Source organism: Schistocerca serialis, chromosome 2 (assembly GCF_023864345.2).
Source record: "Schistocerca serialis cubense isolate TAMUIC-IGC-003099 chromosome 2, iqSchSeri2.2, whole genome shotgun sequence".
Classification (NCBI taxonomy): Eukaryota; Metazoa; Arthropoda; class Insecta; order Orthoptera; family Acrididae; genus Schistocerca; species Schistocerca serialis.
The window spans coordinates 785,479,623-786,571,325 of NC_064639.1; the positions used below are offsets into that span (position 1 = coordinate 785,479,623).

At 41.2% G+C, this 1,091,703-nt stretch overlaps 2 protein-coding genes and 1 pseudogene across 6 annotated transcripts; 2 read left to right on the forward strand and 1 right to left on the reverse strand.

The window, feature by feature from the left end:
• Positions 1-11,384: 11,384 nt before the first annotated feature.
• On the forward strand, positions 11,385-165,039 carry LOC126458006 (bone morphogenetic protein 5-like). The gene is made up of 6 exons (XM_050094780.1): positions 11,385-11,535; positions 44,967-45,138; positions 49,634-49,779; positions 86,519-86,837; positions 134,177-134,402; positions 163,265-165,039. The coding sequence occupies exons 1-6, from the start codon at positions 11,392-11,394 to the stop codon at positions 163,503-163,505; spliced, it is 1,248 nt and encodes a 415-aa protein (XP_049950737.1). The 5' UTR covers positions 11,385-11,391; the 3' UTR covers positions 163,506-165,039.
• A 241,624-nt stretch (positions 165,040-406,663) lies between these two features.
• Positions 406,664-924,583, reverse strand: LOC126458007 (prominin-like protein). Of its 5 annotated transcripts, XR_007585562.1 has the most exons (23): positions 924,432-924,583; positions 812,813-813,223; positions 692,131-692,211; positions 662,487-662,736; positions 633,863-633,983; positions 624,788-624,854; positions 600,808-600,972; positions 598,667-598,791; positions 594,037-594,060; positions 565,903-566,068; positions 547,257-547,389; positions 546,653-546,805; positions 538,342-538,551; positions 537,997-538,240; positions 528,338-528,439; positions 528,021-528,248; positions 526,608-526,766; positions 526,324-526,445; positions 485,266-485,316; positions 465,506-465,673; positions 450,562-450,660; positions 430,633-430,827; positions 406,664-408,408 (listed from the first exon to the last, which is right to left on the reverse strand). XR_007585562.1 is itself a non-coding variant. In XM_050094781.1 (22 exons), exons 2-22 carry the CDS (start codon positions 813,051-813,053, stop codon positions 408,390-408,392), a joined length of 2,928 nt encoding a protein of 975 aa, XP_049950738.1. In that variant the 5' UTR covers positions 813,054-813,223; positions 924,432-924,582; the 3' UTR covers positions 406,664-408,389. The 5 variants fall into 5 exon arrangements, 4 of the variants coding, with proteins under 4 accessions (XP_049950738.1, XP_049950740.1, XP_049950741.1 ...); XM_050094781.1 differs by lacking the exon at positions 430,633-430,827 and having other exon boundaries at positions 924,432-924,582; XM_050094783.1 differs by lacking the exons at positions 430,633-430,827; positions 485,266-485,316.
• On the forward strand, positions 781,716-781,833 carry LOC126459416 (5S ribosomal RNA; annotated as a pseudogene).
• Positions 924,584-1,091,703: the final 167,120 nt, after the last annotated feature.

Here is a 1,091,703-nt window from a genome sequence, read left to right on the forward strand (position 1 = left end):
TCATGTAAGCCGTATTTTGATTCCATTTTTTCTCGTGATTTTCGGGCAGCGAACTGTTATTAAGCTCCTTGTAGGAAATCGAGCTAGTCTACTGACTACATTTTGACAGTAAATGTCCTAAAATTGCGAGAATAGTGTTGATTTTAAAGTGCATGGTGAAGAGTACCAGGCAGCATGATAGTCCTATTTACGACTGGTGCAGAAAAAGTATAATTCCTGTTAACTCAATATATGCAAATATTTTCCCAATTTAATTGATCCCGCCAATATATACACTTTCACCAGGGAATATTTTCTTAGGCTTACCTCATACGATGCATTCTTCAAATTCTAAGAGCAGAGACTCACGTGATTTCATCTCCCCTGTACAGCCATCCGTTTACTTTCGTTGAACACATTAACATTCTAAAAGAAGCCGTACAAATCTCTCATAAATCATACAGCGCTTCTTATAAACCTGTGAAAATATTCAGATAGTGGGACTTAATGCGTAAATAGCCTATACACAGAAATCACAGGTTTTGTCATTTCTCATTGTCACTTCCTCTTTTTGCCACTTCATTCAAAAATAACTAGCCGGAGAAACGTGTTTGAATGATGGAATGCATTTGTCGCACACAAGTAGTAACGCCACTTTTCGCTTGGGGTAAAGCATGCAGCTACAGTTTCTCGTAAGTAGAGTCGCTTGGTTCTCACAATGTATGACCGTGGATTTCTTTACAGGTTTTTCGCACTATTACTGACCTATAACCTGTATCATTCTTTGAGTAGCTGTACAAAACTGTCAACATTGTATCCTAATCATCATATAACGCTAAAGTGATTTCTGTGACTAATGAAAAGATTGGTATCGCCGACGACAGAATTACATGAGCACACAACGTCGATGTCTTCAGCGCCCATACTAAAGCCCAGTGAGACGAATGTAGCAAAAACGAGAAAGAATGTTAAAATTGAAGAATAATAAAGATGAACTATTTCCAAAAACTTCTCTTGTGACACACACACAAACAAATAAACGCACATACTGTAAAAGGACTATACAGATAGACTCATAAGGATGGCTGATATTATCAAAATGGGGACATTACATCCTAGCATCATGTTAAAATGAAAACACTCTTCAACAGTCCTAGCAACTCTACAGACGAATTGCGAAAAGAGTAAAAATGCGCAGGATGGTTTCTAAAAGAAACTTAGTAATCGGTTTCGTCTCACTTACCAGAACTGCGGCGGTACACACCAGATACAAACTTACTGCAAACAATCATTTCATTCTGGCAATGCATGTCTACCTCTGCAGAAATTCTGACATTCCTCTATATCCGGCAGCATTCTAAAACAAAAGAAATTGAGACAAAGACAATGATACATAATTTTAAAGCATTTTTTAAAATTGCTGTTCTCTTTAAAAATTAATCGTTAAGTAATCAGAAGCGAATTATACGTAGATCTACAAGAAATTACTTCAAAATATTTTTACAAACTCTGGGCTCACACCATAACAAGAAAAAAGTTCATATAAACGTATACCCATGAACTCTTGGTTTATTAATGAAACTTAATGAAATTTTATGTTCAACGTATCATTTACAAAATGTTAGCTTGAAAGTGTTATCTCATAAAGTTATAGCAATGTTCAAAACGTCTTTCTCTTACTTCCAAGTTTGCATGCACTCGTTCAGTTATGGACTGTCGCACCATGACAGTATCGAATCGTTTCGCCAGCATTATCACACGTCGATGACGAATTTCTACATACAGCTTGCATTTACCCATTATTGAAGATGACCCCAGAGCCAAAAATCCGTAGGAATGAGGTCGGGGGAACGTGCAGGCCATGATACTGGTCCTCAAAAAAATGGCTCTGAGCACTACGCAATTTAACTTCTGAGGTCATCAGTAGCGTAGAACTTAGAACTAATTAAACCTAACTAACCTAAGGACAGCACACACAGCCATGCCCGAGGCAGGATTCGAACCTGCGACTGTAGCAGTCGCTCGGTTCCAGACTGTAGTGCCTAGAATCGCACGGCCACTCCGATACTGGTCCTCTTCTACCTATCTATGTGTCACAGATACCAGCCAGTGCACCTCGAACAATGAGACTAAAATGTGTTGGAGCTCCATCATCATAAATTACAGGTTTCTTCTTATTTTCAGAGGAAAACCGTCTAATAAGTGTTATAGAGTGCTGTCAAAGTCCCTGTGGACAGAATATGTACATGCTACAATAAAATGGATAACATGCGTCAAAATCTTCTATGAATGAGTGCAACACATTGCCATCTAGGATGGAATGGATGCAATGAGTCCATGTCTTCTTCGAATGACTACATAGAAGTTGTTGGGTTTTATATGGAAAACAGATGAGCCGAAATTTTGATTAATAACTTATAAACGTAGGACTATCATACATACGTTTCTACGAGCTTCCTTTCTTGTTTTGGCGTAGGAAACCCTTCCTCAGAGTTTGGCAATGCATTCTTAAATCATCCTGCACAGCATTCCGTCTCACACTTAGGAAGTGAACATTAGGTGATGATGCCGCCCTACGTGAGATTCTAATGGAGATGCTTCATCAAGTGTCAAGTGTGTGTATATATGCCCTATAGAAGAGGGCGCTGAGTGCTTGCACAGTGCAGTGTTGTGTTTGTATTGTTGTAGAAGGAAAGGGAGCGGCTGAAACATCGTGTCGGTATACTGCACACTCCTGAAGCGGGCAGCCGGATAGGTCACCAGCAACAGTGTCACACGTTCACGCTCAGTGAAATACTATGAGGAGACTTGGAATTTAACACAGAATGTTGGCACAGAGTTTGGTGAACAGGACTTGATATCACCGTCTCTCTTACACTTGCCGGCCGAATACCGGCGCTGAAAATCGCTTCCAGGGCTAGAATTCAAACTGGCTCTCTCCTAGAGTATTAGTCTTTGCAGACTCCCACCAACGAAAAGTTAACGGAGCTGAGTAAGATAATCGAGCTGGAAATCCTCTTTTTCACCTAACAGTTCAAGAACAGCTGTTTTCGCAGTTTTCTTGCCACTAAGGCGTTATGCCCAGCACACCTAGCGTGTTGATATCGGTATCATCTGACTTAATTGGAACATACAGTGAGTCCAAAAAGTATTCGTCTGGTCGTAATTTTTTTTTTAACTAAGTATGTCACGTGAAAGGAAGGCAACATAAAATATGAACATCCAGTCATATGCAACGAACTTTGGTAAGTCATTTTTATTGATGGACAAGGAAATAAGTACATCCATAGCAATAACAAATTTGACAAAATGGAGAATTTATTCAAGGGAGACTTCAAAAAGTATTCGTCTACTCATATTTTCTTAGTTTACAATCTGAAAATGTGATTTCAATTACAAAAATTAATATATAGTGGGGTTTCCCTTTGCAGCTATTACTGCTTGTAGTCGTCTGGGTATCGACTTCCCCAAGTTTGCCGTCAGAGAGGCTGGAATTTGTCCCATTCGTCTTGAAGTGCTTCTTTTAGGTCTGTCTTGTTAGAAACGTGCCTTCTAATGATGCTATCTTCCAGGACTTTCCAAAGGTGTTCAATAGGATTAATTTCTGGGCTCTGAGGAGGGGTGTTAAGTTGTTTTGGGATACTTTACAGGAGCCACAGCCTTGTATTTAGGGCCGTATGCTTTGGGTCGTTATCTTGTTGAAAAATGTAATTTCCTTGCAGACATAATTTTACGGCTCTACGATTCAGATTGTCCTTTAAAATGTTGATATACATATGGTGATCCATTGTACCTTCTATGAAAGGTAATTTTCGAACACCTGCTGCACTCATACAGCCCACACCATCACGGAGCCACTACTGTGTTTAACCGTTGGCACAAGATTGCGTGGCAACATCTCCGCATTCTTCTTACGCCACACCATTCGCCTGCCATCTGACCCGAATACGTTATATTTACTCTCATCAGAAAATATTACTCTATTCCAGAAGTCTTCCTTTTTTGAATCTATATTCCACCGCAAAATGAAGACGTTTCTTGCGATTCTGTTCACTGATCCAAAATTTCTTGCGCGCTACCCGGCCGCGATAACCATACGTTTTGGCTCTGAGCACTATGGGACTTAACATCTGAAGTCATCAGTCCCCTAGAACTTAGAACTACTTAAACCTAACTAACCTAAGGACATCACACACATCCATGCCCGAGGCAGGATTCGAACCTGCGACCGTAGCGGTCGCGCGGTTCCAGACTGTAGCGCCTAGAACAGCTTGGCCACTCCGGTCGGCTGAAGGTATTTCTGATTGTGTTGGCACATACCTTCTTCCCCTTAGACTCTTACTCCCCAGCAAACTTAGGAGTGCTGATTTTAGGTTTCTTCTCCATTTCCCTCATGATAAATCTCACGTCTGCATCAGTCAAAGTGTGAGGGCGTCCGGTTTGTGGTTGGTATCTTAATAATTTTGTTGCGCAAAATTGATCTATTATCAACTGAACCGTCCATCTAGATCTACCGACTACTTTAGCAATCTCGTAAGAAGATTTGCACTCATTATGTAAGCGCAGAATAAGTTTCCTTTCGATCAGAGTCGTCCTACTATCATTACGACCCATGGCGCTAATTGCACTGTATCGCCGCCGTTCAGAACCACAACAAGCGATAGAGTGGGGCCGCGCACGTTTGACTCTAGTGTGTGCCGTGGGTCAGCGTTATAGTTTAATCACTGCGCGCAGAATTTCGGCATGTTCAGATGGTGGACCGATGCTTATGATATAGTTCTTGTATTACATTTTCTATTTTGTTAACCTCGCTGTCGATGTGGATTTATTTATTTCCTTGCTTTTCAACAAAAATGACTTACCATGATACTTCTTACATGACTCACTCTTTAGATTTTGTATGCATTTCTTTTCATGTTACACAGACTTTATTTTCTAAAAGATATGCACCTAGACGAATACTTCTTGGACTCACTGTATATCTTCAAACTGCACTGGAAAGTCATAAACACGAAGCCTATCGTGGCGGATTTGTTGTCCTGAGTTGCCTCCATGCACTTGTCACCTAAACTTTCTGCAAAAATCCGAGCTTTCGATAATATTCACCACTGCTTCGCCAGAAAAGTAACTGACAAAGAAGTAACGGAATATTACTACGTAAATAATAAATGTAAATGTCGTGTGGCTAGGGCCTCCCGTCGGATAGACCGTTCGCGGGGGCAAATCTTTCGATTCGATGCCACTTCGACGACTTGCGCGTCGATGGGGATGAAATGATAATGATTAGTACAACACAACACCCAGTCCCTGGGCGGAGAAAATCTCCGACCCAGCCGGGAATCGAACCCGGGCCTTAGGATTGACATTTGTTGCGCTGACCACCCAGCTACCGGCGACGGTCACTAAGTAAATGATGTAGTATTGTTGCTGCTCACTAAGTCGTGTCCACAGCGACCAGCGATTATAACGACGAAATGTCATCCATGGCGTCTTTGTTTCCGCCACAATTTATAATTCAGAACATACTGCTATGCAGTGTCTCAGTATCAACTGTCCGCTTCCAGGCACTGCTGAGTGCGTATCCCGTATTTCTATCAAAACTGTTGCCGGGCGTTGTGGCCGAGCGGTTCAAGGCGCTTCAGTCCAGAACCGCGCTGCTGCTACGGTCGCAGGTTCGAATCATGCCTCGGAATGGATGTGTGTGATGTCCTTAGGTTAGTTAGGTTTAAGTAGTTCTAGGGGACTGATTGACCTCAGATGTTTAGTCCCATAGTGCTTCGAGCCATTTGAACCATTATCAAAACTGTTGACGCACATTCAACTTTCCACCGTCTCTTTGCATAATGAGCCCCTACAGTTTGAAGCATGGTCTAAAATCCTTGTCAGCTCAAACAAAGTCTTGGGCTTTTTCGTAAGGCTGAAAGGCTGTGTTCCGTAATCGCAGATGGCTCTACACTACTGGCCATTAAAATTGCTACACCAAGAAGAAATGCAGATGATAAACGGGTATTCATTGGACAAATATATTATACTAGAACTGACATGTGATTACATTTTCACGCAATTTGGGTGCATAGAACCTGAGAAATTAGTACCCAGAACAACCACCTCTGGCCGTAATAACGGCCTTGATACGCCTGGGCATTGAGTCAAATAGAGCTTGGATGGCGTGTACAGGTACAGCTACCCATACAGCTTCAACACGATACCACAGTTCATCAAGAGTAGTGACTGGCGTATTGTGACGAGCCAGTTGCTCGGTCACCATTGACCAGACGTTTTCAATTGGTGAGAGATCTGGAGAATGTGCTGGCCAGGGCAGCAGTCGAACATTTTCTGCACCCAGAAAGGCCCGTACAGGACCTGCAACATGCAGTCGTGCATTATCCTGCTGAAATGTAGGGTTTCGCAAGGATCGAATGAAGGGTAGAGCCACGGGTCGTAACACATCTGAAATGTAACGTCCACTGTTGAAAGTGCCGTCATTGCGGACAAGAGGTGACCGAGACACGTAACCAATGGCACCCCATACCATCACGCCGGGTGATACGCCAGTATGGAGATGATGAATCCAATGTGCCTTCACCGCGATGTCGCCAAACACGGATGCGACCATCATGATGCTGTAAACAGAACCTGGATTCATCCGAAAAAATGACGTTTCGCCATTCGTGCACCCAGGTTCGTCGTTGAGTACACCATCACAGGCGCTCCTGTCTGTGATGCAGCGTCAAGGGTAACCGCAGCTATGGTCTCCGAGCTGATAGTCCATGCTGCTGCAAACGTCGTCGAACTGTTCGTGCAGATGGTTGTCGTCTTGTAAACGTCCCCATCTGTTGACTCAGGGATCGAGACGTGGCTGCACGATCCGCTACAGCCATGCGGATAAGATGCCTGTCATCTGGACTGCTAGTGATACGAGGCCGTTGGGATCCACCACGGCGTTCCGTATTACCCTCCTGAACCCACCGATTCCATATTCTGCTAACAGTCATTGGATCTCGACCAACGCGAGCAGCAATGTCGCGATACGATAAATCGCAATCGCGATAGGCTACAATCCGACCTTTATCAAAGTCGGAAACGTGATGGTACGCATTTCTCCTCCTTACGCGAGGCATCACAACAACGTTTCACCAGGGAACGCCGGTCAACTTCTGTTTATGTATGAGAAATCGGTTGGAAACTTTCCTCATGTCAGCACATTGTAGGCGTCGCCACCGGCGCCAACCTTGTGTGAACTATCTGAAAAGCTAATCATTTGCATATCACAGCATCTTCTTCCTGTACGTTAAATTTCGCATCTGTAGCACGTCATCTTCGTGGTGTAGCAATTTTAATGGCCAGTAGTGTATATTACAGTGTTATATGTGCCACTTAAAGTGCAGCACAACGCTGGGAATAAGTTTTAATAGACTGTCCCACGCAGCTATTACCACATGCGTATGAAATATTGTACATATGCAGAAACTGTTGCCATGAATGTCCTTCACAGGGCGCAACACCGATTTGATTTTTTTGGGCGCCCGAAAGACGACTTTAAGATGTCTATTTAAGTTTAGTATTTTACCCATTCTCAGCAACTGTAGTCGTATGTAATGACATAATAAGCAACTAGTTACGTGAAAGAAATTTAATTCCTTTACCGGTTTCCGGCATTTAGTGCCTTTCTGAAGGAGGTCATACCTATCGCATTATTTGCGAGTGTCAGCAATAAAGTGTATACAGCAGAATGCCATGGTCATATTGTCCACAGCGTCTGCAACAAACTAACTTTGCGTAGACTCCGTGAACTACATGACCATGGCGTTCTGATGTATGCACTTTATTGCTGACACAAGCAAATCTGAATGTGACTGGTGAGATACTTCGTAGTAATGTGAAACTGTTTTCTTTGTTTGTTAAGGATAAGCTTTTTACCTCACCAACTAACTACATGCCTCTCTCTTTCTCTTGGGTAATTCATATTTTCGTGATGTACTTCCGACAGTTCCGTGTTGTCTTTCAGTGCTGCTCTTGTGTTTACATGTGCTGCAGGTATCCTGTTGTTTCTTCTAGTAAAAGTAAAATAGACTTTAAATTAGTCAAGAAAGCGCTTGATTGCAATATTATTCGCTACTTTCTGGAAAAATGATGTAAAATGCCTGGCAAATAGAGAAGTTAAATTTGAAAGCAAGTTAAAAGTGTTTCTTGTGGGCAATTCCTACTCTCAAATAGACTTTTTATTTAAAAAACATGTAATTTACGCACTGTCTCAGGGAAGAATACAACTTGTACGTAAACGAGACTGCAGTTGTAAGAGTTGAAAGATAGGAGAGGGATGGGTAAGTGAGAAGGCAGTGAGACAAGTATGAAGCCCATTCCCCGCGTCACTCAGTTTGCACACAGAGCAAGCAGTTGATAAAACAAAGGAGAAATTTGAGAAAGGAATTAAAGCCCAGGAAAAAGAAAAAAATTAAGGTTTGTGATGACGTCCTGCTGTCACAGACAGCAAAGGACCGAACGATGAGTGGTACGAAGGTAAAGTCTCTTGAGAAGAGCATATCAAATCAAAATTGATCAAAGAAAAGCAAGATGAATAGTGCATAATCACATTAAATCAGGCGATGCTGTGGTATCAGATTAGGATATGAGAAAAATGACGAAGACTGAAGTAAGGAGGATATTAAGTGCCGCCGGTCAATAACAAGGCATGCTTTTCTGCAAAGAGAAATGTATTAACATCGAATACACATCTGCACGAAAGAAATTATAGCATAGTAATTTACATTTTTCGCTTTATTTCTGCTGCTACTGAAGATGAACCGCACTCAAATATTGTTTCACTATCTGGCTTTGTTTCGCATTAACCTAACGAAAATCAGATCTGAAACTCGGGAATCCATTACGATATAAATGATTTCCATATAGAGTTGTCGGGAAAAGAGGGTTGGAAATTAACATCCGTCGATGTGAACGAACAAAAAATGCTGAAGTGAACATGAATTAATCGACTCACTCAACGATGCAAATCGTATAGTTTTCCAAGTAAACGTTTATCTGCGACACACAGTTGCCGCGTTCACACTTGCTCTGTTGTTTTAATATGATATTCGCTATGCAAAAAAAGTTATCACAGAAAATCATCCTCTGATACACATAAAATTTCCTTTTTGTTGTGGAGGTTCCTGTGAGTTGTGTCAGAAACAGTCATTGAAGCTCTGCGACACTTCGACGAAGCACGAAGTCGCCATGTTCATGTGATGAGGCAAGAGAGTATCAAATATTTCTGTTTCACCACGACAGTCAGACTTTGCTAGCGTTTTCCACCAATAGTCGACATCATCGCTTGAAAGAGACGAAGTTCTCCCAAATATCACAGAGTTTTAGCGACATCAATTAACGCAATGCCGAAGAGCATTATCAATATTTACTGTGTCTGGAATGCCTTAGAAAGCATTCATCTAGTAATGCAAAAGTGTGCCATGCATAATAAATCAAAAATTAAAGATAAGTTTCATACAATACACCGAAAATTACGAACATCTTCACAACTGTATTATTTCACTAGATACCATGCAATGGGGATCACGACCTTTAATTTGAGAAATAAGCTGTCTGGAGAGACGATTCAGCTTCTGTCGCGCACAAATGAGTTTTCTAAGGCTACATAAGAGATTTCCAATCTTTAGTAGCAGTGAGTTAGGTTCTACACCATGTAGTTAAGGATGGTATAACTACTGTCAGCATCATCCAAGTCTGAATCGGTTTCCAATCAATTTGGATGCAAGAAGCTTGTCATTGTTTGTGCCAGCGGGCTACACGTTTTAGTTTAAGCACAGAGCTTACCACCCGTTAATACATTGACGAAACAGTGTTGTAGTGAGAGTCGCACCTTTCTTATTTTCCGAGCGAGCACTGGGGAATCACTCCAACGAACACTGCGCAGCCTTGACGTCAGTTCTGGGAAACAGCTAAAAAACTAATTGGATGGGTATTCCACCTACCAAGAAACAAAGTTTGAAAGCGGAACTGAAATTTACTGTCTCATTTAAGGACGATCACAAACATCAAAGCGTAACAGCAACGGAAAATACACGAATTTACGAAGAAATACCAGAGTAGACTAAAAGAACACACAGTAGGAATTCTGCCACACAACAGCAATCACGAACACTGCACATCCGCTGAATAACTTAAATGTGGTCAGCAGAACATAATACATACTATATTTTTCTTCGATACCGAATGGAAAATCCGTATTTGGTTCACGAGGTTAGCCGTCAGCGGTGAGCTTACTCTGCACAGCAGTTTTTACTGTACCGTCGACGAAGGAGGAGGAATGATTCTGTGAAAATTGGATGTTACGCTAGAATAGCTCAGGCTCCGGGGCCATTGAGTATTTCGGCAGCCGGGACAGCTGCCAACAATGGCCGCTGTTATATACACACGCTGCAGTGCCAGAGCTACGTCCGTTTGAGAAGCACATATACTTGAAAAAATGCATGCACAAGGTGACGCATTCGCATTGTGTGTGTTTAGACGAGATTCTTGTGGTTGTGGATTCCACAATGCATTAAATTTAGTTCTCCCGCTCTCCAGTGAAACAGCAATACTGTGCGTCTCAAATGGGTTCAATATCTATGCGCCAATAGGTGTGTGTTCTCGTGAAATATTCAGCGAGTCTCGATCGAAGCATTTGTGACGTAAAGTTTCTCCCTCATCGAAGACATCCGAACTGCCCTCGGAAGGTCTCCCGGAAGAGAGAACACACAAATATTTGGTTGATTTCTGTAATTCATCTGCCTGTTTTTTTAAAAATAAATAAAGGTCTTGTGAAATAATCGCTCCTTGTAAGCCTACAACCTAAAGCAAGATATGCATCGGATTAGGAAAACTACTATTATTATGTAGATAATTGCTTTTAACTCTGTTATGTGGAGACTAGTTATGAAACGATTCCAGGAAGTAACATGCATGCTAATTGAGAAGCTGATATAGTACGCTGCAAAGAGGCGTTCAGATTCTGAAGTTCAATTTCCTCTGTGCACATCATGTTGACTTTTTTAACTAATAAGAAGAACGAGGCACTAGCTACGAGTTCAAAACCCTCGCGGTACATAAATAGCTCCTGGACTTCATAGGAAGTACCTCCCGACCCTTCCAAGAAAGGCGATAAACTGATAAGTCAGCAAATGCTGTCAAGTCGCGAATACGAGAGTCCGCAACCAAAACAAGAAAAGCATCGGTGGAAGGGGTGGCTACACGAGAACGCGTTGTCGAGTTTTCGTCGTGAGCGCCGGCTTAGGACAATCGGGTGGGCGCGCGGGGCCCGGGAGGGGAGCCCCGCCTCCGGTGACGGTAGGCCGCGGGCTGCCAGGGTTTTTCCCCACTCCCAATATAATTGGGTGCGGGCGGCGCGCCGCGGCAGTGATGGCTCGCGCATTGTTGTGGTGGTGCGGCTGCGGCCTGCTGCTCGCGTCTGCGTGCTCCGCTTCGCCGGCGCCGGCGCCCTCGCCGGCTCCACTTGTGGCGTCATCCTCAGTGGGCGCGCCGGCAATCGCCCAACTTCAGCAGGTGGGACCCGCTCGCGCCGATATCCGCTGGTGACTTCGGCTTTCAGAATAATCAGCCTCATCCTTACTAAACCGACCAGCAGACTCCTAACTGTCCTTTAACTCCAAGAAAATGTGGGATTTTGAGTTCGAGCGTTTTTAAAAATGGGAGCTTCAGGTTCCGAACATCTGACCATTATCCTAAGCCGTAGAATCAAAACTTAATGGTCCCATTCCATAAGCAAATAAGAATTACTCACGGCTCTTAAGGCAGATATTTTCATCCACAACACACGAACCACATGTGGCTTAAACATTATCCTTAAAAAACAAAGAAAACAGTTTCACATTGCTACGAAGTATCTCACCAGTGTTACTGAAACAAGCTCAATAAGAAGTTAAAAATTAATTATTTGTAAATACCATTCACTGAATACGACACCAGAATCTAGTACGATATTAAATTCTAGCTGATTATACAATCTTAACAAATATCTTTATTGTATACTCAATTCGCATGAAAGGACGCTTCATAATCTTATGTGATTAATTAACAATGAATTTACGATTTAACCACGTCAGCTGCAGTGGCTATAAGATTCTGGGGAAAATATTAAGTGCAGTGCTTCTCAATATCCTATGCGCCAGATATTAGCAGACATTGACTAGTACAAAAGAGTAATTGCACATGACGTGGATGTGATAATATGTTCAACTGACTTCAGCATCCAGTGTCTTGAAATGTAATTCCGTTTGGCTATAAATTTCTAGAGGATAAACGACTAAACTACTTCTGTCTTCCACTTGATCCAAACAGATTAACGTAAGTAACAGGCACATTAAGTGGTTTCATATATATCGACAGATGACTGACAGGTGTATCAAAACCTCCGAAATTAACGTCAACCGTGTTATAACGAAACCTACCGTGACATTTTTGGATTATACTCATTTTTTTGTACTTGGAACAATTAGGACTGACTTACTTCATTGCTTTGGCCCTTCTAGGGGTATAGCGTATCCAGGAAAAGTCGCTGTCCCTCTCTGTCTTGACCATTCCCTTAGTTCCGACCAGGTCTTGCCAACTCTCCTTGCATCCCCTTCCACCGCCCACAATTTGGAAAAATGCACCAATTGTACTTTTACGTGGCATGGAATGCCATACACAGCACAACTTCTTAGATAGTAGAGCTGCAACATTCTCCGTCAAATTATTAAGTTCAAGGTTTTATTTCTACAGTTGTATGAGGTTTATCCACAAATAAATGCCCAGAATAATTGACGAGAGCATTTTTCAAGCCTTTTGTAACACACCTGGCCAAGGGCGCTAATACCATAGTTTATGGGGGGGGGGGGGGGGGCTAGACCCGGTGATATGGATAATTTTAATATCTTGCAAGACGAATGACGACTTGTAAGTAGCCAGAAGAAGTTACAGTTCCGACCCTAAGAACCTGTGTAATTATCTTCTTTAAGGAAAATTGCCTGACTGTACCATATTTTTTCCTATCCCTGAGAATAAGGGAATAGGGCGCCCCCCTCCCCACCTTCCCTTGTCTCCGAAAATGGGCGCCCTTGCGCTACACTGAGCAGTGTTGAGTTTTCGTCAGAAGAGCGCTGCAACAAAGGCGTCGAAACGTTGGAGCCTAGGGATTCTCACTGAAACCTAGACCATGTAGGCGAAAAATTTAATATTCCAATACATATCAATACATTTATTGTGCTTCCCTTGCAGCTAGTTCTTCCTTTTGTCTCGAGATTACAAATTTGTGTTCAGGTGACGTAGGGCAGAGAAATGCAGCAAAGCCATCGTCTACATATTGCTATTAAGTGGAGCACCAATGTCACATAATTGGTCGGATTACGAGTAATGAAACATCTTAATTTTTTGTTGCCCTGTCGTCCTGAGTTGCATGCGATATTATGTTGATTGTGGCGTTAGGTCAGTCTATGTGCGACCGAATTTAACCACTGTTATCATGCCATTCGCGTTTGGCCTTTATGTTCTGAAGTTCATCATCAATGGCCAGTCTATAGCTGCTGCTTGACACGAGTGCTCGCTTTCCTAGATTTAAGGCTTCTGTTCTGCTTACAGTTTTTCGAACTGCCGCTAGTCTAATGATGATTCGAAATATTTTAAGCAGAACAGCTGCTACAAACTCTCCGCCGATTATTCGTTTAAAAAAATACAGGCGAAACGCGTCATGTCGTGATCAAAGTGGTTTAGTCAGTTGCACATAAACGAACCTGACTTGACAATTTTCAGCGTGATACCAGTAGTGTGTTTAGAGCACAAATACTCTCCAACGTTCTTTATTCTGTAATATAATGACGTTCTTCACACTCTGAAAGAGTTTTCTATCACCGAGAACGAATCACCTACCTGCGCAATTATTTCCGTAGAGGCAGATAAAATTAGTTTTATATCGGTTCAGATTCAAAATTTCTCGAGCCAGGGTAACTGCAATTGATTAGCATGACTTGGGAGGTGAAATTGCAAGTCGTTGTATATACTGATACTTTCGCCACTGTGAAGATGTAAACCGTTAAGGACGAAGATGTCGATTTAGGAGCAACGAATTGTCTATTAAAGCTTTGAGCAACGTTCGTGAACCACGCCTGGATAGCTCAGATGCTCAGATCATTGCTGTCAAAGCAAGGATCAACGTTCAAGTCAGTTCGGACACACTATTGTAATCTATCAGTAGGTACGTAATTAGTCACTCATCTGGAAATTTTAATTAAAATAAATTGACCTACCGCCTTTTGTAAATAAGATGTTCACGATAGAAAACTGGACAAATAGATATGACGACTTCTAAAAAGTTTTCGACTTCACTGATTAATGTATGCGTTCGAGATTTCAGCCCAGTTAACTTTCGACCTTTTTAAATTCAGTACAACAGAATAACAACTAGATCACATAAGTAAGACTATAACAATCGCTTCTCAAGGAGAAACGCCAAGGATAGCGGACAGCAAAGCTGCATTTGAAAACAAACTAATACACAGCAGTATTTAAACACGAAATACGCCGATTGACGGGTAACCTGACACGTCCCCTAACGTTATTCTATATGAAACACAGTGAACCATGGAGACAGTATTAAGACAACACCTAAAATTTATGGGCCAGATAATAACTTCAGGCACGTATCATTAGTCACAACATTACTAGTGTTTCCTGTAACAGTTTAACACATATTTGCCCCCAAGGTCAGAAGACATGCTACAGAAGCTCATCTGAGCACTGACCGTTAAGGAAATCGTTACAAAAAGTACCTGAAACGGCCGTAATAATTTTAAGAGAGCATCAGAAACCTCATCTATCAGGGAGATATACCTCCATGTGAGGCTGACACCTTCTGATTTAGGGACACTACACTGCTTTCCTTGGTCTAATGACTGTTATTATCTAAATTTAAGCTGTTCTCAGTTATTTATAATTTTAAGTACAAGTCCACAGTGCAAAAACCAATCACAGCCTAGTAGCAACTTTTTGAAAACTGTTTCCCTCTACCTTAACAAAAATGAAGAAGAGCAGCTGAGACAGCAAACATACACTATTATGGGGCTGGTAAGTTGCGCCAGTAGGATGAGAAAAGTGAATGGAAAAGACACGACTTTTATTTTGTTATTTAATAACACATACATACTGCCAAACTCAGTAACTGCATCATCCATGAAATTAAAACGAACAGCTCCCACTCCTCACAGCATCGTTTTCTTGTGATGTATGTTGAAATCATAAAGTGTTACAGCTTGGTGCAAGTCCTTCAGTCGGTAGCAGCGTAACAGGATGCACGTTGTTGACGTAGCGTCTTTATGTAAGTAGCTCCCCAATGGTAATGTAACACCTAGATGGTACCGTTACACTTATCATCATTAATTAGAGTACGATGAAAGACATTTAAGGTTGTTTCGTGCCACATAATTCACATCGTCACCGACTTTTCTCAACCAATGAACAATATATTCGCCATTTATTAATATCCACTCCGTTCACTGTTATTGTAATATTCATTTTTACTGTGTTTTTATGTCTTATTTCACTCGCACAAATTCACTGTTGTGTCTAGAAAACTTAAATCCTAAGTATCATGATTTAGAAAAAAAAGTAAATTTAGGAATTTCGCGTCAGACGCTATTTGGCGTTATTCAATTTCACGTCTCCCGGCACTAATTTCCTTACGTGCAGAATTATCCCACTCGTTCAGCAAGGTACGGGGAAGGAGTTAGTCACTGCCTTAAGGAAGGGTGTAACTTAGCACGCACTTGAAACGCACGGCTGATAAGTTTATCAGGACTGCTGTCTCGGGATTTGGAACCAGCTGCTGTAAATAATATACCAGTGTTTTATCACTGCGATATCTTGTTTGGTCCGTCAAACAAGAGCAGTGTCTGAAATTATATGAGATGTAGCGAAAAGTGTTATAAGCATCAGCTGAGAATCTCTTTGTTTATAATATTTACGAGATGCAACACCACGTTAACTTTAAACAAATCATTTAAATGAAATATCAAACGAAGGACGTCTCCAAAAGACGACTACAAATGCGAGAGTCAAGCCACGTCACCATCACACTGTTCACAAATTGCGTAACCTTTCTCTGTGCCGTAACGAACTACGGAGAACGATGACTTGCAAAAACCTGAATTGTTTTCACAGACCCACAGCAATCGTTTATAGGCTATAATGAGGAAGCCTCCATTAACGTTGCTCATTGAATTACCAGCTAGAACGCTGTGTGAGAGCGACGTACTTTAGTAGCTGCAGTTTTCCGCCTACGTTAATATTCTGTACCGCATCAGCAGCAGCGAAAAACCGCACATTACCAATCTTACATTTTATGAGACATGTTATGAGTAATCGCTTTGTACCTAACGCATTAATTTACAAGGTGTGTCGTCCTTCAAAGGTTGTTCTAACTTGTAGAATCTTCTCTCTTTTTGTCCTTTTAAACATTTTTTGTTGCTAATAACTGAGTCTGATTATCATCTTTTCTACGGTACTTTACTGTTATACTGAAGCAAAACGAAAGACAGTACAGGCAATCACGAGTAATAGACAAATATCTTACTGAAACTCTACATTTTCTCAAATTTGCTTCGTTCCATGTCTGTGAAAATCTGTATCCAAACTGTGCTTTCATGTAAGCCAAGTTTCATAGCATGCTGGAAGGTACTTTTTTCAGTAAAATTTTTCACATCTCCAGAACCATCGCTAATGTAACGAGGAAAACAATGACTACTATCTGCCTATGGTGCATCTCAGCGTTACTCACTTAATCTTCATGACCCTTAAGAAAGAAATTACTGATCCGAAAGCAGCAAGAGCGTTTCCAGATATTGGTACCAGCTTTTCTTGAGCGAAACATCATCCGTGCTCGGACGTTTCTCGTTTCATGTCACTGACAATGCTTTCGTTTTATCTAAAATACTTGCTACTGAAACTAAGCAGCGCATCCTTAGATTTATTCGATTGCATCCTCCATATTCTCTTGACTGGGGCAATGAAACAACATTGAAGAGTCAGTCTAACGTGAGATTTTGTACGCAGTTTCCTTGAGGTAGCTGCAGTTTCCCAGCAGTCTTTAGTAGACGTAGTCTACCACTCCCCAAAACAGCTTTACTGTGTCACTTCAATGCCACATAGATTCAAGCAGATACTCTTAGATATTTGAATGATACTATTACGTAGAAACAGATGTTAATGTCACTCTTTTTGTCCCATTTAGATAAAAGTTATGATGAACCGTCTTTCTAAAGAAATTGTTTATCTAGCATCTTTCTTAGTGAGAATAGCATCATCAGTGTACAGTCTGGAGCTACTGCTTACTCTAAAAATAGGTTTATGCCGATTTTGACGCTAAGAAGTATGATTAAATTTCTTTGTGTCACTAGCTTATGTGGAAATTCCCTGCCAAAGACCAGTGTTCTGGTCCCTACCTGACAAGATATTTTTAATCCGGTCAAATGTTGGAAAATAATCCTGTAATAGTTTTTTCATTGACTGACATGGCTGCTCAAATGGGACCCCTGGAGTAATAAATCGTCGCTGACAAAACCTACGTGATGCCACATTAAGGAACACCAAAGATTTAGGGGAACTTTGAGCCTCCTCCAGTGAAACAGTAAGCGCAAATTATTAATCGATTTCCGAAAGTGTTGAAATATGAAAATGTTAAGGTAGTTAGAAATTCATCTGCCATTTATGCTGATGTTATCAGAGCACCAGCTCGGGCTGACGAGAAAATAAGCCATGGATTAGTGGGAATCACCCTGAATTCTCTCTGCAGTGATTCAGGGTAACAATCGAAAACCAAAATCTGGCTGACTTGACGGAGATTTTGAAGGCTGCTTCTCCCGAATCAGTTTCATCTTCCTTGGTTATGATAAAGCGTCGGATCTCGATACTGGACGTGTGATTCCAAGAATCTCTATGACTTGAGACACCTCCCGTAACCCTCCTCTCAGTCATTTTATCTCAAAATTAGACCACCATATGTACTGCTGATTCTGTTCTTACTGTGAAGGTCCATCTTCGTAACTGAGACGACAACTTCTCTGAGAGCGATTTGGAGAGGCTGGTTTCGACTTCTGGTACGACCAAACATTTGTCGAGGCGACTGAAATGGGATCTACTCACCCTTGTGTGAACACGTGGAGAGCTATCAGAAGGAAAAATACGGGATCTGGTTTCAAACGGAGAAATTAATAACATGCTGTGCAGAGTGGTTGCTGCGAAATAGAGGACAGTGTGCCACAGATATAATACGTGAATTAAATCATTATAACAATGGCGTTTCTCGTTGAGGTAGGATATTCTCATGAAATTCCAGCTATCAACTTTTTCTTCTGAATGTGAAAATACTTTGTTGGCGCCCATCTACATAGGGAGAAGTGACCCTTGTATATAAGACAAATCAGAGCTCGCACGGAAAGATGTTCGTTTTTCCCGCGCGCTGTTGGAGAGAAATAGCTTGACGAAGGCTCCGTGAACCGTCTGCCGGGCACTTAGTTGGGAACTGCAGAGTAATTATATAGATGTGCATGCAGAAGTCCATCCAGTGCTACCGCAATACTACAATAATCTACTATACTGCGTATACCAAATATGATACCTAATTTTGGATACACCAATCAACAAGCGTTAGTGTCCGGAACGCTGTTTTCAAAGCACTCTAAAAATCAACTTCTCGTGCGTCTTTAAGAAAACAACACTCCGTCTAGAAACTTATCAGGTCTTATAGCAGATTCTCAAAGAAAAAAAGAAAAAAAAGGTAGGAAGAACAGGGTTTAACGCCCCGTTGACGCCGACAACGAGATCATTAGGGGAAGAGCATAAGAATGGCGAAGGAAAAAGATTGTCTTTATAAGATAGGAACAATCCCAGCATTTATTTGATTCGTGGAAATCGTGGTAACACTAAGTCTGGATGGCTAGATAAGGATATGAGCTGCCATACCCGCCCGAACAGGAATTCATTGTCTTATAAATTCTCGCCTTGGCTTTCTTCTTTAGCTGCTCTCGTTATAATTCTTTCTCTTGACTGATATCCATTTGTTGTCTAGGTGAGGAGTTAATATCTTCTTGTTGCAAATATGCTGACTTCTTATTTGACATACTTTTCTCAGGCGCAAATCCTGTGAATTTATGGATAAAATAATTCAAAATATTCTTGAAATCAGTCATGTACTCAACCCATACCCAATGGTCATCGTTGTGATATGTCCTGTAAAACCCATCTGGTACATGCATACAGCATTTAACTGAGTTTCTTGTTTGGTGGTAAGCACCCTCACATCTACCTCTTCTTGCATCCTCCTGTCCGAAACTAGAAACTGAATTGTGTCCCATTATCACAAAATATATATTGGGTAATCTTATTTTCACATATTATTTTATTATCATGTCATTTTTTTTTAACTGACTTGGTTGAAGCTTTTGAAAAGCTTTTAATTTTATGAACTTTCTGAAATGTGTCTAACGCAATTAAGACATTTTCAAAATTTCTCAATGCTTTGGCTTGTGGATGATGTAAGTCTACTGCCAATAACTCTAAGACATTATTTGGCCTAATGCTTTGCATATGATTATGTCTGGTACTATCTTCAGTTTCACCTTTTCATTTAACAATAATTTAATCTATCCATGACTCTGCATGTCACCTCATTAAAGGCACAGATTATGGAAGTTTTGCTGTGCATTAATTTAGTCCACAATAACCGTTCACTAAACAGTAACAATTATTGTTTGGTCCAACGCACGTGCCGCTGTTCCTTCTTTGCATCTTTCCTCAAATATAAAAAATTGCTATAGATTTTATGGTATTTCCTCAATTTGTCAGTAGTTTTGGTATCACAATTGCTGTTAAACAACTTCATTCACATATCGTCCTTGATAGTGCCTCAATTTTTTACTAATTATCTCACTCCTCTGTCTTTCTATGGGTTCAAAATAAAGCCACTTGAATATCCTATCAAAATCATTTTTCTTGATTAGCATCAATTTTTACCGGGATAAGAGAAAATGCATCAGCTATTATATTGTCTGTACGTTCGAGATATGTCTAAATTAATTTGTTACATGATAGACTGATCGGATGGACTCAGTTTACGTAATAATCTACAGTCTTTCACGACAAATGCTAATCTTGGTAGTCATTATATATTCCATAAACAATATATAATTTTTGTACATCCACACACAACACCAAGAACTTCTTCTGAGGTACTGTGTTGTTGTGTTGACATTCAGAGAGAGTCCGGAAACAAAAAGGGATGCTCCAATGCTCCTTCTACATCTGCATCCATCAGTACTCTGCAAGCCACCTGACAGTGTGCGGCGGAGAGCACTTCTGGTACTGATCCCCCCCCTTGCCTGTTCCACTCGTTAGTGTCGAGTGGGTAGAATGACTATGGGTAAACCTCTGTATTAGCTCTACTTTCTCGTCGTAGACATTTCGTGAGCTGTATGTGGGACGAAGTAATATATTATCCGAATCTTCCTGGAAAGAACTCTCTCGAAATTTCAGTAACAAATATCTCCGTAGTGCACAAATCTTCTCCCCTTCCTTTTCGATTCATAGGACGATTTAGACTTTACCGCATTATATGATCTATGTGTTCCTACCTGGCTGGTGTAAGATATTATTTTGTACCAATTCCGTGTTCAGTACATTAAAATCATTATGGCATTCATCTTTCCGGACGAAAGTCCAATTCTTTTTCAAAAGCACGCAGAACACAACCACAGAGACCTATGAAAAATTTTAATTGCTCTTTGGTTTTAAGTAGAGAGAAAATTTTTATCGATTTTATGATACTTTCAATTGTCACAGTGCGGCCAAGAAATTAATATTCTCTCTTCACAAACTCTCACTTTTTTACGTTAACACATTCGGGTTCGTCTTAAAGCATGTAACACATCAGTTAGCAACTCACAGTCATCCTCCGTGATGTCGTCATCAACAATACATCATCACTAGACTTTTAATTTTCGAATGTAGAGTTTCTCCAATGCCCTTATAACTCCATTATGGATATCTGTCGTATTTCGAAAACATAAATATTCGAAACAAATCTTCTCGTTGTTCTTTTGTGATGTCCCCAATCCTCAACATAATTTACAATTTGACATGGCTCTTCATGGGAAAGGCTAACAATACTCAAGTTTCTAACCTGGTAACCAGCTCCATTTACTATATAATCGTTACCTGGCGCCGTTGTTAAATGAGCCTGTTGGTATGATTTACTTCCTATCACCAAATTTCACTTCAGCCTTCTGTGTCTTTGAATACAACTTAACCTTTTCTTACATTAAATGACATATAGGTTTTTAACAGCCAGTCTTTCCCTTACATGATCCCGGTATTCTGTTAAGCATAAATTCGTGTTTAAAGTTCATTTCATTGATCGTCACAGAATCAAAAGTCTCATTTCATGTTGGATTGCTACTTGTGCCAGTAGCATCAACACTTGGTTCAAATGGCTCTGAGCACTATGGGACTCAACTGCTGAGGTCATTAGTCCCCTAGAACTTAGAACTAGTTAAACCTAACTAACCTAAGGACATCACAAACATCCATGCCCGAGGCAGGATTCGAACCTGCGACCGTAGCGGTCTTGCGGTTCCAGACTGCAGCGCCTTTAACCGCACGGCCACTTCGGCCGGCCGCATCAACACTTAATGATGGCTATTCGTACTAACCCATATTTAAACTCAATACAATTATCATATTCTTGTGACGTGAATTTAATTTCCGTGCATGTGTCGATTAAAATTTGTGTATTTACATGGTACATCCCTGTTGGCATTAATATCTATTTGCACAATTCCCTACTTGACGCATTGTTTCCCCATAGTAGAACATATCCTATCACCATGTCGCTCCATGAGAGACTGTACAGCTTCCAGTCAGTTAGTACATCTTCCGCTCTTTTCTTCTTCCCTCCACAAGTGCATCTCTGTCCATGTACTGATGCTGGACATGTATACCTCGTATGTCATGATTTTTCACCTTTCTTTCTTTCAATTCTTTCTCTGCTTTGAATCCATGTTGAATGTTCCTAAAATTTTAAGGCTATGCTACTGCAGCCCATTATAGTCATGTCGTTCCATGTCTACTTCTTCTTTATAAACTATGTGCTCTTCAGTGGTTCATACTCAGTCATAATTTCTTTCCTTTTTCTTTCTCACAATGCTATTATCGCTCAGAAACTCTTTCCTAGTAATGCAGCGTGATTTTGCTTGAAGTCGACGATACACGGAGCTCCCCATGTTTGCGCAGCACACCCATCTTTGTACTCATCCTCTAGGATTTTTGCATTGGCAACGGCTGGATCTAATTCTGCGACCAGTACTACCTTACTTGCACTATGCTCTCTCTGTCATTAACATCATGCGCCTCCAGTCTCCTTGCTGCAGTTCCTCGCCACTCTTAATTTGCTGTCCGCTTTCACCACCACATTTCTCGTAGTTGTTCTTCTGGGCACGAATATCAGGTAAAAACATCCTCGCACACCCGCCTGGTTTATAATTAAAGCGGCTGCTGGTTTTCCGCTAACATACTTGCGCCACTGTTGCTGTACCTTTCAGCTCTGTAGACATTCGATTCCACTGTTCACCTCTCTAATGATCTCTTAGGATATTTACTGGGCGTCGTTTTGTTCACTCCTACCATGAATCTTCTTATTCCTGTCTTAGTCATTACTTTGAGTAATATTTTCAGAATTATTTTCACAGCATACAACGTATTGTAAAAAATAACAGCGCTCCTACCTACAGTTTAATGATGTTAACGAAGTGTTTAACAAAATTACTTAATAGCGTAGATAACTACGACACTGATAATGGTTCAAAATGTTCACAAAAATGTCTTAAAGAACTGAACAGTTCAATATTACAGTCACATGACCATATAGACAAAGTATACTGTTTTAACGAACTGGTTGTTACACCAGTAAATCACGTAATATGGTGACGCGCATGTGTTGTGACTACATGTCAATAACTCGCACAGACGATAGTGCCGGCCGAAGTGGCCGAGCGGTTCTAGGCGCTACAGTCTGGAACCGCGCGACCGCTACGGTCGCAGGTTCGAATCCTGCCTCGGGCATGGATGTGTGTGGTGTCCTTAGGTTAGTTAGGCTTAAGTAGTTCTAAGTTATAGGGGACTGATGACCTCACCAGTTAAGTCCCATAGTGCTCAGAGACATTTGAAGCATTTTTGAACAGATGATAGTACTTCGCTGTCTATGGCAGAATAAAAAGAAAAGCACTTTAACAATCAACGTATATATTACTGAAAATAGTATTCACAGGCTACATTGACCTAGCTTGAACAAGAGTGATTTAAACACACATTTTTTCCACAGTCATATATGATGAACATACACAATCAGACAACACCAGGATACTGCGCATCAAGCCTATTTATACAAACAGAGTGCGGTGCCGCAATTGAGAGCACACTTGACTCACAGCCCGGAAGACGACGGTTAAAATCCGTGTGCGGTCATCCTGATATGTGTTTCCCTTAATTTCCCTAAAAAGCTCCAAACAAAATCGCATTTTTAAAATGTGCTTACTCCTATTCAGGCTGTTTTAGTTTTATTTCTAGACCATGCCCTCTTAGACAAATTATAGATTCAGGTATATCTTCTGAACAAGGCTCAATTATTTCGGCTGAAACCTAGGTAAAGGTTGGTTTCATTACCGCAAACGAGCCTGATAGTTCCTTATATATTAGATAATTTATAAAATAGAAATTTCTATTTTGGAGTAATCAATTATGTTCTGAAAATTATCGCTATAAAGTAACGAAACACACTTCGTAGAAGATCGCTAACAATTCTCTTTTGAATCCTACACTTTTCAGTGTGTAGTATTATTTTAAAATAGAAAAGCCACTAAAATTCATAAACCACGACACAATCAATTGAAATTAGTTCAGGTAAAGTTCTGTGAATATATTTGCCCTGAAGTGGAAAACTTTAACCTCACACAATTAAGATTCTTTAATTTAAATTGCAAGTTTCAACCTACCACATGGTACTATAAGGACAGCACACAGTAAACGCACAAAAAAGAGTGCAGTCTGAAAGGCAAATTCAGTCAACTGCCTTCACACTCCCACAATGACTTCACTCGCGCTGTACCTTCTATTACGTCCAACACGATGTGTCCAACACAAAAACTACTACTCGTAACCGATACTTGGTGCAAAAGTAAACTCCGCAACTGCACTCATCAAATGGTTTCAGCACCATGGGACTTAACATCTGAGGTCATAGTCCCCTAGAACTTAGAACTACTTAAACCTAACCAACCTTCGGACATCACACACATCCATGCCCGAGGCAGGAGTCGAACCTGCGACCGTGGCGGTCGCGCAGTTCCAGACCGAAGCGCCTAGAACCGCTCGGCCACACCGGCCGGCAACTGCACTCATCCTAATAGTTACTAGTCCTCTTGAAACTCCCTCCCAACCCCCTTTTTCAAGCCCTGCCGAGGTGACGTGCCCTGTGTGGCTCAACGATACTTGTAGCCTTTTGTATGGTCTTTCAATTAGTGTACTGGAACCTAGTGATGATCCACGGACCGAAACTCTTTGTTCAATAAAGAAACTTTATCAGCTGCTCTTGGCCATAAATCATGACGGTCTTCAGTAATTTCCTTTCCTTTTTCTGTACCTGGTGGTATTTTTATTTTGTGATTATGGCAGTGACAGACGAATGGCATCAGGTACTACGGGTAAGAACGTCTCATCTTAGGAGGCAATCGAGAAGTTTTTTGACCATGTCGCTCAAATGCGAGAGGACAGTTTAGTGTTGCACATGGTATCAGAGAGGTTAAAGGCAAGAAGAGAAGAAGGGAACAGTCCTGTGCTAACTTTTCTTTGTCTGTCCTAGATACCAAGCCCCTCGTTAGTAACTCCTTTTTCAGACAAATCACTAGTGGAAATTTTGACTTTTGTAGATAATTAATTAGCTACAAAGGTGGAGGAATAGAATGATGAGAAATTATTGTTCGTGGCTGGAATAAAGTCGACATGGGATACTAGGGCAATGTGATGTGCCATGAGAAGTTGCGAAACGCTTGATCCTTCCAGGACATGCAGTAAGGACTGTTGCAACGGTAATTTAAAGACAAAAACAGTCCATAGAAAGTTCTGTTGACCATATTAGGAAGGTAAACATTAATACTTACGAGCTGATATATAATGACAACACCAACAAGGAGGAGTTTTCCAGATGAAATTTCCCGAAAAGTGCGAGTAGAATTTCGAAAGCAGTGGTGACAGTGACAGCTTTCGCAGAAATAGATGTGGTGACCAGAACTAGAGAAAAGAAGGTAATTTTTAATGCAGAGACCATGTGCTACAGATGTGGTCAGCCTGGTCACATTCAGTATAATTGTAGAAAAGCTTTAGTGTGATATGTGCAAGCAAATTTCACACCCACAATGCGAATGTCAGCGTAGGTCTCCACAAACACAGGTAATGTGGTCGCATATTAGAGTACGTACCAGGGCGTTACACTAGGTAAGAAACGGTGAGGCAACTGCGGGATTTCATGGTAAATGTGAGCGCAGGACACCGGTGTGCGGAATCGGTGGAGGATTATTGTTTGACCAGCTATGTAAGAGGAAAGGTCTGTAAATTTTTCCGGCATACAAGATCGCAGGTATCCGAGAAAGCCAGGGTGTATGTACTTGGTGTAAAGAATGTGAGCCAACCTTTTGTATATCACTAAGCGACTATATACCAGAACCCAGAAACCAATAACAGTTGCAGGCTATCTATCGAACAGCCTCCAGGGGCAAAAAAACTTCATTTTAAATATTTCGCTTAGTTTTTGACTGAATTTAAACATTTAAAATGCTGTCATAATCTACGCGTTAAGAAGTATAACCTGATGTCAAAAGTTTAACACAAGAAGACAAGTACTCCACTTAGAATATGTGTGTGCATCTTGAGGCAGTATGACTAACGGCACGCAAATGCCCAGACTTTATTCATCCAGTACATAAGAATGAGAGCACTTAGCGACTTCCAGCAAACTTTAGACATAATTTCAAACATTCAAGGAACTTTTTCTCGCTGACAAGCCCCACAAAATGACGAAAGGAAAAGCGTCTATCGCTTACTACACTTTCGGTTTTCATGCAATAAAACTTCAGCGTCACACACGCCGCTTTAATTTATACTGCTTTACTACCGAACCCATTCGCAACACAGTTTGCAGACAGTATCCACACATACCACTGAAGCTACCTCCAAAATTGTATCATTGTTCGACTCACAGTTCAGGAGTTATGACGTCGAAGACGTTTACGTGCGTGCAAGACTAACTTGTGCTTAAAATGACGTGCAGTAAAAATTTAACATCGGGGATAACGTTTTATTGTCTCTTTACCACTAAATCTATTTCATTGCACTTTGCAGTGTCCACGCTGATCACTGAATGTAAATGCAAAATTATATCACTGTGCGACACACAGTTCAAGAGATATGACGTCATAGCCATTGGGATGCTACAAAACTTGCTTTTGCTTAAAATGGAGACTACATTAATCCAGTGTTTCATAATGAGAGCACTTGGCGACATCCAACAAACGTTAAGCGTAATTTCAAATCTTCTCTAAACTTTTTTATCTTTCGTATGCTTAACTTGAAATATTTAACACATTAACTCATTTGTAAAGTAATCATATGTTCTCTTAAACATCGGGGATGTATTGGTTGTACACTAAGTGGTGTAGGTAGCGGTAATATTCATTCAGAGTGAGAGGGAAAGACATCCGGGCTTGCGTGGAACTACACTATCCAATCAAAAATATACGGCCATCACTATCTAATGCGGATTTAATCACATGACGCGAGAGAGGGCCCCTACAGTGTAAAAAGAGGTGAGGACTATTGTATTGCCGGCCGGGGTGGCCGAGCGGTTCTAGGCGCTACAGTCTGGAACCGCGCGACCGCTACGGTCGCAGGTTCGAATCCTGCCTCGGGCATGGATGTGTGTGATGTCCTTAGCTTAGTTAGGTTTAAGAGTTCTAAGTTCTAGGGGACTGATGACCTCTGCAGTTAAGTCCCATAGTGCTCAGAGCCATTTGAACCATTTTGAACTATTGTGTTGTCAGTAGAAGAGCAGTAACAGGAGAATGGTTCAGTCAGGAGAGCGAACTAACTTCTATCGTGAAGTATTCATTGAAAACCACCTGAGTAACAAATTCATCAGGGATCTAAAGTTGCCCAAATCGACTGTTGGAGACGTGAATATGAAGTGGAAACGCGAAGAAACAAACACAGGTAAACCAAGACAACGCAGATCTCATGTAATGACGGACGGGGGCCATCAAGCTTAGCGGAGGATGGTTGTTAAATAGTCACAAGAAATCAGTGTAAGGAATCACTCGAGAGTTCCAAAATGCTACCAGCAGTCCAGCTAGCACAGTGACTGTTCACTAAGATTCGAAAAGAACGGGGTTCAGTGGTCGAGCAGATCCTCGTAAGCCACACATTTGTGCATCAATGCTCAGTGAACCTTGAGAGTGGTGCAAAGATCATCTCCACTATTAAGTGAATTGGTGTGATGGATTATGCTATAGCCTGTGACAATCCGATGGAAGGGATTGGGTTTGGCTAATGCCTGGAGAACGTTACCTGCCATCATGTGTAGTGCCCAGAATGAAGTACAAAGGAAGTGGTGTTACAGTATAGGGGTGTTCTTAATGGTTAGGATGTGGTCCCTTACTGCACTTAAGAAAACGCTACATGCAAATGCATGACAATCCATCCTTTCATAAAGAGTATCTGTGAGGCAATGGTTTGCACCAATAACAGTCCTGAAATTGACTGACCTGTCCACAGTCCCTACCTGAATCCAAGGATAATTTAGAACGTCGTCTTCACTCCCGACTCCAGCGTCCAACATCTTTATCTTCTTGAGCAAGAATCAGCTGCCGTTCCTCAACAGACATTCACACACCTTACTGAAAGCATCCCCAGTAGAGTGGAAACCATCATAAAGGAGAAGGGTGAACACATTACTATTAAACACCATTACTAGGGATCTAGATACTTTTGATAAGGTAGTGTACGTCCTTAAGTTGTTAATGGCTGTGTTGTCCTACTTGGACGGGATTTTCTGAGTATATATAACAAAAGTCGATCTGGAATGGTGCATAATAGAGTTGGATTGGACATTGTCCTGTATATGTGTTACTCCCAGAAACACCTAATGGCACAAGGAACGCCCCAGACGTCGGGAAAGCAATCTAAACTGTGTGCACGGACCCTTAGCCCTTTTAGTGCCAAATACGATCTGATCGTGATCCAGATTTTCGGCGAAAAATGCCAGTAACGATCTGATCGTGATGCCTTTCTCATTCATTTTTTCCGCGCTTGAAGGCAAAGTTGTTAGTATTTCCTAGCGAATGAGAAAGGCATCATGATCAGATCGTTACTGGCATTTTTCGCCAAAAATCTGGATCACGATCAGATCGTATTTGGCACTAAAAGGGTTAGAATCAACTTGCGGGATAAAATACCGAAAGGTGCAGGGAACCTAGCCAGGCTAGCTCTAGGAACAGATCTGCCAGTTAATACTTTGTGTATAGTAGAACCCTTGGCAGAAAATGAGGAACTGGACAAGGAACAGTGTTCTGTACCTTATAGTTTATCATATATGCAGTAGATTGTCGGAACCCGGATAGTGCCAGTCAGGCTCGATAATTTTGGTTCAGTGGAAGTGGAGCTAACACGAAATGCACTGATAGCTAACGTAGAAGTGGTGGAGGAAGAAGAATATTCCACATCATCTCCAACAGTTGACAAAAGAATTTATAAATCAACAGCTCTATGACAAGGAAACAGAAGATAGTACCAGACCAAGAGTGGCACCAGTAGCAACTGAATCAGAAAAAAAGCTCTGTACCACGTAAGGCCTACAGATTTTTGTGACTATCGTTATTTAAATCAACTTAGGATCACAGATGCGCCCCCCCCCCGGTCCCCTCCCCCCAATAACAGACATCACAGAAACTTTAGATAACCTCTCATAATGCGATTATTTTATGACCATGGAATTGTGAAGGTTGGTTCGATCAGTCGCAGGTAGCGCCGGAGGGCCGACCCAACATCACATTTATTACCAATACTACCAAATTCTATTCGGATTGAACATATTTTTAGTAAAGGCCTGAGCGTGAAGAAGACAGAGATTAACAATCTTATAAACTCATTGAGACAGTTAACATTTCCGCCATTTATCTGTATAAGCTATAGTATTTTAGACTAAATACCTTTGGCATCATGCTGGACGGTGATCTGTGGACACACTCGCGTAGATGCTGGTAAATGGTTGCCGCTTGACAACAAGAACAAATGTAAGGGGCCATGCAGTGATACAAAAATATGAAAACTACAAAAATTAGGAATATCCGACTGCTATTTACATGAAGGAGTATAGCATGGGTATTATTCACGTAACTTTAAGAAATTATGATAACTGTCGTACACTTCTCAACGTTGTCATTGTCTTACAAAGCAATCTTTATAAAGTGTCGTAATACAGGGTGATTCAAAAAGAATACCACAACTTTAGGAATTTAAAACTCTGCAACGACAAAAGGCAGAGCTAAGCACTATCTGTCAGCGAATTAAGGGAGATATAAAGTTTCATTTAGTTGTACGTTTGTTCGCTTGAGGCGCTGTTGACTAGGCGTCAGCGTCAGTTGATGCTAAGATGGCGACCGCTCAACAGAAAGCTTTTTGTGTTATTGAGTACGGCAGAAGTGAATCGACGACAGTTGTTCAGCGTGCATTTCGAACGAAGTATGGTGTTAAACCTCCTGATAGGTGGCACTTATCTGTCTGTAACTACCTGAACGTCAACTACCCGAGGCGATGGATCGGCCGCCAGGCAGCCCGTGACAGAGCACTTCATCACTGGCCTCCAAGAAGCCCTGATCTTACCCCCCGCGATTTTTTCTTATGGGGGTACGTTAAGGATATGGTGTTTCGGCCACCTCTCCCAGCCACCATTGATGATTTGAAACGAGAAATAACAGCAGCTATCCAAACTGTTACGCCTGATATGCTACAGAGAGTGTGGAACGAGTTGGAGTATCGGCTTGATATTGCTTGTGTGTCTGGAGGGGGCCATATTGAACATCTCTGAACTTGTTTTTGAGTGAAAAAAAACCTTTTTAAATACTCTTTGTAATGATGTATAACAGAAGGTTATATTATCTTTCTTTCATTAAATACACATTTTTAAAGTTGTGGTATTCATTTTGAATCACCCTGTACAGTACTATCAGATTCTCATGAATACCACGAAAGACGGAACGTGTAAGTATTCCAAGCATATTATTGTTTATGAGAAAGCCCATAAAAAACTTGACACAACGTCCTCAAGATGAAAGATTGGGTCTGGATAGTTAGGAGTTATTTCTGAGGAGTACAGTAAATTAAGCACTCCCATAAAGGAAAAGAGACGGAGAGCGAAATCGGATTGCTTTCTGAAGGAGTCTTGAGTGATTTTTGGAAACCGTGTAAAGCCTAAACCTGAATGGCCAGAGGGCGATTTGAACCGCGGTCCTCCAGAATGCGAGTCCTTTGTCCGAACCACTTCGCTACTTCACTCGGTAACGAGTATGGGAATCAACCACCAAATTTTTAATACTGGATATTTAGGAGCTGTTCTGGTGAGCGCTGCAATTTACCGCTACTTGAGACGAAGAAAGACAAGAAGACAATAGGTAATGGATGTGATCGGTATGTGTGAACAGGGTGTTACAAGGTCATGGCATGTACCACTATGACATAATTCCAAGTGTATATCTGATTCAATAAACTTCACGTCAGAACTTGGGTATCCCTACAAAAACAGACATGGTGTACACTACACAATGGTTACTATAAATTCGTGTGTACTCAAAGGTGTGCTCTGTGTCAATCTGGCACAATATTTGCAAAACATCGCTGATGTTGTAAGTGGAAAAAATGCTGTGTCCTTTTGTAGCACTAAAATAAATATGTAGTGAAACGGAATCTCTGCACAGAAGCCCTTAAGATTGCCACAGCAGTGACTTTCGAAACATCGGGTTTCCTATATAGTTGTTTTAGTGTTACAAAATGACGCGCTCTAGTAACAAAAAGGGTAGTATTCAAATCGTTAACGATGAAATCCAGACCATTCGAAAGATCGGTGTTCCGGAACAATAATACACATTTAAGAGGCACATATAATCTTACTATCACTGGATTACATCCAAAGTAATTTATTTCTACACTTTAGAAAACAGTTAACTCGCTCCTGGTGTAGCATTTCCCGCCAAAGTAATATGCATACAACTTTTATTCTATGATCCAATCCTCTAATTCTTATTCTAACGAAAGCATGCATTGGATAGCTCATGTTGCGCCTCCATTACCTAGTCCTAGACCATTCTTCGTCTGGGGTCCGCCAATGATTCACGAACGCAATTCTACGGAAGTATGTACCGATGATGTGTACGAATACCAAAAATTTGTCCCCCATTCTAAAATACAGCTACAGTTGAGACGTCGTAAGGAGCTCTCTGGTAGCTCGCCACCTTGCCATCGTTCAACAGAGAAGCGCAAACGGCAGTGGGCGCAAACAGGAGCCGTCTAAGAGCTGTGACAACACCGAGGCGTTGCCAGGGAAACGTCTACAACAATCGTGCAATAGTATTGGTTGAGTTAGGAGCACGAAGCTGCCGCGCCACGTCAACTGCAACTATCAATGATCCACTTAACGCCTACTCAACTATAGTTTTGAAACATTGGAGTGGAATAGATATATAAAGAAGAACATGAGAAAAGATAAGAATATAGTTACCACTGAATGCAGTAGCAGACAAAAGGCATTACGTGGAATTGTAGAGAAACTGGCTAGAAGAAGAAGAAATGTAACTTCCTGAAAAACTTCCTTTAACTAGGTCAAACGCTTTTACCAGAATCACATAACTAGAGGCTGCAATCGTTTTAGGACGTCATTTTTCAATTCAGTTTTGCAATTGTAGTACGAGTGCATTCAGGTCATAACCAACATAGACGCGATAAAGATAACTGGAAAGTTCAGTGAATCAGAAAAAAGAAACGAGACGTTGAATTCAGTATTTTCAGAGTTATTAGTAGAATAAACAATCTATAGCTTGCTGAAAAGAACAGTAAATGGAGAAGAATGAGGGCCAGAGGAAATATAAGAGGTGTTACAAAACAGAGGTAAGAGAACACGCTAAACAAAGAACTTTTCAAATGTTACTGGTAGAATGTAAAAATTATTTCATGGAAATTCTTTTTCAGAACGACAATAGAAAGATAATAGTAACGAAGAATAGCGAATAATGAGAAGAAACACAAGACATTCATTACGGAACTGGAAGGTTTTGTAGAATAAACGAAGGATTTATGTTGCCGAGGAAACTAAATCGCACAAACTAACTCATGTAGAGAAGGACAACGAAAACTGTTTAGGATAAACAAAAACAAATTTTTTCACCAAAGAAAACCTATCAGTTTCAAGAACAGACGTGGAATCAAACGGACAGATTCACGCGTCTAAAACTAGTTTATCTTTTTTTTTTTGAAGTAGAGAACGAAGAGTTAGGAGGCTAGAAGAGCTTAAAATATCCTGTGTTAGAAGGATTTTAAAAATTAAGTATCTTAGATTAAACCCGTAACGGCACAGAAAATTTAAGGGATGAATGCAGCTGACCCGCAGTAATTACTGAGATTTGTCTTGGATCATTTTGGGTTAGTCCATTTGTTGATGGAGGATCAGCGCTGTACTAAAGTGGGCGAAGAAACTTGAAACATATAACGCAGAACATTAAATAAATGACAGGAACGAGTACTAAACAGTCGTTTTCCACATAAATAGCCGGCCGCTGTGGCCGAGTGGTTCTAGGCGCTTTAGTCCGGAACCGCGCTGCTGCTACGGTTGCAGGTTCGAATCCTGGGTCGGGCATGGATGTGTGTGATGTCCTTAATTAGGCTTAAGTAGTTCTAAGTCTAGGGGACTGATGACCTCAGATGTTAAGTCCCATAGTGCTTAGAGCCATTTGAACTTTTTTAATTCGTCCATTTCAGAACGACTTCCAAAGTACGCAAACAATGACAATGCTCAGTCACCGTCTTGCGACAGTGAAGATGTTGAGATCGTAAAAATGAAAATAGGATACTACTTTTCGTCACAGGTATTCGAAACATGCTTTTTCAGTAAAATGCAATACACAATGAAACTATATTGGTGAATGAAAGATGAATTATTCTTTTCCCTACAGTACTATCAAATCCAGCTGTGTGTTATGTAACGGTGTAGTACGTACATACGTTATTTAAGACATTTACTTTAACTGCCCTTTTAAATGTGTTGGTTTTAGTAATAACGTTAATCTTTGTGGGCAGCATATTGCACAATTTGAAACCCTAGTAGAAAATACCGTTTGAAGTTTTTCATTTATTTTTCCTTGGTAAATATACGTTAACGTCAGGAACCTGTGGCGAACTTTTTACTGTTGGTACCACGTAAGGTGACCGCAGTCATCATCACCGTATGCAGCCTCGCATTAATCCCCTATTTAGAAATGGCCGATTACGACGCCAGGAAAACGCAATAATGTATACTTTGGAGACTTTAGTCAGAGAGATTATGTTGTTCAGGTCAGCACCTAAGTCATAGGCCCAATCCCCGTCCGAACTGTTTTCCCTTTCACTCATTATTACCATGTGATCATCCTTTGTAAAATTCATATATGAAAACCAAAGGTCATCAATCACATAGCCCTGCAATCTGTTTAAATGTGCTGGTGACACGATACTCGGTACATAACAACATTTGCTGCAACTAAGGGCCTCCTCGGCTCGCCCATGCACTCGTACTTTCCTCTTCCTAACGTTTTCACCGAGCGAGGTGGCGCATTCGGAAGAAGGGTGGTTCAAATCCCCATCTGGCCGTCACATTTACGTTTCCTGTGCTTTTCCTGTATCGTTCAAGGGAAGTGCAGAAATGGTTGCTTTGAAAAGGACGCGCCAAATTTTCTTCCCCATCTTTTCCTAATCCGAGCTTACGCTCTCCTCCTAATAATCCAGTCGTCGACGGAAGCTTGAATTCTAACATTCCTACCTTCCCTCCCAAACGTTTTTCATATCTCTACGCTTCCTGGTCACGCATCTGATCTGATGCATATTTTTTATTTTTGTTATTGTCTTAGGCTGGTTTTCAGTTGACTCTGGCAGCTGGCGAAACTTAATTATTGTGTGTACCATAAAGATTTATAATCGTGTTCATATCCTCACAAAATTTCGATCATCTTACAGCTCCCAACCACCCACATCACCTCTCGTACCCTTCATCTACATTTACTCTCTGCTTGATGCTTTCAGCTGTGCCAGAAGGGACAAGAATCTTCCTTAGCGTTCTTAATTTAAATTGCTCATCCTATAGGTCTAAAGTCTTCGGAGAGATCATCTCAGTGTTTAACAATAATCACTCCTCTGCATCTCCCCCCCCCCCCCGTCCCTCCAGTGAAATTATCAACCAAAGTCACAAATTGCTCTTCCTACAGGTCTAAAGTCTTCGGAGAGATCATCTCAGCGTTTTACAATAATCACTCCTCTGCATCTCCCCCCCCCCCCCCCCCCCCCGTCCTTCCAGTGAAATTATTAACCAAAGTCACAAAAAATATCACCACCCATTTTACAACGATAGTACCACACATTCCAGTCATGGTCAGTAATTTCAAACGTAGAATCGAGGACAAAATTTTATAATTTAGTGAATTAGTTACAAATGCGAGTTCAGTAACGTCAGGTAGATGTACATAAATGGTAATTACATACAACGTTTCCTGCCATTTATTTTTATTTAATTTCTTAGGAAACTAGGGAACAATGTTTTATGACACATTCTGTAATTTATAGATGGGAAATTAAGCGTAAGTCACTAGTCACTTGTAACGGCATTTCAAACAACACGAGTATTTCGCAAAATATACAGCCTGTTATCAGATCTTCATTTGTGTGTCAAGAATAGCTGTTATTTCGCATTCCCCTAGAAAACATACTTAAACTATGTTCTATAAATTCTTATATATTTAAGCATTATAGCCATCCACCTGTCTCATTTGAAAGCAATCTTTGCAATGAAGTAACTTTAGTTACTGAGGATTGTAAATAACTTGCACATATTCCTTCCAAGCGATTGCACGTTACAACCACAAAATAACTATATGTTAACTACAGTTGATAGTGATAGCGTCAGTGCAATGGTCCCAAAAGACATCTGACACTGTGAAATGAGAAATACCTAATGTCTGGTCCTCAGCCACAACAGCTCACTCGTCAGGTAATGACCAGTACGTCCAGATCAATGTTATTAATCACTTCGTCTTAAACTGAACACCGTAATCTTCCATTATAACAAAAAAACGACGAGTGATGACTGCCTAATTTTCCTATCTACACATATGTAGGTCTGGAAATGACGTATACTTATAAACTGTCGCCTATTACATAAACCAAAGTTTCGGTTTTCTCCTTTTTCCAAATGTTGCTGTCAACCTTTAAGAAGAAGTCTGTTTTCCTTGGTAGACACACACAGGAAATAACACTTACTAAAAATGCGATATTTTGTAGTAATGGCACTCTATTAAGTATTCCTGGGAATGAGCTGTAGTGAAAAGTTTTGAATTCATTTGGATTTCACTTGATTTACAGAAACATTTTATGCACTGTGCCACTGACGTGAAAGATAAGTACTGATTGCAATCTTCTCTTTAGCTTTGCCAGTACAAATTATGTGCAGCTGAAATATCTTTTGACGTAAATTTTTATATTTATGGCGCTGCACTTTTTCATACACCCCCTTTTTATAATGCCGATCTAATTTTTCCGTGACTTCGCTACGTCATTTGAAGTGAATGCCAAGAAGATTCCACAAACAATCTAGAGATATTCTTTAGCATTATTTATCATTCCTAGTATGATTCATCTTTAATGACTACGGCGATGACTACTCAATATTTCTGTTTCTTACTTCTCACTGTCGTATAAGACTTGCAAAATCGACCCATAGTTTTGAAGCATTTATTCAGTGTGTCGCTACGTCAGGTCTATTCTACAACAGTGCACAGAATCTGCTAGTCATTACTAGCAGGTTACTTGAAGACTCTTATACCGAATTATTATACGGAACTTCCAGTTGCTAAATGGAACGTACTCATGACGGTTAGTATTATGTCTACGAAGCTTTTGGCTCACAGACGTATCTGTACCGTCCTCGTGAAATCAAACGCCCGGGTTGCCTACATGCATGGGCAGATTGACGGTAAGGGGAGCTTTGTGAAGGATAACTGCCGCATGCGAACACTCATACATTTTGCTTCCCGAATCACAGGCCAGTATTTTACCACCAATAAAAATAAAGCATCCAATCAGTATGTACCCCAGAGCCGCCCATCCTATTCTCTGTAATCCACTTGGCACACAAACACGACATTCGGTGGTTCTTTGTACCCAGCTGATGCTAGACAGAAAATTTAGTACCTTAATGTTATTTCCACATCTATAATTTCTGTATTATTTATTAAACCACATAGACACTGGCACTACTGAGAGTAATTTTCAGATTAGGGAACACTAGATACCCAAAACTATATGTGGTATGATTCTTGTGCCCACTTATTGCAAGGCACAATTCACCCTCAAATCAAATCGCACAGCGTTAAATCCTAGTGTAAGTTGTCTGCATTATTTGTCAAAAAGTCGTCTTAGTTCGGCTAAAACCGATACACCACCTGCTAGAGTTTGATGATTAGGGCACCATGTATGTGGGGAACGAAAGCTATCTCCCTGGTACTGGAATCCACAAGTCGCCAGGCACAGTGTTTGCATCATACATGAAACGTAATGTAATAGACTTCATCTAGCCCAGAACATTTGAGAATTTTCAATTATGCCTTTTATTTCTCGTCTAGTATTATTGTTAAGATATTCCATATCCTCTTGCATATACGATGTCAACTCTTCCCCACATTATAGCAGAACTTTGATATAGAACTTCAATTTTACTACTTTAATAAACAAATGATCATTAAATGTGGTTATTCAGATTTTTCGGTTGCTAATGAAAAAACTTGATTTAGACACAATGTAATCATCATTTTTAAGAAGAGCCCAACGTCAATGGCAATTTATAAGCACTTTGTTGAAATATCTCCAATCTAGTAAACGTCCTAAGACCCATTTTTTTTCTGCGAGTACTCCACCATATCGTCACTTCCCACTGTATTTACAGTAAAAGATGATATCTGTGTTTAAAGTAATCCGTAAGCCTTGTTTGCCCATCTGCAATAGCTTGTTCTTCTTCCAATAGGAGATTACGTTCTTCTTTTGTAGCAATCATTTCTGTCAAATTGTCCAGTTTACATTTTTACTTTGACCTCAACCACTTCTAGTTTTATTTTGTCTACATGTTACACTTTAACTGCACTTAAGGAAAAATTTCCGTAGTAGGATACAGTCTAGGACTGTTCAATACATTGCTTCTTTTTCTTAAGAGTAGGAGAATAACATTATCTGTGGGAACTAATCCTTCTTCAGCACTACCTATATTTATTGTGGAGAACAGTGTGCTTGATTGAGAAAAATACGTTTCTCCTGCTTTCACATAACACTTATATCTTTGTGGGAGTCTGTATCAAGAATTTTCGAACAGCTTGTTGTTGTTGTTGTGGTCTTCAGTCCTGAGACTGGTTTGATGCAGCTCTCCATGCTACTCTATCCTGTGCAAGCTTCTTCATCTCCCAGTACTTACTGCAGCCTACATCCTTCTGAATCTGCTTAGTGTATTCATCTCTTGGTCTCCCTCTACGATTTTTACCCTCCACGCTGCCCTCCAACACTAAATTGGCGATCCCTTGATGCCTCAGAACACGTCCTACCAACCGATCCCTTCTTCCAGCCAAGTTGTGCCACAAACTCCTCTTCTCCCCAATCCTATTCAATACCTCCTCATTAGTTATGTGATCTACCCAACCAATCTTCAGCATTCTTCTGTAGCACCACATTTCAAAAGCTTCTATTCTCTTCTTGTCCAAACTATTTATCGTCCATGTTTCACTTCCATACATGGCTACACTCCATACAAATACTTTCAAAAACGACTTCCTGACACTTCAATCTATACTCGATGTTAACAAATTTCCCTTCTTCAGAAACGCTTTCCTTGCCATTGCCAGTCTACATTTTATATGCTATCTACTTCGACCATCATCAGTTATTTTGCTCCCCAAATAGCAAAACTCCTTAACTACTTTAAGTGTCTCATTTCCTAATCTAATTCCCTCAGCATCACCCGACTTAATTCGACTACAATCCATGATCATCGTTTTTCTTTTTTTGATGGTCATCTTACATTCTCATTTCAAGACACTGTCCATTCCGTTCAATTGCTCTTCCAAGTCCTTTGCTGTCTCTGACAGAATTACAATGTCATCGGCGAACCTCAAAGTTTTTATTTCTTCTCCATGGATTTTAATACCTATACGAATAGCTTATAAGGACATAATTAACACTGTAGGCAGACAGAATATATTTTATAGCTTTTGTCTGTCTCGATTATCTGGGAGGTTTACTTGTACTACAGTTACTTTTGTGTACTCTTTGTTACCACAGTAGATAAATTGGAAAATATTGTTAAATATCAATCTGCAACTGTGGTAAGCTATCCGATATTTCATACCACATAAAAGCTATTGGCACAGAGTACAGTGTAGCATATTGTAAATACTGATTGTTAGCTTTCAACATACAGGCAATGTTCCACAGGGCCAAACACACCATATATTCTGTAGTTATAAATCTTAGCGTCCAGTCTAGTAATATCATGTTCTTTAGCAACGGAGGACTTAAAAGTTTCTTATAGATGCATATCAGGCACACTTTATAAAATCGAACAGACTTAAACCACTCCATATTATAGAAATTATTCCTGTAAGTGGAGATAGGGTGTTAAGTGTAAATAAAAGAAAACTGGAAATGGATGACGTCGTAGTCAGATCGTAAACCGGACAATTTTATGAAAAAAAAACAGTGCCACAAAGGAAGAACATAATCTTATTGGAAGAAGAGCAAACCATTGCAGATGCTCAGAAAAGGCTTTAAACACAATACATGGGGAAATCCGTATACTAATAGTGAATACAAGATATCAACATTTACTGCAAATAGAACGGAAATGACCATATGTTGGAGTACCCGCAGAGTGCTCGCGTATCATGTCGTTTTTGGAAACCCAGAATCTACTCTGTAGGAATCAACATGGATTCCGGAAACAGCGATCGTGTGAGACCCAACTCGCTTTATTTGTTCATGAGACCCAGAAAATATTAGATACAGGCTCCCAGGTAGATGCTATTTTCCTTGACTTCCGGAAGGCATTCGATACAGTTCCGCACTGTCGCCTGATAAACAAAGTAAGAGCCTACGGAATATCAGACCAGCTGTGTGGCTGGATTGAAGAGTTTTTAGCAAACAGAACGCAGCATGTTGTTATCAATGGAGAGACGTCTACAGACGTTAAGGTAACCTCTGGCGTGCCACAGGGGAGTGTTATGGGACCATTGCTTTTCACAATATATATAAATGACCTAGTAGATAGTGTCGGAAGTTCCATGCGGCTTTCCGCGGATGATGCTGTAGTATACAGAGAAGTTGCAGCATTAGAAAATTGTAGCGAAATGCAGGAAGATCTGCAGCGGATAGGCACTTGGTGCAGGGAGTGGCAACTGACCCTTAACATAGATAAATGTAATGTATTGCGAATACATAGAAAGAAGGATCCTTTATTGTATGATTATATGATACCGGAACAAACACTGGTAGCAGTTACTTCTGTAAAATATCTGGGAGTATGCGTGCGGAACGATTTGAAGTGGAATTATCACATAAAATTAATTGTTGGTAAGGCGGGTACCAGATTGAGATTCATTGGGAGAGTCCTTAGAAAATGTAGTCCATCAACAAAGGAGGTGGCTTACAAAACACTCGTTCGACCTATACTTGAGTATTGCTCATCAGTTTGGGATCCGTACCAGATCGGGTTGACGGAGGAGATAGAGAAGATCCAAAGAAGAGCGGCGCGTTTCGTCACAGGGTTATTTGGTAACCGTGATAGCGTTACGGAGATGTTTAGCAAACTCAAGTGGCAGACTCTGCAAGAGAGGCGCTCCGCATCGCGGTGTAGCTTGCTGTCCAGGTTTCGAGAGGGTGCGTTTCTGGATGAGATATCGAATATATTGCTTCCCCCTACTTATACCTCCCGAGGAGATCACGAATGTAAAATTAGAGAGATTCGAGCGCGCACGGAGGCTTTCAGACAGTCGTTCTTCCCGCGAACCATACGCGACTGGAACAGAAAAGGGAGGTAATGACAGTGCCACGTAAAGTGCCCTCCGCCACACACCGTTGGGTGGCTTGCGGAGTATAAATGTAGATGTAGATGTAGAAAACGATGGCTCTGAGGACATTCACCACTTTAGAGGATATCCTGTGTTTATAAACTACCATTCGTGTTTGGATCTGCTGAAAACAGATGGTTACACTGTGCCTAAATGTGGTGGTCTCGTCATTGTGCAGCTGTCAGCACAAAAACCATTTGCAGAGTTTAAAAGGGGTGGAATCACTACATTTAGTCATCATCGTCTGTGTGCACACTCTGCTAGAATATGGGGAAGAGTTCACAACGTATACGCAAGAGGATTACTATGCACGAAATAAAAGGCAAAATGAAAAATTCGCAAGTGTACTCCTCTAGAAGAAGCGTTGTACATTATTTTTCATGTATGATACATCACTGTGTCCAGTGTTATTTGGATTACAGTTATGTGGAGAATGTGTCTGACTGCTGCATATGCTGTGCCCAGTGATTTGATTCTAGCAGTTCTTGTATCGGTTCTAGCCTGACTAGGTTTTGACAAATAATACAGACTACTTCGACTTTGAAATAACTGTCTTGCACTTAATTTGATGGGGAATAGAACCTTGCACCAAGAGGGTACAAAGATCGAATGACAGTCGTGTCGAGTGCCACCCGTGGTATAGAGAACGAGATGGCCGACTCTGGGGGTAGATACTGATTTGTTGTTTAATTTTTAATGGCAGGTGAATACTGGGCTGTGATTGGCGAGTAAAATAGTGTGCACGTTTGGCTTAGGAGCTCTCTGATCGACCTACTCCAAAGAAAGAGGCACAGGTGAAGAAAAAGTGAAAAGTGTGTGTGTGTGTGTTTTTGTATGAGTATGTGCACGTGTGGATGCTACTAAGATAGTATGGCCCTAAGCTTATAAATCATGAGCCAGGAGCCACATATACAGGATGGAGAAAAACTGTGTAACGAAATTTTAACTCTGGATAGCTGGTGCCAGTAGGAACCAGAGTTACTCATGTTGTGTAGGTCGAAAACGAACAATTTTTAAACTACGGAAACTTGGCGCCACGCGCTCCGATTGGCCGCGGGATTGCCCTGTTGCCGGATGTTCTGGGCTACACACTACCGCGAATGCTTTCCCTGCCAGAGATCGTGATGTATATCCAACGCGGACCGCACACTCGATGGTAGCGCGACAGCCTTCCACTCTGGGGGCGGGCCTGGAGGGGAATCTGTCGGGGTCCCGATACATCCATTGTATTTTCGTGATAAGACATACCGGGAACAAACCCATCAACAACTTTCGGAAAGCGTTTGACTCGGTGCCCCACTGCAGACTTCTAACTAAGGTACGAGCATATGGGATTGGTTCCCAAATATGTGAGTGGCTCGAAGACTTCTTAAGTAATAGAACCCAGTACGTTGTCCTCGATGGTGAGTGTTCATCGGAGGTGAGGGTAACATCTGGACTGCCTCAGGGAAGTGTGGTAGGTCCACTGTTGTCATCTATCTACATAAATGATCTTTTGGATAGGGTGGATAGCAATGTGCGGCTGTTTGCTGATGATGCTGTGGTGTACGGGAAGGTGTCGTCGTTGAGTGACTGTAGGAGGATACAAGATGACTTGGACAGGATTTGTGATTGGTGTAAAGAATGGCAGCTAACTCTAAGTATAGATAAATGTAAATTAATGCAGATGAATAGGAAAAAGAATCCCGTAGTGTTTGAATACTCCGTTAGTAGTGTAGCGCTTGACACAGTCACGTCGATTAAATATTTGGGCGCAACATTGCAGAGCGATATGAAGTGGGACAAGCATGTAATGGCAATTGTGGGGAAGGCGGATAGTCGTCTTCGGTTTATTGGTAGAATTTTGGGAAGATATGGTTCATCTGTAAAGGAGACCGCTTATAAAACACTAATACGACCTATTCTTGAGTACTGCTCGAGCGTTTGGGATCCCTATCAGGTCGGATTGAGGGAGGACATAGAAGCAATTCAGAGGCGGGCTGCTAGATTTGTTACTGGTAGGTTTGATCATCACGAGAGTGTTACGGAAATGCTTCAGGAACTCGGGTGGGAGTCTCTAGAGGAAAGGAGGCGTTCTTTTCGTGAACCGCTACTGAGGAAATTTAGAGAACCAGCATTTGAGGCTGACTGCAGTACAATTTTTAAAAAAAATGGTTCAAATGGCTCTGAGCACTATGGGACTTAACTGCTAAGGTCATCAGTCCCCTAGACTTATAACTACTTAAACCTAACTAACCTAAGGACATCAGACACATCCATGCCAGAGGCAGGATTCGAACCTGCGACCGTAGCAGCAGCGCGGTTCAGGACTGAAGTGCCTAGAACCGCTTGGCCACAGCGGCCGGCAGTACCACTCTATTGCCGTCAACTTACATTTCGCGGAAAGACCACAAAGATAAGATAAGAGAGGTTAGGGCACGTACAGAGGCATATAGACAGTCATTTTTCCCTCGTTCTGTTTGGGAGTGGAACAGGGAGAGAAGATGCTAGTTGTGGTACGAGGTACCCTCCGCCACGCACCGTATGGTGGATTGCGGAGTATGTATGTAGTTGTAGATGTTAGTTCGCGTACAGAAAGTCATTTACAAATTGTGTCGGCCCTGAAAAGGGCCTTTCTTCTACCTAGGAGATAGTTTACTTAAAGCAGGTGCTAGAAATGGCGACCCTCTGACGCGACACAAGCTTGGTAACATCGAACGCTGTTTTGCCAAACTCCTTCAAAGATTATTGGCATTGCTCTGATGTGATTGGCGGCATGTTGAATTAGATCCATTAATTCCTCTTCGTTACTAGATGGTTTGCGTCCGGGTGTGTGAACTAGAACCTTGAAGAATGCCCACCGGGAAAAATCTAGTGGCTAGAGGTCTGGTAATCGCCTGGGTCATTTCCCTAAGAGCACCTCTGCCAATTACCCGGCCATCGAAGTGTTCATTTAATATCCGCGCACAGCAAGACTGTTATGTGCGGCGGCCCCATCACACTGCAACCACATTCGTAGCCGTATGTCCAGGCGAACATCTTCCAGCAGACCAGGTGGAGCTTCTTGCAAAAAGTGAAGGTAATTTGCTCCGATAAGTCTAGGAAGTGGGCGGACCGGACCAATCAGATGGTCACCCATAATGCCTGCCCTAATGTTGAGCAAAAATCGTTCCTGGTGTCCGTGAACGTACGTGACGTGACGATTTCCCCTTGCCCAGTAATGAACGTTTCGAGAGTTGTAAAGGCCATCCCGATGGAAGGTGCACTCGTCGGCAAACAACACAATGGCGGGGAACAAAACCCTGGCCTGTGTTCATAGTCCGCCACAGGAGTTAGGTCTTGTACAGGGTGGAAACTAAATGGATGCTGGCCGTCATCCCTCAAAATCTCCCAGACTAACCGATGAGTAATCCCCATGTCGTGTCCAACCGCTCGAGTACTTGTCGTAGTTGCTTCCCTGAAGCGCTCGAGAACAGTCTCTTCAAATGCAGTATCCCGTTGTGTTCGAGGTCTTCCAGCATCACCATGATATCCTGCTAACAAACCAGTTTCGCCATGTCGCCGGTGAATTGCTGTAAACGTTTGCGGTTGTGGGTGGCGTCTTGCCGGGTACTGTCCCTCATTCAACCATCGAGCTTCATGCGCATTACCGTCGACTAGTCCATAAACAAAAACAATATCTCGTTTTTTTTTCAAAAGAATACTGAGCCACCATACTTACTGTATGACTAAATCGCAGGTGGCGTTTGTGCGCTGCGAAGCGAAGCTTACGTGTGAATGCCTCTGACGTGTGGTGGAGATAAACAGCGTGACCTATTCGACACTTGTGCGTATCACGTTGCGACAGTGACGGGGGGAGGGACGTTTGTATGTGTGAACCGACAACCATAGTGCTGCCCGTCAGCCGACGAACGGCAACAGGGCAACCCTACGGCCAATCGGAGCGCGTGGCGCCAAGTTTCCGTAGTTTAAGAATGGTGCGTTGTCGACCTACACAACATTAGTAATTTTGGTTCCTACTGGCATCAGCTATCCAGGGTTAAAATTCGTTACACAGTTTTTCTTCATCCTGCATATACTACTACTGTTCCATCTAATACAGGCAACAAGAAATGTCTGGCTGCTGTACTACGCAAGTGATTTCACATATTTTAATCAATTAACTCACATTTCATTTTTATTTACCGAAAATACGTGTACCGTTATCCATATAACGACAAATACTGGTTACGGAAAGCTCCATGAATGTCCCCACGTTACATATTTGAAAATGGTTTAACAGCAGTTTTCTAAAAATCTGAGTTCATTAAACATATTGGACAGCAAAATCTTTATTAGTTGTGGTTGAATAATGTTAAATGAGTCATCATGTTCCACAATAATGCTCACGAAACCGTAGTGTACAGAAATTCCCGTATCACCGATATGCCGACGAGCGATAGCATGCAACAGTCAGGACCGCTGTAAATGTTACAGGTACTGGGAGTAGCTCTGGCGGACGGTCACCATGGGAGCGCCCACTCTTCGCGACCGCAGGCAGCACCAGAATACATGACGAGGCTGTACCACGCAGTCGTCGACGAAGATGGCGTCGCCAGGGCGCCCAATCCTTACAATGCACGTGTAGTGCGCTGCTTTCTGGAACGCGGTCAGTACTTCAAGATACGGCACAACTTACTGTATGTTCTCCAGTGTTTATTAAATCCCAGACACGTAATTTTAGAAGATTCTCTTTCTTATAATCAACTTCGCAGGCGCATTGCAACACGCACCCTCCTTCTTATGAGTCACAATCGAAGCGTAGAGCGTCCTAATCTTAAGAGATGACAGCCACCTGAAATATAAATCGTACACATTCCCTTGGATCAAAACGAGACAGTTTATAAAGGGTACAAACCAAGTCGTTTACAGTACGGAATCAAAGGGCAAACACTTCTGGTACTTAATAACAAGCAGCCTAAAAAAATGTTCATAGTTACACACCCAGCTTCAGTGACACACCCAGTTTTATTTTAACTAAGTAATCAAAAAAAAAAAAAAAAAAAAAAAAAAAAAAAAAAAAAAAAAAAAAAAAAAAAAACTTCTGTCTGGCACAACTAACAAAACCACTGCTCAGTATCATTACAAGAACAGGGCATCATCGCACACACTGGTCGCACCAACATTAGGAGCGACGACAGCGCGATCGCCGGAATCCGTAATTCACAGTTTTCTCCTCTGAGCATGTGAAACCACAGTCGTAACTGACTAGTACGTCTTGAACACTGAACATAACAGGGTCTTCATGCTAAGGTGACAGATTTTGCGTCTTCGTGCAATAGAAACTAGGGACCCCCGACAGAGTGAGACAATACTTCGTTGTAATGCATGTATCAACGTTTATGGGCACCAGTTTGAATCGTTTCTCAACTGCGCTTTCAATGAATGAACACCGTGCGTCCAAGTGCTGACTTAGTCGCAGCTAATACGGACGCCTTTGACATTTTCTTTGCTGCATTAAAATGCCTGTTTAGAACCCCTCCCTCTAACACCGGTTTTGATTTTGTCGACAACTTATGAACACTCAGAATATGTATTGTGACTGACTTTTTTAAAAATTTATTTTCCCTGCGTACTGGCTTGTGTGGCAAATGGGGAACTAGTATACAATTTAATGGACGTATCTACGAAATGACTTAGAAGCAATATTTGTCCCTGAAAAGACGGACGGGAGCAGTTGCAACCCGCTGTAATCAAAACCCAGGTCCTACAACTTTAATAGCATTATGGACGCTGCCAAGCACAACGTTCTGAAGACCTTTAATCCAAGAACCTCTGATAAGGCTAGGCGCAAATTGAGACGCATATAGCGCGTGTGGCGCGACGCAGCGCAGCGCGCGTTTTTATAAATTCACAGGTTCAAATGGCACCACGCAAATTGGGAGCTGACGCGACTGGGACGCGACACGCGCCTCCGCCGGGTCGAGCGACGTGGTTGCAGCACAGTTTCTCGCGCCTCGCCCCACGCGAGCACTGCGGGAGGGGTGTGGCAGGGAGCGGGAAGGCAGTCCTGCCATATGCTCACTTCGGCTTGGCGCATATGGGCAGTACTGGTCGTCCTAAAAATACAGCCTTGTGGTATGCTGAATTTTATTACCACTGAGTAGTGTTTCGTTTTTCGCCGTTCAAGCGCTCCATTTATTTTCGTTAGTGCGTAATAGTTTTCAGTTACGAGTATCTGTGCAGTTCTTTTTTTTTTTTTTTCTTCTTCTTTTGAACAATGCACAGTTCAGCAGCTGGTGAGCCATTAGCCACTGGGATTATATCTTCTGCCTCCACTATGTTTTCAGATCGTAAGAAGGGACAGACGATTCGTCGTGAGGGTAGTGAATAAGGAAGTAAGGAATATCATAAAATCACGTGATTTAGAAGCAAGGCAGGAAAGTAAAACAAGGTTACCTACTTGCTGCCTGTTATGCTGATGTATCTCTACGATCTGTTGCAAAAAGTCGAAAAGGTGTAATTTCCACAGATATGACCACTTTTTGCTTCTGGTAATAAGCGTCCAAGATATGAAGTACGTAAAGTTTCACTGTCGTTACTTGGATATGGATGTAATAAGAGACATTATACTATGTACATGTAAACATCACATTTCCACTGACAGTTAGAAACAGTCGAAAAGCAGTCACAAATAACAATGTTTTAATTGCCTCGCCGTGATGAGAAAAAGCATTTCAATTGTTGCATACACATTATCAGCATTAATAAACTAATTATTCAACAGGCTACATAAATGAAAAATATGGTCGGTATTTTTACGAAAGGAGGAATATCCTAAAAGAGTGTGGTGATTAGATATATTTAATTTGTTGAAATACTGCTGACAAAGGCAGATCTACTTTCATGACAATGTTTTTCGAACTCCAGCTCACAAGGCACACATGGTTAGCTTGTACATTCCAATCGCGCGCATTATCCTCCGCTGCTGACAATACACTGACCATTGTGTTGTGCGACAGATCAATGGTTTATTTTTCTCAGTAACAACTATTTTATCCGCGATCACACATTGTAAGTTTGCCAAGCCGTAAATGAGTAACCAACATCTGGAATGTGCCTATCATTCGGCCTGAAGGAACGCTCATAATTATTTTAATACTGCTCAGATCAAAAGAAGGAACAAAACCCTTTGCTAACCTTCCATTCCAGTCGCTTATTGTTAAAAAAATACGATGGGTTACGGGGATTCATCCAAAATACCAGCAGAATTGGCAATTTATTTTTGTGTGAGTTGTTAACCTTTTCTCATTCGAAGAAGCATCACCATTTATGAGTAACGGCCACATCCCTCTTGTTGGCAGGTTTAATTGTTCTTCCTTTGCCAAAACACAGTATAGTTTTGCACGTACTCATCTTAGCTATTGCGACACAATTCTGAAACAGAGTGCCTCATTAAACAAGTAACTGGCAATCACCAGCTTACGAGAAACCTCATAGTGTCGGTTTGCAGTAACATAAGAGAAGAAATTTCATGTTTATTTTCATACTCGCTAGCTGTCGATAACTCTTAAAAATTTAGTCACTGGAATGAAAAAAATAAAACGGAAAGTGTAAATAGTGATATATCACCATAAATAAGAAAGTTCCGTGAGTTTACGAACTGGCAAAATACTGTCCTCCTTGTGTGCTATCATTCACCAAACTTTCGTTGCGATGTCTCGAGCGGTTTAGGAGATGTGAGAGATTTGTGAGTATTTCATTCTCGCGGACGTGAGATCGGAAGTGAGAATGCTACATAGGATCCATTTCCTCGAGATCGGAGGTAGACAGAGACCTCCTCCCACGTCTAAACAAAAATTCAACATGTTAGCTAAGTTTCATACGCAGCAACATATGGTGTAATACGCACCGAACGCAAAATCATAGCGACCCTTATTTTTCATTGTAAACTTTTCGAATTTTGAGTAGCGTTTTACTAAAACGTGTATACCATAATAAGTATGACCATTAACGAGATGCTTCGTTTCTGTCAGCGCAGGGCGTCGTCAACTGGCCCGTGCAAATACGTGTACGCGTCTCAATATGCGTTGGACCCCCGCGACATGTGCGGAACGTGCGCGTCGCGCTGTGGTGTCGTGTTGCGTCTCACGTGCTATACGCGTCTCAATTTGCGCTTAGCCTAAGGATTTAATCCAGAACACTGGTGCAATGCCTGATGATTAGGAATTTTATCCCTTATGGGCCAAACATTGGAGTTTTTTTTTTTTCCCGGAATGAGATTTTCACTCTGCAGCGGAGTGTGCGTTGATATGAAACTTCCTGGCAGATTAAAACTGTGTCGGACCCAGACTCGAACTCGGGACCTTTGCCTTGCCCGCGAAAGGCAAAGGTCCCGAGTTCGAGTCTCGGTCTGGCACACAGTTTTAGTCAGCCAGGAAGTTTCAATTTTTTTTACTTCAAACCGGCTGGCTCTTGAGTCGAGGGTCACACCACACCACAGAATCTACCAAGATGCAAAGAAACTACGGGTCTTTCTTGCACTGTTGCTGCAATATCAGCGAAATTTCTTCTTCCAGAATGATAACGCCCGTACTCACAACATCTACCACCACCTAATGTGCTTTCGTCACCTTTACTAGCTTCCACGATAATCATATCTTTTCCCAACTGAGCATTTGTGAAATATAACTGTAACGTCGCCTTATTTGATCTAAATTATCAGTAATATCGCTTGACCGATTACGAGAACATGTGAAAATATCACAGGATATTATGTCGCGCGATGACACTGCTTATGTCTTTGATGGTCTTCATTCCAATACTCACTTTATTTCAAGAAATACCACGATACTGAGATTGTTGTGCAAGTAAATCTGTTTACACACACACACACACACACAAACCATTTCCCATTTTCGGTTAGTCTCGTAGTTACCAAATACTGTCTAGACTTCCAAACGAAAGTGACGAGCAAATTTCTAAGAACGGGAGGGACTAATAAGAATACACACGAAAAAATTTTGATTTAATTAAAAATTCGTAATATGCACACACTAAAGAACTTTCTTCCATCATATTAATGAAGCTGGATACCACTCTTCCATTTACTTCCTCAGTGTGTGTAAGTGCCTAAATGTTAGTAATACTGTTGTTTGTTGCAGGGAGCGAGCGAGAGGATGTATTCCTGTTCAACGTGACGGCTCTGCCCGCGGGAGAACGATTGTTGCAAGCGGAGTTACGAGTTTACCGGCTGCGACATAACCTCCGGCACTCTCTGCAGAGTAACGACGAATCCCACGAACTTCTGGTCAGTACGAACTGCACGTCTTCGCTATTGCTACTATCCTTTTCGGGGGAATCCTGCCTGAAATCATATCCTCTACTGAGTAACAGCGAAAATGTTAGGAACGGAATCATCTCGTACACGACTCCCACAGATTTTTTGACGTCGGCAATTTGTTGTTCATGTCGACGTGTAGTATATTGGGTATGATCTCCACCTGATGAAAATGTGCACTAATTACCATATGATAAGCTCAAAGAAGCTACATTTATGCATCCAGGCTGTTGTAAGAAAGTCATTAAAATAAAGCCTGCTAGTTTTTAAAATGCTGCTCCCACATACTCCAATGCTATTGGAATGTCATCCAGGTATCTACCACAAAAAGGAATACATTAACGAGCTGTTCTAGGTATTTCTGGAAGATCGTAGTAACATTAGTCTGTTACAACACTACAAGCGAAGAGGTGTATATAGTACTAGGAACTGTATCTCTGCGTCCATGAATAACTACACTTCAGGTCTATTTTGGAAAAAGAGTGGCCCCTGGCCAGTGTTGCTAGTAAAGCCTCCACTCGAGGAATGGGTTGCAAATCTACTTGCCGAAACCCAGTTTTGCCAACAAAAGTTCAGAGATTTTTCAAGAACATTTTATGAGTATTTTGGTACATGATTCGTTACAGAGCAATAATGTAATTATGATTTATTGTCGGTCGGTTTGGCCGTGGGGTTCTAGGCGCTTCAGTCTGGAACCGCGTGACCGCTACGGTCGCAGGTTCGAATCCTGCCTCGGGCATGGATGTGTGTGATGTCCTTAGGTTAGTTAGGTTTAAGTAGTTCTAAGTTCTAGAGGACTGATGACCACAGATGTTAAGTCCCATAGTGCTCAGAGCCATTTGAAGCCATATGATTTATTCCATTTGTTTCCCCAATTATCTATGTTTCTGTGTAAATCTATAAATACGCCTGTATATCAGTGTCAACAAAGAACGAACGCTGTTGGGAAAACGAACCCGAGCCATACTGAATGGAAGTGAAACTAGATGGTGCCAAGAACGGCCCAACAGGAAACGAACATCGACCACTGCTCGTCGCTGACCTGCTTGCTAAGCAGCCCAGCAGAAGTCGCTCCTCCCATACCATCAGACTTCCGTGTGTCAAGTGTCAATATGCTGCCGTGGGCCACACTTTGGGAACTCCGACTTAACCAACTTTCACGTCATGACAGCCACCCCAGTCATTGTCTCTATTCCAGAACATTTCCATGTGACAAACAAACGTGGACACTTCAGCACATATCAGTCAGGAGAAGCTAAATTTAAACCCCTCCTGGACCAACCATCATCATTAAACAGGTGGGAACCAACGTGTCGTGCAATCTGTGCTGGCCAATGCCATGTCGATGACACGAACATCTCTACCGTCACCAGGTTCCGGACCTCTGTCTGACGCCTAACGTCCGGGTGCTCGGGCTCTTCGCTCCATTCATATGACTTCTACACGGAGCATCAGCCTTCATTCCCCTGCCGAGGTATCATGAAGGGCTCCCATTCCCTGCACAGCTGGGCGAGGCACAGCCTGACGTATTCACAGCAGAGCAGCTACACTGGGCCAGTATATAACGGGCCAGGTACCGCGATCCTTACCTTGATACAGCCACCGCAGTGGAGGCGCACAGTCAGTGCTATCACTAACTAATACGGGTCTGGAGACGCTGTGGCGTGTATTAGCCTCACTCACCATCGGTTCAAGCAGCTTCCAAGTCTAATGACTGTAAACAAACAATAACAAAGAAATAGCTACTTGTGTTTATGAACTGCCTTCTGCTGTTGTTCCTGCATCCATCTTCAGCAGAGAACCGTCGCCCACACCCAGACATCCCTGAAGCTCCATCACAATTGACGTCAGAAGCGTGCCTCCTCTTTCGGCCGTATTATAATTGTACCTTATTATAACTGGACTCAGAAAAACTGCTGAAGATGGCAATGGACGAACCGGAAGACTGTAGCCAGTTGTATAGTTCAGCAGCAACCATGTCCTAGGCAGCAATATGAAGTGCTGCTTTCTGAGTTTTTTTGAGCCTGTATGATTGTTTACCTCCTTTCTTCGTCCTTTTCATTTTATTTTGGTTGTACTGGCTGCTTGTTTTGATATTAAGTAGACAGTACAGATAAACAAGGTTTGGCCCAAGATGCGATACAGAACGTGATAAATCAAGTAGCACAGTTGAAGATACAATTAGGGCAACTAATGGAGGACATGAGGGAATGGTCACATGCTAGTGCACCTATCCTTAATACTAGCACCGCTTCGTTGATCACTCCACTTTCCGGAAAATCAAGGGCAGAAAGCTTTTTGTTTTTTATAGCATGGATACAGCTGCTATGTTATGAAATTGGAGTTATGAACTGTTACTGAGTGTAGCTAAAGTCAATACGATACGCTAGGACGTATGTTATGTGCCACGTGAAATTACGACAGATATAGTCATTTAACGCCTTCAGGGAGGGTTTAGTAGTGATATATAGAAGGAAAAAAGCATCGAGATACTCCCACGAGCAATTTAACGGGATATTTCAGAAGCATGGGGAATCAGCAGAGTATTTTGTAGGTCACGTAAACAAAATTAATGTCAATACATATGAGCTCACTGCGGATAATAATGCGAATAAGGTCAAATTACAGGAAGCTGAAAATAGCACTTGATGTGTTCTTACAGGTTATACAACCAGAAGTGCCATATGGGGTTTGTATCGAATTCCCAATAACTCTGAATGAAGCAGTAGAAACTGCGGTAGCTCTAGCAGGTTTGTGTTTTTTATAGTATGGAGTATGTGATGTGGGCCTGATGATATTTATCACAGATGTTAAATGTTTGGACATTCTGAATGGAATAGTCCAAACAAACATTCACACAGACGGGGAAGGCAGTCACAAAGTCGTCCTCGTTCCGCACCATTAAATGGGGTAGGGAGTAGTGTGTCCACTGCACAACTCTCCTAGTAATGGTTAGAATACGTCACATCAGTGCAGAATCAGTGGCAGGCTTTTTACTAACTGGTTACATAAAAAAGAAAAATGTGTAAATTCTTATTAGTTATAGGATCTCAGTTATCTGTGGAAAGTTGAAATATACTTGCTAAAGTAGAATTGAATTCGTTACACTGGAGGTTAAGCAGCATAGGATGGGGACTATTTTGACTGACTCGGTCCGGCAATGCTAGAATCCCGAGTGGCAGAAAGTAGCTTCGGGTTTACTGTATAAGTTCTCCTTACGGTTAGCTGCGACTACGAATCATACTCTACTTAGACTTCCTGGTTACACTTCATGTTGAAGTGTGTGAAGTGTATATGGAAGGGGGTTATAGCAGAACTGGATGGAAAACTGTTCCACCTTTGTTTTGCAGATGGAAAACCATTACTGTTGAAAGGATTACCACTAGGCCACAGGTAGCTGCCTAAACTGCGTACAAAGTTCTTTAAAGTCAACTCGTGGGATATCATATCAAAAGGTATTGGAAAGTTAATCTGGGTTGATGTAGGAGTTTATCTGCTGGTTATGTTTGCATACAGATGAGCCTTTGCCTAAGAAAGGGGAGTTTTTTAGAGGATGCACTTTATCCTATGTACAGGAAATTGATGGAAGTAGAGTTGTGCCTGTTCGTATTGATAACTTCAACTATCACGATGTATTCTGATAGGAAGCTTAGAAGTACCGGATGGAGATGACTTAGTTAGAAAGTTTGCATCACTCTGTACAACAAATGAACAGTCTGTCACTTTAACCAACTGAGGAGGAAAATATCACATCTAGAGGGATAGGATAAGGAAGGCATGGAGAGATTATTAGAATAATACACAAAGTTATTTGATCCTCCTAGACCATTGCCTGTCACAACACTAACTCATCATTATAGACCCTTGAAAGAGTGGCCTGTCTAGAAGAAAACATACAGAGTCCCACAGCATTTGCAAACTGTTATGGAAGAGTTTATAGACCCTTAACTTCTCGATGTAATGACAGAAGGCCCCTGGCCTTTATCTGTTATTACTGCACCAAAGAAATCTTCTGATGGTAGTAAATATATAAGTTTTGTTGTAACTACCGATATTTCAACAAGGAAACTACAGATGCCTACCCATGCCCAATACAACAGGAACCTAAGATAATCTGTGACAGTGTTGTTACCTTGAACCTCGGATCTATGAAGTGGGTACCATCAGTTGGGGTAGTGTAGCAATAACATCCGAAAATAGCATTCTCATCTCCATTTGGCGGTTATCAATATCTTCTGATACCTTTTGGACTTAAAAACACGCCAGCAACTTTTCAATATCTGTTAAATGGTGTACTGAAAGGATTAAAACCAAAGTAATCATAGCCTATTTTGATAATAAGATCGTGTTCTGCAAGGATATTCAGGAGCATACAATGTGTTTATAAGAAGTCTTTGACCATTTACATGCAGCACGACTAACACTCAACCTGTAAAAATGTCATGCCGTTTTGCTAGAGATCTGTTACTTGCCAGAATTGTCCAAGCATCAATCTGCAACTTGTTTATGTCATATAAGTGTAAGGTCTGTTACTTGTCTGTTACTTGCCAGAATTGTGCAAGCATCAATCTGCAACTTGTTGATGCCATACAAATATTACCAACATCCACCACCCACTTTAGTGCAGGAATTACAGTCATATTTGGGCCTATCCAATTTTTGTAGAAAATTAATTCCAAAATTCACTGAAATTGCAAAACCCCTTACCCAGTTACGGAAAAAAGGAGAAAATTTTCAATGGCCACCAGATTGTGAAACAAAATTACCAACATCCACCACCCACTTTAGTGCAGGAATTACAGTCGTATTTGGGCCTATCCAATTTTTATAGAAAATTAATTCCAAAAGTCACTGAAATTGCAAAACCCCTTACCCATTTAGGGAAAAAAGGAGCAAATTTTCAATGGCCACCAGATTGTGAAACAACATTGTAAAACCAAAAGATTTATTAATCTCTAGCCTCCTCAGTCCCAAGGAAAATTTTTCTGTTTTTTTTTTTTTCAAATATTTTATTATAAGAGCATTGCATACGGGTATCACGAATGATCATTGTAATGGTAATTTTTTGTTACCGTTCATCTGGGAAAAGATTTTCCTATGTCCAGCTGGCTGGACACTGGGACTCAAAGTAACTATTGACTAACTAACTACATCGTCATCCAAGGAAGAAGACAAGTTTTATATTATTTATTTATCATTAAAACATTACTTACAGAGTGTTACAAAATTAAGACACAAGAAAAAGAGATATTTCTGAAATTGCGGTAGTACATCATAATGGTTTCATTTGTTAAAGTCAAAGAAACATTTTCTGTCACTAGTTATACACAAATATACTTGGTGGCATTCTGAGCATATGAACTTGGTTTCAGCTTTGCAGCCCTTGTTTCGGCATCTCATCCATTTATTTTTGTCTGTAATTGGACAGAGAGGTAAATGCTTGCTCTCACTTATCCTAACAGCTTTGTGTGGAATTTATCTTAAAATCTAGTAAATTCATGGTTGATTTCTTTCCAGCACTAATGCTTGCTGATCCTTTTTGTACTAAATCCACGAGTTCACAATTGCTGCCATGTCAGTGAAATGGAAGAAGACTCTTACAGGCCACTTCTTCGTGCGTGTGGAGATTCGATAGTAGGAAATCATTCTGTCACAAAGATCCACACCTGCCATTGATTTGTTATAGTCACTGATACTTTTAGCCAGAGGTACTTCAACGAACTCTTCTGCTTTTCTGTCCCATCTTTTCACTACATTAGTAGGAGAAGCACCAGAGAATCTAGATGCTACTATTACAGAACGATTAACGATCCATTTCGAAACAGAAATTTTTCCATCTTCTCTGACGAACTTGTCGAAGGAACATCTCCCTCTCTTCATCAATTCCTTGTCTGCAGTGAGTTTCGATTTGAGAGTAGATGGAACACGGCTGACTAAAATCGTTCCTACTGCATATATTTTTCTTTCTATCAGGTATTGTAACAGTGTAATTGAAGTGAAATATCGGTGAAAATACACAACAAGCTCGCTGGGAACCTTACTCACCACCAGCTTCTTCACCACAGAACCTCCCAAACTGAAATCTGGCTCTGGTTGTCCAGAAGGCCTAGTGCTTGCTCCTTGGTAAGTGAAAAAGTCAAGTACCAGCCAATCAGAAGTTGTCAGCACAAAATTCTTCAGACCGACTGGATTATGCTTGTTCTTGGCATACTGTCTAAGAGATGTTTTGCCATGAAAAAAGGAATCATTTGGTACTCTATCGAAAGATAGATAGGAACTGGCAGTGAGAGACATTTTCTCCTAATACTGTCAAGGATTGGTTGAACTTTCCATAGTTTGTTATTTCTCTGGAGTTCGTCTGGAACGCTCATATTATTTACAAAGTGCAAGTAGTTCCTCAATTTGAACATTCCTTGGAATTGTAGTTACTACAGGGACCCTCAATCCACGAGGTGCATTCAAGTTCTAAGGCTTCCGATTTTTTTTCTAATTAACTACTCACCCGAAATCGATGAAACTGGCGTTACTTCTCGACGTAATCGCCCTGCAGACGTACACATTTTTCACAACGCTGACGCCATGATTCCATGGCAGCGGCGAAGGCTTCTTTAGGAGTCTGTTTTGACCACTGGAAAATCGCTGAGGCAATAGCAGCACAGCTAGTGAATGTGCGGCCACGGAGAGTGCCTTTCATTGTTGGAAAAAGCCAAAAGTCACTAGGAGCCAGGTCAGGAGGGTAGGGAGCATGAGGAATCACTTCAAAGTTGTTATCACGAAGAAACTGTTGCGTAACGTTAGCTCGATGTGCGGATGCATTGTCTTACTGAAACAGCACACGCGCAGCCCTTCCCGGACGTTTTTGTTGCAGTGCAGGAAGGAATTTGTTCTTCAAAACATTTTCGTAGGATGCACCTGTTACCGTAGTGCCCTTTGGAACGCAATGGGTAAGGATTACGCCCTCGCTGTCCCAGAACATGGACACCATCATTTTTTCAGCACTGGCGGCTACCCGAAATTTTTTTGGAAGCGGTGAATCTGTGTGCTTCCATTGAGCTGACTGGCGCTTTGTTTCTGGATTGAAAAATGGCATTCACGTCTCATCCATTGTCACAACCGACGAAAAGAAAGTACCATTCATGCTGTCGTCGCGCGTCAACATTGCTTGGCAACATGCCACACGGGCAGCCATGTGGTCGTCCATCAGCATTCGTGGCACCCACCTGGATGACACTTTTCGCATTTTCAGGTCGTCATGCAGGATTGCGTGCACAGAACCCACAGAAATGCCAACTCTGGAGGTGATCTGTTCAACAGTCATTCAGCGATCCCCCAAAACAATTCTCTCCACTTTCTCGATCATGTCGTCAGACTGACTTGTGCGAGCCCGAAGTTGTTTCGCTTTGTTGTCACACGATGTTCTGCCTTCATTAAACTGTCGCACCCACGAACGCACTTTCGACACATCCATAACTCCATCACCACATGTCTCCTTCAACTGTTGATGAATTTCAATTGGTTTCACACCACGCAAATTCAGAAAACGAATGATTGCACGCTGTTCAAGTAAGGAAAACGTCCCCATTTTAAGTATTTAAAACAGTTCTCATTCTCGCTGCTGGCGGCAAAATTCCATCTGCCGTATGGTGCTGCCATCTCTGGAACGTATTGACAATGAACGCGGCCTCATTTTAAAACAATGCGTATGTTTCTATCTCTTTCCATCCCGGAGAAAAAAAATTGGAGGCCTTAGAACTTGAATGCACCTCGTACTATGAGAGCTTCTGTGAAATTTGGAAGGTAGGAGACGAGGTACTGGCGGAATTAAAGCTGTGAGGACGGGGTGTGAGTCGTGCTTGGGTAGCTCAGTTGGCAGAGCACTTCCCCGTGAAAGGATAAGGTCCCGAGTTCGAGTCTCGGTCCAGCACACAGTTTTAATCTTCCAGGGTGTTTCATATCAGCGCACACTCTGCTGTAGATCGAAAATTCATTCGAGTGATACAAAGTTGTCGAACAAGACTAACTTTCAATAATACTCCACAAAAAATAAAAAAATAAAATGCGAAAGAAAAATCAGCTGTTGATTTTACGATCCTTTTACTTGACTGCGTGAACAGATGGCTGCACTAGTTTGATCTGCATACCACATTTGGTTTGAGACACAACAGAGCCTCAAATCAATTATTTTCCATATCTTTGATACTTGTTCAGTGTCACAAAGGTCTTTGCAAGTCTAAACTGTCTGTCAAAATAAATCAGCATTGCAAAAAATTGCAATGTTTACATCAAATATTGCAACATTATTTTTCACATAAACATATTCGTCAAATTAGTAGCTATAACATGACAGTATGTGAAACGTCCCCTTAGAAAAATTATACATGGCTGTGCTTAAACTGACACACAATATTTTTTAGCGCAACGCAATCTGACTTTCAATAATGCCTACAAAAGAATGGCCCTGACTAACATTAACCTACACCTTTCACAAATCATTTACCTCACCATAAATCTTTGTTACTCGAATTACTGCAATACAGCGAGCGCCACTACTGCCAGCTAAATAAAAGATTCAAACTACTGAAGGCACTAACTACTGAAGCCGGCCGGTGTGGCCGTGCGGTTAAAGGCACTTCAGTCTGGAACTGCGTGACCGCTACGGTCGCAGGTTCGAATCCTGCCTCAGGCATGGATGTGTGTGATGTCCTTAGGTTAGTTAGGTTTAAGTAGTTCTAAGTTCTAGGGGACTGATGACCACAGCAGTTAAGTCCCATAGTGCTCAGAGCCATTTGAACCATTTGAACTAACTACTGATAGGCATAGTTAGCAAATGAAAGATTTTGATAGAGAACCAACAATGTATTTACCTTAATAGTGTTCAAAAGTCGTAAATATATAGCAGTTCATGACATTCATTCTTACAAATGTACTGTTTCTGATGGACACACGTCCAGATCATCCGCTCTCAAAAATCCGCCATCTCACTTCCCCACATCCACCACTGCTGGTTTCTCACCTCCAACTGCGCAACACTACGTGCTGTTAACATCCAGCTGCCCAACACTACAATGGCAGACAACAATGCAAACTAGCCACAGACTGCCCACAGCACAGCCAGTGATTTTTCATACAGAACGCTACATGGTGTTACCAATAAATAAACCTAAACAGCCTACTTACGTAGCCCCCATGCTCCCCACAAAAAATTTTACAAGTTGTTTTGGGCACTGGCCAATACAGATTTCAAAAAAATTTTCATAATTACAGTAAGAAAGATATCAAATGCACACACTTATTAATACAATGTTGGTCAAAAGCTAAAATTTTCTCACAGTCCATAAAGACAGTCCTGATTATTCATCACAGTAAAACTGCCGTTTCTTTTCTCAAAGTCTGAGCAGTAAAAGACAATGCACACGGAACTAGTGGATTTCCATGCAGTATTGAACAAGTAGTGTTGTCCTTCCAATGGAAAGACAGTACTGACTCTTGACTGGCAGACAGGTAATGGGCCACAACAGAGCAAACCCACTGCAGAGTCAGTCGAAGTTTTGAAGAATATCGGTAGGTAGGTCATCAGAGAACAGGCCACTGTAGTCTTGTTAGAGATTACAGTATTGGTGGGCCACCAGAGGTGCAGACCCACTGCAGTCCTTGTAGAAATAATGGTATTGGTGAGTCATCAAAGGTGTAGACGCACTGTAGTCCTTGTAGAGATGGCCAGCAGCCATCTGTTGTGACTGTGCAGGTGCACAATCACCATTGAAGAGTCTTGCGGATAATATAGCAAGTCCATAACCACCACTTGTGCACTCACAAAGTTTTTGGAACTGTCCTTAGAACTAGCAATGCTGTTATCCAGTCCCTTGCTGAATTATTAACACAAGTGCAAACACTAACAGTCCCTACTTCTCACATATTGTCCATATACTATGACCAACAGAAACGCGTGCAGTGAAACGGAACTTACAAGTTAATAATATGATGAACTGGTGTCAATTACAATTTTATAACATAAGAATACAATTACAAAGGTACAAAATACATCATTAAAGAACATAACAATACAGATAACATTTGTAGTACAGGCTTTACAAAAGAATCGAAATAACATATACATCAGTGTTACAGGAATTATGACAAGAGTACATACATAAAAGATCAGAATAACTTTCGAAACATCAACTTCACACATGAGCATTAAAAAAGAACAGAATAAATAATGTCTAAACGTCTTCACAAAGAAAATAACATATTATCAGAAAAATTATACAACATAACTCTTATTACCTAAACACAGTATGTAATAACACAAAAATACAGGACAGGGTTTGTGACATTTGGTACTGCAGTCCACCCCAAAACTTCATTCCATATATCTTTCCTCTTATTTCAACATTTGTTTCCACCAAAAAAATTCTATCCGAGCATGCTTTCTGTATTTATATGTTCACACATTTCTTACCTCATAATTTATTTTCCATTATCTTACCTCATCATTTATTTCCAAGAAAATCCTACCTAAACCTGTTGTCCATAAACCCTACTTTTTTGTTCATATCCTCTTCCAATATATATATATATATATATATATATATATATATATATATATATATATATATGTATATATGTATATATATATTTCTGGCCAAACCATTTTCTTATAGCTTCTCAATGCATTTCTTCCAGTTCATCACAACTTGTTCTCTTATATGGCCTACCCCATCTTAAGCTAACTTAAATCTACTGAGCTCAGATGCTAAACTAAGGGACGAGGCAATGCAGTAGCACAAAACAATTAACACAAACAGCAATGACAAAAAATTCAAATTGGCAAAGCAAGCAGCAGTAAAATAAATTAGCAGAGCAATTGCAATATTACAACTAATATAAGGCAGTGAGCAGCAAACAAGAAAAATAAATCAGTAGTAAAACTGGCTTAACAGAGTAATGTAAAGTGAAATTTAGTAGCACTATGCCTGGCAAACAGCAGCAGCAAATGCAATAACTTATATCTAAGCATGACATAGCTCAAGCAGAAAAAATATTACAGTAAAAATGGCCATGTTTAATACCTATGTCACACCTTAACATTAGAGTGATGCATCATAAGAACTTACTCTGCAAGAAAGTTACCAAGTCATTAAAAAAATTATTTATGCAATTCCTGTGAAGGGAAATGTCTATTTGTGCTCTCTTTGCTAAGAAGGTATATCATAAACGTATTCTTTACTGGGTCTGTAGATACAAAATAGTGATATTAGTACATCTATTAAATTTTGTAATAACCAATGCTGCAGTGCAGCTAGAAACTAGATATTAAAGAAAATTAGCAAATATGTACAAAGGAAGGCATGAAACATCATTCATTAGCCATATGGCATCTCATAAGGTAGTAAAAAAATCTCTCAACTAGAAAGACAGTAATCATAATCAGGTGTATAGACATAAAAATATTTCTCGTCATTTCATTAGGCATTTCAGTAAATATCACAAATTAAGAGCTCCACAGTGTTATCATATATTTTCAAGTTTGAGCGTGCCATATTTGCGATGCTTTCTACAAAGTAATGCCAATAGCGAGGATAATGGCCCCTTTTATTTCTCCACCTGTGCCTCTGAAAGGCACACACTAATGGCTTTTTTCCAGGCGACTGTCGCGCAGCTGGGTGCCCATGACTCATTACATGAAGGTGGTCACTGAACTTCCTTACTGAAATAGTTACGACACCAGTTTGCATTACAGTGACAGTCTCATATAAAAAATTTCACATGTCGAGAATTTGCGTTGCAAATGTGTAGAAACAAAATCTTATGAATATAACAGTGCTCAAAAAGTTTTCGTCGGCATTGTGATACATTTGCGTATTTACACACATTTCATAACTCTTAAAGTACGATTCTTGGTTTCCAACATCCTTTTTCACAAGTCAGAGTCCCTAACCACTACTCATTATTCCTTACCTTGTTACACTTATACATATTCGTCGACATTCTTCAATATTTCATCATTACAAATATGTAGCATAATGAAATTCCTCATATAGCATCAGCTTATTGATCATATACAAACCTCAACAGCATAATACACATCGTCGTCATAATAACAACATCATAAAACCTCAGCCAAGTCTCAAAAACGTCGTAGCTTTCTGCAATAATGTCAAAACCTAAAAAAAATTCTCTGCTCATTTCAGTAGTGTCATCTACTCAAACACACTTTAAAAATCATGATCCCATACCAAATACATCATTCAAAGCTCTCATAGTATCACAATGGTTCCGAAAAATATATGAACAGTTCACAAAGTACAGACAAAATATAATTTCATAAGTGTGAAGTTATCCAATTATGTAATTGCGTAAACATGTGCCACTGATGTAGTAAAAAAAATTTGTTTCTCTGTTAAATAATCAGATAGCTGTCTAATTCTGTGTTAGAGAAATATGGTACCGATGTGTAAAGTTGTATAAGGAAATACCATATCAGCTAGGGCTCCTTGTGCTTGCCAAACACATGGTACACAAAAGTAAGCGTGTACCCCCCTGAGGATTAACGTAATTATACCCTCAGGTGTTACAGATTACAGCAATGGAATGAAATGTATCACGGAAAACTTTCTTTGTAATTCAAAAATCTTTAAAAATAAATGTAGTCACTCAAATGCGTGTCCTGTAGCGCTAAATGTGCGTCTTGCTGTAAGATAATTCTGTGGAAGTGTCGTAGTTATCGTCCTCTGCAAGCAAAGTTCTGCTGAAGTCAATGTACTCACCTCAACATAAACAAAAGTGAAATGCTTTGCGTATAGATATCGTAGTTATTATGCTTATTGCCGTGATGAAGAAAGTACTGTACTGTAACGTATTGTTGTGCTACGGAAAAGGCTGTCTCATTGTAGCTATACCACAAAAGTTACTACTAAAACATGTTTTACTTTCCAGAAGAATTCAGAAAAACTGTACAGATATAAAGCAGATGCAACGCAAAAGCAAGAATGTAAATTGTGTCACACATTTGTAGTGTCGTGATATAATCGTGTAGCTGTCAAAGAAACCAAATACTAAGTCATCTCTAATCTCACAGAAAGTACTTCAAATCCAGAATGTATTTTCAAGTAAACCAAAATGTTGCATTAAAATCACATTACCAGTGCCGGTACATGTTCTAAGTGTGTCAGCCTTATAGTCGTTACGTAATCGTGCAACTAACAAGCAAGAATGTACACACACAATCACACTGTGTCGTCTGTTCACTATAACAATGCTCTCGTAAATACTGTCTAAATATGTTCCCTAGGTTCTAGACTGGACAGTTAACATCAAAACATTGTTGTATGTTAACAGTTTCTAAGTCTGACAAGGCATACTAGAAATGTGAAGTGAAAAGTTTTATGGCAAAGACAAAGTTAAAAAGCAGATTATCTTTCAATAAACGGTTTTACATGTGAAATGTGGTGTAAACCTTTACTCTTCCTAGTACACAGAGTTTCAACTTGAACGCAATTGTCATACGGTATACGTCGGTAAAGAATACTGGAATTTTTCTCAATGTTAGCGTCTATGTTATTTTTCTCAGAGCCAGCCGGCGCACGTGGCTGCCTGCAGTGCGGGTCATTGTCTGCTATCTCTTTGTTGGCGTGCGTCGTTATTGGGATTAGGAGACCTAACTTCTACAAATTCATCTTGACGAGAAGGCCCTGCCCTGTTTGAAGCTCGCCAGTTCTGATGCAATTCAGGTCTGTCGTTACGATTATATCGTCTGTCGTCATGTCGGTAGATTCCATAGTTTCTTTCTTGTCGGTCACGTGGTGGAGAATTTCTCCCTGAATCGTAACTGCGCGCTGGACCGTTGCGTCTGAAGTTATTCTGTCTCCCTTGATAGTAATTATTTTGGTTCCCATATTGTCTGTTTCTATGGCTATCTGTGTCATATTCATTACTACGGAAGTGCGATCTTTCTCTGTACCTATTATTCTGCCAACGGTTGTCATAAGGGTGGTGTCTGTTTTGGTCACGATTTGTGTTGTGAGAATAGCCTTGTCATGTCCAGTTATTATTTCTTTCATTGCGGAATTGCGACGGATGTGACCTGTAATTTTTGTGTTCCTGTTTTCGCGTTCCGTGATTGTCAGTGTCAATTTCCAGTTCTTGTAACAGTCCCTGAAAAGCTTCAATGTCGTCTTTGCAACGTCCTGCCAAAATAATATGTCGTAAATGTTTAGGCAATTTGATTAAGCAAATGCAGATGATTTCTGAGGGGCTGTATGGGTTTGACAGCTACTGATTCTTGTGCAACATGTCTTCAAAATATTTCACAACTGGAAAATTCAGATTGTTCGAAATGTTTCATCATTATGATGCTATGTTTTACTCGGTCTTGTGTGGCCTGAGACCAATATGCTGAGAGGAAGGCATGGTAAAATTCTCCTTGACTGTGGCAATCGGGAATGACCGATCGCATTCTTACAGCTGGTTCATTCTCTAAGTAGCCACACATAAATTCTAATCTATGCTCTAATGACCAGTTGGGATGAAAACAATGAGAGAATTGATGGAGCCACGCTTGTGGATGAACGTCGTTGCTAGAATTCTTACATGTTTTGAATTTACGTGCAGTAATAAACAGCTTATAGTCAAAATAATCATGTCGGCGAGTCGCATGTCGGTCATTGTTACGTCGTTTCGGCGGTTCCATCTCAAAATTCGATGTACCTTGCCAATTTCTTTCATAATGTCCGAAGAACCCCGTGTTATTATTTTGCGGCTGTTCCATATTTCTATGTCGCTCTTCCCGTGTTGGAGCGCGAGTGTCCTCTGAAATATGTAATTTTTGTATTACATGTGCCAATTGATCTTGTACTTCCCGGATTTCTCTTTTGTGTTGCGTATTAATTTGATTCTGATTTTGTTTGAATTTCTTAATTTGTTCATACTCTTCTGTGTCAGTGATGGCTACAGGTCTTGTGTCATTCAGATCATCATCTACCTTTGCAGATAAGTTACTAAGTTTTCCTGAGTTTTTGCAAGTTGCGTAACCGAATCGGTAGATGCAACTGAGTCAATTTTAGCTTGCAAGGTCTCATGATTTTCATGAACAATAGTCTGCAGTTCTTTTATGGCTGCTTCGTGATTCTGTAATGTATTTTCATGCCGCGAAAAAATAGGTTGGAAATGCTCACAAATTTGTGTTTTTACATCATTACAGACTTTTTGACATTTCGATTCGATTTTATGTAACTCAGTGGTTAAATCTTCACGTGTTTGTTCATGCGTGGCGTCTAACCTTTGAAGATTTTGTTCCACTGTGTCTAACTTTTGAAGATTTTGTTCTATTGTGTCTAACACAGCTTTTGCTGTGTTTGTCCCATTTGTTGTATTAATTGTGATAACAATGCACTAGTGTCTGAAACATGTTCCTCAGTGCTATTCGGCAATGCATTTGAACCGGCAATATTCGCATTTTGAAAAGCAGGAAATGTGTCTTGACCTATTTGAGAAAACGGCGAGGACGCAAAACCTGAATCTACAGTATGTGCAGGATTGTGTCCTGTCATTTCGGAATCCTGAGGCAAGGTGTTGCCGACCGATCGATCGATAATGCTTCCTTGTTCACTAATTGTTTCACTGCCTATACCATTATTTGCAGCCCGCTCCATTTCCCTATGCACAATTGCCAAATTACTACTTTGAACATTAGTTAATTCATTACACAATGGCGCTAACACACTGCTTTCGTCTTCACTGTCATTTCTCAGTTTACTTTGGAGCCTAGTATTACGTTTTTCACACGCCATTATTGTCACAATATTTCACACGACAACACAGAAAAACACAATTTGAAGAGCAAAAATAAGAGAACACATTAACATAGCACTGAAAATAATATCTAGTTAATTGCAAGCGCAGCTGCGAAATACTTGGTGCAAATCTATATGCATGCCACAACTGTTTTACTGTACAACAATGAAAAACTACCACTACAAAGGAAATTCTCTCTATGATTACGCGCTAGTAATGAACAATAGCTACACTAATTACACAAACTACAAGAAAAAAATCAGAAGATTCCAGTGAGGTATCCTCGGCTAAGGGTCGACATATGAAACGTCCCCTTAGAACAATTATACATGGCTGTGCTTAAACTGACACACAATATCTTTTAGCGCAACGCAATCTGACTTTCAATAATGAAAACTAGCCACAGACTGCACACAGCACAGCCAGTGATTTTTCATACAGAACGCTACGTGGCGTTACCAATAAGAAAACCTAAACAGCCCACTTACAGTAGCTATAACATGACAGTACGCCAATGCTATTTCCGTCCCTAAATAGTTACAAGTAACAATCCATATTAAGAGCTGACATTACATGTTAGGGCTAAAACATGAATATCACAAATTAACTTGACCAAACTTATAACTGCAAAATATACATTACCTAAAAATAAGTGGGCAAGTGCACAAACAAATAGGCAGTCTGATTTATTGGAAGAATGAAATTAATTAGGCCTACTGTAGATGTAACTCACAATACACTCTCAAATTAAATATTTCCATATTAAATTGTTCTCAAATACTATTTTAGGAGGGACAAAGGTAATGCATTGATGATACTGTTTTGCAGTTATTTCTTGTGTTACAAACGATGCAGGTACTAGAGGTCATATGCAACAACAATGTTTGACGAAGGCTACGATATTTATCGTTCAGAACGATGGTGCTAGGGCCCTCTGAAAGATTTATAGACTTTTTCCTACAATCAACTATTAAATAACAGCAACATCTCATAAAAATACTCGACGTGAAAACACACGCTCATTCACACACAACATATCCAAACACAGTTTCAGGAAGGGCAGAAGAAAGTGTTTTATCACTTGAACTGCGGAATGAGTGATTTGCTTACACAACATGAATAAAGAAAGTGACAGAGATGTAACATTACCACAGCTAATGTCAGAGACGATATCTTGAAAGCAAATTCTTTAGTAAAATTATCTATCAATTATCGAGTACTAGTACACACACACACACACACACACACACACACACACACACACACACACATCAGTAATGTGGAACACACCCCTTCAGCTGCAGCTCTGAGCTTTGTATAGTTTGGGAGCGGGTAGTATGGGCCAATAGAAGAAAAATGTCCAGTAAATGTGGGCACTAAAATGTGTACCTTAAGGGTTATAAGCAGTTGTTCAGTAGAAGAGATGCGTTGCATAGAAGCAAACATGATCGAGGGCTCATAGGTCATAAGGTATGCAGTTCGAAGCACATGTGTGCTGGGCATTGTTTGGGTCCATATTACCACCTCTCAAAATATGGAAACCAAAGATCTTTCAGCAGCAAAAATGTGCCTCACACTAACAAAGATGACCAAGTGCTCATAGCTCTTAAGATATGCATTTAGAGCCCACGCTTACTAAACATTTTTTTCTTGTTTTGGTCAATACTACAATGTCTGAATTTTTGTCACTGGAACTCCGATCCACACTGGTCGAAGGTCATTGATCCTGGCCCTGCACGTAGGCAACCTAAGTTCATGCTTATACTTGCACAGTTCAAGATCAAGTGGTCGCCATCTTGGATTGTGGCGTCAGTGGGATCGCATGCATCAATACCGCATTTAAGTGCAAAGTAGGCCAGGTAGTACATAGCCAAACTACTAATTCCGTTACGCTTTCGTAAATGCTCAGAGTTAATGCTTCGAGTCCCGTTGTATCTTGCGAGCTCTGACGTATTGGCACTTGGCAAGAAAAGAGCGGCATCAGGTGCAGAACTCAAGCGAGACGTGTGCCTCGTATCGTTACAATCGAGGCAGTGGTGTCATAGTGAGGACAGTGATGTGTCTCATGACTGCCAAAGCCGTGGAGACACGATTTTCGTACCTTAGAATTGCAGGAATTTGTAGGCACCGATGTGGCGCGACGGCTTTGTCAGCTGGCGTTCTTGTTTAAAATGGCCATATCAGTGTTACAGGCTCTGTATGTAGCACGTCTACCGACATTGTGGTGGGTCTCTCACTAGCTACTCTTCTGTCTTATCACAAGCCTGCTGAATGCCGCACTGCTCAGAGCTAAGTGTCGCCAAAGATGAAGACGACTGCGGTTCATTAGATGACTGTTGGCTATAACATCGACTATGGGCTATGGCTATATGCTATTTAAGATCGAATGTATGTAGTGCAGCCGACGCTACTTCAAAGGATTATGCAATTTTCAATATGTCTTCAAGACCTGAGTCACACGATCCCAAAGCCTGAGCCTTAAACTCTTTGTCAAGAGCCAATCACATTACGAATTAAATTACCTCTCGAATTAAAGACTCCGAAAAGGCAAGAGCATATTCCTTACAAGCGAAATACCTTAGGCATGAAAGATTTGTGACCCGCCCTGCATATGATAGTTCACATCGTTTTCCACACTGATTGAACTATAGTCTAGCTTTGTTTGTATTAGCTGGTGACAGCGAGTCAGTGGTTATCAGTAATTTCAAAACACCATTATTTTAATCCATAATCACAATAAATTACTACTGTGGCAGGCCTTGACAGTTATATCTTCCTAGTTAAATTGGTCTTCCATTGACCACTTGTAGCTGATAAAATAGAACAGGCAAAAATGAACGTGTGCAAATACTTATACAAACAGCACTGCGCTACATACTTAACCTACTCCGCAGCCAGGTAGTTTCAACAGATCTTCCAAAAAAAAATGTGTTACGTTTCATTGCAAATCGAAGCCGGACGCTGTGGCCGAGCGGTTCTAGGCGCTTCAGTCCGGAACCGCGCTGCTGCTACGGTCGTAGGTTCGAATCCTGCCTCGGGCATGGATGTGTATGATGTCCTTAGGTTTAAGTAGTTCTAAGTCTAGGGGACTGATGACCTCAGATGTTAAGTCCCATAGTGCTTAGAGCCATTTGAACCATTTTTGCAAATCGAAACATTCTATCCAAGACCTCGTGGATCACATCGTTCGCAAAATCAAGGATAAGTCGAAAGCATAAAAATTAAATTCCGTTTTGGAAAAATAATTCAGGGTGAATGAGTATACGTAGATTACACCGTATGACTGCCGAATAATAATTTCATTTCGTACAGAATCCTATCCATAGTGTTACAACCCTGTTAATGCTACTGTAAATGAATAAGACGTCGGTATTTATAACGGATTTTCCGTCCATTTTTACACTGAGTACGATCAGAATCAAGATTCCTGAAAATAAATTACTTCTACCTCGACTGTCTAGCAATGGGAACAATAAATGAGAAAAAGGAGAATAGGTATTCTGGTTATAAGAAGGTTGAAATAAAAGATGCGGGTAATTACAGTGGATTATCATTAATGTCTGTCTGTTAGGTAATTCTATCGTATATTCTTAGATCTCTCTAGAAACAGGGAAGCAGGAGTTTCTGGAAGCATCGATAAAGTGAAATACTGTTCATAAATAGGCCCAAGTTCGTAGGAAAGTTACGTATTAAAAATTTCCTATAGTATTCGGGAACATTTACCTGTTTTTTTTTTTCTTTTTTTTTTCTTTTTTTTTCTGTCGACCACCTGCATCAAGCGTCAAAGTTGTCGAATGCATCCGACTTTGTCTGGATGCTGTCACACTTAAATTACCGATCCTGCTACGGTACTAGAGAAGATTTCAGTTTACCAGAATCAAACTGGAAAACACTCTCGTTTATCATTGGTGGTACGGACACAGGTTCGTACGAATTGTACTAAACGTATCTTCCACGATGTATTGAGCGATACACAACACAACTAGGTGGTAACCAACTAAATTTCCTAATGAGAAACAACTGCGACCTATTTGGTTGGGGGAACATTAGAGGATATAATTAGCATGGGATGTGAAGCGCTCCCCATGGTTCAATAACATTCTGTCTTATCCTAAGGCATTAGAACTGGACGGTAGAATTCTGCATGTGGTTTCCGTAGTGGTGGGATTGAATCACGGCCTGCATTTTATGCTTTGAGGACGGCCAATGCACGCCTAATCCGATGATTTCGTTAGAAATAAAGACTGTGCTGGATAAGAACATTCAATCACTGTTGTCTTCGGCTCGACAGAAAAGTTGTTCCTTCCGAAGTCTTCTGCTGATCGTTCAAACGATTCGCCGTGCCGTAACATGGATGCTTCCATAATTCTTCTTCGGTAAAATAATATGCGGCTCACGACTACGCTTTATCCGTCTGTTCTGTTTAATAATCAATAATCTGCTCTCACGAAGGATCCTGACAGGGTAGAGTGAGCACCCAGAATATTGGCTTGAACCATTGAATGTGAATGTGCCTTACACATACAAACATTAAGAGGTGCAGTAATCTTCTTGTATGTTTATGCAGGCAACCGAACAAACAACGTACCTCCAAACCGTTGCGAATACGGAATACAACTGCATAAATGATTCCCCCTCAAAGTAGTCCATACTGGCTACCATTATCTACAAACCAGATTCCCCACAGACTGCAGTGGACACCTTAAGGCTATCACTAGCATTCTGAATGGTAAAATGTAGTATTTTCAGAAAATTACTGCTTTAACTTCTCCTACAGTGGTAGTCGTGAGGCGGCCGCTATGGACGAGCGGTTTTAGACGCTTCAGTCCGGAACCGCGCTTCTGCTACGGTCGCAGGTTTGAATCCTGCCTCGGACATGGATGAGTGTGATGTCAGGTTAGTTACGTTTAAGTAGTTCTAAGTCTAGGGGACTGATGACCTCAGATGTTAAGTCCCATAGTGCTCAGAGCCATTTGAACCATTTTTGGTAGTCGTGAACACGGTAGACGCTACGGTAGTGATCTCTGCCTGGCAGTCGCCGTTGTCATCACTTGGCCGGCCATCACATTCCCTCTTTCGTCAAAATACCACTCCCATGGACACGACTCAACCGTCTTAAATACGACTCAATCGTGTTAATCACTGCGTCATAATGTATGATGTAAAATTGAAAATGCGACGCGAAATATTTTTGCGTTCGTTGATCATAATACCGCAAGATAACGTGGCACAACAATATATTTTCTACTCTTGCGTCAATGATTAAGAAGTGAAAAGGAAAAACCGAATTGCTATAGGGGAATTAAGACTCTTACTGTTGACTACTGCCTCCTTTTCGGATGCATATGGGTGTATTCTTTCGTCATATTCTCGATGAAAATCTTACAAACGGTCTCCCTCTACAATTCATATCTCCACCCACACCCAGAAACACACTTTCCTTCATTACCATAGTGATGATTGCTTAATGCCTCATGATGTTTCCTTTCAACCAATTCCTTCTTCAAGTTGTGGCATAACTTATCTTTTCTCTCCAATTCGATTCAGCATTGGCTTATTAGTTATCCATACATCCATCTAATCTTCACACAAGAACATAATATAAACTTTTGAAATGTGGAATTACAGAAGAGTGCTGGACTTATTTATCGTCCATGTTTCATTGTCGTACAAGGCAACACACCATACAAGTACCTTCAGAAATGACTTCCTTATATTTAAATTTATATGCAATATCCACAAATTTGTCTTTTTCAGAAATGCTTTCCTTGCTACTGCCAGACTACATTTTATATACTCTCTAATTCGGCTATCGACAATTGTTACAAAAATAACAAAATTCATGTAATACTTTTGATGTCTAATTTCCTAATTCTCTCAGCAATCACTCATTTAATTCGACCACATTGCATTATCCTTGTTTTACTTTTGTTGATGTTCATCTTATACCCTCTTTGCAAGACGCTAACCTTTTTGTTCAACTGCTCTTCCAAGTGCTTCGTCGTCTTTAACAGAATTACAATGACATTGGCAAAACTCAAAGTTTATATTTCTTCTTCCTGACTTTAATTCCCTTTCCAAATTTCTCTTGATTTACTGTTTGCTCAATGTGCAGACTGAGGAATATCGTGGATAGGTTACAACCCTACCTCACCCCTCTCTCAACCCCTGCTTCCCTTTCATGTCTTTCGAATCTCAAAAGCTGTCTGGTTTCTGCACAATTATGAATAATTGTTGGCTCCCTGTATTTTAATCCTGCTGTCGCCAAGAGTGTAATCCAATCAACATTGTCAAACGGTTTCTCTAAACCCACAAATGCTATAAATGTAAATTTGCCTTGTTTTAACCTATCTTCTAAACTAATTGACGAGTCAGTATTGCCTCGTGTGTTCCTGCAAGTGGCAGTGAAATCAAAACGAGACGGATGGAAAAAAGTAAATAGATTCTTTATTATTTCAAAAGTAATCGACATGACTGTTAATACGTTTATCCCACTGTTAGGCAAGACAGTCTATATCTTCATGGAAAAATATTTGCAGTGTCTACGGAACCATGATTGTAAATGGTTCAAATGGCTCTGAGCACTGTGGGACTTAACATCTTAGGTCATCAGTCCCCTAGAACTTAGAACTAGTTAAACCTAACTAACCTAAGGACATCACACACATCCGTGCCCGAGGCAGGATTCGAACCTGCGACCGTAGCAATCGCGCGGTTCCGGACTGCGCGCCTAGAACCACGAGACCACCGCGGCCGGCGAACCATGATTGTACCCTAGAGTGCACCTCTTCGTCCGAATCAAGTCGACAGCCATGAATGTCTGTCTTCAGCGCTCCAAAAAAATGGAAACCGCACGGGGAAAGACCGGAACTGTCCGTGTAAGGGCTTCCAAGCGAAACTTGGGCAACTTAGCAGAAACAACAGGGACACCAGCTCTGGAAAAATTATGATGGCCTTTCACTTTGACTGAAACGGCCCGCTTCTCATTCATATTCTGGATGACGCTGCCACAATTAACGCACAGCTTTATGTGAACATTTTGGAAAAAATATAAGCGCGCCACCAAGTCCAAACTCCCAGGAATGTTGACGGACGGTATCATTCTGTTAAAGGGTGATGCCCGCCCACATGCTGTCGAGGTTGTTTCGACTACGCTGCAGAAGTTACGCTGGGAAGTCCTTACACATCCTCCATTCAGTCCCGATCCCTCCCCATGCAATTTCCATAGTTCAGGAGCACTGAAGAAATCGTCCCTGGCAGTCAGTTTGCTTCGGGCGAAAGGGTGCACGCCTGGGTACAATCATGAGTCCGTAGGCAACCGCAAACATTTTTCCATGTAAGCATCGACAGTCTTGCCTCACAGTGGGGTAAATTTATTACCAGTTATGGTCATTATTTTTGCAGGACTAAATAGTTTACTTACTTATTTCCATCTATCTCGTTTCAATTTGACTGCCCCTTACATATTTATCCTAACCCAAATTGAGTGTCCCTGAGGTCGGCACCCACCAGTTCTTCTATTCTTTCGAAAATAGTATGTGTAAGTGTTTTCCAACCATAACTTATTAAACTGATATTTCGGTATTATTCATACGTGTCAGTACCTGCTCCCTTTGGAAATGGAATTACACTGACAGACAAAAAACGCAACACCAAGACGGAGTTGTGCGACTTAAACGAAAATTACCGAATGGCACTAGTAGCGCTACTATGAGATGGAATCAGATTTGCTTTGAATACATGCAGTAACGGACGTGCGCGCTAGTTGCCTTTGAGATAGGACGTGTTGCGTTCATATCAGTCAAGAATACCATTAAGGCGACGCAAACGCGGTTATCAACACCTCACTGAATTTGAACGAGGTCGTGTAATAGGGCTACGGGTAGCTGTATGTTGCTTCTGCGATACTGCAGAAATACTTGGCAGACGTGTAGTCACCGTACATGATTGCTGACAGCGGTGGTAACGACAATGTATAGTCGTAAGAAGATAGGCCTCCAGACGACCACGTGGCACTAACAAGAGGTGAAGATCGTGTTCGGCGTATGGCTCTGTCGCATCGTACTTCATCTGCAGTAGCAGCTGGCACCACAGTGACCCAGTGAACTGTTACAAATCTGTTACTTCAAGTGCAGCTCCGAACCAGACGCCCTGCGGAGTGCATTCCACTGCTCCCAAATCAACATCATTTTCGACTTCAGTGGTGTCAAGCGAGAGCTCATTGGAGATCAATGTGGAGGGCTGTTGTGTTTTCTGAAAAAAGCTGTTCTGCCTCGGTGCTGTAATCCGTTCATCATAATATAAACCTGATGTAAACAAACACAAACGCGATGATTGGTCAGAAGCTGTAGCACACGTACACTGGTGTTGTTACGCTCTTGGAAGTAGGTTCTACTTATGTATTAGATATCTTATTACTAAGTTACTCTAAATGAAACTAAGATATTCAAATTAACTAAAGCCATCAATGTTTTCTTAATCACGCTTTAGCTACGCAGTTTTTATTTCAAAAATGGTGTACAGTCACATCCTCTGCAATGTTGCACTCTGATTGTCGCGCTGTTAATGTACAGTATGAAAATGGCTGAGGCTACTTTCTGTTCCGTAGTGAAACGCGCGCGTGGAACACGGTAAAAAGTGCCGAGAAATAGGTGTCTTTAATGTCTTCACACATTTACGGAGATAATCGTCTCTGAAGTTTTCCCAGCATGTATATACTGCAGTTGTTTATTATACCTAAATTGAACGTGAAGCACAGTTGGTAGCGTAATGGAATGTGAACCAAATGCGGTTATTCGTTCGTTAGTTCAAATCTCCCTAATATTTTTTCTCATTCAGTTCATACCTCCATCTCGTAATTATGAAACGCATCATCATTTTTTATGAATAATGCATGTTTTCTTGTTTCTAACTACATACTGGACGCGAATTTCCTGTTTCCATTTCAAATACAAATTCTTAATTATCGATGTTTTATGAAATACTTCATAAAAGTTGTTTAGATTAAGAAAACATAACAATTTAATTTTTAAAGCAAAAATGAAAAACCAAATCCTCTTTATTTGGACTATTTCCATCGTTTTATACCACAGAGGTAGATAAGTATCTTAGAAACATGAAAAACAATCATTTTCACAGCATAGAACACATCATACAAATGCTGCATTTTTACATTTGATACTGTACCATTACAATATGAACCCAACAGAACTGATCTGGAGCCAAGCTGCGGGATTTGGCCCGAGAAGTACAATACTGTTAAGCTGCCACACGTACTGTAACTAACGCACGCAGATTTTTCACACATCACTGCCGAACGCTGGCGGGATATAGAACGGCTCGTCATAAAGGAAGAAGAGAAAATGCTGCGCCTGGTTGGCTTCGTGGATTCTGTTGTTGAGAGGTTCGTTATCAACGTAGCAAGTGGCACTTCCAGGAATGAAATTTATTTCTCGGTTTCGGATCAGGAAGGAGCTAAGAGATTACCAGACGACTGACTGTAAATAATACCTTCAGTGGCTTCAGTATTTAACTATACGGTGAAATCCTTCTCTTACGTTACACACAGCTTATGCAGAAAAATCACCCTGTGGTTAAATCAGGAATTTTCATAATTAATGTTTTTAATTTCAATAGTACGTTAGCTAAAAACGATAACGTGTTGCGGTTTTCGTCTAATTGTCTAAGGAGCGTATTGAGGGAGATTTGCAGTGTATTATATCATTCTGCTTAAAATTTAAATGACATTCGGAGCTGTATTGCTCCGCCGCTCGTCTCTTTTTACGTGTGAACTGCAGCTGGCTACGTCACTGCAGGCTAGCTGTACCAGCTGACCGGCCAGTGCTGTCCAAGTTAAATGCGCCGGTAAAACTGTTGTCCCGTATTATCGCTAAGTCGATGTGCGCTTAATGCACAGCACGAAACGTACCCTTATTATCGTACTTGACAGTACCCGAGACAGCTTGACTGCAGTCCCACGTGAAATGGAAATACAATGAGGTTCCAACGAATGCGGAAGAACACATAGTGCAATGTTTACATCAGATTTATTCTTATGATGAACGGATTATAGTAATGAATGAGACCAGATAAGGATCTGTACTCAAACTGTCCACGTGCTGGACACTCTGGATCTACACTTGGAGGTAGGCTAGGCGCAAATTGAGACGTGCATAGCACGTGTGACGTGACACGACACTTCTGCGCGACACGCACGTGCCGCACGAGTCGCGCGGGTGCAGCGCATATTGCGACGCGCACACCATACTTCGCAAGCTCCGACTGGCGACGCTCTGCACTGACAGAACCGAAACGCGCACAACTTGTTATCTTTCTCAAACGATTTTACAGAAACTATTCACTGAAAATATATGATTTTTGCCTTACTTGTAGCGTGACGAAGTGCCATCAACTCGCTAATGACCATTCTTATAGTGATGTTCACATTTTAGTAAGACACTACGCAAAATTCAAAAAGTTTGCAACGAAAATTAGGGGTCGCTATGATTTTGCGTTTGGTGCGTATTACACCATATGTTGCTGCGTGTGAAATTTAGCTAACATGCTGAATTTTTGTTTAGATTTGGCAAGAGGTCTCTCTCTATCTGCCTCCGATCTCGAGAAAATGGATCCCACGTAGCGCGCTCACTTCCGATCTCACGCCCACGAGAATGAAATACTCGCAACATCTCTCATATCTCCTGAACAGCTCGAGACATCGAAACGAAAGTTTGGCGAATTATAGCTCACAAGGAGGAGAGTGTTTTGTTAGTTATTAAACACACGGAACTTTCTTATCTATGGCCATGTACGCCGGCCGCGGTGGTCTAGCGGTTCTAGGCGCGCAGTCCGGAACCGCGCGACTGGTACGGTCGCAGGTTCGAATCCTGCCTCGGGCATGGATGTTTGTGATGTCCTTAGGTTAGTTAGGTTTAAGTAGTTCTAAGTTCTAGGGGACTGATGACCATAGATGTTAAGTCCCATAGTGCTCAGAGCCATTTTTTGTACTTATACTTCCATTTTTATTTATTCCACTTCAGTGACTGTAATTTTTTAAGAGTTATCGACAGCTAGCGAAACAAGAGCTTCCTAGTATGAAAATAAACATGAAATTTCTTCTTTTATGTTACTGCAAACCGACACTATGAGGTTTTTCGTAAGCTATTGAGCTCTGTGATTGCCAATTACTTGTTTAATGAAGCACTCCGTTTCGGAATTCTGTTTCAATAGCTGCTGTGAGATGAGTTTGGCAAATTAAACTGTGACAAAGGAAGTACAATTAAACCATTCACCAAGAGAAATGTGGCCGTTACTCACAAACGGTGATGCTTCTTCGAATGAGAAAAGATTAACAACTCACACAAAAATAGATTGCCAATTCCGTCGGACTTTTGGTGGAATCCACGTAACCCATCGTATTTTTAACACTGAGCGACTGCAATGGAAACTTACCAAAGGATTTTATTCCTTCTCATGATCTGAGCAGTATTAAAACAATGACGAGCGTTCCTTCAGGCGGAATGATAGGCACATGCCAGATACTGGTTACTCACCTACGGCTTGTCAAACTGACAATGTGTGATCGCGAATAAAACAGTTGTTATTGATAAAAATAAACAACTGATCTGTCACACAACACAATGGTCAGTGTATTGTCAGCAGCGGAGGATAATGCGCGCGACAGGAATGCACAAGCTAGCCATGTGTGCCTTGTGAGCTGGAGTTCGAAAAACATTGTCATGAAAGTAGATCTGCCTTTGTCAGCAGTACATTTCAACAAATCAAATACATCTAATCATAACACTCTTTTACGATATTCCTACTTTCGTAATAATACCGACCATTTTCTTCATTTGTGTAGCCTGTTGTATAATTAGTTTATTAATGCTGATAATGTGTGCAACAATTGAAATGCTTTTTCTCATCACGGCGAAGCAATTAAAACATTGTTATTTGTGACTGCTTTTCAACTGTTTCTAGCTTGCAGTGGAAATGTGATGTTCACATGCATGTAGTACAGTGTGTCGTATTACAGTATTACATCCATTTCAGAGTAATCACGGTGAGACTTCTATACTTCAGATCTTGGTCGCTTTTTACCAGGAGCACAAAGGGATCACACCTGTCGAGATTATCCCTTTCTAAATTTTTGTAACAGATCGTACAGATACGCCAGCAACTAGGCAGAGAGAAGATAATCTTGTTTTACTTTCCTACCTTGATTCTTAATCACATGATTTTATAATATTCCTTGCTTTCTTATTCACTACCCTCCGTCCCTTCTTGCGATCTGAAAACATCGCGGAGGCATATGATACAATTCCAGCGGCCAATGGCTCATCAGTTACTGAAGTTTGCATTTTTCTTGACAGAAGAGAAACAAAACAAAACTATACAGATATAAATAACAGAAAAGTATGATGTACTAACAAGAAAGATGGAGCGTTTAAACGGCGAAAAAAGAAACACTACCCAAAGGCAATGAAATTTAGTACACAGTAAGGCAAAATTTATCGTATGGGCAATATTACCACTGCTCATATGCACCGTTCCGATGTGAGCATATGGCCGGGCTACTTTCCCCCTCCCCGCCAAAAATTTCCCACGGTGCTAGCGAGGCATGCGCGACGGGCGGCGCGAGAAACTGTGCCTCAACCACAACGCCGCGTGACCTGGCGCAGGCGCGTGTCGCGTCCCAGTCGCGTCGCTTCGCAATTTGCGCGGTCCCATTTGAACCTGTGATGTTACAAAAACGCGCGCTGCGCTGCGTCGCGCCACACGCGCTATACGCGTCTCAATTTGCGCCTAGCCTAGGTCTGGCGTACGATTTCTTATGACAGTAGGAGCACCCTCGAGGTTATTCCACGCATGCTGACTGCAAAATGGAACGTCAGCCTGGTGATTCGACGTACTGTGGTGCCACACATAAACAGCATTCCAAGGGGTGTTTTGGTGTTTTCCAACAAGATAACGCTCGCCCAAATACCGCTGTTGTAACCCAACAGGCTCTACAGATTGTCGACATGTTGTCTTGGCCTGATCGATCGCCAGATCTGTCTCCAAACGAGAACACATGGGACACCATCGGACAATAACTTCAGCGTCCTCCACAAACAGCATTACCGTCCATCCCACAAACAGACGTCCGGAACCTGTACAACACCATGCACACACTTTTGCATTCAATATTCTGGCTGTTACAACGGTAATTAATGTACAAGCATTTCACGTTTGCAGTGGCTTATCTCGTGCTTACATTAACCTGTAATCTTACAATGTTAATCACATATGTTGAACAGAAGAATGTGGTACCGAAATTACATTATTCTACATAAATTATTTTGTGGTGCTGCGATTTTTTTCCGTCACAGTGTTACATTCTTCCTGAAGTCTTACGGTATTTCGCATGTTTCACGCATCATGTCCCTCAATAATCCTGAGGGAATGGCATCTACTTCAACGGTCTTGTTTCGACTTATTTCTATCAGTGCAGTGTCAAATTCTTGTCGCAGGATCATATCTGCCATCTCATCGTCATTTACATAATATTCCGTTTCTACTGTATAAAACTGTCCTCAAGATCTTTTCTCTTGTAAAGCCCATCGATACACTCCTTCAGTCTATTAACTTTGCTTCTTTACGTAGTGCAGGCTCGCCATCGGACCTAATATTCATATAGGTGATTTTCTTTTGTGTTAAGGTATTCTATCAGATCAAAACTATTCGGGCACCTATTAATAGTCCGCAGCTCGTGGTCGTGTGGTAGCGTTCTCGCTTCCCGCGCCCTGGTTCGATTCCCGGCGGGGTCAGGGATTTTCTCTGCCTCGTGATGACTGAGTGTTGTGTGATGTCCTTAGGTTAGTTAGGTTTAAGTAGTTCTACGTTCTAGGGGACTGATGACCATGGGTATTAAGTCCCATAGTGCTCAGAGCCATTTTTTTAACCTATTAATATCAGTATGGTGAGGTGTTCGCAAGTTACCGTTACTCTACTGTATACAGTACACAATGCTGTAAAATTTTTCAATATCCTTCCGGATTTAGCCTTTTCTTAAGCGCAATAAGGGCACCATACACTAAGCACGGAAAACACGCCCATGGCGGGACATCATCTCCTCCGTGCTTTGCTGTTGGCACTACACATTATGGTTGATAACGTTATCCAAACATTTGTCAAATCCAAGCATTTCCATCGGATTGCCACAGAATACAGCACGACCTACCACTCCAAATCACTCGTTTCTAGTTAGCCACTGGATTGTTGTATCTGTCTTTAAACCGCCTCATGCGTCACTTAGCACTGACTGCAGAATTGTGAGGCTTATGAGGAGGTGCTCGACCACTACACCCCTTTCTTTATAATCCCCTACGCACAGTCATTGTGCCAGCTGAACTGCCGGTAGCACTTTGGAACTCACAAGTCATTCCTTCCGCGGATTTCATGTGATTTTTTACAACTACCCTTCGCAATGCTCGTCAGTTCCTGAGTGAGGTGGCAGTATTTTGGTACCTTACAAGGATTCCGTCCCACTCCTATACATGCAATTATATAGTGATTAGACATTTGCTGACAGGCCTAGAACCGTTTATTAAAGGTAAAGAATATGACTAACTTCATCAAGTACACCCATATACTAATACTTGTAGCTCACTTATTTGTTGGGTGATGGCCTTTTATATGGAACGGCTGTGTGTCTCAGGGCGGCAGTAGCTGGTTCTTGGAGGGACGCTCGCCTTGGGCGGTCGCCGAAACGCAGAACAGTGTATGTATGTGGTCACCGACCCGGCTGACGGCCGAAGCGCCGGGCTGAGGGCCGCAGCGCCGAGTTTTACGAGAGAATCGGGCGTTGTACGAAGTGCGAGAGCCTCCACAGTGACCGGTGCAGGCTGACTGGCGCCATGTAGTCGCGGACGCAAACAGGCAAATTGGAAGCGGCCAGGCGACAGGCTGGCGCCTCGAGCCGTTGACTGTTTAGGCACGTACACCGGACTTGTTCCTGCGCGAAATTTCGAGCCGGACGTTCCGGACTGGCACATTCTCTTATAGCGTTGGTAGGAGGGATGCCTTATGGAAAACTCGATGAAAACTTGAGTGTGATTGGCCGGAACCGTCTAGTATGATGAGAGAAAGAGCATTCACTCTGGTTTGTAAGCTACGATTCGCCCGTCTGTACCTAGGGGAAGGTAAGAAGAGGCGAGCTGGTGAACCGGCAGTTTTAGTTACAAGATTCCTGTTTGAACTCTGGAAGGAGCGGGAGACCCTCAACTCTCAAAAGAGCAGGAACATTTTCTTGTCTTTGCTCCCAAGCGCACTGAAGAATTCTGTTTTAGCCTCAGTGCGACGGAGAACTTCTGTATTAGAGATCAGTAAGGGCACTGTATTTTACTGTACGTTTAAAGACGATACTGTACTCCGCCTTGTTTTGGGAGTCCTCTTCTTGCACCTGACACAGTTCTTGGGAGCACTTTGCTGTTATTCACTTGCGCGTAAGATGTTACTGAATTCTGAATTCCGCAAAAAAATGGTACAAATGGCTCTGAGCACTATGGGACTTAACATCTGAGGTCATCAGTCCCATAGAACTTAGAACTACTTAAACCTAACTAACCTAAGGACATCACACACATCCATGCCCGAGGCAGGATTCGAACCTGCGACCGTAGCGGTCGCGCGGTTCTAGACTGAAGCGCCTAGAACCGCTCGGCCACAACGGCCGGCCCTGAATTCCGCCTTGTGCTGGGAGTTCGAGTCCTACGTTTATTGTTGACAGTAAAGTGACAACATTCTGCTTTGCTTTAGCAGTTACAGATAGCAGCCTGCCGTCTACGGTCTTAGGTTTCAGATCTCACCATATTTGTGGATGTGCAGCTTTGTCACGAGCGGCAGTTACACTAAGTATGATCATTGCATTCACCCAGCACGCTTTTGCTACGGTGATACAGCCAACGGCACTATCTTCTCAGGGCAGATAGAGAGTAAATTGGTGGGATGATGTATAAATGTTAGTCCCCTGAGGTTACACGCCGATCAATCGGCTCGAGTAGCTTCTAGTTTTTGGTACAACAGACTATCGCGTAACTTTCTGAAAAGTGAATGAAATAAATTATTCTGTTGAACTGGAATGAAATGTTTTGTTAAATATTCTCTTTTATGTTTGTTAAAATCCACGACAAATTTTTCTCAGGGCGCTATTGCGTATTCCAACGTGAAGACACCCGTCTTACGATGGATGAAAAAAAAAATCTTTCTGTAATGTTATGCTACAAGCCAGTTAAACGGTGCTAAATATTTCCTTTTTCGTGAGGCTCGATGCTCCAGTATAGCTGCCTATGTGCAATGACAGCGTATACCTTTAAAGAAAATATCTTTCAATAAAACTGTACCTCTGGCCTAAAAATTGAATTGGAAAATATTACAAGACGCCGTTTTGTATTTATTGAGATTAATCACTTCAATACTTTCAGAATTAAATGACTATTAAAAAGGTTTTTGTCATTTTATCATTAAAGGCGTCGCTTCAACAATGCACTTACACAAATTGGCCAGGGCAACATTTAATTATTACATAACTAAATCATAAATAGGGAAGGTACTTTCTTGCTACTAACAAAAACACACTCTACAGTAATTATTTGGATACATATTTAACAACAATTATAATAACGCTACAGATAACTGCATTAATTACAGACCGTGATTTACATGTGTCCGTCAGCTAGAACATCAGAACCAAGAAGACACAGAAGACAATGAAACAAAAAAACGTGGTTTTCTTTTATACCACTAGACAAAGATTACAATTAATACGATTCTAAGAGCGCATATAGCGCTTCTTTATGGCTGAATATCGATAAGTTAATTTTGTACTACTACTTTTTCCGGAGGCTATGCTATAAGACGAAGTCAGTCACATTGTGTAGTATTTCTCAGATCGCGTTGACCACTTTGGGCAGAAGCAGGCAGAAGTTTCCTAATATTAGTTAAGTCCATTTATTTCACAACTGTTTGAGTCCACAAGACATGTACCGCCGTAAATTTCTGGGCTGTTATTTAAAATAAATTATACAGTGAACACTAACATTTGTCCTTCCAGTGGCATTATAATTTATCCTTGATCTTTCTTTCATTGATACGAGGGTTGTTTTTTAAGTAAGGGCCGTTTTTATTTTTAAAAAAAGATACAAATACTTTTGTAAAAAAAAACTTTTATTTTCTGATTCTACACACTTTTAACTATTTTTCTACACAGTTGCCTTGTTTATTTAAGCACTTGCCATACCGTACAACTAAGTTTTTAATTCCCTCTTCAAAGAACACGGCCGCCTGCTCCGACAGCCAAGAGTTCACGGCCGCTTTCACTTCATCGTCGTCATTGAAACGCTGCCCGCCAAGATGGTGTTTCAGGTACCGGAAAAGGTGAAAATCGCTAGGAGCAAGGTCGGGGCTGTATGGTGCATGGTCCAAAACTTCCCAGCCAAAAGAATCAATCAAAGCCCGAGTCTTTTGAGAGGTGTGAGGCCTAGCGTTATCGTGCGGGAGCAAAACTCCTTTTGTCAGCATGCCGCGCCTTTTGTTTTGAATTGCTCTGCGGAGCTTCTTTAGAGTTGCACAGCATCTGAGCGATGCGTACACGTCAGCTACAGAGCTGCAACTTGCATCAGTGTGAACGGGAAGGATGCCGGTAAGTAGCGCGGTGGCTTGTTGCGGCGTCCGCGCGAACTACGGGACTATACGCGCGAACGGCCCTTACTTAAAAAACAACCCTCGTATGATTGTTGTTTTAATTTGTGTTCTGACAGTAGCCACAGGCGGTACGTATGAGCGATAGGGCCAGATTTCAAGATCGCGATAATTTAAAGTTTCCTTTGCCCACATTAGCACTGACGGGTCTCCCTACCCAGTTATCTTGAAACTCCACAGTTGAGAGGTAGGAAAGTACTCGCAAAAATTATGCTGTACCAAACTCACACAATACACGAGCGAGGGCGCATTAGACCTGTTCGTCAGTACAAGAGGTATTTTGGTCTTCATTTAGCTGTGGTTGCTCCTTCGCGTTTCTATTTCACAATCACATCGCCAGTAGTGGACATGGACAGGTTTAGAAGTTTGAAATCTCCCTGACAGATTTGTTACTCGGGTAACATGCAATGGCTATTCAATCAAATTTCGGGCTTCTACCCGGTCGTCGTGTAATTCATCCCACGATGTTTCGACTAGGCGCCTTCCAGCCATCGAGTCATCGAAGACTGACGAAAACTTTCTCCATTCGGCAATATTCAGCGCGCTACGAGTGCTCCGCGCTTGGGTCAAAATCAAATTGACAGACGGATCACACTTCCCGGCGGCAGCGCCCTCGTTGGTGGACCCGCGAAACTCAGATATCGTCTGCATTACCGCTCGCCGCGGCCGTTGGTACACTCTGTCGCCTTCAATTAGAACGAACCGTGGAGATGATGGGGCTCCATGCACTGTCCAAGTGGTAACCACAAACAGGGTCATCAGCTTTTCCCCCAGGCGTATTTCAACGTATTCTTTAATAATGGAATCTCAAAAAGACGTTGCTGTGGTCAGAATCACAGTTCTGTCACACTCCATTGAATGTCAAGTGGAAATACAGTGTTCAGCAACACCGGAATTGCTTGGTTGCAAAAGGCGAGGCCAAAGTTGATGTTCAGTGCAGTGTTCTTCACCTTCACCTGAAATTTCCAGAGGATTCCTGCTATTTTAAACGAAATGTTGCCCTCAAACGGAAGAAATGGCAAAGAATTTGCCGGGGCACTTCCATATTCTTGGTTGTAAATGAAAGTGCTCTGTTAATCTACTGGGTGGAATATCAATTTTCTCTTAACGCTGTCGGCGAGCTCTCTAGACAAACCATCTTGATCTGAGACAGTGTGAGCTCTGTTCGAGTGTTTTAAGCAAGCTCATAGTTTGTTACGGGTGATGACAACTTGACGCTTGCAAATACAAATCAGTATGGCTGGCCTTACGATAAACTGAGTGCCCCACACAGCCATCATTCTTTCGTGTAACCAAGACATCCAAGAAAGGCAGACAACCGTCTTTTGACTGATGACCTTAGAAGTTAAGTACCACAGTGCTCAGAGCCATTTGAAGAACCGTCTTTCTCTGTTTCCATTGTGAACCGAATGTTGTCATGAGTGGAGTTGATGTGGTCAAGGAACTCCATCAATTTATCTTCTCCATGAGGCCACACTATGAAAGTATCGTGCAAATCCCTCGAAAATACTGTTGTTTAAGAGTAGCTGATTCAAGCGCTCTCTCTACGAAATCCTCCTTAAACAGATTGGCCACGAAGGGAGACAATGGACTGCCCAAGGCGACGTCATCAATCTGCTTAAAACATTCTTGGTTGAACACAAAATAGTTTGAGGAGAGAGCATGCCGAAACAAAGCAATGATGTCCATATGAAACTTTTTGCCAATTAGCGCAAGAGAATCTGTGATAGGGACCTTTGTGAAAAATGATACCACATCAATGATACCAACCAAACGGCCAGAACTATTTAGACGGAAAGCCCCGAGTCTATTGATAAAGTCAGCTAACTCGCGGATGTGGTGTGAGCATTTGCCCACCAACGGTCTCAGCAAAGAAACTAGATGCTGGCTAATTCATATGTAGGAGCGCCAATGTTGCTCAGTATTGGACATAATGGAATAGTTTCCTTACGAATTATTTGAAGGCCTTACAGTCTTGGTGGTACACAACCATGTGGTCTTAACCTCTTAATGACCTATTGCGGTATGGAGGAGGAATTCAATAATGCAGAGGTTGTCCGTTGCACACGCCCTGTGGGGTCGTAATGAATCCGCCTACAGGTAGAATCACGTAGAACAGACCATTCATCTTATCATCATACACACTACGAGGTAACAATACGGCTACATTATCTTTGTCAGCATTCAGTACCATTACATCAGGGTCCTCTCTTTGAGGGGCCGACCGGTGTGGCCGAGCGGTTCTAGGCGCTACAGTCTGGAACCGCGCGACCGTTACGGTCGCAGCTTCGAATCCTGCCTCGGGCATGGATGTGTGTGATGTCCTTAGGTTAGTTAGGTTTAAGTAGTTCTAAGTTTTAGGGGACTGATGACCTCAGAAGTTAAGTCCCATAGGGCTCAGAGCCATTTGAACCATTTCCTCTCGTAGATTTCGCAGTTCAGTGCTTTCTGCAGAGGTTAAGTAACTAGGTTGAGGAGGAGCTTTCAAAAGAGTACGGCAAGTTCCTCCTCTTATTTCTTCTGCAACATCCTAAGGAAGGGGTCGTACAGCTTCTTCACATTCAATGACCAGTCCACGTTCGACGCCACTCAGCTCTCATGACTAGCTCAATCTTCCGTTACTGCATCCCTATTGAAAACACAATACTCCCCGCCTCCTTTTTTACTGGCAGGTCCACCTCTCGTGACGTCTAGTGATCAATTCCGCACACTTCCACAGCCTTGGATTTCTCCTCTAGCCATTCCGCCTTAGCCATTTTGCACTTTCTGCCAATCTATATTTTGAGGCGTCTAAATTCCCGTTCCCTCACTTAATATGCTGTACTTTTATTTTTTTCTCCTATCGTTAGTTAAATTCAGTATATCCTGTGTTATCTAGGGATATCTGTTAGGCTTTGTATTTTTACGTATTTAATCTTCTGCTGCCCTATATCTCCTCTCAACGCGTTAATATTGAAGCACTCATTTGTTAAAATATTTGTATTACTATGCTGTGATCGGATGAATTTCTTATTGAAACCCAATAGCTATAGTAGTCCGTAATATTTTAGTAAGTGTGGCGTTTCCGGTCATTAAATTTTACATTTAACCCTACAGACTCTGTTTTTTGATGCCAACAGATCAGATCAAATTTCGTGTATAAACACGTGTAACGCGGGCTGGTGGCGGTGCGCAGGTCCGCGTGTACCAAGTGGAGGACGAGGCGTCGCTGGAGCGGCCGGACACGCAGCGGCTGCTGAGCGTGCAGGCGGTGGGCGCGCGCGGCCACGGCTGGCTCGTGTTCAACGTGCGCGCCGCCGTGCAGTCCTGGCTGGCGGGAGAGCCGCGCCTCGGCCTGCTGCTCGCGGCCACCACCCTCGACGGCCGGCCCGTGCGTCTGCGCTGGGCGCGCCACAGCCAGCGCAGGCAGCCGCTGCTCGTGCTCTTCGACGATGACGATTCCGCCGCTGTTCCTCCTGTTGGCGATCCTACGCCGCTTTCTTATCGCCGAGCAGGTGAGTGTCAAAGTCATACAGCGCTTACTGCTGGAAATTATTCCGCATTTTAAACAAGAACACCGCTTTTGTTGATGCTGGAAGACACTGAAGGATACACGTCTGCTTTCCAAACCTCCATACTACTAATAGCGTCCATCTTCAGTCTCACTGTTCTCTGAATGAAATTTCACTCTGCAGCAAAGTGTGTGCCGAAACTGCATCGCAAATTAAAACTATGAGCCGGTCTGGGACTCGAAACCGGAACGTTTGACTTTCGAGGGTAACTGCTCTGTCCACTGGGGTATCCAGGCACGACTCACGGCCTACTCTTACAGCTTTACGTCGGCCAGTACTTCTTTCCTACCTTAGGAACTTAACAGAAGTTCTCTTGCAAACGTTACTGGACTAACACTGCTGCAACAAAAGATATTGCAGAGAAATGGCTTACGAGGAGACAGTCTCAACAAGGGGTCATGTGTTTTAAAGCCTTTTAGGATTAGAAAGTACTCGTTTTAAGTAAATTAAACACCCTTTTGGCCGCCAACGCTCCGCCGTTTACGAGGAATAACGTGACGCGACTCATAGACCCGTACTGTTACAAGTATAGTGCGCGCAAAATGTCGTGGCCGCTAAATGCGCAGTCGACTAGGGAAGCGTGGGGAGAGTGGCAGTGGTGAGGGGTCGCTCAGAGTGATGTAGGTGAAATGTCGAGCTCTGGAGGTGAAGTGCCGTTCTAAACTGAAGCCCACATTCACATTTTTTGGAAATATTTAGCGGGGCCCCTCCACGCCCACACTTGCATGGTTACCATTCAAAAAGATTTGTCACCTCTTCTTTGGTTAGTATCTAAAAAGAATTCCTACGAAAATGCAGCGATTTATTTTCGCCTGGTTCGTTAACGCCCCTGTTTTAATAAAAGACCATAGGGAAACAACATCACGCAAAGATTCTATCATGATACATTCCTTGATTATGAATCAATCAAGCGCACCAGTATTTCAGAACCGGGGCCCTGCAGTTTTGAATGTCAACGTAGATGCTTTCCTTTGACGGTCGTAAAAAAACGTTGGAGTGCGAGGGCACTGCATTTATATAATGCGCATGGTGTAAGCACAATTTGTGTTTCGCATGCATCTACGACAAGTATCATCGACATGAATGTAGGGGCTGTGCTCCAGACGACGGCAACGATAGCGAATAATAAAGCCATCACAAATGAAATATATTGCACATTTTTAAAAAAATTTATAATAAATAGTTGTAAATAATTAAGATTAACAGCGTTCCAATCCACAGATTAGTCGACAAAATCGTGGAAGAATGAGTAATATGTCGTCAGATCGCAATAGAAAAGAAAAAAAGGAAAGAAAGAAACAGAACCTCCGAGGCCGGGAACCGAACACAGATCGCCCGGCTGGTAATAGGGTGCTCATCTTCTGAACCACGCAACCTTGGCGATAGCTTCCCCAATAGCGCAGGTAAATGAACCGCGTCACGTTTTTCAAACCGATTTTCGTCGGAAACGGCTGAGCGTTGGCGCTAAAAGGGTGAGGATGGGGTCTTTAGTTAACTTACGAGTACTTTACTATCCTAAAAAAGGCTTTAAAATCCATGACCTCAAGACAGGAACGTCTCCTTGTTAGCCACAGCTTAGGGGGATTGTTTCCAGGATGAAATTTTCTTCATAAGGTCCTCCATTTCAGAAAACGATTTCTGAGTACATTTTTTGGACGCTCTGGTTTATGAGAGAGAAAATATCTGCCTGGATTTGGAACCACAGAATGGGACGTTACTCCTTGAAATCTCTCAGGTAAACTGTAGGAAATAATTTAATGACTGAACTAAGATCGAAACGCGTTTCTCCTCTTCCTAAGTCTCCGTTGTACACATTCAGCATGCATTTTAGTGTGCTTTATACCTGTTAATTAAATACATCTAGAGGAGCTATGCATTAATGCTCAAGTTTCTTCGAAAACATACGAGGTACGATATTTCTGACACGATTTTCTACGAACTCTTGGCTACTGCTATATGAACAGAACTCCTCTGACAGCTTTTCGTTCTGTCGATGGATCCCTCAAGGATAGTAAATGAGAGTGAACCTTTCGAAACACACGAGAAGTTCTCGGTGCATTTGTCGATGCATTTCTGGTGAAGCACACCTTAAGAGACACTCGAAAATGTAAACACTGGAGAGTACGACCACATCAACAGGTTCGTACTCTTACGGAATGGGACAACAGGTTGGGTCGTAAACGGAGGTGTGACACACGTGCTAACTTGTATACCTGCAACAGAAAATACGAGGGAAGTTCGATTATTCGATCTGGGTTGTGTCACTCGTTTGGCGTTAAGAAAAATTAATATAAAATGTTGTTAGTGCAAACTGATGATCTTGAAAACGAAGTCGTACGCCTGAACATTTTTTAGGTATGTCACAGAAAACGAAGTCCGATCTGTTCCCTGTATATTGTTTTTGAAATGCCTTGAATCGTCATTTGAAAACCCAAGAAATATTTCAACTCAGTCCAGCAACTAGCAGCTCTTCTTCGTTGGTTAGCCCGCATCTCGTGGTCGTGCGGTAGCGTTCTCGCTTCCCACGCCCGGGTTCCCGGGTTCGATTCCCGGCGGGGTCAGGGATTGTCTCTGCCTCGTGATGGCTGGGTGTTGTGTGATGTCCTTAGGTTAGTTAGGTTTAAGTAGTTCTAAGTTCTAGGGGACTGATGACCTAAGATGTTAAGTCCCATAGTGCTCAGAGCCATTTCGTTGGTTACTAGTGCAGGTATGACAAATAACTGTAGTAAGTTATTTTCTGTGACGATAGTAGCTCGATGACAGTATTTTGTGTAGTGGGTAGGATTACAAAGTTTCGCCCAATACAGATTCCGTGGTAGCATTCTAATCATAAGGTGACAACTTTGGTTTTAAATAACAAATGTGTGGAGAAACAGTTGGTTTTATCCGTTTCCAAGATACAGAGTTCCAAAGTTACCCTACTTCTAGACGTAAAATCCGGTATAAGGCGAAATCTAAATAATAAATAACCGTGCAAATTGCTCAAATTTTAAAGGTGTATTCTCCGAGCATTTATGCAGAAGAATCTTCTTCCTGTTTTCAAAAGTCTGTTACCGAGAAACAACCCAAAAACTCATATTTTGGGCACCAAAATCCAGCCGCGGATTCCGAGACGGCTATGCATAGCAAATGGCTTAATTTTTCCGATATATTCCTACGATCGCGATATTGAACAACCTTCAAAATTAGAATGAAATTTTCACTCTACAGCGGAGTGTGCGCATATATGAAACTTCCTGGCAGATTAAAATTGTGTGCCTGACCGAGACTCGAACTGTTCGGCACACAGTTTTAATCTGCCAGGAAGTTTCAACCTTCAAAATTTTCTTCATATCTATATCCGTTTCCGAGATATTGACGTTCAAAGTTATCCTAATTGTACACGTAAATCCGGTGTAAGGTGAAAACGTAGTTTAAAGTCAAATATGCTGTAAGTGTCTTCGTTATCATCTGGGAACTCCATGTTGTAGTACTGGAGCACATGCAAAAATTTTTTTTGCATTTAAAATCTGGTCTGGGAAAAGAAGGGAACAAGCGGAAAAATGCTCCTATCGGAGCACAAATAATGCGAATATGTTCCTGTTTATTTAAAAGACTGACTGAAATGTGGTGTACCAGCTGCCCACTTCTACCTTGCTCACCACCTTTTAAAAATTTTGCAAACATTTTGGCATGCGAACATGTCTGCGCTTTTTTGAGCTGAGAGAGAAGAATACAGTGGCACTGGCAAACAGAAGGAAAGCTAGTAAATACTGGAAGATAGTATACAGTCTTTGTGCTATAGGAAGAGCGAAGGAGACAATGGCAGCGTGAGAGAGAGAGAGGGACACAATGGCACTGCAACATAGTTGACAATGACAGAACAGTGCTAGGGAAAGAGTGAAGGAGACAGCACCAGGTAAGGACGAATAAAGAGAAAGACAAAGTGGAAGTGCATGAAAGTCAGAGATGATGAGAGACACTGTATATGACAATGACAACGGGGAAGACAGAGATAACGGCAGTGAGAAGAGACAGCAGCAGTTGGAAGGAAGAAATGAAGTGTTAGAAACAAGATATTAGCAGTAAGAGACAGCAAGAGGGAGATAGTGACTGTGAGAGGCGACTGTAGTAGTAGGACATTGTGAAAGGGGCCGTAGCTGTGAGACGTGGGACAATGACAGAGAGACACAAAGATGTAATGACAATGAGTTGGGCTGCATGAGTGACTGAGTACGGGCAACTTGGTGTGCATGGGTATACGACTTACAGCGATGGACAAGTGTGTGCGAGTGAGATAAAGTTTGGGGGAACTTGTGGGATAGAAATGTGAGTTGCATGTTTAAAAAAAAACGCGAATACGTTCGCATGCCAAAATTTTTTGGAAAATATTAAAGGGTGGTGTGGAAGGTAGAATAAGGTAGCTGGTGCCTCACTTTTTAGTCAGATTCTTTTAAACAGGAACATATTCGCTTTTCTTTTTTCTTTAGGTTGGTGTGTCATTTAAAAATTGAAGTAAATCGGTCAAGAAATTATCGAGTTTTTGCAAATGTTTTGCCTTCTTGTAGTATACCGGGTGTCTCTCCCATGGGTCGTTAGGCGCATTTTCTCTGGCGTTTCGGCATATATCATAAAGCGGTTACAGCATCGATGATTTCAGCCGTAAATAGAAATATTAAAAAACGCAGGAAGATTTTTCTGTTTAGCAAAAGTGTCAAAAAGCAGATTTCAGAGTACTTGACGGCTCAACACAAAATTTTTGTCTCAAGTACAGATAGTGTTGAGGATTAGTGGACAAAGTTCAAAACCATCGTACAATATGCATTAGATGAGTATGTGCCAAGCAAGATCGTAAGAGATGGAAAAGAGCAACCGTGGTACAACAACCGAGTACGGAAGCAAAGGGAACATCACAGCAAACATAAACATAGCCAAAGCCTTGCAGACAAACAAAAATTACACGAAGCGAAATGTAGTGTGAGGAGGGCTATGCGAGAGGCGTTCAGTGAATTCGAAAATAAAGTTATATGTACTGACTTGGCAGAAAATCCTAAGAAATTTTGGTCTTATGTCAAAGCGGTAGCTGTATCAAAACAGACAACACTCGGTGACCAAAATAGTACTGAAACAGAGGATGACAGACTAAGGGGCGAAATACTAAATGTCTTTTTCCAAAGCTGTTTCACAGAGGAAGACTGCACTGTAGTTCCTTCTCTAGACTGTCGCACAGATAACAAAATGGTAGATATCGAAATAGATGACAGAGGGATATAAAAACAAATAAATAGCTCAAAAGAGGAAAGGCCGCTGGACTTAATGGGATACCAGTTCGATTTTACACAGAGTAAGCCAAGGAACTTGCCCCCATTCTTGCAGCGGTGTACCGTAGGTCTCTGTAGGTCTCTAGAAGAGTGTAGTGTTCCAAAAGATTGGAAAAGGGCACAGGTCATCCCCGTTTCCAAGAAGGGACGTCGAACAGATCTGCAGAACTATAGACCTATATCTCTAACGTCGATCAGCTGTAGAATTTTGGAACACGTATTACGTTCGAGTATAATGACTTCTCTGGAGACTAGATTCTACTCTGCAAGGATCAGCATGGGTTTCAAAAAAGACGATCTTGTGAAACCCAGCTTGCGGTATTCGTCCACGAGACTGAGAGGGCCATAGACACGGGTTCCCAGGTAGATGCCGTGTTTCTTGACTTCCGCAAGGCGTTTGATACAGTTCCCCACAGTCGTTTAATGAATATAGTAAGAGCATATGGGCTATCACACCAACTGTGTGATTGGATTGAAGAGTTCCTAGATAACAGAACGCAACACGTCATTCTCAATGGAGAGAAGTCTTCCGAAGTAAGAGTGATTTCAGGTGTGCCGCAGGGGAGTGTCGTAGGACTGTTGCTATTAACAGTGTATATAAATGACCGTGTGAATAACATCGGAAGTTCACTTAGGCTTTTTGCGGATGATGCTGTAGTATATCGAGAGGTTGTAACAATAAAAAATTGTACTGAAATGTAGGAGGGTCTGCATCAAATAGACGCATGGTGCAGGGAATGGCAATCAATCTCAATGTAGACAAGTGTAATGTGCTGCAAATACACAGAAAGGAAGATCATTTATCATTTAGCTACAATATAGCGGTCAGCAACTGGAAGAGTTAATTCCATAAATTATCTGGGACTGGGCATTAGGAGTGATATAAAATGGAATGACCATACAAAATTAATCGTCGGTAAAGCAGATGCCATACTGAATCCTAAGGAAATGCAGTCCGAAAACAAAGGAAGTAGGTTACAGTACACATGTTCGCTCACTGCTTGAATACTGCTCACCGGTGTGGGATCCGTACCAGATAAGGTTGATAGAAGAGATAGAGAAGATCCAACGGAGAGCAGCGCGCTTCGTTACAGGATCATTTAGTAATCGTGAAAGCGTTACGGAGATGATAGACTCCAGTGGAAGACTCTGCAAGAGAGACGCTCAGTAGCTCGGTACGGGCTTTTGTTGAAGTTTCGGGAACATACCTTCACCTAGGAGTCAAGCAGTATATTGCTCCCTCCTACGTATATCTCGCGAAGAGACCATGAGGATAAAATCAGAGAGATTAGAGCTCACACAGAGGCATACCGACAATCTTTTTTTCCACGAACAATACGAGACTGGAATAGAAGGGAGAACCTATAGAGGTACTCAAGGTACCCTCCGCCACACACCGTCAGGTGGCTTGCGGAGTATAGATGTAGATGTAGATATTTGCAATTTCGTTTTTGCAATGTGTACGTGTAATCAGCCCAAACTAACCAGGTACATCACGTACTTCATACGATTCCCAGTGTCGACGGAAAGCGTCGATTTGTTTCCCATTACATACAAAATGATTTTTAAGTGGGAATTTTACATGCCCATTCGATAAAGCGGTCGCAAATTTGTCCATTGCGAAAAATAAACAGTACCCCAGCAGCGAAAGAGCAGTGCTTCTGCATGGTGGCAGTAGTCAGCATGGGCCAGGGCGGTCCTGTCGCTGCTGGAGTATTCGTAATTTACTGTCCCTATCAATACACGTTGGTAAAGCGAATATCGCACTAGACTAGTTTGGCACCGCTCTGTCGAATGAGCACGTAAAATTCCGGTTTAAAAATCATTTCGTTTTTAATGGAAAACAAATTAACGCATGGCTCAAGTAGAGTCAGTGATGTCAGTCAGTTCATCTTTGTGTCACCCATAATACGTTTTCTCGACAGGGCAGTAATCTTCGGCTCAACACCCTGTCTGCACTTCAGATTGGTGAGTAGCGCATCTATGTTTGTCTCCCACAAAGCGATCGAATAATACCCTTACATTACTGGTACTTAAAGCTGTGCGCTATGGACGCCTCAATTGGAACCTGAGATCTATGCTCGGTAGCACCATTAATCCTCACTAAGGTTTAATTAAAGATTCCTCCCTCCCTCCAGTCCATAGAAGAGACATATTCTGCAGCTTTATTGAAATACCCTTTGATAGATCACATCATCTTTGGGATCCGATGCCAGAAGTGTGCTCAAGAAAGATAAAAGTCCGGCACATTCAATTTGCGTGATATATCCTCACTGGACACTGAAAATGGACTTCAAAGTTCCATAGATTTTTACTTGATTACTTGCCGACGTCCTTGACCACAAGGTTCAAATGGTTCAAATGGCTCTGAGCACTATGAGACGTAACTTCTGAGGTCATCAGTCCCATAGAACATAGAACTACTTAAACCTAACTAACCTAAGGACATCACACACATCCATGCCCGAGGCAGGATTCGAAGCTGCGACCGTAGCGTTCGCGCGGTTCCAGACTGTAGCGCCTAGAACCGCTCGGCCATTCCGGCCGGCTGACCACAAGGGGCCCAGTGACTAAAGCCAACGTCGTGAGAGATGGCGACAGACTGTATTATTACCTAGAATTCGAAAACATTGCGTATAATTATTATTAGTAGCTGTATTATTAGCAGTATTATTAGTGCCAGTATTAAACCACAATCGAAAATGTACACCTTTCGGATATACATACATTTGGAAGTTCTATCGCACATAAAAATAACTTATTATGATATTATTATTATGATATATCCCCTCACGCATCACAGCACTTAACATAAAACGTAGCTGACTAATTGTATTTTGGTTTACTTGAAAACAGCTTCCATTGTCCACACAGACGTCAACCAGTAGTGTTTCTACCACCCAGCAAGCCGCAGCTTCACTATGTTCTCCACAGTTGCTTCATTTTTTTTTTTTAAGTAGTCATGTGTACGAAATTCAATGAGGAAAGTGACTTTCTTTAAACATTTGATAACTTCTGATTTGATTGTTTGAGTCGAAGCCTCTCTCATTCCTGAGGTTCGGTGACGCGTTGGGAATCCTACATTATTTTCGGTGCAACATTTTAATAAAAAGTTGTTAGCGGTTATCTTCTTAGGACCTGTCAGTGAAGTGTATGAGAGAGAATGAAACCCAATATCAGCACACTGTTTATCCCTCTTTAATAGCGCCGGTGTGGACTCTGAGCTTAACACCTCCTGAGAGACCACTGTCAAGATTCACATTCCTCCACTGCATGAGAGACTCCTTGACACGTGCTCATGTTGCCACCTCTCAACGTATCTCCGTTTTCTATTGAAACAACCCATACAAGAAGACAGTTGAGATGCAGATATCTGTCTAGGGATGAGAATTCTTCTCGCTCGAGACTCAAGAAAAATAGCCAAATCCTTGACAATCGAAACTCGTAAAGCCTCTCGAGAAATGTTTAGCTGTACTGCCCCCTCTGGACCGGGTACGCAGATCAACGAAATGTTAATGTAAGAATAACACCCTAGGAATCCGGCAATCGGTTTAAGATCAAAGCTCTGTGCAGAGAGTTAAGACGCGTATCACCCAGTCGCTGCTGTCGCGGCGGCAAACACGGTTGTTACGCACGCAAAACGAAATTTCACACGCGGCACTTACTTATATCTACATGCGGCTTTAAATGGCCGTATTTTTGTTGATCTGCTAGAACATATTTTCTAAGTTAAAGTAACACTTTATTTACAAGAATGAACTGTATTCAGAAACAAATGAATTTTATTGTTCCCCATTGCATAAATTTGTTTACAGTCCTTCAGTGAATTAATCTATAATTTGTTTTTGTTGTAAACTTAATATGGAAATACCGTGTGGCTAGGGCCTCCCGTCGGGTAGACGGTTCGCCTGGTGCAAGTCTTTCTAGTTGACGCCACTTCGGCGACTTGCGTGTCGATGGCGATGAAATGATGATCATAAGGACAACACAACACCCAGTCCCTGAGCGGAGAAAATCTCCGACCCAGCCGTTAGGTATGACATTCCGTCGCGCTGACCACGCAGCTACCAGGGGCGGACGTAAACTTAATCAAAAATGCCAAGTAAAAAAAAGAAAAAAACGAAAAGATAAACAAAACAGCTTTTGGCATAGTGGTCAGTGAGAAGTAACATAATCATTACTACAAACCTATACTACTGTATAAAGAGAAGTAATTGTTCAACGTTGTTACCAAAACTCCCGAAAAGTTCTTGGACGATCTACTTCGAATTTCTCACGATACCCTAATAAACATTGAGACGGGCATAGGTTACAGTTTTTTTTAAATATATGTGGTATACAAATATATATTTAATGTATTACTACTGTACTAAGTGACTTTCTTTAAACATCTGTTAACTTCTGACTTGATTGTTAGAGTCGAAGCCTGTCTCATTGCTGAGATTCCGTGACGCGTCGGGAATCCTACACTATTTTCGGTGCAAGATTTAACGTTGTTACCACAATCTTGGTCGATTTACTTCATATATATAAATATATATACAGGGTGTTTCTGCTAAGAGTCGTCAGATGCATATTTGCAGTTTCGTTTTTGCAACGTGTAGCTGGAGTCGTCCCAAAGAAATACTGCTCTTAACGTCTTTTATGCGACGCCCAGCGTCGATGGAAAGCATTAATTTGTTTTCCATTAAAAACGAAATGATTTTTAAACCGGAATTTTACGTGCTCATTCGACAGAGCCATGCTAACTGGTTTATCGCAGGTCCTGAGGTTCAGAAGCTCTCAAATCTAAGATAAGACAGCTGTGAGCATAATTCTGTAAACGCTTAGGACTGTTCAAGTGCCTCTAGAAACTCATCGGTCTACGGACGGATAGTGTTTATAGCCAAGGCTGTCGGCACCACTACTGCCATGTGCAAACTCCTGACACATCGTTATCCAGTGCAGTTGAAAGGCTATTGACAGCACCGAACTGAAGTAACTCTGGAAATGATTTAAAGTTATGAGGTAAACAGAACTACTTGTGCACAGGTTTCTTGCTACACGAAGGTGGCTAAAATAACAGTGACCTTAAAAACTAAATGCTGTTACCATTTTTATAGTCAATTAACATTAGAGCTTTAGGGTGCCAAGATAGGTCAGTGAATGAGGAGGGAGTTAAGAATAAATTGAATATCTTATGGTTTTCAGAGGCGCTGAGAAGAAAAAAATTTAATTAAAAAAATTTAATTAAGAGCAGCCGCCATCACTGTCGTCGGGGGCTAAGTCTGATTGTCGTCAAACTAGGTAAGTTCCAACTTTTATGCCCAGAGGACGGCATCTGACTGACTTACTTCATTATGAAGTCACGGAGAGGACGAATGGCGAAGTGAACCCGTTCCACTTAGCAACGCCTGGCAGCGTGGGCATGACAGAGAAATGTGAAAAAGAATTATATAGTTTACCACCTAATATGAGTGGTGGTGTTGAAAGTGACGCTAGATACAGGACGCAAAAATAATCTCTAGGTGAAGAGATTGTCGCCTCAGCATTCGCCATTTCCGTGACATCAGATGGCGTAATTACCTTCTGGAGATAAAAGTGGAAGCCTCGAGACTGAGAGCAACCCTCGACCGTTAACTAACATGGAAACAACATCTCCTAATCATTTAACAGAAAGCTCGCAACACACCAAACCAACAAGAACTACTAACAGATTGCATACGGGTATGGTACTCTCCTACCATCCTCCACACTTACAAAGCCTTGAACCGTCCCAATATGCCAATACGAAAGTTCTATCACTCTCTGCAAATCCTTGAACGCCACACAATCCGCCTACCTTTCCGTATCCTTTTACCCTCTTCTATATGTATCATTTACCACCTTTACCAGTTCCCGGGTTCGATTCCCGGCGGGGTCAGGGATTTTCTCTGCCTCGTGATGGCTGGGTGTTGTGTGCTGTCCTTAGGTTAGTTAGGTTTAAGTAGTTCTAAGTTCTAGGGGACTGATGACCATAGATGTTAAGTCCCATAGTGTTCAGAGCCATTTGAACCATTTGAACCACCTTTACCAGCTCAATCATTTCCCCTTCCTTCTTACACAATATGAGTACTTCGGTGTATCGTAACACCTTGCAAATCCCTATAATTTTCAATCCTGGCATACTGTTGCGCCCATACCGTAACATTTCACCAACACTAAATCTAACATTCTCCATATCGTACAATATACAGGGTGAATCAGAAAGAATCATCTGATTTTTTTTAAAAAGTCATAACTATTATGTTACTTGAGACATGTGCGTGAACAACGTGCTGTTGAGAAGAGCAAACTCTCAAGTTTTACATGGTTCCCGTTAGGTAGCAGCAGTGTGCGCCCACTTCAATTCTAGTACAAATGGCGTCGAGACATCAGAAAGCGTTTTGTGCTCTATGTTTCGCGCAGTGCGAGTTAGTAACAACTGTTCAGCGTGACTTTCGTACTAGGTATGGTGTGGATTTTCCTACAGCACAGAGCTTTAGACGATGACATGAATTCCGAGAAACAGGTTGTTTGTGTAAAGGCAAATCGCCAGACCGTCCCCGAGTGACTTGACACAGACGTCGAACGCATCCGCTATAGTTTCGCAAGGAGTCCACAGAAATCCGTTCGCCGAGCAGCTCGACAGCTCAACATGCCCCCGATGTCCGTCTAGCATGTGTTGTGTCGACGTTTACACACGAAACCATACAAATTTCAGCTACTGAAAGCTCATCGGAAAGCTGAAAATTAACAACGTGTGGAGTTCTGTAATTTCGTTCTTGGCAAGATGGAGAATTGACAGTTTTCTTCCACGCTTAGTGTTTAGTGACGAGGCAACATTCCATTTAAGTAGAAAGGTGATCCGTTATAATGTAAGAATGTAGGGTCTGGAACAACCATATGAAGTTGTGCAACATGAGAGGGACTCTCCAAAATTTAATGTGTTTCGTGCAGTTTCACGGGAAAAGGTGTATGGTCCATTTTTCTTTCCCGAGAACATTGTTACAGGAAACACATATAGCGATATGCTTGAGAACTTTCTTTTCCCAAAGTTGGAGACTGATTCGAATGTCTTCGTTTACCAACAGGATGGGGCACCGCCACACTGGCATGAGGAAGTGCGGGAATTTTTAAATCAGAGGATTACGGAACGATGGATCAGTAGCACTGGATAATGTGATTCAGCCTTACATTACTGGCCTCCAAGGTCGCCGGACCTGACGGTATGTGATTATTTCTTCTGGGGGTTTACAAAAGACTGTTTATGTGCCTCCGTTACCAACAACAATGAATGAACTGAGACATCGCATAGCAGCAGCTGTGGAATCTCTAGACATGCTCGCTGCTATGTAGGGATAATTTGAATACCGTATTGATAATATGCCGTGCCTCTGAAGTGGGGCATATTGAACAGCTATGAAAAAGTATGAAAAAAACTGAGTTTCTCGTTCATCAAAAAACAAAATTCATTGTATATGTTTATTAGTTTCAATAATATAGAAATGCCGAATCGGACGATTCTTTTTGATACAACCTGTATTTTAAATCTATTTTTCTAAAATAGTTGTGGCTGAAGAGTAACATTTGTTTTTTGTTATGGTTTTAGGGCGCAAAACTGTTACGGTCATTAGCGCCCTGTCTGTGGCTTAGGAAAAGGTAAAAGAACCAAACTGGAAATCAGCAGCAATGGGAGCGAAACTCAAAAAAGTGGGTAAACTAAAAAACAGAAGGGAAGCTTAGAAAACCACTATAGAAGGGGGACCAGAGGGTGGACAGGGTAGAGAGCTTGGAGACTGAGGAGAGAGCTGAGCGAATCTGAGCATATAATATACTGTATCCGCTGATGGCGACGGATGTATTGGACAGCCTGGAGAACAGTGTAAAGCTCCGCAGTAAAAGCCGAACACTGGTCGGGAAGCCGAATTCGATTAGGGGTGTCGCCAGCAATATAGGCACTCCCTACACCAAATGATGTTTTTCAGCCGTCAGTGTAAACAAATGTGGCATCCTTCATTTGTGCGCATAGAGCAGCAAATTCCCGACGATAAACGAGAGAGGGGGTACCATACTTGGGAAACTGACAAAAATCATGGAGCAGGCAGGCCCGGGGGCGGAGCCAAGGCGGTGCTGTACCCCAAGTTGTCAAGAAAGTTTTAGGAAAGTGGAAGGAAAGAGGATGTAGCAATTGACGGAAGCGGACTCCCGGTGGTAGTAGAGAGGAAGGGCGGCCTGCATACCCTAAATCCAAGGAGTCGTCGAAAAAAATGTCATGGGCCGGATTAGCAGGCATGGAAGACAGATGGGTAGCATAATGACTCAGGACAGCTCGCCTATTGGACAGCGGAGGTTCAGCAGTCTCAGCATAAAGGCTTTCCACAGGGCTGATTAAAAATCTCCAGACGCTAAATGCAATCCACGGTGGTGGACAGAGTCGAGACGCCGAAGAATAGACAGCAAAGCAGAAGAGTAAAGTATGCTGCCATAGTCCTATTTCGAGCGCACTAAGGCGCGATATAGGCGGAGAAGTACCACTCGGCCCGCTCCCCAGGAGGTACCATTCAGGACACGGAGAGTGTTGAGGGATGGCAGACAGCGAACCGAAAGATAGGAAACGTGGGAGGACCAGCACAGTTTTCTGTCAAACATAAGACCCAAGAATTTAGCGACGTCCGCGAAAGGCATGTTGACAGGGTCTTGATGTAGGGAAGGCGGAAGAAACTCCGTACGACGCCAAAAATTGACACAAAGAGTCTTACTGGGAGAAAAGCGGAAGCCGGTTTCGATGCTCCAAGAGTGGAGGCGATCGAGACATCATTGAAGACGTCGTTCAAGAAGGCTGGTCCGTTGAGAGCTGTAGTAGATCGTATCCTGCCACCAACGATCGGCCGGTTGATCGGCCGCCAGTAGTGCGCCTTGGCGACACAGAAGACAGCCCAGGGCGGCTACCCCCAGGTGGTGCTTAGATGAGACACGCCGTGGTGGAGAAGGAGAGGTACTGGGTTTCTATTGAGCCTTCTTGGAAACTGGACGTTGAGACGAGGGAGAAATCGATGGTTGTGGAGTCGGGGTACGTAAAAAATCATCCCGAGTACGCTCTTTTTTGGAAGTCCGTGTGTCTGATTTTGGGACTTGTGATTTAGCAGGAGCCGATGAAGGGTGAGCCATAGAGTGAGCAGATGATAGTGGGGAGGTGGAACGGGCTATCTGTGCGCTGGCCGATCTGACGACCGTGGCACTAAAGGTGAGATCACAAGTCTGCATGGCTGCCTCCTTGGTAGGCCGAGGAGATGCAAGGACAGTGCTATATTTACCTGCAGGAGGCACAGTGGGCTTGCGACTGGTGACTAACTTCCGAGCAGCAAATGTCGACACCTTTTCCTTCACTCTGATTTCCTGAATAAGCCGTTCATCTTTGAAAATGGGGCATTCTCGAGAGGAAGCAGCGTTGTCACCCACACAGTTGATGCAACGAGGAGATGGAGGTGGACAAGTACCCTCATGGGCATCCTTGCCATACGTAACGCATTTGGCCGCATGGGAACATGACTGGCTGGTGTGATTGAACCGCTGACACCGATAACAACACGTAGGGTTGGGGATGTAAGGGCGAGCTGAAATTATCTCATAGCCCGCTTTTATGTTCGATGGAAGTTGAACTCTGTCAAATGTCAAGAAGACAGTACGGGTTGGAACCAAGTCCTTGTCAACCCTTTTCATGATTCGATGAACAGCCGTTACGCCCTGTTCAGACAGGTAGTTTTGAATTTCCTCGTCGGACAATCCGTCGAGGGAGCGTGTATAAATCACCCCGCGTGATGAATTTAAAGTGCGGTGCGCTTCCACCCGGACAGGGAAGGTGTGTAGCGGTGAAGTTAGCAGCAATTTTTGTGCCTGGAGGGCACTGACTGCTTCTAACAACAAGTTACCATTTCGTAACCGGGAACAAGACTTTACAGGACCCGCAATCGCGTCGACACCGTTCTGAATAATGAAAGGGTTGACTGTGGAGAAGTCTTGACGCTCGTCCGACCGAGAAACAACAAGGAACTGTGGCATTGATGGAAAAATTGCCCGTGGCTGAGACTCATTTAACTTCCGCTTGTGAGCAGCCATAGTAGATGATGTGGAAACCGTTGCGGAAGTATACCCCATGATTACCGGCGTCTCCGATGACGCGCTCCTTCCTTGTGGGGGCCCTCTCTGAGGGAGGGCACGCCCGCCTTAGGTGATTGTTCACATCTCAGGTCACACCTCCTGAGAAACGGACGGAGGGACCAATCGGCACATTCGGAAGGTACCAGCTCGGGTAATCACCCCTCCCTGGGCCTGGCCGCTACCAGGGGTACGTACGTGTCCTACCTGTCTAACTGGGGCGGGGAATTACGCGTTACCCCGTCACCGGCTACGTGTGGGAATTGTGGACCACCTTGGGGAGAAGAGCAACATGTTACGCCGCTGCCAACCCATCTTCGGCTGAGAAGAGCGAGAGAAATGAAAGAACGACAAAGAAAGAAAAAATTCAATACCTCGACGGCCTTCAGACACGCACAGGGAGGGGAAAAAAATGGAAAGGGAGAAACAAAGAAAAGGAAAGGACAGAAGAGAGGTCTCAACGCCGCAGCGGAGAAGACGGTAAAGACAAGAGGCAAGGAAAAGAGAAGGACAAAAGAAGGACAGAGACTTTCCAGCAGAGAAAGCGAAGATGAGAGACTGTCTTACAGTTACAGGCGTCCGTCTCCGAACATAGGCACAAAACATACTCCCAGAGGGGGAGAGGTGGATGGGAAGAGGCGGACGTGAGGGGAGGGGGGAGGATGGGGGATGGAGAAGGATGTGGAAAAGGAAAGGCTGCCCTAGCTCGGGGTCCCGTGCTCACCACGCACGTATCCACAAAAGAATTGTGGACCACCTGGGGGAGAAGAGCAACATGTTACGCCGCTGCCAACCCATCTTCGGCTGAGAAGAGCGAGAGAAATGAAAGAACGACAAAGAAAGAAAAAATTCAATACCTCGACAGCCAGACTTAGCCCCTGATGACGGCTATGGAGGCTGTCATGGAAAGCTACTTTGTTGAAATATGAGACGGAATGTTAACTGACAACTTTTTATCTAATAACTCGTTCCTGAAAGACTTCGTAGTCATAATAGGTGATGTATTTTACTACATAGTAACAGAACAACAAGGAAATTCAGGTGTAGGGATTATTGTAAATAAGAAAGTTAAAAAATATATATTACAGGTATCAAAAAACCTCAGACAGAACAGCGAGACTCGTTTTAAAAATGTTCTGGCTTTTTAGCTCAGTGGCCAGCTTGTCTAACTGCTATGCGGAGGGCTTGGGTTCGATTCTCGGCATGCCAGGAATTTTTCCTCCATGGGAGAACTGGAAGGAGGTAAACTCAGCCTCCTGATGCCAACTACGGAGAGAAGAGGCTGCTCCAAGGTCAAGAAAGCCGCCAATGGCGGGAGAGTGATGTGCTGGCCCCACGCCCCTCCATATTGCATCCAAACTTCTATAATGAAATTATTCTCCTTCACACGAAAAGTGACAGACAAAAGACGAAAACTACAGAATTATCAGCCTCCTTTCAGTAATGTACAATATACTCACTAAAATTATCACCAAGCTTTTAGAAAAACCATTTGATTTTAATAAAGCAGAGGAATAGGCCGATTTAATATTGTATATTGCACAATAAATCATTGTAGTTTGTGAATGAAATTATAGAACGGAACAATGTACATCTGACACAGTTTCAATGCAGTCTGTAGAGCTGCGCTTGAGGAACAAACCTTCCCTTAGTAATCGTCAGGGTAATGGGAAATTCGGAACTGAAAGAGGTGTCAGATAAGTAATAGTACAAAAACCATTCTCAGGGGTTCAAGAGGAAGTTTCTGGTTTCTTAAATTATGAAAACAAAGCATTCGTGTAAAAGGAGTGTATTTGAGGTCCCTTAAATTTCCTAATAACAAGGTACTATTTGCCTTTAGTGTAGATAAACTCATATAACAAATGGAAAAACGTAATAGGTGAAGTTTGAAAGTAGGCTTTATAAACAAATAACACAGCATTAAAATAATGTATAACCAACATACTGAAAATAAAATAGTAGAAATTAATAATAAAGTCACAGAACCCGTTGATGAGTTCTCGTATTTAGAGCGTTTGAAGATAATAAGTGGGTAGGTGGAGGAGAGTAAAAACTGGGCTGAAATGCTTTGTGTAAACTAAACGCAATTCTCAAAATTAAACATCAAATGATTCTACAGAGGAAATTTTATAATCGGTATTTGTTATCAGTTCTTACATATGGCAATGAGAAACTAACTTTCAACGCAAAAACCGATCGAAAACTGAGAAACGTATATAGAGAATTTTGTATCCTGGGTGCTCCACAGGTTGTATATATTTGATAAAAAACATTTATTTGGCAGACTGGTGTTCGGTCGTACAGTCTATATAAGTGTGAGTAATTAAAAATAAATGGAAGGGGCCACGACATGTACCTAAGCGTTCTTTGAAGAATTCTGTAAGAAAAAGACCGAGATGGCGGATAACGGAAGATGGGTAGATGACATTAGAAAACATAAAGAAATGACATGAATATGTACATCTGAATACCGTGAAGACCGCAAAGTTTGAGTAAGCTCTTAGGAGGTTTTATTCAGCATAAAATGTTAGATATGATGATTATATCTGTCACAGTAAACACTGTAAATAAGAAAAAGAAAATTGTCAGCTGTCTGTCCGTTCACCAGATCCTTAATAGATAGAAAGTTCAAAGTTCAAATACAAATTGTAGGAGATATGGAAGAATTATTGCACTTTATAGGAAACTGTCAACTCGTCAAATGCAATTCTGTTTAACAGCAGCACAGAAAGTTCACTATAAGAGGTCTTTTTTTTTTTCAGGCGCTACAAGATATTAACGAATACACACCATCAATTTGAAAAATACGACGACTTTGTTCCTTTAATTGACACCTTCCGAATCACATTATGCGGCGTCATGTCAGTATTTTGCAACCATGATTTGCAAACTGAAAGCTCTGTATTATTGACGAATTTCAGTACTTACCTCTTTTGGAGTAGAAGTTAATACGTTCTTTATTTAGTATGAGGGTACTTCACCTATCTCATATCTTGCATATGCGATAGAACAGTGTCTCTTGGCTGGCTGGCTGAAGGTTCACCACAAAGGTGAGAGAATGTGGTCTCCTCGAGGGATCTTGATTAAGTTTGGGTCTTTCACTGCACTGTGAAATTATTCTTGCAGTATATAATACAGTCTTCATGTTAATTCCCCTTGTAATGAATGAGGTGAAGTACGAGCTTTCATATGGTTAACATAGTTTGTAAAACCGGCTACGATAAGGTAAGTTCAACAACCCCCATTCTTCCAGTTATGTTAAAAACATTCAGGAAGATGGTGAACAAAGTGAATTCCTTGACACAAAGTATAAGTTTTGAAAACTGGTCCATCATGAAAGATAGTTACTGATCAGATACTTAGTGCATTTAATAAAAAGCTTGTTTTAGGTCTGGCCATGTATCACACTAAGGCTTTTGCGTTAGTCTGTCACATTTTGCTGTTGCAGAAATTGGATTCACGAGAGGCAAATGCAACCAGTCGTTTGTAATATTTCTGCAATAGGATGCAGAAGGCTGAAATCTCCAGCAAGGATGTTTAATGAGCTTAATGTAATAAAAGTGATTACTTAGGGCATTCTTTGATATGTCTATGGGACCTTGCCTTCACTTATTTAAAAATGCCGTGCTGCTTAATCTGCCCAGTTCCTTGATGTACTGGCTGCAGTAACAAAAGACCCATGGGGAAAGTTATCAGCAAACAGAGGCTTAAGCTGAAATATGAGGATGTGATACATATGCAGTATTACTCACATACAGTGGCTATAGTCAGTTGCTTAAGTTTATAACAGCATTCTCTTTCAGTAATATGATAAACATGAAAGGAAAACTTTAAGGCTAGCACAGAAACGAAGTGCATAATTACGTGAAAACCAAGGTCAAGAGGTATACATAATACATAAATGGCAAATTTCGAAACAAATTTGACATTAACTATCTAACGACCGATCATTAATTACAGTATTCCACGTTTATAGGTTGCAGGAAAGCTAACAGAACACTGCAGCACTTCACATAAAAAACATAATGAATAAATATCATAATACAAGAAAAACTCACTTAAAAACTGGAATAAAATCCCAGTAAGCTACAGATTGGTATGAAGAGCGCTCATCAATAGGTTGCCAGCACAGGCCGACAGTGCAGGCCTCTCTTCCCGCTTGCCCTTGATCCACAGAGCCTTCTTCCTGTAATCGTATTATACCTGCCTATTATACATTTGCCGACGGCAGAATGCGGAACCAAACTTTGTTTACATGCGGATGGAACAGAAGACGTCTGACGAAAGGTGAATGACGCACGCAGCTCTGCACAGTACAGCCACGGTAATATTGATACTACGTTATTAATACTGCATATACTCAGTGTTTGCTGAAATGGATGGTCGACGCACAAACATAGGAAGAATACAATCAGATGGCAAAGCCGTAACAACGAGGAAGTAGTGTAAGGATGGTTCGTAATTTGAAAAAATTTTAAGGGAAATAGGATTTCGTTTCAAAAAATACTAAAATAGAATAATATCACTAGTGCAGATGAGAATATACTTGCATTGCGTGCTCATTGTTTTTCCTATGTTCATTACCTACAAGTGGAGAGCTAGACTATATTTTCACTGTGTGCTCATTTTTTCCCCTATGTTCTTTTCCTTCGTTTTTCTGTAGAATTATCCACTAACAGCGAATGTAGTCTTATTAGCTACACGCACACCCAAGTTATTAGATCGTAGAACAAGAAAACAGCAATTGTCTTGCTAGTGCTGTTTTGTTCTTGTTTCGGGTTTTTATGACGGTTAGTTTAAGTGAACTACGTGCAGCTGTGAAATTTTGTTTTCTACTCGGTACAAATGTTGCTGAAAGAGCTTTAGTGTAAAAACCAGCTTACCAAAATGACACTATGGGAAAAACTGAAGTGTATGAGTGGTTTTCTCGATTTAAAAATGGCGATATGTCGATTGATCACAGACCTCATTCTGGACGTCCATCAACTACTCGAATCGACGAAAATACTGAAAAAATTCGAAAGCTTGTGCTCACAGACAGTCGATAATCAACTGTCAGAGACTATGCAATTCTGTTCGTCAGAAAAGACCCGATTCGTGGCAGGCAGGAGACTGGTTCTTCCGCCACTACAACGGACCTGCACACGCAGCTACCTCTGTTAGTTTTTGGCTAAAAATGACATGGTCCCGCTGTCCCATGCACCTTACTCGCCTAACCTGGTTCAAATGGCTCTGAGCACTATGGGACTTAACACCTGAGGTCATCAGTCCCCTAGAACTTAAAAACTACTTAAACCTAACTAACCTAAGAACATCACACACATCCATGCCCGAGGCAGGATTCGATCCCGTGACCGTAGCGGTCGCGCGGTTCCATACTGTAGCGCCTAGAACCGCTCGGCCACTCCGGCTTGTTTCCACGCAGGGAAAGGAGCATGAAAGAACACCGATTTGACAACATTGAAGAAGTCAGAAATAAAACGAAGGAAGAGTTGTCAGCCATTTCTAAAGATGACTACAAGCAATGTTTCGAATAGAGGAAGCACAAGTGGGACAAATGTATTAGTTGTAAAGGAGAGAATTTTGAATGGGATAACGTCGTTTTGTAAACAGTTTGAAAATATATAGCTTTTAAAAAATAATTCCGGTTTTCCTGGATACCCACTCATACCTACATTCACGCTTCTCAACGGCTAGAGGACCAACCGAAGCGCCGCATTCACTCATTCTAATGTGCCTCCTTATTTAATGTAATGTTATTTTGTAATTCCGACTGATTGTTAAATGAGAATGAGTGTGATTCATTGTTTAAAAACATGAGATATTAAATAAATAGGCGGTGATCGTTGACATACATTGGACTAAAATAAGAAAAGATCTGTTTTACGTTTAGAACTTGCTTTGTTTGCGAAGAAAAAAACGGTGTACGTGCTTATTTTTTTAGAATAAGGTAAAAAATAATTTACACACATTTGCCTACAGAGTGTAAATAAGAGTACTGTGATCCCTTTACACCACACATAGTGAAATACAGCCGATCGCAAAAGAAAGAAAATCAAAACTGCTGAAAAAATTTGATCCTTCAACCTTTGCACTAATTTGCGTTTCGGATGACCACTATACTAGCTGACTTGTATGAAAAACTGACAATACTAATGAAATAGTAAATAAATAGACTTTCATTTTAAAACAGGATGATACAATTTTACGCATCAAACAGACATCACAAATATGTAAAAAAGAGTTATTTCCGCTTTTTTTAAATTTTTACTTTTGTAACCGAATATATACCTACCACATACAACAGTACACGGTTACAAGGATTATGCAACTTTTTGTATTATGGATATTTACTTCCATAATTCCTTGTTTTTATAATCTAGTTGTTCGATGCCTTCGAGTTGCCGCACTGTATTCTGTCTTTTCGTCTACACTTTTTTCCTCTCACCTATAATAAAAGACGTTTGATAATTCTGGTAAAGGTATACCTTTGGAGCGCCGCATTTAACGACGTCCTATGCTCACAAACTGTGATTCAAAACTGAGAGTTTCGTGATTTTTTTTTTTTTCATTTTACATGTTGCGTGGCACGGCAAAATCTCATACAGTACCAGTATTTTATGGAATAAATAGTGCGGTAAACGGTACAAACAACAAACCGTCTATTACGGAAAGAAGGCGGCTTAGTTCAGGAGCAATCAGGCAGGGTTTGTCGGACAGAGCGGGCAAGCCATCGATGCTTCCGCCTCGTACCGATCTGTAGATATCGCATAAATTACATACGGAAGTAACATGGATTTGTGTAAGCAGTTAGACGGCCAGCTTCAAATGCGAGACAGTACTCTATTGAAATAAGTTTCCTTTAATTTACGTCTATGGTAACAAACATTTTGTTAACAGATTACCGGTTTCGGTCTTCAATGACCATCATCAGATCTGCGTATGAATCTGTTAACAAAACGTTTGTGACCATAGACGTAAATTAAAGGAAACTTATTACGTATACGGGTCACTTTTTTCGCGACGATGTCGCAGCTTGTGAAAGTACCCTATTGTTAGGGCCAAACCCCCGGATTCTTTATATACTTCTGCTATGACTCATGTATACAACTGCACGCTGCTCCAACAGACGTAATAATACATATATTTAATTTTTTCTTTCGGCGCACCATTCATGCACGTTCTGGATGCGGCCATTTTCAAGAACTCGTGGTGCAGTTTTAGTTGGAAACTCTTCACGAACTGGCTACTGACCACAACCTAGTGCTCCTGCACCTTCCCGACCTAGCTCTGTGCTTAGATGTCCATTCTGCCTTCACCAACACGTTTGGGGCAAATTTGCTGAGGTACTCAACAACAACACCTGGCTAAACCTCGACCTGACAACGCCTGCCAATCTGGTTAGCGCTGTAGATTACCTAACGACGAATATCCAGAAGGCAATGCAGGCTTCTACTTCCATTGTACATACAGCTTTAACCCCAATGGATGACTTGCCTCCCCTATTGCGTGAACTGAAAATCCAGAAGAACCACAACCGCCGCCGCTGGTGGAAGCAGTTTTGTGACAAGCATTGTATGAGGTGTCTCCAACGTGAATTCTGCCACCTTCTCGTCGATTTGAAAACAGAACAATGGAAGAACACGATGTCTACCTTTCTCCTCGATTATAAGTCGGAATGAGCTGTTGTCCAAGCCCTGAGGCGCTCTGCAGTGAAATCAAAATGGCTCTGAGCACTATGGGACTCAACTGCTGTGGTCATAAGTCCCCTAGAACTTAGAACGACTTAAACCTAACTAACCTAAGGACATCACACATATCCATGCCCGAGGCAGGATTCGAACCTGCCACCGTATCAGTCGTGCGGTGCAATGAAATCCAACCATCTCATCCATACAGTGGATGGCTTAACTTATGATGCCCCACTGTGGTGGAAACTGCTCGTCCACGACTCGCCCTGATGAACTCCAGGAGGAACACGATATTGTGGTGGCTATTATCTCTTTCAGAAACAAACCATCACTTACTGCCCCACTCCACGTCCCTGAGAGAAGTCTAAAGGATTCTCCAGCGGAAGTGTGCACAGTATGCTCCCGCACTGGTTGGCGTCTTAAACGAAAACCTCCGCTGGCCCCCACGAAATCCACTAGTCTTATTCACCAGCATTCTGAATCGCTGTCTCACAATTGGCCTTTCCCCCCCCACAGTGGAAACAAGCCAAACTGAGTGCAATCCCCAAACCCTTGAAGGATCCTACGTTTCCTATTAACAGTAGGCCCATTAGCCTTCTGAATACCATGGCGAAGGTTCTGGAATCTTTGATTCTCCATCGCATTTCCCACTCTCTGGCGGTGGCTGGGACAATCCGCTCAGAACAGTTCGGTTTCACTTCCCACCTGTTTGCCGTACTACAAGTTCTTAGGATCACAGAACACGTCAGCAACAGCTTTTTAACTCCACCATGTCAACGCCAGCGGTTTTCCTTGACTGCAAAATGCTTAAGACAGGATTTGGCAGGACGATCTTGTGTACAAAATGCTGAAGCAGACTACCATCCCAGACAACTATATCAGGATCGTGGATAATTTCCTCCCTGATAGAACCTTCTTGGTTACTCAGCAAGGAAAGCGCTTACATAACATGTCGATGGGTACCCCTTAAGGCTCTGTGTAATCTCTCATCCCCTTTAACATTAATGATATGCTATTCATCCCACACTGATACCTGGCGCAAAATGCCGACGATATGGTGCTCTATACGACTGGCCGCAACACCGATCAGCTCACTGCTCGTCTCCAGAGGCAGGACGCAACATTCACCTGGTGACTTTCAAACAAGATTGCCCTCAATGCCGCAAAATTACGGCGGTCTGCCTCGCCAAAAGGCGCCTATCTTCCGCCACAACATCAACATCAACACAGCAGGCGGCTGGGTCCCACGGTCCAGGAGTCTGGATGGATAGAAAACTGCTCTTCCTCCGACATGCGAAATACGTCACCCAAAAGAAGCAGAAGCTGACAAAAGCATTGTACCCACCCTTCAACAGCAGGGAACCGAACTTAGATACCAAGGTCCGACTGTACTGCACAGTTTTCCACCCATGCCTCATCCACAGTTCCATTGCGTGGGTCACGACTAGTTCCTACCGCATGCAAACCCCCAGCGCCTGCAGAATAAGGCGCTTCGGTGGAGCCTTCACGTCCCTTTACTCACGAGGGTTGTTACCCCGCACGAGGATACAAACATAGTCCCTCTAAAGACGTCCATTCGAGAGAAGGCAAAGCAACTCAACGTCAAAGTGGACGCCCTGCACCGACACGGTCAGTGGCTAACGACAGCTCTGGTACAGGCACTATTAATGTATCAGTTTTGATACGGCCACTCGTTGTGTAAATCCTTGGTACGACCACCACTAATACTACCTATGCAGTTGTGTCTCTTCTTACTTGTGACCTTGAACTCACACCATCAAAGGGTGGTACGGGACTTCAAGACCCACTATCACACTTTCAATGTGCAACACGATGTCATTGTAGGACAGAAAAATTTTACTCCTACACCAAGAAAGTTAGACTGCTCTATAAGGTTTTTTTTTGTTAGTAGGGACAATACATTTTCGCCATACATGTGACTTGAAAGCTTTGAAAACTTGTTATCTGCTCATCATTTTCTCTTGTTGTGTTATAAATATTATAAAAATATCAATGTCATAAAAATAAACAACCTAACAGTATAGTATTATAGTAAAATTTATTTTGCGTCCCAGATTTTACACTTTCGTGCCATTTACGTTGTTTTCCATTGCTCCCGTCGTGAGCCCTACTCCCTCTATTGTTTTCACACATTACAAATTTCGTGTGAACAACATTTCCCACATTTTGCCCTTTTTAGCCACTACTATAAGCTTCAGATGATTTTCAATCGATTTATGTGGAAACTACATCGTGTTCACGTTCATATACAACATGTAGGATAATGCAATATATAGAGACGTACATTTTGTTTCAGAATGTAAATCATTTTGGTTTCTATGAGAAATATGGATGGCATTTTTAGGGGTACTTTCAAAATGTTTCCGCATTGTTTCGTCACCGACTCTTCTCCCTACGGCAATGAATCATAAAAAAAGAACATGAATTTATTTTTCCTCTTAAAGTCAAGTCATGTAACGCACCAAACAAAAAGCAAGAATCAATTGCTTTCAATTTAGTACAATTAGTTTATACTAATTTTGCAAGACTCTTATTAGTGACGTGTTCTTTTACATCCATAGTTTGGTTTCTCATAATATTACAAAAAAGTTACTTGACTTTCCAACTGCACATTTAAGCCATTTGGAATCCATTTGTATTTTTGCAGAATAGGGAAACCTTTGGAAATTTGTGAATGCTACTTTATTGGTATTCGTCATAGCAAAATTATTGTTATTTGTTTGGTAACTATGATGAAAAATAAAAAATAAACGATGTGTGAAACCCTGGTCCGACGTAGAAGTTTTTTGAATGCGCTGTGATGACTGCCATGCGTTATGTACGGCCGGGAAAGCACACAAAAACTGCAAACCACACATATAACTGATTTAGATTAAACTAACCATGGATATAATGACAGCCAGTCTATTAGGAATGTTCTCTTTATGCTGTGTACGTCATTTCTGAAATAATAATTCTTGTCGGGTTTTTATGGGCTCGGCAGAATCTTACACTTTATTCATTTTTATTTTATTTTTGTATTTATTTAACCTGATCAAATTAGGGGCCTTCGGGCACTCTCCTAGATCAGGCGAGAGTTCCACACATACAGTTTTTTTTTTTTTTAATTTTATATCGTAGTTACTTAAGAAATAACAATAATTTTTATATGCGAATAGTAATAAAATAGAACTAATAGAATTAAAACTGAACTGAATGTATGTAGAAGTATTGGGAGTAAATGGTACTGTCTAACAGCTAGTAAACTTAATACTGGCATTACCACTACTACTACTACTATTCCTGCTGCTGCTGTCACTAATGATAATAATAATAATAATAATAGTGGTAGAAACAGAAAAATATTAATTATAGTTGTACAAAAGTAATGTTTTATGATATATAGAGTGTGAGGGAGAGAAATGTAAGTAGACTGCATTAGTTAAGAGCACTGGGAAGTATGGAACATTTGATTAGTAAGGAGACTAATGGGGTAACGAGTGTGTACAGAGACAGAGGTAGACATTACTGTTGCTTCAGTAGACATGTCGTTAACCGTCTGTTGAAATTGGAGATGTTATTCAGTTCTCGAATGAAAACTTCTTTTTCTTCTGTCTTTGTCCCGCATCGGCGCAGTGTCGGCATGGTTATTAACGGATCCCAGGGGTGGCCGGATGCCCTCTTCCTGTTGCCACCCCGCGTTAGCACCCCCGAACGGAATATGTGTACTCCTACTGTCTACGCGCAGCGTTAGTCGTGTAAAAGTGAGCTAAAGTTTCCCTAAATGTTTGCAGATCGTGTAACTAAAGTGGAATTTGGATAACAACCCAGTGTTACATAGCGGGATGTCGAACACTGCGTAAAAACCACACCCGGGCTGGACACGTCTCCGTCCCCTCGAACACGCACTGCTATCCGGCCGGGTATTCAGTTCTCTAACGTTATGAGGGAGGTTATTCAGAGTCGTGTTCCTGCCACTGAAAGGACTTCGAGGAAGTTGGTGAGTGATGAAGGGGGACAGAAATGATTTCGCTCTGTGAGTACAAGTGTTGCCGCATATTGTTCAGACAAGAGCGAAGAGAATTACGTGGAACAGTGTACGCTGAAACGACAGTAGAGTATGTCTGTGCTTGTCTGCATGTAGTCTGGATATTTGTGCATGTTATTGTCAAATATCATCATACAGTCGAACGTCATAGATATAACGAACAAGGTGTTCATAACCAGTTCTAGGCGCCGCTTCAGAACAGAATAGGAAAAAAGTGCATATTCCGACTTATGTTATGTCACGCGGAGTCTTATGTAGATTGCACTGGCGCATACTTGCCCAATGCTGTGGTGTCATTCCAGTCTCAAGTCGATATGAAACGTGCCGTGACGGTTGACGGTAAACAGTAAATCGGACGACGACACACTTTTCAGATATTGTTCGTGTGACCTGTTCAATATACGACAGCGATCCTGCATAGTTGTCAGGATAAAATACGGTGGGTAGCACTCGAGAAGGTTTGTCTACAACATTTTTAACCTGTGTAACGACATGTATCGACTTAAAACCAAATTATTTCCGATATTATCTGAAATCGTTGGCTCCACTTTTCTAAATGGTTCTGTTTATTTATTTATTTATTTACAAGTCAAGTTCCGTAGGACCAAATTGAGGAGCAAATCTCCAAGGTCATGGAACGTGTCAATACATGAACTTACAACGTAAAAGTAATAGCAGATAAAAATAAATGTTCATGAACCTGAAAGAAAATCAGTCCATAAGTTTAAGCAAACGATATCAGCAATACAATGAGAATCAGCTTAAATTTTCAAGGAACTCCTCGACAGAATAGAAGGAGTGACCCATGAGGAAACTCTTCAGTTTCGATTTGAAAGCGCGTGGATTACTGCTAAGATTTTTGATTTCGAGTGGCAGCTTATTGAAAATGGATGCAGCAGTATACTGCACACCTTTTTGCACAAGAGTTAAGGAAGTCCGATCCAAATGGAGGTTTGATTTCTGCCGAGTATTAACCGAGTGAAAGCTGCTTGTTGTTGGAAATAAACTAATATTGGTAACAATAAACGACAATAAGGAATATACATATTGAGAGGCCAATGTCAAAATACCCAGACTCGTGAACAGAGGTCGACAAGAGGTTCGTGAACTCACACCACTTATTGCCCGAACCGCCCGTTTCTGAGCCAAAAATATCCTTCTAGAATGAGAAGAGTTACCCCAAAATATAATACCATACGACATAAGTGAATGAAAATATGCAAAGTAGACTAATTTACATGTCGAAGTATCACTCACTTTCGATACCGTTCGAATAGTGAAAATGGCAGTATTAAGTCTTTGAACAAGATCCTGAACGTGGGCTTTCCACGACAGCTTACTATCTATCTGAACACCTAGGAATTTGAACTGTTCAGTTTCACTAATCATATGCCAGTTCTGTGAGATTAAAACGTCAGGTTTTGTTTAATTGTATGTTAGAAACTGTAAAAACTGAGTCTTACTGTGATTTAACGTTAGTTTATTTTCTACAAGCGATGAACTGAGGTCATGTACTGCACTCCTTGAAACCGAGTCAATGTTGCACACAACATCCTTTACTACCACGCTAGTGTCATCAGCAAACAGAAATATTTTAGAGTTACCCATAATACTAGAGGGCATATTATTTATATAAATAAGGAACAGGAGCGGCCCCAACAGTGATCCGCGGGGCACCCCCCACTTGACAGTACCCCACTCAGATCCCACATCACAGCCGTTATCAACATTGTGAATAATGACCTTTTGCTGCCTGTTGCTAAAGTAAGAGGTGAGCCAATTGTGAGCTACTCCCCTTATTCCGTAATGATCCGACTTCTGGAGCAGTATTGTGAGATCAACACAGTCAAATGCCTTTGTTAAATCAAAAAATACGCCAAGCGTTCGAAACTTTTTGTTTAGCCCATCCAGTACCTCACAGAGAAAAGAGAATATAGCATTTTCAGTTGTCAAACGACTTCTAAAGCCAAACTGTACATTTGATAGCAAATCGTGTGATATAAAATGATCAAGTAACCTTACATACACAGCCTTTTCGATAACTTTTGCAAACACTGATGGCATAGAAATAGGTCTAAAATTATCTACATTATCCCTATCTCCCTTTTTATAAAGCGGCTTTACTACTAAGTACTTTAAGCGCTCAGTAAACTGACCATTCCTAAAGGAAAAATTACAAATATGGCTAAATACAGGGCTAACATGTGCAGCACAGTACTTTAATATTCTACTAGACACTCCATCATAACCATGAGAGTCCTTAGTCTTCAGTGATTTAATTATTGACTCAATCTCCCTCTTGTCTGTATCACAGAGGAGTATTTCAGACGTCAATCTCGGAAAGACATTTGCTAAGAAATTTATATGATTCCCTGTAGAAAATAGATTTTTATTTAATTCACCAGCAATGCTCATAAAATGGTTGTTAAATACTATACATATATCTGATTTATCAGTTACAGAAATATTATCACTGCGAACTGACTTTATATCATCAACCTTGTGCTGCTGATCAGACACTTCCTTCACAACTGATCATATGGCTTTAATTTTATCCTGTGAATTAGCTATTCTATTTGCATACCACATACTTTATGCCTTGCTAATAACATTTTTAAGCATCTTACAATACTGTCTGTAATAGGCGACCGTAGCTTGATTGTGACTACTTCTAACATTTTGATATAATTCCTGCTTTGTTCTACATGATATCCTTATCCCACTAGTCAGCCAACCGGGCTGTCCATTACTGCTTGTACTCCGTTTAGAATGATCTAATGGAAAGCAACTCTCAAAGAGCATGAGAAATGTGTTATGGAAAGCATTGTATTTATCATCTATATTATCGGCACTATAAACATCTTGCCACTCTTGTTCCTTGACAAGTTTTGAAAAACTCTCTATTGCTGTTGGATTAACTTTCCTACGTAGTTTGTAATTAAATACGACGTTGGTTTGAGTACAAAAACCTTTTAATCTTAAAATTTGTTCATCATGGTCTGAAAGGCCATTGGCCCTTTTACTAATAGAATGCCCATCTAGTAATGAAGAATGAATAAAAATATTGTCTATGACTGTGCTACAGTTCCCCTGCACCCTAGTTGGAAAAAACACAGTTTGCATCAGATCATATGAATTTAGGAGATCTACCAACATCATTTTCCTTGCACAATCATGTACAAAATTAATATTGAAGTCACCACATATAACTACTTTCTGGTACTTCCTACAAAGTGAATCAAGAACCCTCTCTAGCTTAAGCAAAAATGCTCTGAAGTTAGAGTTAGGGGACCTATAAACAACAGCAATTAGAAGTCTAGTTTCACTAAATTCAACTAATGCTGCACAACTTTCAAATATCTGTTCAGTGCAGTGTCGTGATACGTCTATGTACTCAAATGAAATACTGTTTTTTGCGTACAGAGCCACTCCCCCACCCCGCAAGGAACTCCTTGAGAAACAGCCAGCTAATCTGTAACCTGGTAAAGGAAGCCTCTGAATTATCAAATTATTTAAGTGGTGCTCTGATATACCAATAATTTCAGAGTTAACATCTATTAGCAGTTCACTAACTTTATCTCTAATACCGCTTATATTTTGACGAAATATGCTAATTCCTTCTCTAATTGGAAACATTACATCCTCTGGAGGTGAGCCCTTAGTTAGAGGCACTTCCCTTAAGCAGGTATACCTATCAGCTGACTTCAGTCTAAAAAAGGTGCAGCTCTAATACCAACTACTACAGGAATTTTTCCATGAGTGATACCACTACCACCACCACCACCACCCACTACACTGTCACCTATAAGCTTAGCCAGCCTCCCCTTCCAATACCTATTGAGGCGCAGGCCATGCCTCGTGAAACACCATCTACTGATAGACCCAACTGGCACCACTGAGATGTGATCCATGCCCTCCGCCATCAGTGCCCTCCCCAGCCCCACAATAACGTGCCCAACAGCCGCATTAAGGTGAGGCCGATCATGACGCTGAAACAGTTGCACGAAATGAACATTAGTGCCACCAGTTTAAGTAGCTGTCTTAACCGAGTCACCACTGACATCATAGTCCCCGTCCCTATCGAGACTGTTCCCTGCTCCACCCACTATCACCACCTGATCCTCTTTCGTAAAATTCTTACATAACTCCCCAATGTTTTCAGTCACCTGAGCCAATCCTGCACTACGCTTCACAATGCTGGTGACCTGTTACGACAGTAATAGCATAGTTACAGAATTCAAAAGTATTTGTGTGCACATATTTCACGTTTTTAGTGGACGACCATTTATCTACTGGGTGGCAGGGTAACAGTGTGTCCCTCATTAATGCAGTTATCTCAAAACTATCATCTGCATACAAAAAAATCATTGGGGTTTTCTGTAGAATTCTTGGGGTGATATACGGAACTGTGATCATAATTTTTTCCACAAACTGACTAATTATTTTTTTTCCAAAATTAAAATTTCACTCAGTAATATCGTTGCCTTTTTCGCGAAAGGCTGGGGAACTCTTCAAATTTTGTACAGAGCACTCTAGAACTAAAACATATCTATCAAGAACTCGGAAAAATTGTACGTTTCTCGAAATTCGGGTGCCAACTTCACCGACCTCACAATATTCTGCAATAATGCCCGATGCCATCGGTCCACATCGTTTTGATGTACGTAAATGCCATTATCGAAGCTGCTCCGTTGGCGATTGATCGGCTGTTTGGAGATGCGCATGAAGCTCAGAATAAGGACACGCGGCGTTACCGAGAAGATTTTATGTGCAAATTTTCCCGTGGGATAACGATGCATGTCGCTTTCCTTCTGCTTCTGGCATCTTCGGATCCATCCATCTCGAAAGACCAGAAAATGACTACTGAAGACGATAAACAGATGCCACCTGGGGTAAAAGATCTGCTTTTCGAACCATCTCCCACTGAACACAGCGACCCTTCTAAAAGCAATAATAACACAAGCGACGAATATGACTATGATTTAGACTGGAAAATGTAAACTATCGAATAAAACATTTAAATACGGCAATTTCGATTCGTTATCAGCGACCTAACCGTACGTTATACCCCAAGTTTTACTCGAATCCGCTTAGTTTATCATTTTTGATCCTAAAATAGGAGCCGCCATTTTGAATTTTGTAATTCCGACATCGGATTCCTAATCACCGACCCAAAGAATCTAGAAGAACACAATTTTGTAGGATTTTATATCATTTTTCTGTTTTGTCCAGGTTTTGATGCGAATTGGTAGGTTGTGCGCCGTGCTTTTCCGAGAAAGACCTTCCAGGACAATAACCCTGATATCAATTGGAAGTATAAGATTTTACACAAGTTTCTTTTTCGGGTCAAAAATGGAGGTCTCCTTACATTTTTGTAGGGCACACAGAGATGCTGATACCCTCTTGCACACTGTAGCTATATGCTAATATTTTCATCTATTATTACTCCTAGACTCTTTGCCTTTGGCGGGAAGTTGAAATTTGCCTTATTCAGAATTAAAGATGGTATTTATGCCCTACATTTCGGGCTAACGAGCGTAGGATGACCAATAAGGACCACTTACTTTTTGGATTGTTGGGCTTTAACACTACAGGGTGTTACAAAAAGGTACGGCCAAACTTTCAGGAAACATTCCTCATACACAAATAAAGAAAAGATGTTATGTGGACATGTGGTCGGAAACGCTTAATTTCCATGTTAGAGTTCATTTTAGTTTCGTCAGTATGTACTGTACTTCCTCGATTCACCGCCAGTTGGCCCAGTTGAAGGAAGGTAATGTTGACTCCGGTGCTTGTGTTGACATGTGACTCATTGCTGTACAGTACTAGCATCAAACACATCAGTACGTAGCATCAACAGGTTAGTGTTCATCACGAATGTGGTTTTGCAGTCAGTGCAATGTTTACAAATGCGGAGTTAGCAGATGCCCATTTGATGTATGGATTAACACAGGGCCATAGCCGTGGCGCGGTACGCTTGAATCGAGACAGATTTCCAGAACGAAGGTGCCCCTACAGGAAGACGTTCGAAGCAATTGATCGACGTCTTAGGGAGCACGGAACATTCCAGCTTATGACTCGCGACTGAGGAAGACCTAGAACGACGAGGACACCTGCAATGGACGAGGCAATTCTTCGTGCAGTTGACGATAACCCTAATGTCATCGTCAGAGAAGTTGCTGCTGTGCAAGGTAACGTTGACCACGCCACTGTATGGAGAGTGCTACGGGAGAACCAGTTGTTTCCGTACCATGTACAGCGTGTGCAGGCACTATAAGCAGCTGATTGGCCTCCACGGGTACACTTCTGCGAATGGTTCATCCAACAATGTGTCAATCCTCATTTCAGTGCAAATGTTCTCTTTACGGATGAGGCTTCATTCCAACGTGATCAAATTGTAAATTTTCACAATCAACATGTGTGGGCTGACGAGAATCTGCACGCAATTGTGCAATCACGTCATCAACACAGATTTTCTGTGAACGTTTGGGCAGGCATTGTTGGTGATGTCTTGATTGGGCCCCATCTTCTTCCACCTACGCTCAATGGAGCACGTTATCATGATTTCATACGGGATACTTTACAAGTACGACACAACATGTGTTTCATGCACGATGGAGCTCCTGCACATTTCAGTGGAAGTGTTCGTACGCTTCTCAACAACAGATTCGGTGACCGATGGATTGGTAGAGGCGGGCCAATTCCATGGCCTCCACGCTCTCCTGACCTCAACCCTCTTGACTTTCATTTATGGGGGCATTTGAAAGCTCTTTCTACGCAACCCCGGTACCAAATGTAGAGACTCTTCGTGCTCGTATTGTGGACGGTTGTGATACAATACGCAATTCTCCAGGGCTGCATCAGCGCACCAGGGATTCCATGCGACGGATGGTGGATGCATGTATCCTCGCTAACGGAGGACATTTTGAACATTTCCTGTAACAAAGTGTTTGAAGCCACGCTGGTACGTTCTGTTGCTGTGTGTTTCCATTTCATGATTAATGTGATTTGAAGAGAAGTAATAAAATGAGCTCTAACATGGAAAGTAAGCGTTTCCGGACACATGTCCACATAACATATTTTCTTTCTTTGTGTGTGAGGAATGTTTCCTGAAAGTTTCGCCGTACCTTTTTGTAACACCCTATATACCAAAAATTGCCACAGATAATATTATACATATGAGATATATTTTGCTTCACACTGGAAGAGTTTCTTGAAGGAGTGAATTTTCCACACAGTGAACCCTATATATGAACACTGTTTAAAGCTAAACTGTTCTGAGTTGTTCTGAAGTGAATACTTGGCTATGCACTCAGAATTTTTTACTTGAAATTAGTCAATTGTGCTAGTAATATTAAGAAAGAAATCACACACATGGATTACTATTATTATAGGAAGACATATTTCTTTAGGTTGTTAAGAAATTAATTAAATAGCTACTGTCTGAGAGTTGCTTTGATACACATCGCTATACTATAGTGAGAATATTGCTGCTAATTTAAGTTACATACCTTATGTGCTTCCTGGGGGTAATTTTGTGGTTCAGTTATAATTAGGAAAAGGAGATGGATACTGTTTTGAACTAATGCACAAATATTTCACTTGAAACCACTTTATAGATATGTATTGTCTTTATACGCCATTTCACATGATTTCTGTTCTACTGGTAAGGTACCGATGACCTCGTAGCTTGGTCCCTTCTTCCGCCTTTAAACCAACCAACCATCTACTGGTAAATGAAAAACGAAGTTAATGATACACAATGAATATGATCAATATTACTTTATACTATGTTCTTGCCATAAATCTGCTGAGTGACTGGTAGACTTTTAGGAAACAGCCGCTGGAGTTTGTCAATAAAATGCCTAAACCATGTTAACATGGAAGAGTTCTACATGGTTTATACTGCACACGCTACTAGAAAATGATTTTAACTGAGCTGAATGTATATAGTCTATTATATTATTGGTAATCTTATTGCCAAAAGATGAATTATCTATTTTTTGGTAAACACACAGAATCTATGGAAAGAGATATTGAATAATATACAGAAAAAATTGTCTGACTGATGTGAGTCACTGCAGTTTGTGAAGCATTGAATCAATGCTGTCATCAGACACATGCATTCTTACTTTCATGTATTTATGAGTTGTTCAGTATTCACGCATTTTAAAATCAACGGTCAAGGATCAAGATGATATGAGAGTTTATACTTGTACTGTGGTATTTTACTACACTTGTATTTCACATGTTACTATGGTAAAGGCACATAGCCTCGGTGACACAGCTTATGAACTTATTCTTGACTTCGTTTGTTTGTCAAGAGATGCATTTGCATACACAAGTTTCAGTTTCATTGCATTTTGAGAGGTGTTTAATCGCAAAACTTATATGAATTATTTATGGGAGATTACAGAGGTGTTTAAATGCAAACCTACTATTGAGCCTTGACGCGTAAATTTTGATGTACCTTCACTCATGACGCGCGCGATGTCAGAGAACGCGCATCCAACAGTTCTCAGGCGCCTTATAGAGGTCACCTGGGTCAGCCTCTGGCGCGCTTGTTTTCTGTTTTACAGTCTGCGGGTCTCAGGTGCAATCTTGTCAAATCTCAATTTTTTCGACTGTGAATTGAGTGCCTAGGTTTTGAGATTTCTTGCACGGGGTCAAGCCCTTGCGTCGCCATATTGAAGCAATTGCAGCTTTGCTGCCACCGACCTCCGTTACGGAATTGCTGGTGTTTCTAGGTAAAGTACTACCTTAAGTTTTTACCGGATCATCCACTGTTGCTCGGCCCCTACACGCAGTTTTGCGTAAGAATGTGCCCTTTTTCTGATCCCCACCTTGTGACTGAGCATTTGCTTTGCTTAAATCTAAACTTCGTCTGCCCGTGTCTGGCCATTTTTCAGCCGGGTCAGCATCTTGCGTTGGCTACAGATGCCTCTTAGCACGGTCTTGGCTTGGTGGTGCCGCACAAATATTCGCACAGGTCTGAACGACCCATTGCTTATGCTTGTAACACTTTAACTCCCACTCAGCAGCGGTATTCTCAGATTTAAAAGAAGGCTTTAGCGATTGGGCTCGCCCTCAAGAAATTTAACGGCTTTATGTATGGTTCTAAGTTCCATTTAATCACTGATCACAAGCCTTTGGTTGCTCTTTTTAACCCTTCGGCTGAAGTGCGGGACAAGCAGCGCATTGTTTTCTCTCTTGTTATCATTATCAGATCCATTACCTGCCAACGGTGAAACACGCCAACGTCGATGCCTTGTCTTGTCTTCTGATCGTGCTGGACCTGGTGTTCGATCATGACGAGTTCCTTATTTCTATTTAGGTACTGTACTGAGTACCAGAATGCGGTCGACGGTTTTCCAGCCACGATAGCATCGGCTGTCGCTTCGGATTCCGTCGGGTCCTTTCTTTTGTGCAGCACGAGTGACTGGAGAAACCCCCCTGCCGTGCCTCGGATCCCTTGCGTAATTACTTCTCCCTCCAGCACCACCTGTCTACGTTTGACGGGGTTCTTCTGTTAGGTACGGAGGACGCTGCTCCAGGGTTGTGTTACCCACTTCCTTAGGCCGTAATGTACTGTGGCTTTTGCATTTCTGTCATTGGGGGACCTCCCGCACCAAAGATTTGGCCTACTGGCATGTGTAGATGGTAACACTGCATGGCTTATCGCCGCGACGGAGGGTGGATGCATGTATCCTCGCTAACGGAGGACATTTTGAACATTTCCTGTAACAAAGTGTTTGAAGTCACGCTGGTACGTTCTGTTGCTGTGTGTTTCCATTCCATGATTAATGTGATTTGAAGAGAAGCAATAAAATGAGCTCTAACACGGAAAGTAAGCGTTTCCGGACACATGTCCACATAACATATTTTCTTTCCTTGTGTGTGAGGAATGTTTCCTGAAAGTTTGGCCGTACCTTTTTGTAACACCCTGTATATTCTGTGCCGACAATGATAGTGCACATGTCGGTATTGAAATACGCGAAAGCTGTTTTCAAGTTTATTGGATAAACAGCTCTCCAGCAAATTAAAAGAAATATAACAAACCATGCTACTTTAAATTAGCGCCTGACAGTTGTTGACCATTATTTGAATTCTGAACATGTAAGCTTCAGTCAAGTGTGTTTTGTCGTGCAACTGTTTTTGTTATACTGACGTTTACGTTCCCTACAAATGCAATATTTCCGAGACGGAACTTTCATCATGGATATCCTTCTTAACGGGACCACGTACACACATAGTAGTTTCGTCATTCAGTCGATCAGCTGCTTCATTTAATTTTATTAAAGCTTATTATTATTAATCAGAGTTTGTTGACACGTAAACTTCCTTTCCTTTTTGCATTCTTCACAAACACTAAAATCCCGAATAATCTGCTTGAAGAAATCTTAATTTAATTTTGCATTTTTTGTCGTATAGGTATCGTACCTTATCTAGTTTCTCAAAGATTTTACTTCGTTTTTTACATGATTGTGATTAACGTCCGTTAATGTTTGCAAGAACGAACAATGCATATGCCTCTAGGAAAAACGCAAGAATTTGTTAGTAAATGTTGTAAATAAATTGATGGTTCATCTGCTTATTTTCACTGACGTCTCAATTTGTACCAGGCATGGGATGATATGGGTAGTGAAATAAATTTATAGATATTTTGTATCAATATTGTACCGAATGTAATGTCCATTTGCGAAAACTCGTACATCAGTCCTCTGGATTCATTTTTGAAACTAAAGAAAAATATTAAAGTGCACGCTCCAGTCGTTTCAACAAGTGTCGAAAGATATTCTAACTACAGCATATGGCCAACAAAAGGTGTTCCTTCACTATCGAGAATCTCTGAATCCTATCGTGCACTGTAACAGCTCTAAGACGGTTATCCAACAATTTCCGTACATCTTCAAAGAACGAGTTTTCTTACAGAAAAGCAAAGCGATTTTCAGTTATCCTTTCTGTAATTTCAGTTCCATCATCCTATTACATTTTCAGTTACGCAAGTTAATTTTATAACGCACTTATGTTTCATATCGTTTTAACGCCATTTATCGATATACTCGGGCCATTTTAGTATTATTTTCCTGGTGTTTTAGGTCATAAAAATCCGTACCCTGCGGTTACAGATTATTTCTCATCTTCGTAAACTAAAAGAATTGTTATCAAGCTCAACTGCCCCTCAATCCCCCTCCCCTGCGGGCGCCCCTGTCGAAAACATTATCGTATGAGATTTTGCTGTCGCTATGCTACCAGTAAAATGAAAGAACTCGCGGAATTTCGTGTTTTGAGCCATAAATTGTGAGCGTAGGGCGCTGTTAAGAGTGGCGCCCAGCACATGTATCTTTATCGTAATTTTAATCCGATTTCGTTACTGAGACCATTTCTTATCTTATTAATTCACTGTGGACATTTGTAATGTGTAGTAGGTTTTATAATGTGTGCAGTCAGTCGATGTAAAAACTCGGTAGTCTTCGTGACTTTGACGCCACGTTTTCCACTGCTGCCAGAAGCTGCACAAAAACAGTTGTGGTTTGTACGTAGCTTCTCGATGAATGCGTGCCCAGAAAATAAAGCAATCAGCGTTGAAGCAATACGTGGATCATTGGAGTAGAAGTCATTAGTCATTACTACAAATTACTATCACATTTAAATATGAACCTCCCTTTAACACAGTTTTACGAAACGTAGTTACCTCCGTGTGTCATTTCTACCACAGCTGCTGATAGGTGGGCGTCGCACGAGTTGGTAGAAATGAGGATTACTCGAAATATATCCCAACTTCCCCACAGTTTCCATCAAAATGCAGCAATCATCGTCTACTTCCTCTTCACCCCACCATCATACGTCACAATTGCGTCGAGGGACTACTGGTACTTGTGAAAAGAAGTAAATATGTTATTATTATTTACAAGCTACAGATATAATAACAAACTTTCGTATCTTTGACTTGTCAGGCCCAGGCTCCAAGAAATATATAGATATCGGGAGAAAATGGAACTCTGGTACTGCAAAAAGAAAAAGAAAAGCTGGAAGAGCTGTATCGAATCAGGTATGATGAAGTTTCTCATAAAACTGCATTTTATAGTACGGAATCACCTGAATCGATTGCTTCGGCTTCCAAAAAAGAAATAGTCAACTCCGATGGTCCGTTGAATTGGGCAAATATCCCAGGCGCACAGCGGAACGAACCACAATGTCGGAAATAGATGTAGAGTCAGACTCTAGCTGATCAGCATCTGAAACACTCTGTTGAACAGTGGAACTCATGAAGAACAGCTGAGTTCTCTGCCAGTTAGCAGGGATGTCAGTGATTAAGTTAAAGAAGCATTTGCTAGTTCGGTTTCGAGAATGTGGACGTTTCCCGTAATGGATTCTCAGTGTCATGATATTGTTCAAAGCGGCCCTATACAACATTTGAATAACAGTGATGAGAATTATTCCAAAGACGTTGATCCTAGGCACTTTCTTAATTTTCATTTCTCAAGAAAATTAAATAATGATGATGAAACTCAACATCGTCGCTGGTTCGTTTATTCAAATTTCTCAAAATGACGTTTTCTGTTTGCCATGCAGACTATTTGGCAATTCACACACTCAGATAGTACAAGGAGGGTGCTGTGACTGTAAATACTCAATTAGTATTTTACAAAGACATGAGAATCCCAAAGAACATATGGCAATTATGTTCCAATAGATGCCATTAGAGAAAGGAATAAAGCATCGGTAAACAATAGTGCAAGAAAACGAAAGGCTAATTCGTGAGTCCCAAAAACATTGGCACAATTTGTTTCAGATATTAACTGATATCGCTAATTTCTTAGCTTTTCATAATCTTCTGAATCATTTACTCATTCGCACCTTTAAATTCGCTTAACTACCCTAGTGAACAACCTACAGTTGGCAGCCTCTTCGCTTCTTTCTCCCGCAATCCCCGTCCATCGATTTCTACGCTCCAAAATGAGTCTATAAAGCACTCGCAAGCAGAAATTAGAATTCTTACGATTAATTAGGAACTATTTCCAACAAATAACTATACCGTGTACTTATGGTTGGGTAGCGCAGTGCTCTGCGTGGTGAAAATTTTCGCTATTATCTGGGAGAATACATCAGAGATTTACAGATACGACCAACGCGAGTACTACGAAGCCACAAATTAAACATACGAACTGTTATTGTTTTCCTTTTATCAAAATGCAATGAATGTCGCAGTTGTTACAGCCACCACTTACAGTGATACGCTTTGAAATAAATCGACAGTTGTTACAGCCACCACTTACAGTGATACGCTTTGAAATACATCGAAACGCATTTTGTCAAGAGAAAGACTTGTTTCCGTTGCCGCAGACATAACAACAAAATTATTCCTAAACAACAAAATTATTACTAAAGATCTTTTCACATGTCCTGAAAATGGTCCTTACCTGCGCAATGTCGGGTACTTAAGAGTCAATCTTCGAAGCAATCCTCGAAGAGAGCTACTGTATGGATCTTCTGTTTTGCCAGGAACGAAACTAAACATTTCTTCTCAATGAACCGTTATTTGCTCTGTTAATGTCTCACTAATGATTTTACATTGTCATTTAACTCCCTCTGCCGGCCACGGTGGCCGTGCGGTTCTAGGCGCTGCAGTCCGGAACCGCGGAACTGCTACGGTCGCAGGTTCGAATCCTGCCTCGGACATGGCTGTGTGTGATGTCCGTAGGTTAGTTAGGTTTAAGCAGTTCTAAGTTCTAGGGGACTGATGACCTAAGATGTTAAGTCCCATAGTGCTCAGAGCCATTTGAACCATTTTTTAACTCCCTCTGATCTATTCAAGATATTTATAACACGTAAATATGCAAGAGTTCTTATCTTTACTCAAACGTATCTCCAAAAAAAAAAAAAAAAAAAAAAAAAAACTGACAGCCCCAGGATTGCGATATTCATTTTGGAAGGCATTTCTAAAAGATGATAAAGTACTGACGTTACCTTTCGCACCTGAATGCTAGTGTAATATTGACCCTTTGAAGACGAGGTATATAAAATTCACCATTGCACGACCGGGCTCTGAAGCTAAGTCGAAACGCAAAGCAAATGGTGATTTTTGCTAAAAAAAATTGTTAGTGCTAGTTTCTTGGTTTCTTGCTGATTTTGATGTAATATTACACGCGGTATGTAGGAAAATTCTTGTTCTACGTCACATATTTTGGGGCCTTCCACCTCTTCAGCACCATTTGGATCATACGGAATACTGTATAGATGCTACTATTTCTGTATAGATAGTAATGACTCTGGATATTCACGATAACCGTTATAGTTTGAGCAAATAATCTTATAATAAAATAATACATCTATTTACAAACTATAAAGACTGCGACTCTTTTCTGTGCGTTCTGTTAGGGGACTCTCCCGTCAGCAAAGATTTCAAATAGTGCGTTTACTTCAAACATCTTTCCAGAATGTAATTTTACTGGGTGACACCTTCTGTTATTTCCCTCCCTGTGGAAACGCCATCTTGTCTTCACTCTCGCCTTACCTCTTTGCTAACATGTACGTGTCCCAAAGCTAGTTCACACGTCTCTTTCAAGCTACCTCACAGTTATATAATTTTTTAATGCAGAGTCATGGAGATAAGTGTCATTATACTTCAGAATTCTTAATGGATACACGAAATGTGGTTAACGAGCATTGTAGCTGATTAGCTATGTGGTGCTCTTCCTAAGACGAATTCGGGAGATATTTCGTGCAAGCGTCGCTGCCTGCGGACACGGTGAGATAGGCCAGAAAACCGCCTCATAAAGTGTGGTCGTAACAGTTTGGCGCGTTTTCAGTAGTCGCGCCGTTAACGCGCTGGAGCATGACTTGCTTGTATCGGCCATCTTCCGGTGGTGGCTACTGTTCGCGATGGACGGCCCAGATACAACAAGCCTAGTCAGGTTGCCAGCCGTCCTTTCTAAGTGGCCACCTCGCATATCAAATGAGCGTTCCCTTCCGGCAGCGTGCAAAAATAGCCCACAGACGCCACACGGTACAGGGACCAAAAATGTAGTGCTCTTTTTTTATAGATGAATATATGCGATTATACGAAACTGTTTTCAAGACCTTCTCGAAGTTACTTTTAACCGTTGCCATTGATGGCGCGCAACAAGAATTTTCACCATGAATTACCGAAGCAAATTGTACTGTTCGGGTAACCAGTTAGACAGTTTAATAACCTTAACGTGGAACAGACCTTATACTTCATTCGAACCAATATAGTTGTCTTTGTTTCTAAAACTAGCTGTAGCGTGGGACCGTGAGATATTTTCGATAGTCTGTCCATATTACCTTCGAATAACAACGGTTATAAGAAAACCAGCTTCTGTTTATAAATTAAAATATATCTAACATTATAATAGGGTATCTGATAGACGATCGTAGAAAGTAGCACATTTCTGCTACTTGACAATTAGAAACTTCATTTACATGCACGTTTTCTCATTTCTGTAAATCATGTCAACCGCATTTAACATATTTCTATATTGTAGTACATTACTAATTGAAATAGTACGCAATGAGACGAAATTCAAAGACAATATTTACCCTGAAGCCACCACGATTCATGGTAGTCCCCTGGACATTACAAACGGCGGGACATGGTTCTTAATAGTGTGTATGATTAACGAGTAGGGCAATGCATGCTCCACGATGTGCTTTCCTGCTGGCTACACGGTTCATAAGGAGCATATGGCAGGACATTCCATTCCTCCACCAGCGCCGATGACAACTGCTGGGTGGTCACTGGTGCATGAAGACGTGCTGCAGGACTTCTCCCCAACTGATCCCACAAGTGCTCGGAGGGGTTTAAGACGGGGAAACCGGCAGAGCAGTCCGTTCGCCGAGCCCTCTCTCGTTCTAACAGCTCATTCACCTGCACTGTTCGAAGCGGTCGCGCATTGTAATCCATAAAGTAATGTCACGGCTGAATCCATCCATTTAAATACGCTCAAGGAGACGGGGTACAGTGTCACAACAACATCGACCGGTGAGTGTACTGTGTTCAAAGATTTGCAGGTGAGTACGGCGATGCAACATTATGTCTTCCCATACCATAATACCTAGACCACCAAAACGATCATGTTCGACGATGTTCTGGGTGCGTTTCATGTTCAAACTTATCGCCATATGAGGGCACGTCCAGCGCTGTCGAACACGACAGGGTCGTCCAGGTGTTATGGTGGGGAGAGGCATAATGTTGCACGGGCGTACAACATTATTATACTAGTTCCCCATGCCCGTCTTTTCAGGGGCGCATTCGCTCCTGACTTAATTTTTATGAAGGACAATGCGCAACAGCAGGTGGAGAAGCTCTTAGAACTAGAGGATATTTGGCGAAAGGACTGGTCTACTCGTTCCCCGCTTTAAAACCCATAGAGCATGGATGGAATGCGTTGGGGAGACTCCCTGCATCCATTAGCACCAACGACGATCCTGCAATATTATTGTCAACCGCGCAGGTGGAGGAATGGAACGGCCTACCACAAGAACTCCTTACCAACCTTGTGCCCAGCATGGGAACACACTGCAGAGCGTGCACTGGCGCCCGAGGTGATCACACACCCTATTTAGAATCATGTCCCATCTTTTGTAAGGACCAGAGGATCATCTTAAATCACGGTGATTCATTGTAATTATCGTCTTTGAATGAAAGTCTCATTTCTGTTCGTCTCAACTTGTATTTCTTTGTTAGCTTTTGTGCTACACTGCAACAGTTCTTTCTCTGCATATTCCAAATCTTATCGAGCTGTGTTACTTGGCAGTGACACATCATGCGAAAGTTATTTTCGACCGTACGTTTTGCACACGAGTGTATTTTAAAAGTACGACACTAACTTCAATTAACTTAACCGTGTGGAGCAGGTGTCCATTGACACGGACGGCTGTTAATGTCGCTTCTTTGGCGCTTTTGATCAGTTCTGAGGCTGCTGCAATTGCATGTAGTCCACTTCAGTATATACTCCGTACAGGTGCTGTGTCCTGCATGCATCTGCAGCCTCAGGGTTGGTTAAAAACCCCAAAGAAGTGACAATAACAGCTGTCTACTGCAGCGGACAACTACACCACAGGTTAAAAAACAAATAAAATAGTCTGGTATCGCAACTGACATATCACTTTTCTAAAACTTAAAAATTGGTAGTCTCTCAGAGTAAAGGCAAAATCAGAGTAATTCGAGCTCATAGGTATGCTTCCGGACAGTCGTTCTTCCCGCGAATCATTAAACAACAGAACACGAGAAATGATAGCGGCGCAGGATATACCGTCCGCCACACACCCTAAAGCATCTTGCGGTGTTACACTGTAGACTGTAGCACACTATGACACGAAAATGATAGAGTAAGGAAATAGTGTTGGCAAATTCATTAGTTTCGCTTCTGCTGTACTCTGAGAGTAAGCGAAGATAAGTGTACTATCATTCTAATTCCGACTACTGATTTTGTAGGGTAATTAATTTATACAGCGACAGTCAGGCCCGCGCGGAGTGGCCGTGCGGTTAGAGGCGCCATGTCACGGATTGCGTGGCCCCTCTCACCGGAGGTTCGAGTCCTCCCTTGGGCATGTGTGTGTGTGTGTGTGTGTGTGTGTGTGTGTTGTTCGTAGCATAAGTTAGTTTAAGTAGTGTACAAGTCTAGAGACCCATGACCTCAGCAGTTTGGTCCCTTAGGAATTCACACACATTTGAACTTTTTTTTTGACAGTCAAGTCTTCTACAATTATAATTATCCATCATGTATGACGTCTCCGCAGACGCAACAGAGAAGATAGTTCACGTTTCGTATTAAATGTATTGAGAAAGCTATTTACTAAAGACACTATTGTTTCTAAGTATCGAAGCAAGAATAAATGTTTACCAAATAAGGTTAAATGTAGTTCCTCCCTAGCCCCCCCCCCCCCCCTCTCTCTCTCTCTCTCTCTCTCTTTCCTAGCGGTCATCCTGTCGAACAGGATCCGCTGCTTTCATGATTTGTCAATCTTACTTTTATTTTAACGTTGTGGTGCCAGGTAATCTAAAGGAGAGAATTCGTTTGCGTCCTCTGTCTGTAAATCATATAATTTTGTTCTGTGTGTTATCACATTATAACTGTTCTTGTATCGAATTTTCATAGGCTAATATTGGGGACCAGCCAAGCATTTGCCGAAGTGAGCGTGGAGAATAGCCTAAAAACCGCATTCAGGCTGCCCGTCGTACACGGTCGTTGCTCCGCTACAGGGAATCGTTTCAGGTTTGGCTCTTAATGAAATGTAGTCTAAGAGTACAATACGTTGACTAATGAGCGTCATTTACAGAAATAACGATTTGAAGTTAAAAGTTTGAAGAGCCTCGTGGTTCGTCCACATTGCAAGCGAAATGATCAGGACCGATGAGTAACGATATACATTTCAGTGACAATGCCCAGTTAGAATATTGTCGAATGACAAGGTAACTACAGAAACGATCAACGAGAAACGGCATTTTTATGTAATGCACAGCCTGACGAAAAATTGAAGCACCCAGAAAGGGAGAAAGAAACGAATTGTAGCTTCACGGAATGACAGCGTAAATGATGTTATTTCGGTGATTACAGAATCGAGTAAAATTAACACAGAACTTGGTGGTATGATTGCACTTATCACTATGGCATTGCACGCCCTCTGTCAACAATGCATGCACTGATTCGGTTGGGAAGGGTGTCAGAAAGCCGTTATATACCTCCCTGACGCAAGCTGGCCCACAACTGTTGCGTCTATTCCTTGATATCCTGGGACAGAGTTGACGTCCAAGTTGGTCCCGTCCATGTTCTACTGGGAACAGATCTGGGAATTTTGCTGGCCACAGGAGTACATCAACGTCACGCAGACAGTTCATAGAGATACATGCCATGTCGAAAATTGGCACCATGATACAGTCACATGAGAGGTAACACATGAGGTCGAAGGATGTCCGTGACGTACCGCTCTGGCGTCAGAGATCCCGAGTCACTACCAGCGCTCCCGAGTCACTACCAGCCGCGACCTGGAGACATAGCCGATGGCTCCCCGCACCATCATGTCACGATTAACACCGCTGCGCGCCTCAGAATGCTGGAAGAATGAGACCTCTTCCCAGTTCGCCTCCACATTCGTCGAGTGTGGCCACCCGGGGTAATGCAGAATCGCTATTCGTCGCTAAGCACAATGCGACGCCAGTTAGCGCTTCCCGGCCATGGCACCCCTCAAAGCGCAGGAGTTTGTGCTGTGATTTGTGGTGTTCACGGCAGCCTAAGCGTGGGATTGTAATTCCGTAGTTTGTCTGCTGACTGTCTCCGAGCAATGGCGTGGGATAACACCTAATGTTGCAGGGAACCAGTGTTTGTTCTCGGACGGCAGGGGTTACGATGTGTCTGGTGCACAATATGGTGAATCTCTCTTGTGGTGCGCACACGTGGTCGACCGGAACATTGATGACGAGTGCAATAGCCCTCACGTTCGCATGCAGCCCAACATCGGGCCATTGTCACTTCCAAATGCCCCACAAATCTAAATAGCGGACGATTCGACCAGGAGGCCAAATGGAAACCTGCAATGCGGCCCCTTTCAAACTATGTCAGGTGCTGATAAAGCTGCCTCGTACGAGTACGCGGCATCTCTGTAACATTCGCAATATTCACTCAACATCTGACGCTGCTCACACCCCTTATGTAACTTACCAGCCCTGGTAAGAATGCTAAATACGAACAACATCAATGCACCCTTTTGGCCGGTCTATCTGTTAAAGGGAAATTCAGTTCCGCTCATTTCCATACCCACTCATGTTGCATACGGTACGAAATTACAGTGACATCCGACCATGTCAGGCAGTGTAAAAAGGATTCGTATCGTCCACAGATGTATTACAACATTTAAATTGCAAACGCGAGAGATCACTCCATCACGCCTGCTTTGCAATCGGTTGCAAATGTTTGGACGACTTAACCCCCATGAAAGCGACTTTCACAGTGACTATTGCCACATAGAGCAGCGAGTTTTTAATTGTACACACTGCACTTTTTCATAGAATGATTTTTCCAGACAACAAGAGCGTTAATGTGCGTCGTGGACACTTGTCCTCAGGCGGAGTGTACGACTACGAAGAGACAGAGGACGTCAGTGGGGCAGAAGAGGAGACCACGGCGGAGCAGCGGCTGCGGCGTCGGCGGCGGCGCTCTGTGGAGGACGGCACGCTGCCCGCGGCCAGGCCGGCCAACGCCACCGTCGGGCCTGCAGAGTGCGCCAGGCATCCTCTCTACGTAGACTTCGAGCGCATCGGCTGGAACTCGTGGATTCTCTCCCCCAAAGGGTGCGACAATCATTAAAAAGTATTTACTATGTTTCTTCCATAGTTTTTAATGCATCAGTGAACGCTATCAATATATCCTCAATTTTCCCCTGCGACTAGTCACCAAAAAAGATTATTGAAACTAACACACTATGATTGCAAATTTCTTTACTTAATTCAAATACACGTTTAGATCATTACGAATATCGTCAGATTAATCTAAAAAAGAAAGGACGTGCGTATTTATTGGTAAGATAGGTTACAAAGTATAAGTAGTAGTATTGATTCAAATCATCTGAGCAGCATCTGACAAATAACATACCTGCCTCCTCAGACCTAGTAAATGCAGCAAACAAATTTTTTGCATATGATTGGCATCGTCGTAAGAGATAAAACCATTATAATACTGCAATGAATACTCATGGCCAGTGGTCTAGGGCCGCCGTTAGCACACTTTGCTTACAGCTGCACCACAAACAGTTGAAGGGCTTCGCCGTTAGGCGTTGCGGATTGTAAGCACGGTTTAAGAAGGCGTGCAACAAAGTCAGCTTATAAGTCGTACAATGAGATGATAAAAGTCATGGGAGACCTCCTAACACCGTGCCGGAGCTCCTTTTGTCCAGAGTAGTGCAGCAACTCGACACGGCATGGAGTGAACTAGTCGTTGGAAGCCCCTGCAGAAATACTGAGCCACGCTGCCTCTTAGCTGTCCAGAATCGCGAAGGTATTATCGAGGCAGGATTTGTACACGAACTGACCTCTCGATTGTTCGATGGGATTCATGTCGGGCGATTCGGGTGGCCACATCACTCATTCGAAATGTTCTTCACACCAATCACGAACAACTGTGGCCAAGTGACATGGCGCATTGTCATCCATAAAAATTCCGACATTGTGTGGGATCAGGAAGATCATAAATGGCTGCAAATTGTCACCAAGTATCCGAACATAACCAGCACACAGTGCATTCCACGTAAAAAAAAAAAAAAAAGCCCGCACCATTACGGAGTCACTACCAGCTTGCACAGTAGCGCGTTTACAACTTGCGTTCATGGTTCAAATGGCTCTAAGCACTATGGGACTTCACATCTCAGGTCATCAGTCCCCTAGACTTAGAACTACTTAAACCTAACTAACCTAAGAACATCACAAACATCCATGCCCGAGGCAGGATTCGAACCAGCGACCGCAGCAGCAGCGCGGTTCCGGACTGAAGCGCCTACAACCGCTCGGCCACAGCGGCCGGCTGCGTTCATGGCTTCGTCGAGCTGCACCACACTCTAACTCTACCATCAGCTCTTCCCATCTCATATCGGGACTCATCTGAATAGGCCACGGTTTTCAAGTCGTCTAGAGTCCAAACGAAATGGTCAAGAGTGCAGAAGAGGGGCTGCATGCGATCTCGTGCTGTTCGTAAACGTATTCGCGTCGGTCGTCTGCTGCCATAGCCCATGAACACAAAATTTCAACGCAGTGTCCTAAATGATACGTTCGTTGTACGTCTCACATTGATTTCTGCGGTTATTTCACGTTGTGTTGCTTGTCGTTATCACCGACAACTCTACGCAAACGTAGCCGCTCCCGGTCGTTAAGGGAAGGCTATCGGCCACTGCGGTGTCCATGGTGAGAGATGATGCCTGAAATGTGGTGTTCTCGGGACACTCTTGAAGCTGCGAACCTCGGAATATTGAATTCCGTAACGATTCCCGAAATGGAGTGTCCCATGGATCTAGCTCCAACTACCAATCTGCGTTCAAAGTAGGTTCATTGCCGTCATGCGGCCATAATGACGTCGGACACATTTTCTCATGAATCACCTGAGTACAAATAACAATTCCGTCAATGTATACCTTGAGTGCGTGATACTAAGACTATCTGCATATGTGCTTATCGCTATCCAATTACTTTTGTCAGCTCAGTATATGAAACTCTACACGTGTCAAAACAGGACGAGTTAAAAATGTAACTGAATTAGAGCTGGAGCATAAAATTATATCTACAGTAAGATATTAGTTAAAATTGCAACTGCCAGCTCCCAAATAGGTGTCTACGACGCACAGTCGGTTGAACAATTCGCGAGACTCTTCGCCTCGTCGTTATGCTTAATTGCACCGCTTTACTGTCTCTTAACACAGGATAATATGAAGGAGACGAAGTGCTACCTACATATTGCCTATAGGTGTGAAGTCTAAAAACTATGCCAACATTGTGAGGCTGTTTTAGATTATGTGGGAGACTAACAGCTAGTGATTTATTTATCTCTTATGCTTATCTGATGTGTTCAACAAACTAATAAAAAAAGGCTATTTAATATGCACCGTTCTAAAACAAATGAATTACAACTGATCGCAATAACTTTACGAAATAAGTCTTTTCTAATGAAACAAAGTATCCCAAATAATCAGGAATTATCAGGTTTATACGCACTTCCAGCTTCGAAACGGCATGTGACCACGTTCAGTTCACCATAGTGAAACTGAAGTAGTGTTACAGGACTAACACAAAAGTATGCAAAAGTAGCAGCAGGAGCAGATACGTAACAAATTCCACTTAAGAAATCATTCGGTGGCACAATTAAGTCGATATAATTACAGAAGCAGGAAAATCTCGCACTAACAAGCGTGCAGTTCAAGACGTTATTCGCATTTAAATGTACAGGGTACAGAATCAAGGTAGCAACAAAACTTAACAGGGGAGAAGTTGTCTTAGCATTTCTTTACTGGCCTGCCTGCTACCGGTTCTTTTACGAGTACAGAACAGGAACCGGCGAAATCAGAACCGAAACTAATACAGTTTTCCACTTGAAGGGCGATCACTTTACGCTAAGCTAGCGTAAAACTGCGTCAGACAGAGCTCCCCTATTGTTCCAATGATGGCTAAAACAGATAATTCGCAACGTAATGGCAACGTAAGATGTAAAGTCTGCTGGAACGAGCTTCCTCGACTTAAAATCATGAATTTGCTACCTTTATGTCAATCCTTATGTGAGAGTAATTCAGAATACTTAATCTAAATGTCAAGAAAATATACAACTACCAGAATAATTCTCAATGAAACCAGGAAGTAAATCGAGGGTCACATATGAATCTTCAGCTGGCCGGAACTGGGGGGAGCTCGTCATTCGAAGCACGGTGTCGCCGGCTACAACTGCATTGTCTAGGAGCAGAAATACCTAATAGAGGTCAATGAGTTTTATTCGCATTTCTGTAACTATATTTCCTCCTAAAACGTAGTTACGAATAACATCCAGATGTCTGACTTCAACTCAAACATCATTAAGTAAAGAGCACGGAAAATGGTTTCGACGGTTCTGCTCTTCTATAGCTGTTGTAAATATTTTTGTTTTTCCGCCTTAAGCACACCACAGACTAAAACACTCACTCGCTGGAAGTAATTTGCATTTTTAGTATCACCAGACAATATTAACATTATGAGTAAATAACATTCGTTTTAATATTATATAACTGAAAACCGTTTTCCTTATAGAAGCTTGCATTGACACCATGTGTAATAATAACACAAATGAAAAGACAGCATAACACTTTTTGTGGATGTTCCCGCTTGGTAATCAAATTTCATATGCTGTCAATAACATATAGTTTCAAATCACAAAAGCAAACTGTGCAAGAAAATTTTTCTCAAAGGCTAAAACTAGGATTCACAAACTGCAAGAATAATTAACAAGTGAATCATTGCAGTGCAAGTTCGATTCCAGATTCTGATAACATGAATGGAGAAGCAGTTGCGATGGTAATGCGATACAAGGAACAAAAATGCAGACAGTAATGTGTTGAATATGTCAGTCTTAAACAAAACAGCCATTCACTTTATAAAAACCAATGAGATGGAAAGTATCGCCCATTCGTAAACATTACAATATAACTGATGGTGATACTTTGTCAATAACAGCAGAAAGCGCCCGATGAATGACCTTGTCAATTTTCAGACAACTTAAGACAGCGAAGAACCAAAATAACAAGAAGAGCTTACCCTAGGCGAGCATGGGCTGAATTACTATGCAGTTTCTCGCAGTTGGCTCATTTTGCTTGTAGTTTACTTCTCTGCCGTTTCACATTAACGACCCCTCTAGGCTATCACAACATTCACATGTGAATTATCGAGGTGTAATTAAAAGAGACTGCTGTTTTAAATCTTACGGCACTTGTTGCCGGATCTGACTAAGTGGACAAAGCTAACTGTAACTTCACTTCATCTTGGAGATTATACGAAGGCTTAATAACGCTTCCAAGAAAATTACTGCACACATCAATTTGTCTCCTGAGTCAACTGCTCGTCGGCTCTTGCTTGGCTAAAAAGTTGAGGCTCACATAAATACCGTCTTTATATCACCGTGAAATAACTTGAAAAAGTTGCATTGGTAATGCAACGAATTTAGATGAAATGAGGTTGATGAAATAAAGTAAACATTTCGAGTTGAAACGTAAATCATTTCTCCCGTAATTATTTCCCTTTTTAAATTGCCCCTGCACACCTAACACGCGCCAAATATGTGTAACTGAAGATCTTTTAGAGTTGTTTTAAGCACTTTTGTAACTCGAAGTCTCATTGGGGAGTGTTGGCCACCCGATACTGTCATCATTCCAATCCCAGTGCGATGCAATCCCCGACTAGCATCCTACAATTTCACCGAAAGCTCAGCATTAATATAGTTACAGGAAGACAGTCAGAACGGGATAATTAAAAAAGTCTCAAAATAACACAAAATGAAACACACTGTTTCCACAGAATCAGTACTGGTTAATCTTACTTGAACATACCTAATTACATCGTAGTCGTCCTGAGGGATACAGGGCATATTGATTAATTTCAATAGTGTATTAGTTTGTCAAAACCAAAACTTGGGGCCCGTAGGAAATGGTTGAGATATGTTTCTGGTGCAGAACTACGGCAAGAACTCCATGTTCCAGGCATCGCTGTGGAGTTACGTCGGCAGTTTCGTGATACTCATCTTACAAGGATCAACAATAGTTCGCTCTCTGACAGAGGCGAAACTTCGCAGTCAAAATTTTGATGCAACTGCAACAGTTTTCGCGCGTGGCGTTATACCAACTGATTTGGTAGCATAGTGCCTAACAGCACAAGTTCAAGTTTTTGAGTTTCGTGTTCAAATCCAAGCTTGTGTTGTTATTCTTCTCCTTTTGTTGTTGTGTAATTATGCCACATCAATATTTTTGTTTTAAATACACGGAGCGGGGTAGCGCTGTGGTTAGCATACTGGTCTCGCATTTGGAAGGACGACTGTTTAAACCCGCGTCTGGCCATTCTGATTTACGTTCTCTCTGATTTCCCTAAGTCGCTTAAGGCAAATGTCGGCGTGGTTCCAAAAAAATGGTTCAAATGCCTCTGAGCACTATGGGACTTAACATCTGAGGTCATCAGTCCCCTAGAACTTAGAACTGCTTAACCTAACTAACCTAAGGACATCACACACAGCCATGCCCGAGGCAGGATTCGAATCTGCGACCGTAGCAGTCGCGCGGTTCCGGACTGAAGCGCCTAGAACCGCTCGGCCACCGCGGCCGGCGGGGTGGTTCCATCGAAAGGCCACGGCCGCTTTCTTTCTCCGTCCTTCCCCAATCCGAGGTTGTGCTCTGTCTCTAATGACCCCGTTGTCGACGGGGCGATAAACACTAACATCGAGAAATACAATGCAATTACTGATATTTACAAAATAATCAGCATTTCAAATATTATTAAAATTAGGTTTTGTCATCACAAACGTATATCCTGCTCAGTCACATTAATGTGACCACCAGTCGAAAACCTGAATAACCACTTTTTGCAGGGTGGACCGCTGCTAGACGTGCAGGAAGAGATTGAATCAAGTTCAGGAAAGTACCGACAAGGCATGGCGACACGCCGACTGTACTGCCAGATGCGCTACATTTGTCGGTTGACGATCTACGTCCCAGTTGCGATTGTCCCACAGATTCTTTACTGGGTATAAATACTGCGACTTTGGTGGCTAGGCGAGTACAGTAAACTCATCCCGGTGCTCTTCGAACAACGCACATACACTGCAAGCTGTGTGACACTTTGCATTGTCTTGCTGGTAGATGCCATCGTGCCGAGGTAAAACAACCGGCATGAAGAGTGGACGTCGTCCCCAAGGATAGATGCATACTTGTGTTGATCCACTGTGCCTTCCTGAATGACGAGATCAGCTAGGGAATGCCACGAAAACATTTTCCATACCACAACGCCCCCTCCTCCGGCCTGAACCCTTCCGACGATTGTGGCAGTGTGTTTGCTTTCAGTCTGACAGAGCTTAAAACGTTGATTCATCTGAAAAGGCCACTTGTCGGCACTAAGTGGACGTCCAGTTGCGGTGATGGCGTGCAAATTCCAGTCTTTGTCGCCGATGAACAGCAGTCAGCACGGGTGCATGAACCAGCCTCCTGCTGCGGGAGGTCCATACGGTCGTTGAAGAGACCCTGTGGATAGCCCCTTGGTTCATCTGGGCAGGCAGTTACTAGACAGCTGCACGTCTATTCGCCCGTACACATCTCCACAGCCGTCATTTACCCCTGTCAGCTATGGCCCGTGGTGCACCTCAGTTGCCATAGCGCTGGTTTTGGACAGCGCCGTTTTGCCATGCACGGCGGCACGCAAACAATTTTACAAGCTCAGTCGTTTCGGGAATGCTTCTACTCTTGGCCCGAAAGCCAATGATCATGCCCTTTTGGAAGTCTGATAAATTGCTCCGTTTCCGCAATACGACGACTCCACTGTTTTCCGCGTCCCCTCGACGCGCTTTATATAACTCCACTGCTAGTGCTGCTACCTGTCGTCTGTGAGTGGTTATTGCACGTTGACATCGAACGTAGGCCGAGGTCACATTAATATGACTGGACCACGTATAACTGCGTGTAAAGCAGTAACTGAAAAACATCAGTTTTTGGTTTGATCTTTTACACTACATAAACTTTGCCGATCCCACTAGCCAATAATGTACGGAGACCGATCCATTGTTATGGAAGGTCAGAAAATTTTGTCCAAAAACTGATGATAGATATCTTTTGTAAGCTTTTCAAATGTTATGGTTGTTGTACACACATTATGATGCTGTTCTGTTGACTGGTTTAGGTATTGTTGGACTGAAGGACCAAATTTGCCACTGCTTTCTTCGTAGGTAAACAAAAAGTGTTAGTTACAGTTTTTCCGAAATTGTTAATTCGTACTGGGCTGTGAACGAGTGTGCAAGCTCACAAGTACAAAATAGCTATAGCGAGGGAGGATCATGTGACAAGCAGAGGACTGATTCGAGATAAACATAAAATGATCGATTCGTGGGTGTTCGATCGTTTTACAGAAGCTGGAAACAACGGGCATGTGTTCTAAGTAATGAAAAATTGCATCAGTTACTTATTTTTTTATACTTAGCACTAAGCGTTTCAAGAATTTATTGTCATTTTCAAGGGCAATTGTTTACATAAATGTATTTTGTGACGTTTGCGTATGTGATTTTCTACCTCTCTTGCACTGTAATCGTCTTCTTGAGGTTATGCTGTAATCGGAGTATCGGATAAAAATGAATCTTGGAATGTTTATACGTTAATGTTAGAGGTGGTATTTTTCTTAGACAAACTGAGGCAGAAAATCACACTTGCAAACGCCACAAAAAATATTTATGTAAACAAATGCACTTGAAAATGAGAATAAAGTCTCGAAAAGCATTGTGCTAAGCGTGAAACAATAAGTAACTGTTGCAGGTTTTCATTATTGAAATCATGAATGACACAGTTGCAGACGTTCCAAAAACATCGGTTATAATGAAGTAAATGGAGGAGACGTGACTACTGCACGATCGTTGAGACAGTGGGCAACTGCTGTAGCAGCTCATTCCTGTCAAAATTTTTGAATTCCAAGCCTGAAACACCTGGCGCAATTCATTCGAGGGCAGAACACAGGATTTGGCAGTGTCGTGACATCAAATAAATCAGCACCAATGACAAGCTTAAATATGACGAATTATTGCAAACAGCAACATTATTTTAACTTCAAATTTTCACTATAACTCCTGAGTTAAATCCTAATTTAGTTATAAGTACGGATAAATCAGTATTAATCACATCTCTAGCAAGAGAATATTATAGTTTTGAGTTTAGAAAGTTACAGAAATAGCTGTCGCCCAATTGAAACAAAGAAATCTATCGTCAGCTCTTGAACAAAGTTTTAAGACTCTACGTAAAAAGCCGAACAAATGTGAGTAGTAATCACGCTCTGTGAGTTCTGTACAAACTTAATTTTATATATGCAGATAATAACAATAATTTGGTCTGACTCTATTGCCTGATGCAAGTCTTTCCATTGGACGTCAGTTTGGCGACTTTCGTGTCCCTAACCTACCCCAGTTATCCAACAGGGGAAAGGAAACCTACAGTTTAACGTAGAATCCGAAACTCGTGCTGTTTCTGGCGATTCCTCGCATCGTTGAGAGGGGAAGACCCGGTTCAAACGAAGACTGAAAAATCCGTGGTGCCACCGAGATTCTAGTACCAGGCGCACGCTTGACCGCTAGAGCACCACGGCCGACGTATTCATAAATAGTTCATCTATAGCAGGCTGTTCCAACCGAGCTCCAGGGAGCCGGAGCGCTCCGGAGCGCTCACTGCGGCAGCTCGGAGCCCGCGTGGAGGGGAAAGCGAACTCACTGCCCCCTGGCCGCATGCAGCCGTAATAATCCGTGCTCAATGACAGCTATGACTAGCCGCGGGAGCTCTGTACCTCTGTTGGAGGATACCTTTCTATTCACTGAGAGTGATGGTCGACCACAGTGTTTTGTATTTCATAAAGTATTTAATTCTGCAAAGAGGTACAATATACAGAATTTAATACAGTCACTTAGAAGGCGTTGCACGCAGAGAACTGGTAGCCAGGGTTAAGAACGACATACCAGTAGACGTATGTTTAAAAACGGATTCGTAATACGGAGGGTATCAAAACATGCAACATAGTTCGTGTTCTGTAATGCGTTTATAATTTTCAGGTGAATGAGAGCGGAGAAAACACTACTGAATCTGCAATTCGAGCAAGCTACAGGGTCGCTCACATCACTGCGACGAGTGGGAAACCGTTTTCGGTGGGACCACTCGTAAAATCGTGCATGGTAGCAGTTGCAGAATGTTTGTTTCCAAGGGAGGTGCAGGCAATTGAAGGAGTTTGCCTGTCGAAGCAAACAATGTCTCGTCGAATCCTGGACATGGCGGCGGATTTAGAGACACAGCTCAGGAAAAAGGCGGAGAGCTTTGTTGCATTTTCGTTACCGCTTGACGAAAGCACCGACATATCGGACTGTGCTCAGCTTGCAGTCTTTGTGCGTGGTGTCGACATGGAGCTGCAAGTAACTGAAGAACTCTTGGATGTGGTACCACTCGATTACACCGCAACAGGACGTGACATTTTTGAAGCTGTTTGTGAATCAGTGGCAATATGAATTTGCCGTGGGATAAGCTCCATCGTGTAGCGACAGACGGTGCACCACAAATGATCGGGCGTCACCAAGGTTTTGCTTCTCGTTTGAAAAATAAACTCAGGGACGAATTCGGGAAAGACATTTTGACTCTTCATTGTTATATTCACCAAGAGGCACTGTGTGCTGAAACAGTAGAGCTAGGTGGCGTAATGAAAGATGTCGTGAAGTGTGTGAATTTTGTGCGGCGTCAAAGGATTCCTGAACGATGTGGAAGCGGAGTATGGGGATATATCTTACCACAGTACAGTTCGTTGGCTGAGTCGGGGAAAAGTTCTTGATGTTTTCTTTGCCGTTAGTGAGGAAATACCCCTTTTCTCGAAATGAAAGGGGAAGAAATGCGTTGTCTGAAAGATATAAAATGGATATCAGACCTGGCGTTCCTAGCTGACATAACTATGCATCTGAATAATTTAAATCTGTCATTGCAGGGCAAAGGGCAGCTAATCGTTGACATGCACGACCAGATCAAAGTGTTCATGGAAAAGTTACGTTTATTTGAGAGGCAGATGAGTAATGGACATCTAACGTTCTTCAATCGTCTTGCTTCTTTAAAACTACCTGAAGGTACTACTTTCGGCGATTACCGAGCAAACTTAAAGCAGCTCATCACGTCGCTTGAAACACGATTCCGAGACCTCACTAGTTTGGAAATGGAACTTAAGGTCTTCAGCACTCCTTTTTCAGTTTCCACCGATGACTTGTCATCGTCACTTCAATTGGAGATTATTGATTTGCAAAATTCAACTTTGTTGAAAGAGAAGTACTACAACACGTTGTATTTGTCACGATGGTAGTGTTCATTACAGAAAAAAACATTTCGCAAACTTCACAACAATGCCGCTCAGATCATGTGCGTGTTTGGATCTACGTTTTGATGTGAGCAGCTTTTCTGAGCAATGAAAACAGTTATAAAGTAAGGAACGATCGCTTCTTCAGGATGCAACAATGAAGGCCATCCTCCGCATTAACGCTGCGAACACTTTGACGCCTGACATTTCCGATCTTGCAATGAAAAGAAAATTTCAAACTACAATAAATTTAGTATGCAATTTGTTGTAAAACATTTGTTTCTTATTTATTTCCTGAAGATCGTATTTAAGAGTGTGAGGTTGTCGATCTTGTAAGACGCAGCTGGCGCATCAAAACGCTCGCCTTGCCGCCTGCCTCAGCCAGCCGTGCCACGTGCCGGCGTGCCGGCCCACTTGACTGGTCACAGCGAGCGAGACGGCTCCCTGGAGCAGGGAGTGCTCCGCGGCTCACAATGGAGCAGATGAGCTCGAACAGCCTGATCTATAGGTTTTGGTGAATGAGTTTGCGAGTATCAGAATATGTGACGTATAAGGCAGTATCTTCTGATTGCATTGGCTTAGACGCTTAAATTATTTATATCGCCAAGCGCCCGAAGACCTTAGTACGTGAAATAAATTTCAACTTGTTTTTATTGGTTGAGGCTAGGAACCCTAAAAGTGGAGCCGTTTCTGTACATTAATGTCTCATGTGACTGGCAAAGCTATCCCTCCACATACGACAGCACGGTTGTCGATGAAGTCGGATTACACTGTTCGAATGGGATCTATTTCTGATATTAAAGTATGTGCTTCTAGACCATTTTACCCTGGGAAATTCTAATGTGTAAACAAAATATCGTTGTCAGGGATACTTTATATATATATATATATATATATATATATATAACGTCTCTGTGTTTGCCATGAATTGTGAATATATATATATATATATATATATATATATATATATATATATATATATATATATATATATATATAAAAACCGCGGTGTTGGCCGTCGAATGGCGCTAGCTGCGCAGCATTTGTGCACCGCCGCCGTCAGTGTCAGCCAGTTTGCCGTGGCATACGGAGCTCCATCGCAGTCTTTAACACTGGTAGCATACCGCGACAGCGTGGACGTGAACCGTATGTGCAGTTGACGGACTTTGAGCGAGGGTGTATAGTGGGCATGCGGGAGGCCGGGTGGACGTACCGCCGAATTGCTCAACACGTGGGGCGTGAGGTCTCCACAGTACATCGATGTTGTCGCCAGTGGTCGGCGGAAGGTGCACGTGCCCGTCGACCTGGGACCGGACCGCAGCGACGCACGGATGCACGCCAAGACCGTAGGATCCTACGCAGTGCCGTAGGGGACCGCACCGCCACTTCCCAGCAAATTAGGGACACTGTTGCTCCTGGGGTATCGGCGAGGACCATTCGCAACCGTCTCCATGAAGCTGGGCTACGGTCCCGCACACCGTTAGGCCGTCTTCCGCTCACGCCCCAACATCGTGCAGCCCGCCTCCAGTGGTGTCGCGACAGGCGTGAATGGAGGGACGAATGGAGACGTGTCGTCTTCAGCGATGAGAGTCGCTTCTGCCTTGGTGCCAATGATGGTCGTATGCGTGTTTGGCGCCGTGCAGGTGAGCGCCACAATCAGGACTGCATAAGACCGAGGCACACAGGGCCAACACCCGGCATCATGGTGTGGGGAGCGATCTCCTACACTGGCCGTACACCACTGGTGATCGTCGAGGGGACACTGAATAGTGCACGGTACATCCAAACCGTCATCGAACCCATCGTTCTACCATTCCTAGACCGGCAAGGGAACTTGCTGTTCCAACAGGACAATGCACGTCCGCATGTATCCCGTGCCACCCAACGTGCTCTAGAAGGTGTAAGTCAACTACCCTGGCCAGCAAGATCTCCGGATCTGTCCCCCATTGAGCATGTTTGGGACTGGATGAAGCGTCGTCTCACGCGGTCTGCACGTCCAGCACGAACGCTGGTCCAACTCAGGCGCCAGGTGGAAATGGCATGGCAGGCCGTTCCACAGGACTACATCCAGCATCTCTACGATCGTCTCCATGGGAGAATAGCAGCCTGCATTGCTGCGAAAGGTGGATATACACTGTACTAGTGCCGACATTGTGCATGCTCTGTTGCCTGTGTCTATGTGCCTGTGGTTCTGTCAGTGTGATCATGTGATGTATCTGACCCCAGGAATGTGTCAATAAAGTTTCCCCTTCCTGGGACAATGAATTCACGGTGTTCTTATTTCAATTTCCAGGAGTATATATATATATATATATATATATATATATATATATATATATATATGTGTGTGTGTGTGTGTGTATTCACAATTCATGGCAAACACAGAGACGTTATAGAGAAATACGGGTATGTTGCCGCATCCAGTAGTGATAGAACGTGATAATTTCTTGTGCAACAGCGGGTGGGAAGAATCAGACATCATTAGATTATCCCCCGCCACACCTATGTCATTAAGACCACCTGAAACATCTCATTAACTCGAACAGCGACAGCCGGTCGCTGCCTCGGCAGTAAAGCTTCACGCCTCCTAGGGGCAGGTGCATCGAGTTTACAACAGTGGCGTTAGCCGCAATTTGTGTCAGTCTTAACGAGTGGGTGTTTTGGCTGACAAGTAGCTGTCTGTCATATTTCCGAGCACAGTTGAATTTTTTAGTTCCTGTGTGTAAACTGATTGAGCCTGGTGCTGAAGGTAAAACGACTGCTTCTTTTTACACATCAGCGTTCCTCTAGTTCCCTACTATTAATTTAATACAGGTGTATTACCAAAGTGGCATTTTTAAATTTGCAGAAATGCCACGTCGTCGTGGATGTCGATATAAACCGGACAGCTTCTGCTACATCTGTGGGAAGTTCACTTCTGCCAGAAATAGGAAGAAAATTTCTTCAGTCATAAAGAAAGCATAGAAACATTACTTTGGAGCAGAGGTAGAAGACCAAGATAAAGAATGGGCACCACATTTCTGTTGTGCTACATGTTACTGCAAACTAATTCAGTGGTGGAAAGGTAAAGAGAATGTGGCGTTGTTTGCTGTTCCCGTGGTGTGGAGGGAGCCTAAGGACCATGTTAATGATTGTTATTTCTGTCTAACAAAAATTCAGGGTTTCACAAACAAAAAGTCGAAGATACACATCGTTTACCCAGATCTGCCTTCAGCGAGAATGCCAGTGCAGCATTTCAACAACCTTCCCGTACCTTCAAGAGCTCGAGGTCAAATTCCGAGTGACAGTGAAATAAGTAGTACTGAAGAAATCACAGATGATGGTTCTTTATATCACTGCAGAAGTGAGTCATCGCCACATTTGTTAACACAGGCAGATTTAAATGATTTAGTACGTGATCTAGGACTAAGTAAACAAAAGGCGCAGCTGCTTAGTTCAAGATTACAAGAGTATAATCTACTGCACCAAAGTACTAAAACCAGTGTGTTCAGGCACAGAGAACATGCCTTTATTTCTCATTTTTCATCTGACGAAGCACTGACATTTTGCAATGACGTTGCTGGCCTGATGAAAGTGCTGAACTTCAGTTATATTTCACAGGAGTGGAGACTTTTCATAGATGCATCGAAAACAAGTCTGAAGGCTGTTTTGCTCCATAACGGAAATAAAATACCCTCTGTTCCAGTAGCTTACGCTAGTTTGACAAAAGAGAGTTACGAATTCGTACAAATGATGTTAAATTCATTAAAATACAATGAACACAAATGGAAAATATGTGCAGATTTCAAGGTAATTGCTATGGTACTGGGAATGCAACAAGGCTACACAAAGTATGCCTGTTTTCTTTGCGAGTGGGATAGTCGAGACCGAAATTCTCACTACGTGAAAAAGAAATGGCCTAGGCGAAGATGGAAAGTTGGCGAAAAGAATGTACAACGTGAAAGTCCAGTAGCTCCTGAATATATACTACTTCCACCGCTTCACATCAAACTTGGCCTGATGAAACAATTGGTGAAGGCCATGGATCCAACAGGCTGTGGGTTTGCATATCTAGCTACCAAATTCCCCCGTCTTTCAGCTGCAAAAAGTAAGGTGCACTTGTGGGCCCACAAATCAGAGAGCTGCAGAAATATGCAAATTTTGAAGCATGTTTAACTGATAAAGAAAAAACCGCTTGGGACTATTTCAAGATGGTGACGGAAAACATCCTCGGAAGAAGAAGAGCTACTAACTACAAAGCAATGGTGAAGGATATGATCAAAGCATATCAGGATTTGGGGTGCAATATGTCTTTGAAGGTACATATGATGGACTCTCATCTGGACTACTTCACAGAGAGTTGCAGTGACGTATCGAATGTACATGGGGAAAGATTCCATAAAGACATTTCTACCATAGAAAGGCGCTATGAAGGGAAGTGGGTACCTTCTATGTTAGCAAATTATTGCTGGAATATCATTCGAGAGAAGAAAGATTCACAATACAAGAGAAAAAAGTGATGTGCATTACAAAGCAGTGGCTCACTGTTTGTCAATTTTCTGTAATTTCTCATGTCAAATAAATTCTTCAAAGTGTATACACAAAGGTTACTGTGTTATATGTTAGATCCCACCCTCCATTAATGTGATGAACTTATAACATCATAAAGATGTGCATTTGTTTGTCGAATTTCACCTCACGTTTGCTGCACTATATCAGAAACTGAAAAGAGAAATAAAATTGCGATTGCTCATAAACTATCCCTGACAGAAAGAAACCAAAAACAGTTTTCAATTCAGCACTCAAAATACAACTAGGATCACAATATTTTTTATCAGAAATAGAAAAAAAGGTTTTTTTTTGTAGAACAGTGTTATCGACGTGCTCATTAAAACTGATTCCGACAATGTGTATGCCATTCTGTCAACCCCACGACGTTTCCTTTTCTGACGGGAGAAGAATTACATTCGAACATTGGAAAAGTGTCCTATTCTCATAGTGCAGCAAACAGCAATCACAGGGAGCAACGATGTCATTAATAAAATATACGCCTGGATCCGTACTCAACTGCAGGCTCCAGTTTTCGGGAAAATGCTTTGATATGCTTGGTTTCCCGCGAAATTACGCCAGACAGCGTGGTATTTAGAACATTAATGAAGTTGCTTTCCCTAATGATATCCACATTACAGAATATGTCCGTGGCATGCGTGCCTTCGCAAGTTGTTGGTGTTGCTTCAACTTTTTATGCTTTGAACGTTTTATGATAACTATCACGTTGCGGAATACAATGGTTCTCTTTTAGTATAAAAGTAAAAATCAAAGAAAATGACGTACGCACTAGAATACACATGTTAATCATTTTCGATTACTGTTAGTTAGATAAGTTTTGTTACGATAAAATTTAATTTTAATAATATTTGTAATGTTGATTTACTTTGTAAATAATCCCATTGTATTTCCCGATGTCACAAAAATACTGATATCACTGACTTTATATACTTTCGCAACAGTAAAAGGAAAAAAAAACTAGATTTGAACGCGGAGCGCAAAAATACGATCCTGTGCTATTAGCCACTACGCTATCAACTCAGTTGGTATAACACCACGCGTGAAAACTGATGCAGTTCCATCAAAACTTTGACGTTTTCCTGGAAACTACTGAATGTTGGCACCTAAGACAAAACAAGCATCCATTTCTTTTCGCCCTTCTTTCACCAAATTCCACTGTCAGAGAGCGACCTACTGCAGCTCCTCCTCGTAGGATGTAGTGTCAGGAAACAGTTGGTGTAACTCCACACCTGCACATGGAACGTGGAGTTATTGCCATATTTCCACAACAGAAACACAGCTTCGCCAATCTCTATGGGCCCAAATGTCGATGTTGAGAAAGTAATATACAATCGAAATTAATCAGCATGTTCTGCATCCCACAGGACTACTATGATGCAATTACGCTTGTTAAAGTAAGATTGACCCGTACTGATACCGTGAAACCTGGTTTGTTTCATTTCTTTGAGTTGTGGACATTTTTATTCTCTCGTTTTGACTGTCTTCCAGAAACTATATTGTAGCTGAGCTTTTCAATTAAACTGTAGGATGCTAGTTGGGTTCTGCATCACACTGGGACTGGGATGATGACAGTATCAGTTGGCAGACGTTCCCTACTGCGACCTTGAGTTACCGAAGTACTTGATAGCCATATAATCGTTGTTTTGTTTTGTTTTCAGTTACGTGAGTAAATATGGTTGGTGCAAGACCGACATTTTATGAGAGGAAGACGGTTTTGGAGTGGTACGAAAGCAGTAATGAGGCTCAACGCCAACGGTGAAACTGGTTTCAAATAGAGCCATCGACACGAGTAACAATTGCCCTCATTCGAGACAAATTTGAAGTCGAAAGCTTTGCCACAGATGTACGCGAACAACGATCTGGACGTCATGTAACAGAAACGGGCCTTCCCTCGTCCTGTGTTACAACAACCGCTCTTTCATCTCAGAAGTTTGTGAGACAGAGTGTACGTGAAACCAGGTTGAGTCGCTTAAGTGTTCAGAGCATTTTGAAGACTGCAAACTTTTAAGTGCTACATCCCTGTATTGCTACACACAGTGAACGTGGACGACCCAGCTCGTAAACTGGAGAACGGGAAATGGTTTAATGGTAAGGTGCACAACAATAAAGTGTCTGCAGAGATGACTGTGTGGTCCGATGAGGCGCAACTGAAACTAATTGGTACAGCAAACCGCCACGATGTGTGTCTATTGAGCACCGCAAATCCGCGCATCAATGTGAACAAAGCCGTGTATTTACCAGGAATGAATGGAGGTGTGAATTACCTTATCGGTGTTTTACTGGGCCGTTCTTCTGTGACGGCACAGTTACCGAAGAGGTGTACCTAGAGAAGTTTGAGATATCTATTTTATCGGCCATCCGTGAGTTGTACGGCGACGAATAGTTCTACCTTCAACAAGATGGTGCCTCACCCCAGAACCATAATCATGTCAGAAAGTATCTCAACGCAGATCGACCCAAATGATGGATAGATCGAAGACTTGTTGTCGTATATAAACCTCAGCGCCATCGCCTGTGAATGGATGTTAATCGTGACCAATTCGAACACTTACGCTGATTTGAATAACTTGCTCTTTTTAGCTAGACTTTCACCACTTTCACCGAAAACGAGATGTTTCAGTCAGTTAATGAGCAATATGAATTCGTTTTTTCATTAATAATTTTAGTGGGACGGCGTTTCTTGTACCCACAAAGCTCTATTTTCTCCAGAAGTTTCAATAGGCGGCTCCTCGCTGCAGTATGCAGGACTTGCATGTCGTTATCTATGTCGGTTACGATATACTCCTTGTGGTCAGTAAAATGTAGGCCGACCGCAGTTTTTTTTCTGTGGATGTGGATGTTCCCTGAATCCTACATTAAAATTTCTACCCGTCTGTTCAATATAAAATGTGTCACATTCATCACAATATATTTTGTAGACGACTGAATTTGAAAATTTACTATGTTTGTTGCCTATCTTGTATCCAAGCCTTAGTTTCAGAGTATAGTTTATTTGAAAGCCGCATCTGACGGTTGTGTTCTTAACAGCTGTTGAAAAATTTTTCCATGATATGTCCTCCGGACAAAATTTTTGTTATTCTTTGTTATCTCTTGTGATCTTGAGTGTTTACGTTCTTCTTTTTCCTTTATCTTAATATATGGTCGCTTGAAAAAAAGTCTTGTGTAAACGTTTGCTGCGGCTATTTGTTTCAAGAGGTCTATTTCTTACGTATTTCTTGGCTGTCGAGTGGCAAGCGAATCAGTCCGCATACAGTTTAAGTAAAATACGGGCTTTTTCGCTAAAGAGCCAAAGAAACTGGCACACTTGCTTTAATATTGTGTAGGGCCCCTGCGAACACACAGACACAGCACGACGTGACATGGACTCGACTAATGTCTGAAGTAGTGCTGGAGGGAACTGACACCATGAATCCTGCAGGGCTGTCCATAAATCCGTAAGAGTACGAGGGAGTGAAAATCTTTTCGGAACAGCACGTAGAAAGGAATCCCAGATATGATCTATAACGTTCATGTCTGGAGAGATTGGTGGCCAGTGGAAGTGTTTAAACTCAGAAGAGCGTTCCTGGAACCATCCTGTAGCAATTATGGACGTGTGGAGTGTCACACTGTCCTGCTGGAATTGCCCAAGTCGGTCGGAATGCACAATGGACATGAACGGATGCAGCTGATCAGACAGGATGCTTATGTACGTGTCACCTGTCAGAGTCGTATATAAACGTATCAGGGGTCCCGTATCACTCCATCTGCATAAATCCCACACCATTACAGACCCTCCACCAGTTTGACAGTTCCCTGCTGACATGCAGGGTCCGTGGATTCATGAAGTTGTCTCAATACGCGTTCCCGTCCATTCTCACGACACAATTTGAAACGAGATTCGTCTGCCCAGGCAACATGTTTCCAGTCATCAACAGTACAATGTCGGTGTTGAAGGGCCCGGACGAGGCGTAAAGCTTTGTGTCGTGCAGTCATCAAGGGTACACGAGTAGGCCTTCGGCTCCGAGAGCCCATATCAATGATGTTTCATTGAATGGTTCGCACGCTGAAACTTGTTGATGGCCCAGCATTGAAATCTGCAACAATTTTCGGAAGGGTTGCACTTCTGTCACGCTGAGAGATTATCTTCAGTCGTCGTTGGTCTCGTTCTTGCAGGTTCTTTTTCCGGCCGCAGCGATGTTGAAGATTTGATGTTTTATCAGATTCCTGATATTAACGGCACACACTGATAATCACGGCACACTCGTGAAATGGTCGTACGGGAAAATCCCCACTACATCGCTACCTCGGAGATGCCGTGTCACGTCGCTCATGCGCCGCCTATTACACCTCGTTCAAACTCACTTAAATCTTGATAATCTGCCATTGTAGCAGCAGTAACCGATCTAACAACTGCGGCAGACACTTGTCTTATATAGGCGTTTCCGACCGCAGCGCCGTATTCTGCCTGTTTACATACCTCTGTATTTAAACAAGCATGCCTATACCAGCTTCTTACATAACTCTGTATTTGAACACGCATGCCTATACCAGTTTCTTTAGCGCTTCAGTGTATATCGCATGCGTTGACACGACGTGATTTGAATAATAGTATCGGTGCATATATGTATTGTACAGGGTGTTTCCATAAGAGCGTGCAAAAATGTAACAGGGCATAACCAATGCTCTACTGAACTGAGGTAGGGGACCTGAGGTCGGAGAAGCCAACTTAAGGAGATATGGAAGTAAACTTGTCTACCGCTTTGTCTAGCATTACTGTTTTCCAGCTTATTTACAACTAACATGCTTACACGTTTAAACGTACTGTGCTGTTTATTTAGTAGGAAGTCATGATGCAGGTTTTGTTTAGTTGAGGTTCGTGAGAAGAGTTCTGTATGAGTTGGAGAACATACCCTTGGCTGTTCGTGAGAGGACATGGATACAACATAACGATGCACCGCCTCTCTTCAGTGTGGATGTCCGCAAACATCTCAATGCTGCATTTCCTGGTCTCTGGATGAGAATGGGAGGTTCTATTCCATGGCCTGCAAGGTCAACTGACCTGAATCCCCTGTTTGTTTTCTAATGGGATATCTAAAGTCATTTGTGTATGAGACCCTGGTGAATACGGAGATCCAATTAGCTGCCAGAATTGTAGCTGTCTGTGATGTGATTCGAAACACACCACGAATATTTGTCAGGTCACCGATGTCACGCTTGCATTGAGCTTGAGGACCGTCAGTTTCAGCACATTTTGTAAGATACGGTACCAATGGTACGTTCACTGTGTCAGTTATAGTATTTGCTGTTAACTGTAACTAATGTAAATAAAAAAGTACACAATGATGTGATTTTGTCCCTGTTATCTCCTTATGCTGGCTTCTCCAACCTCAGGTTCCCTAGCACAAATCGTTCAGTGGAGCATCCTCTATCTCCTGTTAAAATTTGCACTCTCCTACGGAAACACCCTGTATAAAAGTCTAACACATCTGCTGTCAATTTCAGTGGTCGTCAGGTTCAAATAGTTAATGGAAATGTTTTTCTCTATTTTAATGGTAGTGTTAATTCTGGGGTGCTATCGCATAGAGCCGTTGATACTGTTTGTGTTATCTTTTAATATTACTAAGATGTTGTCTACATAGCGTTTACAGTAAACTATCTGATCTTTACAGTTTTGGGATTTATTAAAAACTTTATTTCTAAGTCATTAATAAAAATATCTGGTGTGTGTCAGCGAATCTATCGCCCATAGCAAGACGTTGTTTTTGATAATCTCTTTTATTGTTGAAAGAGAATAAGTTGTAGGACAGCACAAGTGCATGCATTTCATTGAATACAATGGTTTCTGTTGCACTACATTTCTTATGAGGCCGTATATTATGCTTTACAAGCTCAATGGTTTCGTTAATGAGAACATTTACATAAAGGTTAGTGATACCACGCGATGTCTGATGTTATGTTGCATAATCAGCAATGATTATATGTTTGATAGCTTCAGAAAATTCACAACTGTTCTTAAATTCCAAATTTTCGTGAATCGTGTATGCTGCTTTCAATTTCACTTACAATATTTTATTAAGTTTATAACTAGGGCATGAACTGTTATTCAGATAGCTTTCAGATAGCTTTGTGATGTGACCACACAATAAGATAAAGAAAAAAGAAGAAAATAAAAAACCGTCAGATGTAGTTTTCGAATACATAATGCTCCGAAACTTCAACTTAAAAGCAATAAAGGTAAGAAATATAACAAATTTCCAAATTCAGCAGTCGACAAAATACACTGCAATGACTGTAATGCATTTTATACTGAGCAGACGGGTAGACAAAACTGCATTTGGTCTACATGTTACTGAATGCAAGCATGCCGTAACCAATATAGATAAAAAGATGCAAGCCCTAAATACTGCCGACGGATCGCCTACTGAATCTTCTGGAGGAAATATAACTCTACGGGTACAAGCAACACTCCAATAAAAATCTGAATGAACAAAATGAATTGACATCGAAAGCCTACTTCTCACTGTATAACTGGCTGTTGTAGTTCTCGCACATCCTCATTGTCTGACCCAGTCCATACGATTTCTGTCCCTGACCCATTAACGCACACGTCTTGCTCGCGGATGTACCCATCCTTTCTCATGCAGGTTTATCCGTTTTGTTGGGATCTGTTGTCATGCGCCTGTGGCTTGTGGCTTCTTTCGTGTGTCGGTACGCTGCTTTCAACTAATTTCATAATGTACTATGTACGTCGTAGACACCTGTCTGCGAGCAGGCATTTGCTGTTTTAACTTGTATCTTACTGTAGACACAATTTTTTGTTCCACCTCTGATTCAATTACATTTTAGACTGATCCTGTTTTGGCACATGTAGAGTCTTATACACCCTATAATCTATCACCCCTTATCAAAGTTATTTGACATGGTCAGGTGCCAGATAATTAAACTGATGGCCTAACAACGAGTCGACAGCAAGACTGATGACAATTAATTATGAGGAGTACAGCTGATAAGCTGCCTCAAGGTACACCCTAAAGACACTTCACATACATCAATAACGGTAGGGGCATCCGTTACTTTCAGTTCTCCTGGCGAAATCCAGCACAAGTTTATAATAAAGGTCATTGTGTATACTGCCTAGGTGTAACATCTTTTCTAATGGGTGCGATATATTGGAAAGGCATTGTCGCGGAACTGTTGCTTTTCATTACATGACAACAATCTCGTGCTATGCAGGCTCCCTGTGAAGTAAGCTGCCGCCAATAGATGAGTTTGAAATGAACTTTATACCATTGATCAGGTAAATTATAGTTCACGAATGATTAAAGACGTGCATATGATTTCTCACTCAACTCGTGATCAGACCTAGAAGACAACGCGTTGCTGGCCGGCCACCGTTTCAACGTCTGCCATACATAGCCTCTTTCCAGCCCTTGACGTAGCTCCACAGTTGGCCTCAAGAAGATGGCTGCACCCCGTTCAAGTGCTCCCGACAAGTAAAATTGCTGGCAGAATCGTGAACTGAATCTGCGTCCTCCGCTTTGTAGTCAGACATGCTGACTGTTCAGCTACGAAGGGGGACGTACGTGATTACTGCCTTTAATAATTAAGCATGGTGTGAAGCCTATGAAATTCAGATACAATATAGAAAGAGACTCTAAACTTCGTGCCATCGACTCGGAAAGACTAGTGATATTCTACTTGGAAATTCCCCTTTGTATGCAATGTACGAGTGGGTCCATAAAGCATCAATAGTTGTTGCTCAAGGACAATGACAAGCAAGAACGCAGTATACAGTCGCATTTGCATATTACAATTTAATGGAAACCGGTTTCGGATGACATGCATCAATTATCGAATTTCAAACAACCACCATTTCATCACTAACTGAATCTTGATAAGGGATCCTTATCTTCTGAAACAACACGTCAATAAACAGAAATGTGCATGTGTGACTGAATAGTACATACTACACTCCTGGAAATTGAAATAACAACACCGTGAATTCATTGTCCCAGGAAGGGGAAACTTTATTGACACATTCCTGGGGTCAGATACATCACATGATCACACTGACAGAACCACAGGCACATAGACACAGGCAACAGAGCATGCACAATGTCGGCACTAGTACAGTGTATATCCACCTTTCGCAGCAATGCAGGCTGCTATTCTCCCATGGAGACGATCGTAGAGATGCTGGATGTAGTCCTGTGGAACGACTTGCCATGCCATTTCCACCTGGCGCCTCAGTTGGACCAGCGTTCGTGCTGGACGTGCAGACCGCGTGAGACGACGCTTCATCCAGTCCCAAACATGCTCAATGGGGGACAGATCCGGAGATCTTGCTGGCCTGGGTAGTTGACGTACACCTTCTAGAGCACGTTGGGTGGCACGGGATACATGCGGACGTGCATGGTCCTGTTGGAACAGCAAGTTCCCTTGCCGGTCTAGGAATGGTAGAACGATGGGTTCGATGACGGTTTGGATGTACCGTGCACTATTCAGTGTCCCCTCGACGATCACCAGTGGTGTACGGCCAGTGTAGGAGATCGCTTCCCACACCATGATGCCGGGTGTTGGCCCTGTGTGCCTCGGTCGTATGCAGTCCTGATTGTGGCGCTCACCTGCACGGCGCCAAACACGCATACGACCATCATTGGCACCAAGGCAAAAGCGACTCTCATCGCTGAAGACGACACGTCTCCATTCGTCCCTCCATTCACGCCTGTCGCGACACCACTGGAGGCGGGCTGCACGATGTTGGGGCGTGAGCGGAAGACGGCCTAACGGTGTGCGGGACCGTAGCCCAGCTTCATGGAGACGGTTGCGAATGGTCCTCGCCGATACCCCAGGAGCAACAGTGTCCCTAATTTGCTGGGAAGTGGCGGTGCGGTCACCTACGGCACTGCGCAGGATCCTACGGTCTTGGCGTGCATCCGTGCGTCGCTGCGGTCCGGTCCCAGGTCGACGGGCACGTGCACCTTCCGCCGACCACTGGCGACAACATCGATGTACTGTGGAGACCTCACGCCCCACGTGTTGAGCAATTCGGCAGTACGTCCACCCGGCCTCCCGCATGCCCACTATACGCCCTCGCTCAAAGTCCGTCAACTGCACATACGGTTCACGTCCACGCTGTCGCGGCATGCTACCAGTGTTAAAGACTGCGATGGAGCTCCGTATGCCACGGCAAACTGGCTGACACTGACGACGGCGGTGCACAAATGCTGCGCAGCTAGCGCCATTCGACGGCCAACACCGCGGTTCCTGGTGTGTCCGCTGTGCCGTGCGTGTGATCATTGCTTGTACAGCCCTCTCGCAGTGTCCGGAGCAAGTATGGTGGGTCTGACACACCGGTGTCAATGTGTTCTTTTTTACATTTCCAGGAGTGTATATTCTGACGAAATGCTACCGCTCCGTGTCGAACTGGTAAATATCGCGAGTGAGGAACAAGTTAACAACAGACAACAACCTCATAAATTTTCGTTTGGCGAAATATAAAATAAACTTACTGGACTGGGAAGCAGTTGCATCTAATGCTCTTCAAAGAAAGCTGGCACACTACTCGTCATATTTGGCTGGCAATTATCCTTCCATAATACGACATCTGTAGTTTGGGCTTTAAAATTTGCAGTTGCTGTCTATGTGCTTACGAGACGAGATCATAGTTTGAACCCAACAGTCCATTAAACACGATGGCGGGCATTCTAATCTCTACAATGTCTAAACCAGCATCCGGTCATCGTAGAGTAGACCCTCTGTTTTTCCACTAGTATCACACTCGTATCACTGACATCTGTGAGAATGCTGCACAATCAGAAATACCTCGTATCACGGCATGAAAACACTTTTTCCGGAGGTAGATAATACTTTCATGTTTCTGTCTTGTTTGGTGGCTCTTCAGTGGCTGAGTTCAGCGTAACATTGACAGTCTGTTATCTCTCTGAAGTCTTAACTATTTACTGTTGGCTCGAAGTTGTATAAATCTTAATAGTTTGTATTTATTCGGTACTTCTTCCAGAGCACTACAATTTTCAAAAGTGTTAGAGCAAGTCATCTTCATGAGCGTTCGAACACATAGTTTTCGTATAAGATGTTCTGTGATATTATGCTGCGAGGTTTGTTAAACTCGTACTAGTTCTTTTCGGACCAAATTCAGATCACTGTGAAGTGTACGGCATTGTATATTGAAAACCTTTTATCAAATTTGCCTCCAGAAATGTGATTTAGGTTGATATTCTAATAGTTACTTTAGTGAGATCGGTCATTTGCAGCCGGCATTATGTTCGTTCTGAAAATGTCAATAAGGATGATCCTCCCGATGTGTCGCGTCAATCGCGACGCTACTCGCTCGATAATAAATAAGAGAAATAAAAATTGTAACATTTCAGAATACGGACAGCGCCATTTACTTGTTCGCAATATTTAACTTCCATATTACTTTGTGGCAGTTTTAGTTGCGAGCGACTACAGCATGGTTGAGAAAAACAAACTGATCATTCAAACAGTTTGATGGCATGGCGCGGAAAGAGGCAATTGACTCTAAATAATGAAAAGTGTGAGATCGTCCACATGAGTACTAAAAGGAATTCGTTAAATTTAGATTATACGACAAATCACTCATATCTAAAGGCTGTTAGTTCAATAAAATACCTACGGATCACAATTAGAAACAGCTTAAATTGTAACGTGGGGAAGACGAACCAAAGACTGTAATTTATTGGCAAAAAACTTAGAAGATGCAACATATCACCCAGAGAAACTGCCTGCACTACTCTCGTCCGTTCTTTTCTGGAGTTTTGCTGCGCGTTATGGGCATCGAGAAAGTTCAGACAAGCACAGCTAACATTATATTATCGCGAGACATGATACGCGAGTTTGGGTATTAATCATAAAAACGAAGGCATTTCTCGTTGGGGGAGGGGGGGGGGGCATCTTTTCACGAAATTTCAATAACCAGCTTTCTCCTCCGAATGCGAAAATAGTTTGTTTCGTCCACCTACACAGCGTGAAATGAACACCGTACGACAATAAGAAGAATCAGAGTCCGCACGGAAAGATGTAAGTGGTGGTTTTTCTCTCCCGCTGCTCGGGTGTGGAACGGTAGAGAAATAGTCAGGTGGTGGTTCGATGAACCTCTGCCAGACATTTAAGTGTGAATTGCAGAGTAGTCATGCAGATGTAGATATTATCGCAGCATGGCAGAATTTAACAGTGCTGCCATCTGTTAAAAATACTACTTCGTACTGGGACATTAATGTTTGTGAGTACACAAAGGGAGCTGCACTTGTGTTTTATCTCAGGCCCTTGTATACGGCGAAGATTAATCCTATAGACTAGCTATTAAGTCAACACCCAGTAGATTCGATTTAAGTCACGTCGAGTTTTCTAAATACAAAGCGCGATCGAAAAGTCGCTCGCATAAAAATACTAGGTGTGATAAAAAAATACGGTGAATAATTTTAGTAGAGACGAAGTAATAAGCTCACATGGAATTGACTTTATCTCCTTCAAAGTACTGTCCTTGGATAGCAATGCAATTATCCCATCGTTGAATCCATGACTGCAAGCATTTCTGAAAGCGTCTTTTGGAAGGGCATTCAGCTGCGCTGTATAGCCTTCTCAGTGTCAGGAAGAGTGTAAAAACTTTTTCCTTTAAAAACGATTTTAATTTTTGCAAAGAGCCCGAAGAGACATGGTGCTAAATCTGGGGATTAAGGTGAATGTGGACAGACAGGAACATTGTTTCCGGCCAAACACTCGCGAATTAAAAGCGAAATTGGCACGGCAAGTTGTCCGGATGAAGAAGGAAGCCATTGGCCCATTTTCCTAGTCTCGCATATTGTTTCGCAAACGTTGCAGTATGTCCTTGTAAAACTCGGCGTTATAACTGTTCCCCAAGGAACGAACTCTGATCGCACTAAGCCTTCACTATCGGAAAAAACACTGAACACGCCGTTAATATCCGATTTTGATTGACGTGCCTTTTTAAGGGGAGGAGATTTGATGGTTTTCCATTGGGAACTCTGAATTTTCGTCTCAGGATCGTACCCAAAGACGCAAGTTTCATCTCCAGTTACAATTTTGGAGATTTAGCACCATGTCTCTTCGGGCATAATTGAAGACTATCCTTCAATTCCGTGCAAACTGACACAACATTTTCCTTCTGTTCATTCACTCAAATGCCGGGGAGCAAATTTCGCATTCACTCGCCTCATTTACAAACTATCGTTTAAAATGCTATGTATTGGCGCTTACGGCACGATAACCTCTTCGATAAGCTGTCGAATAGGTATTCGCCTGTTTGAACGAAAAATTTTTGCCACTTTTTACACGTTTTCATCCGTTTTTGAGGGTAATGGATGTCCCGAAAGTTACGTCTTCTACAGACTCGTTTCCTCTTTTAAATCGCTCATACCACTTGTACTGTCTTCAGAGTTACAGCATTATCGCCATACACCAATTTTCAGCATTTCATGGCTTTCTTTGGCACTTTCTTGCAACTCGAACCAGGTCTTAATGTTCGCTCTTTGTTGGAAATCCACGATGCGCCGACAGACACACTAAACACAACCTCACTCTAGCGTCTCTGGACCCTGACTGAGAAGTCAGAGCGTGTTCAAACATGACGCTACCCTCTCGATGGATCAGACTATCGGACAAATTATATCAAATGGTTGTGGCGTCAGCAGTTGCTGCTAAAATTGTTCATTCACCGTACCGTCTTTCTTAATTATGTTTCGTAAATGAGTGTGTAAATAGCAGTTACATTGCATTTGTTTGATCAGCCATCACAAGATATCAGTAAGGGTATTATCGACAACAAACAGACTCCAATGTAACGGGCACAAGTCATATGACATCTGTAGTATTGTGCTGTTCATTGATTGGTATATATGTCGTTTTCTCAAGAGAAACTGCTTTTAGTTGTTCAACAGTACTTTGCCAGTTCTTAGTTTTCACGTATTGTAAGCGCAGGTCGTTGGAAATATCCAGATACCGCAGAACTGAAAATTCAACAATAACGAGAATAATCGTCGTTTACCGAAATGCGGATCAACTGTAGACATGAAAAGAAGCAGAAGACCAGCTACTTTGGTGAACTCTATGCCGGCTGAGGTGAAGACTGTGACGCAGCGTTCACCTCCGAAAAGTTTTAAGCGACTATTTTTCCAATCTCAGATTTCGTTCGGTAGTGTTCATAAAGCGATTCTGAAGTTAAAATTTTGTGTGTAGCATGTTCGTAGTGTGCAGTAACTGAAGGCACAAGATAAAGAAAAGCGTATAGCTAATGTACATGGTTTTGGTCAATTGCTGATGCCCATGGAGACGCAGAACTGGGCGTGTTTCACCTTCGTGGTCACATGAACACTCAAAACACAACCGAAAATCGACATGTTTTTTTTCACGAAAACACCCTGCACTGTCAGAAAACTGGAGTGTTGGTGTGCCATATAACATTTCGTTTAAAAATGTGGTGAACAGTATCATGCAGCAAGACATCATTACAAAGTTTATTTCGCTACTTGAGGCTGATGTGTGCGACTTCTCGGTCACCGTGGGCTTTCGTGCAGTGGTTAAGGTACTGGACGAGCATTCACGAGAGGGCGGTTTCTACCGTCCAGCTACCCAGATTTAGGTTTCCCGCAGATTCCAGAAATCTGTTCACAAAAATGCTGGAATGGTTTCTTTGAAAAGGATTCTTAATTTCGCTCTTCATTCTTGTCTATGCGAACTTGTGCTCCAACTCCAACAAGCTCCTCATCAGCGGAGGGTTAAATACCGAGCTATTTTATCTTCATCCTAAATGTTTTGGTAAATATGTCAACGGGTCAGGATGGCTACATCAACAGTTGACGAGAAAACGCCTGAGAGACGTAGTAAAACGCCGTACATTTGACTGTGATCCAAAACAGACTGTGATCCAGAACAAATACCAATTATTCGAATAGCGAAGAAATCTGACTTGTGTGAGTGGGCAGAACTTAATCGCTGATGTCTGAAGAATATGCTCACCATAGTAATCGTACTGTACTGTAAACAAGATGGACGATTTTGGAATGTGGTTGCAGGTACGCGGCGTATCAGTGCCGGGGCCACTGCGACTTCCCCCTCGGGCAGAGCCAGCGGCCGACCAACCACGCTACGGTGCAGAGCCTGGCACGTCAGCTGGGGCTGGCTGCCGACGTGGTGCGACCCAGCTGCGTGCCAGCAGCCCTCAAGCCACTCACTCTGCTCTATTTCGACGACAGCCACAACGTCGTGCTGAAGAGCTTCGAGGGAATGGTAGCCGAGAGCTGCGGCTGCCACTAGGCCAGCGGCGGCCTCAGTGGGCCCGACTTTGCGCCTGCTGCGTACATCTCTAATCACTTGCGGTACTTTAGCCCCAGTCGGATTTCCAGCAGATGGTAAAAGTTAATTAACCGCTGACGAGAACGCTCGGACGCAACTGAATTCCGAATATTTCAGCTATTTGGTTTCGAATTTTGAATATTTTCTTTTAAATATCACAGTTAAGTTAGTCGGTAAATACTGTGTCTTCAATCAAATACGCCTCCTTGTATTTGAACTCTTCCTAAGGCAAAACCTAGGTGAAGAGTTTACCGTAAGTGTGCTCAAATTTAAGTGAATATAAGAAATCTGTCACAAAGGTGTGCGTTAATTCTCATTCGTATGATAGAGTCGTCGATTACTTTCTTCATCTGCCAGGGGAAATTAAACACTGCCCTCGAGACGTAAATTGGCAGATACAGGCAAAAAGTAAAAGAAAGTTCTAAATACAAATCCTCAATTACACCAGCAAAGGAATTACTACTCTATAGTAGACACAGTTCCAATTGTCGATGGAGTTCACACATCCACTGAAGAGGAAATTCTTTCATGAGGTACATAAGTAATTTCTATGGAAAATATAGTGGAAAAAGTGATGAACAGAAGCTTAGCACAACAGGTAGAAAACAAATGCCGATCGTCAAACAACCATCTAACAATCATACAGTGCCGTAGTCTTTAATGAGTTAGAAGTTCTTTGTGGCTTCAAAGAAAACATAATTTATTTAAATGCATGCCACAAGTGAACCGCCTGCTCCGTGATCTAGAAGTTATTGTGTGATTGGGTCGTCTGCCTATTATTAATAATCTCTCAGTGATATTACAAAATACATTTTGCTGTTGGTTACGAAATTCGATACTTTCATGCTGGGCAATAAGTGTTTTTGAGCAACTTCTTTCTATGGATGTTGGCTGAAATAGTATCCGTATAACTCATTTCTGCTATTAATGGCCGCCATTTAGTATTAATTAGATATAACTATGTAGTAAAGCCGCCCATGTGGCTTCTGTTTCTCCGATCTCTGTTTTTTTTAATATTAATTTTCGTCAGTAACCTGTAATTAGTGCCATGAGATAAAAAAATGTTATTATAAAAACATGATTTAGAGACAACAACAAATATGTGATCAAGGATACGGCTATAAATAGCAGAGAAACCACTTGGAGACAGGAGCTGGTGGTACTTCGCAATATACTTTCTCTGCCAGCAATTCTCGTGAGGCCAGCGTATCTTAGCTTATGCTCCAAGACGTTTGAATAGTTTAACATTCCTCACTTGTTTTTTTCTTTTTTATCCAGTTTGAATGTGTGTGCCTGAGAGTGCTCACGTTAGTGTGTGTGTGTGTGTGTGTGTGTGTGTGTGTGTAGCGTCTCATAATAATGTTCTTCGAGTGTGCCAAGTTCTGTACAGATTCGTATCTTGGCACGTGAGGGGCTCCGGGAGGAGATCATTTGTCTTCTATGTGTATTCAAAAAGAGTCTGTAAAGCAATAAATATTCACTATTCTAAAAACAGCGTCTGATTTATTCTTTCATTCGCCCATAAATAACTTCTTAAATACCATGTGTGCCGTTCCAGCTCGAGCTGTAAGTCAAGCCTTCTTTCGCTACCGATGTTTCTAGACAACTATTACAGCTATTATTGAAGAAAGAGTAAAAAGAGAAATAAGAGCAAAATCAAATCTGAACGAAAGAACCTACTCAAGATGAATTATGTTCCTTTTACATAATCCAGTGTTCAACAAGGACCGAGAAGTAAACGAGGCCGGTCGAGTGCGTTCGTTTTTGTTCTATTTATCTCTTGACATATTTTGCAACACTCTAGCACATTAACAATGCGCCATTACGCCGTTACGCTTCCAACACTGTCAAAGACATAAGATTTATCGCCCTCCGTCTGAGACCTTGTTTCTGAAAATATCTTTCAGCTCCAGATCAAGTTTCAAAAAAACTCGCACTGTTAATTCGCACTAAATAAAACCTGATGAAATATGATGATGTTTATTTAAAGCTTCATAATGCTCTTCCATCATTATGGTATCAACAATGGTCGCATACGATTGACGCCGGTGCTTCATAGGTTCAAAACCAATCAGCAGTTGAGTTTTTAGCTTGGGGTGAAACTGAGAAAATACGTCCCAACTTTGCTGATTATTGCCTATACTACCCAAAAAATGTTAAATATGTGACTGTGCTCTATTTCGAACGAACATTTACAGCCTCTTCTGGAATACCGTTCTCATCCTACAACGTCATCGTTTTCGAATTGGACAGGAATGAGAGATGGACGGAGAGAGTAAGGATGGAGTTAGTAACTCACAGTAACATCTTTAATTGCTCTGTAATTGCTGTTTTTTTCGCATACATTAGCAACTCTGAGTTCAAGTCGAAGAAAACAGTTACTAACTGCCAAGGGTAGCCATACTCCACTAAAATAATTCTCACTATCTGCCATGGTAGCGTTCGGTAACCGTAACAACCCAGGGGAATTTTCCTCAACACTTTCACAGTCATCCCAGAATTTCACTGGTAAAGGAACTATCGCTGAAGACGACATGTTATACGAAATACGATTACAAATAAATAAAGCGTGCTGGGAGGTGAAACCATATAGGTAAGGTTCGCTAAAATGAACAGTACAGCGGGCAAGAAAAGAATTGCCATGACAGTATTTACGAACGAAAGAAACAAAAAGAACTTCTAAATATTATTACCTTATTGAATAAATATATTTTATTAGTAACATCAGCCCATAGAGGGGCTTCCCGAATCTCCCACTCAAAATAAAACTCAACACAACTCTGTATTCACAACACACATAACCAAGTCTCTCATCCATTGAAAAAAATGGTTAGTGTTTTACCTAAATTGTCTTTTAATCCAACGTTAAAATGCAGTTACCTTCTCGCATCAGCCACTATGCCGTTTTCTAAAGTGTAATTTTGATTTGTCCTTGAACCCAATTTGAGAGAAAATCTCGAGGTTTTAACAGTTCAAAACAAAAACGTCTTTTAATGTTAGTACAAAATATAATCAAATAGTGAAACAGGTGAGCAATTTTTAAAACGGGTATTTCGCTTAGTATGAAATTTAATGCCTTCCAGTCCCAAATATTCTCTCACACCCGCCTTCGTATCGGAGCGTTCAGCGTATGTGAGTGCCACATGAGAAACGATATTTCAAAAGCCGGAATTGCCTAGGTTTTTCCATGCTCTTTGCTCGTAATCATAGCTGATGGTCACTTTAATCCATTCCTATGTTACCATCAACGACTCTTTCCAAATGCGCAGTGTCTTCATAAGTCCCCCTCATAGTTGGAGAGTATTGGGCATGGCAACGACCCCCATAATAGACTTGACACGAGGATACTTGATACCAATGAACACCGTCTGCACATGGAAAGCATGTATGAGATGTGCACGATTTCGTTTACATCATTATTTTGATTTGTTTCGGCTGTGTGGTCGTTGTCTAAGCAGTAGAGCTACAGAAATTTCCATTTTCTTATTTGTTCTTGCGTGTTTTAAGTTCTCCTGTCGTTTAGAAGACGGATGTATGATGTAAGTGCGCTTAAATTTTATTTCATGTGCATGTGATTTTTTTGTTATTTAAAATTTTCCAATGTCTTCTTTACAACAAAAACTCTTTGTACTAAAACTGTATCCAAAGTTTTGGAGCTGTAGGAAAAAACAATCGGAAGGGCATTTCAGGGTCAGGAAGGGGGAGGCATTGAGGCCATCGACCACTGCCCACCCTGTCTCCATCATCGTAAAGCTGACCGCTCTACTTCCTTAAGGCAAGATTAAAAAATAAATCTAAAGATATAATACAAAAAAGTGCCTAAAGCGACCACTCAGGTAAAACGATTAAAAAAATAAAATATCCGGATTAAATTTCAAACCTCGAACAGCAACTCATGAAGTGTGGCCATGTGCCACTGGTGATGCCAATCCGTCCATTGGATGGGGACGTTAACCTTGGCAACCTCCTTGATGTTGTAGGTGTGTGTGTCCTTCTGCTATTGCTTTATTTGTTATTTAGCATATTATCATTTTTATTTACGGTAGTCTGTATGAAATATTCTTCCCCTAAACTGAAAGTTCCCCTTCTTTTGTTGTTAAGGAATAAGACCTACATGTTTGTTTTTAACTCAGTATGGTGATGATGTTCTGTCATTAGATGTTCTACGTATGTGGAGTGGGTACATTAACGTTTCAGATCCCTTGTATATTCTTTTTACCTGGTATTAATATCCCTAAACATTATCATCAACACAGCACTAAACAGTGGACACAAGATCAAGATAGCATACAAGGTACACCACACTATGAAAACGAAAATACTAGTAGCACACAATGCTAATCGCACCAAAATATTCACTCTTTAACACAAACACAAAATGGCACCCCACAACATAACAAGACCAACTCACATCAGTAACAATTTCTAAAAAAATAAAATTAATATATTCTTCAAAACAAATAGCACAATACAAATCAAATTAAAAACGTGACACAAGCGTCAAAGAAATGCAACGCTGCAGAAATATATTAATTAAAGTATAATACCTACAACTCTAAATATTTTGGGATAACACCAAGCAATTTTAATATCAGATACAGACAACATATAAGGCCACTGAAGAGTGAAGGTACCCACTTTGCACATGCAGAACATCCATCACCACTACGCTGGGATAAAAACAGACATGCCAGTCTTACGCCATAACAACGAATAAAAGGTAATCCTTACTCTATAGGAAGAATATTTCACGCCGAATACCATAAACAAAAACGAAAATATGCTAAATGACGAAGCAACAATAACAGAATGATCATGGTCTCACTAACTCATTACTTACTACAAAAATAAAACACACGCATTGTGCCCAGACACCCATCCTCCCTCCATCTCCACTCAAACATTCCACTCTACTAAAAGTTATGTGCAGTGAAATACAAGCATAATTAAAAAACAACCATATATTTGTAATCAGTTATGTAATTTAAATGAGCTGTCAAGAGTCATTTGATCTCCTATCTAAAGATGTACAATAGGTCACTGATGATGCCTAGCATGAATAGGCAAAACATGTTTGGTAGGCACAAACAAAACGTTCAGTGGCAAAAGATGAATTTTTTCTTATCTATAAGATAAAGCATACGTTTGATATTCTGTTACAGCATACAATACGTTTCTAAAGACACAGTGAACTTGCGAGGTTCTGGGATTAGGAAATGTTTTGTGGATGTTTTAAATCTAAAGAACCTGCATATGACTTGATCACGCACTCAAACCCCCTTTTCTCAGTATCACGATAACTAAAGTGCAAGGATAATACACATGGAAACAATTAGTGAAGTGACCCTGTAAATGACAGTTACAAAGAATTGTACTCATGTGATAACTGAATTAAATTATGAAGTAATTAGCTTCTTTAGTAGTCATTAATCAATATGGAAGGAAACGACAGCTATTAATTGACAATTGAATGACAAACAGATTGAGTACAACAAAATGAATTATTGAGCTAAAGACATGGAAAAACAGACTATACATTAAAATAAATCCTCATTGTAAGGGCATAACAAATATCTACTTGATTCCTGTAAATTGTTAAACAATTAATTTGATAGGTAGTGCAAGTGGATTATTTGACTCTATTTTTTATATCTAAAGTTTCAGCTCTCCCTTTGTTTCCAGCATTGGCCAATAGGAACACAGTATTCCGAGGAGGGATAAAACCTCTGTCTGCATGTTTAGAGACGTTAGTTCACACAGACAGTCCGGGAGTGTTCACAGACAGGAACCAAGTGTGGAATTTCCCAAACAACAGAATGCCTCCACTTGATGTTTTGTTTGGGGGCTGTGAGTCAAAGGGGGCCGATATCTGATCCTTGGTCGATGGTATTTAGTGACGCCATCTGTAATTAAGACAATGAGCGGTTTTTACCTTCGTGGCGACCCCCCGACGATAGACACACACATGGGAGACCCCAAATGGTGGCTACTATACTTCCTCGGTGATTACAGTTATTACAACACATGAAGCGGGGTGGGTGGTGCAAATGTGAGCTCTACTCAAGTCGTGGGAGGGAGGGGAGCTATCTCCCGCGAACTGATAGCATAAAGAATATGTATGAATATATTATTGACTTGGATTTGAATTTCATGTCGTGAGATCCTTCCTCTCCAGCACAGAGTGAGTCTTTTTTCCCCCGTTTTTTCTGGCAGAAGTTGGGGGGGGGGGTGAAGGGAGTTAGGGATGTTCTCTGGTGATGGCATGATGCACTAGCTCAGTCAATCCCTGCACGTCATCGTGAGTGCACACACAAAAATTTTCCAACAAGATGGCACCTTCAATCTGCAGCAGAGTAATTACATCATTAGAATGTGTAGTTGCTGGATGTGAGCTTTTACCACCAAATAAAAGAGAGATGCAACCTCTGCAAATTGAAACTGAGTCCTTTTTCCGCCAATTTCCAGACAGGGGTGGGAGAGGGAAAGTGGGGGAGGGGAGATATGGGAGATTCCCCAGAGAGAGAGGGGTTAATTAATTGATCGATTTAATTAATTAGTCAATTGATTTGATATCAAAAGTGTGCTTGTATGTGTGAGGGAGATTGGAGGGGTGGGAGTTGGAGGGGGAGGGGAAGGGGTGGGGGGTTTCTCAGAAGGACATATTATTCCCAGGGGATCATAAACCACTTAGCAGAACAATAGCTTAAGGTAAGGAGATCACAAATCAGTCAAGTTTGTCGCTGAATGTATGCAACCCACACTAACAAAAACAAAATACGCCAGAACAATGGTTGTCCTACTAAACCATGTTCAGAAGAACAGGTCGCCATGCATTTGATACATGCATACTAGTAGAACAAATCATGATCAGAGGGAGCTTCCAGGGTGGATAGTCATTGTAAAAATACTTCTGAAGAAACAGAATACTGCAGAATAGATGTAAAACAAAGCATAGGGCTATAGACAGAGTGGGCCTGAAAGAAAGGCGCTGGCCTGTCTAGAGGGCAATGCGTCAAGCCTTCACGAATTACCGCCACAATATTTTATAGAAAGATCTCTCACAAAACTCAAGGAAATCATGATCATATGTAAAGACTGTTAGTGGTGTAAAGTTAGTGTCCAGACACTCATAGAGAAGACAGTAATTGAAACCGATGGCAGCAAAGCAAAAGCACAAACACTGGACTCCGTTTTCAAATGTTCCTTTATAGAGGAAAATCCAGGTGTATGCCCCAATTTAATTTCCAGAGTGATATAGATATTAGCGGCACTGATATTGAGAAACAGCTGAAATCGCTAAAACTGAGCAAAGCTCTGTGGCCGAATTGTGGTTTCCTAACATATTCCATATTCCGGCTGATTTAGTCCCTCTTTTAAGTATAATGTGCCACAGATACGTCGAACAAAAAACAATGCTCAGTAGTTGGAAGGAAACACAGATCACTCTCGTTTACAGAAAGGGTAGCAGAAGTGATCTAAAAAACTACCGTCCAATACCCTTAGCATACATTTATTGCTTATTCGTCTAATACTTAATCTTCTGCACTTGTACGTATCGCTTCAAACTTCGCACGAAGGCAGATTTTTTAAATCCAATAGTCATACATCGCTGTCTGAGTGTAGAACCAAATAATTAATCTAAAATCCCTAAAGGGAAATACAATGGAAGTTAATGTTATGACTACTGTCGGCTAAAGGTATGGCGTAATCTTTTTTTTCTTTTTCAAAAGCAAATTGATTGCCTAAGTTCCATCTCAGAGACTTACCAAAACAGACAGAAATTCGCAACGACGACTTAGAACTGAGAAACGAAGAATTCAGGAAATCAGTTCAGTCACCAACCAGAATTTTACGAACGACTATACAGATAAGAGGACAGGAATCTGCTAAAGTTGTACAGGTGCAATAACTTTCGAGTCGCAAAAGTTACCTGCATTTTGGTCAGTTTATAGTACGCATTGAGAAGCCCACTTATGTATTTCTTCTGTGACACAGTGCTTAACTGCTGATGATATACTCACATTATCAGTTAATGAAGAGCACTGCAGCGTGGCCAACAATTCTAATATAATGATCAACGTCACAGAGTATCACAAACGAGCAAACTTTATTAACTTACGGGTAACAATTTATATCACATGGATATAGCAAGTGGAAAATGATAACTGAAATTTCTGCCAGTAAGAATCTTCCATATAAAGATGAAGAAAAAACTGCAACGCTGAAGTAGCTACACGTTGTGGCCGCGACTTCCATTTGTCCTGTGCGAATTTTAGAGAACAGCAACTCACAGACCGTGGGTAAAGTGTACATAATAGCGGCTGCCCCACCCTACTGTCAAGCAGAAATTTCCTCGTTTTTACGAAAGTAGCGAGCTGCAGTGAAAGTTACCTTAAATTATTCCACATCATTCGCATATTCATAGTGCAAACTCAGAGGGTGAAGAAACAACATGGGGCAGAGTAAACTACCAGCTGTAGAAATAATTCCAGATTTTACGAATAACTAATCATCTGATCGAGAAACTAATCACACATTTAACAAATATGAATGTGTACACAGCAGTAAAAATATTGCCGAAATGTTGGTGGGATCAATTGTTACAACTGTGTTGATTATGGCAGGAAATTTTTATGTATACTAGAGTACGTTTACATAATCTGAAATGTGCGTAGACACACTCCCCTCCACTTATAAGTGACGCTTGCGTCAAAATATAATTATGTACACATTTTAATAAAAATTCTACTATAGTGAAAAAGGTCAGTAAGTGCAAACAGACAGATGTTACAATAAGAACTGCTCAAAAAGAACAACATCGCTGTAGTAGTATATGATAATAATGTTCATCATTTCATAGTACAAGACAGCGAACATGAAAATTAACGGTGGTATTGATGACCAACACAACACTCCCAGTAAAATAAACGAGTATAATCTTCATTGGATTAACAACTTTCAAGCGCTTCTTGCTCGGGACCAGATTAAAACACAGAATCACGGTAGTTCCGACGTACTATCCTCCCATGACAGCACTGCTGCTTGAAGAATGGTATACGCTTCTAAACCAACTGGAACCCTTCATACCTAGATACGGGCATCTTATTGTAAAATGCGCATATTAATGTTGCAAAACAAGTGACAGTTGAGAAAAATCTGTATTGTGTGTGGCGGAAGAATTTGACCTGTTCGTTTCGATTGACGGTTGGTCGAGAATATCTGTTCCATCACCATCTCTTGTGCTCTATCCCGGCGGAAGGTACGCAACCATTTCCCTAATTCAGACTACTTCTCGGTATACACAAAAAACGTTATAACAAAAGACTCAACAGACATGAAACTATGTAGAACATTCAAACTAATTAAGGCCAGATATTAATAAATTTCACAAAGTGAATAAGTGGAACCCACTGTCATTATGACATCGAAATAAATGAGATAAAACACAATTAATAAAATCTTCCTGGCTATCACGACTGCCATTGAACAGATCGGAGGCCCAAGAGTTCCTCTTTGGAACCCTGAATGTTCGAGTCCAGTAGGGATGGGCTCGTATATATTCTTCTATTTGCAGGAAAACATCTCATCTTCCACAAAATCGATGCAGCAGCCAAATAGTCCTGAGGCAAACGAAAAACAAACTGGAAAACATTTTGCGAAAAATCGTCAAAAATATCCCGTTAATTTATGTATACAGGACTTTTAAAAAGCTTATTAGAGAAGTGTGCCAGTGATGTAGTTCCATGATTGGATAGAGAGAGAGGCCTTTGCAATAGCATCGTACTACCAACCATATCTAACAACCTGTGTAATTCGATTTAAAGGAAATGTAAGCCCATGAAATAAATAGCCATACTTTAACCTCATACTTCACTTTTAAAAAAGTCAAGGAGTCTGAAAACACAGTTTTTAGACGTCGCTCACATCCACTATTGACTACGCAATACAGCAATGAGGAAACAAAATTCATTCACTCTTTCCATTTATGCCTTGAAATATGGTAGTCTGGAATATTTCATGTACTGATGCCAATGAAAGACACTAACAAAGCAAGTTCGTGCCGACTAATATCCCAATCTTCACGTTTGGTGAAAAAATGTGAAAGGCTTCAAGTTACGACACGAATTGTTGTTGGAGCATCAGGACTTCCCTTCAAAACACAATTCAGGTTTGAAATAGGTAGAGTAATAATTGTTTACGTCAGTTTTCTATGTGCATAGAGTGGGCATTTGAAACTAAGTCCCGACAGCACTGTTCTCATAGGACAGTGTAGATATTGCTTTACTTAAATGAAGATACAAGATCTGTCAATAATATGGGTTTTTTTTTCATTGTCATCTTCTTTACCCTAAACATGAGGAAAATCTCCATCTGGTTCCCATATAACACTTCTTTTGGATCTCAAGAGATAGCTAAAAGGATGTTCGCAGGACCAACTGGTCGATCTGTGCAATGTTAAGATTCGTGGGGCATTTGGATGTGATAGTGGTCCAATGTTCGACTGTGTGCGAACGTGAGAGCAGGCATATTCGTTTTTAGGGTTCCAGTCATCCACCACAAGAGAGAATCGCCACACTGTGCACGAAGCACATCGCAACCGCTTCAAACCCTCAAAATGTAGTGAATGCCCTGCAACATTCTGCGTCATCCTGCACCATTGGTGAGAGACTGACAGCAGCCAGACTTGGGAATTACTGCTGCCGTTAAGACCACAACACAAATGACTGTGTTTGGATTGGTGCTAAGATCAGGAAGCATGTACTGCTGATAAATGGCGTCACACTGTGTTCAGCGATGAATCACAGTTCTTCACTGTCCTGGATGAGCACTGTCGCCAAGTATGGCCGCGACCTGGTGGAGGTTCCATTCCCATACCTTTTGGAGGCGCAGCGGTGCTTCTCCTGGTATCGCAGTGTGGTATGCCATCAGGTATGACTTCAGGTCATGGCTAGTAATGACTGACGGAGCTCTGATGGCACATCAATACGTCGCGAACGTGCTGCGTTCTCATGTGTAACCTCCCATGTGACAATATAGTGGTGCCATTTTTCAGCAGAACAATGTTTGTCCACAGATGTCACGTGTGTCTATGAAATATCTGCGTTGTGTTGAGCTATTCCCGTAATCAGCAAGATTGCCTGATATATAACTGATAGAATATGTGTGTGACCAGACTTGACACCAACATGTCCTGATGCGACTATTCGGGATACAAAGACAGATGTGGGCCAGCCTGACTCACGGGAGGATACAAATGCTTTATAACATCCTTCCCAAACCAGTAAGTTCATGCATCCAGGCCGTAGGCGGTGCAACATCGTTCTGAAAAGTGAGCTCATACTGACAAGTTCTATGTCAATCTGACTCTATTTTGTAATCACTGAAATAACATCACACACCAGCTCAAGCAGTGAGGTTTCATGTGTGACTGAATGATCATGCAGCCAAGAAATTGGCCTTATGACACCTGGCGTATTTAATAGCGCCAAACGGTGAAGGATAGCATTCACCATGATAAGTACACACGATGTAACGCATGAAGCAAGGAAAAATCCTCCTCTTTAGGCATGTTTGATAATACGGTTTATTAAGTTATATGCGAGGGTTGTGAAAAAAGTCATTGCAACTATTTTTTCTTGTAGATACCCACCCGGCTGCAAAATGCGACATATACAGATGAAAGGACGACGTTAGAACTGCATGCGTGGACGCTGAAGAACACACGAACATTGTCCCAAACGTACATATTATAGTAGTGAACAGGGCAATAAAATTTCATGCTGCAAAATGATTACGCCATTGCTGATACGCCAAAACTGGGTCTAAAGACAATCAAAGTAGGCCCCTACAACGTCCACCACACGATGCCAACGATGTGCGAGGCGCTAAAATACCATCTGTCACCATTTGCCGCACCATATGTGAACACGTCATCAGTTGTCGCACAGGACTGGCAATGTCCTCTCCTGTCGTAAATCGCCTACAGACTAGTGGTTTCTTTACCTTCATAGAAGATCAAAGCCACAGGGTGAAAGGTCAGAAGAGTACACCGGGTACTCCAAATCGTCCCATTCCCAGCGTTGCAATTGCCTCCAAACACACTCAGCTTTATGTGATTTTGCGTTGTCATCCAGTATGATAGTACTGTCCACAAGATCTGGACGTTTCTCGAGAACGCCCCTTTGTACTTGTAGCACCAGGAAGTCCCTGTATTACTCTGTACTCACATTGTTCCATGTAGAACAAAGTCGCACACAGTGACATCACTGACGTCATACGCAATGATCACAATCAATTTCACATGGGAAGGATTCTGACGGGACTTTTACCGCCTTGGTGATCCGACGTGTCGCCGCTCTGTGCTGACGTTTTGAGTTCGGGTTCGTATGGCCAGGCCCAAAATTCAGTGATGGCGATTACCTTTATTCGTGACAGGAAGTGGTTGCTATTCTATTGTTAGGATGCTAGGATGTCGGAGCATACTGCATATCGCATCTATCATTGAACTTCCTCAGTTCATGTGGTACCCACAGCGATTTTGCGCAGCTCTGTCCGCAATATCCTAAGGATGGTGCGTTTCTCGATGCCACTTGTCCTCTCTCACTCCAGTAGCTCCCATCGTCTGTCTTCCTCCAGGAGCTGCTTGATGGGGTCTGTACACTGACAGGTCGTCCAGAGTGTTGGTGATCACCAGTCGACAGACGTCCTTGCTGATACTTTCATACCCGCCATGCTACTGTACGGTATGGGAAAGCACTAGTCCCACCAACTCACTGTGACATTATCTCGAATTTCTCTCTTGGAAAACGATATTTTGATGTATGTTCGCTGCTCAACACAGATTACTTCCATCTCACACGACATTCGCCACACGAATGATTTCGTAGCAAACTCTGCGCCACTACGAGCAATCACAGAGCCATCGATTGTTGTGAATACACACTATGCCTGTATATCTTCCACGCGACTAATATCAGTTTGTGATCCGGTTAAATATCCACAAGAAAAAAAAATAGCTGCACAGGCTTTTGCCCCAACGCTAGTATAAGTCAGTAATATAATATACTGAAGCGAAAATCTATACATATTACAAAAATATACGTATGTATGTTCCCCAGCTCCTCCTGAAGCACTCGATCGCTTTCAACAAAACTTGGTACACTAATCAGTTGCTGTGTGGAAAGAGTCGCTGCCGCGCGAATACTCAGACTCTATTCAACTACTATTTGAGAATGAGAGCACTTAGTGACTTGCAATAAGCTTCACACATAATTTCAAACCATTACGAAACTTCTTCTCGGTGACAACCCCAGGGAAAATGATGAAAGGAAAGAAACGTTTATTGCTTACAATAGTTTTGCTGTTCATGCACTAAAAATGCCGCATCAGGCATGCCGTTTTAATTTATTACTTCTTTACTGCTAACTGTACTCGCGATACAATTTTTCAGACAGTATTTACAAACACCACATTATATCATATTTCAGAAGACGTGACTCATAAGCACTGATATGCGTGAATACCCTACAAAATTATGTCATTGTGTGACACATAGTTCAAGAGATACGACGTCATAAACATTGAGCTGCGTGAAAACGTAACTGCATCTCCCACGTGCCGGCCGGTCGCACACATCTGTAGCTCCTGCAATATTGGAACGTGCAGACACTCTCATTCGAGATGATCCACGATTCACAATGAAACAGCTCGCTGCACAGCTGAACGTCTCTGTTGACAGTGTTGACTCACTCATTCAGCATTTGGGGTACTAAAAGGTGTGTGCCCGCTGGGTTCCTCGCCGCTTAACACAAGACCATAAAAGCAAGGGAGGACCATTGCTGCAGCGTTACGAGGATGAATGTCACTATATTCGTCGAACATTGTCACAAGCGATGAAACATTGGTTCATCACTTGCAACCGGAAACAAAGCGGCAATCCATGGCGTAGCGCCACGCCACCTCTCCTTCGAAGAAAAACTTCAAAGCCGCAGCTTCAGCCGGTAAAGTCATAGCAGTGGTCTTTGGGACCCTGAAGGAGTTATTCTGTTTGATATCCTCCTTCATGGTACAACGATAACCTCGGAAGTGCATTGTGCTACGCTCAGGAAATTGAGGAAACGATTCCAACATGTTCATCGGCACAAAAATTCAAGCAACCCTCTTCTCCATAACAACACGAGGCCTCACAGAAGTCTGCGCTCCTGAGAGGAGCTCACAAATCTTCGCTGGGCTATTCTTCCGCATCCACCCAACATCCCGGATCACGAACCTTTTGACTTCCATCTGTTTGGTCTACTCAAGGATGGATGCACTCTGCAGGAAGCACGACGTATATAATCGAAAAGTTATTGATGCAGGAAGAGTTTGGCTCCGATGTCGGCCAGTAGAGTGGTACTATGAGGGCATACCAGATCTCTCAGTAAATTAGCGTAAGGCCGTCGGAATGAACGAAGTTTATGTCGAAAAATAGGGATTTGCAACCGAAAGAGTGGTAATAATATAGTGTATTGGAATCCTGGATAAAACCACCCTGATTTTAGGGAAAAAATGTGTTGCATTAGTGATGAACCCCCCTCGTAGCTGCAAGTACTTTCCAAGGCTGTACTACTTCCAAAATCCGCGGAAGAAGAAGAAGAAAATTTGGTTTGTAGTTGATATTGCCGAATAGGTTGTCAGGCGAGAGACAGATAATTTAGATGTGACCCCTGTCCTATGTTTTACATTTTGAATATCGTAGTATGTGACGTTTTCACCACTTTTTGTATCGTGAAATACTCTTCTGGCAGTGCTCTGCTTTGGCTGATCTTTCCTTTATGCAACCGTTTCTTTTTGTCCTATAGTGAGAAACTATTGACTCTGAAGGTCTTTGAATCAAACGTCTAGGATGGAGGGTGGGGGATAGGTCAAGTCATGAAGAACAACTTTTGTTACAGACAAAGTGTACGCTTACCGGCGACGCCAGGCATTCTTTAGTATTCGTTTGCCGAGGGACGACGAGATTTTAACGAACTAGCAGGATCTGCTGACCAGGTATGCAGCATGCTACCTATCCCAGTAAACTGATAATTATTTTCAACAAGGAAATCATAACAATGATCGTCTCTAAGCGGAGAATGGTATTTTATAAGCTCGGGAACCGTAATTTTGCCAGGCCTATTGCGTTTCATGGTGAACAGACGACTGGACGGTAGGCAACACACACTGCATACGAACGCAGTACAGTGCCTATGTTCTGCTGGCTCTCAGGATGGTAGCCAGTGTAAAACAACGCCTGGCGTCACTGGAAGTGTCACTGAACTTTCTTTATATAACAAAAGTTGTATTCCCATGACGTAATCTATCTAGACATTTGTCGCAAAGATTTTAAAATACTCTGCATATGTCGAATTATTGGTCACAGTGACGTAACCATTTAGGTCCTAATACTACCGTTTGCAGACTCACTAACTGTAGTTTATAAGTCACGAGAGATGAGTTTGTGCGTAGATTTCAGGTGCTTAACTGCACCTACCATACTGGACAGTGGCCGTTCAGGCTTGAGCCCCCATCACTGCTGGTGTCCTTTCTTTCAACACGCCGTCTCTACTCAGACAGGCCAACTTATTTTGTGCGTGCGCTACATTTCGACAGTAAAGTTGATAAAGCCAACTATTCGCAACTCATTAAACAAGATTTACTCTCGTCCCAGATTTTAACGATTTCATAGAAGTTAGATACCGCCAGATAATACTTCGTGGAGACTAGGTACCGCCACATAACTAGGTCATTTATTTCCGACTCATGACATGATCTAAACTATCTCCTACGGGGATATAATGAGTAAATCAGACAAGTCCAAACAAGTGACTCACTTTAAAATCATTTTTCACCCTGCAGTGTGGTGTACATTGATCTGAAACATCCTAGTTGATGAAAATCTCTATGCTGGATTGGGCTTCACAAATGAGCTCTTTGCCCTTTTGTGCATGAGGACTCTACCGATGGAGCTAACCAAACACAACCCACGACTTATTCTCACACTTTTACTTCCGCCAGTGCCAATCTTACCCGCAGAGTGAAAATTCATTCTGGAAACAATCCTCTAAATCGCCAAGACTGGGATCGAGCCAGTTCTCTGCTATATCTCTCCTTCCAGAAGTGATAGCCGTGCAAGGTGTGCAGTGAAAGCACCGTAAAGTTTTGAAGCGTGGTAACAAATGCTGGCCGCAGCAAAGCTACTTATCGCGAAAGACAAAATTCCAAGGTTCGAGTCATGGTCAGGTACGCAATTTTAATGTGTCAGGACGTTTAAGCGACTTTATCTCGGAAAACGAAGATTTAACGAGTTTCAGACAAGAAAGTGCAGTCCCTCGGGCTACCATTTCAGCTAGCAGACACTTACAGCAGCGTGAGATCAGCCTATGGTTTATGTCAACAGTGGCAGTATAGATCACAATCGCAAAGGAGACATTACAATTTCCATAATATCTTGGACTTAACAACCTAACAGATCAGTCTACTCTACATCTACGTGCACACTTTGCAAACCACTGTGAAACGCACGCCGGATTATACTAAGCATTGTACCATATGCTACAACTTTTCCCCGTTCCAGTCGTGCATGGAGTATGGGAAGAATGACTGCTTAAATGCCTGTTTCCTTTTGCTGTATTGCCTTGTCTTGCCCATCGCCCCATACGGGCGAGTATCGGAAAGGGGGGAGGGGCTCTCCTCAGCCAAACGATTTTAAAAATTTGAAACATACCAAAATTTTTTACATGGCGTCAAGAAAATGAATATTTTCGAAAACTAAATTCTGATGAGTCGCGTTTTTTAAACGATAGAAGGATGATTTATTGATTGCGATGAAAAAGTGGAGCGTTTATGCAGACTGTCAACGGTAATGGTCTTACGAGCTGTACGTTTGGCTGAGGAATTTGGGAGGGTGGTGACGAATGTGGTTCTGAACCAAGCCATGTGCGTAGAGAGGAGAGGTGTGTAGTGGAACTTTGACAGGGAGAGGAGCAAGGGGTCGTGCTAGATCTGGCAGGACATGTACACAGGGTCATTCCATGATGATTTTACGAGAGTTATAGCCGCAAATGCATATGTTGTTGTTGTGGTCTTCAGTCCTGAGACTGGTTTGATGCAGCTCTCCATGCTAATCTATCCTGCGCAAGCTCCTTCATCTCCCAATACCTACTGCAACCTACATCCTTCTGAATCTGCTTAGTATATTCATCTCTTGGTCTCCCTCTATGATTTTTACCCTCCACACTGCCCTCCAATGCTAAATTTGTGATCCCTTGATGCCTCAGGACATGTCCTACCAACCGATCCCTTCTTCTAGTCAAGTTGTGCCACAAACTCCTCTTCTCCCCAATCCTATTCAATACCTCCTCATTAGTTATGTGATCTACCCACCTAATCTTCAACATTCTTCTGTAGCACCACATTTCAAAAGCTTCTATTCTCTTCTTGTCCAAACTATTTATTGTCCATGTTTCACTTCCATACATGGCTACACTCCATATAAATACTTTCAGAAATGGCTTCCTGACACTTAAATCTATACTCGATGTTAACAAATTTCTCTTCTTCAGAAATGCTTTCCTTGCAAATGCATACTTTAAGTGAAATTCTTCAGTAGAAGCGATGTGTCTCACAGTAGCGAAAATTAGCAAGTGCTCATAGCTCTTAAGGTATGCATTTTAGAGCCCATGTTTACTCTGAAAGTTGCCTGCCGTACAATCTTAGCAGACCCCTTACCTCCTATTGCTACATTTACCATTCTCCATCATCCCCAAAAGTTTGTAAGATCATAACGGAATCATCTTGAACACCTAGGTGGATTTCATGGTCGAGTAATGGGAGGTGATTAAAGTTAAGTTGGGAGAGGATGTGGAGAGTGTGTAGGAGTAGCGTTAGAGGAATGTGTTGTTATAGATGCTGTGGAGTACCAGGACCAGAGAGCAGAGGGGAAACTAGAGGAAGGTATAAGTTGAAAGACGATTCGTGTAGGGGAGAGTAAGAGGATCCGAAAGACTAGGTGGGAGTGCCTGGTGCTCTAGGATCTGTAGCGCGTGATAGAAATCAGGAGTGAAAATCCTTACTATGTTTACATAACAGAAATGGGTCGAATCAGGGATTTATAGTAGTGGAGGACTGTGGAAGGGTGTAATCCCCATGTTCTGCTGGTTAGTAGAGTTCGCCGACTTTGAACTTTCTGTTGAATAATTAGTAGATGAGTTTTCCATTTTAGAAGGCGAACAAGCTTTAGTTCGAGGTAATTGGATAGGATAGTAATAAACGGTAAGGTAAAGGTTACAAGAGCGGCAGCCATGGGTAGTTCGTACTATAATTTTTTCTTGAATTTTAGAATGATTTATTATGAGGAGGCACTGGTTGAGCCATGAGGTGAGTTGAGTGAGATGGATCTGGAGGGATTGTGGCGATTTCTGGAGGTACGGTAGGGAGGGATTGTGGCGATTTCTGGAGGTACGGTAGGGGGCTGTGGAGGCAGTATCATTGGAATTCTGGAGAAGATGAACAGGAGTAGGTTGTTTAGACATATTGGCTGTGTGTACGACATACAGGAGGGGAGACTGGACAGATCTTTGGGGCACATCAGCAAAGGGATATAAGATACGGGAGTTGGTACTGCTGATGGTCACACAGGACTGGCAGTCGGACAGATAGGATACAGTAAGCCGGACGTAATTAATTGGAAGTTTATAGGTCAATTCAAATAGGAGACCGGAATGCCATACACTCTCAAACACATTTACGAGATCATGCGGATTTGCTGTTATTAATTTGCTTGGGTACGAGATAGGTGAGCTACAAGAGATTATCATTGGAAGGGAAGTTGGGACAGACGCCACATTGGTTGACAGGAGTGGTAAGGTGTTAGTTTAGGTGTTTATGAATGCATTGGGAAAGCACGAACTCGAGGGCCTTACTAAACACTGAACTGAGGCTGATAGGACGGTAGGAGGAGGTATCATTGGAAGGGTTTTTTAGTTTTGAGGAAAAATAGGATTCGAGTTGGTTTCCAAGGCTCAGGATAGAAACCTGTGTGGAGGATTACATTGTAAAGATTGGCTAGTATTTCTAGGAAGGAGGGGGCTATTCTTCCAAGTGTCTATAGGTACTGAAGTCGTGACTGGGAGAGGAGACATTTTTTTTTTATATAGAGTATCTGTCGAATGTCTTGTGTTGTAACTGTAGTGTTAAATACATTCCTCTGTGCACACTTAATTAACCTAACGTTATCTTCGCGGTCTCTACAGGAGTGATACGTAGGACGCTGATGTATATTTATAGATTTATTTACTTATTTTATTATCCATCTTTAGGCATTAAAAAATGCAATTGATGTCGTCATTTGTGTACATATACAGTTTACATATCTAACAGAAGTGGTGTAATATATTGTAGATCATTATTGTCTAGGAAGATACAAAAATTTGTCCTTGATGCTGCACAAGGTATTTGCATTGTATTTACATGTATAAGTTTAATCCAAGTGAAACTATATTAGTACCGGTACTTAAGATCATCTTTAGTGCACATTATAAACTCTTCTATTGTATAAAAAGCTTTTTCTCTAAGCGATTTCTTTGTGACACTTTTAAACTCATTCAGTGACACATTATGTGCCTCTATTGGCAACATCTTAAATAGTTTTACTCCCATGTACGTGTAACTATCTTGAGTTTTCTTTAGTCTAGCAACTGGGATGTCAATTTGCTGTTTTATACATGTGTCATGGTGATGGATAGATTGTCATAGTTTGTGACTGTGTTGGTTTTCTTTTGTGTGTATCAGACAATTTAGTATAAAGAGGGCTGCAACTGTTAGTATTTTTAGATTTTTGAAATATGGTCTACAAGACTCGTTATTTCTGACTCTATGGATGCATCTGACTGCCTTCTTTTGCCAAATGAAAACTTGTTTTGCTCCGGGTGATTTTCCCCACAACAAAGTGGCATATGTTAAATGGGTGTGGAAAAAGGCATAGTACACATTGAGTAATAACTTACTACTAACACATGACCTTAGTTTACCTAACAAATACGTCACATGTGCTAACTTAGTACAAATATAATCAGTATGACTCTTCCACGTTAATTTTGAGTCAAGATGGATCCCAAGTAGTTTAGCTGAGACACAATCCATCTTAACACTCTTAACACACAAGGTAAAGAGAATATTTACAGTTTTATCATGATTTATATGCAAGTCATTGAGTTGGAACCACTTGATGGCTGCTCTGAGATAAGCCTCACTTTCCTCGTTTAATTTTCCTAAATCTTTCCCTGCTGTAACAAAAGTTGTATCATCTGCATAGAGTGTGGATTTACATAATGTGGTACTGGGCAAGTCATTTACATATATTATAAAAAGTAAAGGTCCAAACACACAGCCTTGTGGCACACCCTGCATGATATACAAGACATTTGACCTCATATTGTTAAAATGCACAATTTTTTTCTGTCGCTCAGATAGGATCTGATCAGAGATAGTTCTGAGCCTCTAATACCATAGCAGTGCAGTTTTTCTAGTAGTATCCTGTGACTGACAGAGTCAAATGCCTTGCTGAGGGCCACAAGAGTGGCATTAACTGATAATCCTGATTCTAATGATGACAATATATATGAAACAACATCTTCAACTGCTTTTGCCGTTGACAGGCCGGACCTGAAGCCATACTGAGAGTCACTAAGAATATTATTCACAGACAGGTGTTGACTGATTTGGAGCTGTATGCAGTATTCCACTATTTCGATATGATGGGTACAAGGGAGATTGGACAGTAATTATTAGGACAAGACTTGTCACATTTCTTGTGCAGTGGAGTAACGACTGCCATTTTTAAGGATGAAGGGAAACAGCCACTGACAAACATCCAATTCATAAGAGAACAGAGTGGATGTGCTATTACATCTGCTATTTTTTTATTACAAAATTGGAGAGACCACAAATGTCTTCTGATTTTGAGTTTTTGCTATTGCAGTTGTAATATCTGTTACTTTTACTTTCCATTTAAACACAGGAACCATACGCTCAAAATTTTGTAGAAATGAGTTTCTATTATTTGAGATATGGTTGTTGTCACATCTGTGGATATGATCATTTGCAGCACTGTTATTCATACTGGCAGCATTAATGAAGAAGGTGTTGAAATCATCCGGTGTGATACAAGTATCACATGAATTATTTTTGTTAACATCTTTATTTCTACCCACATGAGTCTTGATAACAGTCCAGGCTGCTTTGCATTTATTTTGGGACTTATTAATGTAATCATCATTTGACTTGCACTTGCTTAACCTAATTTCTGCCTTGTATTTGTTTCTCAAACTTATGTAGTTTGCTTTTTCGGCTTCACTGTTTTTTGATTTGTCATAGGTAATCATTAACAGAGTTCTGAGCCTTTGTAGGTCAGGTGTGAACCAGTTATGCACTGATTCTCCTCTACGTACTGATTCTTGGAACTTCATAAGTAGGCTTTCGCGAGATAATTGGCATTTTGAATACATTCAAAATGAGCAGTTACTCCTACTTATTACTGGTCACAAACTTGAGAAGCATTCTGAGATGGGCTGCATAAGCGTTTTGTAAAAAGTCTCCATTGTCGACTAGTTATATTTTTTTCAGTATGCTGCCAATGAACCGAACTCTGATCCTATCTGCTCATTCCATTTCATATTTACACAAGTTGTTACACCCAGGTATTCGTATGAGTTGTCTGATTCCAAATGGGATCCCTTGAATTTGTAGTTATACGATACCACTTTTCTGCGTTTCGTGAAGAGTATAGTTTTATATTTCAGTAAATTTAAGTCAAGTTACCAATCTTATCAGATCTGACTGAACATTTGTGCAGATTTTTTCACATAGTACTTCATTGTAGATACCTGCATGATCTGCAAAACCTCTGAGGTTAATATTAAGTGTCGCAATACCAATGTATTTTCAGTAACGTGTATTATCAAGGTGGGGGTACTTTATGCCACCCTAAAAAAATTAAGAAAAATTTGTTAACTGTTGCAGACTTACGTTAATGAAACAGTTTTTAAAGGGAAACTAATGTGTAAGTAGGATCCTAAACCTGAAAATATTCAGTATGACATTAAGTGAGACATGTTGTATGTAATACTGAGACTTAAATTTATTAAGGTTAACTGGAAAATTTAAAAAATTACATCAAAATTTTTGAATATGAAGTACCTGACAAATAAATTTGTGTTTGGAGAAGTTCCGCCTTGAGCAAAACACAATTTCTTCTTTTTCTCTTTATTCCTTAAACATATTTTGTTGCAATTGTCAGAGGGTTTAATGTTATAGTCTTGTTACCACATGCTGTGATTTCCTAGATTTGATATAATTCAATGCAGTCGTTTTGTTCCACAATTTGTCATTTTTCCCGGTTTCCCCATTATCTTCACTGTGAACGCCTGCACCAAGCAACTTTTCGTGTCACTGTAGCATTAAGTGTATGTAGGGGAGGTATTCGGGTGCTTAGAAGTGCAAGGTAAGATGAATTTGATGTATAGCTGAACGCAAGTGGGCCCGTGGCTGACAGGCCACAGCACATACTCCAGGTCCGTCAGGGATGAGACAAGGAGCATGTGGCTAGAAGCCGGAAAATACTGATATGGGGAATTTGGACGACTCGTCGATCACTTAGAAGGGGCGGCTATATTCCCAGTAATGGTGGGCTTTGAGACAAATTGAAAGAGGGTTTCATAGTGCTCTCTGCGAATCTATAATAATTTACAACGAAAAATTAATGCAAATCTGATTTAACCAGCGTTCCCAGAAAAATGAGACGTATCCAGTGAAACAACAGTATTTCAATTCTTTAAAACTACAGAAGTTAATATTTTACATAATGAATGTCTCAACTTTTACATGCTTAATGCGATTTCAACGTACGATATCTCAGACGATACACTGCACTATAGCTGTCATCCCTGAAAGCTATGTATCTGTATCTATTCTATTTATTGATTTAAGACGACGTTTAAATTTTTTCCATTATTCAAATGTTTGTCGGAACATCGTATTCTCCACAGTTCCACAACAAATGAACAGTACCTCACCGATTGTTATATTTGTCTTTTTAGTTATTGAACAGTTAACTATTTTTCCAGTAACTATATTTAAATGTTGGTTTGAGCATTTATTGCATTTATGTGGTATTTACAGGTAATCACGATGTAACAGCATGCGTTCTCGGAAATTATAAGTTCACAAAGGTACATGTATCACATTGGAAGAACCGAAATAAAATGTTCAAACGTACCTACGTCCTGTATTTTAATTTAAAAAAACTTAACTCTTACCAACTGTTCGTCTAAAATTGTGAGCCATTCGTTTGTGACTATTACAGCGCCATCTATCACAAAGCGAAAAAAGTGGTCCACCTAAAATATTCATATTTCTCTACGTACTACACGAATATACACTCCTGGAAATGGAAAAAAGAACACATTGACACCGGTGTGTCAGACCCACCATACTTGCTCCGGACACTGCGAGAGGGCTGTACAAGCAATGATCACACGCACGGCACAGCGGACACACCAGGAACCGCGGTGTTGGCCGTCGAATGGCGCTAGCTGCGCAGCATTTGTGCACCGCCGCCGTCAGTGTCAGCCAGTTTGCCGCAGCATACGGAGCTCCATCGCAGTCTTTAACACTGGTAGCATGCCGCGACAGCGTGGACGTGAACCGTATGTGCAGTTGACGGACTTTGAGCGAGGGCGTATAGTGGGCATGCGGGAGGCCGGGTGGACGTACCGCCGAATTGCTCAACACGTGGGGCGTGAGGTCCTCACAGTACATCGATGTTGTCGCCAGTGGTCGGCGGAAGGTACACGTGCCCGTCGACCTGGAACCCGACTGCAGCGACGCACGGATGCACGCCAAGACCGTAGGATCCTACGCAGTGCCGTAGGGGACCGCACCGCCACTTCCCAGCAAATTAGGGACACTGTTGCTCCTGGGGTATCGGCGAGGACCATTCGCAACCGTCTCCATGAAGCTGGGCTACGGTCCCGCACACCGTTAGGCCGTCTTCCGCTCACGCCCCAACATCGTGCAGCCCGCCTCCAGTGGTGTCGCGACAGGCGTGAATGGAGGGACGAATGGAGACGTGTTGTCTTCAGCGATGAGAGTCGCTTTTGCCTTGGTGCCAATGATGGTCGTATGCGTGTTTGGCGCCGTGCAGGTGAGCGCCACAATCAGGACTGCATACGACCGAGGCACACAGGGCCAACACCCGGCATCATGGTGTGGGGAGCGATCTCCTACACTGGCCGTACACCACTGGTGATCGTCGAGGGGACACTGAATAGTGCACGGTACATCCAAACCGTCATCGAACCCATCGTTCTACCATTCCTAGACCGGCAAGGGAACTTGCTGTTCCAACAGGACAATGCACGTCCGCATGTATCCCGTGCCACCCAACGTGCTCTAGAAGGTGTGAGTCAACTACCCTGGCCAGCAAGATCTCCGGATCAGTCCCCCATTGAGCATGTTTGGGACTGGATGAAGCGTCGTCTCACGCGGTCTGCACGTCCAGCACGAACGCTGGTCCAACTGAGGCGCCAGGTGGAAATGGCATGGCAAGCCGTTCCACAGGACTACATCCAGCATCTCTACGATCGTCTCCATGGGAGAATAGCAGCCTGCATTGCTGCGAAAGGTGGATATACACTGTACTAGTGCCGACATTGTGCATGCTCTGTGGCCTGTGTCTATGTGCCTGTGGTTCTGTCAGTGTGATCATGTGATGTATCTGACCCCAGGAATGTGTCAATAAAGTTTCCCCTTCCTGGAACAATGAATTCACGGTGTTCTTATTTCAATTTCCAGGAGTGTATAATAAAAAATTGGGGGTTCCTATTTAAAAAAACGCAGTTGATATCCGTTTGACCTATGGCAGCGCTATCTAGTGGGCCAACCATAGCGCCATCTGGTTTCCCCCTTCAAGTTAGACGAGTTTTGTTTTTTGTAGTTTTTTCGTTTGATGCTTATTTCGTGAGATATTTGGCCCGGTCACTATCAATGGACCACGAAATCTTTTTACTTTAACGCGCTATTTCCACCTTAGCAGATGATCGAAACAAATCAATATTATAACATAAAATATAAGAAAAAGAACATATATCAGTTAGATAGGGAAAATTACCGAAACATCTAATGAAATAATTAAATCAAAAACAGGAGGAAAATAATAAAGCAAAGACGTGTTTTCACTGCACGTGATGGTGGAAGCTACTTCCCTTGCCCTTGATCACTCCGCAGCGGTCTTCATGCTCCCGCCACTCCCTCTCCTCGCCCCCCCCCCCCCCCCCCCCCCCGGCCGCAACCACCCAACCACCAACCGCAGAAGAGGAAGTACTTTATAGCGTGGTTGTATTGTAGTGCGTGGCTGCAAAACTTGGCCTCTGTCTCTAGTCGGTACATGGGTAGATATCGGAAATCATCGTCTTGGAACTACTGTCAACCGATCCGAACTAACAGTAGACAGCGCAGTGTGTCAAACTGTGACTGAAGATGAGAGACAACAAGTGCAGGTCAGTAACGCCTCATAGGCCTGTTATTCACTGTTAAGACCCATAAGAAATACAGTGTGTGGCCAAATGCCGCGATCAAGAAAAGAAATTAAACAGGGTATTGCACTCGTTGATACAACAGCGTCCGGCATCATACACTGAGGTGGCAAAGTCAAAAAAATGGCTCTGAGCACTATGGGACGTCACTGCTGAGGTCGTCAGTCTCCTAGAACTTAGAATTACTTAAACCTAACTAACCTTAGGACATCACACACATCCATGCCCGAGGCAGGATTCGATCCTGCGACGGTCGCGCGGTTCCAGACTGTAGCGCCTACAATCGCTCGGGACAAAGTAATGGGACAGTGATATGCGAGTATACAGATAGCGGTAGTATTGCGTACACAAGTAACAAAAGGGTAGGGCATTGGCATTGCTGTCATTAGTACTTAGTTGCTTCATGTGAAAAGGCTTCCCGCAAGATTATGGCCGCACAATGGGAATTCACAGATTTTGAGCGCGGAATTTTACTTAGGGCTAGACGCATGGGACACTGCATCTCGCACACCTTATGGAATTCAATATTACAAGATATGTAGTGTCAAGAACGTGCCAAAAATGCCAAATTCTGAGGCATTACGTCTCACCACGGGCAATGCAGTGGCTGACAGCCTTCACTTAACGACTGAGAGCAGCGGCATTTAAGTAGAGTTGCCAGACAAGAAACACAGTGTAAAATAATCGTGGAAATCGATGTGGGACGTACGACAAACTATTTTTTTATTAGGACGGTGCGAAGGATTCGTGTTGATGGGCTGTGGCGGCAGACGACCGACGCGAGTGCCTTTGCTAACTGCACATCACCTGCAGCGTCTTTCGCAGGCTCGGGGCCTTATCGGTTGGACTTTAAAAAGCTGGAAAACCGCGGCCTAGTCGGATGAGTCCTGAGTTCGCTTAGTAATAGGTGATGGTAGGGTTCGAGTGTGGCGCAAACCCCACGAAGCCGTGGACCCAAGTTGTCAGCAAGACACTGTGCAAGCTGGTGATGGCTCCATCATCGTGTAGGCTGTGAGTACATGGAATTTACTCGGTCCTCTGTTTCAACTAAAACGATCATTGACTGGAAATGGTTATGTTTGGATACCTGTAGACCATTTTCAGCCAAGCATGAACTTTATGTTCCCAAACAACGAAGGATTTTTTATGGATTACAATGTGAGATGTCACTGGACCACAACTGATCGCGATTCATTTGAAGAACATTCTGAACAATTCGAGCGAATGATTTAGCCATCCCGATCGCCCGACGTAAATCCCATCGAAAATATATGGAACATAAGAGGGCAGTTCTTGCACAAACTCCTGTACCGGTAACAGTTTCACGGCTGTAGGGGCAGCTATTTCTGCAGCGGAACTTCCAACGATTCGTTGTGTCCATGCCACGTCGGTTTGCTGGACTACGCCGGGCAAAAAGATGTCCGACCGACATTAGGAGGTATCTCAGACCTTTGTCACCTCAGTGTACACTGAACGTAGCAGAAGAACATAAAAAGTATTGGCAATTTGGCAGTGATTAGCCAGGCATGTCACTTATGCACGCTAGACAAGAATAGATAAGCTTTAATACAATACAATTCTTTTCATTCGGTAACCTACGGACTAGATTCCAATGCAGCATGAATTACATACATATTATTAATCTTCAGTGTGCTCGTATTATTGTCAAACGAGACAGACACAGTTTGAAACACAGCAGAGTATTTTAATTCAATTAAGGAATATTGTCGAGACACAACTGTAGCTACTTACATGCATGGTGACAATTATTGAACTACATGAAATAAAATCGTCATATTTTTTGAACGGTTTGCGTTAGGACGTTCAAACTGCATGGTTAGTCGCAAGACATGATGGGAATCAGTATGCGCATGTGCATGCGCCTTCTTGTTGTCGGCCACTTACACGTGAAAATGTCACGGTACAGCGTGCGTGAGCGTATAGCGCTTGTGAAGGCCTACTATGCGAGCAATGACACCCCCTCTGCGGCTCAAAGGAAGTTTGCGACCGAGTTAACAGCTGAATACAACCGGTCCAAGTGTGCTAACAATCAAGAATTTGATTCGCAAGTTTAAGAAAACGGGTAGTTTTCGTGATGACAAGTGTTGGCAGTTTCGGTCGTCGAAAAATGGTGAAAACGGCTGGAAACATCCATAAGACACGCGCTGTGTTTCAAACCTGGTGTTTTGGGGTGGGACTATGTGGGACCGACGTACGCAGTTGGTGGTCATGGAAGGCGGCGTAACGACTGTACGATACGTGAATGTCATCCTCCGACCGATAGTGCAACCACATCGGCAGCATATTGGCGAGGCATTCGTCTTCATGGACGACAGTTCGCGCCCCCATCGTGCACATCTTCTGAATGACTTCCTTCAGGATAACGACATCGCTCGACTAGAATGGCCAGCATGATCTCCAGACATGAACCCTATCGAAGATACCTGGGATAGATTGAAAAGGGCTGTTTATGGGCGATGTGACCCACCAACCACTCTGAGGGTTCTGCGCCCAATCGCCGTTGAGGACTGGAACAATCTGACCCAACAGTGCCTTGATGAACTTGTGGATAGTATGACACGACGAATACGGGCATGCATTAATGCAAGGGGCGGTTATTAGATGAACCGGTATGTACAATAATCTGGACCACCACCTCTGAAGGTCTCGCTGTATGGTGGTACAACACGCAATATGTGGTTTTCACGAGCAATAAAAAGGGCGGAAATGATGTTTATGTTGATCTCTATTCCAATTTTCTGTACAGTTTCCAGAAATCTTGGAACCGAGGTGATGCAAATCTTTTTTTGATGTATGTATATACCTCCGAACATCCTTTTTTAATGATTATTACTGTTAGCGTTAAAAGTATATAATGTGTGGCTCAAAATACTCATCTTCTTCCAGCGGCCCAGGTAAGTTGAAAAGTTGGCACACTTGCTGTTAAGGGATTTGGACTTGCCAATAAAATAATAGAAGTATTTAAAGGGAACTTTAACAAGCACAGCATCGAAGGTAAACAACTTTTTGAAATAAAGTAAGGTCTAAGACAAGGAGGTAATTTCAAACTATCAGTTTGCCAACCCTACTTTTCGATACTATAGATGTTCAACAATGAAGAAACGAAAATAAAATCATCTAGATAGTCTATCTTTTGCGGACAATGGGGCGTTAATTACTGACTCACTAGATAGTACCAAAGAACAAAACACAGAAATACAGAAGTAACCAACCAAAATTGGGCTAAAACATAACTTGAAAAAACACAGTTCATGACAAATATCAGTGATGTCCTACAAATCTTAAAACTCATAACAAGACGAGATATAAAATAAATTCTTTTAAATAGCTAGGTGAATGGATAATGAGATATACAAAAAAATGCAGCAATAGAAAATAGAGTATATAAAATGAAAAAGGTATTCCAAACGGCAAAAAATACACATACCAAAAAGTCCTGGAACACAAAACTAAACACTTTGAAACAATGGTAATGCTTGAATCATTGTTTGCAGCACAGACACTTAAACAAACAGGATTTGGTGATCTTGAAATACTGAAAAAAGTTTAAAGAAGAATTCAAAGAAAGCTACTGGACCTAAAATTAAAAGTAATGCAGAATACATAGTAAGGTAAAACAGAGAGCTCTGTTAGAAAGTAGAACATCTAACTAATGTAGTGAGGAAAAGGAGACTATAGTTTTAGGGACAAACATACAGAATGGATTATAACAGACTACCCAATCAGATTTTCAACTTACTAAATAGCTATAAATCTACATCCACATGTTTCACTGTAAGTGACGAAGATGCTGAAATAAAAATGGACATATTTGACACCAAAAAAGTTTAGAGAAGCAACACAAAAGATTGGGTTGCAGGGTTTCCGGGAAGAAAAGAGGTCATCAAATGGAAGAAATTGGACACGCGAAGAAAAGGAACGACACTCTCGAAGAATAAAAAAAGTATGGGAGCAAAGAAAATGAGACACACAGAAGCGACGCCAAATTGATTTACCGTATTATTCGAATAAATAAGTAGTCCAGGAAATTTCAAGGTAACCTCATGATTTGACTTTTAAATTGAACTGAGTATGTATTGTGTGTAAACACTGTCACGTCATAATCCACAAATTTCAAATAGAAAAAGACTTCACGAACGCATTTCGGAGAGTCGTGAGCGGTGGAAGAAAATCGCCCGTTAGAGTAAAAAACCATTCCCCTCATCACTGACTGCCTACGGCCAGTAAATGTTTTTCAGGCCATGACAACAAACACAAAACGTTGCTGGAGATTCTAGAAGTATGCCAAATGGGACAGTTTTCTGTTAATTTCTCATATGTTGAAATACTGCGTCTGAAGTTTCCGTCAGTACACATCTGTTAATTAAATATCGTATATCACTGTTGGTTGGGAAATGTCAAGCCGCCTAGCGGAAACGACGTTTTTCCTCTGCGCACACTGACCCCTTTCCATGTGCATATGTAAAATTTGTGTCTCACACGTGTTTGTTGAGTATAGGTGAATGTATGGGATGCGTGTATAGCATAGTTTTATGTAATGGTGTTATGTGAAGATGACGAGGGAAATGAGAGAGTGAAACAAGTAGTCTTATGTTAGCAGTATAACCTACGACAAGATTTCGTGTCACTATACTTTTTAGAATTATGACTTGACCTTGATCACTATTTATACTGCATTTGAAATAATATCGGGCTGTTGCGTTAACAAAAGTGTCAAAAATGAATCTTAATCATGTACGCTGTTGTGTAAGAAACCTAAATGATTCACTGAGATGAAGTTTTAAAGTTAAATAGCTGTATATATTGGCTTCAAAGGTATTATAGTTTGCAAATTAACAAACAAATCCTCTGATATAGACCAAATAACATAATATAGTATTGTCGCTACTATGCACTGTGTTTGTTTAAATCCCAAACACACTGTTAATACATGATAATATTTAATTTCATAAATCAGCACGTAAAACAACGCGACTACTAATTTACGAATTTAACAATATAAAATACTTGTTTCCCGATAAAAAATGAGACCGGTAATCGAAAGTGGTGAGTAAACCCTGCGTACAATTGCTACTATGCTTCAAACAGTAAACTTCATAATTTAATTGAACTGTATAAGTTAATAATATAATTGAACTACACTATTGACAAATAATGGTCTTAAAAGGATGGAATGATCAGAGGACTTGCTAATACCTACTAAAGTAGCGAATCTCACAATAGATACAAGCAGAAATCGTTGCACTATAACGCAGTGAAGATCTTAGTAAACTGTTTATTTTACTTGCACAAGGAGCTCACTTCCTCCTTTTAAAAAATAACAAGCGGATGAATGGATAAATATGATACTGAAATCACTGCACAAACTTAAGTTGGACTCATTTACCCAGTCCAAACAGAAATGCAAGATTGGAAGGTTCTACTGCTTTCTATGTTATTTCGAACGTTAATTGAACATGGTTTCAATCTTCCAACGAAAGCGAATAACGATGACGTCATAGCTCGTGATAAGTAGTAACGGCGCCCCACACTGCACCAATGCATTTCTGCTTCTCATCCATATCCCTCGATTAATGCTGATGCTGCCAACCAAGTTACAACAATAAGTATTACACTGCGGTTGTCCCCGGAAATTTTTCCGAGGAACAATTTACTTTTTTCGGAGATCTTGCAGAATGCCCATGACTATTGGTTGCACACGACCTGGTTGTGTTAACCCGACAAGAACTGTAAGTAATATTTTCCCTCTACTGCAATGTTATATTATCTCCGGTAAAACCACTGGGTCATCACACCGTTCGTACTTAACAACGCAATTTAACACTGCACAGATCGAGCAAATGTCTTGTAGACAAATCAAATTGCTCGAGCCTGCTACGCAGGCTTTAGTCACCACATTCAGTCATACATTCCTTTATCAACGTTTCAATACACAATATACTGACTACTTGAAGCAATACCGTGATTTCCGGATAGCACGGTCACAAAATTTACAGTCAGTGTATTTTTATTCTATGAATTAGGTTAAAAAACGCACATTACGAAAGATATCAGGCTGCAATAAACCAGTTTTTAAAAAAACAGTTGTTCGACTTACATATTTATATCCGTTTTCAATGAAACGTGTCACATTTCCTTGTGCAATTCGTACTCGGCTTGCTAAGGTCGAAGTAATTTCGTCGGAAGCTGAGTTACATCCTAAAACACTGCAAAAGCCGTTGCTTTAGGGAACACCCTTCACATAAGTGAAATACAAATTAAACATTTAAATTAGAATTAGTATTACTTTTGTGTGAATTATCTGTTTTTATCTTGCAACATATGAATTGCTGCTACTTACTTGCAAAAACGATGAAGTTAACAATACTGCCGTTTTTTACTTAGACTGTCCTATCAAGAGTTTCTGATTTTTTTTTCTGGCTGATATTATCAGCGGGAAACACGCAAGTAACACGAAAACATTTAACAAAAAAGATGAATGTTCAAATGAATATTACAATTTAAAGCTTGAAGTGTCTTCTTTCCACCCGACACATTCAATTCACATCCAGAGGCGTTCACTGATAATATTTTCCACGATGCATTACCGTCAAAGATGCTAGATTTATTTCTGCTAAGAAAAATGGCTCACTTCGCTTTCTTGATTCTTTGTGTAACACAGGAGATCGGTGTACTGCGTATGTAATATTCACTTTCTACGTTAACTCCAGAAACAGTAATCAGTTTCGATCTAACTTTTTTCGGTTTTTGTGACCTGCTATTTTGTCAGTTACACCCGTGCTATCGTATTGCCAGCAAGACAATGATCCTCGACTCGAATTTTGAATCGTCGGTAGGGAAAGCTTTCTATCCACAGTTCCTAGAATGGCTAATTTTGAAGTTATCTTTTCTCATGGCAGAAAAACTTTATTAAGAAAACACCTGATGAGAAAGAGGCGTCACATGTGTATTTAATTTCAGTTTTCTATAGTTTCGTATCATAGATGTGTATATTTTAAACATCCTATTTATGTTGTGTCTTTACTGTTTTTAGAAATCTGCTAAACCGATAATTACGGGCGCATGACAGTTAACACTAAAATTTACTTCAGAGTCTCTCGGCTATAGTGTTGCGCTTCAGGAAGGTTCGAACAGCTCAAGCGGTTTTCGTCACAGTTCGGCAAGTCTCGGGCTATGACTGATATTTCGATCGCCTCGCGATCTTGCGGCTTTCGTTGGTACTATATCCACGGCGAATCTTAGCGATATTAGTGTACTGTGGATTTTAACAGTATAAATAAATGCGTACCATCGGCTGAAATACCTTCTAAGATGTGTACCTAATGTAAGAACAACAACTAATAAATTATGCAGGAATCGCAATCACGACTCAGTGTAATTCTCGAGCTTTAACTCGTCGCGCGATCTAGTGACGTCTGTTGGTACTGTCTCCATGAGACAGCTGTAATTTATTTCTCATGTTCGCGGATGCACTGCGATTAATACGAATTAATATGATTTATTTTATGTATCATGCACTTAATTCCTAATTCATGTTCTTTTTATAGAATGTTATCATTCTGTTTTCATGCTGATAGCTTTTTTTCTTCTATGCGAACAGGAATCGAAATGGTTATTTGAAACCCACTTGACATATCAGCATAGTCTCTAGCAACAAATATTTCTTCCCGTGCTCGGTGCAAACTCAAGTAATATATTTTGGCGAACAATATTTCACGTTTATTTAAAAATCACTATAAACGCTAAATATCTACACGCTGAATGGGAATTCTTACTGCAAGCATGTTCGCATATAACAGGAGTTTGTGGTGGATATGATTCATGAAACCCAGAGCTGTAACTTACTGTTGGCGTTAGTTCGCAGTTTCTCGTATGTTGTTTGCAGTCAGCGTAGCACTAAAAAGTAATTTTTGCAATTTAAACCATGTTTTCAGGCTCTATATGTAAAAAAAAAAAAACGAGTGGACTAATATTTTATGAAACAATTTCTGTTTGAAACTTGCTATTTTGTTAACTTTGCTATCGCTATGAACATATTTTGTTCCTTGTTTTACCATCAAATTTTTGCTGAGGTACTTTCCACAAGGCTGATTCTTCAGGTTTGTATTCGCTTCTTCTCATGCGTTACAGACCTTTCTTTAATATACAGCAAGACGAATACTTTCTGAACCCACTGTATAGAGCTCTACGACAAATCGAGAAGTGCCTGGTCCATTCGAACGTATCAGCCCTAGTTTCAGTAGTACTTTACGTACTTTAAAACTCAGATCAGTAGTGATAATGCAGAAAATAAGTACAACAAAATTTCCGGGACAATACAGTTTTATAAATGATGAAACTCTCTGTAGCTCCCGAACAATAATTTCCACAGACTTATACACTCAGTAGTTCAGTACCGAACTATTTTTCCAGCCTAAGAGACGAATTTTAATCTTGAAAATAATTTTTATCTTCTAAAATTGAAACAAATTAACAAGTACCATAATGCATAACTTTTTAGACTCTACTTGCAGTTCTGTTTTGACTGTTTGCGCATTTCACGTAATTCTGTCTTTATACCAGTACTCACGGCAAAGTCCTCTGCAAGCAGAGCAAACCAGTCGTTGTGAAATGCGGTGTTCTGCGTTCTTTCTCACCCGGAGGAACAAACTCAAGAGACTGTCTATGTACATGAGCATCATTTAAAATTTGTGACTGTAACTACGAAACTAAAGACGACCCCACGAAATTCTGTTGGTGTTAAACTGAAGCTTCTTTCAGTCACTGATGCCAAAAAAAAAAAGACACGAAGTTTACCTCTAAGATCTTTAATCTTTTATTGACCCGCCTCTACTCTGCAGATGTTGTACAAGTTCGTATACTGTACTAGTTGTATCTCTCATAAGACCAAAAGTCACAGCTCCTTAAAAGACTCTAAGTGCCTCCACATAGCAAAACAGCTGTACCTTAGAATATCGGCAAGATCACACATAATTTAGTTTGGTTACCCACACATATGACGACTGTAGTGCGATGTAAACTGATGGAGCAGCTGATATGCGCAGTTAGTCCTTTTACCGAAGATTGTCAAGTGGAGCAGTCGATATACGGAGTTAGTCCCTTTACCGAAGATTGTCAGTCACATTCGGCAATGCAATTGGGTTTCTCGGGTGCAGAAATCCATGGCATATCCTTTGAAGAAAACTTTTTTTTTAATCGGCGCTTCACATTTGAAAAGCCGTTACTGTTATTGCTAGTTCGATCTCGTGAGAGACAGAGCCTAGAATCCTATCTAGTGATGAACCAAACGCCCAAATGAAAGGTGCAGCACTAAATACAGCATATAGCGAAAATGGGAAACGTAGGGACAGTGACAATTCTGGGTGACAGTCATAGACGTAGTATCACCGAAATCGTCAGGAGAGACTATTGCTTTATTAAACATGCGGCCTCGTCAACTGAAATGTTGAAGATGACAAAATCCTCACAAGTAAACAGTTTGAATTAAAATTTTTTATTATGTTAACAGCGGGTTCAAAAGGCATACAAAAATGATTCGCGTATGGCTCTTTTAACAGCCGTAGAAGACTATCTAAGAATCTAACACAAACACATATAATAATCATGAACATTCCGCAAGGTTTTGACTTATCGTATGGATGTATGTTAAAGCAGAAATCTGCAGTACACACCTGTAAATAACAAAAAAGTGCAGAAATTTGGTGAAACTGTAGACGTAAGCTACTTGGGATTATGATTTCACAACTGTCATGAACCATACCTTAGGAAAACAATTACTGACAACGAAAATAAACTCTACTGTAGGACGACTGAAAAGTACAGCCACTCACAAAGCAGCAGGTAGGTAGGTGCTGATTACAAAACTTCCTAGAAGAAAAACAAGAAGTGAGACGAAAACAAAACAAAAATGGCTCTGAGCACTATGGGACTTAACATCTGAGGTCATCAGTCCCCTAGAACTTAGAACTAATTAAACCTAACTAACCTAAGGACATCACACACATCCATGCCCGAGGCAGGATTCGAACCTGCGGTCGTAGCGGTCGCACGGCTCCAGACTGTAGCGCCTAGAACCGCTCGGCCACACCGACCGGCGAGACGAAAACACTAATGACAGCAAATTCACTGTGTACTGACCTCCTATAATAAGTGGTAACAGGCCGTAAATGTCTATTCCATCAAGGAGATACTTCCGAATGACAAAAGACAATCAAGAAAGAACAACATTCAACATCCACCAACTAATGAATAAATGATTCCTGCAATATCATCATCAGTAAGCAACCTAAGATCAAAAAGCTGCAATAACAGCAGCAGTAGAAAGTACTCAGAGAATGAGCCTGAGACCCAGAAGACACGCAGCAAAAACAACCATCGTCCAAGAAGATGCAAGAGTAAGAAAAGTGCCAGGGAATTGCTGATTTTTTTTATGGTCGAGCCTCCTATCCTGGGGAACGTGAAAGTAAAAAGCTATCTGTGTCCACGTGTGTACATTCAGCAGATAGAAGTAGACAGCCTTAATATATATTGTCACAATGTTCAGGAGCTGAGAAATGAAGTGAACTTGAAATTCTTATGAACTTGAAGTTCTGACGGATGATAACACAATTCTCTCAGCCGTACACTTGTGCATTAATGGGCACTGGCTAAAGGAGTCTGAGTTGACAAGTCTTCATATCTTCATTTTAGATCAGTTCATCAGCATTCCAAGCAAAATTATAAAAATGGAGGGAGATGTGTGTATTTAAGAAGTGATATTATAGGCACTTCTTATCTGTGAAAGATATGCTACAGACAAAAAATAGAGTTAGCAGAGACAATGCTTACAAACTTACATATTTGTATTATGTCAATATAGTACATAGATCACCTGGTGGCAACTTTACCACTTTCCTTGATTACTTGTTCTTGTTAGAGAAAGTACACTAGAACATCTGTAGAACTGATGTAATAGGTTGTGCTCTTAATATTGTTTTTCTTGTAGAATGTCACAGAGAGTTACAGTTGCTAAATGAAACGACAAGTTTACTGTTACCAGTCACTGTTTATTTGTATCCACGACGCGTTTCAAAGGTATAAACCTCCATCATCAGGTGGATTTACATTTGTTACTATGACATTTGTGTGTGTGTTGTGTTACGATTTTTTGGAGGAACTTGTGGCACTGTCGCCAGTGGTCACAGGATCCTTTCGCCGTCGTGACACATCACATGCCACAAGTTCCTCCAAAACATCGTAACACAACACACACACAAATGTCGTACTAACAAATGTAAATCCACCTGATGATGGAGGTTTAAACCTTTGAACCTTGTCGTGGAGATAAATAAACAGTGACTGGTAACAGTAAACTTGTCGTTTCATTTAATGTCACTGTCACGGTAAAACCTAACCTAAAACGTTCGCATTTAGAGTTACAGTTGGTCAATTTAATGTTCTCTCTAAATATACATATAAAAATAATGGCACCAACAAGAATAATCAGCTGTCATGCTCAAATAGAAACTGGTCTTAGGTGCACTGTAGAAAGAATAGTTGTGGGCTTCTCAGAACACAATGCTCTCTATTCATGCTAGTTTACCACGAGAAAAAGTAATTATGAAATGTAGGAATTATATCAACACCAACATAAATAATTTTACTTTTGACTTACGACATTATGAATGAGGATGTGTGGTTACTGCTTTAACAGTATAATGAATGATTCCAGATAAACTACAATGGTTTTATTACTGTTGTTTCTTCGTTACTACAAGCTTGTTTAGGCTAAAGCGCCAGTCTCAGGTAAACGTCTAGTTAGAACAGAGACCCTCACTGCGTCAGTGAGTAAACTGTCGACTGTCTCCATGTTGCTAGTCACGTAATTTGTATTTGTATACAATGTTGTTCGTGAAATGCTTTTGACAGCTAGAATGACAGTCCAAGTATTTCTGGACAAAAACCTCTATATTCTGTGTATTCAACATATAGACAGTCGACAATTTACCCACTGATGCAGTATCGGCGTCTGTTCCAGCTAGACGTTTACTTGAGAATGGTGCCATAGCCGAAACAAGATTTTAATAAAGAACAGACAATACTGATTACACTATTACAGCTTACCTGGAATTATTCGTTATAAAGTGTCGTATTATGATGTATTCAACCTGCGGGCCCGGTCGAATAGAAAATATTGGCTTCAATAGTAAATGAAAAACTTGATAATTTCATGCATGTTTTTCAGCGTTTGTTTACTAATCCCCTTACAAAAAGAGTAAAAGTCATCATCCAGAAAAATAAAAATGTTGGATTACAAAAGCATTAAAATTTCATACTCAAAGATGAGATTGCTGCACAAAATCAGAAAAGCAGATTTAGGAAACACTGTAGCATTTGTCTTTTATTTCAAGAAATACAAATACTTTTACAGGCCAGTAATCAAAGCTGCAAAAAAGTCTTACAATAATTCTTTAGTTGTAAAGTCTTCCAAAAAATGCAAGACACTATGGGATATCATAAATAAGCAGACTGGAAGAAAGAGAGCTACTGAATTACATTAAAGGCAGATGGAAAAATATCAAATAGCACATACGAGGTTGTCAATGCATTGAACAGATATTTCTTAGAAATTGTGCCAAAGTTATTGTATGGCTCTGAGAACTTTGTACCCATTCTTACCACAGTAAAAGGTCGCCCGTACTCGTTTTCCGTGTCTCCAACAACAACAACAACAGAAATAGAAAATATTACAAGAAAAATGTTAAAAAGTATCAAGTCTCCTGAGCATGATATGATTCCTCAACTCACACAACAAACGCGTTCATCTTATATCAGTAAGCGTCTCTCTGATACGATAAATACATCAGTTGAGGAGGGACCTTATCCTGACCACCTAAAAAGTAGCAAACATTTTTCCAGTATATAAAAAAGTGATAAGCATACGTAGCAAACTATAGCCCAGCTCCATTACTACCCGTCTGCTCCAAGGTCTTTGAATATATTGCTGCAACTAAAGTAGAGAACTTCCCAATTATAACAGTATTATTTATTATGACCAATCTTATTTAATGTACCCAATATGGATTTCACAAGAAATGGTCCACCACTTACGCTCAAGTTTAATAGATCACAAGCAGCCAGCAGTAGGAGGCACATTTCTCGACCATTCAAAGATATCTGGCATGTTTAATCACGCATTGCTCCTTAAAAAGCTCGAGCAATACAGAGTTGAGACACTGCTGGCAACTGGTTCCAGAACTACTAAAACGGAAGGAGACAGTTTGTTGAAATCAGGAACTCAAAGGGAGTTGCATCCTACAGGTGAGAACTACTTTGTACTAGTATTGGTGTCCGACAACACCCTGTTCTTGGTCCTGTCCTCTTTACATCGTTTATAAACGATGTCCCAGCGCAAGTTCATTACTGTATGCAAACGACATGAATATACTAATAACTGGGAGCGAGAAATAGACCAAAAAACACTACCCACCTGCAGTCTTCGTTTGGGGCAAAAAATCTAGTAATAAATGCATAAAAAACAATAAACATGAGCTTCCACGTGAGAAAAAATGTCACTCCATCCAGTCCAGATGCACACAGTTTTGAAAACAACATTTGCGCAGTAGACGACACAAAATTTCTTGGATTGCACACCAGTGACACACTAAGCTGGAAACTGCAAACAGACGTGCTGTCAAAAAGCGTCGCAAAATATTTTTGTTACCGCAATTAGTAAGAGCTACAACTAATGTAGAGATTTTAAAGCTTGTGTATCACGCTATATCTGAGTCTATTATTACCCACAGTCCGAGTAACTGAGCAAACAGTTCTGATTCTCTTACCATTTTTAAATTACAGAAATAAACAGTGGGGATATTCTCTTTAAATGAGAAAGACAACCACTTTTCAAATAATTTAAAATCCTGTCCTTTGTATACCTGTACATAATAAAATGAACTTGTTTCACATTGCAGCATGTGGAGTCTCTAAACAAGCAACTTCGATCACCACCCCTACGACACAAGCAACAAACGCCACTCACAGATTGTACTTCACAACTCAAAATTATATGAAAACAGTGCCAAGTACTTGGGAATGGAAATGCCGTGTGGCTAGGGCCTCCCGTCGGGTGGACCGTTCACCTGGTGCAAGTCTTTCGAGTGGACACCACTTTGGCGACTTGCGTGTCGATGGAGATGATGATAAGGACAACACAACACCCAGTCCCTGAGCGGAGAAAATCTCCGACCCAGTCGGGAATCGAACCCGGGCCGGTAGGTATGACATTCCGCCGCGCTGAACGCTCAGCTACCAGGGGCGGACATTTGGGAATCAAAATGTACGAGTACAATCATCACCCTCATAAATAAGAAAAATCATATCTGTAATCGAAATGAAAGCCAAACTGAAACAACTTTTATTACAGCATTGCTTCTCTGTGCCTACATAACTTGGACATGTGTCTCGATCAAGATGACTCCATATATTTCGTTTTGCAGTCACTGAAATTTGTAATGTAACCATGTTTGTTCATCTTGTAACCAGCAGCAGAAATGTCATTGATCTACATTCACATCCACATGACTACTATGGAATTCATATTTAACTGACTGGAAGAGGGTTCGTCGAACCACTTTCCAACTTTCTCTACCCGTCCACTCTCGAATAGTGCACCGGGGAAATGAACACTTATTCCGTGCGAGCTCTAATTTCTCTTATTTTATTATGTTGGGGGCCAACAGATAATTTTCGCATTCGGCAGAGAAAGTTTGTAAAGAAAATGTGTGACAATATGTCGCCGCAACGAAAAACGCCTTTGACCTTAATGACTGACACACCAACTCGCGTATCATATCCGCGACACGCTATTTCCCATTTGGCGAACTTTTTCTATATCCTCCGTCAATCCTATCTGATAAAGACACTATACCGCACAGCATTACTCTAGCAGAGGATGGACAAGCCTAGTGTAGGCAGTCTCTTCGGTGGATCTGTTGCACCTTGTAACTGTTCTGCCAATAAAGTGCAGTCTTTGGCTCGCCTTACCCACAGCATTATCTACGTGTTTCAGTTTAAGTTGTTTGTAACTGTTATTCCTAAGTATTTTGTTCAATTGACAGTCCTTAGATTTGTGCGATTTATCGTGTAACCGAAATTTAACGGATTTCTTTTAATAACCATGTGCATGACCTCACACTTTCCATATTGAGGGTCAGTTGCCACTTTTCGCACCGCACGGCTATCTTATCGAAATCATTTTGTAAATGGTTTTGTGGCCGGCCGGAGTGGCCGTGCGGTTCTAAGCGCTACAGTCTGGAACCGAGCGACCGCTACGGTCGCAGGTTCGAATCCTGCCTCGGGCATGGATGTGTGTGATGTCCTTAGGTTAGTTAGGTTTAATTAGTTCCAAGTTCTAGGCGACTGATGACCTCAGAAGTTAAGTCGCTTAGTGCTCAGAGCCATTTGAACCATTTTTTAAATGGTTTTGATCATCTGATGAATTTACTAGACAATAAATGACAGCATCATCTGCAAACAGTCTAATAGGGCTACTCAGATCGTCTCCCAAATCATTTAGGCTACTGTGTATAGATTAGGAACAGCAGAGCTTCTATAACAAATCACGAATCCAGTCGCACAGCTGAGACGATACTGCAGAAGCACACAATTTCATTAGAAGTCTCTTGTAAGGAACAATGGTCTTCGGGATATCTAGAAATAGGGAATAAATTTGAGATCCCTTGTCGATAGCACTCATTGCTTCATGAGAATAAAGAGCTAGTTGCTAGCAAATGAAAGATATTTTCTAAAACCGTCCTGACTATCAGTAGATCGTTTTCTTAGAGGTAATTGATAATGTTCAAACACAGTATATGTTCCAAAATGCTACTGCTAATCGTAGTCAGTAAAATGGATCTGTAATCCAGAGGATTACTCCTATATCCTTTCTTGAGTATCGGTGTGACTTGTGCAACTTTCCAGTCTTTCGGTACGGATCTTTCATCGAGCGAGTGGTTCTATATGATTACTAACAAGGGAACCTCCCCATCGCATCCCCCTCAGATTTAGTTATAAGTTGATACAGTAGATAGGCCTTGAAAAACTGAACACAGATCAATCACGAAAACAGGAAGAAGTTGTGTGGAACCAGGAAAAAAATCAGCAAAATATACAAACTGAGTAGTCCATGCGCAAGACAGGCAACATCAAGGAGAGGGTGAACACAGGAGCGCCGTGGTCCCGTGGCTAGCGTGAGCAGCTGCGGTACAAGAGGTCCTTGGTTCAAGTCTTCCCTCGAGTGAGAAGTTTAATTTTTTATTTTCAGACAATTATTATCTATCCGTCCGTCCGTCCGATGAGAGGCAACTGCGCCGTATTATGGAGACGCTACACCTAAACAAACATCGAAACACACGACGTCAGTCGACTACAACGCACGGAAGGGAGAGGAATCGGCTGACCTATGACCTTGCGATCAAATGTTTTCGGTTCCCATTGGAGAGGCACGTCCTTTCGTCTACTAATCGCACGGTTTTGCGGTGCGGTCGCAAAACACAGACACTAAACTTATTACAGTGAACAGAGACGTGAATGAACGAACGGACAGATCACAATTTTTCGAAAATAAAGAAAGTAAACTTTTCACTCGAAGGAAGACTTGAACCAAGGACCTCTGGTTCCGCAGCTGCTCAAGCAGGGACCACTGCGCTTCTGAGATCACACTCTCCTTGATGTTGCCTATCTTGCACATGGACTACTCAGTTTGTATATTTTGCTTATTTTTTTCAAAGTTCCACACAACTTCTTCCTGTTTTCTCGTTTGATCTGTGTTCAGTCTTTCAAAGTCTATCCACTGTGCCAACTTATAACTAAATCTGAGGGGGGTGCGATGGGGAGGTTCCCTTGTAAGTATGGAGCTACCATAAGAACATACTCTGAAAGGAACCTAATTTGTATAAAATCTGGACCGGAAGACATCCCTGTGTTAAGTGATTTAATTTGCTTCTCTACACTGAAGATATCAGCGGCTAGGTTACTCATGTTGGCATCTGTTCTGGATTCGAATTCTAGAATATTTACTTCGTCTTTTTTGGTGAAGGAATTTCGTAAAATCTTATTTAGGAACTCCATTTTTGGCCACTGTCATAGGTAATATTACCAACCCTCTAGTGCAGTGGAGGTATTGTGTCTTGCCGCTGGTGTATTTCTCATACGACCAGAATATATTTGGATTTTATGCCAGGTTTCGAGACAGAGTTTCGTTGTCGACATTATTAAAAGTGTCTCTCAAGTCCGCGCTAAATTTTGAGCTCCTGCAGAACTTGGCCAATCTTTGGGATTTTGCATTCTGTTAAATTTGGAATGCTTTTACTGTTGCTTCTTCATCAGTTCCAGACGTTTTTTGTGTTCCGTGGGGGAGCAGTTCAGTCTGTTTTTAATTTATTGGTTACAAATCTCTCAATTGATGAACTCGCCCAGAGAGCGGTGCGTGTTAAGGCGCCGCTTCAGGGACGGTCTCGGATCGAATGCGCCCCATGGATTAACGCCGAGGATCGGTGTGCCAGCCAGCACGGATATGGTTTTTAGGCGATTTCCCACATAGGTGAATGCTGGGCTGGCACCCAAGCATCACCTCACTTACACGACTCGCAACTTTGGCTACTTTCGCGCAGACGGAGTATATTCATATTCATATTGCGGCCAGGAGGCTAACGGGGTGACAACTGCAAGGGCATCCGGGTAAATCCGTTAATAACCATGCTGACGCTGCTCCGAAGAGAGACAAAACACATCTCTTTGTTGCTCTCGGCGCTATAGCCTTGAATTCAAGCAACATCGTACGTAGTTAATACAGAAAGAATGGAGACTGTCTCTTAGGAAGGCGTCAAGAGATTTTTTATGTGCTTCTTTAAACAGATATATTTTGTGTTTATTTTTGGTGGATTTGGATGTTACGGTATTCAGTCTCACTACGAGGATCTTGATGTCACTAATAACCGTCAAAATGCTTCCTATTTACTCAGGATTATTTATTGCTAAGAGGTCACGTGTATTTCGCAACCATTTATACTTTGAGTGGGCTTCTGAACTACCTGCTCAAAATAATTTTCGAAGAAAGCATTAAGTGCAGTTTCGGACGAATTTCTATTGCTACCCCCGGTTTTGAATATGTATCTTTATCAAAATATCGAGGGTAGATTGATGTCACCATCAACTATAGCTGTATGAGTGGAGCATCTATTTGAGATGATACTCGAAGGGTTCTTTGAAGCTTTCAGCAACTGTATCATACAAGTCAGGGGATCAGTGAAACAAATCAAATGGTTCAAATGGCTCTGAGCGCTATGCGACTTAACTTCTGAGGTCATCAGTCGCCTAGAACTTAGAACTAAGTAAACCTAACTAACCTAAGGACATCACACACATCCATGCCCGAGGCAGGATTCGAACCTGCGACCGTAGCGGTCACGCGGTTCCAGACCGAAGCGCCTTTAACCGCACGGCCACACCGGCCGGCCGAAACAAATCAGTTATTAGTTTAATCCCGTTCTCAAGTATAGCATTTACCTAAACCGACAGAAATTTTCAGCTTTAATTTCACTACAAGATGAACTATTTTACTTCTAAAAGCGACAAATACGCCACCTCCAGCTGTATTTAATCACTGCCGGCCGCAGTGGCCGTGCGGTTCTAGGCGCTACAGTCTGGAGCCGAGCGACCGCTACGGACGCAGGTTCGAATCCAGCCTCGGGCATGGATGTGTGTGATGTCCTTAGGTTAGTTAGGTTTAATTAGTTCTAAGTTCTAGGCGACTGATGACCTCAGAAGTTAAATCGCATAGTGCTCAGAGCCATTTAATCACCGTTAATCTCTGAACACCGTTAGGTCCTTTGTAAAAATTTCGGCTGAACTTCTCCATGGCTTTAGCCAGCTTTTAGAACTCATAACGATTTGAGCTCCACTGCTTTCTGTTAGCGTTTTGAGCTCTGGTTCCCTCGCAACACAGCTACGACGATTTAAAACTGTAATATCTATGGTACTTGGGTCCAACTCCGTTTTATGTTTGACTGTCACCCTTTGAGCCTGAAGCCCTTTTGGTTCTTTCCCGAGGCCTAGACATCCGCGTAGTCCACGCTAAACAGCTCCCGCAACCCGCGTAGCCGCCTCTTCTGCGTGACGGACCTCTGATCTATGAAGCGGAAGCCAATACCCCACCACTCTTTAGCGTTAATCGAGGCATCTCCAGTCTACACAGTCGCAGAACCGCTTGAGTCGCTGATTCAGACTCTCCACTCGGCTGTGTGCCAAAGGTTAGCAATCACTCGTGTCAACGACGCTACAGATGATAAACAGTGCCTTCATCTCACAAGCAAAACTGGCAGTCTTTACCGTTTCAGATAGGAGAGAATCTCTTCTGATCCAAAGCAACATACATCATTAGTACCGACATTAGCCACCGCGTGCAGCACGCTGCACCTTGTAGGCTACTTTTCGTGGCATCCGGAATGATCCATTCCACACCTGACATGACTCGCCCTATTATGCACACAGAGTGCACATTGAACTTCTTCCCTCCTTAGCTGCCATATCCCTAACGGCCCCTTATGCGCCTAACGTTGGACTCCCAACTACTGTTACCGCCACCGTCTGTTACACCCGGATCTCGCAGGCTTAAAGGCTTCCTCTGAAACATGACAAGTGACTGCATCTGGTTCAGGATCTTTATCAGTCACAGACAGTTCTGAAAACCTGTTTTGTTAGATGAACCGGGAAGGCCTTTTAATTGGCCCCCAGGAAAGTCTTTCGCTGCCTGCCACACCTTGGATGACATCCTATTCGATCACTGACAACAACCTATAGCTGCGTGACCAAATCTAGAATATCCTGGAGCCCTCAGTGAAGGGTCACCAACTCATCTCGCATCCAAACATAGCAATCACAGTTGCTACCTGTATTAAAGAAGGGAGAATTATACACTAAAAAGTTATTAAAATGCAGAGCTGTGTCTAGCAAATGCACAAACACGCAATAAACTTAAGAATTAAACTACACTCCTGGAAATGGAAAAAAGAACACATTGACACCGGTGTGTCAGACCCACCATACTTGCTCCGGACACTGCGAGAGGGCTGTACAAGCAATGATCACACGCACGGCACAGCGGACACACCAGGAACCGCGGTGTTGGCCGTCGAATGGCGCTAGCTGCGCAGCATTTGTGCACCGCCGCCGTCAGTGTCAGCCAGTTTGCCGTGGCATACGGAGTTCCATCGCAGTCTTTAACACTGGTAGCATGCCGCGACAGCGTGGACGTGAACCGTATGTGCAGTTGACGGACTTTGAGCGAGGGCGTATAGTGGGCATGCGCGAGGCCGGGTGGACGTACCGCCGAATTGCTCAACACGTGGGGCGTGAGGTCTCCACAGTACATCGATGTTGTCGCCAGTGGTCGGCGGAAGGTGCACGTGCCCGTCGACCTGGAACCGGACCGCAGCGACGCACGGATGCACGCCAAGACCGTAGGATCCTACGCAGTGCCGTAGGGGACCGCACCGCCACTTCCCAGCAAATTAGGGACACTGTTGCTCCTGGGGTATCGGCGAGGACCATTCGCAACCGTCTCCATGAAGCTGGGCTACGGTCCCGCACACCGTTAGGCCGTCTTCCGCTCACGCCCCAACATCGTCCAGCCCGCCTCCAGTGGTGTCGCGACAGGCGTGAATGGAGGGACGAATGGAGACGTGTCGTCTTCAGCGATGAGAGTCGCTTCTGCCTTCGTGCCAATGATGGTCGTATGCGTGTTTGGCGCCGTGCAGGTGAGCGCCACAATCAGGACTGCATACGACCGAGGCACACAGGGCCAACACCCAGCATCATGGTGTGGGGAGCGATCTCCTACACTGGCCGTACACCACTGGTGATCGTCGAGGGGACACTGAATAGTGCACGGTACATCCAAACCGTCATCGAACCCATCGTTCTACCATTCCTAGACCGGCAAGGGAACTTGCTGTTCCAACAGGACAATGCACGTCCGCATGTATCCCGTGCCACCCAACGTGCTCTAGAAGGTGTAAGTCAACTACCCTGGCCAGCAAGATCTCCGGATCTGTCCCCCATTGAGCATGTTTGGGACTGGATGAAGCGTCGTCTCACGCGGTCTGCACGTCCAGCACGAACGCTGGTCCAACTGAGGCGCCAGGTGGAAATGGCATGGCAAGCCGTTCCACAGGACTACATCCAGCATCTCTACGATCGTCTCCATGGGAGAATAGCAGCCTGCATTGCTGCGAAAGGTGGATATACACTGTACTAGTGCCGACATTGTGCATGCTCTGTTGCCTGTGTCTATGTGCCTGTGGTTCTGTCAGTGTGATCATGTGATGTATCTGACCCCAGGAATGTGTCAATAAAGTTTCCCCTTCCTGGGACAATGAATTCACGGCGTTCTTATTTCAATTTCCAGGAGTGTATTAAGCACACAGGTAAATGAAAATAAGTCCCTGCTAGTTAGAATCTCGTAAAGCAATTCAAAAACGAATGATGTTCTCCCCTGTGGTGCAGCAGGAATAGAAACTGCTTGATAACTGAAGCATGATTTCACTTTTAGTAGATTATGTGTACATGATATATTATGTTGCAAGTGTAAAAGCGTAACTATGTAAGAATCTACAGAACTGTATCTATACATCACATATGTAAGTATTCAAAAATGTATGTGCATTTGACAAAATTCGTATCATGTACCTGATCAGTAGCTGATTAATTAATGAATAAATATTGGCAGTTAACTGCTAAATTAACTCCAAGTGCATTTTATACTCCACGGCTTTCAACAAAATGTGATGCTATTGTCTTTCACAGGTACTTTAAGGTACATCGACCTCTGTGTCTACATATACACGAGCAAGCTACTATACACTACATGGTGGAGGGTAGCAGTACTTCGACTGTCGTAGGTCTATCCCATTGTGTTCTTGTTTCTTGTGTCTTTGTGCCACATGTGTTCAGAGTCGGTGTGGCCATTAACGGATTTGACGTTGTTAGTTTAAGAGTTTGGCCGTATAACCTTCCTGTCGCCATCTCGTTACCCCCCCCCTCCCCCCCCCCCCCCCCAGAAAGGAATGTATGTTCCCCAACTGTCTGTAAGTAGTGTTATGCATGGAAAGAGAGACAAGGTTTTCTAAATGTTTGTAAATCGTGTAACTGAGGTGATTCTGGGGTACCACCCAGTATTCACCTAGTGGGATGTGGGAAACAATCTAGACAGCATATCCACGCTAGCCTGCACACCCCGACCCTCGCCCTTAATACGCCACGTGTATTCGATCCGGCGCCAGCGCGCCTCCCCACCCTGAAAGCAGACCTTTAGCACGCACAGCTGTCCCGTCGGGCATATGTCCTTAATTATTTATAGGATGTATTCCAATCTCTGTCTTGCCCTACAGATTTACGCTTTACAGCTCCCTCGACCATCATGCTAGCTAGTCACTGATGTCTTAACAAATGTGTGATCTTCCTGTCCCTTCTTCTTGTCGCCGGCCGGAGTGGCCGTACGGTTCTAGGCGCTACAGTCTGGAGCCGAGCGACCGCTACGGTCGCAGGTTCGAATCCTGCCTCGGGCATGCATGTGTGTGATGTCCTTAGGTTAGTTAGGTTTAATTAGTTCTAAGTTCTAGGTGACTGATGACCTCAGAAGTTAGGTCGCATAGTGCTCAGAGCCATTTGAACCATTTGAGCCTACTTCTTGTCAGTGTTTTCAACATGTTTCTTTCTACGGCGATTTTGCAGAGAGCCTGACCGATAAGATTGTGAATTAAAGTACCTATTGTTACTAAAAGTAATTACCAGTATGCGCTAGTTACGCCAATTTAAACTCTAAGGTACTGGTGAATGGCGAACCGAGAAGTAGTCGACAAGTCTGAGCACTGTCTTTGTTAAGTTAAGCACCTGTTGGTTTCAGGCCAAGCAGAAATACAAACAGAGACACATAAGGCGCCGCGTAACTAATCATATACAGGGTGACAATTATTGAACCATATGAAATAAAATCCTCATAACTTCTAAACGGTTTGCGTTAAGGAGTTCAAACTGCACGATTGACCGCGGGGCATTATGGGAATTAGCATGCGCATTATTGTTTCGTTTAGCGACGAAGCCCACTTTCATTTGAATGAGTTCGTCAATAAGAAAAATCGGTGCATTTGGAGGACTGAAAATCCGCATTTCGCGATCGAGAAGTCTCTTCACGCTCAACGGATGACTGTGTGGTGAGCAATGTCCAGTCGCAGAATAATCTGTGCGCTATTCCTAGATGGCAAGGTGACTGCCGAATGGTATGCGAAGGCTTTAGAAGATGATTACCAAAAGTGATCATGATGTGGACAAGATGTGGTTCATGCTAGATGGAGCTCGACTCCATCGAAGCAGGAGTGTGTTTGATGTCCTGAAGGAGCACTTTGGGGGCCGCGTTCTGTCTCTGGGGTATCCAGAGGCCACTGGCATGCGCCTTGATTGGCCACCATGTTCTCCGGATATGAACACACGCGACTCTCTTTTATGGGGCTGTTTTAAAGACGCTTCAGCGTGTCACCAGAATTTCGCTATTCGTATGCGCCACATCCTCGCCAATCTGAATATCTTAATGATGTTTATATGTTGAATAAAGTGTGTGCTCGCCGTAGTTTATAACTAATTTACGTTTTTCTTCATGTAGTTCAATAATTGTCACCCTGTATCAGTTGATAATCTGGATTGGTTAAAACGTTATTCTCAGGGTTGTCGTTGATGCTGTTAGAGACATTGTGATAGCTCAAGTGGGGAAAGAAATAGGGTGAATGCATGTTACTTATGCTGATATATATGTGAAACTATGTGGCGTATTAAAACTGTGTGCCGGACTGGGACTCGAAGATGAGAGTTTTGTCTTTTGCAGATAAGTCTGTAGCGGCAACGTTATTCAAACACAACTCCCGTCCCCTCCTCTCAGCTTTACTTCCGCCAGTACATCTCCTACTTTATCTTTCAACTTCAGAGACGTTCCCTGCATACCTTGCGGGACTAGCACTCCAAGAAGAACAGACGCTGCGGAGAAATGGACTAGCCACCGCCACCGCCTAAGGGATTCATACTGGCTCAAGTAAAGCTGTGGAAAGTGGTCGTTGAGTCGTGCTTGGACAACTCCCCGCGAAAGACACAGGTCCAAGATTAGATTCCCGGTCCGGCACACAGGGGGTTGCAAATCAGCACTCACTCGGCTGCTGAGTGAAAAGTCACGCAAGGCTACACACGTCAGCTTTAGATCATACTCTGATCAACCTCCATTCACGATTTTAGCTTCCGAAATCTGCCCGTGTCACGGCTTCTGCCACGAAGATAGGCACATTCAAAACCTGATGGAGCAACGTATTAATTTTTTTGTACAACGTCCTTTTAGAGTGATTCAGCTTATTATGTTTTCATGACACACATTACTTGTTCCATAGAGTTCCAGAGTAGAACAAAAGATGAGATTGTTGTGAATATTGCCATATTTTGGAATGGGTTCTTCCATGAACAGTGAGACATACTTCTTGAAATTCTGAGCAGCGACAGGAACTGCATTTCCTAAAATAAAATAAAAAATTTAAAAAATGGGCCTTACGGAGCCACGTTGTCTCGTTCAGCTGGAGTATGTCCCTAACTGCTTTTCCGTCTGTAGGCCTGCTGGGGTGGAGACGGAATGTTGGCAAGCGCAAAGCGCCTCCTGGCGGCGGTGGCGGCTACTGGCGCCAGCAGAGGCCACTGCCCCCGCCATCGTCACTGCCATATACATAATTCATCCGCGCGTTTCACCCGCCTCAATTTGCACTAATTATTGCATCACTCAGTGTCGCGACGGCAAAACACACATTTTATTTCAGCAATTTACGCAGCTATAATTTACGGAGATGAGCGATTCGAGCTGAGTATTTAGCTGCTGCCGGAAAGCAGGCTTAGGGCCAACCGGGCAGCGCCTAAAATGTCCCATCGGCTGCTGGAGGCCAACGCTCTCTCGGGGCTACCTCTGGCCCCCGCTCAACAATCAAGTTGACTGCGCCGACGGACCTGCTGTCATCGCGCTGCCTCAACGCATCCTGACTTCCAAATGTAATAAGACACTTAAGACTTGGTAGCAAAGAGGATCATTGCTGGTGTAATTTTTCTACCTTCATTTTCTACGAGATTCTACATTAAAGTTTGGAACATAATTTAATAGTTATTTTGTCTGCAATCCATTTTCGTTTGCCCGCGTTCTGACTCGTTGTCAACTGGGAAGCCGTCCGAATTCTAAGATTGTTTTTGGCGCCATCAGAAACTCCATTTTTTATGAGTGATCTGGTGTCTCCAGTAAAGCCAGATTTTCTTGGAGAAACTGTGATATCCTGTGGAGGTTTTCTCCCTTAATCTGAAGGCTCCAATATTAAGGCGTGTGGGATTCGCTTGTTACTTCGTCACTTTTGCTACTCTCTGGATGGAGATCAGTACCAATGCGCCACTAGTTTTCTACCCTTGTGAGTGTGGGACTAGAATTTATTTGTATAACTGTTAAGAAATCAACACAGCTGTTTTTCAGAGTTTTGATGCACCAACCCTCCAGACAGGAACTGGAACACTTGACAAGGTACTAGAGCAAATTAACAACCAAATTTTATTTTAATTCTTGCACAACCCTATACACATTCAATACACAAATGACACAGTTATTAGACAAATAACTGAAAACGTTGTGTAAAGAGTAATTTACAATTGCACCTAATTAACCAAGGCTTTGAACTGGTAATACTCGACTGTAAAACTAAAGAAATAGTTTTACAGGGTAAAGGTCAACCACATTTCAAATTCATACTCGAGGGTCATATCTTCAAACAAGTATCAAACAGCACGTGCTACTAGGTAAGCAGCGTCTTAGAAGTGAACAAAACAAATAGAAAAGCAATACTTTTTAGCGTAGCTCTTTTTCTGTGTTGAATACGATCATATTTATTTTTTTAACGTCCCGTCGACAACGAGGTCGGAGCGCAAGCTCGGGGTTAGGGAAGGATGGGGAAGGAAATCGGCCGTGCCCTTTCAAAGGAACCATCCCGGCATTTGCCTGAAACGATTTAAGGAAATCACCGAAAACCTAAATCAGGATGGCTGGAGACGGGATTGAACTGTCGTCCTCCCGAATGCGAGTGCAGTGTGCTATTTTAATTGAAGAATCTTGCCTTTAGGACCCCACGAGCCGCTGTTATATAAGCTTGTACTACACTTCTGATGACGATTCTAATGTCGACATTGGTTGACAAGAAACACTTCTCAAGCCGCGCTACAGTGTTTTCGTGCAGCAAGCCAAATGAGTAACCCAGTAGACCAACGCAGATAGAGCTCTGCCAAACATTACTGTGAAGTTGCCTCGTGCACTACATATACTCCAGAAACTTTCTATATGAGTAGGTCTGAAAAACAGGATGCATTGCTTGAGATATTTGTTCCCAAATTCGGGAGGAGCGGAGTTCGAACCACCAACTGGCTATCCAGAATTATGTATTCCACTCTTTCCGTAAGCATCGCAGACTTAAAACAGGCTTACACCCTCCATAAAAGCGAGGTCAAATCCTTTTCTCATTCTTGTTCAACTGTGTCGACGAGACGTTCAATTCTAACCTTCCCTCCCTGAAGCAGAAGTTGAAGCCGTAGCCCGTCTGTTAGGCGGGACGTGATCGTCACAGATGTTATGGCTGTACTTACTTCAAAATGGACGAAAACATTGCAAGCAGCTCAAAATTTCTAATGAGAGACTGAAAAATACGCACAAAAATCGTGCAAAATCACGAGTAAAAACTTTCTGAAATTTGTATGAGACGAAGTTGTGGACAAACCGATATTTCTAGCATCTTACTGTTACGCCATCAATTTTACGCCACCAGGTCGACAGACGTGTCAAGAATGCTACTTATCCTATTTATGTAAACGGAAAGCCCTTGCCGCGAGGGGTAGCCGCGCGGTCCGCGGCGTCTTGTCACGGTGCGCGCGGCTGTCCCCGTCGGAGATTCGAGTCCTCCCTCGGGCATGGGTGTGTGTGCTGTCCATAGCGTAAGTTAGTTTAAGTTAGATTAAGTAGTGTGTCAGCTTAGGGACCGATGACCTCAGTAGTTTGGTCCCATAAGATCTTACCACAAATTTCCAAGGAAGCCTGGCATTTGGTGTCTAGATACTGAATGAAGTACGCCCGAGTCAAATGTGGAGCAGTTGCTGAAAATCAAACCTGAGGCTTCGGTTCAGTAACCAGCAATCTAACAAACCGGCCACTGTGATGGTCGTGTACGACCGCCTAGAAACGTCCGCTTTTTTAGTGAAGCGCGTGAAACTCTTCCAAGACATATCATAGGTTACTATTATCTGTAGAAAGCAACTGTAGAACCCATAGAGTCAGTTTTCGGTTAGGGTAAGTTTCCTGGTTTCACTAAACTCAATATAACTCGAAGTATGCAGCATACTTCAGTACTCATCATAGTCGGAGGGACTGTCCATTGGCCAGTATGTAAAATTTTTGCCCAAGCGAGTGCTGGCTACATCTATCACTCTCCATATTTCTCATATTAGAAAATACAAGACTAACATCTAGTTAATTCAAAGGGTCGCTGTGTAATTGCCATTATAGCAGAATAAAGACAGTGTAGAAACTGAAAACAGTAAGAAATAGGTTTTTGCGAGCTGGATTTTTCTCTTTGCTAATTTCCTCTGACTGATGGACACAATCTGACATCTAACTTATTGCGCAGCAATTCACAATCTGACAATGTGAAAGGCCTTAAACAGGTAATGTAGACATAGCCCTCTGTCTGCCGTCAAAGGAGCCGAGTCCCATGACTCGTCTGATACTTTTTGGAAGCTAATTCTCGGTTTCTATCTCAAACGTAACACTGTATTGTACATGCATTAATCACAGTCATCCTCATGACACAAATACGCACTTAGCACTTTACAATAGGTCGGAGGAAGGCAGTGGCAAATCACATCCGCCATAACTTTGTCCTGGACGGCGCTGCGGCGCACCTACGTCCTCCCCCATTGCTTATTTTCTGAGTGCGGAACCGATGTCGACTTGATTTTTTAGCTTGGCCAATGCACCAACGGCTTGCCAGCCCTGCCTGCCTATGCTCCCTTGTAACTCAATACAGGCGTGTAACCAGTTAGGAACTGGCTACATAGAACCAACGAACAAGAATGTGTCGCGAACACCTGACGTTATGTTAGGCCTGAGAATGTTAAACCGTTGCCGTTGATATGCTTTGCACTAATTAGTTTATTTATTTACTTACCTACTTTTTTTATCTTTCAGGCTTTTAGACATAACTGATGATGAAGACAGAGTACTACTTCAGTTTTGAATCAATATGGAAATTTTGTTGAGGAAATCACATTCATGGAGTAATACGGGACACGTATCTAGATAAGACATAAAATTATTTAACAAAGCAAATGAAAGACCGGCAGTGTGAACTTGATTTAGTGATGGGACGGTGCCTCTGCTCACTCCCGTCTCGATATTTTTCAATTATTAAAAACGTCTCTTGGGAACCGAAGGATCAGTCGTGTTGGAAAGAATGATCATAGACACCAGTCTTGACCTCCAAGCTTAGGGGACTTAACCGTTTAGATATTTTTATGCGGTATTGTGTGAAAAATTCAGAGTTTGTGCCACCTGTGCCGACAAACCTACCGCGGCTATTAGCTCGCATTAACGTTACCCTTGAACACATTCATATTAGCATTTTGCGTCAAATATGGGATGAACCTGATTACGAGCTCGACATCTGAAAAATCAACTAGGGGAATATCACTGACCTCTTGTAACGAAGTCTTTGTGAGATTTTTCCCACAGTTCGACAATATTAATGTCAAAAAATGCATCTAAATGCCATTAGCGAAACTGATAAAATTATATTTAATAGCACTGTAGCTCTCAAACATTAGCAAAATTGTCACGTATTGCACTTACGGACTATCGACAGCAGTCTGTTCTATGTCACAGACTCAGTAATAATTGCAAGATTCGTGTTGGACCAATCATAACGCATTGACGTACTCGTGCTAAGGAGTAAATGTGTTGTATCTGATCTCAAATCAAATGAAGTAGAAACAATAATTTATCGCAAGGATAAGTTAAATTCTTTCTTAAAAGGTTTTTGTTGGAATTTGAGAGACACTCACCATTTGATGTAACGATGACCCTGCTTGTCCCAGCAGTGGGCAGCGTATCTCGGAGTAGGGGCAGATGGTACGGAGTAGCGCAGCCTGCCCTACAGTGTAATGACAGCAAGAAGAAATGGTGGCGCGCGGAAGAGCCCAACCAGCCATTCGTTCCGGCGCTTCTGACGCCGATAATTAGCTCCCTTCCCAGCAGAATATCTGCGCTGCACACATAAATTATTCAGCATTGGCTAAATTTAGTTTTAAATATGTTACCCGTATCCCGCGCGCTGAATATTAATGGGCAGCAAAGGAGCTCGCTTCCTTGATCACAGTTCTTGTCTTCGTTTTGCATAGCTCCAGCAGACAGTATAAAACATCCAAAAGGCAAGATGCCTATTAATAGAGTCTACAGCTCGTGCGTCTGCGGTCGCCTGCTAAGTAGTAAGCTAACGCTGCGAAATTACTAGCTCCGCTTACCATCGTAGAAGACGAAATTTTCAAGCAACAGCATCTTCAAACAAAAACTCGAAATCGAGTAACGATTAAGGCACTTGGTGATATACACTGGTGTCCGAAATTAAAGCAACGAACCACTGTTTTCCCGTCCTGTGTCTGAGTCACGATGTAATCATACTAACTGTCAACAGTTGTCCGTACGATCGTGTGCTGCACGGAAGATGGTATTCCAGTCAACGTATAACGAAGTTTCCGGATAGTCCCACATCTCTAATGGTGAGGGTAGAGTTATGTTGGCCACTCGAACACCTCTTCATGAAATTGTACGGGGTTTAACTGCTGTCAGATATAGTGACGAGATCTTGAGACCTCATGTGCGGCTGTTGCAAGGTGCTGTGGGCCGAGACTCCGTACTCATGGACGACAACGCTCGACCTCATAGAGCACAGGTGGTTGATGTTTTCTTGGAAACTGAAGATATTGCACTCATGGTGTGGCCTTGCTCGCTCTTCCGATTGGAATCCCGTAGAGCATATCTGGGATGCACTAGAGAGACGGGGCGCGCCACGTCAGCACCCACCAACCACTCCCCAAGACTTTCGGGCAGCTTTTCAGGAAGAATGGGCGTTGTTGCCTCAGCACGAGATTTATGACATCATCCACTGCATGCCCTGTCATTGTCAGGCGTCTATTGCTGTCAAAGGTGGTCACACTATACTGAGTACATTAACCAGTTGTGGGAATGTGTGTGCAAATCCATTAAGTTGGAAAAAACGAAGGCCATTTTTGTCTACCATTATACATGCTGCAGTTGTTTACGTTCTGTATTCTTTTATTGTTTCTACACTACTATCACCAGATTACGCTGTTCTGTAACAAAATAAACGCAATCTTGCAAAATTTCCGTTTGTTGCTTTAATTTTGGACACCAGTATATCTCTCTTCAATCAGTGAAACTTACTGCTAACGCTCCCACATATAACTCCGCGCCTCGAGGAGTGACCGCGTGGTAAGAGGCGCCATGTCACGGATTGCGCGGCCCCTCCCGCCGGACGTTTGAGTCCTTCCTCGGGCATAGGTGTGTGTGCTGTTCTTAGCATAGTATTAACTTAGGCGGCAGAGTTCCAGGCGGCATAAATAATTTTCAAAATTCTGTAGGGGAGAGCGCTGCTTCCTCTCTACGTAAGACCTTGTGAACAGAGTCATAAATCTGAGTTGAGGGCCTCAAACTTGGAATGAATAAGTCATTTATTTTATTGATTCCTTCATTTGTAGGTGACAATATAGCCGTTTCCTGAAACCAACTAAATGTCTTACTTGACATGTTGGGAATACCCAGAAATACTTTTTCAATTAATTTCTAGGTATTTGGTACCGAAACAAAAATATTATTAAGATTTATTTTACCGTTTGTTGCTTGAAATTGGCTATTTGCTATTTCTTCTCTGAAAGATAGAAATCTCATATTAGTTTTAAGTTCCAGTTTGCTTATATGCAGCCATAGGTATGATATTTGCAAATATGCCTTAACTTCGTTTGCTCTCCCCCCTCTTACCATTACTGGTAAATTCGGCGGAAGTCTACTCTGCAGAGTACAAAACGGTGCTGTCTGTCACAAGTATATTGTTGTTACGCGACTCTCGTATTGTTCTAACACTTCAACAGTTATTTTATGGAACGTCGAAACTTCATCGCAAACAGTCCTGCATCAGATAGCTTTGAAATATTACCGACGCGGTAGATGGTGCCACCATAAAATTTTAGGGGACGTTTGAATGTAAAATGAGCAGTTCTCCTGATTTCTAAAAGTTTGGCACAGTGGCAGAGAATGCTATAGCGAGGGCAGTTTTTCCACCAGATCTGACTTTTGCGAGTAGTAGATTAACTAAATATGTGTGGCTAAGGCCCCCAGGCGCATCTGAGAAAAGCATATTTCTTCGTTGTTGTTGGCTGATGACATTTTCAAGTAGTTCACCTGTGGGAACTCCTTTACAATAAACAACATCGCAGGCGGTCAACTGAGACGACTTGCGAATGATATCTGACAGACAGTTGGGCCAATAGCTTCAACCAGTGCAGACGTAGCGCTATTGTACCGACCTCGTTAAAATAAAGTGTGTGTTTATTCAGACACGGGTTGTGTTATTGAATATGCCACATTCCATCTATTGTAAAGCACTACGTTGGTAACCTCTGACGACCGTGTTTGTATTCATTTCGGGATATCTACGGTTATTACGCACCGATAATGCTGTCGTTGTGCCCTCATTGTGCTGCACATTTCACGCATCCACACAGCAGTTCTTGTGCTATGATATCCATTGTTTTGAACAGCATCCTCTACGCACCTCAATTTATCAAAATTGATTGTGACATTCTGATAGCGAACAATGGGTTATGTCGGGCAACCCACTCTGTGATTTTGCAATGGACTCCACTCTGCTTAGAAATAGGGCTAGTTTCGAACTACACCAATCCGACCGGTCGGATTTGTGTTCACTCGCTTTGGGCGAGGTGTCAATTGGGCCGCACGGGAATTCATTCGCTCCGGGCCTCATGCAGTCGGCTGCAGCGCCTACTGCATATCAATTCATGCTGCGTAGAGAAGCCAAACTGCACACTACGTATGTCACTGTAGCAACCTACTGGATTGGGGACTCAAGAGTCGCCTTTCCGGCTGGATCAACTAAGCACGTGATTCACCATCAAGGAAGCATTTTTGCTTCGAGCGACGTCATCAGTTACAGCAAGAAAAACGCCACACTGGTTAGTTACTTGGGTGAACACGTGCATACGATCAGAAATATCAACCTCGTCGCACCCTTGGACACTATATATGAGGCTGCTAAAACAGCACTCCTCCATTGCCTCTCCCTCTCTCCAGAATAACAGTTACACCATGTCATCTATAATGAAGATTTGAGGGACAGGACTCAATCGCAACTATGGCATCAGTTAGGCACTCAAATAGATTTTCGTCTCGTGCTCAACCACACACTATGGAATTGATTTTATCCAGGTTGGAAATGTAGAATGGGTAGTGAGTAACTCAGATGAAGTCTGTGCAAATTCCAATATTTGTGAGGCATCGCAAAAAAGTTAGGATGATCTTGGATGCACAAACTTTAAAACAGTATACTGAAAAAACCCGGAATCGACCAATGCCAATGGAAGAGATTTTATCTAAATTCAAAGGTATTAGATGTATGACATCAATGGACCTGACTGCCGAATACTGGGAGGCCCGTCTCCATGCTAGCTTGTGCCCTGTGACAACTTTCATATTTGAAGGAACGTCATATCATTTCAGAGTATGAACTTTTGGACCAAATGTATCACTTAGTCTCTTTATGAGAGCTTTAGATCAAGCGCTATGGTGTGAACTAGTCCAGAAAATAATATTATATGTAGATGATGTGCTCATAGTAACAAAATCTAGAGGCGAACATGTCAAGTTGTTGCAAAAAGTGTTACAAAGATTTCTTGACATTGAAATTATTATCAAATTAAGTAAGTCTGTATTTGGGGCCAAGGAGGTGAAGAACTTTCGACATATCGTCGACAGCAGGGGAATAAGGTCAAACCCAGATAAGCTATAAGCTATAGAAAAATGTCCCTGTGCTAGAATTAAAAAACAAGGTGTCATTTCTATGAATGGAAGGATATCATTATAGGTATATATCTGAAATGAATGAAGAACATCCTGATATTATCACCCACATTAAATAGAAGACTAAGTGGAAATGGGGACAGAAAGTGTAGAAAAGAATTCATCATATCAAACGAGATTTACTTACATAAGATTTGTTGCACCATCCTCGGTTGGATGAGTGTTTTAATATGTCTGTTGACGTGTCTTCTTATGGGACAGCTTATGAGATTTTTCAAGGAGAGTTCCACAATACAAATGGACACTGGAGCATTGCATTCGCGAGCTGAGTATTAAATTTCCACGAGATAAATTATATTGTGACTGAAAGAGGAGTATTAGCAGAAGTGTAGGAATTCAAGAGGTTCCACTATTTGTTATCAGTTAGGAGGATCATAATAGACCATCATGTGCTAACATTTAGTTATTAGACCCAAGAGTAATGCATTGGATATTATTTCTGCTAAAATGTGTAAAGGAAAGTGAAAATATTAGTTCAGTTGCATTGTGTAGATTATCCAATGGTTTGGAGGCCTACCTTCAGCAGGTGACGGAGGTAAGGAAAATCATATTTATTTTATATAATCACAGAATACAAAATGCTACAAAAAGAAGTTAGCTGATGCCATTACGGGAGAACAGATCAATGACAACAGTCTAACAGAGATATTGGATATGCTGAAAAAGAATAGTTTAATAAAAGAAAAGAAAGATCGTCGGTTATTGTCAGTAGTAGGGCAAAGCCTTTTCTGGTGCACATCTTCTATCAAACTGATAAAAATTAATTATGCAAATCAATTAATTGAGCAAATAATTACCCCACCCCATGATGACATCCTGGATCTCACTCAGTCAGCACATGGGTCCCTTCTGCCAAATCGTGACACCTCACCTGACACCTTTCCCCACAACCCTCCTCTATCCCCCACCGCTGGAAATGATGGGAAATTCAAATTTACTGGTGGGAATACCAAATTTTGTGTGTTAATCTTGAGGTTCAGAGACCAACTGACCTAGTTCACAACACCAACACCAACAGAGGATCTCACCCACTCCACCTCTCCTCCTTAACTTGTCATGGAGCTACAGTCTGTCCTGAGCTGCCAGATAGGATAGACATAAGTCTTTATTTTGTATGCAGTGTGGAACACTGTTTAAACAGTTTGAGCTGGATAGGGATATTTGCTACTGATTGAGCACTAGAAAGTAGTTCTGTCCAGTTTCATCAATAACTGCTGGATGTGGAGACGATTTTTCCGCTATCAGTCTAGTCAAGATCCCTATATGGGATGGATAGGTAATAATAATATTATAACAATAGTAATAATAATAATAATTCCCATGGAGACCCGGGAAAAGAATAGGCCTCCGGTATGTTCTGCCAGTCGCAAAAGGCGATGAAAAGAACAAACCACTAATAGGGCTAACCCCCCTTTTAGTGTGATTAGTTGGTTCAGGACAGAACTAAAGAAGTCTCGGACAAGCGCCGTCATGGTCGGGGATGACACTTGAACCCTATGCCTGCCCACAATGGTAACGACACTGCTAGCCAACTGGAAAATGATTCAAATCCAAATAGAGGTGTTTTGCACGATATGCTTCCGGCAACCACCCTAGACGGAAAACAAAGACAGAGGATGAGATGGTCAGATGAAGTTAATCGACACCTCATGTTCTGTTATTACCAAGCAACAAACCTAGGAACCAACACTACTGGATACAGATCACAAATATACACAACATTTATTAGCAGATACCAAGAATTAAAATTTTTAACAGAACCACGACTAGCTGATCAGATCCGTGTAATAATAAAAAATAACAGGATACCCCAGTCAGAATTAGAAAACATCAAACAACAAGTACAACAAATACTGGAACAAAATAATGTGCAATCAGAAGAAGAAGAAAATACAGTAATGGACTCAAACATCCCAGAGCAAACAAACAAAGAACAACACGCAACAATTAAACAGTCAGAGGAAAACGAAATCTTAAGACAGCCACCAGAACAAGCACAAATAGAACACGAAGTGACACACATGTTAGATATAGAAGAAAAATTTCAGCTGACATATATAGAATACAAAGACACAAATACAGACATTAGACCATTCTTGCATAGACTGCCAAATAACCCACAAGTCCAAACAACAATAAAAACTATCAACACAATCATACACAACAAAATAAATGAAAACACAACTATGGAAGAGTTACAACTACTGGTTTATATAGGAGCACTCACTATGCTAAATATACACACTAGGCAGAGATCAGAACCAACCAACACACAGAAGAAACCCACAAAACCAGCATGGCAACACAGGCTACAGATCAGAATAGAAAAACTGAGAAAAAACATCGGACAGCTAACACAATTTATAAGAAATGAAATGTCAGAAAAAAAACGAAAAAGGTTAGGTAAAATCTCACAAGAAGAAGTGATAGAGCAATTAGATGAAAAGAAGCAGAAATTACAAGCATTGGCCAAACGACTTAGAAGACACAAAAAAAGTGAAAATAGAAGGAAACAAAACCAAACATTCAACACAAACCAAAAGAAATTTTACCAGACAATAGATAACACACACATTAAAATAGACAATCCACCAAACATAACAGACATGGAATACTTCTGGAGCAACATATGGTCAAACCCGGTACAACGTAACAGGCATGCACAGTGGATACAAGCAGAAACGGATACATACAAGATGATACCACAAATGCCTGAAGTGATAATTTTTGCAACATGAAGTCACCCAAGAAATTAATTCTACTCACAATTGGAAAGCCCCTGGAAAAGATAAAATAGCAAATTTATGGCTAAAGAAATTCACCTCAACACATTCACATCCAACTAAATTATTTAACAGTTACATTGCAGACCCAAACACATTCCCTGATACACTTACACATGGAATAACTTATCTGAAACCTAAAGATCAAGCAGACACAGCAAACCCAGCTAAATATCGCCCCATAACATGCCTACCAAAAATATACAAAATATTAACTTCAGTCATTACACAGAAATTAATGACACATACAACACAGAACAAAATTATAAATGAAGAACAAAAAGGCTGTTGCAAGGAGCACGAGGATGTAAAGAGCAACTGATAATAGATGCAGAGGTGACATATCAAGCTAAAACTAAACAAAGGTCACTACACTATGCATACATCGATTACCAAAAAGCTTTTGATAGTGTACCCCACTCATGGTTACTACAAATATTGGAAATATACAAAGTAGAACCTAAATTGATACAGTTCCTAAACGTAGTAATGAAAAATTGGAAAACCACACTTAATATCCAAACCAATTCAAATAATATCACATCACAGCCAATACAGATTAAGTGCGGAATATACCAAGGAGACTCATTAAGTCCTTTCTCGTTCTGCCTTGCTCTGAACCCACTATCCAACATGCTAAATAATACAAATTATGGATACAATATTACTGGAACATATCCACACAAAATCATACATCTGCTATACATGGATTATCTAAAACTACTGGCAGCAACAAATCAACAACTCAACCAATTACTAAAGATAACAGAAGTATTCAGCAATGGTATAAATATGGCTTTTGGAACAGACAAATGTAAGAAAAATAGCATAGTCAAGGGAAAACACACTAAACAAGAAGATTACATATTGGATAACCACAGCGACTGCATAGAAGCGATGGAAAAAACAGATGCCTATAAATATCTAGGATACAGACAAAAAATAGGAATAGATAATACAAATATTAAAGAGGAACTAAAAGAAAAATATAGACAAAGACTAACAAAAATACTGAAAACAGAATTGATAGCAAGAAACAAGACAAAAGCTATAAATACTTATGCTATACCAATATTGACCTACTCATTTGGAGTAGTGAAATGGAGTAACACAGACCTAGTAGCACTCAATACACTTACACGATCACAATGCCACAAATATAGAATACATCACATACATTCAGCAACTGAAAGATTCACATTAAGCAGAAAGGAAGGAGGAAGGGGATTTATCGACATAAAAAACCTACATTATGGACAGGTAGACAATTTAAGAAAATTCTTTATAGAACGAGCAGAAACTAGCAAAATACACAAAGCAATCACTCATATAAATACATCGGCTACACCACTGCAATTTCATAACCACTTCTACAACCCTTTAGATCACATAACATCAACAGATACGAAGAAAGTAAATTGGAAAAAGAAAACACTACATGGCAAGCACCCGTATCATCTAACACAGCCACACATCGATCAAGACGGATCCAACACATGGCTAAGAAAAGGCAATATATACAGTGAGACGGAAGGATTCATGATTGCAATACAGGATCAAACAATAAACACCAGATATTACAGCAAGCATATTATTAAAGATCCCAATACCACAACAGATAAATGCAGACTTTGCAAACAACAAATAGAAACAGTAGATCACATCACAAGCGGATGTACAATACTAGCAAATACAGAATACCCCAGAAAACATGACAATGTAGCAAAAATAATACATCAACAGCTTGCCTTACAACATAAACTTATAAAACAACATGTTCCCACATACAAGTATACACCACAAAATGTACTGGAGAACGATGAATACAAATTATACTGCAACAGAACCATTATAACAGATAAAACAACACCACATAACAAACCTGACATCATACTCACCAATAAAAAGAAGAAATTAACACAACTAATCGAAATATCCATACCCAATACAACAAATATACAAAAGAAAACAGGAGAAAAAATTGAAAAATACATCCAACTGGCTGGAGAAGTCAAGGACATGTGGCATCAGGATAAAGTTGACATTATACCAATTATACTATCAACTACAGGAGTCATACCACACAATATCCACCAGTACATCAATGCAATACAGCTACATCCAAGCTTATATATACAACTACAGAAATTTGTAATTATTAACACTTGTTCAATTACCCGAAAGTTCCTAAATGCAATGTAACATATACCTTACAGTTAAAAGGAAGTCACGCTTGATCAAGGTCCGCGTCACCTTCCTTTTTTTAACGGACACAACGTCTGAAACAAGAAAGAAATAATAATAATAATAATAATAATAGTAAAGTAGCAAGCTATCACTGATGTACAGGGGAGTGGTCTACACCTGATCTACAAGTGAATAGCTAGGTAATAGCATTAGAACAGAGACGCACAGTCCCAGTGTGGCTATAAATCTCTATCCATATATACAGGACTCAAGTAGCAACATCATTTGGGAATGATACACACGTATATGTATCCATACATCGTTCAATATTTTATACGAATGTAGTGGTCATTAACTTACTTGAACAAGGCATCTCAAGACGAGAAAGAAAAAACTGAACAGCCAACGCCAGTCTAGTTCAGCACCATATACCGAGTGTGTTGTGTACCTGAAGAGCCAGCTAGGTGGGACCCTGCCATTCACAACAGCCTTAATGTTCGACTTCTGGCCGCCCGATCCCTTCATGACCACTCAAGCTGCTGGCCATGCCACAGCGCAGCACGACTTGGACTAACTGCAGTTCCACGCCTCACATAGACTTCTCAGTTTAAATAATCTGAAACAGGGATGTTGTTTTGTCACTACACCTCGAATTTCTCACGCGAAATGTAGTTTCCCTCCGTTTATACGAGTTATCTTCGAAGACAGAAGAAATCTGACCGTACATTTATATGGGTTGTTTTAGAAGCTAAAGCATCGTTACTTGATGTGAAAATCCTGTACAACACTATCGCATAGGGTGTATTTCCTTTAAGTATTTTCTCATCAGTTAAAAAAAAAAATCTCTTCTTATCATCTTAATATCTGCTACACCCTGCATCACGGGACTAGAATATTAAACTCCTTTCTGGCTGATGACAAACAGCTAAGAGCATGCTCTGCCTCTGTCACAGGATACCTCTTCACTTTCGAACTATCTTAAAGTAAACAAACGCCTCATCCCATACGAGGTCTCTCAAGGAACAGCACAGAGAATTTGTATCGGGTTCATACTATGTATCACATTATAAAGTCGGTAATATATCTGATTTTAGAAGGATGTCCTCTTTCCCTGAGTAGGTGGGAGATTGAAATTTCGTTAAAAGATCTCGCTGCAATGAAAAAACAGCTTATTACCACTCCAACTCTTAAATCACATCCGTGGTATTCGCAACCTCGCTTCCACCCAGCTAGTGGCGCGTCTGTGATATGAAATTGATTGACTAAGTAATTAAATTGTTCATGAGAGCCCTTCACTTCCTCTGACACCAAAATGATGGTAACTGTCGTCAAATAGCTGAATATATCCAACGCTAATTGCGTTCTCTCTCAGTTGCATTGTCACGCTGGTGGAAGTAGAATTCTAGTATAATGCTCCTGAACTAATCCTGCTGAGACTAGTCTGTCTATGGGAGTTTCACTGTCTTCACCTCTGCCACCAGGCTACACATGACAAGCTTCCACCACTGCCACCAGGGCATCAGGGCAGTTCTGCTCCCAGCAGACAACTCACCACTTGCAGTGCCAGACAGCTGTTTATGATTCAGTACTTGCAAAAGTTGTCCTTTTGTTCTCAGAAGGACTCAGCACTTAAATGTCGCTGGGGTGCATAAAAAGTTGACAATAGCCATCCTCTCATCCCTCTTGCAAACCGAAACGTTCTGAGATGGGTTGTCAAAATATCCCAGAAAGGCTGGCCCAGTGAGCAATAACAGAATACCTGTCTACTGACCGCCACGTCAGACCTAGGTTTCCCTCAGAATGTAGCTCTAGAGAAGCGTTCCTATTGCCCTCCGCTAAATTAGTCAGCAGATGGTTCGAGACCTCAAATGGGAATCCCTGGAGGGAATGCAATGTTCTTTCCAAAGAACACAATTTAGAACTGACATTTGAAGCTGACTGCTGAAGGATTCTACTATTGCCAACATACATTTCGCCCACAGACCATGAAGATACGATATAAGAAATTAATGCGCTTATATAGAGATACTATTCTTCTCCCTTGCTCTATTTGTGAGTGGAATAGGAAACGAAATGACTTATTCGAGAGGTTGTAATCTTTTGCCCACAATACTCAAAAGAAACGGATGAAGCTCACCTCCCAACTCCCCTTTCGCTAGAGTATCGCATAGCTGCTGTATTCTCACGAATCCCCTAGTTGCCAATATATAGCATCTGAATCCACCTGATTCCAACGAGTTACAGACCCTTCTAGTTATCTCGAAATCCCATCAGGCTCTGGCAACTATGTTCCCTTAATTAGAAAACCATCTAGTCTTCCAGTCATCACTGACCAGGAAGAGAGCTATCGCAACAAGGAAAATAGCACACTAATGTCAAGGAGGAAATTCACAACCATGCAGAGTATATATAGACTGCACAAAGAAATTGAAAAGTAAAACACCTACACTTCATCGATATCAAATGACTGTCCACAAATATCCCCCTGTACATGACCTAATCTCCTTCGTCGTATTCTTATGATTACCACACTAGAAATACGACAGTGTAATGGCATCTGAGTCTCATTTACAGCACAGTGTCTAGGAAATCTTTGCTAATGTCACCTGGTAGGGAACTCAGTAAGATTTTATCGCATATATCTCTTCCGATATATAAGGAACAAATACAGTCTGCATGTTGACATCGACCATATGGGGTGATCCCATTAAATATACTTGCATTGGTCCACTGGAGCAGGCAGCCAGTGACCAAAGTCGCTTTCATGGACCTGTGTAAAGTTTTGTCGCTGTACTGGAGGAAGACTATATCCCACAGACTATTAGTCACAAGAAGAGGGTTCTTGTGTTGCTGTTTTATAAGCAATTTGATAAACTTTTTTTTTGCTGTAAGACATTGAATGAGTGTATGATCACAGCTGGGTACACAGCCATACATTTTATTTTCCTACCACGATGTCGAGGTCTGTGTCAGGTGCTAAACACACAGTAACATGTTTCGATCCATTGGTTCTCAGAGAAAGCCAGACATTGCATGGTCTAAATTATGCTGCTCCCACAACACACAGGATAGTTGAAATAAGAGACAGAGACAGTGTCCCTTATCGACAAAAATCTACATGGATACTCTGCAAATCACATTCAAGTGCCTGGCAGAGTGTTCATTGAACCACCTTCACAATTCTCTATTATTCCAATCTCGTATAGCGCACGGAAAGAATGAACACCTATATCTTTCCGTACGAGCTCTGATTTCCCTTATTTTATCGTGTTGATCATTCCTCCCTATGTAGGTCGGTGTCAACAAAATATTTTCGCATTCGGAGGTGAAAGTTGGTGATTGGAATTTCGTGAGAAGATTACGTCGCAACGAAAAACACCTTTCTTTTAATGATTTCCAGCCCAAATTCTGTATCATTTCTGTGATACTCTCTCCCAATTTCGCGATAATACAAAACGTGCTGCCCTTCTTTGAACTTTTTCGATGTACTCCGTCAGTCCTATATGGTAAGGATCCCACAGCGTGCAACAGTATTCTAAAAGAGGACGGACAAACGTATTGTAGGCACTCTCCTTAGTAGATCTGTTACGTTTCCTAAGTGTCCTGCCAATAAAAGGCAGTCTTTGGTAAGCCTTCCCCACAACATTTTCTATTTGTTCCTTTCAATTTAAGTTGTTCGTAATTGTAATACCTAGGTATTTAGTTGAATTTACGGCATTTAGATTAGATAGATTTATCGTGTAACCGAAGTTTAACGAATTCCGTTTAGCAGTCATGTGGATGACCTCACACTTTTGGTTATTTAGGGTCAACTGCCAACTTTCGCACCATTCAGATATCTTTTCTAAATCGTTTTGCAGTTTGTTTTGATCTTCTGATGACTTTATTAGTCGATAAACGACAGCGTCATCTGCAAAAAACAACCGAAGACGACTGCTCAGATTGTCTCCAAAATCGTTTATATAGATAAGGAACAGCAAAGGGCCTATAACACTACCTTGGGGAACGCCTGAAATCACTTCTGTTTAACTCGATGACTCTCCGTCAATTACTACGAACTGTGATCTCTCTGACAGGAAATCACAAATCCAGTCACATAAAAGACGATATTCCATAAGCACGCAATTTCACTACGAGCCGCTTGTGTGGTACAGTGTCAAAAGCCTTCCGGAAATCCAGAAATACGGAATCGATCTGAAATCCCTTGTCAATAGCACTCAACACTTCTTGTGAATAAAGAGCTAGTTGTGTTTCACAGGAACGATGTTTTCTAAACCCATATTGATTGTGAGTCAATAGACAGTTTTCTTCGAGGTAATTCATAATGTTCGAACCCAATACATGTTCTAAAATCCTGATGCATATCGACGTTATCGATATGGGCCTGTAATTTAGTGGATTACTGCTACTACCTTTCTTGAATATTGGTGTGACCTGTGCAACTTTCCAGTCTTTGAGTACGGATCTTTCGTCGCGCGGACGGTTGTGTATGATTGTTAAGTATGGAGCTAATGCGTCAGCATACTCCGAAAGGAACCTAACTGGTATAAGTCTGGACCAGAAGACTTGCTTTTATTAAGTGATTTAAGTTGCTTCACTACTCCGAGGATATTCACTTTTACGTTACTCATGTTGGCAGCTGTTCTCGATTCGAATTCTGGAATATTTACTTCGTCTTCTTTAGTGAAGGCATTTCGGAAGGCTGTGTTTAGTAACTCTGCTTTGGCAGCACTGTGTTAGACAGAATCTCCATTGCTATCGCGCAGAGAAGGCACTGATTGTTTCTTGCCGCTAACATACTTCACGTACCACCAGAATCTCTTTGGATTTTCTGCCAGGTTTCGAGACAAAGTTTCGTTGTGGAGACTGTTATAGGCATCTCGCATTGAAGTCCGGGCTAAATTTCTAGCTTCTGTAAAAGACCTCCAACCTTGGGGATTTTGCATCTGTTTAAATTTGGCATGTTTGTTTCGATGTTTCTGCAACAGTGTTCTAACCCGTTTTGTGTACCAAGGAGGATCAGCTCCGTCGTTTGTTTATTTGGTATAAATGTCTCAATTGCTGCTGATACTATTTCTTTGAATTTAAGCCACGTCTGGTCTACGCTTATATTATTAACTTGGAATGAGAGGAGATTGTCTCTTAGGAAGGCGTCAAGTAAATTTTTATCTCCTTTTTTGAATAGGTATATTTTTCGCTTATTTTTCGAGGATTTGGGGATTACAATATTCAATCTCGCTACGACAACTCTGTGTTCACTAATCCCTGAATCGGTTTTGATGCTCGTTATTAACTCAGGATTATTTGTTGCTAAGAGGTCAAGTGTGTTTTCACAGCCCGTTTACTATTCTCGTGGGCTCATGAACTAACTGCTCGAAATAATTTTCAAAGAATGTGTTTGGCACAATTTCAGATGATATTTTATGCGTACCTCCGGAATTAAACATGTATTTTCGCCAACATATCGAGGGTAAATTAAGGTCACCACGAACTATTATTGTATGAGTCGGGTACATGTTTGAAATCAAACTCAAGTTCTCTTTGAACCTTTCAGCGACTGTATCATCTGAATTGGGAGGTCGGTAAAATGATCCAATTATTATTTTATTCCGGTTGCCACCACTGCCCATACTAACTCACAGGAAGTATCTACTTCAATTTCGCGACAAGTTAAACTACTTATGACAGCAACATACACGCCTCCGCCAACCGTGTTTAGCCTATCCTTTCGGAACACCGATAGGTTCTTCGCAAAAATTTCGGCTGAGCTTATATCCGGCTTTAACCAGCTTTCAGTGCCTACAACGATTTGAGCATCAGTGCTTTCTATTTGCGCTTGGAGCTCTGGTACTTTCCCAACACAGCTACGACAATTTACAACTGTTATACCAATTTTTCCTATATCTACGTTCTTCCTGTGTTCAGCCTGCACCCTTTGTGACTGAAGCCCTCTCGAGACCCTGTAACCTAAAAAACAGCCCAGTCCACGCCACACAGCCCCTGCTACCCGTGTAGCCGCCTCCTGCTTTTTGTGGACATCTGACCTATTCAGCGGAACCCGAAACCCAACCACCCTTTGGCGCAAGTCGAGGAATCTGCAACCTACACGTCGCAGATCCGCCTGAGCCTCTGATTCAGACCCTCCACTCGGCTTTGTACCAGAGGTCCGCAATCGACTATGCTGCAAATGGTCAGCTCTGCTTTCATCTTGCAAGCAAGACTGGCAGCCTTTACCACTTCTGTTAGCCGCTCGAAACCAGAGAGAATCTCTTCTGATCCAAAGTGACGCACATCATTGGTACCGACATGAGCCACCACCTGCAGTTGGCTGCACCCTGTGCTCTTCATGGCATCCGGGAGGACCCTTTCCACATCTGGAATGACTCCACCCGGTATGCACACGGAGTGCACATTGGTTTTGTTTGTTACCCTTCTTGTCAGCCAAGTCCCTAAGGGACCCCATAACGCGCCTAACGTTGGAGCTCCCAACTACCAACAATCCCACCCTCTGCGATTGCCCGGATCTTGCAGGCTGAGTGGTTTCCTCTGAAACAGGACAGGCGACAGCATCTGGCTCAGCGACAGTGTCAGCCACAGACAGCACCTGGTATCTGTTTGTCAGACAAACCAGGGAGGCCTTACGCGCGGCCGCATAGGAAGTCTTTCGCCGCCTGCTTCGCCCCGGGCGACTTCCCACTCGACCACAGGTGAGGGGTCAGCCTCAGTGCGAGCAGTAACTGGGTTGGCCACCGGTAAGGACCGATCGGAGGACTCTGAAGTGCTGGACGTCCATTGGATTCCCACGGCCGGCCCACAACAACGGTGCCCATCCACTGCAGCCTCAAGCTGTGTGAGCGAAGCCATCACAGCCTGAAGTTGAGAGCGAAGTGTCACCAACTCAGCTCGCATCCGCACTCAACAATCGCGGTCCCTGTCCATGCTAAATACTGTGGAAAACTAAACTATGCAAATAAACAGACTGTTGGTACGTGCCGCACTGCTCTACTCTAGACCCTGACGGAAACGCATGAACTGTGTCTAGTTACACGCAGATATTTGAAAACCTATCTACCGAAGCACTCAGGTGAAACTAAATAATTTGCCCCTGATTAGGAACTTGTAATATGTCACAAAATCGGTTTACTTTCAGATGCAAACGAAAACGCGATAACTGTGGCTATTATATATTAAATTTACACGCAGAAACTCAAGAAACTAAACTATTAAAGCACACAGATGATACAATGAAATTCGCTCCTTGTTAGGAACTCGTAAATGACACAAAAGCGGTTACTTCCCTGTTGCTGCGTCTGTCGGCTACAGCTGCCTGACTGGAATGTGGAAGACTCCGCAGTGTATGAAAACTGGAGGAGTTTGCAGCATTGTGGAGCGTTTCCAAACAGCTGTCTGGAAGTGATGACCTTTAAATTTAATATCATCTTCCACAGTCATGGGCTAGCAGATGTCTCAGTGTTCCATTTTGAAGAGAGCAAGAGCATTGATTCTTCATATTACAGCCATGCACATGATCACTGTTTTGGTGCTGACCATCCCTGGAAGGTGCTGCCCCACCAAGACTCTCTCCATCTCAAACAAGTGTTGTTAGTCAGACATTATGTGGTAATCAACAGTGTACCAGTAGACGGATGGGATGGAAAAGACAGTATCGATATGGGACAATGTACTGTAATAAACACCACAGTTGACACTGCGAACAATTTTAGCAATTTTGCCAGTTTCTCTGTAATTTCAACATCAGCAGATGATACGACGGCATACTACCCAATTTCTGTAACATCGCAAAACCACCCCTCTACTACTTTATGAAAGCCATATTCGGGACTGCGAACGTAGATAGATGACTGTGCAGTACATCCATTCGTGATTAATTCTTGAACATACACACGAGATTATAACGGACAGCATTCTATACCGATTCTTTAGGTTATCTACATATTTCTAGCACTTCGATCATAGTGTGGAATTTACAACTACGACAAGCCATCTTTCCCTGTGTGGATGGGTGTCGCAGAGTGTTCTCGCATTCGTGAGATAAAATTGGAGACTGAAAGATCTCCCTTCCTTATCTTTAAGTAACCCACCGTGCAACGCCGTCGCCGATTTAATTTGTAACTGACCAGAAGTAGGAGAGTACTATAGCCACAACATTCCATGTCTCATGAAGGAACAGAGCGAGCTGAGTCCATGACTGCAGTTCAGTGAAGACTGTTCCGCACTAGTCTTACTCAAGATACCCATCCAAGTGCGCAAGATGTCTCCAAATGCGTAAACCCCTTTTTGGTGTATAGTAGATATGAGAGTGTTGTGGAGATATAACAGTCGTTTAAGAAAAAACGTGTGGTTTATGCGTGATGGCGCTCCAAACGGGGTGAGTTTGAACAGTGTCAAGTACATGGTGACAATTGTTGAACTATGTGAAATAAAATCGTCATAACTTCTGAACGGTTTGCATTAGGTCGTTCAAATTGCACCACTGGCCTCGGGGTATGATGGGAATTATTATAGTTTGGTTTAGTGACGAAGCCCATTTTCATCTGGAAGGGTCCGTCAATAAGCAAAATTGGCGCATTTGGGGGACTGAGAATCCGCATCTCGCGATCGAGAAGTCTCTTCACCTTCAACGAGCAACCGTATGGTGTATATGGTGTACAATGTCCAGTCACGGAATAATCGATGCGATATTCTTTGATGGCATGCTGACTACCGAACGGTACGTGAAGGTTTTGGAAGATAATTCCATCCCCATTATCCAAAGTGACCCTAATTTCGACAAGATGTGGTTCATGTGAGACGGAGCTCGACCCCAGCGAAGCAGGAGAGTGTTTGATGTCATGGAGGAGCACTTTGGGCATTCTGGCTTTGGGATACCCAGAGCCCACTGGCATTGGCCTCGATTGGCCGCCATATTCTCCGGATCTGAACACATCCGACTCCTTTTTGTGGAGCTCTATTAAAGACAAGATGTACAGCAATAACTCCAAAACCATTGCTGAGCTGAAAACAGCATTTCAGAAGGTCATCGACGGCATTGATGTTCCGACACTTCAACGGGTCATGCAGAATTTTGCTGTTCGTCTGCGACACATCATTGCCAACGATGTCAGGCATACCGAACATGTCGTAACCTAAATATGTAGTGAGGCTCACATGTTGAATAAAGGGCATGCTGTAGTTTGTAACTTATTTACTTTTTTTCAACTAGTTCTATAATTGTCACCCAGTAAATCACTTATCCTATCAATTCTCGAGTATTGTTCTTGCATCTGGAGTTCCGTACCAAGAAGGTACTGGAAAGAGAGAAATGATCTTTGAACATAAGCAAACATTCCTAAGGCTACAGGGTTCTGTACTTAAACATGCTGTAATGTTAAAGCGGTTAGTTTTTCGATATATTACTAGTGTGGAATTATATTTCCAACACCTCACATACATTCACCCCGCAAGTATGTACCATACTCACTATGGCGAGAAAATTTAAGACGATAAAGCTACTACATTCTAAACCAAAGAAATAACATAGATTCTTTGCGACACATGCACTAGACAGCTTTCCGGAGGAGTATAGTGCCCATGCTTCACACCAGATTATACGGTTCAGAAATTATGTTACGCTCGGTTTAGTACTATAAAATGATCGTCATCAAAGGAAAATGCACGGATCAGCTACATTTTATGAGGAAATAGACACATGCACGGCAGCTACACTTGACGTCTGAAATTACACACCACACTGCACTAACTCCATGAACAGAACACAGTCTCTTCCACACACAACTACTGCCAAGCAAATGTATACGTAGTGTTTGCAGTACCTCAGAAACCCTGTCACTGATTTAGAAAAGGAGTTTGAAACATGTACATAAATCTCATATGTTAATAAGTCTGATGTATTGTTACATTGTTTGGAGTCTATACCACAAACGTATCGGAAAGGCAGAAATGATTGTGGAACATAAACACATTCCAAAGGCTACACGGTTCTGCAGTTAAACACGCTATAATGCGAGAGTTGTGTGGTTTCCGACCTATTAGTTGTGTGGAATGCACCGCAGTTAATATTCCAACGTAAGAAATATTTTCTAGTTGTTAGGAAGTCATTCACAAGATGTGCACGATGGGGACGCGAATTGTCGTCCATGAGGACGAATGCCTCGCCAATGTGCTGCCGATATGGCTGCACTATCAGTCGAAGGATGGCGTTACATGACCATCAGCTGCGTACGTCGGCCCCACATAATGCCACTCCAAAACAGCAGGGAACCTCTACCTTGCTGCACTCATTGGACAGTGTGTCTAAATCGTTCAGCCTGACCGGGTTACCTCCAAACACGTCTCCGACGATTGTCTGGTTGAAGGCATATTCGACACTCATCGGTGAAGAGAACGTGATGCCAATCTTGAGCGCTCCATTCAGCATGTTGTTCGGCCCATCTGTACCGCGCTGCATGGTGTCGTGGTTGCAAAGATGGAGCTCGTCATGGACGTCGGGAGTGTAGTTGCGCATCATACAGCCTATTGCGCACAGTTTGAGTCGTAACACGACGTCCTGTGGCTGCACGAAAAGCATTACTCAACATGAAGGCATTGCTGTCAGGGTTCCTCCGATCCATAATCCGTAGGTAGCGGTCATCCGCTGCAGTAGCAGCCCTTTGGGGGCCTGAACGAGGCATGTCATCGACAGTTCCTGTCTCTCTGTATCTCCTCCATGTCCGAACAACATCGCTTTGGTTCACTCCGAGACGCCTGGGCATTTCCCTTGTTGAGCGTCCTCCCTGACACAAAGTAACAACACGGACGCGATCGAACCGCGGTATTGACCGTCTAGGCATGATTGAACTACAGACAACACGAGCCGTGTACCTCCTCCCTGGTGGAATGACTGGAACTGATCGGCTGTCGGACCCCCTCCGTCCAATAGGCGCTGCTCATGCATGATTGTTTACATCTTTGAGCGGATTTAGTGACATCTCTGAACAGTCAAATGGACTGTGTCTGTGATATAACATCCACAGTCAACGTCTACCTTCAGGAGGTCTTGGAACCGGGGTGATGCAAAACTTTTTTTGATGTGTGTATGTTCACAACAGGTCTATAAAATGATCGTCGTCATCTGAAAATGCATACGAAGAAATGGCGGCATCTTACAAGGAAATGAAGCCCACGATTATAAGCCGAAGGAGATGGAACGGTTTTATCACAGTTCACCACCGGCCCTGGTAACCTTCCTCTTGCACACAGAAGTCATGGTCCGATGTTAGGTTGTTTTGCTCATGTGCGGGATAATATGGTCCTTTTGCCTCGACACCACGTCTCCAGAATGTCTCCTCTGTGAGCATCAGTCCACTCTGCCCCAGAACATGCAATTTTATTGATTTCGGTCAGTGCTCATTTCATGGTATTTTTCCTCTAATTTTGTGTATTCTCAGTCAGTTTCTGTAATTCTGCTAGGTTTTTCTTGATTTTACATATTTCATCGTATTTCCCTCAATTTTACACATTTCACATAAATTTTTTCGTGATTACACCACGTTTTCCTTGAATTCTAACGATTTTATGTCATTGTTCATATTTTTTAGAGTTTTCCATATGTGTAGTGTCATACTGCTGACATAGTCACATGTTGTTTGATTTTCTACGAGAATATTTGCGTTTATTATATACCAACCTACTAAAAACTCCTAAGACTTCCCCTCTTCCCGACGACCCCTTTGCAAGCATTTTGGATAGGACGATAGTGAAAAGTATAGTAACAGTCACTCCATGCCTATAGGAGGCCCAACGAGTGGTGCAGTTGATGGATGTATTGGAAACTCGAAGTCTGGAAACAATCCCGTGTAGTGCTCCGACCCATCAGAGAACTTATCTGCAGACTCATGTAGTGCTGCATTTGGTGGAAACTGAAAGTCTGGAAACATTTCTACATGTTCATTTGACTTCCACTCCATTGTGTAGGTACCTGCAATAGGGAGTTGAAATGTGTACAGAATTCAATTCTGTTGCTACTCGGATTTTTTTCCCGCAAGTATATGCTCTTGTTGCTTACAAGATGTGGTTCGTTGTTTCTATTTGTAACTCCTAGCTCTGATATGTACTCAGAACCCTGTCAGGCCATCTACAGACTGTAACTTTTGGGTATTTATTACTATTACCCCAAAAATAAGTTATTCATTAGTTGACAGTGTGTCGACTGCAGATAGCATCTTGGGCCATAAGAGTTTCCGTTCTCTCTACCTACTGAGTGCGTCTCCATGGCAGCGTTTTTTATAGACGAACAGTTAGCGAGTTATGCATTCAAACCGTAACCATCCACCGCTGACAGCTTTACACACATACAAATAGAGAATCTGCACGCATATCACTAATCGCGAAGTCTCGATTTCAGCCACTTGTACATTGTTTTCATCAGCCCTACAGCTCTGTAAATAGCGAAATACTCTTCGAAAAACGGTCCTGCAGCTAGTGTAAGCACATCTAAATTCATCCTGCAAATAAGCATAACACCTTCGATATAATTTATATTAGTAATAAAATATTTATAACAAGATTGTCTGGATTATTCAGTAACAACAACCATCCATGGCGTCCCGCTGCGCGTATCACAACTCGTTTTATAAAGATCCGCGATGACGGCACATGGCACAGCAATCAAGCTATTTCGTGTGCTAGATGTCCGTTGGATGTAGGGAGACAGTCCTTCACGAGTATCATTTTTATGTACGAGATAAAACAGCAAATTACTCGGATCGTCCATGAAAGCGAGTTCGATCATTGGCCGCCTGCTCCAGTGGATCAATACATGTATATCGAATGGGATCGCCACATATTGTCGGTGTCAACATGCAGGCGGTATTTTTTTCCGGTATGTCAAGAGAAAGAGACGGGGTAAAATCTTACTGAGTTCTCTACCAGGTTACTTTATCGTAAATTTTATAGTTCGTAATTTTACTCCGTTGGATGTTACAAAAACAACGAGGAGAGAGAGAGAGAGAGAGAGAGAGAGAGAGAGAGAGAGAGAGAGATACTGTGCTGTCAGCGAAGACTCGGACGCGATTACACTGTCGCATTTCTAGCGTGGTAATCATAGCAATACGATAAAGGAGATTAGGTGATATAGAGAGGGATATTTATAGACAGTCATTCGGTATCGATGAATTGTAGGCCTTATGCTTCTGAATTTGTTTGTGCAGTCTCCGTATACTCTGCATGGTTGAGAATTTCTTCCTGTAAGTTAGTGAGCTCTTTTTCCTGTTATCTCTACCTAGTCAGTAACGACTGGATGACTAGACGGTCGTCTAACGAATGGAGCAGTGCTGTCGGAACGTGATGGGATTTCGGGATAATTAGCAGGGGTTTGTAACTTGGCGGTGGACATCTCTTACTCATCGGAATCAGGTGGATTCGAAGGCTATATATCGAAGGCTGGAGGATTAGTGAGAATATGACAGGAATGCGATACTCTAACGAAAGGGGAGTTGAGAGGCGAGCTCTTTGCCGTTTCTTCTATTGTACTGTGAGTAAACATAATACAACCTCTCACGTACATCTCGTGAAGTGACTGCAGTGAGAAAAGTAGGGGCTAATTCGAAAGTTTCTACAGAAAAACCGCCAGCCGCAGAAGGTCCGTCTTTTTGTTTTTCTCGATGTACAGCGAAGCGCCAAAGAAACCGGTATAGGCATGCGTATTCAAATATAGAAAATGGTTCAAATGGCTCTGAGCACTATGGGACTTAACATCTATGGTCATCAGTCCCCTAGGACTTAGAACTAATTAAACCTAACTAACCTTAGAACATCACACAACACCCGGTCATCACGAGGCAGAGAAAATCCCTGACCCCGCCGGGAATCGAACCCGGGAATCAAATATAGAGATATGTAAACATACAGAATATGAGGCTGTGGTTGGTAACGCCTGCATAAGACAACAGGTGTCTGTCGCAGTTGTTAGATTGATTACTACTGCTACAGTGGCAGGTTATCAAGATTTAAGTGAGTTTGAAAGTGGTGTTATAAGCGGCGCATGAGTGATGGGACACAGCATCTCCGAGGTAGCGATGAATTAGGGATTTTACGGTACGACAATTTCAGGAGTGTACCGTGAATATCAGTAATCGCCGGCCGCGGTGGTCTAGCGGTTCTAGGCGCGCAGTCCGGAACCGCGCGACTGCTACGGTCGCAGGTTCGAATCCTGCCTTGGGCATGGATGTGTGTGATGTCCTTAGGTTAGTTAGGTTTAGGTAGTTCTAAGTTCTATGGGACTGATGACCTCAGCTGTTAAGTCCCATAGTGCTGAGAGCCATTTGAACCAATATCAGGAATCCGGTAAAACATCGAATCTCCCACATCACTGTGGCCGGAAAAATATCCTTCAAGAACGGGACCAATGACAACTGAAGAGAATCGTTCAATGTGACAGAAGTGCAACCCTTCCACAAATTGCTGCAGATTTCAAAGCTGGGCCATCAACAATTGTCAGCGTGCGGAACTATTCAATGAAACATGGTCGATGTGGGCTTTCGGAGCCGAAGGCCCACTCGTGTAGCCTTCGTGACTGCACGACACAAAGCTTTATGCCTCGCATGGACCCGTCAATACCGACATTGGAATGTTACCTGGTCGGTCGAGTCTCGTTTTTAATTGTATCGACAGGACGAACGTGTATGAGTATGGAGACAACTTCAAGAATCCATGGACCCTGCATATCATCAGGTGACTATTCGAGCTGGCGGAGGCTCTGTAATGGTGTCAAGCGTGTGCATTGGAGTAATATGGGACTCCTGATACGTCTAGATACGACTCTGACAGGTGACACGTACGTAACCATCCTGTCTGATCACCTGCATCCATTCATGTCCATTGTGCATTCGGGCGGACTTGGGCAATTTCAACAGGGCAATGTGACACCCCACACGTCCAGAACTACTACAGAATGGCTCCAGAAACGCTCTTCTGGGCTTAAACACTTTTGCTGGGCAGCAGACTCCCCAGACATGAACATTATTGAGCATATCTTGGATGCCTTGCAGCGTTCTGTGGAGAAGGGATCTCCACTCCCTCGTACTCTTACAGATTTATGGACAGTCCTCCAGAATTCATGGTTAATTTCCCTACAGCAGTACTTCAGACATAAGTCGAGTTCATGCCACGTCGTGTTGTGTCACTTCTGCACCTACACGATTTTGGGCAGGTGTACCAGTTTCTATGGCTCTTCAGTGTATGAGAGACAACATTCTTCTACGAGTTTTGCGCGCCTATAAATGTATGGAGTGACATCTTGATAGTTATTTATATACATACTCCGCAAGCCTTCTTACGCTGCATGACGGAGGGTACTCTGTACCAATACCAGTCATTTCCTTTCCTATTCCACTCACAAACAGAGCGTGGGAGCTCCGTACGACCGCTAATTTCTCATATGTTATTTGCATTGTCTGTACGCAAAATATATGTTGGCGGCAGTAGAATCCTTCGGCAGTCACCTTCAATTGTCTGTTGTCAACTGTGTTTCTTGAGAAGAACATCGCATTCCCTTCAGTGATTCCCATTTGAGTTCTTAAACCATCCGCCCACAAATTTGGCGGGAGGCAATAGGAACGCTGCTATAGAGCTGTTTTCTGAGGAAAACCTAAGTCTACATACCCATACACGTTTGGGACGGGATATTTCTAAGTGAGTTACTTCCACCAGCATGACAATGAAACTGAGAGACAGAACACAATTAGCGTTGGATGCCTTCAGCTATTTGACGACGGTTACCACCCATTTTGTATCAGAGGAAATGAGTAAATAGCCTGTGGGAAGCCACCCGTGGTGTCGTGGACCTGTCTGTAATGGTTACCTGGCGAGTGTAAGCCGACTGCAGGGAAAACATTACTCACCGTGGAAATGTACTCTCATGATCAATTGAATTAATCATTCAACCAATTTCATATCAAAGACGTGACACCCGGTGGACGGAAGCGAGAGCGAGCGTGCCACGGATATGATTTAAGAGTTGGAGTGGTAAACTCCCGTTTTTTCATTGCGGCGAGATCTTTTAACGAAATTTCAATCTCCCACCTACTCAGGGAGAGATGACATCCTACTAAAATCAGATATATTACCGAATTTTTAATGTGATACATAGTATGAACCTGATACAAATTCTCTGTGCTGTTACCTTGAGAGACCTCGTATGGGATGAGGCGTTTGTTTACTTTAAGAGAGTTCGAAAGTGAGGAGGCATCCTGTGACAGAGGCAGAGCATGCTCTTAGCTGTTTGTCATCAGCCAAAAAGGAGTTTAATATTCTATTCACGTGATGCAGGGTGTAGCAGATATTAAGATGATAAGAAGAGATATTTTTTTACATGATGAGAAAATACTTAAAGGAAATATACCCTATGCGATAGTGTTGTACAGGATTTTCACAGCAAGTAACGATGCTTTATCTTCTAAAACAACCCATATAAATGTATGGTCAGATTTCTTCTGTCTTCGAAGATAACTCGTATAAACGGGAGGAAACTACATTTCGCGTGAGAAATTCGAGGTGTAGTGACAAAACAGCATCCCTGTTTCAGATTATTTAAACTGAAGAGTCTATGGATCGGGTGTAGAATAACAGAATGGAGAAATTTTATTTTCTTTATTGAATTTTCCCTTTATGCAAAGGTGGGCCGGAAGTGGTGTACAGATGCCGCTCTTCGGCCAACAGAAAAAACATTTAGTGAACATGGAGACATAGGAACAGAAATACCTAAACGGTAAAAACAGAATACACACACAAGAACAGTAATGAAGCGGTCGTCAGAAGGCACTGGTTTCAGAAACAAGATCCACAGTGCACACAAATGAAGGTAATCAGTTTTACACTCAAACGAAGGAGCACACCAAGATAACTCCGACGCACAGAAATGAAGAAAACACCATTGCACAAAACACTGGTGACTATCTTTGGCACAGCAAACACTAAACACACTTGATGAGATGCATGGGGATGGGGGGGTGGGACTGCCAGTGGGTGTAGGGGACAGGCAGGTGGGGGGGGAAGGAAGGGGGGATGAAGCCAGTGGGAGAAAATAAGGGACAGGGTAGGGGAGAGGGTAGGGTTAGGTGAAGAAGCCTGGGGAGGAGGGGGAGGAAGTGGGAAAAATGGGAGAGGGGAGGGGGGAGGAAGAAAGGATGGTAAGAAAGAAGGGAGAGCGAGCCCTGGAGGAAAAGGGGGGAGGTGGAAAGGAAGGGGAGGATTAGATCCGGTAGGAGGGGTATATAGAAAGAATGAGGACATCATCAGGGACGGGGAGCTGGCAGAAGCCACCTTCAGGAAGAGTATCGAGAGTGTGAAGATGGAGAGCAGGTGGGATGCAATGGTTCTGGTGCAGCAGCGAGGTGGGGTGGGAGAGTGTAACACCATAGCTCTAATACTCTATTGATTTAATTTTGCCTTGTGTTTTATTTAATGTTACATCATTGAGCTTCTGTAAATCTGTTTGGTTGAATAGATAACACAAAATTGTATACTCCTTTCTTTGTAAAAACTTTGGTGTCATGGTTTGATTCTATGCAAAGTAGTGTATCTGTCATTTAAATTCTTTGTCCCATTTGGAGGGAACAAAACTTACTATATATAGTTGTAATTTGTGTGCGAATAATTTTTTGTAGAAATGTCAATATGTGCAAATTTTCTGTTTTGTTTAAAATGTCTGCTGTTATGTAAACTGCTGACCTTCACTTAGGGTTCTTAGTTATTCTGTATATAAAAGGTGTTGAGGTTCCCCTCGGGAACGGAACTGTGTAGTGCGCGCAAATTGTGGTTGGCCTAAGTAGAAAAGGTGGAACATGAGTCAGTCGGGGACGAGCTTCCAAACTGTGCACTGCCATGTAAATGTTGCATATTGTGCTGGTTCCATGAGAGGCTTTTTGAGCTACATGCCAATGCCAATGGATGGATAAATAGTTGGAACGATTCTGGATTTGGTATTCATCATCGTCACCAAGAAGGGCCAAAGTCCAGCAATTCTGTCTGCAAATCCGCCTACCAACATGCAGTTGCCACCACATTGCGCAATCACTGTAAAGAAATACTATAATAATGTACAGTGAAGGATCAGCTTACTGGGCGATTTAGTGTGCACAAATATAAGGTAACTTATAACTGAATTTATGTACCTACCTTGATTTTTTCCTATCACAACACCTCTCAGGTTCCTCTCCATTTGAATTATGATTACCGAGTGTCCTACTTTGTGGAAAAAATGAAAGCCTCGAAGTGAGACAGTTAATTACATAATGTTACTTGATCTTTGATGAGAAGGGCATATTCAGATTTACTGTGGATTTAGTGAAATTGTGGGAGGCAGTAAATGTAGTTTTGTGAAGTTTCAAAGTCACCTATTTAATCATTTTCTTGAAAGTAAAATTCGCTGTTCCTTTTATAAATTAAAGTCCTTAAAATTGAGGCTTATAAAGTTTTGCTTAGTTAATGATCATAGTGCTACCTGTAGTAAATTTTAAAAGGTGAGTCAGGTTCTTGCAATTTTGTCAACATTGTGTTTCACTGCAGTAAAAGTGGAAAACTGCAATGGTAGAAAATTATATGTTCATGATTGCTAAGTCTTTGTCTCTCTTGTGTATTGGAAGTGCATATTAATAGTATAACCGGATTCACAGTTTGTCTATTGTGCTAATGCTACGTAACAAGTAACGGGAAGACCACTATTTATGAAAACCATAATTTATTTATTCCAAAGATAGTGAGAAGCAACCTGTTAGTGGATTCCAATTAACTCTCATTTTAAATAGTAAAGTATTTAACTGAGAGAGACTTAACCTATGTCCAATTTATGATCCTGCAGTGAATGTTAATAGTAATGTTATAAAGACCATTCAGTTTGAACAAGCCCTGAAAGTAAGTGTGTGTTTCGGTATCTGTTATATTTTTGCAAATAGTTTGTGCTGCTCTAGTTGTTAGTTCCAACCTTAACGTTAACATATGCAGGTGTCAGAGTTCATTGCACTCGCGCGTGGCCTAGTATAGGTTGTGTTTATGCGTTAAAGTTACTCATACCTACTTTCTTAAACGACAACGTTAATCATTCTCTTGCCTAATTAGGCTGGCGACCATTTTCTTTATCCGTTAAAAAGTATAGCTAGGCAAAAATATTGTTTGTTACTGTTCGAATATTTACGTAATTCTGACTTTCATTTCCGATAAGCCATTTCCGTTAGGTACAACACGGTCAACCTAGCAAAATTCCTCTCAGAGGGTAACACTGCTCTGTTGCTTTATACCATAATTGTTTTAATTAGATATATTTCACGACCTGCCTCCTACTTTAAGGTTATGGTAGAGCAGTAGCAGACGGTAGTGTTATAAGAGGATGGGAGAGACAAGCCGGTCGGGAGGATCAAGCTTTCGGGAGGCATAAAGGATCCGTACCTGTTCGAGGAAAAGGAGGAGGTGTCGGAAGGGAATCAAGTCGTATAGGATCAACGTGGGGGATGGGAGACGGATGTGATAAGTGAGGCAGAGCACATGGAATTCCAGGATTTGGATGGACTTACAGTATGTGGGAGGAGTGGAAATCCAGGTGGGATAGGCATAGCAGAGGATGGGGTGGATGAGAGACTTATAAGTGTGGAGGATAGTGGAGGGGTTGAAACCCCATGTTCAGCGAGATAGGAGTTTAAGGAGACCGAAGCAGGTACATGCCTTGGCTTGGACTGTCAGGAGATCGGGGATCCAGGAAAAGTAGCGGTTGAGAGTGACACCAAGGTACTTGAGGGTGGGGGTGAGGTTAATGGGGTGAGGTTAATGGGCTGGATCTATGGGAATTTAGTTGGGCGGAGGGTGGGTGGGTAAGATGCAGGAGAAGGTCATCAGCAGAGACGGAGGGCCGGAAGCCACACTGGGTAAGGGGTAGGAGGTGGTACAGGTAAAGGTGTTGGTGTATGCGTCAGGTGAGGATGGACGCCAAGACCTTGCTGAAGACCAAGTGAGGCTGATAGGGCAGTAGGACGAAACATCAGAAAGCAGTTTTTCAGGCTTGGGGAACATAAGGGTCTGGGAGGTTTTCCACAGGTCAGGGTAGAAACCAGTAGAGAGGATCACATTATAAAGTCTAGCCAGGACAGTAAGGAAGAAAACAGGAGCCTCACAGAGATGGCGGTAGGTGACACAGTTGTGACCAGGAGCGGTGTTGCGTTTAGTGTGAAGTGTGGCCATGATGTCTTGAGTGGTGATGGGAGTGTTGAGATCTGTGTATGGGATGTTGTCCAAGTACTGGAAGCTAGGAGCATGTGAAGGGGTAGAGGTGTCAGTCTGATCACGGACATCAGGGAAGAGGGAGTAATCAAACAGGGGATCATCAGGGGTAGTAAGGATATCAGAGAGGTTGTACATGAAATGGTTGGCCTTACTGAGGTTGTCGGGAAAAGGTTGGTCATCATTGAGGAGAGGCTGCTGTGGCGAGGGTTTAGAGCCGGTAAGGTGGTGGAAGGCTCACCAGCACTTAGAAGAGTTTATAGGGGGGGTAGCTTTCAGGCGAATGCAGGTCTGACGCCAGTCCCGGCGTTTTTTGGCCATGAACAAATTCCGAATGGGTGTCTGGAGTTGCCGGTGGCGTTGGAGTATGTCCCAGTCTTGTGTGTGGAGGAAAGCACAGTAGAACGATAGGATTCTCGCAGGAGGAGAACGACCTGTAGGTGTAAGGTGGGATGGTGCTGATGAATGGTGGTAATGGGAACATGAGCCTCAACGGCCTCAGACAAAGTCTGCTGGAGAAAGGAGGTGCCACGGGTGATGTCATCAGGGTGGTGGTAGGTGAGAGGGTGGCTTTCGACCTGGGTATTGAGGGTGTCCCGGTAGGCATTCAAGTCAGTGTGGGAGTAATTATGGACATATTTCGTGGGAGGGTCATTGTGGGGAGTGAGATGAGTGTTACTTCGATCTGACACAGTAAGCAGGGACAGGGAGATGGTCACTACCAATGGGGTCTAGGACAGCCACCATAATGAGTCCAAGGAGGTTGGGGGAGGCCAGGACTACATTGGGAGTGGTATTGGATTCAGGGAGAGTGTGGCACGGGAGGGCGAGGAGATCACCTTGTAGTGAGGTAAGGTGGTACAACTAGCGATGTTAAGGTCAGTGGCAGTCATGTAGGAGGAGAAGGTGTGGTCAATGTGGGAAAGGAAGTCAAACGGAATGGGGGCATTGGCATTGACATAGATAGTGGTGCAGGTAATGGTAAGGCTGGGGAAGACGAAGCTAAGCATTAGGTGTTTAGTGGGGTCCGGAAGGAGGGGTTGGAGCCAAACAGGGACCTGACGAATGTGGACAATGGCTACCCCACCACATGCTGTCAGATGGGGATTGTCGGAACGATGGAGGAGGTAGGTAGATGTGCTGACAATACGTGTGGGTTGGAGAAACGTTTCATTAAGAAGGAAGGCATCCACACAGTGGGTTGTGAGGGCTCGCACGAGGAGATTCTTGTTGGTAGCAAGGGAGTGGATGTTGCTAAGCAAGATACAGTGCTGTTGCACCATGGTGTGGTTTAAACAAGGGTGTCGAGATGTGAGAAGGTAAGGTGGGCCTCGTTATGGGAGTAGGTGGCGAAGGTGTGAAGGTGGTAGATGGAACAGGCAGCTAGAGAGATCTGTTGGAGATTGTGGGGGCTTTGAAAGGGGTGGATGTTCTGAAGGACAATGGTTATGTCCTCAGCCGTGGGGAAGGGGATGAAGGGTGTTGCCAGAAGGGATGAGATCATCTATTGGACAGATAGGTACTGTGAATTAAGGAGAGGTGGGGGGCTGGGTTGGGCCTTCCATTTTTGGGAGTAGGTAGGGTGGGGAAGGTTACAGGTGTTGCAGGATGGGAGGGATTCCAGGTTAGGACACTGCCAGAGGAGGTGCACCTGTTTGCAATGGGGGCAAATGGGAGCCTCATGACACTCGGTGGTGTCGCGTACATTGTATTGCAGGCACTTCTGACAGCAAACGGACTGGGGAGGGGAAAGTGGAGGATCGCCTTTGTACCTCTTGTTGAAGAGCAGGGGCCCTCTTTTAGGAGAAGGTCTATGGAAGGGGCGTGCTCGGAAAACACCCGCATGAGGTGAGTGTGGCCGGCGGGGTCGCGGATGCGGTGGGTGACATGGATCTCAAGGTAAGGATGCACTTGGAGCTCCACCAACACCTCCTCCTCCATAATCAACAGGCTAAGCCGAGTGATCACAGCAGTGAGGGTCAGTGGGTGGTGCAGGGGTTGAGGAAAGGAGCAGAGATGAGGGAGGCATGAGGTCCAAAGTGTATAATTGGCATCTTGGAGAGGATGTCTAGGTGGAGGGTGGGGCTAGGAGAAGAAATAAGGATGGAGTCCCTATGTGGGTTGAGGAGGGTGATAGGGGCGCCAGGAAGAAGGGTAAGATTCTGGGCTTCCAGAAGGGATGGGTCAGTAATTGTAAGGATGTATCTGTAGGTGGTGGCAGAGGCAGAGGGGGAGGTTGTGGGAGGGGCAGGGGCCAAGGTAGCAGAAGGTGAGACATCCATGCCATCAAGGAGGGGGGGAGGAGAAGGGGAGGCGGATGTTTTTTGGGAGTGGAGGAGGCATTGGAGGTGCTGGGGCACTTTATGGCTATGGAGAAGGATTGAGGAAGGGAGCGACTGGGAGGTGGCAGAATGGCAGGTCCCGGTAACAGCTTCAGTGATGAAGCAGTTGGTGTGGACCGTGGCCCTCCAGGCAATAACCCAAGCGGCAGTCGCTCGAGCTGATGTTGACGGGGGGAGGGGAGGGAAGAGATTGAGAGTGGGCATGAAGGATTGTGGAGGTGTGGTAGTAGTGGAGGCAGTGACAGGCAGGGCTGTTGCTATGGTAAGGAGAGGGGGGATAGACTGGTGTGACTGGCTGCACCACATAATGATGGTGGTGGCAGCAGAGGGGGAAGTATATATTGTAGCGACACTGCCGCGCGCTAATTCAAGCTCGCCGGTGTGTGTGTGTGGTGTGTGCGCGTGTGTCAGTGCAGTGCTGTGCGGTCGTAATTACTGTACACGACGTTTGTGTAGTTCCGCGCCCAGCCTCTAGAGGCGCTGTGTTTTCTAGCTTTTATATACGTTCTGTTTATTATTATTATTCCTTGTTTTTTGAGTTAATTAGTAGTTCCGTGCTTCCTGGCTTGTGTGGACAAGTACTGTTTTCTCTCTAATAACTACGGAAGTTTTCCCAGGACTAAGGATCCTTCTGTAGAGGCCCATGCATCGGTCCATGCATGCCGGGCGTCGTCAGATACGAGCTCGCAATAAAGTTATTGTTGCTGAACTGAAGGTCTTTATTCCTCTGAATCACATTAAGCAAAGGTCGGACAGCCACCAGTTTAGCTGAACCCGACAAGTGGTGACCCCGACGTGATCCAAACAGAAACCGACGTGATTAAGAAGAAGCAGGTGTGAGCTACATAAGTAATGAGCACATAATGACCGCACAGCACTGCACTGACACATGCACGCACACACACACACACACACACACACACACACACACACACCACGAGCTTGAATTAGCGCGTGGCAGCGTCGCTACAATGTAATAGTGGTTGTGCTGATCATGGTGGAAAGAGAGAGAACAAATCAGGAGTAAGAAAAACACTGAGGACGACTGACGATGTAGGCAAAGACGAAGACGACACTGAAGATGTCCAGGAAGGCGGCTACTGCTGCTGCGGTGATGGTAACAGCAGTGGTGGGAGTGAGCGGCGGCCAGGCCCCACCCTGCTGCTGGTGGTGGTGGTGGTGGTGGTGGTGGTGGGGGGGGGGGGGATCTCGTAGGCGACCAGCGCGGTGGAAGCTGCTGAGCAGTGAAGAACTCGTCACCTGGGCTGGCGACGGTGACTGTGGGTCTAAGGAGGTGGCCGACACAGGGAAGGCGTCATTGCTGGGAAGGTGGCGACACTGGGGAGGCAGGGATCTGGGGAGGCTGCGACGCCAGATGGGCTGCGACTCTGGGAAGGCTGCAACTCCAGGAAGGCTAGGCTGATCCTGATGCTGCCTGCTATGGCTGCTGGCTGCGATGACTGCTGCTGACGCTGCAATGCTGCTGTGACAGCAACTGCTGCAATACCTAACACTTTGACAACTGATTCGACAATTCCCGAAGGGCGCAACTCTCTCGAGTTCTGCCAAAGATGAATAGAGAAAATATGGCGTACATAGATATAAAAAAAGGGGAACAGTACAGAAGAGAACAGACAAAAAGTGGGGGGAGGGGGGCTGTAAAATGTAGATAAATACCGTAAAAAATTAGCGCACACAAAACAAAACCACTCACTGGATCAAAACTATCGACGGATGGGGTGACCAGAAGTCGTACATTAAGGCTGTTGTGAATGGCAGCTTCCCATCTGGCCGGCTCTTCAGGTACACAGCACACTCGGTAGATGGCGCTGCCATTTTAGCAATCATATACAACCGCTCGCTCAGCGATAGATCTGTACCTACAGATTGGAAAATTGCGCAAGTCGCACCAGTGTTTAAGAAGGGTAGTAGGAGTAATCCATCGAACTACAGACCTATATCATTGACGTCGGTTTGCAGTAGGGTTTTGGAGCATATACTGTATTCAAACATAATGAATCACCTCGAGGGGAACGATCTATTGATACGTAATCAGCATGGTTTCAGGAAACATCGTTCTTGTGCAACGCAGCTAGCTCTTTATTCGCACGAAGTAATGGCCGCTATCGACAGGGGATCTCAAGTTGTTTCCGTATTTCTAGATTTCCGGAAAGCTTTTGACACTGTTCCTCACAAGCGACTTCTAATCAAGCTGCGGGCCTATGGGGTGTTGTCTCAGTTGTGCGACTGGATTCGTGATTTCCTGTCAGGAAGGTCGCAGTTCGTAGTAATAGACGGCAAATCATCGAGTAAAACTGAAGTGAAATCAGGTGTTCCCCAGGGAAGCGTCCTGGGACCTCTGCTGTTCCTGATCTATATAAATGACCTGGGTGACAATCTGAGCAGTTCTCCTAGGTTGTTCGCAGATGATGCTGTAATTTACCGTCTAGTAAGGTCATCCGAAGACCAGTATCAGTTACAAAGCGATTTAGAAAAGATTGCTGTATAGTGTGGCAGGTGGCAGTTGACGCTAAATAACGATAAGTGTGAGGTGATCCACATGACTTCCAAAAGAAATCCGTTGGAATTCGATTACTCGATAAATAGTACAATTCTCAAGGCTGTCAATTCAACTAAGTACCTGTGTGTTAAAATTACAAACAACTTCAGTTGGAAAGACCACATAGATAATATTGTGGGGAAGGCGAGACAAAGGTTGCGTTTCATTGGCAGGACACTTAGAAGATGCAACTAGTCCACTAAAGAGACGGCTTACACTACACTCGTTCGTCCTCTGTTAGAATATTGCTGAGCGGTGTGGGATCCTTACCAGGTGGGATTGACTGAGGGCATCGAAAGGGTGCAAAAAAGGGCAGCTCGTTTTGTATTATCACGTAATAGGGGAGAGAGTGTGGCAGAATGATACGCGGGTTGGGATGGAAGTCATTAAAGCAAAGACGTTTTTCGTCGTGGCGAGATCTATTTACGAAATTTCAGTCACCAACTTTCTCTTCCGAAAGCGAAAATATTTTGTTGAGCCCAACCTACATAGGTAGGAATGATCATCAAAATAAAATAAGAGAAATCAGAGCTCGAACAGAAAGGTTTAGGTGTTCGTTTCTCCCACGCGCTGTTCGGGAGTGGAGTGGTAGGGAGGTAGTATGATTGTGGTTTGATGAACCCTCTGCCAAGCACTTAAATGTGAATTGCAGAGTAATCATGTACATGTAGATGTAGAAGTAGACTAGACTCGAGCTGACTGTTCAGTTTTTTCATTCTCATCTTGAGATGCCTTCTTCAAGTTAGTGGACCACTACATTTGTGAAACATATCGTACGATATATTTCACATGTTTCTACTGATTAGAATGCGACTTGGGACTCATAAATGGGTATAAGTGTGTTTCATTCCCAAATGTTATCGCTACATCAGCCCTGTATATAGGGTAGGGATTTATAACCACCCAGAAACCCCAGCCTGTTGCCGCACCTTTACCATTTTGTCCCACCCTCTCTCCATCTCCACACCCTCCGCCTCATTTCCCAGTGCAACTTCCACCATCTACCCCTCCTGGATGATCAGCTTCGCCCTGACATCCAACCTTCCTACCAACTCTAACCCCATCCTCCTCCTGCCTCCTCCTCAGGGCTCCCTCTCCTCCCCCTCCCTTCTCCTGAGCGGCTTTCCTCTCCTACTGCCCCCTCCCTCTCTTGTGCTCCCCTTCAGTGTCTCTGCACTCCCTCCTGCCTTGTTTTCCCTCTTCATCTCCTGCCCCGCCTGTCTCCTGCCTCTAGGTGCATCTGCTGACGCTCCTACTCTTTTCATCCCACCCCCTCCCCTGCTGCACCTTGCTCTCTCCTCCTTTTCCATCCTCTCACGCCTCTCCCTCAGCAGTTTTATTCTTCATTGTGTGTGCTCCCAGCGGGTTTAAAGTGTATTGTTCTCGAGTGTTTTCAATACTGTGGCCAAATTTTAACCTGTCCGTGTTACTTCAGTGTCTTTTTTGTGTTCTACGAATCGCCAACTGTGTTTTTAACTTTATTTCGACTTTTTAAATTGTCCTCCCATGAACGCCTCCATGTCAGTGTATTTTTACTTCCATTATCTCCCCTTACTCTGTTTTATGTCCCCCTTTTTTTATCGCCTTTTATGTAACATTTTATTCTTGTATTGGTTATCATGTCACTCGGCTGAAGAGCGGCGGATCACGCCGCTGACAGCCCTCCCCTGCTCATTTGGGGCAGGGGAATGAAATCACAATAAAGAAGAAAAAAACACCCAGACATCTTCGGTGGAACTCGAAAGAGTTGCATCCTTCGAGAATTGTTGTATCAATTGTCAAAGCGTTAGGTATTGCAGCAGACGCAGCAGTAATCGCTGCCATCGATCAAGCAGCAGCAGCAGCAGTCCATCTAGGTCCAGCCCAGCCCAGCTCAGCGGCAGTTGCAGTGGCAGCAGCAGGAGCGGTCCATCCTGGTCCGATCTCGTCCAGCCTGGTGGCAGTCGCAGTAGCAGTGGCCCGGCCCAGCCCAGACCAGACCAGCACAGCCCAGCCCAGCTTTGGTAGCAGCAGGTGTGGTCCCGCCAGGTCTGGCCCAGCACTGGCCAGCAGCAGCGGCAACAGAAGCAGTCCTGTCCGTCACCACCTCCAGCAGCAGCTCTCCTACTGGCAGCTATCCTCCCATCGGCAGCAGCAGTGGAGCGGAGCTCTGACCCCTGCCAGCAGCAGCATCTTCCTTCGTCGTGTGCAGTCTATTGTCGTTCGTTTTTGTCCTTGTTCTGCTTCTCCTCCATCCTCTTCTTTATGACCACCCCCACCACCACTGCCACTACAACTGCAATAGTGTACACCTCCCCATCGGCCACCGCCACCATCATTACTTGGTGCGCGCAATCGCCCCCTCCCCAAAACATCCCCCCCTCCTCACCCTTACAACCCCTTCGCCCTTCCTTGCCCTGTCTCCTGCTCCAGCTCAGCAAACCCCTTTGCCCTCTTCTGATCCCTTTCCTCCCCTTCTCCCCTCCCCACCACTATGTCAGTTTATGCGGCCCCCACAAGGGTGGTTGCTCGTTCGGCCATGGCCCACGGCCACCAGCTCACCATCACTGGGAATTGTCTCCTCCTGCCATCTCCCAGTCGCTCCCATCCACCAAACCTCCTCTCACCCTTCTGCTGAAGTCAAGCACCCAAGCACCGCCCCCACCTCCTCCAACCCTAAGAAATCGTTGCCTCTTTCTCCTTCCCCCTTGACGCCATGGACGTCACGCCTCCCTCCACCTCATCTCCCAACTCTACCTACTGCTACATCCTATCCAATCATGACGTGTTCCTCCTGGAAGCCCATAACCTCACCACGATTCTCTGGAAGTACTACCCTGCTGCCACTATCACCCTCCTAACCCCTCGTAAGGACTCTGTCCTTATCTCCTCTCCCAGACCCCCCCCCCTCCATACTGATATCCTGGCCAAAATTCCTTGCATCCACTTTGGCCCCAATACCTCTCTCACCCCTGGTCCATCCTTCTCATCCTCCCGACAACCCCAACTCGCCTGCTGTCTGCTGACCCTCACCGCCGTAATCACATGGCTCAGCCAGGTGGTTACCGTGCAGCCCGCTGCATCCAGAATTCTGCCTGCCCCACCTTCCTCATGTGGGTATTCTCTGAGTCCGTCCCCTCCACTGACCGTCTCCTCAAAGAGAACACAATGTTGTTCGACTTCCACAACAAAGTCAATCCCTCCCGTTCGCCTCCCCAGTCCTTTCGCTGCCAGAGGTGCCTCCAGTACAATGTGCACCACACATGTCACTGTCGGGAGGCCCCCATCTGCCTTCACTGCAAACAGGCGCATTTCCTCCGGAAGCGTCCTAACCTCGAATTCCCCCATTCCCCCCATCCCGCAACACCTGTAGCCTTCCTCACCCCACCCACTCCCAAAAATATAAGGCCCAGCCCCCTCCCGTCTCTGCCGAACTCACTGTCCCGGTGCATCCCATTGATGATCCTACCCCTCCTGGCAACACCCATCGCCCCCTCCACTGAGCTGAGGACATCATCAGATTTGTAACCATTATCCTTCAAAATATCCACCCATTTCAACGCCCCCATAGCCTCCAACAGATCTCCCTAGCTGCCCATTTCATCTTTCACCTCAACACCTTTGCCACCTACTCCCACAACCTAGCCCACTTTACCTTCTCCCATCTTGGCACCCTCGTTTAAACCCCACCATGGCGTTACAGCACTGTATCTTGCTCAACAACATCCGTTCCCTACCCTTGGTCTCTAGAAGAGCGTAGTGTTCCAAAGGACTGGAAAAGGGCACAGGTCATTCCCGTTTTCAAGAAGGGATGTCGAACAGATGTGCAGAACTATAGACCTATATCTCTAACGTAGATCAGTTGTAGAATTTTGGAACACGTATTATGTTCGAGTATAATGACTTTTCTGGAGACTAGAAATCTAGTCTGTAGGAATCAGCATGGTTTTCGAAAAAGACGATCGTGTGAAACCCAGCTCGCGCTATTCGTCCACGAGACTCAGAGGGTCATATACATGGTTTCCCAGGTAGATGCCGTGTTTCTTGACTTCCGCAAGGCGTTCGATACAGTTCCCCACAGCTGTTTAATGAACAAAGTAAGAGCATATGGGCTATCAGACCAACTGTGTGATTGGATTGAAGATTTCCTAGATAACAGAACACAGCATGTCATTCTTAATGGAGAGAAGACTTCCGAAGTAAGAGTGATTTCAGGTGTGTCGCAAGGGAGTGTTGTAGGACCGTTGCTATTCACAGTATACATAAATGACCTTGTGGATGACATCGGAAGTTCACTGAGTCTTTTTGCGGAAGATGCTGTGGTATATCGAGAGGTTGTAACAATGGAAAATTGTACTGAAATGCAGGAGGATATGCAGCGAATTGACGCATGGTGCAGGGAATGGCAATTGAATCTCAATGTAGACAAGTGTAATGTGCTGTCAATACATAGAAAGAAAGATCTCTTATCATTTATCTATAATATAGTAGGTCACCAACTGGAAGCAGTTAATTCCATAAATTATCTGGGAGTAGGCATTAGGAGTGATTTAAAATGGAATGACCATATAATATTAATCGTCGGTAAAGAAGAACCCTAAGGAAATGCAATCCGAAAACAAAGGAAGTAGGTTACAGTACGCTTGTTTGCCCACTGCTTGAATACTGCTCAGCAGTGTGGGATCCATACCAGATAGGGTTGATAGAAGAGATAGAGAAGATCCAACGGAGAGCAGCGCGCTTCGTTACAGGATCATTTAGTAATCACAAAAGCATTACGGAGATGATAGATAAACTCCAGTGGAAGACTCTGCAGGAGAGATGCTCAGTAGCTCGGTATGGGCTTTTGTTGAAGTTTCGAGAACATACCTTCACTGAGGAGTCAAGCAGTATATTGCTCCCTCCTACATATATCTCGCGAAGAGACCATGAGGATAAAATCAGAGAGATTAGAGCCCACACAGAGGCATACCGACAATCCTTCTTTCCACGAACAATACGAGACTGGAATAGAAGGGAGAACCGATAGAGGTACTCAAGGTACCCTCCGCCACACACCGTCAGGTTGCTTGCGGAGTATGGATGTAGATGTAGATGTAGACAACACACACCTCCTCATGCACACCCTCACAACGCACTGCGTGGATGCCTTCCTCCCCAATGAAACCTTTTTTCAGCCCACCCGTATCATCAGCACCTCGCCCTACCTCCTCCACCGATCCGATAATCCCCAACCGATAGCACATGGTGGAGTTTCCATCGGCCACCTTCGCCAGCTCACTGTCCGGCTCCAATCCCTCCTTCCTGACCCCACTGAACACTTCATCCTCAGCCTCTTTTTCCCCAGCCTTACCGTAACCTGTGCCCCCATCTGTGTCTGTCCCACTGCCCCCATCCCTTTGATTTCCTTTCCCACATTTACCACACCTTCTCCTCCTACATGATTGCTGCCAACCTCAATATCCACCATCGTACCGCCGCCCAGACACAGCGGTGGCATCGGTTCCTCACCTCCCTGCAAGGTGATCTCCTCCCCCTTCCACAACACACCTGCCCTGACTCCAATACCACTCCCGATGTAGTCCTGGCCTCCCTCAACCTTCTTGGACGCATTACGGTGGACGTTCTAGACCCCATTGGTAGTGACAATCTCCCTGTCCTCCTTACCATGTCAGACAGACATAACCCTCGTCTCACTCCTTGCAACGTCCCTCCCACAAAATATGTCCATAACTACTCCCGCACCAACTGAGATGCCTACCGGGACATCCTCAATACCCAGCTCAAAAGACACCCTCTCGCGTACCGCCACCCCGATGACATCACCCATGCCGCCTCCTTTCTCCAGCAGACCCTTTCTGAGGCCATTGAGGCTCATGTCCCCACTATCGCCACCCACCCGCACCGCCCCACCTTACCCCCACAGGACGTCCTTCTCCTTCATGAATCCTGACGTCTCTACCGTGCCTTTCTCCACACTCAGGACCAGGATACGCTCCAACGCCAACGGCAACTCAAACGCGACACATACGCCAGACCTGTACCCACCTAAATGCTGCCCTACCTATAAACGCGTCCAAGTACTGGTCAGCCTTCCATTGCCTTACTGGATCTAAACACTCCCCGCAGCATCCCCTCCTCCATGAGGATCAACATTTTCCTGACACTCTCAGTAAGGCCAATCATTTCGCTCCTACCTGTCTGATGTCCTTACTATTCCAGATGATCCCATTTTTTATTACTCCCTCTTCCCGGATGTCCATGATTGTACTGACACCTCAGCCCTCCCCTTGCGCCTAGCTTCCAGTGCTTGGGCCACATCCCAAGCACAACACTTAACTCTCCCATCACCAAGCAAGACATCATAGCCACACTTCACACTAACTGCAACACCACCGGTCACGACCATGTCACCTACCGTCATCTCCACAAGGCTCCCTTATTAAACTGTTATCCTAGCAACCAGCTACAAACCCAAACTGAGGAAAACCTCCCACATCCTGATGTTCCCCAAGCCTGCTAAACCATCCTCTGACGTCTCCTCCTACCGTCCTATCAGCCTCACCTCGGTCTTCGGCAAGGTCTTGGAGTCCATCCTCACCCGATGCATCCACCAACACCTCCACCACCTCACCCAATGTGTCTTCCGGCCCTCCTTCTCTGCTGATGACCTTCTCCTTCATCTCGCTCACCACCTCTCCAGCCAACTAAATTCTCTTCACTCTGCCATCTATCCATCCCTTGACCTTGATCGCGCATACGATTGTGTCTGGCATTCTGGTCTCCTATTCAAGCTCCAAACCTTCGTCCTTCCCGTCAATTACATCTGTGTGATCGCCTCATTCCTCTCCTGTCACCCTTTCTATGTTACCATCCACAATACTGACTCCTATACCTTCTACCTCTCCGCTTGTGTGCCCCAGGGCTCCATCCTCTCCCCTCTTCTCTACCTCCTCTATAGGGCAGACATGCTGTCACCCCAAACCCCCATCCACCTCCTTCAATTTGCTGATGACACTGCCTTCCTTGCCCTCGCCTCTACCCTCCAGCGCTCCCAGCGCCTTCTCCAATCCCACCTTGACCTGTTCACCGCTTGCTGCAACCACTGGCTGCTCATGGTCAATCCTTCCCTCGACCACCGCCTTTCCTCTCTGGACAGCCAAAGCCACAGTACATACCTGACTCCTTAAGCTCCTCTCTGGCTGGACATGGGTTTGGACCCCTCCAGTATCCTCTACACCTATAAATCCCTCATCCACCTCATCCTCTGCTATGCCCATCCCGCCTGGATTTCTGCCCCTCCCACCTACTATAAGTCCATCCAAATCTTGGAATGCCATGTGCTCCGCCTCGCCTATCACATCCATCTCCCACCCCCACACGGATCCTATATGACTTGATTCTCTTCCCGCACCTTCTCCTTTTCCTCGAACAAATACGGATCCTTTACACCTCCTGCGAGCTCGATCCCCCACACTTGCTTGTCTCTCCCATCCTCACCCATCCCAGCCCGCTGCTGTGCCTGTATTCTTGCATCCTACCTGCTCTCCGTCTTCACGCCCTCATACCCTTGCCCAAGGTGGCTCCTTCCATCTCCCTCCCTGATAATGCCCTTGTTCCCTCCATCTACCCCTCTTACCAGCTCTGACTCTCCCCTCCCATTTCCCCAGGGCTCCCTATCTACCTCCTTTCCCCCCCTCCTCTCTCCCACATCTCCCGCTGCCACCCCCTACCCGGGCTTCCAACCCCTCCCCTCTCTTCTCTCCCCACTTTCCCTTCTTTCTCCCACTGGCTCCAACCCCTCTCCTTCCCGCCCTCCTACCTCTCCCTTCCACCTGGAGGCACCCCCCCCCTTTTCATCAATGTGTTTGTGAGTGCTTCGCCGATGATCGTCACCAGTGTTTCCGTGCCTCAGTGTTTCTCCGTTGCATGCTACAGTGTTTTCATTGAGTCCTCCTACGTTCGCATCTCCAATTGGATGTCTTCGTCTGTTCTACTGGTGTCAACCTTTGTGTACTGTGCCTTCTGTCGAACGCCTTCTAATATATCATGTATTACCATGCTTTTTATGTTTTCTGTCTTCTATGTCTATCTGTTGTATCTATTGGCCAAAGAGTGCAAGCGCTAGAGACAAACTGTCTCAAAATTACTTAGAGCAAACGTTAATTGTAAACAAATTGTGACAGGAAGCAGTCCTACAATGGGCAAAGTTACCTATTGGTACAGTACATTAAACAATTTTCCTGAGAACTAGCTACAAAGTCAGGGCATGAAAATTTACATTCAAATATTATAATAAGAGGGCGAAGCCCCACTACAGTAACTAATAAATTAGTATGAGAAACACAAGCATGCGAAGCATAAAATATCTTGAACATAAAACAGGCAAACTAAGAAACACCTTAGCAAGTAGGTGTCATTACCAGGGGACTTATTAAAAACTTTGTTATTAATGTAGCCTTTTAGAAAAATCAGGTACCACATTTGATAGCTTGCAATGCTTAATAAAAGATATTGCCATACCTTCTTTAAGTATTTTATACACAACGTCCATATATCTGTTAGCTGCTTTACTTGCCTCGGCAGGTACAAATTTACAAATCTTTAACATAGTGCAACTCTTCAGCAACTGTGAATTATTCAGAAATTAAGAAAATCAGCCTTCAGTTGCAAGGTAAAATTTCATTAGTATACCTAGGTTTCGATGCCAATAATGGTATCTTCTTCAGAACCTATAAATTAACCCATATGGACATATGTTACACATTGAAATACATCATCAATCTAATGATTTCATAATAAAGAAAATCGTGGTACTTACAAAAATTAAATTATTTTGAGGGCCAAACGTTGGCAATGTCACAGAATAAAATTAAAACAGAATAAAGACTCATAGTCATAAGATTATGTTTGTCAAAACTAAATCATTAAGGCAAACGTAGAAGGAGCTAAGCCGGCCAGGAATAAGAGTTATTCTCTCTCGTTACATTTTACCATGTTTATCAGTTTGAAACTATTTTCCTGGCAAATTTACTAAAATTTATCTACTTACTTGTGGAGGAGTGGTGGGGGATGGGACCCATGTGGTGGCTGGGAAGACCCTTGATGTCATCAGGGGGTGGGAGTAATTAATTGATCAATTACTTATTTTAGATAATTAATTTATATCAATTTGATCTAAAAGTTCTTTGCCCTATTACTGTTAGCCAAAGGAATATTTTATTGGTGAAATCAAGTAAAAGATGGCATCCCTATGTACCTAAGCATACAGTGAATGTACCAGTAATTTATATATGTGAGGGATATGTTCATTTTGGTTTTAAAAAACATCTACAGCATATTAATAAGTTCTACTATGGAAAGAGTATGGGCACTGTTGTCAGAAATAATATTAGGCAATATGTAAAGTATCACAAGGTTAAATATATCAGAATTCGCCATAAGTTTACTCTTTACCTGATAATATGTAGATGAACGTGGGATTTGATAGCAGTCGATTTCTGTGGTTCACTAATAAAAGGAAAAAGCGAAGTATCTTACATTTTTGTAGTTCTGGTGGAGCGTGACACAAAGGCGTCCCTACCATTGCACAGGGGCGAGCAGAGAAGACTCTCAGCAAGAAGTACGAACTGTCGACCAGGGCGGACGTAGCAAGCACATCGACGCTACGACAGATTCCGACGCCCACGTCTTCGCGACCGCCGGCGCGCGGGCGCGGACGGGGAAGAGAGCGGCCCGCGGGGGGATGGGATTTAAATCGGCCGCCCGCCCTCAGGAGCTCAGTTACGGACGGCCGCAAGAGTCGCTGAGATGTGCAGCCGCGAGAAGGACGTACCTGCGCTTGCTAGCGACGCGAAGGTTGTGGCAGATCGCCGTCCGGCCGCGCTTGCGCCGTCAGCGGCCCCATCTGGCCCCCACTTACGACGACCAGTGCTATGGCTATGGATTTGATGGACACAGCTACGGAAATCTTGAAGATAGCGCTGTCTGCTCCGCTCCCCGATTCTGAAGATGAGAGCTCCACCGCGCCTCAGCCACGCGAGAAAAATAAGAAGGGGGCAACAGCCGCGACGTCCGCTGTTCGCTTCTCGCCGATCGAGAAGAGGGCCAAGCAAGATTTCGCCCCTGACGCCGACGGTTTTGTCCCGGCCCGGCGAACTGCAAGACGCATGCAGTCATCGACGACGCTTCCAACTGCCGTCGCCAACTCATTCGACGCGCTCGATGACGCGCCAGTGCAGCTACCGCGCGATCCTGCGCCGAAGAAAGACTCCCATATTCCGCCGGTGGTCCTCCAGTTTCGACCGCCCTATGGGGAACTGCAGAAGTTGTTGCGCAGCTGGACAACGGCCGTGTACACCGTGAAGCCTGCCGGGCGTGACCTGTACAGGGTCACACTCCGCACTGCTGACGATTATCGCTGGGTCACTCAGGAGGCGTCTGAGCGTGGTATACCATTCTATACCATGCTTCCGCACCTGACAAGGTCTTGAAGATTGTAATACGTGACCTCCCGTTCAACATGGAAACCGATCACCTGCATCGTGAACTCGCTGACTTGGGCTTCTTCATTAGGGCAGCCATGAAGATGAAGTCGCCTAAATCACGCGATGATATGCCGCTCTTCCTGGTCGTCTGCTCCGACACGGTGGAGAACCATAAGCTCTACCAATTGGCGCGGGTCGCCGACATTCCGGTTCGGACCGAAGATCGTCGCTCCAGGAGAGGCCCAGTGCAGTGCTTTCGCTGCCAGGGGATAAATCACGTCGCGCGCCACTGCTCTATGCCTGACAGATGTGTTAAATGCGCCGGCGCCCACGGTGGACGTGTGTGCCCCCGTCCGCCCACCGAGAAGCCGACATGTGCGCTCTGTGGCGGTGCCCACGTGGCCAGTTATCGTGGTTGTGAGGTGTGGAAGCGTGCCATCGCTCGCCAACTTGGCCAAACACCCGTGCCACATCCGAAGCAGCCAGCAACGAGGCGGCCCGGCGGCTCTTTCGCGGCGGCAGCATCAGGGGCGCCCTCCGCCATCCCGACAGCGTCGGTCGCTCCTGCTCCCGCCGCATCCGAGGCCGTGCCGACACCTGAGGCCCCTGCGCCTCCACCACAGCCGCTAGTGGCGGGGCCGGGAGCTGCCTCTCCCGGGACATCGGCCGGACTGCGCCCCTCCAACCGCCGGCGCGGGGGTCACTGCCCCGTGGGTACCCAGCGCTCAGCACCGTCAGTCGAGCAGCCCCAGGTGGACTCTCACAGCGCAGCAGCCGCGCCTCCCCCTTCCAGCGACGGGGCCGCGCCTGCTGCCTCCACCGCTGACCTGGCCGACCTCGTCGCGCAGCTCACTGCACTGGTGACCAATGCCACGAAGTTGATCGAAGTCCTGTCGCAGCAACTCACCGCTGCAGTGCTGATGGCCGCTCCGGCCCCGACCGCTGTCAACCCTCACCAGATGCACCGTGGGCAGCGTTAGAGGGCTCACAGTCGTCGCGTGGAATGCCAACGGCGTCCGCACTCGAGCCGGCGAATTTCGCCAATTTCTTCGAGACGAAGCCGTCGACGTCTGCCTTATCAACGAAACCCACCTGAAGCCTGGGGTCGACGTCGGGGCGGCAAACTACTCCAGCTATCGCACCGATCGACTGATGGCGGGTGGTTGGACAGCCGTTTACATCCGCAATGGCATTCGTCATCACACGTGATACAACTTCCACCACTGGCAACGCTGGAGGCCACCGGTGTCGTCGTTCACACCTCGGCGGGCGCCATCACGTTCGTTGCTGCCTATCGACCGCCATCTCGTCCGCTGGACCCTGCTGACATCGATGCTCTGCTCTCCTTGAGGGGGCAGGTGTTCGTCACCGGGGACTTTAATAGTAAACATGTCTCCTGGAACTCCAGGATCACCAATGCCGCTGGACGCTGCCTGCTCCAGCTAGGGGAACGTCACCATGCGCTTGTGGTGGGGCCGTACGACCCAACTATCTTCCCTGCCCGTGGCCTCCCGGATATAATGGACATCATGGTCGTCAAGGGCATCCCTCGTCAGATAACTGCCACGACGAGGATGGCACTGTCTTCTGACCATGTCCCAGTGGTTTTTGATATAGACCCAGGAGAGGCATCTCACTTGCTGGCATCGACTGGGACCGGTTTCAAGCAGCCGCGTCGGACTCACTCGCCGCCGCGCCGCCCCCTGCGGAAGCTGGAGCGGACGCAGCACTTCTGCACTTCGCGGCAACCACGATCGACGCCGCCAATATAGCAACGCCGCCCCGACCACGCACTCCGCCTGACTACTCCCGACAGCTGCCGCCGGACATCCTTGCGGCCATCACTGAGAAGAACCGGGTCTATAGGGAGTGGCAGAGGACAAGAAATGCCGACACCAAGCGCCTCCTCAACAGGATGCGTCGGGACATCCGGGCCGCCATTGACAACCATCGCCATCGCGACTGGAATAACAAGGTTGCCACCCTCTGCCTTGACGACGGCACGGCCTGGCGGACGACGAAGCGTTTCCTACGCCGCACGCAACGTATCCCTCCCCTGATGGTCCACGGTCAGGCTGTCTGCGAACCAGCTGCGAAGGCTGATGCCCTCGCAGACGTCTTTGCGGCTGCGTTTAAGCTGATAGAAGACCCCACCGACGCTGTCCACGACGACCTGGTCGCTGACCGGCTCCCGCGCTACTTGGAGGCACGCGACGACGATGACGTCCTTGAAGAGACGACGGCGGAAGAGGTGTCGTCCATCCTGCGTGCCCTGAACCCCAGGAAAGCTGCGGGCCCAGACGAAGTTTCCAACGCCCTTCTCCAGAAGTTGCCGCCGGTGGCTGTTACTCATCTCGCCAACGTCTTTAATGAAATCCTCCGGTCCTGTAGTTTTCCTCAGTCCTGGAAGCATGCTGAGATCGTGGCGATTCCGAAGATGGGGAAGGATCTGCGCCAGCCCGCGCACTATAGACTTATTAGTTTACTGCTGGCCGTCTCCGAGGTCTTTGAAAGGGTGTACATCAGGCGGCTGCAGCGCCACGTTGACGAGGAAGGCCTCCTGCCCGAAGAGCAGTTCGGTTTTCGCCCTCGAGCAGCGCGAGTTCTTCGGCGCGATGTTCCTGGACGTGTCGCGTGCTTTCGACAGTGTGTGGCACCGCGACTTCTTATTCAAACTTTTTGAACTTGGGGTACCGACGTCGCACGTCCGTCTCATCGGTTCCTATCTTGCCGATAGGACCTTCCATGTGCGAGCCGCGCATGGCTTGTCCTCCGTCCGCCGCATCAACGCCGGTGTGCCGCAGGGCTCGGTATTGGGGCCACTCCTGTACTCGCTGTACACTTCTGATGCGCCGAAGATCGACCGTGTGCGGCTCGCCCTGTACGCGAATGACACGGCTCTATATACGAGGAGCCTCAATGCTGCCGTCACGCGCCGCCGTCTGCAGCTCGCCGTTGACACCCTGGCAGCCTGGGCAGTCAAGTGGCGTCTACAATTCAACGGTGCCAAGACGCAGTTCCTGATCGTCACCAGGCGACTCGTTCCTGCAGGTCTGCAACCACTCACTGTCGGTGGAAGCCCTGTCCCGTGGCGTCCAACGGCGCATTACCTCGGCGTCACCATCGACCGCCGACTCACGTGGGTTCCGCACAGCCACGAAGTGAGGAACAAAGTGCGGAACAGGCTCCGCATACTCTACCCGGTGCTGAACCCCGGCTCCCAACTACCACCGCGGCTGGGCATCACTCTGTACAAGGCGCTGCTCCGCGCTGTACTCCGATACGCCGCCGTCGTCTGGGGGAACGCCGACACGAAACTGAAGAAGCTGGAGACACTGCAGAATCGCATCCTTCGGCTGGCCTTACACCTGCCTCACGATTTCCCCACCGCTCATCTTCACGACGTACCTCTGCTCCGTGACTTCTTCCAGACGACAGCCCAAACCTTTTACGAACGTGCTGGCCGGTCACACAACGCCCAAATCCGGACGCCGGGCCGAAAACTGCCGCGCAGCGTCACCACCCGATGGCCACACCTGCTCGCTGCCTAGCTAGCACTGCAGAACTGTGCTGAGGAGACACCCAAGAAGACAACCTACACGTGAAGACGCATTACATCGGCATGAATGGGAGGCAAAGCAATAACTGCTGCAAACTCCATCACACATCGGAGGCCAAGCAGATCCACGCGAGGAGCTCAGTTCGTCAGCGCACCTGACGATGGCGACATGTCTGATCGCCAAAATATTGTGCCCGTTGGACACTATGAACCGGCAGTATACCCGTGGACTATTCGAGCAACTAATACACGGAGAGAAACTGAAGAATCACACTCCTTTTAAAAGTCTACAACATAACTCACGACTGCTGTCGTTACCTTTCGCTAGACATGTCACCATGGAATTTCTCCAAGTGCCAACTAACGCTAACAGTGGCCCCAGGCCATTCTCAATAATACTTTACAACATCTTAATTACATTTCCCTTATCACTAGTCGTGTTGTAAGCTCACAGAGACAACTATTTACTTTCACTTTTCGCTTACAAAGTAAGAATCTTAATAATTATCCTTTAAACAAATTCGTGTTAATGGTACATAGTCTGACTCCTTATCTCTCAGGCTCGACATCTCTTTTGTACATCTGGTGGTTTTTTAACCCGTTAGTTTGAAACATCCGGAATGTCCCCTCACGCTCACCAGAAAATATACCCCCGCAGCTATCCTCACCCAAGAACCATGTATCATACTAGCACCTACAACGCTTCGCCAATACGTCTCACTTATATCTCTCAAAGTAGAGCTCATCACAGAGTGAATTCCTGTCGAACTGCTCGGTTTCCTGGTACCCCTGCTCCAGCAAAGCAACTTCCTGATGCCTAATGTTACCGTATCATACGAATTAAGCCTTAGCAGTTTTCTTCGCCGTTCAGCTAGCTTGTCCCTTAAGATGGACAAGCCTTGCAACAATACTCCTGTGGCAACAGCTTCCAATAGCTAAAATTTCGTCTCTCTAAGTTTCATCGTTTGTCACTGAAGGTTAATTGTGGTGTGATGTTTGGACAGGAAGTTTACTTTTAGGTTTGCCTCTTACCCTTCACATATATTATGCTCATTGCGCACATAAGATTACGGCTACCTTGTAAACAGATTGCAGCACGCATCAGCATCTTGCTCTGCCAGCCTGTGATCTAGTACTTGCTCTACTATTACATACCGAACCTCAGACATACACTCCTTAACAGACCAAACCACTAACATTACCTGACGAAATATATGTACTGTAACGTTTTTTTCACGTTATCTGCAACACAACTACCAACGTCAACACTGCCTGTGCGTTTCCCGTCGTATCTACAGTAACATCTTTGGCCTCAGTTCCAGTCTGCACGACACAAAAAGCAACAGAACGTGTACTTCTTAGTTCATCTGACCCAGGCTCCACGACCTCTAAACAACATCCAGTATTACACTTTGGGTAGATACTACTGCACTTGAATCACCCATGTTGCATTCCATTCGCTTATTCAGTTTAGTACAGCTTACACTGATTTCGTCTGGCACAACAGTTAATTCAGACACCGCAATTCTACATGATCTCAGAGTTCATACTTACATTTTACCTCCCTTAAAGTCAACAATGTTATTCCTCTGCGTACTGAGTAACTGTACAGCTACTTGACAATGTATTTCACCCTTCACAAAGTATCTGAGTTTTCCCACCCAAAAGATCGGTCCTCCAGTCGTCAAATTTTGTTCTGCTCCTCACATGGTTGACCAGTTCAACTTTCCGTCGGGCGCGGCTGTTCAAATTGATACACCTCGAAGTTTACTGCAAATTATTTGTCAACGAGTGGCAGCACTGACGCCTACTCGATAGTAGCTAGCCGTTTCCGAACGCTTGTCATTGTTGTGTGCTTCAGTGTCGATACGACTGCTCTGTTGTCGATATATGCGCTGATTGATCAGTTTGATACACTGCGCCCGTTCGTGTTGCATTTCAACAATTCATTTCTTTGGTTATCAACATAACTTAGTAAGTAGTACAATGTTAATATACAGTGTGTAATGCACTTATTTTCTTTTTGGGCCGTTTAATCGTCAGTTAAGAATGTTTGAGTTCCAGGTATCAAATTGATACACTGCGCCTGACTGCGTTATTTTATAGGAATTTTATGATTTTAGGTGTGAGACACTTGATCATGGCAGGCTACAGTAAGACGTACAACCTACTTGACCCAAATCATGTTGCAGAAATACAAAAAATGTTGTTCGAAGAGGATAATGATGAAGTTCAAGATGATTTTGAAGATGAAGTAGACACAGATTGTGATGACGCAGTTGAAGTTCGGCAAGAAGATTCAGAAACAGAGGAAAACGACAGTGAAACCGACGAGGACGTACTTGAAGAAAACCAGCATTATTATACTGGAAGGGACAAAGAGACAAAATAGAATAAAGTTCCACCATCGCAGAGAGTACGTGTCAGGGCCCGCAATATTATTCGAAAGTTGCCTGGTCCTATAGGTGCGGCGAAAGCATTGAGAACGTCTTTGGAATGTTGGAATTGCCTCATAGATGACGACATTTTGTCGATTATAGTTCTGTATACCAATCAGTATATTGAGAGCATCAAAGCTTCTTTTCAGCGAGAGAGAGACGTAAAACCTATAGATATTATTGAATTAAAAGCTTTCATTGGTCTTCTGTTTTTGGCTGGTGTTAACAAAAGTAACCGACAAAGCTTAGAAGATCCCTGGGGAAGTGATGGGGATGGAATTGAAAAATTTCGTCTCGTTATGAACTTAAAACGTTTCAAATTCACCATGCGGTGCCTTAGATTTGACAATCGTGTGACTCGCGATGAAAGGAGAAAATTAAACAAGATAACAGCGATTCGGGAAATATTTTCTCTGTTTGTACAGAATTGCCAGAAATCCTACACCCTGAAAAGCAACTAAGATATGTTGTAATTTAATCTCAAAGATACAAGAAGAAAATTTGTTCGACTGTCATACCAGAGGAATACTCTAAAAAACTTTTTTATCATTGAGAGACAAAGGACTAATTTCGAGATTCTTTTATTACTTCTAGTATTAATTGCCCTTTTGTTCGGATGTGCTGGCGTAAAGACGTACTGTATAGTTTCATGTCTATGTGTGTGTTAAATGAGGGTGTTAAATGATGAAAATGTGTTTTATAATTTCTGTCAAGATCAAGCCTAAATCACATACCAATGGAGTTCAAATTATTCTGTTAATTCGAGAAGGCGAATTTTAGATGGAGGCGACGATCTTTACGACGGCGCTGCTGAACAGAAGAGGTACGTGATTGTGCTCGCTACTTTCCTTTGGTGGCCGCTAAGATTAATTTCGATGTGTTTTTTGCCGAGACATTCAGAACCTGCAATCTTCCTTTTCGTATAAAAATAGGAGTCCGATTGAAAAAGAAATATTCTTAAATTTAAATAATTGAAATTCTTTTAGCCAGGCCACGGGGAATGATAGAAAGTACGTGCCTCTACCCTGGTTGTACGTTCGCAATCTCCGAGTGTGTTACGACGTAATTATTTTTACAAAAAAGAAAATTAATATAGATCTTTCTCATCAGATCGCAACCACTCGTACGCGAATGTACGTACCCTCTGAATGTGTCTAGTCAGTCATGCGCATTGTTCTAAAGCTTTTCTGTTAATATTCTGTGGATTGCATCCCCGCAATTAATTTTTGTTTATGCCGCAAATCGCACTTCACGCGAAGTATTTATTACGCAAGTTTCAGGCTCCATTTAATGTCAAAAACTTCCGAAGTACGGCTGACTAAGCAAACCGCTACAACTACAATAAAAAAAACAATAACAAAAAAACAAAAAGAATAACAGAGAGGGTACGTTACAGTGGCGACAGAGTGCCATGACGATTATTTCAGTAAAAAATCAGTAGAAATTTTAGTTGAAATATTTAAGCCATGTTAGCCATCCATTATTGCTATTACAACTAATTGTTTATGTTGCATGTTACGAGAGCTGCGTAGCAAAAAAGAAAAAAAGCCATAGAAATTACCAATTTTTGAGAGAAAAGTGTTGGACCATTTAATGTTATTTCTTTTGACTACAAAACCGTCCGAAAGAAACACTTAAGGTAAGAGCAGCAGCACTACTACGCTTTAGTTGAAAGTAAATGTGGGATTGTTTTTTTTTTTTTCATTTTTTCGACACCCACTGCGTAGAACGCATCAGTTCCTATTTTTCCAAATTCTTGTCCATTTTTTTTACGCAAAAATAGCAATAGTTCATTTGTTATTATATGTAAATGCATCACAAGATGGCGGACAAAATTTATTAATTGCGCGCGAAAAAGAAAAGAGTCATTTATCAGTCTTCTGTTTTGCCACAGACATATTTTACTACGTGAATTTCCAAGGACGAGCGCAAAGCCATCTGTGATTTATTTACGTGTAGTACGAGCTGTAGTGATAGAGAAGTTCGGCTGCACGCTGTTCTGAGTTGTGAATCGGCGTGGTGAAACTCAGATCTCAAACCAAAACCATGGATAGTTCGTCAGATGTGGAAACCATAGTCCAACCTTTACATAACCTTGAGGCAGAAAGTACTGCGAATACTGAAAACACAGTCGCAGCGACCGGCAGTGCTCAGTCGCAAGCGAACGGCGACAACATGTCGACTACAGAAACAGACACGAATACTGACAATAAACAAGACCCAGTAGAACCAGACCTCATGCGGATGTTTAGAGATGCAGACGAATTTAAAGTCACAGTTTGCAGCTCACGTCACAGCTCAGATAGGTACTGTTAACACACGTGTAGAAAATGTTGCAGCACAAATGAACGCTCACACAGAAAATGTTACAGCAAAAATGCACGCTCACATAGAAATGTTACAGCACAAACGCAGAAAATGTCACCACGCAGATAGATAATGTTGCAGCACAAATAGGTACTGTAAATACGCGTGTAGAAAATATTAAGACACAAATGGACAAAATAGAAAATGACGTGAAGAACCTGACCGACATGAAAAACAACCTGACGACTCAACTGACCCAGTTAAGAAGAGAGGTAGCGGATCAAGTGATAGAGGTAGTACGCGAAGATTTAAATTACATGAGCCAAGACTTTGACAACTTAAAGTCCACATTTTAGGATATGGCAGAACAGATCCGTACCTTAACCGAAAATTTTGAAGCTATGAGTTTACAGCAGACCGAGCTTAGTGTCAAAATGCAGGAGGCTGTAGACCAAGTTGATGACATGACGAAACAACAAAAACAGCAGTTTGACGAATTTTTAGAGGAAAAAGACAAACATATCAACCATACTTTAGAGACAGAACTAAAAAAAGCAATAACTCGTACTGTAGAACAGGTGTACACTACCCAGAACACGTCCGTAACTAAACTACAAACTGACCTAGCTCAGTTACAAAAGACTCTGACACAGCACTTACCTGACTGGAAAAAACATGTATACGAGCAACTAAAGAGTAAACACCCTACACAGATCGAGAGAGAACAACATCCAGAAGAGGAATTTGGTGACAGACGCACAGGTAAGAGTGAAGATGCGGCAAACAGTTATCTTTATCCCGATGTACCCGTGTTCTCACCTAACCAAGGTCGTAACGGTAATCGACATTACCGCGACGAACGAGAGAGACACCAGACAACCGAACCAACTTTGTCGGCTGTTCTGTTAGAGGAAAGCCTTATACAACACAGGCAGTTCCAAGTGTTTATCCCAGAAAAAAAATCCGTCCACCCGGTAATTTTTATAAAGTCATTTAAGAATGTGTTGCCTAAGACCTGGTCTGAAAATCAAAATATACAGTATGTAACTGTATATATACAAGGCGATGGTGACCTATGGGCAATGGAAATGTCGGAAAACTGTCAGACTTTAGAACAATTTGAAGGTGCATTTTTATCGAAGTATTGGTCACAAGGTGTACAAGAGAGATTAAGGAAAGCTTTGTTCAACCCGGAGCAATACAATCCGAAATTTGGATCACTCCGGAAGTATTTTGAAAAATACTTGAATAAAACGCGGTTCTGGGACGAGCCCGTCACACACACAGACGTACTGCGCATCCTGAAGGCAAAATTAGTACAAGTACCAGAGAGCAAACTCGAATATTCTCTATCTGTATTAGATTCTATAGATTAAATTAATGAGGATGCCAGGCAAAATCAAGCCCACCAAAACAATTTTCGTGGCAGCGGTAGCAACCAGCCTGCGCAGCGCCAGCCGCATTTCGGCGTCAACAATGTAGCGTGCGCGGCTGAGTCGCGACCGGCTTTTGTCGATCGCGCCCCGACAGCACAGACGCCAGGCCCGAGTTCGGGAGGAAATTACGGCAACAGCTACAACCAGACCTGCCATCCACAGCACAATAGAAAAAGAAAAAAACGGTGATAGGAATTTTTCTGGTTATTCCGATGGCCGAAAACGTAACTGGAACAGAAATGGCAATAGGAACCAGTGGGGAAACAGTTACAATAATTTCCAACCTGAATTTAGCCGCAACCGCACGGGGCATCATCAAAGTAGGCAGTGGCAATATCCAGTTAACAGCCAAGCCTATCAATCTCAAACACTAGGTGACAATATGCCGCTAAACTCAGGGCAAAACCACGACAGGAATACTCAGCTAAGGAACAACACGTCAGGGGTAAATATAATTGAAGTCGCAAACGAAACACAAACAGATGTGAACCGCGGAGCGTTAAACTAAGCATGGCCTCATTATGCTCCCCAATGTTGGCCATAGATAGTCGTGGGGGCGATCCATACTGTCATTTGCTCAGGTACCAAGATGAAACGGACATGCGTGACTTACTGACCAAGGAGGAAGAACCACAGTCATGTGAAGGTGATGGTATAGTACAAGCTAGTTTACAGGCCGTAGTAGGAAAAGTACCTACGCATATCCCTGTGGACACTGGTTCGAAAATTAGTGTGATGTCCAAGGCACTATTTAAAGAGATTAACATTCACACAACTTTACCGACCTATCCAGTACAAAATTGTAGGATATTAGGAGCCATAGACGGTAAATCCAAGCTAATTAAAACGCAAACCATGGTCGAAGTGCAGATTGAAGACATGGTTTTTCAGTCAATTTTTCTAGTAGTAGAAGGGTTGACAGTCGAACTATACAGATCCAAATCCTAAAGGTCAATACTTCACGATGTAGCGACTCAAGTGAACTGTGGTGTCAGCAGGTAGAGCAGCATGAGATTGAACAGAAAATATCTGAATGCTCGGAAATCTCACAACAGAAGGGTGATCTTAGAAGTGTATTGTTACGCTATGTTCGTGTGTTTAATAAAAGGCCCGGAGCATTAGGACGTATCAGTATAGCATGGATGTCCGGCCCCACGACACATTCTGTAAGAATACCTATTCTATAACTTGGTCACAAAGAGAGGCAGTGGCTCAAGAAATAAAGAGAATGCTCTCGTGGAATATCATAGAGACTTCATTATCGCCTTATTGCAGTCCGCTACTAGCGGTCAAGAAAGCCGACAATTCGGTTAGACTCGTTCTCGACGCCAGGGAGATTAATAAGATTATAGTTCCAGTAACCACCCGACCCGAAAACCTGGAAGAACAGCTGCAGCGTTTTCACGGGGTGCAGTATTTAACTAGTGCAGACCTTCGTAGTTGGTACTGGCAAATCTCACAATCACCTGATAGTAGGAAGTATACAGCATTCATATTTGCAGGTAGGTCCTTCCAGTATTGTGTTCTGCCGTTCGGATTGAACGTGAGTGCAGGCGTTTTAAAAACTGCGCTCGACACTGTTGTAGGATCTGACCTCCTTGACAAAAAAAAAAAAAAAAAAAAATGGTTCAAATGGCTCTGAGCACTATGGGACTTAACATCTGTGGTCATCAGTCCCCTAGAACTTAGAACTACTTAAACCTAACTCACCGAAGAACATCACACATATCCATGCCCGAGGCAGGTTTCGAACCTGCGACCGTAGCGGTCACGCGGTTCCAAACTGAAGCGACTAGAACCGCACGGCCACACCGGCCGGCCTCCTTGACAAACTTACAGTTTATATAGATGACATATTCATAGCAACACCTATGTGGGATGAACATATAGAGCTTTTGGAAGTATGCTACAGAGGTTTTCAGTGGCTGGTGTCACAGCTAACCTTAAGAAATCCTTGACAAACTCACAGTTTATATAGATGACATATTCATAGCAACACCTATGTGGGATGAACATATAGAGCTTTTGGAAGTATGCTACAGAGGTTTTCAGTGGCTGGTGTCACAGCTAACCTTAAGAAATCCAAATTTGTGAAAAAAAACATAAAATTTCTCGGTCACATAATTTCACTTGCAGGGATAAGACCCGACCCAGAAAAACTGTTATCCATAAAAAACTTTCCCGCTCCATGCACAAAACGACAGCTAAAGGCATTTGTGGGTTTGTGCTCTTCCTTTCGCCGGTTCGTACCGAACCAGTTGCTCAATAGTCACGCATTACGGGGCCTATTAAAGATGGACAAACAGTGGATCTGGACGCCTCAATGCCAGACCGATTTTGATAAAATAAAACACGCTTTGGTTAATTCTAATATCCTAGAACATCCTGACATGAGCAAAGATTTTTGTATAGCGGCGGATGCTTCATTTTCGGGACTAGGAGCCTGTCTATTTCAGCTGGACGAAGACGCTAGCTCCGACAATGTTAAGATAATTAGTTTTGCTAGCCGTACTCTATCAGAATGCGAACGCAGGTATTCTACAACAGAATTAGAAGCCCTTTGTATTGTGTGGGCCTTTCAAAAGTTCAACTATTATCTGTTTGGCAAGCATGTACGAGTCTACAGTGACCATCAGGCATTAAGCTTTCTGCTCACTTGTAGATTGCTACACAATCGCCTTGCGCGGTGGACGGTATTTTTGCAGTCTTATGATTTTGAAATTATATATGTGAATGGCAAAGATAACGTAATCGCCGACGCACTGTCAAGATTACCACAAGGATTACCTGAGTTCGAAGGATTGGTAGAAGAGAACACAGAATTTAAAGTTATGCTCATCAAGGACACCAAATTTAGGAAATAATTTTTGGATATCTGCAATAATGTGGCCAAATTACAGGAAGAAGATGACCGCTGGAGGAAAGTCAAATCCCAGTTAAACAATAACCCCATTTTTACCTATAAACAGCATTACAGTTTACATAAGGCTGTATTATTCTACAGGAGAAACATGGACAGCGATACATGGTGCGTTTGTGTACTCGAAGCATATGAGAAAAGTTTAATTTGGCATACTCACTACGCTTGGGGGCACTATGGCGCCCGCAAGTGCTGTAAGAAATTAAATATGTACTGCTACTTTCCCAATATGTTTCGACGCACACAACAAATATTAAAAACTTGTATTATTTGTCAGAAGGTTAAGCCTGTCAATCTGAACTGCGAGACAGAGTTGCATCCTATTTTACCAAAAAAAAACGCTAGAGCTAGTATGCATAGATGCTATGGGTCTTTTACCCTCTGCCAGGGGAGGTGTAAAATATGTCATTGGAGTATATTGTGTATTTTCAAAGTATGTGAAATAGTATGCCACGAAAACAACTGCAGCTAAGCCTATTATCAGACGTTTGCTAAACGACTACTTCCCGTCTGTTGGGAAACCACAGGCGATCTTATCAGATAACACAACCAATTTTACATGCCATGCTTGGAAACAATTTCTGAAAGAACAACAAATTAAACAAATATTGATATCCAGGTATAGCCCGCAATCCAACCCAACTGAAAAAAATATTCCGTGAATTGAATAGGTTTATGAGGACATATGTAGCCAACAAGCAATCTAAGTGGATTGAATATTTAAACGTTTTTGAACAGGTGGTAAACAATCTCCCAATATACGATACTGCAGTTACACCGTCTGATCTGATATGCAATAAGAAAGAGAATAATGAATGGGTAAACCCCATCCCGTCTGTTCCTAGACAACCTGTAGACCTAAATGAAAAAAATAAGGTAAGTATTAATCTCTATCACACAACAAGCCCAACTCCGAAAGAAGCATTATGATAAACAGCTACATGGTATTACCAGATTTACAATCAGAGAAAAGGTGTTACTCAAAACTCATGTGAAATCTTCCTTGTTAGCTAAGAAAAACGCTAAGTGGCAAATAAAATATACTGGTCCGTACGTAATTGTACATATTCCGCACGACGGATGTTTTTTACCTGCATACCCTCACAATGGCAAGATCAAAGGACTGTATGCACACAGAGACTTAAGAAAATTCTACTATAATTATCACACGCCATACCTATTAATGCACACGTATAAAATAAGTTACTGTGAAAAAGAGAACGAACACGATTAGGATAAAGAAAGTACATCTTATGCAGCTAAGTGAATAAGAACTTTTCACTATTATTGTTTACATTTGTCAGTGAACGTGGACGCAAGACACAGGTAAGCTAGGACAGACGCGTCAGTTGGTGACTAGCGATGTTTAACACGAAGTGTAGGCCTACTTGTAAGTTTTGACGGAATGTTTTTGTTTGGTCACAGTGGTATTTTAGTTTTAAGTTTATATACGGAGGTATCTGGAGCGAACAATTAGCACAGACCTCGGAACAATATAGATGTAAGTTTTTTTTAAAGCCATTTGTGTATCAAAGCAATAAGGTACATGGTAAGTTACAGAAAAATATTGGACTCTCAAAGGTACAAAGGATAAATGTGTGGCGCAAGTACACTATAGGTTGCTGAGAAAGTATTGTGTATTTTTGACGTATCCACACCACGAGGTTTTATCTATAAATGTATCGCATGGAAAATGATGTTAATTTTTTTTTGGATGCTGCAATTATAAAAATGATTTCTAGCTGTTAATGAAAGTTTAGCGTACTATATATCATACGCACAGTAACCTAATCTAAGGAAAGTGCACCTAAGGATAGGATTCATGAATAACAACTTGTGTGATCTTACTGTCATACAGATAATTTTTTTTCAACGCTATATACATGTTTGAATGCAAGTACGATGTTGAGATACGATTAGTGAATGTTAACTGAGGCAAACATAACACCGTCTCTTATAACAAAATAAAGGAGTATGTACAAGGTAAGTTACAGTAAACCAACTAGCCGGAAAAAAATGAGGTAACGCCGAAACAAACAATTATTTACAGGTGGCGCTCGGCGAGATACTGCGAGACTTCAATCGGCGGAGAAAAGCCACTAAGTTCCATTAATGTCACTATGACTGACGATTGACGTAATAAAATATTACCAAGATCACTGAGAAATACACTACGTGACACTAAGTAACGCCAGAGGATTTTAATAATCTATTTTTTCAGTATGAAAACACTAAGGATGTATGCTGACTTTAGAGGGATGCACTACACTTATTTTTTGCTTTGTTTATAATATTTTGTCCAATTTGAGCAGAAGATATTTGATGGAAGGAAAAAGTAACACAAACATGAACACAAAGAAACACCATATACGCAAGCACAGACTTTAGAGGCAGTAGCGCACAGCAGCCAAGCTTCGTTATTAATCTGTTGTTTGTACTACCTAGCAATTTAAGTATAGTGATTTATTTATGTATGTATTTTCTTATTTTTTTAATATTTGTTTGTTTATGATGTGTGTACCATGCGTTGTTACAAACTTGGGTGACGAAAGGATAAAAAAAAAAAAAAATCCCCTCCCCCCACATAGTAACTCGCGGGTAGAAAATGAACAGATTTTGCCTCATTTGGAGACATCTTCTAAAAAACACTTATAGTGCGTTCATGTCCTAGTGTTGTCACTTCAGTACATAAGTGCATCAGTAGTACGACATAAACTTAGAAAGTGCTGTTGCTCTCAAGCGTGTTCTCCTATGCTCTATGAGATGTCAGGCAGTGTCGCGACCGCGAAATGTAGTATTAGAGCCACGTACTCTCTGAGAACACAATCACCTACCAATTCGTGTGATAAAATGTTGTGAGCAAAAAGTACGCCGACATAGTTCCGTATAGAAGCACAGGAAAAAATAACGAACGTGAGCATTTATCATAAAAGACAAGCTAGTGGTATCATCAGCTACAGTTTTGTTTCTGAACGAACTGGATAATGAACAGGACAGTGTATATTTACCTAGTGACAATGAGTTATTCAGTGTCAGTGACTTGTGAGCTATACGCAAATAGACAAGTGAAAATACGTTTCATATCACAAACCTTTTTCTTCGAGGTAAAAGAGATATAGTGAATCGAGGAAGCCTGCCACGGTACGATTGTTTGTGCACTATATAGGCCAGTGTGCCGTTTCAAGCCAAATAGTGAAGTGCAGTACTTACCTTTTGCAGTAAACTTAGAAAGCAAACAGTGGTCCCTTCCGACAGCCAAGGTGTACGGCAAGTTGAAACAAGTGCGGTTGGTTTTTCGCAAACTCTGCGAACACTGCACGAGACACTGAAAAGTATGGACCGGGACGCAAGGCATCGCTTTACGGCGGTGGGCCCACGCAACTGCTGAGCTCCAAACGGCGCGCAGCGCGCCATCAAACTGATTGTTGCGTCTGCAGTGATGCGCATCTGACGCATTATTGGCTAACGGCGTAACATAGGAGGACAATTTACATTCAAAGCAATATCTACGTTTAAATGGACATCCAACAAAGTGCCAAGACATATATATATATATATATATATATATATATATATATAAAGTACTAATCCATGTGAATTTTTATTTGTTACATGTTTATATTACCCATGACGAGACAATAGTAAAATGCGAAAAGGATGTCACTAAGCAGATCCTGGCGTAGAAGAGGGAAGCAGTGGAAAGCACAAGCAACTCTAAGCAAGAACTAACGCCTCTTGCTGCCCCAGACACCTCTGCTAGCCCCACACCCTAGATCCGTACACTCCAATAAATATGTGACTTTCCTGCAAATTTTTTTTTTTTTTTGCTCAAGAGACAAAGACTTATGAAAAATGACTTTTATTGTCAACATGCGAACGAGAAGGCTGTTTATACGGCGATGGCGATATATTATGTATAAAACAATGTAATACCCTTGTATAATACAATGTACAAAGAGATGATAAAATAATTTTGTGTATACTGTATGATATAAAAAAGAAAGATAAGAAGAGAAAGAAGGTAAAAGGAGTATGTAACAATTCTGTGTATAATTATCCAGATGTGATGATTTTATGTGAAATACGATGTAAAGACAATGTAAAAGATTTCGTGTGTATAGTATGTAAGTTTGTGTGTTTTACGTGTGTTCTGTATATCCTAATGTATATGTTTTGTCCTCATTGCCTTGTGTCAGAACTGGCATCAAAACCATGTTTGTAGAATGAAGATATGGGAAGAAAGACACTGACAGTGCAGTCCCATTACGTGTGTATAACAATCAAGCGTTAAGTGTTTGGGCTCATTGCCCGGAAAATTGACATTTCTTCGTACAATTCGCCCAAGGGGGCGATGAAAAGGAACTAAAAAATGTTGTAATTTAAGCTCAAAGATACAAGCAGAAAATTTGTTCGACTGCCATATCAGAGGAATACTCTAACAGATTTTTTTGTCATTGAGAGACAAAGGACTAATTTCGAGATTCTTTTATTACTTCTAGTATTAACTACCCTTTTGTTCGGATGTACTGGCGTAAAGACGTACTGTATAGTTTCAAGTGTATGTGTGTGTTAAATGAGGGTGTTAAATGATGAAAAATGTGTTTTATAATTTCTGTCAAGATCAAGCCTAAATCACATACCAATGGAGTTCAAATTATTCTGTTAATTCGAGAAGGCGAATTTTAGATGGAGGCGACAATCTTTACGACGGCGCTGTTCAACAATAGAGGTACGTGATTGTGCTCACTACTTTCCTTTGGTGGCCGCTAAGATTAATTTCGATGTGTTTTTTGCTGAGACATTCCGAACCTGCAATCTTACTTTTCGTATAAAAATAGGAGTCCGATTGAAAAAGAAATATTCTTAAATTTAAATAATTGCAATTCTTTTAGCCAGGCCACGGGGAATGATAGAAAGTACGTGCCTCTACCCTGGTTGTACGCTCGCAATCTCCGAGTGTGTTACGACGTAATTATTTTTACAAAAAAAAAAAAAGTTAGATCTTTCTCATCAGATTGCAACCACTCGTAAGCGAATGTACGTACCCTCTGAATGTGTCTAGTCAGTCGTGCGCATTGTTCTAAAGCTTTTCTGTTAATATTCTGTGGATTGCATCCTCGCAATTAATTTTTGTTTATGCCGCTAATCGCACTTCACGCGAAGTATTTATTACGCAAGTTTCAGGCTCCATTTAATGTCAAAAAATTCCGAAGTACGGCTGACTAAGCAAACCGCTACACTAAATTCATACCTCTGCAACTACAATAACAAAAAAACAGAAACAATAAAAGAGAGGGTACGTTACAACCCTCGGAGAAAACGTTACAGTAGATGAGAAACTTGAAGAATTCCGTGGAAGGTGCAGTTTTCGAAAATACATACCTAGCAAACCAAACAAATATGGAATTAAGATGTATGCTCTAGTGGATTCCCAAGTATTTTATCTCTATAATCTGGAAATATACGCCTGGCTGCAGCCAGAAGTATTGTACCACGTTAGCAATAAACCTTCAGATGTTGTTCTGCGACTATGTGAACCAATTTATCAGTCAGGTCCAAATGTGACAGCAGACAATTGGTTTACTAGTATTGGTTTGATAGAAGAGCTAAGAAGAAAAAATCTTTCTTTTGTTGGGACGATGAAGAAAAACAAGGGTGAGATTCCTCTGGAATGTGCTACCAATAAAGGCAGGGCTGTCCATAGTTCACTTTTTGGCTTCAAGAAAGGCTGTACTCTAGTTTCCTACATGCGTAAAAAAGGGATGTGTGTTATCTTGGCATCAAGTTTGCATGAAGATAATTCAGTAGATGGTGACACTGGAGATAAACAGAAGCCATCCATTGTAACATTTTACAATAGCACCAAAGGTGGAGTCGACACAACAGAAGTTGACCGCTTCATACAATGTAGCAAGAAATGTGTGCCATTGGCCCATGGTCATATTTTTTGCAATGATCAATATGAGTGGAATCAATTCACAAGTAATTTACTATGGCAACAACGAGTATTTTATCCGAAGAAAAGGATTCCTGAAGCAACTCTCACAAGGGTTAGTTCTACCTTTCACAGAGACCTTCAACTGCGGCTACAACAATATAGGCCAACGTGTAAAGAAGAAGCAGAAGACACAAGCAGAAACGAAGGACAAGGGACTGGGATCAAGATGAAAAGGTGTAATACGTCCACAGAAAAAAAAGACTGACAAAATATTGTTCCAAAATGTGTTAGAAGCCTATCTGTTTAATACACATGGAACCTTTTTGCTCTGAATGCGGAAAAATTCCGCATTTGTTACCACAGTCAAAAAGTGACAATGAAACAAATGAATGAGTTGTAATATCATTGTTGTTCTGCTCCAGTGTCATAATAGCCTTTCTGTAAAGATAATTATCATTTGTAATGTGTTTTATTAGTGAAATATAATAAAGAAGCAAATGAAAAAGCGACGTTCTGATCATTTGTTACTAAAGCCCAACATTGACGATAAGAAATCTGAATGATGAATATTTCTACTGCAGTTGTGCTCGTATGTCATCATTGTCTTTCTTTAAATATATTTGGCACTTATAATATGTTTTGTGAACATAATTTAATAAATGATCAAGTTAATAAACGGCGTGATCAATTTGATACACCGCGCCCGATTTCGCTGTGACAAACATCGCGCCCGTCAGAAGGTTAACTACACCAATGGTAACTGGACGTTTAGCGAGAGCAGCTAAACTAGACACAGGCCTGTGCCCCTCCCTCTCAGCTCCCCCCCCCCCTTTTTCTCTGCTTTTTCTCTTTTCCTTCTTACCCTCTTTGTCTCCTTCCTTGTTTCTTCAAATCTGCCCTACAAATTCTCCTCATACTCTGGAGTATTATGAAAAGCTATTTACTTGTCACTAGCTTGAAGTGCTTCCAGTATTGTAGACAATTTTACATTGTTCGCTAATATCTTATCTACTTTGTCCCTTACACCTTCCAATAGCTCTTCTGTGGTTGCCCCCTGACACATTGGAAAACCCTCTCTCTGTGGTACTGTCCATCACATGATTATCCTTTATCAGTTGCCGTGTGGAATTCAGTTGATTTTTCCTTTTAAAATATGTACTACATAGACATTTCTCTGTAGTATATACTGAATTGTAAATCTTTAGATCTTTAAAAGTTTTTTGTAAAAGCAGGGACAGCTAGACATTTATTTTTCTAGCTTCAGTAAAACTGTGCTATCTATTAAACTGTATTAAACTGGGTGGAAAGAATGCAAATGAAAAATTTCTGTAATTTTTTAGTGTGGATCTGTCTTTTTGCAAATATACAAATTATCATTTTATCATCCAAACATGTCTCGCCACAATTGTGGTATCATCAATGGTTTTTACTCTTTTATTTTCTGAAATGCATTTATACAGATTATTATTAGGTTAGGAAATATGACAGATGAAATTTTGTTGTTATTTAAATTATATATGGGCTTTAACTTTCACTTTACAGTGTGAGCATCCTGTGGCTGCCAACCAGAATCAGCCCCGCATCTAAATTAGTACACCATGTCGTATGCAAACATGAGTGATGTTAAAAAATCTTCTGCATTGAATTTTTGTTTGTGTAGACGGTTTTCTGACATATCTCGTGTCTGCAGATGAGATGGTCCAGTAATTTAGGCGTGTGTCTCATTTTGGGTGGCAGCCACGGGATTCACACAATGTAAATTAAAAGGTAAAGTGTCTATATAATTTAAACAACAACAAAATTTGGCTACGAAGTCTTTCGCGACGTATTTCCTGAGTAAAAATTTCTCGGTGTACATGCCGCGTCAAATCAGAATAAATCTCCGAGCTTTCGACCACTACCTCCATGGTCGTCGTCAGGGCTAAAACTGACTGTCGTGAACTTTGCCCCAGCTCCACGTAAGTTACCGGTGGTTGAGATCATTAGTGGAGTGGAACAAGCAGTTCGTCATCTTCCTCAAGAAGCAGCGGATGACGTAAGGCTTGCTACTAGCCGGATTTTAGCGACATCCAAGCCGCCTAAGTCAAACATCAGCAGAGAGGAGAGACAAGGACTGAAATTGTTGCAGAAGGATGAAGATCTAGTTGTTTTACCTGCTGACAAGGGGAACGCCACGGTAATCCTCAATGCTACAGATTACCATAAGAAAGTTGGATTATTACTGGAGGACAGCACATACCGGGTTCTCAGACGGGATCCCACATCGGCGCTCAGCAGGAAGACAAGGGAGCTACTAAAAAACTCTGGCCTCTCCGACGAACTGGTGAAGAACTTACGGCCGAGAGCACCTAGGCCACCAAGACTGTACGGTTTGCCAAAGGTTCATAAGGAGAACGTCCCGTTGAGACCGATTGTTAGCGCTATTGGCTCTCCTACGTACAAGCTTGCAAAGCACTTAACTAAATTGTTGGCGCCTATAGTTGGTCACTGCCCACATCATATTAAAAATTCAAAAATGTTTGTTGATATCATAAAACAGATGAAGATAGGCCCAAGTGATATCATGGTCAGCCTCGACGTGGTTTCTCTGTTCACCAAAGTACCTGTGGATGACACATTACAATTGTTGTCTGCTCATTTCTCCTCAGAAATTTTGAAGTTGTTCCGGCATACCTTGACGACCACTTATTTTTTATACAGTGGAAATTATTATGAAATGACGGATGGAACAGCCATGGGTTCGCCATTGTCACCAGCAATAGCGAATTTTTTCATGGAGGACTTTGAAGAACGAGCCCTGAGCAGTGCTCACCTCCGCCCATCATGCTTCTACAGATACGTCGACGATACTTTTTTAATCTGGCCACACGGCAGCGACACGCTGCAGCAGTTCGTCGAACATCTGAATGGTGTACATCCAAACATAAAATTTACATTGGAGGTCGAGAAGGAAGGGAAGTTACCTTTTTTAGATGTGTTGGTAGAGCGAAAGCCGGATGGACGACTGGGCCATTCTGTGTACAGGAAGCCAACCCATACAGACTTATATCTGCATAGCCATAGCTTCCATCATCCGTCTCAGAAGAGAGCTATGCTGAATACTTTAGTACACAGAGCCAGGACTATTTCCGACAAGGACCACCTCGGTCCCGAGATCAACCATTTGACGACTGTTTTCAAGAGGAATGGTTATTCTGCCGGTGAAATTAAATCAGTATTGTCCAAGAAAGTAAGACACGATGCCGGCCACATACAAGAAGAGGACCAACACATAGCGCGGCTTCCTTTTTGCGGTGCTACAACGAGCAAGATAGCCAGAGTCCTGAAGAGGCAAGGAATAAAACCAGTTTTCCGACCACCTAGGAAAATTAAGGAAATGTTGAGACCAGTTAAAGATAGTCTCGGCTTAAGAGTGCCGGGAATTTATACTATTCCTTGCGAATGCGGCAAGAATTACGTGGGCCAGTCTGTAAGAACCGTTGCAGACCGCTGCATCGAGCACCAACGCCACCTGAAATACAGATATGTGGAAAAATCAGCGGTGGCTGAACATAGCCTGCTTAACAAGCATAAGATTTTATTTGAAGAAACCAGAGTAATAGCCCACACATCGAATTACTGGGACTCTCTGATCCGGGAAGCAGTCGAAATTAGACTTAGCGATAATAACTTTAATAGAGACAACGGCTATGCACTTAGCAACACTTGGAAGAGCGCACTGGATAAAGAAAAATCGCAGAGAAAAACTTCTCGCACTTTACCTCCTGATTTAAGGGATGGCGCTGCAAGCAACGTGGGATAGCAACTACTCGTACATCTATGGAAGTAGAGGGCACCACTTCGCTACGCGCCATATCGCTGACGTATTCCAGCCAATAAGAAGCCGTCCTTTACATATAAAAGTGGGAACCTCGCTAGTTCACGACAGTCAGTTTTAGCCCTGACGACGACCATGGAGGTAGTGGTCGAAAGCTCGGAGATTTATTCTGATTTGACGCGGCATGTACACCGAGAAATTTTTACTCAACAACAAAATTTGATGTATCATATTCCCATAACCTAAATATTATCTACATATATGTATTTCAGGAAAATAAAAGAGACAGAAAAACCAATGATATGCCACAACTGTCATGAAACAAAAAAGCGGACCCATTCTTAATTCATTATTATTTTTCTACAAGCATGGCAACTGGGCTCAAAAACTCCAATGTGATGGAATTTTTATTTCTATAAGTTACAAATTAATTCATTTGTGAATCGGAAGAAATAGGAGAGAAATTTTTAAAAAATGTTATTTAATTTTATAATGACATGTTAAACATGTGACAATGTTTAACTGTATAAGTTGTATGTCACATTTGAAGAAAACTCACAAGTAAGTAGATAAATTTTAGTGTATTTTCCATGAAAATAGTTTCAAACTGATAAATATGGTAAAATGTAATGAGAGAGAAATATTTTATTAATAAAGTCATTTCTAAATCCTACAGTTCTTCTTCTTCTTCTTCTTCTTTGTGGATGGATCACTTAGGACCAAGCGTAATCAACATTTTTTGGCCTTCCTTTTCGCCCAATATTCCTTCATAGACAACGAATGGGCTAGTTTTCGTTGCGCAGACAACGTATGTCTGTTGGTTTTTCTCTCTTCTTCCTCAAAACACCGTGTGTTTGTGATTTTTCTGATTTCATTTCTGTCACATAGATTTGGAGACCCTAATTCTCTCAGGTCGTTTCCTGTCTGTTTGTACCAGTTCAGTCTTGTAGTTTTGTTCTTTAAAACTGTATGGATTTTGTGCGTTAACCTGTTCAATATATAGAATCACAAATTTTTCCATAGGTAGAAACGATATACTGAAATTTTTCTTGCTTTCAACTTAGCAAAATCTTTCAAAATAAAATCTGGCTACAGTTGAAGGTCAACTTCATGAGATAGTGCTCACCTCAGGTACGTCTTTAGAAAGTTTGGTTTTGGCAAATTTCTTTCACCACTTGCTACAAATATTTCTAGCCAGGAGGATTCGTAAGCTTGATAAAAGTGTTGGGAAAATGACAATGAAATTACTTTTTGTTTTGTAAGATAATGAGCTTTTTAGAGAACTTCAGGCATGAAGAACAGGTGCTAAGACCAAGACTTCATTGTATAGTTCCTTCCCATTAATGTCACACTCATCACATCACTTAACACAGTCTCAAGAGCCACACATGCAGCGTTTATTTTCACCACCCCACGTTTCTAGATATGAATATCGTAAAGAAAGTTGAAGCTCTTATTATGACTTTTCATCAGCTCAAATTTATCTTTTAGTGAGCAGATAGCTGTATCGACTATAAGGTAGGAAAAAAATGCCTTAAAGGAGCGTTCTATTTCTTCTCCATCAAAAAGTTCATCGTCAGACTCACAGATAAATTGCTTTTTCACTCTTTTCAAAGGCTAGATGAGATCCAAGTTTGTCAGGGAGTAGTTTTGCATCTGTTATCACACTATTAAAGTCTTCTTCTGATCTCGTCTTCTTCAATAGACTGCCAACAATTTCAATTAGATCGACAGTATTTTGTAGATTAATAGTAATTCTTCTATTGATCTTAAACAAAATTTCATACCAGACCACTGTACAACAAAGAAATCTGAATTCCCACAGCTTTCTTACAATAACGGAGGCACTGTTCATTACAAAAGCTCCTAGTTTAGAAACTTTGCTAGCTTCATAATCAATCATCACACACTTGTTCAGTGTTACTATCTAAGAGGCTCCAAGCCGTTCAGCTTACCCAAAGGGTACCACTGAGAGGGTTTACATTCAGATTAGGTATGTGCTTCTGCAAAATATCTCATCAGTAGGTAGATATCAAACTTGACAAGTTCTTGAACACTATTGAAAAAGTTGACAGCAATAGTACGTGACATTGCTGTACCATTCACAACAAGGTTTAACGAATGAGTCTCACAAGGAACAATAAATGCTTGGTGTTACGGTCTTTAATTCTCTTTTGGACTCCCACATTTTTCCTTTTCATATTGGAACAGATAACGTATCCTTGGTCTCTCATATTTTACAGAGAAATGTGCCATCTTACCAACTCGTTTATGAGAACATCGCTTAGACGTTCACCAGTAGCGTCTGTAACTGGAATAAAACCCAGGAAATGTTCTTTTAATTATTTATTTACCAGGCTCGGCCTGAACAAAACGAGCGACCACTGACATTTGTTCTGTGTGACTCGCGCCAGGAGTACAGTGTCAAATAACTGTGTAGTATGTTACTTTTTAAAGTCCACTTAAAATGTGACCCTGAATACATGTAGTTAATAGAGCCATGAATTTATTTTGTATTACTTTCCTGAGACAGTGAAGATTGGTATCATGAGAACTTACTCTTCACAAATGCCCTTTCAACACATCATCAAATGTAGCGATGTGCTCAATTAGTTGCAATAAATTACCGTTATTTTATTTAAAGAAAGTATCTGTTGTTCTTCTAAATGCCAACCTCTGTCCCCCCAGAAACAACGTTCAGTCTCATATTTAGTCTCAGGTGGAAAGAGTATCAGATTTTCTTCAGCAAGCATTTTGCCTAGACGCAAACGCAAGTGTAATTCTCGCCATGATTGTATGGGGCTAGGAATCCGAACACATGTTTCCAATCTGAAAACCCAGACGAACCGGCAAGAGAGACAGTTTCAACAGAGAGACAGTTTGCAACAACAGAGAGACAGCTTGCAACAACAACAAAAAATTTAATTTTCTGAAACAGGATAAATGAGCCACTCTTTGTTCACTGTTGGACAATTTTCTTTTGTAGTTAGCAGGAGTAAATATTCTGCCTCTCTTATCAGCAGCCCGCATCTCGTGGTCGTGCGGTAGCGTTCTCGCTTCCCACGCCCGGGTTCCCGGGTTCGATTCGCGGCGGGGTCAGGGATTTTCTCTGCCTCGTGATGGCTGGGTGTTGTGTGCTGTCCTTAGGTTAGTTCGGTTTAAGTAGTTCTAAGTTCTAGGGGACTGATGACCATAGATGTTAAGTCCCATAGTGCTCAGAGCCATTTGAACCATCTTATCAGCAGAAAAGTTAACGTCACTTACTTGAAAAAGGTTTTTTCGCGCAAGAGTTTGTCGTATTTCATCAGTTTATTTATCTGGCCTTGCCTGCAGCCAGCCAATAAGTGAATAGTTCGTCAGGGACGAGGTTTTTACATGCAGTATAAAATAAATCTGTAATGAGCTAATAAACTGCTCATATCCCTATCAAATAGATGAAAAATTAGTATTAAACGCAAAACAGAGAAGCATATGAACAAAAAAATCAAGAAATCTACCGATGCTCCACATGGTATGTGTCTTTTTACTGAGTATCAATACGAAACAATTCCAACTAGTCATTAAAAGTTTGTTTGTCCATTCAAAGAATGTTAACATACCCATAATATGAAGGGAACTGTTCTCTAAGTACAGACAAGTTTGACAAACTCAGATTGTAATAATCATCTTGAGATTGAAGCTCTTCTGTCCGTGTTTGCTTCCAAATAGTTTTATTTTTTTCAGAGAGGACCGTGTTGAGCAAGACACAATTTCTTATTTTCTTTTTATTCTCCAGACATGTTTTGCTGAAGTTACAACATCACCCGTGGATTTTATGTCATCTTGCATAGAACAGGAAAAATGCTTTTTACTACTGGTGTACATATAAATCTGAATTTATAAAGTCAGTATCTAGATATCTGAAAAACGGACGAGATTTTCTATATATATCTTGTTATCACATTCTGTGGATTTCATGAATTTTATATAATTAAGTGTAGTTGCTTTCTTTCACACTTTGTCATCTGCAACCATACACAACTTAATGCAGAAAGTTCTGTGTGGTAGCAGATGACAAACTGTAGGAGAAAACAACTACGCTGAATTATATAAAATCCAGGAAATCCACAGCATGTGGTAACAAGGTATATATACAAAGTCTCGTCCGCTTTTCAGATATGTAAATACTGACTTTATAAACCCAAATTTATATGTATATTAATGGTAAATAGCATTTTCCCTGTGTTACAGAAGGTAACATAAAATCCACTGATGATGCTGTAACTTCAGCGAAACATGTCTGGGGAATAAAAAGAAAAATAAGAAATTGTGTTTTGCTCAAGGCAGACCCTCCCAAAAACAAGTCAGTTTATAATCCTCCACGTGTAAAATCTGAGAAGGAGCAACAGCAATATTGACAAACGAGACTGATGGTTTATAGGGAACTTATTGCGGGTTGCTCCAACAGATCTCCATTTAGCGTGTGCGCTCATAAGTACATAGAGCTTGTGAATGGAGAGAGTGGTGAGGGACGATTCATCCACGCACCTCGACCAAAACCGAGAAACACTTCCTACGTATGTTGCTGAGTGGTGGCGACATAAATTACATTCACAAAAGCTCGATGTCCTTGTCATTGGAGCAGATTTTTCTTTCGCAGATACGTACTGGCGTCTACAAAGCCGTGGCGCCACAAAGTCTCCACAGAAGTAGTCCGTACGTCAGCGTACAACGCACAGGATCAAATTTAGAAAAGGAATACAAAACTAAGAGACAACATGTCGATAATAATGACAGTCTTTCATTATCATGCATAGTTTTTACTAATATTAACTTCGTTACTCCAGTTCTTTCTACGTTAATGCACATTGATGACATTTGCCACTCCTCTGAATGACCGACATCGATGACGAAAGATACGTCACTGGCACTGGCGACACTTTAAACTGGAAACTGACAGGAGCGTGCCCTTTATGTGCTGCCTCATGACAGTTGAGACACCACAGCGCAGCATAGTCAACAGCCTTATAATACAATGCTAGCACATTCGGTCTGTCAGAGCAATCTGAACCTATTTTTTCTTGTAATGCGGATATGACCTCTCAGAACAGTTTACTATATGGAGATTAGCCTTACCACGACCAAAGAAAGGTTTAAATGGTTTCCTGTAATCACTGTCTGTGCCTGCTGTGTGATGTACTGATATCACTCACGACTTGCAGATGTTATGGCCGATATGACTCTGCACTGCTGAACCAAAGAGCTCCATGAACAAGCCGGACGCATTGTTTTAAATATGGTGTCTGGCGACACATACCGAGCGATCAGTAAATAACAGAAATTATTTATTAGTAACTGACTGTCTAATGCTTTCCATATGAAACTGATGTGCATAACGCCATAAACTATTCTTGATAATGATAAATACTTCTACATGTGATAACTAAACACAGTTTCGATAACAGACGACATATTATCATGAGAGATGAGGCAACTGCCTATTTTAAAAAATGTTTATTGGTACTGAAATCACTATAACAAATATTTTTCCAAAAAACTAAAATTTTCTATTAAGAACAAGGGCTGAAAGAAATGGATGTCACCAAACATGTTAAAGAAAAAGGGGTAAGATGGTAACATATGGCGAAATGCAATACTGGGGCCTCAAGGGGCAAAGGAAATTCTTGTCAGCATAGAATAAAATCTGAAATACGAGGTGTGATTGGAAAGTTTTAAGAATGGGCTTGTAATTGCACAATGGTGGTACTTACATGCTACTGTGATGCATCTCCTTCAAAATAGTCCCCTTCTGACAAAACACACCGACTCCAACGGTGTTTCCACTTCTGGAAATATTCCTGGAATTTTTTTCCTGAAATGTGTTGAGGGCGCTCTCCGTTTTTGCCTGGATGTCTTCAATCGAGTCAAATCGCTTCCCTTCCGGTGAAATTTTCAGTTTAGGGAACAGGTAGAAGTCCACAGGGGCCAAATCAGAAGAATATGCCACTTGTGGAAGCAGAGGAATTTTTAATTCGGTCAAAAATCCAACGATGGAGAAGACATGACAAGCCAGAGCATTGTCATGGTGTAGCACCCAACTCCTGTCTTTCCACAATGCAGGCCTTTTCTTCCACATCTTTTCGCACAAGCACTCAAGGACACATTTGTAGTATCCTTGGTTAATTGACTGTCCTCCAGGTGTAAATTCATGATGCACAATACCGGTAGAATCGAAAAAAATCACCAACGTTGTCTTCATCTTTGACCGACTTTCCCATGCTTTTTCCGGTCGTGGTGAACCTGGAGTCTTCCACTGCGAAGACTGCACTTTTGTTTCAGGATCATATCTATATACTCACGATTCGTCACCTATAATTACCCTGTTTATCAAATTTGGGTTATTCTTAGTCCGATTAATCAGTTCATGGCACACTTCAAGTCGGTATTGTCTCTGGTCATTTGACAACACTTTTGGAATGAATTTTGCAGACACTCAACGCATGTTCAGATCTTCAGTTAAAATTGACTGAACTGCATAGAAACTTAAATTAAGTTCATCAGCCATCTCCCTAATTTTAAGTCTACAATCAGCGAGCATTAAGTCGCAAGTTTTCATAACATTGTTATTCGTTTATGAGGTGGCAGGATGGCCAGACTGTGGTTCATCTTGAAATAATTTGTGTCCATTTTTAAATCTGTTGAACCAGACAAAAACATTTGACTAGCTCATACAATTATCTCCAAAAGATGTTTTTAATAGTTCATAAGTCTCATAAACTGATTTCCCAGTTTTAAAACAAAATTTCGTACAAACTCGTTGCTCCGTTTTCACATCCATTTTCACACAGACAGAATCTGGCAACAAGCCCCAACACATCCGCACTCAACCAGCTGCCACAACGAACTGAATAAAGGGAACGCAGTTTCCTGTCAGAGGGCGTTCAAGGACAAAGCAATGACTCACTCCCCACCCTCTGTGTACCTGCCTGCCAAACCAGTATGCAGTAGCAGATCCATTCTTAAAAGTTTCCAGTCACACCTCGTAACATCACAAAAGGGCAGGTTGGATAACAAAAAGTTCAGACAGACTAAAATGCTGTAATTGGTCATTACCTGGACCATATGCACCAGTGAAAATATATCTTACTTGCAACAAAAATATTCAGAGTATTGTGTCCGTCTATATAGATTTCCCTGCAGGTTCGTTTCTTATGAACTGGCTGTCCTCGACAGTTTCCTAGTATTTCGCTGACATCCAAGATCAGAATTGTCCAGTGGCGAATATAGCATATATTTTTTTGGGGGGGGGGGGGGGGAGGGGGGAGGGCAAGATTCCTCTAAAGATAAGTAATTTTAGGTAGGCAACGCAAATTATCCTCTAATATGAGCAGAAAAATGATACAAAATATCATGAGATATTGATATTTTGTATCAGTTTCGCTGCTCATATTAGAGGATAATTTGCGCTGAAGCCCCTTTCCTTTACTGAGATCAATCTTTTTTATTGTTGACATTAAATCATAAAAAATATACCTATTTTTAAAAAAATCAAATGACCAAAAGATCTCAGTTATTATTGCCTCACTACAATGGTTCTCCAGCGGCTCACTTTCTTTCCTCTCCATTTTTCTAATTACAAGATGTCGACTAGAGCGACAATGTCGAATTCAATAATGTATTGTACGTTATTGCGGTTGTCGGCTTCTTGTAATTATAACAGCGTCGAGGAAACCAAGTGAGTCGCTGGAGAACCAACATCGTGAGGCAATAATACCAGATTTCAAATGTTGCTAGTCAAGATTTCAAGAATGTCTCACCTGCAAACACTTACCCAAATTAAAAGAGTGAAAACTCTATTGTGATTATCGGTTTGAAGTGATTTTAGCTGTAAATATTGGTTTGTTCTGTCAGGCATGTATAAAATGCAACACTCCTATTTTTTTTCTTTTTGTGTATACATGTATGTGTGTTTTACCAACTGTAATTCAAAAGACTGCTTTGAGTATGTATTGTTTTGGAGAGACCTAGCAAGAATGTTTATTAAATTAACTGTTTGACAAACGATAATGCACAAAATATGTTTTATTAATTGTTTATGGAACTGGCAGTAAAAAGAATACACAAAATTAAAAAGGTACTTCAATGTTCGTATAGAACAATAATGGGAAGAACTGCAAGTAATTTCAGAAGGGTATAAATGTTGGGAAAGAAATTCTTGCCACATTTTTCAAGAGAGCTCATAGCTGTTTTTGGAAGATTTGAAGGATTTTCCTGTCTCCACGTTTCTTTTCACAACAGAAACACACTTTGCACAATCTCTTTATGTGACAAATCATCTTTGTAGAAATTAAAAGCAGCGTCCAATGAACCGAAATCTGTTGTGATACACAACTGTGGAAGAATGTTTGTAAGGATGCAACTGGTTCCTTGTGAGATTCAAAGGGTTCTTTAGTGAGTTACAAAAACCGTCCAGGTATGGCACATAAACAGCTTGTCGATAGTATTCTTCTTCTCTGGAGCAGGGACGTTGCTATGAGCTGATCGAAGGCGGCAAATTCTTGGGATCTCTTCCTTAAAGTCAAGTTTGGCAGCGAATGTCTTCACTTCGTTATTTAAGGCTTTAAATGAGTGCATCTCTTTTGACAGAAGGTGTAAGATACTCATCGAATTAGTCAAGGCCTGTGGGAGATCAATATTTGTGTTCTGAAGCTCATCCAACTCAAAACAAAAAGATTAACAAGAAATGAAAATTGACTAATAGCAGTACTTAAAGTGTGAGCCTTAGATGCCGTGTCAGATATTTCCTCTTCTGTTTTGCAAAGGAAGAGAAAGATAGGCTCCAAAATGTCTTTAATTAAAAGTATTGTGTTGTGCCTTTCTACCTATTGGGTTTAGCACAGTGAAATAAGTTTCTTTTTCTTTTGTTCTGGACAACATTCAGAAATCATTGACTTCCATATTTCTCTTCTTTGGCTGACAAATGAAAGAATTTACAGACTTCTTTTATGACACACACAGTTTCCTTTAGAAGCCATTTTGCTCGCATCTGACAAACACAAATTTAGAGTGTGTGAAGAACAATGTGTATACGGGACCAACAATATCTTTTCTCTGATGGAAGCTTGTACTCCTCTGAATTTCCCACTCACCATCGCAGCGCCATCGTACCCTTGGCCTCTCATTTTGTTTATATGAAGCCGTAATGTTGACAAGGTCTTCAATATTGTGTTAACCAAACCTGCTCCAGGGACGTCATAAACATTGACGAACGCCAAAAAACCTTCCTTGATTCTGAAAGTTTCCTCCTCTACATGACGTACACAGAAGGAAAATTGTTCAGTTTGACAGATATCAGTGGTTTCATTTGCTAAAATGCAATAAAAAACAGACGTTCTGACGTTTTCTATCATTTTTAATTGTACTCAGTGACCAAATGTGTTAATAAGTGCGTTTTGAATGAAAGAACTTGTATACATCGTCTTCCTGCCACTGGTCGTTAATTGGTCTTTAAGAATATTATCTCCACTGTTGGCTCTGTGTCTTGACAAAGATCGAAAATTCCCATCATTTTCGTCCGGTTCTTCAAGGTTTATTCGTCCAGAGTCACGATGACCCCTTAGAGCTATTTGCCGCCTCCCGCAAAATCGAATTATTTGTATTATGGGGATTAGCAATTTTCTATTACTCTCAATATCCAATCTTCTTTGGGCATTTACTTGATTGATAACACTTTCGGCGTTTTTCTTATCTATAGCTTTTGTGTTTTCAGCAATCAAACCATATTTCTTATGATATGATAAGTTCTCATGTTTGCTGAACATTTCCTTGGCTTTTTTTAAACTGGTGAAAGCCTGACTAACCAACGCCCCTGCTACTTGGTGATGTTCTTTCTCTGCATTTTCGGTATGGGAAAGTAACACGCAGTACTTGCAAAAACATCCAGATTTTTCCGTCCAATAAGCTAAACACGTAAATTCTTCTAGCTATTTCGTTTGAAAAGATCTAGTATGGTTTGCACGAGTAATGGAGGGAATTTCGTACCCAGGCTCAGGTTTCCAAATACTTTATAACAAAAACAAAAAAAAATTAGTTTGTGAAACGGCGTTGTTTTGACAATAGTTTCCAATATCATATATACTTTTGCTTACTTGATGAGGCCCAGTATCCTCCGTAACTGGAACCACAGTAATTGAGCTCGAAGTAGCGACGCTACAAGAAGCTATTCTACCAACGCAGCTGACTACAGAACTGACACCGCCAAGCCCATTTGCACTTTGTCCTTTCCTAACACTATCGACTTCAGGGGTGTCTCCAACAGGCTTATAGGCACTGGGTTTTTGCCGAAAAAGTTTTGAATAGAACCTTGCCTCTTCATTACGAGTGTAGTTTACTTACAGCCAACTTCAACACACTGAAAACTACGTAAACATTAACGCTTAAAACACCACCATACTTCAGTACAAGTTCAACGGTCGTCGAACAAACAATAACTTACAACAACGTATTATAGACTGTATTGTCTGTGTCCGGTTCGGAGAACTTGGCTCCTGCCGCAGTTCGCTAATTGTCGGTAACCGTCGCCGTTGAGACACAGCCAACGTATGTGCAATGACAATGGGTAGTGTTACTTAAAGAGAGGCTATTACATCATTATGTTTTTCCACAGTATCACAATGACTACATTTGAACATGAACGAGTTCATAATGCGCTTTTACTTCGCGGCATTCCTACTAGAGAAAATAATCGGTATGACGCGAGAAGTTCGCAAACACAGCAACATTCCTTACGTAGTGTATACTGTTACAATGCAGTTTTCTGTTCCTATATTAATTTACCTGTCAAAGGGAATGTGATATGTATTAATAGTGAATCAGTGTATCATCTATATACTACACACATATAAATAAACTAAAACATCACATGTCAGAAGTTTTTGTAACTTAAAGCTGCTGGTGTGAACACATTACAACTTACAGAACTTAATCACAAAACTTTTTGTCTCAAACATAGCTTCAGCTCAGACGAGGCTAAAACATACGACATTTGAATAGAATCCCTTAAAACCTCTTTCAGGAATTCCTTGTGGAGAAATCAGCTTAAATTTTTACAATTACTTAAGGACAAATAACATGTTTCGAACGATGTATATTGACAAAAAATTAAGTTTGTTTTTGAAATGGAACAAAAAGGAATCGACGCGATTTGACGAGTATTTTGATATATTCCCATGCGCACACGGTATGAAATTGTTTTTTAAATCCATTATACATTCACACTTCGTACAAAAACAAGTGGACGATGAGAAACAGGAATCTGTCAACTTACGGAAGGTTGACAGAAGCCTACATGAATGCCATGCCATTTTCTGAGACGGAATGGACACTGAAAGGAATGGTAATGAACAAGGGCGGAGACGGATGGTGTGAACTGGCCTTTATTCCGAACGTGGTATAATTGTCCGCATATGTGCAGGAGGTCAGGTGCTGTCTTCCTGCTACTATTGTCCAACTTATTATTGAACCTAGCTAATTCACTGAAAATTATGTCCATAGGTGGCTCCGTTGGCTCACATTAACATGTGGAAGACTTGAATCTAGGTGTGTGTGATGCAGAGCTGCGCTCTGTAACCTTGTCTAAACCAGCAGATGAATTGCTATTATTAGCACTAGCATTTGCTACTTCATCCACCTTCTTTGCTAAGTAACAATTGAAATTTCAGAGAACACAAACAGTATTTTACACACATCTTGAGATACTCACTGCTCTGATAGAAGATCCACCCCCCCCCCCCCCCAAAGCGCAAAGCGAACATAGCACTTGTGATGGGGAACCCCTGGACCCGAAATCACTGTCCAAAATTTGACTCTGACGTGATTGTGGTGGTATCAAAAAAGACTGTAAAACAATATCTTTGAAAAATGAGATTTTCACTCTGCAGCGGAATGTGCAATGACAAGAAACTTCCTGGCAGATTAAAACTGTGCGCCATACCGAGACTCGAACTCAGGACCTTGGCCTTTCATGGGCAAGTGCTCTACCAACTGAGCTACCCAAGCACAACTCACACCCTGTCCTCACAGCCTTACTTCTGCCAGTACCTCGTCTCCTACTTTCCAAGCTTTACAGAAGCTCTCCTGCGAACCTTGCAGAACTAGCACTCCTGAAAGAAAGGATATTGTGGAGACATGGCTTAGCTACAGCCTGGGGGATGTTTCCAGAATGAGATTTTCACTCTGCAGCGGAGTGTGCGCTGATAAGAAACTTCCTGACAGATTAAAACTGCGTGCCGGACCGAGACTCGAACTCGGGACCTTTGCCTTTCACGGGCATGTTCTACTGGTAGAGCACTTGCTCGCGAAAGGCAAAGGCCCCTAGTTCGAGTCTCGGTGCGGCACACAGTTTTAATCAGCCAGGAAGTTTAATATCTTTGAAAAGAGTAAAAGAATGTTGTGGTAAAATATAGTCCAACTGTTGAATGAAGTTCAGCTGCAACTGTGACATAACTATAGTAAACCTGTCAGCGTCAGAGACGATTCGATGAAGCTGGAAAATAGCCTCCACCTGAGCCAGTCACAACCGATTCCTTGTTGGCCAGAAAGGTGGAATACTTATGTTATACAGTCTTGAGTCACTGCCACCATCAGCGGTGTTGCTGAGAACTGCATAAGCAGTAGCTTGAGGAGCAGAGCTAGGTAGCAACAAACTTTGCTTTTCTATCTTCATGGTGTGTGGCAGATCAGCCTGGTGCAAGGGTTTAAAAGTACACTGACAAGAATTATAACAAATTCTGTCAAACTTGGGATCACAACTTTGGGGCTGGAAATATATACTTGGACTCACTTCTAATATAAAACACTTTATATCCATACGAAAAGACAGAAAACTGCACACTTAAGCAACAAGCACTAGGACAGATTCCATAGAACATGAACACACCAGAGATATATCACACAACATATACTGTCCACTATTTCACTATTGTTCATTTATAAGTGTCTTTGACATATTTAACGGTGCACTCGCCACAAACTCAAAAAACAGTTTGTGCAAGTGAGAGGGGTGGTGCATCTCATGCTTCGGCTATAATTACTACAGTGTTTTTTTGGGTTGTGGTATGTGGTTATTAGCTGCCTGCAAATTATTATTACTGCTCGCTGGCGTTTTCATGCCAGCATGGTGGTGACTCTTACCAGCATGTGCAGTGGTTTGCAAATGTGGTGTTTGTGTTTACACTTTTCAGTGCTTTAGGTAACTGAGTATCTTTTTCTGTACTCTATGCTTGTCATTCATACATATGCTGAGTGACAGTCATTGAAGGTTAATTGACATATATCTACACTACTTTAAATAAATACAGCAAAACAATGTGTTTGTAATCCTGCTTTTCAAGGCCACCACAAATCATCTTGAATACGTAACAGAACTTGTCAGGTTATTCCGATAATCGACCAGATATAGCTCACTGACACGTGTTTGACGGGTTGTGAATAGCAAAAGCAGAATCTCAATAGGAAAGGGAAGTGTAAACTGGCTGGCATGATAGCAAAATCTTTAAAGGGGGGGGAGGGGGGAGGCACTGAAACTCATGAGAGGCTAAGATCAAAGTCCAGTCATCCTACATTGATTGAAATTAAGTTTAGTGAGAAGTTCAGACAGGCAGGTACTAGAGATGTGAAAATAGCACAAGATTCTCATAACAGTACAGTGAAAAATAATGTTAGTACGTCACAAGATTCACATAAAAGCACAGTGAAAAATACTGTTAACATATTGCATTGGAATATAAGGGTATTAAAAAACAAAGTAGATGAGCTTCTTGTTTGTTTAGAAGACTTAGAAACTGAGGGTGGAATAGATGTACTATGCCTGAACATCATATAGTCACAGATATGGAAATGGTAAATGTAGGTGGATATAAGCTTTCAGCACATGTAAGTAGAGACAATATGGAGAGAGGACGAGCTGCCATATATGATAAAATTGTCATAACGTGAAAAATTTGGAAACTAAAAAATTTTGCCTAGAGCAACATATAGAAGTATGTGCATATGAGCTTGAACTAAATAATGGTACTTTTATAGCTGTAGCCATGTGTAGATCAGCATTGGGAAATTTTCAACTATTTTTGAAAAACTTGGATTCTTTGTTGTGCTATCTGTCAGACAGAGTGAAGCAAATTTTTGTTTGTGGGGATTTCATTGTATATTTTCTGAAAGAGTCTGATAGAAAGCTTGAGCTTGAAGTATTACTTGGCTTTTTCAATTTGACACCAGTTATTAATTTTCCTACTCTGGTGGTACAGGAAAGCAGCACGCTGATACATAATGTTTTCATACACCAAGATAAATCTAATCAAATAAAAAATTTTCCTGTTAAGAATGATCTGTCTGATCATGATACACAGCTAGTTACTGTATATGATATACTCCATACAATAATGCAAAACAATTCTTCTAAATAGTGCATTCAATTAACAATTTAAGAATTCAAAATTTAGGGAAAGGCTGCAACAGTTAGACTGTGATGGGGTGTACAGGGAACATGATACTAATTTAAAATTTAACCTATTTCATTATACCTTTGTTAGTAAATTTAAAAACAGTTTCTCCAAGAAATCAGTGAAATATAATTGTAAGAAACCATGGAAAAAGTCATGGCATACTAAAGGGATAAAAATATCTTGAAAACAGAAAAGGGAAATGTATCTTATAGCTAGGAGGAGTAATGATCCTGAAACAGTGAAACATTATAAAAACTACTGCACTGTATTAAGAAAAGTTATTAAAAAGTCCAGAAGTATGTGCATTATGTCTGAGATTAGCACATCTGATAGTAAGATTAAAACAATTTGGAATATTGTTAAAAGGTAAACACGGCAACTAAGAGCACAGAAAGACTGTATTTCTATCAAGCTCAATGGAAAGTTTGTTAACAAGAAGTCAGAAGTAGAAAACATTTTTAATAATCATTTTTTAAGTGTTGTACAGAAAATGAGATCCAGCCACTCATTAGAAAATGCAAGGCAGTATATGGAAGAGTCAGTACCTATGCAATTTGATAAAACCGAAATCTAACCCACCTCTCCTACTGGAATTAGGAAAATAATAAATTCACTCAAAAGTAAAAGCTCATGTGGAATTGATGGCATTTCCAATAGAGCATTAAAAGCTTGTTCCCAACAAATAAGTAGGATTCTCAGCCACATATATATTAGCTCACTGAAACAGGGCACTTTTCCAGAGAGACTGAAATACACTGTTGTTAAACCATTGAATAAAAAAGGGGATAGATCTGACGCTAACAACTACTGCCCAATCTCACTTTTCTGACAGCTTTATCCAAAATTCTTGAAAAGTAATGTATTCAAGAGTAGTATCACATATTTGTAAAAATGAAGTACTAACAGCCAGCCAGTGTGACCGAGCAGTTCTAGGCACTTCAGTCTGCAACCGCGCGACTGCTGCGGTCGCAGGTTCGGATCCTGCCTCGGGCATGGATGTGTGTGATGTCCTTAGGTTTAAGTAGTTCTAAGTTCTCGGGGACTGATGACCTCAGATGTTAAGTACCATAGTGCTCAGAGCCATTTGAACAATTTTTTTAAAAGTACTAACAAGGGAATGGTCAGACTTGTCATGCCGAAACATGTATTGCTTTTTTTAGCACTGTTATTTAACTGTGCAAAAGGTCCGTATGCAGATTTGTAGCTGCTGACATGAACTGGAAGTCACCTAAAAAAATCAAGAACATGGCTGTGTTTCCTGCTTGGAGCTTGCAGTGACGGCTGGCCACCCCTGGAAATGGCGAGTCACGAGCGTTGTGCGCGTGGTCGGCAAGTGCGGCCGTCTTATCGCGGCGTTCACTAAAGAGGAATATCGCTGCACGGTTTTGGTGGAAAGGGGAAACGAATATTCGTTTCTGTGGCATGCACGTCCTTTTAATTTCTGGTAAGTATTTCGAAACATACCGTCCTGAAACTGGTTAGAGAGGTGAAAGATGTTCTGTACATGTTCATCTATACTCCGCAAGCCACTTTATGGTGAACATTCAATCTCCCCTCACAGGTGATGGGGAACCCTGTAAATGTTTTGCTGCTTGCCATGGAGATATACCACAGACGCCAAATGAAGCAATCAACAGAAAACACTCGTGAAGACTATGTGTTGTGCGACACGGTTGTCAAACTTCAAGACGAGCATGTAAATGGCGCAGACATGTGGCTAGAAACAACTGAAACACTCGATGTTGCAGACTGTGAATCTACAGTCGGCGAAGACACCGACGAAAGTTGCACTCATGAAGACTCTTCGAGGGATAGTGCCACGTACCATCACCAATTATCTCCGGAAGTAACACCAGCAACTACAATTACCTTATTAGACAAAGAAAAAGCGGTGACGTATTGGTTGAACGAAAGTGGTAAGAAACGCCTACGTGTCACTACTGTTCAAAATAAGTATCGCTTTGTCCGTTCTGAACGTGAATTGTATAGATGGAAAAAGGAAGTCGATGGACGACGTAAGAGTCGACTGGAAATTGCGACGGAGATAAATGCGCGACTTTTTTTAGTTATTTACCGATGCCAGACAACAGTCATTTAGTGTCAGCCATAAAACTTTGCGTGATTGGGCGTCAGAGATTGCCAACGAGATAGGCGCTAAAGAATTTACAGCTTCTCAAAGTTGGATTACTCGCTTCAAAAGATCACATAAAATTGCGGCAAGAAAAATAACAAAGTTTGTATCGAGAAACAGGTCGTAAAATGAAGTGACACAAATCGAAATGATAGAAGCTTTTCTTACGAATGCAAAAAATAAGATCGCTAGGTTTAGTGAATCGTACATGTACAATGCAGATCAGTCAGGTTTTCAAAAAGAAGTGCATGCGAAAAGAACACTGTCATTCAAAAGGGAAAAATATATTGAGACGATTGCGCAGTCCACGACTGCACTCACCCATTCATACACTATAATGTCCATAATTAGTCTGGATCGTTCATTGCTGCCTAAACTTCAAGAACCAACTGGACGTTTTGGACCACGGGTCAAAAGAACAATGTTCTACGCAAACAATCTTGTGGTAGACGCATCGAAGTCTGAAAAAATGGGAAATGAAAACGTTACACTTTTCATGCGTCATGCTTTTCTTCCGTTCTGCGGGAACAAATCTTTTCTCCTTCTAGATTCGTGGTCAGGTCATAAAATGTCTGATTCATTAAAAGCTATATTTCGAGCCCACCCTGACAAAGAAGTAGAGATACTTCAGATTCCACCCAGCACGCCGAACGTAATTCAACCTTTAGATAGAGAATTTTTCCGTCAGTGGAAGGCATTTTACAGAAAACTAACAGAGAAAATTATTGTGTGCAGATCACTGCAATTTCCTGTCTATCACCGTGACAATATTCTCAAGCTGCAATCAGTAGTACATTATCAATTTTCCTCCCTACGGTTTCAGAATTTGATTAAATATGCGTGGCACTCCTCGATGTATACTGGTACTAGGCCTGATTCATTCCTAACACCAGCCTAGTTTTGTCTACGGACATCCAACAACGTCTGTGATTCACAGGGCTGTCATATGTCGTCTTTGCTTGTACGTTCTTGGTGCACAAAGAACCTATGTTTTGAACATTGTATCAATATTTCGCATTTTTTGCGGTAATTACAAGAAATAAAATTTGGACGTGTTCTAAACCGTATATTTATTTGTATCTATTTCATAGCTATTTGGAAAGAATGTTGTAGGTAACATATCAGCCATATTTGTCAACGAATGTTTAATTATCATACGATCGCTTTCACAGGGGGAATAAGGTCTCTCACTGCTGTGGCAAGAGAGCGGCGTGTAGCTAACGCCACCTTGTCCCTAGATGGCGTTGGTGTAACGTAGCGAGAGAGGTCAGGGTTGTACAAGAGGCAGTTATAAGCGCGGAAACCATGCGACAATAATGTCTTACTTCATAAAATTGTTTACAGACTTCCAGGTCATGTCAGCAGCTAAAATTCTGCATACACTCTTCTTGCAATGTTCACTCACAGCGGTAAAAAAAGCAACACAGGTTTCGACATGACAAGTCTGACCATTCCCTTGTAAGAAAACGTCAATTTGGTTTTCAGAAAGGCTTTTCAAAATGATATATATGCTTTCACTGGTCAAATATTAAATGCACTGAATAACCGAACATCGCCCATTGGGATATTTTGTGATCTCTCAAAGGCATTTGATTGTGTGAATCGTGAAATTCTTCTAGATAAGCTTAGGTATTGTGGTGTGAGTGGGAGAGTGTCAAATGGTTTAATTAATACTTAACTGGAAGAATGCAGAAGGTAGAAATTAACAATACAGACACCTGAGTTTCTCCTGGCGTATACAACTTTCAAATAACTTCCGGGAATTCAGCCAGGTAACACTTTCAGCGACCGCCGATTTTTCGGCGGGAGAACACCCCGCCATTTTCAAGGCAAACTGCAACGGACAGGCGGCGTACATGCAAATTTAATACCTCGGTTCTCAGACCCAAGCAGGAAAGATAACACACACACACTGAACACTAGTGCCACCAAAGATGGCCAAAGTCAGAGCTATCGATAGTGAGACTATGAATTCGCAGGTGAGGTAGCATTGAGTCTGTCCCTCTGTTTCTTGACAAGGGAGAGAGCCGGATTCCAAACAGAGTTTAAACAGAAACCTCCATCCCTGTTAACAAGGTCGCTCGCTAATTTAATCTCAACTGCCTCCCGAATCACACTGTCCCAATAGCTGGACGTGCATGCCAATATCTCGGTGTTATTACATAACATGGAGTGACCAGTATCCAAGCAATGTTCGGCAATAGCGGATCTATTTGGCTGCTGTAATCGTGTGTGCCGTTTATGCTCAGTACATCTGTCCTCCACGGTCCTGATAGTTTGACCAATATATGCCATGCCGCAGCTACAAGGGACACGATATACACCCGCCTTACGCAGTCCAAGATCATCCTTAACGGAACTCAAAAGTGCTCTAATTTTAGATGGAGGTCGGAAAACACATTTCACATCGTATTTCCGTAAAATGCGACCGATCTTATTGGACGTGTTTCCTACGTAAGGCAAGAAGGCAGTAGACTTAGGTGTTGACTCAGAATTATCATCAATCACCTGATGTACAATTGGTCGATAGCGCAACGCACGTTCAATCTGTCTATCACTGTAACCATTTTGACGAAATGTAACTTCAAGATGGGACAGCTCAGCTGGCAAAGTCTCAGCATCAGAAACGATATGTGCCCTGTGTACCAAGGTACGAAGTACCCCTTCACGCTGAGCCGAATGGTGACAACTATTAGCTTGTAAGTACAAGTCGGTGTGAGTACGTTTCCTGTAGACTGCATGTCCCAATGATCCATCATCCTTCCTCCTAACCAACACGTCGAGAAAGGGAAGGCAACCATCCTTTTCCACCTCCATCGTAAAACGAATGTTCGGGTGGATCGAGTTCAGATGTTCTAGAAAGACATTCAAATTCTCCCTACCGTGAGGCCAAACAACGAAGGTATCGTCAACGTATCTATAGAAACAGGCGGGTTTTGAAGGCGCTGACTCCAATGCACGTTCCTCGAAGTCTTCCATAAACAAATTTGCGATCACAAGAGACAACGGACTACCCATCGCAACTCCATCTGTCTGCTCGTAATACTGGTCATTAAATAAGAAGTAAGTGGATGTCAACACATGCCTAAAGAGATTAGTTAAATCAGCACCAAACGTGGCTTCAATTAACCGCAACGAATCAGACAGAGGAACATGAGTGAAGAGAGAGACCACATCGAAACTCACTAAAATATCAGAGTCATTCAGCCTCAGTCCCTCCAAACGACGTAAAAAATCAGCTGAGTTCTTGATATGATGTTCACACCGTCCTACTTGTGGACTCAACAGAGAAGCAAGATGCTTGGATACACAATATGTCGGGGCGCCGATGTTACTCACTATAGGACGGAAAGGAACCCCTTCCTTATGAACCTTTGGAAGGCCATATAACCTAGGGGGAACCGCACTGTAGGTGTTAAGCCTCTTGATTGTATCCTGCGACAAACCACTTTTCTTCAGGAGGCTGTTGGTCTTTCTCTCAACACTTTTTGTGGGGTCAGCATCGATTCTGCGATACGTTGAATCAGATAGTAAACGTTGCATCTTTTGTACATAATCATGTTTATTTAAAACAACGGTGGCATTGCCCTTGTCAGCAGGTAAAATAACAATACTGGGATCAACTTTGAGAGAGCGTAAAGCAGCTCTCTCTGCTGCTGTTACATTACTCTTGGGTGGACGAGCCCTAGTCAAAACACGGCATGCCTCCCTCCTAACTTCCTCTGCAGCGTCAGGAGGTAGTTTGCAAACTCCCTGTTCAATTGAACTAATAAAATCAACTACCGGCAAATTCTTCGGAGTGGGTGCAAAATTTAATCCTTTCCCTAGCACGGATAAGGTTGCGTCGTCAAAAGATTTCTCTGTGAGATTTATCACAGAACGTCGAGATATAACATCCGACTCCGCGCGATGAAAACGTTCAAACTTTGCCAAATGCCGGGCAGTAACGGAGTTGTACTCCCAGTCAGCTTGGGTCCATGAGGCACCGTCCAACCAATCCCAAGTGAAATCAGACACTTCAGATGCAACCATTAAATGAAAACGATACAATTCTTTGGAAACAGAATCCAAACGTCGACGAGTAAAACGAATCCTTTCGCGAACAAGAGCCAAGCCAGCACGTTGCTTAATTCGATTGGCGGCAGGAGAATTAATATGGTGCACAACCTTAGCAAATGTTGGGACATGATTTTCATCACGACACCTCAATAAAAACGACAAAGCACATTGCAGTCTAGCTCGACAACTACGAAGTTTATCCAACTTACGTAAACACCGATACATTTCCTCCCCGTAGAGGTAAACAATGTGAGACCTGAGTTTCTCCTGGCGTATATAACTTTCAAATAACTTCCGGGAATTCAGCCAGGTAACATCAGAAATATACTTCCTGACACAGGTGTTCCTCTGAATTTGTATTTCTGATTTTTAAGCTGATTGTTTATGCTGGAGCCAACAGAGGCAAAATAATTGTTGAATAAATCTGCAACCTTATTTTGATCACTTTCTATTGTACCATTTATCAGTAAGTGATTTTCTATTGTATGTTTCTCAGGTTTACCTATTACTCTTTATACTAGTGACCATGATATTTTGGAAACATTATTTCAGGTTTGAATAATGCTTTCAAAATGTTTCCGTTTTTCAGAATTTAGGTCTATATAATATTTATCATGCTCCTCGAACTCTTATTTTAATTTTTTATTGCTGAAGTCATTTAACATAGCATACTCATACCATCATAGCTTTTCTCTAGCCTCAGTTACTGCGCTTGATATCCAGTTTTGTTCAGCATGTGACTGAATTCTCTTTTTTATTAATGGGCAGGCTTGGTTTAGAATGTAGCACAGTTCAGTTGGGAATTTGCCATAATTGTAATGTGTTGTTAGAATAGTGTTCCAATCTACATTACTTAGCATGTTATTCAAATGAGTTATATTTTGGTCTATATTCATCCTATGTATCTGTGGCAACTGTGTGTAGATGCCTTTTTTATGTTCACTGCATGATGGTGTGACAAAGCTCTTATAACAACAGATAATTTTGAAAGTAATAGCAATAAGCAAGTACGGGTAAGAAATGTGATCAAGGGGACACTTTACGAATAATTTTAAGAAAGTTAGGAGAAATGTAATTTAATATGAGGGCAAACAGTGATCATCTGTCATCCACCTAAGATCACTTGTCAATCATGTAAATTGGCATGTACGTGAACAGCAATCAATTGTTAACCATGCAAACTGACATGAAAATGAATTATGACCAGTTAAACACACAATTTTCAAATTTTGTATGATCTCTGTCAAATGACTCCAAAATTGGGAAGACTACATTCTTGCCTCCTTTTTTTACCAGTTACCTGTAATCTGTGTTGTCCCACTTGTTAGTGCATCAGTGAGACAAAACAACATGAAACAGCTCTAAAAAAATGAAGAAGGAATTAACCCTTTGTATAATACTTTCTTTTTTGAGACTGTAGGATTGCATTTGACTATTTTTCAATTGTCCTTACCCTCAAGGAGAATGTTTCACTTACATGTTTTTGTAATTTAATTTGCGCTATTGGTTAAAGTACAAATAAAAAAGAAAATCTTTTCATATAGCATTCGGTTTTACTATGATATTCATTATGTGACTTTTTAAAACCAAGTCCACTCTGAAAACCCATAGCTATTGTGAGCTATAATAGAATGATATGTTATTTGTGCACAATAAAATCAACCTCCATGTTAATTAGAACAATTACAACATATTTTCAGATCTTGCACAAAAACCTGATATGAAACTTATTGAAAACTCCATAACATATTTGAAGAGCCCTGTGAATTAACATACATGTCATCCAAGGATGAGTACTAAGTTGTCAATTTTCATTCTAAATATTATAAATGTATGATATACAGGACATAAAATCCCATCTGAGGCCTGCAATCATTTTTATGTTAATTATTGGCAACCAGTGCTGTACAATTGCAATTAAGTCATGGGATGTTCAATTGATTCTTTTATTAGAACATGTTATGCATTTCGGGATTACACCCATCTTTAGACATCTGTTACAAAAAAGTGCAATCCATAAGTGAACAGCACACTCAACACGTCTCAGCGTTACAGAAAATGAGATTTGGTCATATGACTTACATACCACAAACTTCAACTCCTTCCTAACCAACCAGGCGTACAGCCTTGACAACTCAAAGAAAGTGTCAAATAACATATGACTGCGACACAAGCAGTCTTGAAGCAGAGCGTATACTGACGCTAAACAAGTCAACTAGCAGCAAAATGCCTCGGTGGGGGGCACTGCATGGTCATGTGCTCCATGTGTTCACATGTAATTTAATAATAATATACTCAGCATATAACACCTAACAGGGTGTAATTGCGACTGGAAATCAGAATGGTACTTCCATACTCGTTAACACTAAAGGATTTCAAATTATTTTTTAAACTCAATTTTTTTTTACTTTACCATACTATGCCTATAGCCAGTAGTGGCACTAAGCACAACTCAAACCATATGTCAATATAAAATAGATAATAGAGGGGGGAGTTCCTTCATGAATAAACCTTTCAACCTCTCAAATCTCTAAAAGAATACCACCAAATTAAATATAACCAACATTATCCATCATAAACTAAAACCCTGTGATCAGCTTGCATACGCAAACATCTTAGGCGCTATCTGTTAAAGTCAACGGCAGCCACATTGGTGGCAGCCATCCGCCTATCGAATTACAGCCAAGTGATATTCATGGGCCATGACTGCCCAAATAGAAGCCTTCAAACAACAACTTACACCCCTCTACCACATGGAAAAAGTTTAATGGTGAGAGGAAGAGCATTTTCATAAAATCACGAAACACACACGTGGGTTATACATCATACATTCCTTATATAAACTAGTTGCACAACAATTGCCCGAGTCCTACCTGTTCCCTCCGGATACCGGAGAGCTCTAGATTTTTAAAAAACAAAAAACAAAACATTAAAAGTGTTAAAACTTTGAAGTCTAAAATCAATAAAATAAACCATTATGTCACCAAGGACCACCCAAGGGGTACGGTGGTGAACAAATCCGTATATGCCTACATACTAGATGGGTAAATAGGGTAGATATTTTCTTTCAATATTTAAAAATTTGAGCATAAAATTATTAGTATTGTCTAGCTATAACAGGGTTGCAAGTTCATTTACTAAGTTTTCATTTAAAAGTTTTTTGTGCAGACACCTGTCAAGATTCACAGGTTATTCTTTCTGCAAACTCTTAACAACGTCACTGCTATCCAAGTACTTAAAGTTACATAACATTATTTTACGTAATCAAGAATCAAGAATTTGCAAAATAAAGAATTTTATCGACCATAGGTCATTTTACAATGGTATTGGCTTTGTCATATAGGATATAGTAGTACATACAAATAATAAAATGAAGTAGTGTCAATACATTATAGTATACATTTTAAGCATGGCAGTGTACCAAATTACACCAGGATAGTTTCTAAAAGTTAATGCAATAAACTATACTATAATATAACATAGCATTGTGTAATATAGCATACCCTGTATTTAGTGTATTGTGTATTGTATACACTATGTAATTACACATGACTAACCAAAGCACACACTAATATCTTGAACTACAGAAAACTTTTAAATGCTAATATTCTACTCCGGCATCTCAAAGAATTCTTGAATGCCATAAAATAGATGATCTGATAGCCAGCTGTACCACTTAATTTTAAAAATATGTATATCCGTAGACTGAACATGAATTGGCAGTTGATTGAACATTTTGAGTGGGTATTTCTTTGTGGGAATTTCCTGTTCTTACTAATCTGTGGCATGGCATGGCTAAATTATCCTTAGCTCTGGTGTTGTGTTCATGTATTTCCCCTCTGTCAATAAATTCTCAAATATTATTTTTAATATCATTTGCAGACATATAAATTTATAATGGTGAGTTTTCTGAATCTGAAAAAAAAGAGGACGACAGTGCTCCCTATGACCTCTCATACATATTATGTATAAGGCTTTTTTTGTAATTTCAAGATGTTCTTGAGGTGAGGGGAGTGCCTACATATAATCAGACCTTATGGATTATGTTACTGGAATAGCCCAAAGTATGTCACCCTAAGGTACTCCAAGTTCACTACCTCCCTTAGTTTAAAGATAAGCTATACCACCCAGGATATTTTTTCACATACATAATTGACATGTTACTCCCAATAGAGTTTCCTAAGAGTTTTACTGATTTTGTGACAGTTCACCTTCTTTATTTCTTCATTTTCTGTCCTTGGTGTCGACATACTGGCTAAAAAAAGTAGGGGGTGAAAGTGTGGTACTGTCTACAGTAAATGATGTAGCCGACACGTGCACATTTTTGTTTCACAGTTGTTTACTTCCACTTTTCACAATTCCCCATATACACATTTAATATGGCCAGTGCCCTACTGTTTAACTTTCAATAAGTCTCATTAATAAATTACAGCCCTCCAATACTAAATTGGTGATCTCTTGATGCCTCAGAATATGCCCTACCAACCGATCCCTTCTTCTAGTCAAGTTGTGCCACAAATTTCTCTTCTCTTCAATTGTATTCAATACCTCCTGTCCCGTATATACCCTCACAACAATAGGTACTGAAACTACACATTGTTCGAAGTTGAACTTAACAGAAAATTACAATTAAAACTTAACTCATTAATTTAACTGAATACATAAAAAATTCCATCTTTTTAACAGTCTCTTCTACTACAAGAGTTAGGCTGAATTATTTGTCTAAATCATGAAATTAACAAATATAAGTATGCAAATAATACTTTGGACAAAACCGTTAATCACTCTGGAATTAATTAAGAGCCAGCTTTGCTAACATGTTTCCAATAGAGATAAATAGATCCTTTAAGAATACTATTAGTTGTTCCTCAAAATCTTTATAATTAATACAGAATTTATATTTGTTTATATGTCAATAATAGATCTTAAGTTATGAAACAATCACTGATTTCACTCTATAACTAGGAATAGTCCAAATAAATTAGAAAATCAATTACATACATAAAACTAAGCACAAAATTAGAGTTGGTGTTATATTCTTTAAGACCTTTCTCTTTTATGAAAATACAGATTACACTCACATATGTTAATGGTAATTAGTCAGAAGTAAAAAAATGAATCTTAAGGAAGCAGATGGCAAAACGAGAGGAGAAGTAAAAAATATCCCAGCTTGCTTCATCACACCATCCCCTCATTGGACTGACCAGATACATATTGCAGATAGCTATCTGAGCAGTTCAATGGCCACAAGTGATCCCAGGCAGTGGGTTAAAAATCTACACACACAAAAATATTACTTACGAAATTTTATAAAACACTACAGTACATATGTTTTACAAATTCTAACTTATATAAAGTGGCCATATGAAAATCCCCATACAAAATATTTACATACAGTGCATTGTACAATTTCACAAAAGTTCCACAAATTATATTTTTGACATAAATTTTGCATCTTCATCATAAGTAATGTCCTTTATGGGTAAGCTAAGATTATATTTATAGATACATATCATTTTATACAAGTCCTGTCTTGCTTAACAAAAAATTAATGCTCATGGGTAGCAAAAAAATTTACACTGTGCACTGCAGTTGACTTTCAGGCAGAAAATTTCACTTGCTCAATGTTTAGTATTTTTCACAAGCACTTTCACACTTTTAATGAGCTTTTATACATTCTCTCACCACGGTGTCCATGCCTTAAACAGGTCCAAGTGGCAGTTAGCAAGGAAATGCACTGCTATCAGTTTCCTTGGAGGTGGTTCTCCTCCGCCACAGTACATGAAAAAATTAGACACAATAGTACACTTACTTTTACTTCTAACTTAAGAAAAAATTGTTTAAAGCTAATGGCAAATGATAGGCATTACATCATAAATAAATACATAGTTCTTATAACATTACAATAATTAGCACTAAATTTCACTATAGTACAAAAAGTGTGGACAAGCAAAAATTTTAAACCAAGTGCTCATTACACTACCAAACATTACTGTAAGTCATAAATCTGTCTGAAACTGGTTAAACTTGAAATATTTGTGTCTCTTTCCCACTTGCAAAATAGCAAAAACTCAAGATAAGCAGTAGCATAGACTTACTAATCATTATGTTATGAAAAAAAAAAAAAAATTGTGTCACCATTACATAACTTAATTACTACTCAAATCGAAATTAAGGGAATGGAAGCTGTACCAAATCATCGCCCCCTTCTCTCCACCACTCTGAGCACTACTCTCATTCAGCCAGAAAACTTAATCATCACAAAATCACCAAATGTTACCAAATAGTTGACCTGTCAGAATATTCACATCAGTTTAGCACTACTGTTATCAGTTAATCAACAAACTAGTCTGCCCCTGGTAGCTGAGTGGTCAGCGTGACAGAATGTCAGTCCTAAGGGCCCAGGTTCGATTCCCAGCTGGGTCGGAGATTTTCTCCGCTCAGGGACTGGGTGTTGTGTTGTCCTAATCATCATCATTTCATCTCCATCGACGCGCAAGTTGCCGAAGTGGCATCAAATTGAAAGACTTGCACCCGGCGCACAGTCTACACAATGGGAGGCCCTAGTCTTACTACATTTTCATTTATCACCAAACTTATTGTTATTCATTCCAGTATTACCACCTTAAGCTCATAATTCCTCAGAACACAAATAGAAGTTTTCAGATAACGTATAGATCTCATTATGCAGCATTATATGACTTGTAAATATTGCTCTTTCTGTTAATCTCTCATTACCAGCTGCAGTGTCATGAATTGCACAATATAAACAGTACCCAATGTTGCCTTGTTCACAATTTAGATCCCCAACAGAGTTACACCACATTTGTTTGTATACAGTTGTCTTTGGCATTAATTATGTCTGTCAGCACCTTTATTTCACTTATATTTCTTACCTTGTTAGCCGGTGAAGTGCATTCTCAAAATATATCCCTACTGCAGAGACCGGCTCCCTAACCATTCAGATCCTAACATTATTCATTGTTTTATTATTCCAGTATTGTTTCATTGTCTAATGAACAAACACCTGCTCTGCTTATCTAGTGCAAAATTGATTCGACAGAAAAACACTCCACAGTAACAGATCCCTATGCTGAGGCAATCTTAACTCTCATTACTTATCTCACTGTATTCCATCAAACTGCTTGAGATTCTAGCCTGAAGGGTGATATACATACAGATCTTGCTAATACATTCCGTACACATTACTCCAGGCAATTATGTTTAAAGTTGTAATTCCTTCATGTAAGAAAAGGCTGTAACATGACACAGATAGATAGTTATCTCACATATACTGTTTGCACTCAACACAAACACTTATATTATACGACAATTAATATGAAGACCTCATATTTAAGATGGTTTTTACTGCATATTGCCTCTGCTGCTGCACCAATGAGCTGATTACTTCAGATATTATTATTCTCCACATATGCTGACACCTTTCATTTTCAGCTTGCCTTACCTCTTTGTTTGACAAAAATTCTTCAACCATGGTACCAGTTTACTTTCTTCCATCATCTTTTGATTCCATTACCTATAACTAACACAACATAACATACTTATACACACAGATAACACTAGAGAAAACTTTGGTATCCTACTGTACAAAATTACATGAAAGTCAAAGATAGAATATTGTGGTTCACTTATAAACTACAGACAGGATAGGAGAAGAGTTTGACTGCCTCAGGAAACGTGAAATATGAGACAGACAGCTGGGGTTAGCATTATTGCCACATAAAAAATCCAACACAGAATGTTGAAGTCCCTATTTGCTAACTGCATAAGAAATTAGTCTCAAATATTACATCAATGCCGAGGTTTTGAATCACCAACAAATTGCACTCCAACACCTGTCCTGCCAAATCCCCAGTTAAGAGTACACTATTTGATAGCTTACCAGTGGCACCAATAATTTTTATTCCGGAAACATGCATTACTACTATACCCTCTGTGTTTTTAATAGATTCAGAAAATTCATGTAAATGCCATTCAAGTCACTACACTTAACATGTATGCCTTGTACCCTTGCTGTTATTACAGGTTGACAAACTTTATTTTTACTTACCATGTGGTCTTCTTCATACAATAAATCCTCATTAATCCTTTCCCTGGAAAAACTATCATGCTGCTTACCAAAATATTTATCATACACACTGTCACTTTCTCTATACTTTAGATTTTTTATCTCTCCCAAGTTTATCTCCATTTCAGCCAATTTTCAATTTACATTTTCATTTAATTTTTCCAGTTTTTCTTCTGTCACTACTGCACACTTGCTTTCGACCTCTGTTTCTAAATCATTTTTAATCTGTTCGATGTGGTTCTCAAGTTTAACCCTGTTTTCAGTACAAAATTTCCTGGCAGCTTTGACTTCATCTTCACACTGTTTTTCAGTAGCCTCCACCCTCCTACTATAGTCATCAGACTCAGAATCAGAATTTTTATTGTCCTATAACATACAAAGTCAAATCACAGATCTGATGTACTGGGGACTCGTCAACATTACATTTACGTTACAATAACAATTTGTATATACAGTGTTACAAAAACAATATATCAACACTCCAGTTTATGTGTATTACAAAGTAATATATAACAACTGCATTTATGTAGTGTATGTATTTTTACAATCATTTATTAGACACAAAAATGCTAAGCTCATTTTACAGGTGATGTTTCCTTACTCATCCTTCTACAACATCATTCATAAATTCTTCTATGGAGTAATAACATTTCTCCACTAATAACTTGTGCAGTTTTGGTTTCAATTGCCCTAGCTCCATTGTGTTTATTTGTTTCTTTTTTAGTATTTTGTAGATATTAATGCCCATATATTCTGGGGTTTGTGCATATAACTTTAACCTGGGTGTAGGAAGCACGAAGTTTGTCTTATTCCTAATGCTATATTGATGCTTAAAATTGTTGTCTGTGAATAACATAGGGTTACTGTAAACAAAAATAATCATTTCATAGATGTACAAACAGGGGGCACTTAATATTTTTAGATTTCTTAACAGTGGGCAACAAGATTCTTTTGGTCTCGCGTTACCCATATTTCTAACAATATATTTTGTAATTTTAATATTCTAATGATTTTGCTTGTATTACCCCAAAAGATAATGCCATACCTTATAACAGCCTCAAAATAGCTGTGATAAACTACTTTTCTTATCTCCATGCTAGCTGAAGATGACAAAATCTTCATAGCAAAGGTCAGGCTGTTTAACTTATTTGCTAAGTATTCTGTTATAACCTTTAATCACTAATAAAGTGCGTGGAGATACAAAAGTAGAAACACTCGCGGGTTACATGTTACTAACTCCGTATCTGTCACTCGACTGCCGGGCCGTGACATGCGGCCGGCGCCGTTCATAACCAGGTGGCGCTCCCGCGCTCGGCCGAGCTGCGGAGCGCCTCTATCGCCGTGTTCGCGTACTAACGTAGCGGCACTTTTGAATGTCATGGCACTGTCACAACACTTTTCCCCCCTTGAAAAAAAAACGCTCACTTTCGTGGAGACACGGACAGTGCGGAGACATCCATGGCCTCTTGGGAGGTCCCGAGAAGATCCCGCGGAGAAACACGGGAGTATGGTCGAAAATGTCCAGGACGGAAGGTGGCGCGTGGAACGTGCCTCCTGGACGAGATGATGGGTGAAAACTCCGGAGCAGCATCCATAGGTGTCGTGGACCTGGGGGTGTGCTCCAGCGAGATGGGTCCCGGAGAAGGCGGCGTCGCGACTGGGGCCGGTTCCGGCGTACTCGGAAGCGGTAGCGACGGAGGCGGCAACAACACGCCCGGAAGATCGGCAGCAGCGACAGGACTGGCTTCTCGGACTGGTGGAGACGAAAGAAGGGGCGGTGGTACCGGCGTGGCCACCACTCGTGGGCGCATCTGGTCGTAATGGCGAACAACCATGCCGCCGTCCGTACGTATTTCACAAAGCCGGCGGCCGCGAAGAGTCTGGACCACCCCTGGAATCCATTTAGGGCGAGATCCATACCCCCGTGCCCACACGTCGGCGCCCACTGGGTATTTTCCCGCACTAGGGGACACAGTACAAGGCCTGACAGGGTGAAGCAGATGCAGTAGGGTGCGCGGTTGGCGGCCATGCAAGAGTTCAGCAGGGCTGCGATCACCCAGAGGCGTGAAGCGATAAGAACTCAGAAATTGCAACAGAGGGTCATCTGTGGAAAAATCACTAAGGAATTTTTTCATTTGGCTTTTGAAAGTGCGGACAAGGCGCTCGACCTCCCCATTCGATTGCGGATGGAAGGGCGGTGCTGTAACATGATGAATCCCTTGTCCAGTACAAAAATCACGGAAGGCTTGCGAAGAGAACTGAGGGCCATTGTCCGTGACAATCGTGGATGGAAGACCTTCTAGCGCAAAGATTTTTGACAAAGCCAGCGTCGTCGCCGCAGTGGTGGGCGACGGACAGCGAACAACAAACGGAAACTTCGAGAAGGCGTCAATCAACAGTAGCCAATAAGTGCCGAGGAAGGGGCCGGCAAAGTCAGCGTGCATCCGTTCCCACGGCTGCGCCGGATCAGGCCACGGAGAGGGCAGAGTACGAGGCGCAGCCAGTTGTTGAACACACTGAGCACACGCAGCGACCATGTGGGCGACGTCCGAATCGATACCGGGCCAATAAACGTGCCTGCGGGCCAGGGACTTAGTCTGAGAAATCCCCCAATGGCCCTCATGCAATAGTTTGAGAACAGCTTTGCGAAGAGAGGCGGGCACCACAACCCGTGGAGATGCGCCATCCGTGGCCAGAAGAACAACACCCTCACGAACAGACAGACGAAGGCGCAAGGCATTGTAGTTGCGAAGGGGATCCGACGCCCGGCCCTTGGTCCTGTCCGGCCAACCCCGCTGAACAAAACCAATCACCTGACGCAGGACCGGATCCCGCGCAGTAGCCGACGCGACCTGCGAACCTGTAAGTGGAAAACCCTCGACCGCACGACGTTCTTCCTCATCAATGTGGAAACAGAGGAGTTCATCGCGATCGAAAACCGGGTCGGGGCCCATCGGCAAACGCGACAACGCGTCAGCGTTGGCGTGCTGGGCCGTGGGGCGATAGTGAATCTCATAGTGAAAACGAGACAAGTATAAGGCCCAACGTTGCAGGCGGTGAGCTGCCTTATCCGGAAGCGACGCCGAGGGGCTGAACAGAGAGACCAGCGGCTTGTGGTCGGTGATGAGATGAAACTTAGAACCATACAAAAAAACGCTGAACTTCTTCAGAGCATAAACGATAGCGAGCGCCTCCTTTTCTATTTGAGAGTAATGCCGTTGGGCATCGTTGAGGGTCTTGGAAGCGTAGGCGATGGGTCGTTCCGACCCATCCGCATACCGATGGGCGAGAACAGCCCCTAGGCCATACTGTGACGCGTCAGTCGCCAGAACCAAGTGCTGACCCGGACGGAATGTGGCAAGACAAGGCGCCGACTGCAAATGAGCCTTCAGGCGGACAAAAGCCTGCTCACACTCGGCGGACCAACAGAAAGGAACGTTTTTGCGTAACAGCTGATGCAGAGGATGAGCCACCGCCGCCGCGGAGGGAATGAATTTGTGATAATAAGCAACCTTGCCTAGAAACGCCTGAAGTTCTTTGACCGTAGACGGCCGGGGTAGAGTGGTAATGGCCGCAACGTGCTGTCGTAGAGGACGTATACCCTCACGGGACAAGTGGAAACCAAGATACACAATGGAGGGTTGGAAGAACTGAGACTTGTCCAGATTGCACTTCAACCCTGCTGAATGCAGAACCCGAAACAGTGAACGCAAATTGCGAAGGTGCTCCTCAGTGGAGGCCCCCGTGACAACAATGTCATCCAGGTAGTTGATGCAGCCGGGAACGGAAGCCGTGAGCTGTTCCAAAAACCGCTGAAAAATGGCCGGCGCGCTAGCGGCGCCAAATGGTAACCGCTGGTACTGATACAACCCACAAGGAGTGTTGATGACGAGAAATTCCTTGGAAGATGCATCCAGCGGCAACTGATGGTACGCCTCCGATAAGTCAAGTTTGGAAAAGAACTGGCCCCCAGCGAGCTTGGTAAATAACTCCTCAGGACGGGGAGGAGGATAAGTGTCAATGAGGCTTTGAGCATTGACAGTGGCTTTAAAATCACCACACAATCGCAGACTCCCGTTTGGTTTAGAAACCACCACGACGGGCGATGCCCATTCGCTGGAGGTAACAGGAAGGAGAATCCCCGAAGCTGTTAACCTGTCTATCTCAGCTTTGACAGGCGCACGCAACGCCATCGGAATAGGGCGTGCCCGGAAAAACTTAGGGTGAGCCGTAGGTTTAAGAGTAATGTGGGCTTCAAAATCCTTGGCCCGACCCAGACCCGCAGAGAACACGGACGAGAATTCAGAACACAAGCCATCCAGCTGTTGATACGGAATGTCCTCAGATATGAGGTGCACATCATCATCAATGGAAAACCCGAACAACTGGAAAGCATCATAACCGAACAGGTTTTCAGTGCCCGCATGATCCACCACATAAAACGTGAGGGGCCGAACAACAGACTTGTAGGCAGTGGAAGCATCAAACTGGCCAACGATAGGAATTTTCTGCTTATTATAAGTTCGTAGATTTCGCGTAACTGGAGACAAGGAAGGGGAGCCTAACTCCAAATACGTGCGAGAATTAATGAGAGTTACTGCAGAGCCAGTGTCCACTTGCATGCGAATGTCTTTATCCAGAACACGAACAGTAACAAACAACTTATTCGTTTGAGAAAGCACACAGTTAACATCCATGTCCGATGCCTCGTCCTCGTCGACAGGAACTTTAGGGGACTGACACACAGAAGGAATGTGGCCTTTTTTCCTACATGAATTACACGTGGCCCAACGTTTTGGACACGCGGCTCTGTCATGCTGTACGAAACAACGTGGACAAGAAGGAAGGGCGGAATGAGCCTGCTTCTGTGGTTGCTGTTTTCGCTGCGAGCGTGGCGGCCCAACACGACGTTGTTGACGCGAGTGCACCGCCGCCACATCGTCGTTTTCCTGTGAAACAGGCACATTGTCTGCGTCGAAAGTGGTGTGTACAGCGCCTACATCACACCACGCGTCTATTTGCGCACCAGCAGCGTGAGACACTTCAAAGGATTGAGCGATGCTGAGAACTTCCGACAACGACGGGTTTGGCAATTGTAAGGCACGTTGCCGAACTTATTTATCAGGAGCAAGCCGTAAAATAGCGTCCCGAACCATTGAATCAGCGTAAGACTCATGATGAGTGTCCGTGACAAACTGACATTTCCGACTCAGACCGTGTAGTTCCGCCGCCCAAGCCCGGTAAGATTGATGGGGCTGTTTACGACACCGGTAGAAAGCCACGCGGGCGGCAACGACATGGGTGTTTTTTCGGTAATAGTTAGACAATAAGTCACACATTTCTTGGAAGGACAGAGAGGCAGGTTCCCGCAGAGGGGCTAACTGAGATAACAGCTGATAGATCCGTGGGGAAATCCAAGATAGAAATAACGACTTACACATAGGAGCGTCGACAACACCGAAAGCCAAGAAGTGTTGCCGCAAACGCTTCTCATAATCCTCCCAGTCTTCAGCGGCCTCGTCATAAGGAGGAAACGGAGGCGGAGAAGAGGAAGACAGACGATGAGTAAGCGACGTCGACAACGCCTGAATAGCAGCCGTCAGCTGTGTTTGTTGCGCCTGAATAGCAGCCGTCAGCTGTGTTTGTTGTTCAATAAGTGCTTGCATAAGCTGTTCCATGTCTGCCCCGACACAAACACACAAGTCCACAACGCAGGGGAAAAAAAATATCCGACCTCGTCGCCAAAAAGTGTTATAACCTTTAATCACTAATAAAGTGCGTGGAGATACAAAAGTAGAAACACTCGCGGGTTACATGTTACTAACTCCGTATCTGTCACTCGACTGCCGGGCCGTGACATGCGGCCGGCGCCGTTCATAACCAGGTGGCGCTCCCGCGCTCGGCCGAGCTGCGGAGCGCCTCTATCGCCGTGTTCGCGTACTAACGTAGCGGCACTTTTGAATGTCGTGGCACTGTCACAACATATTCTATATGTGAAGACCAGGATAAATTTTGGTCCATATGTATTCCTAAAAATTTAACACAATCTGATTCTTTCAGTTTGTGGTTTCTGCAGGTAATATGAATTTCATTTATCTTAGAGTTTTTAGTCTTAAACTGTAGTACATGTGTTTTTCCAATATTTAATTTTAACCCATTTAGTTGGAGTCAGTTTTCTAAACTGTCTAGTAGCTCTGTGATAGTTGAGGGAATTTGTTCTGAGTGATTGCTTTCGATGAGGGCAGATGTATCATCAGTGAATAAAACTGAGTGTGAATTTATGTTTAGTGGCAAGTCATTCATGTAAAGTAAGAATAAGATTGGACCCAGAATTGAGCGTTTTGGAATGCCTTGTGAAATAATCATCCATTCAGAGAAGATATTTCCCTTGCATGATGATATAACTACTCTTTGTTTTCTCTTTCTGAGGTATTACCTGAACCAGTCTAAAACACAACATCGTATTTTTCAATTTTATACAGGAGCAATGGATGGTTTACACAATCAAATGCTTTTTTGAGGTCACAGAACAATCCTGCAACTTTGCTAGACTTGTCTAAGGCAGAACAAATTTATTTCACAAACTCATTTATGGCGTCTGCTGTGTTTTTGCCTTTCTGAAAGCTGTACTTTGATTTTTCTATAATTTTTTTCATTTGCATTACTACCACTTTTTTAAATATTTCTGAGAAAATTGGGAGAATAGAGACTAGGCGGTAGTTCCCCATATCTTCTCTTGAGTCTTTTTTTTAACAAACGTTTTACCTCTGCATGCTTCAGGGCGTCTGGAAAGTAGCCTTCTTTGAGTGATTTATTGATTATTGAGCAAAGGGGGTGAGCTATTATCCCGGCAGCTGATTTAACTACTTTAGTAGGTATGCCATCCTACCCTGCGGAATTTTTATTTTTGAGTTGTAATATAGTTTCTCTACATCTTTGGCTGAATTTTTTTTAGATTTGTTAAAGTATTCTTCCGCCTTCTGACCTAATTGTACTTTTTAGGTATAACCATCTCTATCTGCAACTGATTTTGATACATTTATAAAAACAAATGTTACAAGATTCTGAAATAAGAGCCGTATTTGTTAGTTTTATTTCCCACCATAATTTTGGAGATAACTTTGCTGTTAGTTCACATCCCCAGTTCTGATTTTACGACAGACCAGACTGCAATTTGATTTGTTTTCATGATCCAAGATGTATTTATTATTTACCATTTCTTTCGCAGCTTTCACTACCCTTTTAAATAACCCTTTATACTGTTTGACATAATTTATGAAAACAGGGCCTTTTTTGTCTTTTCTTCCATCACAAAGTTTCTTTCTGTCTTCTACACATTTACTACTCATTTATGTTTATTACTCATTAGTGTTATGTACTACTTTCTTTATCTTTTCATCACAATCTTCAGCTACTCCCTCAACCTTCTTATTTAGTTCTGAAAGATTAAAGCTGACTAACTGAATCTCCTTTTTAATTTATTTCTTCAGTTCATCCTTCAAGCTAACCATGACAGTTCTAATGCTGTCAGTTTTCTTTTCCACCCCACTAATGGCTTCTTTCTTACTCATATTACTCTAACTACTCATAATTCACTTTAACATCACTTCCAAATTTCCATCTGCCATAAACTGTTACCCTTGCTGATTTTCGCTACTAGGTTCCTCCCTCATAACCCTAATGATTTCATGCACTGTTTTCATCCATTTGGCTCACCTCACCAGTCACTGTAGATGATGCTTTTACAATTTCATCTACAACAGGACTTTCGCGCCCATCGTTCAAAGTTACATTCATGTCTGATTTATAAGCACTATTGTATGCAAAACAGTCCCACTTATGTCTTTCTGTTCATTAAGGCCACTCATTATGTATCATTTAATATAAAATGGCTTTTGCTATGTATTACCTTAGCTTTAATCACTCTTCTTCTGCTGCTGCTCCAGTTGTCATCCAATTCGTCATCTGCATGGCTACGGCAAGTTGTAAGTCTCTTGGTGAGTCATCTTTTTTACCTGCATGCTGACTGGCTGCTCCTGTGCTCAGTGGCTGCTTCCATAGAACCTGCTCGCTGATTGACTGGTGTCATACTGTGGCCATGAAACCCATGCCATGACTGGCTCTTGCACCACAGAACTGTAAACCACTGTTGATTTCACTGTTCAAAGTTTACGAGTCGTTGTTTATTGTGGCTACTTACAATATTCCTCATCCAGGGCACCACATGTGATGGTTCGCCCTCTTTATTTCTTCATTTGTTGTCCTATGTGTTGACATACTGACTAAAAAAAAATAGGGGATGGAAGTGCAGTACTGTCTACAGTCAACGATATACCCAACAGGTGCACATTTGCGTTTCACAGTTGTTTACTTCCAATTTTCACAATCCCCCATATACACATTTAATGTGGCCAGTGCACTACTGTTTAAATTTTGATAAGTCTCATTCATAAATTACAGGTGAATATCCACATACTGTTACAATAGTTTACTGTTGAATATCTATGACCAGTAAAAAACATATGCACATAATTCACGGTTCCTTCGGAGTAATCATGTACATATGGAACAGACACTGTCATTCTTTTAACACATGGTCTAATTGTGTTACACTTATTTCACAGTTATGTTGATGCATTGTTGTTGTTCTAACCAATACAGGTTTCTCGTCTGAAACTCGGCCGTGGTCTGACTGTCTCAGGACCAAAAATTGGGCCCTTATATATCCTTACAATAATAGGTACTGAAACTACACATTGTTCGAAGTTGAATTTACAGAAATTACAATTAAAACTTAACTCATTAAATTAACTAAATACATCCAAAAAATCCATCTTTTTAGCAGTTTCTTCTACTACAAGAGTTCGTTTAGTTATTTGTTTAATTATGAAATTAACAAAAATAAGTATGCAAACAATACTTTGGACAAAACTGTTAATTACTCTGGAATTAATTAAGAGCTGGCTTTGATAACATATTTTTGAATAGAGCCAAATAGATCCTTTAAGAATACTATTAGTTGTTCCTCAAAATGTTCATAATTAGTACAGAATTTATATTTGTTTTTATGTCAACAATAGAATTTAAGTTACGAAACCATCACTGATTTTACCCTATAACTAGGAATAGTCAAAATAAATTAGAAAATCAATTACATACATCTGGTGCTATGTTTTTAAAACTGAGGGCCAATCTTTCTCTTTCATGAAAATCCAGATTATACTCACATATGTTAATGGTAATTAGTCAGAAGTGAAAAAAGAATTTTAAGGAAGAGGATGGCAAAACACAGAGGAGAAGTAAAAAATGCGACAGCTTGCTTCATCACAACTTATTGCTTACTTCATTTGGTATTCCCATTAAAAGTTGTTGGGTTTTATCAGGATTGTACAGGAGCTTATTGGCCCCAGGGCCTTATCAAGTGTTTCTTTTGTTATGCTATTCAGATCTGAAATGTTCTGATGTGTGGGAAGTAGTGTTGTATCATCAGCATAACATATGACAGGGTGGGTTATGTTATTAGATAAATCAAGTTACAGCTACAATGAAGAAGAAGGGTACAAGAATAGACCCTTGTGGTACAGCTGTGCTGATTCCCAATATGGAAGAGTTTACATTTCTGACTGACACAAATTATTTTCTGTTACTTAAATAAGAACTTATCACAGCTAAAGTGCTCCCTCTCGTTCCATAAAACTAGTTTCCTCAGTAGTACATCAACAGGAATGTGATCGAAAGCTTTGTATAGGTCACATAATACCAGTGATACAATGTTATTGTTTTCAAAAGCTGTTAAGGTCTGGTCAATGATTTCCCTGTTGTGTTTTTCCTCTTGCTAAAACCAAACTGATTGCTACATAGGATATAGTGTTTATCAAAGAAGCTGCTTATTTGTGTGGGTATCAGTGCCGCAAATATCTTTGAGAATATTGGAACAATGGAGACTGGTTTCTAACTCTGGGGAAGATGTTTGTCCCCTTTTTTAAAAACTGGGACAACTTTTGATATCTTATGTACATCCAGAAAAACTCCAAATTCCACACATTTATTAAAAATGGAAGCTAATGGTTTGGCAATTGCTAGGGGTTATCTTTTTAATGATTTTATTCGATAACCCATGACAGTCCATACTTTTAGAACCTGAAAATTTGGATACAGCTTTTATAATATCAGCAGGAGTGAGAGCCCTCCATTGAAATACCAGGGTATCATGCAGTGGTGTTCCAACAAGGTCCACTGGAGATGAATTTGTTGCTTTAATACTGTTACTTATTTCTTTAACTTAGTTTTGAAAGTACTGATTTAATTCCTTGGGTTCAAGCAGAGCTGTTTCTGTGCATTTTAGTGTATTCCCTCGTTTTATTATTTGCAATGCTGTCTTGCATTTATTGAGACCCCTTTCTATATAGTTTTCCACTGCTCGCTTTTTTGTCAGAAGTTTAGCTTTGTAGAATTTTTTGCATTTCAGATATGATCTATGAATGTTCATGCTCTGTTCTGCCCTTTGGGCAGCGGCTTGCTTATGCATTTGATACTGCATATGCATGTTTAATTTCTGCCAGCTCTTCTGCAAACCAGTTCAGTCTTTTCTTTCTCTTTTCACTTGGATATCTATCTTTTTTATTGGTAAGCAAGAATACCATAACTCTGTGTACTTTTTAAAGAAGTGGTATCAAAGGTAATTTCAGCTTCCCTTTTCCCAAATTGACAATTATACCAGATGATTATATTTAAAGTTAAACTTTCAAACCACTGTAGAAATAACACTAGTGGTCAGAATGACGTCAAGTTAGAATGGAATATTATTAGAGAAGGGGGAAAATATATTGCAGAAGAAAAATAAAGAGTTACAAAATGAAGCAATAGATGGCACTGTAAGCATCATAATTTAATAGTGGTTGACTACAAATGACAAATGAATCATTGAACAGTGCCTAAGGTGTACGTTTAACATTAAACAAACTGTACTACTTAATGTGCATGATGTACAGGTGTGATACCATTAGTTACGTAAGCCCATCACCATGGCTATGTCTTATCACATTGGATCAGAAAAATTGGTTTTTTAATTGTCCTGAGGCCAAAAACCGAATAAAAAGCATCAATCACATCAGTTTTTAATTTTTCTGAGGCCAGAAACCGCATAAAAAGCACCAATCAAAATCAAATCGGATTATTAATTTCTGTGTGACTGGCGCAAAACATGTTCACTATGCTGAACCCTTTTTCTGGAACAAGTTGAAATCAAGAAACAGCATGTTCCACAACTGATCGAAATGTTTCTGATGTCGCGTTCAGAATGTGTTGCACAATGCGTGCCTTCAATACAGCAAAGTTTGAAGTTGGAACACTGAACACAACATCTTTCAGATGATTGGGATGGCCAGGCTGTAGGGAAATGGCGGCTGATAATTGTAGCATTTCTGAAATGGCGCTTCAGCAGCTGCTTAACTGGATTTGCAATGTGCGAAGGTGTGCCATTTTGCATAAAAATGAGCCCATCCACACTGTTGGAGAGCTGGAATGACGTGGTTGTGCAAGTCCTTTTCAAGATGAAGTGGTACTGGTTGATTTGTGTGTGGATTTTCCATTTCCCATATTCGACAATTCTGTGTACTGACAATATCCTGTCAGATGGAAGTGAGCTTCATCTGTCCACAAAATGTTCCATGGCCAATCATTGTCCACTTCCATGTGAGCAAGAAATTCTAAAGCAAAGGTCTCTCTTGCTGGCAGGTCAACAAGAAGCAACCCGTGCACACGGATAATTTTGAATGGATAGTAAAGAAGGATGTTTCATAGGATTTTATGTACCACGCTCATGGGTCTGTCCAGTGTCTGGGCAATTTTCCGTGCACTACACGTTTGCACACCACCACTTGTCTCCTCCTGCATCGCTGTGGCCACTGCTTCCACTGGTGTCAAATCAATTTGTTTCCTCCCTCTACCAGGTTGCACACCGAAAGAATCCATCTTTTCAGATTTCCGAATCATTTTCTCCAGACCCATGACAGTCATTGGATCAGTGACTTCTTTCAAACCCTTCAGTGTCCAGACCTTCTGCAGAGCGATGTGTGCACATTCATCATTCTTGTAATATAGCTTGACAAGCATTGGGACAGTCATGGTGAATGTTGCAGATGCCAAAGGAGGAAAAGCCATGTACCCAGCGTGTTTATACCAAATTCAATGGGTCGTGCGCATTACTGGTGTTTTCATTTACATATTCTGACACATACAGCACCATCTATTGATCAATTTTCTCACTCTTTTTTTTGCTTCTGCCTTACTTTTTCTCCCTTCTCCAATAAATTTCTGTTGCAATTTGACATCATTCTGACCAGTGGTGGTATTTCTACAGTGTTTTGAAAGTTAAATATAATCACCCTGCACATAAAGTCCCAATCTCCACTTCCTAATCTATTAACACACATAGTTATGTACCCTTCCTTTTGCCCTCGTACCATTACTACTTTAGGTTCTCCAATTTTAACTGGTTGCCTCTTACAGAGTGTAAGACGTAGTTGCTCATGATCTGCAAGTCTGACTGTAAGATTTTCCTTATGGAAATTCACAACAATATTGTCTAAGCAGGCATTCTTATGTTGTAATGATACAGCCTTCCCCAAAATTCATAGGAAATGTCTGATACCACCTTCCTCTCTCTCTCTCTCTCTCTCTCTCTCTCTCTCTTTCTTTTTTTATTTTTTTTATAATCCAGTGCTTCCTAAGGCCTTGCATTTATGTCTTTATATATATCATTCTGTCCTATTTGATAAAAAACTTGATATTCTTTGCGAAGGTGTGTGAAGTATTCTAGAAGATCGTGCATTGTCGTCATTATCAAGAGATTGTTGTCATTAACAAAATTACGTACAAATGCTGGATTGAATGATTAATAAAGAAATTGAAGGGATAAATATTTGGCGAAAAATATTAAAATGCTATGGAATGTTGGCATAGGTGGCTGGCACCTCTAATTACCATAATTACAATCGAGTAATGAGTTAACACAGAAAACACCTTTATCTTAAGAAACAGTTTAAAAGTTATTACCAAGGGATGCATTTCCATTTGTTATTTATTTTTATGTATTCTTCTGCAATTAATAGTCCTTGTAATTACATTTCTAATTTACTCTCCGATTGTTTACATCCCACATTTTTGCAATTTACAGAATTTGAGGCCTTATTTGTACGTTCTGTGCAATTAATTGGATAAAGCATGAGCTCTGTACTACCATTACATGTTAGTAACAAAATCCAAACTGTAATTAATTACATAACTAAAATAATGTGAGACATTATTGTAATTAAGGTTCAGAATGATTTTCTTATGGAAAACTAAAAATATTACTATAAAGGATTGTCATTGAATATTTTAATTTTTTCCTTATTTAGCTGTAACTTCAGTTTCTCTAGATTTTGTAAATTTTAATTGTAACATTGAAATTCTACAAAATTAATAATGGAATATTTTGGAAATGATTTTTAACATTCATATATAAAGTGATGCAACGAGACTGCGTGTCTCGACTTCTATATTACCATTTATGGCCGTCCTATCACCCTTACCCCCACCCTCAAGTACCTTGGCGTCACCCTTAACCGTCGCCTCTCCTGGACCCCCCCATCACCCGACAATCCAAGCCAAGGCACGCTCCCACCTCCGCCTCCTCAAGCTCCTTCCTGGCCATACATGGGGTCTAGACCCCTCCACCATCCTCCACACCTATAAATCCTTCATCTGTCCTATCCTCTGCTATGCCCACCGTGCATGGATCTTCGACCCTCCTACCTTTTACAAATCCCTTCAAATCTCAGAACGCCATGCGCTCTGCCTCGCCTATCACATCCATCTCCCCTCCCCCACGCGGATACTATATGACCTTATTCCGTTCCCGCACCTCCTCCTTTTCCTCGAACAGATACAGATCCTCAACACCTCCCGTAAACTTATCCCCCTCACCCGCTTGTCTCTCCCAGCCCCATCTGCTGCCACACCTGTATTCTCTCATCCCACCTGCTCTCCATCTCTCCACTCTCTATAACCTCAACCAAGGTGGCTTCCACCAACTCCTCCTCCCTGATGATGGCCTCATCCCCTCCATCTCCCCCTCCTATCAATTTTGATCCTCCCCTTCCACACTCTGTGTTTCCTTAGGGCATCCTCTCTCCCTTCTCTCCCTCCTCCCTTCCTCCTCCTCCCATGCTTCCCGTACCCCCGTACCTTCTTTCCTTCCCCTCCCACCTCCTCTGCCACTGGCTTCCACACTCTCCCTTCTCCCTCCTCCCCTACCTTTCCCCCTTTTGACAGGTCCCCGGACTAGCACATGTCAAGTGAACATTCGTGCGTCAGAGATGATCGCCATCAGTTCTTTGTGTAATCTCAGACTTGTCAAGTAGCAACTGTAAGACAGCACATTTTACACCTGAAAGCCTCTAGAACATGCAACTTTCACTAAAACTGGGCTTAGAAAAACTATTTTTCAGTTGTGACAACTAAAGTCACATAATCTAAAACAGTTTCTATGTCTGATATTGTATGAGGGGGGATATTATAGCAGAACAGAGTAGGCCTATAAAAAACATTTTTCTAATTAGAAAAGTTTATAACATCATTGAAATTCCAGCAAGATTTGAACATGTTTCCATTGACAGATTACTTATACTGTTTATACAGATACTTTTGAGCGTATGTACTTCTTGAACACACAATTTTCCATAATTATAAATTTTATTTACATATCTATAGTTCCGATTACATGAAGAAACTCTCTGAAAATTAGTTTTCACAAATTAATCAAAAAATCCAGCAAAATACACTACAATATTTACTTTCAATCTTAACTCTCATTCTAGTATCAGTCAAAGGTGCCAAATATTACATTTTTTTATATTTTGCAAATCACTAGTAAAATCAGTATTACGTTTTAATAGGAAATTCAAAGCTCAGTACAACTGTTCAAATGTTCATCATTCACAGTCTTAAAAATCTTTAACTAAATAAACAATATGAAGAAAGTCACTACATTAAATATGAAATGTATTATCAAACAGGAAATCAAGCTATCATTATTTTGACTAACACAATTTTCTAAAAAGATCAAGAAATTCTGTTGCTCTATATTACCGTCTGGACAGAGCTCATAACACAGTACCTTTGGTGGCAACACCTATGATGCTCTTTGGAGACATGCACTAACTTCAAACTAACTTCAAAACATAACAAGTTCTCCAAAACACTAATTTTTGTGTCAAATTACGATGTAATAGAAAATGAGCTTATATAACATGGAGAGATCAATAGACATCATGGTTTAATAGCAAAATCCATACTCCAAGCAGACTTATTCAACAATCCTGGACCTATTACAAAGGACTGCATCATACTTCTGTTGGACACTGAAGCCAATAAAAAGGTAAGTCAGTCTCATTTACTTTGTTGGATGCTTTTGTTTTTGGACTCATAAATACATGGTATTACACCAGTATGTGGTTTGATTACTTGGTCCATGAACTATAAACTGATGACGGAAAATGGTGTCATACATTGCATAGCCGATCAGAGTGCAAAGAAAAGATAAAAAGGGAACTGTACGAAAACAATTAAGGCAAAACTTATCAGGAAGTGCATCACTGTGACACACCATCATTGAAGTTGTTGATTAAATTACAACCCAAAACTTGAGCCATTAAAGACTTCAACCCAAAGTTACCTCTACATCTGACAATGACTCTCCAACCAAGACAACTAGCTCTGCTCTCTCTATGAGGAAATCCTAAATTTGATCACAAATTTCGCTTGATACCCCTTACTATCATATAAAAAGTGTCAAATCCAGGAATACTGCATCTACCTGACTGCTTTGATCCATGGTTTTCAGTTTGTCATGTGAGAAAAGTGAAAGTTTGGTTTCACATGATCAATTTTTTTAAAGTACATGCTGTTTGGCATGGAGGAAGTCATTCAGTTTGAGATACCTCATTATATTTGAGCTCAGAATATGTTCTAATATTCTACAACAAACTGATGTCAAGGATACGAGACAGTAGTTCTGTGGATTACTTGTAGTATCCTTCACATATACAGGTGTAACATATGATTTCTTCCAACTAATGAGCATGGTTTTTTGTTCACGGAATCTATGATAGATTGTAGTTAACAGAGGGAGTAAGTCATCTGCAAAGTGGGTCATAATCTGAGAGGGATTCCATTGTGCCCATGGGCTTTGTTCAGTTTTAACAATTTCAGTGTTTCTAATGCTACTCACATTAATAATTAAACAAGGGAACATCCAGGATGGAATGTAACAATACTAGACAAGGAAAGTTGTTACTCACCATACAGTGGAGATGCTGAGTCATGATACGCACAACAAAAAGATTCACTCAATTATAGCTTTCAGCCATTAAGGCCTTTGTCAGCAGTAGACACACATACACACACACTCACACACACTCATGCGAACACAACTTGCACACACATCTGCAGTCTCAGAGAACTGAAACTGTGGTTTCGCCACTCCAATCACGCACTGGTGCTGCTGCTCACAGTGTGGTTTCAGAGGCTGCAGACGTGTGTCCAAGTTGTGTTTGTGTGAGTGTGTGTGTGCGTGTGTGTATGTGTGTCTACTGCTGACAAAGGCCTTAATGGCTGAAAGCTATAATTGTGTTCATTGTGTGAATCTTTTTGTTGTGCCTATCACGACTCAGCATCTCCACTATATGGTGAGTAGTAACTTTCCTTCTCTGGTATTGTCACACTAATAACTATTTCACTCATCTTCTCAGTGGTTAGAGAATTAAATTGTGGTAATACTCTTGGGTTTTCCTTTGTAAAGGAACATTTGAAAACAAAGTTAAGCATGTCCGCTTTTTTTTCGCTATCCACAATTTCAGTTCCTGTTTCATCCTTGTGTGTCTAGGCACTATCTTTGGTGCCACTAATTACCTATGGGAATGGGATTGGTAATCATGATATAGAAAACTTAATTCCCATATATGTCGTAGCTCATATATATTTACACTTGACACTGTGTCTGTACAGAATGAAGTATAACAAAGTAAAGTTAAGATGGAGGCTCGACAGAGCACTTAGAGTTCACAAATATTAAGTTTTGTGGCTGATACGAACTGTCAACGACACATACTTTTACCTGTGACCCCCCCACAGTACGGAGTACTACAGATGTCCAAGGGTGAGGGCATGCGGTTGTTGACATTGGTGGAAATCGTGCACATAGGCAGACACACCACAGTTACTTTCATCTCGAAAGAAGTGGGTTGTGCAGGCGGAGCAGCGAGAGGCAGGTCCACTTCATAGTCAGTCAGCCACCATGGCTGGATGAGATGGCGGCCAGCCCGGGAGTAAGCAGGCGGGGCGGTCGATGGCATGGTGGGAGGTGTGTATGGCCCTTAAGTGGATCGAGCCATCAGTAGAAATGAAAGCACGTAGAGATGCTCGGTCACACTTGTGCAGGAGTGTGAGGTTGTGTGCAATGTTGATGTGTCAGGGACCATCTGATGGCGGGACCTTGGTATCTGTCAAAAGAATGAGCACTCAGTCATCCAAACGTCACTATAGAAACGTTGTTCACTCAGTGCGGCAGCAGGCTGCAGGACAAACTGATAGTAGGTGTGAATGTCTCCGACGTTGCAGGTGAGGGCGCAAAACCTGTGCAGGGTGAAAAAGGGGCAAGATTGGGAAACCAGCGAATGGTGGCGAACAGTCTTTGGTGGAAGAGGTGTGTGGTGAGGTAGATGGGAGCATGTCTTCATTCTCGATCAAGGATGGATCGTCTGCAGAGTCCGACTGTGGCAGTGTGAGACCATCAGGGTTGATGGAAGCTGGTTTCAGGTAATGCAGAGAAACTCTCTGTGTGCGGTCTTTAATCGTGATATCAAAAGCTGTGTCTCCCACCACAGGACCTTGTAGGGGCCAAGATAAGGAGGTGGAAGAGACTGCCTAACTGCATCATCATGCAGCATGACGTGGGAGCAGTCAGAGAGTGTGGTGGGATCATAAGTCTCGAGCGGTGAGTGACTGATGGGCGGGTGCAATAGCATTTGTTGAAAATGTGTGCACATCCAGCTAATGAAATCTGGCAAGGGGGGAAAATCCCCACTAACCTGGGGAAGAATAAGGTCCCCCAGAAGAACCGGATTCTCGCCGAAAGCCAATTTGGATATAGTCCCCTGTAGGTCAGGTTTATAGGCTGAGCATAGACCAAGTAGGACCCACAGGAGAGCTTCCGACCAGAGACAATCATGGCATCGAAGGGCCATCTTGAGGGTGTGGTGCTGTCTCTCCACCAACCCATTGCTTTGTGGATGATAAGGGGTAGTGTGTATTTTTTTAATACCGTAGAGATTGCCGAGGATGGTAAAAAGGGAGGATTCGAACTGTTGACCCTCATCGGCGGTAATAGTGGTCGGGCACCTGAAACAAGTGATCCACAATGAAAGCCTTGGCTACCATCTTGGCAGTACCGAAACAAGTGATCCACAATGAAAGCCTTGGCTACCGTCTTGGCAGTAGTGTTAGGGAGAGGGACAGCCTTGACCCTGCGAGACAAATGGTCAATAGTTGATAAGAAATATCTATGGCCCTCCGAAGGAAGGAGAGGCCCGATCAGATCAATATCTACGTGACAGAATGCGGGGATGTCGAACTTGCCCAGAGGCGGGGAAGTGTGGCAGCTGATCTTGTTGAGCTGGAAAGCGACACAGCTGCGTGCCCAGGTTTGACAGTCCCATTTGATATCCTTCCAAACAAAATGTTCTGACATGAGGCGTGTGGTGGCTCGAACAGCCGGGTGGGCTAGGTTATGCAGGGTGTTGAAAACCTGTTGGCACAGCCCGGTTGGAAGCAAAGGGTGTAGGGTGCCGGTCAAAGAATCACACCACACCTCGTCAGAAATACCAGGAAATTTAGCCTTTGTGAAAACAAGTGATGTTTGTGGGTCTTATAGGAGAGCCTGAGAATCTTCGTCAGAAGCTTGGAGGGAGGCCATATCGGAAAGATCAACGATGCAGGAAAAAGCACTGATCCGTGAGAAGAAATCCGCAGCAACATTATCCGCACCCTTGCCGTAACAGACGTCCATTGTGAGTTGAGAAACCAGGTCACAGTGGCTGTAACGTCGAGATGGTGGGTCCTCCAGTGGGTTGCAGAATGCTTCTGCCAGTGATTTGTGATTGGTGAGGACGAAAAACGAATGTCCCTTGACGTCAGGGTGGAAATGTTTGATTGCCTCATAAACAGCAAGCAGCTCTCTAAGCTCTCTATCGAATGCAGAATATTTTCTCTGGACCATAGATAGTTTCTTGGAGAAGAAATGAAGGGGAGAAACCATGTCGCCCTTGTGTTGTTGCAACACTGCCCCCACCGTGATGTTGCTGGTGTCCGTAGTGATGAATAACTCGGTGAAGGGGTCAGGGTGGGTGAGTGTCACAGTGTGAGCTAAAGAAGTCTTCAGAGCCTTGAAGGCCTCTATCATCGGAGCAGTCCAAGAGATGGGTTTGATACCAGAAGTTTGATTGCCTGATAGTGCATCCGTCAGGGGTGCCTGAACAGTGGCGGCGGAAGGCAGATGGCGACGATAGTAATTGATGGTGCCGAGGAAATAGCGTAGCATTTTGTAAGTAGCTGGGGACAGCAGAGATGTGATAGCCTGCACATGAGTTTTGGGAGGCTGTGTTCCGTCGGCAGAGATGGTGTAACTTAGGAAGGAGGCTGACCCCTGGCGCAACTGAAACTTGTCCTTGTTGACCTCGACACCTTTGGAGTTCAAGTTCTGGAGGACCGTAGACAGATGATTTTCATGTTCCTCCGCTGAGCTGCTGAAAACGAGAATGTCGTCCAGATAAGCAAAGCAAAACTCGGACTGTCGCAAGATAGAGTCAATGAAACGTTGCCACGTTTGTGCCGCGTTCTTTAGGCCAAACAGCATGAAGTGGTATTGGAATAAACCAAGTGGTGTGATGATAGCTGTCTTAGGAATGTTTTCCGGGGCCACGGGAATCTGGTGCATTTACAGTCAATAACACTGAAAATAGTGGCGCCCGATAACATATGAGTGAAGTTATTGATGTTTGGCACTGGGTAATTGTCCATGACGGTACGAGTGTTTAAGTGTCTGTAACCGCTGCACATTCGAAAAGATCCGTCGTGTTTGGGGACAAGGTGGATTGGTGAAGACCAGGTTCTGTCTGCAGGTTGCAGAACACTTGCTGCCAAAAGTTCATTAATCTGCTGCTGGGCCGCACGCAACTTGATAGGATTGAGGCGTCGGACCTTATGCCTCATAGGAGGGCCAGCAGTGGTAACTATCAGTGACAGAAGAAACTGAGAACTGCACATGAGATTGGTTAACGTTCTGGTGCCAAGTCTTCAGATGAGTAGGGCACAAAGGAGGCGTAACCATAAGCACGAGTGGGGAAAGGTAGCACGAAAGTCATATGTCTCTTATGGGAGCACGGCATGCGCTTGTGTGCACACGCAGTGCCGAGCAAAGGGGAATGGGTGGCGACTGTCCGCTGTTAACCTTGCACTAGACAACCAGCGCGGGCAAGAGCAGCGCTGGTGTTGCACGTGGAGCCACAATGGCCGCTGGGTCATGTGGTCGGTGAGTGAGAGAGGGGAATGTTTATCAGCACATGAGGTAGCTGTCCGAGAGATGGGCGTGGTCGCAATGTGCATGCGAATGTCATTAGCAGCACTGTTTGAAACACATGGCACTGGATGAGGCAAGCACGATGGAGGGTTGGAATGTCATGCGTAAGTAAAGTTTGTGGCCTAACCTGGTGAGAGTTTAGGTGGCGGTGCCGTGGACTGCAGTTGCAGAAGTGAGGTACGAGTCACGACGAGCTCGCTGTAAGTGGATGTGATGCGTTGTTTCGGCTTTCTGTTGTCCTGGCGGAGTTGCGTCGTCGAGTCATATTCTGACAGTAGGTCGGTATTGCAGGTCACAATGTTGTCCATGAGGGTGGAGCACTTGCAAATGATATCATATGTTGTAGTGGAAACAGAGCGTTGGAGATAGGTGCGAGTGCATGGTATGTGAGTGTTCGTAGGATGGTGGAGCACTGTACCCTGTACGACGTTCGGAGATAGTTTACAATGAGACAAAAAATCCATACCAAGGATCGTTTCATTGATGTTGGCAATGTAAAACATCCATGGAAAATGTAGAGAAGGAGATGGGGTCACCATAACCTTTACTGAGCCAGAGGTAGGTAACGTCGATACGCCGACAGCTCGTAGAAGTGACTTCGTCTGTGAAGAAGTGGATGGAGCCATCGAAGTAGGTATGATAGACACATCAGCACCAGTGTCGACCAGAAATGTTAGACCTGACACAATGTCAATCACATAGAGACAACTACTCGGGCGGGCAGATGAGTGAATGGAGTGTAATGTAAGACGACGCCTTTTACGTTCCCCACAGGACTCAGCATCTCTTAGTTCTGTGGTCGGCATTTGGGTGTTGGCATAGCAACCAGCAACTCTTGGCGTCGTCGCCGAACACTTTGTGGTACCAGCAGAAAGGGTGAGCAGGGCGAGGAGGGTGAGGAGGAGGTGGAGACCGCGGCAGTGGTGGAGGCTTGTAGTAGTTGATTTGTTCCAGCAAATAGACCGGTATGTAAGGTGCGTGGGCAATCCTGGAGTGCTCGAACAGCAGAGAGAGTGAGACAATGCTGCCATGAGAAGTAGATGAGGTGACAACAAAGTGAGCCCTGCCTCTGCTGGCTGAAGGTTGGTATGTGAGGGCGGCTGTGCTGATGAATGGTGTGGAATGAACTGGCTGATGTTTCCACAGCAGCGAATACAACTGGTCAGCGATGCATACGTGGGAGCCGATGGAGTCGAACATGTGTGCTAACAGATCTATAGATCGGTAGGTAGTTTGGCAGACCACACAGCCCATAGTGTGGCGTCAGGCGTGGTATGCTCATTCACAAGCAATCGAAGGCGGCACCAGAGTTGTGAGGGGGTGCGTTCCCCCAGATTCTCCTCATAGAGAATCTTGATTATTAACTCTTGTGGCGAGCAGGCAAGTCGTTCCATTATAATCTCCTTTGCAAACTCGTATTTTGGTGCAACGTAGGCGAAAGGAGTAGGTCACAAATCAAATCCAAGTGGTCATGTAGGTGTGTGACGAGGCAGAGAAACTTTGAGTTGTCATCAGACATGTGATGTAACTCGAACAGATGCTCGATGAGCGCGAACCACAATGCTGGATTGTCCTCATATAAGGGCGGTAGCTTTGGTAGGCGGCCAGGAGGGGGTGACAACAGCGGCTTCGGTGTCTCCTGGGGTAGTGGCTGAACTGAGGTTAAGTCAAAGGCTGGTGTGGTAGGCCCAGATTTGAGCAAATCCGTAGTAGCAGCATCTGGCATAGTTGACTGTGTGTCACAAAAACACAGCGCGGCAGGCACTGACGGTACCGTAGAAATGGGTGGATGGACGGCACACGAGGGGGGCCTGGAAACTGGACCATGAGCAACGAGTGCTGGATGGAAACGATCTGCTTCCGGAGCAGGACGAGAGACCGGCGAGGCAGACACAGGTGGTGCTGTGGGAGCAGCAGGTGGTTGAGTGACCGTAAATGGGTAGCCCCGCAAATGAGAGAGGGGGAGAGGGGGGGGGGGGTGAGAACTATACCCACGTGGAAACTAACTGATGTATAACATGCCTGTAGTGCATGTGGTGGGCCACTGAGGTGAGGTAAGGGGTCCATATTATGTGAAACACTGAATTGTGCATGTAAATTAGACATAACTGGAACACCATGTGCGCGGAATGGATCCAGCACGGTTTGTAGTATGGCGGCACTGTACACGGCCCGACAGTAACTGATGTAACATGCTGGTGGGTGACTAAACAGGTGTTTGAATGGAGATCACTTTGTTCTTGAAACACTCGATTAGAAGAGACACAATTCGAAATATTGTTCAGTTCACATTTCACTGTCAGATGGGCATAATCCGGTGACATGAAGCCTGAGACTATTGTTCACTCTAACAGCGTAGTTGTTGACCATTGAAAATTAATGAGGTTAGCACACGGTGTTGGTTGAGAACAGGAATCACTGTGCATAAATGATGAATAAGCCATTGGTAAAGAAACGACGAAACTCAGTGAGTGGAGTTGTGCTTCCACATCTTCGAACAAGGCATTGTCTGGCATGGTCATTGTGTAGTGCATATAACCTGTTGCATGAACACCAGTGCCGAAGACATGAAACACGAACGAACTGCGGGGTCACCACTATGGGAACGGGATCGGCAATCGTAATATAAAAAACTGAATTCCCATATATGTCATAGCTCGTATATATTTACACTTGACACTGCGTCCATACAGAATGCAGTATAACAAAGAACTGACTAAAGTAAAGTTAAGATGGAGGCTCAAAAGAGCACTTAGAGTTCACATATATTGAGTTTCGTGGTCAATACGAACTATCGACGCCACATACTTTTACATGTGACCAGAATTTCTTCAGGTTTTGTGAAAAATCATTTAGCAGTATTGTGCTATGGCAGTTACTGAATGCTTCACACATTGCTTTCTTGAAAGCCAAAGACGATTCATTCTGCATTCCTCTAATCACAGCCTATGCTTAGTTTTATACCTATTATACAGTAGCATCTGTTTCCTTAGAAGTTTCTTTACAGTGACTGTATACCATGGATGGTCCCTCCCATCATGAAATGCTCTACTTAGTACATACCTATCCAGCTAGGACACCTGGATTTCAATTTCTGCCAGCCAATTTTTTAGCTGTTAAGTGTGCAGTCTTGTGAAGATTTATGAGATAAACCAGGGGTGTTTGAAGGAATTCATAACTCTCTGCAGAAACAAGTGCCATATTGCTTCCAAATGTGAGCCTATTTACATGAGGACTTAATTGGAAAGTTTATGTTTCAAATACGTTTTTACTAACTAGGACAATACACAAACCACTGGCTCATAATCACACATTCATAGCTCTCTGGCAAATGGCTTGTTTGTGGCTTGATGCTTTTGCTTCTTGCTTTCACCATTGTCACTTTTTGCCAATGATTATTTTTCATCCTGTAACAAATTTTGCACTTGGCACCTCACATTGCCACTTGTGTCCAGTGGTCTTAAACTGCCTCAGCATGCATCTAACAATTTTTCATTAATACAGATATACTCAATTTTGTGTACTTTAAGCAGAGTTTACTCAAATAAAAACAATTAAAAATGCCTGCAGCATTATTTCATGACTTTTTAATTTGGTTTGTAAGATGTAATCTAGTATCTATACCAATCATAATTCTAAATTTCACAGGCAATATTTCTTCCATTTTGCACTATGGTCTAGCAGCCCCTTGCCATCAAAACTTTAGAAATATGGTAACTCAGAATTCATTACAAATATTTGAGGAGTCTCCTAGTGCTCCATAAAAATCCCAGAAAAAAGTTTTGGATTATACTTGCATTATTGCTTTTTAATAGATTACAAAAAAACTACCAAAAGTGATCTATATGAGTTGTGATTAAATAAATAAAATAAAACAACTATTTTTCTACGGCAAAAAATAATTTAGGTCATTTCCAAACTGATGACATGACATTATCTCTGTATGCAATGAATAAAACTCACAGACAGAACTCCAAAAATTTCACGCCTGTGACCAGAGTTTGCAATGAAACTGATGATAGTGCTGGATTTATTTTGACATAAAAATGCAATTCATTATGTATTTTTGAAGTTTGATACAAAATTTTGATTTGTACTGAGATCATTTCTTTGCAAATATGTGAGTACTGTCACTCTTTTTTACTCACATGCTATTGTCATTTATTCACACACATATTATTCATATAATGTCAGAATTACACTAAAATAAAGATGCACTCTCAATATTATAATATTAATTGTTACACCAACATGGCTTTATAGCACTTTGACTATAACTTCATATATATATCTTTACCAAGAGAGATAACTTGTCTGCAAATTTGGAGGACATTTGAAAATAATGTATTAGAAATCACCTTCTTGTGTATCAACAATTTCTCACATATTTCAAAAAGTGATATTTTGGCAAAAGTGACAACTTTTGTCTTTAAATACATTGGAAGCTATTATGACTGGTTGCTCTCTGTAATCCAAAGTAAATAAAATCTGGTGAATATTATGTGTTACACAGGAGTATTTTGGTATGATGCCGCCTGAATCATAATGATAACTAATATATTTGGTGGCAGTTAAATTCAAAATATCTGGCTGCAGTAAGAAGAATAATTATTCATGTAGACAAAACTAATTTAACAATTATGCATAAGTCTATTTACCTTAAAATATAATTACATTATCAAACATTCAATGATTTAGGAGTGGCATTTCTGAGCTCTCACTAAATGCAACTTATGGGAAAAGTTCCATTCTGCTCTTCATGCAGAGGAGATGTGTTTGTTCTATAAAGTTAAGGCTGTATAAAATTTCCAGTGTGAAAGAGGAACAAATTATGCAAACTACATAAAAAGATGTGCCTGAAACATTCCATTTAGAAAACAGATATGTGGAAGGAGAGTTACACAGCTATCAGTTACGATCACATTAGTTTCCGTTATTCTTACAAATCTAGATTTGGGCTATAAATAGCCATCTTCAGACATTTCAGTTATGATTAAATAGACTTGGTGCAGTACATGTTACCACAAGTTCTTACAGATGTATAGGCAGTGTATATACCTGTAAGAACATATGGTGACATATACTGCCATGGGTCTGTTGAATTGTGACTTAAATGCACTGAAGATGATTGTTTATAGCTGAAACTTAGATTTGAAAAGGCTGCCTATACACCTGTAATAACATATGATGACATGTACTGCCGTGGGTCTGTTGAATTGTAACTCAAATGCACTGACAAAGGCTATTTATAGCCAAAATCTAGATTTTCAAGAATAATAAAAACATAATGGGATTGTGACTGATTGCTGTGTGCCTCTTCTTCCTTATAGTCTATAGTCGTTGTGCACAATGGTTCTTCATGGATTCTAAAGTTGGTTAAAACCAATGAATGTTTGAAACAAGAAAACTACAATCCTCTTGTAGTAGGGAATCATTGATTAAACAACTGTGCCATCGAGAACAATGAATGCAAATGGAAAGACAATAAAAAAAAACATAAACAGAAAAACTTTTCATACATCACAATCATAAAAGTTGTGTGTTCTAAGAATTCTTCATAAGTTAAACTAAAATTTTATTGTGTATAATCACAACAGAATCTTGTGACAATTGCAGAGTATATTACAACAAGAATTAACTGAAATTAGAACATGAGGGGAGGTTAAAAGTAACACTGAAAGGAGAAGTAGGCCATGAAGAGAGGTTAATATTTCATTTTTATATTGTCACAAGGTATGCTGATGACATTGTGTCACAGTAGGTTGTATCACTAGCTGGCAGGCTGCTGGAGTACCAGTTGAAATCTGACCACTAGCAATTATTTGTTATTTAGTAATCATATCTGGAAGGTTCTTAAAATTTCTTATGTTTTTAATATTTATAAATCTGGAATATTTGAAGTTTGTATAAACAGCAGCACTCTGTGTCAAGGAGTTCAGTTCTATTTTGTCTGTACATTGGTGTTCACAATAAAAATGCTTTCACTGCTACATGTACTTGATTGACAATCCTTTTAAATTTACCCTTAGTTGTGGTCTTGGTGAAACACTATTTGATGGATATGCTGGGTACCACAAAACATCTATATTATTCCACTGCGACTTCAAATAGGCAACATAAAAATTATCACTTGCAAGATCAGGAAACAGAATACAAGCAGTACATCATCCTTGAAGTCGATGTATTCAGGAAGCCAATGGATTACAAGCCAGTAACAAGTCAGCTATACATCAGGCATCCATCTGTGTTTTTGAGATTTATTTTATTTATTTATTTATTTCATTTGTGTTCTGTAGACCCATTAGCGATAAATCGCTTGGGTATAGAACATGTCATTTACATAGATTTGAGACATTTGTTTATAATAATAGGTTGTACAATGAATAATATATTACATAGAAAAAAATGAAGAACTGTTTTTGTAAAAAGTTACAAATTACATTGAACAGACTTACAATAGATCAAAATCAATTCAGATATTCTCATACATAAATTCATCCAGTGAGTAAATGGTTTTATTTAGAAGATATTGTTTAAGTTGATCTTTAAAAGTAGGTTGATCAGTAACTGACATTTTTCTTGCCTGGGGGAGAGCGTTAAAAATTTTTATGCAAGAGTAGTGTACTTATTTTTGTACCATACTTAGATTCTTTTGTTCAATATGTAGATCATTTTTTACCCTAGTGTCATAGTTATGATACATGCTGTTCATTTCCAAAAGGGAATGGTTTTTACACAAGAAACACATGAGAGAGAAAATGTACTGACATACTGTTGTGAGTATTCTCAGCTCTTGGAAGAGTTTCCTGCAGGAATGTCTGTAATTGACACCACACAGAATCCTAATGACTCTTTTCAGGCTATGAGGATTTTGTTTGCATTTGGCTGGTTTCCCCAGAATATAATTCCATAGCCCATCAGGGCATGAAAATAACAAAAATAGGCAGCTTTCAAAGTATTTAAGTCACTGAAGGAAGCAATCGCACGAATAGCGTAAATTGCTGAGCTTAGTTTTTTTATATAGGTAAGGAATATGTAAGGACCAGTTTAGATTGATATTAACAAGTAGACCAAGGAACTTTGTTGACTCCACTCTTGCTAAATTCTTGTATTTAACACTAATCTCACCTTCAATATTTTAGCTTGTATGGAATAGAATCAATTGAGTTTTTTCAAAATTTAGTGATAATGCATTAGAGATAAACCAGTTAAAGGTCTCCTGAAAAATTGCATTTACAGTGATCTCAAGATTAATATTTGTTGAATTGTCTACCAGAATCGCCGTGTCATTGCCAAACAAAGTAAATTTTACCTTAGCCCTTGTACACATTGGAAGTTCATTTATAAAAATAAGGAAAAGTAGAGGACCCACAGTTTATTGTGCCCCAAGAAGAGGACACTGGTTTCTCATTAGTGTCATTTACCATGACTTTCTGTTTCTGGTCCTTTAAATAGGAGGCACGCCACATCCCTGCTTCTCCAGTTAACCCATAAAATTCTGCCTTGCTCAGTTAAAATCTCATAGCTCACACAATCAAACGCCTTAGAAAGGTCACAAAAATTTGCAGTTGGAGACATTTTATTGTTGATTGATTCAAGAACTGCATTGGTGAAAGAATATATTGCATCTCCTGTTGAGATTTTTTTCTGGAAACCGAATTGACTTTTATTGAGAATATTGTATTTACTAATATGTTCAAGAATCCTTCTGTGTACAAGTTTCTCGAGACTCTTGGAGAAACAAGTTAAGAGTGAAATAGGACAATAATTGGCTACTTCATTTCTGCCACCCTTCTTGTACAAAGATTTCACAACTGCATATTTAAGTCTATCAGGGACAATTCCTAGTCTCAGTGATTCATTAAAGATGTGGCACAGAACTTCACAAATGAAAATATGTGTGTGTTTCAACAGTTTGATGGAAATACCATCAATAACAGTTGAGTTTTTGTTTTTCATGGTCCTTATTATCTTCTTAATTACCTCAACAGTGACAGGAGGCATGATAATCTGGGGTGCTGCACTAAGTCCACTTCTTTGTAAAAGATTCAGAGCCTCATTTATAGAACCATTACACCCTATTTTATCCACTGCAGCCAAAAAATGCTTGTTGAAAATTTTTGCAACATTTTCACCTTTATCAATGATATTCCCATTATGTCTAACTTCAATATTTTCAGCATTGTTTGAGTAACTACCAGTTTCTCTTTTAATAACACCCCAGATGGTTTTCATTTTGTTGCCAGAATTATCTATTTCTGATTTGATGAACATACTTTTCGCCTTTATTAGAACTTCATTTAAGATCTTGCAGTACCTTTTATAATGAGCTCTTATTTCAGGATCATTTGTATTTCTGAGAGAAACATAAAGCAGTCTTTTAGTCCTACATGATGTTTTTATTCCTTTTGTGAGCCACTGATTGCTCATATGGCTCTGGTACTTGATCTTTGAAGTTCTTAGAGGGAAGACAGCTTCAAAGTGGCACATAAATTCATTTATAAATAGGTTAAATTTGTCACTGACTTTCAGTGCTCTATAAATTGGACTCCAGTCAATGAGTTGAAGATAACTGTTGAAGATCATGATATTTTCATTATTAATTACCCTAAATGACCTTTTACAGACTTTGTTGTTCTTGTGTGAGCATGTATCATTGATAGTTAGCAATTGGCCATCATGGTCTGAAAGACCATTTAGGACTTGTTTTACTGTTGAATTGGTGTTTCTATTATCATCAATGAAAATATTATCTATAAGACTTGAACAGTAGTTCGTAACCCTTGCGGGGAAGTCTACCATGGGTGTGAGGTTGTATGTGTTCATTATCATAATCTAGAAAGTTAATGTTAAAGTCTCCTAAGACTACAGTATTTTTATTTTTTGAATATATATGGGATAGAAGAGATTCAAGTTGCTTAAAGAATGTTCATTGTTTCCCTGATGGAGCCCTATACACTGTAACTACATTGAGTGACAGGGTCTTGGTGCTAATTTCTATACCACAAGCTTCAAAATGCTGATCAAAACAGTATTTTGTTAGCTCTAGAGATCTATATATTATATTCTTTTTTTACATATATTATTACACCACCCTTCTGTACACTGTTTCTACAAAAGTGAGAGACAATATGATAGCATATTGATACCCTCCTTTACATGGTGATCGGTAAAACAAAGGATATCAGCACTATCAATAGTATTACTGTCACTAATATTCATTGTCAACAGTTCTAGTTTACTTCTTAGTCCCCTTACATTGTGATGGAAAATACACAGTTTGTCACATTTAGCATTGACTTTCAGAGGAAGTGAGTTGCTAGGTTTCAAGATTCGTGAGTTTTTGCACAAGCTCGTTAGATAATTAATCTTTTTCTGAGTGTCATTTCTGACTGACTTACCTAAATCATGGTTTTCCCCTTTTTTTGTGAAACCATAAAAAATCTTGATTTAGTAGAGCAGGTTTTCTAGGCCTCAAGCTCCTCTTTTGATTGTAGACTGCTGAAGCCCTTGGTGACACTACAGTAGTTTTGATGGAACACTGTGATCTAATTGTTGATCCTGCTGCAGTTAATGTTTCAGATGCTGTAGTTGATGCATCTGATGTTGATGACACTTCAACTTTTTGACTGATGACACTTCCACTGAGTCGTTGACACTTCCACTGTTTTGATTGTAGACTGCTGCAGGCCTTGGTGACACTACTGTAGCTTTGATGGTGCACTGTGATCTAGTTGTTGATCCTGCTGCAGTTAATGTTAATGTTTCCAGTGCTGTAGTTGCTGTAGCTGGAGTTAATGACACTTCCACTGTTGATGGGACAGTTGATGTAGTAGAAACTGAGCTTGACAAATCATCTATGTCGATTTCTTTACTTGAATTATATATAAAAACAAAGATGAGGTGACTTACCGAACAAAAGCGCTGGCAGGTCGATAGACACACAAACAAACACAAACATACACACAAAATTCAAGCTTTCGCAACAAACTGTTGCCTCATCAGGAAAGAGGGAAGGAGAGGGGAAGACGAAAGGAAGTGGGTTTTAAAGGAGAGGGTAAGGAGTCATTCCAATCCCGGGAGCGGAAAGACTTACCTTAGGGGGAAAAAAGGAGAGGTATACACTCGCACACACGCACATATCCATCCACACATACAGACACAAGCAGACATATTTAAATATGTGTGGATGGATATGTGCGTGTGTGCGAGTGTATACCTGTCCTTTTTTCCCCCTAAGGTAAGTCTTTCCGCTTCCGGGATTGGAATGACTCCTTACCCTCTCCTTTAAAACCCACTTCCTTTCGTCTTCCCCTCTCCTTCCCTCTTTCCTGATGAGGCAACAGTTTGTTGCGAAAGCTTGAATTTTGTGTGTATGTTTGTGTTTGTTTGTGTGTCTATCGACCTGCCAGCGCTTTTGTTCGGTAAGTCACCTCATCTTTGTTTTTATATATAATTTTTCCCACGTGGAATGTTTCCTTCCATTATATTGATATCTTTACTTGAATTGTTTCTCAATTTATCCAAAGTCACTGCAGTTGTACCATGCTGTGATCCTAGATAAGGCTCCACCATACTTACTGCTATTGGTGGATACTGTCATTCATTGAATTGATTTACGTTTTACAGTGTTAAGTCACACAATCTAAATTTGCCGCTGCTGTTCCTGTGCATACCATGCATTGTGAAGCCTTCTCTTAGACTGGCAGCTTTAAGAAAGCTCGCGCTGCAGAGAGATGGTGGTCAGCACACAGTTCTATAGCTGAAAGATTTGAAGAGTCACCAAATACAAGAGGAGGAATGACATGAACTGTTTGGAAAAAGTGTACTTTTACTTGGATGGCACAGCCCACCACTGGTTTGAGAACAATGAAGAGAAACCCATTAGCTAGACAGATTACAGCCAAACTGAAAGAAAGATTTGGTGATTATCAGCAGCAGCAACAGAGCCCAGTGTCCTGGGGAAATGACACAGTCTTACATACAGAATGTTTCGATGGCACTGTGACTCACTGTGATCCAAATATAAGTCAACAAAATCTCCAACCTTACAAAAGGAGTCATGGAACACATGTACAAAGCTCTTCAGGTAACAAGATGTCACAACAACTGAGGGATTCATCAGGGGATACCAGCACATTGAGAAAACACAATGAAAATGACTTGCACAAGAGAAATATGACCAACTCCCAAATGTGGTCCACTATAGCAATAATGGAAGACAACCACACTCTTGCCTCTCTAATACACCATTGAATGACACAAGAAATACACCAGTTTATGACAGCAAGAACTGTCAGGATGAGTAAGCAAGACAGAGTAGCCATGAATGTCAACCCCATAAATCATGAGGTAACAGAGAATGTTGAAGAAAAGGTGTATCAATCCTTAACACCTATCTCTGACATCAGTGAAACATGCCATGAAGAATGGAGTCAGTTAACTCAGACATTTGGCACAGCTATCAAATGACAGCCCAGCAGCAACTGACCAATGCTGCTAAAACTGATTTCTCCTTCAAATACAAGGGGTGTTTGAAAAGTCCATGCAAAGTCCGGGAGATGGCACCACCAGCACGTATCGAGGTCATGTTTAGTTAGTAGCATCTTTGGAAAGAACACGCACCAAGTTTCAACCATATTGGTCTATTTCTTTGTGTTTGGCATTCGTGTGAATCAAGGAAGTCGAGTGATTGTGAAAATATGGAAGAAGAAGAATTTTGTGTGGTGATTAAACATTACTTTATGAAAGGTAAAATGCCTCAGGAGACTAAAGAGAAGCTTGATAAACATTATGGTGGCTCTGCACCTTTGATTAGAACAGTTTATAAGTGGTTACAAAATTTTAAGAGTGGCCATATGGGCATAAGTGATGCGGAACGTTCTGGACGCCCTGTGGAAGTTACGACTCCAGAAATCCATGTTATGGTGATAGATGACAGAAGAGTTAAGGTGTATGAGATTACTAGTGCTGTGGGCATCTCGAATGAATGGGTACATAATATTTTGCATAAACATTTGGACATGAGAAAGCTATCTGCAAGATGGGTTCCGCAATTGCTCACGCTTGACCAAAAATGGAATCGTGTGAAGTGCTGCAAGGATGATTTGCAGCTGTTCAGGAAGAATCCGCAGGACTTTAAGTGTCGTTTCATCATTGATACATTACTATACTCCTGAGACCAAACAACAATCTAAACACTGGGTTACCAAGGTAGAATCTGCACCAAATAAGGCGAAGACCAGTCCTTCGGCCGGAAAGGTTATGGCGATTGTCTTTTGGGATTCGCAAGGGATAATCCTCATCGACTATCTGGAAAAGTGTAAAACTATTACAGGTGCATATTATTCATCGTTACTGAACCATTGGAAAACCGAACTGTAAGAAAAACGCTGGCGATTGGACTGCAAAAAAGTCCTTTTCCATCACGACAATGCACCAGCACACACCTCAGCAGTTGTGATCACAAAATTAATGGAAATACGATTCCAACTTGTTTCACATCGCCCCTATTCTCCAGACTTGGCTCCCTCAGACTACTATTTGTTCCTTAATTTGAAGAAATGGCTGGTGGGACAAAGATTTTGTTCAAACAAGGAGGTGAGTGCAGCAACTAATAGTTATTTTGCAGACTTGAACAATTCCTATTATTCGAAAGGGATCAACAAATTAGAACACCATTGGACAAAGTGTATAAGTCTAAAAGGAGACTATGCTGAAAAATTAAAAAGGTTTACCCCAAACATGTATGTAGTTTTTATTTTTGCACGGGCTTTTCAAACGCCCCTCGTATAATGCCACAGAGAACAACAGACACTTGGAGGACAAAGCATAACATGCCAGTTTGTTTCTGCTGTGGATATGCTTGATACATTGTATGTGGCTATTGAGAAGAAAGATGAGTGTTTTAAACTTCCTGGCAGATTAAAACTGTGTGCCAGACTGAGACTCCTAAGTTCGAGTCTCGGTCCGGCACACAGTTTTAATCTGCCAAGAAGTTTCATATCAGTGCACACTTCACTGAAAAGTGAAAATCTCACTCTGAAAACATCTCCTAGGCTGTGTCAAAGCCATGTCTGGTCAATATCCTTTCTTCCAGGTGTGCTTGTCTTGTAAGTTTCACAGGAGAGCTTTTGTGGAGTTTGGCAGTTAGAGGATGAGGCACTGGCCGTAGTAAATCTGTGGGGATGGGTGTTGTGAGTCATGCTTGGATAGCTCAGTTAGTAGAGCACCAGGCCATGAAAAGAAAAGGTCCAGTGTTCAAGTTTGAGTCCAGCATGTGGTTTTAATGTGCCAAGACATTTCATATCGGTGTACACACTGTTACAGAGTGAAAATCTCATTCTGGAAGATAAGTGTTTGTCAATTATTATGATGCAAAATGTCAGCTACCTTAACAGTCCTATTCATGGTAGTCAACTAAAGATCATTACAGTTGAATTTTGGGCCGAAACTTGTTACGATACTCTGGACAAGATTGCTTCCCGACATGTCTTAGCCATTCCCAGTCAGTGTATAAAGGTACTAGCGACTCGCCTAACTGCCAAATTCAGGAAAACTAAGTGAGATGACCATCTTTGGAGGTGATCCTGTCACAGAAAAAATCATCCATGGATGTCAGTTACCAAGATGACAGGAAATCTCTTTGACGTCATCATCAATGACTAACTGGTACAGGCCCTAGTTGGCTCATGACTTTCTTTTTTGGTAATGTCAAATGCTTATCATTGTCAGCCAAAGAAGATTATGTTCTGTGGTATGAGTGATTGTGCTGAAGATTGCAAATGGAAAGTATGTCATGCTGAGAGGAATATGTATTGCAAGAATATCAATAATAGAACACAGACTCTCGAATCTGTGATTTTAGTAGAAAGTAGTCATAATGTTATCCTTCGATTGGTCTTCTTGCAGGCGTGAGAAGCAGTCATAGACTGTGGATGATCAAAATTCCAGACAGATAAAGCAAAGCCAATAAACACACATAACGAAGATTGCTATGGGCAATTGCTCACCATCAAAGACATTGTTATCCCACCATCATCGATGAGATGAGTTCCTGTCAGTCTAGATGCTCAGTTAAATTATGAAGCTTTTGTTGATTGCAAAAAGCTCCATAAATAATTCTATAACCTATACCAGCAATGATCATAAGTGTTGCAGTTAGTCAAGGAGAACTTTGGGCCACTTACAGTCACAAGCAGCCATAACTCATCCATCAAATTTATCAATTGGAACTAATGTAGACCTCAGGTAACACTGCAGATCAGTTTATTACTACAGCGAAGATTTCAGGATTGGGGGAGGGGGTATCTGTTTCATAATCAACTACTAAATTTAATCAAAAGCTAACCCCAGGATAAAATCTACAGCTAGCTTATTTATCCCCCAATTTTCATATTTTCTCACAGTTTACCACAACAAATCACACTAAAAGATGCATTTTGGAGGGATCTTTAATGTGGTGTATGTTACCTTCCTTGCATACTTACAGTTTTTGGTATTTTAATTTCTACACTTCAGATGATTAATGTTTTGTGCATTCAAACCATGGTGTTTATGAGTTCACATGACATCACAGTGATGATTCCATGGAGTCACAGACCTTTTGCTCTGACTGGTTGACATGAGCAATCTGAGCAACTGCCATGGAAATGTACAGGCCATATTTGTTGTATTTACATTTGCGTATTACAAAAATATCCATTTTAAGTGATATAGTATATGCAATGACTCAGCTGCATTGTTTGCTGCTTTGGTAAAATTGAGTGTATACCTTTGCCTGGATTTACACTATTTTTGTTCTTGATTTATGTTTACATCAAATCTGGGCATACCATATTCCTTCACTTTATCCTAACCACACATTTCAAAATTTTACCTGATAAATTGCACACAGAATTCATGTTGTGCTGTTTCTGAACTCATGGTAAGCTGCTGTTATCTGCAAGAAAGTAAAACTCCCCTAGGCTGAACCACTCGAGCCTTTTGGATGCCCATAAGAGCTGTACTCTCAGGACCCCCCCCCCCCCCCCCCCCCCCCAACTCTGATACACAGAACTAGGTGGGATTTCAAGGTGCAGCCTTAAGAATAGCTGTGACCTGTTTGAAAAACATTGTGAGTTTCAAAACTGTTGACTGGCATTATTTAAATCTGTGCGGGAAATATACAAAATGCGTTCTGATAATCTAAATTCTATAATACGTTATTACGAAATGTATTTCGAAATTGAGGTTGATGAGGCTGACTGGGAAATGACTATCATCATAACTCTTGACAGCTGTGAGTTTAAAGTGATTCCATTTGGACTATGTAACATTCCAGCCACCTTTCAACATGTGCTGGAAAACCTGTCTCATCACCTTCAATGGACGACATATCTTTGCTATCTGGAGGAAACTGTCATTTTTCAGAGAACTTTTAACAACACATAAGCTGCCTGACAACTGTTAAAGTGTGTGCAGACTGTAGGCCTACATCTGAATCCAAAAAATGCCTCTTTGTGACCCAACAAATAAAAACCTCAGAACACCTAGTTAATGGTGATGGAGCCCATGCTGGTCCATAGAAAATAAGAGCAGTCACAGATTTTCCTACTCATCAGTACATTTGCAGTGTGAGAAGTTTTCTCAGAATTTGCTCATAGTACTGATGATTCAGAAAGGACTTCTGTACCAAGGCACATCCCTTGCAAAATTATGAATTTTTATGCCTGTGAAGAAAGGGAAATTATCAGAAAAGTTCTTAAGTGCTGCTCTGCAACTTATTGTATCCTTTGTTATTTGTTGAATGTCATATATGAAGTCGAGGATTATGACCCAGGATTATGTCTCTGCAGAAAAGCAACTTCCTTTACAACTGACCATATGGTTTTAATTTTATCCTGAGACTTAGCTATTCTATCTGCATACCACATACTTTTTGTCTTCCTAATAACATTTTTAAGCAGCTTACAATACTGTTTGTAATGGGCTGCTGCATTTAGATTTTGACTGTTTCTAATGTTTTGATATAATTGCCACTTTGTTCTACAAGATATTCTTATCCCTCTAGTCAGCCACCCAGGCTGCCTGTTTGTGCTAGTACCCTGTTTTAAACGTTCTAATGGAAAGCAACTTTCAAAGAGCATGAGAAAAGTCTTGAGAAAAGCATTATATTTATCGTCTACTGTATCAGTGCTATAAACATCTTGCCACTCTTGTTCCTTTATAAGGTCTACAAAGGTCTCTACAGCAACTGGATCAGCTTTCCTGAACAGCTGATGACTATATTTAACATGTGTTGCAGCACAAAAATCTTCTAAAGTTAAAATTTGTGCATCATGATCTGAAAGGCCATTCACCTCTTTGCTGACAGAATGCCCTTCTAGTAATGAGGAATGAACAAAAATGTTGTCTATGGTTGTTCTACTGTTCCCTTGCACTCTCATTGGAAAGAATACAGTTTGCATAAGATTATATGAATTAAAGAGGTCTACCAGCATCCTCTTCCTTGCACAATCACTTATACAATTAATATTGAAGTCACCACATATAACTAACTTTTTGTATTTCCTATAAAGTGAACCAAGAACCTCCTCTAGCTTTAGCAAAAATGTTGTGAAATCGGAGTCTGGGGATCTATAAATAACAACAGTTAGAAGTTTAGCTCCGTTAAATTTAACCACACCTGCACAACATTCAAACACCTTTTCAGTGCAGTACTTTCAAACATCAATTGACTCAAATGGGATGCCGTTTTTCACAAACATGGCTACTCCCCCACACCACAAAGAGCTCCTTGAGAAGCTGCCAGCCAACCTGTATCCTGGTAAAGGAAGCCTCCGAATTATCTCCTTATTTAAGAAGTGTTCAGATATACCAATAATTTCAGAGTCAACATCTATAAGCAGTTCACTAACTTTATCTCTAATACCTTGTATATTTTGATGAAATATACTAATTCCCTCATTACTCGGATACCTAAGCTTTGTCAAAAGTGATTCCCTTGTTAGAGAGACTTCCCTTAAGCAGGAATACCTATCAGCTGCCTTCAATCTAAAAAAGGTGCAGCTCTAATACCCACTACTGCAGGAATTTTCCTATGAGTGATCCCACCAACCCCACCTATGTCTGTCTGCAGAGACAGGTCGAGGATATAGAATCAGTGCGTAGTGGGAATGTCCGTGTTACTGATAAGTCGCATATATGTACAGTATTTAATAATCACTTTCTGAATATAGCGGGTGAACTAAATAGAAACCTAGTCCCAACAGGGAATCATATAGCACTCTTAGAAAAAAGTGTTCTGAGACTGTTACCTGAAATGCTCCTCCATGATACTGACAAGAGGGAGATTGAGTTAATAATTAAATCACTAAAGACCAAGAACTCTCATGGATATGACGGGGTATCTAGCAGAATACTGAAGTATTGTTCTATGTATGTTAGCCCAGTTCTCAGCCATATCTGTAACTTTTCCTTTAGGAGTGGTCGGTTTCCTGACCGATTAAAGTACTCGGTAGTGAAGCCACTTTATAAAAAGGGAGACATTGATAATGTTGTATATACGAGGTTACTGGAGCATTTAAATTCACATAATTTGCTGTCAAATGTTCAGTTTGGTTTTAGAAATGGTTTAACAACTGAAAATGCTATATTCTCTTTTCTCTGTGAGGTTTTGGACGAATTAAATAAAAGGTTGCGAATTCTAGGTGTTTTCTTTGATTTAACGAAGGCTTTTGACTGTGTTAACCACAAAATATTACTGCAGAAGTTGGACCATTATGGAGTAAGGGGAGTAGCTTACAATTGGTTCGCCTCTTACTTTAAGAACAGAAAGCAGAGGGTAATTCTCCGCAATATTGAGAGTGGTAGTGATGTTCAGTCCCAATGGGGCACTGTTAAGTGGGGCGTTCCCCAAGGGTCAGTGCTGGGGCCACTGCTGTTCCTTATTTATATAAATGATATGCCTTCTTGTATTACAGGTGAATCAAAAATATTTCTGTTTGCTGATGACACCAGCTTGATAGTGAAAGATCTTGCGTGTAATATTGAAACAGTAACAAATAATGTAGTTCATGAAATAAGTTCATGGCTTGTGGAAAATAATTTGATGCTAAATCACAGTAAGACTCAGTTTTTACAGTTTCTAACTCACAATTCAACAAGAATCGATATTTTGATCAGACAGAATAGGCATATTATAAGCGAGACGGAACAGTTCAAGTTCCTAGGCGTTCGGATAGATAGTAAGCTGTTGTGGAAAGCCCATGTCCAGGATCTTGTTCAGAAGCTAAATGCTGCTTTATTTACCATTAGAACAGTATCTGAAATAAGTGACACTTCAACACAAAAAGTAGTCTACTTCGCATATTTTCATACGCTTATGTCGTATGGTATTATTTTTTGGGGTAATTCTTCTGATTCAAAAAGGGTATTTTTGGCTCAAAAATGGGCTGTTCGAGCTATATGTGATGTAAGTTCGAGAACCTCTTGTCGACCCCTATTCAAAAATCTGGGAATTCTGACATTGCCCTCACAGTATATATTTTCTTTAATGTCGTTTGTTGTTAGCAGTATTAGCCTACTCCCAAGAGTTAGCAGCTTTCACTCAGTTAATACTAGGCAGAAATCAAATCTGCATGTAGAATGCACTTCCTTGACTCTTGTGCAGAAAGGAGTCCAGTATTCTGCTGCATCCATTTTCAATAAGCTACCACAAGAACTCAAAAATCTTAGCAGTAGCCCAAACTCTTTTAAGTCTAAACTGAAGAGTTTCCTCATGGCTCACTCCTTCTATTCTGTCGAGGAGCTCCTGGAAGAGCTAAAAAATGAAGCAAATTCCAGTGTTACATTGTTGATTTTCTTCATTTAAACTCACGACTTGTCACCTGAATATGTTTTTTTCTATTTCATTTTATCTGTTTCTAATATCGTGTTATAATTTCATGTATTGACTCGTTCCATGACCATGGAGACTTCTCCTTAATTTGGTCCCACGGAACAACAAATAAATAAATATAAATATAAATATAAAGAAGTGTAAACACATTGTCTGCATGAAGCACAGATCAACAATGGGGGAGATCTCAATCTAGGAAACTCAATGATTATGAGGTTTCAATGGGAGGACCTATTTTCCATGCTCATCATAATGAAGAAGATGTGATGGCATGACCAGATCTTGAGGATCCACCAGTGCTGCCTAACAGAGGATCACTGACAACATCTATTTCCAGATCTCTGTAGTCAGCTCCAGGGAGAGCTTCTGAAACAGCTGGTCACTGTTTCCGCAGGAAAAATAAGGATTATAAGTGTTTAACATCCCATTGACAATGAGGTCATCAGAGGAGAGGGAGCAATAGAATGAGCTGTGCTGCATGCAATATGGTGAAGTAATTAATCTTGCTGGCTGGTGTGCTGCGGGTTGTCCACTCATACCAAATCACCAGCAATTATTTATTGTTTAGTATTTATAATTTTTATAAAGTTCTTGAAATCTTCTTTGTAATGTAAGTACATTCTGGAGTATTCTATGTTTGTCTAAACAGCAGCACACTTCATCCATTTCAGTTCTGTTCTGTCTGTACATTGGTGCCCTTAACAAATACAGCCTATGTAATATCAACACGCAAAATATTTACATATTTTGTACTGAATGTAGATAAAATATGTAAGAAAATATATAATATCATGCTTAATATGCACATAAACATACCAAAACATGAAAAGTACATTAAGAAGATACATTTCATATTACTAATTTTTGAAAGTCCACACTGTGCTGGGGGAGGGGGGGGGGGGGGAGGGGGGGAGAAAAAAAATTGCACATCTGCTTATCTGCTTATTAAACTGGCCATCTCCACTGAAATTATAAAAGGACCTTGCCTTATGTTTAATTTTGAAGTTCAGTGGACAATCACATACCTCTCCAAATTCTCTGTAGTTATAGAATGTCAGTGATCAGAAAGGATGTTTTTGTAGGAGGAAAATGAGCTCTCCACATCACATGACATTAATTGCTCAAAATTTAGGAGATGACATATTCCTGGAGATATGTCCATTGGAGTGTTTTCTGATTTCCTACTAAGGATATTGCAGATAGTAGAAAAAGTTGAGTAGCCTGTATTTCTTGCCAAAAAGAGTGTCAAACTTATTCACCACCTTCTGCCCTATATTATCTCTAATGTCAGTCTTGACATTCTCAACAGTTCATAAATAGTTCTGAAAAGGAAACCCAACAGATTCTAAATCTATAATTCTGCTGGCATGGAAGCCAAAGTTGCCACAAATGCATACCACAGCATTTGAGATTTTAATTTTGATGAGAGCATCTCAAGTCTCTCATACTGAAACTAAAAGTTCTCTTGGAAATGATTCAATCACAGTTTTCACAGCATGAAAATGTTATTACAAAAACCAAACAATGGAAACTACCGGTCGGAATATCAAAAATATAAGGAAAAGATAGACTGATACTCACCCTAAAGATGACACACTGAGTTGCAGACAGGCACAACAAGAAGACACTTACATATTAGCTTTTGGCCAAAGGCTTCTTCAGAGAGGGAACACACACACACACACACACACACACACACTCATTCACACAAGCAAGCACACCTCATGCACGCATGACCGCCATCTTCGGCAACTCAGATCAGAATGCATGAGGCCGGCCCTTTCTGCCATATGATGTCACTCAGTCCCACAGTTGAATAGAGCTGCTAGGAGCTGTCCAACTTACCTTTCGTGCATGTGTCACGTTGGACCTCTCTTGAAGGTTTCAGTTGCTGCCATTACATCTACATAAGCAGAGCATTGTACCAGCCCTGGCAGTCTGATTTTATCTCTTGATGACAATAGCGGAGAGCTATCAAGAACTCAAGTCTTTTACTCGAAGTGAGGTGGCTTGTAAATGGTGAAGATTTTGTGGTTTCTAAGTGATGCTTCAAATCTGAATCTAATTTAGATGTAAAATTATGAATTCTCTAAATACCTCTACAATTACTGAACCGTCTTCTTCATCATGTTCAAGTAAGGAAGTTTTAGTTTCCACAAAAGAAAATGCAGTCTATTACTTCAGAGAAAAATTTCATAGTTCTATTTAATCAAACAATGGACAACCCAGGATGGAATGTAACAATATCAGAGAAGGAAAGTTGCTACTCACCATATAGCGAAGATGCGGAGTTGCGATAAGCACAACAAAAAGATTCACTCAATTATAGCTTTCGGCCATTAAGGCCTTTGCCAACAATAGATAGATAAACATACACGCTTACACACACGCGCGCACACACACACACACACACACACACACACACACACACACACACTCACGCAAATGCAACTTGCACACACGTCCGCAATCTCAGATAACTGAAACCACACTGTAAGCAGCAGCACTAATGCATGATGGGAGTGGCGACTGGGTGGGGGTAAGGAGGAGGCTGGGGCAGGGAGGGGGAGGGATAGTATGGTGGGGGTGACAGACAGTGAAGTGCTGCAGTGTAGACGGAGCACAGAAGAGAAGAAAGGGAGTGAGGGGGGGAGGAAGTAGCGGAACAGAGAGAAATAGAAAGAAATTAAAAGACTGGGTGTGGCAGTGAAATGATGGCTGTGTAGTGCTGAAATGGGAACAGGGAGGAGGCTGGATGGGTGAGGACAGTGACTAATGAAGGCTGAGTCCAGGAGGGTTATGGGAACATAGGATGTATTGCAGGGAATGTTCCCACCTGCACAGTTCAGAAAAGCTGGTGTTGGTTTGATGGATCCATATGGCACAAACTGTGAAGCAGTCGTTGAGATGAGGGATATCATGTTTGGCAGCCTGTTCAGCAACAGGGTGATCCACTTGGTTTTTGGCCACAGTGTATTGGTGGCCATTCATGTGGACAGACAGCTTGTTGGTTGTCATGCCTACATAGAATGCAGCCCAGTGGTTGCAGCTTAGCTTGTAAATCCCATGGTAGCCCTGCCTTTGATTGGATAGGTGATGTTAGTGACCAGGCTGGAGTACGTGGTGGTAGGAGGATGTATAGGACAGGTCTTGCATCTAGGTCTCTTACAGGGGTGTGAGCCATGAGATAATGGATTGGGAGCAGGGGTTGTGTAAGGATGGATGAGTATATTGTGAAGGTTCAGTGGACAGCGGAATACCACTGTAGGAGGGGTGGGAAGGATAGTGGGCAGGACATTTCTTATTTCAGGGCACAACGAGAGGTAATTGAAACCCTGGTGGAGAATGTAACTCAGTTGCTCCACTCCCAGGTGGTACTGAGTTATGAGGGGAATGCTCCTCTGTGGCTGGACTGTGGGAGGTGGTGGAAGACTGGAAAGATAAGGCATGAGAGATTTTTTTTTGGTACAAGGTTGGGAGGATAATTACAGTCAGTGAAGTCTTCAGTGAGACCCTCGGTATATTTTGAGAGGGACTGCTTGTCACTGCAGATGCGACGACCACGGGTGGCTAGGCTGTACAGAAGGGACTTCTTGGTATGGAATGGGTGGCAGCTGTCGAAGTGGAGGTATTGCTGGTGGTTAGTAGGTTTGAACTGGATGGAGGTACTGATGTAGCCACCTCTGAGCTATAATTGTGTGAATCTTTTTGTTGTGCCCATTGCGACTCAGAATCTCCTCTATATGGTTCTTTTTAACCTTTTTATGCTCATTGATTGAATGTCTTGACACCTCACTACAATTTTTCCTTGATATATTGCTCAAAAGAATTAGGGGAACATCACTTTGGGCATCCGCCATACTCCATTGAGCAGTAATTCAGGACAGGGTATGTTACCAAATTGTACCTCCATCTTTAACGAATTAAGTACACAGCAAAACATCATTACATTCTTGATTGTTGGCATAAATGGAATTGAAACAAAGTGGAAAATAATTCATCTCATTATCGTCAGTGGTTTTCATTGGACTTTGAGAGTGTTAGTGAAGCTTCAGTAACGTGTATACTGTCCATTAGCATTTAACACTGGCTGTCACCTACATGGCATGCTACGTACAAGTCTATGGGGGTCGCCCTCTGGTACCCATACCCATTCTTTAATGAGAGCCCACGAGAGTTCCTGGAGAGTTTGTGGTTGAATAGGATGACCACAATCATGTCCCACGTACGCACAATTGGATTTAGTTCAAGACTCACTGCCAGCCATTCCTCTACTTCAGTGTCTGATCTTCATAAGATATCCCTGCTGATGACTACCACATATGCCCTGGATTTAGAAAGACTTTAGGGTCACTGTTGTATGCAGCAGCCACCACATGGACCAGCAGTTTTCAATGTATTGCCTGGTGGTAAGGTGACCATGGACAGTGACAAGATCCATATGGCTGTCAACATTGAAGCCTCCCCACAAATCACAGAATCTTGGAAATTTTCTATTTCCTGGACAACATTTAGCAGGTACCATACATGACAGGTCTGCGCACTTCAACACAGTCATCACTGTGCACCAGAGGTTATCTGGACTCATCTGAGGGGAAAAAAGTCTCAAGCAAATCAATGTTTCTGCACCCAACATTTGTAGAAGTAGTACAGGAAAGTCTCAAAATGAATCACTCTGCAGGCATAGATGATATACCTGATTTCATTATAAAGAAATGTGGGGACTTCATCACTGAGCTCTTAACTCACGTATGCCACCTATCTTTTGCTACAGGAATTTTTCCTCCATATTTGAAAATAGCAAAAGTAAAGCCATTATACAAGAATGGAAACAAAGATGATATTTCCAATACAGACTATTGGCACTGTTTTTTCAAAAATATTAGGAAGGCTCTTCAATAAGTGACTAACAGATTTCTTAGAGGATAATGGCATTCTGTTGGAATCTCAACATGGATTTAGAGCAATCCAGCAGTTCACTCCTTCCTATTAGAGGCACTGATAGCATTAGACAGCAAAAAACTTACTATGGGAATATTTTTAGATTTTTCAAAGGCATCTGACACCATAAATCATGACAAATTGCTACACAAGCTAGAAAATCTTCGCATTAGGGGAACAGCTAACAACTGGCTCAGCTCTTATTTTAATAACAGGGAACAATATGTGGAAATAGATCAGGAAAGGGATAATATCATTAGGAAATATAATTCCAAGCTACTGACTGTTAAATATGGAGTGCCACAAGGATCAGTAATGGGTTCTGTTCTGTTCTTATTCTATGTAAATGACCTAAACATAAGCAATGACAGCAGTAAAATACACTCCTGGAAATGGAAAAAAGAACACATTGACACCGGTGTGTCAGACCCACCATACTTGCTCCGGACACTGCGAGAGGGCTGTACAAGCAATGATCACACGCACGGCACAGCGGACACACCAGGAACCGCGGTGTTGGCCGTCGAATGGCGCTAGCTGCGCAGCATTTGTGCACCGCCGCCGTCAGTGTCAGCCAGTTTGCTGTGGCATACGGAGCTCCATCGCAGTCTTTAACACTGGTAGCATGCCGCGACAGCGTGGACGTGAACCGTATGTGCAGTTGACGGACTTTGAGCGAGGGCGTATAGTGGGCATGCGCGAGGCCGGGTGGACGTACCGCCGAATTGCTCAACACGTGGGGCGTGAGGTCTCCACAGTACATCGATGTTGTCGCCAGTGGTCGGCGGAAGGTGCACGTGCCCGTCGACCTGGGACCGGACTGCAGCGACGCACGGATGCACGCCAAGACCGTAGGATCCTACGCAGTGCCGTAGGGGACCGCACCGCCACTTCCCAGCAAATTAGGGACACTGTTGCTCCTGGGGTATCGGCGAGTACCATTCGCAACCGTCTCCATGAAGCTGGGCTACGGTCCCACACACCGTTAGGCCGTCTTCCGCTCACGCCCCAACATCGTGCAGCCCGCCTCCAGTGGTGTCGCGACAGGCGTGAATGGAGGGACGAATGGAGACGTGTCGTCTTCAGCGATGAGAGTCGCTTCTGCCTTGGTGCCAATGATGGTCGTATGAGTGTTTGGCGCCGTGCAGGTGAGCGCCACAATCAGGACTGCATACGACCGAGGCACACAGGGCCAACACCCGGCATCATGGTGTGGGGAGCGATCTCCTACACTGGCCGTACACCACTGGTGATCGTCGAGGGGACACTGAATAGTGCACGGTGCATCCAAACCGTCATCGAACCCATCGTTCTACCATTCCTAGACTGGCAAGGGAACTTGCTGTTCCAACAGGACAATGCACGTCCGCATGTATCCCGTGCCACCCAACGTGCTCTAGAAGGTGTAAGTCAACTACCCTGGCCAGCAAGATCTCCGGATCTGTCCCCCATTGAGCATGTTTGGGACTGGATGAAGCGTCGTCTCACGCGGTCTGCACGTCCAGCACGAACGCTGGTCCAACTGAGGCGCCAGGTGGAAATGGCATGGCAAGCCGTTCCACAGGACTACATCCAGCATCTCTACGATCGTCTCCATGGGAGAATAGCAGCCTGCATTGCTGCGAAAGGTGGATATACACTGTGCTAGTGCCGACATTGTGCATGCTCTGTTGCCTGTGTCTATGTGCCTGTGGTTCCGTCAGTGTGATCATGTGATGTATCTGACCCCAGGAATGTGTCAATAAAGTTTCCCCTTCCTGGGACAATGAATTCACGGTGTTCTTATTTCAATTTCCAGGAGTGTATTTCAATTTGCTCATGATGCAAGTATTCTAATTACAGGAAACTCAGAAGAAACTCTTGTAAAAAACATAAGAGAAGCCCCTGACAGGCTAACATGTTACTTTGATAACAATGACTTAACAATAAACACTGGAAAAACTGTAGCTATGGATATACACACAGCACAAACAAAAAATCTGGTATCACCCAATCTAGAGCTATATGGACAGACAATTACCAAAACAGCCTGTGCCAAATTTCTTGGACTTCATCTACAAGACAACTTGAAATGGAAAGCACATTTTGAGCAAATGAACAAAATTTAAGTACGGTACTTCTTGTTTTGTGTTACATAGAATAAAAAATTTTACCAGCTACAACACTATTCAGTGTGTATAATATGTAGTTGTACACTCTCACCTCCAGTATGGGATTACGTTCTGGGGATATTCTGGAGATGCCATAAAAACATTCAAAATTTTTAAAAAAATTATAAGAATAATGGAAGGGGTAGTTAATCACAAATCATGTATACTACTGTTCCAAAAAAGGATGATCCTGCCACTTCCTTACATATATTTACTTGAAAATATGATGTATTTAAAGCAAAACTTACATACAAAAAGACCACTCATGACTCAAAATCACACAATACACAGCTATGATACAAGACAAAAATTGGATATACATGTTCAAAGCGCCAACAAAAACGTTATTTCAAAATAGTCTTATCAATCCTAGTATCAAACTATACAATGCCTTACCAGATACCATTAAACGCATACAAAACTTTGGTCACTTTACAAATAAATTGAAATGATACTTGCTTGATCACTGCTTTTTCACAGTAAATGAATACCTACAAAAACAATTGTTTCTATGTTAACCCAATGTCATCTCATACAGAACAACATTTGTATATTATCTCTCTGTGTATAGTGTAACAACATTTATTTAAGTATTCATCATTAATTGATATATAAATATGTGTTATTATGTACAAAGGTATATTATATGTAAAACTGTTAATATTAACATAAAAATCCAAAAATCTCTTGCACATTGTGCAGCCGTAGATGAAAATTGATCAATAAATGGAATAAATGGACACAAGACTCCAGTGGCCCTTCTGAGATTGACTTGCAGTGAGGTGGCAGTATCTGTACTGCACTGCAATGCAGAATGGCCAGATATTGGTCTCCATGGTGTGGTAATTCTTTCGCGACCTTGTCCAGCTCGTCTTGTATTCTTCACTGTCTCCCTGTAGTATGTTCACAACCTATGGATGACACTTAGAGAGGCATTGGTATATGCAGAAACATCACCGAAAGCCCATCCCTTTTGGATCACATGGACCAACTTTCTAACTTGCACTGCTTTATAAGATGTTCCATTGCATGTGATTGGTTGAGTACAGCATCCACATTTGACAAGTGTCATCTATGTACCTCAGTAGAATACACTGGGACACTGGTACTCAGTTCCTTCTGGTGAGTTACCTGACACTGTAGTGCATAACACAGCCAACTGAAGGTGAATGACTTTGTGGTACCGATGAGGTCGACACCAGCAACAATCTGAGTATCGTCTTCGAACTAAACTAAGATTATATTTGGGTGAAACTGCCATGTTAGTTCGGTGTAACCGACCCAAACTTCTCCCTCACTAGTGACCCTGAGTTGTAACATCTTCTGTTTTCGCCGTTTTACTGTGCCCACGACCTCTGCATTGGTTATTTTCTCTTGTATTTCATTGACACAGCATTCGAACAATGACTTCTGCCCAGTGCCTAACGCCGGATTTTGTGCTCGACATGCATTGTGTCGCAGGCGATGTACACCCGCCAGGACTGCAACATGATGCCTCTCACTCGACGATTACGCTGATTTCGCCACACGTTTTTGAGCCTGCAACAATAAGTGAGGTTAGGGGTGTGCATGACTCCAGCTATCAAATGACTTAGTTCCCACCACATATGCCCTCCCTCATCAACTGTGCAGTTATGTGTCCTCCCTCATCGACTGTGCAGTTACCTCATATGGATCTCCGTGCAGTGTGGGACCAATGCCGATTTCTGCAAATGCTTTATTGGACAACCTACCACCGCCAGGACAAGGATTTGCTACACCGCAATCCGTGCCGTACCAAGCGGATACCTGCCACATAGCCAGAACTGCTTCATTCACAGGTCAACCTCCTCAGCATCCGGCCACGCCAGTGCCCGCCTCGGTTCAACATCAGCACATGCCTTCCTATTTCGATACCTCGGCCTGCAATACGAACAATAACTTGTTATCTGTGCCTGACCACCTCCATCCCACTGCTATGCCTCAGTGTTTTGTGCCATGACATTCACCTTATCCGCACACCGTTTTGAGTGGAGAGACTATGAACAGTGAACATTCACACATTCAGTCCGACATTCAACATCATTTTCCACACTGTGCTTCTGGACAGCCCGCACCTCCGCAGCCTCCCTGCTACACAGGTGGCTATGGCTCTGATCGTATGTCGAGCTTACCGTGGTCTAGCATGCATTTTCAAACTTTGAACTTTTTCTCACCTGTCGCCCCCGCTCCGACTCCAGCCGAGCTTGTGTTACCATTCTCGGCACATCTCGGTGCCTCATCCATGTCGGTCTCCTGCAACACGTCACTCCAAACACACCCACAACGTGTAGAGCTTCCAATCAACACATTACGGTGTCTCACCCGCGTCGGCCTTCTGCATCGCAACGGATCGCGCTCAACCACAACGCGTCACCATCACGTTGCCACCTGACAAGCCATCGTCACCAAATCCCCTGGAGTCACACTCTCCTGGAATACTGCAGCGTCAACAGCTCATTTCAGGCAGTGCCCCGACGAATTCAACTCAATCAGTCCTTCCAAACATTCTACAATGCTTACCGACGCTGCCACTGTTTATTCCCGACAGGGCAACAACATGGTTCAAAATTGTGGATGAAGTGTTCGGCCATTACAAACTCGACGAGTCAACCAGATTTCTGTGCCTTATCACCCACCTGCACGACCAGGAGGAGTTGATTGCTGACCTGGTTGACGCCCCGGACTCATCTACCTGGTACACTCTAGCCAAAAAGACAGTTCTACATCAGCTTGCACACTCAACTGAGGCAGCAATATGGCAAGTGCTCCACGTTGAGCAACTAGGCAATGACAAACCTTCCCAGCTCTGAAGACGGTTGCATGTTCTGGTTCGCGCCGATCTTCTCTCTGACACAGTTCTCCTCACCATCTGGTCAGATAAACTATCTCCTCACATCCGCTTTGCTCTGGCTCAGAGGTCTCCCAAACCTGCCGAGCAAACAGTGACAATTGCTGACAAGCTACACGATGCATCACTGCTCTATTTCGTCAGCCACTGCCTACCTGACAAGTCTCAGGTTCAGGTTCATTGTCCTGTGGCCAGATGTGGCTGGGGCCGCACTGTGCCGACTGTTCCGCTCGCTCCAGGAAGCAGTAAACAAGCTACAGGGATGTCACAGGCTCCGCCCACGGTCAAGCCCCCTCCTGTAACTAAGCCTGCTGCAGCCCCGGAACATCGGCCACCGCCACTGGCAACGAACGTTCCGCAGGAAATGCAACTGCACCACAGATAGTTTGGTGAGGCGGCACGGAACTGCAAACCACCCTGCTACTTCCCAAACGCCTCCTGCGCACAACATGACAGGCAACCCCCAGTGCTACATTCTGTCTTGGAACGACCAAATAATTGTGGACGACTTTACATTAAAGACATTTTGTCGGGATACCTTTTCCTAGTGGACACAGGCGCCAATGTTTCACTGCTGCCCACGTCCTTAGCGTCGTCAAACATCTGCCCTCATCATACTTCACTGCGTGAATTCCACTAAACTACAATCCTCGGGTTCAACCTCACATGTTGTCTCACTATCAGCAAACTGCAAACTCAAGTGGACTTTTTTAGTGTGCGAAATTGACAAACCTATACTAGGCATTGACTTCTTGCAACACCACAAACTTTCACTGGACCTAGTGTGAAACACTGTGTTTCACCATCTGTCCAAGACTCACTTCCCCTGTGCTCCGTCGAGCAACCCACCCCGTGACACATCGGTCCGGGCTCATCTCATCCGTACATGCTTGTCTCTGTCGATGACGTTACAAGAAACCACGCATAAGTGCCTTGTCGAGCTTGAACACGTCGCTCGCCTATGCAAGAAAAACTTCGAGCTCTCCCTCCAGCTCCACGAAACACAGCTCCAGCTCTCCGATGCAGCAAAGGAATTACAGGCACTACAGCAAGGACAAAACAAGGTCAGTAAGTGCACCGAATCTGCTTGCAATCCCAGCAATCGAGCTTCCGTGTGTTTACCTCCCACTACCCCTCACAACTGTGCTATCAAGATTGCTATAACGTGTACTGACAGTTCCGGAGGGCCACACCCTCCTAACGCGGTATCGTTTGACACTCGGCCGGAAACAAGTGTGCATGCGCGATGAGCATCATGTGTTCCCGAACTGACAGCTCCTACCCGACCCCTCACGGACAGCCCCTCAAACAATGCAACTTCGGCTCCTGCGCACCGCCATGCGACCACCACTGACAACACAAACAGTGCGCTCGTCCCAAGCGTTTCGCCCGCGACCATGCTGCCACAGGCTGTGCCCTCGGACAATGGACTCAGTAACGCTTCACGAGCTCTACCGAGCTCACCCGACCACGGTGCCACTGCTTCGGGCCAGTGGCCATCTTGTCACGTTGACTCCTGGGACACTTCGCCGCTTGGCTCCTGTCGGATCTGCCGAGTGGCTCCGAACACTACGTCCACACCTCGCCTGCCCTGCCCTCCACACATTGTAAACAAACCACCTCCCGTGGCGCCAGCAACATTCCCATAGTCACCAATGGCACGGTTCACAAACTTCGCCTCACACCAGGCCCCCCAATCTCCAGTAAACCACGTCGACTTTGTCCTGAGTGCCTCTCCGACCTTAAAAGCAGATTTCTGAACTTCTAAGCTCCGGCGTCATTGAACCCTCTGCCAGTAGCTGGTCTACGCCCATTCATATGACACCCAAGAAAGACGGGTCCTGGCGCATGTGCGGAGACTACCGTCGACTAAATGCATGAACAATTATGGACACCTACCTCATACCCAACCTTGCCAACTTTACCAGTTCCCTCACAGGTGCGACCACATTCTCTGTCACTGATTGCAAACGTGCCTACCACCAGATCCCCATGGGTCCTGAAGATATCGAGAAGACAGCAATCACCACCCAGATTGGTTTATTTCAGTTTCAATTCATGCCCTCCGGTCTGAAAAATGCAACCCAGACCTGGCAACGCTTCATCAACGAAGTGGTATTCAAACTAAAATTCTGCTTTGCATATCTTGATGACATTCTTGTGTTCAGCTCCTCCATCGAGGACAGCATTCAACATGTGCAAACTGTTATGAACACACTTGCAGCAGCAGGCATCGAGACCAAGCAGGACAAACTGCAGCCACATCAACCTGCTGTCATTTTTCTTGGTTTTTGAGTCTCTGCTGACAGCATTTCACCACCCCCTGACAAAGTACAAATAATACTAAACCTACCCAGACCTTCGTCATTCAAAGAGCTCTGGTGCTTTCTGTGGATGGTTAATTATTATCACTGACATCTACCTCGGGCTGCGGAGATTCCGGCTCCACGCCTTAGCAGGCACCAAGACTTCTGGATCTCAGTCCGTTCCGTCAACCCCTGCTATGACTACCTCTTTCACTGCCCTCAAAAATCTTCTTGCCGTGGCCTGCACCATCCTGCATCCACATCCCAATGCGCAGCTTTTCGTCACCACAGATGCGAGCGGTACTTCCATCGGCGCTGTCCTTAGCCAGTCGATGGCCAAACTTCGCCTCTGCAGTTCTTCTCGCGCAACCTCACCAATACACAACGGAAATATTCCGTGTTTGACAGGGTGTTGCTCGCGGTCTATGAAGCGATCAAGCATTTTAAGACTGACGTTGTGGGACGCCCTTTCTATGTTTTAACAGACCACAAACCCCTGGCTGTGGCCATTAAAAACCCGCCAGCTGACCCGCCTCCTCACTGCTTCAGGTACATGGACTTCATATCTCAGTTCACCAAAGATGTCAGACACATAAATGGTCCTGACAATATAGTTGCTGATTTCCTTTCACGAGTCGACGGCATTCATTCATTGTTAGACCTCTCTGAACTACCTAACCTCCAACCTGCCGACGAGGACACGCAAAACCTGATTTCAGACTCTACCTCTTCACTACGCTTCGTCCGCACCACCTTCCCTGGCATTTCTGGTGAGATCTGGTGCGACAACAGTACGGGCACATTATGCCCCCTCATCCCAACCATGCTCCGTCAAGCTGTCTTCAACGCACTGCATACTTTAGCCCACCCCAGTGTTCGTGCATCCGCCCGCCTCGTAGTGGAGCGCTTTGTGTGGAGAAATGTCAATAAGGACAGCCAGCAATGGGCATGCTCCTGCGTTACGTGCCAACGCTGCAAAGTACACAAGCACACTTCTCCCCCCTTCAACGCCTTTTCGATCCCTCCTGGGCGTTTCCAGCATATTCATGTTGACATTGTCGGCCCTCTCCCCCCCCTCTAACATCTTTCGTTATGTTCTCTCGTCTATCGACCGAACAACTCGCTGGATCGAGGCTGTCCCCCTCCCCAATATCATGGCAGAAACTGTTGCTCGAGCTTTGGTTGATTCATGGGTATCGCGTTTCGGATGTCCAGCTATCATCACGCCTGACCAGGGCAGACAATTTGAGTTGGCCCTGTTAAACGAGATTTGTAACATTTGTGGCATCCAGCACATCCATATCACAGCATATTACCTGCAAAGTAACAGGCTAGTTGAGTGCTGGCACCACACTTTCAAGGCGGCTTTTCGATGCCATGACACTCTATGGACGGAGGCCCTTCCCCTTGTGCTACTTGTGCGATCTATAAGGAAGACCTCAAAGGCACAATAGCCGAGTTCATATACGGTCAGAACATTGTTCTCCTGGGCGAACTTGTGAGCCCTTCCGCTTCTCTCCCTCAGTCTGACTTACCTTCCTTCGTGGACTGCGTCAGACGCCACTTCATCAACCTCCACATCCCTCCGCTCGCCAGCAATTCCCGCCCTAAGGTTCACGTCCCGAAATCTCTGGACAATTGCGAGTACATCATGCTCCGAGATGACACTGTCTGTGCTCCCCTCCAACCTCCATATACCGGCCAGTATCGAGTTCTCCGGTTCTCAGCCAACACCTATGACATCCAGATTAAAGTTTCAGCTGTTACAGTCTCTCTCAACAGACTTAAGCCTGCTCATGTCGAGCCCACTTCTACCCCCTTCAGGCTACGACCACGCCACTCACTGTCGTGGCTCACGATGCTCCGACCACTCCCTCCACGTCGGACTTACACACTCGGTCGAGTGACTTCCAGCTTCAATCGTCGAGCTCTTCTCCGACCTCACTCTCTACTCCGGTCTCACGCACTCCATCGAGTAATCACATGCTCCCCACGTCGAGCTTACTTATGATCACGCCCTCACCACCGGGCCCGTCTCCGGTCCCTCGACCATCGCCTGCCTCGCCCTGTCAAGGTTTCTCACACCCCCCCATCTTGAACATGCCCTCGCTCGAGGTGTTTGTGCCTGTGCCCCCAGACATAACCTACATCATCTCTATAATACTACGTGATGACACACTGTTCGACGTGTGTTTCCCTTCATCTGGTGCTCATGACACAACTTCCGCCATTCCCTGCCACCTGGTGAAATGTGTTCCCCTCTTGCCCAATGTTGACCTGGACATGCTTCATGTGTTTGCCACGCCCAACAGAGAAATCGTCGTTGTCACTCTTTTCCACCCGCAACCTGCCGGCCTGCCTGTCGCCGCACGACCAGCATGCCCAGTATGACGCCTGGCGCACTTCAACGACTTCCAGGTTCGGTGGCTGAACCTTCCTTCACGACATCTACCGACACAGCTCCCCGATGCTGTCAAGCTGAACGTGGTCCGGCTACCGTGGACCACCCCTGCCGACGCCAAAGTCACCCCCCCCCCCCCCGGCCTCTCAAGAGGACTCCGTACTGTGGAGGGGGCAGGGGGGGGGGGGGCATGTGGCGCCTATTAGGTCGACACCAGCATCGATCTGAGTATCATCTTCGAACTAAACTGAGATTATCTTTGGGTGAAACCGACATGTTAGTTCGGTGTAAGCCTTGCTTGTGTAAAGAGGTGAATAAATGAACTACTGTAAGAGGGAAGTGTTGTTTGGTGTAAAAGACCCGAACTTCTCCCTCAACTTTAATTGTTGCCTATAATTGAAAATGAAGATCTCAGGCTCATTTTGAGCTGCAGTTGGCACCACAGTGACACAATGAACTGGTACAAATAGGTTACTTCAAAGAGAGCTCTGAGACAGATGCCCTGTAGAATGCATTCCACTGACCCCAAACCACCGCCACTTCCGACTTCAATTATGTCAAGCGAGAGTTCATTGGAGGGCATTGTGGAGGTCTGCTGTACCTTGTAATGAAAGCTACTTTGCCTCAGTGCCAGTGTTGATCACGAGGAGGCCAGCTGAGGGCCTGCAAGCAACAGGCCGTATGGGGTCATGTGAAGTACCCGATACAGCAGGTTTCGTAATATTTGATATTTGCTAAAACATGTGAGTAGTGTATAAGAACACAGTGAATAAGATCACTTAGTGCAACTGTGTGAAATAGTTGTTAAGAAAATGTTAAACTGTGTCACAGATGACCAATTAATGTATGTTCTTAATTACATAAAGTAATTTACAGTTAGGATAAGTTTCATATGAATTTCAGGATGCTTCAAAGAAGAAGAACAAGTTCTGCAATCAGTGTTAATAGTATATAAATGTTAGTAACCTTTTTCATTCTGTTTTGTAATTATAATTCAATTACTAAAACTGATTGTTGACCGTAACACAAATTAACTGTATAAAACCATTTATTTTGGAAAAGCTTAACATTTATGTATTTTTGCATGGCAGAACAACATATTCTTACGGAAAACTCCAACTAAAAATCTGTAATTAAACTCATAATTAATGTTTCTGGAACATTCTATAGAGAAATTCAGTGCAATGTCCACATATTACGAAACTAGAGAAGTTTCGTTTAAACTGGAGATATAACCTGATTCAGAAAGACAATTTGTATCATAAATAACGTTAGAAGAACGATTCATTAATTTTTTGTAACACGATTTAAAGATTTTGCGATGAACGTAATTGTTCTGCATTTAGCCTTCAGATGTTGTAAAAAGTCATTTTGAATGTTTGAATTGTAATTTTCATGTTGTAGAAACAGCACCAGCTCAAAATTGTTTCGTAAAGCTGCATAATTAATTAAATTACATACAGATATTCGAGAATATTCTGGACTGAATAATAAGAACCAAATTGTTAACTGTATGTGTGTTTCACAATTGCACTTGTTAAAGATTGTTAATTTCGGAAACATGCATTATCATTGTACTCGTTTTAATTTCTACTACAATTATGTAATGTCAGTTTTTGCTGGATTAACTTAATGCAATTGTAACATCAAATATGGAACCAAGTTGCCGTTGCATAATATGTAAAGTCGCTAGCCGGTGTTAAAAAATCCGCTAAATGTTGCTAGGCTTTCTTAATGGTAAAGATAAGTCGGTGGGCAGGGGGGGGGAATTACTATATTTATTTACAGCTCTTGGGTATTGCGAGACAATAATATACTACAACGCCTACAACATATTTTTAATGGTCCTATTTTGCTTTTATTCCAGCGATATTTTAGGAACTTGGTATGAAACACTACAAATCACATTAATTTATTGATAAATGGCACTGAAAGTTTATTATTTTCAACAACATAATTAGTTTAACATATGCACAGTTAGAAAAATATGAAAAAAATTAACTTTGTAAACGAAGCCATTAAATTTTCCACTCAATCGAAATTATTCATGTCTCAAGCTTGCGCTCTGAAAAGCAAAATGAAAAGAATGCTTTTAGCTATTAAAATTCTGTAGTTGTAACTATGTGCATGAGATTATTAATAAAATAAAATACATACACTGTGACATTTTATACGTGTTACATTGAAAGCCCAAATAATGTAGCTACTCATAACTCCAACATTTATTGTGAGACAAACCCTGAAATTGCAGAAAAAATCGGCTGTTTCACATAAAAAGACCAATGCCACTCAAAAAGTATATGGAATAGCTAATTTTTTGCCATTTCACGGCTGATCCCATAGTAGAAGTTGTTCGCAATGACTAGTAACTTCGATTCGACTTTTGAGGAAACATGTCACAATGTATATATTATGCTGCACTTTCATGAAAGAAAATATAATTATTAGCTGAATGCTTTTATCTAAATTTCAAAATCATGTAAAAAGTCTCCAGGATCATCAATTGTGTTAACTGAAGAAGAAGTTGAAGCCTCTCTAGTTTCTCTTGGTCTTCCTTTGCCAACTTGGTTAATAACATCTTCCGGGAGATCATAAGTCGAGCAACTCATGTTTTTAATCTTAAGTTGGTTTCTGATGAGAAGAAGAGAATTTACAGTTTGTTCAGAAAGTCTGTTCTGAAGCTTATTTTTCACAATATTCATGGAGCTAAACACCCTTTCTACTTCGGCGTTTGAATGTGGTAAAGATAGAACAGCAATAGCAAAATCACTTGAATCCTTGAATGTGTTTATTCCAATCGCATTTTTATATTCGGCTACTTTAGCCCAAAAGCTAATAGTGTCCCCGTTCAGCGGATTCCAATCAACGAAGTGAATAGTTTGCCACTGCTTCAAGATTTTGTCAATTTTTTCGTCAGAGTATCCCATTTCCTTTACAAGATTAGTTAATGACGTGTCTTTTGATTGTTTCAAAGTATCTTCCTCACCCTAGAGTGTCATGTTTTCTAATGCTTTGTAGATGGCTGGAAGTCTTTTTTGGATTTCTTCTCCTAACTTTACGTTAAAATCAATATACTGTTTTTTTTATTCCTGCAATACTAACATTATGATTTACTGGAAGCTTCTGCACATGCGACTCAAAAAGATATCCGAGGTAGGGGACAGGATTAAGGTGGTCTCTTATTTTGAGATCTATGTAGTCTCGGTCGGTTGTTGCTGCTATCGGCAACAGAATTCTTTGGTACAATGAACATAGCAAAGTCATCAAACAACAGTTTTACAGGGTTTGCTTTTTCACTCTCAAAGATTTTGATTGTCTGTTGCACCTCACCGAATATTGTTTTCAAAAAGTACATATAGAGTCGCTTCTGTTCATCTGAGCACATATTATAAAGCATCTCCGCTGTGTAACATCGATCTTTAGTAGTCTTAAAATACAATTTTAAATCATCCTACTGGGATAAAATTCTTGCTATAGCCGGTTCAATAAATAGCCATCGAGTGTCACACACTTTCAGTATTTTTAATGCTGCATCACCGCAATTAATTAGCTGAAAAATATTTTTATACTCAATTTGGCACTTTGACGAGTGTGAGAACTAAGTGTAGGTTTTACGGACCAGAAACTCTATGTTTCGTGGCAAAGTGATTTCTGATGCGTGTGTTACTACCAACTGTAATGAGTGACACACACAAGGTATCAAAATGAGATGTTGAAGATTGTGTTGCGTTTTCAGAATTGTATACACGCTGTGGCTGGAACCAATCATAACAACTGCATTGCCGGTTTCCATTGCAATTAAATTTTGTAGTTTGAAGCCCTCAGGTTTTAAATGCTGTAAAAGTGCCGATACCATTCCAACGGCATCAGAACTCTCCAGGGGCTGCAAAGCTAAAAACACAGACACTACTGTTGTGCTACCATCTGTGAACGGAATAATGCGTTTCTAACAAAATAACGCACACCCATATAGTGCTGTTGTAACACAACACATTCTACAGAGTACCAACATGATGCCTTGGGCTTCTTGAAGATCAGATCGGTCTTCAGTTGAGCACATGTGGGACATCTTTGGACAATAAGTCCAGCATCATCCACAAACAGCATTACCTGTCTCCACATGGACCGACCAAATGCAACAGGCAGGGAACACCATCCCACAAATTGACATCTGGAACCTATGCACTTTTGCATTCAACATTCTGGTGATTACACCAATCTTGCACTTATATTAACCTGCAGTCTCGGAATGTTAATCACTCAGATATGTTACAAAGATAAATGTATTCCTGAAATTTCATGACTCGAGATTAATTATGTTTTGGTGTTTGGTGTTGCGATTTTTTTTAGAATCACAAACAAACACACAAAATTCACGCTTTCGCAACAAACTGTTGCCTCATCAGGAAAGAGGGAAGGAGAGGGAAAGATGAAAGGATGTGGGTTTTAAGGGAGAGGTTAAGGAGTCATTCCAATCCCGGGAGCAGAAAGACTCACCTTAGGGGGAAAAAAGGACAGGTATACGCTCGCGCATACACACATATCCATCCACACATATACAGACACAAGCAGACATATTTAAAGACAAAGAGTTTGGGCAGAGATGTCAGTCGAGGCAGAAGTGCAGAGGCAAAGATGTTGTTGAATGACAGGTGAGGTATGAGTGGCGGCAACTTGAAATTAGCGGAGATTGAGGCCTGGTGGGTAACAGGAAGAGAGGATATATTGAAGAGCAAGTTCCCATCTCCGGAGTTCGGATAGGTTGGTGTTAGTGGGAAGTATCCAGATAACCCGGACGGTGTAACACTGTGCCAAGATATGCTGGCCGTGCACCAAGGCATGTTTAGCCACAGGGTGATCCTCATTACCAACAAACACTGTCTGCCTGTGTCCATTCATGCGAATGGACAGTTTGTTGCTGGTCATTCCCACATAGAATGCGTCACAGTGTAGGCAGGTCAGTTGGTAAATCACGTGGGTGCTTTCACACGTGGCTCTGCCTTTGATCGTGTACACCTTCTGGGTTACAGGACTGGAGTAGGTGGTGGTGGGAGGGTGCATGGGACAGGTTTTACACCGGGGGCGGTTACAAGGGTAGGAGCCAGAGGGTAGGGAAGGTGGTTTGGGGATTTCATAGGGATGAACTAACAGGTTATGAAGGTTAGGTGGACGGCGGAAAGACACTCTTGGTGGAGTGGGGAGGATTTCATGAAGGATGGATCTCATTTCAGGGCAGGATTTGAGGAAGTCATATCCCTGCTGGAGAGCCACATTCAGTGTCTGGTCCAGTCCCGGAAAGTATCCTGTCACAAGTGGGGCACTTTTGTGGTTCTGCTGTGGGAGGTTCATGTAGAAGGCGTAGTTAACAAAGGTTTATTCAGCACTTGCACATACAAGAGTGCAAAGCGAACTGCCTATGGTCAGAACACATAACATATATACATAGTTGCAGAACATTCCAGTACAATGATTCTTGACATTTGCAGATACTTCTAGAATGTACTCGAACTGAATATAGAAATTAAAATACTACAGTTCAGGTGAGTTTTGAACTCACAACCCTCCACACAACAGTATAGTATCATAACAACTTTTTTTTTCTTTTTTTTAAAAATTCATTTTGTTCGATATTGTTCATTGCGTTTGGTCTGGGCGGACGTCACAAGACATCTGTTCAAGTTCATCGTTGATTCTTTGACTCAGTTTTTTTATTACAGAGAGCATGCAGCCCCCTGACCGAACACGCTGAGCTACTGTGCCAGTAACCACTAGACCACAATGACTGTACTACTGAGCTGCTTCTGTGAACAGCATCTCTGTGTTAAGTCCTCCTAGACCGGGAACTAGTCATCAGTCCTGCATACTCTGGCTCCTGGTGACTGATGTTCATCCTTGCAGTGATCTTCTTAGAACTTCCTTTGACGCTACGCTCTTCAACATCTTTCTGCTTGTTGCTTGTCGCTGGAGCTTCGAATTTACCCTGGGTTGCAGGATCCTTATAGGGCTTCATTCAAAGGTGTGGACTGTATCTCTGATCTTTCGTCCTCTTGTGTTAGGGTCGAAATCTTCAACTTCATAATTAACATCAGACAACCATTTTACAATCTTATAAGGTCCAAAGCAGTGCTGGGAACTTCTCAGAGAGACCACCCTTCCAAACAGGACTGAAGATCCAGATGAGGTCACCAGGCTGGCAGACAACAGGGGTGTGGCTCGCGTCATACCTTTGACGATCGTTTTCTTGAGCCTGCAGTGTGTGGAGTCGAGCAACTGCCGAGCTTCCCCAGCTCTGATTAACATCTGGCTGATGCAGTCATCTTACATGTCATCAGGATGTAGCAGAAACACAATTTCCATCATTGTAGTCGCCTCAAGCCCATGCACCAGGAAAAATGGCATAAATCCTTTGGTGTCTTGGGGACCGATGACTGTAGCAGTCTGGTCCCTTCAATCCCACAAACTAACCAACCAACCTTTGGTGTCTTGTTTGGTGGTGTTGTACGCAAACGTCAAGAAAGGTAGCTCCTCATCCCAGTTGCTCTGCTCAACATTGACGAACACTGATAGCATGTTGGTCAAGGTGTAATTAAGGCATTCAGTAAGCCCATTAGTTTGTGGATGGTAGGCAGTCGTCATGCAATGAGTAATGTTGGACCAACGGTTTATCTCTGTTGCAAGATTCGATTGAAAACTTTCCTTCAATCCGTAATTAACGACCTTGGGGGACCGTGTTTTAATACAATGTTTTCCATGACGAATTTGGCTACCTCAAATGCTTTGGTTGTTTTCATGGCTTATGTAATGGCTTATCATGTCACATAATAAGTGCAAACAATAATCCATCTATTGCCACTAGCAGACATCGGAAATCGTCCAAGGACGACAATCCCAACACACTGGAAAGTCGTTTTGGCTGGTGGAATTGGTATGAGTCAGCCAGGTGGTTTCTGAGGAACTGCCTTTCTCCTCTGGCACTCTCGACAGTGCAATACATAGTGACGGACACTCCTAAATAAACCTGGCCAGAAACATTGTTTGCGGATCCTATTGTATGTCTTACTAAATCCTAAATATCTGGCGTCAGGTGTGTCATGGAATTCCTGTAGAACATCTAAGTGCATTTGTTTCGAAATCACTGGTAGCCACCTCTTTCTAAACACATCAAAGTTTTTCTAGCAAAGTAATTCATTAACTGTCTTAAATTGTCCTTTTACATCCTCTGACCGATTTAAGACAAGCATAATCTGAGAAATCTTCACGCCCTTCTTCTGCTCAGCAGAGAGACCCTGGAGTGCAGCAAGAGAGTCACTATCTTGATCAAAGTCTTGCACAGGGTTTCTTGTGAGACAGTCGGCATCTTGGTTTTTTCTTCCACTTTTGTACACTATGGTAATGTCATACTGTCTACGATGTAGTGCCCACCTGGCAAGTCGTCCTTTTGGATCCTTAAGATCTGTCAACCAACAAAGTGAATGATGGTCTGTAACAACTGTGAATGGCCTTCCATGGAGATATTGTCGAAATTTGTACATGACCCAGATCACAGCAAGACATTCTCTTTTTGTAGTCAAGTAGTTTCTCTCGGCTTTTGTAAGTTTCCTAGAAGTATAGGCTATAACTCTCTCTTTTCCATCCAAAATTTGCACCAGAACAGCACCGACCCCATACCCAGTGGCATTTGTGTGTAGTTCTGTAGGCTCTCTCTAATCATACAGACCAAGTACAGCGTCAGTCATCAGAGCTTTTCGCAGCACATCGAAAGAATCTTGTTGGGCACCACCGCAGATAAATTTAGCATTGGCTTTTAACAACTCTTGGAGTGGCCTGGCTTTGGTACAAGAGTCTTTGATAAAATGATGGTAATAAGAACATAATCGGAGGAAGCTTCTCACATCTCAAATACTTTTAGGAATAGGAATAGAAAATTCCGTTATAGATCTCACCTATTCTGGGTTTGGCAGCACACCTTCATTTGACACGAGGTGCCCAAGTATTTTGATTTTTTTTGCTCCAAAGATACACTTTATTGGATTACATTTCAATCGGCCTTGTTGGAGACACTTAAGAATGGCTGTCAGTCTTTTTATGTATTCATCAAATGTCTGAGAATACTATAATGTCATCTAAATAACAAAGATACATCGTCCACTTCAGGTGACTTAGAAGATTACCCATCATCTGTTCAAACGTTGCTGGTGCATTACACAAACCAAGCGGGATTACCTTAAACTTGTACAGGCCCTCAGGGGTGATGAATGCAGTTTTCTCACGATTGGCCTCATCTACTTCGATATGCCAGTAACCTAAGTACATGCCCATGGTTGAGAAAAAAACTTAGCCCCCTTCAGACAATCTAGTGTTTCGTCAATTCGTGGAGGGGGTAAACGTCCATTTTAGTTATCTTATTAAGCTTCCTGTAATCAACATAAAAGTGCCAACTGCCATCCTCCTTCCAGACGAGAACCACTGGTGACGACCATGGGCTCTGCAAAGGCTGAATGATGTCATTATTAATTATTTTCTCTACCTCTTCATGAATTATTCAACATTCTGTTGCTGACACACAGTCTCTGGCTTATTGGTTGATGCTCTCCAGTGCTAATCCGGTGCTTCACCATCAATTTGTCTAATTTGCTCTTTACCTGTGGATTGAAGCATTCAGAGAACTCTTGAAGGAAGGTAAGTAGCTTCTCCTGTTGTTCCTTAGTTAGATCTGGTAATAGCTGAGCTAGAAGCTCTTGGCTTGTAGTGGTAGCTCCTATTTCGTCCAGACATGGCATGGGAGGTTTCTATGCTCAGCTGTTTGGCAATTAATGGCTCAGTGTTTCCTCTGCACATGCGTCTTGGAAGGATTTGCGGTTCTTGGCAACACTTAACTATCCACAATTCACCGAATCTGTTCGTAAATGAGACCCAGGCGAAGTTATGTCCTACAATGGCACATGAGGAACCTTTTTGGCATCAAGGAAGACTGACGTATTGAGGACCCATGATAACCAAGCAGTATGTTTCGACTACAGATGACTGGGAAGTGTGGTGTGCTATTTTGAGAAAGGCGGTGGATATTTGATGATGCCCGCAACACAAGACAGCAGACCGATCTTACCCAGTGCCTTGACCAGAATAATGTCACATAGAAGAAAGTGTAATTATATGAATGACGAACACAAACTTCACTTAACGAAGGTTTATTCAGCACTTGTACATACAAAAACACGGAGTTAAATGCCTCTGGCCAGAAAACATACGGTATATATACAGTTATAGAATATTCCAGTACAACAATTCTTGACATTTGCGGATACTTCTAGAATGTACTCGAACTGAACATAGAAATTAAAATTTTTCAGTTCAGGTTATAGCACTAACGTCCGCTCCTATACCATAACCTCAAAGCTGGTGGCAGATTGTATCACGTAATTATTAATCAAAGCAGCTACAGTATAAAGAAGCTGAGCAGTGTTACCCTCTGCAAGGAATTTTGTTATGTTCGCCGTGATGTACCTGACGGAGGTGGCTTATTGGAAGTGAAAGTCAGAATTATGTAGCTATTTAAAAAGTAACAAACAATATTTTACCTATAAACACTGTTCAAAGAATAAAGAAAATGGTTGCCAGCCTAATTAGGTGAGAATAATTGACATTCTTGTTCAAGAAAATAGATATGAGTAACTTTATGGACAGACACAGCCTATACTTAATCACACGAAAGTGCAATGAACTCGGTCAGTAGCAGATGTTGATTTTAAAGAAAATGCTAACAGTTATAGAAGAACAAGACCATATGCATAAGTGCAACAGATAATGATATACACTTTTGCCTTCAAGGCTTGGTCAAACTGAATGGTTTCAATATAATTAGGCCTACTATTAAAGTGCTCATTCGAATCATAAATTGGACATAGATTTAGTATCACTTTTCAAACACTTTCCTATCTAACGAGAAATGTGAATTAAGTTCACTGCAAAATTATAGATTGGGAATAGGTTTAGTCTTTATTTTACCAGTTACTTTTCTAACTGACATGGGAATAAAAAAAATCACTAGCAAACTATTTCTCACTGTCTTCTGAATAATAGAAGTTACTGTTTTCATAGAAAGTGGTCTTTCTGTTAATTGTTATCTATCATGAGCACAATGTACAAACTGTGGATCCTGTTACACTATTAATATGCACTTTCAATACACAAGAGGAACAAGCATTTAGCAAGCATAAGTATGTAACTTCCCACAGTTACAGCTCTCAACCTTTACTGCAATGAGACACAAAGTTGACATATTTATGAGATACTGACTCACCTTTTGTAATTTACAACAGGCAGCACTATGATCATTAACTAAACAAAGCTTTATAAGCCTCAGTTTTAAGAACTTTTACATTTTAAAAGTAACCACAAATTATTTTAATACCTGCTTGAACTACATTATTACTTTAACTTCTATTTTTCACTTTAGTTTTTCAGCAAGCCCACCAACTTTTAACAGGCAGTTTTAATTGCAAAATTACTTTCAGCAAACATTATTTACTTAAGCTCACTCTTTTGCACATTAACTTTAACTTTCTTTTTACTGTATTCAAGAGGCATTAATTAGTAAAACACTGGGCTTTAATGTTCTTTCAACAAGGACATTTGGTAATCACTTTAGCATGGGCAGGATCCTAAATGGAAATGTGACAGAGGATAGATCAAGGTAAGTTTTCATAAATAGTCTTTTGGTTTACCTTATAATTGAAAACAAATAAATCATCCACATGAGCTGATCCTTCATTGGACATTTCTACAATTCCTTGGTTCCTTTTCAGTGATTGCACAGTGTGGTGGTGAGTGCATGTTGGTGGGTGGATTTGCAGGTGGAAATGCTGGACTCTGTCATTTCTTGGTGGTGATGATAGATACCAATTCCAGAATAGTTCCAGCTATTTATCCATCTATCCAAGGCATTGGAAAGTGGCACAAAAAGCCTCTCTCAGCACCAACACAATACACAACTTTTACATGAGCAGTTGACAGTTTGGTAGCTCATCCCCAACTGACTCTTAGTTCCACCTTTCTATCCATGGCTACCACATTTTGTGCGCGCTACACAGTTCCGTTCCTGAGGGGAGCCACACCACCTTTTACTTACAAAATAACTAAATACCCTAAGTGAAGGTCAGCAGTTTACATAACAGCAACCAAACATAATAAATAAAACAGAACATTTGCACATATTGATATTTATACAAAAAATTATTCACACAGAAATTACAATTATATACAGTAAGTTTTGTCCCCTCCGAATGAGGCCAAGAATTTAAATAATAAAGACAATACATTACACATGATTAAACCAGGACATCAAGGTTTCTACAAAGAAAAAAGTATACACTTTTGTGTTTTCGATTCAAACCAACAACATTTACAGAAACTCAACAATATGATATTGAATAAACATAAAGCAAAAATAAATAAATAAATAAATCAGTAAACAGCTACATAGGGTCTGAGTTGTGGTGTTACAAGGTGAGTTTTGAACTCATAACCCTCCATGCAACGGTCTAGTATCATAACCACTACACCTTGGTGTCTGTGTTACTCAGCTTTTTCTGTGACATTATATTGGATTACTTTGCAAGAAAAACTTTGATCCATTTTGAAAGACAATGTCTTACTGTGATCTGGACCATGTGCAAATTTTGATGGTATCTCTATGGAAGGCCCTTCACAGTTGTTACAGACCATCATTCACTTTGTTGGTTGACAGGTCTTAAGGATCCAACAGGATGACTCGCAATGTGGGCACTATTTCTTCAAGAGTATGACATTATCATAGTGTACTAAAGTCAAAGAAAACACCAAGATGTCGACTGTCTCGCTGCACTCCAGAATCTCTCCTGAGCAGGAAGAAGGATGGCAGTTGGCGCTTTTGTGTTTATTACAGGAAGCTTAATAATATAACTAAAATGGACATTTACCCCCTTCCATGAATTCATGATACACTAGATTTTTCTGAAGGGGGCTAAGTTTCTTTCAACCATGGACATGTATCAAGCCCTACTCCTGAAGGAGGTTTCGAGAGCTGAGAACTTCATAAAATGGTGCCAGTATATTGAGACAATGCATAAAAAAAGAATTACATGCAGGAACTTTGAATGGCTTCCAAACGTCTATTGATGTCTGTGATGGAGGAAGGAACTGATTTCACAAGTATTATTCATCAGATAGTGGGAGAGGAAGTTCTGAAGGCACTTGGATTGCACGGTGAGCAAAAAACCGAGACACTTCAAGAGGTCATAAGGGAGGAAGTGGAACAGACATTGAACCCAATCTCTCGTCCTTTATTTCCCTTTAAAATGGTGCAAAAGTCTAGACCCAGGTGAAGTTACATTCCTACAATGCCGAATGGGGAACCTGTTTGGGCACCAAGGAAGACTAACATCTGGAGGACCCAGGATAACCAACCACTATGTTTCCACTGCACCACTCTGCTCAAGAATAATGTCAAATAGAAGAAGGTGTAATTAGATGATTGATGAACACTAACTTCACTTAACAATGGTTTATTCAGCACTTGCACATACAAGAGCGTATAGCAAACTGCCTCCGGTCATACCATATATGTTCTGGCCAGAGGCATTTAATCCATGTTCTTGTATGTGCAAGTGCTGAATAAACCTTTGTTAAGTGAAGTTAGTGTTCATCATTCATCTAATTACACTTTCTTCTATGTGACATTATTCTGGTCGAGGCACTGGGTAAGATCAGTCTGCTGTCTTGTGTTTTGGGCATCATCAAAGATCCGCCGCCTTTCTCGACAATACCACACAACATTTCCCAGTCGTCCATAGTTGAAGCACACTGCTTGGTTATCATGAGTCCTCCACACGTCAGTCTTCCTTGGTGCCCAAACAGGTTCCTCATGCGGCATTGCATGAACGTAACTTAGCCTAGGTCTAGACTTTTTCACCATTTTAAAGGGAAATGAAGGACACATAAACAGCAGCTCTGTCGTGGCCTGATGGGAGCCACTATGTCATCGATAATGTGCACTATCACAAGGTCTGATACCCAGTGTCTCCACTAGAATAATGTCACGTAGAAGAAGGTGTAATTAGATGAATGATGAACACTAACTTTACTTAACGAAGGTTTATTCAGACCCCCCCCCCCCTTCCACTGCTCCACCCCTACACAAACAAACAAACAACAACAACCAACAACAAAATGTAAAACTGGATCAACAACTCATAAATTAGATGCTTGTGACAGGAGTTTAATTTCTATGGATAGTGAGTGGAAACTTTTCAGAAGAGAAACTGGGAACAAAAAATATAATTTGAAACCAGTATTAATGAATGTAAAAGACAAATGTTTCAGTACAGCTAATAGTAAATTGTGGTGCTTGAAATGTTTGCTAGAGGGTGTTAGGATTCATTTAAAAGGTCAGTTTATATTGAGATGCTACAGTAAGTTATAAACTGACTTGCTTCAAAAGGCTTCTGCCTTGTCACTGCAACCACTCTTCTTCATTTTGAGATGTCTTTTTCATTTCTTGATAAATGGGGCATAGTGTTAGCTCCAATAGGGCTTGCACTACTTTCTCCCTTTGCTTTTCTTTTCCCCAATTTTTTCTTCTAATATATTTGTTAAAAAAATCTATTTTACCGTATCTAAATAAATATCCGAATAGTTTTCCTTTTTTGAATAGCAGCTACAAGGTTTTTTCACTCATTGATATCTCCCAATACATCTTCATTGGTATTTCGTTTAGTCCAGCATCCTCCAGGCCATACTGGTATTTCTATAGTTTCTAAGTGCTTTCTTTTTTTCATAATGTGTGTTCAGCTTTTGTAGCTATACAGCACCATGCTCCAGCGCATGCCTCGACAATTCTTTTCCTTCTTTCCTTTTATATGTTAAAACATTGTTAATTAATGTTGCCTTCTTTCACTGACAGCATTTTTAATATAAGTTATATCACACAGAAATGTCATACAATTGTACACACCATACCCACTGTACTATAGTGACAAAGTTATGTACAAAACAATCAAGTATCAGCCACAAGAGAAACAGACTGCTGGTCTCTCCAGATGTCACTGTTGTCTAAAATATTGAGCAGTAAACGGACTGATTCTGTAGTTCAGTTATAAGAGGATGTTCTTCACCTAACTTGTGGAGAAATGTCCCATGCCCCATCTGTTGGACGAGGGACACTCCTACCGCCCCACCCTTGCCGTTCATTCACAGGTCTGTACATTGGAACATGTTACCTCCAGTTTCTCTGCCAGATACACCACGGGTCACTTGAGTTTAACCATTTCATGTGATTTCAATATGAAGAACACAAAAATTTGGGTAAAAAGGTTGGTTGCTGTAAACTGAGGAAGAAATATTTAAATTATGTGAATGTTTCATTTTTATGGTAAGGAAAGGTCTAGCAGAATCTAAATACAATGACAGAAAAAAAGACACCAAGAAGGAGCTGTGTGACATAAACGAAAGTTGGTAGACGTCTGAAAGATTATGTCTGTTCAAGTTTCATGTCAGTCGCATAAGAGTGGTGCTAGTAGCAACACTGTGAGGATGCAAATAATGTTTGCTTTAAATACACACTGTAATGGTCATGAGCATTGAGACTGGACATGGTGAGTTGATGCTAATCATGAATGCCTTTACGGCAACAAAGACACCATTATCAGCACCTCACCGAGTTTGAATGAGGTCATGTAATAGGGATATGACAATCTGGACATTCCTTCTACGACATTCAGAATGACTTGGCATGAATGTAGCCACTGTACATGATTGCTGGCAGTGGTGGTCACGAGAACATATGGTCGCAAGAGGACCAGGCTTAGACGGCCACATGGTGCTAAGGAGTGGGGAGACCATCATGTTCAGTGTATGGCTCTGGCGCATCATGCTGCATCTGCAGCAGCAATTTGAGCAGCAGTTAGCACCTCAGTGACACAATGAACTGCAACAAATCAGTTACTTCAAAGACAGCTCCAATCCAGATGCTCTGTACAGTGCATTCCATTGACCCTAAACCACAATCATTTGCGACTTTAGTGGTGGCAAGTGAATGTTCATTGGCGCACAGTATGGAGGTCTGTTGGGTTTTCTGATGAAAGCTGGTTCTGCCTCACTGCCAGTGATGGCTGTATGTTGGTTAGGAGGAGTCCAGCTGAGGGCCTGCAAACAGCCTGCTTGTGTGCTAAACACACAGGACGTACAACTGGAGTTATAGTCCAAGGTTTGATTTTGTACGCAGGAGCACTCTCATGGTTATCCCACACACCCTGACTGCAAATTTGTATGTCAGTCTGGTGATTTGACGTGTCATGCTGCCATTCATGAGCAGGATTCGAGGGAGTTTTTCCAACAGGGTTACAATCACCCACATATGATTGTTGTAACCCAACATCCTCTACAGTGAGTCAGCATGTTGCCTTGTTCTGTTCAGTCACAGCATCTGTCTCCAGTCGAGCACATATGGGACACCATCGGATGAAAACTCCAACACCGTCCACAAACAGTATTAACCATCCCTGTATTGACCAACCAAGTGCAACTGGCATGGAACTACATCCCACAAAATGGTGTCCGGCACTTGTACAACACATCCCATGCACGTTTGCATGCTTGCATTCAACATTCTCACAGTTACACAGTTATTAATGTACCAGCATTACACATTTGCAATGGATTATCCCGGGCTTACATTAACTTCCGATCTTGCAGTGTTAATCACTTAAATATATTTCTAGACAAATATATTCCCAAAATTTCATAACTGCATTAATTATCTTTTTGTACTGCAATTTTTTTCAGTCAGTGTAATTTAGGCATGGAGGTAACAATTGCAGTACATCACGCCGTTATTATGTAACCACATGTTTCAATTCTTCCTATTAAAACAATAAGATGTTTATTGGGAAATGTTAGTTAGATAAGCATTACAGAAAAAAATTTCCTATGTGTACACAGATATTTGATTTATGTACAGATGTGAAGAGAGAACCATGAGCACAGAGCATCAACAAGACATGATGGGGACCAAGCATCTCCACCTGTGATAAAAGGGTAAGTTATGCTTTGGTTTCATGGCTTGGACATGTGGACAAAGGTACAGAAAAAGGGGGTTTGGAGACAATAGTTACATCCCAAAACAAAGGAAGAATGTTCTGTGATATGTCACTTACTTCTGTGGTAACATTTTGAGAGCTTCTGTCATAAGCTTGACTAAGTAAAAGCAGTCAAGTTGCGGTCTGTGTACCATACATTTTTATATTTTATGAGAGAAGCAAAATACAGAAAAGTTTATTAAGAGTGGTTACATGATTATCTAGCTAGTTAGTGTAGATGCGATCTGTGTTATAGCCCTTATCTCTCTGCAGATGGAGTAGAGATCACATGGTGTAATCAGTGGCACTGCACAGCAGACCAAAAGCATCAAGACACTACAAGGTGACCATAAGAAAATAGTCAAGGTGAAGGTGATCACTAAAAGCCATTGATGAAATCACACCAAGAGGCATAAACACTTCATTTTGGTGACCATAACAGGTGGTGGATAAAATGCACTTAAATAAGAGATAATAAAAAGAATTTTTCAGAAATAATGGAAGAATTTGCTACATTGCTTACAGCAACCCAAGTAAACAATGAAGAAGAGATAGGCAAGCACACAATGTAGTGTTGCCAATATATTTACAATATTTAAGAAGTAGTTATTTTGTGATTTGGTAAAAACCAAATAAGTGTGAATTATCACAACATAAGAGATAAATGAGCCCAATTGACCTTAGCAACCAGGTCAACAACTAGAATTATTATATTTAAATGTTGAAATGACCATCAACATGACAGACTTCCAATGGCATAAGTGGCAGTCAACAAACATGACAGCAGTGCAACATTGCTTTGCAGCACAGTGGCTGGTCATCTGACTATGCAACGACTACACAGTGGCTTCTCACTATGTCACCAAGCCTGCACATATCATATCAGCAGCACTGTGCAGTCAATTAGGTGAACTGTAAAAAGCCCCAAACTGAGATTTTTTAAAGTGATTTGTCTATGAGGTTTTACAGATATACATTATACTGATTCTTAGTACTAGTATCAAAACAGAGTCACAGGAGTTCAGTGTTCTCGTGTGTGTATATGTTGTTATTACTATACACCCTTTACCATGCACAACATGGAGAACAGTCTAGCTGAAATATTAGAAAACTAAAAATATTAGAGGAGCTGTTCAAGAGCATTAAAATTCAAGCGGAAAAATTATATATGTTAGATGAAATGTTTAAAAATATTACTACCCATGGATGAGCAGTAGAAGAGGTATCTACAAAAGCAGATAAACTTCTAAAATAGAAGAAACCTCAGTAAAATTACTTAAGGAGATACAGCTTGAAATAGAAAAATAATGTGAGTTAGCCAGGAAATAAGTTCAGTAACAGGTTAAACATGTAAATGGTAAGATAAAAAATATGGAGGAAGTATCCACCCAGGAATTCAAAGATATACATAATCAAATCTCAGAGATGTGAAACCGAAGAGAAGTATTAAAGGAGAGTAGAGATTTTGGTGAAGTAATTGTCTTGAGTTTACAGAAGTTAGTTGGACAAAAGGTACAAGAGAAAGTTGAATCCACTTGTGCTACAACTAATTCTTCAGGCAATACTGAGGAAAATCAGAAGGAAATTCAAAAGTTATTACAAGTCTTAGAAAAAATATGACAAGAACTTAGTAAAGGGTGGCTCTAAGTAATATCGGGTTATCAAATGATGTAGTGAAGGAACTTCTGCTTGGAAGCAGTATCGGTATATCAATACATTTTCCAAAGTTTAAATCTAAGGAAGGGAGCACCCCACTTATTTTCTGCAAGGATTTTCTATGTCGTAACCTAATAAGTGGGAAGATCATAAGGAAATCAACTTTGTGCTTATTTATTTGATAAGAGAGTGCAGAAGGAGTACACACAGTCGCAAGTGTTTATTGACACTGCAGCCAACAATGATGTGGATATTGTAATGCCTACGACTACAGCCATGGCCAATAATGGGGAACTAAAAGGGATCTAGCCTGTTATTATAATGGAAGAAAAATGGAATGTCCTGGGACAGGAGCTGGGATCCAGGATCTAGGATGTGATAATACAACCACAGGCCCGTATATAGAAAAGTTTATAGCCTTTACCTATAAAATACCTACACAAGAGTCACTGCTAGATGAAAATGAGAAAACTGAGGAAAACCAGTCACAATCCACAGTAATTGGGGAACTGTATGGAAATTAGATATTTTTAATAGAGTCAGACAATAGAATTTCTCTAATATCACAGGAGCTTTTACAAACAATGAGAAATAAAGACCAATGTCCTATCTGCCTGTTACAGTTGTACAGTTGTATATATTGTTGGGATTACTGGCAGTAAAGGCAAGTTGATTGAACAAGAAACACACATACCTATAAGTATAAGAAATTCTGAATTTATGCAAAATTTGCAGGTAGTGCCAAATGTTAATTTACAAATATTACTTGGTGCAGATTGGCTACTGCAGTGTGAAGTGAAATTAGATTTCGATGCAGAATTACTTTTCTTGAAAAAATAATTGTTGGGCAGTAGTACCTTTCAGGCTGAGTCCAGTGATGCGTAAAAAGAGGCACTGGTGAACACTATATGTTTAATTGCAAATGTGAGACTCATAAACAAGGAAGAACCTTCAACTAGTGTACAGATTATAACAACCAAATGTATTATGAAATGCTTTGAAAATTACAAATATGAACGTACAACAGCTTTGTGATTTACTAGTAACATATGAAAATTAATGCTGGACTGGGATTTGAACCCTTATTTTCTGCTTTATGTGAGCAGTCACCTTAACCACTTCAGCTATCTCAGCTTGTGAGAAGGCCAGTTCTAAACTTCCATATGCCCTAGGGTCCATATCCAACAGTGTTTGAACAAAAATCATGTGATTGCCACATAGTGAGAGACATTGTTTTACCTGTTGGATAGCCTCGCTTTGGCATGAAATACAGTACAGAAATGTCTGTACAGTTTGGTGCATTGTTTCTTTATGCCTGCATGCATTTCATAATTCAATACAGTTATCGATTATCTGTTCCTTCAGACATATGTATGTCCACAGGAACATTGCATTGAACTATACAGGCACTGTAAAATACAGATACTGCCCTACTGTAACCAAATATATAATAAAGTTTATGAGTATATCCATTTAGGAGAGGATCAGATAAAAGTTTTATATATAGATCATTGTTCTCAGATAAACTGGGAGCAACAGGTGATTACATTTATCAACTTAAAACAAAAGATTAAAGTCTCCTCCTTCATAAACCTTACCCTGCAGTCGCATTATTGAATGTAGCTTAAGTGTCTGCAGCAATCTGTTGTTAGTTGTTGAGAAAGCCACAGGTAGGGTGTTCCTTGTCTTGAACACACATACTCTAAATAAGCATATAGAAAGTAAAAGAGATAGACCTATATGTAAGTGCATTACTCACTAGGATTGAACATGTCACATATTTTAGTTCTATGGATCTGACAGTTGGATACTGGCAAGTAAAATTACATGAAAATTCAAAAGGTTATACAACTTTTTTGTTTCATGGACAGTCATATCAATTTAAAGTGCTGCCTTTCAGCCTAAATATTTCACTTTCAGTATTTATTCAAGCTGTAGACAAAGCTTTGGGGAAATAATTATTGCATGAATTGATTATCTAAGCAGATGACATCTTATTAGTATCTAATACATGGGAAGAGCATTGTATCCTATTAACTAAAACACTACAGAAGTTTTATGAGAAAGGTATTACCATTAAGTTAGCAAAGACTCATATTGGCTTGGAGGACTCTAAAGTTCTTAGAACATCTGGCAGGGATAAATGGCATTGAACCAGATCATGAAAGCATAAGGGCCATAAAAGATTGTCCAGAGTCTCAGACTGTAAAACAGTTATACTTGTTTCTTGGACTGACTGGTTGATTTTTTTTTTTTTTTTTTTTTTTTTTTTTTTTTTTTTTTTTTTTTTTTTTTTTTTTTTTTTTTTTTTGGGGGGGGGGGGCCAGGGGGACAAACAGCGAGGTCATCAGTCCCCTCGAATATTGGATTAGGGAAGGATGGGATAGGAAGTTGGCCGTGCCCTTTCAAAGGAACCCTCCCGGCATTTGCATGAAGCTATTTAGAGAAATCACGGAAAACCTAAATCAGGATGGCTGGACGCAGGTTCGAACCATTGTCCTCTTGAATGGAGTCCACTGTGCTAACCACTGCACCACCTTGTTTGGTCGTTCCTTGGGCTAGCTGGATTTTGTCATTGATACGTGCAGGGTCAGGTAATGAATGATCCTCAGCTGTTATCATTATTAAAACAAAGATCTAGATGGATATAGGATAAAGGGACTGCAGAGGCTTTTAAGAATATTAAAAAAGAACTAGGGAAAGCACGTATACTGAATCACCCTGTGATTTATGAGCCATTTCAGTTAGCAACAGATGCTTTGCAATATGGTACCACAGAGGAATTATTTAATGCAGAATAGAATATGGAAATGGGTGAAAATAAGACTGTCACTTTTGCAAGTAGAAGTCTTAATAAACATGAATTAAATTATGCAGCTACAGAGAAGGAGTTGCTAGCTATTGCTTGGAGAATACAAAAATTGCAGACATTAATTTTGGAATCAGAGATAATTATTTGCACTGACCATCAAGCCTTAGCAATCCTGATGGAAAGTAGACCATTGCAAAACCATCTAATGGATGGGTATTGTTTTTATAAGAATTCTAAATATAAATAAATTACATAAAGGGTTCTCAGAACCAAGTTCCTAATGCACTGGTCAAGATTACCTTACAATGTGAATGCAATTAAATGTACTAAGGGTCCTAGTAACATTTTTGCACTTAAATTTGTAACCTATGTTAAGCCAACAACAAATTAAGGGCCCCAGCATTAAGAATATAGCAGGGAATAAAGTGTCTAATTTCAGCAATACACACATGCAAGAACATTAACAGATCAGCAGGAATTATGAATGATTACTGATGGTATTTTGTTCTGGAGATTAAACAACACATCTAGTTGGAAGTTATGCATACTTCAGAGTGTGTTAGAAGATCTAATATAGTTTATCCATAAACAATACATATATTTCAATATTCACAAGTGCATTAGGCACATGAATAAATTATATTACTTTAAGAACTTAAGTGGGAATACAATAAAGTTATAATGATACTGTGAGTTATGTCAAAAGATTAAAGACAATAATAGCCATCTACAATATAAGTTATATTGAATAATACCTAAAACTATTTAACTGGACAGTTAAAAATCTATTCATCAAGTGGCGGCAGAACACACACATAAAAGACTGTTATGGTTGGCCAGTTTTTGGAGCCAGTGGCTCCTTCTTCAGGCAGAACGGTTGAAGGGGTAGGAAGAAGTGTTAAGGAAAAGTACTGGAGAGGTCTAGGAGAGGGGTAGATTTTGGGAAAGTCACCCAGAACCACGGGTCAGGGGAGACTTACTGTATGGGATGAGAACGAAAGATTGATTGTAGGGGTAGGGGGTGGGGGGTGGGGGTGCCGACTGATTGTTTTCGTTGAATAATACCTAAAGGATTACACAATTTAACAGCTGCTGATTTTTATGGGTAGTTACCTACAAGTTGAGGAGGGGTAAATTACATCTTGATTTTATTTGATTTTAACAGGAGAGCTAAAACAGCTTAGGTCTAACCCGCCACTGCCCACACCGAAACTAGGTTTATTGTGCGGTATCGCTCCCTGTATATCTAGTAAAGCCAACCAGTGCCCTTGAATAGTGCAAGGAGTCCCTCTACCAGTTTTTTGTTAGACACAATTTCTTCAGGTCAAGTTGTCCCGAAGATTCTGTATCTTTTACTCTCCAATGCCATTCAAAGATTAGGTGTGATGCAGTTTCTTCACCCTCATCACAGATCCTACATTTAGGGTCCTCTTCCATTATACCCATTGTGTGTAGGTGTTTTTTGAAGTTCCCATGGCCGGTCATCAGTCCAGTCATGAGTTTGATCTCTTTCCTGTTCAATCCCAGGATTACAGAGCTTCTTTTAAAACATGGTTTGGGCATCATTACCTTACCATGTTTTTGTTTATGGACCTTGGTCCATATCCTACGTGCTATTTCCTAAGCCAGTTCCGTACTTCTAATTTGATCATAGCCTTGGTGATTGTCAAGACAGGTTCCAATCCAATAAATGGAGTTGTTGCCCCCATCCTAGCCAATCTATCGGCATGTTCATTGTCACAGATCCCTGAGTGGCCAGGGACCCACACTGGGTACAGCCTATTGTTCCCCTCTAGCTCCATCAGAGCCCTGTGGCAATCTGCAACAATCTTAGATCTTGTTGCACAAGCTGCCAATGATTTCAGGGCTGCCTGGCTGTCTGAATGGATGTAGATGCTTTGATCATTGTAGCACCTACTCATATACTCCTCCACACATGCCCTGATTGCAGTAATTTCGGCTTGGAATACAGAGGCCAGTTTCCCTGGAGAGATGCTGCTCTTCAGTCTTGGCTGAACCCCGTACAACCCTACCCCAACGCCTTGATCTGTTTTCAACCCATCGATGAACCAAACGATGTCCCCCGTACTGTGTCAAACTGTTTTCTCCCACTGCTCCCTACTTCCAATTATGATGTTGTAAGGCTTGTCGAAACAGTTAGCAGTTATTATTGTAGTCAGCAGGCATTTCCCCAGCCATACCCGTATTTACCTCACTCACTATGTTAGTGCGTGATTCTGGATATCCAAATGAGACCCGTTTTTGGCCAGCTTTACGTCTGTATGCCCCAGCTGCTGCCTCCATCTTAACCCAAAGGTGAAGTGGAGGCATGTCCAGCATGGCTTCCATTCCAGTGGTTGGTGTGCTGCTAATTCCACTCATTATGGCTAAGCAGGCTGATCTCTGCACCTTAGCAAGCTCTTTAGCAGCAACCCACTGTTCTACCTTCTTCCATCACACTATGGCCCCATAGGAAATCCTAGGTCTAACCACTGTGGTGTATATCCAGTGCATACCCCTGGGGCTTAGGCCCCAGTTTTTGCAACAAGCCCTCCTAGTACTCACTAAAGTGCTTTTTGCCTTGGAGCAGATACTCTTAATATGAGGCGTCCAAGTTAGCTTCTCATCCAAGGCTACCCTTAGATATTTCACTGTTCCCTTCACAGGTAGAGTTTCATCGAAGAGCTTTAGATTCCATCTTGCATGCTGAATATGTCTCTTCGTAAATGGCACCGCACCAGTCTTCTTAGGATTAACTCTCAGATCCTGTTTAATGCACCATTTTTGCACAATGTCCAACCCTCGTTGTACCATATTCCTGACTGTGTCAGTGAATTAGCCAAGTATTACTATGACAAGGTCATGTGCGTATCCTTGGCAGAAGCACTGTCTGGAATTGAGTTCCTCAATGAGTTCGTTCACCACTAGATTCCACAATAGAGGAGACAAAACTCCTCCTTGTGGGCAGCCTCTAGTGGTCTTAATTACCATCTTTTCATTCATCATGGTAGCCTCTACCTTCCTTCCACTAAGCATGACTCTGGTCCACCTACATATAGAGGTTCCCAGATCATGCACTTCTGCTGCCCTTACCATGGAATCGAAGGTTGTGTTACTAAAGGCCCCCTCGATATCCAGGAAGATGCAGAGGGCTATTTCTTGGAAGTGAAGTGCTTTTTCCACCTTCCTGACGAGTTGGTGGAGAGCTGTTTCACATGATTTACCTGGTCGGTATGCGTGTTGGTTCAGGTGTAGAGGGACCCTACATAGCGTCCTCTCCCCAACGTATACATTAACCAGTTTTTCCAGTGTTTTGAGAATGAAGGAGGACAGACTGATTGGTCTCATATCCTTGGCCTTGGTATGATCAATTCTCCCTGGCTTTGGAATGAAGACAACCTTCACTGCCCTCCAAACATTGGGAATGATTCCTACTGCTCAACTAACCCTAAATAGCCTGCATAGGATTCTTATAAGCTTTCCTCCTGCCTGTTGCAGGAGAGCTGGAAAAATTCCATCTGGGCCAGGTGACTTGAGTGGCTGCAATGTTCCCACCGCCCAATGGATTTTGTTGAAGTTCACACACACCTTAGCCGATTCCCAGTCCTCTCTTCGAGTGTCTGAGAACCGTTGTCTCTCTGGGGTCACATACTCGTCTGTGTTATCCAGCAGAGCATATTGAGGAAAGTGAGTTTTGAGGAGCAATTCTAGTGTCTCATGTGCTATCTTTGTATATTCTCCGTCCTCCTTCCTCAACGTACCTCCTGGATTAGTTGGTACTCTAGTAAGAATCTTGTGAAGTCTGGCTTGTGCAGCTGTGCCTTCCACTTCCTGACAGAATGCCTTCCAGGATGCCTCCTTTGCTTGTCTTATTGCAAGGTTGTAACTGACAAGGGCCTCACGATATTTAGCCCATTGTCCTTTGCGTCTCGCAACATTAAAGTCTCCGTACCTGTTTTCTTTGCGTTTCCAATTTGTTATTCCACCAAGGAACACTCCTATTTGTGCACTTTCTGGTGATTGTGCAGTTGTTTTGATATGAGGTCACTATGGCAGAGGTAACAACCTCTGCTACTTCCTCAAATTCTACTGGCTTCCTTATCGTGGTTTTAATTTCCGATAAGCCTAAGTCAAGGTCCCTCCTATATGTCTCCCAGTCTGTTTTCCTGGGATTTATATAAGTCATGGTCTGTCTGATTCCCATTTCAACCTTGAATTTAATGTACACGTGGTCCAATGAGGATGGCTCCAACAACACATGCCATTGTTTGACATAGCTACCCATCGTCATGGAACCAAATGTTATGTCAATTACTTCTTCACTTCTGCTATTCCTGAATGTATGTTCATTGCCCCTATTCAGGACCTCTAAGTTGTTAGCTAAGAGGAATTCAAGAAGGTACTCACCTCTACTGTTGGTATCCTTGCTGCCCCACACTAGGTTGTGGGCATTGGCGTAGCACCCCACCAGCAGTTGGTCACCTTGCCGATGGCAAGTCTCTACCAGTCTCCTCACCTCCAAGGGAGGGGGAGAACTGTCTTTGTAAGAAAGATATGCTGAGACCAAGACAACTTCCCTTGTGATGCCGTCCTCACATTGCTGCATTTTGATGGTCACTAAGTCCCTAGAGCAGAAATCCATCATTGGCGTGAAAGAAATGCCGTTTCTAGCATAGATGCATGTTCTGGAGTTTCTTAGATTTCTACCATAGATCAGCTTACCTCCAGTGCCTCCGAGGCCCTATACACCACCTTCGTATGAATAGGGTCCTTGTATCAGGGCCACGTCCACTTCCTGTCACCCCAGGCAGTGGCTCAGGGCAGCAGAGGCCCCTTTACTGTGTTGCAGATTAATCTGCAGCACCTCCAGGCTCCATCTTACTGCCACCTTTGAGGTCTTTGAGAATCCTGACGGTGACCTGCGAGAACCCTAAAAACAGTTTCAGGTCCTGCTCCTGCATCGCCTTCAGGGGCTTCTCACCAACCTCCACCACCAGGGTTCGTCCTTCCAGAGCAACCTTCTGGTTAATCACTCTCCAGTCTTCTGTCGGGACTTTTGGGTTCTGGGCCCCTATTTTCCCGAACAGAGTCTTGGGAGAGACGTCCTTAAGGATTCTGGGTACGCGTAATGATATCTTTGCGGTCTTAAGAAGCTCTGCTGCCGTCTTGACCAGCAGCTTCGCATCTTCCCACGGGGATATCATGGGCACCCTGTCCTTGAGTGATTCTACTGTGTGCACCCCCTCACAGTCAAAAATGAGTGCACCACGGTCTAGATAGACCATCCTGAAGTTGGGACCTGGGCCAGCGTCCCCCCCCCCCCCCCCCCCCCAATCTTTTCAAAGAGGGCCATCTGTACTAGTTCCTCCTGCTGTGAGGTAATGGTCACCAGTGGATAACTTTCCTGGATAACTGCCATCCTAAAACCCGAGACTGCAGTACTATAGGTCTGTTTCCCTATTTCTTGCCTCATTTTTTTCTGTACTTGCTTATCCAGGGAGGAGGGAGTCTTTGATTCCTCCCTTATCCGCTTACTACCTGTCTTTGATGTTGGGGGGGGGGTCTGCGTGTCCTCTTCAACCTGAGACAGTTTTTTCCTGGGGGTCTTGGGTTCTAGTCCCTTTACTTCCCTCCATTTGTGTTTAGGGAGCCATTCTTTTCCTTCCTTTTCCATCTGTTCCCTGAGTAGCTTCCTCCTTTGGGCCCCAGACAAGCCTTTGATCTTAATCTGGTCTAGCTTCTTGGCTACAGTTCCCACTTCTGGTCCAGGTCTAGATCCTGATTCAGTAGTGGAAGTGCCTTCCATCAGTTCAGTCCCAAATGTTTGGGTGTCTGAGGTCTCAATTTGCCCCTCAGTTTCTTTTTCTTTTTCTGTAATCATGTCCATGTTGGTCCCACGAAATTTGGGCGTCTAGAAGGTCCACACCACGAATACCCCGCGTGGTGTAAGGCTAATTACTCAGGGAGGTCACCCGGTATCCCTGAGGCTCCGTTTGCGACACATCTTCCCATGTGCCACGCACCCCTCAGCACGGATTGCATCACACCTTGGGTTGGGTCAGGGAATAGGGTAGGACTAGGAGTGGATAGGGAAGAGAGGATGTTGTGAGACACTCTTAGTTTGGTATTAACAGAACGTTGGTCAAAATATGTAAAACTTTACCCTATTAAAAAAGCCAATACACAGTTATAAAATGTTTAAAAGGGTATTTTAAGGATATGGGTAAGCCTTGTAGACTCCTTACTGATAATTGGTCACAATTTACATGTAACAATTTCAAGGAATTTTTAGGTTGGGAAGATGTAAAACATGTAACCATTCCAAAATATCATCTGCAATCAAACCCTTGTGAACATGTACTGAAGGAAATTGGACATATATGTTAAACGTTATTGTTGTAACAAACATACTACATGGGCTCAATTGATTCCTGAATTCCAGGCTACATTGAATGAATTACTGTAGTGCTTCGAGATGGGTCTATCACCAATAGAAATTATGAATACAACTTTTATTGGTAAACCACAGTTAAAGTTGTTTAACTAGCCACCTTCAATACCTGTTAAAGAAGAAGAAATACACATGACAAGAAAGGGAGACTTAAGAAAACAAGCAGAAAATAGAATAAGAAAATGCAACAAAAAAGCAATTGCAGCTGCAGTCCAGAATAATAATTTAATATTAGTTTAGTTTCTATCCTAGTTCTAATATAAAGAAGGAAACAAATAAATTTTTTTCATGCTACAAAGGACCCTGCAAGGTGCTGGGTGTACTGCATCCAAAGGCAGTTTGCTAAGTAGTTTCAGAGACTGTCAAGAGAAGGGGCTTGTATAACATTGATGTGTTAAAGAAATTGAAATCTCCAGGGGAATTTGCACCCTTAGCAAATTCGGTGGAGTGACATTAGTTAGCAGGCCCAGTTAAATGCTTCATTATTCCATATGTAGATTTCCATGAACCAATTTCTTCCCCTTCAGCTATCCTATTGTCTTTTAGATACATTCATCTTTTACTATCCTTCCTTAGTCCAAGTATAAGAGGAAACACAAATCACGTTTTTCCCAGAGAGAGAGTCAGATTACTCTCTCACAAACGGAAACTACATATCTTTTATAGCAGAGGTTGGATAATATTAGTCATAAGTATAGAAGTACATACAACATTGGTGAACCATAAGGGCTCAAAGCACATATACAAAATTTTGAGAAAATAGATATTTGTGAAGAACAAATCTGAAGGCAAACCACCAGTTTCATAGGTTTGACTTATGTTTTAACCATGAAAAATCATGTGTCCACTTTATGTTATGAAATTTTCATTAAAATATAGGATTATTATTATTAATGTTATTCCTTACATTCTTCATACATAGGCTAGTGGCAATAGTGTCTTTATAACTGTTGTGTGGTTTGTAACTAAAAGCAGGACATAAAGAACAGATACTAAATACACAACACACACACAATTATGATCTATTACAACATTTTCTGGTCCTTACTATCATCATTTTCATTACACGCCCTCTAGCTTGAGGTCTGGACAAAATTGTCATAAAATCTAATTAGCTCTGTCAAGTCTATGTGTCTCAACTATGATGTAGTAGTTTTGTTAAGTCTTTGTGTTTCTAGGTTGATATTTGCCTTCCATTTAAGAGTTTGCAAGGCATTTGCAAACTGTGGTCTCCCTCCATATAATATGATTGAAATGGTGGACTTCCATCACTCGAATATATTATATTTAAACAGCAATTCATGGTAACCTGTCGAAAACTTCATAATTGTAAAATTTCTAAAATGTGAACTGTTACCACAAACACCAACTTTTGGCTTGGTAATGAGGTAAGTAACACACTATAATATTCTGAAATCTTGTCCATTTTACAGACTGGAATGCTGTTCCATGGAATGTGATGTTATGCTGGGGCATTCCTTCAAGAGCTTCCAGCTTTTATGAAGAAATTGGTGGCAGTGTAGCCAGTGAACACCCCAACAGCGTTGGAAATTGGTGCTTTGGGCCCTTACAGAAGTGAATTTCATAGAAATCAATGAGACAGCTTTTCGCAAATGTTCATCTACACATTGTAGGGTACAGCATCGGCCTATACGGTACTTGAGTATTGCTCATCAGTGTGGGATCCGTACCAGGTCGGGTTGACAGAGGAGATAGAGAAGATCCAAAGAAGAGCGGCGCGTTTCATCACAGGATTATTTGGTAAGTGTAATAGCGTTACGGAGATGTTTAGCAAACTCAAGTGGCAGACTCTACAAGAGAGGCGCTCTGCATCGTGGTGTAGCTTGCTGTCCAAGTTTTGAGAGGATGCGTTTCTGGATGAGGTATCGAATATATTGCTTCTCCCTACTTATACCTCCCGAGGAGATCATGAATGTAAAATTAGAGAGATTTGAGCGTGCATGGAGCCTTTCTGGCAGTCGTTTTTCCCATGAACCATACGCGAGTGGAACAGGAAAGGGAGGTAATGACAGTGGCACGTAAAGTGCCCTCTGCCACACACCGTTGGGTGGCTTGCGGTGTATAAATGTAGATGTAGAAAAGTTGGTTCCCTGTAAGATCAGCAGATGTCAGGAGTACATATACATGCTACAATTTCAAAAATGATGACAGTGTCCTTTAGCCCTTATGGTTCTCAGTGCCTCAAATATATTTTACAGTGATGAAATGATGTTATTGACGTTGACATTTAGATTCATGAATACAATTAATGAAGAATTATGTGTGGTTACCCAGTTTCTATTGGTTACCCACAGGAGTGTGTTAGGACCTATTTTCAGGGCCTGGGACAATTCCACTCTGCAGGGTACGTAAGCACACTACATCCTCTGGTGTGTCAGTGAAGGACTCACCAGAGGGTGGGAGAGGGGGTGGGATGGGAATCTGTCTTTGGTGTATTTCTTCTTTCTTCCTTTGGTTCTGTTGCACCCAAACTTATCTTTCATTTCAATCTCCTTCAATAGGAGTTCTAGCTCTATCTTACCTTTTTGCATATCCAAATGTTACTATTGTTGTAACCCTTCTTTTATCTGTACCACATGATGGTAACTACAATCTGTTTCCACAGGAAAGGCCAAGAAATTATTCATAAGATGTGGGGCACCACAAATATGATGCATGGACAGACAAGAAAAAAAAATTGTTTGCAAGCATGCTAAATGAGTAGATTGTTTATACTGCAATAATACATACATGTTAATGAAATCACAAGTAGATGGTGATGTGCTAACACATACACGAAAATGGGATAGCATGGCACGTAAACTGTTTGGCCAATGCTAAGATAGATGGCATTAGCATTATTGCTGATAGGAAAGTGTTAATGACTGTTTTAACAAGTGAGGAGTGAAATTAGTCTGAAAAACTCAGATTGTCTCTGATAAGAATGTGCTAGCCCATAAAAGATTTATATAAATATTAGAAAAATGTGATAGTTATTAATATATATAACATTTTTTGACATAATGAGGAGGAATTAAATGGTTGTTCAGTAAGTGTTTCATATACTGTAACTACTAAAAAGATTAAAATTACACATTAACAGCAACATATGAGGTGTTCTCAACAGAATTTTCCTGTTAATATATGTAGCAAGTATTTATCCATATAAACGATAAAAAAAAGTAATGAAAATGTGTGTGAACACGCAGTACTTCTTCACTGTTTTTAAAGAAAGCAAAGTGTAACCACATGAATAATAGAGAACAAAGCAAAATATTACAATCTAGTGACATGGAATAGGTTATTGATGAACAGCCCTTAATGACAAATGCATGTGAGTGAAGACTTTTTAATGAATGGCTCAATAAAACAAATGTGAATAAGGGAATTATGAGAAGCATAAAAAAAGGATATAAAAGTAGGAGGCAGGAAACTTGTGGTTTAATTAGATAGGTAAAGTCACTAGGCTACGGAGAAACTGTGACATTGGTAGGTATGAAGGGAAAGGTCAGAGACTGTGTATAAAATTGAAAAATTTATAAAATGAGGTTTATCCAGATTTGATGTAGCTAGGGGAGAACTGAATGTTAGATGAACATGTAGAAGGAATGGTCTAATTCATGGTCAGATCAGTCCATAGAAGGAATGACCTGAATTATTTTTGTATTGAACAGAAAATGAAACAACACTTACAATGAAAAGATAACAATGTATACACACAGTATCTGGGCAAAGAATAGCTTGTAAGTATGGCTAGTACATAGATGTGAAACTGTAAGTTGACTATGAGACACACTAATGAAGTATTCTTTAAAATAGTTACAGCAAACTGACTTACCTCTACAATTTGTGTTCTTTGAATCTTTATTTCTATACATGTTTGATTAAACACAAATCTGAGATTTGAGACTGTGGAAAGGAGGGTACATTTAAATGTCACCTTGTAACTCCTTATGGTAAACAAAGATTGAAACTTATAGAACTCAATAAAGTTGAGAAAGTTACATTGTTACAAGCTAATCACATGGGATTACCCTTGATTAGGAATAATGTAATCATGATAGAGCCTGATCAGTCATGACAAGTGTTTCATGACAGTGGAATGATATAAGAGCAAAGTAATTCGCTGTTGATGATAATGCAGATTAATAGATGACAAGAAAGTCGTTTATGGAATTGTAATAAGGGAAACAATTTATTGTTTAAATCAATATTCACTAATTTGAACAAGTTATGTTATGACAGAACAAAGATATTAAAAGGATGTGATACATTTTCATCAAGCTCAATATGATAAATACTTAACCATAAATGGAAATTTAAGCTATGATATTTATCCTTGGTAATCAATGTGATTATTAATTAAAAACCTAAGGTTTATGATCATGCTGGTCCTGTTGTGTGAAGAAATGATATTTAATTCAATCTCAAAAGACAGTAATTTTAGTAACGATAATAATTTATCAAAGCTTCAAGGTTATGACTGTAATTAGCTAATTAATTTATATGACACCTTTCACTTGAGTGGGAGAATCCGTAGTGCAATATGTAGTTGAGAAATATTATTTTGATATTTATTATAGAAACATTTTACCACTATGTGCATATTTGATCTATATACATACGTGAGGAGAGAAGTATAAGCACGGAACATCAACAAGGCATGACAGCAATTGAGCATCTCCACTTGTGATGGAGGGGTTGTTTATGCTTTGGTGCCATGGCTTAGAAGTGTCTTGGAAAGCACAGAATGAGAGGGACTGGAGACAATGGCTATGTCCCGAAACAAAGGAAGAATATTCTGTAATCTATTCCTAACTTCTATGGTGACATTCTGAGAGCTTCTGTCATAAGCTTGGCTACGTATCTATATATTAAACTTTGTAATTGTTTTATGACAGAAGCAAAATACAGAAGAGTTTATTAAGACTGGTTACATGTTTTCATAGTTAGCTGGCATAGATGTGAGCTCTCTTATGGCTCTCGACCTTCTGGAGATGTAGAAGAAATCACTTGATATGAGGGTGATTCAGACTTTAAAATTTCCATAAAGTTGTGTGATGGAGTTGGTAGGTAGCAGTATTGTTCCTCAAATTTCAGAAAGCGACAACAGGTGGCAGAGTGATACCACAATGCAAGAGAAGGCAGCGGTGTCCACAACAAGATGGCCACTCCACTGTCAACATGCACCACAATTGAGCAACAATCTGTGTTGCATTTTCTGTTTAGTGAATAAATTCATCACAGAATGACAGTGCCATATGGTGGTGATTTATGTTTGTCATTACAACAAGTATATGAGTGGTGTAGGAAGTTTATAAGTGGTATAACTTCTGTGGTGTTGCTCCAAGATGAGGGCATGCTCACCACATAGTGACGGACGAGAACAGAGCATTAGTGGAAGAGCTTGTAAAGGGGAACACACACATAATGCAGAATGAAATAGCCACAAGTTTGAAGATTAGTGTTGATTCAGCACAGAACCAAATAACTATGAGGAGGTGACCATAAGAAAATAATCAAGATAAAGCTTCAGGGTGACAGATCGTTAGTGAAGCTGCTGACTCAGTTGCAACCCACTACGTGAAAAATACGCACTTCACAACTCATCGAACAGTAAAAGTGTTGAATCATCAACAGGCACATTAGAAAGAATGACAACTTTGCTAATAGCATGTAAGCACACATACATGCATACATATGCACACAAGATGTCTGCATTCGTGTGTGTACACTCTAGTTACAACAGAGCATGTGTGTGTGTGTGTGTGTGTGTGTGTGTGTGTGCGCGCGCTGGTCTGTGACTCAGATCTAGGTCCTTTGCCTGTTTTTGGACAAGTGCTCTACCAACCAAGCTATCCACACACGATTCACAACTCATCCTCACAGCTTTACTTCCATCAGTACCTCATGTCCTGCTGCATACTTTGTGGGCCTAGCTCTCCTGGTAGAAAGGATACTGTGGAGACATGGCTTAAACCATATCCTGAGGATTAAGCTGTGAGAGCAGGTCGTAAGTTGAGCTTACATAGCTCAGTTGGTGGAGCACTTGCCCACGAAAGGAAAAGGTCTCAGGTTAAAATCTCAGTCTGGCACACAATTTTAATCTGCCAGCAAGTTTCAGCATGATACATGGTTGAAATTTATGGTAATATCAGTACTAAATTTGATCATTCTCAGAAAATCTAGAACAGAATCAAAATTTAAATGAAATGCAAGTTATGCAGAAAACAGTATTACCCTAAAAGGTATATCCCTCTATAGCAACAGCATTTCTGCGGATTGGTCAGTTGTAAAAAAAATTTGGAAAGCTGATACACATGAAAAAGTTCACTTAGCTGAAATTAAGAGAGATATCCATGGAGTGCAGCAACAGATTTGTTCACAAAAAGAGATTATATCCTTGGTCAGAAGTTTCTGTTAGGGAACATCTAAGGGTGGGTCAGAGAACGGATAAGATTCCTGAGAAAATGTAGCACAAATCAAAAAAGAAGTTTCTTGCAGAATTGTGGCTAAACATATGGCAACAAATGGTAGTATATGAATGTTATGAAAGGGGAAAAAAGGACTTCTTAAGAACTTTTGTCAACAGTATATATAAAACAATAAAAAATGCAGTTCATTTTCTGGTCCATTAACTGTGCTTTGCACCACATGAATATTGTGCAACTAAGCTGTTGCTTTTCATCATTTATATTTCATTTCAGTCTTGGCATTTCCATTACTATAATAAATTAAATATATTTTATGTGGAGCTAAATAGTGTTACATCACATTGGGATCACATTAAAAAACCTACCCCAGAGAGCAAGACAAGAAATAAGCAGACAGAGAAATCCCAAGAACGCATAAGCAGCAGAGTATGTGATAGACAATGTTACAATAATCATCTCCATGTAAAATCCAATATTGTGAAGCAGATTAACAATGTCCTGGTGGATGGAGGAAAGAAGACTAAACTGTCAGTGAAACAGAATTTTTCAGGTGAGAAGGAACTGAGTACTATATTGGCAAAAGAAACAGTCCCAACAAACACCAAAAGCAACTTTGAGTAGTCATAGGATTCTAAATCATAGTAGCTAAACAGTGTTTTGCGTTCCATTTTCTCTGAATGAGTCAAGAGACCTAATCACAGTGATCATATCACTCAGCGGATAGTCAGTCGTAACATTTCTGCTGAGTAACAAATTCTTGGTGAATAAGTACCTCACACTGTCCATACATTGCCTCAGACTTAGATATGATGTGATGTGAATTTCAACACACTTTTTCTACATTTTATAGCTGACAACTAGCTATAGCATGATTGTACTGTAGGTTTACTGATCATTCTGGATTCACCTCTTTCACTGGCTCTAGACTTATTGTGCAAATGGCCAATAAGTATGAACACTGCATACACTGGTGTCTCTTCACTAATATCTTAAATAAAGAGTACAAAATATTACTTATCAACACTAGACAAGGTCATATAAAAATTATGCTGCATCAATAACAATATACACTTCCCAGAACTGTTTAATCCTTGTAATGCAACAGTGAGTCCCCGGAGAATGCTATCTGTCCCAGAGAATTGGGAAATTTTGCCTTCCACAAATGTAGTCAAGAAGATGATACAGCTGATTAGTAAAGAAGCAGATAAAGTTGAATATTGAGCTTTCTGTGGGGAACTATTCTTAAACTTTATTAGCAGGGAGAATGTATGTGGGCATACTGTAGGTGAGTACTTCTTTATTTGACCTTCACCTTCTATTTGTTCATGGATGTTTCTTTGCTTGCTGAGTGTCATAATTCTGGAGATAAGATGTGCAGTACATTTCAGATAATTTTTTGCAAAGTCACAAATATCACTGAGAGTCTTGGCCACCACTATGGCACTGAATGAAGAGAACCAAACTACAAATACATAATTCTTCAAGCCTTCCCAACGATCTGTTGACATTTTGAAAAAATGGGACTTCTGCCGGATGTTCGCGTCGTTCTCACACAATATTTTGACAGTGTAACTTGCTGTCTTCTCTAGGTGCTACCCAAGAATGGCCCTGTAGTGGACAGAGTCCTGTATTTATGCCTGGAAGGTGCTGGGTGCTCCCTAGTCGGTCCACATCACATCGGGTGTTCCCTCCGCGGTCCGCGCTCGCCAGACGTGGCTCCCATGGTCCTCTCTGGTCGCTCGTGTTACACTGCCATCCACAGCTGGACGGCAGTGGGAGCACCAGCAACCAGAGAGGACCATGGGAGCTGTGCCTGGTGGGTGCGGACTGCAGAGGGAACACCCAATGCAGCGCGGACCGACTAGGGAGCACCCAGCACATTCCAGGCATGAATACTGAACTCTATCCATTCAAGGACCATTGTCGGTTAGCACCTGATGAAGACAGTGAGTTATGCCGTCAAAATATCGTTCGGTAATGATGCGAACATCCAGCAGAAGTGCTGTTTTTCCATAATGTTTACAAACATGTATTTTGTGACAGCCTAACAAACAGCTGTTGCCAGTGTGTGTAGTTTTCAGATGACTAAAGCAAACAGTCTGTGTGACTTTTAATTCTGAAACATTTGGTTGAGGAAGCATATTGATTGTCCTGAAACAGCCTCAATGTAACTACTCTACCATGCATTACTGGCACTCTAATATATTTTGAAGTAAAGATGTCAAATAATTTTAACCACTAACGCTGACATAACAGTAGTTTATTCAGTTGTTCTTATGGCTACGAGCTCATTTTGACACCTGTTCATTTTTATACTATCTAAAAAACTTATCTATGAGCTCATTTTGACACATTCATTTCCAAGCCATCTGCTAAACTCATAAGATGTTGGTACATAATTTTTGTACATTTTCATTAGTAGTAAATTATGTTACAATCTGGAAGTAGGCCTAATTAGGTCCTCAGCACTTCTTTATTCCCAGTGCTGTCAAAATTTACCGTATGTATGGCGGAACGCAAAAATGGACCTCTTGTAGCAAATTTTCGATTCTGAGTTATTAATACTTTGAAATTAAGCGTTAAATTCTGAATAATTTGGTGCAACATTCATGACATTATTTTTTTGTTTAAGTTACAGACATTTAAAATTTATTAAATGGAAATGATCATTTTGGAAAAAACGCATTCAAAAGTTCACAGTAACATGGAGCCTTTATATTCAACATTTAAGAAATTAATTTAATACTGAAATACATATTTAAATATTCTCCCTTAGATAGTATAAAATGTGGTTCACAACTCTTCAGTTTGACAACGTAAATTGATGTTTTTGACGACTCTTTGAGGGTCTACGAACTGCTAGTGGATCATCAGACTCGGGATTGGCAGTTACATTACTGTTGGTTTCAGCAACAGGTTGAAGTTCAGCTTGAGGACATAAAACATCTTTGAAGACATAAAACGTCTTTGAATTCATCATTGCAGTTTTGTCTGATGTTTTTGAAGAGGTATTCTTAACATTTCACTATCATTCCTTTTGGAATCACTTCATCAGGAAATCAGTACATGGGAATATCTGGTGCATGAACACATTCCCTGCAATGTTGAATTTGCAATACATTTTGCCTTAGTTCTTTACACTGTACTCAAAGTGGCTGTGCTGAGTTACAAAGGGCACTTTCTTGCACCAGGTTGTGAGAAAAATTTTATTTTTATAAGACCTTAACGTTTTTCAGTTCCAACCATCACAGCAGTGTTAACATTATTTGTTGGTTTGATGAAAAATACAATCAACCATGTTCGACACAGAGGGCACGTAAGTTACTCCCGATTAAGAAAATTTCGCATGGAATACTGGCATGAATAACACGAAGATTTTCTTTCTTTTCTTTTGGCAAATCTTCCATGTCAACTTCTTGTTTCTGCTTTGTTTAATGCAATTCTCAGCATGTATAAACATTGTTTCTTCTCCTAAACTTTTACTTTCTACATAATGATGAAAAATGCTGACAATTAGATTTGAACTTTTAGCTATAATGGCACTCTCAGGAATAAAATAATTTATTTGTGGCTTCATATACAACACAAAAAACTGACTTTAAATGGCACTAAAAACAGATAGGGGCTTGGTATGTGCACTTGTTATGCCATATCAAAACTGTAATACAAAGAAAGTTTGTCACCATTTGCAAACTTTCATCTGTTGAGAGAAACCAGTAATAGTTGCCTCAGTTGCGCTAGCATTCAGGACAGACCAGTTTTCGAAGTGATGCGTACTAGACAAGTGCATTAACGAAAAGGGACCTCTTGTCAGCCCATGTTATTTCTCCACAAGCAACAAGAGATACCTTTTTGTAGGCTTGACATTCATACACTAATGACAGATTTCAGTGTTTTATCTATTTGAAATTATTTTATTATCAATTGTAGCTTGTAGAGGACAAGGTAAAATGTATTAAAACTGAAAAAAAAGAAAAGAAACTTATAGTTTAGTGGTAAACCACTTTTTTTAATGACACTGAACAACTGAATTTACCAACAAGACATCCCTTTTTACTTTCTGCCTCACATATGTTAACAAGTTGGCATAGTTTTTATCAATCTGGAGTTGCTGAGCACCATTTTTAAGAAGTCTGATTCATTTTTAAAATTGACAGCTTCTGTCGACAGCTACATTGGTTACATCTCTGGTTCATTAATCTGTGTACTTGTGTGATTGCACCTTTGTGTTGTTTACTGGCGGTATTATCTTTATACCTAATGAGAAAGATCATGGTGTCAAAATCAGCTCATAGCCATAAGAGCAGCTGAACAAAATACTCTTATAGCAGCGTTAAAATGACATCACACATTCTCTTCTGCAGAGACTTCTTTGCATGAAGTGAACACCTCAGATATGCTACCCCTTCAATGGATTTCTATCACTTATACATAATCCATCTAGTGTCCTCCTTAAAAACTGATGGAGCTAGTGTCCTGCTTAAAAACTGATGGAGCTCACAACTCCCATGAAGAGCGGTAAAATATTAATGGAGAAGTAGCTGCACTTACGTATGACATAGTACTATTAAGATGACTTCTGTATAAAACTAACTTACACTGCTATTAACTAACACTGTAGTCATTATTTGTCACAGGTAACAAGCACAAATAGTCCCTTATCTATTTGCAAATACAATGGGATGAAATAGGAATTAGGTAGTGAAATAAGAACAAACTTTCAAAAAAATGTAGATTATGTATTTTTATCAAATATTAAGTTTCCACTTTCTCATTAGTTCATACAATGAGAAAATAACAAATTTCTTTTTTGGTTTGCACTTGCATTTGACATGCATCTATTAATAAAAACAGAATTTAATGTGATGCAATATCAAACTACTCACAGAGGAATATTAAAATACTGAAATAACGGGTCTTCACCAACAATCTTAACTGAATAATGAAGACTACAAACAGTTATATTTCACTGTTTCAGTTTTTGAAAAAATAGCAGATACTTCATCAAGAACTGTTTGACTATGTCAGCAGCTTTCAACAAAAACATTAAAATGCTCATGAAACAACAAATACAAACAAAACCTATTCTATATCATTAATAACTAGTCTTAAAAAACTATAAATGTTTATTCAGTATCAATGGCACATTGTGTACAAGGGTAAAATAGATATTGTCACTATCCTCTTTGTGCACACAGATATATGGCTTGTATGTCTAACATAAATAGCAACACATAATGACTTTACTATTATGAAAGTACAATATGAATTTCATCACAATTTACTGCAAGCAGCAAGGAACACAAAGATTAATAATTACTTCATAAAAGATGCAAACTCAAATGCCCATTCCAGTCATCAGTCTTTAATACAATATGTATTCCAACAACACCTCTTGTAAGGTCCACGTATACAAATGGATCTCAGTTACAACAAATAAATTACAAATTTATGAGCAATTGAATTCAAATACATTGAAAATAAAATGGCTGATTTCAGTGGACTATGGCTATATTAATACATTTATTTTGCACTTAAGTGAATATTAATAGTCAAAAGCTTTACAACTTAAAAATGTGATGAAATGAACTTAACAGTCATACAAAATTGTATGTACTTCACATGAGTGGCACAGACTTATAAGTTTTAAATGCACAATAATTTCTGTTGTTTAGAGGTTTGTTACTAACAAGTGCGTCAAAATAAAATGATAATACTGATATAATTTGCTGGCATGGTAAATTAGTATAAATTTCCTATTTCAGTTGAAAATCCCCTGTTTATGTTTCATGGGTAATGAATGTGGAAATGAATACTATTATCTATTCAAAAGGAATGTTTTATTCAAGTGGCATGTTCTGTCTATGACTACTTCTCTTTTGTTTTCATGCCAGAACTCTGAAAATTATTTCTTCAGCAGAATTTATTAGCCATGAAAATGTGAACATTTCAAAGGTTGTCAAACAATTTAACATTATAGCACTTGAAAAGTTCAGTAAAGATTATTGGTGCTTTGTTGACAAGATTTTTTTTTTTCTCCAGCTACTCCATTTTACTTCATAGACACTCATTTTCTGCAAATACACCATCAGCAGTTTTCCTCAAATATATAAAAAGAAAATTAACACGCAATGCATTAAAATATAACATACATTTAACATTTCATTTCAGAGTTCAGAACATTTATTTAACTAATCCTATTTATCAGCTACACTGAGGCAAATTTGTACATATCACTTTGTTCATGTTTTAAAAATAATGCAATGCATGTCCTGCAGAATCACAGTTTTGAATGCAACAATAAGATATTAAAAACTTCTGAAAATACAGTAATGATACATGGACTTTATTGTGCTCACTCTGCCCACAAAGCTGGAGCTACTTGAGCTACAGAGGATGAAACAATCACAGGAATTAAAAATGTTTTTCTCTTGTGTGTACAGCTTATCTTCTGCTGCTGTCACTGAAAAAACAGAGAAATATATGATCAATTAACTATTTAAGTTACTGTAAAATATAAGAGTATTATTATTACCATTATTAATACTACTACTAGTAGTAGTAGTACTAGGAGCATTATTACTACTATAAAAATCCAAACTGAGAAATCTTATCTTGTGATCTCTATGATATTGAGCTACTGTAAAAGAGTTGTTCTTACACTGGGTTACTATAAATGATTCATATATTTTCAAAGGTCTACACTTTCCAAAAATTATTTGTACAAATATGATTGGTGGATGAATAAAGCCACAAACTCATCAAGTTTGCACTGTGGCCATCAGTTGTCATTAGGAGTGCAGTGCCTCGACAAGATGCCAAAGCAAAAAGAGAGCTTTCTATGTTGGAATATGCGAGATGTTTATCTGTTACAACAGTACAATGTGTATTTAGAAGGAATTATGGAAAATAATTGCCATGTAAACTGAGCAATGTGCCTTGGTATCAACAATTTAGGGACACTGTTGTGTCTGTCAACAGAAAGTTCCGCAAGGAGTAAAAAAATCTACAGTCTGCTCGAGCCACAAACTTGGAGTACCACAGCAAGCTGTGTTGAAGATTTGGGTATGGTGGTTATATTTCAAACAGTATCACCAACTATCAGATACAAAAAAGAGGCTCCCTTTTATTTCAATTGCAATAGTTCATGACCTTTTTTTGGAAAAATGAAGTGTGCATCTGAACAAAACTCTTTAAGCAACAGTCCAGAAAGGCAGTATTTCCCTATATGTAATTACTTGACCTTTTTGTATTTTCTTTTTTGTGAGAATAAATAGTCCCCAGTTTCTGTTCAAGCTATTCTGATGCACATGTAATGTGAATTTTGCCATCTAACACATTGGAATGGAACTGATGGGAAGGCGTAAGAAGAAATTGTAATCCTGAAGCACCCACTTTTTCTGTAACATGCTCTTATATTCACATATTTGCAATGCTATCAAAATTATTTATAATTATAAAATGGAGCTATTATAGCATTAAACAAATGCAAGCTGACCACTAGTAAAAGATATCATTATACTACAATTTTGTAAACATATTGTGTAGCTTTGCAAAACTTCATGATCATGACTAAACCACAGAATACATTGCAACACAGTGATTAGAGTATATGATACACTTTTTTCTTTTTCAGTTAACATTCATTTTCCTCTCTAAATACTGAAACAAGAAATCATCTATCACTTCATGGCTTGCAGCAAAGCTAGCATTACACAACCCCCACCTGGCTGCACATGTTTTGATGAAAGATGTGCGTACAAATTTTGGCTGTTTCCGTGACCTCAAAGTTAATCTTTCCACATGAAATTTCTCCATAACATCAAACTAAACTAGGAACCACCTATCCACACATTTCAATCACTGTGATTCTGTAAAGAGAGATTTTTGAGAACAGTCATAGGTTATAGTATGCAATTAAACAAATCAGAATCAAAAAACAGGATCTTAGTGCTGGAAGGGCAAGATGGGTGAGGGAGGAGGAGGAAATGTGGCACCATTTCTTGCTAAATATCGGTTAAGACTGCATTTATTGATTGCCAAACATACCAATACTACCACTTTATAATTGGTGCCTAACTGATATAGTCAGAATGGGATTTGGACATATTTTCCTGCCAGGCAGGTAACATTCAGATACATGTGTATGCTTCCTATATTCACATTTTCAGTATTTTTTGACACTGAATAGTAGCATGAGGAAAAAACATCATGAAGGTAGAACTCCGCTGGAAGTTCTTAGAACCCAGAGTCATCCAGCAACTTCAATTGCAAGGAGAATAGCAACAAAAGGCGAAATAGTTTTATTATTTCATGATAAATGGCTCTGGATACACTCATTTAGGCAGCCAAGCAAGATTAGACTTGTTGCAACTCACCAGGGTGCCCTTGAGTATAAGGGGAAAAATGTAGCAAATATTCATAGCACTATGCCAAAACACTCCACCCATTTTCTTCAAAATATCTACAACACTATTGCTTCAAGCCTAACAGTCTTTTATTGGGGCACTCACCATGTGACAATAGTGCTATGGTATTGTTCTGCAATACTAAATTACTTTAAATAGATCACAACGAACATCCAAACATTATGTAGTTAAGTGATCTTCCTTCCATACAGAAGAATGGTACAGATTCAGTGAATTGCACTAAACAATTCAACACCTTGTGCTCCCTCCTAAACCATGCCTCCTATACTATTTCATCATGTACTACATGCAACTTTCCTTATGTGCACCTGTTGCTACACTCTTTTCCCTCTCTCTTGCAGCTTACCCCCCTGCCCCCCTTCAGCTCACTCCTGCCCAGTTCCTCTTTCCTCTCACACAGTCTCAGTTGAGCACAAAGAAAGAGTGTGTTTTAACATGTTATAAACTGTACTAAACACAATTCCCAAAACATTAAATGCAGAAACTATTGCTGGCCAGTACCTTAATATAACAAGATGAGAAATGTCTTGGAAATGGATAAAAACACTAAGAAAAGTAGGAATTGACTTAATAAGAAATACAAAGAAACTTAGCATACTCACTTTTACGTAATCCTGAGTACTGAGGGTGACACGAGGAAGCCGGGGATAGTGGATATTATCTCCAAAAGCTAAATATGGTGGTTGGCTGTTATAATAATTTGACAAGGTAACAGATTTTTTTTCCTCACCTTTCCTGTATGTAGCAAAGGTTCATGCATGTTAGTACAGAGGATAGAAAGTGGGAATTATACTAGGTTAATATGATGCAAAGGTTAGTTAAGTTTATGAAGAGCACACAGGAATATTAGTTAAGTATTTTTATGTACAAATCCTTTTACATTCGGCTTGCTCCAACATTCTGCTTGTTTCTATGAATATACTTACAAAAGAATTTACCGTGAAATGTCGCACATGAGTACATAACCCTCCTCCAACATTTTCTACGTCTGAGAAATACTGTTCATAACTGTGTTAATTTGAACAAAAGGCATTTCAATTAGATAAGTTGGCCAGTTAATCATTCTTGTTAAACTACGTGGATTTCAAGTTTGGAAGATTATGAAATACACAAAATGCACTATATCTCACACTAACTGATTTTATGCAATGTTTTACAGAAATTGATAGTGTATTATGAATCCACTCTCAAGCTTTTCCCACTTCAGCAGTAGCAGTATATTTTACGAATTTCATATGACATACAAGACAACTTCAAAAACAAAACATATGAAAAAGTTACATTTCCTACTAATAAGAGAGTCCATCCTTTACCATGGCAAATAACACAAAATTTCCAAAACTGTTTCACTGAGATTAAACGCACATTAAAGCCATTCGAAGGGTACCAAGTTTCCAGCAGAGCATGTTCATTAAAATCTGTTATGTCTTATGTACTGATCAGTTACTAGTTATGATCACTTAATTAATGGCACACTGGGTGATCTTAAGTATGAGCAACAGCTGAATTTCACTACGATTAAACATATTCTTAGCATAAACCTGCAGATGGCACCACGTACACACACACACATTTATTTCTTTAGATATCAGGATATGGTCTATGACTTTACATTTGTAAACTAAATGTCCTTGTGCGATGTCCATTCCACTAGTAAAAAATACCACATTTCCTATGAAAAAAAAAAATGCCCTTTTTAATGACCCCAGTATCTTAACAGGCCCATGTAGCATTGTACCATTGTTACTAATTAATAATCCTATGATGAACATGTTGAAAAGGTACAATACTGACATAACAGGTAACTGAATATGTCAATAGGGAACTCATTTTCATTGTTCCAAGGTTGAGCTGCGATGCTGTTGCACCTGCTGAAATTATTGATGGCAAGGGCACACACATAGGTCATCTGTTCTGGGCTGATGAAGTATTTAGTAAAACGTTCATTTGAAAGCACAAAATTGGCTATTCCTCTGAATTCCAGGTCCAGCCATCTGTACGATCTGGCAACACCTTGGGATGAGGAAGTGTCCGGAGGAAGTATTGTCTTCCACTGTAACTGTTAGAGTGCTATTTCTTCTTGTTGTCTACAATGCACATTGTAGATGCTAAGGTACTTGAAAGAGTCAACACATTAATTTATTTCTTTAACTGCATTTCACCTGACTGCTAGCTTCATTTTCTAACCCACCAGCAATAGCAAAACCTTCCACAAAAGAGCTCACGGGTTCATCAAGATCAAAACAGTTTTTGTTCGAACGCTTGCTCTGCAGTGGCTACCAACAACGGCTCACCTACCACCAGCTGCTTGTCTCAAGTTGCTGTCCGACCAGGAAAATGCGGTGTGGTGCATCTCTTGTACATTTCGGCTCTCACATTGGTAACCAAAAAATCAACTGTTATTGTAGTTTTGACTTTCCCCACAAAATAACTACAATAAACCAAGTGAACACTGTGCAGTAACAGAATATGCATCAGTTACTGTGACTGTATCCATCAATTGTCATTATAACATAGAGTCACAAGTGGCAAAAGCCTAACATTTGCAACATATTGTTCACTTTTGGTTTAATAGAAGGGTAAAAGCAGTAGAGGCAGTTTGAAACATTTGTGTCATGTGTGGAGCAAGTGCTATCACACGAATCACATCAGAAAAGGATTTTATGAAAAGGACAATTGCTATTCACCATACAGTGGAGGTGTTGAGTCGCAGTTAGGCACAACATAAAACTGTCAGAAAGTGAGCTTTCAACCAGCAAAGCCTTCATCAAAAATAAACACCACACACACACACACACACAAACACACACACACACACACACACACACACAAATGCAATTCTCACATATATGACCACAGTCTCTGGCAACTGAAGGTGGACCGCGAGCAGCAGTGCATGATGGGAGAGGCAACCGTGTAGGGATAAGGAGAAGGCTGGTGCATAGAGGGGAGTGATAGTAGGGGTGAGGACAGTAAAGTACTGCTTGTGGTAGGATACAGGGACGAGCTGTAGAGAGGGTAGGGCAGCTAGGTTAGACAGAGAGCGGAGGGAAGGGGTTAGCAGAAAAGGAGAGAAGTAAAAAGACTGAGGGTGTGTTGTTGTTGATGGAACAGAGGGCTGTGTAGTGCTGGAATGGGAACAGGGAAGGGCCTAGATGGGTAAGGACGATGACTAGCAAAGGTTGAGGGCAGGAGGCTGATGGGAATGTAGGATATATTACAGGGAGAGTTCCCACCTGCACAATTCAGAAAAGCTGGTATTGGTGGGAAGGTCCAGATGGCACAGGCTGTGAAGCAGTCATTGAAATGAAGGACGTCGTGTTGGCAGGTGTGCTCAGCAATGGGGTGTCGAGTTGTTTCTTGGTCACACTTCGTCGGTGGCCATTCATGCGGACAGACAACTTGTTGGTTATCATACCCACGTAGAAAGCAGCACAGTAGTTGCAGCTTAGCTTGTGGATCACATGACTGGTTTCAAAGGAAGGTGATGTTTCTGACCGGACTGGAGTAGGTGGTGGTGGGAGGACATACGGAACAGGTCTTGCATCTAGGTCTACTACAGAGATATGAACCATCAAGCAAGGGGCTATGAGTGGGGTTGTGTAGGGATGGACAACTATAACGTGTGGTTTTGGTAGGTGGTAGGATACCACTGTGGAAAGGGTGGGAAGGATATTCAGTAGGAGATTTCACATTTAAGAGCATGACGAAAGTTATTGAAAACCCTGGTAGAGAATGTAATTCACTTGATCCAGACCCAGGTGGTACTGAGTCGTGAGAGGATGCTCCTCTGTGGCAGGGTGGTGGGATTTTGTGAGGTGGTGGGTGACAGGAAATATAAGGCAAGGAAGATCTGTTTTTGTACAAGGTTGGGAGGGTAATTATGATCTGTGAAGGCCTCAGTGAGACGCTCGGTATACTTCGAGAGGGACTGCTCATCACTACAGATGCAATGGCTACAGGTGGCTACGCTGTATGGAAGGGTCTTCTTGGTATGGAATGGGTGACAGCTGTCAAAATGGAGGTACTGATATGGAAAGAGGTACCAATGTAGCCATCTTTGAGGTGGAGATCAACAAAAGAAAGATGGCTTGTTGGTTTGAGTAGGACCAGGTGAAATGAATGGTGGGGAAGGTGTTGAGATTCTAATGGAATATGGAAGGGTGTTCTCGCCCTCGATCCAGATCATGTCATCAATGAATCTGAACCAGGTGAGGGGTTCAGGGTTGTGGGTGTTTAGAAAGGATTCTTCTAGATGGCCCATGAATAGGTTGACATAGATTGGTACCATTTGGGTGCCCATAGCCGTACCCTGAATTGGTTTATGAGGTAATGTCTTTCAAAAAGAAGTAATTGCGGGTGAGAGGATATAGTTTGTCATGGCAACTAGGAAGGAGGTTGTTCGTTCGGAATCCATTGGGCATTGGGAAAGCCTCACTATTGATGCCATCTCCCTTTACACTAACGTCCCTTATGCTCATGGCCTTAGCACTGTTGAGCACTACTTTTCCCAATGCCCAACAGATTCTAAACCAACAACCTTATCCCTTGTTGCCATAACCAACTACATTCTCACCCATGATTGCTTCACCTTTGATGGCATTACCTACAACCAAATCCAGGGTATGGCTGTGGGCAAGTGCATGGCAACCTCCTATGCCAACCTATTCATGAGCCATGCAGAGGAGTCCTTTCTTAACACTCAGTATCACAAACCCCCTCAGCTGGTCAGATTCATTGATGACATATTTATGATCCGTATCAAAAGTGAAGACACACTATCCACATCCCTACAGAACCTCAACGTCTTCTCCCCCATTTGTTTTATCTGATCCTACTTAACCCCAACAAGCCACCTTCCTCGATGTTGATCTCCACCTCAAAGAAGGCTACATCTGTGTCTGTCCATACCAAACCTACCAACAACCAGCAGAATCTCCACTTCAACAGCTGCCACCCATTCCATAACAAGAACTCCTTTCCATACAGCCTAGCCAACCATTGCTGGCGCATTTGTAGTAACGAGCAGTTTCTCTCTAAATATACCAAAGGTTTCACTGAGGCTTTCACAGACTGTAACTACCATTCCAACCTTGTGCAAAAACAGATCTCCCTTGTCTTATCTTTCCAGACACCCACCACCGCACAAAGTCCCACTGTCCAGCCACAGAGGAGCATTGTCTCATGACTCAGTACCAACTGGGACTGGAGCAACTGAATTACATTCTCTGCTATGGTTTCAACTACCTCTTGTCATGCCCTGAAATGAGAAATGTCCTACCCAATATCGCTCCCGTACCTTCCACAATGGTATCCCACCATCCATCGAACCTACACAATATACTTCTCAATCCTTACACAAACACTGCTCCCAACCCCTTGACTGATGGCTCATATCCCTGTAGTAGACCTAGATGGAAGACTTGTTCCATACGTCCTCTCACCAACAGCGCCACCGCCACCGCCACCTATTCTAGTCGAGTCAGAATCATCATCTACGTGTGAAACAGTCATGTGATCTACAAGTTAAGCTGCAACTACTGTGCTGCTTTCTATGTGGGCATGACAACGAACAAGCTGTCTGTTCGCATGAATGGCCACCAACCAAGTGCGGCCAAGAAACAGCTCGACACCCCATTGCTGAGCACACCTGTGAACACGACGTTCTTCTTTTGAACAACTGCTTCACAGCCTGTGCCATCTGAATCCTTCCCATTAACACCAGCTTTTCTGAATTGTGCAGCTACTTCCATTCCAGCACTATGCAGCCCTCTATTCCACCAATGAACCCAGTCTCTCTACTTCTCTCATTTTCCGCTACCCCCCCCCCCCCCCCAATCTAACCTCCCTACTGCACCTAGCTGCTCTACCCTCCTATCCTCTTTCCACCTCGTCCCTGTATGCTCGCATCAGCAGCACTTTACTGTCCCCTACCCCTACCCTGTTATCCTTCCCCCTCCACCTTACCCCCACCACCTGGTTGCCTCTCCCACCATGCGCTGCTGCCTGGATCTGGCTTTAGTGCCGGAGACTGCGGTCATGTGTGTGCGAGTTGCATTTGCATGAGTGTGTATGTTTATGTTGTCTATTTCTGACAAAGGCTTTGTTGGCGAAAGCTCACTTTCCAATGATGTTTTTTTTTGCGCCTATCTGCGACTCAGCACCTCCACTATATGGTGTGTAGCAACTGTCCTTTTCATAATATTGTTGAATTCCATTCTGGGCTTTCCTTTGTCATGAAAGGATTTTCTTGTTTCAAGAAAGATCTTTCTGCCAGGAATAGTTTTCCATGTTTAAGAAATCTCAAAGATTGGCATATGTGATGAACTGTGACCATTTAAAAAATTGTGTGAAATTTTCATTCAACTGGCAAGGTTCTGGGTGTAGGAGCACTGGATCCTCTAATTCAGCATAATATAAAGCAAAGGGTGAATATTACTGCATTTTTGTTTGAGCGTCATCAGTCTGCTAATTGAGCATTCCTGAGCAATATTGTTACTGATGATGAATTATGATGTCTTTATGTTAACTTCTTAAGAAGAAATGAAAGGCCGAGCCATAACAAAAGATCTCTCCTCTATCAAAGGGCAGTGTGAACAGATAATATTTTGCATCTGGGGGCACAAAAAGGGTATTGCATATTAAAAGCTCCTCCACAGAGGTGTGTCCATCGTGCTTGACATTTGTTGTCAATAATGCTCAATGAGCGAACTGATGACATTCAAACAAAAATGCAATAATAGTCATCCCTCTGGGTTTTGTTGCTTTGAATTAGAGCTTGCAGTACTCCTGCACTTGACTTCTGAACTTTGGATATTGAATGCAAATGTCACACGAAGGTTAAATAGTCACCCTTCATCACATATCAGTTATTGAGACTTCTTCAGGGTAGAAAGTTTTTCATGCCAGAATGATCTCTCTTGACACAAGAAAATCCTTTTTTGATGTGATCTGCCTGCACACAAATATCGAATGTTTCAAGGAGCCTCCGCTGCATTCACCCCTTTATTAAAAACCCAATGCTACCAATATTTCACAAATTGTGAACCTTTTCCACTTGCGGCTATTTTATAATGCTTAAACAATGTTCATAAGATACAAGTATACAAAATTCAATTTGTAACTTCAAGACCTACACTAGAACTTCAATTAAGAGAACAACAATTGATAAATACCCTCGCTGTAACTTAAGTATGTTGTATACTGCACAGTGTTTGCTCTGTTTATCAAAGTTATTTTGTGCGGAAAATCAACATAGAATAAGAAACAAATTTGTGCTTAGCAATGCGAGAATAGAAACTTTCGCAAGATGCACCACAACACACCACATTCATCTGGTCAGGTGGCAGAGAGTGTTGAGTGGACCAGTGGGCGTTTTAGGGTGAATAAACACACTACCATGAACTGTTCCGACCTTGTGGCAACTATGAGCTCTTTTCTGGACGGCATTGCTATTACTGATGGGTCAGAAACTGAAGCAAATTATCTTTGAGGTTTCATCTGATTGATACCTTTAGCAGACAGCCGAAACGTGGATAAAAAAGGTAAAGGAATGAGTGGACTCAACCAGCAACTCTTTGTCTGCATTGTCCAATGTTTACATGAGCAGATACAAAACTGTAACAACTCAAGTGGAAGATAACAGTTCCTCCAGACACTTCTTCATCATACAGTGTTGCCGGACTGTGCAGAAGGCTGGACTTAGAATTCTTAGGGGCAGCCAGTTTTTGTGCTGTCAAGTGTAACAATGTGTGGGAAGGCCCAAGTATTTCAATGGATACAACACTTTCAAACCAACTCTAAACATGACTCATTAAGTATTTTAAGGAAATTTCATAAGTTTGAATGAGACAAGGAGGGCTAACATTCTGCTAACAGCAGTTTTAGTATTATTTATCCATTACCAAGAGATTCTAATCAAGGCAGCTTGTGAACATCCAACAGGGCTCACTGCTTCCATTATACTGGAAAAGTCACTGTACTTTTAAAATCTGCCTTCGTAGAGCTCTCTGAAATCTGCAGCTTTCTTACTCTGTCTATGTATATGTCATTAATTTAATGATTTCTAAATGGTAGCTCGTATCTTAAAAATAGCACCAGGCAACATCCATTATTTACTTATTCATTCATTCTTTGCCCATGGGTTCACAGACAGTCTTCACCCTACTGGAGTAATGGTCCTGATGCTTGGTTTATTATTGCACACATTTATGTACCACCCTGCAGTGGCTCTAGCCTTTGTAAATTATTTTCACTTTGGAATTATGAACTCCTGTGTCCGTTTTGATCCATGTCTACAAATAAACTGAGGTTATCATTATTGTTCCATTAAAATAACTTTCGACTTTCTGACATTTAGCTCCCAGGAAAAAGAGACGACACCGTTGCTCTGGCAATCACAATGGCAAGCCAGCCTTCCCTCTATCCCACCAACATATAACACCATCAAGTAGAGTGCATCTTCCTGTTGCTTTGCAATCATTAAACAGTAGAACATTGTGTTGAATGTCAGTGGTAACTGACTGGTGCATTCAGAATAGCCTATCCAGAAATCTCTTTGCTCTCAACTGTCAAAAGTAACACATTGATTTAATCAAACTTCAGTTAGTCAAACCACCCTCACTTCCAAAATGAGCTTGTAATAAAATATGTCTTAATCTTCTCCACTGGACAACTACTGTACAATTTATTATGAGGGAATGTTGAAAAATAACGCCTCAAAATTTTTTACTCTGTTCTCAGTATTGGATGAGGCTTTACATGGCACGCCTTGGTTGACTTTCTCGCTTTGCTGACAAGTTGCAACCCTCCACATCTGGAAAACTCCAAACTGCTACATGTAACATAAAGGTGTGTAATGTAGCTATGTCACAACATGAAAAACGGCGTGCTATAATTGAGTTTCACAAAGAGTTTGTCCACACATGGAGCACCCTCTCCTTCAGCATGACAATGCCAGACCACACATGAGCACTGCGACATCTGCAATATTCGGACGCCTTAGTTCACGGTCATAGATTATCCTCCATACAGTCCCAATCTGGTCCCATCCGATTTTCATGTTTCCAAAACATAAAGAACACCTTTGAGGTATTCATTTTTATAGTGCTGAATTGATGCAAGCAGAGGTGAGGTTGTGGCTCCATCAACAAAGCTAAACATTTTACAGTGATGGTATCAACAAACTGGTCTTTTGTTGGGAGAAATGTGCTTGTCACCAGGGTGACTATATTGATAAATAAACTCTTTGTCTTTAAATATGTCTGCTTGTGTCTGTATATGTGTGGATGGATATGTGTGTGTGTGTGTGTGTGTGTGTGTGTGTGTGTGTGTGTGTGTGTGCGCGCGCGCGCGCGCGCGCGTATACCCGTCCTTTTTTCCCCCTAAGGTAAGTCTTTCCGCTCCCGGGATTGGAATGACTCCTTACCCTCTCCCTTAAAACCCCCATCCTTTTGCCTTTCCCTCTCCTTCCCTCTTTCCTGATGAGGCAACAGTTTGTTGCGAAAGCTTGAATTTTGTGTGTATGTTTGCGTGTCTATCGACCTGCCAGCGCTTTCATTTGGTAAGTCACATCATCTTTGTTTTTTGATAAATAAATATGTAGACATGAGGAATAAAGATGTAGAATGTTCATAAACTTTGTTTTATTTAAATAGCTTTAAGAGTTTTCACAAAAAAATTCAGAGGCATTACTTTTCAACACATCCTCGTACAAATGGTTCAATTACCTTCATACCTAATGGAGCACCTACCTCTCAACAAGAGGAACACGTGGGATGCTGATGTTGCCACCACTATCCATCTGTTCTACCACAGTTCTGGATGTTTTTGAATCATCATGCATGTTAGTAGGTGTAAGAAAAAAAAAAATATATATATATATATATATATATATATATATATATATATATATATAATATATATATATATATATATAGTTATAATACAGGGAAACATTCCGCGTAGGAAAAATATATCTAAAAACAAAGATGATGTGACTTACCAAATGAAAATGCTGGCAGGTCGACAGACACACAAACAAACACAAACATACACACAAAATTCAAGCTTTCGCAACAAACTGTTGCCTTATCAGGAAAGAAGGAAGGAGAGGGAAAGACGAAAGGATGTGGGTTTTAAGGGAGAGGGTAAGGAGTCATTCCAATCCCGGGAGCGGAAAGACTTACCTTAGGGGGGAAAAAAGGATGGGTATACACTCGCACACAAACACATATCCATCCACACATATACAGACACAAGCAGACATATTCAAAGACAAAGAGTTTGGGCAGAGATGTCAGTCGAGGCGGAAGTGCAGAGGCAAAGATGTTGTTGAATGACAGATGAGGTATGAGTGGCGGCAACTTGAAATTAGCAGAGATCTTTGCCTCTGCACTTCCGCCTCGACTGACATCTCTGCCCAAACTCTTTGTCTTTGAATATGTCTGGATGTGTGTTTGTGTGCGAGTGTATACCCGTCCTTTTTTCCCCCTAAGGCAAGTCTTTCCGCTCCCGGGATTGGAATGACTCCTTACCCTCTCCCTTAAAACCCACATCCTTTCGTCTTTCCCTCTCCTTCCCTCTTTCCTGACGAAGAAACCATTGGTTGCGAAAGCTAGAATTTTGTGTGTATCGACCTGCCAGCGCTTTCGTTTGGTAAGTCACATCATCTTTGTTTTTAGATATATTCTTCCCACATGGAATGTTTCCCTATATATATATATATATATATATATATATATATATATATATATATATATATATATATAATGGAAGGAAACATTCCACGTGGGAAAAATTATATTATATTTTTTTTTCATTTAGAATTTCCAAAACAATACAGGAAAATTTTCTTCAAAAATTATCATATACAGTGCAAACAATCCAGAAGCCAAACAGTGTATAAACTTACCTGCCAACACGGGGAATATGGAAAATGCCTGGGATTGCAATTTGTTTTGAACGGTCACCTGGCTGAGAGTCCATATTTGTACTTTTACCAGTATCAGAATGTGAATATGATCTACAAATAAAAATATTCATATTCTGGATGATTTTGAGTTAGCATGCATGTTAGTAGATGTAAGAAATAAAAAAAATTCATTGAGAATTTCCAAACAATATGAGAAAACTTTCTTCACGAATTATCATATACAGTGCAACTTAATCCAGAAGCCAAACAGTGTATAGACGTACCTGCCAACACGGGGAATATGGAAAACGTCTGGGATTGTAATTTGTTTGGAGCTGTCACCAGGATGAGAATACATTTTTGTACTTTTAGCAACATCAGAACTTGAATATGACCTCCTACAAATGAAAATATTCATATTCTGGATGATTTTGAGTAAGCATGCGTGTTAGTAGATGTAAGAAATAATATATATATATATATATATATATATATATATATATATTTCATTTAGATTTTCCAAACAACATGAGAAAATTTTCTTCACAAGTCATCACATAAAGTGCAAGTTAATACAGAAGCCAAACTGTGTATAGACATACCTGCCAACACGGGGAATATGGAAAATGTCTGGGACTGTGATTTGTTTGGAGCTGTCACCTGGATGAGAGTCCATATTTATACTTTTACCAATATCAGAACTTGAATATGATCTTCTACAAATGAAAATATTCATATTCTGCATGATTTTGAGTCAGCATGCATGTTAGTAGATGTAAGAAATTAAAAAAAAAAAAAAATTTTCATTTAAATTTTCCAAACAATATGAGAAAATTTTCTTCACGAATCATAACATGAAGTGCAAGTTAATCCAGAAGCCAAACAGTGTATAGGCATACCTGCCAACATGAGGAATATGTAAAAGTCTGGGACTGTAATTTGTTTGGAGCTGTCACTTAGCTTAGAGTCCATATCTGTACATTAACTAGTATCAAAATATGAACATTATTTCCTACAAATTGAATTCATCACGCATGAAAGAAAACTCCTCAAAATGCGCAGTAAGTGTTACAAAACTGTGGAAGTAGTGAAACAATATTAATGTCTTCGGGCAATCTCAGTAGCTCATCTTTGTATGTCCAGAATGCCAGTGACACATGGCAGCTAACAAATAATAATAAATCAGGCACTGAGCTGTATGTGTGGGTGCAGAGCAAGATCTTTGGCCTAACAATATTGAAGATAATTAGTTCTAACTAAGAGTGAACAATAAACTGAAATAAAAGGTAACAATGGTACTCTTCTCCCATCCAAACATTCAGGTTTAGTTTCTTTCATAATTTGCTTAAAGAAAATGCTAGGATAGGCACTGTGAAAATTCTTTTCAGTTCAAATGCACACCCTTTATGTACTAATCTCCATAAAGAATATTATGTGCTAACAGATGCTAGATGAACCTCCCAAGCAATATGATACACAAGGTAAAAATAAGCTTAGAGTAAAGCCAAGTACCACATGAAACTAAAGTGACATGATGGTTCTAAATGCAGTTGCACCTTCAGCTGCTGTTTCCACATATTTTAGCCAAAATTCTAGTTATGGAGTAGTCAATTGTGTGTCAACTGAATTTGGGCATGCACAAATGTCATTGAGCAACTTATGTAAGTACACTGAGCCGACAAAAGTCATGGGATACCTCCTAATATCAGCTAGACCTCCTTTTGCCCAGTGTAGAACAGCAACTCATTGTGGCATGGACTGAACAAGTTGTAGGAAGTCCCCTGCAGAAATACTGAGCCAAGTTGCCTCTATAGCCATCTATATTTGCAAAAGTGTTGCCAGTGCAGGATTTTGTCCCATAAATATTTGATGGGATTCATGTCGTGCAATCTGGGTGGCCAAATCATTTGCTTGAATTGTCAAAAATGCTCTTCATGCCAATGGTAAACAATAGTGGCCCAGTGACAGGGCACATTATCACCCATAAAAATTCCATCTTTGTTTGGGAACGTAAGGTCCATGAATGGTTGCAAATGGTCTCCAAGAAGCCAAACATAACCATTTCCAGTCAATGACCACTTCACTTGGAGCGGAGGACCCATGCCATTCCATATAAACACAGCCCACACCATTATGGAGCCACCATCGGCTTGCCCAGTGCCTTGTTGACAATGTGGGTCCATGGCTTCATGGGGTCTGCAATACATTCAAACCCTACAATAAGCTCTTGCCAACTGAAATTGGGGTTCGTTGGACCAGGCCATGATCCAGTCATCTAAGGGCCAACAAATATTGTCACAAGCCCAGGAGAGGCCTTGCAGGTGATGTCATGCTGTTAGCAAAGGCACTTGCATCCATCATCTGCTGCCACAACCCACTAACACCAAATTTCGCCACACTGTCATAACGGATATGTTCACCGTATGTCCCACATTGATTTCTGTAGTCATTTCACACAGTGTTGCTTGTCTGTTAGCACTGATATCCCCATGCAAATGCCACTGTTCTCAGTGGTTAAGTGAAGGCCATCAGCCACTGTGTTGTCCATGGTGAGAAGTAATCCCTGAAATTTTGTGTTCTCCATACGTTCTTGACACTGTGGATCTCAGAATATTGAATTCCCTAACGATTTCCAGAATGGGATGTCCCCTGCATCTAGCTCAAACTACCATTCTGTGTTCAAAGTCTGATAATTCCTGTCATATGGCCACAATCACTTGAGTACAAATGACAGCTCCGCCAATGCTCTGCCCTTCTACATGATGTGTATGTGATACTGTCACCATCACTGTATGTGCATATCACTATCCCTTGACTTTTGTCACCTCATTGTGAAGTTGCGCCAAGGACAAAATGAGAGAAATAGAAAAAGACAGATGTTGGTTGCAAATGTGGATGATCAGATGTGCTCAATACATGTTGAATTTCTTAGACCAACACACAATAAATACAGTAACCATAAAACTTGTTCACTTACGACTCTTAAGCTTCTCCAAAAATTGATTACTGTGATGGTGGACCCAATGATATATTAAGAATCACTTTCTCTTGCTAAGAAATATCTGTTTATCATCAATTTTCTACCCAATTTTTGATAGGTTATACTGTTCCTTCTTTGCTACATAATCAAAACCTGCAGTGTTGCATACATTCCCACTGAACTAACTCAGAAAATAAATGAATAAGTTACTAGTTTGGATCGCTCACTCGAGGCTAATACTTGATAGGGGTGTTAATTACAATATTTGTAATAATGCCTTTGAGGTATGGTGAGTATTTTTATACTAGTGTTTATAAAAGAGAGTTTCTGCAGAACAAAGCACCCTATTTAGTGAAATTGTGGACAAAACTCATGTTGGAGATGTCACTGTACAACTTCGGCATTCATTGTAATATGCAGTAATAACAGTAGAAAGAGTCTTGCTTGGCAGCTTCATATAAAATTTGTTCCTTAGACTGTAAAAGACTGAAACATTTAGTCACACAAGTGGGCACACATTAACCATCTATAACATATATACTATGTGAACTGCATGACAATGAAAAAACTTCTTTTGTCTTCTATATTAGTTTATCAAACGATTTCTTAAGTTTCAAGTAACTTCTTGTGCACCACAGACAAACAACTCTGCAGCTGAATTACCTGACTAGGCTGCCTGATCCTATGCTGATCATTTCTAGAGCACTGACTGTAATGCTTAAATTTTTGTATTTTAATGTAATTCGCAAAACAATGGGTAAACCAAATTTTACAAACTTTCCTGTTTAGCTAAGCACAATAATTTTTCTGTAGACAAAACCTGAAGCCAAAATAACTGTCTACTGAAACAGTTATTAGTAGCATATCTGCAAGTTTCCTTTGCACAAGCCAAATAAACTGTCCATGGGAAAACTACGAAGTAAGAATTTTACAATGTCCGAGTACTTTTTGTTGACACACAAATAAATTCACATTGAAAAACAGATGGCTGCTTATAAATTTTATTCAACCAAAACAATGTGTGCTGTGATTCCGAGGTATTATTGTTGTTGCGTGATTGGACTATACTGGATAACGAAGCTGTATGATTAACTTCTCGGAGTATCAACGCAACTCATTTTCAAACACTGGAAACTCCAAGTAGGAATATCAACAATGTAGAAAAAGGCAGATCACCACCCACCACAAAGAAAAGACAGATCACTACCCACTGCAAAGAAAAGACAGATCACCACCCACCGCAAAGAAGACATGTTAAGTTGCAGATAGGCACAATTAAAAGACACTTACATTAAGTTTTCGGCCACAGCCTTCATCAGTAAGAGAGATGCATGCACCATTCATACACAATGGTATGTATGAATGGTGTGTGTCTCTCTTTTGCTGATTTAGGCTGTGGTCGAAAGCTTTATGTAAGTGTCTTTTGATTATGCCTGTCTGCAACTTAACATGTCTTCATGCGGTGAGTGGCAATCTGTCTTTTCCTACATTGTTGAATTATATTTTCTTTATTCAGGTAATTTTGTTGTTGTTTCTCTAATTGCACTTTTCAACTGTCAATTTATTGTCACTAAACATTTCCATCTAAAACACTTGAAGAATTTATTTCTGTACTTCTCAGATTATTGAATACAGGATATAGTCTTCAGTGTTTTCCTTATATGTTAAAATTTTGTGGTCAAGTCTTGTTGTCGGACGGCTCTGGATGTGTTAACAAAATTTTAATAACCTATTTCACATGTCTTCTATGAGGCTGGATTTGTTTTCTCCTTTTGTTTTGTAGAATTTTATTCTGAAGCAATATTTCGTTGTACACTGAAGAGCCGAAGAAACTGGTACACCTGCCTATTATCGTGTAGGCCCCCGTGAGCACGCAGAAGTGCCACAACACAACATGGACTCGACTAATGTCTGAAGTAGTGCTGGAGGGAACTGACACCATGGATCCTGCAGGGCTGTCCATAAATCTGTAATGGCACAGTGCACCAAACCCAGTAAAAAAGCATGATAACCAAGGTCCTGCAATCATGATTAAAAGTAAACCGTGTTTAAAATGTTTCTGCTGTGCACTAACGTTAATCGCCAGTCGCCAAACTGTCATCAGCCAATCATCCATTTGACAGCGGTAAACTCTGTACATTACACTGGAATGTGCCCTGGCGATGCAAAGATGTTAGTAAACATGAAATTGCATGGACAATCGCTGGTGAGTGACTTCACATGCTCTCTTTGCCACAAAAAGAATGCCCAATTTCTCAAAGTACCCAGAGCCCGGCCACTGAGGGACAATATTTCTTATTAACAAACTGTGATCACTAATGGTTTGATAGTCAAAGGAAAAATATGATTCCCTATTGCAGAAAAGTTCTGCATTATGTCCTCCAGAAGACTGAATTCTTATATGGGTACAATCCAAGGTACCAAGAAAACCAGGAAATCAGTCCAGTTCACTAATACCATATGTCACAAGAGTACACTTCTTCTCTCGTAGGAAATCTTATAAAGCGAGGAGACATTGCTGCTTGATGTCTGACACATCACTGATGATTTGTTGTGCTGTTGTACATTGTATATTACTATTGTCCCCAATAAGAATGTTGAATGCACCTGCTACATATGCCTTTAAGGTAATCAAAAATCTGTTCAACGGCAAAATAGGGTTATTCCAATCAGCAGGAAGTTCTAAATTATCATTAATTTGGTTTAATAACCACCACACTGTTTCTTTCAAACAGTGGAAAATCCAGGATGGAATGTAACGACACCAGAGAAGGAAAGTTGCTCCTCACCATATAGCAGAGATGCTGAGTCGCAATAGGCACAACAAAAAGATTCACACAATTAAAGCTTTCGACCATTAAGGCCTGGTAAGGAGGAGGCAGGCTGGGGCAGGGAGGGGGTGGGATAGTATGGTGGGAGTGGAGAACAGTCAAGTGTTGCAGTTTAGATGGAGGGCAGGAGAGAAGGTGTGGAGGGGGAGGGGGTAAGTAGTGGAAAGGAGAGAAATAAAAGAAATTAAAAGACTGGGTGTGGGGGTGAAATGACAGCTGTGTAGTGCTGGAATGGGAACATGGAGGGGGCTGGATGGGTAAGGACAGTGAGTAACAAAGGTTGAGGCCAGGAGGGTTACAGGAACATAGGATGTATTGCAGGGAAAGTTCCCACCTGCGCAATTCAGAAAAGCTGGTGTTGGTGGGAAGGATCCATATGGAACAGGCTGTGAAGCAGTCATTAAGATGAGGGATATCATGTTTGGCAGCGTGTTCAGCAACAGGGTGGTCCACTTGTTTCTTGGCCACAGTCTGTTGGTGGCCGTTCATGCAGACAGACGGCTTGTTGGTTGTCATGCCTACATAGAATGCAGCACAGAGGTTGCAGCTTAGCTTGTAAATCACATGACTGGTTCCACAGGTAGCCCTGCCTTTGATGGGATAGGTGATGTTAGTGACCGGACTGGAGTAGGTGGTGGTAGGAGGATGTATGGGACAGGTCTTGCATCTAGGTCTATTACAGGGGTATGAGTCATGAGGTCAGGGATTGGGAGCAGGGGTTGTGTAAGAATGGACTAGTATAGTGTGTAGGTTCGGTGGATGGCAAAATACCATGATAGGAGGGGTGTGAAGGATAGTGGTCAGGACATTTCCCTCAATTCAGGGCACGACGAGAGGTAGTCTCAGCTCTCTGAGACTGCAGACGTCTGTGCAAGTTGCTTGTGTGTGTGTGTGTGTGTGTGTGTGTGTGTGTGTGTGTGTGTGTGTGTGTGTGTGTGTACTGCTGACAAAGGCCTTAATGGCCGAAAGCTTTAAATGTGTGAATCTTTTTGTTGTGCCTATCGCGACTCAGCATCTCCGCTATATGGTGAGTAGCAACTTTTCTCCTCTGGTATTGTTACACTGTTTCTTTCAACAGATGAAATCTCTCTTCAAACTTCCTGTCACCAAAGTCTTCAAAAAGGTTTCCCCTTCACTCCAACATAGTGTCATGATTTAAATGGTCAAGGTATAACAGTTCTTCCTCAGTGCCATCCATAACATTAGAATGTGCCGCCATCTTAATAGTGTACGCGGTTATGTCGATAAAACCAGGAGGGGGTGGGGGGCACCTTTCAGCGTTTCTCTTCAAAATGACTTATGTATGATATCTGTACAATGTTTGGTTCTTGTTTAATAAATAATTGAAAGTGTTCCCAGACTTTATGTACACCCTGTACTTCTTTTGTTTACCTTCTCATGCAATGTATTACTGAGAGCACATTTTCATTCACTGGGAAGTTTCCCCATATGCCAGATTTCTGTAAAGATTTGAGTGACTTCTTTGAGGGAGTTCTGTCAAAGATTCTTAAGTAATTCCGTCTTCTCCTAATGCCATACTGCTTTTTAGTCTAAGAACTGTGTTTGGAGTTGCACTTGTGTAGATGGTGAGGATTCTGAATGAATTGAGGTGGGAATGTTTTGAGACAATCTTGACATGGGTTCAGAAAGTCGAGGTCAGACAGTATCATTCCAATTACTGAGTTTTCGTGATTGATGAGTATGCGTTGCAATATCCATGAATCCCTCCTGCAAAAGCTGACTGTATATGTCTCTTGCATTGTAATTACAAGAAGTTTCTTCAGTGGAATCCAACTGTTCCTTTACATACTTCCTCTTGTTTTGCACAATGGTTTTTTTGCAACTACCTCCTCATCTTGTAAAAGAGTTTTTATTTTCTGCACACCACCCCCTTTTACTCTTAAGGACAGCTTTGTCATTTGTACAGTGCTTTTTCACATTCTGAGTCCCACTGTTAGGACTTCACATTCTTTTTCAATGGCATTAATTCTTTAGCCTCTTTTTCGCCAGTGTCTGCCTTTTGCTTACCCTATTCCTCTTTCAAATTTGTTTATATGATCTTTTATGTGTCAAATTTCAGTAACTGTGCTTCTGTTGAGTAGCTTTTCATCAGAGTGAGTTTCACTTTAGTCCCTGTTAAATAATAATCTCATCTATGTTTGTGCCTTGATGGACTCGGACATCCTGTATTTCTTTCTGTAGGAGGAGACAGCTGTATGATCGACCTGGTAGGTCCCTTTCTCTTCTATAGAGCTTCAACAGGTCTTTGGCTTCCTGGGTTATTTTTCTAAGGAAGCTGACATGGTCTTTCAGTTGTTTTGTTGGCGCAGTGTGGAATGTCTCAGTCTCTTTATATTTTTGAAGTTATGGGCAGGATACTTGTCTACAGTTTTCTAGTGTCCTTTTTCCTTGTCGGTCTGTGCATTACAGTATCCCACTAAAATTGTATGTCTTCTTGGGAGATTTTTGCCATAATGTTTTCAAATTTAGATCACAATTTTTCCATATTTCACGGATCTTTCTTGTTATGTGTATGTGAAGATTAATGAGTGTGTACTGCTAGCACACTGAATATGGAATCGTTAGTTGGTTTTAGAGGCGATCTTCCTCACTGAATTTAACATTTTAGTGTACAATAAAAGCCATACCGTAATGTCACAAAAATCATGGACACTTCCACAATCCTAGCCAATGTCAGATTTTGCTATGTTTTGTAATTTATTATATTATTATAAAGTTAATACATAGAGGCAGGTTACAGACCAAAAAACTTGAAACAAATTGGAACACAATAGGGCCACAAGCTATAAAAAATAAATAAATAAATAAAAATTGTTCCAATCGAAGCATTAGAGAGCTGAAAAGTAAGATGGATGTATATCTAGAAGATGTGAAAAATTCTGAAGTGATTGATATAATATGCCTCCCTGAAAACAACACAGTGAGGAAGAAGTTAGGCATCAGGGATTAAAGATAAGCGTCACTTTCACATAGAGTTAACATGGAAAAAGGAGGTGCTGCAACATATGTAAAAGTTGGACACAAAGCAAAATATTTAAAGCACAGTTTTTGCGTATATTGGAACCTAAAAAGATGTGCTTATGAACTGTTACAGCAGACTACTTCTCTGACAACTGTAATAGTCTCTGGTAATTGTAACCCTCTAGCAATCATTCAGCTATTTACGAAAAATCTAGAGGCATTATTGCCCTACCTGCCAGACAAGAAGAACAGCATGTGTCTTAACAGAAATTAGTAATGCAGACAATAAAATTAAAATTATGTAGAATACTGTCAAACGGGCGAAAGGACAGCCAATCAGTGTATGTTATACCATAAAAATTAAACTAAATATACAAAGCACCTCAAGGCTCCAAATGCAAGAATTATTTGCTATTTAAATTTTACAAAGAGGGTGCCTTTGCTTCCACAGTCTTATCACCGATGCAACAATGATCAACCAGTTCATGCCAGAACTGACCGAATCGACATTAGCAAAGCAGCCTTGCCAATAAAATCACATCCCACAAATCACCTGACTTGGGAGACTGAGGACTCTCGGAGCTGCAGCCAAAAAACTCTCTCTCTTCTGTTCTGTGCCATGGCCACCCACAGCAGACATTAAATGGCTAAGTTTCTTTTCCTTGGCAATATCCCTTCTCTTTTGAGATGGCTCTGGGGCTGCTGGACTTATCTTCTCTCATCCCCTGACAATCTTCACCAGTAATGCCTACAAGCAAATAAACTGGAAAAGTTTCTTTTCTAAAACCAAAGTACTGTATAACTACAATACAAGCCCACACTGCTTTCCAATCCAGGCTACACCCCTGAGTAGGGTGTACAAACTGGTGTCAGGAGTGTGGTCAAAATTCTTCCTGTTTAAGCTTTTAGATGACCCATTACCAAACCACAAGTGCAGGCATGGGGGGCTGTCTGGATCCATGTTGTGATGTAACTGACAAGTGCTTAGTGCAGTCAGTCAAAGCTTCCCACTGCAGTCTTTCCAGATCCACTGCCACTGCCACCGCTTCTGAACGAGGACTTCCAAACTTCCTCACTGATTCTGCTGCCCACTCACAAGGTCACATTGCAGCAGCCCCTGCACAAGATTGCGGGTGCCCCGCACAAGATGACATCGTAGGTACGATGACCTAGCACCACTCAGACACTAGGCACAGCCACTGTGTCACTATCTGATGCTGTCATGCCATTCATCAATCAACAAATGTAAATCGCTTTTAGAAAGAAGACACCACATAATTTGATGGCATGAGAACTATTATTAAGAAGCACAGCTGAAGACTTTTTGTTTGTTTTTATGTGTGTAGTTTAAAGAGGTGCGCACCAACAGGTCACAGGGATAGCTGGAGATGGATCCCCAAATGCAAGCAAGGCTGGAGCAGCTTTGGGTGAAAAATGAAGACCTGCAAAGGTGCCGTAATGAGACATTAGTAAATGTGACGCCACAAAGCAGCGCTGTGCTCACAGCTAGCCTCGCTTCCCCATTTCTGGCATTCTCACAGCTGGTTCAATCCCACCCTGTAACTGAATTTGCAATGGGTTTGCTGGTACCCACCTTCACAAATAAACCATAAAAAAATTCCACACTTTCATTCTAAATTTAATGGATGTAGGGAAACTGTCCACATTGAGTGCCAAGGTATTGGTAGGAACTGCCAACCTGAACTTACAACAAGAGACTCATACTTATGTAAATTCTGTGGAAGAAATCATAAATACCAAGACATTTGACATCCTAGCCGAAGGGTTAGTGGATAGATATGAAAATAAGCATTGCATTCGCTGCTATAGGGACAAACTTTCCTCTCTGTCCCAGAATTCTGGAGAGGATTTAGAGGACTTTGTTGACTGAATAAGAGTTGTGTCTTGATTGGTTGGTTTAGGGGAGGGAACCAAACAGTGAGCTCATTGGTCCCATTGGATTAGGGAAGGATGGGGAAGGAAATTGGCCATGCCCTTTCAAAGGAACTATCCCAGCATTTGCCTGAAGCAATTTAAGAATCAAGGAAAACCTAAATCAGTAAGGCTGGACACAGGTTTGAACCATCGTCCTCCCAAACACAAGTCCATTGTGCTAACCACTGCAGTACCTCGCTTAGTGCTGTGTCATGTCGTCGTACATATGTACTGATGGGGGTGGGGGGGGAATAATGAAAGGACAGAAGTACTACTTGACAAAGAAAAAGTTCACTATACAGATGTATTCGTTCATGGGACTGATCTCACAGGTAGATGCTGAAGTGAAGTATGCTTCACCAAGTACATTAAGGGAGGCTCTACAACTCCTGCTTCTGAACAAAGAGTCCATCAATTTGTTCAATCTTCCACCAGGGTAAACTCCACTACATATGCATTCATTTCTGAAGTGTGCTGCACTCATTGCAAATATTCAGCTCATAAGGCTTCTGAATGATTGCCACGGGCATGTGCCTACTGTAGAAAGATCACATCTGAGAGTTTAATTTGTCCATCTCTATAGAATTGTTCAGCTGATCAATAGGTTGCTGACATGCTCAAAGGTATGCAAATAGAGAAAACACAAATGGGAGTGTGACGCTATAACACAGTCCTTGCTATGAATTTTTTCGCGTACTTAACACATGACAATGTTTGTATACAATGTATTGTCTAGTATACATATGTATTGTAAATACTATGTTTAAATTATGTAATATTTAACACTGGCAAGTCAGGGCATATTTAGTTAACGTTGAAGTCAGAGAGATTGTTTTGTCGTGCCTCTGGGCACGGGAGCGCACCAGCGGATAGTAGTAGCAGTGACGCCATGCTCGGAGTAAGAAGTACAGTCGAGTGCTGCTAGTCCCAGCTGTGTTACATCTAACAGCTAGTGTGCGGATCTAAGTACGACAGGAAAGTAATGGTCGGCATATCTGGAAGCATGGGCGGGCAAGTTATTATGTATTCATGGGCACAGTGCTGAAGAAACGAGGACTTAAATGTGAAGCGCACTGAGGGCCCAAGTCGCAACAGTAAAAGCCTGATGCCACATTGTGTCGCTGCCGTGGACTTCCGTCGATCCACCGACAACGAGGGAAGTAAGATCTATGTAATTTTCGTAGGATAAAATTGTAGAAGGCTTGTCAGTGACTGTGCTTTTCTCTGAAGTTGAACAATTAATAATAAGCACTGTATAATTGAAGTGTTGCAGTTACATTCCACCTGACAATAACACCAAGTATGTTCCTTCCAATCCTTACCTTATTGAACCGAGTGTGTCACGCCATTATCAAGAGAAAATATGTTAATTATCAAATTATTTGCACAGACGGTGAAGAGTAAATTTCAGACTGGTTATTGTAGTTAACTGCTGCACTTAATAAGCTTACGCCAACCGTAGTAACTTAATAATAGACTGAAGTAATGAATTTGATTATTAAGATTTATTTCAATGCATATTCAGCTGAAGTTAGTTCAGGGATATTTCATGAAACTATAAAGCTTATTCCCCCTGACAATTCCCCAATTAATGAATTATTATCATTCAAAACATAGTTAATCAATTATTGGCAATATATTTCATTATCAGTAGATTAAACTGTGCAATCTACCTAATTTTAAAGACAGAATGACAGTCCATCATTCAAAATCTCGACAGATAATTATCTGTGATGTCAGCATTGCACTTAACTGACAAATTATGAACAAAATAATTATCAAAATTAAAGTTTAAGTGTAGTTAGATTGTTATGACATTGTTTTATATGACTACTGAGTCTGACACAGCACTTACATAAAAGTTCCCATCCACCTGCTGCGCTACAAACAGGTGAACTTTATTTTTGACACAATTATTCACGTATTTAACAGTACTGTCACTCATCAGTTGAGCTGGTGACCGATTTTTTAATTGCTTTAACAACTTAATTATTTCTTTCGGCAAAATTTCTACTGGCAAAATTTATTTCCAAATTATTTCCATTATTTCATTTATCAATCTTTATTGAATGAAATTACTCATTCAATAATGATCAAGTTATAACGTCTCCTGTTTCCCGCGGAATTATCATTATTTACTTCGGATTCGGACGCCTTATCCCGACGCGGGTCAAAATTCATAATTCACGGTCACTGTCAACTTGTAATTTCGCAAATCCCGGGAAGCAGGGGGGTGTTATACGTCGCGACTGCGGGACCGGACATTTCCAATCTTGGAATTGTCCAGCGGTCCGAACCTAGCAAAATTAGAATTCTTTAAAAATCTAAAAAATTATCAATGGAAAATTTGGCTGAACAATAGCAGAATGTTAAACTCGACAATGCAAGTGGAACAGAAACTGCAAAGGCTTGAGTCAGGCTCAGCATGGTTTGATGCTGAAACGAGTAACGATAGTGGGCTAGGTACCTCAACTAATGCAGAAGATATGAGCCATGTAGTAATAAAGCAAGAAATCAATGACTCATATCAAGAAAATTATAAAAATATGTTTACTGAGGATAATAATAGTAATGAAGTTGTAACAGGTATGAAACACATACCAGGTGTGACGGACATTGTTGCGCAACCAGTAACAAATACGGGAGGTATTTTGGAACCTAATAATTGGGATAAATTATTTCAGATGATAGGTTCGATGAAAAGTGACATGCATAATGAGATGGGTTCGATAAAAACTGAAATGAAAAATGATCTGAACAGTGTGAATAGTAATACGGGTTTGTTGAAAAGTGAGCTTGGTGGGCAAATTAAAACTTTGACTGCGAAAGTGGACGAAAAATTAACCGAAAAAGTTAATGAGTTCTGAAGGAAAAAGTAAACCCGGAAATTAAAGTGGTCACTGACGAACACACGAAAATCCGAAACGAACTAGATCGGTCAGTCAGTACCTTGAAGGAACAGATCGTGAAGGTTCAGGATGAAACAGAAAAGAAATTAAATGAGATGGTAACCGCAATTAATACGGAAGTACAGGATAAAATGCGATCGTTAGAGGTCGGCATGAACCACAAACTTGTAGAGTTTAAAATACAGAAGTAGAGAGTTTGAGGTCCGAAACCAATAGAATCAAAGAGCAAGTGAAAAACTTAGAAAATGTAAAAAAATTGACGGCTACGTTCGCGTTGGGTGGGGCATACCCTAGCCATGTGACTTTTTAAATCGAGAAATTCGATCCGAAAGGAGGGGTCCACCCCGTTATATTCATAGACGCGTGCAGAAAAATAATTCCATCTGCATTACCAGAAGAAGACAGGATTAGAATTGCAAGAACTAAATTAATCAGAGACGCGAGTAGCTGGGTCATCCATGCAAGTGATAATTGTTGGGCATTGGAGGAATTTCTAATTAAGTTCGAAGATAAATACTGGTCCGCGGATGAGCAGGACGCAGTTTTGCAAGAATTTATGCAAGCTTCTCCTTACCAGCCAAGCAAAGATACAAACACGAAGTCATACTGTGAAGACTTATTCAAAAAAGTCAAGTACATTCAGAGACGATACTACGCGGAAAATTACCGGAGTGTCCGAGGCTACTTAATGAATGAAAATAGTAAAACAGCCTTTTTGAAGAAAGTTTGTGACATTGACGCATGGTACCGAGACAGTGACAATCAGTTCCACGGCGGTCAAAATAATCACAGTAGGATCAATTATAATAGTCACCAAAATAACGAAAGACGTAATGAATATGACGCGAGATCTACTCGAATAGACTGAGGTAGGAGAGGAAGGGGTGGTCACACGCAGGGAAGCCACAACAGGCAACATTTTGATCACTGTTGTCCGGAAAATGAACAGCCGCAACAGTGACGTGGCAGACTGGTGGGAGTGGCGGTGCGTGGCCCCGAACAAAGAAACAACGCAACTGTTTGAGCGGCGAGAACACAGACAAATGCGAGCGAGTTTACGTAAGAAAGCAAAAATATGAAAAACAAACAGAGGGTAATGACCTGAGTATACGGGCTGTGTCGCCTGTGGTAGTAAACAAGGCTAGGAGCACTGTCTAAACGATACCAGGTGCTGCGCGTACGGAAAGTACAGCGGCGCCGGCGAGAGGTCAGTGTCCGGTCAAAAAGGCGCATGTTGATGAAGTGAAGCAATTAGGCAATGAAGGGGGATGGCTACTACAAATGATCAAAATGTATGAAGGTGTAGAAGAATGGAAAAGGGATAGAAAAATAGTTTTTGGTGGAGGAAGAAGGCAAAGGGTTAAGAGTAGCAAGGAGGTGAGCGATCTTACAGAGACACTGCGTGGAAGAAATGAAGTTAATAAGAATAAAATGGATAATAGTGATGAGATAATTTACGTTAGTAATTATGAAGGGGCACGTAATGCGCAGGTAGGTGAAAGTAGTAGGAATGCCATTTCCGAGACAGCCGAATTCGACAAATCAGACCTAACTGATGAGCGCCGTTCTCTGCCGACCGAAGGTGCAAATTCTGACCGCGTGATGAGTTTGGTGCGCGAAACAAGCGATTACAGCGTATATGAGGTCAAAGCAGATGTGATATACCCAGGTCAGTGAGAGTAAACCAGCCAAACAGTTCAATACAGATGACGTAAAGCATATTTTGTGTCAAACGAAAAAAAGTAGCAGGGTGAAAACAAAAACAAAAAAATCCCAGATAAAATAATTGAGAGAAACGATGTGATATGGAGAGATTTCAAAGTTGAAAAAGATTTATTGTGGGAAGAGAAAAGTAAGGAAGCAAAAACATGTGACCAGATAATGATACCTAGTAAAGTATACGGTATGGAAGTTCAAGTTTTGATTGACAGTGGCAGCCAGTTCAGTGTAACCTCGCCGTCATTTTACGAACGGATTAAGGCCGTAACGGAGGTGGTACAAATGCCTGTTACGGGAATAAAAGTGATAGGTGCCACAGGTGTCTGTAGCAAACCAATTAAGACGCAGATTCTGATGCAATTTTGTATTAAGGATGTTGCGATGGAACATTACTTTTTAGTAGTACCACAATTAAGCACAGAGATGATTGTAGGCATGGATTGGATGACGAAGTATAAAGTGATTATAGATTGTGACAGAAAGATTATGATGTGTTTGGTAGGAGAGTTTAAATTAGAAACGAGTTTTGATGATGCTGATCAAGAGCCAATATAATAGCCGCTCGTTTTGGTCAGTAAGAAAGACAATAGTGTCAGGATTGTGATCGATGCCCGCAAACTTAACAAAATAGTGAAGCGTGAGATGGACCGTCCGGAGTGTTTAGATGATGTGTTGCAGAAATTTCATAATGTACGGTACATGACAACCCTCGATATGACAGCTGGATATTGGCAAATATGCCTCGAAGAGGAATCGCGGAAACTGACATCATTCCTATTTGAAGGGAAGTGTTATCAGTATAAAATTACCCCTCCGGATTGAGCACGTCTGTATCGGTGGTTAGCTGAGCGCTCGACAGTGTATTGGGAAAAGAACTGAGTTCCCGGATTACAATCTATGTTGATGATCTGCTGATAGCGACGTCATCATGGGAGGAACATTGCGAGCTTTTGAATGAAGTATTTCAAGCATTAAGACATGGAGGGATGACATTGAAATTAAAGAAGTGCGAGTTTGAGAAGAAGAAAATTGAATTTTTAGGCCACATTATAACAACTCCAGGAATAACCAAAGATCCGAAAAAATTGGAGGCAATACGAAATTGTCAGCCACCAAGTGCCAAAAAACAATTACAAGCTTTCCTGGGTCTTTGCAATTTTTATCATAAATATGTTGAAGGGCAAGCGTTCAATAATCCTGATTTGTACGACTTGTTAAAGAAAAACAGTGCCTTTTTTTGGAAAGAGAAGTGTCAAAGAGCTTTTGAGAGAATGAAAGATGAGCTTGTGAAGGAAATAGTACTGTATCACCCGGATTTAGCAATGCCATTTCACGGGGGGACAGACTTGTGTGATTATGGAATTGCGGTGCACATTTTCCAAAAGTAGGAGAAGGCGATACCAAGGAGTGTCGGTCCATTGCTTTTGCGAGCAGGACCTTGACTAAATACGAAAAAAAATTATACCGTTTCATAGAAAGAGGCGGTAGCCATTGTTTGTGGATTTAAAAAATTCAAAGGTTTTTTATGGGGGTGCAAAGTGATTGTGCACACTGACCATAAAGCTTTTACGTTTCTAAAAATGTGTCGTTTATTACATGACCAGCTGAAAAGATGGGTGTTGTACATCCAACAAATTGATGTCGAAATTTGTCACGTGAAGGGAGTAGACAATTGCGTAGCTGACGCGTTGTCAAGGTTACCGTGTGATCCTGGAGGAGTAACAGATAAAGACAGTACGGAAGGTGTGTTTAAAGTTATGTATTTCAAAGACCTGGAAGGGAAAAAGGTGGAGAATCTGTGTAAAAATATGCGACATTATCAGAATGAAGACGAGTGACTGAAATCGGTAACACCAGGTTACGATGCATAAGATGAGAAAGATGAGAAGTTGAGGAAATAATATAAGATATATAAGGGTATTTTATATTCACGAAAGAATACAGAAAGAGAGGAATGGCTCGTCAGATGGCCAAGTAAATATGTGTGCGAAGTAATTGACTATTACCACATAGCGTTTGGTCATTGCGGGGCAAAGAAATGTGTTGACAAAATATCAGAGTCCATTAGCATCGATAATATGAGTAGGAAAGTGGCTGAAGAATCCGTACTTGTGACCGATGTCAGAGGGTAAAAGTAATGAATGCAACCAGTCGCGGCCCTATGCAAAGTATTCAACCGAAGGATAATTTGGAAATTCTAGCAATGGAGATTTATGGTTCTTTAACGAGGACATCTGGTAATTTTGCATACATTTTGGTCGTGTTAGACGTGTTTTAAAAAAAAAAAAGGGTTCAAATGGCTCTGAGCACTATGGGACTAAACATCTGTGGTCATCAGTCCCCTAGAACTTAGAACTACTTAAACCTACCTAACCTAGGGACAACACACACATCCAGGCCCGAGGCAGGATTCGAACCAGCGACCATAGCAGTCGCGCGGTTCCGGACTGAGCGCCTAGAACTGCTAGACCACCGCGGCTGGCCTCAAAATTTTTAAAGCTATATACTTTGTGCAAGGCTACGGCCAAGGCAGTATTCAGTGAATTCAGTGAAGATTATTTCGTGAAGATAGGTGTACCGAAGGCGATATTGTCCGATAACGGCCCGCAATTTATTTCAAAAATTTGGAATGAGAGGATGAGAGAAAGAGGAATAGAGGTTATTCACATATCGGCATATCACCCCTCCAGTAACCCGGAGCGGTATATGCGAGAATTAGGACGATACTTTCGAACATACTGACACAACAACCACAAAGCCTGAGGCAGGTATGTAGAAAATGTTGAAAGGATTATGAATATATTATCTCACTAAAGTACAGGGTTCACACCAGAGGAAATTATGTTGGGTATTAAATCCAAGAGTATAGTAGAGGAAATAATTGATTTTTCACTCAGACAAGATGAAGATATTATTCAGAAGAAAGAAATGGTGAGAGAAAAGATGAAGAAACGTGCTGAGGCTCGGATTAATAGGCACGATGAGAATCTGAAGCCAGCAAAATTTAAAGTAGGAGACAAAGTCCTACTGAAAACTCGCGAAAAATCGAGTGAAATCGACAATGAAATAGTGAAGTTTAAATTTGTTTATAATGGGCCGTTTAGAATTGAAAGGATTCCCCATCCTAACATTTTCTACCTAGTGTATCCACAGTCAGGCAAAAGGTTAGGAGTAAGGAACATAATAGATTTGAAGCTCTATCAGAGCAGAAATGATTAAATTTATTGCATTGATGTATTCATACACTGTCTGATTAAGAATGGCTGAAGTCATTGATGTGGTATGAAATGTATGTGCGTATATAACGGACACCAATGTAAATAGTAGAGTATAGTAATGAACAAGATAATTAGGTTTTATTTACTAGCTATAGGATATATTTTGCGATTTGTAAAGTAAAATGAAAAATGATGTCTAATGTAATTAATATTAAGAGTGTACACTGTGTATTGTCAGTAAATGCAAATGGACTAAGACTGTTTATTTAAGTTACAGGTGGATATATATATTAAAGTGGACACTAATTAAAGTGCAGCAAATGATAGTGGTGAAATAGGTGCCTATTGGACGTGGATAACATGCAGGCACCCAAAAGATAAAAGTTCTGTAGCAAAAGGAGTGCACAAGAAAGTGCACTAGCAATGTCATTTTCATTGATAACGGAGATTGAGAAAGGTTGTGGGCATACAACACCGACTACCACAAATGTGTGTGAAAATTATACAAGTATAAATATGTGTGCTGTAATTCTGGTTAATTTCAGGTGGACACCGTTATGTTCAGGCTGTGTGAGCTAATTAATATGTTCTTAGGTGTAGTGCTAATTTTTATTGTTGTTGAATGGACACAGTTATGCACAGGCTGTGTGAATTAGTTAGTATATTCTTTTGTTGTTTACGTGATAATTGGTTAAAACAGACATGAGTACGCTCAAGCTGTGTGAGCCAATTAATGTGTGTTTTTGCTTAGTGCCAGTACAGTTGCATTTAGGTATGGACGGAGATGGTATACGCTGTGTCAGCTAATTAATAGGGTTTTTTATCTGGTTGTGGTACAGTCTAACCATTTAATTAATATGAAGTGATGATAAATTACTGTATCCACAATATTTACTATTGTTTTTTGTAATTTGCAGCTAATTTCTGTACTAAAGAAATTTCGAATGGTGTACAAAATAGTGTACAAGGAAAATAATTAATGTAAAGGATGTTTTTTAATAATTATGTATACAAAAGTATTGAATGTCAAATGTGTCATTGGTTAAGTTTTACGGAAAGAGTGAGTAACTACTGTAAATTTATGTGATGTTTTGAACTGTTCTGAACGTGCAAGGGCTGGTTGTTGTGTTCTGGACGTTTCGCTGAGTCTGTATGTACTGATAAAGATCAATGAAACGTGGGGCATATGTGACGCTACAAAGCAGTCCTTGCTATGAATTTTTTCGCTTACTTAACACATGACACTGTTTGTATACAATGTATTGTCTAGTGTACATATGTATTGTAAATACTATGTTTAAATTATGTAATATTTAACACTGGCAAGTCAGGGCATATTTAGTTAACGTTGAAGTCAGAGAGATTGTTTTGTCATGCCTCTGGGCACGGGAGCACGCCAGCAGGTAGTAGTAGCAGTGACGCCATGCTCAGAGTAAGAAGTACAGTCGAGTGCTGCTAGTCCTAGTTGTGTTACATCTCATGGCTAGTGTGTGGATCTAAGTACGACGGGAAAGCAATGGTCAGCATATCTGGAAGCATGGCCGGGCAAGTTATTATGGATTAATGGGCATAGTGCTGAAGAAACGAGGACTTAAATGTGAAGCGCACTGTGGGCCCAAGTCGCAACAGTAAAAGCCCAATGCCACATTGTGTCGCTGCCGGGGACTTTCGTCGATCCACTGACAAGGGAAGTAACATCTAAGTAATTTTCGTAGGATAAAATTGTGGAAGGCTTGCCAGTGACTGTGCTTTTCTCTGAAGTTGAACAATTAATAACAAGCACTTTATAATCGAAGTGTTGCAGTTACATTCCACATGACAATAATACCAAGTAGGATAAGTATCTGGTTTTGTGACCATGCTCACTGCTCTCATGTTTACACAAATGCAATAAGCCATTTCTCCATTACTGGTTTTCTTTTGGACTACCACTGTACATGAAGCACAGGGGCTGAAAGAATATTGAATTGCCCTTGCTTCTAGCAAATCTGAGATTTTTCCCTACTATGGGGTGCTATAGAAGGATGTTGACAATCAGGTGGACTGATAAGATAAGGAATGAGAGGTTCTCCCCTCTGCAGGATCGGTGAAAAAACGAACACATGGAAACTCTGACAAGGAGAAGGGTCAAGATAATAGTACATGTGTTAAAGTATCAGGTATCCATGGTACTAGAGGGATCTATAGAAGGTAAAAACTGTAGGAGGAGATAGAAATTGGAATACATCCAGAAAACTGCAGTGGCACTGAGTAGACACATCCCTGTGTGAGGTCAGGATGGCTACTGAGAACCTTCGAAGTGTCTTAGATGCCAGTAAAACATTGTTACAATTCAATCATATATTCCCTCTCTAAATATACCGAGGGTCTCACTGAAGCCTTCACTGACCGTAATTATCCTCCCATCCTTGTACAAAAACAAATCTCCCATGCCTTATCTTTCCAGTCTCCCACCACCTCCTAAAGTCCCACAATCCAGCCATAGAGGAGCATTCCCCTCCTAACTCAGTACCATCTGGGACTGGAGCAACTAAATTACATTCTCCGCCAGGGTTTCAATTACCTCTCATCCTGCCCTGAAATGAGAAATGTCCCACCCACTATCCTTCCCACCCCTCCTACAGTGGTATTCCGCTGTCCACCAAACCTCCACAATATACTTATCCATCCTTACACAACCCCTGCTCTCAATCCCTTACCTCATAGCTCATACCCCTGTAATAGACCTAGATGCAAGACCTGTCACATACATCCTCCTGCCACCACCTACTTCAGTCCAATCACTAACATCACCTACCCCACCAAAGGCAGGGCTATCTGTGAAACCAGTCATGTGATTTACAAACTCAGCTGCAACCTCTGTGCTGCATTCTATGTAGGCATGACAACCAACAAGCTGTCTGTCCACATGAATGGCCACCGACAAACTGTGGCCAAGAAACAAGTGGACTACCCTGTTGCTGAACACGCTGCCAAACATGATACCCCTCATCTCTATGACTACTTCACAGCCTGTGCCATATGGATCCTTTCCACCAACACCAGCTTTTCTGAATTGTGCAGGTGGGAACTTTCCCTGCAATACATCCTATGTTCCCGTAACCCTCCTTGCCTCAACCTTCATTAGTCACTGTCCTCACCCATCCATCCCCCTCCCTGTACACATTCCAGCACTACACGGCTGTGATTTCACTACCAGACCCAATCTTTTAACTTCTTTTTATTTTTATTTCGCTCCTTTCCGCTACTTACCCCCTCCCCTTCCACACCTTCTCTCCTGCCCTCCATCTAAACTGCAACACTCCACTGTCCGCACTCCCACCATACTATCCCTCCCCCTCCCCTCCCCGCCCCAGCCTCCTCCTTAACTACACCCAGTCGCCACTCCCATCATGCACTGGTGCTGCAGCTCGCAGTGTAGTTTCAACTCTCTGAGACTGCAGACGTGTGTGTGTGTGTGTGTGTGTGTGTGTGTGTGTGTGTGTGTGTGTGTGCGTGTGTGCGCGCGCGTCTACTGCTGACAAAGGCCTTAATGGCCGAAAGCTGTGATTGTGAGAATCTTTTTATTGTGCTTATCGCCACTCAGCATCTCCACTATATGGTGAATAGCAACTTTCCTTCTCTTGTATTGTTATTTTTCACCGTCGTCTGGTATGATGACGTTATGATCAAAGTTTATGAATTTTGAAAACTTGTGTTAAAAAAGTGTAGATTCCAAGCCAGTATTGTGGAGGAGGCTATAACATTGTACATTGTTCTGAAGTAATCTGCAAATACGAGGGTTGGAACTTAAATAGTGGCAACTATTTATTCATAATCGATACCAAAGAGTTACATGTTTGCATTTGTTGGTGTCCAGTGTTGTGTAGAACCCATTGCCAGCGATGTAGTAAGGTGTAGTATACTGTTAGCAGAGCCCGTTATGTAGATGGTGAGAATTGAGCAGTCTACTGCCTGTCGAATCCCTGGAACAGTTCTGAAGTGAATGCCTCAAAGTGTTTCCTTCATCTTTGGAATCAAATCCGAGTCACAAGGACTCAAGTCCAGGGAGTATGGTGGATGGTACAGTACTTCCCAGTCCCATCGACCAAACAGAGCAGCCACAGCTTGTGCTTATGCGCTCACACATTGTTGTGCAACATGATGGGTGGGTTGCACAGAAAGCATTGCCACTTCTTTCGCACAGCTGGTCGCAGGTGATGCTCCAAAAACAAACAGTAATACTGTGCACTGACAGTCTGCCATGGAGGAACGTAATGCGTTAGGATAACACCATCACAGTCGTACACGAGAATCAGCATAACTTCCACCATACTGGGGCTCTGACGCACCTTCGACTTTCGCGGCGACCCATAATGATGCCATTCATTGGATTGGCATTTCAGCTTTGGCTCATACGATGTGGCCCATATCTCATCCAGTGTTATGATACAGCATAAGAAAGCCTCTCCTTCATGCTTATAGCGCTTCAAGTGCGTCTGAGCAGTGTCGTAACGCATCCATTTCTGCATTTCCGTCAAGTCATGCGGAACCCATCAAGATGCAATTTTTCGTATGCCCAGGTATTCCTTCAGGATGCAAAGCACAGTCATAGGCGCTAATCCGGTTTCATGGGCGAGCTCACAAAATGTATGGCATTAATTGCTGTCCACTAACGTGGCAACAGCATACACTACTTCTCCAGAGACGCTAAAACGACCAGCCCGATGCATGTCTGCCACAGTTTGCTGACATTTGTTGACGGCTTTTACCCAATGTGCCACTGTTCTGTATGGCAATGCCAATTCCCTGCATGCCTCCTGAAGGCCTTGATGACACCGTCATGCTGCACAACCTCTGGCACATTCAAACTTGATCCAACTCCATTGTTACTGTTTCGAAAACATAGTGACACTGTTTCATCAGACCGCTCACTCTCAAGTGACAGTGTTTTTCTTGATTGTGTGCATGCCGGTGACGTGGGATGGGTGAGTCCATTTGCTTGGAGGTAAGGTAGGTATGTCAACAACGTGTGCTATCAGCGACAAGAGTAGATTCCATTGCATAGTGTCTCCACAACAGGTTGCCACTATTTAAGTTCCAACCTACATATAAAACCCCACTCTCTGCAGAAATGGTCCATCTATTGCTCAACTACCACCGAGTAAGCGCAATAGAGTACTGCTCCACACACACAGTCTCCACATCGACACTAAATTAGCACAATTCAGCATCTTTTGTAGGCTCCACTTCTTCTTGGAACCTATTTACGACAGTTTATTGTCTCATATGAAACACATCTGACTGGTCCCCGACTGACAAATTAATGCGATGTTTGTTCTGCCCCATAGGAATCAACTAGTTATATGCAATTTCATACTTAATTCTGATTTCACTTGTGCGTTCCAATCAGAATTTCACTGCATACACATACCAAGTAATGCTGCACAACAGCGGACTTCTATTCACAGCATCCCATTGCGATATCTTGGAACTCGGATTTCAGTTCTCTGCACAACTGAAAGAAATTTTGAATGCCATTATCAAATGATTCCTTTTATGCATTGTAGAATTTCAGTTCTCTCCCAGTTAACATCCCATCTTATCAGTTCTTCTGGATACTGGCAACAATGAATTGCTGATGTCCTTGGACTATTTGATGTCACAGGAGCACCAACAAATCTCAAATCTCACTAGGTCAAGCTGCCACCCTTATTACAGCATTCTACCATATTTCACATAACATAACTGTTCCCACTGAGACTTCTGCCCTACTAGCTATTTTAATAGGGAGTGGCTATATACTAACACTTAACACACAAGCTACTCCCGCTTATTACATGCCTTTTCCAAATTCCAATGGACTGCACTGAGATGAAGTGCAAAAGTTAATGACAACTTTTATTTTTCAACTCTCATTCACTGTAATATTGTAACACAACACAGAGTTATTTTCTTTAATGAAAACCATTTTTATTTTGCATCTGTCTTGCGAATAGCTTACTTCTGTTATTCTTTCAAACATTAGTCATTTATTATTGAGCTTATCTCTCCACTTGATGTTTTACTGCCATGAGTTATTTTTACAAGGTCTGATAAGTCTCATAAATTTCCATGAAAGAATGGATCATTTTTGTTGTGTCTTCATGGTTGGTAAGCTTCATTATTCTAAGGATCATATAAAGAATTTCAACAATGTACAGCAAACAGTTCATTACTGACAGCTGTCTGAATTGGTCAGTGTGTCAACTGCAATTAAAAATGGAGAAAACCGAGTTTCATGCTATTGTTAAATGCTTTCATCTGAAGAGTTGGACTGCTGCACAAATCAAAACAGAATTGGATGAAGTTCATGTGGCCTTTGCGCCATCATTGAAAGCCATTTACTTTTGGATTAATGAATTTACATGTGTTTGGACATGCACTGAAGGTGAAGGACAAACAAAAAACACAGATGAATATTTCTCATAGTTCACCATCTGATGTGTTGGATGGCACTGCAAGCTATGAGCACACCACCTGTCTACACTATCACGACGTTATCCAGCCAATCAGATGCTGTTCTGTGGGTACCAAAGGGGGAAGCTTCACAGTTCAGGACTGTTAGTTTTAGTTCCTGATGAAGATGATGGTGGACATAACTGAAAGCTTGGAATTCTATCCGAATTTGACACAGCAAGTGAGTCAAGAAAACTTTTATGCATTTCAATACAATGTCTGGTAATGGTTAATCACAATCTGTAGAACTTTTTGCAGCAATGTGTATGAGTGTTGATGAAACCTAGATACACATCAGAGTCAAAATGGCAGTCAAAACAATGGACAAAGGCTGGTGAAGTGCACCGAAGAAGACAAATACCATTTTATCAGCTGGTTCTTTGTATTCAGAAGGAATAATCCTCATAGATTACTTACAAAAAGGCAGAATCACAACTGGTCCCTATTATGCCTCATTGTTTGATCACCTGAAACTTACATTGGCTGAAAAAAGAATAAGACTGGCACGCAAACAAGTACTCGTTCAACATGATAATGCAACATCCCCCAACAACAATGGCAAAAGTGCATGAATAAGGCTTTGAATTGGTTCCTCATCCACCCTAGTCATCAGCCTTAACCCTCTCTGACTTCTGCTGTTCCCTAAGTTGAAACTTTGCTGTGGTGGTAAGAAATTTGCATCAAATGAGGAAATAATAGTGGAAGTCAACAAGTATTTTCCAGAGTTTGACAGAACCTATTTTTCTGACAGAATGAGAAACCGGAGGGTTGCTGGATCAACTGTGTACCCACAAAAGGAGACTATGTTGAGAAGTACAGCGAGATGTTTATCGGTAGGGGAAAGGGGGGGGGGGGAGGGGGGCGGGGGGAATTCTTGCTTTTACCCGAACTATCAAATCACCCTCATACAGTCTTCCTCTCCAGTTTAAGTGAACTTCATTATCTCGCTTTTTCGATCACATACACTGGGGTCAAGGGAATTACCCTTCACATGTTTATTCTAATTGTAATTATTTGTTGATAAGGCACATTAATGCAATGAGAAGTGTCAAGTTTTGCAGTTGCCATTTTATACTTTTGTAAGTCAAATCCATTTAATTTCATATGACATTTTGGTTGATGTGCAGAAAGATTTAATCAATTAGTTGACTTTGGGCCTTGTGGACAGTCACATATTTCCAGTTTTGCAATTTTCTTTGGTCACTTAAAGAGTTACAACATTACTTAGAAGACTTAATCGATGGTGCTAACAAACTCTAAAAGTTGGCTTACAATGCTAGCATCCTACCTGACTACAGTTATAATTTTGTCCTACGATTTCAGTCTGTCTTTTATCTTCGGGTTGGCAACCAGTTAGTGCCACCCTGGTGGTTACCCTATCACCGTAAGCATGCTGGGTGCTGCCTACCCACACAGTCTTAATAAAAACTGACTGCAACCTAATGAGAAATCCTTTCAGTGTCATGTGGCCCCTATTTGATTACCAATCATACCAGGTCCTTTACATACGAGCTGATCCATGGTCAATTGTCAAAGATCTCGGGTGGCGCTACCCTGCTGCCTCGCTATGATGTGATGGAGTCACAACACTGTGGAAATTAAGGAGCATGCGACCCAGCTAAGGAGTCTCTGGGTCCTGTTGTGAGCAGTGATCTATGCGATGCCAGATGACTAGTGTCTGCACCGGTGAGTCTGTTGTGGGTTGAGGGACGACTGGGTGGGAGTTGTGCAGTGGCGCTCAGGCAGTTGGATGGGTGGTGTTGTTCCTTGGCCAACGCAATGCACCTTGCAGCGGAGTAACCATGATATCCATAGTGGATGGTTGCCAGACATGGCCTATTAATAGAGGTCCTGCACATCAATGATGAGAAACACCAAATGGAGCTGTCAGTCACTTCCCACATTAGTTGTCTGCTGTGGATACTTCGAGAGGTACGATTGCTGATGAAGAACAAAGCAACACTTCAGGTCATGGTGAGCATCACATTTGCATCAAATAGTTTTTCAGTGGCTATAGAACAAGAGGCTCATTTGAGATCTGTATGTTTAGGTGTGTGTCTGGGCTTTAAAGTTCCTCAATTTGACTGGCCCTAAGGCTTTTGTTGGGTTAGTAATTCATTATTTTAAGAATATATGTTAAACTGTTTAACATTCATTGTGTATTTGCCAAGACAATATGTTTTAAACATTATTAAGGTGTTAGCCCACTTATTTTAGTGTTGTTAATCTTTTTGTAGTTGAATTTCAATTTAAATGGTTATGATGCTTGAAGCATGTACTAAAAGATTACAGCTAGCTTGTAATGCCTTGTGGCTCTCTGTCAGCTGATTGTGGTTGAACAAAACTGAGGTTATGTAAGTTGCAAGCATTAAAATTCTACCTTAAGATAAAGTGTGCTTTCCATTACAGATTTTTGTTTGGCACACCTAGCCACAACTGTTTTTTAGAGAATATTAAGCTTTATTACTGGTTCTTAAACTTGCCTAATTTAATTTGATTTTCACTCCAAGATTGGCTACATAAGTTTCAAGCATGTCTCATTTTAATTATGTTAAGTGATTACTTGCCAGTGTATGTTTGTAATTTTGCTATATATATGTGTGTTTTCCATTTTTCTTGCACCCACCAGGTGTTACTGCATTCTTTGAAGGCAGTGGACAGCATGGGTGTAAGGGCTGTTTGTTTGGAGGCTATGCCATCTATTGCATTTCAACATCGCTGTCATTTGAAAATCCTGTAAATTATACAGACTGTGATTTGTGGATAATTTAGTGTGTGTGTGTGTACTGATCCTTCCATGACAGAACTGCACGTGTGTAAGTATTTTGTCCAGTAATACCACAAGAGCCACCAAGTCTTCTCTATTAATGTTAGAAATCAATTGTCCACCCCCCCCCCCCCCCCCCAAATACACACAATAAATATAAAAAGTTAAAAGATAGATCTTTTACTGAGTACCAATCAACTGTACTTATGTTCATTTATAGCTCATTCTGTTGTGCTCGATTGTGATATGTGTATCATCAACAAAAAGCCATCATCAGACACAAATTGAAGACAGTGTTGAATGTCTAGTCTATAGTCAAACTGTCACCAACTATATCACAAATTAGTGATAACACAACAGACAATAATGACTCGTGTGAAATGTGTTTCCTTCATTGCACAAACATTAGGTAGAAGAGTAACATCATCTGCAAAGGGGTGTTGATAGAGTGTAAGGGAAGAATGACAAGCAAATACAAAAGTGTCAATTCTCTCAGTAGGCACTAATTTTTTTACATAATGTGAATGAAACTGCTTGGAGTTTGACAAGACTACAGGTATATGAATACCAATGAAATCTCAAGCATTAAAATGTAAAACAATAAATTACTGGTCCAAAAATTAATGTCAGATGCAGATGTTCAATCTGACCACGAGGGGAGTAAAATTGCAGAAGACCAAGGATCAAATGGATGTAAGTAGTTTGTATTTATGCAGAGATGGAGAAAATTTCAGAAGTCAGAGTAGCATAGAAAGCTGCATCAAATCAGTTTTCAGACTGGAGACGACGACTTGTTTCTGTGATATGTACATCATCCACCATTATCACTCTAAGGATGAAAATGCTTCTCATCATAAAACTACTCAGTTAACACTGCATGCTCTTCAGTTTTCTGGGTAAAGGGTTTTGGCAATTTAACATTTATTTGGTGTTTAGCAGTAAAGAGTACAAGTACGAGTATTTATTACCAGACACTGCAGTTTCCACAAGACACAAGATCAGCATCTGGCGTTATATTTACCTTTCACATCAAAAATATTTTAAAAATAAGGAAATACAAGACAGAGAGGCAACGAGTAATGTGATAGGGATTGAGGATCATCCTTCGCAAAATAAATACTTACAAGACTTCAAGAAGTTTGCACAAGAAAACTTACAGAAATCAGAACCACACCCACAAATGGAACAATTGCAAGCAGATTAAATGTGGCAGTAAGACAGAACCATCAAAAGCTACATGCAATAACACGTAAAATTATGTAAAACTCTAAAAGCACGTGGATTTTGTACATGAGTAACACTTACCTTTCAAACTCAAGTACAGTATATTTACAAATTTAATCTACTGCACACCATGGAAGCTTAAATTATGTGAATGCTTCCCTTTGGTAGTTGACAAAAGACACTGGTAACAAAAAACGTAACTGGACTAGCACATACACACAAAGAACACTTACCCTGGGCCAGGGTAGTAATATGGAGGAGGACGCTCATACTCAGTAGACAGAGGAGGACTGTGGTAGCGAGGCACACCCCCGTTAGAGAAGTCCCAGTGTCTACACAAGCAAGGCAACAACATATGATGACAAAGTTTGCCAACTTAAAAAAACTGCAATACATTTAAACAGAAGCACCAATAATGTATTTTTCTTTTCTTTTCAGAGAAACAATTTGTAAACCACAATACAATAACACGACACAGTAACAATTAAAAAATCAGCAAAAGTAGCCCATAACAGGATAAGTAAGATGTTTACTAATTATACTTATTAAGTTCAGAAAGAGAGAAACAGAAAGACCAGTGTTACCTCAAGAAGATCTAACTTCCAGTACCAGGGCAGGGGAGGATGGAGTGGGGCAGAGGGTGACTGTCGTAGAGGACGACTGTGGAGGAAGAGAGGGAACGAAGGGGAGGAGAGTGTATGAAAGGAAGGATATGGGAGCATATGAAGGGGATGATGGATATTTCACATGTATAGTGCAGAGTTAAAGTGAATGCATTAAGTGGTACATTGTAAAACAATTAGCCAGACATTTACTATGAAGTTTTGCAATGTACTGAATCAACCATATACAGTGTGCAATATTTTATATTTTCAAGCTTTAATGATGACCAAGTTCAAAAGTTGAGATATGTGCAAAAGATACAGAACTGATAACACAGCTGTGTAATTTTTCATTGATGTAAATGTAATTTATGTCTGTTAATGAAACAAGCATACAAACAACTCAGTCCACAAGCACGATAATAAACACTTTCCAGAATCATCATCAACTGGAATAATGATGACAATTTGTCACTGATCTACGACACTTACTGCATTACAATGTCATATCGTCTTTAAAGAATTCGCCAACTGCATATGAGTATCTATTTAAAATAATTCTCATTTATTGTTCTGCCTTCAGTTGCACACTTTTTTTAATTCGATTACATATTTCGATCACTCTGGATCATCTTTGCATCTAAAGCAAAAACTAAATATGTACCATCCAATATTTTGCAACAACAGAAAAGAAAGAAAAGAAATGGAATGAAATGAAAAGAATTTTACATGTAGGTAGAATTAACCTAGCATTTGCATCAGGAATCTGTCTTGTCTACTCTGAGCAACATATCAGAGTACTGTATTTTGCAACTGCAGCCCATGTTTTAAATGGGTGGATGTTGCTGGTATTGGGGTAAGAGGGGGGAGGGGGGGGGGGGAGAGGGGCAGAGAAGGAGTGAGGCTGACTGGGAGAGGGGAAATGAAATGGGAAGGGAGTGATGGGGATGTCATGTGTTTATCAAGAGAGATTGTGCTAAAATTATAGAATGTATAATCACATTTCTGCAGTTAGTGTTTTTGTATTTTGCAACTGCAATCAGTGTTTTAAACAGGTAGACGTTGGAGGTAGGAGGATGGGAAATAGAGTGAGGCTGATTCAGGGAGGAGAAACGAAGCAAGAAGGAAGAGGTGGGGATGTGATGAGTTCAACGGGAGGTTGTGCTAAAATTATAGTATGTATAAATTTTATAAAAATTCTCGTTGAAGCACCAACAGTGCAGAACAATGCATATGTGAAAACTAGATGGTGTAAGACAGTGGTAAAATGGCACCCATAGCATCTCTGCCACTATCCCTTCCTCCCCCTCCCACCCTTGCCTTCTTTACCCACTCTCAATCCCATCTTTGCTCCATCAACAATGGTTTACATTTTACATATGCATTTTTCTACACTATTAGTGTTTCAATGAGAATTTTTATAAAATTTATACATAGTATAATTTTAGCACAACCTCCCGTTGAACTCATCACATCCCCACCTCTTCCTTCTTGCTTCCTTTCTCCTCCCTGAATCAGCCTCACTCTATTTCCCATCCTCCTACCTCCAACATCTACCTGTTTAAAACACTGATTGCAGTTGCAAAATACAAAAACACTAACTGCAGAAGCAAAATACAGAACTCTGATATGTTGTTCTGAGTAGACAAGACACGTTGCTAACACAATTCCTTAGGTAAATTCTACATTTATACACAATTCTTCTCTTTTCTACCATTGTAAAATATTAGATGGTAGATATTTAGTTTTACTATGTTTTAAATTTGAATGTGATCCTGAGTGAGCAAAACATGTAATCAAATTTAAAAAGTGAGCAACCGAGACACGACAATAAACAAGAATTATCTTAAATATCTTTCTGATGGCCAGTACAGTTTTTTGTGTCAGTACATTACATATTATTTGAATCTGATCAAACAATGGAAAATCCAGGATGGAATGTAACAATATTATTAAAAGGAAAGTTGCTACTCACCATATAGTGGAAATGTTGAGTCGCAGATAGGCACAACAAAAAGACTGTCACAAATAAAGCTTTCAGCCATCAAGACTTTCATCAACAATAGATCTCACACACACACACACACACACACACACACACAAATGCAAACTCAATTCACACATACAACTGCAGTCTCAGGCAACTGAAACACACTGCGAGCAGCAGCACCAGTCCATGATGGCATGATGGGAGTGTGTGGAGGGGGAGGGGGAGGGTGAGGGTAAGGAGGAGGCTGGGGTGGGGAGGGGGGGGGGACAGTGTGGTGGGTGTGGCAGACAGTGAAGAGCTGCAGGTAAGACGTAGGGCAGGGGAGAGGTGGGGAGAGGAAGTAGCAGAAAAGGAGTGATGCTGGAATGATGGCTGTGTAGTGCTGGAATGGGAACAGGGGAGGGGGGGGGGGGGGGGGAAGGGCAGAACGGGTGAGGGCAATGACTAACGAATGTTGAGGCCAGGACGGTTACGGGAATGTAGAATGTATTGCAGGGAAAGCTCCAGTCTCTCATCAACTCTGTAAGTCCCACCGTCTGCCCACAGAGGAGCATTCCCCTCCTATCTCAGTACCACCCAGGACTGGAGCAATTGAATTATATTCTCCGCCAGGGTTTTGACCACCTTTCATCATGCCCTGAAATGAGCAGTGTCCTGCCCACTATCCTTCCCATCCCTCCCACAGTGGTATTCTGCCATCCACTGAACCTACACGATATACTCATCCATAAGCCCCTGCTGCCAATCCCTTACCTCATGGCTCATACCCCTGTAAGAGACCTACATGCCAGACCTGTCCCGTGCATCCTCCCACCACCACTTACTCCAGTCCGTTCAGTAACATCACCTATCTCATCAAACGCAGGGCTACCTGTGAAGCCGTCTGTCTGTATGAATGGCCACAAACAAACTGTGGCCAAGAAACAAGTGGACCACCCTGTTGCTGAACATGACATCCTTCATTTCAATGACTTCTTCTCAGCCTGTGCCATATGGAGCCTTCCCACCAACACCTGCTTTTCTGAATTTCACAGGTGAGAACTTTACCTGCAATACATCCTATGTTCCCATAACCCTCTTGGCCTCAACCTCCATTAGTCACTGTCCTTACCCATCCTGCCCCTTCCCTGTTCTCATTCCAACACTACACAGCCATCATTCCACCACTTGTCTCCTTTTCCGCTACTGCCATCCCCACCATACTATCCCTTTCCCCTGCCCTCTGTCTAACCTGCAGCACTTCACTATCTGCTGCCCTCACCATACTATCCCTCCCCCTCCCCACCCCAGCCTCCTCCTTACCCCCATCCAGTCACCACCACTCCCACCATGCACTGATGCTGCTGCTCGCAGTGTGGTTTCAGTTACCTGAGACTGCAGTCCTGTGTGTGTGTGTGTGTGTGTGTGTGTGTGTGATCTATTGTTGACAAAGGCCTTGATGGCCAAAAGCTTTATTTGTGACAGTCTTTTTGTTGTGCCTATCTGTGACTCAGCTTCTCCACTATATGGTAAGTAGGGACTTCCCTTTTCATAATAATATTTGAATCTGATTATACAGTATTTGAGTCATACTATACTGATGTTCTGGCTTACTTTGAAACTTGCCCTACTACTTTCTCCGAATTTGTACTTAAGGTACCTGCTTTGGAAGCAGCCATTCAATGTCATCAGCAAAGTGAAGTCGGTTCATGTATGTTCCATCAAAAATGAATATAGAATATTTTTTTGCAGTTCAGAGATCTGAAAACTTCCTGCAGGGCACACTGTTGATCTTGAAATGAGTTGTAGGTTATCACAACAAATGTGGAAGGTACAAATGGAACCAATCAACTTTATGTGACATTAATAAATTTCAGTCAGTCAGTCTTAAAAATTACATATTATAACACCAATGAAAATTATTTCATAGTAACTTCACATGGACATGCAGTAGAAATGATGAATAAACAACTAAAGATAAAAATATTTATTAGATTTGAAGGCTGTTTAGTTCTTACACAAAAAGACAGGACAGGTTCAATAGGATTTCAACAATTAGTAGATGATTCTTGAAAGAGTGACAACATGTATCATCATTTTGTAGCGCAGGAAAGACAATCAGTACAACTACAAAAATTCTGCAAACTTTGCACACTTTTGGGTTTGGAACTGAGATGACATTTTCTATTTACACCATACTCTGGCAACTTCCATAGCTGTCTTCATCAGGCGTTAAGCTTAAATTTCATTGCTTTCTGTTCCAACTACCATATTTACTCGAATCTAAGCCGCACTTTTTTTCCGGGTTTTGTAATCCAAAAAACCGCCTGCAGCTTAGAATCGAGTGAAAAGTAAGCGGAAGTTCTGAAAAATATTGGTAGGTGTCGCCACAACTAACTTCTGCCGTCAAATATATGTCGCGCTACACAGGTATGCTTTGCAGGCACAAAGATAAATACTGGCACCAAAACCTCTGCGTCAGTAAATAAATTAAACCAAAACCTCTGCATCAGTAAATAAATTAAAAGGTAGAAGAACGTAAACATAATGCCATCTATTCTTTCGTGTTTGCTGCTATTTCATTTAAATCCTGTCTGCCTAATAAACTACGAAACTAGAACAGCAAACGCGGAAGAACGTACATATCATGTCATGTTTATATTCGTATTATTCTTATGCTGAATAGCGATACAGTCAGAGAATAAGCACGGCAACTGACTAGATTTTTAAATCTAAGATGACCCTAATTTCTGTGCAGAATGTAATGTGCTAAAGAGTCGTCTGCAAAGGTTTTCAAACGGAGAAAATTCCTCTCTCTCTCTCTCTCTCTCTCTTTTTTTTTTTTTTTTTTTAAAATTGTAAGCTGCAGTAGCACGCACAAAAGCAAGCCTTGCCGCGAGCAGCAACAGGTCGTAAACACGCACTATCAGAATGTAACAAACAATGCATGACACAGTACAATAATGCATTTTCAGCTTAGAGTGACATAAACACCTATAACAAAGAGAATGGCACTTATCAGATCAAAGCAAAATAAGCAATCAATTCAAACCAGACGAAGCACGCGAAAAAGGAAGGATACCCGTATAAATACGGACGGAGCGCCTGGCACATAGCAATGGCTACCTGGTAAAGCTTAACTGTTAAGCTTACAACTCGAACCAAACTACTGTAGCTGTATCTTCATCCATTCGGCCTCAATTGTGTTTCACGTTACAATGGACCAACTGTTTTTCGGTTTGGAGGGGCGGTCTAAAACTTTTCTCTCACCTTGAATTTCGAGTCTCAAATTTCAGGAGCGGCTTAGATTCAGGAATTTTTTTTTCCCTTGATTTTGAGTCTCATTTTTCGGGTGCAGCTTAGATTCGAGTAAATACGGTACAATCAAAATGTGAATGGTACACACTGTATGCCGCCATAGCGAGTCAACATCAAATGATGCAACAGTCAATATTAAAACAAGTCAAACAGAACAGAGATGCCAGAACGCAAAACCCTTTACTGAAAAGCATCTTAATAGATATTTATCTATAAACAGAGGGAAACTATTGACTTTTTTAGCATAATTTTAGTAAAGTGAGTGCTAGATTGCAGACTTTAGTAAAGCTAAAACCTCTGTCCCAGTTGACTGAATTATCTGCCACTCTAATCTCAACGGAATGGGCTGGGAGAAAGTTTTTCAATCTGCCGGTGACATTACACTGAATATGGGATATTGCAGAGATCCTGAAAGTAAGTTAACCATAAAGTTTTTCAAAACTGACTCTTTTTCTAGCTCATTCAGTAGAAGAAATGTTATTTATAATAGTGAAGATGAACAAGTGATCATAGCTCTTGAGGCACCCACTTTAGAGCCCATGTTTACTGGACATTCTTTTCCTGTTTTTGTCCATAAAGTGATTCTCTTAATCGAAGCTGAAATAAGAGTTCATCATGAAAAGATTGTCTAAAGTACCCTGATGGCTTTTGTTACACATGTTAGTGATGAACACTCTCTTCAAACTAACAGGTGAACATCACTGTCTTTTTCAAGGAAGTACATTGTGCATACTTCCCAATTCACTTTGGGTTTCAAGATAAGCCTTGAGCTCTCTGTGATGTTTGTGAAAGTTGCGTGGAGATCCTAAAGCCTAAGACAGTGAAGAAACAGAGAAAGGAAGAGTTTAAATTTTGAAGTGCCTACAGATAGCAAAGCACCAAGAAACAAATGACGACTGCTACTTTTGTGTTGTGAATACAAAAGGCTTCAATAGATACAAAATACAGAAGTGGAAGTATCCAGATCTGGAGTCAGCAAGGCAACTTGTGCCACAGAGCATAGATGTTTGTGTAGAAATGTTTAACACTCTCACAGAAACTTCACTGTTACATCTTCAAGAACAGAGCTGAGCTAGTAGCAGTAGATCTGAAGTTGAACGAAAAACTTCAATATCTTATAAATTAAAATTATCTTACATGCCTAGAGAAAAGAGATTTCTGCCATACTTCAGTGAAGATGATGAACTTATACACTGCAAAAATATCAGTGAACTATTTATCAAAATGGGTTTACTATAACAGCAGCAAACCAGGTTCTCCAGAAGCCTGAAATTTGTTCTACTACACAATATTAACTACTATGTGTAGTGTATAGGCTACTTGCCCAGCTGACCTGCAACCCCTCTCACACCTGAGATATGTAAGGTTCTAACTCAGAACAGGTTACATCAGCAGACGACAGAACTTCCATCATGCATGCTGACTATCCAGCAGGTGGCAGTAAGAGCACTGCTAGGGCTCACTGGCCCCATGGACCTGTTTGCTTTCGCAGGTCCCATGATTACAAGCAGTTACTACAGTATCTCTATGTGGCCTGGTGTGACAATGCTCCATGCCAGTCTTCCATCTAACTCTGGGCCTGATTCCACTTGCACCTGCAGTTCTTCAGTCAGATTCTCAATCAGAATCTTCCCAATATACAACACCATGCCTCACCGACCACCACTGATCGAGAGAGCCACCAGTGTTCACCCACATCATCGCCAGACCTGACCTCTGCATTGGAGACTATTGGCGTGAACAATGTTATTTTGTTCTACTTCTAAATGAATATACAGTATTCAATATTCTTAATTAATATTCAAATTTGACTGTTTTGTCATTATGACCTTCAGCCTAAGTTCAGACTTGCATAAATCCAATGCTAATGGCAAACTTTCACAAACAACTGCATTGATTAACTTTTCTCCAAAGGAGGAGTATTCTTGTTTATGCACTTTCCAGCAAAACTGTTCTGCATTGTTTACCGGGGCTGTGTTCTCATCGTGCCTCAACTGGTGCAAGACTTATCACCACATCTCGATTCCAATTGTTTGCTCAATAAAGCTGTGAGAGTTATATGAGAAAAAGTCATTATGGCCACACAAAACTTTTATCATCACCAGCGCAAATGGGCTGTATGTGCTTATTTCAGATTGTGAACTTTTTGCATTGGCTAGAAAGCAGATATACAAAATACCCATGTTTCATATGCACATGAAATAGAAGAGCACAACAGAATCATTGGAAGGCTTACAAGGGTAAACCTGTCAGTGCAGTAAACATCACAAATGAACCTTTGGTTGACAAGGAGAAAATAATTCTCTCAGCACTGTATATAAAACTATATCAAATGAAGCGGTCTGTGAAGACACTGGGTAGAAATGGAAATTGTTTCTACATCTACATCTGCATCCATACTCCACAAGCCACCTGACGGTGTGTGGCAGAGGGTAAGCCACCTGACAGTGTGTGGCAGAGGGTACCTTGAATACCTCTATCAGTTCTCCCTTCAATTCCAGTCTCATATTGTTCGTGGAAAGAAAGATTGTCGGTATGCCTCTGTGTGGGCTCTAATCTCTCCGATTTTATCCTCATAGTCTCTTCGTAAGATACACATAGGAGGGAGCAATATACTGCTTGACTCCTCGGTGAAGGTATGTTCTTGAAACTTCAACAAAAGCCCTTACTGAGCTACTGAGCATCTCTCTTGCACTGGAGTTTATCTGTCATCTCCGTAACGCTTTTGCAATTACTAAATGATCCTGTAACGAAGCCAGCTGCTCTCCGTTGGATCTTCACTATCTCTTCTATCAATCCTATCTGGTACAGATCCCACACTGGTGAGCAGTATTCAAGCAGTGGGCAAACAAGTGCACTGTAACCTACTTCCTTTGTTTTCAGACTGCATTTCCTTAGGATTCTTCCAATGAATCTCAGTCTGGCATCTGCTTTACCTATGATTAATTTTATATGGTCATTCCATTTTAAATCACTCCTAATGTCTACTCCCAGATAATTAATGGAATTAATTGCTTCCAGTTGCTGACCTGCTATATTGTATCTAAATGACAAAGGATCTTTCTTTCTATGTATTCGCAGCACATTACACTTGTCTGCATTCAGATTCAATTGCCATTCCCTGCACCATGCATCAATTTGTTGCAGATCCTCCTGCATTTCAGTACAATTTTCCATTGTTAAAACCTCTCGATATACTACAGCATAATCCACAAAAAGCCTCAGTGAACTTCCGATGTTATCCACACGACCATTTATATATACTGTGATTAGCAACAGTCCTATGACACTCCCCTGCGGCGCACCTGAAATCACTCTTACTTTGGAAGCCTTCTCTCTATTGAGAATGACATGCTGCGTTCTGTTATCTAGGAACTCTTCAATCCAATCACACAATTGGTCTGATAGTCCATATACTCTTACTTTGTTCATTAAGCAACTGTGGGGAACTGTAGCAAATGCCTTGCGGAAGCAAGAAACATGGCATCTACCTGATAACCCGTGTGTATGGCCCTCCGAGTTTCGTGTACGAATAGCGCAAACTGGATTTCACACAATCATCTTTTTTGAAACCCATGCTGATTCCTACAAAGTAGATTTCTAGTCTCCAGAAAAGTCATTAACTTGAACATAATATGTGTTCGAAATTCTACAACTGATCGACGTTAGAGATACAGGTCTATGGTTCTGCACATCTGTTCGATGTCCCATCTTGAAAACAGGGTTGACCTGTGCCCTTTTCCAATCTTTTGGAAAGCTGCGCTCTTCTAGAGACCTATGGTACACCGCCGCAAGAAGGGCGACAAGTTCCTTCGCGTACTCTGTGCAAAATCGAACTGGTATCCCATCAGGTCCAGCGATTTTAATTGTTTTTCTATCCCTCTGCCTTTATTTTGATATCTACCATTTTGTCATTGTGTGACAATCTAGAGATGGAACTACAGTGCAGTCTTCCTCTGTGAAACGGCTTTGGAAAAAGACATTTAGTATTTTGGACTTTAGTCTGTCATCCTCTGTTTCAGCAACATTTTGGTCACAGAGTGTCTGGACATTTTATTTTGACCCACCAACTGCTTTGACATAAGACCAAAATTTCTTTGGATTTTCTGGCAAGTCAGTACATAGAAATTTACTTTCGAATTTGTTGAACACCTCTCGTATATCCCTCCTCACACCACACTTCGCTTTGTGTAATTTTTGTTTGTCTGCAGGGCTTTGGCTATGTTTATGTTTGCTGTGAAGTTCCCTTTGCTTCCATAGCAGTTTTCTAACTTGGTTGTTGTACCACAGTGGCTCTTTTCCATCTCTTACGATCTTGCTTGGCACATACTCATCTAATGCATATTGTACAATGGTTGTGAACTTTGTCCACTGATCCTCAACACTATCTGTACTTGAGATAAAACTTTTTGTGTTGAGCCGTCAAGTACTCTGAAATCTGCTTTTTGTCACTTTTGCTAAACAGAAAAATCTTCCTACATTTTTTAATATTTCTATTTACGGTTGATATCACCGGTGCTATAACCACTTTATGATTGCTGATTCCTTGTTACGCGTTAACTGTTTCAAATAGTTCGGGTCTGTTTGTCACCAGAAGGTCTAATATGTTATCGCCACGAGTCAGTTCTCTGTTTAACTGCCCAAGTATATTGTGAGGGTACAAATTTGATCATGTAAATTATGTAGCAAATGTCACCAAAAACAATGTTCGAGTAACATATAATCTAGTGTGGCTTGAAACAATTACATTCAGAGTTACTTTGAGTAATTAACTGTAGAATGATTCTACATTAGAACAGCTACTGCTGGTTGGTAGTTTGATGATAATTCAGAAGTGCCTGAGAGTTGGATAAGCTACACTGTGTGGCCGATAAAACAGTAACTGACATGTGTATGCATGTCAGCTCGCTGGTTTTGGGCTGCTATGGAACCACCACAAAAAGCTACCCATACAATATAATTTAGTGAAATATACAGGCTGGTCCATTGATAGTGACTGGGTCAAATATCCCACGAAATAAGCATCAAACAAAAAAAACTACAAAGAACGAAACTCGTCTAGCTTGAAGGGGGAAACCAGATGGCGCTGCCATAGGTCAAACGGATATCAACTGCATCTTTTTAAACAGGAATCCCCATTTCTTATTACATATTCATTTAGTACGTAAAGAAATATGAATGTTTTCGTTGGACCACTTTTTTTGCTTTATGATAGATGGCGCTGTAATAGACACAAACGTATAAGTAGGTGGTATCACGTAACATTCCACCAGTGCGGATGGTATTTGCTTCGTGGTACAGTACCCATGTTAAAATGGACCGTTTACCAACTACGAAAAAGGTTGATAACGTGTTGATGCATGGCTACTGTCATCAAAATGCCCAACGGGCGTGTGCTATGTATGCTGCTGGACGACATCATCCAAGTGTCCGGAACGTTCGCCGGATAGTTTGTTATTTAAGGAAACAGGAAGTGTACAGCCACATGTGAAATGTCAACCACAACCTGCAACAAATGAATGATGCCCAAGTAGGTGTTTTAGCTGCTGTCGTGGCTAATCCACACATCAGTAACAGACAAATTGCGCGAGAATCGGGAATCTCAAAAGCGTCGGTGTTGAGAATGCTACATCAACATCGATTGCACCTGTACCATATTTCTATGCACCAGGAATTGCATGGTGACGACTTTGAACGTCGTGTACAGTTCTGCCACTGGACACGAGAAATTACGGGACGATGACAGATTTTTGGCACGCATTCTATTTGGCGACAAAGCGTCATTCACGAACAGCGGTAACGTAAACCGGCATAATATGGACTATTGGGCAACGGAAAATCCACGATGGCTGCGTCAAGTGGAACATCAGCAACCTTGGTGGGTTAATGTGTGGTGTGGCATTAACGGAGGAAGGATAATTGGCCCCCATTTTATCAATGGCAATCTAAATGGTGCAATGTATGCTGATTTCCTACATAATGTTCTACCGATGTTACTACAAGATGTTTCACTGCATGACAGAATGGCGACATACTTCCAATCTTCCAATATGTTAGATGTCCGGCATATAGCTCATGTGTGATTGAAACGGTATTGAATGGCATATTTCATGACAGCTGGATTGGTCGTCGAAGCACCATACCATGGCCTGCACGTTCACCGGATCTGACGTCCCCGGATTTCTTTCCGTGGGGAAAGTTGAAGGATATTTGCCATCATGATCCACTGACAACACCTGACAACATGCATCAGTGCATTTTCAATGCATGTGCGAACATTATGGAAGGTGAACTACTCGCTGCTGAGAGTAATGTCGTTACACGTATTGCCAAATGCATTGAGGTTGACGGACATCACTTTGAGCATTTATCGCATTAATCTGGTATTTACAGGTAATCACGCTGTAACAGCATGCATTCTCAGAAATGATAAGTTCACAAAGGTACCTGTATCACATTGGAACAACCAAAGTAAAATTTTCAAACGTACCTACATTCTGTATTTTAATTTAAATTTAAAAAACCTACCTGTTACCAACTTTCATCTAAAATTGTGAACCATATGTTTGTGACTATTACAGCTCCACCTAACAAAGCGAAAAAAGTGGTCCAACTAAAACATTCATATTTCTTTATGTACTACACGAATATGTAATAAAAAATGGGGGTTCCTATTTAAAAAAAACTCAGTGGATTTCCATTTGACCTATGGAAGTGCCATCTAGCGGGCCAACCATAGCGCCATCTGGTTTCCCCCTTCAAGCTAGACAAGTTTTGTTCTTGGTAGTTTTTTTTGTTTGATGCTTATTTCATGAGATATTTGGCCCCATCACAATCAATGGACCACCCTGTATACTCCGTATAATAAATTAATACTGAAGAATGATCAATGTTGCTTCAGTTATGTAGGTGACTGCACTGAAGGAACATCAGCTGGCATCAAGTTTTAGTTAAAAAAACTTCCGTTATAAGAAGCCTTGGGCTGCTTATTGCAGTTTAAAGTAACCTCTAAGCCTAAGGGCTCTAACTGATTCTGTTTGCTTTACAGCAAAATTTGCTACGAGCATAGAGTCAGATGTTCAGTTATTGAAAGTTAGAAGCCTACTGGCATTAGCCAGGCACACAGGTAGAAGTTAATCAAAAAAGAGATTTGCCTAAAAATCTCATTTACTGAAGATTCATTCTTGGCGAGTACACCATTTCCTTGTAATATCTGCAAATGATTCCATTTTCACAACAGCAAAGTTAAGGACCGAGTCATGTGCTTGGAGCAATCTTCTCTCTATTGTATGCACTTCTTGAACAATCATAATGAACACAATTATCAATAAAGGGTCCACAACATGCGTACACACTTTCAGAATTTGGAAGCTGAAGCTGGACTGAGAACAAATGTACACTTTCCCCAAAGCTTTTCATACAGATTTCCTGAAATTTTAGATGATCTCAGTGAATAACAAGGAGACAGGTTTCATCAGGACTTCAAAGTACTGGAGGAAGGGTATCAGGTCAGATTGGACACACAGATTACAGCAAACTACTGCTGGAACCTGGAACCCCCTCACATGAGAAAACAAACAGAGATTTTTAAAGTAATAACTGTAAACTTAATGTTATATACAGACTACAGTTTCACTACATGGTCCATGTTAATTATTTGCTAATATTCATGTAATATTTTTTGTTCTATTTATGTTTTTCTATAAAATGTACATTACATCAAAAACTGCAGTCAATTAAGTGAAACCAAAAAGGTATTTAGATTCAGTAGGTGTCCAATATCCTTCAACTATTGTTATGTAATGACAATAGAACCAATGTTTCCAAGAGGATAGGTGCTTTAGCCTAAGCACAGTGTGGATCTAGCACTCTGTTTACTTAAAACATGCTGGATAACACTGCCATGTTCACTCTCTGCTCATAGATAAATACCTATTGAATGTGTTTTTAGAGAAGTGTATAGTTTCATGACATTTTTCCAGCTTAAACTTTTTCAGTTTTGGCTAAGCTTTTTATCCATCAATTGTTTTATTGTTCAATGTCAACAGGACACAATCGCTAGGGTGGTGTGCAGCATATCCCAGCTACAGTTTTGCTCACGTCAAAATAGTGAGCAATGAAATCCGATCTCAATAGATAATGAAGATACTTGGGAAAGTTGTTAGAATATCATTTAAAGAGAAAATGACATCTCTGCTAAAAACTTGAAAACTATCAACTCTGCCAAAATTCCTGAAGAAGCAGTGACATCATTCTTTATGTTTCATTAAGTGCTACAAAGATTCTATGAAAGTTCCGCCATTTGACAGCTTCTTTTTTTTAACAGTGTGATACTTCACTAGAGGTGAGCATTCAAAATGTGGATTAATGAAAAACCTGAATTAAATGAAGGTCAAAACATTATGTTTTCAGAGACCCATAACTGCTCTCTGTAGCAGGTAACCTGAACTGAAGTTTCCCAACATGTAAGTGATAAACTGAGCGTAGAAATTTAGTATATTCTTTTCTTTATCCTTTATCTTTTACTTCTATCAATGGCCTATCAGATGGATCTTGCTTCATTTAATTGGTTTATGAATGTCCAGGACAACAATTTCTTTTCAGTCCAGGATGTAGGCATTTATCTCAGGATTAGCAATTTCCTTCACTGATAACTAAGCCACACAACTATATAAAAATTCCACAGATATCTTCATATAGTGCTGCAATTGAGTTATGACTGGAGTTGAGTCAGCATGGAAAGTTTGTATATTGTGATAGAAAATGCTTACAAATTACTTTCAGAATTTTAAACAGTGCTCCAGCAATGGTATGCAGATCAACACTCACAATACACATGTTGAATGTTTTCACTCAGTATTTTCACTGTAATTTTACAGCTTATGTTACCATCTACCAAGTATTGCACCTTTGCTTGTTTCAATTTTAAGAAAAAAAGAGAAGAAACTACTACTTAAGGTGAAACTATGGTACAAACATTTAAAAAATAGCAATAGACAGAGGAGAAAATAAATAAAATGATATGCAATTTTCATGAGTGAGCCAAGTAAATTTTTATATATAAATTTACATACGATGTATCATGGGGCCCAAATTAATCTTCACACTGAAAATCTGGCATTTTTGGTGTGTGACAAGATAAAATAAAAGCTCATTCCTTACAGCATCTAATGTAATCAGTATCTGTACATTATCTGCGTAAGTAACTTTCGTTTAAAAATTATGGAGAAAAATCAATGTATTACATAAATCAACAAGAAATAAAATATTTCTGATGAAATGACTTACTTTGGAGCCATATCTGTAAATCTGAGATCTTCAGGGCTGTAGCCTGCTGATGTACGATCTCTGCTTCGATCACCACGTCCTAGATGCGTATTGTAGTCACCCATGTAACCACTTGAATTATCATATGTTTCATTATAGCGGCGATGATGGTTCTTTTTATCAGGGCCACTAAAAAGCAGGATGGTATTCACAGTTCATAACATTACTTGGAAAATAATAATAATAATAATAATAATAATAATAATAATAATAATATGGAAACAGCAGTTTTAATAAAACACAATATGAAGAATTTGTGATTCCAGTTTCACTGCAAACTTTACACTGGGGAAACAAATAACTGTGTGCAGGAAATAGATGTGTTTGTGGGAGAGGGGATAGGAATTTAAAAAACATAAAGACAAACACAACTTCAATGTTCGTGTAGGCGAGATGCAAACAAGTTTCCATACTATATTTGTTCTACAGTTGGAAAACGTTTTATCGAAAAACTTACATGCTACATTTTTTGAATTTTTAAGATTAATTTTCTATTTTGGTTCCGAAATTCCACTTAGTAACTGAAATACAATTTCCTTGACTTAGGAGAGGAGAGTCAAAGCACTGATCAATGACCCTGAAGGGGTCAATATATTTGTAAGATCTGTCCACATAGTAGGAATATTTATGAAGAAAGCATTCAAATGCACAGTAGAGGGCTCTTGTTGTCAACATACACTGCCACTCGCATTATGGAAATTTGCAGTGAGTATCTTTGAAAACGAACTATTCCCCTACTCATGTATTTCGAGTTACAGGTGTATCAACAACAACCAATAGTGTTGCTACTAAATATACATGTAAAACCAGAATAAATAATGCAGCATTACAGTCTTTGTCTTGACACAAACTGTGAACAAACAGCATTGTACTAAAGTCACATGAAAATTCTAGTTTAATGTTGGCAGTGTGTAGTACGCAATGCTTACTCCATAGATATGACAACTCTACAAGCCTCTTGCTGGTTTCTACATACATACTTCATAAGCCACTACACAGAGCCTGGCGGAGGGCATCCTGTGCCACTGTTAAGTCATTCCCTTTCCTGTTCCACTCACAAGTGAACTGAGGGAAAAATTATTGTATGTGTGTCTTCATACATACCCTTATTTCTCTTATCTTTTCTTCATAGTCATTACGCAAGAAGTACATCAGAGACAGTAAAATTATTCTGCATCTGTTGCAGATGTTGGTTCTCTAAAGTTTCTCAATAGTGTGTCACAAAAAGAGTCTTCTTTCCTGTAGGCATTCTCATTTCATGGAGCATTTCTGTAAAACTCACATGCTGGTTGTGCCTAATAGGAACAAACAATTTCATATTGCCTTGCACGATAATGCTTAGATGTTTCACAGATGTGACCATGCCCTGCAACACACCACTAATACTGCATTTGGACATTGAGTGGTTGTTTTTTTCCCCCACTCATCTGCAGTAATTTATGTTTTCCACATTTTTAATCATGCAAGTAATTTTCAATGGCTGATGAATGGCGACTTTTATTATTGGACAACATGCATTTTTGGGTGGTATTGGGAAAATCCTTCAAAAATCAGACTGCAATGACAGTTACTGGATGGCAGTGTTGAAAGTCACTGTCCTGATGCCAGGAAAAGAGGTCCCACAAACATCTGCTCTACTATACCAAATGTATGCCTATGACACTTAACTCAGGTATAGTGAGAGAGAGAGAGAGAGAGAGAGAGAGAGAGAGAGAGAGAGAGAGTGTGTGTGTGTGTGTGTGTGTGTGTGTGTGTGTGAGGGCGCGTGCGTCTATGCACTTGAAGCACATCAGCTTGTATTTTGTTGTTGTGGGGAACACACACAACTAGCTTGAGAAGTCATCAAATTGAAGAGAAGCAGTGCGGTTATATGCTGAAAAGTAGCCTGGTACTGTCAAGGCCTCAAAATCTGTCTTTGCAATTACTATAACAAATTTCGGGAAATTAGAAGTTTGAAGAATAAAATATGCTATCAAAAAAGAACATAAACTGATGAGAGAAATGCAACTAACATTTTAGCAGTGGTAACACAATCCACGTGTCACTATGAGGCAGCTTGAATAAGTGAGTGGGATCAACCAAAGAAACGTTCTATGAATATTACATTCTAATATACTTCATCATTTCCACATGTTGTTCCACCAATAGCTTCATGGCATTTCTATGGAACATTTTGTTGCAGAAGACTCATCATTTACAGACAGAGCAAATCACAATCTTGGCAATTTGCATGTCCGCTCAGTTGAAAATCCAAGCTGGCTGAGAGACACTGATAAACCATCACTTTAGTCTGTCAATGTTGGTGTCAGCTTTACAAGAATTACATCATTGTTTCCCATTTTATTAATGGGACATTTAAACCACCATAAGTATCTACAGTTCCTAATATGTTGCTGCTGCAGTTATTGGAAGACCTCCATCGGACACAAATAAATTCATGTGATACCAATATAATGGATGTCCTGTCCATTCTGTGTACATTATTACAAATGTTAAGGCTAAGCACAAGTATTTGTATGGAGCATAGCCATGTATGGAAGTGAAATGTGGACGATATATAGCTCAGACAAGAAGAGAATAGAAGCTTTCAAAATGTGGTGATACAGAAGAATGCTGAAGATTAGATGGGTAGACCACATAACTAATGAGGAGGTATTGAATAGAATTGGGGAGAAGAGGAGTTTGTGGCACAGTTTGACTAGAAGAAGGGATCGGTTGGTAGGACATGTTCTGAGGCATGAAGGGATCACCAATTTAGTACTGGAGGGCAGCGTGGAGAGTAAACATCGTAGAGGGAGACCAAGAGATGAATACACTAAGCAGATTCAGAAGGATGTAGGCTGCAGTAGGTACTGGAAGATGAATAAGCTTGCACAGGATAGAGTAGCATGGAGAGCTGCATCAAACCAGTCTCAGGACTGAAGACCACAACAACAACAACAACAACAACAACAAGCACAAATTGAGCAAATTGAGATGCGTAGAGCACGTGTGAAGTGATGTGAGATTACAGTGCGGCAAGCACAATCCGCACATGCCGTTAAGTCCTGAGCATACTGAGACGCACAGATTCCATGCCTTCTCCGGTTGTTGACATGCTAAGCTGACAGAATCAAAGCACACCACATCTAATATTTCTCAAATGATTTTACAGAAACTATTTGATAAAAGATTTCATTTTCACACATGATGTGTGGCCTTACACATCAACTTCATAGTGAAGTGCCCACCATCTCACTAATGATAATACTTATTGTGATATACACATTTAAGTAAGACACTGCATAAAATCCAAAAAGTTTTTGCATTTGGTGCACATTATACTATCTGCTGCTGTATATGAAATTTAGTTAACACATTGAATATTTCTTTAGACTTGGGACAAGGTCTCTGTCTGTCTCTGGTCTAGAGACAATGGATTGTATGCAGTGTTTTCAATCCCGGTCATATGAGTGCAGGAATGAGAAATTCGTAACATCTCTCATATCTCCTAGGCTGTTCAAGATATCGAGTGTTTCGGCAGATTGTTAACACATGGAATTTTCTTAGCTATGGTGATATGGCAGAAGTTATAGTTTTCACTGTAGTTTTTTTATTTTCTTTTTTTTTATTTTCTTCTTCTTCTTCTTCTTCTTCTCTCTCTCTCTCTCTCTCTCTCTCTCTACTCTTTTTTTCTTTTTTTTCCCCCCTCTCGATCCAGTACTGTTAAGTTTTTAAGAGTCATTGACAGCTAGACATGAAATTTCTCCTCTTATGTTAATGAAAACTGACACAATGAGGTTTTTATAAGCTAGTGACCTCTCTGGTCACCAATTTCTTGTTTAATGAAACACACTATTTCAGAATTCTGTTGCAATAGCTGCTGCAAGGTGAGTTTATGAAAATTATACTCTGTTTTGATAAAAGGAGCAAAATTAAACCTGTCAACAAGTGGAATGTAGATGTTACTCATAAGTGATACGGTTGCATACGATGGGAAAATGTTAACAATTCACACAAAAATAAATTGCCAATTCTGTTGCAATTTTGGTAGAATCCCGTGACTGATTGCATTTGTAACAGAGAACTACTGAAATGGAAACTTACCAAAGGATTTCGTCTTGTTCCTCATCTGAGCAATATGAAAATAATAATGACCATGCACTTCAGGTGGAGTGATACGCACACACATGCCAGACACTGGATCCTCACCTATGGCTTGTCAAACTGACAGTGCATGATTTGTGAATAAAAGAATTATTACTGAGGAGAGTAAACAAATGATCCACTGCACAACACACGATGGTCAGAGTACTGTCAACAGCTGTGAATAACGCATGTGACAGCAATGTGGAAGCTAGCCAGATGTGCCTTGTGAGACGAAGAGTTTACGTCATTCGAGAAACATTGTCATGAATGTAGGCCTGCCTTTGTCAGGAACCCATTTCAGCAAATTAAATATATCAAATCACCACTCTCTTTCAGCTCATACTTTCAGAAGTATACTGACCACAATTTTCATTTGTGTAGCAAGTTGTGCAATTAGTTTATCGATGCTGATACTGTGTATGCAACCACTGAAATGCTTTTTCTTGTCACGACGTGCCATGGGATTTTTCTACTGTTTCTAGCATACAGTGACAATGTGATGTACACAAGTATGTAGTATAAAGTGTCTTTTTACATTCATATCCAAGTAATCACACTGAAACTTACATACTTCATGTCTTGAAGCTTTTTAGCAGGAGCACAAAGGAGATGTAACTGGAAATTTCCACTTTTCAAATTTTTGTCCAGATCATCAGCATAATAGGCAGCACATAGACAATTTGTTTCATTATTAAATATTTAAAACTTCCTGCCTTGCTTCTCGAACACACAATTTTATAGTCTTACTTCCTATTTCACCACCCTCATGATGAATCATTCAGCCCTTTTTGGGGTCTGAACACATTGTGGAGGCAGAAGCTGTAACCCAAGTGGCTAATGGCTCAACAGTCATTCAGTTGTGCACTATTCTTGACAAAAGAAAAACAATAGCAAAACTATATAGAAATAAATAACTGAAAAATATAACACACTCATGAAAAATATCACACACACTCTTGAAACATATAACACACACTCATGAAACATATAACACACTCATGAAAAGAGGTCAAGAGCTTAAATGGTGAAAATGGAACACTACTCAATGACAATAAAGTTCAGTAGTATGGCAATATTTTTCAGACATCCAGCACTACCACTGCCCATACACACTGTGCTTCCGCTCACCGCCTCATCTCGAGCATAGTACTAGCATGACACAAGAAACTGTGCCACTACCACAGTTCAACACAATCTGGAGCAGGTGCACATTGCATCACCACTGGGTCGTGGCCCTATCTACGCAGTTGCACTTGAACCTCTTACGTTACAAAAACGCAGGCTGCCCTGCGCTGTGTCACACACATCGTGCACATGTGAGAACTGTGGCAGGGAAGGCAAATGGTCAGTTTCGGGTTATTTGGAGAATTTTAGGAAAGAGAGTTTCACGTGTAAAGGACACCGCTTATACAAAGCTGGTGCGACCTGTTCTTTAGTACTGCTCAAGTGTTTGGGACCCATAACAGGTCAGACTGAAGGAAAATGTTGAAGCAATTCAGAGGTGGGCTGCTAGATTTGTTACAGGTACATTTGAACAACATGTAAGCATTATCGAGGTGCTTCATGAACTCAAATGGGAATCTTTGGATGGAAAGTGAGGTTCTTTACAAGAAACACAATTGATAACATTCAGAGACCTGGCATTTGAAGCTGACTGCAGAAAGATTCTATTGCCGTCAACATACAATGCACATAAGGACCACGAAGATATGAGAAATTACGGCTCATATGGAGGCATACAGACAGTTGTTGTTTCCTCACTCTATTTGTGAGTGTAATACGAAAGGAAATGACAAGAAGTGGTACAGTGTACCCTCCACCACACACTGTACGGTGGCTTGCGGAGTATGTAGATCTCAATTTGTGTCCCGCGGTATGACAGAACATTTGAAAATTGCTTGAGCAGTCAATCAGAAGACACAATATGGTCTCCACTCTTGCCTAACTTAACATCTCTGGGCTGCAGGGAGGGATTTGTGTGTGTGTGTGTGTGTGTGTGTGTGTGTGTGTGTGTGTGTAGTGCTTGCATGATGGCGTGCATGTCTTCTGCTTTAAAAAAAGGTCTTTTTGTCAGAAGCCCAAATTTACAGCCGTCTTTTTGTTGTGCCCGTCAGACTCAACATCTCTTCTATATGGTGAGTAGCTACCTACTCTTTTTGTAAGACTGTCGTTACATCTTCACTAATCAATTCATGTTGGAGCAAATATTTTAGAATTTTAGCTGTGGTTGTCTGTGCATCACCTAGGAGAAGAGGCACTTAAACCTTCTTCAAGGTAAGTTGCATGGACAAGGGGAGAATGATGTATGGACAATAGGTTCAGTGATGTTAAAAGTCAGGTCAGGATCAAAACAATTCTGAGAGAGTACAGAAATTTTACTCCACAAAGGGGAAGGTCAGTGCACAATCCCAGGGTTAAATTTCTTGTATAAAAATTGTATAAAAATTCCACAAAAATAGGTCTTTGAAAATGCATGGTGGAACTCGGGGGAACTTTGTTCCAACTGAGGAAAGTTACTGTCAGTGACATACTGCCGCAAATTTAATCCTTCACGAAGGAGGAACCAGTTATACTGTATGCAGAGCCAATTTGTGTGATAAAAGTACCACAAGGTACAGGTAAATTACTTTTGATGAATGTAAGAACCGAATTGCCTGGAAATACATTCTGAGCAGTATAACCAATGGAGGAGAATCATGAATTGAATGTGTTACACACGTTTTGTGTGCAGGAGAATTGTACGCACACTGAAATAGATGGTGAATGAGTGGTACCTGGGTCAGTGTAGATAATTTTGGCAATGATGATGTAAGTTCGTCAAAAAGGATTGTTAGTTGACAATTTGGATGTTTTAGATGAGGATCTAGAGCGGTCGAGTTTGAACATTAGACATATGCAGACTGCCAGTATGACTGCATTATGTTCGAAGGTGGAAAATTTTAAGGAGCAGAGTGAGATTAGCAGTGGAAAGCCTACTGGTGGAATTTGAGGCCCTAGATCCCCGCAGTCTCCTGCCAGCAACCCCAGCAGTGCAGCACAGGATTCAGACTGGAAATAACTTATTTTCTTCCTGAAAGAGAAAAAAATGTTTCAAAAATGTTGAAACAGGTGACAAAAACTTAAAAAGCTGGCAAAGTTAAAGAAGTGACTGAAGGTGACAGACTCCTCACACTCAGTGTCCCAGGAACATGTCTCTTCTACTAAAGAAGTGCTCACAGTTTCTTAAGACATGCATTTTAGAGCCCATGTTTACTTGACATTTTTTTCTTGTTTGGTCCATACAATCATCTCCTCTCACAACATGGAAAGCAAAGAGCTTGCAGTAGAAGAGATTTGTTTAGTAGTATCAAAGGTGAAGAAATGAAATGCTCATAGCTTATATGGCAGGCATTTTAAAGCCCGTATTTACTAGTCTTTCTAGCTTCAAATGGTTGTTCCTGTTATATCCCTGAATATTGATCATTATTCCTGGAACAACCTGTATATTTGAGAGTATATTAATAGGTGTGGATCATGGACAATTGACTCTGAGGATAAGAGAAAGCGTGACTGGAGCTTCCTTTCTCCAGGTAGCGTCACCAGCAATGATGACCATGAGGTGCATTATAGTTCTGGCAGTGCTGCACCTCCACAGCCAGGAAGATATATGTACACTGCACGACCGCCGACTGGAAGGAGAGGTACTGTTCTCCAGCCAGGAAGATATTGTCTTAACCAGCCACTGTTGGAAGCTAAAACTAACATACAATATGTGGGAAATGAGAAATGAAGTATGGAGGTTAGAAGAAACATTCTCAGAACTGAAGAAGGGGTTAAAGGGTTATAGGAAGAAGTACATCTCTCCAATGAACATCTGAGTGAGCAATTAAAACAAGCAGTCGATTTGGTACCATGTACATGCAACAAGGTGAGAAAGTGTGGTTGGATGCTGCTGATACGGTATTTGGGACCACAGGTACTGACGATATGGGAGCCTAGTCATACTCTAGTACAGGTGAAGGGGGGTAGTGGAAGCTACTAAGGATCTAGCAGAGTGGCATACTATGCGACCTACTATCTTGGAACAGGATGTACTGAACAATGATGAGATGCTGCAAAAGCAGACAGCAGGACTGAAGGATTATGCGAAAATAGCAATCAGTGCAGAGAATCAGGATCTGAATGTTATACAGATTTAGTTAGATTTGCTGGACACCGGGGTAGCTGTAAGAAGACTTTTATGAACACTGGCCAACAACATAAAGGACATTCAAATGGAGACAGCAGGGCTGCAGGAGGCCATATAGCACGTGGTGGATGGGCAGTTAAATCTACACTGCTACCATATAAGCAATTTCTGGCTGGCCTATGTATAGTGAAGAAGGAAATACTGGCTGAATTAGAGCTCACTGTTAAACCAGATGAAAAAGCCCTGTCACTATTTTATCACATCGTACTGGTAGGAATTGACATCAACAGTACAAGTGCTGGTCTAATTTCCGGCAGCCAAGTACTAACTCCCAGTACAAATGTTACACGGTCTGCTTCTACCCAGTGAGATAGGTGACTTTGGGGAAGTACATGCAAATTAGAACAAAGGAGGTGATGCTAATTTACAAACAAGGGAATAAACCTGTGTTAATGTCAGAGGACAAACTCCATTGCTGTCAGAGAGTGAGTTCACTATGTGCCCGACCCAAGTGATCCAGACTACTGCAGGAGCATGTGAGGTGCAATTATTCCTTGGGGAGCACAGGAAGAAAGATGCCCTCAGGACTTCCCGGTACCACAACCTTATTTTCAAAGAGTGGAGGTACATTGTATATATTCCATATTGTCACTAGCTGTTATGAGAAAGTTGATCCAATGGTGCAGTATGATTAGAGCTGCAAAGCAGCGGTTTATTACCGTATTTACTCGAATCTAAGCTGCACTTTTTTCCGGTTTTTGTAATCCAAAAAACCGCCTGCGGCTTAGAATCGAGTGCAAAGCAAGCGGAAATTCTGAAAAATGTTGGTAGGTGCCGCCACAACTAACTTCTGCCGTTGAATATATGTAACGCTACACAGGCACGCTTTGCAGGCACAAAGATAAATACTGGTGCCAAAACCTCTGCGTCAGTAAATAAGTTTTTAAAAAAGTGGAAGACGAGCTTTTTCTCCGTCCCGAGTTTCGACCACTGCATTTTCAAACGTTATCCAACGAAGTAAATACAAATTCCGTATTGTTCATCTTCGAATGTAGCAGCATTTCAATGTACTACGAAAATCTACTGGCAAGACTGGGATGTTTGTCAATATGGCCAACTCTACGTTCTGAATTTTTTCCTACCTGTGAGAACAGATTGATGATAACAGGAACTTTTATGAATTGTGAACCACATGCTGTGTTCTCTTCACTGTAAGAATAATATGAGTATAAACATTTTGCCATGTATTGTTTCGCGTTTGCTGTTATCTCATTTAAATCCTGTCTGCCTAATAAACTACGAGACTAGAGTGAGACAACAGCAAACGCGGAAGAATATACATATCATGTCATGTTTATATTCATATTATTCTTATGCTGAATAGTGATAGTTAGAAATGAAGCATGGCAACTAACTAGATTTTTGAATCTAATATTACTAATTTCTTTGCAGAATGTAATGTACTAAAGAGGCGCCTGTAAAGATTTTCAAACGGAGAAAAATTTCCGCTAAATTCTCGTTCAGAACATTTTCTATCATACGCAGTTTATTATTTGGTTCTTGATCATTAGTGCAGTGGTGTAAGTAACAGCAAATAGCAGTCTCTTGCCATTGTTTCACTAATGAGACAATTCCTCTTTTTCTTTATTGTAAGTGGCGGCAGCGTGCACTAAAGCAAGCCATACCGTGAGCGGCGACAGGTCATAAATACTCATCTTCAGAATGCGACAAACAATGGAACACATAGTACAATAAGGCATTTTCAGCTTAGAGTGACGTAAGCACCTATAACAAAGAGAACGGCACTTATCAAAGAAAAATAAGCAATGAATTCAAACGAGACGAAGCACGTGAAAAAGGAAGGGTACCCGTATAAATACGCGCATAGCAATGTCTACCTGGTAAAGCTTAACTGCTAAGCTTACAACTCGAAGCAAACTACTGTAGCTGTATCGTCATTCATTTGACTTAAATTGTCTCTGATATTACGATGGACCAACTTTGTTTCGATTTGGAGGTGCGGCCATAAACTTTTCTCTCCCCTTGAATTTCGAGTCTCAAATTTCAGGTGCGGCTTAGATTCGAGAAAATTTTTTTTCCTTGATTTCGAGTCTCATTTTTCAGGTGCAGCTTAGATTTGAGTGCGGCTTAGATTCGAGTAAACACGGTAATTAATGGCACAACTTGTGACACCTCAGGACCACAATTTCATCTCCTAGCTACCATTGTAAAAATGCCACATCCTTTGTTGTACTGGCCACGTAAATCACTATATGGATTTCCAGCCCAAAACCTAATCTACCTCAACAATACCTTGAAACCTAATTTACTCCACCCATTATTGCTTAACAGATGCTCCAGCACATGCAGCAATATAGTAATGATGAACACCATATAGACATGGTAAGATGTGTGTGAATTTTGGGTGCCAATTTGGTCTTGACTCTTCTTTCTGCAGTCTATACCTACTAAAGGCAAACCCCCACCCCCTCCTAACTGAGCTCCCTGTGCACCAGTTACCAAGCGACTAAATGAACTGTAGGAAGTAGGAAATAGTTAAGTTCTCAGCCAATCGACATTGTGGTTTCAGCTGAACTAGTGTAAGGAAAAAAGACATACGTCAAACTGCAAGGCGAGTCATACAATATTTTTCAGAAGTGTTTACAGTCAAGTCTGCAATCTGGTGTTCTGGATCTTCCAAAGAGAGGAGCTGTGTTATGTTACACCAAAGAGAGGAGCTGTGTTATGTTACATCTGTTTTGCTTGGCATGCTGAAATAATGATGCATGCCACCACAACATGGTGCAAGAGGCATCAAGGAAGCAGGAAAGAGGGAGGCCACAAAGGTGTTCTTTGGTAAGAACAACCAGAGCTGACACAGTAGGAGTCACCGCCCAGGTCTGTCATATGCAAAGTTATCACACGTCTAGGTCTCAGTGCTACCAGCAGGGCTGAGCACCACTGACACAGCGGAAGTATGAAGCCAGGCTGGAGTGTCACTGACTGGACTGGGGTTACCACACACACTAGCCTGCCATCGCACTCCTCCCTGTCCTGTGTGACAATGAGTGATAGTCTGTCAAAGCATTGGTGGGTTAATGGGCTTAAATAATGCCGATTTTAGCAGAGCAGCTAGCTATGAGAGGAAGTTTACACCAGTCACCATCTTTAAATAGGCCATTGAGCTGCCAAGCAAGATACTGTCTTCACTAAGCTGCAGGACTGCCTATTGGCCTAAGTCTGGAAGCCACTGGGAGTCAACCTGCTGCCTTCTAGTGAGATGCCCACCTGTCGGCCCACTTCCACCAACTGCCAGTCACCAGCTTTGGGGTCCTCGGTTCATGCCTGAGCCTGCCTAGCTGCCTTGTGTGGGCACACACTACCACTGCAGGCATAGTCTACCGCTGCTGGCTCCCTTTGTGCAGGTACATTTTGCTGCGGCCAGCTGTCATCACAGCCTTCTATGGTTCAGCCTATGGTTTGATGCCACACTTTCTGGTGCATCCTGTGCTGATCCATGTGCCAGTGTGGGTGTCTTCCTCAGAGGCAGTCACAGCCACACATTGCCTGGGTTGGAGCCCTGACTCAACATTCTCTTGTCCCCATACTGCTGACAGCAGCACATGACCTGCATACAATGTGCTTACGCTGTGAGCTGGCCACACCAGCTAGACTAAGTGCTGAATTCAGTACCCACAACACACACCAGGGTCAAAGGCCAACCCTAGCCACTGTCTGTGACAACACAACACTGTATTATTGTTTGAGTAGATCAGAACCTTCATAACAAGAAATGTTATTTTAGGAAGACATTTTTCTCACAAGTGAAGTAAAATGGGTTACTTGGTACTCTGATTCGTGTAATGTACACAAAATTTTATGACACTGCAGGAAAAGGACGTTTTAGTGTCCTATCAATTGTGCTTTATAGGGTTAGTTGATGGATTTAAACTGGCTTCTGTGCTGTTTCATTATAAGTCCTGCAGACCAGATAATATGAGTGTTCTTAACATGCTGGATAAGAATCTTCAGCAAGTAAGTTCTCCCACTGATCTACACAAATCCCCTCCCTCCCCCACTCTCTCATAATAAGGTTGCTATTTATTTTCTCAACTTCTATGGTCCAAAACTCTTAGGTCATGTACAGCAGCACATACTTATTTAACAAAAGCACTAAATAAAAAAAAGTAAGTCAGTGGAACATAGTTTACTACAAGGAAGTCATGAACTATGAAATTTCAAATGTTTGCATTTCCTTATGAAAAATCTGTATCGTTTTAGATATATTAGTTTTTCCTAGGACACTCAGTAAAAATCACCAATCCACAGATGTCTCCCATCACAGAACATCACATTTGGAAATACATTCAATGTGTCTGACAGACAAAAGTAGCGAGAGCTTTGGTACTAAAATGCATGAATTTCTAGACAGATAACTCTTATGCTTAGTCTTCTCACTTCACCACTCTTCTGTTGTAAGTTTTTTTTAAGGAAGTAAAGGGCTAACTCACACTATAAATTCTAATCTGCAAATTTAACAATGTGTAGCAATATGTGTCTTGTTTAATCACCTGTGAAGAAAATGTTACGTAACTATTCAACCAAAACAGTCCTTATGCACTTTGTAAGAAATACACTACTGTAGAGATGTCAGAAGTATAAAATTTGCCATCACTGTTGAAATATCAGCTTTTCAAACAATTCAATCCCCACCATTCCCATGCAACTATCTTGAAAATTTATCTGACGAACTGTCTTTCTGCTATATTGCTACAATTTATCTCATAGCTATTGCAATTGTTTTACTCTTCCACAGTAATATTAATACACCACACATTCAAAACATATTTAATAAACATTTTAGTAATTGGGGACACAGTTATAAAAAAATCAAATTCTAAAACATCTACAATAGTGACTAACCAAATTTTAAACCCTTCAGATGCCAATAATCTGCCAAATAAATAAAAAATGGCTAACTATAACTGCTTTTAACACTTGTTTCTTCACCCACAGAAATCACCTTCATGGTACTGTGTCACTAACAATCCTGCTTTCCTATGACTGCTCTTATGTGACACGCACTGATATACTTTTCTTATATTTACATATTGTTTTATATCCAAGTCAAAAAGGATTTTTTCTTTAATATTTAATATCTGCATGCACTTTTGCTTCTCTTCTGTCATTTTGTGTTTCTGACATTTAATACACACAATGTGCCCGGAACACCTGATGGTTTTTAAACTTTTGTTGCAGGACACCTGCCATGTGGTAATGTAATACTCCACTCCACATTGGGCACTTTTGTCTGGAGTTTAGGTAAGATGGAGTACTGGTCTATGGAACACGGCACTGAGGAGATAGAACAGTTTACAAGGACAATGTCTATCACAGTTTCATGACAACTTTTGATGTAGCTTTGCTCCTGGTCGCAATACTCTGCTGCTGTGAGAATTGAGACTGTGTCAAGAAAGAACTATGAAGGACAGCAAACCTGCAGGGCATTGTCATCCAGAAAACGCAAATCACGTATGGGATGTGACCTTTCATAGTCTTCAATGACAAGCTCAGCGGCAAGTTATCACACCTAGGTTGGTGGATTCCAGCATTCACGATATCATGCACAAAGACCTTCACAAACATGCATACAAGATCCGAGTTGTCCACAAGCTTACTGAAAGGGACAAGATGATGAGACAAGTTCCTGGAGCTTCTGTAACATGAAGAGATCATTGTGAACAGGTTAATGATGTCAGACGAGCCCCATTTCCACTTGTATGGGTATGTAAACAAACAGAACTATCAATTCTGCAATGCACAACCCAGTTTGAATTGCTGGGGCATCCTACGCATAGTGCAACAGTGACAGTGCGGTGCACTATTTCCTCTCAGCACACTATTGGTCCATATTGTTTTGAAAGTTAGGGATATTCTGTATAAGCAAATTCTGAGCACTACAGAGATACATAGCAAACATTTCTGCATCATGAAGTCAGTTCACATCATCACCCATGGTTCCACCAAAATAGAGCAACAGCCCATACTGCACATCTTTCCATGGGAGTCCTTAATAAAATTTTTCCAGTCAGAATTATTTCTTGCTTTGGGGACATCAATTGGCCTGCTTGTTCACCCGACCTGACAGCACCTAAATATTTTTGTTGGGGCTAACTTAAACATAAAATTTGTGAGCAAAACCCAACCAGCATCAACAAGTAAAAAGATTGAATTCGTGATTGCATTCGGGAGATTCCAAATGACATGTTTCAGTGAGTTATGTTATCACTTCCAAGAAAAACTACATGAATGTGTTATTCAGCATAGTAGACACTTATCAAATGTTATTTTCAAAGCAATACATGCTAATTCTCTACAAAAAAAGAGAATATATCTTTATATGATTTCCCCCGAGTTGTTATTTTATTTTCAAGAAAGTCAGGTGTTTCTGGATACCTTGTACAAAGCTACATTATCAGAATTGTCATACAATGAAATAATTGTTGACCAGATACAATTTTTATCTCTTGCCATTCTACTCATCACTTATTTACAACTCACCACCATCACCAATGATAATGATGTACCAACATGTAATATTATTATGGTACAGAATTACTGCTGATGATGTGTAAATGAAACAAGCTTGATCACTGATTATTATATGACAGTTTATATAATATTTGGAGAAAAATTTAAATAACTGTTTCATGAAGGAGCTCACTTACATAAAACTTTTATCGGATGCTTCTGGTTTTCATGGAAGACCACTGGCTTTGGCTACAGTCCTTATATTTATATTTCATACTGTTAGCTTGTGAGTACTTTTACAGACTTATACTCATGTTGCCAACAACTTTGCTGCAGTGGTAACACTGGTTCCAGACAGTTCATCAAAGTTTTGTCAGGCTTGGCTAGCGTGTGGATGGGTCATGGTCCAGGTCTGCCAAGAGCTGTTGGCAAGAGGGAAACACTCAGCCCTTGTGAGGCCAATTGAGGAGCTACACTATTGAGCAGTAGTGGTACTGGTTATGAAAACTGAAAATAGTCAAGAGAGTGGTGTGTTGACTTCATGCCCTCTGTATCCTCATCTTGTGATGCCCCAGGGCTGAGGATGACATGGCAGCCAGTTGATACTGTTGGCCATTCAAGACCTGCTTGGATGGGGTGTCCCTCCCCCCCTTTTTTTAACACTTATTTCTCTCTGAAAATGGCACAGAACAACAACTTCCTGAAAACATACTGCTGCATCTCACAGCATCATACATTAGGTACTTTCTGCTCAGATGTCACTTACTTAACAAATAAATATGTACTTCTTAAAATTGAGTAGTGACCTTTCAAAGCTAAGTGTGCGATTGAGGCAACAACTACTCATTTTTCAACTAAGTGTTGGTACAGAGAGTCACTTGTGCTGATATTTTGAACTGTATGCAACAAACAGAAGAATATGCGAGCCGGTGTTAGTTGTGATGATGACTTCCAGGTGAGTAAAGCAGCACATGAGCTGTTAAAGTGAATAGCTCTTTAATGTTCCGAAGCTTGGAAAAATGTAAAGCAAATTCTCTCCAAATACAAGTAAATCTGCACAATACTATCAAAGTACTGCAATGCAAAAACGATTGACCAGGAATATTATTTGTATGACAAGATGGGAGTGCCTGGAAACAGAAATGATACTCTCTAATACTCCCTTCAACAGAAAATTTCCACTTATCAAATAATGATTGTAGCTCACATCAAACTAGTTCCCTCAGCTATCTATACACAGTTGCCGATATTTATGGAGGTCTTGGAAGCAAGCATGTCAATTTTCAACTCCTTCCAAATTGACAATGTACCGGTAAGTGTAGAGCAGATATGGCTCCAATTCAAAGAATTATATTGGAAGCAACCGAGAGATTTATCAAAATAAATTAACAAACAATGGAATTGATACCCCTTAGTACACAAAACGGATCAGAACACTGTTGCAGAACCAAAGAAAAAAGAACGCCAAATTTAAATAAATGCAAAATCTCCAAGATTGGCAATCTTTTACAGAAGCCTGAAATTTAGCACTGACTTCAAAACCTGGCAGAAAATGCAAAGAGATTCTGGTCGTACGTAAAGTATGCTAGCAGCAAAAAACAATTAATGCCTTCTCTGCAAGGTCAATGGATCAATGAGAGTGCTGCCTAAGCGGAGTTACTAAACACAGTCTCCTCAAATTCCTTCACCAAATAAGATGAAGTAAATATTACAGAATATGAATCAAGAGCACGAGTAACTTAAAAGTAGATATCCTTGGAATAGTGAAGCAACTTAAATCACTTTATAAGAACGAGTCTTCCAGTCCAGACTGTATCCCAATTACGTTCCTTTCAGAGTATGCTGATGCAATATCTGTATACTTCAAGAGAGGCCCATATCATTGACGTCAAAATGCAGCAGGATTCTGGAACATGTATTATGAATTAACCCAATGAGAACAGTAAACTGACATACAGTCAACACATATTTAGAAAACATTGTTCTTCTGAAACACAACTAGCTCTTTACTCATATGAAGTGTTGATTGCTAGTGACCAGGGATTTAAATTGAGTGCGTATTTTTAGATTTCCAGAAGGCTTTTGACACTGTACCTCACAAGTGACTTGTAGACAAAGTGCATACTTATGGAATATTGTTTCAGTTCCTGTCAGAAGTGTCACTTTTCTCAGTAACTGACAGAAAGTCATCGAGTAAATCAGAGGTGATTTCTGGAATTCCCCAACGTACTATTGTAGGCCCTCTGCTGTTCCTGTTCTGCATAAATGAATAGGAGACAATCTGAGCAGCTGTCTTGGATTGTTTGCAGATGATGCTGTTGTTTATAATCTAGTAAAGTTATCAGAAGATCAAAATAAAGCGCAAAATGTTTTAGAAAAGATATCTGTGTGGTGTGAAAATTGGCAACTGACACTAAATAATGAAAAGCATGAAGTCATCCACATGAGCGCTAAAAGAAATCCATTAAACTTCTGTTGCACAATAAATCTGACAAATCCAAAGGCCATAAATTGAACTAAATACCTAGGATCTACAATTATGAACAACTTAAATTGGAAAAACACATGGAAAATGTTGTGGGGGGAGGCAAACCAGAGAGACTCTTTGGTAGAGCACTTAGAAGGTGCAACAGGTCTACTAAAGAGACTGCCTCCTTATCAGGTAGGATTAACAGAGTATATCAAGAAAGGTTGAAGAAAAGCAGCACATTTTTATTATGGAGAAATAGGGCAGAAAGTGTCACTGATATGATGCAGGATTTGGGGTGTACATCAGTAAAACAAAGTAATTCCATCCTGGATGTTCCATTGTTTCATTAAAACAAAGGAATTTTTCATTGCAGTGGGATAATGTCACGAAATTTCGATCACGATCTTTCTCCTTCAAATGCAAAAATATTTTATTGACGCTAACCTACATAGGGTATAACGATCATCATAATAAAATACAGGAAATCAGACCTCACACAGAAAGATATGGGTGTTTGTTTCTTCTGTGAGCTGTTAGAGACTTTATTGTGTAGGTGGTTCGATGAACCCTCTGCTGGGCACTAAAGTGTGATTTGCAGAGTATCCATGTACATGCAGATGTAGACAATGATGCTTGTAAGCTCATTTGTCACAGCTCTTTGGATGTCTGCGGTATCTTGATAACACTTTCATCCCAGTTGCCTTCTCACTCAAGGAAACAAGGAAAAAAATCACAAGGCTAGAGGTCCGGAGAAACATCTAGCCAGATACTTGGTAACAGATAAAGCACTATGGGTCCTTGCACTGTCATGCACTAAGAACCACTCCTGATAATGGTGCAAATGGGTTGGTGATGTCGAATTGCTTGTCACAAACATTTCAAAACTTCGATGTAAAGAGTTTGGTTCAGTTTGATCTGGAGGAACATGCTCATGGTGAACTAATCTTTTACTATAATGCAATTAATATTGTCTTTGTTCTCAAAGGTGGTGGATTGAATTTTTTCGCGCCTGGTAATCCAGGAGGATCCTGTCATTCAACACTTCAACACTTCATGTGAGGGTAATACTGGTAACACCAATTTCCACTCCCCCCACAATAACCCCTGACAGAAATGTGGAATCACATCTGGCTCTATCCAGTAGTTGAGTAGGAATTCTTCGTCTTTCCTCTTTCTGCCTGTCCATGTGTGGGGGAAAAGTTTTGCATTAAATTTCTGTTTCCCTAAATCTTCACGTAAAATCTTATGACACACATCACAATTCCAATTAAGTTCTTCTGGTATCACATTCACAGTTGCACGACAGTCTTCTTGCAATAACTGCCTTACACACACCATGTTTGCACTGGTATGTGCTGTAGATGGGCAACCAGCTTGGGGATCGTCCTGCACTGAATCTCTACCTTCACGAAACCTTTTGTGCCACTCAAAAACGCAACTTGTTGAAAGTGCCTCACCCGCATATGCTTGCTTCATCATTTTCCATGGTCCACTATGGCTTTTTCTGAGCTTAATGCAGAACTTAATGTTCACTCTTTGCTCACAATCAGCATCCACTGCGTCACCATAAGTAATGTGCCAAAAACCCAAACAGTGTGTTTCTAAGCACAGCCCTGCCACCTACTAAGTTTGCACAGACACATGGCCAAGGCCATTTCAAGCAGGCACACATACCAGGTAACATGAAAACAATATTTGTTCCTTTTTAGTATTGCAAACTCAGAAAAAATACCTGCTCTGGAACTTTTCTGACAAGGGGAAAATTAATACCAGACAATAAAACTTAGTTTAAGTTAACGAGATAGCTGTGTGTGACAAAATAAGAATGTAACTTGAAAATAGTGAAGAAAGCTCCAATGACATAGAAACTTTGTATGTTACCAACAGAATACTTTCTGCCACTGACTACAAAGAGATTACGTTACATCTAAAGGTAAGGCTGATATAGTTCAATAAATAAAATATTTATTTTAGCATTTTTGCATATGACATTTGTTTCTCATAATGCATTAAAAATTATTTCTTCGTTTCTTTGTCCCTTACACGTACACATTCCTTTTCCATGATTAAGGATAACACAGAATATTGAAGGTTATAGTTATTGCTCCATAGTTAATTTGTGACAAGACAGTTCCCTTTCTATCACCTCTAAGCAAAACATGACAGTGTTGCCTCATCACCAGTCACACAATTTGCTTTGTTGGGCTACAAGTTATAAAAAACATTACTATACTGAGATACATATTGTAAACTGACAGCTTACATCACTAAGTATGAATTGAGAACATGTTACAACATAAATAATTTCTTTTCAATGCATCAGCAATAACTGTATTCTACTGAACAGTCCCTATAGCAAGAGAACCATTCCAACAAAAACTGGGTCAGACAGGAGAGAAAGAAACAGAGGTATTAAGAACTTACTTGGCGAGTGGAATATTATCCCGATCAGCATATGCATCGTATAAGTACTCACTGTAAAGGAAACAAACAGTAAGACACATGCTGTTATTTGGATACAGCAATTGCACTCCATGCACAGATCACTTTTAAGTTGTAATATGGGGGAAACAAATTGCAAAAAAAGAGCTGTACACAATCATCATCACAAACAGTAACAACAACAACAACAACAACAACAACAACTACTACTACTACTACTACTACTACTACTACTACTGCTACTACTTGCTATAAGGATTGTTAACACTGACACATAAAAATTCATTAAATGTCAAGTTATTCATTAATAAGTAGTGTGCCCCTTTCACATTTGTACTATGAATAAAACACTAAGAGATGTAATTTGATGACTTAAAAAAAACGAAAATGTCGAACTTTTTGAAGTATAATGGCTGCTAAAACAAAGTTACACAAGCAACTGACACAGTTGGCACAAAAACACAGGCATTTAACAAATGATCAAAAGACTGGTAAATGGAAATCATACAGATAATGAAAAGGTTTTTGATTTGGCATTCCTTCACAGTGAAAAAGGAAAAACAGGTCTGTAAGAGTCACCTGTAAGCATACAAGATGAAAAACCATGCACAACACTGTTTGGCATTCTACTTTAATTGTCTAGTGAGAAAGCTCTCAGTAAGAAAACAAGCAACACAAGCCACTGCATACAGTGGCAGCACACAGCACTCTAAGAAATTATGTATCACAAACACTTAGTTTCTTTGTTATGATCTCACAATTTCTCTATGCTCGGTAACACTCATTTTTTAATTACATTTGCTTTGACACTATATCTAGAACACTATTCTCTTATCATTTAGTTCTTTATTGTATAGCATTTCAACTATCTACCATCAAGCAATACTTGAATTCTATCCCAGTAATTATTTTTCATTTGTTGTATATTCCATTTTATTTCAATTTTTATTTCTTATTTCACTCACGTCCTACGAGTTCAACTTGCAGCAATTCAGTATGACTTTCCATTCTGCTACTCTAACGCCAAGTCTAACCCTTTTCCCCCCTTTTGTTTAAGAAAAAATAATATAGAATATAATGCTCTGTATCTACACTTCATTTACTTTTACCTCCACCTCACTCCCGGAAAAAGCCAGGCAGACTTCTCAATTACCTAAATGTTAATACCAGTTTCAGGTATGATAAAATATGCAAACCAAATTAAATTCTCTCAGATGTTAAGGTAACTTAATGAAGAATAGCAAGAAATTTAAACGGGCCGTTCAAAACAAGTGAAAACTACAATTTAAATAAAAACACTAGAAAGAAAGTGTAAAGGTTGTTTCAGAAGTGATGGGCAATATTCAGGGATATGACGGGAATGACCATGCAAAACAAAAGTCAAGAAAACAACGTATACTTCAAGAGTTACGAGCATTTCTTGATCTTCGATACTGTGAAACAAATCTCATCTACTGCAAGCTCCTTGCCTTTCATATTTTGCGAAGTGGTAGTATGGAACAAAACAAGAAAAAATGTTCGGTAAACATGAGCTCTAAAATACGTACCTTAAGGGCTATGAGCACTTTTTCATCTTCAGCACTTTGAAACACAACTCTTCTAATGAATTTGTTTCACAGTATCGAAGATCAAGAACTGCTCATAGCTCTTAAGGTATGTGTTTTGGAGCCCAGTTTTACTTGACTCTTGTGTTTCAAATGATCATTGCCACCATATCCCTGAATACTGACCAACATTTCTGAAACATCCTGTATAACCTTTTTAATGGTGGAAAAAATACTGCACTGCAGTAGTTAAAATGAAAAGTTAAGGAAAAAGATGGTAGTTTCAAATTATAAGAAATAGTTTATGCAAATTGGTTAAAGCAAAGTTATTATAGAAAAGTGATGTAGCAAAAAGGAACAAATTAACAAAAACAAACTGACTGAGAAAACTAATGTTTTCATTAAAATATGTAGGACACACACACACACACACACACACACACACACACACACACACACACACACACAATAATTGAGACATTAAGAAAAGTGAAAAATCACAGGAAAAACTAAAATATGGAAGCAGATGTTCTGGCAGGCGAAATACGTCAATTCAATAAGAAAATGGAAAAGTTGTATAAAAAATATAAAACTTTGGCAATGTTTGTGCTTCTTTGTTATTTTTTGGTGGTGTCCTAGAACTATTATCAGATGGAGTTAGCACGCCTGCCTCCCGAATTGGATGCTGGGGATCTGTGAAACAAGATGGTGGCACCCTTATCGGTTTGCACCAATCTAGAACAGCAGAGTGTCATTAGATTTCCGTTAGCTGAAGGGTTGAAACCACTTGGAATTCAGCATCAGATGGTAGGGCAATATGCTGATAGTCATTTGAGTTAAACGCAAGTGAAGGAGTGGGCAGATAAATGCAAATGAGGTAACAAGTGTTAAAGATTCACCACGCCTAGGACGCACTGACTGCACAGTCACCGAGAACACCATTGCGAGAGTTGATGAGTTGATACAAGAAAACAAGTGTATCAGATTGAGTGATATTGCAGCAACACTGAAAATTAGTGTCAGATCACCTACCATATTGTTCGTGACGTACTGATGCTCAAGAAAGTGTATCTGAGGTGGATTACAAAACATCTGACATCAAAAATGAAAGAAAGGCACATGGAGTGTGCAGGGACGTGTTGTGACAGCATGAGACTGAAGGGGAGGCATTTCTTCACTGTACTGTAATGTAATGTGAGATGAGAGTTGGGTGCATTTTTATGAACCTGAATGAAACCAGGCTTGGACTGGTGACATTCTTCATCTCCAAAACCCAGGATGTTAACTGAAAGAAGTGCTAGAAAGGTAATGTTAACTTGTTTTGGGACCATAAGGGAGCAATTCTTGAACACTGCATGCCAAGAGCTCAAAATGTGAACAATGCAATGTACACAGTCCTTATGTGTGAAAATTTGAAACCAGCAATTTGAAGGAGCGGTGCAGACTGGTGGCCCGTCACATTACGTACTTTCAAAGACCTGACGCACGTCTGCCTGCCTGTTTTTTGGGAGCGCCATCTGTGATGCTGGGTTTCAGCTGTGTGTTACAAAAAACGGAACACTGGAATTTAGAGTTGGTTGGTTGGTTTAAAAGAGGGGGAAGGGACCAAACTACGAAGTCATCTGTCCCTTGTTCCTAATAAAACAAGGCTACAAGTGTGAGAATAAAACAGGATAGACATATAATACAAAATGGAAAGAAAGGGAAAACCACAAGAATGAAGGAAAGGCAATGAGTACCAAAAGGAACAAAGGAGGACAAGAAAGCGACAGAGAGATACTAGAAACTGAAGAGAGTACACAAGAAAGCAGATTACAGTGGCTGGCCGACCATGAGAATAAAAAGGAGAAGCCGGCCACTCTGCAACACATTAAAACCTCCACCCTAAAACCACTAGGGTGGAGGACACAGAGGGACAAAGTACATGTGCTAAAACGTAGATCAGATGATAAAACCCAGCCTCACAAATAAAACATAGAACTAAATTAGCCAATGAGGCATTGTCAGATAAAATGAGCGGCGACAAGTCCAGTAACCCAAGATTCCATTGCTGGGCAGTCAAAGTGGGACAGTGCACCAGAATATGGGCCACTGTCAACTGGGCGCCGCACCTACACTGAGTCGGGTCTTCATGGCGCGAGAGGTAACCATCGATTGCCCAAGCATGGCCAATGCGGAACCAGCAGAGGACACCTGATTCCCTGCAAGAGGCCCGCATGGAAAACTTCCACACAATTTTAGTCACCTTAATGACAAGCAGTTTGTTGTGTGTACTGTTATGCCGTTCCATCTCTCAAAGCCTAAAAATCCTACGGTGTAGGTCAGAAAGCAGGTCAGGTTCAGAGATGTCCATCTCCAGAAGCGATTCCTGCATAGCCTGTTTGGCCAGCCTGTCAGCAAGTTCGTTGTCTGGGATGCTGAAGTATCCTGGGGTCCACACAAACACCACTGAACGACGGGACCATTCCAGGGCATAGATGGACTCCTGGGTGGACACTACCAAAGGATGGTGAGGGTAGCACTGGTCGATTGCTTGTAGGCTGCTCAAGGAGTAAGTACACAGGATAAACGATTCCCTGAGGCATGAACGGATATACTGAAGAAGTGCACGAGATATGGCCACCAGTTCTGCAGTGAATACACTGCACCCACTGAGCAAGGAACGCTGTTCAATATGTCCTCCATGGACATACGCAAAGCCGACGTGAGCAACAGCCCTCGAGCCATCAGTGTAAACCACTTCGTGGCCTCTGTACTTGTCAAGAATCAAGAGAAAGTGGCAGCGGAGAGCCGCAGGGTTAACTGAGTCCTTAGCGCCATGTGAAAGGTCCAGGCAAAGCTGCGGCCTAGGTGTACACCATGGAGGTGTATGTGAATGGACCTCAAGTATAGGTGGTAAACGCAAGGACTCCAGTTCAGAAAGAAAGGATCGGACATGAACTGCAATTGGAAGCCCTGACCTGGGCCACTGATGAGGGAGATGAAACGCCATGGATGAGTAAAGGAGACAGTGATTCAGATGTGCAGGAGAACTACGAACGTGTGCTTCATAACTGGGCAGCAGTTGTGCATGCCTAACCTGCAATGGAGGCACTCCAGCTTCCACAAGAATGCTGGTCACCGGACTCGTCCTAAAAGCTCCTGTCGCTAGCCAAATGTCACAGTGGTGCACTGGGTCAAGTAAACGCAATATTGAGGGCGCAGCTGAACCATAAACAAGACTCGCATAGTCAAGGCAGGATTGAACAAGGACCCTGTAGAGCTGCAGCAGCGTAGAGCGATCTGCACCCCAGTTGGTGTTGCTCAGGCAGCGGAGGGTACTGAGGTGCTGCCAGCACTTCCACTTAAGCTGATGCAGGTGAGGTAGCCAAGTCAATCGGGTGTCGGAAACCAGTCCTAAGAATCGATATGTCTGAACTACAGTGAGTGGATCGCCATTAAGGTAAAGTTCTGGTTTTGGATGAATGGTACGACGCCGACAGAAGTGCATAACACACGACTTTGTGGCAGAAAACTGGAAACCGCACCTTGTGGATGACTCCCTGGAGGTGCCGCTCAGCAACCCTAGTAATGGTGGAGCAGTATGAAATGCATAAGTCATCTGCATACAGAGAAGGTGAGACAGATGGCCTTACAGCTGCTGCTAGACCATTAATGGCCACTAAAAATAGAGATTCACTCGATACAGAGCCCAGTGGGACCCCATTCTCCTGGATATGGGGGAACTATGGGGGGGAGGCCACCAACTTGAACACGGAAAGCGTGAAGCGACAGGAAATTCTGGATAAAAATTGGGAGTGGGCCGCAGACACCCCACTCGTATAATGTGGCAAGGATATGATGTTGCCAGGTCATGCCATATGCTTTTTTGTAAATAAAAAAAGATGGCAACCAGGTGCTGGCGTCTGGAGAAGGCTGTTTGGATGGCAGACACTAGGGACACAAGATTATCAGTGGTAGAACGACCCTGGGGGAAGCCGCCCTGACATGGAGCCAGTAGGCCACGTGACTCCAGGGCCCAACCCAACTGCCGACACACAGCTTACAAAGAGCATTGGTGAGATCTTGTTGAATCAGGTGTACTGCTGGTGGTCTGCATTTTTCTAATGCAACATTTTGACGTCGTACCTCGGCATTTTCATCAGGTGCCTCCTGTCACAGGAAGCACCTGATGAAGACGCTGAGGTACAACATTGAAATATTTTGTTAGAAAAACGCAGACCACTGGCAGTACACCCGATTCAACGAGATGTCACAAAATCGCCGGGAAATAACGTTGGTGAGGCTGATGGGCTGAAAGCTATCCACATCATTTGGTTTTTACCAGGTTTGAGCACTTGAATGATGGTGCTCTCCCGCCATTGCAATGGAATGTCGCCATCGCACCAGATCCAGTTGAAGATGACGAGGAGATGTCGCTTGTAGTCAGATAAGAGATGTTTAATCATCTGACTCTGGATCTGATCTGGTCCAGGAGCTGTGTCGGGGCAATGTGCAAGAGCACTGAGGAGCTCCCACTCTGTAAATGGGGCGTTATAGGCTTCACTGTGGCATGTAGTAAACGAGGGGACATTCCCTTCCGGCTGCTGTTAGAGTGTGCAAAAGGCTTGGGGGGGGGGGGGGGGGGGGGGGGGGGGGGGAGGGGGGGGCGGTAGTTCTCCGATGCACAGGGTCAAACATAGTGCTCAGCGAAGTGCTTGGAAATCGTGTTTGTGTCAGTAGATAACATGCCATTTATGTTAACACCGGGAACACCTGTTGGGGACTGGTACCCGAAAACACGTTTGATCTTTGCCCAGACTTGGGAAGGTAACGTATGGCACCCAATGGTCGAGACGTATCTCTCCCAACACTCCTGCTTCCATCGTTTGTTAAGTTGGCGAACGCAAGCACAGACCTGTTTAAAGGCTATGAGGTGCTCTAGGGAAGGGTGCCCCTTATGCTGCTGTAGAGCTGGCCAATGCCCCTTTATTGCTTCAGGACTTCCGGTGACCACCAAGGGACTGTCTTTCACCAAGGGCACCTCAGAGAGCGAGGGATCGTGTTTTCTGCCACAGAAATGATTGTTGCAGTCACCTGGTCAACCATCACAACGATGTTCCTGTGCGGGGGAGATTCAACAGTGACAGCAGAGGTGAAAGTTTCCCAGTCCACCTTGTTTAAAGCCCATCTGGGCAGGCGTCCGTGGGCTTGATGCTGGGGCTGTGACAGGAAGATGGGGAAGTGGTCACTACCACACAGGTCATCACGTGCTCTCCAATGGATAGATGGGAGAAGTCCTGGGCTGCAAATTGATAAATCAATGGCTGAGTAACTAACTCGAGCCACACTGAAATGTGTGGCGGCCCCCGTATTAAGAGGCAGAGGTCGTACTGAGACAGTAAAGTTTCAACATCTCTGCCTCAGCCAGTAAGCCCACTAAGCACCAACATGGGGTTACGGGCATTAAAATCTCCCAAAAGTAGGAAAGGTTTAGGAATTGATCAATCAGTGCAGCTAAGACATTCAGGGGTACTGCACCATCTGGAGGAAGATATATATTGCAGACAGTTATTTCCTGTTTCGTCCTTATTCTGATAGCCACAGCTTCAAGAGGTGTTTGAAGGGGCACAGTGTCACTAAAGACTGAGTTTATGACACAAATGCAAACTCCACCTGACACTCAATTATAGTCGCTACGGTTCCTGTAATATCACTTATAGGCGCAGATGGCAGGGGGCAGGGGTCCACATTGCAGGGAACCAGGTTTCCTGGAGCGCAGTGCAGATAGCAGGTGTAAAGCTAAACGGTTACCATAGCTCAGCCAGGCGGTGGAAAAAACTGCCGCAATTCCACTGGAGGATGACGTCATCATGAGAGTGGGAAGGCATGGAACATTCAATGAGGCTGATTACGCCTCAGGGTCACATACTGCCACCGACGTTTTGCCTGAGCAGTCTATATCCATTTTGTCTGAGGGTCCGGCAAGATCTAGGTCATCAGCAGACACCAGAATCTCCACCTCATCCACAGACGCAGAACTTGGAGATAGCAGTGGTATGGGTGCCACCGCAATTCCCTTGGTCTTGGAGACCTTCTTTTTGGATTTCTATTGCTGTTCCTTGTGTTTCCCTGCCTGGGAGGACTTCACTGATTCAGTCTCCAGGACTGAAGATGAGCATGAAGGCTTGCAACCAGCTGCTTTTGGCCTCTGCTGCCACTGGCAGGTGTCATCTTTCCCACTAGCAGAAACCTGGGAAGCGAGTGATCCAAGGGACCTCTTCCTAGTGAGAGAAGCCAAAGAAGACTTATGCTTCTCCAGCTTAGAAGTGGGGGCGTTGCTCCTGAAATAGGTGGTGCAGGAGCAACAGGGAGGGAAGTGCCCCCCACCATCAAGGGGGCAGCTGTAGTCTTCTATTTTTCTGGCTCATTGTTTACATTTCTCTGCATATGCTTACAGCAACTGCCACTGGGGAACATATCTCTTCACAGCTACATGTTGATGCAAATTCAAATTACTGCAGTCTTTGATAAGCCTAAGGATGTCTCTGACAGATGGCAAATTGCATGCCCATCCTCTTTAATTCTGCTGCGCATGGCATTCATATATTTTGAATCCACAATTATGTTTGGTCAACCTTCATCAGGTCATTGTCAACAGAAGCATAGTCATGATGAAATTTTGAAACCAACAGTAACACTGATCGCCAGAAGTCGAATGAACTGAGCTGTGGGATGGTTATTGAGTTTGGTCTCCATGAATGAAAACAGTTTCTATAAATGCTCAATGCAAACAAATAACTCTGTCAATTTCTGAGCTGCCATTGTTTTAATAATAACAAACAACAAATTTTAACATAATGACTGGTTGTGATAACTTAAAAGACAACCCTCTTAATAAACAACGACACACTGTATACAAAATTGTAGATATTCTGAACCATTCTAGCTGTGGCCCTACACTACTATTAAGCGATTTCTTCCTCTACACCACACTGGACAAGGATATAGACGACATGCAGATGAGAAGGTGACACATAGTATGTAAGAATGATAAAAGGGGTTAGCTTTAGAGAAATAAGCTACCTGTATACATAAGCTGATAACATGCGTAACATAATTCAACAAATGCTTATAATGTGATTATGATCACATGGAGAAATAGTGGTTTACCGGCCTAATGTATTAAGCAGGTTACGCAAATAAAAAGTGTTTACTTTAGTGTGAAATGTGCTGTAACAGTACTTTTCAACTGCATCTCCCATCACCATCACAGTCATAGTATCATGATCCCTAAATTTATCTTGTATCTAATATTTCTGTGAATGGATTCAGGCAAATGCTACAATTGTTGAATATTTAATGATTTCATTGTAAACGGCCACTTTTATCCTTCAGCTCCTAACATTAATAGACCTAAATTTCTTGCCTAGTCTTGCCTAATACAGTTTTACAATGAGCTGTTTGTTAAAACATGTTATTTCTTTGTTTTCAGCATTCCAAGAATCTTAAGTATGAGTGATGTCCCAACACTAAAGTTAGAAGTTGATGATGACTGACATTTGGATATAATGGATAAGTTGGAACAATGATCATAACAAGGAAGTCAACATTGCAAAGATGGTGCCACGTGCAGAAACTCTTAGCCTGACGGTGAACAGTGACATAGTAATTGTGGTAACCACATGCTCGAAAAAGACTGCCTGCAATTTTGTAAGGGACAGAGGTAAACAACTGAGTTAGCTCACAGTGGACGATTCATGACAGTTGGTACAGCAGATAATCAGTCTCATACCTCATTTATTATTTTGCTGCTATTTGTATGAGACCTGCTGTCAAGCCGTTAATACTGATGTATCAAAAAGCTTCAAATTCTAAATGTGTATTTATGCAATACGATGCCATTTACTAAACAGTTAACACAAGTAACTCAACAGATGTCCCATTTGTACAACAGAGAAAGTTTAGCTGCCAAATATAAATTTAAGAAAGAGAAAAAAATACAATATAATAACAAAAATCAAACAATGGAACATCCTGTATGGAACGTAACAATATTATGAAAAGTAAAGTTGCTACTCATCTTATAGCAGAGATGCTGAGTCACAGAAAAAAAGACTATCACAAATAAGCTTTTACCCAACAAAGCCTCTGTCAAAAATAGATGACTCCAGCACACACGACTCTCTCTCTCCCTCTCTCTCTCTCTCTCTCTCTCTCTCACACACACACACACACACACACACACACACACACACACACACTACTCTCACCCACGACTCCAGTCTCTGGCAGCTGAAGCCACACTCCAAGCAGCAGCAGCAACAGCAGTGAAAATGCGAGTGGCAACTGGGTGGGGGTAAGGATGAGACTGGGGCAGGGATGGGGTGAGAGAGTAGGGTAGGGGTGCTGCTGGGGAGCATACAGGGATGAGGTGGAGAGAGGGTAGGGCAGCTAGGTGCAGTTGGAGGGCTAGACAGAGGGCAGGGGAGAGGTGGGGCATTTGGGAGGCAGTAACAGAAAAGTAGAGAAGTAAGAAGACTGGCTGCGTTGGTGGAAGAGACAGCTGTGTAGGGCTGGAATGAGAACAGGGTAGGTGCTAGATGTGTGAAGACAATGATTAACAGAGGTCGAGGCCAGGATGGTTATGGGGATATAGAATATATAGCAGGGAGAGTTCCCACCTGCGTAATTCAGAAAAGCTGGTGTCAGGGAGGAAGGATCCATATGCAAAGGCAGTGAAGTAGTCATTGAAATGAAGGATGTTACGTTGGGAAGCGTGCTCAACAACAAGCTGGTCCACTTATCCCTTGGCCACAGTTTGTCGGTGGCCAGACAGCTTGCTGGTTGTCATGCCCACGTAGAACGCAGCTTAGTGGCTGCAGGTTAGCTTGTAGATCACATGACTGGTTTCACAGGTGGCCCTGCCTTTGATGGGATAGGTGATGTTTGTGACTGGATTGGAGTAGGCGGTGGTGGGAGGAGGTATGGGACAGGTCTCGCATCTATGTCTATTACAGGGATATGAGCCATCAGGCAAAGGGTTGGGAGTGGGGGCTGTGGAGGGATGGACGAGTATACAGTGTAGGTTCGGTGGATGGCAGAATACCACTATTGGAGGGGTGGGAGGGATACTGGGTAGGGCATTTCTCATTTCAGGGCACAACGAGAGGTAGTCGCAACCCTGGCAAAGAATGTAATTCAGTCATTCCAGTCCTGGGTGGTATCGAGTTATGAGAGGAATGCTCCTCTGTAGCCAGACGGTGAGGCTTTGAAAAGTGGTGGGAGACTGGTAACGTAGGGAACGGGACATTTGTTTTTGTACAAGGTTGTGAGGATAATTACTATCTATAAAGGCTTCAGTGAGACCCTCAGTATACCTCAAAATATACCAAGGATCTCACTGACGCCTTCACAGACCGTAGTTATCCTCACAACCCTGTATAAAGGCAAATATCCCGTGGCTTATCTTTACATTCACCCACCACCCCAAGAGTCTCACTGTCTGATCACAGAGGAGCATTCACCTCGTAACTCAGTACCACTCAGGACTGCAACAACTGAATAACATTCTCTGCCATGGTTTCAAGTACCTCTCGTCATGCCCTGAAATGAGAAAAGTCCTACCAACTATCCTACCCACCCCTCCCACACAGACATATTCTGCTGGCCACTGAACCTACAAAATATACTTGCCATCCCTACAAAATCCCTGCTCTTAACCCCTTACCTCATGGGTCATATCCCTGTAGCAGACCTAGACACAAGACCTGTCCCAAACATCCTCTCACCACCACCTACTCCATCCCGGTAACTAACATCACCTATCCCCTGACAGGCAGGGTTACCTGTCAAACCAGTCATGTGATCTATAAGCGAAGCTGCAACCACTGTACTGCATTCTACGTGGGCATAACAAACAACAAGCTGGCTGTATGCACAAATGGCCACCAGCAAACTATGGTCAAGAAACAAGTGGACCACCCTGTTGCTGAACATGCTGCTCAACACAACATATTTCATTTCAATGACTACCTCACAGCCTATGCCATATGGATCCTTCCTGCCAACACAAGCTTTTTTGAATTACGCAGGTGGGAACTCTCCCTGCAATATATTCTATATCCCCATAACCATCCTGGCCTCAACCTCTGTTAGTCATTGTCTTCACACATCTAGCACCTACCCTGTTCCCATTCCAGCACTAAACAGCCCTCTATTCCACCAATGCACCCAGTCTTTTTACTTCTCTTCTTTTCTGCTAACCTCAGCCCCCTGCCCCTCCTCTCTCCTTTGTCGTGTAATGACAGTCCATTAAAATACCACAATGTGGGAACATATAGCCTACAACTTCCATGGAAGAACTGGAGAACTTATTTTTATTATTATTATTTTATTGCACTCCCGTATGTATGTTGTGCGTAGAATCCTGATTTACATCTTAACTGCCTTCCATGTAATATATGGCTGGAAACGAAGAGATGTATCTACAGTTGTGGTAATTGTCAGTGCTATATTGTTTTTATATTTGATTGTAGTTTCCACAGTTGTGGAAACTCATGATGCAGTGAGATAAATTGTAATACAACTTATTTTTCACTTAATATGTAGCAAAACATCAACACAAACAACGTTTGCCATCTTCTCGAATTTTCCTTCAATCCAAGCTTCTGGAAAACATCCCAAACATGCTCCATGTTTAACAAACATGTCAAACACACCACATGTGGTCAAATATTTGGCAAACATGGTAAAATCTGACAAATTTTTTTACAATTTATGAGTGCCTTAATAAGGGTGTTCATGTGAGGAATGTGTGATACCAACGCACAAGGTGTAAAGATGGCTAATTTATAACACTGAAATAGCACAACAAGTACAGTTGATGACTTCCATTTTTGATATCACTGATATGCTCTGCTGGAAATGAACTGATGCACTGACCAAACATGACTGTGCAGTTCAGGAATTTCATGATAAAGGAGGAAGGAAGGCCAGGGTTTAACATTCTGTCAATGAAGGGGTTGTTATAAATTGAGCACAAGTTCAGACTCCAGAAATAAATTGACCATGTCTTCCTTTTGAGGAACAGTCTCACCGTATGCCTTTAGGGCTTTAGAGAAACTACAAAATACCTAAATCAGGATGATCGGACAGGGATTTTAAAGAACATACTACCAATTGTCAATCCAATGTCTTGTAAGTTCATCATGCCATTTGGTAATTTCATAATACTGTGCTGCTCAAAGTAACATTTTTCTTGATTATCAAAGGGTCTGTTCTAATTTCCTCATATGTTCATGCCTTATATGTTCACTTAAAATGCATCCGCAGCTTCTGTTTTATTAAAAGACAGAAGGTTATCCATTTCTCCACTACACAGTAATTGCAGATGAAACTACTGTACACCACTGCAAACACAAAATAAAATTCAATTCATATAATGTCACCCTAGATGATCACATATAATGTCACCCTAGATGATCAAGTAATAGGAATTAAACACACTTTCATGGGCTGAAATGTTGTATTATCAATGGTGGCAATGGAGTTATAAATATTTTTTACACATTGAAAGAACAACAGACTAGCCAATATATAGACAAAGACAAACTGAGAATTAGCATTTAAGAAAATTCAAAGTCACAAGTAGATGTCTTGTTGCTACATGATAGTAGTAGGCCATGACCAACAGCACCACAATGGATGAATAACGCAGTGGAAATGCACTATTAGACAGATGCTACATTGTGGCAGTTTTAGGTGCGGAGTGTTTTGAGTTGTGGTTGCATAAGATACCAGTAGAGGTCAGGCTTGAACTACCAATGCCAAACACAGCAAAGAATTATGATGTAGCCACTACCAAATGGTTTGTGTACTCCAATTTTCTGTGTGTTGTGAAGTGTTTATTATTATTATTGTTATTTTGAAATGAATAAAGAGATTTATCCTGGTGCGTAAAGAGATTTGAAAGCTACTCTCATCACAACAAAAGCAATCAACAATCCCTATGCCTGTTATATCAGTTCTGCATTCATGGAAGCAAAGAATGTGGATGTAGGATGGCAGCCCTTTGAGAGGGATGTGGGGCTTATTCCCCCTGCACCGCTCCTCTCCCCTCGGATAGACTAATTTCTCGTTCGTTTATGGTCATGGCAGACTGCCACGATATACTGTCTGCATGATTGCGTGTCTGCTATACAGGCCCACCTCTGACTTTTATACCCCTACTCCTGGGATGAGGCAAGATGACCAATGGATTGGTTGTGTCTCTGCAAAAGCTGTGTGTTCAAATAGTGTTTTCATGTGGCAAGTGTTGTTATTGACAACTGGTGCTTCCACCAAGTACTGGAAGTGTCAACCAACTGTGTGTTTTCTGAAAAAGACATTAATATAATTGATGCAGAGGGAGTGTTTCAAGTTTGAAGCGCATTTGGTTGCCAACAGTGTGGAGCAATTGTCACTCTCTCCGCAGCGTGTGAATCAGTGTTTACGTACGTCAGCTGAGAAGAGGCATGCAAATTACAGTCTAGCCATCCTGAACAGCCATGGCAGGTACAAGGCGATCCACACTTGACAAGTACGGCTATGCTTCTCACAACTCAGAAGAAAGCTACTTAAGTGAGTCAGTAGTGCAGCATAATGTGGAGAGGCCATCCACTGTAACATGTTCAGCATCAAATGGGCAAACAAATGCAGTGTGGATCGCTAGCTCCAAGGGGAATGGTGGCAACTGACATCAGTAATTCAAGTGATAATGCAGAAGGGAAAACTGCAACAATTAGAGAAGCAGTGAATATGCAACAGTGATAAAAGGGTTTAATGGTATTTACTGAAAATGAATTTTCAGAGTGAAGAACAAAAAGATAAGAGAAGTGAATTAAATGTGGAAAGAAAAAATCTCAATGGGCAATGGAGCAAGCCATATTAATTGGAATGTTGCAACAACTGCAAACAGAAACTAACAATTATAGGGTGACTGGTTGGGGTGGGGGCAGAGAAAATATATTTGAGTGCAGAACTAATGATGAAACCTAGTAGACATCCAGGCAAAACAGCTCCTCTTATAAAATCATTGCGATGTAAACAATGCAACAAAATACTTTGTTCATAAAGCTGAGAGAAAAGGAAGAGACAAAGGTCGTACAACAAAAACTGAAGACTTCAACAAAACCCCAACACAGAAAATTTGCGTAAATAAATTCAAGCAGACTAATAATTTAGTTGTTCTGGAAACGGCTACACTAACATGGAAAAGATAATAAACAACAAAATGGGGTTAGAGACTGGTATAAGAACAGCATAAGTCGTTTGAACAACTCTCATGAAGCGACAAAAAGCATACCTGGTTTTGGTTAAAGCTTACATAGCAGTGAGGTGGTGCACACAATGCCAAGGCCTTGGCCATCTATAAAAATATTGTGATAAACAAGTAGTAATTTGTGGACACTGTGGGGATGAAGACCATATCAGAAAAGACTGCAGTAAAAGTAAACAAGTGGCAGTATGTGTGTGTCATGTAAATGTAAAGGTAAAAACTGCATGGGGAACAGAGACGAATGTCACACATATCAGACTCTCCTACCCAGTTTCATTTTAAGAATTAATTGTGGCTAGGCATCGCCAAACAGTACCAAGCAATTAGTATTCTAATGACACCGTTACATGCTGTCTACATGAAAAATATAAATCACAATCAAGGAGGAAGAGGAGGAGGGATGCTGAAAGTTTCAGGAACTTTTGGTAAAACTGAGCATTAAGCACCACAGAGAAGAGCTTGGCTGAAATAGAGCTTCGTACACCTACATAAAACCAGGGAAGAAATTGTTGGCAAAATTTCATAACTATGTAGTAAAACGGAGAAACAAGATCACAGCCAGAAGTAGGAGTTGCATATGATGTAGGTGAGCGGGATTTGGTGACAGAAACTGAGCAGTTGTTTGTAGTATGCGACGGCACACAATTTGAGGAAAATACTGCCCTGCCTATAGAAGTAACAAAAACAGATCCCAATGAAGGATATGAGTCTGCAACAAAAACAGTACAAGACTGGTAAGGAATTTGCATACAAAAGGAGAGGTTATTACTTTCCCTGTGCCTGATTTTGTAGATAGAGATCTCAAAGTGAACAATCTGCTAACAGAATTGGAAAAACTGGAAACTTTATTGAAAGACGTTTCTGCCAGAAGAAATAAATTTTGGATACATTCTAAAGCACTTTTGTGATGAGGCGTAGCAATTAGGAGAATCCATTATGCAACTCAACCTACAGATCATGAATATCCCTTGCTAGTTTCTAACCTCTTGCTCCACTCTCAAATTCAGTCATGCAGAACTTGTTAAAGATCTTCCCTCCTCCTCCTGTTTCCTACAGTGAAAACACTTTTTGGCACCAACCCTACCAATCAGACTCAAACAAAGACCAATACTGAATCCTGCCTGACTCAGTTCACTCCTCCATCCAACTGTGATCCACCACCACTGCCCCTAATAGCCCCGTTAACTTTCCAGATTTCTTAACCTCGAATCTTGCCTCACCATCATTCCCAAATCCCTGAATATGCAAACTAACCTTGCATCCAAAAAAGTGAAGTCCACCACCAAAAATCTCTTCATGACCTTATAATCCTATGTGCAGACAAAGGCACCGCCAGCTGTCAGATACATCCACTTACAAACCCAGCCACACTGTCTCCCCTCAAATTTTTAGGCCCATCCCAGAACCTCTCCCTGGAGCCCAACTCTTTCCTTAACCCTACCACTCCCTTGCATTCCTTCTTTCCACATGCTACCGAAAGTCCATAAAGCCAACCACCCACGACGCCCCAATGTGGATGGTTACTGTGCCCCCACTGAGAGAATCTCTGCTCTCATAGATCAACACCTTTAGCCTACTGCCCGCAACCTACCCGCCTATATAAAAGATATCAACCATTTCCTCCGCCGACTCTCCACACTTCCTGTTCCTTTGTCACACAGTGCCCTGCTCGTCGCTATGGATGGATGTCACCTCCCTTTACACTGAAATCCCTAATGTCCATGGCCTTACTGCTATTGAACACTATCTTTCGCAATGCCCGACAGATCCCAAAACAACAATGTCCTTCCTAGTAACAATGACCAACTATAGCCTCACCTACAATTACTTCTCCTTTGAAGGCATTGCCTACAAACAAATCCGGGGTAAGGCTATGGGCACCTGCAATGCACCATCCTATTCATGGACCATCTAGATGAATGCTTTCTAAACACCCAGAATCCTAAACTGAACACCTGGTTCCGATTAACTAATGACATATTCATGGCCTGGATTGAGGGAGAGAACACCCTATCCACATTCCTTCAGAACCTCAAAACCTTCTCCCCCATTCGCTTCACCTTGTCTTACTCAACCCAACAAGCCACCTTCCTAGATGCTGACCTCCACTTCTAAGATGACTAAACCAGTACCTCTGTCCATATCAGACCTACTAACCACCAGCAATGTTTCCACTTCGACACCTGCCATCTATTCCACACCATGAAGTGACTTCCATACAGCATAGCTACCCATGGCTGTCGCATCTGCAGTGATGAGCGGTACCTCTCGAAATATACTGAGGTTCTCACTGAGACCTCAACCAGTGGCAGATACATATGGGTCCTTCGGGGCCACCCACACTGCCACCCGGACCACCGCTGCCAGTCAGCCCGCATGCTGTTCGTTCATTTCAGTCGACTCAACTGAATCGAGTTATCGAGTAGTTGTACTTTCCTATGTAATTAACTAATTTGCCAGGAAGAATAAGGGCATAGAATTCATCATTGAAGGAAGAGAACCACAATTGTAACTTTTTTATATCATGAGATGGCATTGTCTTGTATATGTGTATAGTCAGTTTACATACAACTTTTTTAAACTTTGCATATGACTTGATTATTTTTTGTTACGGTGAAAATAAAGATAGCTCAAGATATCTTTAGTGCCCCCTCCTTGAGGTTTTTCTGTATCCACCACTGATCTCAACAGACTGTAATTACCCTCCCAACAAATCTCCTGTGCCTCATCTTCCCACCATCTCCCACAATTCTACTATCCGGCTATAGAGGAGCATTCCCCTCGTAACTCAGTACCACTCAGGACTGGAGCAACTGAATTACATTCTCTGCCAGGTTTTCGACTACCTCTCATTGTGTCCTGAAATTAAAAATGTCTTACCCACTACCTTTTGCCTCCCCACCCCCACCCCCCTCCCCAGTAGCTCTCCACTGTTCGCTGAACTTACACGATATCCTCATCCATCCCTACACAATCCCTGTTCCAAGCCTCTTTTCTGACGGCTTATATCCCTGTAACAGACTTCGATGCAAGACTTGTCCCATACATCCTCCCACCACCACCTACTCCAGTCTGGTCACAAACATCACCTATCCCATCAAAGGCAGGGCTACCTGCGAAACCAGTCATGTGATCTACAAGCTAAGCTGCAATCACTGTGCTACATTCTATGTGGGCATGACAACCAACAAGCTGTCTGTCCACATGAATGGCCACCGACAAACTGTGGTCAAGAAACAACTGGACCACCTTGTTGCTGAGCACGCACTCCAACACAATATTTCAATGACTGCTTCACAGCCTGTGCCATATGGATCCTACCCACCAGCACCATCATCTCTGAATTGCACAGGTGGGAACTTTCCCTGCAATATATCCCATGTTTCTGTAACCATCCTGGCCTCAACCTTCTTTAGTCATTGTCCTCACCCATCTAGCCCCTTCTCTATTCCCATTTCTGCACTACACAGCCCTCTATATTCCACCAACGCATCCAGTCTTTTTACTTATCTCCTTTTCCACTACCTCCTTCCTACCCCCCCCCCCCCCCCCTGCCTCCCTGCCACCACTCCACTGCCCTCCTCCTAACCTCCCAACTGCATCAAGCTGCCTTATCCTCTCTCCACACATGCTCCCCAGCAGCACTTCACTGTCCCCCACCCCTACCCTACTATCCCTCCCCTCCCAGCCTCAGCCTCCTCCTCACTCCCACCCAGTTGCCGCTCCCTTCACGAACTGCTGTTGCTGCTCACAGTGTGGCTTCAGCTGGCAGAGACTGTGGTCATGTGTGTGAGAGTTGTGTTTGCATGAATGTATGTTTTGACAAAGGCCTTCTTGGCTGAAAGGTTATTTTGTGACAGTCTTTTTGTTGTGCCTATCTGCAACTCAGCACCTCCGCTATATGGTGAGTAGCAACTATCCTTTTCACAGTAAATTTGTGTGTTTGTAGTTTCATAGTTCAAACTTGAAGTTCGTGCTTTATTTGGCCAGTGGAGACCACCTGGCCTGCTAGTACAACAGCAGTTGCGTGCACAGCCTGCTGCCTGTGCCACCTGTTAGAATAATGGCCATACAGGCTAGAGTGCAACGGTCCACCAGCCTCTTGTGTGTGTGTGTGTGTGTGTGTGTGTGTGTGTGTGTGTGTTGTCTGTTGTCTGTTGTATGTGTGAGGGTGTTTTGAAAAGTTCTTGGAACAGAATAAAAAGAAAGCACTTACATCACAGACTTTTTATTTTTATTTTTCAGTGTAGTCTCCTTGTAGATTAATGCACTTGGTCCAACAATGTTCCAGTGCCTTGATCCCATCTCAAAAATAAGTTTCCTCTAGGCCAGCAAAATAGTTGTAAACTCCGGCTATCAATTCTTTGTTTGAAGTGAATCTTCATCCACCAAGAAAAATTTTCAGTTTTGGGAAGAGTGGAAGTCTGATGGAGCCATATCAGGTGAATAAGGTTGGTGTGGTACCAATTCATACCTTAGTTCATGTAATTTTGCCAAGGCAACGGCATCGTGTGCAGGAGCGTGTTTTTTAATCCAGTGTCAAGACTCATGGAACCCATCTTGCAGATAATTTTTTTTGTTTCTAATTCTTCAGTTAAAATATGATATAGCCTTTCAGATGAGATCTGGCAAGCGTGAGCAATTTCACCCACTTACAATTGGCGATCCTCCACGACCATTTTGTGTGCTTTTGCAATGATTTCTTGAGTAATGACATATCATGGCAAATCATCATCTAAGCTCTCCTGTCCAAATTTGAATTCATTTGTCCACTGGGCAACAGATGAATATGAAGGAGTAGAGTACCCCAGTGTATTCTGGAAATCGGCATGAATTTCATTTGCTTTCATACCTTTCTTTACAAAGTACTTAATCACTGCTTGAATCTTGATTTTTTCCATCCTCGCTAATCACTACATGGGAACAACACAGCCACGTCACCGCCACAGCTCTCTTCCAAGAGCACTGACTTGGCACATGTTCACAGGCAACAGTCCAATGAATATCACTTGTAAAACTCTTTGTGCTAGCACTGACCTCTCGTGGTGATTCTGAGAACTTTTCAAACCAAACTCGTACTTTGCCTCTAATGTGTTTAGGGTTTTTCATGTAATAAAGTTACAGCCTTATTGGGTTAGGACACTGTGACAATGAGTATGATATTCATCTGTGTGTTCCACTTCAGTCATTGGTTTTTTGAGTTTAATTTTAATGGAGGCAATACTTAAATCTCTTCTCGAGCAACAGCAGGCCCTGACAGTTTCTATCTCCAGTTTAACGGCTACAATGGTGCAATGTACAGCCCTGCCACAACATATCTGCTGCTGTTCCCTGCATACAACGATGCAGCAGAAGACTAGGATGCTTATGAAAAATGCCTGTGACAACATTTCCATGCATTTGGAGTAACACACATAAACTTGTGCAATGCTTTTGTTGTTGTTATTTTGTTGTTGTTTGCTCGTAGGTAGGTGGACGTATCAGAACACCCTACTGCAAAAGCCTCTAAAGCCTTAAATTCAGCACAACAGCATAATTCTCAGATAGAGAAAGAAGCTTTAGCAGTCAAGTACGCTCTAAAAAATGTCATGTTTTTCTATATGGGTCACCAGAACACCGACCAAAAAGCAGTGGTGTCCCTTTTTAATCCTTTGGCGTCCTTGCCGAACAATGCAGAAATTCACTTACATTAGTGGACTCTTTTTTTTCCTGTCGTGATACAATGACAAGGTACATTTTCGACCTATGGCACAACATGAAAATGCTGATGCCTTATCGTGTTTGCCGATTGGTCTGGATCCACAGTTTGACAAAGAAGAATTGCTTTCTTTTCCTTCAGACGTGGAAGCTCTAAATGTTGTTGACAATTTTCCTATCACTAGCCTAAAACTGCAGCCGCAATAGCAGTGAATCGTGTTTTAATTAAAAGTAGTTTCTTTTATGCTACATTGTTAGCTGGACAAAAACTCTGGGTCCTGCTTCTCATCCCTTAAGAAATTATTTTGCATTATAAAATAGTCTCTTTGTTTGAGATGAAGTTCTGTTGTTAGCTACAGAGGACACTGTTCCCCATGGTAGTCCCGTCCAAAATTTGTTGCGAGGTTATGAGTTTATTACATGTGGACCACTGGGGTGTGTCATACACAAAAGCGTTAGCATGCATACATGTTTCTTGTACAGGCACTGATGGGGAAATAGCATGAGTTGTTGCATACTGCTCACTGTGTGTCACTCATCAGAGGTCACTGGTGCATCTTTGTTGCCATGCAACCTCCACAGTGGCCTTTGGAATTAATTCAAGTAGATTTTGCAGAACCTTTTTTGAATTTCTACTGGCTTGTTGTAATTGATGCATATTCTAGTTTCTGTATATGGTGCAGTGTTTGTCAGCTTCAGCGGTGACGACAGTTTCAGCTCTGTCAAAAATTTTTGCAACTGAAGGTCTTCCATATATGTCAGTTACAGGCAACAGCCCTCAGTTCATATCTCAGGAAACTGCAGATTTACGTAAAAAAAAGTGGTATTCACCATACTTTGGCTCCTCCTTTCCACCCTCAATCAATCAGGGGAACAACTAGTATGAACATTTACGACTTAGATGAAAAAATATGTTTCGGATGTGTCATCAGAAGTGGCTCTTACTGGTTCCTCAGTTCTTATAGGTTTACCTCTGTTGGTGATAAAAGAATTTGGCACAGCCGTCAGCTGCAGACTTGCTAAAGCTACTTCAATCAATGGCAGGACATCTGCCAACACAGGCACCACAACACTTCTGACCAGCCAGAATCGTTTGGGCTTGTAGTTTTGACTGCTGACCGAAATGGGTGCAGGCAGTCATCGAGAATCACTGTGGCTGATGTCTCTGTCTTGTCTGCACTGCTGAGGGGAGGGCATCATGACATTTATACCAGCTACAACAACATCATGTGGCCAGCTGTGCACTGGGAGCACCTCTGCTACCATCCCGTCCTCTGCCCAGATGTCTCCTACATTGTGGCCGATGCCCTTGCCTTCACTGCCACTGCTGCCAATGCGTTCACAACCGCCTCTTCCACTGTGGCTGCCCCCTTCAGCTGTCAGAAGCAAGGAAGGACTCCAGGTCCTGTGCAATTGCAGACAACACCTCCACCACTGCCTCCTCCATCGCAGCTGGCACTGCCTGTTCAACCTCCATCACTGCGGCCTCCTTCACCAGGGTTGGATTCAAAAATGGATACGGAAGTCGTGCCAGTGTCGTACCACACAGTCTCTCACAGGAGGGTGGGCGCCACACCGGTCAGTGCCCGTGCCACTTCCAACCCTTCTCATCAGTGGCAGTGTGTCACGTGACTCAACAACCAATGTCAATGACAGAAGGAATGGACATGAGCAGAGAGCTCACTTCTTCACAAAGAAAGAGGAGTGTGCATTGCTTCACAGTTGGCATATGAAGTCTGTCCTTGATTCGGCCACTAGAAGGGACCCAACCTGCTAGTATGAAAGCACTTGTATCCACCGTCTGCCGGCTGCACGCCCTGTTGGAACTAATGACTATATACTCTGGAGTGCAAGGCTCCCCGGGCCATTTGTGTGTTGTCTGTTGTATGTACTTTGGCTCTCATGTGTTTATGCTTTTTCATGAAATAAAGTTACAGTGTTATTGGGTTAGAACAGTACTCTACACCATAACCAGAAGGGAAATCCAAGACATCACAGGATATGTTCACATAAGGCCCAAACACTACATCAAAGAGGCTGACTGGGAAGATTATAACCAACAATGATAAGTTGCTAGTAACAGTCACAAGGTGTTAGAATTTCTTTATTGCACTTTGTGTTTTTGGGCAAAGCCCATCATCAGATAATCTGTCAAAAAATTATTATAAAATAATGAGCACAAAGGTAATCCACACCAAGAATTAATACAAAAATACATAACACATGACAATGTAGGGTGTACTAATAATACAGTCCAAAATACGAAGTTAATGAAAAAACTTTTGATGCAAACAATATCACACATAAAAATTCACAATGACAAAATAGCTGTGCCGAGTTATTAACAACATGAATGTCAATACACAAGTGAAAGAGGTGATACATCCAAAATTAAGATTAACATTAGACACTTCAACCTATATCCTTAATTATCATGTTTTACATATTTTTGTGTTATGACTTGGTGCAGATTACCGTTGTATATATTGAATAATAATATATACATTTATAATAATGTAATGATTTTATAATAATTTTTTGACAGATAAGCTGATGATGGGCTACACCCAAAACACATAATGCAATAAAGAAGTTCAACTAACATCTGGTAACTGTTATTAGTAACCCAGTAGCATTGGTTATACTTTTTGTAAGTATCGACATGGTCACAAACCTCACACATGACTTTTTCTTGTATCTGTGCCAAGTTTGGCTACATATGAAGTAAAGTTGTTTTACTTTGTCAAGAGGATTACCATGGCCAGATCAAGTTCAATGAATCCTCCTGGTTTAGTGACATAATACCTAATTACACGAAGTTGAAGTTGCAACAAATCAAAATAAAATTCAAATGTGAATGAGTGAGAAGTGAAGTTACATCCACAAATAAAGCCAGTTGGCCAGTTGTATAGATAATAATTGTGGTTTCAACTACTGTCTGTTCTTTCCCAAGGGCAATTTGCTGATGTTATCATTCTTGTGTGTGATCCTGTCCATTAGCAATTTTCAGAAATTCATAACAGATATCAGTGGAAACTGGAAACTCTTTTTGCGTGGAATGTCTGTTTGAGTGTGTGGAGTGCCTGCCAAGCAAGTAAATACAAGTTTCTGGAAAGATTCTCGTAAAAAATGGACCAGAAAATAGAAGCAATTAGGGAACATGTTAATAAGGCAAATAGACAAACAGTGCAATTGAAAGAGCAGACAATGTAGAATCTGAAATGGATTGTTTTTAAGAACTTTGCTGTTACTGAATTACAGCTAGTTAACAAACGTGTTAATGTAATCGATGAACGAGTAAAAAGAACAGAAAACAATATCACCGATGAACTCAACAGACAAAAATCAGAGTTGTATAACACACAACTTATACCGAAACTGAAAATAATTTCATTGACGAGAAACTAAAATTAAATTCTATACTTGTTCAGAATAAATATTTTCGGTAAACAGCAAAGTGAATGAAGTATCAAATGATCTTCAAACAGTCAATACTAAAGTTGTAAATCTAGAGACTAATATGTTTAGTAATATATATAGTGGTAATAACATGTTTCAAAACAATTGCAATAATGTTACTATGAAAATTTTTCCAGGTGATTTTACACTACATCCTGTTGATTATTTGTACCAGTGCAAGGACAGCTTCACACCAGGCATACCAGAACTTATGAAAGTGAAATTTGCTGAATGATATTTAGATGGAGAAGCTTTATCGAGGGCTAACCAACATGTTAACCCAGAAATGACATTTGCAGAGTTTGAAAAATTATATTTAAACAAATTTTGTTCAGAGAGTGAGCAGGTATAAATAAAATCAGAATATTTGAATGGAAGTAGATTTTGCAAGGGAGATATGAGAATGTGAGAATTTTGTGAAAAGCAGCTTAGGACTTCAGCACATTAGATAAACCACTTGATGAATTAATCCAAATTGATGCACTGAAAATGTGTTTACCAGGCCATGTTCAGTGGACTCTTGTTTATGGACCACATGACACTATTGAGGAATTTCTGAAGTACATAGATAAATTAGATCGTGCTTGGGAGAAAAATTTTCAGAATGGGCAGTCATCACAACACCACCAGAATAACACCAATAGGAACAATAACAACATATATGATAGTAATATAAGTAATAATAATTTTGGTGGCAACTATCACAACCAGAGTAATAATAATAACAGAAATGAGAAATGGTAACAGATCTTATGAAAATAATCATCAGGAAAACAGGTAAGCATCTTATTGCAAGCCTGTCAGTCTGAGGTGAAGAACAGTTACAGAAATCAGGCTAGACGTAGGAGAGGAAGGTGAAGTTCACGTCACAGACACCACAATACACACAATAAATACCAGATAAACAGAGCTGATTATGATAAAGCATTTCAGGACTTGATGCTGATGGAAATGGATGAAGATACTAGTGAAGTAGAAAATAAATTTAATCTTAGTACAGATGATATGAATAATTTATTGGACGAGAGTTGTGTGTTTAGTAATAATAACATTTATGATGATGCTGAAGAGTATGGTTTAGTTAGCTTCTTTTATGATGACAAATTTTCTATATTGTCTGAAAAAGATGTGGAAGAAAGCAAGGATCATATACCGAGGTTGAATTATGTTTATGGGCCTGTTGACACAAGTTCCGGTACTTTTGATAGTGATTGTGATGTGGAAACATGTAGTTAAAGTTGAGGTTCATGTAGGTGCAGATGCTGCTGCATATGAGTATTTTGAAGCTATTGGTGGTGAGGCTGTATTTTATGCTGAATTAGATGGTATGGTGTATGTGGAAGTATTAGATAATTCTGTGAGTAATGGAATGATAGGACATGACGATTTGGAGTTGAAAAAATAGGTACACGCAAATCAATTGATAACCATTGAAGTCAGTGAGATATTACATGATTTTTACAGTAAGGAGGATCAAGATAAGCTAATTAGTGATAAGATACTGAAAGTATTGGAAGAGAATGATGAGTCTGTGGGAAAAGGTTATTACTGTGATAGTATTCAGCACACACACTCTAGTTTTAAGTTACCTTTAAGTGCTTTACAACCAAAATTAGGAAATGAGGTTCAAGTAAATGCTGATTTAAACTGTAGGGATACTGAAAATGATTTATTGGCAGATCAGGATGAAAGTAATAAGCATGAAATACTTGGTAGTCCCTGTATCGAAATATCTGTAGGCAATTGGAAGGGAGTTTGTCTATAGGACACTGGTAGCCCAGTAAGTGATGTGTCTGGTAAATTAAGAGGTAGATTAAAGAACACTGAACAGTATACTGAATTTCCAATTACTGGTGTTAACATAAAAGGAGCCATTGGTGAACTTAGTAAATTAATCAGTAGGCAAGCATTAATTTCATTTACTGTCAGTAATGTTGTATTCGAACAAGGATGTATGGTAATAACTGAGCTGAATGAACACATGTTGTTACAGATGGATTGGACACTGAAAGTTAATGCTAGCTTTGATTGGTTACATATGAAGCTAAATTTTATTGATCCAAACTCTGGTGTTCATGATGAAACTAAATTATACATAATGTTTGATGAGAATTTTAGCAATAATTTAAGAGGAGTGGCAGTATTTGATGACAGAAATTATTTAGATGAAGATAATGAGTATTTTGATAACCAGGTGGTTAGTGAAGACTTTTCTCAATTAGTACTGGACAAACTCAACTCAGCAGACAATTTAAGTAGCAATGAAAAAAGTGACTCTGAGGGATTCCTATGGGAATATAATAGCATATTCAGTGACAAGCCAGGCAGGGTGAAAGATTATGTGTGTAAGTTAAAACTGAGACCACACGCAAAATTTTTCATTGAGCCATATGGGGTACCTATTTGTAAGAGGAAGGTTGCTGAAAAGGAGTTGGAGAAACTGATGATAATCAACCCTCAGGGGATACACACACTGTGTGTACCATCTGTCTGGCAAACACAAGGTCCCATGATAATGTAGTATTTGCTTCAACATCTTTATACTTTGGTACTACATCCCTTATTTGCACCATTTACACTTAGATTCTTGTCACAAGTTGAAATCAATTCTGGGTATATGAAGTGCTTTCCCTGATTTGAAGATTGGTGAGATATATGCATTGGCTGATTGATCTGTGGAAGGCATCAGTCAGAAAGGAGATATCTTGGTTGGATGCTCCGGATGGCCATCAACCAATTCTTTGACACACCAATTACGCATGGAGTTTAAGCTATGTTTCAGTGTGTCAAGTGTATTCTGATGTGCATTATGCTTTGTGCTTTTACCTATATTTAATTCTGTATATATTTTCGTGTCATGTTCTCTATATTGGTTGTTACCATTCGTCATTTATGTTCTTTGGTACTTCAATACCCAACATTGTTATGTAGTATTGTGATGCTCATCTTAATCATTTACAATTTTCTGCACATGACCATCTGACCAACATATTTCTGTTACATAAAATTCCATATGTATAACTTAATCAGTGATATATGTGAGTATTGCCATTGTGTTTCTTCAACTGCTTTTTCAGGATACTATTGAATACTTATATTGCTTCTCTTATTGAACCATGTAAGTGCCAACATATGTATTTATCTTCAAACAACCATCCGTATTAAAATGTGATATGAAATACTTAGATAGTGACTGAACATTGTCTACAAAATCATTTTCACTACGTTTTATCACGGTATGAATATGAATAATTGTTTCGGGAAGAGTCTCCCATAGTTGACATGAGTTGTAATCATTGTCTGTTAGACATTTATTGTGAGCAAAACCTCATCATACAGTCCTGTTTCAGCCTCAAGAACCCCATTTGATAATCTTCTGTTTCTATGCCCTGGATAAAACACTTCAGTCTTTATTTCCTGGAATGGAAAGTCATAACTTTCAGGTTGGTCCGTGCACTGCAAACATGGCCCTTGAACATTTTGTCTGGAACTTGGAAGTTCCATATCATATTGATTCACATATTTGCATACTTATTCCTCACTGGACTTTGACATTTGAACTTACTGAACATGAACTTTCTTACTGGTCAGCACCCGGCAGTATGGGTTTTTCAGGTCAGTCTGACCGTCGCAAATGTATGCCTTGAATATTTTCAGTTTGATTTGAGATGTCTCATGCCAAATTTCAGCTTCATGTAATTTTGCTTACTATAACCATTTGATCTGTTTTTCAGTTGTGATGTCATGATTTCGAACTTTCTCTATAGTTTTTGTCATATATACACCCACACAAATACATAAAAACACACTGTTTTTCCCACAGGGGCTTTCTTCCACGCTGTTTACTTCAGTGTCTTGTAAGTCTTGAAGTAGCACCCTTTTCCTTATACCTGTTCTTTAACTGAATCCTAGAGTTTTCAAGGTATGCTCTAAAACTTTATCAGCAGGAATTGATGCATGCCAATGAACAAAAACAAATTGCTTTTCTTGCTCGTAAAACTCACGCGTCCTCTGTAGCAATTCCAAAGCCTAACTATTTAATGGCACTCCACTACACAATGGAGTCTTGCTTGGTGAACGACACTATTTTGGTAAAATTATTTAATACACAGAAGCTGTAGTAGAGATAGTAACACTACACAACACAACACAAAAGCAGGTGGTCCCACACTAACATACAATGTTTACATGGAAGCCAGCAATGTGGTAGCATTGATGCCGGAATCGGCTTTTGTTTGGTCCGGTTATTGGTTCAAAAAACCCAGTGCCTCGCGTTTCTCACTTGTTTGTCAGTTATATTGCCAACTTTACAGTGCTTGGGAAGTGACCTCGAAGTGATATGTTTCAGAAGCCGGGGTATATATTCCCTACATTTTAGCCAGAGATTTAGAAGAGCTTTGTCTCTCTGCGATAGTCAGACCCCTTTGGGGGTACTGTAATCCCACAACTCTTTGGGATCCTATATCCTTTTGCCAATCTCATTCCGGCTCTCCTGGAGAGGGCATATGTATAATATCAGTATGCTGCTATGATTTTTGTCTTTTTTGGTTATCTGGATTCGAATACACTGAAGATTTTCTTTTGCAGCAAATTAGTAATTTGCATTAATTTAAGCTATTGTTTTGACATTGTTTACGTTGGGTCTCACCAATATGCATAATGAAGGAAACATGTTGGATTAAAAGTTGATGTACCATCACAATTTGTACATTATACACACTTCAGGCACAAGGTAGAAATAGAACTGCTATTTTAATTATGGAGTAATTAATGGTTAAAGTTCCAATATTTCTAGTCATAGAAAGACAGTTATTTTTATGTTTCCAGACTAAGAAACAAATCGTATCCATAATAGAAATATGACATGATTATTTTTCAGTCAGAATTAAGCATACTAATGTTTTAATTGCAGTTAGTTAATGGAATTGTTATTATGACTATATAGAAATGTTAAGTTGTACTCGTACAAAATTTAATTAATTGAATCTAGGCCTTCCATTCAATAAAACTAATCCCTCTGATCATCTGAAAATGATAGGTTCATTATCTCTTAAGTAAGTAAAATAATAAATGCAAATTAATTAAATACACTGTTGTAATGATAAAACATGTAATTTGTAGTCTTTGTATGAAATTATTCAGTGTCATTTCATGTAAATTTCTATGTAATTTGGGAAGATGTATGTAAAAGTTATTATTGTTAAACCTAAAAATTTAATATGTAACACAGTCAGTAATTGTTTAAAATCATATAAATAGAGGCGATTTGTATGCTGCCATATCTCAGTTGGAGCTCAGTTTGACGTTTAAGTCAGTTATACATGTAGTTCACCGCCGAACATCTAGCATGTGAAATAAAACTCGTGAACACAAATTCCTGCAGCTTATTTCTACCATTGCATGATTCCTGAGTGTCAATACTGTAACATCAAGATGAACCTACAGCAGCATTAAGAAGCATCACCCTGGATTACACAAGATACGTATTATTTATTTGATGGAGGATATCCCTAATATGACATGTTATTCTGTTTTCTTGTGTTAAGCAATGATATGCATCCCAAACTTCACCACACAAAATCATTCTTCTCCCAGTTATATTACAACACGTATATAAAACAGCGACACACGATTGAATTCCTCACTGCTGAAGAAATTTTGCCGACTGAAATACATCGACGCTTGCTAAGGGTGTATGGTTACGATACGACAAACATGAGCAATGTGAGGCAATGAGTATGGCATTTTCAAGGTGATGAAAAGAGTGTGCACGGCAAGCCAGTCTTTCCTGCACAGCTGTCACCCATCACAGTGAAGAGCGTCTTGATCAACTCATTCATTCTGATTGGCGGATTAAGACCAGAGAATTGTGCACAAAGCTGAATGTAAGCTGTAATTCTTTGGAAACAATGTTGGAACATCCTCGTTATCATAAAGTCCGTGCAAGATAGGTCCCGCGGATGCTTACAGAAGAACAAAAAATTCATCTGAAGGAAATTTGTCGGGACCTGCTGGACCAATATGAAGCTGGAGGTGACAATTTTCTGAATAGCACCATCACCAAAGATGAGATGTGGTGTCACTGCTATGAGCCGGAATCCAAAAGACAGTCCAATAAATGGCGACATGTGAATTCTCCATCAAAGAAGAAATTCAAGGCACACCCATCTGCAGGAAAAGTGATGTGCACAATCTTTTGGGATAGGCAGGGTGTGGTTCTTTTGGGTATCCTGGAGCCTGGAGAAATGGTCAGTTCAGCATGCTACAAGATTACACTGGCTCAGCTGAAAGCCCAAATTTCCAGGGTAAGGCTGGAGAAGAAGAACAACTTTGACATGCAACATGATAACACCAGGTCCAAGACCAGTTTTGTGACCACATAACTCGCTGCAGAATTCTATTGGGCTGTCTTACCACTTCCACCATACAGTTCTGATTTAGTGCCTTCCAACTTCCATATCTTTGGGCCTCTGAAAGATGGACTACGTGGTGAACACTTTCAAGACTCTGATGCTGTTGTCGAAGCTGTAATGAAGTGGTTAGCTTCAGCTGGTACTGGTTTTGACAAGTGTGGCATGCAGGCACAAGTTCATCATCGGCAAAAGTGGGTAACGAATGGTTGTGACTGTGGAAAAATGACAGTCAAATATTGCTCTATTTAGCTGTGCTGTTGTGATTTATGTATTTCCTGCAGTTTTCATGAATAAAAATAGGTGGCATTACATTTGGAACGATCCTCATATTATATTATTTTTTAATAAAATGACCATCCTACTCTCTCTTTTACTTGGCATTTTTATTGTACTTTTTGTCATTATTATTTCATTTAGTTTGTAAGTCCATAATTTTGCTATAATGTCCTTTCACTTTAATCAGCTTTGAATGTGTGTGCTGCTTCAGTCAGGTAGCCTCAAAACATCCCTGTGCATATGCGAAAGCAGTATATGGCTGTGTTCATTTATGTTGCAGGAAATTCATGTTGTTCTACTATCTATACAAAACATATTCATATTTTATGCTCTGAAAGTGGGTTTCTCCCCACCTTGTGGTTGCTTACATAATAACGCTTTAACCATTATTCTGATACATTTCTTATTTATTTGTTTTATGCTACTGGTATTTTGTATAAGTTTCCTTGGTTTCTTTGGTAATAGTTATGATACATTTGGGAAAAAAAGTTCATGTGCATAAAGCAGTGCCACTGGTTTGAATACCATCTGGTGTGTGTAATATTAATTTTAATTTTGGTAGCATCACTTATTTCTCTTGTGTACTGATGATGTTAATCACTTGGCACTACTGTCTTATCATTGTAGATTTTTATGAGTGATATAGTGTGTGCCTCAAATTTTTTTCCATCAGCTCTCATATCTTGGTATGTATCATTTTTACAACTAATATTGTCATGGAGTGCAGTTTTTATATTACAATGTACTGTGGATTAATAACTTTGTGCTCATAATTGTATAATGACTGGTGGGAGAAGGCAGTGTACAATTGGGAAGGAGTAGTGTGGATAGAGGATGGAAGGGAAAAGATAAGGCGTGACAATGGGAACAGGTTAGTGGAGATCTGGTCCAGGGGTATTGCGAGAACGTAGGATATGCAGGAGAGACAATTCTCATCTGATTAGTTCAGTGAAACTTGACCTGGAAAGGTGTATCAGAGTGGCCTGCATAGTGAAACAAATGCTGAAGTCATTTGTGTTGTAGTGTGCAGCGTATTCAGCAACCAGATGGTCCAGTTTGTGGTTTGCAATAGTTTGACTGTAGCCATTCATGCGAGTAGACATTTGGTTACTTGTCATGCCCACAAATAAATCTGTACAGTAATTGCAATATAACTGATTTATTACATGGCTGCCTTCATGCGTGGCCCTGCCTTTTAATGTGTAGGAAATGACTGTGACTGGACTGCGGTAACCAAATGTGGGTGGTTGTATGGGACAGGTCTTGTACCCAGGTCAATCACAGGGGAATTTGATATGGACAGACATACTAATGGAGTCACCAACAATGCGGAGATAAACATTTACACAGGTGGCTGGGTGAGTTGAAGGTCACCAAGTGAAGTGGATTTGGGAAGAGGTATAGAGTTTATGGAAGAAAGAGCAAAGGCTGTCCTTGCCACTAGTCCAGATAATGGTAAGTCATCAACGAATCTGAATCACTAAAGGGCTTTTAGGTGCCGATTGAATAGGAAGGATTGCTCAGGATGGCCCATAAATAGGTTGGCATAGAATGGTGCCACACAGGTACTAATGGCAGTTAGTTTGCTTATTTAGCCTACAGAAAAGAAAGAAAATAAGTACGATCTGTGAAAATGTGAATTGTATGGCCTATTTCAGTTTTTCCACTAACAGGCTATAGTTGCGAAGAATAAATAAATAAATAAATACATAAATAAATACCCCCCACCTCTCTCCTAACCTTAAGGGTGTGTGTGTGTGTGTGTGTGTGTGTGTGTGTGTGAATTAGGATGATAACAGTGGTAATATTCAAATACATGTCGAGAGGTGGGTTTCCCTCCTCTTCCTTTAAGACTCTAAAATACTATTTCAATGGTTGTAAAGTAGTTGAAACACATTTATAATGAAAGTTTTGAATAGAAAACCAGAACTACAATCATTAGAAAACTTTCTAAAACAAAATCTTGGAATAATTCTGGCGATAATTCTACATCATTTTATGAATGAGGAGTTAATAAAGGAAAAAATCTGACTTGCTTAGTGAGAACCAGACAAAACCCTAATAAAACAAAATAATAAAAATAAAGTATTTAATATCTCTTATAAGAACTTTTTTATACTGTTTCCTATTTCCCATATTTCTGTGTTGAGTATTACTAGAGTCATTCAGAGTTAAATAAATACCAACAATGAATTATTTAAAATATTACTGCGCAGAATTTCTCACCATTACTGTGTCACTATTAATATTGCACAATGACCAAAAGCTTCCAGAAGCTATAAAACATCTCTATTTCAAGAACAAAGAGCCAACAAAGAAATGGCATGAAAAGGTATGAATACTCAAGAATATGACGACTACAAAACACTTAAGTAGCAGTAAACAAAACTGCAGTGGGCATCTATATTACTAAACACTAAAATAGTCACCCATCCCCAGTTGCAGGTTACCTATTTAATAGCTTGAAGAGGCAATAAAAATTTAATTTTGTGTGTGTCATATAAGTTTTGACCAAATTTAAAAATTTAACATTATGACATAACCTACTCACTGTGAGATACAATCTTACATTAAAGGTTTAAAATAATAAGTATTCAAGATAGATATTGTGTATGTGTCTTTACGCAGGATAACTTCTGTTGAGCCAATTATTCAGACAATCATCCAGTGATATACATTAGAGTTTGATTCTTTAAAGAATCAAGGGTATGGTTGCTGGTGCCAATCAAAAAGTATTTAATCACAAGCTCCAATAACAAATGTGAATGATCATTGTGCTTCTAAAAACAACTGAGCAAAAATGAATTATATTAACTGTGATACACAAAGACAAAATATGTGATGTGAGACTAACATTATTTACCAACTGAGTAGAAAATAATAATTCAAATGTGACTGATAGGCAAACTAGTTTTAAACTATTTATAAAATGAATGGTTGGTTCTAAACGTTTTTTCAATAATTCCTTAATCCCCAGAAGAAATAGAAAGGAAGATGAAAGTGAAGAGCAAGATCAAAATATACAGGTGTTGTAGGAAAGGAACTATTGTTCCAAACTGAATTTCATCAGTCTGCACTAAATTTATTCACTGTCACAGTGTTCTGTATTCTAATTTCTTCACGGTAAGGTACAATCTGCTGCAGAGCTTAAAAACGATATTTCAATGAGTAGCAATAATTAATGTTATACACAAGAAGACTTAGCAGATAATTATCTTGCAGCCATTTCATAACAAATCCACACAATTGTCAATTCATTAGCCTGTACAGAAAACTAATTATCCTCTATTAAAGAGCAAAATAATCACATTGTCAAGGTGTGTGCATAGTAGATGGAAATTAAAAGAAGGCAACATTTACTTAAAGCATCTGAAATACTTGAGTTGCTGTTATAACAGTAATGAAAATTCCTGGATGGAAAATACGTAAAATAAGGGAATGGCAACCAGTCACCAATGGCCGAGCAATACATAGTGCATAGAAACACATACTAACAGAAAACAGTATCACACAATCTTTTGAGCTCTTGCCATCACTCACAATGAAAGTTGATATTATTGATGTATATGAGTTAAACCTAGTGCAGGCACAACAGTGTATTTTATACGCTGGAACCACCCTTGCCCTCTACAAGAAAAATGCCAAGCCTTATAGAAATCTAATTGTTGATACCTTTCTAGTCACTGTTTGGCTTACGTTTAGTTGTGTCAGAGTGAATGCAGCATCAGCATGACAAGTGCAATAACAAGTTATTCCTATAACTGCAGCAGTGGCACCTGGTCATGTAAATACCATTTCAAATTGTCAACACTATCTCTTGTATATTTACACAAAGTGGTGTGCTAAAAAAGCAGTATATTTCACAGACCGCTATTGTTATATTTCATTAGCTGCTAACAATAGTTTGTAACTCTAGTTTTAGGACCAAAAGGTACTTGACAGGTGAGGAATTAGGGCAGACTCTTTTAGAGCTGCTTGCAGAAGAAGACTGCAGAGATACTGACTATTTGTTTTCTAACTGAGAGCATGAAGTAATTTTACTTTGTTATCATGATAGTGATTTTGAAATTAAATATGATGAAACATTACTTTCCATTGATACTGAATAAAATATATTTATTGATGGGGACAAACAAACAAAATGGATGAATATAGAAAGACAATTCATGTACCAGCACAAAATGTTATCAAGATCTTTCCCGGTCCTGATATGGTAGCATGAGGTATTGTAGAGGAAACTGAATCGTTCCATAAAATCATAAGTGTTGATATGATAGGTGTAACTGTTCATTTTATAAATGTGTACATTCACAGAAAAACGTAAGAAGGAAACCGCTCCATAGATAGGGAAGTTATGTTGACAGATAGTAATGAAATTTGTGCAGTATTAGGCATTCTTTATTTGATTCGCTTCAAAGGTGGAAACCACACAAATCCAATGCACTTTTGGTCAAATGATGGAACAAGAATGATTGTTTTGAGATCCTGCATGAATTACAAGATATTTTTATTGCTTCTCTGGTGTATTAGATTTGATGATAAAGTAACTACAGATATGAAATAAGAAACAGAGTAGATAAGTGAATCCATTGATGGCAAAGTACACCGTGCCAATACTGTTTGGGATTTCTAGTGTGTTAATGAATACCGTTTTGGAGAGCTGCCAGTACTAAATCACATGTTCACTGTTATATAAAGTTAAAGAAGCAAAATTTTTGGATGGTGTTAGGTGTAATACAGAGTTTATGTTCTGTACTATTAACAGTGTCTGACTACACAGGTGTCGTAGATGTAAGACTGCTTTGTTGTACCTAACTAAAAGTGATGCATTGCCTATAACAAATTTTAATGAGTTATTTTTGTTATTTGGTGTTAGGTTAAGGATGTGAGCCAAACAGATGAAAGTACTGGATTATACCAATCCATTTTTAATTAGAAATTGGTCAAGGATAACAAACTCATCACTAATACAGGGTGTATACATGGATAAGGAAAAAAATTCCCAGATTTCTCCTGGATTTCCGGTTAAAAGTACACTTTGTCCCGGGTGACAACATACTTTTTCCCTATTAACTGACAGTATACTTTCTCTCGGAACTGTATAACTTATCAGTCCTTTGAATGAATATGGTTTTATACACGGGTGTAGAATTTCCCGGCACTTTAGAAAGCGAAACACAGGGGAAAAAAAACACGTTTTGGAAAAATCTTTGATGTGCCGCATATTTTCGTATTATGAAAGTATAAATTCGAATTCCACCAAACACCGCATGTTACTTTCCGAAGCATTGAAATCGAGATTGCCAGTGATAGCTCATGGCATGTGATCTCGCCAGCCCATGACAGCGGGTATTCAGAGCTTAGAGCACGTGATGTGGTCAGCCTATAGCAACATCACTGTTAAGTAGCACGAGGACACAAACAGGAAAAGTCAATCGTTTAAATTAATATACATAGTGCCGCTACACGAAACGCAAAGCTTTCACATATAATATTGTGTCTATAAGATTAATAAGGTGCACGAGAAGCTACGCTTTCATATATGATGTTGGTCTTTTATGCGCCTATTACAATTTAAGATATATCACACAAACGTCCCAGTGACATTTTTAATAACGACATAAATGTCTGATCTTCTGGGCTCGAAATTCATCTAAATGGCTCATCATCAATGAGCTGCTTTTTAAATGACAGTCAAACGCTCTGTGATTTAAGAAATTAATCTTACATTCTCGCACATATTTCAACTTGCGTAAAAGGAAATTTATTTTGATGGTAACGCTTTTCAAACCACCATTCTGAATATTTTCCCATGACCTGGTAGAAACAGGTTCATTTCTGCAATTGCCAGAGAGCACCAGATGACAGGCATCACCGCGCTTGCGCAGCTACCATGTCGTAGGGAGACCGTAAGTTGGTATGTGTAAAACATTAGAAGATCTTACATGATGTCATAAAAGAAACAAAAGCATCGGAATTTCTGATCCATACTAAAAAGTGCACATTTAAAGTGCACATTCGTATGTCCAGATTTCCAGTGAAGTAGGCCATGACCTGATATTAAGCTATTCAATGTGGTTTTCGAGCTGTAAATTTTCTTGGAGTACCAGTAATGTGCTATCTCATGTTTGGTTCTTTACTATGGCATAATGCCATAAGTGCTAGAAGTTGAAAACATTTCAAATATATTGTCTGCCTCAGCAGAAAAGATTAATAAAAGAAAATTTCTTTAGCAAGGCGACAAAAATATCATCATTGTTCTGCAAGGCAATTAATGCTTGACTGTCAGAAAGGTGGAAATAAAATAAAACCTGCAACTAATAACACATTTTAGACTCCCGTAATTATCTGAATGTATTTTAATTCCGTTGATAGCTCCCGGCCACAGAAATCTGTTTTGTTTTCATTTGACGTGAGAGCAGTAAACGAAGAGGAAACAGCAAAATCACTAAATGTAAATACGGGTCACGTGGTGACTATCCACTTTCCCCACTACAACTCAGACTGCTCTGCGCATCAGCCCCGTATCTATGATATTTCCGAACCGGGGCAATACCCCGCCACTCCCTCGATCGTTTGAGGTAAGTCGTCAAAAATTTAAAAAAAATCTAATTTTCAAAAATATGTTCATTTTTAGCGCACATCTTTCTGAAGGGTCTGATGCTTGAAACATACGCGTTGGAGGAAATGTAAGACATGTTATTTGGTCGTAAGTGTGCCAAAGTGCAGTGCCTCGGCTCCTCACACAGCATTCTTCTATCGCATGTCACTGTATTTCGCTCTGTGGAATTGAAACGTGTATATTTTGTAATGGATGCCATCAAAGCATATTGTGGACAGTGGAAATTAAAATGTCCTGTGGTGCCCCTCCTGCTTACAGTCAGCCGTTTTGACATCCTGTCCCGTCCCCCCCCCCCCTTTTTTTTTTTTTAAAAAAAAAGAACTCTTCAGAAAATTTGCACTCTTTATTGCCTATCAGTTAACAACTTGCTGTTGTGTTTGACATAAAATTAAATATAGGATACATAAACCAGTAAAGACATGAGACAAGCAAGACAATACACATTTCTTCAATCCTTAGCTCCTAGAATTTTATTCTCTCTAATATTGCTAGTTTTACATGGCGTGCTTTCCTTTCTGCGAAAGAATCTATTACCTTATCAAAGTTCATCAATCGTCTTGCTACATGAAAAATCGAAAATTCAATGTCTAATACTGAAAAAGCTGGTAACACAATAGCACCCAAGACTGGTGTGGTTTCCCAATCTGATTACATCTACTTTGTCACTGTCTGCTAGATAAAACAAAATAGGCCTTCCTAATGCTACAATAATTGTACACACACCAAATAAACAAGACTGTTTTGGCACAAACGGGCTTTTTTGTAACGACAGAATATAATTCACAAAGCACCAATATCAAATGCTTATTAGGCCTACTACAAGCAAAAAGCTTTACGTTAGGAAATAGTTTCACACTTCATTCATACGTTCCAGTTTCTCAAGCATGAGATCAAGTAGTAGTAGTAGTAGTAGTAGTAGTAGCAGTAGTACGAAATTTTTATACAAACTTGGAATCGTCATATTGTTTCATAGTTTGTGTGATGTCCCCGTTTCTTCTCCTTCCTCGTTCTAACAAACAGTCTTGTTATCACTAATTCTATAACTATTCCTGCCAATGTCAAAGCTTATTCATAGGTTAACCTCACTAACTCTGCCAGAATCACCGATTTAGTTCTCCGCGGTTATTCTCCGGGTAGGCGTTGTTACACGTTCGTACAACGCGATTTCCACACTTCTTTCAGAATATAACTTAAAGCAGCTGCTAGCCGGGGACTGTACTACTGGCCCTTACTAGTACAGCGATCTAGCCAAAAATTTTCTGTCAAAATTTCATTTTCTTGGATACACCAAGAAGGTAATACGTAATCTTCTTACCTGTTATTTGTTTATTTCGACTCCTGTAGTCTGAATCTATGGATTTCGCTAGTAATTATAACAACGCTCATCATTCGCAAACCCAATCAACCACACAATCAGACAGTGGTTGGCATTCATCCGTTCGGCATTAACTCCGCTCAGCTCGTAGAGCCCCTTTTGTCTGTACAAAAGTTTGTTTCTACATGCGACGAGGATTCCCCTGACGGAGACATCATGTAAACTATGCACGCATTCACAGATCAACTTACGATTCATTCAGAAATCAACTTAGAATGTGTTCAATAATGATCAAAAACCGACAGGGATGATTTTCAAAATCATATGAATAATCGATAGACTAACGCGCGCTGGATGCTAGTCGCTTTGTGAAACAAGGTTTTTCCCCCCTCAAAAATATCAATTCGCCCCCCCCCTCCCCCCTCCTTGATCTGGGCCTGCTTCGCATGCTTGAATCTGGCAGCTTGGGCACTCCAGTAAAATTTTTCCCCGGTATCATCTAGTTGCTTGCTGCGACTGCTCACACAGCCAACAGCCACATTTCTGTAGCCAGAAGCGGGAGAAGGTATTACTCAACTGCACATGCGAATGATCCTGCTCGTAACTGCTAAACTGAACCTAATTTAAACAATTGTGATGTCATGCTCATCGGAGGCAATTTGTTTTTACGAAGAATTGCATAGTCTTCCTAATGCCTTTGACATATTTTGCTGTTGGCAGACGCTTGTATGAGCACTGTGTTTTGTTGCTGTATATTGCACATTTCCTTTGCAATTTAAGTTTTATTTTCGCTTTTTCTCTCGTTCGTGTTTTATTGCTGCAGTATTATTCTGCAGTAGCAGGATACAGTAACATCCTTTGTTAGAGTATTGGTTCTTACAAGACAAAACTACAAAAATTTAACTGAAAACAAAAACAATGAAAAATTCCCGGAATTCTAAAAAATTCCCGGGTTTTTCCCGGATCTCCCGGGTCGTATACACCCTTTAATATCATAATGGGATGATAAAGGAAAATTTTTAGCATATGTATCAAATGACCCATTTGTACCTTCATTCCCATAAACAATTTCAATATTAAATGTCGTCCATCTACACATCCACCCAAACACAGGAAAAGAAAGCTTCATATTCCTATGCGCAGCTATGAAAAATTGTGTGAATAGTTACAATCTTGGAGAATTTGTTACTACTGACAAGAAATTAGCAGCATTTAAAAGTTCTGTGGCTTCATAAAATACATCCTCAAAACACCAGCTAAATATGGCATCAAAATATTTGCTCTGCACAATGCTAAGTCATTCTAATCTGGTTTATTGTAAGTGTATTGGGCCAAACCATCAGAAGGACAATTTTGTGTTTCTAATAAGCCAGCTGATATTATGTGTAGACTAACTGAACCAATAAAAAGCACAAAAGACAATGTGACAATAGATACCTGGTGTAATAGCTATCTGCTCATGCTCTATCTGCTGCAAAACAAAATCACTTGTGCAGCACTCTAAGAAAGGGTAAAAAAGAAATTCCACTTGAGTTACTGCCCAATAAGAACACAGAAATCAGTTCACAGGAGTTTTAAGATACCAGAAATCCTTTACTAGGGTATTGTATGAAGCTAAATGCAACAAATCTGTTATAGTCATTTCTAAAAGGCACAATGAAGGAACAGTAGATGAGGTTACTAAAATACCTCATATTACACTACGATTTTAGTAAAGCAAAGAGCAGGGTTGATGCTGTTGACCAAATGTGCAATAAATATTCAGTAATATGAATGATAAGAAGATGGGTGATGGCTATATGGTACACACTGTTGAACATAGCTGTTATCAATGCATGTTGAGTTTTTCAAAAGAACCTTTCTTTTCAACTTGTGAAACAATGTCTTATCAAAAGATCTGTGATATCAAGATCACCAGATGATCTTAGCATGTATTTGTGTTGTTACAAAGTTCAAGAGGTGCACACACAAGAGCAACCAATTAAGGAAAAAGCTAGATGTGGAATTTGCAGAAGGGCAAAGAATAACTCCACAACAACAAGACACATGTCTTGTAATGATTTTGATTTTAAAAAAAGTCATTCTCAGACAACAGCTCTCTATAAAAATTGTGTGCTAGTTCACCCAAGGTTGGAGACAATTAATCTGAAAGCAAATTATTCCAATGTAACAAATTAGTATTTATAATGTGTATGAAACTAATCTTTCGAACCTGGAAATACAACTGATTTTCAGGATTCCATGACATTTCGGGAGGGCACCCAGGATATTATTAATTCCTGTACCAATATTTTGACTGAAAACCCTTCAGCCATTCTCATGGTGAGAAACTTGCAAGATTCTTGAAGCACATTACAATGTAAAGTGCACATGTATCAATGATATCAGATTTTTAATATTATGAATGTAACACTTACGATTCTGCAAGAGGTCCTTGATATGGATCCAACTTATGATATAGACCAGTCAGCTTCAAACTGATTACAATGGCTGGAATGAACAGCAGTAGGCACCATCCAATGCTTGCCCAGAACCCATTCTTTGTAAAAAAGAAAAGTGCCAGAAAAAAAATTAATAGTGTTTGTTTAAGAGTTATTTTGATGAAAACTATGCTCAATAAGATGTCTTTATGTCTTAGAAAATGAAATATTAATTCTTGCTAAAAAACACAGTAATTAATTAAGAGGCAATATCTACTCACAAATGGTTTAAGGATTTCATCACATGTCGCCACTACTGTTGCATTATAGGCCTTGCTTACTGGCCCACATCGTCCAAGATCATTGACAGTGAACTGCACAACACGCGTCTCATAGCTCTTAATATAAGTCACAAATTCATTTATCAAACTTTCCGTTAGCTGTAAGAAATGCATTTCATGTATTGTAGCAAAAGCAGCACACTATACTAAAAACATGCCAACTTCACACAGAATAACCGTCTCACTACGTATTCAGGTATGGAAGAGCATTCAGAGTATTAACTGTGTATAAAGAATATCCAACAACAAGAAATATTCATAAGCAGTCCGTTAAATCAGTGGAAGAAGGAAAGGAACAGAGATCAAGGTTTAATGAGCCATCAACTATGTAGCCACTAGTAATGGAGAACCTCAATCATGGAAAAATTAAATCTACATGGCTGCTCAGGGATATGAAATGCTATCCTCCTAATTACAAGTTCAATATCTCAGCACTGTGGTACTTCACTAGATCAAATCAGTGAAGCTCCAAAGTGGAAATGAAACAAAAAATATTTCAAAAATCTCTAACAGAAATTGCAACAAATACATTGTTACCTGAAAAGAAAGCAATTAGCCCCATGATAATAGTCATCCAATTCACTGAAATAGTAACAAAATAATAACACAAGAAACTTAATCTCCCTGGATGTGAAACAGCAATCAATACAATGAAACTTTGTAAGCAAATTGGTTTTGGTTCATTCATTGTGGACACAGAAAACGGGCAATACAGAGTTATAATTTTGGCAAGATAATGAAGTGTTTCATAATTAGTAGCAGAGATTCACCATTCCACTACTGAAGGCAATATGAGTAACACATACCATCAATGAATTAAAACCATAATAGTCTATTTTGGATGTCTTGTGAATTATAGATTTAAACCAAATGCGCCACTTATGCAACTCATTTTTGCTGTGTGAATGTGACGGAATGAAAAAACTTCAATGTTTTTGACAAACAAGGTATATGACAACATAACAAACAGGCATTTGTGGGAAAATTTATCTTGAAGATAGGGCTGTTCTTTAAAATATAAATTAGCACCAGATAATTAAAATGTTAATGTGAACAAACACTATTTGAAGTCAATCAATTTTGACAATTTCAAAGGAACCAACCTTGTACCACCTTTAAGAGAGCTGTTGTTGAATATGCCTGTAGTGAGATGTCAGAACAAAACACAAAAATTTTAACAAAACACAAAAATTTTAATACAACCCTCAAACCTCATCATTACACTCACGAGGAGATACACACACACACACACACACACACACACACACACACACACACACACACAAAACTTATATTTAAAGTGCATCACTCTTCAAATCACATGAATATTAGTTCAAGTTTATGTCAACTCACCTCTTGAATCTTCTGTGTTGCATTAGTTTCCAGATATATCTGTGCTTCATCAATTTCTTTAAGAAGAGAATCAATGGCATCAGATAACGAATTATGATTAAATTTAAGGTGTTCCTGAAGTGAAGTAGTTGTGGCAATGAGATAATTTACTTGGGCAGTCATTGGATCTATAGTTGTTGTCTGGAGAATCACAAGTTGGGCAGAATGTTTCCTCAGTGAATCCTGAATCTGATTCACGAGAAAAAAAAAAAGACATATAGAAATCCTTATATTTAGTAAAATATATTTTTCCAGTGACTCTACATCGTAGAACTCACTTTTGTTATATTACCACCAGGGTTCCTTGAGAGATCATCTGCAGTGTCATTCAGTGTCTTTGCCAATTTCGTAACATTTGCTGCAACAATCTGGGCGCCCAGCTTTGATGTGATGGAGTGAAAACAGAAACATGAAATTAAAGCATCTAGGTAAATTGTGCCAATTTTTATTTAAGAAGAGTAAAACAAGAATTTAACCAAATTCCAATTTCTTTTACCTCCTAGAGAATGTGTTATTAATGGCCAAGGAACACAATTTAAAATCCTCTAAATTAACATGTAATGAATTTCCAATTAAAAATTGATAAAGTTTAACAAGCAAGAAGATCACCTTTTAAACTTAAATATGTCATTTTAACAGATAAACAGAAAATGAAACAAGCAGCATAACAGATTTCCTTTGAGAAGAAAATAAACTTTGTTGCTCAGTGAATATAAGCTATACCAAACATCTTACTTAAATAAGAAAAAAATAGGTGGTAAAACTACACATTACGTTTTTTTACATAGTGCCTCAATGAAGACTACCAAACTCTGACAAATACTTGTATCAACAACATTCCTGTCGTTAACATGTACTTGGACTTTAATCATTAATAATATGAACATAATCCCTACATATTTTTTCAGAACTGCTATATATACTTGTTCCCATCAGATACCTTGTCCCAGTACTAATCATACCCTTTCCTGTTCCATTTGTAGATCAAGCAAAGGATAAATAGTTGTCTATATGTCTCCATCCAAACCTATCTTGTCTTCATGGTTGGTACGTGAGATGTAAATTGGTGGCATTAGAATCATTCTGCAGTGAACTGCAAATGATGTTTCTATGAACATTCTCAACTGTGTTTTGTGAGAAGTTTGTAGCCTTCCCTCCAGGAATTCCCATCTGAGTTCATCGATAGTTTCTGTAACACTCATGTGCCGATCGAAATCACATGCCTCTTAATTGCATCAATGTATCAATGTTTTCCTTTCACCTGACCTAGTGAGGATCCCAAGAACTCTATCAGTACTCAAGAATGGGTCACACAAGCACGGTCTCTGTTATAGATGAGCAATTCTTGCCAAAAATTCTCACAATAATCCGAAGTCAGTCATTTGTCTTTCCTTCTATTGGCCTTACGTGCTCATCCCATTTCGTATAATTTTGTAACGTTATGCCCAGATACTTAATCGATATGACATACCAAGCAGCATGCTACTAATACTGTATTCAAATATTACAGGCCTGTTTTTCTCATTCATCTGTAATCACTTACATTTTTCTACATTTAGAGCAAGCTGCAATTCCTCATAACAAATACGAACTCTGCCTAAGTTATCCCATATCTTCCTACAGTCAGTCAACAATGACACATTGCCATACACTACAGCATCATCAGCAAACAGTCAACAGATTGCTGCTAAACCTATCCATCAGGTAGTTCGAGCGTACAGAAAACGAGAGCAATCCTCCCACATATCTCTGGGGCACTCCTGATGATACCCTTGTTTCTGATGAATATTTCCCATGCAGGACAACATACTGTGTTCCATTACTTAATGGAGTCTTCACACCACTCCCATATCTGAAAACCTATTCTGTAAGCTCAGACCTTCATTAACAATCTGCAGTGGGGGATAGTGTCAAATGCTTTCTGGAAATCTAGAAGAATGGCTTTAATTTGTCACCCCTTGTCCATCATTTGCAGGAGATTATACAAGAAAAGGGCAAGTCAAGGCTAATATGAGAGATTCTTTCTAAATCTGAGCTTAATGATGATGAGAATAATAATATGTCATCATCATCATCATCATCATCATCATCGTCGTCGTCGTCGTCGTCGTCACTACTACTACTTATCATATACACACACAATTTACAGCAATATTTACACAATGTAGTACAAAAGGGATATCTAAGATCTCCGGTCTCAATTGGTCTTATAGAGTGACATCAACAGTGTCTCTCCATTCCACTGTTGTTGGATATGGTTCCAGTCTTCACTGAAACATCTCTTGTGACGTTCCTCTACAGTGTGGTCAATAGTGACTCTGAAGATTAATAGCACACAATCAGTTATCTGAGAGACCCCACTTGTGCAAGAAGGACGTAGTAGTTCCATGTCCACCGCAGATTCTGTTCAGTTTACACCAGGTTCTTCTGGTCAGTTGAAAGCCTGATAAATGTGTCTTGTCTTCGAGGCCATGTCTCCTTCCACACACCTTCGGCTGTCAGTGGTTGGATCTCATGAGCTGTCCACAATGGTTTCCTTCACTTTATAGAATTCTGTAAGGTTTAATGCTGGGCCTCTGCTGTTTCTCATATATGTTAATCATCTTCCCCTTTAATACAAATCAAGCCGGGTACGTAATTTTTGCAGATCACCAAATGAGGCAGAATAAATCATTTTTGCGGGTGACAAGTATTATAATTATTCCTAGTACATGCACAGCAACAGAGTAAATAGTAAACAATGTGAATAGTAGGTAACTGACCGGATGTCTGACATGATCTCTCAGCTTTAAGAAAAAACAATACACACTATTCCGAACATAAAGATGTACAAAAGCAGTGATAAACTTGAAGAATAGGCAGGAATTGGTAATCAAGGCATAAATTTTTGACCTTACAGACTGATGAGGATTCATACAGGAGTGAGGTACTAGGCCTAGGAGTATAGAATATTTTTAGCATTTTGGAACACAAAGGGCAACTTTTTAAGCAGCCAAAAAAAGTCCAGTTCCGACCTTGGTAAAAAGCTAAGTAATACCAACTTTTAAATCATTTTCATGAAATAAAAACACCTGAGTACCTTATATTTTCTCCTTTCCCTGAATGCTAGAGGTCAGGAGGGGTTTCATGGTCCCTTTGCCCCTGAGCATGGGTGCCCTTGATGCTCACGCTCGATATCTCATGGACAACTGTTTACGCACTTAGGTATTTTAATGACAGTTCATATTTTCCCTTATGAAATATCATTACAGTTCAGAAGGAACATTGACACTGATAATTACAATACAAAAAAGAATCCCTTTATTAAATTTCATTAAAACTGTCTTTAGGTTAGAAATGGGTGAATAATGATCCTGTCAAAATCTCTGATCACTTACCCAATCATTTTACATAAAATAACTGGCAGATTGCTTTCAGATTAATTCTGGGCAACATTTCCTATTATACAGAAGAATATTTATGAACTAGTTGTTTATCTAGCATGTTACACAACGTACTTGTGTCATTAAACAAGTTTTTTTCTTGATTATGTGTACTCATCTGTAAATGTTCAGCGGGCAACCACTATATTAACACTTTGTAAAGTGATTAGTTCCATTTCAATATGTTTTGTTGTGCAATGTCATGCACGGAACTAACCAACACATTACTGTGGTAATTCTGCGCGATGTAAAATATGTCAGTGGGGTCACAAATATCATACCTTCTCACAATGGAGAAAGTAAAAGATGGAGGGGTGCAACAAGAGTGGCAGGTAACATACTAGAAGTGGGAACAATGAAATGATAATAATCAATTCAGTCAGTTGTTTGAAAAATATCAACTCATTCGGTTTTAGTTTTACTTATCAGTCAAATTCATTTGAGTGAAACTAGTATTCAGGAGCAACCAAATGAAAATCAATCAATTCAGTCGGTTTTAGTTTTAGGTTTCGGTTGGTTCACTCAAGATTTTCAAATGAAAGTTTGACAAAGTCCATTGTAGTTTTGCATACTAACTGAATTATTCATTCTTTCTTTTCAAGTGAAACTTGTCTGTAGTTTTCTATCAGTTGAACGGTGTATTTGTTTTTTCATGTGAAACCACTCTTTAGCATTTTAGCTGACTGAGCTACACATTCACATTCTTCTAAGTGAAATCAGTCTGTAATACTTTCATTCAGCAAACCAAAGCAGTGGTTTACTGCTGGGGTTCACAATCTCCAGGGGTAGCTCTGTCCACAGGGGAACATGAAGACACCACGAGTGGCTAAGCAAAAGTTAAAACAAGCATTAAATATTTTTATTGAATTATGCACTGAATAGACTAGTTCTTCTTTTCATAATTTGAAACTGATTATTATATTGCTGTGGATTAAGTTGTTCCAGATGCAATCAATATGTATCTAATTAAGCTGACGTATCATCAGAGGTACAAAGTTGAACATGAAAGTTCCCTTAAAGGTATGCATAGAAGAAATGATATTGCCAAATTTTAGTGACTATTTGCATTCTATTTTACTGAAAAGGTGTGATGACAACCATTAAATAAAAATCATTTGAATGCATCCCATAAATTCTTGTTCAGTCATTTGTGGGTGCAAAGCGTAAATATATTGTGCATAAAATTAAATTACTGGCTTTGTACATGTAAATCATACCCATTCATACAAACCTGTTTTATTGTACAGCCTCTGAAAAGTAGCAAGTATCGTATTTCATGGGCATGAAGAAGTACTATTCATATTCACACATTGGTATTTCTATGTCACAGTTCACCCTATCTCTATCCATCACTTAAACAGTCATGTAACCACATTCAGACCCCTCTGGACCACTGCGAACAACAATTTGAGTAGCCTGATTCTTGACTCATTCAGTTACGAGAAGAAACATTCTGCTGTTCTGGCACTGTTAAATCATTATTGTTGACTGCACTCAGACTGCCTGTCATAACTATTATTGTTGTTACAATATTTGCTTTTTTATTGAGTGGAAATTAGTAGCCTTTAATTAAGTTTTGTGTCCATATTTATGAATAAGCATTTACTTAATTATGAACCTTGTTGCTGGATCAAAATACTGAAATGCTCAATGGTTTGTTAAAGGAAGTAAATGTGTGGCTGGATAAAAAGCAATCCTCAATATAAATTCAATGAAATATACAGTATCAGCAAGGTTGATTCATATTCTGAAGCAATATTACTTGCAGAAATTCAATGAAAATTGACAAACATAACAAATATTTCTCGCAGTGAGGGTACAGGGGACCTTCCAACAAGTGACAGTACATGCTTAAAAAAGTTATTCAGTCACCAAACAACTAAAAAAGTTGTATCTTATAGGCCTTCTGTTCATGTCACCTCAGAATTTACCAAAAGTACACACATTCACACGCACAACTACGCGTACACACAAACACACACTTCCGTGGATATGGCGACACTCATCAGTCTGAGACTGAATGGCATGTACAGAGGAGAAGCCTTTCTGGATGCCAAAGTATAACCGAGTCACAATCTTGCGCCAGTAGAAACAATTGAAGTAATGTGATAATGAGTAACACGTACTGGAACACTTTTTCTCTTGAGCTGACAGTACCAAGTTTTTATGTTACTTTTAGGAAGAGAGTGTTACAAGGTCCATTACATATTTGTTTATATGGATCATTTGATGGTTATTTTTTCTTTGCTACATCATATTTGTCCTCGTCACAGTTTCCTTTCCAATTGATTTCTACATTGCTTTATGTCATGCATTTTTTAAATAATTCTCCTCAAAAGTGAACTGCTAAGTTTTTATGAAAAGTAGTTAGCAATGCAATCTCCATACACCAATATTCAAATACATGTTGCCTGTAAGACCTTACATCTCAATGCTCAAAGGAGGAACTAGTTCATTTCAAAAAGCTGAATATTCTGACAGAACTAAAACACCAGGCTGGCAGTGAAATAGTATTATCTCTACTGGGCACATCAGTTCTAACTCACAAGTAACACTACCCAAGTGCCACTCGCCAATTCCAATGCACTTCAAATATGTTGTAGTCTAAGTCAAAATATGGGACACGCATTTTTTTATGTGTGCCCATACAGCCATTGAAGTGATGAAAACCCTTCTGAAGAAAACACAGTTGTTATCTTTCTGAACACATATTGTCAAAACAGTAGGAGATATAACAAAAATGTTGAAACACAATTTCTGTGGTTGCTACTGTACTTTACAGTGTAATCACGTCTTTACACATTTTGATATATTTCAAAACCCTCCCCTCCCCTCACCTCACAATTGTTGAAATGGTACAAAGTTTGTGTGCAGTAAATCTAATAGTCTATTTAACAACAAATTTAACCATATATGATAAAAGTTATGTCGTGAAGTTACAGTAGTCAGATATACTTTGGAAGTATCTCTATACACCACTATATGCATACACTGTTCATCATACGATGCTTGTTATACACAGGGATAGTGTTGTTTGCAATTTCACAGTGCAACCATCAAAGACGGGCTTCCAAAAAACGTAGTTGAAACAAAAAGGTCTCACTCTCTGACGAGTCTGGGAATAACCAACATGGAGGTGGCGAGAGGCTATTCCCGTCTTATTTTTTCATGGTCTTTGATTTGTTTATTTGTTTTGTTTCATTTCTTTGGTTGTTTGTTTTGCATATTACATTTGACATCTACTTTGTTATTTTACAGTATTATTGTATTGCATTATCTTTGATAGTCAGTGCAATAATGAGGAGACATTGTTTTATCCATTGCAGATAAGGACTGCATATACATACACATTCTGCACCGCGCACATCTGAGTATTGCACAATTTACAGTATGTATTACAATTTTTAAAGCAATAGTTAACAGGTGGTTCTTATTTATAAGTTTTCTCTGCGATGTATCCACTCTTGAACCACGCATACCTAAAACATTTTCACAAATCGAGGGGATGAAAACCGATTATGAATCAAAGATTGAATTTTTGGGATATTACTCCTCAGGTGCACATTTACATTATAGCTGTATAGTATTATTACATCAGAGGACTGTTTCAGAAAATTCTTCCATGGTCTGAATGTGTAAACATCAGGTGGCTGGACTATGCCAGTTGTCCCAGCAGGAGTCGTCATAATTTTTACGTCCTAATTACTTTCGCCTATGTTGTTAAATTTCTTTCCGTTTGTCCTGTCCAGGAATTCAAACACGGAACAGATTATTCACCAACAGTAGGTAAGCAAAGATCCACAAACCATTTAATAGCGAGACCTGATGTTAATTTACAAGATGTTGAAGCAAATGAAACAATATTATCAGTTTTGTAAATAGCTTGTTGAACAATGGGTTCAAACTGGCGACCTGTTTCCTGTAGGGTTATGAGAAAAAGGGACTGTAAAACAACACTTGCTGATAGGATAGGTTGTTTCGTCTAGTTGCAGGTTCTCAAATTCAACGATTGAATGAGACATTCAATTTTTAGTGTTCCTTTAAAGGATAGGGTATGATCTGTGTTTGTCTTCAAATTAAATCCAGGTTGGTCTGAATTGTAAATATTGTCCTCTCCTAATGATGCAATATATGATTTTATGTTTGCCACCAATACATTAGCATGTTCTACTAACTGTTCTTTGTTGGTTTACTGTTTTTAAGTAACAAATTCACTAATCTCTCTGGAAATAATTTTATGCCTTACAGGTCCAAGTCATGAATAGCTACTGATTTATCAATGCATTCTGGAATTGTTCCAATACACATTTGGAAATCTGTAATAATTCGTCACTTCATGTCCCAGCTTCAGTAATTTGTGTTCCCCATCTGTATAGTGATTTTGTATCCTTAATCTTTCTGAAATTATGTTGGACTGTTTTTAAACTCTTATTCCTCTTCTTCCTGCGCCAAAACATAACTGCCTTTTTTTTATATTCCAAATCTATTACCATTTTACTGTTCTTACCGTCTTCCATAACATCCTCACAATGCTCTTCAAAGACCTCTTCCCCTACAACAACCTAAGGACACTTTTGTCATCATAGGCCAAAGTACTTTAACTGCCTAGAAATACATCGGTGTCGATGGACTCTTATCAAATTCGCTAAATGTAATGCGAACAATGTTACCTCATCGGTAATGATAGAGTCAATTTTGTATTGCAGATGATCGAAGATTTTGTGTAATAGGTGTAGTACATTCTTTGGATTCATTGTGCTGTATTGGTCTGCAAATTCTGGCTGCCAGTTCATGGGAGCAGTGATTACCGAATGACAGTACGTGCACCTGTACACATGCAGTTAAAGTGCACGCATACGTTAATGCATACCTATTCTACTGTCCAGACGTCCAACACTTCCTCATTATCATGTTTCCCCCAAGTGATTCGATGTCTATACCCACACAGCCCCATGTGTATGGGTGTAAGCACGAGACGGCCATATGCACATGGGTAGACCAAGGGCATCGTGCCCTCGTCACCACCCTCTTCCCGGAGTATGGGTCTCAATGTACATGTAGCCATAATAAGTCCATATTAAGCTTGCTATGTGCTCATAGTTACCACAGCCTTTGTAATAATTTATAGCACAGATTGGTCTTTCCCATAATACCATCTTATGGCGATCTATCGCACATACTTAGAATAAGGAAATAAGGACGTAAGATGTATGACGATTCCTGCTGTAACGCTTGGCAAAATCTGGCCACTTGATGTGTCCACATTCAGGCCATGGAAGAATTTTGTAGAACAGTTCTCTGACATAACCTTACTATAGGGCTATGACGTAAATTTGCACCTGCCGAATAATATCCTGAAAATTTAATGTTTGATACATAATCAGTTTTCATCCCCTTGATTTGTGAACATGTTCAGGTATGCCTAGTTCAAGTTCAGATAAATCACAGAAAAACTGATAAATGTGAGCCTCTTGTTAATTATTGCTTTAAAAATTGTGATACATGCTGTAAATTGTGCAATAATATGTTTCTGCATGCAGCACTGCTTTGCAGTGGGTAATACAGCGTCCCCTCATTATTGCAATGGCTATCAAAGATGATGCAACACAACCTAAATACTGTAAAATAATGAAGTAGATGTCAAACAACCAAAGAAATGAAACAAAACAAACAACAAACATATATATTAAAAAAAAAAAAAAAAAAAAAAAAAAAAAAAAAAAAAAAAAAAAAAAAAAAAAAAATGGGAATAGCTTCTCGCCACCTCTACGTTGGTTATTCGTGGACTCATCAGAGAGAGAGACCTTATTGTTTCAATTAAAATCCTTCAGAAGCTTGTCTTTTATGGCTGCATTGTGGAAATGCAAACAACACTGTCACTATGTATGACAAGGGTCTTACAGCGGAAAGAGCACGCATAGAGTGGTATATACAGCTACTTCCAACTTATGTCTGACTACTGCAACTTCAGGATATAATTTTATCATATGTGGTTGAATTGCTGTTAAATATATAATCAGATTTAAATAAACTTTTTACTGTTTCAAAAACTGTGAGGTGAGGGGACGATTCAAAACACATCAAATGTTTAAAGATGTGATGGCACAAGTTGTAAAGTACAGTAGCAACCATGGAAATTACGTTTCAACATTTTTGTTATATCCCCTACCGTTTCGCCAATATGTGCTCAGAAAAATGATAACTGTGTTTTCTTCGGGAGGGTTTTCATCACTTCAACAGCCATTTGGGCAAGTATAAAAAAATACGTGTCTCATATTCTGACCTAGACTACAACATATTCGAAGTGTATGGGAATCGGTGAGTGGCACTTGAGTATTGTTACTTGTCAATTGTTCAAAATCAGCTCATGCTCTGCAAAGCCATTACTGCTGCTCATTCTCGACAAGTCACGTATTAACATAATATGTATGTTTATTCTTACACATTTCAAGAACTTTCAACAACATTCAACACACAATGCAGAGAAAAAACTGTTGTCAATGCTGCATACTTACCACAGAAGAAAATGCTGTGAAATTAATATAATTGAGTGGAGAGTTTTTTAAACTCTCAAGATCTTTTCTGGTATTTTCATCCAGTATAACAAAATTTACATCATCACCAATTTTTATGCTGCCCTCCAAGGCACGGATTTTTTCCTCAATCCTGTACTTCTCTGAAAAATTCTTAATCTCTGCTATATTTACAGCATCCAATACTCGAAGTACTCCAAACAAACTCTCATTCATATGACATGACCTAAAAACAAATAGCTTCATTGAAATATTTGGTCCCTTGAATACACAAACTGACTCAAAATTTCTATTCTCGCTATGCGAACACACAAGTTTCATACTTACATTACGATAGAGCTTAGGGTAATGTTACTAGAATTGGATGGAAATATACTAGCGACATCCACATGCTTATCAATCAGTGCAAATACTTGGCTGTCCTCAGGATTTTGTAGTGTATCGCAACCTGCTCGCTGGAGTACTACTCCAACCACAAAGTGTGCTAAGGTTACCAGCATTAAAACTGTTGAGAACAGGAACATAACCCACACAGCTCTGAAAAGAAAAAGGAAGAATTAAAAACAGGGTTGAATGAGATACCAGTCATCCTTTGTCAGTATGCTCTATCATTGATTTCACAGTTATTTTTGTAGCTCTTCAGTGTCTAGTCTACGCTGCGCAACTCTCTTCATCTCTGCAAACTAGTAAACATATATCCATTTGAATATTATTACTACATTCAAACCTCTGTCTCCCTCTCCAATTTTTACCCATCACATTTCACTCCATTACCAAATTACCTGTTGCTAGAAGGCTCAGAATATCTCCTATTAATTTATACATTCTTTTAAATCTGACTGAACTTTATCTTCATCCAAATCCTCTGCTGCATCTGTCAGAATTACTGCATTACCAGTGAACTTTAAAGATTTTTTCTCTCCTCCCACAAACTTTAAATCCTTTTTCTAGTTTCTCTTTAGTACTTTACTGTAAGTTTTCAGCTAGTGCCTCCCTTTCATGTTCTCAGTTACATTTTTGTTTCTGTATAAGTTGTATCTAATCATTCACTGTATTTGATTGCTGATAATTTCTGTGTTTTGGAGAGTGAATTCCATTTAGCACTGTCAAAAGTTTTTCCTAAATTTACAAATGGTATAAATGTTGTCTGTGTTTTCACCTCCAGTGGTCATAACCTCCGCTGTCAATTAAAAAACATTTTTTCAGTTAGACTTTTTTGTAGGTGGAAATCAAAGTGCACCAAACAAGGTGGACAAGGAAAATGTTGACCCCCTCCCCCCCCCCCCCCCCCAAATCCACCGACCCACCCAGTTATCCTTGCATACCACAATAAGGGTACCACTGCCCTCCCCTCCTTGCTAGGATGATCAGCTCGGACCCAATTCTTTGATTGACACATCAAATAAAGCTGTGTAAATTAAGTCTTCATGAAAATGTACTATACTTTTTCCTTCAGATATATCCATAGTATCAACCACTTTACACATCTTTAACTACTGACCACCCAAAGCCATATTATACAATTTCAATTTTTCATCTGTGGTTGCCAATTGAGGACTCCGGATTTGAAACACAAAGAAAAAGTGCAAATGTGGTATCTAGGCCTTCATAATTTTGTTATTTTGACCAATGTACTTGATCAAAGCAAATTTGGGCTGAATACAGAAATGTTTTATTGAAACATTACATGCCTATACACCAAATGAAAAAGTCACTAAGACTAGGAATTGGAAGAACATGGCATAGTTATGGACACTTCATAAACAGTTCTCTTTTTCTTACAAAGAAAATTAATAATTTCAAATTTAAAAAAAGGGTACAACTACACTATCCGCATACAAAAGTAAGAGGTACCAAAGTGTTAGCCATAGGTTTTATGAAGGTCCTGGAAAAGTTTGTGTCAAAGAAATGTTTTGGAATTCAAATGAGAACTAAAATACTAAGATGAAAAACAATCAATTCAAACACGTATTTTTTTCATAAAATCATATCTGTATGAGACCATTATATCTGAAATTATGTCTTTTAAAATGGATACGTATCTGGACCAGGGTTTCAGGCTGGATCCCCCATTTTACATTCAATGCTGAGCTGCTATTCCAGAACGTGGAGAGCCTCAGCACTTCTGTTGGTGTGTAATGCAGAATTTAAAGTAGACTGGGGTGGCAGTGAGAATTTGGTTTGAGGAGGGAGGTATGCCTGGATAATCCGTGCAGTTGTGTGGACTGCTGTGCCAAGATGGCTTAGTGGCTAATGCCCCTGCCTAGTAAACAGGAGAACCCGGGTTTGATTCCCAGCCTTGGTACAAAATTTTCACTTGCAGCTTCAATATATATACATAAAATGTGTATGAGACCAATAGCGCCTCTGAAACTGTGTCACTTCAGGTGTTATTTTATTACAACCTGATTTGTTAGAAGAGAGAAATTCCTAACGTTAATTTCATTATACACAACATCACTTTTGAACTTTTTTCTGTGTTCCACCAGTTCCCTTTCTTCTCTATATTGTCCCTTGTCTTCCCCTTCACCTTCACCTTCCCTACAGCACCTGGAGATCACCTGATCTTTACACATTTCTGTTTATAATTTATTATAGTTTTTTCGCTAGAAATATTTAAACACATTGGTTAAGATCAACATGCTTAAACATTTCTTAGTGAAAAAACTAGTTTCTTGACCACATCAAATTATCTTAAGCCTTGAAAGTTTTCCAATTTAGCTTTTTTTGGAAACTCATCACTCAAGTGACAAAATACATTTACATGAAAGCAAATTCTGTGAGTGGTTGAATAATGTGTGCTACATAATTTAGTTGTTATTTTGGTTCCTTCCCTTTGTGTTGTTCATTATACCTACATCTAAATCTACATACATACTCTGCAAGCTACCCAGTGTGTGTGGTAGAGGGTACCCTGTAAAACTACTAGCCATTTCCTTTCCTGTTCCATTCACTGACAGAGTGGGGGACGATGACGACGACAACAACAACAACAGTCTATCAGGGTGTATACATGGACAAGGGAAAAAATTCCCAGATTCATCAGTTGAAAATACAGTTTTTCCGTGTGAAATGACAGTATACTTTTCCTCGGCAGTGTAAAACTTATCAATCCTTTGAATGTTTATGGTTTTATACACAGACATAGAATTTCCTGACACTTTAGAAAACGAAACTCAGGGAAAAAAAACACATTTTGGAAAGATCATTGATGTGCAGCAACATGTACGCTGCATATTTTCGTGTTACGAACGTATAAATTCGAATACCACCAAACACCGCATGTTACTTTCCGAATCACTGAAATCGAGATTGCAACATGCTTTTGTAAGCCAGTTATAGCTCATTTAATGTCATCTCGTCCCAGCTGATGACAGCATAGGACACGTGATGTAGTCAGTCAATAGCAAGATCACTCTTAAGTAGTGTGAACACACAAATAAGAAAAGTTAATGGTTTGAATTAATATACATAGTGTTGCTACAAGAAACGAAAAACTTTCACATATAAGATTGGTCTCTAAGATTAATAAGCTGCAAGAGAAGCTAAGCTTTCACATATAATATTGATCTTTCTTCCGCATGTTACACTTTAAGATTCATCACACAAATGTGCCAGAAAATTTTTAATAACGACATAAATGACCGATCTTCTGGGCGCGAAATTCTTCTAGATGGTCGTCCTCAAAGAGTTGATTTTTAAATGAGAGTCAAATGCTCTGTGATTTAAGAAATTCATCTTACATTTTTGCATGTAGTTCATCTTGCATAAAAGGAAATTTACTTTGAAAGTGACGCTTTTCAAACCACCATTCGCAATATTTTCCCGTGACCTGTTAGAAATTGATTCGTTTCAGCATTACCAGAGAGCGCTAGATAACAGCCGTCACTGCACTTGCGCAGCTACGATGACGCAGGAAGCCCGTATGTTCATACGTGTAAAAAATTAAAAGATCGTGCATTATGTCATAAAAGAAAAAAAAGACATTGGAGGATTCTTCAAGAGCATCGGAATTTTGTGAACCATTCTGAAATGCATAATTCGGCTTAAAGTGCACATTCGTATGTCCAGATTCGGATGTAAATTTTCTTGAATTATCTCATCTTTGGTTCTTTATTATGGCCTAATGCCATACAAGGTAGAAGATGGAACACATGCACTTGAAATGCAGCGAACAGTTGAAACTAGCCAACAGCGTGAAAGAAACACTTTGTTTCAAATAAACTGACTGCTTCAGTGGAAAAGATTAATAAAAGCCAAATCTCTTTAGCAAACCGACTAAAATAACTTCATTGTTATGCAAGGCGATTAAGGCTTGACTGTCAGAAAGGTTGAAATAAAACCTGAAATTAATAACATATTTTAGCCTTCTGTAATTATGAGGAGTTGGAGTGTTGGAAGGAAGAGACCAAACAGCAAGGCCATCGGTCTCATCAGATTAGGGAAGGACGAGGAAGGAAGTCGGCCGTACCCTTTTAAAGGAACCATCCTGGCATTTGCCTGGAGAGATTTAGAGTGTAATTATGCAAACATGTTTTAATTCATTTGATAGCTTCCGGCCACAGAAATCCGTTTTCTTTTCATTTAATGTTACAGCAATAAATGAAGAGGAAACAGCAAAAACAGAACTCTGTGCATCAGCCCCGAATCTAAGATATTTCCGTACCGGAGCAATACTAGATGGAGGCGCCCAGCCATATATCTGTAGCCAGAAGCGGGAGAAGATACTACTCATACGCAACTCAACTGCACATGCACAAAAGCCCGCATCTCCTGAAAAGAATCTAATGTAAAGAGCTGCCGCGTCATGCTCATTGGAGGCAATGTGTTGTTAGGAAGCATTGCATAGTCTTCCTAACGCCTTTGACACACTTTGCTGTTGGCAGATGCTTATATGAGCACTGTGTTTTTTTGTTGTATATGGCACATTTTCTTTGCCACTTAAGTTTTATTTTCTTTTTTTTTTTTCTCTCGTTCATGTTTTGTTGCTGCAGTATTATTCTGCAGATGCGGGATACTGTAATATCCTTTGTTGGAGTATTGGTTCTTACCACTCAAAATCACAAAAATTTAACTGAAAACTAAAACAATGAAAAATTTTTGGAGTTCTAAAAAATTCCCGGGTTTTTCCCGGTTTTTCTCTCAGATGAAAAAATTCCCGGGTTTTCCCAGATCTCCCGGTTGTCCCAGGTCGTATACACCCTGGAAATGTATGTTGGCAACAGTAGGATCATTCTGTAGTCAGCTTAAAATGACAGTACTTTAAATTTTCTCAATAATGTTCTTCCAAATGAATGTTGTCTTCCCTCTAGGGATTCTCATTTGAGTTCCAGAACCATCACTGTGACACTTGTGTGTTGTTTTAACCTGGTGGTAACAAATCAAGCAGCCTGCCTCTGAATTGCTTCAATATCTTCCTTTCATTCAGATCCCAAACACTCAAGCAGTACTCAAAAATAGGTCACACCAGCATTCTATGTGTCGTCTCCTTTACAGATGACTCACACTTTCTTAAAATTCTCCCAATAAACTAAAGTTGATAACTTGTCTTCCTTACCACAATCCTCACCTGCTTCTACATCTACATCTACATCCATACTCTGCAAGCCACCTGACGGTGTGTGGCGGAGGGTACCCTGAGTACCTCTATCGGTTCTCCCTTCTGTTCCAGTCTCGTATTGTTCGTGGAAAGAAGGATTGTCTGTATGCTTCTGTGTGGGCTCTAATCTCTCTGATTTTATCCTCATGGTCTCTTCGCGAGATATACATAGGAGGGAGCAATATACTGCTGGACTCTTCGGTGAAGGTATGTTCTCAAAACTTTAACAAAAGCCCGTACCGAGCTACTGAGCGTCTCTCCTGTAGAGTCTTCCACTGGAGTTTATCTATCATCTCTGTAACGCTTTCGCGATTACTAAATGATCCTGTAATGAAGTGCGCTGCTCTCCGTTGGATCTTCTCTATCTCTTCTATCAACCCTATCTGGTACGGATCCCACACCGCTGAGCAGTATTCAAGCAGTGGGCGAACGAGTGTACTGTAACCTACTTCCTTTGTTTTCGGATTGCATTTCCTTAGGATTCTTCCAATGAGTCTCAGTCTGGCATCTGCTTTACCGACGATCAACTTTATATGATCATTCCATTTTAAATCACTCCTCATGCGTACTCCCAAATAATTTATGGAATTAACTGCTTCCAGTTGCTGACCTGCTATTTTGTAGCTAAATGATAAGGGATCTATCTTTCTATGTATTCGCAGCACATTACACTTGTCTACATTGAGATTCAATTGCCGTTCCCTCCACCATGCGTCAATTCGCTGCAGATCCTCCTGCATTTCAATACAATTTTCCATTGTTACAAGGTCTCGATACACCACAGCATCATCTGCAAAAAGCCTCAGTGAACTTCCGATGTCATTCACCAGGTCATTTATGTATATTGTGAACAGCAACGGTCCCATGACACTCCCCTGTGGCACACCAGAAATCACACTTACTTCGGAAGACTTCTCTCCATTGAGAATGACATGCTGCGTTCTGTTATCTAGGAACTCCTCAATCCAATCACACAATTGGTCTGATAGTCCATATGCTCTTACTTTGCTTGTTCCGTTTCATTCTGCTTTGCAATGTTACATCCAGATATTTAAATGTGTGACTGTATCAAGAAGGACACTACTAACGCTGTACCCAAATATTGCAGGTTTGTTTTTCCTACTGATTAACATTAACTTACATTTTTACTATGTTTAGAGCCAGTTGCCATTCATCACATCAACTAAACATTTTGTCTAAATCATTTTGTACCATAGTACAGTCGCCCACCTTTGACACCTCCATGTACACCACAGCATCATCAGCAACGAACTGCCTACTGCTAGTCAAACTTCCAGTCAGGTCATGTATGTAATACAGAAAATAATAGGAGTCCAGTCACACTTCACTGGGGCACTCCAGGTGATACCCTTGTCTCCGATGAACACTTGTTGCTGAGGTATTCCCCAAGGAAGTATTGTTCCTGAGCTATATTAACAACACAGGAGGCAATCTGAGTAGCCCTCTAAGATTGTTTGGAGATGATGCTGTCATTTACCGTCTTGTAAAGTCATCAGATGACCAAAACAAATTGCAAAATGGTTTAGATAAGATATTTGTATGGTGCGAAAAGTGGCAACTGACCCTGAATAAAGAAAAGTGTATGAAGTTATTCACATGAGTATTAAAAGAAATCTGCTAAATTTTGATTATGTGATAAGGCACACAAATCTGAAGGTTGTAAATTCAACTAAATACTTAGGGATTACAATTACAAATAACCTAAATTGGAACGATCACATAGATAATGTTGTGGGTAGAGCAAACCAAAGACTGTGATTCATTGGCAGAACACTTAGAAGGCCCAACAGTCTACTAAAGAGACTGTTTACACTATGCTTGTCCGCCCTATTCTGGGGTATTGCTGTGTGGTGTGGGATCCGCATGATGTGGGACTGATGGATGACATCAAAAAGTTCAAAGGCAGTTCATTTTCTGTTATTGTGAAATAGGGGAGATAGTGCCACAGTCATGATGTGTGAACTGGAGTGGCAATCATTAAAAAAAAAGGCGTTTTAGGTTGCAGCGGGATCTTTTTATGAAATTTCAATCACCGGTTTTCTCCTCCGATTGCAAAAACATTCTTTTGGTACCCACCTACATAGGGACAAATGATAATCACAATAAAATAAGAGAAATCACGGCTTGCACAGAAAAATTTAAGTGTTTGTTTTTCCCACACGCCATTCAAAAGTGGAACGGTAGAGAGAAAGCTTGAAGGTGGTTCATCAAACCCTGCCAGGCACTTTATTTTGAATACCAGACTAATCACATAGATGTAGATGACAACATACTGTGTTCTATTACTTAATAAGTCTTCAAGCCACTCGCATATCTGGGAACCTATTCCATACGCTTCTACATTCGTTAAAAGTCTGCAGTGGCGTACCGTGACAAATGCTTTTCAGAAATCTTGTAATATGGAATCTGCCTGTTGCCCTTCATCCACAGTTCACAGAGTATCATGTGAGAAAGGGCAAGCTGAGTTCCACACAAGCAATTCTTTCTAAAAGCATGGTGATTCATGGTCGGTCTCTAGGAAATTTATTATATTCCAACTCAGAACATGTTCTAGAATTCTGTAGCAAACTGATGTTAAGAATACTGGTCTGAAAGTTTTCAGCTCCGTTCTTTAACCCTTCTTATATAGAGGAGTCAGCTGCACTTTCTCCACTCACTTAGACTGTTTTCCAAATTTCCAGAGTCACAACTAAATTAAGCATTATTTTCTTTTTCTAGCTCCAAAAGAAGAGTTATTACAAAAACAGTTGTCAAATAATTATAATGTAAGCTGTTGCTTTAAAATTCATATATTAACTAATTTGGAATATGACACAGAGAAATTATATATTATATCTGCATGCAGTATCTTACTCGCAAGGGAAGTCCTATCCTCTATAATATACTACTTCTATAAAAGGCACACCAGTGTAATACAGTAAAAATTAAAACGCAGGGTATTTGTGATCGTATATACGATGCATTATTGTCTGTGTAACAAGACAAATAAAAGAAAATTTTAATTATTGTGTTACTTACAGTTTTAAGAAACTTGCACCAGTGCCTTTGTTACAACAATCTTCATTGAACATGGCGTCAGGTCGTTTGCCACAAAAACCATAAAAAAGTCCCAGTGTCATACACAGCAATACTACAAGTACCACTGAACTCACAGATATGTCAATGTAGTATCTAGAAAACATCATGAGGTGCCACATTTAATTATAATTTTTAAACTTCGGTTACAGATAAAACCCACTTTAACTTAATAAGAAAGAGCTGACTAAGCTATTGCGTGCATTAACACAGTAATCAGTACAAGAAAACAAGTCATAACAGTTACAAATTAGAAGGGGTTATATTATTTAATAAAAATTTTCCACATCCCCTTTCAAAAGAACTCTCAGTCAGTACACTCCCCATGTTGATAAAATACAGTCTTAACATGACATTTCCTTTATCCTCCTCAAGAACCAATTTTCAATTTAATGCTTTTGGGAGTTGTTTCCTTTACTTTGAGTAGTTATTAATCCAGTTCAATTCATTACATTCAATGCATGCAGTATTTGAACTCACTTTGGTCTGTTTTCTTAGGTATTAATAACAAAGAAGTTAGAAATGGTAACTTAGAAGAATAAAATACCTGTATCGGCTGTAATCATCGATTCCCTTTTGCAAATTATTGGTAATAGGTTTTCTTACACTATCATTAATCTCATCATTAAGTTTCTCAACCATTTTTGAAATTTTGTCAGCTTTATCCTGAATAGCAGCACCTGCAAAGAAAATAAAAATGACTTTGGTTCAGGAGTGCCCCCCCCCCCTCTCTCTCTCTCTCTCTCTCTCTCTCTCTCTCTCTCTCTCTCTCTCTCTGTGTGTGTGTGTGTGTGTGTGGGGGGGGGGGGGGGGGGGGGCCGTGCGCGTGTGTTGGATTGGAGGGGGGGGGGGGGGTTCCACGATATACATGCAGGTGTATAGGGAACAGCTTGGAAGAACATTCCTGCATTATAGCAGACTGCCTTTCATATTTAATATGACACACATTTACAAGTTAGACATTTGACATCTGTATTAAATGCTAGAGTTAAGAGGCACTACATGTTACACTACAGTACCCAATGAAGGATGGAAATACTTACACTGATGTAACAAAAGTCGTGGGATGCCCATATATAAGTGGCGGTAGTATTGCATCGCATATACTACGTATAAAAGGGCAGTGCATTGGTGGAGCTGTCATTTTTACTCAGGTGATTCAAGCGAAAGGTTTCGGACATGATTATGGCCATACAATGGGAATTAACAGACTCTGAATGCGGAATGATAGTTGGAGCTAGAAGCTTGGGACATTCCATTTCGAAAATAATTACGAAATTATTTATTATGAGACCCACAATGTCAACAATACCAAATTTCAGCCATTACCTATCACCATGAACAAGGCAGCAGCTGATGGTCCTCACTTAACGACAAGGAGATGCAGCGTTTTGCATAGAGTTGTTAGTGTTAACAGACAAACAACACTGTGTGGAATGACAGCAGAAATCAATGTGGGACATACAAAGAATGTATCTGTTCGAGCAGTGTGACAAAATTTGGCTGGAATGGTCTATGCCAGCAGACAACCAAAGCATGTGCCTTTGTTAACAGCATGGCATCACCTGCAGCACCTCTCCTTGGCAGGTGACCATATCGGTTGGACCCTACATAAATGGAAAACAGTGGATTGGTCATATGAGTCCCGATTTCAGTTGGTAAGACATGATGGTGGGGTTCAAGTGTGGTGCAGATCCCATGAAACCATAAGACCCTGGTTGTCAGCAAGGCATTGTGCTTGCTGGTGATGGCTCCATAATACTGTGGGCTGTGTTTACATGGAATGGACTGGGTTCTCTGGCCCAACTGAACTGATCATTGACTGGAAATGGTTATGTTCGGTTACTTGGAGACCATTTTCAGCCATTCATGGACTTCATGTTCACAAACAATGATGGAATTTTTGTGGATGACAATGTGCCATGTCATGAGCCACAATTGTTCATGATTGTTTGATGAGCATTCTGGACAATTTGAGTGAATGATTTAGCCACCAATCAAGCATTACGGGACATAACTGAGAGGTCAGTTCATGCAGAAAATCCTGCATTGGAAACACTTAATGGAATTATGTATGGCAATAGAGACAGTATACCTCAATATTATTGCAGGGGACTTCTGACAAATTGTTGAATCCATTCCAAGTCAAGCTGCTGACTACGGAGCACAAAAGGAGGTCTGACATGTTATTAGGAGGTATCCCATGACTTTTGTCATATCAGTGTTAAGTATAGAGGCAGGATATTCAAAATCAACTTTCACCATCCTTTGCAGCGTAAAGTATTAGGATATTCCAAATTAACTTTCACAATCCTTCGAAATTTCAATTAAACAGAAATATTTTCAGAAACTATGACGTCTACTAGTTGGGAAGAGAAGCCAGGTGTCTATCAGAATAATAATGACACTGAGACACCTGATGGATTATATAGTATCAAAATTATTCCTATGCAGTTACATATTGGCCATAAAGTCAAGTTAGGAATATTGTTTTTCCTTCTGCGTGGACATCACAGCCTCAATAAATATTAGCAAGGACATCTTTCCACCTGGCTGAATAAATTACAGCCTGACAGAATGATGTCTTGCCTGAACTCTATGAACAGAATCCAGCATACAAGTTGCACAAAATAAAGTGAAAAATATTGTTTCGGTGCACAAGTTTATAGCATTTTTCCTTTAAGTTTCAGGGTGTATACGTGGACAAGGAAAAAAATTCCCAGATTTTTCCCGGTTAAAAATACACTTTCTCCTGGTTGAAAATACACTTTTTCGGTGTTAAGTGACAGTATACTCTTCCTCGACACTGTGAAACTCATCAGTCCTATGGTTTTATATGCGGGAGTAGAATTTCCCGGTACTTTAGAAAACGAAACTCAGATGGGGGGAAAACACGTTCTGAAAGACCTTTGATGTGCAGCAACATGTACGCTGCATATTTTCGTATTACAAAGGTATAAATTTGAATTCCACCGAACACCGCATGTTACTTTCTGAAACATTGAAATCGAGATTGCAACATGCTTTTGTAAGACAATCATAGCTTCTGTCACGTGATCTTGCCAGCTGATGACAGCCTAGGACATGTGATGTATGCAGCTAATAGCAGGATCACTCGTAAGTAGCGCAAACACACAAGTAAGAAAAGTTAATGGTTTAAATTAGTATACATAGCATTCACATATAATATTGGTCTTTAAGATTAATAAGCTGGAAGAGAAGCTAAGCTTTCACATATAATGTTGATCTTTTTTGCGTGTGTTACACTTTAAGCTACATCACACAAATGTGCCACTAAAACGACGTAAATGTATGATCTTTTGGGCTTGAAATTCTTCTAAATGGTCGTCCTCAAAGAGTTGATTTTTAAATGCGAGTCAAACGCTTCGTGATTTAAGAAATTCATCATACATTCTCGCACATAGTTCATCTTGCATAAAAGGAAATCTGCTTTAAATGTAATGCTTTTCAAACCACCATTCGCAACATTTTCCCGCGACCTGTTAGAAATAGGTTCATTTCAGCAGTTGCAAGAGAACGCCAAATAACAAGCGTCACCGAGTTAGCACAGCTACGACGACGCAGGAAGCCCATATGTTCGTACGTGTAAAACATTAAATGATGTTATGTATGGCATAAAAGAAACAAGACATCAGGTGATACTTCAAGAGCGTCAGAATTTCGTGAACCATACTAAAACGCATAATTCGGCTTAAAATGCACATTAGCATGTAAATTTTCTTGGAGTAGCAGTACTGTATTATCTCATGTTTGGTTCTTTATTATGGCACAATGCCATACGTGCACTTGACATGCAGCGAACAGTTGAAACTAGCCAATAGTGTGAAATTAAACACTTCATTTCAAATAAATTGACTGCCTCAGCAGAAAAGATTAACTTTAAGCCAAATCTCTTAACCAAACCGGCAAAAATAACTTCATTGTCCTGTCAGAAAGATGGAAATAAAATCTGAAACTAATAACATATTTTAGGCTTCTGTAATAATGCAAACTTATTTTAATTCATTTGATAGCTCCCGGCCATGAAATTCCGTTTTGTTATCATTTAACATGAGAGCAATAAATGAAGAGGAAACAACAAAATCACTAAACGTAAACACAGATCGTGTGGGCGCTCCCCACCTCAACTCAGACTGCTCGTGCATCAGCTCCAGATTTACTATATTTCCGAACTGAGGCAATATTAAGTAGTTGTGCTCAGCCACACTTCTGTAACCAGAAGTGGGAGAAGGTACTAATCATACGCGACTCAACTGCGCACGATGAAGAGCCCATCCGCAACAGCTCAAACGAATCTAATTTAAACAGTTGTCACGTCACGCTCATCGGAGGCAGTTTGTTGTTATAAAGCATTGCATAGTCTTCCTAAAGCCTTCGACACACTTTCCTGTTGGCAGACGCTTGCATAAGCACTGTTTTGTTGTTGTATACGGTGTATTTCCTTTGCAACTTAAGTTTTATTATTTTCGTTTTCTTTTTTCTCTCGTTCATGTTTTGTTGCTGCAGTATTATTCTGCAATAGCAGGATTCAGTAATATCCTTTGTTAGAGTATTGGTTCTTACCAGTCAAAATCACAAAAATTTAACTGAAAACTAAAACAATGAAAAATTCCCGGAATTCTAAACAATTCCCGGGTTTTTCCCAGTTTTCTCACAGATGAAAAAATTCCCGGGTTTTTCCCGGATCTCCCGGTTGTCCCGGGTCGTATACACCGTGAGTTTAATAAACACAGTCGATACACATAACAGAGACTTTAGTCATCAATAATACGAGGGCTATTCAGAAAGTAGGGAACGTTTCCGTCTGACACCGCTAAGCACACCGATCACGTATATTTTGGTACGTGCGTGCTCAGCAACTCGGTCAGTATCCATAGGTGACAGCAGGAACGTCTCTGCGCACCTGGTTTTTTCGATATTCGAATTTGAAATGTGCGCTGCAATCAAAAATGCCGCAATTTGTGAGGTGCGGTCTGTGATACGGTTTTTGTTGGCAAAAGAACCTAAAATCTATAGAAATTTATCGTGAACTGTGTGAAGTGTACGGAAACAACGTAATGAGCGAATGTTCCATCCGGAAATGGTGCATTCAGTTTAAAAATTGCTGAACCAACGTTCATGATGAAGAGAAGAGTGGACCCCAAGCATTGTGACTGATGATCTTGTCACTTAAGTTGATGAAATGATTTGTGAAAACTGTTGCTTTCTTTTCCACAAGTTTCACGGACTTTTTTGTTGAAATTGTCACTCAAAAGCAAGGCTACCACAAATTTTGGGCACAATGGGTGCCCTAAATGCTTAGAGAGCACCATAAAGAACAGTGAATTGGGGCAACATTGACATTCTGGAGACCTACCACAAACATGGTGGTTCATCACTGGATCGAACCATAACCGGTGATGAGACTTGGGTGAAACATGTCAATTGTGAGACAAAATTACAGTCCATGGAGTGGGGGCACACAAGGTTACCAAGAAAACCTTGTCAGCAAGGAAGTTGATGGCGACAGTGTTTTGGGATAGGCAAGGTGTGCTTATCGATTTTCTTGAGCGTGGAGCAACCATAAATTCTGCCTGGTACTGTCAAACTTTGCACAGCTTTAGAAGAACAGTTCAAAACAAAGGCCGAGGAAAGCTGACATCCAAAATTTTGTTTTTGGGTGACAATGCCCGACCTCACATGGCAAACCGCACTAAAGAAGCCCTTAATTCATTAAAATAGGAAATTTTCCCTCATCAGCCCTATAGCCCCAATCTTGCACCAAGCGACTTCCACTTGTTTCCCAACATGAAGTATTGTCTTGCAATGCAGCGCTTTGATGACGACGCAGAACTCTAGGCGGCCGTGACTCACTGGCTGAAGTCTCAGGCGGCAGAATTTTACGACGAAGGTCTTTCAAAGCCTGTCCACTCTCATGATAAGTGCCTCAATGTGTTGGTGACTAGTGGAAAAGTAGTATGTCAATCATTCTTTCAGATGTGTATAATAAAATGTATTTCTTGTACTTAGCTTTTCTTTAATGCCAAAACTTTCCCTACTTTCTGAATAGCCCTCGTATATTCTCCTTCACTATTTACAACAATCTAAAGCTAAAAACTCATTAAACTATGCTTGGAGCATATTTTCACTCGGAAAGGAAGTTCCTTAAAGGCTGTTCAATAGAGAGCGGAAAACATGAAAATCTGAGGGCACAAGAGTAAGTGAATGTGGGTGTGGAATGACTTCCCACCCAAATTGCTGTACAGTGTTCTTCGTCAGTCTAGAAGAAAGCAGGTGGATATTATCACAGAGCAGCATCACTTCACTTCATGCAGTCTTTCAATTTGTTGTTCTTGGATTGGGTCTGTAAGATGTCTCAGTTGTTGACAACAAATATCAGAAAGGGTTACACTTTGTGGAAGCAATTCATAGTACACCACACCATCCCTGTTCCACCAGATGCATAACATTATCTTTTGAGTATGCACGCAGGTCTTTCTATGAGGAGTTGCTGCTTTGTCTGGGCCCAACCATTTGTTTCTTTTCCCTATGTTTGCATAGAGATACCATATCTCATCACTAGTAACAATACAGGATAATAACCCTCTAACTGCTCTGGACATGTTAATGTGTGCCTTTGTACCTGTCCGTGTGTGCTCTGAATGTATTTACGTGCACCACCAGTCCTTCTACCTGGTACTCTGAACGTGTTTACGCGCGCTGCATTAGTGGCACCTGTGTGTTCCTGATGTGCTGAGACACGCTGCCACTTCTTCCCCTGTGGCCTCTGGCCGCATTAACACACCCAGCCGTATATTCATGCTGAGCGCCTAGTAGCTGTTCAGTGTTCCGCTGGCACGGTTGAAGTCTCGTGAGCATTTGCTGCTGTGTTCTTGTGTCGCAGTTTTCATATGTGCATTTCCTGACTGTTCACGCCGTTAACGTTTTGAGAAGAAAATGACACACCTTCATGGTTGTACAGACAAAGAAATCTTCGAAATTCTCACTAGAAGCAACAGTGAGAATGAAATTTTCGACAGCGATGGCAGTGATTATTCTTCGATTGAATCTCTAAGTAAAAGTCCTGTGCCATGTACTTCAGCTGGCACAATGCATCTGTCAACATGGGAGGGATATATCATTCAGAATCTGATGGGTCTGAGAGTGATAGTGAAGTGCCATTGAAAAGAGCTCGCTTTAGCGACACGTTTGACCGGAAGAAAAGTGATTTTCGTCCATTTATGCATGCGTTCGATGCTTCAGCTTCTGAACACAACAGTGATTTAGGGCCAGATTCAAGTGTATTATCATAATTCCTAGTATTTTTAATAGAAGAACTGATTAAATTTGTAGCAGATGAAACCAACAGAATTTTTTTTTTTTTTTTAAGAAAATACGCCAGAATCAGAGAATTCTCGTTTGTCCAGATGGAAAGAAATGGGCTTCGAGGAACTGCATTTCCTTCGTTGCTGTTTGTATGCTAATGGCTCATATGAAAAAGCTGAAAATCAGTGACTATTGATCCACAGACATACTCTTTAACACTCCTGTTTTTGACAAAATTAAGCACAGGGGCCGTTTTCTGTTAATTTTAAGAATGCTTCACTTCAGTGACAACTCTGTCACCAATGAAGGAGACAAGTTATTTAAAATTAGGTATATTGTTGATAAAATTCGCACAACATTTTGCAGTATATTTCATCCATATCAAAAGCTCTGCATTGACGAAAGCCTCTTGTTGTTCAAAGGGTGATTATTGTTCAAACAGTACATTCCCTCGAAAAGAAGTAGGTTTGGAATAAAAACATTTGTGCTATGTGACTGCCAGACAGGTTATATCCTGGATTTCATTGTTTACACAGGCACAAATACTGCAATTGACTTCCACAATCTGGGGAAAAGTGGCAACATAGTAGTAGCATCGATGAAACCATTTTTAGGACAGGGATATACACTCTATTTCGATGATTGGTATTCAAGCCCAGACCTGTTCCTTTGGCTTCATAACCATGGAACAAACGCATGTGGTACTGTTCACAAAAACAGACATAACGTGCCAAAATTAGAAAACAAACTAAAACGAGGAGAAATACAGTTTATGTCCACTGACACAATCCTTGCCATGAGATGGTGTGACAAAAGAGAAGTGTAGATGCTGACCACCTGTAAAACTGCAGAAATAGTTGAGATGGAAAAGACAAACAGAAAGAGAGGTGAAAGATTAAGGACACCACAATGTGTTGCAGATTACAACAAGAGTATGGGTGCTGTTGATCGCTGTGACATGCTGCTGAGTTCAGTGCAATCAGTACGAAAGACTGTCAAGTGGTACAAAAAGTTCTTTTTCCACGTACTGGATCTGCGCATTTTAAATGTCCATGCTCTCCACAGAGTAGTAACAGGATGAATAATGCAACTAGTGGAATTTCAATTATGTCTGGTAAGAGAGCTTGTTGAAACTTACACAAAAGAATGGAGGAAAGCTGGCAGAGGAAAACACTCTGAAGACGAGAATCCACCAAGATTTACTGGGAGGCATTTTCAAAAGGACATTGAGATGTAAAATGCGAAGAAATGTATGCCAATGCATCGGTGCACAGTGTGCTGGAAGCAGAAAGAGCACCGAGAAACGAGATACAAATTTAGAGCATGCAACATACCACTATGTGTAGTGCCATGTTTTGAGGCACATCATACTAAACAAAACTACAAGCGTGAGTCAAATAAAAACCTTAAATTTGTAATAACAAATCGAAACTTTGCGCCATTATCCTGTAAGTTGGTAAGCGTGCAACAAACAGTGTGTAGAATGGCCTGCAGGTGGCAGCATACTGCAGATGCACACATACCGTCGCAGTATCAGTATAAAGATGGCTGCCCCACTTGCGACTTGCGCCAGGGAAGAACAGCATTCTGTTATTCGGTTTTTGCATAGTTAAGGTGTGAATTCTATTGAAATTCATCGATGAGTGAAGGTTCAGTACTGTGATGCATGTTTGTCACATCAGCAAGTCTACAAATGGAGTAGGAAGTTCGCAAATGGTTTGACTTCAATGGGAGATGCTCCTCATTCAGGTCAGGCACAACGAGTTGTGACTCCACAGACCATTGCAGCATGTTTACAGATTAGTCATGGGTCAGCACACCACATTGTGCATAATGTGCTCCAGTTTCACAGTGTCTGCAAGATGGGTGCCACAGCAGCTGACTCCTGAAATGAGAGAACGACGTGTTGATGCTTGTGAAGAACTTCTTCAGCACTCTGAACGACAAGATGATGGCTTCCTTGCAAGAATCATTACATGGAGACAAAACCTGGGTTCACTTCCACCAACCGGAAATGATGAGAGCGAGCAAGGAATGGTGCCATTCCTCATCACCAAAACCAAAGAAGTTTCAAACAGAACCATCAGCAGGGAAGGCTATGCTGACTCTCTTTTGGGACAAAAAAGGCATCATTTTGGAGCATTACATGCCTAGAGGGACTAGTGTCACCAGTGCATCATACACAGATCTCCTAAAAAAATCATATGCGGCCTGCAATCACATCAAAGTGATGTGGATTGCTGTCACCAGGTGTCCTGCAAGCCCCCACACTGCCTGTACAACAGTTGCAGCAATCACAGACCTGCATTTTGAGTGTCTTCCTCATCCACCATACCCGCCAGACCTTGCCCCAAGTGATTCCCATATGTCTGGACCACTCAGAGACACAACAGGAGGAAAGAAGTTCCGTTCTGACGTTTTAATGAAGAGGTACGCCACGCGTTGCATGAGTGGTTGCGCGGACTAACAAAAGAATTTTTTTCTAAAGGAATTTGCGCAGTTTGTAAGCAATGGAGGACCTGCATTGAGTGTGGGGGAGATTATGTTGAAAAGTAATACAGCTCTGTACCACTCCTGCACAATAAATATTTTTTTAAATATTATTTAAGGTTTTCATTTGACTCAACCTCGTATTAACCGTCTATAATCACTCAGAAGAGAAGAAGCGACATTGATATTTCTAAAAGTAAAAGACAACAAAAAGGATATAAAAAATATAAAAATTGTATCCAAAATAAAATAAAAACATATATATTTTGAACTTCGCCAGTGCCGGTCCAAAGCCCGGATCAAAAAGAAGGATGGAAAATATATTCGGAAGGTGTAAAATTGCTCCAACACTTATGATTTCTGACTTTGAAGCCATTTTACAGAGGTGTTACCGCACTCTCAAAAACACAAACTGCATTTCTCAGATGCCATTGAATCTATTAAGCATAAAATTAAAACAAACATAGTGCTACATTGCTGATTTAAACAAAAATCACGTTCATTTGCATGGCGACCTTCCGCAGCACCTCTAACAATTAATTATTGTTAGCTTTGCTGTCTTAATCTTACTGCAATTAATGAAGAGGAATTTCACACTAGATGTGTTTTGCTTTTATTTACAAAGCATCCTCTGTGTTCACTGTTTTTCCTGCTTCATGTCAACCTCTGCTAATGAACAGAGGGAAAGCAGTGGTGCGCAACACATGAAGCAGGAAAACCAGTGAACACAGAAGATGCTTTGCAAATAAAAGCAAAACGCATCTGGTGTGAAATTATTTTTCATTAATTGCAGTAAGCTTAAGACAGCAAAGCTAACAATTAATTAATTCTACATATCGTTTATTATAGTGATTCTTAGCAACATAAGCAGTTTCAATGCACATCATGTGTGTCCAGTAATTCATCTGCAGATTCACAGTCACGGAAAAAGTATCGAGATACATCATGTGACAGTAATACATCATGTACAGTAATCACACTCAGAAGGTGAGACAGCCGTGCACCCCTTGGCTTGAGAAAAATTCAGCACAGGGCATGTTCGGCCAAGCGCGAGCTCAGCTGCAAGCAACGGTCCGTGGGGAAAGCCATTCGTGTAGGTACCAGGATTAGGCGGCCTCAACGGCACGCTCGACCCTGCTAGATGGATGCACGGCTGCGGCAGCCAAAGGGATAATGGTCGGTGTTGTTCACGAGCCAACTGACGAGCAAGCACAGATGCACATAGAGCCACATGTTGATTTTTGTGGGTTTGGCTTATCATACGAGGTGTGGCTAGAAAAAAACCAGACTAGTACTGGTGAAACAATAAAACGAATGCAATAAGGCTGAAAGTCGCGTGGCCTGTCACGTGACTCTCGCTCCACCTACTGCTCGAGTTTCATCTGTCTCCTGCACTCAGTCTGCCCGTGGCGTCTGTTTTAAGTAGTTGACGTTTTGTCTGTGCGTTGAAAAATGTTGAGTGTACAGAAAGAACAGCGTGTTAACATCAAATTTTGTTTCAAAGTAGGAAAATCTGCAAGTGAAACGTTTGTAATGTTACAACAAGTGTACGGCGATGATTGTTTATCGCGAACACAAGTGTCTGAGTGGTTTAAACGATTTAAAGATGGCCGCGAAGACACCAGTTATGACACTCGCACTGGCAGACCATTGTCAGCAAAAACTGACGCAAACATTGAAAAAATCGGTAAACTTGTTCGACAAGATCGCCGTTTAACAATCAGAGCAGTGTCTGAGTTAACAGGAGTTGACAAGGAAAGTGTTAGGCAGATTCTTCATGAAAGTTTCAACATGAACAAAGTGTATTCAAAAATGGTTCCAAAGTGTCTCACAATTGAACAGAAGGATCGCCGAAGAATGATTTGTTCTGACATCCTGGAAAACATTGAAAGTGATCCCACCTTCTTACAAAATGTTATTACTTGCGATGAATCGTGGTTTTTTACTTACGATCCCGAAACTAAACGCCAATCGATGCATTGGAAAACTCCTGGTTCTCCACGACAAAAAAAACCACGAATGTCAAAATTGAAATTCAAGGCAATGCTGATTGTTTTTTTTTGACATCAAAGGGATTGTGCACATTGATTGGGTACCAGAGGGACAAACAGTGAATCAGCATTACTACATTAGCGTCCTGGCTACCCTACGTGAGCGAGTACGGAGAAAACGGAACGATTTGTGGAGAAAAAAGTCATGGATCCTTCACCAAGACAATGCCCCAGCTCACAGTGCGTTGTCAGTGAAGACGTTTTTTTTCTTTTCCCTAAAGTCAAGTCAGCTTTGAAAGGAACTAGATTTGAGACTGTTGAAGCAGTAAAAGAAAAAGCGACGGAAGTAATGTATGGACTTACCGAAAATAATCTGCAGCATTGCTATGAACAGTGGAAAATTCGTATGGAGCGGTGTAGAGACCGAGGAGGAGAGTACATTGAAGGAGATAACATGAAATTGTAAATAATTGTAAATAAATGTTTTTTCCAGCATCAGTCCAGTTTTTTTCTAGCCGCACCTCGTATGTGGTACCCATACACCCGATTTCCAAACCTTTCCCATTACATGCAAAAGATGTCTGATGCCACAATGATCACACTTCATCAAATCTGACAGTTCCCGAGTACACTGATCTCGATCATTGTGGACTAATGCATTTAAACGATCTTCATCAAATCTCGAATGTCTTTCTGAATGTGTAGAGTCACTGATGTCAAAACGATCCTCCTTAAAATGAGAAAACCACTTTCCTGTCATGCTCTGTCCACAGATTAGGGAAAAACCATTCAGTATCATGACAGAAAGACTAACAGGTAATAAGATTCTATTATGACCATCCTCAACAGTCAAGTAGTCAAGCCAGTCAATGAGATACCAACTAAAGCTGCCACTGGCATGTGTGTGCACTGCTCCATTGTACCAATAGATGATGTTTTGTAACTGGAAACACTTGTATAAAAACAGAGATAGTATAATTTCCAAACACGTGACAATTATTTCATTTTTTTAAATGCTGATGGAAGTTTGTCAGTCTCAACATGAGGTCAAAAATGGCATTTTCATGTCTTACAGAGAAATTAAATGACTTTGAATTTACTTTTAAACAATGAGTAGTACTTCCTAGGTGACACCTGATTTTTGAAATTCAGCCATAGTCAAAGACCTGTTGTTTCATCTATCGAAGGAAACATTGGCATTTAATGACCTGTAAGCAATGAGATCATTTGAGAGAAGACAGCACAACTCAAGATTAAAAAAGGATGAGGAAGGAAATAGGTTGTGCACTTTCAAAGGAACCATATCTACATTTGAATTAAGTGATTTAGGGACATCACAGAAAACCTGAATCTGGATGGTCGGATGGGGACTGAATCTCTGTCCTCCAGAACACAAATCCAGTATGCTAATCACTGCACGAACATGCTTGGTGTTTCATCTAATTGTAGGAATCATCACCAGAGTTAAGAAGTAACTGGGTAGATCATGCATCATTTATTGCTTCCATAAGCAAAACTTTAGTCGTATCAACCATCTTTATAAGTACAGTATCAAAGTATTTGCTTTTCAAACCAGTAAATGTCAGTGAACATAGCAAGTAGTCTCTCATGTCATCTTTGCTTGTTAAATCTGTTGTCCCATGGAAACTAAACTGATGTTTGTGAAGCTATTCCGTACAGTTGCAGTAAATTTCTGTATCAAAACAACTTTGACAGAGCAACTTCTTTGATGGTGAATACAAAACCCACCCAGTTTTGGTACACAAATGGTGTTTCTCATATGGTATCAGTCAAAAAGGAGCACAGGAAGTTCCCTGAATTTCACCAATGCAAGCATGTGATTCACAACGTAATAGATTGCTACTCACCATACAAGACGGATCAAAAAGTAAAGTGAAGTTTCGTTTTTCTTAAAGAATCTTTATTTATTCTTCAACATCAACTTTGTCCCCGACAAAATACTTCCCCCTCAGATGCAATACACTTGTGCCAGTGCATTTTCCAATCTTGGCAGTACTTGTGGAACCTACTTTTCATTATGGTGTTCAGCTCCTTCAGCAATTCTGTTTTTATCTCATCAATGGTGGCAAAACAACATCTTTTCATGGTTCGTATCAGCCTCAGGAATAGAGGGAAGTCACAGGGGGCCATGTCTGACAAATACAGTGGCTGAGGCAACATAACAGTTTTATCTTTTGCCAAAAAATCATGAACAACCATTGAGGCGTGAGTGGGAGCATTACAGTGACAATTTCACGAGGGTTTTTGTCGAAATTCTGGTTGTTTTCTTCGGACTGCCATGCAAACAGTACGTAACTTCCAGGTAGTATTCCTTACAAGGCACGAACTCATGATGCACTATTATGTTGTAATCTAAGAAAACAGTGAGAAGAACCTTCGCATGTGATCAAACTTGTCAAAATTTTTTGGTCTTTGCTCTTCGCGTAGTTTCTATTGGAACAACTGGGCCTTGGTTTTGATGACATACCCCAACAACCATGTTTAATCACCTGTTATAGCCTTCTTTATAAGTTCTGGGTCATTGTCAACTTCATTCAGCAATTCCGAGCAATGTTTATGTCATGTCTCCTCGGTCAGAATTCAATGATTTTGGATCAAACTTTGCTACTACACATTGCATGCACAAAACATCTAAAAATATTGCTTGACATGAGCCAAAGGACATGCCAACATATTCAGCAAACTCTCTGATGGTGATTTGACATTTTTTCTTTACTTCTTCCACACTGTCATCAATAATTGATGTGCTAGGCTGTCCAGAATGGTTGACGTCTTCAATGTCTTCTTTCCCCTCTTTGAAACGTTTATACTACTTGGAAACTCTTGTCTTACTCATAGTAGATTCACCAAAATCCACAGACATTTCGAATATGGTGCTGCGTTTTATTCCATTTTTCAAGTAAAATTTAATGCAAATTCTTTGATTCATCTTTTTTTAAAGTAAAAGTTCACCAACCACTTGAAAACATGTATAATTTGACTGTCACCAACACATCAAATATTCAAAACAGCAACACATTAAATATTCAAAACAGTTGAAAATGCAAATACACATCAGATCAACAATGCTTCTCTCTCTCTCTCTCTCTCTCTCTCTCTCTCTCTCTCTCTCTCTGTGTGTGTGTGTGTGTGTGTGTGTGTGTGTGTGTGTGTGTGCGCGCGTGCGTGTGTGTGTGTGTGTGCGCGCGTGCGTGTGTGCGTGTGTGTGTGTGTGTGTGTGTGTGTGTCAGATTATAAGGCCCACGAAACTAAAAAATGCCTGTCACTTTTCGATCACACCTCATGCAGAGAAGATGCAGAGTTGCAGAAAACACACACACACAAACCACTGTCTCTGATCACATAGGCCAGACTGCGAGTAACTGCACCTGATAGTAGGAGAAATCCGTGGGTGGTGAGGATAAGGAGGAGGCTAGGGCAGGAAGGGATAGAGACAGCAGGGTAGGGGTATGGGAAAGCGCAGTGCTGCTTGTGGGATGTGGTGGGGACGGGGGAAGGCTGCTAGGTGCACCTTATGTTTTCTATTATTTGATTCACAACATGAAAATAGAGAGGAAGGTAGAATTGTTTTGTAGATATATCAGTGTTCAGAAGAAGTGAAAGATCTTTAGGACACTAAGTTTACAGAAAGACCACTTACACAGGTGTGATATCTGTAAATAATTCCAATCAGCACTTGAATCAGAAAAAGATGAGGAATAAATCATTGATGCATCGACCTAATGGAATCTGTTGAGTACACACAGGAATACCTGAATCTTTAAACATTGCCATAAGAAGAAATGGTTATTCTGATTAAGAGATAAGTAGGACACTACACTCCAGAGGGACTGTATATCTTTGTGAAAGACAATCAATTAAGAAAAAAACTTGTCTCTCACTTATGAAAACAACTGCCAGTGATGATGTGTTTTCAGGCTGTATTACAGGCCTTCTCCTGACCAAAAGACAATGGAGAAATGTTAGATGAACAAACAAGAAAACCATTAAGCTGTTTGGAATGCTCCTGTCACAATTTATTAAAGACTCTTTCTTTAATGACAGGAGCCTGAACAACAGTTGTAGACATGCTTGGGCATGAATAACATTGAACTCTGGAACACTGCATTTATAATGGCTAGTTACTAGCCAAAATCTGGATCTGCTCTAATAAAGGTAGAATGGAAATTGCTGCTCTCTACCATTTTGAAAGTCTTATCACAGATGTTGAGGGCATTCCATTTTTCTAATGGGAGGTAATTTGATATCCTATGTTCCCATAATGCTTACGGCCTCATCATTGGCTAGTCCCTGTCCTCTGCCTGCCTATTCCCTGCACTCATTCCAGCCATCCCATCTGCATAGTTCTTTTCCATTCTCTGCTCTACCCGTCTCCTTTCCCCTTTGCCCTCCCCAGCACATACTCCTGATGCTGCACCTAGCAGCCCACTATCCTGTCCCCCACTACATCCTGTACACTTCCATAGACAGCGCTGGCATCTTCCCCTATCCTGTCCCCCACTACATCCTGTACACTTCCATAGGCAGCACTGGCATCTTCCCCTATCCTGTCCCCCACTACATCCTGTATACTTCCATAGGCAGCACTGGTATCTTCCCCTAGCATACCCTGCTGCCCCTCTCTCTCCCCATACCAAATCACACTACTTCTGTACCATCACAATGCTTCCCAGCAAACATTGCTGCTCACCATGGACCCAGTTGCAGTTGGGCCTTAGCAACCTAAGACAACAGTGGCCATGTTTGGGTGTGTTATGCCTGTGTGAATGTGTGTTTTGTTCTGTCTGTGTCTCATGAAGGACTTAGGCACACACTGACATGGTGTGACAAGTGCTGTGACACGTGGCATAGCAGACGCATGGCAGTGTCATGGTATGCATGTGACTATGCCAACAGATGTAAAGTGGCATCATGCTTCCTTCAGGCGATGAACATGTAGTTAGTTGTCAGTACGACTTTTTCTTTGTGTAAAAAATTAAAAACCGTTGTTCTGGGATTTGTGTGTATTCTCTACTATGCAGCCTTTCTCGTTTGATTTTGAGGAAACTACATTAAACAAATATTCTTTCACAGTTTGAATAAACTGGCTTTCTTTTGTTGCTGTGTATAGCTATTATGATGCTTTGAAGAAAAGTAAACTACTGCACATATTTCAAAAAAATTATAGTGAATAGTACATGCACTGTCCAGCTTATATTTGGTGCATGCTGGTCACACAGTGCACAAAATGTGGCTAACAAAGTTTTTAGCACTGGAACTGGAGCCGTACCAGTCTCGAGCAAATTGGTTACATATTCCAGCATTTGGCTGCAATGGGCTACAACATTGACTCTATAGCGAAGTACTATGTGGAGTTGTGCCTCATATGTCTCTTTCATATGTGTTTATGAAGTCAATTACAATCACTTTATGAGTTGTTTTCATTTTACAACTAGAGATGGACAATTGCAGATGCAGCAGCAGAGTTAGCTACATCATGTACGTGTCAATTTTTCTTGTCTGAACTAATAGTTTTAGTCACAAAATGTTCAGTAACTGTTTTAATTCATATATTGTCAAACAAATGGCATGTACATGTTACAGCAAGCAATGAAAGTGAAATTTCATTTCCTGTTGGTATAACTAAAGCATATTGTGTTCTGGAAGTCAGCAACTTGAAAATACACTTACTGCAAAAAGAATTGAGTTCGTCACAAACTTGGATTTGAGAAGAAGAAATTTGTCAGGAATAAGAAAAGAGATGCAATGACTAATTATTTTGTAAGTGAGATTTATAAAATGCCTTTACAGGACAGCATAACCTCAAGTGCAACATAAGGCAAATTATGAGCTGTCATATGCACTTCCCTTTACATGAACAATTTTGTCAATTTCATTGTTCTGTCTTGGTAGCTGCATTTATAAATTCTTCCATGCCATAATGAAACAAACTAATCTGTTACTGCTACCTCTTCCTCAAACTATCCAGTAATCCACTTTGGAGCAGTGCTTACTGAATGTCCCCCCCCCCCCCCCCCCGGCTTACGTTGACAGTCAGTACTTTGATCTGGTGAGCATTGGACCACCAAACAAGCTGCACCCCCCCCCCCCCCCTCCCCCCAATAAGCAGATATCCTCTGCAAGTGGGGATGAAAATTGGGTTTCAACAAGAAATTCAGACAACCACAGTATAACAGCCCAGAATACTTTATTAAGATGTGGTGAATGGCTAAAAGTGTAGTGTTCAACATTCATCTGGCATTTTCGTCATTCCAGTAAAGGCTGCTCCTTTATACTGTTTGTGTTCCACCTGAAGTAGCAAGCTAGATGTATACCTTGTGCCACACCACACCACTTGCCATGTCACTCCATTGAATACCCTGCCTTGTTCTGAAAACTAATAACATTTAATAGTCTTTTTTTTTCTCTTACAATGAGCCTTTCTTCCACTCACTGCTTCCTCTATGTGGTGAGTAGCAATCTATCCTTTTCATTCTGTTGTTATTCTGACCCAGATTTTTCCATTGTTTGAGTCTATCTTCTTTAAATGTTAATTCTCATCACATAACAGAAAAAATTAAAACATGGATGTCATTTGAAAACATATCCAGTGATCCACGTCACTCAATATGCTACAAAGCATTAATAATTGGTTGAGCTCCCTGAACACCATGTGTTTTGTGTAGTTCAGATAATACAGCAATGTTGGCTAAGTAGAAAAAACTGATTCAAACACAAAACAGAGTCTGCAGATCTCACTTCTGAAACATGAGCTGTATCATTTTAACACAAACCTGCTGTGATACTGTTTTCACTAGCACACAGGCTGATTCATGAGGAACTTTGTATACAGTTTATTGCCTCTATGTAATGAAGAGTGTGTAATATATGTATTTTTATCTGTTTCATATTTAACTAACATCTGGAGTGACATCTCAAGGCACTGATAGCACCTGTGTGTTGGTTAGTTAGAAAGAAGATGGTATCCAGTGAGAGAAGCAGTGAAATATCAAATACCACAAAGCCCAAGAGCAGCAAAGCTTGACCAGAATCTACATATATTATAAAATATTCTGCTGCATAATTCTGTCTGTGTTGAAGGCTAACCTCAGGAACTTTTGTACAGGTTTTGATACAGTTTTTCTGAATAGACAGACTGATTTACATGGAAGTTTGTGCATATTTCTACATATTATAAACAAGTAATTTGGCCATAGATATTTTGTGCTAAGCATGTGAAGACAGGAAACTTTGCTAGTTACCAATAACTATGCCAACTGTCTTAAAAATCAACAATAATTTTTATTGTAATTCTTTTTTTTCTTCAATTGATTCCAGGAAAACAATATATAAATAATGCAGAAATCTGTCTCAAAAGAAAATTACCTGCATCTCTCATGGTTTTTTCTATATCCAGTTTACTGTTATTCACAGATTCATTTATATCTATCATCATTTGTTCAAAGGAGTTTGCTCCTTTTTTTACATTTTCTATAATACCGTCTGCTAATAATTCTTCAACAGCATCCAGGCTCTCATTCATGTTAGGTAGCTGAAAATATTTAAAAGTGGGTTAGAACAAGCAGAATTTCATATGAATTAAGCACAAATTTCACAAAATCTGTTTTCAAAAGATAATTGAAACATTTAAAAAAACACCTTGTTTCACAAAGAGCAATAGTATATAAACAAGGAACAACCACAAATGAAAGACATAATATTGGGGGATGACCAAGTTACAAAATAAAAAGGGGGCCCACATGCACAAGGTAAACACGGTGCACCACACACATATTTCCTACTAGGATTAAGTGTTTGCCATGCACATCAATTGGGTGTGATAATAGAACAACAGAATGTAAAATTCAAGTGAATTTTGTCAAAGTGTTAGCTTGTAACAGCATTATGAAATCATTCCAAACAATGATAATCATTTTTCATCCACCCTAAAAAGTGCTTCCACATTACAACAGTTTATCGATTCCCAGGTAGGTGTGTGTGTGTGTGTGTGTGTGTGTGTGTGTGTGCGCGCGCATGAGCGCGTGTGCATAAGAACCAATCACAAATATCTGTCATACTGTTTCCCTCCCCAGATTCTAGTACTCCTGGTTTTAGAATACTGCTCCGTTTTGTGGGACCCATACCAAAAACAGTAGATACTGACCATATACAAAGAAGTGCAGCACAAATGGTCTTGGCTATATTTTACTCATGGGTAAGTGTCATGAAAATGCAGAAAAAACAAAACTGGCAGATAGTTGAAGACAGCTATCACCCATCCTGTGAACAACTGTTTAAGAAATCTTAGGAACCTGTATTTGGCCTACAAATCTATGGAATGCAACATCCCCTACATATCACTCCTGTATGGACCATGAAGATGAGATTAGACTAATTATGGCATGAACAGAGGCATTTAAGTAGTCATTCTTCCAGCATTCCATATGAGACTGGAGTCAGAATAAACCCTAACACATTGTGCAATGCTTAGTACCCTCTGCCCTTCATTTTTAGTATGTTTACGGATGTAGGGAAGTGTCTATGCACAACATCCTTATATTATCAAATATATTTTCTACTGCCTTTTTTTTTTTTAATTTTCAAACTGTGTTGTGGATTATGTGATTATCCTCAAAACATACTTATTGAAAAATAATTATTTCAATAGAATGAAAAGAAGAAGAAAGTTATGCTAACATGGTGGCTTCTTTATCAAAGTATTTTAAGAAATGGAAAAAATACTACCTAGTTCCATATTTCACAAACTCCAGTTCCTATATGGCAGTACACAGCACAAGACTGGCACCGAATGTTAATGTCCTTTTATTTTTTTATATTTTTTATGATACAGTCATAACAACATTGTTGTTGTTGTTGTTGTGGTGGTGGTGGTGGTGGTGGTGGTGGTCTTCAGTCCTGAGACTGGTTTGATGCAGTTCTCCATGCTACTCTATCCTGTGCAAGCTGCTTCATTTCCCAGTACGTACTGCAGCCTACATCCTTCTGAATCTGCTTAGTGTATTCATCTCTTGGTCTCCCTCTACGATTTTTACCCTCCACGCTGCCCTCCAATACTAAATTGGTGATCCCTTGATGCCTCAGAACATGTCCTACCAACCGATCCCTTCTTCTAGTCAAACTGTGCCACAAACTCCTCTTTTCCCCAATTCTATTCAGTACCTCCTTGTTAGTTATGTGATCTACCTATCTAATCTTCAGAATTCTTCTGTAGCACCCCATTTCGAAAGCTTCTATTCTCTTCCTGTCCAAACTATTTATCGTCCATGTTTCAGTTCCATACGTGGCTACACGCCATACAAATACTTTCAGAAACGACTTCCTGACACTTAAATCTATACTCGATGTTAACAAATTTCTCTTCTTCAGAAACGCCTTCCTTGCCATTGCCACTCTACATTTTATATCCTCTCTACTTCGGCAATCATCAGGTATCTTGCTCCCCAAATAGCAAAACTTATTTACTACTTTGAGTGTCTCATTTCCTAATCTAATTCCCTTAGCATCAGCCGACTTAATTCGACTACATTCCATTATCCTCGTTTTGCTTTTGTGATGTTCATCTTAGATCCTCCTTTCACGGCACTGTCCATTCCGTTCAACTGCTCTTCCCAGTCATTTGCTGTCTCTGACAGAATTGCAATGTCAGCAGCGAACCTTAAAGTTTTTATTTCTTCTCCATGGATTTTAATACCTACCCTGAATTTTTCTTTTGTTTCCTTTACTGCTTGCTCAATATACAGATTGAATAACATTGGGGAGAGGCTACAACCCTGTCTCACTCCCTTCCCAACCACTGCTTCCCTTTCATTCCCCTCAACTCTTGTAACTGCCATCTGGTTTCTGTACAAATTTAAATAGCCTTTCGCTCCCATTATATTACCCCTGCCACCTTCAGAATTTGAAAGAGATTATTCTCAGAATTTGAAAGAGATTATTCCAGTCAACATTGTCAAAAGCTTTCTCTAAGTCTACAAATGCTAGAAACATAGGTTTGCCTTTCCTTAATCTTTCTTCTAAGATAAGTCGCAGGGTCTGTATTACCTCACGTGTTTCAACATTTCTACGGAATCCAAACTGATCTTCTCCGAGGTCGGCTTCTACCAGTTTTTCCATTCATCTATAAAGAATTCGTGTTAGTATTTTGCAGCCGTGACTTATTAAACTGATGGTTCGGTTATTTTCCACACCTGTCAACATCTGGTTTCTTTGGGATTGGAATTATTGTATTCTTCTTGAAGTCTGAGAGTATTTCGCCTGTCTCATACATCTTGCTCACCAGATTTTGTAAGGACTGGCTTTCCCAAGGCTGTCAGTAGTTCTAATGGAATGTTGTCTACTCCTGGGGCCTTGTTTCGACTTAGGTCTTTCAGTGCTCTGTCAAACTCTTCACGCAGTATCATATAACCCATTTCATCTTCATCTACATCCTCTTTCATTTCCATAATATTGTCCTCAAGTACATCACCCTTGTATAGACCCTCTGTATACTCCTTCCATCTTTCTGCTTTTCCTTCTTTGCTTAGAACTGGGTTTCCATCTGAGCTCTCGATATTCATACAAGTGGTTCTCTTTTCTCCAAAGATCTCTTTAATTTTCCTGTAGGCGGTATCTATTTTACCCCTAGTGAAATAAGCCTCTATATCCTTACATTTGTCCTCCAGCCATCCCTGCTTAGCCATTTTGCACTTCCTGTCGATCTCATTTTTGAGACATTTGTATTCCTTTTTGCCTGCTTCATTTACTGCATTTTTATATTTTCTCCTTTCATCCCCAAGGAGTTCTACTAGCCCTCGTCTTTTTACCTACTTCACCCTCTGCTGCCTTCACTATTTCATCCCTCAAAGCTACCCATTCTTCTTCTACAGTATTTCTTTCCCCTATTCCTGTCAATTGTTCCCTTATGCTCTCCCTGAAACTCTGTAAAACCTCTGGTTCTGTCAGTTTATCCAGGTCCCATCTCCTTAAATCCCCACCTTTTTGCAGTTTCTTCAGTTTTAATCTGCAGTTCATAACCCATAAATTGTGGTCAGAGTCCACATCTGCCCCTGGAAATGTCTTACAATTTAAAACCTGGTTCCTAAATCTCTGTCTTACCATTATATAATCTATCTGATACCTTCTAGTATCTCTAGGCTTCTTCCATGTATACAACCTTCTTTCATGATTCTTGAACCAAGTGTTAGCTATGATTAAGTTATGCTCTGTGCAAAATTCTACCAGACGGCGTCCTCTTTCATTTCTTACCCCCATCCATATTCACCTACTACATTTCCTTTTTTTCCTTTTCCTACTATCAAATTCCAGTCACCCATGACTATTAAATTTTCATTTCCTTTCACTATCTGAATAATTTCTTTTAACTCATCATACATTTCTTCAATTTCTTCGTCACCTGCAGAGCTAGTTGGCATATAAACTTGTACTACTGTAGTAGGCATGGGTTCGTGTCTATCTTGGCCACAATGATGCGTTCACTATGCTGTTTGTAGTATCTTACCCGCACTCCTATTTTTTTTACTCATTATTAAACGTACTCCTGCATTACCCCTATTTGATTTTGTATTTATAACCCTGTATTCATCTGACCAAAAGTCTTGTTCCTCCTGCCACCAAACTTCACAAATTCCCACTATATCTAACATTAACCTATCCATTTCCCTTTTTAAATTTTCCAACCTACCTGCCCAATTAAGGGATCGGGCATTCCACACTCCGATCCGCAGAATGCCAGTTTTCTTTCTCCTGATAACAACATCCTCTTGAGTAGTCCCCATCCAGGGATTTGAATGTGGGATTATTTTACCTCCGGAATATTTTACTCAGAGGACGCAATCATCATTTAACCATACAGTAAAGCTGTATGGTTAACAACATTACAAGTCAGTAATTTAATCCCCAATGAAGTATGCTGTTTTTAGCAAATGTGAATGCTAAGCTCTTTTCATAGAGGAAAGTAAACCACCAAACACCTATAATTTCTTTTTCCCAGGTTATATTTGCCAGTCAGTTTCAGAAAGTTAATTTTCATTCTCAGTCCTCTTTGTATGCGGAGATGTATTATGAAATTGGTGGCCATTCAGCCAGGTAGACAGTTGGTTGGCACTCATGTCAATACAAAAGGCTGTGCAATGATTGCAGCAGATTTGATACATGACTTGGCTGCTTTTGCTGGTGGCTCAGCCTCTGATGGGCAGAGCAAGCCTGGAACAGGAAGTGCTGAGTAGATGGACTGGGAGGAATGTAAGTCGGCACCAGGAACTAAGTTTGTCAATGCACCTGACTATGGCCAATCAATGGCTGTTCACTGAAATATTATGCCCATTGCACACCATGGACCATTAGTACATCCGTGGACTGTTTGGTCAATGGAGAATCATAAGCTGAAAGGTGTGTTTGGTTTATTTGGTTTCTATCACTGTTTTGTGCCAGGACCATTATTTAAGGCTCTGTGCTTAAGAAATCTGTTGAAGAAATATGTTCTTTATAAATGGACAACAGAATGTAAAACTGCATTTGAGGAGCATAAACATGTTTTGCCTAACATATCATCTGGATTTTGCTAAGCCATTTTGTTTGATGACAGATGCTTGTGGGTATGGGAATGCTGTAGAACTGTTTCAGTTAGATAAAGAAGGGGATGAAGAAGCACACAAAACCATAGCTTTTGCTATTAGATCTTTACAATAATCTGAGGGAAATTATTGCTTCTCTTAGCAAGAGCATCAGCTATAGTTTTTGGTTAACGGAAGTTACAGAAATATTTGTTGGGACACAAAGTGATTGACTGCAGCAGTGTTTGTCAACCTTTTTGAATATGCAACCCCTTTCCAAGTAAAAGAATTCTGACACTACCCCCAGAACAGCAATAAAACTATGTCAGTGATTTCAAAGGCAACGTATTTAATTTTCCTTCTATTTATACTTTGCTAATCAGAAATCAGTGCACTGTGCAAGGCAGTCTGAGCACTCTGCAGACAGTGATACATTCTTTGACATGGCAGAGATTTGGGAGTGAGACGAGATCAGTGGTTGCACGGCATGCATTTTCGCTACCTTCAATCAGTTGTTCAAGTATGCCAGCAATTACAGACATGATTATCGTGTCTTTGTGCTTTGCTCCCAGCTAACATAAAATGTAGAAGTTTCTGGAAAGGTCTGCGAATCCTCCACACCTGGCACATGTGGCAGTGGCTGAAGTGGATAATAATAATAATAGTAATAATTAATAATAATTATTAATAATAATAATAATAATAATAATAGATTTCATGATGATAATTATTTGAAGTATGGTTTTACCGTCATGAATAATAAACCTCAATGTATAATTTCAGCAAAGGACTGTCACATGAAGGTATGAAACCATCAAAGCTTATGTGGCACATCTCTACTAAACATTCCAAGGAACCTGAAAAACTGTTGGATTTCTTCGAAAGGAAATTCAAAACCCTTAACCAGCAGCAAACTACTAAGTAATAAAACAGTTGCTATTTGTTGACTGAAAATAATAGTATGTTCCTGATTATTTGTTTTTCTGATTTAACAGTATCTTTTATTACATTTTAAGTATCCAGTGTCAACAAATAAGCATTATTAACAATGTAAGGAAAAGAAAAATTGCTACTCACCATAAAGATGATATGTTAAGTTGCAGACAGCACAATTAAAAGATACTCACACATTAGCTTTCGGCCACACCCTTCATCGGAAAAAGAAAGCAAAACACACACCATTCATTTGCACAAGCAAGCACACCTCACATACATATGATCACCAACCTCAGCAGCTCAAAGCATTATTAGTTAGGCACCAATTCACTAAAGCAAACAGATGCCAAGACTCTTGCTTTGCCGGCAGTCCTGGATATGGTTGAAATTACATTAGGTAAGCAGGAGGCAAACAAGCTAAAATCCATACCACTCTCTGATAGTACTACTGAACACAGATTAATCAAACAATGGAAAATCCAAGATGGAATGTAACAATATTATGAGAAGGAAAGTTGCTACTCACCAAATAGCAGGGCTGCCGAGTCGCAGATAGGTACAACAAAAAGATTTTCACACTTAAAAGTTTTAGGTGTGAAAATCTTTTTGTTGTGCCTATCTGTGACTCAGCATCCCTGCTTTATGGTGAGTAGCAACTTTCCTTCTCATAATACTGAACACAGATTAAATGACTGACAGTGACATTCAAGAACAATTAAGTCCAAAAATCTATTAGGAGCTCACATTTTGTTCCGAGTTTGAAGAATGTACTGATGTTTCACACTGTGCACAATTTATGATTTTGTGTATCATGTTTTTGTGTTATGAGACCCCTAGTAATGAGGCATGGACTGGGTTGGTTGTTTCGTTTACTTTCATCTAGTTTAAAAACAAGACAATATTCTGTTTTGATTAATTGCAAGAATATTTAGTATGTTTTATTACAAATTATTGTACTAGCTTTTCAGAAGACATTTTTCAACTTTTTTTTATAAACTAGTGTCAAAATAACAATGATTCACATCACAACTATCACAATGAACAAAACAAAGAAACAAGAAATGAACCAGGCAACAAGCAACAATGATTTTGTGGCAGTCCCAATCAAGCCACGAGCTATGAAAACAGAAACAATGTCAACACAGTGTGCCGATACCACTCTAATGTGAACGCAGGTGTCCGAGGTCCACTCGGTAAAAATTGCTGTACTTTGAGGCCTTTCTCACTCCAGCCAATTTTAGCAATCTATTGTTTGGTTCATTGGACAGCTACTCAAATGCACTCTAGTAACCATAGTGCAAAGTCTTAAACTTGAGCTGTGGTGTATTGTTGCAGCCATTTTGTATCACATCTCAATATGAGCATCTTTTAAATGCACTTTCACATATCATTCTAGTTCCATGTGATATTTTTACCACAGCAGATAATCAGCATGAAAACTAAGTTGTCAATACTGCACAAGACACTGATTTGCCCCACTGTTACCTTGTTATAGCAGTTGTACCAATAGCCATATTATCTGGCAATGGTCCAAAAAATTTAAAGAATGTTCAGAAAGAAGAAATATTGAACATATTAAAATTTCAGCATATTTTCCCAAAGGTAAAATTTGTGTGCAAATTATAACTTAAAATGTTTGCACACTACCATAGAAACCATTCTGCGTGGGTGCAATGTTTAAAATACTTTGAGGAGCATGAAGCAACAAGTTTTGTCCCATGTGAGTTAACATGTGGAATCAGGACCAATAATGTGTTGCTTGATCCGGTAGAATTTCTGGCTATTGTTGACATGCCTCAGGCTCAAAAAGAAGAAATAGCACGTGAAAATATTAAGAGAGAAGTGTTAGAGAAAAAAGAGGCATCATGATGCTAGAGCACCTCCTGCGAGCTTTCAGATTGAAGACCTAGTATTAGTTAAAACAAGAGAAAAAGCAAAAAAAGACAACATCAGAAACCGAGAAGCTTCCAGATGAGTAGAAGGGTCCATTTAGGGTGAATGGAAAACCACATCCTAATACCTATAGGCTGGAATATTGGAAATCGGGCAAGCCATTAGGATTGAGTATTACTATTGATTTAAAGAGATAAGACTTGAGGGTAAAGACTTAAGAGGCCATTGCACTCTCTGCCTTGATAGGTGACTGACGATCACAAGGCACTCAAGTTATTGGCAATACTACTTAATTTTTATTTCATATTGTCAATCTTCCTCTTCTGTCATGAACTTTGTCTATCATTTTTAACCTTCTTCACTGTTTGGAGAGAAAAGTACAAAAACTAGTGTGTGCTTGGCTTTCTCAAATTGCTTAAATTTTTTACCTCTTGAGTGCACTAATTACACAAAATTCTCTGTTAATTTACTTTCACTGATGATGATCAATAAAATAATTACAATATTTGAAGACATAATTCATCATGTAAAGAAAAAGAATAAAGATAGAAAAAAAATCTGTCAGATCAAGAGTCCAGAAAATGGAGATGGCATTTCAATTAACAAAAAACATTTACAACAGAAAGAGTCTCTTGTGGAACTGCAAAATACGACACTACACAACAGTAATTAAGCCCGAAGCTCTCTACACATCTGATACACTAAACCTTCAACACAGAACACTAAAAGAGGAATTAGAAGTAAAAGAATGTGAAATAACGAGGAAAATCCTAGGACCAAGAACTAAAGATGGTGTGCATTATCCAAAACCCAATGCAGAAATATATAAAAATATCTCTAAAATAACAGACACAATGCGCATGAGAAGAATCCAATTCATGGGGCATTTAGAAAGAATGGACTCAAACAGGTTAACGCACAAAATCCATACATTTTTAAAAAACAAAACTACAAGACCGAACTGGTACAAACAGACGGAAAAAGACCTGAGAGAATTAGGGTCTCCAAATCTACATGACAGAAATGAAATCAGAAAAATCACAAACACACGGGGTTTGGAGGAAGAAGAGAGAAAAATTAACCGACATACGTGGTGCACGCAACGAAAGCTAGCCCATTCGTTGTTTATGAAGGAATACTGGGCGAAAAGGAAGGCCGACAAATGTTGATTACGTGTGGTCCTAAGTGATCCATCCGTGAAGAAGGAAAGTACTAATACTTATCCTGCTGGAAGATGTGTAGAATTGTGGTCTTAGACAAACTATATTTTCAGGAAAATCACAATGTAACTGGAGTCTAGATTGTATTTTAAGTGAAGGTGGATTGTTATGGATGCCACACAAATCAGGTGCCATGGAAATGTTAGAAAATGATTCAAAGCATAGGACAACACCAATACAGTGCCAACTATAAGGTAGGATTGAACAACAAATACACATGGAGGCACTAGAAAGTGAAAAGTGTATAAAAGAATTAGAGAATTGATTTGAAAAAGAATTTGTATATTTTACAATTTCGAAAAAGTGTATGTATACATGATAACAATGTCTGTGAAAAATAAAAAAATTGAAAAACAATAAAAGTTAGATTGATTTTAGAACTTCCACACCCAGAGTATGTATTATGCATTTTAGTTTATTAATTGTGCTTTTGGAGAACTAATAGAACTGGGAAAAATAGTTGTGATGTATTAGATTAGTGTATAAGTTTGTAGTGTTTTTCTGTAAGTTTAATAAACACAACAGATACATGTAATGGAGATGTTAACCATCAATAATATATTCTCATTCAGTATTTACATATCTACAACAGTCTATCTATGCTGGCGTAACTTTTTGATTCCATAACTGTAGAAATCACACGGTTTTGAGGCAAAGAACTCGTCGAGCCATGTTAGGAGTGCATTTTCATCCAGAAAGGATGTTCAATGGAGAGCAGAAACAGTGAAAATCTGAAAGTGAAAGATGAGACTAGGTGGGTGAAGAATAACTTCCCTATCAAACTCCTGTATAGTGTTTTTTGTCATCAAGTAGAATAAGGGCAGGCGTTATTATGGAGTAGCCTCTTCATGCAGTCTTCCTGGTCACTGTTCTTGGACAGCATTGCAAGAAACCTCAGTTGTTGATTATAAATGTCAGCAGTGATGGTTACACCTTGCGGAAGCAATTCATAGTTTCCCACACCATCGCTGTTCCTCCAGGTGTGAATGTGCACAGGTCCTTGTAAGGAGAGTTACTGCTTTGTATGGGCTCAACCATACACTTCTTTACCTTATTTTAGCATTAAGACACTATTTCTCATTACCAGTAACAATAATAATGGTTGGTGTTGTTCACGAGCCAACTGATGAAGAGCAAGCAGAGATGCACGCACATATGGCCACCCACTTATTTTTGGGATTTAGGCTTGGCACAGGCAGTACCCGTACACTCGATTCTTGAACTTTCACCACTTCACTTCATGCACATGTTGCACGATGGTAGAACGACCACAGTTTATCACACTTGCCAGTTCTCAATCTTCGTCAAATCTCGAAGGTCTTCCAGTCTTAAAGTCAAAACTATCCTCTTTAAAATGAGAAAACCATTTTCTTGCTGTGCTCTGTCCAATAGCTTTATCCTCATACATGGCGCAAATGTTTCTAGCTACATCCACTGCTGTCACCCCTCCATTGAACTCAAACAGAAGAGTATGTCAAATGTTATGACTTCTCTACTTGCAAATCCCATTTTCTAGTATCCACAGCTCCACTCAGTGTATCAACATCACAACAGGACAATATGTAAAGTCAGTATTATGGAAAAGGATAGATTGCTCCTCAACATATACTGGAGATGTTGAGTTGCAGACAGCCACAACATAAAGACTGCCAAAAGAGTAAGCTTTTGGCCAAAATACCTCCTTCTGAATTAAACAACATACACAGACATATTCATGCAAAAGCAACTCATATACACATGATAAATGTCTCTGGCTGCTGAAGTAAAACCACAAACAACAGAGCATATGGGAAAAGCACACTGGGTGGTGGGGGTAAAGAGGAGGCTTATGCAGGAAGGGGGAGGGATATCAGGGTAAAGGTGGGTGACCGTGTAGTGCTATTTATGGGAGCATACAGGGCTAAGGTCAGGAGAGGGTAGGGCAGCTAGATGCAGGTGGGAGACTGGGGGATGGGGATGGGGGTGGGGCATGGTAGTTTGGAAAGGATAGAAGTAGGTGGGTGAAGGACAGTGACTAATGAAGGCCGAGGCCTGGAGGGTTATGGGAATGTAGGATATATTGCAGGGAGATTTCCCACCTGCAATTCATAGAAGCAGGTGTGGTAGGAAGGATCTAGATGGCACAGTCTATAAAACAGTCACTGAAATGAAGAATGTTGTTTTGGGCATTGTGCTCAGCAACTGGGTGGTCCAGTCGTTTCTTGAGCACATTTTGTTGGTGGCCATTCATGCAGACAGACAGCATGTTGGTTGTCATGCCCATGTAGAGTGCAGCACAGCAACGTAGCTTGTAGATCACATGACTGGTTTTACAGGTAGCCCTCCCTTGACCAGATCATCAAGATGTCTGTATGCATTGATGGCCACCAACGAACTGTGGCCAAGAAACAGCTGGATCACCCAGTTTCTGAGCACACTGCCCAACACAACGTTCTTCATTTCAATGACTGCTTTACAGCCTCTGTCACCTGGATCCTTCCTATCAATACTAACTTTTCTGAATTGCAGTATATCCTACATTCCCATAACCCTCCTGTCCTCATCCTTTGTCAGTCACTATCCTCCACCCACCTATCCCCTTATCTGTTCCCACTCCAGCACTACACAACCTTCTATTCCACCAACACACCCAAAGCCTTTTTACTTCTCTCCTTTACCGCACTCTTCCCCCTCCCCCCCTTCCCAACTTCCCTACCCTCTCCCCAACTTATTCCCGCATGCTCCAGTAGCACTTTACTGTCTTCCAACCCTACCCTGCTGTCCTTCCCCTCTCTGCCACAGCCTCCTCCTTACCCCACTGCCTAGAATGCTTCTCCATCATGCTCTGTTGTTCACAGTCGGTCCTCTGCTGCCAGACACAGTGGTCATGTCTGTATGAGTTTTGTTTGCATGAATGTGCCTGTGTATATTGTCTACTTCAGAAGAAGACCTTTTGGCTGAAAGCTTACTTGTTTAGCAACCTGTTTTTTGGGCCTGTCTGCGACTCAACATCTCCACTATATGGTGAGCAGCAATTTATCCTTTTTCATAATATTGGATTTTCCATCAGTTAATGTGTAAAGTCAAACAGCAACAGTGAACTACAAATAAAAAATGAGAATCAATAACTGGAATACCAACATGCAAAATAAAAATGCTATGAACCTATGCACCAAATAACAGTATAATTATTAAAAATTTACTAGAAACTTTTTTTATGATCATAGGGGATGTGAGGTGTAGTGCCTTGTATTGTACTTAGTAAGTTGGATGGCAGCAAGCAAATAGCTTTTTATATGACTCGTGGTTCAAGATGACAAATGCGCTCTTATGATGCAGCAATTCCTAATAGTTATGGCTGTGTCGGTAAGTGTCTGCATCTTATGGACTATAAATTAAACGTAGTCTGAATATTATAATTTGAAACAAGACTGTACCTTCTGTGAATATTATTACTTCTATTAATTATTGATAATTTAATATGTTTAGTTATTAGTGAGAATGAAGGTGTGAATGCGAATTGATAATATAAATTAAAATTGTCATGTATGTTAACTGAGTATACGTTAGCATGAGAACTATGGTTGTAAAGAGAGAATGAATTATACTCTCAGGGAAAATTTGTAAAGTGTAATTCCCAGTTCATGGTACTGCGAAACAAGAAACATTTTACAGTAAAGTAGTTATTTAAAGAGAGAGATTTTTGGTATTGTCAATTTTATAAATTTGTTCTATTAATGAAATGCTCATAAAAATCAGTTATGTTGCAATTGGTTAAATGTTAACAACACAGTACTGTGCGGTTTAATTCTGATACTGAATTGGATGTGGTGTTTATCAGCCAATCAGAAGAGGACAACACATTCGTGCCTATTTTAGGGCTCAAGAACTGCTTGTAAAGTCTAAAGCAAGTTGGGAGCACAGCTTTTATCATATTCAAACACATTTATTACAAACTCTGGACAGATGTGACAATTTTGCGGAATTATCAGTCAAACTTGACCGTCAGGAGCTGCAAAATAATCCTGAACAAATGAAAAAGACGAACATGTGAAATTCTGAATTTTAAACATAAATTGTGACTTTTGAATTAAGCAAAATCTGCGTGGAACATTGTACAAGTTGGGACCGAGAACTGAACATTTGAAGTGATCAGTTCGTGTAATATTTCAGTGAGTATTCTGTCAAAGATAATCTGTTTTATATTCTTTTCAGTAATGGGTTCAGTTGTTTACCATAAGATGGCTATGATGAATGACTGTAATTGTGTGAGAGTGCTGGAATTGTAACTTCTGATTAGCATGGCAGCGTTTTTGTATCAAGTAAGTAACAATATATCAAAGACTTCACTCAAGAGCTGTCTATCTTTTAATCGTTTAGTTAACCTGAAACCAAAACATATTTAATGCAACCTTTAGATACAATTAATGGGACTGGTTCTCCTACATTTTCTTCAGTTGAGCTACACTAATTCGTTCTTAATGGGAAAGGCATTTGGACTGGATTGCTGAAGAAGATATCACTGAGATGTAAGTGGACAATTTCCTGTAGATTGAACCACAAATTAGCTGTGCCACTGCAGACTGCACATCAAAGGACACCACATCCTCATGGCGGGCTTCAGAGCGTGATTACGGGTAGTTTTGGGGGGCTCTAAGAATAAAAATGAAGTGAGAACAAGAATTTTTTCACAGAATTTCTTAGAGTTTACACTGGAAGAACCCGTGCAGGACCCTACAATTTTGACAGAAAAATAATTGATGTCACAATAGACTCAACAGTTACTAACAGCACCAACAGACCACTGCGTGGAGGGGAATACCACCGGTGACTGACTGAGGTCAGACCTGTCAGGTAACAGAACACCTCTGTTACATCATAAACTTTGTATTTGTTCATATCATGTTAGTAAGTCCAAAAAATGTACAGTTGCAGAGGTAGTGATTGTAACAGGTGTTTCAAAGTATAATTTTGCAGATGAAAACATCTATAGAAGGACATACTTCAACCGAACAAAGCTTATGGCACACAATACATCATCACTCGACCCTTGGTAAGTGGAATGAGGCTAATTATTCAGCTATGGACTGGCTTAGTGATGCTACAGATTGTAGATGATGACCATGTGGTTGAGAGTGGAGGTTTAGCATATTCGTGTCCTGTTGATATCTTGCGTCTTACTGTCAGCAGCTTCCAAAACTATTCTGGTGGTTCACATTTCAGTCCTGCATGGCAGAGCAGCAAAATGACGGTCAATGTCATGTGTGAGTAGCTAAATTTAATAGGGCAAAATTGTTTTGCCAATTGGAACTATTTTCAGTATCGTGGGCTTCCTGGATTCTGATCAGTGCTGTGATTAACTCTGCATAAATGTTGTAAATTATTTACATTATCTTAACTGATTACCAGTTTATTTTTACCGTTCTTTGATGGTGTACCAACCCCTTTCCAAGTGACACTGTAGTCATGAAAGGTTCAATGAAGTGCACAGATCAGTGTGCAGCATAACCAAAACTGCAGCATATGAAAGGATAGGTGGGTTTAACAGGCTGCGACTGTGTGGCTGGACTTCGGGCCAGTGCCTAAATTAAGTCCCGCACCCCTGTAGACTGGTGCTTACTGTCAATGTATTGTTCAATATTACATTGCAGAACTGAGTACTGAGCTCTTCCTCTTGGTGTAAATGAAGGTATTCACTTTTATTAATCTCAAATTGATAAACTGTATTCATAAAATAACCAAGAGGAAGTCAACCAAGTTTCAAAAATGTGCATGAGGGCCTGGAATCAGTATGGAATATTGTTGAAATTAGTAGTAAGACATTGCTTTAAAGTGGTGCATCATGGTGCAGGGAAACGGAAGAGAATATTACTGGATAACTACTAATCAAATGTGTGGGGTGTACAATATCCTCCAGAACTAAGGTGAGAGTTAGTACACGAACTAGCTCGACCAAACAGTTGCCAGGGTGTTCTAGTGATTTTGTTATTAGGAATGCGGAGACCAGTATACTCCAAGAGTGGGGGAGAGACGCAACTGCAGTGCAGAGTGTGCATGCAGTGTGGTGTAACCTTCCCAGCAGTAGTTCAAACCATCATGACATTTTTGACAAATTACACACTGTGCGCACAATTGGAATTGTGCAATTTTTAACAACCAGTAACCAACAGGAATAATAAGTAATAACAATTCACTCAGCTGGCAAGTGTGGGATCTCTGGGCTCCACAACAGCACATTAAAGAACAGAAGGGCACAAGCACTTTGGAATTTTAAGTGAGAGAACTCTTTACCAACAGATACACCCTGCAACAGTGCCTCTGAAGGGAAGAGATACTGTCTATACATTCATATTCAATGAAAATTCTGAATATGAACTTCCTTGAAGGTTGAATAACAATCGCGCAATGCCTTTAGCTCCAAAGCTGAAAGATGTAAAGCCCAGAACATTTGTGAACTGTCGCTTCATGATAGGACACCTACGAGAGCTGAAATGTTTTCCTTCAGGAAGAGTAAGAATGGAAAATACAGCAGCTATGACTGAGTTTTGATAGAAAAGCCACAATTAAAGACTTGTTATACGAAGAAGAGACTGTCCCATTCCAGTTGATCAAATCTGATTCAAAAGTACTAGTAGGCAGTTTGGAGAGTGAGTTATTAGTCAAAAGCTGTTCAAAGATTTCAGCAATTTCACAAGAATCTTCTTCCGTCTTGTCAAGCAAAAAGGATGAGCCAGTACTGTCAGTTAAAAATATTGGTGTTACAAAGAAGGTTTCTAAAGCAATTTGGCATGATGTCACACTAATTGTGCAATTCAAGGATGTTATATAGCACACACTTTCGATCATTTCGAAACTCAAGTGTTAGAATGTTTGTAGATGTGTATTTTCTCAATTTGTATTACTGTGATTTAAATTTTGAGTTGTGTTGTATAAAAATGGAAGTGCAGAAAGGCAGTACCGACACTGTTTATGCAGCAAAAAAGGATGAATGTAAAAAGAACTTGAGACTCAATATTAAAAAGTCAGGGATGGAGAGCCAACAGCCTTGCCTCAATGATGACACCAGTTCCTGTCAGATCACCAAAGTTAACCGTTGTCAGGCTGGTGTACCACCTGGATAGGTGACCATCAAGTCTGCCGAGCATTGTTGGCAAGTGGGGTGCACTCAGCCCTTGTCAGGCAAACTGAGGAGGTACTTGATTGAGAAGTAGCGGCTCCGGTCTCATGAACTGACATACAGCTGGGAGAGTGGTGTGCTGACCACATACCACATGCTCCTCCACATCCCAATCCAGTGATACCTGTGGGTTGAGCTTCATGGCCTGTTCGGGCAGTGTTTAGTTTTAGTTTTAGAGGACGGAGAGCCAGTCTATACATTAATGTCCATACAGAGGATTCAAAGAGAAAGTAGGGAAGAGAATCTGGTAGTTAACCAAGAGTGACTTCCTCATTTTTCCGTCCAAATCTGTGGTGCATTTCTATTTGATAAGCGGGATAGCTGTATGGATAGAACTACATTCCTATAAAAACTCTTAAAAACCTTTCTTCAGAGTTGTTTTTCAACTGACATTTAATGTAAATAATGTGGGAAATGCAAAAATTGTGTTCAACATTGTAAAAGCAGAATAAACTTATTGATAAATTTTCTGACTGCTGTATATTTTAGAGCAATGTTCCTATACAAGTTCAGGAATATCGACACAAAATTGCTGCCACAAGAAGGTATATGAATAAGTATGTGTGACTGGAGAATGCAAAAAATCTGACTCCCAATGTTTCAGAAGGAAAAATAACGCCCTCTGATGTTCCAGAGCAACAGAAAAGTATTCATTGGAAAAATCACGAGTTCCAACATGTAAATAGAGAAGAAATTAATTCTAATGTAATAACTGTGAGACCCGTGAAACTGTCCAGAAAGAGCTGACAGCACATATCTGCATCACCCACGGCTGGAGAATTAACAACAGGAGGTTAGGGATGAGATACGAGAGAAAGTGGACAATACAAACATGTTATTGTATACTCAGAAAGACACACAAAAAGAGATATTACCAAGGAATCTTAGTGCATTTTCCGAAGGAATCTGAATTCATTTAAAAAATAAGCCTCTTGAAAAATTTGCAGCGAAGACATACGCTGTGCCTTTTTCACAGATAGAAGCAATGCAAATCGAAATAAATCAGGTAATAAATTGGGATGTTACTGAACTTGTCAGTAGTGAAGACATAAACACATTGTGTGTAGTGCCAGAAAAGGCTGAGAGTGTGTGTCCAGTGTTGGATGCTTGGAAACTAGATAATGTAGTGGAAGGAGAAACAGACAGCATTTTGTCTATCGATAAATTGCTGAAGAGGTCCGATGGTGTAAAATTTTTGTCATCTATGGGTGTAACATACAACTATCGGACTCTTAAGTTAGCAGTGGAGTCCCCTCTCAGTATACAGCTTTCCTTCAAGTGGGTTTGAGTTACCAGTTCTGTGTGGTGACATTTGCTCTTACCATTTCTGTTTGGGAATTTGGGCACCCAATGCATAAAATCGTAGTTCCAGAGTTGATGGAACAACTGACAGTTTATATTGATGACGTATTGCTACGCCCACATTGGAAGAGCACTGTAACTTGTTGGAATGAGTACTGGTTGCTATGTAGGAAGGAAGAATGAAAAAAACTGAGCAAAACCAGACTGGTTAAATTGAGATAAAGTTCTTAGGGGATGTCATTAATGTGGAAGACCTAACAACTGAAGACAAAATACTTGGAGCAACTCAGAAATTTTCTAGTCCAAAAAACAACAAGTGATTGAGAGTTATGTTCAGTCTTCTTAGCTTTTACAAATGATTTGTCTCCACACAGTCTTTTAACAACATAGTTACGAACTAACAACCCTGACAGAACACATTATGGGCCTGGACAGAGGTCTGTGAAGCAGCATTCCAAGAGCTCAAGTCACAAATGCTTAAACCAAAATTTTACACTATACAGACCTTATGAAGCCTTATCTACATCATCAAGTGCATGTATGTACAGTACTGGGTTCGAGCACTCCCAAATAGAACACAAGGGGGGCAAGGCTTAACAACATACAATACTCTTTATAAGTCAAACATTGACAGAGACAGAGCACAATTACTGTGTGGCCAAGCAGAAGGCGTTGGTCACAGTGTTTGGTTTTCAGAAGTGGAAGTTCATAGCCAAGTTACAAGAGAGTGATTTTCTAAAACACGTGGAGGCAAGTGCATAAGTGGATCACTGCATGTGATCAGTGTCAAAAAGTACACAGAGCTGTGATACCAATTCAGGTCCTTTGTAAGAGGATTCAAGTGGAAGCAATTAATTGCTGTGGATCTTTTTGGTCAATTGCTTGTTTCTAGAGCGAGTTGCACTTACATTTTTGTAGTTTTAGATATGTTCTCGAAACACGTGAAATTCTATCCCATACGACAGACAAAGGCAAAAGTGTTAATTTACAAACTGAAGGAATATTATTTGTTGTAAGTGGGAAAGCTGAGTGTGGTGCTGTCAGACAATGGTCAACAGCTTCTGGCTAATAAGTTTGAAGAGATGTTGGTGAGGAACATGATTTGGCTCATAAGTACTTCACCATACTTCCTATAGGGTAGCCCCAGTGAGGGGGGTGATGAAAGAATTAAATCAGTTGTGTGGAACTTTATCATAGGCATAATATCACAAGGGTGCATTTTATTCTGTCGTTTGAAGAAGATAGCAATAAGCTATGTCATCAAGGTACAGGGTTTGCACTGTGTGAACTCATCTTCAGGAGAAAACAAACAAATACTACTGATGAACAACTGGCTTTTCCAGTAGGCTGGATTCTCACACAAGGCAAGATCAGGAAGTTAGCTAAGGAGTTGATGTCAAAGAAGAAACAGAAGAAAGATTATGAGAAGGCCAAGTTGACTTTTCCAATCATGGGATTTGGAGAAAATGTCATAATTTTGATAAATTATGGACTGATACACATCTAGCACTAGAATAGGGTTAAATTTTTTAATGTGCATAGATCTACATTTGTCAAGATGAAATAAAGACCGAGTAGCCATGAATATCAGAAAAGGTGGGGCAAGAGGTGTACATAAATAAAGATCTAGCGATTAAATAAGTGTAGTGAATGCAATCAAGAAAGTGTAATATTCAGTTTACAAAAAATAGGAAAGTACAATAATAGACAGAGAAAAGTCTACAGAGTTAAGAGTGGTAGTTTGGTTGGAGTAAACCATGATGAATAGTAAGGATAAGTTTTTTTCTTTGAAAGAAATTTCCGGCATTTGACTGTAGATTTGTATTCATGCAATTTGAAACCTCAAAAAATGCCTAACCTGCCTAAAATGACATGCCATTGTCGAAATAAAATTCATCTGGTCTTATAAACCAGTTGTCATATCGAAAGATACGAGAGCATAGCAAAAGACATAACATGACTGAAATTGTGCCAAGCAAATAAACATTTTAATGAACTGTGATGCGTATTTGACTGGCAATCCATTGGCCTGCATTCATCATGTACGGAATGCAGCTGAAATACCAATCACACTTTGTTGATGTTTATTTGCTGTGCATCATTTCAGCCATATTACGTGCTTTTTATATGTTGTCATATCCTTTGATACAACAAATGGTTTATAAGAACAAACAAATGTTATTTCAACAATGATATCTCATTTTGCCACATCAGAGTTTCTTGTTATTTCCAATTCTACATAAGAATGCATAAGGCCAAACTCACAATTGTGCAAAATTAATTAATACACTTCTACAGTCAAATGGTGGAAATTTCTTTCAAAAGGTTCAAAATTACTGTGGTCCCACACAAAGGAGAGATAATGGTAAGTTTCAACAGATTTCCCAATCATGAGTTAAGTTATTCTGAAACTATTTGGAGAAAGGAATGTAACAAAGGAGCCTGAGTGTGTGCTGCAAACAACTTTGTTTCACAGTAATGCATTTGATGGTCTTCAGACACCACTGTAAGACCAATATTCTGAACTTTGTGAACCTAGCCCACAGTTGAGTAAGAGACGTCCTGGTAAAGGATGTGAGAAGATGGCATCATGCAAGAGAAAGGAGGTGATGTCACCTTGTATGTAGCATGCAGCAGCACCCTCCCAGGTCCCATGCCTAGGACTAGACCTCAAAGTGAAGAATCAGAGTAGCTCCCCCATGTCTTTTTGGCTTCCATACCAACATTAGTGGGTGAAATTGTGTTGTGAAGTCAGATCCAAAGTGTTAGGTAGCGCAACACAGAAACTATGAAATCAGTACATACATTGCATAGAGAGATGGTCTCAGGGTAATTTTATGTATTTAGATTACATATGTATTATATGGCAAGGAAATTGTTGTTACTAAATATGAATATAAGTTTTCTTAAGCACCGTAATGATAAGTATTGGGATGACTTCTAAGAAATTTGTAGGCCTGATATAGGAAGTGAAAACCCCAAAATCAAAGGCTATAGTATAGTCAGATACGTGAGGTAACAGAAAATAGATGAAAGTGAAATATATCTACGTGGTAGAGAAATAAAATAAAAATAAATTAAAGAGGAGTCAATCACAATGTTATTAAAAACTCGCAGAATTTTTAAAAACAATGGGAGTAAGGTGGCAATGGTAGATAATTCCACCGTACATGCACTACAAGAAAATTGATGTAAGGAGGAAGAGAAATAATCAGGTGGAATCATACGTAGATGTATGTGGAATTTTATTACATTAAGTTTGGTGAAAACAACATCATGATCCAAGTTGTACATCACAAGGTACTCAGTTTTAAAGTACTGAAATTAGAATTTATGGCAGTGCACCCAAGGGCAGCACGATATCATGGTAGGATTCTTAACAAGTTACCAAATATTTTGAAGAGCCAGCTTAAGAATACAAAAAGGGAGACACTAAAAGTAAGATGCAATTTCAGAGGGCAGACACCCCTTTGCAACCAGCAGATGCCCAAATCCAACGAATGGATAATTTGAGGAAAGAAAAAGATGTCACGAGTGCGACAGGTCTAAGAAGGCAGAATGATGTGTGACAATAAACCAACACAATCTTGGCCTCACACCACATGATCAAGCGAGTGAAGAAAGTTGTTTTAGAGGATCACCAAATGAATTTGGAATGCACTGCCTCCAAAGTTGGCATTTCCACGGCATCTGTGCACACCAATCCTGCATAAAGACCTCAAAATGTGAAAAGTGTACTCTAGGGGATGCCACAAATGCTCAAGAATGACCACAAGGCTGTGTGAGTGGCTTGTTGCGAAGCAATACTGATGCATGATGACAGCAATGTGGCAATAGATAAGACATGTATGAAGTTCTTCAATACTGAAACAAAGTGCCGGTCAGCTCAACTGAAGCACACACCCTCAACAGCCACCACAAAAATTTGAAGTACCAGTCCTGAAAAAAGATGATGGACGTTTTCTGGGACAGTGATGACACAATCTGCTCTAACTGTGTGCACTGTGGCGACTGTTACATCCTACCTAGATATCTTTAAGAACAAGCTCTGTCCAACATTTTGTGAAAAATGGTTAAAAAAAAAAAAAAAAAAAAAGCTGCACATGTGCTCTTTTCCTAAGACAACACACCAGTGCATGGGGGAATGCAACACAGGTGTTTCTTCATGAAAACAACTTTGAAGTTATTTCTCATGCTCCCTGCTCACCTGACCTGGCTCCTAGTGATTTTTGGCTGTTTCTAGCTATGAAATGGTTGCAAATTCACTAGCTATGCTGCTATTCCATCAGCAATTTTTCAGTGTTCAAACCAGATTCCTAAAGAAGCATTCACAGCAGTACAAAATCATGGCATCAACATTGTGAAAAATGTGTGCAGCTGCAGCAAGATTACATTGTGGTTCAGTTTTCAGGTGATTAGTTTGTGAAACGGAGAGGGGGGGGGGGGGGGGGGGGGGACAAAACCCAGAGGTTTTAAACTGGAATGTGTCTCATAAAGTGAGTTACTTTTATCAATCTATTAACAGATAAATTTCACAAACTCTCCTAACCATAACCTGATTAACCTAATTTTGACAGGAAGTAGTTTGAGGTTTCCAGTATGAGAACATATCATATTTTTATTTATTTAATAGTATCATGAGCTTCAACTATGTGCTGCGCGAGTTAGTACTCATCTGACAGGTTGCTCCTGTTTTACTTTTCACTCTGCAGTGGTGTGTGTGTGCTGGTATGAAACTTGCTGGCAGACTAAAACTGTGTGCTGGACCAAGACTTGAGCTGAGGACATTCGACTTTCGTGGACAAGTGCTATACCAACTGCACTATCTAAGTACAACGCACCACCTGTGCTCACTGCTTTACTTCTGCCAGAACCTCATCTCCAGCCTTCTGAACTTCACAGAAGCTCTCCTGCAAAACTTGCAACACTAGCACTCCTGGAAGAAATGATATTGCAGACACATGGCTTAGCCACAGCCTGGGAGATGTTTCCAGATGAAAATTTCACTCTGCAGTGGAGTGTGCACTGATATGAAACTCCCTAACAGATTAAAATTGTGTGTTGGACCACGTTCGAGTCTCAGTCCGGCATTACATATCAAGTTTTTAAGTGTTCGCTAACACTAAAAACCTACTTGGCGTATTTACATATCAGTTTATGGTGGTCAATTATCTGGGTACTTGTTCCGTGTATAATATTTATTGATAATTGTTCCTATCTGGGCAGTTAGTCTCTTCACAATCTCTTAATGTTTAGGTATTCTACACTCCTATCTTCATTTATTCTGTCAAGTTCCCTTTTGTTTTCCAATCAGGATGAAGTGTGATGACTAGGTAACCATGGCTATTGCCTAAAGAAAGTTTTAAGACAGGTAGTACACTCCTTTTCTAAAAGTAGACAGTAGTGTTATCCCTAAAATAGGGTCTCTCTGACCTATAGGTGCTTTGAAATCTAAACCATTATCTCATGTAATTGGACAGATATTAAATCTATTCACCAAGCAGGAGAAAACACATATAATGGTACTGAAATTTTCATGTTTCCAGAGTCAGTGGTTCCCCCTTCCAGCAGAAGGATTGAAGGGGAAAGAAGAGGGATGAAGGAAAAATGACTGGTGAGGGTAAGGAAATGAGGAGATTTTGGAAAGGCTGCAAAGAACCCCATGTCAGGGCAGACTTAACAGATGGGGTGAGAAGCAAAGACTGATTGTTGGGGACTGCACTGGATGAGATTTGAAAACTCAAGAACTTACAAGGTCGACTGACCGATTGGTTGGTTGGTTGGTTGATTTGGGAGACTGAACCAAACAGTGAGGTCACCGGTCCCCTTGGATTAGGGAAGAATGGGGAAGTAAATCAGCTGTGCTGTTTCATAGGAACCATCCTGGCATTTGCCTGAATCGATTTAGGGAAATCATGGAAAATCTGAATCTGGATGGCCGGATATGTGTTTGAACAGTCATCCTTCAGAATGTGAGTCCAGTGCGTTAACCACTGTGTCACCTCACTAAGTTTACAGGTGGAAGATAGGGTATTATGGAAGACCAAGATACTGACAAAACATTGTGCATGAATTAATAATAGTAGAAAGCTATGTGCTTTGTGTGAGGGTAGAGATGGGGACGGGGAAAAATAGACCAGTCAGAAAATAAAGGATATAGAAAATTAGAAAGGAGTGAAAAAAGTAACAGTTTCTAATAAGAAATGCAGAGACTGAACAAATTCGTGTAAATTAAGCTCAGATGGGTGGCGAGCACCAAGAACATGTTGTAAGACAACTTCTCACCATCAGAGTTCTGAGAAATTGATGTCTGGAGAAAGAACCTAAATGGCACTTGTGTTGAAATAGGCACCTAGGTTACAACTATACTGTTGTAGAGCACGCTCGGCAAGAGGGAATTCTGTGTTGCCAGTCTACACCCTCTATCTATGTCCATTCATCCCAAGTGATAACTTGATGGTAGTCATGCCAATGTAAAAGGCCAAAGTGTTTATTTGAAGGTGGTGTTTCACAGGTGGCTCTCCCTTTGATAGTATATGTTTTGCCAGTTACAGGGCTGGTGGTGGTAGGAGGGTGCATTGGCAAGCCTTACATCAGGGACTGTCACAGGAGTAGGAGCAATAGCGTAGGAAAATGGGTGCAGAAAGAGCACAGAGTCTGACAAGGATATGAGTATTGGGGAGATTGAGAGGAGGCAAAACGTTGGACATAATGGACCTTATTTCAGGTAAGGAATTTAGGAAGTCTTAGCTTTGTCAAAGTAGCTGACTGATACATTTAAGACAAGGATAATACTGAGATACAAGAAGTGTATACTTACGTTGTTCTATAGAGGGATCAGTAGTACTGAAGGCTGAGGTAAGAATGGTGGGTACTGCTGTAAAGAATCTGCATCTGAACAAAACATTTGCCTCGAATATCAAAGCTGTATGGAAGGGATTATTTGACATGGAAAGGATGGCAATTGACAAAATGTGAGTACTGTTGTTCGTTAGTACGTTTAATGTGAACAGAAGTGTGGAGCTCACCATGGGTGAGGATGAGGTCAACATCAAGTAAAGCAGCAAGAGTTTCATCCATGGCTCCCTTTCAACACAGTGGTACATCAATGATATTCTACACCCCATTTCATTGTCCTTCATAGCAAGCCATCCTGGGATTACATTTCAGCAAGATAATGTCTGCTCACATAACATGAAAGTCTCTAATGCTTGTCTTCATTCGTGCCAAACCCTACCTTGGCCAGCAAAGTCACCAGATCTCTCAGCAATTGAGAGATGTGAAGCATTATGGGCAGGATGCTCCAATCAGCTTAGGATTTTGACAATCTAGCATGCCACCTGCACAGAATTTGGCAAAATATCCCTCAGGAGGACATCCAACAACTCCATCAATTAATGCCGAGTAACTGCACACATAAGGGCCAGAGTTGTACCAACACATTGCAGACTTTCTCAATTTGTGAAGCTCTTTCTCTTGGATAAATTTTTCTGAAATCGTAATCATTTGTTTGTCTATACACATACAACAAACCTACTGATTTCCATCTCATTTGGGTAATTCTTTCATTGTGTTTCATCTTTTTCTGCCTTAGGGTGCATAATAGGTATGTTAATTATACTACGCGGAACACAAGTGAAGGCGCTGTAATGATGTCAGACAACAAATGAAAAAGAAATTTTTTTTATGTGATATTATTACAAATTAACAATCTTTGGATTTCTTCCTTTACTTTTACTGCAAAACCTCACTTCTTGCCAAATTTCGTCATTTTAAATCAAAGGGAAGTACTCTACAGGTTTTGACGAGTGAGTTTGTGAGTACCAAAATATGTGACATAAAGGGTCATACCTTTTGATGGCATTCACTTAGAAACTAATGCTTATTATACTGCCAAGGGACCATAGAACTTAGTATGTGACACAAATTTCAACTTGATATGTGTATCTGTTCCTGAGAAAAAGGAGTCTTACTAGACAGCCATGCAACCCACGAGTCAGACAAGAAACAATAAAAAAAAAAATTTTTTTTTCTCTGTGATATAACATCAGATTTACAGTTTCTGGATTTTTCCTTTGGCTCTATTGTGAAGCCTTTCTTTTCGTAAAAATTTCATGGTTCTAAACCAACAGGAAGTACCCAATACATTTTAATGAGTGAGTTTGCAAGTACTAAAATATGTGACATAAATTTATTGCACTGCCTTACAAACTTCAATTTTATACACTGCCAAGGGACACAGAACTTGGTATGGGACAAACTTCAACTTGATATGTCTACTCATTCTTCAGAGAAAGGGTTTTTAATAGTTGGACAGAAAGGCATACAAGGGAGTGATCCCATAAGGATTCTGGTTTTACTGGTTGAGATATGGAACCCTAAAAACAAACAGTTTGATGAAGTTCATAAACATAATGGAGCAGAAACCACAGTTTTCTGTAAACTTAGTTGATGTGACTTCCTCTCTCATGATCTGCAATGTACACACTTAGCTCCACCTACTGAAGGTCTCATTCCTTCTATGAAAATTTGTATCTATATCAGAATATCTAAAAAAACTGGACAGTTTTCATCTGAAATGCCCAAGGTTCACTATTTACATAAAGGAGAGTTATCACTGAAAGATTTTCAGTATAGTGCACAAAAATAAAATCTAATTCATTTCCTGTCAAAGATATCTCAGATAGTGAGCTGTAAAATGGGAAGATGGCTGTTGGAGGATAGAGACTTTGTTCCAAGGATGCAATCAAGCAAAAGAGGACAATGCAAAGGGGGAACAGCCAACGGTCACCCATGATAAGTCAATCCAGATTGTATAAAACATGTGGAGTGGCATAGCTGCAAAGACTATGAGAAAAGTAAGTTTTGTTAAAAGATAGGCCTGAGCGGAAGTATATTTTCCCATACAATGTGAACAATATCCTTGAGTGAATAATCTTCTGATGCTTCCTTAAGATGAAATTAAATTTACCAGCCACATAACAGCCCATGATAGGACAAAGGAAAATACTGAGCAATAATTGTTGTAGACAGGCACAGCCAGTGTGTGTGTGTGTGTGTGTGTGTGTGTGTGTGTGTGTTTTTTCGGTAAAATTTTGAAACTCACTTTTCAGTTGGAAGAATAAAGTTTTTACCACTAAAGTTCTTGATTCAGTCCCATTTTGGAATCAATTAAACATTCTCTATTAGAAACAGATTAAAAATGCACACATTTATCAACAAGAATGCAGTTAATGTGTGAAGTAGTGAGTATGAATGAACCAGCTGCCAGAAGACAAGCATATCATATTACAATAAATTAAAAAGTCTTTGCTGTTTCTGTTACTATTTATTTACCAGTTTTAATTAAGAGTCTGCAATTCATTGGCGTTCTAGAATCCTCAGGTGCTCTAGTGTTGCTTTTCCTTACTAATTCACATTTCATAGCAGAAATTATACAAAGTGTACCATAACTCCACTGACAAACTTTCAGACCAACCAAAACAAGGAAAAAATGTCCCATAAACATGGGCTGTAAAATGCATACCTTAAGAGCTATGAGAACTTGTTCAGTAGAAGAGCTGTGTTTCACAGTGAAAAAGATCAACAAGTGCTCCCACATCTTAAGGTACAGTTTTAGAGCCCATGTTAACTGGACATGTTTTTCTTGTTTTGGTCCATACCACCTTCTCCCAAAATATGGACAGAACAGAGCTTGCAGTAAAATATATTTGCTTCATTGTATCAGAGATGAAGAAGTGGTCATAGCTCTTAAGGTATGCATTTTAAAGCCCACGTTTACTAGACCTTTTGCTACAAATGGCCATATCTGCCATATCCCTGAATTTTACCATTCCTCCTGGGACACCCTGTATATTTAATTTTTCTCAGTGGGGTTATCATTCATCTTATGTAACATCAACAAAAGGCAACAGCAGGGCACCTGAGAATTGCAGTCTTTTACAGATTCATAATTTACTAATTTCGTTACAAACAGAAAAAGATGTTTGATTTATTTTACAATATTGTAAGATTGACGGTCCACACAGAAATGACCATGTTGAATAATGGGGAAAGTTAAGCATATTATACCTGAAACAAGCAATTCAAAGAGGGAATAAGTTTTCTACATTCAATAAATGGACATGATTACTAAAAAATCCAAGAAAGCATTACAGAGTGAAACGCTCTACTATCCCTGAACCACACCAAAAACTTTTAAAATAAACCAAAAAGCTGAATGCAGTAAGGAATTTCTGAAATGCTATACTTTTCTGTGGCTAGAAACAATGCTTGTGAAAGACAAAACTCAGTTAGTTAACCAGTAACATGCTATATAAATTTCGATATCTGTTGCCGAAGTTAAATCATGCAAAAATTACACACATGCTAACTAAATATCATAACCTCCCATGCAATTTCTTTAAGAAGCTTCTAAGAAAAACATTTGCAATTTTTATACCTTTGGAAAGTATCTGTCAAGTAGCTTCAGCATGAAATAAAAAAAAGAAAAGAAATTATTAAGAAAACCGTAATGAGATATTGCTACATCATTTAAACTTAAAGCGCTACAACACAGTTTAAGTTAAGCAATAATACTTTTGTCTTTTTCATGATGGTTTATAGAATAATTCTTCAATAAAAATATTATCTGCAATAAGTCAGTCAATTATGATTACAGACCTGAAAATGTAGCATTTACTTTTGGCAGATTTCACAAACACCTCCATCCCCTTTTTTTGGGTGCGAGGTAGGTGTTACAAAAAGGTATGGCCAAACTTTCAGGAAACATTCCTCACACACAAAAAAAGAAAATACGTTATGTGGACATGTGTCCAGAAACACTTACTTTCCATTTTAGAGGTCATTTTATTACTTCTCTTCAAATCACATTAATCATGGAATGGAAACACACAGCAACAGAATGTACCAGCGTGACTTCAAACACTTTGTTACAGGAAATGTTCAAAATGTCCTCTGTTAGCAAGGATACACGCATCCACCCTCCATCGCATGGAATCCCTGATGCGCTGATGCAGCCTTGGAGAATGGCGTATTGTATCACAGCCGTCCACAATACGAGCACGAAGAGTCGCTACATTTGGTACCGGGGTTGCGTAGACAAGAGCTTTCAAATGTGCCCGTTGAGAAGCGTACAAACACTTCGACTGAAATGTGCAGGAGCTCCATTGTGCATGAACCACATGTTGTGTTGTACTTGTAAAGGCACATGTTCTAGCAGCACAGGTAGAGTATCCCGTATGAAATCATGATAACGTGTTCCATTGAGCGTAGGTGGAAGAACATGGCGCCCAATCAAGACATCACTAACAATGCCTGCCCAAACTTTCACAGAAAATAAGTGTTGATGATGTGATTGCACAATTGCATGCGGATTCTCGTCAGCCCATGCATGTTGATTGTGAAAATTTACAATTTGAGCACGTTGGAATGAAGCCTCATCCGTAAAGAGAACATTTGCACTGAAATGAGGATTGACACATTGTTGAATGAACCATTCGCAGAAGTGTACCCGTGGAGGTCAACCAGCTGCTGATAGTGCCTGCACACGCTGTACATGGTACGGAAACAACTGGTTCTCCCGTAGCACTCTCCATACAGTGACGTGGTCAACGTTACCTTGTACAGCAGCAACTTCTCTGACGCTGACATCAGGGTTATCGTCAACTGCACGAAGAATTGCCTCGTCCATTGCACGTGTCCTCGTCGTTCTAGGTCTTCCCCAGTCGCGAGTCATAGTCTGGAATGTTCCGTGCTCCCTAAGACGCCGATCAATTGCCTCGATCGTCTTCCTATCGGGACACCTTCGTTCTGGAAATCTGTCTCAATACAAAAGTACCGCGCCATGGCTATTGCCCCGTGCTAACCCATACATGAAATGGGCATCTGCCAACTCCGCATTTGTAAACATTGCACTGACTGCAAAACCAGGTTCGTGATAAACACTACCCTGTTGATGCTACATACTGATGGGCTTGATGCTAGTACTGTAGAGCAATGAGTCACATGTCAACACAAGCACCAAAGTCGGTGAATCGAGGAAGTACAGTACATACAGACGAAACTAAAATGAGCTCTAACATGGAAATTAAGCGTTCCTGATGAAGCAACCGTTGGTTGCGAAAGCTTGAATTTTGTGTGTATGTTTGAGTTTGTTCGTGTGTGTATCATATATATATATATATATATATATATATGTGTGTGTGTGTGTGTGTGTGTGTGTGTGTGTGTGTGTGTGTGTGTGCAAATGGATAGGTGTGTGTGTGTGCGCGAGTGTATACCTGTCCTTTTTTCCCCCTAAGGTAAGTCTTTCCGCTCCCGGGATTGGAATGACTCCTTACCCTCTCCCCTAAAACCCACATCCTTTCGTCTTTCCCTCTCCTTCCCTCTTTCCTGATGAAGCAACCATTGTTTGCAAAAGCTAGAATTTTGTGGGTATGTATGTGTTTGTTTGTGTTTCTATCGACCTGCCAGCGCTTCTGTATGAAAAAGAGGGAAACATTCCACGTGGGAAAAATATATCTAAAAACAAAGATGACGTGACTTACCAAACGAAAGCGCTGGCAGGTCGATAGACACACAAACAAACACAAACATACACACAAAATTCAAGCTTTCGCAACCAACGGTTACTTCATCAGACAAATGTCTGCTTGTGTCTGTGTATGTGCGGTTGGATATGGGTGTGTGTGTGCGAGTGTATACCTGTCCTTTTTTCCCCATAAGGTAAGTCTTTCTGCTCCCGGGATTGGAATGACTCCTTACCCTCTCCCTTAAAGCCCACATCCTTTCGTCTTTCCCTCTCCTTCCCTCTTTCCTGATGAAGCAACCGTTGGTTGCGAAAGCTTGAATTTTGTGTGTATGTTTGAGTTTGTTCGTGTGTCTATCGACCTGCCAGCGCTTTCATTTGATATATATATATAATCTGTGTGTGTGTGTGTGTGTGTGTGTGTGTGTGTGTGTGTGTGTGTGTGTGTATATACATATATATATAGACACACACACACACACACACACACACACACCATGTGCATGAAGATGATGCCTTAATGCTTTGAGAATGACTGTTTAATGTGATAGCTGGAGATTTGGTAATTTCCTTTTATGGCAACTTCAATGTTTTTTTTTTTTCTTTTTTTTTTCTCTTTTCTTTCCAAAATGGCCTTTGCTTCTTCTAGCTCCCGTTAACCTTTCAACAAATGGCTGTTTCTGTTGAGTAGGAGCAACATTTTCCCATCAGTGAACAGAGTGCTTCTCTGATTCAAGGTGTTACTCAATACCATTTTTCTTTTACCGCTTAATTTGACAATTAAAAAATTGACAGAATACTGACTTTGATCTTTCCCGAGCATTCATAGCCACCAGACCCATGCTTCACAATACTACAGACAGAACCAACAATGTCTTAGAGTAGAATCAGAACCAAAAATAGCTACATTCACACACTAGGTTAAGACTTTCAGCATAATCCAAATACATTGGCCAGATTTGTTTTCCAGTAGCATAGTACAGAGTGCAGACACTACAACCTGGCACTGGCTCCAAGCACAAACAAATCAGAATTATGACCACCAGAGAGAAGAGGAGCAATGTGGGAAAACAAGTCTCACAGCCCTCTTGCAGGGCATCTAGCCTACAACTGGATTGTGTGTCTCTGCAAAAGCAGGACTGACACATAATCTTACGTATTGCTGATCTGTTTGGGTGTTGTGAGGGTCAAACTGAAAACCATGACAGACCAGGATTAGTCTCTTCATGCATTTCAAAATAAGAGAAGGAAACAATAAGCAATGCGCAACACAAAGCAAAGCTGAGTTTGCAAAGTGTCCTGTAACATCTACCACACAATTGCTTGATAAGGCTGGCAGCGTCATAAATGAAGTAATTCAGACCCGACCTCTTCCAGTATCTGACACAACCATCATTCAAAACACACCTCCATTATACTAATTTTTGAAGTTCCGCTAGCAGACAAGCATACAAGTTTATTTACTCTAAGATGCTAGGTCTCACAGCTCTGTTGCATTATACAGTGTGTACCTTACAGAGACCATTCAACTACTCCCAACTGATGTAGCACCAGAGCATCAAGCACTTTGTTATATTGTTGCTTTCAAGCAAATTTTATTTTGGAAAAATGTTCTTATGGAAATTATCATTCCAAATAGGTCTTAGCCAAATGATGAGCAATACCAGTAACCTGACATTATTTACATTCTACAGATTATGCAGAAAATAAAACTTATTTCAAATGACCTATGATTAAATAGTTCATCGGGATATAACTTGCTATGAAATAGCATTTATTTGGTGATTTCATGTATCTACATTTTGAGGCAGAATTCAAATCTATATTTGCATTTATAGCAAATGCTAATTTTTCAGGTCCATAATTATGAAAAGACACTGTACCATCTAAGCAACTGTCAATCAACACTTATTTTTACATTATGTAGCAACAGCAACACATCTTAAGGACAGGATTTTGACATGAAATCAGTGACCACAATTTCATTTTTTCACAAAATTCATCAAAAATATCTAACAAACAGGCTTAATTACACAAAAAATAAATTTCTGTTCAGAAATTTTATTAAATTTCTTTGTAGATAAATTGGGTGATCAGACTTAACTTTAGAAGAAGCAACTTCCACATTTTCTATCACCTGTGCTGGAAGTTGCACCTCCTTAAAGTTAGTCAATAAACAGCGTTATTGTTGACAAGTAACTTCTTCAGAAGTCTAGATAAATTAGTGCATAAAACATTGCAGCAAAATAATACAACCAGTGAAACAGTATTTCAATATCTTTCAGTTTATTTTACCTCTTGACCCTCCTCTAGCTGTTGCTTAGACAACTAGTAAGTATGCATTGTATTCCTGTCGAACATTCAAAATATGCTGACAAATTCTAACATGTTGCTTATTCTGGAGAAAATATATGTACCTAAACGTATTTATGGAGATACTGGTCTGCAGGAAACTGATCAGGACACTCAAAACAGTACACACAATTGAGTATGTGAAAGTGTTACTACTGTGACATTCAAGAAAACGATTTCATGTACTTACATTCGTAAAATCTGCTGTAGTATTAAGATTTTGTATATTCTGACTTGTGATAGCATTTTGACAGGCAGGCTTGGTACTACAGTTTTTCAGCATTTCCTCCAAATCTGCTCGAATTTCTGATAATTCTGAAAGGAGGAAGGAAATCATGTCACAAATATGAGGTGTAGAAATGGAATGGACTGAAGAGTATGATTTTCATGAGCAGTTAATTTCCGTATTTTTTCCAATTTCATTTATTTACGAAACTTCCTGGCAGACTTAAACTGTGTGCCAAATCAGGTCTCGAATCTGGAACACTACCCATAATAAGCAGTGTCATTGGTTTGAGTACCAGTCTAACACACAGTACTAATCAGCCAGAAAGTTTCAAAATTGCATGCCCTACACTTCACAGTGAAAGAATCATTCTTATTTATTTATATTTTTTAGTATGTACATCAGCTGTCACTAAAGTAACAAACTGGAGCTGAATTATACACTATTTTGTTACACCACTCTTTATGAATACTGATGTAAAGCTGGATTCATCTTCAAACCATTATCAGTGCATCATAGGATGAAAATTCTGACTCTTATGCTGTGGCTGTCACTGAACAACGTGACAGGTTGAAACCATTGTCAGGCAGAAATTCCATATTAGGTACTTGCTTCAAGGCATCAGTTCACCAAGAAAAGTCAGTGTTGGATAGTATGTGTGAGGCTGGCTGTTGACCGTAATGATTAGACAGAGTGAGACACTTCATTGTTGTACAAAGGCAAAGTCAAAGCTAGGTCTTAACATACAAGTGAAATTATTTGCTTCACAACAGCCAGACACTTGGGGAATTTTGAAATTCACTCAACTGACCTGTTGATTCCTAAGGAAAATTTTTGCTGATTATCACATTGTATAGTTTCATTCAAAACTATCAGATTATGTGAAGCTCTGGGTGAAGATAACACTGTAAATTTATCTATACACACATCATAACCAAAGAGGTTCCCCACTAACAATTAGTTCAACTTAACAGCCATTTAGCCAATAAGCACGCAACACAACTTGAGGTTTAAGTTTTATTATATGGAAATTTATCTATTCTTACGATCCAAGCAGTTAAGTCATGGTTCTGCCACTCTAAGGCCCAATGGAGGGTGTTGAATCATGCTCAGAGTTTATATTACGGGGGGGGGGGGGGGGGGGGGGGGGGGAGTATTTAATGTTCTATTGATGATGAGGTAATTAGCTGCAGACCACAACCTTAGAATGGGTGGGGGGGGGGGGGGGGGGGTTGAAGGTGGGGGGTGGGGTGGAAAGTACATTGGCTGAACAGTTTTCCAAGGCAATATTATCCTGGAACATGTTTTAAGAGATAGTGTGTCGCCACATAGCACACAAATATGGATGGTCGCATGGGGATGTGAACTGCCACCTTTCTGCCTGTTAAAAGTTCTGTGGACTGCACAACCTCAGTCAATAGGGGACTGAGGACTGGCACAAGTGACCAGTATTAAATGCATGATGTAACACACTAGACCCATTTTAAGAAAACGTATTTTTGGATTTGAACTAACTTGGGGAATATATTCAATATTTATATGTTTTTAACAAGTGTGTATGTGATATGGTTTGAGCAAGAAACCATAAAAAATTAGTTGGTTAATTGACTTGAAAGAATTTTTATTTTAAACAAAGGAGGAATATAAAAATGATTCTATCAATTATGTGTTTACTGTGAGCGAGTACTGCAAATAACAGTAGTATTTTGCAATTGTTAAAAACATTGTAGTAAAACCACATTTCAATTGCACGTTCTTCAATCTAACTCAGATTTAACAAAGTCTCACCTCCATATAAATTTGACAGTCATATGGAAAGAAGAGAAAGTGTTTGGAAGTCTCACCCTTGTATAATCATTACGCGCATTAGTCCACAAAACACCTTCAGATATTAATGCAAGAGAAAAAAACACAATGCTGTTTATAGAATGCCATGCCAAAAAAAATATAAACAGGATAAAACATGTAGACTGTTTCATATTCCACATGGTTTTATCATATCGAGATATTATAACTGCTTATGACAAAATTTTAGAAGTTAGTGGGTTGATTTTCTTTGAATTGACGCCACAACATAAACTGTCTTTTTCTTTTACCTCACTTACCACGCTGGAGTTGAACTGCACTGCTCTGTAATGACTTCGTAAGTTCTTGAGTTTTCTTAAGTTCCGCTTGAACAACTGGGAGATCAGCCACCAACAGAGTGAGATTAGATAAAACCACAGCCTGGGATTCTTCTGCAAGCTCACTTGCCAGTAACTTTCCACAGGCTGTAAGTGAAATTCACAAATATACCATTCACAGAAATTACCAGAATATTCTGAAAATGACAGGCTTGGGTCAGGATTTGAACACATCTGATACACTTACAAATGGCAGCGTAGATTATATTCCACAGACAGGAAACAACATGGCACTGACACATGGATAGATGTCACAACACAAGCCTAGCTGAAAGGAGAGGATAAGGGAGAGACTAAATAGAAGTATTATTACATGTCTCAATGTTATAGCAAAAGCACTGGCTGAAACTCAAGAATGGAATACGGGTGGGGTGGGGGTTGGGGGGACCATATCATATCATCACTTGACAGTTTGTGCTGTAATTATAACACAATGCATTTACAACAATAAAATCCTGTGAAGCTTCGCTGATGTTGTGTATAATAATAATAATAATTATTATTATTATTATTATTATTATATCTTCTTCTAATAGTGTCATCCCAGTCTTAAAACAGTGCAACCCATTTTGAAACTCTGCTCTAACAAGTGCCAACAATAACTAAAATGAAATGTTTCTATCTTGATCATGACAGCTGACACTACAGGGAGTACCACAGGTGATAGACGCCACGACTGAGAGATCTGATGAAAAAGAAATTTATTCTGCTTATTACGGACATGAAACTACACAACTGAGTAGAATTACTGTCCTGTAAATGAATATGCAAGTGGAGAATACTCAGCCACACAGTTTCTAGGCGCATCCACAAAGCATCAACTGTGGCTGCAAGAGGACCTGAACAAACAAGCTGTCGACCGACTACATCACAGACATGCTCATTATGGGTGTTAGACGAATGCCCAGAACAGGGAAGCAGTGGTACTGTCATTCTTCCAAGAAGACTTGCACATTTCTCGCTTCGTGCGGCTAAGTATTGTCCTGCTGAAATATGGCATATGGAATAGCCTGCAAGAGGGGCAATGCCTCAGGCTGTAAGACCTCCCTGATATAGCAGCAGCTGTTCAGGTTCCCCTCAAGACACAGGAGGTGAGAACCTGTGTTATAGGCAATGCTGCCCCAAACCATCATACTTGGCGTTTGTCCGCTACGGCGATCAACAATACAATCTGCCTGATTACTTCGCTACAGTGGCATCAAACATGTTTGCAGTTTGTAGGACAAGTTGAAGGAGGACTCATCCTAAAACACAACGTTTTGCCACTCAGCACACAAGTGTTGGCATTTACACATCCATTGCAGACTCCGGCATTGGTATGTTCTGGTCACTGGAAGTCAATGCAATGGTATGCATGTCGCCAGTCAGCCTGCCAAAGATGATGTCGAACCATCAACACAGACATGTTGACACCTATTGCAGTGCTCCAATGTCGTGCCAATACTAGGGATGAAGCTGTTCTGTTCGTTAAGGCCAAGTGGATAAGATAGCAGTCATCTTTCGCTGTGGTCACACTGTGCCATCCGATACCCTGTTGGCACTGTGTATGGCCATCTTCTCTACACTGGTTCCACATATGCCTCACTGTCGATGTAGCATGCCGTGTACAGGCCACAACATCATGGAATGACATACATGCATCACAGCCCAATCATTCTGCCCCATTTGAATGCAGTCATATGTCGATATTCCACCTTGTGATGTCAGCGAGGCATAGTGGCACTTGGTTCTGCATTTCCACTTTGTATGATGGCTCTGCACTGACTGACTGCTGCATAACACTGGCCTGTCCGGTCACACAAGAGATGGCACTGTTGGGCCTACGTGCATACAACCTCTCTCCCTTTAAATCACTTATTGTGGTTCCACTGTCCTACACATCCTCTTATTGTGGCATATTGCACACAATTGCTACTGAGTGTTTCACATTTTACAAACAGTAGTGTATAAATGTTCCTGCACGACCACAGCTTATAAGCTAAATCACAGCCGTGGCTGCTTCAATAGATTAAATCGTCATCTTACACAATACAGCATTTTTAAAAGCTTAAGGTATAGGCTTTTAATTCATTGATATTTCTCTCATTATGTTGTTTTCAGCAACTGAAAGAGCTTCCGTAATCACAATCCTTGTTTAGAACCTGGGAGTCAACACATGCAAGATACAATTATTTAACTTCAAAATAACATTGTTCAACAAATACATCAAAAAATTAGATCAAATATCGTAAACATATTTATAATTAAGTGAAACATGTTTTACTATTCAGTGTGTGTCAGAGTACACTTTCATACAGTGTTACAATACCATGCACATTAATGTCTCACTTTTTCTTTACAAACTATTCATACATATGTAATCTGTTTCTGTGAAATTCTGTAGATGAAACCAGAAAATTTTGTCTACAGGGTTTCATTGGAATCATCTTTAGGGATTTAAACACGAAAAAAAACTACATCTAAATTTTTTTTGCAGTCTTCATTTCTGCTGGGCCTTGTCAGTGGTTGTTCAGGTTGCCAGGAGGCAGCAGATGGGGTAGTAGGAATTCTGTATTTCAAAGATCCAGGCATGAGGAGCCTAGCTACACTATCAATAAACATGGCTCAGCAGGTTGGCACTGGAATCTAGAGGGGAGAGCATCATTAGTCTCCAGAATGAGATTTTCACTCTGGAGCGGAGTGTGTGCTGATACGAAACTTCCTGGCAGATTAAAACTGTGTGCCGGACTGAGACTCGAACTCGGGACCTTCGCCTTTCACGGGCAAGTGCTCTACCGATAGAGCTACCCAAGCACGACTCACGCCCCATCCTCACAGCTTCTGCCAGTACCTCGCCTCCTACCTTGCAAACTTTTCAGAAGCTCTTCTGCGAACCTTGCAGAACCAGCACTCCTGTCGGTAGAGCACTTGCCCGTGAAAGGCAAAGGTCCTGAGTTTGAGTCTCGGTCCGGCACACAGTTTTAATCTGCCAGGAAGTTTCAGCATCATTAGTGGTTCACGCCTCCAAGCATATGTCAATGAACTCCCCAAATAATTGCGACTGCTGCTAACACCCGATCACTTTATCAAGAGCTACCCAGGATCCACATGACACTGAGCAACAGAATTGGATTTGGAAACAGTTATTCTGCTAGACAATGTCCCATTGCTGTCTGGTATTTTCCATGTGGACTAATTGTGACCTGTCTGTAGTCCACACTGTTGTTTGTGGGCATGCGAGTAATAGACCAAATAACATGTAGTTTTTGTAGGTTTTGGCAACTACAACAGGTGGATGGGAGTGGTGTGTGTGTGTGTGTGTGTGTGTGTGTGTGTGTGTGTGTGTGTAGGGGGCATGGAGGCAGGGAGGGGGGGGGGGGGGTTTAATAGGGCAAGAAGGTGTTGGGAGGTGTCGCAGCGGCCCCTTATCAGTTAGAGGGCCTGCACAACAGACAAGCAAGATGGGCTGCCAAACTCCTTTCAAGAGCTCAGATAGAAACCTTGCCAACGGATGTAAACAATAACAGGCTCTCAATATAAACACGGAACTATTTCGCCAGATGACATGTGACACGTTCCACCAATTGGAACTCAAGTGATTCATGCAGCACTCCGCCAACTCGGCATTATAAGCAATGCCGGACAGTCAGACTGGCAATGTTTACTTACAGATATAACAGCTCTGGCCAGTACTTATGCCGGCTCTAGCATAGTAAACACTTGTCGTAGCATTCAGAGTAGATTTTGGTCATTATTTTCTTTCATTGCCCTGTATTCTTATCTGGTTTTGCTACCACAAGAATTGTGGGGTTTTCTTCTTGTTCTTGTTTCTTTTTTTTTTAAATTAGTGCATGCCAAAAAGGCAGTTTTCTTTAATTATAACGAACTTGACTGTTAGTTCTTTCCTGCTGACTGCAGGACACTACAGGAGGTAATGGAAGGCAACAGAGGGGAAGGCAGGTGGTTATCGATTATCATCTGAAAATTACTGAAAAAAGTGAAAAGTTACAAACATAAAAGTAACAACAGGGACCAGTGACTAGCAGCATTTGAGTATTGTGGATTATGAACAAAAGGTTTGCTGGAGGGTCATTTCTCACTCAATAGTTTAGTGGAGCTGATAATGGGATGCATTATCAAGTGGCAAAGGAACTGAAGGGGACCAGTGACCTCGCTGTTTGGTCCTCTCATCCAAATCAACCAACCAACCAACCAAGTGAAGCAACTGGTCGAGTTGAAGAAGCCACAGGTGCTGTGTTGTGGACAGGTTGTTCAGGAACTGAGTGGCTGAATCTGCAACTAGCCACAGTTTGAGAGCAATCAACTGTGCTGGAACCCAAGTGCACCTTAACCACATTAAATGAATGGTTTTATTCTCTTTCTCATTATCAACTGTTAATTATCACAACATAAATATATTATGTTATCTTCTGACAGATCATATGTTCATGTTTAATCTATAGCAAATAAATTTCTGAAATAGTCTTCGTAGCAAGATTGGATGAAGTACGATGCTCTGCAAAACTTAAGGATGAGATAGATATTAATAGCTTAGCGGAAATGAATGAAAGTGCAGGATCACCACCTTCACAACATGAGGCAGTTGAAGGTACGAGAAAAAGAAATTGGGTGTCAATCAGCAAACAGTTATGATGCACTGTGGTGGAGGGTCTTCATTACAAAATGGCTTGGATACAACATTTGAATGACTTCATATGGGCGGAATTATCAGTGAACTGGAAGTAAGGTGATGGGTCTTCTACAGCAGCAGATTACCGTAACATTGTACAACAGGTGAGAAGGGACCCACTTCAAATAGCAGGTGCAATTACAGCCTCATTTAACAGGAGTGCAAGGCATGAAATTTCACACTCCACAGTGGCATGGGGATGGTCTCTCTGCACGAGGACCAGTATGTTGTGTTCTGCTGACACCTGCACATTGATGGCACCATCTGCGATGGTGACAGGAGCACAGGAATTAGACCAAAAAGAGCAAATTCAGTCTGGATAGTTGTTCTGGACATACCTTCACATGGTAAGGGGTGGGGACACAAAATAAAACCAACAACACTGTCTAACATTATCGGTTTGGTGATCTAGGCGTTATTGGGACGAAAGGCATAAATTTGCATAGGTGTACTGATCTCCAAATCTTTGAACATGGTACACTCTCCAGTCGCTGTTATTGTGACATGGTACTCCTTCACAATGTGTGTATTCAGGGCTGAAAACTGCCCTGATTTCATTTTTATGAATGACAATACACAACCGCATCAAACAGTGCAGATGGAGCTTTTTGAATAAGAGGATATTTGACAAATGGACTGGCCTGTCCATTATCTAGACTTAAAATCCTACTGAACAAGTGTGAGATGTATTGAGGCACCAATGACCATCCAGCATTTGGCAACAGCACTGGTGGAGAATAACTCTTATTAACCTTATGGGCAGCATGGAGCACATTGCATAGCATGTATTGCCATACACAGTGAAAACAAACCATATTAAAAACCACGTCTCACCTTTCGTAATGTCCAGGGGATCATCACGAATCACAGTGACTTCATCGTTGTTATTGACCTTGAATAAAAGTGTCATTTCTGTTTGTCTCATATTTATTTCGGTTGTTTTCTGTACTACACTGCAGCAGTTCTTTCAACACTACATGATAAAAAGTATCCAGACACCTGGCTGAAAATGACTTACAAGGTCGTGGCGCCCTTCATCGGTAATGCTGGAATTCAATATGGTGTTGGCCCACCCTTAGACTTGACAGCTTCCGCTCTCGCATGTATACATTCAATCAGGTGCTGAAAGGTTTCTTGGGGAATGGCAGCCCATTTTTCATGGAGTGCTGCACTGAGGAGAGGTATCAATGTTGGTTAGTGAGGTCTGGCATGAAGTCGGCACTCCAAAACATCACAAATGTGTTCTAAAGGATTCAGGTCAGGACTACGCAGGCCAGTCCATTACAGGGATGTTATTGTCATGAAACCACTCTGACACAGGCTGTGCATTGTGAGCAGGCGCTCTATCGTGTTGAAAGATGCAATCACCATCCCCGAATTGCTCTTCGACAGTGGGGGAAGCAAGAAGGTGCTTAAAACATTAACATAGGCCTGTGTTATAATAATGCCACCCAAAACGACAAGGGGTCGTAACACCACTGCCTTTGAATTTTACTGTTGGCATTACACATGCTGGCAGATGATCACATTGTGTACCATGATTCGTCACTCCACACAACGTTTTCCATTATCCAGTCGTCCAATGTTTACGCTCCTTACACCCCAAGCGAGGCATAGTTTGGCATTTACCGGTGTGATGTGTGGCTTATAAGCACCTGCTCAACCATGAAATTCAAGTTTTCTCACCTCCTGCCTAACTGTCATAGTACTTGCAGTGGATCCTGATGCAGTTTGGAATTCCTGTGTGATGGTCTGGACAGATGTCTGCCTATTACACATTACGACACTCTTCAACTGTCGGCGGTCTCTGTCAGTCAACAGACGAGGTCGACCTGTACGTTTTTGTGCTGTATGTGTCCCTTCACGTTTCCACTTTACTATCACATCGGAAACAGTGTACTTATGGATGTTTAGGAGTGTGGGAATCTCGCATACACTACTGACACCCAATCACCTGACCACATTCGAAGTCCTTCCGACAATCTTTAATCTGGAAAAATGGGAAAAAATAATTTTCAGTGTTACATCTGAAATGACTTCTTATCACCTGCAGAAAATATTTCATTGCTTTTACTGGACTCTTGACTGGGACATAACACCATCCCTGTCTTTTGGAGTGTGACAAAAGACTTAACATAATTTGGATGACACTCTAAACTAATATGACTTTTTGTGATAAATAAACAAGGAACTGTTTCATTGTTAGAAAAATATACAGTATTCAAAAATTATGATAGTAACTGTGAACAGGAACTGTTATAAAATATTTAATTTCAACAAATTCAAGTCCCAAATGATAGAAGTCATATGTGATGTATCATCATACACTGCACTGACTTTCTATCCACTGCAAGTCACTTCCATACAAATTACAGCTGCAACAGTTTAGCTGACAGTATGAACTGCAAGTTATTCAAAAAATTAATGATTTGAGACATTTCTGCTACAATTTGAATGCTTAATATCCATGTCTGTGCACTTTGGATTTCATGCTATGTGGTGCTACATTCTCTTGTCACAGCTGCAGCTGCTTATTCACTGATTTCCGCACCAGGCAGAAAGGGCTGTACAAACCACAGTTACAATCAGTTCTTCAAGTGGCAAAAATGAATAACTTCAATATTTTTAAAACAAATTCTGACAGTGCATTTCTTTTGGTGTATTCTTCCTGTGTGAAAAATTACCAGGTAGGTTTCAACATATCAGAGTGGGCCATTCCTTGTGAGTTTTCTTTGGCACAATGATGTTTCATGTTCAATCTTTTAGATGTAAATTACCAAATAAGCACTGCAGAAACCTAAATATCAAAGCATTTCCATTAATGTGTGCTAGCACCATAATTTTTACAAATAATTTTCACGGGAAGACGTCTATGTGCTGGAAAACTATTTGGAAATATACCATTGCATTTTATGCACATAAACTAATTAAAATTTCCTTGTGAAACCTTCAAAACCAAATAATCAATGCTTCCAGATATGTTTATAACGTATGTTATGTTTTTAATTTTGATACTTCACTCACTAAACTGATACTACAGCACCTGAAACCTCTGAAATCTATGAGTTTGTCATGACAGTAAGTATTATTTTTATATATTTTATCCATCCTCCTTTCTGATCTGCAGGGTAATGAGCCATGGTGGCACTTGAAAAATGTGGGAAAGGTGACAAAATATTTGAAAAATGATGATTAAAAGGTGACAAATTATTTCTAAGAACAGATCTGGTACAAATAAATTGTTTTCATTTATAATCACCTACCAAAAATGTTGGTTCAGACATTAACAAATCTCTCTATTGTGACTCAAGATGGAGTATGGTCATTTTTTTCCTTCATAAATATTCACTAATATATGCAAAATGCATTGGTAATCGTAATTCACAAACAAAATCTAAATCACATTTTTACAACCAATGACACTATACACTTCAATACTGGAAAAAGATCAAGAAAATATTTTTCAGTTATTGTTTCTTACGAATTTTCATAAACAATGAAGTAATTGTAATAGACTTTCTTTTCTCAAGATTTTCCACTTCCCTTTCTTTCACTCTTTCTTCCACTTTCATGCACTCTCAAATCATACCCTGAACCAACTTTGCTGCCTTTAAATCATTTTCTGAGGACTCTGTTGAGTTTCGCTGAGAACTGAGAGAAGTTCTTCTGATGCCTCTATATACAGTCAGTGTTCTTAAGAGCTGTGAGTCAATGGACACAAAGAGAAAACATGGGCATCATCTCACAACATTCCTCGCACTCAAAACACTGTTTAAAAATCTTTTGGCCATTGCATAACCTTGTCTTCTAATGCTGGCTTCGAAACAGAATATCATGTACTCTCTATTTCTGCATTTCCATGGGAAATTATAGGAGAAGCCTTAACAACTTTTGGAAAATTTGGATACTTTAACTCAATGGGTGATCAGTTTCATTTTGAGACACGCTGCTTCCAGTAATTGTTATTTCCTTTCATTATCTAAAGCTGCATCACCTTTTTTTAGACTGAAGAACCTTCCACTCATCAAATGAGAAAGCCCACCAGATATCAATCGGCATCACTTCTGCAATCATTAATATGTCATTGCAGCCTCTGCTCTTTACCGTATTTACTCGAATCTAAGCCGTACTTTTTTATCCGCTTTTTGTACTCCAAAAGACTGCCTGCGGCTTAGAATCGAGTGCAGAGTAAGCGGAAGTTCTGAAAAATGTTGGTAGGTGGCGCCACAACTAACTACTGCCGTCGAATATACGTAGCGCTACACAGGCATGCTTGTGTAGACACAAAGATAAATACTGGCGCCAAAACCTCTGCGCCAGTAAATAAATTAAAAGAAAAGGTAGAAGAATGTAAACATTATGCCATGTATTCTTTCGTATTTGCTGCTATTTCATTTTAAATCCTGTCTGCCTAATAAACTAGGAAACTAGAGTGAGACACCAGCAAGCGCGGAAGAATATACGTATCATGTCATTATTATATTCGTATTATTCTTATGCTGGATAGTGATACAGTCAGAAATGAAGCACGGCAACTGACTAGATTTTTAAATCTAAGATGACTCTAATTTCTATGCAGAATGTTATGTACTAAACAGGCGTCTGCAAGGATTTTCAAACGGAGAAAATTTTTTGCTAAACTCTCGTTCAGAACATCTATCGTATGCAGTCTATTATTTGGTTCTTGTTGATCATTATCAAAGAAAGCAACAGTGTAAGTAATAACAAATAGCAGTCTCTTGTCATTCTTTTGCTTATGTGACAATTCCTCTCTTATTTTTATTGTAAGCGGCGGTAGCGCGCACAAAAGCAAGCCATGCCTCGAGCGGCGATAGGTCGTAAACACTCTTTATCAGAATCCGACAAACAATGGATGGCACAGTACAATAATGCATTTTCAGCTTAGAGTGACGTAAACACCAATAACAAAGAGAACGGCACTGATCTGATTAAAGCAAAATAAGCGATCGATTTAAACCACACAAAACATTTAAAAAAGGAAGGGTACCCTTATAAATACGGACTGAGCACCTGACACATACCAATGGCTACTTGATTAAGCTTAAATGTTAAGCTTACGACTCGAACCAAACTACTGTAGCTGTATATTCATCCATTCGACCTAAATTGTGTCTCATATTACAATGGACCAACTTTGTTTCAATTTGGAGGTGCGGTCTAAAACTTTGCTCTCCCCCTTGAATTTCGAGTCTCAAATTTCAGGTGCGACTTAGATTCGGGAAAATTTTTTCCCTTGCTTTCGAGTCTCATTTTTCAGGTGCGGCTTAGATTCGAGTGCGGCTTAGATTTGAGTGAATACGGTATTCTTTCTTTGGCATTAAAAACCAAAAGCTTTTCAGTGGTGCACTTGATAGGCACATCTTTTCAACTACATATTTGCACTCTACAATGTAATGTTTTCTGGACATTCTTTAGAAACCATAACTTCTCTCGTTCTTACAGGTTATTCACCTCTTCAGTTAATCACTTGCTAACAACTAGTTGTTCAAGAGGAAGCAGATTATCCAACATACAGAGAGCATTATGAAGAACTTCACAAACATTCTCAATTTTTCTCAAAGCAGAAACCTTCAAACCACGAGCCAAAAAGTTTGAAGTATGTTTTCTATTTCTGTATGCATCTTCTGGATCAAACGTGTTTGGCTTTGAAAATATTGTGTGAACTTACTGAATACATTTGGAGATGAGATTATGAAATGAAGTTCTGTTTTTATTTAAGGTTTCTTTAAAGCACTTACAATGATATTGAAGAATTTGGACTGAACAGTAGCAGAATTGTTTTTTTAGAGACATATGCTTAAGTAAGTAATATTGAATACCATTCCACTGTTATAAAATCCTACTGATTGGAGGTCCTAAAGTACGTCACCTTGTTGTATGCCTCAAAAACTTGTGATGTGGAATGTTACCGAGTTCTTTCAAATTCTTCCCAGCAAACAGACAAACCATCGAAATAACATTAACTACGGACCAGAGATTCAGACACTTCTTCATCTTAACACTCCAAAGCCTTTACATACCCATTACGCACTGTATAAATTTTGCACATTCAGATATTTGTAAGTTGTCTGCCTTGGGTCTCCTTGACATCAGTATCTGAAAGCCGAAACACTTTTTTATTGACATTAGGTCCATCTGATCCCGGTGTAAGGCATTTATTTAGGGACAAGTTGTCTTCAGAAAGTGCTTCACACTATTTCTGATGCGATGTTTCACCATGTGCTATGCCGATGAAGAAAGTTCTTAGGTGAAGCGTTACTCAACACTTACACTCTGACAATATGGTAATGGCTGTTTGTAATTCTTATTTTATCTTTAATGTTGGTAGTTTCATCAAAATTCAATGTGTAATTTGATGAACATTCTCCTCCTAACATGTGGTCCCAGAAATATGGTGCCAGTCCACCAGTTATTAGATATCTCGATTTCTTAAGCAAAAGTGGAAAATGTTGAGGAACACAGTAAGGAATCATCATCTTAAAAATGTTACAAATATCATTTCATGAAACCACAGAGTAATTGGAAATCGCCAATTTCATTGTCCAGATCAATTCAGCAGTGCAGGAACTATCCTTAGTACACAACATCTGTATTGTTGGCATACATACTGAACTTGAAGATTGTCTCTGATCTGGAAGTTCTAAATGTAACTTCTAAATGTAGTTTTCAAAATATCTGCCTCTTCTAGCCAATAACTGCAGAATTTTTATTTTCCCATCTCGAAAAGTTTATTTTCAAAACTGAACAGAAGCAGTTGTAATACAGGAGTATTTGACACTAATACTAACTGCATAAAATATAAACACACACTTAACACATCACAAAGAAACAATCTATCTCATATTTCAGAAGACACCTTTCTTTCAGTGTTCACTTTTAATAACATTTAGAAAATACCTCACAGTATATTTTAGAGCATTCTAATGATCATAGTGCCTGCATCTGCCAACTTGCCTCCATTCTGCACAAAAAGCTTCAAGTTCTCCTCCCTAAGCAGACAAAACTTTTCTTTTTTCTTTTTTTTTTGCCATATTATAGCTCTGTGGAAAACACAAGCACTTACACAGTCCTTCACACTGATCTGATCGAACTCAGAAACATAGCACTGTGGTCAACTGCCTCAAACTTGAGTTCTAATCTGTAACACATTGTAGCTTGCTGATTTTTTTCACCAGTCTTTACATCAGTCTTTTGTATCTCAAGCACTTTTCTTCTACTGCACAGCTTTGAGACAAGCATAACATCAGCATTTCAGTCTGTCCTTTAGTTCTGGCATGTTGCATCTGCTCCTACGAAGTGGTATTGCAGGTGACCCATGGCTATGTAGCCAGAGGAACAAGTTTGGGATTGAATACCAATTGCAGACATAAGGAGTCCCTGTTCCAATTACAGCATAGGGAGTGTGTCCCCATTCCGAATATGGCTTCATAGCGTTCCCCAAAAACCACTTTGACTGTCACACAGCATAATATTTTTATTTTGCTAACTTACTTTGTTTGGACAGAATATACTTCTTGAAACACAACTGCCCTTTGACCAACAACAGACTTGTCAATGCAGAGCTTTTTATAGGAATGAACCCACTATGGAATGTTATAAAACATTTACATTTGTTGGAAGGGTTCTGGTAAAGTGCACCTACAAACGAAACACAATACTACTCTGATCAGTATTAGACTATTATTCCAGCATTTTGAGTCCTTATCAAGAAAGCAACACAACAGAAATTGAACTAATTTACAGATGTGTTGATAAGATCATAATAAGTAAGACTCCTTGGAAGAAAGACAACAAAGTAATTATGAAATCCTATGGGGATAATTTAGATAATCAGAATCTGAATATGACTGTGTGATCATTCCGATGCCACCATCACATATTTAGTATGGATCATGAGAATAAAATAAGGTAGAGGCATTCAGACAGATTTTCCCTTGCTCAACATGTGAATGGAAAAAGACAGCAAACGAATAACGTTGGTACAAAAGGCCCTTTGCCGAGCACTGTGAAGTGGCTTGCACAGTGCATATGCAAATGTTGAGAATGGCTGATTCTTGCATAAATGCCCTCCTCATAAATAAAATCTTTTCTTTCATCTACTGTAGACTCCATGCGTCTCGTGTTACAAATATTAGGGAAAAATGATGTAAGGCTGGAATCTTTGCCCATCTGTAGTTGAATTGTCCAAAACCATGCACAAATGGGCAAAAAATCATCTTTCTTCCAGTCAAACATGCCACTAAAGCATGCTCTTTTTCCATTCATTTCACTCTCTTTCACAATATTCCAGATCTAAAGAATTTTCATCTCTTCTAGATACAGAAGGATGTGTTGTCAAAGTTGATTTATACAGGCCAGGGCTTTTAGATCACGATTCTGTCGAGAAGTCATCACGATCATTGCAATTAAAGGGTTCATTCTCAGTGCTGCTTCTAGTGAAAATCTCCAAGATTTCTTCCTCTATACTTGCATGGCAGCGCACCATTTTCAAATCTTTGTCAACAGCCAATAATTAAAAACAAAGATGAAATCAGCAATACGAGAACCCATGACCAAATGCACACAGTCACTCCAACTGAGCAGCCCAAATTTTGAACAGCTATTTGGTATTCAGACTTAAAATACAACTCTGTGAATTAACACATGCAGAACATGCATTTACCTGAGAATACTGCATCTTAATAGGTCTGAAATACATAGGGGTCAACAATGCGGCACATATAAAAAAGCCTAGAGCATCTGGCAAAAGGAACACATCTAGATCACCTGGGGACAGGAGCAGCGATATCCATTAACATGTTCAGATCAGTCAGAGGATTTATTACACTATCCCACCAATTTATTTGCCAGCACCACACTGTTGTTATTGGTGCATTTCATTTCATGCTCACAGATGAGGCTGAGTAAAGGAGACAACTGATTTAGCTGGCTGCCTGAGTTGGGTGTAACTCATCTGTTCTTTAAATATCAGCCCAATAGTAGTAGACTTTTCTCACTCAATATCCGATACATTTGAGTTGTTGTTACTTCCACCACATTATAAATATAGTTGGTGGTAGATGATTTCCACTTCCAGTGCTCTAATTGCTCCAAAGTACTTCTGGAGTTTGCAAGAATTAGTGTTTTGCTCGATTATTGAGAGCCAAACATTAACTGCTTCTTCAGTTGTGATTAATTCTGAGGTACACACACTATTTGTGTGTGCTTAATGATTTTTTTTTTTCCTTTTCTTTTTGCAACATGGGCCATTTATATGCACAACCAATGTCCCTCAAAATTTGTTGTCAATATTAATGCCTTTCCTTCAGTGTTCACTCTCAATAATTTAAGTCATAGAGGATTCTTGTCATCACAGCATCAGCCTCAGGCAATTTCCTTAGATTTGACATTTTGCTTCTGCTGTTAAAGAACCTTCCCCAGACTTTAAAACAGGTACAATAATTTGTGTGGTCACTCTTGATGAATGTAGTTTTCTATCTGTACTGCATTAAAATCCTGCAACAACAGACCATTGTTATGTAATCTTTGTTAAACAGAGAACATTAGATCTTTCCATATCAAAGGAAACATGAATCAGGCTATGGCTTACCCTCAGTAACACTGGTGCTTTTTTTTTTTTTTTTTTTTTTTTAGTATCCTCCTTCAATGAGATTGTGAACTATGGTCATAATAAGACAATTAGCTAATACAGCTCTTAAAGTACAAATATTTTAGCTAGTACTTCCCAATGGATGTGAAGGGGCATTTATTGGCTTCTATTTGACGGATATTTGTTCTCAGGCACTTTGAGACCCTCTTTCTATAATACATTCAATGGAATATGTCTGAGAAGTGAGATGTACATGTATTTGTTCTACTTAATTACAAGTTATTTACAAGTTCTCATTTCCTGATTAGAATATGCTTTTTGGCAAATATAAGCATTAGTATATATTACTATAACATAATAAGTAAGGTTTTGACTCTTTACAGTGCATTTTTAGGAAACATATGTTATTTTGAAATTCCAATACTAGTACACCAGGTCTAGCTTCCCAAGTGAAAAAATTCTGTAAATGACTGTCTATAGTCCTTGATCTGATTATATTTTGTAGTGAATAAATGCACTGGTACCTGTTATTATCAAAGAGAATATCTGAAGTTTTACAGTGGATTATATGAAATATCTCAAATTTATTTTGAATTTCCAATAGTTGCATTCTAAGCTTAATTTTTAGAGCAATAAATTCAGATCACTCTTGTTAAATAAACTTATTATATCAAATCTCTTTATACATAAGTAAACACTAATTCATTCAAATGCAAATTATTTATGTTATTACAGTATTAGTTTTTGCTTACATACAACCAACATTATTGAAATCACAATATTTCATTAAGCCTTTCATTTCAAAATCTTTCACTACTAGCGGAAAGTGTGCAAGATGCTGTAGGGTAGTGAGAATCGATATTTAATGTACATCTTGTGGGAAACAATTTCATAAGGGGGGAAGGGGAGGGGTGCAGTAAGGATATCATTGGGAATGCCAGAGAGGTGTTCTCCTGGAAGTGCATGGTACGCAGAAGGAATAATTTGATCAAGAAATGGGAAGGAGAAAAAGGCACAGATGGATGAAGCAAACAAAGAATTGCTAAAGATTATGGAAGACAGGAGGTAGGTTGGAAACTGATAGGTGGAAGAAAGGCACAGAGAAAGAGGACAATGTCTGAGTTTCATTGTGGGAGGGAAAGGAGTTTCAGCAACTGCCATGACTGCCAAAGATAAATGGAGAAGTGTCTCACATAAAAATACACCGGTGTCCAAAATTATAGCTACAAACTGCTATTTCCCCTTCCTGTGCCTAATTCAGGATATAATCATACAAACTGTTGACAGATGTCTGTATGATTATGTTCTGCACTGAAGGTGGCATCCCAGTCAATCGATAACCACGCTAACAATGACGTCAGGGCACCAATCAAATGTGCCTGGTACACAGTCACAGATGGTGCAGTTTGGCACAGAGAAGATGCTTATCAGACTCTTTGCTACTTACAGTATACGAAGACTGGTAGCAGGACAGTCACAAACTCATGTGACCTGATGGTTTAACGTGAATCATTCCATTGTTTCTCACATGTGATGACAGTTTGTAGAGACTGAAACTGAACCCCAAAGACCAGAGCAGGGCCGACGACATGTGACACCAGAAAGAGAGGAATGTTACTTGCCTGTGAGGGCATGACAGTACTACCTAGTACTGCACAGCAACTTGCATTTGACCTCACAGCATCCATCAGAAGAGTAATATCGAGGCAAAAGGTGTGCAGAAGACTTCGGCAGAGTGGCCTTTATTGTCAGAGACCTGCTGTTTATATACCTCTGATGCCTCTTTACAAAAGGGAATGTCTAGAGTGGAGTCGTCAACATGTTACCTGGAAGGTTGAACAGTTGGCCAATGTTCGTTTCAAAGATGAGTCCTGATTTGGTCTGGAGAGTGATTCTCGATGGATTCACATCTTGAGGGAATGTGGAACATGATTTTGGATCTAAACATTGTGGAAAGAGACCAATGCTGAGGAGGATCGCTTATGGTGTGGGCACGGACAATGTTGACCACTCGAACACCTCCCACAAAAGTGTGTGATCAGCAAGGTTTAACTACTGCCAGGTGTTGTGACGAGATCTTGGGGCCTCATGTGGTTGTTGAGCAGTGCTGTGGGAACAGACTTCGTATTGATGGTCAATAATGCTTGATCTCACTATTTCCTTTTTGTTAGATTGTCAACGGTTTCTTAAATAATTCATGCCTTTTGTAATCCATAACAGAAGTTTCCAAACACTTCTTTTTTTCCTCCTCTCCTGATGCAGATGCAATAATGTCCATAGCATCTCCACCAAGTTTACAGGTTTAGACAGTAGTAGTTTACCATTGATTTACCATTTTCTGTCACCAGAAAGAAATTATACGTTGCAATCTACTTAAGCATCTTTTAGGAGGACTTTTTTTTAAGTTTCAGGAATTTTGCCTATGACATCCTTCTTACGGGTGTATCAATTTTTCACAGATGCTGTCATGCTTGTGTATTGAAAATCAATAATTTATGTCGAGTGACTATGCATAAATACTCACAAATTTAATCATGGTAGAGATTGACATTTGAGGTCTATTACCAGCTTCTTTTGAAGAATGAAAGCTAGCGTGGCTGTGTAATCCATATTTACACATTTACGGTACCTAAAACACCTTTTCAACAAGTCAAACTTGTTACATTCCATTCTTATTACTGTATTTACTCGAATCTAAGCCGCACTTTTTTCCGGTTTTTGTAATCCAAAAAACCATCTGCGGCTTACAATTGAGTCCAAAGTAAGCGGAAGTCCTGAAAAATGTTGGTAGGTGTCGCCAGCAACTAACTTCTGCCGTCAAATATATGTAGCACTACTCAGGTATGCTTTGCAGGCACAAAGATAAATTACTGGCGTCAAAACCTCTGCATCAGTAAATAAATTAAAAGAAAAGGTAGAAGAATGTAAACATTATGCCATGTATTCTTTTGTGTTTGCTGCTATCTCATTTAAATCCTGCCTGCCTAATAAACTACGAAACTAGAGTGAGACAACAGCAAACGCGGAAGAATATACATATCATGTCATGTTTACATTCGTATTATTCTTATGCTGAATAGCGATACAGTCAGAAATGAAGCATGGCGACTGACTAGATTAGATGACTCTCATTTCTGTGCAGAATGTAATGTACTAAAGAGGTGTCTGCAAAGATTTTCAAACAGAGAATAATTTTCGCTAATATCTCATTCAGAACATCATCTATCATACGCAGTCTATTATTCGGTTCTCGTTGATCATTATCGAAGAAAGCAGCACTGTAAGTAACAACAAATAGCAGTTTCTGTTTTGTTTCCCTTATGAGATAATTCCTCTTTTTTTTTTTTTTTTTTTTATTTTAAGCCGTGGTAGCGCGCACAAAAGCAAGCCATGCTGCGAGCAGCGACAGGCCGTAAACACTCATTATCAGAATGCGACAAACAATGTGTGACACCTTACAGAAATACATTTTCAGCTTATACTGACATAAGCCCCTATAACAAAGGGCTGAACGGAAGGCCTCTCCAGTTTGTATGACGAACCAGTTTCAGGCTCTGTCTCAGGCTGATACTGATCTTCGGCCAGACATGGCTGCTTGTCCTGTTCCAGAGGCTGCCCCTCAGTCTGCAAGATCTGGGCGGTCGCAGAGGGTGGGCTTACTGGTAGTTGGGAGCTCCAACGTCAGGTACGTAATGGGACCTCTTAGGGATATGGCAGCAAGAGAGGGGAAGAAAACCATGTGCATACCAGGGAGAGTCATCCCAGATGTGGAAAGGGTCCTTCCGGATGCCATGAAGGGTACAGGGTGCACCCATCTGCAGGTGGTCGCTCATGTCGGCACCAATGATGTGTGTCGCTATGAATCGGAGGAAATCCTCTCTGGCTTCCGGCGGCTATCTGATTTGGTAAAGACTGCCAGTCTCGCCAGCGGGATGAAAGCAGAGCTCACCATCTGCAGCATCGTCGACAGGACTGACTGCGGACCTTTGGTACAGAGCCGAGTGGAGGGACTGAATCAGAGGCTGAGATGGTTCTGCGACCGTGTGGGCTGCAGATTCCTCGACTTGCGCCATAGGGTGGTGGGGTTTCGGGTTCCGCTGGATAGGTCAGGAGTCCACTACACGCTGCAAGCGGCTACACAGGTGGCAGGGGTTGTGTGGCGTGGACTGGGCGGTTTTTTAGGTTAGATGGCCTCGGACAAGTACAAAAAGGGCAGCAGCCTCAAAGGGTGCGGGGCAAAGACAGGACATGCGGGGACCAAGCAGCAATCAGTATTGTAATTGTAAACTGTCAAAGCTGCATTGGTAAAGTACCGGAACTTCAAGCGCTGATAGAAAGCACCGAAGCTGAAATCATTATAGGTACAGAAAGCTGGCTGAAGCCAGAGATAAATTCTGCCGAAATTTTTACAAAGGCACAGACGGTGTTTAGAAATGACAGATTGCATGCAACCGGTGGTGGCGTGTTTGTTGCTGTTAGTAGTAGTTTATCCTGTAGTGAAGTAGAAGTGGATAGTTCCTGTGAATTATTATGGGTGGAGGTTACACTCAACAACCGAGCTAGGTTAATAGTTGGCTCCTTTTACCAACCTCCCGACTCAGCAGCATTAGTGGCAGAACAACTGAGAGAAAATTTGGAATACATTTCACACAAATTTTCTCAGCATGTTATAGTCTTAGGTGGAGATTTCAATTTACCAGATATAGACTGGGACACTCAGATGTTTAGGACGGGTGGTAGGGACAGAGCATCGAGTGACATTATACTGAGTGCACTATCCGAACATTACCTCAAGCAATTAAACAGAGAACCGACTCGTGGAGATAACATCTTGGACCTACTGATAACAAACATACCCGAACTTTTCGACTCTTTAAGTGCAGAACAGGGAATCAGTGATCATAAGGCCGTTGCAGCATCCCTGAATATGGAAGTTAATAGGAATACAAAAAAAGGGAGGAAGGTTTATCTGTTTAGCAAGAGCAATAGAAGGCAGATTTCAGACTACCTAACAGATCAAAATGAAAATTTCTGTTCCGACACTGACAATGTTGAGTGTTTATGGAAAAAGTTCAAGGCAATCGTAAAATGCGTTTTAGACAGGTACGTGCCGAGTAAAACCGTGAGGGACGGGAAAAACCCACCGTGATTCAACAACAAAGTTAGGAAACTACTGCGAAAGCAAAGAGAGCTTCACTCCAAGTGTAAACAGAGCCAAAACCTCTCAGACAAACAGAAGCTAAACGATATCAAAGTCAGCGTAAGGAGGGCTATGCGTGAAGCGTTCAGTGAATTCGAAAGTAAAATTCTATGTACCAACTTGACAGAAAATCCTAGGAAGTTCTGGTCGGACGTTAAATCAGTAAGTGGCTCGAAACAGCATATCCAGACACTACGGGATGATGATGGCATTGAAACAGAGGATGACACGCGTAAAGCTGAAATACTAAACACCTTTTTCCAAAGCTGTTTCACAGAGGAAGACCGCACTGCAGTTCCTTCTCTAAATCCTCGCACAAACGATAAAATGGCTGACATCGAAATAAGTGTCCAAGGAATAGAAAAGCAACTGGAATCACTCAATAGAGGAAAGTCCACTGGACCTGACGGGATACCAATTCGATTCTACACAGAGTACGCGAAAGAACTTGCCCCCTTCCAACAGCCATGTACCGCAAGTCTCTAGAGGAACGGAGGGTTCCAAATGATTGGAAAAGAGCACAGGTAGTCCCAGTCTTCAAGAAGGGTCGTCGAGCAGATGTGCAAAACTATAGACCTATATCTCTGTCGTCGATCTGTTGTAGGTTTTTAGAACATGTTTTTTGCTCGAATATCATGTCGTTTTTGGAAACCCAGAATCTACTATGTAGGAATCAACATGGATTCTGGAAACAGCGATCTTGTGAGACCCAATTCACTTTATTTGTTCATGAGACCCAGAAAATATTAGATACAGGCTCCCAGGTAGATGCTATTTTCCTTGACATCCGGAAGGCGTTCGATACAGTTCCGCACTGTTGCCTGATAAACAAAGTAAGAGCGGACGGAATATCAGACCAGCTGTGTGGCTGGATTGAAGAGTTTTTAGCAAACAGAACACAGCATGTTGTTATCAATGGAGAGATGTCTACAGACATTAAAGTAACCTCTGCCGTGCCACAGGGGAGTGTTATGGGACCATTGCTTTTCACAATATATATAAATGACCTAGTAGATAGTGTCGGAAGTGCCATGAGGCATTTCGCAGATGATGCTGTAGTATACAGAGAAGTTGCAGCATTAGAAAATTGTAGCGAAATGCAAGAAGATCTGCAGCGGATAGGCACTTGGTGCAGGGAGTGGCAACTGACCCTTAACATAGACAAATGTAATGTATTGCAAATACATAGAACGAAGGATCCTTTATTGTATGATTATATGATAGCGGAACACACATTGGTAGCAGTTACTTCTGTAAAACATCTGGGAGTACGCGTGTGGAACGATTTGGAGTGGAATGATCATATAAAATTAATTGTTGGTAAGGTGGGTACCAGGCTGAGATTCACTGGAAGAGTCCTTAGAAAATGTAGTCCATCAACAAAGGAGGTGGCTTACAAAACACTCGTTTGACCTGTACTTGAGTATTGCTCATCAGTGTGGGATCCGTACCAGATCGGGTTGACGGAGGAGATAGAGAAGATCCAAAGAAGAGCGGCGCATTTCATCACAGGGTTATTTGGTAACCATGATAGCGTTACGGAGATGTTTAGCAAACTCAAGTGGCAGACTCTGCAAGAGAGGCGCTCTGCATCGCAGTTTAGCTTGCTCGCCAGGTTTCGAGAGGGTGCGTTTCTGGATGAGGTATTGAATATATTGCTTCCCCCAACTTATACCTCCCGAGGGGATCACGAACGTAAAATTAGAGAGATTCGAGTGCGCACGGAGGCTTTCAGACAGTCGTTCTTCCCGCGAACCATGCACGACTGGAACAGAAAAGGGAGGTAATGACAGTGGCACGTAAAGTGCCCTCCGCCACACACCGTTGGGTGGCTTGCGGACTATATATGTAGATGTAGATGGTAATTATCAGATCAAAGCAAAATAAGCAATCGATTCAAACCAGACGAAGCACGCGAAAAAGGAAGAGTACCCGTATAAATACAGATGGAGCGCCTGACACATAGCAATGGCTACTTGGTAAAGCTTAACTGTTAAGCTTACGACTCAAACCAAACTACTGTAGCTGTATCTTCACCCATTCAACCTCAATTGTGTTTATCACACACTTTTGCTTTGAATGATGATTCCTGTCACATCCCTGAATACTGACCATTCCTTGTGAGGCACCCTGTATAGCTAGATTGACAGCTGATTTTTCACAGGTGTGGCATCGGCACTCTTGCCGTGGATTCACTGTTTAATATCAATAAATTAAATTCTGCTGTTGAATCTAATATGGCTTTTCAACAGATATTATTTTTAACTACGGTATGTTGATGATTTTCACTTATGGACCATCTGACAGCAACTGAATAAAACACAATTTTAGTGCCATACGCGTTTCGCCTTTATTTTCTGCAAGGCATCATCAGTGGCAGGTTGCAGGTTTTAACTGTTATCAATATATCCACTTACATTAATTACTTTGCAACTTTAAGTACACACAGTATCTTGAAAAGTGACAGGGGAAAGTTAATGCAATATGAATAAAACCAGGAGACATCAAAAACAAGAAAAATAAATATTCTTGAACAATGGAATTTGGTCTAATCAATCTTGCATAAAAGTGTCACCTAGATTCACTTTAGAATTCAAAGCCCTGTTCAGTAATACACCAGGAAAGTCTTTCCTTTCCTTTGAGGAACATCTTTCTACAAGTCACACAGTGAATCTTTTATTACTGGAGTCATTTTATGTACAGTATTCCCTCAGTTGCACACACATTAATTGCAGTCAGAACTTTCTGAATGAGGCCCCTCGAAAAATGAGCTGGAAACACTGAAGCTGGATTGTGAACTGAATGCTTCGAGGAAATGTTAATACCAATTGTCAGGCAGGGAAAGGGACACAGTAAAGATTGCCATCAACATATTTATTCAGGTACATGTCACATACTTCTAATTTTCATCACGTCACTGGATACAGGAAGGGAGTCTTCTATCTAGCTCACTCTCATCGGTTAACCATCTTTCATTCTCAGTATACTACAAAATCCACCTCACAATACCTCCTCCCTTTACTTATATGTACAGGAAAAAATCATTTTGTTTCATGACCAAATTTGCCTTTATTTTCCACCGAACTCTGCACTGTTTTTGGCCGAACTTGGCATTGTTTCTTGCCACAGTCAGTGTTTCTATCTGCCAATTTTAGTGTTTTTCCCTAATTCTGTTTTTCATGTAAAATTCTGTGTTTGTTTTCATTGTTGTTTTTGCCCAATTCGGTGGTTTTTACCAAATTTGGTGGTGTTTTATCAAATTCAGTGTTTTCTTGTCAAATTTGGTGCTGCTTTTCTTGCCAAATTCAGTGGTGTTTTCTGCCAAGTTCAGTGGAGTTTTTTTTGCTTATGTCATTGAATCAAAGTTCATTATGCAGGAAATTAACTTTTTTCAAGATCTTACATGAACCCCCAAGCCTTGAAGAGATTAGGAGCCAAAATACAGTTTTAACAGTCAGTAGAGTAAATTCTCATCCTTATTTTCATAACATTTTTATACATTGCAAAATAACAATTTTCATAATAGGTCATAAACATCACAAATTCCACATTATTGAGATAAAGACCACTAATTTTGTATTGTTGTTTTTGCGAAACTTTCCTGTTCCTACTTATATGTCTTCCGCTTGTCATCTTGATGCATGCAAAAACTATATGAAAGGACATGGTCACTCGTACAGGTCCAAACACATATCCCACTGTTACATTTGACGACTTTCTCTATCTGTCAGTCAGAGCTAGTACAACATGGGAAAACATTTTTGACTGTCTGCGAGGTGAAGAAAGAAACAAACAAACACAGTGTGATGGAAGTTTTATGACATTACATTCAATGCAGAAAATCAGTATATCAGATGACATCTAAAAATAAAACAGAAAAATTCAGTGTTCACCGGAATTAGGGTCAACAAGAATTCACATCCACGAGATCACATATTTTTATAAATTGTACGATTGTGGGTAGGGTGAAATTGGAAGGCTAGTTGCTAGGCTAGTGGTGTTTAACGTCCCGTCGACAATATAGGTATATTAGAGATGGAGCGCAAGCTCGGGTTAGGGAAGGATGGGGAAGGAAATCGGCCGTGCCCTTTCAAAGGAACCATCCCGGTATTTGCCTGAAACGATTTCGGAAAATCACGGAAAACCTTAATCAGGATGGCCGGAGACGGGATTGAACCATCGTCCTCCCGAATGCGAGTCCAATGTGCTAACCACTGCGCCACCTCGCTCGGTGAAATTGGAAACTTTATGTTTTCTAGCCAAATATCATGACTTAAGTCATCAAGCAATGGCAACATACACAAAACAACATCCACAAAGGGAACTCAGCGTAGTTACAGTGTTCCATTTTGTAAAATATAAGGAAAATAAATAAATAAATAAAAAATAAAAAACAAAGAAAAACATGACAAGTGATACTTACAACTCAAAGCTTTGCTGACTGTTTCCTGAAGCTCTTCATAATTTGTTACCAACAAAGTGCTGACTTCCTGGAAAAAGAGCCACCATTTTAGTTGTACACCACAACAATTGATTTATCACCTCCCTTGCCCCAGAAAACACACACACACACACACACACACACACACACACACACACACACACACACACACACACACAGAGAGAGAGAGAGAGAGAGAGAGAGAGAGAGAGAGAGAGAGAGAGAGAGAGAGATCCAATGGTAACAGAAACTGAAAAAATAATAAGCCAAATAATGCCACCAGCAGCACATTTATTTTAACAAAACTAGGAAGTTTCACTGTCAGAACAGCCAGTCTTATATTGAATGTAAGTGTGGGGCAGGGCAACAGTGATGGCAAAGCTGCTACCAATCGTCGTTTAAACAGGTTTGAATATCATCATTATTTACGCTGCATATGTCTGGTACACATTAATGAATCAGACTTTTTGCTACTGTATTCAGAGACAGGTACAGTACTATGAGGCTCAAGAGCAGGCTTGCAGCAGACTCCTAAGCAATAAAGCTTCTTGACAACTAAATGGAGCAGAGATATTACAAGTGTTCCTGAATTCCATATGCATTGAATAAAACCTACCACACCGTAGGTGTGAATCAGGAAACATTCAGGTTATCTACTTCCACTAGCATCAGAGTATCAAGTGAGCAGTGATCTCTTTTGAATCCACAATGGCAATGACAGACTGAGATTCTTAGAGTCTAATAAACAAACTAGGGGCGATCACAAAATAATTTCCAAGTCTTTCTTATACTAAGAATGAGAGGTAACATTATGGTTGCTGCTGGTGTGAACCTTTGTCAGTTTAAGGAATGAGATTAAAAGTGCTTCCAAGAAATGGAAAACTGTCTAGTACTCATATGGTATTACGAAGGTTGAGGAAATATTCTTGGTAGGCCTTGTCATAACACGCTGTAATGTAGTCTAATAACTCCAAGTGCACTGTCCAGCACTTACAGAGACGTACAAATCTACGTTCTGAAGTACAAAATGGGCAGTCGAAGGTATCATCATTAGTTAAACTTATCCTTAAGTACTCTGGGCATTGACAGGAATGCAATTACTATGGAGGGCTCTGTAAGATGCCCTCCTAATTTTTTTTTACTTGTGAAATCATTGTTTAGGGTGAGTATATATTTTCATGACTTTCTCTTGTCCATTACACATCTTGGAAGTAGATTTTTTAAAACATTGTAGGATCTAAAATAAAACATGTGGACAACTGAAACACAGCAAACTTTGAAGTAAATTTCTATTTTATGTATCACTAAAATAACAGTAGATGGTTACTCCTCTATCTACCGGCACACTCACAGATTATATTCAGGAAAATAATACTACAGTCACAACATTATTACATGGAAAACATACTTCATTATGAGAAATTGTATATGAAATCAACTTTGTGACTATTGTACTTTAAAACTTCAACACATTTTAATTTTAAAAGGTGGGGTAGAAAGTAATTACATATTCTTTTGAGGTCGTGAACCATATTTTAATCACCTTCAGTCTGCATAGATTTCACATAGACTCTTCTAGGACATTCCAAACAAATCAGACCACCACACTGTTGCCACTAGTATCTTGTCTGACTCTTCAAATGAGGTGTGCAAAAGGCACAGGTTTTTCATGTTTAAAATCATTCTTTCTGTGTTTGAAAGTCATCTTTTATGCACAGTATTATTCTGATGGTGCCACTCAACTCTCATGGCAGTGTTCAAAATAAAATCTAAGCATTATATGAGGCTCAACAAGGTCTCTTGCTAGGTTTCCCATAATGAATGATCTCATCATTATTTCCGCCTTTGGATGATGATGATGGCGTAACAAATTCACACCAAAGCATCACCCATGGATGTGGAGAACATGGACAAAGATCATCATTTTGTTTTGCAACTTGATTAATAAGTTACACACCTCTGGTCGACACAGTCCACACCGCCTTTTGTCATATTTTAAAAACACTTAGCCCCAGTCATTGATTACTTAATGGTACATAGAAGAGATTAGTAATGCAGCTTTTGACTTTATGGGCACAGGGGAAACCAGTGTCATGCCTTCCTGTTGTGGGATCTCATCTTTGTTTCTGTTCAGTGTTCCAATGTAAGTGAGACCATTTTTGAATCTTCACTGATTAGTTCTTCTGATGAGTACTGCTTATCACCTACAATATCTCTGCATGCATTTTCAGTATGTTACACCAACCGAAGAACAGCCAACAAGAGGACACTGTGACCTTTCTCATGCTGTGAAAGAAAGTGACGAACACTGTCTTTTTTAGGATAAATGTACAAATTATAGAAGTAACTTGTATGTGCATCAGACAAGCACTGAATTTTCAAGCCATATTTTGCTGGCTTGCTTGGCATATACCATCCAAATCTATGCCTTCCATGGAAAGGTACACCTATTTCATCAACATACCCTATTTTATCTAGAGAATCAAAGATGATTATTTTCAATAAAACACAGAAACATTTGTGAAATTGCTGCTGACTTGTCTTCTTTCTTTCTTTCTTTGCTCCTGCTCATCTGGGTTGCCAAATCATAATGAAAATAACGAAAACAAAAATTTTTCTTTATTAACATTACAACTGAAAACACCTCTGCCAGTTCCATCGGTTGCAAACAAGCTGTACACCAATTCATTTCCCAATTTGAAAATTGCTGAATACACTAACAGTCGAATTAGTGTCTTGAATTTAATGACTTCAGGAGCTTGTATGCAGGGTAAGCTTACCGAAACAGTGTCCCCCCCCCCCCCCCCCCAATACCTTTTGCTATCTGTTGAAGTCCAGGCAGCTGCAAGGCTATGCTTATCACCATGTTCTTATGTTAGTTGGCAGCTGCTGCTTTCTCCATCGAAAACAATTATTCTTACCAAGATGCAACATTCTCCATCATCATCAGTCATCACATCTTCATCACTTTGTTGCTGATCCAAAGTGATGTCGCAAGTAATAAATATCTTGAAATCAGGGTCATTATTGCTGTCACCCATGTCTTGATATGAAGACCCACCAAGCCAGGTTTGGACAGCCACTTCTGTCTTTTTCACAACATGTTGCATAAAAGGAGAAGCTTCCCCTACCATGGAGAAACAGTAAAATTCAACAACACAACATGCCAACACTGTTGTTGTCGCTGTCAGTCCTCTCAAGGCTCAAAAAGAAGAAACAAAGAGCAGCAACACGGCAAAAGTTCTGGCATGTGTTGCTTGTCATACAACAGGAAGGTACACAGAAGAGACCGCTTCACTCCACAGGGGGTGTAAGAAATATCACGAAACAAAAAATCGTGTAATATGAGAGAATGCATAGTACTTGAGGGTTAAGACCCACTTCCTCCTCCCCAAAATCTCTCAATGTCAATGACATGTAAGGCACTGGTGGGAGTGGCAGTAATTCTAACAAAATATTCTACCATTGTCTGTAGAATATCTCTGGGTAGTCAAGATAATCCCATTAGTGATTACAGCCATTTCACAAAACTTCAAAACTCTACCTGAAATAGTTCTCATTCTCTTCCATACTGTCATTTGGTTTTACGGAACATTGTATGGAGGTTCAGGAATGCTTATCATATCTTTTTGCTCTGTTTAGCAGTTCAGTAAGTATTAATAATGACAAGAAAGTCTGCTGCAGACCTGCACTTGAACCTATGCAATAACTGTCACCTGGTCCCTATGTGGAGCGATCTCATGCCACCAAGTGACTTGCTGCACCTTAAGTTGGCCTGAGGAAGAGATGTGCCTGGATCACAATGTATCACATTTTCACTATGGTCCGCATAATTCTAGAAACTACCACAGCATTCAAAAACAGCCATTTGGTTGTACAGCACTCAGTTTGTCTTATTAAACAAACTCTTTGGCAGCAAGCTTTTGGCACATATTCCCTCCTCTCATATACAATCTCAGATGGTAAAGCAATCTGTTCAACGTGTGTTGTTTATAACTTGTCTCTGAATGAAGTCGAGAGAGAGAGAGAGAGAGAGAGAGAGAGAGAGAGAGAGAGAAGAGGAGATCTACACTATGCAATACCTATTACAGTAATGAAATGCGCCTCAATCTATGCACATAGAACAAGATGTAACTTCTGCCTTTTTAACAATTTCCAATTCCTGGAGCTGGCGTTTATGCAATCCCATGAGAAATTATGACTATCGTTGTTAAATAAGAGGAGATAAGGATGGGTGTGTTGATTCATTTTACTTTTGATTTTCAAGCAGTTCATTTGGTAGCAGATACACAATGCATACTGTGATTTGTTCCACTAAGGTAATCCTTTCTGTACATGGAATAATATTAGCAGAGGCACATCAAACAATTAAAACGTTTCAGCTGTGTACTTAGGCCTACGAGTCTTAAATGTCTCAAGAGCAATGTTCTCGAAACTGATCTGGAACCTATTAATGTTCCACTGTAGTATGGGTACCATTCTATCACATAAGTTCCTAGTTCCTCCGCTATGGACAGGATGGAAAACAGCAGTATGGACATGACATTTTGAATCATTTGTTGGCTCTTCCATGCAGATATTGAATCAATATCCTCAGTGTCAAAATACTGTATTCATTACCGTATTTACTCGAATCTAAGCCACACTCGAATCTAAGCCGCACCTGAAAAATGAGACTCGAAATCAAGGACAAAAAATTTTCCCGAACCTAAACCGCACCTGAAATTTGAGACTCTAAATTCAAGGGGCGAGAAAAGTTTTAGGCCGCACCTCCAAATCGAAACAAAGCTGGTCCACTGTAATATGGGGCACAACTTGGGTCGAATGAATGACGATACAGTAGTTTGGTTCGAGTCGTAAGATTAGCAGTTAAGCTTTACCAGGTAGCCATTTTCAAATGGCTCTGAGCACTATGGGACTCAACTGCTGAGGTCATTAGTCCCCTAGAACTTAGAACTAGTTAAACCTAGCTAACCTAAGGACATCACAAACATCCATGCCCGAGGCAGGATTCGAACCTGCGACCGTAGCAGTCTTGCGGTTCCAGACTGCAGCGCCTTTAACCGCACGGCCACTTCGGCAGGCCAGGTAGCCATTGCTATGCATCAGGCGCTCCATCCGTATTTATACGGGTACCCTTCCTTTTTCACATGCTTCGTCTGGTTTGAATTGATTGCTTATTTTTCTTTGATCTGATAAGCGCCGTTTTCTTTGTTATTGGTGTTTACGTCACTCTAAGCTGAAAAATTCATTACTGTACTGTGTCGTGCATTGTTTGTCGCATTCTGATAGTGCGTGTTTACGGCCTGTCGCCGCTCGCGGCATGGCTTGCTTTTGTGCGTGCGACCGCCATTTACAGTTTTTTTTAAAAAAAAGAGAGGAATCGTCTCATTAGAGAAACAATGGCAAGAGACTGCTATTTGTTGTTACTTACACTGCTGCTTTCTTTGATAATGGTCAACAAGAACCAAATAATAGACTGCGTATTATAGAAGATGTTCTGAATGAGAGTTTAGCAAAAATTTTTCTCCATTTGAAAATCTTTGCAGGCGCTTCTCTAGTACATTACATTCTGCACAGAAATTAGAGTCATCTTAGATTTAAAAATCTAGTCAATTGCTGTGCTTCATTTCTGACGGTATCACTGTTAAGCATAAGAATAATACGAATATAAACATGACATGATATGTATATTCTTCCGCGTTTGCTGTTGTCTGACTCTAGTTTCGTAGTTTATTAGGCAGACAGGATTTAAATGAGATAGCAGCAAACACAAAACAATACATGGCAAAATGTTTATATTCGTATTATTCTCATGGTGAAGAGAATACTGCATGTGATTCACAATTCATAAATGTTCCTGTTAGCAACTAGCAACCATCTCTTCTCACAGGTAGGAAAAAATTCAGAATGTAGAGTTGGCTATATTGACAAGTAGAGTTGGCCATATTGACAAACATCCCAAACAGTCTCACCAGTCGGATTTTTGTAGTACATTGAAATGCTGCTACATTCGAAGATGAACAATACGGAATTTGTATTTACTTCGTTGGATAATGTATGAAAATGCAGTGGTCGAAACTTGGGGCGGAGAAAAAAAGCTCGTCTTCCACCTTTTTTTAAATTTATTTACTGACGCAGAGGATTTGGTGCCAGTATTTACCTTTGTGCCTACAAAGCATGCCTGTTTAGCGCTACATATATTCAATGGCAGAAGTTAGTTGTGGCGGCACCCAGCAACATTTTTCAGAACTTCCGCTTGCTTTGTACTCGATTCTAAGCCGCAGGCGGTTTTTTGGATTACAAAAACCGGAAAAAAAGTGCGGCTTAGATTAGAGTACATACGGTAGTCTGTAGATCAAATGGCTGCTTTGACAGGTAGCCCTGCGTTTAACAGGATGGGAGATGCCTGTGACTGGGCTGGAGTAGGTGGTGGTGGAAGAATTAATGGGAGGTTGAAACCCTGGCAGAGAGTAATTCAGTTGCTCCAGTACTGGGTGGTACTGAGTTATGAGGGGAGCAATCTTTTGTGGCCGAGCTTTTTTGGGTATGCGAGATATGGTAGGTGACTGGAGACATGAGGCACAGGAGATCTGTTACTGTAGAAGGCTGGAAGGTCAATTTCTGTCTGTGAAGGCCTGTGTACATTGGAATATTCTGACAGGGACCGCATATGACTAGGCTGCATGGAAGGGACTTCTTGGTATGGAAAGAGTGGCTGCTGTCAGAGTGGAGATAATGCTGGTGGTTGGTGCACTTGAAATGGGAAGAGGTACTGATGTAGCTATCCTTATCCATCCATGCTCTATCTGTACTTGCAACCTCTTGCCTCAAGGCTAACATTCCTATAACAGACCCAGATACATGACCTGTCTCATACATCCTTACACCACCACCAACTCCAGTCCCATCAGAGGCCTCCCCTATACTATCAAAGGCAGGGTTACTGATGAAAGAAGACATATGATCCACAAACTAAGCTGCAACTACTGTGCTGCTTTCTATGTGGGCATACGAAAAGTGGCAGCTGGTCCACTCAGTTGCCGAACATGCTGCCCAACACAGTTTGCTTAACTTCTGCTACTGTTTCACAGTCTGTGCTATCTAGATCCTTCCCATTAACACCACCTTTTCTGAAAAGTGCAGGTGGGAACTCTCCTTGCAATATATCCTACATTCCTGTAACCCCCTTGTCCTCAACCTTCACTGGTCCCTGTCCTACACCTACCTATCCCCTTCCCTGCTCCCACTCCAGCACTACACACAGCCTTCTACTCCACCAGCACACTCACTAGTCATCTTTTTCCCCCCCCTTTTTCCATTACCTACTTCTCTCCTTTTCTGCCTCCCGCCTCCAATCTCCCGACTGCACCTAATAGCCCTACCCTGTCCATACCACATACCTCCCACAAACAGTACTACACATTCCCCCACCCCTACACTGTTAGCCCCCCTCCTCTCTGCCACGTCACCTTCTTATGCATACCAGATTGCTGCTCCCATCAGGCACAGTTGCAGTCTGGCCACATCAGCCAGAGATAGTAGTCATGTGTGAGTGAGTCACGTTCGTGAAAACGTGCATGTTTTTTCTACTTTAGAAGAAGGCCTTTTGGCTAAAACCTTAAATGTATAGCAGCCTTTTTATTGTGCCTGTCTGTGACTCACCTCTGTATGGTGAGTGGTAATCTATCCTTTTCACAATTACGATGTTAATCCATCCTGGACGTTTCACTGTTTGAAATTATCTTTTCACACCCACAAACAAACATTGTGAATGATGAAATGTACTGAGTAACAGCCCAACAATACCTCAAACAGCACTTCATTCTGAGTTAGTCACATAATTTTGTATGTGATATACTAAAAGACTGAAAGGTAAAAGGTAACACTGATTTTTTACAAAAGATATATTTTTTATTGAGGGGGAGGGGGAGTTTATCAGTGGCAAGGAGACACTGCGGTGGTCTCAAGGCTGTTGCACATAGCTGTTTACACAAATGTCATGGTAATCTCTCTCTCTCCCTCTCCTTCTCCCTCTCTAAGTGTGTGTGTGTGTGTGTGTGTGTGTGTGTGTGTGTGTGTGTGTGCGTGCGCAACAGACCACACTGCTATACTCAACAATGATCTCACATTTTCTGTACATCACATTTTCCATATAAACTGTCATTTTCATTAAATAAAGCTAGGTTCTGATTTCTTCTTGCACAACTGTAGGCATCATGATGATAAGTTGGATGCCCAATGCTCTTTTTCTTCTGGGGCTACATGAAATCTGCTGTCTATTAAACACTCATGAAGACTAATGAAGAGCCGATAGTGTGCATTATGGCAACTTCCGAAGCAATATCCACTTTGCCAGGAGCGTTTGAAAGAATGCAACAGTTGCTCCAGTGTCACTGCACAATGTGCATTCACACAGGGGGGCGTATTTCGAGAACTCTTTGTAACTGTTTCCAAATAAAGGTTATAAAACTTCATCCTGACTTCTCATTTACTTTGGTGCCACAAATACACTGAAAATGTTGCCTTGCATACCTGCTACCACAACAGATCAGATGGCATTTTTTGTCCCTACTCTCTTGGTGGTGCACGATGCTGTTCAATGATATCTAGCACCATACACTAACCAATGCAGACATGGGTTGCTACGTGAAATATGCTTGTTATGACCCATCTAACAGATGTCTCATTTCCTGTATACGTTTCACACACAACCTGTGGAACTGAACACACAACAGATACATAGATTATCTTGTGAACCACACAGATCTCATTTAGATATTTCTACAGATACATTAATTCATGCTATTTCATTTCATTTTCTGTAAGCTTCAATCCACAAAACTCAGTAGCAAAACTACTACATATAGTTTTGTACTATGGTCTATGTGGAGTGTCTGCAAGAAAAATGAATTAATCAACATTAAATGTCATTCTTTAATAGAGGTAAGTAAATAACATCTACATAATTTACGAACTTAAAAAAAGAAAAATCTCATCGGTCAGTTAGAAGGGGAGAAAGATAAGGAATTGTTACGTATTTACATATAACCTCACCAGTTTTGTATTTGTGAAATACAACTGAGAGTCGTCCAATGCAGTATTTAACTTCCTGGGCAAAGCTTTAATTCCATTTTCCATGTACGCATTTGTAACAAATGCACAGACAACACCGAACCTGAAAGCAAGAACTTCATCATCTCTGATCATGATGCACGACCAGCTATATTTAATAACTTACCTCATCACAGTAAAGTGGTATTATGGAAACATTTATGAGTGGTTAATAAAATGACACCAGATAGTTACAAGACAGTTTTACAAGAAGCTGACTATGGTCATGTGTACAACGTGACAAATGTAAATTCTACATTGAAATGTATTTATATTTGTATTTTTATCAATCCTTAACAGCTGTTTTCTCAAGAAAATAATAAATACAGTATTAACAAATCATAAAAAAGCATTAACAAAAAAAAAATACCATGTGAAAGAAGTAGGAAGCTGTATAAAATGGCAGGACAGACAGAGAAGTAGAACTGATTCCAAATTACATGAAAAACTGTGCTGTATTAAGATTATTTTAAAAAATACACTACTACTCTGTAAAATTTCTGCAATTAAGAATTCTGATACCTGAAACACAATTAAATTTACCTGGGTACTGGTTAAAAAAGAAACTGGGAAATAAGCTAAAGGATGTGAGGATTGTATTACAGAAAACAGACAAAAATAGTAGCTAAAAGATGTCAGGTAGCCAACATATACAATAAACACTTCCTGCAGATAGCTCAGAATACGGGTGCAAACAACTGTTGAGACATGGTAACAGAATATATGCTAGAACCAATAGCAATGCCACATACATAGAGCCAAATTATAATTACTCCACACTCTGCTAAAAAAATTTGGAATGTAAGCAAAAATACTTGTGGAGTCTGTAACATCTCAAGTTATTTATTAAAATTTTGTTCATCCCATTTATGGAGTACATCACTATACAGGGTATATTCCAGAAAGACAAATATGGTGTTTATCAGGCCCCTTTACAACAATGCTGGTACGACAGATTTTAATTATTAATGCTCAATCTTGTTAACTACTTTCTCAAAGGTAGTGAAAAAATTATACCTGGAAGAACCACAAGAAGATGCTTACTCAGCTTTAATTTGGATAACAAAAGGGTCTCTCCAAAGAAGGTGCTATTTTTCAGATTATGCAACATTCAAACTAAGGCCAATGGGTAGTTTCTTTGAATTGTCAAAACCACGAGAGTGTGTAATTCACAGTTTTCTTATGTAGAATGTCAAATATCACCATACCAGAGATCCTGCTTGTACCTTGTTTTCATTCCATCTATCCCAATATGAACATCGAATTAAGAAAGAAACTTGGGAAGTGTACACAATGATGCAACAGCTTCAGGCTAGAGAATTATCCCTACAGGTCTACCAAGGAGATCAGTATTGGGTCCACTCTTGATATTGATTAATGATTTTCCATCAAACATGTAAGAAGCAGGAATAGCTCTCTTTGCATTTTCAATACTTGAAAATGTAAATAAAATGTTCCTGAAAATTAATACCTGGTTCTCTGCACATGGGCCTGTGAGCAAACTTAGACAAAAAACAAGTACATGCAATTCCGTATTGCACAGGATCTGACCAAATGATAAGAATAATGGAGGATGTATTAGTTTCTAAATGTTATCCTTGTTCATTTCACTGTTATGGAGTAGTTGTGACGATGTATGTGATACAGTGTGACAGAAAAATAAGACTGTCACCACCAGAAGTATTTTTATTTTTACATTCATATTTTTGTTCATGTTTGCAATGAAAAACCTTCACAAAACTATGAGCCATATTCTAAAATGAGAGTTTTGCTTTTTTCTTCAACCACTAGACAGTACCACAGGTTACTCCAATGTCATGAAGACTACACACACATATATTCCCTTAAATCTACCTGATAACGGAGGCTTAAAAGTCTAATGTGCGTAACTGAAATAAAATAAATTGTAACTGGTAGCAGTAAATTTATCATTTCCACTCAATATCATGTTACTACTTGCAGTTTTACTGTTATTTGAAGTCTGCTGGAGGTTTTTGGATTTGATTTATTGTGAGCTAATTTGGTCCCATGAGCAAGGATCCACCCAGAACCCCACTGTCCTGGGTAAGCCCTATCTAACTGAGGTATGTTTTAAGTGTCCTAGATGTTGACCACTAACCATTTAGACTCAGCATGCATCCACCCCAAGAACACATACCACACCTTGAGGCTGAGGATCCAGGCAGTTAAGCCCAGATCTTTGTTTCCTGTAGGCTCTGGAAATCAACATACCCTGGAATAAGGTTACAGCCTCTCTCTCTTCTTGATATGTGCAGTTTTCTAGTAAGCTAGTACATAAATTGGTGTAAACTGGCCCACACTACAGCTCTACAAAGTTGGATCAGAAGGCGACAAGCACCTACCTTGTTGAAAAATTATGTTATCTGCATGAAAGCATTTGATGCTACACCCCATAGCCTTTCGAACATCACTTAATTTTTGCGTTACTGAATGACCCCACTGCACGCTTGCTCAACAAACAAGAGAAATATTACTTTGTAAGTAAACAAATTATGACCATAAAAACTACATGAGCTAAAGGGCATAGATATTTATAGTCCATTTCATGTAGAAAGACATTTCCATGCAGAGGGGTGGAGCAATAGGGAAGTTTGGAGAGAGTGACATTTGCATAAGAGTAGCAGCAGAGAATAGGCAAAAAGAATCTGCGTTGCCAAAATGTGTGGCTGCGGTCAACAATCAGGTTGATTTGCCAATGGAACATCTTTTAGACATTCACATCTATGTGGAGAACAATACATTTTAAAACCAATTTTGATCAGTGATCTACATGAGAGACATGCTGACAAAATTGCGTCCACTGTTCGACGGCTTCTGTGTCATGTCGAAAGGCAAGAACAGTGTCGCAGCTTTTTGAAGACATCAAGTACAATTTTTCTAAAAAAGACGATTGTCTAATGACAAGGTTATTGAGATTGGTTACTATGTTGTCATTTTAGTGCGAAATGGACGGTATATGTAAAAATGTAATACACAACAAAATTAACTTCAAACGGAAGCCAAATCATTATACTTATTTGACAAACGGCTTCTACTCCATACAATTTCTTACTGGTCGCAAGGAATAATGTGAAAGACTATCGTGTAAATGGTCGGTATGTTATCATATTTTTTGCTGTCAATGAGCAACTAGTTTGACATCATAGTGAGAGAATGCAATTATGATTCATAGAACAGGCAAACAACTAACCATCTTCTTTGAATAACTCGAGGGAATGCTGCCTGGTAATGTCTAAAACCACCATTATCTTGAAAGGTAACCCTTCCTGTCATTTTAAGATATTTTCCCATTTTGTGCCTTGAAAATGACAAGGGGTTACCTATCGAAATATCAGAGGTTTTGACTAACTTACCTGGCCACATTATCACGAATTATTAGAGTGCAGTATGTGCTAGGAAAGGCTTACATTTCACAATTACCTAGTTGCTGCTCACAATTACATAGCGACTTCTCCTTGGGTTGTGTGCAGAAAATTATACTTATGTCAGTTTTAACAAGTGAATGTCAGTATATTTGTTAGGGTACACATTCACAATCAATAAAGCCTATGAAGTTCTCAGACACTATTTATGCAACTGATATGCTGACAAACAAAAACATTTTGCTTAAACCGTCAGTCTTTAAAACTAAAAACTATTATTCATTTTCTTTATTACAAAGCCTACATCATAATAGCATTGTCACTGCTGTCCAAGACTGTGTCTGAACTATACGACCATAAATTTAAGATGATAAGTTCAAGGCTTATATCCCTCTTCACCTCCCTATCAAAGTCATCCTCCTGAAGCTTTTGAGTGTGCAACACACAGTCTGCCCATGTTGAAGGGAACATGTCTATTAGTCCATGCACAACAGTGCATGGCACCAATATGTTCCAAAGAGCTCAGTGCAAAAATGTGCTTTTTTTCAGGCTGTCATATCTAGAGTCCTATGGCTCACAGAAATAGGAGGTCATCTGTTTCAGATAGCCCTTGGCCTAGCGACCTTTTGTGTACCTATCGAATGAACAGGCATACTATTCTTATCCTATAGAAAGCGGTCAAAATTTAAACATTACACACTTCCTCCAGTCCAGGCAACATCAGCAAACTGGATGGTTCTTTTGCATTAGGTGTGAACATTATGCAGCTTACAAAAGCACAATTTGTTCAAGGGCTGTTCCTGTGAAAAGGCCCAAAAAACTATGATTTTCGGGTATAAAAAGTACCAATTGTGGTGATGGTCACTACTATAATTACTATTCATGGCAAATTGTTGGATTTTTTTACCACGTTTCCTTCAGTTGATGTTCTTGGACAACCTTGAAACTTTATTGAACATCATTATGCATTACTGAGATGCAGAGGTCCAAATTTACAGCACTTATGAATGTAGTATCCGGTCTGAAGTGCATATGTATTTTAAAGGACATAGTGAACATATGGCAATTGTTCTAGGGTCATCAAATGGGTTCTGAGGTCACTAAATTAAGTTTTTAGTCAATATAAGTAATTGGATGGATTAAAAAAATCTAATCATCAAGCAGTGGCAGGAGAGTACAAAAATAAAATGTATCCCAATTTGCTAGCTTTCGGAGCCAATGGCTCCTCCTCCACAGATAAAAGATGGTCATAATTGGCAAGCTTTCAGAGAAGCAGAAGGATTGAAGTGGAAGGAAGAGGGGTGAAGGAAAAGGACTGGAGAGGTCTATGAAATGGGGTAGATTTTGGGAAAGTCACCCAGAACTATGAGTCAGGGGAGACTTGCCTTACGGGATGAGAAGACTGATTGTTGGGACTGCATTGGATGAGATTTGAAAACATGAGAGCTTAAAGGCGGAAGACAGGGTAACATGCAGACAGAGATCACTGCCTAAACATCATGCATGAGTTAATAAGAGTGAAAAGCTAAGTGCATTGTACGTAACAAAGGTGGGGAGGGAGGTGGTGAAACATAGACAGGAAAGACAATGAAATATGTAGAAAATTAAAATGGAGTGCAGCAAAGAGTAGTTACAGTGAAGAAATGCTGACATGGGAGAAATTAACATCAAGTAAGGCCACGTGGGTAGCGAGAACCCAGGACATGTTGTAGTGTTAGTTCCCACATGTAGAGTTCTGAGATACTGGTGTCCGGGGGAAGAATCAAGACGGCACGTGTGATGAAACAGGTGCCGAGCTCACAAATGTCATGTTGCAGAGCCTGCTCCGCAAAAGGATATAGTGAGTTGCAGGATACACCCTCTGCTTAAGCCCATTCATACTAACTGATGATTTAGTGGTAGTCATACCAATGTAGAAGGCCAAACAGTGTTTACATAACAGCCGGTATGATGTGTTGTTTTTCAGGTGGCTCTCCCTTTGATAATATATGTTTTGCCAGTTACAGGGCTGTTATAGGTGGTGGTAGGAGGGTGCATTGGGCAAGGCTTGCAGTGGGGGTGTTCACAGGGATAGGAGCCATAGGGTAGGGAGATGGGTGCAGAAGGATCATAGGGTCTGACAAGAATATTGTGGAGATTGGGAGGGTTATGGGAAGCTATTCTAGCTGCAGTGGGCAAAATTTCAGACAGAATGGATCTCATTTCAGGGCATGATTTTAGGAAGTCATGGCCCTGTTGAAGTAGCTGATTAACACATTTCAGACCAGGATAATACTGAGGCACCAATGGTGTGCTCCGAAGTTGTTTCTTGGAGGGATCCGCAGAGCCAGGATTGGATGTGATGGCCCGGGAAATCTGCTTTATAACTAGGCTGGTGGGGTAATTACATGCAGTGAAGGCTGAGGTTAGAATGGATGTGTATTGTTGTAAAGAGTCTGCATCCAAACGAATGTATTGCCTCGAATGCCAAGGCTGTGTGGCAGGAAATGCTTGACATGGAAAGGACAGCAACTATCAAAATGTACTGTTGTTTGCTGGTAGGTTTAATGTGGACAGAAATGTGTACCTGGCCTTCAGTGAGAACGAGATCAACATCAAGGAAAGTGGAATGGGATTTGGAATAGGACCATGTGAAATTTAATTGGGAGAAGGTATTCAGAGATTCCACAAATTTTAGCAGGTCAGCCTCACCATGAGTCCATATGGTAAAGATGTCATCAATGTATCTAAACCAAACCAGGGGCTGACGACTTACAGATCCCAGGAAAGCCCCCTCCAAGCAACCCCTTGCAAAGGTTGGCATAGGAAGGAGCCATCCTGGTACCCATGGCTGTACCCCTGATCTGTTTGTATGTCTGCCCTTCAAAGGTGAAGTAGTTATTGGTAAGTATAATGTTGATTAAGTTGAGCAGGAAGGATGTCATAGCTTTGGAATCAGGTGGACGGGAATTGAGGAAATGTTCAGCAGAAGAAAGACCATGAACGTGACGGATGTTGGTATAGAGGGAGGTGGTATCAATGGTGACAAGCAACGTGTGTGGGGGAGTGGGACGGGCATGTTCCAGATGATCTAGGAAATGGTTGGTATCTTTGATGTAGAAGGGGAGTCTTTGTATTATGGGTTGCAGGTATTGATCAACTAAGGCAGATATACGTTCTGTGAGTGCTTTGAGGCCAGCAACTATAGGATGTCCAGGATGATTGGGTTTGTGGATCTTACGATGAAGGTAAAAGGTGGAGGTGTGTGGTTTGGGTGGGGTGAGTTCTATGGATTGAGGTGTTAGTCCTTGTGAGGGGCCTGATAATTTAAAGAGGGACTGCAGGTCAGTTTGAATCACAGGTATGGCATCTTGATGGCAGACACTCTATGTAGAGGTGTCAGACAGCTGCCATAGACCTTCACAAACTTTCTCCTTTCGGTCAAGTACTACATTGGTAGATCCTTTGTCTGCTGGGAGGATAATGATGGAGTCATCAGCTTTTAGGGAACATAGAGCCTGAAGTTCTGCAGAGGGAAGGTTAGTGTCATGTTGTAGGGACCTGAGGAAGAGTTGTGAAACGATGCTGCATGTGAGGAATTCTTGGAAGGCTTGTAAGGGGTGATTTTGAGGTAGTGGTGGTGGATCAAGTTGGGATTGTGGTCTGAACTGTTCAAGGTAGGGTTCAATGTCAGGTTTGTTGTTGGAAAGGTTTTGCAATTGGGTTGCAAAGTTATATTTCCACTGGATATTAGGTGTGAGGGAAAGTAGGTCCTTCAACAAAGCAGCGTCATCAAATGCAGGTTTAGGGCTGAAAGTGAGACCCTTAGATAATACAGATACATAATTCAGGAGGGGAGAGTGCTTTCGATGAGAGGTTAAGGACACTGTACTGTTGTGACTGGTTCTTGGGATTATGGGTTATTCTTGGTCAGGGAGACAGTGGTGAAGGCTGTGGGATGTTAAGGATGCTGGCCAAGCACAGATTTGTAGGTGAGGAGCGGTGGCTGATGCTAGGGCTGTTTCAGTAGCTGCAGAGGGACAGGAAGGGAAGCACCGCTGTTGAGATAGTTTAGGAGAAGGGTGGGAAAGCTTTTTGAAGTGAAGTCTGGAATGTTGTTGCAGTCTGAAGTTGGATTGGCAGATGATGCCATTCAAGGAAACATGAGTGGCACATAACTGCAGGATTTTGTGGAAGGAGAGAAGTCTGGTAGCGTGAAAATTGGCTGATGAGGCATGTAGGTCACAGATCAGCTAGGTAATAACAAGAGATTGACGTATTTGAAACTGTAGAAGAGCCTGGTGTAGGGTAAGATTGCATCCAGAAGCAGGGGCTTTCAGTGTTAGGCCTTTTGGACCAACTCCAAGAGACAGGCAGATTTCAAGAAAGAGAACGTGGAACCTTAGTTTTGATACTGCAAAATCATGTTTTTGAAAATAACACGTCATATGAGATGGGATTCATCGTGGGATTCATCATGAAAACCATCTCATGTTACATCCTTATATCAGTTCTTTTCAAAAACATTCTGTCTGAAATTTTGACCACTACACCTAGAATAGTTTCCCATCGCCCTCCCAATCTCCACAATATTCTCATGAGACCCCATGTTCCTTTTGCACCCATCTCCCTACCCTATGGCTACCCCTGTGACCATCGCCACTGTAAGATTTGCCCTATGCACCCTCCTACCACTACCTATAACAGTCCTGTAACTGGCAAAACATATACTATCAAAGGGAGAGCCACCTGAAAACAACACATCATATACCAGCTATTATGTAAGCACTGTTCGGCCATCTACATCGGTGTGACTACAACCAAATTATCAATTAGGACAAATGGGCATAGGCACAGGGTGTATACGGGCAACTTGCAATATCGTCTGTTTCACCACACGTGCCATCAGTATTCTTCCCCCAGACACCAGTATCTCACAACTCTGCAGGGGGCCTTAATTTACGTTAATTTCTTCTGTCTCGGCATTTCTTCACTGTAACTACTCTTTGCTTCACTCCATTTTAGTTTTCTACATCTTTCATTGTCTTTCCTGTCTATTTTTCACCACCCCCCTCCCACCTCTGTTACGTACAATGCACTTAGCTTTTCCCTCTTATTAACTCATGCAAGAGGTTTAAGCAGTAATCTCTGTCTGCATATTGCCGTATCTTCCACCTTTAAGCTCTCAGATTTTCAAATCTCATCCAACGTAGTCTCCAACAATCAGTCTTTCCTTCTCATCCCATACGTTAGTCTCCCATGAGCCGCAGTTCTGGGTGCCTTTTCCAAAATCTGCCCCATTTCCTAGAACTCTCCAGTCCTTTTCCTTCACCCCCCTTCCTTTCACTTCAACCCTTCTGCCTTAAGGAGGAGCTACTGGCTCTAAAAGCTTCCCAATTACAACTGGTTTTTATATGTGTATTCTGCCGCCGCTTTATGAGTAATTTTTTACCTATCCAATTAAATAGTTAAATCAGAAACTGAGCATTCTTAATGAATTGCAATCAATGAGCAAGGTAGCCACAAAAAACATAAAGCAGGCAATTTTGTGTTAAGCTTATATTATGCATACTTATTTGTTGTTTACGTGTGTTAAAGTATATAAATATGTCAGAGTATATAAATAAACTGTCGAAGTTAACTTACTTATAAAATTGGTTTTATAAAAGTAGCACACACTGCTGTAGCAGGAAAAAATAGTAAACCTGCAGAAAAATGCTCCTGTTTGAGTAAAAGAATGCAGACATGTTATTCTTCAAAAGACTGACAGATCAATGGGGAACTAGCTGCCTCTGCCCTCATTCTGCCTTCCTCACCAAATATGTTGGTATGTGAACACATTCATATGTTTCTGTGCTTAAACAAAGTAGCAGACAGTGATGGTGGAAAAGAGAGGACACAGTGCCAGTGCGGAAAAGAGAGGAGACAGTAATGGTGGGAGAGAATAAGTGACAGTGAAAGAGGAAGAGAGATAGATGAACACAATAGTAGTGGGAGACGAGGAGAGAGAGGATATTGAAGGTCAGTGAGACAAAGTGGCAGTAAAAAAGAAAGAGATATTGGTGGAGGTAGAAGCAGTGGCATTAAAATAAAGAGGAGGCAGTGAAAGTGAGAAACAAAGATGAGTGGAGACCATACATAGGCCTGGGGAATCTGCACCCTCATAGACTGGCTAACTTTTAACATGTAGGTATAGGGGACGGCACATTTTGAACTGAAATTTTAAACATGTGCATATACGGGATAAAATAAGTTGGACCATCTAGAATTTTTGAGCTGCCAAGGTGTGGTGGAGACAGTGACAGTTGGAAAGACAGACACAAAAAAAACAGCGTATAAGTGAGAGAGGAGACACTGGCAGTGGGATGTACTGTAAATCAGTAGGAGAAAAAGAAGAAAGTAGAAGAGAGACATATATAGAAAGCAGTAATGAGAGGGTAATGCTAACTACAAAGGTTTAACTGCAAAGAAAGACTGGGCAAAAGGATTTAGAATGGTCTGTGTGACAAGAGGAAGAATACATTCGCATGCCGAAACTTTTGGTGAGGAAGGTGGAGTGAGGAGTGAGACAGGTGGTTCCCCACTTCTCAGTCAGATTCTTTTAAGGAGAAACATGTTTGCCTACCCCCCCCCCCCCCCCCACCCACCCACCCACCCACTCTGCCCTACCACTCCAATAGGAGAATTTTTCAGTTAGCTTCTTCATGCTCAAGCATCTGTTATTTCTAATGTTCTGATCTTTTCTGCAACATAACCTTTATAATCCGCACCAAAGTCAGGGTGTATATGTGGACGAGGAAAAAAAATTCCCTGATTTTTCCCAGATTTCCCGGTTAAAAATAACTTTCTCCCAGATGAAAATGCACTTTTTCCATGTTAAGTAACAGCATACTTTTCCTCAAAACTGTAAAACTTGTCAATCCTTTCAATTGTTGTGGTTTTATACACCGGCGTAGAATTTCCCGGCACTTTAGAAAATGAAACTCACGGGGAAAAAACAAGTTTTGGAAAGATGTCTGATGTGCTGCAACATGTACACTGCACATTTTCATATTATGAAACTATAAATTCGAATTCCACCAAACACCATATGTTACTTTCCGAAGGATTGAGATCAAGATTGCGGTGTTCTTTCATAAGCCAGTCATAGCTCATGTCACGTGATCTCGTCAGCAGATGACAGCGGATATTCAGAGCATAGGACACGTGATGTAGTCAGCCAATAGCAACATCACTGTTAAGTAGTGCGAACACATAAATAACAAAAGCTAATGGTTTAAATTAATACACACAGTGTCACTATAAGAAAAGCTTTCACGTATAATATTGGTCTCCAAGATTAATAAGCTGCAAGAGAAGCTAAGCTTTCACACATAATGTTGCTCTTCTTTGCGCGTATCACACAAATGTGCCAGTAAAATTTTTAACGACATAAATGCCTGATGATCTGGGCTCCAAAATATTCTAAATGGTCATCCTCAAAGAACTGATTTTTGTAGGAGAGTCAAACGCTCTGTGATTTAAAAAATTCTTCGGACAGTCGTGCACAGAGTTCATCTTGCCTAAAAGGAAATTTACTTTGAAAGTAATGCTTTTCAAACAACCATTCGATACGTGCTAAACAATGAAAACGTTAACTTGAAATGCACTGAACAGTGGAAACTAGCCAATAGTTAGGAATTAAACACTTCGTTTCAAATAAATTGACTGCCTAAGCAGAAAAGATTAACAAAGGTCAAATTTCTTTAACATACCGACAAAAAATAACTTCATCATTCTGCAAGGCGATTAACGCTTGACTGTCAGAAAGGTGGAAACAAAATAAAATCTGAAACTAACAACATTTTTAGTCTTCCGTAATTATGTGAATGTATTTTAATTCCCTTGATAGCTCCCAGCCACAGAAATCCGTTTTGTTTTCATTTGATGTGAGAGCAATAAACGAAGAGGAAACAGCAAAATCACTTAACGTAAACACGGGTCATGTGGAGACTACCACCTACGCACTACAACTCTGATTGCTCTGTGCATCAGGTCCGTATCTACGATATTTCCGAACCAAGGCAATATTAGATACTGACGCTCTCCCTCCCTTGAGCGTTTGAGATAGGACGCCAAAAATTTAAAAAATTGACTTTTCAAAAATATCTTCACTTTGTAGCGCACATCTTTCTGAAGATTCTGATACATAAAAAATATATGTTGGAGGGAACGTAAGACATGTTATTCGGTCTTAAGAGTGCGAAAGTGCAGTGCCACGCCTCTTCACACAGTGTTCTTCCATCGCATGTCTCTGTATTTTGCTCTGTGGAATTCAAACGTGTAATATTTTGTAATGGCTGCCATCAAACTATATTCAGGCCAGTGGAAATTAAAATGTCCTGTGGCACCTCTCCTACTCCCAGTCACCCATTTTGATATCCTGTCCCTCTTTAAAAAAATCTCGCAATTAATACTGGATGGGATTATTTGTAAGTGGAAGAACAAGAACTCTTCAGAAAATTTGCAGTCTTTACTTTCTATTAGCGAATAACTTGCTGCTTTGTGTGACATAAAATTAAATATAGGATACATAAAACGATTAAAGACAAGAGACAAGCAAGACAGTACACATTTCTTAATTCCTTACAAGTTCTAGCTTTTCTCTCTCTCTCTCTCTCTCTCTCTCTCTCTCTCTCTCTCTCTCTCTCTAATCTTACCACAGCTTATGTGGCGTACCTTCCTTTCTGGGAAAGAATCTATTACCTCTTCAAAGTTCGTCAATGTTTTGCTACATGAAAAAATGAAATGTCATTGTCTAATACTAGAAAAGCTGTTAATACAAATTGTAGCCAAGACTGGTGTGATTTCTCGAGCTGCTTACATGTATTTTGTCACTGTCTGCTAGGTAAAACGAAATAGGCCTGCCTAATATTGCAGCAATTGTTACACACACCAAATACATGAGACTGTTTTGGCACAAATGGTCATTTTTATAACACGACAGAATAGAATTCACGAAGTACCAATATCAAATGCCTATTAGGCCTATTACAAGCAAAAAGTTTTATATTAGCAAATAGTTTCACATTTCATTCATACTCTCTAGCTTCTGAAGCATGAGATCGAATAGTAGTAATACGAAATTTTTATATAAATTTGGAATTGTCATATTCTTCCATAATCTGTGAGAGTCTCCGTTCCTTCTCCTTCCTCATTCTAACAAACAATCTTGTCATCACTAATTCTGTAACTATTTCTGCCAGTGTAAAAACTTATTCTCTGGTTAACTTCACTATCCCTGCCACAATCACCTGTCTAGTTATCCCGCATTTATTCTCCGGTTAGGCGTTATTACGTGTTCGGACAATGCGTTTTCTGCACTACTCCCAGAATAGAAATTTAGCGGATGCTACCCAGGACTGTATAAATGGCCCTCAGTAGTGCAGCGGTCTGGCCAAAAATTTTCTATCAAAATTTCATTTTCTTGGATACACGCAGAACACAATACGTAATCTCTGTTGCCTGTTATTCCTGTTAGTCATTTATTTCCACTCTGTTAGTCTGAATCTATGGAATTCGCTAGTAATTATAACAACGCTGATCATTTGCAAACCCAGTCAAACACATCAACAGCGATTGGCATTCACCTGTTTGGCTTTATTCCTCTCAGCTCGTATAGACCCGTCTCCCGTTTGTCTGCAGGAAAGTTCACTCCTAGATGCGACGGGGATTCCCCTGGCAGAGACATCACATACATTACGCACGTATTCAAAAATCAACTTATGATTCATTCAGAAATCAGCTTAGAATTTGTTCAAAAATCAACAGAGATGCGTTCAAAATCATATGAGTAATCAATAGACCGACGTCCGCTGTATTCTAGGCGCTTTGTTGTGAAACACTGTCCTTTTTGTCAATAATATGAATTCCCCCCCCCCCCCCCAATCATGAAATTGCCGTCCGCGGCAGATACCCCGGTATGCCCCTGCCCCCTAGTCCCGGGCGGGTTGTGCATATGTCAATCTTGCTGCTTAGGTGCACCTTTCCGGATAGCACCTGGCTGCTTGCTGCTATTGTTTATACAGCTAACTGCCATACTTTTGTAGCCAAAAGTGGGAGAAGGTACTACTCATACGAGACTCAACTGCACATGCACATAAGCTCGCTCGTATTCGCTCAAATGAATCTAATGTAAACTGTTGTGACGTCGTGCCCATCGGAGGCAATTTGTTGTTATGAAACACTGCATAGTCTTCCTAAGGAATTTGACACATTTTGCTGTTGGCAGACGCTTGTATGAGCAATGTGTTTTGTTGTTGTATGTGGTGCATTTCCTTTGCCACTTGAGTTTTATTTTCGTTTTTTTTCTTTCTCTTGTTAGTTTTTTATTGCTGCAGTATTATTCTGCAGCAGCGAGGTACATTAATATTTTGTGTTAGACTATTGGTTCTTACCAGTCAAAGATACAAAAATTTAACTAAAAACTAAAGCAATGACAAATTCCCGGAACTGCAAAAAAATTCCCAAAACTGTAAAAAAAATTCCCAAAACTGTAAAAAAATTCCCAAAACTGTAAAAAAATTCCCGTGTTTTTCCTGGTTTTCTCCCGGATGAAAAAATTCCCGGGTTTTTCCCGGATCTCCCGGCTGAAAATTAATTCAATTGGATTTTACTGACATTGGTATGGACATACATGGAAAATATTATGACCACAGTCACATGCAAGAAAATGAAGTTTGTAGGTTTTGTCACACAACTTGTACAAATTAAGGAGCTGCAGGTGTTCAGCATGAGTTTGACTTCTAATGTGTGGAATGTTTTTATTTCTAACCATCTGCCAATAAAGTAGGGTGGAAGACCACCTGCCTGCCTTATTTGCCTTGGTGCACACACACGATGTAGCTAAAGGTCTTATTCCCAGCATCCTTCTAGCCCATCACGCCTACAGTATTGGAGGGGTCACCTGCTCGTGCTGTGAATTACACTTTCTACATATGGGAACAGGATTCCACCCGACCTTGTTATGCATGTGACAGTAGCTGGGGTAGATTTCCACCCAACCTTGTCAATGTTTTGTGCTATTTTGGTGTATACCATAATGGCTCACAAAACTGTGTTCATGACTCCAGAAGAAGTTTTAGAGGAGCTGCAAAGGAAAATGGTGACGGATTCTGATGATGAGGATGAAGACAACTTTGATGAATCTTGTTCAAATATCAGATGGTGTATTATCTAACGCAGAGGCCATTGATCATTAATTCAAACTCGAGGAGAGATTCTTTCACAAAAGAGGATGGCTACCTGAAGACAATGGCGAAGAAGCTAGATATTTTACACTGGGAAAAGTCTTGGAAACAATACGGACCAACGCACCTCTGAAGTCTAAATCCGCCAAAAGTCTACAAAAAATACAGTAACAACCTAGATATTTTATGCTGGGGAAAGATATAGAAACAATATGGACCAACATATGTCTAAAGCCTAAATATCCAAAACGCATTCACCTACGGGTATCGCTAAAGGCATGACAGATGAGGGAGAACTATTTTACTTTGTAAATGAAAAAATGATTGATACATTGGCGAACTACACAAACCAGGAAATACACCACTTAGGGTAAACGCCATTATATGCCATCTGAATACTTGACTGTAGATGAAACATTACTTAGCTTCAGAGGAGGATGTACTTCCAAAATGTTTATGCCAAAAAAAAAGTAGCAAGTATGGCTTAAAAATTGTCATCCTATGCGCCAAAAGAACATTTTACTTTTTTGATGGAATGTCTTATGTCGGGAAGGAACCAAAGAAAAAAAGAACCAGTAAGACTCTTCTATCCAATAAAATATGTCTTACAGCCCTGTGGATCTGTAAAAAAACACGAACAGAAATATCAACGCAGACAATTGGTTTTAAACGTGTGAACTGGCCCACGAGTTAATTCAAATGAAATTTGTACCAGTCAGCATGTCACACAAAAATGAACTGCAGATACCACCAGAAATGATAAACTACACGAATGCACCTATGTCATCTTGTTTTCTCTACAATTCCGATAAAATGCTTGTTTCTTTTACACCAAACAAATATACAAATGGTGTTTTTTATCATCCATGCACAATTTACAGGGAATAGATGTGTACTCACAAAAACCTCAACAAATCAAATTCTACAATATCACAAAATGTGGAATGGATGTTTTCAACAAACTGTGTCATGATAAGAGCACCAAACGTAAAACTCCAAGACGGTCACTCCAGTATTTTTATGGAGTTCTGGATGCTGCTAGTGTGAATGCATCTCTATTTTCAAAAACTGAATCGCCCCCATACACATGGTTTCTGTAGTAGGGAAAGTTGCCAGGGGCACGCCGCCAACGCATGGGGTAGATGCAGGCACCAAATATGCAGGGACTCCACGAGGCACCCCAGCTATGGCTAAGTAAAACTTTCAGTGCCTTTTAATCAAATGATTAATTTAGAAATGGCATAATTCACGTAGGGGCATTATGAAGCAAAATGTATATATGATACAAAGATGAGCAAAATGCATTATTTCAATACACACACATATACTGGCGCAAGTATAATTGTCCAATGGGCCTGTAGTTCAGTTGCATTGCATATCAGTTCCTTACAGACCATATCACATTGACTGACCTTTTTTTTTTTTGTCATTGCTGCCAATGCCACAGACCTACCAGTTGTAGCACCCCACTTCTGTGGCAAAATTAATTGTAACACTGTCGTGTTGCGTTCCTTGCTACTAATGATTATAGCATCTGAATAGGAATATATTTATAATACATGTAGACAAGTCTGTTATTTCTGTGTGAAATCTATACCATATCAGTCTATCAGTGCAAGTCAAGCTTCATGTCGAGCAGTGCTCTAATATGGTTTGACATTGCTGAGCCTGGATTACATCAGCATCTCATCACGCATATCTTTTCTTATAGGTTACAAGTGCCCCTCTAATTACGCCCTTCACCCCCAGCAATCTCTTGTGCCACTTTTACTGACACATGAAGGAATCCTTGTCTTTTTTATTTTATTTTTTAATACTATTATACCAAAATGATTACAGCATATGTTACATCACTTATCCTCCTAAAAACAAGCCATGGCCGTCACTGTAATTTAGTTAGGTGCAAAAAAGAGCAAATTTGTCTTCCACTGGTGACAAATCATGGGTGTATGCATCTTGCACTGATCAGCTGTCGTGGTATAAATTGTACACTACAGTAACGCTGATTTGTAATCATGCATCTTAGAATGCTAGTGACAACTCATGAATTTAGACAATCATCCACAACTGAGGGTAAATGTAACAAGGAAAATAAAATTAAATGAACGCCTTTGTAATGTAGGCCCTAATGCAAAGAGTAGAATAAAAACTGACACTATCGTGAGTTTCAGAGCAACCGGCATGGGGTTCCGGAAGTTCCAATTCTGGAGCCACTGGTCATCTGTTTCACATATTTACAGTGCGCACAGCTTTAACAGCCACCCACAACAATCAGATCATACTAATCAGTAAAAAGTGGTATGTGAGTGAAGATGCATCAGGCATCCTCTGTATAAATACAGCCACCACTTGATTGACTAAACCAGAAATAAGTGTAACTGAATTGTGGTTTGGTACTGATCACTGAAAATGTGCAATGAAAACAACAAAAAGAAATTATCGGGCCATCAAAATTGTATAAGGGAAATAAACAGAGATGAGGAAAGAGACAGAAATTCAACAAAAATTAGTAATTATTATAAAACTTAAACATATACTTCCACACAATTTTCTGAATCCTTTGGGAATAATAAACCAGATCTGAATATTGTGAGGACATCAAAAAACTACTTTAAATAGTGGTAAATGTTTTGCCTGTTACATGTTAATCTAGATGTGTTGTTTCGATTTAATCATGGTCACCAAATGTTGGTGGGCTCTCTCCAACTCTCTCAACCAATCCAGTGCAAATACAAGCACACTGTTAAGACGGGTCTCTTAGTGTTCTTGTAATGTTAAGAGATTGTATTTTTACTTGTCCTTTATTGTTTTTGGCAATTTTGAAGAACACAATCAAATATAACAATCAGGGTATGGTGAGTTACATGCCCACAAGTTTCACTTTGGTTTGGTAGCTTTTTGGTTTCAAATTAAAAAGTGTGGTTGGAGCATGGCAAGGTTTTGGTGATATATATTTACACATGACTTAATTTGTGGTATTTTGTTACATGAAAGCCACTTTCCATGGAATGTGTTTCTCATGTGCTGCTTATTTTAGATCTCAGATTGCAACAACCAAAACTTGATTAAACAAAGAATGTTTCTGAGGTTAGTATTGAAGCAATGCCTTGTTCACTTTTGGTTTAATAGTTTTCTTGTGGTCATTTGCAGAAAAACATTTAGACAGCTAAAAACTCAAAAACCAATGATTTGCTTCTGCTGATGTTATAGGCATCCTAGTGCGATTTTTCTCAATTAACATAGAAAAAAGGGTAATTACAGTTTTATTGTATGTACAGTACTGATGAGACCTTTTTGTCCTACTGAAAACAGGGAAAATACATCGTGCTTGTTAGTTTACTATTGTATGTAGTATACGATTGGTTAGTTATTTACTTATTTATAGAATGGCTTTATGGTGAATTGCACAGTGTAATTGCTTTTCTAGGGGAATACGAGCTTCATCCTCCTAGTTCAAATAGGTACATGTTGGGAAAAATTAGCATACTGTCTGACAGTTGCAGCTTTATAGCAGTATGATGAAGTTGTGTTGTTTGTATGACAACTGAGAAATAAATTAATATGTCATAAGTAAAACTCCTGAATATGACTGATCTATAAAATGCTATCCAATTTGTACTATAGTCTCTAGTCCACTGTGCCGTATGTCAGCACTGTGTAAGAGTCCGACAAAACATATGTAGTAACCTAGGACAAATCATTCTCCCTCTCATGTTCCCACACTCCACAACAGCCTCAAATCTTTAGCAGTCATTAGCGGGAGCAATTTTCCTAGCAAAAATCCTACCCATTCACTCCCTCACTGAATAAGTAGTATTTTTGTAATGTACAACATTTCAACTATGATAATCACAATGGCAGGTATCTTTAATGTACTTGCAAAATTTTGAAGAGGAGAGCTCTAAACTAAATTGAATTAGCAATTCTGGTTTCATAAAATTCAGAGTATCCATCACATCACATAATCTAAAACTCATTTTTTGAAAATACACATTCTACACAGCAGTTAGATCTTTGTATGAAGGGCACAACTGCATATTTCTTTAGAAATAATGAAGATCTGTTACAATTATTATCACAATGGTAGTGTGTCAGTCTTTGTGCTATTGCATTTCAACAATGTAATGTTACAATCAAAACTTTCATGAAGTAAATTACCAAAAGCATTGTTAGTGGTCTCAAAACTCTTTCTCAAATTTATCAAGAATCAAATTAGACAATGAAATTTGCCACCAAATGTCACCCACTTCTCTATGCAAATTCATTATTGGATGTATTATTTACTTCAGTCATTTCAGCATCATGTCCTTACATATTTCTCAGGTGATACTGTTTTATCTTAGTGCACATAATAATTTTGGATAAGTCAAAATGCATCACACTACAAACATTTCAATTCCATTTCATGTAGTGAGGCATATTGTCAGAGTAAGACAACAAGATACTTGAAACTAAGACATCTTTGAGAAATGATAACACACATAAAATACTATATAGTCTTGTGTGTGTGTGTGTGTGTGTGTGTGTGTGTGTGGGGGGGGGGGGGGGGGGGGGGGGGGAAGAGGCACTTAAATTATTACAAGAGGCTGCAAAATCACATCAAACTGGCTCTGCATGTCAGTCTCATTTGGATCACTTCAAGTCCACTGTTTTCAGTTTCTGATTGTTACCAACCTCAGCAATCACAGTGGCCATTTTTCTCCTACTTATTGAGTTGTACCACAGCCTTCATTTAATTTCACATTCTTTGCTACAAGAGAGAATGCTTCTAAGTGCTCTTCCCCCATAGAGGCTTGTCTACTGTACCTCTGCATCCCACCTCTCTCCTGAAGTAATTGGCCAACTTTTCATGTGCTTACAGTACACGTTAAGGATAAATCTGCTTCTTACATTTGTGCACTTTATGATTAAAGCTTTAAACCATTGTTCCCTTTGTGTACAAGGGCATTTTAATTCTCAAAATTATTCAAATTGACATCTGCAAAGCAACAAAAAAATTTCTGTGTGAAAGCTTTATGTCTACAAGCTTTAAACTGAATTTAAAGAATTACTAATACACTTTATTGCTTGTAAGCTAGCCTGTACACCTTATTGCATATTTTAATGCTTACTACCAAAGTTCTTACTTTGGGTGTTATAAGGCACTTGTGAGAGAAAAACAGTACAAAATTTTCATATATATATTTATTTATAAATAAAATAATAAATACGAACTATTTGAGCTAACCACACAATTCATCCCACACTTCGCAGGGGTGTACCATTAAAACCACATGCAAAGTTTCATAAAAATAACTTTTATATTTTTTGAGAATATGGTACCTACAGAGGAATAGATTTTTATACTTAGTATTTATCAACTAATTTTTTTTTATATTTTAAATTTGAAACCTTAGAACCATGAATATTTACACCAATGTTTCTTTATATAGAACTTTAAGAGGTATAACGATTTATGTTCCCCAACAGCAAATAAAAACTTGTACATCCTACCCGGTTCCCTTGAGGGCCCAGTGTCATTCTAGAGAGCAAAAATGCTCTGTTTCATGCTGAGAGCTAATTTCTCACAGCTGAATTGTTAGAAGCTTTAGAGGAGTATGACAGGAACTATCCATTACATGCATATCAAAGAAAGGAGGGAAGGCAGGAAGTTTCAAGTGCAGTCAACAGCTGAGGTCATTAGAAGCAAAAGTTCTGTTTGTTGGAAGAGAAAGGGGTGTGTGTAGCTTTTTCATTGACTCATTCCGACATTTGCTGAAAATGGTAGGGAAAACCACAGAAAACCCAAATTTGGTGACTGGTCTTGGGATTAAACCCAGGTCACATAAATGTGAGTTCAGTACCTTTGTTACTATATCAACGGTAGTCAGTCACACACACGTGCCCGAGTGTGGTTGTGACTTTCTGTTTTCTTTGAATTTCTTAAAATAGTCATTAATAATACATCTAGCCCTTAATTTATACAGCTATATTAAATTTAAAGTAAGAGCTAGAGTGACATTTTTGCAAATTATACCAGAATATTTTGTGCCATTTTTCTCATTCTATCAATTTCAATTTCAGCACACTGACTTATTTAAAAGGTAAAGAGAAAAACTGTTTATTAATACTGCAGATTTCCTGACTACTGGCCAAGATAAGTAAGAAGTCAACACTGCTGACATCATGTCTGCTGCTTGTATAAGCATACAAATGTCACCTGCAAGACCACTGTCTCCAAGGACATCAAGGCCAATGCAAAGTATTTCTAAAGGTGGTACGGTATTTGACAGAAAAACCAACAAAGCAAATCATAAAGGATGATTATCCACAAGATGCTTCAAATCCAAGGTTTTCAACTTACTATTACGAAAGGCATTTAGGAAACGACGAGAAGCATCGCAGAAAATAGCTCTCTTCAGATTCGAAAAATGCTGTTTTCTGCTTATGTTGTAAGTTTTTCAAAACAAAACAAAACAAATTTTCTGAGAGAATCAGTGACTGGCAGTACTTAACTTTATAGTCAAAAAGACACAAGAAAAGTTTTGTATATTTCAGTAATTGTAAAAAATGGATTGAGCTGAATAAGTCTTTAAAAAACAAAACAACTGTTGACAGAGTGCATCAAAAACCTGTAGAATCTGAAAAGGAGTGCTGGTAAAATGTTATTAAAGGGATTATATACACTATGTGATCAAAAGTATATGGACACCTGGCTGAAAACGACTTACAAGTTTGTGGCGCCCTCAATCGGTAATGCTGGAATTCAATATGGTGTGGGCCCACCCTTAGCCTTGATGACAGCTTCCACTCACACAGACATACATTCAATCAGTTGCTGGGAGGTTTCTTGGGGAATGGCAGCCCATTCTGCATGGACTGTTGCACTGAGGAGTGGTATCGATGTCGGTCGGTGAGGCCTGGCATGAAGTTGGCGTTTCAAAACATCCCAAAGGTGTTCTATAGGATTCAGGCAACGCCTCTCTGCAGGACACTCCGTTACAGGGATTTTATTGTTGTGTAACCACTCCGCCAAAGGCCATGCATTATGAACAGGTGCTCGATCATGTTGAAAGACGCAATCGCCATCCCCAAATTGCTCTTCAACAGTGGGAAGCAAGAAGGTACTTAAAACTTCAATGTAGGCCTGTGCTGTGAATGTGCCATGCAAACAAGGGGTGCAAGCCCCCTCCATGGAAAACATAACCACACCATAACACCCCCGCCTCCGAATTTTACTGTTGGCACTACATACGCTGGCAGATGACGTTCACCGGGCATTCGCCATACCCACACCCTGCCATCAGATCGCCACATTGTGTACCGTGATTCGCCACTCCACACAACGTGTTTCCACTGTTCAATTGTCCAATGTTTATGCTCCTTACACCAAGAGAGGCGTCATTTGGCATTTACTGGTGTGATGTGTGGCTTATGAGTGGCCGCTCGACCATGAAATCCAAGTTTACTTTCCTCCTGCCTAACTGCCATAGAACTTGCAGTGGATCCTGATGCAGTTTGGAATTCCTGTGTGATGGTCTAGATAGATGTCTGCCTATTACACATTACGACCCTCTTCAACTGTCGGGCGGTCTCTGTCGGTCAACAGATTTGGTCAGCCTGTATGCTTTTGTGCTGTATGTGTCCCTTCACATTTCCACTTCACTATCACATTGGAAGCAGTGGACCTAGGGACGTTTAGGTGCATGGGAATCTCACAAACACACATGTGACACAAGCGACACCCAATCACCTGACCAAATTCGATGTCCGTGAGTTCTGCGGAGTGCCCCATTCTGCTCTCTCATGATGTCTGATGACTACTGAGGTCTCTGATATGGAATACCTGTCAGTAGGTGGCAGCACAATGCACCGAATATGAAAAACATATCTTTTGGGGGGTGTCCAGATACTTTTGATCACATTGCATTTCATGGAAAGAGCAGGAAATTATATGACAGGTTCAATGGCAATTTTCTGAAATGCACTGAAATGTTAGGAACCTTCGATCCAAGTATTACTGAACACATAAAGCATGTGATGAATGATAGAACTCTCATGAATATGACAAGCTATCTCTGAGACAAAATTCAAAATGACATAATTTCTTTATTTGCAACCCAAATCCAAAGTCACAATTCAAATTTATGCTGAACTAATAAATATTTTTCAATTATAATTGACTGTAATCCCAATTATTCACATGTGGAACAAATTAGTGTTATTAATAGAGTTGTTAAATGCAACACTTACAACACTTGGAAATAAGAGAGCACTTCTTAGTTTTTTGTGCTATTTTTGATGCTACTGGCACCTGTCTAAATTTGGTTATTACAAGAGAGCTATCAAAACGTAATCTGGAAACAATAATTTAAGGGGGGCAGATCTATGTAAATGGTTCAAACATGCACAGTAAAAACAATGGTTTGAAAAAGCGATTGTTGGGGCTAAATCTTTGGGTGCTTACATTTTGCTGCAAAATCGGAAAGTTAAAGACTGCAAGCCCTTGAAAAGGGTGAGAACTGTGTACTTGCTTTATTTTTACGTACTGCACATGCAGCCGTTTTGACATAGTCCAAGCCAGCCATGAATTAATCCATTTTCAATTACCTCCTTTTACAGCCTCAAAGAAAAGGTAAACTCCTACATCTTCTCTATAGTAAAAGGTGCCACAGTACAATAATAATAGCTGTGTACATCAATATCTTCACTTGAATGGCTATTATTAAGCAATGAACGCACATACTCCAATTCGCTCAAGCTTTATTCAACACTAAAAAGGTAAAAAAGCGTGACAAAACAGGACCATCTTTAACATATCTTCTTTTTCTACAAAGATCATAATATTCCATCTGGCACCAAAATTATTTATTAGAACACTTTAAAGGCAAAAATTAATAACATACATCCACATAATATGATAACAAGTACTATTCGTAGATAATATGATAAGTTATCAAAGGTGAAAGAACTTCATATGTATCCAATGTTGTACCAAAGAATTAGATGCCGATGAAAATTGTATTATACCTGTTAATGTGTATGTAATCCACTGACTCTATCCAGACAAAGCAATCCACAACCACAATACACAAAAACACCAGAAATAAATATGACCTATCCATGTACCCAGAATCGAATACGATGAAATATGGCCTCAACGTGTGAAGGTAAAACTTATCTCATAAAATAACACATGGAGAATTGGTATGAAACCAGCATATACAACTTGGTAATATCAAAAAAAGGTGTAATGGTGTAAGACAGCCACTTACAACACCCTCTGCAGAACTTGAGTACCCAGGTAAAAATCCAGCCAGTCATACAATGTACCTTCAGCAAATGTCACAGGCATTAAGGTTGCAAGGCTAACTAGATGACTGACAGACGAGTGTTAAGATGGCTACCCTCTACTCACTACAAGACACACCCAGACCACCTACATCATACCATACCAAAAAGTGGTACTAGTCTGTGACGATGCAGCACAACATAAAGGATATCTCATTAGTATCTACCCATCAAGTAACAGAAAAATATCTGAATGGTAAACCACACGAGAAGTTAACCATACATATTGGACACACACAAAATACTGCATTCTCCGTAACAGTACATAAGACTTTATCAACGAGTTGTATCTAAACAAAGCGGTCAACAGAAATAAAATAAACATGACCTATCCATAAATCCTGTACCAAATATGGTCAGATATGGCCTGGACATGTGAAGAAAATATTCATGCCATAAAAGAAAAACATGGAATATCTGTATGGAACCCATACACATAACTGAACAGTGTTGCAAGTGGTGTAACGGTGTAAAATAACCACTTATACTAAACTCAATGTGAGCTGTGCAACCAGGAAAAGGCCCAGACAGTTACATACTACAAATTCAATAAATGTTACAGGCATTATGGTTACACATCAGTAGACAAGTCAAGATAGAGAACAGTCAGAAGAATGTTAAGGTAGATACTCTGTAACAAACAAAATAAAATTTTAAAATGAAATTTAGAGTAGCATATACCTATGGAAAAATATATTGCAAACCAATACACCCTTAATCATTTAAAACAAATTAAAACCAAAATCCATTACATTCATGTAAAAGAAAATCTCATATGAAAGACACACATGTTGTCTAACAGATAACCACATTATTAATTAAATAGTGAGAAGGGCACACTACACACCAGTAACAAATCATTAGTAATTCCAGTGTGACTCTTTACTGTAAAACTACGAACACATGATAGTAATCCACGAGTCGACTATAGATACTTCAAACAAAATCATTGGCAATGCCATACGTCACGTGCAGTGGAACCCAAGTGAGGGTAAATGCAAACCCATGTAAAACTGAAGACTGCTGCAGACACTAAATGTGTGGCACATGACTAAAATAACTGCACATCGAAAAGAGAGACACATTTGACCATATCTAGTGAAATTGTTGGGCTAAAACACGAAGTTCTACCACCAAGCACGTAACGAAACGCCAATGATGACAACACACGTCAGCACAGATCTTCATCTAGAGAACACTCCACAATATGCTACAATCCGTATATCGTGGATGACACCAAGCATGATCAGGTAACCCAAAATAAGTCCAGTAATAATTGTAACATGAAACAATCAATTACCCATAAGACTGCATTAGAGGCATGTACACAGTCCATGCTATAACAGTTATAAAAGGAAATGTGATCTGTTCCTTATAAATAACAGGAAAAGGACAGATGGCGGGGAAGGGGAGGGGTTGTGGAGGGAGAAAAGAGTTTAACTGCAGAATCATAAGACAAAGTGTAACAGACAACACAACTCCCCACCACCATAAACGATGCTCCTCTGATATGAGAACACAGGAGAAACCCCAACTAATATGACACTTTATCAAGAAAGTCTACATCAATACAGGAAACCCTTCCCAACAGTTACAGGACACAAGCCGTACAAGCATATGCAAAATACGCACAACACCACTGAAAGCACAGAGGAACTCATCTTAGCTAATGCTGAGGGGGTGAACACTAATCATATACATGGTCCCATGAGAGGCCAATGTATACGAACCGGCTTCCATAGAGTACTATTTAAAATGACATAAAAAAAACAATGAGTACCAGAAGGTACAACTCAAATAACTATCATTAAATGAAAACATCACAAGTACCTGTAACAATGATGATGTGTTTGCAACCATGAACCACCAACTGACTCAAGAAACATTCAAAATGGAACGTCCAAATATATGAGTCAGCGAATACTCAAAGAATTTGGTCGAATACCTGTGGTGAACTTTTCATGTGGTGTTCTATTCAAATATTTTTCGTTACTGTACAGGTAGATACTGATAAGGTGTCCACTATGTGGTACAGCATCCTCACAGACTAGTACTACTTTTCGGTATGGTATGACATAAATGGTCCGGGTATGCCTTCTATTGAGCACTGAATTGGATATAGGGTAAAGTGTACAGGGTACAGGGTATAGTGTACAGGGTACAGGGTACCCAGCTTAACAGTCATCTGTCTATACTCTAGTTAGCCTTGCAACCTTAATGCCCGCGATGTTTGCTGACAGTACATTATATTATTGACTAGTTTTTAACCTGGTTACACAAGTTCTACAGAGGTGGTTGCCTTACACTGTTACACCTTTTTGCAACATTACCCAGTTGTGTATGTTAGTTCCACACAGTATAGTCCATGTTTTGTTTCACAACATAAGTATTCTCTTCACATATCCAGGCCATATTTGACCCTATTCAATACATGTATATGGATAGGTCGTATATATTTCTTGTATTTTAGTGTTTTGTGTTTGTTGGCTGCTTTGTTTGGATAGGATTGGTGGATTACTTTCACATAATGGATATAATATGGTTTTCATGGTATCTAATTCTTCGGTAAAATGTTTGATACATAAGAAATTTTTTCACCTTTGATATTACTGTTAACTTATCATATTATCTATGGATACTACATGTAATGTGGATCTACATTATTATTTTTTGACACATACACGGGCTAGACAGTAGTTCTCATTTTCTACTTGCTTTATGGCAGTACACGATATATGGATGTATTCACACTTGAATGTTGTTCACCTTGAATAGTACAGGTTTTTTCCATATTCTGTACAATTTATGACAGAGGTCATTTCCACATTTGGTCCTTTTGATAAATTTTGGACATCCATTTTAAACATATGGCATAAGGATACCCCTCTACAATTTGCACCTCAACATGTTTATGCTTTGTCATGACACAGCTTTGACGTGACATATAAATATGTTTATATTGTCATTTAGATAGCTTTACCAATACTGACATTTAGATTTTATTGATGCTGTTCTTTTGTACAGGCTACCTGCACATGGATGTGTGTATGTTGTTCATCCAGAACATTATCTTGGGTTTTGTATAGTCTGTGTATTGCATGACATAGGTGGTTTCCTACATTTGGCTTTATTATGTGTTCTTGGACATTCATTTTATGCATACGACATAAATATTCCCATGTACAATTTTCATCTCTGCATTTTATAACTTCAACAAGACATATAGATATACGTATACTGTCATTTTGATTGCTTTACCTACATTGACACTTATATAACTGTTGATGTCCTTTTGCAAGGACTACTTGCACATGATGCATTTTTCTGTGGCTTATTTAGTTCTGAAGTAGTAGTTGTTTCTTTTACAGATCTATCATTTTCTACAGCAATTTTTGTAGACTGGTAGGTTATGTCAGGATTTTGCAGTTTAATGTGTCCCCTACCTAACCAGTTTCTAATCGTGGAATATTTAATTAATAATTTTATTAATAAATAGTACCTTTGTACAATGTGTATGTGACAATGGATGTATCTGTTGGTTTTTATCAAATGATTACTGTAAATTCACTTACACAGTATGGTTCTTTATTCTTATTCTGTTTTTAATCTGTCTTTGTATTTGCACAATTCATAAGTTGATGATACTATCATTACTCTTCATGCATATCAGCCAGAAGATAGTGCACTGAGTCACCAAAACTGGTTGCCATATAATAAAATAACGTCAATATGATGTTTCATTTTATTATGTAAATAACTAACATCCAGTGCAGGGCTGACAGTGAACTACTACACTACATTTCTCAATTTAAATTTATAATTACCAATAACTAAGATGACATACTGCTGTTCACAGATGAAAATCAAGCACAGACATATGTCTGGAAAACTATGATCATTGTTGTAAGGCTGCTCTCCACAATATAATTACATCAAGTGCTCAAAATCAATTTCATCAGATATAGCATGAAAATGCACATTTTGCCAGCCTACTAAGTATAGCTTCTGTATTGTTCACCTCTTTACCACCATGTTACTAAGAATGGGAGAATATTACAGTAAATGTAGTTACCAAGCAAGTAAGTCACATGCAACTTCCGCTGCAGCAATAAAAAAGCATCTCTTTATGCAAATTATAATCATGCCAATGATCAATGTACTAGACATACCAAACCTACCGGTACAGTCCACATGCTGTGAAATCCTGTCCTGAAAACAATGAATTACATGTGTGTGGTATGATACACAATAAAAGAATGACAGTTCTACATTTGCTTAATTTGCCCTCCCTCCACTACCATCAATTCCCTTTATAACTTTCTTCCTTTATACCAATGTTTGTTTTTATTTTAAGAACTACTGTTTTCAAAAAGTGGAGTTTTGTTATCTGAAGTCCAGTTTTAATCCGTTTCAGTTTTGGGAACTGATTAAGTGCTCTTTTGTAGAAAGAAAAGGTAATGTTGGGCTTTATTATATTAAATGACACAGGGTTTGATTACTACTTTAGAAATAAGATCAATACGACACAATGCACATTAATTTTCACACACTATACCAGTTGTCATAGGGCTACATTTATGTTAATATTTATAATTCTACACTTAACACTCACAAAATAATACAAAACAAGTGATTCGATAAACTTACAATATTATTGTTGCAACAGCTGCCAATAATGTACCATATAATAAACGCCGGCATCCATCTCTGTGCTTTTCAGTTCGGGGGCGTCGTGAAGAACGGCAACATCGGCAGCAACAGAGGATGAGTCCAGCTAAGGGCATCACCAGAGCAAACAGCAAACCCACACTAACCACTGCTAATGTGCCAGCATGGAAGCTCAACAATGGCTGCAGATGTGCCCAATCAAGATAAAACTGGTCCTCTTCTATGTATCCTGCACAAGAAAATAAAGTACTTGAAAAAACATTGTTGTCTATTTTTCACTATATTTTAGATGATAACAAAAAACTATATGAATATGAGAAAACAAAGTGGATAAATCTCAATCCAAAAACAGCAATGAGAGTAACAAGTTCTGAGCATTATATATCTCCAAGCTTACACGAAATCATATATCTAAAAACAAAGATGATGTGACTTACCAAACAAAAGTGCAGGCAGGTCGGTAGACACACAAACAAACACAATCATACACACAAAATTCAAGCTTTCACAACAAACGGTTGCTTCATCAGGAAAGAGGGAAGCAGAGGGAAAGACGAAAGGATATGGGTTTTAAGGGAGAGGGTAAGGAGTCATTCCAATCCCGGGAACGGAAAGATTTACCTTAGAGGGAAAAAAGGACAGGTATACACTCGCATACACACACATATCCATCCGTACATACACAGACACAAGCAGACATTTGTAACAGCAAAGAGTTTGGGCAGAGATGTCAGTTGAGGCGGAAGTACAGAGGCAAAGATGTTGTTGAAAGACAGGAGAGGTATGAGCGGCAGCAAATTGAAATTAGCGGAGATTGAGGCCTGGCGGATAATGAGAAGAGAGGATATACTGAAGAGCAAGTTCCCATCTCCGGAGTTCTGACAGGTTGGTGTTACTGGGAAGTATCCAGATAACCCGCACGGTGTAACACTGTGCCAAGATGTGCTGGCCGTGCACCAAGGCATGTTTAGCCACAGGGTGATCCTCATTACCAAGAAACACTGTCTGCCTGTGTCCATTCATGCGAATGGACAGTTTGTTGCTGGTAATTCCCACATAGAAAGCTCCACAGTGTAGGCAGGTCAGTTGGTAAATCACGTGGGTGAGAAGAGAGGATATACTGAAGAGCAAGTTCCCATCTCCGGAGTTCTGACAGGTTGGTGTTAGTGGGAAGTATCCAGATAACCCGCACGGTGTAACACTGTGCCAAGATGTGCTGGCCGTGCACCAAGGCATGTTTAGCCACAGGGTGATCCTCATTACCAAGAAACACTGTCTGCCTGTGCCCATTCATGCGAATGGACATCTGTTGCTGGTCATTCCCACATAGAAAGCTTCACAGTGTAGGCAGGTCACTTGGTAAATCACGTGGATACTTTCACACGTGGCTCTGCCTTTGATCGTGTACACCTTCCGGGTTACAGGACTGGAGTAGGTGATGGTGGAAGGGTGCATGGGACAGGTTTACTCCTAATGATCCAACTCCCCAAGACACTATCCAAATTGAATCCTGCCTGGAACAGTTCCGTTCTCCGTCACAGCGGAACCCACCTCCTCTTCCTCAAAATCACCCTCTCCAAACTTTCCAGGAATTTCTGACTTCCAGCCTTGCCTCTCAATCCTCCTTAAAAAACCTTAATCCTACTCCCAACATCACCACTGCTGAAGCCCAGGCTATCCGTGATCTGAAGGCTGACCGATCCATCGTCATTCTTCTGGCGGACAAGGGTTCCACGACCGTGGTACTTGATCATCGGGAGTGTGTGGCTGAGGGACTGCGTCAGCTTTCAGACAACACTACATACAAAGTTTGCCAAGGTAATCCCATTCCTGATGTCCAGGCGGAGCTTCATGGAATCCTCAGAACCTTAGGCCCCCTACAAAACCTTTCACCTGGCTCCATCAACCTCCTGACCCCACCAACACCCCACACCCTTACCTTCTACCTTCTTCCTAAAATTCACAAACCCAATCATCCCGGCCGTCCCATTGTAGCTGGTTACCAAGCCCCCACAGAACGTATCTCTGCCTACGTAGATCAACACCTTCAACCCATTACATGCAGTCTCCCATCCTTCATCAAAGACACCAACCACTTTCTCGAACGCCTGGAATCCTTACCCAGTCTGTTACCCCCGGAAACCATCCTTGTAACCATTGATGCCACTTCCTTATACACAAATATTCCGCACGTCCAGGGACTCGCTGCGATGGAGCACTTCCTTTCACGCTGATCACCTGCCACCCTACCTAAAACCTCTTTCCTCATTACCTTAGCCAGCTTCATCCTGACCCACAACTTCTTCACTTTCGAAGGCCAGACATACCAACAATTAAAGGGAACAGCCATGGGTACCAGGATGGCCCCCTCGTACGCCAACCTATTCATGGGTCGCTTAGAGGAAGCCTTCTTGGTTACCCAGGCCTGCCAACCCAAAGTTTGGTATAGATTTATTGATGACATCTTCATGATCTGGACTCACAGTGAAGAAGAACTCCAGAATTTCTTCTCCAACCTAAACTCCTTTGGTTCCATCAGATTCACCTGGTCCTACTCCCGGAATCCCTGAACCATTACACCAACAACCTGAAAACAGCTTTCGCATCCCGCAACTACCCTCCCGACCTGGTACAGAAGCAAATAACCAGAGCCACTTCTTCATCTCCTCAAACCCAGAACCTCCCACAGAAGAACCCCAAAAGTGCCCCACTTGTGACAGGATACTTTCCGGGACTGGATCAGACTCTGAATGTGGCTCTCCAGCAGGGACACAACTTCCTCAAATCCTGCCCTGAAATGAGATCCATCCTTCATGAAATCCTCCCCACTCCACCAAGAGTGTCTTTCCGCCGTCCACCTAACCTTCGTAACCTCTTAGTTCATCCCTATGAAATCCCCAAACCACCTTCCCTACCCTCTGGCTCCTACCCTTGTAACCGCCCCCGGTGTAAAATCTGTCCCATGCACCCTCCCACCACCACCTACTCCAGTCCTGTAACCTGGAAGGTGTTCACGATCAAAGGCAGGACCACGTGTGAAAGCACCCACGTGATTTACCAACTGACCTGCCTACACTGTGGAGCTTTCTATGTGGGAATTACCAGCAACAAACTGTCCATTCGCATGAATGGACACAGGCAGACACTGTTTCTTGGTAATGAGGATCACCCTGTGGCTAAACATGCCTTGGTGCACGGCCAGCACATCTTGGCACAGTGTTACACCGTCCGGGTTATCTGGATACTTCCCACTAACACCAACCTGTCAGAACTCCGGAGATGGGAACTTGCCCTTCAGTATATCCTCTCTTCTCGTTATCCACCAGGCCTCAATCTCCGCTAATTTCAATTTGCCGCCGCTCATACCTCACCTGTCTTTCAACAACATCTTTGCCTCTGTACTTCCGCCTCAACTGACATCTCTGCCCAAACTCTTTGCTGTTACAAATGTCTGCTTGTGTCTGTGTATGTACGGATGGATATGTGTGTGTGTGTGTGTGTGTGTGGTGTGGTGTGGTGTGGTGTGGTGTGGTGTGGTGTGGTGTGGTTGTGGTGTGTGTGTGTGTGTGTGTGTGTGTGCGCTCGCGTGCGTGCGCGCGCGCGCGCGGGAGAGAGAGTGTATACCTGTCCTTTTTTCCCCCTAAGGTAAGTCTTTCCGCTCCTGGGATTGGAATGACTCCTTACTCTCTCCCTTAAAACCCACATCCTTTTGTCTTTCCCTCTCCTTCCCTCTTTCCTGATGAAGCAACCGTTTGTTGCGAAAGCTTGAATTTTGTGTGTATGTTTGTGTTTGTTTGTGTGTCTATCGACCTGCCAGCACTTTCGTTTGGTAAGTCACATCATCTTTGTTTTTAGATATATTTTTTCCACGTGGAATGTTTCCCTCTATTATATTCATATCCTTACATGAAATCAGTTTGTTAAAAATAAACAGCTGACAGTTTTGATGAAAACTGACTAATATAAGCTTCCCAATCATCTGTAACAGAAAACAAATTTATTATAACAAATAAACTGGAGAGACCAGTATCAATCATGTAAACAAACAATAAAGAGTCTATTTGCCTATTTATGCATATTGTGCATTAGATGTCAAAACCTGTACGACGTATCAATCTTCTGCAGATTTTCCTGCATTTTTGTACAATTTTTTAACTTTTCTACACACAACAACATCATACATGAAAAGCCACATGGAGCCACAATGAAGCTTCCACACTATAGTAGAATGTGTTCTGTTTTGAAAACTTCCTAACATATTAAAACTGTGTGCCAGACCAGAATGTGAACACAGAACCTTAGTTTTCAGGCACAATGCTCTTACCAACAGCCATGACTCACAATATGGCCTCACAGTTTTAGTTCTGCTAGTACCACTTTCCTATTTTCCATACTTCACAGAAGCTCTCTTACACACCTTGTTGGACTAGCACTTCTGGAAGAAAGGATACTGCAGAGAACTATGTTAACTACAGCTTATGAGACTGTTTCTAGAATGACTCATTCACTTTACAGTGGAGTGTGCCATTTTCAAACTTTGGAAACATCCACATAATTCTTCAACACTATAGAGAGTGAGTTTGTATTGCCTTGTAAAACAAGCCCAGTTTTCAGTTGTAAACCTCGTTTTAGTAAGGATTAGACTAATCATGGTATCTGTTGTGTTTTCAAATGTACGAAACACGGTTCCTTTTGTTCATCACTAGAAACCACTGTCTACTATATAAATTATTTTGTTTTATTGTACTCATGTTCTCTTTGAACTGAACCAAACATATAGCATGCAATAACTCAAAAAATGCGCATATGGGTTAGTATTTTCTCTGGCCAATCTCTCCATTTTATATGATATATCAATTGGGCATCCAAACAGTTACTGCATTTAAGGCTTCAATTTTCATTTACAGTTTTATAATAACCCTGCCCTATCGAACAGAACTCTTTCAGAAATTTGGTGCCCAAATAACAAATTCATGTCCATTACTTTTATTGTATTATCTCCATACTGAATTTCCTTAGCACCACCTAATTTAATTCAACTATACTCTATTACTCTCATTTCAATTCTTTTTAATACTCATCTTATAACCTCTTTTCAAGATGATGTACATTTTGTTCAACTTCTCTTTGTTCAACATGTCTCTGAAAGTCTGTTTCTGTCATAATTACAATGTCATTGGCAAACCTTACATTTTTATTTCTTTTCTCTGAAATTTAATCCTCTTCCCAATGTCTCCTTCAGTTTTCCCTACTGTTCACTCGGTGTGTCGACTGAGTAATGGCACAGATATGCTACACTCCTGTTTCATTCCCTCCTCAATTATCAGAACTGTTTCCCTTTCATGTCCTTCATTCTTATAACATCAGCCTGACTTCTTTATGAATTTTAGACACATTTGTGCTCCCCATTTTTCCTCCTGCTATCTACAGAATTTTAAAGAGTGCATTCCAATCAGCAGTGTCTCTATCTTTCTCTAGATCTACAAATGCTATAATTTAGATTTCCCTCTCTTCATCCTATACTCTTGAGACAGTACTGCCTTGAGTGTTCCTACATTTCTCTGGAATCCAGACTGAATTTCACTGAGATTTGTTTCTCATCATTAAATAATTCGTGTCAGTACTTTGCAGCTACAACATATCAAACTAACTGTTAGGTAATATTCACACCAGGCAGCACCTACCTTATTTGGAATTAGAATTATTACAGCCTTCTCAAAGTCTGATGGTATTTTGCCTGTTTCACACAGCTTCCAATCAGGTGGAGTAGTTTTGTCATGGATGGCTCTCCCAAGGATCTCAATATTCATAAAGGAATGTCATCTATTCCAGAATCCTTGCTTGGACTTAGGTCATACAGTGCCCTGTCTCACAGTACCATACCTCCTATCTCACATTTATTTGCACCCTCTCATCTTTCTATAATACTGTCTTCAACTATGTCTCCCTTGTATAACCCATCTATATATTCCTTTAACGCTTTCACGTACATGGGACACATCTGTGCCAATTATAAATCACCTTACTAATTGGACTGTAATCACAGTTGATGTGCTGCAGATGCTCTACTTGAAGCAGAGATATTTGTTTTCTTTAATATCGTACATCTTTGGTGGCAACAATTACTATAACTACTATAAGTCGTCGGTTATTGTTGGTGGTTCTCACTTCGAGCAGACACACAAATTTATTCACTTATTGTGTGTGTATTGTGTTCTCTGCCTTACTGTCAAAGCTTGAAAGTACATTCAGTTGAGTTTCTCTTTCACTTTAGACCATTCATTTAGAAAATAAATGTATTTCATCAGTGTAAATCTTTATTAACATTCTTTGGGACATAGTTGTCCCAATGTACCACAATGGTAATTTGTGTACTTGTTGTTGAATGTCATGAAATCGTTACTATAAGGTATTTAAAAAAAAAAAAAAAAACACACACACACACACACACACACACACACACACACACACACACACAGAGAGTGGTATTTAAAATTCGGTTGAAAATATATTATCTTTCATTTTATTAAATAAGCAGAAAAAATTTGTACTGGTATAATTTCAAATCTGCTTTTAGGTCATGTGCTCCAGAAAAAGAGAATTTTTCATCGCTGATGAAAGTGTTGTGCTGATTTTGGAGGCTTGCAGTAGTGATGACGAAGATAATCTGTTACTTTTCTTGAAGGAGATACGGAAGATGAAAGAGAACATGTTGTTATAGAAGATCCTGAAAAAGAAATACGTAGCCCATATAGCAAACAAAGGCATACGGACGAAATATCAGAACCAAATGCTGAGGTACCCGATTCCCTTCCAGATTTACCAGAATTTAAATGGTCCAGAACTTACCAACCAAGACAGTTCAGTGATAACATGAATCATGAATTTGCAAAAGTGCTTTTGTTTAGTGTCCGTGAAAATCGTGAAATGCCATAGCCTTTTGAAAATTTTTCTTCCACTATTGTCCTAAAAGATTTGGTGCACGATATATTAATTCCTCAAAGTATTCGGTATCCAGAACAATCAGGCAACACATTCAGCACATATGAGGATGAAATCAAGGCATTTCTTGGTATGAACCTGGTAATGGGGTACCAGATTTTGCCTACATTTAGAAGCTACTGGGCAACTGAACCCGATTTAGGTGTTCCTTATATAGCTCAGATTATGCCACTACATCTTTTTGGAGAGATTCGAAAGTACTTACATTTTTCCAACAATGCAGATCAGTCAATAAAGGCAGACCACACATACAAAGTGAGACCTGTAATTACCCATTTGAAGAAAACCTTCCAGGAATCTCTTAGTGCAACTAGGGCTCAATCTGTAGATGAGCATACGATCAGATTCAAAGGACATAATATTATGCGACAGTATGTCAAAAATAAGCCAGTCAAAATGTGGTGCATATGTGATTCGGAAACTGGCTACCTATTTGAGTGTGATTTATATACTGGCAAAAAAACCCTCAGGTCCTGAAGTAGGGCTTGGTGAGTCAGTAGTTCTGCAACTGAAAAAATCACTATCCCGACTGGGATGTGAAATTTACATAGATAACTTTTTTAACTATCCAGATTTGCAGTATATTACCTTGGTTTACAAAATATCAGATCATGTGGAACAGTGCGCACCAATCGTAAAAACATACCAAAGATATTCCCTCCAGACAAGGAAATGAAAAGACGTGATTTATACAGTCTCAGTAGCAATGGTCTGACAATCCTCAAATGGATGGATAACAAGCCAGTTTTTCTACTGACTAATTTTATTTCCCCAATACCATGTACGACAGTGAAGAGGTGTCAGTCTGGTTCTTCTGAAAAGATCAATGTTCAGTGTCCTCTTATGATAAGAAAGTACAAGTGGATTGGAGGGGTGGACATTATGGACCAGAAGAAAGTGACTAATGAGATCGACAGGAAGGCAAAGATTAAGTATTTCCTGAGAATTTTCTTTGATCTTCTTCACATTGGTGTAAACAATGCGTATGTAATATATTCAAAATTGGCAGAGGAATCAGGATTCAAATCAACACTATCATCCCTAGAGTTCAGACAATGCATTGCGAGAAAGCTAACTGGAAATTATTCAAGTCGACAAATAAATTTATCAACAGAAGTGAAAACATCAAGAAGGTTGCAGACCAGTTGCAATCCAAAGAGTCCAGAGCACCGAATGATAAAATCAGACGTAAGGAAGAGATGTGTTCATTGTGCCTCAAAGTGTGTTGAAAATTGCACTTACAATATTTGTGAACAGTGTGGTGTTAATTTATGCTTTACTTCAAGCAGAAACTGATTTGCAGAATTTCACATCAAACAGACAACATATACATAGTCTCTGTAATTTTTCAATGTATTAAGTGTAATGTGTTCTGTAACTGTCTTTTAAGGACCACAGACAAATACCTCCCAGCTTTTTTTTTTTTTTTAGCAGAACAAATAAAAATGTTTGAAATAATAACCTATTTTGTTTATAAAACCTCCAGTTGCCACAGAGATACAAAAATTTTAATCACTAGCACTTTAGTTTTCTTATGTACCTCAAAGGGTTAAAATACCTCAGTTGTTGGCTGATAAAAATTGCTTTAAAACATATTTGTTGTTCTTTCTGCTCATGACCACCATCTGCAAGTCTGATGCTTATAAGATTAACTGTATATTGCCTGTGACTGATAAGTAGATGTAAAGCGAGGTCGCATTTGCAATGATGATGATGATGGACAAAAAAATAGCAACAAGGTATCAATGAAGCTTAATATCCTCATCCACCTGACAAATCACCTTCAACTGTTTCACATGTTCTCACTCAACAGAGACTGCACAGAAGTTAGGAATTAAATCAGGAGACGTCCAGTTCGATGGAACTCTTACATCATTATCCCCTTGCCGGTTAAAAACTGATGATGAAATTTTATTCCATTTACATGATTCCAACTGCACATTTCTTAGTCAAGTGCCACCACATGTGTGGGCATTAGCTACCTCAGCTATGGAGGCAGTTTATTACTTAACAAAAGTTACATGAAAACGACGTCAAATTTTACATTTATAGCTTATTTTGCAAGCCTTCTTGTGATATGAACCAAGATCAGTAATACTTGCAGTTTACAGTTATTTTTTATTTGGCCTCTCCTCTCAGAATTTTCTTTTTACAAATATCCAAAAACTGCCTACCATATTTCTTCTTTCAACATACAATTTGCAAATTTAATTCTTACACCTCAAAAAGCAATTTTTTTACCCGCTCAAATTAAAAACCAGTCATTTTATTAAAAATTTAATGTAAAGTTTTGGTTTTGTTTCCTTTTTTTTCTTTAGGGTGCTAAAAACAATGTGTCATACGCAGCCAAGTCAAAATTACAGAACAAGAAAGACAGAAGAGTTACAAAACAACAATACGTCAGTACCAACTGACATAATAGATGACAGCTAAAACCAGGCACATGGAAAAAAGGGCTAAAAAAAGACACCATACAGAAATAGAGATCCAAAAATAAAAATTAAATGGCATTCACCATATTGCTTTGGTGGATGAAAAGTGAAACATGTTTGACAGCCCGCGCATCATTTGCTAAAACGGCCGATAAATCAGATAGCAAACCCAAGCGGGAATGTAAATGGTTTAAAAGTAGTCATTCCATCAGGACGTGGTGGATGGTAAAAACTTGGGCACAACATGTACAAAGCAGTGGGCTAGCACCACTCATTAAATTACGATGGCTATAAAGGCAGTGCCCAATACACAGCCTAGTTAAAATCACCTCCTCCCGGTGGGAGGGCCGAGAGGAGGTCGTCCAAGCCACTGGGTGAGGCTTAATAAGGTGGAGCTTATTACTGTGAAGGGAGGACCATTGGCGATGCCAAAGGGACACCACTTCCTGACAGACGGGAACACAGAGATCGTCACAGGGAATATAGGTACTAGCAGGCTGAGGTACGAGGACTGCAGCCTTGGCAGCAGCGTCAGCAGCCTCGTTCCCTGTCAGACCAACATGACCAGGAACCCAGAGAAGCATCACACTCGCTCCATCAAGAGTGAGCAAGTGACAGTTTTCCTGGACCTGCTGCACTAAGGGATGGGCTGTGTACAGCATGCATAGACTTTGAAGGGTGTTGAGTGAATATGAGCACAGGACACAATAGAAAAGGCTGTGTCGCTGGATGTACTCCGTGGCCTGATACATGGGCTGCTTCAAGAAGCCAAGGTGGTGAAGGGTTCAATCCACCGGGGAAGTTGCAAGTAGTGTGAGGTTAAGCTGCCGTTGCAAGTGCCAAAAGTGGACTCCAGGAGGTAACAGAGAAGAGGGATGTGCCCCCTACCGGTAATCAAAGGAATCATCGAAGAAGAAGGCATAGGATGGGTGGCCACGCATGGCAGACAAAAGGCATGCATACCTGATGAGGAGAAAGTCATGGTGGTAGGACTGTGGTAGTTCAGCAGCTTCAACATACAGACTCTCAACCAGGCTAGTGTAAAAGGCGCCATGGGCCAAGCGGATGACAAGGTGGTGGATAGTGTTGAGACAGTATAAGAGGGATGGACATGCAAACGGAAAAACAAAGCACCCATAGTTGAGTTTCGTATGGACAAGGGGTCTGGTACAAATGGAGGAGGGTGGTTCGATCGACACCCAAGGAAGTACCATTAAGGACATGTAGGACATTGAGAAACCCCGTACAGCAGGCTGCCAGGTAAGACATATGGGAGGACCAAGAGTGTTTCCTACCGAGCATGAACCTCAGGAATTTTGTAGTTTCAATGAATGGAAGGGCAACAAGCCCAAGATGTTAAGATTGTGGGAGAAACCAATTGCATTGCCAGAAATCCATACAAACGGTTTTGTCAGTGGAAAAGCGAAAGCCATTGTCAATGCTCCAGTAGTAAAGACGATCAAGATATCGCTGGAGATGACGCTCCGTGAGACAGGTCTGTGGAGAACTGCAATAGTTGACAAAATCATCAACAAAGAGGGTGCCGGAGATGCCCGGCGGGAGACAGGCCATTATAGGGTTAATGTGAAGCAAAGAGGATGACACTCAGGATGGATCCCTGAGGCATACAATTTTCCTGGATAAAGGTGTCCAACAAGGCAAAAACCACACGCACCTTGAAAACTCGGTCTTTTAAAAATGGCTGAAGGAAAAGGGCAGGTGGCCATGGAAGCCCCATGTGTAAAGAGTATGGAGGATACCACTTCTACAGCAGACCTTCGTAGATCTTCTCCAAATCAAAAAACACAGCCACAGCCTGGGATTTCTGCAGAAAACCATTCATGACATGAGTGGACAAAGTAATGAGATGGTCAACTGCAGAATGCTGCACTTGAAATCCACACTGTGCATTCGTCAGTAAATTGCGAGACCTGAGCCACCACACCAGCTGGGCATGAATCATATGTTCCATCACCTTGCAAACGCATCTGGTAAGAGAAATGGGGCAGTAGCTAGAAGGAACATTTTTGTCCTTACCGGGCTTAGGTATGGGAATGATTGTGGCTTCACACCAGGGACCAGGAAATGTGCCCTCTGCCCGAATGCAGTTGTAAGTTTTAAGTAGAAAGTGCCTGCCTGCAAGGAAAATTGCTGCAACATCTGAATGTGGATGGTGTCTGGCCCTGTGGCGGAGGATTAGGATGAACCGAGAGCATGCTCTAGCTCCCTCATAGTAAATGTGGCATTGTAGCACTCACAATTCGGAAAAGAGAAGGGTATCACCTGAGCCTCCTCTGCTCGTTTCCAATGGAGGAAGGCAGGGTGAGAGTGAGAAGAGCACGAAACTTCTGCAAAATGGTGGCCCAAGGTGTTGGAGATAGCAATAGGGTCCACGATGACAGCGTCTGCTACTGCCAGGTCAGAAATTTGGGAATGGATCTTGGTCCCAGAGAGCCGTCGGAGTTTGGCCCACATGACACAGGAAGGGTGGAACTGTTAAAAGAACTAGTGAGCGAAATCCATCTAGCTCTTTTGCTATCCCAAAGAACACGATGACACTTTGCAAGCATCTGTTTGTAATGAATGCAGTTTGCCATCTTAGGATGACGGTTAAAAATGCAGAGAGCTCATTTCCATTCGCGGATTGTGGGGTTGGAGTCAGCAAACGGATAGCACACAGGAAATGGTCATTCGAGTAGGTGTCAAGAAGAACAGACCACTTAAGACAATTGGCAAGCTGGGCAGTGCAGAAGGATAGGTCCAAATGGGAACAGGTGTGTGAGGAGTCAGAAAGGAAAGTGGGTGCTCCAGTGTTAAGGCAGAAGAGGTTACGTTGGTTAAAAAGATCAGCCAAGAGGGCACATCTCTGACAGATCCTGGGAGAACCACAGAGGGATGATGCACATTTAAGGCACTGAGTAGCAAAAATGGGAGAGGTAGCTGCCCAATAAGTTCATGGAAGTCTTCCCTCGTGACATCGAATGATGGAGGGACATAACTGGAACAGAAGGAAAAAGTCAGATGGGGAAGGAAAAGGTGAACTGCAACAGCTTGAAGATGGGTAGTCAGGGAGATGGGTTGACTATGAATGTCATCCCGTATGAGCAGCATGATGCCCCCATGAGATGGAATGTTGACCTCAGGCGGAAGGTCAAAACGAATTGGTAAGAAATGTGAAAGCTCAAAGCGGTTGTTAGGGTGCAATTTCATTTCCTGGAGGCAGAGTACAAGGGGACACTGCGATGCTAAAAGCAGCTGTAAATCCTCTTTGTGAGATCGAAGGCCGTAAACGTCCCACTGGAGGAGAGTCATGATGAGGAAGAGATGTAGGGGCATCACCTCAGTGGCTGCTGAGTGACAGCCTGTGAAGAGTCACTACTACAGGGCACAGAAGTAGGAGGATCCTGCTCCATGGTGTCCACAGAAGCATCAGCTTTCTTGTGTGGTCAGTATGTGGAGTCCAACACCGAAAAACGGTTGGTGGTGTGCACCAGCGACACCATCAAATAGGATCTTCGAGTTGGTGAAGAAGAAGACCATTTGCCTTTGGTGGACTTCTTAGAGCCTTTCTGGTTAGAGGAAGACTCGGGTGTTGTTTGCCCGGAGGGATGGAGGAAGTCTTCACGGGAGCACTACTTCTGTTGTTTCCAGCCTACCGGTTGTGTAGGTGGTGGCTTCACCCCTTGAGGTGAGAGTTTGATAGCTTGTTGCACAGCTGGACAGGGGGATGGCAATGCTACCTTGATACTGAGTGATTTCACAACCTCAGAGCTGAATTGGAGGTCGCATGTCTGCGTGGCCATGTCCTTCACGAAGAGAGGGGTAACAAGAACAGAACTAAAGGTGCCAGACAGGAGAACACAGGGTTTGCGACTAGCCAATAACTTGCGAGCAACTGGGTAAGGCACTTTATCCTTTACCTGGATCTCTTCGACAGCCCATTCATCAAGACACACAGGACAATCCCATTCTAGAGTGGTTGAAACGATGACACTGGTAGCAGTGTATCAGGTTTGGAACGTATGGCCGGACTTGATAATTTCATAGCCTGCTTTGATCTCGGATGAAAGCACCACTCTATCAAAGGTGAGAAAAACAGTGCGGGTGGGCACTAAGCAGGAATCTACCTTTTTCATTACACGATGGATGGCAATGACACCCTGAACAGAGAGGTAAGACTGGATTTTGGTTGCAGTTAGACCATCGAGCAGCCTGGTGTAAATAACAACACATGAAGAATTCAGAGTTTTATGGGCCTTGACACGGACAGGGTAATTGTGGAGAAGGGAGGTGGCAAGCAGATGTTGTGCTTGAGAATCAAAAGTAGTCTCCAAAAGTAAAATGCCATTCCGTAAATGAGAGCAGGATTTCACAGGGCCAGCAACTGCATCAACGCCTTTCTGAATAATAAACGAATTTACTGTGGCAAAGGACTGACTGTCTTCAGTATGCGAGACCACAAGGAACCATGGTGCAGTGGGAAGGGTCTTTCAATCATCAGCCGCATTACGTTTACGTTTTGTAGACTTTGACTGTGAAGGTGACTGGCTAGTTGCGGGAAAATCCCCCACGATTGCCACATCTCCGATGGTGCACTCCTTCCAACTGGGGGACCCTTTCACAAGGGGTCACACCTGCCTTAGGTGATTGTTCACACCTCAGGTCACACCTCCCCAATACCTGACAGAGGGACCAATTGGCAATTTGGGAAGGCTGCAGCTCAGGCAATCGAACCTCCCTGGGCCTGGCCTGTACCAGGGGGTACATGCAAACCCTACCTGTCAACCTGGGACTGGGAATTACGTATTAACCAGTACCTGTTATGCGTCAGACACATGGGCTGGTCTTCAGCAATGTACAGGAAGGAAGAAGAAAAAGATTAACCTCAAACACTGAAGCGGAGGAACAAGAGGAGAAGGGAAACAAAAAAAGGAAAAGGGAGCGAAAAATAAAGGTGAGACTGTTCTAACATCAGCGACAGACAATACAGAAGATTCCCAATAACACCCCAGATATGTTCCCCTAGGGAGGGAAAAGATTATCAAAAGGAGAGTCATGTAGCACAGAAAGGAAAAAATGCTGCAAAGGCTGGGGCCCCGCCGTAGCCAAGTACAAACCCGCCAAAGAACAGCGAGCCCCCTGGGGTGAGTTAAATGTAAAGCTGACATTAAAACAGTGCAGAATGTCACTGCCACACACTTGTGATAAAATAAATCAGATATGATATCAAGGGTAGGTAATTAGTTTGTGATGTCCTTAAATGACTATGCTAACTTACTTTTGTGCTAACTCTAGTTTCAGCACAACTACTATCAATAATGTCTTCAATACAAACAAATCTTTTAACATGTCCCTATAGGGAAAATACTTTACCACGAATCATACGTTATCATATTTTTTTATTCTAAACGTGAAAAAGAACTGGTTCCCGCATCCATCTCTCCTTCACGGAACTAGGGAGTATGGCAACTGGGGCTTAGCAAGGTATGGATTTCAAACACACACCTCCATGCTTACCAGCAATGTACCTTCCGACAGTGAACTTGTCAGCAAAACCATCAGTGTGTATACGTTAAATTTCAATGTTTTAACTGTCACTTTTATAGCCAGTCTTTGACCCAGGTGGCAGACTGTATTTACCTAGACATTCAATAGTGATTCATCGTCTCTGCCAGCTTTCACAAGTGGGGCGCTGTACCTTCACTTTGTATGAGGGGAGGACGGGGGCGGGCGCAGCAGCAATGATCAATGATTTATGGTGCACATGATGTAAGTATTCCATGGTGCAAAAAAGGGCAGTTGTAAATGGTAGAAATTATTCCCAGCAAGATCAGCAAACTTTCTTCTCACCATAAGATGGCAGCCAGCTGAATCACTGAAATACAGTGTCAAGATGGTCACATAATCCAGCAGCAGACCCAACGAGAAAAGATAAGTTAATACGCCATGAAAGTTTCTGTAGTCATAGCTGTCATTCAGTTTCAACCAAATCTGTAGCAATATCACATGAAAAATACAGCACTAATTGAACATAAATTAACATATATAATTTGTAGTACATCAACACTACAGCAACCATTAGATTCCGTCAAGATAGTGGGAAGTAGAGATTCTTAAGAGGAAGACAAGAAGATTTAATATCTTCCAAAGAAAGATTTCAGAGTCTTAAACTTAGAAAGCTAAGAAGGAATAAGTATTAATGGAACTTCAGTTTCCTGATACTTTAGTAAGGAATTCCATTAGGTGTTTAAGTTTTAAAAGTATGCCTCGAACTCCATTATGATTAGACTAAAATAATGCATGGAGACTACAGAGGAAGTTAAAGTAAGGATATTGAGCCAGTAACCATTTTTTATTTACAACAATTTAAAACAATAGCTGTATGGATGCCAAAATAAAAAACTAAATCTTCGAATTTGTGTGTGAAAAAAGTTTACTATCAGTGTGTTTTACTAGTTTTGACTTGTGACTTAATCTTGGTCCTTCGGTGCAAACAGCATTAGGAAACTGGACGCTGCTCAGCATACACTGGAGAGATGAATGTTAGAGAGAAAGAGAGAGAGAGAGAGAGAGAGAGAGAGAGAGAGAGAGAGTAATTCGTGATTTATGGAAAAGACTGAAACAGAAGAGGTAATTGTGACTATGAAGAAAATTAAATTGATGCGCAAGAAGAAAAACTGATCAAATAATACCAGATACAAACAGAGATATTCTTTCATCATCTCATCAAGATTTGTCAAGGATGCTAACAACCTGGGACTGACACAGTGGTACCCATTTGCAGTTGCTCAATGCATATCATCACAGAAATGAACTATGGAGAAGCATAAAACAGAAGTTCAGTAGGCTTTTCCAATAGTAATAAGGTGCAGATCACAGATCACACGTACTGTCATCAACTTCAAGCTGAGATACAAAGATCGTATGTCATGTTGATAATTACCTTTGGACCTTTCCTGTGGCACATCCAGTCCATGAAATAAAAAGTGGAGTTGGACGTGCTATCTGCAAGAAGTTTAGTAAAACAACAGGCACACTATGTCATGAAATGAGCTGTATCCACAGAAAAGCAAAGCCATCAGCACTAAACATTACCAGATCTGAGCAAAATTAGCCTGCACATACTATGCACTGTGGTTGTTTCTGCTGATGTTTAATGTAGCCACAATTACTGGGCATGTTGTTTGTTATTTTTGCTCCTAAAATCAAGTATAATGAAAATGACATCCGAGCTAATTAAGCACATATATCTTCAGTAGAGTTCAGTTGCGTGTCTTCCCCTCAGGCACGAACATCACACATGTCTATATTCTACCTAAGACCCACAACATGGCTGCCACTGGTTCATAGAAATTCAAACTAGCAAAGTAGTTCGTGTGCATATCATATTAAGAATTTAGCCTACTAGGCATATTTGACTAACTGAAGATAGCATTATGGTCAACTTAGATATAGTGGCACTGTTTACAAATGTACTCTCTGGACCTAACAGCTCATTTTTTTGAAGTGTGTTTTAGGCAAGTTATTATAAAAAGGATACTTGTTACCATTCAGCAGAGATGCTGAGTTGCAGATAGGCACAACAAAAATTGTCAAAAAAGCTTTTGGTAAGGGGAAGGGGAGCACGGAAAAGGAGAGAAGTAAAAAGACAGTGGGTGTGTCGGTGGTACAGAGGGCTGTGTACTGCTGGAATGGGAACGGGAAAGGGGATAGATGGGTACAGGACAGTGACTAATGAATGTTGAGGCCACAGTTGGTTAGTGACGATTCATGCAGACAGTCATTTTCTTGTTTGTCACGCCTACATAGAATGCAGCACAGTGGCTGCAGCTTAACTTGCAGATTATATGACTGGTTTCACATGTAGCCCTGCCTTTGTATAGGTAATGTTTGTGACCAGACTACTCCAATCCATAGGTGGTGGGATGATGTATGGGACAGGTCTTTGCACTTTAGGTCTATTACAGGGATATGAGCCATGAGGCCAAGGGTTGGGAGCAGGGGTTGTGTAGGGATGGACGAGGATATTGTGTAAGTTCGGTAAGTGGTGCAATACTGCTGTGGTAAGGGTGAGAAGGATAGTGGGTAGGATATTCCTCATTTCAGATCACGATGAGAGGTAGTCAAAACCCTGGCAGAGAACGTTATTCATTTGATCCAGTCCTGAGTGGTCCTGAGTTACGAGGAGAATGCTCCTCTGTGGTTGGACAGTGAGACTTTGGGAGATGGTGGATGAAAATAGAGATACAGCACAGGGCATCTGTTTTTGTAGAAGGTTTGAAAGGTAATTATGGTCCGTGAAGGCTTCAGTGAAACTGCTGGTATATTTTGAGAGGGACTGTTCTTCACTACAGTTGTGATGGGCACGGTTGGCTAGGCTATGTGGAAATGACTTCTTTGTATGGAATGGGTGACAACTTTTGAAGTGGAGGTAATGCCCGTGGTTAGTAGGTATAACATGGACGGAGGTATTGATTTAGCCACCTGTGAAATGGAGGTCAACATCAAGAAAAATAGCTGTTGGGTTGAGGAAGACCAGATGAAGTTAATGGGATAGAATGTGTTGAGGTTGTGAAGGTATATGGATGGTATGTCCTCACCCCCTGATCCAGATCACAAAGACAGCATCAATGAATCTGAATCAGGTGAAGGGTTTGGGGTTTGGGATTCTGTGTGGTTAGAAAGAATCCATTTAGATGGCCCACGAATAGTTTGGCATAGGATGGTGCCATGTGAGTGCCCTTAGCTGTACCCTGGATTTGTTTGATGGCGATACCTTCAAAGGAAAAGTAATTGTGGATGATTTATGGCTGGTCATGGACACTACACAGGAGGTTGTAGGTTTGGAATCCATTGGGCATTGGGTTCAATAGCAGCAAGGCCATGGGCATTAGGGATGTTGGTGTAAAGGGAAGGGGCATCAATAGTGACAAGCAGGGAATCGTTGCAAAGGAACACGAAGTGTGGAGAGTCGATGGAGAAAATGGTTGTTATCTTTTATTTAGGAGGGCAGGTTGCGGGTAAAAGGCTGAAGATGTTGGTCCATGAGTGCAGAGATTCTCTCAGTGGGGGTACAGTAACTGGCCACAACGGGACTTTCTGTGTGGTTGGGTTTATGGACTTCAGGATGATGTACAAGGTAGGGGTTAGGAAAGAGATGGACTCCGGGGAGAGGTTTTGGGATGGGAGAGACTAGAGCTCAAGCTGGATTTCTGAAATGGGTTCACTGTGGCAGAGTTTGTATATGGATGAATCTGACAGCTGGCAGAGTCCTACACAATATCCTTGTCCATCCCTACACAACCCTCACTCCCAATTCCTTGCCTTATGGTTCATATCCCTGTAATAGACACTTCGCAAGACCTGTCCTGTCATCCATCCACCACCACCTACTCCACTCCGGTCACAACCATCACCTATCCCATAAAAGGCAGTGCTACCTGTGAAACCAGTCATGTGATCTACAAGCTAAGCTGCAACCACTGTGCTGCATTCTGCGTGGGCATGACAGCCAACAAGCTGTCTTTCTGAATGAATGGCCACTGACAAACTGTGGCCAAGAAACAGATGTCCCACCCAGTTGCTGAGCAAGCTGCCCAACATGAAAATCTCCATTTCAATGACTGCTTCACTGCGTGTGTCACCTGGATACCTCCCACGCCATCAGCTTTTCTGAACTCTCCCTACAATATATCCCACATCCCCCTAACCCTCCTGGCCTCAACCCTCATTAGTCAGTGTCCTTTATCCCCCTGTCCCCTTCCCTGTTCCCTATTCCAGCGCTATACAGCTCTATTCCACAAACTCACCCACCATCTTTTTACTTCTCTCCTTTCCCGCTGCTCCCCCCCCCCCCCCCCCTGCCCGTGCCATATGCCATATCTAGTCTCTCAACTGCACCTATTTACACTACCCCTCTCCACCTCATCTTTGTATGCTCCAACAGGCAGTACTTTACAATCTGCCACTCCTACCCTGCCATCCCTCCACCTCCCTGCCTCAGCCTCCTCCATATCACCGCCACTTGACATTGTTTCTCCTGCTCACAATCTGGCTGTAACACCCAGAGGCTGTGGTCACGTGTGTGTGTTTTTTGTCTAATTCTGATGAAAGCCTGTTTGGTGACAGCTTTGTTGGACAGTGTTTTTGTTGCGCCTATCTGCAACTCAACATCTCCACTAAATGGTGAGCTGCAACAATCTTTTTCAAAATACTGTCTGTATTTAGGCATACTCTTACGTAATCCTATTTTTGTGCAACAGCTAGCATTACAATCAGACAGTCTGATGGGAAGCCTGTTAGCTCAAGCAACTGCAAACCTCTTTACGGGGTAGCTTGAAGACTCTTCCTCACACACAGCCCCATTAAATCCTGATCGTTTTTCCCCCAGTCCTTTGGTGACATTTTAGTTCTGTGGCCCTACTGACATTAAAAAGCACTGACAGACACATTATAGTTCACTACGATGGTAGAAATAACAGCACTCTGCCCTTCCTACATATCTTCATCTATTATAGATGCAATGGGTGATGTTTGCAGCATATACAGAAAAGCTATGTCCACCAATCTATACTTGCGTGCTCTCTGCCTCGGGAGAGTGTTGTCATACAGACTTATAAAAATTGAGTAGAAGTCGTATCAGATGCTGATAACTTGTCTCAGCTCACTTAAAAAATCATCATAAATGATGGCTACAGCCACTATCAAATAAATCAAGGGATCTCACGTGCAAAATGCAATAAGAACATAGACAAGGATCAGGGGGAAAAAGCGTGTATTCCTGCTATTCTGTGTAGGGTAAGATTAGCTGCTTTCTAACAAGTGACAGAATTAAATTAATTTTTAGGCCTCTACCAAAGATTGGCGAACTACTAAACTAGTAAAAAAATATGGCCAGTCTGAGAATGCCTTTGGTATGGAAAATACCCCATGAGTGCAAACAAATTTTTCATGGTTACCAGTGATACCCAAAAATATTCCCCAGAGTTCTCCAGGTCAAATTTAGTACTTTTCCTAAATCATACAGTACTTACTTTCTAAACAATTTTGTGTGATATTATCAGAAAATCTACAAATTTTGTCAATATATAAGAACATAATAGGGACTATATTCTGAGTTAAAAGAAGAGGGTGAAAATATTTAAACTGGACCCCATTTACTTTAATGAAAAAATAAACATTGTGGGTTTTGAAGACCACACTAAGTGTCAGAAGTAATTGAACAAAAAATTGTACGAGAATTGGAATAGGACTAGGTTTAAAAGGAAGTAAATCATTACTGATAAAACGTTTCTATAAAGAACAATCAGCTGTTGGGAGCACACACTGACATTAAAAGAAACAGCATTCCTACTTTGGCAAAAAAATTACAATTTTACAAAGAGATCTAAGAATAAAATTCAAATACAATTTGAACAAAACAACTATGAAAGGAATAGTAACATACTAGTTTTGGGAAGGATGCGTACATGAACATTACGTGAAGTCACAAGCAGGTATTTTTTTTACTGATGCAACTTGTTTTCCAATCTGAGAATCCTCAGCTTTGTTTTCTTCGTTTGTAGCTCTGTTAGTTTCTCCCTACCCTCTCTCCTCTTTCTCTAAGCTACACTTTTCTCTGCAATGCACCTACCATATATCATATACATTTCAAAAGCTGTGCATTAACTGCTTTGTGATGGGTAGATCCAACACACTCGGCAAGCTCAGCCATATCATGAATGGTACCGAGAGCTATGAGGGATGCTTCAATCACATTTTCAACCAGAATGTAGGAGTTGCCAGAGAAATCTCTTCCAATGCTGGCTGGCATTGTAATGAAAGAGAATGCAAGCTAGCTTGATAAATTTCTTCAAATTTTCATGTCCACTCTTATCGCCAATGATCATCCAGAACTGACTGATATGATAATGATCCCCATCAAATTCTTTGAGAAGTTCCCTTGCAGACCTGATCTCCAAAAGATTTTGGATTTACAGGCAATGGAATCAGCCTCATGACATCAAAGCAATTTAAGATACTGAGATGTGTCGATGCTATGCCTAGCTGTGTCTTTGCAAGGTCAGTGTTTACTGTCACTAATATGGTGCCCTTTGTAAAGGAATATGCCAGGGGCAATTTCTCTATAATGTTGGGTACCGTATGCTTCATACACATAAGGCATTATTCTGGAACACTAAGATATATTTCTCCAATACTTTACATTGACTTAAGAGCATTTTTGGTTCCACTCACATTGTCCACATTCTGAGGTCTCAACAGATATATGATGTCGCTCAAACCAACTTTGACTCCAAAACTTCTGGTTTGACATATTTTCTTGTTAATTGGAGAGAAGTGTAGAGGAAAGCAGCTAAGAGGACATCTGACTGAAATTTAGCCAAAAATGCCCCAACCTGAGTAGCCACAGTCTCAAAAACTACAAAATAAGCTCTCAGTATTTTGTCCTTCAAAAGATTCATGTTATTTGGTAGCAATGACCCTATAGGAATTTCCATAGTGAGTTTATGTTTTGGTTTTACCTCCTCCTGAACTTTAGTCACCCATTCTGCTTCCTTCACATACTTTTCAACAGCTGTTAATATTTTCTGAGCCCTGACTGCTGTCATTTTATTTTCTACTAATTGAATGGAGCAGAAATTCTGTGGGGAAACAAAGGTAGAGGTAATATTGGTGAAATCGGCTCTGGGGGAGGGAATGATTTTAGACAGATTACATAAAGCTCTCAGAAACTGAACAAGGTTCCAACCACCAGTAGTATGACCTATCTTAAAGGTGCTATGCACTGTGTCTAGACTTCATGCCCGCATTCAAAAGAAGAGGATACCCTGGATTACACTTGACTTTAAGCTTGCTTTTCAGTTCTCTTAGGAATGCCTTGTTGACAACAGGGCCACCCATAGACACATGAACAACTTGCCGTTTCTGATGTACCTTGGACTAGCATGCTCTTGTCTCAAATTCTTCAAATAAATCTTTTGCAGCATATTCCTCCAAAAACACTGAAGTACGATACCTTATTGAAACATTGCCCAAAGCACAATACCAGAAAACAGATTCATTTCTTGATTTTTTGATAACCTTATCCAAAATCTCATGACCATGTCACAGGCAGCAGAAGTATCATGTAACAGTCGAATGAAAACCAGCTCTCATCTGAACTCAATGCTATAATTTACTTTTGACTTCTGAAGCTTTACTTTGGAGGCAATGTCATTGTCTGGGACCATATTCAGTATTGTCCTAATGGATTTTGCCAAAAATATAGTACAGTTTTCTAGTGATATTCTGCAGCAAATTAATGAAACCTCCAAAAAATTCAAGTGGCTTGGAGTAAAGATTAGCTTAGGAGTCTAAAATAGACCTCTTCAAGACTTGCCCAGGGACACAAAGAAGTGTATCATCAGGTTGTGGATTTTGTGGTAACAAATCCTTATCAGGCTTGGGATCCCATGGTAAAGAAAACCACCACCAACGACTGCTGTTGAACAGCTCTCAGCTGTGATCCTAATGGCAATGGGAACATTAGTTTTCTCACTTCAAAAGAAACCAGCAGCAGTTAAGGCACCATGTACCATAGCAACAATTTATACAGTATTTCATTAGTACACTCAGGTTCCACACAAACAATCAACTGCTTGGATATAGAACATGTTACACTTTAAACCAAAATTAAAGCAGGACATCAATAGCATTACAAAATAAAAACACACATTCAAAGTTCTAATTTACATGAATTTTTTTTCCAAAAAATGTCACGCAGACTGTTATGAAATTTACCAAAACTTACCCAATGCCACACTTACATAAAACTTGAAGGTAGTTTACAGGATGTGGGTTGCAGCTACTGTGCAATAATTTTACCACCATAACCTCCACTTCCTTGATAATGCACAGTTAAATTCTGAAGTTTACAACTAGTTCGATTCTGTAGTTATTACAGAAGAAAAACTGGCTGAAATATGTCACCATGAGTCATGACAAAACAAACTCCGCACCCCCCCCCCCCTTTTTTTCCAGAGGACTAGTGGAGAGCAACACGGTAAACCTACTGTGGATCGTTTGTGACTCAGGAATTACCGCCAACAAAGAAGCTGACTGGCCAGGACTAGGGTGACAACTCCTTTTAGTGGACTGGGACCTATCCCAGATATCACTAAGGCAATGGTAAAATCAAAAATACATATCCTTATCACGAGGCAGCATGTAGAAAATTGGACTATGGCTCAAAAACAAAAACATGGCAAGCTAATGATGCTGAAGCCATGTTTCAAAAGAAGTCCTGTAATTCTGAACTTTAACAGGAAACAGATTTAACTCATGACTGGCCATGAGAACTTTAAGAAACAAATACACATGATGAATACGAAGGAGGAAGCCCCTAAGTGCAGACCATGTGATGAGGAGGATGAAACCAAACCACATCTAATTTTCCAATGTGAAGCTCTGGAGGGCAAAAGACATAGAATATTGACGTCAGTAGAGCCTGAAGGAATCATTTCTAAGAAGAAACTACTAAAGAGCAGCCCTAAAGGGCAGCCCTACCAACTTTTTATCAAAGAGGAGTCACAAAAATTGGTATTGCAAGTGCTGGGAGCCCAAGTAGAGTTCTCGGTCAAGAACCATGATTCAGTGTCAGAAATGCATGACTAGACTTCACAGGATGAAACTGGATGCCACAGGAAAGGGTACAAGTGGGAGCCCTTCTGATAGCTTCTTCGAGCTGGCTTTCAATCAACTACTTCTTAAGGGGACCAGTTGGTTTTTCTAAAATCACAGAGAGTGAAACCACATCATAAACTCAGTTCCAGTGCTGTCAACAGTGGACTAAGACCACTGTTGCACAAATCAAATCAAGAGGTATCCCTGACGTACTGGGTCCACTAACTTCAAAGCCAATGGTACTATTGAGCCACAAACTTAACAATCATAGTAAGCTCATGACAAGATAAGGGGCCAGTAAATATGGAGAAGAGAAGTGTGGGCAATGAAACAGTGAGAATTCAGGTTTTGCAGGCAGCTAATCTTAAATTAATAAATACGGGCAGCCCTACCAACTTTTTATCAAAGAGGAGTCACAAAAATTGGTATTGCAAGTGCTGGGAGCCCAAGTAGAGTTCTCAGTCAAGAACCATGATTCAGTGTCAGAAATGCATGACTAGACTTCACAGGATGAAACTGGATGCCACAGGAAAGGGTACAAGTGGGAGCCCTTCTGATAGCTTCTTCGAGCTGGCTTTCAATCAAAGTTACAGGCAGACTAGCAGCTATACCAAATGCGAAAATCACTGACATACAGTGCACGGGTAACCACTTGATGGTGATGAGGAAGATGTCTCAGCAGAGCCCTGTGGGTTGCAGCTATCTTGGACCTACAGGAAGCTGAGTGATATATCAGGTCTAATCCTAAATAATCAGGAGGATAAAAATTGACAGACAAAAATGGAACAAGAGTCTTGACAGCCCCAGTCACAGTGAGTAAGTCATAATGATAGTGTCAAGCAGTTTCAAATGCCTTGTGCAAATAAAAAAAAAAACTGCACGTTTATGAGACTTCTGTGGAATTCTTTTTCTAAGCTTTCCATATGATTAGCTGTGGATTGTCCCACCTGAAAACCACACTTGTATGGCGACAAAACATCCTATGATTCAAGAACTCAGCATAATCATCACGCTATCATTCATTAAAGCAGTTCCATAAGCATGTTGAGACAATTTAATCAGTTTCTGCTGGCACGTGTTGGTTTTCACCTGGTTTAATGATTTGGAATATAATACTCACTACCCTTTGGGAAGGGAAAGCACCTTCTCGCCAAATAAACTTGAAGCCCCTGAGTACTTTGAGTCTGAGTCACATTCAGAAGTGGGATCATCCAAATACGAATCAAATCAAGGATTAAGGCTGTATCACGAGAAGAGTCAAGAGCCTGAATCAGTTACCAGACAGTTACAAAGGAATAAAAGATAGGGGTGTGGCTTCAACTCATCTTTTATGCAATCGATAGGTAGCTGGTAAAGAAGAAGATGCCAACACTGTTGCAAAGTGGGTCGAGAGATATTTAGGAAAAACTGATGCGTCAATAGCAATGCCACCATGAAGGAGGAGACACAGAACGGTAGTTGATCTTCAACAGCTCGACAGGTACGGAGTTTAGGTAGTGTGTGTGGCTTTGAGGAGAGTCACTTAAAAGTTATGAGGACGGTCTGAGAAGAGTGTTGCTCGAGATGTCATAAGCCCCTTTGATGGTCTTGAATAACAGTTAACAATGTCCTCGGCCCTCCACAGAGCCAGCCACCAGACAAGAGAGGGCCATAGTAGTTTTGGCGGATGGACGTCCACATCGAAAATGGAGAGCCAAACATGGTACTGGGCCTGCTAGGTGATAACAAGAAAGCTACAGTATCAACAGAAAGGGGTCACTGTGACAAAGATCAGCATATAACAATCATTGTAGTGAAGCACTGATATTAAGAGAAGATCATTAGGTTGACAGCTGAAACGACTATGTGGGAGGCATTAAAGGGGGCAGGCATACCATTACTGAAGGGTGATAGATCAAGATTGGGAAAGAAGAATATCAATCAGAAGCCCCCTACCGAACAACATGGTACTCCAACACAAAGGATGGTGCACACATACCCAACTGGGAAAATAAGGAGGAGGAGGAGGAGGAGGAGCAGGTGGAGGGGATTGGGGGGGGGGGGGGGGGGTTCAGATTAAGAAGTCAGTAAATTCCCTACCCAGGTGTTTGTAAATGTTACGAACTGTGAGTGTTGGTGTCACTCACACTCACATTGCTGTTGGTACCAATGTGGCATGGAGGGGAATCCATTCACAAATAATATCTGTCCTAATCAATGTACAGATCTCTTCAGATTCCCTCTCGGGATCCATACAGTTCTAACATAATATACAGTAACACTGAAGGGTTGGAGAATGGTCATCAGTGAAATCCATTTCTTGGAGAAAAACAGATTGCAGAACAGGGGAATACATGTTGTTACAGTTCTGGCTTGTGGATTACCCACTGCAGTTCCACTAAATTACCACTTTAAGAATGTCATGGTTAGATGCGAAGGGGCCAACAGAACACATCATGACCCAGGATCACTGTGTCACTGGTGGGTGCATAAAAACATTGATGAACACATTATGATCAGCCAGAAGATTAGCTACCTAATAACCGGTATGTCCAACTTTGGCACTGACAACAGCGGCGATGAGGCCTTGGTAGGTTGCTGGAGGGAGACGGAACAGCGCACACACGCAAACAACCCCCCCCCCCCCCCCCACACACACACACACACACACACACATACCTCGATACACTCCGTCACACACTTGGCCTTGTAACACGGCACGTTATCCTGTAGAAAAACACCACTGCTGTCACGAAACACGATTGTCATGAAAGGGTGTACATGGTCTGCAAGTGGTGTATGAAACTCCTTGGCTATCATGGTGCCTTGCATGAGCTCCACTGGAGCCATTGATGTCCACGTGAATGCTCCCCTGAGCATAAATAGAGCCACCGCCAGCTTGTCTCCGGCCCATGGTACATGAGTCAATGCGCTGTTCCTCTGGAATACAACAGCATGATGAAGAAGGTATCAGGATTCATTACACCATGCAACACTGCCACTGCGCCCACGTCCACTGCTGATGGTCACATGCCCATTTCAGTCATAGCTGCCAATGTTGTGGTGTTAACATTTGCTCTTGCATGGGTTGTCAGCTGCAGAGGCCCATCATTAGGAGTGTTCGGCACACTGTGTGTTCAGACACACTTGTATTCTGCCCAACATTACAGAATCTGATGTTAAGGTCTGCCACAGTTTGCCATCTGTCCTGTTTTACCAGTCCTCCCGCCTACAAGATCCAACATCTGTAATGAGGTGTGGCCGCCAAGCCTCATTTCTGGGCATCATTTTGCCTTGGTTTTGCCATGTGTTAAGACAATCATCCACAGCACTCCTCGAACATCTGTTAAGCTGTGCATTTTCCGCAATGCTCACGCCGTGCCTCTAGGCCATCACAATCTATCCTTGGTCAACCCCAGATAGATTGTGCACCTTCCCCATTTCACACACAGACAGCACGCTCACCAATATTAAATGCACTACGTATCTGACTAGCAGTCATTCCTCGCCATATGCTGCTGCTACCACCTGGATGGTATATCAATAGTAGGCCAGTTGTCATAATGTTCTGGCCGATCAGTGTAGGTTCTGAATACAATTGTGCAGAGGGTCTGGAACTTCTGCAGTCGCTGCAATAGCCTGCTGTCAACACTTCTCTGAAACTAGTTTAGAGTTTTAGTGTCTTGCAAGAGCATATCTGCTGTTAGAGTAGGAACTGAAGAGGAGCAGGCATCCCTGGGATCTGCAGCCGTTGGCTCCTGCAGCCAATGCCTCATGTCGAGTTGTTGGTTGGTATATTTCTGGCTAGACGGTTCCCTAAAACTAGTCTTGTCATCGGAAGTCATCACAGAATGATGATGATGATGATTCTCTGGGAAGGTGCAAGGAACTGCAGTCCTCGAAGATGGTGCTACAAATGTCGCATGAGGGGAGGGATTATACCTCTCATGGGCTAATTTACTGCCACAATCACTAGACGTCAGTGTTGAGGGAATAGGGAAAATAAGTCTCAAGGGTACTGGTGATGACTTGGCCACAGTATGCCAAAAGTTGATATCACTGGTTTGGGATGCAGATGACTGTAAATTTTCTGAGCTTCCAAATATAAGATAACCAAAGAACTTACGTAACTGGATTCTATACACCTTAATTAGGGTAGTACAATTGGGGATTGCAGAGGGAGATCTCCTCCGCAATTAACACAGATGGACGGTTGCTCAAACGGTGCATTTTCATGAAGCAGCCGACCACATCTCCGTAAAATTTTTATGAGAGAGTAAAACTTGGGATTGGGTAGGATTCACTATTTTAAGTAAGACTGAATCACCTTGTAATTTACTGAAGAAAGGGGATTTCGCCTAATACATTTTTAATATTCTCCGCAAAGAACATTGATGCAGTAGGGTAGTAGGTAGTGCAGGTGCCAATAGCACTTATGAATTCAGATCTGCCTGACGAGACTACCATAGTCTCACAGCCACCAGCTTGTAACTTTGGTCTTTTCATTGCATCAAGTATCCACCATGACGCCACCTACTTGGAACAAGTGCTCGCCCTACAGGCACCACCCAGACAGAAAAATAGCCACCTTGTCTCCATGTGGACTGGCAACCTTCCCCACAAGGCCCACACGTCCATAAAGAAATTGGGGAATACAGAGGTCAAACCCAGATGTGGGCACCAAACACGAGTTAACTGAAGTGAGTTGTGCAAAATAATCCTCAAGACCATGTCTGATAAAAGGTGTAGAGTACGACTGCAACACAGAAAAGGAAAGGAAAGGAAGAAGTACTGCAATGGTTTGGGGCCAAACAGACCTTCACAAAATGAGTTGAAAGGCCCCTGACGATAAATCTTCATTTTGTTACACTTGACTGGCATTTGCTAAAAAGTATTGTTCTTATCTAATACCCAGGAATAATACATATAATTATGAAAGCCCAATACAGCTGAGAAATGCACTGATAATGTTGATGAACTGACAGTGTGATAATTATCTACGAGTATCATCATTATTTCCACATGATATCTATAACCACTTCATGGAACTTTAAGTCAGTGAACTCTCATTGGATGGGCCAAGTTGGTTCTTTGTACAGTTCCAAGAAACAGGGAAGGGCCAAAAAGATGATCTAAAGAAAGCTAGGCAGATAACATTAGAAAAATTTACAAGAAATAACTTGGGGACCAACTGATATGACCATAATGCATGGGGAAGTATAGAGGTAGCTTTTAATTAGCACTGAATGTTGAATGGTGGCTGCTGCTGCGTCTAATGATGGTGATAACTCTGCTAGCATATCATTGGTTTCAAAGTCCATATTAGTTGGTGTCATTTGCACACTGAATAATTCTTCACATATACAGTGTCTAGATCACACAGAAACTGTTATTCAAGCCTAATCCATACCGCACAATTTCACATACTTGACAATTGAATGCTTACTAGCAGTCAAACATCAATATAATTTTTTTATGGTTTTACTACACACAATTTCACATGCAAAGCACATACATTAAAAGCTTTTGGTTATATGTGTGTAACTTACTGCTGTCAAAACGAATAATTGAGTTCGCACGAGGTGGGCCTACTGCACTTCGGAGCAATGACTCAATATGCTTCTTTGAACCTGCATAGGGATAACAAGCACATGTTAACAATGACAGCATTACACACACACACACACACACACACACACACACACACACACACACACACACACACACACACAAAATAAATAAGCACAAAAACACAGGCAAACTCTTACACAAATAGGATGGGCAATTTCCTCCATCACAAAAAGATTGACACACACCACAAACAAAACAAATAAATGAATGCAGAAACACAGACAAACTCTTACACAAATAGCATGGGCAATTTCTTCCACCACAAAAAAGCTTGACACACTGCTGCAGCTGCCAAAATCCCTCTTTATGCATAGTAAAAATTACATGGATCCTAAAATAACTTAATTTATTTTCACCTTCTTCCTGTCTTCTTTCTCAATGTCTGACAGTGACATTATTGTTCAAGTGGTAATACAATAGACATTTTTCCCCCAAGAATGTAAACACATTGCAAAGACAGTTATTCCACAGGTGGCTCTTTTTCAACTAACTTTTTTTCTGTACAGTAGCAATCAAGCCATTAGAAATCGAACTCTTACAGCACCAATTAATATAAAGATGGATTTGTCCTAGTATTTCCAAGTGGTACAATTCCTGCCTATCCCTAAAATGGCTGAGTGGAGTAAAAAACAATTTGTACATGGCCAAAACACACACATACAAGGCTAGTATATTCTCTTGTTTTGACAAACAAATTTTGAAGATAGTATGATGCTTCCACTAGTAGATGTGAGAAGCCTGCAGGTACCACACCCCATGTACCTGCATGCAATCTCCTGCAGGATACTATTTCCTAAGACAGAGCACAGCAGCGGAGACTGTTTTTAAAGGAGGGAAGGGGGGAATGAGAAGGGGGGAGGGAGAAGGGGGAGGGAGAAGGGGGAGGGAGAAGGGGGAGGGAGAAGGGGGAGGGAGAAGGGGGAGGGAGAAGGGGGAGGGAGAAGGGGGAGGGAGAAGGGGGGAGGGGACAACTAGGGGAGAGAAAAATGCAAGAGACATTGGGCAAGGGAAGAATTTAAGTGGGAGTAGGAAGATTGGCTAATAAAATGAATAAGAATGGGTGGGGGCACAAAAGGGTGGTGGCCAAATGAGTGGTGGGGAAAACAGAGCTGAGGGAGGGACTGCCCACAGAATGAAGGAAAGGATATAGATTTCATGATAAAGGGCCTGAACAGAGTGGCAGAAGGCGGGGTCAGCGTGAGTGGCAACCTGTTGGAGAGGCCGAGTGCAAACGGCAACATGAGGGGTGGCAGCGGTACTGGGGGAGAGCAGCGGTGGTGGAGTTATCGGGAGATCAGCAGGAAGGGCTAGGGGAGAGCAGAGGGAGGGGGGGCGGAGGAGAGCCGTGGGGAGGGGGGGGGGGGAGGCAATGAGAGATCCATGGACAAAAGAAAGGGGAGCAGGGATAAGGGGCAGTGCAAAGAGGTGGCTGACAGGGAGCAGAGAGCGGAGTATGCAGGGTGAAGGGGGCAAGGAATTTGTGAGGGCGGGGCAGGTGCGACCAAGGGGGCAAGGCATTCGTGAGGGTGGGGGAGGCCAGGGGCCAAGGCATTCGTGAGGGCGGGGGAGGCCAGGGGGCAAGGCATTCGTGAGGGCGAGGAAGATGCGATGAAGGGGTAAGGCATTCATGAGGGCGGGGGAGGCAGGGGGGCAAGGCATTCGTGAGGGCGGGGAAGGTGCGATGAAGGGGTAAGGCATTCGTGAGGGTGGGAAGGGAAGATGAGTTGCCAGAGGCATAGGGCAGAGGGGAGGCAGCTGAGCGAGCGGAAGGTGACCAGCCGCGGGCTAAGGGGACGTGCCTAAGGGGACGTGCCTAAGGGGACGTGCCTAAGTAAGACTTGAACCAAGGACCTCTCGTTCCACAGCCGCTCACGCTAACCACGGGACCACGGCGCTCCTTAGCTCACACTCTCCTTGATGTTGCCTACGCTGCGCATGGACTACTCAGTTTGCATATTTTGCTTATTTTTTCATAGTTCCAGACAACTTCTTCCTGTTTTCTCGATGGATCTGTGTTCAGTCTTTCAAGGCCTATCCCTGTGCCAACTTATAACTAAATCTGAGGGGGGTGCGATGGGGAGGTTCCCTTGTCAGTACAACCTCGAGCTATTCTCATCTGAAATGGTTTGCACTAATGTATTTTTACACAGATCTTACAGATTTAATGCTGTTTGAGCACTTCATACATGGAATACATAAATTACAGCTTCACATGAGAAGTACACTTATGTTTGTAACTTGTTAGTTGAAATACACTCCTGGAAATTGAAATAAGAACACCGTGAATTCATTGTCCTAGGAAGGGGAAACTTTATTGACACATTCCTGGGGTCAGATACATCACATGATCACACTGACAGAACCACAGGCACATAGACACAGGCAACAGAGCATGCACAATGTCGGCACTAGTACAGTGTATATCCACCTTTCGCAGCAATGCAGGCTGCTATTCTCCCATGGAGACGATCGTAGAGATGCTGGATGTAGTCCTGTGGAACGGCTTGCCATGCCATTTCCACCTGGCGCCTCAGTTGGACCAGCGTTCGTGCTGGACGTGCAGACCGCGTGAGACGCCGCTTCATCCAGTCCCAAACATGCTCAATGGGGGACAGATCCGGAGATCTTGCTGGCCAGGGTAGTTGACTTACACCTTCTAGAGCACGTTGGGTGGCACGGGATACATGCGGACGTGCATTGTCCTGTTGGAACAGCAAGTTCCCTTGCCGGTCTAGGAATGGTAGAACGATGGGTTCGATGAAGGTTTGAATGTACCGTGCACTATTCAGTGTCCCCTCGACGATCACCAGTGGTGTACGGCCAGTGTAGGAGATCGCTCCCCACACCATGATGCCGGGTGTTGGCCCTGTGTGCCTCGGTCGTATGCAGTCCTGATTGTGGCGCTCACATGCATGGCGCCAAACACGCATACGACCATCATTGGCACCAAGGCAGAAGCGACTCTCATCGCTGAAGATGACACGTCTCCATTCGTCCCTCCATTCACGCCTGTCGCGACACCACTGGAGGCGGGCTGCACGATGTTGGGGCGTGAGCGGAAGACGGCCTAATGGTGTGCGAGACCGTAGCCCAGCTTCATGGAGACGGTTGCGAATGGTCCTCGCCGATACCCCAGGAGCAACAGTGTCCCTAATTTGCTGGGAAGTGGCGGTGCGGTCCCCTACGGCACTGCGTAGGATCCTACGGTCTTGGCGTGGATCTGTGCGTCGCTGCGGTCCGGTCCCAGGTCGACGGGCACGTGCACCTTCCGCCGACCACTGGCGACAACATCGATGTACTGTGGAGACCTCACGCCCCACGTGTTGAGCAATTCGGCGGTACGTCCACCCGGCCTCCCGCATGCCCACTATACGCCCTCGCTCAAAGTCCGTCGACTGCACATACGGTTCACGTCCACGCTGTCGCGGCATGCTACCAGTGTTAAAGACTGCGATGGAGCTCCGTATGCCACGGCAAACTGGCTGACACTGACGGCGGCGGTGCACAAATGCTGCGCAGCTAGCGCCATTCGACGGCCAACACCGCGGTTCCTGGTGTGTCCGCTGTGCCGTGCGTGTAATCATTGCTTATACAGCCCTCTCGCAGTGTCTGGAGCAATTATGGTGGGTCTGACACACCGGTGTCAATGTGTTCTTTTTTCCATTTCCAGGAGTGTAGTTTGTGTCTGTCAGTAGTGGTTTTTCTTGTAGTGAAGTCGAAGTAGATACTCCGTGCGAATTGGTATGGGTGGAAGTTATACTTAACAACCGAACTAAGTTAATAATTGGCTTTATCTACCGACCCCCAGATTCGGATGATATAGTTTCTGGGGACTTCAACCTTCCCTCAATATGTTGGCAAAAATACTTGTTCAAAACCGGTGGTAGGCAGAAAACATCTTCCGAAATTGTTCTAAATACTTTCTCCGAAAATTATTTCGAGCAGTTAGTCCACGAACCCGTGCGAATTGTAAATGGTTGCGAAAACACATTTGACCTCTTACCCACAAACAATCCAGAGCTAATAGAGAGCATCATGACTGATACTGGGATTAGTGATCACAAGGTCGTTGTAGCTAGCTCAATACCGTTTCTTCCAAATCCACCAGAAACAAACGCAAAATAATTTTATTTAAAAAAGCGGATAAATTGTCACTAGAAGCCTTCCTAAGAGACAATCTCCATTCCTTCCGAATGGACTATGCAAATGTAGACAAGATGTGGCTCAAATTCAAAGATATTGTAGCAACAACAATTGAGAGATTCATAACTCTTAAATTGGTAAGAGATGGAACTGATCCCCCATGGTACACAAAACAGGTCCGAACGCTGTTGCAGAGGCAACGGAAAAAGCATGCGAAGTACAGAAGAACGCGAAATCCCGAGGATTGGCTAAAATTTACAGACGCGCGAAATTTGGCACTGACTTCAATGCGAGATGCCTTTAATAGGTTCCACAACGAAACATTGTCTCGAAATTTGGTAGAAAATCCGAAGAAATTCTGGTCGTTATGTAAAGTACACAAGCGGCAAGACGCACTCAATACCTTCGCTGCGCAGTGCCGATGGTACTGTTACCGACGACTGTGCCACTAAAGCGGAGTTATTGAACGCATTTTTCCGAAATACCTTCACCAGGGAAGACGAATGGAATATTCCAGAATTTGAAACACGAACAGCTGCTAGCATGAGTTTCTTAGAAGTAGATACCTTAGGGGTTGAGAAGCAACTCAAATCGCTTGATGCGGCTTGTCTTCAGGTACAGATTGTATACCGATTAGGTTCCTTTCAGATTACGCTGATACAATAGCTCCCTACTTAGCAATCATATACAACCGCTCGCTCACCGATAGATCTGTACCTACAGATTGGAAAATTGCGCAGGTCGCACCAGTGTTTAAGAAGGGTAGTAGGAGTAATCCATCGAACTACAGACCTGTATCATTGACGTCGGTTTGCAGTAGGGTTTTGGAGCATATACTGTATTCAAACATTATGAATCACCTCGAAGGGAACGATCTATTGATACGTAATCAGCATGGTTTCAGAAAACATCGTTCTTGTGCAACGCAGCTAGCTCTTTATTCGCACGAAGTAATGGCAGCTATCGACACTCAGGTTGATTCCGTATTTCTGGATTTCCGGAAAGCTTTTGACATCGTTCCTCACAAGCGACTTCTAATCAAGCTGCGGGCCTATGGGGTATCGTCTCACTTGTGCGACTGGATTCGTGATTTCCTGTCAGGAAGGTCGCAGTTCGTAGTAATAGACGGCAAATCATCGAGTAAAACTGAAGTGATATCAGGTGTTCCCCGGAGGAGCGTCCTGGGACCTCTGCTGTTCCTGATCTATATAAATGACCTGGGTGACAAACTGAGCAGTTCTCTTAGGTTGTTCGCAGATGATGCTGTAATTTACCGTCTAGTAAAGTCATCCGAAGACCAGTATCAGTTGCAAAGCGATTTAGAAAAGATTGTTGTATGGTGTGGCAGGTGGCAGTTGACGCTAAATAACGAAAAGTGTGAGGTGATCCACATGAGTTCCAAAAGAAATCCGTTGGAATTCGATCACTCCATAAATAGTACAATTCTCAAGGCTGTCTCAGTTGGAAAGACCACATAGATAATATTGTGGGGAAGGCGAGCCAAAGGTTGCGTTTCATTGGCAGGACACTTAGAAGATGCAACAAGTCCATTAAAGAGACAGCTTACACTACACTCGTTCGTCCTCTGGTAAAATATTGCTGCGCGGTGTGGGATCCTTACCAGGTGGGATTGACGGAGGACATCGAAAGGCTGCAAAAAAAAAGGACAGCTCTTTTTGTATTATCACGTAATAGGGGAGAGAGTGTGGCAGATATGATACGCGAGTTGGGATGGAAGTCATTAAAGCAAAGACATTTTTCGTCGCGGCGAGATCTATTTACGAAATTTCAGTCACCAACTTTCTTTTCCGAATGCGAAAATATTTTGTTGAGCCCAACCTACATGGGTAGGAATGATCATCAAAATAAAATAAGAGAAATCAGAGCTCGAACAGAAAGGTTTCGGTGTTCGTTTTTCCCGCGCGCTGTTCGGGAGTGGAATGGTAGGGAGGTAGTATGATTGTGGTTCGATGAACCCTCTGCCAAGCGCTTAAATGTGAATTGCAGAGTAGTCATGTAGATGTAGATAGAATATAGTTCATTGCTACTTGGATGCATTATTCCGTAAATACCTTAATACATTTCTGATATACGAAATTCATTGATTATAGCTTTGAATAGAGAAGAAAATATACTTCTGTCTGCACACAATAAGACGAGCAATACATTATTGCTTGCGTGCAGTATACTTTAAACACTATGCAGGATGCCACTGGGGACGTTCCGCGGAGGGGATGGTCTGGATAGATGTCTGCCTATTACACATTACGACCCTCTTCAACTTTAGGCGGTCTGTGTCAGTCAACAGACGAGGTCAGCCTGTACTCTTTTGTGCTGGGAGTGTGGCAATCTCGCGTACAGACGTATGACACAAGTGAACCCAATCACCTGACTACGTTCGAAATCCGCGAGTTCCGCGGAGCGCCCCATTCTGCTCTCTCACGATGTCTAACGACTACTGAGGTCGCTGATATGGAGTACCTGGCGGTAGGTGCAGCACAATGCAGCTAATATGAAAAACTTATGTTTTTGGGGGTGTCCGGATACTTTTGATCACAAAGTGTACTTTCCTTTGGGTGAAACCAGTCCGTGGGAGCAAGCGAATGATAACAGTCGACGCGGTCAGGGGCATTCAGTCATGTGGGGAAACACTCAATCGTCTTGCCATTGTTATGTAATTATTGCTGACGTTTACATAATTATTGTTGACGTCATCCTGTTATTGTCTGTCGTAAGAGTTCCTGCCGTTCCGAGATTCAATTGTTATGGTAAGCCAATAAGTAGCCCTTCAATTTTCCGTCCATGTTTATGAATCGGTATTCAAAAGTGTACTTTGTGTCTGCATCAAAATTCCGAAACGCTCAGTAGCGTGGGCATTGAGTAAAACATATGATGGAATAAATAACAGATGATACCGTTTCTGCAAGGATGATTCCTATTCTGAAACGGTATTAATGAATGAAATTCAAATAAAATTAACGAATGGTGACAAATACTTCTCGCAAAAAATACTTGTGGCAAGATACAATAAACGCTTAAAAATCATAAGATTAAGTCCCTAAACAATTTTAAAAAATGTATTTTACTAGTTTTCTCTTCAGGGTCACCTCAGCATTTGCCAAAAATTCGAACTATCAGCTTAATAAGTCACAGCTGCAAAATACTAACACGAATTCTTTACAGACGAATGGAAAAACTAGTAGAAGCCAACCTCGGGGAAGATCAGTTTGGATTCCGTAGAAACACTGGAACACGTGAGGCAATACTGACCTTACGACTTATCTTAGAAGAAAGATTAAGGAAAGGCAAACTTACGTTTCTAGCATTTGAAGACTTATAGAAAGCTTTTGACAATGTTGACTGGAATACTCTCTTTCAAATTCTAAAGGTGGCAGGGGTAAAATACAGGGAGCGAAAGGCTATTTACAATTTGTACAGAAACCAGATGGCAGTTATAAGAGTCGAGGGGCATGAAAGGGAAGCAGTGGTTGGGAAAGGAGTGAGACAGGGTTGTAGCCTCTCCCCGATGTTGTTCAATCTGTATATTGAGCAAGCAGTAAAGGAAACAAAAGAAAAATTCGGAGTAGGTATTAAAATTCATGGAGAAGATATAAAAACTTTGCGGTTCGCCGATGACATTGTAATTCTGTCAGAGACAGCAAAGGACTTGGAAGAGCATTTGAATGGAATGGACAGTGTCTTGAAAGGAGGATATAAGATGAACATCAACAAAAGCAAAACAAGGATAATGGAATGTAGTCTAAGTCGGGTGATGCTGAGGGAATTAGATTAGGAAATGAGGCACTTAAAGTAGTAAAGGAATTTTGCTATTTGGGGAGCAAAATAACTGATGATGGTCGAAGTAGAGAGGATATAAAATGTAGGCTGGCAATGGCAAGGAAAGCGTTTCTGAAGAAGAGAAATTTGTTAACATCCAGTATTGATTTAAGTGTCAGGAAGTCATTTCTGAAAGTATTCGTATGGAGTGTAGCCATGTATGGAAGTGAAACATGGACAATAAATAGTTTGGACAAGAAGAGAATAGAAGCTTTCGAAATGTGGTGCTACAGAAGAATGCTGAAGATTAGATGGGTAGATCACATAACTAATGAGGAAGTATTGAATAGGATTGGGGAGAAGAGAAGCTTGTGGCACAACTTGACCAGAAGAAGGGATCGGTTGGTAGGACATGTTCTGAGGCATCAAGGGATCACCAGTTTAGTATTGGAGGGCAGCGTGGAGGGTAAAAATCGTAGAGGGAGACCAAGAGATGAATACACTAAGCAGATTCAGAAGGATGTAGGCTGCAGTAGGTACTGGAAGATGAATAAGCTTGCACAGGATAGAGTAGCATGGAGAGCTGCATCAAACCAGTCTCAGGACTGAAGACCACAACAACAACAACAACAACAACAGTTTTATCGGTAACGGAATCAAATCAACGTAATGAGACACACAGGGCTTCAACAAATCTAAGGAGAAGAGTAATTGCTCCTTTATTTCAATGAAAATTTATAATAGGGACTGGTTTATAATCTTTAAAACCAAAAATCTATATTGAATGCCAGAAGGACGAAAAATTCATATTTAAGCAAATTAATAAATGCCGCAGAGATCTGTTTCACTCAGTTGTTTCATTCGACTGAAAAAAAAAGAAGAAGAAGAAGAAGAAAGAAAGAAAGAAAGAAAGGCTGACGTCGAATGTACGCGGTGGACATGTTAGTATAACTGGACGATGTATAATGTGCACCTGAAACAAAGACTATTATTGTAACGACAACTACATCAATTTTAGAGAGAGATAGGTGGTGGTGGTGGTGGTGGTGGTGGTGGTGGTGGTGGTAGTAGTAGTAGTAGTAGTAGTAGTAGTAGCAGCAGCAGCAGCTTTATTTATCCATAGATCTCCTTTTTACGAGGATATAGGACAGTCAAAGTATTTACAAGTTTAGACCAATTTAAAATAAGGTAATTCATATACACAAGCATTTACAGATCTCTAGTTAAGAGACACTCATTAGATTTACTTCTGGTATACAATAATTTTTTTTACAAATATCTATTAAATAAGGTAATGCCACACTGTTCACTCATATCTCACTATCAGTCACTGCACACACTATACACACATTATTTCATAACACTACACACACATGACCTCTGGGCCATTTTCTGTACCACAACTTCCCGTTTGCCATCCTGTAAAACTGAGTTAGCATCCCTCTATAATGAGTGAGATGTTGAGTTCAGAAAGAGGAGGAGGTGTTAGTACTGTGGAATGCATAGCTTGGGGGTAAGTGTTTGTAGAAAAGGAAAAAACTGTAGTGTGAATGTGTTATGTGTAATGTTGGATGTTTTATAATCATTATTATTATTTATTTGTATAATTTTATTTTTACCAAACCCCTACTCTGTTTTACCTAAGTAATTCTTCAATGTATAAAATTAATTGCATAACAGGTACTTTTTAGCTGCCTTTTTAAATAAGTGTATTTTTTCAATTTATTTTATATCTTTTGGTAATTTATTGTTCAGTTTTATTCCTCGGTAGAAAATGCTGTTTTATGTTTATTTTTTATTGGCAAATGTAAGTCGAGTCTAGCTCTTGTTTCATGGTCATGGACAGAAATGTTTGTGCAGTAATTACCAATGTTATTTTTGATGTGTTCAACTGACTGGTAAATGTATTCACATGTTGTAGTTAAAATCCCCAGTGTTTTGACCAGATCTTTACAATGAGCCTGACTACCATTTTTGGTTATGATTCTTACGGCTCTTTTCTGGAGTTTGAAAATTGTGTTTACATTTTGTGCATTTGTTCCTCAAAAAAGAAAGCCATAGCTAAGAATTGAGTGTACATATGAAAGTATGTAACTAAAAGACACTGCATGTTACACACTGATGATCAGATTCTAAGGGCATAACATGCAGATGACATTCTGTTTGCAAGTACCTTCGTGTGTTCACCCCACTTCAACTGAGAATCAATGTTCATTTCTAGAAATTTTGCATTTGTTACACATTCTATAGAGGCGCCATCTACATATAATTTAACACTGTCATTTTCACTCTTCTAACACTGACATTTTCACTCTTCTAACTGAAATTTATGGCATTGGTTTTCTTTATTTTCAATGTCACTTTATTGATTATTGACAAATTGTAAACTTCTCTGAGAGCTTCATTTGCTTTCTCTGCAAGGAGTTCTCTCGTTTTCTCAGTGACTATGATATTGCTGTCATCAGCGAAGAGAATTTTTTCACCACGAGTGACATTAGTGGGAAAGTCATGGAGGTATATCAGGAATAGTATTGGTCCTAATATGCTACCTTGCGGAACCCCTATATTAATGTATTTTGGTTCTGATAAGTGTTTTACTAAACATTTAGATGTATTTGAAGTATGTGTTATGTCTACTCTTTGTGCCGTATCTGCTAGGTATGATCAAAACCAGTCATTAGCTATCCCTCTTATTCCTAATGCTTCTAATTTATTTAATATAATCTTGTGGTCAACTGCATCAAAGGCCTTAGAGATATCCAAAAATATGACTGTGACACACTCATATTTGTTAAGAGCATCAAGTACAACCTTTGTGAATTCTACTATGGTTGACTCCATATTTTTGCCACTTCAGAAACCAAACTGTGATTCGCTTAAAAGATTATATTTATTCAGGTAATTCATTAATCTGTCTTTCATAATAGCTTCTATTATTTTTGAGAATGGTGACAGCAGGGAAATGGGCCAGTAATTTTCAGTATTCTGCATTACCTTTCTTAAGCAAAGGTACAACTCTCGCCTGTTTTAACTGCTGTGGAAATGTCCCTAATGTGAAGGATTCATTTATTTTAGTTGTTAAGGGGCCTTGTATAATCTCTATGCATTGTTTCAGTACACACACTGGTACTTCATCTAAGCCTACTGACTTTTTATTTTTTAGTTTTTCGACTGTTTTATTTACTCCATTCTGTGTGGTTGGAAGTAACATCATTGTGTTTAGCACAACCTTATTTACAGGTCTTATATTTGTTTTGAGGAATTTTTGCTGTAACTCCTCTGCAATACTTTAAAAATGCTCATTTACATAGTTTGCTAAGTGTTGTGGATCGTTTATTACCTTATCCCCCTTCCTTAGCAGTATGTTATTCTGCATTTCTTTGTCTCTCCCCATTTCCTTTTTTATAACATCCCACACTGCTTTGCTTTTATTCTATGCATCTATACTATTTTCTCACTAAATGAGTCTTTCAGCAATCAGCACCTCCCTATAGATCTTTTTGCATCTATGATAGAAATTTAAGAATTCTGGATCACTGCGACTCTTTTTCATGGAACTGAGGTACTTAGGTGTTTGGGAGGAGTTCTAAATACCTGCTGTTATCCATCTGTTTTTGTGAGATGTTGATACAGACATGCATACTTTTGGAAATGCCTTTTCAAAGTTCAATTTAAATAATGTGGAGAATTTAGAGAATTTCATATTCACATTGGTTTCCTTATACACTTCATCCCAGCTTTGTTTTGCTAGTTCCTTTGAAAAATCTTTTATTTTGATTTCTGTTGATGTTAATGTCCCCACATAGTATTATGTTGACCTTTGCACTTGACGACTATATCTAGAACTTCTGTTAATTTATTGAAAAAGGTGTCCACACTACCACTTGGACATCTATACACACATAAAATGATTAATTTCTTGGTGATATCAAGCCCTAAAGCCCTATTAATTCAATTCAAGTGTTATTTATTCATTTACTGTACTTGCTGTACAGAGGTCATGTCATGATTTGAACTGTGTTCCTTATCTGATATAAATGCATGATTCTCCACCCCTTGAAGCAGTTCTGCATAAGAGTTTGCCTTTCATATGATGATAACACTACATGTTGGATTTCTGTCTCTCTACACCAGTGCTCAGTAACACAAACTACGGTGCAGTTCAAAGATTGTAGCTCAACTTCTAATAGTTATATTTTGTTTTTTAGTGATTGCATGTTTTGATGGAGGATTGCTAAGTGTGTGTAATGCCCCATGTTACTCTTTCCAACTGTGTTTTTTTTTTTTTTTTTTTTGTGACATCTGGTATGCGTGATATTTGGTGTGTTAAAATCTGTCTTGTGAGTGACTGTTTCAGTATCTTTTTAAGTGCTGGAGATATATTACTGGTAGTTCTCCGATGTGTCATAGTACAGCAATCCCATCGCAGTACAGCAATCCCCTGAAGTTAAAAAGCGCCTCGTTGGCTCCACTTTTCTTGAAGTTCATGTCAAGCAATCGCAGAGATCGTTCGAAAAGGAAGCCTCTGATATACAGTCGTGTGAAAAAGCTACTTATGCTTCGCCAAAAGTGTCTCAGAATTACACCGTCGCAGTGTATATTGATGGCCAAGTTATCCTACAATTAATTAAAAGCCAACTTTTGCAGTGCTGAAATGGCCACTCGACGTTAAATCATGAGCTTTCTGGGGTCACGTTACGTCACCTAGTACTCGGCGCTGCAGGTAAGATGTCATACTCACTGGGTCGTTCTTTTCAAGACTTGTGAAAATGTCTGGAATGTACATAGAGTTTTAATTTTGTTTGTTACCCACTCTGTATGTGTTATCACGCCTGTCAGACAGCAGGTTGTATAGATTTTACGCCTGCGCTCGTAAATATGAGCTTTTATCTGACACGCCGACCTTATGGGCTGGCAGTGTTCGATTTTCTTTAAGTATACTCGTGTTCTTACGAGTTCAAAGCCTGTGCCCAGACAAAACAGTGCGGCACAATTTTAAAAAATGAAAACTCGAAAATGTGCATCTAAAAATGTGATGATTTCCGACCACTGTCAACTGCAAAGCAATTCGCAGAATTTTCAGAGAAGCCAGTAGCTGAATGTGTAGCATCTAAGACTGGTGCTGGACGAGTCTCCGATTTGAATTTCCTTTGTAACGATATATTTTTAAGCTTTTAATTAAATTTTATATTTTTTGGGAAGAGGAAATTACAATAAAGAAATGACGAATCCAAATTTCCTTATGAAAATTAAATCATTTTATTTTCATTTATGGGTCATGCTAAACAAAATCTGATACAGACATGTGAAATGATACAAATACATCACCAAAACTCCAGAATAAATTTTCACTCGGTAGCGAGTGTGCGCTGAAATGAAACTCCCTCACAGACACAACCACATTAACCTACCAGGAAGTTTCATCAGTAATATTGGTCCATTTCGCAAGCGTTTAAACACGGAATCAAGAAAGAATAAATTAGTGGGCATTAGCAATAAACAGAGGAGATACAGAGTGAAGTTCACTCTGGATTACTACTGATGTATGTAAGTCATTTCACACGTCTGTACTAAATTTTAATTTGTTTTATATGACCCATAACTGAACATAAAATGTTATTTTCATTAGAAGACTATGATTTATTATTTCTTTATCATAACTTCCAACTGTCAATAATAAGCTCTCTCAAGAATAAAAGCTCACATGGGATTGATGGTATTTCCAGCAGGATAATAAAAGTTTGTTCCCAAGAAATAAGTGGGATTCTTAGCCACATATGTAATAGCTCTCTGAAGCAGGATATTTTCCCAGATACACAGAAGTATGCCATTGTTACACCACTGCATAAAAAAGGGGATACGTCTGATGTCAACAACTACCGCCAAATCTCTCTTCTGACTGCCTTATCCAAAATTCTTGAAAAAGTAATGTATCGTAGAATAGCTTCACACCTTTGTAAAAATAAAGTCTTAACAAAATGTCAGTTTGGTTTCCAGAAGGGTTTTTCAACGGAAAATGCTATATATACTTTCACTAATGAAATATTAAATGCTCTGAGTAACCGGAAGTCACCCGTTGGGATTTTTTGTGATCTATCAAAGGCTTTTAACTGTGTAAATCATGGAATACTTCTAGATAAGCTCAAGTACTGTGATATGAATGGGACAGTGCTCAAATGGTTTAAATCATACCTAACTGGAAGAGTGCAGAAAGTTGAAATAAACAGTTCACATAATAAGCAAAAAACTGGTGATTTCTCAAACTGGGGAACAATCAAGATTGGGGTGCCGCAAGGTTCTGTCTTGGGTCCTCTGCTGTTCTTAATATATATTAATGACTTGCCATTCTATATTCAAGAAGAGGCAAAGCTGGTACTTTTTGCCCATGATACAAGTATAGGTATCACACTCGACAGACAAGAATTAACTGGTGAAATTGTAAACGATGTTTTTCAGAAAATCATTAAGTGGCTCTCTGCAAATTGGCTCTCATTAAACTTTGACAAAACACAGTATATACAGTTCCACACAGTAAATGGAATGACCCCATTAATAAATATAGACTCCGATCAGAAATCGGTAGCTAAGGTAGAATATTCAAAATTTCTAAGTGTATGCATTGATGAGGGGTTGAACTGGAAAAAACACACTGAGGATCTGCTGAAACGTTTGAGTTCAGCTACTTATGCTATTAGGGTCATTGCAAATTTTGGCGATTTACATCTGAGTAAATTAGCTTACCACGCCTATTTTCATTCTCTGCTTTCGTACGGCATCATATTCTGGGGTAACTCACCACTGAGTAAAAGAGTGTAATCAGAATAATTGCTGGAGCTCATCCAAGATTATCTTGCAGACACTTATTTAAAGAGCTAGAAATCCTCACTGTAGCCTCACTATATATATATATATATATATATATATATATATATATATATATATATATATATATATACACTTATGAAATTTGTTATTAACAATCCGAACGAATTCAAAAGTAATAGCAGTGTACAACACTAGGAGAAAGTATGATCTTCACTACTCAAGGTTAAATCTAACTTTGGCTCAGAAGGGGGTAAATTATGCTGCCACAAAAGTCTTTGGTCACTTACCTAATAGCATCAAAAAAGTCTGACAGCCATATAGCATTTAAAAGGAAATTAAAAGAATTTCTTAATGGCAACTCCTACTCATTAGATGAATTTTTGGATATAGTAAGTGGGTAATTTCCCAACCTATATATATATATATATATATATATATATATATATATATATATATATATGAGCGTCATGTAATATTTTGTCTAATGTAATATCTTGTATAGACACCTTTTATTAACCTGACACGTTCCACATCATTACGAAGTGTGGTATTCATGATCTATGGAACAAGTATTAATCTAATCTAATCTCTAATCTAACATTAGAATCTGTATTCTAAACTTGAACTCTTATGGTGCTGTGTGGTTATTTGTGTTATGATTCCCAAAATCAATCTATCAAAATTTTCCTACTTTTTCCATTGATACAAAATTAGAGCCAAAGGAAGAGCATAGGTAAAACATACTCCCTACACAGGGCTTTACTGAGTTGTCGCATCACTGCTATCTGAGCACTTTGTGAACCTCAAGGAACACTACTGCCATCTCCAACTGTCACACAAACTTTCGAATTTTTATGGAACTCTTGAGGTTTTCATTTGACTCTCCCTCATATTAACTGCCACTTAAACGAGCTGTTCAATATGAGCACCGGAGATATCGACGATATGCTGCACGGCGCCAAATTTGCATGTGGGGGCTAAAACTGGAACTAATTTTTTCCAATGTAAATCGGTTCCGCATTAATGCATTAGAATACCGACTAAGTTTCACTGCCTTACGATAATTACAGGCCACACTAGACGTCTGTGAGTAGCTGCACTTTAATTACTGTATAACTACCCAATACGTCCACATTAATGTGTGTACCATGTAAAACCGAACACTGCAACAACTTCTGCTATTATTGGTAACTGATAACATTAATACATACTTAGAGGTATGCGCCGTGGCGAAGGAAAATACAGTCAATGTATTCTTATATGTGCTGAAGCTGAATCATCCAATAACCTCTGTTTACCATAATACCTATCAGGGAAGTGCTGAAATGGAAATTTGTGGTAAGTTCCTATGGGACCAAACTGCTGAGGTCATCGGTCCCTAGGCTTACACACTACTTAATCTAACTTAAACTAACTTATGCTAAGGATAACACATACACCCATGCCGGAGGGAGAACTCGAAACTGCGACTGGGGGCAGCCGGAAAGTGCTCAAGTGAAATTCATTAGTAATTATTCTAAATCACGTTTATTCCATTACACTTATAACCAGTCACCACAGTATACTTTATACGTTCTGTACAGTGTAGGTTATTATGCCATACATTAACGTATTGGGTTTCCTCCTGCATAGTTCCTGGTTCATGATGCATTGTGTGTGTGTGTGTGTTAATAAAGTGTATGAATATGTCTAGCAGTAGGCCGTGTTATCCAAAATTGTGTCTTCTCCCTACGGTATTCCAACAATCGACTGAGGATTACAATGCCAAAGAGTTACTTTTTTCTACCCTCCCCGCTACCCATTGTTTTTCAGTATAAATTTCGTAATTGTAGGAGTTGGAATACTCTGTATTAGCATAAGATACGTATTACAGAACGGCATTTCAAGTAACAACTACTTGCGATTGCTACCGTTTCCCTGAAGGTCATTTTTAAGTAATAATGGGCAACATCCGTGAAGAGAACCGGTGAAGTCGCAAGGTCCAAATTCGCTGTATTCATGACATTTCTGCGTATTGCTAACCCATTTTGCAATGCTGTGTCAGCATGATGTAATAAAACAGATGTGGCCACAGGATCAATTGCCGCACAAAACTTAAAATAGCTGTGACTATTTCTTCTGTACCTAGAACAAACGAATCAGCAACATCTGAGCTGGGACACTTGTTGCACAGAAGTGAAACTCTATTGCATTTACCTCTTCAAAGTTTTAAGACCAGTTCATTAAAAATATCGAATGTAAATTATTAAGATGCCTATGAAACATATATAGATTATCCACAGTACGAGGGGAATTCAGTAAGTGATGCAACACTTTTTTTTTCTCGGTCAATTTCGGTTAAAAACGTGCGGAATTTGAGGCGTGGAATATTCCCACTTCAGCTCCTATAATTTCTTGAAGTTCCGATAGGTGGCTCTATACGTCTCTGTTGGTAGTGGGGTACTCAAAAGTCACTACGTTTATGTGCGAAACATCTTCCGGAAGACGAAAACCGAGTTCAGGAAACCATTTTTCGCTGTCGCGTTTGCATATGAAGACCTGAAGCCGATGTGTTGCCTAGCTAAATATGGCGTCTGAGAAACAGCTGTTACAGTTTGTGATTTAGTCAGCACAATCGCTATTTATCTTCAATTAGACGAGGTGTAAACAGCTTCAGTCTAATATTTCTACTTATCCTCCACTGTAAAAAGAAGGCATTCCGTCCATATTAGCCGGAAATTTATAAAAGCAGACCTCACAGACGAAGCAAGTTTCAAAGCCGGTTGCATTTACATCGGAGGGAAAATCAATTGTGGAATAGGAAAACCGGTAACCAGAAGTGGATTTCCAGAATCGATTTTGAAATGTTTACATGACCACCCAAAAGCGGTATTGGAAAATCGGTTTACGAAATCCAGTTTTGGGAGCCCCACGTAAACGAGTTGAGTGTGGCCACACAGGGTCCCTCCCAGCATAACAGACCAGCAAAGGACTAATTGTGCGGAATCGCTTGGGGGTTACAAGGCTGATCGTGACAATTTTAATCGAACATCGTCACAGGCGACAAAACATTGGTTCATCACTTCGAACCGGAAACAAAACGGCACACCACCTCTCTTCCGAAGGGAAAGTTCAAAGCCATACTCTCAGCCGGTAAAGTCATGGCGACGGTCTTCTGGGATTATTATTATTATTATTATTATTATTATTATTATTATTATTATTATCTTCACTTTCTCAGACATTAAGTCCGGTTAAAAATGGAGTGACGCGGACCTTGATCAAGCGTCACTTACTTTTAACTGTACGGTATGTGTTATATTGCATTTAGGAACTTTCGGGTAATTGAACATGTATCAATAATTACGGATTTCTGTAGCTGTATATATATGTTTGGATGTAGCTGTATTGCATTGATGTACTGGTGGATATTGTGTGGTATGACTCCTGTAGTTGATAGTATAATTGGTATGATGTCAACTTTATCCTGATGCCACATGACTTCCTCAGCCAGTTGGATGTATTTTTCAATTTTTTCTCCTGTTTTCTTTTGTATATTTGTTGTATTGGGTATGGATATTTCGATTAGTTGTGTTAATTTCTTCTTTTTATTGGTGAGTATGATGTCAGGTTTGTTATGTGGCGTTGTTTTATCTGTTATAATGGTTCTGTTCCAGTATAATTTGTATTCATCATTCTCCAGTACATTTTGTGGTGTATACTTGTATGTAGGAATGTGTTGTTTTAAAAGTTTATGTTGTAAGGCAAGCTGTTGATGTATTATTTTTGCGACATTGTCATGTCTTCTGGGGTATTCTGTATTTGCTAGTATTGTATATCCGCTTGTGACTGGATCTACTGTTTCTATTTGTTGTTTGCAAAGTCTGCATTTATCTGTTGTGGTATTGGGATCTTTAATAATATGCTTGCTGTAATACCTGGTGTTTATTGTTTGATCCTGTATTGCAATCATGAATCCTTCTGTCTCACTGTATATATTGCCTTTTCTTAGCCATGTGTTGGATGCGTCTTGATCGATGTGTGGCTGTGTTAGATGATACGGGTGCTTGCCATGTAGTGTTTTCATTTTCCAATTTACTTTCTTCATGTCTGTTGATGTTATGTGATCTGAAGGGTTGTAGAAGTGGTTATGAAATTGCAGTGGTGTAGCCGATGTAGTTATATGAGTGATTGCCTTATGTATTTTGCTAGTTTCTGCTCGTTCTAGAAAGAATTTTCTTAAATTGTCTACCTGTCCATAATGTAGGTTTTTTATGTCGATAAATCCCCTTCCTCCTTCCTTTCTGCTTAATGTGAATCTTTCTGTTGCTGAATGTATGTGATGTATTCTATATTTGTGGCATTGTGATCGTGTTAGTGTATTGAGTGCTTCTAGGTCTGTGTTACTCCATTTCACTACTCCAAATGAGTAGGTCAATATTGGTATGGCATAGGTATTTATAGCTTTTGTCTTGTTTCTTGCTGTCAATTCTGTTTTCAGTATTTTTGTTAGTCTTTGTCTATATTTTTTTTTTAGCTCTTCTTTGATATTTGTATTATCTATTCCTATTTTTTGTCTGTATCCTAGATATTTATAGGCATCCGTTTTTTCCATCGCTTCTATGCAGTCGCTGTGGTTAACCAATATGTAATCTTCTTGTTTAGTATGTTTTCCCTTGACTATGCTATTTTTCTTACATTTGTCTGTTCCAAAAGCCATACTTATATCATTGCTGAATCCTTCTGTTATCTTTAGTAATTGGTTGAGTTGTTGATTTGTTGCTGCCAGTAGTTTTAGATCATCCATGTATAGCAAATGTGTGATTTTGTGTGGGTATGTTCCAGTAATGTTGGATAGTGGGTTCAGAGCAAGGCAGAACCAGAAAGGACTTAATGAGTCTCCTTGGTATATTCCACGCTTAATCTGTATTGGCTGTGATGTGATATTATTTGAATTTGTTTGGATATTAAGTGTGGTTTTCCAATTTTTCATTACTATGTTTAGGAACTGTATCAATTTTGGATCTACTTTGTATATTTCCAATATTTGTAGTAACCATGAGTGGGGTACACTATCAAAAGCTTTTTGGTAATCAATGTATGCGTAGTGTAGCGACCTTTGTTTAGTTTTAGCTTGATATGTCACCTCTGCATCTATTATCAGTTGCTCTTTACATCCTCGTGCTCCTTTGCAACAGCCTTTTTGTTCTTCATTTATAATTTTGTTCTGTGTTGTATGTGTCATTAATTTCTGTTTAATGACTGAAGTTAATATTTTGTATATTGTTGGTAGGCATGTTATGGGGCGATATTTAGCTGGGTTCGCTGTGTCTGCTTGATCTTTAGGTTTCAGATATGTTATTCCGTGTGTAAGTGTATCAGGGAATTATTATTATTATTATTATTATTATTATTGGTTTGCGGGGCGCTCAACTGCGCGGTCATCAGCGCCCGTACACATTCCCAATCCGTATACAGTCCAATTTAGCCACTTTCATGAATGATGATGACAACACAAACACCCAGTCCTGAGGCAGAGAAAATCCCCAACCCGGCCGGGAATCGAACCCAGGACCTCGTAATCCAGAGATAGGTAGCAACGCTAGTCACTAGACTACGAGCTGCGGACGGGATTTCTGGGACTCTGAAGGGTTTATTCTCGTTAATGTCCTTTCTCATGGTGCAATTATCAACTCTAAAAGTATACTGTGCTACCCTTAGGAAATGTAAGAAACGATTTCAGCGTGTTCATCGCCACAAGAATCCAAACAGCTTATGTTTCTCCATGACAACGCAAGTTCTCACACAAGCCTGCGCACCCGAGACGAGCTTCAAAACCTCATCACACTGTTCTTACTCGTACACCCTACAACCTGGATCTCACACCTTCCGACTTCCATCTATATGGCCCACTCTGCGGGAAGCAATAAATGGATGATGGGGAGGTGGTCCAAGCAGCAAGACGTTGGTTGCAACGTCGACGACTAGAGTGGTACCATGCAGGTTTACAGGCCCTCCTTCTAAGGTGGCGTAAGGCCGTCGCACTAAACAGAGATTACGCTGAAAAATCGGATTTTGTAGCCAAAAGAGTGGAGACTAATATGGTTTATTGTCATCCTGGATAAAACCAACCTGCCTTCAGAAAAAGAATGTATTGCATTATTGATTGAATACCCCCTCGTACTTTTGAACGAGGTCTGTCTGTATTAGCGATGTGATGACATTCATGATCTGCAGAGCGCTTCCGGGCAAGCATTCCGCCGTGCCACATAGTCATCTGATTTTAGAGCCAATGGATGTTGGCGAAGAAAATTCTTTGCTTGCTAACTGAATGCTCACTGCACAAATATACCTACTCTATGAATAAGTCCCTCCATCCAAAGCTTCAGGTGATATCAAAAAGCCACCATGTATAGTACGCTAAGGAGACAAAAGTCATGGGATAGCGATATTCACACATACAGATGGTGGTAGTATCGTGTACACAAGGTATAAAAGAGTAGTGCATCGGCGGAGCTGTCATTCGTACTCAGGTGATTCATGTGACAAGGTTTCCGGCGTGATTATGGCCGTATATCGGGAATTACCAGACTTTGATTGCTAAATGGTCGTTGGAGCTAGACAGCCTTCACTTAACAGAGAGCTGCGGCGTTTGCGTAAGTTGTCAGTGCTAATAGACAAGCAACACTGCGTGAAATAACCGCAGAAACCAATGTGGGACGTACGTGGAAAGTACCCGTTAGGACAGTGCGACGAAATTCGGTGTTAATGGGCTGTGGCAGCAGACGACTGACTCAAAGTGCCTTTGCTAACAGCACATCGCTTGCAGCGCCTGTCCTGGGAAACTGGAAAACTGTGGCCTGGTCAGATGAGTTCATATTTCAGCTGGTAAGGCCTGATGGTAGGGTTCGACTGTGGCGCAGGCCCCTCGAAGCCATGGACCCAAGTTGGCAACAAAACACTGTGCAAGCTGTCAGTGACTTCATAATGGTGTGGGCTGTGTTTACATGAAATGGGCTGGGTCTTCTGATCCTACTCGACTGATCATTAACTGGAAATGGTTATGTTCGGCTACTTGGAGACCATTTGCAGCCATTCATGGACCTTACGTTCCCAAACAACGATGGATTTTTTACGGACGACAGTGCGCCATGTCACCGGGTCACAGTTGTTAGCAGCTGGTTCGAAGAACATACTGGACTATTCGAGTGAATGGTTTGGTGATCCAGATCGCCCGACATGAATCCCATCAATCATTTAAGGGGCATAATTGAGAGGTCAGTTCACGCACAAAACCCTCCTCTCCCCTCTACTCGCAAGTATGAACGGCTACAAACGCAGCATGGCTCTGTATTTCTGCAGGAACTTCCAATGACTTGTTGAGTCCATGCCACGTCGAGCTGCTGCTCTATGCGGGTCGAAGGAGGTCCGACACGATGTTAGGAGGTATCACATGACGTTTGTCACCTCAGTGTAATTTGATGAGATATCACATGACGTTTGTCACCTCAGTGTAATTTGATGTTATTTACACAAAACATGCTGAAAATGTTTACGGTGAACATTTGTTTTTCGCCACTTTTGTAATTTGCATTATCTACATCTCGCTTGATATGCAAGAATTCTTTCAGTCATATATTTTGACATGTAAAAAAATCAGATACTGTGAGTAATGTGTGATACAACCATGAGCATCATCATGTAAGTGAAACGATACAACTCTGTATACACTTACTGTTCTTGCAGTTTCGCTGTTCTACTTGGAAGTTGTTCAGGCCGAAATGTAATAGATGATTTTGAAAATAAATGATCTTAACAATCTAAGGTGACCAGTATGTCTATAAAAGACATAAAAACACTAAGGCGTCACAGGTGATCCTCACATCGCACCGAGGGATTAGCGAATATTTTTATGAAACAGTTCCTCCCAGGTACCTCACCAGAGACACACAGGTCTTGGATGGGCATCTTAACTGAAAGGAACAAACTGTCCACAACGTGGAGGCCACCGTTCTCTTGCCTGCACTCAACTGAAAATAAAAGAGCAATGCTTCTCTCTAAAACCAAACAAAATCTAATTAAATCGTTGTTCCGGCCCAATCTGTACTACTGTGCAGTAGACAAGTGTTACACAAATAACAAAAACTCTACGACTCCAGCTACCTGTGAGTGTTTGCTTAACAACACGTCAGTCGTTTCTATGTGTTCTGTTGGATTTGATACGGGAAAACAACCAACGTTATTTTCCCAAGGTCTGTTTTTTTCATCAATTTCTTAATTTGTCGGCACACCATCTGTGTGTTCAAAGGTCAAAGTTTCAGCGTGCGGAGTTCTTCGACGACATAGTGTGGAAAATGCACGCTGAGGAGTCTTTCCGAAGGTGCAGAGCAATATCTAGCTTGTCCGACATTCTGAACGAGCTTTCGAATGTAGATCAATGAGATGGAGGGACACTACACAAGCTACATGACTTCACCTGGGCCATATTGGCTTTTAGTTGAAGCCCATATGTATACATACTGTGTCTACGCACCAGCAAATTGCGGATCTAAAACCCGACGCTAATTGTGCGAGTTGTTGTAATAGAACGCCGGGAAACGTCGTATTGGCTCTTAACGGATTACTGTAACTTGCATATTATGGAAATATTCCGTTCCAAGGCAACGGCACATTAACGATCCCTCAAAAACGCATTGTCCTTGGTACAATTTGCTACAATTAAACGTTAATCAGTAACATATCTCCGACTGAAACTTTCAGTAAATGATAAGATGCAAGTTACAGTCGCATATTATTAATGGTTGGTTTAGTGTAATGAGTAAAAACGCAGAATTGTAAGATTAAAGCTTACGTGCCGCTAGTTCGCGGCTCATCATATCCAAATATTTTTTTACTCACCTTCGCCTTTTCTTGTAAGTTCTGGCACTTCCTTATTAGTTTGAGAGAGAGATACTCTGTAATATTCGATGTTATGTAGCTTTGCGAGGAATGAGTTGTATTGGCTTTATCTATAACTTGCGGTAAGACATTTCACATTTTCTTGTTTCATGTTTAGTATTTCACATGTTGTAAAGATTCTGCTACTGAATAGGAACAGAGCTCAAGTAAGAATGACCTCAGGCTTTTACTAAAAAGTGAGAATGATGAAATAAGTTTTAAGTTATGTGGATAACTACTGTAAATTTGCATCGCACTATTTGTAATGGAACTTATATCAGCAGATGTCCTTAGTGACTGAACATGGTATTTTTCTTTTTGCCTTGTAATATGTTCATGGATATTAAATAGGCGTGTTCACTGCACATGTAACTACTGTATTGATGTTCATTCTGTGGCTCAATTGTTTTATGGCTGTAAAACATGTTTCCTACCTGTCTGCTATAGCTTTCGGTGATTTTATAGTTACCTACACGCAGTCCGATAGATCTTGACAATGACATCACTTAAAATCTACAACATTGTTGTACTTGACAATCGCCTAAGGCCGGAATAATGATAGTAACATAAAATAATGAAGTTTGTACAGTCAAATGCCAGAAATGTCATTCAAACGTACTTCTGATATCTTTTCCATGTTTTGATTAATTTCATCGTTACTACGTAATTTCACAACATTCCATGATTTGTTGCGGGCCTAATATTTTCCTAATGCTTCGACTTTGTGGTATTTCTAATTTATCTAAATTACAGTATTGTTATGTCTTATTGCTACGTTTTTAGACAGGCATCCTCTGTTGTAAAAGGCTTTGGGTATACCAATGCCCTTCCCATTTTATTTATCCTTTCCTCTACAGCAATTTCTTCCATACCATTTTCTTGGGTTATCTCCCCACGATATTTAAATTTTAAACATGTTAATTTGGCCTTTACCTGTTTTCAGAAATTTCGGTGCATTTTTAATGTTTGTTAAAAAATTGTTTTTTCTGCATAAGTTCTTAAGCCGGCCCTGTTGGCTATTTCTTCTAAAATATTAATTTGTATTACAGCAAATGACATATTTGCAGAAATTATACCAAAGTTCTCTGCAAATGCGAGACACTTTACGCCAATATTTTTGATTCCTCTTCCCAACCCTATATATATCTTATATTCACTCAATTTTTCATACCAAATTCTCACTACTCTTTCCAGATCACAATTAAAAAGAATTCGTGATAGGCCATCACCTTGTCGCACATCCGCATTTATTTCGAAGGGATACATATTTCTCCCATAAATTTCAATTTAGATACTACGCCTGTAAGTGTTTCACAACTTAGATAGCTAATTTAGAATTACACCAAATTCTCAAATTATTTTATCTATAGTTTACTTGTCAACGGTGCGAAAAGCCTTTTTGAAATCAACAAACATCACTACACTATCTTTTGAATTCAGCAGTCTGTGGCAAATAACTGAGTTCACGTTAAATACATGTTCAGAACATGATCTGCCCTTCCTGCTCACGCCTTGATATTCACACATATGATTGCCGAAGTGTTGTTTCTAACTAGTGTATAAAAATATTGGAAAGCAAGGCAATCTATCTGTAGTTGTTAACCTCTAGTTTATTGTATGTCTTATGTAGTGGATGTATTAAGGCTATCTTTCACTCTCCCGGAATTTTTTTCTGTTTTCCAGATTTCCTCAGAGGTTAATTTCAGCTCATTTCTTTTATTTTTGGGAGAGCTCATTTCAAAGATTTCGCTGTAAGTGAGTCTTCTCCATCAGCTTTATCGTTTTGTTAGGTTTTAATTACTTCAATTTCTTTGATAGTCGGAGGTAAATATTATTCCTGGTTTTCATGTGTGTTTCAGAATTCCAGCTTATGGATTGGCTCTGGACAATTACGAACTTAATCAAAATATTTTATAAGTATTTCGCCATTTTCAGCGTTCCTTAAGCCGAGTTTGCCATTTTCTTTTATAAAACACATACTTGGGGTCTTCAACCAGCCCTCACATGTCCGATAAAATAAAAAATTTTCCTCAATTTCTGAAAGTTCCCTCTTTTCAAAATCTCTCTTCGTTATCTTCGATGTTTCCTTTATTTGCTTTTTAAAATGCTCACACTGTTCGATTTTCTGGAGCATGTCCACTTTTACTAAATTTTCATCCTCTCTGTTAAAGCTGCTTCAGATGCTTCATTCCACCATATTTTATTTTTATTTTTGATTGACCCAAATGTTTTCTGTGCAGCATTATTACTAACTTCAGATAACTCTGGCCAGTTGCCATGTTTATAATTCAATTTTAGAGAGGTAGTGATCAGAATCAAATTCACCATCCTCATTATTTTTGCATTTATAATTTCCTTAGTGCTTTTTTCAGAAACAGCTACGTGATTAAGTGAAAATATCTCAACATCAGGTTTGGAGATATCAATTTTCTGACTTTTCTTGAAAGCTTCCTGGAGGTCGACGTAAATTTCAGGTGAAATATTTGACATTGACTTATCAGTCTCATACTTCGTTCTTTAGTGGCATGGGTAATACCTTAGTATGTTTCTAAACTTGTTTTCTCCGCGTATTTGAGCACACAAGTCATCCCAAAGTAGTGTGTTTATTTTCACTATTTTGGATATCTCGGTTACTAAACGACCTCAAAATCATCAGCCCTCAGCTTCTAATATTATTTCTACATTTTGCCCAACTAAAACGCGAGTTTAAAAGTCAAACTTGCCTTGATTTTTGTCTTTTAGTCCTTTCAAAACCTCTACATGAATTCTCTTTCGTCTTCCGTTCTTCTGACCACGACTCCAGACTTTTTTTAAGCTTCTCCACAAATCTGTGCTGCTTTACTCGTGTTCTACAAACAAGATAATTTCTTGTGATTTCCTCTAGGATGTTTATATGCTGTAAATCTTCACTATTTTCTTCCAACAAACTAATTTTGACTTTCAAATTAATACTGTTCAGTAGTGTCCTGGAGTCTTAAATATGTTTCGTCAGATATAATATCTGGATGTACAATAAATACATGATGCGTAAATAAATATGCTAAGGAACTAGAGATGTAAAAAGAACATACAATAATGTACCATGAGCAAGATACAAAAATACCTTTCTGTTCCACACTGCAAAGTATAAAGCGCTGAACTCTTGCAGCAAAACGTTGACGGTAACCCGCAGGCTATGTAACATGGCGACGTAATACGAAATGAGTATCAGGCTGTTCGGCGCATGTAAATGCCCGTAAATGCCCGCCAGCTAAGCAATCGTACTCATGCAAATGACACGGAGGATTACGTTGAAGACATATAGCAGTTCTTAACGATTATGTCACATCTGAAAATTAAACTCATCACTTTTAACTTTAATGTTTTTAATTCAGCAGCGATAATATATTAATGAGATGAAACCACATGACTTCTTTCTTGCCAGTAAGCCTCCTTTCTTAGAACATTGTCGCAACTCACTGTCCCAGTGCCCTAGATCGTTCCTTTGCACTGAAAACAAACAACAAATGCTAAGGCATAATAATATCTGTAGGGCGAACACTTTTCTCAGTTTATGGTTTACTGGCCCAGTCTTACGTTCAAGATCAATTTCAGCACCATTCTGGTTTACCAGGCCTAATGTAGCTGCTTCATGCATGACTGCGTCAATGTAAGATTTTGGATAGGCACTGTTTTAAGCATGTTTTAATATCATGAGCTGAAACAACAGTTTTCAGCAATGTCTGGAGTCTTAGTAACGCTCTATGCTGTTAATTTGTTAATTCTATAGTAGAAACGCAAGGTCGCGCGAACTGCGGAAGCGATAGCAATCTCAGTTCTGAACAGGAAGTTCCTCCTTCCGTGAACAGGAACGCTATCTTGAAAATGAAGGTGTAAAAGCGCACCGTAATTCTGCCGCTGGGTCAAGGTCGACAGAATTGAAGCTAACGAGCCGGGAAGTGAACATGGTCGACGGCACACCGAGGTGGCAACATTCCTTTACGGGTAGAAATTCGCGCCCGCTACGGTTTGATCCTGAGCTCAGCATCCGAGGTAATGTTGGCACAGTCCCGGTATGCTAGAAATGCTACAAGCACACGCGTACGAACGGAGAAGTGTTTAGAACTGTTACCGTTTACTTATCAGTGTTTACAGTCAGTAACGCTCTCCCACGTTCAATACTCTTACAATTAGCAGAAATTCAGAATTGTGGTTTGATGTGTGTTACTTATTTTCTCGGTGTTTTTTGTTCAAAAAGGATACACCAAAATGCGATAGCATAAACACAGATCTTTTGGTACAAAAATCTGAATGCGTATTGCTCTCATTGTGGCAAATGTTTTAAGAATGGCTTCCAAAATACATAATTGAAAAGTATTTACTATCACGTTACAAACCAGATCAGGAGACCTTTCCGTGAATAAAAAAAAAAAAAATCCCTGATAATCAATTTACATTCACGCGGCAAGTATTTCATTTCAGAATATATTCAGCACTAGCTGTGGAACATAACAATTGTTAATGTTCCTTCGTTCATCATCATCATCATCATCATCTCCTCCTCCTCCCCTTTTAAAACAGGTTGCCGGTGCGTATGCTGTTGGCTAGACAGAGACCTAGAAGTAATTTTTTTCGTCTTATCATAGAAAATAAGAAGTGTGATTAGCATTTTTTTTAAAAAAAATTCATGGTACGTCACGCTATCGCACAGTGAGGCAATATCTCAATTCATTCCCTAGCTCATCGATTTCGGACATCTACGGTTTTCTGAGCGCGATCATCGTAATGGAAGATACAGTACCCTTGTCAGAAATGTTTCCTAAACGGCTGAATGAATGCGATCGCCCAAAACGACTTCATGGACCTTTCATTTCCACTTGGTTTTCGGTCCCTTTGAATATCATGAACTGATCGGAGAGTATGTTACAGAAAATCGTGCATGCTCCGCAACGGAAATTTGTGGCCTGGATTGAATGCTTCCCCTATTGTTCTCCTGTTGTACGGACTGGACGAGATTACGAATATCCATTGAACGGTACACCTTGCATCAATGAAGCAACTTCTTTTCATTTACCATATGTAGAGCAGATTTTGCAAGGGCTGCTGTACGTTCACGAAATTCTTTTCGCACTGATTTCTATACCACGGTTTTTCAAGCTGTGTTTCGTGGAACTCTGACGTTGCGCAGGAAGTAAATAAGTGCTCCATGAAAAACTATTAATAACACGGCGTTCCTTTTTTCGACATTTTTTCGTTATTTTTAAGACTTTTATTACGACTTCTTTGTTATTAGTTTTGATGTATAACTGAAGTAATCACTGAATAAACAAGTTTCTCATTTTAAATTTTTTTTCTGTTAATTTTATTAACCTTAGAAATAATTCTCAGAGTGTTTCGTCAGACGAAAAGTTTGGGGAAACCCTGCTCCATACCCTTATTAAACTGAAAGTTCAGCATTTACTGACGGAAGAAACATAGGGTGTAACGTCCCGTCGACATCGAGGTCGTTAGAGAAGGAGCACAAGTTCGGACTGTGTCAAAGATGAGAAAGAAAACCATCCCGTCATCTGCCTGGTGCGATTTCGGGAAATCACGGAAAGATTAATCCTGGATGGCCGGTAGCGATTTGAACCGTCATCCTCCCGAATGCGAGTCCAGTGTGCTAACCACTGCGCCACCTCGTTCTGTTCCAGCATTTACTATCTTGGCAGTTACGATACTATTAAACACAACAATTCTTTCTAATGCTTACAATAATTATTTCTAATGCTTACTTGTCTCTATCAGGAAGCTTACTTTTTTCGTTACTGAGTTTATCACATTATGATGTACTGACATGAATTCCGTATGCTGTTAATACACTAAATGAAGTAGATCATTATAGCTCTACCAGATTAGCGACGGAGGTCACGGACGCAAAAACTAAGTGGACACTGCAAAATTTATTCTTGCTGGAAATCTATGTAGCAAGATGTGATTGTGGATTATCACTTCACATACATACAGGTACCTAAGAACATTTTCAGTGATGCTCTAGAGTAAGGGAACACAACAAGCGTCAGTGCATAAGATATATGAGAAAACGAGTTACGGAAATGAAACGTAGTGACTAGGATGTTCATTTAATTTTGTCTAGTCCTCCTACAAAGGAAAGCACAGCAAAGAATTAGAAGTGTGGAACGATGTTCGTTACTGACTTGTGATAGTAAAGTGTGCGGTGATTATGAACACAATAATTAATGCGAAAGTAGTATATTATACTACAGCTAGACGTTTAATTCTGTTACTACACATAATACGCTGATTAATTTTCATTATGTAATGGGATCAAAAAACGACAAAAAAATGGCTCTGAGCACTATGGGACTTAACATTTGTGGTCATCAGTCCCCTAGAACTTAGAACTACTTAAACCTAACTAACCTAAGGACATCACACACATCCATGCCCGAGGCAGGATTCGAACCTGCGACCGTAGCAGTCCCGCGGTTCCGGACTGAGCGCCTGAACCGCTAGACCACCGCGGCCGGCCAAAAAACGACAACTGAGTTGCAATGTGGCCAACAGCATGGTCTCGCATTACAACTTCAAGATGCTTTATGTTCAGAGAGTCCGCCCCGATAGCTGAGTGGACAGTCCGCCTTTGTCAGGGCAACAGAGCAGACGCGTCCGTGTTCACCGCGTGCGGAGCGCGAGCTCGCCTTTGTTTACATTCTAGAGGCGTTGCTAAATGCTGGCTTACCGTATACGATCCATGGCGAACCATTACCGTAAATCTACACTATGATTTACTTTCTGCAACGATTATGCCCGACCCAAAGCACTCGAGATGGAGCGTTTTCTGCGAGAGGAAGTGAAGATCCCGGCGACAGATATTATCAGCATACATTTGTCGATCATGAGCAGCACGGTCTATGTTAAAATCATTAACGACGCGGCGTGCGAACGCATCCTACGTGAGACCAAACAGGGGCTCCGCTTCTGTCATGCTGATGGCAATGTGGGGGCGGTAACCGTCGACCACGCAGGCTTAGGTATGCGCACGATACGCGTTTTCGAATTGCCATTCGAACTTCCTGCTGAGGAAGACGTCGCGGCACTCCGACCATACGGCACAGTCCATGGCCACACAGCGAAGAAGTGGACACAGTTTCGGACCTATCCTGTCCTAAACGGGGTCCGACAGGTCACCATTGATCTCCGATGCCACGTCCCGTCTTACTTACCGATCAGCGGATGCCGTGCAATAATTACATACGACGGCCAGCTTCGGACCTGTTCCGGGTGCGGCAAAGAAGGCAACCTTAGATCCGAATGCCTACACCGACGTATTACGCAACTTCCAGCTGCCGAAGGACCACCCACGTCGCAACATACGGTGCTACCGGTGACCTAGACCGCTACTCTAGTTTCTCCTACCGCTTTGCAACGCCGCCCGGGCGCCACCAACGAGCCCGACCAGACGCCAACGGAAAGCGCCTCGGACGGCCCGCCACCTCGGCCGGCCATCAACGCCGCTGTAACCGGACGCTGATCCTGCCCTCGGCAACACGATGGAGATCGACTCGCTCATCGTCCCTACGGCAGCCTTCCTGCCAGAGCGACGCGACTCCCTTCCGTCGTCGAACACGGAGGGTCGTACAAGGAAACAACGTCACAAGCGAAGGCGCCGCGCCGTTTCCGGCCAAGAGGAGACGTTGCAAGTCGAGGATGACGCAACCGTCGGCCAGCACGACACACCAGAACCCGCTACTGCTGACGAAGAAGTTATGAGCGCGGAGACATCCACAAGTGTGCCGGCGCACATCTCCCCGACGCCCCATGCAGCCGCTGAACTAATTCATGGACATATCACCGGCGACACTACACCACGCACCATTACATCATCTTCTGCAGACAAAACAGATGATACACCGAAGCCCGCTTCCACGGCGTGGCACGAGGAGGAGGTCTAGGGCCGAACAACTAACCACACCCTCCCCAGAATCCCCTGCGGGCGCAATCCCGCGTCCGACCATCCTGATTTAGGTTTTCCGCGATTTCCCTAAATCGCTCCAGGCAAATGCTGGGATGGTTCCTTTGAAAGGGCATGGCCGACTTCCTTCCCCATCCTTCCCTAATCCGATGAGACCGATGACCTCGCTGTTTGGTCTCGTCCCCCAAACAACCCCCCCACCCCAACCCTGCGGGCGAGCGGGATAACGTTCCACTGCGACGCCCCCGCCCTTGTACGAACGGCGGAGTGGACCAGCCTCCAGCAGTCCGCCACCAGGCCTACCGGATAGCGACTATCAACACCAACAACATCCGTTCCAGGGTAAAAATCCACCTTATGCAAGAGATGTTCAGGGCTTCTGATATTGATTTTTCCCTTCTGCAGGAAGTTCACTTGGCCAGTCTCCCAGATATCAATGGCTATACCGCCCACGCCTCCGCGAGTGATCCTATGAGCCGCGGAGCGGCCATCTACGTTCGCCACGGGATTTCTGTGACCGACGTCTCCTTCCTTCCATCAGCTCGAGACATGGCACTCACAGCCATAGGGACACGCATCATTAATGTCTACACTCCCTCAGGCACCGACCGACGCCATGAAAGGGCCCAGTTTTATTCTGAGGAAATCGCCCCCCTGATTTTAGGGCGATATGACCACTGCCTACTAGGAGGTGATTGTAACTGCGTTATGCACTCCCAAAGATCTTTTTCCACACTATACTACATGCCAGGAACTACGTATAGTGGTGCTTCACGATACCTGGGAAGTTCAACGCGGCGGCCGTTCTGGCCATACCTTTCTTACCAGTCATTCCGCAAGCCGACTAGACAGGATATACGCCTCACAAACTCTTAGATCTGCGATACGGGGCGCCGAACGCTGGCCACTGGCCTTTTCCGACCATTGCACTTACATCTATACGCTCCTCCTTCCGCCGCAATCTGTATGGCGCAGCCGTGCGCCATGAAAGCTAAATACTTCTCATGTGCATGACCTGGCATGTCGCCAACAAGTCACTGAGACGTGGACAGCCTGCGAACGACGCCTTCCCCACTACCGCTCGACATTGACGTGGTGGACGCACTGCGCCAAGCCAGCGATCCGGAGGACACTGATGAGATACGGGAAGGACATGGCCGACTGGCACCACAACACTGTTGACTTCTATTGTGCGATTCTCCGAGATCTGGAAACTCAGCCGCCAACCTCAGATAACCAGTTGGAACGGCAAAGAACTAAGGCGAAGATAATTGCGCTGTCACGCCGGAAATTGCAAGGGGTGGTGATACAGACGGGGCGCCACGATCACGCGGGTTTAGAAATTCCAGCCATGCATCATATAGTGTCCGACGAACAACGGTGTTGTCGGCAGATCATCAGCGCTCTGACCACGCCTCATAGCACGCAGTGACCAATCAGAATGACATCATCCACGCATTCGTCGAACACTACCGTCGTACTTATAATGAAGAAGATGCTGAAACTGCAGCAGACGACTACATTTTGCAATACGTCACGCGCACCCTCCCCCACACGGAGACGGATGCTTTGACAGTGGCGGTCACGCGAGACGAAGTCGACAACGCAATCGACAAGGGTGCAGTCAACAGATCGCCCGGCATTGATGGCTTACCGATTGAGTTTTACCGTACCTTACGGGACCTCATGGCACAGCGGTGTACGAATATGTATCAAGAACTGATGACATCTGACCAAGCAATCCCACCTGCCTTAGCTGAGGGCATCATCATTCCGGTCCACAAACCAGCCCGTGGTTCGATGGTCACGAGTTACAGACCGCTCACCCTACAAGATTTTCGCTCGCTTAATGGTAATGCGGCTCCGAACAGTACTTCCTCATATCCTCTCCCCAGAGGAAACGACGCCTGGGGAACTGCCACAGACTGCCACAGGGGAATGCCGCGACTTAATTGCGATGGCGGCGGCCTGCAGACTCCGTGCAGCGGTCGTCGCTATAGACTTCGACAGCGCCTTCGATAAAGTGCGCCATCGTTTCCTGTTTCCGGTGGCGGCCCGAATGGGCATCCCCCCTCCGTTCTTCGACGTCCTCCGGCGTCTTTACGACAGCGCCAGTTCACGTGTCCAAGTCAATGGACGTTTAGCAGGGCCGGTATCCATATGCCGTTCCATACGGCAAGGATGCCCCTTCTCTACCCTCATGTATGCCATTGCCCTTGAGCCCCTCATTCGGGGCTTGACAACCAAGCTCTCTGGCCTCACCCTACGCCAACACACTTTTCGCTGTCGGGCATATGCTGATGACCTCCTCCTCCTCATTCGCTCCGGCTCTGAGATTCGAGCAGTTCTCGAATTGATTACCCGCTATGGTGGCTGACGCTGGCAGTGCCATGAATGTCGCCAAATCGTCTGCAATGCACATTGGACGAGGCCTCCAGGAAGGTAAAGTGGGACCCCTGCCGCTTGTGCGGACTTTCCGGTACCTGGGCATTACCTTCACCCCCACGGTCTCACGCACAGTAGCAACGAATTTCCGTCGCCTGTTACACGTCATCCGCAACGACATCCACCAGAACCTCTTGCGCCACCAGGACACACTTCAACGCGTTGAGTTTCTTAATCTTTATGTGGCATCAAACCTGGTCCACATCGCGCAAGTTCTCCCTCTGCGCACAGGAAAGCGGTCTGCGTGGCGCCACCTGGGAGAGGTGTGTTACCTTCCGAAACTGGGTTAAAACCGCCAGGAGACACTTTGATTCCTGGAAATCTTCAGATTTCTGAAGTGCTCTGTGGCTCAGAGAAACCTGAGTGGGGCGGGGACTGCCATGTCCTATCCCGTGGCCTTGACGTGGCCCCAGCGCTCAGTAGCCCCCTAGATGGGGTGAAGCTAACACGGGAAGGGCCGTCCATGCATGACGTTAAAAGGCTAGCCCTTAACTGGGTGCAATCCTCACTGATCCGCACTGGCCCACCGTGAATTATCAAAAGCGGTGGGTGAGACATGGTCGGCCATGATCCCCCAGTACGTGTGGTGGCCCTCCGGGGAACGTAACTCGGGTTTGAGTGCCGCACCGTCTCGATGATGTCAAACTCCACAACATAAGACCCGGGCCATTCCATCATTTGTTCAACATCACAATTTCACACCATCTCCGGGCTGTCGAAAGGTGAGGGTTGTCGTTGTGTCAAGGAAGGACGTTAAACTCCCGTCAAGGTAGGATGTTAAACGCCCCCAACCCGAGGCGAAAGCAAAGGGTGCGTGGCGCAGGGGAAGCTGCGTTACGAGAGACACACCATCTGTCTCTCTTGAGTCGAGTTTGGCAGCTGGACGAGGGCATGAGGGTAAGTCAAACGACGATCCCGGAGCCCTGCAGCACGGCTGCTGTAGTTCCTCACGTCCTGGACGACGTTAAAGGTCTCCCAACCCAAAGCGAAAGCAAAGGGTGCATGGCGCAGGGGGAGCTGCGCAACAGGGGACACTTCACCTGTCCCCCAAGGCTCTAGTTTGAGGGGTGGTGCGGGGCGGGTGCGACGTGGCGCTAGCTACGGCTGCGACATGTTGCGCTGGCCTGGCGCTGCTACTCCCCAGAGCTCAGGGGCACACACCAACTGTGCCCCTAAGCCGGTGGCTGGTTTGCCGTCGTGGGATCCTGCCCCAAGTCGGCAAGTGTGCTTCGCCGCGCCTCTGGTCTTCCGAGGCGTGTTCCGACAAGCCCAGGAGGTGGTAACACAGCCTGGGTGAGGTTAGATGGGCCCAGACCCCCAAACGACTGGGTGACCGGCCCACCACCTGAGTAGGAGTGGGTCCCTGGCCGTCAGGTGGAAGCTTTGGCCAGTAGGGGGCGAAGGGCTGGAGGTGCATCCGCCTCCCCGGAGTGCGGGGTTTACTTCCCGGTGCGAGACGGGTGAAATCGGAGGTGGCTAGTTATCGAAGGGGACCAGTGCGCTGGAAACGGCGCGCTGAACCTGGCAGCTCTGAGGGGTCCTTGGTCTAGGGGCGAGGCCGGTGGACGAGCTGCACTTTAGTCCTCCCCCCCCCCCCCCCCCCAATGCCAGAGGAGCCGATCCGGGCAAGAGACGTGGCTCCCAATTTTTTCGCTTGTCAAATATGAAATGATGGCTACAGATGAGACAAGCGAATCGAGTGCGCCCACGAGGGCATCTATGTTAGCTGATCTCTCGCCACAAGATGGCTTGAATCAAGCGACAGAGGAAAGCACTATAGAGCGTTTCATGAGGTTAAGCCCATTTATTGACCAAAATGTAAAAAATGGGAAAATTAGTCAGGCAGCCGTTCAAACACTCAAAAATGAGCTGGCGGCATGGTCAATTGCTAACGCCAAGTTAAAGGGCAGGATAGAGCAGTTAGAGAAGAAAATGACAGGCTCAGGAAGCAAACAACAAAGTCATTGGCCGGCGTTGTTGCGCAAGCGGCAACAAAGGCTCAATCCACCAAGGACACGATTGCGAAAGTGTCGAAACGACCTGACACAGCGGTCTTTTTGCGACCACTCCCCGGACAGGACATTAAGAAAGTTCAGGAGGTCTTTGCAACCTCAGTAAACCCAGCCAAAGACAAGATTAAGATTAACAGGGTCAAGGCAACCAAGAATGTAATCATTGTTGATGTTGCCACAGAAGAGGATAAAGATAAGATACTGGCAAACCAGAAACTCTGTAAATCAGTCCGACGTGAGCCTCCACGAAAGAGGAACCCACTGGTCATCGTATATGATGTTCCAGTTTCATTAACTAATGAAGACCTTTGTGACACTCTGTACCAACAGAATCTAGACGACATGGACATTGAGACTTTTATGAAAGATTTTAAGTTAAGATTCAGGACAGGACCGAGGGACCGAGATGTAGTCCACCATGTGGCGGAAGTCTCAGGGGCTCTCTGGAAAAGATTAACAACAATGGGCAAGGTGTACATAGGCTTTCATGCCATAAATGTCAAGGATTTCCTGGTGGTACCTCGTTGACACAACTGTGCAGATATCGATCATATACATAAATATTGTAATAGGAAGCCGGCTTGCTCCAGGTGTGGTTCTGAAGATCATCTCAGGAAAAACTGCAGCAAAACAAGCGTTTGTGTGCCAGTACACGCAGAGGTAAAAAGTCCTGCGGGGCAACTGGCAGAAACTGCCCAACCTACAAGATGTTAAAACAGCGCTTAATAGCCAGGACTGATTATGGCTGACGCTGCAAACCAAAGCAGGACAGCTAAGAAAAGGAAATCCCCCAGCAAACAAAGAAGAGACGCTGAAAGAGCACGCAAATTCAAAGAATTCATAAGTCGAGTACAAAACATTAAGAAACAAGAAATAACCACGAGAAATGTAAGTACACAAACAGAACCAGCAGAAGGAGCAAACGAACAAACAACTCGCATAAAAGATATAACCATACAGGCTGAACCTGTAAATTATGATCCTCCAGTTGTCACCTCCACACTCAACCCTGAAGCGGCAAACTTTGTCGCCCGATCGCCAACAACAAGTCAACCTACCCCAACACTAAGCACCCACACGCTAGCTAATGACTCAAGACCCCAAGACAACAAACACCACAATCCCCACACAAGACGACACCCCCAAAGCAATCCTACAGGATAGCTCTGTTACAAGCACAACACAACTAGACGCAACAACATCAAGACCCACGGGAGTAGACCCTAGGAGAATCTATCCAAACCTAGAATTTGCTATGCAGCTCTCCCGCCTGGAGCAGCCGGCCATCCACACCACAGCACTTCGGCACGTCGTACGTGTAGGGCATAAATATGGAAGAAAGGTCACCTACACAATGGAGGCCGTAGACAGAATACAGTTGAGGTCAATGAACCTTCCCACCGAATTCGGAGCCCTGCGTGACTTGCTCAAAAAAGTGTTTGAAAGGAGAGGGGAAAGATTCGAGTTGGACGAAATATATGCACAGTCTGTCCTGGCCAATGGGCGAATGGGCGAATAGCGTCAGACTGGAACAAACCATGGCCCGAATGTAACTTCCATACATATTTCCCATAATGTCATCAAAAGTCGTAATCGGACAAATTAACACCCACAATAGCCGCCTTGTCATGCAGGAGCTACGAAGGATAGTGGAGGAGCTGAGACCGGACGTAATCTGTCTGCAGGAACCATATTCTCGGGCTGGGCAAATCCCCTTCATGTCAGCCTCCTGGCAAGTCATCTCCACCGGGGAAGAACCTCAAGCAGTTGTGATCATCATAAATAAAGGGCTGAGAGCAACAACAATAACGCTGCTGTCAAACAGCCACTGTAACGTCGTGGAATTACAGACGCCCCTTGGTTTGGTTTTCATAGTAAATATGTATTTCCAGTACGGAGGGAACTTTGAGGACCACCTAGATCATCTTGCGGAAACGACCACGGCGTTACAAGGCAAGAAGGTAATCATCACGGCAGATATGAATGCGAAATCTCCCCTATGGTACAGCGGCACCAGAGACGCAAATGGCGGAAAGGCTGAGGAGTTTATCATGGCCCAAAAGCTTGTTGTGGCCAATAAACCAGGAAATCCCCCCACCTATACAGGTGGAGGTGGATTAGGGACCAACATTGATGTCACCCTGGCCACATCTAACATCAGTAGTAACATCCAAAGTTGGGTAGTTAAAGATCAAGTCACCACAAGCGACCACAATCTGATCGTCTTTCAACTCAGTCAGGAAGAGTGCCGCTGGGACCTGGGGTGGGAAACACAGTATAACTTCAATAAAACTAACTGGGAACGCCTGGCTCGAGAGTGTGGTATTCCTCCATTGCCCGAGGATGACCTGGACGTGGATAGGTACGCCGAGGAACTGGTGGGATCAATGTTTAGGACGGTAAAAGCCGCTGTTCCGACTAGGAGAAGGGCCGTAGCGGCCTCCCCATCGCCATGCCGACCTCGAACGTCTGCGCCAGTCTGTCCGAGGGGCGAGGAAGTACTACCAGCGAAGTGCCGTCTGGCCGGAAAAACAACACTGGTTGCAGCAATATAGAGAAGCAAAGGAAGCTTTCCAGAAAGAATTAAAACAGGTAAGGATGAAGAGCTGCGAGGACTACGTACTAAGACAACTGGAAACTGACCCATGGGGAGTTCCCTACAAGTTGGTCAGGGAGAAGAGAAGGCCCCCAGCGGTCCTCTCCACTCTCAGAGAGGCTGGAAGAACAACAGAGTCCTGGCGGGAGACTGCCAAGGTCCTCCTGAGGACTCTACTTCCAGATGATGATGAAAATGGAGAGACAGAGACCCAACAGCAAATCCGCAGGGCAGATCAGCAGGAGTACACCAACAACACCCGGATGTACCCTTTTTCTGAAGAAGAAATTGCTGCACAAATAAAATCACTAAAAAAGGGAAAAGCGCCAGGGCCAGATGGTATAGTAGCGGAGGTGGTACAGTTCCTCGCCCCACAGCTAATAACACCTCTCACAGGCTTATACAATGAATGCCTTAGGACTGGCAAATTCCCAAAGATCTGGAAAAGAGCAAATATGGTCATTATCAAGAAGGGCAAGGACAAAGATCCCATGGAGCCAAAGTCCTACAGACCAATATGACTCCTAGACATCATGGGGAAACTGTTAGAGAAGCTGTTGGCTGACAGACTGACCGCACACAGAACTTTGTGCGGGATGAGCGACAGGCAGTTCGGCTTTCGGCCGGGGCGATCAGCGTCTGACGCAATCGTCCTGGCAGCTGAGGTCTGTGGCTCTGCCCCGTACAAATACGTGATCGGCATCATGGTGAACATCAGTGGCGCCTTTCACAACCTGTGGTGGCCCTCGCTCTTCTCCCGCTTGCGTGAGAAGGAGTGCCCAGGGCCCCTCTATGGCTGTCTCAGGAGCTATTGCATGGACAGGGAGGTCTGGTTATCATCGCCTAGCGACAAAATAAGCAAGACCATTACGAAGGGGTGTCCCCAGGGCTCCGTGCTGTGGCCACTCTTTTGCGACGTAAACGTAGAACCGCTGCTAGAAAAACTACAACTCAGCGAGGACGTGCTAGACGTGATAGCCTACGCTGACGACCTCCTCCTGTTGGTCGGTGGCCGTAGCCGTGAAGAACTCGAACCAAAAGTAGAAAGAGCAATCAACATACTGGCTGAATGGTGTCAACAAGCTAAAACGAAAATTGCACCAAATAAGTCAACTTACCTTCTTCTAAAAGGCAGTCTGATCAGGAATCCCACAATAAGAATTGATGGAACAACAGTTCTTCGGCGTCGCGAAGCGCGATATCTTGGAGTAATTATTGATGAAAAATGGAGCTATACTTCACATATCGAAACCATTACACTACGCGCCATAGAAACCCTGAATAACCTCATCAACATTGGTCACAAAAGATTTCACTTGCCACCTGCTCTCATCAAATTATATCACAACAGCATCCTGTCATCTGCAGTAGGTTATGCGTGTGGGGTCTGGGCTCACAGGCTCACGAGGGTGATGCCGGCCATGGCCGTGAGAAGGGTGCAAAGAAACATGATAATGCGGTCTGTAGGTGCCTACCGAACGACTCCTGGGGGGGGGGGGCCTCTATTGGTGCTAATGGGATTATGCCCGTTAGACATAAAGATAAGGGAACAGGCCGCATGGTACTGGATCACTAAGGGGAAAATAGATAAGACAAGGGACATTTTGGGGGTTCAGGTAGGAGATAAACCTGCCATAAAGAGAAGGGGGGAGAAGTTATGGCAAACATCTTGGGAGAATGAAGAAACTGGTAGAAGGGTCTTTCAGCTGCTGCCAAACATCAAAGAGCGACTTGGGATGACCCACTTCGAGCCAAGCAGCGGACTATTGCACTTTCTCACGGGACATGGACCATACCCGACATATCTATGTCGGTTTGGAAAAAGAGCTACACCAACGTGAGACTGTGGCGCTCAAGACGGAACACCTGAGCACATCATCTATGACTGCCCGCTGTATGATGATGTGGCGCATGACCTGCGAGCGCAATTACCCGATCACGACACTTATGCCCTAATACGACGTGCCGATACCTTCAGTATTCTCAACACATAGGCAAACGAGGTATCACAGAAGATCTTGCGAGAATTCCTAAGAGCCCAAGATAGATGATATTGAATCCGAAATAGACTGAGATGTACTCGCCATACCGCCGGGTGCGCAGCAAGCCAGTCTCCCTTGACTGGAATCCGCCGCACTACTGGACCAGGCCAGCGAGTGCATCATCCACCAGGCTACGACAACTGCACTCTACTTAGACATAGAACCAATTAAATTAGCACTAGTAGTAGACTTAGAACACTAACAATACTAACAAATAGGGACTGCGGCGACAACACAGACCTGGCCAGCCCAGTGCCAGGGGCACGCTCACATGGGTTTAGCTCAGTGAGCAGGCCTTAAAACAGTAGGTTTGTAACACCAACTGGCACACCTGTAATCGCTGCAGAATACACTAGAAAAGTAGAATAGCCTAATAGATTAACCTTGTCCACAAGTTAGTTAGTTATAATACTGAAATGTAGAACTTGCTGTATTCTTAGTAGTATAATACTTAGACCTACTAATTATTGAGGTGCTGGGTTATTTTTGTATTTCTCATATAGTTGTAATGTATTGTGTTAATAAAAGTTCTCCCTCTGCCCGTCCCCGGCATATCTTTGCCGGTTCGGGAAAAGAGCGACACCATCGTGTGACTGTGGTGCCGAAATGGGCACACCGGATCATGTAGTCTACGAGTGTCCGCTTTTCGACGACGTTGCAGCTAACTTACGGAACTCATTGCCTAACACAGACACCTTTCACCTTATTAGAGACCCTACCACCTTCACCATAATCGATAAACTGGCTAGCGAGGTATCCGCCAAGGTCCTAAGGGAATATAAAGGGAGAACGAGTAGATAGGAAACCAATATGTGACATCACGCACCATCCCATTCCGCCAGGGTGTGTACTGGCCGACCGTCAATGACGATCGGGATTCAACGCATCCAGGACCAGGGGGAGAGTGCGACCACACCGACTAGAGACTATAGCACACCAATTATGACTGATAAAAAATTATTATTATTATTATTATTATTATTATTATTATTATTATTATTATTATTATTATTTGTAGAAATAGACAGTAGTAAATTTTCTTTAGACCTGCAGCGATTGCGGTAAGGCCAGCCCAGTGCCACGGGCACACTCACTGGGATTAGCTCGGTGGGCATGGCCATGAAACAGTAGGTTTATATTATATACTGGCACACCTGTAACGCTGCAGGATGTAGTTGTTAGTAGTAAAGTAGGTTAGAGCTGATAGCATGATAGACTAACAGTAGATCATACAGATACCCGTAGATCATACAGATACCCGTAGATCATACAGATACCCGTAGATCATACAGATACCCGTAGATCATACAGATACCCGTAGATCATACAGATACCCGTAGATCATACAGATACCCGTAGATCATACAGATACCCGTAGATCATACAGATACCCGTAGATCATACAGATACCCGTAGATCATACAGATACCCGTAGATCATACAGATACCCGTAGATCATACAGATACCCGTAGATCATACAGATACCCGTAGATCGTACTAACTTCCTGTAGCTGATATTAATAGTAGAATATAGAAGATTTGGTAAATGCTGCTAAAATGTAATATTGTATCTAATTTCGACCCACTAATGATTTTTAGGTGGTGGGTTAGATTGTATAACATTGGGTTTTGATGCATAAAGATTAAAAAAAATAAAAATAAAAAAAACGTTCTCCCTCTGCCAACTGCAATTGGACGCAACCTTCAGGCGGCTTTTGGCTATTATCTCATGGCTGGTTCCATGTTTAAAGTACGTTATGAGACACTTACCCTGCCCGCACGGGCTGGTGGCCTCGGGCTCGTCCATATGCGAACTGCACCCTTGTGCATGAGTACCACGAGAAAACAGTGGACGGGCTGGGGCACATCTCTAACACGCTGCTTGCTTCAGGTCCTCCTGCCTGCTTCCACCTCACCGGCGGTGTCTGTCGGCCATATCGTGCCTCATTTGTCTCATATTTCAACCTTTTTCGTCGATTACAGTTACATACATACCAGTCTTCCAGATACGCGCCCACCCAGGACCCAAGGATTTTTACAGCCTGCTACTACGCTGTGTTCCCCGGAATGTGATGGAGACCAGACATCCCTCCAACCAGTGGCCCATAGTGTGGACTACCGTCCACCAGCCTTTCCTCCCTACGAACGTCCAGGCACTGTGGTATCACACAGTCAACAGGAAATCTGCCACGAAACATTGACTTCACAACATTGGCTTGTCAGATTCCCCTCTTTGTCTCCTTTGCCAGCACCTGGACACTGATGACCGCCGTCTGACATGCGTCTCTTCGCAAGATGTATGGCGCTTCGTGCAGCAAATCATTGCCAGCTATCTCCGCGTGCCACCAGACAGAATACCCGAAGGACAAACATTTTCCCGCCGCCAAACGTCATGCTATTACGTGGGTCAAAGGGTGGGCGGTCGCTTATCTCTTTCATGAGGGACCTAAATCCCGCCTCGACTTCTGGACCAATTTACAAACAGCCCATGCAGCTCACGAAAAAACGTCACGTTACCGGACATTATTTGCTAACTATCTTCAAGGGGTCTTTGTTAGACCTCCACTAAGTTGGGGGGTGCCTGGCCCAGAGGGCGCCTACCCCTCCTCCTCCGGCGGTGTCTGAGTCTAAGCCGCCCATGATCGAATCTACCTCTTACCTCCGCGGATGGATTTTTTTTTTCTTTTCCTTTTTCTTTTTTCTTTAGCCAGCATTTAGATTTTTTTCCCTCTGTCGCCGATGTTTCCACATAATTTCAGGATAATAGTGAATATTACGAAAACACAATGCAAATAAATAAACAACAACGCCTTCCACTTCCGTTGATTCCATTCCTCTCTCTCCCACTTCCCTATGCCCCACAGGCTCGGTGGTGGTGAGGGGGACAATGTGGCCAGGCCTCGGGTTTCGACCCCTGACCTCTCCGCCCCCGCCCCCCCCCCCCCCCCCCGAGCTCCCACCGGTCCACTATCCCGATTTAAAAAGAAAAAAAAAAGGGTCAAAGTGACAGATTGTCGTCCTACGTGCCCGGGTTCGATTCCTGGCTGGGTCGGAGATTTTCTCCGCTCATGGACTGGGTGTTGTGTTGTCTTCATCGTCATTTCATCCGGCAAGCGGGTCGTCCAACGCGGCGTCGAATGTAATAAGACCTGCACCAAGGCGGCCGGACCTGCCTCGTAAGGGGCTTCCCGGCCAATGACGCCAAACGCTCATTTCCATGTTCACACAGTGTCTAAATACATCGCTTTTTATGTAATATAACAGATAAACACACAGAATAATCATAACACAGATAAGATACATCGGATCTTATTTTGATATTCTGCCACCTTACCATAAACGAATAAAAATTTATCTTACAGTATTCAAGAGCTTAACAAAGGAAAAAACAATTATCTTTGTTAGCCACTTATTTGCACCCACGACGTCTTTCGAAAGCTTATACCCTCACCTTCAGATGGATTAGTGGGTTATTAATACTGGAAACGCATCGAGAGAGAAAATAAAAATGACTGACAGGGATGTCTGTTTTACCTTGTCTCGTAAACAGTAGCAGTTTCCAAACCACAAACCCACCTGGACGACATAAAAATTTAATACCTTGTTTAGTATCATTCTGTTCTTAAGTATTACGTCTTTTCAAACATTTACAATGTAATTTGATGCACTTATGTTGGATACTGAGGCATTTTTCTTCGACTCTTTCCTTCCGTTCCTATTTTTAGACGAAATTGGCCGCAATTTATTCTTCTGCCGAAGGTTTCCCATAATGTGCAATGAAACTGTTCCGAAGATTGCGGAAGTGTAATGACTTTAATAAAATGACACAAATTGACTATACGGCGCTCCTCTGGACGAAGCGTTAGGAACGAGAAAGTTTCATGGGCCACGACCATATCATCCGGAAAATTCACAAGCAGCTATGTTGCTGGAACAAGATGAACGTCGGCGTGACATATAGATTCTAAACATTTCTGTAAGGACACGTTTAAAATAGTCAGGTTACCATTTTTAGCCACAGTGCCTTTAATAAATGTTGAATGTACCAACTGCAACCGAAGGTACGTATTGTGATACAACTACAACCGCACTGCTTCTGAAGCGCACTATATTTCTTTTTATCTGTTTTTTGGTTGATACTGAGCACACATGCATTCTATTAGTCGACTACAACATTAATGCACCTAGGACTGAGGACGATTCAGTGCAGCCAGAGCGCAATTACGTAATCGAGATTTATAGTACAGCTATTACAAATGATTGAAGCGATTTCATAAATTCACTGTAGCTCCATTCATTGACATATGGTCACGACACACTACAGATACGTAGAAAAACTTATAAAGTTTTGTTCGGCTGAAGCCGCATTTCAGGTTTCTGCCGCCAGAGCGCTCGAGAGCGCAGTGAGACAAAATGGCGACAAGAGCCGAGAAAGCGTATGTCGTGCTTGAAATGCACTCACATCAGTCAGTCATAACAGTGCAACGACACTTCAGGACGAAGTTCAACAAAGATCCACCAACTGCTAACTCCATTCGGCGATGGTATGCACAGTTTGAAGCTTCTGGATACCTCTGTAACGGGAAATCAACGGGTCGGCCTGCAGTGAGCGAAGAAACGGTTGAACGCGTGCGGGCAAGTTTCACGCGTAGCCCGCGGAAGTCGACGAATAAAGCAAGCAGGGAGCTAAACGTACCACAGCCGACGGTTTAGAAAATCTTACGGAAAAGGCTAAAGCAGAAGCCTTACCGTTTACAATTGCTACAGGCCCTGACACCCGATGACAAAGTCAAACGCTTTGAATTTTCGGCGCGGCTGCAACAGCTCATGGAAGAGGATGCGTTCAGTGCGAAACTTGTTTTCAGTGATGAAGCAACATTTTTTCTTAATGGTGAAGTGAACAGACATAATGTGCGAATCTGGGCGGTAGAGAATCCTCACGCATTCGTGCAGAAAATTCGCAATTCACCAAAAGTTAACGTGTTTTGTGCAATCTCACGGTTTAAAGTTTACGGCCCCTTTTTCTTCTGCGAAAAAAACGTTACAGGACACGTGTATCTGGACATGCTGGAAAATTGGCTCATGCCACAACTGGAGACCGACAGCGCCGACTTCATCTTTCAACAGGATGGTGCTCCACCGCACTTCCATCATGATGTTCGGCATTTCTTAAACAGGAGATTGGAAAACCGATGGATCGGTCGTGGTGGAGATCATGATCAGCAATTCATGCCATGGCCTCCACGCTCTCCCGACTTAACCCCATGCGATTTCTTTCTGTGAGGTTATTGTGAAAGATTCAGTGTTTAAACCTCCTCTACCAAGAAACGTGCCAGAACTGCGAGCTCGCATCAACGATGCTTTCGAACTCATTGTGGGGGGGGGGGGGGGGGGACATTCTGCGCCGAGTGTGGGAGGAACTTGATTATCGGCTTGATGTCTGCCGAATCACTAAAGGGGACATTTGTGAATGCCAAAAAAAAACTTTTTAAGTTTTTGTATGTGTGTGCAAAGCATTGTGAAAATATCTCAAATAATAAAGTTATTGTAGAGCTGTGAAATCGCTTCAATCATTTGTAACAACCCTGTATATGCACAGCTGACCTGAAAGCATTGACAGTGCGTCGTTTTCCTTTGTCACCACTGTACCTGTTTACTGTAACGTCATCGCATGTTCCCGATAAAGGCCAAGTGCAATAATATCGTGGTTGAGTACTACCTCTGCTCTGTAAACAAATTTATTTTCATCTAGAAATATGCATTACTCACTAATGTGCTTACTGCGAAGTCCAGCCTCTTATGCGGTGGATCCCAAGCGGATTCGGTCAAGGATTTCTCTTAACGTACGAACGACCACCTATCTTTACCACTAAGTTCCGGAGACTAGTTTCGTTTTTGTAGTGAGCCGACTATCTTCATTTCTGTATTGGTGTTATGATCTCGCCAACTGTACGATGAGGGTATGATGAACAGGCATTGATCTCCTGTTCGAATCCTTATTTTCATGACGACAGAGATCACCTGTTTCTGCAGATCAAAAGAGCCGTTTCAGTGAGTTTCACTTCTAATAAAGCATTAGCAAACAAAAAGATCCCTAATGGACTATAGGGAGCGAACATGTGAACTCTCGCCATTCATTATTATTTCAAGAAGAGGAAGAAAACTCTAGTACCGAACATTAAGGTAACATTTTTTTTCTGTCATCTGAACAACAAGAAGTATCTTCTGGAGGCGTAAGTTATAAATTTTGAAATTGAGAAATTATTTATTACAAATTTGGAAATTCACATTTAACTTGCAATTATTTGCTTTCCGTGTTGAGTACCTAAAACATTGTCAAGAAAAACTGAAATATGAGGCGATCGAATATTAAACTCATGTACTCACGATATAAGATTCACCCTTGAGCATCTTGAAAACTACCCATTAACACTGAAGAGCCAATGTGACTGGTACAGCGGCCTAATACCACGTAGTGCCCCTGCGAACACGCAGAAGTGCCACAACACGTCGTGGAATGGACTCGACCAATGACTGAAATAGTACTGGAGGGATTTGACACCATGAATCCTGCAGGGCAGTCTATAAATCCGTAAGAGTACGAGGAGGTGGTGATCTATTCTGAACAGCACGTTCCAAGGCATTCAGGGTATGCTCAGTAATGTACATGTCTGGGGAGTTTGGCAGCCAGCGGAAACTCAAAAGAGTGTTCCTGGAGCCACTCTGTAGCAATTCTGGACGTGTGGGGTATCGCACTGTTGTGCTGGAATTGCCGAAGTCCGGCGGAGCGCACAATGGACATCGGGTGCAGATGATCATACAGGATGCTTACGTATGTGTCACCTGTCAGAGTCGTATCTACACGTATCAGGGCTCCCGTATCACTCTTACTGCACACGCCCCACACCATTACAGAGTTTCCACCAGGTGGAACGGTCCCCCGATAACATGCAGGGTCCATGGATTCATGAGGTTGTCTCCATACCCGAACACATCCATCCGCTCGATACAATGTGGAACGAGGCTCGTCCGACCAGGCAACGTGTTTCCAGTCATTAACAGTACAATGTCGGTGTTGACGGGCCCCGGCGAGATGTAAAGCTTTGTGTCGTGAAGTCATCGAGGATAGACGAGTGGGCCTTCGGCTCCGAAAGCTCATATCGATGATGTTTCGTTGAATGGTTCGCTCGCTAACATTTGTTGATGCCCCAGCATTGAAATCTGCAGCAATTTGCGGAAGAGTTGCACTTCTGTCACTTTGAACGATTCCCTTGAGTCGTCGTTGGTCCCGTTCTTGCAGGATGTTTTTCCGGCCACGGCGATGTCGGAGACTATGTTTTACCGGATTCCTGATATTCAAGACACACTCGTGAAATCGCAACCTCGGAGATGCTGTGTACCATTGCTCGTGCGCCGACTGTAACACCACGTTCAAACTCACTTAAATCTTGATAATCTGCCCCTGTAGCAGCAGTAACTGATCTAACAACTGCACGAGGCACTTGTCTTATATAGGCGCTGCCGACCGCAGCGCCGTATTCTGCCCGTTTACGTAGCTCTGTATTTGAATACGCATGCCTACACCATTTTCTTTGGCGCTTCGGTGTACAAGATCTAACGAAGAACGAAAGCGTAATACGTTATTACGCGCATACGTGGTCAGCATCAAGTCTGTCTCCGAAAACACATAATGACAATCATTCGCAGAGGTGATCCGTGAGTTTTCAAGAGCAATCCTGCCTTTTGCAGTCTACAAATAATGAACATCCCGGCGGGAGAAACCTAACAAGGATGTAATAGAAGCGATGTGGTCGACTACGGTCGGTGCAGCAGATTCGCTGTCAGCCGCAACTTCCGCTTTGCGACATTCTAGCGACGAATGGCGCCTTCATGGAGCTGAAGTCTTCAGTTACTGCCAGCAGCTCATCCTACATGCGTATCGTTTTTCTCAAGGGTCATAGTGACAGTCTGACCGACAATCGCACCGTTAGCGTGGTCGATGCAGTTGTAGGGAAAGTGCATCAGATGAATAAAGCCTAAAAACATCCCAGACAAAATTACTAGAGAAATGTCTGTTTCTTTTCTGATGATAAATAAAACTAGCGTTTGCAAGAAAAAAAAAGGCTCTTAACTGATACAGTTAACGCTATGACGTCGTCTTTTATCACTCACCTCCATATAGCAAGACGTTACTGGCCGAAGGGAACTCATCGATCGAACTTTTACACCGAAAGGCAAGATCAGACCATATCAATCTGTTGCCGTCTAGGCATCGGCCCAATCGCAAAAACAAGGTATATCGACATTCAACGAATTCAATTTTTTATCGTTTCTTCTCTTTCGTCTCTATAAAGTTGCTTTGATAATCCAGTCATATTCTGTATTTAAATGTTGTTCACATTCGACAAACTTGTTTTTCATTCTACCATATCGATTTACTACCTGAAGTACCAGATTTTTTTTTTTTTTTTTTTTTTTACGTCGGTTGCGAATTACACTTTTCCCTGATTAGTGAAAATATCCTCAACGCGAGGACTACATTTGGTGGAGATGCGGAGCAAAGTGCGACTGGAGCTTTTGTGGGCAGTAGCCGGAAGATGCATCGAATTGGAAGCTACTGACGTCAAACGACTAACAAAACGCGGCGCAGAGCTGAATTAGAACACGGCACAGCGGCTCGGATCAATCGGGTGCCAACGTGCTGGACGCACGACCTGCGCAACGTCTCCACACTTAAGTACGACTCCAAAATCAATAGTAAAAGTTTACAAATAAGCTGCCAGGAGAGAAGTTCTGGGAGTTTACTTTGATGCAATAATTCAACGCAGATAAAGAACTACATAATTTGATATTTTTTTTAAGCGTGAGACGCAGAATCATTTAACGCGAAAATATTATGTTTGTCTAACAAATGAATATATTTGCTTTCTATAGTTGCGACGTCACTCAGATTTTCTGGCTCGTTACTTTTTCGTTAGACTGAACAAAGTAAACAGTGGCTGCCCTGTTGATATATTACGGTATGTGTTTGGGAACTCTCATTATCAACGCTACCGACAAGTTTTCGAATTTGGTGAATTGTGTGCCTAATTCAGTGAACTGTGTGTCAAAAGAAGAGATCAGTATGTTCGAACCGCAGAGAAAACGTACGAGTACCGCTAACATGAAGATGCAGAGACTGCATTGCTTGTCTGATTTAAAAACGATACATACATCTCGGAATTCTCCCTTTACTGATTAAAGGGGCTGATGTACTTTCACAACTAATGGGTTTTATCTTCTGCAATTCCATGCTGGCTGAAACGTCAAGAAAATGAGCGGTTTGACTTAACATATCTTTACGGTAAGCTAATGAAGTTTTACCGATTATAACAGCAGATACATGAAATATATTCATGTTTGCGAATGTGAAGACCCATAATCTGTATAATGGAATGGCGACAATGAAAATTTGTGCTGGACCGGGATTAGAATCCGGATTTTCCACTTATCGCGAGCGGGAATTTTTGTCCATATTCGCAAATGCGATTACGTTACGTGTAGTTCATAACAGCTATAGTAGCCACAGTATCTGTTCCTTCGGCCATGCCTGCACTGTACTCCTAAACAACATCATATGACTACAGATTGTTAGCAGTCTATGTTGCCTGCAATACTTAAAAAAAATTGAGGAGGAAGGCGTTTCAACGCGAAGAATACTGTATTATTTTGCCGCTGCTTACAAAATCAATCTCTATTCGCTAAGGGACAACCGACTTTAAAGTGGTTGAGGACGGCGGCGGAGGGGGGAATTAGAGGCAGTGCACGTGATGTCTGCTATTTTGGGAGGCTACGTGTAGATTTTTTGCGTGCGCTTGTTGAAGAGTTACGTTCTACCACCTGAATAATATCAACTACTTCAAACACATTTGTTCGTTAGCACGTTTAGTAGAAATATGAACAACTAGCATTGTATCAGTTTTCAACGATGTTTAGTGAAAACACGAGCAAACATTCTTGAATATAATGATAATTAAATCAAGGCCCTAAGCTGTCGACAGCCGTTGATATACATCAACGGGGACATGTCCGAAAGAACAGATACCATCTTCATATAGTTAAGGCTAACCGGTCATTGACCTTCTGTGAAGGATGCACACGCATTGTCCAAACTCTTACGGGTTGTCTGCCGCGAATAATGAGTGTAATGGGCAGGGGCACTACGAATGTAGCGTGTGGACATTAAGTTGGGAATGTGGGCCTCACTGGGTGCGTGCAAGGGATAAATTTCTGCAATCGCACTATCCTCTGTGCCCTCGTTGGCTCAGATGGATAGAGCGTCTGCCATGTAAGCAGGAGATTCCGGGTTCGAGTCCCGGTCGGGGCACACTGTCCCCGTTGATGTATATCAACGACTGTCGACAGTTTAGGGTCTTGATTTAATTATCATTTCATTTTAAGAGAGAATTGCATGTCAGAAAGAACAGATACCATCTTTATATATTCTTGAATATGGTACTCTGTGGTTAAGAAATCTTTTAACCGCATCCTTTGCTAGCACCAGCACAGTGTTTACTGCAGTGTATGCAAATACCATATTGGCATGCGCGGGATTTGAAAATACTTGCGGAATCCTTTACGACACAGTAGAATTGGCCAACAAACTCACAATCGCAGTTAAAGAAATGTAATTGTGTAAACTCAGGCACAACTCCATCCTTTTAACTTCAAAACAAAAATGACTATCGGTAGTAAATAAACCATCACTAATTGCAGTAACGTAGAAGGACCGAGTGACCAACGAAGCAGTGCTATTTAAAACTAACTGCAACAGCATTTCAGCTTCTTGAAGCAGAGACGACTCCGCTGGCTGGGACACGTCCACCGTATGGATCCTGACAGATTACCACGTGAGGTGATGCTTGGAGAGATCTCTATAGCCAAAAGACCTGTAGGGCGTTCTGTATTGAGGTTCAAGGACTCCTGTAAACGAAATATGGAAAGCTTTGGAATCGACACAAACAGATGGGAGGCACGGGCTAGCATGAGACCAGAGTGGCGTGATGATATATCGTCTGGAATGTCTAAGCAGGATGAAGGCTTGTTAGACAGATTAAGGCAGAAAAAGCTTCGCAATGCTACCATTGCTCCTGCCTCAGCAGCCAGATACACTTGAGGCAATTGCGGCAAGAGATGCCGTGCTGCCATTGGTTTGACAAGTCATATGAAAAAAATCAACCCATAAACACACCGACACTGCAACAATCATCTATCAAGATGTCGTGGCGAATATATAAATCAGCACTAACAACACGTGAAATAAAAACTTGTTTAAATGCAGTAACTGTATATCCGTAACCAACGTTAATTTGACACATGCTTATGAGAAGTTTGTATTCGAACTTGTCTGCAATACCACCACCTCCTAAAAGAAGCGGTAAGAGGCCGAGAGAAACCGTTGGACTAGCTAATGATTCAAGCTCTAAGCGTTGGATACGTAGTCTTCACACTTACCTTCTAAGCCACAGAGCCAGATTCCGTTTTAACCTGCTGTACGTCTACGTCCATATACATATTTGCAAACCGTGTGGTGCACGGCTGAGGATTCTTACCAATGTGCCGCGTTTTGGGGTTATGCCGCTCGCGCTGTAACAAGTCTGATCTTATTTTTGCGGTTACTACGGGAGGGATTTGTAGGGGCCTGATGACCGCATCTGCATTATTCAGTGCACACTAATATTTTAAACCAATGTCTATGTTCAAGAGCTTGCCAATTCAAGTTTTTCAAAATTTCCACGACGCTCCCTCGTCGAGCCAAGCAAACCTGTAAAGCTCGTGCCGTTCTTCTTTGTTTACGTTAATGGTTCATGTTAATCCTTTCTGGTATGCGCCCCACACAACTGAATATCACCACACGATGGGACGCGCAAGCGATCTGTAAGCAGTCTCCTGACTGCATTTTCCCAGTATTCTGCCAATGAACCGAAGTTTTCCACCTGCATTACACACGACTGAGCCTGAATAAGGGCATTATTATTTTGCCTGCAGAAACTTCCGTAAAATTAGAGGAAAACCTTGGGCTGATACGTCACTGATATACAGAGGCCACGATTTCACAACTTCCAGGTAATGTAAAAGCTGACGTGGAACCACATATTCACTTGAAAACTAATTGTATACACAGATTCACAAAAACGGAGATGTTGAAAAAAGATTACCATGTTTCACAATTACAAAAAAAAAACGAAGGGCGCAATAAATTGAGCAAGAATATTTTATAAGCAACAGCAATAAACCACACGACTGCAGAATATCTTCAAAGCTAATCAAGCTCCTTAACACCTTTTCGAAACATTTATTATCGAAATTAAGAGAAGTTCTGGCTCTTACGATTTTTTTTAAGATATTGCATAAAAAGGACGAAGAGGGTGGTCAATCAAATCGCTGCAGATAACGACGTCAAGTACCAACAGCCCTGCACGAGGCAGGTCCGGAGAGAGTCCCCTAGGGTCGTCGGCCAGCTTAACGGATCAGTCACAGCTGAACTAGGCGGACACACACATGGCAACGCAGCGCGGTCCAGACAAGATTACTGCAGCCGTCGTGTCACAATGAACTTTTGAATTTCCAGTTTTCTCCCTTGCAAAAGTAAGTGGGAAACATATACTGGCGATATCAGTGCGATCTACTGCTCAGTCATAAAATGAAACAACCCAATCAGTGTTATGGCAATTTGGGCACTATAAACTATCCACGGAACCCTTTTGGCTAATGTACCCTGCAACTTAAAAGTGTGGATTTCCCGTTGCACTCTGAGGCGGAATCCAAGCTCAATTACATGCTGCGCCTTGCCCGTCATTCCCCAGAAAAAGTGGATACTTCTGTCCCTTTACTAAGTAAGCAGAAAACCTAATGTTCGGTGGTAGGCAGAGTGTTCAATATCCTGTGACATCGTTAGAGACGGTTTATTACTCTGGACGAAGAAAAGGGAAGGAAGGAATTCTGGCGATGCCACACTGAAAGTACTTTCCTGGCATTCACCTAACTAGCTAGGCAATATGTAAAATGTAAAATAGGGAGGCCTGCACGGTAATTTAATCCCAGCGCTCCTATATATGGCCCCCGATGTTTGATTACCGTGACTTTATTATTATACTCGTGGAGCACTTGGGATCGACGATTATTACTGACTCGACTACTCTAAATAGTTTTGTCCATGAAATCTTTAAGAAGCGACGAATAACGTGCAGTATCCTAGCTATAGGTGTATTTTAATAATTACGGAGAAACACGCACGTGAATAATTTACTGCTGCATCACCAAAAACAAAGTGAAACTATGAGACAGAGTGATAAATGTTTTGACTTCAACACTCACAATAAACAAGTAAGTGTCCGTTCGAAGCTATTCTATTTAAGTAATGAAGACGACACAACCCTTACATGTAGTCTCGGTTATATTTGTAATTATGACACTTCTCGTAACGTAAAGAAAGGGCAGGATTAATGCTCCGTGGCCTATCATTGAAGCACATATTACAAAAATAATGTGTGTGTTTTACCACATCTCCTAAACCACCGGCCGATTTCAATTTAACGTGATACATATATCCTCTACTGTCAGGCAACGGTCGCTGTCGGGGGAAGAATCATCTACCAATCATAATATAGGAGACACGACGTCATAAACGCTGAGACGCGTGAGTAACTGCCGCATTGTGCAGTCTTCTTTGCTACTAACTCTTATCCGCAACATATTTCGCAAACTGCATCCACATACAGTATGCGGATAAATCTACCTACAAAAATATCATTCTACGACGCATAGTTCAAGAGACATGTCTAACACTGAGATACGTGGAAAAATGCCGTATCATGTATGAAATTTTACTACATTTATTCTTTACTACTAAGTCAATCCTATAGTCAACTTCGGGAAATGGTGACACCGGCAGCGCTTTCGACACCTTTCAACTGAGAAGCGCAAACGGCTGTAAACGGAGAAGATTGACGTCTGCAAGAGCTATGCAGTGGCGTGTCCGTAGATAGAGACGTTTACAAAATCGCGTTCCAGACACGCGAAGCAGCTGCGCCAAGCGTACGGAAACTGTCCGCGATCATCCTTCTTAATTTGGGTACTCTATTTATACATTTGTACATTATACTTTTTTGTTTGTACGACTTTTTCATACCTTTCAAAGCTGTTTCTACGAACATATGGAAATTAAATGTTTTCGACACTTCGCTACAAACACAGTTCATTTTTTGTTTTCGTTTCTGACACAAAATTGGCAACATGAATACCCGGGTAATGTCGGGTTTGTCAGCTAGTACCATTTCCTTTTGTCAACCTATAAGGCTTACGAATAATATTCATCACTGCTGCTGTTGCGATTTTCTGACCTTGTGGTCTGCATTCGAGGCACTTCGAATGCCAGACGAAGTAACTAAGCATCGTCACACAATACAGCATGCCGAAGTGCATCATTTGTTCTTTATTCAACAGATGGAAATTGACAGAATGAGATTGGTATCAACAGTGCTAGTACATGTTTTTTTACAGAGTCGCGCATTATGACGAGCTCTGAAAAGTGTGGAGAATAACTTTCTAATGATGTATATGTATGTACTTAAACCAGTAACCGATAGTACTACTGACAATAAAGCAGAGAGAGAGAGAGAGAGAGAGAGAGAGAGAGAGAGAGAGAGAAATAGGTATGGTCTACGATTTGAAGTTGTGTTGCTTGTACCAACGACGCAGAGGCGAACCTGATGTTTTACTAAAGATATTAAGACCTTCATCTTCGTTTTATTTTCTATCTATTTCTGCGATTTTCAGGTTAAACTTCAGAGTTTTCTGTAAATCAATTACGACTACCTGCTGAAATCTGTAAAGTTAGTAATCCAACGCACGCTATGTAGCCGTTCTGTGGTAGCAATAGAGAAGCTTTAACACAGTTAAGATCTGTACTATTACGAGATTACTGTAACGGTGGGATACAGAAGCTTCCCACTTCCTACGCGGATTGTATTTTCTCTGTTGCACTCAGGCCAAAGGAACTCTTTTTAGATTAAGAAGATAACTCTCAAAGCATTTTCATTTGCCTGAAAGTTAAGTACATGACGTATACCGCCAGCCACAATCTTACCAGAGACCGCAAGAAAGCCGCCAAATTCCGCGGTGTATGTTTGCACCTTGAAATACCGAGTACACTTTTGGGCACAGCACTCGTTCTACCGGCAAAACTTTAAAATACATTTACTTTCTCCAGGCGTGACAGTCAGGAGCTGCTAAACTGTAAGGGAAGAATATCAGGCGTATCACAAGTAAGACCTACATTTTACTGTGCACATAAACAATACTAAAATGCAAACTGTTGCACAATTGAACTGATGGAGATGAAATGAGAGGCTTGGCAGATAGGTGAGACAATGAAGAGAAATAAATGGATTCCTGCTAACGAGAATTCGTTTAACGATGGCGATCAGAATGTGAACGTACCTAGCATTTCTAAATTGCTAAATGAGGTGTGCTTAGTTTTTTTTTCTCCTCTCAGGAAGCCTAAGGATTTTAATTTTGCACTCTTCTTGACCTACGACAATTCCATATAGGCAGAGCGCTTCACCTTGACGAAAGTCTTTCATAAAGTGTCCAATATCGCAAGAACACGCGCTACATTGTTCAACGTACGATATTATCTCCTCAGTAGCTCCTACCACTCCAATACAGGATTATGTTATCCAATGCAAGGTAAGAATCTTTACGTTAGACTACTTAAACATCAAGTCATCAGTCAGTTTCCTAAATAAACAAGGGTTAAAGCAGAAAACATGTCACGCTATCTTTGTTAGAATTTAAACTGAAGGATAGACTGTCAGATTGAGTCTCACGATATGACATTTAAAATGATCACACACGCCTTTGTAGAGAAGATAAACGAATACGTTTCAAGAACACTTCTTGTCACGGTTTTAAATACAGACTAAACCCTCTTACATGTTTAACCATTTTAATTAAATAATTAACCTGATGCGGCGTTAGACGACACTTATCTCAGCCAGCGTTGCTATCAAATATAAGGAAATGGTATTCAAAGAAATTACCACATGATGAGAGAGAGGTTAACAAGCGGTTCCAAATCCAATTCCCACCATCTCTTAAGTAAGCAAAAATTAACAGTTTTCTCTTAGAAGTGCCAGTTCTCTTTCCAAGTGCTGCTCTGCATAAGGCAAGTCAACACGTCTGCCTTCGTGTAGGTGGAAACAGGTTGTGGCGTTTTAACACGGAACACGTTTGAGCGTGACTCGAGGCATACACACTAAAACAGAAGACAACCGCAAGAAGCCAGCACGTATAGCATATTATTGACAGCACAGTTAACACTAGTCTTAATTTTCAATGCTGGAGGAAGCATGACGAATTTCTGTGGAGATCTAACCTAATTCTTCGACATTATATACAAGGGTACAACGTCAAAAACTTAAATACGGAAGTAAGCAATCACAGTCAGCGGGCTACGAATGACATACTTTAAATTAGAGGCCGCGCGGGGTAGCCACGCGGTCATGGGCGTCTTGCGACGGTTCGGGAATTGCATTATCCATACAGGAGAACTAGCTTCGCAACATCTGAGTTCTGATCTGAATCAAATACTGCAAACTGTCATAAATGTGGTTAATTTTAGTAAAACTAGTCCTCTGAGAGCTAGACTTCTTAAACAAATGTGTCACGATATGTGAGCTGAACATACATCTCTCTTATTTTGTAACAGCAGTACTTTGTTGTCCAGTAGAAAAGTATTACCATGCTATTTTTTTAACTTAGGTAAGAAGTCTATTCTTATCTGCACGAAGATCATTATATCAATGCTAAGTACTTTCTCGACACTGACTTTCTATTAAAGGACCCATACTTATGTTGTATATTTGAGAAGTTGAACTCAATGACTAGTTTCTGCCAGGAAGTAAAACTCTTTCATTCAACTTATTGACAAAGTTTCAGTCTTTTTGAAGCTGCTTCTTTGAAAGAGAAAAAAGAACGACGGAGGAGAAAGGAACTACTTTACATGCCTGTTACAATTTATACCCCCCCAATGAACCAAGGACCTTGCCGTTGGTAGGGAGGCTTGCGTGCCTCAGCGATACAGATAGCAGTACCATAGGTGCAACCACAACGGAGGGGTATCTGTAGAAAGGCCAGACAAATGCGTGGTTCCTGAAGAGGGGCAGCAGCCTTTTCAGTAGTTGCAGGGGCAACAGTCTGGATGATTGACTGATCTGGCCTTGCAACACTAACCAAAATGGCCTTGCTGGTCTGGTACTGCGAACGGCTGAAAGCAAGGGGAAACTACAGCCGTAATTTTTCCCTAGGGCATGCAGCTTTACTGTATAGTTAAATGATGATGGCGTCCTCTTGGGTAAAATATTCCGGAGGTAAAATAGTCCCCCATTCGGATCTCCGGGCGGGGACTACTCAAGAGGACGTCGTTATCAGGACAAAGAAAACTGGCGTTCTACGGATCGGAGCTTGGAATGTCAGATCCCTTAATCGGGCAGGTAGGTTAGAAAATTTAAAAAGGGAAATGGATAGGTTAAAGTTAGATATAATGGGAATTGGTGAAGTTCAATGGCAGGAGGAACAAGACTTTTGGTCAGGTGAATACAGGGTTTTAAATACAAAATCAAATAGGGGTAATGCAGGAGTAGGTTTAATAATGAATTGGAAAATAGGAATGCGGGTAAGCTATTACAAACAGCATAGTGAACGCATTATTGTGTCCAAGATAGATACGTAGCCCACGCCTACCATAGTAGTACAAGTTTATATGCCAACTAGCTCCGTAGATGACGAAGAGATTGATGAAATGTATGATGAGATAAAAGAAATTATTCAGATAGTGAAGGGAGACGAAAATATAATAGTCATGGGTGACGAACTCGATAGTAGGAAAAGGAAGAGAAGGAATCGTAGTAGGTGAATATGGAATGGGGCTAAGGAACGAAAAAGGAAGCCGCCTGGTAGAATTTTGCACAGAGCATACCTTAATCATAGCTAACACTTGGTTCAAGAATCATAAAAGAAGGTTGTATACATGGAAGAAGCCTGGAGATACTAGAAGGTATCGGATAGATTACATAATACGACTTATCTTAGAAAATACATTAAGGAAAGGCAAACCTACGTATCTAGCATTTGTAGACTTAGAGAAAGCTTTTTTCGGCTGAATAATTCGTCTGGAAAATACGAAATTTCGTGTCATTATCAGTTTTGCAATGCTTTATTCCATAACTAAGAGCAGAAAACCCTTGAACCATCACAGTTTGTCAAGGAAAACTGTCGGCATTATCTGTTGATGACGCAAACGTTTTTTTGTAGGTTTCGTTTTTCGCAAAAATCTGAAACAGTCTGACTTTTTACTCGAACAGTCCACGGGTCTACTGCCGGTCCATAGTGTCTAACGGGCACAATATTTCGGCGATCAGACAGACGCACCTGACGATGGCGACATGTCTGCTCGCCGAAATATTGTGCCCGTTAGACACTACGGACCGGCAGTCCACCCGTGGGACTGTTCGAGCAAGAAATACGCCGGGCGAAGTTGAACGGTCTGACTTGTATCATTATTGCAGAAAGCAGCGGTTTAACTGCAGCCTGTAAATTCGTGCAATGCTGGTAGATTTGTGCCAACTTCTATGACAATTCTTTGCAGTTGATGCAGCAAACGTCTGTATTGTTTTTTGTCTTAGTTCTGAACCAGCCAACCAAATTTCAGATTTCGAAATTTTATGCATATTGGCCAGCAGAATTGTTATAACATCAGTACCACAGGCTTTTACTAAAATATTTGAGGTGTGTGTCAGTTTGCTAATATCAAACGTAATTCGCGCACCGCTTCTTCGTGTTGACATTCGTTATCAATTTCTTTAGTTTTTACATGATTTACATTTCTTTGGTAAGAGTAATACAGACTTGCAACGGTTATAAAAACTTTCTTAGTTTGCATTACTGGTGCAAAATGGTCATTCTCCCAATAACCGGCCAAAAACTGTACGACAATTCTCAAGATTTCCCAAAAAATCGGTATATGTGGATTGTAGAGGTTCTGTAATTCCATAAGGAATATCAAACCCTTGTCGATTCTGACATTCAGAATATTTGAGTGAAGGCGTTAAGTAGTGATCAGATATATTACGTATCTCTATAGCAATACTTTAACAAAGTTTATTGACAACAGATTCACCTACTTTATCAAAAGTTTGTGGCAAGTAGGATCCTATCTGGTAAAAGAAGTAAAATCCATATGCTATGTCAACGTCGATTTGCTTCAGTTGTACCAAGTGGACTTATAAAGTTTCGTGCGTCCGGGCTAATGTGGACTTCTCTCATCAGCACTTCACCTGTACACGAGAAAAGAGCAGGCGACATTGCTGCCAGTAGAAATGTCTAACAGTGTAGTACGCTTTTTTTTGCTTCTTTTTGTCACGGCTAATTGCGAGTAGCCGACCAAATATGTCTCGTTCTATTTTCAGTACGGGCCGTTTATTTTTATTCACCTGAACTCTGAAGTTAAGAATTCTGTTTCATGATCGGTTTCTCGAATCTTGCGATAACAGAATTCTGTTCCGACATAATACTTTCGTTGACTTCCATCTGACGTAAACAATAAGCATGAAAGACGATGCTTTCCCTGTAGAAATATTAAGTAAAACATTTTTATCGGTACTATTATCAAATGGAGTGTATTTTTAATCGTTTTAGTAATACTGTGAAGACTTGCTATACCTTTTTTTTAATCTGCCTTTTGCAAGGAATATGATGTATCATCTTGTTGTGATAAACCAATATAATTTATCCTTGACAGCAGTCAGTATTTTCGTCCTGATACTATGGCTGAGAGCCCATCTTTAACGCTCAGATACGGAGTCCGCGGTAAGATTGTTAGCCAACTGATGACAGGCATCAGCATTAATGATCTGCTCTAGCGTCAAGTTAACAGGTGATCTAGCAAAATAGGCTTTTGAACGTCGAATTCCAAATGCTCTTCGTCGAAATTCGGTAACCAGGGGAGTCTTTCTTCACGTAACCTGAATGATATCTTATTTAAGTACATTAAGAACCATCAAGGATGGTTTAATGCAAAAAAAAGGTCATGCATAAAATTGAGTCCACGTATAGTTCGAAGTTACTGGTGCGGATGCTTCTCGAAAACAAAAGGAATAAGTTGACAAACAATTCTGGTAGCAGTATTGAATCGTTTTTCAATGTTCACCCATCAAAGTATGTTGGCAAAACTCTTTATAACCGCTAACAACGAGGCTCCATAAATCAAGTAATTGAATTCTCTCATTGGCGTCAGAAAGAGTTTGATAAGATGTTGCATCTACAAGTATTTTCAAGAGTTCATCCAGCATCTCGAGGGAAACTTGAGTTGTGGGTACGTTCTGTTCAAAGTGTAATGTTTGCAATGCAGCGGCGGCCAGAAGATCTAGTCGCTTACAACTATTAAAGCGCTTGCTGTCTAAAAACCTGCCCATGGAGCCGGCTGCTAATACTTCTACCTGAACCAGCACTTCAACTAATCCACTGTAATCTACGAATAACCCGAATACTTTGAAAAATGCTATCTACACGGCCAAACTCAAGAAGATACTAAATTTAGGCTTTTCATTCCCTTGAATTTGCACAGCTATTTTGGCTATGGCCAAATCATGTCACGATAATCGCTTATTCTCCATATTTTTAATCAATTCCTTGGTTCAAGACAAGTGTTTCATTTACCACAGCACAAGATGTTTGAGAAGTACGAGTATTTATCGGAGGCAAGCAGTCAGCTTTTATAATTCCATTACGATCTGTCAAAATCACGCAGTTGAAATCTGACGACAAAGAAACAGAATCAATTCTTGACGAAGATATTACACACAAAAAATCTTTATCAATGGCCATTTCCGTGGCTCCTTACACTATTGAAAGAATCAGTAGTAAGCATCTGCATACATGCTGCTGGTTTGGAGTAATATGGCCGGACTCCGTTAAGGTCATTAAGGCGTCGCCTTTTTCGTACAAAAGGTCCATACTCATCTCCACTGCCTAAAGTGGAAGAGCTGAAAAAGTCATGGTTTCAGTTTCATTAGGATCCTCGTCTTTTGCGTGGGGAAACTGACATTATTCCAACTGTGTCGTGCGTTGTATCTTTTCCTGAAGTCGTATGAAAGGAGCGATCAAAATTATCAAACGCTACGTGAGTGCAGCGTCCACTTGCCATGTCGACACCCGCTGGTACTATCTTAGAATGCTGTAAAGGTCATTTCCGTCTCCAACTCTTCTGCTAAATAACATCTTATTGTACGTCCATATCTGTTGAGCACTGCGATTACTTGCCAAGATTTTGTTAAAGACTTTATAGCCAAACCGAGACTTAAATTTTTCGCAAGCTTACATCTACCCTTTGTAACAGCATAAATAATATCTCTGCACAATGTCAGACGCGTTGGATCCATCAATGAGATTGTGTACAAATTCAAACAATTTCTCGGGGATCTAGCATTCTCCATGAATAATATCATCAGCTGTTAAGTGACTCGGCAGCAATTTGCAAATCCATAGTATTTATGCATTTCCTTAAATGAAAAGTTGCATCTTCGAATGTATTACCTGTTCTTTTCCTAAATATTGGGCGTTCTTTGCGATTACAGATAGCTGATGTCTGTTTTTAAGAAGGAGAAAAAAGGATTACAAGACAGAGTCCAGCAGGTGCTTCTATTGTCAGACGGTCCCCAAACCTTCTCTCTACTTTTCTCTCGTAAGCTAATATACGTTGCTATCTATTTTCATGCCAACTAGATTATTTGTGTTCCTTGCTATGCCGTTTCTCTTTTGCCGCTAAGCAGTGAAACGTATCTTGTGACAGCTAATAGTTTGATTCTCAAGTTTTGCAGTTACCTCAATAACTTAAATATTCCGCAGTCTTTTTTTTTCCAAACTTCTGACTGAGGAAATATAAGATGATACCTATACTTGTGGCCGCAGAACAAACGTACCATATTTTCACTGGAAGTTTGATATCGGTGTAAGAGCTGCAGTGGATGAATCTCAAATATGCGTCGATTTCAAGTTATCTGCTGTTGACGATAGTGAAGAGTCTCGAATATTATATCAGGTCTCTCATCAATCTAATCAGGCATAGCTGATGACAATGACTGTTCCTGGAATAAATATCCTGAACAAACTGAATATTACAAATTTTAGTTTCAAACATTGGTCATTAAACGGATAGAAAAGTTAAAACAATATTGTACTGAGACGGCATCAATGGTAGCTGAATAATCATCAGATAGTGAAAATTTGAGAGAATAATTTTTTTCACAGAATTTGAGTGAGAAGAAAGCCGATAAAATGTACAGTAATTACAAAAATTTTAACATATTTTTCAAATCCGTAAAAAACATTTATTTTTTCAGCCTTTCGCTCTTCTCTCACTCTACTTATTGCACAGGAATGTCCACTGAACTCCAGGCACCTATAATGATCCTTGGCTGCAGATTTACTTGGATTCAACGAACAATTTCATTTTATTGAGTAAGTAAATGATTGTAATATAAAATTCTTGTCTGTTGATTTGATATTTCCTCATGGAAATTACCACAGAGTGTCTGCACCTATAAATAGCTACAACAGCAACCTTTCGATATTCAACATGTTTAGGATAATAACCAATAAAAAATTCTACAAAATTCAGGTATTATAATTTGAGAATAAGTTATACATACTTCATAATGTCTGAGAAATGTTAAGTACAGTTCCTTAAGGGGACCACACCCTGCCTATCTAGCCCATGTTAATTTAGGGAAGTGTTTGACCCAGTTCTGAAAAAACTATTTGATGCAGAACCTTAATATTTTTACTGTATGTTACATGATGCTACTAGAGTCAACTGTACTAAAATCTACTTATTCCATTTCATAGTTTTTAAGAAAAACTTTTATAAACTTATTAACAAAAAATATTAAGTTTTTTCTACAGGAAATATATTTTGTGAACTTTGTAATGGGGGAATATTAATTCATTTATCTATTAGTTTATGGTATAATGGGGCATATGTACTGAAAGTTTTAGTTAGTGGGAAACTGACCTTAAAGAATAACTTTTGAAATTTGTTACTTACAATTCATTAATCCTGGATGTTTGTCTTGCTTTCTTGGCCATATTAGATGCAGACCTGTCTGCATCAGCTATCCTCATTTTATCGAAATGTTGCAGCCCAGTGTGATCATATTTTCACCAGGATTAATTCCCAGCTTTTTCAGTACCCAACACTTTCCAATATTACCACAATTAAATGTAATAACAGCATCATGAACTCCTAGTTTCATTGTATCCATGCCTACAAATACAGTTCTAAGAAGGTGGTTCCAAATTATGCTGTTGAAACATTCACTTGGGTTCTGTGTCTGCCCATGCAGATTTTTTCCTTAAAAGGTCAGGATGAGCCAAGTCTCTGAAAATAGGTTTAATTGCTGTAATAACAGCAGCAGGAAGAGAATACTGGTGAGAATAAGATTCTCCAGTTGACTGAGCCCTACTGTATTTGCACCACAAATTTTTTTCCTGATGGACACAATTCATGACATGGGTTATCATCAGTAGAGGACTTATGGAAGAATATGGCCCAAACATCTCTCTTCATTGCCTCCAGATTTTCTTTATTTCTCCTAATTGCCTGCCCATAGTATACCTGCAAGTTTTCTATTTCAGTTTTAGTTAACCGACCCTGTCCGGTCAACAATTTTCCATCTTCTAATTTTTTTTCCTCTCATATCAACAGTTTTCTCAGCCTTGTTCCCAAACGTTTTTGAACATGGCCTACACTTTCTATTTTGCTAATAATGGCATCTCCATATGGCTTAGAGTTCACCATATTGTTGTATGCCTTACTTGTCACCATCGCCCATATATTTGGTGTACCGTACGCCTCTTTTTTTCTACGGAGCGATGAAATATTTGCTGTACTCCATGAACTTCCATACCACCACTTGTTCCTCTAAAATTAGCCACACAGTTGTGTTCTTTACGTTCATTGACTTTACAACATTTGCAATATTTAGACATGATTGATTTCATAAGGGATGCTCGCATCTGGTTTTGAACAACTCATAAATGAAATCACAGCTGAGCATTTAGTGCAAATTAAGTCCAAAGCAATTGCTGGGCCTTTTCTCCCGCTCGCACTCTCGCAAATTTTCACACCCTGTGACTCACCACACTGTCTACATTCTACAAATTTAGAAATTACATCTGATAATATTTTAAAAGTTATAATAATGTTACTGCACCCCTTGTCACTTACAGTAAATTCGTTGTAACTCTCTTGAAATTGTGAGAACTTCTTTGATGTTGCACTTGTTGAAGAATTACAATTAGAAACATCGTTGCTAGGTGACATAACCTCTTGTACAGAAAGGTTTCTAAACTTGTTTCCTCTAACGTTTCTTGAAAATGCCTTTACGTTTCGTCATCTTCAAGTAACACAACAAAACAAACGTAAACAAGCACTGCAAACGTAATTATAACAACTACTCGCAATCACACTTGTATAAAACTATCCGCGTGTTTGAAAGCGAGATGTTTACAAACAGCAGAAACAAAAGAATACCGACCATTGCATTCCAAGGATAGCCAACACACACGGGAGTAGAGAAAAAAAAAAAAAAAATCCCTGACGTGCAATGTAGGACATATAAAGATCTAAAATATATGCAGAAAAGTGGGTGACAAAAGTGGGCGTGGCACATAAGTGGTAGGAAAATACTCTTTAAACGCTCGAAAAAAAAAAAAAAAAAAAAAAAAAAAAAAAAAAAAAAAAAAAAAAAAATCCTTTTCGGAGAATTTAAATAAAACCGTAATCTACCGAAATATGACGAAAACCAAGGTTTCGTCCCCTTAAAATTTTCACTCAGTGCCGTTACTTTTTTTTATAACATATGGTATGATAACCTAAAGACTTAACTGACTTTATGGTGAACTGAATATTGTGATACTTATAGGCTTTTTTTTTTTAGGAACAATCACTTTAAATAACAGTTTTCAAATGTTTCACAGTCGAAATCAAATAACCCAACGCTAACACCACATAAAAACATCTTTTGTTACAAATGTTCAGCAAAATACCAGAGTAAAGTTTAGCAATAGCGTGGTATGCTTACAAACATTAAATACGGCGCATAAGTCACGTGAACAAATAGTTTCGGTCGCATCACGCTTGTGACAGAGCTGCAGCTTCGGAACCGTTCATGTGTATTTCTGTACTGCACACAAGAAACTGTCGCGAAACTATAAAACGAAACAATGGAACCTTGTGAGTCAAGTCACTGCAAGCCAGCCGCTTGGAGCGCTGGTAACGCTTCAGAGGCCAAGCGGCTGGTGTGTAGTACCAGAAGAAAGGACTGCTGTAAAAGAACTTGCTACTTTTATTGGCGTTACTTCCATATTTCCCAGACACTAAATTTTTCATATAAGGAAAGGAAAATGCAGTGGAAGTAATATCCCGTCTCCTGTTAAGGTTAACGTATAATAATGAAATGTTAGTGCAATTTAAGAGGGGAGATTAAGAGTGACCTGATATGTTTAAGTTCAAAAGGAACTGATTACGGGTGTATCCGCGTACTTTGGACATACTATTTGATGTTTTAAGCCAACTGTTTCTTCGTTTCACAAATTTCTTTTAATACATTCGCAACTAGGCTTTTATTTATTTATTTATTTTACACTCTTGGTGATATCTGTTATTGCTGGTACAATTTTAACTCCAAAATATTCCCTGGTTTGCGTTTTCAGCGTGCTTCAACACTTAACATACAGCATACAATACCCAAACATTTCGTCGTTTGTTTATAACGCCAGTCGCTAGGCAGCGATGCAGAAGCAGTTGTAAGAAAACTCTGGAAGTTTCGCGACTCATTATCTTGTACTCTGGCTTTCTCTATCGCAATGGTTTGTATATTCAGTGTTTATCCACCACGCCACGCTCACGTACTCAGTTATTGAGAAGTTCAAACAGTGAAAACCCTAATATATGGTCCACGTTTGCTACGGCAACCCTATACCATCGTGTTCGCAATGCGTTTATCTGCATTTTATATACGATTGTATAAGGTAACACGATGAGGGTAATTTTCTCGCACACTCTTAAAATGTTTACCTCTGACACTCATTATTGCCTGGAGAAAGATAGGCAACATTACTTCAGCGTTTTATTTACATCTTTTACTTCTGATTGATGGTATTTTTTTTAAGAAGCAACATAAGGTAAATATCGAAAAATTAATTAAACAATTTAAATTAAAATAGCTGTGCAGGGATATGGGGCGGAAACCCTATCACGTTTTGTTCAGTTATACATTATACTGCATGAAATATACTTTTATTAGCTTAGCGCCCGCTGCTTCGCTCGCGTTTGAGCAGCTCACGTTTGAGCAGTACTCCCACCATACATAATTTTACAAAGGTATATTAGGTCTTCTGAAACATTAATATATTAATGAGAAATTTCTTTTCCTATGCAATTCCGAGGAAGTAAATTCGTAGTGGTAAGTGTTAAATAGCTTTCTTTGATTTAGATCACACACTGCAACACCCTTTAAACTTTTTAGGCAAATTAAGACTTCTAAAGCATGGTCTTCTCCGAGTGTACTTGTGACCAAAACGTGATACTGTTAGCTAGACTCCAAAGTTTTTGTTAATCGTGCCTTTTGCGTTCTTGTGGTGATATTTCCATAGAAACGTTCATCCTGTAGCGCTATTCTCTATATCAAACCTAGGAGTGAAATACTTCACCTACTTCGAGGTTGAATGTCAAATACCAATTTTCATAGATTTTGGTGCTTTGTTTTTCTGATTATGTGAGAGAACTTTTTTCTATGTTTATGAGATCAGTTGTATTTTCTACTGTTTCGTGTTTTTGAAATTTTGTCCCGTGCTTGATGTCTTTCATCACGAACTTCATCACATTCCGTAATTAACCATCCATATTTTTACGCTTATTTACTGGGGCTGGTTCTTCAGCATGTCGTTTTAAAATTGGTATTTGTTCCTCAAGATTACCGTTATTATTGTATTTTGTGTTTTTTCTGATATTTGTTATTTTTTATTAATTTGTGTGGGCCATACTTTCATTTATCTCCAATTTCTGTCTTTTTTTCCTTAATGGGTTGAATTTGATTTATACCAAATAATGGTCTGAACCTGTGTCTGTTGTTCTTAGAACTTGACCACTTTGAATTTCTTTATGAAAAAATTTGTCCTTGCGAACATGGTCCAGCGGCCACTCTCCTCTTGTCCAATGAGGATGTTTCCGCATGTCATAAGTTTGCTTGGTTTTCTTTTTAAATATGTAGATCTAGAGATGATCCCACGTGTTCCGCAAATTTCAGCGAGTCTTTGTCCGTTTCTATTAGTTTGTTTATGTGGAACTCTTATTCCAATAATATCTCTGTACTTCTTTTCCTTTCCAAATTGGGCATTCAGATCCCCTATAGAGATCTTTACGTTGGTTTTATTCACTTGATTTATTGTCTGACCCAAAAGACCTCAGAGTTATCCTACTTCTACCATAGTTCTCGTCAGAAAATTTTCTCATTGGCAGGAGCATGGGCGTTTAAGATAGTATGGATCTTGTTTGTGGTTTTCAGAGTTTTACGTTGCGATACATGGATAAATAGCTTTAAAATCAGTTATTGAGTCTATCATTTTCAAATTTACTACAAACTCGGCTCCGAATTGTGGGCACTGTTTCGAACTCTTTGTTTTGGTTTTCCATTGTGATTTCTATAACGTTGAGATTCAAATGGGCCTCCTTCTGTATTTCTCATTTTTTGGAGTCCTGCTATTATGATGTTTCGTCTGTCTAATTCATTTGTGAATCTTCTGAGTTTTCCAGTTTTCAGTGAGTGAGTGAGTAAGTGTGTGTGTGTGTGTGTGTGTGTGTGTGTGTGTGTGTGTGTGTGTGTGTGTGTAACATGGTTGTCTATGTTTGAAAGCTTTTTTTATCAAGTTTAGCAGACAGCTTAAGCGTTGGGACGCAGCACAATGCTGTATTCCGTTTCCCGTTACTGAGAAGCTAGTAATGGTACAATTCTCCGCCAGACATAACACGTCATGCAAAATATCAGCGTGGAACTACAGGTACGCTGTAAACAAGCAATCTAAACAAACTTGTGCAGCCTTCTGGTACCATAAAACCGTGTCTGGCCGTTTATCACGCTTTTTTTTTCCTTTAATATGGCTTTATGACTGTGTATCTACGAACGTCTGGCGCATTTTCAACGGAGAAAACACGTTCTGAGCTGCAGAAAACAAATCTACGTATCTCATGCGAGAGCTTATAATACTGATACGAAGAACGCATTCGTAATGTCGCTCCGTGAATGTGCAACCAAAATCAAGATCATTTAAGAAATGAATGTATCTGCGACGAAATTAACACGCAAACTATGGCCAAAAGTAAAATCGACGTCACACTTTGTACTGAGTTTCCTCTGAATTAGTAAATTATTACAATGTGATGGCGAAATTAATTTTCTAAAACTTCGATCTAAGCGCTATTCCGAGGCTGCGTTGGAAAGATTTTGCGTTTCCCCACGACTCAACCATTTTAAATACAGTGCAATCTCAGCCGTTTGCGAGTTAAATACACTAAGAAAGGAAGGAATTAATTGAAGACTTATTTTTGTCAGTTATAGTCTGACCACGTAATCTAACCTGCAACTGAAAGGAAGAAGTGAGATTTCATATTTCACGTCGGTTTCGTTGTGACCCACTTCCGCAGAACAACAAACGGGAGTGTGTCCGCCGTTAAAGGCGCGCACTCACGCGCTGCCAGCGCGTCTCACCGGCGATGCAGCGATCAATGGGAGGGATTTAGTGTGCGACTGTGCGCTGCCTGGGGCAATCCCGAAACGAATCATCTGCGGCCAATCAGTTACGTCACAGCTCTAGCTACAGGTAGCGTCCTCGCAGGCTGCACCACGATACCGGGAATATGACGCTCTCGTTTTTACTCGCAACAGGCACTAAAGGCTTATTTCGTGAACTGTTCTTGGTCGTTGCTGACTTTAAACGCTTTAGCAACTTGCAGCAGATCTAAAGCATGCGGTGCACGACAGTCAAAAGAAAATTTACGCAGCAAACCTAACTAGTTCTGCGAAACAAGATAACTCAGTAAACTTTTAAAGGCTGCGTGTGCGCATGTGGTTAGCGTATCCATATGCAGGCTGTGCGTCTCACTTCGGTGCGCTGTCCTTCAAGAAAGGACACTTTGAGTGACTGATGATTACGCAACGACGCATTAAACCTATGTTTGGGTATCTCACTGTATATATTCGACTACTTATCTCCGTTGATAAACGAACGACTACCAACCGCACGGCGAAGTACTTTATCCTTAATGTCACTTGCAATAAATCGTACATCTGGAACCGTTTACGAAATGTTTAAGGGTGTCCATACAACCGTGGACGCAGGAGAATGCTGTACTCCGTTCCCCGCTGCTGACTAGCTAGTATGATAAATCTACGGCAGACGTAGCATGCCATGTAAAGTTGCAGCGAGAAACTAAAGGTACGCTGTAAACAAGCATTCTAAACAGACTTGTGCAACGTCCTGGAATCAGAAAACAGCTAGGAAACGACACGTGAAAGAAAGATGAGAACAGCTTTAGAGGATCGGTCTGAATACGTATTCTAAGAAAGACTTCTCGTGACGTGTGATACCGCGCGACTGCGTTGGTTCCGCAGTCGCACCTCACCAAATTTATTTCTAATTTACTGTCTACTAATCAATCAGGCGCGAGACGGAGAGGGTGCAAAGAAAATAGCTTCCGTGATGTCGTTTATCAAACTCATTACAATGGTATGTGTACTAACTTAGCTAAGAAACGTTAGAGTAAAAATCTGCACGATAAAAACCAGTTTACGAAAATCTCTCATGCCCACCAACAATCTTGGATTACTTGTATTCGCTAAAGAATTTTAATATAATACTTAGTTATTGTATTATAAAACAAAATCGTCTAGCACAGCTTTTACCTGATCCGTTTTCATGCGTCGAAAATGCAATGCATACTGTTTAGAGAAAAACATATACTTGTCTGACTTTAAATATAGGTCTTTTCATTTAAATTTTTGTATATTTCTTTATTGTTATGCCAGCTAATCGTCTGCACAGATTGCTGATGTACGTCAGATGACTTCGCAGAGGAAAAAAAAATTCCTCTAATTTTAAACGAACTGATAAGTACTTGCCGTTGAACGGCGTCCATGTGGAGCAGGAGACGCAGAATACCAACGGTTGGCTCAGTCGCCTTGCACTTGCTTTGCTCTGCCTGCGCGACCGCGGGAAGCAGGGCTGGGGGCCAAAGAGCCACTGGCCCACTTAACGTCGGCCGCCGGTGGTCTGTTGGCAACGCACCAGCCCTTCGCAGACTCCTGTGAAAACCTGTCTTGTATGCCCTTTGCGGTCTCAAATTTGCAAAGCTGGTGATTGTTCCTGTTACAAGTATCACACAACAGAGATCTGAATAATATTTCGGTAACTTGGTGGCAAGCTGCAGTTGAATAACAGCGCCGATCGTTAAAAGCGGGCTGGTGCTTTTCTACATCGATTGCCATTGGACTTTAACCGTTATAAACAAGTCGAGTCTTGTGGGCAGCGGCGGCTACAGTGTAAGCCACAAGATCATGTGAACACCCTAACTTTCGACACCTTGCGTATTTACTGGATATTTTTCTTTGAATGCTGTTAAACGTAACACAGATGCTGCATTCTGAAAGATACGGCACTTAAAACATACCGCGCTACTGCTCCTCTAGACCCTGTGAACATTGGTATCAGGGTTCCGAGCGATCCTACAGTTGTACACGTTTTAAGATTTCGCGCATGTGCAACTCACGTGACGTAATTGCCATACGGGCCAAATGCATACGGATCTGATAAATAACGTCCACGGTTCACAATGTGCACAGCTAGCTCTTGCCACTCAACTAGAAGTTTCTCACAAAGCCGCCAGGTGGTAGAACGGCGACAGACTTTTATTCCCATTCGCTAGGCATAAATCCTGCAAGATGATGATAGCACATTCCTCAGACACACTAATTCACTCATTGTATACTAAAATTAGATCGAACGTTGGCATATGTTAAAGTTGTACAACCAGTAAACCTATTTTGTGGGTTTCTGAGTACGTTATAGAACTTTATGTTACGAATTTTATCATACAGTAAACCATTTGAGGGAGTGAGAATCAAAAGGGCCTAAAGCACATCACCGTCGACTGAGAGATTGTAGCATTTATTCATGCTTCTGAAATCTGTTGATCTTATGGTGAGTCAAGTTTATCTGTGTTGGGGGCCCACACTGTGTATATGAAAATTCATGAAAAGCTGTATCACTGGTTTCTCTGTTATTCACTTAAATATGGGGTCGACGGCGGTGTGCTTTAGGCCCTTATGAATCTCAGCGCCTCATTTATATTCTCGTCAAGTGACCATGTTGGTAAACATTACTGTGAGTTTAATAATTTCCACAAACGTCAGTTTGTGTCTGGAGTTGGTTGACTACTGTGCAGGAATCGGTTTTCGTGTACAAGGTAAACATGAACAATGTTGAATCTATTTTAAATGCTAACAGAAAAGTAAACCTGTGAGGACGCATCGTGAGTAGTACTTGGGTAGCTCACTTGGTAGAGCACTTTCCCGCGAAAGGCAAAGGTCTGAAGTTCAAGTCTCGGACCGGCACACACAGCTTTAATCCGACAGGAAGTTTCGCCTCAGTGTACACTCCGCTGCAGAGTGAAAATCTCATTCTGGGAACATAAAAGTAAATTATCAGGAATGTTCGCCGCAAAGGAGCTAGTGTCTCCGAGAACAGATCCTTTGATCGAGAGAGTGGCGTAATCAAATAACCGTGCTTACGAGCGAACACTTTACAGTTAGCTCAAGCTGTGTGGGTGCAGCGTAAGAATATCTGATTTTCAGCCCCGAAGTAAATTCATGAACCAATACATCTGTTAGGGATCTTGTACATTTGTCTGAAAAAAATGGAAAAGCACGAAAACTCCCACTTACACAAAAATGCGAACTGAAGAGTTGCGAAAGCTTACACAATTTCGTTATTGCGCTAAACTGTACTTACGTATAAAACAACAAAATTCCACAAAAACAATTCTTTCTTTTGTTGATACGTTACGCATACTATTATTATTATTATTATTATTATTGGCAGTGGCTGTAGTTGTATAAACTCTAGCATAACTGTTATACAGCGGATACTATTAATTTCACACTTCCAAATTTATCTGAACTAAATATGTGACCACTGCTTGTGTGTAATTTATTGGACATGTGCACGGTATCGAATAGTTTCTTTTTCAATCCTTTAATAAAAATACAGATTTATTGTTAATGAATAAAATTTTCAACAACGCCAAATCAAGCACTTTTATGTTAATTATTCGGCGCTAATCAACATATTTTGTCGTCAATAGCAGAATTATGATTACTTTTGTCCATCACTGATCCATAGAGTACAGCTACATTCACTATAACTTTGAAACAGATAGGTAAACGGCAATGACGAGCTACAAAATATGTGAAAGATTGTCTGGGCTTAAACGTTGGTGTTCAACAATTTTCAGCACAGCAGAGTAAAATTAACTGAATGTTGAGAACACTGATCGACTCCGTCACTCATTCTCAAAAACGTTGATGGGCGTCGGGACCAAGTGGCTTCATTTGGCTCGAAACGAACATCCTTACATCACATGACCCCGAAATTGATTCTCTACAAAATTATATTACTCGGAGTAGAGTTCCACACATTTTGACATAAGTTCAGATGGTGAATAGTGTCTCACCTACATATACATGGATGGTTCAAATGGCTCTGAGCACTATGGGACTTAACATCTGAGGTCATCAGTCCCCTAGAACTTAGAACTACTTAAACCTAACTAACCTAAGGACATCACACACATCCATGCCCGAGGCAGGATTCGAACCTGCGACCGTAGCAGTCGCGCGGTTCCGGACTGAAGCGTTTAGAACCGCTCGGCCACCGCGGCCGGCCATATACATGGATACTCTGCAAATCACACTTAAGTGCCCGGCAGAGGGTTCATCGAACCACCTTTATAATTGTTCTTTATCATTCCATTCTAGAACATCGTGTGGAAAAAACGAACACCTATATCTTTCCGTGCAATCTCTGATTTCCCTTTTTTTTTATTATGATCGTTTCTCCCTATGTAGGTCGGCGTAAAAAAAAAACAAAAAAAACTAAAATCGCATTCGGAGATGAAAGTTGGTGATTGAAATTTTGTGAGAAGATTTCGACGCAACGAAAAACTCCTTTGTTTTAATAATGCCCATCACAAATCCTGTATCATGTCCATGACATTTTCTCCTCTATTTCGCGATAATACAAAACGTCCTGCTGTTCTTTGAACTTTCTCGATGTACTCCGTCGTTCCTATCTGGTAAGGATCCTAGACCGCGCAGCAGTATTCCAAAAGAATACGGATAAGAATTGTGTAGGCACTCTTTAGTAAATATGTTACATTTTGTAAGTGTTTTGCCAATAAAACGCAGTCTTTCGTTCGCCTTCCCCACAACATTTTCTGTGTGTTCTTTCCAATTTAAATTGTTCGAACTGTAATTACTAGGTATTTAGTTGAATTAATGGACTTCAGATTAGACTGATTTATCGCGTAAGAGACGTTCAACGGATTCCTTTCAGCACTCATGAGGATGACCTCACAGTTGCCAATTTTCGCACCATACAGACATCTTTTCTAAATCGTTTGCAATTTGTTTTGATCATCTGATGTCTTTACCAGACGACAAACGACGGCATCACCTGCAAAAAACCCAAGACCGCTGCTCAGATTGTGTCCTAAATCGTTTATATAGATACGGAACGTCAGAAATCACTTCTGTTTTCTCGATGACTTTCCGCCAGTTACTACGAACTGTTGCCTCTATGACAGGAAATAACAAATCTAGTCGCGTAACTAAGACGATATTCCATAGGCACACAATTTCACTACAAAAAAATGGTTCAAATGGCTCTGAGCAATATGGGACTCAACTGCTGAGGTCATTAGTCCCCTAGAACTTAGAACTAGTTAAACCTAACTAACCTAAGGACATCACACACATCCATGCCCGAGGCAGGATTCGAACCTGCGACCGTAGCGGTCTCACGGTCCCAGACTGCAGCGCCAGAACCGCGCGGACACTTCGGCCGGCAATTTCACTACAAGCCGCTTGTGTAGTTCAGAGTCAAAAGACTTTTGGAGATCCAGAAACACATAATTTTAAATCCCTTGTCAATAGCACTCAACACTTCATGTGTGTAAATGGGTGGTTTTGTTTCGGGGAACGATGTTTTCTGAATCCCATTTGTTCCAACACAATATATGTTCCAAAATCCTGCTACATGTTGCCGTTAATGATATGGGCCTGTAATTTAGTGGGTTACTCTTATTACCTTTCTTGAATAATGGTATGACCCATGCAACTTTCCAGGCTTTGGTTATGGATCCTTCGTCGAGCGAGCGGTTGTATATGATAAGTATGAAGCAAAAGGGCATCTAACTGGTACACAGTCTGCAGCGGAAGACTTGCTTTTATTAAGTGATTTAACTTACTTCGCTACTCCACGGATATCTACTTCTAAGTGACTCATGTTAGAAGCTGTTCTTGCCTCGAATTCTGGAATATTTATTTCGTCCTTTTTGGCGAAGGAAATTCGAGAGAGTGTTTAGGTAACTCAGCTTTAGCAGCACTGTCACTGGTATTTTTTCCATCGCTATCACGCGTTGATTGTGCCTTGCCGCTAACATATACACATAAAAAAGAAGTTTTGCATCACCTCGGTTCAGAGAGTTCCGGAATCTGTACAGAAAATTGGAATAGAGATCAACATAAACATCATTTCCGTCCTTTTTATTGCTCATTAAAACCACACATTGCATGTTGTACCAGCATACAGTGAGACCTTCAGAGGTGGTGGTCCAGATTGCTATACACACCGGTACCTCTAATACCCAGTAGCACGTCCTCTTGCATTGTTGCAAGCCTCACATGTTCATCAAGGCACTGTTGGTCCAGATTGCCCCACTCCTCAACGCTGATTCGGCGTAGATCCCTCTGAGTGGTTGGTGGGTCACGTCGTCCTTAAACAGCCCGTTTCAGTCTACCCCAGGGATGTTCGACAGGGTCAATGTCTGGAGAACATGCTGGCCACTCTAGTCGAGCGATGTCGTTATCCTGAAGGAAGTGATTCACAATATGTGCACTATGGGGGCGCGTATTGTCGTCCACGAACAGGAATGCCTCGCAAATATGCTGCCGATATGGTAGCACTATCGGCTGGAGTGGTTGGAAAGATGGACCTCGCCATGGACGTCGGGCGTGAAGCCTACTGCGCACAGTTTGAGTCGTAATACGACGTTCTGTGGTTGCACGAAAAACATTGTTCAACGTGGTGGCGTTGCTGTCAGGTTTCCTCCGAGACATAATCCGCAGGTAGCGGCCATCCCTTGGGCCGCCGGAGCGATGCATGTCATTGACAATTCCTGTCTCTATGTACATTCTCCATATCCGAACAACATCGCTTTGGTTCACTCCGACACGCCTGGACACTTCCCTTGTTGCGAGCCCTTCGTAGCACAAAGTAACAATGGGGGCGCGATCGAACCGCGGTATTGACGGTCTAGGCATGGCTGAATTGCAGACAACAGAGCCGTGTACCTCCTTCCTTGTGGAATGACTGGAACTGATTGGCTGTCAGACCCCCACCCTCTAATAGGCGCTGCTCATGAATGACTTTTTACATTTTTGGGCGGATTTAGTGACATCTCTGAACAGTCAAAGGGTTTGTGTACCAATGGGGATCAGCTCTGCCGTTTGATAATTTATTTGGTATAAATCTCTCAATTTCTGTCAATACTATTTCTTTGAATTGAAGCCACATCTGGTCTACACTTACAATGATAATTTGGAGAGAGTGGAGATTGTCTCTCAGCAAAGCGTCAAGTGAATTTTTATCCGCTTTTTTTTTAATAGGTGTATTTTTCTAGGATTTGGGGTTACAATATTCAATCCCGCTACGACTACCCTATGTTCACTAATGCCAGTATTCGCTTTGATGCTCGCTGTTAACTCAGGATTAATTGCTGCTAAGAGGTCAAGTGTTTACTGTTTGCATGGGCTCATGAACTCATTGCTCGAAATTGTTTTCAGAGAATGCGTTTAGCACAATTTCGCATGATGTTTTATGCATACCTCCGGATTTAAACACACATTACCTCCAACATATCGAGGATAAACTTATGTCACCACCAACTCTAATTGTACGAGTAGGGTACGTATTTGAAATTAAACTAATGTTTTCTTTGAACCTTCCAGAAATTGTATCGTCTGAGTTGGGAGATCGGTAAAAGCAATATTTTTTATTCCAGTTGCCAAGAATGACCTCTGCCCACACTGACTCATAGGAATTATCTGCTTTAATTTCACTACAAGATAAACTACTTCTAACAGCAACAAACACGCCACCGCCAACTGTGTTTAGCTTATCCTTTCGGAACACCGTTAGGGTGTTTGTAAAAATTTTGGCTCAACTTATCTCCGGCTTTAGCCAGCTTTCAGTGTCTACAACGATTTGAGAATCAGTGGTTTCTATTAGCGCTTGGAGCTCTGGAACTTTCCCAAAGCACAACGCAGCTACGACAATTTACAACTGTTATACAGATGCTTCCTAGATCTACGTTCTTCCTATGTTCGACCTGCACCCTTCGAGACTGAAGCCTCTTTTGTATTTCCCCCGAAACCCTCTAACCTAAAAAACCGCCCAGTCCATACCACACAGCCCCTACTACCTGTGTAGCCGCCTTCTGCGTATAGTGGACTCCCAATCTATTCAGCGGAACCCGAAACCCCACCACTCTATGGTGCATGTCGAGGAATCTGCAGTCGACCTGGTCGCAGAACCGTCTTGAGCCTCTGATTCAGACCCTCCAATCCGCTCTGTACCTAAGGTCTGCAACAGATCCTGTCGACTATGCTGCAAATGGTGATCTCTGCTTTCATCTAGCAAGCAAGACTGGCAATCTTTACCACTTCTGTTAGCAGGTTAAAACCAGAAAAAAAGCTCTTTCGATCCATAGTGACACAATCATTGGTACCGACGTGAGCCACTACCTGCAGTTGGCTGCGCCCTGTTCTCTTGACGGCATCGGGAAGGAACCTTTCCACGTTTGAAATCACTCCACTCGGTATGCAACGGACTGCACATTGGCCTCCTTCCCCTCCTTGGTAGCCATGTCCTTAAGGGACCCCATAACGCACTTAACATTGGAGCTCCCAACTACCAATAATCCCACCCTCCGTCATTGCTCGTATATTGCAGACTGGGAGTTTCCCTCTGAAACACAACAAGGGACTGCATCTGGCTCATGGACAATATCAGCCACAGACAATACCTGGAACCTGTTTATCAGACTATCCGGGGAGGCCTTACGTGCGGCTCCCTGGGAAGTCTTTCGCCGACTGACACGCCCCGAGGCGTCCCCCAGTCGACCACGGGTGAGTGGTCAACCTCTGTACGATCAGTAACTGGGCTGGTCACAGGTGAGGACCGATTGGCGGACTCAGACGCGCTGGACGTCCATTGGATCCGCATGGCCGGCCCACAACAGTGATGTCCATCCATTGCAGCTTCAAGCTGTGTAATCGGACCCATCACAGCCTGGAGCTGACAGCGAAGTGTCACCAACTCGGCTCATATTAATGACAAACAATCCGTAGTGACTAATAAGTTGTATTAAGTATCGAAGTTCATCAACACATATCCTGTTTCCTTAATCCCGCTCTCGCGAGGCTGTCTCATTTCGACAAGTTAATACTTTGCTAACACGACATCTATTTCTTGGTGATTAACAGCTCGAGTATATATGGTGCAACGAATATGCTTCACTGTGTTAAGTATAAGCACTATGAAAAATAAAATATGATAAATTGTTTCGGTGGGTGGTGAGGAGAGCTGAGTACACTGAAAAATACCGCGAAAAGCTAAATAAACGTAGCTTTACTACAAAATTTTCCTTTCTTTCGAAATGATTCAGTTCAATGGTTGTATGCCCTGTGAATCAAGCAAGCCCTACGCCATCCATTTACCTCCCCCATCTGCCCTTTCCTATCCCGTTTCGTTGTACGATTTAAGTGAACCAGAAGACAGCAGAGTGAGCGACGAATTAAAAGCACAACTTTCCAAAAGGAAAATTCTGTGACATGTGCCAAATAATAAACGGAAAAAAGAAAGATTCGACTAAATGATCTTCACGAGTGATAGACGTGGACGAAGAATACCCTTACAAGAAATCTCTATGGACTGAGCAACGACGTTGGATGAGAATCAATCAATATTTTCCAGGATTCTATGTGCTTCGGAAATTAAGGATCTGGGTATCACCAAAGTGACGTAACAGAGATGATACATGGTAACCTAAACACCATGGATGCGCGTAACTATCATATATAGATCAACAGAAACGAATCTTTAACGTTTGATTCGCGACACCGTTAAAATTGCTTTAAAAAGTGTGCGAGAGAGTAAATCACACATGTCACAGTAGCATATCTGGATTTCCTTCAGTGCAAAACATCTAACTACATTACTTCAGGACCAATTCGGCATTTCCAGAACGACAACCAGTTTAATTATGCGATGATTAGATGGGAATGCATGAAATTATTTACGGTACACGTGTCTAATCATTTGGCTTTTGTTTTCATATTCAGAATGAAGGTCTAAAAATCAGGAAATAACTGCCTGCATCACGTGAAAATTGAAGATATCTGATGTGCTTCCAAATGCACACACAATGCCGAGTACGGGCAAAAACAAATTCAACAGAACTATATAATTCTTGTGGGGGGGGGCGGGGGGGGGGGCGCTGCGGGAGGGGGAGGGGAAATACATACTACACAGTTTCATAATTCGCAACTAATACCAAAGTAACGGCGTCGAACCGGGAGCAGCTGCAGATGTGTGAGGTGAGACGCCACATTCACTGCCAATTGTGCGCTGCGCGGCAGCTTAAGGCTGGGTGGGGTAATTCAGTCTGGGTATAATAGCAATTGCTGAACCGTTACGCCAGCAGTTGCGGCGGCTGCAGCTTGCGACACACGGCAAAAACTCCACGCAAAGAGCATACGCGCGTCACGTTACTAGCGCTACTCGTTGAGACATTGATTCCACATTTACGCTAATAAATAAGTCTCCTTTACAATCCACAGAATTTGGATTCGGATAGGACGAGAAACAAGAAGGAAATCAGTATCATCATTATGCGGTAAACAATCGCATCATTAGGTTAAAACCGCGACAGAAAACCAAAATCTGGATGGCCGGGTAGGCCTCGCTCTTTCTGAAAGAAACTTCAGTGCCTTAATCACTGCGCTACCTTGTTTCGTTTAAGAGAGTCTCAAATTTGTCGTTGGAAAAGAGCACAAGACATAAATGCTACATATTTTACCTTGAAACGTTCCATACGCAACACACACAAAGCGATTTGACATTTCTTTTTACGAAGCATTACTGAAATCACAGCATTGGCCTCTCGATGACTATGCAACTGTCAGAAAGAAAGATCTGCAAATTGTTTTCATCACTGAAGTGAAGACAAGCCGAAGACTGTTGGGACAGATCACCGACTTACTGGATACGTCACGCATTTCTGATCATCTGCCCAGAAGAGTAAACAAAACAAGGGCTGTAGACACACATTTGATAATGAGAAGTTTGACGAATATGCCTAGCAGTACAGGATACCTGCAAAGAAGCAGGAAATATCAGGACTGGTTTGATGCAAATAATTATGAAATTTAAGCACTGATCTCAACGGAAGAGAAAATCTTTTCACCCACAGTGACAGGGCGTGAGTTCAAGCGTTAAAAAAGAAGCCTTTCATTCTGCCAAAGGAAAAGCATAAGAACTACCCGGTACAAATTCCCAACCTTTGCTCAGTCCAATCTCGCCACTTTCATGAATTATGATGAAATGCTGAGGACAACACAAACACCCAGTCACAGTAAGGGACGAAACAAATTGGCCCAAGCATGATGTAGTATCTGTTGAGAAATAAGAAAGTATGCAACAATCTTTGTAATTTATGAACGAGGTCTTTCCAATTGGATTTCGACTACTACAAGGCGTTGAAAAGAAGGTGCCCGGTTGACGTCTGCAACTGTACAGATTTCCTGATGAAGCGGTCGCTATTGACAGCAGCCATATTTCGCAGCAGATGCTACCATCCAAGTACCTCAACAACGTGCCAAGACGACGCCCGGTATTTGTAAGGTATTGAAGCATAACAAAATAATGGCCGAAGTCTTTCTTCAGCATCAAGCGAATTTTCATGGAGAATTTACAAGCTTTTAGGAACAATATTCGTGGTATTCTTAATAAAACCGGTAGGGGGTGCTGGCCACATGTGAAACTTAACTTTCCACCTTTTTCGGCGGCAGCTGGCACAGATCCCGATTAGGACTCCTATACAAACGACATGCAACGCACTTTTTTAAAATTCAAATCCGTTTCGACGTCTCTAAATACAATAGTGAATGTTGTATGTATTTCAAATAACAAGTCTAACACAAAAAGCTGATACTTTCACTTCACCTTTAAATCATATAAAAATAAAGTGTGACAATTATTCTTTTACGTTAAACGTTGGTGTATATTGTAATCACAACGTTCTGAGTTTCTTGTACTTACATTTTGAAGATTAGTGACGCATAAGTAAGAAATCCGTTCCTTTTTGTTATCTGAGTGCACACTGAATAGAACAATGGGGATCTATTAAAACGCAGTTTGCTCAGAATCTAACAACTGCAAACAGGCCAACTTTTAATCCAAACAGATCGAGGTCTTAGAAGTACTTACTATTACAGTTAATTTACGTACAGTTAAGTTTGGATACTCGCAGATGGCTTTTCCGACTGTCAAGCTGCACTAGCGTCTAGTGAAAGAGACATAAAAAGATAATGTTGCCTTGGGGCGGATATTTGGAGTACTGTTACGTGTGTTGCGGCATTCTCTACCATTCCTTACACGCAGTGTATGTTACTGATGAACTTAGCTTCGCCAGGTTAAATCCATCCCAGTCGCCTGTAGACCGTACACTGTACAGAGTGCGAGATTGAACCACGACATGTTTCCACCTGTTTCCATGCATTATCGAAGGCAAGTGTGTAAAGAGTGTTACGCGCTATTTCTAGTCCAATAACCTTCGCATTCAGTTGGAATTATTTGGAACACATTTCGTGTCGGCACGTCGTTAAAACCCAGTCTATCACTACCATTTTAAGGGCTTCCATGAAATACAGCAGCTTCCACGTAACAACTCAGAGGAAAATAAGACTGATAATGGCGTTTTCCTCGATACTGTACTGGTGGCAGTTTGACATATACACGAAGTTAAGAAAATCATTAAGATTTCTTTAGATACGTGCTTGATACATCTCATTAATTCCAGCTTTCTATGTATTCCTAAGGAGGAAAAACCACAAGAACTTATAACACAATATCTTTTTCAGTGCAAAATCGCAAACGATTAATTAATACTAGTATGACGCTGACCTAGGTGTTGGTAGTTCCCAAAAACGTCTTTCCTTCTCATCCCGGCCGGGAGGTCTCTTGTGACTCGTGGTTCAGGGTGACTTTTCCGAACTCTATCCCTTTTCTTTCACCACTCTACCTTCCCCTTCAACCCTGCCTCCGAAAGCTTGGAGAAGTAAAACAATTTTTTGTTTATGTATTTTCCTGCCGCCGCTTGGCGAGTGTATTTTTTATCTATCCAATTACATTATAATGACCTAGGTGTTATGATGATGTGGCTAGAAACATATACAAATATTCGGTGATTAACCGCTGCATTATCTGTAGCTTGTGTGTGATGGACGTACAAAATATGCACCAATATTCTCATGAGAGAGTATTTTATCATCTAAGAGTACTACTATGAATTTGCCTTACAGTTTTATTTTTATAGAGAAAAAGTGCTTTAATTTGACGCGAATGTAGAAATAGGGCTACACTATACATCAACCAATTACAACTACTCTCATTTCTCATGCAGAATCGTCGACTTTGCCAATTCATGACCAAACTGTCCGCATTAAACGCAACCTACACACCTGGCTACGCTGAAGATAACAGATAAATCTGTCACCACACCAATATTTGTGGAAAGGGTACACACAGTTTTATACTTCTATACGTCCTGGCAAATCCATTAACGGAATTAACTTTTACTATGTACCGCACTGCGGGATGATTCGAAACTTCCTGGCACGTTAATACTCTGTTCTGGATCGGGATTTCTATCTGGAAGCTTTGCCTTTCACCGGCAAATTCTCTGCCGACTAAACTACTCAGAGAACTTCCACCCGGCTTCACAGCAGTTCTGCCACCATACCTCTCTCCTACTGTCCAAACTTCACAGAGGATTACTTGCACACTTTTTAAGGCTCACACTCCCACAAGAATGGATAGCAGGGGGAAATTGCCTCGTCACTGTCTGGCCTAGAGAACTGATTCCAGAATGAATATTTCACTCTACAGCAGATTATGCGTTGTTTTCAAACTTCTTGGCAGAAGTCATTTCTGGATAGCTAAATCGGTGAGAGCACTGACTGCAAAAAGAAGGATCCACGTTCGTGTCCCACCTGGTTCGTGTGTGTGTGTGTGTGTGTGTGTGTGTGTGTGTGTGTGTGTGTGAGTGTGAGTGTGAGTGTGAGTGTGAGAGAGAGAGAGAGAGAGAGAGAGAGAGAGAGAGAGAGAGAGAGCTTATCTTGAATAAGTACCCAGATTTTTCAGAGAATCCAAGAGACAAGAAGTTTATGAACAGCAACAGCTATTCCTGGTCAAGCAAGAACTCAAACACGATGCAGTCACCCGGACCGTCGCGCGCCTACAGAAGAGTCGTATCCGCTGACGCTACAGGTGTGCCTTGTCTGACCCGGAATTTATACGGACGTGGGCAGTTCCAAGAACAAGAACGTCGGCCGCGCGTGGTACACGCAGCGATTTCTAGTGCTGACGCATGCTTCTCGCAGAGTTCCTCAGCTTCGTCATTCGTCGCCAGATAACCTTTCTTAATTCTCGCATACTTCCGCTAGATACCACGACAATTCTGCTACAAATTGTGGAGTTCTTTATCTCATCCGTTGAATTCATGCGCGCTTCTACAACACACAAGCAGAGAGAGAGAGAGAGAGAGAGAGAGAGAGAGAGAGAGAGAGAGAGAGAGAGCGCATCGTCCGTCCCCAGAGCATATGTAATTATTTTACGTACATCATAATGCAAATGGTGCCTATTTCAAGACATCAGAAAAAATGATTGTCGAACTCAAAAAAAGGGCTACGCCACAAACATTCAATAAAGATTCAAAGGAAGGAAAGAAGGAAGGAAGGAAGGAAGATTGGGTTTAACGTCCCGTCGACATCGAGGTCATTAGAGACGGAGCACAAGCTCGGATTGTGTCAAGGACGGGAAAGGAAATCGGCCATACCCTTTCAAAGGAATCTTCCTGGTATTTGCATGGAACGGTTTGGGAAAATCATGGAAAACCTAAATCTGAATGGCCGGACGCAGATTTGGATTGTCGTCATCCTGAATATAAGGATTCAAACTGCTAATGATAATTAGCAAAGCCATTTACCAAAACGTAATTGCCATATTTCCAAATTTTGACTGTAGCTTAAACAAACGGAAAAAAAGATAATTTTGAGCGCCATACCAGTCCAAAGCGGCAACGTTATCGATTAGGAAGATTACAGAACTGACAATATTTCACCCCTGCACGGTAAATGTTCGCATACACGTTGTAATTGCAACAAAACTGTGATAGCACAAATATCTGTATAGGTTATCGTCAAATTATCCAGTCATTGTAGAAAAGAAACATTGAAGCATGTTATGAAGTAAGTATAACCTACAACTAACTTGAGGCCAGGTCATCTTGGACCGCGGTAGTGTTTTTAGATTAGAGGCAGTTACAATACGCTGTTCCATCGAAGTATAGGAGTCTGTTACGAATATCGCCGTTGAAAACCAGAGTTGCGTTGATTTGTGGGGTTCGCAGGTGCAAATCCCGCCTTGGCAATGGTTGCTGTTCTAAATAAACAGTTACTTTATATATATGTGTATGTCCACCAGCAGCGACAGGATTAAAAATGATAGCAATGAGCATGCGTATCTATGTCAATGTAACCTTGATGTATAACTAACGTAGCGATTGACACCAAAAACCGTTCTTCACAATTTTAATTATAATCATTCTGATACGACAATTTCCTGATTAGGGTAGAAAGGAGGCTGGAAATTTCGCTCTACGTCTCGAAGACAGGATTACCTGTGTGTGTCCCAACAGACAGCGATGTGTAGAAATCAGAAAGCTTCTTATTCACTTCCAGTGTTCAATCAACAGACTTTATTCCATCCTTGCTTAACCCAATCCTGCTCTCACGACTTCGTTACTATAGTTACCCTACAGAAGGTACACACCACCACCACCACCACCACCACCACCACCACCACCAAAGAGCTTTGTTCCGTGTGTGTAAGGCTCAGCAGATAACACATCTTGCTAATTGTTTCAGAGTGCTAGCATGTAGAAGTTGAATTCCAATGGTTCAAAACATGTAAATGTTGGCATGCCACTTTATAGTACTTGAGAAGTTTTAACTGAACTACAAAATACTAAACAGAATATGAAAATGGTGTCAGGGCATACGATATTTTCTGCTACCCAGTTTTGGCTACTTTTCAACGTCATAATCCTAGAAAAACACGAAAATGTTCAAACATAAAATTTCTAGATGCAAAATGTTGAGACCAATACGTGTTGTTTGCAAACAGATCCGAACGGGAATGTCGGTTAACAACACATTTTTTGTACATCTTCTAATAGAGCAAATACTCTGGGACCCATTATTTTCTGCGAGCACTTCAGTCTATGGCCAGTTTTCATTGGCATTCGCAGCATACCCTGGTATCTTGTATTCCCCAGGCATATCCTGATTTTTCCATGTACTGTGTTCAAAGCAATCCGCAAGCCTTGTCTTAACATCCCCAACCATTTGTTCCTTCTGCAGCAACTGTTTATATTCTACCCTCATGGCAACTGTTTTCGCCAAATACGCGAGTTTTCGATTTTTGACTTCAATCGCTCCTTTTAACAGTTTTCTTTTGCTTCCATATTAAATGCCCTTCAAAGAGTAATGTGCGCCTGGGTGCACATAGCTGCCTGTATCTCGAAATATTGACCACTTTTTGCGTCAGCACAGGTGGACGTCTGCCACAGAATCTCTCCACACAGGAGGATCACTGGCTGCCTGTATGTGACAAACTGTCAGCGGAAAATCTGTTTAACAAGCTGAGGACTGGGTAAAGTACTGTCTGTCTCCCGTCAGACTGGCGAGTCTTCGTTAAATCTTATTATTCTGGCTAGGATGACAGGCACACCGATGGCGGGTTGGTTTGTTGTTGTTGTTGTTGTTGTTGTCAGTCCCGAGACTGGTTTGATGCAGCTCTCCATGCTACTCTATTCTGTGCAAGCTGCTTCATCTCCAAGTACTTACTGCAACCTACATCCTTCTGTATCTGCTTAGTGTATTCATCTCTTGGCCTCCCTCTACGGGTTGGTGTAGCGTCCGTATTATTATTATTAACTGTATTTGAGAATAAATTGGTGAAAATTACCAGCTCGTTATGCGCGTACAGGGTATTTCAATATGAACATACGTGTTTTAAGGCTTTTTAGCATTTATTTCGGTCAACTTACAATTATAAACAGTACATCAAACGAAAAAGCAACTCAAACAGTTTTGCTTGTATTCATGTGCGCAAAGAGAAGAGTACGGAACGACCGAGAGTGTTTGAAAAACATGTTTAACGAGGAGAGTCTTTCACGCGTAGCCTCAAGAAATCAGTTCGGAAGGCTAGTCGTGATTAGCAATTCTAGAGACGTCTGTGTGGAGACTTATGGAGAGGCTTATAACTGCATCCTTATCGTGTGCACTTGTTACAAGCTCTAAAGCCTACGGACTACGGTTTACGTGCCAACTTTGCAAACTAAATGTTGCTGCATGACTACGAAGATTTTCTGGATCGTGTCATCTATAGGCATGAATCAACTTCTCACCTAAGTGGAAATGTGAACACGCATAATGAGATTTTCACTCTGCAGCCGAGTGTGCGCTGATATGAAACTTCCTGGCAGATTAAAACTGTGTGCCGGACCGAGACTAACTCGGGACCTTCGCCTTTCGCGGACGGGTGCTCTACCATCTGAGCTACCCAAGCAAGACTGACGCCCCGTCCTCACAGCTTTTCTTCCGCCGGTACCTAGTCTCCTACCTTCAAAAGTAAAGCTGTGAGTACGGGGCGTGAGTCGTGCTTGGGTAGCTCAAGTGGTAGATCACTTGCCCGCGAAAGGCAAAGGTCCCGAGTTCGTGCCTCGGTCCGGCACAAGTTTTATTCTGCCAGGGAAGTTTCTGAACACGCAAAATTAAAGTTAGCAAATCTCCACAAGTTATAAGATGCAACGAGACTCCCCTAAATTTATTTTTTTTCCGTATCCCGACGGAAAGTTCATGGGACTTTCCTTTTCGGGGAAGTAACTGGCGTTTCTTATTGTGATGCACTAGAACTATGGCTTTTTCCTCCAAGATGATGCGCCGCCTCACTGGCAACAAATCAGTAAGCGGTTGGTTAAACGATTTTGTATCAGACCGTAGGCATGGCTACAATGATGCGGATGACAGAGCTTGTTTTGCATGAACTCCACGTTCACACACAGACTAAATGTCTGCGATTTTTATCTTTGGGTGTTCATTTAGGCTCGTGTGTATGTGCCTCCGTTACCAGCTGCAGTACCCCGCTTTAAAAACACCATTGTGGCAGCAATTGCACCATACAGACTGATCAAGGTTTGGGAAGAACTCACATATCGACACAATGTGAGAGTGGCGCTCACACTGAACACTTGTACGAAAAACTGAGTTGCTCTTTCTTTTGGTGTTTTATTTATAATTTTTTTTTTAATGTGGAAATTACAGAGGAATCAGTTTGCTGAAATAACATGTGAAGTTCTGTCAATGATCATTCTCGACAGAGTTAACTCTTACATAGAAAACATTATTCAAGAGTACCAGGGTGGATTTCGACCAAACCGTTCCACAAATCACAATCTGTTTACTCTTAAGGCAGATCTTAGAGAAATACTGGGAATTTAACAAAAACATTCACTGTATGTTCATCAATTTCCATCGAGCCTATGACAGCATCCACAGAAGTGGCTCTGAGCACTATGGGACTTAACATCTATGGTCATCAGTCCCCTAGAACTTAGAACTACTTAAACCCAACTAACCTAAGGACATCACACAACACCCCCCACAGAAGTAGCCCCTACAATATACGAAGAGAATTTAGGGTACCCAGTAAAATAATTAGGATGATGTAAGTGTGTATGGATGGCTCGGAGGCAGTAGTTAAGTTCAGAGGATCTATATCCCCAACTTCCCAATCAAAACAGGCTTACGGCAAGAAGAGGCTCTTCCTGCATTGAAGAAAGTAGTTCGAGAGAGTAATTTACAGCTATACAATGGCCTCAAATTTCGAACACAGTGAAATAAAATTCCTGGCAAACGCAGATGATTTAGTCTTACCTAGTGAAACAGAAGAAGAGCTGAAGGACGTGTACAGATCTCTCAGGCACAGTGCCAGCAAAATGGCACTTTTGATAGACCAAGAGGAAACAGAATATGTGGAAATCGGTCGAGTCACAAATCCAAATCCACAGCTTGACATTGACCACCATTCCAGAATCAGACAAGTTCGTCAGTTTAAATACAGCTTCAGCAGTAAAAACCATAACACTGGATATAACAGCCTCAGCATCACATTGTCTGTGCGCTCTACGCAGCCCAGTCAAAAGTAAAGCTTTGCCAGTCACCACAAAGATGAAGATACATAACACCATCATCTGTCCAGTAGCACTGTATGGTTCGGAAAGCGGGACGCTTACCAAGAAAGAAAGAAAGATAAACTGACTGTTTTTGAAAGAGATCTGATGAGAAAAATCTGGGGACCTGTGTTTGGAGGAGGACACCTGGAGAGTTCAAAGGAACATTGAAACTTATCAGTTAACAAAACAACCCACTATCGTCCAGAAGTTAAATAGGAGACTGCAAGGGGGCTGGGCATGTGGCTAGAATGGAAACCAACAGAATTCCTAAGAAGGCATCTGAGGGCACTGTCCAAGCAAGAAGACCATTAGGCCGACCTCGCACACGGTGGAAAGGTGACAGAAGAACGTCGCAGCGTTAGGAGTACCCACATCGTGGAGAGAGACAGCGAGAGGCAGAAGAAGTTGAAGCAGATCGTTGATGCAGAACGTAGTCTACAGGGCCTGTGATCGCTGAAAAGAAGAAGAAGAAGAAGAAGAAGAAGAAGAGTTAAAAATTGTAAGTTGAATGTAATTAATGCTACATGGCCCTAAACCCGTTTATTCATTCTGAAACACCCTGTATTTCTGCTCCTCACAGACTTAGTGGCATCCTCAGCTAATAATCCATTCTAATTTGTTGCGACCAATCCTATTTCGGTTATATCTATATTTGTTGGTATTATAGAGAAAAAATTCCTGGATCTAGAAAAATACGTTTTCTGATCTCTCATATAACATTTGCCAACGGCCTTGCCGCAGTGGTAACACCGGTTCCCGTCAGATCACCGAAGTTAAGCGCTGTCGGGCTGGGCTAGCACTTGAATGGGTGACCATCCGGTCTGCCGAGCGCTGTTGGCATGCGGGGTGCACTCAGCCCTTGTGAGGTAAACTGAGGAGCTACTTGATTGAGAAGTAGCGGCTCTGGTCTCGTAAACTGACATACGGCCGGGAGAGCGGTGTGCTGACCACACGCCCCTCCATATCCGTATCTAGTGACGCCTGTGGACTGAGGATGACACGACGACCGGTCGGTACCATTGGACCTTCAAAGGCCTGTTCGGACGGAGTTTAGTATATAACACTTGGGTATACAACTTACATCGTTTTTGTCGCAATCTGCTCACAAATTTCCACACAGTTTAAAGTCAGAGAAGGTTTACTTGTACAACCGTCAACTTTAAGGTATTCTTTTTGCCCCAGTAGACAAATCGTAAAACACAGCACAGCACTCGTTCTGTAAGTTGTCTGATAATTTAAACCACAATGAATCATATGGCACAGAATATAGCGGAGCACATGTTTGTTGGCGTTTAAAACAATATTTCACAGGGTCTCACACACACCATCCATTCTGTCGTATGTTTTAGCTTCCTGCCTGGCGATCCAATGTTCTTCAGTCAAGGAAAATGTTAAAGTTCCTCTTAGTTGCATGATTGAACACTATATACAATCGATAAGATAGTTACTGATATCTTCGTTCACTCCCGGGATTATAATTTGATATATAAATTTGTTATATTCTTTATTCTACTGCCTGAGTTAGGCCACATCGGTCTCAACAGTCTTATCGTTCCTTATAGCAGACTGTACAGTGTAGCCCAGGCAATCAGAGCAGCGAATATGCATTCTAGAATTTAGAAAATCGATTCAGTTGTATCAAAATTCTTTTTATTGGACTCGCGACTGGAGTCGTGGCATTACAGCCACATCTTCAGATGAACGTATCTCTCAGGTCATACGATAATCAACAGTGGGGATATATATGAAAGACCCAACATTCGCCAGTTTAGAATGAAAACTAAACTGCTAAGCAGACTAGCTGTCGAAAATGAAAGCTGCAACATAACGACCCAATCACAGATTAATTGGTAAAACCATAAGTTAGTAAACTGATGGTGTAATTGTCAACTAGTTCGAATTATAAATGTTAGAGACCAATGAGAACCGATACTAGATTTACATTGTAGAAAAACCAGTACCATTATTCATGGAACTCTATCTCATGAGGCTCAGAGGACACCACCTCGAACAGTCTAACACTAAACGCGCGAAAGTAACTGGTCGTGAACTCAATAAAAAGGATTTTCATAAAGCTGAAATGGTTCTCTAATTTCCAAGAAGTCTTCTCGTTGTTTACAATCACATTACTCTATCCTTGGTAGCCCTTTTGTTAAAAATCCCCACAAAATCCTACATTACATCCAGGTTCATACGGTAATAGTCTCTATAAGAAGCTGCTTCAATATTCACCCATAAGACTATCCATTTTAACGTCAGCCAGTTCCACTTTGTACGATTCAGCCACAGGATTATTATATTTTCTCAAAATGGTTTTCAGTGCTTTCTTGCAGATTTTTTCCATTATTCTCCGTTGACACATTGTCACTCGCATGCCGGAGAAATGGTAGTTTCGCTCTTATGCTGTGGCTCGCAAAGGTGATAGTGGAGAATTTACTTTGCGAGATGATCGTGGAGTTTACCTTGTTAAATGACCATACACTTCCTTCTATAAAGTACAGACTGCTCCATTCCTAACTGTTCTTGGCAGTCAACTATCACAGACTTTAACCACATACTGTTGTCACAAAACGGTTTGTTACTGCTATACCTTACGACTGCAACTACTCATCAACGTAGCTGACAATGAGACCGGCAGTTTTCTGAGCTGCAGGTCAGGTCTACTGTCGGCATCACAACATAAAGCCAGCATTCACTGTTGTAAAAACAGTAAACACATTGGCCGGCATATTTACAAGCTAGCTTATGTGTCTGCCAAAGCACGGATCAAGTAGCCATCCAGTTGGCTGTATTTACGGGACTGTCTGGCTCTAGAACAGGCAGTCCAACTGAAGCTCCGGTCTCATACGAGGGTTGGAACTTAAATAGTGGCAACTATTTATTCACAACCGATACAAAAGTTGCATGTTTGCACGTGCTACTGCCCTTCGAAGTAGTCACCAGCGTTGTGTAGAACCCGTTGCCAGCGATGTGGAAGGCATAGTATATCGTTAGCAGAGCCCGTTCTGCTGATGGTGCGAATGGAGCGGTCTACTGTCTGTCGAATCTCTGGAACAGTTCTGAAGCGAATGCCACGAAGTGGTTCCTTCATCTACGGAATCAAATCGAAGTCACGAGGACTTAAATCGGGGCTTTATGGAAGATGGTACAGTACTTCTCAGTCCCATCGACCGAACAGAACAGCCACAGCTTGCGCTGTATGCACCCGCGCATTGTTGCATAGGTTGCGCAGAAAATGTCGCCGCTTCTTTCGAAAAGCTGGTCGCAGGTTACTTAGGTCCGAGTGACTTTGATTTGATTCCGAAGATGAAGGAACCACTTCGTGGCTCATCTTCATCTACTTCCTCTTCCCTTTCTACAGTGTTTCAAGTTCCTTTAGCTTGTACAGATCATCTATATATTGCTTCCACCTTTGTCTTCTCTTCTTTGCTTAGCACTGAGTTGGCTTCCTAGCTCTTAATGCTTATACAGGTGTTCCTCTTTTCTCCAAAGGTTCTTTCAATTTTGCAACTTTGCATTTGTCCAATAGCTACTCCAGCTTTGCCATTTTGAATGCTCTGTAAATCTCCGTTCTTGGACCTCTATATTCCCTTTTGCCTGCTTCATTTGCTACATTTTTATAATTTCTCCATCCGTCAATTAAATTCAGTATCGTGTGTGTTATCCAAGGGTTTCTAAGGTACCTCGTCTTTTTGCCTATTTGGTACTCTGCTGTCTTCACTATTTCATATTTCAAAGAGACCCATTCTTTATCTACTGTAGTCACTTGCCCTCTTTCCGTCAACCGTTGTCTAACGCTCCTTTTCGAACTCTCGACAACTTCTGATTCTTTCAATTTATACAAGTTAGATCTCTCGTTCCCTACCTTCCTGCAATATCTTCAGTTTTAATTTGCAGTTCATAACAAATAAATTATGATAAGAGCGTAAATCTACCTCTAGAAATCTTTTGCAATTTAAAATTTGGTTTCGAAATCTGTCTTACCATTATACAATCCTCCTTAATCCGATCAGGAACTTATAAAATAATCTTTATGATAATGTCAACAAACCGAATATTAATAATCGCAGTAAGATCAAATTATATTTTCCTGTTTGCCACGATTTTTGGCTTTCTACCGGTTAGATCATGCTCCGTGGTTCTTTCACAAGAGGTCACGACGCCAGATACTTCAATACCTCAACAAATTGTTCCAGAAACGAGGAAAAAAATGCACTTTTAGAAACTGCTGTGCAAGTTAGCTCAATAATAATATGCATTAAAGAGGGTGAAGGCGAATGTCTATTCGTTTCTGGGATAGGCCCTGTGAAATAGCAAAAAATAAATAAATAAAAGAAAATCGCTATGGATTTTAGCTGGGCAGGTGTTTCTTGAATATTACCGACGGGCTTGCGTCACATGTTAGCAGATGGCTGCTCTATAAAGATCTCTGGAACGATTAGCTCTGTTAATAATCTGATTAGATCTTTTTCGTTGCTACTGCAGTTGTATGAAGTATCTGTCTTTTCCCCTATTAAACGAAATGTTCAGTAGGCATTAGTAAACAAAAACACGCACTTTCAAGGAAAGGTACTAACACAATTGAAATGAAGGCGAGGTTTCATAGAGCTCTTGGGGCTAGTATAACGTCAGTTTCCAAGAAACAACTAACAGTCTTCCTGTTCCTTATCTCGCAAACGATATCTTGATAATTCGACCTTAGGCGAAGACAAGGGATCAGGAATTCTGCCTCGAATGTAATTCCGCTAAGCTTGTTGCCAACAGTGATCCGTTATCGATAAAGACAGAAGAAGCATTGTGCTGAGAGCAAGGAGTCCGAGGAACAAAAGCAAGCACTGTCGTAACTGCTTACGCTGACATGCGTCGCGAATATACCTCTTCCATTATCTCATCGACATCACCTGACAGGCATCATTAGAATTTTTATCAGCACGCGAAACGAGAATAGCAATTTTCCTCGTTGTGAACGATGTCAGTGGGCAATCTTATACTACAGTCATGCGACAGCTGTACACAAGAAGTTTAAAAACTGGTTAAAAATCTAGTAAATCTCCATGATAATTGCTGTTCTATATATGACGGAAGTATCTGTTCCCGAAAGAACAGTTACCGTGGATGACCAAGCAGCTTTGCTAGAAATGAAACGATAATTAAATGGACACCCCAGCTGCTAGCGGGGCACACATTTTCAACATGTCCCCAATGAAGTACATCAACGCCTGTTTGCAGCTAGGGTGTCCATTTAATTATCGTTTCAACTGCTGTTCTATTTGGATCAATTCGACAATTTTCTCCATAGATCATTTTTTGCTTGTTTTACACTATTTTCCGTCCTGCCAGGAATACTGCCAATCACTTAAATGAAATACAAGGGTTGGACAAAAACATGGAAACAGCGCGAGAAAAGCATGCTTTAACACAAGCGGTGATGCTAGCCAAACCTGCAGCTGGTGCTGCTGTATCCAAAGTGTTCTGTGTATCAAGAGGCACCCTGTCGAAGGTTTGTACCGCATATAGCGAAAGCGGAGAATCATCATTCACTAAGTCACAGTGCGGACGAAAGTATGAGTTGAGTGATCGTGATACACGGTAATTGAAGAAGATTGTGACGAAAATAAGACGACAGCTGCAAAAATCGCTGCAGAACTGAATATCACCTTTGCGAACCGTGTCAACACCAAAACTGCACGAAGAGCAACATTAACTTCCCGGGAGATTAAAACTGTGTGCCGGACGGGTTCTCGAACCAAGGACCTTTGCCTTTTGCGCGCAAAAGCTTTAGCAACTGAACTACCCGAGAACGACTGACGGTCGGTCCTCACAGCGTCAGTATCTCATCTGCTACCTCTCAGACTTCACATAAGCTCCCCTGCGAAAATTCTAAGACTAGCACCCCTTGAAGAAAGGGTATTGCGGAGACACGGTTTAGCCACAACCTCGGGGATTGTTTCGAGGATGAATTTTTCCACTATGCAGCGGAGTGTACTCTGGGCAGGAGATGACGTATTGGCGGAAGTAAAACTGTGAGGAAGGGTCGTGTGTCGTGCTCGGGTAATTCAGTTGGTAGAGACTTGCCCGTGAAAGGCGAAGTCCCGGGTTCGTGAACCCGGTCCGCCATACCGTTTCAATCTTCCACTGAGTTTCATTACCAGCATACATTCCGCTGCAGAATGCAAAATTCGCTCTAAGACGAAGGCAGCTCCAGAAGCTCGCAATTACAGAATGAGCTGGAATTCCAGAACCACACACCAGTGATGCAAATGCCCGTAAGAGTAAAACGTGATGCCGAAGCCATAAAACCGGGACTATGGAGCATTGGAGGAAAGTCATTTAGTCGAATGAGTATTCTTTCACAGAGATACCAAGTTCTGGCCGAGTTAACGTCCCAGGAGCAAAACATGGCGGGGGTTGGGCGGTGATCTGGGCAGCTATATCGTGGTATTCCAAGGGCCCCATGGTTACTCTGCAAGGTCGCTTTACTGCCGAGGACTGTGTGACCATTTTGGCTGATCAGGTCCATCCCATGGTAAAATGTTTATTTCCCAATGGTGTAGCTGTGTATCTAGACGACAGGGCCCCTGTTCACACAGTTCCCGTCGTCCAGGACTGGCTTTGTGAGCACGAGGATGCATTGTCACATCTCCAGAACGAATGCATCACTTCGATCTGTTCATTTATGTTAACAACAACGAATTTCTCGAAGTTATTCTCCCGTTTTCATGAAGATCTACTGTTGCAACGGTGACACGTCAACGTCATTACTCTGCTTATTCACAGAGGGTTCAATGAATCCCCTTCAAGCTGTCTCTCTACTGTTCCACCCTCGAGCGGCGCGCAGGAAAAACAAGCACTTAAATTTTTCTGTGCGAGCCCTGATTTCTCTTATTTTATCGTGATGATCATTTCTCCCTATGTAGGTGGGTACCAACAGAATGTTTCCACAATCGGAGGAGAAAGCTGGTGATTGAAATTTCATGAGAAGATCCCGTCGCAACGAAAAACGCTTTTGTTTTAATGATTGCCACTCCAATTGACGTATCATGTCTGAGGCACTATCTCCCTTGAACTTTTTCGATGTCATCCGTCAGTTCCACCTGATGCCGATCCCACACCGCACAGCAATACTCCAGAATAGGGCGGACAAGCGTGGAGTAAGCAGTCTCTTTAGTAGACCGGTTGCACCTTATAAATGTTCTTCCAATTAATCGCAGTCTTTGGTTTGCTCTACCCGCAACATTATCTGTGTGATTGTTTCAATTTACGTTATTTGTAATTGTAATACTTAAGTATTTCGTTGAATTTACAGCCTTCAGAATAGTGTGGTTATCGTGTAGTCGCGATTTCTTTTAGTACTCATGTGAATATCTTCACACTTTTCTTTATTCAGGTTCAATTGCCACTTTTAGCACCATACATGTATCTTATCTAAATAATTTTGCAATTCGTTTCGGTCATCTGATGACTTACCAAGATGGTAAATTGACAGCATCATCTGCAAACAATCTAATAGCGCTGTTCATATTGTCTTCTAGGTCGTTATTATAGATCAGGAACAATAGAGGGCCTATAACACTTCCTTGGGGAATGACGGATATTACTTCTGTTTTAGCCGATGACTTTCCGTCTGTTACTACGAACTGCGACCTTCCTGACAGGAAAATACGAATCTAGTCGCACAACAGAGGCAATATTCCATAGGCACGGAGTTTGGTTAGAAGACGCTTGTGAGGAACGATGTCTAAAGCCTTCTGAAAATCTACAAATATGGAATCAATTTGACATCCCCTGTCGATAGCAGTCATTACTTCATGAGTATAAAGAGCTAGCTGTGTTTCACACGAACGATGTTTTTCTGAATCCGTGTTGTGTGTCAATAAATCTTTTTCTCGAGGTAATTCATAATGTTCGAACACAGTATATGTTCCAAAACCCTACTGCAAATCGACGTTAGTAATATGGGCTTATAATTCAGCGGATTACTTATATTTTCCCTTTTTGTAATGGATGTCAAAAGTTGCAGCGCTGTGACTTACAGGTGTACCTGTATTTGTGCAGTAGAAAACTGGGTTTTGAAGCTCTAACAGCAGCGCCGTTAGCGGACTAAATTAAGGGACTTCAGGTCCGCCAATAATAGAAAGAACTTTTCTAATACCCGGCAAGTTTCTTCACACGTGTTTCATCATTGGTAGTTTCTTTTATTCACTTCTGTAAAACGCAAGTATGTTTCAATTATTGTGACGAAATTAAATTTGAAAACATTTTATGCCTGTTGTAACTATTTTTAGTATATTATCCGCTGCTCTTTTGCGGTACTGTGTGGTCTGACACTAGCAACGAAACAGTGACGTGAGTTTTGTTCCCGAGTTAACATATCACCAACTACAAATTTATATTTTGTGGCCCGAAAATGTTTTGCGACAAAGTTGTGCAACAGATGAACATGCAGATGAGGACGTGTACTACCAAAATAACTCTACGTAATCGCAATATGTTGTCGCTAAATATTATCGTACAGCAAAATTACGATTATACGTGAAGTTACTTGCTAAATCACCAACCAAATTCACAATGACAACACTCTGTTGGTGTTGAGAAATTACAAAACGACGTAAGCTAGCTCCCACGGAATCCAGCGTTTTAGAAAATGAAGTAATAATTACAAAAGAGATAAAATGTTTAGCATTTTACAAAAATAAATGAGAGTACCAACCGGCAATGGCACAAAGGTGCTGAAACATATTTGGGCATTAAAAAGAACAGATACTGGCATAATATGGAGGCCTAAATTCTCATAATTTCGCATATAAAGGTATGTTTCCATTGGCTATTAACCGCCACGTAGACTAAGGCACTGAGAACAGGACTTTCACTTGAAAAGTCAACATAGGCCCCATCAATCACGAGAATTATGAGCCGCGGATCGAGGTCACAGCTGGGACGGCTGAATAGGCGGCGCGTACCGAGGTAGTGAACAGCTCAACGCGCGAGTGTCTCCAGCAGCCGCCCCCACAGGGCGCGCTCCATCTGGAGTGCGAGTGACGCCTTTGTCCTGCCGCGGCGCCGATGAAAGATTTAACAAGCGCCCGCCGACCCGGCCGCGTCCCATAGATACTTCAAGCTGGTGCTCGCTGCCCACAAAAAAATCTCTCTCTCTCTCTCTCTCTCTCTCTCTCTCTCTCTCTCTCTCTCTCTCTCACACACACACACACACACACACACACACACACACAGAGAGAGAGAGAGAGAGAGAGAGAGAGAGAGAGAGAGAGAGAGAGAGAGAGAGAGCTGAGATGTGTTTCTGGTTCCAAAGCCATGACGTAAAAGTGTCGCCTATAACACGAGGACTTACAAGCTGACGTAAGCTGAAATGTTGCTTCACTGCCTCACCAAGTTGGTGCCAAAGGTGGATTGTCAGCAGTGTTCTGTACTTCTCTCAAATTCGCGAGATTAAACCCAAGCTGAGGATTTTACAGACGATAACTTTACCGTCTCTTCTCTCATATCTGAGCACGAGACAATCGACCCCTAAAACCGCAACCATTTCTTGCGCCGGGCTCCGTGGGCTATCGGCAGCGTCGTTGCCTCGTAATGTGATCATACCGAATTTGAATCTTGCTCCTTGGATGAGTGTGCGTTTCAAATCTCGTGTTTTTGAGTGTATGCTTCAGAGTGAAATCACATACAAGCTTTGAAGAAGAGGTGCAAATGAAATTCATCGCAGCTTAGTAGCCCTCGTCGATAGTTATAATATGACCACTCTAATATTAAAAGCTACAGGTTTAATTGCGTGAAATATCTTGGTACTGTAAACATTATTCTTTTCTCGGATGACTTACTATTGAAATTTAAAGTTGAAAATCTAAGTCCCCCCCCCCTCCTCCCTCTCTCTCCCCCCCCCCCCCCTCCCTCCCTTTCTCTCCACAGACTCCCTTTCCCACTTGGAAAGCCCTTTGAAAACTGTAGCAAAGGAAATTTTATCTACGTGAAAGTCCTTCACGACAAGCGATAGCTGGATTAGTCCACATAATTTACTACAAACTGCATGAGGGAGCACAAGTTCAGGGATGGCAGAATTAAAACCCCGAGACGCTTGACCAACGGCCTACATGAAATTCGCAAATTGGAAAGTCAGTCTGACAGAGCGCTTTTTCTCGGGTTAAGAATATTCTTTACGGATGAAGTTGCCCCAGAATGCGACATATGAGACAATACAAAGTAAGCTTTCGCGTTGCAGTGTCAGTGACAGCGGATTTTTTAAATAATGAAGACAACGGCATTCAAATTCTCAACAGGATCTTGAATATGATAACTGTACCAAGAAAACATTTTGTTTATCTCCAGTCTGAATAATTCAAAACGGTTCGATTCCACTGATTATTCAGTCACATTGTGAAAAAGTTACAAGTCAGAAACTGTACGCATTCAGTCTTTCTGCAGTTAAGCGACATTCTGTTCTCTACACACGAGAAGCTGATGCCATGCGCTAACCTATTTGTCAAATAACTTACATTGCACTTCACATCTTTCACTTTGCTACCTGAGTCACCTGGAACGATTTGTCCCAGTTATGGCGAATCGCCGATATATTAAGGGAAAAAATTAGCCACGAAAAGAATCCTGTGAAACTGCCGTCTCTAATCAGCATTTAGTTAAAAAAAAAAATAAGACACGGATATAGTCGACTGAGTTTTCACTAAAACAGGGGTTCCCAACAAAATTTTCTCGAGGACCCCCTCATCGAGCATGATTGGTACCTTGTCATATTACAGTATCAAGTACCTAAGAAAAGCCAAATTAAGAGTCTCTTTATACTTTTTTTTTATCTGACAAAATGCAGTTACATCAGTATACAGTTAGTTTTAATTTTCAGTTCTTAATGAGATGAGTTCAATCCGACCTTTGAGTCCATTATTTATGAAATATTAGGTTCCAGACTCGAAACTTTCACTCTGAAATCCGACCGCAGGTCGAGCCGATTCCTATATTTGTTTGTCATGAAACACATGGAAGAAAATGCTTGCTCGCACCGATATGTGGTTGCAAATGGATCTTTTTCATTGCCTTATCTCCAAAGTTTCTTGTAGTCCTAGCGTGCTGACGCCCAGAAGTCTGTAATTTTATCACCGATGAAAATGTTTATCATTGTACCACAGCTGGACAAATCCACAAGTTGATCTTGCTCTTCTTCAGTGAGACCTTGGATTTTGTCTACTTCTTCACAGCTGATGGGATTTCGAATGCATCTGTCGTCAGGGTCAGGTTCAGGGAAATACTCTCTAAAAGTGGTGGCTAGGCTGCCTAGATGCTCGGCTACAGTGATCTTGATCTGGTCAGGCAAACTCTCCTCTGATGACTCCAAGAATTGTTTTAAAGTAGAAAAGTTAGTTAGTGACTCGTTTTCTATCCTTGACGCTCAGATCTGACACTTTTTGACCATAGCACTAATCTCATCCTCAGCTTTGAACAAGTCTACATTTTTTCCTTGTAAACTCAAGTTTAACACATTTAAGTGTTCAAACACATCAGCTAAGTACGCAACTGAGCAAAGCCAAGAGAAGTTAGTGAGCAAATCCGCGTACTTAGTGTCAAGAAGGAAGACATGAACCTCGTCTCTAAGTTCATGACAAGATCCTACCTCGAGAAAGCCATCTTACTTCCGTATGAATAAGAAATTGCTCATGCTCACTGCCGATCTCTTTACACAACAAAGAAAATAATCTGAATTGCAGATCTCGAGTTTTAATGTAGTTGATGATTTGAACTACTTTGTTAAATATCTTTTGCAAAGATTCAGGCAATCTTTTGGCTACTAAGGTTTCACGATGGATACAACAGTGAGTCCATTTCACCTCAGCGGCTACTGCTTTGAAACGAGATAGAAGTCCTGTTTTTTTGCCAGCCATTGACTTTGCTCCATCCGTCGACAAGCCTACACATTTATTCCCGCTGACATCGTGTTTATTGAGATAATTATTTAATGCAGTAAAAATATCGTCTGCTGTTGTATGCAGTAGTTCGCATGAAAAAATAAAATATTCGAACACTTGGTCCTCCCATAACAATCGTGCGAAAACCAACATTATAGCTTTATTTTTTATATGTCTGTGCTTTCATCCAAGTGTAGAGCGTACATGTCACTCATGCTGAGTCTAGCCAGCAATGTTTCTTCAATGATAATTGCCATATCAGTAATCCGTCTTTGAACAGTATTATCTGAGAGCGGGATAGTTCCTATTACCTTAGCAGCTGCATCACCTAACATTTTCTTGCAAAGTATTACTGCTGATGGCAGTTTAAGTTCCTCAGCAATTGTGTGGTTTTTCCCACATTTAGCAACAAGCTGAGCCACCTCGTAAGACGCAAGGGATGCATTTTTCATTTACATTTGCACCACAGTGTTTGGTAATTGTTTTACGAGATGTTTTCAACTCTATTTTTGAAAAATCTAATAACTTACTTTTGTGCTCTGGGCGCTTTGTTTCAAGATGGCGCCAGAGTTTTGCTGGTTTCATACATTCATTCGAAAGGCTTTCATAGCAAATTACACACTGAGGTTTTAGGCTGTTGCTCAGGTCCAGTGAACGTAAAACTGTTTTCCAAGTAATCAGAGTTATATTTTCTAATTTTTCCATAACACTGATCTTGAAAGGGTTAGGTTCATGGGACGCCGACGACTTAGGTTCAATGGACACTGACAACTTCGGTTCGAGAGTCACTGACTTACTTGCTTGAACATCAAATGCATTATCTTCCTCTTCATCTGTTGGCCTTCCTCGTTTTAACCAACGGTCCATTTTTAACCAGGCGAACTGTAGCTTCTGCGAAAAACAACGCTTTACAAACACTATTGTTTTAATACAGAATACTGAATATGTAAACAACACGGTCTGTGAAAGCACTGACAGTAAATTAACAATGGCCGATTGTCGTCTGAAATGCGAGTTTCTGTGTGAAGTGACTGTCAGTTGTCAGCTGCAAAGAGGCAGCGCGCGCAGTCTAACGGTATACAGCTGAACTACACTCCTGGAAATTGAAATAAGAACACCGTGAATTCATTGTCCCAGGAAGGGGAAACTTTATTGACACATTCCTGGGGTCAGATACATCACATGATCACACTGACAGAACCATAGGCACATAGACACAGGCAACAGAGCATGCACAATGTCGGCACTAGTACAGTGTATATCCACCTTTCGCAGCAATGCAGGCTGCTATTCTCCCATGGAGACGATCGTAGAGATGCTGGATGTAGTCCTGTGGAACGGCTTGCCATGCCATTTCCACCTGGCGCCTCAGTTGGACCAGCGTTCGTGCTGGACGTGCAGACCGCGTGAGACGACGCTTCATCCAGTCCCAAACATGCTCAATGGGGGACAGATCCGGAGATCTTGCTGGCCAGGGTAATTGACTTACACCTTCTAGAGCACGTTGGGTGGCACGGGATACATGCGGACGTGCATTGTCCTGTTGGAACAGCAAGTTCCCTTGCCGGTCTAGGAATGGTAGAACGATGGGTTCGATGACGGTTTGGATGTACCGTGCACCATTCAGTGTCCCCTTGACGATCACCAGTGGTGTACGGCCACTGTAGGAGATCGCTCCCCACACCATGATGCCGGGTGTTGGCCCTGTGTGCCTCGGTCGTATGCAGTCCTGATTGTGGCGCTCACCTGCACGGCGCCAAACACGCATACGACCATCATTGGCACCAAGGCAGAAGCTACTCTCATCGCTGAAGACGACACGTCTCCATTCGTCCCTCCATTCACGCCTGTCGCGACACCATTGGAGGCAGGCTGCACGATGTTGGGGCGTGAGCGGAAGACGGCCTAACGGTGTGCGGGACCGTAGCCCAGCTTCATGGAGACGGTTGCGAATGGTCCTCGCCGATACCCCAGGAGCAACAGTGTCCCTAATTTGCTGGGAAGTGGCGGTGCGGTCCCCTACGGCACTGCGTAGGATCCTACGGTCTTGGCGTGCATCCGTGCGTCGCTGCGGTCCGGTCCCAGGTCGACGGGCACGTGCACCTTCCGCCGACCACTGGCGACAACATCGATGTACTGTGGAGACCTCACGCCCTACGTGTTGAGCAATTCGGCGGTACGTCCACCCGGCCTCCCGCATGCCCACTATACGCCCTCGCTCAAAGTCCGTCAACTGCACATACGGTTCACGTCCACGCTGTCGCGGCATGCTACCAGTGTTAAAGACTGCGATGGAGCTCCGCATGCCACGGCAAACTGGCTGACACTGACGGCGGCGGTGCACAAATGCTGCGCAGTTAGCGCCATTCGACGGCCAACACCGCGGTTCCTGGTGTGTCCGCTGTGCCGTGCGTGTGATCATTGCTTGTACAGCCCTCTCGCAGTGTCCGGAGCAAGTATGGTGGGTCTGACACACCGGTGTCAATGTGTCCTTTTTTCCATTTCCAGGAGTGTATTTGCCTCTATCTAATTCTAGTTTCGCGCTAGTGTGTGCTAGTGTCAGTTGGTTTGACGAAGACGCTAGACGCAGAAGTTAGCGTTCGCTAAAGCTCTGCTCATGCAGGAAGCACCAAAATAAAAAAAAAATCTGTTATCATACGAAATGCATTTAATATATTTTTTATTCTAATAGCATCATGCAGACCCCTCTGGCATAGCTCGCGGACCCATGAGGGTCCGCGGACCACCCGCTGGGAACCACTGGGAAGGTTATTCACAGGACGATTCGCCGGTAACGAGGCTGAAGGGGTGGTAAAGGAAAGTAGAATGGAGGCGTGGCTAATCGGGCACAGTAGGAGTAGCCCGTAACTATGTAACCTGGTAGCATTTATGTTGACAAATGCAGCAGGTTGCGAAAGTTGAGCAGGTAACTCGGTTGTTTTCCTGCGATCTACATGATACACGGCCATGGTGGCGACTCCATCAGGCTATGTGAGGAAAGTGATATACATCATAGTGTTTAGCTTTTGAAGTAATTGGGATAAGGGAATTCCAAGCACACCAAAATGAGCGTCTAGCCCTGACGATTAAAAAAGGTTGAAATGGCTCTAAGCTCTATGGGACTTAACATATGAGGTCATCAGTCCCCTAGACTTAGAACTAGTTAAACCTAAATAACCTAAGGACATCACACACAGCCTTGCTCGAGGCAGGATTCGAACCTGTGACCGTAGCAGCAGCGCGGTTCCACATTGAAGCGCCAAGAATCGCTCGGCCACATCGGCCGGCGATTAAAATGAACTGAAGTCACTATTCAATAAGTTACACAGATTTCAATGATGGACATTTTTTCTAAAACATGATCATTTATTATTACTCTTGGACGCATGTTGTAGTCTAAGTCAATCGAAAAGTATCCTTACGCACAACAATGTCTGCTCTTCTACCGATCGCCCTTACGATTTGGCTGTGACAGCAGTGGGCCGGCCGAAGTGGCAGTGCGGTTCTAGGCGCTGCAGTCTGGAACCGCGAGACCGCTACGTCGCAGGTTCGAATCCTGCCTCGGGCATGGATGTGTGTGATGTCCTTAGGTTAGTTAGATTTAACCAGTTCTAAGTTCTAGGGGACTAATGACCTCAGAAGTTGAGTCCCATAGTGCTCAAAGCCATTTGTGACAGCAATGCATGTATTTTCACACTTAGCTTAAGCCACATCATGTTAATAACAACACATGCACTTAGTTAACGAACAGCACGAATTAACTCTAAACTTCTTTACTGTCCAAATTTGAGATCCAAGATGCTTATTCTACAGAAGTGTGACCTTTTACAAAACGGCAATTACTAAAATTGATTGTGATTTAAGATTGGTGAGTGTAATAACAAAACAAAGCATTATTGGAAGGAGCATGAAAAGTTGGATGACGTGGTGCATCATATTTATTTCTATGGTAATTTTAACAAAGGCTATTTTGTTTAAGGATTTTCTGATTCTGCCATGAATTCGAATTTTCCATGGTTATACTTAAATAACTGCAAACTGAACGTCACGTGAGACTTCAAAATGATCAGCGTCAGAATATACAACTGTACATGTAGATTCAGTTATTATTATATCTGAATGAGTGGCCATGATGCATTTGAAAGAAAACATCTTCCATTGATTGGGAGAGGGTTTATGTGATGATGGTTTTAGGTCGCTCAACGGCATGGTTACGTTTTTGGCGTCTTGCGTGGGGAGAAATCTGTGATGGCCACCTGAACTTTATGGATTTAGTTTTTTCGGGTACTTATACGAGGAAGTTTCACAACTAGCTTTATATCACTGCACTCGTCTTTTCAAGAGCTTTTCAACGCTGTTAATATATTTACTTGATTTACAAAATGCTTCTATACCTCAGGCAGGACGATAAAAAGAGGAAACGTGTCGACAGACCAGCGGGGGGAGGGAGGACACGCATGCGGAAGCGGCGAGGCCAGCGACCGGGCCGCGGTACAGGCAACGCGACCTTCGCGGGAACAGTGGCAACAGCAGCGGTCGGCTGACTCACGCGCTTGTCTGCCACGCCACTGGCTGCCTTTCACCGCTAGCTAGGTCGCAACTCCCACACACAGTGGACTGCCCGCCAGTGGGTCACAATTCGCGAAATCATCTAGTGAAAGTCAACAATCACCTTACAACAACCTTACTACCAAAGTCGTCCATTTACTGGCACACTGTTTCTCATCTTAAAAGACCTCGACCACAGACCTTAAACTACAGAGAAATAATTTTACTTCTCGTTAGCGTAACATTAATAATATTGATTCAAGTGACAAAGATCAACAATTCGTCGCTTCGAGCAGGTTTGATCATACAACTGAGGCCAGTATTTACAGGCATTGGGTCGCATGTTTTTGTGCCTATCAGAAGCTGTAGAGACAGACTCAAGCGAGTTATCAGCAGGAAAGTCATGGACAGGACAACCGCTCAGTTCTGTCAAGCAATGGAGATTGTCCAACTTGTGTATTTACCGAGAGGCTGAAGATCTTCTCCTCCAGCGAAATGAGAGAACTCATATTTCGAGATAAAAATTTAGGTCCTGCCGTAGATCTCGAGCTAGCTTACACCTTCAAAATAAACGACTTCCTTCCTTCGCTGACTTTATCAACGTTCATCAATCAGTACAGAGATGAATATCAAACAACACAGTACCTTACAGACCCTCAAACAAAGCCCGGATGAAGGCCAACCTCCCACCTATGCAGCAAAAGCAAATTCAAGATAACGGTGTATTAAGTAGCATTATAGAACGGGCGGTATCAAAGGTAAATCCAACACAAGCAGCTGACATCTGACGATATTAGTCTCTACAGTCTCGTTCTCTTAATGTCTTAAAATATTTGAATTGACACGAAGCGTACGCAAACTGAGCACTGGACTAAAATGCAGACACACTAGTAGTACAATTATGTCGGTTTCCTTATCACGTTAGATTTAAATGACAAGACAAGCTTAATATTACTTCTCTGGTCCTTAGCAACCGACTGTCGTTAACTGATGTTATGGATGTTGAGTGTAAAATGCTATCAGCCGAATTAGTCGCGAAAGCCTACGTTTCCACAATATTGGTAAGTTTAGTGCAACCGAAAGCGATCTTTATTTTTATAGTTATTAATTGTATGCTTTCATGTGTTCTGTCAAGTTGTTGCTTCCCATTTATGCACAATATTTCGACGGCCCACCCAGCCGTCTTCCTCAGGCGCCGCAAGTTATGTCCACTCGCTGTCTGGACTTCAACGAGACTGTCTATTTGGAGTCCAGGCAGCGAGTGGACGTAACACGAACTTACAGCACCTGAGAAAGACGATTGGGTCGGCTGCCGAAATAGCATAAAACAGAAACCATTCGACGGAGCAACCGGAAGCCCACAATCAATCGCACCGGGAAAACGAACTATAGATAACTATAGTTATGATCTATCTATTGTTATCGTGATAAACTGCTGCAGTAAACGACACTGAACGGGAACACACTCCTTAACAAATAAATAACACAAAATTACGTTCATTCCCATAATTAGATCCAGAAGTTCATGTGTTCTACTAATAATCAGCATGTGGTAAGTGGGATCCGAAATGCTAGAGGGCAAATTACGAACCAACAACGAAGGGAACAAACACGACGTTTCGTCTCAATAATGCTTCAGTTTACCATTAATTTGACACGATGTGTTTCGACATCCCGTTTCAAAGCACTCATTAATGTCGAACATGTTCGTACTGTGTCTTGAAAAATAAAATTTTAATTCGAGAAGAAATTAAGCAGGTTCGTGTACATGTCATAGCATAAATCAAAGACAATCGGTAATTTTGCTATCCGAAAACCTAAAACACGAAATGATGATGCCATGAAAACCTGACAGCCTGAAAGACGTAACGGCAATCTTCGGTTCATCATTTGATTGTGAAATACTTTCGTCTCAGATTGGTATCGCCTGTAGGAATCCCGGTGTAGAAATAACATTTGCTTATGTACGATATCACACTGGATCAACTCTTCACTTGTTACTCGACGGTTGCGGCCCAGCTGCTCAAATAAGTCGTGACAAGGATGCTGTGCAACAGTACATTCCAAGCAAGCAAGCGACATATCAGAGCAGAGGAAGCAACGCTGAGAAAATCTGATTAGCCGCTTTTCGTTCACTTGTATCTATTTCATTTGGAGTCAAATGTGTATAATGCACACTAATTTATTTGAATGTCTTTTTTAAACATACCGCATCCCGACAAGAAAAGGAAGAAGTTGAAAAATTGTATTTTTAGTTTGTCGAAAAGGAAGAAGTCTAAGATGACGAAATTGGAATTTTCCTGTAACTCTACAGATGCTGTTAGGTACACTGTGGTATTGCTACCTTAGCGCGCTCTGCAGGCATGTCTGTTTAACTACACTCGATTGGCCATTTTGTTTTATTGGGAACAGAGACTCGGAAGCGGACGCCGTTTTGAGAATTCTTCCTACGGTTTAAATAAAATTCATGTAAGTAATATTTTTATATCAATGAGGCCTTATGGATTTACTGGTGCTTTAATAATGATTTAATGAAGTTAACCTCTAAGACTTTGCGCGTGTTTAGTATGTATCCAAAATGACGAGTGCTGTTAAGATGGCGAGTTCGTCATCATACCCGCCTCTCTCTGCTGCCGTGCTTCTACTACCTTTGTTATTGTGTAGTTGTGTCATTCTGATTACAGGCTATGAATAAACATGGGGAAATTGCATATAAGGAAGGCAGAACGACAGAAACAAATGGAAATCCTGTTGAACCATCAGAAAGAAATCCAATCCTAATGTTTATGGATAGTCTTACTTCACATCTCACTTCCGAAGCCGTTACTCTCTGCAGAGATAATTTCGTAACTAGGTTTCCCACCACACACAAGCTACAGATTTCAACCGTTGGATGTGCCACATTTCATACACCTCTGAAGACTGCCTATAGCAAAGCTTGTACTGACTATCTTGCTTATCATCCAGGCCAAGTGATAACAAAGCGAGACAATGTTCAACACTGCCTTTAGCAAAACTGCATTTTAAATAGTTCAATCAAGGACTTTATACACACAGAAATTGACCATTAAATTCACAGACATTATTAAGTGATGCAGGCATCGTGCCATCACTAACAATGGACAATGCAATCAATGAAATTTCTTCCCAGACATTCTACTTGGGATATCAGCAAATCCAAATGCAGAATTTGGTGCACTACCAGGGTCTGCAACTACAACAACCTGTATTTTAACTCCGTTACCGGAAGATGAACCTTTACCACGGTCTTCATCTAAGCCTACACTTCCTTCTATTTTATCTCCACTATGCCATGCAGAACTCTGTGTATTATCGGTGCCCTCAACTGCATATAAGTACACACCTACCGCTCCTTTACCTCCGTTACCTCAACTTGCGCCTAAGGAGGTAAAAAAAAAACCGAAGAAAAAGTTACCATCTCTACACATAACCAGCTCACAAATGAAAATAGCTCTGGAAGAAAAGAGAGCAATGAGAAGAAAAAAAGAGAAAATGAAGAGAAAAAATGAAAAGAGAATGTAAACTTTCGTTCGGCGTATGTTTTGGAATGAATCAAAGATAGGACCCTACAATACACTTTTGCGACTCATCCTCAAACTCCTCTATCGAAATAGAGTACGCAGACAGTGATTCTGATGGTGTTGATGATAGGGGTAGAGAAGACGGAAATGAGGTATAAATGTTCTCGATGCCAAGAATAGGCTCATGCCCAGTGTACGAACTTAAATTGCAGGAAAGCAAAGGAAAAATTTTAGATTTGTGGCTTCTGTGATAAATACATAATCACCACTTAAATGTTTTCTAAATAAATCTTTATTTCGTCGTCTTACTCATACCCCAAAGTCATCTCACCCTCCTTGTAGGGAAATTGACAGATAGTAATACTATTAACGAAAAATTGGTCTATCTAGAAAATTTTTAGTTTTAGGAAATGTTTAAGAGCTTGAATCTTAAGGGGACACATGAGACTTTCTTTTTCATGAATAAACTGTGACTTCAAAGCCAAGGCCAGAAATATCATATCTCAATGTCGTCAGATTATCCGACTTTTCCTCAATGGAATTTACTGTCAACAATACTTATTTGAAATTTAAAGGAAGCTTAAACTATTTCAATAAAAATTCTGTAGAATTAATTTTTTAAGTCGAGTTTTCTTAGGTGTTGCATTTTTGAACTGTGTCACTGTTCTTGCAAAGGTGTGATGTAGCCACTGGAGAAATATTAAAGCCGATGATGACCTACTCTGGAAGACCCTTCCACGCTTTCATACCGGCTCGTTCACGCATCATCAGCTAGCACCCATCGTATCCTAACTACAGAATACAAGGTCTCAGACAGCAAGCGCCAGAATAAAAACTTTAATCCAGCGCAATAAGAAAGGTAAACACGCCGCATTACCTTCCTAAAAATGATCTCACCTTGCTTTCGACTGTTAGTGTTTTATTTTACGACTGCAATTTCGGTATTATTACAAGATATTAAGGCCGCATTACGTCATTACAGCAGATGAATTGTTCACTTAACACAAACTCCTGCTGCTCAATCTAAGTGATTGACAAAACGGCAAATACGACTTATGAAATAACTGTCAAGATTAATTTCAACTACGAAACAGCTTGCGTTGGATAAAATTTGTGGTATTTTTGACTGCAATTTAACTGCAACTAAGAACGAGAATGGCGGCGTAATGAACGAATTCTAAAAACATGAAATGAATGGAACTGAATGAATCACCAGTTATTAGCTGCAGTAAAACCTGACTACCCGCGCCTAATCAAGCCAACCAGTAGCATATAAGCTGACGCTAACAGTAGCATTCCGAAATATGCAAACAATGGACAATGTTTATCACTGTAATGAGTGAACTTAATTACATTCCATCCAGCTATTAGGAAGTTTGATAAAGGCGAATTTTTCGGCACCGCTGCGTCACTGTCCATAATCCCGATTTATTCCTCTGGGCACTAAAAAAAAAATGTAACGCTTGGAGGACTGACATTAGGAATTACTTAGGTGCATCCAAAGTATTTAATTTCTTTTGGAATGAATAATTCCAGCTAAGCTGCAATAGTTTAATTAGTAATGTTTCTTTTTTACTTCTAGTTTGTTTCGGCTATTGGGAAATTGCCAAGACATCTGTAGATGTTACATCTGGTGAGTCTACTTACGTTTATAAATGTTGTTCCTAAAGTTCAGTTTGCTTATGTATTTACCTCTGTTTCGAATCGACGCCCATATTGCATCAATGAATAAACTGCCGACTGTTTACTTGTTTCTAGATTGTTATTGTTCTATTGTACTTGCACATGTTGGAGGTAATGGAAATGAGCGTTTGGCGTCATTGGCCGGGAGGCCCCTCGCGGGGCAGGTCCGACCGCCATATCGCAGGTCTTATTACATTCGGCGCCACATTGGGCGACCTGCACGCCGGATGGGGATGAAATGATGATGAACACAACACAACACCCAGTCCCTGAGCGGAGAAAATCTCCGACCCAGCCGGGAATCGAACCCGGGCCCAGAGGACGGCAATCCGTCACGCTGACCACTCAGCTACTGGGGCGGACGTTGGAGGTAATGAACAAAGTATTTTTTCAGTATGTACAGTTGTGCATGTGATACACCGTGTAAAGTATGTTAGACATCTGTGAAACTGCATTCTATGGTTATTAATTGGAAACGAATTCTTATGTGTAGCACATATGTAAAATATGTTGAAGTTTTTATTTTATTCCTAAACAGTTTTTCCACGTCAGTTAGTTGCGCTAAACTAATGAATCCAACAATGTAGAATGTTTTCTGGAAATACTTTTCACAGTTACTGACCGTTTATTCTCCTTGATACTTTATGTTTACAGTTTAATCTTTGCTGATCAGAGATGTTAGTCCCGTTTCATTGATGATATAATTTTGTTATGATTTGTATCTATAGGTATGTTTTGTTTTTTGCTTACTATCTTTGTATTCGTTCTCGCTTTCCGAAATGTCAATAAAATTTTCTAGATAATTTTTTTATGTTTGAGATAGATTTGTTCATTACAGATATAGTTTGAATGAATTTTTGTGTGCGTATATACTTCTAATTCTTTCAAAATGTTCATCTTATGTCCTTTTGGTATTACCGCATTTTCGATACGTTCTGCTTTGTAGTTTTGGTTTGTGACATGCAGGTAAAAGATTGTTGATTGCTGTCGCAATTGCTTCTGTGTTCTTTGAATCTAATACCAAAATTTCGTTCAGTTTGACAAATATAGAATTTTGCGCAGTCATTACATCGAATTTTGTGCTTGGGTTGGTAAAAAAAAAAGTTTTTGGTTTTTACGCATCGAATTTTCGGTTTTAGATAGTTTGTTCGGAAAGCTAATTTTGTTTACGATGTGGCGTATTTTATTCGATATTGCCGGTAGGTACGTTGCTTTTTGTTTAGTTTTCTTTTCTCTTGCTAATTTGGATGGGCATCTTTTCCAACTAGATTTAAGTACATAAGTAAAATTATCTCTATGTACATTTTTTTATTAACAGTGGACTCACCAACTGTACCTTGCTCCAGCTGGGCTAGGCAGTTTTACGTACAGCCTACTTTCGTATCTCTCATGTCCAACGATTCCACAGTAACTTCGTCAGTGATTTATAAATTAGAGAAATAAGTTCACTTTATAAAATTTATAAAGCAGAGTTACAGCAAATTAAAGCATATAATAATAATAACAGTTACTTACCAAATACTTAGACAAAATTTTATGAAAACCTAACAAAATGTTTTTAAAACCCCTACCACCTAGCATCTACCGCCCACCATGAAAGCAGGTAGACCCACTCTTGGGTAGTAGGGACGAGTTTGACCAATACTGTTCACAGGTTTACTTGAGAAGGGCACCATGACAAGCGCGATTATAGTGGAAAAGAAACATTACTAATTAAGCTATTGCAGATTAACTGGGATTATTCATTATAAAATGTCATATGAGGTAGTTTATGCTGTGGGCTCGGCCGAAATGAAAATTTAATTTCCTGTTGCTGATCATAGTTCTGGCCTGTTTCTTCAAAAAGTAGTGAGTAGGCATTCTTTGCAGGACTAATACATAGTACTTCATTTCTAGCAGAAAAACTATCTACGCATATGATTCTGTATTCCATGCACTTTAGGTTTTAGAGATATAAGAGCGGTGTTTCGAACGAGTTGTTCTCTGGCAACAAAAATGGTATAAACTACGCGTCGTCCATTATCACTATGACTAGTTTACGACAGTCCACCACAAAGTGGAATTTACAACATAGTTTACTTTGGCTACATTTATTTGACAGCGAAAGTATATAAAAATGTCCTCAACCTGAAGACTAGTCGAACACCATAGTACTTTACTGGGCCTGAAACAACTGGAGGTGGTATGTCTCTGACCTTGGAACTACCTTATCCAGCCAATTATAGCTCAATTGCCCATTGCTGAAATGTACTGAACTGAGCAGATATCCTTGTTAAACTTTACGGAAGACTATTTTTTTCATTTAGCATCTCACTGTTGTCTTCGCTATTATTAGTGAAAATTTCTGATTCGCCGAATAATTGCGGGGGGGGGGGGGGGGGGGGGGTTGGGTTGGGTTGTTTGGGGATGGAGACCAGACAGCGAGGTCATCGGTCTCATCGGATCAGAAAAAGATGGGGAAGGAAGTCGGCCGTGCCCTTTCAGAGGAACCATCCCGGCATTTGCCTGGAGTGATTTAGGGAAATCACGGAAAACCTAAATCAGGATGGCCGGACGCGGGATTGAACCGTCGTCCTCCCGAATGAATAATTGCGTTTTAGGGCCTTCAATAATATTACTGACTCTCTATAATATTTTTATACTGATGAATAGAGCAGCTTTGTGGCTAAATGCGTGACAGACTACAAATACAAAGATCCATGTTCAGTCTTCAGTCAGTCGTTGGATTGTTTTCTGTCACTTATCACTTCTTTCATCTCTGGCAATGATTTATTAACGTGAAAAAGGTTGAGTTCTATCGTGCTTCGGAGGTTGCGTTAAACTGTCTAGTAAAGCACTGCAGCCCTCAAGCCAACTTTAGGATTGAAGACAGCTTTTCTTGCCACTGAACGAGTGACCGGCTTAATTTGAAATTTATGAATTTGTGTAGTTGTTAAAGTAATATTATTTCTTTGAAAAGTGTACATAGTCGGCCAACGTATCAGGCCTTGCAGGTACTATCCTGAATTTGTTGATTTCAGAGAGTGTTTACATGTCAGTGTATCTGTGCACATACTGTTTGCACCTGTGTTGTGATTTTCTGTTTGGATTAATCGCTGGATGTACACGTTCACGCACTGTGTTATTGCGCTGCTTCCACTTTGCAATCGCATATATCTGCATATTCAATCTTTCTCGGCGTATTCCACTGATAAATTCTTCTCTGGTTATCAGCCGAGTGGTGGCGTCGTCTTGTCGCAATGTTTCTATGAGTTTCGTGGATAGACTACTCATCTACCTTTGAACTTCAAACGATGGCTACAGCAGCTACAGTTTCTAGCATTACCTTTCGTTTTATGGTGCCATGCAACAAACCGTTCTTGCACCCATTAAAATGTCGACACACTTAAAAAGAAGTCACTTAAGCTTTCTTAATAGGATGTAAAACCTGAATGCCAGCTGTACAAGCTGATAATCTGCTAGTATGAAAAGACCAGCCCAGACGTGTAGGGCTTACTATAAAACAATCCCATGCAGAACTGGTTGACATCAATCTATCTTGCATTCCATCCGTCTGTGATATCAAAAGCGAGTACAGCGGAAAAACATGGGTCATCTCGTACGACACGAATAATTTTGTGAATGGGGCGAAAATAAATTACGTTCATCTCTTTCACACAATCACAGAATTTTGTAGCACTACTGTGTCTCTCCTGATAAGCTGTGCTACGTCAATCACACACACCTGACAGGAGTCACTGACGTTCATATTTTGAATGCTATGCTAGTCCTATTACGAGGTATGAAGTTTGCCGACAATTAAAGAAATTCATCTTCACCACAAGAACGCAGTACCAGCACAAATATATCGCATCTCTACAACTTCCCGATCGACCACGAACAATAAGTGAGTGTTGCTAAACTAACTCTGCTCAGAGGTGAACCACCACCAGCACAGTGAAGTATATGTACAACATCGATCATTTTACAGCAACTATGACCAAGTTACGTGGAATATGTCCTACTACGACTTTTTACCGATGATATTAAAATGTTGGAGGCGATATATCCCCGCTGTATGAAGTACCAGTAGCTGCTACATACACAAGTAGCAACAGCACTAGTGGTAGCGAAGTCAGGCTCCTTCCACAAGGAAGATGTGCATCTGAATGCAGTGAGCTCTTTCTTAGGTTGTCTTCGGAGCACAAAACACAAGTACCGCTCATTGTAGCTCAGATGTATACGTGGTAGGTTCCCTGCCGTCAGTCAGCATGTTGTTGGCCTATTCATATACAAAATGTTTCTCACATAGGAGGTAACTGCTATTGCTGCAAGTATGGTTATTATGAAAAAACTCAAAATACGGCAAAGAAGAATATGTTTCCGCTTATGTTTCGGAGCTTCACATTGACTTCCAGAATATTCTGAAGATCTTTTCCATTTCTGTCGTATGGCAGCGGTACCCTGTATTATACTGACACCATTATTTAGATTGATGGACACCAAGATGAGGAAATACGTAACTTTGAAAGAAAGAATGGGCGTGACTTTGAAGTGAGTAAAAAATTAATTTCTTTGCTGCCAAAATATCGGCAATTTTACTAAAATTTTAACAAATTATTTGTTGTAAATAAAAGTACATTAATCAACAAATAAACTAAATTCATTATTTTATTCATGACTGTAATTTTCAGTATAAATTTGACTCATCAGTTTCAAATAAATTTTATTATGCTTAACCGGTTTCAACAAATTAATCTGTCGTCTTCAGAAGCTTAGTTTACCAGACAGTCAATATCTTCTTCATTGAAGGATAACGCCATGATGTGTTCGGAAATTTACATATTCTATGTCTTTGTATTGTAAATATAAATATCATGATATTAGTGTTATACTAAGATGATGATGACTGACTGCTAAAGTAAGATACTGAAGATCACTAATTTGTCGAAACTAACAAATCATAATAAAATATACTTCCATTCGATGAGTGAAATTTATCCTGAAACAACTGATTTCAATGAAGTTTTTCCGTAATTATAGCTACTCATGTGTTGGATCTGCTAATAGCCATGACCTCAGAACTGACAATTTATCCAATGTGTTTTCGATTTATGGAATGGGAGAGGAGAGCATTGTGTGCAGTGCCATTCTGTCTGAGGATGGTGAAGACTCAAGTGGTGATCACTGATTTTCTTTTCCTGTGGCAACAAGATATCAAAAATGTTGTAATGTAATCTAGAATAAATCTTTTTTTATTAATCTCAATCACTTGGCATGAGAAGGTCCTACAGCACTTCTGCGGTGAAACACACTTCATCGAGTACAAACTGTGTCCTTCATCTTCAGACAATTACAGAAAACCTTCACTTTGTCGAATAGTGCATACTACTGATCAACAGTGTGCAAAGACAAGCTGCTCGCGAATGGTAATAAGCAGTGACGCATCCAAGTGGCAGGAAGATGCGGGTTAAAGGCGAGTCACTTGACAAACTACACCACAACTGTAGTGAGCCGAAGTAGAAACTCTACGCCTCCCGTATGAAAGGACGCCGTACGAGACAAAGTAAAGCGAGTGACTTCAGCTCTCTGCAGTGGAGCTTGTCCTCCCATGGAATTTGATGATCAACACACGGTGTAGATCGTAACCTGGGCTCTTTTTTGTGCTGCATTTTCACCGATGATAATTTCGAAGAATGTAGTTCTAGTTCGTCAATGTTATCAGCGAGTACAAAAAATAAGCATCCTACAAATAGTAATATGGAGCATTGCAACAACATCATGCTTTTCACCGTGTGATCTTGGTTCACACCCAGATCGAGACATAGTCTCTTGAAATTGAGTTGCAGTAAAATCAGCTTTGTCTGTCCGTGGTCCATGCTGTAGGGCTGTCAATGAATATATACTGAGACAATGCCATTGAGACCATGTAGTAGTACTCCCCATCCTACCAAACCATTCTGCTTCTAACATGATAATTAGGGAAGGCACACCAACAACAACGGAAATTAAAAAGTAGTCAATCACCCCACGGGTAATTCGTTAACTTGGGGCCACTACGAATCGCTGCGCCATGTATGACAGTAGCCATGTATGCTAAACATCAACCTTCAAATGACACTTGTGACTAGGACAAAGTTGTCCTTAACTCAGAGACTGGTTTGAGTGCCGCAGTGTTTTACTAGGCATTGCTCTCCTGTTGGGGTGGTATCTACTTGCCTTACGCCACCTCTGCAGTGAATTAGCCAAGCAGTTGCAGGGTGACCTACAGTTAAACATGGATCTCCAAATCTCAGTGAAACTCGTAATTTTTCGCAAATACAAATCATTACCAGATGGGAAAGTAGTTACAAATGAAAGAAAAAAAATGTGGGATCCAACTGAGAATTGAACGAGACAAATGGTTCAAATGGCTCTGAGGGCTATGGGACTCGGCTGCTGAGGTGATCAGTCCCCTAGAACTACTTAAATCTAACTAAGCTAAGGACATCACACACATCCATGCCCGAGGCAGGATTCGAACCTGCGACCGTAGCTGTCGCGCGGTTCCAGACTGTAGCGCCTAGAACCGCTCGGCTGAACGAGACACCACCTTAGTCAATGAGCCATACTATTTGTCAATGTACGAGACTTTCATGTGATCTCTGGACACCATTGTATCAGAATGCCATGAATAGCAATGTAGTAGTGAGTGGTAAGGAATGGTTAACCTTCATCTCGCTGTTCATCAATTTATCTTAAGTCAAACAGCTGAAAGGTTTAAATACACTCAGAAACCAACAGTGCTTAAAGAAGAACGCTTTGTTCACTGAGATTTAAAGCAGAACTGATAACGGAACTAAGTTTTTCTCAGTTTTGTCGTTGTAAATTCTTTGGCTTCAAACTGAGGGCCTCCGTTTTTGCTTTAAGCAGTACCAACAACAGCTTGAACACAGAAAATTCAAAAATTCCCATTACTAAGCAGTCAAATTAATGCGCCCACCGCCTATTTTCGATGTCAACGTACTATAACACCTCTAACGGGAGCGGTTTATCTGATATTTGACAGGTTATGATCATTGGCCTTCGGTCCAAAGGTGGAAGCATTTCCGACACGGCTAAGTCTCTAAATGGTTCGCGTGCCGCGGTGATTGAAATAGCCTACACCGTTCATGCCAAAACAGCGCTATTCAAAACCGGCGCCAAGGTAACTGGTGCACCACGGGCCATAGATAACAGGGATGAGCGACGTATTCGAATATGGGTACGGGCGCATAGGTGTATTGAGCAGCTGACAAGCCAGACGAACCAAGGGGTTACTAACACTGTCTCCTCAGCGACCGTTGCTGTGTATGGGCCTCTGCAGCAGGAGCCTGTTTTGCACCCATGCTGACTGCTGGTCACCGGCGACGTCAGCACCGCAACCGGACATTCACCAAGAGACGACAGGTGGCCTTTTCAGATGAATCACGATTTAAGCTCCATCGGAGAATCGGTCGTTGGCGTATACGGCGTGAAACGTCTGAAAGCTAACACTCCGCAACCAAAAGGGAGCGTTATGGTCTGGGGAATGTTTTCGGGGCATTCCCTGATGATCTCGTCATTGTGGGAGGCACAGTTGATCAACGCAAGTCTGCATCTATCCTTGGGGACCATATCCGCCCCTACATGCAGCTTCCTCCCCCCCCCCCCCCCCCCCCTTCCGTCGGCACGGTGACATCTACCAACAGGACAATCGAACGCGTCACACAGCTCGTGGCTTAAGTGTGGTGTTCGAAGAGCACCAGCGTGAGTTTACCGTACTCCCTTGGCCACCAAATTAGCCAGACGTAAAACCAATCGAAAATCTGTTGGACCACCTCGATCGGGCTGTTCTCGCCATGGATTCTCAACCGAGAAACCTAACGTAGCTGGCCACGGTATTGGAATCGGCATTGCTTCACATCCCTGTCGATACCTTCCAGAACATCACTGACACTTCCTGCACGTGTCGCATTAGAAAAGGTAGTTATTTAGGTTTCTGAAGGTAATCACTTAACGTCACTGGACAGTCTACTATTTCATAGTGAGAATACAAAAATGTATTAGATGCAAAATTTTGATCCCCATGATCTTACCATATAATGGAGATGACGTATGGTTTTATTTCATAATTTCTTTGGCATCATCAAGCGATGTACCGTGTGTACCCGCCCGACCATCCAGATTGAAGTTTTCTGTGGGTTCCCAACAACCCTTAAGGAGAATATTAACATGATTCCTTTGAAAAGGGCACCGCTGTTTCCTTAATCTTATTCCATCTCAGCTTGTGATTCCCTCAATTGATGATTCGTATGTAAGGCGTCCAATTCCTTATACACTTCTGAAGTTATTTTTGAGACCTATATGGCATACTTCCTCATCACGAAGTTTCTGTGTACGTTGTGAGCAGTATTTAAACCCCGATCTCTTGGTCACTGTTAGAACAGTATTGCTCAAGTATTTACTTTTTCGTCTCCCAAGCCACTCCCAATTGTCTTACCGGGAAAAAAGAACTGTTGAAATGGATGTACTGAAGAAGAATTTCACTCAGATCAGGTGAAGAAGTGAGTTGTGCACTATGGTGTGACGAGAGTACGGAAAACTGGATTACCATATGCCAGTATGAATTATTCTTCAGAAGTCGCCATCAAGTAAAAAAATTCATTTTCCACAAATAATATAATCACACTGTATCCTGAGAAATATCCAAAATAAGTGATAAAACTTAAGCTCTAATAATGTTCACAATCCTGAAAACAAAGTATATTATGGTTAATAAGTTCGCATCATTGCCTTTATTTAACAAGACTGCACCGGACTATTTTTGTCACATGTACTTTCTACAGTTTTAATTATCATCAGTTGGTGCCTTGTTTCAAAAGAATAAAGAAAATTTCGTTTGTAGTGATAAACGAAGACCCTCCGAAGTGGTGCCGGGACTTCCTCGACCTACGTCAGCTGTGGTTTGCGCGATACGGGGAACATTACGCCACTGCACAATCCTTTTATGAGTGTACAGTCACAGTATAACATGGATGAAAAAGTCTTAACTGCGCAGATATGGCTCAACTAAGATTCTGCCCGAGCCTATGGCTCCATCCTGCCTGAAACAGGGTGCCCAGCACATCCCAGATATATTAGGAGAAAAATTCAACGTTAACGTGTATGACACTCCCAAAAGAGCGCAGCGGACGAAAATTAATGTCTTTGGTGACAACTTAAAAAATACATGACATTCATTCATTCTATTAATAGTTGCCACGTACACAACTTTTTCTGAAAAAATATCCTTATGTGTGATTCACCGACGCTCAGTCAAACTCTAACTGTTCCTGACGATGACATCTAATTAGCAAGATTCAGCGACTCTTCGAATGAAATTCTCCGTCAGATATGTAGAGATCACTAATAATCCCATTTTCTCGATACAGGAAACAAAGCAAATGCAGTAAGTTACACTAAAAATTAAGAGCGACAAACGGAAGAGAAAGCAATTACTGCAGCAGTAATTAACTTGGTCACTTTCTCTTCCTTCGTTAAATGTCTACATACCAATGCTACATCTCAAAGCAGCAAATCTACTCGCTGTTTACAGAACTATTTTCCGTTTGTTATCACGCTTCTCATTCTCTCCTCGAAATACAACGAAAAATTCTTTTTCTCTCAGGGGTTACACAGGAACAGTAAGTTCGCAACACCAACAAGGGTCCGGAAAAAACACTAAAGTGTAGCAAGCAAGAAGTGCTGGACAATATGACCTAGCACAAAAGGCTATTGAAATGATAAATTTGGGGGGCATAGAATTCAACTGTGTCTACGTTCAACCACAGATATGTCTAACAGTTACCTACATTATACCTAGCTCCAAGTCATTTGTAGTTAAATTTATGAGAACACGTTTACGCTGATTGAGTCTTCCTCGTCGCTGTTTGGTAAAACATGTTAAGATTTATAAATGAAACGCACAAAGATGTGGATGTACTACAGTATAAATTTATTTAACTAATGTGTCTGATGAAGGCCTTGTAAAAGGAAAACTAATTAACTGATTACAACAATACCGTCAAACACATCTACATTTTCGAGCGCACATTCAGTTTATTAAAAACCGTTGTAAACCATCAATCAAAAATAACTCACCTTCCGGTAGTAAATCTTTCTTGACGACCAGGTCAATGAAATAATTAGTGACGTAGTAGAGATGACCCATTCCGAGAGGATTGAAGCTGGATGAGGAATTATAGTTGTTGGACGTTTTGGCCTCGCTGAAGGGGGAGTCGAAGTATCCCGTGAGGTTGGTCGTGCCACCAGCACTGGGCGCACAGCCGAGCGTCGCCATGGTGATGACCAAAGCTGTCGGTAATGTCATGGTGAAGCTCATGGCGCTGCGTGTTTCGGTACAGCACAGCACCGCACCACACCACACCACACCACACCTCGCACCAACAACCTCAACCAAGCGCCGCCGAGCGCCAACTAATCTGTGCGCAACGGGACAGGCTGACGCCTGCTGGCTGCCGCAGCGCCCCTAGCGGCCGCCGCTCGCACTACCTGAAACATGAAAAAGAGAAGCTTCATTATCGCAGCGTAGAAACGAACAGAGAAATAAAAAAGCAGACTGGACGATAAAATTGACACCTGAGAAAGTAACAATGCTACATCTATAAATGTTCAACAATGCTTACAGGTATATTACATCGGTAAACTGAAGGGCTAATGTAAACGGTGAACATAGTTGCTTCCCAAATGAATGCAAAAAAGTAGCTCATACGTCGGTGCGCGCGAACTTGCGTATACTGTGCAAAAAGTATACAGAAATCCTCCTTTTACGATTCCGTGAGAATGTGGCTAGCATATCTGACAATCCACAAGTTCGTCCGTGACAGCTGAACATTTTTCTTCTTCTCTCTTTTAATCCTGATAGCCGATGGAAGTCTTCCATACTGGTATTTGCTCGTTACATACTGTCCTGTCCGCAAAAGTGAAACGATTGGTGAACGGACATACCGGCTGCAGCAACTGCAGGCGGAACGATGAACCGATATCGAAGGTAAGGAGACAGGAGGCAGTGGAAATCAGTCTATTAGGAAAGCAAATCGAATCCTCAGTACATGCAGTCGTCTAAATCGCATGACAGCTGCTATCACTGGAAAAAAAAATATCTGCAGAGAGAAACTAACTTCCACATCATTATCTGGGGGGAGGGGGTTGGGGGAGATTGCTAAGGTGCGAATTAATCAGGACGATGATTAAACAAAGCAATCTTTTAACCGTTCTGAGTATGGAATACTATAAGTTTGAGTATAACTGAAAAACCAGAAAATCGTAAGGAGATCAGAATAGGAAAGTAAAAATATTAAAAGCCCTTTCGACGACCAGATCCTTAAGGCCCGTTGCACACTTACGCGGATGGTCCGCGTTCCGCGCGCGGTTGGCGGACCCGCGTCATGGTTCACACAGTCGGGCGGATGCGCGCGGTTGTGTGCAGTCGAGTGAACGCGGTCTTCCCTGCACTGTGCTGGATCTCATCTGTGGTGTAACACATCGTTCTGTTTGATCGGATGTATAGAGATGAGCTCGCTGCAAGTATAAGTCATTTCAGCCTATATGATATACAAAAAGAGAAATTCCACGCGCGAGAGACGGTTTTGGGTGCATCCTATGGTGGAACAAAGATGTACGAAAGGAGTGTTCGTCATATTGTATTCCGAATTGCGCAAAGACTAAGAGAAATTTAATGCATATTTTCGTATGTCTATTCGTTGCTTTGACGAGCTTGTCAGCAAAATACAAGACAACCTGACACTTTCAAGTCTCAGAAGGATACCTATTACTCGGATGACGATTAAGTTTAATAATATATTTAATCATTCAAAGCTTTGCTACAACTATGTATTATATTCGTTTGGCAATAGACAATTTTACATATGTATTGTATTACTACTGAATTCCCATAATTTTTATAACATCTCCCAAGATGATGATGACGTTGATTGGGCTGGAGAGGGATGGGGAGTCGCAATTTGTGTCTGTACGGACGGATCCCTGCGGTACTGCGTTGATTGGTTAGGATGCTGTTGGGATATTGAAGGTGGGGCGTAGGTAAAATAGGTCGGTGGATAGTGGAAAGAGCTGATGGGAGCTGGGGGGTGTATGTTTAAATTAGCCTGATTTGTTTGCTTAATCGACATAAGCAGTTGAAGTACCTGAGTACGAAATAATAGCTTCTGTTCAACATTTAATGTCTTCACAGAGGGCAACAGCGAAACAAAGAATGCTCGGTCGTCGTCTTCCTCCTTTTCCTTACCACCTTTTAATAATGTAAGTAAATTATCTTCAAATTCTGTGCTCTTGATAGGCCTCTTCCTTCTGAACGATTGTTTTTCGGTGTTGACATTCAGTCGGACATCATCGGTTTGTTCTTCAGAGGGTTCGTCTCGACTGTTTTCTGCGAGTGCATTGTTGTTATACAGATTATCTTGCACGACTGATACTGAGTCAAAGTTACTCTCTGTTGTTGCATCTCGGAGACGGTCAAGAAAGTGTAACTGCTCATGGTAGATGTATTTTGGTCTCTTAGTCGCTGTTCATCCGGACCTCGTTTGATTTATTCTAGAGCGGCTTTTAAAATAGGCATCCCGTGCAGTTTTCCATCTCGTCTGGATCTTGTCAACTGAAATAACAAGGCCGCTAAGTCTTTTATTACTGGGGACGCGTACATATATATTTTAACAAGGAATACATCTAAGGTTTTATGTCAGCGTAGCCGACTTAATACCTAGAATTAAGTCTACTTTTCTCTGTGAATGTACATTAGTATCAAATATATGCTTTACACGTTACAGGTATCTTGGAAGCTGAAACACATTTACAGATCTGCATTACTCTATTTAATGGATGCATTAACAATTGGACAGATTACAAGGCACGTGAGCGCCACTATTTGGACTACGTTAAGAGAAGAATGCATGCCTGAGCCCTCAACAGACAAATGTAACGAAATTAGCCATGGTTTCCGAAATGTCGCCAATTTTCCTCATTGCATCGGAGCCCTGGATGGAAAACATATTCGTCTAGTAAACCCTATCAAAAGTGGATCACTTTTCTTCAATTACAAGAATTATTTCTCCATTATTCTTACTGCCATCTGTGACACTAACTATTGTTTCACGTTCATTGACGTCGGAGGATACGGAAGGAACTGTGATTCAAATATTTTTAAAAACAGCGTCTTTTGAAGGAAACTGGAAAAAGGAAAATTAGCGTTACCCCCACCAAAGCCACTGCCAGGTACACATGACTCTCCAGTGCCATATGTTTTTGTGGCAGACGAAGGCTTCGCATTAACACAACATGTGTTAAGGCCGTATGCGCGAAAAAACATGACTCACAAAAAGAAGATTTTCAATTGCCGACTTACCCGAGCCCGAAGGTTTATTGAATGTACTTTCGGAATATTAAGCCACAAGTGGAGGGTGTTTCACCGGCCCCTGAATGTCAATCTTGATCTAGCAGTATCTATTATCAAAACGTGCTGCATTTTGCCTACTTTTGTTCGAGTAAGAGACGGATACAACTTTGAAGATACCCTGTATGTTACCGGCTTCGAAGATGTGGCAGAAACTACACCTGTCAGTAAATCGGGTAATACTGTACGAGATAAATTTGCGAAATATTTTGTCGGTAGAAGAGCTGTGCCCTGGCAGGAATCAAAAATTCACTGAACACAAGCCATTGATCTCAATGACCAACATTTGCGGTTGTGTACAGTTTTTCAACATAATCAATGTTTGTACTGTGCATAAACTGGACTTGTAAATGTCTATAATGCTATAATTGTATATCATTGTATTTTGTATAGAACTACAATAAAAATACAAGGAAAATATGCGTCTACTTCCACACTTTTTCTGATCTGCCTCATTCAGACCTTCAAGGCCGAGTATTATATTTGCACAGACGTCTAGCCACACCTTCAATCGCATTTCACGGTTCTTGTAGTCCTCATGCGATGGATCCCATATGTGAGGCCTTCCTTCAACTTCGGCAATTAACATGTCTGTATCGATTTCGCAAGACATTCTGGAAACTTCTTAAATCACACCCATATTTGCCACACTAGTCGAATGTTACGGCTGAAATGAGGTACTCTGCTTCTACTGCGCGCGCGGTACCCGCAGGAATGTGCACGCACCAACTTGTTTCTGTATATTCAACTGACGCGGACGGTCCGCAGCGCGCAAGGGCTGCGCGGACGGCTCCGCCTCTTGCAGACCATCCGCGTACTGTGTGGTGCCCCATTGGAATACGTGACTACCAACAGCGCGCGGAACGCGGAGCGCGGACCATCCGCGTAAGTGTGCAACGGGCCTAAGGAAGCATCGCTTTTCCGTACTTCGGAAGGAAATCGAAGGCGTCATTTTCAAAGAAATGGGACACAGCACCTCGCTCGATGATTAATGAGGTGGACAGAAAGAAGAGGAAGACTACTGCGGTTCGTCAGATATTAAAACACTTGACAAGTTATTTGTTTATGAGATGGGCAAATTATTGTGAAAAGTAAGTATTACAGGGTGAACTTGCTTACGAGGAATGGTGAGATAGAATTTTATTCTTGATACTGAAATGATATTTGCACAATCAATGTATAGGTTTACATGGAGGCTTCCACGCCCAATATCTATGTCCTTGGTGATTTTTGTTTTATGGAGTTAAGGTGAGATTCAAGGGATATTTATTTTTTGCCTATCGTTTCGTCTTCCAATGCAGGTGACATCATTAGAAACTGTGAGTTAGATAAGAATAGCATATTTAAACAAGCTCAGCAAGTCGAACTGTTTATACGTATCTCAAAAAATCGTTCAAATGGCTCTAAGCACTATGGGACTTAACATCTGAGGTCATCAGTCCCCTAAGACTTAGAACTACTTAAACCTAAGGACATCACACACATCCCTGCCCGAGGCAGGATTCGAACCTGCGACCGTAGCAGCAGCGCGGTTCCGGACTGAAGCGCCTAGAACCGCTCGGCCACAACGGCCGGCTATCTCAACAGTCGTTCACGACATCATGCCCAAATCGCGGAGTCGCGCCGACGTGTGTTTTGGATGATTGAAGGTGGGGAAGACATGGCACTGTTTGCTTTATGAAGCACTAAGGTCCGCAACTTGTCTAATACTCCTCCTCCCCCCCCCCCCCCCCCACCACTCTCTCTCTCTCTCTCTCTCTCTCTCTCTCTCTCTCTCTCTCTCTCTCTCTCTCTCTCTCTCCCTCTCCACTTTCAGCACGTGGATTTCTACGGCCTCTGTACACCGTCGCTCATTAGTGGCCTTAATCGACTGGAGCAGGGAACACTCAAACAACACAACAACTCTTCCGCGTAGTCGAACATATAACACACGGCTACAACATGAACAAAGCCACAGGGGCCTTGTTCCTGGACATCGAAAATGCTTTCGACAGTCTTTGGCACAACGGCCTTATACGCAAACTAAGCGAAGCTGGTTTCCTGGACGGACTCGTACGTCTCATACACTCATATCTCACGAACAGATGTTTCAACAGCGAGGTGCAGGGCAAACAATCGACACAGCACGGTATCCAAGCTGGAGTACCCCAGGGAAGCATCCTAGGGCCCGTCTTGTTCAACCTGTACATTAACAACTTCCCAGCAACACAAAACACGACGTTAGCCATCTATGCGGATGACACAGCCATCCTCGCGCAAGATTGGACACCGTCGAATATTAATTCAAGAATACAGACGGCACTGATAACTGCCGAGCCTTGGTTGGAGAGATGGCGTATTAAAGTAAACGTCGACAAGTGCGAAGCAGTTCTGTTTACACGCAGACCGAAACTACTGTGCAAACATCAACACAGTTGACAGATACACGCCCAATACGTTTCCAAGAGAAAGTCAGATATCTCTGTGTCTGGCTGGACCGGAAACTTACATAGGGGGACCACGTCGAATACGTTGCCAACGGAGCGCACACGAGACTCAAATAACTGTACCCAATGCTCAACAGCGAAAGCACACTGAATACGAGGGTGTCGAGGTCTATATGACACTGATTAGACCACTACTGAGGTACGCAGCTTCCGTCTGGGGATATGCAGCTCCTATATGATTGCGCCGCCTGCAGATTATACAGTACAAAGTGCTACGAATCATTAGCAACGCTCCACGCTACACATGCACCGTGGATCTTCTCAATGAATACTGCCTTGGAACCCTCAAGGAAGTATTAAAAAAAAACACGCCCCACAGCTATACAGGAACTCGAGACACTCTAACAGTCCTGTTATCCTTACCCTGGGAAACTATGATCACAAACATAGCCAAAGACACGGCTAGCTAGGGCAAAACCACCTATGGCAAGATAACACACACCAACAAGCGACAAACGTCGGCAAGCCCCTGCATATTAGCAACGTTGACTGGAAATACCAGCTGCTACTAAAGCCGACCAACAGGCTACAGCATGGAAATCGAAGAGCTCGCCCACTGACGCACAAACAAATCGCCAACATCACCCTACACTGTGCATCTGATATATGACCTATTGGACACAAAACGATGATGAACCTAACTGTTTCAGGTTTGCTGACGCTGACCGAGAGATCAACACCGGCACCCAGCGGCAGCCGCCGAGTAATAGCACCGCACAACGTCAACATGCATGATACCCACTACTAAGAAAGCCTACCCTTGTATGACCTGTCGCAGGCAGCAAGACATCCGCTACTGCTCTTACCATCCGAACTAACTATCGCAGAGGTTTTTTTCCCTTGGCTCTTGCCATAGCACTTTCTTCCCTCTGCCCTTCAAACCGCTACCCTTCGTTCGACTTTCGACCCAATCTGTCTCCAGATGAGCGCATATTAATGGTTAACCTAAACCGGACGTACGCAAATATCGCAGTACCCACATCCTGGGACACCTCACTTTAGTGAAAACTGACCCTTATGCAGAGATGACAGTAGACCTGTTAGGTTGGCCATCATGGCGGTGTGGGCGTGGAGGGGCTCCACCTCTTGTAAAATGGAGCAGGGAATTGCAGGGAGTGATGGAATTCCAAAACCGCTATCAGTGGCGAAAATATGATGCCGAAGTCATAAAACCTGGACTATGGAGCAAAGAAATGTCATTTCGTCGGATGAGTCTTGTTTCATACCGTTTCCAACTTCTGACCGAATTTTATTCCCAAGAATGAGATATGGCGGTGGTTCGGTCATGTTTTGGGCAGCCATGTCGTGGTATTCCTAGTACCCCACGATGATCGCTTTGCAAAATGCCATTACTGCCAAGGACTATGTGACCATTTATGCTGATCAGATCCAGCCCATGGTGCAATGTTTTTTTTTCTTTTTTTCCAGTGATGATGTGGTATTCCAAGACGACAGGTCCTGTGTTCACACAACTCGCACCGTCCAGGACTGGTTTTGTGAGCACGAGGATGAATTGTCACATCTCCTATGGCCACCTGTCACCACTTGTAAATATTATTGAAACCTTGTGGTCTACTTTGTAAAGAAGGGTACGTGATCGTTGTCCGCCTCCATAGTCGTTATCTGACCTTGCCACTATTTAGCAGATTGCCTTGAAAACTATTCAGGACCTATATTTATCCATTAAGAGACGACTGCAAGCTGTTTTGAATGCCAGCGCGTTTCTTAATGTATTGTGTTTTCGGTGTTTCCATGTCTGTCCAACACCTGTACACACAAGCGAAAAGAGACGTTAGAGAAAGTTTTCGGTTAACTCAGGAGGTGAGTGAGTGATGGTCAACAGAAGGATCTAATTATAAGTGTATGCCCCACCTTGATACGGAGTCTCGTCCAAAGAACCTCGCATGCAGCTTCAATTTCGATTTCAGTAGATTTGAATTTCTTGTCTACTGCGACAACAAATACATCACCACCATTCCCCATTAACCTTTCATTTTAGTATACAGGGTATGCTGATACTTTCCCCAAAAATCTCACTAATATCAACTTCAGGTTTTAAACCGCTTCTTTGAATAGTATTATAATACGTGATCTTCACTCCTTTTTAAGAGTTATTCAAACTCTAGCACTCTGACGCCAATGTTTGAGCAGTTAACTACTTGCATTTTAATAGTCTCACCTGTGGGTGAGATCTTGCACTGATACTTCTCGGTTTGCTACGGCTATCGTATCTTTTGAATCTAGGCTGTTGGCAACTAACTGGATATCTCGATTACAATATTGGTATAAAGCGACAGAGTCTTCCTTAAAGAGCTAGTGAGGTAACATTTCACTAATCATTTGAGTCTGTATGGTCAACGCCACCAATTCCCATGAGGGGTTGGTAGGGTCCTCTCCTGGAAACGTAACCGCTTCCCTTCATGGATTTAGGGAGCGGTCATCTGTTTGTACTACGATAAATGCGTTGAAGAATATGTTTTCGACTGAGAACTAAGTTACTGCAACACTATGTAGTGGATGGCATCATTTCTACGAGAGGTGTATAGGAGTGATAGAAACTAGAGTTCCTCTTCCAGACGGAAAAAGACGTAGGCAAACCAATTACCTAGTGCTCTCCCAAATATAGCTGCAATGTTAAAAACATTGTAGTACTCTGAATCATTCAAGGAATATCCGTGTCTGCAGAGTTGTATAGTCAGAAGAACGTAAAGGTTTATGTGAAATGGGTCTCCAGCCTGCCTGTAGCCCCACCTGGGCGCTCGCTGCACGAAGTGGGCCCAGTCAGCGGCTCAGCTTACAAACTTGACTTTGTTATACGTAATGTATAACCACATGGTTTATACGTTATTTCGGAAAATACTATTTTGTCAGTCCGGATGTTTTGAAAATGGGTTCATGTAAGCCGGAACTAGTCATCAGTTAAATAAAAGGTGAATCTAACTGTTTCATATGAGGGTTGGAGGGTTGGGCAGGGGGGGGGGGGGGGGCTACTAACGCAGCACTGGAAATAAGTTACGGAGCGGAGCATCTGGAGTTGTTGAGCGGAACACTGAGCAGCAAGGCCACGCCACAATGACCAGCCTAATTATGCCGTCACTGACGCCGACCAAACGTCAGCAGCGGCACAACTACATCCCGACTTCACAGCTGCCTTAAGTGTCGGAGATTTTATCTATTTGATAAAAAAAATTGAAGAGCGTCAGTTTTCCCTGGAGCACATTTACGTTTGTCGTTTCAGAAGATAAAAGAAATGCGTTTGACAGCACCAATCAGAAATAAACGTTTATCACAAATAGTTACCTAATGTCACAGGTAAAACTGATTTTTAGTGAAACTTCAAATTGTCAGATCCAAAATATTCCTTAAACAGTTATGATGTCTCATCAAACAGCGTCACCAGAGACTATAATGTTTTGTCATATACAAGTAGGCTAATTAGATGCAATAATTCTCGAATATTCTGAAGTATTAACATAATCGTAGTTGTTCAACTGTTTTTGCCTTATTCTTCACAATAACTATATTTAAAATACATTCAAATTGATTTTAATCAAGTGCAGTTTTCAGTTAAAATGCAGTATTAGTAAAGGAAAGCATAATAGCGTATACAACCTTTTTACAAGCAGAATCTGACTAAAATTGCGTGATAGCTATCCACCTTCTTCATCGTTAGCTCAGCTTTAAACTTTTTTTTTTTTCAGGAAAATCGTATAAAATCCTCTTAAGAACCACAGAGGACTGTTTATCCGCTCCAAGAAGACTAGAAGTAGTTTTGACCGCCAACGTGTTTTCTCTACCATATTAAGTATGATAATATATTGTTTTTCTGGTGTTTCCATTTTGTCCATCCCTATATGTACAAGCGACAAGAGGTTTTCCCTAAAGTTTGCGGTTGAATCAGGAGGTGAGTCTGGTGGTCGACAGAAGGATCCAATAATAATTTTGTGGCCACCCTTGATATGGAGTCCTATCCAACTAATCTCACATGCGGCTTCAGTTTCTATCTCAGTAGATTTGAAAGTCTTGTCTACTATGACAAATATACCACCTCCGTTTCCCATTAGCCTATCATTTTGGTATAAGCTGATACTATACCCAAAAATCTCACTTCATGTTTTAACCAGCTTTCTGTACGTAGTACTATGTGACCTCTTCTCCTTTTTAAAAGTTATTCAAACTCTGGTACTTTGACGTGAACGCTTGGGCAGTTAAACGCTTGGATTTTAATATCCTCACTTGTGGGGCATATCTTACACTGATACTTCTGGGTTTGCTACAATTATCGTATCTTTTGAATCCAGGCTGTTGGTGTCTTCCCTCCATGAATTTGGGAAGCGGTCACCTGTTTATATTCTGTTAAATGTACTGAGAACATGTCTTCCGTTGAGAACTAAGTTACTGCAACACTATATAGTGGACGGCATCACTTCTAGGTGAGGTGCCCAGGACTGGTAAAGAAAAATTACAGTTCACATTCCGGACGGAAAAAGACGTGGCCTAACCAATTGTCTAATGCTCTCCCAAACATAAGCGCAATGTTACAAACATTATAGTACTCTGAATCAATCGAGGAACTTCCGTGGGTGATCCGTTATATAGCTAGAAGAACGTAACCGTTTATGTGAAATGGGTTCCCACTCTGCCTCTAGCCCCACCTGTCTGCTCGCTGCACACAGTGGGCCCAGTCAGCGGCTCAGCATACGAACTTGACTTTGTTATATGTTATCTCGGAAAATGTTTTATCTGCCTGGATTATTTGAAAATGGGTACAGGTACCCCGGAACTAGTCATCAGTTAAATAAAGAGTGAATCTTGCAACCTTGGCTGTTTCTATATCGAACTGGTTTTTTGTGTTTCCGTATTTTTGTTCGACCCCTGCGTGGACGATTATTTATACCATATTTTGTCTAGTGTCGTTAGGCTATTATTACAGGCTATTTCATAACTGAAGATTCCGTTGTCAAGATTCGGGCGGATTAGTACTAACGAAGTAGAAATAACGAAAGTGAAAAGTTATCACAAAAAAATTGAGTTACAAATAAGGCACCATATGGGAGTGTTAATTTATGAGTGACTTTTTTTATGTCGAAGAATCAACGTGGGTTGTTAAGTATCAGTGCTGAATGATGACAAATGTGGAAGATTTGAGCAGAAGAGAACATTATGAGTCAAACCCGGCAGTCGACCACAAAATATGACGTCAACACGGAATGAGACATTTCTTATCTGTGTGTCAGTGATGTACTGTAGAGATTAACTCCAAGCTGTGGAATAACATTGTAGCACAACAGGTACGCCACTTTCCGCAGTTTGCCGGCGTCTGCTACGCTTTAGTCGATATGCACTAGTTGCTGCAGGGAAGGCACACGTGACACACCATCAATCTTATCGGCTGCAATGCGTTTGTCAGTAGAGACACTGATGTGACGGTTGCCAACAAATCAAATCATCTTTTGCGAAGAATCTCGCTTCAACTTTGGTGACGTCTGAGATAGCATGAAACGTTTAATATGTGGGCAATATCTCCTAGAATGTTTTATCTACTATAACACTTACGGGTACTCTGCACTGAGAAAGCTACATCACGTCACTAGTTCCAGAAGCTAGACGTCCATCTACATTATGCACAGGTTTTTTTCGACTCTTTCTGCTCTACAGATACTACGTTTTACATGGCCAGCCCATAGACTTGACAAGTGATCTATAGGACGTGTTGGCGAATAAAAGTTTATCATACGGGAGCTAACTCTTTCACTACATTTTTCCCGAGTGAAAGACTTGTCTAGCTATTTTAATTAATGTCATAAATGGAAGAAACAAGAAAAAAAACTTTCCGCCGCTTCGTTTTCCAAAATGGCAAGGCATACAGCATGTGTGCCCGGTATCCTGACGTAGTATCTATGTGTCTCAGTGGTATTTAAATGACTGATCATCCTGTACTTTCATTTATGATGTATATTTTCAGAAAATCTTTGTACCATATTTATGATTACAAATATTTGACATTTCGGTAGATTATTTCAAAGAAAAGTTCTTTAACATTACATGCAAATTACTGTGTCTCATGTGACGGTCACGTCGACTCTCCTCGTCCTCATACTGTGTGAAAAAGTTTTTGCACGAAACGACTTGACTTGTAGTACGTATAATATGCAGTAAATGCCTACTGGTTCTCTTATAAACTATCGTTGGACATATGCGTCCCAGTAAGAACTGAAAGGGTTAATATAGCTGAGCTTAGGACTTTGCTACTGGTTACTTGAAATACTAATCCTCTTTGACGCAGTCAAAGGCTGAAGACGAGTAGAAGCTCTTGTCACAGTGTGTGGCAGCTTCAGCAAAAATTGTTTTAGGCATGTATTAGGACTCATTTCCTTATTTCACAAGTCATGTACGGATTACTTTACTCCATGGTGTTCCATTTTGCACAAAGAATAGTGTAGTTCCGCTAATTATTCGTTACTGTCTTTTAGAAACACGTAGTCATCCGCGAAACCTTTGTATTACACACAGTATTAGCACATTTCGCGTGGGCTCTATACTTATATGTCAAAAATAACTCAAATTCACAAAGGTCTACTGCTTTCCTCCGTTCTGAGTCGGTCATACGTCACCCCTTGGCGTCGGTGAGGTATCATTATCTCTCCTACATTTAATGTTGGTAAGCGTAGCTGTGTTCAATCCACCTATAAAACCTTTTGGACATACTGCGTCAGTTCAACGCTCAGCTGATTCGTGAGCTATCATTTACGTATCATAGTCACATGTCCTATCACATGTCCTATCACATGTCCTATCACATGTCCTATCACATGTCCTATCACATGTCCTATCACGTGTCCTATCACGTGTCCTATCACATGTCCTATCACATGTCCTATCACATGTCCTATCACATGTCCTATCACATGTCCTATCACATGTCCTATCACATGTCCTATCACATGTCCTATCACATGTCCTATCAACTGCGAGCTCTCTTTTGTCCTGGAGCAATTTCCAAAAGGAGCAATGTGTCACACAGTGTGTAAGGAATGCGGACAAATGCAGTTAGTGTAAACTCGCGAATTACAGATGATATAGTAGAATCAGTGAAAGAACCCGCAATCTAAAAAGCAGTATTACGTAAGATGCTAAAGAACAGGGGACATTATTAGATGCATAGATAGGCCAAATTAAAGCCAATAAATAGTGTTCCAACATGTTGTTCATTCCGAGTAACACAGTGTAATCAGCAACACGTCTAGTGATGGAAATAACTGTCCAATAACGCGAAAAGTGAAACATACATCGGTTTCGTACAAAAATAAATCACATGAAAATAAACCCTCCAAAAAACAATATTAATAAAATAAAAATTTGTCCAAAGGAAAAACGGACAGAAAACTTGTTATTACTACCAACAGTGGAGGCGGTCTCCATAGTTAAACCGTAGGCTACTGCCCCAGTAGTGAACTGGTTGCTCTCCTCGAAATGTGGCGCAGTGATGTCAGTATGCCACATACAGCATGTAAACATGCGTATCTCCTCGCTGTAGGAGAAAACCTTGAGTCACTGAGTAACGTGGGTAAAAGGACTACATTCATTCCCTGTGACTACAACGAGCTAGATTTCGTTGGCTTTACCAACTGCAGTCAGTTATCTCCTACTTTCAGCCCTCCTATCCCTCCCAATGATGTATGGTCCTGTGTCTCAACAAGGTCAGTATAGGTATTGCACATGACTCATGAGCTGCTGTATCAACCCACTCGTAGCGACAAATTCCAATATGCCTTTTTTCGGCAGAGTATCGCCAACATTCTGACATGCTGTGGGCTTGTAAGTATGTTTCAGATGATCGAACAGGTTTTCTACTGGGTATTTGAAGCAGTGAGCTTACGGAATCTGAGCAGATGGGAAATCTCGTTCAGCTGCTCCGGTATCATCAGAATCAGACACAGTAAACTTATTGATGATCGGAACTTGGGTGCACTATTGGGGGCAAACTACTGAGCAGGTAGTTTCTCTGCTGAGGCCTGTGAGTGGTCTCATATTCTATGAGATCCACAATTACCTTGAGTCTTTTGAGTACCAGGTGGCAGCTGGCTTAAACCCTGGCCTAGAACTGGAATCTGCTCCACACCTAGAGCTTCTAGGTCTGCTTTCCCATATATCCCTTAATGGCGCTGTCATTCATTGACAACACAGTGGATCACGAATGAGCATATACGCCTGATGCACCATGAGCAGTTTCACTGGATGGATACTGCCCGCTCGCCAGGTTCAGCAGAGAACTTGGATACGAGACTGTCTTGCAAGTACCTATGGCTTGTCTTAAACCCTTAATGTGGATGGGTCTATCGTTTCTGGGTAAGATACTTCGAGATACCAATAATGTGTTTCAAATTTATGAAGCCCTGTTGGACAGTTATCTCTAATGGGGTCAGATTTGTAGACACAAGTTCTCAATTCAAAGTGAAAATTATTTAGGAACTGTCCAGTCACAAAAACAGACAAGATGGCTGTTCAATATCCATCCCATTTCCTATGCAGCACCAAAATAACCACTTGGGTATGAGATTAAGTCAAAATCTTCCCTGGTTTCAGGAGACATATTGCATTCCTCCAAGAGTCAGGAAGGTCTCCTGTCTCCTAATGCAACTGAACAGTTTTCTATAGTTGCTTCTGCCAGAGCCACACCATAGTGAATTGACGCTGTCGTGACCAAGCGTTGTGTTACAAACCACAGATAAATACGAGTCCAGCTCCCAACGGAGGTGGAATAAAAGGCTCAACTGCCCTTCTCAGCGTTGGCTCTTTAGTGATGGACAGGTGGAGCCTGGTTGGTGATGGTAGCGGTCATAAAAAAAAATGCTGTCTTTGTATTTTGTGTCTCTGGCAGAACGCGACATTTTCTCACTACATCACTGAGCACCTCACCCCTTCCCCAGAATTACTCCTGGCTGCCTCCCATAGCAATTTCGATTGTGACATAATAAAATAATAATAATGTCATATGTCATTATAGGATTCAGGAATTGACAATGTGATCTCTTTCCAGCATCTTCCATAATTCTGGCAACATTTGGTCCTCAAAAACCGAAAGGCAACAAAATTATCTGATTCTGAATCATCGCAGAGAAACAAGTACGTCGCTAATTACGTACCAGGATTCATCATTGAACAAAAGAACCGGCGCGCTTTTCAGATGGCCTCACAGCACTGGAATTGATCCATCACTGGTTCTGTAAACCACACAGGAGGAGTGTTGAAACATTTTATCCTTAGCTCTAAAATATGGGTTATTGGAACGCAATAGCTTTAACAACAGCTTTGTTGAGGCATATAGGAGCCTTCAACAATCTGTGTGTGCTTGAGATCTTGTAACTGGTTCTTTCATCGTAACAATGATGCAGCATAAAAATATGTAACAACTATTTTGCTGCAGTAGGTTTCATGGTGCCTCCGTATCCTGCATAAAGCACTGATTGGGTCCCATGTTATAATCTCTTTTTAAAATATCAAGGCTCAACTGAAAGTAAGGGTATTTCTGAAAAATCATGAGCTCCACAGCAAGTGGGGTCAAATACCACAAGATGCTTGGATAACATTAACTAAAGGACGAGAGAGACGCAAGAAGGGGGACAAATTAATTTAATGTAGTGTAACAAAAATATGGCTTTATCAACAAAGTTTTCTAGTACCCTTGCAACTTTTGCGATATGGACATGAGCAAATTTTCACACTGTCATGATATGAACTGTATTTTCTGCTCATTACCTAGCTAGTAGCATGTGGGAATGATAATAAACAATATATGACTTAAGTATGTATTGGTGAGTTGGTAGAGTATAAAACTAATTTTCAAATTTTTCCAACTGTGAAACTGACTACCATGAGCAGATAATGGAGGATAAAAGTTACTACCGAAATCACGGCCTATTATCTGGCGATGTTGGAGTAAAGGAACTTCACAATATGTTCTGCCAACCATTTTTTAAAATTTTGTATTTCATTGGCGAGGTATATTACGACTTCTAATTCATCTGACAAGATGATACTCCCCAGAAACGTAGAATTAATATACGGTGTGGACATGAACTGTATAACACATCGTAATTTGGTTACATGATGTTGAGTGTTGCATATTGTACAAGGAGTGTTGCCTGGTGGCTCAGTAGTAAAAGTGCCAGAGTGCATATCTAAAGTCCTAGGATCATTGATTTTTATCTGTCACTTATCGCTTCTTTCACCTATGCCAATATTTGACAATATGAAAAATGCTGAGGTGAATCCTGGTTCAAATCCCACATTACACTGTAGGCCCCCTGTAACTAGCTTGGCAAGCCAATTCAATGGCCAGAGGAAGGCAAGGGCATACCACCACCTACAGGACCGTGCACAGTAAGGCACTATGGTATTGAAACCAATCCTTGGGTTGTTACATCTTTACTTTACAATAGTTTAATTAAAGACAGGAAAAATAAAATTGAAGCAATATTATAGATTTTCCACCCTCAGTACAGATAAATGCAACAATTCAATAACAATGTTCCTATGTACTTTCGTCTCCTTCCACAGATCTGTAAGTCTAGCTTAGTATTATTGCTTCAATTGATGCATCACACAAACAGTTGGTAAACACCTATCATAAAACAAGCACGTACAGATTACATTACTTAAGGTACTTAATGATCTACACTAATAATGATGAGCTGTATTACACTTTAACAACGACGAGTTTGCTGCTTTACTCAGGTCCTCAGATATATTCGGGATGCAAGAATTTCCAGCTTCCATCCAACTGACAATGACTCAATTATTAATACAAATGCACTGATACATTCGAAATACAGAGATCTAGTTAAATGGCGACTGTGGCGACCATGGCCTCAAATAACACAACGCTGGAAATTGTATGCGATGCATCCATTACCCACCCCTTTCTTTCAGTACCTGTAAAAGCATCCTCCTTCAGCAAAATATGAAATTGTTATCTGCAAATTTTACACAAAAAACATATAATGGAACAGGAAGAATACAACTGTAAGGCTAAAATTTCTTGAGGACGACACAGTGCAGTTAACTGGGGATCAACAGAAAGATACCAGAAAAATACACACAGAAATCTTAAAAATCCTCATACATATTAACAAAATAAAAAATTAAATGGCTAAAACAAAACATCCAAAGGCAACAACTTTGAACAGCTTACAAAAAATTTATAAGCAGGTCAGTCCAGTCTGGCCAGCTGTAAATTTTAAAAGTGCATCTACACATAATCGAGCTAGAGTCCTAGACACATACTTACAGAAACACTGTATATTCACAGACAATGAAGGCTTTCACAACAGACAGGAGCTGATACAAAAGATCAACATACTTAGCATACTTTTAACAGCCACATTTACATCATTTGATACTACATCCATATACACCACCACTCCCACTACAGATGCAATCAGCATCAAACAATGAACAAAATGACATTCCCAATGCACATACAAAAGAGATAACAAATACTCTAAAATTAATCACACACTAATTTATTTCTCATTTGATAACCAATTCTATCACAACAAGATGTGACTCCCCATGAGATCACCAAGCAATGGACTCCTAGACATCATCATCTTAAATCACATCGAGAATAAAATATTTGAAACCACAGAGAAACTCAAACAATACTAAACTAGTAGACAATACTAAACGAACAACACAGAATCAGTAAACAACAGTTACATTTCTTAAACATAACAATATACAAACACACAATAAACGTCGTCATTTCTACATGTATAACAAACCCTCCACTATGATACACAAAACTCAAAGCACCACACACCACACAAACAAGCCAATTCCCAATACAAGCTATACAGGTTAATAAAACTTCAACAACAAAAATGAGCTGCATGCAAACATGTTGTTGTTGTCTTCAGTCCTGAGACTGGTTTGATGCAGCTCTCCATGCTAATCTATCCTGTGCAAGCTCCTTCATCTCCCAGTACCTACTGCAACCTACATCCTTCTGAATCTGCTTAGTGTATTCATCTCTTGGTCTCCCTCTACGATTTTTACCCTCCACGCTGCCCTCCAATGCTAAATTTGTGATCCCTTGATGCCTCAGGACATGTCCCACCAACCGATATCATCTTCTGGTCAAGTCATGCCAGAAACATCTCTTCTCCCCAATTCTATTCAATACCTCGTCATTAGTTACGTGATCTACCCACCTAATCTTCAACATTCTTCTGTAGCACCACATTTCAAAAGCTTCTATTCTCCTCTTGTCCAAACTATTTATCGTCCATGTTTCACTTCCATACATGGCTACACTCCATACAAATACTTTCAGAAACGACTTCCTGACACTTAAATCTATACTCGATGTTAACAAATTTCTCTTCTTCAGAAACGCTTTCATTGCCATTGCCAGTGTACATTTTATATCTCCTCTACTTCGACCATCATCAGTTATTTTGCTCCCCAAATAGTAAAACTCCTTTACTACTTTAAGTGTCTCATTTCCTAATCTAATTCCCTCAGCATCACCCGACTTAATTGACTACATTCAATTATCCTCGTTTTGCTTTTGTTGATGTTCATCTTATATCCTCCTTTCAAGACACTGTCCATTCCGTTCAACTGCTCTTCCAAGTCCTTTGCTGTCTCTGACAGAATTACAATGTCATCGGCGAACCTCAAAGTTTTTACTTCTTCTCCATGAATTTTAATACCTAATCCAAATTTTTCTTTTGTTTCCTTTACTGCTTGCTCAATATACAGATTGAATAACATCGGAGAGAGGCTACAACCCTGTCTCACTCCCTTCCCAACCACTGCTTCCCTTGCATGCCCCTCGATTCTTGTAACTGCCATCTGGTTTCTGTACAAATTGTAAATAGCCTTTCGCTCCCTGTATTTTACCCCTGCAACCTTTAGAATTTGAAAGAGAGTATTCCAGTCAACATTGTCAAAAGCTTTCTCTAAGTCTACAAATGCTAGAAAAGTAGGTTTGCCTTTTCTTAATCTTTCTTCTAAGATAAGTTGTAAGGTCAGTATTGCCTCACGTGTTCCAACGTTTCTACGGAATCCAAACTGATCATCCCCGAGGTCCGCTTCTACCAGTGCTTCTATTCGTCTGTAAATAATTCGCGTTAGTATTTTGCAGCTGTGACTTATTAAACTGATAGTTCGGTAATTTTCACATCTGTCAGCACCTGCTTTCATTGGGATTGGAATTATTATATTCTTCTTGAAGTCTGTGGGTATTTCGCCTGTCCCATACATCTTGCTCACCAGATGGCAGAGTTTTGTCATGACTGGCTCTCCCAAGGCCATCAGTAGTTCTAATGGAATGTTGTCTGCTCCCGGGGCCTCGTTTTGACTTAGGTCTTTCAGTGCTCTGTCAAACTCTTCACGCAGTATCGTATCTCCCATTTCATCTTCATCTACATCCTCTTCCATTTCCATAATATTGTCCTCAAGTACATCGCCCTTGTATAAACCCTCTATATACTCCTTCCACCTTTCTGCTTTCCCCTCTTTGCTTAGAACTGGGTTTCCATCTGAGCTCTTGATATTCAGACAAGTGCCTCTCTTTTCTCCAAAGATCTCTTTAATTTTCCTGTAGGCTCTATGTATCTTACCCCTAATGAGATAAGTTTCTACATCCTTACATTTGTCCTCTAGCCATGCCTGCTTAGCCATTTTGCCCTTCCTGTCGATCTCATTTTTGAGACGTTTGTATTCCTTTTTGCCCGCTTCATTTACTGCATTTTTATATTTTCTCCTTTCATCAATTAAATTCAATATTTCTTCTGTTACTCAAGGATTTCTACTAGCCCTCGTCTTTTTACCTACTTGATCCTCTGCTGCCTTCACTATTTCATCTCTCAGAGCTACCCATTCGTCTTCTACTGTATTTCTTTCCCCCATTCCTGTCATTTGTACCCTTGTACTGTCCCTGAAACTCTGTACAACCTCTGGTTCTTTCAGTTTATCCAGGCCCCATCTCAAATTCCCACCTTTTTGCAGTTTCTTCAGTTTTAATCTACAGTTCATAACCAATAGATTGTGGTCAGAGTCCACATCTGCCCCTGGAAATGTCCTACAATTTAAAACCTGGTTCCTAAATCTCTGTCTTACCATTATATAATCTACCTGATACCTTCTACTATCTCCAGGTTTCTTCCATGTATACAACCTTGTTTTATGATTCTTGAACCAAGTGTTAGCTATGATTAAGTTGTGCTCTGTGCAAAATTCTACCAGACCGCTTCCTCTTTCATTTCTTAGCCCCAATCCATATTCACCTACTACGTTTTCTTCTCTCCCTTTTCCTACTGTCGAATTCCAGTCACCCATGACTATTAAATTTTTGTCTCCCTTCACTACCTGAATAATTTCTTTTGTCTCATCATACATTTCTTCAATTTCTTCGTGATCTGCAGAGCTAGTTGGCATATAAAGTTGTACTAATGTAGTAGGCACTGGCTTCTTGTCTATCTTGGCCACAATAATGCGTTCACTATGCTGTTGGTATTAGCTTACCCGCATTCCTATTTTCCAATTCATTATTAAACCTACTCCTGCATTACCCCTAATTGATTTTGTATTTATAACCCTGTATTCACCTGACCAGAAGTCTTGTTCCTCCTGCCACCCAACTTCACTAATTCCCACTATATCTAACTTTAACCTATCCATTTCCCTTTTTAAATTTTCTAACCTACCTGCCCGATTAAGGGATCTGACATTCCATGTTCCGATCCATAGAACGCCAGTTTTTTTTCTCCTGATACGATGTCCTCCTGAGTAGTTCCCGCCCGGAGATCCGAATGGGGGACTATTTTACCTCCGGAATATTTTACCCAAGAGGACGCGATCATCATTTAACCATACAGTAAAGCTGCATGCCCTCGGGAAAAATTACGGCTGTAGTTCCCCTTGCATTCAGCTGTTCGCAGTACCAGCACAGCAAGGCCGTTTTGGTTAGTGTTTCAAGGCCAGATCAGTCAATCATCCAGACTGTTGCCCCTGCAACTACTGAAAAGGCTGCTGCCCCTCTTCAGGAACCACACGTTTGTCTGACCTCTCAACAGATACCCCTCCGTTGTGGTTGCACCTACGGTACGGCTATCTGTATCGTTGAGGCACGCAAGCCTCCCCACCAACAGCAAGGTCCATGGTTCATAGGGGGAGGAAACGTGTAAGTGTGGAAATTTGATACAAAACAAACACGACAAACTAAACCACAAAATTAACCCCCCTCAACCCCCCCCCCCTCTCTCTCTCTCTCTCTCTCTCTCTCTCTCTCTCTCTCTCTCTCTCTCACTCACTCACTCACTCACTCACTCACTCACACACACACTCACACACACTCACACACACACACACACACACACACACACACACACACACACACACACGATATGCATGTATGAAAGAGACTGAGGAGAACAACCAATACTAATGCAAATGCAACTCATCTGGACTGTCAAATAACACTTCGAGACTGCAACTCAATTTATATTGGATAGACAGAAATTTCAGCATTACATGCACTCAACACAGAAAGGCACTTAAGAGCAAATCAGTCATTGTGCATTTGTAGGGAAAAAGCAGAAAAGCATCAACGTAAAATTTATTAAATGCAACAACAGGCTCCACAGAAACTAATAACAGATGGAAATTACCACATACAAAAGTAACAATGGACTACTACTACTACTACTACTACTACTACTATTGGTTTAAAGGAAGTAAACATTTGGGTATCAGAATCTTGCTGCAATGAAAATTTGCATAAAATAATGTGGAATGAGGGAAGGAGCACTGTTAGGGCCAGGGTTTGTTAACTTTAAGTTATGGGTAAAAATTTGGTGGCACGAGCTTAAGCCAGATGGTTAAAAGTGAGATAAAACCAAGGCAGGTAAAAAATGTATCCAGTCACTGGATGTAACAAACAATGTCAACATAGTCCATGCTGCTAAATTGGGGTAAGAAAATGAAGTTTGTACGGGCTAGAGTGTCATATGGCTTAAAATGTTAGAAAAATTAAATGCTTACATCGAAATTTAAAAATGTACGACAGTGCAGAGGTAGAAAGTAGCTGGAGACCACTCGAGGTGCACAGCCTGAGAAGCACTGCCCACATTCACCCCGAGTTCGAGTACTGAGGTGCATTAAATTTTATTATAAAATTCACTTTCCCTCACGAAACGTGTGAACTGGTTAGGTGCTATCCAATTATCCACACGTATCTGTGGTAGGGATGGTTCGTCTCAGATGAGCCAGCAAGGTATACTCTGTAAGAATATTGGATTATCGTGGAATGATCAGCACGGTTGCATTGGGGGGCAGATGGGCCTCAAGGTGTGAAAGAAACTCGTGGTCTGGTGTGCCCTATACCTTGTTAGGACAGTACAACGGCATCTTCCTGTGAAGCTTGAAGAGAAGTACGCCATACCTTGGTGGCCCTCTTGATTGCCCTCAGTTTGTTCAGGGGGTTGTGGTAACCTGCCACTCCATATCCCAAGTTACCAAAATATGTCACCATTGAAATTGCAGGTCCGTGCCCAGTACTCAGAATTCAATATTGTCTCCTCAGGTTGCATCTTTAGCTAATTCATTAGGAAGTTCATTCCCCAGAAGATCCATGTGGGTCTGTGTCTAGATGAATGTTACAGTGGGTCTGGAGCTATGGAGGTCAACTAATATGTCTTGTATGTTAGTGACCAGGAGGTTCCTAGGGGTACCACTGAGATATGTCTTGTAAGCAGTTCATGAAGTCACTACAAAAACCAAGATGGCTCTCAAATTTTGCCCAATTATAGACCAAACTCTCTAATTAAGGAGCCATGTAAATTATTTGATAGAAAGGTCAACCAATAAGTGCTGGTGCCTGGAAACCAGAAATTGAAAGTGGTTTTTGGGCATTCTGTTCCACCACACACCAACTGATTTATCTGGAATCTGCAATGCACAATGCTTCTGTGCATCAACAATGCCTGATCACTGTGTTCTTTGACCTGCAGAAGGTGTACAATACCACTTGGTGTCACCTGAGTGTAACTGTTTTCACTATAGCAATCCATGGTAATGAACTGGATTGATGGCGTTAAAAGGACACAGAAGACAAATCTTTATGAAACCATCTGCAACCAGGAAGCAATATAACCAAGAGATAGAAGCAAGTACAAGTGAGATATAGGTAGAAAGACGAAAATGGGTGCGTTGTTCTGCCCACAAAGTAGCTGGATGTCCTGAAACATGTTATGCAATGGGAGACGCATCCTCTGCATCCAACAGGTGTTTCCTCGCCCTCCATTACCACAAGAAAATTAGCAACGCAGACACATGGATAAAATCATAGGAAAGAGAACGATGATAAAGAGACAGCAAACCAAGAACAAATTTAAAAGAATAAGATGAATTAAAAAGTTGGGAGATGCACTAGCCAGTTCAGACCACCAAGCATGAGCAGCCATGGGTCCCCTGGGTTGGAACAGGTTACGTGGCAATCGTCCAATCCTTTCTTCAAGTGGATGACAAGGCCAATGTGCCCTACCTCACAGACAAGATTGGAAACCATCTTCACAGGTAAAATGTAAAACCAGATCAGGCACTTTGGCATCCAATAGCACCAGAGGCAGCATGGCACCAAGTTTAATTTTTCGCTGTAAGGCAGTGAAGTTACGACAGTCCAGTAGGTTGTGGGGGCGTGTCAGATGAGTACAAACTGACAGTTTGGTGGACATGTCATAGGATGTGGCCATGGGTCAGCCAAGTGTGGCCAATGGAAGCCAACTGAATGGTAGATTCCCTGCAAGAAGCACAAAAGGAAGACTACCTCATGGTTGTGGTCACCATTACTGCTCGCATTTTTTCAGAGAAAGCAGGACATTCCAATTCTTGTTCCAAGCCCCCAACAAGTGAATATGTTGGGAGTTGAGCTAAAGATCAGTTCTCGTAGCCATCTCCAAAGTCAGCATTCTGGTAGCCTAGTCAGTCAAGCAGGCAGCACGATAACTCCCTGAGATCCCAATATGACCTTGGGTCCAGACAAAGATGAACGATCATCCATCTTGATGGATGTCAAAATGGAGATACTGGAGAGTACCAACAAATGAGTGTCATGGGTAGCACTGGTCACCAGCTCGAAGACTGCACAGGGACTCACTGCCAACTAAGAGCATCTCGCTGGCGCAAGAACTAACCTGACAAAGTTTGAGCAATGGCCACCAATTCTGCAGTGAATACACTGTATCTTCTTGGCAAGAAGTGTAATTTACTTCACCATGCATGTGTGTACGCAAAACTGGTTCATCTTTTTACCACAGAGGCATGCATCAAGAATGGCAATAACCACGGGGTTAATAGAGTCTTTAGGTCCACAGGACAGGTTGAGACAGGTCCGAGGATGGGGTACACAACATGGAGAAACATGAAACTGCTCCCTGGCAAGAGACGACTGTGTGGGAAGTTGGAGTTCAGAGCAGAGCAACTGTATATGAACTGCGATTGACTCCAGTCCTGGGCTGTTGTTTTGGGAGGTGAATCTCCCTACTACCAGTATGAAGGACATGACAGTTCAGATGCTCAGGGAAGCAGTGAACATGTATCGCATTGTTCTGCAGCACAGTTGTTGCTGCCTGATTTGTAGTGGAGGGACCAAAGTCTCTGCGAGTAGGCTGTTCGCAGGGCTGGTCCAAGGAACATCTGTCTCAAGTTGAACCCACAAATGGGGTGTTGAGTACAGCACTGGCAATACTGAAGGTACAAAAAATTATTGAAGGTTATGCTGAGCAATATTCCATCCTCCTATAATCAAGATGGGAGAGGGTCAGAGGTTTTTAAAGCCACAGATGTGTAAAACAGTCTGTCCTACAGCTGGTGTTACTTAGGCAGCAAAGAGTATTATGATGTAACCAGCATGTTCGCTTAAGTTGCCAAACATGGGGAATCCATGTCAGTCAGACATCAAAGAACAGACCCAGACAGTGATGACTCCATCACATAGAGCAAGTGGTCATAGATGTACAATTCTGGCTGTGGATGAATTGTAGGACTGTGACATAAGTGCATGACCCATGTCTTGCTGGCTGAAAATCAGAACCAATAGGAGACAGATCTGGACTGTGTCTTTCATACTGTACCCTTCGGTCAGTGTTTAGCAACACCCACAATTGAGGAGCAATAGTAAATGCAAAAATTGTCAGCATACACCGGGGGAGGGGGGGGGGGGGGGGTAAAACTATACACCCAACAGCTGCAGCATTGACAGCCACTTGAAAAAGGGGCGCACTCAAGAAAGAGCTCAGTGGGATCCCTTTCTTTTGAAATGGGAGAGGGGAGGATGCTGTGGGAAGCACCAACTGGAAGCTGGAAAGTATAGTGTGAGAAGAAGTTCCACACAAAAATTGGGAGCGGGCCCCAGAGACCCCAGCATGTGGGTAACGAATATATGATGATGCCATGTGGTGTCATGAGCCTTGAAGAAGACAGTGATATGGGGTTGACACTGGGCAAAAGCTGACAAAATGGCAGACTCTATGCAAACCAAACTGTCAGCAGTAAAATAGCCGTGGTGAAAATTGCCCTGGGACAGAGAAAGAAGAACCCAACATCCAATGTACCAACACAGCCACTGGCTCACAATACATTTGATAAATCTGCAGAGAACATTAATAAGGCTAACTGAGCGACACCAGTCCATCTCATCTCAAGGAATGTTTACCTGGTTTCAGTAGTATTATATGTTGTTTGAGATGTGTAGAGAAAGGTAAATGAATTTACTCCACCCACTGTTTGAGATCATAAAATGCAGGCTGATAATTCTCAGGCACAGAGGATTAATATAACAGAGCAAACTGTACAATGACATCAGGATCAGTGTAGACAATACCATTCTTCAGATAGACACCAGGTACACCTGATGGGGACTGGTGTCTGTAGGGTATCGAACCCTTGCCCAAATCTGTGAAGGAGGGGTATGCAATCCAATGATAGATACGTACCATTTCCAGCATTCTTTTTTCTGTTGTTTTATTAGGTGGCAGATCTGGGCATGAAGCCGTTTAAAGGCAATGAGGTGCTCCATTGACGGTTGTTGCGTATGGTGGAGAGCCCATCTGCAATATCTAATGGCCACAGCAATTTCAACCAAGGCACTTTCTTCAGACAGAGAAAGGGGGGGGGGGAGGAGGCGCGAGGAATAGGGGATCGCTAAGACAGCTGCCAATAGAATAGCTGCAATTGCGCTCTGAACAGCTGCATCCATACTTTCACATGCAGGATGCTAAGAGTGGGCAGGGGCAAAGTCATCCCAGTCAGCATTGTTGAGAGCCCATATGGGTGGACATTGTGAGCAATGTTGAGGGAGGTATAGGATGATCTGTCACTTATGTCACCATGGACTCTCCAATAGATGGAGGGGTGGAGAGCAGGGCTGTGAGTGGGAAGATCAATAGCTGGATAAGATGCATATGCCACACTGAAGTGTGTGAGGTCATCAGTATCCAAGAGACATAGATTGAGCTCTACAAGCAAAGTTTTGATAGCTTTACTGCAGCCAGTGGTTTTAGTTCTATCCCACAACGGGTGGTGGGAATTGAAGTCACACAAAATGAGGACAGCTGATAGAAATCAATACAGAAAATGCAGGCAAGACACTTTAACATCAGGAGGGAGACACACATTAAAGACAATGAAATCTAGACAAACAACACCCACAGCCTCCAAAGACATATAGACAGCCACATGTTCACTATAGACATAGTCCAGAATGTACAAACAAACTCTGCCACTCGGTCTCATGCTCTCTCGTGTATCAGCTTGGTTTCCCAAATAGCTGCGGACGGTTTGCAATGCTGGGAACCAGGTTTCCTGGATGGCAGTGCAGACAGCAGGAAACATGTGAGAAATGCCGCAGTTCAAACAGGTGGTGGAAAAAACCGCTAGTGTTCCACAGAAGGACCATGTTGTCATTATCCTGTAGAGGCGTGAAAGGACCTAGGTGGCAGGACATGCTCCAGTGTCGCCTGCTGCCACTGGTTGTCAGAAAACATCATAAATATGCATCAGTTCTGAAACGTGTGTGGGGGGAGGGGGGGGGGGGGGGGAATCTGGTGCCACAGGGGCCAGCAAGAATTCAAATTTGGGTACAGAGTCAGAACAAGCAGTGTCTGGTGACACATACAGGAACCTCTTTCATCTTAAAGGTGGTCTTTTCGTCTATTTTCTCCTTGGATGATTTCGATGTACATGAGGAGGCTTGTCTGCCCTAGTTTCAGGGAAAGAGGAGGAACATGAAGCCCTACAAACAGCACCAATGGCTCCTTCATCCACTGACTGGTATCCAGTTGCAGATCAGCAGAATCCTGGGAGAGGAGTGTACCGAGGGACGTCTTCCTGCTGAAAGATGAAAGAGGAGGGTACTGCTTCTACTGTCCGGGGTTGGAGACTGACGTCCCCAGCAGGTGAGGAGTCAACAATCTCACAGTGAATGTAGGATAAACAATACGAAGAGGGCCCCCAACCACCAGGAAAGGGAGTGGAGCCAAGAAGCCATGAGGGCAAGTCATAGAAGGCACGAAGGGCAAGGGTACTGTCCCTAGGGAGAAGGACGGCATCATAGCCATAGCATACATCATCGTCATATATATAAGATGCTAAAGATCATATATCTTCTTGGCCTCCTGATTTGAGAGTCAGTCAAGTGTCTTACATTCCTTGATTTTCTTTTCTCTTTGAAAGATGGTGCAGTCCAATGAATGGGGGGGAATGGTGTTCCTCACAGTTGACACAGATTTGGGGGGGGGGAGGGGGGGCCACAAGGAGCACACCTGTACAACTGCATCCAAAATCCCTTCAGAGAAGACAGGTGATACAATGTGAAGAGGTGCCCAAATCTCACGCATTTTAACTGCCGTATTCGAGGATTAACACACAGATTCACATCTTATTGATACACTATCACCTTCACAGGCGACAAATCGTCTTCAAAGGCCAAAATAATGGCTCCAGTATCAATCTTATCGCACTTTGGTCTCCCATAGACACCGAATCAATGGTACCATGGCTGCAATGGATCTCGTGGTCTCACCATCACTATATATCAATTCTCTTCTGAGAAAACTTGCATCACACTCTTCTAACAATACAGAACTGAGCATCTGCACCCCCAGCTTTGCCTTGGTAACTAGTTACTTGAAGCCACTTTCATATTTTTTCAGCTTTTAATTGACAATAAGTTAACATGATTACTCCATGTACACCAGCTCAAGAAGCACGAAGAATGGTTAATATCCTCCGATTTCTCAGCAGCACTTCCTGGGGTGCAAACCTCACAGTTCTTCTGCAATTCTACAAACTTTTACGTTTATCCTGCCTGGGCTACAGACGTGTTGCTTACGAGTTGGCAACACCACTAGTACTGAGTTCATTACACCTTGTCCACTGTAGTAGTTGTGGGATTGGCAACTGGAGCCTTCTGTACAAGTCTCATACACGGCCTCCTGAAGGAAGCAGATATCTACAACTGAAGGTCAGATGCCAACAACTCTTGATGAACTATGCAGCTACAGACTGTCAGGTGCTTATCTCTGTTACTTGATTGTTTCATAACCAGCAGTTCCGGCTGTTTACAAATTGCCCAGAAATAAATAAACCAGATAGGATAAGAGTGGAGGCTTTATCCAAGGACTTCTAACTGCCGCTCTTGTATGTACACATAGTATTCCCTTCCCTCTTGGCATCCCCCTCCTCCTCCTCCTCCTCCTTCCCATGGTGTGCACCCAATCCTGTGCTTTGGATAGACCACCTCTGTGACCCAAAAAATTCTGTGCTCACCATTCTCAGATGCCTATCTAGTTTGGTTATGCAGGACTACCCATATATTCCAAATGGATCGACACTGGCAGGAATTTGCTTTGTTGACATGCCCTTTGACACACTATTTCTTCAGACCACATTGGCACAGGTTTCTGGTGGGGGAACGACTGTAGTATATTGTTCTTTTTCCACGTTGTAATACCTTGTCAACAGTATCCTGTACCCTTTCTTCGATAAATGTCTCTTGATTGGTTTCAAAAGCTGCTTCAACAGTGAAACCTTGCCACTTGAATTTCTGAAGTGACCAACATTGAGCAAGCTCCATAGGTCGGAGGTGTGAGAAAGAAAGTGACAAAATTAGTCGCTGTCACAGAGGTTGCCATGGATATACCACAGCGTCAAGAGTCAGAAGCTCAAGCTGCACAGGTTTAATATCTATCGTCATAGGCCATACTGAAATGTGTTGCAGCTCTGCTGTTGCTCTATTACTTGATCCCTGCTAGATGTGGTTCACTGCCCCACCGAGGATTGTAGGCATGTAAATCCCCCCGTAGAAGGATGGGTGGAGGCAGCTGTTGTACTAGTTCCACCAATTCGTGATGATACAGATACATCAGAGCGTAGACAGACGCTGCATACTGTTACCCTAACAGGTAGACACTAAAAGTCACAACTTCCAACACAGTGGTTAATGGCACATGCTCCATGAAAGTGTCACAGTGTACGAGCGTGCAGACTCCTCCAGATGCCCTCTGAGCTTTAACGCGATTTTTACAGCAGGGTTTGTCATTCTTAACAGTAGGAAATTGAGTTTAATTCCATTTCCTTCCCTGGTCAGTCACAGGACATGAAAGATCTCTGGATGTTGAGCCACACTTGCAGTGATCTTTCTCAAAGAGCGAAGGAGCATGCAGGGTGTAATCGTCTGCAAGTTGTGGCTCACGTCACCACCAATTACACCTGTTGATTGTGTTATGAGGCCAGCCTCAGGTCATGTGGGCAGCTGGTAGAAGAGGCGAACACTGCTGGTCTTGCTTGCGGAGAGCAAGCAGAGCTCATAATTTGTAGCATTAGTCAGACCGTTGATCAAGGTCCTTTGGTTTGGGACCGAGTGGACGATCTCAATCAAAGGCTATGTCGATTCTATGGAGGACTTGTAATAACGTCACGCTCAAAGTATTTTCGGAAGCGAGAGATGGTTGAAATCTAAAGTAGAAAGCACTGAAATATTTAGCAAGTCGTGGAATGTGTATCGAAAAAAACAGTAACATGAAATAAAGTTAACTGTTGTATGTTTTTACCTGGTACCCGATTCCACTGTGCAAGTTTTAGAGTCATTCAAATGAAGTCTACGCTCAGTAGAGTGGAAATATCCAGATCACACAATATTAGTTAGAGTTACCTACAGTATATAGAATGGGACATCTATTGAACTGATACGCTGTCATCGGAGTCGGGGGTTCTCCAGGGAACTATGATAGGACCAGTTTTATTGTCTACACACAAAAATGATCTGACGGCTGTTTCCCGATGAGGCTGTGATGAACGGGAACATGTTGTCGTTGAGTGACTATAGGAGGATACAAAATAACACACGAATTTTCTCGTTGGTGTGATGACTGGCAGCTTGTTCTAAATGTAGAAATATTTAAGTTAATGCAGATGAGTAGGAGAAACAATCACATAACGTTAGCACTAGTACTGCGCTGTTTTACAAAGTCACGGTGATTTAATATCACAGCGAACGTGGCAAAGTGATGAGAAATGGAACGAGCACGTGAGGACGATAATAGGGAAGGCCAGTGGGCGACTTCAATCTAATGGAAAAATTTTGGGAAGTTGTGGTTCAACTGCAAGCGAGACCGCATATAGAACGCTGATGCGACACATTACTGACTGCTGCTCGGGTGTCTGGGATCTCACCAGGTGGGATGATGTCGAAGCAATACAGAGACGGGCTGTTAGATTTGTTACCGGCAGGTTTGTTCAACACGTATTACGGAGATGCCTCATGAACGTAAATTGGAATCTCTGGCCATATACATTTCGCGTGAGAACCACGAAGATTAGAGAAATTAGGGCTCGGACGAAGGATATAGGCACTCGTCTCTCTCTCTCTCTCTCTCTCTCTCTCTCTCTCTCTCTCTCTCTCCTGTATTTGCAAATGGAACAGGAAAGAAAATGAGTAATTGTGGTATAAGGTACCTTCTGTCATGCATCATATGGTAGCTTGCTCAGAATGTATGTAGTTGCAGAAGCAAATCTAGCAGTCATTTTTATAGCACGATGCGTCTCTAGGCCCAGAAAACTTGGTAAATAACTGTCATACTATAGATTCAACGCTACAGTTATGGCTGGTATCAGATCCTAGATTGTCGGCCGCTACCCAGTGACTGTACTTAAAGACTGTGACCGTGGCCTCTTTGCCGTCTTTGTTGCGGAACATCTGACAGCCCCAATGAATTACCTATTTGAACTGGAAAACTGGTGTTGCAGTCAAGGTAATTGTTCTTAGCGATAAATCCGTAGATTGGTGAACTGCCGACCAACCTGCATATTTCTTTGATTCCCTCTTCTTTTCATAGCTGTTATATCCTTTATCTTTCATTATCTGATTCATAATGTGCACTTTTGATCCACCACTAGCTCTGTTCACAGAGCTTCGGAACAATGCTGTGACGACTTTCTCCGTCTTTCTGACCATGAATTAAGGTGTCTATAGGTCTCCCCTGGCTCCCGACTTGAATTACAAATATTCTTATGGCAACAAAATGCTTTTGCATGTAAGTCGCAGCAGTCTCAAAATAGTCCTATACTGTTTCAATGTCCATAAACACTACCATTATTAACCGACCTGTAGCCCTCGCCTGTCTCGAAAGTTGTTAGGTGATGCAGTTAACAAAATTTTACTGATCAGTATTTCCCTAAAAACTTGACATTGCCTACTACATCCAGTCTCTTAGCTTCCCAAGTGCACACAGACTGAATACCCAGGCAACTTAAGAACATTATGTAAATACTAGTACACATCATCTACAAAAACAGACGAAGGTTAAACCTTTCATGTGGTCACATGTATGGGGTAAATATCTACAAAACATAGGAAGATAGTTATATAGGACGGCGTGCTGAAGAGTAACGCTTGCGAATTTGAAAACTCTTGAGGGATTTTAAATAAAACAAACATTCTACATCTTTATTCTTCATGTCTATAAATTTATTTTTCAGCGTAGTCAACCTGGTGACGTACACATTTGTGGCAACAAGAGACCAGTTTGTCTCTCACCCGAAGTGAATGAGGTCACACAATACGCATATATGATTGTTAATTATAGAAAGACACCAAAAGGAAAATGGAAGTAAGAACCTTTTAAAGTTAATACTCGTAACTGTATTAAATAACATTAAACATCCTATGACTGCTCACACTTCTATATCAAGCTCATTAGAAACGGACGACTACCTCAGATATGGAATGATGAAGGTATCTGCTACCATATTTTGGAAAGAGCTACAACAGCCTTTATCAAACGGTTTATCTTGAATACGATGTCAATCTCTACAACGTAGAAGCTCATTCCGAAATCTAGGCGATACGTGAAAAATCTATAGACGAAAACATTTTGGAGCAAGCCGTTTCATTATTCAAAATATTCGCCTGTAAAATTTGTAGAGTTCTGCTTGAGTCCGAACTAGTTCTGGAAATCCTTTTTTTCCCACTCTGATGCAGGTACAAAAACACAGTTCTGAAAGCTTTTTGAAGCTATGACAGTTGCTGTCCAGGAATAATTTGTTTGCCATCCAGAAAGAAGCAGAAGTTGTTAGGTGGTAAATCACATAATAAGGCAATGAGACATTAATTCGACTTGTTCTCCCCAAATAATCAATTTTTTGACGTGTTGTGAGACAGTTGGTATTGTCATGATGAAAAATGATTCTAGTTTCCGTTTGCTTTTAGTGATTTTATCGATGACGTATAATAAATAAAGTGTTGTATGCCTGCAACATTAACTGTTCTTCGATCCCGTGAAGCAGTTGCGCGGTATGTGTAGTGCAACCACAGAAACCAGCGGTCATTTCCTTGTGGATCCTTCACGATCGAATCACTTTTGTTGGCTTCGGCTCATCTTCGAACACCCAAACCGGTGACATATATTCGTGCTAACAGGAAACTTCACTAGCAAAGCTCGTCTCCTATTAGGAGGTTTTGAACCTATCGAATGTTTTAAATGTTCTATACACCAAAAGCTAAGAGCCTGTGTTTGAAACCGTGCGAGGTGGTGCAATGGTTGGCGCACCGGACTCGCGCATTTGGGAGGACGACGGTTCAAACCCGCCTCCGGCCATCGTGATTGAGGATTTCCGTGATTTACCTAAATCGCTTCAGGGAAATGCCGGGATGGTTCCTTTGAAAGGGCACGGTCGGCTTCCTTCCCCTAATCCGATGGGACCGATGATCTCGCTGTTTGGTCTCCTACCCCCAAATCAACCAACCAACCTGTTTTTGAAGTTCAGTTAAATTGCGAGGAATCCATGGGGAACAGATCTTTTTCACAGCTAAAAGTTCACACAAAGTCGAATGTACTCCAGTCTTCGATATGCCTACAGATGCCTCTGTATCACGCTAAGTTACATTAGAAGCTCGACAATGATGTAATGCACAATACCGATGAGTTTTTAGGAAGGCAAATTTGGTCGACCTTCACAAAATTCAGAGCTGACAGCAGTACGAGCACGACGACATTCTGCAATCCAATATTGTAAACAGTTTCTTTTTTATTAAGGTGATTGACAACCAGAAGTTCAACGAAGCGATTGGAGGCATTTTTCTTAGGTTAGGTTTTTGAAAATCGCAATTTCGGAAATTCACATGTGTCAGTGAGGCGTGAACATACATTTCAAAACGACAGACAGTCCAGTTCTGAAACATGCACTGAGGTTAACATCCGCAAACTGCGAAAAGTTTGTCATCTGTCACGACGGGAGGTACTAAACAATGCGTTGGTAAACGACGAGCAAAATCTTTGTCTATATCACTTGAAACTTTTCTCACGTATGATCAGCATACACTCCTTCACAGTCAATTATGCGTAGCTAGAGTTTGTAAGTTAATCTGTTCGAGCAAAAGAATTTCATTTTAGATCAGTGAAACATTACTGGAAAAGAAAGCTGTTAGTATCCATCTACATCAACATGGATGCTCTGCAAATAACGTTAAAGTGTCTGGAAGAGGTTTCATCGAACATCTTCACAATAATTCTCTATTATTGCACTCTCAAACAGCGTGGAGGAAAAAAAATAGCACCTACATTTTCCGTGCAAGCTCTGACTACCCTTATTTTAGTATGATGATCATTCATCTCTATGTAGGTCGGCAGCAGCAAAATATTTTCGCATTTGGAGGAGAAAGTTGGTGATTGAAACTTCTTGAGGAGATCCCGCCGCAACGAGGAACGCCTTTGTTTTAATGATATTTAGCCCAAACCCTGTATCATGTGCGTGACCTTCTCTCCCCAATTTATTAACAATTAACAAAACGAGCTGCCCTTCTTTGAACTTTCTCGATGCAGTCTTTCGTTCTCAATCCTCACGATCTTTTCTATGAGTTGTTTCCAACTTAAATAGTTCGTAAATGTAATTCCTAGGTATTTAGTTGGATTTACGGCCTGTGGGTTTAACTGCTTTATCGTGTAACCGAAGTTTAATGGATTCCTTTTAGCACTCATGTGGATGGCCTCACACTTTTCCTTGTTTAGGGTCAATTGCCAATTTTCGCACCATACAGATATCTTTTATAAATCGTTTTGTAATTTTTTTGATCTTCTGATTACTTTACTAGACGGTAAACGACAGTATCGTCTGTAAACAATCTAAGATGGCCGCTCTGATTGTCTCCTACATCGTGTATATAAGGAACAGGAGAGGGCTTGTAACACTACCTTGGGGAACATCGGAAATCACTTCTGTTTTACTCTATGACTTCTCGTCAATTACTACGAACTGTTACCTCTCTTACAGGGAATCACAAATCCAGTCGCATAACTGGACGATATTACATAAGGAAGCAATCTGATTACCAGACGCGTGTGAGGTATGTGTTCAGAAGCCTTTTGGAAATCTAGAAGAACGCAATCAATTTGAAATCCCTTGTCGATAGCACTCAATTGTTCCTTTGAGTAAAGAGCTAGTTGTGTTTCAAAAGAACGATGTTTTCTAAATCTATGTTTACTGTGTGTGAGTATACCATTCTCTTCGAGGTAATTTATAATGATCGAACACAATATATGTTCCAAAATCCTGCTGTATATCGACATTAATAATATGGGCCTGTAATTTACTGGATTACTCTTATGTCTTTCTTGAATATGGTGTGACCTGTGCAACTTTCCAGTCATTGGGTATGAATCTTTTGTCGAACGAGCGGTTGTATATGATTGTTAAGTATGGAACTACTGCAGCAGCATACTCTGAAACAGACCTAACAGTCTGGAGCGGCGGACTTGCTTTTATTAAGTGATGTAAGTTACTTCACTACTCCGCGGATATCTGCTTCTAACAAGGGAACCTCCCCATCGCACCCCCCTCAGATTTAGTTATAAGTTCGCACAGTGGATAGGCCTTGAAAAACTGAACACAGATCAATCGAGAAAACAGGAAGAAGTTGTCGAACTATGGAAAAATAAGCAAAATATACAAACTGAGTAGTCCATCCGCAAGATAGGCAACATCAAGGACAGCGTAAGCTGAGCAGTGCCATGGTCCCGTGGTTAGCGAGAGCAGCTGCGGAACAAAAGGTCCTTGGTTCAAGTCTTCCCTCCAGTGAAAAATTTATTGTCGCAAAGTTATGATCTGTCCGTTCGTTCACTGACGTCTCTGTTCACTGTAATAAGTTTAGTGTGTGTGTTTTGCGACCGCACCGCAAAACCGTGCTATTAGTAGACGAAAGGACGTGCCTCTCCAATGGTAACCGAAAACAGTTGATCGCAAGGCCATAGTCAACCGATTCCTCCACAGGAAAACACGTCTGATATATTCTATACGACACTGGTGACGGCATGTGCGTCACATGACAGGAATATGTTGTAGACCCACCTAACTTGTACACTTGGTGAATAGGTAAAAAGATTCTTCTACCTTGCCCTGTTTAGGTTTCCTTGTGGATGTGATAATCACTCCCAAAAAAGTGATGAAACATAAGAGTTTGTGACATAAACTGAAAATAAAAAATTAAATTTTTCACTCGAGGGAAGGCTTGAACCAAGGACCTCCCGCTCCGCAACTGCTCACGCTAACCACGGTACCACGGCACTGCTGGGCCGATGTCCTTGATGTTGCCTATCTTGCACATGGACTACTCAGTTTGTATATTCTGCTTATTTTTTCATAGTTACACACAACTTCTTCCTGTTTTCTCGATTGATCTGTGTTCAGTTTTTCAAGGCCTATCCACTGTGCCAACTTATAACTAAATCTGAGGGGGATGCGATGGGGAGGTTCCCTTGTAAGTACTCGTAACTCAGTTTGTCGCGCGGAGTAGCCGCGCGGTCTAGGCGCCGTGTGTGTGTGTGTGTGTGTGTGTGTGTGTGTGTGTGTGTGTGTTTATTGTCCTTAGCGTAAGTTAGAGTCAGATTAAGTCTAGTGACTGATTACCTCAGCAGTTTGGTCTCATAGGAACTTACCACGAATTTCCAAAACTCATGTTGGCAACTGATATTTCGTTCTCTTTGGCGAAGGAACGTCGAGGGACCCAGTACTGTCATCGGAAGTATTTCCATCGCTATCGCGCAGCGAAGGCATTGATTGTGTCTTGCCGCTAGCATACTTTACATACGACCAGAAACTCTTTGGATTTTCTGCCAGGTTTCGAGACAAAGTTTCATTGTGGAAACTATTATAATCATTTCGCATTCAAGTCCACGCTCAATTTCGGGCTTCTGCAAAAGATCGCCAATCTTGGGATTTTGCTTTTGTTAAAGTTCAGCATACTTTTTTCGTTATTTCTGCAGCAGTGTTCTGGTGTTTTGTATACCACGGTGGATCTGTTCCGTCGTTAGTTCACTTATTTGGTATAAATCTTTCAATTGCTGTTGATACTATTTCTGTTAATTCAAGCCACATCTGGTCTCCACTTACCGGGGCATTGTTAATTTGGAAGGAGTGCAGATTGTCTCTCCAGGAAGGCGTCACGGGAAATTCTATCTGAAGAGAGTTTTTATATGCTTTTTTCAATAGATATATTTTTCGTTTATTTTTGGAGGATTTGGTTGTTACGGTATGCAGTCTCCCAACGACAACCCTGTGTTCACTAATCCCTGTAATCCGTTTTGATGCTCGTTACTAGCTCAGGATTATTTGTTGCTGCGAAGTCAAGTGTGTTTTCACAACCGTTTGCTATTCGAATGGGCTTATGAACTAACTGCTCGAAATAATTTTCAGATAATGTGTTTAGCACAATTTTGGGTGATGTTTCACGCGTACCTCCGGATTTAAAAACATGTACTTTCGCCAACACATGATGGGTAAATTGAAGTCACCATCAACTATAATTGTATGAGTTGGGTACGTGTTTGAAATTAAGACTCAAGTTTTCTTTGAACCTTTCAACTATTGTATCTCATTTGAGTTGGGAGGTAGGCAAAGGGATTTAATCAGTGCTTTCCATAACGCTTAGAGCTCTGGTTCTTTCTCAATACAACTACGTCAATTTACAACTGTTATACCGATGCTTCCTAGATCCACGTTCTTTCTGTGTTCGACCTGCGCCCTTTGAGACTGAAGCCCTTTTTGTGTTTCCCTGAGGCCCACTGACCTACAAAACCATTCAGTACACGCTACAAAGCCACCGCTACACGCGTAGCTGCCTCCTGCATGTAAAGGACTCCCGACATATTTAGCGGAACCCTAAACCCCACCGCCCCATGGCGTACGCCGAGGAATCTGCAGACTAGTGTCGCAGAACCGTTTGATCCTCTGATACAGACTCTCCACTTGGATCTGTACTGGAGGTCTGCAACTGGACCTGTAGACTTCGCTGCAAATGACGAGATCTGCTTTCATCTTACAAACAAAACTTGTAGCCTTTACCACTTCCGATAGCCGCTCGAAACCGGAGAATCTCTTCTGATCTAAAGCGACACACATTATTGGTACCGATGTGAGCCCCCACCTGCAGCTGGCTGCATGCTGTGTTCTTCCTGGCATTCAGAAGAACCCATTTGGTATCTAGAATGACTCCACTCAGTATGCCCATTAACTTTCTTCCTCTCCTTGGCAGCCATGTATCTAAGGTGCCTCACAACGCACTTAACACTGAACTCTCCAACTAGCAATAATCCCACCTTCCGTGACTGTCCAGGTCTTTCAGGCTGAAACAGGACAAGCGATGGCATCTGGCTGAGGGATAGTGTCAGCCAAAGACAGCATCTGGAACCTGTTTGTCAGACTAACTTGGGAGGCCCTACGTTCTGCCATAATCAGGGAAGTCTTTCGCTGCCTGTCACATCCCCAGGGCGATCTCCCACTCGACCACAAGGGAGGGGTCAATTTCAATGTGAACAGTAACTAGACTGGCCACTGGTGCAGGCCGATCGGCGGACCCGTGGGTGCTGCTGGACCTCCGTTGGATCCACACGGCTTGCCCTCAATAGTGACGCCCATCCACTGCAGCCTCAAACTGTGTAATCGAAGTCGAAACAGCCTCGGCTCGTATCCCCACACAGCAATCGCAGTCTCTATTCATACTAAAGACTGTGGAAAACTATACTACACAGACAAAGGTAGGACTAAATGGTTCAAATGGCTCTGAGCACTATGGGACTCAACTTCTGAGGTCATTAGTCCCCCAGAACGTAGAACTAGTTAAACCTAACTAAGCTAAGGACATCACACACATCCATGCCCGAGGCAGGATTCGAACCTGCGACCGTAACGGTAGCCCGGCTCCAGACTGTAGCGTCTAGAACCGCACGGCCACTCCGGCCGGCTTCATAGGACTATCGACGTGCTGTGGGATTCTACTGCAGACACTGGCGAAAACGCAAGAACTGTCTAATAAATTAGATTAACACACAGATTAAAAAACTAAACTAACATAGCGCACAGGTGAGACTAAATACTTCACTCCTGGTTTTGAATCTCTTATGTCTAAAACTCGATTTACTTTCCGGTAAAACGAAAACGCTACAACTTTTCTATTGAATTAACACGCAGATATTCAAAAACTGACTACCAAAGCACACAGATGAAACTATGTAATTCGATCCTGGTTAGAAACTCGTAAAACGTCACAAAGTTGGTTACTTCCATGTTGCTGGCCTGTCTTCCAATATAGACGACCCCACTCGGCTAGAAAATTATAATCTGAACTACTTACAAGTGGAACAGTCTGGTTGACTCACTGATCTGGTCTTGCAAATCAACAAAAATGGTCTTGCTGTGCTGGTACTACTAACGGCTGAAAGAGGGCACGCAGCTCTACTGTATGATAGATGATTATGGCATCCTCTTGGGTTAAATACTCCATACATAAAACAGTCTCCCATTCGGATCTTCAGGTGGGGACGACTCAGGATGATGCCGTCATCAGGAGAAACAAAACTGTGATTTAAGGGTTGGAGTGTGGAATGTTATACCCCTCAATTAGGCATGTGGATTAGAAAATTTAAAGATGAAAATGGATTTGCTGAAGTTACTTATTTGGAAATTAGTGAAGTTTGGTGGCAGGAGGAGCAGGACTTCTGCTCACAATATTACAGAGCTATAAATACAAAATGAAAGAGAGGCAACGCATGAGTAGGTTTAATAATGAATAAGAAAATAGGAATGTGAGTAAGGTACTACGAATTGCATAAAGAACACATTATGTAGCCAAGCTCGACATGAAGGCCAAAACTACCTCCATAGATGATAAGATCTAAGAAATGTATGGTGAGATAAAAGAAATAATTCAGACAGTTAAGGAAGGCGAAAACTCAATTGGGATGGGGGCTGGAATTCAATAGCAGGAAAGGAAAGGAAGGAAAAATAGTAGATGAATATGGACTGGGGGAAAGGAATGAAAGAGGAATCGGCCTAGAAGTAGTTTTCACAGAGCATAATTTAATCATCGCTTACACACTGTTTATGAACCGTGAAAGACAGTTTCAGATTGATGATATAATGGTAAGACATATATTTTGGGTCAGATATGGAATCTGGTCACATTTTTTATTGGTTGTGAAGTGTAGATTAAAACTGAAAAAGTTGCAAAAAGGTAGGAAATTTAATGAGATGGATGAGCTGAAGAAACCAGAAGTGGCTGAGTGTTTCAGAGACAGCATTAGGCAATGACTGACTAGAACAGGAGAAAAGAATACAGTAGAAGACAAATGGGTAGCTTTGAGATACGAAATAATGAAGGAAGCAGAGGTTCAAATATGTAAAAAGACAAAGCGTAGAAGTTCTTCGATAGCACAAGACATACTGAATTTAACTTATGAAAGGAGACAACATAAGAATGCAGGAAATAAAGCAGGTGAAAAGGAATACAAAAAATCTACGAAATGACACTGATAGGAAATAAAATGACTAAGCAGGAATAGCTTAAAAACTGTATGGATTTGGAAGCATATGTCACCACAGGAGAAATGAATGCCGACTAAGGAACATTAAAGAGAATTTTTGAGAAAAGGGAAGGAGCTGTATGAGTATCAAGACCTCAGATGGAAAACCAGTACTAAGCAAAGAAGGAAAACCTGAAAGGTGGAAGGAGTATGCAGAGGGCCTATACAAGGAAGATGAACTTGAATCCAATATCATATAAATGGAAAAGGATTTAGATGAAGAAGAGTGGGAGACATGATAATGCAAGAAGAATTTGACATTGCACTAAACAAGGCCCCTGCAGTAGACACATTCCGTCAGAACTGCTGATAGCCTTGGGAGAGCCAGCCATGACAAAACTATTTCATCTGGTCTGCAAGTTAAATACCCTCAGACTTCAACAGAAATGGAATTACTCCATTTCAAAAGAAAGTAGGTATGAGTATTACCTGAGTATCAGTTTAATAAGTCATGGTTGCAAAATACTAACACAATTTCTTTACAGAAGAATGGAAAAACTGGTAGACGACAACCCCAAGGAAGATCGTGGTAATGATTATGTGTTTCAAGAGGCCGATGTGTTTCAACAGACTAAATTACTGGGGTATCAGTCCCTCCATTTCATGAGATAACATGTGAAAAGTTAAAAAGCGAAAAAGTGAGAACTTGGCGGTTCCAAATATATAACCAACTCAAAGAGATTGAAAAAGGACATGACAGTAGTTATAATACGAGCATAATCCCAAAAGTAAGGTTATTTTTTTTAGACCTGTTTATTTCTACAATGGTTTACATCAGTTTACAGCTTGAACATTTAGCTATTTTTCGACATAATCACCATTTCTGTCGATGCATTTTTGTAGACGCTGTGGCACACCTCGTCGTCGGAGCTGAATCGCTTTCCGCCCAACTGTTCTTTTAACCTACGGAACAAGTGATAAGTGACTGGGCGCCAAGTCAGGACTATAGAGTGGGTGGGTGAATATGTTGCAGGAGAGCAACAGTTTTCCGAGCGATGTGTGGGCGAGCGTTGTCACGGAGAATGTGTACGCCCTTGCTCAACATTCCTCTTCTCCGGTTCTGAATTGCCCGTTTGAGTTTTTTCAGAGTCTAACAGTAGCTGTCAGCGTTGATTGTGGTCCCAGTGGGCATAAAGTCAACCAACAATACCCCCTACCGATAAAAAAAAATTGTCATGACTTTACCAGCAGACTGTGTTTTGTTTGAATTTTTGCGGTTTTGGCGAAGAAGGATGCCACCATTGGCGTGATTATTGCTTGGTCTCAGGTGTAAAGTGGTATGCCCAGGTATCGTCACCCGTGGCAACTGAGTCCAGAAAGTTGTCCTGTTCGGCTGCAAGGCGGTGAAGAAATGCGCGGGAAGCATCAACTCGTTGCCGCATTTGGTCCTCAATCAGCATGCATGGCACCCATCTTGCGCACACCTTCTGGTAGTTCAATGTTTCCGTTAAAATTCTGTGAGCGGTACTTCGGAAAACCTCAGGAACCAATGTGCAGAGATCATCCAAGGTGATCCGCCAATCTTCACGCATGCTTTGCTCAACGTTCAACACTGTCTCCTCAGAAATTGATGGTCTCCCGTTCCTTTGTTCGTCGTTAATTTCGGTCCGACTCTCTACACCACTTACGAATATTTTTGACATCCATGCACGACTCACCATGCACGACTCACCATATACTTCCGTCAATTGGCGATGGATTTCAATCGGTGCAGCGCCCTTTGCGTTCGAAAACCGCATAACTGCGTGCAATTCGCACTTGTCGGTAACATCCAATAGGAGCTCCATTCTCAATGGCTGCCAAGCCAAGACTGATGGCCTCAGCGCGGCGTGCGCATGTTTACACACAGAGCGTGAAACACTCTCCATAACAGTGTGACCAACTGCCACACAGAGTTCTGTACTTATAAAAAAATAGGAGACCTTACTTTTGGGATTACCCTCGTACAATAGGAGAGAGAAAATAGAGATAACCCAGGCAGCATCTTGCACAAGAGTCCTAAGGCACAACTGTGACGGAGGAAGAAAATAACCTGCAGACGCATGGGAGGTACCCGTCGTAGGGCGGAGGCTCTTCTCCCCCTTACCCTTCCCCCGACACATACCGCTAACACAGAGTGGAGGGGTGTTATAGTTGAGTGTAAACGCCACTCCCCCTCAGGAAATGCAACACCTTGGTAGCGGCTATCTCATCGTCTGCAAGCATTGGCCAGCATGACGCACTTAACAAGAACATGCGCTATCTTCAGTAGACTACCACAGCTGCAGCGAGGAGGATCCTCTAGATGCAGAAGGAACTCTTGAGTGAGTCTCGTGAAGCCAATGCATAGTCGACACAATACAATGACTTCTTTCAGAGAGGCTTGCAAAGTTGTATGCAACATCTTAGTGGACCCTTTAATCTCTCTCAACTTGTTTTGGGTTACAATAGCCCATCATTCCAATTTCCAGACCCTCAAAATATTGCATAGAAGTTGCAATCATACGTCTGAGCCCAGCCTTCCCACATCAAGTTGATCTCCTGGAGACTGGTGAGATCATTGTCTGGAATGTCTATGTGGCTTGGTTGGTGTCCAGATGAAGGTCACTGTCTTTCCAGAGCTGTACAGGGCAACCAATAGGTCCTGGATGCCAGTGACCAAAAGATTTTTAGGACAGCACAGGGTTATGCCTTGTAAGTAACTCAACGCAATTGCTACACATTAGAAAGTTTGCCTTGTCCAGGGATTTGACATACCACAGAGCCTGAGATATGGTAACCAACATTGCAGGTTCTCTGTGGAGAGTGCTTCTCATGTCTCCTTGCATGTGCAAAACCATAACCGACCCTATTGTTGACTTTCGATCCATCCCTGTAGATGCATACCAAATTAGAATAATTGTAGAGGATCGAAAGAAACAAATGTCAGAGAAGGGTAGGGTCAGCATTCTTCTTGAGGCCCGAAAAGAGGTCCATCCATGTCGCAGGACAGGGTACAGACCACGGAGGGTGTTGAGAGTGAGCTCTACGAATAGAGACTAAAGGAGACTGTTGGAGGTCCTTCAGCAGAATATCGAGTCAAATCCCAGCTGGTCAACCCAGTTTTGGGTGACAGCAAACAGTCTGAACTGTTCGTTATAGAACAGAGTTGAGTGACATGGGTGAGTAGGCGTGTGACATTGTTACTGCATAATTTGTCAGAAGCTGTTGTTGTCTAACCTGCAGAGGTCAGACACCGGATTCTGCCTGTAGGCTGTCACGGCATGAAAGGGCCCCATTGCCAACTGCACACCAGTGTGGTAAACAGGGTCCAGGACGCTCACTATGGACGGTACTGTCAGCTTAAGAGCAATGTATCCATACTCAAGTGGGATAAAATCAGCACTTTGTAAAATGTCAGAAGAACTAAGCAGTCTGCACCCCACTAAGACTTACTAAGAAAACTGAGAGCATTTAGCTTCATGCAAGTTGCTTTGAGCCGGTGGACATGTGGCAGCCAAGTTGGCTTGTTGTCAAAATACCTAAGAACTGAAAAGTTTCAATGACTTCAAGTAACTGGTCACCAAGCTAAATTTCTGGGTGCAGGTGCACAGTCTGCAGTCGGCAAAAATGCACAACTCATGATTTTCCAGGAGAAAACTGTTAGCTGTGATGCAGGCCCTAGTCATGTACTCTCCAGACAGCCCACTGAAGTTGGCAGTCAGCAGTGCACAGTGATGCTGAAGCACAGTTCACACAAAGCTCATCAACATACAGTGACACAGTGACGGAGAGACTGTGGTGCCCATTGCAATTACGATACTACTAATGATGTTAGTGAACAGCATTACACACAGAACTAATTCCTGAGAGATTCCCAGCTTCTGTACATATTGGTTGCTTCGAGTCTAATTTATCTGGACCTGAAAAAGTCAGAGAGATAGGAGATTCTGAATAAAAATGGGTAAATTGCCCTGGGAACCCCACTCACTCATGCAGTGTAGATGGCATGTGATGTCGCCAGGTGGTATAGTATGCCTTACGTAGACTGAAGAACACAGTAAGCAGATGTTAGCGATGCGAGAAAGCAATTCTCATTACGAAGTCCAGACGAAACAGATAATCTGTGGTGCACCAGAAAGCTGAAAGCTACTTTGGAGTTATGATATATGCCATCCGCGCTTCAAGGGACTAACAAAAACGGCGGTTGACCACTCGTTCGAATAGCATACACAGCGCTTTCATCAGAGAGATTGGATGGTAATTAGTTAAAATATGTGGTTCCTTTCCCAGTTTCCTTCCACCATTTAGAGGGCAATTCTCCTTCCCGCCAAGTATGATTAAAAAGCCCAAAGATTATTTAATGCTGTCAGTACAAAGATGTTTGAGTATTTGGTTGTGAATTTTGTTGGACCCAAGGTTCATATCTCGACACACTGCCAAAGAACTGCAAAACTCCTGTTCACTGAAAGGGACATTGTATCATAGAAAGCCATGGCATGGAAGGGTTGCAGGCGATGCTCAATAATGAGTTTCAGGGTCAGCAAATGGGAATGGTAATTGCTGCAAGCACACACTTCAGTGAAATGTGCCCAAAAATATTCAGCAAGTACCATGGGATCACTGCAGATATTAGTATTGTCAAGGATGCTAGGAACTGCTGTGGGATGTGGATGGCTGCAAATATGGCAGAGTTTAGTCCACACTTGGGAAGATGGAATATGGGGTCACATAGATGATACATATTGCTTTCATCACTCCTGCTTCAGGTCACTTGAAGTATCTTGAACGCTACTAAATTATCCATAGAGGGATAGCGCTTATTGAGTTTAAGCACCCTGCAGCGCTCGCCGATATCTATGGCTGTATCTTCAGACCACCATTGTACAGGTGGTCATCGGTATGAACTGGATGAGTAGGGCATCATTGCTGCCACAGTATTAATAATAATAGTCTCCTGTACCACTTTGTTGGTATCCATCACACGACTGACGTCAGAGATGAAAGCCTGCCAGTCAGCTTTCTGAAATGACCAACGTGGAGCATATTCGAAATGTCTGGGAGTGGAGAGGAAGAGAACGATAAGAAAATGGTTGCTGTCATAAAGATTGCCACAGATGTATCACTGAATCAGGGGTAAGACACTTGGGCTGCAAACTGTGAGATCAATAGCTGAATCTGTTCTGTGCGCTGCACTGAAATGTGCTACAGCTCCAGTGTTGATTAGGCAGATCTGCAATCCCGAAAGGTGGTGTTCAAGTATTCGACCTCTGCGAGACAGTGTCGCCACCCCACTGAGAATTATAGGCATAAATTCATTTTTGTCCGATTTTTTCGGGCAAACATTTAAAACGAACTTTAAATAAATTGTTCGAGATATCCTTACTGTAATCTTTGATTTTTCACCATTTATTTTGGCAAAAAACGTTGTTCACAAATGGGAATACCAAGAATGAGAGGAGTCCCGCAAGTTGAAACAAAAAGAAACAATCTATTCATAAATATTGATTTATTTAGTAAAACGAAAGTTTTAGTACAAACATTGATTACATACATCCAACTAACAGTTAATTCTTACAATGGTAATCCTTGAAACAATGCTCACGGAGAGATATTTTACATCATTTTTCACATGCCTTTCCGGCTTTTTTTTTCTCAAGCAGCACATCTTTCTTGATTGGGTGCATTTGAAATCCAGTGACCGAAGTGTACTGTGTCGACAGTCCTCTTCATTAATTATTTTGATCTCTTTGGTCTTCCTCCTGATGTTGGTGGTCTGCCATATTTTTGCAAATATGTTTTTACTATGTTCCTTCTAAATGAGAGGCTCTCAAGATTCTGATAATTGTTATTTGCCCTGTAAAGTTGCCATGCGTTTTGCATTGACACAGCAATAAAGAAAATAAATATTGGGCAGCATCATTTCTTCGATCGTACAGACGTCAGATAATACGAAATATTTTCATCCGCCTGGGACCATCTACCGGCCTCCCTCATGGGCTGAACAGGGTCACAAGTTGATATGACTAGAATTGGTCGGTTGTCATTCCAAACAGCTATCACTGATCCAGAATGTTTTTCTTTGATTGAAGTCGAAGCTACCTCGAGGGTACTTCGCTGTTTCCTTTGGATCATCTACAGGGCACTTACGTATTCTATTGCTCATTATTGTACCCGTGAATCCTATTTTCTCTCAGTGTTTTGGCCAAATTAAAAGAGGTCAACGTATAGATTTTGTATGGAGCTGGTGGTAAGTCACTGACTAGTTTAAGAACGACATGCCCACCTAAGCTAACGTTTTTTAGCCTTTCAATATCTTTTCCAATGTAAGGAAAAAATTGCACAAGATTCTTATGTGGCTTCCCTTCAGTAACTGCTTTACTCAATGCCTACCGTAATATGCTACCATACTCTACTCAACTGAAAGAAATTGAGCACGAGACAAAAAGCGATCATTGACAATCTTTATTAGGAGTAATATTTCACCAAATCTGTCATCTGAAGGTTGTTTTGAATTATCACCACAGTGTACAAACCGTTTTATTGTTTCAAATCTGTTGCGCCTCGCTTCTGAACTGACAAACGCATTGTATGTCTCCCAATTGACTTCCCACAGTATTCTCCATCTAGGTATGATTAGGTATCGTGACAGAATCAAAATTGCTAAAAAACCTCAGCACACGAAATTGCAAAACTGTGTCATCTTTCTGGAATCCATATAGGGTAGCCATTTCCCAGAGGTGAATCAATACACCATCGTCAAAAGAGAATTCAAAGGACTCAACAGGACTAGAGGGGATATATTTTCCTTGCAGTGGAGCAAACTGATCGAAATTGGAAGTCAGCTAGCTTTCTCCCAATCATAGGAAGATGAGTGATCCCCTGATATTCGCTGAGTACTGCTTCCATTATTACTAGAATGAGGTTCTAACTCAGGTGAAGCACTTCTACCCATATGCACTGTTCTGCCTCATCTGATGTCTTTTGCCTCAACTATAACTGTAAGTTGTCGACCAAACAAATTACCAACAGTACCGCATGTTTCTTTATCTCCACTGTCTTCTTCTGTCTCCCATCCATCGTCCGGAGCCTCAATGTATATATCTGCCTCTGCAAAGTCTTAAACAAATAAAGTTATTTTAATTAATTTTGTATGGAACACTTCCTAAGATATTAAGAACAACGAAAAGAGAATAGGAAAAAACTGTACAATACTTACTTTTTGTTGCGAACTAAAATGACTGCTAACTTTGTAAACACTTAACAATCATCAGCCAACAATGAGGTTCAATCCAAAGCACTTAGAAAGAACGTAGGTTCCAAACCAGCGATCTAAAAGGAAACTCACGTTTTAATAAGCATTACATAGATCGTAATAAAGAAACAAAGACTATAAAAATATTGTTCCCAATTGGGAACAACGGGCAAAAGTGGGTTAAGTCCCCCACGGGCATTAAAGTCCTCCAATAAGAGGCGGGTGGTGGGGGTGGGGGGTGGGGAGGTAATTGTTCCAATAACTAAAACAGCTTGTGATATTGGAAAGGTTCGTCTGGGGGCATGTAAACGTTACATATTGTCACAGGTAGACACTAACCGCCACAGACACTAATAAAATGGTATGGGGCATTTGCTCACTCAAAGTATCAGAATGTATGAGGGTACAGACCTCACCGGGCACTCTCGCGATATTAACGTGATTGCTGCAGCAGGGCTTGTAGTTTTTCAGAGCAGGGAGATGTGTCGCCGTAGAACATGTTTCCTGAAGTGCTATGCCAATTACAGATTAAGTAGCCACTAATTGACACAGTTCGGTTAGATGGCGTTGGTAGCCATTAAAGTTCCATTGAGAGAGCTTTGGAATCAGGCCTGAGTAAGTAGGGAATGGAAAATATAGATGTGATTACTTCGCTACAAGGGCACAGTCCACCTGATTGTGTGATCTGTCATCTGTGAGGATAGGCTTCACCTCTGCAAGGATGGGGAGCAGAAGATCCGAAGCCTACGTAATTAGTTTACCTTTCTGCGTATCCTCCTTATCCTTATTAGACTTCGATTTCTGTGAAGATTTCCCCATTTTGTCTTGCATGGCCGAAGAGTACCGTAATTTTCTTCAGCCTGCAGCTGCTGGTCCTTGTCTTGGCAGAGGGGCTCCTTCACTGCTGTCCTCATCCCTAACGATGCCAGAGGATGACTAGGCATCTCCTGCTGCTCTGATGGTGTGGGAACCATCGATGCTATGGGTGTAAGGGCGAGGGAGATGACATTTCCTTCCCAACTGCAGGGCAGGCCCTGGAATATGACAAGGACCAGGAGGTGTAGTGCAAGACCTTGCCATCACATGAGGTGTGGACTGTGACACAACACTCGCAAAATTTGAGACCTTATCAGACAGATGAAGTCTTTCAGGTTTTCTTTGCATCTTGATAAGATAGGCGGTCAAGTGTTTTATACTCTTGAATTTTCTTCTTCCCCTTGAACACTGAGTATTTCGGTGAATGAGGAAAGTGCGGTTCTGGACAGTTGACACATTGAGGGGTTTGGTCACAAGGACTGCCCTAATGGAATGCCTGTCCACATGCCGAACAGACTGCCTCATTAGAATAGCGAGATAACATGGATTCCGATTTTGGCACCTACAACATCTCATCAGACGAGGAAAATAAGGCGCGACATATTTGTAAACTGTGACCTTACCCTTCTCAGGCAAAATGTTGCCTTCGAAGGTTAAGATGAAAGCTCCAGAGTCCACTCTATTATCCTTGGATCCCTTCTGCATGCGATGAACATAATGGACTCCACACCAGTCAGATTAACAATCAGCTCCTCATCAGTTTGTAGCGGAAGGTCTCGATGGAACATAACACCTTGAAATTCAACCGAGCTTGTTGTGAGGAGAAATTGTGACTCGTATCTCTTATCTTGACACAGGCCTGAAGTGCCGATGATTGGTTGGTGTGCGATGTTTCGATCAAAAAAGATCCACTTTTCATCTTCTCTATTGCAGCAACCTCCCCAAACTGATCAATATTTTCAATGAAAAACAGTGGCATCACTCTACGAAATAATCTGCTGTCAGTTTGGGAGCAAACCTAGAAGTTGGCAAACCGCCCACTTCCATTTCTCCTTACCTGACTCTTGTCTTGATGCATGGCCACAGGCAGAAGTGCCATAGGATTGTAAACGTCTGCATTAAAATCACTGTTCCTCACTGGTTGATATGAATGCGTCAGCATGGCACCATTAAGTTTGATCTGTTTCATTGCGGATCATCCACCAGGATACCACTCACTCTGTTTGGTGGCTCTACCCGTGGGCACCACCCCACCAAGACAAAGACCACTGGCACAGTGGCCGTTGCCCAGAGTCCTGGTACTCCAAAGTTGATAGGTATCTACTCCTTCTTGGCTGACAGAGGGAGGTTACAGCTCAGACATCGGGAGTGTAATCCCTGGGTTGTCAAGGGGCTGCCACCGAGAGGGTACATGACAATCCTACCACAACAGACAGGCTATCACACTACTTCCAATGCAAAGATGGAGCCACTTCATTAGTTGATGCAAAAGATAACAGGCCACAGTGGAGAGTTACGCACCACATTAAGGCATCTTTCCCAAACAGCCTGCACTTCTGTAAAATTTGGAAAGTGGATGTCAAACAGAAAATGGGGACCAGAATTTAGAAAGCCGAAGGTGAGGTGGGGCTTCAGAAGTCCAGAGAATATTCAAAATACCAAGGTAAAAACGTGACCACATAATAAGACTCCTATCAGTCACCTCTTACGACAGGCAAGGAATGGCTGTCTGTCTATTCTAGCCCCCAACACCACAGAGGGTTTGGGGAAGATCAGTTTGGATTCTGGAGAAATATGGGGACTCTGGAGAGATGTAGGAACACATGAGGCAAAACTATGTTTATAGTATTTGTAGAGTTAGATAAAGCTTTTGACAATTCTGACTGGAGTACTGTCTTTGAAATTCTGAAGGTACCAAGGGCAAAAGGCTATTTATAACTTGTACAGAAACGAGGCGACAGTCGGAAGAGTTGAGGGGCATGAAAGGGAAGCAGCGGTTGAGAAGGGAGTGAGACAGGGTTGCAGCGTATCCTCCACGTTATTCAATCAGTACATTGTGCAAGCAGTAAAGGAAAGAAAAGAAAAACTTGGAGTAGGAATTAAAGTTCAGGACGAAGAAATAAAAACTTTCAGGTTAGCCGATGACGTAGTTGTCAGAGACAGCAAAGAACTTGGAAGAGAAGTTGAACGGAATGGACAGTGTCTTGAAAGGAGGATATAAGACGAACATCGACAAAAGCAACAAGAGATAATGGAATGTAGTCTAATTACATCAAGTGATACTAACGGAATTTTCTGAAAGCAGTTGATGAGTTTCGTTATTTGGGCAGGAGAGCAACTGATGATGGCCAAAGTAGAGAGTATATAAAAACCTGACTGGAAACTGCAAGAAAAGCGTCTCTGAATACGGGAAATTTGCTAACGTAGAATGTACAGTGTGCCCCAAAAAACACCAACAAAGCTTAGTATATTGAGCAGGAAGGCATGCTGATTAGGTTTCAAGAAGGAACCCATACTCGGAAATGCATAGCCTGGGCGCTAAAGAGCGTTGAAGGCTGGAATGGGTGTGCATTCCACATAAATCAATACACCGAACATGAGAAGCACATTGCACTGTCTACTTTACAAGAGGGCTTCGAAGTGCATACCTCCTACGTCAATGCAGAGTATACATCAGCAGTGCTAAACCTGAACCACATGAGCCAATACGAGCAGTTGTCTTTCAAGTATTTCAATTGCTTTGTAGACTCTAGCATTAAGGTCCTTCGTTGACTTGTGTGACGTATACCATACTCTTCATACGATCCCACAGAAAATAGTCGAGAGGTGTCAGACGTGGTGACCGTGCTGGCCCGCCCCTATCAATCCATCAATAGGGATTTGCAACGTTAAGGTGATTCCGCGTATTGACATCAATATGTGCTGGAGCTCTGTCGTGCTGTAGCCACATCCATCCGAACATTTAGTAGCACTATATCTAATAGGGTAGGCAAAACAGCTCTAAAAACTGTTAGGTAGGTCTGTCCTGTTTGTCTGGCAGCAGATGTGGCCCAGTGATTTGGTCACCAGCTATCCTGCACGATTTTGCAGCACATTTCCCACTGCAATCCTCTTTGCCGTATGCAAGCACCATGTCGGTCATTTCCGCTATTGTGTACTGATGCATGTCGCACTGCTGTCAACAGTACACTGGCAGATCACACAACGTACAAGGGCTGCATGGAGGAATGCAGCGCATGCGCGAGAATGTTATTACACTGGGGTCGTCCATCTACAGTACACAGATGTCTAACGAGTTGCATACCTTCCGTATTCAGACACCAAAACTAATCGGAACAAACAGTCACAATCGTTCGTTCTCACGCTACGACGATTCCAGCGCCCAAGCTGTGAGTTTCTGTAGATGGGTTCCTTCTTGAAAACCGATGTGTTTGCCTTCCGGTACAATATACCAAGTGTTTTCGTGGCTTTTTTTTTGGACATCCTGTAGGTTTAAGTGTAACGAACCCTTTTCCAAATGCATTTTTATAGAGTGTAGTGAAAGTGTGCGATAAACAGCTTGGACTAGAGAAGAATACGAATAGAAGTTTTTGAAATGAGGTGCTACAGAAGAATGCTGACGATTTGATGGGTAGATCGCGTAAATAATGAGGTATAACAAAAATTGAATACTGAACAACAATTGATACTATGTATTGAGCTACTGGTTGCAACAAATTTCATTAAGGAATAAATATACTGAGAAGCAGTGGTTAGAGTACAAGTTCCTTGAACAGGTTTCTACATGATGTTTTGGAATTTACACCACATATGATTCTCGTCACACGATTTTGCACCCTTAAAACTTTTGCTCGGTTTGATGAGTTACCCCAGAATATGATCTCGTATGATATAATTGAATAAAAGTAAGCAAAGTACGCAAGTTTTTTATATATTTATATCCCCTACACCTGACATTCTCACTGCAAACACAGACTTGTTTAGGCGCTTAAGCAATTCTGTGGTATGGCCTTCCCAACTGAATTTCCTATCGAGTTGTAATCCCAGAAATTTAACACTGTCAACCTCTTCGATATGCATGTCTTCATACGTTATACACATGCAGGAAGGATATCTCTTACAGGTTCTGAACTGCATATACTGGGACTTCTCAAAATTTAATGACAGTAAATTAGCTTTAAACCATTTATTAATGCCAGTGAAAATTTGATTAGCAGCTATTTCAAAATCTGTAATTGACTTGCTACTTACTGCAATGTTTGTATCATCTGCAAACAAAACAAACTTAGGAAGCAATGTAACAAATGGTTCAAATGGCTCTGAGCACTATGGGACTCAACATATTAGGTCATAAGTCCCCTAGAACTTAGAACTACTTAAACTTAACTAACCTAAGGACATCACACACACCCATGCCCGAGGCAGGATTCGAACCTGCGACCGTAGCAGTCCCGCGGTTCCGGACTGCAGCGCCAGAACCGCAAGGCCACCGCGGCCGGCGGCAATGTAACAGACGAGAGGTCATTAACGTACACAAGAAAAAGCGATGGACCCAAAATGGAACCTTGAGGAATACCACATGTAATTAAGACTGACTGCTTACCGCACAGGTTTCTTGCAACGACACCCTTTGCTTCCTGTTAGATAGGTAAGACTCAAACTATTTCGCAGCATTGCCGGTGATACCATAATATTCTAATTTACTTAAGAGAATCCTGTGGTTCACACAAAGGCTTTTGACAGGTCACAGAAAATGCCAGTAGCCTCTACTTTATTATCTAATGAATAATTAAGTACATTCTCACTGTAACTGTCAATAGCTTTCTCTCTATCAGAACCCTTAAGAAATCCAAACTGTGACTTGGGCAATATATTATTTGCAGTCAGATGCGTAAGGAGATGCTGGAAAACAACCTTTTCAAATATTTTTGAGAGAGCCGGTAAAAGTGAAATTGGTCGATCGTTTGATGGTATCTATTTACCTCTCTTCTTGTAAAGAGGCTTAACTTCAGCACATTTTAACCAGTCTGGAAATGATGTGCTGATAGGAGATTGATTGCACAAATAACTTAAGATAGAACACAACTCGCATGAGCACTCTTCGATTAACTTCGTTGGTATGTTACCACACCCACTGGAATACTTAGATTTTAAGGATTTTATGATGGATGCTACGTCTATATAAGTGCTATTTCCGTTTTACTGAAGTTATTTTTGAAGACTGGTCTCAGATACTCCACTGCTCTGTTCACTGAACCTGATAACCCCAAGCTGTCAGTAACAAAAATGAATCACCTGTTTAAGAGGTTTGCAACACTACATGCATTTGTTACCAAAGCCTCATTTATTTTTAGAGCTATCTGTTCCTCTTCCTATTTGGCCCCACCTGTCTCTGTCTTCACTATATCCCACACAGATTTTATTTTGTTACCTGATGTAATTATCTTTTTCTCATAATAAAGCTGCTTCGATTTCTGGATTACTTCCTTGTGTAATCCACAGTTTACTTTTTGACTTCTGTGTTATTTGAGTTTCCTTTAGGGACAAACAATTTTCAAAAGAGGAGGTAACTTTATTAATGAATGCTTTGTATTTTCCATTTAAGTCAGAAGTATTCTGATGTCTTCTAAACATCTATCCAGTTCATGTCTTTGAGCAATTTCCTGAATTCAATTTTTGACTTGTTTATTACACTCCTGTACTCAGATTTAATAGATTTTTTTATCCCGACAAGTTTCAACATTTAACATAAGATGACGCATGTTATGATCAGTGCGGGGTGGCAAAAATCGTAGAGGGATACCAAGGGAAGAGTATAGTAAGCAGATTCAGAGGGATGTAAGTTACAGTAGTCACACACTGTCGCATGGAAACAAAGGTGTAATTTTAATCAGGTAAAGGAACAATCTGGTATTAGAACTGGATGTAGCAAAAATGACCCTTTCAAAGTAGTGAAAGAAACAAAATTATAGAACAGAACAATGGAATTTTACGTATTTTGACAAAACTTTTTACTCGTGGTTTCAACTAAATATGTAGCAGACCTATTGGAAGTAAGTTCCTTTCTCGATTACCAAAAGTATACTCAGTAGTCCACAAGTGTGTTTTCAGACCCCTGGATTGGGAAAGCGAAGATGGAATACGTGTTTCATGTTTCATGTGTTCCGGACATCATCCAAACGAAATTTCTTTAAAGTGTAGCTCTCTTATTTTTTCACGTTACGATTCAATGATTGAAGGAATCACACGTATTCCTAATCGACTGTTGCTGGGACAAAAAGAGCGCTAGGAAAGTGTAATGGTTATGAGACCCCGTGATCATTGGAACCAGAGAAGGGCGCCCTGCTGTGGTATACGACTTTTTCACAAACTCTACGATTCTTCGCGTTGAATTAAGTGTACGCTAGTTAAACGCAACGCCGCGCGAAAGCAAGTCGCTGACATATTGTGATAATCTTGCGGAGAAGTCGTTCATCCAAAAAAGGCGCTTCCTATTGTTTCTCTCTGCTGACGAACATCACAGACTGACGCTCAAGTTACATTAAAATGTATAAAGCAAGGTCTAGGTTCCCTTATATCTTTGATTCCATGGACTGGTTATTTCTGCTCCCGTGGTTGTGAAATTATGGCTAATATTTCATGCAAGTAAAAACATTTAATACTCACTGGAATAACAAATGATCGACCAACGATGAATGGATGAATTAATTTTAGTTTAAATTATGGTGCAGAGCACCTGCCTCATTACGTCCACAATATTTCTGCAATTATGCGGGTACATTTCATTTCAATAACGTTATGTGATGTGAAAGATTTACAGGGAGGGCAAAATAAAACTGGCTCCGAAAACAAGACTGACGCGGGACTGACGCTTGTTAGTGAAAATCACAGAAAATGCTGAAAATGGTCACCGCTGACATCGACGCAGCACTGTTCTCGATTTATCAAACTATGAGACAAGCGTCGCAGATGTGCCTGAGAAGTAGCGGCAACACGATTTTCAATGTTCTGCTGTAGCTCTACCAGCGTTATCAGAGCAAAAGCTGGCCCTTCAATTTGCCCCACAGGTAAAAAAAAGAATAAAGAATAAAATAATCACAGAGAGAAAAACCAGGCCATTTCAGGTCTCTCCTTACTGTCCCCTTCGCACTGAATACCTTGTGTAGGCCTACTCTTGAGAAGATTGTGAAGGCGGTATGTGCTGTTGCTTAGTCTTGCTGAAAATATACACACAGTCATTATTCTGAGATTTGATCAACATATGGATTAAACAATTGCTAGGCATATCAGACAGATGTAACAGTTTGGTGAAAGGATCGTGTTACGAGGCGAATACCATACACTGCGCACCAAATATCCACTTTTTGAGGTTATGCAATGATTTTTCCGTTGCATAGTGGTGCATGTTATGTGAGAACACATACCCTAGCACGCTGAACCAAATTTCATCTTAAGAAACGAAAAAGTTCACTCACAAGCCACTGGCAGAAACCAACACAGCATTTTCTGTGGACAGTTCTGATCATTAACCAGGCTCAGTTCCGTGTCAGTATTATAAATCTTTTTCCGGGCAGTTTTATATTGCCCACTATGTATGTAGCTTCATAAGCAAATGAAAAAAATGCACACAAGACAGCCTGGTTTGTAAATCTTACAAAAGGAACGTAAAAAAGATCAGAGTATAAAACATGGATAGCTCATCACTGAAAGAAATTGATTATCCATTCGCTTTTGGACGATTTCCTGTTCTTCTACGCAATAGTTTGGATAGCACCAAGATAACATATAAAACTTCTTGGGTATTCCTAAATGATGCGTCACTCTGTAGGCAAATCTCTTCACTATTTTTCTAAATAAAGAAGGTAGCCAACATATATGAGTAGCTTTAATATATCGGAGTAAAATCAGGCAATGCACTTTATTTCATAAAAAAACAAAAAGTAAACTAAGAAGCCTGATTCAATATTTTTCTGGCTGAAATGATTAAACAGATAGCAAGGGGCATTACTCTGCACAAAAGCGTTTTTACACGTTGTCTGTCAGTCCTGTCTCATATTGTTCTGTCAATAACGGGAGGCAAGAAGAAGAAGAAGAAGAAGATGATGATGATGATGATATAGGTATACTACAGTTAATGACCACGTTCTGAACAGTAAAGCACCGCCTTCAGTAAGAGAGACTGCAAATGAGATATAGCTCTGGGCAACTACAAAGTTGATAACGGTCAATTATGAAGAGATTAAGCTAAGTAGTATCCATCCATCAACTTGTGTGGCAGAGTAGCCGGAATGAGAAAACTGCTTGATGCCAACGGGTCAACACGGCGCCGAAACGAGCTGCTGGATTCGTATAGAATTGCATTATTTGAAGGTCCTACATCACGAAAGCAGCGCTATGGCTAGAGGCCAAGTTTATCTGCGCATGTAGGTGTGTACCAAGGTAGAACATGATTATTAGTATGTGGTGGACATCTGGATAACGGACTACCTGTTACGTATTTTCAGTGTGTCTCACCACTTGAAAGAATGAGCGAATCTATTACTGCAATAAGATGAACATCATTCTGTGCGCACTGTAGTCCCTTCATTCAGGCATAGCTGACACGGGTAATATACACTGCTTTTAACTGTAAACGCTATTGCCACAAACTAGACAAAGTGAAGACAGATGTTTGTAGTACAGATATTGCAGCCGAAAGCTAAAACGTAGAAGAGACGGAAGTATTTTATCCCGACCTGTTGAAATTATTAACAAAAGAAAAAGTAAAAGGAAAAAATATTATTGCAACAACATTGGTTATCAATGAAAAATTGATCAGAAGGGTTGGCAGTCTTCGAGTGTGGTGTTAAAGATGAACACCAATCTCCTACCTACAAAACAAAATACACACATCAAAAAAAGTTTAGCATCACCTCGGTTCCGAAACTCTTACAGAAAATTGGAATAGAGATAAACATCATTTCCGCCTTTTTTATTGCTCATGAAAACCACACATTGCATGTTGTACCACCATACAGCGAGACCTTCAGAGGTGGTGGTCCAGATTGCTATACACACCGGTACCTCTAATACCCAGCAGCACGTCCTCTTGCACTGATACATGCCTGTATTCGTCGTGGCATACTATCCACAAGATCACCAAGGCACTGTTGGTACAAATTGTCCCATTCCTCAATGGCGATTCGGCGTAGATCCCTCACAGTGGTTGGTGGGTTATGTCGTCCATAAACAGCCCGTTTCAGTCTATCCCAGGCATGTTCGACAGGGTACATGTCTGGAGAACATGCTGGCCACTAGTCGAGCGATGTCGTTACCCTGAAGGAAGTCATTCACAAGATGTGCACGATGGGGGCGCGAATTGTCGTCAATGAAGACGAATGCCTGGCCAATATGCTGCCGATATGATTGCACTATCAATCGGAGGATGGCATTCCCGTATCGTACAGCCATTACGGTGTCATCCATGGCCACGAGCGGCGTTCATCGGCCCCACAGAATGCCACCCCAAAACAATAGGGAACCTCCACCTTGCTGCACTCACTGGACAGTGTGTCTAAAGGCCGGTTCCCACTAGGGCTGTCGCGCGGCAGGACCTTGGTTGCCATGGAAACCCCGTCAGCGGCGCAGCATAGCGGCCTCTGCGTCACTGTTTGCCCGTGTCGAACCGCTGCCGCGAGCCGCCCTGTAGGTCCGCGCCGCCAGTCACAGAACGCGCTGAGCGTGACGTCAGGTTCGGAACCCTGGGCCACACGAACTTGCGCCAAACCGCTGGCGCGGACGCGGCGGCAGCTATGAAATACTGATCTTCCGATTTCAAGGAAACTATTCGGTAGAAAAATTTGATTCTTCTGCATTTCTTTTCGCTATTCGTCGTGGTTACTTGCTGTATCGCAATTACATAAACCATTACACGAAACTTTAATGAGTGCGCAGAGGTAAAAAAGCATTGCGTGGATTTTGCGTATAGTCAATTTAGACAATACATTATTGCATAGCCGGCCTGAGTGACCGTGCGGTTCTAGGCGCTGCAGTCTGGAACCGAGCGACCGCTACGGTCGCAGGTTCGAATCCTGCCTCGGGCATGGATGTGTTTGATGTCCTTAGGTTAGTTAGGTTTAATTAGTTCTAAGTTCTAGGCGACTGATAACCTCAGAAGTTAAGTCGCATAGTGCTCAGAGCCATTTGAACCATTATTGCATATCGAAATTGTTTTTAAAGCTGAGAGCAGAACGATAGATATCACCGTTCTCGAGATATTTAATGATAAGTCGGCAGACGGACTGTGCGGTGGCCGCGTCGCGGGTCTTCGCGATGCGACCGGTACTTCGTCCTGCGCGTTGTAAACCATGTGGCTGTATCAGCCGCAAATTTCGTAAACGGTTCAAGAAATCGAAACGTGTTTTTTCGCAAATGATAACTTGTAAAGAGTCATGTTTTTCGTCGCATGAAAAACATCCAAAGTCTATTTATCTACCGAGATATGAAAGTAATTACAGTTTTTCAGAATGGACCGATGAATTTTTTTAAACGGCATTAAATAGCATGTGAAATGAGAATTACAGTGACATGGAACGCGTTAATGTTTACAATATTTTATATAGACCTTGAGAAGTTAAACCGAAACTAATTTGCTGGTATGTCATAATATGTAATTTGTTAAGTGTCTACAGCTATTGATTTTTTCCTTTCGTAAGTAACAAACTTTTTTTTTCCTTGCTGCAGTGTACTTTATTTGTTCGAAACGCGTTTCGCCTTTTACTTTAAGGGATCTTCGGTGGAATCTAGAATGATTCAGTTGTTTTGGTATGTGATAATTGCAGATTATAAAACAGTTCACATTCTTTTTACGTCAATAACTGATTACTTACAGTTAACCGATTTTTTGGCGGACATCTGCGTTTCCCCCTCACATGGACACATGCTGGAGGTTGAACTGAAACTTCGCTTATGGAACATTAGCACATTTTCATGTTCGCTCTTATTTCTTCCGTCACTAGCTGTAGGCATTTCATTGAACACTGATTTAAAGTCGTAACTACAGTGTGTTCACCTCATGTCTCTTGCTGTTTTGTTTGTTTATGTACATGTCGCCAACCTGAAGAATTATATGCTGAAAACTAACGTTTGTTTATTTCCGTTAACCTTATATCTCTATGTGTGTATGGCTAGTCGGTGATAGTTATAGGAAGTTGATAGTAAATGCAGTAGTTGTCAGACAGTGGTTGAAAGGTTTGGTGTTCAGCTTATTTCAGTTTTGGAGGAGGAGGAGGAGATTAGTGTTTAACGTCCCGTCGACAACGAGGTCATTAGAGACGGAGCGCAAGCTCGGGTTAGGGAAGGATGGGGAAGGAAATCGGCCGTGCCCTTTCAAAGGAACCATCCCGGCATTTGCCTGAAACGATTTAGGGAAATCACGGAAAACCTAAATCAGGATGGCTGGAGATGGGATTGAACAGTCGTCCTCCCGATATTTCAGTTTTGGTTTAAATGTTTTGTGGAGTAGTTCATGTAAGAGTAAACTCACTGCTTACATCAATAGATAAATTAGTAGAATAACATTTCAACAGATGATTATTATCAGAATACTAGCACTCAATCCCTTTGTCGTCACTCTTCCATGAACTCCTCCACAAGATATTTAAATCAAAACTCGAATCAGCTGAACACGAAAACTTTCAAGCACGCTCTGGCATATATTACATTCACATTCAGTTTCTTCAACTCAGCCTGACTAACTACAATAACTATACGCACACACAGATATAAAGAAAACAGAATGAACAGACTCTAGTTTTCAGCATATGCTTCATTAGGTTGGCAACGTTATATACAAACAAAATACGAGGAGACATTGTAAGGTGGCATCATTTTGAGCGACATTACAACTACCACTCCGGAAGTATAAACATCGAGACAGGAAACCATTAACGATACTGACATCGGCTAGGGATCTTAATTTGTAGCAGAATATCTGCACGTTGGGCGATAGTGAAGCGGATGGAGACGGGAGGCTGGCAGGAGAACGGGAAAGACACAAGCGTGGCAGGCAGGCCTGAGAGCTGAAGACAACAGCGTCCGTAAGCTACTCTGGAAACCCCAGGCGGGTGGATCGCGGCTAAGCGGGAGCCACGTGGCCGAGGACAAGGAGAAGACACAAGGGCTCGCTCACAGAACGCGTGGCGGCGTGTAGGTGGTTTTCCCAACGGCCTGAGCGGAAGCTTCTGGAACAGTCTGGAAGCTTCTAGAAGCTTCGGTCGGTTGCAAAAATGAGATTGGTCGGCGCTCGGAAACGAACGCCTTCCAGCAACATGATTGGCCACACACATTAAAAGGGGGAAGAAAAAAGAACAGGAGCTACGAAAAAGCGTAGCGACTGAGAGGACTTGTTCCTGGAGCGTCGAGGAGAGAGGTTGGTCCTGGCGAGGTGTGCGACCTCGTTACTGGGACAGAGTACTTGTAGCGAGAGCCTGAGGATCGTCTGGAGTTCCACGGCAGCCGTGGAGGTGCCCACGGAAGCTTTTGGTGAAGAATGTTATCTCGCTGAGCCGAGAACCTTTGCAGCGATAAGCGTCAGATCTCTGTAGTGGTCGTGCGAGGGAAGTAAAGTAAATTGCTGAGCACGTGTCTTTTTCGTTCTATGCTGAGGCTTCACGTTGCTAGTCGCGAGTGTAGTTCTAAATATAATTGCAATAGCCATAGCTGATGTCAGCATTCCGCGCTTGAATTAACGACCGCGATTATAGAGTGAATTGCAGAAGAGTAAAGAATTTAACACTACTGAGTATCATTTCATAGCTAGTAATTTCCTTTGTCATTTTATTATGTCCTTATTTGTGTATTTCATGTTTGCAACCACCTGGAGGAGGCAGTGTTTGTAGGTCAGCACATCTGAACATTCTAGCGTATACTGAGGATATGGTTAGAAACTAATCAGATTTGCATACGACTAGTTAACGTCACATATAGAGCAAAGGATAAGCTTACCCTTCTGGAGAGCGTATAAGTGTCAGGGCGACAAATTAGGGTTATAAAATCCGTTGTGCAAAATTTTTCACTTATACGTTCGGCTCACAGTCTTAACCATCAGCAAAAAGGGGCAAAACAGAAGCGGTAGCTTACAACATAAATTGAACAGACAGTAGTTATTACTCTAAATCAGTTTCTGGTAAAATATTCGCAGCTAGTGACTGAAGAATATTTGTGCACCACACCAATTAGCGCAAAGAACATAAAAATTGTGAAGGAAAAAAGTTTGTAACGTGAAAATGTGTTGATGTCTCGTAAGTGATTTTATAGTGCAATCTACAGCCTGCGACCAAATGAGAGAAAACGCACAAGCCAGCCAAAAATTCGATAATCTGTTAGCAATCACTTATTCACGTGAAAAAATAAGCCCTGAACTGTTTCATAATCTACAAATATCACAAAGATTCAACTGGAATTGCCTTAAAGTAAAAGGTGAAAAGCGTATAGAACAAAATACGTTCCGACAAGAAAATGGCCTTTGTTATTTACAAAATGAATATTTCTGTGCTTGCTGCAGGTGATGGCCACGTAAACAAATTTCTTATTTAGTTTTGCCTGAAGATATTTTGTTTATTTGCAACGCTGAGTATACTTTGTAATTACAAGATAACACCTGATTGTCAATTACTCTTTCCAGCAAATCTAAAACAGTCTTTACAGTCTAGATGTAAAGTCTTTGATACGTCGATTTCTTTTACCGAAAGATTTTACATCCCTCATCGAATCTTTGTGTCAAACACCTTGGCATAAAATACCAAATATAATATTATGTGAATCGTTTTCAATATCCATGAAGTCTCACTCATCACAGTCTTGCATGCAGTTATGAAGAACCAGTCATAATAATTGCTTTCACAGTTACCACTTTGAGCGTTATTGCCGATTACATATTTGGTTGCCAAAATACAGTATTTTTTGATTAACCTGCTTTCCCCGAAAGAAAACGGCAATTAAAAATAGTTTCATACGACGTTCGTGCATCCTTTAATATGTCTGAGAATAGTCACATGATATCTGACGTCAGCGGAAAAGCCTCCACGGCACAAATAACGTATGGCAGCATATGTAAAAGTGCATCACGATATAATTTGCCACTGATGACTTCTACACAGTTTGAGAACTGCCAGTGAATTCGAAAGTCGTTGCTAGTACATAACCGCTCAATGGTTGTTTCGTGAAGGAAAACACGTCTTACGGAAAATGCTACAAATGGCAGAATGGGCACAACTGTAATTAAACTTTATCATTTGCTGGCAGTCGCCATAAGAAAACTGCATTCAAGTTGTAATTTCCCTAACATAAGGCTGTTTGCAGAGGCTAAGAGATGTATACACAAATACATCACAAATATATGTGCTAGAGGCTACATTAAAGAAATATTCTGGCAATAAATACGCAACTGACCTACCCAATGAAAAGTGATGTTATTTGCTGTTGGGCTGCATTAACAAGAAATACAATTCGTCTGTGTGTTGATACAGTGTTCCACAGTAGTCTATCCTCTGCCGGCCTCTTCATCTCTACGTAACTACTGCATCCTACATCCACTCTAATCTGCTTATCGTTGGCAAGCCTTGGTCTCACTCGACCATTCTGCCTCCATTACCAAACTGTCGATTCTTTGATGCGACATTCTATGTCCCGTCAAGTAACCCCTATTGTAGTCTAGTTGTGCCATAATTTCCTCATCCTCCTCTATATAGTTCAGTACCTCTTCTTTAGTTACACGAGCCTCTTATCTAATCTTCAGCGTTCTTATTTCTCACCACGTTTTGACGGCGTCCATTGTCTTCTTCACAGAACTGTTCATCGTCCACGTTTCACTTACATACAAGGCTACACTCCACACAAATACCTTTGTAAAATAGTACCCCACCATTAAAATTTATATTCGATGTCAACAAATTCTCTTTTTCAGAAACGCTTTTCTTGCTATGGACAGTCTTCATTTTATATCCTCTCTACTTCTGCCTTCTCAATTACTGCTTCCCTTTCAAGTCACTGAAGTCTTGCAACGGAACCTCCCCATCGCACCCCCCTCAGATTTAGTTATAAGTTGGCACAGTCGATAGGCCTTGAAAAACTGAACACAGACCAATCGAGAAAACAGGAAGAAGTTGTGTGGAAACTATGAAAAAAATAAGCAAAATATACAAACTGAGTAGTACATGTGCAAGATAGGCAACATCAAGGGTAGTGTGAGCTCAGGAGCGCCGTGGTCCCGTGGTTAGCGTGAGCAGCTGCGAAACGAGGTGTCCTTGGTTAAGTCTTCCCTCGAGTGAAAAGTTTACATTATTTTCGCAAAGTTATGATCTGTCCGTTCGTTCACTGACGTCTCTGTTCACTGTAATAAGTTTAGTGTCTGTGTTTTGCGACCGCACCGCAAAACCGTGCATTAGTAGACGAAAGGACGTGCCTCTCCAATGGGAGCCGAAAACATTTGATCGCAAGGTCATAGGTCAACCGATTCGTCCACAGAAAAACACGTCTGATATATTCTATACGACACTGGTAACGGCATGTGCGTCACATGACAGGAATATGGTGTCGACCCACCTAACTTGTACACTTGGCGAATGGGTAAAACGATTCTTCTACCTTGCCCGATTTAGGTTTTCTTGTGGATATGATAATCACTCCCAAAAAAGTGATGAAAACATAAGAGTTTGTCACATAAATTGCAACAAATGAATGCAACAGTTTCACAGTCACATAGTTTTCCCTGTGCTCTGTCAAAACATATGTTTTTAACGTTTTCAAATTTTTCCGTGTGTAGACCGTCAAATCCTGCACATGTCCAAGCAAATCTGAACATGTCCTGGAATTTTGAACAGCGAAGTTGATTGTGTGTGAGTGCCTGAACTTTGATAATTATCTGAAAATAAAAAATTAAACTTTTCACTCCAGGGAAGACTTGAACCAAGGACCTCTCGTTCCGCACCTGCTCACGCTAACCACGGGACCACGGCGCTCCTGAGCTCACACTACACCTGATGTTGCCGATCTTCCGAATGGACTACTCAGTTTGTATATTTTGATTATTTTTTCATAGTTACACACAACTACTTCCTGTTTTCTCGATTGATCTGTGTTCAGTGTTTCGAGGCGTATCCACTGTCCCAAATTATAACTAAATCTGACGGGGGGGGGGGGGGGGGGGGGCGATGGGGAGGTTCCCTTGTTAGGAATGAAGTTTGGTTTCTGTACGATCTGTAGATAATCTTGTATCCTTTTGCTTTATCGATGATACCCCCAGAGCTTCAAAGAATGTTTTTCAATTAACATTGTCAAACCCTCTCTCTAAACATGCAAATGCTATACACACAGTTTTGCCGTTCTTCAGTTTGTCTATTTAGCTAAGCGGTAGGATCAGTATTGCCTTGCGTGATCAGACATGTCACAGGAATCTAACATTGCGCTCGTGTTATTTTGTACAACCTCTCCTCTCTACATATTCCTTCCACTTTCTAGCCTTCTCTCATTTGCTTAGTTCTCGCTTGCCAAATGAGGTCTTGACAGTTGCTTCTCCTTTCTTCTATCTCATTTTCAACCTCCCATATTTTCTAAATGCAAAATCGCGTTTCGATTTTGGACCCTGTCAACGTCATTTTGACATTTCTACTTCCCATTGCCTACTTTATTTGTTGCATTTTTATATTTTCCCTCTTGCCAATTAAATTTAATATATCACGTTTAAGCCAATTATTTCTATTGCACCTTTCCCCCATTCACATCCTCTGCTGCATTCACGACTTCTTCTCTCAAAGATATCCATTCGTATTGTAGTAGATGCCTTCCTCTGTTTCAGTCAGTCGTTGCCTTACGGTACCTTTAAGATGATCGAAAAACAGTGGGCCTTAACTTATTCAAGTTCCATCACCTTAATTTGTTAACGTTTACTGTCTCTTTACTTGTAAACTGCAGCTCGTAACCAATAAATTATTGTCGGTTTGCGTCAGCAACAGGGAATTGTCTTACGATTTAAAATCTGGTTTCGAATACTATGTTCCAAATATGTATTCTTTCATGATTCTTAAGCAATTCCCCCCATGAACCATGGACCTTGCCGTTGGTGGGGAGGCTTGCGTGCTTCAGCGATACAGATGGCCGTACCGCAGGTGCAACCACAACGGAGGGGTATCTGTTGAGAGGCCAGACAAACATGTGGTTCCTGAAGAGTGGCAGCAGCCTTTTCAGTAGTTGCAGGGGCGACAACAGTCTGGATGATTTACTGATTTGGCCTTGCAACACTAACCAAAACGGCCTTGCTGTGCTGGTACTGAGAACGACTGAAAGCAAGGGGAAACTACAGCCGTAACTTTTCCCGAGGACATGCAGCTTTACTGTATGATTAAATGATGACGGCATCCTCTTGCGTAAAATATTCCGGAGGTAAAATAGTCCCCCATTCGGATCTCCGGGCGGGGACTACTCAAGAGGACGTCGTTATTAGGAGAAAGAAAACTGGCATTCTACGGATCGGAGCGTGGAATGTCAGATCCCTTAATCGGGCAGGTAGGTTAGAAAATTTAAAAAGGGAAATGGATAGGTTAAAGTTAGATATAGTGGGAATTAGTGAAGTTCGGTGGCAGGAGGAACAAGACTTTTGGTCAGGTGATTACAGGGTTATAAATACAAAATCAAATAAGGGTAATCCAGGAGTAGGTTTACTAATGAATAAAAAAAATAGGAGTGCGGGTTAGCTACTACAAACAGCATAGTGAACGCATTATTGTGGCTAAGATAGAGACAAAGCCCATGCCTACTACAGTAGTACAAGTTTATATGCCAACTAGCTCTGCAGATGATGAAGAAATAGATGAAATGTATGACGAGATAAAAGAAATTATTCAGGTAGTGAAGGGAGACGAAAATTTAATAGTCATGGGTGACTGGAATTCGTCAGTAGGAAAAGGGAGAGAAGGAAACATAGTAGGTGAATATGGATTGGGGGGAAGAAATGAAAGAGGAAGCCGCCTTGTAGAATTTTGCACAGAGCATAACTTAATCATAGCTAGCACTTGGTTCAAGAATCATGAAAGAAGGTTGTATACCTGGAAGAATCCTGGAGATACTAAAAGGTATCAGATAGATTACATAATGGTAAGACAGAGATTTAGGAACCAGGTTTTAAATTGTAAGACATTTCCAGGGGCAGATGTGGATTCTGACCACAATCTATTGGTCATGAACTGCAGATTGAAACTGAAGAAACTGCAAAAAGGCGGGAATTTAAGGATATGGGACTTGGATAAACTGAAAGAACCAGAGGTTGTACAGAGTTTCAGGGAGAGCATAAGGGAACAATTGACAGGAATTGGGGAAAGAAATACAGTAGAAGAAGAATGGGTAGCTCTGAGGGACGAAGTAGTGAAGGCAGCAGAGGATCAAGTAGGTAAAAAGACGAGGGCTAATAGAAATCCTTGGGTAACAGAAGAAATATTGAATTTAATTGATGAAAGGAGAAAATATAAAAATGCAGTAAATGAATCAGGCAAAAAGGAATACAAACGTCTCACAAATGAGATCGACAGGAAGTGCAAAATGGCTAAGCAGGGATGGCTAGAGTACAAATGTAAGGATGTAGAGGCTTGTTTCACTAGGGGTAAGATAGATACTGCCTACAGGAAAATTAAAGAGGCCTTTGGAGAGAAGAGAACCACTTGTATGAATATCAAGAGCTCAGATGGCAACCCAGTTCTAAGCAAAGAAAAGAAGGCAGAAAGGTGGAAGGAGTATATAGAGGGTTTATACAAGGGCGATGTACTTGAGGACAATATTATGGAAATGGAAGAGGATGTAGATGAAGATGAAATGGGAGATACGATACTGCGTGAAGAATTTGACAGAGCACTGAAAGACCTGAGTCGAAACAAGGCCCCGGGAGTAGACAACACTCCATTAGAACTACTGATGGCCTTGGGAGAGCCAGTCATGACAAAACTCTGCCATCTGGTGAGCAAGATGTATGGGACAGGCGAAATACCCACAGACTTCAAGAAGAATATAATAATTCCAATCCCAATGAAAGCAGGTGTTGACAGATGTGAAAATTACCTAACTATCAGTTTAATAAGTCACAGCTGCAAAATACTAACGCGAATTCTTTACAGACGAATGGAAAAACTGGTAGAAGCGGACCTCGGGGAGGATCAGTTTGGATTCCGTAGAAATGTTGGAACACGTGAGGCAATACTAACCTTACGACTTATCTTAGAAGAAAGATTAAGAAAAGGCAAACCTACGTTTCTAGCATTTGTAGACTTAGAGGAAGCTTTTGACAACGGTAACTGGAATACTCTCTTTCAAATTCTGAAGGTGGCAGGGGTAAAATACAGGGAGCGAAAGGCTATTTACAATTTGTACAGAAACCAGATGACAGTTATAAGAGTCGAGGAGCATGAAAGGGAAGCAGTGGTTGGGAAAGGAGTGAGACAGGGTTGTAGCCTCTCCCCGATGTTATTCAATCTGTATATTGAGCAAGCAGTAAAGAAAACAAAAGAAAAATTCGGAGTAGGTATTAAAATTCATGGAGAAGAAGTAAAAACTTTGAGGTTTGCCGATGACATTGTAATTCTGTCAGAGACAGCAAAGGACTTGGAAGAGCAGTTGAACGGAATGGACAGTGTCTTGAAAGGAGGATATAAGATGAACATCAACAAAAGCAAAACGTGGATAATGGAATGTAGTCAAATTAAATCGGGTGATGCTGAGGGGATTAGATTAGGAAATGAGACACTTAAAGTAGTAAAGGAGTTTTGCTATTTAGGGAGTAAAATAACTGATGATGGTCGAAGTAGAGAGGATATAAAATGTAGACTGGCAATGGCAAGGAAATCGTTTCTGAAGAAGAGAAATTTGTTAACATCGAGCATAGATTTAAGTGTCAGGAAGTCGTTTCTGAAAGTATTTGTATGGAGTGTAGCCAAATATGGAAGTGAAACATGGACGATAACCAGTTTGGACAAGAAAAGAATAGAAGCTTTCGAAATGTGGTGCTACAGAAGAATGCTGAAGATAAGGTGGGTAGATCACGTAACTAATGAGGAGGTATTGAATAGCATTGGGGAGAAGAGGAGCTTGTGGCACAACTTGACTAGAAGAAGGGATCGGTTGGTAGGACATGTTCTGAGACATCGAGGGATCACCAATTTAGTATTGGAGGGGAGCGTGGAGGGTAAAAATCGTAGAGGGAGACCAAGAGATGAATACACTAAGCAGATTCAGAAGGATGTAGGCTGCAGTAGGTACTGGGAGATGAAGAAGCTTGCACAGGACAGAGTAGCATGGAGAGCTGCATCAAACCAGTCTCAGGACTGAAGACGACGACAACAACAACAACAAGCAAGACATTGGCGATGATTACATTATGCTCTGTGCGAAATTCTATCAGGTGGCTTCACCTTTCATCCCTTCCCCCAAGCTTTTGTGTTCTTACTGTTTTCTTTTCCTGTACCTGCTACCGTATCACATTTTAAATTTTTGTCTCGCTTAACTATCTGAATAATCTGTTTTATCGTACTTTGTTTCAATGTGTTATGAGATAGTGAACAATCATGAATGGTAGTCATGAAATCTGTTTATGGCGAAATGAGAGAAAATGAATAATGAAATGTGTGAGAGAGCACATTGTACAGAAAATGAAAAATTGGTATGCATTCACCCTACTTCGTCTTTCCTTCATGTAAGTGAGCGATATGGTTAATCAAACGCACCGGGCGTTTCAGTGGGTCCCGCCCCGTGCCTCAGTGGCTGTCCGTCATTGGTTACCGCTAGCGTCTGCCGCTTCCAGATGGGAACGCCAATGCCGCGAGCCGCCGCATCAAAGCGGAAAACGTTTGCCGCTGCCGCACGCCGCGCTATAGTGGGAAACGACCTTAAGGCGTTCAGCCTGATCGGCTTGCCTCCAAACACGTCTCCGACGATTGTCTGGATGAAGGCTGTTTTGGTCCCATCTGTACCGCACTGCATGGTGTCGTCGTTGCAAATATGCACCTCGTCATGGACGTCGGGAGTGAACTTGCGCATCATGCAGCCTATTGCGCACAGCTGAGTCGTAACACGACGTCCTGTGACTGCACGAAAAGCATTATTCAACATCGTGGCATAGCTGTCAGGATTCATCCCAGCAATAATCCGTAGGTAGCGGTCATCCACTGCAGTAGTAGCCCTTGGGCGGCCTGAGCGAGGCACGTCCTCGACAGTTCCTGCCACTCTGTATCGCTTCCATGTCCGAACAATATCGCATTGAGTCACTCCGAGACGTCTCGACGTTTCCCTTGCTCAGAGCCCTTCCTGGCACAAAGTAACAATGCGGACGCGATTGATCCGCCGTATTGACCGTCTAGGCATGGTTGAACTACAAACAAGAGCCGTGTACCTCCTTCCTGGTGGGATGACTGGAACTGATCGGCTGTAGGACCCCCTCTGTCTAATAGGCGCTGCTCATGCATGGTTGTTTACGTCTTTGGGCGGGTTTAGTGACATCTCTGAACAGTCAAAGCGACTGTGTCTGTGATATGGAGTTTTGGGAACCGGGGTGATGCAAAACTTTTTTTGATGTGTGTAAGGACGTTTGACCTCAACAAAACATACGTAACATTGTATACAAAATATATGCATGTTATTGGAATATATACACAGCTGAACTGTCGTCGCCATTGCACATGGTTAACTTAATACTTACCCCAAACCCCTCTGTCAGAGTTCTGTCCCAATTCAAGGAGGGGGGGGGGGGGGGGAGTAGTTAGACAAGAGCAAGTGTGAGCGTGTGTGTGTGTGTGTGTGTGTTATAACAGAGTCTGCTAGTATTAATCCTATAGGCTGGAATTATAAACAAGCTGAGTTTACAGATGGCGTACCTATGTTTATTAACGTTCCAATAGGAATTTTGAATACAATAGAAATTGAATTTAAAGCATATAAAAAAAGTGTTTTTCCACCGTTAGCCAAGTATAGAAACTGCATCAAAATATATACGCTGGTGTGCAACACTTAAAGATGAAAGTAACTTTCGCATGACGTGTCACAATAATATAGCTCGCTGGAACTTCGATCATACATTGATAAAACTACTACAGTGTAGTACAGTAGCTAAAAGAAAGAAATAACGCAATGAGATGAACAGAAATGATACTTTTATTCAAAGAAGAGAATAACTATAAAGAAGTCAGCACGGTTTAGGATGGTCCCCTAGGTTTTACAAGAGGCAAGACATGGTTCCTCAGGGTGAGTGATGACCATAGAGGCAATGCATGCTCTGCAATATGCTCCCATGCTGGCCACAACGCTGGTACGGATAGCTTGTCGTATTGTGTTCCATACTCCCACCAGCGTGCTTGACAACTGCTGGGTGGCCATTGGTGCAAGTGGGTATGCTGCAATACATCTCTCTACCACAACCCAAATGTGCTCGATGAGATTTAAGTTAAGGGAATGAGCATGCAGGTGCATTTCATTTCAATATCCTCTCTTTCCAATGGCTCCTCCACCTGTGCTGCCCAATGCAACCGCACACTGGCGTCCATAAAAATAACGTCACAGCCAATGTCCCACTGAAAAGAAGCACAAGGAGACGTAGTGCACTGCCACAATAATGTTGACCAGTGAATGTGTTGTGTCCAGACTCCGACGTCGGTACGCTCATACACATTACGCTTCTCCAAACCTAGACAGGCAAAACAATTATGTTTGACAATGATCCAGTTTGGATTACGTGTTCTCACCTCTCGCCATATGAGGCTGCATCCAGAAACGCTACTCAATCTGATCTCACCCGACAAGAGCAAGCGATTCACTCCTCACTGGCACAGTCCGTACACTGTTGGTGCCATCGCAAATCGTGCTGCCAATGCGTGCATGTTAACAGAACACAACATACTTCTCCTTCAGCGAAGAGACCACCTCCACGCAGTCACTGTGCCAATGTGAAGCGTGAGATTACGTCTGTTGCAGTTCTGTTAAATGTGGCTGCAACTGAACCAGTATTTGACATGGATCCCTTCTTGCCTGTTGTACAATGTAGCGGTTCTTCGCCGCTGTAGTTGAATGTGGTGAACAACCTCCTCTCCTTTGGGCAGCAGTACCATTCATGCATGTGAAACAACGCTGCCTCCTTCCAGTTTTCTGGTGATTCTTCCTTGTTTCAAGTAATGAAAATATAAAATATTGTCCCCGGGCCATGTTGTAATGAAGATCATCATCACATACCCCCTGATTGACACACACCGTCCTTTTCCGGTTCCTTCAACTGCCTTGTGTTGTGGTGCCCGCCCCATTTGGCCCTGCATTTATGATCACTGCACACCATGACAAGTCGAACTTTTGAGACCTCTGTCAACATACTCCCGCACTTTCATTCATTCTCACTGAATAATCAATCGTATGATACTGCATCTATCTTATCCTTAAGTTTTGTAGAGCAATGTATAATAATAATATTTATACGAGTTTTAACATGTTTTATCCCGCCTTAAATATTTCCCCATGAGATTTAACACTTCATAAATTTGTAGTGCCACAGACATTTCACAGTCAAACAGTCACTATGTCTAAGTGAGATAGCACAGTTTAAGTGAGATGAAACTTAGCAGCTCAGCTGTTACAATGTGACACACACACACACACACACACACACACACACACACACACTTCAAGAGTTCATACACTTTTAGGTGTTGTTGGAATTAGTAAAATAGACGAAATGTATGTGATTGCTACAAGATAGCCATTTACGTGAATGGTAGCCTGATTTTGATATGAATCTATTTCAGTCATTTACCGTCAACTGGGTGGACTGTAGGGAATGTAATCTATTTTTTGCTTGACAATCTATCACCTTACTGGTTGAGCTATAACTCCCCACGTCTTCATGTACTACGAGATGTATGAGAAAAGTAATGATACTGACAGTACTGCGAGCGATCTGGCAGCGCTGTGTTATTTGTTTGTGTAGACCGGTGTGCTCATCCCTGCCAGATGCTCAATTCGAGTTTCAACTTCGTACAGCAATCACCTTATTTTTGAGAGTGGCGTCTGTGGAGTAGTGTTATTGTTGCGTGTTACGAAAATGGAACAACGGAATTTAGAGCAACATTATGCCACCAAGTTTTGTGTTAAACTTGGGGAATCCGCGACTCTGACCTTTGAAAAGCTAAAACAAGTTTCCCGCTGGCACAAATCATTTTTGGAAGACCGAGAACACGTCGAAGGTGAACCTCGTTCAGGGATACCTTCAACCAGAAGAACAGATGAAAACGCTGCAAGTGTGCATGCGTAAGGAATGTGTTCCTCCAGGACAAATTGCCAACAAAGCGTTTTACAAAGATGTCCTTGAAAGACTCAGAAAAAGGGTGAACTGAGTGAGACCGGACATTGTAGACAAGGGGACGCTGCAGTATGACAACGGCCCATGTCACACAGCCACTTCCATCACAGAATTTGGACCTCAAAAGGCATTCCTGTTGTTCTACAATCCCCTTGCTCTAATGACCTGAGTCCTTGTGACTTTCTTTTCCCGAAATTGAAAAATGTCTAAAAAGGACGTCATTTTGGGACTCTGGAGAACATTCAGAAGAATGTGACCGACATTTTATAGGCACAGCCAGTTGAAACGTTTCAGTGCAGCTACCGAGACCGGACCACTAACAGCAACAGCAAAACCGCCGGCGTATAGCTACTTTGAAGGGGTCAATATTGTTGTCTGAAAAAATATATAGGGTGAGTCAGGAGGAACGGTACATGCTTGAACAGAAAGCTTAATACGGACATATACCGTATTGCGAATGGTTTCCGAGATAGAACAAGTTTAATATTACTTTTGTACGTTTTTCTTTAATAACTCTAAAACCGCATACTCCAACGAAAACTTGTCTCAGTACACTATTAAAGCAAATTAAATTTCAACCAAAAAAGGTCCTATTTATTTTTTGTCTAGGACTAACAGTTCGCGCGAAGAGATCGCGAAATACAGGGTGATTCAAAAAGAATACCACAACTTTAGAAACTTAAAACTCTGCAACGACAAAAGGCAGAGCTAAGCACTATCTGTCGGCGAATTAAGGGAGCTATAAAGTTTCATTTAGTTGTACATTTGTTCGCTTGAGGCGCTGTTGACTAGGCGAAACAGATGAATCTTTCGATTCAAAGATTGTGTTTAGTGATGAAGCAACTTTCCACACTAACGGGAAAGTCAACCGTCACTATGTCTGTATATGGGGCACTGAGAATCCGCGGGAAACAATTCAGTATGAACGTGACTCGCCTAAGGTGAACGTTTTCTGTGCCATTTCAGCCAATAAAGTTTTTGGTCCCTTTTTCTTCGAAGGTGCTACTGTAACTGGACTACAGTATCTGGAGATGTTAGAGAATTGGCTGTTCCCTCAGCTCGAACAAGAAGCACAACAATTCATATTTCAGCAGGATGGAGCGCCACCACATTGGCACTTATCTGTCCGTAACTACCTGAACGTCAACTACCCGAGGCGATGGATCGGCCGCCAGGCAGCCCGTGACAGAGCACGTCATCACTGGCCTCCAAGAAGCCCTGATCTTACCCCCTGCGATTTTTTCTTATGGGGGTATGTTAAGGATATAGTGTTTCGGCCACCTCTCCCAGCCACCATTGATGATTTGAAACGAGAAATAACAGCAGCTATCCAAACTGTTACGCCTGATATGCCACAGAGAGTGTGGAACGAGTTGGAGTATCGGGTTGATACTGCTGGAGTGTCTGGAGGGGGCCATATTGAACATCTCTGAACTTGCTTTTGAGTGAAAAAAAAAACCTTTTTAAATACTCTTTGTAATGATGTAGAACAGAAGGTTATATTATGTTTCTTTCATTAAATACACATTTTTAAAGTTGTGGTATTCTTTTTGAATCACCCTGTATTGGAAACCTAGCGCGACGCGTGTGTACTGTAGCTTAAGAATTATTTGTAGGCCAGTTTCAGGTAGTTTTTCCGACTTGATAGACCAAAAGAGTCCTATATCAACATGTTCGTCTCAACTTCTTCAATACTACTGTGGTACGTTGTAAACAATGACAATGAAAATACAGAAAATAAATAGAAATGTACAGTAAAAGTGTAACCATTAAGAATAGTGCATATATCCACATCCAGTTTTTTGATCAAAATCACTAATGCTATCACCTTTAAAAACAAGTACCTTTCCTCCCGACTCATCGCGCGCGCGCGCGTGTGTGTGTGTGTGTGTGTGTGTGTGTGTGTGTGTGTGTGTGTGTGTGTGTGTGTGTGGAAGGGGGGGGGGTGTAGAGAGAAAAAAGTCATTACTTTTCTCATGGAACTGGTATATGAGAACATTATTCTGTCCACAGTTATACACTGAGCTAAGTTTCGTTATTTACTCATCGCCACTGAAGTATATAAACAGAAAGTGCCTCCACTCGCTGCAAGAATGTGACTGTTGAAAAATTAAAATATGTACAGGCAAACAATATACGATTTCTGCGGCAGGAAGGCTGCCCTCCATGAGTGCAAACCTTATATACAAGATAGTAAAACATGGGTCCTGAGACTACGCAGTATGTGGCGCGGTACTCTGAATACAATGCCTGGACTATGCGTGCAAATGCAGTATCCGGACTCAATACTGAGAGGGGGTCGAGAGAGAGGGGGGGGGGGGGGGGGGGCGAGAGAGAGGGGGGGGGGCGAGAGAGAGGGGGGGGGGCGAGAGGTTCCAATAAATACTGTCTTTTCTGTATGAGATGATTCCATTAAAATCTGATAGTATCGACTAACCAAATCTACAGTGGAGAAACTCTTAGCTTTCCCTAGGTGGCCCAATATCTCACTTATGTTAGGGACGGGAAAAGTTTCCCCCCACTGACACTTTGTTCAGTTTTCTATAGCCTGTTATGAATCTATAATTCACTGTTCCACTGGTCACTTTTTTTCTTTTTTCGGTACTTGCAATGCAGGTACATTCGATGGTCTCTGACATTCAACGAATATGTCCTCAATAACCATTTTCTCAATTTGCTTCTGTTATACCGGCTTCTGTGCTTCTGGTATTCTATACAAAACTTTTCCTTTGTTATTTGGCAACACTGGGAGTGCGTGCTTTAGCATTTCTGTATAGGACAATTTGTCAAATATCACTGTATGTGCTAAGAAGTTTTTCCAATTCATAACTTTCTTCCTTATTCAAATGATCAGTTCACATTGCTTCCCTAACCCGTGCAATGTGATTTCTGTACTTCCCCATACTATTTATATGCTTCCCGTGTCGCTCGCAATGGCGTCACTTAATCAGTTCGCCTAATACTTTAACTACACTCACATTACACACTGCCTAATTTGTACACAATACAACGAGAACACGTTGTCCTTGCTCTATTCGTACCACAAATTCAGCGATATACATACTGACATTACTTCCTGTTTGGGAATAATCACTTTTTCGCTGCTGGGATTCGACTAGTTTCTACACATATTCTTAAGATTTTTCCTTCCTTAGGGACTACTCTGCTGGGATTCGACTAGTTTCTACACATATTCTTAAGATTTTTCCTTCCTTAGGGACTACTATTACTTTCCCCATGAACTATGTACACATCCAATGACACTGGATACAGTATTTCTTTCATGCTTCGTAGATTTGTGCTGATTATATCGTATTTGTCCTCATTCCAAGTCTGTTAAATCCGACATACAGATTATTAACTCCATCATAATGGTAGGAAATGCACTGACTGCTACATAACCAACTCTGTGTCTAAGAGGTAACTAGAAATTATGTTCCAGGGAATAGGTATCATTCACATCCGTACTTACTCCACTCAAACTATGTGGCACTTTAAGCTTTCTAGCTGTGGCCAGTTTTGAGTCTGTGACTCTTAGTGCAGTACAATATCTGCTGCATGCAGTAAAGTTCAAACCCCAAACGCTGCTGCCCCTGTGTGTCTTCTTCCGTCAATGGGCTCCTCTCATCATGTCTACCAGAGACGTTTATTGATAGTAGCTGGTTTTGAAAGTTGTTTTTGTAAAGCCATACAATACTACAGCAATTATCCAACAGTTTTACGAAAACTGCATCGTCATTTTTCCAGGACATCCCATTTAACTTCCTGAGTATTTCAGCCACACTTTTGTATGGGACCTGTTAAGAACCTAGCAGTATGTCTCCGAATTCAATATCTGTCCTCATGCCACCTTGACAGCGCTTCAAACACTTGAAAAATACTCTTAACACAGGCGGCACTAGCACATTTACAGGTGCATTGTATTTTCCAGGAACGCTTCCATTCACGTTTCCTAATACTGATTTCATGCGATTGTTCCATTTAATAGCATTAATCCTGAATACTCTAACGATGTTCACTGATAATTTTATAATTAGATAGCCATTACACGCACAGGAAATTTTGTCCTTTGGCCTTTGTAAACTACATACGATTTTCCAATGATGATACTATACGCAAAAGCATAGTCACAGAACGACCTTACAATGCTGCTGACCCTATCTACTCAATTGTTATGTTTTACGAGATGTGAGACAGTCACTGTCCAGTATAACACATTGTCTTCTATTAGTTACTTATTCCTTTGCTAAAGAGTGTCTCAAACTCATTCCATATGTTGCACACAAAATGACAATAGCATTTGGGCGTTTCAGACCACACTATAAGATTTTTTTCAGTCTTTTGTAAGGTTTACCGGTGACAAAAACTGATAACTGACAATTGCCGGGAGAGCGATGTGTTGACTATATGTCCCTCCCTATCCGCATCCAGTGACGAGTTGTCGAGTGTGGATGACGTGAGAGTAGGTCGCTACCGTTGGGCCTTCTGAGACCTATTCGTATGGAGTTTAGCTTTTTTATGTAAGATTTACTCACTCAAGAGTTCATTGTACTGATGTGTAGGGCAACTGTTCTCATCTCTATAATGGTAGTATAGGACAAGTTAGCCACTAACGAGCAGCCACGTCCTTTCAGGAACAGACGTCTCCCCCAACTATTTTTGCCAGTATGAAATGAGACTGCCTTTCGACTTTACACACAGCTGGTCGCTCTGGTGTTCTGATCTTGCAGTCTCAACGACTTTGTTTAACTCTTACATTTGATGTTTGTCACAAATATTTTGAACTTATTTTCAATGTCCCAGAAAAGTCCGTGCAAAAATAGCTACTTACGTGTTTGGGGTAAAACTTTTTTATTTTTCGACATAGTCTTCTTGTTCCGCCAGCCACTTATTCAAATTGGGGAACAAATAGTAGTCCGAGGGAGCCAAGTATGGAGAATAGGGGGGTTGTGAAACGAGTTGGAATCCTATTTCCATTAATTTTGCGACCACAGCTGCTGAGGTGTGTGCTGGTGCATTGTCGTGGTGGGAAAGGACCTTTTTGCAGTCCAATTGCCGGCATTTTTCCCGCAACTCTGTTTTCAAACGGTCCAGTAAGGATGAAAAATACACACCTGTAATAGTTTTACCCTTTTCCAGATAGTCGTTGAGGATTATCCCTTGCGAATCCCAAAAGACAGTCGCCATAACCTTTCTGGCCGAAGAAATGGTCTTCGCCTTTTTTGGTGCAGATTCTCCCTTGGCAACCCATTGTTTGGATTGTTGTTTGGTCTCAGGAGTTTAGTAATGTATCCATGTTTCACCCACAGTGACGAAACGACGCTTAAAGTCCTGCAGATTCTTCCTGAGCAGGTGAAACAATCCTTGCAACACTTCACATGATTCCGGTTTTGGTCAAGCGTGAGCAATCGCGAAACCCATCTTGCGGATAGATTTCTCATGTCGACATGTTTATGCAAAATATATATGTACCCCTTCATTCGAGATGCCCCCAGCACAACCAATCTCACGCATCTTAACTCTGATGTCATCCATCACCATATCATGGATTTTATCAATGATTTCTGGAGTCGTAACGTGCACTGAGCGTCCAGAACGTTCAGCATCACTTGTGCCCATATGGCCACTCCGAAAATTTTGAAACCACTTATAAACTGTTCTAATCGAAGGTGCAGAGTCACCGTAATGTTTATCAAGCTTTTCTTTAGTCTCCTGTGTTTAATCACAACACGAAATTCTTTTTCGTCCATTTTTTGACAATCACTTGACTTGCTTGATTCACACGAATGCCAAACACAAAGAAATAGACCAATATGGCTGAAACTTGGTGTTCTTTCCAAAGATGCTACTAACTAAACATGGCCTCGAAATGCGCCGGTGGTGCCATCTCTCGCACTTTGCACGGACTTTTCATACTCTGTAAAAGTACATTATAGAGCTTGATAATGGCAAACTGTTAAGTTGGCAAAATTATACGATCTTTTGCAGTGGGTCGAAGTATGTTGTATGGAAATTGGTGTTTCATTTATTGCTAACATTCAAATATGAGGCGCAGCTTGAATGAAAGTCTTTTTTTCCTTCTTCTAAAATTTGGTCCATATTAACGCTTTTTTGCTGTTCCTGACTTAATTCATGCCTCTTCACAGATGGTTCACTCATTATTAAATGATGTATCAAGCACAGCCTTGGAAAGGTTAGCTAAAGAAATTTTCATGATTCCTAGCCAATTCCCTGCCACTAATTCTTGAAAAACCATACGAAATTCAGTTCAAACTCTTAAAATATCCTCTGCCAGCATATGCCTAAAAATGACGACAAGCAGACTGTAGAAGTTGACATGGTTAAATTCTTGGGATAACAGCTTGATAAAAATTTTAACGGAGTAGCATACAACAGAGCTGCTGAAGCACCTAAACAAATCGGTTTGTTATGTGAATGCTGTAAGACATACGTGATATATAAAAAAAGCTAGTATACTATGCTTGCTTTCATTCCATATTGTCACATGGGATTTTTATTTCCTGGGGTAACTGATCAAAGCAAGTTAAAGTTTTCCGAGCCCAAAAATGTGCAATGTGAATTACTTGTGGTGTGAGCTCAAGAACAACCAGCACAGGGCTGTTTAGGCAACTAGGGATATTAAGTATTGCTTCCAATCTATTTATTCCTTAATGAAACCTGTCATTAAAAATGCATCTCTTCTAGACCAACAGTTCTGTTCATAGAATCAGAATAACTTGCACAGAGATATAAATTTACTTACTTTGCTTCAGAAAGGTGTCAGCAATACACTTTTCAGTAACATGCCAGCAACCATAAAAAGTTTAAATAATAATGAAGTTCAATTTTAGAAGACAGGATTTATTAGTGGCCAATTCTTTCTGCTCCACTGATGTATTTTTTAGCAGAACTGACTGATGCTTGTATGTTATTATGTCTAAATTTTGTGCAGTAATGTGATCATTGTAAATAATAGCTCTACAATGTTTATTTTATTTTCTAATTTGATGATACATGGCTACAACAGTGTAAGAATTATATCATATGCACCTAAGTGTATGGAACATTTGATATTTTATGCCAAGTTTTTATGCCCTACACGTAATTGTGCTTATGATTTTTTTGTCACCGATTCCACATTCACAAGGGCAACATTATTTCGGATGTATGAAAGGTACATTAGCATATCGGTTCTTATTGGGTAAATATTTATTGTGTATTCTTGTTTTCTGACATGTCCCACATCCCAGGGGATCTCTCACTATGGATCAGTTGGAATGAAAAGTACATTTAATCTACAGTCATTATAGTAAAAAGTAGATGGACTGTCTATAAAGACTAATGTCTAATTAGAGTGTAAATGTGTCATCTACAGATTTTCTATTTCATCACACTACATACATCAAAAATTTACTACCAAGAGAACATTTATCACATTCTGTCATCTTGCAGCTACGGATCACTAATAGGATATTTTAATATTATTAAATGCACTACACAGTCCAGGACATGGATCTGTGACACAAAACTCTGCACAGCATGTTTACTAACGTGTGCACTGTCCAGAGGCAATTCACCTGTTAGTCAACCATTCCTATGAGAGAGAGAGAGAGAGAGAGAGAGAGAGAGAGAGAGAGAGAGAGAGAGAGAGAGAGAGAGATATATCTGCATGAGTGACAGTGGAACATAATGCTTGTTTTACATCTCCCAAATATATCTTTAATTCCAAATTGTTGCAGAGAGAATGTTACAGGAATTCTCAAGTGATTTTTCTATTATTATTATTATTATTATTATTATTATTATTATTATTATTTATTATTTCTTTCTTTCTTTTCTCAGACGTTATGTCTGGTCAAAAATGGAAAGTGACGTGGACCTTGATCAAGCGTGACTTCCTTTTAACTGTACGGTATATGTGATGTTGCATTTAGGAACTTTCGGGTAATTGAGCATGTATCAATAATTACGGATTTCTGTAGTTGTATATATAAAGCTTGGATGTAGCTGTATTGCATTGATGTACTGGTGGATATTGTGTGGTATGACTCCTGTAGTTGATAGTATAATTGGTATGTCAACTTTATCCTGATGCCACATGTCCTTGACTTCCTCAGCCAGTTGGATGTATTTTTCAATTTTCTCTCCTGTTTTCTTTTGTATATTTGTTGTATTGGGTATGGATATTTCGATTAGTTGTGTTAATTTCTTCTTTTTATTGGTGAGTATGGTGTCAGGTTTGTTATGTGGTGTTGTTTTATCTGTTATAATGGTTCTGTTCCAGTATAATTTGTATTCATCATTCTCCAGTACATTTTGTGGTGCATACTTGTATGTGGGAACGTGTTGTTTTGTTAGTTTATGTTGTATGGCAAGTTGTTGATGTATTATTTTTGCTACATTGTCATGTCTTCTGGTGTATTCTGTATTTGCTAGTATTGTATATCCGCTTGTGACTGGATCTACTGTTTCTATTTGTTGTTTGCAAAGTCTGCATTTATCTGTTGTGGTATTGGGATCTTTAATAATATGCTTGCTGTAATATCTGGTGTTTATTGTTTGATCCTGAATTGCAATCATGAATCCTTCCGTCTCACTGTATATATTGCCTTTTCTTAGCCATGTGTTGGATGCGTCTTGATCGATGTGTGGCTGTGTTAGATGATACGGGTGCTTGCCATGTAGTGTTTTCTTTTTCCAATTTACTTTGTTTGTATCTGTTGATATGTGATTTAAAGGGTTGTAGAAGTGGTTATGAAATTGCAATGGTGTAGCCGATATATTAATGAGTGATTGCTTTGTGTATTTTGCTAGTTTCTGCTCGTTCTAGAAAGAATTTTCTTAAATTGTCTACCTGTCCATAATGTAGGTTTTTTATGTCGATAAATCCCCTTCCTCCTTCCTTTCCGCTTAATGTCAATCTTTCTGTTGCTGAATGTATGTGATGTATACTATATCTGTGGCATTGTGATCGTATAAGTGTACTGAGTGCTTCTAGTTCTGTGTTTCTCCATTTCACTACTCCAAATGAATAAGTCAATATTGGTATAGCGTAAGTATTTATAGCTTTTGTCTAGTTTCTTGCTGTCAATCCCGTTTTCAGTATTTTTGTTAGTCTTTGTCTATATTTTCTTTTAGTTCTTCTTTAATATTTGTATTATCTATTCTTATTATTTGTCTGTATCATAGATATTTATAGGCATATGTTTTTTCCATCGCTTCTGTGGAGTCGCTGTGGTTATCCAATATGTAATCTTCTTGTTTAGTGTGTTTTCCCTTGACTATGCTATTTTTCTTACATTTGTCTGTTCCAAAAGCCATATTTCTATCATTGCTGAATACTTCTGTTACCTTTAGTAATTATTATTATTATTATTATTATTATTATTATTATTATTATTTCAAGAAGACTTTTCAATTATTTTACTGTAAAGGTTTAAAATTCGAAAACAGTAGGCGGCGTGCATTCGTATTACGCACATGGTCATTTTTATTTCGTAACAAAGCGTGCTCTGTATGTAAAGCTCCCTACTTGAGCCTGATAGCCGTGCAAAACTAATGTATAAGTAAACAAGACAAAAATATTTGATAAGAGAGGAGCTTTTCATGTGTTGACGCAAGAAAGGACAATGCTCTTCAGTGAAGACTAGCGATTCGAAACGCGACTATGAGAACTAACTGAACAATAGATCTACGAGTCTACATTTGAAGAGTAATAAAGAGTGCGTCATTGCCAAAAGAACGTGGGTAAAGCGCAAAACTATGGCATTTTGGAGTGCAGTGATTCGAGACAAGAAGAGGAATTCTGTATCATCTTGGACTGCAATGTTCGACACGACCATCACAATGACACAAAGTAATGGCACAGCTTGCAGCATCACTCCACAACACAACAACAGTAACAAGTGTTGCAATAATGGCAACCGAGCATAGTTTGAAATTGCTGCTGTAGGCGAATCTTTTCAATTATTTGCCGTGTGACGAATTTTTCGTGAGAGAAGATTGCAATATTGCAAGTTTTATAGCTCCCAGTTTTGAGGACGTGACTAATACAGAATCGGTAGACATGGAACTAAAGGTAGAATTAAGTGCGAGTGAAAGCTCAACGCCAGTGATACAAAAACGTGAAGAACTAGAGGGGGGCCCACTTAGCAGCAAAATCGAATACTAGTCACCTAAAAATAGCAGCCAGATATAATTACACAAATCAATGCGGTAATGGAAAATAAAGGGAAAAACGCACAAGAAAACGGGGAAAGTCAAGCGAAAATCGCAAAGGAAATTGATAAAAAATTAGAAAAAGCTAAAATGAAACCATTAACCAAGCCGTGAAAGAAATCTTATTATTCACCTGTCCACTGAGCTACGCAAGAACTTTTAACTGTCGAGCTTTTTTCGGATACGTGAAACTGTACAAACTAAAAACGGCCAAGATAACTGAAAAGATGGAAACGGGCTATTTCGTGAATGTGTGTAAACCAAAAAGGGTTGTTAATGATAATGGAAGGCAATTTGCATGCAAGAAGTAGATAGATACTTTAAAAAGGCACGACATCGAAACAAGATAAATCTGTCTCTCATGCATAATGTCACAATTGGCATGGAAAATCGGGTCAGTTGCTTGGCAGTTTCTAAACTGTGATCAAAATGTGCCGCATGATTCTATAGGACATGAGCCAGTTGCATTTCTATTAATCAGAGAGCCTGGCAGTTTAATCAGAGAAATTATAATGAACTTGAGTTATAAAGGAGAATTGTTTCAGCAGAACCCATGTTCAGTCTAAAGTAGGCTGATAAAGAAATTAAGAAATTTCCTCATGTTTAAAAAAGTGTCTTTATAAAATTGTGTAAACCAGCCATCCGAACACCTTGGAAATGGAAAATGTGTGAACTGGAAGAATCTTCATAGGACAACATGTCGAAAACGCCCATACATACTATACAAATGAGGGAGAAGAGGAAAGAGAAGGAGAGGAGATCGACTACGATTTGACTGAGGATGATATATGCCAACAGAAAGCCTGAGTGGCACTTGCAAATAAAAGAAGTTTCAAATATTATGGACAGTGATTATTTAACAATTTTATACTGCTTGTGTTAAAATACTGTGTGTGTGTTAGGCTAACAGGAATGTAGACTGTCGTTATAATGAGTAGTGAAATTTTCCTTCTTTTGGGATTTTGTAATTGCAACACAAATAGCAGGAGTGTCACGCACAGCACGTGTTTCGATTTCTTGTCACGCATTATTTCCATTTTCAAGGGGCTGCCGACACAATAGCGGAGGGGGCTATGATGACCACGTGCACTGCAACCTGCTGAGAACAACGCACAGAGATATGCCCGTGCTTCCACAGCGCCATCCCATGCTGCCATCAAGACATCACATGCGCAGAAGGGCTTGTACAGGTCGCCAATCTTCAGACAAGACATGTCACTTGCACTCGCAGCCATCGATCACCGCCCAGGCTGTATTTCTCGATGTTTTTCAGCTACAATTACCACATTTTCTGCCCATTTTCACATTAGTTAAGCGAAAATAAATTCTACCTATCTTTTATTTTATGCGATCTAATAGCCTTGTACTATTATTCATATTATGCATCCTGATGGCATGTTATTTACTCTCGAGATACAAATATTTTTCATTTTTGCCTCTTTAGCTATAGATGTGGCAATATACATGCACTGATTGGAAATACTGAAATAGGTAGTAACCTAAACACTCTTGTATTTTATTTATTTTTTCATTTTTTCTACTGACGCCACCACAGTAAATTATTTTGATGATCACATGAGTAATCATTTTCTTGATTACTTCTACATATTGAGCAGTATATATATGCCGATAAAGTAGGGTGTTAGAGTAGGGTGAACGTGTTTGAATACAAAAGACCATTGAGGTATCGTAATATCACATCTTACGGAGGTATATTATTACACACACACAAAAAGTATTTTCAGTTACATGGTTTGCAAATAGTGTTTTTTCGATGACCATAACATCGGTACATTTATGTGAATATGCGTTAATAGTTGTATGATTATGATGAGCTGTGTGCTCTAGCAAAATTTTATTACTATTTAATCTTGTTACATGACAAATGATTTATATGTATATTCAATGCCTTCTTATCACATATATAAACAACAATGTAACGATTGTAATTCTCAGTGTGGGGACGACAAAATGAACTGTATGTGATGTTTCTATTGTATTACAGTACAACTCAGGACGAACCATCACTGGGTTGTTTATCGATTATTTCTTTCTGTAGGGATCTGGTTGCTGGATAAAAATTTCTGTGGGGTTTCTATTTTCTTTGTCTTTGGGTTTTCAAAAACATTTTCGGGTTTTTGAAGCGTTTCTGAAAATATTCTATTCAGCGTATATAAGCAGTACTGCTACCTTTGATGTCTTAATCTATTGATATTGCACTCCATACTTATGGCTAGTTTGTGGGACTTTCAGAGTCAAGTATTCTTTTGTCTGAGAAATCATTGTCTTGATGTTGGTGTGTGAAAGAAAGTTGGTGTTCAGTTTCCAGATGGAGCGGTCATGCACAGTAGCGTCACTGATAATTTTAGTGTCAACAATTTTGAAAGTGTTAAGGCTGTTTCTAGAGAGAAAGTACTTTATTAATTCTGTTATTTCGCAGAAAGCCGCGGGAGATTAGTCATGAGATTTATGGTAGAAATAATGTGATGTTAATGAATCAGCAACTCTTGTGGAGAAATACTGGCAGTACAATGTAAATGAAAAGGCTTCCGTGATCAGTGATTACCTGTCCGATTAACACAGAAAGGCAATACAGTAACAGTTACTTCAGTGTGAATGTGGAACAAACATAGCTGTGAATACAAGACTGACAAGGGAACCTCCCCATCGGACCCCCCTCAGATTTAGTTATAAGTTGACACAGTGGATAGGCCTTGAAAAACTGAACACAGATCAATCGAGAAAACAGGAAGAAGTTGTGTGGAACTATGAAAAAAATAAGCAAAATATACAAACTGAGTAGTCCATGTGCAAGATAGGCAACATCAAGGGTAGTGTGAGCTCAGGAGCGCCGTGGTCCCGTGGTTAGCGTGAGCAGCTGCGGAACGAGAGGTCCTTGGTTAAGTCTTCCCTCGAGTGAAAAGTTTACTTTATTTTCGCAAAGTTATGATCTGTCCGTTCGTTCATTGACGTCTCTGTTCACTGTAATAAGTTTAGTGTCTGTGTTTTGCGACCGCACCGAAAAACCGTGCATTAGTAGACGAAAGGACGTGCCTCTCCAATGGGAACCGAAAACATTTGATCGCAAGGTCATAGGTCAACCGATTCCTTCACAGGACAACACGTCTGATATATTCTATACGACAATGGTAACGGCATGTGCGTCACATGACAGGAATATGTTGTCGACCCACCTAGCTTGTACACTTGGCGAATGGGTAAAAAGATTCTTCTACCTTGCCCGATTTAGGTTTTCTTGTGGATATGATAATCACTCCCAAAAAAGTGATGAAAACATAAGAGTTTGTCACATAAATTGCAACAAATGAATGCAACAGTTTCACAGTCGCACAGTTTTCCCTGTGCTCAGTCAAAACGTATGTTTTAACTTTTTTAAATTTTTTCGCGTTTAGACCGTCGTGTGTTTCGATGTTTCTTTAGGTGTAGCGTCCCCATACTACAGCGCAGTTACCTCGCATCGAACGGACGGACGGACAGATAATAATTGTCTGAAAATAAAAAATTAAACTTTTTACCCGAGGGAAGATTTGAACCAAGGACCTCTCGTTCCGAGGCTGCTCACGCTAACCACGGTACCACGGCGCTCCTGGACTCGCACTATCCTTGATGTTGCCTGTCTGGCACATGGACTACTCAGTTTGTATATTTTGCTTATTTTTTCATAGTTCCACACAACTTCTTCCTGTTTTCTCGATTGATCTGTGTTCAGTTTTTCAAGGCCTATCCACTGTGCCAACTTATAACTAAATGTGTGGGGGGTGCGATGGGGAGGTTCCCTTGTGAATGGGAATACGCACTGTTAAGGAAGTGTGTTTCTTGCTAATGGGACAATAAAACAAAGTAAGCTGACTTGTACTGTTATTATTATTTCAAAGTGGCATTTTCCATTCTTTAGTTGAATAATTGGAATATTCGAAAACAGTAGGATACACATTCGTGTTAGGACATGGTCAGGTTTATTTTGTAACAAAATATGTTCTCTATATAAAGCTCTCATACTTCAGTACGACAGCAAAGCAAAATTAATCAAAAATAACCAGGAAAAGCGTTTAATAATGAGACAGGAGCTTTACAACATTAGTGGCGTTTAAAAAACATGAATTTTCAGAGGATTACACATGGCAGTGGTTGAAGCCAGAATCCGTTTAGTTTTGAGCAATGTGTGGCGCAATGCCATTGGCATTCACCATTTCCAGCGTTACTCGCTCACTATTTCATCCTAGTAATATGCAGGAAGCAGGTTACAAGATTTGGCTATAAGACTCGGCTGTGCGGTTAGTCTCTGTGGTCCAAGGGGCCAGTGAGACGATGGGGCAAATAAATGCACCACTGGTGTGTGGTGTAGGGTGGGTGGGGGTGACCTGCGATGTACGACGCGTCTGACGCGGGGGTGTTGAGGGGCCTGAGCGTCGCACTATTGGAGTCATTCCATGATGACCTCCAAGCTGGCCAGGGTGATGGCTGGCGCATGCATTTGAAATGTCGTTGCGTTTAGCCTAGTGTGGTGGCATTTGGTTGGTTGGGTGCTTCGGAATGAAAGGGACTAAACTGTAAGGTCATCAGCCCCTTCGTCCATTACGTGGCAAACCAGGAGTGGTTGTCAAAGCAGGCGAAAGAAAAGTTATGGAAAAGTGTAGCTCACACAATTAAAAAAAAAAAAAACAAAACATCAAGATAAACTCCCAGAAAAAAGACAGCTAGTTGATGAAGCAAGGGTTCGAATTCTGTTCGAGTACCCGCAGTAGTCCTCACGTGGCCGTTTAGTTTAGGAGTACGATTTGCGCGTATACCACTTTCAGACTATCTAGGCACTAGGGCAACCTGATATAATTCCTGCAGTTTTTTAAGAGCGGTTGTTGAAAGTTGGAATAAGTCACATCTGGGAATTTGAGTCTGTACATGCGATTGCTGTTAAGATCTCGTCAACAAATTTTCCTAGAACATTTGGACTGGAATCCTGTAGTTACGCTTAATTATCAGTTTACGTCCAGTTTCTGTTCATTACACTTCTGGAATTGCCATACACATTACTGCTTGCTGTGTGCAGCATTTTCTGATATCAGTATTATGGAGCCCCAACAAATTACAGGCTGATTTACGTCTTTGTGAACGTCGCATACATCGAGTAGGACTTGCTAAGTGTCTATTGCGTTCGCTTGATTTAACGCCCTTTTATTTTGGTATTTTTCTTCTCTTTGTTGGCTTATCAGGAGTGAGGTACACATCACTCCAATTGTCACCAAAGCTAAATGCTCCAGTCAACCATACGTTTCACAGCATGTAGCATACGCCAGCATATACAGCAGAGTCAGATAGTTATTGTCATATTGGAAACATATCCAGTGTCTGAGCACCTGTTACCAATCAGAACACGTCTTTAATAATACGTGATTCGTGTAGAGTTTTTATTCATTCTCATAAACGGTAAGATGCCTCGTCCGCGAAATTTTAAATACATATGCTTAAAAAAATCTGTGTATTATCAGGTCAACTTTTATGTCATACTTCATACACATTTTCGTACGAGGCGCATGAACATGTCTGTAATAAACTGCTCGTCAAATGTCAATGGATCCATTTTGATGAAACTTCTCACAGTATTGGATATAGTTCGAAATTGCGAAACGCACTCCAAAACGAAAAGATAAATTTTTCTTGGTAATGTAAACCGTCTCAGTATTTCTGTGTCAAAGTCATATCAATGTTCTCACTTCGAAATGCCCTGGAGATAGATTTGAAATTTAAACTAGAACAGCAGCGCAAGGCTTGACTGTCAAGAATCTTATGTCACCTTCTCTCCTCCTGCAGCCAGGAAAATTCTCGGGGCGAAAATTTTTACCACCACCAGGAATCTAAATAGCTGCACTAATCTGTTTCAGCAGATATATGTGCAGTAAACAATTCCAAAAACGTCATTTGTGTTGTTACAGGCTGTAAAGTTTGTGAGACAAATGATAAAAGGTTATGATACGTAAGGTTTACCTCACCAACGTTCCGGTTTCGATACGAAGACAGATACGGAGTGACTGTTTTAAGGCACAAGCGCTAACTTGAGAGGGGGCGTCAGAACATCCAAGTGCAAAATTTGTATACTGGGTTAAAGTATACGATAATACTCTTAGTAGAAAAACGTTTCGGTAATTTAGGGACCCGCAATAAACTATTTGCGAGATAGCGGCGGAAGCGTGGTTACGAGCCGCTAACTGGTCTCAGCATGAAATGTGGCCCCAGTTAGTACAAATGTATTTGAAAACACTTTTTCACATGCGACTGGGCTCAAATTTCACCCTCAAAGCCTACCTTAGCAAAAATTAAGTACTACTTTAGGACGTCAGATGTTACAAATTACTGTACAGTTGTGTGTATGAAGGCGTTTGAAGTGTCGCCCTCGCATTTGGGGTAAATATTGCACTTGTCTCTGCAGTGAGTTACAAATTCTTCCAAACATCTCCTGGATCATCTTGTAAATCTTGATAAGACCGTACAACTCGTTATTCCAGTTCTTCAAAGACAGTACTGTACACTCCATTTTTGAGATGATACAAGACAGAACATTCCCAAGAAGTGAGGTTGGTGACGATGGAAGCCAAGGTACAGAGTATGTTTGACTTGGACCGTATTGGCGTGTTGTATGTGATATCGGTAGCGAGTTCATCTATGTCCCATTATGTATGTATCACTTTCCTTAACGTTGAGCTGGGTAAAAAAGGGCAATGGGTGAAACTTGAGACCAATTAATGGAAATTTGAGAGGAAAGTCTACTTCAAATAAATTTATACTACGACATTCTTTCATGCTGACGCGTGTGTGGCAGTTAGTAACCTCACATTCGCAATTCTCTCGCAAACGGCCTGTTTGCGGTCCCTTGTTTACTGAAACATTTTTGCTTCTGTTATAGTATACTGTCAAAGTGCTATTTCCCGCTATTAATCGTGATCTACCCGATTTATATAGCTAAAAATCTTTTCCGCCACAAGTTTTTAAAGAGTGGTCTCACAGGTATTATCTTAAAAGGAGTTGGGTTCTTTCTTCTGTTAATAATTACCAATGAAGTGAAATGTAGAAATCTGTGTTACGAAGGAATGTAAATGTGCTACTTATTTTAAAAGAAAAACAACCCACTTCCACAATCTCTAGAATAATACTTATTTTTAAAGGCCTTATTAACAGCCCACGGAAAGGAAATCAATATCTGTGGGATGGGCGACAGATGATGCATCGCCTCTAAAAACGTTCTCGAACCGGCCGTGTGTATACTAAGCTGTCAATTTCATTTTTCAGGTCGCATTTTTAGAGCATGGCTGACTGTTGCTTAACGTCAATTCCAGCACATACAGATACATTCATTCTGCATTGATGAAATCATTCACTCACGACGGCTTTGTTGTCCAGGTTGGGCACGTTGAGGATTGATGAAAACTAAAGAGCAATTTTGCTTCTACAGGTATATACACTTACAACTAACTTCACTATTACCTATGGAAATTCTTTTCTTTATGACAGATGCACCATCGGCGCTACCCCCCTCAAGAACTGACTACTTCGTTGATTAGTGTCTGAGGCATAGAGTGGTGTACTAGTTCTAAGACTCCGGTTCATGTTCAAAGCTATCTCAGGGTCTAAAAGTTGCTTGCTAATTATTCGTCCTTTTACTGTCCGTATCGACGTTATAAAATTAAAGTATACGATTGGCTGTTGAAATTTCCATCCCATCACAGGGCAGCTCTAGAAAGGCTCGACCTAGGAACACGAAAAAAAGAGACCGTGTGGCCAGTATTCAACGGCAGTTTCCCGGATACGCGCAATAGGCTTGGTGGGAAAGGGGACGGGCACCCTCGTCAACAGTGCTACTCTCGGCACGGTGACGCAGCTCTATTTACTAGAGATCGCTTTAAGAAGCTGTTTGGCAACCTCTGTTGCTTTGTTGTGTTTGTTTCTCCTTAAATGATGCTAATTTTTCCAGTTATGAGCAGAACGTTAAATCTTGCAACTCTTCTCACGCAATGACAACGCAACTGGAACCGCCATAGGGCGGTTCAGTATTAAAACAACTCGCAACAATAATTCGGAATGTTGTTAGGCGACTCAAATGTTAAGCGATACACCAAAAATCCACCAAAGGGATTCGATCCGTGGTCGGTCTGAGGATGTTTTCCCGTCGCATATAGCTTCGTCCAGCTTCGGCCAATGTTCTGTTCAGATGAAAAATACCTAGCTACACAGTGTAGAGTAGGTAAGTTTTAAGGTAGGAGGAGGGCAAGGGAATGACAAACTCCAATACGAGCAGATCTGGCAGCGCAACGTTGTGTTCACACCACCTATTGGGTTGATAAAGCTTTATCACTTTCCTGTCCCGTTTACAAGGAACCCACAGCCGTCGTTAGCTTGGTGTTTTTTTGTCATTAACTTGGGTTTGCAGAATTGTTACAATAGTCCTGAACGTTAAATCAGATTTCTCGGAGAAAGTTTCTTTTTTCGGTTTTTACTACACATCTCTTAAAACTATTCCTGTTTCTCATCCTCGTTAACATTGCTTCTTAACTATTTGAATTCAAAATTTATGAAGTTTCTTCCCGCCATTATGTTTATACGTCCTGATTGTGACCTCTACTTCCTTTGTTACCCTACTAGATACGTCTCGTACTGAATATTGATTTTCTTTAACTTTAAACGATGCACATTCAAGTAATTCCTTGCACACAATTTCCTCTGTTTGTGAGAGACCACATTTTCATATATGAGTGACCACTTTATCACAGATCTCATTTTATTCCTTTAACATGAACCGTTTTTCTGTAATTTTATGGTCGACCCAGAACAAGAGCGTAAATTTCCTCTGCTTTACAACATTCTATCGTATTTACGACCTCTCAGGTATTCAAAATCACTTTCACAGCCACGAGCACAGAAAATTCTCAAAAACTGTCTGCTTGCTTTCGCTTAACATTAAAATCAACTTCCATAATGTATGTTGATCATCGAAATACAATCTTTCCCAACTACGCAATGCGACGCACAGAAAGAAACGTGCAGAGTTAAGTTAAATTTAAAGAACTGTTAGTACGACTGCTTAGTTAGAATCTTCTTCAGAAGACTGGACAGCCTGGAGAACTACCCGTGAAAACCTGCCTTTTGGCAGAACACTAATGGTGATGATTAGTTGGAATTAGCTTGATGGGCAAAGTAAGAGTCCTTTTGCAACAATATGTATAAAACTTGGGAAATGATAATTTTATTAAGCTTATAACAACAATCGTGTCCTTATCTACAATACGTGTCAAGGCAAGTTATGGAGTACCTTTTCGTTGGACTCTGGGCACTCTCGTCATAGTACTTAGCTTTCATTCACATTTTTACACACACTGCATTCGCCAAACTACCTAATAATGGGGAGTTCTTCACTATGGTGGCTAGACGAGACGCTTATCATCGTCTGCCAAATTAAGCGGCGAGGCTTTAGAGAAAAAAAAAAAAAAAAAAAAAAAAAACAAGACAAATAAGTTTATTACATTGTTAGGAGTTCCATCATAGTTGCTCCCGGTCGTTGCCGTATCGTCTGCACAAAACCACAAGGCAAGCATTAATGGGTTCGCTTCGGTTTCTAGACTACATAGATAGCCATCCAAAGGCTATTAAAAATTGCAATGTTCACTGATTATACAAGCATGTTAATCAAGAACCGACATTAAACCGTACCATTCATTATTCGGGTCAAAGTTGGACCGACCTGCAAATATTTCATAGCAGTTAAGATTTAATCTTATAAAGACGTCCTCCAACAAATAATCAGAGAAAACCGGAATGCAATATGGCGCGAGTCTTATAAAACGGAAAGGCAAAGATTAGTCCAAGTAAAGGCGGTACTGGTGACTTACCTTCTGTCATGAGAACATCAATGCTCCAGAAGATTAAATACGAGTATATTAGATGTCACGCTAAAAAAGAGCACAAACTGTTCATAGCATTTGTAGATTTCTGTATAGCTTTTCACCCGAGTTGATTGAAATACACTATTTCAGATTGTGAAAGTAGCTGCAATAGACTACAGGGGGAGATGCGAGACTACAGGGGGAGAAAGATTATCTACGACTTTCACAGAAACCATATTGCAGTTATTAGAATCAAAGGACGTAAAAGGGATGCAGCAGTTGGATGGAGAGGGAGAGAGTGCTGTAGCCTTTCCCAATGTTATTCAGTCCGAACACTGGGCAGTAGTAAAACAATCTGTCTTTACAGAACTACAAAGAACGTAGATCTGTTTAAAGGTTTACATCTATTGGTGGAAGTATCAGTATGTTGAAAACTCTATTAGTCCTAATGCAATTTAAAACAAAAATTACCTGCTAGTAACAAAAAAAAAAAATAGATATTAATGACCACACGCTAAACTCTTACTGCAAAATAGGTACTAGGAAAAAAACTGATCTGCTGAGGTCATCGGTCCCTAGGCTTACATACTACTCTAACTTAAACTAAGCACAATACATACATCAATGCCCGAGGGAGGACTCCCACGGAAGGAGCCTCAGACCGCGCGCGACCAGAAAGTAAGACGTAATATTAACACAGTCTCTCAGATGCGCTCACTCAGTCACACCACGCTAGACTACATTGAAAATTATATAGGCAATTTCCAATTATGCTGTTGTGCCATTTTGCAGAGACTGGTACAGGCCAATTCTTTACACTAGAATGGATGTAAAGAGGTTTTCAATGGGCAAGTCATTGGCTTTATCAATACTTCCAACCACTAGCTAACAGTCACTTCAGAGAAAGTAAGCAAGAAGCACGTTGTGTCATGGCATACTCTAGGCAGTCCTTCGGTTCAGTAATTTGTTAAGGGTCTAAGACTCAGACACTCAGACCACTTTCTGTTATTACCAGTGTCCTGACACCCAGCATAAATATGGTACTTTTCCTTGCATTTATAACTTTTGTGCAGTATCAGAAATGCATTGGATGATTTTATCTGCCCTACCCGTATACGGTCTATAATTGAGAGTAAGAACTTTTGTTCCCCGTTAATCTCTCACCTGTTTCAAGCTCTCTTGCTAACCCTTACAATAAGGCGTACAGCCCCTCCCCCACCCATAAGAATTTTTACAATAAAATATATCTTATTTTTTATACCACTTATACATATTTACAAACTCAGCGCGGTGTAGAGATAGTGGTGTAAAGTGCCTGGACATTTATAAGCTGGGGCAAATGCCCAAAATCCGTAAATGTCTGGGCATTTTAAAGATTAACTGATATGCAGTACTTGTAAAACAAAATTAAGCTGATGTATTGAAACATGTTTTGCAGCACTGCTGCTCTATTGGTTGGATAACCAAGTTGAAAACGGTGCTTGAGGGTTAGGGGATAGTTACTAGGGGAAATAAATTGGACTGTAAACATAACTTTTTACGATCAAGTCAAATCTTGCGGACAATATATAATGAAAAAAGAAAACAACTCTGAAGTTTAAAAGTAATTTTTGAAACAAAGTACAGTTTATATTAAGTAGCTAGCCTGTAGGTAGTATTTTTACTTATACTACTGCAAACGAATTAAAAAAAACTTTCTCTGTCTGTTTCTTGATCTTCGTAAGTTAAAGAATCATGAAGTTCCGACTCGGCCTCAGATTTATTTTGAATCTGATTCCTCGCTGACTACTGAGTTCCTTTCCATTTTGTCTTCGCTTGGACTTTTCAGTTTTTCCTTGGAATCAACAGGTTTAGCTCGTCTCCTGCTTCATTCATCAGCTTGCAGTTATAGGAGAGGTAGGTTAGTTCTGCAGCTTTTCTGATGCGACACTTTTTTACTGTGGAGCCATCCAAAAGTGCTAAAGGAAAGCACTGTAGCAGCAGATGTAAGTGGTGGGCCCGGAGTTTTAAGGCAACTACTGCCATTTCACAAGTTCGCCTTAAACCTCACGACCACAATAAAGGATTTTCACGATTATCTTTGTCTTCCTTAAGGGTAGGGACCTACTCCATTCCACATAAATTTGTTTCATATCTCACTCTGAATCTTAACTGCACTTCGTTATTCTTGGTACTGTTTAACCTAAACATCAAACGGCTTTGTTGTTTTTAATGTACCAAACAGACGATCAGGTGGTAACTTTAATATCAGGAGACGTGAAGTCCTCTTGTTCAAGAATATCGAGAAAAAACAGGCAAATTGTCGTTAATCCTAAACTATCTGGATAGAATATGACCAGTGCTGCACTCTTAGGCAAGCACGTTACCGTAAAATAATGGTCTATAGAAGAGCATCAGTTTGTTTGTTTGAAACGGCTGTATTTTCGTCAATGTACGTGGCAAATTTAGAACACCTGAGTTGATTTAGGTTAATGTGAACTAGGCTACCTATTCTGAGAGATGAATAACGTCAAACCAATTTCAAAAACAAATGCAATACACTGCTGTCATAGAACGAAGTTGTGAGTAGCTCTTCTGTTGAATTACCCTAATCTTATATTTCTGTCATTTAAACCATTTGTTTCTAATGACTTGATTGGCAGAAAGACGAATCAAACGTCGTACACGCTATAGAGAAGCTCTTGATGAAAACAGTACATTCACATTACTGAAATGAAATTTGTTTCAATATATGAAAAATCTACCTCACTTCTGTTTATTTTCAACAACACTCAAAGGCCCAAAATTTCCTCAAAGTAGCTATGAATAAGCAATGAAGTCTGAATTCAATGAAATTGCATCGTATGTCTCGCAGCCTTTTCGGTTAATACCTCATCTGAGTAGCGCGACAGTTTCGGCGCTTATTTTTTTCAAGCAGCTCACTATTTGTTAATTATTTGCTTGTTTCCATGTCGTCATTTGTTGTCAGGGGGCTGAATCAACCCAGCGGATACTGACAAGCTTCGAGGCTACCGAGGTACTCACTAACTTGTGATTCCTCTCCATGTCAGTCGAATAATCATGTTTAAACGAAACGATACAATTTTTTCCAATGCATTGTTTAGTGTTGTAACATACTCTACCCAGTATTAACACCACGTAAAACCTTTGTCACTCAGCCTATGACCTCACTGGGCAAGGAGTCCAAGCCTTTTATTCTCATTATTTCGAGTAACTTTGACATAAGAAGTACGTTAATCTTCTCGAGTTCGTGAGATATGCTATGTGATAACAGAATTTAGAACCTCTAATGTGCTTTAATTTCCCATTCCCAGCAGCGACTTTCCCCACACGAATCAAGAGCCTTGCTGAGGTCGCGTGTGTGTGTGCTACAGATACAGACGTACCTGTCTGCGCACAGGTCAGACTAAGGCCCTCCTCACACGGGGATACTTTAAGTCTCCGAGCGGCTGAGATACTCTGCAACTAAGATACCCGGCATGTGTTATTAGGTGCGGTCGTTCACACGGGGATACTTCGGTAGTGGCGTTCCAGAGTCGCCAAGACTTTGATAGTATGCAACCCAACGCGCTAATCGCCCAGTCTTTCAGTTGCATTCGTATCACTGGGTTGCGCAATGTGCGAACAAATGTTTAATTTTAAATTCGTGGGAAAAGTGAAGAAACATCGGGAACTATAAAATTACAAATTGAAAGAGTATTCAAGGAAGGACGTGACAGAGAAAGCATGACGCGAAGAGACAAGGAGGTTAATCTATCAGGTAAATTCATTGTCATTAATTAAAATTTTTAACATAATATAAATACGCCCTACTTACTATGCTTTACGATCTGTTTGCGTAAGTTGTTCACCACAACCGTATTGGGGAAGGACGTCACAGAGAAAGCATGACACGAAGAGACAAGGAGGTTAATCTATCAGGTAAATTCATTGTCATTAATTAAAATTTTTAACATAATATAAATACGCCCTACTTACTATACTTTACGATCTGTTTGCGTAAGTTGTTGTTCACCACAACCGTATTGGATACCCTCAAGTTTTCGAATGAAATTATGCGGTATGCACACGGATTTTATTGTCACCACTCTTCCTGTAGTTCGAGAACGAATAGGACTGCTCAGAACTTGGAACTTCTGTGTCAGCATTCCAAATGCGCATTCGACAGATTCTCTTCGTCTGCTTAATCTATGATGATAAATTTTATTTACATATCGAGTGTTCTTTGTGGGTATGGTGGCATCAATTAGCGTGATAATGGAAACGCTTCACCTCCTACAAAGTAATAAGGGAAATTATATTCATTTTCATCACCTTGTAATCTCGAACGGAATGAAGTTTAATCTTCCATTTGTAATCCAGTGTTTGGTTGCTGAAGCTCGAAATATTTCTCCATCACTATTTCTACCTGCATAATCAGTTTCAATGATAATGAGTGAACCATCAGCGTCACTGCATGTCAACAATACTGCGGAGTGGTACTGTTTGTAACTGAAGTTTGTTAAGTCCGTCCCTCAAAATTTTTCAATGCGCATATGTTTCCCATCCAATGCACCCAAGCAAGTAGGCAACTTGTGATCTACAATTTATATTATTCTCAGTGTAAGGATGAACCCACGACTTTTGTAGTCCTGTCTTCCTCAGTTGCGTGTAATATTACGGTATATTGATAATTTTTACTTATGGACCGTCTGACAGCAACTGAATAAAACACAATTTTAGTGCCATACGCGTTTCGCCTTTATTTTCCGCAAGGCATCATCAGTGGCCTGGAATATGTACATATGTTAGCTATTTAATTTACATTTTTGTCGCTGTGCCTATAGGTTATAAATAGTTCTGGTGGTTGGTATTTCCTATTAAGTAGTAATGTTTTGAACTGTACTTACAAGTTGCGAGGAGAATTTCTTACATATTACACACCTGTTGCATTTTTGGTGTTGTTGTTGTTGTTCTTATGAACGCAAATTTGCGGTTTTTTCCCCACATCCCACAGCACTATGAACTGAACGCTTGTTTTAATGCAATGTTTTGGTTTCTGTTACCGACTGTCAAATGTTTTTGCCAAAGATCGAATGTTATTGCCAAAGTTATGAGTGTAATTATTGAAGTATCTGTGTGTGTGCGTGTGTGTGCGCGCGCGCTCGCTTGCGCGCGCGCGCGCGCGCTCGCTTGCGCGCGCGCGCGCGCGCTCGCTTGCGCGCGCGCGCGCGCGCTCGCTTGCGCGCGCGCGCGCGCGCGCGCGCGCGCTCGCTTGCGCGCGCGCGCGCGCGCGCGCGCGCGTGCGCGCGCGCGCGTGTGTGTGTGTGTGTGTGTGTGTGTGTGTGTGTGTGTGTGTGTGTGTGTGTGTGTGTGTGTGTGTGTGTGTGTGTGTGTGTGTGTGTGTGTGTGGGGGGGGGGGGGGGGTGCACGCGCGCGCGCGCGCGCGCGCGCGCGCGCGTGTGTGTGTGTGGGGGGGTGCACGCGCGCGTGTGTGTGTGTGGGGGTGCAAGCGCGCGCGCGCTTGTGTGTGTGTGTGTGTGTGTGTGTGTGGGTGAACGCGCGCGCGCGCTTGTGTGTGTGTGTGTGTGGGTGAACGCGCGCGCGCGCGCGCTTGTGTGTGTGTGTGTGTGTGGGTGAAAGCGCGCGCGCGCGCGCTTGTGTGTGTGTGTGTGTGGGTGAACGCGCGCGCGCGCGCGCTTGTGTGTGTGTGTGTGTGGGTGAACGCGCGCGCGCGCGCGCTTGTGTGTGTGTGTGTGTGGGTGAACGCGCGCGCGCGCTTGTGTGTGTGTGTGTGGGTGAACGCGCGCGCGCGCTTGTGTGTGTGTGTGTGGGTGAACGCGCGCGCGCGCTTGTGTGTGTGTGTGTGGGTGAACGCGCGCGCGCGCTTGTGTGTGTGTGTGTGGGTGAACGCGCGCGCGCGCTTGTGTGTGTGTGTGTGGGTGAACGCGCGCGCGCGCGCTTGTGTGTGTGTGTGTGTGGGTGAACGCGCGCGCGCGCGCTTGTGTGTGTGTGTGTGTGGGTGAACGCGCGCGCGCGCTTGTGTGTGTGTGTGTGGGTGAACGCGCGCGCGCGCTTGTGTGTGTGTGTGTGTGGGTGAACGCGCGCGCGCGCTTGTGCGTGTGTGTGTGTGTGTGTGTGTGTGTGTGGGTGTGGGTGCACGCGCGCGCGCGCTTGTGCGTGTGTGTGTGTGGGTGCACGCGCGCGCGCGTGCGCGTGTGTGTGTGTGGGTGCACGCGCGCGCGCGTGCGCGTGTGTGTGTGTGGGTGCACGCGCGCGCGCGTGCGCGTGTGTGTGTGTGTGTGTGTGGGTGCACGCGCGCGCGCGTGCGCATGTGTGTGTGTGGGTGCACGCGCGCGCGCGTGCGCATGTGTGAGTGTGGGTGCACGCGCGCGCGCGTGCGCATGTGTGAGTGTGGGTGCACGCGCGCGCGCGTGCGCATGTGTGTGTGTGGGTGCACGCGCGCGCGCGTGCGCTTGTGTGTGTGTGGGTGCACGCGCGCGCGCGTGCGCTTGTGTGTGTGTGGGTGCACGCGCGCGCGCGTGCGCTTGTGTGTGTGTGTGGGTGCACATTATTGCCAAAGTTATGAGTGTAATTATTGAAGTATCTGTGTGTGTGCGTGTGTGTGCGCGAGCGCGCGCTCGCGTGCGCGAGTGCGTGCGCGCTCGCTTGCGCGCGCGAGCGCGCGCGTGTGCGCTTGCGTGTGTGTGTGTGTGTGTGTGTGTGTGTGTGTGTGTGTGTGTGGGGGGGGGGGGGGGGGGTGCACGCGCGCGCGTGTGTGTGTGTGTGGGGGTGCAAGCGCGCGCGCGCGCTTGTGTGTGTGTGTGTGTGTGTGGGTGAACACGCGCGCGCGCTTGTGTGTGTGTGTGTGTGGGTGAACGCGCGCGCGCGCGCGCTTGTGTGTGTGTGTGTGTGTGGGTGAACGCGCGCGCGCGCGCGCTTGTGCGCATGTGTGAGTGTGGGTGCACGCGCGCGCGCGTGCGCATGTGTGTGTGTGGGTGCACGCGCGCGCTTGTGTGTGTGTGGGTGCACGCGCGCGCGCGTGCGCTTGTGTGTGTGTGTGGGTGCACACGCGCGCGCGCGCGTGCGCTTGTGTGTGTGTGGGTGCACGCGCGCGCGCGTGCGCTTGTGTGTGTGTGTGTGGGTGCACGCGCGCGCGCGTGCGCATGTGTGTGTGTGTGTGTGGGTGCACGCGCGCGCGCGTGCGCATGTGTGTGTGTGTGTGTGGGTGCACGCGCGCGCGCGTGCGCATGTGTGTGTGTGTGTGGGTGCACGCGCGCGCGCGTGCGCATGTGTGTGTGTGTGTGTGACAGCACGCGCGCGCGCGTGCGCATGTGTGTGTGTGTGTGTGACAGCACGCGCGCGCGCGTGCGCATGTGTGTGTGTGTGTGACAGCACGCGCGCGCGCGTGCGCATGTGTGTGTGTGTGTGGGTGCACGCGCGCGCGCGTGCGCATGTGTGTGTGTGTGTGGGTGCACGCGCGCGCGCGTGCGCATGTGTGTGTGTGTGTGGGTGCACGCGCGCGCGCTTGCGCATGTGTGTGTGTGTGTGGGTGCACGCGCGCGCGCGTGCGCATGTGTGTGTGTGTGGGGTTGCACGCGCGCGCGCTTGCGCATGTGTGTGTGTGTGTGGGTGCACGCGCGCGCGCGTGCGCATGTGTGTGTGTGTGTGTGTGTGGGTGCACGCGCGCGCGCGTGCGCATGTGTGTGTGTGTGTGTGGGTGCACGCGCGCGCGCGTGCGCATGTGTGTGTGTGTGGGTGCACGCGCGCGCGCGTGCGCATGTGTGTGTGTGTGGGTGCACGCGCGCGCGCGTGCGCATGTGTGTGTGTGTGGGTGCACGCGCGCGCGCGTGCGCATGTGTGTGTGTGTGGGTGCACGCGCGCGCGCGTGCGCATGTGTGTGTGTGTGGGTGCACGCGCGCGCGCGTGCGCATGTGTGTGTGTGTGGGTGCACGCGCGCGCGCGTGCGCATGTGTGTGTGTGTGTGGGTGCACGCGCGCGCGCGTGCGCATGCGTGTGTGTGGGTGCACGCGCGCGCGCGTGCGCATGCGTGTGTGTGGGTGCACGCGTGCGCATGTGTGTGTGTGTGTGCGCACGCGCGCGCGCGCGCGCGCGCGCGCGCGCGCGCTTGTGTCCAGATGGTGTGGGGAAGAGTTGTTTTTATTTTATGTTATTTCCTTTATTAAGTGTAGAGCATTTAAAACACTATAACCATCATCCTACCAACATGGAACAAGAAATGAAAATAATGAGAATAAGCAACCATGACAAACATAAGAAAACTTCCACATCCAGAAAGCTATAGCAGAAAACAAACATGTGATAAATGAACAAATACACATCAGCACAGGCTCCCTACTACACTTAATAAAGGAAATGATAACATAAAACAAAAAAACTCTTCCGCACACCATCTGGACACACACACACACACACACACACACACACACACACACACAAATGCATAAACGAACAGACCACAGATACTTCAATAATTACACTCATAAGTTTGGCAATAACATTTGACAGTCGGCAACAGAAACCAAAACATTGCATTAAAACAAGCGTTCAGTTCTTAGTGCTGTGGAATGTGGGAAAAAACCGCAAATTGGCGTTCATAAGAAGAAGAACAACACCAAAAATGCAACAGGAGCATATGTAAGAAATTGTCCTCACAACCTTTAAGCACAGTTCAGAACATTACTATTTAATAGGAAAAACCAACCACCAGAACTGTTTATAACCTAAAGGCACAGGGACAAAAATGTATATTCAATAGCTAACATATGTAGATATTCCAGGCCACTGATGATGCCTTGCAGAAAATAAAGGCGAAATGCGTATGGCACTAAAATTGTGTTTTATTCCGTTGCTGTCAGACGGTTCATAAGTACAAATTGTCAATATACTGTAATGACCTACAACTTTCTCATTTTTCTCCTTTACCGGTGGTAATAATAATACTGTATTGTAATATGCTCATCACTAATAGTCACTGGACATTGTACTACTGGGGCCACCGCACACAAAAATGCGCGCCACATACTTTCTTTCCCCATAGCCAATGAAACTGGTTTAATTTTCCATTCTCACCGCAAGTGACTTGGCAGTACAGGAGACTCGTGTCATGCCTGTGTGAATGTCATCGGCTACTCGAGTCGTCCAGTCTCCCAGTCTCTTGGTTGTCAGGTAGCTGGAGATCTGATTTGAGTATCCCATGTGAATGGGACCGAACCATTGTTCCTGAAGAGGGACAAGCAGCCTTTTCTGTAATTACAGGGGCAATCTGATCTGGGTGGTAACATTAACCAAAATGGTCTTGTTATAGTGGTACCTAGAACGGCTACAAGCAATGAAAAATCAGTCATTTTTCCTGAGGACATGTATGGCGTAACGATGACGGCCTGCCCTTGGATAAATATTCCGGAAGCAAAATAATCATCCTATTCGAATCCAGGCGCGGCGACTGCTAAGGACGACGTTATCAGTAAAAAAATACTGGCTTCCTACATATAAACATGGAATCTCTGCTCTCTTAATGAGTATCGAAGTCAGAATTCAAAAAGAAAAATGATTAGGCTGCGTTAGTTATCGTGGGAAAAAATTGTGGTAGCAAGAACAACACGACTTCTGGCCGAGTAAGTACAGGGTTATAAAGCAAAAATTAAGGGCCGACAGAAATTTCGTTTCGGTTTGACAAGTTTCGGCTACAAATACTAGTTTCGGCCGCAGTTTCGGCCAGAACTCAGCCGAATCTTCGGCTTGACCGCAACCATCTTTCGTGAACTCACTCGGGTCGCGTTCGGAATGCATCCAGTCAACATTTGCGCTTGACCTCAGTTGTCGGTGCGCCGTTTAACTATTAGGAGTCTCTCCTCGCCCGTAAAAACTGTATTTTGTTGTTAATCGCAATATAATGTAATCGTATCTAATAGTGATATTCTTATACTGATTCAATAACAATTTGACTTACCCAATATTGTACTCAATGGAACTGGTTATCATACTCTTTATGTTGGTTTTATTAAGTTTTTTAGGGAGCGAAGGGCTTCTTTTTAATAACCAACATGGGCTTAGAAAACATTGGTCATGTGGGACACAGCTTTACCGATTGAGTTTGCGTAAATTTACACTGAAAACAATCATACTGTTAGTCGGAACTGTGGCATTTTGCCGGACAATGTGGCCGAGCGGTTCTAGGCGCTTTAGTCTGGAACCGCGCGACCACTACTATCGCAGGTTCGAATCTTGCCTCGGGCATGGATGTGTGCGATTTCCTTAGGTTAGTTAGGTTTAAGTAGTTCTAAGTTCTAGGGGACTGATGACCTCACTTGTTAAGTCCCATAGTGCCCAGAGTCATTTGAACAATTTGTGACATTTTCCACAGCACTGATTGACGTTCATTTACTGACTGTAATTAATATGCATTACGTAATTCGGAATGAGAAACAGCAGATATGTCAGGTTGTTAGTCGACTGCAAAAACGGAAGTGAATATGACTGTATGAAGCAACGAAGGAATTGTAAAGGCTACTTATGGAAGCAAACAAATTATTCCTTTCTGCATATTTTGTGTTATGGTGTGATATGTCATTAGTCATGTCCATGCTATAGCATTTCGTAGTATCTACTTGGCAGGTTTGTAGTACACCTGAAGAGTACGTTCCCACATGAGGATAGCAAAATTGTAACGTTTTTAATATGATGTGGAATTTTTTTGTGGTAGCTATATCTAGTTCAGCTTACTTATTCTCCAACTTCATTAATTTTTTATAAGTATAAAATGTCATAACAAAGAGAAACCAATCCCAAATGAAAGTACTTTTTAATGAAATTACCACCGATTTATCTATAGCCATTTGCAACAAAACATTTACGTTGGGCAGTCACGGTATGGTCATTCCCTTGGAAAGCACAGGGGGCCTCGGAGCGCCCGGGGCAGCTATGAATCCAAGCAACTTTTATCAAAATTTCATGGATCTACAGGTTTTAAAACGTCAGTCAGAACTGGACGACTTGAAAAATGAAACCAAATCATAGCAGGCGGATTCCTATGCATTACTGAGTACCGCTAACGAGAAGGGTGAAAAACCGAATCTAATTCAACCAACTACTCCGAGTTTGATCACTAAGTCAGCACACTGGCCAGACGACCACGAACTTACGACAAGAATAGAAAAAGCTATAACGCTTTTAATAATTACTGATATGTTGCCGTATTCTTTGATAGAGGGCGATACATTCCGACTGCTCAGTTTTACTGATCCACAAGCTGTTCACAAATATCGGCTCAAATCTGAAAAATTCCTTAGAACAGCGTTGATGCGGCAGACCTATGGCAAAGTGAAAGCCAAAATAAAGGGTCTGATTGCGAAATGTGAGTGGTTAAATGCCACCACAGACACATGGACCAACGCAAACAAAACAAGCTCATTTCTCAGCAATACAGAGCATTTCATCATTGAACACCAACGTTTTAAAGTTATAGCGAGCGGAACTATGTTAGAACATTATCATACAAGTCAACACATTGAACAAAGGTTAACAGAGACAGTTAATGTATGGAGTGTAAAGCGGAAAGATTTTTCTGATATTACATGACAATGCACCAAATACGGTTTGTGCAATGCGTGGGCAGTATCAGTCTATGGGTTCCTTGTTCTCAAAGGAACAAACTAAAGCCATAATAAAAGTAAGTTCAGGAGAATCGTGGGCCACTTCCACCGCAGTGAGCAGCTGTTCAGTGCCGGTGGACAAATTCATGCAGATCGTCGACGTAATTTGCTCTATGAAAATGTGGAAAAACTTTCTTAGCTTACAATATAAAAATTTTTAATTACGGATACTAGAAATGTTAAATTGGCTGAACATTTAAAATGTTTCTGATGTTACTTCTGTCTATTAATATTTTTTTAGTTTATTGCTAATAATTTTGTATGTTAATTCAATTTTCTTTGTCTCGAAGATATGACCATATCGTTATTTTGAGGCTTAGGGAACAAAGGTATCAAAATCAAAATCTCAGTGATTTAATTAACGGCTTGTTGTTGAATTAAGACTACCAAATACTGTAAAAAATATATATTACAGAATAAGCATTTAGCAATCAACCTGTTAGTAACAAAAAGTTCTTGAGAACACTAGTTGACTGTGATAGGTAACAAGATACTTATAATTAATATAAATTGTAGTTCAATAGCTTTCTTACTTTATCTACGTTGTATTCAAAAGAAAGTGATTCGTTAATACACTGAACACTTATTTTTCTTTAATTGGATAATCTGTTGCAAAGTTGTGAGAATCTAATGATTTGGGGTACAATGTAAATTTAGCGAAATTTAACTTAATTACGAAAGTTTCGGCTTCGGTGACAGTTTCGGCCAAAGTTAGCGAATTAGAACGTGTGCAAACTGTTGATGCTTATACGGTGGGTGCTTCCGTAACAACGGAAGCCGAAGAGGTGGAATTTTAAGAAGCACAGTACTGAAGATTTAAAAAGCATGCAGTGAAATCTGAGAAACAACATCCCCAAGTCACAAAGTGTGTGTAGACTGATCGTGACGGACGGTCACTGATGAGGGCTTTAACGACAAACTAGGCGGACGACAGCGGTAACAGCAACAGCAGAACTTTACGTCGCACTCGCGAACCCTGTCAGCACCAAAACGACGTGGACGAAGCTCCATAATCAGGGAGACCTGGAATTCCTAAAACACCGACCAGTGAAGTAAATGCCCCAAACAAGAAAACTTGGCGCCGAAGCCATAAAACCTGGACTGTAGAAGGATATCATTTGGCGCATGAGTCTTGTTTCATACTGTTTCCATCTTCTGGCCCAGCTTACGTCCCAACAGTGAACATGGCGGGGGTATTCCATGGTCCCCGTGGTTACTCTGCAAGGTCGCATTATTGCCAACAATTATGAGACCGTTTTGGCTGGTCAGGTCCATCCCATGGTACAATGTTTGGTCCCAAAGACTAATGTTGCGTTGCAAGATGACACAGGGCCCCTGTGCATTCATGTCGCATCATCCAGGGTTGGTTTGTGAGCACAGGCATGAACTGTCGCATCTCCTCTGGCCACCAGTCACCAGACCTCAGTCTTATTGGGCCTTCGTGGTCTACTTTGGAGAAAAGTTTGCATGATAGCTATCCGCCTTTTTCATCATTACCTTAACTTCAAACTTTCTTTTTTCAGGAAGAATCCCCTTAAGAACCATACAAGACCATTTAATCCGTTCCAAGAAGACTAGACATAGTTTTGACCGACAACGTGTTTTCTATACCATATTAACCATGGTAATGTATTGTTTCTGGTGTTTCCATGTTTTTCCACCCTGTGCGTACAAGCGACCAGAGTTTTCGGTTGAAGCAGGAGGTGGGTCTGGTGGTGACAGAAGGATCCAATTATTTTATGACCATCCTTGATACGGAGTCTTGTCCAAATAATCTCACATGCAGCTTCAATTTCTATCTCAGTAGATTTGAAATTCTTCTCTACTATGACAAATATCACTTCAGGTTTTGACTAGCTTTCTGTCCGTGGTATTATGTGACCTTCACTCCTTTTTGGAAGTAATTCCAACTCTGGCACTTTGACGTCAATGCTTGGATTTCAATATTCTCACTTATGGGGGAGATCTTACACTGATACTTCTGGGTTTGCTACAGTTATATCTTTTGAATCCAGGCTGTTGGTGTCTTCCCTCCATGAAGTTGGGAGTGGTCACCTGTTTATATTGCGTTAAATGTACTAACTGTCTTCGATTGAGAACTAAGTTACTGCAACACTATATAGTGGACGGTTATCACTTCTAGGGGAGGTGTCTATGAATGCTTAAAAGAACTAGTGTTCACCCCAGAGTCGGAAAAAGACGTGGCCTAACCAATTATCTAATGCTCTCCCAAACATAACGCCGAATCATTCGAGGAATTTCCGTGGGGGTTTCCAGCCTGCCTCTAACCCCGCCTGTGCGCTCACTGCACGCAGTGGACCCAGTCAGCATACAAACTTGACTTTGTTATACGTAATGTATGATCACAAGGTTTATATGTTATTCTGGAAAATACTGTTTTGTCAGTCCGGATGATTTGAAAATGGGTTCAGGTATGCCGGAACTAGTCATTAGTTAAATAAAAAGTGAATCTTGCAACTTAGGTTGTTTCTATATATGTTTCACTTTTTAGGGGGGGGGGGGGGGGGGGCGGCGCTGCGAACACAGCATTCGAAGTTACGGAGCGGAGCACCAGGAGTTGTGGAGCGGAACACTGAGCTGCAAGGCCGCGCCACAATGACCGGCCTAATTATGCTGTCGCTGACGCCGGCCAAACGTGAGCAACGGCCTTCACATCTGTCAAGTGTCGAAGATTTTACCTATTTGATAAAAAAAAAACTGAAGAGCGTCAGTTTCCCTGGGCCACATTTACGTTTGTCGTTTCAGATGATAAAAGAAAAGCGTTTGACAGCACAAATCAAAAATAAACGTTTATCACAAATAGTTACCTAATGACACAGGTAAAACTGATTTTTAGTGAAACTTCAAACAGTCAGATCCAAAATATTCCTTAAACAGTTGTGATGTCTCACCAAACAGCGTTACCAGATACTATAATGTTCTGTCTTATACAAGCAGGCTATTAGAAGCAATAATTCTCGAATATCCTGAAGTATCAACATTATCAAAGCTGTTTAACTTTTTTTACCTTTATCTTCATAATAACTACATTTAAAATACATTCGAATTGATTTTAATGAAGTACAGTTTTTTGTTAAAATGCAGTATTAGTAAAGGAAAGCAGAATATCATAAAAATTGTTTTACACACAGAATCTGACTAAGATACTAGTACAATCTTTCTCAATAAGAAATTCAGTACCAAAATCAACTACATAGGCCTACTTGTATAGTATTATGGCCCTCTTTCCTGTAAATTTTTAAAACTTTGGAGAACTCAGTCCAATGTGACTACAATATACACTACTTTGCAATGGGTCAGCAGGAGGATACGTACACTACAGTAAAAATGAAAATAATCGCCATCACTTATGAGACAAAACAACAAGCAAGTGGCGTGTATCAGCACAACTATTATCCACCACCAAAGCTACAGCAGAGTAAAATTGTCTCTAGACAGTATGATGTCATAAAATGGAATTTCCACACTCCGATCCACACACTGATCTGAATTAGTAGGTCAACCAAAATATTGCTACTGGGCCCCAGCTTTGACTCGTGACACAGAAACAACAACAAAAATTGCTTTACATCCCATTATTTGGCAACAGAAATGAGTCATGAATGGCCTGTAATTCATGCCATCTACCGAGCTAGGTTAATAATTGGTTCCTTTTACCGACCTCCCGACTCAGCAACATTAGTGGCAGAACAACTGAGAGAAAATTTGGAATACATTTCACATATATTTTCTCAGCATGTTATAGTCTTAGGTGGTGATTTCAATTTACCAAATATAGACTGGGACACTCAGATGTTTAGGACGGGTGGTAGGGACAGAGCATCGAGTGACATCCGAAAATTGGCTCGAGCAATTAAACAGAGAACCGACTCGTGGAGATAACATCTTGGACCTACTGATAACAAACAGACCCGAACTTTTCGACTCTTTAAGTGCAGAACAGGGAATCAGTGATCATAAGGCCGTTGCAGCATCCCTGAATATGGAAGTTAATAGGAATATAAAAAAAGGGAGGAAGGTTTATCTGTTTAGCAAGAGTAATAGAAGGCAGATTTCAGACTACCTAAAAGATCAAAACGAAAATTTCTGTTCCGACACTGACAATGTTGAGTGTTTATGGAAAAAGTACAAGGCACTCGTAAAATGCGTCTTAGACAGGTACGTGCCGAGTAAAACTGTGAGGGACGGGAAAAACCCACCGTGGTACAACAACAAAGTTAGGAAACTACTGCGAAAGCAAAGAGAGCTTCACTCCAAGTTTAAACGCAGCCAAAACCTCTCAGACAAGCAGAAGCTAAACGATGTCAAAGTTAGCGTAAGGAGGGCTATGCGTGAAGCGTTCAGTGAATTCGAAAGTAAAATTCTATGCACCGACTTGACAAAAAATCCTAGGAAGTTCTGGTCTGACGTTAAATCAGTAAGTGGCTCGAAACAGCATATCCAGACACTCCTGGATGATGATGGCACTGAAACAGAGGATGACACGCGTAAAGCTGAAATACTAAACACCTTTTTCCAAAGCTGTTTCACAGAGGAAGACCGCACTGCAGTTCCTTCTCTAAATCCTCGCACAAACGAAAAAATAGCTGACATCGAAATAAGTGTCCAAGGAATAGAAAAGCAACTGGAATCACTCAATAGAGGAAAGTCCACTGGACCTGACGGGATACCAATTCGATTCTACACAGAGTACGCGAAAGAACTTGCCCCCCTTCTAACAGCCGTGTACCGCATGTCTCTAGAGGAACGGAGGGTTCCAGATAGTGTCGGAAGTTCCATGCGGCTTTTCGCGGATGATGCTGTAGTACACAGAGAAGTTGCCGCTTTAGAAAATTGTAACGAAATGCAGGAAGATCTGCAGCGGATAGGCACTTGGTGCAGGGAGTGGCAACTGTCCCTTAACATAGACAAATGTAATGTATTGCGAATACATAGAAAGAAGGATCCTTTATTGTATGATTATATGATAGCGGAACAAACACTGGTAGCAGTTACTTCTGTAAACTATCTGGGAGTATGCGTGCGGAACGATTTGAAGTGGAATGATCATATAAAATTAATTATTGGTAAGGCGGGTACCAGGTTGAGATTCATTGGGAGAGTGCTTAGAAAATGTAGTCCATCAACAAAGGAGGTGGCTTACAAAACACTCGTTCGACCTATACTTGAGTTTGCTCATCAGTGTGGGATCCGTACCAGATCGGTTTGACGGAGGAGATAAGAGAAGATCCAAAGAAGAGCGGCGCGTTTCGTCACAGGGTTATTTGGTAACCGTGATAGCGTTGCGGAGATGTTTAATAAACTCAAGTGGCAGACTCCGCGAGAGAGGCGCTCTGCATCGCGGCGTAGCTTGCTCGCCAGGTTTCGAGAGGGTGCGTTTGTGGATGAGGTATCGAATATATTGCTTCCCCCTACTAATACCTCCCGAGGAGATCACGAATGTAAAATTTGAGAGATTAGAGCGCGCACGGAGGCTTTCAGACAGTCGTTCTTCCCGCGAACCATACGCGACTGGAACAGGAAAGGGAGGTAATGACAGTGCCACGTAAAGTGCCCTCCGCCACACACCGTTGGGTGGCTTGCGGAGTATAAATGTAGATGTAGATATCAGTTGTGTCATTATTCAATAAATCTATATAATTTTGTGTGTGCTGTTGCACATTTCAAACATATTTGCATGCCATCACTAAATCTCTGGATACTACAGACTGCCAAAATTTGTACAATCAAAAGGGCAATTAATGACTTGATGATAGTACCTGGCTCAATTTTGACTGCGGTCACATAGCTTTGTTAAAAAAACTGCATCCAAAACTGCAAACAAAGTTAAACAGCCTTCTTAAAAGAGCAAACCGCCATTTGAATTACAATTCTAAAGGTTGTTAGACCTTTAGCATTATATTTGATAATGGCATCAAAGCTGAAATCTGGATAGTACAAACAAATATAATACACAGTCAAATTACTGTTTACTCTTCTAAAAAGTTATAGCTTGACTGTGGCTCAACACCATCAACAGCTTCTCAAACTGCCTTGTTTGATTAATGTTTACAGCCTTGCCAGTTATGCTTAAGAGTCCACAACAACACATATCTTTGCTTAGTGTCTTATGGATATCTTCAAAACTTGTTGCATGTAGGATACTATGTGAGGAGGATGTAAATAACAATCCACAATAGCTGCACACTGATGTCCAGTATTGTCAGTTTCCTTTTACAGCAGCAGACAGAAAACATAAAACATATAAGCATAAAAGCAAACGCACATAAAGGCAAACATATGATGGCCACTAATACAGTTCCTACGGAATTCGTGTCAAGTTCAATAACTTACAAAAGCCGAAGGCAATTGCAGCACCAAAACCATTAAACAACACTTATAAATGAAACAAACAAGAGGGCTGTAGTCAAAAGTCATATTTTGATATGACGAGAATGACATATTTCAAAAGAAACATTCCAAAGTCATTTTCAAGTGATGAAGCAACTCCTTTCAATTCAACTGTCATTTTACATCCTTCAAACTGTACTGCCACTGGTTTCCCCATTTACAAAACTAGTGCATTTAGCTTTTATTTTCTAGTAATAATTATAGTCTGAATGTGTGGCAAACCACTTATATTGCCTCCCATCGAAAGTAATAAACAAAAATAAGAATTTAACTTTAGTGCATTATGACTTCTGAAATACCAGAGAGGCACAATATGCACCCATGAGAAAACATACGTTGTTTTACACATACCCCATATTGTTGAATATACTTTCACTTACGTACGCCAGCACATCTATGGTAAGTTAAGTTGCTCTTGTATACCGTAAAACCGCTCCAACATATGTAATGAACGATACACTGACTAAAAGAAAGCTGGAGAAAATGAGAGAGATTTGATTATTTCTCATAAATCAGATATATCCCGGCACCGTCCATACTGCAAAGGGGCGGTAAAAAAATATCACATCTCACCTGCATTAAAACGTATACCAGACCATGCTGACTAATGAAAACCTTGTCCAGTTATGAACTAGCTTCCAACTACTTTTTATTGTTTCAGAGACGTATAAAACAATAAACAACACTCACACAGTAAGGACGCATTTGAACAAAGCAAGTCCCTATTACATTCTGTCTCTGAACACGACCGCCAGTACAAGTGCCCGACTGACTCCACTAACAAAATTATGAAAACACAGCTGAGCAGTTACGGTAAAAGGTTGATGACTTACCTTCGACGCATGCAGGGTTGACAGCCCACTTAGGTGACACTCACACAACGGTTAAATTGACCATTTCTTACTGCGCACTGGGTTTCAAACTAAGCACCCCCAGCATCTACAGAAACAAAGCTTTCGATGAACCATTTTTTTTTTTTTAAATCAGCTCGTAAACACCAAAGACAGCAAACAGAGAAGACGTCAATTTACATTACATGCGTGCCGTCCAAAGATTCTCTATGCGTGGATGGTCCTTGGATGTGGATACACAGCACGCTAGTCGCTCGTTATGTTTACCCGTTAGTCCGTTACCGGCGTGTATCCTTGACTTAGCACAAACTCGGAAACTTGCCGGTTAAGCACCGCTCATGCCGAAAGGCTTGTGCTGTAAGATGGGAGGATAGGAAAGTTAAAACTGTCGTCAGACGCGTGTGCAAACAATAAATCCACCAGACGCAATCCAGAAGCAAGCGCTCATTCGTCATTTAACTCCATAGTTACTTCACTACGAGCGTATGGCGCCGTGGCGAGAGCTGAGAGCATCTTCAGTAGGGAGTGGTCGACTCGTACGGACATCACGGTTAATGTTTTCCATGACTTTTGCATCAATTAAAGCAACTGACTGGTTGATCTTGCCCAATGACACGATCTATCCCTTTGTCCATTTTCCTTCATCGGTCTGTGTTGTCTTAACAATTAGAAGTTATATAATAATGCACACGAATAGGGTGGAAAAGTATGTATATTACAATTTGACAATGTAATTGCTACGTCCCCTACTTTTGTCCACAAATTCGATGTAAAATTTCAGTCGACTCAAACTCCCAAGATATTTTTGTTACAAGAGCTAACTACCGATTGTAAATTAAGAGATATTATGTACTGATCGATAACTGCGAACAGTACTTTACACCATACAGACTACAGAGTCACCGTTTGTCATCTGATGGGCGCAAGTTTCAGTGAAACAGTACTATTTCCCAGAAAAATGTTGTGCTCGTACTTCACAATGCCAATTTCTTCGCATAACCTAGGGCACGTACGCCATTAACAACATGTTTGTGTTTATTCTTATGTAAGTAGAGAGTTTATGCTTTGAAGAGCTCAATTAAGATCACACTACACAGTTAAGCGAAACTATTAACGCTAGTAGAGATGAGGCCTTTAGATAGTCAGAACATTTCATTGCTGGTGACATTGCAGATTCAAAATATCAGCAGATAATTATAAAACAATTCATCCTCATGGAGCATGACCCATTATAATGGGCATGGTGATGATTGTGATTGTTCCTGCTAACAAGGAGAGAATATTTTAAGGAATGGGAAGAGCACTGGCTGAATTCATACAGAATATAAATCATGTCTCAAAGGCAAGCAACCTCATTTCTTGGATAAGTAAGAGTAACACAATGAATTTGGAGAAAAACAACAATTATATCAGAATCATCTTAGAAAACACAGATGCATCTTCCTGAGGTACTAAACATCCTCCATCCCACATAGTACCTCAGCTACTTTTAAATGATGATACATTTGTCCTGTGCCTTATTTGCAAAATAAGCATTTGTCACATCAGCTTGAAACCACTAAACATAACCATTCCACAGAATGTTCTGAGCCTTATTTTCAGAGGCTTTGCCTTCATGTTGAGTATATTTTAACCTATTAATTTATTGTAAGTTTAATAAACAAAACAGGAACACACAACACAAACTTTAGTCATCAATCATATATTTTCCTTCACTATTTACAACAGTTTGCTAATGCTTGGGTAACCATTTGATTCTCTGACTGTACATATCACGTGGTTTTTGGGCGAGGAACTTGTGGAGCCATGTTTGGAGCACATTTTTATTTGGAAAGTAAGTTCCTTGAAGGTTGTTTGATAGAGAGCAGAAAAACTGGTGGTGCAAGATAAGGTGAATAAGATGGGTGCTGAATGACTTCCCAACCCAACTCCTGTAGGCCTATAGTGTTTTTTGTCAGTCTAGCAGAATGTAGACAGGCGTTATTGTGGAGTAGCATCACTTCACGCAGTCTTCCTGGTCATTGTTCTTGGATTGCATCTGCAGGACATCTCAGATGTTAACAATAGATGTCAGCAGTGATAGTTACACCTCAAGGAAGCAATTCATAGTGCACTACACCTTTGCTGTTCCACATTATCTTTTGTGGAAGCACACAACTCTTTGTATGGGGAGTTGCTGCTTTGTTTTGGGCCTGACCATTACTTTTACCAAAAAAAACCTTTGACTCTTTCCACATCCCAGAGACTCCTCTCCAAGGGATGCATGGAAAACTATAAATGTAATGTGATGTAAATGTTCCTTGTGTTAACTTAAAGACACTACTTCTCATTACAAGTAATGATACAGGATAGGAATGATTGATGATGTGTATGAGCCAATTGATGGCAAGCAAGCAGATATGTACATATGGCACCTTCTGATTTTGTTATTTTGGCTTAGAGCATGCGGTATGCGTACACCAGAGTTTTGAACCTTCCTCATTGCATGCAAATGTCGTACAGTGGTGGAATGATCGCTGTTCATCACATTTACCAGTTCTCGAGTATACTGATGTGGATCATTGTGGATTAATGCATTTAAACAATGTTCACCAAATCCCGAAGGTCTTCCCGAATGTAGACATCACTAATGTAAAGACGACCCTCCTTAAAACCAGAAAACTGTTCTCTTGCCATGCTCTGTCCAACGACATTATCCCCATACATGGCACAAATGTTTCAGGCTGCTCCTGCTGCCTTCACACGTCTACAGATCTCAAACAGAAGAATATGTTGGAAATATTTCGATTTCTCAACTTGGCACTCCAGTTTTAGTGTCTACAGACAGTTCCACTCACTACCTCCAAGTGCCAAAGTGACAGTACATAAACTTCAATAGCAATAGTGAACTACAAATAAAAAATGACCTTCAATAAATGAACCCATAGCGTCCAGTATACCAACATGCAAAACAAAAATGCTAAAAACTAATGCACCAATCAAGTACATTTTTGTCCCTTTATATATAGACTGTCCATCATCATTATTGTCACACTTACAAAGAAGTCTGTTAAGTATCCTCTGTCATCATAAAAGAATACAATCGCCAGATCAGTTACTTTGCTTTAATGTTTGTGTGCTGAATGGAAGAAGCATTTGATGAAATTATGCCCACTAAGGTAAACAACCATATTTGCCCTTTCAATAAACGTATTACTCTAGCTGACTGTCAGTCTTCTGTATAAGCCACACATCTAAACAGTGCAGATTTCTTCCACATCTGCTGAAAAAGAGTATTAAGATGTATGTTATTCACTTGATTAATAAAATGTGTGAGAACACACAGCCATTCCTTTACTCATATTATAGCATGATCTGCCATAAAAGTCATTCTCAACATGAACATGAGCACCTTGACAGAAGAAAATCTTTGTTAATGTTAAAGAGAGTGTGGGAGTTTCTGAATCACATAATAAATAAATAAAAAACAAAAATGCCTTGTTAAAGGTGCAGTATCAACAGTGGCTTCATCAACCACAAACAGTGCATCACATGCCATTCATACCATCCACGGAAGAGACATTTAAAATAATTGTCAAGAACTACTGCTGTAAAGAGCTAGCACCCACTGCCACATGCACCACCAGAGGACGCCAAATTCATATCACCTCACTGCTCTCAATTGTGACATCTGGTCGAACCGAGAGCTGGTGAACAGGAGAGCAACCCCGTGCTACTATTGCTCTTTCACACCAGACCGTTCCACATCACCCACGGATTGTTTGCAGCCCACTGATTGCCTGGTAGAGCATCCCTCTGTCAGCAGTGCTTTGCAGTAGGTCCCCTGTCAGCAGTACCCAGTGTTTGAATGCTATTTATGTGGACTGAGAATGGATAGATGTGGTATCTAGAGACATCTGGTGTTGCACTTGCCCAGGTCGAGCCATAACTTGACTGTAAAATACAGCTGTTTATGCCAGAAATCCAAAGAAAGAAACGAAATTTAAAAATCTGAATTCAAATGAAGACATAAAGTTTGAATTCCACTAAACCTTTCAACTCAGTCCATCTGCTCGCCACTTAGTCCAAGCGCCCCACTACCCCTGCCACAAAAGCTGGTTATGGGTTTCATATGGACCTAACAATGACAACTGATGCAAAATACTGAAGGGCTCCCTTGCGCACGTTATGCCGACATTGAAAAGGGATCTTAATCTATTTGCGAGTGCTTCAGAATCACAAATTCTTTACAATGACACAAGAGAAAAAACATTTTGGTATTATCTATCGGTTTTAACAAAATGTGTTTACAATAAGTCATATTTAGGTACACCACATTATAAAATAGAGAAAGGAGTGGCTTTCTTTGAATTGTTGTGCTGATACGATGCTGTCACAGCGAAGGCAACAGTGGACGGAGCTAATGAGGACAGCGTGAGGGCTGTGGAGGGTTCAGCCAAGCATTGGCTAGTCTGGCATGCTGACAATGACTGGGCATGGTGCTGATAAGCTGTGGTCAGACGAACAGTGCAGCTGCCAAAGGAGGGTTGGCAGATGCAGTAACCAGATCTCGTAGGTTATGGGAGACTGCAACACTCCATCAAGGGAACAGGTGTTCACATTAAGGGGTAAGGCATATGTGATTATGGAAGGCTAGTCACATTTTTTTTTAAAAAGGAATCTAATCTCACAACTATTCAGGGACCTAACTGGTCCATGCCAGCACTGATTAAATCAGATGAAAAGCACAGTTGGCAGAACACCCAATATCGACCGTACATCATGGCTTGTCATTAGCTTAAGAAACTGTGTCACAATGAGGTCGTCCCTATTCTTCCTTGTTTGTGATGGGTAAGAGTCAGCATATTTACAGGAATTAGTTGGAGGTAACCGAATAGAAAGCACTGACCCAATTTTCATTGTCTAATGTCTTTACTGTCAGATGCTTTAACAGTGAACATTATACCTTTTTCTGTTTGTGCTCACAGTTTTGGGGTAGCATAAAAATTGTACCACTTGAATGTTGACCCTTCGTAATACGGGTATCTACTCCCAGATATAGGAACAACGTGTGTGCATCTGAGTGGCTGCCATACAATCACAACTATTGTTAGGGAAATAGTGTGACATCAAGTGTCAGGGTGCATGTGTTTCACAGTACCAAAACTCAATAAGGAGATAATATATGCCACTGCAGTGCAAACAGTATGTACTTTTCCCAGCAGATGTAAAGTAGCAATCATTAAATTATTAACAGCAAGAGAAGTAAAACCACAATCTGGAGTTATGTGATGGTGATGCCCTTAAAGTATTTAAGCATAAGTTCTCCAGTTATTTCAGATGAACAAATAAAATGACGCACACTATTGACCATTATTAAGTATACTTTCTCACATTTAGTAAATAAAATGTTCCACTGATAGTGATATTCAGTTCATTACTTGATATAAAACTATACTATTTCTGATAGGTATGGCTAGACTCAGTGGAAAGGAGCTGTCAGACCCTCAGAATCAATGTACATAGAATATGATACATCAAAAATGCAAAAATAGTAACACAGAGCTCAGCAATTGTGTGCTAAACATAATATGCATTTTCAGTAACCACAGCAGCAGTGGCGATCATTAGGTCACCATTATTAGTTCCAGATCAGCTTTTATCGCATTCCTATCAGGGTGAAGGTACTGTGAGTGTTTACTCATGTGTAAGATGATTGGTGCCTTTGTGAAATTCAATGTTGCTTTTTAAGTACCACTACCAAGGAACTGTTTATTTTATATATTGATTTAACCTGATCTGATTAGGTCCATCAGGCCCTCTGATACATTGGACCAGGGTTTTACACATACAGTACCTTTTCTTACATCATACTTTCCTAAGAAACAACAGTTTTAATATTGTCAATAGTATTAAAATGATTTGAGTTTCTGAAGTTGCTGTGTGAGTAAATAATACTGACTGTGAACGATAGAGATAATACTGGTAGTACTTGTACTACTGCAGTTGCTGCCACTAACAGTAGTAGGAGTAATAATAATAATGACTGTAATAATAGAATTCTGGCAGATATAAAAAGCATTTATAGGTTTACTAGATAGATGTTTCTGATATAGCAAGTTCTCGGCAAAGGAAATTTAAGGAGTCTGCACCAGCTAAGAACATTAGGAAATGAGGGAGAGCTTTTTGGAAAGAAGGATATACAAGGATAGCAATTGTGCACAGGGCAATGGTAATCCTGGTAATGATATTCAGTTCTCTGATATAAAACAGGAGATCATTCCAGAGTTGGGTTCCTGTTACTGAGAAGGACTTCAGGAAAGTGGCTGAATAATGGGGATTTTGCTCCGATGTGAATGGGTGTTTCTGCCTTGTTATTCAGATAAGTGTGTTAAGGTCAAGAAGAGATATGAGGAGGGACAGTGTTCATTGATAAGACAGTACAGAAGACAGAGGTATGGAAATCTCGGCACTTGTCTGAATGCAGATAGGATATCTGTGCGTACAATGGTGAAATATGATCAAAGAGTGAAATGTCACAGATATAATAAACACAGGCATTCATACCAGTTCCAGGTGCTGTGAGGTTTCCTGAGAAAGGCCTTGTAGGATAACACCACTGTAATCAATAATTGGGATTGTAAGTGTTTGTACAAGTTTCATCTCAGGTCAAGAGGGAAGAGCTTTTTATATTTCAGTGGGACATGCACGTTATAGCTGCATGTTAGGCCAATTTAGATTTTCGTGTATTATTATTCATAGACCCTTTTGTGGTAAGAGATAAGTTAATATTTGTCTCATTTAGGGTTGAAGATTATCAGGAGTCTTGATATTTCAGGGTAATGAGCCTAGAAAGAAAAACCAGTACGGTTTGAGATATGGACTGGTTGAGCTTTAACACAACATGTGCCCATTTTGATAGTGCACACAGGTCACTATTGAGGTTCTCAATAGCTGTCTTTCAGCTTTATTGGTTTTGCTCTTAGACACAGCTGTCATCAGCATACATTTGGTATTTGCAGTAGAACAAAACTGATGACACATCATTTATGTACAATAAAATGAGTTTAAGACGTAATACCAAATCCTGGAGGATACCTGATACTACCTGCCTCCATAGTGAAGTTATAGTGCCAGACATAATGTACTGCTGGCAAGTGAAACCACTGCTATGCACTTTGCGAAAAATTTAGGCTGCTAAGTTTAGCAATAAAATTTACAGGACACATCCACCAGGTAAAAACACTCCAGGACCACTGGCAAGAGTACAGAATGTCTCACAATCACCAAAAATGGCACTTTGTCCAATAAAATGTACAGGATATGTCCACCTATGGAAATAAATAAGAATATGTTTCAAGGCAAAGAATGGTACGTGGAACAAACATAAGAAACCATGTAAATAAGGTTGGAGATAAAGGAACAAATATTGAGGGCTACAAGACCTTGGCTCACAAAGTATGTGAGTAATATAAGGAATAAAATTGTGCAGAGTCATACATTACCTGTTCTTATGTTTATTCACTCTTAATACAACACAGGGCATGTTTACAACATAGGCCAGGTATATAAAGCATCCTTATGGCACACATTTACGGCTCCTACTACAGAGCTATGAATCAAAATAAGCAACACTGTAGTAGGTTGTGCTGCCAGATGGAAAAATAGAGAATGTGTTTACAGAGTAACGATAAACTTAGATCCATTATAAGACCATCTTATATAATGGATCTAAGTTTGTCGTTACTCTGTAAACACATTCTCTGTTTTCCCATCTCGTGGCATCACCTGCTACAGTGATGATGCAGCAGAGCCATTCTCTTGACTTTGATTATGAAGTAGTGGGGGCCACCTTAACTTCAGTATCAGTCTGTGGGTTTACTCCCTAAATGAAAACATCAATAGCTCTCACCTCAGCTTCTTCAGTTAGTATTTCATTTCATGTGACGTTTTTACTCAGCACATACATACAGCAGAATGTGTTTTACATCTGATCTGTGAAAGCCTCAAGATCTTCACTAGTTTTCTGGTGCAAAGTGGACAAATTGTCTCTATAATAACTAACTCCTCTTGTTGGAGCAGTGCTGTGCTAACCCACTTACCAAAACATTAAACGTCACATTGCATAATGCATCCACTGATTCTACATAGATTTACCTATCACTTGAAAGTTTCAGTTTGGTTACCAAAATTTGGAATTCATCTTGACAAGAGCATAAATTGCTAAAGTAAGTAAAGGTCTGCAAAAATGGTAATATCCTCAGTGCACTTCCCTGAAGTGGGCAGAACCATAGCAACCACTGGAAAAGTACTGGTTAGCCCTACAGGTGGGGGAAGCAGTGGAGATTTCTGTTTCAATTTTTGTTGCTCATCTGTGAGATCAGCAATTTTGACCAACAATAGTTAGGTGATGGCTACTACTGGTACCTATTTCATTTTTGGATGAGAAAGGGTCCACTAGCTCTCTTTTGTTTTGGTATTTTATATGGCTTGAATTTCTAGCACTACATTAATAAGCAAAGCCATCGAGCCAGGACTATGTACATTCTACATCCTAAGCACTGTGCAAAAAAGTTATCGCATTATCACAAGGTTTACCCAAAAAGTTGTGAAGAAAGGAGACTGCGTGGAAGGGTGCTAGCAAAATTTGATACGCAGCTTACTGTTTCCATTGCAGAGGCCCTAGAGGTGCTCGCAGCAATTTGTCTCAACACCTGCCTAGTGTCACCTTCATGTTGATTCAATAGATTGGCAACATGGTCCTGTAGTTGTGATTTTTGCAGGATTAATGCATTAACCTACTCTTGAAGCAAAGCAGTATTATCTATCTCAGCATTTCTAGCAGTAGCTGCAGCTTTCTTCCATTCTGGAAACCTGCAAGAGCATGTATCAGGCATCATTATACATTCTAGGATCACAAATTCTAGTGACTGGAAGACTTTAACAAAAGACAAAAGATCTTCAAATATAAATGAACAATGAAACCTAACCGTGACAGTTTCCAATGGTAGTAGTTTGCAGAAAGATGGCAGCAAGGAGTAATCATGTGTGACAGCATGACTTACTTTAGCTTCTCCAGCATTAGTTGAAATGGTGCAAAGATGGTGGTGTCATTGAGGTTGGCAGAATGGAGCAGCACATCAATGATGCCTTTGGCATGGACCCATGGCAACGTGGTGGCAAATCCTGGTTGGACGCACAGTGGCATAGCAGGTGGCTCATGCCAGACTAGCACCCATGTCAGCGTGGAGGTGCATAGCAGCAAGGCAGCCTGTAGAACATGTCCATGCAATGAAATGGGGTGTTCATGGTGAAACACAGTGGTCGTATTCCCTGCACTTGTACTCACACAGCATGGCATGTTCTAGTCGCATCTGAACACCAAACAAATTTGGACTATTACATAGCCCAGCCAAATGTAGCCAAGTTACAGGCTAACAGTGTGAAGCCATCTCTCTCCCATCGAATCAATATATATGGCAACTACCTACAAGTGAGTTTGCCAATAATCCAGGCCAAACTGTGAGTTCTAATTCTGTGGCTGAAATCAGCTGTACATATTTGGACTGAGGTTAATATTAGGTGGGACGTGGGTCTCTGGGAGTGTCGGGAAATTTGCTGGAAAGTCAAAACCAGAAGTGCATCAGTGTTTAGATCACTGACTGGAGTTTATTACTCCACCTCTACTATCCAGAGACATCCAGTATTGGTATTGCACTGGCCCACATCCAGCCATAGCTTCACTGTAAAATGCAGTTGGCTGGCTCAGAAATCCAAAGGAAGATATGAAATTTAAAAAAAAGTCCACCAAACATTTAATAAAACTTTCTACTTAGTCTGACTGATCACACACTGCTAGTAAATATTGATAATCAGTACCAGTGGAACAGAGGGAGAGGGACACACACACACACACACACACACACACACACACACACACACACACACACACACACAGAGAGAGAGAGAGAGAGAGAGAGAGAGAGGGGGGGGGGGGGGGAGGAAACCACAGTATACAAAGTCATGTATGTCTTATACTTAATATACTGCACATAAATACGTTTATTATTTAATCGTTATACAGTGTTTGATGTGCTCTGGAATGTTCCTCCACCTTGTTACACCAATGGACACAACAAAAAGTGAATTACACATGAAACTAAAGGGTACTGGTTTATTAACAACAAGACATGTACAGAATGCACCTTGGAGACAGTGCAAGCTGTCATAAGTCTGTCCTCCAAATCAATGTCCATGCCATATATGAGTTCCATCTACAGCAAAACAGACACCACAATATACCACAGTAGCCAAGTACACTTGTTGTACACTCAAACGATCACATTGTAACTGACTCTGACCAGCCCTGAGTCAATGTATACACCGATTCTGGTGTGACCTTGTCAGAGGATGCTTGACAAGAGCACTCTTGGGGTTGGACTATGACAGTTGACAATAATGCTGTGTCAGCTATTAAGTTTCCGTAGTGAGAATGGGTGGCACCGCTGCAACACCAAAAAACTGAGGCACACCTTGGGCACCATCAATTTAACAAAATATTTGGCCAGTATCTTGGCAGAAGAGCCAACAGTAATAAACATGGGTTACAGAGATAGCCTATATCATTCTTGCATATGCCTTCCTTATAAACTGAAGCACACTCACAAAATCTTGCAGGACTAGATACTTTGTCTTCAATCATGCATTAGAACAAGAATTCTTTTTCAACTCCTCAGTATTTCTATCATAACTGTAAAAAATAATATGAGGAATTTTTTGTGTTTCTATATATTTCAGGCTGCCAACAGTCAGTTGCTTGTTGCTAGTGAAGACCACAGTAGTGATTTTATGTCAGTTTGAATCTTCGAGAGAAATATGAATGGTTTTATCCAATGAGAAAAGTTAATGTAAATATGTGTTCCATTTCCAGTAGGCATGGACCTACCACTGTACATAGCAGGCAGAACTTTGGAACAGTTGTATAGTACACAGAGTATTGATTCAGTTTTAAACTGATTCTTTTCAATGTCACAAGAGCCATGCATCTTCGCAATACCAAACGAGCCCATTTTGTATTTTGGATGGGATTCAGTGGCTTCTTTCCTTTTCTTTGTGTGTGTGAATGACTTAGGCTGATTATAAGGCTACTGGAGGGTTCATAGCACAAGATTTGCAGAGGTTATGGTAGACATAAGGATACAAAAACATGACAGGGTGAAATACAGAAGAACTAAGGGTCTGAACTAGATAGATGTAATGGCTGGGGCTACAATTAAATCTGCTCGGGCTGATGATGGGAAAATAACTGCTATGTTGAGACCTGTTGTGCAACATAACCTGAGAAAATCATTACTCTTACAATGGAAAGTGCAGGTTGGAATATAAACAATATTATGAAAAGGGTAGATTGCTATTCACCATAAAGATAACATGTTGACTTGTAGATGGGCACGATGGAAAGATTGTTACACGTTTGAGCTTTTGGCCAAAGCCTCCTTCACAAAGGAAAACACACACACATTCACACAAGCAATGATACCTCAGTCATATATTACAGCTATCTGCAGATACTCTGATCACAATGCAAGTGTGTCACGTTGAACAGAAGCAGCAATCTGGAGTGGGGTGGGGAAGGAGAAGTGACAGCAGGCTACGAGTGAGGAGAGAAGAGTCAGTGCTGACTGTTGGAGCATACGGCTACAAGATGGTGGCAAGACATGGCTGCTAGGTGCAGTGTCAGGATGCTGTGTGAGTAAGAAAGGGGGGAATGGGGAGTGGTAAAGGATATGAACAGAGAAGGACAAAAGACTTGTGGTTGTGTTGGTAGAGAACAGCATACAATGAAAGTTAGGAGACATGCATTTGGAGGAGGTGATAATACAGAGGGAGCAGAAACTGTTGGGTGGAGGGTATGGAAATCATAGATTACTGTAGGTTGAGACCAGGATAATTTTGGGAGCAGAAAATGTGTTGTAAGGGTAAATCTCACATGCACAATTCAGTAAAGCTGGTGATGGAGGGGAGGATCCAGACAACCCACCTTGTGAAGTTTCCATTGAAATCAAGCATGTTATGTTAGCTTTATGTTGTGCCACAGTGTGGTCTACTTTTCTCTGGGCATCAGTGTGACAGTGGCTATTCATTATGGTGGACAGCTGGTTGGTAGTCAAACCAATATTAAAAAAAGTGTGCAATAATTGTAGAAAAGCTGGTTTATGATATGGTAACTTTCATAGGTGGCTTAGCTTCTGATGGGATAGGAGCAGCCTATGGAAGGACTGGAATAGGAAGTGCTGGGTGGGTGGATTGGGCAGGTCTTGCACTTGGGTCTTTCTTAGGGATTGGGAGTGGCAAAGGGATGGAATATGGTGCTGTGGAAGTTGCATGGGTGCTGGAACACCACTTTAGGAGAAGTGGTAAGGACCTGGGGTAGGATGTTCCTCATTTCAGTGCATGATAATCAAAGCCTTGAAAGCCTTGACAAAGGATATGTTTCGGTTGTTCCAGTCTGGGGCAGTATTAGGTGATGAAGAGGGTGCTCCTCTGTAGCTGCTTCCTGAGGGTGGTGGGAGGATCAGGGTATGTGGGATATGGCTTGTGAAATCTGTTTGCAGCCTATGTCTGGGGGAAGTGCCTGTCTGTGAAGGCCAACGTAGGATCTTCAGTGTAGTTGGCAGAGGAATGGTAATTACTGCAGATATTCTGTCCCAAGGTAGCCTGACTGTAGAGGAGGGATTTTTTGGTGTGCAAAAGGATGGTAGCTGTAAAAATTCAGGTACTCTTGGTCATTGGGTGTTTAATGTGGACAGAAGTGTGGATGGAGCCATCAGAGAGCACAACGTCAATGTCTAGGAAGGTGGCACACTGGGTCGAGGAGGACCAGGTGAAAAGAGTTGGAGCTAGGTGTTGAGGTTGTGAAGGAATGAGGATGGGATGTCTTTCCACCTAGTCCAGATCATGAAGATGTCATCAGTGAATCTAAACCAGACCAGGTGTTTAGAATTTTGGGGTGTTACGAGAATTTCCTCCAGATCGCTTGTAAACAGGAGTATAAGAGGATGCCATACCATATTTTATGGACTATAAGATACAACAAACAGTAAGATGCACCTTATTTTATTTTTAAGCATTTAAAAAAATAACATTTTTACCAGTTTTATTATTAGACTGCAAAGCCAGACCAAAAGAGAGTGTTAAGTTTATAAAACTAAACTGACTTTCAAAACCCCGAAAAATCATCATCTGAACTTTCTTCTTCTACTCCTTCATGTTCTTTTTCTTCCTCTTTATCATCATCATTGTCCTCTTCATATGTCATACAGTCTTCATTGCTATCAAGAGCATTATTTATGCTGCACTTCTCAAAAGATAAAACAGTAATGTATTCTCTCACTCGAGAACATTACTGTTTTATCCACTGACACATTTGTTTGATTGGATGTTCTTTTAAAGCTCCCTTCACTGTGAATTCATGTTGGGTTTCATCCATTGACCATTTGTTCCACTCCTCTCTCATGTAGGCCTACTGTTTAAGTAGTTTATTTATTGAGACACCAAGAGGTTGCAGTTGTGAAGTTAGTCCTCCTCTTGGAATAACAGCAAGCTCTGTATTTACCGGTCTCAATTTCTCTTTCAGAGGATGTTTCAAATGGCTACTAAGCTGATCTAGAACAAGAAGAGAACTCTTCTTCAATAAAACTTCTTTCCTCTTCTCCCACATTCTGTTAATCCTTAATTTCATAGCAGCCTTGTCGATCCAACGCTTGTCGGGTACATGAACAACAATACCTGGCAGAATTTTGAAAGGTTTTGACATTGTTTTATACTTGAAAATGATCACAGGATTAAGTTTAGTACTGTCAACACAGTGTAGTGCATATTTTCATGTACACTTGTTTTTATAGTCACAGTTTAACCTCCTCTCATGGCAACAGTTCTGTTAGTAGGTGCATCAAATTCAGAGGAGTTTCATCCATATCCGCTACTGGGCTTAGTTCCACAACAGTTTTCTTTCAATGTTGAATAACAGAGTGATGGAAAGACAATGTTTTCTCTCCTTATATTTATGGCATTTTCTGAGATAATTTGGTTTTGGTTCACATGCTAAGTCCATGATGCTTCATAAACCTGTAGCACCAACCAACTCCACCCTTAAAGTCTGTGAAGTTCCACTGTAATGCTAGCTTAGAAATGTGTGTTTGAATCATTTTTGTATTTATTCCAGTGGAATTTTGACAGTGTTCTTCATTTTATTTCAATATGTCATATTCTGGTTTTGTCCATTTTGCATTCAGTCTTCTATTTTCACATGTAGACTTCCTCATTTTTTTTTCAGTTCTTCTTTACTAGCCTGCCAATCACGAATGGTTTTTTCTGTTGGTGGAGGGCCAAAATGTCTCAGCTGCTCTGTTTCCATGTGCTTCTGCATATGCTATTACATTCAATTTATAGCCCACACCGTATGAACAGGGTTGCCACAGGTTCTGGAAATCAGGGAATTTCAAACACACCAGGGAAATATCAGGTGAATTTGAAAAAAGAACATGGGAAAAATCTCTGGGTGCAGCTGAGTACGTGCACTGCTTCCCTACTCCCTCATTCGTATTGCTTCTCCCCCTTCTACCACTCCCCTCAGCTTGCAGTCAGTGCTGCCACCACTTCTTTCCACTAGCCTAGCAGCTGCCAATGAGACGTAGGGAGGTGTGAATAGTGGTTTGTTTAGATCTGATTTTAAGACACTGTAGATCCAGTGGCCAGAGGCGGTGGTCATGTGTGCATGAGTTGTGTCTGAATGATTGCGTGAATGTGTGTGTGCTCTCGTTTTCTGACAAAAGGTGTGGCTGAAAATTTAGTTTTGGGAGTGTGATTGTCTTTTCTATGTGTCTGTCTGTGGCTCAGCAATCATCTTTATGGTGAGTTGCTACCTATCCTCATTATTACTGATTCTCAGAGTGTTTTAACAAGTTATCAGTTGCATCGATTGATCACTGTGGTCTCATTTCATCAACGTACTGTCTGTGTCTCATGTATAGCTGGTCACATGAGTGGATTTCTGTGATGGGCCAAAACCACAGGCTGTTTCTCTGGTTATCTGTAATGGATCGGGCCTATCGATTTGAAGCCATTCAGTTCCCACTAATGTGCAGGCCCTGCCCACTGGATCTAGTCTCACCGATTTGCCTGCAGGCTGTGTCTGTTTGTGTGTGGCATAATGCAGTGGATTTTCATGGTCTATCCATGGGCCCAGGACTGTGGTGCTCCTCAGCAGACCAGAGGCCATGACCGATGGATTTCAGGAATTGCGACTGTCTCACCACAAGTACATTGCACAGTGTGGCATTTTATAGACATTTTATTTGTTCAAGTATACTGTGGCACCTGAAAAGTAGTTTGTATGTTAGAAAGTATGGATGATAAGGAGAAGAAAATTGTGCCAGTTGCTGACGGTTTGTATGCTATGTACTCATATATTTCTCGAAAGAAAAATCACACAATACCTGTGAAATAATAGATATAACACAGTGGGTAATAACTGACAATAACAAACATAGTAGAAGCAACATTTTATTTGCGATCACCTACAGTATTGGTCTACGCAATTCTTCCCCACCTTATACACTTCTTTCAAGAGGCCCAATTTTTTCCAAACTTATTTCTGAAATCAGTGAAGGTATTTTAAATCTGTCTTGCAACTCCAAGGAAATGCATATTTTTGTCACCAAATGTGTTTTGTTTTATTGAAATAAAATAACGTGAGTGGTCTTAATGAAACACACATACCATATGGCTTGCTTTCTCCATCTAAAAAGAGTTCATTACAAAAAAAGGTCAATGTTAGTACTTCATATCTTCGCTCACAGCAGGAAACACCATCTGCTTGCAAGTTTTTTTAAAAGAAATTTCCTTGTTTGCACTATTGTTTCTTGTACCAAATGCAAAGAAAGATTGTGAGCTTATGTCTTAAGTTACCCTTGAGATCTCAAAATTTCTCAGTGAAAAATACTAAAACTTGTCTAGAAATCAGGGAAATATCAGGGAATTTCACTTGGGGAAACTTGTTTCAACCCCGATGAAAATCTTTTGTTCCATTATGAAACTACCTACAAAAAAAAAAAAAAAAAAAAACATTGTACTGTTACCAACAACACAAATCACTTTCAGTTCGAGTTCACAGACGCTGTAGAGTGCAATGATGCACCATAGGATAGACAATTTTCTGGGTTTGGGATGACAGGGTGGGAGGGAGACATTGTCAACATGCTTGTGAATCCCTGCTACTCATGTTCATCACATTGATGCCAGTTGAATCCATTATTATCAGGTAGAGATAGATTTCCTGCGGCATCGAATATATGGCCATTTTTAAGACTGGTGGGAATTTTAAATCAAACACTGGACATTTTTGTATTAATTTTAAGTGTACGACACATCTAAATTTTGGATACAATATTTTGAAGAAAAAAGTGTATTTTATCATCAGTAAAATACGGTACGGGTACCCATGGATGTGACTCAGATTTGATAGTATATCTTCCCTTCGAAGCAGAAGTAATTATGTGTTAGCATATCGTCAGTAAGGTGCATGAGGAATGAAGTAATGGGTCTGGAGTCTGAAGGGTGCTGGGAGAGGTAGCGTTTAATAGCCAGAAGACCATGGTCATTAGAGATGTTGGTATATTGAAAACTACCTCTCCCAATGTTGTTCAGACTCCAAACCCACTAATCGAATCCTCACAGGCTTTCTAAGTATATCATAACACACAACTACTTCTCCTTTGAAGATAAAGTATGCAAACAAATTCGCAACACAATGATGAACACCTGCTTGGCACTCTCCTATGCCAAACCTGTTTATAGACCATCTAGAGGATGCCATCCTAGGCTCCCAAACCCTAATCCTTGGTATGGTTCAGCTTCATTGATGATATCTTCATGACCTGGGCCCAAGGTGAAGACACTCTATCCTCATTCCTTCACAACCTCAACAATTGCCCTATCTCTGTCCGCATTAAACCTACTAACCACCAACCACACTACAGTATCTGCATTTCAACACCTGTCATCCCTTCCATAGTGAAATATCCCTCCCATCCAGCACGGCCTTCTGGGGACAGCATACCTGCAGTGACGAGAACTCCTTTGCCCACTGTACTGATCTCACAAAGGCCTTCACAGACAGGCACTATACCCCAGACCTAGTCAGCAAACAGATTTCCCACACCACATTCCCACACACACCCAGTCCTCCCACCACTCCCAGGAAGTAGCTACAACGGAGAGCTGCACACCCTTTGTCACCCATTACCACTCTGAAATGGAACAACTGAAAAACAACTTCATGAGGACTTCGATTAATTATCATGATGCCCCAAAATTAGGGACGTCTAACTAAGATGCTTCTATCCCCTCCTAAAGTAGTGTTCCATTGCCCGCCCAACCTCCAAAATATCCTAGTTCACCCTATGGCACCCTCAATAACAACCTTTTGACACAGGGATCATATCCCTGGTAGAAGACCCAAGTGAAGACCTCCCAAATTCCCACACCAGCACTTCCCATTCTAGTCCTGTCATGGTATTATCCTACCCCGTCAGAGGTTGGGCCACCTGTGAAAACAGTCATTTTATATATCAGGTCTCCTGCAATCATTGATCAGCTTTTTATACTAGTATGACTACCAACAGCTTTCCGTGATGATGAATGTCCACCAGCGAGCTGTGGCCAAGAGCAAAGTAGACCACCCTGTGGCATAACATGCAGCTGTACATGACATACTTGATTCAATGGCTACTTCACAACTGAGGCCATCTGGATCCCCCTATCCACCAATAGCTTTTCTGAACTGCTCAGTTGGGCGTTATCCTTACAACAAATTCTCCATCTCTGATATTATCCAGGCCTCAACCTACAGTAACCTACTGTCCCCACACCCCCACCCAACAGTTTCCGCCTCCCATTTCCTATCACTTCCCCCCAATTCATGTCCCCTCACCCTCATTGTGAACAGATTCCTGCCACCATATCCTCTCGTCTTTTCCCCTTCTCTGCTCCTCCATTTCCACTCCTCTCCCCCCTCCTCCCCCCACAGCCTCACAACATTGCACCTGACAGCTTTGTCCTGTCACCATCTAGTCCCTGCGTGTTCCATCAGGAAGTGCTGACATCTCTCCTCCCATCTGTATGCAACTATCCCTACCCCTTCCCTTCCCTAGTCTGAATTGCTATTTCCATTTGACATGACACATTTTAAATAATTGGTATGGTTCCTTTCTAAAATAATATGTTTGATGACATATAAATAAAGAATAAAGGCAATCACTGTGTCTAGTTGAGGCATTGAGTGATCAAAGGGCACAGAGTATTTAAAATGTCGCTAAGCTATCAAATAATGCCCTTCTCCAGAGTCACCAAAAATACGCACATGGATAGAAGGTCCCAGATGGCTACATTGTCTCAGAGCTGTGGTTTGATTGCGTTGATGGAAGCAGATTTCAAATAATCCAGGGAATGTGCAGGGGATGAAAAGGAACAAATTAGATGTGCTTGGCATGTGTGAAGTAGGATGGGGAGAAAATGGAGAGGTAGAAACTGGAGATTATAAACTTTTCTACTCAGGGAAAAGCAAGAATGGTGAAGATGGAGTAGGAATACTATTAACACAGAGATTAAAAAATGAGGTTGCGAAGTTACTATATTAATGCAGATATACATGATTACCAGCCAACATAAGGATGAGGATGTGGAAGAATATTATGAGCTGATTCAAGAAATTATTGAGAAAGATAGTAGAAATGCCTGCATTATGATTATGGGGGACAGGAATGCAGTGGTGGGTAAAGGAAGAGATGAAGATACAGTGGGCAAATTTGGATCAGGGATAAGAAATAAGAGAGGGGAATGGCTAATTAGCTTTTGTAAAGAAAACTCACTGCTAGTAGGTAACATATTACTGGAAAATCACAAAAGGGATGTTATACATGGATCTCAAATTTGTATAGAGAAAGTTATCAGTTCCTGTTACAAAAACTTTAGAATCTGTCTTAAGAATGCCAAAGCTTACCCAATAGCAGACATAAACTGAGACCACTGCCTTGTAGGGGGAGAAATACAAGTGAAGTTGAAGAAAGTGTGGAGAGATAAAGCAGAAGAAAGATTCAACTTGGAGGTAACCAAGGAGGTAGGTAAGGGTTCAGCATTGGAAGACAGGTCTATGGAACAATGGGAGAGAGATAGAAAGGAAAAATGTGTAAATGAAAAATGGATAAAAATGAGGTAAGGCCTCATTGTCTCTGCCAAAGGAGTACTAAGAATTAATGCATCCAAAAGTAGCAGGAAAGAATGTATAACGGAGAACGTGTTGAAAAAGATGGAAGAAAGGAGAAAGTGGAAAAATGTGGAAAAAGAAGAAGGCAAAAAGAGATAAAAGAAACTGAATAATGAATTAACAAGAGAAACTAAAGAAGCAAGATAAAAATGGATGAAAGGGAAATAAAAGGAAATGGAGAGGGAGGGAAAGTATGAAATGATATACAGATTAGCTAGGGAAGTAAAAGAAGGAAGACTAACATGGAAATAGAAAGAATGTGTGGCACATTAGCTGAAGAAGCAGAGGAGGTCCTGAGCAGATGGCAAGAATATGTAGAGTATCTGTATGAGATGGATCAAATACCAAGTGAAGTCAAGCTCGAAGAGGAGGAATGTGTGCCGGAAGATGGAAAGGGGCACATAATCTTGGAAGCAGAAACAGATGAGGCGCTGAAGGAGATGAAGAATTGGAAGGCACGTGGAATTGATAACCTACCAACAGAAGTGTTGAAGAGTTTGGGAAACTGAGACAGGAGTGCCTGCTAACAGACACTTTGGGAGGACAATTTTGTGGAAGGAGATTGAGAGGAAGGAGGAGATACAAGATGATAGACAACATAAAGGGAAGAAGGAAATAGTCTACCTCTTTAATGAGATATATGACAATGGGGAGTGACCTGATAACTTTCTGGCAAAGGTAATGATACCAACTGAAAAAAAGAGAAATAACAAAAAATGTGAAGAGCATAGGATTACCAACCTAATGTCTCATGCAGCTAAAGTATTGCTGAATAGAAGGCTATATGGAGAAGTTGGATAGATGGACTGGTGAGGAACATTTCACATTTAGAAGAGGAAAGGGAATAAGAGATGCTACTAGCCTGTTAAGAATCACAAGGGAAAGATATATTGAGAGAGGTAGAGAAATTTATGTAATTTTTTAATTGATTCAGAAAACGATTTTGACTTTTGACGGAGTGCAATGAAACAAGCGGATGCATATTCTGAAGAAGAAAGGAGCAGATTGGAAGCAGAGACGATTGGTAGGCCTACAGAACCTATATTTACAACAGAAATTAAGAATAAAGATTAGAAATGAAATGTCTGCAGGAAACAGCACTGGAAGGGGTGTTATACAAGGTTGTTGCTTCTCTACTTTGTTGTTCAACTTATAAATGGAAGAGATTATTGTGAAAGGCTTAGATGGAAAAAGAGGTGTGGGTATTGGTCGAAAGAGAACAGATTGTATATGATTTGCTGATGCATGGTATTAGTGGCAGAAAGTGAACGAACTACACATAAAATGCTAAAAGATCTGAATGATGCTCTTGTGCAATATGAGATGAGAATCAGTACAGTAAAAACAAAGAGCATGGTGATCCACAAAGGAAGGAGCTTTGGACATATTATTTATTTATTTTTATTTTATTTATTTGTTTGAGATACATATTCCATAGATCCAGTATGGTGTGATTACGCATGGATGCGGAACGAGTCAAAGCAGATACAATATAGATATCATACAATACAATACATACTGGTATTATATACATAGTAGATGAATGATTCAAAACTGGTACTACAATACAATAATATAATCGAGATAATAAACAATACAATACAAAAATACAATAGTGATAAAAAAAATAATACAGATACAATGACAAAGGAAATAATCTGAATTACTACTCAAATTATTTATCTCTGCTGAAGAATTCATCTAAAGAGTAGAAACATTTTTTCAGTAGGAATTCCTTTAGATTTTTTTTTTTTGAATAGCACTTTCTTTTCTTTTAGACACTTTATATTACTTGGAAGTGCGTTAAAGATTTTTGTACTTGTATACTTTACTCCTTTTTGTACCAGATAGAGGTTTTTCCTTTCACAATGTGTTATAATGTCAAGTTGAACAAATATATTTCAAGGACAACACAATACATGTAAGTCACAGATCAAGTAAACAAAGTAAGACGTGTGTACACTGTAACAGTCAAACCCGCACTGAGTCCAAGTCTACCGGCTGCTGGTTGGCTGGCCGCTTAGGTGGCACTGCTGCTGCATGGTTGGCAGGCAGCACCGCATGTAGAGGATGCACATAACTGTGTGGCACCACTTTGAAAGATCGACGAGTCACAACACTTTTCCCCCCTTTGAATTTTTTGCACTGGTCTTGATGGAAGTGGCCTGTAGATTGCTAACGTCCATAGGTGTTGTTTGACAGGCCGTAAAGTCTCGAGGAGGAAGCTTCCCATACAGAGAGAAGTGTCCCCGATGATAACGGGTCGAGATGACAGGAGACATGGGGGTCGAATCTGCTGGGGCCCCGTGCCCCAATCTGCCCATTGCGGCAAGTCCGGTTGTTATAACAGGAGACATGGGCGATGTGTCAGCATCCGTAGGAGAAGGAGGCGAGTAGATTTGCTCCGACAGATGATGGTCATCTGGTTCCTGCATGGGCACGTCTCCTGGTGGCGTCAGTTCTTGTGCTGGCACCAAGATGGTGGTGAGAGGACTGCGTTGTGAGTAATGAGAGATTCCAGGATCCCGAGCGTCAGGTGGAGCCGAAGGTGGTGTAGCAGCATTCGGAACAGGCGTTGCTGGCACACGAGGCCAAAGGTGATCCGAATGATGCACTGCAACACCCGTGTCCGTCTGGATTTCATACAGGCGCTGGCCACGGTGTCATAAGATGCGGCCAGGACTCCATTTTGGTTGCCTACCGTATCCCTGTACCCATACAAGGTCACCGGCGGTGAACCGGCCAAGCGAAGGCACCCGCGGCCGTGAGGTGGAAGGCCGCAGAAGATGAAGTAGGGTGTGGGGCTGTTGGCCATGTAAGAGCTCAGCCGGGCTGTGGTCACCCATGGGGATGAAACGGTAAGAAGCCAGAAATTGGAGAAGCGCATCATCAGCAGCAGAAGAAGTCAGGAGTTTCCTCATCTGAGCCTTAAATGTGCGGACCAGTTGTTCAGCCTCACTGTTTGACTGTGGATGGAACGAAGGGGCCATGACATGCACGACGCTATGATGGGCACAAAAGTCCGCAAAATCGGAAGAGGCAAATTACAGACCATTATCAGTAACAAGAGTGGAGGGAAGGCCTTCCAAAGAGAAAATGCGAGCTAGAGCATTGGTGGTTGCTGCGGTGGTAGGCGACGTGCAATGGACAATGAAAGGAAAGTTAGAGTAGGCGTCAATAACGAGAAGCCAATAAGTACCTAAAAAAGGTCCCACGAAGTCAGCATGAATATACTCCCAGGGCTTCTCAGGCGAAGGCCACGGTGACAAAGATGACTTTGGGGTGGCGGCCTGTGACACACAAGGGGCGCAAGCAGTGACCATGTGTGCGATTTCAGGGTCGAAGCCGGCGCACCACAGATTTTGTGTGAGTGACACCCCAGTGCCCTTGGTGAAGGAGGTGCAAGACCGAAGCACACAAAGACGCAGGTACCACAACACGTGGCGAAGCATTGTTGGTGGAAAGGAGGATAACACCATCCCTAGCCGTGAGGTGGTAATGCAAAGCGTAGTAGTTTCACAATGGATGAGAAGTCTTAGTGATGGATGATCTGGCCAACCCTTCTGAATACAGTGTAAAACCCGGGAGAGGGTAGGGCCAGAACCCGTAGCAGCCGCCAGCCGGTCCCCGGTGATGGGGAACCCGTCCACATCCCGCTGCTCGGCAACATCCAGGTGGAAACACAAAAGTTCGTCCCTATTGAATGCCAGATCAGGACCCATGGGAAGGCGAGACAGTGCATCAGTATTCCATGTTGAGCCATTAGCCGGAAATGAATCTCACAATTGAAACGAGACAAGTAAAGAGCCCAACGCTGGAGGCGGTGTGCAGCCTTGTCGGGAAGTGACGTTGATGGATGAAATAAGGAAACAAGTGGTTTGTGGTCCATAACAAGATGAAATTTGGATCCATAGAGAAAAACACCAAACTTATGAAGAGCATAAATAATGGCCAAAGCTTCCTTTTCAATTTGAGAATACTTTTGTTGGGTATCTGTGAGCGTTTTGAAGGCATAAGCAATGGGTTGTTCAGAACCGTCAGAAAAATGGTGCGCAAGGACTGCACCAACCCCATATTGAGAGGCGTCCGTGGCAAGAACAAGATGTTGGCCAGGTCGATAAGTACCCAGGCACGGGGCCTGTTTCAGCATAGTCTTCAATTTCTGGAAAGCCGCATCGCATGACGAGGACCAGTGAAAGGGCACGATTTTATGCAACAGGCGATGCAATGGCTGAGTCACCGAAGCATCAGACGGTAAAAGCCTGTGATAGTATGCTATTTTCGCCAAGAAGGCCTGCAGTTCCTTAACAGATGTAGGGCGAGGACAGGCATCGATCGCAGCGACAGTTTGCAGAAGTGTACGAATACCATCCCAAGAGAGTTGAAACCCCAAGTACGTGATAGATGCCTGAAAAAGTTTTGATTTCTGAAGGTTACACTTAAGACCGGCACTCTGTAAGACATGAAAAAGTGTGCGGAGATTCTGAAGATGTTCTTCAGTGATGGAGCCAGTGACAACAATGTCGTCCATGTAATTTATACACCCAGGGACAGGGAGCAATAACTGTTCCAAGAATCGCTGAAAGAGAGCAGGGGCACTGGCAACCCCGAATGGCAATTGTTGGTATTGATAGAGGCCGGAAGGTGTGTTAAGGACCAGGAACCGCCAGGAAGCAGTGTTGAGAGGAAGTTGATGATAAGCTTCTGACAGGTCAAGTTTAGAAAAATACTGGCCTCCAGCAAGTTTAGTGAACAATTCTTCAGGTCAGGGCATAGGGTAAGTGTCGATGAGGCATTGAGCATTTACAGTGGCTTTGAAATCGCCACAGAGACGAATATCACCATTGGGCTTAGCAACGACAACGACAGGAGAGAACCACTCACTGGAAGTGACAGGAAGCAAGACCCCCTGAAGCAGTGAGATGATGCAACTCCCATTTGACCCAATTGCGAAGGGCCACCGGAATGGGCCAAGCCTGAAAAAACTTAGGCCGAGCAGTGGGTTTGAGAGTGATATGAGCTTCAAAGTCGTTTGCATGGCCTAACCCAGGAGAAAAAAGGGATGAAAATGTCGTCGACAAGGAATCCAATTGAGCACAAGGAATAGCATCAGAGACAATATTGACAGAGTCATCTATGGAGAACCCAAAAACGTGAAAGGCATCGAAACCAAAAAGATTCTCCGTGTTACTATGGTCAACCACAAATATGGGAACAGTGCAAAAGACAGATTTGTAACATACCTCAGCATCAAATTGTCCCAAGAGAGAAATCTTCTGTTTATTGTATGTCCGTAACTGCCTAGTGACAGGTGATAGGACTGGAGAACTCAACTCAAGATACGTCTGAGAACTGATGATAGTGGCAGCAGAACCAGTATCCACCTGCATGCGAACATTCCGACCAAGTATTTGGACAGTGAGGAATAACTTCCCTGAAAGGGAAAATTACCATTGACAGACAACACAGAAGCAGAATCAGCGTCACGTTAATGAACATCGGGTATGCAGTCAGATTTGCAAACAGATGACACATGACCCTTCTTGTTGCATTTGTGACACACGGCCCAACCTTGTGGACAATCCTCCCGTGAATGTTTCGTAAAACACTGCGGACGTGAAGGAAGTTTCCGGGGGTTTTGCTGCAGTTTCTTAGAGGTTTGTTTACGGTTAGGCCAAGGCTGCACTTGGGAGCATACTGCGGCCACATCAGCCGGCGGGGACACGCCGCATGCTTCATCAACAGCACACAGAGGTTGGACTTTCCCGACGTCACCCCATGCCTCTATTTGCGCTCCAGCGGCGCGAGAAATTTCAAAAGACTGCACGGTGGATAGGACTTCATCTAGAGTCGGATTTGCCAACTGAAGGGCGCGTTGCCTAATGACTTTGTCGGGTGCCGACTGGATAATAGCATCCCGTACCATAGAATCAGCGTAGGATTCTTTGTGAACATCAGTAACACAGTGACACTTTCGACTGAGGCTGTGAAGTTCAGCAGCCCAAGCGAGATAGGATTGATTTGGTTGTTTTTGACAACAATAAAAGGCAACACGAGAGGCTACCACATGTGTATGCTTTTGAAAATATTCAGACAGAAGTGAACACATTTCAGCAAAGGACAAAGATGCAGGATCTTTCAAAGGAGCCAATTGCGACAACAACCAATACATTTGAGGTAAAATCCATGAAAGGAACAGAGACTTAGATGTTTTTTCATCCGCAACATGAAATGCCAAGAAGTGCTGTCCAAGACGTTTTTCGTAATCAGACCAGTGTTCTGCCGTCTCGTCGTAAGGAGGAAAACGAGGTATAGACAACGACGAGAGATGCCCCACATTTGATGCCACGACGGAATCACGAATCGCCGATGTGAGAAGCATTTGCTGTTCAACGAGAACTTGCAATAGTTGCTCTAAAGTAGCCATGGAAACCTGTGGGTCAACGATGAAAAAGAAAAATTCACTACCTCGTCACCAATTGTTATAACGTCAAGTTGAACAAATATATTTCAAGGATGACACAATACATGTAAGTCATAGATCAAGTAAACAAAGTAAGACGAGTGTACACTGTAACAGTCAAATCCGCATTGAGTCCAAGTCTAGTGGCCGCTGGCTGGCTGGCCGCTTAGGTGGCGCTGCTGCTGCATGGCTGGCAGACAGCGCGCATGTAGAGGATGCACGTAACTGCGCGGCGGCACTTTGAAGGATCGGCAAGTCACAACACAGTATGTATCACCTTTCCGCCTTGTGTTATAATGATTGTACGCCTCATTTGTTTCATATTCAGAGGAACTGAGAAGTGTGAAAGCCATGAGCGAGAGGAGATATTGTGAGGTAGTGGTTATTATACCTAACTGTTTAAAAAGATTGCGACATGAGGTTCTTGGAGGAACACTACATATAATTCAGACTACTTTTTTCTGTCTTACAAAAAATTTTTTTGAAAGTGGTGTGTTGCCCCAAAAGATTATTCCATAGCACATCACTGAATGAAAGTAGCCAAAATATGCAGACTTTGATACGCCGATGTCTCCAATTTTGGAGATTATTCAGATGGCAAATGTTGCTAAGCTAAGCATTTTTAGTGTTTGCTGTATGTGGAATTCCCAGTTGAGCTGGTTATCTATGTGAATGCCTAGGAACTTTGTGGACTGAACGCTCTATAACTGTTGGCTCTCGTGTGCACTGTTAATATCTTCTGAGCTTATGTAACTGGAATGGAATTGCATGTAATTTGTTTTACTAAGGTTTATTGCTAGAAAATTTCCTGTGAACCAGTTCAGAGCAGTTTCAAGTGCTTGGTTGGCATTTAACTCTATGTTAATGGAGGTTTTGCTGGCTGTCACTATACTTGTGTCATCTGCAAACATTGTGATATTGCTAGCACTGTTTGAGGACAGGGGTAGGTCATTAATATATAATAAATAGGAGGGGACCAAGGACTGACCCTTGTGGAACTCTATGATCTACTGTTCCCCAGTCAGACTCTACCTCTCCTACTTGTAGATTGTCAACAGCTAATACTATTTTTTGTCGTCTGTCTTCTAGATATGATCTGAGCCAGTTACCCATTTGTCCACGGATTCCATATTGGGCTGCTTTTCTTAAATGTATTCTGTGATCGACGCAGTCGAAAGCCTTTGTCAGATAACAGAATATGCCAACAGATAATTTTTTCCGCTCAACGCATTCCAAAACGTTATTTGTAAGTCAGTAAATTGCTTTGGTTTTAGATATACCTGGTCTGAAACCAAATTGTTGTTTACTAATTAGTGCAAATTTTTCAAGGTGATTGACAAATCTGACGTATATTAATTTTTCAAAGACTTTAGAAAATGCTGTTACAAGAGAGATACGATGATAGTTGGAAACATCTGTGGGATCACCTTTTTTGTAGAGGGGCTTCACAGTAATATACTTCATTCTGTCAGGGAAGATACCTCGATTTAGAGAGGAATTGAATATATGAGCTAGAACTTTAGAGTTGATTACAGCTGGCTTTTAGCAGTTTACTGGAAATATTGTCTACACACGATGAATTTTTACTTTATGGAGAAACTGTGGTTTTTCTTACTTCTTGCACAGTTATGGAGGCTATACCTATCACATCTATAGAGTTAGGGAAAAGTTCTTTCAGAGTTTTTATTGCCTTTTCTGAAGAGCCTTTGCATGCTGTTTTCTCAGCAACAGTTAAAAAGTGATCATTAAAGATGTTAGCTACAATATCTTGATTTTGGACTAGCTTACCTTCATTGTTAAGAGCAATATTTTGGGTCAGTCTCATTTTGTATCACTTCCCGTAAAGTTTTGATTTTATTAGTGCAGTTATTAATTTTTGAGCACAGATACATACTTTTTGATTTCTGAATGACTTTGTTCAATATTTTTTTTAATAGTTATTTAAAAGGTTAGGGTCATCTGATTTTTTTGGGGCATTGTACAACTCTCTCTTTCTTTTGCAAGAAATCCTAATTCCAGTGATAATCCAAGGCTTGTTGGTGGATTTTTTAGTATGGGTTTTATATATTCTTTTTGGGAAGGTACTTTCAAATATTAGAGCCACTGCACTACTGAAAAGGTTGTATTTGGAATTGGCATTTTCTACGTTATATACTGGACCCCAGTCTATGTTTTGGAGACGTCATTTAAAGATCTCAGTAGTTCCATCAGTAGATTTCCTACTAATTTTCCAGTTGGGACCACTATTAATCTCACAAATACTTGAATTGTTAATGGTGAGTCTTTGTCCATCATGGTCAGAGACACCATTCAGGACTTGCCTGACAGCTATATGATCAATCTTGGTTATGTCAATAAATACATTATCAATTAATGATTTTGTCCGCGAAGTTATTCTGGTAGGAAAATTTACAACAGAAGCAATATTATATGAGGACATCAAGTTCTCAAGATCTACTCTGTCTCTGGGGTTCGTTAGGAAATTTGTATTTAAGTCTCCAACAACTATGACATCTCTACTGAGTTTAAATATATATTTTAAGAGTGCGTCTAACTGTTTCAAAAAAATGCTAAAGTTACCTGAAGGTGCCCTGTATAAAGCTACTACTGCTATATAAGAATTATTTAAAGCTAGCTCTATGGCACTTTCTTCAAACTGTTGATCTATACAAAAATTCTGCACATTAATTACATTACATGTGATGCTGTTTCTGACATAGATCGCAACTTCACCTTTTTCTATAAATTTCCTATAGTAAGACGTTGCTAAGCAGTAATTATCTACAGCAAGTTTTCCAATATCTGACATAACATGGTGCTCACTAAAGCACAGAACATGGGCACAATCTATACCTTGTGGCTCCTGGATATTAATTAAGAGTTCATTAATCTTGTTGCTCAAGCTACATATGTTTTGATGGTAAATAGTCAGATTTTGATTTCCAGATCCACTTACACATTTATCCCTAAAAAAGAAATATTAGTTGACAGAGTGGGTTTGGTATTTTTTACTATCCATTTATTCAAGTTGGTCTGTTTCCATGTACTGGGAGACGGGGAAGAATCAGCTTTACCTGGTGTTTTCAGCAGCCATTTGCCCAATGTCGCCTATCTATACCCATTCCTGCAGTCTTCTTGTGTTGTGGAGCACTCATTCTTGGAATGTGTGTGTTTTGAGTGTACGTTGTTCCTAGTGTTTACGGCGATTTCACAAATAATGGACGCTAAGCGACTTCTTCCACGCCAATTGAGGTAAAGGCCGTGAGTGGTGTAAAGATCTCCACTAAAAGTTTGCACATTAACCATTTGTACATTTGCGTAACGGTTGCAAATTACTGCATATTGACTGTTTGTACATGCTACTGTTCTGCTAATACACGAGAATTGAGGCAAGTCATACCTGTGTGGAATATCGAGAACAATGACGTTTGAGTCATTTAGGTGGTTTAGAGCATATTTTAAGGCATTAACAGCATGCAAACCATCATTGTGTGCAACGTCATTTGCACCACCACAGATTACAATGAAGTCTTCCTTCATTGTCGTTCAAAAGATATTGTTTACAGTTGAAAGCACTTTTTATTTCGTGTGCAAGGCTTCTAAGATCATCCATTAAACATACATTTATTCTCCTTGCTGCATTAGTGGTGTTAGTTAAATTAACTGTCGTCTTGAATGTTGAATTTAGCTTGTTTCTGTTTACGAGTGACGGTTTTGGCAGGCGAGGTTCAACATTTTGCTTAATAACAGGCTTTTCTTTCAGATGGTGCACTATATGATCTTTTGGAGATAGGCCTACCGTTTTTTGGGGCATGGAAGGAGAATTTATTACTAAAGACAAAATGATTGCACTTTGGTTAGCGTTACTGGTACACCCAGAATGTGTTGGAATACTTGAAATGGCGACGGATTCTTCGGTTACTGTGTACACTTTATTTCTGTCGAATTCACTTATGCCCTGCTCAGCTGTTTTTAATTTTCTATGGCCATTTTCAAGACATTTGAGTCTATCAGCTAACACTTCATTTTCTGCCAAGGATGTGTGCACAATTTCTTGCAACGAATTAATAGTTCCAACTAGTTTTGCTTTGTCAGGATGGACTTCACATGTTACACACTTACATTTTGATCTGGATGATTTTTCACTGCGGATTTTTTGCGTGGCACTAGACTTGAAACTTAACGAAGCACTTTTGTTGATCAATCTTCTTGCTATTGATGCCGAATAATATTTGAAAATTCGAAATAACTGGAGGCACAAATTCACTAAACTCAATCGCTGCCATCTTGCAAGGCTCATTATTAAGATAGGACACATTGTTATTCGCCAAGTAAGTAGGGTGACCACATTTTCTTCGGAAAAAAGTGGGACTTACATACATTTTCGTGGCCAAAAAGTGGGACAATTTTGATTTCTCGTTAAATATCACTTTTAATGCTAACATTTCTTCTTCCTCTGCAAATATAGCCTTCAGTGATGTGTGTGAATGGAAAGGCTGGAAAGAAGTACATTTCAAGTTTTCAGAAAGTTACTTATTAACAAATGTAACATTTATAACACAGAATGTACAAAGACATACGGTAACAATCACTACAAAAAAAGTTCTTAGTGAACACAAGGACCTTATTTCTTCGAAGATGAAATTTCATTCAGCAATTCAGGTTTGCCTAATAGGTATGAACAGAAGTCAGTGCAACTGTATTTACACTTAACACTCCTCACCGTAAATCTATTCCTCTCATCTGTCTACTGTGACAACAGTAAGCTGAAAACTCTTTCAACATTTTCATTGTGGGCAGGGAGTGAAAAGAAGTACTGCGCTATATTAAGCGATTCTCTGAACTGTTCATTACACTGGCAAGATCTGAAAAACCTACACCATTTTTCATGCGCCATCAACTGATTCCATTGTTCACTGTCTGTTTCCACTTGTTGTTTTACAAATGACTGTATATGAACTATTTCATCAAATAAGAGGCTGTCATTTACTAGAATGCCCTTTTCATTTAGCCACATTAAAGTATTTTCAACTACTGACCATTCTGGTGGTTCTGTGAGCATCATCCATGAGAATACAGAAAACTCAGCTATTCCCTGTAACCATAAGGATAAATAGTCTACTGAAGCATCATAAAACATTGATACTGCTATGTCAAATTTCTTAACAGACTGGTCATCACAATCATTCAGCAGTTTTTTTACACTTAGTGGTACAAAATATTCATGTTTCCTTGAATTTGGACTTGTCAAAGCTTTATTTAAGACTACTAATACTTCACATATGGAATTATTCTGTTTCTCAATGCTCAGAATGGATTGTTGGAAAACACTCATTTGTGAATGCACAAAAAGTAAATAACATTCATCTATAGGATCACTGAAAAAACTCTTTAAGGTTGCAGCGTACTTTGAGTTAGATTGTGATAAAAAGTAAGATTTCAAAGGTTCATACATTTTCAAGATCCTTTCTATGGCTGGCAACAATGAAAGCCACCTTGTTTTGGAAAAGGAAAGTAAATTTTTGTAAGTGACACCAACAAATTCACAGAATTCAGTGAGTTCTGCAACACGAATAGAAAAAATATGAAAATGGTTGTACAACTTCATGACAATGCAGTCTATGTCAACAGGTAAAGCATCACAAGCACTTTGAAGTGTGTTATGAACACCATGTGCTGGACAACCTATGCCAACAATGTTAGAGTTTTTTAATTTTTCTTTCAGATGTGTGAAAACATTATTACCCTCTTTCTTCGTTAATCCCCCCAAAATCACAGTTAGTATTGTCTGCACCAAATGCAACACACTTTGAGATGATACTGAATGACAGTATAACATGAGAAAGATAATTGGAAATTGTTTCGGACATTTCGTTCTGCAATTCATCAAGGTCAAGCAATTTCATCTGCAGTCCAGCCTCACAGAAAAATACTGAACTATCACAGGAAAAATTTTCTGATGCCCATCAGTAGATGTTGAAAAGTATTTTGCACTGTTTACAGCAGCTATTACCTTTTTCTGGGAATGCAGAGCTATAACATTATTGATAATTGCTTCCCACTTTGTTCTTCCACACAAAACATTTTCTGCAATCTTAGAATCAGGAAAATTTTTTTTTGTTTGGTTGAACACTGCAGTCATTAGAACGATAGCTTTGGTGGTGTTTAACAACATGGAATGACAGGGTTCCTTCTGCTGCAGCTACATTTTTCTGTTCCTGTGTATTTGAAGTTACAAAATATCTCGTCATTTTTTGCGAGGAACCTGGCGATCGAAGATTCTTCCTGTGTTTCTCTGATTCCATATGATGCTTGAGATCTGCAGCACCACCATGAAACACGGATACAGCACAGTTACATACGTTACATTTTGCTGAACAGTCATTGTCTGTAGCAGTGAAGCAAGGAAATTTCCTCTGAAGCTCTTCCGAAAACTTTGATTTTCGTTTCGGCATTGCCATGACGTGCTAGCACTTCACGAAACTGATACTGAGTGTTGACAACAATGGCAAGCAAAAGCAAAGAAAATAAGAGTATGCAACAATTATAGTGCTTAAGCTGAACATTATCAGGGGGTACCAACGTACAGAATGTCAGTTTCAATTGATAGTTTATAAAATCGACACTCAGAAAATATTTTAACCACTTTGTAAATGTCTGAAAATAATCCTTGAAAATCGGGACAAATTGCTTGTTTTAAAGAAAAAGTTGGGACAAATTTTTGAGCCTCAAAAAACGGGACAATTCCGATTAATCGGGATGTATGGTCACCCTACAAGTAAGAGCATTTAAATATTTTGGAAGTACTATTACTGAAGGCTTGAGATGCCATCAAGATGTGAAAACTTGCACTGCTGTAGTGGAGGAGGCATTCAATAGAAAGAGGAGATTATTGTGTGGCAAACTAGATAAAGATCTGATGAAAAGACTTGGTAAGTATTTAATGCAGAGTGTGGCACTCTATGGGGCACAAATATGGACACAGAAACTAGAGGATGAGAAAAGGCTGGAAGCATTTGAGATGCAGATGTGAAGGAGAATGGATAGGAAAACCTGGGTGGAAAGAGTAAGTAAGGAAAGAGTGTTGGAAAGTGTTGGTGAGAGGAAAAGTCTGCTGCAGGTTATAGGAGAAAGAAAGAAGAATTGGATCAACATTTGTTGAGACAGGAGTGCCTGCTAACAGACACTTTGGAAGGACAATATTGTGGGAGGAGATTGAGAGGAAAGAGGTGTTACAAGATGATAAGACAACGTAATGGGAAGTGGAAATTACACGGACTTGATGAGGTTAGTAGAAGACAGGAGACAATGGAGGTTTATGAAAACCCTCCTTTGGGCAGAACACTGATGATGGTGGTGGTGGTGGTGGTGGCAGTGGTGGTGATGGTGGTGGTGGTGGTGGTGGTGGTGGTGATGATGGTGATGAGTAATGAAATTTTATAGCATCGTGCAATAAATGTTGATCTACCTTCATTGGTGGTGATGTCAACAGAAAAATGGGTAGATTTTAATATTGTGGCTGTTAATATTAAGTACATTTATATCTGAACACACTGAAAGGAATGACACAATAACCATTAATATCTTGGCTTCCGTTATTTCACTGATCTGCTTATAATAAGTTCTTTGGCAGTAGGCATATCTGCTAGCAAAATCAGAATACATGTCAAAGGACAAGTGCATAAATTTCAAGGTTGCAAAAGAGCTTTTTGTGGAGTCCTGTACCACAAGGAAGCAAGGGAGAGGATGGTGTATAGGTGGCCAGTATCCTCTTTCAGTGCACATGTGGATTAATACGGTTCTTAATTTATATGAACAAGTTCTTCAGTAATAGTCCTCTTGCAGACAGTATCAGTAATCTTGCTATTACAAACTTTAGTCTCATTGCTAGTCACACTATGGTCACTAATCTGGTTGCTATGTACTGTCGTAACCTGTGACATGAACTGAGCCTGCTCTTCGATTGAACTGACTTATGCCAAATTGGAGTAGTGAGTATAGTATACTTTTTGTGCTTGAATAATGCTCTCCTCTCCTTACCTTGTTAATATTTTTTTAATTTAATTTTATTTTGTGTCTTTGTGAAGATCTCATTTACTCCTTGCAGCATGATCATGCACTGTTTGGTTTGTAGATTGTGCAATTCAAGTTGGCAAAGCACATAAATGAAAAAAAAAAAAATGTACAGCCATGGCATGGTGAGGAACCCCAGCTGTTTGATTAAATTTCTGCAAGAGTGACATGGGTGAACTCTATTCATAACACTGACGAATTTCTTTTGTGTAATAAAGACTTCATTTATTTGTGACTGGTTCCACCATGGTATGATGCCATATGTCGCATGTGAATGAAAATATCTAAAGTATGCAGCTTTGAGTGTTCCCAAGTTACTAATAAATACAAGTGAGCAAATGGGAAATACTGCCAAATTCAGTCCTGGACAAGGACATGAACTGACCACTTGAGTTGTCATTTTGTGTAATCCCAGGAATTTGGAAGACTCAGTTCTCAATATTTATTTTTCACTACATTTTATTTCAACACACTTCTGTTTTTTTGTGTACTGCGTGAAACTGAATGAATGGAGTTATGTTGAGGGTCAGTGAACCAAGATGTAGTTGAAGTGAACCAAACTACAGCTTCTTTGAATACACTGGATGTGTTGTTCTCTGGACTGCAGTTGTGTGTTTTGTCAGTCATAATGGTTCTGTCAGCTGCAAATAGGGTGAACTGAAAAAGATTAAGAATAGTACGGGACAAAGCACTGAGCTGTATGATGTGCCCCATTTCATTGCCCAGTGAGAGCAGGTAGGTGCCACTGCAGAATTATTCAACACTACCTTCTGTTTTCTGTCATCTAAACATGATGTTAGCCACATCTCTACTTTACCATGTAAGCCTTAGTGCTTGTGGCTGTCATCGACCACTGGAATAGAGCAGAGTGGTATCTCTGCACACTGACACGCTCTTAGGACGCGGGGTCTTGGCGTGCGCCTTTGTGCAATGTGTGTTTACGTTTCGACCGGTGATGCTCGCGAGGCCTGCTTATGTGTGTTTATGTGTAATTGTGCAGTTAGAATAAATACGAGTTTCATACAAGTGGTGTTCAGGTTATTACGGCAGCTAAGCGACCTGATTCCCATAGAGGTGACCCCGGACTTTTTCGATACGACCACAGTACGCGCGTTTCTCATGTTTCCTCCTGCCACCATTACGCACCGATGAACCACCACGTGATTTGTGACCTGGAGCTTGCTATGAGTTTGCCTGCAATTTCATTCATGGATGAATTGCCAGTAATTCAGCCATCAATGGCTCCGACTACAGTGTTAAACCCGTGTGCGCAACATAACCCCACTAGTACAGTCCACACACCATGGTCCACACATGTTGCAGTGCATCCAAACATGTGGCAGTTTCTGGACTTCATATGCAGGTGAAACAAAAACATCCCTCACCACAGTGCTCAGCAACGTCCCGTATGAATATGTTACATAGCAGCCCAACACACGACCAGGTACTTTCGCCCAAAGCACATACCACTATGTTCCGGACATACCAACAGCATGCGACCGCGTTTGCAGCAGCCGCGATGCCCACGCTTACCATGTTTGCTCCTGCGCTGTGTGTGTCATGTGGTCAGAGGCCTAATTGCGCTACAGTACAGACACTCGACCCTATACCAGTTTCCGGGCCTCTGCTGTCCCCCCATCACCATCTTCCCACAATGCCACAGCAGCCACTTATAGGGCGGTTTCCAAAGCTGCCACATCTACAGGACAACACTATATCATGGTTTGTGTTAGAGGACAATATTCTGGACATTCATGGAGTGTGGGGAGATGACTCACGCTTCATTTGTTTAATTACCCACCTCCACAACGAACTGGACCTGGTCAGTGACCTATTGCTCTCGCCACAAAGCCAGCACAAATATGCCATCGCAAGAGCTCCCATCATCGAGCACTTATCACGCCTTCCAGCAGAAGCCATTCACTACGTAATTCATGACGTGCCAATAGGGAACCCACGCCTTCACAGCTTTGGCGCCATTTAAGGGTCCAGGTGGGCAAGGAGCAACTCCCTGACCTCGCCCTCTGGGCGTTGTGGCTTGTAAAATTACCGCCAGACCTCCAACTATACCTGTTGGCTTACCAAAACGCCGCTCTGGAGGAAAAACTACGACTGGCGGACCAGGCATATTCCATCATCAAACATCGCCAGGTCGCTTCCTCTTGTTTTTCTGACACTCCGAATGTTGGCGACACTGCCGTCACATCTACTACGTTTCACTGACCGGCCGGCAGAGGCCGGGCCCGCAGCTCACAGCAGCAGCCAATGGAGCCCCCTGGTGGCCAGATGGCCGTATTTGTTACGGTTCCTCAACCGGTTGCCCCGCCCACCTCCACGCGGGCGCAACAGAACACACCACGTGACATTGCTGGCTCGGTGGCTCAGGCACAACATCCAGCATACCCACTATGCTGGTATCGTATCATGTTCAGCAACGCTGCGCGTTCTTGTTGCGCACCCTGCAACTACCCAAACGGGAAGCGCGAGTCAGAATAGGCGCCACGGCTCGCACCGGCAGTTTAGTGCGCCAAAAACATTATCGACTGACCATCCCCACTGCTCACCATGCTGGCAGACTGTACATCCATGACAGGACGATCACACTCTATTTCCTCGTGGACACGGGCGCCGATGCTAGCGTCATTCCTAAGTCGAGCGCCCCATCTTCGACACTGACGCCCGCAGTGCCACTGCAAGCAACCAACATTTCCGCAATTCACGTCCACGGATCAGCCGAACTCCAACTAAATCTCTCGTCTGATGTACGCTGCACCTGGACATTTTGCGTCGCGGATGTCGACTGTCCCGTTATTGGAATGGATTTCCTGCATAACTTCGGGCTCTCGCCAGACCTCGAGGCAGCAGCCCTCCTGCATCATGCTTCCGGCAACAGGATACCAGGGATTTTCGCCACCTTCCCCCTGCCCCCTGCCACACACTGTGATACCTTGCCCACCGTGACAGCCAAATGCGCCCATCTCACGACAGAGCTCTCCGCCGCCTGGTCGCGCCTGACAACCCAGCGCCTCGAGATCACCGACCTTCGCACCGAAAACCCGCGCCTGCTACAGCTGATCACCGCTACATCAGCCGAGCAGTCACGTGCATGGGAGGCAGCAGGGGATGCTTCCGCACCGCGGGGATACACCCACGAGAACTCCACCGAGGCACAGGTACCTCTGCAACGATGTATTTTCCCACAGGTCGGTGACATTCCTACCTCTAATGTAGTGCGTGTTACCCCACCTAGTCCCAGTGTGGTCCCCAGGGTGTTCCGCAGGTGATAGGCGCGATTACTAACGGTACCAGTGATTGTTTGAACACCACGGAAGGCCCCCCAGTATGCAACAAGGCTTGACGCCTTAATGCAACCAAATTACAGCATGCAAAAACCGCTGCACAGGAGCTGTTAGATTCAGGTATTGTCCATCCAATAGCAATTGGTCCTCGCCTATCCATCTAGTGCCCAAGAAGGACGGTTCATTTCGTGTGTGTGGCGACTACCGACAGTTGTACGCCAGAACGATTTTAGACATATACCCTGTACCAAACATACAAGATTTCGCCCAACAACTCCATGGTGCATGCGTTTTCAGTGTACTTGACTGCTGAAAAGCATACCATCAGATCCCCATGTACCAGTACGACATCCCTAAAACAGCAATTATCACCCCTTTCGGACTGTATGAATACTGTTACATGCCATACGGCCTCAAAAACGCAGCACAGACTTGGCAACGGTTTATCGACTCCATCTTTTTCTCACTCCCATACTGTTATGCGTATTTGGACGACATCCTCATTTCATCAACTACCCTCAAGGAACATGAACAGCACCTATCAACAGTTCTTAGTATTCTCAGTTGCGGTCCGCTACTGTGACATTTTTGGGCTATTCTGTTTCCACAGAAGGGATCCGCCCCACATCAGACACAGTCGCCTTTATACGCGACCTTCCCCTGCCCAAGACTTACCGCGACCTATGTAGTTTTTTAGGGATGATAAATTTTTTCTGGCAGCACATCCTACACGCCGCATCTCTACAGGCTTCATTGACCAACGCACTCATTGGAAAGAATACTTCAGGGCTCCGCAAGGTCCCTTGGGGTGGCAACATGCGACTCGCGTTCGACACACTAAAAATGGCACTAGCGAACGCTGTCACGCTCGCACACCCGATATCTGACGCCCCAATATCAATCACAGCTGACGCAAGTGACGCTGCTATCGGCGCTGTGCTTCTGCAACAGGTGGCAGGCTTCGCACAACCACTACGTTTCTTCTTGAAGAAGTTGTCAGCCTCCCAGCATAAGTGGTCCACTTTTGACCGAGTGCTATTTACGAGGCAGTTCGGCATTTCCGAGAGGACATTGAGGGTAGGTCAGTGACCATATATACAGACCACAAACTGTTGGCGGATGCTGTGCGTAATCCCACAACTGACCTTCCCCCCCACTGCCATTTCAGACACATGAACCTAATATGTCAATTCACAACAGACATCCATTATATCCAGGGTGCAGACAATGTCATTGCTGACTACATGTCATGGGTCGGTACAATCTCATTTTCTTGGGACTTCAACGACCTAGCTGCCCAGTAACAAGCAGATGACGACATTCAACAGTTACTGAATAGCGAGTCCACCTCACTCTCAACTGAGCCCCGCTGAATTCCAGGTTTGACCTTACCAGTCCTCTGTGACGTCTCCACAGGTCCTGCCCACCCCCTAGTACCGGCCGCCTTGCGCCGATAGGTATTTGCCGCTATCTACGACCTAGGACATCCCAGTATTCGGGCAACCACATGCCTCATAACAGAGCAATTCGTATGGACTGGGGTTATAGCAGACTGCAAAAACGGGACACAGGCATGCATACCTTGCTAACGCACTAAGGTCGGCCATCACGCATACCCACCGTTGGGCTCGTTTGAGGTACCGAAAGGCAGGTTCCATCACGTCCATCTTGACCTGGTCAGACCGCTCCCTCCTTCAGAGGGTTCCCAATACATTTTATCTATCATCGACCATGTTAGTCGGTGGGTGGAGGCGATTCCAATAACAGACGTTACAGGCGACTCTGTCGCACGGGCCTTCATCACGTCGTTCAGTTGCCCATCTTCAGTCACAACGGTCCAAGGATGACAATTTGAAGCTGTGCTCTTTGGCAAATTATGCGATCTATGCAGTGCAAACAAATTATGTACAACCGTCTACCACCCACAAAGCAATGGGTTGGTTGAGTGCTGGCACCACACATTAAAAACAGCGCTGATGTGCCACAACAGATCTTGGTCCGAAGCCCTCCCCTGGGTACTACTAGGTGTCCATTCGGCTTACAAAGACAATTTGCAAGTCTCCCTAGCGGAATTGTTGTACGGGGAACCCCTCATCCACCCAGCACAATTCGTTGAGGATTCCGATCCTCCCCCGCAGTCAGAACTTCTGATGCTTATAGAACGCGTCCGACACTTTGCCACGAATGTATGCTCCCCGCCCCCATGAGCACACGCGGTCCCTCGTGTCTTCGTGCAAAAAGACCTACACGTTTGCGATTACGTGATGCTGCACGATGATACAGTATGACCCGCACTACACCCGCCCTACTCAGGCCCACACAAAGTGATAAGCCGCTCCCCGCAGATCTTTGACATTCCGTGCAATGGTAGAATACAAACAGTGTCCATCTCATGCCTTAAACCAGCTTGGCGCCTCAACGACGAGGCAACTTCAGAATACAACTTGCACCCCGACCACACTCTCATGCCACCTTCCATTTCTAATACCTCAAACGCGCCGAATCCCCTCCCTCCAGTACCCGTGACGCGTGTGATGATGCGTGTGATAATGCGTGTGACACCAGTGGTTCGTGTTCTCCCCCCAGCTCAGAGGTTGCAGGAAAGGCCGTGTGTGACGGTTTACCCCTCCGTCCCCTCACCTCAGTGTTTCCATCAACCGGCCGACGCAGACTGACGACGCCAGCATCGCCTTTTTCCACGTCGACATGTCACCTTTATCTGTCGAGGACCTGTCTCTCCAGCTACGAGATGGGACACTGTTCGTCCTGCACGTGCCTCCCCACACATTGGACGAGTCAGCCGCCCAGGTTACACTCCTACACATGTTTGCGGTACCGATAGACGTGGAGGAGGCGGCAATCACCGCTTCGATCGATGTGGACGGCCACCTCTGCATTCACGTGCCACTCACGGCACACCATACCCCCGCATTGCTGGGCCGTTTGGTCCCAGTTTCCCATTTCGACCGCCCGCTACACCCACCGGCGTGGCACCGCAACTTCATCACAACGGACCGATCACCACGCCAACCTATATCACTTCCCTCACCATGCTCCGCACTGGAGGGGGAGGGGGGGGGGGTGCCTCTGTGGCGGTCATCGACCACCGGAATAGAGCAGAGTGGTATCTCTGTGCACTGACATACTCTTAGGACACGGAGAATTGGCACGCGCCTTTGTGCAGTGTGTGTTTACGTTTCGACTGGTGATGCTGGCGAGGCTTGTTTATGTGTGTATATGTGTAATTGTGCAGTTAGAATAAATACGAGTTTCATACAAGTGGTGTTCAGGTTATTACGGCAGCTAAGCAACCTGATTACCATATACTCATCCTTCCTAAGTAGAATTTTGTGCTTCAGACGTGCCACAAGAGATTACAATGGATGACATTTTATTTTTTATGGGTCAAGGAGTTGGCTGACAAACAAGAAAATGGACTGTTCAGTTGAAATACCCTTTTGAAAACCAAACTGGTTTTTATCAGGGATATTGTGTTTATTAAGATGATCCATGATCCTCTTCTCTAAGATTTTAGAAAGATTTGTTAGTAATGAAACTGGCAGGTAGTTTAAAACATCAGCTTTTTCACTCTTGTAGTATAGTGTGCCAACTGCTTTTTGGAGTTTATTAAGGACAGTATATTGATTTATAGACTCAATAAATATGTGACACGGAACTTAATGAATACATTTACAGCAGTGCTTCAATACTTTATTGATATATTGTCCATGCCAGTGGTGTTTTTGTTTTTAATTTGGCTCATTCCCTACCAATTCTCATCAGTTACAATATAGGGTACATGCATCAGACTGATTTTGTTCTGCACTGAGTTTTGTAGAAGATTTCTGGCTTTGGCCATCGACTATTTACAACCAGTTTGATCAGCTGCTATCAAAACATGGCTGTTGAAGATACCGACATCGATTTCACCTTAATCTACCATGCAGTCATATTGCACATTTTGATACTGTTGGAATGTTGTAACTGAATGTTACTATTAATTCAGCCTAAACATCCATGGTAGCAGAAAACGTGTTTCTACTTTCATTCACCGCAGTGGGTAGCAGTTTTCACGCTAGTATTACCAAATCATATACTTGTTTGATATGGTGGAACTTGAACAAAAATGTGACAACACAATAAGAAATAACCAATAACTTTTATCAAGAGTATGTACAAAATTTTACTTCACATTGGTAACAGTTTGATGGATGGCACTTGATGTCCTGTACTTAACACAACGAAACATTAATAACAATGCTGTCACTTGGCAGTCTTTGATATTATCACTATGGCTGAAAAATTATGCAGACACTCATTTGACTGTATCTACTGTTCCATAAATAGTGACTGGTAAGTCATAACTGTTGTCCTCTGAATGCAACTAATGAAACTGTGCTCCATAGCATAATTGCAGGCTACGCTGCAGGAGCTGAGTCGAACTGCCTATGGGCACTGAACCCTGAGAGAGTGTGAGTAGCACCTGTGTTCTGACCCTGTTGGTAGAAAGATTTCCACCCCTACCAGTAACAGGCACAAGCAAAGTAGTCCACTGTTGACAGTGGTCTCTTTGGTGGCTGGCAACACTATTGGCAGATGAATATGACACACTGATGGATGTGGTGGGGGAATCAGAAAGCTAATTTCAGTTGGCAGGTGTCATCTGGAGGCTGGAGCTCAGCACTGACAGGTGCTAGGCATGTAGTTGTATGTGTTCATTAAAATTCTGCTTCCTCACTTGCTGCTGTGTGTATTTGGCATGTTCACATATGTTACTTCTCATGGTTCTCCCACAGCACTATATGAAACCCACAAAAAACCACAATTAGAAGGCAAGTGGTCAAGTATTTGCCATTTTGATGTCTGTAGACTTGTCTGAGGCCACTTCCATTGACTCACCACTGGCTGTACGCAGCTGGGCCCCACTGTTGGAAGTGCTAGCGAAGTTTGCTGCTGGCCCCAACAGAAAGTCTCTCAAATGACTGTCTGCCAACAAGTCTTCAGATTCTGTAGAAGAAAACAGCCTAGGAATTCTGCCTATATGCATATGCAGTGCTACCTGATTTGATTTTTATGGTGGGCTGCAACTCCATGTGAACAATTAACTTTGTACATGACTTTGCTAAGCTGCTCTGTGACTATGGCTGATACCCATGTCTTGTTCCCACACTTCCACAGTGAAATGAATATCAGATCATCTAGTTTTAAAAAAATTTGTTTCGTTTGTTCTCAAAGCTCAGCTTATGGATTCACAAGTGACTTTAAAATACCATTAATGTTTGATGCAATCTTCCATGTAGTTTCTTATCTGGAGATGGTGCATCATGTGGAGTGACTCTGTACTGAGAGAGGAACATCAATAAATATTTGTCTTTATTTCAGTGTTGAACCACCATCATTGTGTGTGACTTGAAAAATTGTATGAATGTTTCAGTGGTTCCATTGGCTTTACGATTCAAGAGTGCTGTTCTAAAGTGTGAAATGCCCTTGGTTTCACAAAATAGTTTAAATTCACAAGAAGAAAATTGTGCCCTTTGGTCCATAGCAGTAGTTTCTGGTACCCTTCATTAGAGAAGACTTTTGACAAAGCCTGAATAGTTTTTGTTGAAGATATCAACAATATGTGTATCACAAATAGAAATTTGGAGAAAGCATCAGTAAAGATGACCCAATAGCTACCTATAAATGGTTCTGCAAAATCAATATGTAATGTAAATAGGGTTCTGACATCTATGGGCACAGAAAATATTTTTGAGACGGAGCTGACTGGTGTTTCTGTATGCCACACATTCCAATAAGATTTAATCTCAGATTAATTAATCTGATCATTAGACCTCATTAATCTGATCATTAGACCTCACCATTTGAATATAATCTTTGATATTAGACAAAACAGGACTGTTAGGCACAAGTTCAGCAGTTAAATTTGAGTTTACTGGGAAATTTTCCACAGAGTCTTGACTAGCCATATCTATCGGAAAACAGACATCAGGTCATGAGTTCAACTTTTTGTCTTGCCCTATGGGCACACATGAAAACAAATCTGTGTTTGTACATTGTGCTGTGGACCTGAATATGATTTCATAGTCATAATTCTACATTGCTCTATCTGGGTAGGAACAGCTTTGCTTGTTCCAAAGATAGTACTAAATGTTTGTGTTCTATGAGGAGGATAAATGTAATCATCAAATTTCTTGACTGCAAATATAATCATGAGAGGCTCCTTTTCAATCTGACTGTAATTTCTTTGTGCCACTGCCAGAGTCTTGGAGGAAATGCAATGGGTCATTAAAAACCAAGCTGTCAGTGTGATGGAATGGCACCTACACCATAGTCTGAAGCATCTGCAGTAACTGTGAGCATTTTGCTTGGATCATGTATTGTAAAACACTTGGCATCCAGTAAGCACAGTTTTAATTCATGAAATGTGGATTGGCATTCACTGTTCCAGTTTCATTTAGTACCTTTGCGTAACAACTTGTGCAATGCAATGGTTTACTGATAAAAACTGCATGAGGGAGAAACTTCCAATAACAATTTATTTGTTTTAAAGTGGAATGTAATAGCTTGATATCCATGGTAGCCAGAAGGTATGGGCACTTATGACCATAGCTGTTTTGCGCCCTAAAACCATAAAAAAAGCCAGAAGGTTTTTAATGGTTTCATTATGTTGTAGCATTGACTGGATTCTGTGTGCAGAGAGTATGTGTCCTAAATATTGCAATTTGTGTTGGAAGAAAATGTACTTATCTTTGTGGCCTTTCAAATTTGTTGCTTGTAGAACTTTGAAAAAAGATTCTGAATTCTTTAAGAGTTCCTGTGGAGTTGTACCTGAGGCAATTATGCCATCCAGGTAGATCACAGCATTTGTACCTTCCCAAATTCCACTGGAATGAAATCTGAATAGAATAGAACCTTTATTTGCCTTTCAGTATGTTTTCCATACAATTGGCATTGTCAGTGTGTTCAATACATTTTTTTAAAAATTACAATAATTATTATTGTACATAATTGTACCTGTGCAGGGCAAGCAGATATGCATGCTAAAGTAATATTGGCTATGCCAAAGGGTAACGTTTTGTAATGGTATAGATTAAATGGAGTATTTATCACAATCTCTCTGTGTCTTCACCCAAAGGGATTTGAAAATATGCTTGTTTAAGATCCAGTTTGGCAAAGTACAAACCACCAGCTACTTTTGACATAAGCGTTTCTGGCTTGGAAGTCGGATATGAGTTAGTAACAGACTGAGCACTAACTGACACTCTGAGATCTGTTCAGATGCATAATGAGCTATTCAGTTTCTATACAACTACGATTAATGATGCCCATTGGCTGCTGGTTATGGCTTTGATAATCACATTCTGTTGTCAGGCCTGGTAATCAGGTGGTGCTGGCATGGAAGCTCAGTGTGTTCTGTCAGAAATCTAAGTGAAGTATTCAATGATCAACTTGAAGGGGTGTCTTGTGATGTCTGCCCAGACCAAAAAAGAAACCTAACCTTCAGCTCTCAACAATATGAGGAGCCACCAGAAACAACACATGGGTTGGATTCCACATTATACTGTAGGTCCCTTTTCCCTGGTTGGATAACTGGGGTAGGTCAAGGACACACAAGTCACCAAATTCAAATTGGCATCCAATTATGAACATTACTTGACTTTCTATTTCTCTCTCTCTTTTCATCAGTTATGCTTTGCTTTTCACACTTCAACCCTATATCTGGTCTTTTGACAATAATTATAACTTACATTCTGGTGGAAACAGTTATCCTTTTTATAGTTTCTGCCACAGCATAAACAAGACTGTAAATTTAAACAATGAAAATTCCATGAGCCTCCACAAATGACAAATGTTTTGGATTCCACCTTAAACTGTAGGTCCCCTTTCCCTGGTTGGATAACTTGAGTAGGTCAACGACACACAAGTTGCCAAATTGGCATCTAATTGAAAGACTTGCACCAGGCCAGTGGCCCACATGAAATTATAATTATTATTGCCTCATTCTGTTCAAGATGGTCAAGTTCCTGCTTTATTTTATCTTTTAACAAGAAAGCTTATAGGTGACAGCATAGGTGGGGTTGGTGGGATCACTCATGGGAAAATTCCTGCAGTAGTGGGTGTTAGAGCTGCACCTTTTTTAGATTGAAGTCAGCTGATAGGTATTCCTGCTTAAGGGAAGTCTCTCTAACAAGGGAATCACTTTTGACAAAGCTTAGGTATCCGAGTAATGAGGGAATTAGTATATTTCATCAAAATATACAAGGTATTAGAGATAAAGTTAGTGAACTGCTTATAGATGTTGACTCTGAAATTATTGGTATATCTGAACACTTCTTAAATAAGGAGATAATTCAGATGCTTCCTTTACCAGGTTACAGGTTGGCTGGCAGCTTTTCGAGGAGCTCTTTGCGGTGTGGGGGAGTAGCCATGTATGTGAAAAACGGCATCCCATATGAGTCAATTGATGTTTCAAAGTACTGCACTGAAAATGTGTTTGAATGTTGTGCAGGTGTGGTTAAATTTAACGGAGCTAAACTTCTAACTGTTGTTATTTATAGATCCCCAGACTCCGATTTCACAACATTTTTGCTAAAGCTAGAGGAGGTTCTTGGTTCACTTTATAGGAAATACAAAAAGTTAGTTATATGTGGTGACTTCAATATTAATTGAATAAGTGATTGTGCAAGGAAGAGGATGCTGGTAGACCTCTTTAATTCATATAATCTTATGCAAACCGTATTCGTTCCAACGAGAGTGCAAGGGAACAGTAGAACAACCATAGACAACATTTTTGTTCATTCCTCATTACTAGAAGGGCATTCTGTTAGCAAAAAGGTGAATGGCCTTTCAGATCATATGCACAAATTTTAACTTTAAAAGATTTTTGTGCTGCAACACGTGTTAAATGTAGTCATCAGCTGTTCAGGAAAGCTGACCCAGTTGCTGTAGACCTTTGTAAACCTTATAAAGGAACAAGAGTGGCAAGATGTTTATAGCGCTGATACAGTAGACGATAAATATAATGCTTTTCTCAAGACTTTTCTCATGCTCTTTGAAAGCTGCTTTCCGTTAGAACGTTTAAAACAGGGTACTAGCACAAACAGGCAGCCTGGGTGGCTGACTAGAGGGATAAGAATATCTTGTAGAACAAAGTGGCAGTTATATCAAAACGTTAGAAACAGTCAAAATCTAAATGCAGCAGCTCATTACAAACAGTATTGTAAGGTGCTTAAAAATGTTATTAGGAAGGCAAAAAGTATGGGGTATGCAGATAGAATAGCTAAGTCTCAGGATAAAATTAAAACCATATGGTCAGTCCTAAAGGAAGCTGCTGGTCTGCAGAGACAGGTCGAGGATATAGAATCAGTGCGTAGTGGGAATGTCCGTGTTACTGATAAGTCGCATATATGTACAGTATTTAATAATCATTTTCTGAATATAGAGGTGAACTAAATAGAAACCTAGTCCCAACAGGGAATCATATAGCGCTCTTAGAAAAAAGTGTTCCAAGACTGTTACCTGAAATGCTCCTCCATGATACTGACAAGAGGGAGATTGAGTTAATAATTAAATCACTAAAGACCAAGAACTCTCATGGATATGACGGGGTATCTAGCAGAATACTGAAGTATTGTTCCACGTATATTAGCTCAGTACTTAGCCATATCTGTAACTTTTCCTTTAGCAGTGGTCGGTTTCCTGACCGATTAAAGTACTCGGTAGTGAAGCCACTTTATGAAAAGGGAGACATTGATAATGCTGACAATTTTAGACCTATTTCTATGCCATCGGTGTTTGCTAAAGTTATCGAGAAGGTTGTATATACAAGGTTACTGGAGCATTTAAATTCACATAATTTGCTGTCAAATGTTCAGTTTGGTTTTAGAAATGGTTTAACAACTGAAAATGCTATATTCTCTTTTCTCTGTGAGGTTTTGGACGGATTAAATAAAAGGTTGCGAACGCTAGGTGTTTTCTTTGATTTAACGAAGGCTTTTGACTGTGTTGACCACAAAATATTACTGCAGAAGTTGGACCATTATGGAGTAAGGGGAGTAGCTTACAATTGGTTCGCCTCTTACTTTAAGACCAGAAAGCAGAGGGTAATTCTCCGCAATATCGAGAGTGGTGGTGATGTTCAGTCCCAATGGGGCACTGTTAAGTGGGACGTTCCCCAAGGGTCGGTGCTGGGGCCACTGCTGTTTCTTATTTATATAAATGATATGCCTTCTAGTATTACAGGTGATTCAAAAATATTTCTGTTTGCTGATGACACCAGCTTGATAGTGAAGGATCTTGTGTGTAATATTGAAACAGTAACAAATAATGTAGTTCATGAAATAAGTTCGTGGCTTGTGGAAAATAATTTGATGCTAAATCACAGTAAGACTCAGTTTTTACAGTTTCTAACTCACAATTCAACAAGAGCCAATATTTTGATCAGACAGAATAGGCATATTATAAGCGAGACGGAACAGTTCAAGTTCCTAGGCGTTTGGATAGATAGTAAGCTGTTGTGGAAAGCCCATGTCCAGGATCTTGTTCAGAAGCTAAATGCTGCTTTATTTACCATTAGAACAGTATCTGAAATAAGTGACACTTCAACACGAAAAGTAGTCTACTTCGCATATTTTCATGCGCTTATGTCGTATGGTATTATTTTTTGGGGTAATTCTTCTGATTCAAAAAGGGTATTTTTGGCTCAAAAACGGGCTGTTCGAGCTATATGTGGTGTAAGTTCGAGAACCTCTTGTTGACCCCTATTCAAAAATCTGGGAATTCTGACATTGCCCTCACAGTATATATTTTCTTTAATGTCGTTTGTTGTTAGCAATATTAGCCTATTCCCAAGAGTTAGCAGCTTTCACTCAGTTAATACTAGGCAGAAATCAAATCTGCATGTAGAATGCACTTCCTTGACTCTTGTGCAGAAAGGAGTGCAGTATTCTGCTTCATCCATTTTCAATAAGCTACCACAAGAACTCAAAAATCTTAGCAGTAGCCCAAACTCTTTTAAGTCTAAACTGAAGAGTTTCCTCATGGCTCACTCCTTCTATTCTGTCGAGGAGCTCCTGGAAGAGCTAAAAAATTAAGCAAATTCCAGTGTTACATTGTTGATTTTCTTCATTTAAACTTACAACTTGTCACCTGAATATGTTTTTTTGTATTTCATTTTATCTGTTTCTAATATTGTGTTGTAATTTCATGTATTGACTCGTTCCATGACCATGGAGACTTCTCCTTAATTTGGTCCCACGGAACAATAAATAAATAAATAAAATAAATAAATAAAGGAATATCCCATGCTTTGAAAAGTTTTGACAGTGCATTTGGAGTCAGTATAATGTGTCCCCTGTAACCTTCAATAACGTTTGTTTCTTCAGAAAAAAGACATATTTTTGCAAGAAGTGATTTAACTGTCCATTCGGAATGTCAGTTTTAATCTAATTTGCTCCTTTGTGAATGGTGAAGCACAAACCATTAAAGAGATCCAGTCCTAGTAAATTTGATGCTTTATTTGGATTTGCAACTATGAATATAAGCTGTTTTGTAAATATTTTATATGTAAATTCTGTTGAAAATTGTACTTTTAGTGGAATTTCCTGATTGCTGTAACTGAATAGTTATCTATGAAAATCTGTTAACTTTGGTGATCCTAACTTTCAATCAAATATAAGGAAAAAATAGACTCTTACTTACCATAAAGATGACACGTAAGTTGGAGACAAGTGCAATGAAAAGACACTTATACATTAAGTTTTGGCCAAAGCCTTCATCAAAAAAGGAAATGCACACACGTTCATTCACACAAGCAAGCACAACTCACACACACATGACTGCCATTACGGGCAGCTCAGACTGGAATGCAACTGTCAATTACAGTGAAAACAGTAATCTGGAGGGGGGGGGGGGGGGGGGTTAGGAAGGGGAACAGGGGGAGGAGAAGAGCACTGGGTCTGGGAAAGCGTACAGAGGCTAGATTGCCAACAGGTGCAGTGTCAGGAGGTTGCAGAGCAAGGAGGGAGGGTAAGGGGGGAAATGGGAGGCGAAAAAGGAGAGGAGCAGGGAAGGGGAAAGATGGGTGGGTGTGTTGGCAGAGGATGGCACACAAAGAGGGTGGGAGACAAGAACAGAGAGGAGCTGGTGGTGGAGCGGAAGATCCAGATGGTTCAGGTTGTCAAGTAGCCATTGAAATCAAGTCTGTTATGTTCAGCTGCACATTGTGTCACAGTTTGGTCTACTTTTCTCCAGGCCAGAGTTTAGCAGTGGTTGTTCATTGCTGTGAGCTACTGGTTGGTAATCATACCAATGTAAAAAGTTGTACTATGATTCCAGCAGAGTTGGTATATGACATGGCTGCTTTCACAGGTGGCTCAGCCTCTGATGAGATGGGATAAGCTTGTGACAGGTCTGGATTAGGAAGTACTGTGTGGGTGGATTGGGCAGGTCTTGCACCTTGTTCTTCCACGGGGATACGACCCCTGTGACAAGTAGTTGGGATTGAGAGTGGCATAGGGATAGATTAGGATGTTGTGGAGGTTAGGTGAACAATGGACCACTTTGGAGGGGTGGGAAAGATCTTGAGTAGGATGTCCCTCATATCAAGGCATGATGATAGGTAATCAAAGGCCAGGTTCAGCTGTTCCAATCTGGGGTGGTACTGGGTGACAAGGGGGGCACTTCTTTGCAGCTGGTTCTTGGGTGTGGTGGCAGGATAAGAGGTGTGTAGGAAAATCCAACAGGAGATCTGTTTGCAGTCTATGTCTGGGGGGATAATGCCTGTCAGTGAAGGCCCTGGTGAGACCCTTAGCATACTGGGCAAGGGAGTTCTTGTCGCTGCAGATATGCCATCACCAGGTGGCCAGGCTGTATGGGAGGAATTTTTTGGTGTGGAAGGGATGACAGCTGTCAAAATGCATGTACTGTTGGTGGTTGATGGATTTAATCCTGTCACCACCCCCTTCATTACCTAGTACCAACCCTGGCTGGATAACTGAACCACATCCTTTGTCAGGGCTTTTATTACGTATTATCATGCCATGAAATAAGGGACATCCTACCAGAGATCCTTCCCATCCCTCTTCAAGTGGTGTTCATTGCCAACACAGCCTCCACAATTACCTAGTCCACCCCTATGCCACTCCCCATCTCAACCCCTTACCACATAGATCAAACCCCATGTAAGATCCAAGTACAATATGTGCCCATTCCACCAAACCAGCGCTTCCTATTCCAGTTCTGCCACAGGCTTATCCTACCCCATCAGAGGCTAGACCACCTTTGAAAGTAGCCATGCCATATACCAGATCTGCTACAAATCATTGCACAGCATTTTATGCGGGCATGACTACCATCCAACTGACCACTAGGATGAAGAGCCATTGCCAAACTCTGTCCAAGAGCAAAGTAGACCACCCTGTGGCACAGCATGCATCAGAATATAGCATGCCTGATTTCAATGGCTGCTTCACAACCTGGGCCATCTGGATAATCTGGTTATCTCTATTAATCTTTGTCCTTATATTTTTGATATGGTAATAAATCATCTGCTCAGAAATAAGCGAAAATAAAAATTTCTGTTTAGTTCTATAATTTATTCCAATATTGTTTCTATTTGCTCATCACACATGTTGAAGAAAATACTGTGGGTTTGCACTGCCTCATTGTTAGTCTTGAGAACTGATGAAAATATCATGAATCCTGAGTTTAGTCAGTGCCAATGTTCATACTGGTCAAAATTTCTCAGCAAATCAATTAACTCTGTCTTGTTGCCAGTGTTGTGCCTGACAAAAAATTCATTAAAAATCTGTAAACTTATTCCTTGTGAACAATGTTGGGATGCTGCAACTGAATGTTACTATTAATTCAACCCAAACATCCACAGTAGCTGAAAACTTGTTTCTACTGTAGTTCAGTAAAATGGATGGCAGTTTGCACACTAGTGTCATCAAATTATACACTTAAACAACAGAAAATCCAGGATGGAATAATGGCATTATTTTAAAACGGACAGATTGTTACTCACCATACAATGGAGATGTTGAGCTACAGAGAGGCAAAACAAAAAGGTTTGTAAACAAGTGATCTTTTGGCCAGAAGGCCTTCTTCCAAAGTATACAACACACTGTAGTAGCAACTTCTGACACTGAATGAGACAGCAACACCAAATGTAGCAGGAAGAGGTAGAAGGCACTATATTAAGACTCATCTGAGCCTTCCAAGTGATTTATTGTTTCCAACTACAGTGCTGCGATCCCCTCAGTCTGCCTCACTGGGTCCCACAATGCTGACGACACCACTTCACTGATTGTAAAATGGCTTGTCGCGGAATGGCTGTCTTAGTGACCCGTGCCTGCACTGCTGTGTGTCGGCCTTGTACAGCCATGACGTCAGGATGTGCTGGTAGCCAACTCAGTGGCCTTTGCCTCTGCCACCTCAGCGTCGCCCGCTGCAAGGTGACACGCAGCGCACACTCTCGCCGGTGTGAGTAAGAACTCGGCAACAACAAGCGCCCGCGATCCAGCAGCTGAATTTTTGGCCCTCACCCTGGATGTCTCCAGTGCATGTTGGGAGCCTAGATGACTACCTGCTGTAGCAAGCCGTGGAGTGGCCCATCGCTGGCTGTCTACAGACCCCATGTCGGCCTCAGAGGGTCGAACCAGTGACCCAACATGGATTGGAGTGCTAGTGCCCCATCTGCTGCTGTGTGTAGCCAGTGGTGTGACATGCCCCGCCATCCAGGAGAGCTGCCACACTTCAGTGCCCCATATTGGCCTCAGAGGGTCGAACCAGTGACCTGCCATGGACTGGAATGCTGGTGCCCCATCTGCTGCTGTGAGTAGCCGGTGGTGTGACATACTCTGCCGTCCAGAAGAGCTGCCACACTTGAATGCATTTTTAGAAAACCAGCACCTATTTATATGTGGCTGTATGCCTCTGTTTTGCTAACATGCCACTCTAAGTCACGTACTCACAACACCTAGGTTGCGCCAGTGGGCCCCTTCTGCCTGTAACTTGTGCCATGCAAACCTCTGCGTTTACTCTTTTCAGTGGTTTGACGGCCCTGTGGCCTCCATTCTACTTCGCAACTGCTGGTGAGCATAACTTCCTGTCAACAGGCCCATGCTGGCTGTAACTTGTGTGCTCAGAAATGTTGCACTGAATCTAACTTTCCTATTTTAAACTGTGGTGCCGCTACATTATTCACCCCTTTGGAAAGTCCTGGTCCACGGGTCGACCTTTAACTAACTCATAACTTGTTTGGGTCAGCATCTATGACATATTTCCTTACTTTTAGAAAACTTAAATGTGGTCTAGGCCCCCTTAAAACACATGATATGAAACGAAACGTAAAAATTTCTTACTGGATGACCACTGCTCGATCAAACCCTAATCTACTCATCTCACGCCCTCAGTATTCAATCCACTGGGACTTGGACTACTATTGGTTCCCTCCTGGAATTGGCTCTCAGCCTGATCAGAATGAAAACAACACATAACAAAGTTAAGGCTGCAAATACACTTGGCAGAGAGGTGCTCAAAATGATCGTTATTTGCCATTGCCTTTCCCTATACTGAGCAACATGTTGCACAAGCTGTTTGGCTGATATTAGCCCCTCTTGCTCTAAAATGAACTGGTTTACAGCTCTCGACAGACCTGGATCCAGGGTTTGATTTAACAAGGTCAGATTCTGCTTTGGCAAAAACTCTAAAGTTACTTCTGGCCAGTACAGCTATGGTTGCATAACATTCAATTGCATGACTCCTGAAATTGACGCTGGCAGATGGAAGGTTGGCCCTACTATGTTACACACAGTTCCATTGATTAAAATTCCACTCCCCTCGAGCTCTATATGTTTTGCTTCAGCAAATACTTCCTGCTCAAAACAACTTACTAAAACTATTAATTTTTCATAGGTGGAGAAGATCCAATGCATCCCGATCCACTGCAAGCTCAACGTTTGCTCCACAATGTCCCTTGGACAGTCTATTCCTTTCCCCCTAGCTAAAAATAGCTGGACCATGACATGTCCGGATTGGTGCATACCATCCTGGCTGGACATACTGTTACCTTCCCTCTATGGCAGCTCTGTAATTCCTCCCTTGTCATCTTGGCTAACCGGCTGTTAACTGCTGAGATCCGCAATACCTCCTCAGGTTTTTACTTCTATCATCTTGCTCAATGCTCCCCTTCTCAGTGACCTGAGGACAGGGATTGCCATCACCCTTCCTCCCGCTTCAAAAAGATTGCTGTCCACACCAGGCTATACTCGAAAATACATACACGAAAATACAATGCCTAATTAATCTATGCAAACCCAGTGATACATAACAAGAAAACAAAAAAAAAAAAAAAAACTACAAATACTCTACTACTTTCTGGATCACAAAGCATATGGTACTTCATGCTGTACTCTATCTTCCTGGTTTTCTCTGTGCTTAGCACCTCTCTTCACTCTCTCTTTCTTCCTCTTTCCTTCCTGTGATACACCTGGAATCACATCCGGACAACCCTTAAATGGCCGTAACCACCCAATGTGTACTACCGTTGTTCTAGTTGGCAGCTGAAGCTTAACATTAACGGGGGATGTGGTTTCAACAACTTGCTGTAGCCCTTGATACCTCATGAGGAACTTCTTCATTTTCCCTTTTTGCCTATAGGGACTGGACAGCATTACCCAATGCCCCACTCTGTACTGTAGTAAACTTCCTTTCCGCTTCACTGTGTCTTCCTACCTTTCCAAAGCCTTTGTATTTGCCTTTTGTACCCGTTTCTAAACACACCGAATTGTTCTCACGAATTGACATACAGATTCACTGGTCCTTCATTTCTGTAGCTTCACTAAATCAGACGGTGATGGCATTTTTCGCCCATGCACTACCTCATATGGAGACAAACCGACATTTGTATGGATTTTTGCATTGTATACACATACAATATGCTTCAAATACTCGTCCCACTGATGGTGATGAGAATCCACATAAAAACTCTGCATCTTCCTGATCATTCTGTGTACCCATTCTGTCCTTCTATTGGCTTCAACTTCTTTACATTCAACAATTTACACAGTTCCTTCATTAAATCCGAAATGAAGTTGGTCCCTTGGTCAGTAATTATTGTCTCTGGTACACCAAACTCAAAATCCAGTTGTTTACTAGCGCTTGCGTGACCATTGCTGCCTGCTGATTTGGCATAGCCACCATCTCCACATACCTCGAAAAATGTTCTATTATTGTTAGAACAAATCTGTTCCCTAATGGTGTTCACCTGAAAGGTCCTAAGACATCAGTCCCCAGCATAGAGAATGGCCATGTTGCTTCCGGCAATTGTTGTAGCTGTATCTGTTTCCGACTCAAATCTGCTCTCTGCACACATAGTATGCAATTCTTGACATACTGATCCACATCTACTTTTCTACCTCTCCCCAGTACCTCTCCACCACTCTCCTATTCATCACTCTACACCCTCCCCCTCCATGACCAGATAACACGTGATCGAGTGCTTCTTTTAAAACCTCATCTCACAGTTTCTCTGGCACTACAACTCTTGGCCCTAACTTCATTTCCCTGCACAGAAGACCATTGTACATATTAAATTGTGGCTGTGTCCAATACAATTTACAATCGTTGTCCACATCCTGTAATTCTTGCCACACCACTAGGTCATAACCTATGACTTCTACATTTTCCACCTTCCTACTTAGTGCATACGCATTACCGTGCTTCTTCCCAGGCTTGTGCACCACCTTGTAGTTGAATTCGCTAAGCCTCACAGCCCATCTAGTGAGTCTAGTGGGCGGATCCTTCAACCCCAATAATCACTTCAACGCAGCATGATCTGTTACTGCCCGAAATCTTCTCGCATATAAATAACATTTAAAATATGTGATTCCATAGATTACTCTAAGCGTCTCCCTCTCTGTTGTTGAGTAATTCCTCTCTGCTACATTCAACTGCCTAGATGCATAGACTACAGGATGTCCTTTCCCATCAATTCCCTGACTAAGGACACACCCTAATGCTTGATTTGATGCATCGCATGCTAGTATAAACTCCTTTTCAAAATCTGGAAACACAAGAACTGGACTTGAAGTTAACATTTCTTCCAGTTTGTCAAATGCTTTCTGACACTCTTCTGTCCACTCAAATTTCACACCCTTTTGTACCAATTGCGCAAATGGCTGTGCTAAATCTGCAAAACCATTCACAAACTTTTGATAGAAATTGCAAGTTCTGATGAATGACTGCACTTCCTTAACTGTTTTTGGTTCTGGAAAATCCCTTATAGCCTGTACCAACCTCTGATCCGTTCGCACTCTGTCCTTACTGATAATATGACCCAAATATTGTACTTCTTCTAATGCAAAATGACACTTCTCCAGGCTCAACATCACACGAGCTGCTCTTAAAATCATAAAAACTTCACTTAACCACTGTCCATGTTGCTCCATACTACTTGAAAACACTATAATTTCATCCAAATAGACAAGACACTGCTGTGGTTTCAAACCCCTCAATACACTATCTAGCAAACCTCTGAAACATTGCTGGAGCATTTTTAAAACTGAATGACATTCTGATGTACTGGTAATGGCCTCCAGGAGTAGAGAATGCAGATTTTGGACGATCCTCTGGAGCCACCTCTAACTGATGATAACCACTTATCAAATCCATCATAGAAAAGTATTGGCACTGTTCTAAGTGATCCAAAGTCTCCGATATGTTTGGTACGAGGTATGCATCCATTACAGTCTTATTATTGAGGTATCGGTAGTCACAACAGAACCTGTATTTCTTAGTTCCGTCCCTAGATTTTTTAGGCATAACGACAATGCCCATTCTCCAGTAACTATTACTATGGTCTATAACACCGTCCGAAAGCTGCTGATCAATGAAATCCTCCACAATTGGCTGCAAATACCTTGGTATTCTGTATGGTTTATGGTAAACAGGTGCTTCATTCCCTGTTGGTATCCTATGTTGAACTAATGGAGTTACTGGCAACGGCCCTTGCGGAAGAAACAAATCCTTAAATTCCCACCATAATTCTCCTCCTTTCAAATGCTTAATTTTGTCACACAGTGCAGTCAGCAGTTAGTGGTTGATCACTTTGCCTACCTCTCGGACACCAGTCTTCGTTATCTGGTACATCCAAATTTGCTACTAAAACTCCTTTTCTCAAATTCATGTTTACAACGCTAAAATTATCCACATTGACAGGGACTACTCACCTGTCATGTCTTTCTTGTACGTGTACAATACTACACTTCAAAAAACAACCCAATGGACCCAAAACTTGATTATCCTCCAATAGTTCAATAACACATACTGTATCCACAGGTAGATCTGACTCTACACTTACCCAAAGCGACTTCCCGGTGCCACCAGACACACACTCATGTGAATTAAGCCTTAATGCTAATGTAAGTGGTTCAATTGGTTTGTTCATTATGTTGGACGCCCCTTGTGACAGCTCCGCACTGACAACAGTTTCCCCTAGCTGAAATAACATTCCACCAAGTTCCACAGTTCATTGTCCAAAGTCAATTTTGGCATGATGTTGATGCAAGAAATCTACTCCTAGGATCATGTCGCAGCCCACACTTACCCGTGGTACTACCTCCATGCATGTATCAAATCTGACTTTCCCTATGCAGAAGTCAACTGTCACTTACCCCAAAGGTGTGACCTCCTTACCCCCCACTCCACACAACCTACAACATGGTGGGTCTAATTTCCTTCATCCCATTAAATTCTTAGTAGCTACTGACATTTGTGCCCCTGTGTCCAACAAAATCTTAAACTTTTTAGTTCCTACACGATTCTACCTTTGCATACGTATTTGTAGCATTGAAATTAAACGGGAGCTCCCTTAGGTGGGTCTTGGGCCCCCTCTGCCATTTAATGATTGTCCACCTCTACCAACTCCACTTCTCCATCCTCCACACTGTTGATTTCCACCCCTTCCTCTATTCCTCAGTGACTGGGTAAATTGCTTCCGCACATGTCCCGTACGACCACACTTGCAGCATTTTATACCCGCTGTAAACACTGTTTGTCTATCACGTACCTCTGTTGTCAGGTCTATTTCCTCACACTGGATTGCCAGCTGAGTGGCCAAATACAAATCTTTCGGAGTCCCTTCATGCACTTTCCATGACATATACATCAAATGCCCTCAAAAATACATCAAGTGCCCTTTGCTTGGCCTCCTGCAACAGAACACCATTTGCTTCATCGCTCTGGACCAACTCATAAGTGTACTCGTTAATTTCTCTTATTCTGTCCACAAATTTCTCTACTGTCTTCCCCTGTCTCTTCGTCATTGTACTCAACCTCTTCCTGAAGTATTGAGCGCTATTCTGTTTCTTGTACCTTTGTAAAAGCCCCTCCTTCAACTGCTTAAACTGTCCTGCCTTTCTTAAGGCCTCAGAACACATTACATATGTCTTCGCTTTACCCGTTAATCTAATCTTGGCTACATGTAACAACTGTTCATCAGACCAACCATTCAACACAGCTAAAGTTTCCAAGTCCTCCACAAACGAACGTACATCCTCAAATGCCTTGCCAGAAAACAGAATAATCAAACTCGCGGCAGCTGGACGAATCTCCTGCTGCAGCACCCTAGGCAACAACAACTGATCTGATGTGGTTTCCCACTCACTTCTAGATGTTAATTCACTCCTCATCTGCATATTGTCTGCTGTCAACTGTGCTACCTTTTCCAACAAAATCCCTTCTGGTTCCGACACACCTCATTTTCCTGACTGTTCCATTGTGTTGCTTTCGTTCCCCGTTAATCCTGAAACAAAACAATTAAGTTCAAAAATAACATGACTCCCTACACCTCAGTATCATCATACTCAGTAACATCATACCCAAACCAATACAAAAGTAATTAAATACCGAGAAAAAAAAATCTTACTGCCCCACATACACTAACACTTACTCTGACAACAAAAAATACTATGCCCACGCAAAACATCTATAATGGCGTGCCATGGGCCATACTCAAGAACATGAAAAAGAAAGAAAACATCCAACACTCAAAAGAAAACTGCTCAAACTCACCACATTTTGTGTCTGTAATGCAGGCAGTGGGCTCAAACGTCATACTGTACAGACGACGTCCACTATTCTAACACCAAATGTAGTAGCAACTTCTGACACCGAATGTGACAGAAACATCAAACATAGTGAGAAGTGGTAGAAAGCACTATATTAAGACTTGTCCAAGCTGTCCAAGTGATTATTGTGTCTGACTACAGTGCCACACTCCCCTCGGTCTGCATCACCGGGTCCTGGAATTCTGAGGACACCAATTTGTTGACTGTGAAATGGCTTGGCATGGAATGACTGCCTCAGTGACCTGTGCCCTCACTGCTGTGTGTTGGTCTTGTATGGCTGCGATGTCAGAATGTGCTGGTAGCTGTCTCAGCGGCCTTTGCCTCTGCCGCCTCAGCACCGCCTGCTGCAAGGCGACACACGGGGCGCTCCCTCACCGGTGTGGCTAAGAACGTGATGAAAACGAGCGTCCATGATCCGGCAGCTGAATCTGCGGCCCTCGCCCTGGATGTCTCCAGTGCGTATTGGGAGTCAAGACGACTGCCCACAGTAGCAGGCTGTGGAGTGGCCCATCGCTGGCTGTCTACAGACCCCATGTCGGCCTCAGAGGGTTGAACCAGTGACCCAACATGGATTGGAGTGCTAGCGCCCCATCTGCTGCTGTGTGTAGCCAGTGGTGTGACATGCCCCACCATCCAGGAGAGCTGCCACACTTCAGTGCCTCATGTTGGCCTCAGAGGGTCGAACCAGTGACCTGCCATGGACTGGAATGCTGGTGCCCCATCTGCTGCTGCGAGTAGCTGGTGGTGTGACATACTCTGCCGTCCAGGAGAGCTGCCACACTTGAATGCGTTTTTAGAAAACCAGCACCTATTTATATGTGGCTGTATGCCTCTGTTTTGCTAATATGCCACTCTAAGTCACGTACTCACAACACCTAGGTTGCGCCAGTGGGCCCCTTCTGCCTGTAACTTGTGCCGTGCAAACTGCTGCGTTTACTCTTTTCAGTGGTTTGACGGCCCTGTGGCCTCCATTCTACTTCGCAACTGCTGGTGAGCATAACTTCCTGTCAACAGGCCCGTGCTGGCTGTAACTTGTGTGCTCAGAAATGTTGCACCGAATGTAACTTTCCAATCTTAAACTGTGGTGCCGCTGCAACACATAAACTGTCACAAGCACAACTCACACACACAAGACCAAAAAATTCAAATCTTCAAAGTTAAAAGTTACAAGTAAAGTTTGACATTTTTAGCAGAAAAGAAAAATTTGTCTCAGTTTTGACTGAAAGGAGAATTAATTACAGTGTAATCTCTATTATCCATGGTAAATGGGGACTTGAAAACTGTGGATAATCAAATTCTGCATATATTCCATGATTAAACAATATGTTAAAGTATTACAACTGTTCAAAAACAAAAATTAATTACTGTGTCATATTTAAATCACTTAACTGATGTTTGTAATAAATTCTACTTATTGTAGTATAGGTGAGAATACAGTACTTAAACAGAATAGAGTGCAAGTAATTTCACATTGCACTACACTACTTTGAAACAAAATAGTCTTGAATTGATTTCTGTCTCTGTGATGTAGTTTGTCTTTCACATATCACACTACAAATTTTAAACAACACCAACTTGTCAGAAAGGGGAGCATCTTGTTGCTGTTCCAAGTAATCCAGAAACTCTTTGGTCCACTAAAGTGCTGATGCATGACTGGTTACTGTTTCTGGAATTAGAGGAATGTTGTCATCTTCATCACTGTCATTCACTTCCTTGTACTCACTGATCAAGAGCACTGTCACTCAGCATCTCGTGGCCTAGCTGTACCCTGTCCACAGCAAACCATTCAGAAATATTTTCTTTGTCAACCGTTTCACACCCTGGAGTACTTTTCAAAACACCATCTAACATTGCTAATGAGCAGTCTTTTTCTTCACTGGAGTCACTGATTTAATCAATTTTAGGATCAATGTTTTTCCATGGCTGTGATTGATTGTTTTAACTTACACCACACGTTTGACACCTCACAGATTGTATCAAACACAATCAGTTGTTTCCAAAATGTTTGAAGAATTATGACCTCATCAATAAGTTTTTATAGCCGATTTCCTCTATAAATTTTCTTCGTGGCAACGAAGACATTCTGATCTATTGGCTGAATTAAGGCTGTCACATTAGGGGTAAGTATTTTACAAATATCATCTGGTCATTGAGTTTCAGAACATGTTCATTTGGCTGCAATAATGCATTGTTGAGTAACAATACACCCCTTACAGGTAGACCATTAAATGCTGAATATTGTTGCGCCTGTGGCACAAAGCAATTACGGACCCATGTTTGAAATATTGTGCAGTCAATTCAGGCCCCTTTCTGGTGAAAATAACAGACAGGTAAATTGTACATTTCTTTTCCTTTGAAACAACATAGATTTTTAGCTCTATATATTATACCAAGCTTAACTTTATGTGACATTACCACAACACAGCACAGTTATACTTTTCTTACTTGATTTACGACCAGGTACACTACGCTCTGTCTCAAAAGCTAAAGTCTTTGTTGGTACATCCAAAAGAGCCCGGTTTTGTTCACAGTGTATATTTGCTCCAGCTCTAAATTTTCTTGTGCAATAAACTCTTGGACATCATTACAAAATTCAGAAGCAGGCTTATTATCTGTACTTAACTTTTTTCCTTGGCTGGCAATCTGCCGAATACTGTGATGCTGTTTAAAAAATTTATTAGCCAGCTGGAAGATGCATTAAAATCTCCTTCAATCCTCAAAGTTTTGAAGAAACACTGGGCCTTTTTGGTGCATATTGGGCCAGATCCCTTTGTGCTCTCTGCTCTTTTCTGCTGAAATCATTCCAACATGGGTTTATCCAGTTCTGCATATGCAGACATTTTCATAGCCTTTCACTTTGAAAAACATTTAGATGAGTCCAAACTGATAGCAAAATGAATTATTTTGTCTTTGGTTTTCCAAATATCATGAGCTGTAGTTTCACTCACATTGTAAATCAGTGCCAGATTCTGTGTATCAATACTGCCTTCTTTGAGTGTGTGTATTATTTTCAGTTTGTGCTGTATCGCCAGCACAACACGTTTTGGCTTTTCAGAAATTGTTCAGCACTAACAGAAACCAAATGACTGCAGCATCCTCTACATCAATACAGTCCAGTGCTTGAGGTATTTGAGCAGCACACTTTTTACTACTCTTGTGTTGTAACATAAAAAAAAGATACCTGCAAAGTGGACAATCTTCAATAATCTGCTTGAGGATAATTGATAGTTTACTGTATATGCACAACATCTTTTAAATTCAGGAAAGAGTCATCTGGCATGTCTGGGATGCAGATACTTTTCCCTCTGTCTGTTGTATAAGATAAAAACTCTCCATCTCCAAAGAATTGAATAAGTTTATCAAGACAATGCTTGACACTTTTTTTTTTGCAAAGAATTTTACTACAACAAACATTCCAAGCTTTAGCTGCACAAGATCATGGGCCATTCTGGCATTCATTTTATTTTTTCACAAACTGCTGAATTACGATCCTTTTCACGGCTAAAGGTGAGATCAACTGGACAGACTAATTCCTAAGTTCTTTCACAGGTTCTGCATCTTGTTCAGGTTCAGAGTCAGGTGTGCAATGTAAAGACACATCAGTGCTATGTTTTTTATTCGTCTTCTGCCAGTCTTGCGCCCTTGTATCTTGTAAGGGAGGCACTTTACTTTATTTTCAGTTGTTCTGCAAGGGATGTTGAACTCTTTGATGGTTTTCCACTGTTAATTTGCTTAATAATCACAGCAGAGACAGCTATCCCTATAATGTCACCATAATTTGATGTCTGTGTGTTCCCAGTTTGGTTCTAATGAGCCTTGGGATTTTAACATCCTGTACAGAGACCCAAAAATGAATTATCTAACAAATGTGTGAAAGAGTTTAAAAAATTCTAGATCGGCAAAATTGTCCCAATTTTACCAAACTTCCTGGTGCAACATTGCCAAGTTACATTATTATAATAAATACACAACACTATTTTAGTTCTAAAAGTAATTACACACTGGCCTGAACAAAAGAAATAGTTTCCATTTATGTTAGAATGATTTGGTAGAGCAAGACACTTTTGTAGACTACCAGAAAATGCATGTTACATAAGCACTGACAGAGACCAGAAAACAATGAATAAAACTAAAATGCACGTAACATTTGCTGTTCATTGTCTGCCTTGTGCAATGAAAGCACTGCCACTTCTATTTGATGATCAAGGAACCTGGTAGGGCACCAAATATAATCTTACTGTAAAAGTGGCAAAGTTTATGGCACCAGTTTATGTAAAGGATGTATTGATAAAATTACTCTTGTTCACAGGGTTTCCTTCATGGTCAGAAAGGCCATTTTAGATTTGTGTTACACATATATCAATTCTGTTATAGTTTTCAATAATATTTCCATCCAGGCTTATACAGTTGTATGCCACTCTTGTGTGAAAGTTAACAAATGCTGTCACATTAAAGGAACTCATTACATTCTCAAAATCTATCCTATCATTATTACAGATAAGGAAATATATATTACAATCACCAATCTTGATTATTTCTTTGGTTTTTGAGAACAGTGCAGGTCTGCTTGCTTGAAGAGTAGGAGTTAGATAAACAGTAATCACATAAACATGCAGTGTATTAGCACGGAATTGTCTCAAAATGCTGAGCAACACAATATGATTCACATCTATAGACTTATGGGAACAGGATGCATATAGAGGTATACTGAACATACTGTCCCACGAATATCTGCACATAAGTATATATATTTACATTAGTCGGATACATATACACGATGCGAGATACAAATGCAGACTGAATGAATCAAATGGTGGTTTGGATAAGCAACCGGGAGTCCAAAGGTTATGTTGTTCATGGTCGATATGACGATGAGCCAGTGAGGACGGATGACTCAGTGGCCAGCCCATGAGGAGTCTGGTGGAACGGTGGATGGCAGGGTGTAGTTGTGGCAAGCCCGCATGCTAACCAAGCTGTCCGGCAAGATGAAGGTGCAAATTGTCATTGAGTTGCACTCATGAGGGAGGGTGAGGCTATGCACAACACTGAAGTTTAACTGGTTGTTGGGTGGCAAGGCCATGGTGTCTGTGAGTAGAATGAGAACTCGGTTGTCGAGAGTTACGATTGAAATATTGCCCACGCGGTGTGGGGGCACGTTGCAGAGCAGGGTGACTATAGCAGAGGGTGTCTCCATAATCAGTGAGGTAGCAGCAAAACCTGCACATGAGGTGAGGTGGACTTATCTGAGAAACCCGTGAATGGCGAAGGGGAGGGGTCAGATGAAAAAATCGGCATGGTGGCCCAAGGAGAAACGTCGTCAGACTCCACAGCGGGAGGGAGACTGGCAGGAGAGTCATTAGGAGAATCTGACTGAGCCAGCAGAGGGACGTCAGGGTCGATGAATACTGGTTTGAGTCAGTGCAATGAAACAGTTTGCAGACAGTCTTTGACGATGATGTTGAAAGTTGTATCGTCCCACCGGAGGACTTTAAAGGTTCCAAGATAAGTTGGTTGCAGAGGTTATTGGACCGAAATGTCTCTCAGCATCATGTAGGAGCAAGTGTTGAGAGCGGCTGACATGTATGTGTCTGGTGGGGAGTGGCTGATAGGTGGGTGCAGATGTGCATGTTTGAAATGAGTACGCATGTGATTTGTGAAATCTGGGGAGGGGGAAAATCTTCAGGTAGCCGAGGCTGAATGAGTTCCCCTGGTAGGACGGGGCTCTCCCTGAAGACGTGTTCTGAGATCGTTCCCTGTAATTTGGGCTTGAAACTTGAGCAGAGGCTGAGGAGCACCCATGGAAGTGCTTCGGACCAGAGGCAGTCATGGGTCTTGAGGGCCGTTTCCAGAGTGCGGTGCCACCATTCTACTAACCTGTAGCTTTGTGGGTGGTAGGCTGTGGTATGCATTTTCTTTATGCCACAGATGTTACATAAAATGGTGAACAGGGAAGACTCGAACTGCTGACCCTGGTCGGTGGTGATGATGGTTGGACAAACGAACCTAGCAATCCATGAGTAGATGAAACCCTTGGCCACGGTATCAGCCATGATGTTAGGTAATGGAACTGCCTCTACCCAGCAGGACATGTGATCGATTGTGGATAGAATATATCTGTGGCCCTATGATGGTCGTAAGATCGATATGTACATGACGAAATTGTGCTGGGGGGGGGGGGGGGGAGGGAGGGTGTTGAACTTGCCCAGTGGTGGGGTGGTGTGGCAGCCGATTTTGTTGCATTGACACGGGACACAGCTGCATGCCTAGGTCTGACAGTCCCATTTTATATTTTTCCAAACAAAACGTTCAGAGATGAGTCATGTAGTGGCAGGATGCCAGGATGAGCGAGGTTATGCAGTGTGTCGAAGGCCTGCCTGCCAGGGCGTGGAGGGGGGGGGGGAGTTGGGGGCAACAGGCATCAGGCATAAGGTACAGGTAGAAGAGTCGCACCACACCTCGTCCATAACGCCGGGGAACTTAGCTTTGGTAAACACAAGGGATGTTTGAGGGTCCATGAGAAGAGCTTGAGATTCCTTGTCGGAGGCTTGTAGGGCCGCCAGTTTGGATAAGTGAATGATGTGTGAAATAGTATTGATCCACGAGAAAAAATCTGCAGTGATGTTGTCCGTACCTTTGATGAGACTAGATCAAAGTGGTGGATAAGCCAAAGGGGTGGGTATTCGGGCAGGGGGGGGGGGGGGGTTGCAGAAAGCACCTGCGAGTGGTTTGTGATCCGTGAGGATGAAGAATGAGTAACCCTCCATATCAGGTCGGAAGTGTTTGATGGCCTCGTAGACCGCAAGGAGTTCTCTATCGAAAGTGGAGTATTTCTTCTGGGCTGTTGATAGTTTTTTAGAGAAGAAATGAAGAGGGGAAACCGTGTCTGCCTTGCGTTGCTGTAGTATCGCTCCCATTGCAATGTCACTGGCGTCCGCACTGATGAACAACTCGGCTGAGGGGTCAGGGTGGGCGAGCATCACGGCATGAGATAAAGAAGTCTTTAGTGCATTGAAGGCCTCCAGCATAGGTGCAGTCCAGCAAACAGGTTTGATTCCTGAAGTCTGTTTACCGGACAGCAAGTCTGTCAGCGGGGCATGCATGGCGTCGGAAGAGGGCAGGTGATGATGGTAGTAATTTATTGTGCCCAGGAAAAGTCGGAGTTCTTTGTAAGCAGCTGGAGGCAGCAGTGATATGATGGCCTGCATGCGAGATTTGGGAGGCTGTATTCCATCGATGGACACGGTGTAACCCAAGAAAGTGATGGAAGGCTGTCGCAATTGTAATTTGTCTTTGTTGACCTTGACACCATTGGAGTTCAAGGTCTGGAGGATCATGGATAAATGATTTTCATGTTCCTTAGCTGACTTGCTGAAATTGAGTATGTCATCCAGATACGCAAAGCAAAACTCGAACTGTCATAAGATGGAGTCAGTGAAACGCTGCCATGTTTGTGCCATGTTCTTAGGCCGAATGGCGTGAAGTTGTATTGGAACAAACCAAGCGACATGCTAATAGCTGTTTTAGGGGACCCGGCACTATGGGAATCTGGTGGTAGGCACATTTACAGTCAATAACACTGAAGATTGTAGGGCCTGATAACATATGAGTGAAATCATTTATGTTAGGCACAGGATAATTGTCCATGATGGTACGAGCATTTAAACGTCTGTAACACATTCAGAAATGACCATCATGTTTGAGGACTAGGTGAATCGGTGAAGACCAGTTGCTGTCTGACGGTTGCAAGATACCTACCTCCAAAAGGTTGTTAATTTGCTGCCAGGCCGCATGCAACTTAATAGGGTTGAAGTGTCTAACCTTGTGCCTAATAGGAGGGCTGGCAGTGGTAACTATCTTGTGCGTCATTCCATCAGTGATGGAAGAAACTGAGAACTGCACACCAGACTGATCATTGTCCTGACGCAAAGTTTTTGGATGAGTAGGGCGCGATGAGGCATAGCCATTAGCGCAAGTGGGAAATGGCAGCTTTAAAGTCACATGCCTAGTATGCTAGCATGGCATGTGCTTGTTTGGAGAGGGCAGCTGCACACACAGCCCGGAGTGGGTCGGAACACACGGCGACTGTCTGTTGTCAACCTTCTGCTTGATAACCAGCGTGGGTGAGAGCAGCATTGGCGTCACTCATGGAACAGTGATGGCCGCCAAGTCATGTGGCTGGTATGTGAGAGAGCGGGAATGCTTATCAACACACAAGGCGGCTACCTGCATGGCAGGCGTGGTCGTATTGCAATGCGTGACTGTCATTAGAAGCACTGTTTGAAACACATGGTACCGAACGTTGCGAGCATGTTGGGGATGTGGAGTCTGCCGGACATGAATCATCACATGCAAGTAATGTTTTTGGACTAACCTGATGAGTGTCCAAGCTGGTGTTGGCTGGAGAAGCTCGATTAGGTGGTGGAACTGTGGACTGCAGTTTCAGCAGCGAGGTACGAGCTGTGACGAGCTCATTGTAAGTTTGTGCTTTGCTTTGTTTCAGCTCGTCGTTTTCCCGGCAGAGTTGTGCTGCCAAGTCGTATTCTGACAGCAGATTAGTGACACAGGCCACAATGTCGCCTGTGAGGGCGGAGCATGCTAAGTCAAATGTCATGAGAGAAACAGAGCATGGAACATAAGTGCAGGAGCACAGTATCTCTGTGTTAGTGGGATGCTACAGCACTGAGCCCCAAACTATGTTTGGAGAGGGTTTGTAATGGGACAAAAAATTCATACCGAGAATTGGTTCATCAATGTCGGCAATATAGAAAGTCCACGGAAAACATAGAGAATGAGACAGATGCACTGTAACTTTCGCAGAGCCTGAGGTTTGTAATGTTGATGTGTTGACAGCTCAGAGAAGTGACTTCAGAGGTGAAGAGAAGGGGAGAGCCATCGATGCAGGTATAATAGACACATCAGCGCCAGTGTTGACTAGGAAAACAAGCCGTGATGAAATGTCAGTCACGTACAAATGGCTGCTCGTCCGGGCGGACGAGTGAACGGAGTGCAATGTGTGAGGATGCCTGTGAAGTTCCCTGCAGGACTCGGTGTCTTTTAGGTCCTGTGGTCGGCGTTTGGGTGCTGCCGAGGTAACCGGCACTTCTTAGCATTATCGCCAAAAATCTTGTGGTACCTGTAGTAGGGATGAGCCGGATGTGGTATGGTGGTGGTGGTGACTGCGGCAGCAGAGGAGGCTTGTCATTGTCGATTTGTTCAGGCATGTATATCGGCACATGTGGTGTGTGGGCGGTCCTGGAGAGCTCGGATGGTGGAGAGAGTGAGCGGATGCTGCCAGACAATGTAGAAGCCATACAGGTGGAGCGAGTTCTTCCTCAGCCACCAGACGGTTGGTAAGTTGGAGCAGTTGTGCCAACTAGCGGTGAGTGGTGAGCTGGCTGGCGTTGTCGTAGGAATGAATACAGTTGGTCTGCGATGCGGAGACAAGAGCCGATTGACTCAAAGGAGTGCAGTAGCAGGTGGATCTGTAGGTCAGTAGGCAGCTTGGCAGATCACACTGCCCACAGTGTGACGTCCGGCATGGTATGCTCATTCACAAGTAACCAAAGGCGGCACCAGAGCTGTGATGGGGTTAAGTCCCCCAGGGGTTCCTCATACAAGATCTTGATTATTAATTCTTTAGGTGAGCAGGCAAGGCGTTCTATGATCATCTTCTTCACAAACTCGTATTTTGGTGGAGGCAGTGGCAAGTGAAGTAGATTGCAAACGAAGTCCGAATGATCATGAAGGGTCATGACAAGGCACAGAAATTTAGAGTTGTCATCGGACACGTGATGCAGCTCAAAAAGGTGCTCGACAAGTGAAAACCATGACACTGGATTTTCCTCGTATAAAGGTGGCAGCTTCGGCAGACGACCTGGGGGTTGGGATGAAGGTGGCTTCGGTGAAACTTGGAAAACTGGCTGGTGTATGGTGGGACAGGTTATACAGCAGGCCGGCATGGTAGGCAAGCATATGTTTCTGGCAAAAACGTCCGTAGCAACAGCAGGTTGCATTGTCCTTGATGTGTTATGAAAACATGACACAGCTGACATGGTCAGTACCATGGGAATGAGCAGTTGCACGGTAGGTATTGGGGTCCCGTAAACTGACCGTAGGCTACAGGCACTGATTTGAATTGACCCACCCCGGAAATAACGTGGAAGGTCAGCGCGGCAGACACAGGCGGTGCAGTGGGAGAGGCGAGTGGCTGAGTGGCCAGAACCGGGGCCACCTGTGAGTGCGAGGGGGGGGGGGGGGGGGGGGTTTGGTAACTTGTATGATGAAAGTTTAAGTTTTTCGTGCATGTTGAAAACGTGCTCCGCGAGCTGTGAGGTCGGACTATAACTGACCGGTGGAACTTGTGGGAAGTCACGTTGTTGTGGTAAGAAGTCTTTGGAAGGTGAAACACCAAATGATCACTCGAACCAATGTGGTCGAAAACTTGAACAACCAGTCTGGGGGGGGGGGGGGGGGATTAGCATGGAGAAATGTTTGCACTAAAATGTTCTTGATTAGTTAGCCAATAAGTCAATAACCGGAACAGGTCACGGTTGATAATGTCCGCGTGCATCTTGCAATAATGGCGGCGCTCCACACGGCATGACAGTAACTGTTGTTGCGGCCCACTGAGAATCAAAGTAAGCGTGTGAATGTAGATTGCTTTGAGCATTACACGATCGATTGGTAGGTACACTTCACACTTCACATGTTGGCGAGCACAGTCCGGTGACACAAAACCTGAGTCCATTGTTTGTGTTAGAGGTGTAGCACTCGACAATTGTAGAGTGACAAAGTTTGAGGTTAACATGGCTGGAGATTACAAATCAATGTGATTTAATGTACAACCAGTCATTGGCGAAGGAATGAAGAGGTCCGGCAATCGTTGTCGGGTTTCCACATCTTTGAACAAAGCGTTGGGTGAGGTGGCCATGACAGCATGCACATAACCTGTTGATGCTACAGTGCCTGGCATGGAAGTCGCAGAAGACGTGCAAACTTTGGGGTCACCAGTATGGGAACAGGATGTGTATAGAGGTATACTGAAGAAACTGACCACAAATATCTGCACATAAGTATATATATTTACATTAGTTGGACACATATACATGACATGAGATACAAATGCAGACTGAATGAATCAACATGGCAGCTCTGATGAGCGATCTGGAGTCCAAAGGTTATGTTCAAAATGGTTCAAATGGCTCTGAGCACTATGGGACTTAACTTCTGAGGTCATCAGTCCCCTAGAACTTAGAACTACTTAAACCTAACTAACCTAAGGACATCACACACATCCATGCCCGAGGCAAGATTCGAACCTGCGACTGTAGCGGTCGTGTGGTTCCAGACTGTGGCACCTAGAACCGCTCGGCCACAAAAGTTATGTTGTTCATGGTCAATATGACCTATCGATGCCACAGACTCATAGACTAAATTATTTTTAAAAAACCATATCGTTACACCTTTGTCCATTGTAAGAGGGTTGTTTAACAAAGACTGAGATTAATTTTCAAATGTGTTGAAAAGGCCATTGTGCTGCCACCTAGTGGCTACTTTCTGTACTGATAAGTATCCTTGACTGCCACCAGATGTCACCACTGTCTGTCTAGTCTCAACCATTCTCTGGCAGTAGCATCTTGAATATGGTTGTAGCACTAGTCACATCTAAAGTTTACAACAGCAGACAGTCAAGGGCAACATTATACAATCAAATTTTGTGTTTTGCTGAAGAATACTGCTTCAGAGATGCTTCGAGATCTTCATAGAACTTATGCCGCATGTTTCTGATGGTATACAGTTTTCATAGAAGGAAGAGGGAATTGTACACTGAAAAGAGAGGAGGGCTCTGACTTCACAATCAACACTGTTGCAGCTTTCACAGATGAAAACTCCTGTGTGACTGTTAGACAACTCACAAAAATACTCAGTATTGGAGGGAAAAGCTCACACCATTCTGAACAATCATTTAAACATGTCATGAGTGTGTGCTTGGTGGATTACGAGACTACTGACCCCTTGCTCAAAAACAGAATAGAGTTGATATTTCCAACTTATGGAAACAATGTGTCCAGGATGAAGGGGATGATTGGTGGTAAACTATTGCCATTGCTAATGTCTGATATCTTCAGGTGGTTGAACATTGCTGGTGGCTACGTACAACTGACAGTATCTGCATGTTGATGCCCCTACATACAGAAAATGCGTGCAAAATGCGCAGCCTCAGAAATCATGCATGCACAATGATTTGCTTTTCCTGAAGAGTTCCACAGTCTTTCTCTGGATCCCAGTTGTCGGATCACTTTTTAATTTACTGTATGCAGGACTGTCAAGCAGCTTGTATATCTTGCTATTATATTCTGCATGTGAAAGAAGCACAGTAGCATTTCCTTTGTCAGCAGGTAAGATGACAATGTCTTGGTCTCCTCTCAGTTCTCGTAGAGTATTTCTTTCAGCTGAGAAGATGTTATAGTTGGACTTCTTAGGTGGAGCTCAAATCAAGATGCAGTATACGTCATGCCTAATCTCTTTGGCAGCATCTTTAGGAAGCTTTGAAACAGCCTGTTCTATTCCACTAATCACATCTTGGATGGGATTGGACCGCAGTGTAGGTGCAAAATTGAGTCCCTTCTCCAGCACCAAAACAGCAACATCATCCAAAGTCTTCTCCATTAGATTAAACTCAATACATCTTCTTGGCATGTCTTCTTGCATTCTGACTTCAAGTCGATCATATTTTGCCATTTGACAAACCTCTGCTTGTCGTTCAGTCCAATCAGCCAGTGCCCAAGTGGTGCTATCAACCCAGTTCAAGGATATCATTGAAAGGTTCACTGAAAGCTTCAGCTAGAGTGACAGTGTTTGTCTGGACACCAAGCACTATTCCTGATGTGTATAGCACACCCTTTCTCTCACAAGTGCAACACTTGCCCATCATTTGATGCTAACAGCAGCCACAGAGTTTATATAATGTTTAAATTTCGAAAATGTAGGGAAGGTTTGCTTGTCATGGCATCTAAGTAAAAATGTAAGGGTGCATAACAATCTACCTCTCTTGGGACGAGTCTTGTCCAACTCACATATGTTCTTTGCCATCTCCTCCCTGTAAAGGTACCAGATGTGACTCTTTACGCTTTCCTGGCAGATGTGTTGTAAATAGTCTTCACAGGTTTCCTGCCAAATGACATTATGCAAACTTCACAATGTTTCCTCAGAGCAATTGTCCAATATCTTCAGGTGGTTGAACCTTGTTAGTGCCTAGGTACGGCTGACAGCATCCACAGATTGACGCCCTGTATATAGAACACGCGAATGAAGAATGTTTAAGCTTGGAAATCACACATGTGCAATAACTTGCAGATAGATGGTACCATACTCCAACACCCTCTGCTGAAAATCACAGACTGGCCCTCCTGCACATGTGCTGTACACTCTGGTTACTAACAGTGAGGCCAATCATTACTCACTAAAAATCTTACTAGACCAATGTTATGACAGGTCTGTTATCAAAAATCTTGATTTTCTCATCTTGATTTAATAGCATCCAATGCAGGGTTCCAGGCTATGCTCAGTTGAAATCCCACATCCCTGTTGATGAGATTATCAGATATGTATTGCTTCCTTAATGTCGCAGTCCCAGAAAGGTGATGCTGGGGATAAAACTTCTGTCTTTTCATAAATCATGCAATGTCTAGTGTCCAGACAGTGTTCTCCAATTGCTGACTTCTCTGATTGGCATAGGCATGTATGACACATACGTTCATTGCAGCTTTCTTATACTGTGCGACATGTCTGGCCTACATATGCCATGCCACACTGACAAGGAATCCTATACACTCCATGTTTCCTCAGGCCTTAACTGAACCCATCAGGTTCCTCAGTTTTGCAGATGGGCAAAAAACACACTCAATGTCATATTTTCTGAAGACTCTTCTGATTCTTGATGACATGGCACAAAAATGCGGCAAGAATGCCAAAGTGGTGGGTATCTTCACTCTGCTTCCTGGATTGAACTCGCTTGGGCCTGAATGCATTATGTATCTGTCTCTCATAATAATCATTATGTCGGAACACTGTCTTCAAATGTCATATCTCACTTGACAGGGTTTCAGGATCAGATACCACACACACTCTATGAACTAAGGTACATAATGCAATACTGCTTTGTGCCGGGTGATAGCAGCTTGTGGCCTGAAAATGTACACACATCAAAAAAAAGTTTTGCATCACCCCGGTTCCCAGAACTCCTGAAGATATACATTGACTGTGGATATTGTATAACAGATACAGTCCCTTTGACTGTTCAGAGATATCATTAAACACCCCCAAAGATGTAAACAACCATGCATGAGCAGTGCCTATTAGGCGGAGGTTAGACCGTCAGCAAGAACGCACCACGAATTCCTGTTACTAATAAGGCGAGTACACCGTTCGCTTGTTACATATTTTTATGAGCTTCAAACAGGGGCAACTTATTTTCAGTTATATGTGTAGTTACTAGATTATTTTTGTAATTTCTTGCATGTACGAGTGCTTAAGAGGCCAAACCTTTTATTACAATAACAGTGTAGTGTACAGTACCGCCGTTGCTATCAACCCTCATAATGTAGAGGCTTTTGTTTGTTTGATTAGAAGACCTGAGTGTTGGTTAGACCATCAGTGAGAGAGCACTTTGATTTCCCACTGCTAATAAGGTGAGTACACCGTTCATTTGTTGCATATTTTTACAAGCTTCAAACAGGAGCGACTACAGTAATCGATAGGAACTGTGATTGTTGTATACAGATGCAAGCTGAGTTGGTGACCCTTCACTCACAGCTCCAAGCTGTGTTGGCTTCCATCACACAGCTTGAGGCTGCTGCCAAGGGGCACCACTGTGGGGGATCGAGTGCAGGAATGTGGGGGATGTCCAGCACAACCCACGTGTCCCCCGATTGGTCCACTGCTGTGACTGCCCCTGGTACTGCCTGCACTGAGGTTGACCCCTCACCCACGGTTAAGTGGGAAATCATTCCAAAGTCTGGCAGGCAGCGAAAAACTTTCTGAGGGGCCGATCATAGGGGCTCCCCGGTTTGTTTGACGAACATGTTTCAGGCGTTATCTGTGGCTGACAAGGTCTCTGAGCCGGATGCAGTCATCCACCTTGTTCCAGAGGAAGCTTCTCAGCCCACAAGGGCTGGAAATACACAGAGGGTGGGTTTTCTGGTAGTTAGGAGCTCCAATGTTAAGTGCATAATGGGGCCTCTTAGGAACATGGCTGCCAAGGAGGGGAAGGAAGCCAGTGTGCACTCCGTGTGCATTCTGGGGAGTCATTCTGGATGTGGAAAAGGTGGTTCTGGATGCCATGAAGAGTACAGGGTGCAGCCAATTGCAGGTGGTGGCTCATGTCAGTATCAATGACATATGTCGCTTTAATCGGAGCAGATTCTGTCTGGTTTTGGGCGGCTAGCGGAAATGGTAAAGACTGCCAGTCTTGCTTCCGAGATTAAGGCGGAGCTCACCATCTGCAGCATCGTCAATAGAACTGATGGTGGTCCTTTGGTGCAGAGCCGAATGGAGGGTCTGAATCAGAGGTTCAGGCGGTTCTGTGACTGTGTAGGCTGCAGATTCCTCGACTTGCGCCATCGGGTGGTGGGTTTCCGGGTTCCACTTAATAGGTCAGGAGTCCACTACACACAGGAGGTGGCTACATGGGTAGCGGGGGCTGTGTGGAAGGGACTGGCCGGTTTTTCAGGTTAGAAGGTCTCAGGGAACCACAGAAGGGGCGTCTGTCTAGAAGTGGGCAGGTAAAACAGAGTAAGGTAGTTGCAGAAATGATTGGTATTGTAGTTGTAAATTGTCGTAGCTGTATTTGGAAAGAACCAGAGCTCCAAGCGCTAATAGAAACCACTGAAGCTCAAATAGTTGTAGGTACAGAGAGCTGGCTAAAGCCGGAAATAAGTTCAGCTGAAATTCTTTCAAATGATCTAACAGTGTGCAGAAAGGATGGATTAAATACAGTTGGTGGTGGAGTATTTATTGCTGTCAGAGGTAGCTTGCCTTGTAGTGAAATTGAAGTAGATAGTTCGTGTGAAATAGTATGGGTAGAGGTTGTACCTGACAATTGGACTAAACTATTAATTGGATAGTTTTACTGACCCCCCACCCCCCCCAACTCAGAAGATATAGTTGCTGAACAGTTCAAAGAAAATTTGAGTCTCATTTCAAATAAGTATTCTGCTCATACAATTATAGGGCGATGACTTCAATCTACCCTCAATATGCTGGAAAAATTATACGTTTAAAGTTGGTGGCAGGCATAAAACGTCATCCAAAATTGTACTGAATGCTTTCTCATAAAATTATTTTGAACAATTAGTTCATGAGCCCACTTGAAGTGTAAATGGTTGCGAAAGCATACTTGACCTTTTAGCATCAAATAACCCTGGACAAATAATGAGTGTTGTGACGAATAAAGGGATTAGCAACCACAAGGCAGTTGCTGCTAAGCTGAATACAGTAACACCTACAACCATAAAAAAGAAACGCAAAGTATATCTGTTTAAAAAAGCTGATAAAAATGCTCTTAAAGCTTTTTTAAGAGACAGACTTCACCCCTTCCAATCTGATCATGTAAGTGTAGAAAAGATATGGAATGTTTTCAAAGAGATAATATCGACAGCAATTGAGAGATATGTCACATAAATCAATAAGTGATGGTACTGATCCCCCATGGTACACAAAACGGGTCAGATTGTTGTTACAGAAGCAATGAAAAAAGCATGCCAAATTTGAAAGAACACAAAATCCCCAAGATTGGCAAAGTTTTACAGAAGATCAAAATATAGCGCATGCTTCAGTGCAAGATGCTTTTAATAATTCCCACAACGAATTTCTGTCTCGAAATCTGGCAGAAAACCCAAAGAGATTCTGGTCATAAATAAAGCACATCAGTGGCAAGATGCAATCAATACCTTCACTGCATGATAACAACGGCGAAGTCACTGATGACAGTGCCACTAAAGCAGAGTTATTTAACACAGTTTTCCGAAACTCCTTCACCAAAGAAGACGAAGTAAATATTCTTGAATTCCAATCAAGAACAACTGCCAAGATGAGAAACACAGAAGTAGATATATCCTTGGTGTAACAAAGCAGCTTAAATCACTTAATAAAGGCAAGGCCTCTGGTCCAGATTGTATACCAGTCAGATTCCTCTCAGAGTATGCTGATAAAATAACTCCATATTTAGCAATTATATACAACCACTCGCTCATAGAAAGATCTGTACCTAAAGACTGAAAAATTGCTCAAGTCACACCAATACCCAAAAAGGGAAGTAGGAGTAATCCACTGAATTACAGGCCTATATCACTAACGTCGATTTGCAATAGGGTTTTGGAACATATACCATATTCAAACATTATGAAGTACCTTGAAGAAAACAATTTATTGACACATACTCAGCACGGATTCAGAAAATATCGTTCTTGTGAAACACACCTAGCTCTTTATACTCATGAAGTAATAAGTGCTATTGACAGGGGATGTCAAATGGATTCCATAATTTTAGATTTCTAGAAGGCTTTCAACAGCGTTCTTCACAAGTGTCTTCTAACCGAACTGCGTGCCTATGGAGTATTGCCTCAGTTTTGTGACTGGCTTCATGATTTCGTGTCAGAGAGGTCATAGTTCGTAGTAATAGATGGAAAGTCATCGAGTAAAACAGAAGTAATATCTGGCGCTCCCCAAGGAGGTGTTACAGGCCCTCTATTGTTCATGATCTATATTAACAACAAAGGAGACAATCTGAGTAGCCGTCTTAGATTATTTGCTGATGATGCTGTCGTTTACCTTCTTGTAAAGTCATCAGATGATCAAAATGACTTGCAAAAGAATTTAGATAAGATATCTGTATGGTGCAAAAAGTGGCGATTGAGCCTGAATAAGTAAAAGTGTGAAGTTATTCACATGAGTACTAAAAGAAATCAGCTAAATTTTGATTATGCTATAACTCATACAAATCTGAAGGCTGTAAATTCAGCTAAATACTTAGGGATTACAATTACAAATAACCTAAATTGGAACAATCACATAGATAATATTGTGGGTGGAGCAAACCAAAGACTACAATTCATTGGCAGAACACTTAGAAGGTGCAACAGGTCTACTAAAGAGACTGCTTACACCACACTTATCCACCCTATTCTGGAGTATTGCTGTCCAGTGTGGGATCCGCATCAGGTGGGACTGACAGATCACATCAAAATAGTACAAAGAAGGGGAGATCGTTTTGTATTATCGTGAAATAGGGGAGATAGTGTCACAGACGTGATATGTGAATTGGAGTGGTAATCATTAAAACAAAGGTGTTTTTCGTTGCAACGAGATCTTCTCATAAAATTTCTATCACCAGTTTTCTCCTACAATTGCGAAAATATTCTGTTGGCGCCCACCTACATAGGTAGAAATGATCATAACGATAAAATAAGAGAAATCAGGGCTCGCACAGAAACATTTAAGTGCTGGTTTTTCCTGCGTGCCGTTCGAGAGTGGAACGATAGAGAGACAGCTTGAAGGTGGTCCACTGAACCCTCTGCCAAGCACTTTATTGTGTATAGCAGAGTAATCATGTAGATGTAGATCTAGATGTAGATGAGGGCATCCTGACAGCTGATCAATTCCAGTCATTCCACCAGGAAGGAGGTACACGGCTCGTGTTGTCTATAGTTCAACCATGCCTAGATGGTCAATACTGCAGTTTGATCATGTCTGCATTGTTACTTTGTGCCAGGAAGGGCTCTCAACAAGGAAAGTGTCCAGGTGTCTCAGAGTGAACCAAAACAATGTTGTTCGGACATGGAGGAGATACAGAGAGATAGAAACTGTCAATGACATGCCTCGCTCAGGCTGCCCAAGGGCTATTACTGCAGTGGATGACCACCACCTATGGATTATGGCTCGAAGGAACCCTGACAGCAATGCTACCATGTTGAATAATGCTTTTTATGCAGCCACAGTACATCATGTTATGACTCAAACTGTGCGCAATAGGCTGCATGATGCGCAACTTCACTCTCAACGTCCAGGGTGAGGTCCATCTTTGCAACCATGACACAATGCAGTGTGGTACAGATGGGCCCAACAACATGCCGAAAGGACCGCTCAGGAATGGCATCATGTTCATGAGTGTCGCATATGCCTTCAACCAGACAATCTTCGGAGATGTGTTTGCAGGCAACCTGGTCAGGCTGAATGCCTTAGACACACTGTCCAGTGAGTGCAGCAAAGTGGGAGTTCCCTGCTGTTTTGGGGTGGCATTATACGGGGCAGACGTATGCTGCTGGTTTTCATGGAAGGCGCCGTAATGGTTGCACGATACATGAATGCCATCCTCTGATGGATAGTGCAACCATATCAGCAGCATATTGGCAAGGCATTCTATGTATCATCAACATACTGCAGAAAACAAGAGGGTTTGAGAGTAGCTGAGTGTAGTGGTTTTTCTTCAAAGTCCACCACAAAATAATTGATCACCACAGGAAAAAGGAGACTTTAACATGCTTCTTATTTCATGACCAATATTTTGAACAAGTGAATGGTGTTACCATGGGTAGCCCTCCATCTCCTGTGGTGGCCAATTATTTTATGGAGGACTTTGAAGAAAAACCACTATACTCAGCCACTCTCAAACACTCTTGTTTCCTGTGGTATGTGGATGATACATTTGTGGTGTGGCCACATTGACTTGATACTCTACCTACATTTCCCCAGCATTTAAATTCACTCCATCCAATGAGAGTGGGAAAAGATGGTACTTTACCTTTTCTTGATGTCTTGGTACAAAGGAAAGCAGATGGAACCTTGGGACACAGTATCTACCACAAGCCAACACATACAGAGCCAGCACAGCTGCCATCACCCGGCACAATTTGGTAGTGCATTACATATGCTAGTTCATAGAGTGCATGTGGTATCTGATCCTGAAAGCCTGTTGGGTGTGACATGACATTTGAAGACAGTGTTCCGACAAAACAGTTATTGTGAGAGACAGACACGTAATGAATTCAGGCCCAAGTGAGTTCAGTCCATGGAGCAGAATGAAGATAAAAAGACACCCATCGCTTTGGTCTTCTTGCCAAATTTTGGTGCCATGTTACAAGAATTGGAAGAGTTCTCAGAAGACATTACATTAAATGCGTTTTTTGACCATCTGCAAAACTGAGGACCGTGCTGAGTTCGGTTAAGGATGATCTTGGCCTGACAAAACATGATTCGTATAGGATTTTTTCTCAATGAGGGGCAGCATATATAGGCCAGACATGTTGCATAGTAGAAAAAAGCTGCAATGAACATAAGTGTCATATATGCCTACATCAACTGGAGAAGCCGGCAATTGCAGTACACTGTCTGAATACAGGAAATTGCATGATTTATAAAAAAACAGAAGTTTTATCCCCGGCATCATGTTTCTGGGACTGTATCCTTAGGGAAGCAATACATATCAGTATAGCTGATAATCTTATCAACAGGGATGTGTGATTTCAACAGAGCACAGCCTGGAATCCTGCACTGGCTGCTATTAAATCGCTACAAGAAAATCAAGATTTTTGATAATGGACCTCTCATAACATTTGTCTAGTAAGGTTTTTTAGTGAGTAATGTCTGTTAGTAACCACAGAGTACATTGCACATGCAGGAGGGGCCGCTCTGCCATTTTCAGCAGAGGGCATTTGAGTATGGTGCCATCTATCTGCAAATCATTGTGCATGCACGATTTACACACTTGCATATTCTTCACACACATTTTCTATATACAGGGGTGTCAACATGTGGATACCATCAGTTGCACCTAGCCACATGCAAAGTTCAACCACCTAAAGATGTCGGACAGTTGTTCTGAGGAAATATTGTGGAATTTGCACAATGTCATGCGGCAGCATACCTGTCAAAACTATTAATAACATATCCACTTGAAAAGCTTAAAGAGTCATATCTTGGGTCTACCGTTATCAACATGAAATGTAAATACAGAGTTGGTTTAAAAGGGATAATATCACCCAAAAAAAAAAAGCGATCATCCAGAAAACAGCCAATAAGGCTTTAGTTATCACATTTTTTTCATTATTGCAGTGTGTTATATACTCATCAAGCTCCCAGAGGTAAGACAGTAAAAGCAGAGTACTACAAGAATATCCTCCAACAGCTTATGAAAGATCATATCCTAGAGAAATGGATGGAACTCTGGAGGAAATGTAAACTGCGCCATGACAGTGATGCCTCATGTTGGAGCTGCTGATATGGCATTTTTAGCCAAGAAGGGGGATTGCATAGTCCCCTACCCTCTGTATTGCCCTGATCTTGCCGTGTGCAACCATTTTTTTATCCTACTGGACAAAAGGATGTCAAAGGACATTGACTTGATTCAGAAAACACTTTAGAGCCAATTTCGAAGTGATTATCAAGAAATGGATTTGTGGATGCCTTTCAAATGTGGGTGAGAAGATAGGACAAGTGTATAGCTCCTAATGGTGACTGTATTGAAGTGGAAAATATTGATTGTGACTGAATATTTGGAAATAAAGTTTTTACAGCATCAGTCTCAGTCTTTGTTGAATGACCCTTGCATTTGAAATATAATAACTTGCTGAGTTGTACTTAACATATCACATCACTTCAGTCCATTGCTTTATATGATGTTCAGTAAAACATGTGATGTGGACCCAGGTGAGGGCATTCCAGGTAAAATGATGAAGATCATGAGTGCTGAATGAATACAGTTTATTGCTGCATCACATACTGCAAAGCTCAGAACCAGTTGACTCCAAGGATTACCATGGCACAGAGCTGAGCACTGACCCAGAGAGAGGACAATGACTATGCTGATGTTGACTCCTCTTCATGCAGACGCACTTTGTCACCCATGCCCTGGTTGGCTGTATAAGCATGGCTGAACCATTTTTCATTGCAGTGAGTGGATGGCCTGATTGCTGCTGGTTGATAGGAATGATATTATGTGAGGCTGAGTGGGAAGTCAGTTTGGTCATTCATAACAGTGAGGATAAGGGTTCCCTCCATTGACAACTGAAAAGCCACAGTGTCTGCGTGTTGTGCTGTCCTTCCCCTACCAGAAGTTCATCATTGAGATTAACTGAGATCCCTTCAGGTTGAAATAGTTGCATGTCTGTCCAGACGGGAAGGTGTGCTGGTCCCTGGCACGAATCCACCCGGCATATTAGTGTCAAGGTCCAGTGTGCCAGCCAATCTGTGAATGGGTTTTCCATCTGCCTTGGTGAATGCAAGCTAGTTCCCCTTATTCCACCTCATTTACACCACTATGTTGGTGATTGCTGTGCAAACACTGTCACCATGTATGTGTACACCATAATTACTCTAGCACACAAACATTTGGGATTACACTTGTTCTGGTGTGAGATGTTCCTTGGAGGGGGGGGGGGGGGGGGTCCACTGTTGGCTGAACTGTACAATACAATAACTCTGGGTTTGGTGTGGGGTGGCCGTGGGGTGCGTGGACTGCTGTAGCTTGTTGTGGGGTTGTGAACCACTGAGGGCTATGGTGGGGATGAAGCCTCTCCATTGTTTCTAGGTCCCCAGTTCATTACAATACAATACAATTGACATCCATATGGTCAGTGCTATTTACAGTCATGTCAGAGGCATCCTGTAGGAGCCATGTAGCATTGTACCTGTTGTTGGTAGCAGTCACTGGTTTCCCCTTCAGTAAGATGTCAGACATGTTACTGTCCCAACTAATCACTCAATGTTGGACCCAGTATGGTGACTGCAATGCTCAGTGGACAGTGTCATCTCTCAACATTACATAGTTGCAGTCCTCGAGTGCTTGATGGGCTGTGTGATTTGTGGGGGGAGGTATCTTGAGATGTTCAGCATGCCGCTTCACCTTGCACACGAGCAGAGGAAGGTCTTTCTTAAATGGTGGTTGAGGTGGCTCTGTGATGTCCACTGATAGAGTTAGGGGTTCACCATAAATAATTTCCATTAGGTACATGCAGTGGTGTTCCTTATATGCTGAACACACACATAAAAGCACCCATGGCAGGGCCCCAGCCCCTCCTTTCTGCAACACATGTGGACTGTTTTGAGGGTGCAGTGCCAGCACTCCACTAATCAACTGCTTTGAGGGTGGTCAGCTATGTTTCAGAAGCGCTTACACCACACTTGTGATATAGTTCACTAAAAAGTGCTGATTGAAATTGTCTGCTTTGATCAATTGCTATTGAGGTGGGACAACTGAAACAGGAAATCCATATATTGACAAATGCTTTCACCTGGGTTCTGCAGTGATGATAGCCTTGACCCAGCGAGTTACCCTGTTAGTCAGTGAAAGGACAGAAAGGATATAATGAAACCCACCTGACTCAGAGAGGGGCCTGACAAGATCTAAGTGGATTTGGTGAAAGTAGCACTCAGGAACTGAATAACAGCCATGTCAGGGTTGCAAAAGCTGTCGTATTTCCAATTCTTGGCAGGCAGAACATGCTTGCATCCAATTCTTATAATCTTTTTTGCCATTTGGCCACATGAAGCAGCCTGTGACAAAGTTCATTGTAGGAGGGATTTCTGGATAACGCAGCCCATATCATATATCGAAGCTAATTCTCTGTATGCTGAGAGGCACTACTAGTTGAAAATGATTCTGTGAAACTACACACAGTGCTTGTTTTGAAGAGCTGGGAAAAGTGAAGTGTTCTATGCTTAGACTGGTATGGTGTCTCATAGGAGTATCCTTCAGTTTTGTTACTGCTAGTTTGTCATAGTCAGCATCCACTGAGAGTGCATTAATAACAGAAAGATAATCTTCCATGGCATTTCTGTGCCATGAAGATGTCAGATGTCAGTAGTCAATTGCACAATGTAATCTAAATGGCAAAAATGCCATGGACAACAATTTTTCTTCACAGAATTTTTCACATCTGAGAGTGTGTGGTGGGTAAAGGGTATGCCAACATCGTGGCCTGAGAAATGTAGTCTTTAACTTGCTCAAATGCCTGTTGCATCTGTGGAGTACATTGAATATCTCTTTTGCTCATTGTGTGTTTGCCTGGTAATGCATTCATCAGTGGGCCAGAATGGAAGCTGTGTGAGGTAGATGTTTGCAATAAAAATTTATCTTGTTGAAGAATCAGCATAATTCTTGAAAGTTCTGTGGTCACAGTAGGTGACTAATAAGCTCAGTTCATTATATAATAGGATATACACTTTCACTCCTAACCAAATTACCAGAGAAGGTCACCTCTGATCATTGCAGTTGACATTTATCATCATTGACTATAACACTGTATCTGTGTAAGGCATCAAAAACTAGTTTGAAATGCTCTTTGTGTCCATGTGGATCAGGAAAACTTCAAAAGAAAACTGTCTGTAAACCTTTGCCAAGGCCACACTGCATTTTTGAATCTGTATTGCTTGTAAAGGAATTCACAAAGACCAAAAGGGGTGTTAATAGCTGTCTTATATACGTCCTCTTGGTTCATGGAACTCTGCAAATAAGCATTTTCACAGCCCAACACAATGAACACAGAGAGACCTGCTGAATTATGTGTAAAGGCCTGAATATTTGGAATTGGATAGCTGCTCAGGATGATGATTGAGAGCCTGATAATCACTCCATAGTCTATATGTGCAATTCTTCTTAGGCATAAATTGAATGGGTGAGGTGCAGGCACCATTGAACTCTCTGATGATACCAGCTTGTAATAACTAATCTATAGACAACTTGACTGCATGAAGTTTATGTGGAGCTAATCTACACATTTTATGTCTGATTGGTAGGTTCAGCATGTTGTTGATATTATGAATAGCTCCACTGCAGATAGCATTTTGTCTGAACTGTACGTATGAATCGAGTGGGGCAAATGAAATACATGCAGTGGATACGAATGCACTGCAAGAAGGATACACCGAACTGAGGTGGTGTTGGGTGAATTGCTGCAATTTCAATGCTGATATCAGACAGTTTTGAAATATCTGTTGGGCACATTTCATAATCAACCAATCTTTTGATGAGGGATGTTTCCCAGATCAATTAAAATATGCAGAAGTTCGGCCCATACCTAAAAAAGGCAAACAAGACGAATTGGGCAACTGTAGGCCAATTTAACTTTTACCAATTTTCTCAAAAATATTTGAAATAGCTGCATGTAATCAGATCAAAAATCACAATTCATCTAACAGCATTATCTTAGGCAATCAATATGGTTTCAGAAAAGGCCGCAGCACAATCCATGCAATAAATGAATTAGTCACAAAAATCAGCAGATGTCTTGATGATAGAATGTGTGTGTCAGGCATCTTTTGTGACCTGTCCAAAGCCTTCGACACAGTAAATCATGACCTGCTTCTCCAAAAACTGGCACACTACGGTTTTCAAGGCAAATCTCTTAGCTGGATGTCATCATACTTGGCAAACAGAAAACAAAGAGTACTTATTAACATCAACGGCAAGAAATTTCTCTCTGGCTGGAAACACACTCAATTAGGTGTTCCACAAGTTTCAATATTAGGGCCACTATTTTTTCTGTATTATATTAATGATATGCCATGTCAGGTCCACTCTGACACTATGCTCTATGCAGATGACTCAGCAGCTGTAGTCTGTTGTAAAAATGAGGTAGACCTAATTCGTCATATTGAACAAACACTTGGGGTAGTGGAGGCATGGGTCAAAAAAAATAACTGACATTAAATTTTACAAACACAGAAATTGTTCATTTCACCACAAAACACACTGCACAGTCTATAAGTGAAATAAGGCATATGGACAAAAAATTAGAGACTGCAGACTGTGTCAAATTCCTTGCCGTATTAGTCAATAAAAACCTGTTATGGAGTCTCCATGTGGACAACATACTGGGTCGACTGAATAGCCTTGTATATATTATGAATATCTTGTATAGTATTACTGACTTAGCTGTAAGAAAAACTGTATATAATGCATATTTTGTTTCAGTCATTAGGTATAGTATAATTTTCTGGGGGTCTGAAAAAACAAATTTACTTAGAGCTTTTAGACTACAAAATAGAATCATCCGAGCAATGGTGGGAGCAAAACGAAAGCAACATTGTAAACCTTTATTTGTAAAACTAGATCTAATGAGCATTCCAAGCATATACTCTCACTTTCACGAAAAGAAACCCACAACTTTTTGAGGGAAACTTCTTCTTGCATCAATATGATACTAGATATAGAACGAGCTACATGTTACTACCAACTGTTTAAAATCATATGAAAAAAACCCATACTATATGAGCATGAAACTTGTAAATAAAATATGGAAAGATATGGATGATTCAAATGTAAAAGGTACCAAAAGAGACCTGGAAAAATATCTGAAAGATAAATGTTACTATAGTGTAGAAGATTTCATGAATGGCAACAATGCATTATAATTGTAATTAAAATACCTCTTTGAAGATGTTGTACCATATATATTATTAGTTTATTGTCTATTATTAGTATTATTATATATAGTGTAAAACTGACAAGTCACCTATGTCACGTCACAATCTTTGATTGTATAAGGCATGTTATGTGATAATAAAAATTGAATTGAATTGAATTGAATGGAGGATTTGCAAGCTGATGTTCATGGAAGGCAGCTACATGAGTATCAGAGGAGTGCCAAAGATCCTGGTCACAGAAGCTCTGGGAAGAGATGAAAATGTCTTAGAAAGTCAGCCCCAGTATGGGGTCCTTGATGTCAGTAATGAAAAGCTGTCATTTAAATATGTCTTCTAAACTCAGGTCAAGGTTTGAGATGTGGTTCTGTATACTGCAGTATGTGAATTATTCACCACACTGAGGATAAATTTTTTTCTGGTGGTAGCTCACATGGCATGGCAGTGTCAACAAGAAAATATTGGTTGCAAGTATGATCCAGGTGTTCCAGGATGTAGAGTCTATAGCCCTCTTGTGGGGATAGCATGAAACTTAATTGGCTCATGTGTTCACTAGGCAGGTGGTTTATATCTTGCCCTAACACAAGTGGCAGAGGCCAAACGTGACATATCCCTCATAGAGGGCATCACATGAACACTCAACATTGCAGCTGAAAATTATCTGGCCTCCAACTACTTGCCAGAAATGCTATACACTGCAGTACACAGAACCATGCCAGGTACTAAACTACAAGTGCATGAATTGGACCCTGTTCAAGGAAACACTTGATAATAGTCTCCCATAAACTCATGAAATTACTCACACAGCACAAAGAAATGAAGCTGTTGAAGCACTTACCACTGCAGTCCAGGCTATAACGGTCGACACTGTTCCAGTTCTCACACCATCAACAAACCTGCCTCAGGAAGTTCTGGGTCTTATCTAAATGAGAAACCATCTCAGGAAATACTTGAGTGCACCACCCCTTGCATAAACATCATGTTAACAGGCTCTAGAGAATTATACAAGAGAAGATGCAAACTTAATGAAACATCCAATGGGATCAAAACTTGCTGAGCTGGATACAGAGGTGTACAAATTCCCCTTGCAGCCTGCTTGCCCCTAGCTCCTCTGCAACCATTCATGCAGGTCAGCCTGCCATGACGTAAACACAAGAGTGTGCATGTACTGAGGCATAGTGGGTAATGCGGCCGACTTGGGCTCCCGCAAGCCCAGGCTACCTGGGTTCCCACAGGCCTGCCAAGCTTCATGGGACCCACTCAGCTTGCTGTGCCTGACAACAGGTTGCGCTGTCAAGCTACCATGACTAGAGTAGCCAGCTAGTTAGCCTGCACTTCATTTATCGCAACGGCGGGGGCAGCACAATGAATAGGTCGAACTTTAGTGAGATTGAAAAACAATTGACAACTGGCGAATACATTCTGGTAATGAAACAGAACACAAGTGCCGCATGGGAAACGTTTTTGTGTGTTTATGAGGCTGCATGTGTGTCTCAATGAAAACTATGTAAAAAGCCCTTAAGTACTTATTTGGGCACCCCAAGTATGTTCGACATATGTGCAAATTTGACAAGCAGTTCCCTCACTCCGTAAATATCTTGAAAGAGGGCAAAGATTTAGTGGCCAAAAAGTACGTCGAAATGTGTGCTAAGGGCCTGAGACCATTTAGCAGTATAGAGGGAGAAGGATTTCTTAATTTAGGGCAGACACAGATCGACATAGGTAAAAAATATGGCACAGTTGATATTAAAAATATTATGCCTTCCCGAATGACAGTAGCTAGGAAAGTTCAAACCCTAGCTGATAAAGTGCGCAGCAAAATGCTCCCAGATATAGTGCATGCAATTTGTTCTGGTATATGTGCCAGTACAATTGATCTATGGACAGACAATTACAAAGGGGTGCATTACATGTCCATGACAATGCATTACATAAATTCAGACTGGCTTTTGAATAAATATGTACTGATGTGCTCTGCGTTTCCTGACTGCCCAAAAATTGGCTCAAATATTCGAAACGAGTTGGAAGATCGCTTAGAAACTATGGGTGTTTCTTGTGAAGACATTGCCAAAATTACATTTGTCACAGACCAGGGCAGTAACATTGTCAAAGCTCTCGAAATATATCAGCGTCTTCCATGCATGGCTCATAGTAATAAAAACACAGTCTTCAAAAATGTTCTGAGCGAACAGTTTTTGAAAGAAAATGTTAAAAATATATTAGCCATTCTTAATACAGTGCAGGCTACGGTTTCCTACTTCAAGAGAAGAGGTCTCTGTGTGAGACTGAATTCACCTTTAAAGCAGTGGGTTGTAACTCGTTGGAACAGTTATTTTGACATGCTTGTATCAGTCCATTCTCAGATTGATTCAGTGAAGGCTGTCTTACATAACGAAGGCGCCTCTGATAAGATGCTGGGTTATGACCACCATATAACTGGCCAGCTTATAGCATTTCTTAAGCTGTTTAAAGAAGCCACAGTTGATCTAGAGGGTGACAAGGAGCCAACCCTACATTTCGTTCTACCATGGTTTTATGCCTTAAAAGCTCACTTTACTGTACGGGATAATGATGAAGAGGTTTGTAATTTTATTCCATCTGAATATTATAGAACCACTTGTGAAATATGTATGTTGATAAAAAGTATTTTCAGGACATGAAACCTTTGAAACAAGCTGCTGGTGCCTTCCTAGAACAGAAAATGTGCGTTAGTATGTTGCATAAAATTGCAATGTTTATGGTGCCTAACTACTGCACATTAAGAAAGTTAACGAAGGATGAAAAAATTGATGATTACCAAGCAGCACGACAGATGTGTACTGAAGATAAGCTCCTAAGATAATGCATATATTCTTCATCTACATGTACATGGGTACTCTGCAAGTCACACACAAGTGCTTGGTTGAGGGTTCATCGAACCACTTTCAACTTATTTGTCTCCTGTTCTCGAATTTCGCGCGGGATTAAATACCTACATCTCTCCGTCTGAGCGCTGTTTTTTTGTATTTTGTTCTGATGATCATTTCTTCCAAGGTAGATGGGACTCAACAATATATCTTCGAATTCGGACGTGTAAGTTGGTGATTGAAATTTGATATATAGATTGCACCACATCAAAAAACGCCATTGTTGTAATGATTCCCACCCCAACTCCTGTATAATTTCCGTGACACTCTTTCCGCTGTTTCATGATAATACCAAACAAGCTGCCCTTCTTTAGACTCTTTTGACCTCCTCCATCAATCGTACCAGTAAAGGCTTTCCAACTGTATAGCAATGCTCCAAAAGAGTGTTTTCTCATTAAAAGGCCTACGACATTTTCTGTATGTCCATTCCTATTTAAGTAGGTCGTAATTGTAATCAGAGGTATTAAGTAGAATTTACAGTCTTTAGATTTGACTGGTTGATCTTTTAAACCAAGTTTAACAGACTTAGTTTAGTACACACATGGATAACCTTGTTCTTGTCATTATTTATTGCCAACTGCTAATTTTCACACCAAAAATATATATCTTATTTAAATCATCCTGCAGTTAGTTTTGATCTTCTGATGACTTTACTGGACGATAAGTGATAGCATCATCTAAAAACTATTATAATTTCAACTATGAGTAGTACGATCTTCACATTATTCTGCAAATATTAATTGGAACCTGTATAGTTTCAGTACAAGTGCCCAATCACAGCACCCAAGAAACAAATCCAGGACCATACAAAATGGTGAAATTTGAGGACTGGGCAGAAGAGTCTCCTCTCCTACATGATGCAGTCAGAGGATACTTGCAAGAACACTGTGTGAACGAGGGAGATATTCTACAGTGGTGGAAAAATAACTCCCAACGACTTCCTCGACTTGCGTGTGTGGCAAGAAAAATATTAAATACATCAGCCACTAGTGCCTCTAATGAGAGAATTTTTAGTTGCGCTGGAAACCTAATTAGCAAAAAATGATCACGTCTTAATGCAGACAGACTTAACGATCTCATCATAATTAATTCAAATGCTAATCAGCAGACACATTAAGAATACAGTAGAACATTAAACAGGAAACTATGAGTTTGAGTGCAAATTTACTAATTAAGAGTGCAGTTTTCTTTCTTGTGCTTTCTGGGCATCAATGTCTGAGATAGAAATTTTGTAATGCATACAGTTCATTTTTATTTTAGACTAAACTTTTTGATTTCAATCCTCCCAAGTGATATTTATTATTGCTTGTAAACCATTTTCTGTTACTTGTGTTTGCAAAAGTAGCCAAATATTTTTAGGAGTATCTGGTTTGGCCTAAATAATACTTTCAGGGGAACTGAAGGAAAATTTGTAAAGATTTTATGTTGAAAAGTGTTCTGCAAAATAATATATTCGTTTGTGGATTAAGGCAATACACATTATGAGTTTAAATTACAATTTATTTTGTTGAGTTCCACACAAATTGCGAAATGTAATTTTATTCCTGTATTTCTATATTAAGGGGAATCCCACAAGCAGGGTCAAGATGCTGAAGACCTAGACACTACAAATGCTTTTAAAATGAAGAGCGTCTTTTTCCACAAATGTATTGTATTAGGAATATAATGGAAACTCTGGGCCACTCTCCACAGCGTCTACGTCTGTGTCATGAGGGTTCAGACTCGTCGTTTAGGTCTGTGTTATGAGGGTCTACAGTCGTCATTTAGGTTTGCATCATGCACGTAAACACTCGTCGTCTAAGTCTGCATCATGAGGGTCTGAACTATGGTCCCTCATAACGCAGACCTAGATTACAAGGGTGGACTGTCATGAAGCAAACATAGATGCCACGAAAAATGGCACTCGTCGTCTAAGTCTGCATCATGAGGGTCTGAACTATGGTCCCTCATAACGCAGACCTAGATTACAAGGGTGGACTGTCATGAAGCAAACATAGATGCCACGAAAAATGGCTCAGAGTCGCCATTGTATTCCCAGTACTATAGTTTTTAGATGAACTGGATACGAAACAAATGCTTCGATTTTGTTAAAATGCATTTTGGCAATTTAGAATGATTTTTCCAACTCTGAATGAATTCACAGAACCAGTAAAATACATCCTGGAAAAGTAGTTAAATATTTGTATAACTGGTGTCATACTTGGCTGAAACATACTAAAGTTAAAAAATCTAGACTTCCAAAATCTTAATTTGGTTCTCATTGCAGTACAGTGGTTATCAGGGGCGTAGATAATTTATTCTTCTGGGGAGGGAACCAATCTTCCTCTTGGGGGGTGGAGATTCACTTCTTTAGTACAAATATCCATCCATTTCAGTGTTGAAAACTGCAAGACATACTGCATTGCGTTCCACTAAAACAAAAAACACTATGTTCATGGGCTCAGGGTAGGGGGGGGGGGGGGTACCCCTGCCCCCCCCTCCCTTCCCCGTTATCTATGCTCCTGGTGGTTATCTGTAGCTTTTAGTGTACAAAGGAGCTCCATTTTCAGTGATTGTTCTGCTCGCTACACAAACCTGTTTGAGATGTGATCTGATGGTGGTTCGAATTGAGAATATCCAGTATTGAGAGATTGGGAAGTATCAAAGAAATATTTGACAACTAGCTGAAAACCCGGCGTTGCCTGGGCATTTATTTATTCCATACTCTCCTAGTCCATCTTCCTTCCCCTATTTTCTCTCTCTCCGTGTATTCCTCTCCCACTATCTCTCTGTTCACCTCCCCCCCCCCCCCATCCCTTGGCCCATCTCCCCTATCCTTCTCCTCGTCCTCTCTCTGTTGGACTCCACCACCTCAGGTCATCTCCTCTTCACCTATCTATGAAAACTCATATATAGCTGTCAACTTTTGTGGTGAACAATGGAGCAGTGTCAAAGTTTATTGCTAGGTAGCATTTATTGTAATATTTTTTGATACACAGCATTGATAGTTTTGTCTTCTGGTGCGTAAACAAATGATGTTGAAGGTGTCCCGACAGGGGAATATGCGACATACAATTGCCCATGTAAAAAACATGATTTTCAAGATTGATGCCACAAACATATAACTACTGCCCTTGTGATTTATCTATCGACATGGCAAATGCAAGCTGCATTGGAAATTATAACCATTTAAAGTCGAATGGCATGTCGGTCGGAATCATAGTGATACGAGGAATCAAACAGTCTTCACCTTTGTACTTTCCTTTTAAAATTGTGGCTTCGATTACGTTGTTCTTTAATTTCTTCACTGCAAGCCGGGTGCCATTACAAAGAGGTGGCTGGTTTGGCTCTGAGCACTAGGCGACTTATCTTCTGAGGTCATCAGTCGCCTAGAACTTAGAACTAATTAAACCTAACTAAGCCGGCCGGAGTGGCCGAGCGGTTCTAGGTGCTTCAGTCTGGAACCGCATGATGGCTACGGTCGCAGGTTCGAATCCTGCCTAGGGCGTGGGTGTGTGTGATGTGTTTAGGTTAGTTAGGTTTAAGTAGTTCTAGGGGGCTGATGACCTCAGATGTTAAGTCCCACAGTGCTGAGAGCCATTTGAACCAAACCTAAGGACATCACACACATCCATGCCTGAGGCAGGATATGAACCTGCGACCGTAACGGTTGCTCGGTTCCAGACCATAGCGTCTAGAACCGCATAGCCACTCCGGCCGACTGTAGTTGGTTTACCTTTCGCAACATAATGATTGCCGATCCGACTTATGCAGATTGGGAGGCGATAATCTGGGTAAATCCAGTGAATTTAAAAATTCTGCAGGATAGTTGACTACATCATCTTGGTTAGTAATGGAATAAACCGACTTGTATGTCATCACTTCACCAGGTATCATATTTTGAATCTGAAAATTCATTTCGTTAACATCAAGGTTTTTTGCAGCCAATATAACATGTTCGCTCAACCAAAAATGGTTTGCAACTGTTGAACGACATTTGCTGTGCGCTAATTGTCAAACACGATGACTGTGATGTGTCAGACATCTCTCAAAATTCAAAAAGATGATAGACATTTCGTTTAAAAAAATGTATGTATATATACATACACACACACACACACACACACACACACATATATACATATATATACACACACACACAGATATATATATATATATATATATATATATATATATAATGGAAGGAAACATTCCACGTGGGAATTCCCCCTAAGGTAAGTCTTTCCGCTCCCGGGATTGGAATGACTCCTTACCCTCTCCCTTAAAACCCACTTCCTTTCGTCTTCCCCTCTCCTTCCCTCTTTCCTGATGAGGCAACAGTTTGTTGCGAAAGCTTGAATTTTGTGTGTATGTTTGTGTTTGTTTGTGTGTCTATCGACCTGCCAGCGCTTTTGTTCGGTAAGTCACCTCATCTATATATATATATACACACACACTCCTGGAAATGGAAAAAAGAACACATTGACACCGGTGTGTCAGACCCACCATACTTGCTCCGGACACTGCGAGAGGGCTGTACAAGCAATGATCACACGCACGGCACAGCGGACACACCAGGAACCGCGGTGTTGGCCGTCGAATGGCGCTAGCTGCGCAGCATTTGTGCACCGCCGCCGTCAGTGTCAGCCAGTTTGCCGTGGCATACGGAGCTCCATCGCAGTCTTTAACACTGGTAGCATGCCGCGACAGCGTGGACGTGAACCGTATGTGCAGTCGACGGACTTTGAGCGAGGGCGTATAGTGGGCATGCGCGAGGCCGGGTGGACGTACCGCCGAATTGCTCAACACGTGGGGCGTGAGGTCTCCACAGTACATCGATGTTGTCGCCAGTGGTCGGCGGAAGGTGCACGTGCCCGTCGACCTGGGACCGGACCGCAGCGACGCACGGATGCACGCCAAGACCGTAGGATCCTACGCAGTGCCGTAGGGGGCCGCACCGCCACTTCCCAGCAAATTAGGGACACTGTTGCTCCTGGGGTATCAGTGAGGACCATTCGCAACCGTCTCCATGAAGCTGGGCTACGGTCCCGCACACCGTTAGGCCGTCTTCCGCTCACGCCCCAACATCGTGCAGCCCGCCTCCAGTGGTGTCGCGATAGGCGTGAATGGAGGGACGAATGGAGACGTGTCGTCTTCAGCGATGAGAGTCGCTTCTGCCTTGGTGCCAATGATGGTCGTATGCATGTTTGGCGCCGTGCAGGTGAGCGCCACAATCAGGACTGCATACGACCGAGGCACACAGGGCCAACACCCGGCATCATGGTGTGGGGAGCGATCTCCTACACTGGCCGTACACCACTGGTGATCGTCGAGGGGACACTGAATAGTGCACGGCACATCCAAACCGTCATCGAACCCATCGTTCTACCATTCCTAGACCGGCAAGGGAACTTGCTGTTCCAACAGGACAATGCACGTCCGCATGTATCCCGTGCCACTCAACGTGCTCTAGAAGGTGTAAGTCAACTACCCTGGCCAGCAAGATCTCCGGATCTGTCCCCCATTGAGCATGTTTGGGACTGGATGAAGCGTCGTCTCACGCGGTCTGCACGTCCAGCACGAACGCTGGTCCAACTGAGGCGCCAGGTGGAAATGGCATGGCAAGCCGTTCCACAGGACTACATCCAGCATGTCTACGATCGTCTCCATGGGTGAATAGCAGCCTGTATTGCTGCGAAAGGTGGATATACACAGTACTAGTGCCGACATTGTGCATGCTCTGTTGCCTGTGTCTATGTGCCTGTGGTTCTGTCAGTGTGATCATGTGATGTATCTGACCCCAGGAATGTGTCAATAAAGTTTCCCCTTCTTGGGACAATGAATTCACGGTGTTCTTATTTCAATTTCCAGGAGTGTATATATATAAAGACGCACATGGAAATATTCAAAAACCTTCTCCATGGAAACATGCGTACATGAGCCAACTTTCATGGTAACCTGCAAACGATCTCAAAATCTTTTGTAAGGTACTCTATTCCATGCACTGTCCGAAATATTGTGGTCAGTGATGTTCCTCTTGATGGTCAAGTGTGCAAAATTTCTTCAAGATCCGAATAAAACTGTAGGTTGGTGTAGAAGTGTGTAAGTAAAGTACCCTCCGCCATGCACCATTCGGAATTTTAAGCAGACAGCGCCCTTCATCCTGCTTTGAATATCAAGTGTGCCAAATTTCATCAAGATCGGAATAACAATGTACAATTTGTCGAATTCTGTTAGGTAAAGTAACCTCTGCCATGCACCCTACGAAATTTTATGTAGACTGTGACCTTCCTCTTGGTTTCAAGGTATAGTTTGCAAAATTTCATCAAGATTTTATGCAATACAAACACACGGACACAATGAAAATGCACTTTCAGTTTTTCTCAAATTTTCCAATTTTTCTGTTGATTTTCCAAAAATTTTATTTCGTGAAAACCTTGTCCTGAGAATTACAAACACAGCAAAAAGAAATAAGCCAAATTGGTCCAGCTGTTCTCGAGTTTTATGCTTATCAACACATTTGGCAATTCATTTTTATTTATATAGATAATAAGCCCGAAATATACGCGTAAAGGAAGAATGTGCAAGTAAAACCCAATATTTTTTTGACCTGAAATTAGAGGGAAACATTCCACGTGGGAAAAATATATCTAAAAACAAAGATGATGTAACTTACCAAACGAAAGTGCTGGCATGTTGATAGACACCAAACTCTTTGCCTTTCCAAATGTCTGCTTGTGTCTGTGTATGTGCAGATGGATATATGTGTGTGTGCGAGTGTATACCTGTCCTTTTTTCCCCCTAAGGTTAGTCTTTCCACTCCCGGGATTGGAATGACTCCTTACTCTCTCCCTTAAAACCCACATCCTTTCGTCTTTCCCTCTTCTTCCCTCTTTCCTGATGAAGCAACCATTGGTTGCGAAAGCTTGAATTTTGTGTGTATGTTTGTGTTTGTTTGTGTGTCTATCGACATGGCAGCGCTTTTGTTTGGTAAGTCACACACACACACAAATTTGAAGCTTTTGCAACCCATGGTTGCTTCATCAGGAAAGAGTCTCTCCTTCTTTCTTTCCTGATGAAGCAACCGTGGGTTGCAAAAGCTTGAAATTTGAGTGTGTGTTTGTGTGTTTTTTATTGTCTCCTATCAACATACCAGCGCTTTCATTTGGTAAGTTACAGCATCTTGATTTAGAGTTTATCTTTTGGTGCTCAGGTAAAATAAAGACTTTTAATTAATGTTCATAATATGACAATGACGTGAGCAAACTAAATGGCTGCGTAGCGCAGCTCAGCAATAATATGGGCAGGCAAGCAAGTTTCCCGCAGCCTGCCCAGGTTGGGTTCCGCTTGGCTTGGCTGGGAGTGAAGCAGCCTGCCCGTTCTGTTGACAACGCGCGGCGGCCTGCCCGCCTGGCCATCGGGCAAGCATGGGCGGGTTAAAAGCGGAACATGTACACCACTGGCTGGATACCACATGATCAAGTGTGTGGAATCTAGCTCAATATTTCCCCTACATACCAACTTGATGAGTGCCTGACTAACCCAACTACTTCATGGGGGAGCAGGCAGAAATGATGGCCAGAAAATTAGCAGCATCATTCACACCGAATATGACTCTCTCTAACCCAGTATTCACACTTGAAATGAACCAGGAGATTACAATTCTTGGCGCCCAGCCCACTTGTAATAAAATCGGACATGCTAGCACATACTTCATCACATGGGCTATTAAGCACACCTCAGCCAGAAAAGGCCTATGTCTTGATGGCATTAAACATTGTGTCCTCAAAGTGTTCATCAGTAAGGCTGTAGAATACTAACACACATCATGAATGCCATCTTACAACACCAGCACTTTCCTGTCTTTTGGAAGGTGGCCTTGGTCCTGATGTTCAGGAATCCAGAGGAAAACTACTCCCTCTCACAAAATTACTGATCCCTCAGCTTGCTGAGCTCACTTAGCATTATTGCTGAGAAGGTGATTCTAAAAGACTCATTAGGCACTGCATCAATAATGACATCCTGAGACCAGAATCACCATTCTACAATATGACAATCCTTCTCGTAGTTGAACACATAACAAATGGATACAACACAAACAAAGCAATGAGGGCTGTGTTATTAGACATCGAAAAAGCCTTTGATCATCTATGCCATAGCAGCCTCATTTGCAAGCTCAGCAATGCTGGGTTCCCTGACAGAGTCACACATCTCTTACGCTCATACCACACCAACAGAAGTTTGAACACTGTCATTCAGGGTAAACAATCAGCACTACCCAGTATACAAGCCATAGCACCCGAAGGCACCATACTTAGGCCTCTCTTATCCAATCTCTACATTAACAAGTTTCAAGGCACACACAGCACAACTGTTTCCATCTATGCAGATGATCCTGCCATTTTAGTGCAAGGCTGGAAACCATCAAACAACTCATGACTACAGACAGCACACAGAACTGTAGAACCTTGGATGGAGAAATGGCATATCAAAGTTAATGTTGGCAAGTATGAGGCAGTTTCATTCATATGTAGACTGGAACAAATGCACAAACATCAACACTGTAGATAAATCACACTACATGCATGCCCAACACATTTTTGTTAAAAAAGTCAGATATCTGGCTGCACCGGAAACTGACATAGGGGTACACGTACAACATGGCACTAACAAAGCATACATGGGGCCCAAACAAGTGAAACTTATGCTTATCAGGCAAAGCATATTGAACACAGGGGGAAGTCAACATACATGCAGCTCCAACATGTCTGCACCTCCTGCAGATCATACGGAAGCAATTATCCAAGACACATACACACCATGGGCTTACATAACATAATTTCATCTTGATATTCTAATCAAAATCATGAGACACTCAAACAACCTCTTCATCCTGAATCAGGGGAACTATGACCACAACTGTAGGTGGAATCAAAATTACCCGAAAACACTTTTCTGTAAGGGAAACTAAACACCTATAACAAGCTTAAATTAAGCACACAAACATTGCAGTTTTGATGAACCCCTCTAGAACCTCTAAATGAAAGCAAATCTGAATGGCACCACCAGCTGTACCCATATAGCCTACCAAATAATACAGAAAGGGAAACCAAATACACAGAACAAAAACAAACCCCGCATGTTCCTACACAATGAGCAGCCAATTTATGACCAATTGACCACTCAGATGATGACATGGCATATTACAAGTATGCTGACGCTGCCAGCAGCTGGCCCAGGAGACATCACCAGACATCAGCTATAATGATAATACCTCTCTGCTAACTTTTCCCAACACCCACACATGAAATATCGTTGCTGGCACAAATTTGCCAGCAGCTGTACTAAATGTCCAGATCATCAAGGACTAATACAGTCCTTGATGCATCCTGTTGTATGGACATCATAGACCAACATCCTGTGGCTCAGAGATCAGCATACTATTCCTTTGCAGAGGCTGTGGTAGAACTTTTTGCAATGGTCACCATGCTAGTGAGATCATGGAGGGGTTCCACTTCTGATGCCTGTGTGTGTGTGTGTGTGTGTGTGTGTGTGTGTCAGTGCATTCTGCTCACTGCCTACAGCCACCTGTTATGGTGTGGAGGTAACTTTACACTCCACAGTGTCCATAAGGTGTAGTTTGTCATGAATGTGGTGTTGGTTAATGCTATAAGCTGTCTCCAAAGTTGAGAAGGTGGTTGGTGCCTAAATGTTCATCATAAATAACTTTGAACAATTGCCATTCCAGCATCCTGGCAAGGTGCTGGAGGAGCACTGACATTGCCATGTCGTATTTGTTGGTAGCAGGGGGCAACAAAACAATGTCACTGATAATGCTAGCATGCTCTCCTTTGTTGTTCAGTAATATGGCAAACTTCGTGCTGTCATCATAAATATCACGGTTGTAGAGAATCCACTCAACAGTAGTGAACCTCAACGCTGATTATTTCAGGTGTAAAGGTGATAGTTTGGTCTGTGCGTTGTGGTGAACAAGACTGTCATCAAAATGCTGGTATGAATGTGGTATCATAGCTGCTCAGAGAGCAGCAATGGATGAGCTCTCATGGGATGGATGCAATGTGGAATGAAATCCTGCAAAAGTGTATGTGCGTGATCCGACCAGATGGACTCCATGTGGCAGTGTAACAGGTTTGGTGGAATTGTACATGGCTCAGGAGGCAAGACAGATCTGAGCTACATGGCACTGTATCTGTTTGTGACAGTTTGTTGAAAAGCATCTTACTGCTATGCAAACAAATTGCATTCATCACCAAAGCTGACACGAAGATCAGTAGGCATTTCACATTGTTCAGACTGATGAGGTGGTATAGTTGACACTCCCAGTACTGTACAGAAACTGTCACTTTCAGGTTTTACAAAAGGCAAAATTTATTCCCATTTGTAAAGGGACATCTCTAGCATTACTTTTCCTCAACAGAAGTTATCGATACCAAAAATATGTACGAATTTTGAATGGGTTAATATTATCTCAGCTGTTTTTCTAAAATAATTTCATATGATTTTGTATACCATGTGTTATAATTCAAGCTAAAATCAGTGAAAAGAAATTACTTTATTTTCTGTTTTACAATTGATATGTACTAGCTCTGAAGGTATAGTTGAAATTATTTTCTTTTAGAAACATTTGAAATTATGAAATATTTGGCACATTTAAAATTTCTATTGTTAATTATGCACCAGTTATTAAATATATTTCTGGATTCATTTACAAAATAATTATAGAAATTAATAGAAATTCATTTGTCAAGAGAACTTGTAAACCCTTCAGAATATTGCTGTTACCGCAAAGTGAGGTAGTAGTGTGCATGCCTTTGAAATGATTTTTATATTCTGGAAGAACAATGCAGTTTTCAGCTTTGTTGAAGTGGAAATTGTAAAGACAGTGTGACTTGGAAAAATGTGAGAGAATAAAATTGACATGAAAACAGAAATTACAGAGCAGGGTTACTTCAAAAATTATTATGTCAATTGGAACTATGAGAAGCCATAACGTCAAAAATTTCAGCTTCAAGAGTCAGCCCCTAGATGTTAAGAACTGGAGCCAACTATGAGAAAGGAAGATAAGCAAAAAGTTTATTGTAAATCTTACTCCTCTCGAAGCTTATTAAAAGAGTTAACCACAAAGACAGAGATAGTTAACAGATTTTTTGAGGGAGGGGTAGATTACACATTGATGTTAAGAACTAAAGTGAACACTACAGAAGTCACTGTCTTCAATTCATATTACTCCAGAACTATAGCTGTGAGACAGTTCCATTGTTGTTAAGTAAGAAGATAAGACAAAGTACACAGGATAATCCATAGTAGGTACTGACTTTTGTTGAAGGATCACCAATGCAGTGAGGACACAGGTGAGGCTGCTCCAGATAAAATTACTGGGATCACCAGTGTTGAATAAATATTCTTTATCACATGGAATCAAAATGAGTGTGCATATGGGACAAATGTATTGACAGTTATGGTGATTATTTTTTAAATAATTAATAATATTATAAAAAGGATCGATAGCTACCTACTATAAAGATGACACATTGTGTTGCAGACTGGCACGATGAACAGACACTTACAAATAAGCTTTCAGCCAAAGCTTCTTCAGAAAAGAGAAAGGCATACACATTCACACAAGCAACCACACCTCACACACACACGACCACTACCTCCAACCAGACTGTAACAGAAACGCACAGAATAGGAGCAACAATCCAGACCAAGGGAGGGGACAGGGAGGGGTAGCATGATGTGTGTGCAGGAAATGGAGCTGGTTCTGTCTGGCAGAGCATGAAGGGATTGGAGGTGGCAGGACTGGGCTGATAGGTGCAGTGTCAGAAGGCTATAATGCTGTGGTGGAGGGAGAGGAGGGGGAAAGATGGGGAGTGAAAGAAGAGGATCAGAGAAGAGGAAAAGACTGATGGATGTGCCAACAGAGAGCAGTGAACGATAAGGGTGAGGAAGGGCAAACTGTGATGAGGTGACAGGATACTGGGAGGCGGAGAGGGGGGGGGGGGGGGGGGGGACAAACAGTTGGGTGGAGGCTGTGAGGGCAGTAGGTTACTGTAGGTTGAGGCCTGGTGATTTCAGGAGCAGAGAATGTGTTGTAAGGGTAGCTCCCTTTTGAGCAGTTCAGAAAAGCTGGGGGTGCAGAGTAGGACCCAGATGGCCCAGGTTATGAAGCACCCATTGATATCAAGTGTGTTAAAGTACAGCTGCATGCAGTGCCACAAGGTGGTCTACTTTGCTCTTGGCCACAGCCTGGCAGCGGCCATTCATCATCATGGACGGCCAGTTGGTTATACCGGCAGCCACACTGTGAATGCTGTTCTCAAAAAAGGGATGAGTTGGTTGAAATTTGTAAGCAGCTGGAAATCACCCTGATTACTGTCAAACGATTGGCAGCTGCTGCCAATCAGTGTGTTGGAAGAGCTCTTGAGTGTCATGTACCTGTGATACCTATACCAGAGATACCTCAAGTACTACCCTCTCCTGTGGATCCTGTCTCCTCTGCAGAAAGTACAGGATCTATCACTTGACTGTGAGAGGCATGTTAATTGAAGATCTAGGCATCTTGTACACGTTGGACAGGGACCATTGAGGACTCAGGGCATTGTACTGATCTCCCTAACCAACAAGTTTGAGGTGCTGTCTTTCACTCAAACTGAGACTGAGATAGTGAGACTCACTTCACCCGTTTTGGGGAAACCTGTTTTGTCCATGGTCAGGAGAAGGCAAACACAAAAGGGTAGGGGTCTATTAACCATCCTTAGGGAAATGGCAGCAAGGGCCAAGAAAGGACACTAGGTGCACTCAGTGTGTATGTCTCGTTCAACATGTTGAAGAGGCTATTCTGGCAACCATTGAGGGAACAGGGTGCAACCAGCTGCAGATTGTGGCACATGTTGGAAGAAATGATGTCTGTCATCTGGGCTTCGAGGTCATTCTTGGGTCATTCCAGTGACTGTCAGAGAAGGTTGAGAAGGCCCTCTTAACGTGTGGAATTTCAATGAAGCTCACAATTTGCAGCATTGTCCCCAGAACTGATCATGACTCTTTGGTTCTGAGTCAAGTGGAAGGACTGAACCACATACTTTGAAGGATCTGTGACAAGCTAGGCTGTGACTTCCTGGACTTGTGCCATAGGTTGTGAATTGTACGGTCCACCTAGATAGGTCAGGTGTGCACTACCCATCATAGCCTACTACTCAGGTAGCTCATTGTGTGTGGAGTATGCACAAGGGTTTTTTAGATTAGGTGACTCTCCATCCAATCCAGATCACAATAGCTGTAGGAAACCCAGAAGTATCAGTGTAAGATTGAAAGAAATGCCTCCCATAGGTGAGAGTATTAAAATCCTAGTGATAAACTGCCAAAGCATTCTTAATAAAGTGCCAGAGTTCGAAGATCTCATGACAAGCAGTGAAGCTCACATAACACTAGTTACAGAAAGCTGGTTGAAACCTGAAATTGATAGCAATGGTATTTTTGGGGAAAATTTAAGAGTATATCAAAAGTTAATTTAGTTTAAATAATTAACAGCCTCAGTTGCACTATTTGACCTAGAATTTACCTAGGTTTCAGTTGGGATTACCCAACCTTCTTCAGAATAACAGTAACTACCGTTTGTCCATAGTGGACATCGTCAAGCTAAAACTACAAATCCATAAGTTATCATCAGACTATAAAACTTTTCTGGAACTGCCTCAGCCCCACTTCGCGAACGCGATGCGGCAGCCACGAGTGCTGTATTGGAACTATGGACAAACGGTACTTACTGTTATTCTGAAGAAGGTTGGGCTATCCCGACTGAAACCTAAGTAAATTCTAGGCAAACGGTGCAACTGAGGCTGTTAATTATTAAAATTAATATTTACACAGTTGCTGACAGGGCCATAAAATGTTGAAGATACTTAAGTAAATCAAAAGGGTAGGCAAATGGGAAGTGGAGGTGGTGTATTTGTCATAGTAGACAAGAAACTCAAGTGCACCAAGATAGAAATTGAAGCTGCATGTGAGATTGTTTGGGCAAGACTAAGTATCAGGAGAGAGCATAAAATGATAATTGGATTCTTATAATGCCCACCAGACTCATCTCCTGGTGTAACTGTAGACTTTAGAGAAAACCTCAGTTCAGTAGTATGTGAGCTCTGCAACCATAGTATAATCATTGGTGAAGACTTTAGCATCCATAATTAATTGGGAAAATTACAGTTTTGTTAGTGGTGAGCTTGATAAGACATCCTATGAAATTTTACTAAATGCCTTCTCTGAAAACTAGCTAGAGCAAGTAGTTACGAGCCTCACCCAAGATGGAAATATATTGGACCTAATGGTAACTGGTCCACACTGACACTTGTATCAGTGACCATGACACGGTTGTGGCAGCAAGGATTACCAAAGTACAAAGGGCAACTAAAATAAGCAGAAAGATATATATCTTCCGTAAACTAGATAAAAACTCAGCAGTGTCATATCTCAATGTGGAAATTGAAACTTTCAGCACAGGGCAAGAGCATGTAGAGGAATTCGGGCTCAAGTTTAAAAGAATAGTTGACCATGCACTGGATAGATATTTACCAAGTAGAACAGTTAATAATGGGAGGGAACCTCCATGGTACACAGTCACTATACAGAAACTTCTAAAGAAAAAGAGACTACTGTATGATAGGTGTAAAATACAGAGTAGTGCGGTAGATAGAGAGATACTGAATGAAACACATTTGGTTGTTGAGAGAGCAATGTGTGATGCCTTCAATGACTACCGTAGCAGAATATTGTCAAGCCATATTTCTCATAACCCAAGGAAATTCTGGCCATATGTAAAGGCTGTTAGTGGCACCAAAGTTAGTGTCTAGTCCCTAGCGAATGACACAGCAACTGAAACTGAGGGTAGCAAAGCAAAAGCTGAAATGCTTCACTTCATTTTCAAATGTTTCTTTACAAAAGAAAACCCAGGAGAATTGCCCCAATTTAATCCTCATACCACTGGAATGATGAATGAAATAAGTATTAGTGACAGTAGTGTTGAGAAACAGGTGAAACTGTTAAAACTGAACAAAGCTCCAGGCCCCAATGAAATTACTGTCAGATTATATACTGAATCTGCAGATGAGTTAGTGCCTCTTCTAACTATAAACTATCATAGATCCCTTGAACAAAAAGCCACACTCAGTTCTAGGAAAAAGGCAAAGGTTACACCTGTCTACAAGAAGGCAGTAGAAGTCATCCACAAAACTACTGTTGAATATCCTTGACATCAATTTGTTGTAGAATCTTAGAACATATTCTAAGCTCAAACAGAATGAGGCATCTTGAACAGAATGACCTCCTCAATGGATTTTGTAAATATCAGTCATGTGGAACCCAACTCACGCTTTTCTTACACGACATACTGAAGGCATTGGATCAAGGAAACCAGATACATGGCTTCTTGTCAGAAGTTTGATCAAGTGGGGTATCAAGTGAAATTTGTGACTGGATTGAGGAAATTTTGGTAGGGAGGACACAACATGTTTTCTTTGATGGAAAGTCATCATTAGATGTAGAAGTAACTTTGGGTGTGCCCCAGGGAAGTGTGCTGGGACCCTTTCTGTTCATATTGTATATTAATGACCTTGCAGCAATATTAATAGTAAAATCAGGCTTTTTGCAGATGATGCATTTATGTATCAGAGAGGAGCTGCATGTTCAGTCAGTTCTTGATAAGATTTCAACATGGTGCAGAGATTGGCAGCTCACTCTAAATGTTCAGAAATGTGAAATTTTGCATTTCACAAAACAAAAAAAATGTAGTATCCTACCACTATAATATCAATGAGTCAGTGTTGGAATCAGCCAACTCAAACAAATACCTATGTGTAACACTTTATAGGGATATGAAATGGAATTATCACACATATTCAGTTGTGGGCAAAGCAAGTGGCAGACTTCAGTTTATTGGTAGAATACTGGGGAAGTGCAATTAGTCTACAAAGGAGAGTGCTTACAAATCACGCGAGTGACCAGTTCTAGAATATTGCTCAAGTGTGCGGGACCAAATCCAGATAGAACTGACAGGGGATATTGAATGTGTACAGAGAAGGACAGCACAAATGTTCACTGTTTAATCCATGGGAGAGTCTCATGAAGATACTGAGGGAACTGAACTGGAAGACACTTGAAGATAGATATGAACTATTCCAGAGAAGTCTATTAACAAAGTTTCAAGATCCAGCTTTAAATGATGGCTCTAGGAATATACTACAACCTCCTACATATCGCTCACAAAGAGATCATGAAGATAAGATTAGAATAATTGCTGCACACACAGAGGCATTCAAACAATCATTCTTCCTATGGTCCATATGTGAATGGAACAGGAAGAAACCCCAATAACTGGTATGATGGGACATGCCCTCTGCCATGCACCTCACATTGATTTGCAGAGTATAGATGTAGATGTAAATGTAGATATATAAAACAATGAACAATGACTGCAGCACACTTTGTATATAACATGGCTGCTTTCACAGGTGTCCCAGCTTCTGATAACCCCATGACAGGACTAGAATAGGCAGTGCTGGGTGGGTGCTTTAGGAAGGGCTTCACCTGTGCCTTCTACAGAGATATCATCCCTGTGTCAAAGGCTTGTGATTGAGGGGGCATTAAGATGAACTAGGATTTTGTGGAGGTTGACTGGGCAATGGAACACCGCTTTAGGAGTGGTTGGAAGGATCTTGGTTAGGATGTCCCTAATTTTGGGGCATAATGATAACAAAGTCCTGATGAAGGATGTGGTTCAGTTGTTCCTGTCTGGAATGGTATTTGGTGATGAAGGGGCTGCTCCTTTGATACTGGTTCTTGGGGGTGATGGGAGGACTGGGTGTGTGCAGGGCTATTACGCAGGGACTCTATTTGCAGTTTACAACTGGAGAACAGTGTCTGTCTGTGAAGACTTTTAGGCCTTTGTGAGACCTTCAGTATACTGGACTTGGGAGCTCCCACCACTGCAGATATGCCATCCCTGAATGACCAGGACGTATGGGAGGGATTTTTTGGTGTGGAAAAGATGAAAGCTATCAAAATGCAGGTACTATTGGTTATTATTCGGTTTAATGTGGAAAGAGGTGTGGATGGAGCTATCAGAAAGGAGACGATCAATGTCCAGGAAGGTGGCTTGCTTGGTTGAAGACGACTAAGTGAAGTGAATGGGAGAGAAGATGTTGAGGCTGTGAAGGAATGAGGATAGGGTATCTTGGCCCTGGGTGCTGATCATGAAGATATCATCAATGAATCTGAACAGTACCACGAGTTTGGGATTTTGGTAGCCTAGCATGGTTTCCTCTAAGTGGTCCATGGACAGGTTGGCATATGAGGGTGCCAAGCAGGTGTTCATAGTTGTGCTGCAGATTTGTTTGTATATGCTACAGTTAATAAGTTGTATGAGGTGTGAGGTCATGGGTTTGGAGTCTAAAGGACTTTGGAAGAGGTAGTGTTCAATAGGAGCAAGACCATGGGCATGAGAGCTGCTGGTGTACAGGGAAGTGGCATCAACAGTAACGAGTAGGGATCCAGGAGGTACAAGGGTGGGGATGGTGGAGAGTCAGTGAAGAATGAGGTTGGTGTCTTTTATATGGGAGACTAGAATTTGGGCAATAGGTTGGAGATGTTGATCAACGAGAGCCAAAATTCTTTTAGTGGGAGTGCGGTTACCAGCTACAATAGGGTGTCCAGTATTCTTGGGTTTGTGGATTTTGAGGAGCATGTAGAAGAAGTGTGTGTGGGGCATCATATGAGTGACAAGTTAATCACATTCACGGGAGATGTTTTGGGAAGAGCCCAAGGCTTTCAGCAGGAATTGGAAGTTATGTTGAAATTTTGGGAGAAGATCACACTGGCTAAGTTTGTAGAGGGTGGTAAGGGGGGAAAATCATGGTTGGATCATGTGAAACGGGAAAGGGAATGGTTCAATGATAGAATTAGGATGGCTTTGGTCAGAAGGATTCATGGCAAAGTAGTATTTCCACTGCAGGAATTGGGAGTAGGGGAGCAGGTCTTTGACAAGTCCAATATGGTTAAATTTTGGTGTAGGGCTGAAGATTTTGGTAGAAAGGTTAACAACAGTATTCTGGGACTGTTTCAGCTCCTGATTTAGTGGAGTCTTGCAAGGGAGTTTTGAGGGATGTGGCAAATTAGAAAGGTCAGCTAGGCAAGGTCTGAGTGCTATGAGGGGTTGGCATGGAGGAATGCTGTGGGTGGGATAGGGGTTCAGTGATGGTGCCCTATGGTGACAGTAGGACATCAGTAGGTAGGATAACATATGGAGGTGATATCTAGAATGCTCCATCACATGCTGGAGAGCAAGAGATCCAATTTCAGCAACGTGATGTATGTAGTATGGATTGCTCAGTAGCACTGTCTTATGGAGGGAGAAAGCTGATTCTGTGTTGTCTGTGCCATGGGGATGTGTTTGTGTAGAACCACTTTTCTCTCCTACACTGCCCCTCCACAGCCTCCTGATGCTGTGCCTGTCAGCCCTGTCCTGCTACATCTAGTCCTCGCAAGCTCTACCAGGCAGCACTGACTGTGCTTCCCCCATGTTGTACTCTGCTATCCCTCCCCTTTCCCTGCCCAACTCCATACTGTTGCTCCTGTTCAATCTGTTTTTGTTGCAATCTGACCTGAGGTGTCAGAGGTAGCGGTCATGTATGTGTGAAGTGTACTTGCTTGTGTGAATGTATGAGCATTTCTCTTTCCTGAAGGAGGCTTTGGCTGAAAGCTTATTCATAACAGTCTTTTCATTGTGCCTGTCTGTGACTCAGTGTGTCACCTTTATGCTGAGTAGCATTCTATTCTTTGCATAATATCCTAACATTTTCATAATATTGTGGATGATCCAGTCTGGACTTTTCATTGTTTAAAGAGTTTATTTGCTTTTTTTCCATTTCTCTAATTTTGACTGCCCCTTATATATCAGCCAATGTAACAGCTAATGGGTTGGCACAACAAAATACACTCCTGGAAATTGAAATAAGAACACCGTGAATTCATTGTCCCAGGAAGGGGAAACTTTATTGACACATTCCTGGGGTCAGATACATCACATGATCACACTGACAGAACCACAGGCACATAGACACAGGCAACAGAGCATGCACAATGTCAGCACTAGTACAGTGTATATCCACCTTTCGCAGCAATGCAGGCTGCTATTCTCCCATGGAGACAATCGTAGAGATGCTGGATGTAGTCCTGTGGAACGGCTTGCCATGCCATTTCCACCTGGTGCCTCAGTTGGACCAGCGTTCGTGCTGGACGTGCAGACCGCGTGAGACGACGCTTCATCCAGTCCCAAACATGCTCAATGGGGGACAGATCCGGAGATCTTGCTGGCCAGGGTAGTTGACTTACACCTTCTAGAGCATGTTGGGTGGCACGGGATACATGCAGACGTGCATTGTCCTGTTGGAACAGCAAGTTCCCTTACCGGTCTAGGAATGGTAGAACGATGGGTTCGATGACGGTTTGGATGTACCGTGCACTATTCAGTGTCCCCTCGACGATCACCAGTGGTGTACGGCAAATGTAGGAGATCGCTCCCCACACCATGATGCCGGGTGTTGGCCCTGTGTGCCTCGGTCGTATGCAGTCCTGATTGTGGCGCTCACCTGCACGGCGCCAAACACGCATACGACCATCATTGGCACCAAGGCAGAAGCGACTCTCATCGCTGAAGACGACACGTCTCCATTCGTCCCTCCATTCACGCCTGTCGCGACACCACTGGAGGCGGGCTGCACGATGTTGGGGCGTGAGCGGAAGACGGCCTAACGGTGTGCGGGACCGTAGCCCAGCTTCATGGAGACGGTTGCGAATGGTCCTCACCGATACCCCAGGAGCAACAGTGTCCCTAATTTGCTGGGAAGTGGCGGTGCGGCCCCCTACGGCACTGCGTAGGATCCTACGGTCTTGGCGTGCATCCGTGCGTCGCTGCGGTCCGGTCCCAGGTCGACGGGCACGTGCACCTTCCGCCGACCACTGGCGACAACATCGATGTACTGTGGAGATCTCACGCCCCACGTGTTGAGCAATTCGGCGGTACGTCCACCCGGCCTCGCGCATGCCCACTATACGCCCTCGCTCAAAGTCCGTCAACTGCACATACAGTTCACGTCCACGCTGTCGCGGCATGCTACCAGTGTTAAAGACTGCGATGGAGCTCCGTATGCCACGGCAAACTGGCTGACACTGACGGCGGCGGTGCACAAATGCTGCGCAGCTAGCGCCATTCGACGGCCAACACCGCGGTTCCTGGTGTGTCCACTGTGCCGTGCGTGTGATCATTGCTTGTACAGCCCTCTCGCAGTGTCCGGAGCAAGTATGGTGGGTCTGACACACCGGTGTCAATGTGTTCTTTTTTCCATTTCCAGGAGTGTATATAGGTACTCTTTATGGCATTGCTGTTGTTAATGCAGACAGCTGGTCCAGTTTGTTTCTTAGGCCCATTATATTCTGGCAATATATGTAAAGTTTGTCATTTCTGAAACTCTTTGTTCTAGTGACACTGCTCTTTTGTAAATTATAATTAGAAGTTATAGAAAGTATACATGCATTTCTTTGAGTTAATTTAGTCTTGGAACTGAACCTGGGTACCAAAAATCCTGTAGAGTTGTGTGTTCCTATGTTCTCCTGCTTCTTCTGCTTGTCTTTGATATTGCTTGTGATGGTGGAGGAACGTCAGGTGATGAAAGGTCTTGCACTATTGAAGATTGTGGAAGGACCAATACTGATGAAAGTTCTTGTGCTACTGATGATAGATCAATAGCTGATGAGGTTTCTCAAACTACTGTAGATGAAACATGAGGAGTTGTAGGTTTGATGGCTGCTTTTCAAAATGGTAAAATCACTGCTGTTGCACCTGAAGCTTATGGTGTGTTTTTATTGGTTCTTCTGTTGTTTGCACTGGTGTGGTTGGGCCCATCTATACCTGACACTACTGGCAGGAGAATTGGAATGCTGTTTACTTTAGATGTTGATAAAGCAGTTTTTACTACTTCGGCACGTATGACTTCTTTACCACTGTTACTTCTGTGCATACCATGTTTTGTGTAGTGCTCCGTTACAGAGCTGTCAACTAGTATGAAAGCTGTATAAGGCAAATCATTTACAACTTTTTGTAGTCTCCTGTTGCCTCAATGGAATAACAACATTAAATAAAGTTAATGTGAGTTATTTCAAAGTTTATCTTTGGAAACCCTCATTGTACCTCTCCTTCCATTACTTTACAGATTGACAATAAGATAGAATAACAGTTATAACAAAATAAAACTTTAAATAGTGTAATATACCTATGGAAAAATATAAAATAGGATGATGAATAATATGGGACCACATAGTAATACAAATTATTTGTAGACATAAAATGTTCTGAGTCATATAAAAAGCATCTAAAAGATATAGGCTGGATGTAAAATATACAAAGGTTACAAAATGATTCTAGTTTAGTATACTTGGCATGGTATTCACTGGAGAGTAACCAGTGCACCAAGGAGAACTCTCTGATGTGTGGATATGGCAGTGGAGATCTGTCACATGCCCCGAATTCTTCAACCAACCACACAAATCATCTGCAGACAAGCACCACTCTTACTACCCAATATCTGCATGGACTGGGACAGCTTAATCATATCTTCCACCATGGCTTAATCATGCCTTGAAATGGGGAAAATCTTCCCTGAAAGCCTTTACCACTCCAAACGATATATCCACTCATCCCAGTTGGGCTGCAGCACTGTAATGTAGAGTGTTTGGGTATGTACATGTGTGTGTTTTTGTTTGTTTGGTCTAAACAAGGAAATTGTAAAAAAACTTAGCACAAGTTCAGTCTTATTTATGAGCTGCTCAGTAGCCGTGCAGTCTGAGGTGCCTTGTCACGGTCTGTGCGGCTTCCCCCATCGGAAGTTTGAGTACTCCCTCAGGCATGGGTGTGTGTGTGTTGTCAATAGCTTAAAAGTTAGATTAAGTAGTCTGTAGGCTTAGGGACCAATGACCTCAGCAGTTTGGCCCCATAAGACCTTACCACAAATTTTCAATTTTTTATTTATGTGCCTGTTGATCACTCAGTGCCTCAGCTATACAGTGACAGGTTACCTACACTTCTTCGATTGCTTCTTGGTAAGACTGCACAACATACGAAACAATAAAATTTTATGTTTCTTCTTTAATCTAAACATATTATAAAAATGTGTGTGTTTGTGTTTCCCCCACATTTCCTAAAACAATTTCAACCAAACTTGGTACACATATCCCTTACTGTCAGGTAACAATTGCTGTGGAGGTAAAAATCATTTACTTATCCCAGTTCAGGAGCTATGATGTCATAATCACTGAGATGCATGAAAAGTTGCCACAACATGCATGGCATTTAAATTTATTACTTCTGTGCTACTATCTCCCCTCACAAGTTATTTGCTGCTGAATATACCTACACAAATATAACATTGTATGGCACACAGTTCAAGGAAAACGTGATGCATCATGCATGAAGTTTTAATATATTTATTAAATAAATAATGGAAACTCCAGTAGGAATACCAACACTGTAGGAAAAGACAAATTGCTTACTTATGTATGTGAATGGCATGTGTGTGTGTGTGTGTGTGTGTGTGTGTGTGTGTGTGTGTGTGTGTGTTTTCCAGTGATGAAGGTTGTGGTCAAAAGCTTTCAGTAAGTGTCTTTTAATTTTGCCTGTCTGTGACTTGAAATTGTTTCTTTATGGTAAGTAACAATCTGTCTTTTCCTACAATGTTAATACACTAATTCTTCACTACTAAGACACTCCTACAGTTGAGTCAGCTTAAGGAAATTCATGACACCTAGCAGCACTTTAGACAGCTTTCAAGTCAAGCACAAATGACTGTAGGTGAAAACAATTGCTGTCTATAGAGCTATGAAAGGGCATTGCCATAGAGACATTTGCAAAATCACATTGTAGCCATGTGAAGCTGTCTGGGATATTACACTATAAAGACTATTTTATTTTTTTGTTTCTAGTAGAAAATTGGCAAAATAAATATCTGGCCAATGCTGTGTTTGTCAGCTATATAACCAATAAAATTACAATTTAATTATCAGTGGAATCTATTTCTTTCATTATCATAGAGCCTGCACATCTTCACTTTTCTGTTTACGAAAATCTGAAGAAAAATAGTGCTTTAACAGCCAATGTAATTGTCAAGCCCAATTACAAATTTACTGTCCTAATTATGTTGTTCATATAAATACAAGTAAAGTTTTTGTATTGGCTTTCTCTTAGGCTTTTAATCTCTCTTTCTCTGTCTCTTTTTCTCCCCCCTCCCCTCCTTACCCTGTGTGCATCTGGGGAGGGTGAGCTGGGGAAGAGCCACATGCATATGCCTGCAATGAGAGAGAGAGAGAAAAAAACTTTCTTGGATTCTAACTGATTCATTAAATGTGTTAATGTTTTCACAAATTCAAATTATTGACTATTCGCTGAAATCATCCAAACTGTGTGCTAGACTGAGACTCAAACTTTCAATCTTTGCCTTTTGTGGGAAAGTGTGCTACAAACTGAGCTACCCAAGCATAACTCACAACCTGTCCTTACAGCTTTACTTCTGCTAATACTTCATCCCTTACCTACCAACCTTCAGAGAAACTCTTCTGATTGCGAGACTAGCACTCCTAGCAGGAAAAGTATTGCAGACACATGGCTTAGCAACAGTCTGGGTGGCATTTCCAGAATGAAATTTTCAGTCTGCAGTGGAGTATGTGCTGATATGAAACGTCATGTTAAATTAAAACTCTGTGCTGGATGGAGACACAAACTCAGGTCCTTGGCCTTTTGTGGGCAAGTGCTCTACTGATTCAGGTAGCCACATGACCATCTGCACAGCTTTACTTCTCTCCAGAGGGCTAGTCTTGCAAATTTCATAGGAGAGCTTCTGTGAAGGGTGGAAAGTAGGAGATGAGGTACTGGCAGAAATAATGCTGTGAGAAAGGATTGTAAGTCATGTTGGGGTAGTTCGGTAGGTAGAGCACTTGCCCAATAATGGAAAAGGTGTTGAGTTTGAGGTTCGATCCAGCACACAGTTTTAATCTGACAGGAAGTGCACATTCCACAGCAAGTGAAAATTTCATTCCAAGTTTATCCGGATTAATGTACAGTGACTTCAGTTTTTTATAATGAATTTTTCTTACATTCTACTAAAAAATTGAGTGGTTAATAAAGTTCAAAAAAACAGAAGTATAGACAACAATTTCAAGTTATTTTGTATACATTTTAATTAGTTACTGCAAAGCAACATAAGTACATCAGAACAAAATCATGATTATGAAGGAAATTACTGAGCGTGGAAAAAAAATAGGTTTAATAAAAGGCAAAGAACTGGATGTCCCAGTAACTCTTGATGATTTTGAACAATAAATCACAACAAACAGAATGGTTGATCTTGCTGATATAGAAGTTCTAATTCTAGGAATCATCAAATGAAAATAACACAACAGCAACACAAAACTGCAATTCCATCACTCATTTCTTATGCTGTTAAACAGAGTATCTTCTCGGAGTACTAAAATGTAAGTGATTCACATTAAGTAGTATGCTGGACACACACTAGAGGAAGTGATATTTTCAGGTACCACTTAAGAATTTAAATACGCAAAATGGAAGACTAATTAAATTCAGACTGTTAACAGGATGAGATATACAACTAATTATACACACGAATGTTGTGTGTAGAACAAGATCAGATATACAACTAATTATGCACATGAATGTGGTGTGTAGTCATAGTTCCAAATATAAGAGCAAAGTTTAATTTAAAACATGGATATAGCCTCTCAACATAGTAAGACCTTTTATACATTTGGAGTGTTCCCAAACTTGGCAATTCAATGCTCTACAATTAAAAGTACAGAAAGCAATGAAAGTATAAATGTTCAATGACCAGTAAAACTCGAATGAATTTTTCTCAGGAATCTGATCTTTGATTTGCAGACATTACAGTTTCGTATTTTTTGCCAATGATTCTTAATTATAGTAGATTAACATATTTTCTCCCCCATACTATAGAATTAATTTTCCTGATAATCACTCATATAGCTGTATTTCCTTCACACTTATAGTTATATCTGCTGCATATTAGCCCAGTCTTTGCCTTTCTTCATAATCACTGGCAATGGTACTGAAATTTGGATTTGAAACTCAGAGATATTGCTGCAGTCTTCCATGGAATTCCTGATGATATCTGTTGCAAGTAGAAGCAAACAGAAATGTTTTATTATTAATCTAATGTATATTTTATGTAGACAGGTTACAGTACGCTCCATTTTGCCTACAAATAAGAAATCAATGACATTGTTGACACAGAGGACAATTATCAAACAATGCAAAAAAAGATAAGAAATATTTCGATTGCAATTTCCTTTCTCAGAAGGAAAATTTGCTATTAGCATTAAGTGTCAACCCATAAAGAGGACAGAATCATTTCAAAATGAAACCAGCACCAAAGAAAGATACAAAACATCATTTACTCTTTAAGTATCAGCAGGTCATCAAAAGAAATAACTACAGAAAATCTTGTTAATCTTAGATTTGCTCATCTGAAGAAAAAAGAGGATGATGCTCAGAGGAAAAGGAACTTTCCAGGAGCATTAACAAGGAGAATGCCATAGAAACTAGGCATCTTGCTCTGATGTCTTTCAAATCATCTAAATCTTTCACATCACTTAATTTACTCAATTAACTTTCTGTTTTATGCTTTAGAAAGTTTACTTTCTCCTTTGGTCTCTTGTAGAAAATTGATTCTAAGTTGCAGAGGTTTGAGAGTCTTGTTTATTCTCTAGCAGACAAGGAAACATACAGTTAACAATTTAAGAATGAACACACAAATTGTGATTATGGTTCTGAACCACCTGTAGAACATTTCAGAACAAATGAAAATTTGTGATGGACTGGGACTTAAACCCAAATTTCCCACTTATTGCAAGTGCTCATCTTAATCACTTTGGCTATCTGAGCATGCTTCCTGGAGTGGTCCAAATCTGCATTTGTCCTTGTGCTTGCACTTTATTACTGTGATTCCTGCACAGGATGAGAGACTGTTTTCTACATCACACCCAGCGGTGTGTCGCAGAGGGCACTTTACATTCCACTGTCATTACCTCCCTTTCCTGTTCCAGTCACGTACAGTTCGCGAGAAGAACGACTTTCATCATAGCCTTACTATTGCATTAATACTGCAGTGTAGTGCCCCAGACACTGCACTGGTGATCAACAGCCACATTTAATTAAGAATGTACTTGTGAGTTGTGATTATGGTTCCACATCAGCTGTAGAATATTTCAGAACAAATGGAGATTTGGGCCACTCCTGGAGATGTGCTCAGGTAGCCAAAGTTGTCAAGATGACCACTCACAATGCATTTGAGTCCTGGTCCAGCACAAATTGTCATTTGTTCTGAAAGATTCTACAGCTGATGTGGAACCAGTATTGTAATTTGTGAGTTCATTCTTAATTGAATGTGGGTGTTGATCATCAATGCAGGCAAGAAGAGGTACAGTCTCTGACAACCCCATGAATGAAGATTAGGTAATGTGAACCATTCAAACTGAGTGTCGGCAAATAAGGTCCTATTAGTAACCCTTGCACAGTTCTAGCCATAATGGAACATGATGGAATGACACAATTAAAATAGCTTTGTACACTTATATACACAATTTGTGTTCAGAGAAGAATCCAGAATAAATAAGATTAATTTTATTACTTTTGAAACAACATAATTACTTTGCATATATATATTGGATTTATTTCACAATTTGGTTATCCACTTGTAATCACATTTGAAGTCACTGAAAACAAAATTGTTAATTACAAATTCTCAAACTAACTTCAGAAATGATTATCAATACGTAACTCATCCATCATGTAAAAGGCTTTCTCAGATGTATGTACTATATATCTTTGTTCTTATTAGTTAGATGTTGTTGAATGAAGTTGGCGGGAAGTGAGATGTGAAAGTTACGTTTTGTATTATGCATTTGTTGCTTTGTGTTTGTAATTGTTTATTTGAAACTTAATAATTTGAAAAATATAGAATATATGTGTTAACAGTGAATATGGGCACTTGTGATTTTGATTATTTATATTATACTTAACAGTAAATGAACCCAATATATCCCTACATCAATCAGGCATTAGTATGCCTGCGACAATATGTATACCTAATATTTTCCAAAATGCTGTGCATAAAAATAGGATTTTCTCGTGCTTGTACCTCAGGTTTGATCGGTGATAAAAAGGTAGGGTCAAGTATTTTGGATAGCCCAACAGAAGGATTGTTTTACTGTCACTATCATACAGTACAGGATCAAAGTATGAATATTAAACACTTCCTCCTGCTTAGGCAAATGGAGCAAATTCATTGGTTCTTTTTGCATTTGATGTAGTCTATGATGGGCTTGATGAGACTTATGGTGGCACCACTAGCTCATAGGCAGTTTCTTGCAACACCCCACAAAAAGATTTTTTTCAATATTTTTGCTGCCACCAGTGGACCAAAACACAGCCGAGAATTCCAAGATGGCTACCCGCAGCAAATTGCTGAAATTTTTGTGATGTATTCCTAAGATCATGGTCTCAATAAACCTTGAAAATTTTCTTGATGTCTTAATCTGTTTTCAAGATACAGAGGTCCAAAGTTACCCTACTTCTACAGATAAAATCTGATATAAGACAAAATCTAAATGATAAATAACTACAGCAAATTGCTCAAATTTTAACATAATATTCTGTAGGCATTATCTAGAAGAGTTATTATCTAGAAGAGCTATTACCCCATTTTCAAAATTGTTTACCTGTTATCAAGGAAAACCTCAAAAACTTGTTTCTTGGGTATTAAATCCAGCTGTGGATTCCAAGAGGGCTATGCACAGCAAAGATCTGTAATTTTTGCTATATGCTCCTAAGATCCCAATCTCTAACAACATTGAAAATTTTCTTCATATCTTTACTGTTTCTAAGATATAGAGGTTCAAAAGATACCCTACATGTACACATAAAATATGCATGTAAAATCTGGTGTGGGGCAAAAATGTAGTTTGTAAAGTGATGTAACATGGAGAAATATGCTGTAAAGTGCCTCCATGTTATAGTACTGAAGCACATGCAAAATTTTATTCCACACAAAATCCAGTCTGTGGTGTAAAATTAGATTTGGTTTATTTCTGTTTCACATAAATAAACAATCAGAATTTTACTGACCCATGAAATCCTTTCTGTATGAGTGAGATGCTCATCTGTGGCAGGGAAAGTAAGGGAACCAGTGGAAAAATGCCACTATAGGAGCACAACAAAGGCAAATATGCTCCTATTTATGAAAAGACTCTAACTGAAAAGTGTGGTATGAGCTGCCTCATTCTACCTTCCTCAGCACCTTTAAAAATTTCCCAAAAAATATGGCATGTGAACATATTCATCCTTCTTTATGCTGAGAGAGAAGAAGACATTGGCAGTGGCAAAGATATGGAAAAATAATAAATAATGAAAGATAGGAAATAGTAGTTCTGTTATAGAAAGAGCAAGGAGACAACAGCAAAGTGACAGATAGAGAGGGACACAGTGGCAGTGGAAAATAGTTGACAGTGACATAACAGTGCTAAGGAAAGTGTGAAGGAGACAGTGTCAGAAGGGAGGAGGGGATAAAGAGACATAGTGACTGTGAGAAGAGACAGCAGTAGTAGGAAGCAGCAAGCAAGAGAGAGCAAGAGGGAGACAGTGAAAGTGAGAGGAGAGTTTAGTCATAGGACAGAATGAAGGAGACTGTGGCTGTGACACAGGAGATAAAGACAGGAAGACACAAAGAGATAATGACAATGAGTTGGGCTGATTGAGAGTGTGGGAAGGGGCAACTGGGAGAGAATGGGTATGAGGAACTTACAATAATGGACTAGTGGATGTGAGTGAGTTAAAGTTATAGGGGAGCTTATGGGAGCAAGGTTAAAGAAAAAGTGCAAATATGTTGACATTCCAAAATTTTTGGGAAAATTATTAAAAGTGCTGAGGAAGCTAAGATGAGGCAACTGGTACCCCACTTTTCAGTCAAAATCTTTTAAAACAGGAGAACATTGGTCTTTTTGTGCTCTGATAGGAGCATTTTTCCAATGGCATTACGTATTTCAAGAAGAAAATGGAATGAGCTTCAAGAAACAACATAAGTAAAAATAATTACTTTCAATTTTCATATTGGAAATGATATAGAAATTCTAGTCTGCAACCTCTGTTCTTCAATTATTTAAGAAGCTGAAGAAAATAAACCCGAACCAGTTCATTGTAAAAGTGGGGATTTGGAAGGGGTTTTGATTTTTTACAATATTTAGCAGCTTGTTAGGTTATAGCATTGTGGGCGTATCAGGCAGGATGTAAATATTGTGTACATTAATATAACTAAATGTTGCAGGAGCAAAATTAAAAATTACTGATGTTGTTGGGACTGGAAGTTATTTAGGCACTTTGACTTGTATCCTGTTGATGGAAATAACAAAGGCAGCATATGGACATGTGGAGATAAATAACTGTTTAAGTAGGAAAGTGCTTTACTCATTTTCTTGTGTTATGTGGGAAAAAGTTTGTGAAAATGATAATTATGGAGCCCAAAACAGAGAGAGAGGTAGGTGGGGATGAATGTTTAGTGGGCATGGGAAACTTAGACAAAAAATTGAGAATGAGGAGAAAATGTTTGAATTAGATGAACTGGGCAAGTTAGATGTGAAAGTATTGATTCTGAAGACATACCAGTTCATGAAAAGGAAGAAGAAAGCCATTGAATAGTTAACATTAGCAAGTGAAGCACAATTTCAGTCCTTTCAGCAATCAGTGAACAGATCAAGGAATGGATGACCAAATTTGATGAAACATGTAGTAGAATCCAGTAAAAACAGAAACTATTATTCAAAATGGCTTAGAAAATTTGCAAACTGTGAATGGTATTGTTGAAAGAAAAGACAAAATTGTGGCTAAAATAGTCAGAGAAATTAAACAACTAATAGAAGGATTGAGAGAAGGTGGAAAGGTGCACAATTAATATTGAGAAAGTGTATGTTGAAAGTAAAAATGCGAATAATTCAGAATGTGTTTTAATAGCTAAAACTAACCCCGCAGTTAATGCTGAAAACTGCGATAACTGTGATGTGTCTGATATACTATTGGAGAGGAACACATGAATAATTCATCTAATAATGTAGAAATATTTGATGATGGTAAAATGGATGATCTGTATGAGGATATTGTAAATGCAGTAGATGATCTTCGTGCAGTGACAAATAGTTTTCTTGCTTTGAAAGACGAAATTGTTTCAGTGCAAAGCAAAAATGAGGTATCTGAACTGCTAATAACAGGTGAATTTTCAATACTAGGTGCAAGAAGTAAAACTGTAATTGATCCATGTAATGATGTGAAGCTAATAATATATGAAGTGCAGTAGTCAATGTTGATGAAGACGTTACCTGTTTACTTATTTTGAGAGGCAATTTTATAGTTGAAGAAAGTTTAAAGTAGGCATCTCAGTAGTTAGTAGCAAATGAGTTTTCAGTGCTGTGTACATAAAGTCATTTAACATATAAATTTTATGAAAATGATCCTGAGTGGAAAAATATATGCAAACGTTGTAATGAAATGCAGACTGAGTAGCAGGAGAAGTGTCAAAACTATTTTTCAAAAGAAAACTGTGCTATTATAGCAGATGGTGTTGAGTAATGTAAAATATTTTGTTCACATGTGGGTCCACATCCTCCAAGAATTTTGTGAAAGAAAACATTGTCTGTAGTAGGCTGCATAGTTATCCTTTATTTGTTGTGCAATTGGCCAACTTCGATTCTGAAATCATTTTGCATCACTTATGAGTAAGCAGTATGCTGTATGCCCTACATGTTATGGCACACAATCAAAAATACCATTCCACATGTTCATCCACATGTAGAAGAAAACATCTGCATTGCAATTTGAGATCAAAAACATCTTACTAGAAGCAAATAACTACTTTGTGTCATTTGCGAACCACATGACTTCTGCATTCAGACTGTCAAATGTCTGCCTGTGGAAGTTGCATTACATGTGAAATAAAGTGGTTATTCTACTTATGGATGAAAATATGTAATGGTTTCTGCGAGTGAATGCCACAACAGGTGGGGTATACAGCATAGTGCTTATGAATAAGTGCTTGAAAATGACTTAACACAATGTCTTGTTTCATGTAAAACAGTGGTTTCTAATGAAAGTTTTAAAGTGTTGATCTCTTAATTATAGTGAGAGAAAGTATCATGGCAGTTTGTGAAAGTGAAATTTGTTTGTCCTTTTTAAAAAGGTACACAGTTGTGATTTGCTACTAGGCTTAAGAAGAAAGCTAAATGTAGAGATTAAAAGTAATATAGTGTCTATTTATGAAAAATGTAATGGTAGGCTTGTGTTTCGGTGACAGTGAAATGAAAAAGGTATCACAGTGTGACATAGCAAGCTGGTATCCTTTTACTTCCTCTCTTGTTTTTCTGTCTGCCTCCTTATAATCATTTTTTCATTTTTGACTAGTTACTATTACATGTTGTTGTAGTGGTCTTCAGTCCTGAGACTGGTTTGATGCAGCTCTCCATGCTACTCTATCCTGTGCAAGCTTTTTCATCTCCCAGTACCTACTGCAACCTACATCCTTCTGAATCTGCTTAGTGTATTGATCTCTTGGTCTCCCTCTATGATTTTTACCCTCCACGCTAAACTGATGATCCCTTGATGCCTCAGAACATGTCCTACCAACCGATCCCTTCTTCTAGTCAAGTTGTGCCACAAACTCGCCGGCCGGGGTGGCCGAGCAGTTCTAGGTGCTACAGTCTGGAATCGCGCGACCGCTACGGTCGCAGGTTCGAATCCTGCCTCGGGCATGGATGTGTGTGGTGTCCTTAGGTTAGTTAGGTTTAAGTAGTTCTATGTTCTAGGGGACTGTTGACCTCAGAAGTAAAGTCCCATAGTGCTCAGAGCCATTTGAACCATTTGAACCACAAACTCCTCTTCTTCCCAATTCTATTCAGTACCTCCTCATTAGTTATGTGATCTATCCATCTAATCTTCAGCATTCTTCTGTAGCACCACATTTCAAAAGCTTCTATTCTCTTCTTGTCCAAACTATTTATCGTCCATGTTTCACTTCCATACATGGCTACACTCCATACAAATACTTTCAGAAACGACTTCCTTACACTTAAATCTATACTCGATGTTAACAAATTTCTCTTCTTCAGAAACACTTTCCTTGCCATTGACAGTCTACATTTTATAATCTAATTCTCTCAGCATCACCCGACTTAATTCGACTACATTCCATTATCCTTGTTTTGCTTTTGTTGATATTCATCTAATATCCTCCTTTTAAAACACTGTCCGTTCCGTTCAACTGCTCTTCTGAGTCCTTTGCTGTCTCTGACAGAATTACAATGTCATCGGTAAACCTCAAAGTTTTTATTTCTTCTCCATGGATTTTAATACCTACTCCAAAATTTTTTTTTTGTTTCCTTTATTGCTTCCTCAATATAGAGATTGAATAACATCGGGGAGGGACTACAACCCTGTCTCACTCCCTTCCCAACCACTGCTCCCCTTTCACGTCCCTCGACTCTTATAACTGCCATCTGGTTTCTGTACAAATTGTAAATAGGCTTTTGCTCCCTGTATTTTACACCTGCTACCTTCAGAATTTGAAAGAGAGTGTTCCAGTCAAAAGCTTTCTCCAAGTCTACAAATGCTAGAAACGTTGGTTTGCCTTTCCTTAATCTATCTTCTAAGATAAGTAGTAGATTCAGTATTGTCCCACGTGTTACAATATTTCTACAGAATCCAAACTGATCTTCCCTGAGGTCGGCTTCTACCAGTTTTTCCATTCATCTGTGAAGAAATCGTGTTAGTATTTTGCAGCCATCACTTATTAACTTGACAGTTCGGTAATTTTCAGGTCTGTCAACACCTGCTTTCTTTGGGATTGGAATTATTATATTCTTCTTGAAGTCTGAGGGTATTTTGCCTGTCTCATATATCTTGCTCACCAGATGGTAGAGTTTTGTCAGGACTGGCTCTCCCAAGGCTATTAGTAGTGCTAATGGAATGTTGTCTACTCCCAGGGCCTTGTTACGACTCGATCTCTGTCAAACTCTTCACACAGTATCATATCTCCCATTTAACCTTCATCTACATCCTCTTCCATTTCCATAACATTGTCCTCAAGTACATTGCCCTTGTATAGACCCTCTATATACTCCTTCCACCTTTCTGCTTCCCCTTCTTTGCTTAGAACTGGGTTTCCATCTGAGCTCTTGACATTCATACAAGTGGTTCTCTTATCTCCAAAGGTCTCTTTGATTTTCCTGTAGGCAGTATCTATCTTACCCCTAGTGAGATAAGCCTCTACATCCTTACATTTGTCCTCTAGCCATCCCTGCTTAGCCATTTAGCACTTCCTGTCGATCTCATTTTTGAGACGTTTGTATTCATTTCTGCCTGCTTCATTTATTGCATTTTTATATTTTCTCCTTTCATCAATGAAATTCAATATTTCTTCTGTTACCCAAGGATTTCTAGTAGCCCTCATCTTTTTACCTACTTGATCCTCTGCTGCCTTCACTATTTCATTCCTCAAAGCTACCCATTCTTCTTCTACTGTATTTCTTTTCTCCATTCCTGTCAATTGTTCCCTTATGCTCTCCCTCAAACTCTGTACAACCTCTGGTTTAGTTAGTTTATCCAGGTCCCATCTCCTTAAATTCCCACCTTTTTGCAGTTTCTTCAGTTTTAATCTACAGGTCATAACCAATAGATTGTGGTCAGAGTCCACAACTGCCCTTGGAAATGTCTTACAATTTAAAACTTGGTTCCTAAATCTCTGTCTTACCATTATATAATCTATCTGATATCTTTTAGTATCTCCGGGTTTCTTCCATGTATACAACCTCCTTTCATGATTCTTGAACCAAGTGTTAGCTACGATTAAGTTATGCTTTGTGCAAAATTCTACCAGGCGGCTTCCTCTTTCATTTCTTACCCGCAATCCATATTCACCTACTACGCTTCCTTCTCTTCCTTTTCCTACCATTGAGTTCCAGTCACCCATCACTATTACATTTTCGTCTTCCTCCACTATCTGAATAATTTCTTTTATCTCATCATACATTTCATCAATTTCTTCGTCATCTGCAGAGCTAGTTGGCATATAAACTTGTACTACTGTAGTAGGCATGGGCTTCGTGTCTATCTTGGCCACAATAATGCGTTCACTATGCTGTTGGTAGTAGCTTACCCGCACTCCTATTTTTTTATTCATTATTAAACGTACTCCTGCATTACCCCTATTTGATTTTGTATTTATAACCCTGTATTCACCTGACCAGAAGTCTTGTTCCGCCTGCCACCGAACTTCACTAATTCCCATTATATTATTAGAATGGACAAGATGTATGACTGCTGTGTACGGACACAGGAGGAGCTGGCCATTGTTCGCGAACAGCTGAACGTGTGGATGGCCGCGGTCAGCCATCTTCAGGCCGCTGCCTCAGAGTGTAGCGGCAGTGGGGAGTCTGGTGCTTCGCATGGTACACCCCAGGTGTTACATGCTTCACCCACTGTCCCTGCTGTTGAGACATCTTCGCGGGTACCAGGCGCGGTTGGGCCACCCTCTCCCCAAGGGGAGTGGTGGGTTCAGCGGCGTTCGCGGCTCACGAGGCGGAGTGTCAATGTGGAAGCTGGCCATGTGGCATCGCCCGCTCTGCCTGTAAGTGGACATGTGGCCGCTCCTTCAGCAAGGTCCAAGCAGGCACACGGGGGGAGGGGTTTACTAGTTATTGGGAGCTCCAACGTTAGGCGGGTGATGGAGCCCGTTAGGGAAATAGCAGAAAGGTCGGGGAAGAAGGCCAGTGTTCACTCTGTCTGCTTGCCGGTGGGTTTTATCCAAGATCTGGAGGAGGCCCTGCCGGCAGCGATAAGGAGCACTGGGTGCACCTGACTGCAAATTGTTGCTCATGTCGGCACCAATGACTCCTGCCGTCTGGGTTCAGAGGTCATCCTCAGTTCATACAGGCGGTTGGCAGAGTTGGTGAAGCCGGAAAGCCTTGCTTGTGGGGTGGAATCTGAGCTAACTATTTGTAGTATCATTCCCAGAACCGATCGCAGTCCTCTGGTTTGGAGCTGAGTAGAAGGCTTAAACCAGAGGCTCAGACGATTCTGCGGAGATCTGGGGTGCAAATTTCTCGACCTCTGCTATCAGGTGGAGAAATGTAGGGTCCCCCTGAATAGGTCAGGCGTGCACTACACGCCGGAAGGGGCTACAAGGGTAGCGAAGTACGTGTGGAGTGCACATGTGGGTTTTTTACATTAGAGAATTCCCTCCCTAGGCCCGACAAGACGCCTCCTGAGATGCGGCAAGGTAGGAGTAGGCAAAATGCAACAGAGAATAACAATATTAATGTGCTAATAGTAAATTGCAGCAGCGTCTATAGAAAGGTCCCAGAACTGCTCTCATTAATAAACGGTCACAATGTCCATATAGTACTAGGGACAGAAAGTTGGCTCAAACCAGACGTAAACAGTAATGAAGTCCTAAACTCAGATTGGAATGTATACCACAGAGACAGGCTGGACAGTGAAGGGGGAGGCGTGTTTATAGCGATAAGAAGTGCAATAGAATCGAAGGAAATTGACGGAGATCCGAAATGTGAAATAATTTGGGTGAAGGTCACAGTTAAAGCAGGCTCAGACATGGTAATTGGATGTCTCTATAGGCCCCCTGGCTCAGCAGCTGTTGTGGCTGAGCACCTGAAGGATCATTTGGAAAATATTTCGAGTAGATTTCCCCACCATTTTATAGTTCTGGGTGGAGATTTTAATTTGCCAGATATAGACTGGGAGACTCAAATGTTCATAACGGGTGGCAGGGACAAAGAATCCAGTGAAATTTTTTTAAGTGCTTTATCTGAAAACTACCTTGAGCAGTTAAACAAAGAACTGACTCGTGGCGATAACATATTAGACCTTCTGGTGACAAACAGACCTGAACTATTTGAAGCAGTTAATACAGAACAGGGAATCAGCGATCACAAAGCGAGATTTTTCTGTTTAGCAAAAGTGACAAAAAGCAGATTACAGAGTAGCTGACGGAGCAACACAAAAGTTTTGACTCGAGTACAGATAGTGTTTAGGATCAGTGGACAAAGTTCAAAACCATCGTACAATATGTGTTAGATGAGTATGTGCCAAGCAAGATCGTAAGAGATGGAAAGGAGCCACCGTGGTACAACAACCGAGTAAGAAAACTGCTGCGGAAGCAAAGGGAACTTCACAGCAAACATAAACGTAGCCAAAGCCTTGCAGACAAGCAAAAATTACGCGAAGCGAAATGTAGTGTGAGGAGGGCTATGCGAGAGGCGTTCAATGAATTCGAAAGTGAAGTTCTATGTATTGATTTGGCAGAAAATTCTAAGAAATTTTTGTCTTATGTCAAAGTGGTATGTGGATCAAAACAAAATGTCCAGACACTCTGTGACCAAAATGGTACTGAAACAGAGGATGACAGACTAAAAGCCAAAATACTAATTGTCTTTTTCCAAAGCTGTTTCACAGAGGAAGACTGCACTGTAGTTCCTTCTCTAGATTGTTGCACAGATGACAAAATGGTAGATATCAAAATAGACGACAGAGGGATAGAGAAACATTTAAAATCGCTCAAAAGAGGAAAGGCTGCTGTACCTGATGGGATACCAGTTCGATTTTACACAGAGTACGCGAAGAAACCTCCGCCCTTCTTGCAGCGGTGTACCGTAGGTCTCTAGAAAAGCGTGGCATTCCAAAGGATTGGAAAAGGGCACAGGTCATCCCTGTTTTCAAGAAGGGACGTCAAACAGATGTGCAGAACTATAGACCTATATCTCTAACGTCTATCAGTTGTAGAATTTTGGAACACGTATTATGTTTGAGTATAATGACTTTTCTGGAGACTAGAAATCTACTCTGTAGGAATCAGCATGGGTTTCGAAAAAGACGGTCGTGCGAAACCCAGCTCGCACAATTTGTCAATGAGACTCAGAGGGCCATAGACACGGTTTCCCAGGTAGATGCCGTGCTTCTTGACTTCCGCAAGGCGTTCGATACAGTTCCCTACAGTCGCTTAATGAACAAAGTAAGAGCATATGGACTATCAGACCAATTGTGTGATTGGATTGAAGAGTTCCTAGATAACAGAACACAGCATGTCATTCTCAATGGAGAGATGTCTTCCAAAGTAAGAGTGATTTCAGGTGTGCCGCAGGGGAGTGTCGTAGGACCATTGCTATTCACGATATACATAAATGACCTTGTGGATGACATCAGAAGTTCACTGAGGCTTTTTGCGGATGATACTGTGGTATATCGAGAGGTTGTAACAATGGGAAATTGTACTGAAATGCAGGAGGATCTGCAGTAATTGACGCATGGTGCAGGGAATGGCAATTGAATCTCAGTGTAGATAAGTGTAATGTGCTGTGAATACATAGAAAGATAGATCCCTTATCATTTAGCTACAAAATAGCAGGTCAGCAACTGGAAGCAGTTAATTCCACAAATTATCTGGGAGTACGCATTAGGAGTGATTTAAAATGGAATGATCATATAAAGTTGATCGTCAGTACAGCAGATGCCAGACTGAGATTCATTGGAAGAATCGTAAGGAAATGCAATCTGAAAACAAAGGAAGTAGGTTACAGTACGCTTGTTCGCCCACTGCTTGAATACTGCTCAGCAGTGTGGGATCCATACCAGATGGGGTTGATAGAAGAGATAGAGAAGATCCAATGGAGAGCAGCGCGCTTCGTTACAGGATCATTTAGTAATTGCGAAAGCATTACGGAGATGATAGATAAACTCCAGTGGAAGACTCTGCAGGAGAGACGCTCAGTAGCTCGGTACGGGCTTTTGTTGAAGTTTCGAGAACATACCTTCACCGAAGAGTCAAGCAGTATATTGCTCCCTCCTGTGTATATCTCGTGAAGAGACCATGAGGATAAAATCAGAGAGATTAGAGCCCACACAGAAGCATACCAACAATTCTTCTGTCCACGAACAATACGAGACTGGAATAGAAGGGAGAACCGATAGAGGTACTCAAGGTACTCTCCGCCACACACTGTCAGGTGGCTTGCGGAGTATGGATGTAGATGTAGATGTAGATGTAGATCTAACTTTAACCTATCCATTTCCCTTTTTAAATTTTCTAACCTACCTGCCCGATTAAGGGATCTGAGATTCCACACTCTGATCCGTAGAACGCTAGTTTTCTTTCTCCTGATAATGACATCGTCTTGAGTAGTCCCCACCCGGAGATCCGAATGGGGGACTATTTTGCCTCTGGAATATTTTACCCAAGAGGATGCCATCATCATTTAACCATACAGTAAAGCTGCTTACTATTACATATGTGAGAATAATCTGCATTTTCATAAAAGAGGAAGGTTGGCCCTCAGTCTTAAAGAACATACCACCAGATCTAATTTTGTGCTTAGGTTTTCTGTATATAATTATTTTCCTAATTCATTTTGACCATTTCTAGTTGATACTATTGTTATAGGATGAAATCAGTAATTGTTTCATGACTTAAACTCTATAGTTGACTTATAATCAAATATAAATTCTATACTAATTATAAACATTTGGAAGAAGAACTGCTAGCACTCTTTAAGTATTTATTTAGCTGTATACGAAAACATGTTAGCAAAGCCAGCCATTAACTAATTCCAAAATAATTACCAGATTTGTCAAAAGTATTATTCGCATAACTATATCTGTTAATTTCATTAATTAAACAAATAATTTGGCGTGAACTTTGTGGTAGAAAAAGAAGGAAGTTTTTGAGATATTCAGTTAATTGAATGAGTTATGTTTTGATTGTAATTTCTGTAACTTAAACATCAAACAACATGTAGTTTCAGGACCTATTATTGTGGGGATATATAAAGGCATGATTTTTGGTCACGAGACAGTCAGTTCATGGCTGATTTTCAGACGAGAAACTTGTATTGGTTAGGTCAACAACAATGCATCAACTTAACCATGAAATAAGTGTAACACAAATAGTTTGTGTGTTAAAATAATGACAGTGTCTATTCAATATTGCTGCACATACCATATTATTCTGCAAGAACTGTGTGGTTGACTTTCTACTGCTCATAGATGTTCAGTGGGAAACTATTGTAGCAGCATGCTGATGTTTGCCTGCAAACTATTAATGAGGCTTATCAAAAATTAACCAATATATTGAACTGGCCATATCAACTGTGTAATATTGGGGCACTGTGAACAGTGAAAGTAAAGAACTGTGAAACGGAACTGTGTGTGACTGTCAGTCACATCATTTACAGTGGTCAGTGCTGAACTTCCACCCTCCATTTTGCAGGCAGTATAACAATGCAGTACATTGACACTGAGGACTATTAATGAAGAAATAAAGCAGGTGAACATCACAACAGGATGTCCTAGTTAAAAGAATGAGAAAACTCCAAAAAAAGTAACATTTCTCATGAAAACAACAATGAATAGTGTAGAGTCCAGGTTGGAATATCAACAATTATGGAAAGAATACATTGCTGCTCGCTGTAAAGATGACACATTGTGTTGCAGATTGGCACAACAAAAACACTATATTACACATTAAGCTTTAAGTCAAGGCCTTCACAAGAAAAGAAAAACACACACTCATTCACACAAGCAAGGACACCACACACATACACGACCACTATCTCTGACCGCTCAGGCCAGACTCAATGAGGTAATTAACATTATAACTAACAGACAACAATTATTTGTGAAATTATGTGAATAGAAATCAGTAAACATCTTATTGTAATTTTATTGTAAATTAATGATGTATTCAGAAGAATGTGTCTTGTGTATTGTACAAATAACTTTAATCATTACCGTTTCTTATACATGTGCAGTGTACAATTGGATGTTGAATTAAGCTATTATTATTATTATTTAACTGAATTTCCTCTCTTACAGAATATGCAAAAGAGTTTCATTATATTTTAGTAATGAACATTTTCTTGTCCTGTTATATTGTACTTCATGAATGGTTTACTTATGCAGGCTAACTTTAAGATTATTTAATATTTCAGAATAAATTATTTTAGGATTTATGGTTGAACCATAGTTACTAAACTTTTTGCCTATTTTATGCTTAAAGTTGATGACTTTCATTTTTGCTAGATGCTTTTTCTTTGTTGCATTTAGTACTGATGACTTTGACTATGTTGTAGAATGATTGATGGTAGGAAACATTATATTTATTTATTTATTTATTTGTGGTCGAACATCAGCTGCTCACAAAAAAAGTTTGTTCCAGTCTTCTGGATAAGTCAGAGTCTTACTTACCAGAGTTGCATATTATTGCCTGTTGTTATTATCTACACATTTTTTTCTAAATTTAGTTGAGAGAACATATTACATATATGGACTATATATAAAAAAATTACTATTGCAATACATACAATACACAAATTAAGAAATTCACAGTTTGTGGCACAGTCTTCAGATCTGAGATTAATATTTACAGTTTGTGACACAATCTAAGATCTGAGATTCATGTACTTTTAGAAAAAGCATCTTCGATCACAGTAGTGTACTAGATCTAGAAATTCATCCACTGAGTACACAGGATTGGTTTGGAGCCATAATTTTATTTTCTTTTTTTGTTCTGTAATGGGCAATTTGGAGATATTAGGGTGGAACCAATTCAGTAGCTTTATGCCTGTATGTTGAGGACTTTTTTCATAAAATGTGGTTCTATGAGAGATATTGTGGGGTATCTCTCTACATCTACTGTTGTGGTCATGTATTTCTTTGTTAAGTGTTTTGTTACTGTTTACTGCTATCATGATTATCTTAAGTACATACAGGTTATGAATAGATAGTATTTTTAATTCTTTAAATAAATTTCTGCAGGATTCTCTGGCACATTTCTTTCCCATAATTCTAAGTGTCTTCTTCTGTAGCATAAGTAGACTTTTCATATTACCTTTAATACTGGATCCCATATCTCTATCCCATAGCTTAGATGGGATTCAAATAATGCAAAATATATTTGCATCAGAGTGAAAATGTTACAAAAGGGTGTCAATTTTCTTAAGGCATATATGGTAGTAGATAGCTTTTTGCAAATATTGTTTACATGATCAGACCAATTTAATTCTCCATCAAATGTCAGGCCACGAAACTTGGTCAACTATTTTATTAATGTGTTCATCACCCACTAAATTTGGCTTTCATGAGTTTTTTTCTTCCCAAGACCAAATCCAATATAGAGTGATTAATTTGTATTTAATTTTGTTTTCATTAAAATACAACAGAATTATGCCTGCTGCAGTATTGGACTCCACTTCAAGTTGCAAACAGCTAGGATTACACCATATTAATGTGGCATCATCTGCATATAAGACAGCTGTAGTAGGGTTTGTTATAGACTGAATATCATTAACATAAATAATGAAAAGAAGTGGTCCTAATACTGACCTGTGTGGAATACCAAAATTAATGTCAGTGGTGTTTGATTTGTTTACTCCCTCTGTAGTGCTAATAGATACAAACTGCTTCCTATTTGTGAAGTAGGATCTAATCAGATTATGGGCTATGTTTCGAATGCCACAGTTCCACAGTTTTTCCAGCAAAAAGGTCATATCAACACAGTTAAATGCTTTTTCTAACTCTAGAAAGATGCCACACACACGTTCTTTATTGTCTATTGCTTGACTGATTTCTTCAATTAAGTTGGATACTGCTGTAATGGTTGATGATCCCTTGACAAACCCATACTGCCCCTTAAAAATCACTTTTTTGCTTCCTAGGAAATTCTATATTCTTTGATTTTGGATGTTTTTGGAAGAACAAATAGGGGTCGAAATTTTTCTACTACATTTCCCTCATCGCAAAAATGTGCGTAATACCAGCAGTGGCACAGGACGGAGGCCTGAGTAGCACATATGCCAGTAGTTTCTTCATTTGGATTCATCTGAATGTTGGCCATTGTCCCGACATCACAGCTGGTGGGATGGTTCAGCTGTCATGGAGAAAAGTGGCATGGTGAGGTTGGTGTTGCTACCTTGATGTGGTGATATTGTTGTCAACTACATTGATGCATTGGCAGTGTTGCATAACAGGAAGAATTTTATCTGCTAAATTAAATCTGTAATACAATGGTTCCCACTCACTGGTAATCATGACAAGCTGTATTTAAGATGGGAGTTTTACTATCCACAATATATGATTGGACGTCAATTGAGGGTTGACTAATGTTCACAGTCAATGCAGTAGTTGGGATGGGCTTCTGTCTGTTAATTAGATTACATGTTGCAATTGCAATTGCACATGGAATAGAACAGAGGTAATGAAAACAGTTCCCAGTTCAGAAAATGGGTTTAAATCGGACCTGAGGCAAAGTACTCAGTTGATGGAATGCAGTAGGACTACTACCCAGCCCCCTGGTACATTACAGAACTACCAACAGAGGAGGATGTCTGCAAAAGCCAACACAGAACCTGCAAATGTTAACTGTGATACATCTTTATTCTCTGCAGAGGTGGTGCAAAAAGCAAGCAGCCAGACCATGTGTAGCATGAACCAAACTGCAGTACAGGTGTCCTCTAGGGCAAGAAAGCTACCAAAGAGAAGCAACGATTTTTTATGGTTATCTTCAGTGAATCTGCATCATCAGCGTCTGGATCCAGCACCAACAAGGAGTTAGCAGCATGTGTGAGTAAGCCAACTCCAAGTAACAGAAGACTTCACAAGGCAAGTTCACAAACTGATGTACAATTGCAGAACAATTTAGACCTACCATCATGTAACAATGAATCCCTTTTATTCTTGCATATAAATATCATGTCTTTAAGAAATAAAATTGATGACTTGAGTATTCTTTTAGGAAAGAACAAAACCACCATACTATGTGTTAATGAACATTCGCTAAGTGAAGGTCAGTTGGATTTGTATGCACCACCAGGCTTTGATTTAGTTACAGGATTCTGTAGAAAAACACAACAGCGTGGTGGAGTTTCAATTTATATTAGTAGTGATCTAGATTTGCAATATAACGTCTTTAACATTGCTGAATACTGTATAGATAATGTGCTTGAAGCTGCTGCAATGCTACTTCCAACACTAAAACTCATGATAGTGTCAGTATACCATACTCCAGATAGTGACAGTGAATTATTTACACAGGTCTTAGAAAAAATGATCTTACACTTTGAAAAGTTAAGCAAATATAGAATATTAATATTTGGAGACATAAACATTGATATAAGGCTAAAGACATCAAAGCAGCTTTATCTACAGAATATGTTAAGATCACATGATCTATATTGCATTAATAACAATCCAACAAGGCAGTTATCCCGTCTTGATAATGTTATCACCAATGTTGATAAAGATCTGTATGAGCTAGGGTTGTTCAGTACTTATTTTCTTTCAGACCATGAGGGAATATGGTTAGAATTAAAAATCAATAAACCTATATTCAACTGCCCCAAAGCAAAGCATATCAGGCTACTGTATGATCAAAATATTGACAACTACAGGACACAATTGCAGATGGTTAGGTGGAATGACATCCTACTTGATAGTGAAAGTGTCGAGGATGCATTTATAGTTTTTATCAATATACTCGCAGACATTTTTAAGACCTGTTGTCCAAAAGTTCTGAAAAGAAATATGGCAACAACCAGAAAACATGAATATACACCCAAGTGGTTCACACCCACTCTGCAGAGGCTTAGAGCATTGGTTATGATTTATTACGATAAATCTAAAAATCACGATGCAGACAAAGCTAGTTATATTAAGTTAAAGAGTAAATACAAATCAGAAATCAGGTTAGCAAAGTGTGAGGCAAATATTATTTCTTTCACTTTGTCTGCATTTGAATCCAAACTTTCTGTAAATGCCACACTTGTAGATCGATTCTGTCAACCACAGAATTCTATTAAATAAGCTCTGCTCCTATGGTTTTGAAGGCAAATTACTATCTCTGATTACATCTTATCTGAGTGAGAGAAAACAAATAGTACATTTTAACAGAAACAAATCAAACACACTGGGTGTAACATGAGGTGTGCCACAAGGGTCTGTGCTTGGACCCTTGCTTTTCATAATTTATGTAAATGATTTGTCCAATATGATGCCTTGTAAGTCCATACTATATGCAGATGACACCACCTTTCTTACAGTAGATAGGGCCTTGGACATACTCAAGCACAAAAGTGCAGATTAACTCAGAATATCCAGTGTATGGTTCGGAGCAAATGAATTACAAATTAACCACTCTAAAACTGTAAACATTCTATTCAGCCTATGTAACAATGACAACTGTAGTTCCTCAGTTAAGCTTCTTGGCATTCATCTGGACCCAAAATTAACCTGGGAAACTCACACCAATTATGTATGCAAAACGTTATCCTGAGTCACCTATCTGCTAACTAAGCTCAGGACTTGTGTGACGGACGAGCTACTGCTAAATGCCTACTATGCCTTTGTTCATAGCCACCTCACGTGTGCAGTACTGTTATGGGGCAATGCCTCTGGGGCAAAAAGAATTTTTCTTTGGCAGAAAAAGGCCATTAGGTGTATTGCTGGAGTGAGAAACCATGTATCATGTTGAGACTATTTCAAAGAGTTAAAAATACTGACACTTACATCACTGTTTATTCTCAGTTGCTTAGTGCACATAAAGGAAAACCAAGAAAGCTATAAACTGTGTGATTCTGTACATAGTCATTACATGCGAGAAAAGGCAGATGATGGACATCCCAGTTACTAGGCTTAAAAAAACGCAAAACAGTTACACATACACAGGGATACAATTATTTAACATGCTACCGCCTACAGCACACAGTGTATCACTGAATGTCTTCAAAAATATTACAAAAAGGTGGCTTGGACAGAAAGCATTCTATACAATAGAAGAATTTAAAGTATGTAATAAAAATGATCTAATCTATTAAAACTGCTGTATGACATGACCACCCTATTACATAAGTTCTTCTGAAAATGTTATTGTAACATGCTGTTGTGCTTTATTTACATAATGCATTTTCCCCAATGGTTAACATGTATTAAGCCGGTCTCATTTATATTTGTTAAAATGTTTTTTCTTAGCATGTGTATCTCCTTTTGTCATTTTGCATGACACATTTATGTTTAATGACTACTAAACATGTGCAGTATAAAACATATTTACTAATTCAGAATTTCAAAAATGTATGACTTATTTTGTAATTATATCATGTATGTAAAATGATGACATCAATTGCATGAAAAATGCTTAAAGATGGATCAATAAATCAATCAAATGCTCTTCGAGTGTTCTGGAGGAGTGTTGTTACAGTGCTGATTTCACAATAAAATATTTGTTGACAGCAGGTGGTGACAAGATGATGTTCTTAGTCATATCTGCATGTTCACTCAAATGGTTGAGGAGTATGATGAATTTTGCAGCATCACTAAATCATGTGGAAGTGATCTCTGTAGTTCATTGTACCACTCGCCACAGCAGAATTTTTAATGGTAACAGAGGCAGATGTTCTCTTTCAGTATGCAGCACAGATGATAATGTGGGCACATTGTGTGTCCATGTGGGTGGCTGTGTCAGCACTGGATTGAAAATTAGTTCGCGTGGCATGTGAGAGTCTTCACAGGCAGTGAGTGATTGCGGGTGTGATCAGTTGAGAGGTTGTGGTTCAGGATGTGTCACTTGTGAAATGGAGCTGGTGGCAAAGTCACACGATAAGTCTCCAAGAGGATGCAATTATTGTTTGGCATTGTCATTAACTGTCAATGCACTGCACTGGTGACTCACTGTCACTTCTAATAAAAACATTCCATTGAAGAGTCGGTTGAAGAGCACTGTATGATGCAACACTCCACTCCTTTATGTAATTCATGAATTGTGAGACACAATGGTTATGCAGTAACTGAATTGTTATTGTGTACTATCCAATTTGGTATGTATTTGTCACAATTCATGAACATCACGGGTCACCAATGTAGACCAGTATTGTATAGGTAAGGTATAACTGATGTATGATGTAATACAGTACTAGAATACACTTTATTTACATAAAACAGTAAACAGTATAACAAATGTGTTTGTTATATATGAAAGCAAGAATGCACTAAAACTTCACAGACAACAGAAATCCATGATTAACTTGCTGGATCAATAGTCAGTGAGGTTATGGGATGTGATATTGAGTATAATTATTATGGAAGAGATGAAATGTTTTTGAGAATCATTTTATGAGGAAAGGTTTTTAAGATGAAATTTCTTAATATTAACAACTTTGGTGTATTGTCTTAACTGCTGTATGCAATAAATGTCATTTAAGAAAGACTACTGGTTTTGAGACTATTGGGTTGATGCACAAGTTTAAAGCATTTTTCTATGAGTTTAATAAACACAACAGATACATTAGTCATTAATAATATATTCTTCTTCACTATTTTCAACAGTCTGCCAATGCTGGGGTAACTTTTCAATTCTGTAACTGTTTTTGAGGTGAAGAACTCACCAAGCTATGTTCGGCACGCACTTACACCCAGAAAGGAAGAGTCTTGGAATTTGTTTGATATGGCATGGAAAAGGTGGAAATCTGAGTGTACAAGATCAGGTGAATTAGAAGGGTGTAGAATGACTTTCCAACCCAACTCCTGTATAGGGTTTTTGTCAATCTAGTGGAATGGGGGTAGGCGTTGTAGTCAAGTAGCATCACATCAGGCAGTCTTCCTGATTGTTGTTCTTGGACTGTGCCTGCAAGAGGTCTCAGTTGTTAACAACAGTTTTCAGCAGTAATGGTTATACCTCAGGGAAGCACTTTGTAGTACACTAGACAGTCACTGTTCCACCAGATGCATAACATTATCTTTCGTGGATGTGTCCAGGTCTTTGTATGGGGAGTTGCTGCTCTGATTGGGCTCAACCATTACTTTCTTTTCTTTATTCTACCTTAAGTACATCATTTCTCATTACCAGTAATGATACAGGATAGGTGTTGTTCACAATCCAACTGATGACAATCACACATATGGCAACCCACTGATTTTTGTGATTTGACTTAGAGCATGCGGTACCCCTACACTTAATTTTTAAACCTTCCCCATTGGATGCAAATGTTGCATGATGATGGAATGATCATATTTAATCAAATTTGCCAGTTCTTGGGTACACTAATGTGAATAATTGTGGATGAAAGTGTTTAAATGATCTCCATCAAACCCGAAAGGTGTAGTGCACATGGAGAGTCACAAATGTCAAAACAATCCTCCTTAAAGTTAGAAAAGTATTTTTTTGCCATGCTCTGTCCAGTGGCATTATCCCCACATAAGACACAAATGTTTCTGGCTGCCTATGCTGTTGTCACCCCTCTATTGTACTCAGACAGAATAATGCGTCAGAAACATACAGATTCCTTGACCTGCACTCCATTTTATAGTTTCCACAGCTCCAATCACTTTCTCTGAATGGAAAAGTGACAATGTGTAAACTCAAAAAGCAACAATGAACTAAAAACAAAATATTACAACTGATTAATAAACTCATAGCACCCATAATACTAAGATACAAAGTGAAAATGCTACAAACTTATGCACTAACCTTTTAAATGTGAACATTTTATGTTAGGCTTTGCCATTGATATCGAATGAAACACCAAGTTTACTGTTACCACTCACTGTTTATTTATATCCACAACATCTTTTGAAGGTTTAAACCTCCATCATCAGGTGGATTTACGTGTGTTAGTATGACATATATGTGTGTTGTGTTATGATATATGAGTAACTTGTGGCACTGTCTAGTGGAGAAACAGAAACATTATTTCAGAAACTTGATTTTGGGGAGGTTTTGACTAAAAACTAAATGTATATCTAAAGATGAAAATAAACAAATAAAATAGAATATCACCAGTGGTCAAAGGCTCCTTTCTCTGTTGTAACACATCATGTCTAAACTGTCATGTTTTGTAAACAAGGAGGGTTTCTTGAAACTACTAGATGCAAAGAGCATATAGCAAAACAGAAATATTACCTTAAACTACACAGAATATATATAATAACAAAATTATTATTTTGGAATAAGTTTTAAAATATTGTGGAGATCTTTGTTCGAGTCACTGAATACACGTGTTGTAGTGAATATTTCAAGGGGTATACAACCCTTTTCTGACAAGTTTATATGGTGATATGTTGCAAACTTTAGGTGTAATAATTATTTTGCCACCAGTGGTAAAATTATACATAAATAACCATTTTAGCTCAGATTCAGATACAGGGATGAAACAATGGTGGCAGTGTGTGTGTGTGTGTGTGTGTGTGTGTGTGTGTGTGTTGGCGCGCGTGCGCGCATGCATCACAAATTTAATAATGCAGGCTGTCATTGAAAACGGAGATGATGCTATTGTAAATGTTGTCATTTAAGTTGGATTCAGATCATTTTCTTTGCTGTTTGTATATCTGGAGTGTTTGATGGATATCTAGTTTTTTACATTTATGTTGTATGTGTAGGATGGTGATACTGGTGTTGTTGACATGGTGTTTTGTTTCATGCAGGTGGGCAACTATTGCTGATGTGTGGTATTTTTTTGTTTTTTTAGTGCTGTCATGTGTCCTTTGAATCTAATCTCAAATGATCTACGTGCCTCGCATATGTAGAAACAGTCACAGTTCAAACATGCAATTTGGTACATACTGTCTGATGGATTCTGTGTTGTATTTGTGAGATAACTTCTGCCCAGTCAGCTTTTTGATGGCAAAGAATATGTTCGAGCCTTTTCATTTGAAATATTACCCAGAAATGGTATTGAATGGAAGGTGTCATTTTCTTTTTTTTTTTTTTTTTTTTTTTTTTTTTTTTTTTTTTTTTTTTTTTTTTTTTTTTTTTTTTGTGATGTGTTTGCTTTGGCACTGCTGAGTGCTTAAGGGTGTCTACTATGAAGTAGTTATAAACATTTGTAATAATAATTTGTTCTGTTATTTCAATTTCTTGTTTTCATCTATCTTTAAAGAGTGGCAGTTTGATAGTGCTGCTCATATGCTGGAAAGCTGCTGTTTTGTGGACTGTGGGGTGACAGGAGGAGCTATGGATGGAGGTATATGTTGTGGTGGGTCTCCAATAAATTTCAAACTCATGTCTATTATTCTTTATTCTAAGGTAAGGTCTAAAGAATTTATACTGTCACCAGTTTGGAGTTCAACTGTAAATTTTATGTTTTCATGGGAATTGCTGAATAACTGGTTCAACTCACTGATATCATCTTTTGTATCATTGATTAAAATGATGTTATCATCTACATATCTGTAGCAGTAGGCGATGTTTTTGAGCAGTGGTGATTGGAAATCTGGACTTTGTCTTCTAAATAGTTTATAAATATTTCAGATAGCAATCCTGAAAGGTTTGAGCCCATTGACAGGGCATCTGTTTGTTTGAAGAGTTTATTGTTGAATTCGAAATAGTTGTGTGAGTGTGTGAAATCCAGCAGGTCTATTAAATCAATAATATGAGTGGAAGGGATTTTTTTGTGCTGTTGTTGGTTGGTGTTAAATATCTGTAGGGCGGAACTATTGTCACAGAGGAATAAAGGTTTTGTATGTTAAATGCAGCAAGTGTGGCTCCATCAGGAACTTTTATGTCTTTGACACTGTGTAAACTTTAGACTTCTTCCAAACCAGCAATATAATAAAAATATTGAAAGATCCAACAGCCAGAACACAAAAAGAGATTAAACACATCTCAAATAATATAAACTTCATACTCATTATCCAAGAAGCAAGAAACATTGCAGCACTGAGCCCACAAGCACCTTACCTTAGATCACAACCTACAGTATACAAAAATGTGACCCCAATCAGGCTGTAGGAACAACCCAACATTCAAGCTCAACAAACAGATCTTCAAAACTCATGAAGAAACATACACATTCAGTAACAATGGAACATTTAAAAACATACCAGAATTTACACAGTGTGTCAAAAAAAGTTCCTGATGGAGTCACACAAGTAGATCATTTGAGATCAGATTCAAAGGACATATGGCAGCACTAAAAAACAAAAAAAAATACCGCATATTAGCAATAGCTACCCACCTGCATGAAACAAAACACAATGCCAACAATACATCCAACCTAAGAGCAAAACACTACACATCCTTCAAACACTCCAGATATACAAACAGTGAAGAAAACAATCTGATTTCTTCTGAAAAGAGAAAAATGTCAACATTTGCAATAGCATTATCTCCATTTTCAACAACAGCCTACATTATTACACACACACACACACACACACACACACACACACACACACACACACACCCCTTCATATTTACCATAAATATTTAGTTATGTTACTATGAAAAATCTAAATGAATAATGGAATGGCCTCATTTACAAATTTACCATCACACTAGCAGCTTGTACCCACTATCAGCTTGAAACTATATGTACATGAACCAACAACATGAATTGTACATCTGTCTGCATAATACTAAAACATTAATCAATGTACATATACATTACTCCAACTATTACCTAGTCACTACATGTAACAGATATAATCTTAAGAACCCCTGCTCTGGAAAAGGTGTCTTTCCTTCAATCACTCCTTTCATCCTGTATATGAATATATGAATCTTCCCTCCCTCCCCCTCTCATGCACTCTCTCTCTGTTCCGTGTCTCTCTCTCTCTCTCTCTCTCTCTCTCTCTCTCTCTCTCTCTCTCTCTCTCACACACACACACACACACACACACACTCTCTCTCTCTCTCTGCCACCAACATTTTATCCCTATTTCTGAATCCCAGCCAAAATTGTTATTTATGTATAATTTTACCACTGTTAGCAATATACTTACTGTACTTAAAGTTTGCAACATGTCACTTGAATGACCTGATTATATAAACGAGTATGAAATTGAAGCTATATAAACTTGACAGAAAAGGATCTGTAAACCCCTTGAAATATTTATTCCAATGCTTGCATTCATTGACTCAAAAAAGATCTCCCCACTCTTTAAAACTTATTCCAAAATAATAATTTTTTTTGAGATACATATTCTTTGTACTTCGAGACAATGTTTCTGTTATGCTATATGTTCTCTGCACTAGTAGTTTCCACATACCATTTTTGTTTACATAATATGACAGGTTGTGTGTGATATGTTATGGTAGAGAAAGCAGCCTGTGACCACTGCAGGTATTTATTTCACTTGTTTATTTTCACTTTTGGATATACATTTAGTTTTTAGTCAAAAACGTACCTAAACCTTGTTTCTGAAATAGTGTTTTCGTTTCTCCACTAGACAGTGCCACACATTACCCCAACATAGTAACACAGCACACATCACATGTAAATCTGTCTCATGATGGATGTTTAAACCTTCGAAACATGTTGTGGATATAAACAAATTGTGAATGGTAACACTAAACTGTGTGTTTCATATGTAAGGCAGTTTTTGAAAACTCTAACAAGTGAGGGTCAGGAGTAATTTTGTGAGTGAACTTGAATAATGATAAAAAAAAGAATGAAAAGAAAAATTCTAAATATTACATATATGCAACATCGCATGCATGTCAATATCACATGTCAGTCAATAAGGCACACAATAAAACACGTGAAAACATCAATTCCTTTATTTTTATTTCTAAAATATTTATTAAAATCAGTTTGCATAAATACTTGATTAATATTCTGACAGTTCATTGAATATGTAATTAACATGATCTGTTATGGCAACATTGAGTCTGATTTTGATCACTGTTCTAGTAGTAGTAAGAGCACTAAGAGTAATCACCCATCTATCGGTGAAAAGTGGTGAAGCAGTTCTTGTCTTTATTGAAACAAATGCACACACTACAATTTGTGCAAGAAATGAATGTATACCCATGACATCCAGGATATTTGCATCAATTTCTTTTGGCATTCTACATTACTGGTCATTAAAATTGCTACACCAAGAAGAAACGCAGATGATAAACGGGTATTCATTGGACAAATATATTATACTAGAACTGACATGTGATTACATTTTCATGCAATTTGGGTGCATAGATCCTGAGAAATCAGTACCCAGAACAACCACCTCTGGGCGTAATAATGGCCTTGATACACCAGGGCATTGAGTCAAACAGAGTTTGGATGGCGTGTACAGGTACAGCTGCCCATGTAGCTTCAACACGATACCACAGTTCATCAAGAGTAGTGACTGGCATATTGTGACGAGCCAGTTGCTTGACCACCATTGACCAGACGTTTTCAATTGGTGAGAGATCTGGAGAATGTGCTGGCCAGGGCAGCAGTCAAACATTTAGTGTATCCAGAAAGGCCCGTACAGGACCTGCAACATGTGGTCATGCATTATCCTGCTGAAATGTAGGGTTTCGCAGTCATCAAATGAAGGGTAGAGCCACGGGTCGTAACATATCTGAAATGTAACGTCCACTGTTCAAAGTGCCGTCAAAGAGAACAAGAGGTGACCGAGACGTGTAATCAATGGCACCCCATACCATCAGGCCGGGTGATACGCCAGTATGGCGATGATGAATACACGCTTCCAATGTGCGTTCACCGCGATGACACCAAACACGGATGCAACCATAATGATGCTGTAAACAGAACCTGGATTCAGCCGAAAAAATGATGTTTTGCCATTCGTGCACCCAGATTTGTCATTGCGTACATCATCACAGGCGCTCCAGCCTGTGATGCAGCGTCAAGGGTAACTGCAGCCATGGTCTCTGAGCTGATAGACCATGCTGCTGCAAACGTAGTCAAACTGTTCGTGCAGATGGTTGTTGTCTTGCAAACATCCCCATCTGTTGACTCAGGGATCGAGACATGGCTGCATGATCCGTTACAGCCATGAGGATAAGATGCCTGTCATCTCGACTGCTAGTGATACGAGGCCATTGGGATCCAGCACGGCATTCCGTATTACCCTCTTGTACCCTCCGATTCCATATTCTGCTAACAGTCATTGGATCTTGACCAACGCGAGCAGCAATGTCGTGATACGATAAACCGCAATCGCGATAGGCTACAATCCGACCTTTATCAAAGTCGGAAATGTGATGGTACGCATTTCTCCTCCTTACACGAGGCATCACAACAACATTTCACCAGGCAATGCCGGTCAACTGATGTTTGTGTATGAGAAATCGGGTGGAAACTTTCCTCATTTCAGCATGTTGTAGGTGTCACCACTGGTGCCAACTTTGTGTGAATGCTCTGAAAAGCAAATCATTTGCATATCACAGCATCTCCTCCCTGTTGGTTAAATTTCATGTCTGTAGCACATCATCTTCATGGTGTCACAATTTTAATGGCCAGTAGTGTAGTTAGGGCAATGATCAGTTGAGTCACTTCATATATCTCATCGTGCGACAGCACCCCGTGAGACACATTCTATTTCTTGTCTTTAGTTGCTGCTGAATTATACAGGATGATTTCTGTTGCTTATTACAGACAAACTATAAAAGATAGAAACACATTTCACATCTCACTGGGTAGGGGAAGTTTTAATGTTTTGACATAGCTGCACTGTAATTTGTTTGTAGCAAGGTGACTATATCACAAGTGAAGTTATTTTGTGTGTTGGAATTTGCGTGTAGTCAGTCCATCGTTCACATGCAATGAGCTTTCCTTCATCGATTCAACAAGACACCACCTCTGTACAAGCAGATTTATGACTGTTGAGCATGTCTGAGATGAGTCCACATGGAGCCCTCAGAAGCCCATAAGATGGGCAGGCCAGGAACTTCAAATTCCTCAAACAACATAGTGGTGTCTTCGAAATGTCTCCTGCATGTTAAGCCTTACAAGTTGCAGTTTCTGCAGCAGTTGCATCCTGGTAACGATAACAGAAGGTCCTCTGAGATATGGCAGAGGACACTTTTTCTGAATGACTTATCTTTTTGGATGAACTGATGTTTCATCTATTGGGTAAAGGAAACTGCCGTAATGTAAGAACTTAGCAGTCACAAAATCCTGGTGTTATCATCAAATGTGAAAGAGACTCACTGAAACTGAAGATATTTTTGCCATTTCTGTCACAAAATTTATGGACCTTTCTTTTTTGTGGAGTAAACTGTGGCAGGAATGCTATACCTGAACATGCTGCAAAATTGATTGTTTCCTCAACTTTACAAAGATTCTAATGGTTTTATTTCAATGAATGGTGGCGCCCCACTTCACTTTCAGCTTGAGGTGTTGTATTATCTTCATGACGCCATTCCACATGGTTGTACTGGAAGAGGTGAACAACGATATCTCATTCCTTGCTTTTGGCCTCCCACTTTGCAATTTATTTTTTGTGGGGGTATATAAAAGACAAGAGTCTTTGTTCCATCTATGTCAGTTACTCTTCAAGATCTGAGAAATTGAATTGTTGAAGTCTTCAAGAAGACTACCATTTTGATGTTTCTCAAACAACACATAGTGCTCATGTTGAATGTATGGTATAGTGTCTGTGCAAATGTAAAACTTTGAACCTTCCTTTACCCAGTGACATGTGCAATATGTCTTTATTTTTCACAGTTTTTCCGAAATGTTGTTGTTGTTGTTGTTGTTGCTGCTGTGAACGTCAGTCAAAAGACTGGTTTAATGCAGCTCTCTATGCTACTCTATCCTGTGTAAGCCTCTTCAACTCTAAATAACTACTGTAACAAATATCCTTCTGAATCTACTTGCTGTATTCATCTCTTGGTCTCCCTTTACAACTTTTACTCTCCAAAATTCCTTCCAATACTAAACTGGTGATCCTGTATGTCTCAGAATGTGTCTTATCAACCAATTACTTCTTTTAGTCAAGTTGTGGAAAAAATTTCTTGTCTCCTCAATTCTATTCAGTGTTTCCTCACTAGTGCTTGATCTAATCACCTAATCTTCAACATTCTCCTGCAGCACCACATTTTAAATGCTTCTATTCTCTTCTTGTCCAAACCATTTATGGACTATTATTCACATCCATACGAGGCTATGCTTCAGACACATATCTTCAGAAACGTCTACACAGAATGTTGCCAAATTTCTCTTCTTCAGAAATGCTTTTCTTGCCATTGCCAGTCTACATTTTATATCCTCTATATTTTGGCCATCATCAGTTATTTTGCTGCCCAAATAGCAAAACTCATCAGCTACTTTCAGAGTCTCATGTCCTAATCTAATTCTCTCAGCATCATATGATTTTATTCAACTACATTCCATTATTCTCGTCTTGTTTTTCATACCTTATATCCTCCTTTGAACGCACTGTCCATTCTGTTCAAAAGCTCTTTCAAGACTTTTGCTGCCAGTAACGAATTATAGTGTTATTGACAAACCTCAAGGTTTTTATTTCTTGTCCCTGAACTTTCATTCCTACTTCAAGTTTTTCCTTGGTTTCCTTTACTGCTTGCTCAATGTACAGATTGAATAACACTGGGAATAGGCTACAAGCCTGTCTTGCTCCCTTCCCAACCACTGCTCCCCTTTCATGCCCATCGACTCTTACAACCACCATCTGGTTTCTGCACAAATTGTAAATAGCCTTCCGCTCCCTGTATTTTACCCCTGCCACCTTCAGAAATTGAAAGAGGGTATTCCAGTCAACATTGTCAAAAGCTTTCATTAAGTCTACAAATGCTAGAAATGTAGGTTCGCTTTTCCTTGATCTATCTTCTAAAATAATTTGTAGGATCAGTTCCAACATTTCTACGGAATCCAAACTGATCTCCCCTGAGGTCGGATTCCACCAGTTCTTTCATTCCTCTGTAAGGAATTCGTGTTAGTATTTTGGAGCCATGACTTATTAAACTGATAGTTCAGTAATTTTCACACCTGTCAACACCTGCTTTCTTTGGGATTGGAATTATTATATTCTTCTTGAAGTCTGAGGGTATTTTGCCTGTCTCATACTTCTTGCTCACCAGATGATAGAATTTCGTCATGGCTGACCCTCCCAAGGCTATCAGTAGTTCTAATGGTATGTTGTCTACTCCTGGGGCATTGTTTTGACTTAGGTGTTTCAGTGCTCTGTAAAATTCTTCACACAGGATAATATTTCCAATTTCATCCTCATCTACATCCTCTTCCATTTCCAAAATATTGACCTCAAGTACATCACCCTCGTATAGATCCTCTGTATACTCCTTCCACCTTTCTGCTTTCCCTTCTTTGCTTAGAACTTGTTTTCTGTCTGAGCTCTTGATATTCATACAAGTGGTTCTCTTTTCTCCAAAGGTCTCTTTAATTTTCCTGTAGGCAATATCTATCTTACCCCTAGTGATATATTCCTCTACATCCTTACATTTGTTCTCTAGCCATCCCTGCTTAGCCATTTTGCACTTCCTGTCCATCTCATTTTTGAGACGTTTGTATTCATTTTGCATGCTTCATTTACTGCATCTTTATATTTTCTCCTTTCATTAATTGAATTCAGTATCTCTTCTGTTACCCAAGAATTTCTACTAGCCCTCATCCTTTTACCTACTTCATCCTCTGCTGCCTTCACCATTTCATCTCTCAAAGCTACCCATTCTTCTTCTACTGCATTTCTTTCCCTTGTTCTTTTCAACCATTCCCTAATGCTCTCTCTGAAACTCTCTACAGCCTCTGATTCTTTCAGTTTATAAAGGTTCCATCTCCTTAAATGCCCACCTTTTTGCAGTTTTTTCAGTTTTAATCTACAGTTCATAACCAATAGATTGTGGTCAGAGTCCACATCTGCCCCTAGAAACATTATACAATTTAAAACTTGGTTCCTAAATCTCAGTTTTACCATTATATAATCTATCTGAAACCTCTCCAGACCTCTTTCACATTTATATTCTTTCACGATTCTTAAACCAAGTGTTATTGATGATTAAGTTATTCTCTGTGCAAAATTCTACCAGGCGGCTTCCTCTTTCATTCCTTAACCCCCCCATTTCATATTCACCAACTACATTTCCTTCTCTTCCTTTTCCTACGATCAATTTTCAGTCCACCATGACAAATAAATTTTCGTCTCCCTTCACTATCTGAATAATTTTAACTCATCAAGCATTTTCTTCAATCTCTTCTGCGGAGATATTTGACATATAAAGTTGTACCATTGTGGTTGGTATGGGCTTCATGTCTATATTGGCCACAATAATGCGTTCACTATGCTGTTCATAGTAGCTTACCTGTGCTCCTATTTTTTTTTATTCATTATTAAACGTACTCCTTAATTACCCCTATTTGATTTTGTATTTGTAAACCTGTATTCACCTGACCAGAGGTCTTGTTTCTCCTGCCACAGAACTTCATTAATTCCCACTATGTCTAACTTTAACCTATCCATTTCTATTTTTAAGTTTTCTAACCTATCTACCCAATTATGGGATCTGATATTCCATGCTCCGATCCATAGAACGCCTGTTTTGTTTCTTCTGATAACAACTTCCTCCTGAGTAGTCCCCACCTGGAGATCTGAGTGGGGACTATTTTACCTCAGGAATAGTTTACCCAAGAGGACGCTATCATCATTCAACCATACAGTAAAGCTGGATGCCCTCGGTAAAAATTACGGCTGTAGTTTCCACTTGCTTTCAGCCGTTCGCAGTATCAGCACAGCATGGCTGCTTTGGTTAATGTTACAAGGCCACATCAGTCAGTCATCCAGACTGTTGCCCCTGCAACTACTTAAAAGGCTGGTGCCCCTCTATGGGAACCACATGTTTATCCGGCCTTTCATCAGGTACCACTGTGTTGTGGATGCACCTACGGTACGGCTATCTGTACTGCTGAGGCATGAAAGCCTCCCCACCAATGGCAAAGTCCATGGTTCATGGGGGTCCTCGCTCAACCCTCTGAATAAGCAATGAAATTTATTGTGTGATAAAAGAAATTATTCTCCCTTAACTATATGAATAATTTATTTTATCACATAGTACGAGGGTTGACTGCAAAGTAATGCCTCCACCTTCGTAACTCTTCAACAGTTGGCAGCATTGGTATGCGGCAGGTACTGGCTTGTTCTGTAGCCTCTTCTCTACAGCTCCAGTTGAATGATTGTGTGTTGTTACAGAGGTAAGTATGGAACCCAGCGCAGACGGCCTGTCAGTGTGATTTAAGCAATGTACAGTCATTGAATTCTTGACAGCAACATGTTGATAGATTGATTCAGGACATTTGTTGTATCACTCAGAGAGAAATTGCAACCACAATTGGCATTTCACAACAATGTGTAGGTCACATTATTGCTTTGCTTGGCTATCAGAAGATCTGTGCACGATGGGTATCCCGGATGCTGACTCCTGAAATGAAAGCGCACAGGCTTGCAATTTGCCAGGAACTCCTCTCGCATTACGAGGATGAAGGTGACACCTTTCTCCATTCAACTGTGACAGGAGACGAAACTTGGGTACACCATTATGACCCAGAGATGAAATGTCAATCTATGGAATATTGACGCAAAGTCTCACCCCAGAAAAAGAAATACAAGACGCAGCCCTCAGCTGGAAAAATCATGGCTGCAGTGTTCTGGGCTGCAGATGGTGTTATCCATGTTGATTTCCTTGATCATGGAACAATAATAAATTCAGAGCATTACATTACAACGCTGCGAACTCTGAAATGATGGTTAACAAGGGTCCGAAAGGAAAAGGGAAATGTTTTCCTGCAGCACAACAATGCCAAACCACACAATTCATGTGCCACTACAGCAGAACTTCAGAGACTGACTCTCACCACCATATGGCATCCTCCATACAGTTCAGATTTAGCACCGCCTGACTTCCGTATGTTTCTGATAATGAAAGACAATCTGCAGGGACATCATTATGCTTCTGATGAAGATGTTGAAAAAACTGTGAGACTGTGGTTGCAATAACAGAGTGTCAACTTCTTCCACGAAGGCTTCAGAAAACTTGTTCATCATTGACAGAAATGTATCCAATTGGCACAGAAGGTCAATTGGCAGTTAGCCTTTACTATATGAAGATGTTATCTGTTCTTTCAGACATGTCCAAAAGAACAGATACCATTGGTGACCGTGCAGATCTCTAGAATGAAATGATAATTAAATTAAGACCTTAAGCTGCTGACAATTGACCTTCTTCTGTGCAGATGCACACACATTGCCTGAACTCTTACGGGACTCAGTAAGATTGTCTGCCATGAATAATGAGTGTAATGGGCAGGGGCACTACAAATGTAGTGTGTGTACATTAAGTTGGAAATGTGGGTCTCATTGGGAGTGTGCAAGGAATAAATCCCTGCACTGACTCTATCCTCTGTGTTCTCAGTGGCTCAGAAGGATAGAGCATCTGACATGTAAGCAGGAGATCCCAGGTTCGAGTCCCAATTGGGGTACACATTTTCAACTGTCCGCGTTGTTGCATATCAACACCTGTTGGCAGCTTACGGTCTTAATTTAATTATCATTTCATTCTAGAGAGCTGCACGGTCACCGATGGTATCTGTTCTTTCGGACATGTCTGAAAAAACAGGTACCATCTTCATATAGTTAAGGCTAACCGACAATTGACCTTCTTCTGTGCAAATGCACACAAATTGCCCGAACTTGTATGGGTATTGGTAAAATTGTCTGCTGCGAGTAATGAGTATAATGGGCAGGGCAGGGGCATTATGAATGTAGTGTACGGGCATTAAGTTGGGAATGTGGGTCTCATGGGGAGCGTGCAAGAGATAAATCCCTGCAGTCGCACTATCCTCTGTGCCCTCAGTGGCTCAGGCGGATAGAGCATCTGCCATGTAAGCAAGAGATCCCAGGTTCGAGTCCCAGTTGGGGCGCACATTTTCAACTGTCTGCGTTGATGTATATCAACGCCTGTCGGCAGCTTAGGGTCTTAATTTAATTATTATTTCTTAAATCATAGTTTATGAAAAGCTGTATTATTCATGAACCCATACAATGAAATGCAATGTTGCTATGAAATTGTGACATCAAGACACACACAACTTGATGTCCTCATATCCTCTGAGACTCTGCTGGAGTCAGCTGCAATATTTTTCATGTGTTTCCAAGTTATGTTCAGTAGCTGAAAGTGTCACTTGGCCACAGGCACGCACATCTCCCTTAACTCCGGATTTTCCTTGTCATTTCCTGTCACCTAATATGTTGATACTGTGTGCTAAGCTCTCTGTGCCAGGCTGTCTCACTGCTGCGTAGCTTTCCCAAATATCAGCTAAGACTAAACCAAGTTTGTAAACTCACTGTTTAGAAGGTGAATATAGTTGAAGGTAGGGAACTTTATTCTGAATTGTGTTGTGATGTTCATTCATCTCAAAGATTATATATTTTTACCAAAAAAATGACAAATATATATATTTTACCTACTGTGGTTCCAATACCTAAGAGAAAAATGCTAATTAAAACAAAAATCAAACAATGGAAAATCCAGGATGGAATATAACAATATTATCAGTAGAATTTAACTGCTGTCAGGTATCATGATGAGACCTTGGGACCTCATGTGCAGTGGGCTCAGACTTTGTACTGATGGATGATAATGCTCAATCTCATAGAGCACGAATGCTTGATGTTTTCTTGGAAATGGAAGATACTGCACACATGGTGTGGCCTGCTTGCTTGCCTCATTTGAATTCAATAGAGCATGTCAGGGAAGCACTAGGAAGATGAAACTTCCTGGCAGATTAAAACTGTGTGCCCGACCAAGACTCGAACTCGGGACTTTTGCCTTTCGCGGGCAAGAGCTTCTGTAAAGTTTGGAAGGTAGGAGACGAGATACTGGCAGAAGTAAAGCTGTGAGGACCGGGCGTGAGTCGTGCTTTGGTAGCTCAGATGGTAGAGCACTTGCCCGCGAAAGGCAAAAGTCCCGAGTTTGAGTCTCGGTCGGGCACACAGTTTTAATCTGCCAGGAAGTTTCATATCAGCGCACACTCCGCTGCAGAGTGAAAATCTCATTCTGGAAACTAGGGAGATGGATTGCATCACATCAGCATCCACGAAGCATTCTCCAAGACTTGTGAGCAGCTCAGCAAGAAGAATTGGCATTATTGCCTCAACATGAGATTGATATCATTCACAACATGCCCCATTGTTGTCACACCTGTATTAATGCCAGGGGGGAGGGCGGGGGGGGGGGGGGGGAGGGGTCACACAACCATACTGAGCATGTTAACCAGTTGTCAGAATGTGTGTGTAAATCTATTAAGTTGAAAAAAATGAAGAACATTTTTGTCTGCCATTACTCATGTTGCAGTTGTTTATATTCTGTATTATATCATTGTTTCTACTTTACTAGGGACCGATGACCATGGCAGTCTGGTCCCTTTCATCCCCCAAACCAACCAACCAACCAATCTACTTTACTGTCACCTGTTTATTCTGTTTTGTGGCAAAATAAATGCAACCTTGCAAAATTTCCATTTGATGCTTTAATTTCGGACACCATTGTATCTTGGATCTAATGGCAACAAATAGACCTAAGCTCTTTGATGGTGTCCACATTGAAACTGATATCAGTGATCATTACATGGTATGCAACAATGATTACCAAAGTGCATAGGACAACTAAACCAAACAGAAAGATACAAATGTTAAATAAAATAGATAAAAAAACCAGTAGTGTCATATCTCAATGATGTACTTAAAACTTTTAGCACAGGGAAGAAGCATGCAGAGAAACCATGGCTCAAGTTTAAAAGAATAGTTGACCATGCACTGGATGGATATGTACCCAGCAGAACAGTTCATAATTGGAGGGACCCTCCACTGTGTACAGTCACTGGAAAGAGATTTCTAAAGAAACAGAGACTACTGTATAATATGCATAAAACAAAGCATAGGACTATAGATAGAGAGATGTGAAATTAAATACGTTTGGGTGTCAAGAGGGCAATGCAAAAAGCTTCCAGTGACTACCATGATCCTTCACAAACACAAAGAAATTGTTGTCATATGTAAAGTTAGTGGCACCAAAGTTAGTATCCACTCTCTAGCGAATGAAACAGGAACTGAAATTGAGGTTAGCAAAGCAAAGGCAGAAATGTTTAATTCTTGACGGTATTTTTGTTCTTTCGTTGCAACTACAAAAATGTGTGATTCTTTTCACAGGCGTGTTTCACTTTATTGAGGTAAAGCATCATCAATGGTCTGTAATTAAGTTATTTACATTTTGATTTGCTTTTAGATCAAAAAACTGTTCATTAAGAATAAACTGATTTGTACTCATGGTGATTCTTGGTTGATTTCTTGCTTACATCGGGAAATGCTGTCTACTAGCACTTCACTAGTACTTCAAGTACACACAGAATGCAGTGGTGTGCATAAAAGTGTGTTAAGAAAAACATAAAAAATGCATAGTGCTGCAGAAAATCTAAAAATTAGACCAATATTATTATCAGTGTCTAAAGCAGAAAAAAATGATGTGCTAGCAGATGGCATTTCCCAATGAAAGCAAGAAATCAACCAAAAATCACTGTAAGTACAAATCAATTTATTCTTAACAAACTGATTTTCAATCTAAATGCAAATCAAAATGTAAATAACTTAATTACAGACCACTGATAATGCTTTACCTCAATAAAGCAAAACACGTCTGGTGAAAAAAATTACGTGTTTTTCTAGTTGCAACGACAGAACAAAAATACCATCAAGAACTATAACGCAACTATGGACCTATGGCCACACAAATGAAGAGCTTAATTCTGTTTTCAAATGTTCCTTTACAAAAGAAAACCCAGCAGAACTGCTGCAATTTAATCCTTGTACCACTGAAAACATCAACATCTTCATGCATACTTTGCAAATCACATTTAAGTGCCTGTCAGAGGGTTCATTGAGCCACTTTCACAATAATTCTCTATTATTCCAGTCTTGTACAGCATGTGGAAAAAATGAAACTTATATCTTTCTGTGTGAGCTCTGATTTCCATTACTTTATTATGACGATTCTTTCTCCCTGTTGGTTGGTGTCAACAAAACATTTTCACATTCGGAGGAGAAAATTGGTGATTGAACTTTCATGAGAAGATGCTGCTGCAACAAAAAAACAACCTTTGTTTTAATGATGTCGACTTCAAACCCTAGATCATTTCAGTGATACTCTCTCCCCTATTTCACGATAATACAAAACTTGCTGCCCTTCTTTGAACTTTCTCGCTGTGCTCCATCAATTAGCTGGTAAGGCTCCCACACCACACAGCAGTATTCTAAAAGAGGACAGACAAGTGTAGTGTAGGCAGTCTCTTTTGTAGATCTGTTACATTTTCTAAGTGTCCTGCCAATAAAACACAGTCTTTGGTCAGCCTTCCCCACAACATTTTCTATGTGTTCCTTCCAGTTTAAGTTGTTTGTAATTGTAATTCGTACATATTTAGTTGAATATCATGTGGATGACCTCACAGTTTTCATTATTTAGGGTCAATTGCCAATTTTCACACCATTCAGATATCTTTTCTAAATTGTTTTGCAATTTGTTTTCATCTTATGAAGACTTTACTAGTTGATAAATGACAGTGTCATCCGCAAACAAGCTAAGACAGTGGCTCATATTGTCTCCTAAATCATTTATGCAGATAAGGAACAGTAGAGGGGCCTGTATCACTGTCTTGGGGAACACCAGAAATCACATCTGTTTTACTTGATGACTTTCCATCAATTACTATGAACTGTGACCTCTCTGACTGGAAATCATGAATCAATCGTCATAACTGAGATGATATTCCATAAGCACTCAATATCACTACTAGCCACTTGTGTGGTCTGGAAATCTAGAAATACAGAATCAATGTGAAATTCCTTGTCAATAACACTCAGCACTTTATGTAAGTAAAGAGCTGGTTGTTTTTCGCAAGAAAAATGTTTTCTATATCTGTGTTGACTGTGTGTCAATAGACTGTTCTCTTTGAGGTAAGCCATAATGTTCGAACACAATATATGTTCCAAAATCCTGCTGCATATCTACATTAATGATATGGGTTTGTAATTTAGTGGATTACCTCTATTACTTTCTTGAATACTGGTGTGACTTGTGCAACTTCCCAGTCTTTGGGTACAGATCTTTCATCGAGCAAATGGTTGTATATGATTGTTAAGTATGGAGCTATTGTATCAGCATACTCTGTAAGGGACGTAACTGGTATACAGTCTGGTCCAGAAGACTTGCCTTTGTTAAGTGATTTAAGTTGCTTCACTACTATGTGGATATCTACTTCTATGTTACTCATGTTGGCAGCTGTTCTTGATTTGGATTCTGGAGCATTTCCTTCGTCTTCTTTGGTGCAGGAATTTCAGAAGGCTGTGTTTAGTAACTCTGCTTTGGCAGCACTGTTGTCTATAATATTTCCATTGCTATCAGTCAGAGAAGGCATTGATTGTGTCTTGCCGCTAGTATACTTCACATACAGACAGAATCTCTTTGGATATTTTGCCAGGTTTAAAGACAAAGTTTCATTGTGGAAACTATTATAAGCATCTTGCATTGAAGTCCGTACTAAATTTCAAGCTTCTATAAAAGATCACCAATCTTAGAGATTCTGTATCTGTTTAAATGCACCACATTTTTTGTTGTTTCTGCAACAGTGTTCTGAGCACTTCTGTGTGCAAAGGAGGATAAGCTCCGTCATTTGTTAATTTATTTGGTACAAATCTCTCAACTGCTGCTGATACTATTTTTTTGAATTCAAGCCAAACCTGATCTACACTTACATTGTTAATTTGGAAGGAGTGGAGATTGTCTCTCAGGAAGGAGTCCTGCGAATTTTTATCTGCTTTTTTGAATAGGTACGGTATATTTTTCGTTTATTTTTGGAAGATTTGGGGAGTACAATATTCAATCTCGATACGACAACCTTGTGTTCACTAATCCTCGTATCCGTTTTGATGCTTATTATTAGCTCAGGATTGTTTGTTGCTAAGAGGTCAAATGTGTTTTCACAACCGTTACTACTCGCGTGGGCTCATGAACTAACTGCTCGAAATAATTTTCAGAGAATGCATTTAGCACAATTTTGGATGATGTTTTATACATACCTCTGGATTTAAACATGTATTTTTGACAACATATTGAAGGTAAATTAGAGTCACTACGAACTATAAATGTATGAGTCAGGTACATGTTTGAAATTAAACCCAAGTTTTCTTTGAACCTTTCAGCAATTGAATCAGCGAAAGCATATAATGATTATGTTATTCCAGTTACCAAGAATGACCTTTGCCTGTACTAACTCCCAGGAATTATCTACTTCAATTTCTTGAGAAGATAAACTACATCTAACAGCAACAAACATGCAACCGCCAATTGTGTCTAGCCTATTCTTTCAGAACACTGTCAGATTTTTCACAAAAATTTTGGCTGGACTTGTTTCTGGCTTTAGCCAGAATTCAGTGCATATAACAATTTGAGCATCAGTGCTTTCTATTAGCATTTGGAGCTCTGGTACTTTCCCAACACAGCTATGACAACTTACAACTGTTATGCTGATGGTTCCTTTATCTATGTTCTTCCTGTGATTGACCCTTTGAGACTGAAGCCCTTTTTGTGCTTTCCTGAGACCCTCTAACCTAAAAAATTGTCCAGTCCACATCACACAGCCCCTGCTACCCATGTAGCCACCTCTTGCGTGTAGTGGACTCTTGATCTATTCAGCGGAACCCGAAACCCAACCACCCTACGGCGCAAGTCAAGGACTCTGCAGCCTACACAGTCGCAGAGCCATATGAGACCCTGCTTTAAACCCTCTACTCAACTCTGTACCAGAGGTCTGCAATCAGTCCTGTCAACTATGCTGCAAATGGTGAGCTCTGCTTTTGTCTTGAAAGCAAGACTGGCAGCCTTTACCACTTCTGTTAGTTGCTCGAAACCAGAGAGAATCTCTTCCAATCCAAAGCGACACACATCATTGGTACTGATGTGACCCACCACCTGCAGTTGGCTGCACCCTGTGCTCTTCACGGCTTCCTGAAAGACCCGTTCCACATCTGAAATGACTCCACAGCTGTATCCCTAAGGTGCCCCTTAATGTGCCTGACATTGGAGCTCCCAACTACCAATGATCTCACCCTCTGTGATTGCCTGGATCTTGCAGGCTGAGTGTTTTCCTCTGAAACAGGATAGGTGACTGCATCTGGCTGAGCAACAGTGTCAGCCACAGATAGCACTTGGAACCTATTTGTCCGACTAACTGGAGAGGCTTTATGTGTGGCCCCCGGAGAAGTATTTTGCTGCCCGCCATGCCCAGAGGCAACCTCCCACTTGATCATGGGTGACGTGTCAACCTCAGTGCGAGCAGTAACTGGGCTGGCCACCTGTGAGGACTGATTGGAGGACTCTGACATTCTGGATGTCCACTGAATCCCCACTGCCAGTCCACAACAGTGGCGCCCATCTGCTGCAGCTTCAGACTGTGTAACCGAAGCCATCACAGCCTGGGGCTGAGAGCAAAGCATCACCAACTTGGCCTGCGTCCACACAGCCCCTGTCCATACTAAAGATCATGGTAAACTACACTCAGTCCGGAACTGCACTGCTGCTTCGGTCGCAGGTTTGAATCCTGCCTCGGGCATGGATGTGTGTGATGTCCTTAGGTTAGTTAGGTTTAAGTAGTTCTAAGTCTAAGGGACTGATGACCTTAGATGTTAAGTCCCATAGTGCTTAGAGCCATTTGAACCATTTTTGAAACTTCACCACTCAGAAAAACAAACTATCAACACATGATGTGGAACTCTCCTGTAGACCCTGATGAAAACACAAGAACTGTGTCTGATAAGTTAGATTAATATGAGAAGATTAAAAAATTGAACTAATGAAGCACTCAGATAAAACTAAATAATTTGTTCCTGATTTGGAACTTCTAATATGCCAGAAAACTGGTTTACTTTCTGATGCAAACGAAAACTTGAGAACTGTATCTATTAGATATTAAGTTAACACATGAGTGGAATCAGTATTACTGCCACTGGTGTTGAGAAACAGCTGAAATTGTTAAAATTGAAGAAAGCTACAGGGCCTGATGGACTCCCTATCAGCTTCTGTATTGAATTTGCTGATGAGTTGGTCCCTCATCTAGCTATAATCTACTGTAGATCCCTGAAACAAATACCTCTGCTCAGTAGTTGGAAGAAAGCACAGGTGACACCCGCCTGCAAGAAGGGTAGTAGAAGTTTTCAGCAAAACTACTATCTGATAGCTTAACATCAATTGGCAATTTCCTTCATGCTTCATAAATGTAAAATTATGCACTTCACAAAGTGAAAAAAAACATAGTATCCAAAGACTATAATGCCAATGAGTCACAGCTGGAATCGGCCAATTCATACAAATACCTGGGCATAACACTTTGTAGGGACATGAAGTGGTACAATCAAATAGGCTCAATTGAGCATAAAACATGTGGTAGACTTTGGTTTACTGGTAGAATACTGGCAAAGTGCAATCCATCTACAAAGGAGATTGCTTATCAGTCACTTGTGTGATCCATTCTAGAATATTGCTCAAGTGTGTGGGGCCCTTGCCAAATATGACTAGCAGAGGACATTAAACGTATACATGAAGGACAGTAAAAATGGTCACAGGTTGTTTGGTCTATGCAAGAGTGTCACAGCAGTGCTGAAGAAACTGAAATGGCAGACTCTTGAAGACAGATGTAAACTATCCTGAGAAAGTCTACTATCAACCGACTTTAACTGATGGCTATAGGAATATACTACAAGTCCCTATGTATTGCCCACACAGGGATTGTGAGGACAAGATTATAATAATTAAAGCATGCACAGTGGCATTCAAACAATCATTCTTCCCACACTGCACGCATGAATAGAACAGGAAGAAATGCTAAAACTAGTCAGGGTGTATACATGGACAAGGAAAAAAAATTCCCGGATTTTTCACGGATAAAAATACACTTTCTCCCAGATGAAAACACACTTTTTCCGTATTATTAAATGACGGTATATTCTCCCTCAGAACTTATCAATCCTTTGAATGGCTATGTTTTTATACACGGGCGTAGAATTTCCTGGCACTTTAGAAAATGAAACTCAGGGAAGAAAACTCCTTTTGGAAAGATTTTTGATGTGCAGCAACATGTACGCTGCATATTTTCGTATTACGAAAGTGTAAATTCGAATTCCACCAAACATCGCATGTTACTTTCCAAACCATTGTAATCGAGATAGCGATGCGCTTTTGTAAGCCAGTCATAGCTCATGTCACGAGATCCTGCCAGCTGATGACAGCGGATATTCAGACCACAGGACACGCGATGTAGTCAGCTAATAGCAACACTGTTGAGTAGCATGGATACACAAACAGGAAAAGTTAATGTTCTAAATTAATATACATAGTGTTGCTACAAGAAGAGCAAATCTTTCACATATAACATTGGTCTCTAAGGTTAATAAGCTGCAAGAGAAGCTAAGCTTTCACATATAATGTTTGGGCATGTTACACTTTACGATATATCACACAAATGTGCCAGTAAAATTTTTAGCCGAGTCCAGTGACTTGTCCTCAAAGTTTTCCACAAATAAATTAGCTACAGCAGATGAGAGAGAGCTTCCTGTAGCACTACATCAATTTGCTCATAATAACAACATGAATGATCTTCTGGGCTCGAAATACTTCTAAATGGCTCGTCATCAAATGCTCTGTGATTTAAGAAATTCATCAAACATTCTCGCACATAGTTCAACTTGCGTAAAGAAAATTTACTTTGAAAGTAACGCTTTTCAAACCACCATTTGCAATATTTTCCCGCAAGAGCACATTCGCATGTCCAGATTCCCAATGAAGTAGGCCTCGACCTGATATTAAGCTTTTCAGTTGGGTTTCGAGATGTAAATTTTCTTGGTGTACCAGTACTGTATTAACTCATTTTTGATTCTTTATTATGGCATAATGCCATACGTGCTAGAAGATGAAAAAGTGCACTTGAAATGTAGCGAGCAGTTTAAATTAGCCAATAGTGTGGGACTAAACACTTTGTTTCAAACACATTGACTGCCTCAGTGTAAAAGATTAATAAAAACCAAATTTATTTAGCAAACCGACAGAAATGACTTCATTGTTCTACAAAGCAATTAATTCATGGCTGTCAGAAAAGTGGAAATAAAATAAAATCTGAAACTAATAATGTATATTAGCCTTCTGTAATTATGTGAATGTATTTTAATTCAGTTGATAGCTTCCGGTCACAGAAATCCATTTTGTTTTCATTTGACGTGAGAGCAGTAAACGAAGAGGAAACAGCAAAATCACTAAATGTAAACACGGGTCACATGGAGACTGCACACTTCCCCACTATAACTCAGACTGCTCTGCGCATCAGCATCGGATCTACGATATTTCCGAACCGGGGCAATGCTAAGATAGTGGCGCCCCCCTCCCAGCTCAGCTCCCTCCATCGAGCGTTTGAGATACGGCGTCAAAAATTTGAAAAAATCGAATTTTCAAAAATATGTTCATTTTGTAGCGCGCATCTTTCTGAAGAGTCTGATACGTAAAACATTCATGTTTGAGGAAATGTAGAGTGCAGTGCCACCCTGCTTCAAACAGCATTCTCCTATCTCACGTCACTGTATTTCGCTCCGTGGAACTGAAACGTGTATATTTTGTACTGAATGCCATCAAACTATATTCACAACAGTGGAAATTAAAATGTCCTGCAGTGCCTCTCCCGCTCCCCGTTGCCCGGTTTGACATCCTGCCCCTCTAAAAAAAAAAAAACTTGCAATTAATACTGGATGGTATTATTTGCAATCGGGAGAACAAGAACTCTTCAGAAAATTTGCACTCTTTATTGCTTGTCAGCTAATAACTTTCTGTTTTGGGTGACATAAAATTAAATATAGGATACATAAAATAAGTAAAATGAGACAAGCAATACAGCACCCATTTCTTCAACCCTTAGCTTCTAGCATTGTTTTCTCTCTAATCTTACTACTGCTTTACATGGCGTGCTTTCCTTTCTGTGAAAGAATTATTACCTCTTTAAAGTTTGTCAAACATTTTGCTACATGAAAAATCAAAATATCGCAGTCTAATACTGGGTAAGCTGTTAGTATCCAAGGGTGGTGTGGTTTCTTGATCTGATTACGTCTATTTTGTCACTGTCTGCTAAAACAAAATAGGCCTTTCTAACACTGCAGAAATTGTAACACACACCAAATAAATGAGACTGTTTTGGAACAAATGGTCATTTTTATAATACGACAGAATATAATACACGAAGGCCAACATAAAATGCCTATTAGGCCTACTACAAGCAAAAAGCTTTATGTTAGAAAATAGTTTCACATTTCATTCACACTCTCAAGTTTCTCGACTATGAGATCGAAAAGTAGTAGTTCGAGATTTTTATATAAATTTGGAATCTTCATATTCTTCCCTAATTTGAGTGGTGTCCCCGTTTCTTCTCCTTCCTCTCTCTACCAAACAATCTTGTCATGACTAATTCTGGAACTATTCCTGCCTTTGTCAAAACTTATTCGCCACTAACCCTGCCAGAATCACTGGTTTAGTTATACCTGATTATTCTCCGGTTAGGCGTTGTTATGTTCGTACAAACTATTTTCCACGCTACTTCCAGAACAGAACTTAAACGGCTGCTAGATGGGCTCTGTACAACTGGCCCTTACTAGTGTAGCGATATGGCCAAAGAATTTCTGGCAAAATTTTATTTTCCTGGATACACCGAGAAGATAATACATAATCTTTCTTACCTGTTATTCCTGTTAGCTGATTATTTCCAATCTGGTACTCTGAATCTATGGATTTCCCTAGTAATTATAACAACGCTGATCATTCACAAACCCAATCAACAACATAATCAGACAGAGATTGGCGTTCATTTGCTCTACTTTACTCCACTCCAATTGTATAGCCCAGTCCCCTTTTGCTTGCAGGAAAATTTATTTCTAGATGTGACGAGGATTCCCCTGACAGAGACATCACGTACACTATGCATGCATTCAAAAATCAACTTATGATTTTTTTTTTGTTTTATTTTATTTTTTTTTTACTATTGGACCAATCTGGTGATGTTATCGGTCCCTAGGCTTACACACTACTTAATCTAACTTAAACTAACTTACGCTAAGGACAACACATACACCCATGCCCAAGGGAGGATTCGAACCTCCGATGGGGGGAGCCGCATGAACCATGACAAGTCAGCCTAGACTGCATGGCTACCCCGCACGGCTTATGATTCACTCAGAAATCAACTTGCAGAGTGTGTTCAAAAACCAACAGGGATGCGTATCAAAATCATATGAGTAATTGATAGACCAACGTGCGCAGTAAGCTAGGCACTTAGTGAAACAAGGTTTTTTTTCTGCTCAAGAATATGAATCTGGTGCACCCCCCACCCATCTGCATATATCTGGGCCCACTGCGCATGCGTGAGTCTGGCAGCTTGGGTGCGGCAGTAAAATTTTTCCCGGTTGCATCTAGCTGCTTGCTGCGACTGCTTACACAGCCAACAGCCACATATCTGTAGCCAGAAACGGGAGAAGGTACTACTCATACGCCACTCAACTGCGCATGCACGTGAGCCCACTCATATCTGCTAAAACGAATCTACTGTAAACAGTTGTGACATCACACTCATCGGGGGCAATTTGTTGTTATGAAGCATTGCACAGTCTTCCTAAAGCCTTTGACCCATTTTGCTGTTGGCAAATGCTTGTATGAGTTCAGGTTTTATTGTTGCAGTATTATTCTGCAGTAGTGGGACACAGTAATATCCTTTGTTAGAGTACCAATTCTTACCAGTCAAAATAACAAAAAATTGATTGAAAACTAAAACAATGAAAAATTCCCGGAATTCTAAAAAATTCCTGGGATTTTCCTGGTTTTCTTCTGGATGAAAAAATTCCCGGGTTTTTCCCAGATCTCCCGGTTGTCCTGGGTTGTATACACCCTGCTTGTACAATGGAACATACCCTCTGATATGCACTTCACTGCTTGCAGAGTATGGATGTAGATGTAGATGCAGAATTCAGGAATATTATGCTCCTCAAGACTTCTTTGTCAACAATATGAGTAAAATGTAATGAGTAACAAAAAACAAGATGAGTCAAAATAATTCCTTTTAATTTTTGTATTGGAAATGATTCACAAATTCAAGTTTGTCACCTCCATTCTTTAATTGTTTAAGAAGATGAAGAAAACTGTCGTGGTCCAGTGTATTGTAAAAGCGAGATCTGGGAAGACATTTTTATTTTTAGATAATATTTAGTATTTTGAAAGTTTATAGTGTTAGATAGTCCATAGCTAATACAGAGTCATTGCTGATGATCTGAAATGAATGTGACATATGAATTTTCATCACTCCAAGTATGGTTGCTGCACCAATTGAAAACACCATCACAATTAACAAAAGTTTCATCTGTGAACAATTCCCCATGGAATCAAACCTGATAAGCAAAATAATACATTCAACCCTTAGTATAGTTGAGGATATTCCATTGATACTGCTGGATGTTGTGTTTGAAATCATTTGGTATTATTGCTTGCACACATTGCTTACGGTAGTGATGTAACTTCCATGCCACCAGAACTCTCCATGGTTTTATCTAGATACATTGCATAAGTGTCTAATTATAAATAGAAGTGACAAAAGTCATGGGATAGCAATATGCACATATACAGATGGTAGTAGTATTACATACACAAGATATAAAAGGGCAATGAATTGGCAGAGCCATCATTTGTATCCATGTGATTCACGTGAAAAGGTTTATGACATGATTATGGCTGCATGATGGGAATCAACTGACTTTGAACATGGAACGACAGTCAGAGCTAGATGCATGGGATATTCTATTTCAGAAACCAATAGGGAATTCAATATTCCAAGATCTTCAGTGTCAGGAGCGTGCTGAGAATACATTTCAAAACAATGGAGTGGCCAATGGCCCTCACTTAACAACTCAGAGCAGTGGCATTTGCATAAAGTTTTCATTGCAACAATGTGTGAAATAACTGCAGAAATCAATGTGGGATGTATGATGAACATATCCATTAGGACATTGTGGTGAAATCTGGCATTAATGGGCTACGGCAGCAGACATCCGAGGCAAGTGCCTTTGATAACAGCATGACATCACCTACAGCATCTCTCCTGGGCTCATGACCATATTGGTTGGATCCTAGCCAACTGGAAAACCATGGCCTGGTCAGATGAGACCTAATCTCAGTTGGTAAGAGCTGATGGTAGAGTTTGAGCATGGCACAGATCCCATGAAGCCTTTGACCCAAGTTGTCAACAGGGCACTGTGTAAGCTGGTGGGGGCTCCATAATGTTGTGGGCAGTTTTTACACTGAATGGACTGGGTCCTCTGGTCCAACTGAACTGATAACTGATCACTGATGGCTATGTTTGGCTACTTGGAGACCATTTGAAGCCATTCATGGGCTTCACGTTCCCATGACAATGTGCCATGTTGCCGGGCCACAAATGTCGCAATTGGTCTGAAGAACTTACTGGACAATTTGAGTGAATGATCCTGCCACCCAGGTCGTCTGACATAAATCCCATTGAACATTATGGTACACAACTGAGAGATCAGTTCGTGCACAAAATCATGCAGTGGCAACACCTCCACGATTATGGACAGCCATGGAGGCAGCATGGCTCAATATTTCTGCAGGGGCCTTCCAACAACTTGTTGAGTCCATGCCATGTTGATTTGCTGTGCTACAACAGGCAAAAGGAGGTTCTACATGAAATTAGGATGTATCCCAAGACTTTTGGCACTTCAGTGTATACTGTTACATTCATTGTTACTGAGGCATTGCTTCAGTTGATTCCCCTGAATGCATGCTACTGATATTTACATTCATTTTCTGAGCAATACATCTTGCTGTGTCGAACATGAAGTGAAAGTCTACATGCTCCTCTAATGAATAACACTACATCTTCAACAACTAGTTATGGACTGAAAACACTGCTAAATTCCATTATGGGCACATTACTGATTGTCTGTTGCTTTTCAATGTAGCAATATCAATGTCAATAAGGCATTTAGCTGTTTGTTATGAAACATAAACAATATATGGACATGTGCATGCAAATGAAGTGGTTTAATTTCATTACAACAATATGCGAATGTTATTGTGCTTACTTATCCACACACAATTTCCTACACACTCATTTCCAAGCATTGATTGTTTCCTTATGCGAAATATTCAGTTTAGGATCTTTCAGTGTCTGAAAAATTTTGACACTAAGTTCTGGGACTCCTTTCAGAATGTAATAAAAAGACAATATGAACTCTGTGTAGTTATGTTTTGTTTGAAGCATTGAAGAAAAATCAAAAAAGAATTTGTGAAATCTTAAACTAGTACCCCCAGAACAAAAGTATAAAGACAGAGACCAATAGTGAGAAAGATTAGTCATTTTAGGGACATTCAACAGCACAAACATCCACAACAAAATGTTAACATGAGGTAAGAGTCATAGCACACAGTGCTAGGAATTTAAGGGCAAATTCAGGCACATATGAACAGTTCAAGATCCTATCATCCTTATTTTATTATCTGTCAAAACAGAAGGCACAACACTAGGAATACTTCATGTTGTTTTTGTCTGTGAGTAAACTGTTCAATCTGTTCAATTAAAGTGTGTGGATTCTGTATGTGAAAAATGTGAAAATTTTACCAATGAGGAGGAACCTGGAAGTCACCTTATCCTGCCTAAAACCCATATTTTATGGCACTCAAACATTTCATAGCTTGTAGACCTTGTACTAACATATTATACCAGCCATGTAAAGTGGCACATACACTGAAAAAGTTTCTTTATCTGTGTGTGCATGGGCCAGTTTACGCAAATATACACTCCTGGAAATTGAAATAAGAACACCGTGAATTCATTGTCCCAGGAAGGGGAAACTTTATTGACACATTCCTGGGGTCAGATACATCACATGGTCACACTGACAGAGCCACAGGCACATAGACACAGGCAACAGAGCATGCACAATGTCGGCACTAATACAGTGTATATCCACCTTTCGCAGCAATGCAGGCTGCTATTCTCCCATGAAGACGATCGTAGAGATGCTGGATGTAGTCCTGTGGAACGGCTTGCCATGCCATTTCCACCTGGCGCCTCAGTTGGACCAGCGTTCGTGCTGGACGTGCAGACCACGTGAGACGACGCTTCATCCAGTCCCAAACATGCTCAATGGGGGACAGATCCGGAGATCTTGCTGGCCAGGGTAGTTGACTTACACCTTCTAGAGCACGTTGGGTGGCACGGGATACATGCGGACGTGCACTGTCCTGTTGGAACAGCAAGTTCCCTTGCCGGTCTAGGAATGGTAGAACGATGGGTTCGATGACGGTTTGGATGTACCGTGCACTATTCAGTGTCCCCTCGACGATCACCAGTGGTGTACGGCCAGTGTAGGAGATCGCTCCCCACACCATGATGCCGGGTGTTGGCCCTGTGTGCCTCGGTCGTATGCAGTCCTGATTGTGGCGCTCACCTGCACGGCGCCAAACACGCATACGACCATCATTGGCACCAAGGCAGAAGCGACTCTCATCACTGAAGACGACACGTCTCCATTCGTCCCTCCATTCACGCCTGTCGGGACACCACTGGAGGCGGGCTGCACGATGTTGAGGCGTGAGCGGAAGACGGCCTAACGGTGTGCGGGACCGTAGCCCAGCTTCATGGAGACGGTTGCGAATGGTCCTCGCCGATACCCCAGGAGCAACAGTATCCCTAATTTGCTGGGAAGTGGCGTTGCGGTCCCCTACGGCACTGGGTAGGATCCTACGGTCTTGGCGTGCATCCGTGCGTCGCTGCGGTCCGGTCCCAGGTCGACGGGCACGTGCACCTTCCGCCGACCACTGGCGACAACATCGATGTACTGTGGAGACCTCACGCCCCACGTGTTCAGCAATTCGGCGGTACGTCCACCCGGCCTCCCGCATGCCCACTATACGCCCTCGCTCAAAGTCCGTCAACTGCACATACGGTTCACGTCCACGCTGTCGCGGCATGCTACCAGTGTTAAAGACTGCGATGGAGCTCCGTATGCCACGGCAAACTGGCTGACACTGACGGCGGCGGTGCACAAATGCTGCGCAGCTAGCGCCATTCGACGGCCAACACCGCGGTTCCTGGTGTGTCCGCTGTGCCGTGCGTGTGATCATTGCTTGTACAGCCCTCTCGCAGTGTCCGGAGCAAGTATGGTGGGTCTGACACACCGGTGTCAATGTGTTCTTTTTTCCATTTCCAGGAGTGTAGTATGCAATTTTATAATTCTATTTACTTGTCCAATCATTCCTGCATTGGCTAAAATGTTCTTACAAGGACAAAGTGATTTCACTGACTGCTTGTTTCTTTAGGTAACAGCAGCTTGTTGTCCCTACTCCTAGTCACAAATTCTACAATTTGCTATGTAACCTCAAGACCCCTCAGTGAGGACATGGCATGTAGCTGGACAATACAGTCTACTACACATAAACATCCTTTGTTGCTGTGTTTGCTTGACCAATGGATTTCCATTTGTTCTCTTGGCCAGCAGCAGTTTATCCCTTTCTCTTACTGCTGGAATAGTAAAAGGGTATCTTTAATGACCTGGACAATATGCTCCACTGAGTGGATCTATCGAATAATTTTAAGTACACACTTGGTGAATCAAAACAGGTGACAATTCACTCCATAAACAATCATTTCTGCTCCATTGAGTGGATTTGTTGAATAATTTTAAGTATACTTGATGAATAAAAATAGGCAACAATTCACTCCATAAACATCTGCTTCAACTTGTTTTATCATCACCCATATGAATCACATTATTCTATGGTAAAATTTTGTTGTTAAATTAAAAATACTGTAAAATGATGATTTGGATTATACCAAATATGTATCTACTTAATAGCACCTCACATGAATTTCATGCATTTGTTCATGGACAGTTATTGCATTATTCTTTGTTGTGCTCTTTTAGGTGGCTAAGAGATAGGTAATACTTTATTTGGTTGTCACACCATCAGGAATTGTTTGGCAGTGAAATGTTTCAATTCACAATGTTAGAAGAAAATTCTGTGGCTTTTCTGCACTGTACATCTATAATGTTTACAGATTTTTTGGCCTTGATCAATATACTATTAATTTATTACAAAAAATGGATTAAGTAAATTTTTAAAAGTTTGAAAATGAAGTACATAAATCTGTTCCTCAATTCTTGTGGCTAAAATGTTAAGTTGTTGCGCTATTAGGAATTGTTTGGCTGTGAAATGTACTCTTTTCTGTAGCTTCCCTGTGTTGTACATGTATGATGTTTTCAGATTTGTTGGTCTTGATCAATATAATATTAATTTATTACAGGAGATGAATTAAACAAAAGATTTAAAAGTTTGGTCCGCATCGTTTCCCTACGCTCTGTAAAGATGCATGGGACTTCATTTCCATTTCAATGGAGTAATATTAATTTATTCCAGAAAATGGGTTAAACAAAGGACATAAAGGTTTGGAAATGGAGGGTGTAAATCTGTGCTTCAATTGTGGTACCTAACATGTTAAGAATTTCAGTATAACTAAGAGGATAGTTGCTACTCACCACATAGTGGAAATGTGAGTTGCAGAAAGGCAGAACAAAAAGACTGCCAGAAAGTTAGTTCTCAGCCAAAAGGCATTTGTCAGAAATAGACAAAACACACACACACACACACACACACACACACAGAGAGAGAGAGAGAGAGAGAGAGAGAGAGAGAGAGAGAGAGAGAAAGTTTGGCTCCAGCTGCCAGAGACTGTGGTAGTGTGTGTGTAAGTTGCATGTGAGTGTGTGTGTGTGTGTTTTCTGTTTTTGACAAAGGCCTTGTTGGCCGAAAGCTAACTTTGCAACAGTCTTTTTGTTGTGCCTTTCTGTGACTCAGCATATCTGCTATATGGTGAGTAGCAACTATCCTTTTCATTATAATGTTACATTCCATCCTGGATTTTCCATGATTTGATGTTAAGAAGTTCAACAACTTTGATTCTTATGATCTGCCAGATATAAGGTCTAGGAATTAGACTATATTTCTCAAGGCACAATAAACAGAAAGCATAAAAAATTATTAAAACCAGTTCTTACAGTATGCAAATGTGGGTAGTGAACTTATATTTTTCTTTGCTGCTAACGCAGTGTTATTGTAAGAGCTAGAAGAGGACTGAAGAATTGAAATCAATTCATAAAGAGGATGAGGATGAGGATGAGTGAACTGGAGCTCATGGTGAATTAAATACTGTTAATAGCTGTGGCCAAGACCATTTTGAGGTTGAGAGACACAGTTCTATTATTCAAAAGCATTTAATATGATGTTGTGGTATTCAGATCTGCAGACAGCAGGATAGTAATGTATTAATACAGGCAAGTCACCATTGCTGGGTACATAAATGATTAGAGTTGCAGTTCTCTGTGACAGGCAGAGTGGCCACCAGAGCGCATTACTGTCGTTAATGTTCGGTTTTCTTACCACCCCTGGTACGGTATGTAAGGGGGATGAACAGCATCAGATGATGAGTGATTACTGTGAAGAACACTTGTGTAAGACAGCATTGCCAATACCTGACAGTTTGAAAGAGACCTCACTGTTGGTCTCCATTTGGCTGGCTGGTTGTGTGGCATTTGGATGTGACAGTGGCTTAAGATTGGACTGAGTGGGAGTGTGAGGACAGGTATACTTGTCATCAAGGTTTTGGTTGACCTTCTCTGATCACCACAAGAGATGATCGCCATATTGTGCACAAAAGCGCAGCATAACCTCTTCACATATGTGCCTGCCATCTGAGGAAAAGTAATGTACTCCCTGCAATATTGTGTGTCATTCTGCAGCTGGCCTAGAGAATTACTGCCCTATTTGTAGGATGTCATTAACACCACTACACAAATGGGTGTGTTTGGAGAGGTGCCATGGCAGGGATGCATGGGCTGTTGATGAATAGCATCACAATGTGTTCAGATATGAATTGTACTGCTGCACTATCATGGATGGCCATCACTGGCAAGTATGGTGGCAGACTGGGGAGAGGTCTCATTCTTTCCAATGTTTTGTTTCCAGTATGGTATTACTCCTGGTATCATTATGTGGGAAGCCATTGGGTATGACTGCAGGTCACAGCTAGTAGTGATTGAGAGAATGTGCATGGTATGTCAAGGACATCTTGTGTCCATGACCACTCTTGTGATACCATTGTTGCTACAATTTTCAACAAGAGAATACTTGCCCACACATGATACATATCTATATGAACTGCCTGTGTAATGGTGAAGAACTCATGTGGCCCTCAAGATTCACAGATATTTTCCTGATAGAACATGTGTGAGGCCATCTATGAGTTCAACTCCTTCCTCATGCCAGCATACAGGATATAAAGGATATAAGGGACCAGTCACAATAGTAATGGGCCAGCTTGCCACAGGAAAGGGTACAATGGCGTTATGAGACCCTTCCCAACTGAATCAGTGCATGCATTGAGGTCAGAGAAGGTGCAGCCTCATACTAATAGGTTGACTCATATTGCCAAGTTCTTTGTAAACTTGACTTGGTATTGTAATCACTGAAATAACACCACATACTCATCATAACATGAAGTTTCATTTCATTTCCTCCTCCCATTGTGGGTGTTTCACTTTTTTG

What these genes read in the sequence shown, in the direction of transcription:
- LOC126458006 (XM_050094780.1), top strand. Translation starts at nt 11,392, where the DNA reads ATGGCTCGCGCATTGTTGTGGTGGTGCGGCTGCGGCCTGCTGCTCGCG. An exon ending in GCGCTGCTTTCTGGAACGCG is followed by an intron (nt 45,139 to 49,633) that starts GTCAGTACTTCA and finishes TGTTTGTTGCAG; the next exon opens with GGAGCGAGCGAGAGGATGTA. An exon ending in GCTTTCTTATCGCCGAGCAG is followed by an intron (nt 86,838 to 134,176) that starts GTGAGTGTCAAA and finishes ACTTGTCCTCAG; the next exon opens with GCGGAGTGTACGACTACGAA.
- LOC126458007 (XM_050094781.1), bottom strand. Translation starts at nt 813,053, where the DNA reads ATGAGCTTCACCATGACATTACCGACAGCTTTGGTCATCACCATGGCG. An exon ending in TCACAGCATTTTCTTCTGTG is followed by an intron (nt 528,440 to 537,996) that starts GTAAGTATGCAG and finishes ATCACATCAAAG; the next exon opens with CTGGGCGCCCAGATTGTTGC. An exon ending in CAAGGACCTCTTGCAGAATC is followed by an intron (nt 485,317 to 526,323) that starts GTAAGTGTTACA and finishes TTTCCTTTACAG; the next exon opens with TGAGTACTTATACGATGCAT.